General features: G+C 42.8%; 2 protein-coding genes, 1 non-coding gene and 2 pseudogenes across 5 annotated transcripts; 3 read left to right on the top strand and 2 right to left on the bottom strand.

Annotated features, from left to right (window-relative positions):
* Nucleotides 1-12479: 12479 nt before the first annotated feature.
* On the bottom strand, nt 12480-12554 carry Trnas-cga (transfer RNA serine (anticodon CGA)). The gene has a single exon. It is a non-coding gene; the product is annotated as a tRNA-Ser (tRNA).
* Nucleotides 12555-370676: 358122 nt separating this feature from the next.
* Nucleotides 370677-1072544, top strand: LOC126299004 (circadian locomoter output cycles protein kaput). The gene is made up of 11 exons (XM_049990634.1): nt 370677-370870; nt 616630-616820; nt 827005-827099; nt 959097-959186; nt 1028212-1028421; nt 1034682-1034869; nt 1042121-1042227; nt 1051543-1051684; nt 1056096-1057553; nt 1068431-1068531; nt 1071208-1072544. The coding sequence occupies exons 1-10, from the start codon at nt 370815-370817 to the stop codon at nt 1068501-1068503; spliced, it is 2610 nt and encodes an 869-aa protein (XP_049846591.1). The 5' UTR covers nt 370677-370814; the 3' UTR covers nt 1068504-1068531; nt 1071208-1072544.
* LOC126299730 (5S ribosomal RNA) lies at nt 433485-433603 on the bottom strand (annotated as a pseudogene).
* LOC126300059 (5S ribosomal RNA) lies at nt 800349-800466 on the top strand (annotated as a pseudogene).
* Nucleotides 1072545-1105835: 33291 nt separating the features above from the next.
* On the top strand, nt 1105836-1151472 carry LOC126298884 (probable 28S ribosomal protein S6, mitochondrial). 3 transcript variants are annotated; one of them, XR_007552691.1, is made up of 6 exons: nt 1105852-1105965; nt 1108035-1108174; nt 1115376-1115537; nt 1123308-1123407; nt 1124239-1124323; nt 1151014-1151472. XR_007552691.1 is itself a non-coding variant. In XM_049990417.1 (5 exons), exons 1-4 carry the CDS (start codon nt 1105921-1105923, stop codon nt 1123402-1123404), a joined length of 444 nt encoding a protein of 147 aa, XP_049846374.1. In that variant the 5' UTR covers nt 1105836-1105920; the 3' UTR covers nt 1123405-1123407; nt 1151014-1151472. The 3 variants fall into 3 exon arrangements, 2 of the variants coding, with proteins under 2 accessions (XP_049846374.1, XP_049846375.1); XM_049990417.1 differs by lacking the exon at nt 1124239-1124323 and having other exon boundaries at nt 1105836-1105965; XM_049990418.1 differs by lacking the exon at nt 1124239-1124323 and having other exon boundaries at nt 1123308-1123411; nt 1151019-1151472.
* The last annotated feature ends 1961 nt before the right edge of the window (nt 1151473-1153433 follow it).

Raw genomic sequence — 1153433 nt, 5'->3', positions numbered from 1 at the left:
ACATATCTGGGAGCCTATTCCGTATTAACGTACCTTCGTTAACAGTCTGCAGTGGGGTACCGTGTCGATCGTTTTTCGGAAATTTAGAAATATCGAATCTGCCCGTTGTCGTGCATCCATTGTATCATGTGAGAAAAGAGCAAGGTGAGTTTCGCAGTAGCGATGCTTTCTAAAGGCGTGCTGTTTCGTGGACATGAGATTTTCAGTCTATAGGAAATTTATTATATTCGAACTCAGAATATGCTCTAGGATTCTGCAGCAAACAGATGTTAAGGATATTCGTCTGCAATTTTGCGGGTCCGTTCTTTTTCCTTTCTTATATACCGTAGTCACCTGGGCTTTCTTCCAGTCGCTTGAAGCTTTCCGCTGATCGAGAGATTCGAGGTAAAATCGAATTGGGATTCCATCGTGACCTGACGATTTATTTGTTTTCAGCTTTTTCAGTTGTTTCTCTACGCCAGGAATGCTTTTCACTACATCATTCGCGCGGAACTCTGTCTCGTGGTCAAACGACCTCAACGATTTCTTAAACGTGGTATTTAAAACTTCGACCTTCCTTTTGCTATCTTCTACTACCAAACCAGACTGATCAACATGTAATTGGGTAGAAGTCTTAGACCCACTTAGCGGTTATACATAGGACCAGAATTTTTTCGTGTTTCCCGGAAGACCTTTAGCCAAGGTACGGTGGGAGGTATTGTATGCTTGGCGCATAGATCTTTTCATAGATGCACGAATCTTTATTAATATTTGTCTCTCGTCATCTGCGTGTCTTCTTTTGAACCGAGAGTGCAACAGCCTTTGCCCCTTCAGCATTTTCCGAATTTCGTTATTAAACCATGATGGATCTTTTCCGTCCTTAATCCACTTACTAGGCACATACTTTCCCAGAACACGATTTGCAATCTGTTTAAACTTTGCCCATAATTCCTTTATGTCCATAATTTTGGAACTAAATGTTAGCAATTCACTCTCTAAGCGAGATGCTAACAATTGCTTATCTGTTCTTTGTAGCAGTAAGTGAGATGCTAACAATTGCTGATCTGTTCTTTGTAGCAGTAAGTGAGATGCTAACAATTGCTGATCTGTTCTTTGTAGCAGAAACGCTCTGTTAGCCCTCTTGACTGACTTATCAACTTTCGTAATCATAGTTGCAATGATGACATGGTGATAACTTATCCCCGTCTTTCTACCGGCACCATCGATAATGTTCGGCCTGTTTGTAGCTACCCGGTCCACGATAGTTCCATTGCGTGTGGGCTGCCGAACTAGGTGCTCAAGACAGTTTTCGGAAAGGGTATTCACAACTACTTCACATAGTTTTTTCTGTTACTTTATATCTATTGACTTCTGCCATCTACAAAAGAAATATTTCTGCTACGTGTATATTAAATGAAACTTTATATATATAAGGAGGGAGAGAGACAGAGAAAGAGAGAGAGAGAGAGATAGAGAGAGAGAGAGAGAGAGAGAGAGAGAGAGAGAGAGAGAGAGAGAAGCAATAGAACAAAAAAATATCCACTGCTTTAAGCTGCAGAATTAAGAAGTACAACTTTATGCATTCTTTTTGTGAAGTATGATATGAGCCATCTGTCAGCATTGCCGTTAATTCTATGAAGCATCAGTTCATGTAGTTTTACATAAGAGTGATTGGGCAATAAATGCGTAATTTATGACAAATGATCTTCCACATAAACGAGTTTTATGGAGTGCAGTCTTTATCAAATAAAAGCACGAAAGCAAGTTAATTATGAAAGTTATAGTTGAAATTTTTAAAATTATTTTCCTCACAACTACCACGAGTATGTAATAGTATTTTCCAGAGATATCTTAAATTATTGTATAAAGATCGCTTCAACAGCTACCTCTAGGGTATAACACAGACCACGCTAGAGAGGTGGAAGTCCTCTGAATATAGGTCATCCTACTACTTATTTTTAATTACGTAAACTGCTTATTACTTACAGTGCAGGTACGAGCAAAGTCGTCCACTGGAGAGGCAAAAATCTCGGAATGCAAGAGTCTTCCGTGAAAAATAACCATCAATTTCTGTACCAAAATATTCTATCTGGTATGTTGGCCAGTTTTCGTAATGCTAGCGTAAAATATGACACAGTTACTACAAATGCATACAGTAAGACAAAGAGAGACCGTAGTTCCAGAATCAGTTATGAAACGCAAATAATCTTTATTGTAGTGCTCACATCTCACAAAATTCGATTTATATCGCCTACAGATATAGAATAATATTGATCCTTCCTACGTGGCGGCTATGAGCCACGTCAATAATTTGTTGCGTTCGCCCTAACTAGATTAAGAAGATGTTTATGAAAGAACTTAGTCTCCGAGGAAACAAAGGCTCAAGCGTTTTGATCTTTGAAATTATTAAGGGAGCAACATAATATTGAACTGTAGGTCTACATTCCTTCGTTAGGTATGTTGCCATTTATTTTATAATTCTTCCGCTAATCAGATATTAGCTGAGGCGGGTTTCCTAAAAAGTAATCGCATGGCTATTCGCATCGTATTTTTTTAAGTTTCGTTACAGAGATGTTATTGTCGTGTAAGCATTCCGCCACAGGCCGTGCATTATGAACAGTTGGTCAATAGTGTTGAAATATGTAATCGCCTTCCCCGAATTGCTCTTCAACAGTGGGAAGCAAGAACGTGCTTAAAACATCAACGTAGGCCTCTGCTGTGATAGTGCCAAGCGAAACAACAAGGTGTGAAAGTCCCGTCCATGAAAATCACGACCACACCATAACACCGCTGCCTCCGAATTTTACTGTTGGCACTACACACACTGGCGAATGATGTTCACGAGCATTCGCGATACCCACATCCAGCCATTGGATCGTCACATTGTGTACCGTGATTCGTCACTCCACACAACGTTTCTCCTCTCTTGAATCGTCCATTGCTTAAACGCCTTATACGAAGGGAGGTGTCGTTTGGCATTTACCGGCGTGATGTGTGGCTTATGAGCAGCCGCTCTACCATGAAAATTTCTCACTTCCCGCCTAACTGTCACAGTACTTGCAGTGGATCCTGATGCAGTTTGGAATTCCCGTGTGATGGTCTGGATTGATGTTTGCCTATTACACATTACGACCCTCTGTCGGCGGTCACTGTCAGTCAATAGACGAGGTCCGGCCTTTACGCTTTTGTGCTGTATGTGTCGCTTCACCTTTCCACTTCACTATCACATCGGAAACAGTGGACCTAGGGATTTTTAGGAGTGTGGAAATCTCGCGTACAGACTATGACACAAGTGAAACCCAATCAACTGACCACGTTCGAAGTGCGTGAGTTCCATGTAGCACCCCATTCTGGTCTCTCACGATGTCTAGTGACTACTGAGGTTGCTGATATGGAGTACCTGGCAGCAGGTGGCAGCACAATGCACCTAATATGAAAAACGTATGTTTCTCGGGATGTCCGGATACTTTTGATCATATAGTGTAGATGCCATGTATATGCGTATCAAAGAAACATTTGCAGAAAAGAGAAGTATCTGTGTGCATGTCAAAAACTGAAGTGGCTTGCCAGAACTAAGCAAACAAGTGACAGCTGAAAGGCGGAATGTGTACAAAAAAGGACCCTTCAGGTTGTAAACGATATCTATTTACAACTAACACAGTGGTGAAAAGCAAGTCGACACGAGAAATTTGATAAAGGACACTTGTGGTCTGTCAGGTCGGGAAACTACCTCAAACTGGCCTACACAAAACACCAAAGCTACAGTGCACGTGCATCAAGCGAAAATTTTCAATATTCTCTCGCTTTTTTCGCTCAAACTTTTAATCCTAGAGGAAAAGTGAATATGATCTATTTCGTTTTTATTTGACATTATCCACACATTTTCTGATCTTTTCTGTAGGAAATTCAATATAGTTTAATTTTGTACTGAGATACGTTTTCGCTAGAGGCCGTGGTTTTCGAGTTATGCAATAAAAATGCACACAAGTGACCTTCAAGCACACCACCACGTACACACTCGTCCCCCACCGGTCAAGATATTTGGAATGTTCTTCATGGCATCATACCATCTTACATTGTGCAAAAGTTTGCGATTACACGAATTATTTCTTATAATAGAACTTTTTGGTTTTTGGTCTTATTAAGCCACCAATTTCGTCGTACACTTAAAAATTATAAAATTGAGGTTTGTGAAAATATCACATTAAAATTTCGTGACTTCGACGGTACAAAATTAACAGCTACATCTTTTTGTTTGTTTGGACTTGTTACTAACGAATTTCTGTGGATGTAAAAGTTACGTTCAGCTCGAATTGCAAACATAATTAGTTTTTGTATAAAGCTTACAAAAGTCCCTATTCTTTCATTACCCCACACTGGATGGTTGGAATAAATAATGTTAACCAAACAGCCGACTAGGCTGATTGCGTAACAGCCCAGTCAATGAAGGCCGATAGAGGTCGAATATGGGAAATACTGTTTGTTTATTCGTAACATGCTCCATTACAACATTTTCTAATACTAGATGTATGTAATGTGTGTGTGTGTGTGTGTGTGTGTGTGTGTGTGTGTGTGTGTGTGTGTGTGCGTGTGTGTTGAGTGGAGTGTAGTTTTTGTGTTGCATGATGATGAAACAAGGGTGTACTCCTCGCGAATAGCACCAACGGGGCTACCAAGCTTAACGTCCCCATCCAACGGACGTATTATTATCAACAGTGTCACATTCCCTCACTTCATGAGGCACTGCGGAGAAGTTTGGTATTTAAATCAGGACATTGGTGCAAAGTCTGTGTTCAGGAACTTAACGCCACCACCTCTCATTTCCTTACCGACCAAATACTGGCAGTGAAATTTTTTCCACCACCAGGATTCTAACTGATTTACCTTTGGATCGAGCGCTTCCGTACAAACATGCATTAGCGACCTCTGCCACGGAGGCGGATTGTGAAATATATTGTGGTTGCAAATTTTTGTATAGTGGTAGGATGGAGTGCTATGAACAATATACTGAAACTCCTGACCGGTGGAGGATGAGTGTGTGGGAGTGGGGTTGTGCTTTTTGAACAACTCAAAAACTATATTAGAATATAGTACAAAATTAACCTATGTTAAATTTAAAATAAATAAGGTGCTATTCTTTTTTACTCTAGAACAAATAGTTTGCTCGAAGAGAGCGAGATAATGTTGACAGTCTCAGGCAACTCACATGCTTTTGTAGGCCAATGTAAGGTAATTCCCGATGTGCTAACCCACAAGTGTCCTTTATCAAATTGTTCGTCTCGGCGTCCTGTACACAAACCTGCTATTTTGTAAACTTTTGTCGTTCACACTCCGTATAAAGGAATGAAGTTCGATGAAAATGTTATGAAAATAAAAGAAGGAGTGGATGAAGATGCTGTGGGAAGCAATGGTGCATATCACCTACATCACAACAAGGCACCTGGAGTAAGGAATGTTTCAAAGAACTGTTGATAATGGCTCAAATGGCTCTGATCACTATACGACTCAATTTATAAGGTTATCAGTCGCCTAGAACTTAGAACTAATAAAACCTAACTAGCCTAAGGACATCACACACATCCATGTCCGAGGCAGGATTCGAACCTGCGGCCGTAGCGGTCGCTCGGTTCCAGACTGCAGCGCCTAGAACCGCACGGCCACTCCGGCCGGCAGAACTGTTGAGATTTTTCGGAGAACAAACAATGAAAAAACTGCTCCAAGTGATGCGCAAGATATGTAAAATACCCTCATATTTGAAGAAGAATGTAATAATTCCAATATCAATGAAGGCAAGTGTTACCAAATGTGAACAATATCAACTCATCATTTTAAAAAACCATAGTTGCAAAATATTGACATAAATTACTTATAGAAGAATAAAAAAATTCTATAATTCGACTCGGGGAAGATCAGCTTAGGCCCAAGAGGAAAGTGAAAACACCTGAGAAAATTGAGCCTACGATTTATCTTCGAAGATAGGATGAAAAAGTACAAACTCAGCTTTATATTATATTTAGTTTTAGAAAAATATTTTGAGAAAAGTGTCTGGAATACACTCTCTTGAAATTCTGAAATTATCAGGGTTAAAATACAGGGAGCGGAGAGCTATCTACAGATTGTGCAAAACTAGACTGCAGCTGTAAGAGTCGATGAAGGTTAAAGACAGACAGTAGCTGAGGAATAAATCAAACATTAAAAGAAGCCCAGGAAAAAAATTTGAAAAGGAATTTAAATTGAGAAATAAGTAATAAGAATCTTAAGATATGCCGATGATATTGTAATTTTCGGAGATGGCAAATGACATGGAAGATCAATTGAATGGCATGGATAGTGTCTTGGAAACAGGTCATGAGACGAAAACAAGTGACAGTAAAATAACAGAAGTGACATGTAGTCAGACTAAGTCAGGTGATGCTGAGGAAACCAAATCATGAAATGAAACTGAAAGTAATAGGCGGCTTTTGATGTTTGTGCAGGGAAATAACTAACGATAGCATAAGTAAAGAAGAAATAAAATGTATACTGCTAATGGCAAGAAATAAGAGAAATGTGTTAACATCGACTACAAATCCAACAAATCTATGTTTTAGGAAATCTTTAATGAAATTGCTTGTCTGCACTGTACCCTTATACTGTGGTGAAGCATCGACTGTAAGCACGTGTGACAAGAATAGAATAGAAGCTTTTGAAATGCGATGGTACAGGGAAATGGTGAAGGTTAGTGCTGTAGATTGGATAACCAGTGAGGATATATAGAATCTCGTTGAAGAGAGAAGATTTTTATGGAACAACTTGACAAAAAGAAGGAAAAGCTTGATAAAACACATCCTGCGGCATCAAGACGCAGGTAATGTGGTAATGGAGGGTTGGTTGGTTGGTTGGTTTGGGGGAGGGGACCAAATAGCAAGTCTCTAGAGGAACGAAAGGTTCCAAATGATTGGAAAAGAGCATAGGTAGTCCCAGTCTTCAAGAAGGGTCGTCGAGCAGATCCGCAAAACTATAGACCTATATCGCTGACGTCGATCTGTTGTAGAATTTTAGAACATGTTTTTTGCTCGAGTATCATGTCGTTTTTGGAAACCCAGAATCTACTCTGTAGGAATCAACATGGATTCCGGAAACAGCGATCGTGTGAGACCCAACTCGCTTTATTTGTGCATGAGACCCAGAAAATATTAGATACAGGCTCCCAGGTAGATGCTATTTTTCTTGACTTCCGGAAGGCGTTCGATACAGTTCCACACTGTCGCCTGATAAACAAAGTAAGAGCCTACGGAATATCAGACCAGCTGTGTGGCTGGATTGAAGAGTTTTTAGCAAACAGAACACAGCATGTTGTTATCAATGGAGAGACGTCTACAGACGTTAAAGTAACCTCTGGTGTGCCAGAGGGGAGTGTTATGGGACCATTGCTTTTCACAATATATACATATATGACCTAGTAGATAGTGTCGGAAGTTCCATGTGGCTTTTCGCGGATGATGCTGTAGTATACAGAGAAGTTGCAGCATTAGAAAATTGTAGCGAAATGCGGGAAGATCTGCAGCGGATAGGCACTTGGTGCAGGGAGTGGCAACTGACCCTTAACATAGACAAATGTAATGTATTGCGAATACATAGAAAGAGGGATCCTTTATTGTATGATTATATGATAGCGGAACAAACACTGGTAGCAGTTACTTTTGTAAAATATCTGGGAGTATGCGTGCCGAACGATTTGAAGTGGAATGATCATATAAAATTAATTGTTGGTAAGTCGGGTACCAGGTTGAGATTCATTGGGAGAATTCTTAGAAAATGTAGTCCATCAACAAAGGAGGTGGCTTACAAAACACTCGTTCGACCTATACTTGAGTATTTCTCATCATTGTGGGATCCGTACCAGATCGGGTTGACGGACGAGATAGAGAAGATCCAAAGAAGAGCGGCGCGTTTCGTCACAGGGTTATTTGGTAACCGTGATAGCGTTACGGAGATGTTTAACAAACTCAAGTGGCAAACTCTGCAAGAGAAGCGCTCTGCATCACGGTGTAGCTTGCTCGCCAGGTTTCGAGAGGGTGCGTTTCTGGATGAGGTATCGAATATATTGCTTCCCCCTACTTATACTTCCCGAGGAGATCACGAATGTAAAATTAGAGAGATTATAGGGCGAACGGAGGCTTTCAGACAGTAGTTCTTCCCGCGAACCATACGAGACTGGAACAGGAAAGAGAGGTAATGACAGTGGCACGTAAAGTGCCCTCCGCCACACACCGTTGGGTGGCTTGCGGAGTATAAATGTAGATGTAGGTGTCATCGGATTACGGGAGGATGGGGAAGGAAAATCAGCTGTGCCCTTTCAAAAGAACCATTCCGGCATTTGCCTGTAGTGATTTTAGGGAAATCACAAAAAAACTGAATGAGGATGGCCGGACGCGGGTTTGAACCGTCGTCCTCCCGAATGCGAGTGCAGTGTGCTAACCATCGCACCACTTCGCTCGGTGGTAGTGGAGGGAAGTGCGGAGAATACCACTTGTAGAAAGAGAAGAACGCTCGTCTGCAGTCAGCAAGTAGCTGTCATGACAAGGGACGAAGAGATTTCCACGGGACAGACTGTATCATAGCAGCCTTCGACCTGAAAGCTGCAGTTAACCACTATATTACAACGTAAGGCTTTTAGTGGTGTGAACCTAGCACGGTAGCGGAATGTTTAACATGCTGGACTCTCATGGGACCGACCAAACTAGTATTTTCTGAGGTGTCCCTAAATAGTTTAAGGTGAATGCAGCGATGGCTTTTTAGAAAAAAGGCTGTCGGTTTCCCTCTCTTATCATTCTCAATTCGAGCCTGCGTTGCAACTCTAGTGATCTCGCCGTCGACGGATCGTTAAACTTAAATGTTCCTTACAGTTACAGTCAGCTATTCCTTAACAATAATCTAGAGAAGTGGCACAGTTATAAAAGCATTAGACTCGTGTATTTCCTTGATTTTATCAACTATTGAAAACATTTTTTTCCCACATCTTTAAAGGTGTATGAATTGTTACTAGTACTTACGCTACGTCGGATAACCACCTCTTGAACAAAGAAAAATACTTTTTTGCCTGCCCAGATCTTCGTAATGCACAATAACAATGGTGGGAGTTAACGTTTATGATCAGCTGTTCTTAGCTCTGATATCAGAGTTTCAAGTCAATGCTGTGGAGTTAAGGCGAGCACTCGGTGTGCATAGTCGTAGATTCATTCAGCTAACTGAGCTGCTTGAATGAATAAGCACAGGGTCAGACACGCAATCAGCCCAAGAGGTGTCATTCCAGACACGACATTTGCCCGTAGAACAACTTGTGATGCTATTAATGCACTCGTTCAGTTTCTTCAGTCATGCGACTTTAGTCAATTCAGATGAAAATTAGTCTTCGGTTTGCGGACAGTGATAGGGTTCTTTACGTAACTGTGCCGAACTTTAAAATATACGGATAATTTGTAACTGTTAATATTTTAGTTTTTTTGTTTGTTTATTTCATTTTATGAGAAGTATTCACGCACATTGTCTTCCTCTGGCTCAATTCGCTTAAAAAGTCCAGAAGTGTATCTTGACACATTTTTGTTTCGAAATATATTTTCAGCTAACTCCAAGTTCAAAGAAGGCTTATTGGAGTCTACGCTCCGTCATCTACGAAGTCATTCGAGTTGTGGCACGAGTTCGGACTGGATATGGATGGTGAGGGTAATCGACTATGCCCTTTCAGTGGGGCTATCCCTACATTCGCAGTAAGCTTTTAAAAGAAATCACGAAAACTCAAATACGGAAGCCCAAACGGAGAATTGAGCCGCTGTCCTTCCGAGTAACAATCCAGTCAATTAATCAGTGCTCCTCCTCGCTTGGTATTCTGAGAAACAATGCTGTAAGTATTCGCAAACTGTTTTTCTGGTTGACACTAAGGAAGCCTCTGTCATGGATCTTCGTTGAGTAACGTCATCTTTTCTTCCACCGAATAACAAAGTGGCAATCGTCTACTAAAGCCAAACAACACGATGTCTTTGAAATTTATGCGTCATGACAATAAAAATGGACTTGCTACATAGCCTCTACAGAAAGCAGTCGTGGTATTAATTAAATGACACTATGCTTTACGGATAGCGCAATCTGTCCCAAAGGTAAACACGTATTTAAAAGTATGTTACTAGCCATCTGTTTTAACTTCCTGGCGTCTTCATTTTCAGTATTACGTTGCTTTTTCCTCAGACAATACATTGAACTGGTCTTATTGTTTTAAATTTTTCATACACTGAAAACTGTAATACCGTCGTTAACGTCAAACATAAAAATCGAACCGAATGGTTAAGGCTCTAGATTTGTTTTCAGTGGGAGTCGGGTTCAAATCCCTATCTTCCCATACATTTTTAAGGAATGCATCGTTCTGTAGAAGATCCTTACACGACAGGACCAACGTATTTCCTGTCCAAACCGAGCTTATGTTCTGTCTGTAATGACCTCGATATAGATGGCAATTTACATATTAATTTTCTCGCTGTCTTCTGACTTGTGATCGGTTTACAACTTACAAAATAGAAAGGAAAATAAACTATTGGTCCACGTATATGCTACTTTTCTGCCTATAAAGAGCACATCAGGACTTTAAAAAAATGGGACTTAACATCTGAGATCATCAGTCCCCTAGAACTTAGAACTACTTAATCCTAACTAACCTAAGGACATCACACACATCCATTCCCGAGGCAGGATTCGAACTTGCGACCGTAGCGGTCGCACGGTTCCACACTGAAGCGACTAGAACCACTCGGCCACAGCGGCCGGCACATCAGGGCTTAATTCACCACTTGTGGACAGGTGAATAACGTACCCTAAAACATACACAAACTGCTAGGATTTGGCTACCTCCGGCTTTCTCCGTTATAGAACTAGGTATTACCCGTACAACGAAGCATTAAGTGAATAAGCTAGAATGAGTGATCTAATGGATGACACAATTTCGGTTAGAGTTTAAAGTGCTGTGTAATCTTAATTACTGACTGTAACTTGCCCAAAAAATCTCACCTCACAAGATTGTTGTTAACGGAGAGTCGTCTAGCACTGACCTTTGGATAGATAGTAAAATGAATTTTAAAACTAAACACTTCAAACTATGTTTCACTCACTATTCAAGGAAACTACATCACGCTTTCTTCAAGTGCCTTAGTATTACACAAATACAAATGATATTGTTCCATGGTCAGCTAATTCAGAGCATAATGTTCCTTTTGACATGATGGTTATGTTCATAAATATCTACAGACAGTTGTATCTGGAACTTCTTCTTTATTTATAAAAGTCAGAAATTATGTAAAGGCGGCTATTTTCGTGATGCCTAGGTAATTTCGTGATATTTTTGTGTTGAGTTACTCCACTTATCTGTGAGAGGGCCAGCGAACCTCTCGTTCCTTGGGACATTTAATGCAATAGTACAAGGTATGCCTGAGCTTTCTGCAAACTCACAGCCGCAAAAAAGAAGTTACGAACAGCGGCGTTATTCGCAGTAGGCTTCAATTACATTCCCAGTGTCTGTACTATTACTGAATACTTGATATTAAAGTGATAGTAAACACTGCACATTTCGCCTTATTATGTATAGACAGAAGTATATTATCTTCTGTATGTAAAGCTACAATCAATGAATTTTATATGTAAAATGTATTTTTTGTATCGAGTATGTATAAAACTAAAAATGTAATGTATTAAGTTATTTAAGTAATACTGCATTCAAGTAGCAATGAAGTACATTCTATTTATGCTAACAAATTTACAACTATAAGTGTATTCCTCATGTAAAGTTAAAATTCATGTATTCCTCGTATCAAATTCTCAATCAGCATTTAATCTGCATAATATTAAGTGTATGTACCTAATGTATCACATTGAATATATCACATCTACCAACATTAAAACAATCAAAAACTACTGAATATCGTGTAGTGTCCTGACGTGCAACTCTCTAAGCAACATATCAATACACAAAAACGTAATAAACATACATAAACATAAACCATTTCAGATGAGAATAACTCGAGGTTCTACCGAGACCTTCTCAACTGAAATAGGTAGAAATAGGCTATTATCAACCAACAAGGTACTTAGACTATATTACACATCCAAATATACTGTATCACTTCACTCTACAATTTCTTTTCACCACATTCAATGTATTAATTTTTTAAAACTTTTCTATGACATTTGCATTATATAAACTATATTCTCATCAACTAGGCAGAAAAAAATTATACAGAACCACTTTAACAATTGTTAAGCATTCGATTCTCGGTAACCTTAGATTTTTTTATATGTTACGTTCTTTATATTATTTACAAAACATTAACAACTGTATACCAATAAGATTGTAATATTAAGAAGTCTTGCTGTCGGATTTAGAAGCATCCGACCTACTTACACTTCAAGGCGATGGGTTACTCTGCACTTTTAATGAAACAAATACTATACAAAACTTCCTGGTAGATTAAAACTGTGTGCCCGACCGAGACTCGAACTCGGGACCTTTGCCTTTCGAGGGCAAGTGCTCTACCATCTGAGCTACCGAAGCACGACTCACGCCCGGTACTCGCAGCTTTGCTTCTGCCAGTATCTCGTCTCCTACCTTCCAAACTTTACAGAAGCTCTTCTGCGAACCTTGCAGAGCTAGCACTCCTGAAAGAAAGGATATAGCGGAGACATGGCTTAGCCACAGCCTGGGGGATGTTTCCATAAAGAGATTTTCACTCTGCAGCGGAGTGTGCGCTGATATGAAACTTCCTGGCAGATTAAAACTGTGTGCCCGACCGAGACTCGAACTCAGGACCTTTGCTTTTCGCGGGCAAGTGCTCTACCATTTTTTTAAAATTTCTTTTAACAGTAAGGAACAGAAAACTATTAAGTGCACTCGTTGCGTCGTGTTGGAGACACACGAAATTAAAACCATACTAATAGTTGTAGAAAAGGGCATAAAGAAAGAGAGCAAAGTGCGGGGCGAAGGAAACCATGAAACAAAACTGAAGGGTGGAATCCATACCACCATTAACCAGTGCTACATCTTGCACCGGATGGGAAAACTAAAACTGCGAAGACCTTTTCGCACCGGGGACAAAAAGAGGAAATGGGACAAATACTGCTACAGAGTGTGAGGGTTCACAACGAAACTCTCCATCTGCTGTATCATCCAGGTATGACTTCTCGTAATGATGAAAGTAGATCCCACGTTGTACCGTGTAGTGTTCTATTATCGTATTGTAATTTTAGCTTCTCTTACCCGTGATGTTCCAGCTACGTGGAGGGTCGTGGAACGCACTCCACAAAAAATTGGAAAAATATTGTCGATACTTTGGGTTACGGAGGATCTTGCAATGCCGTTCCTGCAAATAGTTCCAAAAGTCTAAAGTGTCCTTAGTGCCGTCTTGAAACAGATAATGCACTGCATGTCCACGAAGCCACGTCATTGCATTAGTTTTAGTGCGTGGGTAATACGTTTCATCCGGGTATAAGATAGTCTTGGGGTCGATATGATGCGGCGTTACCCGAAGGAAGTATGCTGACATTTGCCTCACTAAGTGCCACACTGCTGTAGACTCGCCACAGCTAAGACGGTGTTCATCGTTGTCTTGAACGCCACAGCTCGTGCACATGGGTGAGTCTACCATGTGGATCGCATGTAGCCTTGATCTGGTCACCTGCTTACCGTTGACAGTGATATACCACATCGCCGTGACGTCAGTGTCTAGTGTTACGTGGTGAATTGTCCTCCACACTACTCGCCAGTTGACGTTTGGGTGCTTCCTCTCCACGACGTTATCGGGTCGTCCACGTTGCAGGACCCTATAAACAGTCTTTGCCGTCGCCAGTTGAGTCGCTGGTAAGGCAAGTCGAACGTAACTGAGTTCGAGGTAAAAGACACCGATGTAGAAGAGCGAAGAGGGGACGTGGTGTATCGGCACAGGCGGCAACAGGGAGTGCGGTGCTAGTTCTTCTATTAACAAACTGGTCAGACTGTCCAGACGGCGGTACCATGGTTTGACTAATGTGCTCACAAATAGGGCGACCGCTCTGTCATAAACGTGATAAAGGCCAAGCCCTCCCCGATCCGGAGGAAGGGTGAGAGTCTCATATTTGATCTTGAAGAGCATTCCTGAACTCACGAAGGACCCAAAAGCCGCAAGTATACGGCGAGCTAACATCACCGGTATAGGTAATATCTGGGCGTAGTGCGGAATGCGTAACGCTAAATGTGTGTTGACATACTGGGTCCGTTGGACGATATCCAGGGCTCGTAGGCGGTTGTTGGCAATTCCAGTCCGAACATTTCGTAAAAGCCGTCGAAAATTGTGAATGAAATGATCGTTTGGCATTGTTGGCCGGGAGGCCCCATGCGGGGAAGTTCGGCCGCCGTATTGCAAGTCCTATTTAGTTGAGCCATCTGAGCTACCGATGCACGACTCACGCCCGGTACCCACAGCTTTACTTCTGCCAGTATCTCGTCTCCTACCTTCCAAACTTTACAGAAGCTCTTCTGCGAACCTTGCAGAACTAGCACTCCTGAAAGAAAGGATATAGCGGAGACATGGCTTAGCCACAGCCTGGGGGATGTTTCCAGAATGAGATTTTCACTCTGCAGCGGAGTGTGCGCTGATATGAAACTTCCTGGCAGATTAAAACTGTGTGCCCGATCGAGACTCGAACTCGGGACCTTTGCCTTTCGCGGGCAAATACTATACACTTCTTAAACATAAAAATTGATAGTTTATCATGTGTCACATTTGATTGTTATTTAAGTGCCGATATCCGCAGCATATGTTTTGGAGAGGGAATCGTAGCTTGCTAGCGGTTGTAAATATGCCGTTTCGCTTGGCCAGCAGTTTTGCACTTCGTATATTTCATAAACATAGTATACTTGGTAAAAAACGAGACCCGTGCGAGTTTTGTACAAACTTAATTTTGTATGTAGATATTTGTTCTATAGGGTTTGATGAGTGAGTTTGAAAGTATCAAAATATGTGACATATGTGACGGTACGTTTTGACTGCATTGCCTTAGAAGCTTAACTTTTTTACGCCAGCAAGGGACCTTAGACCTTAGTATCTGACATAAATTTCAACTTTATACCTATATCTGTTCCCGAGAAAAAGGGATCTTAAAAGACGGCCGTATCTTTGGTTCCACTCAATTAGAAGTTTAAATTTTTACACCACCCAGTGACCGTTTACCTTCATATTTGATTGTTATTTCATACTTCTGCCTATTCCTGAAAAAAAAAAGGGTCTTAACAGACAGATGGCAGACAGACGGACAAGAAAGTGATCCTATAAGTGTTCCGTTTTTTACCGATTGAGGTACGGTACTGTAAAAATTGATGGCTTGTATAATTAGCTTCAAGTTCATTTTTTTTTTTCGTCTCGGCCCCCACGAAATTACCGGTTGCAAACCACTTTCCTCGAATTTCAGGTCAGCATTCGTAAAGTATTTAAGGCAGCTGCAAGAAGTGATTGCCTTGCTGTGGAGTTCACTGAATGACGCTCTTTTCTTTATCTGCGGCATGCTTGGTTGGACCTTGTTAGTTTCATTTCTAGGGGTTAACTGCATTCAGAATATAATTTACTGTTGCGTAAAATAACTATCTATTTTCTTTATTTGGAAATTAATTACAGACTGCTCTATTTGATGCTGTTCATTTGTTGCGATCGATTTCGAAACTCTCGTGGCTTCATAATGCAGTGAACTAAAACGTACATGTATTCGTGAGAGTTAGAAGAAAAGCTCAACTAAAGTACATATTTTTACTCATGCCCAGTATGCGTTATTGGCATCTGTGGAATTTTTATTGCGCGGCCTGTAGTGTGAGGCGAGAAGGGCTGGAGTTCATCGTTTTGTCCACCTCAAGGTCATGACAGAAACAGCAGCAGCTCGAACAGGACAGGAATTGGGAGACGCAGTCTCCCACCATAGCATCCTGATACGCGCGTGCCGTAATTTATGGCGTGATCCAGAGGAGTGTTTCTGGATCGTTACTGTTTACCACGTATACAGGGTGTTACAAAAAGGTACTGCCAAATTTTCAGGAAACATTCCTCACACACAAAGAAAGAAAATATGTTATGTGGACATGTGTCCGGAAACGCTTCCTTTCCATGTTAGAGCTCATTTTATTACTTCTCTTCAAATCACATTAATCATGAAATGGAAACACAACAGAACGTACCAGCGTGACTTCAAACACTTTGTTACAGGATATGTTCAATGTCCTCCGTTAGCGAGGATACATGCATCCACCCTCCGTCGCATGGAATCTCTGATGCGCTGATGCAGCCCTGGAGAATGACGTATTGTATCACAGCCGTCCACAATGCAAGCACGAAGAGTCTCTACATTTGGTACCGAGGTTGCGTAGACAAGAGCTTTCAAATGACCCCATAAATGAAAGTCAAGAGGGTTGAGGTCAGCAGAGCGTGGAGGGCATGGAATTGGTCCGCCTCTACCAATGCATCGGTCACCGAATCTGTTGTTGAGAAGCGTACGAACACTTCGACTGAAATGTGCAGGCGCTCCATCGTGCATGAACCACATGTTGTGTCGTACTTGTAAAGGCACATGTTCTAGCAGCACAGGTAGAGTATCCCGCATGAAATCATGATAACGTGCTCCATAGAGCGTAGGTGAAAGAACATGGGGCCCAATCAAGACATCACCAACAGTGCCTTCCCAAACGTTCACAGAAACTCTGTGTTGATGGCGTGATTTGCACAACTGCGTGCGGACTCTCGTCAGCCCACACACGTTGATTGTGAAAATTTACAATTTGATCACGTTGGAATGAAGCCTCATCCGTAAAGAGAACATTTGCACTGAAATGAGGATTGACACATTGTTGCACGAACCATTCGCAAAAGTGTACCCGTGGAGGCCAATCAGCTGCTGATAGTGCCTGCGCACGCTGTACATGGTACGGAAACAACTGGTTCTCCCGTAGCACTCTCCACACAGTGACGTGGTCAACGTTACCTTGTACAGCAGCAACTTCTCTGACGCTGACATTAGGGTTATCGTCAACTGCACGAAGAATTGCCTCGTCCTTTGCAGGTGTCCTCGTCGTTCTAGGTCATCCCCAGTCGTGAGTCATAGGCTGTAATGTTCCGTGCTCCCTAAGACGCCGATCAATTGCTTCGAACGTCTTCCTGTCGGGACACCTTCGTTCTGGAAATCTGTCTCGATGCAAACGTACCGCACCACGGCTGTTGCCCCGTGCTAATCCATACATCAAATGGGCATCTGCCAACCCCGCATTTGTAAACATTGCACTGACTGCAAAACCACGTTCGTGATGAACACTAACCTGTTGATGCTACGTACTGATGTGCTTGATGCTAGTACTGTAGAGCAATGAGTCGCATGTCAACACAAGCACCGAAGTCAACATTACCTTCCTTCAACTGGGCCAACTGGCAGTGAATCGAGGAAGTACTGTACATACTGACGAAACTAAAACGAGCTCTAACATGGAAATTAGGCATTTCCGGACACATGTCCACATAACATCTTTTCTTTATTTGTGTGTGAGGAATGTTTCCTGAAAGTTTGGCCGTACCTATTTGTAACACCCTGTATAAGTGATCTTGTGAGTAATGCGGGAGCTCCGTGAGTCTCTTTGCGAATGATTCTATTGTTTATAGAAATTCTAAAATGCCAAAAAAATTGCGGTGAATTGAAGGAATCCTTGCACGTAATCGATGACATATAGAAGGATTAGAATTTCCCCCAAGACAAAGAAATGCTACGTAATACGCGTAAATAGGAAGGAGGATCAGTTGTTGTTCGTTTACACGACTAAGAGTCAATCACTAGAAAGGGTACCAACTATTAAATATCTAAGAGCATGGCCCTGGAGTGACTCAAAGTACAACGACCACATAAAACTTGCTAACGCTGTGTAGGGCAAAACAAATACCAGACAGACATGCTGGAAGACTACTGAGAAAATGTAATTCATTCACGAAGTGGTGTACAGACCACGAGCTGCATCGTTTCTTGAGCACTGTTCACCAATATGGGACTCTTCCTACTCACTGACGGATTCTCGCGAGGTAAGATTAATAGAGAAGATAAAGAAGGTCCAAAGAAGAGCGACACGCTTCTTCATTGTTCCGGTTAGCGAGCACCAGAGGGCCACAAAAATGTGCCGTCGAACGCCAGTGGTGGACGCTGCTAGAGAGGCTTTGCACATCGTACAGAGATCTACCGTTACAATTCTGGGAACGCACTTGCTAAGGAGACTGAGGCAATAGATCTGCACCCCTGCATACTTTATAGGAATAACGTACAACGTCGAGCACATACGTACCCCTACCGAGAGTAGTTCTTCTCGAGTATCATTGGGGAACTGAGCAGGAACATGGGAAATAATCCGACGTACTCTCCGTCATTCACCACAAGCAGGCTACGTGAGTTCAAATGTACACGTAATTCAGGGGAAAGAAGGGTAACTATAGAAAGCTTGTGATATAAGGCTCCTCTCAAAACGATGGCAGTTTGCTTGTATACCCTGGGAGCAGACAACATTCCCTTACAACTACTGATAGCCTTGATGGAGCCAGCCACGACAAAACTCTTTCAACTGGTCAGCAAGATGTGTGAGATAGGCGAAATATCCTCAGACTTCAAGCAGAATATAATACTCCCAATTCCAAAGAAAGCAGGTGCTGACAGGTGTCAATTTATCGAACTATCAATTTAATAAGTCAGGATTGCACAATACTAACACGAATTCTTTACAAGAAGAACGGAAAAACTGAGTTTAGCGTCCTCGGTGAAAATCAGTTGCCGGCCGTTGTTGCCGAGCGGTTCTAGGCGCTTCAGTCTGGAGCGACCGCTATGGTCGCAGGTTCGAATGCTGCCTCGGACATGGATGTGTGTGATGTCCTTAGGTTACGTAGGTTTAAGTAGTTCTAAGTACCATAGTGCTCAGAGCCATTTGAACCATCTTTTTTTGAAAATCAGTTTGGATTCCGGAGAAATGTAGGAACACGCACGGCAATACTGACCCTACGACTTCTCATAGAAGATGGGTAAAAGAAAGGCAAGCCTACGTTTATAGCATTTGTAGACTTAGAGAAAGTTTTTGACAATACTCTTTCAAATTCTGAAGGCGGCAGAGGTAAAATGCAGGGAATGAAAGGCTATTTAACAATTTGTACAGAAACGAGATGGTAGTTATAAGAGTCGAGGGGCATGAAAGGGAAGTAGTGATTGGGAAGGGAGTGAGACAGGGTTGTAGCCTATCCCAGATGCTATTCAATCTGTATATTGAGCAATAAGCAAAGGAAACGAACGAAAATTTTGGAGTCGAAATTAAATTCCAAGAAACAGAAATAAAAACTTTGAGGTTTGACGATGACTTGTAATTCTGTCAGAGACAGCGAGGGACTTGAGAGAGCAGCTGAACGGAATGGACGGTGCCTTGAAAGGATGATATAAGATGAACATCAACAAAAGCAAAGCGAGGACAGTGGAATTTAGTCGCATTATTCAGGTGATAATGAGGGAATTAGGTAACGAAACGACATACTTATAGTAGCAGATGAGTTTTGCTTCTTGGGCAGCAAAATAACTGATGATGGCCGAATTAGAGAGCAAATAAAATGGAGACAGACAATGGCAAGAAAAGTGTTTCTGAAAAAGTGAAACTTGCTAACATCGAGTATAAATTTAAGTGTCATGGAGTCTTTTCTGAAAGTATTTGTCTGGGGTATAGCCAAGTATGGAAGTGAAAAATGGACGATAAACAGTTTAGACGGGAAGAGAGTAGAAGCCTTTGAAATGTGGTGTTGCAGAAGAATGCTGAAGATTAGATGGCTAGATCACATAACTAATGAGGGGGTACTGGGGAGAAAAAAAGTTTGTGGCACAACCTGATTAGTAGAAGGGATCGATTGGTAGGACACATTCTGAGACATCAAGGGATCACTAATTTACTGCTGGAGGGAAGCTTGGGGGGCTAAAATCATAGAGGGAGACCAAGAGATGAACACAGTAAGCAGCTTCAGAGGGATATAGGTTGCAATTACTCGGAGATCAGGAGGCTTGCACAGTATAGAGTACCATGGAGAGCTGCATCAAACCATTGTGACTGAAGGCCACCACAACGAAGTGTTGACTTACAAAATGGCTCTGAGCACTATGGGACTCAACTGCTGTGGTCATTAGTCCCCTAGAACTTAGAACTACTTAAACCTAACTAACCTAAGGACATCACACACATCCATGCCCGAGGCAGGATTCGAACCTGTGACCGTAGCAGTCGCACGGTTCCGGACTGCGCGCCTAGAACCGCGAGACCACCGCGGCCGGCTGTTGACTTACACTTCAAGCCTTTGTGTACCAGTGGTTTCCGCCTGAAACCAATATTTTATTCAAAAAATGGTTCAAATGGTTCTGAGCACTATGGGACTTAACTCCCTTAACTCCCTCCCTCCCCTAGAAATTAGAACTACTTAAACCTAACTAACCTAAGGACATCACAAACATCCATGCCCGAGGCAGGATTCGAACCTGCGACCGTACCAGCAGCGCGGTTCCAGACTGTAGCGCCTGGAACCGCTCGGCCACCCCGGCCTGCGATATTTTATTAATTTTGTTTTTAAGGACCAGTGCCTTTAGCATCAAAACACCGATTCTGTTGAAAGACAAATACATCTACATACTTATGAGGTACTTCTACGAATGTACGGGTAGTTCAGTGTACTATTCACTCAAAAGCGTTCAAACCAACAATCGGTGCGGAGACTCTACTACGTGATTGTAGGAGATGGTAAGACGCAAGTTGTTTTTTTTATAGTGTCCACATTGCCATCACTGGCAGCGAAAGTAGGTATGTCTGAAATTATTTAACATAGATTTGAGTTTGTACTAACTTTTTTTATGAGTGGTTTCGAAATGAAACGTCTGGGCCAATGTGTTGTTCTCATACAAAGTTTATTAAATTTTAGGCCAATTTTTTTCTTGTTATTTAAGATTATGATTTGTTTTTGGCGCTATGAGTTCATGGAAGTTTCAGAATGTGGGATTGTTCCAAGGAAAAATCCGAATTTGCTTTCAAATATATCACACAAAAAAGATGGGTGGTTAAAAAGTACACTCCTGGAAATGGAAAAAAGAACACATAGACACCGGTGTGTCAGACCCACCATACTTGCTCCGGACACTGCGAGAGGGTTGTACAAGCAATGATCACACGCACGGCACAGCGGACACATCAGGAACCGCGGTGTTGGCCGTCGAATGGCGCTAGCTGCGCAGCATTTGTGCACCGCCGCCGTCAGTGTCAGCCAGTTTGCCGTGGCATACGGAGCTCCATCGCAGTCTTTAACACTGGTAGCATGCCGCGACAGCGTGGACGAAAACCGTATGTGCACTTGACGGACTTTGAGCGAGGGCGTATAGTGGGCATGCTGGAGGCCGGGTGGACGTACCGCCGAATTGCTCAACACGTGGGGCGTGAGGTCTCCACAGTACATCGATGTTGTCGCCAGTGGTCGGCGGAAGGTGCACGTGCCCGTCGACCTGGGACCGGACCGCAGCGACGCACGGATGCACGCCAAGACCGTAGGATCCTACGCAGTACCGTAGGGGACCGCACCGCCACTTCCCAGCAAATTAGGGACACTGTTGCTCCTGGGGTATCGGCGAGGACCACTCGCAACCGTCTCCATGAAGCTGGGCTACGGTCCCGCACACCGTTAGGCCGTCTTCCGCTCACGCCCCAACATCGTGCAGCCCGCCTCCAGTGGTGTCGCGACAGGCGTGAATGGAGGGACGAATGGAGACGTGTCGTTTTCAGCGATGAGAGTCGCTTCTGCCTTGGTGCCAATGATGGTCGTATGCGTGTTTGGCGCCGTGCAGGTGTGCGCCACAATCAGGACTGCATACGACCGAGGCACACAGGGCCAACACCCGTCATCATGGTGTGGGGAGCGATCTCCTACACTGGCCGTACACCTCTGGTGATCGTCGAGGGGACACTGAATAGCGCACGGTAAATCCAAACCGTCATCGAACCCATCGTTCTACCATTCCTAGACCGGCAAGGGAACTTGCTGTTCCAACAGGACAATGCACGTCCGCATGTATCCCGTGCTCTAGAAGGTGTAAGTCAACTACCCTGGCCAGCAAGATCTCCGGATCTGTCCCCCATTGAGCATGTTTGGGACTGGATGAAGCGTCGTCTCACGCGGTCTGCACGTCCAGCACGAACGCTGGTCCAATTGAGGCGCCATGTGGAAATGGCATGGCAAGCCGTTCCACAGGACTACATCCAACATCTCTACGATCGTCTCCATGGGAGAATAGCAGCCTGCATTGCTGCGAAAGGTGGATATACACTGTACTAGTGCCGACATTGTGCATGCTCTGTTGCCTGTGTCTATGTGCCTGTGGTTCTGTCAGTGTGATCATGTGATGTATCTGACCCCAGGAATGTGTCAAAGTTTCCCCTTCCTGGGACAATGAATTCACGGTGTTCTTATTTAATTTCCAGGAGTGTATATGGGCTAGTAGTTTCAAAGTGAAACTATCTCCTTCAAACATCTGAATTTTTACTTTTTCTGAATTTCTTCTTGCATTCGTTGCCTACTATGACAATAGAGGTTAATTTTGTGAAAAATTTTAAAATTTTGCACCAAAGTGAAACAGCCTCCATAAATTACTGAGTCTTTGCTTTTTGCTAATTTCTTCTTGTATTTGTTGTTTAATACGATAACGAACGTCAATTTTTTGAAAAACTTTAAAATTATATTAGTTTTCAGTTTTTGGGACTCAAAGTGCTGAGATGGTAAACAGCTTTAGAGAATTTATGCACAGTTACACCAAGCAAAGCGTTTGTCTTTAAGGAGGACAGTGAATTTAGCACTTATCTGGGTCCGATATGAACAACACCTCGTCCTTATTCGAGTTCCTAGGTCCTTTGCATAAGGGGAGATAAAAAATTTCGTTAGGAGGCCTTACAGTCCAGAATCGGTACGTCAGTTGGGAAAAACCAGCCAGAGCATTGAGGCAATCATTCCACCGACGCACTAGGTTGAATATACCCGTTTGATAAAACAGTGTGTCCTGCTGCGTGAAGAAGTCCGTAAGTGAGTGTTGTACATCCTCGTCCAACAGGAATCGTCGACCCTTCAAGTCCCTTTTAAAGGGACTGAAGGCGTGATAGTCGCATGGCGACGGATCGGGACCACAGGGCGCGTCGTCGTGTGTCTCCCACTTGTCCGTAATAGATGAGGCTCGCCTCCCAGATCGACCAGCATCACGTGTCAAAACGCGACCACCACGGAACTTGGCGCACCATTCCACAAAGGTGGGTTTCGACAGACATGTTGTCCCTTACACATTCTTTTTCCCTTATGGATGTCTACTGGTGTTTGTACATCGACAATCAACAAAAGAATAACATCACGTTGGTTCTGTTTGGACGCATTTGGTAATAATGTCTCCATAGTTTACAATTCCACGTTTATCGATATCACGTCGTGAAAACACGAATGCGGCACTAATGCATTACCTACATGTCGGTGCTTACATACCTGCATCGGAGCCGCACTACATTGCATGTATGTCGCAGCAACGCCCTCAGACGCAACTTTTTTGACCACCCCCAATATATAGAGTGATATGCCCTCGAAATAGCTATACTTAGACTTGTATTTTTCATTTGCCAGAAATACGTAAAAATATCCATTTGATCCCTCCTATATATAAAACGGCACAGCATACACATTGTGCACAATTACACAGACTAAATAGTCGATCTGTACCAGAGAATTGCATGTCCTCGGGCAGTCATACGAATACGCCGAAAATGGTTCAAATGGCTCTGAGCACTATGGGACTAAATGTCTGAGGTCATCAGTCCCCTAGAACTTAGAACTAATTAACCCTAACTAACCTAAGGACATCACATACATCCATGCCCGAGGCAGGATTCGAACCTGCTACCGTAGCGGTCACGCGGTTCCAGACTGAAGCACCTAGAACCGCTCGGCCACAGCGGCGCCTAATACGCTGACGTCATACCTCGTAGGAACACAGGCAAATGGCACTGCCTCTACATCTTTATAAATAACGGGTATACCACACGTGGATGTACAATTTTGGGATAAGAAATTATGGGACTTGGTGTTTGTGTGGTGTGTGATGCTCTTCGTCAGTTTAGTCATGTACAACCGTCCTGATACAGAAAGGCACTTTCACGTTCGCTCAATAACTACCCAGTGTGGATGTGGATGACCTCTCTGCTGGCAAGGCAGAAATACAGTCTCGAAACTCACCCTTCCTTAAGCAAAGGCCTGGGAAAGGTCGACGTAAAAGTCAACTAAACAATCCGAGTCAGACTACTCTCTCATTCAGTCTCGCCTGAGCAGAGCAGGAGGGGTTTTCAATTAACTTTAAAGCTCGTGGCTTGGCAGAATGATAGCTCGCAACGGGTTTCAGCTGCACTCTAGTTCACGCCCACCAAGACAGTCACGCGATGTTTCGCGGCTGTGGCTTTCATTCAACGTGCATGTTTGCCAAATTACTGCTTTCCACTAAGGTTCATTTGGATCAAAATTAACGTCCTCCGAAGGCATACGATGACATTATGTGTGAATCAGTTCGCATTAACATTGATTGTTTCTAGAGCAGTGTCACTCACATGCGCTAGTCAATAGCAAGATTAAATTGTAACGAGACAGATCGTATCACTCCATCTGATTAAATTGGAAACGTTCTTGGGAAATCTGTCAAAATAGTATGATTTCAGTGAGTGGCCCAATAGCATCTCAACATCATCTAAGAAAAATTTAATCATTATCAATACGTGTAACTTGGTGGGTAATTAATTAGCTCCCGTCACGTGGGAAACAAAAAAAGCTGAAATTTACTCAGATTCTGTAATTAAATTTCTTTCTAAAAACCTGTACTTTTTAAGTTTACTCCCTTTCATCCCCAATGTATCAAAGTGACGAAGGTTTTTCCCTCCAGTAACGTCTCTTGACATTCAGCTCTTGTCTCGCTTCACCTGATACGTTACGTAGTGGCCTCACATTGGCATGAGAATCGGTATAATATACTGGCCACTCTCGCTACACAGTAATGCTACCGCACTTCTAGACTAGTTATCGTAATTTTTTAAATATGGCAGACCACTGCATAGCATTGTGCAACGATAATCATTTAACCAATGAAGTATGTTCCTGTGAGAAGTAACTCAGTTGCGTGATGCTCTCGTGGCATGTTCGCAGCGTAAATTGGAGCGGTGTTGAAATCGTAATTACTTTTGTTTCAAGTGAATCTATGCAACATTTTTAATGGCCAATATTATTGAAGATATGTATACTATATTCCATATGTTGTGTAATATGCTTTACTTCTTGTGTGTATAAACACTGACATCAAAATTGTGTGCTTTTTTTGTTGTTATACATTAAATTATTTGAAACAGAACAATGTAGTTATGAGTTTTATAGGGTTTAATGGTATGCTTTATTTTAACATGAAGTTTGGAGCATATTATTCTGATTTTTTTGTGATCTCGTACCACGTGGGAACACTGCGTTTTGAACATCACTTTTAATGATGCGACTCGGGATGGTCGGTTACACAAGTACTTTGCAAATAAGACCATATTTTCGAATTTATGAACCTGTTTTTTCTAATTAATGAATTTTTTCAGGAAAATGTCCACAATTTCGATCTGCATTTTTGAAATTTGAGAAAATAATGTAAAATTAATAATCAGCAACCCTCAAAATCCTTGAATACCAATTTTTATTTCAATCCGAGTCCTTTTTTGTCCTCCTGTTCCGCGAAATGGGCCACTGTGCGCTATTATGAATTTCCCGGAAATGGTTACTATTGATTGTAATCCATGACAAGAGTTAACGACGTTAACCTCATTCAATTCGAGGGACTCGCTAGCCTAAGGAACACTTTAGTGTGCGTATCAAATGTTACACATGACATAACAGCACTTACATCTCTCATTATCAGAATTCATACAAGTAATGTGATATAATACAAAACAAACTGTGTGCGCCCCACCGTATTTATACTGAGTGACGTAGTTCAAGAGCTGAAAACTATCGTGACATCCTTGATCCCATTTACCACATACTTGTTCACCTCACCTTAGATGCTTACGTCCTTTCGCTATTTCTTTGTACACTCGGAAGTGGATTAAAGACACCTACCTACCAGCTTGTACATCCACCGTCTCTTTATTTTACAGATTGCGTTGGTACACCTCTTTCCGCCAGGATGACAGCGGAGAGTCTACTCGACATGGACTCCAGGAGATAACAAAAGAACTGGGAGGTCTTAATATTTCTGACTGCTCCAAAGCCGCCCGCAACTCACGGATATGCTTTCTAGGAGCGCATATTTCACTCGGTGGCATCCCAGATTTGTCGTTAGGATTGAGGTCAGATAAACTGGGGGTCACACAAACACTTCGCCATTGTGAAATCTTCCTTAAGCTATTATTGTACAGTTCAAGAGCGAAGGGAAAGTGGATTGTTTTTTTGAAGGTACAAATCACCTATGGTGTTCCGCAGGCAAATAAACGTATGCATATGATCGGACAGTAAGTTCCTATATCATTCTCTTGTAAGAGACGAAGGTAGAAGTAGGAGGGACATCAATTCATACCATGTAAATATCCCAACTGAACTGAGCACTAGGTGACGTTTCCCATGCTTGGGGTCAATAATAAATCAAGTCTGAGCCCCATTCAGTAACGCTACAAATACATCTTGTTGATGTCATTAACACCATACGATGAATTAAACCTTGCTGCTGTCCATTGTAGATGTCTGATGAGAGACTTTACTTGTGACATATACAGGGTATTTCACAATTCTTGGTTCAGACTTCTAGAGGTTGTAGAGGGGAGTTAGTAGGTCAAGTTTTACACAGGAAACCACATCCGGAAATGTCATCCAACGACACTATAGAGTGCCAAAGTTATAGGCGCTCCTGTAAATGTATGTATATACAAGGTGATTCTGTGATGATGTTACAAATTTTCAAGGATGATGGAGAAGGATAAATGTACCAACCCAAGATAAGAATCCTTGTATCGGAAACGAAAAAGTCGAAAGTTATAAGCTAAAACCGTTCTGATACCTCTGACAGTAGAATACATGTACGGGTACTCTTGTTGCTAAGAATATAGGGTATGCAACTTTCAGAGATAGTACTACGGACCATGACAAGAAAGAAGGTCAAGTAAACATGGGCTCGAAGATGCATACCCAAGGAACTATGGTAATTTGTTCATCTTCGCCAGTGTGAAACGCATCTCCTCCATTGAACAAGTGCTCTTAAGGGGTGCATTTGAGATCTCATATTTACTTGACATTTTTTTCTTGTTTTGTTCCATAGTACCACCTCTGAAAGTCCTTTAACATGAATTTTAAAACATCCTATAAACAGTAATAAGTCATAAACATGTATTCATACCATGATATTTATTTCGTAAACAAAGCTCACTACAGATGTTCGCGATAACAACAGACATTGACTGTGCTTTCGCACTGTCGCCAACTTACGTTTGGAAGACAATCATGGAAATAAAAGTACTGTAGGTGCATACAACTACCCTTGTCACATCGCTTTGAACTGCTTTTTGGCGTCTCTCTAATATCTATGTATAGATATCCCTCTCCTCATCTGTGTAATGGGGTGAAAGTCACATAAACGAAGCATAAAGATATACTTCATAATAGAATGAAGCTACCTGCAGGCTAGTGCTATTTTAATTTACGTAATTTTTACGAGGGCTATCCAGAAAGTAAGTTCCGATAGGGCGCGAAATGAAAACAACAGTGAAAACAAGAAACGTTTTATTTGCAGCAGTTAGGTACACCTTTCACCTACTTCTCTACATAGTTGTATCAACTTTCCAATATCCTGGTCATAGAAAGCAGCCGCCTGTGCTTTCGGCCAGTTTTCTGCACTGCTCTGCAGCTCGTTGTCTGTGGAAAAATTTTGTCTTCATAGCCAGCGGTTCTTGTGAGCAGGGAAGAGACTCAGGGGGAGACAATTACGGACTGTATTGCGGGTAATCAAACACTTCTCATCGGAAACGTTGCAGGAGCGTCTTCACTGCCCTGAAGTGTGCGGCCAAGAATTGGCATGAAGAAGCAACTGATCGACAGTTGTGTTATGTGGGCTGCATGACGGAGGCGAAATCTCTGACCAGGCCCTCATGCTATCCAATACGCATCTTTACGTGCTCACTCTTCACTCAAAACTGAAAAGAGTGAATCGACACAATCGACGGGCATACTAGAGACACTGGCCAACACATCTGTGCAAAGCTATACCGGATTTTCCCTGTAGTTTCCATTTCGCGACCGATCGGTACTTACTTTCTGGACAAGCCTTGTAAGTCAAAAGCTTTTTTCCTCTGTATATTACATTAACCGGAATGAGTATTAATGTTTAGCAACCATACTTGGTTCTACTATTCTTCTTCTGTTTCTGGTCCGACGTTTGTTGGATGATTTGTCTGACGTTCCGCCATCATGAGTGGCTGGGATTGTCAAAGCTTCACCCTCCATTGCAGGTGGTGGACTGGAGCCGAGCTCGCGACCGCATATTATGTGTACCTAGAGCACCAACGTCCAAGGGCTTTTCCGTATTCATTACCGCTGTGCTGCTCTCGTGCTACCAGAAACGGCCGTCGCTGCACCACAGGAATTCAAGGTCCGCTCATCATGAAGCTTTCCTCTTTCTTGCTGAAGTTATTGCATTGTTTTTGTATTTCTGTAGCTTCCTTGAACAAGCAGCCGGCCGATGTGGTCGAGCGGTTCTAGGCGCTTCAGTGCGGAACCACGCGGCTGCTACGGCTGCAGGTTCGAATGCTGCCTCAGGCATGGATGTGTGTGATTTCCTTAGGTTAGTTAGGTTTAAGTAGTTGTAAGTCTAGGGGACTGATGACCTCAGATGTTAAGTTGAACCATTTTGAACCTTGAACAAGCGAGTGTGATAGCTCCTTTCTACAGCAAGAACTTCCGTGTCGGTGAATTTTACTATGTGGTCGGTTTCACACAGTGTGTGCTCCGTCACAACCGATTTCACCATCTGTTTGAACCTACTATGCAGCTTATGTTCTGTGATCCTGGTGTTCATTTATCATCTAGTCATTCCAACATAGATTTTTCGACATGTACATGGTGCGCAATACAGGGTGTTACAAAAAGGTACGGCCAAACTTTCAGGAAACATTCCTCACACACAAAGAAAGAAAATATGTTATGTGGACATGTATCCGGAAACGATTACTTTCCATTTTAGAGCTCATTTCATTACTTCTCTTCAAATCACATTAATCATGGAATGGAAACACACAGCAACAGAACGTACCAGCGTGACTTCGAACACTTTGTTACAGGAAATGTTCAAAATGTCCTCCGTTAGCAAGGATACATGCATCCACCCTCCGTCGCATGGAATCTCTGATGCGCTGATGCAGCCCTGCAGAATAGCGTATTGTATCACCGCCGTCCACAATGCAAGCACGAAGAGACTCTACATTTGGTACCGAGGTTGCGTAGACAAGAGCTTTCAAATGACCCCATAAATGAAAGTCAAGAGGGTTGAGGTCAGCAGAGCGTGGAGGCCGTGGAATTGGTCCGCCTCTACCAATCCATCGGTCACCGACTCCGTTGTTGAGAAGCGTACGAACACTTCGACTGAAATGTGCAGGAGCTCCATCGTGCATGAAACACATGTTCTGTCGTTCTTGTAAAGGCACATGTTGTAGCAGAAAGGGAGAGTATCCCGTATGAAATCATGATAACGTGCTCAATTGAGCGTATGTGGAAGAACATACTGACGAAACTAAAATGAACTCTAACATGGAAATTAAGCGTTTCTGGACACATGTCCACATAACATCTTTTCTTTATTTGTGTGTGACAAATGTTTCCTGAAAGTTTGGCCGTACCTTTTTGTAACACCCTGTATATTCCCGACATTGCAATTGTGTCGCTTCTCTCCTTTAGCTATCCGTGACACTCTTCGATCTTCTTTGTCACTTTATAAATAGTCTCTCCGCCGTATCTGCACAATATACAGCCGATTCTGTCCTCATCCAGTAAATGCATAGCAGAGAGGCCGCACTCGACGCTTTTTTTTTCGATTCACTTCGCCGAGTCTTTGATTCTTATGAAACTGGTGGAGTACCCATTACTCCTCAGAATGCTTCTTAGGTGTTGCATCTCGCGTCTGCTGCGGCACGCACACATTCGTCTTGCTCGCGCTTATGAGCATATTAATTGTGCCTTGGGCAGACATTTGATAGTTTGTGCAGGTATCTATCCTTTTTTGTCAGTTTTCGATACACGTTGTGTCCCAGCTTTTGACCATCCGTGGTGACCAGCACATCAAGAAAGGGTAGCCTTTTCTGCCTCCATGGTGTCTTAGCTAGTCAACGAGCTGTTCCTCACCATGGCTCCACACAACGAAGGTATCGTCGACGTATATGTACAACGCCTTAGGCTTACAAGATGCCAAGTCCAGAACCTGTGTTCCCAAATGTTCCATGAAAAAGTTGGCCACCACTAGACTAAGTCGACTACCAATGGCGAAGCCTTCTAAATGCTCGTAGAAGTTGCCATTCCACATAAATAAAATGTTCAAATGTTGTGCAATCTTATGGGACTTACCTGAAAAGGTCATCAGTCCCTAAGCTTACACACTACTTAACCTAAATTATCCTAAGGACAAACACACAGCCATGGCCGAGGGAGGACTCGAACCTCCACCGGGACCAGCCGCACAGTCCATGACTGCACCGTTTGACTGAAGCGCCACATAAATACCTGGTTCAAATGGCTCTGAGCACTATGGGACTTAACTTCTGAGGTCATCAGTCCCCTAGGACTTAGAACTACTTAAACCTAACTAACCTAAGAACACCACACACATATATGACTGGGTGTTGTGTGCTGTCCTTAGGTTGGTTAGGTTTAAGTAGTTCTAAGTTCTAGGGGACTGATATGTTAAGTCCCATAGTGCTCAGAGCCATTTGAACCATTTTTGAACACATACATGCCAGAGGCAGGATTCGAACCTGCGACAGTGGCGGTCTCGCGGTTCCAGAGTGTAGCGCCTATAACCGCTCGGCCACCCCGGCCGGCATAAATAGCTCTTGGTAATATATGAATGAAGGAGATTGGTCATGTCTTGAGGGAAAGTGGATATACACCAGAGAATCACTGAGTGGCACGTTGGTAAACAAAGAAACAACATCAAACCTGACCAAGATGATTATTTATCAAGCAAAATCGCCAAATGTCCGTATCTTTTGAGAAGTTGTTTTATTTAGACAAGCCATTCTGGCATCTCATTAATGCCATCTTCGGGCCCCTATGCTCCCCATATACAGACAATCAGATATATCGATACTTGCATAACTGGAGCCATCAATATCTGGATTCCGTGAATTCGTTTTTGGAGTGTTTACTTCGAAGCCATCAATACCTGGATTCCGTGAATAACTGACCGGACGCTGTCGCATATCGATAATGGAGCGACAGACACTGACCAGGGTGACGCTCGGTCCAAGTTTTAGTTTCTTCAGCTCCTCAATGAAATGTCCTGCGTCCTTCATGTATGTGTCAGTCTACCCCACGTGCGGCTATACCAGAGAGGACAAGTATTTCGCCAGTTTACACACCAGTGAGCCAGGAGCACTAACAATAAATTTTAATGGAACATTACTCTTATCGATCTTTGATAATCCATACAGCCGAGGTGGTAGGGCCTTTGTGTTGCGCAAGTTCCTCAGTATGACCGCAGAGAGGAAGACGCCTCGATTAACCGATTCGTATTCAATATGATCCGCTGCGTCGGTTCTGCGCTTAGTTTTCGGTAATTCGTCGGATCTAATAGGTGTCGGGTTGTCATCTGTTGCAAGCTGGTCGTTTTGTTCGGAGCAGTGTTTTGGCGGTTTCAGTGCATATTTCTTCAGCTCTTTCATGAGCGAGGATCCGAAGGGCCGCTTTGGTATTAGCAAATATAGTCCTCGAGATGATAGCGAAAATCCCTCCTTTTTGCAGGACAGACTGTTTCTCTTTTGTCAATTAACGTTCACTGTTCTTGACATGCCGGGAATCGCCTTGTCAATCTGCTTCCCGCATCTTGCAGACTTTTCTTCTGGAGCTCGGTGTAGCTGTCGAGTTCGTTCTATATACTTCTGAGAGTGGTGCTGTCGATATATGCTGCTATTTAACTGATAGAATATGTCCAAAACTTTCTCATTGTTTCGTGCCAAGTATGTCCGTGATGAATGAATTCGCTCGCGCAGAAAAGCTCGTTCCATTCTGTCGTAGATAAGATGTCTTTTGGCTGTGGTGATTAGGCGCTTACATTTCAAGAACTTTGGTGTGGCCCCTTGACCTAGGCGTCGCGATAGAAAGGCGAGAGAGGGTATCAACTGCGCTTTTTTCATCCGTCGTTGGTTAAAGAGTCGATACCATCTGCATTCTCGGATTCCCGAGCTGCAGCGAACGACCGTTGCAGGTAGCAAGATAGAAACACAGCGGTAATGACTACGGAAAAGACCACGGACGTTTGTGAGACAGGTACCTACAATATGGGGCCGCGAGATCGACTCCAGTCCACCAAGAGCAATGGACGCTGAAACCTTCTCATGCTAGCAGAACGTCAGAATAATCATCAGAAAAACGTCGGTTGAGGAACCCGAGACAGAAGCCGACAGGAAAGTTGTAAACAAGTGGCCACGAAAGCCGAAAAATATTTGTAAAAAAATAAAAGTTTTATGAAATATAAAACGATTACGAAATTATGTATAAATGTCTCATCTTACTTGAATATTTGTTCACATTCCAAAAATGGTCTTATATTTTGTGAGTCTGTAACAGTTCCGGAGTTCTGAAGATTGTAATATCATGATTAATATGTAATTCACATTAATTCAGCTGATGCGTTTGAGTTACAGTTATATGTGCAAAACACGACGTTTTGTCTTCTAGCATTTGTTGAATGAACAATATTTTTGAAAACAGTCGTCTAATTGACTTTTAATCGTGCACCGCAACTTCCTACGTTAATATGTGACACAATTTTGGAATTAGCCAAATAAACAGGTCCCCAATGAAAACTATTATCCTACTGTTACAGAACCTGAGTTCATGTTAGAAACACAAGTGGTAATGAATTTCGCTGGTTTCAACATTCGAAGTACAGATTTCGTACAGGAATTCTAAAATACAATTTGATAAGGGCTGTATGATATCCATTGGATCAGCGCTGTTGTTATATACGTGTCTTATGCATTAGAAAAATAAAATTTACGTGATATAAATTCAGGTTAAGGTCAAAGAGTGTTACTAGGTATCATGATCAACGTTGCTTCAGTAACTGATAATCGATTAATTGATATTTAAATAATATCTCAGCTGTTGACTAATTGTTTTGTATGTGCTCGTACCACACATTATCGTGTGCCGTCACTTACTGTTCCAGATAACATTTATTCATGCATAGAACGTACAATATCTGCGTTCGTGCATGCGTACCAAACTTTGTGTCCGAGTGTCAACTCATGTGGCCCCTAACGTGGACGTCGTTCTAGAACAGTGTTTGCCAAACTGCGACCCGCGAGCCACATATCGCTTGAATCAAGTATTCGTGCTGCCACAGTTCTTATAAGTATTTTTAATAATTTGCATCTAGCAAATAGCACCCAAATTCAAAAACGTCAACTAACGTTAAAAGCTTCTGAAGATTGTACTTTTTCTGCTCAGCAAAAAACAAAAATATTTACAGATAGAATAATATTTTAAGATGTGTTTAATTTTAATTGACGTTGGCGAATTTAACCAAGAGCTAAATAAAGTTGGCCGCTCACCACAGGGCAGAGGGCTATATAGAGCAACCACTGCTGGGATAGAGGTTGTGAGAAGGAGAATGTTCTATCCGCGACTCCTACCGATCAGCTGCTATACTATAAATTTTGACACAAAAGTAACATGGATTCGTGGAAGCGTATTGTAGAGACAGTCATCTTCAAATGCGATAAATATTTGTAGCAAGGAATATGTAATTAGATTAAGGTTTTTGTAATACAGCGCAATGAGTAGAAGAAAAATGACATTGAAAACACTTAGTAGACATTTGTGATGGTCTCTGATTTTGCATAACGCATTTAAATAGAAGTACAGACGCTGCTATTGGTGCCGGCCGCTGTGGCCGAGCGGCCCTAGGTGCTTCAGTCCGGAACCGCGCTGCTGCTACGGTCGCAGGTTCGAATCATGCCTCGGGCATGGAAGTGTGATGTCCTTAGGTTAGTTAGGTTTAAGTAATTCTAAGTCTAGGGGACTGATGACCTCAGATGTCGAGTCCCATAGTGCTTAGAGCCATTTGAACCATTTTTGAGCTGTTATTGGTCAATTAATCATCTGATCACACAGGCAACACAAAAACACTTCGTCAGGAAATTACATATCACAACACTGTGGTCACTGAAGATGGCAGCAATCGGAAACAGAGAACGGCCGTCACAGAGTGTTCCGAATGGTGCCGACTTTTAACGATTAGTAGTTGGGGGCTGCCGTCCAACTTACCGCGCCCTCACTATAGCTAGTCTATTGCAAGCTCATGACATATTAATGTATGTAAGCTACCAATTAATAGTAATATCGATACATATGCGGCCCTAGGTGCCACCGCTCAATGTCAAGTGTTGGCTTTTGACGACCACTGTTCTAGACGGCTCGGCTATCCACCACGTGTCCAACACTGAATTGGCCACTGCACTGAGACCCGTCTATCCTCTGTTAGATTTCGCGATATTCTACTGCTACCCACTCAACATGTTATCTACGATAGCGGACTCTGGCGACGGCTGTTTTATGCGATTTGAGGTACACACGGCGCGCTCTTGACAAGATGATCCAGTGACGATACGACCTCTGAGACTGAGGCTCCCATGCGTCGATCACACACGATATGGCCGCGATAACACAGACTGACATCAGGTCAGGGTTGATGACACGTGACACGCTCAAGTACACTAACATTTGTAGCGACAGGAGGGTTCTCTCCAACACACCAGCTATCAAAGCCTTTTCCCTCACTTCACGCCTCCTGCAGATCAGTAGTAGGTGTACGTTAATGATCGATTTACTGGAACACTAACGTGACAACTGTCAGGTCTCGTTCCTGGATGTATAATTCTAATCCTTTCACGCCGAGCGTCACGAATTCGCATCATAAGAATGTGACGCTAATAAATAAAAAGTTAACTGTTTTGAGTGCTCTCTCTCTCTCTCTCTCTCTCTCTCTCTCTCTCTCTCTCACACACACACACACACACACACACACACACACACACACACACACATTGTTTGGACCATTACAGCTAAATACAGTATAGAGGTAAGTTTAGTTCCGAAAATTATTTGTTTGTTCTATAATATCTGTGACGTGAACCAGATCACATTTTCCTTTCTTATACTAGTTGCAACTGCAAAAAAATTGGTTCATATGGCTCTGCGCACTATGGGACTTAACATCTGAGGTAATATGTCCCCTAGACTTAGAAGTACTTAAACCTAGGTAACCTAAGGACATCACCCACATCCATGGCCGAGGCAGGATTCGAACCTGCGACCGTAGCCGCAGCTCGGTTCCGGACTGAAGCGCCTAGAAGCGCTCGGTCACACCAGTCGGCCTGCACGTGCCAGTGAATTTGAAAATTCTGTCTGTGTAAAATACCCACAATTAGGCGTTTTTGTTGCTGTGTGGGCTTTTGCAAGAGATGAAATTAAGTGAAGAGAAAGCAAATATTTTCATTGGTTTTTAGCACCAGAATGCTTCATTGACTAAAGGTATTCATTATTTGTGTATAGACACTTTAATTTACTACAAGTTCCCAATAATTCATATGAACATCCGACCGCAACACTTTTTCTTACTGATTACTTCTCACTTTCATTACAACGTGGGGATCCTTATGAGGTGCTACTACTGTGAATCTTTTATTGTATTAGCGATGGATCCCCGAGGTTTTAAGCTTCGTGAAATGCACATGGATATTTTAGTGATTATGTACCATCTGCAGACATGGACTGTGACAATTGCAGAATTCCCCATAATAAACAAAATTATCTCGTTGAAGTGAAATGCAGAATAACAGAGGCACTGTCAAGCAGGGAAAAGCTATGACAAACTAAAACAGAGCTACTTCTTCAGCCAGAATAGAGGTAGAACTACAGTGCAGGAAGCATCAGCGTCCAAAAGTATCGGTTCAAGATAAGGCTACCCTAACTCATGTAGTACGTCATTGGGTCCATGTTACAGACACAAGGCAAAGATGTAGAAAACCAAACCATAAGCTAATATTCATGTGTAGTCAGTGCGATGTTCATCTGTGTCTAAACAAGAGAATAAATCCTTTACGGTAATTTCATTAATAAGTGTATATTGTTTCATATACAATTATTTAAATGCATGCCACCACGTAATTTTAATTTTTGATCATGTGAATCCTACCAATTTATTGTTGAAATTTTGAATAAAATTCTTTTATTAAATGAAGTGTTGTAAATGTTCAGTCTCTCAAATACGTATTGTCACAAACATCTGACATACCTAAATAGACCTGACAGGTATAACACATCTTAAATTTGACTTTATGTTCTCTATAACACTCCATTATTGGTTACAAAATATGAATTTTGATTTTTTCATTCAAGTAGAAAATCGTTTTAATATTAAGTAGTTAAGTGCCACAGTGGCTTGAAATAGGAATGGTTCCATGTACAAATTTACAATCACTGTGTACTTCGAATCGAATCTTAACATTTAAAAAAGCCAACACTGCAGTCCTCTCAGTTATTAAGTTTTTTTTTCAAACGGTTCCCATATAAAATAAAACCAAGATTTTTTAACCATTTTAACGACATGGGGAAATTTATACACCATTTGTCTTAAAATCTGTTTATTACTTTATTTTCTTCAAATAACCTATTTGATTGGAATTAGCATGTTCATCATCTACTGTCTGTTAGGTATCAATACCTTTTCATGCTTCGAGGTTGGTATACTGGAGACATCAGCAAATAAGTGAGTAACGATATGAATATGTGTGATGATATTTGAGGCACTCGCAGATGGCTTTGTGCTCAGCTAGAGTTTATCTATTGCAAATTCATCCTTCTGATGTCTAAAACGGGAAACTGAATTACTTCGCACTTTACAAAGTACAAAATCAAAACGAAAGTCGTCGTAATCATATTTATAGTATGTTTTCTTCCGTGCCGAGTATATGAACACATAAATTGCCATTAATTCAATTCCAGTTTACATCCAATTTTACTGGTTATATGCTGCGAAATTCTTCTTTAAATGAAGAAAACAGAACAGTTCATCACCTATTCTTTCTGTAAAGCAGTGTTTCACTCTTACCATGTAATGAAGTAATAGCTAATGTTTATTACGTTTCATAGTAGTTGTATTTGTCATCGATGATAGACTTGTTTGATGAACGTTGATGTAAAAAATTGTACAATAAATGAATGGTAACAATATTTAACAGCTCAAGTACGAGGTACAGTTTTGATGTTGCGATCCATCGATAGAAATATTTGCCACCTCATAACTCATAATACGTAATAAATTGAGCCGTTTTATTAATTTCTTTTCCCAAAGAGTTTATATAATCGTGTATTTTATTGTTATGCTCGGGCAACATTTTGTCGCTTAAAGGGTTAAATATGATTAATGTCATCGGCATTTGACGTGATTATATCCTAAATACTAATTTCCAATATATACTTTTTTTCGTAAATAAGAAACTAAACTCCTCCGAACGGTACTGTGTCATCCTCAGCCGATAGGCGTCAATGGATACAGATCCGGGGGGGCATGTAATCAGCAGCACACAGCTTTCCTGGCCGTTGTCAGCTTTCGTGACCGGAACAGTTACTGCTCAACGAAGTAGCTCCTCAATTGACCTTACAAGGGCTGAATGCAGCTTGCAACAACGCTCGGCAGACTCGGGCGGTGACCCCTCCAAGTGCTAGCCAAGCCAGGCAGCGCTTATCTTCGGTAACCTGACGGGAACCGGTGTTATTACAGCGGCAAGGCCGTTGACGTGTTTTGCAAATGATCACCAATTTTTTTCTTCCTCCTTGAGCGAATATGTACCAGATTTTTATTACGAATTTACTAAATGTATTAACAAACGGTCAGTTATCTATCGTGAACGCTTTTAACGATGTTTCAACGCAAAGTGGAAAAACAGCTCCGAGATAATCAATTATAGACGACACTTAAAATTACATATGAATACCAGGCACATTAATCTTATTAATATACGTAATGAGTGATAATTCAGACGGCAGATCAATAAGAAATTAAATTTGTGTTCCGAATACAATACACAAAGCATAATTAACAACTTAGTGGCAATGTTTGATTGATTTTCGAAGTCTTAATTCAGTAATAAGATAAGTAAATAAATGAGCTCAGTATGTATATATTTCTCACTCTTTGAAGAATACAAGAGCATGTCAACAATGCAGCATGTTAGAACTGAATGAACACTAAGTGTTGCACTAACAGAAGTGTGTTTCTTCCCTTTGGAGGTATGAATTAAACAACGCCGTCAGTCACAACATTTTCGTGTTTTATTAACTACACGATGTATCTCGGTAAAACATGCATTTTAACGATCCCCATAGCCCCAAGACTAAGAGCTCAACCTAAGACCCATAAACCCCATGTTTCATTAAGACCCATTTTTAATTCTAAAAACACACCTGCCTCCAAAGTCTCCCAATTACTGAATGAAATTCTAAAACAGTACTATACATTTGATAAATCATACTCAGTTAAGAACACAAATGAAGTAGCAACTAAAATTAACGACATAAATATTCCTCCAGGAGCTGTTTGCCTCTTTTGATGTAACTAACCTATTTACAAATGTACCAACTGAAGAAACAAGAGACATAATCTTTGAAAACTTAATAAAACATAAACAACTGTCAATTGCAGAACTATCAGAAATCAAGGACATGTTGCAGCTAATATTGTCTCACAATTACTTTACATTTAATGGGAAAGTTTACCAACAGAATGAGGGTCTTGCCATGGGCAGTAGCATTTCACGTTTTCTTTCAGACATTGTTCTCAATCATCAGGAAAGCAAGTTCTTTAATGAAGGCAATAGACTCAAAACTAAAATAACATATTACTGGAGATATGTTGATGACACCTTGCTGCTACTTGATTGAACAAAAGATGAGCTCGAAGAACTACTAGCAGTATTCAATTCTTTCCACAAAACATAAAGTTCACAATAGAACATGAGGACAAGAAAAGCATAAACTTCCTGGATCTTAAAATCACCGACAATCAACAAAAACACAAGTTCAGCATACACTGAAAACGCACATACACCGACGTAACACTGGACAACTCATCATGCCATCCCATCACAGAGAAACAAACTACATTTAGGACCATGGTACACAGAGTACACTCTCCTGATTCAGAAGAAAACACTGTCAAGAATGAGATAGATACAATAAAGAGCATTGCCATAAACAATAGCTACACAGCCAAAACAATTGACACTTTAAGCAGACAAAGACCCAAAAGCAAGACAACGAACGGTGAAAGCAGAAAAAATATTCGCCAGTATCCCATACCTGGGCCCCATATCACAAAAAACCGCCAACCTTTTCAGAAAAACAAATGTAACATTTGCAGTCTCAACCAATAATAAGTTAGGAAACTTACTCATCCATAACGTAAAATCAAATACACAAACATACAACAACAGCGGATTGTACAAAGTATCATGCGCCAGTTGTCCTGCCTACTATGTATGGAAAATAGGCAGAAACTTTAAGACCCGTTTCCAAGAACATGTAAATGTTTTCAGGCTCAAGAATTTCGAAAAATCAGTCATTGCACAACATATGTTGGAAACGCAACATGTCATCAACAGTCTAGAAAACAATTTGGTAATACTACGCAACGAAGCAAATGGTAAGACCCTAACTCTGTTAGAACAACTGGAGATATACTTCCACAAAATCAAAAAACCAGAATCTATGTTAAATGAACAAACAGATTTCGATGGCCATAGTTATTTCAGTAATTTTAAAGACCTAGTCTGAAGTTGTTTCTTGCATATGTCAATTGTTTAATAGTTGTATCTTTAGCACTACGAATAAATTCATCTTTGACAACACCATGCACAAAAAATCTGTGAAGTGTTTATAAACATGTGTGTGCAAATGCACATCCTGAATGAAGTGACATGTTCTAAAACGACGGAGGAAAGAACGTTTATCGGTACTAAAACGTTAAAAATGCTTTTCTTGGGTGATGTAAGTTTACACTTCATTTTCCACTATTTTACATATATTTTCCGCGTTCGACTTACGAAATTCATAACCTAACATTAAACTATTTCGTGACAGGAATGTGCATTTTATCTCATTCAGGAGAAGTATTAAAACATTTATTAAGACAAATTACACCTGACGATGGACGCACAGGGTCCGAAATGCATCGTGTAGTTAATAAAACACCAAAAAGTTGTGACTGAAGGAGTTGTTTAATTCATATCTCCAATGTTTTGAATAGAGTCACGTTTTAAGTTGCAACATATGGATAAAACTAAATTTCTTCTTTTTGTTCGTACTATTGTTATAACAATAATAATTATTATTATTAGTAGCAGTAGTAATTTTAATTGCGGTTGCAGTGTTATTAAATTTATAACAACTCGTTTCGGTCCCTATGCTTCATCTTCTAGTTACTTTTTGGAGGTCTATAATTGGAAGAAGAATCAGCATTGGTCGTATTTTTTTGTTTTATTATCCGCAAAATCGATTTTCAGTCACTTAGTGACCATCCTCAGTGCTGTAATATACAATTAAAATTGGTAGGCACTGGTATCAACAAGCTTAGAGCGATCAAGATTTGTAGACTGGGGAAGAGGTTTGAAAATTTCTGGAATCGGAACACCTTAACAGAATGCAATTTACAGGCAAGAGAAGCAATCAGTGGACGGTGCAGTAGGGCGAGTAGAAAGTCGCTTATGAATTATGGTCCGTTACTCAAAAGAAGAACAAGGCGGCATGACTTTCATGTATGACTGTATCAGTGGCAATGAGCGTAAAACAGAACGTCTGTTTAGGAAGCAGTTTCGGCACAGGCAATAACAACATTAACAGCAGTATACAAAAGCGTGTGTTAGAGAGCCCCAGCACTGCATGGTCGAACCCGCCTTGTTAGATCACCTGCCATGGAGAAACTGGTCAATAATGATTCAGGCACGAGTGCGGGTCAAGTGGACCGTGAACTGCAATTACGTCACACGTCTCTGTGGTGAATTGTTCATGAGTGCGCCGTATCCCCACGCCAATTGTGAATGGTACAGGAACTAAGCGACGGTGGATCATACAAACAATGAGAATTCTGCTGATGGCTCTTTCGTTTAGCCATTGGCATACTGCTGTTTGTATAGTTGTTTCGTTCACCGTAGAAGACACATCTGGACAGGATCAATCATGTTGTTTTCGTTGTTATGGTGTTCACTGCGAAGGCTTGTTTGATTCAGCTCCCCATGCTATTTTATCCTGGTCAAGTATTTTCATCTCCTAATAACTGCTTCAGCTTATATCCTTTTGAACCTGCTTACTCTATTCATATCTTGTCCTTCGTCTACAATCTTTATACCTCACACTTCCTTCCAATACGAAATCGATGTTCACATGTCTCATAATGTATCCTATCAACTCACCCCTTCTTTTAGCCAAGCTGAGCCACAAATTTCTTCTCTCTCCAATTCTATTCAGCACATCCACAGCAGTTACATGATCTGCCTATATACCTTTCAGCCTTATTCTGTGGGACCACAATTAAAAATCTTCTATTCTCTTCTTGTCTGAACTGTTTACTGCCCACGTTTTATTTCCACACATTGCTGCAATTCAGAAAAGATTTACTAACGTGTAAATCTCTCTTCCTCATAAATGATTTCCTTGCTATTTACAGTCTACATTTTATATCCTCAGTACTTCTACCATCATCAGTTCTTTTACTGTCCAAACAGCAAAACTCGTCTGCTATTTATCCTAATCTAATTCCCTCAGCCTCGCCAATTTAATTCGACTACATTTCATTGCCTTTGTTTTGTTTTTGTTGACGATTATCTCTTGTCCTCCTCTCAAGACACTGTCCAATTCGTTCACCTGCTCTTCCAAGTCGATTACTATCTGTGACAGAATTACATTGTCGTCGGAAATCCGCAGAATCTTTATTTTTTGTCCCTGAGCTGTAATTCGTTCTCCAAATTTTTCTTTGGTTTCCTCTGCTGCTTGCTCAGTGCACAGATTGAGCGATATCGGAAAGAGGCTACAAAATCGTCTCGTTCCCTTCTCAATCAGTGCTTCCATTCCGAGCCCTCGACCAATATAACTGCCGTCTGGCTTCTGTACAAGTTCTAAACAAGCTCTCCATCCCTCTCTTTCACCCTTGTTACCTTCAAAATTTCAAACGACTGTATCCGAGTCAACATTGCCTAAAGTTTTCTCTAAGTCTAAAAAAGTTACGAACGTACGTTTGCCTTCCTTAACCGGTTTTCTACGAGAAGTCGCAGGGCAACATTTCCTCGTGTGATCCTACATTTCTCCAGAATTCGAATTGATCTTCGTCCAGGTCGAATTCTATCAGTTTCTTTCACTCTTCTGTAAATAACTCGTGTCGGTATTTTTCAAACTGGGCAACGGCCTTGCAGCAGTGGATACACGGGTTCCCATGACATCACCGAAGTTAAGCACTGTCGGGTGTGGCCCCAGGCCGCCATGCCCTGTCGTCATTTTTCGGTGCTGCACTCAGTCTCGTGATGCCAATTGAGGAGCTACTTGACCGAATAGTAGCGACTTCAGTCAAGAATACCATCATACGACCGGGAGAGCGGTGTGCTGACCCTACGCCCCTCCTATCGGCATCCTCCACTAACGATGACACGGCGGTCGGATGGTCCCGGTAGGCCACTCGTTGCCTGAAGACGGAGTACTTTTACATAAATTGTTGTTTGGTGTTGCGACGTTTTTTCTATCAGTGCATACGTATTCAGTCTCTTCATTACCTGCTAAGATAGCTGGTATATAAACTTATACTACTGTGGTGGACGTTGGCTTTGTGTCTAGCTTGGCTAAGATCAGGTGTTTAGTGTGCTGTTCATAAAAGCTTACCGAATTTCTATTTTCTTATTCATAATTATGCTATTCCTGCGTTACCCATACTTGATTTTGTATTTATAACCCAGTACTCACCTGACGAGGCGTCCTGTTCCTCCTGTCCCAGAACTTCACTAATTACCATTATCCATTTCCTTTTCATATTTTCTAGCTGTTCCTGCTTGATTAAAGGAGCCAACATTCATTAATCCGCCCGCATCTCGTGGTCGTGCGGTAGCGTTCTCGCTTCCCACGCCCGGGTTCACGGGTTCGATTCCCGGCGGGGTCAGGGATTTTCTCTGCCTTGTGATGGCTGGGTGTTGTGTGATATCCTTAGGTTAGTTAGGTTTAAGTAGTTCTAAGTTCTAGGGGACTGATGACCTAAGATGTTAAGTCCCATAGTGCTCAGAGCCATTTGAATAGCCATTCATCACTCCGATCGCAAAATACCAGTTTTGTTTTCCCTGATGACGACATTGTCCTGAGTAGATCCGAATGGGGGATTATTTTACGACCGGAATATTTTGCCGAAGAGGATGGGATCAACATTTAACTATACAGTAGAGCTGCATGCCCTCCTGTAAAATAACGTCTGAAGTTTCACCTTGCTTTCAGCCGTTCCCAGACAGCAAGGCAAAGTTGGCCGTCTCTGTCAGTCATCGACACTGTTGCCCCTGCTACTACTTAAAAAACTACTGTCCATCTTCAGGAACTACGCGTTTGTCTTACCTCTCAACAGGTACTCCTCTGCTGTGGTCCCATCTGCAGTACGGCTCTCTGTATCGCTGAGGCACCGAAGCCACCCCACCAAGGAAACGTCCATATCTTATGGGGTGAGATGGACCATAAATTTACAAAATCGTGAACACTGATTTGAACTACATGTGTGATATGGGATTACCCCTGATTCGCAAATGAGATAAAGAGCAGATTCCCAGCGGTGTAGCACTATAGATTTATATTTTGAATCTGTACACTAATGTCTCCACTGAAGAATTATTGCAAATTATTCGAAATAATGTGTATGTCAATATCAAACCGAGGATTGGAGAAGTTATTGAGCTCTGTGCATTGTGGAGGGTATCTTGTACCATTGCTAATCGTCCTTCGCTATCCTTCTCCACTTCCAAGCCGGTCGTTGTGGCCGAGCATTTGTAGGCGCTTCAGTCTGGAACCGCGCGACCGCTACGGTCGCAGGTTCGAATTCTGCCTCCGGCGTGGATGTGTGTGATGTCCTTAGGTTAGTTAGGTTTAAGTAGTTCTAAGTTCTAGGGAACTGATGTCCTCAGATGTTAAGTCCCATGGTGGTCAGAGCCATTTCCACTTCCAAATGGAGCGAGAGAAAAATTCCGCACGAGCTCTGATTTCTTTTGTCTTGTCGTCGCTGGCCTTATGGGAGATGTGCCCTTATTGCATTAGTATCCTTCTGCAGTCCGTCGCAACTTAATCAACAATGTTTTGTGAAAAGAATGTGTTATTCCCTCTAGGGAATCCCATTGACTTTACGACGCACATCCGTAGTACACGCGAGTTGATAGAACCTCCCAGCAAATCTGGTTTGCTTCGATGTCTCCCTTCAGTACGACCCGGTGGGGATCCCAAACACTTGAGCAGTACTCAAGAAAAGGTCATAGAATTCTGTAAGGGGTATCCGTTATAAATGGGCTACACTTTACCACAGTTCTCTCAATAAACGGAAGTCCACATTCTGCTTGCCTACTACGGACTTTACAGGCTCGTTCCATTTAATATCGTTTCGCATTGCTGCTCATAGATATTTAATTGATGTTAATATATAGAGCAGCACATCGCTAATACTGTATTCGAACACTATGTGCACAAAGAGACATATAACAGAACGGTGACAATATTTCTTTCTTTTCTATATTGTTTTTTGGAATGTACAGGGTGATTAAAGTTAAACTTTCAGAATGCTGCAGAAATAACACCACTGGTCAGAATGAAGTGAAATTGAAACGGAATATTATCGGAGAAGTGGGAAAACATATGACAGAAGAAAAAAATAGTGTGAAAATTCATCAATATGTGTCAGAATCCATAAATAAAAACACCTGTCATGCGCACGACCCACTTAAGTTGGTATAAACACGTCGGATACACGGCTTTTCCTTCTTTCGCGCCTGCAACGTTCGGCATGACTGTCTCAATGCTGGATCGCGCTCTGCTTGTAAATCTGTATTACAAGAATAATAACAGTGTACACGTTGCCCTGCAGAAGTTCCGGGCACTGAAAGGTTTGGAAAAAGGCGTTGATACGATGACTGCCGTGGGTCTAGAGAAAATGATTCGGAAATACGAAAAGACGGGTTCTATTGGTGTGCAATCTGGTAGAGAGAGGAAACGAACTGATTCGACGTCAGTGGTAGCAGTGGCCACAGCAATGAAGGAGGAGACGAGTGGTGGTGAGCAAATGTGTAGTGCAAGGAGAACTGCCCGAACATTGGACATACCTGTGAGCAGAGTGCGTAAAATCCTACGAAACATCCTTCTTTGCTCTCCATTCAAAATTACCAATGTGCACGAGTTGCTACGTGTTGACCTGCCAGTAAGAGAGACCATTGCTTTAGAAATTCTTGCTCTCATGGAAGTGGACAATGATTGGCTGTGGAAGATATTGTGGACAGACGAAGCCCACTTCCATCTGACAGAATTGTCGAATATGGGCGACGGAAAATCCATACGCAAATCAACCAGTACCACTTCATCCTGAAAAGGTCACTCTGTAGTGAGCGTTTACAGCATCTTTTATCATAGGACCATATTTTTTCGAAGAGACAGTTGCTTCCGGTCCTGTTACCTGTACCGTCACTGGTAAGCGCTATGAGTGTCTTTCGCGCAACCACGTCATTACAGCTCTCCAACAGTGTGGGTGGGATGATTTTTATGCAAGATGGCTTACCTTCGCACATTGCAAATCCAGTTAAGCAGCTGCTGAAGAGCAATTTCGGAAGTGCTAGAATTATCAACCGCCATTTCCCTACAGCCTGGCCGTCCCTATCACATGATCTTAATTCGTGTGACTTCTGGCTGTCGGGCTATCTGGAAGATGTGTTCAGTGTTCCGACTGCAAACCCAGTTGCATTGAAGGCACGTATTGCGAAACACATTCTGAACGTGACAGCATAAACACTTCGATCAGTTGTGGAATATGCTGTTTCTCGATTTCAACTTGTTGCAGAAAACGGTGGACAGCACACTGAACATGTTTTGCGCCAGTCACACGGAAATTAATAATCCGATTTGATTTTTATTGATGCTTTTTATGCGGTTTTTGGTCTCAGGAGAATGAAAAACCGATGTAAGTGATGCTTTTTGGGCGGTTTTTGGCCTCAGGACAATTAAAAACCGATTTTTCCCATTCGATGTGATATGACCTTGCCATGGTGGAAGGGCTTACATAACTAACAGTTTATTTAACGTCAAACGTACACCTTAGGCATGGTTGTATGATTCATTTGTCATTTGTAGTCGACCACTATTAAATTATGATGCTTACAACTCCATCTATTGCTCCATTTAGTAACTATTTATTTTTCTTCTGCCATACGTTTTCCCCCTTCTCCGACACCGGCCGCGGTGGTCTAGCGGTTCTAGGCGCGTAGTCAGGAACCGTGCGACTGCTACGGTCGCAGGTTCGAATCCTGCCTTGGGCATGGATGTGTGTGATGCCCTTAGGTTAGTTAGGTTTAAGTAGTTCTAAGTTCTAGGGGACTGATGACCAGAGTATTTAAGTCCCATAGTGCTCAGAGCCATTTGAACCTTCTCCGACAATATTCCGTTGCGATTTGACGTCATTCTGACAAGTGGTGTAATTTCTACAGCGGTTTGAAAGCTTAATTATAATCACCCGGTAGATTGTAGTGGCAGACGAATATGTACCGTGTCTGGGGGTGTAACTTAAGTTGGAAGGTGACAGTTTGGTTGTAAAGAACATGAAATCATGAGGATAACTAGAACACTTGTTATGGCGCGTATTTTATTCTTATTTGATTTCGATGTGTGGTTCACGTCCATCATGTTGATGGCGTCATGGTTCAAAGCAGACGAATGGTATCGATAAGTGCAATATTTCACAAGCAAACTTGTTTTCGTTCCCTCATTAACAGGCTGTTGATGCTCTAACTGAACTATACCAAATTTAAAAAAAAAACCTTTTAAAAAAGTGGCGTCAGGTAACGAATGTCAAACAAAGTTTGCAACTATTATATAAAAAGCTCAATGGAAAACGAACTGCAACGGAACATGTGATTGTTTTTATAGTTCTGAGTTTTGATGTACTTTAGATTTCTTGATGTGTGCCAATTTCCCTTAGGTCTTCATGAATTTCTGTTATTCAGATTCTTCTGTTCATCAGTAAAGCTAAGCTCACATATTTTTTGTGACCCCATATTTATTCAGTCTATGTATGTGACCAGATTCTTTTTATCGCAGCTTCGTAAAGGTATATTTATTTTCTTCGACCTCTTCTTCACACAAATTCGGTTTTCGTGTATTGGCCCAAGGATTTTCCTCATACTTTTCCTTTCGTTTCCTGCACCCATTGCAACACATATCGGGCGCCAGCCGCGTGCTCGCAAACCACCGTCCAGCAATTTGCGGGAATTCAGTGGCCTGTGAGCAGACATCTAGTGCCGCATACTTCTGGAAACCTATCAACTACTTGTAGAATCCGTGCCAAGCATAATCGCTGCTGTGCTGTGGACCAACACGCTATAAAACATGTGCTCACAATATTTCGGCTCATTGGTGTGGATCCGTTTTTGAAGAATGGATATTCACTTGAGAATTATTTGTGTGGCATCAGATGCATACATAGACCTTGTCTAGTGGTGCCCTCTCTGGAAGCTAGCCTTAGTCCAATGCGCCTGAGTCCAAGGAACTCGGCTCTGTTCTATGTGTGGCATTGTTGCATATCTTCTGGAGGACACGGTGTACAGCAACAGAAAGGCTAGGAAAATGGTGTAGCGTAGAGTATGTTGCACAGCTACTGTTCTTCCTACACCTCTCCTTTACGTGCACCAGTTTCGCAGCGTAGTGCGGAATGCCGCAGGTCTGGTAAGTAGTATGGCAGAAGCTCGTGTTCCGTAAGCACTATAGCCGCGCAGATCTCTTCAAAAGTCTTAAATAGGCGCGCTGGTTAAGTTCAAATGGCTCTGAGCACTATCGGACTTAACTTCTAAGGTCATCAGTACTCTAGAACTTAGAACTACTTAAACCTAACTAGCCTAAGGAAATCACATACATCCATGCCCGAGGCAGGATTCGAACCTGCGACCGTAGCGGCCGCGCGTTTCCAGACTGTAGCGCCTTTAACCGCTTGGCCACCGCGGCCGGCGGTTAAGTTCGATTTGGTAGTTCCACATAGCATCAGGCTGTCACCTACAGTATACGTAAATGAAATAGAAAAGTAGAAATGAATAGAAAAGTAGGAAAAAATGTAAATTAATTTATGATTTATTTGTTTGTTACCTACTAAACTTTTTGGTAATAAAATTATAATGCATTACTTTCCGAGTTTCCTTCATATTATTCATTAAGTACAAAACAATATGGTTTAAATTTTAGCCTTTTCAAAGTATCCAGCCTTTGCCCTCATAACAGTTGCACAAACTGGAGATAATATTTTGCAGTATTTTTACAGGTATTTCACTTCAACTGGTATGTAAATTATACCATACATCTTCAACATTAGATGACGTCAGTTTTCTGACGTCCCTGTCAGATTCATTCCACAAACGTTGAAATGGATTTAAGTCGCATTTCTCTTTTCTAGTGATATACCATCTCCACAATTTACAAGGATGTTGGGAGCATTCTTTCGCTGTAGAAAAACCAACGATCAATGATTCTCTTGCCAGATGGAACTGCATTGTTGATCAGTATCCTGTTATATAATTCCTTCTTTAATGTTCCTTTCATTCTCACAGGATCACCGAGTTTATCATCCGCAAAAAATCTGCACACCATGACCGACGTTCCACCATGCTTCACCGTTGGCGTCACACACTGACTCTTCATACGTTTTCCAAAAAGTCGACCATAAAACATTCGACGACGGCTTCCAAATGCTTCAAACATAGATTCTCCCGTGAACGATATCTTGGACCATAGCTGCACGCTCCAATTTCTTTGTTGCTGTGCCCATTGCAATTTTTCACCTTATGTTGATTGCGTTATAAAGGCTTTTGGCCACCATGCACCCATTTAAACCTTGCTCTCGAAGATGGCTTTGCACTGTTGTGACGGAGATTGAAGTTGCTCAATAATATTTACTTCCTCGCAAATTTCAAGTGTAGTACGATTCCTCTGACGTTTGCTCTGTGCACATATGTAGTGTCTTCCCCGTATGCTGTTATTCGGTGTCTTCCAGATCGCGAAACACTTGCATTGACAAGTTTGAACAGCTTCAGCTGTAGATTGGGGTACTCCAACTTTTGTTGCAATTGTCCTACTAGAACAGCCTTCCCGCTGCAGAGTTACAATTGTAGCACACTTTACAATTCTAGTCTCTTGCTTCCGTCCCAATGGAAGGTAATATGGTGTGAACCTGATGATGTATACAAACACACTGCTACTTTCACAGTGCACTGTAAAATAATGCTAACTGTTTGCTACACTGACAGCTGAAGGAATAATGCCTATTGCAATGGAAGCGGCTTAGGTAAAGGCGCCCCATTGTTGTTTTGGATACACATCAGTGCCTCTCTGAGCAAAAAACGAATCAGACACTTATTTTACTATCAGAACAGAGATATGATAGATGATTCAAAACAATACGCCTGTTTTAACGACAAATCCATTGTTGTGATAAGTGATGGAAAACTTTTGCCGGTAGTGTAGCTTGAAACAACTGTTGGAAGGTACTGCTGGAAAAATGACTGTCGTTAATGGTCTTAAGCATCTGAAAGTGCTAGAAAAAAGGGATAGATGAATAAACTTCAAGCTCGCTAAATTACAGGAAAATTTCTGGAAAAGAAGCTCAAATCAATAATATTACAGAAGAACTACCCCAGGTGCAATAGAAAATTGCATATTGGGGAAAAATTCTTTAAACTAGCCTTATTATGGTAATTCTTGTGTTAATAGAAATTATATACGTAAATTGTATGCAAACAATAAAAAAGCAGATTTTTCTCTCTGTTTGTTTAGCGCTGGGAGGTTATAACATTCATTAGATTTATTGCAGATCAGTTATCAATTATGCATATTTGTTTCAGATTGTGTGTTTCTTTGTTTGTCTTGAATTGTGGTGAGACTATTTTCAGTTGATAAGATTTCGAGCACAACCAAATGAAATATAGTTTGAACCTGTTACTTGTGCAGTCTTTGTATTAAATGTTTGACAAGGCCGATTGAATATAATAATAATCATTCGTCAAATGATAGTCTAACAGTGTTTTACGTGTGTCTGCCGCATAAAGACTACGCACGAAATAATAAAAGATATCATGAAATTTACGAATGATGAAAAGAAAAAAATCTTTTAAGTATCTCAACATGAGTGTATGTGTAAAATGAAATGTATAAAATGTAATGTGTAATGAACGACGCTATTTATGACTACAGGTGAACTGTGATGGCAACAGACCATCTGAAGTAATGAATATTCTATGTAAGAGTGTTTGCTGAGTGGTGATTCGATGAATGTCGTCGTCAAATCAACTAAAAGAAACTGTGCCAACGCCAGGGAAGGGAGCTATATTCTTGCACACTACCTACGGCTCAGTAATTCAGTGCGGAGCAAATGCAGATATTTTCAACATAAAAAATGGAAATGAGCGTATGGCATCGTTGGCCGGGGAAGTTCGGCCAACAAGTGCAAGTCTTAATTCATACGGCGCCACGCTGGCCGACCTGCGCGCCGGTGATGGGGATGAAATGATGATGAGGACAACACAACACCCAGGCCCCGAGCGGAGAAAATCTCCAACCCGGCGGGGAATCGAACCCGGGCCCGCTTGCAGGGGAGGCGAGCACGTCACCACTCAGCTAAGCAGGCGGACTATTTTCACTATAATAGATCGTGAAAGAAAGAATTGTCACTGGTTGCTGGCTGATACAGGAGCAAAAACATACCAACGCCCATATGACAGTGTCCCGGGCTAAATCATAAATTTCTCCTAGTGTCTCGTGGAGTGACAACATGTGATTACCTGGCTATCGGATCGGGATATTAAGGTCGGTGTACAAATTGGCGGTTTTTGGAGAGGAATACCTTAGATTCAGAAGTTTTCCTGTTTACTTTGTATAGAAACTATTGTATGTGAATTATCAGGGGATTAAGTACTGTGCTCAGGGAGTATGCTCTTATCTAATGTATCAACGCTTCGTCTCGACGTTTTCGGTAACGGCCTACTACCGAGATGAGAATTAGGAACAAAAGGAGACAGATCTGATATAAATGTTGTTGTCACGCAGCGAGCTCCGTCGATACCGAGCAGACGGTGCTCTTTGGAAACGCGTATTTGAAACTCAATACTGTGAAGGTATCCAAGTCATCCAAGCACTGACTACAAGAGAAACGCAAATACAAGAGAAATACTGACAAGAGTTCGCAGAAATGTGGAATATCCAACGACGCATCGTAAATTTTACGGTTTTCAGTGATGGAATGACGCCTTACAGAAATGAACACGTGATGCTATTGTATAACTTAGACAAATTACGCTGTAATGACAAGATAGTCTGATGATGAGGCATCACCTCGAAACATGTCGCTAAATAACTTAACTTAGTTGTCAGTAAATTTTATGAGTTGAAAACCTTTACGAATTACGTTTGTTTCAAACATGATTTAACGAAGTGTAATGTTATTAACATTTCCTGCCCAAACCTTGTTGCTGAATGCATTTTTCAGAGCAGTTATCGGGGGCGAAAACGACGTTGGTGTTACTAGTACAGTGATGCTACTGATCGGCAGCTACTGCTGCGGCCTTAAATGCATACTGTACGATGAATAAAAGAACCTGCGTTGTTTCAGAACCTGGTTTTCGAAGCCGATTCTTTAAAAGAAGTATCGCTTTTCTACGCTGATAGGTGTGGCCGAGCGGTTCTAGGCGCTACAGTCTGGAACCGCGCTACCGCTGCGGTCGCACGTTCGACTCCTGTCTCGGGCATGGATGTATGTGATGTCCTTAGGTTTAAGTAGTTCTAAGTTCTAGGGGACTGATGACCTCAGCAGTTAAGTCCCGTAGTGCTCAGAGCCATCTACGCTGATACCAGCGTTGAAATACTTACATTATTTTCCATGGCCATACATCTCTCTATTAGTAGAAAGCAAACAATTAGAGATTGTGCTGATCCAAATAAAAATCGTTTCCGTCATTAAGATAGTTCTATCTTCTCTCTTCTTTAATCATGTACCAGGTGGGAGGTGGAATTATACCTCCAGTTATCGAATTAATATCATGGGTTTTCTGGTTATGAGATGTCATGAAACAGCGTCTCCACAACAGCAAGATTCGCAATACCGACAAACTCAAGCAGAGAAAAAAAATTGTGAAATAATCTGTTCTGACTAAACATGTAGGAAAATCGTTCATAGCGTTTGAAACCTACATAATATTCTTTACAGCAACTTTTGTGGTAATATTACTAATGTGCACGAGATTGCTAGTTTCAGAAGTAACTTTCACTGGCTCATGAGCAACTGCAAGAGCTACACCTTTATTACAAATTAGCCTTGGAACATGAGCTATACTGCCAGTTGCGCTTAAAAAATTAACAATTTTCAAACTTGTTACTAAGCCACTGGATTTGACGAAGTCCGTGACATTTTCTACATCTACATGTACATCATATTCCGCAAGCCACTTATGGCGTGTGGCGTAGGGTACTTTCGGTACCACTATCTGATCCCTCCAACCCTGTTCTACACGCGAAAAGTGCGTGGGAAGAATGATTGTCGGTAAGCCTCTGTATTGGCTCTAATTTCTCGAATTTTCTCTCCGTGGGGGGAAGCAATATGTCGCCTGAGTCCTCCTGAAAAGTGCAATCGCGAAATTTCAGTAGTAAATCTCTCCGTGATGCACAACGTCTCTCTTGTAAGGTCTGCCAGTGGAGTTTGTTTAGCATCTCCGTAACGCTCTCTCGCCAGCTAGACGATCCCGTGACGAAACACGCCTCTCTTCGTTGGATCTTCTCTATCTCCTCTATTAGTCTTACCTGATAGGGATCCCAGATAGATGAACAGTACTCAAGAATCGGACGAACAAGCACCTTATAAGCCACTTCTTTCGTGGATGAGTTACATTTCCTTAACATTCTCCCGATGACTGTGAATCTTGTGTCTGCTCTTCCCACTATCTATTTTATATGATAATTCCACTCAAGGTCGCTCTGGATCTTTATGCCTAGATATTTTACAGCAGACGCTGTCTGCAGTTGTCTGTCATCAATAGTGTAGCTATACAGTAGCGAATTTCTTTTCGTATGTACGCGCAATATGTTACAGAGTCTGCACCATTCATCAATTCTCTGCAGGTCGTTCTGCAAATGCACACTATCTTCTGGCGATGCTACATTTTAATGAAAGAATTATGTGTCTAAGCATCAAATTGAGTTTTATTTAGATATTGATTTCCATGGTTACTCATAAACTGTGAAACACACAAACTAAAAGTTTAGCTACAACTTCGTTATTATCAGGAGCAAATATATCAAACTAGACGAGTGGCGTTGGTGCTTGTACGTTTCGTATATAGAACATGATGATTAATGTGACGATATTACACAGTAAGGCAGTTGGAACAAGTGATGAATGTTGTGTCTTAGAGCTACAAAAAGGTTTCTCATATTTATGCAACAACTCAATTTTGGATACCCTGTAGTGCTTCCCAAAACGCACAAAAAAGTGCTGCTACGCAGAACTACACCCTATATTACCAGCTCAATCTTTGCAACTCCCATCTGTCACTGTTGCTGGACCAGTACCCACTGGATAAGCTGGAATTAAATTCCTTATAGGTTTGATTGATGTTTTCTCGAAATATGTTAAACTCAATGCAGTAAAGACGACAACAGCACCTGCCATCATCAGAAGAATTCTTAGGGATTTCATGCCGACGGTTAATAAGTCTGTCGCATTTGTAACAGATAACGCTTCAAATTTTACATGTGTGTCCCGAGTCGAAAAAAAAATATTCGTCCTTCCCCACCCACTCCTACTATGGTGATACAACTATCTTTTACCAGAAAATAAGCTGGAGTAGACAACAACCATATAGTCCTTGTTCCTGTCTTGATATATACTTAAGCAGGCTAAGAGGTCTATAATTACAATGGTCACGCTTATTCATATTATTATCACAGTTTTCTAAGAACTACTTGCGCAAGACGGGCATACATTGTTATCTCTGCTGCCTTCTACGTAATTTCGACGGTGCTCTCTTGTAACATTCTTAGATAAACATAGACATATTGTGTACGTGTGTGTGTGTGTGTGTGTGTGTGTGTGTGTGTGTGTGTGTGTGTGTGAGAGAGAGAGAGAGAGAGAGAGAGAGAAAGAGAAAGATTTTAGGGTGCTCAACAGCAAGTTTATTATCTCCCATGCTAAAATAGTCTAAAACGAATCATCTGAGATTCTCTCCCCTTTTTCAGTCACTTTCAGTCCTACAATCAATCTATGGCATTCGTAATGTAATACTATGCAGTGGCCCCCTTTATAAAACCTGGTAAAAAGGTGGCTACAATAAGTAAGATAAGATTATAATGACTCATGACTTTGGAAGGGTTGATCACTTAAAAATTTTTCGATGAGCCACCTGAAGCAGATTGGACATACCACAAAAACATGAAAGTCCTGCTGCATTCATTTCATCGTCTACAAAAACAGAGGGGAGATCACCTAACAAATTAACCTCAACCATTCTGTCAGGTGCTTATCGTCCGTAAGTGCCAGTCATACATCGACAAATATGGAAATTGCTGCAACATGAAGCACCAGTCCTACGTTTATCGAATTTTGTGGAGATGTTCATCGCATATCCTTTATTTGGTGATAGTTTAATCATTATATTCGTAGCGAATGAACAGCCTCAACATCAGTATGAGTTGTTCCCTCCCACCCCCCTCCCTCCCACCCTCACCCCTCCCATGGCCACGAAGAAATTACAGTATTCGTTTTGGCATGGGATAAACAGTTTCCTAAAATCTTCTTGAATAATTTCTTACCATGCCATAAACATGCTCCATCTCTGTTATTGAAGATTTCTGGATAGAGGCTGTTATGAAAGCATCTGTTTTCCCATCACATCTCAAATGTGTTCTATGCGTAACGAACTACGTATCTGGATAGACCAGTACAGTATCCGCACATTCTTAGAGGAGTTCGTGGGGTGAACTGTGTGGTGGATTCTTGCATTATCCTGCTGGAATATGCCTTTTGGCACCCAGGCACCCAGGATTTACTATTATTGCCTCATACTGGTAAGCATTCAGGCCCCCTTCAAACATTACCAAATCAGTCTCGTTGTCATAGACAACAGCTGCAAGGATCCAGAAGCTGGAAAGTTATCGGTTCCGAGAATCGAGCCTCGTGTCACCTTTCATCAGGTCAAGTTGACGTTGATTTGACTACAACAAACAGAAGTGAGATTCACCATGAACAGCTCAGAATGCCACTCAGTGTCCCAGGAGACTCTGGCTCAACACTGTGAAAATCTCTGTTGTGTGTGTGGTGTGGTGTCAGCGATAAATGACGCATGGCAACTCAAGACCTCGACCAATAGTCCCGTAGTCTGTTCCCCACTGTTAGCGGTGACACTCTACCTGTAACCTGTGCCCAGACTTCAGCTGTTGCCACTGTCTATTCGTCAGAGCCAGTCGAACAATCCTACGATCTTCTCACAGTGTAGTGGTTGTGAAAAACACGTGTCCACCTTTCTTGCCATTGTGTTGTCCTGAGTCCATCTTATCTCCACTCGTTCTCTTTTTATGATGCTTCTATATCCTTAATGACAATGATTTTACCTTTCTCGAAGTCCTAAATATAGGAACAACTTACACGTGCGAGTCAATTGGGCTTGCTGTCTCGCCACCTGAAACGTTCCCGTAACGATAGACATATTCGGTACCCATGATGTTCTCGCACCATTCTTCGTCTGTAGGAAATGCTGTTTTCTGTGCTGAAAATAGTCTCGAATAAGGACGACATATTAAGCAATGTTATCCACAGGCATCGAAATACTCACTTTGGTAGCTTTCGCTCAACGTTTTGATGGTACGACGCTTTCCATATCCCAGTGTATTTCCACCAACCTATGAAACTCTGTCTCAACAACGAGACAATAATTTGTAAGGAGATGGCACAATGAGCCACAGAATTTTCTGTACTTGCTTTCTGGGCTGCTGCATCTGATAATTACTTACCCTGAATTCCCGTGTATCCTGTAAGTAACAAGAACGAAATCTTCCACTGATAAATCACGAAGATGGAGAGGAGAGTTCTGGTTGTTATGGATTTGTTTATCTGCTGGTGCATACAAACTGAGGGAGATAAAGATTCTCCCAGGGTACTCGAAAATTTCATATGATTAGGCTACAAATGCCGTAAATTAGTTTGCTAAATGGATATTTGGGGCAGCCTCAGGAAATACCACTGCGCAGCCAAAACTTACCGGTGAATGTAGCAATCTGCCCCTACTATTTTCGTGCTTTTATTAGTGAATGTAGTTAATTAATACTTGCTGTAGTCTGGCTGGTTGGAAAAATTTGGCATCGGATGTTACTAAGTAGCAAAACGAACTTTCTTCCATTGTACATGCGCCGATAACAGAAGTTGTGACCGTGAGCCTAAAACGCGTGACCTATCTATTCCCCCACACTGTTCTATGATTCTGTCCCTTACAAAATATTTCTATTGACAATAAAGAGGCTATAATACGTGAAAAGTTTTCTACGACACAGTTAATTTTATTCACTTTAAATTCATATAAAACGTCCCTACTGATTGTAATCACTCTACAGATGCAGTCACTCACTTATCACAAGCCTTAGTTCGCAAAAACCAATGGAAGGCGCTCCAGAAGACCACACCTTCTCAGCGCAGCAGCTTGCTAAGATCAATATAGTGTCGAGTATGCAAGAGCTCAGCTCAGTTCGAGACCTAACATAAGTTAACATCATCGTGCAGTACAGTGAGAGTTCGAGTTTCTGATGAAAAGTACTTTCGTAAATGTTGCATTTTTCCCCGCAAGAGAACAGTTTGTCAATCTCTGCATAAACTGAAGCTTTCAGACGGCCGCTGTGATCGAGCGGTCCTAGGCGCTTGAGTGTGGAACCGAGCGACCGCTACGGTCGCAGGTTCGAATCCTGCCTCGGGTATGGATGTGTGTATGTGTGATGTCGTTAGGTTAGTTAGGTTAGTTAGGTTTAAGTAGTTCTAAGTTCTAGGGAACTGATTACCTCAGCTGTTAAGTCCCTTAGTGTTCAGAGCCTTTTTTTTGTCTCGAGGCAGGATAACTTACCACACTCAATGAGAATGTGAGCAGTTATTGACTAGCAAAAAGCCTTGCGTCTGATTTCCAACTTCTACGAAACATTTTTTCGCTGACACCTCCCAAAAAATGATGAGAAGAAAAAAATTATCACTTGCTAAATTATCGATGTTCATGAAGTCCAACTGCCGCATCAGGCATCACGATTTATTTCATCTTTACTACTGTTTTCGTAACACACTCTATTTTCGCCTGACGCACCAACAGTCGTTCAACGTTCCAAAAATAAAAATACTCTCTGTTGCAAGTGTTTTATTAATAATGACGCGTTTCGCACGGTTAACGCATCTTCAGATTATCTGTAATTAGTAATAATAATGTTGTTACATAACATTTTATTGGTGAACATGTCTAGCACCGATCACCGGGATATCTTAGCAAAAGGAGAGAGGTAAAGTGAGTCACGTGTTTTGAATAGCGGAGGCCGCAAAGGACGCAATCATCAAATATAAACGTAGGAAAGTGTAATATCGCAAGTGAAAACCTCTAAGCTAAAAGCGTAAATTTACAACATTAGTAAGAGATTAAATCTGAATTAGGAACAAATAAAAAAAAAAAAAACCTCACCACACCTTGCCAATATGCTGTGCGATGACAAGTTAGCAATTACAGCCATGAATCCCAGAGGTAAACAGATACTGCTCTAGACAACGTATGCCTACATGCTGATCGAGTGGTCTGCGCAGTATACTGGCTTGAGGACGAAACTTAGTGAAAGAGCCGAATGGCGGCGCTGACAGTAAAAAGGGACTGCAATAAAATAAATGCTGGCCGGAACCAATTAAAATAACGGAACAGAATAAAACACCCTTAAATATTAACAACAGACGAACCAGTGGTGACATATAAAACACCTTTCTCAGTGAACTGCCAACTGTGAAGATACAAGGTGACAATTATTGAACTATATGAAAAAAACGTAAATTAGTTACAAACTACGGTGTGCACACACTTTATTCAACATGTAAACGTCACTACAGATATTCGGATTTAGATTATGACATGTTCGATTTGCCTCCCATCATTGGCGGTGATGTGGCGCAGACGAATAGCGAAATTCTGTATGACCCGCTGAAGTGTCGGAACATCGATGTTGTCGATGACTCGTGAATGGCTGTTTTCAGCTCAGCAATGGTTCTGGGGCTATTGCTGTACATCTTGTCTTTAATACAGCCCCGCAAAAAGGAGTCGCATGTGTTCAGATCCGAAGCGGAGAATATGGCAGCCAATCGAAACCCCTGCCAGTGACCTCTGGCAACCCCAGAGTCAGAATGCGGTCCCCAAAGTGTTCCTTCAGGACATCAAACACTCAGCTGCTTCAGTGGGGTCGAGCTCCGTCTTGCATGAACCACATCTTGTCGAAAATAGGATCACTTCGGATAACGGAGATGAAATCATCTTCCAAAACCTTCACGTATCGTTCGGTAGTCACCTTGTCATCAAGGAATATCGCACCGATTATTCCGTGACTGGTCATTGCAGACCCCACTGTCACCGGTTCAGGGCGGAAAGACTTCTCGATCGCGAAATACAGATTGTAAATTCGTCAAGTGAACCAATTTTGCTTACTGACGAACCTATCCAAATAAAAGTGTGCTTCGCTGCTAAAACAAACCACACAGCGCACGCTGATTCCCATCAGGCCCCGCGGCCAACCGTGCAGTTTGAACGTCCTAACGCAAGTTATGACGATTTTATTTCATATAGTTCAATTACTTTACTTTTTCCGTGTCCAGATCAAATTTTATTTTTCCAATACTTAGCCACCGCTACGGCTTTGTCGTTGGTTTGTAGCAGGTCACTAAAACTGCAGGGCTCTTGCAATAGTCGTCACATGAGCAGATGTGCCTCGTCTTGTACCTCTCCGCATCCGCAAAGAACGTCGTCATCGTTAGTCAGCAGTCCCACTTGCACAGATAGTTTTGCATCTGGGTACACCAGGCCTCAGTCTATTTATTGTTCTCGACACTGTATAAGGAAGTTTGTTTCCAGGTGCCATTTGCTCTTTTGGTATTATCTGCAGTGCGTTTTGTTGATTCTCCCATTTACGGACTCTATTATCTTCCTGTGAACCATCAAGGATCTTGGTTCTCCGAGCCTGAGTGACGTGTCCATTCAGTAGGTTTCGAGAATCTGTTTCTTTCTTTGTTCTCTCAGCGTCTGCTGCCACCTGCCTTCTGATGTTGGGTGGGGCAATTCCAGCAAGTAGGTACAAATTACCCGTTGGTGTGGATATGAGACAGCCTGTAACAATTCGCATTGTCTCATTTACACTTACATCAACCTGTTTAGCATGTGCAGATGCTTCCCATACTGGCGCTGCATAGTCTGCTGCAGAAACACACAGAGCAAGTGCTGATGTTCTCAGTACTGATGGTTGAGCTCCCCATTCATAGTTTGTCAGCCTGCCAATGATGTTATTCCTGGAGCAGACTTTAGCCTTGGTGTTTTGGCAACGCTGCTTGAAGGAAAGCGTTCTGTCAAGTACCACCCCAAGGTATTTAGGTGTTGGACAGTGCTTTAGCTTCTTACCTTGCCATGTAACGTCTTGAGGTATAGGTTGGTCATTGGTGTACACATTATAAAGGATGGGAGAAAGTACACTTCCTCGTGGTAAGCCATTCTTCTGCAGTCGCCATCTACTGTTCTTACAATTTAGGGAGACATAAAATCTTCGATTCTGCAGAAGACTACCAATAACCATCGTCAACCTACAGTCCCCTTTGAGGTGATATAATTTGCGCAATAGCTTTCTGTGGTTTACCGTGTCATGCAGCAGTAATATCTATGAAAGCTGCTCCACTTATTAATTTTTTTTCAAACCCATCTTCTAGATGTTGCGTCAGATTAAGTATTTGCCCACAACAAGATCTTCCTGGTCTGAAGCGGGCTTGTTACTTTATGAGCTTTCCATCTATAGTTTCTGCCTCCCGGTTGAGAATCATCCGCTCCAGTATCTTATAGAGATGGCATAGAAGTGACACTGGTCTGTAACTTTTGAGGTCAATAATTATCACCCTGTAGACTAAAATGTCGATCTAAATGAACAGGGAGAAAGAGAAAGGGAGGGGTGGAGAGGTGCGTGAAAGAGGTAAGGATAGGAGATGCAATCGTATTTAGGGACAGAGGGGGAGGAACTAAATGTTAAAGAAACTAATTCGTAACTCATTTTGCAGACAGCGTCCACATATATTACTGAATGTACGTGTAAAACTACATCGTTGTATGACATATGGCTCGAGAGATATGACGTCACTTCTTCCCACGCACTATATGCGAGTGGAAGAGGGTTGGAGGGATCAGATAATGGTACCGCAAGTACTCGCCGCCACACACCATTAGGTGGCCTGCGGAGTATGATGTAGATGTAGATGTACATTCCTGTGATACAGTAAATTTGGTGGGAATTCTAAACACGAAAATAAGATCGCGAAAAACTTCTAAGCAACCAAGTGTCTTAAACCGAGTGCATACACTATGGTGTCCCCATCTGCAGATGACTTGTCTACGAGTCTGACTCCCATAATGAGAACCCAGATTCAGTTCACAATACTGCGAGGGGATTTTTCCTGTGTGGAAGGATTGGAGTGGTGTCCACTCAACCTACTAATGCCATCCGAGGAGAAATTTGAATAAGGTGTACTGGCTTCAAGGTTTGAAAAAAAAAAATGTTCAAATGTGTGTGAAATCTTATGAGACTTAACTGGTAAGGTCATCAGTCCCTAAGCTTACACACTACTTAAGCTAAATTATCCTATGGACAAACATACACATCTATGCACGAGGGAGGACTCGAACCTCCATGACTGCAGCGCCTTAGACCTCGAGGTTTGAAAGACCGGCAACGGTTGGGAGAAGAGTGACCCCATGATCGTCCAATCGCATCCGAGCACAGATCGTAAATAAAGTACATTGTGCGCACCCCTGTCTCCGCTGCGTTAAGATTTCAAACATACGTCGAAGTAATGTGACAAGAGGCAGAAAGCTGGGTTCCCATCATTACGAGCTACGTGAAGTTGAGCTGGCAGTTACATTTTTTTTTTTTCATTTGTAGCTTCGACTTTAACAATAAATGACTTGCTGTATTACTACTAAACATGTCGTAGTACGGTTACCCAATTTCTCAGAAATTCCTGATACTGATCCGATGACTATCGTTCATACCTATGGCTAGGCGACTCGTGCTGATAGTTCTTTTTCAAGCAACAGAATTACAGTTCTTCAGTGAATACATCATTTTGTTAGAATGTGAATCAATTAGTACACCACTTCCACAGGATAAAAACACAAAATACAGTAATTGTTTCAGAGGTATTATAAGTATTATGGCGTTTCCTCCACAATAGGAGTGAAAAGCTTGATTATGTTTTTGTAATAAATTAAATCCGTTTCTATCGGTAATGTCCGATTTTTACACAAAATACACTCCTGGAAATTGAAATAAGAACACCCTGAATTCATTGTCCCAAGAAGGGGAAACTGTATTGACACAATCCTGAGGCCAGATACATCACATGATCACACTGACAGAACCACAGGCACATAGACACAGGCAACAGAGCATGCACAATGTCGGCACTAGTACAGTGTATATCCACCTTTCGCAGCAATGCAGGCTGCTATTCTCCCATGGAGACGATCGTAGAGATGCTGGATGTAGTCCTGTGGAACGGCTTGCCATGCCATTTCCACCTGGCGCCTCAGTTGGACCAGCGTTCGTGCTGGACGTGCAGACCGCGTGAGACGACGCTTCATCCAGTCCCAAACGTGCTCAATGGGGGACAGATCCGGAGATCTTGCTGGCCAGGGTAGTTGACTTACACCTTCTAGAGCACGTTGGGTGGCACGGGATACATGCGGACGTGCATTGTCCTGTTGGAACAGCAAGTTCCCTTGCCGGTCTAGGAATGGTAGAACGATGGGTTCGATGACGGTTTGGATGTACTGTGCACTATTCAGTGTCCCTTCGACGATCACCAGAGGTGTACGGCCAGTGTAGGAGATCGCTCCCCACACCATGATGCCGGGTGTTGGCCCTGTGTGCCTCGGTCGTATGCAGTCCTGATTGTGGCGCTCACCTGCACGGCGCCAAACACGCATACGACCATGATTGGCACCAAGGCAGAAGCGACTCTCATCGCTGAAGACGACACGTCTCCATTCGTCCCTCCATTCACGCCTGTCGCGACACCACTGGAGGCGGGCTGCACGTTGTTGGGGCGTGAGCGGAAGACGGCCTAATGGTGTGCGGGGCTGTAGCCCAGCTTCATGGAGACGGTTGCGAATGGTCCTCGCCGATACCCCAGGAGCAACAGTGTCCCTAATTTGCTGGGAAGTGGCGGTGCGGTCCCCTACGGCACTGCGTAGGATCCTACGGTCTTGGCGTGCATCCGTGCGTCGCTGCGGTTCGGTCCCAGGTCGACGGGCACGTGCACCTTCCGCCGACCACTGGCGACAACATCGATGTAGTGTGGAGACCTCACGCCCAACGTGTTGAGCAATTCGGCGGTACGTCCACCCGGCCTCCCGCATGCCCACTATACGCCCTCGCTCAAAGTCCGTCAACTGCACATACGGTTCACGTCCACGCTGTCGTGGCATGCTACCAGTGTTAAAGACTGCGATGGAGCTCCGTATGCCACGGCAAACTGGCTGACACTGACGGCGGCGGTGCACAAATGCTGCGCAGCTAGCGCCATTCGACGGCCAACACCGCGGTTCCTGGTGTGTCGGCTGTGCCGTGCGTGTGATCATTGCTTGTACAGCCCTCTCGCAGTGTCCGGAGCAAGTATGGTGGGTCTGACACACCGGTGTCAATGTGTTCTTTTTTCCATTTCCAGGAGTGTATGAGGCTTTTGCTTGATCCAGTATAGATGCCGAAACAATTTCAAGACAGGAAGCATAATATACTTGGAAAAGTTGCTTGTACTCCAGTTGTAAGTTAGACGTTAGCATTATCTTGTGCCAGAATCTCAGTCATTCATCGAGTTTTACCTTATTGACGAATATACATCTTAACTTTCAACTCATGGAAATATTCCTGCAAGGATTTTGAAATAGCTGACTTTCACACCTGAAATTTTCGTTAGTTTGCCTAGGGTGCGGAACAAGACTTCTCTGAGCATGTATGAAGGTCATTATTTATGAATCTAGCAGAAAGCACTATATTTCATCTGTGACAAAACAGTAATTCCTTGAGTATAGCATTGTGTGGTTGTTTCGTTTAAAATTCTCACATTACAGAGTAAGGACCCAAACAGTCCTTTTGTCTCCGGGAAAATTGTAACCAAATTTGAGACAATATAAAAACAAGTTTTGAAACTGAATCGAAAAAGGAAAGACCTTGCAATTAATATTTTATAAATTTACGTACGTATTTTTAGGATATAGATACAGTGTGTAATCACCCTTATAATTTATTTCGTAAAATTTTGAATCAAATAAATACTCTCAAACAGAAGACCATTCTGGTTGGTAACCATATCACTCGTTTGCTTCAGCCTCTAAATACAATGACTCAATCTCAAAAAAATGTATTCACAAATCTTTTTGCGTTATTGAAACAAATATAGCTTAGGAACAAAATATCATTCCTTTTACATAGCCTTCGGTGCAACCACACAATGTACATGATCTTACCTTTAGAATAAAGAAACGCTAGCTGAAAATACTACAATTCAGGTTAACTGAACAGTATTCCAGAAGACACCTCTAAATACAAACAGTCCGCAAACACAATCAAATAGTATCGGCTTCCTGAAGCTTCCTGCCCTACGTCACGTGTCTTAGATGTAACTTTCAGGACAATGACGTCATTCGCAGTCTATGTTTTCTATTGTCCGTGCATGCGAAGCACGTCATGAGACAGAAGATGACACAGCGGCTGGTCGGGATGGCTCGGTTCTCAGGGCCTCAACACGGAGTTAATTTAGCTTTTTTCTATTTAGCATACACTATGCTCAAATCGTGCTAAATATTATGAAACGAAGACTGAAAAGTAGCATTTGAGGTACAATCTGTTTTGAAAGTAGTCAAATCTAAAATCTTTGTGGACTCCACTTCATGCAGTACACATAGTTAAGTGTTCGAAAGTGCCCCGTATCATTTCACCGTTTAATTGTATGCAGGTAACACTATGAGCGATTTGAAATACGGCGAACACGTGGAATTCGTGGTAGGGAAGGTGAGATTAAATCATAAATTTTTTAGGAGGAATTTGGAAACGTATGATCCACGTGCGTACTCCTGGCTGCCAGCTCCCTGTTGACTTAAAGATATCTGCAACTGCGAGAGGGTAAATATTGTGAAAACATATTGTAGAATATCAAAGGCCATTTACTATTCTTTTATCACACATTTTACTCAACCTCTAGTTTGAGTTACCTAAATAACCATTTATACGTAGTACAGTATGTATTTAGGTAAGAAGTATGTTTTAACTGTTAGTTTTAGTTATCTCTCAGACTATTTGAGAGATTATTGTACAGCTAGGTTTCCTGACAAAAATACTGTTTTCACAATTAATAAAATATTTCGAGCTATTATGCGGTGACCTTCGACCACGGCAGAATAGCCCGCAATATTTTATTAATTGTGACAATTCCAGCAGTGAAAGTTTACATTTTACAAATACTGTTTTGTTTGATAAATGTGAGGTATCTGGTACCCATTCTGTGTTCATAGACAGAGCTGTTGGTGTGATAATCACTAAAATCTTTCATAATGTGAAATATGTGTTGGCAGATTTCTAATATTATGTTTCTCGCTAAACGTCAACAGTCACATGCAGATAAAAATTCTCTGGCTTTGAGAAGTTGCGGAGATCTATAATACGTGATTTCCAATCCAAGACATTACTAGTGTGAAGGTGAAAGTCTTATTTTATTGCAACAGGACTGAGTGAAAAGGCATTCTGCTACTTTTGTTTTGTTTCGCATAAAATACCTTTGTTTACCCCGAGGGATAGCAGATGTTTATGTTGCTTCTTTCCATCTTAGGCAAGAATTCGAGTGTTTTTCAAAGGTAGTGCACTTACTCATGCGAATGATATTCTCTTTGAGCTTCATATTGACTGGGACATTAGGTGAAACTTGTTAATAAACTTTCACATTGATTTAATAATATTCGTATCTCGCCTCCAAAAATTATGATTTTCCTGATCATAGGATACCAGAAAGTTCAATAAACTGTTAGATCTTTTGTTCTTGTGTTAGGTAGATTGCCGTCTTCTACCACATCGCGTCAACAGCTTTAGATGTCCAAGGTGATATTAGAAAACATCCTAGAAAATTCTAGAAAACACAAGAAACATACAAGATTTGAGCCCACTTATATTAGCGATTGTTCGATTAAACCATATGCACAAATTTCCACACGAACTTTGTCATGGATCTTTGTCTTATTAATTTTTATGATTCACTTTTGCTATAAAACCTAAATATCGGTGATGGACTCTGTCGACGCTATATGTCTGACAAGCAAGACGCGAATCGTAGTTCTTCCCTCAAAGACTGCAGGTTTTTATGCTCATCGTAACATATTAAAACTCATGAGAGTTTAAAAATATACTTCACTGCGGTCTTCCATAGCTTTATGTAGCGTGGCTCTGGTTGAACAGAAGGGATTTACTCGTCCGATATTGCAATCAAACAGATATGGTTGCAACATTCCAACGTAAATCAGCATCTACATCCACAACTGTACACCGCCAGCCGCCATACAATGTGTGGTGGAGGATGTGAAGAGTAACCCCCATTTTTATTCCAACGGCAAAAAGCGTGAAGGAAAAAAGTTTGTACGAACCCCTTCTATTTGGGATCGAATTTCTCTAATGTTATGATATAATATTGATGACAGTTTATTAAATAATTTATTAAATATTACAATTTACTAAATATTTACGTATATTCCTGGTGCAGATTTTGTCTGATGTCATCTAGTACACACATGTTGCAGGCCATGCACTTTTGTCTAGCAATAACTGCAACTAGTGCACATTATGAAGATATATTTTACATAGTTTTCCCACACTGACAGTGATAACTACTCCGTTCTCTGCTTCCAAATTTTCATGTGTTCATGTGTGAAGGTAAATTTAGTCGTAGATTGCTCAGTGCAGATTTTCCACGGTGTGTGTTCGTGTTCAACGATATAATTTGCACAACTCATTGCACTGTTATGCTCAGCATTGGTTAATAGTTCTTATAAGTTCAGCTCTTTCTAATTACATCTTTATTCAAATAACTTGCAGAAGTATTATTACAAACTAGTCATTTCCATATCAAAGCCCAGTGTTTATATATAGGAACCAAGATCTCCATTGCAGATTGTTCAAAGATAAGTTGCCACTATTACACTCTTGCACGATTTTACAAATGATTTTTCATAGGTGTTGGTGCTCAGTTAAACAAGCATGCATGTTATCAGCTGTGCGACTTTTTATAACTATGCGCTACGGAGTTAATTTCTTATTCTTTTCAAAGCTAAACTGCGTTAAGAAATAGTTTAATAGATCACGACTTTGTTTGTAACAAGGTGCAGTTTCATTAAATCGGGGTCGCGAGATACTACTTGCTTTGGTAGATCTATCATCTGAAACTGTAGCCCACTTGCAAGTCAGACTCACAAAATTGCCAGAGCTTGCATTAAGAAACAGTCAAGAAATACGCTGGCTAATAAAAGAAGAGGAGCACCCAAAAGGGGAGGATAAACGAAATGAAACCTCACGGGTTTGAGAGTGTTAGTGACATAATTTCGCCGGCCGCGGTGGCTGAGCGGTTCTAGGCGCTTCAGTCCGGAACCGCGCGACTGCTACGGTCGCAGGCTCGAATCCTGCCTCGGGCATGGATGTGGGTGATGTCCTTAGGTTAGTTAGGTTTACGTAGTTCTAAGTTCTAGGGGACTGATGACCAGAGTAGTTAAGTCCCATAGTGCTCAGAGACATTTGAACCATTTTTTGACATAATTTCAGCGATTAACATATCTAGTCAAATCTACAAAGAACTTGATAGTATGAGCCCATTTGTAAGTATGATATTGCGCCCTCTCTAGCCTGCACCCTCATTAATCCTGTTTTAAATGGTGAAACAAAGTCGTTGCATCCTTTGCTGGCCCATAACTGTTGTAACTGGTCATTGATATTCCGCATAATGGCACCAGGACAGAGTTCACGTCCGAGCTGGTCCCACATGGGTTATATCGTGGACATATCTGAGGACCGCAGCCTCGACAGTACGCAGATAGTTCACAGAGACATGTTCCATCTGTGGACCAGCATTGTCCTGTTGCAAAATCGCACAGCAATATTGACGCATGGCAGGTAATACATGAGTACGGGAGATGTCCGTGACGTTCCATCGTGTCTTCAGAGTTTCCTCGACCACTACCAGCCGTGACCTGACGTTATATCCGGTGGCTCCCGGTACCATGACGCCAATAGTAACATCACATGCCTCTCCGAAACATTGGATGGCGCCTTTGAAAGCACAGGGTCGATTGCCTTATCCATCCTTAAAATATTTCGAGCTTGCATTCTGTCTGTAATGCCCTCAATGTCGAAGGGACGTTCAACCCTAATCCTTCTTCGCTCCTGATCATTGGAAGAATGGGGCCTGTTCCCAGGTCACCGCCAAACTCGTCGACGATGGTCATTCTGGGTAGTCCAGAACCGCGATTCATTGCTGAACACAATGCGATGCCGTACACCAGCTGTCCAAGCTTCCCAGTCAAGGCATCACTTCAAACGCAGCCCTTTGTGTTGCTCTGTTAACGGCAGCCTACGCATAGGAAGGTAATTACCCAGTCCGGCTGTTTCTAATCTTCGACCAGTGGTGCGGGATGACACAGTATAGTTCAGGGAGTCCATTATTTCTTCTCGGACAGCAGGCACAGATGTGAAGAGGTTACTATGTGCTCGGTACACAGAACGGCGAGCCATCCTTTTGGTGTTCAGGCGTCGTCGACCGGAACAGTGACAACGAGTCTGCTGGCGTCACGTTCATACGCCATACAAAACCGGACAGCTGTCCACAAGCCTGGATACTGTACGATTAGACAGGTAGGCCATATGGGTACCTAAAATGAGGTCCATTTCAGACTCTGTCAGTAGCTAATAACGCTGTCTGACACGATTATTATTCACCATGTGACGCTGTTTACGTTGCTTATATACCCTACCAGGCCTGGTAACAACACTAAACAAGAGTAACGCTAACGCACTCACGTTTCCGTTCTACCTTCCACAGAGAATTCAAATTCACTATTACTGTCAGGCTGTATATATTTCGTCTTCTAACTCATATCATAAATTGATATAATAAACTGATTATTTAATCTACATGACTACCCTCCAATTCATAATCAAATGGTTGGCAGTGTGTTCATCGAACCACCTTCAAGCTGTTTCTCTACTGTTTCACACCCTAACAGCGAGCGCCGGCAGGAGTGGCCGTGCGGTTCTAGGCGCTTCAGTCTGGAGCCGAGCGACCGCTAAGGTCGCAGGCTCGAATCCTGCCTCGCGCATGGATGTGTGTGATGTCCTTAGGTTAGTTAGGTTTAATTAGTTCAAAATTCTAGGCGACTGATGACCTCATAAGTTACGTCGCATAGTGCTCAGAGCCATTTCTAACGGCGAGCGGGAAAATCGAACAGTTAAGTCTGTCCGTGCGAACTCTGATTTATCTTACATTATTATGATGATTTTTTCCCCTTGTGTACTTGGACGCCAACAAAATATTTTGCATTCGGAGGAGAAAGCTGGTGATTGAAATTTCATGAGAAGCTCCTGCCGCAGTGAAAAACACCCTTGTTTTAACCATTGCCGCTCCTATTCACGTATCATAACCGCTGCGCTCTCTGCCCTATTTCCCGGCAGTACAAAGCGAGCTCCCTTCTTTCAATTTTTTCTACGTTCTTTGTCAATCCTATCTGATGCGCGTCCAATACCGCGCAGCAACACTCCACAAAATGGCGGACAAGCATAGTGTGATCAGTCTCGATAGTAGACCTGTTGGGTTTCCTAATTATTCTGCCAATAAATCGCAGCCTTTGGTTCACTTTCCCCACAACATTACCTACAAGACCGTTACAATTTAAGTTACTCGTAATTGTAGTCCCTAAGTATTTATTTGAATTTGCAGCCTTAGATTTGTGTGATTCGTCGTGTAACCGAAATTTAGCGGATTCATTGTAGTGTTCATGTGGACGACTTCACACTTTTCATTATTTGGAGTCAACTGTCGCTTTTCTTGTCTAAATCATTTTTCGATTGTTTTTGATCATCTGATGACTTTACAAGACGGTAAATGACAGAATCAACTGTAAACACCTTGCCTTCACAAATCGTCACAAATCTGCCACGTGAAATTAGAAAAAAAAGTGTGATAGGTGTACCACGAAAGATTTATTACAACACCTTGTCTACTAGTAACAGTTTCGGATAAATAAAACGTTGTCATCAAATCTTACAGACCGTCTTTGCAAAGTGTTAGCAAAGACCAGTTCGGGAGTTACTGAAAGAAACATTGTTGAGGAACTGAATTTGCTGTTTAACACGCAACTTCCAGGTTTTCTGCAACGCTCGCCGTTTTTCTTATAACATCTCCTATTGTATTTCGTTCTTGGCGCTCTCACGCCGACTAAACAAATCCGTAACGAATCTTGTAGCATATATTTGGATGATTTCTATCGTTTCTGTTAATCCGAATAGGTACGGATCCTACACCGACAACTAACCCAAGAATTTGTTGAAATGGGGTTCTGTAGTGGATCCATTTCGTGTATGAACAACACTTCTAATTAATTTGAGTTTTTTATCTACTTTCCCTATGGCTAGATTTACACTGATGAGCCTAAGAATTATGACCACAGCCCACCATGAGATTAAATGCCGCCTGGTTGCTTAACAGGCACGTGGTGCAGTAGGTGGTGCGGGAGACGAATGAGCTATCATTCTAGCAAAGATATGAATCGAAAATGAGGGAATCCACTGATACAAGGAATTCTGACCAAGGTTAGATTGTTATAGCCCGTCACCAGGGAACGAGCATCTCGGAAACTTCGAGCTGGACAGCTGCTCGCGTGCTACTGTTGTTAACATCTATGGAAAGTGTTTGAAAAACAGTGAAACCACGAGTCGGCGATAAGATACTGGAAGTCCACGCCTCGTCACAGAACGCGGAGGTCAGAGGCTCGTGCGCTCTGTAAAGTAGGATAGACGACGATCTGCGGCAGATTTGAAAAAAAAAGGTTCAAATGGCTCTGAGCACTATGGGTCTTAATATCTGAGGTCATCAGTACCCTAGAACTTAGAACTACTTAAACCTAACTAACCTAAGGACATCACACACATCCATGCCCGAGGCAGGATTCGAACTTGCGGTTCCAGTCTGTAGCGCCTACAAGCGCTTGGCCACATCGGCCGGCGATGCAGATTTGATGATAGAGTACAAAGTTGATGCAGTTACAAGTGTAGACGACTCCTACATGATACCATACTGACCCAACGACATAGTCAGTCATGATAGCAGTATGCACGAGATCATCGAGAGATGTCTATTGGACCGTGGATCAATGGAAACCTGTCAGCTGGTAAGATGAATCACGTGTCTTGTTGCACCAGGTCGATGGTCCATCATGCAGGCGAACAGCTGCTCAAAGCATCCACTGTCCTATGGAGACAGGCCGGTTTGGGCAGTATTATGCTGTGAGGAACTTCACCTGCGCTTTCAGGGGATCTGTGGTTGTAATAGACGGCTCCACGAGTGTTATGGACTACGTAAACAGTGTTGCGGACCACCTGAATCACTTCATGCTTGATGTCTTTCGCAACTTCGATTGCACCTTCCAGTAGGGTAACTGCTAAATTTGTGCTGCAGTGGTCTGAGGAGCAAGATAATGAACTTGCAGTGAAGGTCATAGCCTCAAAATTAGACTGACCTGAACCCAATGTAACAGATCTGCAATCCAGTAGGCGGCAGTTCCCCTCTCACTAGCTTGTAATTTATGGAAATGCTTGACCTGTGCATGGACTACTGTGCCAAATTCCTTCAGAAACCTATCAAAAACTTGTCGAATCCATGCCAGGAAGAATCTCTGCTATATTGCTTTCCAAATGTGGACCAGTTATCATAATGTTTTCGTTGATTAGAGTATGTGGCTGTTATATCTTAAACCACTCTGTATAATTGGAGGTAGTGTTGAACAGCAAATTAGACCCCTAGGTTTGCATATATATATAAAATGGTGCAAATGGCTCTGAGCACTATGGGACTTAACATCTGAGGTTATCAGTCCCCTAGAACTTAGAACTACTTAAACCTAACTAACCTAAGGACATTAGACACATCCATGCCCGAGGCAGGATTCGAACCTGCGACCGTAGCGGTCGCGCGGTTCCGGACTGAAGCGCCTAGAACCGCTCGTCCACACCGGCCCTCTCAGGTTTGCATATAAACTTTTTAATTTATTGGTTGGCACGGCTGACAGAGAATCAGATTGGGCTCATATCGAGGGTCACGCAAAGAGTATTATGTTGCAGACGGCAGGGCGTCGCTCGTAATACATTACATACAAGCCATAATCAAGAAATGTAAATAGAGCAGTATGACAGCGCCTAATGCGTCATTCTGCGAACCGTGCACTACGGAGCCATAACATGTAAACTCTGGGCTCAGCTGCTACACGGCATGCTAGCATTGATCGACTTTGGGAGGCAAGGGCAACTGACAATAACTGAGACACCACGGTAGCGACAAGTCCACTGACACCACTGGATAATGAGGGAAAATGACCATATTGCTGGCCGCAGTGACGTTATGTCCAGCTTATGAACGACTGTGTCTCAGTGTCTGGTCATCTCATTTGCAACTCTGATTCCGAAAAACTGACAATCTCACTTGTTACAAGATAACTTTACCGGCGAATCGTGATATGCTGCCTGCTGCTAAGAGAAGAATTCACCTCTGAATCCACAACCATCCAGGTGTACACCAACTTAACTGATGAAAGCTACCACTGCCGTTTGGTCGTCACCGTGGTTGAAGAAGTTGTGGGTGAACTTAGGCCTCCCCTGGTGAAGGGTGATATAGAGTAACTGCAAACTACTGGCTACAATCGCTTGGGTGTGACATCTGCCTACCTCCTCCCTGGCTTACCTAACACCGCCTCCCTGACTGTACACTATGTTTTTGATTTAAGTCCCGGGCTTCCACCTTCGCAACACCCGCCATCCGTGATATGCTGTCAGCACTTGTTGAAACGAACGTCCTTCTTCGAGAGCGTTGGGGTGAGTCGTACAAGCTGCCAGTGAGCCATGGTAGGCTTGGGCCTACAGACTCATGTTCTCATGTTCCAGCCACGTACCCGACACAGCTGCTGGGTCCTGACTTGCACGATGGGCACAGCCTACGAGGCTGCTGTGTCCGCATTCCTTGTTGCAATTGAGTGCGTGAATCAGTATGCCTACTGCCGCTCGGGAGAAGACAATCTGTAATGTCAAATCACAGGTAATAAATGTGATTCTAGGCATCGCTGTTTCACTGACGCCTTGGGGTAAATGACAGCCATCCACGCCAGCTCCAGAGTTCCGGCTCCTACGTCAGTAGCATCACCACCTCACATGCTTAACTTCCACCCCTACTAAAATTCATGACCCGAGTGGTGACAGCTATAGCAGTGACTCATTCGAGTGATGAGTCGCCGACTGTTGAGTCAGACGATATCACATCTTTTCATCTATTTACGCGCATTTTATTATATTTATATTTCGTGCGGGTCTTTGCAACAAGCACTGATCGTCTGCAAGTCTCTCTTTATTTCAGAAGGTTTTTCTGACATTTTCATAACATTTTTCTGTGAATGTCACATCTCTGTCACCTTCAAATGATTCAAATGGCTCTGAGCACTATGGGTCATCAGTCCCCAAGAACTTAGAACTACTTAAACCTCACTAGCCTAAGGACATCACACACATCCATGCCCGAGGCAGGATTCGAACCTGCGACCGTAGCGGTTGCGCGGTTCCAGACTGAAGCGCCTAGAACCGCTCGGCCACACCGGCCGGCTCTGTCACCTCCCTCTACATAACTATGTCGTCAGCGAATGATCTCACTGGGCTACAGATGTTATCCGCCATGTCATTTATATAGTGAGCGGCCCTGCCACGTTATTTGCAGGTGCGCCAGATGCTTCATTCGCGTCTCACGATGTTTGTCCGATAAGAACCACATACTGAGTTCTGTTCACTAGGAAGTCTTCAGTCAAATTATACATAGAATCTGATATTCCATATGCACTTATTTTGTTTATTAGGCGGCGGTCGAAATTGTTTTGAAAAATGACACGAATCTGAACTCAGCTGTCTGTTGCCTTCTGGATCACGTGAATGGACAGGGCGTGCTCGGTTTCACACGGCCGGTGCGAAACTGTGTTGATTATTGCGGAGGAATACAGTATAGTTCAACAATTCTGCAGTAAATTGACGTAATAGAGACACGTCTACAATTGTATTGATCTGTTTTGAAACCTTCCTTATCGAATGGAGGGTCGTGGACCTTTTTCCAATCACCTAATATGGTCCGCGGATCAAATTTCGTAAACTGATGTTAGAAGGTTGGCCAGTTCCTCTGCATGTGCATTACAGAATCTAACGTGACTTTTCATCTATCGAGTCATTCGAGCTCGTTTACTTCATTAGCTATCTCATTCGCATACGCTCGACGTTCGGAATTAGAAAACGCGCTTTGATCTCCTTCGATGAAGCAGTTTAGGATTACAGAATTTAACACTTCTGTCTTCGTTGTTTCATCTCCAGTTCCGGTGTCATCATGGTAAACGAACATTATGCCAAAAATTATTCTAAGGTTCTCCACTTTCGTTCCTTCAGAGACGAAACAGTGCAAGGTGCCTCAGTGGTTGGCATACGAGACTCATGTTAGGGAGGAGGGCGGTTGGAATCAGAGTGCGACCATCTAGGTTTAGGTTTTCCGTGATTTCCCTAAATCGCTCCAGGCAAATGCAGCTATGGTGTCTTTAAAACGGCACGGCTGATTCCTTTCCCCATCCTTGAAACAATCCGAGCTTGTGCTCCGTTTGTAATGAACTCAATGCCCACGGGCCGTTAAAACCTCTCTTTTTTCCAGAGGTGAATGTGTGCCGCTAACTATTCATTTAGCTCAAAATCAGTTTTCCCACCTTAATTTTCGACACAACTGATCAAGGATGATACACCAGTGTTGCGATCCCTAATTCCTGTCTCTGCACTCACTTAATCGAAAGGTTCGTGTCCGTTCGTTGCAACAACACATCCAATAAATTTCCATAGCCTACGGAATATCAGACCAGCTGTGTGGCTGGACTGAAGAGTTTTTAGCAAACAGAACACAGTATGTTGTTATCAATGGAGAGACGTCTACAGACGTTAAAGTAACCTCTGGCGTGCCACAGGGGAGTGTTATGGGACCATTGCTTTTCACAATATACATAAATGACCTAGTAGATAGTGTCGGAAGTTCCATGCGGCTTTTCGCGGATGATGCTGTAGTATACAGAGAAGTTGCAGCATTAAAAAATTGTAGCGAAATGCAGGAAGATCTGTAGCGGATAGGCACTTGGTGCAGAGAGTGGCAACTGACCCTTAACATAGACAAACGTAATGTATTGCGAATACATAGAAAGAAGGATCCTTTATTGTATGATTATATGATAGCGGAACAAACACTGGTAGCAGTTACTTCTGTAAAATATCTGGGAGTATGTGTGCGGAACGATTTGAAGTGGAATGATCATATAAAATTAATTGTTGCTAAGTCGAGTGCCAGGTTGAGATTCATTGGGAGAGTCCTTAGAAAATGTGGTCCATCAACAAAGGAGGTGGCTTACAAAACACTCGTTCGACCTGTACTTGAGTATTGCTCATCAGTGTGGGATCCGTACGAGCTCGGGTTGACGGAGGAGATAGAGAAGATCCAAAGAAGAGAGGCGCGTTTCGTCACAGGGTTATTTAGTAACCGTGATAGCGTTACGGAGATGTTTAGCAAACTCAAGTGGCAGACTCTGCAAGAGAGGCGCTCTGTATCGCGGTGTAGCTTGCTCGCCAGGTTTCGAGAGGGTGCGTTTCCCCCTACTTATACCTCCCGAGGAGATCACGAATGTAAAATTAGAGAGATTAGAGCGCACACGGAGGCTTTCAGGCAGTCGTTCTTCCCGCGAACCATACGCGACTGGAACAGGAAAGGGAGGTAATGATAGTGGCACGCAAAGTGCCCTCCGCCACACACCGTTGTGTGGCTTGCGGAGTATAAATGTAGATGTAGATGTAGAAATAGGGTTGTTAATACTCAGTGTGAGAACAGTGCTCTGGAACGTTCGCCAAGATGATCGTTTTGGCGGCTTGCAGCGTCCTGTGTGCCTGGGAAAACCGTTACGCGGTGACCTAGGCTAGCGCAGCGTCGATGTCCCTCCGGCGCCCGCAGCGATGCATTCCAAACCGGAAGTCACACAACCACCACTCCTTCTTACACGCCTTTTCTAGCCAAATGAGAAAATAACAGTCTCTCCCTGCATGCAACTGCAAAATAAAAACGTCAACTCGAGTGAAAGACTAATTCCAGTGCTTCGAATTTGCGCCAGTGTCGACCTTTGCATAATGGCAGGTTAGGGTTGAACGTCCCACCGACACCATTAAAACACGGAACACCACTTGTTCAGTCAGTATAGTCGCAAAAAAGGAGGTTATTGGTCAGCATGCCTTCAACGTCGATGATGACGTCATTGGAGCCGAAGTAAAAATTCGAATTTGGCAAGGATGGTGAAAGAAATCGACTGTGACGTTATTCCAGCAGTCACCCCGGTATTCATCGCTGTAATTTAGGGAAACTACGAAATATACATGGTGGTCGGAAACAGTCTGAAAACTGAGAAGTTAGTGTAAGAGTGTTGCAGGGTAGTTTGTGCTGAGAAATTATTGTTCAGGAAAAAGTTCGATAGTTGTGCCGTTTCCGAGTTAATTAGCATTGAAGTTTGCCAATGAGGCTGTTACGCGTGCAGATTCAAGCGGTCCGTCAGATACAATTAGTGTCAGGTGATCTTATAGGGAATACGATAGCGCACGAGACTGTTCGACCTTTGTTTCGGGATGGATCCTTACCACAGTCCCATGTCCAATTTTCGTATCTCTCTTGTGTTTGGTTTTAGAAAACCAAACGACGAACACGTTTGCCGTCACCGTCTCTGACGGGCCGCTTGAATTTGCGCGTGCAACGGCCTGATTGGCTGACTTCAATGTTAATTTACTCGGAAAAGGCGCCAAGTATCGGCTTTCTTTTTCTCAACAATTATTTTTCAGCACACTCTACCCTCGAACACCCGTTAAAACTTTTCAGCTGTTTCCACCGATCCTGTGTAAATGTCGGTACCTGCACGAGGATTAGAAACCCGATGTTTCCGAATACATCTACATCTGTTCTCTGCATAGCTCTGTGAAGTGCATGGTACACGGTGCTTTACATTGTACGACGTCTTAGAGTTGCCACCCGTTCCATTCGCATAAGGAGTACAGGAAGAAAGAGTACTTGAATGCCTCCGTGCGTGTTGTAATTTCTTCTTAACGGTCCTTACAGGAGAGACACGTAGGGGGTGTACTAAATTATTAGGTTCCTTACTGAGTACTAGCACTTGAATCCTTTAATTAGACTTTGGCGGGATGGTTGGTATCTGTTTTCGTGTGTCTGCCAGCTCAGATTTTGCAAAATGTGCGTGTCACTCTTCCATGTGTCAAACAATATCGTGACCAATCGTCCTACCATTTCTGTTTACGTTAAATAGCCAGTGTTATTTCAATTTGGTATGGGTCCCATATACTTGATCAGAATTGTAGGATGGGCTGCGCGAGTTTTGCAAGAAATCTGCTTTGTAGACTGATTGCATTTTCCCAATCAACCGAAGTATGCCACCTTTGTTACCTACGACTAAGCCTGTACGACTATTTCATTTCATAGTCTTATAAATTATTACAACCAAGCAGTGGTGTGAGTTGATTGATTCCATTTTTGAGTCATTAATATTGTAGTCATTGAATACTACGTTTTTGTGTTTTGTGAAGAATAACATTTACATTTCGGTATATTTAATGCTAGTCGCACCATCTTAAAATAGCATCAAGATACAGTACTTCACCGACCGGAGTGGCCGAGCGGTTCTAGGCGATACAGTTGGGAACCGCGCGACCGCTACGGTCACAGGTTCGAATCCTGCCCCGGGCATGGATGTGTGTGATGTCCTTAGGTTAGTTACGTTTGAGTAGTTCTAAGTTCTAGGGGACCGACAACCTCAGAAGTTAAGTCCCATAGTGCTCAGAGCAATTTGAACCATTTTTACAGTACTTCACCATCCACAGCTGCATTTGCAAGAAGTCTGAAATTACTATTAATATTGCATACTGTGTAATTAATTCACAACATGAATAGTAAGGATCGCTCCTGGAGCATTCCTGAAGTTATTTCTGTCTGTCGATGACTCTCCATCCAGTGAAATCCTCTATCCAGTCACAAATTTCGCTGCATAGCGCATATGGTCGTAGTTCGATTCATAATCGTTGGTGTGGCCCTGAAACATGTGCTTTTCAAGTCCAAAGTCTTAACCACTGCTCCACCTCAACCTAGCTAATCTTCGAAAGACGTTCAGCGAGAGCCGGGTGTTTTTCTCCATCAACATATGCTTTCGCAACTCATGGAAATCTGAAAAGGCAATAACAGAGGGCTACTTTGACAAAAAGTCAATGCGTACAGCCTTGTTCCTTTCGTGGTAGTAAACTTCGCAAATGCAAACTTTTTCGGCAATTATCTTCAGTTCGCTAACGTAGTGAAGGTAGACTCCCTTGACACCCAAATCACTATCGTCTTGGATTCTGTTCAGGTTAATACCTGTACCAGAGATTATCCAAATCATTTCATTACGTTTTTCTGGAAAACTATGTCTTTCCTTAGAGAATGTCACAGAAGATCTTCCATGAATTGAATGACGCACTTGCACTGACTAAAAATCACAAACACATAAAACACAGCACTGAAGCCTCCTCTTCGCTCAAATCCTACACTGATTTCACAGGGAACTCAAATACTAAAACAGTAGTCATTAAAAATTCACTACAGTTTTTTCTGTATGCGGCCTCCTTAATAATTTTGCTACACTTCCCAGAATTTGTACGACGGATTGGGTTGTACTGTATGATGAGCAAATCTCTGTAATTTATTTTGGTTCACTGCATACTCGAAGGAAGTGAAACGGACCATGGATATATAACCCCTGATTAAAATAAAGCTAATAGAGCTAAAAGCTAATAGAGATAATAGTGCTAAATAGTAATGAATACATGCCTCAATATTTTGGAACGCACGCTTATTTTCTTAGATGCTTAGCTCCCTGATCAAGCTAATTTGACTTTGTTAACAACTGCACTGTAAAACAAAGTTAGATATTAAATTTAGTTCCAAGGTTCGCTAAGAGTCACCACGACAGTGATGCCATTCGTGGAAGAAAAGAATTGCTACATGTTTACGGTGTACCTCGATCAGTAAGGTAGCTGCTTAGTCCTTCGAGTTATGTTTATAATAATAATTCATCCAATTAATATTGCAAGAAAGAAGTGCAGTGTCAATGTGATGTGCTGAAATTAGTTTGGCGTAGCATTTAACAAGGGGGATTGACTTCTTCGCTAACCATACCATATGTTTTCACAACCCACGCCGCGCATCGCAATCGTTGGAAATTCTCGAAATTTTCCGGAAGAATGATGTAAATACTGCTGTAGCTGCACGACAATAGTATCCGGTCCGAATTATGTTGTGGTAAGAAAAGTTAAAACCGTCGTAAATATTTTACAGCGTGTTACGGACCTGTTAGAAATCCGTAATAACGGGAAAAGTAATAGAGACCAACCGTTGATGAAAGAAGAGAAATGAAAGATTATGGAAGATGTCTGTGTAGTTCAATTTTGGTGGAATGACACTTCTTACTTTATCTTACACTATTAGGCCTATCTGCCACGGTGAGTCACCCAATTTAGTGTCAAACGTGTCATTGATTAGTGAATTTAACTTGTACTGAGAACAGCTGTTGACACTGTCGTAGTGCGTTACCTGTTCATCCGAGTAACAGATACATGCCCTACGAAAAGCGTGGTATATGGCTAGTACTGCTACAAAGTTAAGATTTAGTACAAATTGCAAATGATGCGAAAATTTTTAAAAGAATTATTTTTGTTATATATCCAGATATCTTTCATGTTTGCCCCCAAAAGATAGCTATCTTATGTTAGAATTCCAACGGCGTCTGTCATTTATGACATAATTACTCACGTCAATTAAATACCCTACCGTCGATATTGGAAGTGATGCATTACTGTTAACACAGACAAGACTTTGTTCTAAATCAACTGCTAGATCCGCATTAAAGTCATCAAACAGTTGTCAAAAACTTAGTTTAGGGTTATCAAATGAATAACTGCAAAAATATATTATCTACCGTATTTGTTTATGTGCAGAAAACAATATTTTTGTTTCTATTGGAGGATCAAATACCTCTCGTGCCTTTTTTATTTTTTATGTTAATATTTTTCGATTTTATCACTAGTAATTAGTGGGATACGAGTAAAAAATTATTGCTTATATTACGAGGAGTTGTGAAATAGCATTCTGGCTCTATCATTACGTTTCTTATACGGTGTTTTCTTTAGCTGTCAGCGTTCTCAGTTTATTTCGAAATACGTGACATGAGCAAAGAAATGATTTGCAGCTACGACGTTACCGCCACTTAAAACATCTTTTGCTTCAGCTGTTAAAGAGTCGACAGTTACAGTTACAAGCCAGAAAAAAAGGAAACATCTCCACTAGACATGTTCTTATCGATTTGCATACCAAGCCGGTATCTCCAAGTTGCCAACAACAACCACTAAACAGAATACGACGACTTCGCAATCTGAAATTATTACGTCTGCCATCTCAACTCCACCCTCCTCCCCCTCCACACACGCACAAAAGATAAATCTATTGAAACGGTCAGGTCCATGCAGTCTTCTATTCGCTAAAACAATATGTTGCAGCGAAAAAGAAAATTAAGAGCAGGAAAATAGGGTCTGAAACGTCAGGGACGAAACCACACGACATATCAAACACTAAAGACGTGTAAAGCTCAAATTATTGTCGTTATCTTAAGAGAGCCACTGATAATCTCAAGCCCTATTCCAACATCCTTCGATACCACATGAAAGCACGAAGAAAATGGCAACAAAAGCGTATTACGGTGGAATTTTGATGATTTCAGTACTCACGTGGATGAGGCCACAATACAGTTTGGATCTGTGAGTATACAAGATGAAGACAAACTCGTGCACTCGGACTTGGCAGCGTGATTCCTCACACACTAGCAATACAAAAATATCTCTCCTGCGCATATTTCCAGCAGTAAATGGAGGTTAAAGATTGGCAGTCTACCAACACTGCAGTCACATTTACGGTAACTATCTCTGGAAGCATTCAGCAGTATTTCTTTGCAGTTGGTGCAGTTGATAGCCTTTTCTGTTCGCATGCAAAAGATCGATGGTTCAATTCTGGGTCGGGGCATGTTTTCTTTATTTACATCTACATCTACATCTACACTCCGCAAGCCACCCAACGGTGTGTGCCACTGTCATTACCTCCCTTTCCTGTTGCAGTCGCGTATGGTTCACGGGAAGGACGACTGTCTGAAAGCCTCCGTGCGCGCTCTAATCTCTGTAATTTTACATTCGTGACCTCCTCGGGAGGTATAAGTAGGGGGAAGCAATATATTCGATACCTCTCGAAACCTGGCGAGCAAGCTACACCGCGATGCAGCGCACCTCTCTTGCAGAGTCTGCCACTTGAGTTTGCTAAACATCTCCGTAACGCTATCACGGTTACCAAATAACCCTGTGACGAAACGTGCCGCTCTTCTTTGGATCTTCTCTATCTTCTCCGTCAACCCGATCTGGTACGGATCCCACACTGATGAGCAATACTCAAGTATAGGTCGAACTAGTATTTTGTAAGCCACCTCCTTTGTTGATAAACTACATTTTCTAAGGCCTCTCCCAATGAATCTCAACCTGGCACCCGACTTACCATCAATTAATTTTATATGATCATTCCACTTCAAATCGTTCCGCACGCATACTCCCAGATATTTTACAGAAGTAACTGCTACCAGTGTTTGTTACGCTATCATATAATCATACAATAAAGGATCCTTCTTTCTGTGTATTCGCAATACATTATATTTGTCTATGTTAAGGGTCAGTTGCCACTCCCTGCACCAAGTGCCTATCCGCTGCAGGTCTTCCTGCATTTCGCTACAATTTTCTAATGCTGCAACTTCTCTGTATACTACAGTATCATCCGCGAAAAGCCGCATGGAACTTCCGACACTATCTACTAGGTCATTTATGTATATTGTAAAAAGTAATGGTCCAATACACTCCCCTGTGGCACGCCAGAGGTTACTTTAAAGTCTGTAGACGTCTCTCCATTGATAACAACATGCTGTGTTCTGTTTGCTAAAAACTCTTCAATCCAGCCACACAGCTGGTCTGATATTCCGTAGGCTCTTACTTTGTGTATCAGGCGACAGTGCAAGTTGTTTGGTGAAGAGGCTGGTGCTTGCTGCTCCTTCACATAGAGTCCAATGGAATCTTAACTCGTAAACTGACTGCTGGGTTTTGCTCAACTGCTGTGTTGACATACAATCCATCCTGTATTGTGGAGCTGGCATGGGGACCAATGATACAGCAACCCACTGATCATGTCTGTAGTGCAGGTATATGTAGTTGTACGATATAGCACACTCAACAACCTCATCTGTACACAGAGTTGATATCTGAACTTGTTTCTTTACTTGCAAACAAAAATCGTCCTACACAAGAAATACACACATACGAACGCCTTCCGGAAGTCAAGGAAAATAGCATCTACCTGGGAGCCTGTATCTAATATTTTCTGGGTCTCATGCACAAATGAAGCTAGTTCGGTCTCACACGATCGCTGTTTCCGGAATCCATGCTAATTCCTACAGAGTAGATTCCGGGTTTCCAAAAACGACATGATACTCGAGCAAAAAACATGTTCTAAAATTCTACAACAGATCGACGTCAGAGATATAGGTCTATAGTTTTGCGCATCTGCTCGACGACCCTTCTTGAAGACTGGGACTACCTGTGCTCTTTTCCAATCATTTGGAACCTTCCGTTCCTCTAGATACTTGCGGTACACGGCAAGATAAAAAGCAGTGTCAGCATAGCCTTGCATGTTCTTATATTTCTTCAGAAATCAAACGATATTCCCTGAAGTTGGCTTCTAACAGCTTTTTCATTCTTCTGTAAATAATTTGTGTCAGTATTTTGAAACCAGGACTTTGTAAATTGACAGTTTGGTAATATTCACAGCTGTCAACACAGTTCAGCACACAAATTATTTACAGAAGAATGAAAAAACTGTTAGAAGCCAACTTCAGGGAATATCGTTTGATTTCTGAAGAAATATAAGGGGCAAGTTCTTTCGCGTACTCTGTTTAGAACCGAATTGGTATCCCGTCAGGTCCAGTGGACTTTCCTCTATTGAGTGATTTTCTATTCGTTTGACACTTATTTCGATGTCAGCCGTTTTTTCGTTTGTGCGAGGATGTAGAGAAGGAACTGCAGTGCTGTCTTCCTCTGTGAAACAGCTTTTGAAAAAGATGTTTAGTATTTCAGCTCTACGCGTGTCATCCTCTGTTTCAATGCCATCATCATCCCAGAGTGTCTGGATATGCTGTTTCGTTCCACTTACTGATTTAACGTAAAACCAGAACTTCCTAGGATTTTCTGTCAAGTCAGTACATAGAATTTTACTTTCGAATTCACTGAACGCTTCCCGCATAGCCCTCCTTACGCTAACTTTGACATCGTTTAGCTTCTGTTTGTCTGAGAAGTTTTGGCTGCGTTTTAACTTGGAGTGAAGCTCTCTTTGCTTTCGCAGTAGTTTCCTAACTTTGTTGTTGTACCACGGTGGGTTTTTCCCGTCCCTCACAGTTTTGCTCGGCACGTACCTGTCTAAAACGCATTTTACGATTGCCTTGAACTTTTTCCATAAACACTCAACATTGTCAGTGTCGGAACAGAAATTTTCGTTTTGATCTGTTAGGTAGTCTGAAATCTGCCTTCTATTACTCTTGCTAAACAGATAAACCTTCCTCCCTTTTTTTGTATTCCTATTAACTTCCACATTCAGGGATGCTGCAACGGCCTTATGATCACTGATTCCCTGTTCTGCACATACAGAGTCGAAAAGTTCGGGACTGTTTGTTATCAGTAGGTCCAAAATGTTATCTCCACGAGTCGGTTCTCTGTTTAATTGCTCGAGGTAATTTTCGGATAGTGCACTCAGTATAAAGTCACTCGATGCTCTGTCCCTACCACCCGTCCTCAACATCTGAGTGTCCCAGTCTATATCTGGTAAATTGAAATCTCCACCTAAGACTATAACATGCTGAGAAAATTTATGTGAAATGTATTTCAAATTTTCTCTCAGTTGTTGTGCCACTAATGCTCCTGAGTCGGGAGGTCGGTAAAAGGAGCCAATTATTAACCTAGCTCGGTTGTTGAGTGTAACATCCACCCATAATAATTCACAGGAACTATCCACTTTTACTTCACTACAGCATAAACTACTACTACTAACAGCGACGAACACTCCACCACCGGTTGCATACAATCTATCCTTTCTAAACACCGTCTGTGCCTTTGTAAAAATTTCGGCAGAATTTATCTCTGTCTTCAGCCAGCTTTCTGTACCTATAACAATTTCAGCTTTGGTGCTATCTACCAGCGCTTGATGTTCCGGTACTTTACCAATGCAGCTTCGACAGTTTACAATTACAATACCGATTGCTGCTTGGTCCCCGCATGTCCTGACTTTGCCCCGCACCCTTTGAGGCTGTTGCCCTTTCTGTACTTGCCCGAGACCATCTAACCTAAAAAAACCGCCCAGTCCACGCCACACAACCTCTGCTACCCGTGTAGCCTCTTGCTGCGTGTAGTGGACTCCTGACCTATCCAGCGGAACCCGAAACTCCACCACCCTATGGCGCAAGTCGAGGAATCTGCAGCCCACATGGTCGCAAAACCGTCTCAGCCTCTGATTCAGACCCTCCACTCGGCTCTGTACCAAAGGTCCGCAGTCAGTCCTGTCGACGATGCTGCAGATGGTGAGCTCTGCTTTCATCCCGCTAGCGAGACTGGCAGTCTTCACCAAATCAGATAACCGCCGGAAGCCAGAGAGGATTTCCTCCGATCCCTAGCGACACACATCATTGGTGCCGACATGAGCGACCACCTGCAGATGGGTGCACCCTGTACCCTTCATGGCATCCGGAAGGACCCTTTCCACATCTGAAATGACTCCCCACCGGTATGCACACGGAGTGCACATTGGTTTTCTTCCCCTCTCTTGCTGTCATATCCCTAAGGGGCCCTATTACGCGCCTGACGTTGGAGCTCCCAAATACCAGAAAGCCCACCATCTGCAACCGCCCGGATCTTGCAGACTGAGGGGCAACCTCTGGAACAGGACAAGCAGCCATGTCAGGCCGAAGATCAGTATCAGCCTGAGACAGAGCCTGAAACCGGTTCGTCAGACAAACTGGAGAGTCCTTCCGTTCAGCCCTCCGGAATGTCTTTCGCCCCCTGCCACACCGTGAGACGACCTCCCACTCTACCACAGGTGAGGGATCAGCCTCAATGCGGGCAGTATCCCGGGCAACCACAGTCGTAGTCCGATCGGGGGATACGTGGGACGAGCTGGCCGTCCCCGACAAACCCCCATCCGGACCCCCACAGTGATGCCCATTGGCAACAGCCTCAAGCTGTGTGACCGAAGCCAACACTGCCTGAAGCTGCGAGCGAAGGGATGCCAACTCAGCTTCTACATCGACATCTACATCCATACTCCGCAAGCCACCGGACGGTGTGTGGCGGAGGGTCCGAACACAGCAGTTGCAGTCTCTATCCATGCTAAAAACTGTTGTGCAAAGAACGTCTGAACTAATGTAAAGAGAGCACAAACAAATCGACACAAAGTTTAAACGGTTATTAAAATAAAAGACTGCCTAGTAAATGCAGTAATGCTGCTACTTGCGCACTGCTGACACACTGCTCGGCGGCGGAAGGATACTACGCATTTTACACTATTCAGGTACTAAAACGCGATGCTACAACTCTCAAATACTATAATACGCCCGAAATTTATGAATTAAACAATGCAAGTACCAAAAACACGCAAAGAAATTAAGAATTAAACTATGTAACAAATATGTGAGCTAGGAGTATACGACTTTCTGCTGGCAGCTGCTTATCCAACGGCGGTAGGGAGCTAAGTGAACTCTGCGTAGTATCTGTTGCCTTAATTGTCATATACCGTTTACTGTGAGTCTTCTACAAATCATTTACACTTACGTATTACGAACACAGAAATGGAAGTACAATCGTTTTCGTTGTTCAGCTTTTGAAGAAGCCTTTTGCACGTCGGGGACGCCAATTGTTTCGTACCTCTGCGTCTACTAGTTCCCAAATGTGTTTTATGTATAACCTCCCCCAATGGTCCCATCGATTAGTACCAACTATTATTCTTGCCACGTTCAGGTCAGTTACATTTCGTTAGGGCCTTACGTCACCAGTAAGGCTAGCAACATGCTTTGCAAATAATTTCCAAACTCGGTCACCATTTGTATTTATTATCATCATGGAACCACTAATTATGCCTTTCAACATTGAGTCTGATCAGCGCATGCAGTTTAGTAAGTATCTCCATGCATTACTATTAGTATTACTAATATTATCGATAGATTTGTGGAAACATCACGTCCATTACCGTTAGGGATACGGTGTAAATGTCTGATAACTGTGGCTTATAAAACGGTGTATATTACAGTATTATATGGCAGAACGAAATTGGGAAATAAAAACAAATACACCTCGACCCAAAATCGAACCCTCCACCTCTTGCATGGTAACCACAAACACCATCCAGTGTACCAACTGCACAGAGCGACTGCCATATGCTGATAGAGATAGTTACCGTACATGAGATTACAGTGTTGTCAGATTGCCAATCTTTAATGTCCATTTACCGCTGGAAATATAAACTTTGTGTTCTGCCTTACGGTAGGTCTTGTAATGGGGGAAGACTCGTCAGAGAGGTCCACCGCATTAGCGCCTAGGAAAGTGATTCCAGTGCTGGTTTCCCGTTGCCTTCCACTGATGATGGTGAAGAAACGATAATGAGGACAACACAACACCCAGTCCGTGAGCAGAGAAAATCTCTCAGCCGGGAATCGAACCCGGGCCCCTTGGCGTGACAGACCGCCGCGCTGAACGCTCACCTATTGGGACGGACGCCGGAATTATGCACAAACGAAATTTTTTGAACGACGTTTTCGTATTGCTAATATGTAAGGAATCGCCCTGCGAAGTCCGAGTGCGCGAAGTTTTCTTCGCCTTGTATATAAGAGTCACATTTCAGAAGCCCCCAGGGGCTCAGCATTCACTTGCTGAGTACGGGCTTGGCGACCCCGGGGTCCTGAGCTGGGGACTGGTTAGCGCCGCCAGTCTCCTGTCACCGTAACCCCCGCATATGCTTCAGCGACCACCGTACGGCGCGGCGGTGAAATGTTGTGTGCTGCGGGGAATGGTAATCTTGGCTTGACCGCCTGGATTGCAAGGAAGGCGAACCTCTATTAAAAAAAACCTCAATCTTTCGGTGTGCTACGCACCTAGAAGATGCATGGCTGTTGGGGTGGAACAGTCGCAAGCGGGCAACCTCTGGGGCACCTGCCGCACCCCTGTTGTATAAGGCTTACTCAGGCACGCGGGGCTCAGTCTGAGCGGACCTCTAGTTCCCTAGCTGCTCGTGGGACCGCAATGGACCCTTCGACCTCTACATTTCCCCCTACCAGTGGCTTGGGTGGGCCACTGGTAGGAAAACACACCCCCATCGAAAAAGCGGCTACGCGCTGCGAGTCCTCCAGCGCCTGGTGTTGCTAGAGATTTGACAGACTGTCGTAACGGAGCACATGCTGATAATCAGAATGTGTTTTTGATTATTAAACGGAAGGAGGGTAGCTTTGAGAGGGTTTCTCCCTTTTACACCCACAAGGGTCTTGAGGGAATTGCAGGAACACTGAAATCTGTGAAGCGACTGCGCAATGGGACTCTGTTAGTTGAGACTTCCAGTTCCTGTCAAGTCGCTTCCCTTCGGAAAGCAACCTGTCTAGGAGAGTAAGCTATCGAGACCGCGCTCCACTCCACTCTGAATTATAGTAAGGGTGTTGTGACGTGTAGGGACTTGGTGGATATCCCCATAGACGAGTTAAAATCTGAGTGAGCTGACGAAGGTATTGTTGGCGTGCAGCGTATTATGAAACGAGTCGATGGGGACCTCGTCAAATCTGACTCGTTTATTCTCACGTTTAGTTCCACGAGACTCCCAGAGCATGTTAAAGCGGGGTTCTTACGTTTGCCAGTACGGCCATATTTCCCCAACCCAATTCCCTGTTTCAAATGTCATCGCTTTGAGCATACTACGTTGGGGTGCAATGGGATAGCCACTTGTGGTAAATGTGGTCAGCCTGCCCATGACGGAGCCGATTGTTCATCGCCTGTGGAGTGCGTGAATTGCTCTGGGAGTCACCCTGTCTGGAGCCAGATCTGCCCCATCTATCTCGTAGAACGGAAGGTACAGGAGATTAAAACATCTAAGCGCATCCCCTATGTTGAGGCCAAGAAGCTCTTTAAGGTCATGCAACCTCCTGTGTTTTCAACATCTTTCGCTTCCGCTCTGAAAAAACCGGTACAAATGGCCACTGTTGCTACGCAAACGGAGATTGCTAGTGTTAGCACTAATACCTGTGTTTGCCAGTCCACTTGTGCTGCTGCGGTTGTTTTGCAACCTGCGGCTCTCCCCGCTACGTCGGACAAGGCCGTGGTTGCTGACATTGGGGTACTTCCTGCCTCTTCCCATATGGCTCCTTCTGCCCAGGCGAGTAAAGCTCCAACTGTTGACAAGGCTCTGCATTCCAAGCCCCCCAAGACAAAGACGCCGAAGGTGAAGGTTTTGCCACCTGAGGAGACTAGTCATGGTCGGTCCGATGACGAGGCCATCGTACTGTCTGACATCTCCCGTGGGTCGTCATCGGAGCTTATGGACATTGATGTCGACTGGGGGCTATCTTCTCGCCCCAAGAATAAATCTCCGGCCAGTACGGGCTCTCCTCCAAAGCACAGAGGCAGGGTGAAAGTTCAGCCACCCTGATCACTGGCACCCATATTACAGTGGAACCTGAATGGGTTCAGGACGCATGTGGCCGAATTGCAACTCCTTGTACGAGAGTGCCCCTTGTGCTTATGTCTCCAAGAGACACATTTTCGGGCCACTGATACTCCTTCTTTACGGGGCTATACCGTATATCGAGAAGATGATCTGACAGGGGAAAGGGCAAAGGGTGGTGTTGCGGTTTTTGTCCGTGACATGCACCCCTCATCTGAGCTTCCTCTCGTTACCGACTTGCAAGCAGTTGCAGTTGACATTCTTGTGAGTCGGAGGCTCACAGTCTGTGCAGTTTATTTACCGCCTCAGGATGCGATAGACTCTGAGGCTCTCACGAACCTTATTAGCCAACTCCCCCGCCCATTTCTTCTTCTGGAGGACTTCAACGCTCATAATGTCTTATGGGGCTCTCCGACTACTTGCCCCAGGGGTCGCATTCTGGAAAGCCTCATGATGTCTGAAGAACTGTGCATCCTCAACTCTGGTGCTCCCACTCATTTCTGTACTGCTTCCGGGTCGTCAACGGCTATTGACCTTTCCTTTTGCTCTCCAGCACTCGCGGATTCTGCTCTGTGGGAGGCTGCTGCTGACCTCCATTCTAGTGACCACTTCCCCCTTTGGATTCGCTTCCTGGATGAGGCTGTGGCATTACCAGTGCCGCCTCGGTGGCACCTCTGCAGAGCTGACTGGACACTTTTCAGCCAACTGGCTGTTTTGGAACACCGCGCCAGCGTCCACGCACGAATGGGTAGACCATGTTACAGGCGTGATCTCCCATGCTGCTGAATTGTCAATCCCACGGTCATCCGGTCATCCCAAGAGGCGTCCTGTCCCTTGGTGGACCACTGAATGCCGCTCAGCCATCCGAGCCCGCCGTGCAGCTCTGCGCCGCTTCAAGTGCCGTCCCTCAGCTGACAATCTTGCGGCCTTTCAGGTGGCAAGGGCCAAAGCGCGGCGAGTGATTAAAGAGAGCAAACGACGGTCATGGCAATCGTTCTTGAACTCCATCTCTCGCTCCACTAGTTCTACGAAAATATGGGAAGCCATCAGGAGGATTTCCGGGAAACTCAGCCATCTACCTGTCACGGCATTGCTGCATCAGGGATGCCTCCTCACGGCGCCGAGAGGCATTGCCCAGACACTGGCCGTGCATTTTGAGGACTCTACCGCCACTATTAACTGTGATCCAGATTTCTGCCGCTACCGCACTGCCATTGAGAGGGGTCGCTTGAACTTCCGGTCTCTAAATTCTGAACCCTACAACTGCCCCTTCACAATGTGGGAACTGGATTCGGCGCTGTCTGTGGCTCATGATACTGCGCCTGGTCATGATAAAATCCGGTACAGCATGCTGCGGCACTTGTTGCTGCCACCCAAGGAAGTTCTCCTGAACTGTTTTAATATGATATGGTTATCCGGCACGTACCCTGACTCGTGGAGGGAGCCATTTTGATTCCCCTCCTCAAACCAGGGAAGGACCAAACGCATCCCAGTAGTTATCGAAGTATTGCTTTGACGAGCTGTGTTGGGAAGACGTTGGAACGCATGGTCAACCGTCGCCTGGTTTGGCTGCTCGAGACCAGGCAGCTCCTTAGCCCCTCTCAGTGTGGCTTTCGGAGATGTCATCTACATCTACATCTACATGACTACTCTGCAATTCACATTTAAGTGCTTGGCAGAGGGTTCATCGAACCACAATCATACTATCTCTCTACTATTCCACTCCCGAACAGCGAGCGGGAAAAACGAACACCTAAACCTTTCTGTTCGAGCTCTGATTTCTCTTATTTTATTTTGATGATCATTCCTACCTATGTAGGTTGGGCTCAACAAAATATTTTCGCATTCGGAAGAGAAAGTTGGTGACTGAAATTTCGTAAGAAGGTCTCGCCGCGACGAAAAACGTCTATGCTGTAATGACTTCCATCCCAACTCGCTTACCATATCTGCCACACTCTCTCCCCTATAACGCGATAATACAAAACGAGCTGCCCTTTTTTGCACCCTTTCGATGTCCTCCGTCAATCCCACCTGGTAAGGATCCCACACCGCGCAGCAATATTCTAACAGAGGACGAACGAGTGTAGCGTAAGCTGTCTCTTTAGTGGACTTGTTGCATCTGCTAAGTGTCCTGCCAATGAAACGCAACCTTTGGCTCGCCTTCCCGACAATATTATCTATGTGGTCCTTCCAACTGAAGTTGTTCGTAATTTTAACACCCAGGTACTTAGTTGAATTGACAGCCTTGAGAATTGTACTATTTATCGAGTAATCGAATTCCAACGGATTTCTTTTGGAACTCATGTGGATCACCTCACACTTTTCGTTATTTAGCGTCAACTGCCACCTGACACACCATACAGCAATCTTTTCTAAATCGCTTTGCAGCTGATACTGGTCTTCGGATGACCTTACTAGACGGTAAATTACAGCATCATCTGCGAACAGTCTAAGAGAACTGCTCAGATTGTCACCCAGGTCATTTATATAGATCAGGAACAGTAGAGGTCCCAGGACGCTTCCCTGGGGAACACCTGATATCACTTCAGTTTTACTCGATGATTTGCCGTCTATTACTACGAACTGCGACCTTCCTGACAGGAAATCACGAATCCAGTCGCACAACTGAGACGATACCCCATAGCTCCGCAGCTTGATTAGAAGTCGCTTGTGAGGAACGGTGTCAAAAGCTTTCCGGAAATCTAGAAATACGGAATCAACTTGAGATCCCCTGTCGATAGCGGCCATTACTTCGTGCGAATAAAGAGCTAGCTGCGTTGCACAAGAGCGATGTTTTCTGAAGCCATGCTGATTACGTGTCAATAGATCGTTCCCTTCGAGGTGGTTCATAATGTTTGAATACAGTATATGCTCCAAAACCCTACTGCAGACCGACGTCAATGATATAGGTCTGTAGTTAAATGGATTACTCCTACTACCCTTCTTAAACACTGGTGCGACCTGCGCAATTTTCCAATCTGTAGGTACAGATCTATCGGTGAGCGAGCGGTTGTATATGAGTGCTAAGTAGGGAGCTATAGTATCAGCGTAATCTGAAAGGAACCTAATCGGTATACAATCTGGACCTGAAGACTTGCCCGTATTAAGCGATTTGAGTTGCTTCGCAACCCCTAAGGTATCTACTTCTAAGAAACTCATGCTAGCAGATGTTCGTGTTTCAAATTCTGGAATATTCCATTCGTCTTCCCTGGTGAAGGAATTTCGGAAAACTGCGTTCAATAACTCCGCTTTAGCGGCACAGTCGTCGATAACAGTACCATCGGCACTGCGCAGCGAAGGTATTGACTGCGTCTTGCCGCTTGTGTATTTTACATACGACCAGAATTTCTTCGGATTTTCTACCAAATTTCGAGACAATGTTTCGTTGTGGAACCTATTAAAGGCATCTCGCATCGAAGTACGTGCCAAATTTCGCGCGTCTGTAAATTTTAGCCCATCTTCGGGATTTCGCGTTCTTCTGAACTTCGCATGCTTTTTCCGTTGCCTCTGCAACAGCGTTCGGACCTTTTTTTGTGTACCACGGGGGATCCGTTCCATCTCTTACCAATTTATGAGGTATGAATCTCTAAATTGCTGCTGCTACTATATCTTTGAATTTGAGCCACATCTCGTCTACATTCGCATAGTCAGTTCGGAAGGAATGGAAATTGTCTTTTAGGAAGGCTTCTAGTGGCACTTTATCCGCTTTTTTAAATAAAATTATTTTGCGTTTGTTTCTGATGGATTTGGAAGAAATGGTATTGAGCCTAGCTACAATGACCTTGTGATCACTAATCCCTGTATCAGTCATGATGCTCTCTATCAGCTCTGGATTGTTTGTGGCCAAGAGGTCAAGTGTGTTTTCGGAGAATGTATTTAGGACAATCTCGGAAGACGTTTTCTGCCTACCACCGGTTTTGAACAAGTATTTTTGCCAACATACCGAGGGTAGGTTGAAGTCCCCACCAACTATAACCGTATGAGTGGGGTATTTATTTGTTACGAGACTCAAACTTTCTCTGAACTGTTCCGCAACTGTATCATCGGAGTCTGGGGGTCGGTAGAAGGAGCCAATTATTAACTTAATTCGGCTGTTAAGTATAACCTCCACCCACACCAATTCGCACGGAGTATCTACTTCGACTTCACTACAAGATAAACCACTACTGACAGACACAAACACTCCACCACCAATTCTGCCTAATCTATCTTTCCTGAACACCGTCTGAGACTTCGTAAAAATTTCTGCAGAACTTATTTCAGACTTTAGCCAGCTTTCTGTACCTATAACGATATCAGCTTCTGTGCTTTCTATTAGCGCTTGAAGCTCAGGGACTTTTCCAGCGCAACTACAACAATTTACAACTATAATTCCGACTGTTCCTTGATCCAAGCACGTCCTGTAATTGCCAAGCACCCTTTGACATTGCAGCCCATCCCGCACTTTCCCGAGGCCTTCTAACCTAAAAAACCGCCCAGTCCACGCCACACAGCCTCCGCTACCCGTGTAGCCGCCAGCTGAGTGTAGTGAACTCCTGACATATTCAGCGGAACCCGAAACCCCACCACCCTATGGCGCAAGTCAAGGAATCTGCAGCCAATACGGTCGCAAAACCGTCTGAGCCTCTGATTCAGACCCTCCACCCGGCTCTGCACCAAAGGTCCGCAGTCGGTTCTGTCAACGATGCTGCAGATGGTGAGCTCTGCCTTCATCTCGTAAGCAAGACCGGCAGCCTTCACCAAATCAGATAGCCGCTGGAATCCAGAGAGAATTTCCTCAGATCCAAAGCGACACACGTCATTAGTGCCGACATGTGCCACCACCTGCAGCTGGCTGCACCCTGTGCTCTTCATGGCATCCGGAAGGACCCTTTCCACATCGTTCCACTATAGACAACTTGACCCTGCTTGAGACCGCCATCCAGCAGGCCTTCCTACGTAACCAGCATTGTCTAGGTGTCTTCTTTGACATTAATATGGCGTATGACACTACTTGGCGCCGCCTTATCCTCAATCACCTCCAAGAGTGGGGCTTTCGTGGCCGTCTCCCCATCTTCATTCGGTCCTTTCTTTCTCACCGCCTCTTTCGGTATCGGGTTGGTAATGTGCTATCTGATTTGTACGTGCAGGAGAATGGTGTTCCTCAGGGCAGCGTTTTAAGTGTCACCCTCTTTGCCGTCGCTATTAACAGTATCACGTCCACTATCCGGATTCCGGCCCAATGCTCCTTGTTTGTGGACGATTTTGCTGTCTTCTGTTCTTCCTCCAGTCTTGTCACTGCTAGTCGACAGTTGCAGCTTACGATAATGCGCTTAGAGGCATAGACTGCAAAGACGGGTTTTACCTTTTCTGCAGACAAATCTGTGTGTGTTCATTTTAATCGTTCTCGACGTGCTTTTTCCTCCCCTGAATTGCGTCTGAGGGACACCGTTCTTCCTTTTAGAGACACTGTGAGGATCCTAGGCCTCACTTTTGATTCCAAGTTGTCGTGGTTGCCTCACCTTAAAGACCTCAAGGTGCGGGCCCTGAAGGCACTGAATATTTTGAAGTGTCTGAGCCATCGGTCCTCGGGAGCAGATCGGGCGCGTCTGCTGCAGTTTTATAGGGCTTTTGTCCGATCGCGTCTTGACTATGCTTGCACCGTGTGTGGGTCAGCAAGGCCTTCGTATCTGAAGATCCTTGACGCAGTACACCATGAGGGTATCAGGCTGGCCACTGGTGCCTTCCGTACCAGTCCCATCCCCAGCCTGTGTGCTGAGGCAGGGGAACCGCCGCTCGCCATCCGACGGAAACTCCTCATGGTGCGACGGGTGTGTCAATTCCTTGCCTGTCCTACCTCCCCTGCGTACCGTACCGTTGCCCGACAGCCTATGGAACGTCTCTTTTCCAGTCGCTCCAGGGCAACGAGACCATTTGGGATTCGTGCCAAGCATTTGCTTGAGTACCTTGGTGTAGAGCGTGTGGCCCCCCAACGAGAAGGTTTTACTCGCCTGCCTCCCTGGTTGCTCCAGAGGCCCAGCATCCTTCTAGACTTGTCGGAGAACCGGAGGAGCTGCACTCCAGCGTTTGTTTTTACCTCCTTATTTTACGATATTTTAAACCAGCATCCGGACCATGTACCTGTATTTACGGATGGCTACAAACAGGGGGACTCTGTTGGTTGTGCTGTTGTTTTCCCTGATCGAGTCGTCAGGTTACGGCTTCCTGTGGCGTTTACCATCCTTGATGCCGAATTGTTTGCAATCTTGCGGGCATTGGAGCAGATGAGATGTGTTCCCAGTCTTAAGTTCCTCATCTGTTCTGACTCCCTGAGTGTCCTTCAGACCATGCAACACTTGTACCCAGCGGATACGGTCGTCCAGAACATCCGTGATGCCCTACTCCACCTGCAACGGCAGGGGAAGGAGGTTTCTTTCTGCTGGGTGCCGGGGCACGTGGGTATTAGGGGAAACGAACTGGCGGATGCGGCTGCCAAAGATGCATGTCCCGTCCCTCATGTTGTTGAATGTGGCGTCCCCCTCCATGCTGTTACCTCCCTTTTGCGTTTTCGTGTTATGCGTCAATGGGAAGAGGAGTGGCTGGCAGTTGGTGACAATAAGCTGCGTCTGGTAAAGGCCACTACGCGGCCATGGCGTACGTCCTACCAGTCATGCAGGCGGAATGAGATTCTCCTCACTCGCCTCCGCATCGGGCACAGTTCCTTAACGCATGGTTTTTTACTCCGGGGGGACGACCCCCCAATCTGCAGTGCTTGTGGCGTCCAGATTACTGTCCGCCACATTTCACTTGACTGTCTTTTATTCTCTGACCAGAGGGTGGTGGTTTCTTTGCCACCGGATTTGCCCTCTATTTTGCAAGACGACGCAACGACTGTGGTTAAGGTCTTACGGTTTTGTGTCCTGTCCAATTTGTTGCCTCGGATTTTAGGGAGAGGGTTTCAATGTGCTGCTGGGTGACTGGCTCACCCAGGTTTGAAGTAAGAGGTCCGCCAGTCACGATTACCTCCTTGTTTCCCTTCGGTTTCTGTTCTCTTTTCCTTGTGTTTCCTTTCCTTTTTAGTATGTTCCTTCTCCTCTTGTTTTGCCTCTGTATGTGGGGATTTGGAACTGCGTCAGGTCTGCGTCTTTTAGCCATTCTCCTTGATCGCTGTTCGTCTTAGCCCCTTCACTGCATGTGTTCCTGTTTTTATGTGCTTGGGCGCTGATGACCACGCTGTTTAGCGCCCGTAAACGTCAAACACACACACACACATTTCAGACGTTACGTAACCCCGTGTTAAAGGGCTACCGTCTGCAGAGGGATATATGACCTGTGTGGGGAAAGGAGCGACATTGTTCATCAACAGTAAATGTCATATAACAAAACACTTGCCATATCAGTCAGTACATGGTGAATCACTCTTTCAACTGATCAATCAAGTCCTGTATTCATTTCTCCTTTGGGATGGTTCAGTGTACAAATTGACTCGCCTGAAGTGACAAATTTGGAGTGGATTTTACCGTCACAACACGTATATCTCCTCAGTGTTGAGATAACGATAGATTTTCGCATAGGAATGAGTTCATTCTCTACCACTGATCTAACAGCTTGCTGTCTTGGTATCTTGGTATCACAGATTGTGATCAATGGGAAGAAATAGAAGACCTCCAATTTGGTGACTGAATTTACTCGTATATTTATCTCCATCTCATAGGAAGGTTCTAAACAAAATGAAAATCACCTAAATAGAGCCGGCCGGGGTGGCCGAGCGGTTCTAGGCGCTACAGTCTGGAACCACGCTACCGCAACGGTCGCAGGTTCGAATCCTGCCTCGGGCATGGATGTGTGTGATGTCTTTAGGTTAGTTAGGTTTAAGTAGTTCTAAGTTCTAGGGGACAAATGACCACAGCAGTTAAGTCCCATAGTGCTCAGAGCCATTTGAACCATTTTTTTGAACCTAAATAGATGCTAATCAGGGCAAACTTGATAATTTACAACATGTATACTGTACTTGGAGATCGAGATAAGGCTGAGAACTGGATAACGTCAACGTGATAAGCTCTGCCGTTGAAGCATCCACACAGAAATCCGGCTGTCACAAATATTGTGTCTATTGGCGGCGCACAGTGTTGCTCTGTAATAAAATACTGTTGGGTGACATTGTGTACATTCAAAAACCAATCATCTTCAGAGAATTTTGCACCCTTTCGGATACTGAGGGCAAAACGTTTACGGAGCATCAAAGAGATTACGAAATGATAATGACGCAAAATTCCGAACATAATTAACCGCTTGGCGTCTGTCACAGTATTATGCGAAACAGTAAGAAGGAACCCTGGGGAAAATATTACATCTACATTAATTACCGTACTACCCAAAGGATTTCTCAGTATACCGCCAAAGGAGGTGGTTAAATACATGACAGTGCTGCTAGCAAAAAAAGGATGCCGTGAGTAACTGTTTACAAGGATAATAGTAAATTTACAACACCCTTACACTCTTAGCTGCTTACAGTCGTTGACATAAGTCAACGGGGACAGATGAAAATGTGTGCTCCTACCGGGACTCGAACCCGGGATCTCCTGCTTGTATGGCACACGCTCCATCCATCTTTCTTTTTACTGCTAAATAATATTGTAAATTTAATAAAGGTTCATCCGGTTACACGTATTTTTCCCATTATATCAATTGTAATGTAATTAATAAAAAAATGACTGTATTAGAAGCAAAAAAAAAGAAATCTCACTAACGGGACCTGATCCAGCGATCCAGCGATTACGGGGCTTGAACGATACCCACTTTTTTGCAGGAGCAGGACGACGGGTAGGGCAGGGGTCGACACCCGAGGCCTGGCCATCCCGCCGCCACGCCCAAGCAACGTGTTCGAGTTCGAGGATCGAAGGATCAGGAAGAGGATGTAGTGGGTTTGTCGATGTTGTATTTATTTATTTATTTCTTGAATTTTTAGAACATTTTAAATTTTTTTAAAAATTTTCATTTTGTATTGTATTGATACATTTATTTTTGTTTTATTACAAAGAAAGATTCTACAACTGCCGTATCCTAGCGTTCGAGTCGTCTTCTCGTCTGTTGGGAGGGGTTCCCCCCTATTCCATCCGTAGAGGATCAATATGCTCCAGGATTCTTCTTCGTTTTCAGCGTCTCATACCCAGAACGCCCCAGTGAGCAGGAGGATCCGCAAATAATGAACCGAAATAATTTGCGAAACGAGTTCTGTACTACGGATGGCGGCTGAAAGCTGCATGTGTCGTTATCAATAGAGACCAAAAGTCGAGTGTGCCTTTGGGAGCATCGCAAAATATGTAGTAAAGGGCCATGCCTTTTAGCCAGCTAACGGCGTTCGTCCTGGTTGATGGAAAATATACTCCGGCGGGGCTCAATATATCATCAGGGGGGTTAGACTCCGGCAATCGCCGCAAGAGTAATGCCAGCATGCGCTGCGTCAGTAGCCAGCACTCGCTGGTCGCGGCACACGTCAGACGGTGTGCATACGAGTCAGCGACTGAGCATGTCGGACACAAGGGGTCTTCCGTCAGACGTATGGAATGTAGCCTCTGACGAGTAGCGAACTTCCCGTTCACAACCACGTACCACAATGAACGCACGGTCGTAGGTAGAAAAGGCGTGTGTACCGCTCGCCACACCGTGTTCCAGGCAACTTCAGGATGTCTGTGGGCGACCGTATTTACAGGTTGCTGCTGTTGATAGAGGCGATAATAGTCTTTCGTGCTGGGCTTTCGTGTCGTCGGAAGTTCTGATCATAAGTAGCTGAAGTCAATCAAGAATTCTCTGATCTGGGTGAGTGCCGGTGAAATGTGTCTTACAGAAACCGGGGGATGCACAGAGTGTGGTGCCACTTCCGCTATCAGGGTGCCCGTCAGAGTGGCGTGGGCAGAGGTCCATGTGCGACGCATAGTGTTGAGATAAAGCGATCGCGCACGGTTATATACATGAATTAAACCGATACCGCCCGCCCGCTGCGGCAGTGTCAGGGTGGCGTATCGGACTTTAAAAACCAGACCGGTGCTTACGAAATGTCCATATGCTGCTTGAAATCTGTCGGCCATCGTAGCCGTCAAGGGAAGGATATGCGCAAAATAGTTCAGTTTTGAGACAAGATAGGTTTTGACATAACGTGTTCTGAGGAGCATATCCAAGCGACGCAGTTTGGTGTCCGGCAGCAGAGCACGTGTCTGGTGTAGGAGCCAGCGGTACGTAGCCGCCGCCGTGCGGCGGACATTGCTATTGAATTGCACTCCTAAACACTTGAGTACGGGCACCTTGTCAAAGGGCACCGCCGTTGTGCGGGAAAGCCCCCCTCCGACATCCATGTATTTTGTCTTCTTCACGTTGATGACGCTCCCAGCGACCGCCCCGTACTGGCGTAGCCACTGTAGCGCCATATGCATTTCATCCTCTGATATGGCCAGGAACACCAGGTCATCGGCGAATGCACCACAACGAAAGGTCACGTCCCGCAAGGAGATAGCAGTTAATCGCTGCCGTAGACCATGTAAAGCTGGTTCAAGCGCTGCAGCAAATAATATACCCGACAGGGGGCACCCTTGTCGCACTGACCGTCCAACAACAATGTGACCAGACTGATAACCGTTGACCATCATGCGGGAGCGCACTCCGTGGACCAGTCGAAGGACCACTGTGCTGACTCCGGAGAGAGGCCCATGTGTTGCTAAACTGCGCGTAAGAAGCCGTGGTCGACGCGGTCGAATGCGTGGTCAAAATCTACGGCGTCAAAGCAATTACGTCGCGGTATGCTCCTAACGCCGTATGAATGTTGCTGACACCAACTAAACATGTCTGATCGGTGTGGATGGCTTTCCGGATAGCGGTGTGGAGACGCGCGCGGAGGATACGGGCGAAGATCTTGTAGTCGTTGTTGAGGAGTGTGAATGCGCGAAGAATTTGGAGCCACTTGTCGCTCATAAGGTAGTAAAAAGTGCGGTAGAATTCCAGGGGTAAACCTTCCGGTCCAGGCGACTTGTTCGGTGCTCCACAAGCCAAGGCCGGTGTCAGCTCGACGGATGTAATGGGCAACAGCAGACTATCATCGGGTGCCACGTCCCGAGGGGCGGGAAAACCGTGCAACAGCTCGTCATAATCACGTAAATTTCGCGGATCTTCCATGTACAAGGTCCCATAGTGTCTGGCGAACGTGTGCGCGATGTCCGTCTGTGTCACTGCGCGGCCGCCCTCCTCCGTGTTTACCCCCGTAATGAGCTGACGTTTGCCGTGGCGCCTCTCGCGCACAATGTGATACACTGACGCCGTTTCTTTGGGGATACAGTCTTGCACTCGCGCACGGATGCGGACACCTTCTAGCTGCTCTGTCCTGATGCGAAGTAGACGAGCTTTGATGCGTTGTACGGACATCTAACGTCCGGGAGGCGGCGGTTGCATCGCCAGCTCACGTAACGCTGTATAGTAAAATTCCGATGTTGCCCTTCGCCAGTTCGATCTGTCACGCCCGTAGGCCATCAGGGTCTTTCGGAGTGCAGGTTTGACACATCCCAGCCACCACAGCAACGTGGAAGCATACATGGGCAGGCGCCTGATGCATCGACGCCACGTGTCAGTGACTGCCCGCCGACACGCTTCCTCGCGAAGGAGGGAGACTTTAAGGGTCCACAGGCCCCTACTGCGTCTTGTGAGTTGTCGGGGTAAGGTGACAGTGCAGATGTATGCAAGATGGTCCGTGAAGGCCGTCGGCCAGAGTTCTGCATCACAGGTTGCTGTGCGGAGGGCACGCGAGACGTATATCCAGACGACTGGCAGAATGGCTGGTGAAGTGGGTATATCCACTCTGTGTCCCATGATGTAAGAGCCATGTGTCGTGGAGCGAGGGCACGCGAGACGTATATCCAGACGACTGGCAGAATGGCTGGTGAAGTGGGTATATCCACTCTGGGTCCCATGATGTAAGAGCCATGTGTTGTGGAGCCCGAGGTCACGTATCAATGCTTGTAGAGCCGGGCATGGGACGTAATGCGGTATCTGCTCCTCGGGGCGCAGAACACTGTTAAAATCGCTGCCCACTATGTAATGGTCCATATTTCCTTGAAAAAGTGGGGCTACCTCCTCCGAATAGAAGACATGCCTGTCGCCACGGTTCGAATAACCGGAGGGAGCGTAGACGTTAATGAGGCGGGCTGCGCCAAGTGTGAGTGCGATGCCTCGCCCGTTCGGCAAGTACGTCACGTCCGTCGCGTCTATGCCATCTCGGAGAAGGATGGCCGTTCCTCCTGCGCCATCACCTAAGGTAGGCTGTAGGTGGTGTAGCCATATAGGTCTAAACGCAGCTCGGGACGGACCTCCTGGAGAAGGGCAATGTCCAAGTCTGCCGCTCTGATCATGTCGTGTAACATGCGTGTCTTGACAGTGGAGTGGACACCATTTACATTGACTGTTCCCACACGGTATGACTGAGACATATCAAGTGGCGGAGGCAGTGTGCCGGTGCAAGCCCTCAGAGATCTCACACACCACACAGCATGTTGTGCATTACTGTGCCGTATGAGTCCCTGACTAGCAGAGCCCTCCGGGCTCAATGTCAGCCATGGGCTCTGGTGGAGATATCGATGTTTGCCGTGCATCATCTGCCTCCATATCGTCTGCCCAATCGCCAAGAGACGATTGTGATGTCATTGGTGGCTGGTCGCTTTCACAGGAGCCCACATTTTGGGAGTCGACGCAATGCGCCTCGTTTTCTGGGCCACCAGATTTAGGAGAGTGTTCCTTGTCTTCAGGCACCTTCTGGTGAATGATGCCACTGGAGTCCGTTGCAATTGTGGACGAGTCAACGAAGTCGATGTCTTCTGACGGCTTCACATCCATGTCCTGTTCTTCAGCTGACAATCGCCTCTTCTTGTGTCGCTTGGGTGATTTTTGCTTTCGGGTCCGAGATTCGACATCCACTGAAGGGCGGGGCTCGACACAGTCTCGGTCGCTAGGAATCGCTGTGTCCGATCCCGACAGTGACGATGGCTGGGTGCCCACGACGCTGCGGTGGGCACCGTTGGGCTGCGGCATCGTCGACAGCGCTGACTCTCCAATGGAGCTGGCAGCGGCTTGAGGAGGGAGCAGGTTTTGATCATCCATCACATCATGCCGTGCCGCCTCCACATATGTTAGCGGGAGAGAGGTCATAGTGGATCGTTGGGGAAGTTCATTGCGAGGCACCTGAACGAGGCGGCGCTGCAGACACTCAGTTCTAACATGGCCCTCCTGGCCGCAGCCCGAGCAGGTCCTCGGTTGTCCATCATATATAACAATTGCGCCGCAGCCACCAACGAAAATACATGATGGAACGTGCTTCTTAAGTTCTATGCGCACTTGTCGTACCCCGTTAAGGACAGGATACGTTACGAATGTGTTCCATTTCTCCTCTGTGTGGCTCAGAACTGTGCCGTATGGCTGCAGCGCATCAACGACTAGGTTGGCAGGAACTTCGAACGGTAGTTCAAAGAGGCGCACGGTACGCACCCCCAGACCAGCATGGTCAACTCCTACCACGCTCACGTTACCGTCTGCGTGACAGAAGCGAAAGCCGTTTGCAGATCGTTGGAGTAATCTGTCGCAGGCCGCTTCGTCAATCAGTTTGAGGTACACTGTGCTGGTTACAATAGACAAATGAATGCCTATCAGTTCTTGTGGTTCTATGTGCATGATGTCTCGTAGAAACCGTTCAATTTCATGGGCCTTCGGTCTCGTGTACGATGCGTTGAACGTTAGTTTGATTGTAGCTTTTCGATATGAGAACGCCATGGCGGGTCGGCAATACAACGACGCGACCGCGCGCTAGCGGGTAAACAACAACACCTGCGGAGCTCTGTCCGGCGCGCCGAGCCCGTCCGCACGGTATCACGGCTGAAAGCCGACTGTCTGAGCCACCGACGGTACAGAGGATAGCGCGACTGCAGGGATTTATCTCTGGCACGCCTCCCGCGAAACTCACATTGTCAACGTATTGTCCCGCACTACATTCGTAGTGCCCCTACCCGTTATACTCATGACTCGCGGCGCGTTGCCGATTCCCGCAAGACTTCGGGCACTGTTTGTGCATCCGCACAGAAGAAGAAGATGGTCAAGTGGTCGGTGAGCCTTAACTATATATATACTAAGGAGGTATCTGTCCTTTCGGACATGTCCGAAAGGACAGATACCTTCTTGGTATAGATAATAGTAAACTTACGGAGTCTGGTTCAACGGTTAAATCTTAACAGGACTATCCACGAAGCGATACGAAATGATGCGAACACGGAAAGCCAAATGTAGGAAAGGATAATGTAATACATAGATTTGTTGCAAGGGTTCTGGGAAAGTGTGATGCATTTGCAAAGGAAACCGCATACAAGACGCGCGGGCAGCCAATTTCAGAGTACTGTTTCACCAAGTCCTTACCAAGCAAGTCTTGCAGCAGAGCAGACATCGAACGAAGTAAAACATGTGCAGCTTGGAACGAAAAGGTCAGTATACTAACATGCTAGTGAAACAGAAATGATCAGGAAATACCAATTGGGATCTTCAGAAGAAATGCAACGTAATTCTAGCGAGATCCTGTGGGTTAAAGAACTGGTGTTCGAGAAAGACTATCCAGGGTTATCGGAAATTCCCGTTAAGGATTTCTAGGGCTTGTAGAGAGGAGTGAGTACATCGTATTTTGAATAGGAACCCATGTCCGGAAACGTCACCCAACGAGACTACAGAGCGTCAAAGTTATAGTCGCGGAGCTCTGTAAATGTACGTATACACGAGGTGATTCCGTGATGATGTCACAGACTTTCTAGGATGATGGAGAACGATAAATGTATTAATTTTAAGTAAGGATCCCTGTACCGGAAACGAACGAGTCGAAAGTCATGAATGAAAACCGTTCTGATATCTCCAACAGTTGAATACATGTACCAGTTCTTGTGTTGCGAAGAGTGTAGGGGTGGTAACTTTCATAGGTGGTAGTATGGACAAAAACAAGAAAAAATGTCCAATAAACGTGGGCTCTAAAATGCGTATCTGAGGAGCTATGACCATTCGTTCTTCTTGACTAACGTGAAACACATCTCCTCTATTGAGCAAGTGTTCGTAGCTGTTAAGGTAATCACTTTAGAGCCCACGTTTATTGTACTTTTTTTTCTAGTTTTTGTCCATACTACCACCTCTAAAAGTTACCAAACCCACACTCTTCGCAACACAAGAACCGGTACATGTATTCAACTGTCAGAGGTATCAGAACGGTTTTCGTTTATGGCTTTCGACTCGTTCGTTTCCGGTTCAGGGATCCTTACTTCAAATTAATACATTTATCGTTCTCCATCATCCTAGAAAGTCTGTAACATCGTCACGGAATCACTCCGCGTATACATACATTAACAGACGCCCGCGCCTATAAGTGACGCTCTGTAGTCTCTTTGGGTGACGTTTCCAGACATAGGTTCCTATTCAAAATACGATGTACTCACTCCCCTCTATAAGACCTGGAAGTCTGTAACGGGAATTTCCGACCACCCTGTATAACACTTTTGCTGCCTCCAACATACACTGAGGTAGCGAAATTCATGGGATAGCGATATGCACACATACAGATGGCGGTATTGTCGCGAACACAACATATGAAAGGGTAATTCATTGACTGAGCTGTCATTTGTACTCAGGTGACTCGTGTGTAAATGTTTCCAACATGATTATTCCCGACGAGAATTAACACACTCTGAACGCGGGATGGTAGTTGGACTAGACGCATGTGACATACCACTTCGGAAATCGTTAGCGAATTCAATATTCCGAGATCCACAGTGCCAAGAGTGTGCCGAAAATACCAAATTTCAGGCATTAACTCTCACCACGGACAACGCAGTGGCCGACGGCCTTCACCTAATGACCGGGAGCAGCGACGTTTGAGTAGAGTTGTCAGTGCTAACAAAAAAGCAACACTGCATGAAATAACCGTATAAATCAATGTGCGACGTACAGCGAACGTATCCGTTAGGACAGTACGGCGAAATTTGGCGTTAATGGGTTGTGGCAGCAGACGACCGACGCGAGTGCCTCTGCTAACAGAAAGACATCGCCTACAGCTCCCCTCCTGAGCTCGTGATCCTATCGATTGGATCCCAGACGAGTGCAAAATGGTGGCCTAGTCGTTGACTTCCGATTTCAGTTGATGTTAGGATTCGAGTGTGGCGCAGACCCCACGAAGCCATGGACACGAATTATTAATGAGGCACTGCGCAAGCTGGCGGTGGCTCCATAATGGTGTGAGCTGTGTTTAAATAGAATCAACTGGATCATCTGGTCAAACTGAACCGATCATTGACTGGAAATGGTTATGTTCGGATACTTCGAGACCATTTGCAACCATTCATGGACTTAATGTTCCCAAACAGTGACGATTTGATCACCCAGACCGCCGGACATGAGTTTCATCAAACATTTACGGAACATAATCGAGAGGTCATCTCAGGTTCAAAATCCTATACTGGCAACATTTTCGCGGTTATTGACGGATATAGATACAACATGGCACAATATTTCTGCAGGGGACTTCCAACGACTTGGTGAGTCCATGCCACGTCCAGTTGCTGCACTACGCCAGGAATAAGTACGTCCGACACGGTATTTGGAGGTATCAAACGGCTCTGAGCACTATGGGACTTATCTTCTGAGGTCATCAGTCCCCTAGAACTTAGAACTAGCTAAACCTAACAAACCTAAGGACACCACAAACATCCATGCCCGAGGCAGGATTCGAACCTGCGACCGTAGCGGTAGCGCGGTTCCAGACTGTAGCGCCTAGAACCGCTCGGTCATCCCGGCCGGCTTGGAGGTATCCCATAACTTTTGTCACTTCAGTGTATATCACCGCTAGTGATCACGAGAGTAAGAGAAACAAAACTGGTGCGCCTGCCGAGGCATTTACACTGTCTGATGAAAGGCACCTGGACACCTATTAGTATACACCAGTGTGGCGTGAATCTTCCATGTGCCTTTATGACGGCTTGCTGAATGTCTACGGGTGATGGAACCCTATTATTCCTCAGAAGGCGAACCCACAGACGGTAGTGATCTGAATTTGTCTGTTATGATTGATTTTGTGAAAGCCTGCGACTGTGAAAGCAATGGGTTTGTTTGTAAATAGGTTTCCTGCTACAAAAATGGCTCTGAGCAATATAGGACTTAACGTCTGAGGTCATCAGTTCCCTAGAACTTAGAACTACTTAAACCTAACTAACCTAAGGACATCACACACATCCATGCCAAAGGCAGGATTCGAAGTTGTGACCGTAGCTGTCCTTGGTTCCAGGCTGTAGTGCCTAGAACCGCTGGGCCACTCCGTCCGGCTTTCCTGCTACCAGTCACGATTTTCTTTTATCCATATTTTATGTACTCACACATGTTATGGCCGAGTGGTTCTAGGTGCTACAGTCTGGAACCGCGCGACCGCTACGGTCACAGGTTCGAATCCTGCCTCGGGCATCGATGTGTGTGATGTCCTTAGGTTAGTTAGGTTTAAGTAGTCCTACGTTCTAGAAGACTGATGACCTCAGAAGTTAAGTCCCATGGTGCTCAGAACTATTGGTCCATTTGAACACATGTTGTAATCGTAACAGCTGCGACTATACTTTGAGATGAGATATTTCTGTTTGTGTCGGCTAACAGACGTAATCATGTACAATATTGTATTGTTTTTGTGCCGCATACGCACAGAAGTAAGACGTATTCCTGTCCACATGTCCAAGCGATGTATTACAATGAAAAATGAAGCTGGACGTTTAAGACACGAGCTAGAAAATGTCCAAGATATAAACTGGCCGATCACACAGATAATAAAAATAATACATCATACCTGGACCATGTTTTCATTCTCAAAACACATTGAGGCAGTGAACTCCACAGAAATAAAATTTTAATGCATAATCATGCAGTTTGATTAGAAGCCTTTGCGGTTCGGTAGCGAAGTGACGTGCTATGGATTCCGTGCACTTGTTTTATACCATACGCCCATCCTACCTTAGATGTAATCATACAATGATTTCCTCACCACGAAAGTCAAGTCGGTTATTCTGGTCCATAATATGCAGCTCCAAATAGTCCAAAGTCTGAGTTGTCACTGGAAGGTGTATTGCATTGGCAGGAGTCTCTACAACCTTATACCCCTTTGCAGCTGACGGGAGGAATCCGTACAGTATGAATCAGACTGTCGTTGAGATAGGAGTTCATAGCAATGTTACACTCGACTCGGATTGTGCTGACGGGAAGTATGTCCACAGTCTGATCTGACTTGTAAAATTTACTTGGATGCTTCTTCAAAACCTGTCCTTTTGTGAAAAAGGCATATTGAACCTTTATGGTTAAGGTCAATCGTTGCATTTACAGTCCTTATTTCAGATTTAAGTGTATTGATGTTTGCACGTAGCTCAAAACCTTTTCCAGACTGTTTTGAGACTTCGTTTAAATTATCGATATCGTATGCACCCGGTTCTATTTCCACAATGTCTTTTTCACCATTAATATCCAGATGTTGCTTGTTGTTAGTCTCAGTGATAGTTGAGATGCTGTTGTACGTCTCCAGTCCAATAAATGCAATACTCCAATCACCAATGCTCAAATCAATTGGCGGGAAGTAATTTGTACGCAATACAGACTGTCATCCTTTTAACGTCAAAGTGTACGACACTGGATCTAAACCTCGACTGATAATTGAATATTTAAAGAGCCTCCTCATATAGCATGCTGCTTCTTCTTTGTAAACGTCAAGCGAAACATGATGCATAGATGCCCACGGAGGTATGTATTAAAGTCCTGATAGCGCCGATAATTGTAGAACACACGTCTTCTGTAGGTGAAGTATCGTTGTAATTCTTCTGACGGTTGCAGGTCACCAAATGAGTCGAAATAGTAGATTGTATCCGGATTTTCCATAACATATGATACCCAGTGGGTGCCGGGGCCCCCAGCAACATCTAAATTCACAATACCACATTCACCAGTTTTCCACATAGTCTTCGGTAATGTATCCCGCATAAACACACCACGGAATCTTGGAATGTTGAATTTGTTTCCATCAAACTTAAGAAGATCAGTATTTGTGAGTGGTCGATCTGGTAGGACCGCTAATGGGTTTTCTTTTTGTTTATGAACAAACCAAGCGGTTTCCTATACGGTTTCAAGTATAGTTCTTTTCCAATTTCTACGGCTTCCATCATGCGGTTATGTCTTCTTGCCTACTCTAACTGCGCTTGGGAGTTTTGCGCGCTCTTTACCGTTCGAGCAATAGCTGCAACACCACCAGCGAGGGACCCTACCACCGAGAGCGCGGTGAGAGCCAGGATAAGAAATGGAAGAAAACCACCAGATGTCTCGGGTGTTGGTAGAACTCTAGGTGCTTTAAGCGATCATCATCATTTTCTTCCCATGCTTTTCTGCTTCAGTGCGATTTTAGCTGCATAAACCGCTGTCAGGGTACAGCTCTTCAAACAGCTCTGCTTCCCGCCCTAATCCTTCTTCTTGTTTAGTGCAAAACGTGCAGCATTTATAACTCGCTTGAAATTCATCACTCCTAAACCCAGCTGAATTTTCCCCCCATGGTTTTATCAACTGCAAATGCTACCATGCATTGACCTATACCAATATCCTTTCTTCTCCATATCGCCTTAGCCTTATCAGCTAAAATCCTATCTGCAATGTGACGATTTAAGAGATCTTTATTTGCAACACATGCAATGTCATGTTCCATAACCGCTTCGTCGAACAAATTAACCCCTTTATCATCTCGTGCCAGGCGTTTCTGAAGATTTGTCCCAGGTCCACAGTAGTTATACACCGGGATGTGTAGTTCCACTGGCAGTTTGTCCAGAATACCAACATCTCCTCTAACTCCTCTAATGCGTCTCCTAGCCGCGTGTTATGCTACTGCGATTGTTGTGGACTGTGCGTCACCATTACATAGCAAATCGTTAGCATCAATCCAACTGTTTTGTGCAGCAGAAAACCAAGCCATTTGACAAGTGCTTTATTTCCCCTGCGTCTTATGACTCTCTCCACGAGAAGAACATGCGGTTCTGAGCTTTTCTCCAACACCTCGGTGTAGAAGCAGCCTGCAATTTCTTCGCCTTTACTATTCTTCCCTTTCACTGTTCAGAGATGTCACTAAACCCGCCAAAAACTGTAAACAACCATGCATGAGCAACGCCCAGTAGACGGTGGGTGTCCGACAGCCAATCAGTTCCAGCCATTCCACCAGGAAGGAGGTACACGGCTCGTGTTGTCTATAGTTCAACCATGCCTAGACGGTCAATACCGCAGTTCGATCGCGTCCGCATTGTTACTTTGTGCTAGGAAGGGCTCTCAACAGAGGAAGTGTCCAGGCGTCTAGCAGTGAACAAAAACGATGTTGTTCGAATATTTAGCAGAGACAAAGAGAGACATGAACTGTCGATAACATGCTTCGCTCAGGCCGCCTAAGGGCTATTACTGCAGTGGATGACCGCTACCTACGGATTATGGCTCGCAGGAACCCTGACAGCAACGTCACCATGTCGAATAACGCTTTTCGTGCAGCCACAGGACGTCGCGTTACGATTCAAACTCTGCGCCATAAGCTGCATGACGCGCAACTTCACTCCCGAAGTCCATGGCGACGTCTATCTTTGCAACCACGACACCATGCAGAGCGATACAAATGGGCCCAACAACATGCCAAATTGACCGCTCAGGACTGGCATCACGTCTCTTTAGCGATGAGTGTTGCATATGCCTTCAAGCAGACAATCGTCGCAGACGTGTTTGGAGGCAACCCTCAGGCTGAACGCCTTAGAAAGCGAGTGCAGCAAGGTGGAGGATCCCTGCTGTTTTCGGGTGGCATTATGTGTGGCCGACGTACGCCGCTGGTGGTCATGTAAGGCGCCGTAACGGCTGTACGATACGTGAATGCCATGCTCCGACCGATAGTGCATTCATATCGGTAGCATACTGGCGAGTCATTCGCCTTCATGGACGACAATTTGCGGCCCCATCGTGCACATCTTGTGAATAATTTCCTTCTGGATAACTACATCGCTCGACTAGAGTGACCAGCGTTTTCTCCAAACATGAACCCCGTCGAACATGCCTGGGATAGATTGAAATGGGCTGTTTAACGACGACATGACCCATCAATCTCTCTGAGGGATCTACGCCGAATCGCTGTTGAGGTGTGGGGCAATCTGGACCAATAGTCCCTTGTATAACTTGTGGATAGTCTGCCACGACGAATACAACCATGCATCAATGCAAGAGGACGTCCTACTGGGTATTGGAGTTACCGGTGTGTACAGCAATCTGGACCACCACCTCTGAAGGTCTCGCTGGTGGTACAACATGCAGTGTGTGGTTTTCATGAGTAATAAAAAGAGCGGAAATGATGTTTATGTTGATCTCTATTCCAGTTTTCTGCACAGGTTCCGTAACTCTCAGAACCGAGGTGATGCAAAACTGCACTGAAAAATAATAATACTAATAAGTGTAATACTTTGACTATAATGAGAGAGGTATGAAATAAAACACAAAAACGGCTTGAGATTATATATACATACATTATTTACTTCAATATCATACATAGGATGCAGTATTTCAAGAAAATCATCAGACTCTTTATGTATCTTCTTCTTATTCGCACCTGTACGGTATTTCCCAAACAAAGTCTTTTGAGATGAAATAAATTCTACTTGTATCTCCCTCAAGCCAATGGATTCCTTACAGTACTCGAGTTTTTCAAATGCACATTTAATCTGTTTCTCTTTTGGTTCAGCGTTCATGTGCAAACAAAGGTACTGCTCCAAATCATCAACATGTACACTGTGCACACGTAGGAAGTTTACATTATCATTGTATGCAGAGTCTATGCTTGGCAACCAACGGTTCAATCTCTCCAATGCAAGATGTAGTGCAGTATCCAGATCGTATAAGTTCATAAATAAGGCGTGCCTTAGATAAGCACAGTTGTCACCCGATTTCACACATAGGGCACAGTCACCATACACTGTTGTAGTAGATAGAGTCTCACCAGTAAGGGTTGGGTTGGGCTATTTGGGGGAAGAGACCAAACAGTGAGATTATCAGTCTCATCGGATTAGGGAAGGACGGGGATGGATGTCGGCGGTGCCCTTTCAAAGGAACCATCTGGGCATTTTACTGGAGCTATTTAGGGAAATCACGGAAAACCTAAATCAGGATGGCCGGACGCGGGATTGAACCGTCGTCTTCCTGAATGTGAGTCCAGTGTGACACCAGTAAGGCGAATGTATTGGGGAGAAGGAATTGGACAATACTCTGTAGTCATCTGCTGATTGATGTGGTGCTCTGCACGACATATTTTGTCCCATTCGAACTCAGAAATTGGCACTTTAACACCCTTCGACGCATTTTCAATTTCTATTCTCACATGTAAGCCCCAGACATGATGTGCTTCTATACCAACATTTACACGTTTCGTTCCACTGGGATTTAAATTGTATGTAGACCTGAAAAGCATGGGTACACTCGATGCCTTCTTATCCACAGCACCTGCACTCTGTGCCTACACTAGCATAAGGATATTCTGCTGGGATGGGTCATATGTTGGTGACCAGTACTGTTCTCCATCTTGCTGTTGTTTAGGACCACCAGCAGCGTTCGATGTGTTGGGAGCAGATCACATGTCCTTCTCACACAAATCAATGAGTGGGGCAGACAACAACAGCTCCTTGTCCTGCTCCAGCAACTGGGCTATGTGCACTACAGTATCCCATGTGGTTGGTACAGGTTCAGACATGCTGGAGGCTGTTGCTGCCACAGGTCCAGAGGTTGGTGAAGGTCTCAATTAGATGGCAGCCGAGGCTGCTACAGGTCTGGATGTAGCAGAGATCAGTATGTTGGCACTTGACCCTGTAGGATTGAACACATCAAGGGCTACTGCTGATCAAAGACGAGGAGGCATTACATATGGACCAAGAAGCAAAAACAACCAATAATAATAATAATAATAATAATAACCACAGATGAAGATGTGACAGGGGGTACATACTTTTCGGTTTCTTCCTGTTCTGCAGGACTGTGTTGGATTGTGACTGCTGTTGACACTTAATGGTTCTTCGTCTCCTGCTGCTTTTGCTGGCTGACTGAGCGAGATTGAGGTACCAGACCTGCTGAGACTGCTCTATACCACCGCCAATGACGTTACCAGACACCTCCAACCTACTGGCTGAAATCTAACACGTGAGTGGATTAAGGGTTCTTATTGGTTCCCGCCATTTTTCTCCCAGTCCGCCATGGGATGAAAGTGCCCCCTTGTGGCAGTATTGTGTACTTGGTCAGTTGGGCTCTGGGCCTCATGGTGAACACACTAGATGGAGCTACTCCCTCAAATTTTTTAAATAAAGACTACCTGCAAAATAAAAACTTACATCCATCCTATCCAGCAGCCCAGCACAGGCTGAATCTTTTTCCTGCCAATTCCAAGGAAGAGGTGGCGGTCAGACGACTTAGTTTAGTGGCCGTATTCCTAGTGACCTACACTCCCGCCAAAATTTGAACACAAAATGTTGCCATATCTGCCACCCCTATTTTGGATCCGCCATCGTGAATAAATTTGGCAACAATGGGGAGTCCCACTACTACCACCACTACAGTTCAAAAAGGTCTCACCTACACTGAAGCGCCAAAGAAACTGGTATAGGTATGGATATTCAAATACAGAGATAGGTAAACAGGCAGAATATGGCGATGCGGTCAGCAAAGCCTATATAAGATAACAAGTGTCTGGCGCTGTTGTTAGATCGGTTACTATTGCTACAATGGCAGGTTATGAAGGTTTAAGTGAGTTTGAACGTTATGTTATAGTCGGCACACGAGGGATGGGACACAGAATTTCCAAGGTAGCGATGAAGTGTGGATTTTCTCGTACGACTGTGAATATCAGGGATGGGGTAAAACATATCAAATCTACGACATCGCTGCGGCCGGAAAAACATCCTGCAGGAACAGGACCAATTACGGCTGAAGAGAATCTTTCAAAGTGACGGAAGACCAACCATTCCGCAAATTTCTGCAGATTTCAATGCTGGGCCGTCAACAATTGTCAGCGTGCGAACTATTCAACGAAACATCATCGATATAGGCTTTCGGAGCCGAAGCTCAATTGTGTACCGTTGATGACTGCACGACAAAAAGCTTAACGCCTCGCCTGGGTCCGTCAACACCGACATTGGGCTGTTGATGACTGGCAACAAGTTGCCTGGTCGGACGAGTCTCGTTTCAAATTGTATCGATCGGATGGACTTGTGTGGGTATGGAGACAACCGCAAGAAACCATTGATCCTGCATGTCAGCGGGGGACTGTTCAAGCTGGTGGAGGCTCTGTTATGGTGTGGGGCGTGTGTAGTTGGAGTGATATGGGACACCTTATGCTTCTAGATACGACTCTGACAGGTGACACGTACGTGAGCATTTTGTCTGATCACCTGCATCGATTCATGTCCATTGTGGATTCCGACGGATTTCCGCAATTCAATGAGGACAGTGCGATGCCACACACGTCTAGATTTGCTACTGAATGCCCCCAAGGAACATTCATCTGAGTTTAAACACTTCCGATGGCCACCAAACTCCCGAGACATGAACTTATTGAGCATATCTGGGATGCCTTGCAAAGTGCTAGAGATCTCTACCCCTTCGTATTCTTACGGATTTATGGACAGCCCTGCAGGCTTCATGGTGTCAGTTCCCTCCAGCACTACGTCAGACATTAGTCGAGTCCATGCCATGTCGTGCTCCGGCACTTCCGCGTGCTCGCGGAGGCCCTACAAGATATTATGAAGGTGTACCGGTTTCTTTGGCTCTACAGAGTATGAAAAATACAAAATGTATGAATTATTATTTAGAATTTAGCGTATGGCTAAATATAATAACAATAATGTAATAAATGATAATAACAAAATGTATGAAGCTCAGGACTTGTGCAACCTTACCAACCTGGTACACACATCTCTTTAGTTTCATTCAAGTCCATCAACTTAATATTCTTCCTGTAACTGATAGGTTAATCAAGCATTTCATAATGACATAACACAACAGACTTGATTTTTCTTATTTTCCTTTCACTCGCATTAATTACTCAGCTGTTCTGACGATCAGTGTGCTATTACTGTGTTCTAGATTTCGCTGTACAAGCCGAAAAGTTACACGTCCTACAAGTGGTCTGATCAAATTTTCACACATAATTGTGATAGTTCTCCACTTGTCAACTTCCGGACATTAACTACGAACTTCCATAGATTATACATTTTCATTACTGGACGCTGACCGACATTGATGTACACGTTTTGACCAGCAGACACGAAGCGTATATGTTGAATGCTCAGTACAGACTATCTATGGCTTTACGCGCGACGCCTATATGCAGACGCGCGATTACAGAATTTACAGGACAGTAAAATAAGTGACTGTTATATTTTTGATATTGTCATCACAGATAAAAAAAAGAGATACGACGATACAAATGGTACTGAAATGAATTAGTTTAACCAAAAACTTTATTATTAGAAAAGGACTAAATGATGAGTACTATTTTAACGTGCACGGCGATTGCTAAAGCTCCCCAATAATTTTCGAGAAAGAAAAATGTTATAACTGGAACAACTGACATTACATCATCGGGATATCACAGACTGTGTAGATTTTACAAGTTGTGCCACCGATGCCGATGCAGCAGGCAGTCGTTTGTTATGAAACATAGCTGTTTAAATAACACATGTATAACACGGAATGTTCATTCAAGATCTCGCAGTGTCTAAAATTTTAGTTTCCGAGCTTTCATTTCTGATCTCAAAAGACGTAGTTTAAGATCCTTTTCTGCCTCTGTAATGTTGACCGTAATGGCTCTGGACTTCCGAAATATGATTATTTACTGATTATTGTGGCAGGAAAATTCAAAGAACAAATTAGTCAGTCAATTCCAAAACTCAACATGTCCAAAAATATCGAAAATCGAAATATCGCACGTCCCGGAACCTTTGTAGCTTTCTTCGTAATGTGGTAAAAAATGTATGTCCGTTAACTTCTCACGGCTCATGGATATTATATACTGAAATTCGTAGTCTGTTTCAAAACTTTGTTTGTCCATGCCACTTGCGTTCCGAAACTTTGTATGTCCAACGTGAATTTCAAAGTTTCTGAAAGAAATGTTTATTTGGTATTTATGTTATAATGTACTAACATAAAATACGCACAAGCAGACGTATTACAGACAGTTAAATGATTCATCACTTTTTTAACTCTGAGAGTCAAAAGAAAAATTAAATTGTGGTTGATCTCTGATGCATCAATCTAGTTTAAAAAAAAGTAGTGGTTATTTTTCCAGTGCCTGGCCAGTCTTATATGCCACCAAATCGAGTTTTTGGTTGTATCGAGAACGATCTTCTACGAGGGAAGTAATTCTAAATCCACAAGACTACATAGATATGTTTAAGGAATCTGGAATCTCATTCATCTGGATGGATTCTGTAATGCGTATGCATTACTAATATCTCTGTAAGTCGTACGTCATTTTATTTGTGCTCGCGATTTTCAGTTGCCACTTAACTACTGCCTCAGAACCCGAGGATTGGTTGTGGTTGTAAAACATCAGGAAAATGTTTCCTTACTTTTATACGTTCTGCCAAGCACCGAAGAAGAATTCAGAACCTTTTATATTAAAATTATTTGTAGTTCACTTCTATCAAGTCAGGTTCGTCTTAGGTTTTTGCAGCTACCTGTACGAGCCACTTTTGTTTATGTTGCGAAGTTCCTACGCAAGTATCAAAAATGATTACATTACAGTGAAACTGATGTTACTCCGGGTAGTAAAAACCCACAAAGGACCTGACGTATACATGTTACACACTGTAATACATATTGATTATGGTATATGAGTACACCTCAAATTCACGCAAGACAGACACACATAACTAAGTATAGATCACGGATACTGACATGATCAAACAATTAAAGATTACTCAGTACCCACAGAAATCAATATTTACTATAAACCACACATCGAAATGTCGATAAATATAAGTTTTTGGTATAATTTAATGGGTAAGACCTAATCCGATATATCACAGTAAATACACTCTTGGAAATGGAAAAAAGAACACATTGACACCGGTGTGTCAGACCCACCATACTTGCTCCGGACACTGCGAGATGGCTGTACAAGCAATGATCACACGCACGGCACAGCGGACACACCAGGAACCGTGGTGTTGGCCGTCGAATGGCGCTAGCTGCGCAGCATTTGTGCACCGCCGCCGTCAGTGTCAGCCAGATTGCCGTGGCATACGGAGCTCCATCGCAGTCTTTAACACTGGTAGCATGCCGCGACAGCGTGGACGTGAACCGTATGTGCAGTTGACGGACTTTGAGCGAGGGCGTATAGTGGGCATGCGGGAGGCCGGGTGGACGTACCGCCGAATTGCTCAACACGTGGGGCGTGAGGTCTCCACAGTACATCGATGTTGTCGCCAGTGATCGGCGGAAGGTGCACGTGCCCGTCGACCTGGGACCGGACCGCAGCGACGCACGGATGCACGCCAAGACCGTAGGATCCTACGCAGTGCCGTAGGGGACCGCACCGCCACTTCCCAGCAAATTAGGGACACTGTTACTCCTGGGGTATCGGCGAGGACCATTCGCAACAGTCTCCATGAAGCTGGGCTACAGTCCCGCACACCGTTAGGCCGTCTTCCGCTCACGCCCCAACATCGTGCAGCCCGCCTCCAGTGGTGTCGCGACAGGCGTGAATGGAGGGACGAATCGAGACGTGTCGTCTTCAGCGATGAGAGTCGCTTCTGCCTTGGTGCCAATGATGGTCGTATGCGTGTTTGGCGCCGTGCAGGTGAGCGCCACAATCAGGACCGCATACGACCGAGGCACACAGGGCCAACACCCGGCATCATGGTGTGGGGAGCGATCTCCTACACTGGCCGTACACCTCTGGTGATCGTCGAGGGGACACTGAATAGTGCATGGTACATCCAAACCGTCATCGAACCCATCGTTCTACCATTCCTAGACCGGCAAGGGAACTTGCTGTTCCAACAGGACAATGCACATCCGCATGTATCCCGTGCCACCCAATGTGCTCTAGAAGGCGTAAGTCAACTACCCTGGCCAGCAAGATCTCCGGATCTGTCCCCCATTGAGCATGTTTGGGACTGGATGAAGCGTCGTCTCACGCGGTGTGCACGTCCAGCACGAACGCTGGTCCAACTGAGGCGCCAGGTGGAAATGGCATGGCAAGCCGTTCCACAGGACTACATCCAGCATCTCTACGATCGTCTCCATGGGAGAATAGCAGCCTGCATTGCTGCGAAAGGTGGATATACACTGTACTAGTGGCGACATTGTGCATGCTCTGTTGCCTGTGTCTATGTGCCTGTGGTTCTGTCAGTGTGATCATGTGATGTATCTGACCCCAGGAATGTGTCAATAAAGTTTCCCCTTCCTGGGACAATTAATTCACGGTGTTCTTATTTCAATTTCCAGGAGTGTAGATTCCGGATAGGATCAAATGGCTCTGAGCACTATGGGACTTAACTTCTTAGGTCATCAGTCCCCTAGAACTTAGAACTACTTAAACCTAACTAAACACACACATCCATGCCCGAAGCAGGATTCGAACCTGCGACCATAGCGGTCACGAGATTCCAGACTGTAGCGCCTTTAACCCCTTGGCCACCGCGGCCAGCGATTCCAGATAGATCATTCTGAAAGGAGGCGAGATTTTTTAAGTTAATCGTGGCATAAGCTTCTCTTTGATTGTGCAGTTTATGATCATTTCTTTATCGTGGTAAAGATTTATACATCATGGAAAATGTTTATTCCCTTGTTCATTTTGTAGACGATTTCAAAATTCGGGTTTTCATCGCTCGTCAGTTGAGTAATTTCGTTCATTTGAATGACTTCAACAGAGTACGTATTGCAGTTTAGTATAAATTTCTGTGACACTTAGCTGCGCAGGCTAGCCGCGCGGTCTAGGGCGCCTTGTCACAGTCCATGCGACTCTCTCCGTCGGAGGTTCGAGTCCTCCCTCGGGCACGGTTGTGTGTGTTGTCCATAGTGTAAGTTAGTTTAAGTTAGATTAAGTAGTGTGTAGGCTTAGGGACCGATGACCTCAGAAATTCGGTCCCGTAAGACCTTATCACAAATTTCCAATTTTTTCCTGTGAATGAGGTACTGCAATATCTGTAGGCTATTTTTTGTGTTTCTTTCTGAACTTTAATTTTGCCTGGTGTTCTTAAAGAGACCCTCTGCTCAACTACTTTCATTCACTTCAGTAGCAGTCAGGGAAACTCCCCGTACCCTCGTTGCAGAATAGTAAAAATCTAAGTGTTCAGCATGTTTTAGTCGAAGACTGGTTTGATGTAGCTCTCAGTGACAGTATGTTCTGTGGAAGTCTCATCTCTGCATCACTACTGCAGCCTACATACATTTGAAACTGCTTGCTATAGTCTAACTTTGGCCTCTCGCTACAATTTTTACACCACAACACTTCCCTGCATTATCATATTAATTGCTCAGTGTGTGACCTCAAAAAAATGGTTCAAATGGCTCTGAGCACTATGGGGCTCAACAGCTGTGGTCATTAGTCCCCTAGAACTTAGAACTACTTAAACCTAACTAACCTAAGGACATCACACACATCCATGACGGAGGCAGGAGTCGAACCTGCGACCGTAGCAGTCGTACGGTTCCGGACTGCGCGCCTAGAACCGCGAGACCACCGCGGCCATAAACACCTTTTCTCGGCTATTCGATACAGTAGTTTTTCATTGGTTATCCTATCTACCCATCATATCTCCAACATTTTTCTTCAGAACCACATTCCAAAAACGTCTACATATTCTCGTTTGTGCTGTTTATCGTCTTTGTTTCACTTCCATATAAGGCTACCTGCAAATACAGACTTCCAGAAAATTCTTTCTAACACTTCAGTTTGTATTCAATGTTAATATATCTCTCTTTTTTAGAAAAGCTTTCCTTCCTATTGACAGTTTACATTTTATGTCCTCTTTACTGATGTCATCGTTATTTAATTTCCTTGTTTTACTTTTGTTGATATTCATCTCATAATTCCTTTTCAAGGCACTGTTCATTCAATTCAACTGATTTTTCAAGTCCGTTGCCGCCTCTGTCAGAATTACAAGAATATTTTTTCTGCTCCCTGAATTTTAATTCCCTTTCCAAATTTCTCCTTATTTTCCTACACTGCTTTTTCTTTCTCTGGTTGAGTAACCTTTGGGATAGGCTAACTCCATTCATTTACTGCCCCTCACACCCTTTTCATGACTCTTACGACTCCAGCCTGCCTTCTATACAAGCTATAGATAGCATTTCGCCCCCTATATTTTATTCCTGATAATTTCATAATTCTGAATAATATGTTACAGGTATCATTGTCAAAACTTTTCTTTAAATTTACAAATACTGCAAATGAGGGTTTGCCTATATTCAGTCGATCTTCTAAGATAAATCGTAGCATCAATATAGTCTCTCGTGTTCGCAGCTTTCTCGGCAACTCAAATTGGTTTTCCCACAGGTTGCCTTCTACAGAGAGTTCGTGTAATGGTGACTTGTTAAACTGAGAGTTCAATATACAAATCAATTTTCTCAATCGTAATTTGAAATGCGTTAACCTCATCGCTCTATTAGTAAACTTCACAACTGAGCAACGACGATGTGGAATTATAGTGGTTATCATTACGTCTAACTTTCCTGAAAAACAAATCACTTCATGTCCGGGAGTAAATTATTGGATCAGATCCAGACTTTTAGAACTATCTCAGACAACTTTTTTCCCTCATCAGTCATTTATCTACAGAGAGTATTCTATGAACGTAAAGCAGTATACACTCGTATCCCTCTAGCTGTTTAAGTTTAATCGTGTAGTCCTTTTTTTCCTCACGTGACCGTAATCAAGCTGCATCATTACGGTGTGGGTGTGTCGGAGCTCCCAAGCGACCACCCGTTATCCCATATTGGCACACCGTACGTGGCCCGCCGTAAACAATAGCCCATTGCCAGTGTACACAAGCTCCCAAGCCTATAATTTACTTCAAGATTGTAAACATGTTATAGGCACGCGGCTTTCCGGAGAGTTTCTTTTTTTGTTAAGCATTCATTAATACTCGACGTCGGATGCTGATGTAATGGGGAGCTGATAAGAAGCCTGGCGCCCCCCGTTTATTCAATAGAGCTACCAGTTTTTTTATGATCCCGGGACGGCCGTGCCGCGCTGGCAGCTAACTGTAAGGGAATTACGTTCACTCCGCGGCTGCCGATGAACTCGCACCTCTCCTTACCAGGCCGCCGCACTAGTTGCCCCTCTACAGGAATATGCCACGCGTCACTCAGTACTCACTGCGATGGTTCGTAGGTTCACTCATGCTTCCATAAAAGTTTCACTTTGTGTGAAACTCCTTGAAACTAAAGCGGAATGTGCGTCGGGAACGAATACATACGAGAAAAATAAGCTTTAGAAGAAGAATTGATCTCGCTAATACCCGAGTTCAGTGTTGTATATTACTTTATTTGATTGTATACTTTCCAGAAATGACAGTACTTGAACATTATTCGAGTGAATATAATTTTCCATTTCACACAGAAGCTAAATTTCATTCATATAATCGTAGTTTATAAGCTTGTGGTGTGACTCTAGACGAGGTTTCAAGGTAATTTATAGGTAAAAATCTCAATTTGATGCATTTGTAGTTTTTTACCGTTGCTTCTTGCGATGTTCTTTAGTACTGTAGCTTCCTATGCCAGGCAATGAATTGCTACAGGTAGGTTCTGTTGATATAAAATTAAAAAGACCATAAACACAAAACCTATGTGGCGACTGTGGGGAATTACAGCGGGGAAGTTATAGTGTACTTTGAAACAGGCCCAGGTAGTTAACCACTGGCTGATATGACTAAAACTACTGAATTGTCACTAAAATGATACTAAATGATAAATGATAAGGAGAACAAATGTGTGTATAAAACCACATATTTCATACAAGAGCTATCTGGAAGGAAATTCTAAAACAATCAGACTCCCTGTAATTCGTGAACGCTTAGTGTATGACGCTTTTGTGAATGATGTGAATACAATGAAATATGAAAGAGTTACCAAGGAAATCCGGAAGTACAACGTGAAAGGAAGGAGAGCCATAGGTCGACTAATAGACATAAACTCTATAATGACGCCTGATCCGTGTATGTAAGCCAACAACGACGGCGTGGGGCTTGAGACTCTGGACTACGACAGTGCTTAACAACCACATCTCATAAAGGCAATCAAAAGCGTGTATCATGAAACAACAATAGTGATAAATACAAGAGAGAAAAAAATATATGTGATATGTCAACCAAGGGGAAAGACAGGGATTGTCTCTTTCACTTATTATTTTTAACATTTAAATTGTCATTGTCCATAAACACTGGAAATCAGATAACTCTCCAAGAATTTATTTAGAGAAGCACATTAATTTAAGTGCACTACTATTTGCAGCTGAAAAATTAATTATGCAAAAATGTCAAAACGATTTCCAGTTAGCAGTACATCGGCTAAACCCAACATGTAAAAAATATAGTATAAAATATTCATTGCATAAGTCGAAAGTTATGGCCGTTCAAAGTAAATAACCATACGGTCAAAACAGTAGTCAACAACAAAGTAATTGAAGACATTTTAAACATTTGGAATGCGACATGAGTTATGATTATGATAATAATATGATGATATAGATGAAAATCTTCACAATTGTTAAGCAATATGTGGAAAAATTAACTGCAAAGCCCGTAAAGACGTAAAAATTAAATTTTATAAAATATTGGCAGTACAGGTACTGTTGTGTGGAATCGAGAGTTGGATAAATAAAAAGAAAGATTACAGCTATATACATGTAGCAAAAATGAGGTTCTTGAGGAGAGTAAAGGGCTGCACGAGAAGAGGTTTACTAAAGAATTAATATGGCCTGAATGTACACGATATTAATGAGAAAATACCGGAATACAGAGAGAGGGGAAACAGGATGTGAATAAAATGAAATATCAAAGAGTTACCAAGGAAATCCGGAAGCATGACGCGAAAGGAAGGAGAGCCATGGGTCGACTAACAGACATAAACTTTGTAAAGACGCCTAATTCGTGTATGTCAGACGACAACGACGGCGGGGAGCTTGAGACTGTGGACTGACTTCAGATCCTCGTTCAACTATCCAGCTATTTCCGCTGTTTATCTAAATCAATTAAAGTTAATGCTTGCACAGTTCGTTTTTCAAGGCCATGCACCGTTTCCTGACCAATCCTTGTACAATCCATAACTGTGCTGCATCTCAAATGAAAGGAACGGGAACGTCGAGCCTGATCTGTCCTTCGTCCAAACAGAACTGTAAGACAGTATATCCGAATAATGGAAATACTGTAATCCAAAGTAATTCTGAAATGTCAGGATGGTAACATGAGATTAAAAATAGCAGTACAAGAAGCCAGAGCTAAATGAAGAAATAACTGTAAAATACTGGAACTCGAGGAATTTCTTGTTCGACACTTTTCACGTTACAAATAATTCCAGCATCTCTTTATGAATGTTTACATTATGTATTATGAAAAAAATGCTTTTCTCCGTTACACGTGAAACTTTGTGAGATACAGCACTCTTGATGGAAAATAAATGAGTTTCTCTGTTTTCTTTTTTTTTCACTCGGCTTTCAACTTGAAAAAAGCTGCAAGGGAAGCTATGTTTCAACATAAAAGCAAAAATATTTAAGATAGAATATTTCATATTCTTGTGTTGCGATGTCTGAATGTGGCGTAGCCTCGTGGAAGTTTATCATTCAGTAAATTAGGCGAATAAGAACAGAACAGGAAACATGAATTTGGGAACTGTGTTTTGCAGTAGTACCAGTTGAGAGATGGGTAGTTATGTGATGAAGTTAGAATATGAGAGTGTTTTGTGCCTGGTGGAAAGTGTACCTAGGAGCACTTCATGTCTCTCGGTCGGTGTTTCCGTCTAGTAACCCAATTTCAGATCAAATGAAGAGATGTGCACTAGAGACAACCTTGAGCCGTTTTCCGGCATTTTCTGCTGCTTTTGTTCTTCTGAGGCATGATGACGTGTTTTGTGCAGCATTTGTAAATACATTTAATTCTATATGTTTAAGCCCTGTACAATGTAATAAAGCAGTTTGGAAGATACTGTTAATTCTTCACTTATATAATTTCACGGTGAGTAAAATTCCGGATATTTTTAAAAGTAGTCATATAACGCATGGATGGTAAAGCCATAATTCGTGCGTCAGGCTCCATCTTGTTCCTTGAAACGGTACAAGGTCTTTTACCACGGAACAAGTGATGTTGGCTAATGAAGTAAGTTTGTTTAATGTCTTAACACTTTTGCCTGTCTGGAATATGGAAATCTGTCTTATTTATAACAAGCTTCTATTTCTGAATGTATTTAGCTTGTAACTGGTTTTTAATACATCTACGTAAGTCGATTTCACTTACTGAATGATGGAATATCGTAAGGTAATGATGTGACGGATAGACTATGAAATACGGTATTGGTAAGACTTCTTTTACTGCAAAACTTTTATATTTCTACAGATAATTTGTTCCTCGTTACATGATCATATTGTACCTAAGAGGCCGTCCGGGGAGGCCGGGCGGTTCTAAACGCTACAGCCTGGAACCGCGCGACCGCTACGGTCACAGGTTCGAATCCTGTCTCGGGCATGGATGTGTGTGATGTCCTTAGGTTAGTTAGGTTTAAGTCGTTCTAAGTTCTACTGATGACCTTAGAAGTTAAGTCACATAGTGCTCAGAGCCATTTTTGTGCCTAGGAGCACAGTTTCACAATTTGGTAAACCTGACTTATCTGTAGTATTTGTTTAAAGTTCAGAAAAAGATTGTACCTCATTAAAAGTGAATCTTATCATTTGAACATGGAATAAGTAAATAGATTAACTTCTATTACAAAGTCTGAAGCGTCCCGATGTACAACACTCTCCTCTAGTAGAGACATGTTCGTGCTCAAAAATCGAGTTATTTAAAGGAAAGTTGAATGGAGGATCATTCCTCTCCGCACAGTGTATGTCACATTGTATCAAATTCAGTCTTTACCTGTCGTACCCTGTTGGCTTATGGAGAGAGGGAAACGTTACCAGCAGTGTGCCTCCTTACCCGTCTTAAGTCCTTTAATCTTATCGTCGTAATTCGCATGCGAGACATACAGCAGAGGTAGGAAAATCTCAATCTGTGTTCCTCTTCTCCATATTTGAACATCAAAGTCTTATTATAACAAAGTCACATTTCTGAGAATGATTCCTAATTAAATTTTGGAAATTTGGTGTAAGGTCTTATGGGAGCAAACTTCGGAGGTCATCGGTCCGTAAGCTCTACTTAATCTAACTTAAACTAACTTACGATAAGGACAACAAACACACCCATGCCCAAGGGAGGAACATCTGACGGGGAGAGCAGCCCGGGATTTCTGATTGAAATACAGTATGTGAACATCTCTGCTGCAATTGCACAGTGATTACTCCGGACCGATACTATTCTAACATCGCTTTTATAACCTACTTCGGCTTCTCCTGTGCAGCAGACTCGATATGGTGCCGAAACACTAGAGCATAACTTTAGAAAAAGTTTCACTCGTGTCTAGAATGTGGCATTCGTTAAAAAGGGTCCGATCTAGGATGATAAAATGTGTATCATATATATCCCTGAAAAATAGAGAAAAAAGTGGTTCAAATGGCTCTAAGCACTATGGGACTTAACATCTGAGATCATCAGTCCCCTAGACTTAGAACTACTTAAACATAACTAACCTAAGGACATCACACACATCCATGCCCGAGGCAGGATTCGACCCTGCGACCATAGCAGCAGCGCGGTTCCGGACGGAGGCGCCTTAGAACAGTTCGGTCACAGCGGCCGGCCGAGAAAAAATCTAAGGAAAACATCAATTTGGCAGTATTACAAGCCTAGTACTAAGTGGTTGTGAGAAAAATAGCAATAGTCGTAATTAGATTTTTACGCTACTTGTATTGGTTTTAGGATGTGGAACGGATTTTTTTCAGATCTGTTCTGTTTCACCATTCATGTTAGGTTATACAGGGTTTTAGGGGTATAAGTGCAAATATTTCTATTGATGAGTGACCACAACGTACTGAACAATGTTACATCAGTATTTTACTTCATTTGCAGGCTAATAATTATATCTATTACGAGCAATGTGTTTTTAGGTTCGTTAGTACCTCCAAATACTTGTGGCACAAGCAAGCCATTAATGTTTAGTTTCCCCTGGACAGCAGCTCAGGTATTGAAGTGTGGATGCTTGGACGCAAAATAAATAGTCTATACTGACAGGTGTAGTCCACTTCGTGGCGCAGTTGCAACCACGCAGAAATTATCAGGTAGTAAATTATGAGATGTATTTGCCGTAAGATTGTTAGCCTCAGAGAAGAAACAAGTAAGACTCTGAAGTGGGTACATATTAAGGTACCAGTTATCAGAATATCAATACCTATACCCCTAACACACGGTATAATACCTTTATGGAAGATATAAAGTAAAGATTTATGTCACTACTTTTGTTATTACAATAAAGCGATACACAGTACGAATATTCTACAACAAGTGTATCGGTCGTGGCTCACCATTACCATGGACTTCCAGATTCGCCGACTTGAACCTGCTGGAACTATTTTTGTGGAAATATTTAAAGGCTTTGGATTATTCCAGCCCTGTTGACAGTGTTTACTGGCTCCGGGAACGCAATGTGGATGATTGTCAATGCATCTGGAATGCGTCCAGGATTTTTGAATTTGTACGGATATCGATGAGTTGACGTACTTGCCTTCGCATGTTCAGTGGCCATGTGGAACACTTTTTTAATGTGCTTGTATTCAAGTGTATGTCTACAGTCTGGGTCCTTGGAGACTGTGTTATACGACGTTCATGAACTACGTTTTCTAAATATGCGAGTGTCTACCACTACTGTTGTTATTATTGAAACTTGCGGTTACTAGCAATTGCTGTTGCCTATGGATGTCGCATAAAACTAGTGCCTTCTGGTTATTTTAGAGAAATTTACTAAAACTTAGATAGTCTTGCCTTCATTTTGTGTATAGATTGCAGTCGTAGAATGCACGCCGGCCGCAGTGGCCGAGCGGTTCTAGGCGCTTCAGTCTGCAACCGCGCGACTGCTACGGTCGCAGGTTTGAATCCTGCCTCAGGCATCGATGTGTGTGATGCCCTTAGGTGAGTTATGTTTAAGTAGTTCTAAGTTATAGGGGACCGATGACCTCAGATGTTAAGTCTCTAGTGCTCAGAGCCATTTGAACCATTTTTAGAATGCACTTTCTGTCTTTTCCTCGGCTCCGTGGTTGCAGAGGAAATTCACCTGACCCGAGGTTGCGTTGACATAACGGATGTGGAGCGTTACTACATTTTGATTCTCGTCACCACAATTTCACGGACTTCTTAGATATACTCCTCTATTAGCGGTTCCACCATTGTATTAGTGCTAGAATGTGGATTATTTTGAAGGGTGATATGCTTCCGGATCTTTCCCGGACACTTCGTCAGCAATGCCATCCAGGCAATGCCAACCTGACTCATTCCACAAAGTCTCTTTCACACTGGGTGTTTCACAATGAGAAAGTCGTCGCCCATCATTTGCAGAGGGCAAACTTAAATCGCGTGCGCTAAAGTACATATTCTTTTCAGGTTTAAGTAATCGAAGTTAGGGAAAGAGTTCTAGTATTATCGAATACGTGGAGCGGTACTAAGCGTCTTAGTGCTGTTACGTTGTACCAGTGAGTCAGTACAACTGTCTCCAGATTCCTGGACATCAATGATCAATAAAAAATAAAAGAATATATCCTATGGCCTTAGACTGATCGGAAGCTATCTGTTATAAAAAAGAAGACTTTTACCGTGGAAGTGCCGTAGGACAACTATTTACCTCGCATGGAAGTGTTGCTAATGGCATTGTTTAATCTATATTCAAATGACATGGGAGCAATTAACCACCGAAATGATATCAAGAAGAATTCTGTTACCACACATTTCTTTTACAAAGCTCTACATCTACATGACTACTCTGCAATTCACATTTAAGTGCTCGGCAGAGGGTTCATCGAACCACAATCATACTATCTCTCTACTATTCCACTCCCGAACAGCGCGCGGGAAAAACGAACACCTAAACCTTTCTGTTCGAGCTCTGATTTCTATTATTTTATTTTGATGATCATTCCTACCTATGTAGGTTGGGCTCAACAAAATATTTTCGCATTCGGAAGAGAAAGTTGGTGACTGAAATTTTGTAAAAAGGTCTTGGCGCGACGAAAAACGTCTTTGCTGTAATGACTTCCATCCCAACTCGCGTATCATATCTGCCACTCTCTCTCCCTTATTACGTGATAATACAAAACGAGCTGCCCTTTTTTGCACCCTTTGCTCTACACACATGGAAAAGCTAAACATGGTGAACGTTTTCATTAAAAATAACTAGAAATACATGAAATAACTATAAATACATGAAGAATATGAATCACCTTGAAGAAAATGACTTGTTGATACATAACCAACACGGATTCAGAAAATATCGTTCTTGTGCAACACAGCTATCTCTTTATTCCTATGAAGTAATGAGAGCTGTCGACAAGGGATCCCAGATCCATTCCATATTCCTAGATTTCCAGAAGGCTTTCGATACCGTTCCTCTCAAGCGACTATTAATCAAATTGCGTACATATGGAGTATCGTCTCAGTTGTGTGACTGGATTCGTGACTTCCTCTCAGAGAGGTCACAGTTCGTAGTGGTAGACGGTAAATCATCGAGTAGAACAGAAGTGATATGTGGCGTTCCGCAAGGTAGTGTCATAGGCCCTCTGCTGTTCCTGATTTACATAAATGATCTAGGTGATAATCTGAGCGGCCCCCTTAGATTGTTTGCAGATGACGCTGTAATTTACCGTCTAGGAAAGTGATCAGACGATCAATTCCAATTAAAAAATGATCTAGAGAGAATTTCTGTATGGTGCGAAAAGTGGCAATTGGCACTCAACAAATAAAAGTGCGAGGTCATCCACATGGGTACTAAAAGGAATCCAATAAATTTTGGGTAAAGGATAAATCGCAAAAATCCAAGGGCTGTCAATTCGACTAAATACTTAGGAATTACAATTACGAGCAACTTAAACTGGGAAGACCACATAGATAATATTGTGGGGAAGGCGAAACAGAGACTGCGCTTTGTTGGCAGAACACTTAGAACATGAGAAAAACCCACTAAAGAGAAAGCCTACATTAGACTTGTCCGTCCTCTGCTGGAATATTGCTGCGCGGCGTGGGATCCTTACCAGGTAGGATTGACGGAGGACATGGAAAAAGTGCAAAGAAGAGCAGCTCGTGTCGTGTTATAGGGCAATAGGGGTGAGAGTGTCACTGATATGATACGCGAGTTGTAGTGGCAGTCACTGAAACAAAGGCGGTTTTCTATGCGGCGAGATCGATTTACGAAATTTAAATCACCTACTTTCTCTTCCGAATGCGAAAATATTTTGTTGACACCCACCTACGTAGAGAGGAATGATCATCATAATAAAATAAGGGAAATCAGAGCGTTCTTTTTTCCCACGCGCCTTTCTAAAGTGGAATGGTAGAGAAGTAGTATGAAAATGGTTCGATGAACCCTCTGCCAGGCACTTAAGTGTGAATTGCAGAGTAACCATGTAGATGTAGATGTGGATGTAGAGCTGCAAGAAGGGTGTTTCCATTGTTCATCAGTGAAATGTCCTCTCCGGTTCATCCCGCTGAGCCGGCGAGAACGGACCATGAGGAACCCCTACCGGGCTTGTAAAATGACTTCCGTGGGCAGTGCCTCCTCTGAATGCTTTACGTGAAGGTTCTGGATTGTCTGAGGGTCACAAGGAGGGACCGCCTTGCCGGAAACGGTCTGCAACTTGTGTGTGAAACCTGACCATCGTAACATCACCTCATACGAAAGAAAAACTATTATTTCAATAAGATCTAACTTACTTGTTCTTGAATCTGCTAAGAAGAGTATCACATTTTGGGTCTAAATTCTGTAAAAGGAACTAATTGCGAGGGTGGCTCCTATTGTTTCAGCTCTGGTAACACTGAAGTTATTGCTGGAAACCTTAAACGACTAATAATCACAGCAATTGGATGTCTTGGCCAAAATGCAAGTTGTGAGACACACGTCAGCGTCTGCCCATGTACCTTTTACTGATCTACCTGTTTGTTCTTTGTTGTCTGATTGGATTTTAATATTAGTTACATTATGAATGAAGGTGACGAGTGCGTACCAGATCATGCATACTTCTTTCTGATAGTTCGGCTATTTCCGCAAACAATTAACAAGACGCAAGAGGCAATGAACAGTTTAGAAAATTAAAAAGATATGAAAGGGACCTGACAGATCTCTCATCAGTGCGATGACAACATTTGACTAGGTGTTTATGCTGATCTAAATCTTCATCTGCTTACATACTCCGCAAGCCGCTGTAACTGGCATGGTGCTTTGTACTTGGCACCACTGCTTGTCCTTCCACTCCTGAGCTAGTCACAAATAGAGCGAAAGGAAAATGATTACACACATATATCTGTACGAGCCCTAAACTATCTTATTTTGGCCGTGCGCTCCTTACGCGAGACGAATACTGGCGGCAATGGAAACATTCTACAGTCTGTCGCAAATGGTAGTTCCGTAAACTCACTGAATACGGTATCGCGAAAAAATCTTCTTCATCTCTCCAAGGAGTCTCCTCTACGCTGTATTTCTGTAACACACTCGTTCTGATCGAACCAAACGGTAAAAGATCTAGTAGCAAACCTGTGAGTTATATCGGTGGCTTCATTTAATCCTACATAGTTCACAGGACGATGATTTGATCACCAGTACTCTCATACGTATATAGGTTGAAGCACTTAGGACACGCTACCTGACTAAATTAGCCACTTTTGGTGATAGAAGAAAATATTTCAAACAAAAGGTGCTTAACAAGTTTGTTAGCATGGCCATCCTCCGCAGTAAGCACGGAATTATTTCTTTTGTAAATAAAAACCGCCTTTTCTTGCTGCACTGTAGCACTGCTTAGCCTGAAGTGTGACATAGTGAGGTATTCGTCATATTTTCGTAAGCGGAAGGGGAGAAGAGGTATGATAATCAGCTTTGTTATTTTAAATGGATCGGCGTGATAATTATTTACTTTTTAATAATAGTAATAATTCCCCTCCCCCGATAGCTGATGGTCAGCGTGATGGATTGTCAATCCTCTGGGCCTCGGTTCGATTCCAGCCAGGGACTGGGTATTGTGCTGTCCTCATCATAATCCTATCATCCTCATCGATTGCAGGTCGCCGAAGAAGATCTGCCCGACTGGGGGCCCTAGCCATACGATTAAATTAAAAAAATAATAATAATGAAGACGTGTACAGTATTAGGTTCTGTTAGGTTTGGTTGTGTATGAGGGCCTGTTAATAATGGAGTATCAACTTTAGTGTAGAGGCCGGCCGTGATGGCCGAGCGGTTCTAGGCGCTTCAGTCCGGAACCGCGCGACTTCTACGGTCGCAGGTTCGAATCCTGCCTCAGGCATTGATGTGTGTGATGTCCTTAGGTTAGTTAGGTTTAAGTAGTTCTAAGTTCTAGGGGACTGATGACCTCAGATGTCAAGTACCATAATGCCGTTTGAACCATTTTTAGTGTACAGGTTTCACCAAATGTAAGCAACATTCCACTCACTGCAGGGTTTGTGTGTTTATGTGTTGCACGAAGACCATTAGTCAGTGGTTTGCTGTTGTGGAGAGTAGACAACGGCTTCATAAGGTTATCAGACTTCACAGTGATCCACACAAAAGCTAAGAAAGCTGATATGGTTTTTATTTAAGGTGAATGTCACCAAAATATGAGAGCAGCAGTGCTGTTGAATACTGAGAGATATCCTACGCGTGCAACGCCATCGCGACCTACCACTGCAAACATTTCAGGGAACAGAAAACATCGGCAATAAAAAACTTAAACTATCAAATCAGCAAGCGACGAGTGACATGCAACTGACACCTTAACATTTGTGGCACACAATTCACACTTTAGTACAAGACAGGTCTAACATGACGATGGAAGCAGTCAACGAAATGTTTCGCGAATACTACATTCCAACAAATTACATCTATACCACGTATCACTCCATCAGGAGCTACAAAGCGATACGTTTCGACGAAGGGTACGGACGAAGATGTTATTTGCACATGGAGAATCATTTACATATCACGCGTCCATTAACCATTGCAACATTCACTACTGGTCCGCTGAAAACCAATATTGGCTGACAGAAGTGGACACACAAAGACCTTGGTCAGTCAACGTGTTGTGCCGTCACCTAAATAATCGAATTATTGGTCTCTGTTTTATCGATGGAAACTTAAATAGTGCGAGATGCTATGATTTCTTAAGAGAGATACCGCCACTGCTACTAGAAGATGTCCCGTTGGACATACGAGAAGTCATGTGGTATCAACTTGACGGATATCTTTCACGGAGAATTAATGAGGTTCTGAACAGCAGATTCGGACACCATTTGATTGCTCAGTCCGGCAACACAAAATGTTCTGGACGTTCGCCAGTTCCAACGCCTCTCGAATTTTACTTGTGGGGTGAATGGAAACAATAAGTTTACAATGAAATTCCGACCACTCGCGAAGACATGAAAGATTGTATTACACGAGCTTATTCTCTTAACAGATCAGATGAAATTCAACGCGCAGTATTGTCCCCATCCGATCGTTTTGCAGTATGTATGACTGCCAATGAATGGTCATCATCTTCAACACGTATTGTAACAGCATTATCTGACGTCACTGAATTATTTGACATTTTTGTATTTGTTGGGATTCATAGCCTCTAGATGCTCAATAAAAATAGTAAGTTGTATTGTGATTTTTATTTAATTGTACGATTATCGAATTTCGACTACTTGTCATCGTCAAGCACCTGTAAAGCCAACATGGAAAAGCACTACATTGTCTGCACACATCGCCGTGTATAAATAACACTTTGCACATCGCACATTAAGATAAAACATTACTTCACAAATTTCTGACAACCACATGCTAACTTGTGCAGGTTATAGACGTGACAAGTAGTCGAAATTTTCTAATCGTCCGATTAAATAAAAATCACGTTACAGCCTACTACAGACCATGTTTACGTTCATTATGAATTACTTGCTGCACATTTCACCATTGTATGCGTTCGCATGTGCACTTACAAAAGGTCAACACCATGATCTGACGTAAGATAATTACTGTACAACCTAATACATTGTACACGTCTTTAAACATCTTATTAAAAAGCAAATAATATTACATGCCAATCCATTTAAAATAACAAAGTTCTCTCCTCTGCCCTCCCACCTGCGAAAAAATGATAAATACCACATTACGCTGATCAACCAGAACATTACGACCACCGAGCTACTCACGACATAAGCCCATCCAGGCGATTGCAGCGTCAACTGGTGAGGAATGACCCTTGTCAGACGTACACACGGTGCATGAAATATCAGTGAGCATGCTGTCTGTGTGTAGAACGATCCATCAATTTGACCGAGGACAGATTGTGATGGCCGGGAGGCTCGGCTCGAGCATTTCGGAAACTGCACGATTCGTCGGTTATTTGCGAAGTGCTGTGGTGTCTTCAACACGTGCCGAAACCAAGACGAAACCATGTCCAGACGTCGTTGGGTTGGACGGTCGCTGCTCATTACATCGTAGGCTGGGCAGTCTGGTAAAACAGGACAGGCGGCCAACTGTAGCGGAACTAACATCAGACTTTAATGGTGGGTAGAGTACAAGTGTGTCCGAACACACAGTGCACCGAACATTCCTACAGATGGGCCTCCGCAGCCGACGACCCACGTATGTTTCAATGTTGACACCACGAATCGGCAACTACGACTGAAATGGACACATGACCTTCGGCACTGGACGTTGGTACAGTGGCAGAGCGTTGCATGGTCTGATAAATCCCAAAACCTTCTTCACCACGCCGATGGGAGGGGGAGAATCTGTCGTCTTGCAGGGGAACAGCTCATTGACACCTTTACTGCGGGGCGGAGACAAGCTAGGGGCGGCTCCATTATGTTCGGGGAAGCATTCAAGTGGGCATCCATGGTTCTACTGGAGCCCGTGCACTGGTTGCAGACCGCCATCATTCCTGTTTCTCGACGGCTGTGGCAGTTTTCAGCAAGATATGCGCCATGTCACAAGGCCAGGAGTGGAGATGGACGACTGTATGGAGAGTTTCAGAAAGACGGAGCAACAGCACACAACGCCTTGACAACCTTGTCACGAGTGCATGATATATTCGGCGAGGAGAGGACAATCAGCAGAGGCTGGTGCAATATCCTGGCCAACTCGTTCGCCTGATCTCTCTCCCTCTGATTTTTTTTTTTTTTTCGTGGGGTAAATTGAAAGGTTAGGTGAACTCAAATAATCGTCCCTTACTGGAAAAGATACAGCAGAACACTGAAAACGCTATAGCTGCTACGCGTGTTCACTGTTTAATAATTAGTGTTCAATAACAAGGGTGAACCCTGCGTCAGTCTTATTGTAAACATTTTCCTGGGCCTGTTTTATGTTGCCCACGACAATGAAATAAGCAAATAATCCTGATAAACGTAAGTCAGGAAACCAATGGTTTCCCTTACACAACATGTACAGTCATGCCAACATTACATCATCGTTATTATCCAAGGATATATTTTTGAGATATGTTCCTTACAGTGAAAGGATGCGTACGTGGTGCATACATGATGGTGGGATGGCATGGTTATTCGGAATTACGTAATACGATTCTTCGATAAGTGTTTCGGTCGCAACTGACCAATACTATGCCCTCCGATGTCCCACAACTTGAATCTGTTGGCATATCTGCACAGGAATATTTAAAAGCTTTGTTGCATTCCATCCCTGTTGATGGTGTCGATGAACTCCGGGAACGCGTTGTAGATGAAACACGCCTGGAATTTTTGCACGTGTGCGGCCGTCGATGAGGAGACGTGTAGGGTAGTCATATGCAACATTTGTAGTAATGTGTTTGTTCTCAAATATATTGCATGATCCTTATTAACGTTTAAAAACCCACGAAGCGACGTAGATGACGCTGAGGCAAGTAATTTAACATAAGATAAATGGGGTCGCAAATGTCGGGAAATACCCCAAACATGAATGACAAAACTAGAACATCTGATGTGACCATATGACGTACCCCGCCGCAGCGGTTCGGCTTCGGCGTGAAAGGATTATTGATCGATGTAATACTTGCATTCGAGGAAAAGGTGCAAATTTCGAACACCTTTTGTAAATGTGATCTGTTTCTAAAGGTAGAAATAACAAAATTATTGTCCTCGCTGTAACCGAGTAAAAGCTGTTGTTGTTCCGTGTTTCTTTCCTTTTGTCCCTTCTTTTTTGTTTAGAGACATTATTATAAAAGAAAATGTAGAAAATGTCCTTGTAACGACGCAATTGTGAAGCTTACACTCTTTTACTTGTGACGCAATGTTATAGGTTTTTGTTGCACTGTACTTTAAGATAAACCAGCGGAGACCGCGTGACCAGTAAATAAAATAATAAATCTTACCTTAATGTAAATACCTAATAATCTAACGCAATGAAAAAAAAAAAAAACGCTGCCTGTGAGACAGAAGACGCGAACCCTGAGCCCCACGCGCTGAGGTAACGCGCGTAGGCTCGGAGCCACACCAACATGAATACTTGGCTTGCAAAGATCAGGTGCGACAGACCGACAGTCTCAACCGCTGCAGGAGTGCCATGAGGTTCGTCATATGGTTACGTCAAATGTTCAACATTTGTCATCCACTTTTAGGGTATTTCCCGACATTTGAAACCTCATGTGTCTTACAATAAATCACTTGTCTCAGAGTCATCTACGTCGCTTCGGATGTTTTTAAACGTTAATAAGAATCACACTGTATATATACCCAGTACTTTTGTGGTATTGTAAGTAGGCTTTTTAGGTTTTTATGTTGGTAATGCCACGTAGCTTTCCCGGCGGAGGTTCGAAACCTCCCTTGGGCATGGGTATGTGTGTTTGTCCTTAGGGTAATTTAGGTTAAGTAATGTGTAAGCTTAGAGACTGATTACCTTAGCAATTAAGTCCCATAAGATTTCACACACATTTGAACATGATGGCAGGTGAGGTTCTCCAGATATTCACCAAACAAAAACCCTTCCATTACTCGTTTCCAATCATCCATCTTCCAGTGACGTCACCTCAAGCTTCGGTTAGCACTGACTACGGAAATGTGTGGTTTATGAGGAGCTGCCCTACAATTTTTATCCCCTTGCGGACAGTCTTGTGCTAGCAGAACTTCTGGTAGCAGTTTGAAACTTGAGAGTGATTCCTTCCGATGATTTCTTGCAACCCCCTGCAGTGCTCGACAGGCTGAGGCCTGCGTGGTCTTGGCTTAGCTACAGTCGTTCATTCGCGTTTCCTCTTCAGAATCACATCACAAACAGTCGAAATGAGCTGCTTTAGAGGGACTGAAGTCTCCCTGATGGATCTGTTGCTCACAAGGCAAACTCCACATCGCAACCCCTCAGATTCAGAGGTAAAATGGCCCAGTGGATAACTCGTCAAAAACTGAACGCATATCAAGCATGAAAACAGGAAGAAGGTATACCGAACTGTGAAAAAAAGAAGCAAAATAGAAACAGTGAACCTTCCAAGCTCAGACTGTGGAACATCGAACGTATTCCAAAAATCACAGCTTAGTAGTAGTGTGGTCACGGTGTTGCACTGCAAAGCTGGAGATCCGTGTTCAAATCTCTCTCATGCCCTTTTTTGCACAAAATTATGAACTTCCCCTCCGGTCAATGACGTGTCTGTTCTATTTCTGTAGTCTTAGCAATTGCCATACTACATATTGTTTATAGAATATGAGTCATGTGGTAAGAATATATTACCGTCGCAAGTAAATGTGATGAATAGTGAGAGCAGGCGAGATGCCTCATAGACCTCTCACAGAAATAAAAACCACTAATAAATTGGTGGGAAGTATGTCACAACAAAGGAATCCAAGAGTCAACACTTCCAATACGTGACATAGGAGTCATAACATGTGATACTTGTGTAGAACAAGTAGGAGATACGTACGTGAGGAGGTCATTTTCTTACACCTCGCTGTGGCAAACGGATGTTACCCCACGACAAAAATTTCAATACAGCAAACGGACACATCAGTGACGGAATGGACAGTTCATAATTTTGAGAACATGTGTGCCACATTGAAGATCTGAACAAGGATATCTCCCTTTGCAGTTTGGCAGATCTGCTTTCGTGGCATCTAACGGTAGGCCTAGATCGTACTGCATTACATAGGTGTGTCAGGATACTTTTGATCGAGTAGTGTTAATCAACCATAATTTCCTCACGCTGCATGCCAGACATAAAGAAATTTCACTACAGCATTTCCTATTTCCTGCTTCTAAGCGCCGTTACAGAGTCCTGGATCCTGTTGTAATGAAGGAAAGTCTCGCGTTTAACATCCCACCGACGAGCACGGCTTAGACAAGAATAGGGCAAGAAAATTGGTTGTGCCATTTTTGTTTTCCAAATGGCTTAATGACCGAACTGGAATTTAAAATGGCTTCCTCCTTAACTGTGAACCCTGTGTGCTGCAACTGTTTTAAACTCACCCGACGATGCGCTCTGTAGAATAGTTCTTCACAGACTTGTGAGTGTTCCGTTTCAACACCATTCGCTTGTAAGGATGGTTTTTCCAAGGTTAGTGAACTGTGGTTGATTCTTTTATGGTTCTAGACACCGTACAGTCTAATTATTAATGATTCTCGTACGGAATCGATATTTTGAGCACCCTGTGGCCCTCCCTTATTTGCTTTCATATTGAAGTTTTGTCGCGAAATTTTTTCAGTTGGTGGAAATGGTAGAAGAAATCGGTACCGTCTTTGTTGACGAAACTATGTAGACATTCGCTCCGAGTGGTTTAGGAGAGACGCAAAAACTAATTTGGGGACCGACAAACAGAATTTCGAAGTCTAAACCACGAACAGAGAGTTGTGAGGTTTACGTTCTTGCGCTAACGGACCTTTGAAATATTGGTGTATAATTCTGTAATTTTGTTCATTTGCTCTTTTATGAACAATTATAACATACCTGTTTCAAATCTTCCACCAACGTCAAAGATGGAAATTGCTATAATCTGTGAAAAGTTTTTTTTTTTTTTTTTTTTTTTTGAAAAAATCTAATAGGCATGTCGTATTCGTTCTCTGCTCTACCCTAATGCTGGAGTGCCATTTACGTCAGTCAGTTGCTGAAGCGAGACCATGATTATCGTGCGATATTTGAAAAACCGAGAGAGTGCTGCGTTCGTAGTTATTTCTCCGTCAACAGGAAGTTAAGCATTACAAAAACAGAAACAATAGGGTAGTGGCTGGCTTGCCGAGAGTTAAAGGTGGTAAGGTCAGTGACGGAATAACTGCGATTACGCACACATGCGCTGTCATAAAAAGCAGTTTTTTCATGTGTCATTTTTCTCATAGTCTTTCTGTATAGCCTAAGGGAAGCTGTCAGTGTTTACGGCACTGGAAAGAGCTGGTAAACTCGTACTGTTTACAGCTGTTACATCTCGTAGCTCTCAAGTTCATCTTCTAGAAATTCGTGGTAATGCTTTTAAGAACAAACGGAGAAAGGACGAGGGGTTTGTTTGCATTGTAGTATCAGATACGCGTCAAGAGATGGCACCAGCTGCGTGCCAACCCAAGGCCACCCGCCTGCCCGTAGGTAACTCGTGCCCCGTCCGCTAGGAGAACTTATTAGCTGGTCGGTGGTCGCCCTCCGTTTGTTGTTACCTGTCCGGCGGCCCTCTTGGGCGAAGAGTATTTACTAACTCCGAGTACGGCGTCAGCATCTAAACCCAATTTCTGACGTCGCTGTCACGTACCATTCATTGTTTAAATAGTTCATTATAAGCAAAAGATATTACGAACATAATTAAATTAAACGCAGATTAAGCATCTAACGAATTTCTGACTACTAAATACAAGCGTTTAAAGTGCAGGGGAATTCATGTTTCGCACATGTCAAAATGCATGCAACCCTGTGTGAAGTGATAACCTGTGTACGAGATCACTTTTATTTGGAACATGACCTCCCCTGTACATGCAGCACGCTATAAGGCTTACTTGAATTCTACAGACAGACAGTTATACCGACATGCAGAAGTCCTAAGCATTTTTGGGTACAACAGAATTCTCCCAATGAAGATAAAAATTGTTTGTGAAGAATCTGTTGGTCGTTAATATTATTCCCACATATTTGCCTAAACACATAATTGTTTCACTATCTAGTTCAATTCGAAACCACTTGGTTCACACAACACGATTTTGCGAGAACGTTCTCGTCATTACGAAACAGATTCGGATTCTGCGACTATGCACTGAAGTCAGCTGTTTGCGACACATGAAAATTTTTGTCGGATCGAGCCCATTCATCACGAGCGGTAGCCTTAACCACTATTTTTTAACCACTTTGGATATTCGAGCCCGTCTCCACGCCCGATCCAAAATTCCATACGTCACGTAGTTACAACCTTCAGGCTTGCACAATTCGTGAGTCATGCACAGGGAGACAAATATCATATTGTCATTTTAGCCCGTTGAAGCTTGGGTATATCACTGACGATTAGAATGTCTGTGAGGATACAGACACCGTGTAAGCTCAGTCACTGTAACCTTCAGTATCCCCGTCATTCTTCCAAAGGTCACCATTTAAATTCTCTAAGCATGTCTCTTACACCTTCGTATGAGCCATATCGATCTCTAGCATGTTTTATAATGACTCCAAACAATCTACATGTACAACTACATGGATACTCTTCAAATAGCATTTAGGTGCCTGGCAGAGGGTTCATAGAACCACATTCACAATAATTCCTCTTTTATTCCACTCTTTACCAGGCTGCAGAGAAAAACGAACACCTATATCTTTCCTTGCGAGCTCTGATTTCCCGTATTTTGTTATGATGATCGTGTATCCCTATGTAGGTCGGCATCAACAAAATATTTTCGCATTTGAAGGAGAAAGTTGGTGATTGAAATCTCATGAGAAGATTCCGCCGCAACGAAAAACGCCTTTGTTTTAATTATTTCCACCCCAAATCCTGCATCACTTCAGTGACACTCTCTCCCCTATTCCTCGATAATACAAAAAGGGCTGCCCTTCTTTGAGCTTTCTCGATATACTCCGTCAATCCTATCTGGTAAGGATGCCACACCGCGCAACAGTACTCCAAAAGAGGACGGACAAGCATAGTGGAGGCAGTCTCCTTAGTAGGTCTGTTACATTTTCTAACTGCCCTGCCAATAACACGCAGTCTTTGGTTAGCCTTCCCCACAACATTTTCTATGTGTCCCTTCTAATTTAAGTTAATCGTAACTGTGATTCCTCGGTGCTTAATTCAATTTGCGGCCATTAGATTTGACTGATTTATCGCATAACCGAGGTTTAACGGATTCCTTTTAGTACTCGTGTGGATGACCTCACACTTTTCGTTATTCAGGGTTAATTACCAATTTTCGCACCATGCAGAATCTTTTCTAAAACGTTTTACAATTTGTTTTGATCTTCTGATGGCCTCATTAGTCGATAAACGACAGCGTCATCCTCAAATAACCAGCTGCTCCTAATTTGTTTATATAGATACGGAACAGCGAAGGGCCTAAAACACTACCATGGGGAACGCCAGAAATCACTCCTCTTTCACTCTATAACTTTCCATCAGTTACTACGAATGAAAGGTTATTCTATACTTTGTCACACTAGTGTTGGTATACGGATTTCTTCAGAAATACTCTTCATTTATCAGAATCCTAACAAATAAAAAGTCTTGCCTTCAAATTGTCCGTTACAGGTTTCACGTGTGCGCCACAGGTCATGTCGTTTCGTAGTATCACGCTAGAATACTGAAACAATGTGACGCGCTCCAGAAGCTAAGTAACAGACATTTAATCACATACTATGGGACTTTTTCTGGTATTTTTTTAGCATTTTCTCGCATTGACGAAAATTTAAACAGAGCTGCAATTCAGTTCACCAAGTTATTTCCTGTCAGAGAGGTCACAGTTCGTAGTAACAGATGGAAAGTCATCGAGTAAAACAGAAGTGATTTCTGACGTTCCCCAAGGTAGTGTTATAGGCCCTATGCTGTTCCTCATCTATATAAACGATTTGGGAGACAATCTGAGCAGCCGTCTTCGGTTGTTTGCAGATGACGCCATCGTTTATCGACTAATAAAGTCATCAGAAGATCAAAACGAACTGCAAAACGATTTAGAAGAAATATCTGAATGGAGCGAAAAGTGGTAGTTGACCTTAAATAAGGAAAAGGGTAGGGTCATCCACATGACTGCTAAAAGGAACTCGTTAAACTTCGGTTACAGCCGGCCGCGATGATCGAGCGGTTCTAGGCGCTACTGTCTGGAACCGCGCCACTGCTAAGGTCGCAGGTTCGAATCCTGCCTCGGGAATGGACGTGTGTGATGTCCTTAGGTTAGTTAGGTTTAAGTAGTTCTAAGTTCTAGGGGACTGATGACCTCAGAAGTTAAGTCCTATAGTGCTCAGATCCATTTGAACCAATTTTGAAACTTTGGTAACACGATAAATCAGTCTAATCTAAAAGCCGTAAATTCAACTAAATACCTAGGTATTACAATTACGAACAGCTTAAACTGGAAGAAACACATAGAAAATGCTGTGGGGAAGGCTAACCAAAGACTGCGATTTATTGACAGGTCACTTAGAAAATGTAGCAGACGTACGAAGGAGGCTGCCTACACTACGATTGCCCGTCCTCTTTTAGAATACTGCTGCGCGGTGTGGGATCCTTACCAGATAGGACTGACGGAGTACTTCGAAAAAGTTCAAAGAAGGGCAGCACGTTTTGTATTATCGTGATATATGGGGGAGAGTGTCACAGAAATGATACAGGATTTCGGATGGACGTCATTGAAAGAAAGGCGATTTTCGTTGCGACGTTATCTTCACACGAAATTCCAATCACCAACGTTCCGCTCCGAATGTAAAAATACACTCCTGGAAATTGAAATAAGAACACCGTGAATTCATTGTCCCAGGAAGGGGAAACTTTATTGACACATTCCTGGGGTCAGATACATCACATGATCACACTGACAGAACCACAGGCACATAGACACAGGCAACAGAGCATGCACAATATCGGCACAAGTACAGTGTATATCCACCTTTCGCAGCAATGCAGGCTGCTATTCTCCCATGGAGACGATCGTAGAGATGCTGGATGTAGTCCTGTGGAACGGCTTGCCATGCCATTTCCACCTGGCGTCTCAGTTGGACCAGCGTTCGTACTGGACGTGCAGACCGCGTGAGACGACGCTTCATCCGGTCCCAAACATGCTCAATGGGGGACAGATCCGGAGATCTTGCTGACCAGGGTAGTTGACTTACACCTTCTAGAGCATTTTGGGTGGCACGGGATACATGCGGACGTGCATTGTCCTGTTGGAACAGCAAGTTCCCTTGCCGGTCTAGGAATGGTAGAACGATGGGTTCGATGACGGTTTGGATGTACCGTGCACTATTCAGTGTCCCCTCGATGATCACCAGAGGTCTACGGCCAGTGTAGGAGATCGCTCCCCACACCACGATGCCGGGTGTTGGCCCTGTGTGCCTCGGTCCTATGCAGTCCTGATTGTGGCGCTCACCTGCACGGCGCCAAACACGCATACGACCAACATTGGCACCAAGGCAGAAGCGACTCTCATCGCTGAAGACGACACGTCTCCATTGGCGGGTCTGGCACACCGGTGTCAATGTGTTCTTTTTTCCATTTCCATGAGTGTATTTTGTTGACACCGAATTACATTGGGAGGAACGATCACCAAGATAAAATAAGGAAAATCAGAGCTCGTACGGAGAGATATAGGTGTTCATTCTTTCCGCGCGCTATACAAGATAGGAAATATAGACAATTGTGAAGGTGGTTCGATGAACCCTCTGCCAGGCAATTAAATGTGATTTGCAAAGTATCCATGTAGATGTAGATGTAGATCTAAGTCGTTCAGCATTTGCTTCCAATCACCCAGTGACGATACTTTCATACAGCCAACAGAATTTCCAGCAAATAATTAATGTGTCCGAGTCTATGTGATAAATCGCTTATAAACAGGGTGACTCTGTGGTTATGTTACAAACTTTCGGGGACGATGGAGAAGGACAAATGTATCCATCTGAGGTAAGGAGCCCTAGTCCGAAAACAATGAGTCGAAAGTTATAAGTGAAAATCGTTCTGATACTTCTGCGAGGAAGCTCTTTGCTCTCCATAATTTAGGAGAAGGCAACATGGACCAGAACAAGAAAAAAAATAGTGTAGTAAATATGCGCTCTAAAATGCATAGTTTAAAAACTACAAGAATTTGTTCACTAGAAGAGACATGTTTCACACTAGCTAAGACGACCATGTGGTCATAGCTGTTCACGTATGCACTTTAGAGTCCATGTTTGCTGCATATTTTTTCTTGTTTTGGCACATATTACCTCCTTCCAAAATATGAAAAGCAAAGAGATTGCAGTATAAGAGGTGCACTGTCGGAGGTATTGGAACGATTTCCACTTCCGACTCGGTCGTTTCCGGACCAACTTACCACAAAGTAACACATTCACCATCACCGAAAGTATGTAGCACCATCGAGGAATCACCCTGCGTGTTCATAGTATTAGTGCTCTTACCACTCTTCTTCGGGAGTACTCAGCATTAATTTTATTCATGTTGGCAATTCGATATCCGTTATGACGTAACGATCTCTACATTCAAAAATACTTTGAGACTACCACACTTTTACCGAGGGAGGTGGCGCAGTGGTTAGCACACTGGACTCGCATTCGGGAGGACGACGGTTCAATCCCGTCTCCAGCCATCCTGATTTAGGTTTTCCGTGATTTCCCTAAATCGCTTCAGGCAAATGCCGGGATGGTTCCTTTGAAAGGGCACGGCCGATTTCCTTCCCCATCCTTCCCTCACCCGAGCTTGAGCTCCGTCTCTAATGACCTAGTTGTCGACGGGACGTTAAACACTAATCTCCTCCTCCACTACCACACTTTTGAGATAAAAGTCCATACGAACGTATAGTAATCAGTAATCTGACTGGAAGTGTCTGTAACGAATTTACGAACACTCCTGTTCACCTGCACCTACCGTTTTCACGACAAAAACACTGTACTTCAGAAAAGTGGAATTTCCTGAGACCACGTTGGTTCTCTGAAGGGAGCTCCTTTTCCTCACTGTGGTTGAGTTTGGAATATTATATAAGGTCCAATAACAGACTGACGGAGATATGTTGGTCTATAAATCTGAAGTTTTATGCTTTTCCCTGTCTTATAAGAAAGAAAAACATGTGTTCATTTTCAGTCCTACAGGACAATTCGCTGCGCGATAGATTCCCGATTAATGGTAATAAACTCCGGGGTACATTCAACGAATAATCTAGTATCAGTTCCATGGGGTCCCGGTATCTTGTTCGCGTCGTTCACTGTCAGCTGCGCACACTCTCGACTATTCCTTCATTTAAATAATTAAAAGTAATATTCATTAAATAATAAAATCGAGCATTAAAACACGTCTGCATCTCCCAACACATCTGAAACATACACACACACAGACACACACTTACTATTGAAGCGGTAATTGTTCGTAAAACACTCTAAAACACGAAAATATTCAAAATAAAATTTGAAGGTAGAATTTAAATATACAGACCTATGTCGATGCTTGATGATACAATATATAAGAAGAACTAGCCACTATGCGAAACAGACTAACATTATCGCTACAAGATTATAAACCAGCTCGGTAGCCGAGATTGCCTACGAACGTCTGGGCGGTGGCGCTGGACGAGTGGTGATCCTATTGCCTGGCAGTATTTGGTTGGAAAGTAGGGGATACGCTGTGGTGAACAGTTCCTCATGGCCAGATCTTACATCATTGTCCTGGAGTAGATCCCAGTCTTCTCCGTACTGGCTGGTGTGGACATCCTATCCGCAGATCTAAGCACAATAGATGAATACTTCAAAAAGTGGAGACTGATACCAAATCCAGCGAAGACTGAAGTCAGCTGCTTTCATCTTAACAACAGAATGGCCAATGAGACGTTGAATGTTACCTTTAATGGTCAGGTCCTTCACCACCAAGACTCTCCAAAATATCTAGGAGTGACTCTTGATAGAACCCTCTCTTACAGGAAGCACATAGAAAACACCGCAGCAAAGCTGAGATCACACAATAACATCATACAGAAGCTGAGTGGTACCTCATAGTGTGCAAGAGCTATGCTATTGCGATGCGCTGCCTTAGGGCTGGTCTTTTCTGTTGCTGAATACTGTGCCCCAGCGTGGCTCAATAGCACACATGTGAGAACAATTGACGTGGAGCTAAATGCATCAATGAAGACAACAACAGGCTGCATCAAATATACTCCTGTATACTGGTTACCACCTCTAAGCAATATTGTGCCACCAGACATCCGAAGACAGGATGCCCTCCTCAAGGAATACTAAAAATTACTTAACATCCCCAAGCTTCCAATGCACTATGACGTTCCTGCACTCCTTATGAACCGATTAAAATCCAGGCAGCCATCTGTCCTACTGGCAGAATCGCTACAGCCAGCTACTTTCAGCCGGCCGGAGTGGCCGTGCGGTTCTAGGCGCTACAGTCTGGAACCGGGTGACCACTACGGTCGCAGGTTCGAATCCTGCCTCGGGCATGGATGTGTGTGAAGTCCTTAGGTTAGTTAGGTTTAATTAGTTCTAAGTTCTAGGCGACTGATGACCTCAGAAGTTAAGTCGCATAGTGCTCAGAGCCATTTGAACCATTTTTAGAATGCACTTTCTGTCTTTTCCTCGGCTCCGTGGTTGGTCTACTTTCAGTAACAACAAAAAGTGGACAGAAATGTGGGACACTATTGCCCATGAGGAACATCAGGCCCTCCAAAGACCTGAATAGAGACTAGCTGGTATGGAACTAACGCGACGTTCCTGGAAAACAATTAATCGGGTCCGCACAGGCCACGGCATCTGTGCTGAAAACGTCTACGGATGGGAAAGGGCTACATCTTCTCAGTGTGACTGTGGAAGTGAACACCAGATGATCGATCACATTGTAACAAGCTGTAGCAGAAGAGCCTACTATGGGAACTTGGAAGATTTCTTTAAAGTGACCAAGGCAGCCCTTGAATGGATCGACAAATTAGATATTAATTTATAGATTTATTTTTTAAATTATAAATAATGAAATTAATATATTTTTGTAAAATTTTGAAAAACTATTTAATCCTCAACTGATAGTCGCTGTTCATATGTAATGCCATACGCTAAATAAATAAATAAATGTCACACTATATCGGAGATTCGCCAGTCTTATGGAGACGGCTAGGTCGACCTTCCCGTGACTGGTACTCGATAAGTGTAGGCTATGTTCCAGCATCGCATTTTACCCTCTCCCTTGTTTTCTACTATAACAACACACAAACGACACCATACTGTATTTATCGAAGTCATCCATTCGACACGCCATGAAAGGTCGGAGAAAGGCAACCGCAAACCATCTCCACTAGTACCTTCCCTAGGATGATGTGGGATTCCGCTTCTGTCCAATATTCATATCCTAAGTGTGGTACTGAGTTAGATTTAGAGTTATAGAAAGAAGTACTGGCAATATGACAATGTTTAAAACAGGCACTGTATTCTTCTGTAATACAGAGGGTCGTTCAATAAGTAATGACCCACATTTTTTTCCTCACACATATTTATTGTTAACAGTCAGAATTTGGTGACAATATACATCAACATGTCTTGTCCAGCCGGCTGGGGTGGCCGAGCGGTTCTAGGCGCTACAGTCTGCTACCGCGCGACCGCTACGATCGCAGGTTCGAATCCTGCCTCGAGCATGGATGTGTGTGGTGTCCTTAGGTTAGTTAGGTTTAAGTAGTTCTAAGTTCTAGGGGACTGATGACCTCAGATGTTAAGTCCCATAGTGCTCAGAGCCATTTGAACCATTTTTTGTCTTGTCCATGTCCTGCTCTTCTACGTAGTCGCTATCAAGTTCTATAGCCGTACGCCAACGTTGTGGAATAGCATGTATTTCCCGCTGGCAAACTCTCTTGTCCTGTAGGCGTAGCCATGTTCTTATTGCATGACTGACACTGTCGTCACCTTCCGTAGAGAATCTTTAAGCGGCCAAAACAGATGGAAGTCCGAGGGTGCCAGGTCTGGACTATAGGGTGCATGAGGCAATGATGTCCAACCCAATTTGGCGATGTGTTCCCGGCTTCTCAGACTTGTGTGGCAGCGTGCATAATCGTGTTGGAGCAAGGTTGCTGCTGGATTCTTGTCCGATCGAACACGTCGGAAACAGTCCTTGAGTTTATTCAGAATCTTCATGTATGCCCCTGAATTGATGGTTGACTCTCTTGACATCTCATCCACGAGAGTGACGCCATCACAGTCCCAGAAGTCTGTCACCATGACTTTTCTGGCAAAGTGGGTTGTCTTGAATTCCTTCTTTCGTGGTGAATGAGGATGATGCCATTCTCATGACTGCCTTTTTGTTTCCGGCTCAAAGTGGTGCACACAACTTTCGTCTCCCGTAACAATCCGTGGTCAGATGTGAGCATTCGTGGAACCCATCGTGGGCACCTCTTTGAATATCAGAGAGCCTCGATCATTGCAGACGCACTTCCAATGCTGACCGACAACTGTAGAACCAATTGTCGAGTTGTGATTCGCCGGTCGGCACGAATAATGGCATCTGCGCGATTCTGGATTAATGGCTGTGACAGGACGTCCCGAGCGTGGCTGATCTTGGAGCTCTGTCTCTGCATTTCCTGAGGATGGAACTTTCTTTACCCATCTCTCAACTGTACTTCTATCAACTGCAGCATCGCCATAAACTGCACACGAACTTTTATAGGCGTTCACCACGGTTTCTTTTTCTACACACAAGAATTCAATAACAGCACGCAGCTTGTAACATGAGTCGTATGTGGGCGCCATCTTGACGCTGTACTACGGCTCTGCCATCTGTCTGAACGGCTCGAAACTTCACCGGTGCACGGAACAAACATCAAATGTGAAGCATCAACAAAGAGGTTAGTCTATGTATACTAATGACTTTAAAAAAAATGTGGGGCATTACTTATTGAACGACCCTCGCAATACAAGTTTCCGAGGAAACCCTCATTTAAGCCAATTGCTGTCCCGCTGGCAGCTTATAAAGCTCAATAAGTTGAAAAATGTTCCACTGAAAGCGGAATCCGGAATCCTTTCGTTAAGGGAATATCAGCATTACGCAAACGTACAAGAGGAGCTATGTTTCTTCTTCGGGGCTAGTTAGTTGCAGCACTATGTTTTGTGGAAATTTTATATAAAATGTTTCGAAACAGCTTCCGTTATACTCTTTTTATTTAGGCATAACCTCTAATGCTGAAATGCCACAGATGTCGCTTACTGCCTCAATAGATGCGAAAATGGTCTTTCTTTTGAGACATTTCACACAAACGTTTGAAACTGGATCAGCAAGGCAAACTGCTTCTACATTTGCAATTACGATTAATAGGGTCCGTGCTATTGTTGTAAGCTTCACAAGTCATCAGAAATCTAAAACAGTTGAACACAAAATCCCACGGAATTCCCAAGAGCATATAGTTGAATTCAGGTCGACAGCAGAGCTCTGCATTCCTAAGTGAGCTTGACAGGGAAGCACCCTGGCTCTAAAGGCTAAAATTGAGTAAAAATGAATTTAAAAGGCGGAGACATGTATGTTATACCACGCATCAAGGTCACTTAACAGTAAAACTCTGCATTTACGTACAGTCTGTGTACAATCTATGTCAGCCAATCAACAAATCGAAAACCTATAGAAGCTCTAGTCGCTGAATGAATGGTGAGTTTTTAAGTTTGAAAACTCACAAACCGCTGAGCACGCTACATGAATGATATTTCATCATTCATCTTCACTCTGTGATCTACAATCAACTGCCTGCACCTCTAAATAGCGCTATGCAAAAGAAGCTGATATTCCTGCCCCGTCGTTTGATAATCTGATCGCTGTAACTTTTCATGTTGCAGTGCGGCGTCTATTATGTCCATATATTACCCTTATCAAGCGTGCATACTGTTCCCTTCCAATGTGTTTTAATAATTTCAATGAAGTTCCACATTCGTACTTCGATGACGAATAAGGGAAGAACGCCCTTTAACACAGCAAATTCCATTTTGGAAAATATGACCCTGAAAGTACTGCATGTGTTAATACATACAGTTTTTTGCCAAATAATACGTCATTTATAACTGTTTTAATCTGCTAGTTGTAACTATCTTTTACAGAGTATTTTTTCTTAAGGAGCTTGTGCTTCTGTAAACATTGTATTAGTTAGACTTCAGAATTGATGGTAGGTAAGTGCTGAGTTTTATAGATAAATGTCTTAGATGAGGTAGAAAAAACACATCTCCGCATATTAAAACCATTTTTCTTTGGTTTTTGCCTTTCGGTTGGGGTGTTGTAGGTGCCCTAGAAAATTATCACTATCGACTGTTTCCCCTCAGCAACTATTAATTTCATAACTATGTACCTCATTTGGGTTTGAGATTTTTATTCTTTCCTTTTCGATGGCCCTAGCCAGCGCAATGCTGAGGGTACTTCCTACCAATATTTGTCACTTTCTACAGTATTACTTTCTCGTATGGCTTGAGTGAGACGATTCACCTATTTTATTTTAGTCTCGTGACCCGTAAGAGTGATATGCGATAGACAGATTTAGAATGTGCCAGTGTGAAAATAATGATTGCCGAACTGCTTTACAGAAGCAGTAGTCTATATTTATATACGCACTGCAAGGCTGCCACATTGCACTAAGTGTGTACTGTTTACCTCTAAGTAGAAACGCTTTATTTAGTGTAATATGTGCAAGTCAGTGTCAGACTAAAGAGTGAAAAGGTGTACTGTTACACAACAGCTCCGTATCGATGATGAAATTGAATCTTTAAGACTCCAAAATCGTTAGTTGACGACTCATACATTAAAAGCGTATCACACGATTAACACACCAGAATAACGGACGTAAAACTATCAGCATCCCATACAGACTATAGTGCCAAACATAACAAACAAAGCACAGCTCCATGTGAACAAAAGACGCCACTGGACATCGATTTCTGCCCTCCTCCCCCATCTCCTACCCAAGTACCCCACCAACCGCCAGTGAACGAAACGGTATTCTACGTTAATTTATATCAAGACATTTAATCTTGAAATAACATATATATGTATGCAGAAACGCCCGATGGTGAGCAAAACATGCTTGAAACGCGCTGTAATGTCTTAAATTAAACATAAACTAAGTAACTGTGCCTGATATCAGAAAAATGCAAATAATTATTCCACATATTCACGTTTCTTATACTTAATCAGCAAGACTATACTTAACTACGTCTACTACATGTGAGACATCGTGTGTCAATAAAGCGAGTAATGTTTGCACCAACGTTTTTTTCCTGGGCCCGTGATTATTCATTGACTGCAACAGACTGATGTTAGGCTTATTACTCCATAATTCTGTGCTGTTTCACCCTTTCTAGAAACAGGAGTCAGCTGTGATTTTTTTCAGTCATACGGAACTATTCGATGCTCTAGATATCTTGATAAATATGAGTTAGAAAATCGGCCAACAGCGCAGAATATTCGATGTAGAGCCTCATTGGTATACCATCAAGCCAGGTACCCAGTGACGTGGCGCAGCGGTTAGCAAATTGGACTCACTTTAGTGACGACGACGGTTCAAATCCATGTCCTGCCATTTAGATTTAGGTTTTCCGTGAGTTTCCTAAATCGCTCCAGGCAAATACCCAGATGGTTCCTTTGTTAGGGCGCGCCCCATTTCCTTTCCCATCCCTGAAACAATCCGAGCTTTTGCTTAAAACATAATCCTCTTTCCTTCCTTTTTTTGACTGAATAGTCAAATTTACACCTAGAGCACAGAATAAAAAAAACCATTGCTGACCGCATGGCTATGACACAGTCTACGATCACTGTCAGTTACAACCTTCAGGTTTCGTTTGCTGGAAACTGGGCTACAAGGGCACCGTTCGACGGTTAATCTCTCACCATACCACCAAGAAACTGGAGGAATAAATGGTACGAAGCTGCATGTAGTGATGTGGGCATGTTCCACTTTGGAGTCAGTCACGGTTGTCTAAAAATTGGTTCTAAGCACTATGAGACGTAACATCTGAGGTCATAAATCCCCTAGACTTAGAATTACTTAAACTTAACTAACCTAAGGACATCACACACATCCATACCATGCAGAATTCGAACCTGCGACCGTAGCATCCGCGTGGTTCCGGACTGCAGCGCCTAGAACGCTACACCACAGCGGCTCACCGTTGTCTGCAAACACTGTGTCGACCATGAGAACGGCAACTCCCGGAATATATCAGTACCTACAGGACGAGCTTCGAGCATCTTGAGGTGATGACAGCTTTCAAGGACCATATATACACTTATTTACTGAGAGATCACCGAACAATGCAGGGCATGTCTACATCATCTAACTAATACTCTTGTTGTTAATACGACCTTTTTAGAAATGTACTCCCCAGTAAGACACTTACGCATTACCCGACGTTGTTACACAGATATTAGTCAATTTCCCAGGTGAACACGATCGCTACCCCTATCCTCCATTGAAATTTTGTGTGGAACACTACATCGGAAAGTCTGCATCTACGTCTACATTTGCATCAACATCCATACCTTGCGAACAGCTATAAGTTGCATGGTAAATGGTACGCTCTATTGTACCAGCTATTAAAGCTTTTTTGCATTCCATTCACGTACAGAGCGCGGAAAGAATCATTGTTTAAATGCCTCTATGCGTGCCGTAGTTAATCAAATCTTGTGCTCACGATCCCTATGGGAGCGATATATAGGGAGTTGTGTTATATTCCTAGAGTCATCATTCAAAATCGGCCACTGAAACGTTGTAAGGAGGCCTTCTCGGGATAGTTTATGTCTGTCTTCAAGAGTCTGCCAACTGAGTTTTTTCAACATCTCTGTAACACTGTCCAGCAGCTCAAATAGACCTGTGACCAATCGCGCTGCCCTTCTCTGTATACGTTCAAAATCCGCTCCTAGTCCTATCTGATACGGGCCCCACACACTTAAGTGATATTCTGGGATAGATCATACGAGTCAATCTAATTTGTAGACTCATTGCATTTTCCTAGCAGTCTATCAAGAAACTGAGATCTGCTACCTGCGTTACCCACTACTCCAATCTTTGCACCACTTTGAAATCTTATCAAGTTCTGACTCAACATTTGTACAGTTTCTTTCAGATTGTGCTTCCTTATAGGAAACTACATCATCTGCGAAAAGTCTGAAGCTACTATTAATATTGCCTGCAAGGTTATTAATATATAACATGAGTAGAAAAGGATCCAACACACTTTCTTGGGCTACATCCGAAGTTGCCCCTACGGCTGTTGACGATTCTCCATCTAAGATAACTTGCTGTTCCTCCCTACCAAGAAATCCTGGATCCAGTCACAAATTTAGCTCGATACCCCATGCGATCGTACTTTTTATTATAACCGTAGATGTGGTACTGAGTCAAATGCTTTTCGGAAATAGAGAAATACTGCATCTACCTGAATCCCTTGATCCACGACTTTCAGTTACGTCACGTGAGACACGAGTGAGTTGGGTTTCATATGATCGATGTTTTCGACATGCGTGCTGGTCAGCATGGAGGAGGTCATTCTGCTCGAGATACTTCTTTATGTTTGAGCTCAGAATATGCTCTACGACTCTACAATAATTGGATGTCAAGGATATTGGACCACAGTTCTGTGCATCACTTCTGCAACTCTTCCTGTGTACGGTGTGCCTCGTGCTTTTTCCAGTTGCTGGTACGGTTTTTCTTTTTTTGTTTTTTGTTCGAGAACTCTATTATAGTTAACAGAGGGATTAACCCAGCTGCAAGTTGGTTATAGAGTCTGATACAGAGTCCACTGTGCCCTGTGCCTTGTTCAATTTTATCAGATGAGATGGCTTTGTCATTGCCCCTGTAAGGCGATTATAGGACTGCATCAGAAAGCTACACAAGATACTCCCATCAAACCTTGGGTACAAGATAATCTGTCCATAGATGAATGATTCTGGTTGTGAACGCATGTGCTGTACAGCCATATAATATGCAAATAGAAAATGGTACGTCTTCAGCCTCGTGTGTTCGTTTTACTTGATGCGAAGCGAACGTTGTGCTGGTTCTACAGTTCCGCCTCAGGTGCACATTATACCAACTGTGTGTGAGGGAAACGCCCGCAATACTGGAGTGGCCAACAGATGGCCCACACAACGGCTTCCGTAGAGACGTTTAATTAGCTTCAGGGCGGGCGCGTTTTGCGTGGCGGCTGAGCGGAAAGCGGCAACTGTTGCCCCGCAGTGCTGCCAATTACAGAAATGTGCTCTGCGCCTGCTCGCTGCTTTGTACAGAACACCAGCAACACATACAGTCAGATTACTACACAGAATGTGAAATTACAGCTTTCCTCATTTTGGTGTTATACAAACGAGAAAAACTGCAGAACAATGCAAATACAACGGCGGCGAGGGTTAACGGTAAGTAAAATAGCTGCAATATGTCGCCGTAAGTTTTATTCTAAAGCCAATAACACATGGGAGAGGCGATAACTATTGAAGACTAACGGCCGCGCGAGATTAGCCGAGCGGTCTTAGGCTCTGCAGTCATGGACTGTGCGGCTGTTCCCGGCGGAGGTTCGAGTTCTCCCTCTGGCATGGGTGCGTGTGTTTGTCCTTAGGATAATTTAGGTTATGTAGTGTGTAAGCTTAGGGACTGATGACCTTAGCAGTTAAGTCCCATAAGATTTCACACACACATTTTTCTGAAGACTAACGAACGTGGTACACAACGAGACGGAAAGCTGTTAGAGTACCTTTATGGTGCAAAAAGTGGCAACTGCCCCTTAACAGCGAAAAGTGTGATGTCATCCACATATTTACTGAAAGGAATCCGTTAAATTTCGATAACACGATGAATCACACAAATCTAAACGCTGACAATTCAACTAAATGCCTAGGCAATACAATAATGTATAATAATTTACACATGTTATAGGGGCGATCTAATTATGTAATTAATAATATCAGAAGCCAAGATAGCGTGATGTGAAATACTTTATTTCATGGCCAGTTTCGAAAGTAACTACCTGTCATCTTCAGAGTCTCACATCACTCAGAAATATAACTACACATCAGTCTCGTCGATATACTGAGGCGCGGGATTAGCCGAGCGGACAGCCGGCACGGTAACTCAGCGTGTTCAGTCAGAGGGTTAGCTGCCATCTGTAATAAAAAAACTGTGTTAATGGGTCAATGACGAACTGAAACGGGTATCTTGCGACGTCCGCCCCAAGCAGATGCGACGAACGAAAACGAACAAAATGAGATTAAAAAAACAAAGCGGTCCAAAGCGCTGTAGTCGTGGACTGTGCGGCTGGTCCCGGCGAAGGTTCGAGTCCTCCCTCGGGCATGGGTGTGTGTGTTTGTCCTTAGGATACTTTAGGTTAAGTAGTGTGTAAGCTTAGGCACTGATGACCTATAAGATTTCACACACATTTGAACATTTGACATACTGAGAACATGCTTATATTGCAATACACCTCCACAGCGGTTTTTCAGGTATATAATACTGGCTAAATAAAATATCCATAGGAATAATGAGTACAGGAACCAAACATGTACATTACTAAAGATGATTCGTCGACGCATCATCTTTTCTGATGTACCTGTTGACACATCGACGTTGCTGATGTCTCAGTTTTTGTTCCTGCACTTCTTATTGATGCTATGGATATTTTATTTAGCAAGTTTTATATCTTTGACGAAACTATATGGACTGTATTATTGTAACTGGAGCATGTTCTTATTACGTAGACGAGACTGATGTGTAGTTATACTTCTGGAAAATTTGAGAATCTGAAAATGACAGCTAATTACTGTCCAAATTGGTCATGAAATATGGAAGCATCTGGCGGACAACATGTAGATTTAAAAATCATTCCGCCTAAAACTACAAAATATACACAACCTGTGGATGTGCATTTCTTCAGGCAGTATAAAATATATGCCAAGAGAATTACAGACTTCATTAAACTACGTTCCAGTAATATGCATCTGGCGGACAACATGTAGATTTAAAAATCATTCCACCTAAAACTACAAAATATACACAACCTGTGGATGTGCATTTCTTCAGGCAATATAAAATATATGCCAAGAGAATTACAGACTTCATTAAACTACGTTCCAGTAATATACATCTGGCGGACAACACGTAGATTTAAAAATCATTCCGCCTAAAACTACAAAATATACACAACCTCTGGATGTGCATTTCTTCAGGCAATATAAAATATATGCCAAGAGAATTACAGACTTCATTAAACTACGTTCCAGTAATATGCAGCTGAAATTGTACGACAGATTCTTTATCATGAATATGGATTCTGTCATTTACAATCAGTTATCTGCGGGAGTATACAGTTCGTTACGCGTGACAGAACGCTGGCTACGATATTCGTGAACCAGTGAACAACTTCAGAAGTGTCACTGACGTGGCGTTCAACACTGATATTACAGAATGTGCAAATACGCCATGCCATCAACTTGTATTTCTTTGCTGTGCGTTTTGCAGTCATTCGTATTGCTTGGAGCATTTTATTGTAATTACGCATTTACATTTATAGTTAAAATTTCTGCATTGCGTATGGCGTCTACAATTACATCTACAGTGATATCTAGAATATGACTGCAGAGTTTTGCAGAAAAACCACACCCACCAGCACATTCAGAGGTACATAATGGTCCTGTAACCAAACTTTCATCCAGATCTATTTGTTCGAGCCCAAGTACTTTCCTGGTGAGTATTCAAATTCCGCAAACCTGTAGTTCGATAAATCCACCACACCCATCGATATACCGTATTAAATGACCTCTGTATTGTATCACAGATTAGTGACGGAATTGAATAAACTGCATTAAGTAATGTTCACCACTCGTTCTTGCGATGAGCAGATTCCTTAGTACGCCAAGTGGCTGCCAGTTCGTAGATGGGAATTTTCAGGGGTAGCGGGGATGAGAGGGCACCTGCCCATCCCGGCCCCCCTCTCCTTGAAAAAAAAATCTTCACAAATCGTACCCGCAAAACAGACAGACGTATCAGACTGAAGACGGTTCAACATGTAACACATATCGACTAGAAGCAACAATGCTCAGAATCGTGAAATCTCAACCCCACATCGTCATCCACTGCGAAATTAACATATGTTGCGCCCACCTACTTCAGGTGATAGGTACATTCTTGTACCTAGTTGCCGGCCGCGGTGGTCTCGCGGTTCTAGGCGTTCAGTCCGGAACCGTGCAACTGTTACGGTCGCAGGTTCGAATCCTGCCTCGGCCATGGATGTATGTGATGTCCTTAGGTTAGTTAGGTTTAAGTAGTTCTAAGTTCTAGGGGGCTAATGACCACAGCAGTTGAGTCCCATATTGCTCAGAGCCATTTGAACCATTTTTGTACCTAGGTCGTTACGAGACTTTTTTCATTTATTTACTTTGGCTTGCGGTAACATTGACCATACCGCCTGCAATAGTTACTACAATTAACATAATTTAAAATTTTTCAATGGGGAAATAAATGGAGTTTGTATGTGCAAATATAAGTCCATAAAATAAAATAAAATAAATACACAATTTGACAATGCATCTTTCTAACTGGGCTGATTCCCTAAGACCACGTGGCTCACATCAACCTATAATTCACATCTGTATATTAACTTCTGTTACAATGACAGCCCATTCTTCCTCAAGAGCAGAAACAAGAGAAGAAGAAGTAGGAGTACATGTCATGCAAGATCCTTGCGCTAGAAAATAGTCAACAAATGTTTATAGGAATCTCGCTGTATGGAAGATGAGGTGGAGTGCATAACATCCAATGTTTTGGAAGGACTGGTAAAACTTAGGAGGAAAAATTGTAGTTGTTTCAAAGAAAACTCCTTTTTTGCATGCTGCATATCGAAATTTTTATTTTTATTTATGCACCCAATACATGCCAGTTAAACGCCGAGAGGCCGTGAACCAAAGTGCCCGTCGGTGTTTAACTGGCATGTGCTGGGCGCATAAATAAAAATAAAAATTTCGATGTCCAGAATGCAAAAAAGGCATTTTCTTTCAAACAGCTGCAATTTGTATACAGCTTCTGCGAAAATGGCCACTACAAGAAACATGTTAAGAGGAAAAGAGTGTCATGTTATCTTTCCAAAGTTGAAGGAGGAGTCCATGAGAAACCTGCATGAGCAGATGATGGTCATGGAATTTGGAGTGCTTATTTGACAGATTACCAATGTTACTAGCGTTAGTTTGTTGCAAGCTTTGCCTTAGATGGTTACTACATAAGGATAATAATCACCATGTCAAAGAAAGAACATAACAGGAAACCCCAGTTAGAAAACAACACCACAAAAGGCTTAAAAGAAAACAAGACTCCAATAATATCACAGTCAACAGACCTGGTAAAGGAAAGCATAGTGCTGATCAGTAAAGACCAATGTATAGAAAAACAACCAAAGAATTAATTTCCTCAAACAACATCACAAATCTGAAATATGATTTAACAACTCATTTACAGACACCAAAAAAACCTCAAGGACATAAAAAAATATTTTCAGAGAAACAGAAACAGCACATCACACAAAAGAGCCCAAAAGCACCAACATTCAGAAGCCAACCTAAAATTAAAAAAAAAAAACATGATACCTGTCAGTTTGACGAATGGATCATACAATGTAGCAAAATACACAAACGAAATCACAATACAGCACTATGAACTGAAGAACAACAGAAAAGCGAAAAACGCAAATGAACTTATGACGCAAATAAAAAAACCTATATATTTCACAGTTTCACTCACTTTTTGTGATATAAAGAACATGTACACTTCAATTTCAATTTCAGAAACAATAAAACTAATTAAAGAGAACCTACTGATACATAATGCAATACTGCAGATAATATTAGAGAAATAACCAAAACTCTACAAGTAATCTTTTTCAAATTTACTTACAATTTGAAAAGGAATACTACTTAAAAAAGATGGCCTTCCAATGGGAGCCCCAATATGAGGAACAATGACAAATATATTCATCGCCAACTAGAAAATGTAATCTTTGACGTAATAATCACAAAAATGGATACAAAATTGTTTACTGGTACAGATTTTTGGGTAATATAATCTATATGGTAAATGAACCAATAGAGAAAATAAACCTGTTTGATGCAGATATAAAAGGTGTATAAAAATAATAGCCAGTTTATCTTAGGAAAAGAAACACACAAGTAAATACACACACTTCTTGGATATAATAATAAAGTGAGATTACAATAAGCACAAATTTGACATTTATAGGATGCCAACAGCAACAGACACAATTATACATGCCACATAAAACCCTGAAAGAAAAGCAAACACTAGAAGTTTTGAAACATAGAATGCACAGATCGAACAAAATAGCACTCAGGGATGAAAAATGAAGGATAAGCCCCCATATAATAAAAAATCTCAACACAAAATCAAAATTAAATTGAATAAAAGTCAATCTAAACAGGACATAACATCACAGAAGTCCTTAAACAACACAGACACTACAATACACTCATTTTGCCATGCACGGTATAGTTTAACCACAGAGGCATGCGACCGGTTTACAAAATCAGCCGTTTCGGAAATGCATCCTCCTTTGGCCTGAGAACCAATGATCAAGCCCTTTTGTACCTCAGATAAACCACACTCCACTTCCATTGCTACCACCTGCAGTCTGTGAGTGGTTATTGCGTGCTGATATCGAACATAGGCGGTGGTCACATTAGTGTGATTGGACCATCTAAAAATATTGGTGGTTAGGGCTAAGAAAATTTGTGAACTCTTGTATTTACAAGACGATGTCAACAACTCACGGTCCACTTTTAAGAAGAGTGGTTATTTTAACAAAGAGATTGATCGAGCTCTTTGCCATAGGGACAGAATCGGTATCAACTAGGAAGACGGTCGCCCAACAAAAAAGTTTTCCTTCCGATTATTAGCAAGATTACAAAGTGCATTGCGAAAGCGTTGGGCAACTATGGAGTTGAAACTATTTTCAGATCCAACAGGAAGATAAAAGAATATTTAAGAACGGCAAAATAAATAGGACATCCTTTGGCTACACTGGGTGTATATAAAATTGCTTGTAATTGCGTACTAGTATATATTGATATCAAGACGAGAAGTGTTAACACCTGTTCAGTAGAAAAAAGAGGAATTTCCGTCTTGGAGGTATGGATAAATCGGCCGTAGTAGACCGTGTGCACAAAGAGGGTAATCATGAAATAACATTCAGTGAGGCGAGCTTTATATCGGAAAACCACATTATCATGCGTGTATGTTCAGAGGCTATTGAGATTTAGAAACAGCGTAATAATTTTATCAGAAAAGAGAAAGGTGTCAAACTATATAAAATACGGATGACGACTTCGCATCGACAGAATGACGAAATGTTAAGGGGAAGTTTTTGTATTGACCACATCTGTGGGATATAGAGCTATATTCTGTCCAATTAGCGCGTTAGATCGTCAAAATTCTGAAATGGCTGGAGGATCCTGCCCATAACGCTCCAAACGTTCTCAGATGGGGAGACATCTGGGGACCCTCATGGCCAAGGTAGGGGTTGGAAAGCACGGAGACAAGCCGTAGAAACTCTTGCCGTACATGGGTGGCCATTATCTGTCTGAAATGTAAGCCCAGGGTGGCTTGCCACGTCGGGCAACAAAACAGGGCAGCTCTCGGTTGTAATACGAGTACGTCTACAGTGCGGCAAGTTGAATGTTTCTCCTTTTCTGTGTTTTCCACGTAGTACGGGGTGTTCTAAAAGTCTGTCTGCAGTGCCGTATGATCGTTAGCCGCGCGTGGCGTATGATTGTTCGCCTGCCTGAGCTACTTCCCTTCAAGTGGACTATCCCAACATTCCACTGTTTCGTTTATCTCAGGCAGCATCAGCAGTATCGTTGGTGTGTGTCGTTACGTGTAGACGTGAATGTTTAAGTTTAGTTCCTTTGTTCGTTTGTTTCGTTTTTGTCACTGTTAAAATGCTAACCATTGAATAACTTGAGGTTGTAGTCGAAAAAGTGTTAAAAGCTGACGGTAAATACACAGTTTCAGTTCGTCAAACATTTAATTACGTTTTCCCGGAGACAACACTCCAACATCCTGATACCGTGCGAGATTTAATTAACAAGTTTCGAAGTACGGGTTCAGTGGCAGATGCACCAAGAAGTGGTCGTCCTAGTGGTTTTTCTGAGCATAAACTGCTCGATATTTCCGATAAAATGTCCATGAGTCCCAACAAGCCAGTAAGAAAACTCGCCCAGAAAAACGGCCCACGCAGCTGTAAGGAAAACATTAGAACTTTTCCCATACAAAGTGACAGTTGCGCAAGAACTGAAAGATACTGATCATGGGAAGAGACTGCATTATTGTCAGTGGTTCAAAAATTTCGGTCAACAAAATGGAAGGGATATTCTTAATGATACGTTTTTCACTGATGAGACTTCGTTTCATTTATCCGGGTACATGAACTCGCAAAATTCTCGTATATGGAGTACTGCAAATCCAATGTGTCTTCATGAGGAACCACTTCATTCCGTGAAAATAGGAGTTTGGATTGCGATTTCTAGACGTCGGATTGTGGGTACCATATTTTTCAACGAAACAATAAACGCACAACGATACTGCAGTGATATTCCGTACCCATTCATTGGAGAACTTGTGTTAAGTGAAATACTGAACTGTTACTTTCAACTAGATGGTGCAACCGCGCATACAGCTCGCATTTGAATGTCACTGCTTGCTGATGTTTTTCATGATAGCATAATTTCACAGGGACTTTGACCACCACGATCGCCTGACCTAATACCACCTGACTTTTTCTTCTGGGGTGCAGTGAAAGCAGTGGTCAATAAAAACCGTCAAAATCCGTCGATGAATTGAAAATTGCAATATCCACTTTCACTTCTTGTGTTACATAAGAAATGCTACAGCTTGTGTTTGCAAACATGATTAGACGAATTGAATTGTGTATTCAACAACAGGTGAGACATTTTCAACATTTAATGTGAAAATTTGTAAGTAAAAATGAATATTCAATAAATTAACAATTTGTATTTCACTGAGTTTCATTTCGGTATATTCACTGCGGCATACGGCACGCGTGGCTAACAATCATACGGCACTGCGGAGAGACTTTTTGAACACCCCTTATATTTATTAAATTTCGTGAATGTTTCTCTGTTTAAGAGGATTAATCTGGCGTTTTCGTAAGTATATATTCATTCAGTCTTTAGCTTAATAGTTGCTCACGGAGCAGCCACCTACTTAACTCTTTAACACATCAGCGTCATATGGTGACACATCAGGAGGGTACCAAGTAGCATATCTAGGGCTGTCTGCTTTTATAGTTCACTTCTTCAGTTAGTCTTGCTAGGATGGATAGAGGAGCTGGCCGCAGTTAGAGAACAGCTTAACGTGCTGCCGGTTACGGTCAATCACCTTCAGGATGCTGCGTCGGGGTGTGGCGGTGGCGGAGAATCTGGCGCGTCGCATGGGACACCTCAGATGTCTCTTGTGACATGGTCTCTACTTCCGAGGGACCTCATAGTGCACCCGACGCGGTGGATCCGCTCTCACAGCAGGGTGAGAGGCAGGTGGTATCGCGTTCGCGTCGCCCGAGAAGGAGGGACAATCTGGAGACTGGCCGCCTGAGCTCGCCCTTTCATCCTATGAGTGGACAGGTGACCGCTCCGTCAGCAGGGTCTGACCAGGCACACGGGGGGAGAGGTTTACTGGTTATGGACAGATCCAATGTTAGGCGCTTTGTGGAGACCCTTAGGCAGGTAGCGTTCAGGGCTGGAAAGGAAGGCAATGTGCACTGGGTATGTCTGCAGAGGGGGTCTCATCCGAGATGTGGCTTTGCCTGTGGATGTCGAGCGTGCAGGGTGCAGTCGTCTGAAAGCTCTGGCTCACATCGGTACCAAAGACGCCTGTCGCACGGGTTCTGAGAGGCGATCCTCAGTTCATACAGGTGGCAGGCGGATGGTGAAGACTGATCGCCTCACGCAGGGGGTACAAGCAGAGTTCGCAAATTTGGTTGAGCCGAGTGGAGGGTCTCAACCAAAGACTTCGTCAACTCTGTGATGATCTTGGGCCGGCCGTTATGGGGGAGCGGTTCTAGGCGCTTCAGTCTGGAACCGCGCGACCGCTACTGTCGCAGGTTCGAATCCTGCCTCAGGCATAGATGTGTGTTGATGTCCTTAGGTTAGTTAGGTTTAAGTAGTTCTAAGTTCTAGGCAATATATGTCCTCAGATGTTAAGTCCCATAGTGCTGAGCGCCATTTTTGATTATCTTGGATGCAGATTTCTAGACTGCGTTAATGTCTGGGGATTTGTAGGACCCCTCTTGATTGGTTAGGGGTGCTGGCTGAAACACAATGGAAGTATCTTAGACCTTGTAGTTACAGATAGGCCGGATATTATCGACAATGTCAGTATAGAAACGGGGATTAGCGATCATGATGTCATTATAGCAGCTGTGATTACAAAAGTTAATAAATCAGTGAAGAAGTCTAGGAGAGTGTTGCTGCTAGACAGAGCAGAGAAGCAGTTATTAACATTTTATTTGGACAGTGAATTGGCATCACTTAGTTCCAGTAAGTCGGATGTAGAGGAATTAGGGGCAAAGCTTAAGCAGATTGTAAATCGTGGTCTAGAAAGTTAAGTGCCTAGTAAGTGGATAAAGGATGGAAAAGAGCCACCATGGTTTAATAACGAAATTCGGAAGATGCTGAGGAAGCAGAGGCTGTTGCACTGTAACTTCAAAAGGGGACACACAAACGACAAAAAGAGAAGGTTAGGAGAGATTCGTGGATCTGTGGAAAGATATATGAGTAAAGCATACAACAACTAACACAGTCACACCTTAGAAAAAGGTCTGGCAGTATGTGAAATCGCTAATCGGGTCTGAGGCTTCCATTCAGTCCCTTTTTGACCAGCCTGGTGTGGCAGTTGAAGATAGCAAAACGAAAGCTGAAGTTTCAAAGTCCACGTCCAAGAAATACTTTACGCAGAAGATGCGTACAAACATACCGTCATTTGACCATCGGACAGACTCCCGTATCAACGACATAGAAATAAGCATGCCTGACGTAGAGGAACAACTGAAAGATTTGAAAACAAATAGATCACCAGATCCGGATGGAATCCCAGTTCGATTTTATAAAGAGTACTCTACGGCATTGGCCCTTTATCTAGCTTGCATTTATCGTAAATCTCTCGCCCAGCACAAAGTCCCAAACGACTGGAAAAAGGCGCATGTGACTCCAGTATATAAGAGAGGTAAAAGAACGGACCCGCAAAATTACAGACCAATATCCCTAACTTCCCTTTGCTGCAGAATTCTTGAATACACTCCCAGTTCGAATATAATAAACTTTCTTGTGACTATGACGCTTATTTCCTCGAATCAGCATGGCTTTAGAAAGCATCGCTCGTGAGAAACTTAGCTTGCCCTTTTCTCACATCACATACTGAGAACTATGGATGATGGGCAACAGGCGGATTCCATATTTCTAATTTTCCAGAAAGCATTTGACATAGTGCCCATTTCAGGCTGTTAACGAAGTTACGACCTTATGGAATAAGTTCACGGATATGTGAGTGGCTCGAAGACTTCTTAAATAATAGAACCCAGCATGTGTTCTCGACGGAGAGTGTTCATCAGAGACAATAATATCTATCGTTAGGAGCGCCCCACGGAAGTGCCATGGGACCGCTGTTGTTCTCTGTATACATAAATGATTTGGCGGACAGGTTGGACAGCAGTCTGCGGTTGTTTGCTGATGATGCCGTGGTGTATGGTAAGGTGTCCAAGTTGGGTGACTGTAGGCAAATAAAAGACGACTTAGACAAAATTTCCTGTTGGTGTGATGAATAGCAGCTAGCCCTAAATGTGGAAATATGTAAGTTAATGCCGATGAGTTGTAAGAACAAAACTGTAATGTTCGGATACAGTATTACTAGTGTCCTGATTGACACAGTAAAGTCGTTCAAATACCTGGGATATGCGATATGAGGTGGCGATATGAGGTGGAACGAGCATATGAAACCAGTGGTAGGGAAGGCAAATGATTGACTTTGGTTTATTGGGAGAATTTTAGGAAAGAGTGGTTCACCTGACAAGGAGACCGCATATAGGACGCTGGTACGACCTATTCTTGAGTACTGATCGAATGTACCAGGTCGGATTGAAGGAAGATATCGAATCAATTCAGAGGTGGGCTGCTAGATTTGTGACCGGTAGGTTCGAATAACACGCAGGTGTTACGGAGATGCTTCGGGAACTCAAATGGGAATCCGTGGAAGAAAGGCGACGTTCTTTTAGACAAACGCTATTGAGAAAATTTAGAGAATCGGCATTTGAAGATGACTGCCGAACGGTTCTACTACCGCCAACACACATCGCGCGCAAGGTCCACGGAAATAAGATACGAGAAATTAAGGCTCGTAGGGAGGGGGACAGGCAGTCGTTTTTCCCTCGCTCTATTTGCGAGTGGAACAGGAGGGGAAATGACAAGTAGTTGTACAGGTACCCTCCGCCACCCCCCGTACGATGGCTTGAGGAATGTCTATGTAGACGTAGACGTAGATGTAGATGTAGAATATCGCCAACGTACCGCTGTGTTGTAAGGTTCCCGCGGATGACAACCAAAGGGGTCCTGCTATGAAAATAAATGGTACACCTGACCATCACTCCAGGTTTTCACTCCGTATGACAGGCGACAGACACACCTTCGCTGCTCATCGGTGCTCAGTTAGAAGCGGTACTCATCACTGAAAGCAGTTCTACTGCGGTCAATGATATCCCAGGCCGAAGACGGGTCTAGAGACGCGCCATTTCCAGTGAATCTGTAGATTCGTTTATGACATCCAAAAAAGCTGTATTACTTTGCGACACTGCTAATACTTCTACATCTACATCTACATCCATACTCCGCAAGCACCCCGACGGTGTGTGGCGGAGGGTACTTTGAGTACATCTATCGGTTCTCCCTTCTATTCCAATCTCGTATTGTTCGCGGAAAGAAAGATTGTCGGTATGCCTCTGTGTGGGCTCTAATTTCTCTGATTTTATCCTCATGGCCTCTTAGCGAGATATACGTTGGAGGGAGCAATATAGTGCTTGACTCCTCGGTGAAGGTATGTTCTCGAAACTTGAACAAAATCCCGTACCGAACGATTGAGCGTCTCTCCTGCAGAGTCTTCCACTGGAGTTTATCCATCATGTCCGTAACGCTTTCGCGATTACTAAATGATCCTGTAACGAAGCACGCTACTCTCCGTAGGATCTTCTCTATCTCTTCTAATCTCTTCTATCAACCCTATCTGGTATGGATCTCACACCGGTGACCAGTATTCAAGCAGTGGGCGAACGAGAGTACTGTAACCTACTTCCTTTGTTTTCGGACTGCATTTCCTCAGGATTTTTCCAATAAATCTCAGTTTGGCATCTGCTTTACCGACGATCAACTTTATATGATCATTCCATTTTAAATCACTCCTAATGCGTACTCCCAGATAATTTATGGAATTAACTGCTTCCAGTTGCTGACCTGCTATATTGTAGCTAAATGATAAAGGATCTTTCTTTCTATGTATTCTCTGCACATTACACTTGTCTACATTGAGATTCAATTGCCATTCCTTGCACCATGCGTCAATTCGTTGCAGATCCTCCTGCATTTCAGTACAATTTTCCATTGTTACAACCTCCCGATATACTACAGTATCATCCACAAAAAGCCTCAGTGAACTTCCGATGCTATCCAGAAGGTCATTTATATATACTGTGAATGGGCAACAGTCTTACGACACTGTCCTGCGGCACACCTGAAATCACTCTACTTCAGAAGACTTCTCTCCATTGAGACTGACATGCAGCGTCCTTTTATCTAGGAACTCTTCAATCCAATCACACAATTGGTCTGATAGTCCATATGCTCTTACTTTGTTCATTAAACGACTGTGGGGAACTGTATCAAACGCCTTGCGTAAGTCAAGAAACACGGCGTCTACCTGGGAAACCGAGTCTATGGCCCTCTGAGTCAGTGGACGAATAGCGCGAGCTGGGTTTCACACCATCGTCTTTTTCGAAACCCATGCTGATTCCTACAGAGTAGATTTTTAGTCTCCAGAAAGGTCATTATACTCGAACATAATACGTGTTCCAAAATTCTACAACTGATCGACGTTAGAGATATAGGTCTATAGTTCTGCACATCTGTTCGACGTTCCTTCTTGGAAACGGGGATGACCTGTGCCCTTTTACAATGCTTTGGAACGCTACGCTCTTCTAGAGACCTACGGTACACCGCTGCAAGAAGGGGGCAAGTTCCTTCGTGTACTCTGTGTAAAATCGAACTGGTATCCCATCAGGTCTAGCGACCTTTCTTCTTTTGAGCGGTTTTAATTGTTTTCTATCCCTCTGACATCTATTTCGATATCTACCATTTTGTCATCTGTGCGACAATCTAGAGAAGGAACTACAGTGCAGTCTTCCTCTGTGAAACGGCTTTGGAAAAAGACATTTAGTATTTCGGCCTTTAGTCTGTCATCCTCCGTTTCAGTACCATTTTGGTTACAGAGTGCCTGGACATTTTGTTTTGATCCACCTACCGCTTTGACATAAGACCCTAATTTCTTAGGATTTTCTGCCAAAGTCAGTACATAGAACATTACTTTCGAATTCACTGAATACCTCTCTTATAGCCCTCCTCACACTACATTTCGCTTGTTACAATGTCGAATCTAAAACCTCAGTGACCCCGACTTTATTTTCTTCTAAATAATACAGTTCTTCTTTGTCTTATCCTGCGCCCTCAGTCAGTTGTTCTTCATCTGTATCCTCCTGTGTGACAAGTTTCTGTTATTTCATATCATTCTTCACGTTATATATTTTTTAATCAAAAACTTTTGCTGTTACAGATAAACGGTCAAATCAGGGGTGTCTAACCTTTTAGCTTCCTGGGCCGCATTGGAAGAAGACGAGTATTTTTGTGCCCCACGTAATATACTAAATACAAACAATAATACCAAAAATAAAGATAATGATAGTGAGAGAGAGAGAAAGAGAGAGAGAGAGAGAGAGAGAGAGAGAGAGAGAGAGAAAGAGAGAGAGAGGGGGGGGGGGGGGGAGGAGAGGGCTGGAACAGGATGTATCAATGAGAGAATAGCATCATGTTTTCATAACTTCACACAAACGAAAATTTATGGTTATTTTTACGGATTGTGTGATAGATTCTCTCTTCTTGGGCCGCAAGTTAGACACCACTGGTATAAATTGCAACCAGTCCTGCCACAGTCGCCATTTGTTATAACACTAGCCTGTCGTGACACAGACTAATGTTACCCTCTGAGAGGATTTATAATTTTTGATCGCGTGTCTGCCTAATGAATGAAGTATGGTGAATTTAACAGAAAAACTAAACAGACTTTATCTTTGGGGTTAATGAAAGTAGTAAAATTCATGTAAGAATGAAAAATCGAATAGTCACCAGCCCAATTACGCACATTAATCTGAAAATATATGCTTCAGAAAGTTGAATATTACTTGTCGAGTTGACTTTAATTAAGATTCCCTTTGAGTAGCGCACTGGACACAAACGGACACACCGAGCGAGGTGGCGCAGTGGTTAGACACTGGACTCGCATTCGGGAGGACGACGGTTCAATCCCGCGTCCGGCCATCCTGATTTAGGTTTTCCGTGATTTCCCTAAATCGCTCCAGGCAGATTCCGGGATGGTTTCTTTCAAAGGGCACGGCCGACTTCCTTCCCTGTCCTTCCCTAATCCGATGAGACCGATGACCTCGCTGTCTGGTCTCCTTCCCCAAACCAACCAACCAACAAACGGACACAGGGGAATCTAAACTCTGGGTAGCAGGAGTTACCAATAATGCACAAACCAGTATCGTAGGAAGCAAATTTGTGCGTAACTCATAATAATAGCAACTACAATCACGATCATTACGTGACTCAGTACTGAGATGTTACTGCAGGAAGCACCGAACTAAAGTTGGACAAGGTGGGGCTTCTAACATCAGATTTCCTTAGTGGCAATAACATTCCATTAGCTTTCTAATGTGAGAAGAATATATTGGAGGCCCATAAACCGGTATAGTATCACTATTTACCCTCTATGATTATGTCAGTAGCAAACTTTAATTGAACTAAAGTTAATTCTTTGCTTCATTTGAAATAGTTTGTGTTTTTTTTTTTCTTTTCAAGGCAAATTGTTCAGCACTGAGCGCAATTAACTTCAAATAAATCGTTCATGATAGTAATCAAGGCTAAATTATGTTTTAAATAAGTTTAACTTTTGTGCCTTTTTCATCACCTGTGAAGTAAGTATTTTAGAGAGTAACATTTACACAGTCTGGCACTGAATTTTTGCAAAACGATACTTTGCAATAAACTGAGATCACTTTAGCAACATTCTAACTAACTTCAGCTCTGCTTAAGCCTTACACATTTGACGGACATAAATAAATCACTAGTTCATTTGTAACAGGATACTCGGTTTTCTGATCACTTGGGAGGGGATCCTGCATAGGTTCATGATCAGTATAAAAGTTAGGGCTCTAAACATAGGTTTATAACATTTGGATTATTATTAAAATCACTCACACAAATTAACTGGTTCATGCTCTGATACATATCTGTATGCATGAAGTCGGTGGAGCAGCGGCGAAGTTGTGGTGGCAAGCGACGTGGCGGCTATCTGTACTCACGGCTCTTAATGTTTGAATGCTCTATAAAATTTCTCCTCGGCGACGGATTTTTAATGTGTTAGAGTCATTCTTTATTGCCGAGGGTACCATGCAACATCCAAATCCACACCCGAAGCAATATTCTTTGCAAAGCGGCTTCCAATTGCCTCCCTTGGCACCGTGTTCCGTGCAACGGCTAGGCACTGACTGCGTACCGTTCACACCAAGGAGTCGCCCAGTTCCACAGCCGAAACCACCTTTTAAAGCCGGCTGGTGTGGCCGAGCGGTTCTAGGCGCTTCAGTCTGGAACCGCGTGACTGCTACGGTCGCAGGTTCGAATCCTGCTTCGGGCATGGATGTTTGTTATGTCCTTAGATTAGTTAGGTTTAAGCAGTCCTAAGTTCTAGGGGACTGATGACCTCAGATGTTAAGTTCCATAGTGCTCAGAGCCATTTGAACCACCTTTTACATCGTGCCAAGCTACTTCCGTTGCGGAGGGACTTCCCTACATCTTTTGCATTTTATACAATATAAGTGCCCTAAGCATGAACCATTTTCCAATAACACTGTCTTTCTTTTAAATATACACATATTATACAATGTCATTATTTTAAATATGATTTATCTTTTTCTGTATATACATTACTGAACTCTAAATTTCCTGTCACAAAACAATGACCTTAACTAGAAAAGAACACACACTTCATAATTACAGTTAGACAGTTACATAATATATACCTACTTCTAATCGATATAAGTGTTATATTGTGATGGGTACCTAACGTCCTATTGTGCGTGTGGACTTTGATATTATGTTTGTTAAGCTAGTGTTCCACTGCACTGCCCACTGAAACTTTGTGTGATTTTTTTTTTTTCATATGAAAGCCTCGGTGACCTACCTACAAGAATCCCATCAGCTTCCACGACTGACGTGGTTATTTACTGTTGATTTTGTAATATATTTAAACCTCCTTTCATTTTTTCTCCCTTGGCCCGATCGTCACATATAGCGCGTTTCTCTGCAGCTGTCTCCATAAACGGCGGCTGAGCAGGTGTTTCGCCAGTCTGCCCAGAGCCATTAAATTCACAGAGAAGAGGGACAGTTAACGTATGTTTGCCAACTAGAACACTTTCTCTTTCTCACAGTGTCAAAATACTTTTTCCCTGCCGCTGATAACTTTTGACACGTAATTTCTTACATACAAAACTGCCGCTTCTTAATTTCATCAATAAAATCATTCACAAGTGACAGAACTGTGATATCGGAATATCGGTCTTGACTTAACAGGAGAAGTCAATCCCACCTATACTTATGCCAGTGTTGGGATAGATTTTTTTTAATACCAAGTATACGATGACGTAGGTTAAAATCCCAGGTGTCACACTCTGCAGTCATTCACCCTGGTGGGCCCTCACTTCTAAGTATCTGGCGAAAAAACTTCGAAAGTTTGCGTCACCGTCAATAGTGTTTAAAAGGTCGTACTATGTAGAGACCTTGTGTGGTGTAATAATTAGGAGAAAGTTTTTATCTGTGGAGGGTTGTGAGTTCGAATTTTGCCAGGTACATTAGTTATTTTATTTTTAAAATTTTTATCGATATGACTTTGGTCATCATTTTTATTCAATTAATTAGCTGTTTCTATTCCTTTGTCACATAATTTTAATCACTGTATGAAATTTTTGATTTGTTTTATTCTTTTTCATTTGGAATTTTTGTGAAGGTGAGTTTAATTACATTTATCTATTATGGTGTTCAATTATTTGAAAATTCCGATCTATCAGTTAAAAAACAAAATACGAAATAATCTATTTATATTGAGTGTGCAATGATGTGAAAAATGTAGTTTTCATTGCAAGATGTGCAGGTTATTTTGCTTGACGTTCTCCACACAAACATTTAAAACATAGCCTAAATTCCCAATGCACTGTTGGGAAAATAATGCAAATGACGATTAAAACCAAACTGAGCAAAATGAAGAATGGATATAATGTATGCAATAACCTGCACGAAAAAATATGGTCATAAAATAAGAGAAATTAAAGACAAAATAAATACATGGAATTAATTAAAAACACCTGAACATAGATTTCAAGTGGAAAAAGAATGACAGAAAGAGAAAAGAGGGCAAATGAGAAAGTAGATATTATGATAAAAATTATATTACAAAGTAATGGAAGGGATGGGGCTCTTCCCTGTATAGACTGTATGCTATGAGCCGATTTTTCTCCTGTTTTTGGACGGAGTCTCCAAATATGATAACTGAAGTTTCGCCGATGGTGATGGCTGATGATGGCGTGCTGGACCATGTTGTCGGAGTCCGAAATGGATATTGGCAGCCCTCTGAATTCTCTCCCCCCCCCCCCCCCCCATTACGACTGCGTCAGTTAATTGAATAAAAATGATGATCAAAGTCATTTCGATAAAGATTTAAAAAATGAAAATGCTTGAAGCACGTGACGACATTCGCACCCACACCCACCTGTTTATGAAGCCATTACCTTGCCCTTTACACCGCACAAGCAATCTATGTAACACAATTTTTTGATGCTACTAAATGTCACGCAAATTTCCGGTTTTTTTTTCGTCTACTACTTGCAAATGAGGGCCCACCATGGTGAATGGCTGCAGGCTGTGGTACCTGGGATCTTAACATACATAACTGTATACATCGTTTCAAAATGTCGATCCCACAGCTAGGGACCTCTCCTTGTGGTTATCAAACCTTCTAACAGCTTCTACGGGCTTTTACAGTAATATTAATGCTGAGAAAAAACTAATGAACATAATGATGGCTCCATCCTCGGGCCACATTGGGAGTGGAATTGTCCAAGTGAACGAACATGATTACAGCTACAGGTGATGTTAATGTCAACTTACTTTTCATCGGCTTGATGGTATAGCAGTGGATGCAGTGACGTCATTCTGTGCAACACCTGTTTCTGTCTTGGGTCCCAAGCAAAGTTCCTCAAGGAAGTATTCAAGCTCAGGTTCGAGAATATTTAAGGCTTCGGTGAAACAGAAGTCAGTAGATCAGGAAACGAATTCTGAAGATTATGTTCGCCATTAAGAACAAAACAGTTCCGAATCAAGGCATTAAACGGTTAATGGTCACTGTTAGGTGAGGTCCCAACAAGTCTCTGAAGTTACTGCCCTTCTCCAACTTCAGGAAGTCAGGAAGTTATGTTGCAATAAACTGCTGACAGCTTTATGGATGGGGCTCTTATCTGTATAGTCTGTATGCTATGAGCCGATTTTTCTCCTGTTTTTGGTCGGAGTCTCCTAATATGATAACTGAAGTTTCGCCGATGGTGATGGCTGCTGATGGCGTGCTGGTCCACGTTGTCCGAGCCCGAAATGGATATTGGCAGCCCTCTGAAGTCTCTCTCTCCCCCTCCCCCCCCCCCCCCCCCACCGGTCCCCATCCCCAGTTGCTTGTATCGTAACATGCAACTGTCACTGTCAACCGTCCCCCTGCATCCTCTCGGTGGTTCTGCCATTAGTGACGACTGTGGCGTCGGGTTCTCCGTGTATTTCACCACCGAGGGACGCTCCCATTGGCTAGTTTCTTTCAGTCTCCTTTTTCTTTAATGTATTTAACTTTCGCTTGGTTCAGATAATAATTTACAATCCGTATTTACTATTTTAGATTAGTCTCTACATTACCACTCTTTGTCAGCATTAAATTTAACATTCTAAGTATTCTATAGTTACTTTAGGAGCACGCTATTTGAAATTCCTTCGCTACCTTTTCACCAATGACAGGCTTCTTACTTGTCGGGGTCCTTCGCCCCACCCTGCGTTTGTTCTCGATACCACAGCAACAAAGGCGTTCATTTTTGTCCCCTTGATGCCTTTCGTACAATATTACTAAAATTTTCTACAAAAATTCTTTTGGTCACGAAACGTAATCATTACGTACTGTGGTGTTCATTATCAAAATATATAAATCTTTAGAGAACTTAAAATGCATCTCACTACTCCAGTATTTCACTATTCTGCTTCTTTCCATACTAATTATTCCAGACGATTCTCTTAAATTTCAGTCTGTTCTTCATCATTACTAAACTGTGAACCGAGTGCATATTTGCACCTCGCTATGCCTTTCAATTCCATATAAGATTTCGGAATCTCTGTTTGACCATGATGTAATCCAACTGAAATCTTTTAGTGCCTTTGGGTCTTTCTCAAGTATACCTTCTCATGGTGTGACTTTGAACAGTGTATTCGCCATTAGTAACTGAAATTTATTGCAGAACTGAGTTAGTCTTTTTTCGTCTCTCATTCCTTCTATAAAGTTCATATTCCCCGTAACTCTATCATATCTCTCTTCCCCACCAACCACGTTCCTGTAACCTGTGATAATTAGATTTTCATCTAGTTGCTGGTAAACCTTTCGGGATGTGAGGTCATGGTCCAAGAAACTCTTCCGTTCCTGACGTTTCGTCCACGACTGCGCTAGACATCTACAAATGTAGATGACACGTTTGTGGTTTGGCTTTTACCGAATTCTTTGATCATCTAAATAAAATTAATCCAAAAATTCGATTCACCATGGAAATGGAAAATGATAATAAAATATTTTTCTTGGATGTTTTAGTTATGAGACGATCCGATGGAAGTTTGGAACAAAAAGTTTTTCGGAAAGTAACACATACTGACAGATATATGCATAAAAACTCCAATCACCATCCACAAGAAAAGGGAGGTGTCATTAAAAGTCTTGTCGATAGAGCCGAGCGGATATGCACATCGGATCACCTGGACATTGAAATAAAACATCTGAAGCAGGCCTTTGGGAAAAATGGCTACTCAGGGAAAGAGGCAAAGAAAATTTTACGACCAAGTAACAGAAGACCGAAGGACAAGGATGAACCACGACGACGGAAAAATACAGTTTCTCTCCCTTTTATTGAAAAAGTAACGGAACAGATCGTTAAGATTTTACAGAAACATGACATCAGACCGGTCTTTAGACCAACAAAGAAAATAAGTAAAGTACTCCGATCTGTGAAGGATAAACGCCCTCCTCTGTCGATATGTCGTGTATACAAAATTTAGTTTACGTGTCGTAAAGTTTATATTGAAACTACCAAGGGGAGCGTAAATACACGGCTAAAAGAGCACAAAAGTCTTTACCGACTAGGAAACATGGAGACATCAGCTGTAGCAGAGCATGCTCTTTATTCAGGAAACCACGAAGTGAAGTTTTCTGGAGCAGAAAGTTTATCTACAACGTCAAATTATTATCCATGACTATGTAGAGAAGCCATTGAGATTTATAAACACTAGGATAATTTTAATAGAAAAGAGGAGGTAATGAAACTTTGCCACATACGGACAGTAGCTCTGCAGAATCCCTAGACAATTTCATCTTTGACAAGACGACAGTCGATAGTTAAGTTTTATCTTTGACAGGGATTATCTCTGCTTATCACGTGTTACTTCGACCATGCCCCCTTTCCTACAGTATATATGTCGCTCTTGGATGTCCGACCAGTTAGTCGGCTAGACTCAACGGAGGAGTGCCTCTGAAGATGTCCAGCGCAGTCCTGGACGAAACGTCAGGAACGGAGGAGTTTCTTGGACCACGACCTCACATCCCGAAAGATTTACCAACAGCTATGTCATCCGGTCGTGAAAGCCTTCATTCTAAGATTTTGATGTACCTTGACTTACTGCATTAACCTTCATTTTCCTCATATCCTTTCTCTTTGTCTTCATCTTCTGGTTCTGACATTTTCATGTATAACTGAACTATTGATGTTGGCGTTGGTCTGCTGTCGATTCCGATAAGAATAAGGAGGAGGAGGAGATTACTGTTTAACGTCCCGTCGACAACGTGGTCATTAGAGACGGAGCACAAGCTTGGATTAGGGAAGGATGGGGAAGGAAATCGGCCGTGCCCTTTCTAAGGAACCATCCCGCCATTTGCCTGAAGCGATTTAGGAAAATGACGGAAAACCTAAATCAGGATGGCCGGACGCGGGATCGAACCGTCGTCCTCCCGAATGCGAGTCCAGTGTGCTAACCACTACGCCACCTCGCTCGGTCCGATAAGAATAACCTTATCGACGAACTTTTCACGCTACTCATTCTATGCCCTGCTTCCTATTCATAATGAATCCTACTTCCTTTATGCCGGCCGGCCGGAGTGGCCGAACGGTTCTAGGCCCTAAAGTCTGGAATCGCGCGACCGCTACGGTCGCAGGTTCGAATCCTGCCTCGGGCATGGATGTGTGTGATGTCCTTAGGTTAGTTAGGTTTAAGTAGATCTAAGTTCTAGGAGACTGATGACCTCAGCAGTTAAGTCCCATAGTGCTCAGAGCCATTTCCCTTTATGCCACTTTCTGCTGATGTTGATATTATCCGATTTATTCACATCAGAAATCATTATCTTCTTTCAATTTCACTTCATTGAACTCCGCAGTATCTAGGAGGGGCTTTTACATTTCCATTTTCTATTTTCCCTATAACGTTCTCAAATTTCTGACCCTTCACATTTCGAGTCGTAGAATCTTTTTCTCATGGTTACCTCACGATACATCGATTTCGTTCGTGTCAGTGTCTAACAACCAGTCACACCCCGTCTGCAGCACGGTTTGTGGACTGTCCAGATTGCTGGGCACACTGCACCTGTTGTGGGAAAGATGGACATGTCCAGATTGTCTACCGAAAACTGTAGCTACAGGCCGGCTGGAGTGGCCGAGTGGTTCTAGGCGCTTCAGTCTGGAGCCGCAAGACCGTTACGGTCGCAAGTTCGAATACTGCCTCGGGCATGGATGTGTGTGATGTCCTTAAGCTACTTAGGTTTAAGTAGTTCTAAGTTCTAGGGGACTGATGACCTCCGCTGTTAAGTCCCATAGTGCTCAGAGCCATTTGAACCATTTCTGTAGTTACAGTTTGAATCCACTCCCCACATGCATCATGGAGCAGTGCACGAACTTCAGGCAGTTATTCACCAGGGCGATCCTTAGGCTACTAAGATGTTTATCAAGCTCGTGACTGCGAGTTAGGGTGTCCGTTTCCAGGAGCTGCTATTACCCTGATAAATCTCCCCTGCTTTGCCTCCACCCTGACATACATGAAGTGTTTGTATGTTCATTCATTTGGCTGGAGGTCTGGGAGACAGTGGCCGTTCACTACTGTAAGAAAATGAAACACCTTCAGCCGTCCTTATGACGTTTCTCATTGTGTAGCTACCAGTTTCGGCTCTTCAATGTACCAAGAGAGGCCTTAGTTGATGCTGAAGGGGATATCACAATCCACATATACCATGCATCAGTGACCAACATAACTGATTTACACAGACTACCTGTTACTTTGATGTCGTCTCTACAACCATCAACTGTGAACTGTTGACAGTTGGTGGTTGGAGAGACGACATCACAATTACAGCTAGTCTGCTAAATAAGTTATGTTGGTCACTGATGCATCGTATATATGGATCGTTATAACCCCTTCAGCATCAACTAAGGCCTGAATATGGCGCATTGAAGTGCAAGAAACTAGTAGCTGCACAATAAAGGACATCATAAGAACGCCAGTATATCTATCATTTTCTTATATTGGTTGGATATGGAGACAGTTAAATTTCCCACCGAGGTCAGTTCACGATCACTGCGGCATACAAAAAGTCACACAGCCGATGTCTCTATTTTATGTCAATATTTACTCATCTGGCAACATTTTCGGTCTGGGTGCTTTCTCCCTGTTCGGATTCTCTGACACTGATGACATTCAAGTCGTCTGAGACACAGTTCCCTTCCACGAGCTCGACGACCTCTATGCCATTCCCGCATCTCTGTTCTCGCCTGGCCTAGGGTGCACGACAGAATTCTGTGCTCGTATCACCTTACGTCCAGATGCGGTACCACCCGTTTCTGCTGGGTGCATCCTCTTCCTGCCTGATTGTGAATGGCCGTTATGTATGAACTCGATCACCTCCATGAAGCAGGGGTGACTGAATATGTTAAAACTAGTGCTTGGGCTACATCCCTTGTTGTAGTCAAGAAGTCTACTGGCTCTCTCTGGCTATGAAGGGATTTTAAATCGATGATCACTGCCCAGGCACAAACTGAAACCTACCGAAGTCCATGTCAAGAGGACCTCGTCATGAAGTTTGTTGCAGGTGAATATTTTTGTAAGATAGATCGTGCCAGTGCGTATTTCCAGATCAAATTGGACTGCATTGCATTATGGACATCAACACTTCCTTTGGCTTATGCAGCTAAAAGCACTTGTCTTTTTGGATCTCTTCCGCTCCAGCAGTCTTCCAAACATACCTGGAACACTTAACCACGTCCATCTCTGCTTATATCTACTATCTTGATGATGTAATTGTCACTGGCACTATGTGTCAGGACCCCCTGCACGATTTGTGTACCCTCCTTGCTATGTTGCGTGATGCAGGGCTCATGTGCTGCTTACAATTTTGCCAGCTATACAGGAGCAAGTGGGATACCTTGTACGCCTCTCACCAGAGACGGAAACTAGCCTGCTGACTGCACTGTTTCTTCTATTAACTACTTACTCCACACCCAAGACATACAGGACCGGCAGCCTTTATTGGGAAAGGTGGAGTATTAAATTCTATCCACAAGTACCCCTCATTATGCATCTGATCAACCACTTGTGGAAGAAGAAAGTTCAGTACAGGTGATCGGTTGCCTGTGAGCATGCTTTCACACATAGCAAGCGTCTGCTGCACTCGGCGGCCTGCCTTAAGTCCATGTCTCCATCACGTCCGCTGTTTTTGGTTGCTGATGCTTCTCCCTATGGCATTGGTGCAGTGCTGGTGCATAGGAACGATAACAGCACTGATCAATCGATTGCCTATGAGTCGAAGATGCTGATACCTACTAGTAAGAAGTACTTGCAGATCGAAAGAGAAGCTTTGGCTAATATCTTTGCCACTAAAAAGTTCCATGTTTACCTATTTGGGACCAAGTTTACCCTCATTACTGACCAAAAACCGCTGGTAGCACTCTTTGGGGCCCCCTCCTGGCTTCCAGAGTGGACAGCACAATGGTTCCAGTGTTGGGCACTTTTCCTCACTTATTTACATACTGACATGGAATGGCAGCATGTTTTGGGTGGATTTCCCATTGCAGTTAGTCACATCACTGCAGCCATGAACCACGACCATATCTTATGGCATATCATGAACTACGCACTCCACAGGTGTCCCATTTGTTTCTTTAAGTCTGCTGATTCAGAACACTGGGCCTGAGCTCGCTTCTACCATCATTTTGTCATTTTCTCTGATGTTCCCTTGCTTGATGCAGAAGTGTATACTCACCATGTTATCATCCCGTCTACACTGTGCCCTCAGGTTTTGCAACTCCACCATAATCGGCACTGAGGTATGTTGTGGATGAACCCCTGCAAGGTTGTCATTTATTTCTGATGTTCTCCTGTTTGATGCAGAAGTGTATGCTCACCATGTTATCATCCCGTCTACACTGTGCCCTAAGGGTTTGCAACTCCATCATCGGCATTGGGGTATGCTGTGAATGAAACCCCTGCAAGGCGACATGCCTACTGGCCAGGACTGAACAAAAACGTGGACACCATGAAGTGCAGCTGTTCTGCTTGTGCCCAGAACCAGGTTGCTCCTCCACAGACTTTCTCCCCCTGGCACAACCCCTACCGCCCCCTGAGACTGCATTAATCTAGACTTTACTGGCCCATTCTAGGCTCTATGTGGCTCATTGTTGTCCATACTTTTTAACTACACATACACTCCTGGAAATGGAAAAAAGAACACATTGACACCGGTGTGTCAGACCCACCATACTTGCTCCGGACACTGCGAGAGGGCTATACAAGCAATGATCACACGCACGGCACAGCGGACCCACCAGGAACCGCGGTGTTGGCCGTCGAATGGCGCTATCTGCGCAGCATTTGTGCACCGCCGCCGTCAGTGTCAGCCAGTTTGCCGTGGCATACGGAGCTCCATCGCAGTCTTTAACACTGGTAGCATGCCGCGACAGCGTGGACGTGAACCGTATGTGCAGTTGACGTACTTTGAGCGAGGGCGTATAGTGGGCATGCGGGAGGCCAGGTGGACGTACTGCCGAATTGCTCAACACGTGGGGCGTGAGGTCTCCACAGTACATCGATGTTGTCGCCAGTGGTCGGCGTAAGGTGCACGTGCCCGTCAACCTAAGACCGGACCGCAGCGACGCACGGATGCACGCCAAGACCGTAGGATCCTACGCAGTGCCGTAGGGGACCGCACCGCCACTTCAGCAAATTAGGGACACTGTTGCTCCTGGTGTATCGGCGAGGACCATTCGCAACCGTCTCCATGAAGCTGGGCTACGATCCCGCACAACGTTAGGCCGTCTTCCGCTCACGCCCCAACATCGTGCAGCCCGCCTCCAGTGGTGTCGCGACAGGTGTGAATGGGGCGACGAATGGAGACGTGTCGTCTTCAGCGATGAGAGTCGCTTCTGCCTTGGTGCCAATGATGGTCGTATGCGTGTTTGGCGCCGTGCAGGTGAGCGCCACAATCAGGACTGCATACGACCGAGTCACACAGGGCCAACACCCGGAATCATGGTGTGGGGAGCGATCTCCTACACCGGCCGTATACCTCTGGTGATCGTCGAGGGGACACTGAATAGTGCATGGTACATCCAAACCGTCATCGAACCCATCGTTCTACCATTCCTAGACCGGCAAGGGAACTTGCTGTCCCTCATTGAGCATGTTTGGGACTGGATGAAGCGTCGTCTCACGCGGTCTGCACGTCCAGCACGAACGCTGGTCCAACTGAGGCGCCAGGTGGAAATGGCATGGCAAGCCGTTCCACAGGACTACATCCAGCATCTCTACGATCGTCTCCATGGGAGAATAGCAGCCTGCATTGCTGCGAAAGGTGGATATACACTGTACTAGTGCCGACATTGTGCATGCTCTGTTGCCTGTGTCTATGTGCCTGTGGTTCTGTCAGTGTGATCATGTGATGTATCTGACCCCAGGAATGTGTCAATAAAGTTTCCCCTTCCTGGGACAATGAATTCACGGTGTTCTTATTTCAATTTCCAGTAGTGTATGTGAACAGCATGACGAGCACCACCATAGTCACCACCTCAACGCACTCTTGCCATCAAAGACCTTCCCTGCACCATCATTTCAGACAGTGGGACCCAATCATGGCACAGTTTCCAAACAGTTATGTACCTCTCATAGCATCAACCATATGTTTAGTCTGCCATGTTACCCATCACCCAATGGCGACGTGGTACAAAGTGCAATGAAAATGCTTAAACAACAAGTGTTATGAGTGCTCGATCCTTCCGCCACATTGTTGTGCTTACTGTGTTTCAGGCCACCTATAGTGATAGTATTTTGCACGGTTTTAATGTGCAAACGGATAGGATTGCAAAGTAATGGACGTTTCAGATTCGATAGAAGTATTCTAATTATAAGCCAGTAAGCAATAAATGCAACTTTCCTGTTTTGTGTTAAAACCGCCAACGAGGAATAAAACAAACAAGCACATTGTCGTATGTACACATTTTGTTTAAGATCATCTGTGGAAAAAAAAATGTATAGGAGAAACTATTTGTCAAATGGTTTAAATGCCCCAATATCATAATTAAAACTGACTTCGAGGAGGAAAACTAAACCTCTCATTATCACAGCACAACATTCTCTTTCTCGTAGTCAGCATTAACAGAAATCCTGTACATTGTTATTTAAAACGCGTATACGGTTTGTGTGTCTGAATGTTTATTAGAGTAGGAGACGAGAATCTGAAGCAAATCGATCAAGTACTTCTTGTGATTTTTGCTAACAACGTTTGCCTATCATATCTTACGTATAGGGTGGACCGTTTTAATCCATAACAGGGAATAACGTGGGATAGAGACGACACACAGCACAATGTTCTAGGTAAAAGTTGTAGTGGCAAAGAAAGTCACGCACTGCTACTACTGGGTGTGACCTTGAAAGTGATTTGAAGTTAAAATGATTTTTTAAAATAGGAACTCCAATATTCGATTTAAGATTTGAACAGAGCGGCAAAGTCTGCAGATAAAATGATACATTATTCTGTGTCATGGCAACGTTCAGTGAAGGTCAAGTAAGCAAATACGATTTTAGAGCTAATAGCGATTTCCACGGGATAGAGGACGGATATAGCAAAATACAGTGTTAGACGCAGACTGCAAGGGAAATAAGGGATCACGTATCATTCATTACCAATAATCATGATTTTAAGGGTTGAGTTTTGTTTCATGGAAACCCCTATTTGTGGCTCTGGGTTTGGATAGAGCAAACAGAGATTTGGACTTTTTGTTTTAATTGACTTGTTTATTGCCAAAAATAAATCACAATGCATAAACTCAATTCAAACATGTGTAAGACAGTACATATATAAATAAAACGTCGATCATTAATTTACAAGCCGTTGAATGAGTCTCCACGCTTCTCATTCCTCGGGATGCCCCTTCCAGTTTCTTTCCAACGTAGTATTTTGCTGTATCACTCCCCTATTCCGAGTTAATCCCTATATAACTAAAACATATTTGCTAATCTCACTTTCACTGAACCTTACTATGACCTTGAGTAACGTATCATTTTATATGCAACATTCACCGGTTTTCAAATTTTAAATCAAATGTTTGGGTTCCCATTTAAAAAATCAATTTAACTTCCAAACCACCCTGAAAGTCACGTTCAAGGTCATGGCCACTAGTAGGTGACGCTTTTTGGCACTAACAACTTTTATCTAAAACGTTTTGCTGTATCTCATCTCTATACCAAGTTATTCCCCATTATGAACTAAACGGTCAACCCTGTATGTTCATATATTATACGTAGTTAAAAAATATATAAGCTAGAGCTGCCCGAGTCGGCCGGAGTGGCCATGCGGTTCTAGGCGCTACAGTCTGGAGCAGGGCGACCGCTTCGGTCGCAGGTTCGAATCCTGCCTCGGGCATGGATGTGTGTGATGTCCTTAGGTTAGTTAGGTTTAAAAAGTTCTAAGTTCTAGGGCACTGATGACCTGAGAAATTAAGTCCCATAGTGCTCAGAGCCATTTGAACCATCTGAACCAAGAAGTAGTATAGGCGTGGAATCTGGGAATTCTTGCAAATTTCGCGCAGCTATGGCTCGCTACAAGGTAGTAGTTAAGGGACTAATTGTCACAATGGGTGGCAATCTCGGGCGATATTGATATTCTCCAAACGATTCTGCGAGGAGGGTTTACAAGAAATCTTCAAATGGCTCTGAGCACTATGGGACTAAACATCAATGGTCATCAGTCCCCTAGAACTTAGAACTACTTAAACCTAACCAACCTAAGGACATCACACAACACCCAGTCATCACGAGGCAGAGAAAATCCCTGACCCCGCCGGGAATCGAATCCGGGAACCCGGGCGCGCGAAGCGAGAACGTTACCGCGCGACCACGAGCTGCGGACAGCAGGCAGTCGTGTCGCCATTTTGTCCGCGTCGAGAACCGAAGAGAATGACGATTGTTTAAGTTGCAGGCCAACCACGACGACGTCTTAGTGACACATATCGGCGGCCAACCGGTCGGCTGAAGCTAATGGTGCAAATGGCTCTGAGCACTATCGGACTTGACATCTATGGGCATCAGTCCCCTAGAACTTAGAACTACTTAAACCTAACTAACCTAAGGACACCACACAACACCCAGTCATCACGAGGCAGAGAAAATCCCTGACCCCGCCGGGAATCGAACTCGGGAACCCGGGCGTGGAAAGCGAGAACGCTACCGCACGACCACGAGATGCGGGCGCCGCTGAAGCTAGCTCCAACGTGCGCTTCACGGACGCGTCATTACTGCGACGGGGTGCGTCGCACCTTGGAGTTACTCCGGCGCGAGGAGCAAGAGAGCTGCTAACCTCCGCTGTCTGGGTGGCATCGTACGGCGGACTGCAAGCTGCCGTTCACTGGGGCAGAGCCGGGGCGCGAACTCGGGGCCTCCCGTATGCAGAGCTGTCTGCGGGCAACAAACGAACTGCACTGGGCGGACGGCCGGAGCTGTCCAGGCTCATTACAACGACGGCGGTCGGCTGCTTCCCTTCAGCGATCTACAATGGGTCCACGAGTCGCGCTTAAGGGAGCAGTCAGCCGTGTTCCGCACCACAGCCACAGTTAACGCACGCGGCGGCCACGTAGCAGTGGCACGAGTAGGATCGCTGCGTCCCCAAGGCTGAGCGTCAGACGCCAACACTCCAGTTTCCGGCATTCGCGTTGGCGCTGACCCACGCACACTGTGGAGCGCCATCGCCGAGTTCATCGCAAGACCGGCTGTGTACATTCGATGTAATGAAGTCAAAGACACATTTGCCTGTGTTTCTCTGAGCGCTTCGTCATGAATCATCCCTCTCTCCCAAACCACACCTCGCGACCGTACTAACATATTACAACCCCTGAGCTTGGGGGGGGGGGGGGAGGGTGTTTGTAACAATATATATGGGAAAAAATGTTCAAATGGCTCTGGCACTATGGGACTTAACTTCTTAGGTCATCAGTCCCCTAGAACTCAGAACTACTTAAACCTAACTATCCTAACGACATCACTAACATAGATGCCCGAGCAAGATTTGAACCTGCGACCGTAGCGGTCGCGCGGTTCCAGACTGTAGCGCCTAGTACCGCTCTGCCACGCCGGCCGGCTATATATGAAATATATGAACTCAGTTTATCCTTTTCTTTGGACTAAAATTACCAGAATTACTTTAATTTTAAATTAGTTTAATTTACTTTGTTCTCTCTCAATTAGCAAGAGTGACATTGCCTCTGAATGTTATTTAACAGCCGGCCGGGTTGGCCGCGCGGTTCTAGGCGCTACAGTCTGGAACCGCGCTACCGCTACGGTCGCAGGTACAAATCCTGCCTCGGGCATGGATGTGTGATATGTCCTTAGGTTAGTTAGGTTTAAGTGGTTTTAAGTTCTAGGGGACTGATGACCTTAGAAGTTAAGTCCCATAGTGCTCAGAGCCATTTGAACCATGTTTGTTATCTAACACCACTGTTAACTTATCGAAGCTCATTATTAGTTACTTTCAACTATCTTTTTAGCAAACAAGCAAAACTGGCAATGGCTATCTTTTATTACTTTACTTCAAGCTATTTAAAAAACGGGACTCAGGTATTCAATAACTGGAAAGAAATGGGACATAAAGTAGGCGACAATGACTCAGGATTACATCACTTTTTGTGGAAGTAAAATTCACTAAGATTGTCACTGGTTAATGCCTCACAAAGTTTCTGACGTAAACGAAAACAACAAAAAGGAGAAAATCTTACGGTACATTGCCCATCTTAAACCGTCGCCTTCGTTGTCGTCTAGAATGCTCCCACTGCTCAATGTAGTATTGTGGGCACGCCTTAATTGGCAATGACCAATAGAAGGTAGAATCTTGATGTTATTGGAGATCCTTACGTCTCCCCACACTTGTCATACTCGTGATGCCTCGCTAGTAACTACTGCAGCTAACATAGATGCGGCAGTGCGCGCCACTTAATTGTGTTCACTCTTACGTCTCACAACCAAGTAAGTCTCCTACACGCTTTGCTCTGACGTTACACTCGTGTCCAGAAAGAGCGCTCCTACACAACTCTTTACTCTCTGCCAACGAGATTGTTTTTCCTATCTTCCCCTAACGGCTTTAACCCAGTATAAATACACTCCTGGAAATGGAAAAAATAACACATTGACACTGGTGTGTCAGACCCACCATACTTGCTCCGGACACTGCGAGAGGGCTGTACAAGCAGTGATCACACGCACGGCACAGCGGACACACCAGGAACCGCGGTGTTGGCCGTCGAATGGCGCTAGCTGCGCAGCATTTGTGCACCGCCGCCGTCAGTGTCAGCCAGTTTGCCGTGGCATACGGAGCTCCATCGCAGTCTTTAACACTGGTAGCATGCCGCGACAGCGTGGACGTGAACCGTATGTGCAGTTGACGGACTTTGAGCGAGGGCGTATAGTGGGCATGCGGGAGGCCGGGTGGACATACCGCCGAATTGCTCAATACGTGGGGCGTGAGGTCTCCACAGTACATCGATGTTGTCGCCAGTGGTCGGCGGAAGGTGCACGTGCCCGGTCGACCTGGGACCGGACCGCAGCGACGCACGGATGCACGCCAAGACCGTAGGATCCTACGCAGTGCCGTAGGGGACCGCACCGCCACTTCCCAGCTAATTAGGGACACTGTTGCTCCTGGGGTATCGGCGAGGACCATTCGCAACAGTCTCCATGAAGCTGGGCTACGGTCCCGCACACCGTTAGGCCGTCTTCCGCTCACGCCCCAACAACGTGCAGCCCGCCTCCAGTGGTGTCGCGACAGGCGTGAATGGAGGGACGAATGGAGACGTGTCGTCTTCAGCGATGAGAGTCGCTTCTGCCTTGGTGCCAATGATGGTCGTATGCGTGTTTGGCGCCTTGCAGGTGAGCGCCACAATCAGGTCTGCATAGGACCGAGGCACACAGGGCCAACACCCGGCATCATGGTGTGGGGAGCGATCTCCTACACTGGCTGTACACCTCTGGTGATCGTCGAAGGGACACTGAATAGTGCACGGTACATCCAAACCGTCATCGAACCCATCGTTCTACCATTCCTAGACCGGCAAGGGAACTTGCTGTTCCAACAGGACAATGCACGTCCGCATGTATCCCGTGCAACCCAACGTGTTCTAGAAGGTGTAACTCAACTACCCTGGCCACTACTGGATGAAGCGTCGTCTCACGCGGTCTGCACGTCCAGCACGAACTCTGGTCCAACTGAGGCGCCAGGTGGAAATGGCATGGCAAGCCGTTCCACAGGACTACATCCAGCATCTCTACGATCGTCTCCATGGGAGAATAGCAGCCTGCATTGCTACGAAAAGTGGATATACACTGTACTAGTGCCGACATTGTGCATGCTCTGTTGCCTGTGTCTATGTGCCTGTGGTTCTGTCAGTGTGATCATGTGATGTATCTGTCCCCAGGAATGTGTCAATAAAGTTTCCCCTTCCTGGGACAATGAATTCATGGTGTTCTTATTTCAATTTCCAGGAGTGTATATCACAATAAAAAAGTAAACTATACAGGTTACAGCTCATGTCGGATTTCTAATTAACACATTGTACCTAAGGATTTACAGATAAAACAAGTTCACCCCTAACGGCATTAACCCAGTGTAAATATATCACAATAAAAATAAATTATACAGGTTACAGCTCATGTCGGATTTCTAATTAACACATTGTACCTAAGGGTTTACAGATAAAACAAGTTCATCAAATTTACAATAAACGTAATGGATAAAAATTTTTAAATAGCACATCTGTATTATACAGTGTGAAAAGTAATTAAACCGACAAACTCTGGGAGGTTGTAGGGGATATCAAAACAAATATTTTTCCCTAATGTTATTTTTTCCTATGAGGTTAATTTAAACTGGCAGAGGCCGTATTACGCTCTTCAGTTGTTAGAGGGCGTATTATACGCTCTTAAGTTGTAGGCAACAGCTGTCCACCAGTGTAGTAGTGCATTGTTTCTGTTTACTAATGGAGCGATACACCTGGGTTGAGTACACTGATATGGTTGTTGCGTACAACGTAGCCCACCACAATGGACAAGCTCCACAGCTGGTTTATCAACAACAATGTCCTAAGCACCGTATCTCGCATCATACGACCTTTTCTGCTGTGTACCAACGTCTGCGTGAGACCGGGTCATTTAGCAGATTACCTGGACAGGGACGCCGTCGCAAGGGTTGAACGCTACAATTTGAGGAAGCTGTCTTGCAGCATGTGGAGCGGGATCCTTCAATCAGCACTCGTGCAATTGCACGTCACATGGGGACGAATCAGTCCTTCGAGAGCAGTTGTTACGTCCATTTCACTTACAGCGTGTCCACAACCTGGAAGCAGTTGATTATCCACCCAAAGCACAGTTTTCACAGTAGTACCTGGAACAGTGTGAAATCCATCCTATATTTCCATCCCCTGTGTTGTTTGCCGATGGAGCAACGTTCTGGCGTGATGGAGACTTCAACAGGCACAGTTCTCATATTTGGAGTGAGGATAGTTACTAGCGGTCATCAAGTGCGGCCGGTGTTGTTGGAGGCTGTTTAACTGGGCCGTATCTGCTACCTAGGCCATTAAATGGCAGGCACAATTACAATTTTCTCGCCAGAGCATTGCCAGAATTGCTGGAAGACGTCCCGCTCCCTACAAGACAACGCATGTGGTTCCAACATGACAGGGCGCCAACACATTTCAGTCGTCGTGTGCGTCGATTCCTGGACCTACGGTTCCCAGAAACGTGTATTGGCAGAGGTGGTCCTGTACCATGGCCTGCTCGATCCCCATATATGTCCCCTCTGGACTTTTTTGTGTGGGGAGAGATGCGCAACCTTGTTTACGCAATTCCTGTTGCATCAGAAGAGGATCTGGTTGCCCAGATGGTAGCAGCAGTAGGAACAATTCAGGATACTCCTGGGGTTTTTGCCCGTGTCAGACAGAACATAATCTGATGGTGTAACCTTTGTTTACGTGTCAATGGAGGCATTTATGAAAATCTATTGTAACTGAAATTTGGTTGTGTTAGTGTGTTGTCCCTTGGTTATAAAAAAATGGAAAAGTGTTGTTGGTTTAATTAATTTGCTGCCAGGGAAATCTTCCTCTACCGATTTAAATACTCCTCATAGGAAAAAATGACATTAGGGAAAATATTTGTTTTGATGTCCCCTACAATCTCCCAGAGTTTGTCGGTTTAAATACTTTTCACCCTGTAGTGTCACACAATGGGAAAATCGCAGTGTATTAACGGGAACGAATATTTCGCTGGCAAAAGGAATCATATAACGTTTTTAATGTACAGACCGCTGAGTAACGACAGTTAAAATAAATGAAAAAACCAAGAAAAGTTACTGATTGTGACTAATTTCTTTACTGGCGACGTACAAAGTACCTTAGGTTCTTAACTGTGCAGCAACATTCTCAGATGCGATAAAAATGGGCAACATTAATAAAAAGCGTGAGTTTAGATCAGGACGGGAGTTACCAATTGGTGTGAGGGGTTTCAGGAAATGTGTAAAGCGATAGGCCGAAAGCGTTCCCGAACGTGCGTCATGCGCATGACGCAGCTGTCCATTTGGCGGCTATAGTTGTCTCAGCCACCGCCCCGTGCGTAATTCGGTGAGCACAGCAGACCGGTAGCGGCGCGGGAAAATTACTCCCCATCAGTTTCATTACGCTGATCAGCGGTGTCTCGGCCGAATATGCCCCGCCGTAGACGGGTTAACCGAAAAGAGCGGAATGAGGAAAAAGGGAAGCGGCGAAGAAATGACCGCATAAGGAACAGCGAAAGCTTTCATTACTTGATGGATTTTTATTTCCATATTTATAGAGGGGTAAAGGCGCTGAGCGCGGGGCCTGTAATCTGGGAGCAGCGCCGTGTGTAGTTACGCAGCCAGCGCCGCCGGCTAAGATGTATGTTATCAGTCAAGTATCAGCTAATGAACCGTACCTGCAGCGCGGTCTCTCCTCCTGAATTCCTCCGCAGAGCTGCGCTTGTCTTCATAATGGCGAACGGCATTCCTCCAGCGCAAGTTTTCGGCTACTCTGTTAGCGATCATGTATTCGTGGGCTGGCGTAGCGAGTAGACTACACGTGTCAGGCTCGAGGAGAAACAAGTCCACACCTCTGTAAACATGGAATATAGAATACTGGTTGTTTCAGTGTTGGAAATGGATGAGGTATCAACCTTAGTCCTTACAAGTAAAGAGACTGGAAAGTTTGTCTTCAGCGTTCGACAACGCAAGGGTCAACAGGGCCCGGCTAGAGTTTTCGTGTGTATGGATACACTGATGTAAAGAACTGTATGATCAGCAGTCCTGGGCTATTTCAAAATTGGTAACTGTATTGCAACAGAAAAGAGACATTATGTCCTGTGGTGGTGGGTTTTCCTTTCACTCCTACTCCACTCTTCTTCCTTCCTTTCATTTCTACATTTTTCTGTCACTATAACTGTAAATACACTGAAGACCGAAAGAAACTGGTACACCTGCCTAATATAGTGTACGGGCCTCGCGAGCACGACGTGGCTTGGACACGACTAATGTCTGAAGTAGTGCTGGAGAGAACTGACACCATGAATCCTGCAGGGCTGTCCACAAGTCCGTAAGAGTATGAAGGGGTGGAGATCTCTTCTGAACAGCACGTTGCAAGGTATCCCAGATATGCTCAATGAAGTTCTTGTCTGGGGACTTTGGTGGGCAGCGGAAGTGTTTAAACTCAGATGGATGTTCCTCTGTAGCAATTCTGGACGTGTGGGGAGTCGCATTGTCCTGCTGGAATTGCCCCAGTCCATCGGAATGCACAATGGACACGTATCAGGTGATCAGACAGGATCCTTACGTACGTGTCACCTTTCAGAGTCGTATATAAACTATCAGGGTTCCAATATCACTGCAATTGTACACGCCCCCTCACCATTACAGAGCCTCCAACAGCTTCAACATTCCCCTACTGACATGCAGGGTCCATGGATTCATGAGGTTATCTTCATACCTGTACACGTCCATCCGTTGGAGACAAATTGAAATGAGACTCGTCCGACCAGGCAACATGTTTCTAGTCATCAACAGACGAATGTCGGTGTTGACGGACCCAGGCGAGGCGTAAAGCTTTGTGTCGTGCAGTTATCAAGGGTACACGTGTGGGCCTTCGGCTCCGAAAGCCCATATCGATGATGTTTCGTTGAATGGTTCGCACGCTGACACTTTTTGATGTCTCAGCATTGAAATCTGCAGCAATTTGCGGAAGGGTTGCATTTCTGTCGGGTTGAACGATTCTCTTCAGTCGTCGTTGGTATTGCTTTTGCAGGATCTCTTTCCGGCCGCAGCGATGTTGGAGATTTGATGTTTTATCGGACTCCTGATATTCACGGTACACACGTGAAATGGTCGTACGGGAAAACTCCTATTTCATCGCTACCTCGGAGATGCTGTCTCCCATCGCTCGTGCGCCGACTGTGTCATCACGTTTAAATTCACCTAAATCTTGATAACCTTCTACTGTAGCAGCAGTAACCGATCTAAAAACTGTGCCAGACACTTGTCGTGTATAGACGTTACCGACCGCAGCACCGTATTCCGTCTGTTTACATATCTCTGTATTTGAATACGCATGCCTATACCAGTTTCTTTGACACTTCAGTGTATTTAATATTGTATATTCACTTTCATGTTGAAAAAAGCTATGGTATCTATGCAATATAACGACCTGCCTGAGAACCACAATACGGCTATATAACTATGTAAAAGTACAAACAGTTTTATATGCAGGCCATCCGCACTTTTTGAATATCATGATAAATGAAAATAAAAATTAATTTTTGTTGCACCTCAATATGCGGTTCTAAAAACTAAAGCAGCGGAAGTGTTTACCAGCTGTCAGAGGTGTTTTCGTTCATCATCAAGTACATTAAGTGTGAATAAGTAGCCTAAAATCTAGAACATATACAGTATCGCCGGTAAAGTAACATTTACACGTTGTTTCCGATTTGGAAATAAAAAGATGTTACCTTCATTTTATGACTTACGTCTATACTCTGCGAATCACCATGACGTGTGCACTAGTATCCCCAGTGTTCCATATATTTAGTTTCCTTCCCATTCCACTTACGGCTGTCAATAGGGGAGGAATTAGTGCTTGTAAAGCACTATGCGAGCTAGTACTTGTCTAATTTTGTTTTTCATTCTCTACGTCCGCAGCTCGTGGTCGTCCGGTAGCGTTCTCGCTTCCCACGCCCGGGTTTCCGGGTTCGATTCCCGGCGGGGCCAGGGGTTTTCTCTGCCTCGTGATGACTGGGTGTTGTGTGCTGTCCTTAGGTTAGTTAGGTTTAAGTAGTTCTGAGTTCTAGGCGACTGATGACCACAGCTGTTAAGTCCCATAGTGCTCAGAGCCATTTGAACCATTTCATTCTCTACGTAGCGGTCTGAAGAATATTAGTAGTCCCTGTCCAGAAAGCCGGCTCTTTGAATTTCCTAAGAAGATTTCACAGGATACTCTCTGCCAGTCAAAATTATTCAGCATTTCTGTTAACTCCAGCTAGCTGAAAAAGCCTGTTTGTATACACTCGATGTTCCTCCTTAGTCCGAACTGGAAAATTTGTGGTAAACTGAGGTCATTGGTCCCTAGGTTTACACGCAACTTAAACTAACTTAAACTAACTTATGCTAAGGACAACACATACAGCTATGCCCGAGGGAGGACTCGAACCTCGACGGGAGGAGCCGCGCAAACCGTTCAAATGGCTCTGAGCACAATGCGACTTAACTTTTGAGGCCATCAGTCGCCTAAAACTTAGAACTAATTAAACCTAACTAACCTAAGGACATCACACACATCCATGCCCGAGGCAAGATTCGAACCTGCGACCGTAGCGGTCGCTCGGTTCAAGACTGTAGCGCCTAGAACTGCACGGCCACTCCGCCCGGCGCACAAACCGTGGCAAGGCGCCCTAGACCGAGCGGCAAGTCCGAACTGCTATGGATTACTGAGTATATGCAATCGTTCCATTTGATAACGTTACATGCAGCTGCAGCAGGTATCTGTACCTGACTGACTCTAGTTGTGATGTTGCGATTCATTTATGATGTGGTCAATAGTGACGATATTTTTACAATTCGTAGAGCCTTAAACTTCAATTTTTCTACATAGTTTCCAATGTCTACAACAGGCTGATATTTTGGCAACATCTAACTGGATACTAGTATAATTTGTGTTGAACAAAACTTCATTGTTGAGACTTTCGTGATCACTTGTTGACGAATGAAGTGTTGCCTATTGTCTGAGGAGTTTCGGCCGACGTTTGTTCAATGATTTTTGCGACATTTCGCCAGCACGAGTGGCTAACGTTGTCAAAGGTTCACACCCTGTTTCTGATGGTGACCTAATCAATGAACTGTGAATCTTTGCTAGTGGCAACGAATCGTGCTGGTGAAATCTCAGAAAAATCGTTGAACAAACTTCGGTCGAATATCCCGACACAAAAGCTACCAGGCGACACGTGAAACAAAACTTCTTCGCTTCTAACTAGACAATTTCTGAAGATAAAACTATCGTTATTCTAGAACATAAGCAGTAACACTCATGTTACATTTCCCATGGAATAAGTAGATATTACTCCCGTGTCTGTTGATGACACTCCTTCTCCGCTAACGTGCCACCTTGTGGTTGTCGACATTTGTTTTCGATTCAGTCAGGTGCATGGTTAGATATCAACTATAAACATACTTTCTTTGACAGAAATCTTTCAGAAAATCTTAGATCGCTTAATGCATCCGTTTACATCCGTTCGTGTCATGTGTTTAGAGCGTGAGTAAGGTACTGAATAATTGATGTTTTCGCACCTCATGCTGGTTTCCGTAGAAAACTTTATTTTCTTCCAAGTAGGTCATTATTATGTATGGTAAAGTACATTCCAGAATTCAGCTACAAACTGAGGTGAGAGATGAATGACGGATATTGTATGGGTAATTGTTGTTGCGTTTCGAGTAGATGGTGTAATTTGTTCACTTCTCTAAGCACAGGGAACAATACACTTCTCAAAGAATTTGCCAAAAATTACTGGCGATAATGAAGCTAATTCACTGACAAATTCTGTAGAGAAACTGTTGAGAGTTAGTGATTTGAGCTGCTTCTCAACATCACTATTATAAATACCATGTCACTCATTTTTGAAGTGGTACGATGATTGAACTGTGACAACGTTCTTCAACTTTCCATTGTGAAGGGATCCTTGGAATCAGAATTCAGCATTTCGACTATGTGTTAGTCATTAAATATTTCGTTCCCTTATCATCTAAACGTGTCGGGACACTAATTTTCGTGCCATTAGCTGTGCTCTGATGTTGTCGAAGTTCTTACAGCCTCTCTCTAAGGAAGGTCTTGTGGTAATGTATTACGACGATACTTAGTGATGATTTTGCGCATTGACCTTCTGATATTTAGGCCTGTTTCAGTTAAAGGACGAAGAAATATTAGGACTTAACGTCCCATCAGCGACGAGGTCATTAAGGACGGAGCACAAGCCCGGCATGAGGAAGAATGGGGAAAGAAACAGGCCTTTCGAAGTAGCCATCCCGGAATTTGCCTTGGGGGCGATTTTAAGGAAATCATGGAGATGTAATTGGAGGGACGGGGATTTGAACTGCTTTCCTTCCGAATGAGAGTGTGCTGCCTTCTCTCAGCGCCATCTCGCTCGATCTGTTTCAATTAATATTTGCTTACTTGTAGATATATCCAGTGATAAAATTACCGGTGAGTTTGTTCCCAGAGGTGTAAACAAACGCATTGCTTCCTCCCACATACACTGATGGAAAAAATCGCAACCACAAAAAATAAGTAAAGTAGAGTAACGATATTTCTGGAATAAGTTTGTCTAGCTAACACATTTGTGATTACGTCGCAAGATCAGAGATTAATGTAAGCGCCAGATAAGCGATTTCAATTGTGAAACGCTAGTACATTAATAACCTGTGTAACCGACAGAATGCCGAATGCAAGCACGCAAATGTGGATGCATTGAGTTGTACAGGTGCCGGATGTCAGATTGTGGGCTATATTTCCATACCTCTTGCACTTGATCGGTCAATACAGGAACGATTAATGCTGTCTGTGGATGACGCTAGACTGTCGTCCACTGATGTCCCAAATGTGCTCTATTGTAGACAAATCTGGTGAACGAGCAGGTCAACACACCATGTCGACACTCTACAGACATGTTGGGCTGCAACAGTGATAAATGAGCGAGCGTTACCTTGTTGGAAAACACCCCCTGGAATTCTGCACATGAACGGTGACACAACAGGTCGACTCACAAGACTGACGTACAAATTTGCGTGAGATAACTACAAAAGTGCTCCTGCTGTCATACAAATCGCATCGCAGAACAAATTCCATGTTTAGGTCCAGTGCGTGTAGCACGCACGTAGGTTGTTTGCAGGTCCTCCACTAGCCTTCTTCTAATCAACACACGGCCATCACTGGCGTCGAGGCAGAACCAGGTTTCATCACAAAACACAACACACCTCCACCCTTCCCTCCAGTTAGCTCTCGTTTGACTCCACAGTAGTCGCAAATGGCGGTGGTTTGGCAGCAGTGTAAAGCACGCTACAGGGCGTCTGGTACGAAGCAGTCCTCGAAGTAACCGATTTGTAACAGTTCGTTGTGTCACTGTGGTGCCAAATGCTGCTCAAATTGCTGCTGCAGATGCAGTACGATGCGCCAGAGCCATATACCAAACAGGATAGTCTTCCCTCTCGATGGTGCTACGTGGTCGTCAGGAGAGCGGTCATGTTGCGACTGTACATTCTTGAGGACACCGTTGCCAGCAGTCATATACAGTGGATCTCATTCCTTCCAAGTCTTTCTGCAGTGTCGCGGAAGGACCATCCAGCTTCTCGTAGCCCTATTACACGACCTCGTTCAAACTCAGTGAGGTCTTGATGATGGTGTCTTCGTCGCCTTAGGGGCATCCATGACTATCATAAACTCATCAAGTCCAATCTCAAACTTAACTAACGTTCACCACAATTAAAGCTTGTATTTCAAGCAAACTTGATTTTCATCTTCATAGTTGTGCTACTAGCGCGACTAACATGCGATTGGCGCAAAATTTGAATGAACATCATGTTTCAGATGTATAAAGACGCCCACCAACTTTCCTTTAAGTCGCACAAATTCACCATGGTGTTGCGATTTTTTTCCCCGTCAGTCAATGTCTTGTGAAAATAACAATGCGGGAAAATCAGAATGTTACGAGGTCATTCGGAAGCTTATAGACGGTCGTTCTTCACATGAACTGCCAGCCGCTATGGCCGAGCTGTTCTAGGCGCTGCTGCTAATCCGATATGTGACGAAACCGAACTACGGACCCATCGGACAGCTTCTGTTGTGCCCTTTGCATGCAGTTACAATTTTTAGTAAAGAGGTTATCGCCAAGTCTACTGGCTGCTAGCTTGTTGACGTACAGAATATCTAATAATAAATAAATACGTAAATATACAGCTCTAAAACCGGCAGTATATTTATACTAAGCAGCCGATGTTTGTATAAGTCAGTACTTCTATATTTTTCCCGTCGATATATCGACACATTTCTCGATATATGGATTGACGATAATGATATTCTTTTAAATATCGATATATCGGATTCCCGATTTTTTTTTAATATTAACAGTCCTACAATGTAAGCCGTGCTCCAGCCGACGTCGCACCGCGATTGTCGTATTCCTTCCCGCCAACATTTTCTCTCTTAACGGCCGCGCCACGGTCAGGCTGTTAGGTTGGCATGCATTAGTTTATCAACAGAAATATGTACGACGAAACATTTATTTGATTAGTGCTCAACTATCCTGTGTTGTATGGTCTTTCCAATCCCAAATACATGAACCCAGAGCTGAAGAATACATTCTGGTCCGGCCCTTGCGACCGAGCGGTTCTAGGTGCTTCAGTGTGGAACCGCGCGACCGCTATGGTCGCAGGTTCGAATCCTGCCTCGGGCATGGATGTGTGTGTCCTTAGGTTAGTTAGGTTTAAGTAGTTCTAAGTTCTAGGGGACTGATGGCCCCAGATATTAAGTCCCATAGTGCTCAGAGCTGTTTAAAAGCACACAGCACCGTGTCCAAAAGGCCGTGTCCATATAGAAAGAAAGACCTGAAGATGACAGCTAAGACTGTTGAAATCAGTTGTCTCCAATAAAAAACATTTTGTGCGATCTTGGCTTTTGAGTGGTTTCTAACAATTAAAACAGATCACCATTCAATACTCTCATAATGAGAAAATTCAGTCATATTGTCTATAATTATCTTGCAGTTTTCGCATACGATCTTGTATACCGTACTATGCCCCACGTGCTAACTAAATGAAATCGTGTTTAGCGCATCTCCAGAGGCCAAATATATGAGAAAAGGTAGACAGTAATGATATAACAAACGAAGATTTCACAGTTGGGCCGCGCGCGATTAGCAGAGCGGTATAAGGCGCTGCAGTCATGGACTGTGCGGCTCGTCCCGGCGGAGGTTCGAGTCCTCCCTCGGAAATGGGTGTGTGTGTTTGTCCTTAGGGTAATTTAGGTTAACTAGTGTGTAAGCTTAGGGACTGATGACCTTAGCAGTTAAGTTCCATAAGATTTCACACACATTTGACCTTTTTTTTTTCTTTTTCCACAGCTGGTCTTAGCGCTAATGAATCAGCACCACGCAAGACAGAAGAAAACGCTCAATACTATACAACAGAATCCAATAATGATGAATGTTGTTTCAAATATTTCGTTACCAAGTGATGTGATGACTTTTCTCCATTGTTTGTTTCGCTGTTTCAAACGAACTTCCAACTTATTTAATAGTAAGCTGAATGAATTTCTGACATACCGAAATATTCATAATACCTCGCTCCATCGTCCGTCAGTTCACTGTACAGTGTGGCAAATTCTCCTTCTGTTCCTCTATTTTTCCACGTCTGATGAACCAACTTCCGTTTTTTCACTTTTTTTCCTCTGCTTCAACAAGAATGACAGCAGTCAACATGAGAACGTCGTCCGGAAACTTCCCCATCCTGGCCGCTCAAGTGCACTGCCACGCGCCGGAAGAAGCACTGACCACAGTGAATAGGTGTCACTGAGGCGTGAGCGCCGGTGCAATCACGGCAGTGTCACGTCACTGATGTGTATGAAGCGGCCTTTATCCGTACCGCAGCAGAACTGCGTCTGCAGGAAACCTGAAACAAATACTCTCTTTTGACAATGCACCACTCTTGCTGGGCAATGGTCTTTGCGTGGGACAACATGTGTAACCTACTTCCTGAAGTCTCTACGTATTTGTTGCCATAGGTGTGGTTGTTAAAACTGAAACGTTTGCAGCAGTTACGCTACACCTGATCATTGTTTCTTTAATGCAGACATCGCTGAAAATTCTGCAATAGAAGATTCCAGAGATATAATTTCGTTTCGGAAAATAATTTCCCCTTCTTTTATTGCAGATTAATAAAGTGCTCTCTTCACATACGTACAGTTTTCATTTAAACGTTCAGTTGTCGGACACAGAAATGCTTACGACTGTCGCAATGTTTTGTAAGGGCCGTCAAAATTCAATGAGGGGATGCAACAGGAAATAACTGAAATACTTCCAGCGAGTAGAGAATATCGAAATGGAGAGAGTTTTCTTTGTCGAACCGCATTCCCGTCGTCTGGGTTCATTGCGTATGCCGCTTCCCACTCCGACTATTAGTAATTTCGGCTTACCGGCGGCGAGTAATCTTAAAGCATTTGCCTGCAACACAGAATTGCCAACTAAAAAGCGAATTTGACCCATCATCAAGAATACTTATGAGAGATGGAAGCCGCCCGTGTCTAACGTCCCGAACTGCAATCTAGAAGCTGACGTCAGCGGGGAATGAGAGTTGGGAGAAACCTAGGCCTGCGCACACATTTACTTTTCAGCTGCATTATTCGCTGCCACAGCTCTAATAACATACTGAAGTGGCCGTCATTCGATGATTATGTATGCTTAAAGCTTTATAACGTAAAAGATTTTTTTTTGGACAGACCATACTTAACAATGTACGCTGAAGAAATTAAAAGACTCAAAAAATAGAGAGTTGTGCTAGTAATATTACACAGTCATGTAATACGCTTGTCAAATAGCAGGATAGCGACCCTTATCGATGGTGCGGTTATAAACCTTAAACTACATTCTTTTTGGGTAAATCTATTAGCAACAGGAGCAGACTAAATTATTCTCTTCACATACGTCAAATTGGCAGCCATTGTCACTATATACATTGTTGTCTGGAGATATATAGAACCACCTTCATCATTGGCTTTACTTTACTTCACTATGTTATTAACGAGTCATTTGTTCTACAAGATTGTGTACGAATGTCAAAAAATAAGCACTTTAATAGCATAAATATGTAAATATGTTGCAATATACAGCTGATCTGTTTCTGACTAAATACTATTCTACGGAAGATTGAACTTTACTTGCGTGCTTTGAAATCTGTCTTAGCTACCTGTCAGATATTTTACATATTTAGACAATTGTTAAAGGAAATCTTAAAACAAATAGTTTTCTGTCAAATCTGGCAGAATAGGTAGTCTCATTGGTAGACAAGACGTAAGACCTATTTCCGACAGTTCAAGATGATAAACGGGATGCTGTGTTCAGCTAAAGGCAGTCGTGGACTCAGGGTCCCTCGAATTGTCGTCACTTGTCAGTGCCGAAGAAACTGTACTGGGCAGTCAGTGCGTATATTTTTGAGCAGAACACGCAAAGCACATTAGAGATTGTGATTCCAAAAAATCTGCACAGCCTCACCAGTAAACTTTAATTTATATTTCATAAACGAAAAATCTTATTCTACTGGAACAAAACTTTAAAGAGCTCGCAGAGACCTGAATGTTCCTGAAGACAGTCATGGGTTCCGGATGAAAACGATTGAGGTTATCGTAGAAAACTCTAACTTTTATTCTAATTTGACGCGGCAAGAATACTGAAAATATTTTTAAGTAATATAGTCGTAAGAAACTTTGTTCTCCTATTATCTATACTTTTTATTTAAAAAAAATCAATTCCTGCTGATAACTTCAGGAATAAGGAACTGGGGTATAGACCCATATTTTAGGCATTAATGGTCTGAAATTCTTTCCAAAAGTGTGACAGTTCAGTGATTTCGCTGCTCTTACTTCTGGTCTGTTTCATAATCAAACAAAATGGTTGAAATGGCTTTAAGCATTATGGAACTTAACATCTGAGGTCATCAGTTCCCTAGACTTCGAACTACTTAAAGCTAATTAACCTAAGGACATCACACACGTCCATGCCCGAGGCAGATTCGAACCTGCGACCGTAGCAGCAGCGCGGTTCCGGACTGAAGCGCCTAGAACCTCTCGGCTACAGCGGCCGGCATAATAAAACATTTAACACTTTAATTGACAATGTTTGTCTGAAGCAATACCAATAGCCACTGTACAAGCTTTAAGAGTCCTAATGAGTTTTAACTGACATTGTTGCGCTGTTATCCTTTACCTACGCACAGTTGCCAGCGACTGCCTTTGAAATGCCGTACTTCGTGACCAGATGACACATAAACGACGGATTCCCCGAGAACTGTGAGCGACGTTTTTGTTTGTTTGTTTGTGTGTGTGTGTGTGTGTGTGTGTGTGTCCACTCACGTAAGAAGATTTTAACACGTCTCTGTCAATTCATTTTATGAAACATGTACAAATATCCTTGGTAACGTTTTTCTGTGAGTTACGCCTTGGTTGCAGGAATATTTTGTGCCGGACGATTCGTCCACTACTGCGGGAAGTATCCTCAAAGGCCATGCAGATGTAGGTACAGTAGTTGATTCTCCAACGTAAATTCGTTTACCATGTGAAACAACGTAACCGATGAACGATGGAAACGTGATGTCATCCGGCTGTCACTAAAGATCCCTAGAGCCGCACCGACGTAAATTACGCTTCTTCCACGAAATAAGAGTTGACCCAGTTTGTCTTGTTTAGCACTAAGGCCCACAACTTGTCTAATTTCAGTCCTTACTCTTTTCCGTTAAGTACCTCCCCTACATATCTTAGCGTAGTAATGATCAGACTTTGATAAAGCTTTAAGTGGAGGTTTACTATCTTTTGGTTCAAAAAATCGATTTTAAATTGCATATTTGGATCTATAAAAATGTTTAGAATCCACCCCTGAAACGGTTTTTCCAAATACGGAACGGAAATATCGGTTATTCGCGGTTGAACAACAAAATGCACCTGCCAAAGTCGGCCTTTTTCACGCACCAGTTTTTTTTTTCTTTCGGTGGACTAGTTATTGTACCGGTGCTTGGTGGGAAACATACAAAATTCAATTGAAAGTTTGAACGCGTGTGTTTGGAAGTTAGCCCCCAAGCATTTGCATTCTGGTGCGAAGGCTGCGGAGATTGCTACTTTCCTGGCAGTCAGCAGCTTCAACGAAGGGTATTCAGCAGTTCTGAAGACCATGACAACGATGGACGTCACCCTTGGACTATATTCGACGCAGTTCGCCAAGAATTCGGACGACCACCGGATTCAAGCGGCCGAAAACCGTTATTAACCGGGCGTATGAGCGGCTCTGGAGCAGCGCAGGATGGCCCAGATCGAGCAGAACGTCCTTTATGAGAAAGAGGAAGGACTAGTTTATGGAGCCGGAATAGCAGATTGAGCGTACGTTGCATAATACTGCATTTGTATGAAGTCAAAACTTGAAACGCGTTGTTCTCGAAATGACGTTTTCTTTTATTGCGCGGTATTGTAACTTCAAATCTACTGAATCGATTGGCATGAATTTTTGTTACCGACGGAGTTAACTAAATTGTCTAGGAGTTGCACCACTTTTGTTCCGATCCATCAACTATAAATGTTTTTACTTGGCTGACGAGCCGGCTGGGGTGGCTGAACGGTTCTAGGCACTACAGTCTGGAACCACGCGACCGCTATGGTCGCAGGTTCGAAACCTGCCACGGGCATGGATGTGTGTGATGTCCTTAGGTTAGTTACGTTGAAGTAGTTTTAAGTTCTAGGGGACTGATGACCTCAGAAGTTAAGTCCCATAGTGCTCAGAGCCATTTGAACCATTTGGCTGACGAAGTCGAAAAATCGATGATGAAAACTCTATTTTTTTTAAATGGCCGCAGTTTTGTTTCCTATGGTCGAAATAACGTAAGCGAGGTACAAGTAAAGAATCTTATATACTTAGCTAACGTTAACTCAATTCTGATTTCAGACGAGCCGGCTGACCTGTGACATGCCGCGCGTGTAGGTCTGCATCGAAATTTAGTTTCGTTCCGACAGCACTTCCGCCTTTGCTCTTCGATATTTCCAGTGGAAAAAATTCCAGTTGGTAGAGGAAATATCAATAAACAGTTTGATCAAATTTGAGATTTATATCTATAACACAACCGGATAAAAAAATTCTTAAAGAACATGCTTTTTTCGGGCCAAAGATAGTAAACCTTTCAAATGGCTCTGAGCATTATGGGACTTAACATCTATGGTCATCAGTCCCCTAGAACTTAGAACTACTTAAACCTAACTAACCTAAATACATCACACAACACCAGTCAACACCAGGCAGAGAAAATCCCTGACCCCGCCGGGAATCGAACCCGGGAACCCGAGTAAACCTTTCCTTAATATCGATGAATCCAATTTTGTACTCGCCTGGCCCCATTGCGATCACGCAAACTGAAAACGGCCGGGAGAGCGGTGTGCTGACCACGTGGCCCTCCATATCTGCATACAGTGACGCCTATTGTCTGAGGATGACACGGCGGTCACTCGTGACCGTTAGGCCTTTCGAGGCTGCCAGTACGGAGTTAGTTTAATTTTCTGATCCCAGTGCATGATCTACCACTGCAGAATCATTTGTGTGCGGAGACAATTGCGTTGTGTTCTCCAAGCTTCTTTTAGTATTTTCTATGTACACTTGAGTGCATGTGCTAGGCAATTTGTTTATACGTGTCGTGTCAACTGAAGGCCACAAGTCTTTTTTCCATTATTTAGATATTCACACACTGGAAGTACTTAATCGGTTTTAGGCACTTCATATAATTTTTTAAATTAATTTATGTAATAATTTATCAGATTCAGGAATCGTCATTAAGGTGGAAAAAATTGTCTAGAATAATTTTTATCTCAAGATTTTTAAGAAGTGCCAAACAAAGAGTTAGTAATGCAAATAAAGAGTTAGAAATGTTTGTGTACGAGGTTCATGATCTTTCCAACTCCATTTTGTAACAAAGTGAAATACAAATGGGTAAAAATCTTATCTATTTACTCCAGTACTCTGCAAATGACTGTATGGCGTGTGGAAAAATTCATACTAGTATCGTTCTCCTACTTTCCTCTAAAATTTTCGGTTTGTGGGATGGTAATTTTCTAAGTAATTTCCTTTGTAGATGAATTAATTTTCTTCAGGAACGTCCGGGTGAACTATTCAGATAGATGGGCTCATGTTTGTTCCACATATAGATTTATGTGTTTGCTACATTTCAAATCGGAGTGGATACGTATACATGCCACGGACAGACAAATGGTGACCTACAAAGCTTGTACAAATCTCCGCCTTATTTAGACATACTGATGAGCTCAGGGGTAGTCAGGTGGCGTGTTTGTTCCGTATATCACTGGCATATCTGATACATATTGCCTTTGAACTTGTGCGCCGTTAGGTAAGCGAAAGTCGCAGGAGAGCTCGTGATAATTTATAGTGGACCACACACACCATAATGTCACCGCCAGCCACTGTACATGAAAGGAATTTATGAAGTAAACGGTAGAAAATAAATATAGTGTTTACTTACTGCATTCGGAATACTTGCCATTTCCCGGAGGTAACTCCCTCGTATTCTCAGCGAATGGAATAGAAGTGGGTGACGCGATACCATGATTCTGCTACCCGAGTGACAGTCGCCACTGGATAGGCATCTAAGAGTTCGCCGATGGATTGATGAGTCCAGACACAAAGGTCACTATCTCTCTTAAGTCATACAGACTCTGACATTTTCACGAGTCATAATTTCTAGGTTCTACTGTCAGTACGGTAGCTCAGATAACTTGTAGCTTCGGTACAACCTTTCTACTGTTGAACATCAAATAATGAGTCCAGTCATCTACATTTACATTTGAACTCTACAAGTCATATTACGATGTGTACAGAGCGTACTTCTTGTTCCACTATCTTTTCCCCTTTTCCCTAATCCATTCGCGAATGTCACGTGGAAAGAATGATGGTTGGTAATTTCTCGAATTTTCTCGTAGTGGTCTTTTCACGAGATGTACGTGGGAGGAAATAATATGTTGTTCAACTTTTCCCGTAACGTACACTCTCAGAATTTTATGGTGAACCTCTCCGTGACGCACAACGCCCCCTTTACAGCGTCTTCTACTGTAGTTTCTTGAACACTTCTGTAATGCTCTCGCATCGACTAAACGTTTCTGTGATAATGCGTACCGCTCTTCGTTGGATTTCCTCGTTCTATTCTATTAATCTAATCTCGTAAAGATGTGAGACTCATGAGGAATACCCAAGAATCGATCGAACAGATGTTTTGTATGCCATTTCTTTCGTGGATGAGATACATATTCTTAAAATCATTCCTAGGAATATCAGCCTTGTGTTTGGTGTCGATTGAGCTGTTTAACATATGTCGGGGATGCTACAGATTCTATCACCGGTGACCCATGAGATCATGGGTATCTAAAAGAAACAAGGTTGCCCAGTGGATAACGGATTATTAAATGAAAATTAGTAGGGGGGGGGGCAGTTAAGCGTGAAAGTTTTGGGACCACACATCACTTGGACATGTTGATAATGGAACCATAAAAATATGGAAGGAAACTAATGGTCACTAAAACAATCTGGTTTATTATCAAAAGACATCGAAAATCTTTTACCCGCTGAAACAAGAAAACAAAAAATTAATAAATGGACAAGAGACTACAACCAGCCTTGGCACAGGTGGGTGGATACATGAAATACTGGTCTTAAACTGTGTCGTGACTACGCCTAATGATTGCAGGAAAGGTTATTGAGTTAAAGATCTTGAGAAAGAATGAACAAACACCAATATTCTTGCCTAAGTAGGTGCTACTAGCTGGCTGCGAGTATTAGATCAGCAAAACGAAAGCATGATGGATATTAACTGACTTCACACTCACTTCATCTCGGTGGATGCAAAGAAGGCTCATGCTTACAATAAGTTGAGCATGGCCTTTGTGTTCTGCTCTAAGTTGGAGACGTCTCATTCTGCAGCTCTCTGTGATGACCTGGGGCAAATGTTCTTCTTGGCACTCTCTGTAAAAATGTTGTCTTGTCTTGTCCTTCCAGCATCAGAATCTTGCTGGCCAACTGCAACGGACCTTGTGTATTCTGACCAGTGATAATTTAACAAACAAGCTTGCTGACTTCCTACTCTTACGGATTTTGTCCTGACTAACCAACGAGGCATACTGTATTTCTACCTTGGCGTGGGAAAGAAGGCAGAAAATCTGCCCCACTATGTAAAAGATATCAAGTTATGGCCAATGCAAAGACGTCCGTGTAAACATATGCAAGAACCCTCCCTGGGAGCCAAAATTATTACTATGAGCCAACCGGAGAACCAATCATTAAAATTTGAGCAAACATTCCAGCTTGCCTCGTTTGTTCTTAATGGCTGCTCCCACACTACATAGGCTCATTTCCTCTCTAGTCTTTCAGATTTGTGTGTCTGTTAAACAGCATTCCTCTCATTTCTTGCACAGTGAAGCCTTGCAGGACATTGTCCGTCCTCACTCCATGCCCCTGATGGGACAGGGTGGCAAACGACTCTCCCTGGTGCTTTACCTGCCCCAGACTGGCTGTCAGCAGGAAACATCTTTATGAATACTGCCATTCCCTTTTTTCCAGCCAGCTAAAAGCTCCAAGGCTGCTGTACCAAGAGGAAAAGAGACATAAAGATAATTAGAATCACGTTCATTGGCAATAGTTTTTATTGTTTGTAGTTTTCATGCTGCATTAGAGATTTGACTAGATTTACTGTTTGGATCTGCATATTAAATTATGAAACAGGCTACAGGACAGTGTGCGAATAAATTGGCATCTACTTATCTTACAATTCACCCGATTCATCTTTCCATTATGTACTCATATTAGGGAAGCCAATGATCAGTGATTGGTTTAAAGATTCTTCTGAACTCTCAAAATTCAAGAGACATTTATGAATCCTCTTCGAGGAAAGAAGGCAGTTCCAAGGAGACCTGAACACAGAATGTCACTGGCAGGTTCGAATCTTGCAGTAGCATTGTTTTATAGCAGCAACTTCCCTACACTACTAGCTGATGTACAACTGTGACTTTCAGAACAAGTATACAGTGATTTAGACAAAGCTGAAATAATTATTCGATGTCAGGTTCGTGTGTTGTCGTGGATGTAATTGCTGTCCGAAGAAAGAGTGGATCAAAGACTCAAACTTGGCAAACTTTATCAAAGTGGGAACGAACCGTATTGGTTCCATGGAATATAGAGTGTATGAATCTGGTATTTTTTCTTCCATTGTTTTAAATAGTTATCCCGAGATTATTTTTCTGTTACTACTTCTCTACTAACAACTCACTACTCCTCACCTCCGTTTATAGAGGTGGGTCCATCTTTAAGACATGTAATGGTTCAGTTTCACATTACATATAGGTATCCTTATTGTTAAGATATTGTTTCTTAAAACTGTTTAATGTTGTTTTTATTGTAATTTAACGCCAGTCTCACTCACCATTTTGAACGCCTATAATGTTATCAAAGAAAATACATGAAAATAAATGTTGTTGACCAAGGCTAAATGATGTTAGTTAAAGCAACCTAATCCTTCCATGTCATTTCCCTGATCCTGTAAATTCATGATATCAATGAGGTCCACGAACGTTAACTGCTCGGAGCAGCTAACGTTTGCTGGGGTCTCCTACATCTACATGGATACTCTGCAAATCACATTCAAGTGTCTGTCAGAGGGTTCATCGAAACACCTTCACAATTCTCTATTATTCCAATCCCGTATAGCGAGCGGAAAGAATGAACACCTATATCTTTCCGACGAGCTCTGATTTCCATTATTTTATCGTGGTGATCGTTCCTTCCTATGTAGGTCGGTGTCAACAAAATATTTTCGCATTCAGAGGAGAAAGTTGATGATTGGAATTTCGTGAGAAGATTCTGTCGCAACGAAAAACATCTTTCTTTTAATGATTTTCAGCAAAATCGTGTATCCTTTCTGTGACACTCTCTCCCATATTACGCGATAACACAAAACATGCTGCCTTTCTTTGAACTTTTTCGATGTACTCCGTCAGTCCTATCTGGTAAGGATCCCACACCGCACAGCAGCGTTTTAAAGACGACGGACAAGTGTAGCGTAGGCAGTCTCCTTAGTAGGTCTGTTACATTTTCTAAGTGTCCTGCCAATAAAACGCAGTCTTTGGTTAGCCTTCCCCACAACATTTTCTATGTGTTCCTTCCAATTGAAGTTGTTCGTAATTGTAATACCTAGGTATTTAGCTGAATTTACGGCTTTTAGATTAGACTGATTTATCGTGTAACCGAAATTTAACGCGTTCCTTTTAGCACACATGTGGATGACCTCACCCTTTTCGTTATTTAAGGTCAACTGCACTTTTCGCATCATTCAGATTTTTTTTTTCTATATCGTTTCCTACATCTACATCTACATCCATACTCCGGAAGCCACCTGACGGTGTGTGGCGGAGGGTACCTTAAGTACATCTATCGGTTCTGCCTTTTTTTCCAGTCTCGTATTGTTCGTGGAAAGATTGTCGGTATTCCTCTGTGTGGGCTCTAATCTGTCTGATTTTATCCTCATAGTCTCTTCGCGAGATATACGTAGGAGTAATATATTGTTTGACTCCTTGGTGAAGGTATATTCTCGAAACTTCAACAAAAGCCCGCACCAAGCTACTGAGCGTTTCTCTTGCAGAGTCTTCCACTGGAGTTTAGTTGTCATCTGCGTAACGCTTTGGCGATTACTAAATGATCCTGTAACGAAACGTGCTGCTCTCCGTTGGATCTTCTCTATCTCTTCTATCAGCCCTATCTGGTACGGATGCCACACCGGTGAGCCGTATTCAAGCAGTGGGCGAACATGAGTACTGTAACCTACTTCCTTTGTTTTCGGTCTGCATTTCCTTAGGATTCTTCCAATGAATCTCAGTCTGGCATCTGCTTTACCGACTATTAATTTTATACGGTTATTCCATTTTAAATCACTCCTAATGCCTGCTTCCAGATAGCTTATGGAATTAACAGTTTCCAGTTGTTGACCTGCTAAATTGTAGCTAAATGATGAAGGATCTTTCTTTCTATGTAATCGCAGCACATTACACTTGTCTACATTGAGATTCAGTTGCTATTCCCTGCACCATGCGTCAATTCGCTGCAGATCCTCCTGCATTTCAGTACAATTTTCCATTGTTACAACCTCTCGATATGCTACAGCATCATCCGCAAAAAGCCTCAGTGAACTTCCGATGTTATCCAGAAGGTCATATGTGTATATTGTGAATAGCAACGGTCTTACGACACTCCCCTGCCGCACACCTGAAATAACTCTTACTTCGGAATACTTCTCTCCATTGAGAGTGACATGCTGCGTTCTGTTATCTAGGAACTCTTCAATCCAATCACACAATTGGTGTGATAGTCCATATGCTGTTACTTTGTTCATTAAACGACTGTGAACACTGTATCGAACGCCTTGCGGAAGTCAAGAAACACGGCATCTACCTCGGAACCCTTGTCTATGGCACTCTGAGTCTCGTGGACGAATAGCGCGAGCTGGGTTTCACACCATCGTCTTTTTCTAAACCCATGCTGATTCCTACACAGTAGATTTCTAGTCTCCAGAAAAGGCGTTGTACTCTAACATAATACGTGTTCCAAAATTCTACAACTGATGGACGTTAGAGATATAGGTCTATAGTTCTGCACATCTGTTCGACGTCCCTTCTTGAAAACGGGGATGACCTGTGCCCTTTTCAAATCCTTTGGAACCCTACGCTCTTCTAGAGGCCTACTGTACACCGCTGCAAGAAGGGGGGCAAGTTCCTTCGCGTACTCTTTGTAAAATCGAACTGGTATCCCATCAGGTCTAGCGACCTTTCTTCTTTTGAGCTATTTTAATTGTTTTTCTATCCCTCTGTCATCTATTTCGGTATCTACCATTTTATTATTTGTGCGACAATCTAGAGAAGGAACTACAGTGCAGTCTTCCTCTGTGAAACAGCTTTGGAAAAAGACATTTAGTATTTCGGCCTTTAGTCTGTCATCCTCTGTTTCAGTACCATTTTGGTCACAGAGTGCCTGGACATTTTGTTTTGATCCACCTACCGCTTTGACATAAGACCAAAATTTCTTAGGATTTTCTGCCAAGTCAGTACATAGAATTTGTTGAACGCCTCTCGCATAGCCCTCCTCACACAACACTTCGCTTCGTGTAGTTTTTGTTTGTCTGCAAGGCTTTGGCTACTCATCTAATTGTACGATGGTTTTGAACCTTGTCCAGTGATCCTCAACACTATCTGTATTTGAGATAAAACTTTTGTGTTGAGGCATCAAGTACTCTGAAATCTGCTTTTTGTCACTTTTGCTAAACAGAAAAATCTTCCTACCTTTTTTTATTATTTCTATTTCCGGCTGAAATCATCGATGCTGTAACCGCTTTATGATCGCTAATTCCCTGTTCTGCGTTAATTGTTTCAAATAGTTCGTGTCTGTGTGTCACCGGAAGGTCTAATATGTCATCGCCACTCGGTTTTCTGTTTAACTGCTCAAGGTAGTTTTCAGACAATGCCCTTTGTTTTGATGTTCTGATTACTTTATTAGTCGATAAACGACAGCGTCATCTTCAAACAACCGAAGAGGGCTGCTCAGATTGTCTCCCAAATCGTTTATATGAATAAGGAACAGCAAAGGCCTTTAATACTGCTTTCTGGAACGCCAGAGAGAGAGAGAGAGGCGGCCGCGGTGGTCTCGCGGTTCTAGGCGCGCAGTCCGGAACTGTGTGACTGCTACGGTCGCAGGTTCGAATCCTGCGTCAGGCATGGATGTGTGTGATGTCCTTAGGTTAGTTAGGTTTAAGTAGTTCTAAGTTCTAGGGGACTGATGACCACAGCTGTTAAGTCCCATAGTGCTCAGAGCAATTTGAACCTTTTTTTTTTTTTTTTTTTTTTTTTTTTTTGAGAGAGAGAGAGAGAGAGAGAGAGAGAGAGAGAGAGAGAGAGCGCCAATGTACCTACCGCCTCTGGTTCCTCGGACTGTTGCCGACACCATAAATTATCTTGCACTGGTGTCAGTATGCTACGCACGTCACGCTGGCGTAACACAGTATAATGCACATTGTGTGTTGTTGATGAAAAGCTTTTTCGTGAATCCCTCAACTATCGACTTGAGTTTAATAATAGTGTTTATAAGTAATACGACAAATTTAATATTTGTACAGTGGTAGTGGCAATGTGCACGAAGAACGCAGAAGGTAGAAACTGAGCAGAGAGATACAAGAGTACAGGGAATTAGAGAGAAAGGAACCTGGTAAAATGGCATGAATTATTTTTAAAATGTGCGAAGACAATAAACAGGAAATGAGGGAAGAAAGATAATGAAAGAAGCAATTAATTTCGATTTATTTCTCTCGTGGACGCTGACGAAAACGTTTTTGTCATTATCGGGATGAAACTCCGTTGATGACAGTAGCTACTATTTAAGCCTTTTTTGTTTAATATGAAACATGATACAGAATCGCATGTAGCTACAGCCAAAGTTGGTTGCAGTGGTAGCTAACAGAAATCGAAACAAGTTACGAAAACGTTTTCGTTCTGTGTGCACTTTCAGTCTATGCACCATATCAGGGTCTTGTATTGCAGTTATGATGATACCATAAGAATAATTTTCAACGATTAATTGACCCTTCATCACTGATGTTTCTGATTAGGATAGACAAAAATTTTACTAATTTTTTGCTAGACTGACGTATACACAATTTGAAGGGCTCTTCTACATGACTATATGTTACCCACACCTATAACTACAACAACAACAACTACTACTACTACTAATACAGCTAGATCATTTATACAGTTTGTTTGCATTGAATCAACGCTGGATACACAAACCCTAAGACAGATAAGGCCGACAAAATGTATAAAAGAAAATAATTAAATTTTTTAGGCAACGTCACTAAGTTAGCAAAATATAATATTTGTTGCTCGTGAAATTTAACACTTTCGTTACGTATCCGAGTCGCACTCTGACACTGGTCGATGGCCACAGATGTTATATCTACTAAACTATGTGTCATACAATGATACACTTTGCCGGCCGTTTTGGCCGAGCGGTTCTATGTGCTTCAGTCTGGAACCGCTCTGCTGCTACGGTCGCAGGTTCGAATCTTGCCTCGGGCATGGATGTGTGTGCTGTCCTTAGGTTAGTTAGGTTTGAGTAGTTCTAAGTGTAGGGGACTGATGACCTGAGATGTTAAGTACCATAGTGCTTAAAGACGTTTTGAACCATTTGAATGATATACTTTTGCAGGTACGTTCAGCTGTATATGTGGTGTCGTCCGAAGAGTGAGGTACCAGGTTACACTTGATATCTTATAACGGCGCCACAAGCTTAAGACATTCACTTCCAGACGCGGCCACGAATGAGAGTCGGCGGCGGAAACAAGCCTTCGAGCGGTTCCATACGCCACCACTGCCGGAAGACTACTTACGTTACAGCGCAGCGCCGCTCTCTCAATCTGGGATCGCCAATGGAGACTACAGCATCAGCCCAGCTCCGATCCGGTGGTGCTTGCTTTATTACTCAGAACTGGGTAACAAATTTTAAAGTCATGATTAATAAAATTCTTTTCCGGGCTATTATGCCGTGGTCTGATGGATTTCGCATTGTAACCCAACGTTTCGTCCCCATCTGCGGAGGACATCTTCAAGGGGGTTCGTTAACTTCCGAAACACACACTGTCTCACTACTGACTGCAGCAAATTTTTGTTTTCGCGTGCTCCCGCGCATAGGCGTGACGTCACATGTTTTGAATACGCGAGCGCAATTGGCCGTTGTCGGTTGCCGCCGTCCGCTGTTGCTATCATCCCATGGCGGAAGACTGGTACACATCTTCTTCAGCACCGGCATCCAGATGTCATTCAATTTCACGCCCTCCTCCTTCCTATTAAAATTCCTGGGGTGTTTCATAATCTCTATAGCCTCTCTGTAAAGCCTTTCATGATATCCGCTTGTGGCTGCCAGTACTTGAGTTCTATCAAAATAAATGTGGTGGTCTCCTGACTGCAAAGCGTGTTCCGCAACAGCTGACCTATCAATCTCTCCCCTTCTACAATTGCCCTTGTGCTCTTCTAGTCGTTTTTTGACCGTTCTTTTTGTGGTACCCACATATACCTCCCCACAACTACACGGGATCCTGTAAACTCCTGCTTTTTCCAGCGGTTTACGAGCATCCTTAGCCATCCTTAGCGGTCAGTGACGTCCTTAATAAAAGGCAGGAAAACTTTCGATTTTGCAAGCGCTTGTGCATTGCTATGATTTTCACGCGGCGGTCTTAACGCTCTTTTTATCTCAGCAGCCGAGTAACCATTCCTGAGTAATGCATCAGTGAGGTGTTCCAGTTCCGTATCCAGTAGCCCAGGTTCACAGATGTTCCTCGCTCTATCCGCCAACGTTTTTATTATGCCTCGCTTTTGTTGTGGGTGGTGGTTCGAATCCCGGTGTAGATAACGATCCGTGTGCGTGGGTTTCCGGTGAACTGTATGGCCTAAGCTACCATCCTGTTTCTTGTAAACTAGCACATCCAGAAAATTTAGTCTCCCTTCTGCCTCCTCCTCCATGGAAAACTGAATCTTCGGATTAATACCGTTTAGATGTTTGTGAAAACGGCCTAGTTCCTCTCTGCCATGCCTCCACAACACAAACGTATCATCTACGTAGCGGAACCAGATATTCGGTTTTTTGTTGGCAGTTTCTAGAGCCTGCGCCTCGAATTTTTCCATGAAAAAGTTAGCTATAACCGGGCTTAAGGGGCTCCCCATTGCCACGCCATCAGTCTGTTCGTAGAACTCATCGTTCCATTTGAAATATGTGGTCGTAAGGCAATATTTAAATAGTTCTGCAATGTCGGGAGGAAAAATTCTATTCAGCTGTTGCAACACCTCATTGAGAGGAACCATAGTAAATAGCGATGCCACATCGAAACTGACTAACATGTCCTCCGGCTGGACCACTATGCCGCTTAATTTACTGATGAAATGTGCAGAATTCTTGATATAGGAGTCCGATCGTCCCACATGCGGCCGTAATAGCGTTGTCAAAAACTTGGCAATAGAATAGGAGGGCGTGAAATTGAATGACATCTGGATGCCGGTGCTGAAGAAGATGTGTACCAGTCTTCCGCCATGGGATGATAGCAACAGCGGACGGCGGCAACCGACAACGGCCAATTGCGCTCGCGTATTCAAAACATGTGACGTCACGCCTATGCGCGGGAGCACGCGAAAACAAAAATTTGCTGCAGTCAGTAGTGAGACAGTGTGTGTTTCGGAAGTTAACAGAAGCCACGAACCCCCTTGAAGATGTCCTCCGCAGATGGGGACGAAACGTTGGGTTACAATGCGAAATCCATCAGACCACGGCATAATAGCCCGGAAAAGAATTTTATTAATCATGACAGTTCCGGCCGTGAAAGTTTACATTTTACAAATTTTAAAGTTAAATGTACACTGACTGTCCTTCAGAACCATTCAAGTTTCTTTTATTCAGCGACAACAGTAGTTAGATATTATCATGCAAGTGGACAATGAAGTATTAAAGGTAAGTATTTTACATTAAAGAGTTATATTTTATATGTGTTGTAGTAACTCCTGAAGTAAATCTACGCTTGTCGCGATCACAGGAGTATATGTGGATACTGTCTGCAAAATATATTGCGAACACAATTAGCAGTAAAGATGTAATAAATTAAAACGTCATGCCTTGAGACTGGGGGTCGGTCTTGAATGCTCTAACATAATGCGTGGTGTCTGTTTGTTCTATATCGTGTCTCCCTACCACTTTCGCGCAACGACGCTCTGAGCGTGTTTTTTAAGGAATTTACTAGTTTGAACCTGGGATCTGTTGCTGTTAAGGAGACGCCAGACCACACATGACATGTAGAATTCAGAAGAGGTCAGTGAGACTAGCGATGATATAACCAAATACTTAAAGATTTCAGCGTCAGCTCCACTGCACTCCCTGAATGGGTTTCCAAGTTCTACAATGGATCGAAGGATGACCTATGCCATTTCACATCTATAATCTAGGTTTAAATTAAGTTTCACAAAAGAAAAAAACTATCAAAATGGTCTACAGCGACCCTCAATTATCTTTAATTACTTATCTAACTTGTCGTAAATTGCAGTGGCTGATGTGGCTTCTCAATAACTACATAACAGAAAAATCATCGGGTTTCAGATTTTTACTTCAAGTGCCAAATGTGAACACCATGAGCTTTAATTGACGATCGACACTAGTATTACGCAAAAAGTTGGTGTAACACATGAGACTTCTGCAGTTCTGAGTGAAGCTTTATGCGCTGTTATGCGGCATCGCGTGCGTTCATTACCTTGTCGGTGTTCGTCAGGGGGCGCTGGCCAGCGCAGCTCCGTCCAGCTCGCCCTCACAGAAGCAACTCTCTCCTAACTTCTCCTTACTACAATTTACCGAAGTTGGTTTAAAAAAAACTATCTGGCTGTGTTTTCATCTGACCAATCAGGGTCAGCCTACAAAAGCTCCGCCTACAAAAATTTTGTCTATCCAATGAGAAACGTTATACTTTTCGTGGTGGGGCAATGTTTTTAAAGTTTGCAACGTAACAGAGACGCGAAAAGTCTAACGCTAAAACTTGCAGCTGGTGTGGTCCTTTTAGCGTTATCGTAAGATCTATACTGTTCTTCTGGAGGGCTCTACCTTTTAACATGGGCTAGGAGGAGGTGGTCCTAACGTAACAGAGACTGAAAAAGTCTCACGCTAAAACTTGCGGGTGGTGTGGCCCTTTTTGTGTTATCATGAGATCTGTACTGTTCTTCTGGAGGGCTTTAGCTTTTAACATGGGCTGAGGGGGGGGGGGAGGGGGTGGTAATGACATAACACCGACGCTAAAACTTGCAGCTGGGGTTGTCCTAGTGGTTAGCTGGCGACGTGGGTGTCCAGTCCGTCCCTTATCGTAGGGCCTTCTAGCTTAACACGGTTCTGCTCTCGGCTTCTGTTCTCGTTTCTCCCCTCAGAACTGCGTCTGTCTCACGATGGGAAGGTATGACATGCATTTAGGCATTCTTGTGTTAGTCTGTGGTATTCCATTTGCTCACTCGTTACTCGTATTACTTTGGTTAATTCAATGTCGCGATTTATTCGGAGCTACGTGACATACTACTGGATTTGATTATCATGTCAGGGTTTTCATGGAAGGTGTTGGATTTTCCTGACACCTTACAATGCGTTAAGTTTGTCTTTGGTCTAATTTTGTCGTAGATAAATTTATTATTTAAGGTACCTATTTGGCTTCAAACAATTATGGTACGCAACGTTTAAGTCCAACATATAATTCGTTGCACTCGGCTCAGTGGCCGAGTGCAAGACACCACTTCCGCGACTTGCGTATCCCTAATTTACCCCAGATATCCAACCGGGGAAAGGGGACTTACAGTTAGTTTAACGTGGCATCCGTACCACGTCTCGTTCCTGGTGGCTCCTCACTTCGGAGAGAGGTAAATGCTAAATTAAAGGTAGATTGCAAATTTCCATGGTCCCACCGAGATTCAATCTCGTAAACTCTCGGTTTGAAAGCACGCATATTGCTGTTAGATCACCAGTCGCGACTGTTCTTTCGATGGCAGGTAAAAAATACTGTTTAGATTATAGGTATGCAATGTTTGCTTTGTGAATGCAACGGATTTGCAGTTTCACAATCTTACACTAGATGTTTGCGAAAAAAGGTTGATCACAGCGATGCAACGTACTGGATTTCACGAGATATGGTAGCGTTGTCTGGCAGATACTTTCATTTTAATTCGATCAATATGACTGGCTATGGAGTGTTTTATGATTTCATACTCACACTGTCAGAATAACATCTCATTTGCTCAGTTTACATGTAGATTTAAGGTCAATTCACACTGACCGTCGAACCAGGGCGTCACGTCACGTTATTTCACAATGCATTTCAAATAGCGGCATCCACACTAGACGTCAAGTCACGTCACATCACATCACCTCACGTCACCTCACCGTCAAGGTTTCTCGGGGAGAAAGTTTTGACGAGTGACGTCATCGTCCGTTGTTGATCACGTGACCCCCAAGCTAATTTTTTCCCGATATACAGCCGAGCGCTCATTCTCCATATTTCGTTTAGTCGTGCTTTTCTAGGTTGATATCAGTCGTTATTCTGAGTCTTTGTTGTTCTTTATTATTGTTATTTGCTATAAATCGTTTCGTTCCGTTATTTCCTTTGTTAAAATTTATAACGTTATAATGTTTGATGAAAGATTAACTGAAACAGTGAGGCAGCAGTCTGAATTGCACGACATGAGCGATAGGCGGTACTCAAATTCTATTAGGAAAGAAGCATTGTGGACCAAATAAAGAATGCTTGAGGTCTGATTCCTAAACATCTTAAACCTTTTCATATTTATATTGTAATTATCATGTGCCAAAAATGAATTTTCCATAGCACTTGCGTGCCTTAGCACCCTCTACTACATTTACACTTCTGGAAATTGAAATAAGAACACCGTGAATTCATTGTCCCAGGAAGGGGAAACTTTATTGACACATTCATGGGGTCAGATACATCACATAATCACACTGACAGAACCACATCACATAGACACAGGCAACAGAGCATGCACAATGTCGGCACTAGTACAGTGTATATCCACCTTTCGCAGCAATGCAGGCTGCTATTCTCCCATGGAGACGATCGTAGAGATGCTGGATGTAGTCCTGTGGAACGGCTTGCCATGCCATTTCCACCTGGCGCCTCAGTTGGACCAGCGTTCGTGCTGGACGTGCAGACCGCGTGAGACGACGCTTCATCCAGTCCCAAACATGCTCAATGGGGGACAGATCCGGAGATCTTGCTGGCCAGGGTAGTTGACTTACACCTTCTAGAGCACGTTGGGTGGCACGGGATACATGTGGACGTGCATTGTCCTGTTGGAACAGCAAGTTCCCTTGCCGGTCTAGGAATGGTAGAACGATGGGTTCGATGACGGTTTGGATGTACCGTGCACTATTCAGTGTCCCCTCGACGATCACCAGAGGTGTACGGCCAGTGTAGGAGATCGCCCCCCACACCATGATGCTGGGTGTTGGCCCTGTGTGCCTCGGTCGTATGCAGTCCTGATTGTGGCGCTCACCTGCACGGCGCCAAACACGCATACGACAATCATTGGCACCAAGGCAGAAGCGACTCTCATCGCTGAAGACGACACGTCTCCATTCGTCCCTCCATTCACCCCTGTCGCGACACCCCTGGAGGCGGGCTGCACGATGTTGGGGCGTGAGCGGTAGACGGCCTAACGGTGTGCGGGACTGTAGCCCAGCTTCATGGAGACGGATGTGTATGGTCCTCGCCGATACCCCAGGAGCAACAGTGTCCCTAATTTGCTGGGAAGTGGCTGTGTGGTCCCCTATGGCACTGCGTAGGATCCTACGGTCTTGGCGTGCATCCGTGCGTCGCTGCGGTCCGGTCCCAGGTCGACGGGCACGTGCACCTTCCGCCGACCACTGGCGACAACATCGATGTACTGTGGAGACCTCACGCCCCACGTGTTGAGCAATTCGGCGGTACGTCCACCCGGCCTCCCGCATGCCCACTATACGCCCTTGCTCAAAGTCCGTCAACTGCACATACGGTTCACGTCCACGCTGTCACGGCATGCTACCAGTGTTAAAGACTGCGATGGAGCTCCGTATGCCACGGCAAACTGGCTGACACTGACGGCGGCGGAGCACAAATGCTGCGCAGCTAGCGCCATTCGACGGCCAACACCACGGTTCCTGATGTGTCCGCTGTGCCGTGCGTGTGATCATTGCTTGTACAGCCCTCTCGCAGTGTTCGGAGCAAGTATGGTGGGTCTGACACACCGGTGTCAATGTGTTCTTTTTTCCATTTCCAGGAGTGTATATTTTGTTACCCGAATATGATCTCTATAATACTGAGGATGAGTGGTGTCCCTTACACCATGTGCGTCGACTCAAAAGGTGTATTGCTGGTAATGAACCAGTGACTGCTGAGTTACATGTGAAATTGTTAGAGCATAATAAACTGTTGTCTAACAATGAAATGCCATGTTTCTGCTTTATGTGTAAATTACATCTAAATGTATATTACTGTGGAACAGTGCACCCCGCACTGACACAAAAATAAACATAGTCTAAGGAAATTCCTACCAAAACTCTGTCAGCTTCTAGCTGTTAAAACCACTAACGCGAGAGAAGTGTTATAATATGTTCCAATAAGGAATTCTGTGAGACTAAGATACATACAACTACTTATAAAGCAATTTGAGGTAGCCTCTGGACAAAAAGTGTGGTACTGCTACTCAAAAAGTGTTCGTGTTTCAGTTGCCTAACATGATATACATACACAGATACCACAACCACCACAAGCCATTCAACGATCTCTCCACAATTTATTAATATGCAAGGCACTCCACCAGCTATTGTTTTGTACCACAATGTAAGCTGGTTTCCACAAATACTCCGATCACTGAGCAGTTACCACAGTAACATCACTATGAGACTTCTCCCTTAAACGAAATGGCTGTAATTATTACAAGGTATGGTTCAACACTGTGGATTGTATGTGTACTGTCATTTACTGCCTGTATGCCCGTCGAGAAGATGGTTATGCTAGCAGAAATATTAGAGCGAGATATGTTGTTGTTCTATTAGGCATACTAGTGTAGGAGACGCATTACGGGATTGGGCGCTTGACTGCAGTGAGCGGAATTTACTATAATTGCTTGGCTGTCTATATAACACAAATCAGAGCGTGATCATTTACTTTCAATGGTTAACAAAAAACAGATAAATATTAAATGGTAGACAGTGACGTTTACAAGCTGCAAAGGAAAAAATCTTAATTGCGTCTATTGAATACTCTAACTGTAGACGCTACAGGTTTCCAACACAACACACGAGGATATGGAGACTGCACATTTAATGCAGATAGTAATGTGTCCACATAGATGGGTTAGTGCACCCACTCCATCCTGAACATAAATTTTACTCAGAGGAGTACCCTCAGCCCAATGCTGTTCAAATGACACTGTTATGTTCGAATACTCCCCACGAGTTTAAATTTTAACACATAGTTTGCTGTAATTATCACATTTTCCGTTCCACAGGTAGTATCCACAAAATCAGTGCCCTTTGCAGGAACGAGAAACATACCTTTGAAGAACCACAGAGCGTGTGCTGTCCATGGATCATCCTTTTCATGTTCATGCTTCAAACCTCCAATCCAATGAAAACTCACTGTTCCATCACCACTACCGGTGTAAAAGTATTCCGCTTCACTTAGCTTATCCGGTCACTGCTTAACATCAAACCGACACTTACTGAAGGATACTAGCCTCGCCTCCTGCGTGCTGCATACATATCCAGGGTGGTGACATGACCATTACCGATAAACAGTTATGAACATCTATTGCTTGTAGGTATTAAACTTCTGCATTTGTGTCATGGCAATAACGACGATTATTGAAGGCGCAGCTCCAGGTATTTGAAAACTCGATTTTCTCACTTCGCCCTGCTAGGCATACCACAACACAACCTGATGGAAGTGTTGGCGAGTTCTATTTGTGGTAGCCATAGTGGATGTAAGTAAATTAAATCCTCAGAATGAGCAGATATCGATGGATGTAATTGATGCACCTTGCTGTTGTTGTAGCATTATAGAAATTGTAATAAATAAGTATATCATTCTCCTACTCTAGAGAATAGCTGCTAGGCTATATGCCTTAATGAGCTATTTTCATCAAGACGCTGGCTGCATGTTGTGTAGTGGGAGAATAATAGTATACTAACCAATATTTATTACGCACATTGTTTTTGTTATGATACAGAAACACAATTTACATGATAAATTTCATCAAAAAAGACTGACAACGCAATGGTATCTGCGACCGATGTTCGCCTCAGTCTCTTCTAATTCCATCACGGTGGCCTATACAATACCAACAACAACGTAACCTTCGTCTCTTGGACATTAACATATGGTGTCCACCCACCTGGAAAGTAAGGTTATGCCCTTAGTCCAGACATTTACCTGTGTGTTAATATTATATTGCAAAAAAGTGGTCTGAAATTACGTGAGCGTTGTGACGGGTACATACCTTGAATACAAAAAAAGGCTTTCACTCGGTGGTAAAATACACGATGTGCGTGCCATTTATAGCCCCACCATAGCACGTGGATACATTTCAATTATTTAAGTACCTCAAATCCTTCTCACTCATGCCTGAGAAACATTGCGAGGGAAAAACTTTTTTGACCAACAGCTCCACGGGAATGACCTCCCCGTAAGATGTAATATCTTTTCTCGCCTTTGTAATACGGAACCACAAGTTTATCGGTAAAGTCGCAAGCTTTGCAAGGGCTTACAGAAAGTCCCAGTACCAGTCCCAGGCTGTACAAAACGTTCTGCACAACCTGAGTGGACAGCTGTCGTCTGCAAGAGACATGGAACACTGGCGCTTCCATCTCTTCTTCAGCTGCTAGAGAACAGGATGAAAGGTATCTTTACAGTTAAGGGGTATCTTTACAATTAATCTGAATATGGGGGGTAAAGTGTGGCCTCAACACAAATATCGCGCAAATGGAATGAGGTAGGATGTGGCGTTCATCAGAACTGTGGAATTTTAGTAGTGAGATAGTAAACAAAAATTCTGGCAAAAGAATATTTATTAGATCGCTCAATTTAATTCCACGCATGGGCGTGTATAGTGAGTAATATGATGGTTGCTGTTGCCTGCAATCTATTACGTAGCATATTATTTAACCAGGGGCGAAGGAGTATCATATTACACTGGATAAAATGACTTCAGAAGTCAGCTAATATATTACTGCAACAGATTCAATCATTTTTTTAAAATTATGTAGCAATATAGATTGCACTGTATTTCATACACATTTTAACAAAACTTACTATCTAAACCAATAAATATCATTTAAGTTAAAATTGGCGTCTTATTATTTATTAACATACATTGGATGTATATTAATGTACCACTTACAGTAATCAAGAAAGCTAAATATGCTCTTGCAAGCCGGCCAACGTGGCCGAGCGGTTCTAGGCGCTTCAGTCCGGAACCGTGTGACTGCTACGGTCGCAGGTTCGAATCCTGCCTCAGGCATGGATGTGTGTGATGTCCTTAGGTTAGTTAAGTCCAAGTAGTTCTACGTTCTAGGGGACTGATGACCTCAGATGTTAAGTCCTGTAGTGCTCAGAGCCATTTTTGCTCTTGCAAATATCCAGGAAGAAGTATGGATATTGAAAATATCATTCACATATTCAGTAAAAAGAAACAGAGACGAATGAGCATGATAAATTGGGCAGAATACGGAAATATCCAGCAAATTTTATTACAGAATATTTTTTTTATATTCATGTCAAGTTCAAGTTTTTACATTCACATCAGCTTCTGTACCCAGAAAATTAATGAAAACTTATTTGTTGTAAGTTGACTTTTTTATGGTTTATGTAATTTATAAAATCTTCCATGTTAAAATAAGTTTCTTTTTTTACCCTGAACTCCAAACCAGTTACAAAAAACTACATTAAGCAACACCAAATTTTGCCAATTTGTCGTCGGAAGACCCCAACTCTCCTTTCGTTTAGCGATATACCATTCCTCCAACTTCATCCCTCCCTCCCCTACCCCACCCCCCCAAACCATTAGTCTCCCTTTGACCGACTTCTAGAATCGCCCCTGTAATTAACCCTAGAATTTTACTCTGGAGTCCGCTGCAAGGTCTATGATCAAAGGGTGGTTTAATCGCGAACACTTACATCCACACGCACTTGAGAGACTAACAGGAAGGAAAAGAACTGAAAACCTTCACCACAGCACACATTGGTAGCAAGAGGGACTGTTCCCTTGATTTCAACATGCGGGATAAATGAATAAAATTCCTATTTGAAGCGAATTGCTATAAAAATTAAGCATAATTAAGAATCATAATGAATTCAGATATTCTATAGTGGAAGATCACTATGGCCTTGGCACCGTAAACTTCCTCATTAGATCACGATCACGTGGTCCTCACAAACAAAAGGGTGCACAAAGAAAGCTATCAAGTGAGACGAATTGCACAAAATTCAGCCATAAAATCACGGAAATCATAAGCAATTTACGCGCTCTCGCGAAAGAGATACTGAACAAAATGAACTGAATTACAATAGACTCAACACGGCTCCACGTGTTTGATTAACAGTTCTACTGAACAATAGTATACCCCGTCACTGGATTTTAAAGCATTTAAACAATCGCGACTTAGCAAGTAAAATTTTTCACACACGATAATAAACTATGAACGATGAAAGGAATCATTTACTTTGACTAGCTTTGAAAAACTTACATTAAGCACAACATTAACTTCACATCGAAAAGGCACACTTACCGCCAACAGTTCTCACCCGTCTCTCATCCCACGAAACATTCCGCGAGCATTCGCTCTCCAACCAAACCCGCTCCCCGTACCTAAGGAAGTGGCCAGAGGAGCTCCTACTGTGGTGCCAACCTATACAAAAGGTTCGTCAAAGGCAAACAGAGACCTCCACGGATCTTCGCACTGATATCCCTGCACATTCTCATTCGTAGATTTAACTGATCGGACAAGAAGAGGAAAGAAAAGATACATTGAAATATGGCACTTAAATGTATCAAACATGCGTATGGGGCGCCGACAAGTACCAATAACCTAAATATGGCTAATGTACTGTGGCCACCACAAACACACTCAGCTGCTCAGTTTTTTTTCCTTTTTTTCTTTACATCTAGGGTAAAAGACCAATTGCACCAGCAATTGAGGTGCCAGAGGCAAACAAATGAAGCTGTGTGGCATGGGCCGGTCGGTGTGGCCGAGCGGTTCTAGGCGCTTCAGTCTGGAACCGCGCGACCGTTACGGTCGCAGGTTCGAATCCTGCCTCGGGCATGGATTTGCGTGATATCCTTAGGTTAGTTAGGTTTAAATAGTTCTAAGTTCTAGGGGACTGATGACCTCAGCTGTTAAGTCCCATAGTGCTCAGAGCCTTTTTTGTGTGGCATGGAAAGATCATGAAAAGGCTCAAGCAGAGACCTTTCAAGGACTTCCTCGTGTTTCTAGGTTCTGAAGGTGATAATTCGTTATCATTACTGGCTCCTAACACAGGGAGCACGGTAGCTTTTCAACAGAAACTTCACCCACTCTAAATTATTGTCGGTAGCTGAAGCCCTTAAGCAACTTAGCGTGGTGGGTATCAACCCAATGGTAACTGGACCGAAAACGGTTCGTCGCTGGATTTGGGCGGAAAGGCGAAAAGTGGTGGCATGTAGTTCTGGACTACCAGGCTGTAGCACCAATTGCCTTGGCTAAATATTAAAGAGTTACGATGTGCGTCTCGTAGTGAGGAAGTGTGGCACAGTTGGTGGTTATTCTTCATCGGATTATCCGTTATAAATGACAGTCCCTGTTACTCCTCTGGCTACACGTGGTTTAAATTTTTGTGCTTGCCTCCAGTTCAATTTAAGTGGATCGCAGACCGTTACGCATCTCCTTGCAACGAAGCCTTTGAATAGTCTCCCCAGCTACGAATTGAGCTCACTGGCAAGCCCCCACAATATACTCTCAACTAACCTGGTGTCTTGCATTGTGACTGATCACTTACTAGACCAGCAGGGACAGTGCCTGTCTTTTGATACACACAGAAAGAATTAACGCTCTATCTGAGTGAATAAAGCTTGTCGTGAAACATGCCAGAAGCAGGGTCTAGCATTTAAGATTGCGAATACTTTCGTAGTGAAACCTCCAAAACATCTCCCTGCTTAAGTATTTCAGTTTATGAGGAAGATCTCCGTCTTGTAAAGGTATGTATTTAGCTGCAATCCACTATATGAGAGAACAGTAGTATTCTGTAAATTAAGAGTGATGCCAATGGCTTAAAATTATCGTAAATTACGTCGGTACTTGTGTAAGGTAACAATTACTATTTTGTGTCTGGTTTAGCACTACACACAAATCTACACCCACATCCATAGTTTGGAGAACACTTTTTAAGTTCATGCAACACGGTACTTCACATCGTACTACACATGACGATTTCTTCCCGTTCCACTCGCCTTACATACATATCTGAAGCACTACTAATTCATAATTAAAGAAGCGAGTTATATAAAGCACGTTGTTTTTCTTTGCTGTACTTTCTTAACAAAAAATATCAGTTATCATCTACCTCCACACCTCTGGGAGCAGTTTTAAAGCGTCTTAGTGATATGCGAGAATCAAAGTCTGTATCGCCACCAGATGTCACACCTTGCTTTTTCATTTTCATTCGCATCAACAGCATCTACACCCATTCGTCAGCCACCAACCAACACTACATAGCTACACTTAAGATATAGAGCTCATTGCGAGGGAGAGCTTCCCAATGTGCAAGAACAAAGGGAAGTTCCCAAATAAGTCTGCTGAATTCCTAGCTGACATCCGAGATGACAATATAATTCGCCATTTACATTTTGCTCTCTTAATAAACTCTTATCTATGCTGCCGAGAGCTATCGCATGCTTGGAATTACCTCGAGCAGGTCACAAATATGGACCTCTTGTACAGAGAACAAGATGATGGCATTTTTATTTAACTAACAGGAGATTTTTGCCAATGGAAGAATCGTTTCGAAGAACGGAGGAAAACATTATGTAAGTTGTTCACTACATTACTTTACATTTGTTTTATAACCAGTGTAAGATAAGGAAGCCTGGCTTTTAAAAAATGCCTGTTATTCTAATTGGAGTCTAATATGTAGTCGGGGTTGATTGGAAGGTCAATAAGGAGACTACAAATGATGATCATCGGCGTCGTTCAGCAATTACGTCCCTCTAGGCATGTAAATTGCACGATAGATAATTATGCACTAGAACTCAGAACTGTCACAGACGTGTGACAGGTCTCTTGGAGGAACAGTGAATAATTTTATTGGTGCCCTCAACCAACTCCACGCGAATGGGAATTTTATATTTGCTGTCGTAAATTGGATGAACTTGTTCTGGACGAAAGTCCCACCCTAATTATACTTCTAGCAAGTTTCTTACCTTCGCTGTATACGGTATTTTGTTGTTAAACATAGTATACGTTCGCCATAGATGCTGGGTTTACTGCTTTCAGCACAATCAAGCAAGTAACGTACTGCAGCTCAAATCTCGTAGAACATTTTTTGGTTCTTTAGTTTGTCTCTTGGTCAAGATTTCTGTCTTTGCTACGACGTTTCACACCTACGCATTTCACAAAATACTACCAGCGTGTTCAAGCAATTTATTGCTTGTTCAGCGATTGCACGCGACACAATGTGTCTGTGAGTAACGAGGACATAGCAATAGTTAAAGTAGAACAGCTTTTCTTGTCAATGAAAAAGTGTTTCCACTAAGTTGTTAAGGAGTGCAGCAATTTCAGTTCGCGAATGGCCATGACGTAGGGAGACGAATGCAGACTGTGTCGTGTATTCCGTTGCTAGGGAAATGTTTAATGTCAGATGAAAATAGGATGGGGTCAAGTCGGTACTAAGTGGAGGATGATTGTTGACAGTAAACCAAAGGGTTTTCTGCTTTCATCATTCTTACTGTAATAAAATACTGCATCAGTTACATGTTTACTTTATTACTGTGCTTAATTGTGGAACCCATTTACACTAATGGCCATCAAAATTGCTACACCAGGAAAAAATGCAGATGATAAACGGGTATTCATTGGACAAATATATTATATTAGAACTGACATGTGATTACATTTCACGCACTTTGGGTAAATAGATCCTGAGAAATCAGTACCCATAACAACAACCTCTGGCCGTAATAACGGCATTGATACGCCTGGGCATTGAGTCAAAAAAAATGGTTCAAATGGATCTGAGCACTATGGGACTCAACTGCTGTGGTCATTAGTCCCCTAGAACTTAGAACTACTTAAACCTAACTAACCTAAGGACATCACACACATCCATGCCCGAGGCAGGATTCGAACCTGCGACCGTAGCAGACGCACGGTTCCGGCATTGAGTCAAACAGAGCTTGGATGGCGCGTTTACAGGTACAGCTGCCCATGCAGCTTCAACACGATACCACAGTTCATCAGGAGTAGTGACTGGCGTATTGTGACGAGCCAGTTGCTCGGCCACCATTGACCAGACGTTTTCAATTGTTGAGAGATCTGGAGAATGTGCTGGCCAGTGAAGCAGTCGAACAGAGCTTGGATGGCGTGTACAGGTACAGCTTCCCATGCAGCTTCAACACGATACCACAGTTCATCAAGAGTAGTGACTGGCGTATTGTGACGAGCCAGTTGCTCGGCCACCATTGACCAGACTTTTGAGTTGGTGAGAGAACTGGAGAATATGCTGGCCGAGGCAGCAGTCGAACATTTTCTGTATCCAGAAAGGCCCGTACAGGACCTGCATCTTGCGATCGTGCATTATCCTACTGAAATGTAGGGTTTCGGAGGGATAGAATGAAGGGTAGACTCACAGGTCGTAACACATCTGAAATGTAACGTCCACTGTTCACAGTGCCGCCAATGCGAACAAGAGGTGACTGGTAAGTGTAACCAGTGGCGCCCCATACCATCAGGCCGGGTGATACGCCAGTATGACGATGACGAATACACGCTTCCAATGTGCGTTCACCGCGATGTCGCCAAACACGGATGCGACCCTCATGATGCTGTAAACAGAACCCGGATTCATCCGAAAAAATGACGTTTTGCCATTCGTGCACCCTGGTTCGTCGTCGAGTACACCATCGCAGGCGCTCCTGTCTGTGATGCAGCCATAGTCTCCGAGCTGATAGTCCATGCTGCTGCAAACGTCTTCGAACTGTTCGTGTAGATGGTTGTTGTCTTTCAAACGTCCCCATCTGTTGACTCAGGGATCGAGACGTGGCTGCACGATCCGTTACAGCCTTGCGGATAAGATGCCTGTCATCTCGACTGCTAGTGATACGAGGTCGTTGGGATCCAGCACGGTGTTCCGTATAACCTTCCTGAACTCACCGATTCCATATTCTGCTAACAGTCGTTGTATCTCGACCAACGCGAACAGCAATGTAGCGATACAATAAACCGCAATCGCGATAGGCTACAATCCGACCTTTATCAAAGTCGGAAACTTGATGGTACTCATTTCTCCTCCGTACACGAGGCATTAGAACAACGTTTCACCAGGCAACACCAGTCAACTGCTGTCTGTGTATGAGAAATCGGTTGGAAACTTTCCTCACGTCAGCACGTTGTAGGTGTCGTCACCGGCGCCACCCTTGTGTGTATGCTCTGAAAAGCTAATTATTTCCATATCACAGCATTTTCTTCCTTTCGGTTAAATTTCGCGTCTGTTGCACGTCATTTTCGTGGTGTGGCAATTTTAATGACCAGTAGTGTAATTATCAACTTGGGTGTGTGCAGTCTTATGATAGCACACTGGCCCCTCTCAGTCTGCTACCTTTACTGCTTCATCTTTCAAACCTACCCATCCGTCTTCTACAGTATTCCTTTTCCCTGTTGCATCCAATCGTTCTGTAATCGTTCTGTAATTCTCCTTCTGGAACTCTCAACTACGTCTGGTTTTTTTAAATAATGGCCAGAGTCCACAACTGCCACTGAATATCTTTTGCTGTTTATCATTATTTTTCTAAATGTATCTTACTGTTATGTATCAGCCCGAAACGTTCCAGTGTCCCCAGGTCTCTTGCACGTATACAACCCTCTTTCTTGATTCTTTAACCACGTATTAGCAGTAATTAATTTATGCTCTGTTTAAAATTCTACAACTCGGCCTCCCCTTTTATTTCTTTGTCCCAGCTCATGTTCTTCTCTTACAGCGTAAAATCAAGCACCGGCACTCCAGTCGGAAACGACAAAGCAGAGAAAGGTGTTTGAAGGGGTCAGCCAATCGCACGCTGACCGACCTCCATTGCACGACGACAACGCTACAGCAGCGGCCCATAGATGAAGAGAACGTAAGTGTAGAGCCCGACCCGTCAGTTCGATAGCAGCTTCAGAATTATCCACTTGGGTAGTAGTGTCAACGTTAGGCACTTCGATAGCAGTTCAGGACAGACTTTTGTCAGTTACAGATCAGCAGTCTCTGCAAAGACTGATTATTTCGCATGTCGCCCTTTGCTTGCGACACATCTGTATAATTGCCAAAGTTAAGTACTGTATTTAATTAATTGTAATAAAACTCATTAATACGAGCTGTTTGGTTGTTTGTCTAGCGAACCGAGTAGGCAGGATTCCTAGACACAACATCTTCTACAATTTGTCCTTCTCTTCCTTTTCAAACTATAAAATTGCAGTCCCCTCATCACAACTAAGCCGCGCGGGGAGACCGCGCGGTCTTGGGCGCCTTGCCACAGTTCGCGGTGCTCCCCGCCCCAGCCCCCCCCCCCCCCCCCCCCCCCAATCGGAGGTTCGGGTCCTCCTTCGGGCATGGTTGTGTGTGTGTTGTTCTCAGCGTAAGTTAGATTAAGTACTGTGTAAGCGTAGTGACCCACGACCTCAACACTTTGGTCCCATAGGAACTAACCAACAAAAATCACAATTAAAATTAGGTTTTCTTTAACTATTTGACTTACTTCTTTTATTTCATCATGCATTCTTTCAAGTTCTTCAACAACTGCGAGTTCAGCTGGCATACACAGTTGTATTACTGTGTTTGGTGTTGGGGTTGTGTCTGTATTGGCTACGATGCTATCTTCACAACGCTGGTCACAGACGCTAACCGTCATTCATATTTTCTTATTTATTATTAGACCCACTTCAGCACTATTGCACTGCAAAAATCTGTTGTTATGATTTATTCGGTTTCTTATCTCAGTTGGGGTTTTTCTGCGAAATTACGTTCACAATAGTGAAAGATCCTGTAATATGCATTCATCCTAGTACGTAAGGATGTGGTGTCTTGTAGGCATCTAACTACAGAGGGAAGAAAAACGTGATGTTGTTTGCGTCACTGCGGAAATGGCTCAGCATAGCGTCATCATGCCGGTCAATCAACAGCCTGGTGGATATCAGTCAACTCTTCGACAGTATACATATCCTTACTGCTGTATATCCCCGTTGACATACAACCTACACTTACTTAATTATGAAATTCGCCAAACAGTTTTGCAATTGAATTGTTATTTTATTTTATTTCCGCTACCAGTTTCGGCAATTTATTATGCCATCTTCAGACCCCTGCATAATAAAAAGAGTATACATGTAGTGTATATCAAGTTGTACCACAGCACGCTTTACAGAAAGTGACAGGTAGTAATTAAAGCACTTAAACCTACCAAATGAAAGTGGCAGCGTTAAGACAAATCCCTGCGTACATACAGCACAACAGAATAAAATCTGTGAACAAATATGTTAGTCTTGAAACTATTTTAACATCATCGATTTATAAGAGAACATGCCAAGCATTAAAAAGACCAGAAATAGACAATATACAATCAGAAGCTCCACCGAACAAAGCTTGTCAAGCTTTTTAAATATAAAAATCCTACATAATTCCTATAGATGAGAGAAACCCTGGTATATATGGAGACCTATCGTCATTCAAAGTAAAATGTCACGCTATAATCTATGAAGTACACAATACCGTGCATATCTACGCCCTGAGCATTATAACTACTGGTGAAATAATTAGTTGTGACATAATCAGAAATGCAACCTGACGCAAAACCCAACGCCAGACAACGTATTAAGTTTAAAATGGAATGCAATATATAGTCTGTTTATTTTATTATGCTGGGACCTGAAGATGGTATAATGAATTGTCGAAACTGGTAGCGAAAATAAAATAAAATAACATCTCAATTGTATGGGTGTTTGGTGAATTTCATTGTTAAATATTTGACCACCCGTTGCTCCATGTCCACAATGGATCAACACATACAACTAACACTTGTGGATGAACATACCGAGCCAGAACAGAGCAGTACTGAAGGCAAGTTTGTGGGTTAAGTGTAAAGTGGACATATGTGCTGTATACAGTAGGTATCGTGAACGAATGGAAAACGTTTCTTTCCAAACAAGACACGCAGAGTGTAGCATTAACATTTGCCCTGTGCAGATATTTTCAGTGCAACACAGATACAAGGATAAATGAGGTAAGAGATCAAACGAAGTGGAATCACTCTGCAACGAGTCACAGGGGACCCTGGGTCCGTTATACCAAACTATTCATAAAGTCTCCCTGAACAATTTCCAAAATTTTGTCGCTGGTGTTTGGGATTACTGTATATTCCGTTAAGACGCGAACGCGAAGCTCACAGATGATCTCTTTCAAATCACTAGCAGATCTTCCCAGCAGATTCCAGTAATCATGTCTCGGGTAATGTAGACACCTCATATATTTTACAAACAGTTAAAAATATGGATAAAAGATTCTTGGCAAATGATAATATGTTAAGGGATGAGGATTTTTTGTATGTTTACACTCTCAAAATCTTATCCATCAATAAGAAAGGCAACGAGTTGCTTGATAAAAGAATAGATTATTAAGCAAATAGCTTTTCAATAAAAAATACCTTTAATGAAATTCAATAGCTAGTGAAGTGCGAAAGCCAATCATATAACGTAAGACAATTGCACGTTTTGCACGAGTATCCATAAATTGTACTAATCATGGATCCGAGGCCTGAGGGCACACTTTTTTGCAAGCGAGTTACGGGATGTCGACATGACTCGAAGGATGAAACTGCGCCTTTGCCGCAAACTTCCACCAGTATGTTTAACATATTTCCCACTTATTTTTGCAATAAATTTCACTGTACGCCTCTTTCCACGAACTGCTGAATGCCGTAAAAAAATTGCAGCACCTCATTTGAAATAGCGATGAAGATGAAGAAACTTACACGTAAGGTAGAAAGGGGATAAGGCCCCACGTGGGATAAAAACTCGTACTGAGTTTTTGAACTGACCGTCATCTATTCAGGAGCTGATCACCAGGTGGCAGGTTTTTCTTGTTGTAACTTACCGTTCCGTGAAGATCGTACCGGCAGTTCTCTCCAGAGATGAGAAAATGAGGTAAGTCTGTTTTTTACTACTTACATGTAAGTTTTTTGATGTTTTACCCGAACATTGTATAATGTAGGGTTTGAAAAGATGAAGCAACGAATTACTCGTTGGCACTATTGCATTTAAACTTCGCTTCCGCTAGGAAATAAATGGTCTAGTTAGTACCCAAAATCATGTCAGAAAATGGCGAATTGGGGAATATCACCGCACGTGTTTAGGGGTAAATCCCCACAGCTCCAATAAGGTGACTGCAATTCTTCAATGATAAACTCCTCAAAAGATGACATACAACACCCACTGCTTGGTACCACATCACCTGAAGACGCAACTCCGCTGTCTAAAATAAAGATTTAGGTGAAATTTCCTGCAAAGCACTTAAATCTTACTTCTAACCTCGAAACACAGCGAAGAACGAATGAAAGGAGAACTTATGGGAAACGAAAAGCTTTCTACTGAGAAGGGAAGATGTGCCAAAGAAAGAAAAGAGCGTGCCATAAAACAAAAGGACGTAAGCTAGATTTCATTGCTTCAACCCCAAAAAAAGGAAGAAAACAACTCAGACAGCCAGTGGATTGTTCTTCAGAGTCAGATTGAGACTTCTCAAAAAATGGTTCAAATGGCTCTGAGCACTATGGGACTCAACTGCTGTGGTCATCAGTCCCCTAGAACTTAGAACTACCTAAACCTAACTAACCTAAGGACATCACACACATCCATGCCCGAGGCAGGATTCGAACCTGCGACCGTAGCTGTCGCACGGTTCCGGACTGCGCGCCTAGAACCGCGAGACCACCGCGGCCGGCGAGACTTCTCACATCCTCACAGTAGCTCAGATACAGATATGAACTTACTATTTGGCAAAGAAGTATCAGAAAAAGAAGAAGAAGAGACTAGGACTTCAAGGAAGTATGACATTTATCCATCACTCAGTGACTTCACTATAGAGAAAGTGCAGGGACCAACAAAAAAAAAAAAAAAAACCGAGCGAGGTGGCGCAGTGGCTAGCACACTGGACTCGCATTCGGGAGGACGACGGGTCAATCCCGCGCCCAGCCATTCTGGTTTAGGTATTCCGTGATTACCCTAAATCGCTCCAGGCAAATGCCGGGATGGTTCCTTTGAAAGGGTACGGCCGACTTTCTTCCCCGTCCTTCCTTAAACCAATGAGACCAATGACGTCGCTCTTTGGTCTCTTCCCCCAAACAACCCAACCAACCAACAAACCAAAAACTCATTCTGTTTCAGGTGTTCTTATTACGCAGTCATCCTTTTTTATGTTTGGCTCAGATGAATCTTTGCCCGATATTTAGATGGGTTATAGGCAACAACCCAGTCTATGACTTCAATTTGGAATTGCGGGAAAATCTACCTCTCACGAACCTCAATGTTAGAAAAACAGAAAATTTCGGGACTTCACTCCCACCAACCCTCCTAGACAAACATCGAACTACTTGTCTTGTCCTGTTGTGTACTATCTTATCTGCAAAACTTGTCTCCAATGCCAAGGCCACTAACGTACAATTGCGCCGTGGCCCTCCGCCTGGAGGAAGTCAGTTAGATGGCTGGCAAGGAGAGGAGAGGGAGCAGTGTACAGTTCATGAACACCAGTCTTTGCCCCAATGTCTGGATCAAATCTAAGTTCGCTCTGCAGTGTATCAGAGAATAAGGGATGGTAGTGCTGTTGATTGCGATGCATCGGTCAGATGCGGATGTTACGCTCGGTGACGTCTTGGTGCTACGTGCCGTCGCAGGGCTCTTTACCCCTTCTCTTGCATCATAATAAACAACACAAACACTATCCACGTATACATCCCAGACAGCCACACCTAACAGTTGGATTTTGGACGCAACATTCACGCTTTACCAAAGTGAATTCATTCTCTCAGTGACTGTTGTGGCACCGAAACGGAAGGTGAAAGAGAGAAAGTCGAACTACTGAATTCGGTCATACGAAATTTTTTTCATCACGGAACATAGTAATACGGCCCCTCTTTTCGATTATCGTACGAATGCCGAAATGGCAGATACAGAGAAAACTTACAGCAGACTGCTGGAGCAAAGAAGGGCACATAGCGCCTGGAAAAAAGAGCAGATCATTCCAGTTTTCAAGAAGGATCGTAGGATAGGTGCACATAATCATAGGCCTATATCGTTGACGTCAGTCTATTGAATAGTTATGGAGAATGTTTTATGGTCAAGAATTATGACGTTTTTGGAGAACAAAAATATCTCTATAAAAATCAACATAGATTCCGCAAACAGAGATCTTGCGAAACACGGCTCGCTCTCTTCTGCCATGAAATCTATAGCGCTGTAGACAACGGCGCTCACGTTGATGCCGTGTTCCTTGACTTCAGGAAGGCATCTGACCCCGTCCCTCACTGCTGTTTAGAGGAAAAAAACGAGCTTACCGAATGTGCGATCAGATTTGTGAATGGACTAGAGACGTCCTGGCAGACACTACTCTTAACGGAGGCCGGTCGGGGTGGCGGAGCGGTTCTAGGCGCTACAGTCTGGAACCGCGCGACCGCTACGGTTCGCAGGTTCGAATCCTGCCTCGGGCATGGATGTGTGTGATGTCCTCAGGTTAGTTAGGTTTAATTAGTTGTAAGTTCTAGGCGACTGATTACCTCAGAAGTTAAGTCCCATAGTGCTCAGAGCCATTTGAACCATTTGAACTCTTAACGGAACAAACTCAACAGATGTAACGAAAATTTCAGGAGTACCGAAGGACGTGTGATAAGACCTTTACTGTTTAAAATGGTTTTAGTAGAAAGCGTCCGAAGCTCTTTAAGACTGTTCGCAGATTGTGCGGTTGTCTAGAAGACACCAGCAACGCCAGAAGACTGTATCGATTTGCAGAATGACCTACACCTGATTGATGAATGATGCAGTCTCAGGTTGTTGACCCTGGACATGAATAAATGGAACATATTGAGCATACACAGGAAAAGAAATCCACTATTGCACAACTGCACTATTGATGACAAACTGCTTGAAAAAGTATCTACTGTAAAATACCCATGAGTAACGAAGCAGAGCGACCTTGAGTGGAAGGGCCGCATAAAGCAAATAGAAGGAAAAGAAGATGCTAGGCTCTGAGCACTATGAGACTTAACTTCTGAGGTCATCAGTCCCCTAGAACTTAGAACTACTTAAACCTAACTAACCTAAGGACATCATACACACCCATGCCCAAGGCAGGATTCGAACCTGCGACCGTAGCGGTTGCGTGGTTCCAGACTGTAGTGCCTAGAACCGCTCAGCCACCCTGGCCGGTGCAGATGCTAGACTGAGATTCATAGGGAGTGTCGTAAGCAAATGTAACTCATCCACGAAGGAAGCTGCATACAAGGCGCTTGTTACACCGAATCTTGAGTGTTGCTCATACGTCTGGGATCCTTACCAGGTATGACAGAGAAGATGCAACGAAGAGCGTCGCGTTTCATCACGGAATCATTTAGTCGGCGGAAGAGCATTACAGAGGTGCTTAACAAACTTCACTGGCAGACTTTACGAGAGGAGTGTTGTGCAACACGGAAAGGTCTACTACTGAAATTTCGAGAGAACACTTCCCGGGAAGAGTCGGACAACATATTACATGCTCTCACATACAGTTTGCGACATGACCGCAACGAGAAAGTTTTAGAAATTAGAGCTAATACAGAGGCTTACCGACAGCCATTCTTCTCACACACCACTCGCGAGTGGGTTAGGGCAGGGGGACCAGTTACTGGTACTAGAGGGAGCCACCGCCACACACCATTAGGTGACTTGCCGAGTATGATGTAGATGGAGGTGAAGTCTCCAAACGGTGTGAATAAATAAAGCTTTTACGATTTTGCAGGTTGAATACCTAGGGGCTATCCCAGCCAAAACTGCCATACGAAATTTGCATTTCACTTGTCAAACACTTGCCTCAGTTCCCTCAACTGTTATATGTAATATTCGTTGTTTTCGTTACACATGTCACCATTTGTATCCAAAGTAAGCACACAGCTCCGTGCAAGCAGTAATTAGGTAATAGGGGAAGATTTCGTAAACATTTACAAATAGACAAGGTGGAGTATGAGAAGTCAGCTTAAGAATGATAGGATTTAAATACACACACCAAAAACGTTTAGCATCACCTCGATTCCGAGAGTTCCGGAACCTGTGCAGAAAATTGGAATAGAGATCAATATAAACACATTTCCGCCCTTTTTATTGCTAATGAAAACCACACATTGCAATGTTGTCCCGCTATACAGCGAGACTTTCATAGGTGGTGGTCCAGGTTGTTGTACACGCTGGTAACTCCAATACCCAGCAGCACGTCCTCTTGCATTGATGCCTGCCTGTATTCGTCGTGGCATACTATCCACAAGTTCATCAAGGCACTGTTGGTCCAGATTGTCCCACTCCTCAACGGCGATTCGGCGTAGACCCCTCAGAGTGGTTGGTGGGTCACGTCGTCCATAAACAGCCCTTTTCAATCTATCCCAGGCATGTTCGATAGGCTTCATGTCTGGAGAAGATGCTGGCCACTCTAGTCGAGCGGTGTCGTTGTCCTGAAGGAATTCATTCACAAGATGTGCACGATAGGGGCGCGAATTGTCGTCCATGAAGACGAACGCCTTGCTAATATACTGCCGATACGGTTGCACTGTCGGTCGGAGGATAGCATTCACGTATCGTACAGCCGTTACTACGCCTTCCATGACCACCAGCGGCGTACGTCTGACCTACATAATGCCACCTCTAAACAGCAGGGAACCTCCATCTTGCTGCACTTGCTGGACAGTGTGTCTAAGGTGCTCAGCCTGACCGGGTTGCCTCCAAACACGTCTCCGACGACTGGCTGGTCGAAGGCATCTGCGACAGTTATCGGTGAAAAGAACGTGATGCCAATCCTGAGCGGTCCATTCGGCATGTTGTTGGGCCCATCTGTGCCGCGCTCCATGGTGTCGTGGTTGCAAAAATGGACCTCGCCATGGACGTCGGGAGTGAAGTTGCGAATCATGCTGCCAATTGTGCACAATTTGAGTCGTAACATGACGTGCTGTGGCTGCACGAAAAGCATTATTCAACATGGTGGCGTTGCTGTCAGGGTTCCTCCGGCCCATAATACATAGGTAGCGGTCATCCACTGCAGTAGTAGCCCTTGGGCGCCCAGAGCGAGGCATGTCATCGTAATTTCCTGTCTCTCTGTATTTCCTCCTTGTACGAACAACATTCCTTTGGCTCAGTCCGAGACTCCTGGACACTTCCCTTGTTGAGTGCCCTTCCTGGCACAAAGTAACAACGCGGACGCAATCGAACAGCGATATGTACCGTCTAGGCATGGTTGAACTACAGACAACACGAGCCGTGTACCTCCTTCCTGGTCGAATCACACGAACTGATCGGCTATCGGACCCCTCCGTCTAATAGGGGCTGCTCATGCATGGTTGTTTACACCTTTGGGCGGGTTTAGAGGCATCTCTGAATAGTCAAATTGATTGTGTCTGTGATGCGATATCCACAGTCAACGTCTATCTTCAGCAGTTCTGGAAACTGGGGTGATGCTAAACTTTTTTTGATGTGTGCATATCTGCTGATGTTTCTCCCTATCGTCATATTTTTTCATCTACTTATATTTATTCACTGCATAATGTTCACGTGTTATTTATATCATAAACGTATAATTATATTAACGTGTAATTTGTTTCGAGGGATAATTGGGGTCGCATCACGGGCAGGCCTGAAGAAACACCGTACCATTCCGCTGCTAGCAACATCTGCAACGAAAGGCAGCCACCACCTTCAAAGCAAGGAAAACACTTGTGCGAGAGGGAGTACAGCAGCATTCGTACTACCACGATATGCTACAAACCTTGTCGCAGGCCACCGAAATTCTGGAAACGAATTCCACGACTGCATCCATTGCGGCCATGAATAAGAGATTTCACATTTCTTCGATGGAAATAACCGGGATGCTAGAGGCAAGGTGAGTTAGTTCGTTACGTGTTGCATGAATCACTTTTATGGTATTTCGTAATGATGTGGATCAGGTCCATTTAGAGGTAATTAACTTAATTCGCATTTAAATATGGTTGCGTGCTGACCATTTACAGTTTAGTTCATACAAAACATTTAGTTTAATAAGACACGTATGTCATATTTTTGCACTAGAAACCTACAAGTATCTAATTAAAAATTTTCTATGGCGTAAAAATTGCCCAGAAAGAACTTTTTTAGCTTACTTCAAACTCAGCTCTGTTACCTATCGGGCACTTAATACCATTTAGTTAGCGATAAATGATTTTGACATCTTTCTCAGCTAAGTTCAGTTTCAATTATGATAATGGAGAGGATTTGTCTCTTGCTTGTGTAATTATAGATGTCATTATCCTTTCTGAACTTTAAATATTATTTACAAGAAATGCCACTATAGTACATATGCTGTAATTGTGTACTCCAAAAACCGAACCTCTAAATCGGTTATCCAAAATACGATTACGGATGACAACCACATTATTCTTGTGACATGCTACTGTGCAATAGAAATTTACTTTTTTGAAGATTATCTATCCTGAAACGTAGCGCCTTGTAGTATCCATACATGTTATGAAAATGTATGTATGTATGTATGTACGAATGTGTGCGTGTGTGAGTGTATGTGTGTGTGTGCGCGCGCGCGCGCGCGCGCGCGCGTGTGTGTGTGTGTGTGTGTGTGTGTGTGTGTGTGTGTGTGTGTGTGTGTGTGTATGCTCCACATCTCCTCCTAAATATTAGACCGATTTCAACAAAACTTGGTTCACATATCCCTTCCTGACACGCAACAATCGCTGTAGGGTTAAGAACCATCTACCCATCATTGTTCAGGAAATATAAGGTCATAAACAACGAGATGCTTAAAAAACTGCCGCATCTTGCATGACGTTTAAATTTATTACTTCTTTGCTATTAACTCTATTCGTAACACATTTTGTAGACAGTATTCAAATATGCCGCTGAATGTTTCTACATAATTATATCATTGTATGACACATACATCAGGAGATACGACGTCATAAATATTGAGATGCATGAGAAACTGCTGAATCATGCATGGCGTTTGAATTAATTACTTCTGTACTACTACTTCTAATCGCAACATATTTCGCAGACAGTATCCACATATACCACTGAACGTACCTACACAAATACATCATTGTACAACACATAGTTAAAGAGGTACTCCGACAGTCGAATCAACTTAACGATACCCCTGATACATGGCAGAGCCTTTAATAGCTTTCAAATACGATGTGCAAATGGCCGGAAGTGGCGTTGCCATAGAGACGTTTACAAAATCGCGTTGGAGACAAGCGAGGTGGCTGCGTCCAGCCTACAATAATAATAAGTTTCTTAATTTGGATACTGTACTTATAAAAAAAATGTAAATCATCCAGGAAGGAAGCGGCATACAAGGCTCTTGTTACACCGATTCTGGGGTATTGTTCATCTATCTGGAATCCTTACTAGGTAGAACTGATAAAAGAGATAGAGAAGATCTAACGAAGAGCGGCGCGTTTCGACAAGGGATCGTCGAATCCCAATGACAGACGTTACAAGAGAGGTGTTGTGCAAGACGGAGAGGTGTGCTATTGACATTTCGAGGAAGCACTTTCCGGAAAGAGTCGGAATACATATTACATCCTCCCACATACATTTGTACGTTATACATTTTCTTTGTACGACTGTTTCATACTTCAGATATGTTTTCACGAATACATGAAAACCAAATTGTTTAGATATTGCATTACAAACACAGTTAATTTTTTGTTTTCGTTTCTAATAGAAATTTGGCAAAATGAAACCCGGGTAATGCAGGGTTGGTTACTTAGTCACTCAATAAAAGCAAGCAAAGTACTCTAACTTAATGGTATGTTTCTCTCTACATCCTTCAGTGAGGAGGAGGAGATTAATGTTTAACGTCCCATCGACATTGAGGTCATTAGAGACGAAGCGAAAGCTCGGATTAGGGACGGAAATCAGTCGTGACCTTTCGAAGGAACCATCCCTGCATTAGCCTGAAGCGATTTAGGGAAAACACGGAAAACTTAAATCAGGATGACCGGACGTGGGTTTGAACCGTCGTCCTCCCGAATACGAGACCAGTGTGCTAACCACTGGGTCACCTCTCTCGGGCCCTGCAATGATAAGAGGTGCAAAAAGTGGTTTAGCTGCGTTCCTTAAGAAACCCTAAAATTGGTTGTTCTTCTAAGAACTGAAGATCTTGCTCATGACATTCGCTACATACCAAAACTAGATTAAATAGATGTTATTCTGCTGGCTATAGAGGCACTGTGGGGTCCATAACAACGAGGTCGCATATGCAGCATCCAAAGAGACTTGTGAGGCAAATGCACCGACACTACGCCACATCCCCTTCCGTTTGATTATGCCGTCGGTTACGTGAGTTGTGGATATTCTGGAAAAAGAGTGGCTGGAAGGAAAGGACTTAAACTTCGGAAAATTAAACTGCCCACTCGAACGTGCCGTCTCTTTTTCCAGTCAGCCAAACGAAACCAGATAATTCTTGCTCGCCTTCGTAAAGGGCACTTGCTTTTAACACACTGCTTCCTGCCACGTCATAAAGAACCGCCAGAATGTGACGCTCGAGGTAATGCTATACCAGTGCAGTTGTAGCAGAATGTGGTTTGTTTGCTGAAAATATAAGTTTATCCTTTTATATTCCAATACAGTACGCCAGCTTATTTGCGTGTTTATACCGGCATTATTATTTTGAAATATTTAGGTTCAAAAAATGACTCTGAGCACTATGGGACTTAACTGCTGAGGTCATCAGTCCCCTAGAACTTAGAACTACTTAAACCTAACTAACCGAAGGACATCACACATATCCATGTCCGAGGCAGGATTCGATCCTGCGACCGTAGCGGTCACGCGGTTCCAGACTGGAGCGCCTAGAACCAAACGGCCACACCGGCCGGCGAAATATTTAGGGTTAACATTTATGCGCTGAAGACAACAATTACAATCGCCCACTCCACGTTCCAAAACCAAAAAGTTAACGAGAAAATTTCGTGTATTTTACTTTGTTAATGATGCTCTTTTCTCAGGAACTGAGACTTTCACTGGTTAACTCAAGAAACAATGCCTAGTTGCTTCAGAGTCTTCTGGAGTTGAAGGATTTGATGTACGATAGATCTAAATTATTAAGATCAATTAGGAAGTCGTTTGAATTGCTAACAAATGCTCAGAAGTCAAACCTTAAAAAGTGAAAACGAGACAGAAAGCTTGCATACGACATGAATTTTCTTTATTATTGTACGCGGAAGCATGTCTAATTCTCCAAGTAGCACTATTGATAGGTTTGCTTACCTCTATAATCACGCCCAATTATCTTGGCTTTCCCGTCCTAAGTATGCGAGAAAGCATGGTCGTTTGTTGAAGACCTAATCATAATGAGCACCACAGCTTTTCTACCTAGAGGTCTCTAATAGAATTGCCCATATATAGGGCTTAATTACTCACTACGTCATAGCAAAGTCTCTTATCTTGAGAATTAATATAGCCGCTTTTGCAAGACGTGCTTCAGCTATGATGCAGAGCTGACTTTTAAATGCAGTTAAGTGCACCAATTAACATTTTCTTATTTTAATTATGAACCGTGAATCAGAGATTGAATATTCATTAACATTTTTGCATGCGTAACGGCCTGCAACATACCTGCAGCTAATCGACGGAGACAGCAGTTCCGTCCGTAGCTATGTTCTAAATTATAATTTGCATTAGTGGTTCAAATTAAGATCACAGAAGGAAACTGTTTTGTTTTCTTTTGGGCAAACTTTTAGTTAATAAGATGGATTTGGCAACTACTGCCACAGCACCAATACATATTGTTTGACGTACGAGACGTCATACTGATGTAGTAGAAACATACAAAGAGTCATTCTTATTAAAGTTTAAAAAAACCCGAAGCGACGTAGATGACGCAGAGACAAGCAATTTAATGTAAGAGACATGGGGTCGCAAATGTCGGGAAAGGCCCCAAAAATGGATGACAAATGTTGAGCACGTAACGCCGCCAGATGACGTATCTCCCACCACCTGCAGCTGCTGAGGAATGGTTCAAATGCCTCTGAGCACTATGGAACCTAACATATGAGGTCATCAGTCCCCTAACACGTAGAACTACTTAAGCCTAACTAACCTAAGGACATCACACACATACATTCCCGAGGCAGGATTCGAACCTGCGACCGTAGCGGTCGCGCGATTCTCTTTACCTCACAAGCGGCTTGTAATCTTACTGCGTGCTTGTGGTATGTCGCGTCAGTTATGCGACTGGATTCGAGATATCCTGTTACAGAAGTCACAGTTCGTAGTAACTAACGAAAATCATCAAGTGAAACAGAAGTGATTTCTGTCGTTCTCCAAGGTAGTGTTATAGGCCACCTGCAGTTTCGTATCTATATAAATGATTTAGGAGACCATCTGAGGTTGTTTGCATATGGCGCTGTTGTTCATCGTCCAGTAATTTCATTAGAAGATCAAAACAAATTTGCAAAACGATTTAGAAAAGATATCTATATGATGCGAAAAATGGCAATTGACCATAAACAATGAAACTGTGAGGTGATTCACATGAGTGCTAAAAGGAATCCGTTAAACTTCGGTTACAGGATAAATCAGTCTAATCTAGAGGCCTTAAATTCAACTAGATACCTAGGAATTAGAATTACGAACAATTTAAACTAGAAAGAACACAGAGAAAATTTTGTGGGGAATGTGACCCAAACACTACGATCTATTTGTGGAACACTTAGAAGATGCAACAGATCTACTAAAGAGACTGCATAAACTACGTTTGTCCGGCCCCTTTTGGAGTACTATTGCGCGATGTGGGATTCTTACCAGATAGGATTAACTAACTGCATCAAGAATGTTCAAAGAAGAGTAACATGTTTTGTATTATCGAGAAATATGGAGAGAGTGTCACGGACACGATCCATAGCTTGGTATGGGCATCATCAAAACAAAGGCTTTCCTTGTTGCGGCCAAATCTTCTCACGAAATTTCAATCACCAAATTTCTCCTCCGAATGCGAAAATAATTGGTTGACACCGAGCTACATAGGCAGAAACGATCATGATAATAAAATAAGGGAAAGATATAGGTGTTCGTTTTTTTCGCACGCTGTTCGAGAGTGGAATAATAGAGAATTATTGTGAAGGTGGTTCGATGGATCCTCTGCAAGATCTGAAGTGTAATTGGCTCTGACCACTATGGGACTTAACATCTATGGTCATCAGTCCCCTAGAACTTAGAACTACTGAAACCTAACTAACCTAAGGACAGCACACAACACCCAGCCATCACGAGGAATCGAACCCGGGAACCCGGGTGTGGGAAGCGAGAACGCTACCGCACGACCACGAGATGCGGGCGAAGTATAATTTGCAGGGTATACACCTAGCTGTAAATGTAGAAGAATATTATCAAATTTAAAACTAAAAAGAATATATTTAGCAAACAATATGTGGAGCTCACGTGGGAACTCCGTAGTGGGTTAGTTCGCCGTGCAAAGGGTCCAAGACACTGCTCGTGTCAATTTTTGTACTGTAGTAAATGTGAAACTCCTATATGGAACAACATGTTCCTGACACGTTAAAGGGCTGTTCGAAGCTAATAGATGTCCGTCAGTGCTGCCATCCAGTAGTCAGCTATTATTTTATTCTTATCCTTCTTTTAACTGACATTATTATTATTATTATTATTACTATTACACTGCTGGGCATTAAAATTGGTACACCATGAAGATGCCGTCTCCAGCCATCCTGATTTAGGTTTTCCGTGATTTCCCTAAATCGTTTCAGGCAAATGCCGCGATGGTTCCTTTGAAAGGGCACGGCCGATTTCCTTCCCAATCCTTCCCTAACCCGAGTTTGCGCTCCGTCTCTAATGACCTCGTTGTCGACGGGACGTTAAACACTAACCACCACCACCACCACACCATGAAGATGACATGCTACAGACGAGAAATTTAACCGACAGGAAGAAGATGCTGTGATATGCAAATGATTAGCTTTTCAGAGAATTCACACACGGTTGGCGCCGGTGGTGACACCTACAACGTGCTGACATGAGAAAAGTTTCCATCCGATTTCTCACACACAGACAGCAGTTGACCGGCGTTGCCTCGTGAAACGTTGTTGTGATGCCTCGTGTAAGGAGGAGAAATGCGTACCATCACGTTTCCGACTTTGATAAGGGTCGGATTGTAGCCTATCTCGACATTGCTGCTCGCGTTTGTCGAGATCCAATGACTGTTTGCAGAATATGGAATCGGTGGGTTCAGGAGGGTAATACGGAACGCCGTGCTGGATCCCAACGGCCTCGTATCACTAGCAGTCGAGATGACAGGCATCTTATCCACATGGCTGTTACGGATCGTGCAGCTACGTCTCGATCCCTGAGCCAACAGATGGGGACGTTTGCAAGAACAGTTCGACGACGTTTGCAGCGGCATGGACTATCAGCTCGGAGACCATGGCTGCGGTTACCGTTGACGCTGCACCACGGACAGGAGCGCTTGCGATGGTGTACTCAACGACGAACCTGGGTGCACGAATGGCTAAACGTCATTTTTTCGGATGAATCCAAGTTCTGTTTACAGCATCATGATGGTCGCATCCGTGTTTGGTAACATCGCGGTGAACGCACATTGGAAGCGTGTATTCGTCATCACCATACTGGCGTCATGGTAAGGGGTGTCATTGGTTACAGGTCTCGGTCACCTCTTGTTCGCACTGACGGCACTTCGAACAGTGGACGTTACATTTCAGATGTGTTACGACCCGCGGTTCTAACCTTCATTTGATCCCTTCTAAACCTAAATTTCAGCAGGATAATACACAACCGCATGTTGCAGGTCCTGTTCGGACCTTTCTGGATACACAAAATGTTCGACTGCTGCCCTGGCCTGCACATTCTGCAGGTCTCTCACCAATTGAAAAAGTCTGGTCCTTGGTGGCCGAGCAACTGGCTCGTAACAATACGCCAGTCACTACTCTTGATGAACCGTGGTATCGTGTTGAAGCTGCATGGGCAGCTGTACCTGTACACGCCATCCAAGCTCTGTTTGACTCAATGCCCAGGCGTATCAAGGCCGTTATTGCGGCCAGAGGTGGTTATTCTGGGTACTGATTTCTCTGGATCTATGCACCCAAGTTGCGTGAAAATTTAATCACATGTCACTTCTAGTATAATATATTTGTCCATTAAATACCCGTTTATCATCTGCATTTCTTCTTGGTGTAGCTATTTTAATGGCCAGTTGTGTATTATTTTTAGTACTAATAATACTTCAGCATGCGTGATGCAATAGTTCCGATTGTTTGTGTTTATTCTCTGAAACAACAAAGGTTAGCTACTTCCTAATAAACGAAGCGAAAGTGGACTGCCAGTAGAACAAAAATCCGAACAGTCACAGAAGAGTTTCACATGTACTACAGAAGAAAAAAAATGGCAAGACCAGGCTTCGAACCCCGGACCTTGGGGATAAAAAACTAATGCTCTACTAATATCCCGACGGCATCTCCACACAGCAGTTGCACACAGTTATGCTTTTGCCGTGCTCCGTGTTACCTATTACTCGCCGTTTACTCACGTTCTCCTGGACATACCACATAGCACGAATTATATCAGAGGTTTGGTTGACACGCTGTCGATATGCAGCGTTTGGCACTGATCTGACTGTCTGACACCAGGACGTTTGGGTTTTAGAAGAGACCCGCCGACGAGTGCCCGAAACATTGCCCATGCAAGTCAGAATTCGTGGTCTTCACTGTATGCGTACTGCGCAGCGGGACATTAATAATCGATCCGACTTCAAACGGTTTTTACATCCAAGCTATGCATTTCCGGAAGTGCATTCCATATTAAAACTCTGTCTACTATGTCCCGTCTACAACCCATAAGAGACTGTAATAGGAACTGCGAAAAACTCTGTATTTTAAGTAGTCTAGACTGAAACTGAGCCGGCCGGAGTGGCCTTGCGGTTCTAGGCGCTACTGTCTGGAGCCGAGCGATCGCTACGGTCGCAGGTTCTAATTCTGCCTCGGGCTTGGATGTGTGTGATGTCCTTAGGTTAGTTAGGTTCTAAGTTCTAGGCGACTGATGACCTCAGAAGTTAAGTCGCATAGTGCTCAGAGCCATTTGAACGATTTGAACTGAAACTGAAAACTTGAGTAGAAATATTGGAATGTTCTCAGCACACCGTGCACTTGTTCGGTTCTCCAAATAATGTTAACCGAGTGGTTGGTTGGGGTTGTATTCTTTGGGGGAAGAGACCAAACTGCGAGGTCATCGGTCTCATCAGATTAGGGAAGGACGTGGAAGGAAGTCGGCCGTGACCTTTCAAAGTAACCATCCCGGCGTTTCCCTGGAGCGATTTAGGGAAATCACGGAAAACCTAAATCAGGATGGCCGGACGCGGGATTGAACAGTCGTCTACCCGAATTCGAGTCCAGGGTAACCGAGTGAAGCGACGCTGTAGTTGCAAAGCGCACCTCATATTGCTGAAGAACCTGAGATGGTTTTTCTTAACTATGTCACTTAGTTAGTGGGTGTATTCTTTAAAAAGAAATCCATTTCATATGCCTGTACCTCATTCTATTCCAATTGAGCTACCGCTCTGTATTTAATGTCCTCGTTTCCGAGGTGGCGTTAAGCTCTAACTTCTTTGTTTACGAAGAATTCTAGTAATTGTGGAGTTCATTTAAGGCTCAGATATTGAGTTGCAGAAAGGAAGAAGAGAGAAACTGCAAGTCATCTGTTCGCCCACCTGTCTTCTGCTTCGGACCGAAAGACCTATGACGATTCTGTTTTAGGATTATTGTGGTTTTCATAAATTAATTAATACATACGCCGGCTAGCTCCTTCGAAAAGGACACGGCCGGTTTCATTCCACTAAACTCCACAACCCAAGCTTGTGTTCCGGCTCGAAAAACATCCTTTCCTTTGGACCGAAAGCGGTTGCGCAGTAGCTAAAGACATTAGACTCACATTCGGAACGAGGATAACTCCTCCTTTAGTCATCTTGGTTTAGAAAATTATTTAGAAAACAGTCTTGATCGCAGCCGATGTTAACTTATGACCAGTTTTGACCTTTTAGTTATGGGCCATCATCAGTGTTTGCACCGTAATAACGAAAGTAAAAGTGCTATATTACATAGAGAAGTCAATGACGTAAAAATATACTCTAAAACGATGCATCATTACCTATCTGGATAACGGCGACGGAGCCTGACATTCCGTGGGTTCTCCTAATGACTTCAGGCATGTGCTGACGATGGTCCTTAAAGAATGTCTTTAAAAATAACCGATTGGTTCCCACCATCGTCCACCTCCGTAACTGAGTGGTAAGCGCTGGTGACTGCCCTGCGAGGGACCGAGGTTCGATTCGCGGACCTGTGAGTGATTTTTTCTTGGTGGGAAGAGTGGTATGGGGTGTACTCATCCTCGTGAAGACAACTGAGGAGTTACCAGACCGATTAGTAGCGGTTCCAAGGTCAACAAACCTCACAACGACAGGGAGGACGTCCTAGTCGAGCAGGAGTTGTAGCAATTGTGCGAAAAAAAACTTGTGCGAAGATGGATTATGTTGACATTTCTTCGGAGCCCAAGGAACATCAGGTAGTGTCCTTTTTTTCATTCGTTGGCTTCGTCAACTCAGAACAAAACTTTCACATCGCATCCTTAATTTAGAACTCGGCCTAAGCTACAGATAAGTCTGTCACCACAACTAGATTTTTTGTATTCACAGTCATTGGCTTCGACATTTCACAAACAACCACCCTCCAACCTAACCTAGACTTCCGGCTGAGTTACAGATCAGTGTGTAACCTCAACCAGAGCTTTAGCTTGGTTGGCTTTGACTCAGCAGCAGAATACCTGCAAAAAGCCGCCTAACGCAGGAGGAGCCTCAGGCTCAGCAGATATATTTCCCAGCAGGACTGTTGGTGTTCCAACCCCCAGCTACTTCTTCGCCTATAACTGACACACGTTCTCGCTAAAGAATTGTTTATACAGCAGAATTTGAAGAGCGAGTGCTAAATCGTGTGGGAGAATGTTCATCTACATCTACGTACATACGCCCCAAGCCACGGTACAGTATGTGGCATAGGGCACCTTGTACCACTACTACTCACTTTCTTATTCGTGGTCCCTACGCGGCAGTCCTTGGCGGCAGTAGAATCGTTACACTGTCAGCTTCAAATGACGGTTCTCCAAATTTTGTCATTTATCTTGCTCGAAAAAAAAAGTCATCTTCCCTACAGGTATCGCCACTTTCGTTTGCCAAGCATCTCCGCAATACTCGCGTGTCGACTGAACTTACCAGTAAAAAAATCTAGCAGCCCGCCTCTGGATTGCTTCGTTATATTCATTTGATCCTACCTGGTGGTGATCCCAAACAGTCGAGCATTACACAAGAATGGATCACACTAGTGTTCTATATGCGATCTCCTTGCGGATGAACCCCACTTCACTAAAAATTCTCTCCGTACACCGAAATCGATCTTCCGCCTTCACTACTACCATCCTTACGTGATCGTTCCAGTTCATATCACTTTGCAACTTCAGGTCCAGATATTTAATCGACGTGACCGTGTCAAACTGTGCACAATTAATAGCTGTATTCCAGAATTACGAGGTATTCCTTCTCATCCACATTACGTTACATTTTTCTACATTTAGAGCAACCTGTCATTCATCAAACCAGTTTTATTCAGTAAGCTTCCGTCAACTTGCACGCGAAGTGCACACTTAGAAGAAATCAGTATGTATAATACTGAAGGATCAGTAATGTTTAGTTTCTATCATACACAACGTGAGCAAGCAATGGGATCAGATCATTTCAAATTCAGACTTGCGATCTACCATGCATTATATTTTAATGCATTCTTTGAGCCAAGCGATCATCACTTTGAGCGCTTACTTTGAGTTAAAGCTGTTTCCCAAGGTGTTATTCGTTTACATCAGGAAATACTAATTATTCATTTGCGACCATTGGCTTCTTATCTAAAAATACTTAGTTTGTAACCCACTGGCAGCATTTCTCTCAGACTACTCGTGAATGACGCTGATGTGTACAATGAGGTTGCCGGCCTCGGTGGCCTAGCGGTTCTAGGCGCTTCAGTCCGGAACCGCGCGAGTGCTACGGTCGCAGGTTCGAATCCTGCCTCGGCCATGGATGTGTGTGATGTCCTTAGGTTAGTTAGGTTTAAGTAGTTCTAAGTTCTAGGGGACTGATGACCTCCGATGTTAAGTCCCATAGTGCTCAGAGCCATTTGAACCATTTTTTTTACAATGAGGTTGGAGCAACAGAAAATTGTTATGAAATGTTTGAAAAACGGCAGATAATTAACGCTTGGCTAAAGACTGACACCTTATCCTCATTCAAAACAAATGAAGACTTGCTCAGAGAGAGAAGATAACAATTCGCATTTCTTTGTTAGTAACATATTTTCCGCATATTAGGTTGTTATCAGGTAACAACTTATTAGTGTCCAAAAAGACAGTAGTGTGCAATACCAAATATTCCGTACAATTGTTAATATCATTAGTAATCAAAGTTTGCTTTCCCACATAATAGTGTTTTTGTGGACACCAGGCAGTTGTTACTTGATGATGGACTTATAAGGCGAAAGATAGTTAATAATAAACATATATTACTGTGACAAATCGCAAATTGTCTCCAATTCATCACTGAAATTTGATTTTTTTCTGCCAAATGCAAAGGAAGAAACCATTCAGAAATGAAACATTCGGCATGTTGGTCTGTGAAAACCCCGGTGTTGCTTGATATATTATCGTCCATTAGTCACTGCAATCAAGTCTCTACGGGTAACCATCCGCTGAGATTTAATATAACCAGTGAATCAATTCTCGTTCTATGGAGGGCAGGGGTTCTTTATAAGAGTATTGCGGAAATGTAATTCATCAACGAAGTAGGTTCCGTCTCTAATGACCTAGTTATCGACGGGCAGCTCAATCCTAATCTTGCCCCCTTCCTTTGCCAAAGAGGTCCTTTACAAAATTCACGGGTAACAGGTTCTTCATTATTGTTCGTTATTGGTGGATCCTCACAAACCTGGATTAACGGAAGATACCGAGAAGAGCCAAAGTATTATTGAAATTTTTCTCAAATCTCTAGTGAGAGGTGTTACATAGTATACACTCGGGTCGTATGTAAATGCTTACCCTACTTTTTAAATGTAATAGATATAAGTTCCAATACAGGTGAAGAAATGCACTACTGGCAATCAAAATTGCTACACCACGAAGATGACGTGCTACAGATGCGAAATTTAACCGACAGGAAGAAGATGCTGTGATATGCAAATGATTAGCTTTTCAGAGCATTCACACAAACGGACACGAGGAAAGTTTCCAACCGATTTCTCATACACAAACGGCAGTTGACCGGCGTTGCCTGGTGAAGCGTTGTGTGATTCTTCGTACAACGAGGAGAAATGCGTACCATCACGTTTCTGACTTTGATAAAAGTCGTATTGTAGCCTATCGCGATTGCGGTTTATTGTATCGCGACATTGCTGCCAGCGTTGGTCGAGACACAACGACTGTTAGCAGAATATGGAATCGGTGAGTTCAGGAGGGTAATACGGAACACCGTGCTGGATCCCAAAGGCCTCGTATCAATAGCAGTCAACAAGACAGGCATCTTATCCGCATCGCTGTACCGGATCGTGCAGTCACTTCTCGATCCCTGAGTCAACATATGGGGACGTTTGCAAGACAACAACCATCTGCACGAACAGTTCGACGAGGTTTGCAGCAGCATGGAGTGTCAGCTCGGAGCCCATGGCTGCGGTTACGCTTGACGCTGCATCACAGACAGGAGCGTCTGCGATGGTGTACTCAACGACGAACCTGGGTGCACGAATGGCAAAACGTCATTTTTTTCAGATGAATCCAGGTTCTGTTTACAGCATCATGATGGTCGGCTTCGTGTTTGGCGACATCGCGGTGAACGCACATTGGAAGTGTGTATTCGTCATCGCCATACTGGCGTATCACCCGGCCTGATGGTATGGGGTGCCATTGGTTGCACGTCTCGGTCACCACTTGTTTGCATTGACGGCACTTTGAACAGTGGACGTTACATTTCAGATGTATTACGACCCGTTGCTCTACCATTCATTCGATCCCTGCAAAACCCTACATATCAGCAGCATAATGCACGACCGCATGTTGCAGGTCCTGTACGGGCCTTTCTGGATACAGAAAATGTTCGACTGCTGCCCTGGCCAGCACATTCTCCAAATCTCTCACCAAATGCAAAAGGTATGGTCAATGGTGGCCGAGCAACTGGCTCGTCACAATACGCCAGTCACTACGCTTGATGAACTGTGGTATCGTGTTGAAGCAGCATGGGCAGCTGTATCTGTACACACCATCCAAGCTCTGTTTGACTCAATGCCCAGGCGTATCAAAGCAGTTATTACGGCCAGAGGTGGTTGTTAAAGGTACTGATTTCTCAGTATCTATGCACCCAAATTGCGTGAAAATGTAATCACGTGTCAGTTCTAGTATAATATATTTGCCCAATGAATACCCTTTTATCATCTGCATTTCTTCTTGGTGTATCAATTTTAATGGCCAGTAGTGTATATTGTTTTTTACATGTACGTCACACGCATTGTCCTTGATACTATAACTACAGGACGTACTGATATCCGTTTTTTCCGCTAATGAAACAAGAAGGAGATATTGGTGCTCATTGTATCGTCCACTATTCCATGCGGACCGCTCATCTACATGTATGTTATACCGAGAAGGCGTAGTTAAATTCTCAGCGGAATGTTAAATATTAAATAATTACCATTATGAAACTCTAGGCATTCCTGAGGGCAGACGGCCAATGTCTTACTTTGTAGCCAGTTACGTCAAGAGTTTGCAGAACACCAAATACTCTGTGATAGCAAACATCTTTTATAACATTATGTAACAACAAGGAGTTTGGAAATGTACTAACGTAGCATAATTTAACGGACGAAGACCGTAGCACAAACGTCTAAAAATGTGTTTTCATTTTCTGTTCTTTATTAGATATCCTTTTATACAACTGATCACGCCTCGCATTTTAAATAACTCTACAATGTTCGAAAGAGTAACGAGTTGAGTGGGAGGAAATGCAGTTCCTGTATTACGAAATGTGAACAAAAGGGACCTCTCCTCAGACGGGATCAGCTCTCGCCTCGCTTGCATCCGGAAAAAAGTGGGCTAGATAATTAGTGACGAGAGTTATAAAATAAAATGTCCGTGGGTCGTATAAGACCGGCGGCTAGGACACACGGAAACAGCGGCGCAGCGCCGCCCCGGAATACCTTATTGGACCATCGTGGAATGTCGGCAGGGAATTCATTTCCATTATACACCTTTACAACTATGCTAATGATTCAGCTATTGTAATGTATTATTTCAGCGCTCATGTTTTTGTTTCTTACAGATATTCGTTTTATTTTTAGGAAAGTGGCGTTACAGGAAGCGGTCAGTCTATATTATGCAGCAGTTGTCCAAGGTCAGTATAAAAATTAGGGTCGATACTGTGCAAGTCGTTGCGCTAAACACAAAAAGCGAGTATCAAGTGTAAAATGTAGCTGTAGGCTTGCCAGAGGGAAAACTGTTAGGAGCTAATACAACGTTATATACTGTTGCAAGCAATTAACACAGTAAGAGTGCTATCGCAGTGCGAGTGGTGAAGTAAGAATCTAACATTCAACCTGCAACACTTAAAATTACAGCACTTGACGTTTACAACCCTCCTACCTCCAAGCAGGTTTGTAATCCACTAGTTCAGGAAATCCATTTTGAACAAAGACTCCCGAAAAATTGACGGCAGACAGTTTTGTCAGTATTGCTAACTAGTCTAGGTGGCAGTATTATCTTGTTTTTAGCAACGGCTTTCTTATTATCATCGACTCTAATGCGCATGGTCGTTACAGAGGAGTTCTTATCATATTTCATGAACAATTCAAGATGTGGAAAGAAACACTAACGATGACATCCAAAAACGCATATATTGTGCAGTATAGGTAATACTTATAATTTTCTTATTTATCAGCGTATTGAAGATATTATGGTTTTCCTGATACTGACATACGTACTTTTTAAAGATATTCTACAGCTTTTGAAAAGACTAGTACAACGTGCGCACCAAAATGTTTAACAAAACCGCGAAATGTAGTAAACCTGTTGCTGAGATTTGCCGGAGTAGTAGAATTTTACTTTTATTACCAACTCAACATACAATTTCTGACATTAAAATGCATTATAGAACCGTTTTATAAGTATTGTGACAGATGAGAGTCCAAAAGAGCTTGCTAAATATTACTACCATCTGTATTTACTGAAAATTTTCTCTCAATTTCGAATTTTGCAAATTTTGTTACAACTCATTATGAAAATAATGCCATCCTCTATTGTATTAATACCGCATTTGAAATTTTAAGCCGATACGATAGTAATTAATTCCACAAGTAGGACTAATGTAATGTAGTCAAATCGTGAAAGAATCTCCAACTTAGAATATTCCAAGATGTACTCAATTTATCGCATTGAAAGACAGATTGTTTTCAAGAAGTTAGATTTCTTATCACCCATAATTACGATAGCAATAATACGCCGCATTTGATTCCTATCCTGTGATATTATCAGCAAATTTATTGACTTGGCATACCATCTCTTTCGTATTTATTTGTTAATACAGCCAAAGGTAGATAACCTGTCGTAGTATTTGTTAGGATCAGGGACAATTCGCTTACGAAGAACGACTTTTGACAAGGGAGAACATGTAAATACGAAGTCAGAATTCCTAGTTGTAAATGTCTTGTGCAATTAAAATGACAGTCAGTAAATTTTATTCACTTAGCACATGGTCAGTCCATTACTTAACTATATAAGAGGCTCTACCGCCGTAAGACTTATTTCATCGCTAATATTTTCTTCGCATTATTTTTGAGAAAGCAATGTAATTTAGAATATTGTCTTCCCTTGCTAACATTGATAATTTAGTAAGTCCGAATTTCAATTCAGTGGGATTACACGATTGATACTGCTTTTCCCACAATCACTTGCCAAATTTTAGAAGCATTAAATAATTAATTAGCACCAGTTGATGTTTTTATGTGGTCTTCTCTAGGTACTTCACTGAGTAAATCACAACATTTTGTTTGAAAACCTAATATTTACGGCCGGCCGTTGTGACAGAGCGGTTCTAGGCGCTTCAGTCCGGAACCGCGCTGCTGCTACGGTCGCAGGTTCTAATCCTGCCTCGAGCATGGATGTGTGTGCTGTCCTTAGGTTAGTTAGGTTCAAGTAGTTCTAAGTCTAGGGGATTGATGACCTTAGATGTTAAGTCCCATAGTTCTCAGAGCCATTTGAACCACTTGAACCTAATATTCACGGAATTCCGTTGTTGCTTACAAATGTGTCACGCCATGTTTAGCGAAAAATTCAGACAGTGGTGCAGTGTAATCCAACATGCGATCATTTTCTGTGCATGGATTTCCACAGAATAATGGAGCTCTGAAGAAACATAGTGCAGATAAATTGCTAGCCTCAGAGAGGAATAAATCTGTACGTTAACGAACTTTAAATATTTTCATGAAATCATCTCCTGTGCACCTGCAGAAATTGTATTCCATTTCCCAAGAGCTTTCATGAAGAACTAACACGTTGCCCATTCGTGATCTTATTGCTGATTTTCATTTGTTTACAGTTCGTGTATTAAAGACTAAAATCACGTAGACAGGCATTTCAGTAGTCAGGCATTCTGACTATACAGGAGTTGGACAAAAATATGGAAACACCGCGAGAAATACATGTTTGAACATAAATGTAGACGCTAGCGAAGCCTGCTGGTTATGCTGTTGTATTTGACGACGAACGACAATGTTAGTGGGCTCACTTTGCGGCTGCTGAACGACAAGGGTAGGTGTGCCGACCAACCAGGATTTTGTTTTACGCTGTTTCCCACACACCGCTGGGTGAATACTGGGCTGGTACCAAAGTCCCGCTTCATTTACACGATTCGCAAACATTTAAAAAAGTTCGTTCACTTTTACATGTGCAATGTAATGTCCTCAATACGTTGCAACTGTCACTCTTGGCTCTGAGCACTATGGGACTCAACTGCTGTGGTCATCAGTCCCCTATAACTTAGAACTACTTAAACCCAACTAACCTAAGGACATCACACACATCCATGCCCGAGGCAGGATTCGAACCTGCGACCGTAGCAGTCGCACGGTTCCGGACTGTGAGTGCATTATGTTGGAATGGGAACGTGGAGAAGTCGGTATTTACGAAATCAAGGTACCCGTAGTGTCTGGCGTTTCAAGAAGCACCATCATGAAGAATTATACTGCATACATGGAAAATGGAAAAATAACATCCGCTACGCGGACGACAGCTTGTACTGAGTGATCGTGACAAACGGTCATTGAAGAGGATTGTGACGAAAAATAAGAGAACTACAGCTGCTAAAGTCACTGCAGAACTGAATGCCGCACTTGCAAACCCTGTCAGCACCAAGAAACACCAAGGGAGCTCCATTATTAGGGAACTGCAGGGCGAACTGTAATTCCAAAACGACTCCTCAGTGATGGTAATCGCTATAACAGGAAGACATGGTGTCGAAGACATAAAACCTTGGTTATGGTCGAATGAGTCTTGTTTCACACTGTTTCCAACTTCTGATCGAGTTTATGTTGAGGCGTAGCGCCGTATAACGATCCTGCCTTGGAGGCGGTTAAGTGGGAGATGTGTCTCAGAGCTGGATAGTGACAGATGGTGACGCGAGACTGGACGCGCACGTAGTTTATGTATCAGCCGATAGAAGATAATATTGATCAGGGGAACTGTGATTTTAGTTTTGATTGTGCCCACTAGAGTGCACTAAAGTAATAGAGTGTTTTTCATAAACTGTTATAGTATTTTCATAAAGTGTTATGATGTCTTTTTGTGTATGTAAAATGTTATAAATGTGTTTTAGCAGTATGAATGATGCGTGAGTGTGGTTTAAGGTTAATACGAAGATAATTGTTTAGCAAGTTATGTAGTAGGATTTAGTGTGGGAACATTTAGAAGAAGAATGGATATGGACAAAGGGGATTTTTGTAGAATAGATTTGTAAAGTAAGTTTATGGTAAAGGGAAATTTAATTCAGGTATAAATAACAATAGTAAATAACTTTATGCATAAGCAAAACTTCAGCATGTTAGATAATTACGTTGGTAAAAAGTGCAGTCGTTAGGTTTACTATTTTGCGATTGGTTATTGATGCAAAGCGCGGACTGACGCGGGAGAATGTTGTTTTGCTATTGGCTGCTGAGTAAACTGACCAATGGTAAAGCAATATTCTTCGCGCGCCCTGCTCTGCTGGTAGAGAAGACGTAGAGTATCCTAAAGAAGGATGGGAGCCTAACCATGAAACAGATCGGACGTGTGTAGTAGTAGTTCCGATGGAAACGATAAGTTGCCGGATCTAGCAGTGTTTCATAGATCAAAAATGTTGGAAAGTGACAGCATAATTATTCCGATGGGCGTGTAGAAATTTCGGAATTTTTAAGTGAATTTTGTGACGAGAAAAGATATATTCCGCGTGGCGTATTGAGCAGGTCGGTGGCTAAAAACTGTGACTGCATTAGGTACCGACAGACTTAATATTTGGCGAGCATTCTCAATCAAAACAATCAATATTTTTGTAGCTATTACGTTTTCGGGAAATGCAACACCATAAACTTGCTAACGTGAGTCAAAGGTATTGTGAGTGACTATGTTAGGACTAGCACGGGCTTGGCAGTGATACTTGTTCACCTAAGTTTCAGAACATATTAATTGATGACAAAATTTCCAACCCTTCGTGTTTCTCCCGAAACGTAGATTAGCGACTTAAATTGCAGCCTGGTTCACGTCGAAGTACAGTAGGTTTCACTTGGCTTCCCTACTGATGACCTGATGAGACAATGTTCACAGGTAGGTGTAGGTCCGTCGTAAAGGGACGGAAAGAACCGCGCCGCCGCAACGTCCCAAGAGTGAAACATGGCGGGGATTTCGATGAAGTTTGCGCGACTGTATCATGATATCCAGTGGCCTCATAGGAACGCTTTAACGTCTTATTACTCCCAAGGACTAAGCAATCATTTTGGCTGATCAGGTCTATCCCATGGTAAAATGTTTGTTCCGCAACGGCGATGCTGTGTTCTAAGACGACATGGTCCTTGTTCACACAGCTCCGGTTTTGTGCGCACGAGGATGAACTGTTGCTTATCTCCTGGCCTCCAGTCACCCTATCCCAATATTATTGAGACTTTGTGGTGTACTTTAGTGAGAAGGTTGATCGTCACCTGAACTTGCCATTAATTTGCAGGAAGAATGGTATAAGACTCAGCTTAAAATCATACAAGACCTGTAGTCATCCATTCCGAGACGATTGGAATGTGATTTGAATGCCAATGGGTTTGCTACACCGTATTAGGCATGGTAATCTGTCGTACTTTTGGTGTTTCCATCTATTTTATCCATCCATGTAGCACCACAGTATCTTACTTCCTGTGTCAAATTTGCCCTCCAAAAATTCATTACAGTTCAGAAGGAATAACGATGCCAGTATGCACAATATTATAAAACTGAAATAAATAAAATTACTTTTCATTATTATCAATTTTAGCACGAAAACTAGTGAAAAATAGTGCCACCAATGTTATTACACTGATGTTAGAGTAAAGAGTGCGTAGTGATTTCTGTAAATAGCACTTTGCTATTTTCGGGAAAGGATACAGAAAATGGAAAGATCATATCGAATAAGTACGTGCAGTTTCAACTTAAAGTGTATTTCAATACATAAAAATTATTGCTTTACATCACGATGGTGAGAACAGAATACCTTTAAGCAAATGCGAGCCTACCACTGAATAATTAATTAGAGAAAGCAGAAATTTTGGAGAGCAGAGGTAAGAGGAAAATAATAGGTCAGATAAATAGCATAGAAGCCTGGAAATTAGGAAGACACGTTGAAATATATATAAAAATACGGAAAGAACAGAAAAAATATGGAAATGAAGACTGGAAAATATATTTATTGTTTCTGTTCTACAACTCTGAAAAACTTTAGAAATAATACTATATAATGTCATAACGTGCTGTATAAATTATTCTTTAATGTAAGACCGGTTTCAAAGACCATAATCCGGCACCTTTTATAAAAAAGACACGAACAGAGAAAAAATTTAATTGGAAAGGATGTTTCACAATTGTAATAGAAGTACAAGCATATTTACAGTCTACATTAGCAGCAGTGTGGAAACATGCTTTTCACCCCTAATTTTTATGGATTCATTACGTTTGTACAACTGATACTGGATAGTGGTCTCTGACCGGCCCGAAGAGTAAAAAATTAACAATGTGCTGGATTTGAGAAGTTAAAAAGTGTTACAATAATGATGAAGGAGCATCAAGAATAATTATACGGTAAGGAATGTGTTTAAATTAGAAAGATTGGTATAAGCAGCAAGAAAAAAAGTGTAAAATAGTCCGAAGAAAGAAAAAGGCACAGTGTTAAAAGATAAGTATATTATACATCTACATCTACACGGATACTCTGCAAGTCACATTTAAGTGCCTGGCAGAGGGTTCATCGAACCACCTCCACAATTCTCTATCATTACAATCTCGTATAGCCCGCGGAATGATTGAACACCTATATCTTTCCGTACGAGCTCTGATTTCCCTTATTTGATCGTGGTGATCGTTCCTCCCTATGTAGGTCGGTGGCAGCAAAATATTTTCGCTTTCGGAGGAGAAAGTTGGTAATTGGAATTTCGTGAGAAGATTACGTCGCAACGAAAAACGCCCTTCTTTTAATGATTTCCATCCCAAATCCTGTATCATTTCTGTGACACTCTCTCCCATATTTCTTGACAATACAAAACGTGCTGCCTTTCTTTGAACTTCTTCGCTGTACTCCGTCAGTCCCATCTGGTAAGGACCCCACACCGAGGAGCAGTATTCTAAAAGAGGACGGACAAGCGTAGTGTAGGCAGCCTGCTTAGTAGGTCAGTTACATTTTCTAAGTGTCGTGCCAATAAAACGCTGTCTTTGGTTAGCCTTCCCCACAACATTTTCCAATTTAAGTTCTTCGTAATTGTAATGCCCAGGTATTTAGTTGAATTTACGGCTTTTAGATTAGACTGATTTATCGTGTAACCGAAGTGTAACGAGTTCCTTTCAGCACTCATGTGCATGACCTCACACTTTTCGTTATTTAGGGTCAACTGCCACTTTTCGCACCATTCAGAGATGTTTTCTAAATCGTTTTGCAGTTTGGTTTGATCTTCTGATGACTTTATTAGTCGATAAACGACAGTTTTATCTGCAAACAACCTAAGACGGCTACTCAGATTGTCTGCCAAATCGTTTATATAGATGAGGAACAGCAAAGGGCCTCTAAAACTACCTTGGGGAACGCCAGAAATCACTTCTGTTTTACTCGATGATTTTCCGTCAGTTACTACGAACTGTGACCTCTCTGACAGGAAACCACATATCCAGACACATAACTGAGACGATACTCCATAAGCAGTGCAATTTCACTACGTGCCGCTTGTGTGGTATAGTGTCGAAAGCCTTCCGGAAGTCCAGAAATATCAAATCGATCTGAAATCCCTTGTCAATAGCACCCAACCTTTCATGTGAATAAAGAGCTAGTTGTGTTTCGCAGGAACGATGTTTTCTAAACCCATGTTGACTGTGTGTCAATAGACCGTTTTCTTCGAGGTAGTTCATAATGTTCGAACACAATACATGTTCCAAAATCCTGCTGCTTATCGACGTTAACGATATGGGCCTGTAATTTAGTGGATTACTCCTACTACCTTACTTGAATATTGGTGTGACCTGTGCAACTTTCCAGTCTTTGGGTACGGATCTTTCGTCGAGTGAACGGTTGCATATGATTATTAAGTATGGAGTTAATGCATCAGCATACTCCGAAAGGAACCTAATTGGTGTACAGTCTGGACCAAAAGGCTTGCTTTTATTACGTGTTTCAAGTTGCTTCACTACTGCGAGGATATTTACTTCTACGTTACTCATGTAGGTAGCTGTTATCGATTCGAATTTTGCAATATTTACTTCGTCTTCTTTTGTGTAGGCATTTCGGAACGCTGTGTTTAGTAACTCTGCTTTGGCAGCACTGCCTTCGATAGTATCTCCATTGCTATCGCACAGAGAAGGCATTGATTGTTTCTTGCCGCTAACATGCTTCACATGCGACCAGAACCTCTTTGGATTTTCTGCCAGGTTTCGCGACAAAGTTGTGTTGTAGAAACTGATACAGGCATCTCACATTGAAGTCGGAGCTAAATTTCGAGCTTGTGTAAAACGTCGCCAATCTTGGGGATTTTGCGTCTGTTTAAATTTGCCATGTTTGTTTCGTTGTTTCTGCAACAGTGCTCTAACCCGTTTTGTGTACCAAGGAGGATCAGCTCTGTCGTTTATTAATTTATTTGGTATAAATCTCTCAATTGCTACCGATACTATCTCTTTGAATTTAAGCCACATGTGGTCTACACTTATATTATTAACTTAGAATGAGTGGAGATTGTCTCTCAGGAAGGCGTCAAGTGAATTTTTATCTGCTTTTTTTGAATGGGGCTTTCAATATTCAGTCTCGCTACGACAACTCTGTGTTCACTAATTCCTGAATCGGTTTTGATGTTCGTTATTAACTCAGGATTATATGTTGCTAAGAGCTCAAGTGTGTTATCACAACCGTTTACTATTCGCGTGGGCTCATGAACTAACTACTCGAAATAATTTTCAGATAATGCGTTTAGCACAACTTCGGATGATATTTTATGCGTACCTCCGGAATTAAAGATTTATTTTCGTCAACATATTCAGGGTAAATTAAAGTCACCACCAACTATCATCGTATGAGTCGGGTACGTGTTTGAAATCAAACTCAAGTTTTCTTTGAACCTTTTAGCAACTGTATCATCTGAACTTGGAGGTCGGTAAAATGATCCAATTATTATTTTATTCTGGTTGCCAACAATGACCTCTGCCTATACCAACTCACAGGAAGTATCTGCTTCAATTTCGCGAGAACATAAACTACTTCTGACAGCAACAAACACACCACAGCCAACCGTGTTTAGCCTATCCTTTCGGAACACCGTTAGGTTCTTTGCAAAAATATCGGCTGATCTTATATCCAGCTTTAGTCAGCTTTCAGTGCCTATAACGATTTGATCATCAGTCCTTTCTATTAGCGCTTGGAGCTCTGGTACTTTCCCAACACAGCTACGACAATTTACAACTGTTATACCAATGGTTGCTTTATCTACGTTCTTCCTCTGTTCAGCCTGCACCCTTTGTGACTGAAGCCCTTCTTGTTTTTTCCCGAGACCCTCTAACCTAAAAAACCGTCCAGTCTACGCCACACAGCCCCTGCTACCCGTGTAGCCGCCTCCTGCGTGTAATGGACACCTGACCTGTTCAGAGGAACCCGAAACCCAACCACCCTTTGGCGCAAGTCGAGGAATCTGCAGCCCACACGGTCGCAGAACCTACTGAGCCTCTGATTCAGACCCTCCACTCAGCTCTGTACCAGAAGTCCGCAATCGGTCCTGTCGGCTATGCCACTTCTGTTAGCCGCTCGAAACAAGCGAGAATCTCTTATGATCCAAAGTGACACACGTCATTGATACCGACCTGAGTAACCATCTGCAGTTGGCTCCATCCTGTGCTCTTCATGGCATCCGGGAGGACCCTTTCCACATCTGGAATAACTTCACCCAGCATGCACACGGAGAGCACATTAGTTTTCTTACTCATCTTGTCAGCCAAGTCCCTAAGAGGCCCCATAACGCGCCTAACGTTGGAGCTCCCAATTCGATGAAAATAAACCAAATGGAAGGGAGCTGAAATTTGCAAATGGTTCCCAGCTGGCCGAAACGAACAGAAAAAAATGCGCAACAAGTAGCAAAGTTAAATTTCGACGCAATATAAGACATTTCTCTTGGTCTTGTCCTATAGCTCCGCATAAGACTTTTGGTTCGAAACATGTAGTGTAAAATAGTTACGTATTTGCTTCTGTCACTAAACAAATGTACAGTATGAATCAATATTTAAACATGAATTATGTTAAATATCCTGTAAACTACCTCGTTACTATGTAATACCATACACATCATCCGTGAAACAGCTGACTAACTTAAGTTCACAAGCAACATATGGTAACGGGGCTGAAACTGCACTGTTTCACTAGATCCTGGCGCCAAAATTAATTCATTTCCCCGCCATTTTTTCCAAAAGTGAGAGTGTGAAGTTTGGCTGGTTTTAAGTCGCTGTACTCCACTTTCCGTAAGTTATCGAATCCCGTTAAAGATTATCATATAGTTTCATTTAAAAAGTCGCTATTTTTCTGATGTTGTCGATAAAGGCGCTACTGTTGCTACTCACAAAGAAAAGAAAGCTTTCAAACTCGTTTTGGATATTATATAAGGTTTTAGATGTGTAGCGGCCGTCATTGTTACTCTTTACAATTAAAAGCATAGATTATTTACAGCGTAAATTTGGAATTCAGTTTGTTGGCATGTTCTGCGAAAAATCAATAGTGAATTAAGAAATTCTATTTTTTTAATCGGAGTAGAATATTTGGTAGACATCGCTGTCATTAGGCGCGGTTCTCACCGAGGCGATGTAATATGTGATACAACACGTTGCAATGAAGGTTGCACGACGTTACGCTTATCGGTTCACCACTCAAGTTCCCACTGGGGAATGCAAACTGCAGTAAAATACGCGATGTGAAATGAGATACGACAAGCAACAAGAGAGCACGAATCATCTTTTTGTTTCAGTTTCAGTTACAACCCTGAGCTCTTCGGGAGAGGACGTTATTGGGGCTTATCATTATTTAAAGCCCATAAAACGGAAAAAGAAAAGGAAGTACGGGAAGCACCCGTACATTGCTATGAACATCATAGTTCGGCTATGGTTTCTCGTGAGGTCTCTCAGCACGAACACAAATTCCACGAATTCTACAGAATGAGTCCAGACAGTTTCCACTTTTTGGAGCAACTAGTATCAGCTACCCTGAGAAAACAGGACACAAATTTTCTACTTGTTATTTGTCCTACTAAGAAACTACTCATTACAATAAGGTAAGTAGGTGGTAAAATTAAAAATACTACCACGAAACATTAACTTTGTAAGACCATCTAGTATGATACTTTATTCAATGTGATACACATATACAGCTACACCTACCAAACTGTTCTGCAGTTCACAATTAAGTGCCTGGCAGAGGGTTCATCGAACCTCCTTCAGACTATTTCTCTGCCGTTCCACTCTCTAGTAGCGCGTGGGATAAATGAGCACTTCAATCTTACTGCTCGGGCTCTGATTTCTGTAATTTTATTACGATGATCCCTACGTAGGTTGGCGACAGTAAAATATTTTCGCATTCAGAGGAAAAAATTGGTGACTGAAACTTCGTGAAAACATCTCGCCTTTGTATAAATGACTTATACCCCAACTCTCTATTTTCATATCCCTGACACTCTCTTCATTATTTCGCGATAATACAGAACGAGCTGTACTTTTCGATGCACTCTGTCAATTCCATCTTGTAAGGATCCCGTACCGCACAACAGTATTCTGAAGGAGGCCTCGAGCGTTTAATAATAATATTTTCAAATTTTCATTATATTGACCGTCTGAGAGCGTGTATTGACATATTACCAGTACTAGAAATACTGAAGAGCAGTATCGATGTCCTTCATAATATTCTCAGTACTGCCAATACACACTGGACGTGCAGATGGCGTATTGATGGTTTGGCAATATTCCCCGTTCAGATGTTGACAGAGCTTCATGAACATTTCACACGGCGCTAGTTTGCACTGATTAGGTTTTCAATTCGCCTTTGTGCATATCATACTTAAGATTCAATTTTTCGAGTTGTTTAGCACAAAACAATTCTACTATGAGTATGCGAGGGTAATCATCATATTTATCAATTTAGGATAGTCAGTGGAGGATTCCCTATGACGCTGCGTACCTTACTTATTTGAAAATGTGGTATAGGTTGGTGAATTACATATAAGCTTGGATAAAGTCTCCCACTTTTAAAAATACGTCATACAGCTACAACGGCTAGTTTGACAAAATTCTCACAAGATATAAAAACAAAAAAGTTTACTTAAACATATTCTTGCCAGGCAGATATGGTAGCTCCACAGGTTTCCATACAGTTTTACTAATTGTGTTTACTTATATTACAGAAATAAGCTTCAAGCTCTCGAATGACCTGCCTGTTGACAGAAATCTCTAAGTTACTCCTAATCTCTCGTCGACAACGACTGAGCCCTCGTCAATACAATTAGTTTCTATTTTATTACGTATAAACGTTAATAATCCGTCGTACGGCGCAGAACTGATCCGAAAATAGTTTACGAAATGTTTCGGGAACTTTAGTATGACAAGTCACTCCTTTTTTTCGGCCATTTTACCACTCATTTTCTGTTTTCCTTTATTTTATGCTATTACTGATAATATAACTGCGATACACGCTTTCTTTTAGGTGTTCGACAACTTAATCCTGTCGCGTTTCCAACTCAGAATATTGACAACACTATTGATGGTGTGCGGGCTGCTTCAATATGTTAAAGGTTTGACAAACCGGAATTGTCAATAAATATTGAACGTGTGCAGGCCTCTTAACAGAAGATGAACACGCGTAGTGTAGGCAGTCTCTTTAGTAGACCTGTTGCGTCTTCAAGTATTCTGTTCATAAAACGCAGTCTTTGGTTTCCTTCCCCACAACATTATGTATGTGATCGTTCCAGTTTAAGTTGTTCGTAATTGTTATCCTTAAGTACCTAGTCGATTTGATAGCCTTTAAATTTGTGTAATTTATCGCGTAAACCACAATTTAACGGATTTCTGTTTGTACTCATGTGTATGACTTCACACTTTTCCTTATTCGTAGACAATTGCCATTTTTCGCACCATACAGATATTTTGTCTAAATCATTTTGTATTTGGTTTTGATCATCTGATGACTTAACTATACGATAAATGACTGTCCTAAATTGATAAATACAATGATTACCCTCACATACTCGCAGTAGAATTGTTTTGTGCTAAATTGCTCGAAAAATTGAATCTGAAGTATGATATGCAAAACAACAATATAAGACGGCTGCTCAGATTCTCTCCTAAATCATTTATATAGGATGGTAGTCGCAATGGGCCCATAACATTTCCTTGGGGAACGGCGGATATCATATTTTCTGTTTTACTCAATGATTTTCTGCCAGTTACTTCGCACTGTAACTTTTCTGAGAACAAATCACGGACCAGTTGCACAAATGAAGCGATTCTCCAAAGGCACGCAATTTGATCAGAAGCCTCTTGTCAGGAGCGGTGTCAAAAGCCTTCTGGAAATCCAGAAATATGGAACCAATTTGAGATCCTCTTTCGACAGAATTCATTACTTCATGCGATACAGGGCTAATTGGTTTACAAGAACGGTATTTTCTAAATCCGTGCTATGTGCCAATAGACCGTTGTCTTCAAGGTAACTCACAATGCTCGAACACACTTCATGTTCCACAATCCTATTGTAAACTGGCGTCGTTGATATGAATCTGCAATCCATCGGATTGCTTCTACTTCCCTTCTTGATAATTGGCGTGATCTATGAAAATTTCCAGTCTTTTGGTACGTATACGATTGCTAAGTATGGGGCTATTGTATCAGCATACTCTGAAAGCAAGCTAGTTGGTGTACAATCTCGACCCGAAGACTCGCGTTTATTAAAAGATTAAAACTTCTTCGCTACACTGGTGAGCCGGCTTGAGTGGCCGAGCGGTTCTAGGCGCTACAGTCTGGAACCGCGCGACCGCTACGGTCGCAGGTTTGAATCCTGCCTCGGGCATGGATGTGTGTGATGTCCTTAGGTTAGTTAGGTTTAATTAGTTGTAAGTTCTAGGCGACTGATGACCTCTGAAGTTAAGTCCCATAATGCTCAGAGCCATTTGAACCATTTGCACCGGTGATAACAGCCTCTAAGGTACTCATGTTGGCAGTTGTTTTTGATTCGAATTCTGGAATAATTACTTCGTCTTCTTTGTTGAAGCAATTACATAAAACTAAGTTTAATAACTCCGCTTTAGCGAAGCTGTCATCGGTAATATTACCATTGCTATCGCACACTGAAGGAAGAGACTGATAGTGTCTTGCCGCTGGTGCACCTTATATACTACCGAAACCTCTTTAGATTTTCTATCAGATTTCGAGTTTTGTTGTGGAAGCTATTAAAAGCATCTCGGATTGAAGTCGGCGCTAAGTTTTTGAGCTTGAGTAAAACATCGCCAATATTGGATACATTGTGTTATTTTAAATGTAACACGTTTTTTTCGTTGCTTCTGACCTGTCTTGCGATCGTGGAGGATTAATACCAACTTCTATTAATTTCTTTTTTATAAATCTCTCCATTGCCTCAGATACTATTTCCTTGAATTATATCACGTGTGGTCTATACTTACATTGCTGGGAAGGAGTGGAGACTGTATCACAGGAAGGTGCCAAGCGAACTTTCACCTCCCTTTTTAAGTAGATGTATTCTGCGTTTGATTTGGATGTTGTAGTGGACAATCACGCTACATCAACCTGTATTCGCCGTGATGCTCGCTATTTACTCTTTATAATTTGTTACTAAGAGGTCAAGTATGCATTTGCCATATTTACGCTTCGAGAGGGCTCCTGAACTAATTGCTCGGAATCATTTTCGAAGAAAGCATTTAGTACAATTTCGGACGGTATTTTATACCTACAACCGGCTTTGAACATGTATTTGAATTCACCATCAATTATAATTGTATGAGTGGGGTACCTACTTGAGGTAATACTCAAGTTTTGTTTCAACTGCTTAACAACTGAATCATCTGAATCGAGGGGGAGGGGGGCGGTAAAAGGAACGAATTACTACTTTATTCCGGTTGTCAAGCATAATCTCTACCCATACTAACTCACAGGAGCTATCAACTTCAATTTCGCTACAAAGTGAACTACTTCTAACAGCAACAAACACGTCGCCACCAACTGTGTTTAATCTGTCCTTCCTGAACACCGCGAAGTCATTTGTAAAAATTTCGGCAGAACTTATCTCCGGCTTTAGCCATTTTTCGTTACCTATAACGATTTGAGCTTCATTGCTTTCCATTAGGTCTTGAAGTTTCGGTTCCTTCCCAACACAGCTACGACAATTTACAACTACAATACTTATTTTTGCTATGTCTTCCCTCTTCCCGCATTTGTCCCGCATCCTTTAAGACTGAAGCCCTTTCTCTATTTTTCCGAGATCCTCTAACCCAGAAAACCCGCACAGCCCATTCCACACAGCCCTCGCTATCTATGTAGCCTCCACCTGTTTATAGTGGACTCCTGACCTATTAAACAGAACCCGACACCCCATCACCCCATTCTGTATGTCGAGAAATATGCAACCTACACGGTCTCAGAACCGTCTGAGCCTCTTATTCAGACCCTCCACTCGGCTCTGTACCACACGTCCGAAATAGGTCCTGTCGACGATGCCGCAGATGGGGATCTCCGCCTTCATCTCGCAAGGAAGACTGGCAGTCCTCAGTATTTCAGCTAGCCACCCAAAACCAGAGAGAATCTCTCCCAATTCAAAGCGACGCACATCGTTAGAGCCGACAAGTGCCACCACCTGCACTTGGCTACATACTGTGCTCTTCATGACACCTGGAAGCACTCGTTCCATATTTGGAATGATTCCAGTATGCACACGGAGTGCACACTGTATTTCTTCCCCTCCATGGCAACCCTATCCTTAAGGGGCCCCCTTACACGCCTGACATTTGAGCTCCCTACTACCAGTAATCCCTAGATCTTGGCGAGCGAGAGGCTTCCTCTGGAACAGGCCCCATTACACGCCTGAAATTTGAGCTCCCAACTACCAGTAATCCCACATCTGTGAATTCCCAGATAATGGCAGGCGTGAGGCTTCCTATGGAACAGGGTGAGCGACTACATCTGGCTCCGAGTCCATGTCAGCCACAGATAGCGCCCGACACTCGTTCTTCAGACTAAGGGGGGAAGCCCTTAGCTTCACCCCTGGAAAGTCTTTCGTTAACTTTCACAGCTTGAAACAACCTCCCATGGGTGTGGGGTCATCCTCAATGCGGGCAGCAACTGCTGTGGACAAAGTAGTGGGCCTATCTGGGGACACGAGGGACGTGCGAGACTGAAGCCAGCAACACCTGCCGCTGTGAGCGAAGGGTCAACCACTCAACTCGCATATGAACGCAGCAATAACAGTCCCTATCCATTCTAAAGACGGCGGAAATATACAGAGGGCGTTCAAAAAGTTTTGCACAGTCGTCTCAATTTTTTCTGGAAAAAGAGAATTATATTTTTTGTGGACATACTTGGAGCATTTACCTGTAATTTGGTATATAAAAGTATTTTCTTTTATTTACAGGATAGCCATAATGGACTGTGATGTAGATGTGAGGTTGCGACAACGGTCCCTCTTCAAGACTGGCGATGACTCTGCCACATCGATTCACTGGAAGTTGCTCTGTGTTTATGGGGAGGACACAGTGGATCGCAGCAGTATCCAGCAGTAGTTGCAATGGCTTAAAGAAAGTCATTTCTCTCTGCTGGACAATCCAAGATGCGGTAGACCATCGACGGCAGTGAGTGATGTGAATAAGGAGACCATTGATCGCACCATCCAAAATGACAGATGTGTGATGACACGACAGCTTGCTGAAATGACTCGTATGTAATTGGGCAATGTGGTATTACTGCTACAGTCACTAGGGTACAGAAAAATTTGTGCGAACCTGAGAGCAAAACCCAGTCCATGGAGTGGCATCATCTGGGTTCCTCTCGGAAGAAGAAACCAAGACTTGTACGAACAGCAGGCCGAAAGGTGATGGCCTCCTTCTTCTGGGATCAGTGTGGTGTTATTTTCATTGACTATTTGGAACCTGGCTCCACAATTACCCGGGACCGTTACTGTTTGTCATTGGGCAAGCTGCGACGTGCTATCGAGATCCACAGACCACAGCTTCAGGGTCAGCTCATCAGACTACACCATGACAATGCCAAACCCCATACAGCCCTTATGACGCTGGAGAAAATCAGGAAAATAGGTTGGAAAATTGTTCCTCATCCTATCTACAGTCCGGACTTGGCTCCGTCTGATTTTTACTTCTTTGGTCGTCTGAAGATCCACCTGTGCTGTAAAACATCTGATATTGAGAAAGACCTTATTTCCTGTGTCAAGTGATGGTGTAAAAGTCAATCCCCAGAATTTTACCAAAGTCAATTGACATCATGGAAATAACGTTGAGTCAGAAGCGTCACAGCTGATGGAGCTTACATTGAGTAGGCTCAATGTATAGCTAAATGTCCCAAGCTCACAAAAAATGTCATTCTCCTCCCGAAAAAAATTAAAAAATATAGAGACGACAGTGCAAAACTTTTTGAGCGCCCTTTGTACACTAAACAGCTATAAAGACGCGGAAATGTGTCTACTAGATACACAAACACATGAGAAATTTGACAATTCAGACTAAAGTGCGCACATTAACTAAAAAATAAATCGCTTCTGGTTGTTAGAAGCTCGATGCAACGCACAAACGAAACGCAGCGCTCTGACGCGCTGCTGCCTAAATGGGAGTTGTTGCCAAGTTAAAATAGTAGTGGCGAATTAATAAAGCTAGGATAGGAATTGTACAATTGTTCAGCTTTGCAAAGTAGTATGTTAGTCAGCTTGAGTAATATTCAGACGAAACAGTGATGGTTTTCAAGTGAGATCACTCACCACCGATGGTGTAGCAATGGGTGGTGGACTGTGTGTAGGGGTAGACAATGTGCTTGAAGAAATGGAAGAAGCCTATGATGTTAAGGAAAATTCCGACATCTCCTCCTCGGCTTCGTCCAGCTGCTTCAGTCGGAAGTAACGTGAATTTAGCTTTCAGATTTGCATCATGCCTCTCACAAAATCTGAAATCAGGGAACAAAGACTGAAAAATATTCAATCAGCGTCATCATCTGACGACTCCCAGTGTCTTTTCAATTCAGTATGTCTTTTCTCATTTCCAGCTTCGGCTTTTATTGGCAGCATACGAAAAAGAGAAACACAGGGGAGTTTCAAACCCCCAATAGCAGAAAGCAACAGTCTCATGTGTGGTGCGTGGCTGCCAATTTCGTCGCGGACAACCTCCAATATCTCATATACTTTCCCGAGCATGGAAAAATGAATCGCTCTCCTTCCACAGTAAAAAAATTTCGATATGTTAGCTACCTGTCATTGCAGCAGTATATTACCTAAAACCCACCACACGTAAACTGGACAGGCACTACAACCTTCACTGCAAACTTCTAAAAATAACCTCCTTTGTGAAATATCATAATAACTATATGCAATAGCGAAATGAAAACAGGTTCATCATGAAGCAGTGACGTGGGGCTATAAAACGCGAGAAAATTAATGTTTTTGCCGAATATTTGCCTTAGAATCGAATGAAAACGCCTTTATAATGAAGAACGCACGAGAATTAAAAAACCGTGGTTTCTCATTTTTTACGGAAAAGTAAAAGCGTTACTGAGAAACTAAGTAGAGAGACGGATATAGGTTTGCTTGGTTTACATAAAACAATTTTTTCTTGGCACATCTGATGACTTAAAATTTGTGTCGTATGATACATTTGTTTGGAGCAACCAGCGCTCACTGCTGCACCAGAGGATGCAACCGATATACGTCTCGGTATCGCATCCTAGCGTCGCTATAACTACTTTTCTGCGCGCTCCACCAGTGCTGGTTGCTTCTGAGTCATATCGCGAGTCGCATCATGCATCGCACTATATATCGTATTGTGACAGTGAGAACCGAGTCTCAGATTCAGAGGACTACCTCAGCTGGGCATGGAACCATTCTACCTTGGCCTTGAAGATACACTCCTGGAAATTGAAATAAGAACACCGTGAATTCATTGTCCCAGGAAGGGGAAACTTTATTGACACATTCCTGGGGTCAGATACATCACATGATCACACTGACAGAATCACAGACACAAAGACACAGGCAACAGAGCATGCACAATGTCGGCACTAGTACAGTGTATATCCACCTTTCGCAGCAATGCAGGCTGCTATTCTCCCATGGAGACGATCGTAGAGATGCTGGATGTAGTCCTGTGGAACGGCTTGCCATGCCATTTCCACCTGGCGCCTCAGTTGGACCAGCGTTCGTGCTGGACGTGCAGACCGCGTGAGACGACGCTTCATCCAGTCCCAAACATGCTCAATGGGGGACAGATCCGGAGATCTTGCTGGCCAGGGTAGTTGACTTACACCTTCTAGAGCACATTGGGTGGCACGGGATACATGCGGACGTGCATTGTCCTGTTGGAACAGCAAGTTCCCTTGCCGGTCTAGGAATGGTAGAACGATGGGTTCGATGACGGTTTGGATGTACCGTGCACTATTCAGTGTCCCCTCGACGATCACCAGAGGTGTACGGCCAGTGTAGGAGATCGCTCCCCACACCATGATGCCGGGTGTTGTCCCTGTGTGCCCCGGTCGTATGCAGTCCTGACTGTGGCGCTCACCTGCACGGCACCAAACACGCATAGGACCATCATTGGCACCAAGGTAGAAGCGACTGTCATCGCTGAAGACGACCCGTCTCCATTCGTCCCTCCATTCACGCCTGTCGCGACACCACTGGAGGCGGGCTGCACGATGTTGGGGCATGAGCGGAAGACGGCCTAACGGTGTGCGGGACCGTAGCCCAGCTTCATGGAGACGGTTGCGAATGGTCCTCGCCGATACCCCAGGAGCAACAGTATCCCTAATTTGCTGGGAAGTGGCGGTGCGGTCCCCTATGGCACTGCGTAGGATCCTACGGTCTTGGCGTGCATCCGTGCGTCGCTGCGGTCCGGTCCCAGGTCGACGGGCACGTGCACCTTCCGCCGACCACTGGCGACAACATCGATGTACTGTGGACACCTCACGCCCCACGTGTTGAGCAATTCGGCGGTACGTCCACCCGGCCTCCCGCATGCCGACTATACGCCCTCGCTCAAAGTCCGTCAAATGCACATACGGTTCACGTCCATGCTGTCGCGGCATGCTACCAGTGTTAAAGACTGCGATGGAGCTCCGTATGCCACGGCAAACTGGCTGACACTGACGGCGGCGGTGCACAAATGCTGCGCAGCTAGCGCCATTCGACGGCCAACACCGCGGTTCCTGGTGTGTCCGCTGTGCCGTGCGTGTGATCATTGCTTGTACAGCCCTATCACAGTGTCCGGAGCAAGTATGGTGGGTCTGACACACCGGTGTCAATGTGTTCTTTTATCCATTTCCAGGAGTGTATTTTTGAAATGGAAGGAAAACCGGAATATGAAAGAAGAGATGTAAATTTGACCATACGTCATGTCAAACATGTGCCCTCTGTATTAACTTTCATGAAGTATGCCCGGTAATTAGTGCAGTACGCAAGAAATATTCATCCGTGATGCCAGGCGTGGTCGTAGAAGGTAGGGTGATCATTGCGTCCATCGTCGTGCATGGTTTTCTTCTTTTATTCTTTTCTTCTTCTTTTATAGCTTACTTATTCGGTTTCGCTTGTTTGAACACGCAGGATACATTTAATCCATCATAGTAAAATGCTGTCATGTGATATCAATTTGGAGCTGCCACGAACGTAATGGTATTAGCCTTAGATGTTAAGTTAAGGAAAACTGAACCAATAAGAGAAGCTCAGCTAATCGTTCGTTAATTATTACTTCCTTTCACCAATCCAAAGGCTACTGAGAATAACGCAAAAAATACCAAATATACTGTACAACACTTAAAAGCAAGGTTTTAATTACAGTCAAGGATTCTCTTTCCGATACTCGTTTTACACATTGATGTTTCGATTTCAGTTAATTGAAGTTTTAAATTAAAGGAATCTTGGGTCTAGGCACTGATATCCTGTTGCAAAAAGTCTTTTAAAACTCTAGTCTACTGTAATCTCCTTTGTTTGGGGCATCACGATCATTAGGGTTGTCTTCATTGAAACATTCCTATAATCGACTTTGGCATGGCCACATATGGTGTTGAGTTGAAAGACGTTAGCACCGGACTGGAAAACGCACGCACCGAGGAGATGTGAGACATGAGAACAGACATGTGTTTGTCTAACGCGAAACATCACCAACATGACATCATATTTTAAGGAGATAAATGTACACTACCAATACATCAGCCCCACTAATCGATTCCGAGCAGAAATTTGGGCCATAATTCTAATAGTACGTGATCATGATCTTTTGAATGTACAGATTTTAAATTTTTCACGCACCACTTATTTGTCATTCTCTCCGGCCCATTTCAGCCGCCTAATGCCCAAGTGTGAATTAGTGTCCAGTGAAGTTAGTAAAAGTTTTCTAAAACACCATTTTGGCATTGGCAACGCACTTTGTTTATTGTCTCAAGGTGTGTGGTTTCTAACCCGTAGTTAGTGCCAGAAATTTCTTTTCTTTGAACACTTTTATGTTGCAGTTCACAAATGCAGTGAAAATGAATGAAACGAATGAGTGTGTCATTAAGGAAGTAGCGTAGCGCTATTTAACTACTAACATTTCTGTCGTGCTTTACGTTCTTTGGATTTTAAAGCTGGCATTGTTAAAGTGAAGTATATCTTCAAGAGATGCGCTATTCTTCATTTCATAATAATTCTTCAGTTGCTTAGGTTTCTCATTTTGATTCTGAGGCATATAAGTAGTTGCAGAATGCCCATACGAGAAACTGCAAAAACAATACTGAACGTATATGTCTATTACGTACTTACACTACCTACTATTTTTCGCGTAAAGTAATATACGTTATCAAAGAAGATTTCAAAACACGTAGTGCAGTTGTGTCCACCTACACACTCCTTTTCCCTAGCCCTCAACAGCCCGCGAATAGGAGAGCTCTGGTGTCACTCCAATGTCCAATACTTCGCGCTCAGATATGAGGCGTCTGAAGTGGGGCGGAGGGACCGATAAATACACGGTGTGCGCAAAATTTCGAAGGTTTGCCGCAAAAGGTCGTAACTACCTACTGTCAGAATTATGATCCAAATTTTCGTGCGAGTGTTCGGTTTTCATCTTCAAATATTAGATCAATCTGGTGACGTTTCCTGATAAGAGTAGAATTCTTCGTGCTGCCGTAATCGAGTTAGTTGATTTAGCATGGTAGTCATAATGCAGTTCAGGACGCACGCAGGGGTTAGACAAATTAGTATAAATGGGTCTGGAAGGGGTGCTGCTTCGTAATAGATGGGTGATCCCGTGATAATGGTTCAAACTTTATGGGTTAAGAAGAAGGGTTAAAGTATCAATTTGAGGCACAGGACCCCGGTCTAAAAATGACCAATGGAATAACATGATATGCCTACCCAAACCCTCACCGAAACCCCCGCCATGACCGGCCGCGATAGCTGAGCAGTTCTAGGCTCTTCAGTTCGGAACCGCACGACTGCTACGGTCGCAAGTTCGAATCCTGCCTCAGGCATGGATGTGTGTGATGTCCTTAGGTTAATCAGGTACAGGTAGTTCTACGTTCTAGGGAACTGATGACCTCAGATGTTTAGTCCCGTAGTGCTCAGAACCATTTGAACCATTTTGAACCACCACCATGTTTCATTCGTGGGACGTAAGCTCGGCCAGACGTTGTAAACTGTTTGAAACAAGATTAATCCTACCAAATGACTTACTTCCATTGCTCAATAGTCCAGGTTTTGTGGCTCCAGCACCGCGGTTTCCTGTTACAGGAATTTGCATCACTAATATATGGTTTTGGAATGCCAGCTTGCCCTGAAATTCCTAGCATATGGCGCTACCTAAGTGTTCTTTTGGTGCTGAAAGGGTTGGCGAGTGTGACATTCAGTTATGCAGTGACTTTTTCATTTGTCATCCACTTCTTTTTCCCCACAGTACTCTTCAGTGACCGTGTGTCACGATCACCAATAAAAGCTTCGCGTTACGGCGTTGCGGGAGATGTTTTCCTCTTTCCCTGAATAGGACATAAACCTTCGATATGGTGCCTCTTGAAACACCACAACTTCGGCTACCTTTGTTACGGAAGCATCCACCATACGAACACCATCAATTTTCCCTCTTCGAAGTGATTTAGTTCCGACATAATGCAATAACAGCTACACGGACGCCGTTCTGACGAAGGATGACACTTGCAATGTGTTGAGGATATTACACAGGTGGCGTGAGTGGTCAGATACAATAGTGCAAACTTCGGGCTTGGCTAGCATTGTCATTTATGTTCACGCATGCATTTCTTATGGTGTTTCCATATTTTCTTCCAATACCTGCCTTTTCTTTACTTACCAGTTATACACGCTGTCAAATAATTTCTGTTATACACGCTGTCAAATCATTTCTGTTATACACTACTGCCATTAAAATTGTTAGACAAAGAAGAAATGCAGATGATAAACGGGTATTCATTGGACAAATATGCTATACTAGAACTGACATGTGATTACATTTTCACGCAATTTGTGTGCAGAGATCCTGAGAAATCAGTATCCAGAACAACCACCTCTGGCCGTAACAGCGGTCTTCATACGCCTGGGCATTTAGTCGAACAGAGGTTGGATGGCATGTACCCTGTACAGCTGTCCATGTAGCTTCAACACTATACATTAGTTCATCAAGAGTAGTGACTGGCGTATTGTGACGAGCCAGTTGCTCGGCCACCATTAACCAGACTTTTCAATTGGTGAGAGATCTGGAGAATATGCTCGCCAGGGCAGCAGTCGAAAATTTTCTGTATCCAGAAAGACCCGTACAGGACCTGCAACATGCGGCCGTGCATTATCCTGCTGAAATTTAGGGTTTCGCAGGATTCCAATGAAGGGTAGAGCCACGGGTCGTAACACATTTGAAATGTAACGTCCACTGTTCAAAGTGCCGTCAATGCCAACAAGAGGTGACCGAGACGTGTAGCCAATGGCACCCCATACCATCACGCCGGGTGATACGCCAGTATGGCGATGACGAATACACGCTTCCAATGAGCGTTCACCGCGATGTCGCCAAACAAGGAGGCGACCATCGTGATACTGTAAACAGAATCTGGATTCATCCGAAAAAATGACATTTTGCCATTCGTGCACCCAGGTTCGTCGTTGAATACACCATCGCAGGCGCTCCTGTCTGTGATGCAGCGTCAAGGGTAACCGCAGCCATGGTCTCCGAGCTCATAGTCCATTATGCTGCAAACGTCGTCGAACTGTTCGCGCAGATGGTTGTTGTCTTATAAACGTCCCCATCTGTTGACTCAGGGGTCGAGAAGTGGCTGGACGATCCATTAAGCCATGCTGATAAAATGCCTGCCATCTCGACTGCTAGTGGTACGAGGCATTTGGGATCCAGCACAGCTGTCAGTGGTGCTGTCCGTGGTGAGAGGTAATGCCTGAAATTTGGTTTTCTAGGCACACTGTGGATCTCGGAATATTGGTTTCCCTAACGATTTCCGAAATAGAAAGTCCCGTGTCTTTATCTCCAACTAACATTCCGCGTTGAAAGTGTATTAATTTCCATAGTGCTGCCGTAATCACATCGGAAAACTTTTCACATGAATCACTTGATACAGATACAGCTCTGCCTTTTATACGTCGTATACGCGATAGTACTGTCATCTGTGTGTGTGCACATCACTATCCCGTGGCTTTTGCCACCTCAGTGTCAAGCTCAGGGAGAATAAGTAAAAGCTTTGCAGTTTGCCGATGTCTTTGTAATTCCTGTAAAAATGGCAAAGGACTCGGAAGAGCAGTAGAACGGAAAAGAGCTTATACGATGAACTTCAACAACAATATAAAAAGTGTAATAGAATATTATCAAAGTTAGTGAGGTGGCGCCGAGGGAATTAGGTTAGAAGATGAGTCACCAAAGGCATTACGTTAGTTTTAGTATTTGGACAGCAAAATAACGGATGTTGGTCGAAGTAGAGAGGATATAAATTGCAGAATGGCAATAGCAGAGAAAATATTTCTGAAAAAGAGGAATTTATTAACGTCTAATACTAATTTAAGCGCTAGCAAGTCTTTTTTGAAGGTATTTTCTAGGGTTTAGCTCTGTACGGCAGAGAAACGTGAACGATAAGCAGTTCAGACAGCACGCGAACGGAAGCTTTTGAAAAGTGGTGCTATAGAAGAACGCTGATGTTTAAGTCAGAATAATGAATGAAGAAGTCCTGGATACAACAGAGGAATAAGTAAATTCATGGCACAACTAGACTAAAAGAAGGGGTGGTTGACAAATACGTCCTGAGGCATCGAGGAATTGCTAATTTGATAATGGCCGGAAATGCGAGGGATATAGCCGGCCGTTGAGGCCGAGCGGTTCTAGGCGCTTCAGTCTGGAACCGCGCGACCGCTACGGTCTCAGGTTTGAATCCTGCCTCGGGCATGGATTTGTGTGATGTCCTTAGGTTAGTTAGGTTTAAGTAGTTCTAAGTTCTAGGAGACTGATAACCCCAGAAGTTCCATAGCGCTCAGAGCCATTTGAACCATTTGAACTTGTGAGGGATATAAATTCTAGAGGTAGACGCTGTTATGAATAAAATAAGCAGGTTCAAATGGATGTAGGTTGCAATAGATACTCGGAGCTGAAGAAGTTTTCTCAAGATATACTATCGTGGGGAACTTTGTTAAGCCAATCATCGAACTAAGAACACAACAACAACTACATTAATAAATTCGTAGCAGTGAAGAAAACTAAGAATTTTATTGCGCCTTCGGTTAACTACACTACTGGCCATTAAAATTGCTGCACGACGAAGATGACGTGCTACAGACGCGAAATTTAACCGACAGGAAGAAGATGCTGTGACATGCAAATGATTAGCTTTTCAGAGCATTCACACAAGATTGGCGCCGGTGGCGACACCTACAACATGCTGACATAGGAAAAGTTTCCAGCCGATTTCTCATACACAAACAGTAGTTGACCGGCGTTGCCTGGTGAAACGTTGTTGTGATGCCTCTTGTAAGGAGGAGAAATGCGTACCATCACGTTTCCGACTTTGATAAAGGTCGGATTGTAGCCTATCGCGATTGCGGTTTATCGAATCGCGACATTTCTGCTCGCTTTGGTTGAGATCCAATGATTGTTAGCAGAATATGGAATCGGTGGCTTCGGGATGGCAATACCGAACTCCGTGCTGGATCCCAGCGGCCTCGTATCACTAGCAGTGGAGATGACAGGCACATTATCTGCATGGATGTAACGAATCGTGCAGCCAAGTCTCGATCCCTGAGTCAACAGATGGGGACGTTTGCAAGACAACAATCATCTGCACGAACAGTTCGAAGACGTTTGCAGCAACATCGACTATCAGCTCGGAGACCATGGCTGCGGTTACCCTTGACGCTGCATCACAGACAGAAGCGTCTGCGATGGTGTACTCAACGTCGAACCTGGGTGCACGAATGCCAAAGCGTCATTTTTTCCGTTGAATCCAGGTTCTGTTTACAGCCTCATGATGGTCGCATCCGTGTTCGGCGACATTGCGGTGAACGCACATTGGAAGCGTGTATTCGGCATCGCCGTACTGGCGTATCACCCGGCATGATGGAACGGGGTGCCATTGGTTATACGTCTCGGGCACCTCTTGTTCGCATTGACGGCACTTTGAACAGTGGACATTACATTTCAGATGTGTTACGACCCGTGGCTCTACCCTTCATTCGATTCCTGCGAAATCGTACATATCAGCAGGTTTATGCACGACAGCATGTTGCCGGTCCTGTACGGGCCTTTCTGGATACAGAAAATGTTCGACTGCTGCCCTGGCCAGCACATTCTCCAGATCTCTCACCAATTGAAAAGTCTGGTTAATGGTGGCCGAGCAACTGGCTCGTCACAATACGCCAGTCACTACTCTTGATGAACTAATGTATAGTGTTGAAGCTACATGGACAGCTGTACAGGGTACATGCCATCCAAGCTCTATTCGACTAAATGCCCAGGCGTATGAAGACCGCTGTTACGGCCAGAGGTGGTTGTTCTGGATACTGATTTCTCAGGATCTATGCACCCAAATTGCGTGAAAATGTAATCACATGTCAGTTCTAGTATAATATTTTTGTCCAATGAATACCCGTTTATCATCTGCATTTCTTCTTGGTGTAGCAATTTTAATGGCCAGTAGTGTAATATTTGTACTACGCCACGCCAAATTCAGTTCTCAAGCAAATGCGGGTGATTTAAACATCGCAATTGAAACCGTCGTAGAACGGTAACGGTACTTTTCGCACATGCGTTCCTGTTCAAAATCTTATGTTCTCACTCCCCTCTACAAGTCCTAGAAGTTTACAACGGGCATTTTCGAACACCTTTTATATAAGCGCCAAATTAAATTTTTTAAAAGAAGAAAAGTCATGATATGAATACTAATTTGAGATGAAGGTTAGTATCATGGACATGTTACGGTATGAAGTCAAGCGCCAGCACGCCAGCTGGGAACGACAGAGAAGAGATGACTGTGAGAAGACGTCAGCCAATCGACGCTGACCGACCCCTCTCCAGACGACTACGCGACAGCAGCGGCCCCTATGCGAAGAGGACATAAGTGCTGCAACCGAATGGCGACGCCCCAGTTGAATAGTAGCCTCAAGATTAGCCACTTCTATACAAGCGTCAACGCTCGTTACTTTGCTTTTACACTCTTTGTAACACAGACTTTGAAACTGTTATACTGAAGAGATTGCTTATTTTATTTATTATTATACAGACAATTTTATTTTGAATGCTTCCTTTGAGTGCATGTTTTATTTCATGGTTTTTGTGGCTTTAGTGAGCGGCTTAAAATTATCTGAGCATGCTAGATTATAGGTTTGTTAATCTGTTTCCTTTCCAGGAAGATTTCTGCAAATTTTATAAACTGTTCTGAGTGTTTTTTCAGACATGGCTCAACCAGAGATGCAGCCACCACCCTTTCCGTCATATAACAGCAAAGGTGAAGCCTGGAATAAGTATATACAGAATCTGGAGCAGCATTTCCTAGCGCATCAGATATCAGGTGATATGAAACGGAATCATTTTTATTCACTTATTCAGGCCCCACTGTATTTCAACTACTCCAGAAATTGTCATCTTCATGTGAATCTGTGACTCTCTCGTATTCTGTCATTAAAGAAATCCTCAAGAAATATTTCGAGTCACAAGTGCATGTTACTGCTGCCAGACATAGATTTTTTTATCGTTTCAAGAAGTTAAATCAAAGCTATAAAGAGTGGATTACTCAAACACAGGGCCTGAACGGGGAACGTAAATTTCATTGTGAAACTGACCAGTGTAAGAAATCTTGCAAACCTACTAATTCGTGTTATCCTTATCTTGCACTCCCCTGACAATAAATTAAAGATTGACCTCCTTAGTCCGACAAACCTTGATTTGGGCATTCGAACAAATGTACGTATCTGCTGAACCAACACATTGTGGGGACGTTGACGTATTCAGTACTTGGAAACAGCCGACATGGCCTAGCTACCGCCAAACCCGGAAAAGCCAGCTCGGACACTGTGCTCGACTGAGGCAGTCAGTAAAGAGAATCAGGAATACTAAATTAGAATCTTGTTCACTACGTGGCGGCCGGCCGTTGTGGCCGAGCGGATCTAGGCGCTTCAGTCTGGAACCGCGCGACCGCTACGGTCTTAGGCTCGAATCCTGCATAGGGCATGGATGTGTGTGATGTCCTTAGGTTAGTTAGGTTTAGGTAGTCCTAAGTTCTAGGGGACTGATGACCTCAGATGTTAAGTCCCATAGTGCTCAGAGCCATGTGAACCATATGAACTACGTGGCGTAAATCAGAAAAGAGACAATTATGTCTGTCGGACCGCACGTTGAAATTATTGTACAAAGACCGGCCATAGGTCTGAGTGATCAAAAACTTGCACAACCGATAACAAACCAGACATTCAAACACACTGCAGTGGCTAATAATTAACGTCAAGAAATGTTCATAACGAAGATGTAGAAATTCAAAAATTTTCACGGACGAAACGTCACGTCAAGCGATCATTACTATCAATAACAAGACGTTATCGGTAACTCTTCGACTTAACAAGGTTCCGATAAATTTTAAAACTGACACAGAGTCGTCAATTTCAATCGTTAACCTACATGTGTACCGAAAATTAGGACCACCAAAGGTAGCACAGTTTCAGAGTTCGCTGCTCAGTTACAACAATCAGGAGATTCCACTAAAAGACAATTTTCAACACATGTTACTTATAAACAATATGTAAAACAGGCTACATTTTTGGTGGTAAGTTGAAAATAAAGCAACTAATTCACTAGGACTGGACTTCTTCAATGCTTTGGGCTTCCCTATTCATAAAGGAGATAAACAAATTCCAACTGACGTTCCGAATAGAAAGTTAAAACAGCTGTTGCAAAAATATGGTGATTTTTTTTCTGAAGCAACAAGCAGTATCAAGTTACGAGGCACACATTATATTGAAGACGAATGCGGCACCGAAATTTTGCAAAGCACGCAACATTCCTTTTGCGTTCAAGCTAAAGTTAAGCAGGAATTCGAGCATCTTGTTCAGAATGATGTTATGGAAGCCATAACTAATAACCATGGACGAACTGATGATTGTTGTACAGAAATTGAACGGCTCACCACGCATCTTCTATGGTTAATGCTAAATCTGTTACTGACTCGTATTCTATTGCCAAGCCAGAAGAACTGATGTCAGTGGTGTGTACTTTGCAAACTGGACATTAAAGGAGGATATTTACAAATCTCTCTGAACGAAGATACGAGCAGATTTTTGCCGAAAAATACTCCATTTTGTCTCTCTTACAAAAGGTTACCCTTTGGAATAGCCAGTGCACCGGGTTTGTTCCATCGGTACATCCAACAATTAATTAGGAAAACTCTGAACGCTGTGAACTATTTTGATGACGTAACTATCTCAGGTTGTACTCTACAGGAACTCTTACAGAATTTGGAATCTGTTTTCAAAATTCTACACGTGGCAAATCTGAAATGCAACAAAACAAGTGCAAATGAAATGACACAATTTCAGAGGCTTTTATGGTATCATACAGATATCATTTTATGTGTATAGACTGAAGCGGAGAGTGAAAACTATTATCAAGGCCGAGGATCAAACTCAGGTCTCCTCTTGCAGAGAAGGTGCGCTGGCCACTAAGCCACGTTAACATCTACATCTACATGACTACTCTGCAATTCACATTTAAGTGCTTGGCAGAGGGTTCATCGAACCACAATCATACTATCTCTCTACTATTCCACTCCCGAACAGCGAGCGGGAAAAACGAACACCTAAACCTTTCTGTTCGAGCTCTGATTTCTCTTATTTTATTTTGATGATCATTCCTACCTATGTAGGTTGGGCTCAACAAAATATTTTCGCATTCGGAAGAGAAAGTTGGTGACTGAAATTTCGTAAAAAGCTCTCGCCGCGACGAAAAACGTCTATGCTGTAATGACTTCCATCCCAATTCGTGTATCATATCTGCCACACTCTCTCCCCTATAACGCGATAATACAAAACGAGCTGCCCTTCTTTGCACCCTCTCGATGTCCTCCGTCAATCCCACCTGGTAAGGATCCCACACCGCGCAGCAATATTCTAACAGAGGACGAACGAGTGTAGTGTAAGCTGTCTCTTTAGTGGACTTAACACAGCCGTTCACACAACTGCGCGGATTACCGTGACACGCCCCCCTTCGCGATTCAAATTCTCACTGCCGCCCCGGCCAACTTAGATGCTGATGTGTATTCCAGAACATGGAGAGCCTCGGCAATTCTGTTCGTGTGTAAGGGAGAATTTGAGGTAGATTGGAGCAGCAGTGAGAATTTCGATCGGCGAAGGAGATGTGCCATGGTAATCCATCCAGCCAAGGTGGCTTCTTGGCTTACGCACCTGCCTAGTAAGCAGGAGGCTCGGGTTCGATTCTCGGGCATGGTACAAATTTTCACTCACCGTTCAGTCTATATACATAAAAACAAGTGCACCTTCTTTCAACACGAAGTGCAATACTTAGGACACCTAGAGCCTATACACAGCATCAAGCCGACGCCATAATATATTGACGCCTTTATAAACCTTCCGGCTCCCAAGGACGTTAAGCAGTTATATCTCGTATTGGGACAAATAACTTATTATAGAAGGTTTATCTCTCACACGGCTTCTGTCAATGAAACACTGCAAAAGTTGTTACGTAAAGGCACCAAATAGGACTGAAACGGTGAATGCCAACAAGTATTTACAAATTAAAATAATGTTTCCTTGACGCCAAATGTCTTACGACGTATAATCCGAACAAAATGTTCACAGTTACTGCGGATGCTTCAGACTATGGAATATTCTCTGTTCTGTCGCATCAGCAGATGGTTTTGAAATATTCGTTGCGTTAGTTTCTATGATTCTGACAGTGGCACAAAGAAATTATAATCAGATCAAGAAGGGGGCTCTCATGATTATATTTCTACATCTACATCTACATCCATACTGCGCAAGCCACCCGACGTTGTGTGGCGGAGGGTACCTTGAGTACCTCTATCGGTTCTCCCATCTATTCCAGTCTCGTATTGTTCGTGGAAAGAAGGATTGTCGGTATGCTTCTGTGTGGGCTCTAATCTCTCTGATTTTATCCTAATGGTCTCTTCGCGAGTTATACGTAGGAGGGAGCAATATACTGCTTGACTCTTCGGTGAAGGTATGTTCTCGGAACTTCAACAAAAGCCCGTACCGAGCTACTGAGCGTCTCTCTTGCAGAGTCTTCCACTGGAGTTTATCCATCATCTCCGTAATGCTTTCGCGATTACGAAATGATCATGTAACGAAGCGCGCTGCTCTCCATTTGATCTTCTCTGTCTCTTCTACCAACCCTATCTGGTACGGATCCCACACTGCCGAGCAGTATTCAAGCAGCGGAAGGAAGAGGAGGAGATTAATGTTTAACGTCCCGTCGACAACGAGGTCATTAGAGACGGAGCACAAGCTCGGATTAGGGAACGATGGGGAAGGAAATCGGGCGTGCCCTTTCTAAGGAACCATCCAGGCATTTGCGTGAACCAATTAAGGGAAAGCACGGAAAACCTAAATCAGGATGGCCGGACGCGGGATTGAACTGTCGTCCTCCCGAATGCGAGAAGCAGCGGGCAAACAAGCGGACTGTAACCTACTTCCTTTGTTTTCGGATTACATTTCCTTAGGATTCTTCCAATGAATCTCAGTCTGTCATCTGCTTTACCAACGATCAACTTTATAAGATCATTCCATTTTAAATCACTCCTAATGCGTACTCCCAGATAATTTATGGAATTAACTGCTTCCAGTTCATGACCTGCTATATTGTAGCTAAATGATAAGGGATCTTTCTTTCTGTGTATTCGCAGCACATTACACTTCTCTACATTGAGATTCAATTGCCATTCCCTGCACCATGCGTCAATTCGCTGCAGATCTTCCAGCATTTCAGTACAATCTTCCATTGTTACAACCTCTAGATGTACCACAGCATCATCCGCAAAAAGCCTCAGTGAACGTCCGATGTCATCCACAAGGTCATTTATGTATATTGTGAATAGCAACGGTCCTACGACACTCCCCTGCGGCACACCTGAAATCACTCTTGCTTCGGAAGACTTCTCTCCATTGAGAATGACATGCTGCGTTCTGTTAGCTAGGAACTCTTCAATCCAATCACACAATTGGTCTGATATTCCATATGCTCTTACGTTGTTCATTAAACGACTGTGGGGAACTGTATCGAACGCCTTGCGGAAGTCAGGAAACATCTACCTGTGAACCCGTCTATGGCTCTCTGAGTCTCGTGGACGAATAGCGCAAGCTGGGTTTCACACGATCGTCTTTTTCGAAATCCATGCTGATTCCTACAGAGTAGATTTCTAGCCTCCAGAAAAGTAATTGTACTCGAATATAATACGTGTTCCAAAATTCTACAACTGATGGACGTTAGAGATATAGGTCTATAGTTCTGCACATCTGTTCGACGTCCCTTCTTGCAAACGGGGATGACCTGTGCCCTTTTCAAATCCTTTGGAACGCTACGCTCTTCTAGAGGCCTACGGTACACCGCTGCAAGAAGGGGGGCAAGTTCCTTCGCGTACTCTTTGTAAAATCGAACTGGTGTCCCATCAGGTCCAGCGGCCTTTCCTCTTTTGAGCGATTTTAATTGTTTCTCTATTCCTGTGTCGTCTATTTCGATATCTCCCATTTTGTCATCTGTGCGACAATCGAGAGAAGGAACTACAGTGCAGTTTTCCTCTTTGAAACAGCTTTGGAAAAATACATTTAGTATTTCGGCCTTAAGTCTGTCATCCTCTGTTTCAGTACCATTTTGGTCACAGAGTGTCTGGACATTTTGTTTTGATCCACCTACCGCTTTTACATAAGACCAAGCGGTAGGTGGATCAAAACAATATGTCCATACACTCTGTGACAGTTAGGACGGTTCTAAGTCTGGATTACTGATGACCTCAGATGTTAAGTCCCGTAGTGCTTAGAGCCATTTGAACCACATTAGTTGTAGGGGCACTACAAGTACGACACATCAAACTGTTACCGGGGTTAAGTGCCATCATAATTAGCGTATTAGTAAATGTTATTTGTTATTTCTTATTGTGTTGCCACATTTCCGCGCCAGTGCCGGCATGGCAAGCAAAGGCCTAATTTGACAGCACTAGCGTGCAAACTGCCACCATATTGAGCAACTGTTGGAAATACTTTCCTGCTACCTTTGATGTTTGGGGAGAAATGATGCTAACATTCAGTCAAAATCTTTCAAGAGTATTCTTATGACAAATTACAACGGCCCCAATGGTTGAAGTAGGACCTCCAGATACAACATGAATGAAAACTAGATTGCGAGCAGAACCGCATTTAGCCTTGAGTTGAGTGTTCCTTTCTTTCATCTATGCACTTATTACTGAGAATAATGCATAAAATTTCCACGTTTTATAATTAGATTTTATTTTTATTTTATCGGTATTCCTCTCAGCCAGGAGCCAAGATATTGTGACTTTATTTTAATGAATCAGCGACCTCGTCTGTGGGGACGGTTGCGTAGAAGAACAGAAATCTAAATATGTTGTTTCAGGAGAAGTAGTAAATATTTCAGGACGTAATAGTACAGACGTATTCAAATAAAACGTTCCATGTAAAACGTGTTAAATTTTTATTGGGTACAGAGATAGAAATACTAGCATGTAACTCAAACAAATACCCACAGAACGTGTTAAGCAAAGGCAAATGATTAAATTCGATGTTAATTTTCATAAATTCCACCGCCGACCTCAGTTCACTTTCGAACTATCTTGACACCACCAGTTGTAGATTTTCTGAGGTCACCTTGGCGATCTTTTACGAGGCAGCACTATTCATAAACTATCCAACGGCCTTGCCGCAGTGGTAACAGCGTTTCCCGCCAGATACAGGAGTTAAGAGCTGTTTGGCTTGGCTAACACTTCGATGGGTCACCATCCGCGTCTGCCTAGCGCAATTCGCAAGCGGGGTGCACTAAGCCCTTGTGAGGCTAATTGATTGAGAAGTAGAGGGCCTGGTCACGAAAACTGACAACGGCCGGGAGAGCGGTGTGATGACCACACGTCTCTCCAATCCGCATCCAGAGACGCCTATGGGCAGAGGATGACACGGCGATCAGTCGGTACCCTTGGCCTTCCGAGGTCTGTTACAATTCATAATCGGAATAAGCAATTCGTCAACAAGTGTGGAAATCCTGCGTCTACTTGTTGAAGTACTACCTTACAAAAACCAAATAATGTCTTCCACCAGATCCACACTATGTTTATATGCTCTTTCAGATGGCATATCATAGCTGGACGTTGAACCAGTCCCACTCAGTTTATTGAAAACACGAGGACTCTCGTACTCTGCGGTTAGAAAATCGTCTACCGTATTGTCTACGAGCAGCAGCAGCATTCAAATTGCAAAACTCGCACACAAATACAGTACGGGTATGCTAGGCATTTTTAAATACGTGCTGTATGCTTTAGCTATACATGAGAACTGGCCAACATATCACAATCACAGTTAAAAAATTCAGTTTTGTAAACTCAAGCACAACTTCAAGACTTGCACTTCAAAATAAAACTGACAATCGATAAGTAAACCCACAGCAGTTGGAGTACCAAGACGCGAAACGAAAAGTTCTCTCTGTGATGTGTGTGTATCTCTGTATCCAATAAAGATTATACATGTGTTATGTCCAATGTTTCATTCGAATTGATCTATACTACCACTTCCTAAAATATTTAGTATTCCTTTTGAAATATGATGTATAACAGGAAGAGGACAAGCCACTGACTAACAGTAAAATGGCCAATTCCCTAGGGAACGCTATCAGCCATTTTTGTCGAATGCTGCATACCTGCTTTAGTTCATCCAGTTATTCGATGTAACAGTGCTACCGTGGCATGGTTTGTCTTGGGGTCAATGTCTTCCAATTTTTGTACGGTTTGAATAATGTCTAGCTGTGAAAATGTTCAGTACTTATAGCAAACAAGGGAAAGAGGAAGATTACATACGACCAGGCCATTAGAGACAGAGCACAAACTCGAATTGTATAAGAATGGGGAAGGAGGAATTCGGCCACGTTCTTTCTAAGGAAACCATCGCTGCATTGGCCTTCATGTTTTCAGATAAACTGCGGACACACTAAATTTTGCTGGCCTACGGTGATTTGAACCCCCATTTTCTCGAATGCGTATCCGCTGGTCTCGATGTTATTGTCGATTAGTATCAACGTCCATGGGTGAAAACTGAAATAAATAAAATTTTTTATGTCGCAGCATATTCTGAGTGAAGAAATATACATTAACCCAAACTTCCCAGAATGTCTGTTCCGTCACCTTAACATCAGTTACGAGTTCAAGGGTACGTATCCCACGTTCTCATCATCTTTCGCTCTTTCGAGGCTAAATTAATACAATAGTAATTTATGTTTGGCGGCTATTTAATGTTCTAACCACAATACGGGTTCCTTTTTCATTATCAGACTCAAAAAAGTTTTTTAATTTTATATATAGCTAATATTAAGAATTTTTTTTTTAGTCAGATAATGAAAAAAGATTCCGTACTGCGGTTATAAATGGCTCTGAGTACTATGGGACTTAACATCTGAGGTCATCAGTACCCTAGAACTTTGAACTACTTAAACCTAACTAACCTAAGTAGATCACACACATCCATGCCCGAGGCAGGATTCAAACCTGCGACCGTAGCGGTCGCGCGGTTCCAGACTGAAGCGCCTAGAACCGCTCGGCCACAGCGGCTAGCTGTAGTTAATGTATCACATTATGTGTCGTTAATTACTATTCTTCTCCTTCTTCTTGCATTACGGCCTCTGTGGACTGCAGTTTCCTCTTCTTCTCCCGGAACCTTTTCATTCTTTCTCTTTTTCTCTCCTGCTCTTCTTCCGAAATCTTCAGTGTCCTTTTCTACTGTCGGCTCTGCTGGTGACACACTAATCTTTTCCTGTATTCTTCTCTGTCGTTGATCTCCAGCATATTGGTCGGTGTATATCTGTTCCTCTAATTTTCCTTTCCTTCGACCTTGATCCCCAGTTCCAACCAGTTCTTCCTAAGTTCAACTACCCACTTGGTTCCTCTCTTTCCCCTTCCTGCCTGTTGTTTCCCACACTCTCTTCGTCATTATGTCCATACTCATCCTAATTACATGTCCAGCAAAGCTTGCCTTTTGGGTATGACTTCTCCCGATATTGTTCTCATGTTCCGGTACAATTCTTCCCTATGTCTTCGCATCCATCTCTCTCCATCTCTTTTGGGGTCTAGTATTTTTCTCTCTTCTTCCTCTAGTTGTTCTGCTCAATTTTTTCCTAGTGTCATCGTCTCAGCAGCAAATAATATTGCATTCCTCAGCGTTGCCTTATAGTGGCTTATCTTTGCCTCTGTGGATATATTCTTTTTAATGTATATCTCTCTCATCATACAGAAAGCTGACCTAATCTTCTCTATCCTCTCTGTTATTCCCTCCTTGCTCCTGTTCGTTCCTGTTATAAATTCTCCCAGGTATTTAAATTTGTCCACCATTTTTACAGTGCCTTCCGGTGTTTCCCAGTCTGTAGTGGTATTTAATGTCTTTGTCTTGTTATAGGCGATCGTCAGTCCCACCTTTATGGCTACCTTGCTTAAGTTGTCGATTTGTATCTTTGCGTGAATAGCAGTTATCTGTTGTTCGTATCTTTAGTGAATCTATGTAACAAGCATGGAACATTTTACAGAAATTACTTAAAATTAACTCACTCTCAGTAGTGTAAGAACACTGATCACCTGAAGATAATGGCATAGAAACGCTATAGTTAACAGTAATGACTGCATGCTAAACGTTTCATTTGTATCAGTTGCAAGTGTAATGAGTCACAACAATATGGCGACTGCCCCCCAGAAGACTCAATGCCGCTTGCTGGAGTGATGTGCTAAGGAAAGTATATGAGCGGAGTAGAGGCGTATGGGGAATCATTCGACCAACGGTCAGTATAGCACGTGTGGAAATTCACTGGCATAAGCAACTTTGATAATGAGCCGATTTGCTATGGCTCGGCGCCAGGAACCAGCATCTTGGAAAGTGAGAACTTTTTAACATTGCAGCGCGTCAGCAATCGTGAATAATTTAATGATTATATAGAATCCGCCTCGATTGGAAAGGATTTGCAATCGAGGCGGATTCTATATAGTCATTACATCTTGGAAAGGGCGGCGTTGATCGGTTGTTCGCACGTTACTGCCTTGATCTGTGTTAGGTGGCTGAAAGACGGTGAAATCACGGGTAGGTGACAAAATGTTGGAAGTCCATACCTCATTACAGAACGTGGAGGTCGGGGATTTGAGAGTTGATCTGTGGCAGGTCTGACGACACAGTACAAGCTTGAAGCCATTTTGCCTATTTTTCGACCACGACTGTCTCAATAAATATGTAAAGGTTTTTTTTAAATTACCGGTACCACTCACAAACTTTGTCAACTATTGTATTACTTATTTATTTACTGATTTGTTTCGAGGTAATCCTCATCTTCAGGCTAAATGGCATCACAAAAACTATTTTACAGTAAGGTCATATTGATGTTACATAGTCTTTTCGTAAATTCTATGGTCATCTTTGTTCTTCTCGCGTTGACTATCGATTTGTCGATCTGCGTGGTGTCATATGTTTACATGTCTTCCGCACGTCTTGTTATCGTATTGCAGATGTAGGTTGAGGAAATACATTACAAATTGAGCACCTGTTACAGTATTATTGAACACATCATGATATAAACTATTTATTTTACATATTTCTAAGCTATTGCTGGGGCTAGCGTCAAACGACTGTCATGTTATGTGTCGTTTATTCTAGGAGTACCAGAAGAACAAAGATGACCACAGCATTTACGAAAAGACTATGAAACATCAGTATGACCTTATTGTGAAGTTGTTTCTGTATTGCCATTTAGCATGAAGATGATTTATTCCCTCGAAACATGTCGCTAAATAAATAAGTAATGCCGGCCAGGGTGGCCGAACGGTTCTAGGCGCTACAGTATGGAACCGCGCGATCGCTACGGTCGCAGGTTCGAATCCTGCCTCGGACATGGATGTGTGTGATGTCCTTAGGTTAGTTAGGTTTAAGTAGTTCTAAGTTCTAGGGAACTGATGACCTCAGAAGTTAAGTCCCATAGTGCTCAGAGCCATTTGAACCAAATAAGTAATACAGTAGTTGAAAAAGTTTGTGAATGGTAGCAGTAATTTAAAGAAACATTTACACAGTACAAGCTATTGCAGGTGCAAGTGTTCCGGAGCACATGGTTGAGCGCAACTTATTAAATATGGAGCTCTGCAGAAGACGACCCCTAAGTGTACCCATATTCACCCAACGGCACCATCCATTACTATTGTGATAATGTTTCGCGGGGACGGATGAATCACGTTTCTTGTTACACCAGGTCGACGGTCGTGTCCGGATACGCCCTCAAACAGGCGAATGGGTGCTTGAAACACGTAATGAGCCACAGACGCAGGTCGTTGGGGGCAGTATTACCCTAAGGGGGGCAGACACCTGGACTACCGTGGGACCTGCGGCAGTAACCGAAGACACCGTGACAGTTGCGGACTACGTGAACATTGTTGTGGACACTTGCATCCCTTCCTGGTCGACGTTTTTCTCAACGTCGATGGCATTTTCCAGAGGGATAATTGCCCGTGTCACAAAGCCAGATTACTGCGGCAATGGTTTGGGAATCACGCGAGTGAATTCCCTTTGACGTTTTGATCACCAAATTCGCCTTATCTGAACTCGATGGAGCACATGTGGGACGTAAACGGCAGCGAGCTCCACGCCCACAAACCACCGACTCGAAATTTACGGGAATTGCTTGACCTGTGCTCAGACATCCGGTGCCACATATCTCCATAAATGTACGAAGCACTTTTCGAATCCATGCCACGCAGAGCCGCTGCTACATTGCGTTCAAAAGGTGGAGCAATGCCCTATTAAGAAGGTTGTCATAATGTTTTAGCTTATCGGTGTAAAATAAGATACACGTGTGATAAAATTATATTATTTTTATGCTTTTGCTGACGAAATTCTATTCCGGATGTTTCCGAGCGCACCTGTCGGCTGTGTTATTTGTACCAGCTGCTACCAAATGTTCAAGTTGGTCCCACACTCAGGTAACGAGCTTTAGGATCAGATGCGGAAATTCTGGGTAAGGTCCTAGTGAAGTGGTTGATCTGTACCTTCCACCTACCTATTACGAAGTGTAAAGTAAGTAACTGCGTTGCCGCAACACTTCTACCTTCATCACAAACATTTCTTTCAGCCGACGGGAATGATCGAGCGGTTCTAGGCGCTACAGTCTGGAACTGCGTGACCGCTACGGTCGCAGGTTCGAATCCTGCCTCGTGCATGGATGTGTGTGATGTCCTTAGGTTAGTTAGGTTTAAGTAGTTCTAAGTTCTAGGGGACTGATGACCTCCGAAGTTAAGTCCCATAGTGCTCAGAGCCACTTGAACAATTTCTTTCGCCACAGGTATTCGAACCGGCTACAGTGTCTGTTAGTTATGGACGTTCACAAAAACCATAGTAACCGTACAGAAGTAAAACAGTTAACACAGAATTTGTTCATATTGTTCCCACTATAGTGTTGCTCAACGCAACCACATGCAGTATGTAGTGACTGTATGTTTTTGGTACTTGCTGAAACGGGGTGTCATAGTGACCGTGGCTGCCATTAAATCAGTGGCGACTGACATTTACAAAAATAAATAAATAAATATAGAATTAGATCATGTGCCTCTGGACTGCGAAGGCATCCATCTTCATCACTTACTTGCAAGGGTTTGTTGCCGAGTCGATGTATACTGAAAACCGAAAGAAACATTAACTGAGATAGTCCTGTCACACAATCACATTTGTCCATTTTATCAATTATGAAGGTTTTGACAATCTTCGTTCCTTCTGTAGGTCAGGTATTACTCACAACAAACACGTCAAGAAGTTCAATAAAGACACCGTACTCGAAAACCAGTCTGCAGCGAGAGAGAGAGAGAGAGAGAGAGAGAGAGAGAGAGAGAGAGAGAGAGTTAATTGCGCAAGTTGGACCTCGAAAATGAGAAGAACAGGCCTCGAGAATCTTGATGCATCAGCTGAAATAAGAGCAGAACGTTCAGGGGTATTGGATTACTGCTGGTAGATTTGCGGTACTGAATGCGAGCGTGACATTTGGTGTGATTACACGAAAGCAATTACTTCAGATACTGCAAACTCCCGATCGCCAATCATGTTACTCGACAGCTATCTGATCTGTACATGACGCTGCTTGGAAAATGATGAGGAGAGCCACCGGTGTTCTAAGATGCCGGTAATTTCCACACTGCAGCTGCTGACGAAGCGATACCTCTAACGTTTTCAGACATAGCCGGTTAGTAACTCTAACAGTTTCGGCACTTTTCGGGTTCATACAGACGTGAGCGTCTCGGTAGAGTTTGCAGTTTTTTCCCCATGCGGCGCCACACAGCGGAGAATCCGCAGGCATTCCATGACTGTGGAATTGTTAGTGTCGAAACCCCAAGTGCTCGTATCGGCTGTGAACAGTGAATACGTAATACACAATGTTCTTGATTCGTTGTGTTTGAAGGTTATCGCCTAACTGCGATCATTCTTTAACGAAAGTAAGCAATGCACAAAGCATGTAATGTTGAAATTGTAGTATTTATATTCTTACTACAGTTGTGCATGTTGCAGACAGTATAGAATATTTTCAATAATAGCACGTTGATACTACGTTTCTGCGATATATATTATTACGTATTATGCTCTTTGTTCGTTGATGCTGCATGACGGCTGTGTGCCATTCTGTAAGAATGAAAAAGGAAAACTTGAGGTATAGATTACCACGAATTTCCAGTTGATAATGTCTTAAGAAATATGTGGTTGCGTGTCATTTCTAGAGAAAACTTCACTCCAAATACGCTGTCGAATTCATCAGTAGTTTGCTGTCAACATTTTACTAAGGTAGGTTATAAACGTGGTTCCAAGAGAACGATTCTGAGTACAGGTAGCATTCCCAGCAGATTTCCAAGTCGCGTTACCCTCTTAGAAAAGTAAAATTTAAATTTTCACTAAATAAACAACTTTTTATTAATACCTAAGAACCAATAAATTCTAACTTCTTGGTGCAATAATTTGCCAACAGCCGTATGTATTGTATAAATTTATTTTATTTTGAGAACTTCTATGTGCTACCAGTTTCAGCATTACATTGATGCCATCTTCAGGCCCCACTCGTCACAGTCGTAAAATCGCTATACACGAAGGAGCCATATAACTGGATCCGTGAATCATTCGTCCTGCAACAGCTCTTGGTGGCCAGGTGCTCCAGTCTGGAACCGCGCGACCGCTACGGTAGCAGTTTCAAATCCTGCCTCGGGCATGGGTGTGTGTGATGTCCTTAGGTCGTGTCCAGAGGGGTTGCAACGCATCCTTGGCGAACGCCAGCTATGTCATCTCTTTTACTCGATGACTTTCCGTCAATCATTACGAAGTGTAACCTTTCTAACAGGAAAACACGAATCCAGGCAAAATTTCTCTGGGAGTCTAAAAATTTGGAATCAATTTGATGTCCCCTGTCAACGAAACTCGTTACTTCGTGGGAGCAAAGGGCTAGTTGTATTTCACAAGAACGACATTTTCTGCATCCGTGTTGGCTATTTGTCCATAAATCGTTTTCTTCGAGGTTATTCATGATGTTCGAGCACAATATATGTCCTACTACAAATTGACGTTAGTGATGTGGGTATCTAACTGAGTGGTTTACTCCTATTTCCTTTCTTGGGTATTGATGTAACTTGCGCAACTTTCCAGTGTTTGGGTATAGATCTTTCTACGAGCGAGCGGTTGTGTATGATTGCTAAGTATGGAGCTATTGTAGCAGCATACTCTGAAAGGAACCTCATTTTTATACAGTCAGGACCAGAAGCCCTGACTTTCTCAAATGTTTTAAGCTGCTTCGCTACACCGAGGATATCTACAGTACATCTAAGTTGTAATGTTGGCAATTGTTTGTGAATATTTACTTCGTCTTCTTTTGTGAAGGAACTTCGAAGAACCGTGTTTTGTAACGCTGCTTTATTGGTACAATGACAGTAGACAATGCTCTAAAGTTGATAGGAGTCTGAACTCATAATCATCTTCCAAACATTTGCGACAGTGATGCAATCCGACAAGACGATGTCTGTGTATGGAGAGGTATCTGTTTAAATGAACTTGCTTCCAAATGGAAGACTGAATATATAGGTCTACAGATATACACATTTTTATTGTTGTACGATAGGTGCTGATTTCAACGTACAAAACGAAAACGCTTGGATGTCTACTACCCGTCTCATTGAGGAATATCTCGACAGCAAGAAACTCATCGGATCAAGTAACCCACTCGATCAGCCCATCTAGATGCCACAGGGCATATTTGGAGCGCTCTCACTGTCCATATGGTCCGACTATTGTTGCACCGAGAGCAGAATTTCAAGGCGTATTGTATTCACTTCCTTAGAGTACCACTTATCTCTGTGTATTTGATATTACTTCTCGGAATGATGTGACTCGATAACCGCGTTGTCGGCCGGGGTGGCCGAGCGGTTCTAGCCACTACAGTCTGGAAATGCGCGACCGCTACGGTCGCAGGTTCGAATCCTGCCTCGGGCATGGATGTTTGTGATGTCCTTACGTTAGTTAGGTTTAAGTAGTTCTAAGTTCTAGGGGACTGATGACCTCAGAAGTTAAGTCCCATAGAGCCCAGAGCCATTTGAACCATTTTGATAACCACGTTAATTGAGCTGTACCAAACAAACACACCCATTATTTGGAGCCGTTGTGGTGGGCCTCCTGCAACTACCGATTCCATAATCGCAAACACAGCCTTGGGATCGAGACCAAAGTGTCATGTAATACCAGGAACGATAAACCGCAGTCGTGGAAAGCTATGAATTCCGACACGTGTTTTTAGAATTCTCTCCGTGTTTCAGGAGCATTACACGATCGTCTCGCAAAGAACCAACATTCAAATGCGATTTCTGAACGAGAAACTGGCTGTGGCTCTTAAATACAGAATGTACAGTAAATGGCGATACTCCTACCTAACTCCTGCGATTGCTCCGAGATGCTAATCCTTTGCATATCCAAGCTTGTACTACACTTCATGCCAATTTGATATTTGTTACATGCCGCCTTAATGGCGCTGCAGTTTTATTGTCGACCAGTATAGAAATCGAAAGCAAAAGCTCGACTTGTGCGGACGACATCAGACAGATCGACTAAAGCGTGTGAACGGTATCCCAGAGCACCGGGCCGCGCGCGGTAACGTAGAGGACATTCGAATCCCAAGTGCTTTAGTTTGCTGAGTTTTGTTTTTGTTGAGCTGGCTGGCCGTCGGGCCGGTGAGTTGCTGGCGCGTGTATGGCGGCAGGGGGCGGCGTGGCGCCGTGTTCCTGTCTGTTCACGACTCCCGACTCCTGTTACACCGCATGACAAACGCGACCGGCCGGGAATATACCTCTCCTTTCACCTAGCCCACTGTCGAACTGCCCGCAGCCGGACCGGCATTTTAGGAACGATTTATAAGCTCTCGATTTATGGCCCAACTCGTATGTGGGACTTCCATTACCTTGTCAGAACTCATTGCGGCAGTACATGATAATATGCGGGGGCACTCTTGTGACGTCCGTAATACGAAAAATGTGTTACCGCAGTCTGTAAATTCCCGCAAACGGATGGGTGGACGCGATGCACAGAGTGAATGTGGTTATGTGCTTTCCAAGCCAGCAAAGGGTACTGAGTGTCAAAACAACTCGGAAAGCTCTATGTGAACGTGAGTCCCACGTACTGCGCTTTTATTGCAGTTTCTCTGCTTTAAAGGTACAGTTTCTTACCACGACGTATGATGGTTTAGTTGACACCTATTTCTCGATCAGAATTTTGCAATTAGATCTATATAATGTAATACACATTCCACTATTATGGTAGCCGAGCTGATTGCCATTTTGGAAACCCTGCTATTCATACAGACAGTCTTCAACAGTGATAGTAAGTCAGCCCTACAACTGATTAGAAACCATTATACGAGGGCCACTCCAGAAGAATGCAAACTATTTTTGTAAAAATACAGTTTTCATTGTGCATGTGTGAAAGTTTTGCAGTGTGTAGATACATCCTTCTCGCTTGTTTTCAAACTTAATTCAACCTGTTCCCGTGAGTGGCGCCGTCACAGCATGTCTTCAAGATGCCTACTACACTTGCCGTGCGTCAGAAGCTGTCATAGAATCCCTGTGCTGTGAAAACGAGACAGTGGGAAACATCCACAAGAGGCTGAAAAAGCTGTATGGAGATGCTGCTGTCGATCGCAGTACAGTTAGTCGGTGGGCTAGCATGTTACGTGATGAAAGCGGGCACGGCAATATTGACGATTGTCCTCGCAGCGGCAGACCGCGTACTGCACACACTCCAGACAATGTGCAGAGAGTTAACGAATTGGTGACTGCTGACAGACGCATCACAGTGAACGAATTGTCACGCTACGTTGGGATAGGGGAAGGAAGTGTTTGCAGAATACTGAAAGTGTTGACGTTAAAAAAGTTTTGTGCCAGGTGGGTTCCGAGTATGTTGACAGTGGCTCACAAAGAAACAAGAAAAACGGAATGCAGCGAACTTTTGGAACAGTACGAGAATGGTGAAAATGAATTTCTTGGAAGAATTGTGACAGGTGATAAAACATGGCTCCATTATTTTTCACCAGAGACGAAGAGGCAATCAATGGAGTGGCATTATGCAAATTCACCCAAGAAAAAAAAATCACAACCACACCTTCTTCTGGAAAAGTTATGGCTGCGGTGTTTTTCGATTCCGAAAGACTCTTGCTTGTGGACATCGTGGCAAGTGGAACCACCATAAATTCTGATGCATATGTGACGACACTGAAGAAACTTCATGCTCGACTGAGTCGTGATCGACCACATCGGCAAAATCATGATGTTTTGCTGTTGCACGACAATGTGCGGTCACATGTCAGTCAAAAAAACAATGGAAGCGATCACAAAACTCAGATGGACAACACTGAAAAACCCGCCTTACAGTCCTGACCTGGCTCCATGTGACTATCATCTCTTTGGGAAACTAAAAGACTCTCTTCGTGGAACAAGGTTTGAAGGTGATGTCTCCCTTGTGCACGCTGCCAAACAGTGGCCCCAACAGGTTTGTCCAGAATTTTACAGTGCGGATATACACAGGCGCTGGTTCCAAAATGGCGTAAGGCAATTGAGTGGAGAAATGGAAATATTGTTCCTGTAGGACGTATGTACACACTGTACAACTTTCAAACATGTAAAATAAAAGATGAATTCAAAAAGAAATAGTGTGCATTTCTTTTGGAGTGGCCCCCGTAATCGTTGTACTAACTCCACAATTGCAGCATTGATCAACGTTGTATATCGGGGCAAGTGAACTATCGCACCATCGTGACAGTATGGATGAAAGGCTACTCTGGGAAACCTACCAAAACAAGCATCTCTACATGGGCTATTAAGTATGATAAACTACCTCTCACAGATATAAAACCCATTCTCAGAGAGCGGTTGCGTCGGGGTGGTAATAGGGATGGTCGAGAACATCTAAAATCAAAAGCAATCACTACGCACCAATACATCACAAGATTCTAGGAGTACCATGGTGCAATAAGCACAAACATCGAGGAGTTTCACGACAGTTATACCACGGCTGAAATCTAATCACCGGAAGTTCAACAAACATCTCTATCGGCTCAACCTAAGCCAAGCCATATGTTTCTACAGCTTCAAATGGCTCTGAGCACTATGGGACTTAACATCTGAGGTCATCAGTTTCCTATAACTTAGAACTACTTATACCTAACTAACGTCACACACATCCATTCCCGAGGCAGGATTCGAACCTGCGACCGTAGCGGTCTTGCGATTCCAGACTGAAGCGCCTAGAACCGCTCGTCCATCTACAGCTTCCTCGGAACACGTATCACATAAACATACTTGTAAGTAATCTCCGGGCTCCCGCTCATCTGTTCCCAAGCAGCCTCAAAACCTTGTTACCATCCAACGATATAGCGACGTATAAAATACTAAACGAATTCCTCGACAGTGGCGACGCCCCGGTATACCTCCTATGCTGCTCATCTAATGCTCTTGGCAATTATAAAAGCAGGGGCAGACTAAAGCACAATTAACTGACTATATTCCCATGTGCTACTCAGCACAGTATGCAACACTCAGCCTATAAATGTATGTCACTACGTGCCTCCTACATGTGTTTCAGAATACTAGTGTATCTCTACGTATGGTTGTTATAACCAACTCTGGATCTTGTATACTGTTCTCGTGTTGTATCTAGATGGTACTTACTGACCTGCAGAGATATTCTATTCTCCATCCGCAGATTTTGAAACAATTCTTAAAGGATATGCAAAGGAACATTTTACTGTTAATTTAGATGCGTAGTCATAAATATGGATTAATATGGATTGAATTGATAATATGCACAATATGAACCAACGCCCATTTAACATTTCTTATTGTGTTACTAATAGGCGTATTACCTCTATATGTACTGCGTTGTTGAGCCTATGCAACTTAGTATCAGTGTACGTCTTAAACGTTTGTCTAAACAAGCTGTAGTACTGCATAACATTTTCTGTGTTGAGATGGCTTTATGGGCACGTCGCGAAAGCCAGTAAACTAAATAAAATGTTTGCAATTCAACTGCGGTTCTTTCCCCAGTTGGTATGCGAGGGCCGTGGTGGTCTCGCGGTTCTAGGCACGCAGTCCGGAACCGTGCGACTGCTACGATCGCAGGTTCGAATCCTGCCTCGGGCATGGATGTGTGTGATGTCCTTAGGTTAGTTAGGTTTAACTAGTTCTAAGTTCTAGGGAACTAATGACCACAGCAGTTGAGTCCCATAGTGCTCAGAGCCATTTTTTTGGTATGCGAGGAAACCCACACTGCAAGAGCGGCGATAGACCGGTGGCCTTTTCAGTCCTCAACAAGAGGAGTTCCTCAAGAACCTATCACGAAATCATGTCTCTGATGGCCGGGGTGGCCGTGCGGTTCTAGGCGCTACAGTCTGGAGCCGAGCGACCGCTACGGGCGCAGGTTTTAATCCTGCCTCGGGCATGGATATGTGTGATTTCCTTAGGTTAGTTAGGTTTAATTAGTTCTAAGCTCTAGGCGACTGATGACCTCAGAAGTTAAGATGCATAGTGCTCAGAACCATTTTGAACCATGTCTCTCTTCCTGTATCCAATATCTTCCTTTTAGGCTCATGAGAAGTGTGTAAACACAAAATAATATCAAGGTATTTAACTTTTAGTAACTAGTGTTTTTAAGTTGTAATAGTCTAATGCACTTGATGATTAAAATTTTTTTTCCTTTGCACCCAGCTGATATTATACATATAGAACATTTTGTTATACAGAATAACAAGTTATACTGATTAAGTTTACGGAGGTTTTTGTGGTGTTTAATACTCTGAAATTGTCACGCGATTGCCTACAAGGACCGTTTGGCTCTGGATGCTGAATAACTGGTTGGATTAATTTGTTTATCACGTTCTTTACTGCGATTAACGCTTCTAAATTGTGGACGTTTTATATGAAGGGCTTATTTTAGTAGTGGTACAAGTCCATTTTTGTTCATTGTGAGATACAGAGTCCGGGAGGTGCAAAGATCAAATCTCCATGAGATGTATGTATTACACGACACAAAATGGACATGGACATTGTCAACACTGAAGAAATGTTCAAAACAAATCAATAACTCGCACCCTGGACACCGAAGGAAAAATGGCGCATCGCAGTGATCACAAACATTCGCACCATCAACACTGAAGACAAATTCCTTGGGAGCTACAAACCGTGGAGGACCCTTAGCTAGGTCTACACTCTTAAACTGTCCATATAGCATAATAGTGGTGTAACGGGTGATGGGAACTGATGGAATGTGATAGCATTCAACCGAACGCGAAATAGTCTGTCATGGAGCTTGTGAAACTGGCTATTCTTTAAGGCACAGGCGCAGATAGTGCGACAGTATGTTTTATAGGCACGGAAAAAACAAACATCAGAGGCGAATCTGGCGAGTGGTTCCACGTGGTATGAATTGCAATGTCACACACTTTTCAGGATGGATACTTTGCTATAAAGGAGTACGACCTTTTTTATGTAGACTAGGAATTTATTTTGACCTGCTATTGGCCAAAAGCAGTGCTCTTACCGTAGCTGTAGGTCTCTTACGCCAATGTTTCCGTTCCTGATTGCTGTAACGTAAATATTCCCCACTGTCCTCGCAAGATCACGCAGGCGATAAAGAATTGTAGGGGCAGGGCACCTCCAACTTCTCGTAGCACAATAAATTACTTCCAGATAATTTATCATACAGATAAGCAGCTGGCATAATTTCTATACAAATGGGTTAAGGCATTGATGTTAGTTGATCTTGATACAACTCTTTCGGTACCACTAATTTTTAGAGTTCGTTTCATATGCATTTCCTCCTCAAATCCTGATTGGTCAGAGTTGAAAACAAATTCCTTAATGAAAGAGAGAACAAGGTTGTTTATCGCATCTACAAATTTTTGGGCCAATTTCGCAGTTTGCTGTCCATCGTTAAGTTGATGCTTTGTTTGAAATTTCAAGCGCTTTCAGTCTCAAATACTGGATGAAAAAAGTCCGGATATTTGGGCGCCGCCATTGACGCTGTCCGAGGCGAAACAATCAGTTTCTAGCTGTGTACCTGCCTTACTACGTAATCTATTAATATAAGATTATACCTTTTCATGATTATTTGTGATAGCATTTTAAATTTTTTAATTCGGCCAATAATGACGCGAAGTTTTGATAGTAAAATTTTTTTAACCCTGGAAACCGTCAGATAGGCTACCAGTAACTGGTACCGGGTTCCGTGATAGTCGCTTAGTATCTTTTGACGGTGTGTAGACTTGAGAGAGGAAAAAACATTTTGAACGATATATTGTACCCAATTTCAGGTACACCGGTGTCAACTCTATCGAAAAATACATATTAATGCACTTTAATGTGCTATATACTGTGCTACACAGACGGTAGCGTGTGTAGTGTCTAGCGTTGCTGCCACTGGATCATGAGGTACCGGATTCTATTCCCGGCCGGGTCAGAGATTTTCTCCGCTCGGGGTCTGGGTGTTTGTGTTGTCCTCATCATATCATCATTCGGGAAGTACGGAGACCAGAAATGGAAAGATTTGGAGCTTGTACGGACGCTGTTGACCACGATGTTGGGCGCCCCACAAACCAACGTCATCATCATCGTGTAGCATGTGGCAGCCAGCGGGCACACGGATTGAGGCGTGAACGTCTTCTGTCCACGCCGGCGGCCTCTCGGCTGTCAACGTGCTACATGTGAAATGTGAATAGTTTTATACTGAGAATGTGTGTATGAGAAGATTGTTGTATAAGATGAAAATGTGTAAATGGAAATGGATAATGGTCCACAGACCGAACCCGAGCGAGGTAGCGCAGTGGTTAGCACACTGGACTCGCATTCTGGACGACCACGGTTCAAACCAGAATCCGGGCATCCTGATATAGGTTTTCGTTAGTTCCCTGAATTGCTAAAGGCAAATGCCGGGATGGTTCCTTCGGAACGGCGTGGCCGCTTAGCTTCTCCATCCTTCCCTAAAACGAGCATGTGCTACGTCTCTGATGACCTCGATGTTGACCGGTCGTTATACACTATTCTTCTCCTCCTGCTCTGCTCCTCATCCACAGACCAAAGGACAAAAACAAAAAAAAAATTACGTCCTAGTTCCATCGTCATCTTTACAATTCCGCGAACATTTTAGTTTCGTACTCAGACAGGCATTTCCCACACCAAACCAATTTTTGTACTTGAAGACAATTACAATAACAGCACTCAAACATGTCCTTATTATTGTTATATTGTTTCAGGAGCAGACCTGCAGTCGTCCTTTGCGACGGAGCTGCAACGGCGTTCTGTGGTATCCAGCGAGTTTGCGCAGAGGAAAAGATATTCGGTTTGTATTCGGGAGATGTAGTGCTCAAATTCCCGTGCGCCAGTCTAGCATCCAGGTATTACGTGGTTTCCACAAATCTCTACAGGCGATTGCTTTCAATGTTCCTTTAGACATGCTATGACCGATGTCCTTTTCCCTTCTTGTCCATCCCGAGTTAGCACTGTATCTCTACTGGTCTCGATGTTAGAACTTTAACCTCTTATTTTTCATCGTGCTTTGTACACTTTAATTATTCCAATAAGGCAGAAACACGACCACTCCAAATGTGACAGTCCAATAGCAGTATTTACTTCAGCTCTGGCAGAATCAGAGTATTTACTGCTGGATGCTGTTGCAGAATCGGCAACCCTATAAATATAGTCACAGTATGCCAGGACAGCAAAGATTAAGCATCGTGCAGCGCCTTGTCGCCCCACGAACATTCATTCCGGCGAGTCTGCATCGGATTCCCCTAGAACGACCATTCATTACCGTGAGGTCACATGAATCACCAACCGCAGTCCGCGGCCCCTCTGCTGAAGGAAGCGACAAGAAACATTATAGTTCACCGTCCCGTCGGCAGCGAGGTCGTTAGAGAAAGAACACAAGCTCGGATTACGAGAGGATCGGCTAGAAAATCAGCCATGCCCATTCCAAAGGAACCTAGAGTGACAGAGAGAAATCTTGGAAAACCTAAATTAGGATGACCGGACGCGGATCGCCCTCCTGAATCTACTTCCAGAGTGTAGCCACTGCGGAGTCTTTCTCGGTCCGTTGACTGACTCGTGTTCGTAGCTGCAGGCCACCGAAGTATATTTGCCTCTGGCAGTTTGTTTACGCTCTGTGGTAGCAGTTTGTGACTTGGCGTCTGTTAGAAGTTCTCCAATAGACTCCGGAAGACAATCCTTGCAAACGAAAGATCTGACACTCGACTTGCTGTTAGCCGCCGCGCTGGCTTATCATTCATTATCTATCTTCCACTAAGCCACGTGCGTCATGTCACAGCCAAAAAAATTGATCTTTCGTGTCATCAACTTTTATCCCAACAAATGAAAAATTCTCGCAGCACCTAGGTGGTCTACGCCTTCTTCATACTAGAACGGGCTACAGTTTTATTTGTGAGATTATTTGAAGCAAATTTAATTCTAAGACTTTTTTCTGCTTATTCAGTACTACATCAGTGACAAAAGAGAGACAGAAATTCATCCAACAAAGAATTTGTAGTTTCTAAAACGTGTGACAAGCAGAGTGATAACTAGCAATTGAGATAATCCGCCAGTGTAGGCAATTTGGTTCTACAGCCTGTTTCAAAACGATACCGGAAACATCGAGCTAATGAAAATCTAGCCTTAAGTAACAAACTGAGTGGCACTATAGTCACCATCGAAAACATGGGAACCGAAACGTACCAGCACGCTACCCGAGCAACACTTCTCTCCCTCTTCTAGAAATGTACAGATCGTTATAGATACATGGGCAGCCATGCGTATTTTCTAGCCTCTACCTCTCTTGATGAGAGGAATGATGCTGTAAGAATAGTGCAAGACGAGGTTGCATAAATGACCAATACCTGGATAATAATTTTCTGTAACTCATTATTATCTTTAATCAGTCTCTTTTATCCTTCTTTCACTGCTTCCCTTGCCGTTCCTTCCGCAATTCCCCTGTATTACATCTCCTGATCTCTGCTGGACACGCCATCTTTATTGAAGTTAGATATCTTGTGAAGCTTAGTACTACTGGAACTTTCACATATCTTAACTTTCTATACCTGAGAACTGGGGATGGCCACTCACAGATGTTTCAAGAAACAAGGTTTCACTGAGAGTGTTTTCTCAAAATTTAAATCCAGATATTCTCGATCCTCTAGAAGTCTAGAGTTTATCTCTCGCGAATTTTTCTTTAAAAAATCTCATCCCGTACAATTTTCTTGAGTCAATTTACAGTGTCGGCAATTTCTCTTTTTCTCCTAGCAAAGAACAGCGTTCATGGTTCGTATTTTCAAGCTATGTGGCTTTAAAAGGACGTGGCTAATGCCACTAATGATAGGAGAAAGTTCTCATAAGAAATCTGGATGTCACTAATATATTTATTACGCAGATAACACTATCTCTAAGCTATACTGACACATTCCTACACATTTCTATATAATCCAGAAAGGTTATTAATATGTCGCAGCTCGCAGCAGAAAAGGAAGCAGTTGCGCTACCACAGAGAAAAATCTCCGTTGGTATCTCAGCGCTAGCTATGCTTATCTTAATTGATTATGCAGTTTACAACGTCTTGCTACCTACTGCCATGCGTAAGCGGTCTTATTGAGAATCGCGGGCCAACTGAAATACCTTATGATGTAATAGAGTTTCCTTGACTTCACTTCGAAGCCTTGGGACGTTATACATTTGGTCTTCGTTACGACTATAAATACTTTAAGTTATGACGAATTTAACAAACTGCAGCGCTTCTGTTTGGAGGTTCTCCCTTATTTCCCATCAGCAAGCGATTCCGTTTTGCGTTCTTTGCGCTTAATTTTAGGTACCTCCCGTTACATATATATGATTCACGTATCAGTCTAACTCTACTGAACAAGACTACACAAATAATTCTGGAAAAAAAAACTGATGTGACCAGAAACATTACAAATTTCGATCCTCAGACATTAGATACGTTCTATAACATCACGAAGTTTTTGTTTGCATTTTGAAATACTTTGTATACAAGGAGCGTAAGAAGGATTATACCATACAATTGTGAGACTGAAAATATAAAAGTCATGATATCAGTCCAGATAACTGATTCTTCTGCAATCTTAGATTTAAGAACAGGGAAAATAAAACTTACGCCTTGCTAGACCACACTATAATGAGTACGGAACGGATCTTTATTTAAATAAACATTTTTTGCATATAGATAAAAAACTGCAGCTAAGCCAGACGTTCCCTTAAGAGCAGACTTTAATCGTACACGAAATTCTATTCCACATAAAAATACAAATTCTGGTAGTACTTTATGTAAATAAATATTTTAAGTAGTTGTGCTAAGGCACACAATTTGTCACTTTTATTTGTTATAATTTCCAAATTAACAAAAAATCTCATGTATTGTCATATTATAAAAACGCAATTTTAATGAACTCTATTCGTAAACGTACTGCGTAGGGAGTGACCTTCACTATACGCGCTGCTCACTGTCTGAAAGGGGAATATCTTATGTATGATGTCGGATGATGCAATGTATATAACAGTCTTCAATCAACCCTCGTCTTCAGAACGAAATTTTCACTCTGCAGAGGAGTGTGCGCTGATATGAAACTACCGGGTGGATTAAAACTGTGTGCCGGACCGAGAATTGAACTCGGGACCTTTGCATTTCACGGACATGTGCTCTACCATCTGGTCCAAGGTACCAAGTTCGATTCTCGGTCAGGCACACCGTTTTAATCTGCCAGGCAGTTTCATGTCGGCGCACACTTCGCTGCAGAGTGAAAATTTCATTCTGGAAACATTCCTGAGGTTCTGGCAAACCCATGTCTCCGCAATATCCTTTCTTCCAGGAGTGTCAGTTCAAGTTTCGCAAGAGAGCTTCTGTGAAGTTTGGAAGATAGGGAAGGAGGTACTGGAGGAAGTACAGCTGCGAAGACAGCGCCTGAGTCGTGCTTGGTTAGCTCAAATGGTAAAGCACTGGTTTGTGAAAGGCAAAGGTACCGAGTTCGATTCTCGGTCCGGCACACAGTTATAATCTGGCAGGAAGTTTCTTAACCCTAGTTTTGTTTAAAGCAGAGCGTTTATACAATACGGTATTTTAAGTGAAGTGATTGGCGACATAATGCCGAAAGTAAACTCAAGTGATCGTTATCGTTTGCAACAATGTGTTGCTGAATGTAGTGGCATCTTTACAAGTGATGGAAGAATTCTATCCTGTGAAAAGTGTGGGAAATCGGTAAATACAGATCAGCGATCTCACATCTTGCAGCATTTGCCAGGTAGTAAACGTAGAATGGCCGCTTCACGAACAGCTCCTAGACTATTATTTTTAGGTGAAACAGCTTCCTCTTCACATACAGTAGTTTCATAATGTTACGAATATACAGATTTATGAAACTTTTCTTTCGTGTGATATTCCTTTATACAAACTGAGAAGTCCAACGCTCAGAAATGTTTTTACGAAGTAAACAAGTTTTGGAACACCAGTAGAATCAATTGTATGTGCCTGCCTATTACGAAGAAATGCTAACAGTGATTAGAGCAGAATGTGACAATAAAAAAAATTGCGTAATCATTGACGATTACCAGATTCGAGCGGTAAGAAAGTGGCAAATGCTGTGGTAGGTGTGTTAGAAAATGTTGAAACAATTTCCAAGCGGTATTTTCTAGTAACATGTAAAGCAGTATCAGCATCGAATCTTGTAACAACGGTTCGCTTATTCAATGAATCTTTGCAACTATCATGGCAGAATGGGATGAAATTTGATAGCATTTTACACTTACTTATGGATACTGCTCCACAGATGAAGAGGGCAGCCAAATGTCTTCCAGCAAACTTCCCACACACGATATGCGTAACTTGTACAGTATGTGGTTCACACAGATTATGTGAACAGATACTTGCATCGTATCCTTAAGTGGACAAATTGATCTCAAAAGGTTAAAAAGTCTTTATGAAACCACCAAGAGCTGATTTGTTTAGAGCCAAAAATCCAGATCTTGCACTTACGCCTAGACCCGTAGTTACTAGGTGGGGGACATGAATGGAAACAAGTGTACTATGCAAACAATTTCGAAAATTTCAAATCGGTGAGTAATAAACTAAATAAGGATGACGTATCTGCTATTCAAATTCTTCAGAACTTACTCAATGACACTTCACTAAAAAGATGATCTGTCTTACATATCTGCAAGTTTGAGTTTTTTGTTTCACTCTATCAAAAAATTTGAAACGTCAACCATCTTGTTAACAGAGACAGTTAATGAAGTTCATGATGTTGTGGCTGTGCCCTGTTGTAATGTTTCGTGGTCCCTGGCTGGATGAGGAGAGGGTAGGTGGCCGGTTTCCTCTCACTACAACACAAAATGCACAAGTGTTAAGATACACTTTACTACAGGAACCAATTGATTACTTAACTTCATTGATGTCCAATCTGAAGTTCTGTGGTTAACAGTAATCAGATAGGATGTACTAATTCTGGAATCTTATCCATACCCATATCACAACTACACCGAAGCACCAAAGAAACTGGTATACGCATGCGTATTCAAATACAGGGATATGTAAACAGGTAGAATACGGCGCTGCGGTTGACAACGCCTGTATACCTGTAAGACAACAAGTGTCTGGTGCAGTTATTAGATCGGCTACTGCTGCTGCATTGGAAGGTTATCAACATTTAAATGAGTTTAACGTGGTCTTACAGTAGGTGCACGAGTGATGGGACTCAGCATCTCCAAGGTAGCGATGATGTGAGGATTTTCCCGCACGATCATTTCACGAGTGTGCCGTGAATATTAGGAATCCGTTAAAATATCAAACCTCTGACATTGCTACGGCCGGTAAAAGATCCAGCAATAACGGGACCAACGACGACTGAAGAGAATCGTTCAACGTGACAGTAGTGCAACCTGTCCGTAAACTGCTGCAGATTTCAGTGTTGGGCCAACAACCAGTGTCAGCGTGCGAACCATTCAACGAAACATCATCCATATGGGCTTTCGGAGCCGAAGGCACACGAGTGTACTCTTGAGGACTGCACGATACAAAGCATAATGCCTCTCCTGGACCCGTCAACAGCGACATTGGACTGTTGATGACTGGGAACATGCTGCCTCGTTTCAAATTACAACGAGCTGATGGACGTGTACAGCTATGAAGACAACTTCATGAATCCATGGAGCCTGCATGTTATCAGGGGACTGTTCAAGTTGGTGGAGGCTCCATAATGGTGTGGGGCATGTGTAGTTGGAGTGATATGCGACCCCTGATACGTATAGATACGACTCTGACAGGTGACACGTACGTAAGCTTCCTGTGTGATCTTCCGTATCCATTCATGTCCATTGTGCATTCCGACGGACTTGGGCAATTCCAGCAGGACAATGCGACACCCCACACGTCCAGAATTGCTACAGAGTGGCTGCAGGAAAATTATTCTGAATTTAAGTATTTCCTCTGGCCACTAAACGTCCCATTATTGAGCATATCTGGCATGTCTTGCAACGTGCTGTTCTACATATACATGAATACTCTGCAAATCACATTTAAGTGCCTGGTAGAGGGTTCATCGAACCACATTCACAATAATTCCCTATTATTCCACTCTTTAACAGTGTGCGGAAGAAAATGAGCACCTATATCTTTCCGTGCGAACTCTGATTTCCCTTATTTTATTATGATGATCGTGTATCACTATGTAGGTCGACATCAACAAAATATTTTCGCGTTTGGAGGAGAAAGCTGGTGATTAAAATCTCATGAGCAGATTCCGTCGCAACGAAAAACGCCTTTGTTTTAATAATCTCCACCCCAAAACCTGCATCATTTCAGTGACACTCTGTCCCCTATTTCTCGATAATACAAACCGTGCTGCCTTTCTTTGCGCTTCTTCGATGTAATCCCTCAATCCTATCTGGTAAGGATCCCACAACGCGCTACAATACTCCAAAAGAGGACGGACAAGCGTAGGGTAGCCGGTCTCCTTAGTAGGTCTGTTACATTTTCTAAGAGTCCTGCCAATAAAACGCAGTCTTTGGTTAGCCTTTCCCACAACGTTTTCTATGTGTTCCTTCCAATTTAAGATGTTCTTAATTGTAATACATAGGTATTTAGTTGAATTAACGTATTTTAGATTACAGTGATTTATCGTGTAACCGAAGTTTAACGAGTTCCTTTTAGCACTCATGTGGATGGCCTCACACTTTTCGTTATAAGAGTCAAATGCCACTTTTCGCACCATTCATATATTTTTTTCTAAATCGTTTCGCAGTTTGTTTTTATTTTATGATGACTTTTTTAGTCGATAAACGAAAGCGTCATCTGCAAACAACCGAAGAAGGCTGCTCAGATTGTCTCCTAAATCGCTTAGATAGATAAGGAACAGCAAAAGGGCCTATAACATTACTTTGTGAAACGCCAGTAATCACTTCTGTTTTACTCGATGAATTTCCGTCAGTTACTACGAACTGTGACATCTCTGACAGGAAATCACAAATCCAGTCACATAACTGAGACGATATTCCATAAGCAAGCAAGTTCACTTCGAGCCGCTTGTGTGGTACAGTTCAAAAGCCTTCCGGAAATCCAGAAATACGGAATCGATCTGAAATCCCTTGTCAGCAGCACTCAACGCTTCATGTGAATAAAGAGCTAGTTGTGTTTCACAGGAACGTTGTTTTCTAAACCCATGTTGACTGTGTGTCAATAGACCGTTTTCTTCGAGGTAATTCATAATGTTCGAACACAACATATGTTCTAAAATCCTGCTGCATATCGACGTTAACGATATGGGCCTGTAATTTAGTGGATTACTCCTACTAACTTTCTTGAACATTGGTGTGACCTGTGCAACTTTCCAGTCTTTCGGTACGGATCTTTCGTCAAGCGAACGGTTATACACGATTTTTAAGTATGGAGCTAATGCATGAGCATACTCCGAAAGAAACCTAATTAGTATACAGTCTAGACCAAAAGACTTCATTTTATTGAGTGATTTAAGTTGCTTCACTACTCCGAGGATATTTACTTCGACGTTACTCATTTTGGCAGCTGTTCTCGATTCGAATTCAGGAATATTTACTTCGTCTTCTTTTGTGAAGGCATTTTGAAAGGTTGTGTATAGTAATTCTTCTTTGGCAGCAGTGTCTTCGATAGTATCTCCATAGGTATCGCGCAGAGAAGGCATTGATTGTTTCTTGCCGCTAACACACTTCACATTCGACCAGGATCTCTTTGGATTTTCTGCCAGGTTTCGAGACAAAGATTAGTTGTGGAAACTGTTACAGGCATCTCGCATTGAAGTCCGCCGTAAATTTCGAGCTTTTCTAAAAGATCGCCAATCTTGTAGATTTTTGCGTCTCTTTAAATTTGGCATGTTTGTTTCGTTGTTTCTGCAACAGTTTTCTAACCCGTTTTGTGTACCAAGGAGGATCAGCTCCGTCGTTTGTTAATTTATTTGGTATAAATCTCTCAATTGCTGCCGATACTATTTCTGTGAATTTGCGGCCTGCAACTAAGGATTATTTGTTGCTAAGAGGTCAAATGTGTTTTCACAACCGTTCACTATTCACGTGGGCTCATGAACTAACTACTCGAAATAATTTTCAGAGAATGCGTTCAGCACAATTGTATTTTTGCCAACATATCGAGGGTAAATTAAAGTCACCACCAACAATTATTGTATGAGTCGGGCACGTGTTTGAAATCAAACTCAAGTTTTCTTTGAACCTTTCAGCAACTGTATCATCTGAATTGGGAGGTCGGTAAAAGGATGAAATGGCTCTGAGCACTATGGGACTTAACATCTGAGGTTATCAGTCCCCTAGAACTTAGAAGTAATTAAACCTAACTGCCTGCCTGCAAGATCCTGGCAATCGCAGACGAAGGGATTATTGGTAGTTGGGAGCGGCCCCTTAGGGGCTTGGTTGACAAGAAGGGTAAGAAAACCAATGTGCACTCCGTTTGCATACCGGGTGGAGTCATTACAGGTGTGGAAAGGGTCCTCCCGGATGCCATGAGGAGCACAGGGTGCAGCCAACTGCAGGTGGTTGCTCACGTCGGTACCAATGATGTGTTGATGTGTGTCACTTTGGATCAGAAGAGATTCTCTCTGGATTCGAGCGGCTAACAGAGGTGGTAAAGCCTGCCAGTCTTGCTCGCAAGATGAAAGCAGAGCTGACCATTTACAGCATAGTCGACAGGACCGACTGCGGACCTCTGGTACAGAGCCGAGTCGAGGGTCTGAATCAGAGGCTCAGTAGGTTCTGCGACCGTGTACGCTACACGGGTAGCAGGGGCAGTGTTGCGTGGACTGTATTCTTTTTTTTTAGGTTAGAGGGTCGCGGGAAAAGACAAGAAGGACTTCAGTCTCAAAGGGTGCAGGCTGAACACAGGAAGAACGTAGATAAGGGAACCATTGGTATAACAGTTGTAAATTGTCGTAGCTGTGTTGGGAAAGTACCATAGCTCCAAGCGCTAATAGAAAGCACTGATGCTCAAATCCTTATAGGCACTGAAAGCTGGCTAAAGTTGGATATAAGCTCAGCCGAAATTTCTGCGAAGAACCTAACGGTGTTCCGAAAGGATAGGCCAAACACGGTTACCGGTGGCGTCTTTGTTGCTGTCAGAAGTAGTTTATCTTTTCACGAAATTTAAGTAGATACTTCCTGTGAGTTAGTATAGGCAGAGGTCATTGTTGGCAACTGGAATAAAATAATAACTGGATCCTTTTACCGCCGGCCGGTGTGGCCAAGCGGTTCTAGGCGCTTCAGTCTGGAACCGCGCGACCGCTACGGTCCTGCCTCGGCCATGGATGTGTGTTATGTCCTTACGTTAGTTAGGTTTAAGTAGTTCTAATTTCTAGGGGACTGATGGCCTCAGATGTTAAGTCCCGTAGTGCTCAGAGCCATTTTGAACCAGTGTGATTCCAACCGGCTTACCTCCGAATCGAGGGCTACAGCATAAGCAAACGTTTGCATCCCCGGCTTCGCAGGCGGGTTCGGTGGGAGTGAACTAAAAGTTTACTAATGAATCTTCTTAGTTCATTAAATTTCGGGCATGCAGCCGCGCAAATAAAACTTCATCCACTGATATTTCGGCCGCGTGCCGTCCAGCCATCCTCAGAGTGAGTTACGAGACTGACAAGAAGCCAAGCGCGGCGTTACATGCTCCACCGCGGCGATACTGAGCATGTGGGCCAGAGGTGCTGGTTGGCGGCAGAGAAATACGCCTACACATGCGCCGCCTGTGGCGAAGACGCACAGACATACGATTCGCTTATCGATGTATGATTGGCGGCGGTGACACCTTGACGACTTCTCTGCAGTTTAATTACCTCAAGAGCCGGATTCCATGCTTTGTCCAGTTTAAAACCATTATCTCTATTTATTAAATTATTAGCTAATCTAGTCTCTATAGCTTCCTTGAAGACAGATTTCCAAAAGGACGACTTGTCTGGCTGTAATAAGGGTGTGCATCTTCGATGCTCCACACATCTCTCATGAACGGTACGTGTTGTTTGACCTATGTACGAGTTCTCACAATTACCGCAAGGAATCTGATACATCCGCTTTACGAAACTGTAAATCGTCCTTCACAGAGCCGAGTAAAGCTGCAATCTTCGGGGGGCCGGAAGATAACCTTAACATAGTGTTTCTCATGAATACGGCCTATGTTCGAGGAAAGAGCACCCGCCTAGGGCAAAAACGCACTAGATCGGAAGGAATTACTATCTTCTTCCCCATCACATACCTGCATTCTAGGTTTTGCATTTAATGCTCAACGAATTTGTTGCGAAGAAAATCCATTCGATTTAAAATGCTCTTGAGGTATGTGAGCTCATCTTGCAAATCTTCTTGATTAGCGCGAGAAAATATCACGTACGAGATCTGACGCAAAACAAACAACTGATGGTGGAAATCTGTGTAGTTACCAACCGTTTTCCATTTACGTTGTCGCCTTCAAAATGTTACTGCTTTGGGTCCGCGCATATATTCTTTCCTTCCACTGCTTAAAACCAAGTAGTTTTTCGTGAGACTGTGTAACAGATACCGTTTTTGCCTTGTACTGGAGTGCAGAAACACACTGTAGTAAACTTTCTATCGATGTTGTTGAAAGGTATCACAATGTAAGGACGGAGTTTACGAAAAAAAGTCGGGAACTAATATGTAACGATAAATTTTTGTTTAGTATTGCGTGCACATTTTTTTCTGTTGTTGAAAAGTGTACCTAGCGTTTCAGGCAAGCCCATGCGAAAAAATCCAATGGAAAGAGGAAGATTTATGTGGCTGACTACGCAAAGGAACTACACCAGCAACTCTTCTGTGTTATTTGTTACGTATAAATAGACAAACATCTCTTCACGTAGTCAGATTACGACGACAGGTGCACTTGAGAATCGTCCACAAGAAAGATCGACTGAGAATATCCATGACAATATTCAAGTTCGATGATTGGTTAGGCATACCGAACATTCACAGTATTTTTTCGCTATTCCACAGTGATTAACAGGATGCGCTGGACAAATGAAGCCTACAGAGTATGACTGGAAGATTTCTCCTTGTTATCAAAGTTTTATTTATTTATTTACTTATTTTTAATGCGTCATGACAGTCTATTCCTCTACAGTTGAGTGTGCTACTCATCCGCGTGGGGAGCATCATTCCAAACAAAACTTGTTGATGCAGCCGCCACTTTAGTGCCAGTATGTCACCTCCATCTTCTCACTGATACAGGAAGGAAAAAGGTTACCGGGGAAACAGAAAAAAGAAAAAGACATAAATGACAGGTTCAAGGTTCGACGTATATGGTAATCCATCAACTCGAGCTATATCCACTCAGGCCACAGTTTCATAGCGACATAACACTCGTTGTAGAAAATCGCGAAGCCTAAATGGAGAAATAGAGAACCGAGAGTCAACACAATCGTGAAACAAAGGAAAGAACCATCACCGTAACACCACCAGCCTTGTCTTCATTTACAATCCTGAAGCGACAGTGAACAAACTTTCGAAGTGCTAGGTGAATATAGAACGATAGTAAATTATCACTGAAAGAGAAAATGCTACTATGGAGGTCCGCAGAACGCATAACACCTGCTGATGTGTACACGGGGGACCTGAAAGTAATGTCGTTTCTGCGCATGTTGATAATCGTTTGCCAAGTGTTAGCTCCTTGTGTACTTCAAAGTCCTGCCAAAGACATTTTAAGGTTAAAGTGACTTGTTGACTCGTAAATAATTGACTCTTAAATTTTTTTGCAATTTATGGTGATATGAACAGCCAAATACCGGAATATCTGCATATTCGGCGTCAAATGCTTTTTGAGTTTCTTAAGGGTAGTAAAGGAACAGTTGTTTCCAAAAACATTTGCGATATTTATCCAAGTGCATTAGACGTTCGTAAATGCTAGTGGTGTTTTTCTCAATTCATGTCCTATAATTTTGATTTTTCCGACTCGTATCGAACAGGAAGACCAACAAGTTTAGACAATGGCACATTAAGGGTGTAAGTCGAAGAAAAGCCTTGTCAGATAATGAATGAACTGTCAAACATTCTTAAGCAACCTTCTTCGACCATCCAAGAACATTTGCAGCAGACTGGTAAACGAAAACAAAGCTAAACGATCCACCACATGCAAAGTATTGCTTCAGCAGCACGATACAGAATGGTTTTTTAATCACTTAAATCAGTGAAGATGAGAAATGGGTGTTCTATGATAATCCACAACGAAAAAGGTAGTACGCCGGCCGCGGTGGTCTAGCGGTTCTAGGCGCGCAGTCCGAAACCACGCGACTGCTACGGTCGCAGGTTCGAATCCTGCCTCGGGCATGGATGTGTGTGATGTCCTTAGGTTAGTTAGGTTTAAGTAGTTCTAAGTTCTAGGGGACTGATGACCACAGATGTTAAGTCCCATAGTGCTCAGAGTCATTTTTTTACAACTAAACCAGACCCCAAAAACGCGCTTTTGTGAATTTGGTGGAGTATTCGGCGGGTCGTTCACTTTCACGTGCTGAGAACTGGGCCGACTCTGAATGTAGACCTTTTCCGTGGACAACTGGATCGTTAAGTCAGTCTTTCATTAAGAATTGCCTAGTGATTGTCTATAGTAAAGGCGTTATTCTGGAACACGATAATGTAAGACTGCGCTGTGCAAAACGAACCATGGGAAAAATTAGCTAGTTGGGGTGGGGAGATATTGCCTCACCCACCACACTCACCCAATGCTGAGACACCGGATTTCCATTTATTCCAATCGCTACAACATTTTGTAAGTGTCAAAAAATGTGAAAATGTAGATTATGTCCAAAATGCCATCTCCACATATTTTGTTCGGAAACCAGTTGGTCGTTATTGATCCGGCATCGAAAATTTACACTCTAGATGGCAAAAGATATTTGACAACAAAGGTGTTTGCATCGCTGACTAAAAATAAAAACTTGTTAACAATTTATGTGTTTGAATTTAATGTAGAAATACAATACTTTACAGTCTCCCTAAAACAATATCGCGAAGTCGACAGGGCGATTCGGGCAGAAGCACATTTCTGGATAGGAAAGGAAACCACGTGTGGCATCTTCAAAAGCACCATCCTGGTGTGGGACTTCATTGATTTAGAGAAAACATGGAAAGCATTAATACGGATGTCCCGGCGTTTTTCTTTTTCTTCTTTTCATTTTTATTTTTATTTATTTTTTATTTTTTTATTTTTCTTAAATTCTCTTTTCGTATACTGCTCCAGTTGCGAACCAGTGTACCGACTCGCTCGTTGGGAAAGAAACGACAAAATTATATCTGAGTAAGGAAGAGTTTAAGTACACTACTGGCCACTAAAATTGCTACACCAAGAAGAAATGCAGATGATAAACAGGTATTCATTGGACAAATATATTATATTATAACTGACATGTGATTACATTTTCACGCAGTTTGGGTGCATAAATTCTGAGAAGTCAGAACGCAAACGTCCCCATCTGTTGACTCAGGGATCGAGACGTGGCTGCACGATCCGTTACAGCCATGCGGATAAGATGCCTGTTATCTCGACTGCTAGTTATACGAGGCCGTTGGGATCCAGCACGGCGTTCCGTTATCACCCTCCTGAACCCACCAATTCCATATTCTGCTAACAGTTATTGGATCGCGGATAACGCGAGCAGCAATGTCGCGATACGATAAACCGCAATCGCGATAGGCTACAATCCGACCTTTATCAAAGTCGGAAACGTGATGGTACACATTTCTCCTCCTTACACGTCGCATCACAACAACGTTTCACCAGGCAACGCCGGTCAACTGCTGATTGTGTATGAGAAATCGGTTGGAAACTTTCCTCATGTCAGCACGTTGTAGGTGTCGCCCCCAGCGCCACACTCGTGTGAAAGCTCTGAAAAGCTATTCATTTGCATATCACAGCATCTTCTTCCTGTCGGTTAAATTTCGCGTCTGTAGCATGTCATCTTCGTGGTGTAGCAATTTTAATGGCCAGTAGTGCTGCAGTAGATATGTGTGTTCAATTTCGGTCCAACACGTGGATAAATATACAACAAAAATTGGACGTGTGCAGCGATATACGAGGGTTGGGACTTTAATAGTGGCAACTATATATTTACAGCTCGTACAAAATAGATACTTGTTTCAAAGTTTTACTTGCCATGCCATTTCCACCTGGCGCCTCAGTTGGACCAGCGTTCGTGCTGGACGTGCAGACCGCGTGAGACGACGCTTCATCCAGTCCCAAACATGCTCAATGGGGGACAGATCCGGACATCTTGCTGGCCAGGGTAGTTGACTTACACCTTCTAGAGCACGTTGGGTGGCACGGGATACATGCGGACGTGCATTGTCCTGTTGGAACAGCAAGTTCCCTTGCCGGTCTAGGAATGGTAGAACGATGCGTTCGATGACGGTTTGGATGTACCGTGCACTATTCAGTGTCCCCTCGACGATCACCAGAGGTGTACGGCCAGTGTAGGAGATCGCTCCCCACACCATGATGCTGGGTGTTGGCCCTGTGTGCCTCGGTCGTATGCAGTCCTGATTGTGGCGCTCACCTGCACGGCACCAAACACGCATACGACCATCACTGGCACCAAGGCAGAAGCGACTCTCATCGCTGAAGACGACACGTCTCCATTCGTCCCTCCATTGACGCCTGTCGCGACACCACTGGAGGCGGGCTGCACGATGTTGGGGCGTGAGCGGAAGACGGCCTAACGGTGTGCGGGACCGTAGCCCTTCTTCATGGAGACGGTTGCGAATGGTCCTCGCTGATACCCCAGGAGCAACAGTGTCCCTAATTTGCTGGTAAGTGGCGGTGCGGTCCCCTATGGCACTGCGTAGGATCCTACGGTCTTGGCGTGCATCCGTGCGTCGCTGCGGTCCGGTCCCAGGTCGAAGGGCACGTGCACCTTCCGCCGACCACTGGCGACAACATCGATGTACTGTGGAGACCTCACGCCCCACGTGTTGAGCAATTCGGCGGTACGTCCACCCGGCCTCCCGCATGCCCACTATACGCCCTCGCTCAAAGTCCGTCAACTGCACATACGGTTCACGTCCACGCTGTCGCGGCATGCTACCAGTGTTAAAGACTGCGATGGAGCTCCGTATGCCACGGCAAACTGGCTGACACTGACGGCGGCGGTGCACAAATGCTGCGCAGCTAGCGCCATTCGACGGCCAACACCGCGGTTCCTGGTGTGTCCGCTGTGCCGTGCGTGTGATCATTGCTTGTACAGCCCTCTCGCAGTGTCCGGAGCAAGTATGGTGGGTCTGACACACCGGTGTCAATGTGTTCTTTTTTCCATTTCCAGGAGTGTATGTTCGTATCGTTCCGCAGTTAGCGTTTTCTTAAGCGCAATAAGAGGACTACACACTAACCACGAGAAACACCCCCAGAGAGTAAGCCGTTCAGTCGAATTGCCACATGGTATAGCGTGATTCATCGCTCCAAATCACTCGGTTCCAGCAACCCACTCTCCAGTGGCATCGCTGTTTACATCACTTCAAACGTCGATTAGCAGTGACTACGGATATGTGACGTATATAAGCAGCTATATATATATATATATATATATATATATATATATATATATATATATATATATATATATATATATATATATATATATATATTCCATGCATGGGTTCTGCAGGAACGAGATAGCTTGAAGGAACCCCAACTTTGTTGCTTGTGCTGTGCATGAGAAGAAGGGAGTTCCTTACTCGCTTAAGGGGAGGTTTACTGTCTTTGGACCGAAAAAAGCATGCTCTTAGTGAATTTTTTTCTTGGGACGTGTTATAGACATCAATGTCAAATTTGGTCAAAATTTTTATTGATATTTCCTCTAGAAACTGGAATTTTTTCGACGTTACCGAATTATATAAGATTATTTAGGAGTTGTACCTAGCTTATGTTATTTGGACCATAGGAAACAAAATGGCGGCCATTTGAAAAAAATTGGAATTTTACATTGATTTTTCGACTTCGTCGGCCAAGTAAAAATATTTATAGTTGATGGATCGGAATAAAAGTGTACAACTCCTAGATAGTTTATTCACTTCGTCGGAAACAAAGAATCGTGCCAATCGGTTCAGTAGATTTGAAGTTACCATACCGCGCGATAAAGAAAGTAATTTCGAGAAAAACGCATATGAACTTTTGACTACATATAAATGGAATATTATGCAACTTACGTTCAATCTGATATTCATGGTCCATAAACTAGTCCTTCCTCATAGAAGGCGTTCTGCTGAATCTGGGCCATCCTACGCTGCTCCAGAGCCGCTCGTACTGCCGGTGACAAGCGGTTTTCGGCCTCTTGAATCCGGTGGTCGTCCGGATGCTTGGCGAACTGTGTCAAAATGGTTCAAATGGCTCTGAGCGCTATGCGAATTAACTTCTGAGGTCATCAGCCGCCTAGAACTTAGAACTACTTAAACCTAACTAACCTAAGTACTTCACACACATCCATGCCCAAGGCAGGATTCGAACCTGCGACCGTAGCGGTCGCTCGGCTCCAGACTGTAGCGCCTAGAATCGCACGGTCACTCCGGCCGGCAGCCGAACTGTGTCGAATAGAGTCCCAGGGTGATGTCCATCGTTGTCATGGTCTTCAGAATTGCTGAATACCCTTCGTTGAAGCTGCTGACTGCCAGGAAATTCGCAATTTCCAAAGTCTTCGCACCAGAATGCAAATGCTTGGGGGCTAGCTTCCAAACACACGCGTTCAAACTTTCATTTCAATTTTCTGTGTTTCTTCGCAAGCACCGGTACAATTACTCGTCCTCCAAAAGAAAGAAACTGTTACATGAAAAAGGCCGATTTCGGGCAGGTTCTTTTTTTGTTCAACCTCGAATAACAAACATTTCCGTTTCGTATTCGGAAAAACCGTTTCAGGGGTGGATTCTAAACAATTTTATGGATCCAAAAATGCAATTTAAAAAAATCGATTTTTTGAACCAAAAGATAGTTAACCTTCCCGTAACGGACGTAACGATCTCCCCTCGCTTGGAAGGAACCATGTGCTGTCCTTAAACGCGTGTGTAGTGATCACTAACGGCGCGAAGCACTACTAGGAAAAGCAGCCGGAAAGTCTTAAGGTCTGACCAACAGCAAAGATGGGGATAAAGTTGACAAATTCTATCGAGGACAGTTACTTTTCTTTCTGTTCCAAAAAACTGCTAAACCTCCACATTTTAATGTGCAGTTAACAAAGTACTACCTTGCATGAATAGCGTCCCAAACTACGATAGTTACTTACTACTGCTAAATGCTAATGCTTTCAGTTTTCATAATCAATAATTTTAACGGATACTAACAGGAAAGAAAAATAATATAGATTGCCATCACAAGTTCAGGGAAGAAATGTGTAAAATAGCTCTGTCGTAATTGGTTTGATATGTGGTCGTTCGAAAAAAAATTTAAAATTAATGGTAATTTCACCATTTGACAACCACCCTATAGTGCCCGCTCTCGTTTCATATCCATTACTACTTTACTATTTTCATGCTTCTGAGTGCGCCAGCCCCATTTGGATGGCATTCCAGTAACTTGGAAAGTTATGGTCACACACTTTTTAGTTTTAAAACTGATAATAAAAATTTAAAATTGAAACTGAAGTAAATATTTTACATTATTATGAAATAAAAGATCTTTATTTATTGACTTGCTTCCTTCTACTCCAGAGTGTATATGTTGTTTCATACTTACGAACCACGATAAAAAACATTCATTCAAATTTTGTACTATACGTAGGTTGGAACTTAAATAGTGGCAACTCTGCTGTGGAGACACTATATAATGGAATCTGCTATTGTCGCTGATAGCACACTTTGTTGGCATACCTACCTTACCTTCGAGCAAATCGACTCGCCCGTCCCACGTCACCGGCGTGTACACAATCGAGGTAAACACAGCCACTTGTGAGTGAGCGGTCTAATGTAACGGTGTCACTATGTTTTCGAAACAGGAACAACGGAGTTGGAGCAAGATTGAATGTGCCAGAGGTCGTACAGCACGCCAGTCCAACGAATGGCGTCATTATGGGTCGCCGCGAAAGTCGACAGTGCGTCATAGCCCCAGTATGGTGAAAGTTATGGTGATTGTCGTGAACGACTGTGATGGTGTTATCCTAACGCATTACGTCAACACACATTATTATTGTTGGTTTTTGGAGAATCACCTGCCACCAACTTTCCGAAAGAAGCGGCTACACTTTCTGCGCAGCCCATCCATCATTTTGCACGGCAATGCGCGTTCGCATACAGCGCAAGCTGTGACTGCTCTGTCAGGTCGAAGGCACTGGGAAGCACTGTGCCATCCACCATACTCCCCGGCCTTTAGTCCCTGTGACTTTGATTTGATTCCGAAGATGAAGGAACCACTTCGTGGCATTCTCTTCAGAACTGTTCCAGAGATTCGACAGGCACTAGACCGCTCCATTCGGACCGTCAACAGAACAGGCTCTGCTAACGGTAAAGTACGCCTTCCACATCGCTGGCAACGCACTCTACACAACGCTGGTGACTACTTTGAAGAACAATAACAGGTGCAAACATGTAACTTTTTTGTATTGGTTGTGAATATATAGTTGCCACTAGTTAAGCTCCAACCCTCGTAGATGTGAGAACATGCCATTGTCATGGCCACCATCTATATCTACGTATACGTGATTACTTTGCTATTCACAATAAAGTGCCTGGCAGAGGGTTCAATGAACCACATTCATGTTGTCTCTCTACCGTTCCACTCTCGAACGGCACGCGGGAAAAACGAGCACTTAAATTTTTCTGTGCGAGCCCTCATTTCTCTTATTTTATCGTGACGATCATTTCTCCCTATGTGGGTGGGTGCCAACAGAATGTTTTCGCAATCGGAGGAGAAAACTGGTGATTGAAATTTCATGAGAAGATCCCGGCGCAACGAAAATCGCCTTTGTTTTAATGATTGCCACGCTAATTCACGTATCATGTCTGTGACACTATCTCCCCTATTTCGCGATAGTACAAAACGAGCTGCTCTTCTTTGTACTTTTTCGATGTCGTCTGTCAGCCCCACCTGGTGTGGATCCCACACGGCACAGCAATACTCCAGAATAGAGCGGACAAGCGTAGTGTAAGCAGTCTCTTTCGTAGACCTGTTGCAACTTCTAAGTGTTCTTCCAATGAATCGCAGTCTTTGGTTTGCTCTACGCACAATATTATCTATGTGATCGTTCCATATAAGTTACTAAGACGCAAAATAACTAACTTTCTTGTAAAACGATGTTATTTATAAGGGAGAGTCAAATGAAAAAGAGACAGATTCAAAAAACTGTGTAAACTATTCACTATCTTAAAAGTAGCCGCCATAACTATTGTAACTTTAATCCCATTGTGAGACAAGATGATCGATGTATTCATGGAAAAATGTTTGCGGTTGCGTACGGACGATAATTGTAACCAGCTGTACATCTCTTCGTCCGAAGCAATTCGACGTCCACGAATATCTTTCTTAAGTGCTCCAGAAAAATGGAAATACCATGGGGAGAGATCAGGACTTAACAGATGATATGTAGGGTCTTCTCAGCTGCTATACATTCTCCATACAGTCCGGATCCCTTTTGGAGCCCCGAAGAAAGAGATTCGTGACCGTCGATTTGCTTCGGTTTAAGAAGTACACGCTTGGGTATAATCAAGGTTTCGTGGGCAATCGCATATGTTTCTCCATGAAGGCGTTGGCCATCTTGGCTCGCAAAGGGATAAAAGTATCAACAGTTGTGGCGATTAGTTTTGAAATAATAAACAGTTTACTTACTTTTTCCATCTGCCTCATTTTCATTTAACTACGCCTTATACGGGGGTTGGAACTTTAATGGTGACAACTATATATTTACAGCTCATACAAAATACATACGAATTTCAAAGTTTTACTGACCTTCAAAGTAGTCAGACACATCACTGGAAGTGTTCCCTGCACGGTTCAAGCCGGCTGCATGACGGCTTTAATTTATTTAAGACCTATTTTTTATATTCGGAGTGAACATCTCAGTAGTTGTCCGAAGTCGCTAATCCACGCCAGAGGTGTAGCGCTCTAATAAGACGTGGATAAACCCCATGTAAATGCCGACGAAAAGGAGTCGGGATACTTTTGATAAGACAGTGTACCTTGCCGGGCTCACATACCTGCAAGGAATGATATCTGGGAGAAATTGCTTAGCCATAGGCTAGACTGTAGGTGACAGTCTCCAGAACTGATTTTTCACTCTGCAGAGAAGTGTGTGTTGCGAAAAAAAGTTTTCCTGTTCATTTTCCGATCCGACACGCATTTTTTAATCTGATAGGAAGCTTTAAAACAGCACGGTTTCCACTAAATGAAAAACAAATGTCATCTTACATCTTCTCGAAAGTCAATGTTATTTCCTTACTCAGCTTCTATACTTTGGAAACGATGTGGAAGTTTGTAATTTTTGTGCCACGCGGGATTAGCCGAGCGGTCTTAGACGCTGCAGTCGGGACTGTGCGGCTGGTCCCGGAGGAGGTTCGAGTCCTCCCTCGGGCGTGTGTGTGTGTGTGTTTGTCCTCAGGATAATTTAGGTTAAGTAGTGTGTAAGTTTAGGGACTGATGAACTTAGCAGTGAAGTCCATAAGATTTCACACACATTTGAACATTTTTTTGTTGTTGTAATTTTTGTGAAATCCGCGATCGTAACGTAAGTGGATTGCCATTGCTTGCTTACAATCTGCTATGACGTGTGAGTGTGTATCTGTATCGAGTGTATGACTATAACTAGACCTTTTTCAGTGACATTTGGTGCCTATGTTGGAACGGGTGAATATGTAATGACAAGAAGGAAGGGGGTCCTCTATGGCACTGACACGTAATCTTTTTTCTCGAATACCACCAATAGACCACTACAGCTTATTGTTACCGTTCGACGGTGGGATTATTAACAGTATTATAGCATTTACTCAGCACGTGAGCCCCTTGGTTGCGGTTTGTAATTTGATCTACAGCACTGACTCCAGATCTGGTGATGATAAACTTAACCTCTCCTCTTGCCAGCCAAACAACAGTGATTATAATTTGTTCCAACTCCTGGATTCGATCCACCTACGTTTTATTAGAGCGCCTCGCCTCTGGTGTGTATTAGCGACTTCGAACAACTGCTGAGGCCTCCACTCCAAATATAAAAACAGATCTTAAATAAATTAAACGCAGGTTAGCTCTCTCGCGTCATAAGCGAATTACTACAAGCTGGCAATATTGGAAGTTTTGTGTCTGTTACAGCTTTTGTCAGTTCCTCGTTCATTTTTCTGGTCCCGTAATGAATAGACCAGTTTTTGCGGCAGTTTCACTTTTGTTGTGCAGCGTCCCTCGCTCACAGCGGAGATAGCGCCACTGTTGTGTGCTCACATAGCGGAAATCGTGGCTACGCAACCTGGACAATGCCCAATGTCACAAACGTTCTAGAAAAAAAAGTGTTTTCCTATGGTCTGCTAATAACGAGTTAAATTACTGTGATATATAACTATGATATCAATGCTATACCTCTACCAATTTATTCGTCAACCGGTCTGTTATAAAATTGTTACACGCAGATGTAAATTAACCAATGTTAACTAGATTATAATTGAAACGACGTGGAACTACGTCGCTGACCGGGCCCCTGAATGCATTATTTATTTATTTATTCGTATGGCTCACATGCAGTGTAGATATACAGGTATATAACAAGAATACAGAAAGACAATATAAAACTAACTAAATGTCAGCATCTGTGTTTCTAATCCATATAAGAGCAGTATTGTCAGCTTTCCTGATATCGCTCCAGGTCCTCTAATAGGAAGGAAAAGGGAATTCATCTCTAACGTGCTTTATCGTCTGGTTCGGAGCACCATTTTCACAAACCGGAGACTCTGTAGCACGGCATCTGTAAAGTGGGTCCGTGCTCAGTGCGAGCTCCGTGTAATTTGACTCATAGTTTTCTGTCGAGTTCTGTGGCGGCAGTATCACAGTTATACTTTCGTAAACACTAAAGCTCTTCAGAATTTTGCCGCGCGAGATTAGCCGAGCGGTCTAAATCGCTGCAGTCACAGTCTGTGCGGCTGGTCCCGGCGGAGGTTCGAGTCCTCCCTCGGGCATGGGTGTGTGTGTTTGTCCTTAGGATAATTTAGGTTAAGTAGTGTGTAAGCTTAGGGACTGATGACCTTAGCAGTTAAGTCCCATAATATTTCACACACATTTGAACATCTTCAGAATTTTCAATAAAATGACAGTTCTGATCCTCCAGGTCTGTCACTTTGATATTACTGGAATCTAGCTGTACTGCTTGCCATAACTGTGGGTTTCTTGAACTGAATCTATTTCGTCGTAGCCCTGGTATGTTTTCCTGTATGCCGCGCGGTCTAGGGCGCCTTGCCATGGTCCGCGCAGCTTCCCCCGTTGCAGGGGTTCGAGTTACCCATCGGACTTGGTTGTGTGTGTCATCCTTAGCGGTTCAAATGGTTCAAATGGCTCTGAGCACTATGGGACTTAACATCTGAGGTCATCAGTCCCCTAGAACGTAGAACTACTTTAACCTAACTAACCTAAGGACATCACACACATCCATGCCCGAGGCAGGACTCGAACCTGCGACCGTAGCGGTCGCGTGATTCCAGAATGTAGCACCTAGAACCGCTCGGCCACAGCGGCTAGCTGCCCTTAACGTAAGTTTGTTTAAGTTAGATTAAGTAGTGTGTAAGCTTAGGGACCGATGACCTCAGCAGTTTGGTTCCATAGAACGTCCCACAAATTTCCAATTTCCAGGTTTTCTTCCTGTATGAGTAATTCCAGGTTCTCCTGTAGCTTGTGATATTTCGTAAGCATGACCTCGCTTCTACGGATTACGGGCAGATAGATGTTGCTCTTCAGAGGAAGCCAATAATGGGTGTTGGTCGTATTGTCCCAGTTATTAACTGCATAGTCCGGTTCAACTGAACGTCGTTCGTAGTTGGTTATGGAAAAGAGTGCTTCCGCTAAGTTTCACTCTGAGCTCCGTATTACCTTGTTTGTTGTTCACTATCGCGGTATCTCTGATCGTCGAATCGCGAATTTTTCAGAATTTTCTACACATTCAAAATATTCCTTGAACATACGCAGGTGGAAAATGGTTACCAATCTGAAGAGTAAACTAAATTTGTTCTCATATTCGTGTCTATTTATGCAGCTGTGCGACGTATAGTGTCGTTGACAATGGGACAACACATACCAATAACAACGAATTCGAGGCGGTTTTACGTTGTCGAATTTGTCATTTCTCCAGCTGAAAGGCTCAGTGAATATTATTTGCACCAAACCCTTCTCTAAATATAGCAATTATCAAGCAGTTAGTGTTTTACGCTGTACGTGTGCTTATAAGAAATAGTTCGATGCTCACCCTATTGTGGAGAGTTCAAGGTTTAGTAACTCTCTTCCTTTTATTCTAGAGAGCTTTTTCATCGTGTGTATAGGTGACTGTTGAACTGATGGAAGCTGTATTGACGAGTGATAAGTAAGTGGGCGAAATTCTGTAAGCGTTAGCAAATTATAGTAATGTAATGGGCAAAATAATTGCCTAGTGGCTGGTGAAGTGATTCCGTTTATTGCAGGAAGCTTCAAAATGAGAACGAAGGGAAGAAAACAGGATTTTACTTCCCATCGATAAAGAGTTCGAAGCGACGAATCGCAGGCTCTCGTAAATCAGGATGGAGAAGTAAACCAGTAACATCCATCTCAAAATCAGTGTGTCGTTCGTCTTAATTGACTTAGGGAAACAACGTGAACTAAATCGACGTGGCTGGATGATATTTTGAATTTCGCTGCTCCTAAATTCGACATCTCTCTTGGTTTAACTGTAGTATAATTATCAAGCCGATGTGGTCCACTGTAGCAGGGTTATCTACCTTAATATTGAACGTTCTCACAGCCTATGGAAGAGGTTTCAAGTGGCTGTGACCAAATACTAGGAAGCAGAGTAGTTAAACACTGCTGTTCAAAATGAAGGTAGGACAATAAGGGTGTTGGCAGACGGGGAACAGATACTTGCTATGAGCCGGATTTGCTCGTTCCTTCACATTTCTCTACGTAGTAAGTTATTGAGAGCAGGGTTTCGCGAGAGCTGTTCAAAGATATATTTTTAATCTTGCAATAAGGACCGCATTTACGAGATGAGATGCGAGAAAAGATACCACTAAATACTCAAAAATACTACTCCTGAAACGCGGCTATATATGTTCCCTCTGTGTACAGCAAAGAGTCATTAAGTTCTTTGCCGGCCGCTGTGGCCGAACGGTTCTAGGAGCTTCAGTCTGTAACAGCGCGACCGCTACGGTCGCAGGTTCGAATCCTGCCTCGGGTATGGATGTGCGTGATGTCCTTAGGTTAGTTAGGTTTAAGTAGTTTTAAGTTCTAGGCTACTGATGACCTCAGATGTTAATTCCCATAGTGCTCAGAGCCATTTGAACCACTAAGTTCTTTGGAAAGCTGGAAGGCAAAAGACTTAATCTGTGGAAATGCAGAGTCTCAGCCATCACAGATAAGCCTACGCGGCAAAAATTTACTGGAAACTAACTATCGTTCTTTCCAAAGAATATACAGATGTATCTAATAGTGTGTAAACGCTAAGGTCTCTTTCTGCTGCGACTGCAAGGTTTGATATCTGGGGATTGGTTTCCGCTAAGTTGTAATACACTGAAGGGGGAATATATTACGCTAGTGTCCAAAATGAAAGCAACAAACCGCTGTTTCCCCGTCCTGTGTCCCACTCACGATAGAACCCTACAAACTGTCAACCACATGTCCTTACGATTGGATTCTGCACGGAAGATGGCATTCCGGTCAACTGTCAACCATGCCAACGATGATGCACCTATGAAACGAGGTGGTGTTTGCTGGGTAACCCCACATACACAATTGCTTTGTACACAGTCACAGGCGGTGCAGTATCGCACAGAGAAGATGCTTACTACACTCTGCAGTGGAGGATCATAGAAAAAAAGGAAGCAGGACAGTCGCAAATTGATGTGGCTCGATGGCTTTGTGTGAATCATTCTGTTGTTTCTCGGATGTGGCGACAATTTATAGAGACCGAAACTGTATCCCTAAGACCAGAGTAGTGCCGACCACATATGACTTCAGAAGAGAGGACCATTATTTGGCTGTAAGGGCAGAATGGTGTGAGCTAACATCCCAGAGATGTTCGGGCTCACGTGCGGTTCATTTAAGTCTAAATGTCTTGCCTCAAACTCGTCTAGGTGTTGAACCACACGTGTCGCATTACACGCCCTAAATTAGACACTTGTGACCCTTTGGTTCAATTGTCTGGCTGATTGCAAGTCTGCGAAATAAAATGTTAACATACCATATAATAACAGTAATAATAATATCTGGAACTAAATTTACGACCCATAAATGCTGTAGGCCACACAGTTGCGATTTGGTTAGAATAATGTTTATTCAGAAAGCAAACTATAGCGAAAATTGTCGTATTTAGAGTTGCTGTTACACTCGAGCGCATATATATTTGACACAGTTCCATCATTTACAATCTCATCGCGAAATACAAGTTATCTACGCGGAAAGTTAGAGTTCACACCAGGCGCGGCTGTTCACCGCACAGAGAGTGAGTCCCGCGATACCACACAACGCGAAATTTTCTAAGTCGTTTCACTTCCTAGCTGCCTAAAGACCGACTGTGTGCTTTCGCGTCTCATTCCGAACAGTGCACTTTTTGGTGTCTCCAGCCGAACTGTCCACTTCCACGTTTGCACCAGCACTGTCCCTCTACCCGTCCCTGGCCGCGTTTCCCGAGCGCCGAACACACTGATGATGATGATGATGATGATGATGACGATGATGATGATGATGTTTGGTTTGTGGGGCGGTTATCAGCGCCCGTACGAATTCCCAATCTTGCTCAGTCCATTCGCGCCACTTTCAGGAATGATGATGAAATGATGATGACAACACAAACACCCAGTCATCTCCAGGCAGGGCCGAACATACTCGCTCAACTGACTAGTGCAGTTCCCTTTCCTGAAGCCGTCCATCTGACTGGCTACAGATTATTCTACATTATTTTACATTTTAACATATTTGAATAATCAAAGCTTGACCACTTTCAAGCAACAACAGTATCCTAGCCTTGCACCAATGTGCTTTCTGATAAATAAATAATGAACGAAAGTAACTATTATGCACTAAACTTTACAGTAAATATTCTATTACCTAATGGTTCAATAAGGTGTCATGCTGTCATCGTTCAATGTGTTTTCTGTGAAGAAAATGATGATCTGATAATAAGCTGAAATTACTGATAATTTAAATTTACTATCTCTTTTAAACAAATGAAGTTACAGAGTTGATATTTACAACATTTGTCATTTTAATGATGCGCTTCCACATGAAATGTCGATCGTTTAGGTCGACTAAAGCGTTCAGATTTTAGCATTCAGGTCTTTGTTACAAAACTTGTGAATTTCACTTTAGCAGCAAATCCTAAACTATTATAGATATGATCAATATTCAAGTTTTATTGGGATCATCGGGAAAATACATGAAGGATGGTAGATTAAAATTTCTCTGGCCTCATTTCCTGCATTACTACAGAATTGAATAGTTTTCATAAATGTTTCCCTTTATGGGCTATCTTAGGTCCGCCATATTTAACACTGCTACGCCTCACTGGCCACAAACGCCTTCTACTGGGTTTCCCTATGACGTAGGTTCTCGTCTGTCTCACTCGCACACTACAGCGCTTAGGCCTCAATAGACAACACACGCCTGTAAGTTTCCCCATCTCGTGGTGAATCTGCGCCCTTTGTGGCACGCGGTCCTGGACGACAGGGTTCGTTTCACGATTCCTGTAGGTGAATCTTTCGCCCATATATTTAAATGAGAGCGCAGTGCCGGTCGTTGTGGCCGAGCGGTTCTAGGCGCTTCAGTCGCCGGTTCGAATCCTGCCTCGGGCGTGGAAGTGTGTGATGTTCTTCGGTTAGTTAGGTTTAAGTAGTTCTAAGTTTAGGAGACTGATGACGTCAGATGTTAAGTCCCATTGTGCTCAGAGCCATTTTTTGAGCGCGCTTTCGGAAAAGCGCTGACTTTCGGAAAAGCATCATCCACACAATTCCGAACACGGCAAGAGCTGACAAGTGCGAGAATTATCGCACAATCAACTTAACAGCTCATGCATCGAAGCTGCTTACAAGAATAATATACAGAAGAATGGAAAAGAAAATTGAGAATGCGCTAGGTGACGATCAGTTTGGCTTTAGGAAAAGTAAAGGCACGAGAGAGGCAATTCTGACGTTACAGCTAATAACGGAAGCAAGGCTAAAGAAAAATCAAGACACGTTCATAGGATTTGTCGACCTGGAAAAAGCGCTCGACAATATAAAATGGTGCGAGCTCTTCAAGATTCTGAAAAAAGTAGGGGTAAGCTATATGGAGAGACGGGTCATATACAATATGTACAACAACCAAGAGGGAATAATAAGAGTGGACGATCAAGAACGAAGTGCTCGTATTAAGAAGGGAGTAAGACAAGGCTGTAGCCTTTCGTCCCTACTCTTCAATCTGTACATCGAGGAAGCAATGATGGAAATAAAAGAAAGGTTCAAAAGTGGAATTAAAATACAAGGTGAAAGGATCTCAGTGATACCGATTCGCTGATGACATTGCTATCCTGAGTGAAAGTGAAGAAGAATTAAGTGATCTGCTGAACGGAATGAACAGCCTAATGAGTACACAGTATGGTTTGAGAGTAAATCGGAGAAAGACGAAGGTAATGGGAAGTAGTAGAAATGAGAACAGCGAGAAACTTAACATCAGGATTGATGGTCACGAAGTCAGTGAAGTTAAGGAATTCTGCTACCTAGGCAGTAAAATAACCAATGATGGACGGAGCAAGGAGGACATCAAAAGCAAACTCGGTATGGCAAAAAAGGCATTTCTGGCCAAGAGAAGTCTACTAATATCAAATACCGGCCTTAATTTGAGGAAGAAATTTCTGAGGATGTACCTCTGGAGTACAGCATTGTGTGGTAGAGAAACATGGACTGTGGGAAAACCTGAACAGAAGAGAATCAAAGCATTTGAGATGTGGTGCTATAGACGAATGTTGAAAATTAGGTGGACTGATAAGGTAAGGAATGAGGAGGTTCTACGTAGAATCGGAGAGGAAAGGAATATGTGGAAAACACTGATAAGGTGAAGGGACAGGATGAGAGGACATCTGCTAAGACATGAGGGAATGACTTCCATGATACTAGAGGGAGCTGTAGAGGGCAAAAACTGTAGAGGAAGACAGAGATTGGAATACGTCAAGCAAATAATTGAGGACGTAGATTGCAAGTGCTACTCTGAGATGAAGAGGTTAGCACAGGAAAGGAATTCGTGGTGGGCCGCATCAAACCAGTCAGTAGACTGATGACAAAAAAAAAGTAATAAAAATGCTCGTTAACCCACAGCGGCACCGCCTTAGTACAGCATGGCAACTGACATGTGAGCTCGCAGCATCCTCTGGACGTGTTTTATCGAGGCAAACGGTGTGCAGAAGGCTTCGGCAGAGTGCCCTTTATTGTCGGAGACTTGCGGTATGTCTACATCTCACGCAACTTCAAAGAAGGGAACGTCTAAAGAGGAGTCATCAACATGCCATCTGGACTGTCGAACAGTAAGCCGATGTTGTTTTTACAGATGGGTCCCGATTTAATCTAGAGAGTGATTTCTCGATGGATTCGCATCTGGAGGGAACGTGGATCACGTTTTCGGGACTCGAGCATTGTGGAAAGAGACCGATATCGAGAAGGATCCTTAACGGTGTGGGCAGGAGTTATGTTTACCACTTGAACCCCTCTTCATGAAATTGTACAGGTGAATCGGCAAAGGTTTAACTGCAGTCAGGTATCGTGACGAGATCTTGGGACCTAATTTCCAGTTGTTGCGAGGTGCTATGGACCCAGACTTCGTATTGATGGACGATAATGCTCGACCTCATAGAGCATGGGTGGTGATGTTTTCCTGGAAACGGAAGATATTGCACGCATGGCGTGAATACTCGCTCTCCCGTTTTGAATCCCATAGAGTATGCCTGGGATGCACTAGGGAGACGGCTTGCATCACGTCAGCCGTCAGCATCCACCAACCACTTTCCAAGACTCAACTTCAATAAACATTGACATTCTTACATTATGTAAGTGTGGGGAAGAAACATGTGGTAGCGTCTCTACTAAGAGATTCGCATTACTGTAGGTACAACTATCAAAGATGTAAAGTCCATGAATAAAATGGATGAGGAAAACGCTTATGCGGGTTTTTCCGTCGTATCAGCATACGAGAAAGAGTGTAAGATGAGACCATTTGTGACTTTAACGCAAGAGGTACTCGTAGGCCTGACGAGATGTGGATATGTGGGAGGTGGGGGGCGGCTGGAACCCCCAGGGAGCTAAGTTGACAAATTTCAAAATAAATTTTGTATCATACAATAAATAAAAGCACCAGCGTAACCAATCTCTTAATTTCCACTTCACTTTTTTAGTTTGATGTCAAATGTTTCAGAAGGCTCTGAGCACTATGGGACTTAACATCTGACGTCATGAGTCCTCTAGAACTTAGAACTACTTAAACCCAACTAACCTAAGGACATCACACACATCCATGGCCGAGGCAGGATTCGAACTTGCGACCGTAGTGGTAGCGCGGTTCCAGACTGAAGCGACTAGAACCGCTCGGCCACCCCGGCCGGCTAGTTTTGTGTCATACAGGCCAACTGCTTACAGTTCTGATTCGTGTTTAATGTTGAATACATACTATTTTCTTTAGACAACGTGCGCTACAACCACCTTGTGATGGAGTCCAAAATGCGCTTCCTTTAATTGTTGTTTAAAATCCTACCAAAAACTTTCCCCAACAAATGAACACAGCAACAGCTGTGAAACGTCGTTACAATTTGGTAGGTTTGCCCACACCATTCGCACGAGGCGATTTTGCACCAAAAAAGAGTATACAGAAAATACGCTCCTGGAAACTGAAATAAGAACACCGTGAATTCATTGTCCCAGGAAGGGGAAACTTTATTGACATATTCCTGGGGTCAGATACATCACATGATCACACTGACAGAACCACAGGCACATAGACACAGGCAACAGAGCATGCACAATGTCGGCACTAGCACAGTGTATATCCACCTTTCGCAGCAATGCAGGCTGCTATTCTCCCATGGAGACGATCGTAGAGATGCTGGATGTAGTCCTGTGGAACGGCGTGCCATGCCATTTCCACCTGGCGCCTCAGTTGGACCAGCGTTCGTGCTGGACGTGCAGACCGCGTGAGACGACGCTTCATCCAGTCCCAAACAAGCTCAATGGGGGACAGATCCGGAGATCTTGCTGGCCAGGGTAGTTGACTTACACCCTCTAGAGCACGTTGGGTGGCACGGGATACATGCGGACGTGCATTGTCCTGTTGGAACAGCAAGTTCCCTTGCCGGTCTAGGAATGGTAGAACGATGCGTTCGATGACGGTTTGGATGTACCGTGCACTATTCAGTGTCCCCTCGACGATCACCAGAGGTGTACGGCCAGTGTAGGAGATCGCTCCCCACACCATGATGCCGGGTGTTGTCCCTGTGTGCCTCGGTCGTATGCAGTCCTGACTGTGGCGCTCACCTGCACGGCGCCAAACACGCATAGGACCATCATTGGCACCAAGGCAGAAGCGACTCTCATCGCTGAAGACGACACGTCTCCATTCGTCCCTCCATTCACGCCTGTCGCGACACCACTGGTGGCGGGCTGCACGATGTTGGGGCGTGAGCGGAAGACGGCCTAACGGTGTGCGGGACCGTAGCCCAGCTTCATGGAGACGGTTGCGAATGGTCCTCGCCGATACCCCAGGAGCAACAGTATCCCTAATTTGCTGGGAAGTGGCGGTGCGGTCCCCTACGGCACTGCGTAGGATCCTACGGTCTTGGCGTGCATCCGTTCGTCGCTGCGGTCCGGTCCCAGGTCGACGGGCACGTGCACCTTCCGCCGACCACTGGCGACAACATCGATGAACTGTGGAGACCTCACGCCCCACGTGTTGAACAATTCGGCGGTACGTCCACCCGGCCTCCCGCATGCCCACTATACGCCCTTGCTCAAAGTCCGTCAACTGCACATACGGTTCACGTCCACGCTGTCGCGGCATGCTACCAGTGTTAAAGACTGCGATAGAGCTCCGTATGTCACGGCAAACTGGTTGACACTGACGGCGGCGGTGCACAAGTGTTGCGCAGCTAGCGCCATTCGACGGCCAACACCACGGTTCCTGGTGTGTCCGCTGTGCCGTGCGTGTGATCATTGCTTGTACAGCCCTCTCGCAGTGCCCGGAGCAAGTATGGTGGGTCTGACACACCGGTGTCAATGTGTTCTTTTTTCCATTTCCAGGAGTGTATTTTGTATTCAATAGTAAACACAAAATGAAATATTTCCATTTGTACATAGCACTCCTGGAAGAATCGTAAAAGTGAAGAAATGAATTGACATGCAAGAGGTACATTTTCCAAACTGATGCTTGGAAGTAAAGATGTAACGTTCTCCTTTTGTTCGTTCGTACCCAACTCTCATGTTACTTGATGTGACGTTATTTCTTAGTCAAAGCTGTTTAGCCTTCAGGGGTTAAGCTCAGGAAATTGGAGATCCACATAATGGAAACCTCCTCGTAATATTAGAGCTCTTGAGTCACTGTAATCCAGTTCTTCAAACCACATTACCTCCTTTAGACTGGACTCGCATTCGGGAGGACGACGGTTCAATCCCGTCTCCAGCCATCCTTATTTAGGTTTTCCATGATTTCCATAAATCGTTTCAGGCATATGCCGGAATGGTTCCTTTGAAAGGGCACGGCCGATTTCCGTCCACATCCTTCCCTTACCCGAGCTTGCACTCCATCTCTAATGACCTCGTTATCGACGGGACGTTAAACAACAGTAACCTAGCCTATCAACGTCAGAGACCGACAAAAAGCTGGAAAGTGTGAGCAAGTGCATAATCTGTCAAGATATACTGAGAACTAATTTGTTTCTATTTAAGTCCATCATGTCAGAGGTTCCATCGTGCAACCGACATAAAATGAGAAATATTATTGAATTATTGTTGATGCAACTCCTGATTCAATCCGTACTGAAAAATTACATTCATTCTGCGTTATATTTCCTTCAAGCAGGAAACTCACAAATATGAAATCAATTAACAGTTTTTGGAATTCGTAGACTGTAATCAGAAAACGCGAATAGCTGTTGCACATTTAATTCGATCAACACTTGTGAAACGCTCAAATCTTATCAGCGAATGCAGCGGATGAGGTTATGATACTACAAGTAATATTAGAGGTCTGTTAAAGGAGCTCAGATATATTATCTTAGTGAAATCCTCTTGCAATATTTTCTCTGTGTGCTTGTCATAGCCTTATGTGGAGCACTTGCAGCTGAGAATTGTCATGAAGTGATACAACTTCTTAGAACCACCTCACTAGCAGTCCGCACCGATGGGAAATTCTGAAATAGCGTGTTGGAAATTCTTTATATTCCATGTCTGATAATCGTTGGAGTGCTCGGGTTGACACTGCAATACCAATTGAAACTCTCGGTAAGTTTAATTTGTTAGTTTAAATACTGTACGCGATACGTGGTGTTTTGGATTATGCGACATCATTCAAGTGTTTATTCATGGCGTCAAATGTCCACAGCTCGTGGTCTTGTGGTAGCGTTCTCGCTTCCAGCGCACGGGGTCCCGGGTTCGATTCCCGGCGGGGTCAGGAATTTTCTCTGCCTCGTGATGACTGGGTGTTGTGTGTTCTTCACACATCTTTGACTCGCAAGTCGTCGAAGTGGTGTCAACTAAATAGGACTTCCCCGCATGGGGCCTCCCGGCCAACAATGCCCAACGATCATTTCATTTCATGGCGGCAATTCAGCTAAAGTTGTTGGTACCAACTGACGACAGAAGTAAATTACTACAAGCTGGAAATACTACCAGTAATGTTGAGGTATAACACTTTGAGAACCTATTAAATGACTTAAAATATCTTGGCAAAAATTGGAATGACATCCTCCCTGACTAAAGTTGTTGCCAGTGCAATTAACATAGATCCTGAATTTCCGGCGGTGTGCACTGAGAAGAGGAGATCATTTCATGAGGACAATCTAGTGTCTAACTTGAAAACCCGATTCGAAGCAGTGAAGATTTTAATAGTAAATTTGGTTTTATGGAAATACTCGAAGATGACTGAAGATCAGGTTGCTGAGGTTCAAAATGGTTCAAATGGCTCTGAGCACTATGGGACTTAACATCTGTGGTCATCAGTCCCCTAGAACTTAGAACTACTTAAACCTAACTAAGCTAAGGACATCACACACATCCATGCCCGAGGCAGGATTCGAACCTGCGACCGTAGCAGTCGCGCGGTTCCGGACTGAGCGCCTGAACCGCTAGACCACCGCGGCCGGCGGTTGCTGAGGCATGCAAGTTACATATAAATGAATACCATAATGACGTCACAACAGATTTAGAAGAAAAAATTAAATATTTGAAGAAAATTCGTACTTCAAACTTTGAATACATTACTTTCGAACCATTAGGGCTCTTGAATGAGGTTTCGGGCGTTCATGTTAATAATTGAGATGTTGTGGTGGTGTGGTGGCCCTCAACTACGTACCCTCAGACTCAAAGTTGAAATATTAAAGTTTTGGCTGGTTTCGTTGTCTAGGGGCTGAGATACGTAGTTGCTGAGTCTATAGTATACAATATGAATATACACATGAATCGAATGGTCAAAGGGTCCTATCAGTCGGCAATTGCGAATGTAATGTAGAAATTTATAAACGAAAAATTGCAGTTAAATAAAATCTGCAGGTACTATTTCAATGACGTTAAATGATGAGTACGATAGCAGAAGTAGTTTTGAGAACGCCGTACATTTCTGCAAAACACTTATTGGTGTCGATGGTCCAGCAGTTAAATAAAATATAAGTTGAATAACAGGGAAATAATAGATTCCTACTGCACGTAATTAGTTATGAACAACAACGTAGCTCGCGAGATATTCACTTGTAAGCGCATACTACGTCTTCACTGTAGGAGCCACGGAAATTACACAAGTCGACACTACGAAATACACTCCTGGAAATGGAAAAAAGAACACATTGACACCGGTGTGTCAGACCCACCATACTTGCTCCGGACACTGCGAGAGGGCTGTACAAGCAATGATCACACGCACGGCACAGCGGACACACCAGGAACCGCGGTGTTGGCCGTCGAATGGCGCTAGCTGCGCAGCATTTGTGCACCGCCGCCGTCAGTGTCAGCCAGTTTGCCGTGGCATACGGAGCTCCATCGCACTCTTTAACACTGGTAGCATGCCGCGACAGCGTGGACGTGAACCCCATGTGCAGTTGACGGAATTTGAGCGAGGGCGTATAGTGGGCATGCGGGAGGCCGGGTGGACGTACCGCCGAATTGCTCAACACGTGGGGCGTGAGGTCTCCACAGTACATCGATGTTGTCGCCAGTGGTCGGCGGAAGGTGCACCTGCCCGTCGACCTGGGACCGGACCGCAGCGACGCACGGATGCACGCCAAGACCGTAGGATCCTACGCAGTGCCATAGGGGACCGCACCGCCTCTTCCCAGCAAATTAGGGACACTGTTGCTCCTGGGGTATCGGCGAGGACCATTCGCAACCGTCTCCATGAAGCTGGGCTACGGTCCCGCACACCGTTAGGCCGTCTTCCGCTCACGCCCCAACATCGTGCAGCCCGCCTCCAGTGGTGTCGCGACAGGCGTGAATGGAGGGACGAATGGAGACGTGTCGTCTTCAGCGATGAGATTCGCTTCTGCCTTGGTGCCAATGATGGTCCTATGCGTGTTTGGCGCCGTGCAGGTGAGCGCCACAATCAAGACTGCATACGACCGAGGCACACAGGGCCAACACCCGGCATCATGGTGTGGGGAGCGATCTCCTACACTGGCCGTACACCTCTGGTGATCGTCAAGGGGACACTGAATAGTGCACGGTACATCCAAACCGTCATCGAACCCATCGTTCTACCATTCCTAGACCGGCAAGGGAACTTGCTGTTCCAACAGGACAATGCACGTCCGCATGTATCCCGTGCCACCCAACGTGCTCTAGAAGGTGTAAGTTAACTACCCTGGCCAGCAAGATCTCCGGATCTGTCCCCCATTGAGCATGTTTGGGACTGGATGAAGCGTCGTCTCACGCGGTCTGCACGTCCAGCACGAACGCTGGTCCAACTGAGGCGCCAGGTGGAAAAGGCATGGCAAGCCGTTCCACAGGACTATATCCAGCATCTCTACGATCGTCTCCATGGGAGAATAGCAGCCTGCATTGCTGCGAAAGGTGGATATACACTGTACTAGTGCCGACATTGTGCATGCTCTGTTGCCTGTGTCTATGTGCCTGTGGTTCTGTCAGTGTGATCATGTGATGTATCTGACCCCAGGAATGTGTCAATAAAGTTTCCCCTTCCTGGGACAATGAATTCACGGTGTTCTTATTTCAATTTCCAGGAGTGTATTTCTGTCTCGCGCGACACCGCGCAAACTGCTTCAAGTCTTTCCCTCGACTGTGCGTCCGTCGTGCCGTCGCGTCCGGCGCTTCCCGTGTCCTGTGCTACCGTCCCTCGCGCCACTCTACCCAGAACTTCCTTGTTCTCTCTCGAAGCGATACTCTTCTCCCACTTCCATCCTGTCTCCCCATTCACGAGCGCTGTGACTGGCTAGAGAGCTCGCGCCATGTCTTCAAGCCCCTCACAAACATAATGAAACACTTTAGAAATAATGTTCTATCGATATTACTACAAGACGTTTCAAAAAATGGCTCTGAGCACTATGGGACTTAACATTTGTGGTCATTAGTCCCCTAGACTTAGAACTACTTAAACCTAACTAACCTAAGGACATCACACACATCCATGCCCGAGGCAGGATTCGAACCTGCGACTGTAGCAATCGCGCGGTTCCGGACTGAAGCGCCTAGAACCGCTCGGCCACCACGGTCGGCGGCCTCTTCCATAATGCTGATTTCGACGTCCATTTGCTCAAAAATTTCCATAAAATCTACTTCTTCACTTCATACGTAAATTCTGGCACGTTTTCACAGTTGAATTCACTGCAGTTCTTGCAGTTGGTAGAAAATTTCAAATTTACTGCAGGAGCACGTTCCGCCACAACTAACTTACATGTGCACGAAATAACGTGAAGAAGTAACTCAGGTGGTGGACCTTGGCTCAGTTCAGCAGGTGTCGGACGTTGTTTACTGTGCTCCATTTCTCAGCAGGTTTCGTTTCCCATCCAACTATGGACTTGCTAGTAACTCCGTAACGAATGATGTTGCGCAGCTTCTTTTCTCGATGACAACATAGTGAAATTCAGTTTGCTTTTTGTGGCAGACTTGACGAATAGCTGGTACCGCGAATCGTCTAGCGTCTCGGATCTGCTGACATATTCGCTATAGAACGCGATAATAAACTAATTATTTATTTACGGGTAGCGTCTGGTTCCTTGAATACGGCAGATGCTGAGTTTAGGTGCTCATGTTTCTTTTTTAATAATGTCGTTAAACTTCAATTTACCTTGATAGAAAAAGCGGATGTTGTATCACATTAACTAATGACGAGAGCTAGCTGAATCACTGTAGAACTTCTAGGATGCAGTGCAAAACAACTTGTCTTCTGCACTTCCTCTCTCTGTCTTCAGATAAAATAAGTCCTCTATGCTTCGTCCTAAGCCAGTCATTAGCAGAAGGAGGTCAACATCTAACATGGCTGCGTCAGTAGGGACTGAATGTAATGTCAGTGATGCTGTGTATGTTGGCTGTGCTGCTTAGTGGGATGTTCAGTTCCAATGTATAACGTAACATATAAAATATTACTATTATACAAACAGACACTGGAATAAATGTGCTCAAAAACTTGGTATTTTTCCATTTTGCACCAAGTTTCGAAAACTGTTATTTTTTAAGGAACTGCAGCGCCCTAGTTACTACATGCAGCAAAATGTCGTAATAAGCACCTTTGTAGAGAATTTCGTGCTCTTTTGAAAACGAAATAGACACCAAAGCGCTAGGAACACAAGAAACAAATTTTTGACTACAGAAAGTTTAGACAATATAAGTTTTGTTGGGAAAACTTGGTTTCCATATGAACGAGTTAAAAAAATAAAATCTTATAGCCCACGTTTTGCGACGTATAGGTTTTTTTTCAGACAATTTTAGTGGATTAACCTTGTGGTCGGTATGGGAGCACGTTGCAGAGCGTGCATTCCGACCGTAGTTATCACACACCCTATTAAGTGCCATGTCCCCCTTTTTGTAATGTCTAGGGGACCATAATATGTCGCAGTGATTTTAGTACAATTATTATCTATGAATAAGAGCGTTTGTATTAGGTGCCTTTTGTACTATATTGTAACAGCTTTTTCCACGTATGGTCCAAGTATCATCGAACTTCATTACTTGGCAGTGTAATATCATGCGATAGTGGATAAGTTTTGCACACTGGTGTAATTTACACTGATAATTTCTGGATTCTTCTTTCAATGTGATTTGTCTATCGCGGCCATCTCATCCTCATACCTACGTCCAGGCGATTTGTCATTCAACGATGCAAGCTTATGAAAGCTCTTCACAATTTTTCCAACAGGGGCTTCGTGTATATCAATTTTTGCTGTGATTTTATCAAATCGTAGAAGATCAAACGAGCAATTTTGAGACATCCATAATAAGAAAAACATTGAATGATGAATAACAGTGATGAAAATATGAAACTGTAATGTACAAGGATTCGTCTTCGTCCCTGAAGATCCAACTGGTTTTAGAGCAGTGGTTCCCAATTTGTTTTATGCTATTACTCCATTAGATGTTAGACAATACCCTCAACAGAGTTTAGCACCAAGCTAGTAATATGCGCATGTTTTGGAATCAATAAATAATTAGCCAATGAGATGATGGGTACTGCATATTAGCTACAAATCGTTTGCAACCTAGTGAAAGTCTCTGATTGTGAAACAGATGCATCTGGAATTCTCAGCACTCACCGATGGCCAGAAGTTTCCTCCGTCAGCCAATGTTCAATTTTTTTCATTCTTTCTTTCTTCAGTTGTTGCCTTACCGATCGAGTCAGAATAATAGATAACAGTAGTATACCTATGCTACTTCTGACGCACTTTGTTTATGTTTGTGACGTCATGTGACCCATGTCAGCACCCTACCCATGATGTCACAAGCCATGACTTCCTTATCAGTGATGTCATCATTCTTCTCAGTGAGTTCATCAGTCTCATAGATGGCGTCATCATGACATGTCACGCCTCCTCGTGTCTCCCTCACCATTTCCCTCCCCTCTGACCTACTCCAGCCAATCACAGCACAGTATTATAATGAGACAGTTAATCGGAGTTTAGCTGCAGAATCACACAAGGTTTATTTTAATTCGCTCCAAGTTCAAAGAAATGCAGTTTTTGAAAGAATTCTGTGCAGCGAAATGTTTAAACATTTTTGCTTTAGCAATTCTGTTGAATCGCATCACAACTGAAGCTTTCAAGGTTGAAATGAGGAGCAGTGATTAATCTTATGTTTTTCCATTAGCTTCCCGAAATGAGTTTCGTAAAATTCAATACATAAGTCTATTTGTAAATTATTAGAAATTCTATAACGTCTCCTATATATTTTACTGAAGGCATCTGCAACCTCAGCAACAGTTTCTGTCTTTATGGCAGTGACCTATGCATATACAGAGTACAGCTCACTTACTGTCAATAAATATTTATAACCTGACTTGTATTTGGAATATGCAGTCAGGTCAGCCAAATCGGATTACTGAAGGCCATCAATTCCTTTCATCATACACACTAAACTTTGCATGTTGAACGATGCAGTTCTCGAGATATTTCAGCCCTCATGCTGGTTACAGTGAAATCAGGTACAAAAGCAAGATCACGCGAGAATGAGATATGGACAGTGATGCATTTCTTTATATAATATGGTTCTGAAGGATAACAAACAAAAAATGCTCTAGATATAAAATATATTATTAAACATATTACATTTAATTCATTGTTAAAAAAAACATTGCAGTTCTTCCAGTGTTCAAAAACAACGTCCATTCCGCTCATTGATATCGTATGGGATATCTCACATGTGACTGTCACGTTATCACTGTCCCGACAACTTCACATTTAACTCTCCAGTCATTGGTTTCTGTTTGTTGACGCCCATTTTCGATCAGAGGGCAGGAAGTGAGAGGCAACCCACGTTCTCAATATTTTGCAGACCATTGCCTTGCAACAAGTCTTCAATTGACTTTCTCAAAATCCTGCTCATAAAGACGCAACTCAAATGGATTAACTATGCGTAAACCATTCAGTACCATCTCCAAAGCTACACCAACTGAGACCGTACTGTGACGGTGACAATTTCTCATCAAATAACTCATATTAGGGCGTTTTCCATTGTAGGATAAAACTACATGAAGTAACCACACTGCTCCGAGAACTACCCAACATTCGGAAGAAAACTATTGTTTGTGGTGGAGAATCATTGGAAATCAAAGAAGACGTGAAAAATGGTTTTGAAGAAAAAAAGGAAACATAATAGCATGGGAGAAGTTTCTCTCTTACATTGAATAAGATATCTGCCTCCTGCAATATGCACACAACTACTAACTGTTTCACAAGCCATATACAGTTTCCAGATGAGTCCACAATCGAGAAGTATCTTATCAGTGCACTGAAAGCATAGCAGTGAGGTAACTCACGAAAACTCAAACTCTCTTCCTAAACATGGGGGAAGTGTTTTTCCACCTTACCTTGAGTAAGATGTCCGACAGAGCACTGATAATCTGTGGCTGCCAGGACTTATATAATCTAAAGATACAAGATAGTCGCACTTCCTATCCTGTGACCATGACGTCACTTCCGGTCGACAAATTTCGAGACTCCTTTTATATTTAGAGGGTTAAATCTCTCACATATGGGTATGTCTTGTTACCCGCTTGGTTAAGGGCACCATATCCATAACAGAACCGTGAATAACCTGGCAGTATGCTATTGTATTTTTTGGTAACAGTGTTTTTGTTTGCATTTCAGTTCTTGTATCAATAACAGACAATTTCAGTGCTACTTCATCCTTCCGTGAACAATCGATCAAATGAATGGGGCACATCTGTAACTCTGTACGTTTCACGAGCGGATTCTCTGTCCATAATACCACGACTGAAAGCTGCAGTGCATTTCTATCCTTGCGCAATTTCTTTATGCTAAAATTGACTGTATAGTTCTTTTCAGGATATTTAGATGAATTCCAATATACCTTCAACTCTGTTATGTATTTGGCATCGAATATTCTGCAGTCAGTGAATCAAATTCCTGTTCGTCGGAAACGCTAAAATTAAGTACCTTGCTGCTTCGAGCGCTGTACTGAATTTAACTTGCCACGTCCATGTATTAGCTTTCGGTAGAACACATTCAGTCAAATCCCAACGAAGGAATGCTAGAATATGGTATAAATCTTTTTTTTAAGATGTTCCATAATTATACTTTTCTTTCGCAGACACACGTATTTCTCGAATTTACCAGTAAATTTCTTCGATCGTAGGTTTCGACTTTGTGATTGTATTATCTGAGATTTTACAATTAGTGTCTCCTCTAACCGGGCGAGGTGGCGCAGTGGTTAGCACACTGGACTCGCATTCGGGAGGAAGACGGCTCAAACCTGTCTCCGGCCATCCTGATTTAGGTTTCCCTTGATTTCCCTAAACCGTTTCAGGCAAATGCTAGAATTGTTCCTTTTAAAGGGCACGGCCGGTTTCCTTCTCCATTCTTCCCTAATCCGAGCTTGTGCTCCGTCTCTAATGACGTCGTTGTCGACGGGACGTTAAACATTAATCTCCTCCTCCTCCTGTCTTCTCTACTGCCAAAAGTTCATGGTGGGTGTTTAAAATAATATTCCTGTAATCTTTTGCGAACCGAAGTACCATACCGGGAGGAATACAGAAACCAAAACGCCCGTCACCAGCAACAAAATCCTTTAGTTCTTTTCTTGTTATCCAGTCAGCATTCTGGAATGCGACTGCGACTTTTGATGGAAATGATTCATGCCCTTTCATTAGCGATGAAGGTCCCGGATTGTGAAAATTATCAATTATTTGGTTATTCAAACGGTACTGAGTTTACGAAAACAAATGAAGTTTTTTATTTAGGTCGATGATCTAACTGTCAGCTGCCCCAGTTAATCGACAGTCCTTCTTTTGATGTGCAAATGACGCTTGCATGGCAGTAAGTACGTGTTTCCACTTTGTACCACAATCGATATGAATCGTTTTAAGAGAAAAGTGGTAGCCTAAATGGTTTATACTTACGATATTCGAAGCGTATAACACAGTCGTCAACGAGAATTTTTTCTGTCACATTCAGTATGTAACTCCCTTATTCTTCTTCTTTTTCGCCTTCTTCATCTTCTTCGTGAGACGATAGCGTTGATTGCTTGGCAACTTTTACGTCTGGATCCTAAAATACAACAAACGTTTTGTGATTACATAGTTTTACATTTTTGTCCTAAAATGTAACGAAGTTTTGCGATTACGTAGTTTACAAAGAGTTTCACAATGTATATAGTACACAGTACTTGCTTAATGAAAAGCTCTCATTTGCATATTATACAGGGTGTTTCAAAAATGACCGGTATATTTGAAACGGCAATAAAAACTAAACGAGCAGCGATAGAAATACACCGTTTGTTGCAATATGCTTGCGACAACAGTACATTTTCAGGCGGACAAGCTTTCGAAATTACAGTAGTTACAATTTTCAACAACAGATGGCGCTGCAAGTGATGTGAAAGATATAGAAGACAACGCAGTCTGTGGGTGCGCCATTCTGTACGTCGTCTTTCTGCTGTAAGCGTGTGCTCTTCACAACGTGCAAATGTGCTGTGGACAACATGGTTTATTTCTTAGAACAGAGGATTTTTCTGGTGTTGGAATTCCACCGCCTAGAACAGTGTTGTTGCAACAAGATGAAGTTTTCAACGGAGGTTTAATGTAACCAAAGGACCGAAAAGCGATACAGTAAAGGATCTGTTTGAAAAATTTCAACGGACTGGGAACGTGACGGATGAACGTGCTGGAAAGGTAGGGCGACGACGTACGGCAACCACAGAGGGCAACGCGCAGCTAGTGCAGCAGGTGATCCAACAGCGGCCTCGGGTTTCCGTTCGCCATGTTGCAGCTGCGGTCCAAATGACGCCAACGTCCACGTATCGTCTCATGCGCCAGAGTTTACACCTGTATCCATACAAAATTCAAACCCCTCAGTGCCGCTGCCATTGCTGCACGAGAGCCATTCGCTAACGATATAGTGCACAGGATTGATGACGGCGATATGCATGTGGGCAGCATTTGGTTTACTGACGAAGCTTATTTTTACCTGGACGGCTTCGTCAATAAACAGAACTGTCGCATATGGGGAACCGAAAAGCCCCATGTTGCAGTCCCATCGTCCCTGCATCCTCAAAAAGTACTGGTCTGGGCCGCCATTTCTTCCAAAGGAATCATTGGCCCATTTTTCAGATCCGAAACGATTACTGCATCATGCTATCTAGACATTCTTCGTGAATTTGTGGCGGTACAAACTGCCTTGGACGACACTGCGAACACCTCGTGGTTTATGCAAGATAGTGCCCGGCCACATCGCAGGGCCGACGTCTTTAATTTCCTGAATGAATATTTCGATGATCGTGTGATTGCTTTGGGCTAACCGAAACATACAGGAGGCGGCGTGGATTGGCCTCCATATACGCCAGACATGAACCCCTGTGACTTCTTTCTGTGGGGACACTTGAAAGACCAGGTGTACCGCCAGAATCCAGAAACAATTGAACAGCTGAACCAGTACATCTCATCTGCATGTGAAGCCATTCCGCCAGACACGTTGTCAAAGGTTTCGGGTAATTTCATTCAGAGACTACGCCATATTATTGCTACGCATGGTGTATATGTGGAAAATATCGTACTATAGAGTTTCCCAGATCGCAGCGCCATCTGTTTTGACAATTGTAACTACTGTAATTTCGAAAGTTTGTCTGCCTGAAAATGTACTGTTGTTCCAAGCATATTGCAACAAACGGTGTATTTCTATCGCTGCTCGTTTAGTTTGTATTGCCGTTTCAAATATACCGGTCATTTTTGAAACACCCTGTAAGAGGGAGGTTTGGTTCTCTTTTTCGATTCACCCTGATCCATGACCTAAACTAAATACAAGAAGGCGAGTACATTTGTTTACTTCTCATGGTTAACTTCTTATGTTTACATCGGCTGCTGATTCGATGTGCCGAAGAACATGATATAAGGCTCACTTCTGGAGCTACTGCAAAGATACTTTTTCATACTACAGAACATTTTAAAGCTGTAAATTTAATTAATTAGGTGTGAAAGCTGTTAGGTTTACAGGCTCTATGTGGATGATATACTTATCTTATTTGATGGAACAGTGGAGGAAATAGATCAATTTGCAACAGAGCTTAACAAACTGCACCAAAACCTAAAATTTATTGTTGAGCATGAATATGATAATGGCATAAGTTTCCTGGATTTAAAAATTAGTAAATACAATGGTGAACATAAATTTAAAATTTACAGAAAACCTACTGCAACTGGTGTCACAACCAACAGCTCATCATTTCACTCCGGGCAATATAAAATGGCAAATTACAGGAAAATGCTCAACAGAATGGAAAAACTCCCATCTGGCACTGAAGATAAACCACAAGAACTAAAAACAAACTAAGAGCCCACAACAACTGTTACGGCTCTAACATTATCAAAAAAATTCACAATAGAATTAAAAACAAACACAGTTACAAAGATAGCTCTATGTTCACATCAAACAGCACTTTAGTACAAATGGTACGTCAAAACTCTGTGAAACGTCTGCATACCACGTCTCCATACTACGTCTGCATACCATTCATTGGTAAGCTGTCATATCGGATTTCAAACTTATTCCGTGCTAAAAACATCAAAATTTGTTGTTCCTCAAACAATAGAATAAAATTCACAATTGTTCACCCATATGTAAAGAATAAAGTATACAACAAGTCAAGGATTTATAAACTAATTTTTCCAGTGTGCCCCAGATTTTACACTGGCCAATCTGGTAGCAGTTTTGACGTAGAAAACGAAGAAAACTCAGAAATAATACATTCTGCGAAAAAGGGAGTAGAAATGAAATTGTCAGAAGAATCAGAAATATACAACCACATTCACAGTGAACCAGCCTGCATCCTGAATGATCAACTAGAATTAAGAAACCAAATGCACCTCCAACAATTTCATACGTCTCTTGTAATTATTAATTGGCAGATAGAATATTCTTTATTGAACTCTACCGGCAGCTTTCAAACCTAAATTACCAAATGTACAGCTTTAAAACGGTCTGTACTACAAAGAATTATCTTTGTAGTTGCTCAGAAGTATGCCATACCTGTTCTTTGCACATCAGATCAGCTGCCTATGTAAACGAATATTTTCTCCTTCTTATGTTTATTTTAGCTCATGGATTTTCATGGATCGAAAAAGAGAACCAAACCTCTGTCTTATAATATGTAAAGAAGAGCTTTTCATGAAGTACGTACAATGTATACAGCTTGTGTACAATATAAAACCTTTTCATAAACAACGTAGTCGCAAAAACTTTGTTTTATTTTAGGACACAGATGTAAAGTTTTCTGTAAATTGTGTAACCACAAAAACTTTGTTATATTTTAGAACACAAATGTAAAAGTAATCAACGCGAGCATCTGACGATGGTCTCATGCTTGAAACTAGTAACAGTACAATAAACCCATTTCAACAAAACTTGCGCGTGGTTGCAGTATTGCCTACAGTGCAGTGATAGTATTTGTCAAGTGTGAGAAGTCAAGATATTTTCCACTTAAATCTTCTTTTACGTATCTCTTTTCCTCTTCAGATGCAACGTGTTGCCTGAATGCGATGCTAAATATGTTTCCTAAGTGCAATCATTCTTCACCACCGAAATCCACGTTTCCTGCTTGACGTCTAATTGATATCCTTAACTCTGTAACGTACATTACCACGGCTAGCATGGAAATGGGCGCAAATGTTCGTTCTACAATCCTATGTCAAGGTGGTACTGCAGGTAGGAACTGATCTAATACGTGTAGGAGCAGTAGTGTGGAATGAATCCCCAGAAATATTATAGTAAACATATGCGACGTTGATTTTCAAAATATTTACTGGATGTTCTGCTGTCTTTAAGGTTTATTTTTCAGTTACATATTTCTCAGAAACCAAAACTGACACCGCATCATCATCGAGCTCCAAGTAAACATTTACATTAGTCCACAACTTCCATATTTGAGGGTTTCGTTGTAAGTGATGTTCAGTTTGACAATGATTTTTTTTCTTCTGCATCATTCTTGATGTTGCATGAGTCTTAGTTCCCTCAACAGGGCGGAAGTAATGCTTCTAAGTTCATAAGTTCAACACTTTAAAGAAATTCTGTCCAGAATTTCCTGATCTACTATCTGATCGTTGTTTCCTGACGCAATATTCGGTGTGGAATTGTAGGTAAATAAGATGAGTAAGGCAGTTTCTTACATATGATGAGGTAAATTTAGTGCGGGGTTAAAACAATAGTTTTAATCTAGTTTCTACCGGATATGGCAAACTTTAGACCATGCTCGATGACGTCCATTACGATACTCTCAATATGTGCTTAAAGACTTGCTAATGGATCTACAGTTCAGAAACTTTAAACAGAGATGATCTCACCTCTGACTTTTAGGCGATGCAAACCTATTGTATGTATACTTTATCGTACATTTTTCGAAATAGCACACTGTTTCAGGGAGAGGCAGTAAACTGCTGAAGATGTCAAAGTAATATACAACACTGCCCTTCTTCTTGTAAGATACCCAGTGTGAACCAGGTTCAGCAGCTTCATTTTCCAACCGGAGGAGGTAGTTAGAATTGCACTCTCATGTCATTTAAGCATTCTAGGTACAGTAGCTCTCATAAACACACCTCTAGAATGTGACATTTCCAGTTTTTTAGCATAATATTCTAAGTCAATATAAGTAAGCGGTCTTATTAGAAAACTGCTTACGGAGATTTTTTTATCAGATACAGACCAAGTCCATTTTTCCTATTTGGTCCTAAGTACAAGCTGTTTATTTCGGGAAGTGCTGTTTCTTCCATTGTATAATTACGAATGCATCTCAGCTAATTGTTAGCAAGCAGTCTTTGCATCATTAACTGCCATAGCAATCCCCACCGCTCCACCAGGTAAACATCCAAGCTCTGATAATGTAGAAAATTTTGTTTTGTGAAGGTGTAACATGTTCTCTCTGCACACTAATTTTGCTTTTGGATCTACTTGTGAAGGAATTTTCCAACTATTTTCACAGCTGTCACTACTGTCCTGCTTCATACACGTTACACTACTTCAACCGAGCGAGTTGGCGCAGTGGTTACCACACTGGACTCGCATTCGGGAGGACGACGGTTCAATCCCGCGTCCGGCCATCCTGATTTAGGTTTTCCGTGATTTCCCTAAATCGCTCCAGGCAATGCCGAGATGGTTCCTCTGAAAGGGCACTGCCGACTTCGTCCCCCGTCCTTCCCTGATCCGACGAAACTGATGACCTCGCAGTCTGGTCTCTTCCCACAAACAACCCCCAACACTACTTCAAAACTGTTTTAATTAATCCGTTTATCACATCCCTGCATTCTTCTACCTGTTCTTCTTCTTCTCCGTCTATTTCATACGCATGCCCATTTTAGCTTTAGCTTTCATTCCACCACTCGTTGCTAAGGCAGTTAATTTTTCACTGAGATTAAACGTCTTTTGGCTTCACTCTACACCATGCACTTTGAGTCAGAATCCAGCCTGTTCGATGTCTATCAGGCAAGCTGTATGGGGGCATTGCATAAGCGATGTGGTATTCCTTACTTGCTGCAAATATTGAATTGTCTTTAACGTCACCCGTCTGTTTATCGAGTCCATCAAATTTATTCCCGGCTGACAGTAAGAGTAGCCCCGTATATTAAATTATATGCGCAAGTTCCAGAATGAGATTTTCACTCTTTAGCGGAGTGTGCGCCGATATGAAACTTCCTGGCAGATTAAAACTGTGTGCCGGACCGAGACTCGAACTCGGGACCTTTGCCTTTTGCGGGCAAGTGCTCTACCTGGCAAAGGTCCCGAGTTCGAGTCTCGGTCCGGCACACAGTTTTAATCTGGCAGGAAGTTTTATATCGGTAAGTTAACACTACCACGCTTAAGGAGACGAATTATGCCTCACGTGTAATATACTAGACTCTATGCAATGGTCAGTTACTGCAAGACAGAAGGATCCTTAGTACGTTTGAAGACGCGATTCAGGAAGCATGCACTTCAACTTCCCAACAGCCCTATTACTGATGAAAGTGGGTTATAGCCACACAGTCGCAAACAGTGTAAACTGTATCTAGATACATCAGATGTATAATATCTGGTCCTGGACATTCACAGGTAGATGTTGATGGAGGGTGATTTAGTGAGTCACAATGTAATATACTGGGGAACCAGGGGATTGGATAAGCTACTGTTTAAAATTAGACCTTCTGAAAGGAGTTACACAGTTTGAGATCTTGAGAATTACTTTAAAATTACCAGGGCTACCACTGCTCATGTACTACTCCTCCTTCGCAGGGCATAAATATATCAGTATCATTAAGTCTGCTTTAGAAAGAAGTGGTGATGAATTATTACTGACAGATGATGACATGCATATTGATATTATAGCGAATAGCTGGAAAATAGTCTCCAGCGAACCACCACTGACATAATCCGAATCAATTGGTGGAACGATTAATATTCTTGTCAACATCGAAAGCAGTGGGCAATAAGTCACGTCTTAATAAAATAATATTATTGAAGAGGAGCTTCATGAATTATTGATTATTGTTTGAAGTTTGCAGTTTCTGAGGAAAAGAAGGTGAAAGTCTTAGTTTCAGAATGGGAAGTACCGTATAAGAACATTAAGTAAGTTGAAAGACAATCGCAAAAGTTGTGTTTCGTGAATTTTAAAGCTTTGGATACAATTCACATAATTATTGTGTGGAATGGAACCGAAATATCATGCTGTGTCACCAAGATAGATCATGCTTTCTAGTGCTCACTAATTACATTTTGTGCACATCAGAACTTGCTGATTCTACATGTATGTTTCAGAAAGTCAGAATGTTGCTTCTCTCATTCCTTACTTTTGTTCTAATTAACAAAAAAAGTCTCCGATAAACTTCATCTCAATCCAACAAATTCTAGGTGACCCTCAAACATTTTGAAGATGGAACATAGCTCCGCAACACTTATTTCTGTTAAAACGCAATGTATTCTTCTGTATCTCAACTGTATACTTGTCTTTCGTGATAATAACGTATGTGATACATTCAAGTAAACACAGCAATTGTTTAAAATCATATTGACACATATTACTGAAAAATTCATTCGAGACATTGAAAAATCAAAATGAAAAGCTTGAAAGAATCTAGTTTATTTTCGGCAATACACCCATTTTCAATCTGAGAAGCATTTTTTTATTTATAATAATCATCTTACAACATTCATAACTGTAGAATAAAATATAATTTGATTGAATGAACACTGATCATAAGAGACGATTTAGTAGCAGCTGGGTATTTCTTATGGTCTCCAGCAACAATCTCTAAAACAAAATGTTCCTCACTTTTGTCTTATGTGTGAATGTTGTTGTAGTTCTGAGTGAGTTTGTCACCTCTTTCATCATCATTCACAACAACAATCTCCTCAAGCTTTTGAACTACACTTAAAGAGTCTTTGAGGTGACAATTAGTACTAAAAGAAAACCTCATGAAGAAAGTTTTCGCTACAGGTGTTACAAAAGATGAAAACATTCATAAAATAATATACCTTTTCATGTGATTTTTTTTTTTGCTTCTTCTTCATCACCTTTTCCTAATTCAAAGATACATTGACCTATATTTGCTTTGACCTTTGTTGAAACGTTATTATCAAAGAAAGCTAAAGCCACAGTTTCTGGATGTAAGTACCAGAGTTGATTTGATTTTTTTTCCGCAGCTTTACTGATCACTGGTTCAGTGTCATGATAATTTATCAGTTGGCTCATAAATAGACAATCATGGTAAGGTGTCTTAACTGCTTCTGTTGACAGAAACGAAGCTCGGACGTTTGCAACCACCTAGAATGAGGTACAGCTCCTGGGACGTGAAACGACATCACATTCTTTGGAATGCTGCCAAGAAAGATCACCGTTAACTCCAGCAGTTCTCGGTAATCATTTCGTGGTTACTTCTGCGTAGAAAGTTGGTTTTGAAAAAAATCCGAGAATAACAGATCGTACATCATCAGATGTTTCACTGCTGCCGGTTATGCAAGCGTTCTTATCGAGTTTCGGCCAAGTTACTCTACATTTCTTGAAAAGTTCCAAGTCCGGTCCAGAAGTCGCTCCCCTCAGTGAATCGAAACAGGTCCGCACCACCGATTCAGAACTGTGATGACAGCAACGGAGGTATGATAGGTCACTAACGAACAATTTTTCTACATTTTTACAGCTCCATTTAGTCGACCTGCTTGCTGTAGTGTAACAGCAAAATTCTTGCGTTTTTTTCAGCTATATCCTACTTCTTTAGTATCTGGTAAACAGCCATGACTTGATATTCTCCGGAAGATGTTGGGATTTCAGGGACTCCCAATAATTGTTGCTTGACTTGAAAGGTTACTGATATCGCCCCACTGTATGTACCTTTTTAATACCTTTGAGCGCTGGGAGCATCGTAGTACAACACTACTGCATGGCAATCATTCAGGTTTAATTTCTGCTGGATCTCTGCATGTTTCGCTTCTCTAAATTTTTTCTGAGACATTGAAAAGAAGTTCGATTTTAACCTTGTTTTCAGTTTCATGCTGGAAAGCATCTGCAGCAGCCGTTAATATTTAAACCCCATTTGTGTCCCTGATTTTGTACCTAACAAATACTTCAGAGAGACAGGGAGTAAAAAACAGCAATGTACCTTGAGTTTTTGACTCTGCTGAAATTTTTACTCTTAATGATATTCGTCGACGGACAACAAAGTAATTTTCGCTGTCATTACTTCTATCACTTCCTTGTATTCTTGATGTTGAATGATACTTGTTATACGAGGGTTGTCCAGTAAGTAAGTTCCGATCGGTAGCGAAATGGAAACCACAGGGAAAATCCGGTAAAGCTTCGCACAGATGTGTTGTGTAGTGTCTCAAGTATGTCCGTTGATCGTGTCGCGCCGCTCTTTTAAGTTTTGAGTGAGCAGTAAGCGCGTAAAGATGCATAGGGAATAGCGTCCCCCACCAATTATCAGGGCCTGGTTAGCGATATCGCCTGTGTCATGCAGCCCACATAACACAACTGTCGAACAGTTCCTTCTTCATACAAATTCTCGGCCGCACACTGCAGGGGCAATGAAGACGCTCCTGAAGCATTTCCGATGAGAAATGTTTGGTCACACAATACAGAGTATGTCCGTCGTCAATACTCTCGAGCATCAGTGCAGGTGAACTTCATTTTCTCAACAGCGATGCCACGTAAGTGATTAATCACTGAAGGATGAACAACATGAACACAGTTGAATCTGAAAATAGCAATACGTAAATATTTTTTAGGGTTCCGTATCTCTACTGTAAAAACGGAAGCTTATAGTACCATTTTGTTATCCGTCCGTCTGTCTTTCTGTTTGACTGTTAAAAATCGTTTTTCTCAGAAACAGGTAGACGTGTCAAGTTGAAATTCGTGCCATATTCTACGATCTATTGCCACTTAGTGGCGTAGAAAATTGAAGTTTCTAAGTCAATCTAATCAAAAGTTATGGACATTTATGTCATATATTTTGATACTCGTGAACTCACTCATCAAAACCTTTAGGATACTTCCCTTTCACCTAGAATCATAAAATTTGGAAGGAAGCAAGGTTTCACAGTAAAATAAAACTCCGGAAACTGTTATTTTGTTATTATCTCACACACAAAAAAAATTGTTTGACATTTATTATCCGACTGTCTGTATGTCCAGCCGTCTCTTAAGACCCATGTTCCTCATGAATGGGTAGTCGTGTTAATTTGAAATTTATGTCACTTCCTACGGTCTATGGTCCCTAGGTGTTGTAAAATAGTTAAGCTTCTACGTCAGTGCAGTCAAAAGATACTGCCATTTCTGTAGTTATGTCACATATTATAATACTCACAAACTTGTTCATTAGGACCTATTGGATACTTCCCGTCGACCTAGAATTATGAAATTTGGCGAAAATGGAGCTTTTACATTAGAAGTACAGGAAAAATTCGGGAATTGTTACTCTGTAATTATATTACACAAAAATTTTTCTTTTGTAAATTGTTACCCGACTCCAAATTTAAAATTAAAATAACCTCGAAATTCTCTAATTTCTGTGACCGAAATCTTTCCAGTATCAACGTCGACAACGGAACAAAATCGTCGAGATCCTCGATTCCCACGATGAATGAAACGTCTACAGAAATAATTAAGTTTGCAAGGAGACCTAAGCGAGCCCTACTCGCACCTGGCCAGACTTTTGTATGTGGCGAGGAAAAGAAAAACCGCGTGAATGAAAATATCATTTCCTATAGACAAAGAATCATTAAGTGGATCTATAAGAGTTATTTATATTAAATCTCTAAAAATCATGTGTTAGGATTGTGATCTAAATGCTTTTTCATAAATATTTCTTTATTCGTATCCGAAGAACAATAAAACACAATACAGGGTGTTTATGAGTATCTGAGTTTTAACGCTTTATAATATTAATTACACTCCTGGAAATTGAAATAAGAACACCGTGAATTCATTGTCCCAGGAAGGGGAAACTTTATTGACACATTCCTGGGGTCAGATACATCACATGATCACACTGACAGAACCACAGGCACATAGACACAGGCAACAGAGCATGCACAATGTTGGCACTAGTACAGTGTATATCCACCTTTCGCAGCAATGCAGGCTGCTATTCTCCCATGGAGACGATCGTAGAGATGCTGGATGTAGTCCTGTGGAACGGCTTGCCATGCCATTTCCACCTGGCGCCTCAGTTGGACCAGCGTTCATGCTGGACGTGCAGGCTGCGTGAGACGACGCTTCATCAAGTCCCAAACATGCTCAATGGGGGACAGATCCGGAGATCTTGCTGGCCAGGGTAGTTGACTTACACCTTCCAGAGCACGTTGGGTGGCACGGGATACATGCGGACGTGCATTGTCCTGTTGGAACAGCAAGTTCCCTTGCCGGTCTAGGAATGGTAGAACGATGGGTTCGATGACGGTTTGGATGTACCGTGCACTATTCAGTGTCCCCTCGACGACCACCAGAGATGTATGGCTAGTGTAGGAGATCGCTCACCACACCATGATGCCGGGTGTTGGCCCTGTGTGCCACGGTCGTATGCAGTCCTGATTGTGGCGCTCACCTGCACGGCGCCAAACACGCATACGGCCATCATTGGCACCAAGGCAGAAGCGACTCTCATCGCTGAAGACGACACGTCTCCATTCGTCCCTCCATTCACGCCTGTCGCGACACCACTGGAGGCGGGCTGCACGATGTTGGGGCGTGAGCGGAAGACGGCCTAACGGTGTGAGGGACCGTAGCCCAGCTTCATGGAGACGGTTGCGAATGGTCCTCGCCGATACCCCAGGAGCAACAGTGTCCCTAATTTGCTGGGAAGTGGCGGTGCGGTCCCCTACGGCACTGCGTAGGATCCTACCGTCTTGGCGTGCATCCGTGCGTCGCTGCAGCCCGGTCCCAGGTCGACGGGCACGTGCACCTTTCGCCGACCACTGGCGACAACAGCGATGTACTGTGGAGACCTCACGCCCCACGTGTTGAGCAATGCGGCGGTACGTCCACCTGGCCTCCCGCATGCCCACTATACGCCCTCGCTCAAAGTCCGTCAACTGCACATACGGTTCACGTCCACGCTGTCGCGGCATGCTACCAGTGTTAAAGACTGCGATTGAGCTCCGTAGGCTACGGCAAACTGGCTGACACTGACGGCGGCGGTGCACAAATGCTGCGCAGCTAGCGCCGTTCGACGGCCAACACCGCGGTTCCTGGTGTGTCCGCTGTGCCGTGCGTGTGATCATTGCTTGTACAGCCCTCTCGCAGTGTCCGGAGCAAGTATGGTGGGTCTGACACACCAGTGTCAATGTGTTCTTTTTTCCATTTCCAGGAGTGTATATTAAACTTACAGTTATAAATGATATGTCAAATGAAAGAGCAACTCAAACAGTTTTACCAAGAACCTTATAAATGTTCAAAGTGAGCACCATTTGTCACACGGCACACATTCACTGTACCCAATCGCTGGATAGGCCGCAAGGGGCCCAATGACAGGGCTTGATTTGCATGGCCTCCACGCTCACCCGGCCTAACTCCAAGCGATTTTTTTCCTTTGCGGTTTCATCAAGGATCGTGTGCACGTGCCTCCGCTACTAGCAGACCTCCCTGAATTAAGAAATCGGATTGAAGCAGCTGTTGCTACATCACTGAAGACACACTTATCAACGTTTGGGAAGAACTCGACTATACGCTTGATGTGTGCCGTGTGACAAATGGTGCTCACATTGAACATTTATAACGTTCTTGGTACAACTGTTTGAGTTGCTCTTTCATCTGACATATCATTTATATCTGTAATTTCAATATAATAAATATTGTAAAGCGTTAAAACTCCGATATTCATTTATAAACACCCTGTATAATATAAAACTATAGTGTAATATTAAATACAGAGAATTTCACACTGCATGAGTCCGATGTTCATCAGCCAGAATGGCACGGTCATTCACTGCAAAAATTCTTCTGTGTCACAGTGTTCGTTCACATTACTGCAAAGTAACAAGCGTTCAGATTTCTACCTTTCCACACATTCACAAAATTCACACGCCACTTCTTCAGATTAGTCTTGCACCTTATTATATCTGTTCTCAGAATGTTATTGGAACTGGCAGCCTGATTGTAGTTTGTCTTTCGCTGAACGTAATCCTTCAGGAGACTTTGTTCTCCACAGCTCAGATCGGTGGGCTTCTGTTGAAGTTAGAGTTGGTGTTGTTGTAGGCAGGAAGCTTTTCCTGGATTTCATTTGTGATGGAGAAACGCGAGTTCCGAACAATGGATGCCTTGGATCTGTTTCCTGCTTCTGCTTTCCATGCTCTGGTGCCACATGTCTTCATACATCTCGAGTGGAAAGACCTTATTGACTGGGGTTGGTCCTAGGCACCCGGTGACAAAGCAGCCTGTCTCTTTGAGAGCCACATCAACTTGGTTAGCATTTGCAAAGTTCCTCCATACTGAGCCGGTTTACTCCGCACCGGAGAAACACTGAGTAAGTGCGGATGTTTGGAGGATGTGTGAATAACTTTCCAGGGGGTATTTTCCAACGGGATAACGCTCGTCCACGTACCGCTGCTGTAACACAACACGCTCTACAGAGAGTCGATATGTTGCCTTGACCTGCTCGGTCACCAGATCTGTCTCCAGTCGAGCACATATGGGACATCAGCTAACGGCAACTCCAGCGTCACCCACAAACAGCTTTAACCATTATTGTATTGATCGACAAAGTGCAACAGGCATAGAACTTCATCCCACAAACTGACATCCGGCACCTGTACAACACAATGCATGTACGTTTGCTTGCTTGCATTCAACATACTGGAGGATACACCAGTTACTAATGTACCAGCCACGCGGTTTTAGCCGAGCGGTCTGGGGCACTGCAGTCATGGACTGTGCGGCTGGTCCCGGCGGAGGTTCGAGTCCTCCCTCGGGCATGGGTGTGTGTGTTTGTCCTTAGGATAATATAGTTTGAGTAGTATGTAAGCTTAGGGACTGATGACCTTAGCAGTTAAGTCACATAAGATTTCACACACATTTCAACATTTTTGAACTAATGTACCAGCATTTCACGTGGCTTACCTCGCCATTACATTAACCTGTGGTCTTGTAACGTTAATTACTTAAATATGTTACCTAAACAAATGTATTCCCGATATTTCACTACTCTACATTAATTATTTTTTGTGCTTTTCTTTCTGTCAGCGTGTAATATTGGAGCTAGGACACTTCTCTCGGGAAGACCATTCTGCTCCATACAGCATCGACTCTCTCTGTCATTTAGAATGACAGAAATTCGTCTATACTGCAGCAGACATTGAATATATTGCGTCAGTTGGTAGTCCTTATTTGTTAGATTCTTCATTAGTTTCGTATATTTCGCTGTATCATGAGTAACTGTAAGATTCCTAATGGCAACTCTTGCAGTCTGCTTTTATTCATACCCTTCCTCAATGTGCATGGTTGAAATAAGTATCTGACTAGTACATGACTTTCCTGGTCGGAAACCTGACCGTTATTTAATTATATTCCTGTCGATAGCCTCAGAAATTCGATTCAATATCATTCTCTCGAGAACTTTAAGCAAATGGTATAGAAGCTGTTGGGGTTATTAGGTTCTCTGCTTGGTTTAAGCAGTGCGACGACTTTTGCCTTGCCCCATATCTTTTGGATTATTATTCTAGCAACACAAGTACTCGTCATGTTCAGGATCCACGTGATAGTTACAGGTCTAAAGTTCTTTATTTGCTATGATCTAATGTCATTCAAGCCAGCAATTTTGTTATTTTTCAACTGTGAATGGAGTTTTGTTAGTTTTGCTATTTTTATGGTTCGTTATTTTTCAACTGTGAATGGAGTTTTGTTAGTTTTGCTATTTTTATGGTTTTGCCATTCAACAGCAGCTGGCGTGCTATTTCGCTAGAGGCGACCTTGCTCACCCCTGAGGGTAAAACTGTGGGATCATCGTTAACTTTTATCAATAACTTTCAGGCTTGTCGGCTACTAAGTTTCATGTCCAAACTTTCGAGGAGATTACGCCATTTTTCTGTTCGTGATGTTGGTTTGGATAAATTGTTGTCCTGTTTGTATTGTCTCTTCTGAGAACTGAGCTATTTGCAATTCTTAAGAAGCACGTTTGAGTCTACATCAAGTCCAAAGATGCTCTGCGCTAGCCCCACAAAATCTCCAAAATTTTCTGGATCAGGACTGATTTTAATGACTTTTTCGACCAGGTCCTGACAAAATCATTCCCACCGTGGGTTTTTGAAGTCGATCTGTCTACTGAATACAACTTTTCCTGGTTTAAAAACTGTTCCCATAGTACATGTAAGAGCTCGGTGTTGCCTTCTTGGAAATAGTTCTACAATATGCTTCTTGATTTAGTGAGCAATATGCTCGGATGCAAAAATATTGTCCGGGTTTTAGCCCCTTCTTCATCGTCCATTGTGAAAGGAATAGGACAATTTGGATCATGTATTAGTTTTTAAACCCTGCATTCGGCCTAGTCTTCTAGGTGTTTCGCATTTGTGTCCGTCTTCTTATGCCACCAAGAGGTATTATGACGATTAAAGTCACCAATTAAAAGCTTTGTTGCCTAGGAGTTAAAATTGCAAGTCTCCGTGAATTTGTATTCCTTATTTGATGGCTTGTAGGCAATTGTAACAGTGCAAGATTGAGTTTCTGCAGTTAGGATTTCGATGTCGTCTACACAGTTCATAACTACAGACAGTATATCAGTGTCCAGTTTTGAGGAAATTTCACTCGCCTATTGCGCATCAGGTCCCTCTAAGGCAAGTTTCATCCCATTCCTCTGTGAGTTTCTTGGACCAGTAATATATAACAGTTATGTTTCATGCAAATGTCAAATACTAGTGTTTCCATCTCTGCCGAAACTTCTTCAGTATTACTGGACAGTGTTACTTTGCTGGCACTGACAAATGCCGTTTTATGTGCGCCGTCTTAGTGTTTTTGGCAGTGGGATATTAACCCGTTGAGGTTGCCCCCACGGTTATCCTGGGTACGCCCGACTGTATTATAATCTTCGAGGAAGCGTATTCAGAAGTGAATACCAAGATAATTCACTCACTTATGAGGGAGAGACTAATGGATGATGAACACTTTATTGCTTCTGAAGTATACAATAGGTGCGAATGTACACTCCTGGAAATTGAAATAAGAACACCGTAAATTCATTGTCCCAGGAAGGGGAAACTTTATTGACAGAATCCTGGGGTCAGATACATCACATGATCACACTGACAGAACCACAGGCACATAGACACAGGCAACTGAGCATGCACAATGTCGGCACTAGTACAGTGTATATCCACCTTTCGCAGCAATGCAGGCTGCTATTCTCCCATGGAGACGATCGTAGAGATGCTGGATGTAGTCCTGTGGAACGGCTTGCCATGCCATTTCCACCTGACGCCTCAGTTGGACCAGCGTTCGTGCTGGACGTGCAGACCGCGTGAGACGACGCTTCATCCAGTCCCAAACACGCTCAATGAGGGACAGATCCGGAGATATTGCTGGCCAGGGTAGTTGACTTACACCTTCTAGAGCACGTTGGGTGGCATGGGATACATGCGGACGTGCATTGTCCTGTTGGAACAGCAAGTTTCCTTGCCGGTCTGGGAATGGTAGAACGATGGGTTCGATGACGGTTTGGATGTACCGTGCAATATTCAGTGTCCCCTCGACGATCAGTGTACGGCCAGTGTAGGAGATCGCTCCCCACACCATGATGCCGGGTGTTGGCCCTGTGTGCCTCGGTCGTATGCAGTCTTGATTGTGGCGCTCACCTGCACGGCGCCAAACACGCATACGACCATCATTGGCACCAAGGCAGAAGCGAATCTCATCGCTGAAGACGACACGTCTCCATTCGTCCCTCCATTCACGCCTGTCGCGACACCACTGGAGGCGGGCTGCACGATGTTGGGGCGTGAGCGGAAGACGGCCTAACGGTGTGCGGGACCGTAGCCCAGCTTCATGGAGACGGTTGCGAATGGTCCTCGCCGATACCCCAGGAGCAACAGTGTCCCTAATTTGCTGGGAAGAGGCGGTGCGGTCCCCTATGGCACTGCGTAGGATCCTACGGTCTTGGCGTGCATCCGTGCGTCGCTGCGGTCCGGTCCCAGGTCGACGGGCAGGTGCACCTTCCGCCGACCACTGGCGACAACATCGATGTACTGTGGAGACCTCACGCCCCACGTCTTGAGCAATTCGGCGGTACGTCCACCCGGCCTCCCGCATGCCCACTATACGCCCTCGCTCAAATTCCGTCAACTGCACATGGGGTTCACGTCCACGCTGTCGCGGCATGCTACCAGTGTTAAAGACTGCGATGGAGCTCCGTATGCCACGGCAAACTGGCTGACACTGACGGCGGCGGTGCACAAATGCTGCGCAGCTAGCGCCATTCGACGGCCAACACCGCGGTTCCTGGTGTGTCCGCTGTGCCGTGCGTGTGATCATTGATTGTACAGCCCTCTCGCAGTGTCCGGAGCAAGTATGGTGGGTCTGACACACCGATGTCAATGTGTTCTTTTTCCATTTCCAGGAGTGTATTTATTAGACTGAACTTTTTTGCATCAGTATAAGAAATTTATTGACTGCTGCATTAAAGGTATGTTAATTACACTCAATACAGCTTGCACATAAAATGCAATTTAGTGTCATTTCGATTTTATTAAGGCAGACTCAGCAGTCAAAACTTGGCTGTCTAATGGAAATATCTCAAATATTTGCTCAAACAGCAACAACGTACTGTTTGCAACAGATAATATTCTCAAATGTGTTGAATATGAAGTAGAATATGTATCAAATTTATATTTTAGTACTGTATGTGACAGCATAAAATGTCAAACGATTTGTCCTAGAAGTAAAATTTCACTGTGATTTATTGTATGAAAGTTGTTTATAATAAATTTTATATCCATTGTCTTTTGTGTATTATTTTCATTTTCATTCTCTCGGTAATATTTTATAATGAAGAAGGAGATACGTACACATTTCTTTTATGTTGTGTGGCCGCAAATGAGAGATGAAATATAAGAAATATTTTGTGCACATATGTGAGAAGAAATTTCATGACATGACGGGGCAGTATTTACTGATGTGAAACATTATGCAGTGTGTGTGTTGGAGGGGGGAGGGGGTGGGAGGGGAGCAGGGGTACTTGGGTATGCAATTCACAGGCAAATATCTTTTAATATAACGCAACTTTGCATAAACAGACTACCTAATTTTAATATTATGCTGATGAAATACAGAGGTGTGTGTGTGTGTGTGTGTGTGTGTGTGTGTGTGTGTGTGTGTGTGTGTGTGTGTACGACACAGTTCGAAGGTAAATAACTTTGAACATAACTCTGCGTTACGCAAATATCTTTGACTTTGGTGTTTCATCAAGAGAACGTTACATGATTCTTTGTGAATACTGCGTATTTATTTCGTGAAAGTAAGTAACTTGTGTACCAAGTTTGGTTAAAATCGATCCAGTGGCCTAGAAGGAGATGTTGTGGACAGGTGCGTGTGTGGCATATACTACATACACGTATATCTGACTCTCTGCTGTTTTACGCCATCGGATTCCAAAGAGGATGTTAAATTTATCTGTAGTGACTTAATCTTAGGTCTCTAAACATGTTGACGAAATCATTGGTTCACTGCAGTGCTCTTTCTTGCAACCTGATTGAAACATTGAATAGCACAAATATGAGACAAATTGCACTTCATATATTTAAAAGTATCCCATGTCAACTAAATACAGGAAATAAATACCAACATGTCGCTTTTGAACGATTTTACGTCATCCCTTCTCATCCATAACCCCATCCCTACTGATCGTGGGGAACCTTGGTTCCACAGTATTTTTATACAAATAATTAAAGATATTCCCAACAAATCTGGTTTAAACTGCATCAGGTATTCCTGAGTTATGCATCAATGTCAACTCGTTTGCATTCCCACCCCTACGTAAGTAGGTAGTTTTTAAGCCCAAAGTGCTTCTCTCCAGGTAGTAAGTAACAAGTAAACCAGCAACTCCTTAAAGAACGGAGCTCCCCTGCATAAAACAGCTTCAAACTTCTGAATTTTACAAATGCGTTAACGTGTTAAATATTTGACATTAGCCATGTAAGCGAGAAAAAAGTTTAGAAAAGGTTTGAAACTATGGTAAAGTTTCTTGAAAGTCAATAATTGCTCTCATTGTCAAACACTGGATGAGTATAGTCTGAGTAATTTGAGCTTGTTTTAAGAAAACTTAGTTTTTCACGCATCTCAGTGTTTATGATACCTTGTCTCCTGAACCATGTGTCGTACAATCGTATAATTCCGCAGCTACATTCAGTAATATATGTGGATACTATCTGAAAAATGGGTTTCGAATAGAGTTAATAGTAATAAAATTAAACGTCTTGCCTGATACGGCGGTTATACTGCATGAACAGCGAAAAATTAGTAAGAAATAAACTTTTTTCTTCTCGTCATTTTATGCGGATGCCAGCAAGAAAAAGTTTCGTAAAAGTTTGAAATTATATGTTAAGTTCGTTGCAAAGTTCCTAATGCCCTTATTCTCGAATACTGGACCATGAATATACTCTTAGTATTTGAGTACGGTGCGTTAAGTTTCTTTTTCCGATCCCTTCTCGTCCCTTTGAGCAGTAGGTGGTTCTCACCCCAAAGGTGTTTCTATTCAGATCGCTAGTGATATGTTAGCAAGTCTGGTTGAGATCGATGCAGCAGTTTAGAAGGTGATGGTGAACATACATACAATCATGAATTTGTATAAGATACAGGCCTACAGATGGAGACGTGTTTTCCATTCTTACATTGTCACATATATTCCTTCAGTTCATGTCCTTTAGTAATGTCTTAAAATAATCAAGCTTTGGATGATTGACTATCCTAAACTCAAAATTTGGTATAGTGATCAGCATTAACATTTAACATAAGGATCTGGAAATCATAGTTTGACAGCCCAATAATCTTGTTCATTAAACCTGTCTATAAGGATATCATCAGTCACTGTTGGAACAATTGCTTAACCTAGTTGAAAACTAATCAGTAGGAGTTCAGTTGAATGATAATATTACAGGCTGCAAAAAATTATTACTGGGATAGTTTTGAAAAAATTCATGTTAAAATCTCGAAGAACCAATACATTTTTTTTACTGTTAAATAAACCAACACAGGTTAAAGGTGATTTTTGAGTAGACTGATATTCCCTACAAGTGATCGTTGCACATATATGATCTTTAGTGAATAAGAAAGGCAGAAATCAGTGGACGAGCGAGAACGGCGTTCTTCAGAAGAACAACAACGTCGTTTCCACACAGTCTTTCTTCTTATTTCATTTTCTGAATTACCGTACAGTATCTCATAAATGAAATCGAATAGCTTTGTTATACTGGCAAAGTCAACTTTTCTTGGAAAGCTAAGATCTACCGTACAAGATGAAACCATTTATCCTTTGCATTGTGAATTTTCGGTTATTATTAACAATTAATAAATTGTCCTCTTTTAAATGCCACGCTGACTGAGTTGGAGGACAAACGACGAAAATGGAAGCTTCACTAAACTCTATCGCAACCAACCTCCAGCACTGAGTGCAGGAATATGGCAAAATTTGACTTTTTTCCACGTAACATAAATTGAGCGAAATATCTAAAATATGTGTACTAGATTTACTTAATTACGTAATTTCCTACTTATGAATTTCGATTTACCTGTATTGTGATTTGATTCTATGATCTAATTTAGTTCGTTACGTGTAAACTATCCCCCTTTTTTTCTTTATGTTTATTCAGTCCTTAATTTTGGTATTCGCCTCACGACATCACTACTAAAAATGCCATTTACTCAGTAAGATTTGCTCAATATATTTTCCCAAAATTATTCACCAGTTAGCTATTGTCCTTTGCCATGATAATCAATTTTTGTTTGTTGATTGCCTCGTAAGCAAAACCCGGTTCACTAGATAAATAAAAGTTTTAGAATATCCGTAGTTCGTGTTTTCATTGATTAATGAAAATATTCTCCCAAGCTGCAGAATTCGTCAACAAGAAGGACGGGCTGGCAATGGTTAATTTTCAGTTGAAACCTAGTTCAATAGCGACGAGCTCTACTGGACGACTGGCGTGGGAAATTGGCCAATCCAATGGTCTTATTAGGGAACCATCCCGGCATTGGACGTTAATGAGTTAGACAAACTATGAAAGTATAGATCTCTGACTGGGATTAGAATCACGCTTCTCCCTACGGGCACGATTTCTTTTTTTTTTCTTTTTTCTTTTTTTTTTAATGTGTCAAACCCATAGCTTTACCTTTTGTAGCCAAAAAGTACGCCTCATTTAATTTGCTAGGCTCTCATTTCAAATTTATTTGCTTACTCACACTAAGAAAATCATTGTGAGGAATGTGAGGAGTGTATCATTCATTGTACCATATAATATGACTGTTTCGTTGTTTATCATTACCTTAAGAGATGGAGGACAGAACAAATGAATTACATGCACCTGTGCCAGCAATAGTAAACAAGAACATACTTTTTTGAGTGTAAATCCAGATAACTTACAAAAATCTGCTTCTTGAAATGATGCAACTCAGTTTTCACAAAATGACCCGATTCTTTCATCGAACACGTGCCAATTGTGTTTCTTAGCTATTTACTAGAACGGATTTGTGATAGTTTCGCCTTTTCTGAAAACCTGTTAGTTTGGGATCAGATGACTTTTACATACTGGAGCGGTATTCCAAAAGAGGCCACACAACTAATAGCAGGAAGTTACATCGCATAAGTGATGCAGTTTATTAACGGTCTGGCAATGACCATAAGTGTAACAATCTATTGTATTTAAGCTAATGTAGAAATCCCATATCTTCTCTCCACATATAGTTTCTCTGCTCCAAGAAAGTGGCAAATTGCTTCTCATTACTCAATTAAACACACAAGAGCGATTTTTTCTATATTTAAAAATCGTTGACAGGCCTTGCATCGGACTGAACCTTTACAAAATCCGTGTAGATATTCAAAGATCCAATAGGTATAAGGAAGCAACGAAGGAAAGCAGTGTTATCAGTCTGAGACAGAGGTGAACGAGGACAGAGGAAGGTAACACACCGTGGTGTAGTTCATGGAACCATGCCAGCATTCACCTGCAGAGATTTACAGAAGCCCAGCTCAGAGGTCTGGCACGAATTTTAACCCCTACCCTCTGGAGACGAGTCCAGACTTCGCACCAGCATTCTCTTTGTCTATATTATGGCTGCACTTACTGATACAGGAAAGTTTGTACCAACTAAAAAGCCGATCAAAGATAGCCTTAGAAATGTATTAACAAGATTAAGGGTACTTGAAAATTCATTATGACCTAATTTTTTGGGTTTCACGCTGGAACATTGGAGTACTTTTATAAAATTTCCTTTGTCCGAACGGGCCGTCAGGGTCTAACGGTACCGACCGCCCGTCATGTCATCCTCAGCCCATAGGCGACACCCAATACGGATATGGAGGGGATGTGGTCAGCACACTGCTCTCCCGGCCGTTGTCGATTTCCATGACCGGAGCCTCTACCTCTCAAGCAAGTAGGTCCTCAATTGGCCTCACAAGGACTGAGTGCACCCCGCTTGCCAATAGCTCTCGGCCAAACTGGACGGTCACCCATCCAAGTGCTAGCCAAGCCCGACAGCGCTTAATTTTGGTTATTTGACAGGAACGGGTGTGACCAATACGGCAAAGCCATTGGCTTTATAAAATTTAGTATGCTCAAAACTAGCTTGTAATACAGATAAATCTACTGTTGAGTCCGCAGCTCGTGGTCGTGCAGTAGCGTTCTCGGTTCCCGCGCCCGGGTTCCCGGGTTCGATTCCAGGTGGGCTCAGGGATTTTCTCTGCCTCGTGATGAGTGGGTGTTGTGTGATGTCCTTAGGTTAGTTAGGTATAAGTAGTTCTAGGGGACTAATGGCCATAGATGTTAAGTCCCATAGTGCTCAGAGCCATTTGAACCATTTTTTCTACTGTTGCGCACGTGTACATACCTGCCGACGGAAGTTTGAACCTTTGAAACGTGCAGTCGGAATAGAATAAATTGTGACTGATAATAATAAACTTGTTGTTTCAGTCGATATTCATCACTTCGGCTTTCCGAGGGAGGTCTACGAATACTCTAGCTCTGTAAACATAGCCTCTGTGTGACAAGAAACCTGAAATAAGACCTATTGCTAGGTGTATAATCTGTTACAACTCTCGATCTGAACTGGGAAGAAAGCCACGGTATTCGAAAGATGACCCTTTATTAATTGAAAAATTATAACTAATACCTATAAGGACGATAAGTTATTAATCCATAAAAATGACTGAAAATCAACGAACACAAAGGGAAAGTACCTCTACTTTGCTAGAAAAATTTTTAAATTTTCCAAGAAAGATTGGGTATTTACAAAAAAAGACTTGCCCAATTCAAAATAGTGTTTGATCCCAAAACTTTTGTCTTTTATTGTATGACCGGTTTCAATCTATTTGAACGTTAACGTCTGTATGTGATTGCGATCACATGCACGTCGATCATAAAAGAGAGAATAAAAATTTTGCGATGCAACACTGTTCAAAAAGTGGTTCAAATGGCTCTGAGCACTATGGGACTTAACTTCTAAGGATATTAGTCCCCTAGAACTTAGAACTACTTAAACCTAACTAACCTAAAAACGTCACACACATCCAAATCCGAGGCAGGATTCGAACCTGCGACCGAGACTGTAGCGCCTAGAACCGCTCGGCCATTCCAGCCGGCTTCCAACACTGATCTTAATTTTACAAATTTCAATCATTTAGTCGCTGTTTACATCATTGTCCTGATGTCAAACTTCATCATTAATGTGACCATACGATTATATTAGTTGGACATGGCTCAGAAATTAAAAAAAAAAATTGGGTAGAACGAGAAAGAAGGGTGTGGGGAAATTTAACAAAATTATGATCATTCTTTTTCTGCTATACAGAGATAAGTTTTGACGTCAATGCGTGAGAAAGAAAGAAATTTGCAGATAACAAGCCTGATGCTCTTGGGTCGACATGAACAGAAATGTATCCAAGACAAAGGAAAATTAATGTTATGTTAAGCACAGAATTAAAGCTACGAACTTCAAGAGAATGTTAGCAACTTTTAGTCTGTAGAAAAAGTGGATAAATCACTTAGACGATGTTGACAACACACGTTTTCTCAAAAAGGTGTGAGGTCGAAGACCACTGGAAAATTTGAAACATTTCGTCGCTGTGTACATCATTTTCCTGATGTTAAACTTCATCGTTAATGGAACCATACGATTATATTAGTTGGGCATGGCTCAGAAATAAAAAAAATAGGGTAGAACGAGAAAGAAGGGTGTGGGGAAATTTTACAAAATTATGGTTATTCTTTTTCTGCTATACAGAGATAAGTTTGGGCATCAATGCGGGAGAAAGAAAGAAATTTTCACATAGCAAGTCTGAAGTTCTTGGGTTGATATGAACAGAAGTGTATCCAAATGAAAGAAAAATTAATGTTATGTTAAGCACAGAATTAAAACTACGAAATTCAAGTGAATGTATGCGACTTTTAGTCTGTAGAAAAAGTGGATAAATCACTTACAAGGGGAAGGCCCTTGACACGGCCAACCGATTCGGCTCAAATGTGGCAGGTCGCTTGTGTACAACCTAAAACGAAGGACTCTAAGATATTTTGGGTTAACACCCTCACAATTTTGAGAAAATCACCCCTACAGGTTATGACGAGCAATCGACTCAAAATTGGGATGATCGATAGATAATTGTAAATAGAGCATTTTTCATAATCAGGTATGGAGTCCGCAAACGCAAACTTTTCCAGAAATCGAGGAAAGAAACTTTTACAACTGCCGCTTCTGTACCCACATGTTAAGCGCTTTTCGCCAACTGCGCCGATAGCGTAACGGCCAAGGTAATTGGCTGGGAATGCGAAAAACCGTGTTCGAATCTCGAAGAATCCTAGCGGATGTTATTCTTTTCGTTTGTATGTTTCCATACCCCAATTGATAGGGATAGGAGGATTAATAAGGTATGTAAATCAATAAGGAATGATAATAATAAGTTAGGCAAATAAATTTCTAAAACCTCTTGGGATAGTAAACAACTAAAATGTTACTCCAGGCCACTTTACACTCGCTCTTCCAATCACTGTTACGTGTCCTCATTTTTCTTCGAACAACTAGACGGATGGTAAATGTCATATAAATATTCGAAAAAAATATACTTATGGTGCCAAGAACATCTAATGAATGCAATCTTTCGACAGCTGCACTGTTTCTTCCGAAGAGTTGGCGGAAAACAAACTTGGTTTACATTTAAAAATATACCTTTTTCGGGAATTAATTTTGATGCGTACCACGCATACGATATCATTGCCTCAAAAATCGGTGCTTGAAGTTTGTTATGAATTATGCTGTGAATAGTTATTGCATCCGTGCGATTGTGCAATTCCCAGCCAGTTACCTTGACCCGTGTTTGGTCGTTACGGACGTCACATGACACCCGTTCAAGTTCGTTTGTTCCACTCAGTTTCTTTTTATTAAAGAGGCCAACCGGCTCTCTGACCGAACACACGGAGCCGGTCCGTTACGCTATCGGTGCTGTCAGCGAAAAACGTTTACCATGTGGGTACAGAAGCTGCAGCTGTAAAAGTTTCTTAGCTCGATTTTTGGAAAAGCATGCATTTTCGGTCTCCATACCTGATGATGAAAATGCTCTATTTACAATTATCTAGCGATCCCCCCAATTTTGGGTCGACTGCTCGTCATAACCTTTAGGGATGATTTTCTCAATAACGCAGGGGTGTTTGTAACTCCGGAAATGCATATCCTCCTATTTCTATCTATGGTACTATAAATTTTTTCCTTATTTTGTTACCTGAAGATATGACGTTTCTATGTCTTTGTATATTGTAATTGTTGGCTCAGAAATATTTGTATATACATGCATTTATGTCGATGTATAATTGGTTTGTTTTGTAAATACTATTTGTACTTTTACTCTGGGTCTTGCCTAGGGACAACTATGCTATCGAACGGTTACATCGATAGGTCGTGTGGAGAACCAAAGTGTTTATGATCTTTGGTAGTGTTAACTCTGTCGCGTGGAGCGCGGGCAGAGGGGGTCTGGCTGGGTATGGTGGTGGAGCAGGTGTGTTGTGTGACGCTCCCGCGAGTTGCTGCGCTTTCGGGGTTGGGCAGCATGTAATTGCGCTCGACTTGCTATGATAGTTTCTGACACGGTGTCGCCGACGGGAAGCATTAGCTGGTGCACATCAAGAGCCCGTTTCGCCTGGTGACAGTGTCGAGAAGAAGGCGCGCCAACATCCAGCCTTTGCAACAGCGACGGCCGACAATGAGTGACTTTCGCCACCTTGATCGACGACTTCAAACCTTCAAATAACCAACAAGGAAGACTGGAAGCACGTAAAGTTTTAGAACTGAATGGCAGACCTCAGCTTTTCAAACTGTTCCATTTTCGTAACCATAATTACAGCAACTTAGCATGAACATTTGTTGCTCATTGTCCCAATTGCATTACCAAGCAGGGTCCCTTCCTTTTCCGGAATGAACCCGAGTGTCGTTGAAATTCAAACGCCAGCATTAAAGTAATATTATTCCATTTCACTGCTTTAATTTCAAAGTTCAGTTAAAGTAATCATAGCTGGCTACCATATTTAGATTACACAAGCACAAATTATGAGTGCGAGTTTTGTTACTATATTTTAGCTTACCTGTGACTACAGCTCAGCTTGGTACGTACTAAATTTTACTATTGTTAATTGTTCAGAATCATTTAATTCAAGTTCAAAGTTAAATCTCTTATTTCTAAATTGCGTAGATTCAAGTAGCTTTTGAAATGATTGTTGAGGTAGCCCAAGACTAACCTTATTTTATTGAATTTCGTAGTGCTTCAGAAACAGAGCTAACTACTAATTTCAGTCACTAAATTAACTTTCAATGTTCCGGTTTTATAAATTCTTTTGCTAAATTAAGTCAGAGTGTAGCGAAATGTATTACTTCTGACAAACATTCAGTTTTCACACTACACGTGCCAACCTTCAGTTGCCACGCGTCTAGTGCTAATTATATAGTAATTGTCCATAGGACTGGCGACCGTAATTTTCCCCAAATCTGAAATATCTAATTACCGCTAGTTAATTGTTAACGTAAAGGCCGCACATTTACTTTCTTTATTAACTTTACCCCTTTTCAAAATTAATTTCCACCAGTTTCATTTGCATTTTTCCTTTCATCTAGATGTAACCCTTTCCTCCCTCTTTACCGACAGATTAACTTCGGTGAGGGTTGGGTTGTGTTGGGGAAGGAGACCAGACAGCGAGGTCATCGGTATCATCGGATTAGGGAAGGAAGTCGGCCGTGCCCTTTCAAAGGAACCATCCCGGCATTTGCCTGGGCCGATTTAGGGAAATCACGGAAAACCTAAATCAGGATGGTCGGACGTGGGATTGAACCGTCGTCCTCCCGAATGCGAGTCCAGTGTGCTAACCACTGCGCCACCTCGCTCGGTAACTTCGGTGACGATTGCTTTTCCCAAATTTCCATTAGGTACACGCGGTTTAATTTTTCACTGTCATTAAGGTCGACAAGTGAGGAGGAGGTTACACGTTGACCCAAAATATCTTACATTCCTTCGTTTTAGGTTCTACACAAGCGATCTGCCAAATTTGAGCCGAATCGGTCTGAGGCCTTCCCCGTGTTAGATGATGTTGACAACACTCGTTTTGTCAAAAAGGCGAGAGGTCGAAGACCACCGGAATGAATAAGTGGAGCCGGAGGTGGCCAAATCCAAAAAATTACGATTTTTTGCTACAGAAAATTAATTGGAACATTCCTCTTTAATGTAAACTTTGAATTATTGTTCTACTCGCCCTAGAAGTGGAGTTATTACCATTTTTCCCCACGCCTGCAGAGGAAATGAGCGGCCGCTGAATGCATCTAACATCCTCTCGTGACTTCCTGGCGAACTGCTTCTGGGCCTGTTACGCATACAGCGCCTTATGTTACGCATACAGCGAGTGTGCAAGGGTTGGCTACATTGTTTTCTGTGACAAATGAAGCGCTAGGAGGCCCAAACAAACTTTGGGTTCAAGTAAGCTCAGTGATGGAAAGACAATAGGAGGGAGAGGTAGGTTTACTGATGAGGTGATTGAACGTCTACAGAGATACTATGGGTATGCTATAAGGCAAAATACCAGTAATGTTAGTGACATGCGTAAAGCAGTGTGGGCATTGTTCCTTCATACTGCCTCTTCCAATGAATACCCTCAACACAGCCGGTGCCCAAAAGATTCCTGGTGCAAATATAATGCAAAAAAGGACTATGATCACAAACATGGTTTGCCAGCAGCTGTGATATATGCAATAAAACCAATTTTTCATGACTTAGCACAGCCAGAATTGTTACACAAATGTCTACACGGAAAGACGCAGAATCCTAATGAGAGCGTAAAAAATTTGATTTGGAAAGTGATTCCTAAAAGGGTGTTTGTAAGCATAAAAACACTGCACTTTGGCATTTATGATGCAATAGCAACCTACAACCAAGGGAACAGTGTGAAGTGTGAAGTTCTGAAGGAATTTGGATTTTCAGCTGGGGTGAACACTGTATGAGCACTAAGAAATATTGACAGAGAAAGGATAAGAGGAGCAAAAAGAAGAAAAAGGCATATGAAGTATGATGGAACAACAGGCCAGAAAAGAAGACAGAAGAGGTAGCTTTTGGAGGATGAAGAAGAAGACCCTGATAATCCATCCTATAGTACAGGAATGTATTGAGAAACTTTGAAAGCCATTTCTCGTAAATTAGAATTTTTCGAATATAAGGAACATTTTCTCAAAATCCACTCAAGCTAGAGTGATGAAATTTTTATACAGCACTCCTAGTGGTCAAACTTACATTGTAACACAGCTATTTGCCAATATGTTCAGTAGTTTCATTTCAGTTTAATTATAAAGCAATTATTTGTAAAAAAATTTGGGTCATTAGTAAAAAAATAATTGTAAGCAAAGTAGAAAAGATACTCCAAAATCCCTAGGTCATAACTGCAATACTAAACCACTCTATATGTAAAAAAAAATTCAAATTTTTCTATTTGGTAGTTTATTCATAAATGTTCCTCAAACTTAGTGATTTTGACGTGGGTAGCATAGGAACCTCTGGCTCCCCTTAAGGGAAACATGGAAGGACCGACACAATCAATAAGAAGAAGCTGTAATAGCCTACGTGGCCTGACGCAGACTGGAGAGTACAGACATTAACGAGGAGTCGCCTCAGCCGGGAGCTCGGTGCCAACTGCCGGCCGGGCGCGCGCTGCCGCTGGCGCCATCGCGGCGGCGACGGCGCGGGGGGCGTGTCCCGCGGTGGCGGCCCGCGCATGCGCGTGGAAGCGCGGCGCGGGGTGGGGGGCGGCGTCGCGGCGTCGAGCGCGCCTGCCCAGTAGTGTGCGGGCAGCGCGCCAGGCGGCACGTCGCCAGCCGGCATGTGCTAGGGACGCAGCCACCACGGAGTTCCTCGCGGCACCCACTGCGAGCCAATGCGCCGCCTTCTCGGCTGCGGGCGCTGGCGCTGACCAACACGCCATGAGCCAGCTGGGGACGGTGTACGCCACCAAGCGGCGACGGCGCAACGGCAAGAGGTGCGTGCTGCGTCCTCACGTGCTCGCGCTCGTCAGCTGATAGCCTTCGCGTGACGACGGCCGGACACTCTTTCCCTTCCCGCAGCTGCCGACGTTGCGTGGACCCGCCGGCTGAGCCTCTAGAACGGCTACTTTGTCGAACGCCTGGGGAATTACACGCTCTCTATGCTCCTCTCACGTCTCGTCGGCCACTGCTGAGATTATATGACTCTACGTGGGCTGTTACCCGTATCTGATACGAGTGAGCCAGAAATAATAACACGTTGTTTGGCGTGAACTGTGTCTGGTTCTCGAATGATATAGGTTAAATATATGCTCGCAGTGAACGAACTGTATATTTTTTGGAAGTATCTGCTAACCTTTTTGTGTTAGAAGTCACTACAACCCTTTCAGGACTGACGCACTCCTCAGTGCTTCATCCCAGAATTCCATTCTCAAGAGTGGTACAAATGCTTCGATCTTCCATTCGTACTGATACAATCGATTTGTGCTGGAAGAAAAATTAAAATTCTCTCCAGTGTGACCTACAGCGAGGACGTATTTTACGTAGAGTAAGCCATTTACCAAACGCACATTGACAATAGCGGAGTTTTCTAATTTACGTGAGTATACTACGTCGTAATTGGTACCTCTTCTGTATCCCACGGCACGTGCAATGTTTTAGAGGGTGAAAGTTTTTCGCTAGTCACTGGGCACTTACTCTCTTGAGGCTACGCCATTTCTGGATAATGAAATGCCAGAGACCAGAAAAAGCGCCTCCACGATAATGGAACTGCCTGGACTAATTACTTCGACTCTCGGAATATTTCTCCGTCGTAAAGTTATGAAACAAAATTGCTCCAGATCGGTTTAAATTCATAAATAAATAATTAGTGTGAAGGACGTAACTTGGTTTTAAATATTAGCACGTATTCGATGGAAACGTCGTTCTATGAAAGCGTTTGTAAAATCGTAATTTATTCAATTACACTGCACTATTGGAACCCATTAGCGGATCAGGCATTCTTGTAGCCGCAATAACAATTTCTCGGGTGTTTTTTTTTTTTAATTTCTTTTTGTGAGATCAGTTAGTGTTATTCGCGCTCTTTGAATAATCATTATACATAAATTGCTTTGAAACATTTCGCTTATTATTTCGGATTTATATAGAAAAAATATAAAAGATTTTATTACGCCAGGTCTTAAGCCAGATGCTCTATTTTAAATTAGACTCGTCTATCCCAGTTGACGCCAGGGATCTGCTAAGTCTGGTCAAGAAATTTGTAAATTGCAGTTTTAAGGAAATATTGTATGTGCATTAATCTTTAACAGAACGCCGATGTATCGTTGAGTCGTTACTGTCAAATCACTGTTGCACCAAATTGTGTTCGCACGTACCGTTTCAAGTACTAGTGTGCTTATTAATTTTTGAACTGAGGCATCGGCGGTGACACAAGAAGAATCCATCGATTTTAGTAAAAACGGATCTTCGGGAAAAGTGGCTGAGTTGGGATATCGGAGGTGTACTCCCCACCAGGGAATGGCCAGTGTTTCTCTCACGCCGAGGTCAGTGTTGAACGGGGAACACTTCTTGCATAATGCCCATTGATTATTAGCCATCTTAGGTTCCCGGGTACCAATAACCATATCTCATCGATTACTGTTTGCCGAGAAGTAATCATAGCAGGGGGCTTTTGTGAGAAGCATGTCTGTCATTAGGTAGCGTGTAACATCTACGCGATGAGGCTGGAAAATGAAGACTTATTATCACGTGAGTCACAGATTCCTGACATTCATCCGAGCGTCTCAATTAATGATTCTTTTTTGAACTGGTCACCTACTGTTCGGGGTATTAAAGTAGGGTATTTTACGATGAGTGGAAGTCTCTTCTGCATGCAGATATGGGTGGCGGTGGCGTACCGACTAACTCGCAACATTCTCAACAACGCCCATATTCCACTTCGCTGATGCTGTCGTGAATTAACTGACTAATGTCCTCTGCTACCGGACGAATTTTACATTTAATTAGTTATAAAATTAATTTTGGATCAGTTAATATGTTAACGTTTCAAGAAATATTACATTTTTACATCTTGTACTTCTACCAATAGTCGAAAAGATTATACCCCGCAGTAGGTACTTCATATTAATAATTGTTAATGAGTATTACAATTTATATTCTGCAAAAGCGTTTAAGCCGGTGATTTTACTCGAGCATTCCTGCAAAACCGCCATTGTACGCAAACAAGATTTCCTGCTTCTTTGGCAAACAATGAAATACAATCATGTGATACATAAAGCAATTAGCAGTCAGTGATGCGATACAGTAAATATTTGCGGAACATTTCGAAGAGAATCAGTTCTGCACTAATCAGTATTCATCCGTTACTAGTCAAGTAAATAATTCACCCTCGAATCTAATACCAGCTATAAGTTACTAGCGTTCACCACACTATGATTTACGCAGCAGAATATAATCTCTTTTCATTTTTTTCCTGCAATTTAAACGACATTTAGACTATCTCGTTAGAGATCAGAAGTCCAGCAATCATTATTTGCATTACAATTGAGCTGAAAATATCCACATGAAGAAGGCTTATGAAAAACATTTTGGTGATGCCTTAGCTGAGTCTACAACTTTAACTGGAATCTAAATACAACGTGTAATTCATGGTGGTGACTAAAAAAAAAATATGTGACATGCAGCCAAGAAAAGGCTATTTCGTGGTATTCCGAAAGTGCAGTAGTTCCTGTTATTCTGCTACAGTGCAGTTCCCTGTGTAAGCCAGGGAGTACGTCTGAATGAATTAATAACCTGAGTGAGTAATGGGACCCATTAGTTACGGACACAGATCGGTCACACGATGTGCTGCCTTGGGTTGGAGAGTTCTGCAATTTAAAAGCGTAAAAGTAACCAATAACATCATAGTGACAGAGTATTGGGCGTACTCTTCATGACAGAATACTGATGCAGTGATTCGTGACGTCTCAGATGTTCACATGTTATCAGATCCACGCAAAAGTCGTATGTTAATCATGTGCCACTGACTGTGTAAGCAGTTGATCACATTGGATGGAAGAACATATATGTCTTGACAATCTTCTGCTCTGGGAGCGCTTTTGATGCGAAGTTTATTTGTTGCAAGAAATCACGGACTGTCGCACCTGAGGAACAAAATCGGATTGGGTCGGCGCCTTTGTCGGATAGTTGTCGGGCTAGTAAATCAGTTAGCCGCACGTCTTTTCCTAACAGTTGATTTCTGTTTGAAAAAATATAGTCGCAGCTTTCTATCTAAGCAGTCGCTGCCTCCATATCTGTTTGGATGAGTGAGATCATGTGCTGGAGAAGACACAGACCTATAGAACGATGCAACCTAAATCCCTGTTCTGCTCGAACCGACATTCGTGTTGATTATTGGAATATTTGATGCCATAAATTTAGAATGTCTAAGATATAATCTACCCATCATGACCAATCAGACTATGGATGTGGTACCCGGCTTTACAGACGAGTGGAAGTGGGTAAGCGTACAATATTCGTTGCATTAAGTCGTCCCTAAAAGATCAAACACAATCGACACCAATAATGTGTGGGCAGATCTTGGAAATATAGTGTTTTGAATAGCTTTCCTTAGTGAACAGCTAATACGCTGCACAGTTGTCTCTGATTTCCATTTGGGATGCCTAATGCGTCACTTACTGTCTCTTGCACTAATGGTAACGTATGTGGCTGAACTATCGCTAACAACGCAGCGTTTAAACCCGCAATTTTGGAACTAACAACATTACAGTATCAAGCATTTTGAAACAATTTAAGGAAAAACACGATGTACGATGCAATCAAGACGACCTCCCAGTACCCCTAAATGTTTATCGCCAAATGCCAGTTATGAGTCATTTAGTAAGAAATGAACCAAATCGTAAAACTGTACCATCCTGCAGCCATGACTTAACGGAATTTATCTAGTGTTAAATCTTTACATACTGAAGCAGATTAACTTCTTTTTTTATTTTCATTATGTTAATTAATTGCTTTGGTACAATTACATGAACTCTTTCAAATATTTTTTTAAGTGGTTTAGTCTCTTTCGGCCAGGTTATGTTTAGATTCCTCATCATTCCTCTATCAGCGGTGTTCATGTTTTTTTCTTTCATTATTTCTCCTGCCTGACCGTACTTGAATGTCAAAAAACGGAGAAAACTCTTTGTTAGATATGCTTCCCTTTCATTGATGTGAAGCGGGATTGTGGTAGCCATTTTGCGATTATAAGCGCAATTCTAACAGGATTTCAATGTGAATGTGCTATGTTGAATTCAGTGGATTAACCTCTGTTACAGAACGATCTGTATGCGACAGACGTTTTATGTTTTGATGTAACAGAAATGCGACGTTTCTAATTCCTTCGGGAACAACTACTGTCGCGGTTTCTTTGATTTTCTTTGAAGGTACGATTCTTGGCGACATTTTTCAGCGGCACTTCAGAGTTATACTTCATGGGTATTCGGGGGTTCATATTTTCCTGGACATAGATGTCGATGTTTTATGTATTTGTTGTGAACAAAAATAACAGTACACACGTATGAAATTTTCAAGATCTCTTTTTAAACAAATCTAGCCAAGGGGTTCACATTTTCTTTGTCACACTGTAAATAAAAAACCAACTTGCAGCTATAATTTATGTAAGTAGTTTATATTTTTGCGTATTATAACGTTAAGGTAGCGTGGTAGGAACAATGCGCGGATTGCAGGGTCTTTATCCGAAATTACCACCTAACGAGGAAGTGTTGCGAATGAATTATTCGGCCTTTTAGCGCTTCAGACCCTTCCGCTAGCGTAGCCCTCTACGTTTTCTATTTATGATGCGTTGATAATTTTTCCGGAACTACAGACCCACTCATGACGGATGATTTACACCTGAAGTGCCATGATCCACTGCTTTTCTAGATACATATCAATTATCTTTCATTAAAAATGACAGTCAGTTCATTGTTGTCTTGTAGCATACATTGAATTTAATGTAACTGCTTGAGCAAGCTGAGTAGATAAATCACTAACTGGCTTATAGACAACAGATTTTTAATAAACGTAAACATGATCCGTAATGGGTTGTAATGCGATTTTTATTTAATGGTGCGATTAGCTAATTTCGAGTACGTGTCATTGTCAAGCACATTTGTAACATCTATACTTCATCTCATTTTAAAATCACTTTTAACTACAAATAAAAAGTAGACAGATTCTGTCATTTTTACTTGTAATTAAGAATGATTTGAAAATGACATGAAGTACAGATGTTACAAATGTACTTGACAATGACACGTGGTCTAAATTAGCTAATCGTACGATTAAATAAAAATCGTCTTACAGCCTAGTACGGACCTCGTTTACGTTTATTAAACATCCGGAGGCTGTGGATTCTCACAAACACAAAAATTTTAAAGACAATAGATTGTTTCTTAAATGCGCTAAAACAAGATACGTAAAGATTATGTCACATAGCTCTTGTAAAGGCAACATTTTATTATTGCTACATGATCAAAGAATCATCCAGTTATTTTAAATTTTTGGGACTGACGATAAAACGAAAACGTTTTTGGAAGTATCACATTTAATATCTTATGCCGAAACTAACCATCTGTGCAGTTCACCTATACGGTAATTTGATACGCGGTAGATTGTTTGGTTTTATTATTTTCAAACTACTATGTCTTTGGAATCGTATTTTCTGGAACTAAGCCAAGACAGTATACATATCCACTGCTGGATCTGTAGTTAATAGTAAGGACTCACTCAAAAACAGCTGCCGCAATTTACGCACTGAAAACTAGATGAAAAACCGAATTGCACTAATGTGTCACTTCGTTATATATTTATAAAAAGATGAGCACTGTTTTGTAGGTGTCATTAATGTAGGCACTGAACAGTAATAAAAAGTGATAGTGATAAACATCGGACGTAAGTATCTGAATTTAATGATTGAGCTCTTTTCATTCTCTACGGCGTTTCCTCCTAGTAGAGCAGATCCCTTTATTGCGTTACACGTATATGAATACTGTCGCGAGTCTCGTGTTTTCTGTTTTTTTTTTTTTTTTTTTTTTTATTAAATCAGCATTCTGTGAACTGTACGTGGAATTATTCGTTCCATAAACGGGGAGCTTTGACTCAGATGGACCCGCGAAACCACAGAAAATAGATAAACAAACAAAATCTATGTTAAACAGTGTGGGAGGTATGACATGAATGTAATTGCCGGAGGTTGCATTTTAATCATTTCTGACACTGGTAATAAAAATGACGCGAAGCAGGGGTTCTGGTTGTCGCATAAGTGAAGAAACGCACGCGGCGAGGCCATTCTACAAATGGCCCGGGTCCTCTTCCGCAGATACTAAATGTCTCGTTAAGCATTCTGCCTGTGGAACGGGGGGGGGGGGGGGGCCTCTTACGATATCCTTATCCAACTCTGTTGTGCGCGCGCCGTGAAATAACCCTGATTTTATTTCGTCGGAAATAATTATCCACTGCTATAAGTACGATGGCAAAGATTGGACTCACTGCGTTTGTGAACTCATGCCCTGTCCCAATGACGCTCAACCTTCGTCTTCCTTCCTTGCTTCTTAACCGTTTTGTACTGCGCCTGTGTGTGTGAACGTGAGCACGCGTTTGTGTGTGTGTATGTGTGTGTGTGTGTGTGTGTGTGTGTGCGTGTGTGAGGGAGAGAGAGCGTGTGTTTCTCTTATAATTTATTCTTCTGAAATATCAAATGACAGTTTTTTACTTTCGCAAACATGTTAAATGTTGTCCCCAACACCTTCCGCCAATCATTTTAAGAGCGCCGAATTGATTTCAGTTACATTTAAATCCTGAACAACTAACCGACGAAAACCACACGTCACTCTCATTTGAACTTACATGCGGTATACATACATGGGCAGCAACAATATTTCTGAAACGTTGTAAGAATGGAAACGACGTTTTCTGCACGTTATACGATAGTACTCAAAGAGGTTAACATTTTTTTCTTTGTTTATACCTTAGTACTCGTATTATGTGCCTAAACACGTAAGCAATTATGTGTCCTTTTTTTTCCAAACGGGACGATGTAATCTTTACTGCCATTCGATGGTTGAGAAATCAGTGTTTGTAGCGAAACTCTTCGCACAATTATCCGGGAAATGTACTAAATATGACGCGGAAATGTGTCGACTCGCTACTCTTTCAACCTGTCAACATGTGTGTATTCGGTAGGAGACATGAAACTGCGCTCTGCCGGCGGGCGGTTCTTTCTTTGGCTTATTTCCCAGATTTTTTTTAACTACAGACGCAAATGAATGGTATATCACAATACTACTTTTTTTGCAAAGGTTCTTGAATGTCCTTAAAAAATTGCAACATTGCATTTGACAGAAAAGTTGTTGTTTCGTAATCTGAACCATACAGTAAAATAATCTTTAGCGTCCTATCACTTGGCAAAAACTTTGTTTCTATATCTTTAACTATCTATGCGATACGACAACTGTTGCGTAGGATACGCTTTGTATATGGCTCGAAACTGTTTTTAATTTGCGGGATCATCATTTGTAAATTTCGCTAGTGTACCTTATAGTGAAGACATGTCTTGTTAACGCAAAGCAATTCAATTCTTATGAAGCAAAAATGGCATCAGTAAAGAAGCAAAAGAACAAATTTCACGGACTAAAACGTAAACATTTCTGTGAAACATTCTCAGGTGATCATTCACGGTTCGGAAGCCAGAAGGTAATAAACTTTGTTGAATTTGTTCTGAAAATTTGAAAATCACATTATCCCCGGCCTCTGGGATGCAAAACGGATTTCTTCTGCCGTCATAATACGTTTTTTCGAAGCTTACAGAATGCCATAGAGGCGTACCATGTTTTAAAAAAAGTTATTTTAAGGTGCTGCTTTAACAGTTTCCAGAATTATTTACGTCCGTTGTTACTTGCCTTCCGTTTGGTGTGTGAATTTCTGTGCGGTGACTCACGGGCGGTTCGATACCTGCTCCGCTGGGGTAGCGTCTGTAAGCTGCGTCGTACCAGCCGACGATGTTTTCCCCGGCAGCTCGCACTGCCGATCTTACCATTCCTTCTGCGAGTTCTCAGCACTAGTACTGGGAAGCTACGCGGAGCGAAAAACAAATGGTCTGGCCTTACTGTCACTTACATCATCGCTTCTGCCAGACATCATCCGCTACCGCATGTCATAAATACAAATGAAGGTTTTTACGAATAACTCACAAAAATAGTAACGTAGTCCATCTCTGTGGTATGTCGAATACTTTTATGGGGCTTGTATGAAATTTCTTTTGGTCCCGCTTAAAGCGTGTTAGTAGTGTGGACTTATTGCCGTCTGATATCCGCACAACATACCGACAATAATCGTTTTGAACTTTGCTAAGAGACCTGTGATGAACTTCAACCTCTCATGCATGTCTTCATTTTCTTTTACAGTTTTATACACTCACTTGTATGAATGCAAAAGAGTTATGTTTACCTTATCGAACAAAACAGGAACAAATACTTTTAAATCGCAACACTTGAAGAGTTTAAAAATGAAATCTTTGACGCAGACTGGTGTTTCTTCTCTAGATCAATAGCTGTGATCAGAATGCAGTTGAGTCAGTACCAGAGAAGCCGAAAGATAACAGGATTACCGTCTTCACCGTTCCAATAACACGTGTCTGAATAAAAGAATTGAATATCAAAACCAAAATATTTATGTACTGAGTATCCGTTACGTTGTTTCTCCAATTTCCTTTGTTTCATTTGTGGCAAACAATATCAGTAAACAGTAGTCTAATATTTAGATGAGTTATAGACGAAATCTACCTCAAATTATTTCCCACTTTGTAAGTTATAGGGCGATATAGTACAAATATGTATATTAAAATATGTAGTCCTACTTTTCAGTGATATTGTGGAGTTTCACAGTGTTTAGTTTTCCTCTATGTTTTGCCAGAATCTGTTATAGCCTTAACTATGCCTATCTTGTGTCAATACATAATACGAGACGGATCTCACCTGACGAGAAATTGACACATAAAGTTAACGACTTGCTCGAAACATCCAGTATGGCAGATGAATAATACCTTCTTCTTACTGCGCTAACCTTTGACACACCTAACGTGTTAAGTGTATTATTTTCATGAAATTTAAATAAGCCATTACATCTCTTTGTATCTTTATAATTTTGTTTTAATGCTGCATTGATATTCTTTCACGGTTTCCCGATGGAACTGTTGAACATTTTAGCATCGCCGGTCGTGGATTTCGCGACTTGGTGTGAAAGCATCCACCATACATCATAATGGATAAAGTTTTTGTAGTACAATTTTATCTGTTTCAAATGACTCTAAATTTAAATCATTATCATATTTCCGACATCCTTCATGCTTCCGTGGCGTGTAACTATTAATAACAGATCTGGCCCAGAATTCTTCTTACGTAACATCAGAATCCATCCAAATGTACCTGGTTTGACCGTCCGTACAGTTTTGGTGACGATTCTTATATCATTTACCACTTGGCACATCGTAAATGTCACCAAATGATTATGAGTTCCCAGAGGTGCAAATTTTCTATGCAAAATTAAACATTTCTAAATATTAAATCTTGGCGATAACATTTTCTGTTAGAGTTATCGGTAATCTGCTTAACGTACAGTTCTTCCGTATAAAACAGGATCACGCCGTGTAAGTATTATACAATTTCTTCTTACAGTTGTTCGACTTACGCAGAGTCTTTGAAGAGGATGTCTTTTTTTTCACATTAAAAAAAAGGAAGGTTCGTTTAGAAATCACGGTAGTCGATAACGGGGCGTGTTAATATTATTAAAGTTTATAAGGACGTGTGAATGGGTTATCAAAACCCATAACATTTCCAGTGGGAAATTACTTTAAATTCTGCACGCGTGTGTCTTCTACTTCATTCGTGAACATGGAACTACAATCCGAATGCTTTTGTCATTATTTCTCCACAGACGTGCTAATCCAGAGGTCCTTCATCATGTTGTGGAATAGGGACATCACCATAGTACCTAATAATAAATAATCATTTGATAAATACGAACTGAATACAGCTGCATTTATACTGGTATTTATTTGTTTTCCAACGTCAAAAGTCGTCTTCGGGCTTGATAGTCATTGTTAATTGTCGTTCTAAGCCGAAAGCACGCCGGCCACGGTGGCCGAGCGGTTCTAGGCGCTTCAGTCCGGAACCATGCGGCTGCTACGGTTGCAGGTTTGAATTCCGCCTCGGGCATAGATGTGTGTGATGTCCCTAGGTTAGTTAGGTTTAAGTAGTTCTAAGTCTAGGGAACTGATGACCTCAGATGTTAAGTCCTATAGTGCTTAGAGCCATTTGAACCATTTTTGAACCGGAAGCACGTTCTCCGTGTGAGTAAGTACTACACCCACAATACTGCGTTTTCCGCTCTTGGATATAATCTGTTACATTTTATAATTCTGCCCTCAAATCTTTTTTTCGATTTCTGATCTTTCTGGAAGTAGGGCTTTTGAATGAGATTCCCATTTTGAAAGCAAAAATGCCCAGTGTAACTTTTGGGGTTAGTAAAAATAGAATTCTTCTTCTAGTGTGAAGGAAGACTCAGTTTAATGCGCTATCGACAACAAGGTAAATAGAGTGGTAGGTTTCCTGAATACAAATACAGACTGTTGATGAACGGACTAAGATTTAAATGTTCGCACCGTCATAGGTATGTTTCTGAACGAAGGTAATGTACTGATGAGGACCGACATACAGAAATAGTCCTGAAATATTTTTAGCAATAGAACAGTTTCTTTTATGTATTACTTTGAGTGGTACAGATAACCGCTTTTGTACTGAAAACATTAGTCAGCTTCGCGAATAACATATCTGCTCTTTTTTGCGGTAAAAGTCTATGCGGCTGTCATGATTTAGGTTTTCCGTGGATTCTCTGAATCACTTCAGGTGATCGCTGGAACTGAGTTACGGTTACTTTCTTCCTCCGTCGATGTTATTACTACAAATGTAATGTCTTGATGTCTACAAGACCTCAAAATCTGACCTTCATGTGCAGTCCAACTGGGAGAACGCCATAACTGCACAGCACGATAGCCATCACGTGGGTCGTTTCTTCACTAAACCTGTACACTGATCTAAAAGCGTTTTTATTTTCTTCTTTTATTTTCTATGGTAAATAGATCGTTTATATTCTATGTTACAACAGATACTGGAAACGTTTCGCTATGTACACACATTTATCTCACATTTTAAACATTTTCCACTTTTGTTAACCCATCTCGTCTCCCTCCAAACCAGTAAATCATATATCTTCTGACAACTGGGAACATTACATGTCATACCTGATAGAGTTGTTCATCCCTTGACAACCGTTTAGTCCAGTCTTGATATGCTGAAACACTGCATATAGAGTAATATAGGATAGGGACTCAGAAGCTACAAAGTATTTGGCACAAATTCTTGACATACTAACTGAAAAATTGTCACAACTAATTGTTGTTGCTGGTTGTAAGTTAGAACAAACGGCGCGATGGATGATCCGTCGAAGACGGGTCTTGCAACGGTCTCTGCCACTCAAGCGAGGCATTGTCTCACGTACCATCTTCGAGTGAATTTCGGGCGTCACATGTTCCGACGCTTAATGCGAAATAGGTTGCAATCATTCATCCATTTACATCTCGTGATTTCCGTACTCGGAAAGTGGCATCCTCACCTTGAAAAAACACATTTATTCTTTTTTGTAACTTGTTTAGAATACTGTGGGTGAAAGTGAGACTTTATTGTTTATAGCAGTGTTCGATAGTATAGCTTCACTTTCGGATATCTTAGTCATTCCCATGCATCACGGCCGCACGGGGTAGCCGCGCGGTCTGTGGCGCCATGCCACGGTAGGCGCGGCTCCCTCCGTCGGAGGTTCGGGTCCTCCTTCGAGCATGGGTGTGTGTATTGTCCTTAGCATAAATTATTTTAAGTCAGATTATGTAGTGTGTAAACCTAGGGACCGATGACCTCAGCAGTTTGGTCCCGTAGGAACTTACCACAAATTTCCAAAAATATTCCATGCATCACGAACAATAATGAGTAACGTACTCCTCTGCCAAGGAGAACAATGTTTCCTCCACTGAATTAATGTCGCACAATGATACGATTTGGCGTTGTAAACAAACTGAAAGACTCTTCTGCTTTGAATCCACTAGTCCACTGGTTTCTCTACTTCAGTTGTATTTCCGTAAGTGGTGAGTGAAGAATATCTTGCGAAGTGAAAGGTGTCACCCCTGCACCCCTTAATGTCTTTAATGCGTTAGAAGATAGGGGGATGTGGGGGGCGGCCTTATCGGAGTTTAAGGGAAAATTCCACAGAGAAGTGATGCACCATCATCTTTCGAAAGATACTGTACCTCAGAACATCTCACTACATTCATTTCCTCCACGCCGACACCCTTTTCGACAGCTGTAGCAGAATTAACAGGAGAAATCGAGTTCTTAGCTAAAGTGCATGTATGGCTAGTTTTAAACATGCTGCCGTAAACCTCGTACCTTGTTATCGTAAAACTTCGCGTCGAAGAACATTTCTGTCATTAATATAGCATTATTTAATGATATCAGTCCAAGGAATAACCAACTTACTTCAGTACCAGGCACGTGCTGCATTTATTACAGGACTATCATAAGTGGTAATTCACTTTCTTGCTTCTGGCCTTCGACAGATTTAAATTGTTTCTTTGTCGCATTCATCCGTTATAAGCAGTGTTAATAGAACCAACTGGTGCTGGTTTCACAATAGAAGAAAAAGGCGTTTGTCAATACGTTACTAGTTTTTATTCTTACCTCAGAAGAGAGATGCCGTTAAATAGTTGTCGGAGAAATAAGTAACCTGATGGTTGCGCGGGTGTCGAATCTCCGATGCAAAAGTTCGAGATTCGATTTCGTTCTGATACTTAAAGTTATTTTATCCCTTGTAGTGCACTGTGTTTGGGTTCCACAGTGTACTGTAGTCAACTAGTTAGTGCTTCGACGACCCGCTTCGCAGGACGGTGGAAAGTAGTGCTTACGGCTTCAGAGAGGACAGCAAAGCAATGTCGTATTCAAACTAGCCTCCGTGTTGATGGCCACATTGCTTACACACTACCAACGTAAGAATTACGAGCTCACGTGTACCAAGTTGGCTTCCTAATACTGCTTGGCGTAATATGAGTATCCATCTAACACGGTATAAGTCCGCCATCTTATCCGAAAACAGTCTGAATTTTGCTGGAGACGCTGCATATAAATCTTGAATGGGCCAACGTACTTCAGTTTATACCACCCCTCGCAAAGCTGCCGATCTAATTCTTTGAGAGCCGTTGAACGGCAGTAAACAGTCCTTAATAAGTTTCGCCATAAAGACGGCAATGACTCAGCAGTACTGAAACGCGGTTTACGTGGTATATAGGGAAGGCGAGTCATCTCATTCTCGTAAAACTGTCCTTTAACATTTATGCACGCGGTAAGCTGCAGTCCCCTCCTGGGTCCAACGCTCGCGTCGTTGAACAAACTTTCTCACCCAAAACAGTCTTAATAACCTTACCGGTTACCTTTTCTCGTAGTGTTACCTCAACGTTCTCAGGAAACTACGCAATACCAAGACCAAATCAGCACAGAACCTGCACTGTACTTCACATTTGGAAGGAGACGTTCGCATAGTACCCTTTCTCTCGCGTAACCACGCCATAAGGCAGACGCGAGACTAAAAACATACTCACCTAACGACACGACGTGTTTCATTAGAGTTGAAAAAATAACGAAGCCTACTGCAGAGTATCATAAGAAAGCGTAGACTACAGACCGAGTGACGTGGCATAGTGGTTAGCACCCCGGACTGGCATTCTGGAGGATGTGGGTTCAAACCCGCGTCCGGCCATTCTGATTTAGGTTTTCCGTAATTTCCCTAAATCGCTTCAGTCAAATGCCGGGGTGGTTCCTTTGAAAGGGCACGGTCGACTTTATTTTCCATCCTTCTCTAGTCCGATGGGACCGATGATCTCGCTGTTTGGTCCCCTCCCCTCCAAATCAATCAACCATCAGTAGACTACGGTACTTCCCCTAGTTGCCTGGGCAGTAAAGATCGTAACCGCGTTACCTCCTCGTTATATGTGTTCCATAGCTATCTGGTTTTACCTCATTTCGATCCCTTTGTCTGCGTGTGCGATCAGTATCTTACTAGTTTCCACTAGAAACCTGATGCGGTGAACTACCTAGAAACTGAGTGAAGATATATAACGGGCTGCGTAACATACGGAACATTTTTGTTCTGCATCGTAATCACCTTGCCTGCTACTTAAAAATAAACAATATTTACAGCATAATTGAAATTTTTAATGTTTAAATGGCTCTGAGCACTATGGGACTTAAATTCTGAAGTCATCAGTCCTCTAGAACTTAGAACTCCTTAAACCTAACTTACCTAAGGACATCACTTACATCCATGCCCGAGGCAGGATTCGAACCTGCGACCATAGCGGTCGCCCCGGTTCCTGACTGTAGCGCCTAGAACCGCTCGGCCACACCGGCCGGCTTTAATGTTTAATTCAGGTTTTATTCCAAAACTGTTTATCTGTAACGTGAAACAAAGGGCTGTTGTAGCAAAAATGAAAAAAAGATACAGATTTATCATAAAGCACTAGACAACGCAGTTTCCTCGAAAAAAGGTGAAATTAAAAGAAAAGGCAAAATAAAAACGTATGAAGCGTTACTTCAACACCTGTCGAGCTTATATAAAAATGTTCTGTTGTTCATGAACAACCTTGGCACTTATCAATAACAACACGAAAGTCTTGCATTTGATCGTGATGCAGAACGTCCTATTGAGTACAATATAACCGCAATAAATATATAGATTTTTCCTCTTTGTGCATGTAAACTGTACTTTCACCAAAAGAAATTGTTTTTGTTACATACAAGCGCAGAAATTACGCGATCAGCTCATTTGTACTAGTAAGGAAAAAAAAAACACAATGGACTAACACCGAGCCGGCCGGTATGGCCGTGCGGTTCTAGGCGCTTCAGTCTGGAACCGCGGGACCGCTACGGTCGCAGGTTCGAATCCTGCCTCGGGCATGGATGTGTGTGCTATCCTTAGGTTAGTTAGGTTTAAGAAGTTCTAAGTTCTAGGGGACTGATGACTACAGATGTTAAGTCCCACAGTGCTCAGAGCCATTTGAACCATCATTTTTGACTAACACCGAAAAATGTGCGGTGCTGACCGTGTACCCAACAAACAAAATGAGAAGTCGTCATCTCCTAGTTTATCTCTGATACAGTAATTTATGTTTCTTTCCCTATCAATGCTACCGGTAATCCTACCATTTACTACATCACTTATGTACTGCACCGAAACAACTGAACCGCAGTTTTGATAGAGCCCAAATCTAGTTTCCATTGGTTAGTAGCCGAGGTTATGTCTTTCTTTCGAGAATAAGGCATTATATTTTCATAAAGTTGCTTTGCAAGACTTTCTCCAACAGTAGCTGTAGCACGAATGTCTTGAACGTGTTGTTACTTTTGTACTGCTTTCCTCGGTATTGTGTTTCTAGACACATTAGAACTCCGCTGGAAATATCGTGCCTGTTTTATCCTTATTAGAGGCAAACATCCTCTTTAATGCTCTTAAAGTCCATCTTTATACAAGATTGTTGCGGGACCTCGACTGTTCAATGTAAAATAAAAAAGAGCTTCATTAGTCGATATTTCCAGTATTATTTTATTTGGTTTGTGCAACCATGTTCAGTGTTATACTACGCCACTTACAGACCACATAATCGACGTGTAGGAAGAATCGCACCTCTTGTAAATTTAAAATAGGGGCCAGCATACAGTACTGGTCTCTGCAGTTTTATTCTTAAAACAGCGATCCCTTCGCTCATGACTTGCTCACAAGTGATGATCGAAAAGCGCGCTGTGTGACGAAGAAATGTACATACTGTATGCTGGCTGTTATTTCGGATGTACAGGAGGTGTGATTCTTCCTACACGTCTGTTAGTGAGCCTAAAGATGCCATAATGTAACACCGAAACTAGTTAGTTACTTAGTTACTTGCCCATTGATCAGTCTCACGGTAATCGTTATGTTGTGGAACGTATCAAGTGCATAAGAAATTTACACATGAATCAAGGTTCTTTTTTAAGCTTAAATTTTTTTGTACCTACCCCATTCCCTTAAATGGCACAAAATGCATATATTATACTTACATAATTATTTGTTCCTATTCAAGAATTCACCTATGGTAGACAAGGAGTTGTCAACGAGATATGATTTCAGTTTATCAGACATTTTATTTAATCTGGTAATTTATCGAAAAGTCGTACAGCAGCATGTTTTACGTCTTTCTGTGCAAAAAAAGGTTAAGTAGAGGATAGTGTCAGTCTTTTTTTCTTCTGGTATTATAATGATGAATGTCACTGTTGTTTTTAAACTGGCCCATGTTGTTGAGAACAAATTTCGTTACTGAGTAGATGTACTGTGAGGCTGTTGTGAGCATTCCTAACCTCTTAAACAGATGCCTACAAGATGTGCGACTATGAGTCCCACACATTATTCTAACCACTTTCTTCTGAGCAGTGAATACTTTTTGCCTAAGTGTTGAGTTACCCCAAAATATTATTCCGTATAACACCAGAGAGTAAAAGTATGCAAAGTATGTTAACTTAGAACCTAGTCGCTTTCGGAGATCCAAAATATGAATTTTTCAATTAAGATTCTCAACTATATGCACATCCAAAAACTTGGTATGCTCTACCCTGGCTACTGACTTCTGTTGATGTGTTATATTTACTGAAGGAACTATACTCCTTGCGGTAGAAAATTTGATGTACTGTGTTTTTTTCTTTTCAAAGTTCAGAGCAAGCCTATTCGCAGAAAACTAATCAATAACTTTTCCAAGGACATTATGTGTATCATTTTCTATTGGGGTTTATTTTACTGGATTAATAATGATGCTTGTATCATCAGCAAACAGTGTCAGGCTAGCATCTTGTTTCAGATAAGAAGGCAGGTCATACACATATATCGAAAACAGAAGGGGACCCGTTATCGAACCCTGTGGAACACCAGTTGCACAAATAAAATAAGACTGAAAATTTAGTAGGCTCAAGGTGTTTTGATTAGACGTTCCCTCTTTAATGCTCTCCTTTCTTTATCAGTAATTGAAATTGTCTTCCATTATTTCACACAGAAAAAAAATTTGTTTCCCATTACTTGCCACGAGGGTAGCCGCGCGGTCTTGGAGCCTTGTCACGGTACACGCGGCTAACCCCTCCCCCTCCCCTCCCGACAGAGGTTCGAGTCCTCGATCGGGCATGGGTGTGTGTGTTGTCCTTTGCGTAAATTAGTCTGAGTTAGATTAAGGGGGGTAGGACGAAAAACGGGCCGACTTGGAGCAGGAGAGGCATCACAGGACATTTTAATTTCCACTGTCTATACTTTAACAAACAAATTCATAAAAATTTGTCAGCATCACCAGGAAGGATTCAAGATACACACTCATTGCAGTGGAAGATCGAAAACATAACAAAATAAATTTCTTTACGTGTGAAATTTCATGATTCTGTCACTTACTAACGGCTGAATTTGCTGCTATAGGTACGCTTTTCTTCATAAGTTAGTGAGAATCTTCGATGAATTTTGCACAGCATACAAACCACACTTACAGGTGTATGAAACTCTAGGATTTATTTAATTTATGAAAAAACGAATGAGCTGTTATATTTTCAACTTCATGTTTAGAAAAAACGCAAATTTTCTAGTTAATTACCTCAATTTTTACCACAGTTTTTAATAGATTTGTAAAATTATAGAGTTTCATACACCTTTGAGTATGGTTTGTATGCTGTGCAAAATTCATCGAAGAATCTCTCTTTCTTATGATGAAAAGTGTACCTATAGTAACAAATGCTGCCATTAGTAAGTGAAAAAAATAATGAAATTTCACATGTAAAAAAAATATTTTGTTTTGTTGTCGAACTTCTACTCCTGTGAGTGTAAATTCTGAATCCTACCTGGTCATGCTGACAAGGTTTTATGAATTTATTAGTAAAAGTATAGACAGTGGAAATTAAAATGTCCTGTGATGCCTCTCCTGCTCCAAGTCGGCCCGTTTGACGTCCTACCCTCCTTAAGCAGTGTGTAAGCCTAGGGACCGATGACCTCAGCATGTTCGGTCCCATAGGAACTTACCACAAATTTCCAGATTTCCCCATTAACTCGGCTTGCTGTCATGACCTTGGCTGGTCCCGGCGGAGGTTCGAGTCCTCCCTCGGGCATGGGTGTGTGTGTTTGTCCTTAGGATAATTTAGGTTAAGTAGTATGTAAGCTTAGGGACTGATGACCTTAGCAGTTAAGTCCCACACACATCTGAACTGTCATGACCTTATGTCCTATTAACACTGCCAGTATATTTACGTCTGTTACTGCGGACACGTCAAAAATGTCGATTCAGTCAATTTTCTGTCGTCGGAAGTCAGTAATTTGGGAAATGAGAGTACACCGACGCAGTGGTACAACAATCACAGACGTTGTGGGCAGTTCCCAGAGGTGTCGTATCCTAAGGGGAAAAGACGACGCCGGCGTGTTAAGAGATAAGTCAGAAAACGAGTTGTCGGTAGGACGGTGGCGGTGTTGTTGTGTCCATCCCCCCGTGCATAATTGTGGTGGGTGGCGGCGGCGGCGGGCAGGTCGGCCGCGAGCGAGCCTCGGTCGATATTGGGCGCCGCTGCAGGCCGGCCGCCGCAGCGCACAGCGCCAGACGCAGCGCCGCAGTTGTGATTGAGGCGTCGCGTGCCGGCTCAGACGCAGCCGCCATCGCACACGCATCTCGCATTCTCCCATTGCCTCTTCCCGCCTCATTTTCCCGCTGTTCCTCCCTCATTTCGCCCGCCGCTAATGTAAAAACTCTGTCGAAACAGAAGCTTTAACCATTATCAAACACCAACTACTACTCTTTAATGGTTTATCAGATCGTGTTCATTGAAACATTTCCAGAGCATAAGGCATCTTCTACGTAATAATACAGTGTGATCAAAAAGTTAGCATAAATTTGAAAACTTAATAAACCACGGAATAATGTAGATAGGGAGGTAAAAACTGACACACATGCTTGGAATGACATGGGGTTTTATTAGAACAAAAAAAAACTAATTTCACAAAATGTCCGACAGATGGCGCTGGACAGCAAAACTGCCACCGTGACGGGTGAGAGGAACGCCGATATGTTACAGAATCGCATCATCCCCAGCTTGGCTGATAAACACCTGCTGGAACGTACGATGTTTATGCAGGATGGCGCTCCACCCCATATTGCTAGACGTGAGAGAGATCTCTTGTGCACGTCGTTTGGTGATGATCGTGTGCTCAGCCGCCACTTTCGTCATACTTGGCCTCCCATGTCCCCAGACCTCAGTCCGTGCGATTATTGGCTTTTGGGTTACCTGAAGTCGCAAGTGTATCGTGATCGACCGATATCTCTAGGGATGCTGAAAGACAACATCCGACGCCAGTGCCTCACCATAACTCCGGACATGCTTTACAGTGCTGTTCACAACATTATTCCTCGACTACAGCTATTGTTGAGCAATGATGGTGGACATATTGAGTAGTTCCTGTAAAGAACATCATCTTTGCTTTGTCTTACGTTGCTGTGGTAATTAATGCTATTCTGCTTAGATGAAGCGCCATCTGTCGGACATTTTTTGAACGTTTGTATTTTTCGGTTCTAATAAAACCCCGTGTTATTCTAAGCATGTGTGTGAATTTGTACCTCTCTATCTACATTATTCCGTGATTTATTCCGTTTTCAAATTTATACTGACTTTTCGATCACCCAGTACGTTTTCGGATTATCCCACTCAGTTGTGTGCTTATAGCCATCGTATTTATTTTACGTTATCGATTTCGAAATTACACGGGATGTGTACCGATGTTGTTTTATGCTGCCCGCGATGTTATATCTGACCTTCAAAATCCACGCCCGATATTTTCAAATTCTCTCGTTCCCTAGGCGTAAGCTATCAGTCCTACAGAAAAATTTTGCAGAAAATTTAAAATAATTAAATTTTGTACTGGGATACGTCTTTGCTACAGGCTCTAGTTTTCGATTTATTAAAGACGAACATACAAAAGTGATCTCCAAACGCACACCCACTCCCACATTCAGCCCCTCCTGTTAGGATGTATGGTATGTTGTTCGTGGCAGTACAAAAATTTGTGACAGCCCAAATTATTTCCCACATTCGATCTTTTTTGTCTTCATTGACTGGCCTTAATAATTAAATTTTGTACTGGGATACGTCTTTGCTACAGGCTGTAGTTTTCGATTTATTAAAGACGAACATACAAAAGTGATCTCCAAACGTACACCCACTCCCACATTCAGCCCCTCCTCTTACGATGTATGGTATGTTGTTCGTGGCAGTACAAAAATTTGTGACAGCACAAATTATTTCCCACATTCGAACTTTTTTGTCTTCATTGACTGGCCTTATTACGCCACCGGCTTAGTCGAGCACATAAAAATAGTAAAATTGACGTTTGTATAAATTTTACGTAACAATTGTGTGAAGATATATATACTAAGATGGTATACTAAGATGGTATGTCCGAAAGAACAGATACCATCTTAGTATACATAATAGTTAAGGCTCACCGGCCACTTGACCATCTTCTTCTTCTGTGCGAAGGCACAAACAGAGCCCGAACTCTTACGGGAATCGGCAACGCACCGCGAGTAATGAGTTAATGGGTGAGGGCACTACGAATGTAGTGCGGAACAATACGTTGAGAATGTGAGGCATGCCGGAGATAAATCCTTGCAGTCGCGCTATCCTCTGTGTCCTCGGTGGCTCAGATGGATGCCGGCACGGTACCTCAGCGTGTTCGGTCAGAGAGCCGGTTGGCCTCTGTAATAAAAAACTGAGTGGAAGGATCAACCACCGAACTTGAACAGGATCTCTTGAAACGTCCGTAAAGACCAAACACAACGATCAATAAAGGGACAAAAATGGATAGAGCGTCTGCCATGTAAGCAGGGGATCCCGGGTTCGAGTCCCGGTCGGGGCACACATTTTCATCTGTCCCCGTTGACGTATGTCAACGCCTGTAAGCAGATAAGGGATTTCATTTCGTTGTAATTCAATTCTGTGAAGTTTAACAGCACAGAATAACCAATTACGTCGTTCGATTCATCAGGCTTTCTGACTACGAAACTATTGTGCTTGTAAGATCCGTTGGATGTTCTCTATATGTATAACTGTATATGTATAACTCCACTCTCAGACGTTCGTATGATTGTCCAGATCAGTGTATGCTGGAGTGTATCGGTCCAGCCAAATAGTGTATACGTAGAAGAACCATCCTGCTAACGAGTTAGTAAACAGATGAGCCACGAAGACGATGCTGTGCACATTCGGCTTTGTATGTGTACAGTATTTGAGTAGTTCAACATACTGAAATAGAGACTGACTTGCACCGCCTTATGAACGTCTAAGAACGGAGTTTGCAAGATGAACATATCTTCGGAAACCTCCGATGCCACCTCATATTTCGTTCAGTGACAAACAATTAAACTTTGTTTATGTAAAGTAACATGGAAATGAACTCTGAACTCAAACCACAGAATAGGAAGCTGTTTGATTAGAAGAAAACACCACGCACTAAACGAATTTGCTGAAATATCATTGCATTTTTCGTTAAAATCTGGAGAGCGATGCCAAACAAGGCATAGTGGAAACATGCGGTACAGTAGTGTGTGGTAACAGTTGACGTGGTAATACAGCAATGGAAATAAGTCATAATCCAAAGTAAATTACTGTAAGTCTGTTCTATTTCAATACACAATTTACCTACAAATCTCCCTCAATAAAAGATCGACGCTCTGCGTCATAGCTCAGCTCATCTTTCACTTTAAAACCCGGCATTTTCGTCCCCATTTGAGTGAAATCTCTTCGACCACGGGATAATAGCCCGGAATATTTTATTAATTGTGACAATTCCGGGCGTGAAAGTTTACATTTTACAAAGAACTGATTTGTATTGCAGGAGCTGCAGCACAGTTCTTGACATAGAAGACTACTTGTGAGTGGCAGTGTTGTTTGCATGTCGTAGAATCTCTATATAACTTTCCTTCCAGTCTGATTCAATTTATAAATTACCTATTTGTAATCTTGTGGAAGGATAAGACAACACGCGTATTATATGTTACACAGATCCTAAATCGATAACATAACGCAAATATTAATCTAATCATTCGTAAGTACACATGAAAGCCCAAGTAGTCTATGTGGTAAGATAGATCGCACAAAAATATCTGTTCGTGTCTTTACTAGTCTTAAGAAATATTATTAGATTTGATTCTAAGCTCTTCCTTCTACATTGATCGTCTTCGCAAGAGAAATATCTGTAATCATGGCTCCTACCGGAAGAAAACAGTGTACACATAGAAGAAACATTGTGCAAGCTAACTTTGGAAGCAGATGACCTCGGGAGACGCAAGAGTACACAGGCTGTCTTGTATGCGTACACCACTTGAATTGTCCGACTTACTTCCATGACTGGTTGATTCAGACATCTATATAGACACATTAAAATGCGCTTACATAATTCCAAAACCGAGAACGTACCATAAAAATCGTACATAACAAGAGCTGAGTGGAATAATCCAAACATATATTATTAGTTAATACAGCTGAACGCCCAGGAGGTCTATCTGGGAGATTCCTAATACAAAAATATCTTCTTTGGTTCTTCATTTCGTCCTTCTACATTGACTGTTTTCTCCGCAATATTAGCAGTAATCATGGCTCCTGCTTCAATGAGGAAAGGAACGATATCAGAGTTAAACGTCCCGCCACGTCGATGTCATCCAAGTAGGACCACCATTCGGACTGAAGAAGGTTTGAAACGTAAATTGGTCGTGACCGTTTGTAAGATACCTTTCAGGCTTTCGCCTCATTTGATTCCACGAAAAACTAGGATCCGCATGATCGGAGGAGGTCAAAACGTCACTCTAACACAGTACGACTCCAGTGTCTTCAGCGCTGAGTCTCCTCGCTCGGACTATTCTTCTCCGGCGCAACTGAGGGTGAATTCGGATCGGTGAAGATTTAAGTTTGGCAGTGGAATCTTCGGGAAAGATCGCGTATGCTGAATGAATGCCGGGAGCTATTACGCAGGTCATCAGAAAGCGTTCAAATCAAATGGCTCTGAGCACTGTGGGACTTAACTTCTAAGGTCGTCAGTCCCCTAGAACTTAGAACTACTTAAACCTAACTAACCTACGGACATCACAGACATCCATGCCCGAGGCAGAATTCGAACCTGCGCCCGTAGCGGTCGCGCGGTTCCAGACTGAAGCGCCTAGAACCGCACGGCCACTTCGGCCGGCCTCAGAAAGCGTTTTAAGCACCAACCAAACGCTAGAGTTGGTGGTTAGAGTATTATAGTCAAAGCTAATTCTCCTCACGGATTTCCACTGAGTAAATTTTGGCAATTAGTAATCCAGAGACAATGTATAAATTCCCAGCACCTACGTCTCGTATATTTCACAAAAGGATCCTCGAAACGAGATAAACGAGATAAGAGACTACAAGGAACCACACAAATGGTCAGTTCTCCCCTACTACATTCACTAATTCTACAAGGAAGTACGCGATGAATGATGATATAAAACATTCGCTACAACACACTGTTTATATACGTAAACAGAGATAAATTTTTATTCGTCTCCGGAAGTAATGCAGTGACGTATACTTTGGGGTCACATTGGCACACTGACAAGCCCGACAGCCGAGAGTGTATCAAATTAATCTCTTATTTCTTACGAACTCGCAGTGCTCTGACATTTATTTACTATGTGTTTATGACAAACTTCTGAAAAATACGTTCACTCAGCCAGTGCCGTTATGTGAACAAACATAGTGTATTTTGGCTTAATTGTGAATCACTTTAACCTAGTTCCTGCATGTCCCTGTCCGCGCTGTACACATAAGATGTAACTAGGCAAAAATTTTACTCAGTACTTGTCTTATTCTGTTCCAAAATAGAATGACAGATAAGTCAGTGTATCCTTCCTAATATTCTACTCTTGCTCTTGTAGTCTTTGAAAAAAATATAGGGCGGCTAAACGAACCGATTTATAGCATTTCTATTGGCTGTTCACTCTAGAAGATCTCGTAGGACTTCTTGAGGAGACCCACTGAACCTCTTTTCTACAATTGTTCATGTATAATGCTCAGATTTCTGGTCTTGTGTTGGGTAATTTAGCCGTTTCCACATCAATTAAAGTTTCCATGGATTCTTTTGAGCATATTTCTCATGAGAATCGAGGTTGCGGTGTTTCTGCCCCAATTTTTTTCCTTCTTCAAGCCGTCACTGCTGTGAGGGTATTAGACTTCAACTCACCTTACTCATAGTCATTTGACCACTGTGAATGCTCCTTGAAATATACGATTATTTTTAAACTGCGTTTATCAGTGTTCGTATAAATATGTAAGAGTGTCCAGAAGTTGTTCACAATTGCGCTTAAAGAATGCAAAACTCTTAGCAATTAAGTGTTCCATAAGAGGAGGAATACTAATCTCTGTCGCCAATTCAATTTCATGAAGATGTGCCACCACCCATGGAATTGTCTCCTAAGAACGTCTGAGAAAATGCTGCGAAGTTAAATATCATCGTTACGTATTTTTATCCGACTAAAACGAATACAGTAACAGAAAGGTCAGGATGGAAATTAATTACGCTTTTTCGTCCAGTCGCTGGAATTGTCTTCAAACCTTGTCCTGAAATGTGAAATTTCTTTGATTCTGATATTCTATTTCATAATCGATTGCAACTTTCCTGTTGTTTCTGTTCGAAGAACAGAGCCATTGGATAGGGCCTTAGGAGACGAACGTCATCTCTTCTGTAGCGGTTTTAGGATATTTTACGAAGTATATTAACGAATTTAAGTATCCTTTTTTCATGTTACCGCTGTTCTTTCTTTGAGCTTTTGAACACTGAGTCTACGAAGACTACGCGAATGCGTGTCGCATGCCCTTGTCATGCCCTTTATTCAGCTTACGTCTCTCTACAATCGGCGGAAACCAGATTTACTTGCCATAATAACAACCGAAATGGGTGCCTAGTTGTAATTCCAGTCAAATGCGAACCTGCATTCTTTTATCTAGGTGAGTCCAAAATTATTCGTAGCACGAAGATTCGTTCCTGACTGAACATCCTGAGATCGAATTTCTGCACTAAAACTTCATGAAAGCACGTCTCACAAAGCTATATTTTGCTGGACGCCGAGAATGGTTCCCATGCCAGCTGCAGCACAGTGAAATTGTAATTGGCGTGTTAGTATCATAGTCGGATAAATGTATTCTGTCAGTCTGCACCAGCTCAGTATAGAAAGTAGTTTTTTACAGGTCCACTTTTCGGGTGTGAAGCGACGCATACACTCCATAATTTACCACATAATATTAATAGGCTAAACGAATGAATTTAACGAAATTACGTCTTGAAGCCCATTCTTAGTTAGAATAATATGATTGTACATAAATATTGTCGAATTTGACATGCATGTGATACCGGCAACAGATTTTAGTAATGGAAACTGACACTTTAAGAACAGCACTGTTTCTTCTGGGCTACATCGTAATTAATTTTATGACAGTTGTATAGGAGTTAAAGAAATATGAGTAGTTTCATTACAGTCTGTCACTATTTAGCTATTACTTTCACCAAAATTTCAATCAGTTATACTACCCCTTTAAGTAATCAACAGTTTCTACCATTCTGTTTTGGGCAGTTCATCTTTATTCTAACCGAATTTGAATTTCGAACTGTGTACGTGTGGTTAGTTTATCCGAACACCTGACCTCATAACAGATCTCTCAAAAGAATACTCTTAGTAAATGGCTGACTGGCTGCGTCTTGAAAGAGCTATACCATATTCTGTCTGTTTATTTGATTGATCCTTTCTCCATTAAATTTATTTGAATGTATCGTCCCTTCTCTTTGATGATATTCGTTAACGCTTAATAGTTTCTCAACAAAATGACTTCATAAATTATTGTTTCTACTGTAAAGCTTTTCTCTAAGTGCATAGAACATTTAATGATCAATTAAAATTTCTGTTTCTGGATATTGTAATCCTCAATACAACAGATCAATTCCTTTCAGGAAAGAAAAAGGAACTCAAAAAATATAGCTTTTTTCTTTTATTAAACACTTTTAATATTTTTATGCAACGTTTGTAAGAGCTTTTCGTAGCCCCAAAATTTTTCCGTGAATTTATTGATTGGATAGTCGTGTACATAAGTGTAGCGGTAACTGCAATAATCTGTGGTGTTATTCATCCTCCTACTACAATGACATATAATATTCTCAGTAAAATGTTAGGTCAGGTGATACTGAAACCTGCTTACTATAGTTACTTCTCAGTCACTATTGCATTATTATCACTGCAGCATAATCAACAATGAGATACATAATTTACGAGATAAAAGAAAAAGCATGCAGAAGAAGAAGACATACACCATTTCAAAAAGTGTGAGAGTCTGCCGCATCCGTTGTCTAGTTTGTTTCGTCAATGAAACTTGCAAGTAGCTAATTCTTTCTTACTTAGTTCGGTATAGCAAGGGATTGTCTTCAGATAACGTAAATAGCGTCCATTCTGAAAACGTTGATGTAGACATGAGCAGCCTGCAAAGCAAAATTTGTCATCACATACTTTACAGGTCAAAAAGGCGACCTCACTATTACCACAGATTTTTGTTTCCTTTTTCAAAATTTCCAGTGCAATGGCTGAGGCATTCACAACATTTTCTGGTTTTTCCCGTCTTTCGCAGATCTACCACAGTTTCCTGGCGATCGCCTTCGTTACTGTTTAGTAACGCTGGTAGGCGTTAATGCAACACTATAGCAACTGAAGACCTCACCTCAGCATCCTACCGGACAAACAGATTCGCAGCGTAATCAGATACCAATGTTCATTATTCATGATTCTTAACGTTTAGTTTAGCGCTTCTGCAAATCAGTGTAAAATATTAAGTACATGTAGGCTTTTATGTCTCGTTAACCTTTTCCCTTGAAGCACAGCAGTTACTTATCACAAACGAACACAGGTATCGAAATATAACAAAAGATGTGATCCCATGTGCTACCTCGCTTTCGTGACAGTGAGTGTCAGTACACTACAAGAGAAACTGTGACACGGTGAATTTGTTTCTATCTCAGTGATTGAGGAATACTATTATTGGAGAGAAACATCCATGAGGGACAGTGTGGTTGTTTTTTTTTCTGTGAGCAGAATGAAACACTTGTTTAAATAACTGAGTTTCAGTTAGTTTTTACCTTCGTTGGTAACGAAAGAAGCACCACCAACTGCCCCACAATAACGTACAAGAAATCATCACATACTTCTAAAGCAGAAAGGACTTCTGTAAGTACTTACATGGTTAGAAAGTAGACTGCCGTACAATAATCTCATTCTCAAGAACGGCCGACGTGAAACATATGTCTTATTGCAACAGTCAATTTTGAATTTTTGCCATTCTCTTTGATGATTTGTGCTTTGCTCTTCTATCAGCTATGCAAACACTTTGAGAATAATCCTTACTTTGTAAAGACTCTCACCACTAAAGGTGCCGACGCACTTCTTACGCAATGGCTCTAAAACTTATTTACCCTTTCACGAGTATGAGTGAATGTTTTTCCTCTGTTTGTTACTTTTTTACTTCGTTGTTCGGATACAGAAGTGTGCTTCAGCTTTTCAGTATCACTTAAACCTACTTTCCTGTCATGTCAGAGAGATTTACAGGTTTACAGCTTGTTTTTATGGCGTTTCATTTACCATTTGTAAAATAGTATTGTCAATATGTATTTATGACTTGTTTAAACAGGTCTTTGCTTAAAGCCCCAGTGCGTACAAATAAATACTCATTTCCGCCACTGAAAATCTTTTGTCGTAAAATCTGTTCCCTGCTGTCAGGCGAGGTAGTTCGGTGGTTAGCGCACAGGACTCGCATTCGGGAGGACGATGATTCAAACCCGCATCAGGCTACCCCGATTTAGGTTTTCCGTGATTTCCTTAAATTGCTCCAGGCAAATGACCGGATGGTTCCTTTGAAGGAGCACGGCTGATTTCCTTTCCCAACCTTGATACCATCCGACCCTGTGCTCCGTCTGTAATGACCTTGATGTCGAAGGGGATGTTAAACTCAATCTCCCTTCTTCCCTTCTGTTTCCTGCTCAAGAAATATGAAATTGTTTTTGTAATTATCACTTTCAACTTCCTCTAGCATATCGTGGTATTTCTAATCACATGACATTTTCATCTTATTTAAGCCTGTTTATAATATCCGCGAAGTAATATTGAAATTTTTATATATTATCCACTATTTCATGTACAGTTATTCTTGAAGTGAAAAAATACTTATCTTGTATGTTCTTCAGGTTTAGGGGAGAGTAGTAGCATAATGATAGACGTTAATGACGGGAGATTACTTTTTTTTGTTATGAAACAACCGCGAATGTAGTCAACGCCTGAGAAGACGTGCGAGGAAACAGATATTATTTAGTGAGCAAATTAGTTTAGTTACCTCTTCTAGATAGTTAGCAGCTTCAGAAATATGTTGAAGCAAAAACGTAGATCTACATCGTCCTACAGATATTCCAGGAAAGATTACATACAGATTATTTTGATGGAAGTCAAAGAAATATGAGCCTCTGCCGTTTATGGCAGGGTCCACTGTGGCTTATGAACAGAAAGGAAATAGGAAATAAGAAGGGCATTTGCATTTCTAGTGAACTGACTATGTTTTCAGCGACTCATCGGCCCTGTTTCTTAATCCTAGCATTCATGCATCACTAAAAAAAATTGTGTCTCTCTATAGCGCAAGATTTGTAATAAAGTTTCGCGTCCAGCTTTGTGTGCTATATAATTGCATTATAAACAATTACTGTGAATTATCTCACAATAGCTCCTTCTTAATACTTTACCAAGAGCCTGTAGTCGTGTTATCGTAATAGTTCAAGCAGCTCCACGTTTTCTAATATGCGAAATAACGCAGTAGGAAGAAGTTATACTATTGTTACTGTCCTACCTAATTTTTCTGCAATTTTTTTTCCAACACGCTTAGCGCCAATATTAGAGTGACTCTTTAATCTATATTACAGACGAAATATTCCCTTACCTTGCTATACTGAATCTATATTGCCAATTACTTTGTTATCAATTGGACGTAAAATTCTAACACAACAGGAAAGGAACCATTTTTTGTTAAGGGGGAACTTACCTGAAACGACTTCTTTGGATACTTTCGCACTAGTGTTCCGAAATTTGCTGCATGCTGAAGTCTGACAACTCCAAGCTGCACACGGTGACGTTTCTCAAAGATAAAAGAATTTTTACAGTGTTGTCATTACTTATATTGAAATTAGAGCGTATCTGCTTTGTAGTAGAGTTTCGTGATTCACATCGGAAAGCTGTCTCCGTTTGTAAGGACCTGTTGCTCTGCAGCCACAGTATCTTTCCGTGTTCACATTGCGAGTACTGAGACTCCTCAACCCGCACGCTCCAATATAAAGAGCCCCGCTCTCATGAAATAATCTCCATCTTTCGTCTTCAGTACATTTTATGAATTTATTAATTTACGATTATTCCGCTACAGTATTATATTCACTGCCACTATCTTTCATAAGCGTTTGTCACTATTCGAGGAAAAATTAAAGAAAGAATACAAATCTAAGCTGATCTACCTATTTGGAGGAATGAACGATTTAATAAACAGTCTAATGTAAACTCTCAAGATTGAGAAATTAAAAAGAAATAGTATTTACGTGGAACGTGAAATATTCAGAGTTGATTCCAAAGCAATATGTAAAGCTAAAACATTCTTGGAAAGAAAATATATTAGATCTTAACAATAATTTGACAACATACGCTCTGAATAATTTTGTATCGACGTGATATTAGAACATATTACAGAGCGTCGCATTATTTCTTCAGTGTATGTGTAATAACATTCTATTCCGCTAGTCAGACTTACAGAACATACCATATCGGCGTAAAGATTTCTGTGGTATATTATGGAGCTCATCACAAGGCTGCCGTAGTAATCCATCAAGACATTTGATCTGCTTCTTAAGTTCTTAATTCACAAAAGAGAAGACGGTATTTGTTGTAAAACATAATATGCGCGTACTTCACTAATTCTATTATATATTTTTGCAGATCGCACAACAGTTCTCCCCTCGTGTATCAATACTCCAACGCTAAGATAGGAAAACGGTACTTCCACTGGCATATACCAAACAGTAACATCAGCCGCAGATTGACTTCTGAAATCTGATAATTTACCGCGTCATATTGCAATCTTCAGTCATCCATTAATTTTCGGTTCCTCTGTGTGCGTCAAAATAAACTGCATATCTACAAAATCAGCACCTGCTAGTCCCACCAATGTTTGCTCTCAGGTCTTTGGTAATTTATATATTTTCTTTGGACGAAGAGGATCTGTCGGAAAGTTTCCACTTAAGACATGGTATGAACCGTGTTCTTTATGATAATACCACTTCTATTATTTGGAACAGTATTCCTTAAATGTTATTCCGATACCCATCGGAAATATATCTTACTAGATTCACTTTGAAGTTCTCTTGTTCTCCCTACTGGTATAAAGCTAATAACATAAATTTTGTCGGCACAGATCGATACCATTCTATTGAAGGAAATCGGTGAATCACATTTATCATAAATGAGTTATCTACTTTACACTCAGCAGATGTTTTTGGTGGCGTTTGTGTGCAATTGATCAGCCAGAGTGATAAACACTGAAAGGCTCTTTTATATGTACTTATGCACTTTTGTGATTTAATTAGGATTCATAAAAGTCGAATTTATACCTAGCGGCAATAATTGTTTCACAGGGTTTGCATTAATTGAGAGTATTTGGATATTTTGGTTCATCGCTTCTGAGTCGTTTCAGACAGTCTACCAAACGTTTTGTGAGTATAAAATACCGAGAACGATTTGGGCCTTTTCAAAAGCTGTGGGGTGTACAAGATTTGAACGAAACGCAATCTTTGTAACAGATTTTAGCGATTTTCTCGTCCATTCAGAATCGTCATATGGTAAAAATAAAAGAGAATATGAAAATAAATTAGCATTATTCGATTTTGGTATTGGTCATATCTAATTCGGGGTGACCAAATGCAATTAAATCGTGCTAATCAAATGGCCCTGTAAGAATCATCTTACTCAGAATGCTGGTGTTTATAGTTGCGCTGTCTTCCTCGTCAAGGATCTGGAATCTTCATCAACAATGTCACTATAGATAGGTGGAGAAAAAACAAAAGAGAAACTCGTGCTTAGATAAAGCAGGTCTTCTCGCAGCGGTCGTGTATCCATCGACTTCCAGGAACTTCTTACCAAACGGCAAGCTACTTGCAGACGAATGGTGTTGCTGTAACATGCTGTCTCATGCTACAAAACCGATGGTATGTGATACTGAGGGAAGAATTCTTGACGCATTATGAATTTCCAGAGCGTTTCCAGTCTACAATTCCTTCTTCACTCCTTCCTCGAACAACGTTATCGCATTCCATTGCCCTGAGACGATAGATACCATCGCCTTCCTGCTCGGTCGGCAGGAAGTATGGAGTATGGCGTATGACAGTACAGTGTTTCTAAACTTTGAACAGACAACGCGACTGCAGGAGAGATAAAGTGTGAATTCATCATAATAAGCATCCTCTGTTCTACCTAAGAAAAGGAACACCCCTCTGTATGATACATTGCACAAACCCGAAGAAAGTATATCTTCTTGCTTGCTCATTTCTGCCGGCCGCGGTGGTCTCGCGGTTCTAGGCGCGCAGTCCGGAACCGTGCGACTGCTACGGTCGCAGGTTCGAATCCTGCCTCGGGCATGGACGTGTGTGATGTCCTTAGGTTAGTTAGGTTTAAGTAGTTCTAAGTTCTAGGGGACTAATGACCACAGCAGTTGAGTCCCATAGTGCTCAGAGCCATTTGAACCATTTTGCTCATTTCTGCTCTCCAGTATAATAAAATAAGCTTTGTGTCATCTTGAAATACCTATTGAAGAAACAGTTCAGTGATTGCTTTAAGTCCTTTTTCTTAACTGTTATGGTATGGATTTTTCCTATAAAGAAATAGGGAATAAAGATGGAGTTTGACATTCCGTTGACATCGATGTTGCCAGAGACGTGGCACTTGCTCAGCCTCCACGAAGTTGGGTCAGATCCACGTTGACATCAAGCCATTTTGGGAAATCATAGAAAATCTAAACCAGAAGTCTAGTGTACTACCTCGTTGTAGTCATTTCCTAAATAGTAGCTGACACATTTACTTGGATAACTGTGGATACCTTGCTGTGATGTTTGGCACATCTCTGTTCTACAAAGTAATGTGGTTAACAGACGACTGAAATTCGTGACTTTCCAGGAATTATCTTACGCTGTTAATAAATTGAAGTGTTTGATAAAAAAAGACAAAAAGAAGAAATGAAAAACATTCTAAGTGCCATTTTTTCACAAAACGCTTTTTCAGTACTATTTTGTTCTAGGTAGTTTGTTGCAGGTGTCAAGATATGGAGAAAGTCTTTCGAACATGAGTTAGTCAATAGCACATGGTTTTGTGCCAAGATGTGCTTCCCACTGGAGCTCCACAATTTAAAACATATGATAAGTGTTTTCTGTTGACTACAGTGCTACTAGCAGTACCGGTAAGTGGTCAGCGCGGCTAACTGCTATGCGGAGGACCCGGGTTCGATTCCCGATACTGTCAGGGAGTTTTCTTTGGTATGAGGATTGGTACGAGGAACACAGCTTCGTGATGCCAAGAAGTTAATTGACCGAGTAGAAGCGGCTCCAGCTCACGAAAACTGTCAACGGCCCAGAGAGCGGTGTGCTGACCCCACGCCCCTGTACGCCGCATACATTGGCAGAGGATGATATGGCGGTTGGTCGGTACTGATGGTCCCACCAAGGCATGTGGACGGAGTTTACGTGCGTTTACGTTTGCAGTTCTGCTGTTTAAAAACCTAATGCTGTATTTCTTCACTTCTGTTATCACAAATAGAATGCAGTTCATCAGTATTAATGACATTTATTTTGTCATCTCGTGGAATCGGGTGCACTGCCAGTCGTCTGTGTCTTCCCAACACAATATTTCGACGTTGTAACTTGGAGTCGTAGGAAACACCTGATGAAGACGCCGAGTTACGACATCGAAATATTGTGTTGAGTAGACGTAGACCACTGGCAGTACACCCGACTGCACGAGATGATACCGAATTGCAGGAAAAGTCTAAGAAATTCGTTGTTGTATACATTATTCGTTGGAAAAAGGGCTAACAACTAATGTAAGCCGGCCGCTGTATTCGAGCGTGTTCCGAGGAAGCTGTAGATGGACGAGCGGTTCTAGGCGCTTCAGTTTGGAACCGCGCGACCGCTACGGTCGCAGGTTCGAATCTTGCCTCGGGCATGGATGTGTGTGGTGTCCTTAGGTTAGTTAGGTTTAAGTAGTTCTAAGTTCTAGGGGACTGATGACCATAGATGTTAAGTCCCATAGTGCTCACAGCCATTTGAACCATTTTTAAGTTCTAGGGGACTGATGACCTCAGATGTTAAGTCCCATAGTGCTCAGAGTCTTTTGAATTTTAAACTAATGTAAACAACAACAAACATAAGATATATATATGAAGAGCCGTTTGAAGATGAACGCATCCGTTCTAAACTGTTAACGGCGCTATTTGTCCAAATAAACAGCATTGTTACGAGTATCAGTGACAAGTTGCTGTTTTGTTCTGTTGCGAGAGTCAACTTGTAAAAAATCTCTTATTGACATTTACAACCAGTCAGTTTTCCTGATATGGAACTTAGAATATTCTCAATAAAGTATTTCTTTCCTAATTTGCCACGGTCATGCAATGAACAGCATAACTCAGTGGTACGAGAATAGTTCCTCAATTTTTTTGGGTACAAATCAGTTACCAACAAACAAACATACATTTTCTTCTCATTATACTGACAAATGTCAGGTCTGACACTTAGAATGATTTCCATTTCCACTCTTGAACTGTTTCTGTGAGGAAATTCGGAATTAGTATCATGAGAGCAACTGTAAAATTCGTGCACGTCGAATACGAAAATTTTAACAAAAATTCATCTCTGTTAACCTACGAATCGCATAAAACGCATTTCCGTTCCGATGCCTGTGTATTAGTGACTCGGTACTTTGATGTCTAGATAGAGCGTGTCGAAGGGACTGTTCAGAGACTCGGCTGCTGTTTGAGAGTGCAGTAATTTGGTTTAATGAGGAATGCGAAAGCTTGGGAACAAACGCAGCGAGCGCGGCGGGTACTTTGCCATTGGACACGCGCCTAGTGAGGCGAACCCAGTCTTGCTCACGCCTTATTACTTCATAAAAATCCCAAGACTGCCCAGTGGCCTACAAAACCGCTTAAAAATCAAACTCATCCGGTGAAGGCGGCAGCTGCCCGTGGGAACACGCGGATCCTGCACTAATACACGCCAAGTTTACAGATATTCTGTTTCACGAAAGTCAGGAGCGGAATAAATCTCTGCATTCTTCATAATGTGAAATCAATTATGCTGTATAATAAGAAGAGTGTTCTGGTAGAAAAATAAAGCTCTGTAAGAAAATATCACGCGAGGCGATGCAATAGCTGAGGCCTTGGACACGTACGCGGAAGGATCAGCGATCAAATCCCGTTCGATCTTTACTAAATCAGGTTTTCCGTTACTTTTCCAAATCGCTTCAGGCTAATACCAAACAGCTACTTCAACAGGTCAAGGACGATTCTTCCCTCTAACCCTCGGCAATTGAATCTGTACACCGCCTTTAATTGCTTCGGTGTCAGATAATGTGAAGATATAACCATGACATTATTTTCCACCATTTACGTATTTGAAAATCAGATGACTTCGCCAGATCACTAAATTTCTGTAAGTAGTGATCGTGCTGTTTCAACGTCATTTACAAACCTACGTTTTAGTAGTTTTCCTTAATTATAATCAACATGTAAAAACGTATAAAGAGCTTTACACATTGCAAGAACGTCAGTATTTTAGGAATCAACTTCGTATTTTTTAAATGGAGGAATAATGTTAGGTATGTTGGAAGAGGTTAGTTAACTATCTCTCTATTCATCCAGAATGTGTGTAATTTTTTGTATAACTGTCTTGGATTTGATATCTAGCAGGCTTACTGAGACATTAAAAGCAATTTTGTACCGAAAGGCGAAGGTTACAGCAATGTCTTGTCTACTTTGGAGTGATTAGAAATGGAACCGTAGCTTAATTCGCCAAGGAAGTCACGACAAACATAAATCTTGATGGTGTGTACTGAGCCTTGAATCCCTCCTCACAAATACATATCGTGCCGATATGAATAAAAAGTATGTTTCTCACGAGACAATTTACATTCCGCATAGAGATTCACTGTATATTCATCAGAAGACTGACTGTCAATATTAGCATATTTGTATTGTGACCTACATGGGACGCAGCGAGAATTTAAGCAACTATCCCAACTTTAGATGGCGTACGAGGATTTATTGCGGTAAAACGTACTGCAGTAATTACAGTTCTTAATATTATTGTGTAGGTGAACTACATCGTTTATTTAATATGTTCAGAATTACCTGGCTTAACGGTGTTTAATCCGCGGGTAAGTTAGTTACGTACAGCGCTGGCTTGCGAAACAGGAAGGAGATCCACTCGGCGTGTCGGATTAATTAGAGCTGGTACGAAACAGCGGTCAGCCTCTGTGCGATTTTTAGAAGGATTCCATCACCGCAATGGGCAAATATTGGACGAGTTTGTAGCGCCCATAGCAAAAGTTAAAACAAAGGACAAAGCTTACATGTCGTTCACAGACCTTCGTTGTAAACGTTAAAATCACTAAACCCATATCGCTTTTTTGTGACATTAATAGATTGTATTTACATGAAAATATCCATTGAGAATGGAAGATGATGATTGTATAGTGATCACAGACTAGTATGTGTAACGTACTGACCCCAGTTATTGGCTGAAATGAGAATATGACGGAAGAAATGTTGATAAATGCATTGTTGATCGTCGGTAAAGCAGATGCCACACTGAGATTCATTGGAAGAATCCTAAGGAAAAGCAATCCGAAAACAAAGGAAGTAGGTTGCAGTACGCTTGTTCGCCCACTGCTTGAATACTGCTCAGCAGTGTGGGATTCGTACCAGATAGGGTTGATAGAAGAGATAGAGAAGATCCAACGTAGAGCAGCGCGCTTCGTTACAGGATCATTTAGTAATCGCGAAAGCGATACGGAGATGATAGATAAACTCCAGTGGAAGACTCTGCAGGAGAGACGCTCAGTAGCTCGGTACGGGCTTTTGTTAAACTTTCGAGAACATACCATCACCGAAGACTCAAGCAGTATATTGCTCCCTTCTACGTATATCTCGCGAAGAGACCATGAGGATAAAATCAGAGAGATTAGAGCCCACACAGAAGTATACCGACAATCCTTCTTTCCACGAACAATACGAGACTGGAATAGAAGGGAGAACCGATAGAGGTACTCAGGGTACCCTCAGCCACACACCGTCAGGTGGCTTGCGGAGTCTGTATGTAGATGTAGATGTAGTATCACGTGAGCTGTCTGCAGAGAGTTTTCAACGTTACATACAAAGACGACATTCTGTGTAATCTTTCAAGTAAGTTCGCTCAATATAAATTAAAAATAAAACGTTTGGAACTGAAACAGTACGGCTCCATCACTAATTAATAGTTTATTCTCCAATAGTGAATACGTATTGTGGTATTTTATGTCAACGGAATTTGCGTTTCCATTCCTTATAGTGACGTCATTGTAACTGTCTACACAGAGTGATACCGTGATGCTGTTACAAACTTTGAGGGACGATGGAAAAAGGTAAATGTATCAATCTGAGCTAAGTAACACAGGTCCGGAAACGACCGAGTCGAGTGGCATAAGCGAAAATCTACTAAAGTTCCGTGGTAGTCTTGGGCAGCGCTCTAAGGGCCCAACTTCCGAATCCTGACTAATTTCGGCCGTTGACGGACTAGTAACGACGCAAGTAAATTGATGTCAGAGAGACCGAAAATTCTAAGTCTGCAGCACAGTAATAACGCAATCCATTTACCTGAACAAGTTTCACAAGCTGCTAAGTTTACAACAGTTGTTCAAAATGGCGTTCCCTACCGTCACACAAAGTTGTCTCGTGCCCGTTCTAATATCCCCAGTGTCGTTTGAAAAGTGCCGGAGACAGCGAGAATTCTTGCCAGCCGATCTTCTTCGGTGTCGACTGGCGTCAACATGGCTTCACAAGAAGAAATCAAGTGAGATGAGATCGGGTGAAGGTGCCGACCACGACACAGGACGTCCTCTGCCTAACCACTTCTCAGGCAATATCTGATCCAGGTGTTCACGAACACTCTGTCAAAAAGTGAAGCGGGGCTTCATCATACTGGAACCACATCCGTTGATGGATAACCATTGGGGTTTTGTTTCTGGAACCTGGGTAGTACAATCTTAGCAACAACCGTGCCGGAACATATATTGCTCTGTCAAAGGCATCAGAACGATTTACACTTAAAACTTTCGGTCGTTTCCAGACTAGACTCACTTACCTCAGATTTATACATTTGCCCTTCTCCATCATCTCTGAGAGTTTGTAACATCATCACGGACACACACTGTATAAAGGGAACGATTTAACATCACATTTGACCGCTATAGACAGGATAAGCGTGTGTTTCGACATTCCAAGAATGTATTACTGCAACTACGTTCAAGTTACCGAAACAAACAGTACAAAGGCAGTCATAATTCATCAGAATCGCTGCCAGCATTCATAAAAAGGTCGTGAAAGTCGATAATTCAATACCTGCTGGTCATGAAAGTGAACTCTTATTGTCGAAGCCCTAGAAGGGCGCGACCGGGTCAGTAATATCTGACGATGATAATGAGTTCTTCCCGGTTCCTTGTACAAAATGTGTTGGTTAAATGTTCCAGTATGCCCATCATGATTCAGTTTTTCACTAAATCACTTGAGTTGTCTCGATGGCTCCTTAGACAAGGACTTGGTAGATCTTCCCACGGTCTTGTCCATGTGTTGCGGTGTAATAGCCTCAACGTCCGTGAGTCAATTAACTCTAGTATCTCCTACCTCTGCTTACCATTTTTGCTTATAAGTCTTATCATATAAAATACACCGACGTATTTCAGATGCGCCACTAAAAATATAGCTTCCAAATCAAAATATTTAACCGTTGTCATTTACGTCACTTTTTTGCGTCGCTGAGATAATCGGGCGTTCCTACACGGATGTTTCAGACAAAACTCTTTTCTTCCCTTTCGACTTCTTTTGCTGTCTAAACCAGGATGTTATACCACTGGAGAACGCAGAGTGTTTTTTTCCCGTAATTTAGAACTGAGAGGTTTCTTATGTTTCTCTACTGTTCTAGTCCTTTGGCGAGATTTTTTTATGGAATTTTTCGTTTCGCATTACATTAATAGCGTATACGCGTTTATACTGATATTATTTATGTCTCAACTATTATGACTGATCTAATTTCATTTTAAGAATACAATAAGCAGGTTCAAAAAGATGTAGATTTGCAGTAGTTATTCCGAAATGAAGAAGCTTGCACAGGGTAGAGTAACGTGGATAGCTGCATCTCCGGACTGAAGACCACAACAACAACAACAACAACAACATATCTTACGAATGTGCATTCGTTTCTTTCTAACAACTTTGTAATCTGACACAAGACTCCATTGCATCTTTCGAATTTTTTGTTTGAAAGAAGAAGTCTTAGTGAGAAAGAGTAGGGTAGGTGTGGGTAAAATAACCCTTTTTTTGGTTTTACTAAATATTAAAAAAAACTTGCAGCAATATTATATCAATTACACGTCCAACACCCTGTTTGATATCTTTGTAATATTGTCTAAGAGTTTCATTGCCGCCCAATTATTATTACGGAAGTAATCAAAGTTTTCCTAAATAATAACTTTCCGTATTTTGACCAAGTACTGTAGAGTACCCTTACATGTAACAGATGTGAAGGACAATAAATATTTTGCCTCAGTGTTATTTATAAAAGTAACTGACTCACGGAAATTATGCAGACCAACTGTTTGAACATACACGGTTTTACTATTGCTCAAAAGCAGAAGAGAAGTTCCTATAACGATATGTTCGGAAAGCAATACTTGTTGAGATATTCGTAACTGAGGATTCATAACCTATATTTTATTTGCAGATGAGGCAGGCTTCACAAAAGATGGTATAGTATATTACCACGATAGGCATGTATAGGCAGACGCAAATACTCCAGCAATCATGGAGGTGAGACATCAGAATAGCTTCAATCTCAGCGTATAGGCAGGAACTGTCGGTGACAGATTCGTAGTGCCACACACTTTACCAAGCAGATTATCAGGTGTTGTGTATCACGGATTTCTGCGTGATGAATTACCAGCGCTATTGGAGAACGTTATCCTTGCAGGAAGCTAAAAGCTATTTTTTATGCTTGAAGGGTATCACCATATTTTCTACGCAAAGTGCGACAGTACCTCGCTGTAACGTGTCATGGATGATGGACTGGTCTAAGAGGTCCGGTAACATTGCCTCCCAGTTTACCGGAACTGAATTCGTTCGATTTCTGGCTGTAGCGAAATTTAAAGGCATTCGTGTTACGCCCAGCCCATCGACAAAATGCAGACGTTACAGGAGCGTGTGCGCAGTGCATGTGAGGCAACCCGAATGGAACTAGATGTATGTGAAACAGTACGTGATTCACCGGTGAAGAAGGGCTCAGTTATGCGTCAGGATGCCTGTTAACCACATGTAACACTGCCTAGTAGTGTCTGCCTCTATATAACACACACATGGGAGTGAGAAGACAGATAGGCCGATATCCCAATAGATATTGTTTTCCCGACATGACATTAGGGGAACTTTTCCTTTAGTTTTGACCGATACTGCTTGCTGAAGGAATATGTGACACTTTTTCCACACCGTGTGTACATAGCGTCCATATTTGCTATTATGAACCAATCCTATGACAGGGACGTTTCAATGACATTAAGGCAGAATTCAAGTTTATTTCAAATGTCGCTGTCTGCATGTCGGGCTCTAATCTCTTCTATCTTATTATAATAATTGCTACGCTAGATATTTTATGGCTACAGCAGTACTATCAATTAGCATTCATCGAATACCGATCCTCTAAATTTACCCAGTTTCGCGAAAACAACGAGTCGTTCTTTCCAAGATTTCGATTAAAATTTCCAGAATATACCTGTTACAATTTTGTATGAACAACACCGATCTGTTGAGATCATGTAAGTGAGTCTCTGAACTCGTTTAATGTCTGCTGATATGCCTATTTGATAAGAACTACAAACGCTGGAACCATGTACCAAAGTTATCGCACTACAATCTTGTATGCAATTTTCTTTGCCTAATTATCCTTTCTTCAAAACCTATCAAAAAAATCTAAGTCCTTCATTTTGCTTATCTACTAGAGATTTTTCGTGTTCGCCCGATTTCGTATCGCTCCTTCTTATATATTTTACTTGATTAAAGTCTTCCGTTGAGTTTATTTCTTTCTGTGTGTAAAGGCTAATCTCGAGAACTACTCTAGTGATTTTGACGCGGGTTTCATTAATAGGCTGATTAAGGAGGAAGGTTTTTGTACACAGGACGTCTCAAGAGGAATGGTAAATATTCACGGGTGTGATGGGAACGATCATTCGAAGCAAAAATGTCTAGCAAACCTTGGCTGTAAAATGCACACCTTAAGAGGTATGAGCACTTCATCTTCGATACTGTGAAACAAATATCTTCTTCTGCAAGCTCGTTGCTTTCCACAATTTGAGATTTAGTAGTATGGAGCAAAAAAAGAAAGAAATATCCAGTAAACACCGACTCTTAAGACCTACGAGCACCTATTCATCACAACTGCTGTCAAAAATTATCTCTTCTACTAAACAAGCACATTTTAGAGCCCTTGACAATTTTTTTCATATTTTTGTCCATACTACCTCCTCTCAAAATATGGGAAGCAAAGAGCTTGCAATAGAAAAGATTTGTATTAGAACAAATAAGCTCTCGGTCACAAATATTAAGTCAAAATTGACGCTACCATGAGCGTCGTCTTCAGAATTAGACTAACTGTTCTAAAACATTAAGTATGTAATACATTAATGAAATTAAAGTTTGTACTGACTGGAAAAGATGCAGTACTTACAAGTCACATATTAAAAAAGATCTAAGCCCGAAAGGCGACGTCATGAATAGTCGGGCTTAGATCTTTTTTAATATGTGACTTGTAAGTACTGCATCTTTTCCAGTCAGTACAAACTTTAATTTCATTAATGTATTACATACTTAATGTTTTAGAACAGTTAGTCTAATTCTGAAGACGACGCTCATAGTAGCGTCGAAACCTGGTCAATTTTGACTTAATATTTGTGACCGAGGGCTTATTTGTTCTAATATAATTCTGACACGGTCACTGAACCTTAGCAGCTATGTTCAAAGAAAAGATTCGTTTCACATAATCGAAGATGACGAACTGTTCATTAACTCTTAAGGTATGCATTTTAGTGCCCATGTTTATTGGACTTCTTTGCTTCGAATGATTGTTGCTGTCATATCCCTGAATACTGACCATTTTTTCTGGAACATTCTGATAATTTGTTACCGGTACGTCAGGTAAATCGCCCGGCAGTAGGTACTTAGTACTACAAATGGGGACCCTGTGCAGGTCACTAGTTATCAATAAACATTTAAACAATGTGACGTTCTCCAGCAGCCTGCCACTAATCTTGTGATTGGGAAATATCGTGTTCTTTCTCTTTCTTATAAGTATTACTTTGGATTTTTCAACTTTTAAAGGCAAAGTGTTAGATAGATCCCTCAGAACACTAACGGAACTACAGTGAACTCAATCGGCACATATGCACCATTCTATCGCTAGTCAGTACTAGGGAACGAAGAGTTCGGGAAATGTTCGCACGACTCATTTTCGTTCTAAACGTGTTTTAGAGCGCATCTGAGCATTTAAGACCTAGCATATCTCATAGTAGTGAATTCAAATTTTTACTCGTGTATTGATGTTACTATACAGCTCATAACGGCGACAGACTAACAGAGGTGGATATTTATTTTAAAGCTTTGAAAGAGTCTCGGGAGTATTTAGTTGCAGAACTTTTTGTTTCAGCTCACAGAAAGCACTGAGCTAAAAACAGGACATGATAATCAGCAACATACTCAGTATAATGCATTTGGCGATTGAGGCGACAGTATTTCGGTGGCGATAAAGCAGCACAAATTCGTGTAGTCTGCTTTCGAGCGAAGCAGTTCCGAACGCAGGTAGGGGTCCCCTATATCCTGTCCCAGATTGCAGGAAGGAGTGGTGGCCGCTATAAAGGACGAGTATCGACCGTGACTTCAAGATACGGTCAGGCGTCGCAGAACTGGCCAGCTAACTACAAGTTCCACGAAATTGTGTCACGGTCTCCACATACCACTGCACTTCCACGTAAAGCCTGCGTAATTCTGACACTGTGCAAGCAAGTGACGCAAATAGAAGCGGCGCTTCGTCCGCTGTTTGTCAAAGGAAAGTTCGGATTCTCAAGAGTGACTGTCATTAACTCGTTGTTCCGCTCCGCTGGAGCTATGTTGTAAACTATTCTCAAAGTTAGAAGAGATCCTCGTATTTCATATGAGTGAGTATTTCCTCTTCCAGAACTATTACAAAAAGTTGTGCTCGTTCTTCATTTTTTTCCCAAGAGCATGCTTGTTTCCTGCCGACTGTTTTTGAAGAGCACATAAATCATCAAAGCTGCCGTATAACGCGACTTTCATTTGGGAGAAGTATGTTTCAAATTCGCATTTAGGTTTCGAGTAGTTTTCCTAAATCACTCGGGGCGAATGCCGAAATGCTTCTTAAGGAAGGTTGCCGTCGATTTCGTTCTTCATTCTTCTCCAACGCGAGAATTCCTACTGTAATGACATCGATGTGGACGGATCGTTTGATTCAAATTTTCCGTCCTTTTTCTCCCAGTGGTATAATGGCAACGAAATACAGGGTGGCCGGAATAAAAATTTCCTAGAAAGTGTTATCGGTATTTGATGACAAGGTAGTTCGAAACGATACGAGTCAGACCACTTGAAAATTTTTTTCAAGTGAAATCTAGCCTGTAGAAAATTCCAAGGTATTGCACAGGTTGAAATTAAAAGGTCGTCGTATTCCATCATATAAAAAAAGAAGTCCGTATTACTTTTACTGCGCATAAATTAATTCTACTAGAGCAAGATGTGCGTGTTCATTTCTAACGCTAGTTTTTTAATCAACGGTTATTAGGCCATATGGATCCCCAGTTCCTGATTTCTTCTGATAGACCTTGGTTCAGTCTGTCCAGCAGTGTAAACTCACAGAACAGAACACGGAAAGCTATGCATTGATATATCCTCATCAGTAATTGGAATAGCCGATATAATGGTAAGAACCGCATTATAAGCGCAAATTCCGAGTCAGTTTTATTGTGATTAGCCTGTCGGTCGAATGAAGTTATGTCGAAAATAGCAGACCATTGTGCCGTGTTGGCACATTAAATTGGATTAACTGAATGTTGAACTGACTAACTGTTGAACAATTAACACAAGTATATAATTTTTCTCAGATGCCAGTTTTATAAAAACTTACACAAAATTGCCAACTCGTTGGTATCTTGTGAAATATGGAGCTGAAGTAGATGCGCATCGAATCAACGCCATTGGTGTGGTACACCATGCAGTCTTAGTGGGGGTTTTAGCCAGTTATTGCCATTCGTTTGGACGAATACTACGCAGTTTGCCATCATTGCCTCAGAAACACAGCAGCCAAACAGATAAGTATGGAAATACTCAGAATATAATTTACCAGATTTCCAGACTATCCTCACACACAACTTCCCTCCACTTCGATTAAAATGACGCTGAAACACCGAGAAGGGTTTCTGGCCACCCCACAGAAGCAAAGTTTTCTCGTTCGTGGACGTTATAATGGCGGGATAAGGTCAGGAAGTGGCCTTTCTTGGGTTGTGTTGAGCGAAATGGATTGTACTCACTTATTAATAATTCTGCCAAAAATTTAAAAGAAAATTCTCAAATGTTTGATGTTGGTAGATGAAATAAGAAATTAACCTTTGAGAAAGTGGAGAATTAACAGCGAGTATGTAATAGGTTAGTGACACAAATGTGCAGTTGATAAGCATATTTTTGATTTGAACAGTAGTCTATAGCAAGGTATTTTTATAATCTATTGACAATCATTATACATTTTAACATGTAAAGAGATACTTAAATAACTTAATAACTATTTGGAAAGGTAAATAACTATAACATGGAACGACGGGAAAGGAATGCAGAGGATAGCAACGAAGACTAATCATATTTCTATATCATCACTGAGAAGATGTCTTCTAAGACAAATCCATTTAGGGAACGTAGTAACTGTCGTCAGATTTAGGACAAGCGCACAGGGAGCGTATTACCTAGAGGTGGTACACTAAATTGCATCAACTTTTTCGAAGTATTTAAATGACGCTTATGATCTGCTGTTGTATGTGGAGAAGTTGAGCTAAACTACTACCCAGATAACATCAGTAGTACTTATTTTAAAAGTTGCTCACATAAGTTGTACGTAACTAATATTTCGTACGTAATTTAGTCTATTATATATAATTTTACTAGTTTTTATTACCAAAATGGCTTCTTTGATCAGGAATAGTTAATAACTTAAATGTCGCTTGTGATAACTGCGCTCGCTAGAGCACTGCAATGAATATTTTCATCGTCCCTGAAACAGCAGTTCAGATTCCTAACAAACATTCGTAGAGATGTCTTGTAAGTCGTGTTCAAAAGATAAAAACAGAATCCAAATATCGAAGGAATGCCTCCACTGAACTACGGGGAGTACCGTAAAAACATGACTGATTATTTTCGGGCTTTCATCTATCTGTATTTATGAAATAATAAATTTTAATAATTTGCCTCTTTCCGTAGATCTAGACAGTTATCACTCAATGACTATCAAAATTATGTACATTTCTCTTACTTGCAAAAGCTCTTCTTACGCAGAATATTTGATTTTAAGATCCCGTCGACGACGAGATCTGTGGAGACGGAACACAGTATGTACTGGATAAGGATGATGGAAAATCGGCCGTGGCCATTGAAAAGGAACAACCTTGCACTGAACTTAATTGTTCTAGGGAAACATTGAAAACCTAAATTAGGAACGATGCACACTGATTTGAGTACGAGATCAGTGCCTTAACTTTGCTCGTATCAGTTATAATCATTTCAGGATACTAATTGTCCATGTGGGTCTCTGAATCTTACAGAAATTGTCAAAATTGCTAATAATTACTGTTATTTCCAACCATTTGTTTAATAGTTTGCAAAAAGACCGTGTGATCGCATGACTTAAATTTATATACATTTAATGCTTTCCATTGGAGTATGCTTATGACATAAATTTATTTCAGAATGTCGTACCCTGTTGAAAGGAACAAGGATGTAGCCATGTGTGTGTGTGTGGGGGGGGGGGGGGGGAGTGGGGATCCAGAAGGTTCGGTCCCTCCCATCACTTAAATGAAATTACACATGACGTATTTGTCACGAGTAATAGAAGGATATTTGGACTTTCAAACATACAATGAAAAAGTGATACGAACTATCGATAGACAACAAGGGAATCGATGGATTAAACTATCAACAGCACTATCGGCTATCGCCCATTCCTACTTTAGGCCGATATTACACTATCAAATTTATTGAACGAAGTACATTTGTCCATTACATTGGAAGCAATGTAATAGGGAAATTTTGTCAGAGCCACCTTTCGCCCAATTTATATGATCAAATCTAGCGTCCCGTCTTAGATTTGATCAAAGATATCGTTCGTCTTCCGTTTACTGCTGTGAGAAACGTAACTACTGGGAGCTCTAACATCGCTGAAGCTGTCTGACATCTAACGGATATCAACATGGCTTCGAAATTTACATAGTGATTGATTGAAACAGACGAGGCAGATGAAGCACTATATAACTTGCGACATCTCGAATACAAAAACAGAATAAGAAGAAGCGAGGGCTATAAAAAAGAAATTGCGGAGGCCATTGTCCATTGACTATTGGCTGCGAAGTATGACCAGAATGTACCCCGGAGGATATGAAGGAGAAAAATGTACAACTTTTGCAGAAGTAAAAATATTTCTTAGTGGCTATAGTACGTACTAAATAGTAATTTGCCTACAGAGATTCCTCCTTCAGTGCTTTATAAATAGCTTCACACTTTTCTGGTATTATTTTAGTTAATATCCACTGCGCTATTCGAGTGCTATACCGCAAACTGCAGTGTCTTTCACCTGTTGCCAGAAATCTGAGTGTCATCGAACGTCTGTCTTTTGTGGGTATAGCATTTGTGAGGTGAGTTTTCTGCTTGGTAATATGAGAAGCCATGTAGTCTCGTCCATTCGCAAGTAATTTTCATACGATTTTACTTCCTCGACTTGCAGCTCCCATAGCAAATTTTGTTGGATGCTTTCATTATCTCGCCATGAAATCCACGGCTCCACCCAAATATGTTTCCTTTTCCATTTTTTTCCGCTCGTCTTCCAAATTCAAACACAATGCAGTTGTACGCAGAAAACCACTGCACATCATAGTAACAAGTTGTTGTCCACCATTCTGAGAGTTTGACGAACTATTGGATGCCAGTGTAATACCACCTTTTGCACCACGTCGAAGATCTTTGTCCAACACTTGACCAAATTTCTTTGTCTAGTACAGCGGATAGTGTAATAACCCCCTTAGACTAACTACTGAACATTGTTGGTCTTTTTTGCTCTCAGGTGATGTTTCGCTAATCAGTTCAGTTCTTACTTGCAGTTGGATTAATGCAAGAGGTGCCGTTTATTGTTTTTGTGCTGTGTGCTTTTATGACAATTTCTAATTACGGATAATTCTGTAACAAGGAAGAAGAGGAAAAATGATAGTTAAAAGTACGTAGGCACTACTGTAATACCCTAATTACCTATCCACAGCTGTTTACTTTTGCCACTAGAGTAGTTATTTGGAGACTGGTAGATCCTTGGGGTTGAAATATTTCAGTATTTGCACGGCAGCGGATCGCTAAACATCATTATAAAAAACATTATATTAAATCTAGTGCATAACATTACGTTTGGTTTTGCCTGCGTCGTCCAAAAATCACGTTTATCAGCGAAAACATCGCCCAAACGTCGATAGCTGCATTTCTTTATAAAATTAGCTCAAAATTCTGTCATTGGTAGCCCAAATGGCAACATATCGCCCAATCTGATCACCCGGGCGGTACTTGGTTATTAAAATCAGTTTAAATACGGAACGATAGGGTGGGCGAAGGGGAGGAGTGTATGCGGAGAGCGCAAAAGGGTATGTGATGATCGTTTCTATAAGATTTTTTCGGCGGGCTCTTGAATTCGTCCGAGCTAACGGCGCCCTGCATCCCCATATCTCCCGTTCGTCCAAAATCTATTTGCGCTCTTGTAACCCTATGATAACTGAAGCCAGGAATTCCATGAATAATTAAATCTTAAAAGATGTACGCATTCATGCGCTATCAGTTGACCAGACATGCCCAAGTAAGGTAAAGGCATGCAATCTCAGAATTCCTTCTTTTGTTGTGAATCATTTTATTTTGTTTTAAACAGTGTACAACAACCAGCTTTTCCACATTCTCGACCGACCGTATTAGCTCTGCATATCGAGATGCTGAGCTAGAAATCCCTGGATTCAGGAGGTGAGGCAGTTCGAATCCATCCGCCGGCAACCATAAAAAATGGGTTTCTGTGGCTGCCCGTTTTCAATAGTGGCGTTGGGCCCTTACTATACGGCACATCCAGTTCTTTCCGAGTTCATTTCTTTACTGACAGATTCCAATCCCCTCATCTGCACCGAAAGTGAGCAGAATATCTCTTCGGACTAGAAGCCAAACGATAAATAAATAATAATCGAAATTCTTCTCATTTACCCTGATGCGTTTATTTGTAATAATCAGGGGTTCCAAAAAATTCACCTTCGTTCATTTCTGATCACATCCTCAGCTTAAACACAGACTGAAAGAAGAAAAGTGTAAAATAACCAAGGAGGGTGAAGGGAGATTTAAGTATGAGTGCTTCTCAGTGGTTTGCCAAAATACAGCACTCCTAAGTAAGATATTACTTGCACTATTAAGCACAATAGTGTAATATTGAGCACTAAAGGCAGGAAAAGGTGATTAACGTGCAAAATTGAAGTGTAATGTGTGATATTAAGTATAAAAAATTCAAATTATGCAATATGCAAAAAATTTGCTTCCTGTAAGGCAAAATGAGCAAAGCCTGAGGCTGCATTTTGTAATAACATGGTTCTGACTTGTTTAAAATGACTAAAATTTTATCCGACCCGCATCAACAGCCGCGCCTGTTGACTCACCGCTTCCGGGATGTGACAGTGAACCTTATATTAGATGACTGCGGTGTGTTTTTACATTCAAGAAGGAATACATTACATTATAATTCGTTTGGCAACACAGTGAAGTGTTCATATTGCTAAATAAGGAAATATTTAACTGTACATTTAGGTATTTCTTACATATTTTCCACAGTAATTGTTACACTTTTTTTAAGAAAAGCTTTTGTTGCTTAATTTTATGGACCAAGTATTGTTTGTATGAAGGCCTCCCGAAAGCAAATTTTCTACGTATATAAATATTTTAAAAAACATGTTTCCAGAATAAGTGAAAAATACGAGTCCCTTTAAGGTCCTCTTTCACAAATCGGATCCCGGACCCCTCTCTTCACAAAAGTTGAAAGGAATCGTCGTGTATTATCCTAAGCGATTTAGGGAAATCACGAAACAAAAAAAACAAAAAAATCGACGATCTGATGGGAATGTAGTCTACAACGCGAGTCCAGTGCCTTGATCACCGTAGTTCGTGTGAAAAATTTTGAGATGTGGGTCTCTTAGCATAGTTCAACGTTTGGAGGTATGTTATGCTGGTGCTGATGCGACACTCAGCTTCGATTTGTTACAAATCTGCTGTCTTCACAAACGGCATCTTTACCCTATGATACATATGTATGTGTGTCTGATATGGTGCTCACGCAAAACAAATCTTTAGATTACTGACAAGGTGGGCTTTTTGTGGGAGCTAAGAAATAGTTCTCCAAAAGTAACATACGCAGGAAGTAACTGTATTACATAATGTTACATCCTGAACATCGATTTTCACCAGGGACGTACCTTTATAAATCAAAAACTTTTATTGCAATGGGATCAGGTTTTAATATATCTTGCGTATTCTGTTGCTCACTGAAATACAATGAAAACGAAAATAATGCTTTTTCAGCGTTTACTTTGACATTTTTCATTTTTAAAATGTATAACGGGTGACGGGGTGGCTATTTTGACACAGTAAACTTGTCATCTTTATAAATTAACCCTCATAAAAACTTTAAGATTCCCGACAGACGTGTTATCTGTCAATATTTTCTATAGGTTCAAAAAACTCCACACGAATGAGCAAACGGCTGTCAGCCTATTTCATTATATTTCTGTTTATTTCTATACTTTACGTCCAGCCAGACGAAAGTGTTACGTTCCTATCTGACAATCACTAGTTGAACTTCGTAAGGCATTGAAAAAAAATAATAACTGCTGCTGTTGATTCAGCAACTTCCGGTATGTGGGAGTGAGTAAATTGGCTAACATCTCACTACGCAAAGTAAAGGATTCAACTGAACAACGTCAACTTTTACTAGCATATTGTTTATACACTGCAAGCAGGAGCTACTATTATATTAAAACGTAATGCACTTACATACAGCACTGATATCCAAAAATGCCGTATTGAAATAAACGATCTTCGAATTATACTTAATATTTTCTGAGTTTCAGAACAGGCAAATATCATCGTTTTAGTGTAGAACATGAATTCCTTGACAGTCAGCAAGTTACGTACATACGGTTATACACCATTACAGACGTTACCTCGTGTCTCACACGGCAGTTTATTTTTAATCTGATTGTAACTTATACTATCGCTTCAACCATACTTAATTATATTCAAAACCAATACATTGTATCTCTTCATTTCTTTCAGAAAACACGAATAAGTCATACAAATACCTATTAATAATTAAGAAGTTATGCAAGCTCTAAAGATCGTGGGACTAACAAAAACATCAGCGCACTTCAACACAAATTAGTAAGCAATTGAAACACACAAACAGAAATACGAAAGACGAATATTTACTAAATTACCATAAAATTATTATTCACTCATATAACTTTTTGGGAACCAACACAGGTATATTGCTCCACAGGTGCTAACGGCCTCACCACATTTTTGAGACCAATACCTGTGCTCGTGAAGTTTGACATACATCAGAGAAGCGTACCGATTTTATAACAAATTTACTTTGGTTAAGATAATATCTGCTTTTCAAAATTTTGTTCCAAAAGTGTCCTCCTCCAGCAGCTGAAATTAGTTTAACTAATTTCGTAATTTTACCGCTGAATAAATTAGTGTGGAATTTTAAATATCAGAATGTACCATATCAGATCTTTAAAGAAACGGTTAAATAACTTAACAAAACATTAACTTAAGAGATAGTTGCAATTTAGTTGAAAATTCTACATAAAATTAATTTCAAAAATGGTATAACACTGAGGAGAATACGGTTAGTCGCCCATGACAATACATTTCACTGTAGTGCACATCACACATTCTTATATTTTAAATACAAAAATTTGCTTCTTTTATACATGGCCACTCTATATTACGTATTATTAAATCTAAGTATCTAACTGTTTCGACTCAGAATTTAATGATTATTAGAGTAATATTTTGGTGGGAGAAGGAACGGAATATCGACTGATTTCTGCCTTTCTTTATCTTCTATTCGCTTTTGTAGAAAATTTCCTTTTCGTTCAGAATTTTAAAAGATGTATTTATTGTAAGATCAGTGATTGGAAATTTTAAAAATATTTCCAGTGCCCGTTGTCAGTAAGCGCTTACTGACTCTTAGCATATGAACAGACTACCTGAACTTTCTCGGGTGATTCTCCCTTAGCGTAGCAAATTGAATCCGTTCTTACTGTGCGAAGTTGTTGTCCACACTTCGTTAACGTGAATATGCGGTTTTCACATTTAATTCCGTTATAATGTACATCACACTGAAACAGCAAAGTAAAAAGTTGTGCGCGAAACACAGAAAAATATTAATAGTAGGTGAATCAGTAAAAAAATAGGAAGAATCTATCATTAGTAAACGAAGGGCCTCCAACATCATTGACTGTTTACGGATAATTATGAAATGCAAAAAGTGGACAGCTCATAAAGGGTGTCGCACTAGATAAAATGTCGTTATTTACTCATATTCTTCATGTCCTCTGACCATCAATTTTATGTCTGAATACTTGAATTTATAATGTTGTTATGCTCCACGTTTATTCAGTGTAAAATCATATGATAACTTGAAGCTAACTGTCCCGCTCAAGGAATCCATATGTTCGTTTATAATTGACTGCTGATTACTGTTCAGGTATTCCATTATTATATGCGATTTGTAACGGAAAAACAGACATTTTATTTTCGTTGGTGAATTGTCAAAGTGTTTTATTGCTACATTTCACTGCTTTACATGATGAAGTTTGATTCATTGTAGTGTAGTGCAAATTAATTTCCGTCTAGCCTCATACTTATGATTATCGCTGTTACTCCTAAGCCCAAACAAATTGTTGACGATGGTTCCCAGGGAATAAATTTACTGTGGTGCTATAGTCACTATTTGCAGCTGCTTAAACATGTACCTACAAAATGTACGTGGATGAATCCCGCATGTAATTACAATTACTTCCTTTAGTACAATGAGTATTTTTCGCGTGCGTGAAGAAGCACAACAAAATATTGCCCCTCAGGGCTTCATGAATAAAATAAGTGAAATATATTAACTTCTTTTCTATGTCCTAGAAGTTGGAAACGCTTCACATGGCAAATGTATTTGAACTACATTTTAGAACGTTTATTGTATGACTTTCACAGTTTAAGATATCACCCATATGTACATTAGAACTTTCTCACCCGTTTACAGTTTATTTTCCTTGTAATACTAAATTAATGTAAACAGAATACTAGAGCTGGAGCTGTCAGTAAATGACTGTAACGGTTCCAAAAATTCCTTAAAATCGGAAAACAGGAAGTTACCTAAGGCGATTATTTGGAAAATCGAATATTTCCGGAATAGTGCGAGAAATCAAAGATGTGCAACAAAGCCGTGTAAATTATAGCTTAACTAGCGAGTAAGGAGTCCAGTGGTTAGTACACTGGACACGCTTTCTGCCGGACGATTATTCAAATCACAGTCCGGCCACCAGATTCAGGTTTTCCGTTAGTTCCCCAAATCACTCGTAGTGAGTACCGGACTGTTCCTATGAAAGGCTGCAGCCGATGTCCTCTTTTATCTTTCTCCAGTCCGTGATTTTAATCCGTCTGCAGTGACCTCGTCGTCGACGAGACTTGGAACCTGTATCTTCCTTCCTTGTAACGAAACCCTAATTTTCCTGTCTGATAACATCCGTATTAGAATATCACTGACAAGTGCGCTGGTAAGTTACATTTTCTGAGATGGAAACACAGATTTCGTGAGAATTATTGCAGTTGTTTTCTTCTGTCCGAAGTATCTAAAACAGCTATGTTTCCAGACGAGAAATGAACTATGGTTTACGTGATGTATCAAGAGTCTTTCATTGCGCTTCCAAAGTAAGCGATTACTAATGATAAGAGTTAAATAAATCGAACGTTTTACAACGTTATACAGCGAAACCCTCTTTAAAAGAATCGTCATTGCCAACAAGTGGATATCTTCCTCCGACTTTTTGCGTAAAGACCGTGTGCCACTAAGCCACCAGGCGTTTAAAAGTCGTGAGACACCGCCATATGTAAAGAAAATCAACGTGTGTGAGTCTGACCAGTAAAGCGACAGGATAAATAAATTATCACAGCTCACGCGGAAGTTTGCTTAAGCAGCTGTCAGAGCTATATGCTAACCGATTATCGAATAACCGCGTCGGTCTGTTGCTCGTATGCGGGTCGCTTTATAATACCATGAATGCGGTTGATTGATGACGTGATAATGGTGCTTCAGACACCTTCGCTGGACAGTGTATGCGGGTTTTAGCACTCCTGGATTACTAAATGCAAAGAATGTGTGTCATCAGTTCCGTCAACACCTTACAGTCCATTTCTTAGACTGATAAATTGCCTTACAAGCCGTTCTTCCGGTATACTGGCGCTTCGGGCGGCGAAGTGGCCAAAATCCACGAATGCTCGGCAAAGAAACGGAAGCGGCGGGCGAATGCCGTTCCCGGCGCAGTTGTAATCGCTGCTGTGAGATGCTTACAACGGAGCCGTCTCGAGAATTATCACTCGCCACACGCAGAACGTAGCTGTCCCTCAAGGGCGAAACACGTAAATCATTGGTACTTACGTAACAGCTGTCAGCCCATTGGCAGCTCTGGAAAGCAGTAATTACGGAGTAAAAACAACCGTGCTTACTGTTACGCCTGTAATTCAGTTGTATCATCTGTTACGCATTCGCTCGTGCGCTCCCAGGGATGCTGTTGCTGTCGGAGGCAGACTGGTTTCAAATGAAATGACGCCACGCTGAATAAAGCTTATCGTAGGGCAGTGCCGGTGTCTCCATTAGGACGCGGTCAGCGATCAGCGACCTGTTGTATATTCCTGGCACTGTACACATACAGCTCTTGTAATCTAGAAGAAATATGAACGTTTAGCTTCTCGTCGATGTAGTAAGGAAACACCACTGGCTGGGCTAGAGGAGGATGACGAAGGAATCATCCTGATATTCGCCCGAAGCCATATAGGCAAACTATGTAAATTCAAAGTACTGGTGGCCATAAGTCGCTTCTGGATATGAGTCACTGCGCCATTTCACCCGTTTTTTTCCTCCGGTGTCATGTATCATTGTAATTTTACTTGTACAGGATGATCAGTAACAATTTGAAAAGTTTGTAAAGGTGTTGCAAGGTATTCTGTGCTGAGAAATAATTGTTAAGAAAATAATTCGACATGTTGCGCCGTTTCCGATTTAATTAGCGTTGAAGTTAGCAGATCAGGTGGTTTCGCCCGCCAGGTGCAATTAGTATCAGTTGTTTTCATAGCGTAGCATCGTAGACGACAGCGCGCGAAACTGCCCAGCCTTTGGCTCGGGTCCGATCTTTGCTACCGAGCCATGTCCAATTTTTGATTCACTCTGTTGATCGGTTTTAGAAAACCAAACGAAGAACACGACTGGTGACAACGCCTTTGGCGAGCAGCTTGAATTTGCGCGCGTAACGGTCAAATATTGGCTAACTTCAACGCTAATGAACTCGGGAACGGCGCAACCTATCGAATTATTTTCTTAACAATTATTTCTCAGTGAAACCTACCCCGCACCTCCCTTAAAAGCTTTTTAGACTGTTTCTGATCGCTTTGTATAAAAAAAAAACCATAGTTGCTACTTACTGTTGAAGCTGCGCGAGAATTAATTTGGTGGAATTTGTTTTACGAGAAATGGTCCCCTCCTCTTGTGTGAACAGACACAAAAAAATTTTCAGCATATTTTATATCCAGTGGAATGATGTTCAGAATCAGTAAGTTAGGTTCCTCTCCTTTTTGTTTTCTTTTCTTAAGGACAGAGATTATCGTCAGCTGTAAATAGTCAAATATTAACGCAATAACTTTGACACGAGTAATGTAATTATTGGATACCTAATTTTAGCACACGACCCGTTATGACACACAAAATAACAGAGTTATTATAGCAATTAAATACGGAAATACTAGTATAAAAAGATAAAAATATGTTACAGTATTCAATTCGAAAATGTTTCAACGTTTCTAGGAACTGACTTCCGATTTATGAATGTGCAACTCAAAATCTAAAGATCTTGCGCTGTAGTCAGAAACACGAAAAGAAAATCAGTGTATACCTCCGGAGATATATATACTGTTAATGTGAATGTACGCTTTCCCGGCGTATACAGCTGGCGAAGAGTTCTCGGGCTTCCAGCCGGGTGGCGGTGTCTTTAAACTGAGACGTTTCGACAAGTGACATACTCATCATCTTCTGGTGAAGTCACTCGTCGAAACGTCTCAGTTTGAAGACACCGCCACCCGGCTGGAAGCCCGAGAACTCTTCGCCAGATATTTACTGTTGTTTACATTCGTTATTTGCCAATTTACTTTTCATATTTCATTGCAGTTGTTGCAGTATATATCAGGAAACCTCTAACTTCAGTGAGACCGGTCATGACGTGTTAATTCAAATTATGATGCATGATGAAAAGTTCTTGGCCAGCACAAAGGTGTCGAGTTTTGTCTTGGTATGTTGGTACACTCTCAATTTGATCTGGGTTTTAGTTTGATAAGTACAACTTTATAAAGCAGTTGTGTGTGTCCCTGTGAAATGGATCAATTGTGACGTAATAAAGTCCTGTGTTCATAAAATATTATCGCAAACGCAAATTCATTCAAAGATAATAAATCTCAGAATGGTAACTGATTATTCAAACAAGGCCGTACAGATTTTGAAGTCAAAAATATCACAATCCTACAACTATAGATAGCAGCACTGAGAAAGTATAAAATATTCAGTTATACGACAAACGATCAGAGGTATGTGAAATATTTAATACAATGTGTATGTGGTAAAGAACATTAAGGTGCATTATAACTGACAAGCTATCTACGAGAAAGCTATATACAAGATGGGTGTCGAATTTTTCGAGGTTAACCAAGAACAAGCGAAAACGAATTTCTCAGCGTAATTTGGACCATTTTAAAAAGAATTCAACTCATTTTTATGTGCTATTTTTTTATTGTGGATACAGCGTGGGTCAGAAAAGAAACAGTGCGGATGGACGTTGCTGATCCTACACCAAGAGAGATGACTTCGGCCTTATCTATGGAAGGACTAAAACCAGTGTTTCCCTGGCGTGAAAATGAAGTTATTTTTATAATTATTTTGCATGTGAATTAAGCAACAACTGGCGAAGACCAATCACAGCTTCTGGTAAATTGATGAATAAATACGTGATAACATACCTGTATTATAGAAGAAAGTTCTTGCATCAGGTCAATGCACCTACACACAAAATGGCTTTGGTGGAGGGAAATATAAGGACTTTACGGAGGAATAGTTGGAGTATTAACTATTTTCATACTATTTGACACCCTCTGATAACCTGCTATTTGCACTGCTAAAGAAATATATGGCTAGAAAACTGTTCGAGCGCAATGTAGAGGTAACGGAAATCGTAGACGAGTGTTTTGAAGACCTACCAGAACGACAGCTCAAAGATGGGACTACTCACTGGAAAAACTTAATAGAAAGAGGCTATATCGAAATTACCTTACGCTCTTGATCTGCAAATAACTGTATTTCACTTCCAAGCTGGGAAATTTTCCTAGCTCTTACAGTCGCTACTGATGGAAAGTTGGTTGGTTCCCAATCCACGGTAAATGGAAAGCAGTAAAATTTAATCTCAATTTTAGCTGCTTAAACTGAACGGTTTTACTTTCTTCGAGCACATAAGCCTCTTCCCTTCGCGAATGCAAAGTGTTGCGTACTAGCTTGCCGGAGTGGCCGAGCGGTTCTAGGCGCTACCGTCTGGAACCGCGCGACCGCTACCGTCGCAGGTTCGAATCCTGCCTGGGGCATGGATGTGTGTGATGCCGTTAGGTTAGTTAGGTTTAAGTAGTTCTAAGTTCTAAGGTACTGATGACCTCAGCAGTTAAGTCCCATAATGCTCAGAGTCATTTGAACCATTTTTTTGTTGCGTACTATGTGTAGTTGTTTTGTGTACGTAATTACGATAACCTTGTATAGAGTGTATTCATCATATTGGTTTCTGTTTTTGTTGTCGATGCAAATGAATGGAAAAAGGGAAAGTAGTTTCAGCCTATGCTTGCTTCTCTCGACTAGTATCAGTGACGCCACTAAGCTTAACGTTCTCATCCGATCGACGGATCACCACTATTACATAATTCCATTGCAAGAGACACTATGTAAAGGTATAATATTTATCCTAGGATATTGGCGCAATATTTTAGGATAGGGGCTGTGTGACACTATCTCGTCTTTCCTTGGCTGTCAAACTCTGAGGGTGAAAAATCTTGCCGGCCGGTGTGGCCGTGCGGTTCTAGGCGCTTCAGTCTGGAACCGCGTGACCGCTACGGTCGCAGGTTCGAATCCTGCCTCGGGCATGGATGTGTGTGATGTCCTTAGGTTAGTTAGGTTTAAGTAGTTCTAAGTTCTAGGGGACTGATGACCCCAGATGTTAAGTCCCATAGTGCTCAGAGCCATTTGAACCATTTTTTCGAAAAATCTTTCTTCACCGGGAAGGAATCGATCACATTCCGATCGCGCACTATAGTGTTTCTTGTTTGTCAACGACGTTGGTTACGTTTCCCTATTCTTCTTAATTTATACTGTTTTCGTTCGTAATAATAAGCATATTAAGAATATTTAAGAAGTTAAACCACGTTTTACACACCTTCTTCTAAATCTCCTGAATAATTACTGGTTAGGAGGGCAGAGAAAGGATTGGAGATTTCTCCGCTCCACAAAAGAAGCAATCGTCAAGTGTTACACGCCTGGAATCAACTAAGTCAGCTGTGAGCACGAACTAGTGCACATTACTGGGACGAAGCGGTTTGTTAGTACACGCGTAACGAAGCTCGATGGATACACATGACCAGGACAAAATAACAAGTCGTCGGAGGTGCAAAATAACAATGAGTGTATCTGGCTTATAATGTTCCGGTTAAGCTTGCGTAATAGCCAGGCTTTCACTTGCCTTCAAGAGGAAAAAAGAAAGATGATTTCGATATGAGGTAGCCTGCCATGCAAATAACAGTTATGGTCTTGGCTGCCAGAAGTAGGCGGGTAAAAGGGCGGAGCAGTACATTTAGCGCATAGTCTCGCCGTAGGCGCCGCCGGGTATCGTGGGAGAAGTACCACCTCACGACGCTGGCTTGCTATTCATTCGACAATATTACCAATTAAAATTCAAATAAAAATCACAAGCTGTCAGCTTCCTCCTCTACACTCCTGTGATTTAGTAATGAGGCGAGTTCTGCAGCATTCTTGAAAAGTGGTACCAGTTGCAGAATGGAACATAAGTACGTAAGAGTTAAGTTTATCAAGTCGCAACAAGCATGTTCTATTTTTACAGGTTTCGTTCTATAACTTTACATGTGCATCGGAAACTGTGGAATTTAATACAACTAAGTGTGACAACACGGAATCTTACGCGGACATTCAAGAAATACTTGATTTACAATATGGTACCTTATGCTTAAAATACAGTAGTTAGCTCAGTGCATTGGTGGCAGCAGAGATTAAGTTGGCTATAAAATAGTACCTGCAACGTTTATGGCCATGTGCATCCTAAGATAATGTACCACTCTTATTGAGCGAGACGAGCGCCTATGTACATGCTCATTGGTTCGAATCTACTTTACGAAAAACCAGGGCAGTTCAACTACTACACTAACAGCGAAGTAAAGTAAAGTAGTGTCATTTGTCACAAAAGTAATACTGCTACGGCAAACAGAAGTTTACTTTTCTAACGCCGCTTTTATGGGCGTGTATAGCCCATACACACGCCATTTCTGCAATGGACAAAATTTAATTGTGCTGCAGTATCTATCAAAATACATATTAATAAATGTATCTTTAAAAATCTATTTACAAATGTATCGCCAAAAACATACATTCAAAAGTACAGTATTTCATAAATATTTCTATTAGGATAATACGGAATGTAGTTGACATACTCTCCCGAGTGGTTATCTGGAGCACCTGTTCGAATAATTGGAAGAATCCATGCAAGCTAAAATCGTTCTGTTCATTTAACAAATTTTGCGGGATTTTCTTCTTTCCCATGAAAATTTTTACCTCTTCCAAGACGTTTAGTAAAGGGCCCGTATCTGCGATGTGGATAATTGTAAACGTTAAGTTCCCATATTGTGAATCAAATACGTCCTTTAATGTCAATGTAAGAGTCCATATTGTCATACTTTGTTGTTTCAACTTCGAGAATCTCTTATGATGTTTTTGTAAAATTATGGAGTTGTACCGGTAAAAATAAAAAGGACTGATTGCGATTTGTGGCTATCCTGATAAACTTAATCTCAAGAGTTGCAGTTTGCCCTGCAGGCAGTTCTTGCTCTCGGTATGTAAGAGTTGATCTACTTACTAGTAAATACTTGCAACAGTGGCCAAAACATTGGTCGTTATTACAAAATGAGGGTACAGTCTCATACTATGATAATTTTTATTAAAAATGCTGTTGTGGTTCCTATATGTTACACTAACCAACCTTGGCAACGCGAAAAGTGCCAGCGCATTCAGTTTCTGACAAATGAGAGTTCGTTAAAACTATAGTAACAGAAGGAAATACCTTCACTGACAGGTAATGCAACTTGCTGGTAACTTTACGAAGTTATTTGAAAGCTGCAAAAAGGAAGAAGGTTCAAAGGGAATGGTGACAGATTGTTCGTCTAAGATGTCAAATTATAATAATACATCCAAGTATAAACTTCGAAAAACGAGTTAAGGTGCAAGAAATCCAATATGAAACTGAGCCGACAACTACTCACCAAACACGAATCTTCACGTTGTGCAACGGCCGTTCAACGTGCTAATGCGGAGTTTCTGATACAGTTTCAGATTCTGTGACATGTAGATCTTGAAACTGTCTCTTGCTGAGGTACCTAGTGCTCCAACTTATTTCAGTTAGCCGGCCGCGGTGGTCTCGCGGTTCTAGGCGTGCAGTCCGGAACGGTGCGACTGCTACGGTCGCAGGTTCGAATCCTGCCTTGGGCATGGATGTGTGTGATGTCCTTAGGTTAGTTAGGTTTAAGTAGTTCTAAGTTCTAGGGGACTGATGACCACAGCAGTTGAGTCCCATAGTGGTCAGAACCATCTGAACCATCTTATTTCAGTTAAATTACTAATTTTCTTTATTTGTGTATTCACTCGAGTCACAACCATACATATGGGATTCTATAAATTTCCAAATTCAGCTATGGAAATGGAAAGAATCTATACGTAAACAAGCATACAAATTTGAAATCAAACAGTCTTTGTCCATAAATGAGCAGCTGCTGCACCTCTTTCTTGAGCCTTGAAAAACTCCTCCTTCTTGCAAAAATCAGGACAACATAAACACTGATTCAGATGTTTCGTTGTCTATACCTCCATCCACACAATGTTGCCCCTTGTAATCATCATCATCTGATTGGGTTGTCCTTAGGTTTGCCAGTGCCCGTTAGTAACCTGGTCAGTTATGTCCAGCCCGGTCCAAGTTGTATCCGGCTGGTAAGTATTTTGCAGGTGTTAGCCCTGCTAGCAGGTGATTTATTTTTGCTCTCCACAGTTTTTCACTGGTTTTCTTAGCTGATGTATTTAGTGAAGATGTTCACTTTAAACAGCTCTCCCTAAACTTCAACCAAGGTCTTGGTGAATTACATCCATGCAGTGGGTGTAACTCTTTTCCTTCGACTTTCTCTCTTTCAGAATTTGCTGCTACTTTCTAATAACCTCTTTGCTATATAGATTATATTGTTTCGAAATCATGAAAACATTTTTCGGAACAGTTTTATTTTCGCCATGCGTCAAAACATGTAAGTAGTTAAATGTACGATAATTATTGGGTGTCACATGTTACGGTGGATGACGAAACGGAAAATACAATGTTAGTAAGCAGTTAAGTGTTTGGTAATTTTGGGGTGTCACGTGTTATGGCAGATGGTGAAACGGAAAACACAATGTAAGATATCACGTTCGCAAGATAACATTCATTATTATCATCCTCTATTGAATCGACAGAAGACGGTACAGCGATCCAACGTACGAAGGTTATGATATCATCATAAAAATAATTAGTCAAAGTATTTTGAGCAGCATAAACAAATAACTATCCTGATCGTATTATATTAAAAATATACTGTTCATTTTCATCCCCACCTCGTGCCATCCGAGCTTGCACTCTGCCTCTAATTATGTTGCCGTCGATAGGATGTCAAACCCTAGTTCCTGTTTCCCTTCCTTCGATATAACTGTAGCGATTAGTGATCGAAGGTGAGGCGTGTCGATCATTACCAGTCAAAATTTTTGTGTGTCCTCAGCCACTAAGCGGAACATTAGACTATTTTTCTATTTCTGATATACGATACGCAAACCATTAAAACACACGGAACAATATTATGCGATTTATAATTTTCCACCACAGTTAAGATTACACTGACGCTCTCCCCCCAGACGGCATTTCTGTTCATAGAACTTAATGTCATATCTGTGGTGATCAAAGTATCATCAGCTGCATTTCCTTCCGTTCTCTACGGTTTGAAGCAGAGGCTGCGTTAAATGTATTCTCTTCGTACTCCATTTACGGATAGCTCACGTGAGAAACAACCGCCGGTGGTTCTTGCCTGTTTTTTGTATCATGCTGACTGTGTAAAAACTACATAGGACATAACGTAATTTTAAGAATAAGCCTCATGTTGAGTCTTCCATGGTTGATTGTTGATGTAGTTGCGACATTTCCACTCTCGTTCTGACTAAACGAAACAGTCAAGTTTAGATTTCCTTACACGGAGCCCGCGGTCAGTGTTGGAAAATGGCAGCAAATGGAAGAGTACTTAAATAAATCTTAGTGTAGATGATTACTCTGGAATTCACACTGAAGTATTTATACGTTTTTTATTCCAGTCACAGATAACTTTTTTTGTATTTCAAGGTATTAAATTCGGTCCGTAATTACCATTTTCTGCTCTACAAAATGCAGACGCCTCTCGTCGTACAAAATATACCAAAATTACAAAAAAAAACTTATTTAATAAATGAATGCACTAAATAGTTTCAGTGGGAGTTAATAAAACTTAATATGTTGTACTATTAGGCCTATTATAAAGAGAAGGGTAGCTTCATTTAACGTCAATATGAAATATATTACAAAAAAAATAATTAAATTAACATTACTCCATTTAAATTGTGCAATGTTATTTTGAATCTAGTTTGTAATATACTTATTAATAATGTTAAACAAAGCCTCGCTTCCCTTTGTAGTCTGTATTACTAAGCGACTGTTCCGGAATCCAATACAAGATGCATGTTGTCTAACGGCTTTCAGTGATTCGCATAAGTATTGGCATAATTTTAAGTTCTGTCATAATCCGCTACATAAGGTATCTTTTTCTCTCCTCCCGAACAGGCCTTGGAAGGCCCAACTGTATCGACCTACCGCCGCATCATCCTCTGGCGGTTTGCGTCAGTAAATGCGGATATGGAAGGTCATGTAGTCATCACATCGCTCTTCCGGCCACTGTCAGTTTTCGTGAGAGAAAGCGCTACATTACATTCGAGTACCTCTTGGATTGCCCTCACAAGGGCTGAGTGCACCCTGCTTGCCAACAGCGCTCGGTAGACCCGGACGGTCACCCATCCAAGTACTAGCTGAGTCCGACAGCGCTTAACTTCGATGTACTGACGGGGATCGGTGTCACCTCTGCGGCAAGGCCGCTGGCATATAAGGTACACTCTCATGTTAAAAGTTTAACACACATACTCAAGTACGAGGGGTATCCAGAAAGTAAGTTCCGAGCAGTCGCCATATGGAAACTACAGCGAAAATCTGATGAAGCTTTGCACATAATTATGTGCTGGACTGTGTTTCTAGTATGCCCGTCTGTTGCGTCACGCTGCACATTCCAGTTCCGAGCGCAAAATGAGTATGTAAAGATGTCTAGAAAATAATGTTATACATTTTCTTCTTCATGACAATTCTCGGCCGCACACTGCAGGTCAGTGAAGACACTCCTGCAGCGTTTGCGATGGGAAGTGTTTGATCACCCACTATACAGTCCGGGCGTTGCTCCCTCAGATTTTCATCTCTGCTCAAATGAACCTCTGGCTATGAAGACAGCATTTTGCCACAGAGAACAATCTGAAGACCAGCCTAAGTGGCTGACTTCTATAACGAGTGTATTGCAGAGTTCATACGACGCTACGACAGATGTCTAAGTCGGAGGGGTGGCTATGAGGAGATGTAGCTGGAAGATTTAGCTAAGTTTTGAACATAAAACATTACTGATTTTCACTGTGGATTCCAATTCACGATGGAACAGAACTTGCTTTCTGGACAAATCTGGCATTACAGTCAGAATCTGAGAGTTTTTCTTGTGGCAGCGTAACTGACGGCGAGCAAATATCCGGACTTTAATCAGACAGTATTTGAGAATGACAGCACTTAGCAACTTCCAACGAATTTTACTGATAATTTCAAACTTCTACGAAACTTCTTGTTGCTAACATCCTCCCACCCCACCCTACAAAATAATGAAAGGAAAAAAGTTTATCGCTTACTACATTTTCGTACAGCAGAACTTCAGCATCAGACATGACGTTTTAATTTGTTACTTCTTTTCTACCGCAACAGTTTGGAAACAACATTCACATATATGACTGAACGTACTTGCAAGATTATATCGTTGTACGGCACATACACTGATCAGCCAGAACTTTATAATCACCTACCTAATAGGCGCTATGTCCACCTTTGGCACGGATAACAGCGGCAGCGCGTCGTGGCATGGAGGTAATGAGACTTTAGAAGGTCGCTGGAGGGAGTTGGTACCACATCTGCACACACAAGTCGCCTAATTCCCGTAAATTCCGGGGAGACGGGGGGCGATGTGTTCTGACGCCAGGTTCAATCACATCCCAAATGTTTTTGATCGGCCTCAGATTTGGAGAGTTGGGGGGCCAGCACATCAGTCGGAAGTCACCATTGTGTTCCTCGAACCACTCCATCACATTTCTGGCCTTGTAACATGGCGCGTTATCTTGTTGAAAAATGCCACTGTCGCAAGGAAACATAATCGTCACGAAGGGTTTTACGCGTTCCGCAACCAGTGTACGATACTCCTTGGGCGTCATGGTGCCTTGCACGAGCTCCACCGACCCGTGAATGCCTTCGTCAATGTTCCCCAGACCATAATGGAGCCGCCGCCAGCTGACCTCCGTCCCACAGTACAGGTGTCAAGGAGCTGTTCTCCTGGAAGACGACGGATTCGTGCCCTCCCATCGGCGTGGTGAAGAAGGTATCGGGATTCATCAGACCATGCAATGCTCTGCCACTGCGCCGGAGTCCAGTGCCGATGGTCACGTGTCCATTTCAGTTGTAGTGGCCGATGTCGTGATGTTAACATTGCCATACACATTGGTCATCGGGTGCTAAGGCCCATCGTTAGGAGTGTCCGGTGCACTGTCTGTTCAGACACACTTGTACTCGGCCCAGCATTAAAGTCTGACGTTAGTCCCGCCACAGTTCGCCACCTTTCCTGTTTTACTAGTCTGCTCAGCCTACGACGACCGACTTATGTAATGAGGGGTGGCCACCCAACACCACGACGTCTGGACGTGGTTTCATCACGTGTCGAAGAAACTCACCACAGCACACCTCGAACATCCGACGCGTCGCGCAGTTTCCGAAATGCTCGTGGCGAGCCTCCGGAACATCACAGTCTGTCCTCGGTCAAATTCAGATCGTGCGCCTTCCGCACTCTACACACGGACAGCACGCTCGCTCATGCAGCATGCACTGTGCGTGTGTCTGACTAGCAGTCATTCCTCGCCACGCGACGCTGCTATCGCCTATACGGGTTTATATCTATAGTGTGACACTGGACATAGTCTTGTGGATGTTCAGTGTATTTCAGAACATAAGACTTCATAAACACTGGGAGGCGTGAAAAACTGGCTTTTGCTTAAAATGGAGCACAAATTACCTATACTACATTCATCCAGTGTTTCATGTACTGTTTCCAATAAACTTTAAGCATAATTTGAAAACTTTTTCTTAATGTCAAATCTTCAACAAATTATCTCTTTTGTGAAGTAATTAGACAAAAAAAATGGTTAAAATGTCTCTGAGCACTATGGGACTTAACATCTGGGGTCATCAGACCCCTAGATCGTAGAAGTACTTAAACCTAACCAACCTAAGGACATCACAGACATCAGACATCCATGCCCTAGGCAGGTTTCGAACCTGCGACCGTAGCAGTCGCTCGGTTCTGGACTGAAGCGCCTATAACCTCTCGGCCGCCGCGGCCGGCTAAATTAAACGTTTGAAGCTGTTTTATACATGGGAGTTCGTCCCGATGGTTTACTAGTTGTAGTACAGGGGAAGGACAAAAATATGGAAGCCCCAAAATCACAACACATTACCTTCCTTCACGCTAAATACTGGCAAGTTCGGGCATCAGTCATGGAGGGCGATAGCGTTCACGCACCCTTCTCTCAAAAGTAGACCACAAATGCTCAAACATATTTTGATCTGGCAGCTGTTGTGGCCAACTGAGACGCGGAAATTCATCGTCGTGCTCACAAAACTAACTCTGGACGATGTATTCTGTACGAACATGGAGCCTGTCGTGTATTGAACACAGTGTCACAATTAGGGAAGCAATATTGAACCATGGGTTGGGCCTGATCAGCCAAAATACTCACCTAATCCTTAACGGTAATCCAACCTTGCTGAGTAATCATGGGACATGAAATATCAAGACATGGCTGTCCAAATTATTAGCCAAGCCCAAGACATATTCACTCTTGGGGCGTAAACTCGACCAGAATTTGGAAACAGTGAGAAACAAGACTCATCCGATCGAATTTCTTTGTTCTATTACTCCATAGCTCACGTTTTACGGCTTCGGCATCACCTTTTCCTATTACAGAGATTTACATCACTGATGTTCAGGTTTGGAGTTCCATCTCGCCCTGCAATCCCAGTTTGTGGAGCTCCCTTCGTGTTGTTTTGGTGCTGGCAGGGTTCGCGAGTGTAACATACAGTTCTGCAGTGACTCTTGCAGCTATCGTCCTCTTCTTCTTCGTCACAATCCTCTTCAATGACAGTGTGTCACCATCACTTAACACACACTTTCGTCTACTTTATGATTTAGCGGATGACAGTCTTTCCCTGTAGTCGGTATATATCTCCCATACGGTGCTTCTTGGAATACCAATAACTTCGTTACCTTTGGGTACGGAAGCACCCATCACACGAGCATGTTCGAATTCAATTAGCTTCCACGTAATGCACTCAAATTACACAGAATACTGTACTCACTGCAACTGATGCTTGCAACGTATGGAGGACATCGCACAGGCGCCCTCCGTGGACAAATACGGAAGCACAACCTGAAATTTTAGCTAACGTCTGTATTTCTGTTCAAGCATGCATTTCTCGCTGTGGATCCGTATTTTTGCCCTATCCTTGTATAATATGCTAGGACTCGCACGAGAGCACTTATATTAAGTTTTATTAGGACCGCCGGCCGGCCTGGCCGTGCGGTTCTAGGCGCTGCAATCTGGAACCGAGCGACCGCTACGGTCGCAGTTTCGAATCCTGCCTCGGGCATGGATGTGTGTGATGTCCTTAGGTTAGTTAGGTTTAATTAGTTTTAAGTTCTAGGCGACTGATGACCTCAGAAGTTAAGTTTCAAAGTGCTCAGAGCCATTTGAACCATTTATTAGGACCAACTGAAACGATGTTATGCATTTATTTATTAAATAAGTAGTTGATGCAGAAGTCATTTCAGCTGTTGTTGTGCAGCAACGACACTTGGCGTGCCATACTGCATGCTCTATAGTCGTCGCTGCTCGGAAGTCTAACAAGTTTCTTTATAGAGGCAGCACGGCAATTACAACTGTCCATGTGTTACTTAAATTGTGTATGTATACGAAGAAAGGTTGTATGGCTAATTATTGTGACTGTACCATTTTTACCCATGCCGACTCGATATGATTAGCAAATTGAGTTTGCTCAGGTGCGTGACTGCTCCAAAAATGGCTCTGAGCACTATGCGACTTAACTTCTGAGGTCATCAGTCGCCTAGAACTTAGAACTTATTAAACCTAACTAACCTAAGGACATCACACACATCCATGCCCGAGGCAGGATTCGAACCTGAGACCGTAGCGGTCGCTCGGTTCCAGACTGTAGCGCCTAGAACCGAACGGCCACTCCGGCCGGCCGTGACTGTTTCCTTTATGGTTAAGCTCATTTCTGATGCCTTGTCTTTTGATTTTAGTATCTTTTGTACTAGATACCACTAAATTCTAAAAGTCTGAAAACTGACAATAGGGATCTAAACTAATAATCTGATGAAAAAAAATTTCACTATCTGTAAGTGGAATAATGAATAAATAAATGTCTTTTTGGATCACTGGTAAGATTTTTGTTCCCACAATGTCGCAGCTTGTCACACTCAACAGTTTTTCAGAGAGCTCGTAGAACCACTTTCAGCCTATGTCTCGACCGATCCACTATCTAAGAGCACGTGCAAAGAATGAAAACCTACGTCTTTCCATGAGAGCTCTGATTTCTCTGACTACGATGATGGTTGTTTCTTCCTATGAAAGTAGGGTACAACAAAATATTTTCTTAAATTTGATGATGACTGGGCCCAGAGACTTCACAAAAAGTTTGGATGAAATCATTCCGCTTTAGGCTATTAAAACATTGTTTATTGTATGCAGTAAATAATAAATTCAGTGCAATAAATAATTTGCAACAGCCTCAAGCAGAATGATTACATTTAAAAATATTTTAGTATTTGGAGGAAAAAGTTGGTGATTTAAATTTCGCGAAAAGATTTCGTCGCAACGAAAAATGCCTCTGTTTTAATGATTGTCACCCCAACTCGATTATCACATCCGTGACTCTCCTCCGTCACTTTCACCTGGAGAAGATCCCACACCGCGCAGCAGTGCTCTATAAAAGAACGGACAAGCGTGGTGTAGGCAATTCAGTACATATGTTGCGTCGCTGAAATGTCCTGCCAACAAAATGTGGTCCTTCCTTCGACTTCCCCACAACATTTTCGGTGTGATGGTTCCAGTTTAAGCTGTTTATAATTGTATTCCTGTGTATCGATTGCATCGCCAACCTTCATATTTGTATGTTTATCGTGCAACCGAAATATAGCGGTATTTTATTTTATTTTATTTTTATCATGTGGAGGATCTAGAACTTTCCGATGTTTTACGGTCAGCTGCTACTTTTCTCACTACACAGATATATTTTCTAAATCATTTAGCCTTTCTTTTTCATCTTTGGGACACTTTAATAGACGAAAATGACAGAAACATCTGCAAATAAACTAAGAGGGCTCCTCGAATCGTCTCCTAAATCGTTTTTGTAGATGAAGAATTGCAGAGCGTCTTCCACTAGATGACTTCCTGCCAATTACTACGAGGGTGTGCTGATAAGTAATGCCACCGAATTTTTTTGCGAAAACTCTTACCGCTTTTTAAATAAAATAAGCGTTATTAACATTCTACATCTTTATTCGTCATGTCTACGTATGTATTCCTCAACATGGTCACCCTGGCGACGAACACATTTCTCCCAGTGAGAGAGTAGTTTGTTGATACCGTTAGTGTAGAATGTTTGGTTTTGTTGAACGAACCACAACCATTCCTCTACTTGCACCACTTCATCAGTACTGAAGTGTAGCCCACGAAGGTATTCTTTAAGTTTTCGAAATATATGAAAATCGGATGGGACCAACTCGGGACTGTACGGAAGATGATCGATGACAGTGAATCCAAGGCGTCGAACTGTTGCAGATATCGCAGTGCTCGTGCGTGGTCTGGAATTGTCATGCTGAAGGAGAGGGTGCTCCATACGTGGACGAACGCTTAGAATTCGAAACTCAATTACAGCATGTTGTTACTCACACACCGTCGTAGTATCGTTAAACACTGCCACGCTAAGCGCCACAATTTCGAACCCTCTTGCGTCAGATGGCTGAAAACATGCAGACATGAAGAATAAAGATGTAGAGTACTAACAACGTTTGTGTTATTTAAAAAGCCTTAAGATTTTACACGTAAGATACTCGGAGGCATTACTTTCCAGCAAGCTCTCATACGAAAAGCGAACTTTCTGGGAGGAAATCACGAATATAGTCACACAACTGAGACGAAGCTCCTTAGGCACACGATTTAATTACAAGCCACTTGTGAGTAAAGGTGTCGCACCTCAGTCCTCGAAAGTTCTTCGTACCGACAAAGTTTTGAAATTAATAAAAAAAAAAATGGTTCAAATGCCTCTGAGCACTATGGGACTTAACTTCTGAGGTCGTCAGTCCCCTAGAACTTAGAACTACTAAAACTTAACTAACCTACGGACGTCACACACATCCATGCCCGAGGCAGTATTCGAACCTGCGATCGTAGCGGTCGCGCGGTTCCAGACTGAAGCGCCTAGAATCGCTTCGCCACTCCGGCCGTCGAAATTTATCAGTATCTTTGTTTCTGTCCACTGTTTGTATTCCGAATTTCCAGCTCGCTCATCACATCATTTATTTTATACAGGATCGACCATTTTAATCCGTAAGGAGGAATAAATCGGTATAGAGATGGGATATAGCAAAATGCTTCAGATAAAAGTTGTAGGTGGCATAGAGGATTACGATTTGCTACTAATGGCCGTGACCTTAAACATGATTTTCAAGGTGATTTGGAAGTTAAAGAGATTTTTTTTTAAATGAGGTTATATTTCATTCAAGATTTGAAAACAGCGTCAAATTTTACGTGTAAAATGATACATTATTGAACGTAATGGCGAAGTTAAGTGAAGGTCAAATAAGCAGGCACGTATGCTTTTGAAAACAGCCACGAGTCTCACTTTGTATTTTTTATTTTTTTATTATCTATATTTTCCGAAAACGTAGTTTTAACAGTCGCTCCCGCTACAGGCAAAGCCTGCTTTTGCTAAGCAAACACGTCTTTTGTTCTAGAAGGGATTAAATCGGATTTGACGAGGGATATAGCAAAAACCAATGTTAGATGCAGATCGGAAGGAGTACCCATGATTTTAAAGGTAATTATGGAAGGTCATTCGAAAGTTGTGTTTTGCTTCATGAAAACCCATATTTGTGACGTCAGATTTGAAAAGAGCAAACATGGATTTGAGCTTTGAGTTTTAAATAACGTGTTTATAGGCGAAAATAAATAAATAGCAGCCTATAAATGTTACTGTGGCATTTGCAAGAGAGAACAAACATAAAAAACGTACACAATCGATTTACAAAGCGCTGAGTGAGTCCACTCGCGTCTCATTCCGCGGTATGTCCCTTCAAATTTGTATCCAACATTGTATTTTGGTGTATCCCTCCTCTATTCGAAGTTAATCCCTACCGGAACTAAAAATGTGTTTGCTTATTTGACCTTCATTCAGACAGCCATGACCTTGAAAAATGTATTATTTTATACGTCAGATTTGCCACTCCTTTCAAATCTTGAGTCAAATATAAGAGCTCCCATTTAAAAAAAAAATCACTATAACCTACAAATCGCCTAGAAAATCACTTTCAAGGTCACAGTCATTAGTAGCAATGCGTGACCCTTTTTGTCACCAACAACTTAGATAAAACATTTCTATCCGAATTATTCCTCAGTATGGATCAAAATGGTCCACCATGTATAGTTAGAGAGAAAAGCTCAAAGACGCTATATTCCAGAAGGCAGTATATATGTGTTGTTCTCCCTTTAAAATCGTCAGCGTTATCTGAGTTCAGCCACCAACGCTTGACTCCAATTCACGGCACAATCTAACGACGAACGCCTCCCCGATTTCGAAATCCTGGTTATCTTTTGATTCGTCCAATTCGGCGAGACCTTCAATGGCGATAAAGAAACGCCGGGTTGTGGGAGGGAGAAGCCAGAGGCGAGAGGCGGGAGCCTTTAATTGCCATCAGTGTGCCGCTGTGCGCCTGCGCGAGGCGCTACGCAAGCGCAGCGGCCGCGGTCTCTGACGTCGCGTCGTGTCACACGAAAATGGCGGGGCGCTGCTCCAGGGTACAAACGCCTTGACAGCAAGCGTACTTGTTTGAAGATACTCCTAATTTCACATAAACTTAGATAAATAACGGTAACTTAATAATTTAGGTCTCGAATATTAGCCAAAATGTTGCACACATACTCTATCTGATTGAAAGTACCCAGAAACCTGTTAACAGACATTACAATGAAGTATGTCTTCCCTTTGCTTTTATGACGGTCTGAACTCTACTGACGAAATTTTCAGTGAGGTGTCTGAATGCCTGTGGATGAACAGCGGCCAGTTCTTCCTCAAGAGTCGATACCTCCCCCTCCCTCCCCCCTCCCCCAACTTCACTGTTGTGAAACAAACTATGCGGCCGTGACGTACTCCTGGACATGCGTAGCCTGCGTATGGGCTTCCAGCAACGGCTATGTCAGAAGATCTGGATGTCTGGAAATTCTCCAAACCAATCGTCCCACTCATTACCGGTCGCTGTGGCCGAGCGGTTCTAAGCCCTTTAGTCCGGAACCGTGCTGCTGCTACGGCCGCAGGTTCGAATACTGCCTCGGGAATGGATGTGTGTGATGTCCTTAGTTACTAGGTTTAAGTAGTTCTAAAGCGAGGGGACTGATGACCTCAGATGTTAAGTCCCATAGTGCTTAGAGGCATTTGAACCATCCCACTCATTCTTCATACCATTGTTCAATAAAGGTTCTCCGCTTGACTGCGAGAACTAACGAAAGATAGTCCTTATAGCCCATGCCAGTAAAATCGTTCTCACCTGACTGAATGAGTGGCTGAAGACATTCTTACCTCCGCAAGTATTAGATGACCGAACTAGGGTTATTGCAGGCAAGAGAACTCCTGAGCAGATCCAAAATGTCCAGGAACTGATAGAGAAGACAAAGGAATATAATATCAAGATATTCATGTGTTTAGTGGATTACAAGAAAGCTTCCGACAAGGTGAAATGGTCAAAGCTGTGGGCTGTCCTCCTCGAGATAGATAAGCCGAAGCTTCTTGTATACCTAATCCGGCAACTGTACTTTTCGAACACAGCGACAGTAAGGATCAATAACACCTTCTCAGACACTTTTTCTACTAATTCTGGCGTCAGGCAAGCTGCATTCTCTCTCCACTATTGTTCAATGCATATAGTGAGCTGATTATGTGGGAGGTTCCCAAAGACGGCATCGTCGTAGGTGGCAGAAAATTTAACAATCTCAGATATGCATATGAAACTCTGATACCAACAACAGAAGAACATCAGCTGGAAACCATCAGGTTAATGTTGGCCGAATGAAGCAGAGAATATGGTCTTGAAATCAAGAACACAAAGCCCAAAGTGATGGTGTCGATCGTGTTAATAACAGACCTGACATCACAAGAACTGCTGCCTACGAAGTCGTCAGTCGCTTCGAGTATTTAGGATCTGTTGTCATTGATACTTGAGACTGAGAGCCTAAGATCCGTAGGCGCATTTCGACTGCCAGGCATTCTACAGCAAAAGTTGCTCACTTCTGGAAGGATACCTCCATCACTGCCTAGACAAACTCACCCTCGTCCGAACTCTAGTCTTCGCCATCATGATCTATGCAACAGAGGCCTGGACGATGAAGACGGCGGATCGTCGCAGGATTGATACTCTGGAAATGTGGTGCTATAGAAGATTACTTACAATACCATGGACAGCGCAGCGAACTAACGAATAGATCCTGAGGCAGCTCAATATCAGAACAAGACTGTCGACTCTTGTCAATCAAAATTAGTTGAAATATGACCAAAAAGAAAAGGAAAGAAGGGCCATAAAGGGAAAAGTCTATGGCTGAAGCCTATTGGACGCCACCATTGCGGTGGATATACCAGATTAAGAACGTGACCGCAATGGGCTTGCAGCAAGCAAGTCACCATGGCCAAACAGAGCTTTCTGGAGGGGGTTCTCAAGGGGCTTACCTCGTGATGCCACTATATACTTGCTCTGTGCTAGACAACAGAGAGAGAGAGACTGACACTCTCTCTATAGAGGCAGATTCTTATATAGTTCAGACATATAATTTTTAAAGCACCTCAACTGAAGCTGTTATGGTTTTCTCCTGGCTCTCACTCCAATGAGTTTGTTATTTCGTTTATCCTCCGGTGCCTGAGTTGCATTTTGCACTCCTACCCCGCAATGCACCTCCAACAGCAAGGCGCTCCCACCCCCTTGATACGAGCCCAGTTCGCTTCAAAGCTCTCTTACACACATCGTTGGAGTAAAGGTGATGTCATCCAACGTTACACGAACCTCCAAAAAGCTCTGTATCCAACAGGAAATTAGGTGTTTGTACAGGATCCACAGGGCTGATGTGGCTTAACCATCTAACTCGTCAGTGATTGAGCAAGCTAAACATATTAACGGCACCTGTTCGCTTTAGAACATCGCCATCTGGTACTTGATCTCGCCGAGAGGCCTGAAGGATCTTCGCGAAACTGCAGACTTCCTTTTTATTTCGCAAAGTGGTCGTCCAGGCATCACTGTCACACGCAAACATGCTGAATGTCCAGCAACGATTATTCGAAGTTTGTTATTTTCTGTTTGCAGTGTATTATAGGAAGCCATTTTCTTGAGACTGGGCGTAACTGCCGTTAATTTACCAATTCTGTTGGTGACAACGTCCAGTTATGGTCAAGCCTAGGTAAGTGAAGCTGTTTACTACCTCCAAAGGACGTGCGATAAGGGTAACGGAGGAGGAGCGTCTGTGTCCTTGCTATAATGTTAGTTTCCTTGAAACTGACGCCTAAGACCAAAGTTAGGTCACACGGCTGATAACCGATCGATGAGGTGCTATAGCTATTGTACGTTACACCTGCCCTTTCGACGATTAATGTGTTTCTCTTCGAAGGATGGAAGTTCTACTGAGGTCACAACCTTGAGATATCTGGGTATTTGTATTATGTTCATGAATTAACATGGCGTTGCCTATGAGGCGACTTGTGCGTCGAACCACTCAAAATGCCTCAAGGGAAGTTTGAAACAGTTTACATTGTTTCTTGATACATTACTGGCAATTAAAATTGCTACATTAAGAAGAAATGCAAATGATAAACGGGTATTCATTGGTCGTAACACATCTGAAATGTAAGGTCCACTGTTCAAAGTGCCGCCAATGCGAACAAGAGGTGACCGAGACGTGTAACCAATGGCACCCCATACCATCACGTCGGGTGATACGCCTGTATGGCGATGAAGAATACTCGCTTCCAATGTGCGTTCACAGTCATGTCGCCAAACACGGATGCGACCATCATGATGCTGTAAACAGTACCTGGATTCATCCAAAAAAAATGACGTTTTGCCATTCGTTCACCCACGTTCGTCATTGAGTACACCATCGCAGGCGCTCCTGTCAGTGTTGCAGCGTCAAGGGTAACCGCAGCCATGGTCTCCGAGCTGATAGTCCATGCTGCTGCAAACGTCGTCGAACTGTTCGTGCAAATGGCTGTTGTCTTGCAAACGTTCCCATCTGTTGACTCAGGGATCGAGACGTGGCTGCACGATCCGTTACAGCCATGCGGATAAGATGCCTGTCTTGCTGACTGCTAGTGATACGAGGCCGTTGGGATCCAGCACGGCGTTCCGTATTACCCTCCTGAACCCACCGAATCCATATTCTGCTAACCGTCATGGGATGTCAACCAACGCGAGCAGTAATGTCGCAATACGATAAACCTCAATCGCGATAGGCTACAATCCGACCTTTATCAAAGTCGGAAACGTGACGGTACGCATTCCTCCTCCTTACACGAGGTATCACAACAACGTTTCACCAGGCATCGCCGGTCAACTGCTGTTTGTGTATGAGAAATCGGTTGGAAACTTTCCTCATGTCAGCACGTTGTAGGTGTCACCACCGGCGCCAACCTTGTGTGAATCCTCTAAAAATCTAATCATTTGCGTATCACAGAATCTTCTTCCTGTCGGTTAAATTTTGCGTCTGTAGCACGTCATCTTCGTGGTGTAGCAATTTTAATGGCCAGTAGTGTATAATAGATCGTTAGCTGTGAAGTGTGATTACATTCATCTATTTCAATTGGGGCAAGCAGCTTTCGTGCTATGTACTTACAATATTATACGCTGTCCCGTTACATTAATGTGATCACCTGTCAAAAGTCTGAGCAGCCACCTTTCGCAGGGCAGATCGCTGCGATACACGCAGAAAGGAAGTTAGTGATGTTCTGAAAGATACCGGCAGGGATATGGTGCTATCCCGACTTCAGTCACCTGGACAACTACTCTAGTTTTCTTGGTTCAGGATCCGTACCGCAAACAGCTGCTCGAGGTGGATCCACAGATTAACGATTGGATTTAAATCCTGGGAGTTATGTGGCCAGAGGAGTGGGGAAAACTCATCCTGGTGCTCTTAGAACCACCCACGTACCCTACGAGCTGTGTGATACTTTGCAATGTCTTGCTGATAGATGCCATCGTGCCGAGGAAAAACAGATTTCATGCAGAGGTGTACATGGTCTCCAAGGGTAATTGCATATTTGTGTGGATCTGTTGTGCCTCCATTATGGTTAATTCACCCAGGGAATGCCACGAAAACATTTTCCAGACCATTAATCTCCCTCCTCCAGACTGGATCCCTTTGATCTCAGAAGCTTCATGCTGTACACGCCAACGGCATCTGCTGGATGGAGCATAAAACGTGATTCATCTGAAAGGGCCACCTGTCGCTACTCAGTGGACGTTCAGTTCTGATACTGACGTGCAAATTCCAGCCTTCCTCACAGATGGACAGCAATCAGCATGGGTGCATGATCCAGGCACCTGCTGCGGAGGCCCAAACGCAGCAACGTTCGTTGAACGCTCCTTGAGGAGACACTGTTCGTAGCTCTTTGATTCATCTGGGCCGCCAGTTGCTCAACAGTAGCGCGTCTATTCGCTAGTACACATTTCCGCAGCCGTCGTTCACACATGTCGTCTATGAAACGTGGTGCAGTTGCCTCAGAGCCGGTTTTGGATAGCACCATTTTGCCACGCACGGTATACTTTAACCACGGTGGCACGCGGACAGGTTAAGGACTTTTCCGTTTCGGAAATGCTTCCACCCTTGACCCGAAAGCCATTATTCATGCCCTAGTGCTGCCACCTGCCGCTTGTGAGTAGTTACTGCGATGTGGCTAAACGGTGTATATGTTGTGCTTTAACAAGGTTTCCATTTGGAAGACAACAATTGAAATATGTGTTTGGCGTAGTCATATTTAGTGTAAAACTCCGTCCTGAAGTGTCAAGGAAGTAAGGAAAGACGATTAAGGTTTAACGTCCCGTCGACGACGAGGTTGTTAGAGACGGAGTACAAGCTCCGATTGCGGAAGGATGGAGAAGGAAACCGGCTATTTAGTTTTCAGAGGACATATTCTAGCATTTTCCAAAAGCAATTTCAGGAAACCACGGAAAACTTTAGCCCTAATGGTCAGAGGGGGATTTAGATCTTCTGCCCCACGAACGCGAGTCCATTCTCTCACCACTGCGTCACCTCCATCATTCTGAAGAATCAAAGGGGCTAGAAATAACAACAGTTGTCACAATATGCGTCATCTGAAGGAAAACGTACGAAAAGTACTCGAAAATCACAAGTTGTTTTACTTTTTGGACATAGTTCCTCTAGTCACTGTTCACCTCTTAATCATAGGAAATTAATCGTCAAATCAAATTTTTTTCCAACATCTCGCCAATGCAGGGGTCTGCCATTCTTTCAGCCGAGGCCTCGCTTGACAGAACAAAAAAAACACCATGTCACCTGTTATTAGGGCTGCAAGTGACAATGTTCGAGACCTATGCCTACTGCAGCTAGATGGTACAGCCTTTGAATTGCATTCATCAAGTTTCAGGCATTCAGCGGCACAAGTCCTACTTTTTAGGCTGACATATGAGTAAAATGCGTGCCCGAAATTAATAGGTTATCCCTTTTGCTGTGGATACGAGAAGAGTCACATTTTGGTTACGCCTAACCGTGACTGTCACTACTATCAATTGTAGTAATCGGACACCTGTAACCAGTCACTGTCACTTACTTTCCCACTATCCGTTTCGGCAGATTGTACCTCACTCGTGAGGTGGATTTGCTTAAATTAACGTTACATTCACAGTCTGTGCATTTCTGGGCTACCTGTGACACTATCTTTCATAGGCCACTCCCTGCATTTCCGACTCATATTTACTGAAATATGAACAGATCTTTATCTTCAGGGCTAAATGCGTACAGACGTAATTTGTGTCCTGTGAGTCACTAGGGGTCTCTCACTATAAAGCATTCCTTCTACCCTTTATAAAAATCGTGGCAGTATGGGCGCGAGTGAGGCTACGAGCAAGTGAAAGAGGGAAAGGAGGAAGAGAGGGTTGTCTGTGGGTAGAAGAGATGCAAGGAGAAATGCACTGAAATATCTATGTGTATGCCTTTGATTACGATGCTCATCTTGTTGTCGTGCAAGCCACAGCTGAGCAAGGTGTGGAGAAAGCCTATATTAAAAACCTGTACCACAAATGGTTCAAATGGCTGTAAGCACTATGGGACTTAACATCTGATGTCATCATTCCCCTAGACTTAGAACTACTTAAACCTGACTAACCTAAGGACATCACACACATCCATGCCTGAGGCAATATTCGAATCTGCGACCGTAGCAGCCGCGTGGTTCCGGACTGAAGCGTCTCGACCACAGCGGCCGGCTAAACCTGTACCATATAAACAAAATTTTTACAGCTTTTGTTAGCGTCGGGGAACCAACTCAAGAGTTTACAATTCACAAAGGAGTGAAACAAGGTTATCCCACCTCTTTCAAGTTGTTCTCTGCCGTCATGGTGATGGTAATACCAGATTTTAACTTTAAGAAACAATGGAATGAGAATCAACACCTAACAGCCTGAGATTTTGAGATGACATTGTACTATTGGCAAATAATTTTCAAAAACTACCGACGGTGGTATCGGATCTCGCCTTGGGATATCAGACAGTGCGACGGAGCGCAGAATTTTCCAAGGCAAAAGTACGTTATACGGAAATTTAGAGCTAAACAGCTAGGTGTGGAAAGGTCTTTGTTAGGATATACAAGGAAAGGCAAAAAAAGGAGCAGAAGACGTAAGTCAGTTACCAACTTCATGGACGTCCTGGAGAGAATAGCTACTAGGAAATGACATTGGACCAGCCATGCTTCCAGAATACATTATGGCCGCTGGACAGGGGTGGTGCTGGAATGACGACGGAGGCAGAGCACGAGGAAGACCGCCACACCAATGGGAGAAACACTTGCGGAAGATCGCTAGAGTCACCTGGCTTACTGCCGCTCAAGGCCGTTCCTTGTGAAAGACGAAGTTGTAAACAAAACAGAGCTCAGCACCTGGACCGGCCATGTCATTTAATGATAGACATGGCTAATGATTATGATGTTCTCGATGATGTTGCGTATCTGAGATGAGGAATAGGGACTCTCTGGGAAAGATGAACGCATGCTGTCAATTGAAAGTCGTGTAAAATGCGTGATATATCTGTTTACATGTCTACGCTGGCGGCAAGGCACAGCAATGATTCTATCGTTAACCTTTCTTATCTTTATGTACCACTTACGCGTGAGATACTGAACCATCGCACTACCAATCAGGGCGTTTTCCAACGAGCACAAGGGCACTACAAATAACATAGCCTCAAATTACACGAGTAGTATATTCGGAGGCAAAGTAAGCTCGTGACAAAAGTGACTCACTTTAATTAAAAGCAGAGGACGGGGGATACGAGATGCGTGGCGTAGGTAGCTCAAATCTAGCGTCGGCCAGCTAATTAGAGTGGTAGGGCGACTAGTAATTTCTGAGAGAGTGGCAGCGCCGCGTTTAGGGCCCTGCCGGGACCGCGAAACGCAGCGCCGCTGCCCCTAGGTCGCAGCCGTGCCAATGGCCCGCCTAAGCGCTAATGGCGCGCTGCTCCGGACAACGCAGGGGGACTTTCCGCCTACTGAGGGAGCGACACGGCCGCTTACGGCAGGGGGGACGGGCAAATTCGACGAGAAATACGCGCGCGAGAGGTACAAGGGGCGTTCAGTAAGTAATGCAACACTTTTCTTTCTTATTCAGGATTCCAATACTCCATCTTATTCCTCAATATTTTGGCTCCAAAACCCTATTTTTCAGCATACTCTCAGTTCAATATGATGGCTTCATTCCACTTCACTGGCAGGGGATGTATGCCCGCATGCTACCACTCTACTGGTCGACGTCGGAACCAACGTCTTGCTGCTTAAATAACCTCCACATTACCCACGTACTGCTCCCCGCGAAATGTATCCTTCATTGGATCAAAAAGATGGAAATAGGAAGATGCAAAATCCGGGCTGTAGGGTGGACGGGGAAGAACAGTGCAATGAAGTTTTGTGAGATCCTCTCGGGTACGCAGACTTGTGTGACGAGACATTGGCGAGGAGAAGGAGTGTTTAATTGTGATGCGTTCATTACTTCGAATGAGTGTGTTCGCATGTTCAAACAACGCAGGTGTCGCAGCTGCTTAGGGCCTGCCGACAAGTGCGATATCGGACAGGTCTGATGACCTTGCTGCGAAGATGACAGGCCCTTCGCCCAACGACTCATCTTGCTTTTGTTTTCTGGAAGGTATCCGTAGACATCCTGCAAGCGCCCGTATATACACGCGTCAAAAAAAGTGTTGCATCACCCGGTCACCAGAACTCCTGAAGATAGACGATGACGATATTGTATCACAGACACAGTCCCTTTGACTGTTCAGAGATGTCACTAGAGATGTAATCAACCATGAAAGAGCCGCGCCTATTAGACGGAGGGAGTACGACAGCCGATCAGTTCCAGTCATTACACCAGGAAGGAGGTACACGACTCTTGTTGGCTGTAATTCAACCATGCCTAAACGGTCAATACCGCAGTTCCATCGCGTCCACATTGTTACTTTGTGCCAGGAAGAGCTCTCAACAAGGGAAGTGTCCAGGCGCCTCGAAGTGAACCAAAGCGATATTGTTCGAACATGGAGGATATTCAGAGAGACAGGAACTGTCGATGACATACCTGCAGTGATGACATACCTGCAGTGGATGACCGCTACCTACGGATTATGGCTCGGAGGAACCCAGACAGCAACACCACCATGTTGAATAAAGCTTTTTGTGCAGCCACAGACGTCGTGTTACGACTCAAACTGTGCGCAATAGGCTGCATGATGCGCAACTTCACTCCGACGTCCATGGCGAGGTCCATCTTTGCAACAACGACACCATGCAGAGCGTTACAGATGGGCCAAACAACATGCAGAATGGACCGCTCAGGTTTGTCATCACGTTCTCTTCACCGTTGAGTGTCGCATATGCCTTCAATCAGACAATCGCCGGAGACGTGTTTGCAGGCAACGCTGCCAAGCTGAACGCCTTAGACACATTGTCCAGCGAGTGCAGCAAGGTGGAGGTTTCCTGCTGTTACGGGGTGGCATTACGTGGGGCCGACGTACGTCGCTGGTTGTCATGGTAGGCGCCGTAACGGCTGTACGATACGTGAATACCATCCTCCGACCGATAGTGCAACCACATCGGCAGCATATTGGCGAGGCATTCGTCTTCATGGACGCGCCCCCATCGTGCACTTCTTGTGAATGGCTTCCTGCAGGATAACGATATCGCTCGACTAGAGTGGCCAGCATGTTCTTCGGACATGAACCCTATCGAACATGCCTGGGATAGATTGAAGAGGGTTGTTTATGGACGACATGACCCACCAACCACTCTGAGGGATCTACGACGAATCGCCGTTGAGGAGTGGGACAATCTGGACCAACACTGCCTTGATGAACGTGTGGATAGTATGCCACGACGAATACAGGCATGCATCAGCGCAAGAGGACGTGCTACTCGGTACGTGGTACTGGTGCCGGTGTGTACAACAATCTGGATCACCACCTCTGAAGGTCTCGCTGTATGGTGGTACAACATGCAATGTGTGATTTTCAGTAGCATTAAAAAGGGCGGAAGTGATATTTATGTTGATATCTATTCCAGTTTTCTGTACAGGTTCCGGAACTCTCGGAACCGAGGCGATGTAAAACATTTTTTTGATGTGTGTATATGCGATGCTCTGGTGTTCCACCTGAAGATACTCAATGACAGCTCTCCGCTTAGAACGAACCTACGTTAAAAGCGCCATTTTGAAGATTACGTGTAGCGGCGCCACTTATCGGAACTTCGTGAAACTATAGAGGCTGCAGCGGGACTATTCCATGATGTTCCACAACAAATTCCGCATTTTTTTCAACCGAAACTGTCCGAGAAAAACATGTGTTGCAGTACTTATTGAACGCTCCTCTTATTTTCTAGTGAGAGAGGACTCAAGTCTTTGTTCGACGACGCTGTACATGCGTTTTCCAACAGTGGTTGAAAATTTTGTGAAGTGCGTTTTTTCTCGCAATGGAGCCAGCAGGAACGCCATATGTAAGGCAGAGAGAGCCAGGGCATGAAGTTTCTCAGCAATGGAACATTCGTAAATGAAATCAACACGATCCCGTTCACGTTCCTGACAACGTGAATTAATAAAATATTAATATTAAGCAGAAAAACTGTCTCTAATGTTCTACAAAATTATATTTATTTGGTCACGAACCTGTTTTCGGTTTCTTAGACCATCCTCGGTAGACAAATGAATATCGATAACACAGACAAAAATGGTGTGCGTCTTATACACATGTCATTTGTAGAGAAGATACGAAAATCACACTTTGCGCGTAGAAGAACGCCTTTCTACTGAGGCAGCTGAGCAACCTAACGAGTCTCCTACCCACCAACGCCATACCTCTTCAGTTTACTGTACTTTGTGGATGACTCGTACCCTATTGTGAAATCTAACACAAGGCTGCAATGCAAAATAAGTGAGACAGAATTGCTAAAGCCACAGAGTACTTCAAGTTAGTGCACTACTGTGATGAACATAAAATAACATACTTTCATAGTTTACTGTAAGTCAGGGTACAGTTGCAAGGGAGAAAAACGGGTAATTGGCGAGTAACTTATCCATTTTATTGGTTGCTGAGATCCGAGGCTGAGGACTATATTATTTAAAAAAATACAGCAACCAGTGTTTGCGTGGCCATCATAAAACTCGATGTTTACTCTTCCAAATTATTACAGTAGCTGCTCTTGGAAAGTGGTCTTTCGTCACCAGTCGGTAGCGCCACCAGATTCATTGTACGCAGAGAGATACGACTCGGGAACATTTCGCAAAGAATTAGCAGCGTCCGTCCTTAGTAATCGGTCCCGATCAAGAAATACCTGGAAATTAAGAGGTGCTCAAATCACGACAGATGACCTCAAAAGCAAACGGGGCGTTCCAGATAGCAGGAGCACCGTGTTATCACCTCTCGACCTTGATGTTTCTGTCCTAGGGGGGGTTGAGACTGTACTTGGAAACAGCAATCACTGATGATGTACTTGGCAGCAGCAATTCATATTAATGGTTTGCGTGTATCACACGGCATCTGATGCGATCAGTGAGGGGCAACACAAAGTTATGTGGTGTCACGATAGCAATTCAATTATCACGGTATGGGCACATGCGTGTCCCGTTACTCAGTCACGGACTCCCAATCTAGCAGACAGCTCAATTTAATCACTTCGGTCATGTAGCCTGTATACTTATGATAGCAGCGAAGTTACTCAAGTGCTTTGTACTCTTCTACGGCTCTGCTCCTCGAGCCGCTGTACGGTGCGTGGAGGAGGGTACACCGTAGTCCAAAACTATTTTCGTCCCTTACTGTTCTATTCAGCGGATGTTTCGTAGCATGAAAGATCGATAGTATCTGTATCGTCAAGAATTTCTGTAGTTTTAGGTCGTAGTGAGATATAAGTTGGGCGTACTAATTATCGCGTATCTTAACTCGTATTGTCTTCCTCCGTAGCGGAATGGGCAGCATCGAGGGCTGCCATTCAGAAGGCACAGGTTCGAGTCCCGCTACTGCCAAGGGTTTTTCTTTGTGGGGAGGACTGGTGCGGGATACACTCAAGCTCGTGATGCCAACTGAGGATTTATCTGACCGAGCTGTAGCGACTACACGGTCTGGAAAGTATGCCGAGAGAGCGGTTTTCTGACCATATGACCATCCATACCACTTCCGTATGACGCCGCCAGAGTGAGGATGACACGGCGGTCAGTAGACATCCTTTGGACATTCACAACCTGTCAAGAACTCTCTTGTTTTTTATTTTTCGAATAAAACTATAGACTATGGCAGTTCGTGTAGTACCATTGGTCAGTTAAGATTGTAACCTCGTTACCTGTACATTAACTGTGTTGAATACCTATCGGGCGTAACGTCATTTCAACAGCTTTGTTTTCACTTGTATTGGAACTGGATAAAGGTCTCCAAGATTCTCAACACTCTTTCTATAGCGTCACCAGTTCGAGTTTATTTAGTATATCTGTGATACTCTCGAAATAATATAGGCCTAAACGCCGCGCGGGATTAGCCGAGCGGTCTGGGGCGCTGTAGTCATGGACTGTGCGGCTGGTCCCGGCGGAGGTTCGAGTCCTCCCTCGGGCATGGGTGTGTGTGTTTTTCCTTAGGATAATTTAGGTTAAGTAGTGTGTAACCTTAGGAATTGATGACCTTAGCAGTTAAGTCCCATAAGATTTCACACATATTTGAACAGGTTTAGGCCTAAACACGTGAGGAAGCGTGCAGCTCTTCTTTGGACCTTTTCTCTGCACATTTCCGTAGGATTCTCTGTCTAGCATCTGCGTTTTTCACTGCTAGATTAAGCGGTCCTTCCGGCATAAATCGCTCACAACGGATACTACGATGTAGTTAGCAGTTGTCATTGATTGCACTGCCTGGTCAGGTTAGCCAGTCGATATAGCTGGTGTTTTAATACCGTAGTTGCAAACGAAACCGACGAGTACAGGTCAATGAAACACGCAAATAACCCTATTAAACGCAGGTCTGGAAATCAACGGTTTCCCCGAAACGACGCGGGTACAAGCGCAGTAAAGCCAATGTTACTACACTGTTAATGTCTAACGTTGCGTTTATGATGCAACTTTACTGCTGCCTAGAGTTTTAAAACTACCCTAAGCATCACAGACTATCATAAGTAAGCGAAGACTATAGCAGTTTTTCTAGTACCATTCGTCAGTTAAGACTGTAGCCGCGTTACCTGTACATGAAGTGTATTGAATACCTATCGGGCGTTACCTCATTTCGACTGCTTTTTTTGCACTTGCGAACAATGACCTACTACGTTCCGCTAGAAAGTGGAAGCGGTGAACCTTCTATAAACTTGGTGATAGTGTATAAAGAGCCGCGTAACCTATGTAACATCATTGTTCTACATAGTTATTCTTCTGTTTGATATAAAGTAACAGCCTTTAGTGCAAAAATTAAACTGTCAACGTTTAATTCAGGTTTATTCGAAAATTGTTGATATGTAACGTGAAACAGAGGGCTATTTTAGTAAAAATGAGAAACAATACATATTTTTCATATAGCGCTGGAAAACGAAATTTCCTGCAAAAAACGTAAAATTAAAAACAAAAAACAAAAACCTTATATGAAACATGTTTCTGTTAGTCATAAACAACTTTCACACTTATCAGTAACAACAGGGAACTCCTTCCTTCGATTATGGTGAAAAACGTTCACCATAGCCTTGGTAACTATATATGTATGTAGCCTACTCCTCTCAGACAACATCAGTGGGACCGCCAAATGCATGACGGACGGACACCATCAACAGTTCAAAATACTCTCACACCATGGGGCACAGCGGAGGGGTGTGGTATTCCTCCCAGGGCATTGGCGCTAGGATTAATAATAAGGTATTCTTCTCTCACTTTCGGACAAATGCGTCTGATTAATATTTCTTCTGTGAGCGGTATTCGAACCGGGTACCTCTAAGTCAAACGCTAGGACAGGATTATGACTGGAGGGGCAAATATCTGTGAAAGTGGAAACATTTCGTATCGTGAAATGCCTGTCACATCAAACTAATATTTGGGAGCTACATCGCGAAGAAATATTCGAAGCAGTTATCATCCAAGAGCAGTGGTAGTTACGCACATACTAGACATCAGTTCACTGATAGGCTACGGGAAACGCAATTCATCCTTTCAATACATTGATCATGAAACTGTTGGACAAAGTGTACTGGAAAATATTTAAGTGCTCGATATTCGTGTTATGTCAATGTATACATAGATTGTTCAAGGAAAGGGCACCACTGCATTATCACAGTTTTACTTAACGGTAAAAAAATTAGAATTAGGTGAAACTCTAATAATGGCACAGAATACCTTACTAAAATATTCTTACTTAATTGCCAGTATCGGGTTTTTACGAGGAATCATGGATAATCTGTAGCATTTTAACATCATCGTAGAAATAGTGACAATAAGATTGCATCTTGCAGCTCACTCAGAAGTGTTTAGGTTGGCGATCTCGCCACAGTCCAACCGTTAATGCAACCGTAGAAACTCTTTGTCCCACATATAATGTCATTTGCAGATAGAAGTGTAAGGTGATTCGCTTTCTTAAGTCGTCGTAGGAGAACTAGTCGTGTCGAATATTGGGTATGGAATGCCAATATTTTTTGACATCACAAGAGGACAGTCATATATGATGTGGTGAACGGTGCAGCTCCCCAGATTTTTTTGTACCTTTCTGTTCGTGGAATCCATTACTCGTCAGTAATTGTGAGTTGCTGGCCTCGAACATGCAAAATGAATGTCTCCTTGGACCTAAGCACCGACGAAGGTCGTGTGACGCTTGTAAACCATGACAAGGAAAAATCTCAGACTTTTCCGATATCATTTTCTTATGATTGGTAAACTTTTTTTTTTCGAAGTGAATGTTAAACCTATGTTTTATCCAAGTAGTCTCAACAAGTAATTAGAATATCAGATATAATCCCAAAATATTTGGGGACAGCCATAAAATAGTAGAGCAGAAACTTTGCAGTGCCTACTGAAATATCAGAATTTTTTTAATGTATTGGGGCTATTTAGTAATAAGCTATAATGGTCCTGCATACAGGAAACTTTTTTTCCACAAATACAAGTAGTATATTTATAAAGATTAGCTTACCGTGGACGGCAAAAATACGTCGAAACATGTTTGGGACACAAATAAGATTATAAATTATAAAAATTAAATATTTAAACTGGATTCTAGTAACCTGACAATGAATATCTCTGCATCATAAAGCATTGCAGTTCCAGCCACTGAATGGTTATTCTGGTTAAACTGATAAGCTTTTTGAGCGCATTAAAGTCGTTCGTGATGTTATACTTGCTCCAATACTATTCATAACAAATTCATGCAATAATAAGTATTTCGCTTCCAGAAAAAATAATGTTAAATAAGGAAGATCGCTGTCCATGTCCTCAGCCTTAAAGTTAAAGTTCCGCTTCTCGTTGTGACTCGGAAATATATGAGTGCATACAAATTGTGTAGTTTTGATGACAATGATTGCCTCTGTATATGTGCCACTGAGGCTTGGCTTATCACCCCAGTGACATCCGGATTGTAAATTATTGGACCTTTTCGCGACAGCGAAGTGCAGTGCTCTAAATTTGTTCTGCCACTGAATCGACTTTCGCTTGTGCTCGCCTTATATTTCTGTTATCTATTTCCGCCTGGTTGGGATCCACACACTCCCGTAACACGAGATGATACCAAGCTCTATTGCGAAGTTGTTTTGGGCTGCTATCGCATGGTAGATAAGAAACTCATTCCTTAGCTTCATGTAGTAAACACTGACCTTTTAAAGTTATTGCGTTTGCTTAGCTAACATAGCAGAAACTAGTTTTCAGTTTTGAGATAAGCATTATCTAACCCAAATATTTGGCTGTAGTCTCCGAATACTGTTTCGAAACTTCCTCCAGTTTAATACTGTGTGCCGGATCAGGACACGAACCCGGACCTTTGCATTCACAGGGATGACCTCACCGGTGGAGCTACTCAGGCTGGAGCCTGGTCCCGCCTTACAACATTAATCTACCAGTATTCCTGTTTCCAATCGCCAAAGAATCCCAACCTGTGTAATGAGCAAATGGTCCTACATGACATTGGGTGCTCGAGTGGCATCTTTGAAACGATGGATGTTCAGTGTCGGTAGGACAAACACCGTATTTCCTATTTCTGAAAATGACACTGGTCATTTTTGACAACTGCGTTTGCTTCGACTGCGTGATTCCGTGAAGCGAAATTCAATCTACATCCGCATGGTTACTCTGCAATTCACGCTCAAGTTCCTGGTAGAGGCTTCATCGAACCATTTTCATACTACTCCTCTACCATTTCACTCTCGAATGGCGCGTGTGGAAAAGGAACACCTAAATCTTTCCGTTCGAGCTCTGATTTCTCTTATTTTATTATGATGATCAATTCTCCCTACGTAGGTGGCCGTCAACAAAACATTCGGGAAAAAAAAGTTAGTGATTGAAATTTCGTAAATACATCTCGCCGCAAAGAAAACCGACTATGCTTCAGTGACTGCCACCCCAACTCGCGTATCGTATCAATGACACTCTCACCCCTATTGCGCGATACTATGAAACGAGCTGCCCATCTTTGCACTTTTTCGATGCCCTCCGTCAATCCTGCCTGGTAAGGATGCCACACCCCGCAGCAATATTCCAGCAGAGGACGGACAAGTGTAATGTAGGCTGACTCTTTAGTGGGTTTGTCGCATCTTCTAAGTGACCTGCCAACAAAGCGCAGTCTTTGTATCGCCTTCCCCACAACATTATCTACGTGGTCTTTCCAATTTAAGTTGCTCGCAATTGTATTTAGTCGAAATGACAGCCCTTAGATTTGTGCGATTTATAGTATACCCAAAATTTATCGGATTTCTTTTATTACACATGTGGATGACCTCGCACTTTTCTTTGTTTAGTGCCAATTGATACTTTTCGCACCATACAGAAATTCGCACCAGATCATTTTGCAATTGGAATTGATCGTCTGATGATTTTCTAGACGGTAAATTACAGCGTCATCTGCATACAATTTAAGGCGGCTGCTCAGATTATCACCTAGATCATTTATGTAAATCAGGAACAGCAGAGGCCGGCCGCAGTGGCCGAGCGCTTCTAGGCGCTACAGTCTGGAACCGCGCTGCTGCTACGGTCGCAGGTTCGAATCCTGTCTCGGGCATGGATGTGTGATGTCCATAGATTAGTTAGGTTTAAGTAATTCTAAGTCTAGCGGACTGATGACCTCAGATGTTAAGTCCCATAGTGCTCAGAGCCATTTGAACAATTTTTTGGAATCGATCTGAGATCCCTTGTCGACAGTACTCATTACTTCATGGGAATAAAGACCCAGCTGTGTTGCACAAGAACGATATTTTCTGAATCCGTGTTGGTTATATATCAATAAGCCATTTTCTTCAAGATGGTTCATAAATGTTCGAGTACATTATATGCTCCAAAATCCTACTGCAAATTGAGGTCAGTGATATGGGTCTGTAATTCAATGGGTTACTCCAATTTCCTTTCTTGAATATTGGTGTGACCTGTGCTACTTTCCAGTCTTTAGGAACAGACCTTTCGTCAAGTGACCGGTTGAATATGATTGTTAAGAAAGGCGGTATTGTGTCTGCATACTCTGAAAGGAACGTGTTTGGTTTATCATCTGGACCGGAAGACTTGCCTTTCTTAAGTGAATTGAGTTGGTTCCCAACACCTAAGATATCTAGTAGTAAATGATGCAGGCAAAAAGGAATACAAACGTCTCAAAAATGAGATCGACAGGAAGTGCAGAATGACTAAGCAGGGATGGCTAGAGGACAAATGTATGGCTGTAGAGGTTTATCTCACTAGGTGTAAGATAGATACTGCCTACAGGAAAATTAAAGAGACCTTTGGAGAAAAGAAAACCACTTACATGAATATCAAGGGCTCAGATGGAAACCCAGTTCTAAGTAAAGAATGGAAAGCAGAGAGGTGGAAGGAGTATATAGAGGGTCTATACAAGGGCGATGTACTTGAGGACAATATTATGGAAATGGAAGAGGATGTAGATGAAGATGAAATGGGAGATACGGTTCTGCGGGAGGAGTTTGACAGACCATTGAAAGACCTGAGTCGAAACAAGGCCCCCGGAGTAGACAACATTCCATTAGAACTACTGACAGCCTTGGGAGAGCCAGTCCTGACAAAACTCTACCATCTGGTCAGCAAGATGTATGAGACAGGAGAATTACCCTCAGACTTCCAGAAGAATATAATAATTCCAATCCCAAAGAAAGCAGGTGTTTACAGGTGTGTAAATTACCGAACTATCAGTTTAATAAGTCACAGCTGCAAAATACTAACGCGAATTCTTTACAGACGAATGGAAAAACTGGTAGAGCCGACCTCGGGGAAGAGCAGTTTGTATTCCGTAGAAATATTGGAACACGCGAGGCAATACTGACTCTACGACTTATCTTAGAAGAAAGATTAAGGAAAGGCAAACCTGCGTTTCCAGCATTTGTAGACTTAGAGAAAGCTTTTGACAATGTTGACTGGAATACTCTCTTTCAAATTCTAAAGGTGGCAGGGGTAAAATACAGGGAGCGAATCGCTATTTACAATTTGTACAGATACCAGTTGGCAGTTATAAGAGTTGAGGAGCATGAAAGGTTGGGAAGGGAGTGAGACAGGGTTGTAGCCTCTCCCCGATGTTATTCAGTCTGTATATTGAGCAAGCAGTAAAGGAAACAAAAGAAAAATTCGGAGTAGGTATTAAGATCTATGGAGAAGAAATAAAAACTTTGAGGTTCGCCGATGACATTGTAATTCTGTTAGAGACAGGAAAGGACTTGGAAGAGTAGTTGAAAGGAATGGACAGTGTCTTCAAAGGAGGGTATAAGATGAACATTAACAAAAGCAAAACGAGGATAATGGAATGTAGTCGAATTAAGTCGGGTGATGCTGAGGGAATTAGATTAGAAAATGAGACACTTAAAGTAGTAAAGGAGTTCTGCCATTTGGGGAGCAAAATAACTGATGATGGTCAAAGTAGAGAGGATATCAAATGTAGACTGGCAATGGCAAGGAAAGCGTTTCTGAAGAAGAGAAATTTGTTAACGTTGAGTATAAATTTAAGTATCAGAAAGTCGTTTCTGAAAGTATTTGTATGGAGTGTAGCCATGTATGGAAGTGAAACAGGAACGATAAATAGTTTAGATAAGAAGAGAATATAAGCTTTCGAAATGTGGTGCTACAGAAGAGTGCTGAAGATTAGATGGGTAGATCACATAACTAATGAGGAGGTGTTGAATAGAATTGGGGAGAAGAGGAGTTTGTGGCAAAACTTGACCAGAAGAAGGGACCGGTTGGTAGGACATGTTCTGGGGCATCAATGGATCACAAATTTAGCATTGGAGGGCAGCGTGGAGGGTAAAAATCGTAGAGGGAGACCAAGAGATGAATACACTAAGCAGATTCAGAAGGATGTAGGTTGCAGTAAGTACTAGGAGATGAAGAAGCTTGCACAGAATAGAGTAGCATGGAGAGCTGCATAAAACCATTCTCAGGACTGAAGACCACAACAACAACAAGATATCTACTTTTATGACACTCATGCTAACAGCTGTTCTGGTTTCGAATTCTGGAATATTTACTTCGTCTTCTTTCGTGAAGGAATTACCGTTATGATTCGTCGAAATCGAGGAGTACATAGTACGTTCATTTACTCGTGCCCAGAAATATTAAGCTTCTGCGGCCAACAATGAAATGGAAGTGGTGTAGGGGCTCGTCCCCGAGGCCGCGTTGCGTCGTGTTGCGTGATGAACTTCCCTCCTGGGACGCTCACCACCATTCGCAAATTGAGCTGCACCCCTAAATGAGCAACCTGCTTATTGTTTTGTTTCCATTTTTTACCCGCTAAATGGATAGTGTATAATTTATCATGCGCGCGTGCGGTGCACGCCTCTCGCCCGCATCCACTGCCGCAGTGTTGCCAGTAATAAACATTTCTAGCCGTAATTTCACCAGAGTTTTCTCTCCCTGCTGGGACGCCGTACTGCTTAACTGCTTTGATAGCGATTCCTTTTGTTTTAATTAGCCGGGTTCGCGGCCCGTGTTCGTGGTAGTTTGAGCGCGGCTTCCCGTCCGAGTACCGAGCCGGATCACGCTTTGGCAAACGGTGCTGCTTCCAACGTCCGCCCACACTGGGCGTTATTACAGGTCGCGAACTTAGCCTCTGATCTGACAGCTGTCAGAGAGGGAATCGTACTAAACGCCCGTCTCTTAAGTGTTAGCGTGCAGTCGTACAGGGAACAGAGGACAGGCGCTGGACTTCCAGTCAATTATAGAAATATTGTTTTGGTAGGCTAGTTTCACCCTATAAACTCAATTACAACCCACATATATGTGATACGACTTCTGAAACCAATTTTAGTGGCATTTTTACAGTATATCAGCAGGTGAGAAAGGACTAATGTCAATCAAGCACTCGTTGTAATTCCAGGAGCTTTAAATTAGCATTCCTGAAAGTCCTAAGCCGTAGTTTAAGAAAAAAGAGAAGTTATACTTTCTCTTTGCAAGAAAAATATCTGATGATTTTGGGGTCATAACATGTGTCAAAAAAATGGTTCAAATGGCTCTGATCACTATAGGACTTAACATCTGAGGCCATCAGTCCCCTAGAACTTAGAACTTCTTAAGCCTAACTAACCTAAGGACATCACACACATCCATGCCCGAGGCAGGATTCGAACCTGCGACCGTAGCGGCCGCGCGGTTCCAGACTGAAGCGACTAGTGCCGCTCGGCCACACCGGCCGGCACATATGTCAAACAAATGGGTTCACTATCCCCAGTTTCAATTAATAGTATAATTCACAACATAATTAGTGAAAAAGTAAAATTTTTAGATAATACAAGACAATTGAAGAGCAAAATTAATATTCATGATAAGAATGCAAATCAGTCAACGTGCTTCAGCTTAGCTAGCGATCCAACAAGTAGTAAAGAACTACAAACCATATTACACAACTTTTGCAAAGACCAGTGAATTTCACGTATTTGTTTCGTTGGCCATCTTCCGCAGCAGCTGTAAAAATTAATTATTATTAGTTTCTCCGTCTTAAGGTTACTGCAAACATTTTGCCTTTATTTGCTAAGCAACTTCTGTGGTCATTCTGGAAATATGGATACGTAAGTTTGATGTTTGTACATTTTTGTTGTTGCAGGTTAAAAATAGTATTTATTACGAATTTGACTGTTCACTTACGGCGTCTCTGCATCTTGTTCACATATTCTGCAAACAATTGCTTTCTACTTCTTTGTTATCGGAGGCTGAAATCGAAAGAAACTTTGTTGTACAAATAAACTTCGCAATTTTCTACCTGTTTGCACTTTCTCTTACGCTGCATTTGCGTTATTTGCACTTCACTACACTTTTGTAAATAGAACTGCAGCTCAAGTTATGTGTGGTCGCATACAGCACAGTATTACAGTGCTTGTTCACTTGTTTTTCATATGTGTCGTGAGCTATATATATACCGGGTGATCAAAAAGTCACTATAAATTTGAAAACTTAATAAACCACGGAATAATGTAGATAGAGAGGCAAAAATTGACACACATGCTTGGAATGACATGGGCTTTTATTAGAACCACCCCATATTGCTGGAAGCGTAAAAGATCTCTTGCGAGCGTCGTTTAGTGATGATCGTGTGCTCAGCCGCCACTTCCGTCATGCTTGGCCTTTCAGTTCCCCATACCTCAGTCCGTGCGATTATTGGCTTTAGGGTTACCTGAAGTCGCAAGTGTATCGTGATCGACCGACATCTCTAGGAATGCTGAAAGACAACATCCAACGCCAATGCCTCACCATAACTCCGGACATGCTTTACAGTGCTGTTCACAACATTATTCGTCGACTACAGCTATTGTTGAGGAATGATGGTGGAAATATTGAGCATTTCCTGTAAAGAACATCATCTTTGCTTTGTCTTACTTTGTTATGCTAATTATTGCTATTCTGATCAGATGAAGCGCCATCTGTCAGACATTTTTTTAAACTTTTGTGTTTTTTGGTTCTAATAAAAGCCCATGTCATTCCAAGCATGTGTGTCAATTTGTACCGATCTATCTACATTATTCAGTTTTCAAATGTACTGACTTTTTGATCACCCGGTATATATAGTTCGGGGGCTGTAAAAATTCTTTTTAACTGCAGTAAGTTTAAGACGGAGAATCAGTAATAACTGACCAATGAATTTAATTATCGTAGCACCCTGCTATCCTCTGGAAATTCTAGAAATGCCGAAAACGAATTAGGAAATCAAGAGACTTACAAACGTTACTAAGGCCTTGCGACAATTTTCAAAAGCAAGTTACCTCCTATGAACATACACACAATTTTTCGTATCTGCACAGGGCGTGATTACGTCGTAGACCATCACTAGCGACAAAAATGTAACTACGAGTATATTAGCCATCAATGGCCCGACTACAAAGTCGGGGAGTCGAGCCGTGCGGTGTAGCCGCGTGGTCTGGTTCGTCTTGCCACGGTTCGTGCTGCTTCCCCCGTCGGAGGTTCGAGTCCTCCTTCGGGCATGCGTGTATGTGTTGTCCTTAGCGTAAGTTAGTCTGAGTTAGATTAAGTAGTGTGTAAGCCTAGGGACCGATGACCTCAGCAGTTTGGTCCCATAGGAATTCACACACATTTGAACATTTTGGGGAGCCGAGCCCCGGAAGAGAGAACAAAACTCGACCTGCGGGTCCGTAGCTCCTGGTCGCGCGGTAGCTTTCTCCCTTCCCGCACCCGGGTTCCCGGGTTCGATTCCCGGCGGGGTCAGGGATTTCCTCTGCCTCGTGATGACTGGGTGTTGTGTGATGTCCTTAGGTTAGTTAGGTTTAAGTAGATCTACGTTCTAGGGGACTGATGACCATAGATGTTAAGTCCCATAGTGCTCAGAGCCATTTTTTCGACTTGGGGGTATGTCTACGGGGAAGCAGAGGTTCTGACAGCGCGTAGAGACGAGCACGGAGATAAAGGCAGCACGAGCGACTGAACAACTAAGCACGCGGAAACAGAGCACGGGGCGAGGCGTAGGGCAGGTCTGAGGTAGTTGAAAGCAGCGTAAGAACAGACGGGCGCTGGCCTCACGTCGCCGACAGCTTGTCGTACTACACTGCTGCGAGACCCACGCCAGCTGATCTGCGTCGACGTCGACATGCGAGGGTGGGGATGGTAAAAAGGTCTTTTATTGTACCAATTTTAAACAGTAGGTCTGAGGACTGGACTCTCACAAAAGAAAGAAGTTACATGTAAAAATAGAAAACAGAGTAAATAGTAGAAAATTATTTATGGGGACAAAGAAATGTGACTCAATGTTGGACATTCTGCAGTGAAGAACAATGTACGAGATAACCTGCAGCTTGTAAAACTTAATAACAATCATAATAACAGAAATAATAATTGCTGTTTTCCGGCTTACGTTATCGTAATCAAAACAACGGACTTTGTTCTGTACCTAAATGCCTCTAGAAGTCGGTAGCAAATGCGTCGTATCTTGCCATGTTCTTATGAGCTGTTGGAACAATTTGATAACAGAAGTGGAACCTCTGCATGCTGAAAGAAAGATAAGAGTAGCGTCTCAAAAATTTCATACAGAGCACTGTGGCGGAGTGCTTAGCACACTCCACTCGCATTTGGGTGGACGACGGTTCAAATCCCCAGTCGATCATCCAGATTCAGGTTTACCTGGTTTCTCTAAATCTCTCCAGGCAAATGCCGGCGTGGTGCCTTCGAGGGGACACTGCCGGTTTATTTCATCATCTTTGGAACAAACTGATGTTGTGCTCCGTCTCTAAAAGACCTCGATGCCTACGGGACGTTAAACCCTAATCTTCCTCCCCTTTTCCTTTAAAATTTAGATGGGTTGTATTGAAGCACTGTAGCTCTATAACTGTAGTCATTAACATATTCTAGCACAGTGACACTCAGCCTCGAGGGAGGCCGCTCGAATCTGGCTGCTGTAAAAATTATTACTGAATTTGACCACAAAAGGGACGAGAAGTGGCTGCGTATCTTTATTACCTGATTGTGTTCAAAAATGGTTCAAATGGCTCTGAGCACTATGCGACTTAACTTCTGAGGTCATCAGTCGCCTAGAGCTTAGAACTAATTAAACCTAACTAACCAAAGGACATCACACACATCCATGCCCGAGGCAGGATTCGAACCTGCGACCGTAGCGATCGCTCGGCTCCAGACTGTAGCGCCTAGAACCACACGGCCACTCCGGCCGGCCCAGATTGTGTTCCAAGACCGTGTGTTAAATTCTGAACCTTTAAACATTGTCTTATACGTTTCATAACACAATTCAATAGCTCTTTAAAAAGACAATTACAGTGATTTGGCACTCGTTAATATTGTTGCTGAAACTTTTCGCAAATAATTCGTGAAATGTACTAAAACTGGAAAGGAATGCGGCCAGATTTTGCTGTTGTGGTGTAAACACTACGAAGCAAAGCTCTCATGCCAGGGTCCGTCGTTATACTGGTATTTAGCAAGAGAAGCCTACACTACTAAGATAAAACCTCATTTCCTATACGACATAGATACAGGGTCAGCTACGTTTTTTTATTTGTGACTATGTCATATGCAATCTTCTGGCTCACCACTATTTCAAATTTATGTACGTGTCAGGGTTGTTGTGGAAAAAACTACAGCTTCATCAGGCAGTTTTCCGTTTAAATCCTCCTCGTTGCTGCTTACTTGTTCAAATGGTTCAAATGGCTCTGAGCACTATGCGACTTAACTTCTGAGGTCATTAGTCGCCATGTTGGAACTACCTGCATTGTCGCCTATCCAGTGATGCCTCTTCTAGAAAAACAAGTAAAATGCTCGTAATAAAGCGTGCATACTTATTTCTATTTAAGCCCCCTGGCACGAAGTAAGGTCCTACAGCGGAATTTCATATGTCGACGCATCTGACGAAACCAGGGCGGATTTTCTGCTGCCCAGTAGTGCATTTTACGAAAATTTACGTGGTTCGTAAACATTGCTTCGTCGGTAAAGAACACACGTTGGATAAACGTAGTGTCGTCTCCCAGACGCCGCGTAGCAAAGCGACGAAATTCTATACGACGTTGCAAACCACGTCTGTGGCTCCGTGATAGTGTGTCAAGCGTGGAATTTACCGTGTGTCGTCGCTAGATGCGTATGACACTCGTCTGACTGCTCACACATTCATTCGCAATACGTCTCGTGCCATGATGCGTACTGATAAGCGTCATAGGCAGAACATCTTCTTGTGCTGAGTCAGCTGCAGTCTTCGTCCTCGTCCTCAGTTATACGATGATGTTGCCTGTTCGCGCTAGTGTGCACAACTGACAGCGACGGTCAGGATAGACTACCTTATACCGCCGTACGTTCTTGACAGAATTCCTTTGACATTCGGCGTATAAAAGGAGCATGTCAAACTTCTTCTCATTGGTGTACATGTCTGCATGTAAGGAATGTTGAAGCAAAAGTGACCTGCCGATAGATGATATAAATCCGTTTAGTTCTGCAGTGCAGTCAAGCAAACAGTCGAAAGGCTTGATACAGTGACGTAGTCTGACATGAGCGTATTTACAACAAAATATCTGATTCCGACCGATTGGCCTTTCAGTTTCAGTATATTTCTCGAATTCTTTTGCGAAGAGATTCAGCCTCGAAATTAACAAGCATTATATCGTTTTACTCGTCTTTTCAAGCGCTTTCGGATGCCGCTAAAAACAGTATATTACCCTATTTGAAAATCATGCTTGCTTCAATATCTCGATCGATATGAGAGTTAAGACTCGTTATCACATAACAATAGTACATGTCCTTTAGCGCACTATCATTTGCCGGAAACCTTGTTTTGATATCTGGAACCATTCACGAAAAAAAGGGGTGCTACGTCTCACGTGACTCACCCTGTATGTGGTCATTCCCGAATAGGTCATTCCGCATGTTTATTAAGAAATATTTTACGTTTGTCACTGTTTTCAGTGATTGATCTTGAATATTGTAATCGAACGGTAGTAACCTCAAGCATCACTGTAACAATATTTTATTTTTGGTTAAAGCAAAGCTTGAAAAATAAGCAACCCGAATTGCTATTTTTTGTAAAGAAACAATCTCAAAGTTTTACGAGAATGATGGAAAAGTGAAGTAGAACAGCGAATATAAGCTTATGTCATTTCATACAGAATATATTCACTGTAATAAAATTGTGAGAAATACGTCCGTAACTTCTCATATGGGCGTGCTTTGGTGGGTGAGTATAGACAGCAGCAACGGACTGTAGTACTGTATGTTTACTGCGAGATGAGACAGAGGGCATGTCTGGCACAGAACAGAGCAGCACGAGGTAGGGATCTGCCGCACTATTGTGCTGAAAATTAGACCGGAAGTCCCTACCAGCAGTATGCGTTGCGCGTCGCGATATGTCGCCAGCCTACCACCCAGATGCAGGAGCGGTTGGCGCTCGGTGCTACAAATAGAACCCGCTGCTCTCTCATGTCTGCGTATTTTTTTAGATTTCTGCACGATCCCTATGTATATCATTACATATTGTGGACGAAATACCATTTTTCAGCAGAATGAGACTTTCACTCTGCAGCGGAGTGTGCGCTGATATGAAACTTCCTGGCAGATTAAAACTGTGCGCCGGACCGAGACTCGAGCTCGGGACGTTTGCCTTTCGCGGGCAAGTGCTCTACCAAATAAGCTACCCAAGCACGACTCACACCCCGCCCTCACAGGTAGGAGACGAGGTATTGGCAGAAGTAAAGCTGTGAGGACCGGGCACAGTTTTGAATTGCCAGGAAGTTTCATTTTTCGGCAGTCGATCAGTCTCAGTTTGAGTCTTAGATTGTGACACATGGTGGCTAAATGAGTGATTTGTGTGTCTCATCATAACACAAATCGCTATTGTTCTAGTAGTAATTATTTCGTTACGGATTATTTTTCATCTTATTAGGTCATAATTAGGCGACCTGACAAGTACTAGTAGAATAAGCGGTATTTCTGTAGTCATCATTCACAAAAATTACACTGTTCTACCAGAGACCAACGGACATATCAATGAAAGTGAGTTTTTACTACAATATCTGTGACCCAGTGAGCTTTATAATTTCACTCAGCAGTATTAAATTTCAGAAACGAAGAAGACATGCATGAGTGGCATTTTCGACTATATCATCGCCTAAACTTAGACCTTCGTTGTCTCTTCTACGTGATTCAATGTAGCTTCATTCATAGTGGCAGCATTAGGTCGATAATGTAATTCCGCGAAATGAAGGAACTAGCCAGATAGTCTAGCCTTCCTCAGTTAGGTGAGTATATTTACGAAAATATTCCACCTAAGCTTTATCGTTAGTCCGGCGATATCTGTTTTTGTCTCCCACTGTTACGCTGCCTCTTTGCATGCATTCTTGGTATCGGCTACAGGCACTCCACAACTTTTTCTACCCACATTTATTAGTACTTTCCTCTCTTACCATAACGACGTTTACGCTCAGCATACTTATGTACTATTAGGAATTACTTTTCATCAGTGGTTAGCTTCTCAGGGTCATAATTTATATAAATTACAAACGCGTAGCCATCTGTTGAATTATTCTGCGGCAAAAGTGCTGCTTGCTTAAATCATCAGCTCAACTGCAGCATCTGATGCTAGAGCTGTTTTAAAACTACATGAACAATTCCTATCTGAATTTCTGCGAGAAAAATCAATAACTTTGGTCACCGATTCCAAGCGATAAAAACAAAACATTGATAGCACTCTAACAACGACCTGAAAGGAGCAAGGGCACATTAGCCATATACATGATATCAGTAATAACATTTTGATGTATTCTCAAGATGTGTTCAGAGCACTTCTTTCACCCTGCTGACCTCGCTACGTGTCATAGCATGTGCCCTCGAGGAAACATGGAAAATGGGGAGCATCCTAATCCATTGCTTCTCAAATACCTCACAGAGACCTTTCGGAGGTGAAACCGAAGCACATTCTGCACATCTCGCTCCATAGCATGGCAGAAGTTCTCAATACAAATGATGCCACGTGACATGGCGAGCTACAGAGTGTCCCTGAGTATTTCTCATTGGTGAGGGACAAGTATGAGGTTAGATAAAGGAGATGCTTAATAAACTCCAATAGCAGGTAGTATAAGATGTGCACTGTCACTACGGAACGTTTTGAAGTAGACATTCCTGCAAGATTAAGGCAACATATCATTTTAATTACAACGAAAAAACCAAAGAAATAAATGCTCATAATAAGGCATATCGGCGGTCACTTGACGCTGCGTCCGCAACTGGCTTATACAATACTGGTATAAAAGGCAGATTTCCACGGGCTCTACCTGAAACTATTCTCACACAGTTCGGAGGCGAGGACCTGGTGCGTTCCCTTGCTGAAGATGCAGAGAACCTGTGCAATGCTGCAAGAAAATAAACGGGGAAACGTTATTGGTCAGTAGGTCTCTGTATCGTTCGACGGTGAAAAATAATGGCACACGCGACACGAACATCATACACTGAAGAGCCAAAGAAACTGATACACCTGCCTAATATCGCGTAACGTCCCCGTGAGCACGCAGAAGTGTCTGGCCCCGTTATTGGATCGGTTACTGCTGTTACAATGGCAGGTTACAAAGATTTAAGTGAGTTTGAACGTGGTGTTACAGTCGGCGCACGAACGATGGGACACACCATCTCCGAGGTAGCAATGAAGTGGGGACTTACCCGTACGACCATTCCACGAGTGTACCATGAGTATCAGAAATCCGGTAAAAGATCAAATCTCCGACATCGCTGCGGCCGGAAAGAGATCCTGCAGGTACACGACCAACGACGACTGATGAAAATCGTTCAAAGTGACAGAAGTGCAACCTTTCCGCAAACTTCTGTAGATTTCAGTGCTGGACCATCAACAAGTATCAGCGTGAGAAACATGCAACGAAACATCTTCGATATGGGCTTTCGGAGCCGAAGGCCCACTCGTGTACCGTTGATGACTGCACAACAGAAAGCTTTACGCCTCTCTTGGGCCCGTCATCACCGGCATTGGACTGTTTATGACTAGAAACATGTTGCCTGGCCGGACGAGTCTCGTTTGAAATTGTATCGAGCGGATGTACGTTAATGGGTATGGAGACAACCTCATGAATCAATGAACCCTGCATGTCAGCAGGGGACTATTCAAGATGGTGGAGGCTCTGTAATGGTGTGGGTCGTGTGCAGTTGGATTGATATGCGACACCTGATACGTCTAGATACGACTCTAACAGGTGACACGTAGCTAAGCATTCTGTGTGATCACCTACATCCAGTCGTGTCCATTGTGCATATCGACGGACTTGGGCAATTCCAGCAGGACAATGCGACACCCCACACGTCCAGAATTGCTACAGAATGGTTCCAGGAACACTCTTCTGAGTTTAAACACTGCCGCTGGCTACCAAACTCCTCAGACGTGAACATTATTGAGCGTATTTGGGATGTCTTGCAACGTGCTGTTCAGAAGAGAGCTCCACCCCCTCGTACTCTTACAAATTTATGGACAGCCCTTCAGGATTCATGGGGCCAGTTCCTTCCAGCACTACTTCAAACATTACTCGAGTAGATCCACGTCATGTTGCGGCACATCCGCTTGCCCACTGGGGCTCTACATGATGGTAGGCAGGTTTACCAGTTTCTTTGGCTCTTCAGTTTACAAAGCCAAGCAAGAAGTTAATTTGTTTATTTTAGTGCGATGTAGACAAGAAGGGCTGTTCTGTAAAACTTCGTTATATCTGTCAATTATTCTGTTACTCTCACCGGCTCTAAGCTATTTGGTATCTACATTCCTTTCGTGATCATAGCAGACGGCATAATGACAAATCCTTAATTTCCAAGAAGACTGTTTTCCTTGAGGAATTTTTTTCCCCAAGAAGAATTTTACTTTTTCACATACTTAGTTTACAAAAAAATCCGTCAGTTTTATCTGTCATGGGCAAAAATTGGAAATATGAAAATTTCCTTAGTTTTGGCTGACTTTGAAGAAGACAATTATGTCGAGTTTAAGGCAAAGCTGAAGACGAAGTAGGAGCTCCTAACCTCTTCCACTCCCTCCCTCACACCCATCCCATCCGCCAAAAACAGAGCTCATTCGGTAAGAGCATTGGTGAAGACGCACGGTTCAGGGTCCGATTTTCGGTCAATCACACTGCGTTAATGTAGCATTATGTTTCTAGAAGTGTCCGGCGAAATATTCATTGGCGACACAGCTTTAACTTGTCACAATAGTTTCATACAGTTATTATCTTTAACTGTCCGAGGGAGTGCATGTAGGTAACGCAGACATTTTCAAATTCTTGTACAAAGAAGAGCTGCAAATCGTCGGGATTGGACTTGGCCCTTCTTGCGCTGAAATTTTCACCTCCCGCGGCCACGTAGTGTGAGACGGCGAGTCACGAAGCAGCGGCACGCTAGATTAATCAACAGCCCTCGTATCACATGCACAGCGGCGGCGCCGGCAGTAAACGCTGCACCTTGTTAGCTCGACTAATGTGTGCGCACGGCCGGTTTAATGAACAGCTTTCTGGACGTCACAGTGACCTGTGAATGCAGCTAATTACATCGTCTTGCTGGCGATACGAAACAAACGCAGCATCGACAGTGTTTGCGCCGTCCAGTAGCCCTTAAAGCCAAATATACTTACAGCAGCAATAACTACAAAGTACTTGCTATTAAAGATACGCATCCCCGTCCGGGACGTATCCCTAGCATTTGTACGGGCACAGTTTCTTTTTATTTCTTTCTTTTATTATTATTATTATTATTTTAATCAATATACGAACTTTTCTCAGCAGTCTTGGATGTTGCTTCCTGAGTTCAAAAATGTTCAAATGTGTGTGTAATCTTATGGGACTTAACTGCTAAGGTCATCAGTCCCTAAGCTTACACACTACTTACCTTAAATTATCCTAAGGACAAACACATACACCCACGCCCGAGGGAAGACTCGAACCTCCGCGGAGACCAGCCGCACAGTCCATGACTGCAGCGCCCCTAGACCGCTCGGCTAATCCCGCGCGGCCTTGAGTTCCTGACGTGTTTTGGGGGTTCCGTATGTCACTCGATAAAAACGGAACCGTTGTAGGTTTACTTTGTCGGCTGTTTGTCTATCAGTCCGACTGTTAAAAGCCCTTTTTTTTCTTATGAACAAGTGGACGTATCAAGTTGAAATTTATTTCACATACTAAAGTAAATGGTCGCTTGGCGATGCAAAACAATTAAGCTTTTACGCCTATGCAATCAAAAGATAGGCCACCTATATCACATATTTTGATACTCGCAAACTTACTCATCAAAATCTATATGGTACTCCCATTGACCTAAAATCATGAAATTTGGCAGAAAGCAAGGTTCCACGATAAAAATGCAGGAAAAATCCGAAAATTGATAATTTATAATTTTAATTTTTTTGTCATTCGTTTTCCGACTGTCTGGCTGTCCGTCTGTTATGTACAGTGTTTCATGGCCTCCGCAAACGTCGACGATCACCTGCTAATATCTATGCGCTTCTCAGTTGCGTCTTTCTTTCATAATTCGTGAACAGAAAAAGTTCCTTATCCCGTTTACATTTTTTTATCCGCCTATATAGATTTGAATACACCCTGAGTAAATTCTTACAGATACTTTTTGGTTTCCATAAATCGCTTAAGGCAAATGCGGAGATAGTTCCTTTAAAGAAGAAATGGCTTCTTTTCCCTTCCTTCGCCAATCGCAGCTGATGCTCTGTCTCAAATTACCTCCTCGTCCGCCGATATTGCACACACACACACACACACACACACACACACACACAGAGATAAACAAAAGCTTTGCATCACACCTTTATTTCGAATTTCATGTAACGGAAAACATATAGGCTTTGAGGCACGCCTATATATTCATTTCCGATGTGTTCAGATTTATAAGTCAAAAAACAAACATCTGTTTAAGGACAATACCGTCTGTTTCCCAAAAGGGGAGCGCGAAGAGGGGGGGGGGGGGGGAGTTCACAGCACTCCTGGGCAACGTCAATACGTGGTGGAACGTCCCCTTACTCGGATGCAGGCTCCAATCCGTCATGGGACACCATCGATGAAATCGTCAAGCCAGCCCTGGTCCAAATTTTCTCACTGTTCGATGGCAATTCTGTGCAGGTGGCACAGGTTTACGGGGTCGTCGTCGACGTCCAAGAACAGTTCGTTTCAATCGAATCCACACGTGTTTCATTTGGTTAATGTTCGGGAATCAGGCAGCCCACTCCATTCTGGTGATCTTAGAATGGTGAAGAAACGTGTTCACGACAACAGTACGATGGACAAGTGAATATCATTCACCGAGATGAAATAGTCACCAAAATATTGGCGATACGGTCGCACTATTGGTTGCAGAATCTCGTCGCTGTACCGTCGAGAAATGAGATTGCCCTCAACAACCGTGAGAGGTTTGCGGTGGCCCCATCTAGTGCCATCCAATAATATAACTCCATCACTACCTTGTTTCAAGTGTGGGACATATCGTTGGAGCCTTTCGATATTACCGGTTTGACTCTAGACACATTGCCTGTGATTATCGAGGCAAAAATAAATTCGAGTTTCGTCCGTAAACAACATCCTACGTCAATCCTGAGCCATTCGTCCTGCATGATTTCTTGCCCATCTGTAATGGAAACCATGGTGTTGTGGTGTACGACATGATACTCGCTTTGTTCGTGTGGAATTAAGATTCGCGACATGCAACCTTCTCCGTAACAGCGTGATGCGATACATAACGTCCTGTAGCCTCTTCTGAGCTCTACTTCAGTACTAGAGCGCCTAGCCCTTGATTACTTCGACTCAGAAGTCGTAGATGTCGATCATCCAATGCACCTGTCGAACATCGGCAACCTGTGCCATGTAAGTCCTCAACACTACCTGCCAATTGGAACCGATTACATGTCGGCACCACATCAGTTTGACTACGGTGCACACGTCGAGCAACTGCCCTGGTTGACAAGCCTTCTGCGCGTAACGTGATTGTCCGGACCCAATCATTGGTCGTGAGTGTGCTTCGTGGCATGGTGGATGCGCGCTCTACTGGTCCACAGACGTGTCTAATGCGTCCCTGATAGTGCTCGCCCTCGTGGTATTTGCGTGTATGTTCATAAACAACGTCGGCGGTGACCTTCCGATCGATATAGAATCAGTTACAATAGCAAACACCAGCACGACATATCAGGACCACGTAACACTTTTGCTGAAATGTATTTTGCTAGATTGTTTTGATGATTCACTGACAGCTAAAGAAGAACCGGAGGACTACAATTTGTTTCATTTCACAAATGTCTCCAGCGTTCGCAACGTCTGTGAATCTGCCGCTGTCTTCTATGTGTACTTTCTAACTCGTCGATCTGGGAGAACATTTCGCACATTTCACCAGTGAGCAGATAGTATCTGTTTGATTTTGAAAAATAAAATTTCTTTGCATTTTGTCTGTTGAAGCGAAGAGAAATTCATTTTGCCACCAAGAGAAACGTGTTTGCAGGCACAAAAGACGAAATTCCATAGCACATTTGCAGAGTCTGGCACTTCAGATAGTCCAGCAGTGCTAGATACTTTTTAGATGTGTTGTGGTTAGCTGTGGATACGAAATAAGCACGTGCAAGTATTGAAGTGTGGTACATAGTCCGAAGAAAGATAGGGTAGTTCTCCACCACTCTCTTGTCACTGATATCAATGCTCAAACCTGGGCCACCTCGCTGTTATTCAGTTTCTAGGGAAAGAGAAAGATTCGTGATCAAAGCACATAAGTTGTCTATAGAAACTTCTCCATTGGACAATGATATTGCGGTGCATCACAGTGTATGGTATTATATGTACAAGGCTCATTAGTCCATCAGCTTCGTATTACATGTCAGCATCATTTTGTACATTATGAGTGCCGTAACTGATATTACTGCAAGTTTAGATTCCAGCTGCTGTCTTCTCCCCTCATGTTCTACTCACAGCTTTCTAACGCACTCAAACCCGGTCAATAGAGAGTGTCTCAAATCTTTTGGTTGAAATTGAAACAGATGACAGTGGGTCGACAACCGATTATATTGACATAGTTAACGAATGATCGCAAACGCATATTTATTGTGTTACGGACATATACAGCGTACAAAGCATAATAACAAAGTAGCTCGTAGGAATTGTTCAAAGCGACGACCACCAATGTCAATCCATGTAACACAACAGCGCATGTAGTTCTGCCGCACTGCCGCAAAGATTCAGGGCGTCTGTTGTACTCTGGAACAGACAGTGGGAGATAAACAGCTTACACCTCTGACCGCGAAACAGATATGCTGCACACAACTTAGCTCATAGCATGTGTATCCTGTGATGACTACATGCATCGCCCCAACACATTAACCAGTGTCAACACAAGCCCCCGCCGGCCGTTAGTGGCCGAGCGGTTCTAGGCGCTTCAGTCTGGAACCGCGCGACCCCTACGGTCAAATGTTCGAATTCTGTCTCGGGCATGGATGTGTGTAATGTCCTTAGATTAGTTAGGTTTAAGTAGTTCTGAGTTCTAGGGGACTGATGACCTGCGATGTTAAGTCCCATAGTGCTCGGAGCCATTTGAATTTTGAACACAAGCCCCTATCCCTGGTGTCAATTGTGCATTGCATCAACAGATGACTATGTGTCCATGTTGTCAAAGATGGAACGTTACTCGTCACGAGAGTTGTCAGACATGCATTTAAAGTACGGTGCAGGAGGTTGCCTCCCTGTAAGGCAGAACGAATGTACAGATAACGCTTTCCCAACTGGTGTTATCCTAATTGGAAGTTGTTTATCTCCGTGAATACTAACTTACGAAAGACGGGTGATTCGTGCTACAGAGAGCCGGCCAAGGTTCCCGCCAGAGACATGTCTGAACACCAACATTGAGGAGATGGTGATGGATCGTGTGGCCGACCACCCAGCAATACTTACCCGTCAACTTGCCCGTTAAACGCACACAGCAAAGGATACAGTGTGGAGAGTACTGGTGTAACACGTATTACACCTCTTTAACAAAGAACGTGTACAAGACTGGGACCAACGGATTTTGAGCCCCGCGTTCACTTCTTTCAATGGGTTATCCACCGTAATGCTGTAGTGCCGAACTTCACACACTTTGTATTGTTTACGAATGAAGCCTCATTCACCCTTGATGGTAGTTTCAACAGCCACAACAGTCATGTCTGAAGTAAGGACAATCCCCACTTCATCCACATCGGTGGCGACCAGCAACGATTCTCTCTCAACTTACGGGCGGGCATTGTCCAAGATCACTTATTGGGACCTCATTTGCTGCTCCCCGTTTGACTGGTCCACGTTAGCTGGTGTTCCTGCGACATGTGCAGCCATAGTTCTGGGAAACTGTACCCGTTGTTGTACGCAAAAGGGTGTGGTTCCAACGTGATGGTGCACCAGCTCACTTTGATGTTGAAGCCTGTGAGCACTTGAACGACATGTACGCTCATCGGTGGACTGGAAGGGGAGGTGGTGTCCCACGGCCAGCGAGGTCACTGTACCTCACACTATTGGACATTTTGTGGTGTCACCGCCAGACACCACACTTGCTAGGTGGTAGCCGTTAAATCGGCCGCGGTCCGGTAGTATACGTCGGACCCGCGTGTCGCCACTATCAGTGATTGCAGACCGAGCGCCGCCACACGGCAGGTCTAGAGAGACTTCCTAGCACTCGCCCCAGTTGTACAGCCGACTTTGCTAGCGATGGTTCACTGACTTCTACGCTCTCATTTGCCGAGACGATAGTTAGCATAGCCTTCAGCTACGTTATTTGCTACGACCTAGCAAGGCGCCAGTATCCGTACTATTGATATTGTGAATCATGTACCATAAAGAGCGACGTTCGTCATTAATGGATTAAAGTTAAGTATTCCACCAGCTACTTCCGTTTTTCTCAATTCTAATTCCCTTGTCATGTTCCAGACCTCACGCCAGCCTGCGTGAGCTAAAACGCGTGCATTTCGGCCTCCTTTAGATATACGGGTTGGCTCTCCTGCCAACCACAACACATTTTGCACCGGCGTTGCGTCAAGATGTTGGTGTAAGAAACGGCAGATACCTGCCTCCTAGGGTTCAAGCTGCCTGTCTACTGGTCCGATAGACACCAGAGAGTTTTGAGAGAGTGCGGCAGAATTTCATGCGCCATTGCAGTGCATGTATTGAGATTAGCGGTCGTCACTTTGAACAGCTACTATGCGCTACTTTGTTGTTATACGGTGTATGCTGTGCATGTCCAAAATGCTATTCAGTATCCATTTCCGACCATTGAGTCTCTATCTCAATATAATCGGTTGAGGACCCACTATCGCCTGTTCAATTTGACCCAAAAGATTTGACACACCCCGTATAAATAAGCCTTTGTACCCTAGGGCTCATCGGATTCACTGATCTCAAATGATGGAAATTGTATGGAGCATATTTCTAGTATGAACTGCAATAGGCTTCACTACGCTTAGCAGCAACTCGGTGTTGCAGCTTTAGGCAGACAAATGTTGGTTAGTTTCGCATGTACCAGCATATCTGGCGGAACTAAAACTCCAATGGCATTGTTTACTTCTATGACAGAAGAGAATAAAGATTGAGATGATTAGTAAAGATAATCAATTAATAATGTTACTGTAAAACTGACTGGAAACCGCTAAGACACCCAAAATAAAAAGTTGTTTGGTATCCTATCTTCTGCAATAAATACGTAAATATTCGTTAACGAATTAAGAAACTTTTTCTTGCTGCAGTGTTACTACTTTACTTTGCAAACTCACTCCTCATTTTACATACAGGGCATCGTCAACAGATTTCTTGAGTAATACACATACACTATCTAATCAAAAGTATAGACATACCCATATGTAATGCGGCATCGACCACTACATAACACGAGAGACCGACTCTCCAGAGACAGAATTGTATTGTGTAGTCACCAGAAAGGCAGTAACAGCAGAATGGGTAAGGCATGGGGGCACAGTGAATTCGAACATTGACTAGTCATGGATGTCGCCTGGGTAACAAGTCAATCATTAATATTTCGACTCTTCTGAAGCTGCCCAAGTACACTGTTGGGGTGATCTGAACTGGAAAAGTGAAGGAACAACTAGAGTTAAAGCAAGAGAAGGATGATCTCATATACTGACGGATTGGGACCGACGGATTTGTGGAGGGTGGTAGTCAGTGGAAAGAATCACTCGTGAGTTTCAAAGTACTGCCAGAGAGCGAAAGGCTATTTACAATTTGTACAGAAACCAGATGACAGTTATAAGAGTCGAGGGGCATGAAAGGGAAGCAGTGCTTGGGAAGGGAGTGAGACAGGGTTGTAGCCTCTCCTCGATGTTATTCAATCTATATTTTGAGCAAGCAGTAAAGGAAACAAAAGAAAAATTTGGAGTATGTATTAAAATCCATGGAGAAGAAATAAAAACTTAAAGGTTCACCGATGACATTGTAATTCTGTCAGAGACAGCAAAGGACCTGGAAGAGCAGTTGAACGGTATGGACAGTGTCTTGAAAGGCTATAAGATGAACATCAACAAAAGCAAAACGAGGATAATGGAATGTAGTCGAATTAAATCGGGTGATGCTGAGGGAATTAGATTAGGAAATGAGACGTTTAAAGTAGTAAATGAGCTTTGCTATTTAGGGAGCAAAATAACTGATGATGGTCGAAGTAGTGAGGATATAAAATGTAGACTGACAATGGCAAGGAAGGCGTTTTTGAAGAAGAGAAATTTGTTAACATCGTGTATAGGTTTAGGTGTTAGGAAGTCTTTTCTGAAGGTATTTGTATGGAGTGTTGCCATGTATGGAAATGAAACGTGGACGATAAATAGTTTAGACAAAAAGAGAAGAGAAGCTTTCGTAATGTGGTGCTACAGAAGGATGCTGAAGATTAGATGGGTAGATCACATAACTAATGAGGAGGTATTGAATAGAATTGGGGAGAAGAGGAGTTTGTGGCACAACTTGACTAGAAGAAGGGACCGGTTGGTGGGACATATTCTGAGGCATCAAGGGATCACCAATTTAGTACTGGAGGGCAGCACGGAAGGTAAAAATCGTAGAGGGAGACCAAGAGATGAATACACTAAGCAGATTCAGAAGGATGTAGGTTGCAGTAGGTACTGGGAGATGAAGAAGCTGCACAGGATAGAGTAGCATGGAGAGCTGCATCAAACCAGTACAGTGTTCGAGCAGCTCTTCAAAAGCCACACGATTTAGTAGTCAGTGCTAAGCGACGCTTGAGGTGTTGCGAAGAACAAGCCCATTAAACAGTACATGGCTGGAAATGAGTGATTTGGAGTGGTGAATCACGCTACGCCCTTCGGTAATCCGATAGAAGGGTTTGTGTTTGGTGAATGCCTGGGGAAATCTTAACCTGCGATCACATGTAGTGCCAACAGCGTTGAGTGCAGGAGGCACTGTTGCGGTATGAGAGTGTCTTTCGTGGTTGCGATATGGACCTTTTGTTGCCTCAGAAGATGCTAAATGCGGAAGGTACGAACACATTTCACAGTACTATGTACTGCGTACAGCAGATGAACAGGTCGGTGACGATTACTGTTCGTACCAGCTTGACAATGCACCCTGTCAAAACAGTACATATGCGGCAATGTTTTGTAAACAACAACATTACTAAAATGGACTGTCCTGTCTAGAGTCCCAAACTGAACCCAATGGAACACCTTTGGGATGAGTTAGAACACGGACTTAGCTCCAGACCCCAGCACCCAACATCATTACTCTCTCTGGTTTCAGCTCTTGAGGAAGAATGGGCTGCCACTCGTCCACAGACATTCAGATACCTCACTGAGAGTGTCCTCAGCACAATTCAAGCCGTCATAAAGGCATAGTGTGGCCATGCCTCGTATTAACGTCCACTAATAAGTATTCGCATTCTATGAATCAGACAGTGTAGAAATCATTGATTTAAAACAGTTCATGTCCTCCTTCCGGCGTTTAAAGAGCTGACAATTACGATCTCGGTTTCACCCCCAGTCCTGTGTCTATGGAGGTTCCCGCAGCAATGAAGGGAACTCGTACGTTAGCGGGAGGGGGGGGGGGAGACGAGTGATGAAGCCGTGAGGGAAATCGGGGCTGCGGCGCGCTTTGCTGTGAGATGAGGACGGCGCCCAGTGGCAGCGACTCGTATTGACCGCGGCGATCGCCGGCGCCGCCAATTTGCTGACCTCCGGCTCCAGCTGCGCGCATGCGCACATCGCGCCTCAATTTTAAGTTCCGCCTCCCGAACGCAGAGTCTCATTATTGGTAGCAACTTTTCGCCGAAAGTGCCGATGTACTGCGAGCGTGTCGCTGATACCAAAACACCTCAGAAAAAATTTAAACATTTACGTTATATTTAACAATAGGACACTCGTAGTTGTGATGATTTACAAGAATACACCAATATGAACGTCTGTTCACAGATCCGCACATATATTTCGTGTTATTACAAGTTATCAGGTAAAGTAAACTGAACTGGAAGCATTTAGGAAATCCGAAATTTTGGAGATACCACGGATAAAACACAGGGAGAAGAAGGTACCTTCAGCTTGTACAGAAACCAGACCGCAGTTACAAAAGTTGAAATACATGAAAGGGGAGCAGCGGTTGAGATGGGAGTGAAACACAGATGTAGACTCTTCCAATGTTACCCCGTTTTTACATACAGAAAGTTGTAAAGGAAACCATGGACAAATTTTGAAAGGGAGTTTAAAGTTCAGGGAGAAGAAATAATAAATTCACGGTACACCGATGTCATTCAACCAGAGATGGCAAAGGACTTGGGCGACCAATTGAATGGAATTGATAATGTCTTTAACCGATGCAACAAGATGAATACCAAGAAAAGTAAAACCAGGGTAATGCATTGCAGTCGTTTCACATTAAGCGATGCTGCGGAAACAAGGTTAGGAAATAAGACACTAAAATTAGAGGATAAGTTTAGCTACTAGGGCAACAAAATAACTCAAAAAAATTTGTTTACCCCGAGTACAACTTTAAACGTTAGGGGGCATTTTCCTAAGGTGTTTTTCATGACTGTAACCTTGTGTATGTGTGAAACATACAGTTCTGACAAGAATATAACAAATTTTTGAAATATGATGCTACGAAAGAATGCTGAAGAAAATGGTTCAAATGGCTCTGAGCACTATGGGACTTAACATCTGAGGTCATCAGTCCCCTAGAACTTAGAACTACTTAAACCTAACTAACCTAAGGACATCACACACATCCATGCCCGAGGCAGGTTCGAACCTGCGACCGTAGCGGTCGCGTGGTTCCAGACTGAAGCGCCTAGAACCGCTCGGCCACACGCGCCGGCAAGAATGCTGAACATTAGATGGATACAGAATAGCTTATAAAGACGTACAGAAACGAAAAGTGGAGAAAAGAAGTGTATGGTACGACCTGAATAAAAGAAGACGATGGCTTGTAGGATTCGTCCTGGGCATCAAGGTGACATACACTGTGTGATCAAAAGTATCCGGACACCCCCAAAAATATACGTTTTTCATATTAGGTGCACTGTGCTGCCACCTACTACCAGGTATTCCATATCAGCGACCTCAGTAGTCATTAGACATCGTGAGAGAGCAGAATGGGGCGCTCCGCGGAACTCACGGACTTCGAACGTGGTCAGGTGACTGGGTGTCACTTGTGTCATACGTCTGTACGCGAGATTTCCACACTACTAAACATCCCTAGGTCCACTGTTTCCAATGTGATAGTGAAGTGGAAACGTGAAGGGACACGTACAGCACAAAAGTGAACAGGCCGACCTCGTCTGTTGACTGATAGACACCACCGACAGTTGAAGAGGATCGTAATGTGTAATAGGCAGACATCTATCCAGAAAATCACACAGTAATTTTAGACTGCATCAGGATCCACTGCAAGTACTATGACAGTTAGGTGGGAGGAGATAAAACTTGGATTTCATGGTCGAGCGGCTGCTCATAAGCCACACATCACGTCGGTAAATGCCAAACGACGCCTCGCTTGGTGTAAGGAGCGTAAACATTGAGCGACTGAACAGTGGAAAAATGTTATGTGGAGTGACGAATCGCGGTACATAATGGGGCGATCTGATGGCGGGATGTGGGTATGGCGAATGCCAGGTGAACACAATCTGCCAATTTGTTTAGTGCCAATAGCAAAATTCGGAAGCGGTGGTGTCATGGTGTGATGGTGTTTTTCATGGAGGGGGCTGGCACCCCTTGTTGTTTTGCGTGGCACCATCACAGCACAGCCATACATTGATGTTTCAAACACCTTCTTGCATCCCACTGTTCAAGAGCAATTCGGGGATGGCGATTGCATCTTTCAACACGATCGAGCACCTGTTCATAATGTACGGCCTGTGGCGAAGTGGTTACACGACAATAACATCCCTGTAATGGGCTGACCTGCACAGATTCCTGACCTGAATCCTATAGAACACCTTTGGGATGTTTTCGATCGCCGACTTCGTGCCCAGCCTCACCGACCGACATCGATACCTCTCCTCAGTGAAGCACTCCGTGAAGAATGGTCTTCCATTCCCCAAGAAACCTGACTGAAAGTACGCCTGCGAAAATGGAAGCTGTCATCAAGGTTAAGGGTGGGCCAACACCATACTGAATTCCAGCATTACCGATGGAAGGCGCCACGAACCTGTAAGTCATTTTCACTTAGCTCCGACGTAGCACTTGTAACTGCTCAAAATACTGTTCTGAGAACCATCGGCATTTGTAACTTGTTGAGGACATTGCACAGGTGCCGTTTCGTGGTCAAGTACAACAGCACAAACTGCAGACTCGGCTCGCATTTTCATTTATATTCAAGCATGCATTTCCCGCGCTCTTTCCACACTTTTGTCGTACACCTGTATATCATGCTGGGATGACCCCTCCAGTAGAGTTTTGTGCAACACTTCTCAAATGTATAATTTTTAGAATCATTCGTCTTGTCATAAGCTTTTCCTATGTTGAATTTTGATGATCCTAATCGGCAGTGGCCTTGCTAAAGTATATCCCAGCGTTTACTTGCAACGAGTGAAGATTATGTGGGAAAATCTGTCAGGATCTGTGTATGTGCGACTGTTCATGGAAGCGTATCCGGCTGGCAGACGGGTGGCAGTATTGAGATACAGCGACGTTTGAACAAGAGTCATGATCATCATATTCTGACGAAGTTTCGAAATAAATATACGGACATCAGCAATATCTAGACACTACTTCATACACTGAAGAGACAAAGAAACTGGTACAGCTGCTAAATAACGTGTAGGACCCCCGCGAGCACGCAGAAGTGCCGCAACACGACGTGGCATGGACTCGACTGTGTCTGAAGTAGTGCTAGAGGGAATTTATACCATCCATCCTGCAGGGCTGTCCATAAAACCGTAAGAGTACGAGGGGGTGGAGATCTCTTCTGTACAGCACGCTGCAAGACATCCCAGATATGCTCAGTAATGTTCAAGTCTGGGGAGTTCGGTGGCCAGCGGAAGTGTTTAAACTCAGAATAATATTCCTGGAGCTACGCTGTAGCAATTCTGGAAGTGGGGTGTGGGGTGTCGCATTGTCCTGCTGGAATTTCCCAAGTCCGTCGGAATGCACAATGGACACGAATGGATGCAGGTGATCAGACAGGATGCTTAGCTACATATCACCTGTCAGAGTCGTATTTACACGTGTCAAGGGTCCCATATTACTCAAATTGCACACTCCCACACCAGCTTGAACAATCCCCTGCTGACATACAAGGTCCACGGATTCATGGGGTTGTATCCCTAACCGTACACTACCATCCGCTCGGTGCGATTTGATTCGAGACACGTCCCACTAGGCAACATGTTTCCAGTCATCACCAGTCCAATGCCGGTGTTGACGGGCCAAGGGGAGGCGAAAAGCTTTGTGTCGTGCAGTCATCAAGGATACACGAGTGGGCCTTCGGCTCCGAAAGTCCTTGTCGATGATGTTTTGTTGAGTGGTTCGCACACTGACACTTGTTGATGGCCCATCACTGAAATCTGCAGCAGTTTGCGGAAGGGTTGCACTTCCGTCACGTTGAACGATTCTCTTCAGTTGTCGTTGGTCCAGTTCTTGCGGGATCTTTTTTCCGGCCGCAGCGATGTCGGATATTTGATGTTCTACCGGATTTCTGAGAATCACGGTACACTCGTGAAATGGTCGTATGGGAAAATCCCCACTTCATCGCTATCTCGGAGATACTGCACCCCATCGCTCTTGCGCCGATTATAATACCACATTCAAACTCACTTAAATCTTGATATCCTACCATTGTAGCAACAATAGCCTATCTAACAACTGCGCCAGTCACTTGTTGACTTATACAGGCGTTGCCGACCGCAGTGTCTCTGTATTTGAATACGCATGCCTATACCAGTTTCTTTGGCGCGTACGACCCCTTGCGAAACGTTGTGACGTCTCAGCGCAAGTACCCGCCTGGAAATCCGAAAGCTTTTCATTATCTGTCATGTTGGTCAGATAGTAAGATACGAATTCACGATATAACAGAAGATGAGATTATTATGCTTTGTTAAAGTTACGATATCTAGGAAGTTTCTGATGCAAACAGATCGCGTTCACGAAGACGCATCTTAACTAGGTCCTCAGTGAAGACATATAGCAACAGCTGTTGGAAAGATATACTTTATAAAGTGAGTTTTACTTGTCCTATGTCCATTTTCCAGTACTTCGATGTATTTGTTAGCTCTTTGAAGGTGTTGTTATATTCCTTTAAACTAGCAGTGTTTCCGCTGCATCTATTTTACGAGCTAACACGTAACAAATGAATCCGGTATTTGAAACTGGCCTAAAGCTGAAATTGTACAGTGGTATGAAACTGAAATAAAAATCAACAGTTGTACCAATCACGGAGTCATTCATATTGTGTAGGTAAACATGATCATGCTATTGATTTGAATCTTTGCCATACCGACCATATTTTTCTCTGCGTCCAGTCATAATTTTGGCAGACAACAGAAAATCATTCAAATATATTTTTTACTACGGAAGAGTAAGTGTATGTTATAATTCTGGTAGATGCTTAAAAGATTTTTACAAGAAAGGTATTTTGTCTTTGAAAGCCCATTGAAAAGATACGACCAACCGTTTGCAAAAACTTCTGTTCCTCTCTCTCTCTCTCTCTCTCTCTCTCTCTCACACACACACACACACACACACACACACACACACACACACACACACACACACACTGTTCAGTTTTGTTTGTGCAGTTTAGCACGATTCTGTTCTAATGCACACAGGATGTTTATTACATTCATCGTGCATAATTAGTTTTACTATCAGAATACCGAGGACGTAACACGCGCTTACATCTTGTGTTTCCACTTAATGGGCCACATGCAGCATTTGGTGGATATCCGTGACACAGCGATATAAATACGGTTGTAGTCTTCTGAGGTGGGATTCTGGCCGAAAATATTTACGGCGAAAAAATTAAAGTTTTCCATTACATCTGCAGTTTTTTAACCACGCTGAATGAGATAGGAGCCATAGATTTCATAGAGATGTATTATGGATAAAAGACTGCCACGGCCTTCTCGTTCCGCTATGAACAAAAGTCTTAATTAACTGAAGAGATATCCTTTTTCGTTATGAAGTTCTCATCAGTGTTGCAAACAACTTATACTGCATCTAATATTTAAATTTCGTTTCGGAATTCATTTTTTTTCGGTGTAAAGATGGAAATAATTTTCAGTAAACTAATTAAAAAAAGAAGAAAAATGCAAAGAAGTATACAGGCATATAGAATTCAGCTCCATCTTTATGAACGATAACTACTCAACGCCTGATCATAAATAATGTCCCATACTATTAGAACGGTTTCCTCAATCGTTTATACTGCACCACGGATAAGATATGCGGAGGTCGCTGCCTGATGTTTCCTTGCTCTTTGTACACTTTAGTGTGTTAGCCGCTCTTTGCTATTCAAAAGTCTTTGCATTAAACCACGCGCAGCTCTTGAAACTGACAGTTACTTCTTTTCGATAATACGCGAAGTTTACAGACAGAGTATTATCACTTTACAAAGCGTCCTCTCGTCTGTCTACCTCTTTTTAAATTTGAAACTTTGACCATTTGTGGAAAACACGTCGTTTCTATTTTTTTTCTATGCTTTACGTCGCTGTCTGAGGGAAGCAGGTAAATAAATGGACGTTTCGCGCCTTGCCGAATTTCCGACCTTAACAAACTGCGCCCGGCTGTTGGGATGTTTAACGGCTGTGCACTGTGTGGGTCGCATTATAATACTAACGAGCCTATGAGTGTCTCCGCTGCTTGCCTATTTTTTCCAGACCTCATTTTCCATTTCCACTCTTGAGAGTCAGTTGTAAAAACGAAATTAACTGCACCTTCTTTTGGTCATTTGTAAAGACGTAAAATAAACGAACTCGTTTTCAGTTCCTTTCAACGGTAGGTCATCAGTTCCTCTGTTTATACTTTCATTGAATATAAGGGACTTCTGGCCAAATAGACTAAATCTCTCAGTACCTGTTTGCGATTTTTTTTTTATAGAAGTCGCTGAAATAATCTTATCTGAATCTGACATCAGAGGTTTTATACATAGATAAATATTTCAAATTCGTACGGGAATTATAAACGTTTATATATTTGCAAGATTCATAGTAAAACTGTTACGAACATCCAGTCTTTAATAACGTAAAGACAAAAAATTTCAATAATTTTCCGTATCTATTACTAGTAATCATGTTGATGTTGTTCCGCATGTCATCCGTAACCAAGAGTTGGTAACCATTTAAATACACCACTAAATTCATTCTGAAACCACACACACACACACACACACACACACAGAGAGAGAGAGAGAGAGAGAGAGAGAGAGAGAGAGAGAGAGAAAGAAAATTTGATGGATACCAGAGTTATTGAATGAGCCAAGGGTGACACAGTCTTACCTCGCTGTCCAGTGCTTTATATAAGTAAACTACATACGAATGCAGGCCATTTCCATAAACAACAACTGACTTTTATATGAAATGTACTTATATTTCTAGAAAACCTTTCACTATTACATTTTTTTGAGCCTGGCAGAGGATTCAATGAATCACCTTCAAGCTGTCTCTCTACCGTTCCACTCTCGAACGGCACGCGGGAAAAACGAGCACTTCAATTTTTCTGTGCGAGTCCTGTTTTCTTTTATTATGTAGGTGGGTGCCAACATAATGTTTTCACAATCGGAGGAGAAAACTGGTGATTGAAATTCCATGAGAAGATTCCGTGGCAATGAAAAACGCCTTTGTCTTAATGACTGCCTCTCCAATTCACGTATCATGTCTGTGACACCATCTCCCCTATTTCACGATAATAGAAAACGAGCCGCCGTTCTTTGTACTTTTTCGATGTCATCCGTCAGTCCCACCTGATGCGGATCCCACACCGCACAGCAATACTCCAGAATAAGGTGGACAAGCGAGGTGTAAGCAGTCTCCTCAGTAGACCTGTTGCACCTTCTAAGTGTTCTGCCAATGAATCGCAGTCTTTGGTTTGGTCTACCCACAATATTATCTATGTGATCGTTCCAATTTAGGTTATCTGTAATTGTAATCCCTAAGTATTTAGTTGAAATTAATGGGTACATTTCAAATGTGGGTGTTATGACAGTTACCGGAAGTTTCTCTATTTTTTGCCTCAGGAGTGCTGGCTCTTAATTCTACCTGACAGAAAATGTTTGCAGTTACAATTGTTAATTTTAATAATGTATCATCCCCAAAAATCAGATAGTCTTAGCAAGCACGTTTAATGAGGAATGCCTTTCTTCTAATGTAGGTTAATTCTTACAAAGAAGAAGACAGCAACCAGCCACTATTAATACTGCTATTTATTTAGGTAAATAACGCCGTTACTGGTTTCGAACTGGCTAGTTCATCATCAGACGACTGTCCACATGATTTTCAAGATACACTTTACATTATCGTCCTTTTTAGATTTTTATTCCTCCATTGTGGCGAAGTATTTTTGGTATGTTGTTGCCGTCGAAAATCCGCGCGTATTTGTTGCGAAGTTGCAGGATTGTATTTTTCAGATATTCCAAAATATATCCAGCACTTATGTAATTTGTACATCACCATATTGTGCAAAGAGGTTCGTCGTTGAGTACACCATCGCAGGCGCTCCTGCCTGTGATGCAGCATTAAGGGTAACCGCAGCCATGGTCTCCGAGCTAATACTCCATGCTGCTGCAAACGTCGTCGAACTGTTCGTGCAGATGGTTGTTGTCTTGCAAACGTCCGCATCTGTTGACTCATGGATCGAGACGTGGCTGCACGATCCGTTACAGCCAGGCGGGTAAGATGCCTGTCATCTGGACTGCTAATGATACGAGGCCGTTGGGATCCAGCACGGCGTTCCATATTACCCTCCTGAACCAACCGATTCCATATTCTGCTAACACCAACACGAGCAGCAATGTCGACATACGATAAACCACAATCGCGATAGGCTACAATCCGACATTTATCAAAGTCGGAAACGTGATGGCACGCATTTCTCCTCCTTAAACGAGGCATCACAACAACGTTTCTCCAGGCAAAGCCGGTCAACAGCTGTATGTTTATGAGAAATCCGTTGGAAACTTTCCTCATGTCAGCACGTTGTAGGTGTCGCCACAGGCGCCAACCTTGTGTGAATGCTCTGAAAAGCTAATCATTTGCATATCACAGCATCTTCTTCCTGTCTGTTAAATTTCGCGTCTGTAGCACGTCATCTTCGTTGTGTAGCAATTTTAATGGCCAGTAGTGTAATATCCTGTATACAAGGCCGTGATTGTCTGTGCAGCAGTGGATGTGGATTTTATAGTGAGATAACACACGGTTCATGGCGTAGTACTCACATGGTGGGCATGCCTGGCGAGTGATATTTACCAGAACGTTTTACGAGAAACGGTTGAGATGATGATCAGCGTTTGTTCAATCCGGTTTGTGATTATATCGTTAGACTCAGTCGACGGCAAAATTAGCGCAGATGTCAGACATCTCAACACTTACCGCACTCTAGGAACGATTTGTATTATTTTCTTTGTCAGCATGATCATTTTCCTGCCCAAAAAGCAAATATTTTTGTCATGGTTCGAAAAAGCTGGGTACAGATTTGCCGTCACATAACCCAAGGCTGATCCCTACCAAACATCTCTCAATGCGCCATTCTTCAGAAAAAAAGTTCGGTAATCAGTGGATCATAGCTTAGGTAAATGTCTTATCCGAAGACTGAAAACTGTAACTGGAACAATTCAAAGTCCCAGGCGCTATTCTTTACACGGCTGTCGTCCTTAGATCGAATATCTAGGGATGTTCTGAGGGTTTGAGGGACGATGTGTACACGCAGATGGTGCACTTTTGACTGATTTTCTGCACATCGTGACAAATTCCACAGAAATATCCCTTGTTTACCAATTGCATACAAACAACAGCAGCGTCTGCTAATCGTCAGGAAGATCTACCGACAGTACACACACAGACTCCAGTTCTACAACGCTTCCTAGTGGGACGCGTGGTAGGTTTGGTGAGTCCGGCGAGAACGCTTGCTCGAGTCATCGAGGCCTGGGGCGCAGCGTCGGTTTTTATTCCATCGGGAAAGCTTTCTTGAATTCCAAGGAGGCGCGGCACCGTTTATTGATCCCGCAGAGCGAGGGATATCTCAGTCCGACAACGCAGCGCCGCATGACAATCTTAGCGGCCCTCATACTTTAAACACGGAAGAATTCCGAGCTACGTATTCTCAAGGTGCATTCTCGCATAATTATCCCTCTACCACGTCTTGCGAAGTGTTTGTTTTCCACTTAATGAATCTAAAATTCTTCACTTTTTTGTTTTGTAAATAAGTTACTGTAATTTCTAAGCATAATTTAAAGTTCGAAAATTTTAAAAGAAATAAATGTTCATAAGTGCTAAATAATATAATTATTGAAACATCGAGCCATAAATTTCTACAAGCCAAGTGTCCCAACTATGAGAACATGTTTTTTTTCACTTCGTTTGACTGTGCTAGAGTACACTGAAGTTTCCTCGTCGATGTTGTAAGCGTTCTGCTGTATTATCCAACAGTCTGGCCCGATGATCGCTACAAGTCTGAGCATCAGCAATGATGTTGATTGGAGAGTTTTCTGTTAAATGAAACGAGGGTTAAATTAGATCGAATATCAGCTCCCACTGTGACGATGAACAAAAGAACTTTACGGTTATTGCATCTCTGAGGGAATAAATATAGATTCCGGGTGAATCACTTGTTTGAAACACAACTCTCTTTATTTCGCATATTATGTCTGACAAATATACGTTTAGAGAAACAGGTCCGCAGCTCGTGGTGGTGCGGTAGCGTTCTCGCTTCCCACGCCCGGGTTCCCGGGTTCGATCCCCGTAGGGGTCATGGATTTTCTCTGCCTCGTGATGACTGGGTGTTGTGTGGTGTCCTTAGGTTAATTACGTTTAAGTAGTTCTAAGTTCTAGGGGACTGGTGACCATATATCTTAAGTCCCATAGTGCTCAGAGCCATTTGAACCATTTTGAAGAGTAACAGGTAGGATACTTTCGCATCACATTAAACACTGTACAACACTACATACTGATGGAAAAGATAGGATCTTACGGACTATCTTTAAAAACATCCACCACCTTGAGAAATTTTTGTACCATAGAACCAAGTAAGCAAAAACAGACAGCAAATGTTCGACATGTATGAAAGTAATATATGGTGCGCCCAATAGAAATCTGATAGGACCGTTTACGTTCTCAATACACTTGAAAGATTTAAGAGATAGGACCAACAGCACTGAGTGTTCTTAATGACACTTTTGTCTATAAGAAACTACAGTCGCTGGGTTATAAAAAGGAGATGCTAAACGACTTCTGGTTATAAACTCAAGATCTCCTGAAATGAATATATAGTAAAACTGAAGACAAAAAGAAACAACCTCATACTATTCGATTAACATAATCGTAGGAAACTTCAGTGTTGTGCCACGTCACTTAGATATGTATGCTTAATAGTAAGAAGCGATATCAGCGGAACAACTACGTGAAATAGCGATCTTAAATGATAATTTAGCTTTGTTGCGAAGGTGCATGGAAATGCTTTGCACCTGTAAAAGAAAGAGCACACAGGATGATTGTCCGACCAATGCTCCAGTGGTGGGAGACGTTTTCAAGTAAGCACAGCAGCGGACATCGAACGAATTACGGGGCGCGGTCCAAGGATTACAGGTCAAAGCAGCACATATGTAAGTGTAACTGAGATGTTAAGGACATTTAAACTGGAATCTTGGGAAGAAAGTAGACGTTGCCCTCGCTAAACTCTGTTGGGCAAATTACATTCGAGGAGAACTGTACAATAATGCCTTTGCCTGCATCGTACTTTGCGTGTGGATACCACGGTTAACAGTTAATAAGCTGTGTTCGTGTCAGCTAATCGGACGTGATTAATGCTTTATGATGATTGGCTCGTACCCGAACTCCGAATTGAAGAACAAAATTATTATTCGTAGGGACTTCAAAAAGTAGGTACACATGTAGTGCCACACTAAGAACATTGCGCAGCAAGACTGGCGCAGTGTCAGAAGACAGTAAGAGCGTCACTTATTGCACAGTGCTCTATTAAGTAGAAAGCTGTGTCATACAGTTTACGAATTTCGAGATGGCAGAGTTAGAACAGCAACGCGTCTGCCTTAAATTTTACGTGAAACGCAAGAATACCTTTACAGAGACACACCAAATGATGCAGGAAGCCTACGGTGATGAGTGCTTAAGCCGTACTCGGTGTTACGCATGAGTTACACAGTCTAAAAATGGCCGGACGTAAGTTGAAGATGACCCTCGTACAGGACTCCTTCGACAACTACCGACGACTGTAATGTCAGGAACTTAACGAAGTTGTGCGTGCACATCGAGACACAATGTCCGAGATAATGTAGAAGAATGTAAAATTTCAGTTGTATCATGTCATGAAATCCTGACACAGCGTCTTGGAATGCGTGGCGTTGCCGCCAAGCTCGTCCTACGGCTGATGAGTCAATACCAGAAAGACCTTCGCCTCCCAGTCTGTGAAGAGCTTTTGCATTGCGCAAATAAGAACGAGATATTCCTTAAGAGACCGTAACTGGTGATGAGACGTGGGTCTACGGTTACGATGTTGAGACCAAGGTTCGAGCTTCAGAAATGGTTGGGAAGGGTTCTCCAAGACCAAAAAAAGCTCGTGAGGTTGGGTGGAATGTCAAAGCCAGGAGGATAGTTTTCTTTGACTTTGAAGAATTATTTCATCATGAACAGGGACAAACTGTTAATGGATGATACTATCGGGACGTGTTGCGACCCTTGCGTGAAAATGTGAGAAGGAAACAGCATGAAATGGGTCAAGACAATTCATGGCTCTTACTTCACGATAACCCACCCGCACTTTCATCCCTGTTGGTGCGCGAGTATTGCACAAAAAACGTAATCACTGTGCTCCCTCATCCTCCATACTCTCCAGACCTGGCCCTTGCGTACTCTTTTTTTTATTTCCAGAGTCGGAAATCCCGTTGAAATGACGAAGATTTGCAAAGAAAATCGTAGGAAAATTTTGATGATCTCCGGAATTTTCTGAACCGACCTCGTACATGTTCCGGGTATCCTACACAGACAGTTCTGCTGCGGTGCAAATAACAGGCGTATCACTGTACCTGAGTGAAATGGCGTGATTGGCTGAAGTACTCGAGGCAGCGCGATTCTTGTGAACAAAATTCCAACAATTCGACTTAGGCAGCACAGACGTGGGTGATAAAGATCCGCCAAGCAGTCCGGATCAGGCGCCACGCGATTTCCATCTGTCCGACAAGCTGAAAGAAAATTTTGAGGAAAGGGGTTTTTCTAGGTTGAGGACGTTCAGACAGAGGTTCTCGAGTGGCTCCGTTATGGAGGTACGGATTTCTACTCTCGAGAAATGGAACAAACGGTAGACAGTTCCGACCGTCGTTTATAGGGCCTTCGAGACTATTCTGAAAAACGGTGTCATGTATGTGTATCACTTTGAAGTGTACTGAAGAATTCAGTGAAAGTTACTTGGCCTGCAATAATAATGTTAAGCTTACTTTTTGAAGTCCTCTCTTATATACCGCTTAAAGGCGTTTTCTTAACAAAAAATGTTACTTATGAAATAGAATTATTTTTTCCTCGTTCCATACTCGAATGGAATAGTATGGAAAGTCTCTAATTTCGATACGTAATACCCCCCGACATGCACCGTTATACTGTCTTGCGTTGTATATTTATAGGTGTAGATGCAGACGTTGCTGCAAAAGACGGTAGACGTTCACTGTAAATGAGGTGCAAGACGTCACTGATAAATTTTAAAAATTACTGACAGTGGAAGAAAATAGTTTAACGAGGATGTTGCAGTACAGTTATTCTCGAGAGATGTTTTAGACCAGAGCTGTGGAATAATTTCCAGTCCCAAAAGATGACCGTCCATATTGCCTTATGACATTAACATGCTTCAAGATTTTCTGAAGAATGGCTTCATTCTCGAAGGTACTCCGCACTTAATTAAAACTTCTTCAAAGAGCACTGTTAAGAGCCTGTTGTGATGTACGGAAGCAGACTGACTTCTTTCACTCATCTGCAGCTGTACTTCATGCCATTCCTTGGAAACAGAGATAGGAAACTTACATAATTCTGGATATAAACCCCTATGATAAAGAGTTAGATTGCACATAATGTCTCGAGATGCTAGGAGATACTTCAAGTTGGAAAGTGGCACAATAATGAACAACACTGTTACAGGCAATGAAACATATTTTCATTAATACGATGTCCCTACCAAGCAACAAAACAGGAAGTAGGTTTTACAATGAGGGAGTACCTGTCACGATCCGCAGTCTTCGTACTGTCAATAAGAGGACGGTGACAATGTAGGTATTTTAGCCTCAAAAACTATTTATTGGGGTGTAGTTCAAAGTGGAATGCCTGTCGCATATCGAGTAGGCGCGTACAACCATCCGCAAAAGGGCGACACGTGACATTTAGTTCTTTTGTCACTTCGCTAAGGAAAATGTCTAGACCATTTACCTGCAGTCGTATCGAAATTCTCGAGTACCTTCCATATGTATTCGATTTTATACCGCGCGGCTTTATTTAGTGCACATTTGTACGTTCCAATCACTCGCTGATTTCACTGACAGTACTTGATGACTTCTGATAACAAGCGCCTTGCATGATTTCGTATTAGGACTTTTTAAGTAAATTGACCTAACAGTTAGCCCAGGCAATATCCGATTACGCCTGTTAGCCCCTACGAATATTCTTGGTTCTAATAAACACTGAGGAGAAAAAATCGCAGCACCAAAAAGTAATTAACGTGGGTAATGAAATTTCGGGACAACATTTGACTAGGTAACACATTCAAGTGATTAACATTGAAAGACCAAAGGTTAATGTAAGCGCAAGATAAGCTATTGCAAATGTCAAATGCTTGTATCAATAACCGGTGCAACACTCCGAATATTGAATGCAAGCATGCAGACGTGTGTGCATTGTGATGTACACGTGCTGGATGTCAGTTTGTGGGATAGAGCTCCATGCCTGTTGGCAAGAATATCGGTCAGTACGGGGACGGTAAATGCTGTTTGTGTATGACTCTGGAGTTGTCGTCCGCTGATGTCCCCTGATGATCGAGGAGGCCAAGGCAACATATCGACACTTTGTAGAGCGTGTTGGGCTACAACAGCGGTACGTGAGGGAGCGTTATCCTGTTGAAAAACACCCCCCGTAATTCTGATCACGAATGACACTACAACAAGTCGAATCACCAGGTGACGTACAAATTTGCAGTCAGGGTGTCCCTGCTGTCATGTGAAATCGCACCCCACACCATAACTCCAGCACGCAGGAATGTTGTTTACAGTCCTCCTACTGGCCTCCTTCTAATCAACACACGTTCAACAATGGCACCGTGGCAGAACCAGCTTTCACCAGAAAACACAATATACCTCCACTCTTCCTTCCAATGAGCTCTTGCTTGACACCACTGAAATCGCAAACGTCGGTGATCTGGGATAAGTGAAATGCACGCTACAGCACTTCTCCCTCGGAGCTTCCCTTAAAGTAGCCGATTTCTAACAGTGCTTTGTGATAATACGGTACCAAGTGCGGTTCAGTTTACTGCTGCATGTCCACACCGTTTTCATGTTGTTCTGAGAACTTCCTAATCTGCTGATGTAGTTGGAGACTTTCGTCTGTATGATTATACTCTTCAGCACTTTCCAGTATTGTCCGTAGTGAGTTTCTGTAATTGGGCTGTAAATGTCCTACATATTAAGACACAGTTTTAGTTTCCTTCTCACTTACTACTACGCAGTTCTGCTGCAGTAGTTCAATGGAAAAGAAGTATCAAAGAAGCTGATGAAGTTTTATAGAAACGTATTATACGTGTCATTTAAGATGCCCGAGTAGTGGATTTGTAGCCAGCTGTACCTTCTGAAACTGTCTTTAAATGTCTGCATAGCAAGTGGATCCATATTTCTATCTTGTTTTTTCAGTGAAACTTTTGCATTTATGTCACCGCGTTTATGATATGGAGATATGAAAAATAGTACAAATGGCTCTGAGCACTATAGGATTTAACATCGGAGGTCATCAGTCCTCCAGGACTTAGAACTACTTAAACTTAACTAACCTAAGGACATCACAAACATCCATGCCCGAGGCAGGATTCGAACGTGCGAGCGTAGCGGTCGCGCAGTTCCACACTGAAGCGCCTAGAACCGCTCGGCCACAACGGTCGGCTGGGGATATGAGCTTGCCTTAATTGTTTGTAGTATTATAACAGTCACTAACGTTAATACACACTACAAACATCTTCTTTTTTACCTGCTTTATTTCCTGTTATAGAAAATAAACTGAACGTATCGATTACTGCTGCTGCGATGAAACAAATTCCCTGAAGATGAACAGCATGTGTGTTATGTTTAACAAAGTGTCGTAATTTTAAATCCATAGTACTGTGTTTACGTTAAATTTCCGTGTGCTACAGAGAGGTGTTCATTGGAATTTTTGAGACCACAAAACAAAAACAGTTGTCCGAAGACTGTGTGAGTCTGCGCAAAAAGTGGTATTAGTAAGGAATTATTGTCAAAGTTGCTTGTAAAGACCACGAGAAATTTTTTGTGGGAGTACGTAGGGATGCTTTTCTGAAATTACTGCTGATTTTCAAACAGGTTCAGTACGCTATTAATTAAAATTAATTAGCCAGAATTTCACCTAATTATAAACGACAGCCTGATAGGCAGGGAAGATTACTGGTGTGCATTTAATCTTGTCGTTAAATAAAACATTTTCTTTTCCTTAAGATAACGCTTAATTATTATATTACTTCGAAATTAATAATGTACTAGAAATAAGACATCTTAATGGGTGATTTAGCTGTCCATTATGTGCCCAATTATAGGAAGCGATTAATTAGGTGATAACAGAATTTGCAACGGACATATGTTTACGCGCAACTGTTGTTTAACGTACGCCAGCGCCGGCACCAGTTCGACCGACCCATCCTCAATCAAGATAGAGAACCAGTCAGCTACGATGCCAGTATGCAGATACGCCAGCTAGCTGCGCCGATAACGTCGCTACACGTAAGAAACGTACCTCTACTGGAGGAGACCTCTAACGACCAACTTCTGTCCAGTAATTTGTAGGAAAGCAACTAGTGTATTTATAGAGGAACCGATCCAGCATTTAAAGTACACATAATATTTTGTGTCTCGAAATGAACCTCTTTTCGGATCTTTAGTTCCGGATCGTCCTCATAAGACCGTAAACTGCCACAGCTTATCTTCAGAGCCGCTATCGACAGGGGATCTCAAGCTGATTCCGTATTTCTAGATTTCCGGAAATCTTCTGACACCGTTCCTCACAAGCGACCTCTAATCAAGCTGCGGGCCTATGGGGTATCGTCTCAGTTGTGCGACTGGATTCGTGATTTCCTGTCAGGAAGGTCGCAGTTCGTAGTAATAGACGGCAAATCGTCGAGTAAAACTGAAGTGATATCAGGTGTTCCCCAGGGAAGCATCCTGGGACCTCTGCTGTTCCTGATCCACATAAATGACCTAGGTGACAATCTGAGCAGTTCTCTTATGTTGTTCGCAGATGATGCTGTAATTTACCGTCTAGTAAGGTCATCCGAAGACCAGTATCAGTTGCAAAGCGGTTTAGAGAAGATTGCTGTATGGTGTGGCAGGTGACAATTGACGCTAAATAATGAAAAGTGTGAGGTGATCCACATGAGTTCCAAAAGAAATCCGTTGGAATTCGATTACTCGATAAATAGTACAATTCTCAAGGCTGTCAATTCAACTAAGTACCTGGGTGTTAAAATTACGAACAACTTCAGTTGGAAGGACCACATAGATAATATTGTCGGGAAGGCGAGCCAAAGGTTGCGTTTCATTGGCAGGACACTTAGAAGATGCAACAAGTCCACTAAAGAGACAGCTTACACTACACTCGTTCGTCTTCCGTTAGAATATTGCTGCGCGGTGTGGGATCCTTACCAGGTGAGATTGACGGAGGACATCGAAAGGGTGCAAAAAAGGGCAGCTCGTTTTGTATTATCACGTTATAGGGGAGAGAGTGTGGCAGATAGGATACGCGAGTTGTGATGGGAGTCATTAAAGCAAAGACGATTTTCGTCGCGGCGAGATCTATTTACGAAATTTCAGTCACCAACTTTCTCTTCCGAATGCGAAAATATTTTGTTGAGCCCAACCTACATAGGTAGGAATGATCATCAAAATAAAATAAGAGAAATCGGAGCCTGAACAGAAAGGTTTAGGTGTTCGTTTTTCCCGCGCGTTGTTCGGGAGTGGAGTGGTAGAGAGATAGTATGATTGTGGTTCGATGAACCCTCTACCAAGCACTTAAATGTGAATTGCAGAGTCATCATGTAGATGTAGATGTAGAAGCACTGCATCCCTCATTACATACAGTTGCTTATTACCTGTCCAAAATCCGCCGTTTCTTTCATTATGTCCACAGATCGCAAGTTAGTGAGTCTTTTCCCATTTATTCCAGTTGCCCTTTCTTTCCGACTAATTTTGAACATAGCCATCTGAAGGTCTGCTATAAATAGTTTCGGTGATATGGAGTCACCTTGCGTTACTCTTCTTCCAGTAGAAAATTTCCTAGTGTGCTTAGCATATGCTAAGAGAAGCCATCAAATTCCAACGAAACATCTCTCTGTAGCACACTGAAATTTAACGTAGGCATTCGGATAAATGCTTGATACACTATTATGGATTTAAAATTACGACACTTTGTTAAACAGAACACATATTCTGTTCATCTTCACGGACTTTGTTTCCACATCTTGCTTTGGCAGTACATATATAACAGCAGTGTGGCCTTTTGAATGTCTGTAAAAGCTACCCGTAATGGCATTTCCTATTCATTAGCTTGACTAATTATTTCACACAGGGAATGTACTCGCATATGGTCAGTTGCGCTGTAGCTACTACCGAATCCCGCTTGTTGTGTGGGTTGTGCGTTATTCGCAACTGCATTGATGCGATTTGTTAACACTTTATTGAAAACTTTGTAGATAACACGGAGTAATTGTTCAAACTATGGATACGCAAGTAATCATACGCATTTGTGTACATCAACCACTGCATGTTGAACAAATGTTATATTTATATTGCACGAATCCACATCTGATACATTTAGATTCATTTTGACGTTCACTTTTGGTGAATTTAAGTATGCTCTCATTTTGTTTCAGGCCAAAATAGCAAGGAAACCAATTATTCATTTCAAATAAATGAATGTATGATATATTCTGTAAATGATACACATAACAATTAGAATATTTACTTCAAGTAGTAATGTAAACTTTTGGCAGCATGGGTAAGGGGGGGGGGGGGGGGGGGGATAGCTGAGGGCTGTTGACAAGCTCCCTTGTAGCCTTTACTGCATCCTCACAGTAAACCTACAGTCAGATGAAATAACACAAAGAGGTTATATGTTTCATAATTATATTCTGTTCTTGCAGATAAAGGATACCTAGCGATAAAAAAACTTCTTCTGTTATTTGTTACTGTAAAGAAATTTCCGAAAATTGGCCACAAAATCTTAAAAAGGCGTTTTTTAGCTGTTTACCTGCTAGAGTAGCTGAATGTGTGAAATACACGAATGGCTGATGAATAATAACATCTCGCTCAATATTTTACTGTAAACTGCAGTGAAAGAAACGAGGTACGCCGAAACGGTGAAGAAGAGAAACGTCCGCGAAATTTTTCAAAGAAGCGTGTGACATTTGCAATGCGGGCTGGAGCACCGCGCCCTTCCGGCAGCTGATCTAAATGCATTACCGCAAATAAACACGAAAGAAAGTGTTTAAAAGCAAGATATCACAAAAGCGCCTCAAAGGATGTCGAAACGACGCTTCCATTTACTTCGAAGTGGAAATCAGGGCGAGAGATAATTTAAAAGAGGTTGAGCACCTTTTTATCGGGATGACTCGGTCTCGTTTAAGGCGACACCACAGACCTACGGGCACACACACGAGTGTGTGTTCGGTGGCCTCTGTGGAAGAACGCTGACGGCTTGCTCAAGCGTACCGACAGGCGTGACGGATGGCGACCCCGGTAATGACTTTCGGCTGCGCGCAGGCCCAGCAAACGCCCTCACATCACACCGAGCGACGTACAAGTGTCCCAGCAGCCACAACATTAATGGGGGTAGTCATAAAGTTGCAATTCTCACCTCGAGACAATAACGTCGCTACCAAGGAATTTGGTAATGAGAGTCGTTCCCTACATATTCACGCTTTAATGCAATACATTTTCCCCAACGATGGATGACTTGGCGGAGACCTCTGTTGCAGAAGTCCGCAGTTCGGCTCTTTAGGAGACGGTCCACCTCGAAAATTACCTTGTCGGAAGTTTTCACTGCGTGCACGCACACTGGAGTAGCAAAAGTAATGGGATACCTCCAGATATCTACATCTACATTTATACTCCGCAAGCCACACTTTACGTGCCACTGTCATTACCTCCCTTTCCGGTACCAGTCGCGTATGGTTCGCAGGAAGAACGACTGCCGGAAAGCCTCCGTGCGCGCTCGAATCTCTCTAATTTTACATTCGTGATCTCCTCGGGAGGTATAAGTAGGGGGAAGCAATATATTCGATACCTCATCCAGAAACGCACCCTCTCGAAACCTGGACAGCAAGCTACACCGCGATGCAGAGCGCCTCTCTGCCACTGGAGTTTGCTAAACATCTCCTTAACGCTATCACGCTTACCAAATAACCCTGTGACGAAACGCGCTGCTCTTCTTTGGATCTTTTCTATCTCCTCAGTCAAACCGGCCTGGTACGGATCCCACACTGATGAGCAATGCTCAATACTCAAGTATAGGTCGAACGAGTGTTTTGTAAGCCACCTCCTTTGTTGATGGACTACATTTTCTAAGGCCTCTCCCAGTGAATCTCAACCTGGTACCCGCCTTACCGACAATTAATTTTATATGATCATTCCACTTCAAATCGTTCCGTACGCATACTCCCAGATATTTTACTGAAGTAACTGCTACCATTGTTTATTCCGCTATCATATAATCATACAATAAAGGATCCTTCTGTCTATGAATTCGTAAAACGTTACATTTTGTCTATGTTAAGGGTCAGTTGCCACTCCCTGCACCAAGTGCCTATCCGCTGCAGATCTTCCTGCATTTCGCTACAATTTTCTAATGGTGCAACTTCTCTGTATACTACAGCATCATCCGCGAAAAGCCGCATGGAACTTCCGACACTATCGAATAGGTCATTTATATATATTGTGAAAAGCAATGGTCCCATAACACTCCCTTGTGGCACGCCAGAGGTTACTTTAACGTCTGTAGACGTCTCTCCATTGAGAACAACATGCTGTGTTCTGTTTGCTAAAAACTCTTCAATCCAACCACACAGCTGGTCTGATATCCCGTAGGCTCTTACTTTGTTGATCAAGCGACAGTGCGGAACTGTATCGAACGCCTTCCGGAAGTCAAGGAAAATGGCATCTACCTGGGAGGCTGTGTCTAATATTTTCTTGGTCTCATGAACAAATAAAGCTAGTTGGGTCTCACACCATCGCCGATTCCGGAATCCATGTTGATTCCTACAGATTAGATTTTGGGTTTCCAGAAACGACATGATACCTAAGCAAAAAACATTTCTAAAATTCTTCAACAGGTCGACGTCAGAGATATAGGTCTATAGCTTTGCGTATCTGCTCGACGACCCTTCTTGCAGACTGGGACTACCTGTGCTCTTTTCCAATCATTTGGAACCTTCCGTTCCTCTAGAGACTTGCGGTACACGGCTGTTAGAAGAGGGGAAATTTTTTTTCCACAGCGTAATGCTGTTACTCGATATGGTATGGACTCATTAAGTCATTGGAAGACCCCTGCAAAAGGACTGAGCTATACTGCCTCTGTAGCCGTCTATAATTACGAAAGTGTTGCGATGCAGGATTTTGTACACGAACTGACCTCTCGATTATGTCCCATACATGTCTATGGGATTCATGTCGGGCGATCTGGGTGAGCAAGTCTTCCGCTCGAATTGTCCAGAAAGTTCTTCAAACCAACAGCGAACAATTGTGGCTCACTGACCCGGCGCATTATTATCCATCGTTGTTTGGGAACATTAAGTCCTTCAATGGCTGCAAATGGTCTCCAAGTAGCCGGATATAACCATTTCCAGTCAATGATCCATGTAGTCACAGCACACACTAACGTGCAGGGTGCCTTGTTGACAACTTGGACCAATGGCTTCCTGGAGTCTGCGCCATACTCGAACCCTATCATCAGTTCATAGCAACAGAAATCGGGACTCATCTGGCCAGGTCACGGTTTCCCAGTTTTCTGGGGCTCAACCGATATGGTCACGAGCCTAGGGGAGGCGCGGCAGGAGATGTCGTGTGTTTGCATAGACACTCCCGTCGTTTATCTGCTGTCATAGCTCTTTAACGCCAAATTTCGTCGCACTGTCCTAACGGGTAAGTTAGTCGTAGACCCCACACTGATTTATGCGCTTGTTTCACCCAGTGTTGCTTGTCTGTTAGCACTGACAACTCTACGCAAACGCCGCTAAGAGGTAAGAGGTGACTACAGGAAGGGCAAGGGGCCACTCTGTAACATTAGCAATGTCAAATCCGATAGTAAGCATGCCTTCCACGTACAGGTACAGCATACAGGCAAAAGAAAATAGGAAAATGATTCCTTGCGACTTCTGACTGTGACAGTCGTATTTTGCCAAATGGTGGGTTGTGGGAGCGGAACAACAGCGTGGGCAAGCATCATGAGAGCGGCCAGCCAAATAAACAGTTTAGCGTCTCCATAAAGCAGAAGACATGATAATGACCGAACTCCCCTCTTCTAGCCACTTCCTCATTTCCACTTTGTCAGCAACGAATTCCAAACTAATCACTCTTTCCGACATTGAGTCATTAGTGGAACCGGAAGCAAAAGATGATTTTTCCAGCGGATAAACTTGCTCGTTTGACTCAGTGACAATGGATGAACAGTTCACAGCAGAATTGGTCTTGAGCTCCGCCGCAAACCAAATACCTCACAGTTCCTGCACAGACCCACAGAAAACGACGCACTGAAATGTTCTGAGTGAAGGAAGACGGAAATGGCATCCTGTGTGGACTCAAATACGTCCTACGTTGACGGCGACCTCCTCTACTAAAGGTATTTATTCAGTACGTAAATTTGCTACGACAGTCTCGTTTTTCTTTTATCACATCTTATATTCGACATTTTCCGGTGTTGCAGAAGAACATGTTTGTTATAAACTGCACGACCACTACCATTGACTTGATCGAGACTTAATACTTGTCACATCGACAAGGCACATTTCGTGATTGAAATATAGTCAGGCACTAATGCGCTACAATTAATACGTCCTTGGTAATCAGACGAGTCTTCTATCGTTTTCGTTGACCCTCGTATAGAGAATGAGAGCGAGCACAGTAGACACCAAGCTGTCTGAAGCGAATTAATATGTACCTATCTGGTAATCCTGTATTTAACGTGGGTCTCTTATATACTTCGTGCTTACTAATAGTGGTAAAACAGTTGATAAACAGCTAAGGCCAAAACCGATCGTACTTTTAAAATTAAATCATTGGCCTTCTACATTTACAAACAGCTCTGTGGTTCATTGTGAACAACATTCTAAATATCACACTTTCGATTTAGGAGGGTGAGCGCCTAGGAAACATTCTCCTCAAAAAGACGTACGACACTTACAATGAGTGAGCACTATTGCTACATTTTCACGGCAATGATTCTGCCTTTTTATTCATTCACAGAGAAGGAAGGCTACAAAATCTGCAATTAAATAAAAACATTACTCTTATTATTATTATGTTTTTCATTCACCCTGACGCCTTACTGGACGAGGAGGTATACAAAACACAGCATTTAATTATTTTCCTTCTGCCTTCCTTTATGCTCAAATTACTTCCATTCTCGAAGAAGGGGTCCTTCCTACACTCAGACAAAATGCTTCAGGTCTGCTTGGCTTCTTTCTGTCTGGCCACCTGTCCAATCATGAATTTCCCGCCGAAATATTTTTCTATCTTTTATTTACTTTTGTGTTATCTCTGCTCCTTTCAGTTAGTATTGTTATTATTACCGTCATTAATATTGCTGCTATAAAAATACATCTTATTTACAAATTTAAAATTAATAAGACGGAGTGATATCTTCTAACTGGAGGTATCTTCTATGTAGATTTTTTGGTTCTTCATAAGAAAGAGCTCTATAATCAAACAACATGTACGCACTTCATGAACAAAAATTTCTCGCCGGTGTCTAAAGCGCATGTTGAAACCGAACTTCCGTGACCATTATTGTCATAGAGCGAGAGGAGAGGACAAGTTCTAAGTCGATTTTTCAGTTCTAAGTCGATTTTTCAGTTCTAAGTCGATTTTTCAGTTCTAAGTCGATTTTTTCATGAAATCCCAAGTTCCACAAGTGACTTAATCATCGAAAAGACTTTATTGAAACGAATAAATAAATAAAACACGATCGAAGTGGAGGGTCATTCCTTAAGACTGCTTGAAACCCCTCTGACTTAATACATAACTGGACAAACAATTCTTTTCGAGGTCTGCATCGATTTCAACGTGCATCTACAACAAACTGCTTTCTCACACCCAAATCAAATTAATAGTCATTATTCGCTTATTAGTAAATTACGTTTCATGAGTGCTTTCATTTGCAACTCCACATGCCTTCGAGTTTCTTTATATCAATTTTAACGAGGGAATTTCTTTGAAATACACTATGTTACGCATGTATAACGTTCGCCGGGCCAATACGTGTTGCGCAGGTATCAAGCGCTCGGTTTGGCTGTCTCCGAACCCCGTAACAATGCATGGTATCTCGAACAAGCCTTCTATCCTATAATTTTCCGTCTTCGACGCACAAAATTTCAGTTTTTTTTTAATTTTAGCGCTTGTGCCGTCATTGCTACACACCATTGAACTAAACCACGGCAGGTAACCTTGGAGCGGGAATGGTGAGCTGTGGGACGAGATGTGGGACGTGGCGCCAGCGCCAGAACAAGGCTGTGACATTCAGAGCGGCGCGCCCGTGGCTCTTTACTAATTACAACGCGTTTGTCAAAATTACTTAACGCACTTCCGTGCAGCCACGGGAACTTGCTAATTACTCTAACTGGAGCATAATATACAGCACAGCGTCACTCCCTCTTGCTGCTCCCCAACTATGGCAAAAGCACGTTTTCTGCGTAATTACAGAAATAAACTAGCCGAAAGGCGACGTATATTTAACCGCTAACATATATCTTTTTTGCGAAAGTCGTTCAACTGCGAGCATGAAATAAAGGAAGCAAATATTTCTCGCTGAAATACGACAAAAATTTGTTGTCATATCTGATATTCGGTTATGAATATTACTTCTCGGTACTCCCACGCAACCAGTTGTGCGGTGGCGGTCGATTCGGACGTAGTTAGTTTGGATCCAGTTGGTGGATGAAATTTGCTCACCTCACGGTGTGCCACTATCGTGAGTAAAATGCACGTGATCAATTTACACTTTTTCTGAAGAATTCTGCCTCAGCAAAGGACTTTGAAGACATTTGAGTAGAATATATAAAAGAACTGAGAAAAGAATTTGTAAGATTATCGTCAACTAAGACACAACATGGGTAATGGAACGGAGCCTAACTGAATCAAGCGATGCTGAGGGAATTAGATTGAGAAATACGAAGAAAGGAAGGAAGGAAGGAAGACTGGGTTAACGTTCCGATTAGGAACTGAGACGCTGAGGAACTGACCTGCTATATAAAGAAAAACGTTTGTTATGAGAGGGATTTGATGAAAAAGAATATAAACTTATGAGGTAGACAATGTTCGTTGATTGATTTGGGGAAGGGACCAATCAGCAAGGCCATCTGTCCTCTCGGATTGGGAATTGTGAGGAAGGAAGTCGGCCGTGCGCTTTCAAAGGAACCATCCCGGCATTCGCCTGAAGCGATTTGGAAAAATCGCAGAAAGACTATATCAGGATGGCCAGCCGCGGGTCTGAACCGTCGTTCTCCCGAATGCGAATCCAGTGTGCTATCCACGGCGCTCGGTGATAGACAACGTTATCTGAAGATATTTGTCTGGTTAGTAGCCTTGTATCGAGGTGAAACGTGAACATTAAGCAGTTCACGCTAGAGGAGGAAAAGAAATCCACTAATGCACAACTACACTAATGATAACATATTGCTGGAAACAGTATCCACCGTAAAATAACAAGGAACAACTAGCCAGAGCGACCTTAAGTGGAATGACCATCTATACCAAGTATCAGGAGAAGCACACGCCAGACATACTCATAGGCAGAATCTTAGGGAATTGTAAGTCATCCATGAAGGTAGACTCTATTTCCACGGATTCTTGAGTATTGTTCATCTATCTGTGACACCAGGTAGGGCTGATAAAACAGATAGAGAAGATCCAACGATGAGTGTCGCGTTTCCACGCGGGATCGTTTGGTCGGTGCGAGAGCGTTACAGAAATTCTTAACAAACTCGAATGGGAGACGTTGCAAGAGAGGCGTTGTACATCACGGAGAGGTTTACTATTGAAATTTCAAGAGGACACTTTCCGGACAGAGTCGAACAACATATTACTTCCTCCCACATACATCTCGCGAAATGACCAAGAGGAGAAAATCGACGAATTAGAGTCAATACAGAGGCTTGCGGTCTGTCATTCTTCCCGCGCTATTCGCGAGTGAAACACGGAAGGGGGATCAGTTAGTGCTACCAGACGTACCCTGCGCCATACGCGTTCAGATAGCTTGCGGAGTAGATGTAGATTTACATGTCAAAGATTTTGAAACTGGATGCTACGGAAGAATACTGAAGATCAGATGTGTATACATAATAACTAATGACGAAGTACTGTATTGAATTGGCAGAAAGGGGATTTATGGCACAATTTGACTAAAAGAAGGAATCTTCAATTAGAAAATGGAAGCAAGTGGGGGGGGGGGGGGGGAGGGGTTAGGGGAGGAGGAAGGGTGTAGAGGGAGGCCAATGGCTAAATACAGCAAGTAGGTTAAAATGTATGTAGGTTGCAACAATTATTCAGAGACTAAGAAAGTTGCAGAGGATGTACTAGAGTGGAGAGCTGCATCAAACCATTCTTCGGACAGAATACAACAACAACAACAACAACAAGATAAGCAGAATCCTATAATTTTACCATAGCGTCAAAATCAAATCTATCTACAGGGGTCTTTCAGAGAGGATGAACAACAGTGAAACTTGTTTGCTTCTAGTGCTTTTGTGTTCGTAAAAATGTCGGTGTTAAGTTACTGTTTGGAAATTGAGAATGACTTAGAATGTATATTTAGTGTGACGGTAATTTACTTCAGTTAAGTATAGCTAAATATAAGTTAATGCTGATGGGTAGGAGTAGCATTACTGTAGCATTCGAATACAATATTAATGTTACGCTGCTTGATTCAATAACGTTAATTAAATATCTAGGTGTATACTTCGAAGCGACAGAAAGCGGAACGAGCACTTACTGGGCTATAACGGCAAAGTGTAGGGCACATGGGAAGGAGCTGCCTGCACCTATGTAATCCATTCCTGAATACCGCTCGAGTGTTTGATCATTACATCTACATCTACATCCATACTCCGCAAGTCACCTGACGGTGGGTGGCGGAGGGTACCCTGAGTACCTTTATCGGTTCTCACTTGTATTCAAGTCTCGTATTGTTCGTGGAAAGAAGGATTGTCGGTATGCTTCTGTGTGGGCTCTAATCTCTCTGATTTTATCCTCATGGTCTCTTCGCGAGATATACGTAGGAGGGAGCAATATACTGCTTGACTCTTCGGTGAAGGTATGTTCTCGAAACTTTAACAAAAGCCCGTACCGAGCTACTGAGCGTCTCTCCTGCAGAGTCTTCCACCGGAGTTTATCTATCATCTCCGTAACGCTTTCGCGATTACTAAATGATCCTGTAACGAAGCGCGCTGCTCTCCGTTGGATCTTCTCTGTCTCTTCCATCAACCCTATCTGGTACGGATCCCACACTGCTGAGCAGTATTCAAGCAGTGGGCGAACAAGCGTACTGTAACCTACTTCTTTGTTCTCGGATTGCATTTAATTAGGATTCTTCCAATGAATCTCAGTCTGGCATCTGCTTTACCGACGGTCAACTTTATATGATCATTCCATTTTAAATCACTCCTAATGCCTACCCCCAGATAATTTATGGAATTAACTGCTTCCAGTTGCTGACCTGCTATTTTGTAGCTAAATAATAAGGGATCCATCTTTCTATGTATTCGCAGCAAATTACACTTGTCTACATTGAGATTTAATTGCCATTCCGTGCACCATGCGTCAATTCGCTGCAGATCCTCCAGCATTTCAGTACAATTTTCCATTGTTGCAACCTCTCAATACACCACAGCATCATCTGCAAAAAGCCTCAGTGAACTTCCGATGTCATCCACCAGGTCATTTATGTATATTGTGAATTGCAACGGATTGAATAAATACGACGAAGAAATTCAGAGATATGTTGTTAGATTCGTTACCTGTCGCTTCGATCAAAACTGGAAAGTGAACTTAATGATAATCTTTACATGGAAATTTTCGTTCTGTAGTTTGCGACGGATTGCAAAACGATTCTCCTGCCCCCAGCGTCTTGTGCAAGGACTGCAAGGACAAGATAAAAGCGATTATGATTCTTACATGCAAACAGATGCAAAAATTGTAACCCGCTCCTTTTACGAGTGGAACGGGAAATTAAATGCCTACTAGCATTGTTACAAAGTACCCTCTGGATTGTACAATTACTTACAGCGTATCTATGTAGACGTTGGTGGATGCAGATGCATCCATTAGCTATTGACTCTGAGTTGAGCCGTCCGCTCAGAGTAGCAGACAATGTGTCAGCACAGGCTTTGGCCCTCTACAACTACAACTACATCCCTACTCCGCAAGCCACCTGACGGTGTGTGGCGGAGGGTACCCTGAGTACCTCTGTCGGTTCTCCCTTCTATTCCAGTCTCGTATTGTTCGTGTAAAGAAGGATTGTCGGTATGCTTCTGTGTGGGCTCTCGTTGTTAACAACAACACAAATACGGCGCAACGTTCTACACTCAAAGACCAGAATCACATTTACGAAACCAGATTCATCACATACATAAGATCAAGTGCCTTCAATTAGAAAGGTTTCCTCCGGGCACTGAGTCACACGTTTCGCTTGCAGTCGTTTAGAGAAGACCTTTGGTCAGGTAGTATTTGGCAGTAAACCATACATTCAGTAATATACTGCTGTTTAATCCTCTGCTTACGTCCTTCCAAAGAGCCAATATTACGGCGAGGAAGAAGCCTTAGACCTAATCACAGATGGATCAGTGCGTAAATAAAATTTTATTTTCCTCGTGTGAGTGTGAGACCTGTACAGGCTTTTCAAAAGCGTTCAGATCTGTTTTAGCAACTGCAACTGTAATCAAGATTCCACATAGTTTCTGCGTCAGTCAATACTGTACAGGTGTACCATGCTTGTGAGTCACGGAGTATGCGACACGCCAGTTTTCGTGAATGGAAGCCGCGGAAACGAGCTCCGCATTCTTGACCACACACTATAGGGCAGGTGGCAGTACCGGAATCCTGTGAGTTGCCTAAAATTAGCATAACCAGTCGGTCAGCTCTGAGGGTGCTTGCGCATTAACCACCTTAGCAAGGCAGGTGGTGCAAGGTGTAGGCGCTGCTCTTACGTTTCAGATGACACACAGGTGTAAACTTAGGCTTATGCACTTGCTCCCTTTCCCTTCCTTTCCTTTCTCCCCCCCCCCCCTCTCTCTCTCTCCCTCATACTCATCCACACAACCCCCCTCTCCTCCCCCCCCCCTACAGAAGAGTAAGCCCGCACTCACGCACTTTCACTGCGCGCTTATACATCATTTCACATGCAGCAAACTGGCTGTCGTCGTGTTTTCCCCTCAATTCTATCTCTCGATTTCATTGCAAGGGACGTGGTGCCTGTATTCCATCAGTCTGTCTCTTCGGCTGCTACATGTCTATGATTTCCATGCCAAAGAAGAAGATTTTTTGTGTCTTCAGTAGCGTCCAATAAACCTTCCCACGTCACAGATTTCACTAAATTGTAGTCGGTAGTCGGAGGTGTCCTATGAATAGAAAAACCAGAGGTTTTACAAGGAAAATAATTCCTAATAGTACACGCGTTGAAGCATGCTTGTTGTGTCAGTGCTAGCAGCGTCGAATTAGAGCGAGAAACATTGTTTCAGAAGTGACTAATACCAAGGCCATAACAAACTTTCATGTCTTTATTTTCACCAAATGATATCCTGTTTTCTTTGTACGAGAATTTCTGTTGTCATTACAGAAGTAAACTTCATAGAGTGAAAAGACTTCTCAACTTCCTCTTCTTCCAAAAGTGCAATAGGTATCTAATACAATCCCAACTCATGTGTTAATTTCTTTTCCTGTTACATCAGAGACTGTGCGTTCCATTTAATGCTTGTAGGGCACAATAAGAAAGATCAGAGTTTAACGTACCGTCGAATGAGTTCTTTTTAGTGGTGGATGATTTGCTCAGTTGGGCTAGAAAGATGAAAGTTGTTGGTCGTGACGTAGTTGGAGAAATCATCCTGGAATTCATCATAGCAGATGTAGAGGAAATCATAGAAAAACTATAGCAACAATGAACGTTCGGTGATTTGAATCTTAGGGCAGGATAGCTGCCATGAGAAGCACCAGCAACATACCCGCCAAATTTGGTGAAACTGGTACAGCATTCAGTCTTATAGTTATTGTTGTAGCTTTTAGTACTTTTCAAAGATCTGGATTTTTTGAGGAGCTATCATAATCGTATTACACATGCTATATTATCGCTGTCAGCCATGCAATTGAAATGGGAGCGTTAATGTGTGACGATTATCCGCAATTTGAAAGTGGGTTTCGGTGGAATTCAGTATCTAAGTGACTACATTTGGTATATGGTACTTCAATGCCTACGACCTTTCTTAGTTTCATCAGACACGAAAAGAATTATTCGTGATGGAAGTGTGGCTGGGTGCCGAACAGCAGCCACTACCAACAGAACAGCGTTTCATTTCCGACGAATGAAAAGAAGAAGTTCGATGCTTATAGCATTATTCCTGGTAGTGGATGGCCAGACTGCGTCTAAGATATTGCAGAAGTGTCTTCACATGTGTAAAATTTGCAGTCGATGGACTGTCTAAACCAGAGACTCGAGGCGTTCAATTTGCCTTTCCATCGGCTGATTGAGATTCAAAATCTCGATTCGCGACAAAACATTGCAGCCCGAATTTGAGCGAGACGAGAAACGGATGTGGTGTTTTGATGATCGTCCATCAAATTCCAAAATAATGCCACAATAACAAGGCAAGTGAGAGAAAGAATTAGACACAAAGAAGGTAGAACAGTAAGCGTAAAACTGTACTCTGGAATATATCCTCCTAAGCTTCGCAAAATGGTCCAGGAGATGCGGGCAACGGCTGCACTACATGGGATTTATACCAACGCTACAGCTTACCAGCTCAACCGAATCACAACAAGTTTTTGAGACATAATGAATCTAGTCATTTCCGATGTCCTTGACAGACAAGATGTCTGGTGTTTTTTTTTTTTTTTTTTGTTCTCCAGACACAAATAGAAGCAACTGACGCACATGATTTAGAATATGCGGAGATGGCTATATCCACTACAAAACTTTCGTAAAGAAGCATATCGTTGATACTTGTAGGAGTATTCTAGGGTACGTAAAACTCGCAGGAAATAACCTAGAAAAGAGTGAACCTCGCATAATCGTGCCTACTACGTATATCGTAGATTGGTGAGCCAAAACATTATGACCGCTGCCCACAGCGAACAGCTGCTTGTGAGCATGTGGCGCGGTAAGGAAATTATGTAAACGGAACAGAGACCAATTGGAAATCATTCTAGAAACGATTTGTGGCGTAAATGGGAAAATCCAGTGACACAGGCGACTCTGAGAAAGGGCAGACTGTTATGACCCGACGCCTGGGAACAAACGTCTCGGAAACGGCGAACGAAGTCGGCTATTTGCTTGCTACTGTCGTGAACATCTATGAAAAGTGGTTCAAGTTCGGTGGTACCACGAATAAGCGCCAAGGTGTTGGCATTCCATTCTTCATCACTGTATGTGAAGCCAGCCGCTGTGGCCGTGCGGTTTTAGGCGCTTCAGTCTGGAACCGCGTGAGCACTACGGTCGCCGGTTCGAATCCTGCCTCGGGCACGGGTGTGTGTGATGTCCTTAGGGTAGTTAGATTTAAGTAGTTCTAAGTTCTAGGGGACTGATGACCACAGATGTTAAGTCCTACAGTGCTCAGAGCCATTTGAACCAATTTTGAACAAAATGTAAAATAGGATAGATGACGTTCTGTGGCAGATCTGACAACAGATCTGGCGCAGGCACCAGTGTTTTGAAGCACACTGTTCAGTGCTCTTTGTTGAGCATGTGGCTTCGCCGCAGACGACTCCCGTATTCCTATGGTGACCCTACGACATCTTCAGTTACAATTTCGTTGGGCACAGGATAATTGAGATTGGACCATAAGTTAAAGCAACTTCTCGTCTGGACTGACGACGCACGTTTCTTTTTACAGCAGGTCGGTGGTCGTGTCCGGAAACAGCGTCACCCAAGCGAATGGCTGTTCGAAACGTACACCGCACCACGGATTCGGACTGCTGAGGACAGTATTACGCTATGGGGTACATTCACCAGAGTTTCCATCGGACCTGTGTTATTAATCGAAGGAACCATGACAGCAGTTGAGTACGTGAACATTATTGTACACCACCTGCAGCCCCTCATGCTTTATGTCTTCGCCGCCGCGATGACCGAGCGGTTCTAGGTGCTTCAGTCCGGAACCGCGCGACTGCTACGGTGGCAGGTTCGAATCCTGTCTCGGGCATGGATGTGTGTGATATCCTTAGGTTAGTTAGGTTTAAGTAGTTCTAAGTTCTAGGGGACTGATGACGTCAGATGTTGAGTCCCATAGTGCTTAGAGCCATTTGAACGATTTTATGTCTTCCCCAACGGGAGTAGCGTTTTCCAGCTGGATAACTATCCGTGTCACAAAGCCAGAATCGTGCTAGCATGATAGTGAGCTCACGTAGACGGCTTAGCCGCAGCTGAATCCGATGGAGCGGGTTTGAAGCGCTATCGAGCGCCAGCTCCCCGTCAGCAAACCAACGGGCCGTAGGGCACGAGAATGGTGTGCCTTGCGCGTAGAATCGTTTCCATTTGCAAAAACGTTTCTGTATTGCTTTCTACATGTGGAATAACCCACTATTAAGCAGATGATCATAGTCTTTTGGCTCATCACAGACAGAATTATAAACCCGAAGCGAGGCTAGAGTTTAATGTCTCGTGGACAGACAGATCCTTGGAGGCCAAGCCTTAGCTCAGTTGGACAAGTATGGAGTAGGAAAACTGTAATCAGCCTCGATCTCGCCGAAGGAACCATCCGAGCACTCACTTGACTATCGAAGTGACTTAGGAAGCTACAGGTTAACTATTGGAGGTTTGAAATCCGATCCCTCCGAAAATGATTGAATGGCGATCATAAATGAGCACTCCGTCGATAATGAAGTCATTAGAGACCGTCTAATAACGAGCCCAATGTTCTAGCCACTGCATCATCCCACCTGGTAACAAGCTTGTGGGCCACAACGGACAATAATCATGAAAGATAAGTGTACGCTGCTGAGGACGTAGTAAATGATAACTGTATGAGCGTTGGTCTGCGCAGTGTGCGTGGAGAGTGGCGGCTGTGGCGGGTCCCGCTTGGGCAGACCGCAGATCGCTGGCTCAGGTATTCGCGTACCAAGCGTACACCGTGAAAAGTCATACTCGTTGCAGGCCACACTTAGCCCTTGACTGAAGCCGTGCGTTCTCGAATTACGGTGCAATGGCCAGGCCTGTTCCTGGTTCCCACACTTCGGTTCCAGGATTATTTCGACTCATCTGTTGCAACGATGAAGCAGTTGTTACTAAGGTTGTCGGTACCTTGCACACTCTTAAAACTGCGCTACAAGGGTACTAGCGCGGTGCAGGTAGAGTGTTTCCAGGGATCTAGAGACTGCAATGTCTTGTTTATATAACAAACCCAGATAATATACCGAGTGATCAAAAAGTCAGTATAAATTCGAAACCTGAATAAATCACGGAATAATTTAGATAGAAAGGTACAAATTGACACACATGCTTGGAATGACATGGGGTTTTATTGGAACAAAAAAAATACAAACGTTCAAAATATCTCCGACAGATGGCGCTTCATCTGATCAGAATAGCAATGATTAGCATAACAAAGTAAGACAAAGCAAAGATGTTCTTTATAGGAAATGCTCAATATGTCCACCATCATTCCTCAACAATAGCTTTAGTCGAGGAATAATGTTGTGAACAGCACTGTAAAGCATGTCCGGAGTTATGGTGAGGCATTGGCGTCGGATGTTGTCTTTCAGCATCCCTAGAGATGTCGGTCGATCACGATGCACTTGCGACTTCAGGTAACCCCAAAGCCAGTAATCTCACGGACTGAGGTCTGGGGACCTGGGAGGCCAAGCATGACTAAAGTGGCGGCTGAGTACACGATCAGCACCAAACGACGCGCGCAAGAGATCTTTCACGCGTCTAGCAATATGGGGTGGAGCGCCATCCTGCATAAACATCGTACGTTCCAGCAGGTGTGTATCAGCCAGGCTGGGGATGATGCGATAGTGTAACACGATTGTCATGAGCGGTCACTGACGTTTTGCTGTCCAGCGCCATCTGTCTTACATTTTCTGAACTTTTTTTGTTCTAATAAAACCCCATATCATTCCAAGCATATGTGTCAATTTTTACCTCTCTATCTACATTATTCCGTGATTTATTAAGTTTTCAAATTTATACTGACTTTTTGATCACTCGGTATTTACCAGCGATAGACTTCAATAGGTATATGGCTGTTGATAGGATAGTCGGGCAAATATTTTCAGTATATATAAGTTTAGGCGTAAGACTATTGCCGCAGTGATTCCTTATTACCATATGCAGACATGTGTAGTGCCATTATCAGAATCAATAACTCGACATATAACTGTTGGATACTGATAGGCCTCTTGATTTTTCCGTGTATTGCAACAGCCTGCTGTTGTATCCATGCCGTTCTTGGAATTGTGCTGATGTCATCTATCCACTTTCCAGTAGGCCTTCGTCTCGATCTTATCCCATGAACTCTATCAAGGATTTTCTTTGCTCCATCTACAATCTATACCAGGTTACACGATCCAACCTCCTCCATTCCAATATGATTTCGGCCATAATTACATTTTCTACTCCAACCTGTTCCTTGACTTTTTTTTTCGTTTCCCTGTCTCCCACCACAGCTTGCACCAGTACATTGTTCGTAGAGCATCCTTCAGTTTTAAAATGGTTTCCGCAATGAAAGACAATGTGTTACTGCTGTTAAGTCAAAACTACTAATACCCATTGATAATGAGATTGCCTTTCCAGACACAGCGAGAGCTGGTATCTTTATTTGATTTGCCAAAAGCACTCCGTATCAATTTTACTTTTACGTTTCAAATGGCTCTATGCAGTATGGGACTTACATCTGAGGTCATCAGTCCCCTAGACTTAGAACTACTTAAACCTAACTAATGTAAGGACGTCACACACATCTATGCCCGAGGCAGGATTCGAACCTGCGACCGTGGCAGTCGCACGGTTCCGGACAAGCGCAAATACCATAACCCATACACAGCTTCTATGATTTCATGTTAATTAGCAATATTTTGTTTTCAATATGTCGGTAATACATTATTCTAGCCTCACCGTTAGAGATTTTTCAGGCCTATTTTCAAACTTGCTGTAATAAGCTAGTGCGTTCGTTGCTGATGTTTTCCCGCACTAGCGGTGTTACTTCCGGTTTGTCACTATCGTCATTAATAACCATCGGAATTTCTAAGTCATTTCTTGAACTATACAAATATTTAGATGAATCGCGGGATACGATGTTACAGAGCATCTGTTGTTAAGGAGAACGATGCACTGTTCCTTCTGGCATGCATCCTGTACGGAAATTACAAACATCCAAAAAAGTTTTCCCAGAACTCCTGGAGACAGACGTTGACTGTGGATATTATGTCACAGACACAGTCCCTTTGGCTGTTCAGGGATGTCACTAAACTCGCCCAAAGATGTAAACAACCATGCATGAGCAGCGCCTGTTACACGGAGGGGGTCCGACAGCTGATCAGCTCCAGTCATTCCACCAGGGAGGAGTTACACGGCTCGTGTTGTCTACAGTTCAGTCATGCCTAGACGGTCAATACCGCGGTTCGATCGCGTCCGCATTGTTACTTTGTGCCAGGAAGGGCTCTCAACAAAGGAAGCACCCTAGCGTCTCGGAGTGAACCAAAGCGATGTTGTTCGGAGGAGATACAGAGAGACAGGAACTGTCTAAGACATGCCTCGCTCAGGCCGCCCAAGGGCTACTACTGCAGTGGATGACCGATACCTACGGATTATGGCTCGGAGAAACCCTGACAGTAATGTCACCGTGTTGAATAATGCTTTTCGTGCAGCCACAGCACGTCGTGTTACGACTCAAACTGTGCCCAACAGGCTGGATGATGCGCAACTTCACTCCTTACGTCTATGGCGAGGTCCATCTTTGCAACAATGACACCAAGCAGAGCGGTACAGATAGGCCCAAGAACATGCCGAATGGACCGCTCAGGATTGGCATCACGTTCTCTTCACCGATGAGTTTCGAATATGCCTTGAACCAGACTGCCGTCGGAGATGTGTTTGTAGGCAACCCGGTCAGGCTGAACTCCTTACACACACTGTCCAGCGAGTGCAGCAAGGTGGAGGTTCCTTGCTGTTTTGGGGTGGCATTATATGGGGCCAACGTACGCCACTGATGGTCATGGAACGCGCCGTAATGGCTGTAATATATGTGAATGCCATCCTCCGACGGATAGTGCAACCATATCGGCAGCATATTGGCGAGGCATCCGTCTTCATGAACAACAATTCGCGCCACCATCGTGCACATCTTCTGAATGACTTCCTTCAGGGTAACGACATCGCTCGACTAGAGTGGCCAGAATGTACTCCAGACATTAACCCTATCGAACATGTCTGGGATAGACTGAAAAGAGCAGTTTATGGACGACGTGACCCACCAACCACTCTGAGGGATCTACTCCAAATCGTCGTTGAGGTGTGGGACAATCTGGAGCGACAGTGCCTTGATGAACTCGTTGATAGTATCCCACGCGTATACAGGCATGCAATGCAAGACGACGTGCTACTGGGTATTAGAGGTACCGGTATGTACAGCAATCTGGACCACTACCTCTGACGGTCTCGCTGTATGGTGGTACAATACGCAATGTGTGTTTTTCATGAGCAATAAAATTGGCGGAAATGATGTCTATATTGATCTCTATTTCAGTTTTCTGTAAAGGTTCCGGAACTCTCGGAACCGAGATGATGCAAAACGTTTTTTGATGTGTGTACATGATGTGCAGGTTGTGACGCAAGAAGGCGAAATATGAAAGTTTGGGTATGGTCGTGAGTCGGGCACGGATAGCCAAAGAACTTAAGGATTTGTAAAGCGTGAAATACAAGTTCGAGTCCTGGTCCGGGACAAATTTTTATTGTCGTCATTCCGTTGCACAGCTGACGGCAATTCTTTATCTCAATGTACAGGGTGAACCAAAAATTCAGAGACGAACTTTCAGAGGTTGGTTAGGGATACCTTTTCAGTATTTTGGTATAATGGACCGGTGGTCTTCGGCTGCACGGATGCAGAGGTTTCTATCTGTATTGAACGTTCCTTAGTTACTTCAATTCAACGTAGAAATCAACGAACTAGGTTTGTAAAATAGTATCAAATATTGTAAATGTAGTTTCTGCAATGGTAAGTGCTAATTGGAGTTGAGTTTTAGAAAATAAAAAGGACGGTAGCCTAATATTCTGTTGCGTCACCGAGGGAGAAAGCTAACAACTACTTTCTGTAATATCCAGACAAATAAGGAAAAAATTGAAAGTGTAAGTTACCGGCACTGAGTTAATTAGTGATGGAACATTATGTCATATGGACAAAGACAGGAAGGTAGATCAGCCGTGGCATCGTTGCAGGAACCATTTCGACATTCATCTGGAGAGATTTAAGGAAATCAAAGGAAGCCAACTAATGAAGGCAAGGCGAAGATTTTAATTCCACTTCCCCCATTACTACGCCGCATGTTTCGGTCATAACCATTCACATTTTAAGACAGTAATATGCGAGGTGTGTCAAAGAGTTCGGTGAGTCCTATGTCTAAATGGCAACGCGTGTTAACAATGCACGTGCAAATGCGTACAGGAAAATATGTTCAGATATCAAACCACGACTTCATATCCATTATAGATAAAATAAATCTTAACAAATTCTATATTGCTGAGCTGTAGTTGAAAAGAACAGGACAAAAAGACAGAGCTTTATTACACAGAGGGGAACCAAAAATCCACCGATAAACTTTCAGAGGTTCTTTAGTGACACCTGCTAACTATTTTGGTACAAGGGACCGGCCGGCCGGAGCGGCCGAGCGGTTCTAGGCACTACAGTGTGGAACCGCGCGACCGTTACCATCGCAGTTTCGAATCCTGCCTCGGGCATGGATGTGTGTGATGTCCTTAGGTTAGTTAGGTTTAAGTAGTTCTAAGTTCTAGGGGACTCATGACCTCAGAAGTTAAGGCCAATAGTGCTCAGAGCCAGTTTTGAACAAGGGACCGGCGGCTCGTTATAAAGGAGCAATGATAATGTGGTTTATCCAATCTGTTACCCCAGTTACCTTCTTTTCTGTGCAAATACCGTCAAAACAATGAAAAAGATTGTAACATGCCGTGATCAGAACATGTAACACATCTTGTTTCTCTCGCATCTTTACACTAGCTTCTACGTGTTTTCGGTAATTTTGAAGTAACAAAGGAACGATGGTAAACAGAAAAAATGACGACAGTCAAAGAATACTTTAGCGAACACTAATTATAGAAAAATTTACAACTATGGTATAAATTGTACATACAAGTAACTTCTATGCGAAATCAGACTATTGCAAGTTTGTCAGTCCAGAAGAAAGATGAAGCTCACATCTTCAGTTTACGTGCTGCAGTAAAATTTAAAAGCACTTCGTGCGCGTGTTTCTCATACTGTGTCTGGGATTGCTTGTATGACGTCGGACGATGTGTCATAATGGGTGTTGGGATTTATATTAGCCGATACCTTCCCAAAGACGAGCGCTCCTTTCTTATTAAATGAGATTCTGACCATACTCTTAATAAAGGTCACGGTCAAATTTCACTCTTGACCACAGTCCAGAGAAGAACGTCGTATCTAATGACGTAACGTACTGGGTGTAATATGGTTGTTGGGTTGGTTGTTTCGGGGAGAAGACCAGACAGCGAGGTCATCGGTTTCATCGGATTAGGGAAGGAAGTCTTCCGTGCCCTTTCAAAGGAACCATCCCAGCATTTGACTAGAGCGATTTAGGGAAATCACGGAAAACCTAAATCAGGATGGCCGGACGCGGGATTGAACCGTCGTCTTTCCGAATGCGAGTCCAGTGTGCTAGGGTATAATATGGAGCCTCTCTTTTAGTAGCAGTACTTTGTTAACGCATTGCACAAATAAAGATCATTCGAAAAGTATTTTGGCGGTATTTACATAAAGACGTACGTTTACGATGGTTTAATTTACGCTAGAATTTCAACGATATAGGTGAAATGGTGGAAGGCACTTTATTACAATCTATGAGCGCTAAAGGTCGCTCAAGAAACGAACTGGCATGAAGGAAGATTAGAATTCAACATCTTGTCTACAGTTTTTTAATTACATACGGAAAATATAACGAACAAGACGACTTAAATTGTCCGTAGTGAAGTTTGGCTGAGTGAATTTCGTGTTGGCTTGTTTGGCAGGGAGGTGAGAGGCTATAGCGGTGTACGGGAACAGCTGATCGGCGTTGGGGCGCGACACTGGAAACCCTTTGACAGGAGGGTGGAGGGGCGCATCCACTTGCAGGGCTTCGGCCATCTCAGCCAGATAACTGTCGCTTCAACACGGCGCACGCAAACACTCTTTAACGCTAAGCACTCCCAATAATTCTGCACTTATATCCGCCGCACATCTTTTACGGGCATTGTGTTTTACTGTAGTCATCGGGCAGCTGTAAGCATGAAACTGAAATTGAAGTTTTGTTGGAGCTTCCTCTAGGTTCGTCAACCTGGTGTTGCCTTAAATCGAAGAACGAAGGTGAATTAGTAATTAACGTCCTGTGGACTTGAGGTCATCAGAGACTATACAGTAGCTCAGCTGCAGGAAGATGATGAGGGAAATCGAAAGTAGCACTGCTGAAGTACTATTACAGAATGCGCCTACCCTTATTTAGGGAAACCATGGAAAAATATTAATCGATATGTTTGGACTGGGACTCGAGCTCTGATGTTCCAGAACTAGAGGTCGATTTAACCACGATGTCAGCTCGCTCGGTCGTTTGACGTTCATATTTTGACATATCTAGGTCTTGGTATGTAATTTCAAGCTGTCCAAAGACAATACTAGGACTAAGCCCTTCAGTAAGTACAGCAAGAGATTTTCGTACTTTTTCCTTTCTCCCCTCCCCCCCCCCTTCCTCTCTCTATTTCTCTCTCTCTCTTTCTCTTTCTCTCTCTCTCCCCCTTTCTCCCTCTGCGTCTCTGTATATCTATCTACCCACCTATGTAACTAACTTTTTATAAAAGTTATAGTACCATAGTACTCTTTCAAATTCTGAAGATGGCAGGGGTAAAATACAGGCAGCGAAAGGCTATCTACAATTTGTACAGAAACCAGATGGCAGTTATAAGAGTCAAGGGGTACGAAAGGGAAGCAGTGGTTGAGAAGGCAGTGAAACAGGGTTGTAGCCTATACCCGATGTTATTCAGTTTGTATATTGAGCAAGCAGTAATGGAGACAAAAGAAAAATTTGAAGTAGGAATTAAAATCCAGGGAGAAGAAATAAAAACTTTGAGGTTTTGCGATGACGTTGAAATTCTGTCAGAGACAGCAAAGGACCCTGAACGGAGTGGACAGTGACTTGAAAGGAGGATATAAGATCAACAAAAGCAAAATGAGGATAATGGAATGTAGTCGAATTAAATCAGGTGATGTCAGGTGATGCTGAAGGAATTGGAGTTAGATATGAGACACTTAAAGTAGTCGATGAGTTTTGCAATTTTGGAAGCAAAAGAGCTGATGAAGGTCGAAGCAGAGAGAATGTGAAATGTAGACTGATTACGGCAAGGAGAGAGTTCCTGAAGAAGAGAAATTTGTTAACATCGAGTGTAGACTTAGGTGTCAGGAAGTCTTTCCTTATAGTATTTGTATGGAGTGTAGCCATGTATGGAAGTGAAACGTGGACGATAAATAGTTTAGACAAGAAGAGAATAGAAGCTTTCGATATGTGACGCTACAGAGAATTCTGAAGATTAGATGGGGGATCACGTAACTAACGAGGAGGTACTGAATAGAATTGCGGATAAAAGGAAATTGTGTCACAGCTTGAGTGGAAAAAGGGATATGCTGGTAGAACACGTTCTGAGGCATCAAGGGATCACCAACTTAGTATAGGAGGGACGCATAGAGGATAAAAATCGTAGAGGGACTCTAAGAGATGAATACATTAAGCAGATTCAGAACCAAGTAGGTTACAATAGCTATTCAGAGATAAAGAGGCTTGCACAGGATAGAGTGCATGGAGAGCTGCATCAAACTAGTCTCTGGACTGAACACCTCTATCCTCTCACACATAGCTTTTTATTACGGTGGGAGGATCCACCGTTTTGTGATGCTTGTGGTGTGCACATCTCTGTCCGGCACATTTTAACAGACTGCATTTATACCGTGATGCACGGGCAGAGGCACAAGTTGCTGGGGATCTGACTTCTGTTTTACCTAATGATGGGACGTGTGTGTCTAGGGTTTTTAAGTTTTGTGATGTGTCTGGACTCTGGCCTAAAATTTTAGGCTGGAGGTTTTAGTGTATTGCAGAGTGGCTGACTCTTCCCCTTTTTTCCTTGCGGTCGGCCAGCCACTTCCATCTGCTACATTGCGTTAGCTTCCTCTATCATTTTCTTCCTGTGTTGTCCATGTTTTACTGCTGACGCTCTGTTTCATCCCACGCTTTGGTGTGGGTGAGCACATGTTTCGTTTTATATTCCTGTTGTGGGATTTTTCTTGACACCCCTCTCACTATGTTACTGAACGGACGCTGAAGACCTTGCTGTCGTGCGCCCAAAACCCCTCTACTACTACTACTACTACTACTACTACTACTCATTCGCATTGGCAGACAATACTGAGGCCGTGTAGTTAACCAAAAGATTAACACATTTCAGACGAGTAGAATACCTGGAGCTTGTGATTCAAAAGCAGAAGCGTAGATAAAATGTTGCTATGGTGCACGGGAGGGCACAAGATGACTTAGAATTTCTGGATGGTGTGATAAAAGTCAGCTTGCTCTAAATGTAGAAAAATGTAAGTTAATACAGATGAGTAGGAATAACAATCCTATAACACTCGAATTCAGCATTTTCAGGACGCAGCTTGACACGGTCACATCGATTAAACATCTAGACGTTGCTTTGCAAAGCAATATAAAAATGAAATGAGCACGTCAGGTTGGTAATAGGGAAGGCGAATGCTCGGCTTCGTTTTATTGCGAGAATTCTGGGAAAGTGCAGCTCATCCATAAAGGAAACGGCGTATAGACCGCTAGTGCAACCCATTCTTGAGTACTGTTCGAGTGTTTTGAGATCCCCACCAGATCCCATTAGTGGGAGACATCGAACCATTTCAGAGGCGTGCTGCTGAGTTTGTTACCTGCAGGTTCGATCAGCACGCAAATATTACGGAGATGCTTCGCGCACTCAAACGGAAACCCCTTGAGAGAAGACGACGCTCTTTTCGCAAGTCACTTATGCGGAAATTTAGAGAGCCGGCATCTGAGGTCAACTGCTACATTTCGCGTAAGGACCACGAATATAAGATTCAAGGAATAGGGCTGGTATTTTTAAGATAAGATCCGAGAAATTAGGGCACGTAGTTTTAGACAGTCGTTTTTCCCTCGATCTAATTGCGAGAGGAACAGGAAAGGAAATGACTAGTAGTGGTACGAGGTACCCTCTGCCACGCACCGTGCGGTGGCTTGCGGAGTATCTATTTAGGTGTAAATATACATCTAGATTACATTATTTGAAGAAGAGCACTAAACAATGCGTGGTTCAAGGACCCACATAAAATAATTCCCATTTATATTTGGGGAATAATCTTCTTCGTACAGGGTTATAGTTTGAAACATTTCCTCCTCATGCGGAGGACACGGATTCAATTCCCAGTACTACGAATGTTTTTTTCCTCGATCTGAGCACGTTTGTTCCCAAACAAGATTCACACTGCATATCGCTAACATTTGTACTGTTCTACAGACATTTTCAGGCCAGTACAGACAGAGGCAAATGTGGATAAGAAATCAAACGAAATGCCATTATACTGTGAGGTCACGAGCCCCTTTTGACAAAATACTCAGAAAATATTCCTGAACTATCTCCGAAAGCTTTTAGTGGAGTCTGGGTTCACCTTGTATAACTGTGCGGCCGAGAGAAAGATAAAAGAGCAAGCAACCGGCTCTCCAATCCAGCCGCACTAAGCGAACCGTGAACTAGATCTGGTAAGTCCTGGTCAGTTCTAAACATTCCTTGAAGTAGTGGACAGTAAACTTTTGAAGCGTTTCCTCAAAATCTTATGTCTTTCTTAATTATATGTTTCTAGATATTGTATTCTATTTTAGCTGTCAACCACAGAGAACGTTGCAATTTTTTTTTTCCAGTTGCATAGCGGACAAAATGCTTTTATTTATGTCGTGAGAGACGTAATATTATTTTAGAAGCACTCTAGCGGCTAGACAAGTGAAAGTTGCGCTCTGTTTTTGAAAAACAGTTTTACTGGTCTACCGAAGAATTCACTTGCAAAAAGTTTTGCGTAAGTGGCCAATGCATTTACATGGTCCTTAGATGGCCACAGTCAGAATAAGAGAAAGAAGGAGCAAATTTGATCTAAGATAGAGTTAAGTATATATGTGCAGAAATGCCACTTGGATTAACAGAAGGGATAAGGTGTATCGCGTGTGAAGTCGCGGGTAGCGCCTGTGTGCTATACTATGCCGCGTTGTCTGGTTCTCCATCAAGGCCGCTGCCGGCACGTCGCAGTGCATGCTAGCATTTCTACTCAGAGAGGACTTCTTTCTAGGAGACATCAACACTTCCAAACTTCGTTATTTCCGTATGAATCTGATTCGTGGAAGTACTAACTCGCAAAAAGTAATATGACATCACCGGAAACAGATGGGGAACATAATAAATCAATGTAAATAGCTATTCCAATGTGACCAACAACACCAAGAGCTGTAGTTTCTGTGTCTGCCGTGTTAATCGTCGTCAGTATTAATTTTAAAGCGGTATGCTAAGACATATGGCTTTCCGTTTCAGGGCAGAAGATTTTAAACGGCAGGCAGTGGAATAGAATTTTTGGTTAAGTTACCTCCCATTAAGTCGTAAGAGTAATGCAGTTAATTCTTATTTTTTTGGGAAAGGGGTTCAAACCCCCATCTGGTCTCCCAGATACAGGTTGACAACGATTTCCCTAAATTTCATTAGGAAAACGACAAGATAAATACGTCCAGCAGTTCAAACGGCTCTGAGCACTATGGGACTATGGGACTTAACATCTGAGGTCATCAGTCCCCTAGAACTTAGAACTACTTAAACCTAACTAAACTAAGGGCATCACACACGTCCATGCCCGAGGCAGGATTCGAACCTGCGACCGTAGCGGCCGTGCGGTTCCAGACTGTAGCGCCTAGAACCACTCTGCCACCCCGGCCGGCTGTCTAGCAGTGAGCGGTTGATTTCTTTCCGCCTGGAATAGACACCGACAGTTGTTTAGGTATTCGTGTCTGAGTTTCCCAAGTCATCAGTGATGCAACAAGGACACTGGTTCGGTTATATCGAGACGCGTTAAACGGCGAGCCGTATGGGAATCTTTCTGAAGACTTTTGTTATCTTGGCACGTTCTTCATCTACATCTGTATCTACTATAAGTTCTGTATGTAATGTCTTCGAATTACTCTACCGTTTACGAACCAGGTTGTGTGCGTGCGTATTCCACTCACCATCTGAACGCTGAAATATATTAATCGTTCCTTCTTTGTTTTGACCTTTAAGAAATCATCAATTTGCCACTAGGTCATTAAAACATGATATCAGTTTTTGATATCTCAGCTGGTTTTTGTACTTAATCATTATGTATTAATATTATGTTTACGTGCAATTCCTTTGCTTGTGATAAAACACACATATTTACTTTTTGTTGTTTTTGATTCTACGACAATAAAGGTAACGCACAATAACGGCTTCTATACATCTCTGTCTGTGAGAAAGTGAGGTGTCTTAGGACTCCGATTAGTGAAGACGGGCCTAAAATCCCCATTTGGCCGCTCAAATTTGAGAGCATACATCACACAGACCAAACAGCACGTAACATCATCACAACCTGCTGCGAGAATAATTTTCTCTGCAGCAACCTTAGGGCAACACCCACATCATCTGCGGCCAGTCCTACTGCGATAATAATTCCCTCCGCAGCTGCTTGAGGAAACACATCTCCACCTGAGGCAAACCCAGCAAGTCAGGTAACCGTAACGTCACATCAAGAGGTTCAGCAGGAATAACATTTTAATGTTTAACTTACACACATGCCGAGCAAGGAATGATCACCAGATAAGCGTCAGATGCTACGATAGTCAGAGATTAGAGCAAAGCTGTCAACACGCAACATCAGCTATGACATGTATGTTCACATTCAGCCAGTGATCATAATAATGTGATTATCTGCAGTCAAAAAAATCAGCACTGTCTAACTTTCGGGTGACTTGGAAGACCATGGATGATAACCTATCTCAGTCCATCCCGATATAATTACGTCGTCATCGACGAGACGTTAAACCGTACTGTTCCTTCTTCTTGCCTAGGTTTCGTGTTTCATCATAGATGTGCAGCTGAAAACTTCTACACTACATTATCTTGCCACAGTGGAACATCCCTGTACAGTAGGTACTAATATCACAAGCCAGAATATTTTCAACGCGACATTTACTCGTATTGCATGTCAATGTCGATCACCAGTACAAAATTATTACGTCAAATGCATATAATCGATTTACGTCCGTGCTAAACCCCCAAATAAATAATTTGATTTTGCCAGAAACTGGTTTGAAAATTACGACTTGGTGTGAACGCCAAATTAACAAGGGCCGTTCAATATGTAATGCAACACATTTCTTTCTTAAAAGCAAGTTGGTTTTATTCAAGATTCCAATACACCATATTATTCCCCTCTCTTTTGGCTAGCCGCGCGGGATTAGCCGAGCGGTCCGGGGCGCTGCAGTCATGGACTGTGCGACTGGTCCCGGCGGAGGTTCGAGTCCTCCCTCGGGCATGGATGTGTGTGTTTGTCCTTAGGGTAATTTAGGTTAAGTAGTGTGTAAGCTTAGGGACTGATGACCTTGGCAGTTAAGTCCCATTAGATTTCACACACATATGAACATTTTTTCTTTTGGCTATAAAACCCAATTTTTCAACACAATATCCGTTCAATGCGACGGCCTTAACGCCACCTTACTAGGAGGCCTGTATGCCCGCATGGTACCACTCTACTGGTCGACATCGGTGCCAAAGTCTTCGTGCATCAATAACCTCCCCATCATCCACGTACTGCATCCCGCGGAATGCATCCTCCATTAGGCTAGACAGTCTGAAGATGTAAGATCTGGGCTGAAGGGTGGATAAGGACAAGCAATTAAATGAAGTTTTCTGATCTCCTATCGGCTGCGGAGAGTTGAGCAGCGAGGTGTCTGGTTGCGATGCGTCTATCATCTCGGAAGAGTGTGTCCACACGTTCTAACATTACATGAGTCACAGCTGTGTGCGGCCTGCCAGTACGGAATAGATGGGACAGGATTTTGCGACCTTGTTGCGATGATGACAGACGCCTAGCCGAGCGACTCATCGTTCTTTTGTTCACTGCCGGGTCTCTATAGACATTCTACAAGCGAATATGAATATCTCCGATGCTCTCGTTTCCCACCAAAAGAAACTGCTTGGAGCGCATCTCAATTATAGACGCGATTATGAATGCTACGTATGGCGCCGCCATATATCGGAACTTCATAAAAGTATAGGGTCTGAAACGGGAATATTCCACGAAGTCCCAAATCAAATTCCACATTTTTTCAATAAAAATTGGATGTGAAAAAAATGTATTGCATTACTTACCGAACGCCCCTCGTCAGTTTTACACAGTTTCCCACAAATCCTTTCTACTCTGGTAAAAAATGAAATGCACTTGCACCTCTGCTCTTCTCAAAAATCGCGTTAGAACTTAAGAAACATCCTTGAGCGGACGAGAGAATCAGTTGCGTGCCAAAACAAATCGCCCAGAAGCCTGACAACTGTCAACGAACTGATGCTGAAAATTTGTTTGCCTACCAGATATGTTCAGACAATGGTGGTTATCTTCAGATTAGGACTCATTTGAATCTACTATGTCTGCATTCGTTCCTTCCATTTGTGCAAGTCGCTTTCCGTGGGGCAGCGAAGGCGCTCTGCCGTTTTTATCTTTCGACTGTGCTCAAGGACACATCTGTAGTAAACCGATTTTCCAATGCCCCTGAGCTGGTCGATTTTAATGAAACCTGTCACTTGGTATGGGGAGTTAAGAAGTCGACAAAGAGTCATGCACGAAAACACTTCACAAATAGTTCGTTGGAAACTGTTAGCAGTCTCTGTTGTTTTGTGTAAAGGTAGTAGTGTTGATGTTCTGAGGTTGAGAGACGAGGTATTCCAAACTCACATGTGACGTTTTAGTGGTGCAGCTGTTCAGGACTTCCTATAAGTGGACAATAATACCTTCTGCATCGAGAGGCGCTGCTGGATAAATATCTTGGCAAGTGGAAGATAACACTGGGTAGATTATCGAGCAAGGTCGTCACATGTGAAATGAACTATAATTATCAAAGGAATGGTATAGGCTGCCAATGAAGTTCTTCAACCATCACACAGGGACTATGCCACGCCGTCAGCTAAGGCAGCTAAGGATAACCACATAGCCTGTTAAAAATTTGATTTTGAGGAAGGAAAATTTCGCTTTCGTTACTATTTTTAGAAATGGTGTCTTAGGTCTAAACACATTTTTAACTAAAAGTTATCCTTCATTGTTTCAGAGTGCTATAGCAACCAGTTTCGAATTATTTCATAATAAAAACAGGCTTGGTTGCGAAATTATTTAATATCAACGACGCGTTTCACTGTTTTGGAGCATCGTAAGATGTGAAAAAGTAGCTGGATACGTGACCCATCCGTCATAAAGCAATATGAAATGGAAAATGAACGCAACAGCTACTGGAATCATATAAAATGCGAGATGGACCTAGTTCCACCCTGCATTTTGTATGTTTATATGATGGATAGATTACATATCCAGTTCTTGCTGCGTCTGTTTTCCAGTTTCACTCTCAAATGCAAAGTTTCTTGTTATTAAGGTTTATCTTACTCTGTAGCCCCTCCAACATTCTATTCAACAAATATCCTTATGTTGAAGTTTTATGCGCTAGTTTAGTTTATTTCCAAAGATGTCTTCTGTTACTGACCAGTACCAGGGGGAAAACTCCAACCGCGTTGCAACTATGCAATATGCAGACATATGCAATTAAAGTATGAAATCTTTCTACATCTGTATCTACATCTACGTACACACTCCGCAAGCCACCGCATGGTGCATGGCGGAGAGTACTCTGTACCACCACTAATCATTTCCTTTCCTGTTACACCCTCAAATAGAATAAAGGGAAAGCGACTGTCTGTATGGCTACGTACGAGCCTAATTTCTCTTATCTTCGTCGTCCTTACACGAAATGTGCACTGGCGGCAGCAGAATCGTTCTGGAGTCGCGCTGCAAATGCCAGTTATCTAAATTTTTTCAGCATTGTTTCGCGAAAATAACGCCGTCTTCCCTTCAGGGATTCTCGTTTGAATTCACAGAGCATCTCCGAAATACTCGCGTTTTGGCCGAACCTACAGCAAACAAATCTAGCCACTCGCTCTAAATTGGTTCGATATGTTCCTTTAATCCGACCTGGTAGGCATCCCAAACACTCGAACAGTACCCAAGAACGGGCCGCACTAGTGTTCCATATACGGTCTCCTATATGGATGAGCTACACTTCCCTCAGATTCTCCCAATGAATGCAGAGGTTAGTTTAAGTTGTTTTAAGTAGTGTGTAAGCCTAGGGACCGATGACCTCTGCAGTTTGGTCCCTTAAGAACTCACATACATTTGAAAATTTGAACAGACCGCATATAAATCTCGTGACGCAATGTATACTCCGAAGTCAGTGATGCATGTTATATGAGTAAACAACATCAATAAAGTGCAGCCTAAAGAAGTCTGTAATCGTTCATATAAGAAAATACATTTCTGCTACATGCTTCCGAGAATGATTTCAAGAACTTTTCTGTTACGGCAGCGCTGCGATCGTAGTGAGATGGCGGCCTGCGGCCGCAGAGTCTTCCGTACGCAAAAGGATCGCAACTGATGAAATCATGCTGAATGACACTGTACTTATACGTGTTCGGAGATGTTGCTGAAATATCCTGAATTTGGATAGCAATCTGTTAATTGAGACTGCCTACTATGTAGTTGTGACTGGTACCATCAACGCTAGCGTAGACCGTAAATTACTGGATCTCTAGCTGCACACATCATGCTTGGCGTTATTGAATCAGCGTTCGTCATTTTCTGAGTGGCTGTCTTAATAAGCACAAAACTATATGTGATGAAATACTATGAAAACAACTTACTTTCACTGTGCTAATTACGTGGGTGGCCTACCGTAAGATTATCAGTAATTACAACATGTCGGAATTACAACTGCTGTGAATTAACTTTTATTTAACTTTAAGAAAAACAACCATAGCTACATGCCATGAGCACTTTTGAAGATCACTACACGTCGCTCGGAGCGATGTATAATGATTATCTGTCACAACGGTATTACTTGAACGACAGACGCGATGCAATACACAGACTTCTACTACCCAGAAAATGAACCACAACAACATTGCTAAGACTACCAGCTTCATATTCTTTGAGTAAGAATAGCAAAAACTTGGAATTTACTCTTGATAATGCGTTGCATAACGAAACTTTCATTTGACTCAATGAAAAACATTCCGTTAAAATAAAAGGAGTAATAAGGCAGTGTCTTAATGTGACTACTTTCGAAGTAATTCAGCACAGTTTCTGTAAATATATTTTAGTGTATATAAACCATCACATCTAGGCGAAAACTGATGTTTACCTATTACGACTCATGCTAGAATATGAGTAAGGCTCAACTAAAGATTAATTATTCGTTTGTGTTAGCAGATGTTTAATTTTCTGTTCAGAAGACCTAATGTAGATTTCCGAAGTTTAAACAAAATCATCTTAAGTGAACTTTAGGTTCATCTATCAAGTAAGCGACGGCCGATTCTTTCACTTTGCTTGTGCAGTACTGTAAACGCTCCATATTTTAAGCCTACGTGTTTATGGGACGTTTGTCTCCAATATTCTTATATAAATCCAATATTGTGCATTGTTACTCACAAAAATTCTTTAATGTGAAGCCACTGTCTACAGATAATGTGATCTCCAAAAGCAGTCTTGTGGCTAGTAGATAGCAATTCGGATCTCTTACAGAGGAAAAAAATTGAATGAAATTTTGCATTCGTTCTTTTATTCAGATAAAATGATATTGAATATGTTTCTATCGAGAGTGATCGATGACGCCATTAGCCGGGCGTTGTGGCCGAGCGGTTCTAGTCGCTACAGTGTAGAACCGCGTGACCGCTACGGTCGCAGGTTCGAATCCTGCCTCGGGCATGGATGTGTGTGATGTCCATAGGTTAACTAGGTTTAAGTAGTTCTAAGTTCTAGGGGACTGATGACCTCAGAAGTTAAGTCGCATAGTGCTCAGAGCCATTTGAACCATTTGATAATGCAAAGGCTAATGAAAATAAAAGTATGAAAAGGAAAGAAGTGAGGCGGTGACAGCGATGGGAATGTGTCTTTCTTAGTTGTCTGTCATTTTAAATTCTGTAGGACAGTGTATGGAATAGGTTGTCGAACGTTTTAAAAGCACAGAATAGCCGTTACAAAGTTTGGCTGGAAACTGACCGTCTTCACCCCGCCTGCAACCTTGACACAGTGAGTCGATGAGCGGGTGAGGGATTTTTTCGTGGTCGTGTGGAAGGTGTTTTGCATTAATAGATGGTTATAAAACGCACGGGGGCCGGGTACTGTAGTTGTATTGGTTTGAGATATGTGGTTAGAGAAATTACACGGCGCGGCGCGGCCTGGGAATGCGTGCTGCGATGCCGCCACCGCCGGCAGCGAGTCTGCCCAAGTCTGCCGCAGTCGCCGCCTAAACGTCACAGTCCAGCTAAGAGCTGAGAAATCACTGCCGTCATATGGCCGGCGACAATGAGGTAATTACAGACGGAACACAAGCACGAACGGGACAAGAATGATAAAGGCAGCTGGCCCTGTCCTTTTCCTGAAGACAGCCACATATTCGTCAACGGATTAGTGAACCCAGCGAAAATCTAAGTGGTTGAAATGGCTCTGAGCACTATGGTACTTAACATCTGTGGTCATCAGTCCCATAGAACTTAGAACGACTTATACCTAACTAACCTAAGGACATCACACACATTCATGCCCGAGACAGGATTCGAACCTGCGACCGTAGCGGTCACGTGGTTCCAGACTGTAGAGCCTAGAACCGATCGGCCACTACTGCCGTCTTTAACGGAGACTAATGGTAATTCGTGTAAATCAGTTGTTTGTTAGGTTTAACTGTATATTTCCTTTAGTAGTTTCATTAAGATGTATCCATCGCCAAAGGCAAATGAAACCTTAACATTATTAAGGCTGAAAATCTAAAACTAAATAGCATTTTATATGTTTAACTTCGACAATGTAATTCTGTCGGAGATAGAAAAGGACCTGTAAGAGCACCTGCACGGAATGGACAGTGTCTTGAAAGGCGGATATAAGATGAACATCAACAAAAGCAAAACGTGGATAATGGAAAGTAGTCGAATTAAATCATGTAATGCTGAGGGGATTAGATTAGGAAATGAGACATTTAAAGTAGTCGATGAGTTTTGAAATTTGGGGAGCAAAATAGCTGATGAAGCTCGAAGTAGCGAGAATGTAAAATGCGGACTGACTACAGCAAGGAAAGCGTTTCTACAGAGGATATATTTGCTAACATTGAGTGTAGATTTACGTGTCAGGAAGTCTTTCCTGAAAGTGTTTGTATAGCATGTAGCCATGTATGGAAATGGAACATTTCAGTTTAGAAGCTTTCGAAATGCGATGCTACAGAAGAATTCTGAAGATTACATAGGGGGATCACGTAACTATTGAGGAGGTACTGAATAGAATTGGGGAAAAGAGAAATTTGTGGTACAACCTGACTAGAAGAAGGGATCGGTTGGTAGGACATATTGGCTCAAATGGCTCTAAGCACTATCAGACTTGATATCTGAGGTCATCAGTCCCCTAGACGTAGGACTACTTAAACCTAACTAACCTAAGGACATCACACACATCCATGCCCAAGGCAGGATTCGTACCTGCGACTGTAGCAGCAGCGCGGTTCCGGACTGAAGAACCTAGAAACGCTAGGCCACATCGGCCGGCTAGGGCACATTCTGAGGCATCAAGGTATCACCAGTTTAGCACTGGAGCGAAGGGAGTGTGGTAAAAATCGTAAAGGGGGACCAAGAGACGAATACAGTAAGTCAATTCAAAAGGATGTAGGTTGCAGTAGATAATCAGAGAAGAAGAGGCTTGCACAGGATAGAATAGCATGGAGAGCTGCATCAAACAATTCTTTAGACTGGAGACCACAACAACAACAACAACAACAACTTTGAAAGGTACCACTGGCGTTTCTTCACAAGCTAGACGTAGCAGCGTCTGAAGTGCAGATTGTTGCACTTGACTTCCCACCATCCCAGTCATCTTTCGCAGGACAGCGACCCACTAGCAAAGCCGACACCGACCTGTATACACTCGGACGTGCTAATAACACCAAACCCTTTGAGCGGAAGTTAGACAGTATCGTCCTCTGCCCAATAGAAAACTGATACTGTAGTTAGTAGCAACTGCGACTGATTGCTAGTAGTAAGACAACTGTCCACTTTTCGTAACACAACTCGTGACAGTGGTACAATATTTCATTGAAAAATATGCTGGCATGTCTACCTATCTTCCCTCGCTTCTTCTACGACGAAAGCTGCTGGAAAGTATACGGACGCCATAAGGAGGTAAGCCATCGAGTCCATCAGCATATTACGCTGCCGATCAATTTCATCTCTGAAGTGAATTTATACGAAAATTAGCTGTTGCCGATGTTGTTCTTACGATCATTGCAAAGGACTTCCTGTCACCGTAAGGAATATTGCCAGCAGAATCTTATTAATATGACATCCCAATAGAAGAATCCTTGACACCTTTGCCGTATCGAAGATACAAGCACCCGCTCGACTGTTGGCGGATCTTTGTACGTTAACCGGCTTCGCCCTCTCTTGGATATCAGCTACCCATCGCCGGCCTTAGCACATGCGCTGTACTCTACAGTTCAAACACAACACATAGGCAGCTGATCCATGAAAGACTACCCCTGTTGACTGCCAAAACCATGAATGTTTCGAAGCCGCAATGTCTGCCAAACGATTCTGTCCTCCTCTGCATAGCAGCTACTCAGGCTCGCTACATGTAGTACAGAAAAAGGAGAAGGACGGGCGACATGTGATGTTTACCGACAATTCAACCCCCTAGTTGTGCCTGACGATTCTCCCGTCCCCCACATAGAGGACTTTGCTGTGAATATTCAGTTTAATTTATTTATTTTTAAGTGATTCATGCAGCACGTTCCCATAACCCTAATAAGATTCAAATGCTGTTTACACATTTCAAATTTACTCGTTAGAAGGAAAGAAGATTAATGTTTAACGTCCCTTGGACAATGAGGTCATTAGAGCAAGTCGTATTTAAACAAAAACTTGTAAACCACACATCACAGTTCTTCAATAAATATTGTTATAAGCACATTTTATAAGGGTCCTGCATTATGAGCACGTTGGTGATTAATTTCTCTTGTCCCGTAACTATGTGAGTTTGTTATGATCATAAGTAAAAGCTGATTCATGACCATTCTTCCCGCAAGCGGCAAGTTCTGATGGAGATGAATAGGGATCGTGCAACCTTCTCTCCAAAGTAGACCACAAAGGCTCAAGATCTGGTGACTACTGTGGCCAGCGGTGATGCGACAATTCATCCTCGAGCTCACAAAATCAGACGTAGACGATGCGATATGTGTGAGCAGGATTCCTGTAGTCTTGGAACGCAGTATCACCACGGGGGAACAAACGTTGTACCATGGGGTGGACCTGACCAGCCAAAAGGGTCACATAATTCTTCGAAATAATGTGACCTTGCAGAGTAACCTTGGGACTCATGAATACCGTCATATGTCGCTGCCCAAATCAGCATGGAACCCACATCATATAGAACTACTGGGATGCAGATTCGGCCAGAATTTGGAAACAGTGTGAAACAAGACTCATCCGACCAATGACTTTCTTCCATTGTACCATTCAGCTCGTCCAGTAATTCCCTGCTTATGAAGCTCCCTTGGTATTGTTTTAGTGCTGACGGGGTTGGCGAGTGCAACATCCGTTTCAGCATTTTTTTGTCACAGTCCTCTTCAATAGCCGTCCTTCACGATCACTCAACACACAGTTTTGTCCCTGTTGTGAGTTAGCGGATGATGTTTCCCCGCTTTTCCTGCAAGCGGTATAAATCTCCGATACGGTGTCTTTTGAAATACCAAACATTTTGACTGCCTTGGTTACCACACGAGCACCAAATTTTCGACGTTCGAATTCACTTAGCTCCGACATAATGCTCTCACAAACGCACAGAAACCGGTTCCGTCCACGACTGACACTTCCGTTCGTGATCAAAGACTGACAGCCCAACCTTCAGGCTTGACTATCATCTGCTTTTACAGGGTGGCAATTACTGAACTATATTTTAAAAAAACGTAAATTAGTTACAAACTACAGTGTGCACACACTTCATTCAACATATAAACGTCACAACAGATATTCGGTTCAAAAATATGGCTCTAAGCACTATGGGACTTAACATCCGAGGTTATCAGCCCCTGGACTTAGAACTACTTAAACCTAACTAACCTAAGGACAGCACACACATGCACGCCCGAGGCAGGATTCGAATCTGCGACCGTAGCAGCAGCGTCGTTCCCGACTGAAGCGCCTAGAACCGCTCGGGCACAGTCGCCGGCACAACATATATTCGGATTTGGGCTGACACGTTCGATATGCCTGCCATCATTGGGGATGATATGGCGCAGACGAATAGCGAAATTCTGCATGACCCACTGAAGTGTGGAACACCGTTGCTGACGTTGACCTCCTTAATGGCTATTTTCATCTCAGCAATGGTTTTGGAGTTATTGCTGTCCACCTTGACTTTAATATAGCCCCACAAAGAGGAATCACATATGTTCTGATCCGGAGAACATGGTGGCCCATCGGGGCCCTTGCCAGTGGCCTCTGTGTACGCTACAGTCAGAATGCGGTTCCCGGAGGGCTCCTCCAAGACATCAAACACTCTGCTGCTTCGATGGGGCCGAGCTCAGTCTAGTGTGAACCACATCTTGTTGAAATCAGTGTCACTTTGGATAATAGGAATGAAATCAACTTCCAAAACCTTCAAGTACCTTTCGTGTGTCACCGTGCCATCAAGGAATATCGCAAGGATTATTCCGTGACTGGACATTGCACACCACACAGTCACCCATTGACGGTGAAGAGACTTTTCGATCGCAAAATGTGGAATCTCAGTCCCCCAAATGCGCCAGTTTTGCTCATTGACGAACCCAACCAAATGAAAATGGCCGGTAACAGCAAGGCGCATGCGCATACTAATTTCCCGCGACCAACCGTGTAGTTTGGACGTCCTAGCGCAAAACGTTCAGAAGTTACTACGGTTTTATTTTATAGTTCAATAATTTACACCCCGTATGTTCAAACATGCGTTTTTCTCCTTACTTTCGTCCAACCCCTGGGGCGAACTGTGAGCCCATACACATCTTTACAAACCGTGCTTTGAGAACACATATCATCGACACAATGTATACTATCAAAATGAGCTGAACAATTACCTATTAATTTTCTGCTTTGTTTGTCTGTATTCTCCACAGCCAATAATGTAGTAATCCCTTATAGATATAACAACGGTAGAAGTAAGAATAGTTACTTTGACAAACCCTGAACTCCTTCTTCAACGTAAGCGTAAGACTTTCGTATGGAGGTGCCCACTTGTCAGTTGTGTGTTTCTTCTCGATCTCATCACTGTGTCGCGTTTCAGTAAATGAGGATTTTTTTTGTAACTAGCGACTGCTTTTCGATACTGTTTCGCTACTATGGTGACTTTTTGATACGAAGCAACCATAAATTGTAAGTATCATGCAGTCACTGGGTCGAGTCGAATAGGCAAATGAAGTAAAAGGAACTAGCGTGAAAAAAAGGTCAAAATTAACAAGTAATTTTGCTGAGAATTGTTAGCTTTCATCTCCATCTCTGCTGTCTTGTTCAAGGCTGTACCAGGAGCGGATTTTTATCTTACGCGCCTAAATAAGTAAACCAATAAGGTAATGAACACAGATCTTGTGAGGCTTCGGTAATCAGCTTATCTGCTACTAAAGCGTCTGCTAACCAAGCGACCAGGGCCCGTCGTTAAAATAAGGTATCGCGAACGTAATCCCATAAAGCTTTGTACACAGTCGGCATGTGGCACACAGCTAACACTCAACGCCACTAGCGCGAACAAGGTTGTATGTTCGTAGAATCTGACACAAGGTCCCATATAACGACTCTGTAGGAGACCAAATACCTCTTCGTAAGGAAAGCACTCATCACTTGTAACCCGTCTGGCGTTTTTTCTTCACGACACCCAGACAACTGCAGTTGCAGAAAGTGACGATCCAAGTGGATACCATTTTTCTTCCTTCTCTCCAAAGAGGCGTGAAACTGGACTGAACATTTCTTATCAAATAAAACTCCTTCATACCTTTCTTAATGGAGAGACATATTCGGAGCAGAAAGGATCGAGTATTAATCGGGCAAGTGTGATACGACCATTACTGTGCACTATGTGTAGAAATGACGTGTTAAATAACGTCATTAGCTTTCTAAATTCGTTTTGTGGAGGCTTAACTGTCAGTGGAAATGGCGTATTACTGGAAGACTGTTTGCGAATTGCAGCAACACCTGCCAATGATCAATGCTCTTTGCAGATCTTCAACAGCAATAAATGTTACTGACGTAATCTCGTGGGAAAATAGTGATAGTGATTTTCTAATTAAGGAAATCACCGCCTGAATCACAAAAGCTTTTACTGCTAATGGGACGCACAGCCAGGTCTGCGGATCTCAAGGGGTAGTGGTGAAGGGCAAGGTAAATGACATACAAAATTAACAATTAAATCACAGTGTGATAAAAAAAAATCACAGTGAGTTGCTGCGAAACATTTTGCCCTGGAGAACTGGTATCTGAACAGCAGTTCAGAAAATATAGCCTATAATTCGAAGGACTATAGCCGGCCGGAGTGGCCATGCGGTTCTAGGCGCTACAGTCTGGAACTGAGCGACGGCTACGGTCGCAGGTTCGAATCCTGTCTCGGGCATGGCTGTGTGTGATGTCCTTAGGTTAGTTGGGTTTAATTAGTTCTACGTTCTAGACGACTGATGACCTTAGAAGGTAAGTCGCATAGTGCTCAGAGCCATTTGAGCCATGATCACAAACGATGTCATTTGACGAAGTGGGAATCCTACAGCGGCCTCATATAATCGACGAAGAATATACAATTGAAGTACAATAGTCAAGAAGCATATTACTTCGTTCCACATATATCTCGCAAAATGACCATGAGAAGAAACATTAGAAAAACCGAAATCATGCGAAAGTATAACGACAGTCATCCTTCCCGTTCAGCTTAAGCGATCGAGCCGAAAAACTGAGAAATGGTAGTGCTACCCTACATATCCTCCACCACACACCTTAAAATTACTTGTGTAATGTTCATGTAAATGTCGATATAATAACAGGAAAAAAGGACTCCAGATCCAAATACACAACTATTTCGTACTGGAGCTCATGCTAGGTGATTCCGTGATGGTGTTACAAACTATCAGGGGCGGTGGAGAAGCGTAAATGTATCAATTCGTAACGTTCCACAGTCAGAGGTATAAGGACAGTTTCCTCTTATGACTTTCTACCCGTTCATTTCCGGACCAGGGTCACTTATCTCAGATTGATACTCCATTATCCTTGAAAGTTTGTAACAACACGAAATCAACCCGTATATGACAAAATACAAGGGGCGATCAAAAAGTTTCCATTTGGGGGGCGTTGCTGCAGCGTATACGACTCCGATGGGACGTGTAGGCAAGGGATTAGTGTAGCATTCGTGTCTTTCCGACGGGCGTGTGGTAAATGAAGAAACGTGAAATATTGCGACGTTATTAACAAATGCGTCCAAAGAGGACCAACATGCTGTCATTCTTCTCTCGGCACAAAAACCGGTAGACATCCATCTGTGAATGTAGCATGTGTATGGAGCAGCATGTCTGGCGAAAACTACGGTTATTGCAAGGTGCGCCAATTTCCGTACTGTTCGCGGTTCGATACAAGGCGCCGGTCGAACTGAGAGCCAGACTCATACATTCCAGACAAGTGCGAGACCCTCCCCAGGGGATTATCAAGCCTTCCGTTCCTTCAAAAAGGCCTTGAAGAGTCGACAGTTCCTGTCGGACGAGAACGTGCATCACGCAGTTAAGAACTTCTTCACGCGACAGGACACAGTATTTTACCAAACTGGTATTTCCAACGTAGTGCGTCGGAGGGATGATTGCCTCAGAAGTCACGGTGATTTTGCCTGATTGGCACACCGATTCTATACTGTAGAGCCTTCGAAAGGAATACACCAGAAAACTGTTATTAAAATAATCAGACATTAATTCGGACATGGTTCACTGTGATTTCTATGTGAGGTAATCTGCGAAAATCATAGAAAAGATTCTGTACTTTTTGATTACACTCTATTACTTGTATCGGTCACAAAGGTCAGCTATCTAGGGACATTTATGTAGAGCGAGGTAATTAGAACGTACACAGTAAGCTACTTGTGTGGCAAAAATAAAAAACACGCATGAGGCACCAAATACGCCCTGACACTGGCCCCAGTTCAGAGTGTAATAAAGTCCACAAGTTTCTTTTGGTACGCCATATACAGCCTGAGGCCACTCACTAATGATAAGATCGTCTATAGCTCTCACATTGTGCGGATTTGGTATGCTATATTTCATGCGTTATTCCAAATAGTCCTAGACATTTTCAGTGGGATTAAATCAAGTGATTTAGTGAGATTGCCGAAGTCCACGGTTGTGACAGTGTTCATATATACCACTGCAAGTATCTGCAAAATTGTAACATTGTATGGCACATAGTTGGGATATATGACGTCATAAACACTGAGATGCTTGAAAGCCTACCATTTCATTCATGACGTTTCAATTTCTTACTTCTTTGATACTAACTCTGATACTAACCCATAGTACAAGCCCCCAGTCACTTGTTGTCCAGTTTCCGTGTTGTTAGGCCCACTAAGACGTGCAGGTGAATGTGCCGCTGTGATCAATGACCTTATGTGAGATACATGACTACGGATGTCTATTTCATGCAGTTTCCTTCGAATACTCGCGCACACAGTATTTGAGATGGACCTGCATTGACTGCCAGTGCCAAATCCTAAAGGTTTTGAAGCGGGCTGTCACTGACGAGACGAAAAACTCGGCTCCAGTCCCTGTCGGTTACCATCCATTTACGACCATAGTTTTATGCCACGTTACACGGTTGCGAGTGATGCGCTGTTCCTTGCAGACACGTTGGACAATCTGCTTGATGCATCGTCATGGGGCAGCTTCATTCGCTGTGTGGGCTTGGATACGTCCAAACACGATAGTTCCTTATTGCCATTGTCACGTCCCTCGCGTTGAACCATTTTATTGCTGATCCCAAATAACCGATTGACACACACACAACACTTCGCTGCCACGACTTATGTCAACGGTGGACACCGCCTGATAGCAGTTCACCATCTACAGTGCTCCGAACCCACTATTGTGTTGTTCTAAGAGAATGACTAATATTTTATCCGATCAGGACGGCGGTGGTTCAAATTCCCATCCGGCCGTCAAGATTTAGATTTTCCGTGACGTCCCTACATCGCTTACGAAACTCTCTTCTTTTTTTTCGAAACATCTTACCTATACATGACTCTTAGGACACCATGTGAAAGGCACATTTTATGTCTTACCTGATCGGTGTGGTTAGGATGTGAACGTTTTTGGTTGTAATGATTATTTGTACGAGTTGTTTGTTGTCGGCCTGGGAGGAAGCAGGCAGGGTTAATGAGGCGGGGCCCCGAGCTGAACCCGCGCCACCATTAGGGTATCGATTCGCTGCAGAGCCGCCAGCCGCCCACGCCGCCACCTACTGCCGCTCTACGTGCTCTCGCTTATTTATTTGCTTAGCTTTTAGACCCACGTACCCTGTTAGACAATGCAGCTCTAAGCAAAATTAAAACCGACCATGTGAATTTAAAGGGATGTTAACCAGTCACCAACACGACGTTTATTTCCAACACCACAGTGAGTGAGGAGTCTTGGATCTACTAGGTATAGTATACCTGTTCTTCCTCTTGCCTGTGAACTGTCTGATCTGACCAGGACGGACTTTGTGTTTGTGTGGGATGGGGATTTGGGGGGGGGGGGGGGGATGGGAAAACAGTTTAACTAGAAATTCGGAATGCGCTGCAAATTGTAATTTTTCTCGTACATAAATTTTTGCCAGGCATGAAGTTCAAGTCAGATGTCAAAATTAATCAGCTGACTCACCAGTGATTTAACCGAAACAATCCTCAGAATGCTACACGGACAAAATCTGAGATCCATGTGACGGCAGCCGAGGTCTTCTTATTGCCAGAGCATAGGTAGTACTTCAAGCAAAAGCTGGTTCCGTTCTCGTTAGTGAGCGTTCGGGATAAAGCGAGAAGTCTGCAGTGATGTTATCGACAAGACTGTAACTCTACTGGTCTACCTTTGCCTCCCTTGAGCTAACATTAAGAATCTAGTGTGTTTCTTCTGCAGTATTGTGCAATATTGTGTTTGGGCTATAATGGATAAACATTAAATGAAAGGAGAGGGTGGGTTAAATACAGGTGCCTTTGCATAACCAACTATTGTGGAATAGGCCCAAGAGATGGTTCAAATGGCTCTGAGCACTATGGGACTTAACATCTGAGGTCATCAGTCCCCAAGAACTTAGAACGACTTAAACCTAACTAACCTAAGGACATCACGCACATCAATGCCCGAGGCAGGATTCGAACCTGCGACCGCAGCGGTCGCGCGGTTGCGGACTGAAGCGCCTAGAACCGCTCGGTCACAGCGGCCGGCTGGGCCAAGAGAACACCGAGCTTAAAGTACCGAAATAACCAACAGTGTCACATGCCCTCTCACCATGAGACAGTACAGAACTATCTGCGATGCGTATCAGGATGTCCTAATGTCGTCTTATGTTCTACATATTTACGACATCAATCTTGTTCTCCTTTCTGGCCAACTACAACTATGATTTTTTTTTCCTAGCATCAGGATTTGAACTGATTCCACCCAAGGTGTGCACCCATGAACGGGTGCTTCAGCGAAATTGGTTGTTGGTAGTTGTTGGTGGAAGGACTTCACAAAACGTAGAAAGCATTCATATCTTGCTATACACAGAAACATACATCGTACAATCACGGAATCATGACCACTTCTTTAATATTGTGAAAAGCCCCGGTCGTCTTTCGTAGAGTGCACGAGTCTTCAGATAAGATGTCGGTGAGGGTCTTTTGCCGTGGACAACTATGCTGCGTGGAACGAAGACTGTGGGGGTGGAGCTGGTCTCCACCGATCAAATATATTATTTTATTATTTCCCGTAGTCTCACAATGTTCAATAGGTCTTAATTTGAAGAGCACCTAAGAGTGTGATAATCCGCCTACTACTCTATGAACCAGTTCGTCATAGAATACTCTATGTTCACAAGCGCGTTGTAGTCTTGAAAGAAGTCACAAATCGGAAAACGGGCGTATTATCGGCTAAGTGCGAAATAGTACGGTAGCAGAAACAAGACGTGCGTTACTACGCCTACTCGTATAGCGTAATGTGCAGCGCCCTAGTTTGCGAGGTCTAATCAGCCAGAGCCGGAATGAATAGGCGAGGTGAGTCAACAATCGTTGGTCTCGTACACCGGCTATCCCGAGAGATTAAGCTTAAGGTGGCCGTCACAATCGTGTAGACACGTTCCCCATCTCCACCTCAGAAGCACAACACATAAACACGGAAAAATACACAACAAAATTAACGTGTCGTGTAACTAACTGGTTACTGTGCAATTACCATTGATCCAAAGATGTTCTGTATCAGACCGGAATCGGTAATCTTCGTGAAAAAATGTTACAGTAGGCTGTAATAAAAGACACAATAAAATTTACAGCATTCACTGACTGGTGGCACAGATGTTTTCCTTTCTATCTTAGAGTAAATGACGGTGTATCGACAGGAATGGCAACTGACCACAGAAATAAAATAATTTCCACAATCTTTAGATTCCGTAAACTAGAATAACATCTGGAAAAACACTAGTGCATTACTCTTCAGGTACTACACATTCAAGATCGTGACTCGTAAGCCTTAACCGTGCCACACTAAAACTACCGCCATTTGCCCGGGCTGCGGCTCCGACACAGATGGATGTCTGGTCTCTAGCGGCTGACATAAACCTCGCACACGCCCATTTACAAAGTGGAGTAACGCCATGTCAACAGGCAGACAGAGTGACTCCAGCCGTCAAACATAAAGTTAACATGCGCCTCGCGTTCAATGCGTCGTTTTTCTGAGTGACCTACTCGATAAGTGCGCGTATGAAGGGCAAACTTGGAGCGCAGAGCTTGTGCTTTGCCACGTAAACATCGAATAACAGATCCGAATATTTGCTATCCTGGCAGACTTCGTCTTCAAACACAGAACGTATCAGTTGGCCCTGAAATTAGTCATACTTCTCGAGCGATTAAAATACTGAAACAAGGTTTTTTATCGGTCGACTGAATTTTAAGAATAGCGCATTTCGCTGTAAAAGTACTGGTCGTACTATTTTGTCTATACTGATTTAAAGCGACTAGCTTTTGTGGAACTTGGTGCACTTTTTCATGACATTCAATTCCTCGTGAAAAGGGGTCCACAGTGATACATGTCAACGCTTACACTGAAGGTCTGTTCAAATGTGTGTGAAATCTTATGGGACTTAACTGCTAAGGTCATCAGTCCCTAAGCTTACACACTAATTAACCTAAATTATCGCCAGCCGGGTGGCCGAGCGGTTCTAGGCGCTTCAGTCTGGAACCGCGCGATCGCTACGGTCGCAGGTTCGAATCCTGCCTCGGCCATGGATGAGTGTGATGTCCTTAGGTTGGTGAGGTTTAAGTAGTTCTAAGTTCTAAGGGACTGATGATCTCAGATGTTAAGTCCCATAGTGCTCAGAGCCAAGTGAACCTAAATTATCCTAAGGCAAACACACACACAAACACACACACACACACACACACACACACACACACACACACACACACCCATGCCCGAAGTAGGACTCGAACCTCCGCCGCGACCAGTCGCACAGTCCATGACTGTAGCGCCATAGACCGCTCGGGTAATCCCGCGGGGCTTCACTGAAGGTTTCACGTAAATAGCTATGGGACCAAAGTATATCCGGACAGTGCAACCATACTTGTTTACATATCACAGTAAATGAAAATATTAAATGTAGTAATCAAACTGAAAAATATTTGCTCATTTTCATAATATAATTCGCCCAGTATCTTGGTTCGAGATCCTGAACCGTTTATTAAACGCTGCAGGTGTCCCAGCTACGTTGTCATCCCGCATAGTGAGTACATTTCCGCCTCTTTTGCAGAATTCTCCAGTGCAAACCATAAACGGAGATAATGCACTCTACTTTGCCTCCTGATGACTGGGTGTTGTGTGATGTCCTTAGGTCAGTTAGGTTTATGTAGTTCTAAGTTCTAGGGGACCGATGACCATAGATGTTAAGTCCCATAGTGCTCCGAGCCATTTTAACCATTTGAACCAATTCACTCTACACTTCATTATGGGGCTCTAGAAAGCCGTTAAACAACTGAATAGTTCAATTTAAAACAAACGTGTATATACTTCGGTCTCGGTGGATATATATACACGGTGTCCCAGCTATCTTGTCCACCCGAAATATCTCTGGAACAATAACAGCTATTGGAAAACGACTTTCACCGGTATCAATGTAGGGCTGGGGCCCATGAAGGTACATATTTGGAAACATTCTAAAACGAAAGCATATGTGTTTTTAACACAAACTTATGTTTTTTTAAATGGACCTCCTATATTTTTTCTTCGGCCATCCATAGCATGACAAAGCACATACACAATGGCGTTGATTGCATCGCAATATTCCCATTACATCCCGAGATATTAAGTGCGAAGTTGACGCTTGAAACACCCGATATGCGCTGCTAGCGCACGTCTTGAGGCTCAGGCGTGAACCCCATGCTGCACGTAATCGCGGTGTGATTAACATGCGTAATCACACTTCCATACTTATCAAGAGGTCCGAAACGAATAATATGGTCTGCTGCCATCCTGCATTAACGTCGTACATTCCAGCAGGTATTTATCCCATAGGCTAGGGGTGATGCGGTTCTGTAACATATCTGTGTACCGCAACGTTAGTCACAAAGTTAACTTCGCTTATCGTTAATCCGTTACTAAAAAGGTAATGCCGTTCAACGTTAAAACTTAACTTTATTGTAGATCTAGCGCAAGTGACAGTTAATCATTCACTCGTAATAGTAAAATTCGTGTTGATGGTTTTAGTGAAACGAGCGAGTGGACTAAAAGTTTTACCGTTGTTTCGGACCTCTTGATAAGTATGGATGTGTGATTACACATAATCACATCGCGAATACGGGCAGCATGGGGTTCACGCCTGAGCCTCAGGACGTGCGTTAGCAGCGCATGTCTGGTGTTCCAAGCGTCAACTTCGCGTCTCAATATCTCGGGATGTAATGGGAATATTGCGATGCAATCAACGCCATTGTGTATGTGCTTTGTCATGCTATGGATTGCTGAAGAAAAAATATGTACATTCATGGGCCCCAGCCCTACACTGATACTGGTGAAAGTCGGTTTTCCAATAGCTGTTGTTGTTCCAGAGATATTTTAGGTGGACAAGATAGCTGGGACATAGCTTGAATGACTTGCCTGCATAACTGCTGCTGCTGGAGTGGCAAGATGGTAGGAACATCTGGAAGCTGTTTAGCAATAATTATTTAAAAAATGCGAGGAAGATTATACTTCAACATTAAATCCACACAGAAGTTCTTATAGTTAGCGCAGTAAGTCCTTTGAATAACGATATAGCGGAAAAATCGCTGCGATCTTATTGCCGACCTATCCTGTCTGTCCCTACAAGATATGTAGGGAAACTGTGGGAAATTTAAACCGGGCTGGCCGCTCAGGATTATAATCCCGGTCCTCCAGAATACGTGTCCACGGGTCTCAGTACTGCAGCCACTCTCTCGGTCCTTTGTTGGGTATCTCCGAGAGGACGTTGCTTTGAATAAAACTGGCTCTCGTGGGGAGAAAAACCTTTCTTTCTAGACGATACTATTTACATTCCCTATCGAGCTTATGCATATTGAAGGCGTCCTCGCAGAAAATTGTGTTTTGATTTACGATACTCCTCCGCTTTATGATTTAGCTGCCTCCGAATCCCAGTAGCGCCGCTGTAGGTACAAGCTGGAGTGAGTGCGGAGCGGGAAGAATTTGGGTGTTTGCGTAGCGGCAAGTGAGGTAACGGTCGCACATATTGGCTGTCCCGGGCGGGCACACCTCCGGCTTGTCTGACACAGTATCCCAGCGCGCCCCCCCCCCCCCCCCCCCCCCTCGTGCTCCCTGGTGGGAAGCTCGGGCCTGATGAGCAAAAAACGAAAGTGAAAGGCCCGCCTAAACCACTGCTCCGCACCATCCAGCCGACGAACGCCCGCCTAGCGGTAATTGCTTTTCTAGCGCGCGCCTCCAAAATGCGAACTTGTGTTTCCTGCTGGAAACTCCTGTCCGCCAGCGTCCGCAGTGTTTACTCGTCTTTTGGAGAGGTTGCGGGTGCGGAACCAGTTAGGCAGGCACAGCGTCTTCGAGTGACTTTAATTGCGATGTCGGTTCGCAACTAAGGAGGTTTTCGAGGTTTCGAAATGCATTTTTACTCGCAATCTTAGTGGTTAGTGTTATTCGCAAGTGGACAGCTAGACGTTTCACTAAAAAGATCTTTTTTTATTATGCCGTGTGATGACAAGTTATTTGATAGTTTCATAAGGAAATACAGGGTTATGCAAAAGGAATCGCGCAAATTGAAGGACATCATGCAGCAGAAGTACTACAACTTACGGTATTCAAAGTAATCCTCAGCCTGTGAACGCTCTGGAATGTCTGGACCAACAAGGACACTCATTGCACACTACCTTAAGTTCAGCGAAGATAATATACTGTTTACTCAAAAATATTGTACAACGGGCGATCAAACAATAGCCGTTCTAAGGCTGTACAGTCCAGAATCAGTACGCCAATCGTTAAAATCCCCCAACGCACCAGGCTCAAGATGATCATCAAAATAAAATAAGAGAAATCAGAGCTCGAACAGAAAGGTTTAGGAGTTCGTTTTTCCCGCGCACTGTTTGGGAGTGGAATGGTAGGGAGATAGTATGATTGTGGATCGATGAACTCTCTGCCAAGCACATAAATGTGAATTGCAGAGTAATCATGTAGATGAAGATGTAGATGTGGATACCCATGAAGTAATGAGTGCTGTCGACATGGGATCTCAGATCGATTCCATATTCCTAGATTTCCAATAGGCTTTCGATACTGTTCCTCACAAGCGACTATTAACCAAGTAGCGTGCATATGGAGTATCGTCTCAGTCGTGTGACTGGATTCGTGATTTCCTCTCAGAGATGTCACAGTACGTAGTGGTAGACGGTAAATCATCGAGTACAACAGAAGTGATATCTGGCTTTCCGCAAGGTAGTGCCATAGGCCCTCTGCTGTTCCTGATTTATATAAACGATCTAGGTGATAATCTGAGCAGCCCCCTTAGATTTTTTACAGATGACGATGCAATTTACCGTGTAGTAAAATCATCAGACGATCAATTCCGATTGCCGGCCGGAGTGGATTATTTCAAATGGTTCAAATGGCTCTGAGCACTATGGGACTTAACATCTGAGGTCAGCAGTCCCCTAGAGTTAGAACTACTTAAACCTAACTAACCTAAGGACATCACACACATACATGCCTGAGGCAGGATTCGAACCTGCGACCGTAGCAGTCGCGCGGTTGCAGACTGAAGCGCCTAGAACCGCTCGGTCACAGCGGCCGTCCAGGATTATTTCCAAGGTAATATTTTCGTATTCCAAAATTGTATTTGGACTCCTCTATCAACTCCTTCAATATGTGTGCAACATTATCAATCACTCCGTATTTTCTTTAGCATACGCATGATTGTGTGTCTGTCTCAAACAGTAGCGTGCGAAATTCTTACGCCAACCTCGATGTAAGCCGCCTGTGTTATAAAACGGACGATAATATGGTAGTCACATTCTCTCTTAGGCACCTCAAACAGATCTGGAACCCTTTTCTGGACGACTGTGGTAAATATGCATTCGAGATTCTTGCGAACTCGCTGTAAGTGGAAAGATGTATACATGGTCCGGGGTGGAACGTCACAGAACGAAATCACTTTCTGGTGCGGGTAACGTCAGTTGCAAACAAAAGCTATTGTCAACAGCCGAAGTACCACCACTCCGTCAGCTTGCCAGGTGTCCATAAGTCAGTCAAATAAGTTCCCGCCTGCTGTATCGATGACCCGTACATCTCCATCTTTTCTATCATTTGTTACTAATGGTCCAGTATTCATGTGCTGTGAGAGTTCTCCCGGTGAAGAAACAAGTGGGGACATACGCACCGTTTATGAACGGCACAACTCATGTTTACGTTTCACCTGTGACGTTCAGCCGCTTGAGAGTTTCTCGAAACCTCATATAGGGATATTATGTTAGATTAACACAATGTTACTTCATCACATATCATGATTCTTTCCTGTAGTTCCTCATCCCGATCGGCAAATTCTCACTCAACTATTTCCTTTTTTCCGAAATCGTTATGCTACAGTTCGTGCACCCGTTGCAATTGGCTCGAGATTCACTGCAACTCTGTCTGTAGGAACTTCCTCGCAGTTTATGTTGATGATTTCAAATGTTGGTTTGTATTCTGCTGTGAGTTCTGTGAGCTCCATAATAAACGTTCCCACTCTTCATCAACTCCATCGTCTCTTAAATCTATATGTACGCACATACCGCGTAAGCCACTGCACGCAACACCACGGATAGTCCTGCATACCATTGTTAGCAGTTTTATGTAGTACTATTCAATTCACGTGTGCAACGAGGAAAAATGACACGCTTCGTCTTATTATCTCTAAAGAACATGTAATACGGTGCCAGAAAAACTGTACTACAGTTTTTTTCCGGAACACGTGTTCTCTAATTTTCCAAAAAGTGTTTGGAAAGAACAACATCGCTCTCCCGTTAAATCTGCTTGAGTGACTCTATTAAACATACCTATCAACTTGCTACGATCCTAACAGCTCCTCTCTGAATTCGTTCGATGTCTTTATCATGATGAATGGCCGGATCAACATCTGAACCGCTGTTCTACCGAATACGTGTGTGGTGTGCTAACTATTTGGACACCTCAGGCGGTGCCTGCTTCGTTTCGAGTCTGGAGTCGATTGGTACTTAGTACTGGATGACATAACCAGTCAGTTATCTAAGTTCTGAAAACGACGTGTCTGACAGTTCAACACACCAAAGAATAAAAACGTTTCTGTAAAGCTTAGAAGAAGTAGTAGTATAGTTGGACACTTGCTTGCTGGGACGTACCACTTGGCGAATAAGGAAGGTAAGTTAGAGACTGAAGTCCTGTTGGCATCGGAATCATTAAGGACGGAGTACTATCTGAGTTGGGTAAGAATCAGCAAAGCAGCTATGGCCTGTTTAAATAAACACTTCATTCGAACGTCACATAAAGTGATTCTCGGAAACCAAAAGACAACTATTCCGAATCTCTTATCAGTGATTTTAACGTTGCTTCTTCCAAAGCGGTCCAAGTGTCTTAAGAACTTTGCCAGTTCTCTCAGTGTAGCAGATTTTCACATTTTCTCTTTTGTTACTGTCATTCACGCCACCACGTCTTCAGCCTTTCACTGCTAACTTTCTATTCGCGAAAACATGTTAGTTTACGTGGCACTCTTTGCAATTACATACCTTGGCTGATCCATATTTGCAATCCCGTGACCGTTTCTCTACAGCAGTTTTGCTTCCGCCCTTTTGTTAAAGATGCGGGTGAAATATTAGATGTAAAGGAATGTAACCGATCAAAAGTACAAGCTATGGGAAAAAATCTGAAGAAATACATACTACAATAAATATCTACCATGACTGGCTGTGTGAAACGAATCAGCATATTGATTAGATTCGTTTGTTTTTCCTTATTTTTTGGGTTTATTTCCGAAGAAAGCGAAAAGACAAAAAAAAATTTTATATAAGTTGGACATTGCGTCAAACGTTGTTGGCGATCTGAAAGTTATATTATTCGTGAAGAATCAAGTTTGCCAAGATCGCTAGTAATTCTTTTTATTATTGTTAAGGTTTCGACAGATCTACGCTGTCATCATCCTATCTTGTAACATTATTTGATGTACATGATTTTTACAGCACTGAAAGTCACGTAGTCAATTAAAATATACATGTTGAGGAGCACGACATGCTGTGTAGCGCAACATGTTGTAAGTTAAAGTTATAAACATGGCTGCGTAGTAGTTCAGTGACCGTTTACAAATTAAAGTTAAAGCAAATACAGCCCTCCGCCACAAAATTTAAGTATTTTGTCCAGGTTTCAACACTTCTATGAGTGCCTTCATCAGAAATTAAATATTCAGATTGGCCCATAACATAATGACAAATTAATGAGAAAAATATTTTACATAGAATGGTAAGTACTTACTAGCAGTACAAGAAAGAAACATTACTTACATGTCACGTATAAGATAAATATCAATTGAGAAAGACTTTGGTCACGAAAAAAGATTTAAATTTTGTGACCGAGGGCTGTAATTGCTTTAACTTTAACATGTTGTATGTTTCAACTGTGTGGTATTTTATTTGTAACATACTGGTATTCCCTACCACTTTTGATTACAATTTGAGGCAACATCGCTACGTGACTTTAAGTGTCGTGAAAAACGCGAACATCAAGTAATGTTGCGAGATCCGATGATGACAGCGTAGATCTGTCGAAACTAGTAATAGTAATAACAAGAATTACTAGCGATCTTGGCAAACATGATTCTACAAGAATGTCAGTTAAATAAGGATCACTTAGGTCTGATTACCTAAGTGATCAAAGTCTTGCTTTTAAATTAGGGTTGCGACATTTCTGTTTCAGTGAATAAGTGATTAAAGGAAATTGCTCTCTATAACTTATCACCAACCGTGTCGGTTTTTACAGCATTTTCGTAAACCGCCACGAGCGTGACATTTTCGATATTTTGCCTCTGAAGTACGAACACTGACTCGAGGGCACACTTGCAGTGACAAGCTTTGTACGTAATGGGGTATTGTCTTACGCTCGACACATCAATTTCGAGCTTTTGGCGAGCGTAAAAGACAAGAAGTGGCGTCGGAGCAGTAACCCAATCTTCCGGCTATCGGCTTTCCCTGGCTGCTGTGCGCTCACATGCGAGGAGGCAGCCGGGAAAAGAAAACAAACCAAAAAGACGAGACCGAGAAACGAGGCGCTACAACCGCCCATTGATTTATGGGGCTTATTGTAATTGGCTTCCCATAGCTCGGCCGTTCCACTGTGCAAGTCGCCTTCGCACTCACTTACGGCTGCCGTCCGTGTTACTATTGTGTTTCTGTCTTATTGTCCCCGCCTACGAAGGGCTGTGGCCTGGCTGACGCTGTGCAACCATTTAACAGAGTTCACTGTTTTCGGTGATCGTTAAAGGTTTTCTCAAATCTCCCAGAGATTTCAAAATTATAGCAGATATCCTTATTTAGTGGTAATTGCTTTAATTACTTCCTTCACTGTATGAAATACACTGAAGAGCCAAAGAAACTGGTACACCTGCCTTATATCGCGTAGGCCTCCCGTGAGCACGCAGAGGTGCCGCAAAACGACGTGGCATTTGAGGGAATGGACACTATGAATCCTGCAGGGCTGTCCATAAATCCGTATGAGTACGAAGGGTGGAGATCTCTTCTGAACAGCATGTTTCAAGGGATCCCAGATATGCTCAATAATGTTCATGTCTGGGGAGTTTGGTGGCCAGCGAAAGTGTTTAAACACAGATGAGTATTCCTGGAGACACTGTAGCAATTCTGGAAGTGTGGGGTGTTCCATTGCCCTGTTGGAATTGCCCAAGTTCGTCGGAATGCACAATGGACATGAAAGGGTGCAGGTGATCAGACAGGATGCTTATGTACGTGTCACCTATCAGAGTCGTATCTAGACATATCAAGGGTCCCATATCACTCCAACTGCACACGCCCCACACCATTACATAGCCTCCACTAGCGTGAACAGTCCCCTGCTCACATGGGTCCCTGGATTCATGAGGTTGTCTCCATACCCGTACACTACCATCCGCTCGATACAATTTGAAACGAGACTCGTCCGACCAGGCAGCATGTTTCCAGTCAGCAACAATCCAATGTCGGTGTTGAGGGGCCCAGGCGAAGCGTATAACTTTGTGTCGTGCAGTCCTCAAGGGTACACGAGTGGGCCTTCGGCTCCGAAAGCCCATACCGATGATGTTTCGTTGAATGATTCGCACGCTGATGGCCCAGCACTGAAATCTGCAGCAGTTTGCGGAAGGGTTGCACTTCTGTCATGGTGAACGATCCTCTTTCCTGTAGGATCTTTTCCCGGCCACAGCGATTTCGAAGATTTGATGTTATACCGGAGTCCTGATACTCACGGTACACTAGTGAAATGGTCGCACGGGAAAATCCCCACTTCACCGTTACCTCAGAGATGCTGTGTCCTATCCCTCGTGCGCCAACTATAACACGACATTCAAATTCACTTAAATCTTGATAACCTGCCATTGGAGCAGCAGTAACCGATATAACAAATGCGCCAGACACTTTTTGTGGTATATAGGCGTTGCCGACCGCAGCGCCGTATTCTGACTGTTTAAATATCTCTATATTTGAATACGCATGCCTATACCAGTTTCTTAGGTGCTTCAGTGTATAGTGTTCATCCACACTCCATCTTTGCCAGCCACTCTTCTACATAATCTACACCATGTCACAACAAAGCCTACAATTTACATTTCAGGCTTCCGCAGCTGGTGGCTTTTCCTTTCAGTAGACCGTGAACAGGAAGTTTGCCTTCTAGAATTGGACGGCGTTTCCTGAGATTCTTAGGCACACATTCTAGAGAGGATTAAGAAAACTGTGGCTGTGGTGACAAGCGTCAAATTATAAATTCAAGGATTCATAGTTCGAGCCCCATTTGATGCCTGGATTTATTCTGATGTTTAACAGCTTAGGCGGTTCTACCTCCAACTGGAATGTGGCTCGAAAAGCATCTTGGTGTTCAAATGGTTCTGAGCACTATGGGACTTAACATCTGAGGTCATCAGTCCCCAAGAACTTAGAACTACTTAAACCTAACTAACCTAAGAACATCACACACATCCATGTCCGAGGCAGGATTCGAACCTGCGACCGTAGCAGCAGCTAGGTTTCCGGACTGAAGCGCCTAGAACCGCTCGGCCACAACCGCCGGCAGTCTTGGTGTTCAAATCAATCTTCCTATTAATGACTTTTTTGGTTATATGTTGTATTAGTCCATCAGAGACTATACAGCAATGACGAGATGAAGAATAGAAACCACTGTAGTAGCTTATCCCACCATCTTCCACCTGACGACGACGGTGACGAATCCTGCCATTGATCCTGCCAAAACAGCGGAAACGTTGGGAGGCTTTGTCTATCCATGGCTGCTGAAAACTCACTGAGAATGCTTGGGCAGCGTTCCTGGTGTACACATCCCGCTTCGACAGCATCAAAAATGGTTCGAATGGCTCTGAGCATTATGGAACTTAGCATCTATGGTCATCAGTCCCCTAGAACTTAGAACTACTTAAACCTAACTAACCTAATGACATCAGACAACAGCCAGTCATCACGAGGCAGAGAATCGACGGCATCCCAGATGTGCTGACTACGACTGACGTGCTGTGATCTTGGGGACCAGATAAGTGCCTTCATAGTCTTCATCGACCCACACTGGTATGTGGTGGGAACGATGAGGTTGTCGTCTGTCTTACTCAAAATACAACTATCCAGTAGGGCGCTGCGTGCGTGCTGATAGACATGATCGGACAGCAGCTCCCTGTTTTGTTTGCTCTACTCACTAACCACAGTATACGTGCGCCATGTCGGATGAATAATTGCAGTATGAGAGTGAGTGTTTTGAGAAATGTAGGAAAGTATTGTCGTTGGCCAATTCTGAGGAAGAGCAGCAACACTGGACAAAGTTTCAAGTTGATTCAATGAATGACATCTCTCTTTAAATGTGGACAAATGCAAGATAATACCCATAACATACAGAAAGAACCCCATAGCATCCGATTACAAAATTAGTTTACGGCCTGTCGTGTCGTGTAAGTACTTAGGATTTGCAGGACGTAGCAGTATTGGACGGGACGAACACGTGAAAACGGAGGAAGGTGAATGGGAGACTTAGAAAACGGTTCTTCGTATGTACAATCTGTAAAGGAAATTGCATACAAGTGCCTAAGTGGACACGTTCTCTGTATCTCTGCGCCAGCAAGCAGTGATGTCAACCACAAGGACACGGAAAAGGTCTGTTTGCCCGTGAGAAGCGGTAGTAAACATTTTGTAATGCTTCACACTAATGAGTGGTACGTAGCCAGCGTAGACACACATCTGCTTCACCTCTTCAGACTAAGTCAAATGGTTCAAATGGTTCTGAGCACTCTGGGACTTAACTGCTGTGGTCATCAGTCCCCTAGAACTTAGAACTACTCAATCCTAACTAACCTAAGGACATCACACACATCCATGCCCGAGGCAGGATTCGAACCTGCGACCGTAGCGGTCACGCGGTTCCAGACTGTAGCGCCTAGAAACGCACGGTCACCATGGCCGGCTCAGACTAAGTGCTGCACAAGACATTACTGGATTCCATCCTGGAAACACTGAACTGCCACTACAGAATTTGACAGATTTATGTGTACTAGTATACAGAGTGATTCCCATAAGCTGTTCATCTAAAATACATTCCGCAAACATTTCAAATGTCTTAGTGTCGTTTAAGTACTTAGGGTTTGCACGACGTAGCAATATGGGATGGGACGAACACGTAAAAATGGAGGAAGGCGACGTGTTCACTAAAAGATATATAGCTCTTATTATAGACACATTAAATACATAATTATTGGCATTAACTTCTTTTTTTTTTCACATACAAATTTAGTAATTTCTGTTGCTAGTGCTTTAGGTCACAGCGATACAAATGTACTTTGTTTAGTAATAACATTCTCGCAGTTTTCCTGAATGTAAACAGTATTAGGGTATCTTCGCAATTTCGGAAATGGTTAATCTAAACAGCTTAGCTGATTCACCGTGCATAATCATTCTGTAATTAATGTGTTTTTTGGTTATATTACTTCTGGTCGAATTAGAAGTCTTAAATTTTGTGACTATTCATTAAATTTCGTGTTTATCAAAATTATACTGGTTATTAATTACAACTGTTTTAATTTTCAAATATTCAAAGAAATTTGTTCGGTTGTGCATGGAATTATGATACTACATCACTAAGCCTGTTCACCTCTGCCCAATACGTAATTAATGGTGGCTCTACGAAAATGTCAGCAAGTACGTTCAAAGCAACACGGATATAGTCAGTTTCAGTCCACACTTTAAATTTATACGTGAACTTTTCCATTGAGTGAATGTACAAAATTATAAACATCGGACGTCGTCGACGCCTTTTTTTTAAGCAATGAGTATGGTGTTCCTCTTTAGTAGACCCACTGCTAATAATAAAGTCCGTCATTTCTCAACCGAAATTTCAGTATGATATTGCTGTCGATACTCTGGATCGCTTATCAGAGTTTCTAGTAATTTCATTGCACAAGATATTCTGTTCGCCGATGTATACCAATATTGACTGCGGCACATTCGACCAGCTGTTACTTCTTTTTTCTTTCATTCCAGTACACATGCACGCTAACATACTTTTTTGAGAGTGCTCCATACAGAGTAAATATTTGTGCATTGCTTGGCTTTTTATAGCTTTTCAGAAATGTGATATAAACAAGGATATATAGACATTTTTTCACCTCTTGTTCCCTTGATAACCCTCTCAGAATCTCTGCGAATATTTGTCTGACGGTCTGCATAACGAACATCTTCAATGGATAACAGGCAGATTTGCTGCGAGATGCCAGTATCTGTTTTGCATCCAATACATTCAATTTCAGAGAGCAGAGAGCAAAGTCATTTAAAGAGGTAAGATTAGGGGTTAATATCCTGTCGTCAGCTAGATCACTTAAGTTGGAGCATAAGCTCAATAGGACAAGGATGAGGAGCGAATCGTTGCAGGAGTCATCTTGGCATCCTCCTAAGATAAATTTGGAAGGGTGACTGAAAAACTAAATCAGAATAACCGAACTGATTTACGAAACCTGCCAATCCGAAAGCGAGTCCAGTGTCTTGGCCACGGAGAAAAGAGCGGTAAAGCCTTAATCCAAATGAGAAAACGCAGATTAGAATCTCGTGAAGACGACTCCGGCGTGTTAATCCCAGCGCCACTGCTCTCGGAATAGAGGTTGTGTATTGCTGTGAGTAATTAACCCGAGTATAGAAGTCGAACGAAGTATTTACATGTGTATAAAATGTAGGATAGGCGAAAACGTCTCGTTCACAAAAGCACAAAGAGGGGACTGCCTACATAGCTAATTTACAATTTAAATCGGGAACTGTGGAAGTTGTGAGACGTGGGAATATAAATGCGGGCGTGGTCGGCGGCGGCACACCGTCCTTCACGGCGCTGACCCCTTGGTCAAACAGCGTATCTCAAGGCGTGCACGCGCTAACTCGCGTCATACGGGAGCACCGCTTATCGCTCCTCTCACACTGCCTAACAATTACTCTGGCGCTCATGCGCATTAACACTCTCCCAGAAAGTGCCACTCCGAGAACTTAAATTGTCTCACAAAATTTGACCTAAAACAAAGGCTGCATAAAGCAATCAATATACGTGAATACGATGAATATCTTTATTTTAATCAAGTATTTATCAACATCTTACATTTATCACATAATATAATGGTTTCGTAAAGGGTATTCGATACCAGACACATAATGGTACTGATGCAGTGCAGTTCCTAAAACAGTCACGTCAATCACTGATGCTGACAGATGATTTTAGTGAGAAGACATTCCTATCTCACTACGGTGTTCTTCACCTCGGTCAGTATCCTTCCCTACCCTTTTTAGATCTCTCTACTGATATCGCCCCCTTATCTTCCTTCCTACATTTACCCGCCTATGGAGAAAAAAGTATAAATTAACTGTTATATCTACACGGATTCCTTTACTTTATTAATGACTGGCTAAGTACCTGGCATTGCCCGGGTATATATTCTCGTATTCCAGTCTTCTGATAGTTCAGATCCTCCTTCCCCCCTCTCTCTGTTCACCTCCTTCTCCACCCCTCCCAATCTCAAACTATCTCCTCTTGCCCCTCTCTCAGTCCATCTTCTCCTCCCCCTCTCTCTCTGTCCATCTCCTCCTCTTTGATTTCTCTGTCCATCTCCCCCTCTTCCCTCTCTGTCCAACTTCCCCTCTCCCCTATGTCAGTACATTTCCTCCTCCTCTCTCTCAGCCCATCCCCTCCCCCTCTCTGTCCATCTCCTCCTCTTTAATTTCTCTGTCCACCTCCCCCTCTCCCCTCTCTTTCCAACTTCCCCTCTCCCCTTTCTCAGTACATTTCCTCCTCTCTCTCTCAGTCCAGCCTCTCCCCCTCTCTGTCCATGTCCTCCTATTTCAACCAAATTTGTTTGAAATCACGCCAGGGCTCTAAGATGAGCTTTTTACGCGTGGCTTTGCCTGTGTACGAACATGTCAAACGTATTTCACATTTATTTAAAATATTTCAGACTCATTTTTACAAACATTTCATCTGTATATGTAGAGAATTTCACCCTCCAGTTTCATTTGCACTCAGTTGTATGTTTATGATGTCGTATCTCCTCAACTACATGCTCTACAATGATATAATTTATCCGGTACATTAGGTGGTATATGTCGCTAGCGTCTGCGATATGTGCTGTGAATAGAGTTTGTAGTAAGCAAGTAATAAATAAAATTGTCATGCATTATGCGGCAATTTTTCACGCCTCTCAGTGTTCATGATGCCATATCCACTGAACTGTGTGTTGTACCATTGTATAACTTTGGTGCTACATCCAGCGGTATATGTGAATACTGTCTGCAAAATGTTTTGTTCAAAATGGTTCAAATATCTATAACTACTATGGGATTTAACATCTGAGGTCATCAGTCCCCTAGACTCAGAACTACTTAAACCTAACTAACCTAAGGACATGACACACATCCATGTCCGAGGCAGGGTTCGAACCTGCGACCATACCAGCAGCGCGGTTCCTGACTGAAGCGACTAGAACCGCTCCGCCACAGCGGCCAGCAAAATGTTTTCAGAATGGAATTAGTAGTAAATAAGTAATAAATTAGAAAGTTTATGTTTTTTGCGGCACTTTTACTGCATGAACAGCGAAAATGTAGTAAGCGACAAACTTTTTTCCTTTCATCATTTGGTGCGGGTTGTCAGCGACTAAAAGCTTCGTATAGGTTTGAAATTGTATGTAAAGTTTGTTGAAAGCCCCTAAATTCTCTCATTCTCAAATACTGGATTAATGAAGTTTGGGTATTCGGGCGCCACGTGCTACACTGCTTTTTACCATCACCTCCACCCCTCTTCGACAAGTAGTTGGTTCTTAACCCCACAGCGATTCCTTCCAGACAGTAAGTGATATATTTACCAAATTTGTTTGAAATCCGTCCCGTGGTTTAGGAGGAGATCTATAGCATAGATAAATATATGTATGTCCTTTTTTACAATATTTGTGGATTCTAAACTTTGAAGTGTACCGCTTGTAAAATTATGTCTCCTATTGCACCATTACTTACCTGAAAACAATCTAGTTTCGTAACACTGAAGCTACGACAAGACTTCTATGTGCAGGGTGCTATTAGTGTTTAAATCATTTAAAATTTATAGTATGTTTATGAATGGCATTTTAACAGTTGATGTTAAATTAAATTTTTAATTTTCATGCGGTACTCTCATCCAGTTGGCCTCGTCACAGAAAATGTCCCGTTATCGCAATCTGCAGTTTGTCGTGAAAAACTTCTTTTGACTGAAGACAACGGACGTTTTATAAAACATTGTCAGCAATGTTGGCTCGAAATATAGCGGAAGTATAAATCTGCCTTTCCTTCCAGGAAACGACTTTGTGACTTTTATGGACCGACCCAGAAGCGAGTGCTTTATTTCGTGTCTGGAATTTACTCACGCTTTTACTACTGCGTCATCAGAGAGGGAACTCCGGTACGAATCTGTGACTTACTGTGCAATATTAGATCACGCAAAAGTCAATTTCTTTCGTTTGAAGTTTCGGAATCTGCTTTGTTCATCTGGTGAGCAAGAGAGGGCAATAACAGAGCAGTGGATTTGTCGTTACGAAGTGAAGACGTCGGTAGTCCATTCATCTGAAATCAGGCGTAGTAATGAGTCCGTCGTAAACAGAGCATGCTACCCCCACGAAGAAAATATCCTCGCTCCCTTTCTTCTTCCCTTAATTTCTAATAGCACTGATTTCTGAGCGTACAGCACTTTCAATCGCAAAACGAAGTTATTCATAGTATGTAGTACCTAATGTGCACACTAAAATAGCGAGTCAGGTATTGTTGCCCTTAGCTTGTATCAGACTATCCTGAAGTCAGAGTGACACTGATGTGATAGTGAACGTTTAAATAAGACAGGCCCGATGTAAATCACATTTGCAAACCTAGGAATTCTAGACAACAACCGACGACGCAACTCCCATAAATGTCTTTCACATAATATTCTGCGAACAGGTACTAAATTTATTAAAGGACAACTTCTATACACCATGAGCTGCTCAGAAATGCCCATTTGCCAAAATCGGTTTACGGATTTACATCATCAGTGGCATCATATACAGAAAACAAATAACTGTATGTATATCGATTTCTACAAAATGGTACCTGTATGCATAGCACCAATAATTTAAGTGTACTTACATTATGTACCTCTACAGTAGTGACATGTGTGTCAGTTAATACGATGTGTTCTGTAAAACAGTATAAGATTGTCATGTACGTTACTGCTGCTACATCTTAGCAGTGACAACTCTTAAAAACGTTTGACATAACTCTCATATAGTGTAAACATAGAACTGATCCGTCAAAGAGTCTACATTACCCGTCTTTTGTTACCTCTAAGATCATATTTGTATATATCTGTGACATGCATTCGTATATATACAGGGTGAGTCACGTAAGATGTAACACCTCTTTTCTTTCGTGAACGGTTACACATATCGAAACGAGGTTTTCGGCAAATGTTAGAGCGTCGAGAGGCACGTATGTTTTTGTTTGGTTAATGTTTCTTTTCGCACTGGTATCAACGGATATATTAAAGCAAGTACGTTTTTTTAAATGGAACCGTATACATTTTATAACTGCAGTCTATATCTCTTGAAACGACAGTTAGAGTGATACAGCGTTTGTTAATGCAGACGTTGAATATTTTCGTTAAAAATTCTAGAAATGTCCTAGAATGTGAGAGCAGGTTCGCCGGAAACGGCATTTGCGGTGCAAACACTGCCAAACAGGCGTCTCGAACCAGGCTGGGTAGTTGTATACCATAAGGTAGGCCTGCGCTTGGGAATGAAGCTCTATTTTCCCTTGAAACAACTTTTGCCCTGATGTAGGTCCACCTACGAATGTTTCATTTGGAAATACGACATACGTTAGAATGTAGCTTATCACAAACGGCTTAGGAAACTGTTTCACATTTCTGTATTCTCTCACATTTACTTGGGCTGAAACAGAGAAATCAACCGTTCATTCTTCAAAAATAATGAGGTCTTATACGCTGCAAAAAGCAGTTATTGTATTAAATATCTAAATTTTAGCAGGCAGATTTGACCTATCTTTTCCTGTACGTGGCTGTGTGCTTCTTAGAGATAAAATACATACTATCGGACAACTGTCTCTATCTATTCTGCTCTAAATGATATCAAACGGGATACCTTCGTTGAACTAAACATTTTATTAAAAATACTTTGGTGACCACCTGCACACCGCAAAATAAATATTCTTCTTAACGAAAAGTCGTTTGTGTTGAACGTAAGCGCATAATGAAAGTGTTGCCAGCTACGTGCAATACGCGCTGTCGAGTTACACTCCCGGAAATTGAAATAAGAACACCGTGAATTCATTGTCCCAGGAAGGGGAAACTTTATTGACACATTCCTGGGGTCAGATACATCACATGATCACACTGACAGAACCACAGACACATAGACACAGGCAACAGAGCATGCACAATGTCGGCACTAGTACAGTGTATATCCACCTTTCGCAGCAATGCAGGCTGCTATTCTCCCATGGAGACGATCGTAGAGATACTGGATGTAGACCTGTGGAACGGCTTGCCATGCCATTACAACCTGGCGCCTCAGTTGGACCAGCGTTCGTGCTGGACGTGCAGACCGCGTGAGACGACGCTTCATCCAGTCCCAAACATGCTCAATGGGGGACAGATCCGGAGATCTTGCTGGCCAGGGTAGTTGAGTTACACCTTCTAGAGCACGTTGGGTGGCACGGGATACATGCGGACGTGCATTGTCCTGTTGGAACAGCAAGCTCCCTTGCCGGTCTAGGAATGGTAGAACGGTGGGTTCGATGACGGTTTGGATGTACCGTGCACTATTCAGTGTCCCCTCGACGATCACCAGAGGTGTACGGCCAGTGTAGGAGATCGCTCCCCACACCATGATGCCGGGTGTTGGCCCTGTGTGCCTCGGTCGTATGCAGTCCTGATTGTGGCGCTCACCTGCACGGCGCCAAACACGCATACGACCATCATTGGCACCAAGGCAGAAGCGACTCTCATCGCTGAAGACGACACGTCTCCATTCGTCCCTCCATTCACGCCTGTCGCGACACCACTGGAGGCGGGCTGCACGATGTTGGGGCGTGAGCGGAAGACGGCCTAACGGTGTGCGGGACCGTAGCCCAGCTTCATGGAGACGGTTGCGAATGGTCCTCGCCGATACCCCAGGAGCAACAGTGTCCCTAATTTGCTGGGAAGTGGCGGTGCGGTCCCCTACGGCACAGCGTAGGATCCTACGGTCTTGGCGTGCATCCGTGCGTCGCTGCGGTCCGGTCCCAGGTCGACGGGCACGTGCACCTTCCGCCGACCACTGGCGACAACATCGATGTACTGTGGAGACCTCACGCCCCACGTGTTGAGCAATTCGGCGGTACGTCCACCCGGCCTCCCGCATGCTCACTATACGCCCTCGCTCAAAGTCCGTCAACTGCACATACGGTTCACGTCCACGCTGTCGCGGCATGCTACCAGTGTTAAAGACTGCGATGGAGCTCCGTATGCCACGGCAAACTGGCTGACACTGACGGCAGCGGTGCACAAATGCTGCGCAGCTAGCGCCATTCGACGGCCAACACCGCGGTTCCTGGTGTGTCCGCTGTGCCGTGCGTGTGATCATTGCTTGTACAGCCCTCTCGCAGTGTCCGGAGCAAGTATGGTGGGTCTGACACACCGGTGTCAATGTGTTCTTTTTTCCATTTCCAGGAGTGTATTGGACATTGGAATGCAATTTCGTACACACGTAAATGAAAAACAGTTTACTAAAAATGATTTGGCAATCACAAAAAACACATAACATAAATTTCGTCTTCCAAAATAATAACTTTATCCTTTATTTAAGCATGTGTTCAAACTGTTTACCATGGACTGAAAGGCACACCGGCAATCTCCGCTCGAAGGAACGAAGAACAGGTGTAATTACAATAGATGATATGATAGAGGATGCACTGGCGATTCAACAACAAATATTGTCTAGCGCAGCTGGAGCTTCGTCACAGACTGCATTTTTCAGTGTTCTCCAAAGAAAGAAATGGAGTCAAAGCGGAAGACCTTGCACGCCAGTTGACAGCAGAATTTAGTCCTATCCAGGAAAGTTCTCATTCAGTATCTGTGTTGCAACACGCGACGAGTGAGCTGGACAACCGTCGTATTGCAACCACATACACTGTCGGATATCTAGTAGTACTTCTCTTCTAGAAGAACCGTCAGAATTTTCGTCAGAAAGTGTGCGTACGGATGTCCATGTTGAACGCCTGAGATGAAGTAAGGTCCCACAATGTAATTTCCTTTGATGACGCACCATACGTTTACGCTCCTCGGAACTTGGGTTGTATCTGACGAAGCCAGTGTGGATTTTCGGCTAACCAGTAGTGCATGTTACATAAATTTACATTAGCGTAGTTTGTAAACATTGCTTCATCGGTAAGGAGCACACGTTGGAAAAACGTAGGGTCGTTTCAGTTGCTGAAGGGCAAACCGACAAAATTCTGTACGACATTCGAAATCATGTTAGTCGTGTGCCTCATGTAGTGACAGATGATAGGGATGGAAATTCTGTCGATGCTGATTCCATTTCCCTTGGCAATAAGTCTCGTACCTCTGTGCGAATTCATTATCATCGTAGCCAGAACAGCTTCTTTGTGTTGTCTGTCCGTTGAAATCTTCTTTGTTGACCCCCTTTTGACGTTCGAGCACCTTGTTCCCACTAACGTCTTAATAATTTTTGCAATTTCCTGGCGCGCCGAACATCGGCGATCCGGATATATAGCCCTATATCGCTGTACTGTTTTTACGGCATTTCTTTTACATTCACCACATAAAATTAGAATATCCAAGTCCTCCTCATTGGTTTACGTATCTGCACGCAACGAAAATTGAACCAGAAATGAAAGGCCTACAGTGCAGACAGGTAAACAGGCAAATGTGTTGACATTCTGACACAGCGTAGCACGAGAGCTTTGCTTTGCGGTGTTTGCACCGCTAATACCGATTCCGGCCACCGTGCTCTCACATCTAGGATATTTCTTGATTTTTTTTATGACAGGTTTCAATGTCAACATTTAACAAACGCTATATCGCTCTAATTGTCTTCTCCGGAGCTATCGAATGCGGCGATAAAAGTAAACGGTTCCATTTAAAAAAATGTACTTGCTTCAGTATCTCTGTTGATACCAGCGTTAAAAACATTAACCAAACAAAAACACACGTGCCCCTCAAAGCTCTAAAATTTGCCGAAAACCGCGTTTCGTTATGTGTACCCGTTCACGATATGAGAGGGGTATTACGCCTTACGTGACTCACTAGCGAAAGACAGCTAATGTAGACTCCTTGATGTGTCAGTTCCATGTTTACGGTGTATACACTTATGTCAAACATATCAAGAATTTTCACTGCGTACAGATATGGCAGCAGTAACGTACTTGACAACCTGCATACTACGTTATAGGCCAGATTTCAGATGCTATCTATCAACTGACGCACATGTCGTTGCTGCAGAGGTACATGATTTAAGTAGACTTCCAATACTCCTACTATATATATACATATAGTTATCATTTTGTAGAAATCTATGTACATACAGATCTTTGTTCCTCTGTATCATATGCTACTGATAACGTATTATAATCCTGGAAAGCGGATTTGTCAAATAGAACTTTGTAGAGCAGCTCATGGTGTATAGAAGATTAGATTATATTATATTTACTTTCATTCCAATTGATCCGTAGTGAGGAGGTCCTCCAGGATGTAGAACATGTCAGAAAAACAACAATACATGAAAAATATTTACAACTCAAACAAATAAGCTAACGCACCATTCCACAGGTTCCAAGTGGAATGATCGCCATTTTTTTAATGAACACTATATGAAAGAATCATTTTACAAATACTAATGCACGGAATTTAAAATAAAAAGTTTTTCTTAATTTATTTATAAGGTAATAAACGTGTAATACAACTACTGTAATACTTATTTACAATGAACACATTACTGCACTGAAATGGTGCAGAAGTTAGATTGAACTAACACACACACACACACACACACACACACACACACACATACACACACACGTACACACTTATTTACAATGAACACATTACTGCACTGAAATTGTGCAGAAGTTATACGAGGGCTATCCACAAAGTACATTACGTTTTCGGAATTAAAAATAAATAAAGTATTGGATTTTTTTTTATTATATACAGATGAAAGCCACACTTAAATACTACTTTTCTACATAGTCGCAATTTAAATTAAGTCACCTATCGTAGCGATGGACGAGCTTGGAAATTCCTTCGTCGTTAAATTCGGCCGCCTGCGCCTTCAACCACGTGGTTACCTCTTCTTTTGGGACAGAAAAGGTGTGATTTTTGTGGATTTCCTGGAAAGAGGCACTACAATAAACTCTCAAAGGTATTGCCAAACTCTGCACAACCTCAGAAGAGCAATACAAAACAAGCGCAGGGGAAAGTTGGGCTCAAAGATCTTGCTGATTCACGACAACGCCCGGGCCCACACGGCAAATGCCACTCGTGAAGATCTCGAATCTTTTAAGTGGGAGTTGTTTCCTCATCCGCCATACAGTCCCGACCTGGCACCGAGCGACTTCCACTTATTCCCAGCAATGTAGAAGTGGTTGGCTACGCACCGTTTTGATGACGACGCACAGCTTCAAGAAGAGATAACCTCGTGGTTGAAGGCGCAGGCGGCCGAATTTAACGACGAAGGAATTTCCAAGCTCGTCCATCGCTACGATAAGTGCCTTATTTTAAGTGGCAACTATGTAGGAAAGTAGTATTTAAGTATGGCTTTCATCTGTCTATAATTTTAAAAAAATCCAATATTTTATTTATTTTTAATTCTAAAACGTAATGTACTTTGTGGATAGCCCATATATATTGGTTCTACTGAGAAATTCATCGCCGGCCGGGGTGGTCGAACGGTTCTAGGCGCTACAGTCTAGAACCGCGCGACAGCTACGGTTGCAGGTTCGAATCCTGCCTCGGGCATGGATGTGTGTGATGTCCTTAGGTTAGTTAGGTTTAAGTAGTTCTAAGTTCTGGGGGACTGATGACCATAGACGTTAAGTCCCATAGTGCTCAGAGCCATTTGAACATTTTTTTTTTTTTTTGAGAAATTCATCAATGTAAGAAATTCATCAATGAAAATGTTGTTCAACAAATATCTGAAATTTGCTGAGCGCCGAGCATTCAATATTTATACACGAAATCACCCATTGTCTTAAGGATTCTGTATTTGGCACGAAAACGCAATTTTCTCAAGGGACTTTTAACCACAAATCGTAGTTTTATACTTTAGCAAGTCCATTAAGTGGTAAACCGATTTGCTAAAGACACTCCAGCGCTATTGTTCCACGACTTCCTTTCTGTCAAATTCCCAATGACACTCGCCTCCCCTCTCAATTACATGTAGGAAACGGCGTGCCTTGATGACGACGCCACTGTATGTACCAGTCGTCAGGCGGAGCTGCGGCAGCGGATGTCCGTAACACCTCGTGTGCGCGCGCCGACTTCCTTATTGCATGTGGAACGCAGGTGACAGGCTGTCCTCACTTTGCAGCTCGATTAATGGCCTCGGCCAGGCGGTCCGTGAGCAGTAGTCTGTTTGTGGCAGGAAGACGCGGCGCGCGGCCGCTGCCCGCTGCCCGCTGCGTGCTACACGCATACTGACGTCACTTGCGGCTGGTCAGGTTTCGCGTGACAGAAAGAGAACATCTCTCTCTCGCCCTCTCTCTCTGTTTCTCTACCTCACGTCGAGCATGAGGTACCATTTCATCCTCGACTTCTATAGATAATACTTCAGTAGACACCTCCCTCCCTCCCCCTCATCTATATCTTCTATATGCAGCCTTCATTTCATCAAAATTGGATTACAAAAAAATCTTAAAAGTCTGGGAAGCCTGCTCAGCTTAGTATTCCGGATGTTTACCTCAGTTTATATAGTGTGTAGAGTGGACTGAAGAGATCATCCTTGATGACTTATTCTTCTAGGATGAGATGTAAGGATAAAAGGAAAACACTTTATTTATTACACATTCAGTTAGGCTTGAGCACGCAATGGGTCCTTTAGCCTGCTGTCTTTGGTGATGTCTATCTCCTGTGGAGGGTGAAATGTGTCGAGGCTGTTATGTGTGACTGCTTCGTCGTGTTGTGACAGATTGCCTATGGGGGGTGAAACGTTATTCACTTCGGTACTCGATACTTGTACCGTTCCTACCGATTCTAATTGTCAAACTTCGTCCCTAAGGGCATCGATTTTGTCAAAAACTCGTAGAGCCTTGTCATGGACCTTCTCTTGTATAGTGGTCTCGTGGAGTGCGGTGCGGATGTCGACGTTTCTTGTCCACCATGGAGCTCCTGTGATCCATCGATAGCAAATGTTTTGCAGCGCTTGGAGTTTGTTGTAGTTGGAGACGCACGTAGTTCCCCACGAGGTGGAGCCATATAACATTGTGGGTTCCAAAGTTGCCTTATACAATTGGAGTTTAGTCTTAGGGTTGAGATCCTTACTCTTCAGGAACGGAATCAATGACCTGGCCATCTTCTGGGCTGCCGTCTTCTTACCTCAGTGACAGAATAATCACGGCGTAGTACATCAAAGAACCGATAGATATCGCTGTTAGTTTCATAGTACCCAAAACAACCAGTAGAGGGCTCTGTCAGTTTTTTTTTATGTCAGTGACAGACGTATTTTCAGAAGTTTACGTCAGAGACAGAACTAAGCGCCGCAATATTATCTTTACAAATGCAAACTAACAATTAATTTTCTTGGTTAGGATATATTGTGTAATAATTTCGCTTTTGTGTATTAAAAACTTTGCTTCTTTCTATAGGTTTTATTTGTATTTGAGTTCTTGGATAGGAGAAAAGTATGCTTTCTAATTTGGGTGCCTACTTATTACATTTTGATTTCGTTTTGTTTACAAATAAGAATGCATAGAAAACGGTCGAGTCTTTCTCAGTACACTAGAACAGCTGGAAGGCCGAGGATTATATGGCGTCAAGAATCAAATGAATATCGTGAGGTGGGACTTGCTGCAGCTCGAGAAGATCAAGCTTTAACTCTTTCTTTAGAACATTCTTCCGAAAGTGTGGTGCGGCGAAACTCTGAGTGAGAGAGTCATGCATTATATCGCTCCTTACTCCATATTATAAACATGTCATCCGGCGATAGAATCTTAAGTGGTGCTCGTGCGAAGCCAAGGCAGGTCGTTAGTAGTAAATACGGTTCAAACAATATCACAAATGAGACGATATTTGCGTATGTGTCAAGCACAGCTGGTTTGTGACGTACTATAAAGTACATCGACGGTTACAGTTTTATAAAAAACGAATTCAGTTCCCAATTCACATATTATTTTCCTGTTAGGATATATTCCTTTGTTATCGGTTAATGTACATCAGAAAGACAATAACGGCTGAATCGGTCGCTTAGCATTTAGTACCGCTGTCTTTTGAACTGAAGACTGCCAGGGATGACTAACATGAAGTTTTCCGCAACTAGAAATCCTAGCCTGTGTCCACTAATCCACCTGTTAGGAAAAGAGAAACTGCTTCTGTAGTTCAGCAGTGTCCCGAACAAGTAATCTGCCGAATTGGAGTAAACTCGTAGGGCTCAGCCACCGCTGTGAGCCATACAACGTTTTTTGCATCGTCGGAATCTAATAAAAAATGGAATGAAATTTAGAAGTTATCTTTTCGTTGCCATCGAGATCAATAGAGGCAGTACACTTTCTCTTTCGCTGTTGGACGAGGATAGGTCGAGAGGAGGGGCAATTAGGCCATTAGAGTGCCATCACAGTATTCCTGTAAAGCATTTCAAGAAAACCATAGGAACCCTAATTGAGAAATGCCGCACTGTGATCTGAAGCCCACTCCTCTCCCCTCTTTCCCTTGCGGTGTCTTTTATATCCGATACTGAGTGTTAAAATTTCTCCTGAGGAGCACTGTAAATCAGAAAATTTGCATTCCAGCGGAGGATGAAACTGAAGTCTCTTGGTACAAATTTTTAAAAAGAGCCTGGGGACATATACACTCCTGGAAATTGAAATAAGAACACCGTGAATTCATTGTCCCAGGAAGGGGAAACTTTATTGACACATTCCTGGGGTCAGATACCTCACATGATCACACTGACAGAACCACAGACACATAGACACAGGCAACAGAGCATGCACAATGTAGGCACTAGTACAGTATATATCCACCTTTCGCAGCAATGCAGGCTGCTATTCTCCCATGGAGACGATCGTAGAGATACTGGATGTAGTCCTGTGGAACGGCTTGCCATGCCATTTCCACCTGGCGCCTCAGTTGGACCAGCGTTCGTGCTGGACGTGCAGACCGCGTGAGACGACGCTTCATCCAGTCCCAAACATGGGGGACAGATCTTGCTGGCCAGGGTAGTTGACTTACACCTTCTAGAGCACGTTGGGTGGCACGGGATACATGCGGACGTGCATTGTCCTGTTGGAGCAGCAAGTTCCCTTGCCGGTCTAGGAATGGTAGAACGATGGGTTCGATGACGGTTTGGATGTACCGTGCACTATTCAGTGTCCCCTCGACGATCACCAGAGGTGTACGGCCAGTGTAGGAGATCGCTCCCCACACCATGATGCCGGGTGTTGGCCCTGTGTGCCTCGGTCGTAAGCAATCATTGTGTCACTCACCTGCACGGCGCACAAACACGCATACGACCATCATTGGCACCAATGCAGAAGCGACTCTCATCGCTGAAGACGACACGTCTCCATTCGTCCCTCCATTCACGCCTGTCGCGACACCACTGGAGGCGGGCTGCACGATGTTGGGGCGTGAGCGGAAGACGGCCTAACGGTGTGCGGGACCGTAGCCCAGCTTCATGGAGACGGTTGCGAATGGTCCTCGCCGATACCCCAGGAGCAACAGTGTCCCCAATTTGCTGGGAAGTGGCGGTGCGGTCCCGTACGGCACTGCGTAGGATTCTACGGTTTTGGCGTGCATCCGTGCGTCGCTGCGGTCCGGTCCCAGGTCGACGGGCACGTGCACCTTCCGCCGACCACTGGCGACAACATCGATGTACTGTGGAGACCTCACGCCCCACGTGTTGAGCAATTCGGCGGTACATCCACCCGGCCTCCCGCATGCCCACTATACGCCCTCGCTCAAAGTCCGTCAACTGCACATACGGTTCACGTCCACGCTGTCGCGGCATGCTACCAGTGTTAAAGACTGCGATGGAGCTCCGTATGCCACGGCAAACTGGCTGACACTGGCGGCGGCGGTGCACAAATGCTGCGCAGCTAGCGCCATTCGACGGCCAACACCGCGGTTCCTGGTGTGTCCGCTGTGCCGTGCGTGTGATCATTGCTTGTACAGCCCTCTCGCAGTGTCCGGAGCAAGTATGGTGGGTCTGACACATCGGTGTCAATGTGTTCTTTTTTCCATTTCCAGGAGTGTATTTTACCCGCATATAAATACTGCGCATTGTATTTTGCTTACGGAAAAATGCCTTTCAGAGATGGATTATTTGTTTGCTTCGTGTGTACACATCGGTTTTTTTTCCAGCATGCAACCGATTAATGGCAAAAAACTCATCGTAAAGAGTTAATCTGGATTCCAAACGAGTTTTCCGTATTGAAGCTACACATTTGTGATTTGATAAAACTAAATGAGGAGAAGTATCCAACAAAAAGAAATGACGTGCAGAAGTCTTAATATTTTTAAAGAAGAAGAAAAGATTAAGATCTGGACGTTAGTATTACAGGCTAAACATTGGTTACTGACGCTAACAATAACAACAAATACAGAACGCGAGAAAGAAGTCATTTTGCAGGAAATCCCTAGCCTGTTAGACATCGTGTCTCCAGCATTTGATTCTTCCCTGCCAGCGAGGCAATTGTCCGCAGTTCAGGATTACGGCAGTAATCTGCTAGACACCAGTCCGAACACAATTAAGCTAACAGGAGAAGCCAGATAAACAGAGGATTTCATGCTGGCTACCGGGAGATTAAGTCCCCCTTCCTTCTCACAATAGCTTGTGTATTCCGACACAGACGAGGTGTTTCAGTGGTAAACATACATGTTCCAAGTCATTATTTTTAACTGCATAACACAAAAAAGCGGAAAAATATATTTTGTATTCTTAATTGTTGCAGTACATTGCGATACCAGGTTTACAACGCCACAAGACTGAACAAAAGCACTGTTGGTACCTCTACTTACATTTTGCGTATGTCACGAATGTTCTTATCTTCGATATTAATGAACAGTTAAACATCACCCTAGTAGCACATTGATTCATTCAGGCCCATTCTCAAAGAAACGAATCGTCAACAAGGACTGAAAAAAAAAAACGTTTGTAGCATAGCTCGCCGTCGGTTTGGAGCCCACCGTAATGGCTGGCTTACCGATTCCTAAATATCCGAGCGGCTGAATGGTGGTGGGGGGGGGGGGAGAATTTGAAATTTGTGGTAAGGTCTTATGAGACCAAACTGCTGAAGTCATCGGTCGCTAAGCTTACACACTACTTAATCTAACTTAAACTAACTTACGCTACGGACAGCACACACACACCAATACGCGAGGGGGGGGGGGGGGGGGCGAACCGTAATAAGACGCCTGAGACCGCGCGGCGGGGAGGGGGCTCAGGGAATTTGAAAGTACGCAAAAGGCGTACAGCATGCATGGATATTTCGGTGAAACGACCAAAGTACCTATGAGTAACGCTATTTACAAGGGCGCACTCAAAAGTAATGCCTCTTAATTTTTTATTCTGTTCTCAATGTCGGTTGACGTATTACATGTCATGCATATTATTCGGTCGATTTCCCTCTTCACTGAAGCACGTTGCAACCCTCTGCCGCTAGGGGCTCCGAATTGTAGCGCGTGACATGGCGGTGTGTAACGTAACTATGTTGGTGCATGAGAAACAGCGTGTTGTAATCAAGTTTCTAAGCGCAGTAATCGTACCTTCAATTAAAATCCATAGAAGAACGAAAGCATTGTACGGTGATAATTGTATCGACATTAGTAATGTGCGAAGTTGGGTTGTTTGTGCTCGTAACGGAGGAAACGTTGGTGCTTACCTCAACATGTGTGACAGTGTTCAGAGTGAACTACTGTGTACGGGTTGATGAACTCACCAGAGAAAATTGTCGCATAAAACAGACACAGCTCTCAGGTAAGTGTGGCCTATCACGAGTGTACAGGAGATCATTGCAGAACTGCGGTACAGGAAACTGTGTGCACGGCGTGTCGAATACTCATTCGTGACACGAAACGGAGAGGACTGGTCATGTGTCAATAATTTCTTTTGGGTTTTGAGCGTTAGGGTGATGGTTCCTTAATAACATTGAGACAGGTGATGAAAGTTGGGTTCACCACTTTGACCCCGATGAAAAAAAGCATCAATCAAGTTCGGCCACAAAGGATCACCCACACCAAAAACTTGAAGACCATGAAAGTCATGCTTAATGTTCTATGATGTTCATGATGAGGTGCATTTGGAATTCATGTCTAAAGGTACCACAATACACTTTGCGAGGCACTGCGTGACCCACAGAAACCTGCGACCGCAGCGGTAGCGCGGTTCCAGACTGAAGCGCCTAGAACCTCTCGTCAGGAAAAATGTGCTCGTCGTCAGGGTGACTACGTTGAGAAATGAATATGTAGCCCGATTTCCATGAGTTCGTCCACACATAGAACACTCTCTCCTTCACCATGACGACGACAAACCACACACCAGGGAAGCGAAATCTGCAACAGTTCGACGCTTTGGGTTCGGTGTCATCGGTCAGTCCCTAATTGGCCCCATCCGATTTTCATCTGCTTCCAAAACCTAAAAAAAATGGTTCAGATGGCTCCTAGCACTATGGGACTTAACATCTGAGGTCATCAGTCCCCTATAACTTAGAACTACTTAAACCTCCTAACCTAAGGACATCACACACTTCCATGCCTGAGGCAGGATTCGAACCTGAGACCGTAGCGGTAGCGCGGTTCCAGACTGAAGCGCCTAGAACCTCTCGTCAGGAAAAATGTGCGCATCCTCAGGGCGACTACGTTGAGAAATAATTATGTAGAAATGAAGGATAATTCTGTATAATGTTTATAACGTTTGTTTTATTTAAAAACTGTAAAAGTTAGTACACATAAAAAAATTCGGAGTCATTACTTTTCAACATCTCCTCGCACATTCAGAAATTTCATTTGATTGTTGTTTGTTTGTGAGAAGATTGCGTTATATCTCGTGCAATAAGGAGAAACATCTACAAGCACCTGCTGGAACTGTTCGCGCGGGACAGCCGCACGGTCTAAGGCGCGTTGCCACTGTTCGTGTGGCTTTCCCCGTAGCAGGTTCGAGTCCTCCCTCGGGCATGGGTGTGTGTGTTGTCCCTAGCGTAAGTTGGTTTAAGTTAGGTTAATTTGTGTATAAGCCTAGGGACCGATGACCTCTGCAGTTTGGTCCCATAGAAATCTACTACAAATTTCAAAAGAAAAAAAAAGTGTTGGTATTAGACTACTCTGTCGAGACTGCGGTTTATTGTTCCTCTACAGTGCTGCTACATTTTCTCAGCATTCCACGATCGTCGTGCGATTGTGGAGTCAGTGGATCCAGGAGGATCTTATCCATCCCACCTGATTAGCTGCCGAAAGGACAGACATCGCTTAGGCGTGCAGGATTTTACAGTCACGGTACATACGTTGTGGACTTGTTGGCTGGAGTCTTTCTACTGGACGGTGCAACGTCGTCAGGAGCACGATCGGGGCCCACGAGATATACGGACCGTGCAATGAACTTGTGACGTCACACTAGTCGGCTTGTCTGCCACACTTCGCGAACGCTCGGCTCGGTGCAGGGCCGATGAAGAATCAATAAATAATTGAAAAGGTACCCACTAAAGATCTTAAATTTCTCGTGTGCTGTCGAGAGTTTATATGCATTTAAACGAGCGGTCAAGAATTATGAAACTCGTCTTAAATAGTTACTCGCTTCCCGCCGGAGACGGGTGCTGGCGCTCGTAAGACGTGCAGTGTCACTTGCTGTGACGTGCGTGATACGGCGTGTCTTTCTCGTGGGCCTCGGGTCATGATGCAGTGTCAGTCTGATGACCATTGTTGCCTCTTCGCTTGCTACTTTAGTGGAAAGAATCGCGCTGCCTGTGATGCGCCCAACGACAACACTGGACGCACAAACTTATCTTTGCAGACCAGTCTCGGTTTTGTTCGCAGTATCACGATGCAAGTACGACCGCCGTAAGATTGGATTCCTATTCATAATTAGGCTCATCACCTGGCCTGACGGTGTGGGGTGCCATTGGGGCCACCTCTGATTCGCTTAGGAGGTAATTTGGACTACCTGGAGAGAGAGAATGTTCCACTGTCGCCATAGCCGGTACGTTTTTCAGATATCTCGTCCATTAGGACATCATATGTTGTCCAGAGATCCACACATCACCTCTCGTCATCCACTACGATTGATGAGCTCTCACGTTCAAATGAAGCACAATGGAATGATGTACCTGTATCTGTCATCCAAGTTCAGTTCGACTCGATATCCAGCTGGGTTAAAGACATTGTTGCTGCCAGAAATGACAAATCTGCTTACCAAATTCGCCTCCTCTATATCTCAAAATAAACACTCGATCTAATCATGTTTCCTTCCTGGTATATACGAAGGTTATTCGGAAAGTAAGGAACGATCAGTCGCGAAATGGAAACCACAGTGAAAATCCGATGTAGTTTTAGGCAGGTGTGTTGGGCAGTGTCTCTAGTATGCCCGGTGATCGCATTACATCGTTCTTTTAAGTTTTGACCACACAGGGAGCATATAAAGATACCTAGAACTATAGTGTCTATCGCCAAGTACGAGGGCCTGGTGAGAAATTTCGCCTGAAGTTATGCAGCAAATATTACATAACTGTCGTGCGTTTTCTTCTTCAAGACAATTCTCAGCCGCATTCTGCAGGGGCAATGAATATGCTCCTGCATCGTTTTCAATTGGAAATATTTGATTACAGTCCGTAATTGTTTCCCTCTGAGTGTCACCTGTGCTCACATGAACCGCTGGCCTGAAGACAACATTTTGGCACAGACAAAGACCTGTAGGCCAGCGTAGAGAATTGGCGGAAAGCACTGGCGGCTGCCTTCTATAGCGAGAGTATTGGAAAATTTCTTACAACGCTACGACAAACGTCTAAGTTGGATCGGCGACTATGGAGATAAGTAGCTGGATGTTGTAGCTAACTGTTGAGAATAAAACAGTTTTGATTTTCACTGTGGTTTCCATTTCGCGGCCTATCGTTCCTTACTTTCCAAATAGCCCTCGTAGTAAACGTACAATAATTAAAATTACGTATTTTTTTATCCTTACAGGTCTTGAAATTTTAATGGCCGGTAGTGTAGAGTCTAAGACGTAAAAACGGCCTATAATCTCACTGACTGGAGTATAATTGTCTACAATGATGAGTCCCGCTTCGTGCTGAGCTCCGAAGACGTGTCAGGAGACGCGTTGGGATACCAATCTGACAGTGACCCACCTAACTGCCCGACAACCAGTGGTGACGATTTCGGTGCAATTTCTTTCATAACAGGACCCCTTTGGTTGACATCTGCGGCACACTTACAGCACAACGGTACGTCAACGATATTCTGCATCCCATTTTGAGGCCCTTCATGGCAAGTCGTCTTGGACTTACATTTCAGCAAGACAATGCCTACCCGCAAACGGCGAGAATTTGTACTTTTTGTCTTGGCTCTTGCTACCTTAGCTTGACCATCAAGGCCGCCGGATCTCTCCTCATCTGAGAAAGTTTGGAGCATTATGGGCAGGGCCCTTCAACCAGGCGGTAGAACTCGCCTAATGGACAGAATTTGGCACGATATCCGTCAGGACAGCCAACAATTCTATCTTTGAATGCCAATCCTAATGACTGCTTGCATAAGGGCGAGAGGTGGATCAACTGGTTATTGACATGTTCAGCTTGTGAAGCTCTATCTCTTGAATAAATCTTCCAATTTTTTAAAAATTGCAATAATACACTCCTGGCCATTAAAATTGCTACACCAACAAGAAATGCAGATGATAAACGGGTATTCATATTATACTAGAACTGACATGTGATTACATTTTCACGCAATTTGGGTGCATAGATACTGAGAAATCAGTACTCAGAACAACGACCTCTGGCCGTAATAACGGCCTTGATACGCCTGGGCATTGAGTCAAACAGAGCTTGGATGGCATGTACAGGTACAGCTGCCCGTGAAGCTTCAACACGATACCACAGTTCATCCAGAGTAGCGACTGGCGTATTGTGACGAGCCAGTTGCTAGGCCACCATTGACCAAACGTTTTCAATTGTTGAAAGATCTGGAGGATATGCTGGCCAGGGCAGCAGTCGAACAGTATCCAGAAAGGCCCGTACAGGACCTGCAACATACGGTCGTGCATTATCCTGCTTCAATGTAGGGGTTCTCAGGGATCGAATGAAGGGTAGAGCCACGGGTCGTAACACATCTGAAATTTAATGTCCACTGTTCAAAGTGCCGTCAATGTGAACAAGAGGTGGCCGAGACTTGTAATCAATGGCACCCCATACCATCACGTCGGGTGATAAGCCAGTATGGCGATGACGAATACACGGTTCCACTGTGCGTTCACCGCGATGTCGCCAAACACGGATGCGACCATCATGATGCTGTAAACAGAACCTGGATTCATGCGAAAAAATGACGTTTTGCCATTCGTGCACCCAGGTTCGTCTCTGAGTTCACCATCGCAGGCACTCCTGTCTGTGATGCAGCGTCAAGGGTAACCGCAGCCATGGTCTCCGAGCTGATAGTCCATGCTGCTGCAAACGTCGTCGAACTGTTCGTGCAGATGGTTGTTGTCTTGCAAACGTCCCCATCTGTTGACTCAGGGATCGAGACGTGGCTGCACGATCCGTTACAGCCATGCGCATAAGATGTCTGTCATCTCGACTGCTAGTGATACGAGGACGTTGGGATCCAGCACGGAGTTCCGTATTACCCTCCTGAACCCACCGATTCCATATTCTGCTAACAGTCATTGGATCTCGACCAACGCGAGCAGCAATGTCGCGATACGATAAACCGCATTCGCGATAGGCCACAATCCGACCTTTATCAAAGTCGGAAACGTGGTGGTACGCATTTCTCCTCCTTACACGAGGCATCACAACAACGTTTCACCAGGCAAAGCCGGTCAATTGCTGTTTGTGTATGAGAAATCGGTTGGAAATTTTCCCCATGTGAGCACGTTGTAGGTGTCGCCACCGGCGCCAACCTTGTGTGAATGTTCTGAAAAGCTAATCATTCGCATATCACAGCATCTTCTTCCGGTCGGTTAAATTTCGCGTCTGTAGACGTCATCTTCGTGTTGTAGCAATTTTAATGGCCAGTAGTGTATGTTTGGCTGTACATATACATCTGTTGATTTCCGTCCCATTCGGATAGTTCCTTCATGGTGCGTCTTTTTTTCTCTCTTGGGGTGTATTTTGAGCACTGCGCCATATTGCTCGGTACGAACACTCGAAGATGTGCTGTGGAGCTGAATTGTCTTTCTCTCGATAAAAACGAACTCTTACACCAACTTCGTACTGATTTGTTTAGGGAAACGCCCGAAGACAGGACGCTTCGAGAGGAAACTGAATTCCCTTTTTCCCGGGCGTAAATCTAGTCCCTTACGAGCGGCCCTCATAGCTCGTTACGTCTCAGTGTCCTCCCCTAATTAACGATTAAATGTTACGGCTACAGCCGTGCATGCAGTGCGCCGGGTGTCAGCATTCGAAATGAAGACCGCGAGCGAGGCAGTTTTACGCGGGCCGGCCGCGCGCGGTGTGGGAAGGCAGTGCGTGGGCCGCCCTTGATGCTCATATAGCACCTTGTCCAAAAACAAACGACGACATAATCTCTGGCCGCAGTCGCAGCCAGCGAGCCTCGCCGCGCCGCCGGTAGCGGGCAGCGCAGACAGCGCCGCAGCGGCCGGCCTAATGAATGGCAAGCCGGGCGCTATCAGATGAGACACAGGTTTCACATTAGTTGCGGACGCGCGGGTGTCGGCCGACACGCCTGCTTATCGCGGCCCAAACATTCACCTTCGATTTGAACAGAAATAAATGGTGGTAGCAACCGATATCGGTTCCGGGGAAGTGGGAGGATAGTCGCGCTCGCCACCAAAAAGAAACGAACGCTCTTGAAAGGTGGAAAAAGTAATAAAAACAGGGGCGGAGAGACAACGGAGAGAAAAAAAAGAGGTGAGGCGACAAAAGGAAGAGAATCGGAGACGGAGGTGGCGATAAAACTTTTAATGGGTTTTTAAGTGATGGAGCATTTTAAATCTGTTTTCCAATTAAGGCGAAAGGTTTCGAAATGGGGAACTCTAGTAGCCCGAGGTCAGTATTTATGTACGGGACACTTGTCTCTTTCTGATGGAAATGGCTAATTAATTCCTCGTACGCGGGCGGGAGCCCGCAGGCGTGCTTGGACGCTTGCTCGTGTTATCACGACCGTGGCGAGGCCCCTGTTCGCGTTTCTCGTGCCCTCTTCACAGCTGCTACATTACGCTGTCGCTAAGCGAAGTGTTACACGAATCGGCCCTTTACTATCACCCGAGCTTTGAGCCGTGCAAATCGAGCGAGGTGCAACAACGCTTAAGACACTGCTTTTATGTTCTGCAGGAGCGGGATTCGAAGCCCTTTCTAGTCAGATTAACGCAGATCGTTTCGTGGATTTGCAAAATCACTCTAGCGGAATACGCAGCGCTTTCACAACACCATTTACATGTACATCTGTGTACGTACACTCTATCACTGTGGGGAGGGATGGATAGTGTACTTGCCAAGGAACCACATGTTGGGCTTTCTTCCAGCCCCAATTGCGTGCGGAGCGTAAGAAGAATGACTGCTTAAATGGCTGAGTGGGAGCTGTAATTAGCCCACTCTTGACTTCGTCGTCCCAAGGGAGTGATACATACGTACAGGGCTGAAATATATTTATAGATTCTTAACATAAAAGTGATTCTTGAAAACTTGCCAGTAACCTTTCACGGGTTAACTAGAGTCTACCTTCTAGTGTCCGCCTACGCAGGTTTTTCACCATTTTCGTGACGCTCTCCCGTGAGTCAAACAAACCTGTGACTAGAATAAGATTTACACTCTGCAGCGGAGTGTGCGCTGGCATGAAACTTCCTGGCAGATTAAAACTGTGTGCCGGACCGAGACTCGTAGACTGGAAGGTAGGAGACGAGGCACTGGCAGAAGTAAAGCTGTGAGGATGGGGCGTGAGTCGTGCTTGGGTAGCTCAGATCGTAGAGCACTTGCCCGCGAAAGGCAAAGGTCCCGAGTTCTAGTCTCTGTCCGGCACAAAGTTTTAATCTGCCAGGAAGTTTCAAACCTGCGACTATTCGTGCCGCCCTTCTTTGAACAGGTTCAGAATTCCCTGTTAGTCTTACCTGACAAAGATTCCAAGCACTTGACCACTACGTATCCCATTCATCTTAGTGTCAATTCACACTAATGTAAATGTTACATCAACCTACAGAATGGCTCTGAGCACTATGTGACTCAACTTCTGTGGTCATTAGTCCCCTAGAACTTAGAACTAGTTAAACCTAACTAACCTAGGGATATCACACACATCCATGCCCGAGGCAGGATTCGAACCTGCGACCGTAGAGGTCTCTCGGTTCCAGACTGCAGCGCCTAGAACCGCACGGCCACTTCGGCCGGCCAACAACCTACAGAACGTGGCGTTAAGCTACAGAGTGGTACACTTCAATAGAAGTTGTCGTGAAACAATAATTCCACGAACACGCATGTTCTGTGCACGTACGCATGTCATGGAACTGTTAAATATTCGTGTAAGTAGGACCAAGTGCTTTCGTGGTATATGCTTGAGGTGTTCATTGGCTACTCCGTTCGGTCCTGGGACAGAGTGTAGGCCCACGTTACGAATAATTTTCGGAACTACTGCAGGAGTCGTTAAGAGCAGTGCAGATTGCTGATTGCTTCGAAGATCGGTCCCGTAGATCCCAGATCAAAAGTAGGCCAGTTAGTCTCTTATCTACAATGTACAAAATTCTCGAACGACTTCTCCTCTACAGAATTCGACCACTCATCTTCGACCCAGACGTGATAAGGCCAGACCAATTTGCCTTCTAGCTGAGACTCTCATCGGAACACCAACTACTGCGAATACTGGAATATATAGCGTATAACATCAATATTTCTAACTACACCTCGGTCATATTTCTGGACGTAGGGAAGGCGTACGAACGCATCAGGCGAGACAAGTTAATTACCAAAGTTCACGACATTAACGTCCTCCCAGACTATTGCGTCAAGATGTTACGCAGCTTTCTCCATGATATAACGATAATTGTGAGGACGCTCAAGTCTGGAACAATTCAGAGCAGGCGTTCCACAGGTGCCGCAACCGTCACCATTGTTACCTGTCATATATTTCAATAACCTCTCTGTCCTACCACAAGTTGTAAAAGCCCAATTTTCGGACGATACGACTTTATTGGTAAGCAGCAAACGTATCACCGCCGTCATAGGACATCTCTAGCGCCAGCTGGCGTTAACGGAACAACGGGCAGCACAAAACTGCATTAAAATAAACGCCGGAAAGGCGAAAGCTACAATGTTCAACCGCCCGCTCCCGAATCTCCGAGGCAGCTTTATTATCCACAACCGCCCCTTAAACTGGATAAATAGTGTTAAATATCTCGGAATCATTCTAGACAGTAAGCTGCTCTTCAAACTAAATGTCATGAAGAAGTGGGTGAAACTGCTACAACTCTTGCACCAACTCTATGCACTGCTCGCCAGCACGTAATTACACACAAGAACCAATCTGCGACTGTACTCTACAATGGTCTCACTCCTACTACTATATGGATGTTGTTCAACACGGTGCTCTGTAAGCCCCTCAATCTTGAAATCTCTTTAGACTGCCCAGAACAGGTGTTTCCGCATCATTGTCCAAGCACCCAGGTGGACCAGAACCATAGACCTTCACAGGGAATTCAACATGCCAGCCACAAAGGAAAAGATCCAAGAAGGTTTCTTGTGCAACCTTCTTCATCTCCCAGTACCTACAGCAGCCTACAGCCTTCTGAACCTGCTTAGTGTATTCATCTCTTGGTCTCCCTCTACGATTTTTACCCTCCACGGTGCCCTCCAGTACTAAATTTGTGATCCCTTGATGCCTCAGAACATGTCCTACCATCACGCACATTTTGTTTCTTCTCTATCTGCCGTTTTTCGCATCTGCGCGAAGATCGTACATACGAACTGCGCTGGAATAATCTTCTTCGAAATATTGTTCTAAAGATTTCTATTATCAACTCAACTGGACACATCAATCACACCAGGACAAGCACTAAAATCATAGAGAGCTATCTATATGTTGTCAGGGCATTGTAGCAAACCATGATCTGAGATGATTCTCGCGATCTCGGATTTGTAGGATCCACTCGGGTGAGGAGGCAATTAATTACACTTTCTTAAGTGCAGCGGCCAGAAAATATCATAGTATTGCGGGTAAGTGCGTATAAACCACTGTAAGTAATTTCCACACTTCTTCCAATGTTGTAGTAATTTCTAGACAAAGCTCAAATATGGTTTTGTTTATAACTGGTTTCTTCCATTCAATATTATTTCTCTCCCATGAAAAGAAGAAAATTTACGGAAATATCACTCCTTGCTCTATCGAAAGTGTCCATCCAGTTAGCTGCTGGCCGCATATTTCATGGACATTCATCACTTCTTAAGTTTCTTGTATTGTCGTCCAAACTGTAACCAGGGTTCCAAACAGTTTGGCAAATCTGTCGCTTCAAGAAGAAAGAAGTTTGTAATATCACGATAAAAGTATTGTTGTCAAGTTCGATCCTGGGATCCCGTGACTGTCGTATCTCCGTTGGTGATCTCAATTGTAATGGAATGGTTCCACGATTTATTAAGGTTTTCGGATAAATTGGACACTAACAATTTGCAAGCAGATTATAAGTTCTCACAACAAAAGATATATTGTCTTCTACCTCATCCATCTACTCCTTAAGAAGAAAAGTGGGATAGTGGCGTGGATGAGTAGGGGGGAGAGGGGGAGGGAGAGAGGAGATCTGGAGACAGATAACCACCACCATTTATTAACGCCGAGCACACAGAGAGAGAACCTTTTAGGCAAACCATCCATACACTAATAGTTCAGATATAAGTCAGAAAATCTCTGTGAGAAGGCTTCCACTTCGCTTCACGGACGCATTTGTTGTTTAGATACATAATAATCTGACGCTTCAGATAAAATGCCCATTTCCACCACCACTACACTACATACAAAGTTCATACATTTTCGCTAGCACACTGTTGATTAAATAATCAATCTTCGGAACTTAATTAGCTCTGCCAGAAGAAAGATGATCCTAGTCCAGAGACATTTCTGTCGCATGGCATAAAGCCATTCGAAGAATGAATGATCATGGTTTAACGTTCATTAATGACAGGTAACATGAGAAAGAAATTGTCCGAACCTATTTGACAAGAAGTCATCTCAGCATTCGCCTTAACAGGTTCAGTGAAAGCACGGAAAATCTAAATTTTGTTGGCCAGGCAGAGATTTGAACGACTGAACTGCTGAGCCATCTCAAGCGGTTGTTGGGTGTGAGATATTCGAGACTCCTCAGAAGACCACAAGCAAAATTTATTTACAGCGGACTGTCTGTGGTGCGTGTATTGCTCACCTTTAGACTTGCATATGGTGACTGAAAGAGCTGCAACAAAGTAGCGAGAGAAATGAGAAAATATACAAAATGGATATATTTTTAAGAGAAATAAGATATTTAGAAAAATACTCGTAGGCATTAGTAAAAATAAAACACCTCCAAAATGATCATACTGTCATCTCGTATCCACATCACAAGGAGGTTTTAAATGTTCAAATACGTGAATGAGCAAATATTGACGCAGACCACTACCTAATCCTAATTAAACTAAATTTAAAGTCCCAGAAATTCCCAAGAAAGAAGTAAGCAATTCCTAAATTTGATACCATTAAATTCCAATTACTACTATCAAACGAGCTCGATAGACCCAAACACAAAACTGGAAAAACTCAAATATAAGTTCATCAAAACTGCTGAAAACACAATTCCGTTACAAAGGTGGAAAAAGACCCTTGGTTGTATGAACTTTGTGAAATGGCTGTGAAATTTCGATGCGAGGAATTACAAAGAACTGAATAGCATGAAATCAGAGAAAGCACATGACATGTTCCTGGCAACTAGAAAAGAAACATAAAATTAACTAGAAAAACAAAATCGCAATCTAAGAATAGTCAGCTCCGTTAAATGGAAAAATACTCTCAAAAAAACAATTTGTAAAACAAAGATAAATGCTTACCAGTTCCTAAATCTCTGCTTCAAGAAGAGAAATGGACAACTGGCATTTAACAACCAAGAAAACTGAAGAGAACTTGGCAAATATTTCAAAATATTTTAAATTTCCCTGAAGCCACAGAAAGATTTCTACCAGAAATTCTCCTAAAAATGAATCTAGATTCGCAAGCACTAAATGAAGAATAATTTTCTAGTCATAAGATTAATAAAACAAAAATCTGATGAATATCGAATGATTGCAGAAGTCCTGAAATCAACTGGACAAAAAAATAAAAAAATTAATTGGTCATAAAAATCATTTAGAAAACAGAGACTAGAAAACTACGTTGATACTTTCACTATATAAAAAATGGAGGCCGAACGGAGGTTCGCAATTATGGATGAATTTTCCTTCCTCTTGCCCATACAAAGATTTATCTCAGTATCTCCTGGACCGAGCCCAACAAGTTGAATGCAAAATTGGTGAATATCTTGCAGGTTTCAGAGTACATAGCTCTTGCTCAGACCAAATTTTGGTTCTAAAACTAATTTTCTGCCACAAAAGTATTTTAATGAGAAATTAATTTGCAGCTTCGTAGATTTAAAAAAAGCTGATGATCCATTGAGCCTTAAGCCTCTCTTCAAAATTCTTAAATAAAAGGCCCGGACCTGAAAACCACTGCAGTTATTAACGATGCAGCAAATTGCACATCATCTGATGTAAAATTCAAGAAGACAATTCGTAACATTTTGAAATATAAACAGGAGTGAGACAAGGTGACTGACTCTCTTCATTACTTTTCAACTGTGTCTTACAAAAATTAATCCAAACGTGAGGAAAACTGAAATCATAGCTTGAAACTGACGAACCCCTGAAGATAAAAAATCTTGCGACAGACTGATTAGCTTTGTCAGGACAGTGAAGCAGCGTAAAAACAAATAGAAATTCTTAAGGACACACTAGAAAGAATAGGACTCCAAATACCATTTGCAAAAAATAATCTCCTATAACTATCTGACACCTCAAATTCTAAAAGCTAAACACGAAAAAATCGAGAGAGTTTCTCAGTTGAAATATTTAGGGGTAACCATTCAGGGAACTGACCTGGAAAAGACTGGTTAAGAAATTCGTTGTCACAAAATGGAAACGGCTATCATTGTTACAAAAGATGCAAAAAATGCATCTCAAATCACACCAGAATCAGACACTACAACACGGTAACAACACCAGAGTGTCTTGATGGGGCTAAAACACTCACTTTACGCAGAAAGAGGGACATTGAAAAAGTCTAAAAGAAAGAAGGATAGCAATCACGAAAATGTAAGGTCTAAATTACAATGAAGAAGAAACATACTGATTCAGGGAAAATAAAGAATTTGTAAGGTATACCAACACGAATAAAAAAAAATGGTTCAGATGGCTCTAAGCACTATGGGACTTAACATCGGAGGTCATCAGTCCCCTAGACTCAGAACTACGTAAACCTAACTAACCTAAGGGCCTCACACACATCCATGCCCGAGGCAGGATTCGAACCTGCGACCGTAGCAGCAGCGCGGTTGTGCACTGAAGCGCCTAGAACCGCTCGGCCACAGCGGCCGACCCAACATGAAATCGGATATGACAAAACGCGAGATAAGATTCTGTGGGCATATTACAAGGATAGAACCAACCAGGTTATGTAGACAGGCTATGGAAATTTGTGATACCCATAGTAAAGCTAAAATTAAATAATAAAATTGATCGGTACAGTAAACGAAGCTATGAAGGCAGCAGGAATAATACAACTTGATATACCAGCCACAAAAGAGAGTTCACTACTGGAAGCTGGCCTGTCAGAAAGTCGCAAGTAGACTGGAACAACTTGGTCTGACGAGCGGAAGAGAGCCCGTTTTGAGAAAATAAAAGTAATATGGGAACAAAGGAAATCGCTTACTCCATTAGGGTATAACCATGATTATTAACAACAATAAAACACTTAACAGCGTATGAATACTCCATACTAATGTGATTAGTGTTGTTTTGCAGATAACCTGCCGATCTGGCATGGCACAATCTCTTTTAATACAAAAAGATCGTTTATTTACTCCAGAACTTTAGCAAACAAGGATACTTGTTTCCGCACGCTTTCAGACAGATTATACGTGAATCCGACTAATCGCTCTGAAAACGGATTTATAAATCCGCCATTAAAGCGAAATGCGATCTAGAGTTTTAGCCGGCGCTCAGTAAGCACGGCCGGCGCTGTTTCTCTCTGTTTTCACACAATGGCAGTACTATAAAGGCTTCCCCTGTTACTCATCCCATTAGCTGTATTCCCTTACCGGGTCTAAAGCCCGCATTAACTCACCTGATTACTTCGAGGTTTGGCAACCGGAACTAGATAGGCTCCGAAGCGCCGGCTAAGTCCGTAAACAAAGCACGGCATGGTTAAACAAAATAATCCTAAACTGAGATTTTCTTTCAGACAGTGAGCAGCAGAAAAAAGACCTGTGGATAAAACCAGACACGGAAGAGAATATTTGGCTCGATACACGATTCCCACTGGCTTTGGTTCGATTGTCAAAAAAATTGTTTCTTGTAGTCATTAGGTAATAGTGATGACAATAACCTAATAAATAATACATTATCTTACTTTGTCTACGTCTCTATTCTAATACTGTGATAATATTCTGTACCTCGAGAAATATAGTGGCGAATTACCGACTAAAATATTCGTATCTTCCTAGGTTATGAATTCCGCCTCTGCGACTTCCTGAAAGGCTGTTTGTTTTTGGAACATCTTTAGTGGCCTATAATACACATTTTATTTCTCACAACTTAATATAAAAACATGGAGAAACAAATTACGTAGTATAGGACATATGGTACAACTCTGAAGAAGGTTATAAAATGGAAAATGACAACCGAACAAATAGCCTTTCATGTCGTCATAGATCCTGAATGTATACCCTACGAGAACCATCAAAAAATCTCGACTATGGAAGACGGAAGACACGCAAAAATAATACTAAAAGTAGATGAAATCATTATAACGAATTTTGGGACTAACTTCCTTACAATAAAGACTTCCCAAAGGCTACTGGACAGAGAGAAATATAGATGAGAGTCAGATGACGGCCAGCAAGCACGTATAAAAGACGCGATACCGTTCTTGAATAGTTACTTGTTTCATTTCAGTAGAATGCTTGTTCTCAATTCCATTCAATACGGATCTTCTTGTTGTTTTATTTGGCCAGTGGCGGCAGGGGGACTGACCTCTCGGATAACTATCGTAAAAGGTTAGGCTTCAAATTCCGAAAAAGACATTAATGTTATCTGTTTCTGTGTATGTTGCGTGACTTCGCACGAGCATTCGCATTTTGCGTATCAACAACACCACCAAAATGGCTCTGAGCACTATGGGACTCAACTGCTGTGGTCATTAGTCCCCTAGAACTTAGAACTACTTAAACCTAACCAACCTAAGGACATCACACACATCCATGCCCGAGGCAGGATTCGAACCTGCGACCGTAGCAGTCGCACGGTTCCGGACTGCGCGCCTAGAACCGCGAGACCACCGCGGCCGGCCAACAACACCACCAACATGGCACTATGTTGAGCAGTCATATGTCACACTGAGCTGCGTTTCACACTTTCGCGCTTGACACGGCCGACAAGAAAGACGAAGAAATAGGGTGGAGTCGTAAACGTTGCGCTAGACATATATACCAAACGGGAAATCAGTGTTGCCTTGGGCTAAAGAACACGTAATGTATCCTGTAACAGATTAAATGCTGACGATATGAATTTGAGTCAAGACAAACATTAAAATGCCGTATTAATGTTGATGGCTATTCAATTTACATCATTGTGAAAGAACGAAATCTAATGCTAGTTTTCATTCAGTTTCAATTTAATGTTCGGTTGCCATTTTTGCACTTCCATGTAGAACCAAAGAGTGTTTCGCTTCCCTTCTTGCCACTGACAGTCTTGTCACCCGGCCGGTGTGGCCGAACGGATCTAGGCACTTCAGTCTGGAACCGCGCGACCGCTACTGTCGCAGGTTCGAATCCAGCCTCGGGCATGGATGTGTGTGATATCCTTAGGTTAGTTAGGTTTAAGTAGTTCTAAGTTCTAGGGGACTGATGACCACAGCAGTTGAGTCCCATAGTGCTCAGAGCCGTTTCAACTGCTGGACGTATTTATCTTGTCGTTTTCCTATTGAAATTTAGGGAAATCGTTGTCAACCTGTATCTGGAAGACCAGATGGGGGTTTGAACCCCTTTCCCAGAAAATAAGAATTAACTGCATTATTCTTACGACTTGATGGGATGTAACTTAACCAAAAATTCTATTCCATAGTGCACTGAGCAGTGAGGATCTCAGTGGTTGTGAAAAGTGAACTCAGATTGCCAGTTCCGTTTGACAGAGGAATAGGTTTAAATTAAGAATAAAACCAGTAATAATACTTTCAAGAGCAACTGAATTAGAGACAGTTTCCTAGTAGGTAGAGCTCCTTCCCGAATGGTGACGGCGACGGCTCGTCATGACTTGGATTGCTCGAGACGACAAAATCACTGACGAGCCACCCTGATCCTTGACCATTCATCCTCCTCACATTACTCACACGAACTGATCAGAGAAAAGTCCAAGCAGTGTACAAGTATGTCAATGGTGACGCAGGTTTGCCAACAAAATTTAGGTCAGGGGAACTGGAAAGAATACAAAGATCATCGTATCCACAGAATGCATCTCAGACGGTATGACATGTTAACATCCAACACTTTCCTGAACCATGCCGGGTTGACAAATGTGATGCATCGTCTCATGTATTTTTGGAGTTTCTCGTTCCCCATCATCGAAGTGTAGCAATGGCTCTAGTTGAACAACATTGGAAAGAAGAAGTTTTCTGATACTTTCACATGGTTGCGTGTCGTCCTGTGCATTGTTCTCACGTGGGGAGGGACAGGGTAGAACAGCTGAAGCATTGAAACCACCATTTCAACTCTTCTCTATTTTTCGTTAACCCAGTCTCGAAATTTTTTGTTCTGAGGGGTAGATCATGTGATAACTGCAAGGTAAGTCACTTCAAAGGTGGGAGGATGATGACGGCGTGCTACCTTTAATAGGATCTTTGTTAGTAAAGTATTGTGCTATTCAGATTAACCATCGGGTTGATCAGAGTTTTACCTTTTATATGGTGCACGAATTCCGATATGATTGATACGTGAAGGACATGGCCGATTTCTTTTCCATCCTTTCTATCTCAGTTCATTCGCCGTCTCTAATGACCTCGGCGCCACAGGACGTTAAAGGGCAAACGATAATCTTCCTTCTTTATTTCACACCCGCCCCTAAGTGGGCTGGATAATCCACTAATGTCGTAGGATGGCCAAGACATATCACCTCCAATAGAAAAGTGAGGTATATCAAGCAATGTTTTTCAGACAGGCCCGTGAGTCGAAATTCCTTATCTTTCAGTTTTCATTGCACTACCTGGAACACCTAGATCCCATTAACTATTTTCTGTCTGTTTACGAAATGTCTACATATCTAATTATTAATGAAATACATTCGCAGTTGCGAATATGGACAACGATCAGCTGCGTAACGGAAAGACGAAAGTGAAAATTTTTGCCAGGCCGGGACGGAACCCTTGATTTCTCGCTTATCGCCAGCGGTCAACTTACCATTAGGCTATCCGGGGCAGCTCACGGCCAGAAATGTCGTCAATGATGTGTCTAGAACATGTACATCCATTAAGTACACTCATGTTCAGAAGAAACAGAACACCCTGAACGACTTGAGACAGGACATTCTTATTCACAGGACATGTATATTAGTATGTTCTGCAGAGATGATTAGTATTTCAGTCACCTCGGTTCAGCATGTGTCCTGTTGCCTACTAGGCAAACGATGCGCCATGGACACTGATAACTTGTTCCATGCGTGATGGTGTCGACGAGTATAAGGCGCGAATGGCGTCCTATGGAATAGCCATCCATGCTGCAGTCACCTGTTTCCAAAGTTCCTCTCTGATGATTGGAATTGAGTTACAGCGCTGCATCCGTCGTTTGATCATATCTCACACATTTTCGATTGGCGCCAAGTCTGGTGATCTGACGGACCAGGGCAAAAGACTGACATCCTGTGACACCGAGAAGGCATGTGTCCGTGGAGCAACATGTGGTCGTGCATTGTCTTGCTGAAAAATGGCGTCTGTGGTGCTGTGCAGAAAGGGTATGTCTAGGGGTCGCAGGATATCATTCATGTAGGTCACATAGGTCACGCACTCCAGAATAGGGCCGACAAACGTAGTGTAAGCAGTCTCTTTGGTAGACCTGTTGCACCTTCTAAGTGTTCTTCCAATGAATCGCAGTCTTTGGTTTGCTCTACCCACAATATTATCTATGTGATCGTTCCAATTTAGGTTATTTGTAATTGTAATCCCTGAGTATTTAGTTGAATTTACAGCCCTGAGATTTGTATGACTTACCGCGTAATCGAAATTTAGCTGATTTCTTTTAGTACTCATGTGAATAACTTCACACTTTTCTTTATTCAGGGTCAATTGCTCTTTCGCACCATACAGATATCTTATCTAAATCATTCTGGAAGTCGTTTTGACCATCTAATGACTTTATAAGACGGTAAATGACAGCATCATCTGCAAACAATCTAAGACGGCTACTCAGATTGTCTCCTACGTCGTTAATATAGATCAGGAAGAATAGAGGGCCTATAACACTTCCTTGAGGAACGCCGGATATTACTTCTGTTTAACTCGATAACCTTCCGTCTATTACTACGAACTGTGACCTTTCTGACAGGAAATCACGATTCCAGTCGCACAACTGAAGCGATACTCCGTAGGCACACAGTTTGGTTAGAAGACGCTTGTGAGGAACGGTGCCTAAAGCCTTCTGTAAATCTAAAAATATGGAATCAATTTGACATCCCCTGTCGATAGCACTTATTACATCATGAGTATAAAGAGCTAGTTGTGTTTCACAAGAACGATATTTTCTGAATTGGGAAAAGTAGGTCGAAGTTATCTGAAACTGTAAGGGAAATTGGATAATCACATTATTTTAACACCTTACGGTACTTCACAGAACAGTGTAAACACAGAATCTGTTGCTGTATCTGGAGTTATCGACTAATTTAGTCGGGTCTGTAGAATGTGTCCTCTGAGCGAAGTGTGGTTCATTCCTCACGCTCGTATACCGTATACGTCTCGCCAGGATTGCAGCCTTGTTAACATTTACTTTTGGTTGCACGTAGTCTGTCATGACGTGGGTACTTTCGATGTTCTGATGCTCGGAAAGAAAGTCCTTAATTGCACCTTACGAGGCGCCGCGTATTGGCGCAGTGGGTAGACAAATGGAGCGTATGTCGGCAGAGCGGGGATGGTCTTAAGGGGAGACAGACGCGGCAGAGGCAAGCAGTGTGGCGATAAATAACTTTGATGTCGCTATAAAGATGAAAGCAGCTCCCGCGGGCGTGCTCCTCAAATCTGCCAGCACGGCCTCGCACTAGCTGTACGCAGCATGCCCTCCTCCCGTCTCTTTTTATGGCTCATTTAACCTCCGAGCGACAGTTACGAGGGCTATTGCGAAAGTGCTGGGATGGGTAGCAGGGCCATACGATCGATCTCGACCTCTGGCGAGCTCGCGCTTAACTCGTAATGATTCTACCCTCCTGGGCTTTAGGGGCCAATTCGTCTGTCTTTCCCTGCTACCTGCTGCTTCTATCTACTCCTACGCTATCGGGAGGTACTAACGCTACGTTTACATGCTACACAACTTCCAGAAGGCGAAAACCAAATTTCGGAAGCTGTTTTCGGCTGCCGTGTTTACATGTTAGGCCGGAAACGATTTTCCTGGGCGGATCCAACATGAACTGCCCGATTTTGTCTGCAAGACGAAGCGAAATTATGAGCAGGCCTACTTCATTTATGTTTGTAGTGCCGACAGAGCACAATTTTTTTTATCCACGCCACTCAATGCGTTTGCAACTGTTTTATTAACACACCTGCATTAGGCGCGTTATGGAAAAAAAATGCCAAGCGGTCACAGGTGAAAGATTGTTCTGTTCCAACATGTCGCAGCATAAGATAGTTTCGGGAGTTCCATGCGGCTTTTCGCGGATGATGCTGTAGTATACAGAGAAGTTGCAGCATTAGAAAATTGTAGCGAAATGCAGGAAGATCTGCAGCAGATAGGCACTTGGTGCAGGGAGTGGCAACTGACCCTTAACATAGATAAATGTAATGTATTGCGAATACATAGAAAGAAGGATCCTTTATTTTATGATTATATGATAGCGGAACAAACATTGGTAGAAGCTACTTCTGTAAAATATCTAGGAGTATGCGTACGGAACGATTTGAAGGGGAATTATCATATAAAATTAATTGTTGGTAAGGCGGTTACCAGGTTGAGATTCATTGGGAGATTCCTTAGAAAATGTAGTCCATCAACAAAGGAGGTGGCTTACAAAACACTCGTTCGACCTGTACTTGAGTATTGCTCATCAGTGTGGGATCCGTACCAATCGGGTTGACGGAGGAGATAGAGAAGATCCAAAGAGTGGCGCGTTTCGTCACATGGTTATTTGGTAAGCGTCATAGCGTTACGGAGATGTTTAGCAAACTCAAGTGGCAGACTCTGCAAGAGAGGCGCTCTGCATAGCGGTGTAGCTTGCTGACCAGGTTTCGAGAGGGTGCGTTTCTGGATGAGGTATCGAATATATTGCTTCCCTCTACTTATACCTCCCGAGGAGATCGCGAATGTAAAATTAGAGAGATGTGAGCGCGCACGAAAGCTTTCCGGGAGTCGTTCTTCCCGCGAACCATACGCGACTGGAACAGAAAAGGGAGGTAATGACAGTGGCACGTAAAGTACCCTGCACCACACACCGTTGGGAGGCTTGCGGAGTATAAATGTAGATGTGGAATGTGTATGTAGATGTAGAATAGTCAGGAAACTTCCGAATGCGTTAATACATTCGCAATCCTGCGCGCAGAAATAGCAACGTTTTGTTGCTAGCCATTGATTGTGTGTGAGTGTATGTGCCACTAGAATAGGGGGTAGATATAACAGTTTACAAATTGCAGAGTATTGTGTTCCCAGAATTAGTTGTTATTCTGCAGCGATGTTTGCGCTGGCATAAAACTTTCTTGCAGATGAAAACTGTGTGCCGGACCGAGACTCGACCTTCGGACCTCAGCCTTATGCGAGAAAGTGCTCTACCATTTTCGAAGATAGGAGACGAGGTACTGTAGTTTGGAAGTTTGCAAGATAGGAATGAGTTACTGGTAGAAGTAAAGCTGTGAGGACGGTAGCTCAGTTAGCAGAGCACTTGCCCTCGAGAAGTGTAGGTCTCGGTGTGGCACACAGCTTTAATCCGCCAGGAAGTTTCAGAATGTTATTTTGTTGCAAATCAGTTCAGTTTTCCAATACAGCAAGTATCTTTTCATTTATGTATCTCTTTCCATCTAATAAAGATAAAAAGTGCTTCACTTCGCTTAAATTGTAGAAATGAATAATTCCCTAGTCAGTGAAACACTCCTTTTCCTTCACTCTACATAAAATCGCTTCTTTCAGAGTAGCCAACATTTTTCAAAGCAAGTCGGAGCTCGATAAATAAAGCAATTTTGAAGACGGTTGTACTTGAAGTAGGAGCGAATATGGACACTGGAAGAGGAGATCAGGATGCTAGAACCGCATTTCCATAATCACTATTGAAGTGAAGAACCAGACGTGGGTTTGGGAAATCGGTCTATGAAAGCTAGCTCCGTGTGAACGTAGTGTAAGAGACATTCCTCTCTCTCTCTCTCTCTCTCTCTCTCTCTCTCTCTCTGTGTGTGTGTGTGTGTGTGTGTGTGTGTGTGCGCACGTGTGTATGTGCTTGTACTACTAAGCAAACAGAACTTCTTTCTTTGCCAAAGATCTACTTGTCATGGCGTATTAGTGCCTGACTATTTTTCGACCTCGAATTCCATGCTTCTGCTATAACGAATGTCAACCAAATTGGTAGTGGGCTAGCAGTTTACCTCATACGTAGTCTTAGGCTCTCAGAACTATGGGACTTAACATCGGATGTCATCAGTCCCCTAGAAGTTAGAACTACTTAAACCTAACTAACTTAAGGACATGACACACATCCATGCCCTAGGCAGGATTCGAACCTACGATCGTAGCGGTTGCGCGGTTCCAGACTGAAGCGCCTAGAACCGCTCGGCCACACCAGCCGGTGTAGTCTTAGGTTCAGTACTAAAATACAATAGAAACGAGAGTGAAGCAGCACACTTCCGTACCTACCAAATAAGCTAAGTTAGTGGTCGTAGCCTACAGAAACTGAGTTCTGGCAGATTTGTATTAATTTCTTCCATTGCGCTGAACATTTATTCATGTCGTTTTACATGAGGCATCGCGGGATCCACTCTGAATTAGGCTTCCAGCGAAGAGCAAGATCACGTCCGCCACCTGTGTGGATTTGCTTTGGTGAGTCGTTAGTAGCACAGACAAACTCGTTTTGGTTGTCGACGTACTCGTGTGCTTCGGTACTCATCCGAAACTCCCTTACCTTATTCTCACGATTCCTACGCGAGATATGCGATGGAGGTAGTAGATCTCTAACACACTCTACCTTGAATACCGGTTCTCTAAACAGGATTCCACGAGGACGGCGTCATCTTTCTTTTAACGACTCCCCATGATCTCTATTACACTTTTGTATGATCTATACTAACCTGCGACTATCCGTGCACCGTGTCTTTGGATATTTAGAAATTCTCCATAAGTACTGTAGAATACATTGCACTGGTACCTTGTATGCGATTTCCTTGCAAGTAACATTGGCCATTCACATAGTTATTGCAACAAATCGGAATGTTCTGTTCGTTCGCATTAGCACAGACTTGACGTGTTTGTACAATTTCAAGTCTCTTCTTAGTATTACTACCAGGTATTTAAACGCTGTGGTAGACCCATTAACGTTACCAAATATGGCATAAAGCAACAAAAACATTACTGCAGTAATTACACTTAAAATGTTTTCGCCAAGGGCTCTCAGGCATAGCCCATTTTGAAACGACGATCTCGGACTTCAGTTCATCAGCATAATTGCCACGAATACAACGCCGATAGATGTTGTTAATGTTTTTTGCCAGATGCACTGTCCATTTTACAACAAAACAACCACGGACAGTCAATAACAAGGACAAAAATTTCTTAAGACTAACATGGAATTAGAAAATGCCAGATAAGGTATCGAAGACGTAGATATGACTTCTAAATATTGCGTGGGTCTACTCGATATCTGCGAATATTTTCTAGAACAATTAGTAGTTTTCTTTTTTAACATGTAGACTGAAAAATGCCTGTGCCTGAAGACGGCTTCACAGGGCCAGAAATCTCAAGGCGTCGAGAAAATATTAAAGAAATTATGGAGGCATTAATAACATTGCTTATAAACTAATATTAATTTTTCTTACTTATGTGTTTTCTTATACAGCATCCTCGTATGAATTACGAACGGGTCTTTTGATGTAGTTTGTCACTTGGTAATCAAGTGGTGATTCGCCGGGAAAATTTCAAATTTTACAATCACGATCTAGCTTTGTCAGCCTTACATCTACATTAATGTTCTGCAAATCGCTGTAAAATGAATGCCAAAGGGAATTTTTTACAGTATTGTATGTTTAGTTACCTTCCTGTTTCATACACGGATCGATTGTGGAAGGAATTATTATTTCCTCTGTGGGAGCTATTGTTAACATCAGTTTGTTCTCTCACTCTATGCGGGAGCGACATGGGGGAAACGGAAAAACATACGAATATTCTACAATACAGGAGGAGCTTACGGGTGCTCAATAACGAGATTATCAACGTCTACAATAAAAGTTCGGAGTATTCTCTACATACATTTTTGCGATATGAAGAGCATTTTCTTCGAATGACTAACAGTTAAGATCTTTCTGCATTTCGTGATAATCCACAGTCAGTCACTGAGGCCTTTGACCACTCTCGTAGTACACTGCAATTCAAAACGTAAAAGAGGAGATAGATAAAGTAACATAACATATTAACAAGTCGGTGGAAATGTGTGCGTCTACGTCTATGTGATTACTCTGCTATTCACAATAAAGTGCCTGGCAGAGGTTTCAATGAACCACCTTCAAGCTGTCTCTCTACCGTTACACTCTTCGAACGGCACGCGGGAAAAACGAGCACTTAAATTTTTCTGTGCGAGCCCTGATTTCTCTTATTTCATCGTGATGATCATTTCTCCCTATGTAGGTGGGTGCCAACAGAATGTTTTCGCAATCGGAGTAGAAAACTGGTGATTGAAATTTCATGAGAAGATCCTGGCGCAACGAAAAACGCCTTTGTTTTAATGATTGCCACTTCAATTCACGTGTCATTTCTGTGGCACTATCTCCCCTATTTCGCGATAATACAAAACTAGCTGCCCTTCTTTGTACTTTTTCGATGTCATCCGTCAGTCCTGCCTGATGCGAATCCCACACCGCACAGCAATACTCCAGAAAGTGCGGCAGTATGTTGCCATAAATCTGCCAATCTCCCAAACAGAAAGCTGGACTTCGTATGGGGTGAAGTCAGCGTGATAATAGGGCCAAATGGGGCTGGCCCCGCAAGACGAGGCAGTTGAAGGAACGGGAAATACAGTATCTGTCAAAACGGTCGATGTGGCCGAGCGGTTCTAGGCGCTTCAGTCTGGAGCCGCGCGACCGCTACGGTCGCCGGTCGGAATCCTACCTCGGGCATGGATGTGTGTGATGTCCTTAGGTTAGTTAGGTTTAAGTAGTTCTAAGTTCTAGGGGACTGATGACCTCAGATGGTGAGTCCCATAGTGCTCAGAGCCATTTGAACCGTCTGAACTATGTGTCAAATAGCAAGTCGTTACGGTGCACTTTGGTGGTGTTTTTTATTATAACATAACCCGGAGAAGGCATTCTGATATCTTCACACGGGGAAGAATCATCGGGAAACTGGAAGAAAGGCCAAGTGTAACGAAAGTATCTTAGGAATTTGTCATTGCTCACAGCTTTCTTTCAAGGGCACGGAGCGCTCCAAATCGTAGGAACTGTTGGCCGAAGGAGAGGAGGTGGTCGAACAAGGCCAACTACAGCAACAGATGGCTACTAAAAGAAGGAACCCATGTTGAAGAGCGGTTGCAATTACAACCACAATTAACAGGACTGCAAGTCACGCGATTTGACGCTCCACTGCGGCACGGCGGCTGCAGTGTGATGGTCACTTTGCCCGACAACTAGTACGTTGTGTTTCAACGTCACCCGATCATCGTCAGTGCCGTTTGAAATGGTGCCACGAGCATAGGGACTGGACCAACAAAGAGGGGGGTCACCTGCTGTTCTCGGAAGAGAGCAGATTCAGTCTGAGTAGTGATCCTCGACGTACCCTCATGTGCCGAGAGACGGAAACACGTATTGCGCCCAGGAGCGTTGTCGAACATGATCGTTTTGGTGGTCCAGGTGCTATGGTATGGTGTGGTTTAATGTTGCACGGGAGTACTGACCTCCAAATCATGGAACACGATATGCTCACCGGTCAGTGTTATTGTGACACTGTACTCCTCCATGTGAGCCTTGTCACGGTGGCTTGGGCCTTGACTTCATTTTTATGGCTGATAATGCGCTACTGCATAGGAAGCGCAGGTGAGGGAGTTCTTGGCAGGAGAGGACATTCGATGAATGGACTAGCCTGCCGGTTCCCACCGAGTACGTGTGGAATGCGTTGGGAAGAAGTATTGCAGAACGTCCCCATGCATCAAAGACCATCCAGCAGTTTCAGCCGCGCTGGCCGAGGCATGGAATGCTCCTCAAGAATTCTTTACTAATCTTGTTGCCAACATAAGATCATACTGCGGAGTATGCAGCGCCGTCCATTACGATCACACACTTTATTAGAATCCATGTCAGGCCTTTTGCAGTGTCCAGGGGATCATAATAAATCACCGTGACTTCAACGAAATTATCGTCTTTGAATAAAAGTGTCATTCCTGTTCGTCTCATTGCGTATATCTTTCAATTACCTTCTGTACTATACTGTAGCAGCTCCTTCTATGTATGGTCCAAAATTCATCGAGCTTTGTTGCTTGGCAGTGACACGTCATTCCAAGGTTACTTTCGTCCTTATGTTTTGCACACCAGTGTACTTCTTTGCATTTGCTCAGACTTTAAAAACGTACAATATTCGGTAAGAAGCATATAAGCGCTTTTCTAAACAAACAACAATTTTCCAGTAATGATTGTAAAGTACCATTTGCGTTACCGACAACTGAACCTCTGTGATCGTTTCGCTACACTTATCTACAAATTAACTTCGGAAGCTTCATGAGGCTGTTCGTAAAAGGAAATCTGCAACGTAAGGAGACTGTAGTGAAGTGCTGGGCCGCGTGGGATTAGCCGAGCGGTCTAGGGCGCGGCAAAATTGGTTCAAATGGCTCTGAGCACTATGGGACTAAACTTCTGAGGTCATCAGTCCCCTAGAACTTAGAACTACTTAAACCTAACTAACCTAAGGACATCACACACATCCATGCCCGAGGCAGGATTCGAACCTGCGGCCGTAGCGGTCGTGCGGTTCAAGACTGTAGCGCCTACAACCGCTCGGCCACTCCGGCCGGCAGGGCGCAGCAGTCTAGCACTTAAGTCCCATAAGATTTCACACACATTTGAACATATTTTTTTTAAACTCTGTAGGCTGAAGAGTGGCGTACTAAGCTGCTGCAAGCCCGCCCCCTTCGTGGGGGAATCGAAATCCAATAAACGAAAAAAAAGCTCTTACAGTGCGGTGGGTGGTTGAAGGTGCTCTTGGCATTACTATCACCATTTTCCTTTCCCATAACATTCATGAATGGTGCGCGGACGGAACGAGTGTAGTTAAGTATCCGTATGAGCTCCATTTTCGCTGCTTTTCTCTTCGCGGTCTTTTCGCGAGACATATGTGGGAGGGATTAACAGGCTGCTCCATTCTTCTTGGAACGTGCGCTCTCCTAATTTCACTAGTACACCTTTCCGTGATGCTCAACGCCCCTCTTGTAGCGTCTGCCACTGAAGTTCATTGATAATTGCGACACACTCCAGCTTACCAAGCCGTCCTGTGACGGAACATGTCGCTCTTCGTTTGATATTTTCTATCTCTTCTATAAACCCGTAATGGTGAAGATTCCACACTGAAGAACAATACCCGAGAATCGGTGTTGCAAGCGATTGCAATCCACTTGTTCCGTTCCTCGCACTTTCCATCTGGGAATAAACCGCGATCCTTATTTCTAGAAAATGCACTTGTTTTCAGTCTCTCGATCGCTGTTTCATTATCTCAAAATGACCGGTTTATGGCGGTGTAATCCACCTTCAGACCTGTTATAAAAACATAAAAATAAATGAGAAATACTTTTTAATCCTATGCTTACAATGTCCCGGAGCTAAAAATTGTCTCTGTCTCTTTACACTACAAACATATAATATACCATTCTCGTAGTTACAGAGCAACCGGGCTTAACTGAAAAACTATCGGTTTACCACCACGAACAAAACCCAAACTACTATGCTATCATTTTATATTAAAATTTAAAAAAATTGATTCATGTAGTGCTACTTGGTGTCATTTACGTAACACTACAGGCATTTTACAACAATAAAATTGTTCAGTAATCTTTTTCTTTTAAAATCAATTGACAGATTATAAGTTTGGCTTTTGTATATGGCAGTGAAGCTGATAGAATTACCGATAATAATGATAAATGTAAGCTATCCATTAAAAAATTAAGTTCAGTTACCGTGTACGTGTTATTTGGCGACTAAACTTTTAAAGAAGACAACTTATAAGAGACCACGTCCGACATAAAAATTAAATCATGTATCCAGTTGTTCGTGATGTGCGTATAATTAATTGCCATGGACATGGTAATTGCATATGACCATGATCTATTATAAAAGATAACGTAATGTATGTAGAATTCGTGCGCTGGCTCCCAAGATTGAAAATTCTCAACCGCGCCTTACACAACTACACTTTTTCAATCTGCAATGATAAATGGTTACTCTAGAGACGTCATTATTTAATTATTATTAATTATTTCCTCTTTCACTACAGTCTACTATAGGTCGTTACATCAGGTAAATGTAATCGGCCACATTAGTTCTACACGCATTAGAAAGGTTACTCTCGCTACTCCTGCTTAACTTCGCTGTGTGTAATTATTAATGAATAACCGCGTAACTTTTTGATAATAATCTTCCCCACAATACCGACTTTAACTTTTCCCGCGACCGGCGCCATTTCTTACGCTCCGACCATCTTTCCTATCCCCCGACACCAGCCTACCGGCACGTCCGCTCGTTACGTACCGGAACAATGCTAGCCGCGACTCGACAATGTTCCCGCCAGCAAAAAAAAGGCGCGTAGGGTACCGGAGATTCCGAGCTGTCAGACCCGGCCACTAGCATACGCGTATACTCACATTATTCCGTTAACTACCTGAATAGTATGTTATACAAAAACTGTATTGTAAATACACTGAAGCGCCTAAGAAACTGGTATAGTCATGCGTATCCAAAAACAGAGATATGTAAACAGGCAGAATACGGCCTGCAGTCGGCAAAGCCTATATGATACAACAACTGTCTGACGCAGTTGTTAGAACGGTTACTGCTGCCACAATGGCAGGCTATCAAGATTTAAGTGAATTTGAAGGTGATGTTATAATCAGCACACGAGCGATGGGACGCAGCATCTCCGATGAAGTGAGGATTTTCCCGTACTAACCATTTTACGAGTGTGCTGGGAATATCAGGAATCCGGTAAAACATCAAATCTCCGACATCGCTGTGGCCGGAAAAAGATCCTGCAACAACTTAAGAGCATCGTTCAACGTGATAGAAGTGCAACCCTTCCGGAAATTACTGCAGATTTCAATGCTGGCCCATAAATAAGTGTCAGCGTGCGAACCATTCAACGAAACATCATCGACATGGGGTTTCGGAGCCGAAGGCCCACTCGTCTTGTCTTCTACTACCCGGAGTGTTATCCTCTTGGTACAGGAAGAGAGAAAAGGGACTAATAAAATTCTTTAAAGAATATCATATGGTTTGTTATTGAAATATTGAGGGTTTATTGAATTTCTTTAACGTCACTTATGATCCAAGTCAAAGGAGGTTGATTGTAGACTCGTCAAAATTAGCCTGAATGGTGTACTTTTACAAAATGGAAATTTATATGGCTCTATACCTGCTTCCCGCTCAGTACAGCACAAGGAGATGTATGAAAATTTCAAAGTTGTGTTGAAATACGATTACCATGAAAAACATTCTTTGACAATATGTGGGGATTTGAAAGTGGTTGGCATGCTACTTGGCCAAGAATCCGGCTTCACAAAAACGCCATGTTTCATTTGTGAGTCGGAATTCCAAACCAAAGAGAAGCATTCGAAGGTAACTAACCGGCCCAAAAGAAGACCCCTACGGTCAGGTTCACAGAATATAACAAATGAACCAATTGTTCAGCCAATCAATATACTATTACCCCATCGTCACAGCAAGCTTGGAGTAATAGAGCAGTGCACTAAAGCATTTCCAAAAGATGGTGACTGCTTCCTGTACTTGCTAACAATATTTCCAAACGAATCTTAGGAGAAAATTAAACAAAGGATCTTTGTGGGGCCACAGATCAGAAATTTAATGGAAGACAATTTGTTTCACAGCGCAATGAATCCAGAGGGAAAAAAAGGTTCGGGTTTCGTTTAAAGAAGTAGTGTCCTTTTTGGGCAACAACAAACATCCAAATTATAAAGTCGTGGTTAAAATACTGTTGCAGAGTTTCTTGAAATTAGGATGTAACATGAATGTGAAGCTGCAATTTTTTACATTCACCTATTGATTTTTTCTCTGCGAACCTTGGCGTTGTGATTGAGAAACAAGGACAACGTTTCTACTAATACATCAAGGTGATGGAAAAGGGTTACAAGGGAAGGTGGAGTGCAAACATGACAGCTGACTACTGTCTTAAGCTAAAGAGAGATAGTGCTGGTGGAGACAATCAAAGAAGAAAAGTGTCGCTCCATGTCAAAGAAAAAAAAACCGTGATTCACTGAAATCAACGAAGGGAAATTAAATTGTCAGAAATGTTTTGTGCTTCTGTAATAATTATTACCATTTTGAAGTGGACATATACCACTGTCTACCCTAATCCAGTCTTTAGTGACTCTATACAATGTTGCAAAATGAATAATTTATTTTTAAGGCAATTAAAAATTCCCTGTTAGAAAAAAATGTGATTTCACCCAAAACTTAAGAAGCTATTTGTACAATAATCTAACTTGAAAAAAAATCCTATTTGAAATTAGAATGAAAAGTACTTAAAATATCACCTCACAGTCATACAAAATCGACACAAATGTTTTAAAATGCAGCACAGTATATCGCAAACACAGAATTAGAAACCAGTTGTCACTTTCTTTTATGTTTTTTAACAGACCTGAAGTTGTACTGTGCTGTCAGAAACCGCTAATTTTGACATAATAAATGAACGGTTGACAGGCTGAAAATAAGCGCTACGACATTTAACTATTTATTCATTTAGTTCTTACGTTTCGTAAGATGGAAAACTTATAAACAGAGAACTAGTTGACAGTCTTAGTACACGCTAGTATTTTGACAACGTCTGACTGGCTACAGCCAACTTTTTATTTGACAAAATTTTCTGATAGGTAACAGCGTCGTCTAAGAAGTTGCCATGGATATCGCTGGGGTATTTAGTGGCCCGGTTAGGAAAAAGGTCGAGGTTCAGACTCCGGCCCAAAATTCGCGATGAGCCAATGTGTTGGAGGCAGCGCCGCAGAGGCTGTGTCGGGATGTATGAACACGGGCGCACTAATTCAGCGGCGAGTGCCCGTCATTAGGACTGGGCTCCGGCGGGCACTACAAAAAGAGCCGCCCTGCAGCCTTCCGTAATGTCCTAAATTTCTTTATAATTTGCCTTGCCATGTTGCCGGCACTGAGTAATGACGTGCACGTCCAGGGAGGAAAAAGTGTCTAACTATAAATATGGGGGCGATACTGCGAGATAAAAAACTGACCGGTCTGTACACACATGTTGGCCGTTTCCCATATCAGTAGTATACACTCGTGTGGGAAATAAGAAGATAATTCAGTGTTATGAAGGAGAAAATTACATTTAATACTGCGATGAACTTCGGCGGCAAACACAAGAACCAAATGAGCGCGCCGTGCTATCATACACTATGGTGGTACCTCAGTTCTAACCGACAGGACCTAATATCTTCGGCGTCACATCTCGCCTTACTGTATAAGCTGCAGTTGCCTCGGCACGCCGTTAGAGCATTTTTAATCCCTTTGCTTTCAAAAGTGCAAGATTTAATGCCTATTACGTAACTGGGACTCTAAACGATACAGTACGGCTCAGTGTTAATAGCGATATTTTAGACGGGAAAAGGAATGCCAGGTCGTAATGCTGAAAAGCTGTTTTACTAATTCTATGATTCGCACGTTGCAGTACGAAGAACAATTTCGCTTAAGAAAGGGTGTTTCAGGTGATACGATGTCTTGAAAAGTTCCACTCTGCCATCAAAATAGAACCACATTTAACAAGGAACCCCTTGTGTGCGAAGTCACAAGTTCCATCATTAGTAAAGCACATTTTAACTTTTTGTGTAAATAATAATGACAGTAAAAATACTAGCTGCTAATTACTCTCCATGTGCATCTGGAGGGCAACAGGAAATGAGTGTCCGGGGATGTCAGAGGTCAACCTTCTATGCAATGTATGTACTACACTTCACAAAATGGACATCGTCGATATTTAAGAAATCTTCGGAGCAAATCATTAACTTGCACCACGAACACGGAATAAAACATGGCGCATCACATTGATCACAAAGATTTGCATCATCAAGGTCGAAAGTGAACTCCTTGGTAGTTACGAATCGTGCAGGATATTCAGATAGCTATCCACTCTTGCAATGCATGCACAATCACATTGGTGTAACGGAATGATGAGAACTGATGGACTGTGATGGCATGCAACCGAAGGTGAAATGCCCTGTGATGGAGTTTATCGTTAAACTTGCTATCCTTTCTCCCGGCCGCTGGTGGCCGAGCGGTTCTAGGTGCTTCAGTCTATAGCCGCGAGACCGCTACGGTCGCAGGTTCGAATCCTGCCTCGGGTATGGATGTGTGTGATGTCCGTAGGTTGGTTAGGTTTAAGAAGTTCTAAGTTCTATTGGACTGATGACCTGAGATGTTAAGTCCTATAGTGCTCAGAGCCATTTGAACCATTTTTTGCTATCCTTTCAGACGTAGCTGCAGATAGTGCCATAATATGTTTTATAAGAACGGAAAAATCAAACATCCAGAGGCTGAATTTGTTCAGTACTTCCAAGTGGTATGAATTGCAATGTCACACACTTTTAAGAGGTATAGTTTGCTATAAAGGATTATGATATTTATACTCATACCAGGAATCAACCAAAATCAAGTTATTGTGAGCACCTGTTGGTCAAAAGCAATGCTCATATCATTGTTGTAGTTCTCTTACAACCATTTTCCCACTCTTGCTTGCTGTGACGTAAATATTCTCGACTGTACTTGCAAGATCACGCAGACGAGGCAGAATCATAGGGTGTAGAGTACCTCCAGCTTTTCTCAGCACAATAAGTAACTTTCCAGCCAATTTACCATCCACATTAACAGTCGGCATAATTACATAAGAATGCGATAAGTCATTGATGCTAGTTGAACGTGATACAACTCTCTTGGTACCTATAATTTCCAGGGTTTCTTTCATACGCATTTCCTCTTCAAATCCAGATTGGTCGGGGTTGAAAACAAATTCCTTACCGAACGATGGGATAAGTTTGTTTATCTTATATACAAATTTTCGGTCCGATTCCGTCAAGTTGACGCTTTATTTGAAATTTCGTTATCTTACCTCTTCCAATATGTAGCAGTGTTTGAAGTTATGTAAATATCCACTGCTTCCCTTGATGATGATGTTTGGTTTGTGGGTCGCTCAACTACGCGGTCATCAGCGCCCGTACAGAGTCTCAATTTTTACAAGTCCAATTTTTTACACAATCCGATATAGCCACTGTCACGAATGATGATAATGATGAAATGATGAGGACAACACAAACACCCAGTCCCAGGGCAGAGAAAATACCCAACCCGGCAAAGAATCGAACCCGTGACCCCGTGATACAGAGGTAGCAACGCTAGCCACTAGACCACGAGCTGCGGGCACAACATCCTTGAAAACACTGTAACCTATGTTTGAAGGCAATTTGATGACGCTCGGTAGCCTCATGCTGTGCTCACCTTTGGATACCTTCAGTCCTGACCCTGTTGCCATTAGCAGCCAATATTGCGGTTGCATGGTATACAGAGTGTTACAAAAAGGTACGGCCAAACTTCCAGGAAACATTCCTCACAAACAAATAAAAAAAGATGTTATCTGGATATGTGTCCGGAAACGCTTAATTCTTAATTTCCATGTTAAAGCTCATTTTAGTTTCGTCAGTATGTACTGTACATCCTCGATTCGCCGCCAGTTAGCCCAATAGAAGGAAGGTAACGTTGACTTCGGTGCTTGTGTTGACAGGCGACTCATTGCTCTACAGTACTAGCATCAAGCACATCAGTACGTAGCATCAACAGGTTAGTGTTCATCACGAACGTGGTTTTGCAGTCAGTGCAATGTTTACAAATGCAAAGTTGGCAGATGCCCATTTGATGTATGGACTAGCACGGGGCAATAGCCGTGGCGCGGTACGTTTGTATCGAGACAGATTTCCAGAACGAAGATGTCCCGACACGAAGACGTTCGAAGCAATTGATCGGCGTCTTAGGGAGCACGGAACATTCCAGCCTATGACTCGCCACTGGGGAAGACGTAGAACGACGCGGACACCTGCAATGGACGAGGCAATTCTTCGTGTAGTTGACGATAACCCCAATGTCAGCGTCAGAGAAGTTGCTGCTGTACAAGGTAACGTTGACCACGTCATTGTATGGAGAGTGCTACAGGAGAACCAGTTGTTTCCGTACCATGTACAGCGTGTGGAGGCACTATCAGCAGCTGATTGGCCTCCACGGGTACACTTCTGCGAATGGTTCATCCAACAATGTGTCAATCCTCATTTCAGTGCAAATGTTCTCTTTACGGATGAGGCTTCATTCCAACGTGATCAAATTGTAAATTTTCAAAATCAACATGTGTGGGCTGACGAGAATCCGCACGGAATTGTGCAATCACGTCATCAACACAGATTTTCTTTGAACGTTTGGGCAGGCATTGTTGGTGATGTCTTGATTGGGCCCCATGTTCTTCCACCTACGGTCAACGGAGCACGTTATATTATTCCATGTGGGATACTCTACCTGTGCTGCTAGAACATGTACCTTTACAAGTACGACACAACATGTGGTTCATGTACGATGGAGCTCCTGCACATTTCAGTCGAAATGTTCGTACGCTTCTCAACAACAAATTCGGTGATCGATGGATTGGTAGAGGCGGACCAATTCCATGGCGTCCACGCTCTCCTGACCTCAACCCTCTTGACTTTCATTTATGGGGGCATTTGAAATCTCTTGTCTACGCAACCCCGGTACCAAATGTAGAGACTCTTCGTGCTCGTATTGTGGACGACTGTGATACAATACGCCATCCTCCAGGGCTGCATCAGCGCACCAGGAATTCCATGCGACGGAGGGTGGATGCATGTATCCTCGCTAACGGAGGACATTTTGAACATTTCCTGTAACAAAGTGTTTGACGTCACGCTGGTACGTTCTGTTGCTGTGTGTTTCCATTCCATGATTAATGTGATTTGAAGAGAAGTAATAAAATGAGCTCTAACACGGAAAGTAAGCGTTTCCGGACACATGTCCACATAACATATTTTCTTTTTTTGTGTGTGAGGAACGTTTTCTGAAAGTTCGGCCGTACCTTTTTGTAACACCCTGTATAAAATGTGTGGCATCGAAAGCCATAAACATTATTGGCCTTTAGCGACTTCGCACTCAAGGGGTTCCTTGTAATCCTTCGACGTGCTGCATAAGGCCTTGTTGTTTACTTGCACGTCCAAGATGGACCATTAATTGATTTGACATGATTGAGGCGAGGTGGTGGGAAGCGGAAGTGATGATTGTCGTATCAACAAAGGTCGTTATCTTAAAGAATGACATCCACGCTGCTGTACCCTTGTTACACATTATCTTTGATAAACAAAGCATTTTCTTCCTGAGCATGAAGGTGGTCGCAGGCGTCATGCGGGGGCACTGGATTTTGAGGCCGCCTTGATTCAGAGATTTAGTAATGCACCATCAGGCAATGCATTAGCTGTGTCAAGTGCTATGGGCACAGGTCACGCAACCGTTTGGTGGCTATTACTGTGGTACTGCCTAGACGTGTGCAAACTTCAAAAGATTCGTCTATTTGGACAACCCGATTTTGCATGTTGTACGGAATTTTTGCGAAGTTTTCCTCCTCAAAATGCTACATTCCACGCATAAGTTTTATGCTTATTTCAAGTGTGTCAGTTACTTTCGCAGTTTTCTTGTCACATGTGGGACTGTCAGAACTTACTTGTGGTTTTCCTTACGTATCATAAAAAAAGGTTTTCTATGATCATTTATGCTTGAATGGTGGGTTATCACCTCCTGGGACCCATACGTCTCGCAATTTGCTTAAACTGAGCACAGAATCATCAGAGTCTGACCGCCAGACATGGTTTAGAATTCGTGGACACAGTGCTGCTTGCTTTGAGCAGCAACTTGGTGTAACAGCATGGAGGGGATGGACCTGTTGCATGACCGCCACGTTCTCCATAGTTAACAGCTCCTGATTTTTTCTTTAGCGCCATGTCAAGTGTAAGGTGTGTATTTACTCTAATCATCACTACATCTTAAATTAATTCCGGGATTTGAACTGCTGCCCTTCAGAATACGATGCCAGTGTCTTATCATTGCGCCACATCGCTCTGTGGATTAAGATGAATAGCGCCCATGTTACAAATAATTCTTCATATGTGGCCTATCGTTCCTCGTAGACTGTGAATAAGATACCTAAAAATTGTGTGATAGCTTGGAGAAGAATAGTGACCTGACGTGGGCACTTCTGCAGTGCCATCATAGACATTACACCAAAAGCTAACAAAACCGGAGCGAGATTAAGAATTGTGTGAAGCTTCATTGGTTACAAAAAGGTGACAGGTTCTTACATCTGTATCTAGATAATGAGCCCTTATTTCGGAAAAATGGTAGTAAAAATTTTTCTGCGTTACTGTGGAATGGAAGCAACTTTCCTTCTGCAGGTTAGTTTATCACAGATAGCTGACGCCTTCAACGACGCTGTGCTGCTGTAAGTGGTAGATAATCTCTTGATTCACGCAGCTCAGTCATTATTAAACCACAATGACTGTGCAAGATACTGTAATATTCAATTTTGAAAATTATTTGCAGATTGTACTGAATTTCTGAATGACAGTTTTCGTGAATTATTAACGAAATACAAAATATATGGGGGCTAACCTCCTTGCAAGATTCACTGTGGTCACGTTCTGCTATTTAGGGAAATCACAGAAATTATCTTTTTATCTTGAAACATTTCCACTGGACCATTTTTGCATAAAAACAACTAAATGGGATTGTGGGTCCACCTTCATGCAAAACACTTTAGCTTTTTATTTATTTATTCCGAAACTAGTTTCAAGGACAATATCGCCATCATCAATGAGTTCATTAATGCTCAAACATACAAAAAACAGGATACTTATAAACAATGTGAAACATCATTACATGTGTACTGTTTGGTTCCAAACATTGTGTTCTGTCAATATCTTCACAATACCTTATTTACTTAACGTCACAGCATGGTTTTTTTGTGTCTGTTGCCTCCGTTCCGCCAGATTTGTTGGTGTTTTCGTTGCCGTTTCCTCGGCATACAGCATGTCGTCTGCAACTGTATGAGTGGCTGCTAGTAAACAAGCCTAAACTGGGGTATGGGGCCGGCCGGTGTGGCCGAGCGCTTCTAAGCGCTTCAGTCTGGAGCCGCGCAACCGCTACGGTCGCAAGTTCGAATCCTGGCTCGGCCATGGATGTGTGTGATGTCCTTAGGTTAGTTAGGTTTAAGTAGTTCTTAGTTCTAGGGGACTGATTACCTCAAATGTTAAGTCCCATAGTGCTCAGAGCCATTTGAACCATTTTTTGGGGTACGGGAACCAGGAATATATCCCAGATATTCATGTAAGCGAGGCCAATGTTTAAATAGGAGATGCCATAATGATATGATTTTTTCCTTTGTTTTTCCTTCTTAATCTTCCAAATTCTGTTCGGAATAATGTAATTTTGGAAAATCTGTAATAATACTTCTTCACGCTACTTTTAGTTAGCTGACGCTATAGTTTTATGACGTGTACCAAACCGCATTGGTGAAAATGGTTTATTTGGGATATTGCGAATTTTACGAGCAATATGTAACAAGTACCATTCGAAAATTAGTAGAACAGACTTCAGTACTTCAAACTATTAATGACATATGGAGCTGCTTCTAAGACAGAGCAAACAAATGCCACTTCCGTGTGTTGGAAGACATGAGTCGTGCAGTAGGGGTTGGGTGTAGGTTACTGAAAGGCGAGCAGCCGCCATTGCCAAACCGCAAGCTCTACACTCACTGCGGAAGAGCATTCCTGTTCTTACGTCGTCTCTTAACATCAAACTACTGCTGAATGTGGATGACGTGGTCTCATAGCCAGAATGTGAATACCAGTTGGAAGAATAAAGACTAGGACAACAAAAAAGAGCCGAAGTTTCAGTGCCTTCACTAAGCTACTCCTGAAACTCTGTCGCATATGTTCGCGTACATAATTAGTTTTACGTATATACGTTTAGGAATTTTTGCTGCTGTGGCCGAGCGGTTCTAGGCGCTTCAGTCCGGAACCGCGCTGCTGTTACGGTCGCAGGTTCGAATCCTGCCTCGGGAATCGATGTGTGTGATGTCCACAGGTTCGTTGGGTTTAAGTAGTTCGAAGCCTAGGGAACTGATGACCTCAGATGTCCCATAGCGCTTAAAGCCATTTGAACCATTTTTTGAATTTTTCCTTGCTGTAGCATCGTTTGAATAGGAAAGTTGCAGTCCTTCTTCATGTGTGTTGCTGGCATCCGTTGAAATATTGTTTTTGGGATACGCTTCGTCTTCAGACAAGCGTGCCGACAGTAATTGAAAATGGCCCCCAAGTGCCAGATTCCTTATGAATCACGGGTAATCATAATCACTCTGCACCAAGAAGACAATAGTGTCCGACAAATAGCAAAGAAACTGATGATTTCCATCAGAAGAGTTGTCAAAACCGTACACCGGCATCGAGAAACAGGCTCCTATGGAGATCTTCCTCGCTCAGGAGCACCCAGTAAAATATCAGAACTCCAGGATTGGTTCAAATGGCTCTGAGCACTATGCGACTTAACTTCTGAGGTCATCAGTCGCCTAGAATTTAGTACTAATTAAACCTAACTAACCTAAGGACATCACACACATCCATGCCCGAGTCAGGATTCGAAGCTGCGACAGTAGCGGTCGCTCGGTTCCAGACTGTAGCGCCTAGAACCTCACAGCCACTCCGGCCGGCAAAGTATTTGGCAGTGACCAATAAACGTAACAGATTAGAAACTGTCCGTGAATTGACTGCTGAACTAAACGCATCGAGGGTCACACAGGTGAGTGAGTCAACAGTGAGACGACTCCTGGCAGACAACAATCTCCGAGGTTATGTAGCAACAAGTAAACCACTGTTGAACCCTGTTAACAAGAAGAAAAGGCTTCAGTGCTAAGACACACCAACAATGGACAGCGGGGGATTGGGAAAGGGTCTTATTCACTGATGAATCCAAGTTCGAAATATTTGGAAGTAAACGCCGTCAATTTGTACGCCGCTTACCCCATGAATGCATGAATCCTCAGTGCGTAATTCCAACTGTAAAGCATGGAGGGGGTTCTGTGATGAAATGGGTATCCTTCTGAGGGAATAAAGTCGGAGATTCGGTGAAAATGATGGAAAACTGAACCAAAAGGATTATCATGCCATTCTTCAGTGACATGCTAAGACATCTGGTTTGTGTCTGATTGGGAAAGGGTTTGTCTTGCAGAAAGACAACGACCCGAAACATACGTCTTGCTTCTGTCAGAACTATGTGAAGTCTCTAGAGGTTCGTAAAATATTTTAAAACATATAATGGCTGCCCCAATCCCCTGACTGTAACCCAATCGAGCTGCTATGGGAAGAATTGAACGGGAGGATCCGAAAACGGGAAATCATGAGTGGGGTCACAATTGTGGGAGATTCTGCAGGAATGGAGATTAATTCCAACAGAAACCTTGGCAAAACTGAAGCAGCGCATGCCGAGAGTGTGCAAGGCAGTGATGAAAGCAAAGGGTCGCTATTTTGAGGAATCGAAAATTTAATTGTTGCATCTTCCTGTGTATTATTTGAGCTTAATATACATTTGGAAAACAACAAAATGCGTTTTTATACTGTATTTATTTTCCGTTGTCTATGATTACAGGCTGTTTCCAAACTTATGGAGGGTAGTGTACTTTTACCACAGCGGTATACAAACAGTTTATAAACTTAGCCATTTCAGAAATACTTGACCTGAAAGCCAGTGATCATGCCCTCTTGGCAGTCAGATGAATCTCTCTGCCTTACGACAACGACTGCACTGTTTTCCGGCAAATTTTATATGTCCTCCACTGCTAGTGCTGGCACCTATCGTCTGCGAATAGTTTCTGCGAGAGGAACTACGCCGAGGCAACGAACAGCAGCAAGCGTTTCTCTGGTATCTAACATACCTGTTTAGAAACTTCTAAAATTCTGCGAGGCTTCTGAGTCATCCGACATCCTTGTTTCCTCTAATCGTCACGTCAAATCGAGAGAAGTTGGGTACAAACTATCGACAGTGTATACACTTTGTTTGCCCAGCAGCGATTATGTCGTATGCGTGTCGCCTATCGGGCAGACAAATTGGAGCGATTTCTGCGGCCGGTAACGGCCCGCCAGCTCTTAGGAATCACTTGTGTCTATTTAATGTAGAATTGATCGAGCATCCCCCATTCGCATCGGCCATGATACGTAGTAGTCACGCACACTGCCCGACGTACAACTTGCGGATTCTAAGCACGTACACGCCCTATTCAGACAGCTGTCAAACCACGCTCTCCACCAAGCTTCATTTGCTCTCGTTACTTAACACTTGGAACGCACTGGCATCTCATTTTCCGAACTTCTGAAAGAAGCGACTGGTTGATCTAGAAAAACGAAAATTAATCGTTTCTACGCCGCATCACTGTGGCACGCATGCCGCATCCTTCTTTAATTTTTAAATCTCCTGCCATCTGACATATCTGACATTTTGATGACTTTATTGAAAAAGGGAAATATGTTGTAATATAATAATGGTGATGTCATGGGTGGGGATTTTTGTTCTGACATCATGTGTAGGTCACTGACTTGCTCATTTGACGCCACAAATGTAACTTGTGTATCTCCAATCTACACGTGGCAAACCAAAATCTCTATCACTGTCACTTGATAGAGGAATTTGTGTGTGGTATTTTCAAAACTTTCGCCGAAACTTTTCATCACGTTGTTTCTTGATGGAGGTGAAGAATAGACACATCTGATTACATTTTTTGCCCCACTTTCACTATTATCTTCACTCAGATTCTCTCACATTCTTACTGTATTTTACTTACTAGACGTTATTGATTTTTCGCTGTACTTGATATTCAGCCTGTAGTCCCAGTAAGCACCCTATTCTGAATTAAATGTTGCTATTTATTTCTGGTTTCAACCACCATTCTGCTCCAAGTATAGTGTAGCGTTACCACTGTTAAAATGTCTCTGAGCACTATGGGACTTAACATCTGTGGTCATCAGTCCCCTAGAACTTAGAACTACTTAAACCTAACTAACCTAAGGACATCACACACATCCATGCCCGAGGCAGGATTCGAACCTGCGACCGTAGCAGTCGTTACCACTGTTAATAAGTGAAAATAATTGTGGCACTTTGCCCTGAACACTTCTGCAGTTGACTAATATTAGGTTTCGTTTCTCGATTTGCAAGACCATGTATTCTCCTATATAAGAAAGAGAGAGGACTTGCTGTTCGTTCTGCAGTTTACGGCATCTCGCAGCTTACTGACCCTTCAACGTAGCCTATTGACTTCAAAAAACAGCATTCGCATGCCACACGTACTCTTCTATTCAAACACTGCTTCAAGACTTCGGTGCACGTCAATAATATTAAGGGGGATCCTATAAGTATAAATAGATTGGTGTTGCTTATGTGAAAGAACACACAGTTCATTACAAACGTAACTCACAGATATCGAAATGATGACATCGTTTAAGTCGATATCTGAAACTATTTGCAGTTATTAATAGGTAGCCTTTCACCTGTGGCTTCGCCTGTCTACATGTACGGTAAATATATTGCACACGTCTCCTCTTGCCTCGTCTCTCTTTTCATCTCCTCGTACCCCTCTCTATTTTCAGTTCCACCTTCCCCTCTTTTTGTCCATCTCTTCCTCTGCCCTGTCCATCTCCATCTCTCCCCTCTCTCCGTCCAACTCCACCTCCACCTCTTTCTTTTCCACCTGCCACTACCCGGCCACATATTCTAGCTGCCTCTTACAACCCCCTCCTTCTGTCTATCTCCTTCTCCCTCCTCTCTGTTTTTAAACCTCCTACTCTCACCTAATAGAGTGATCATATAAATTGCCAGGCTTCCATGTCTGGTATTAATATCATTAAAATTCTTCTGGTTGTTCTGTCACACCGTCTTATAAAATACTAAAATACTGAAGCACCTAGTCCCCAGCTAATTTCTTTGCTTTGAGGAGGGCTGCTGCAACTCAGCCGTATCGTCAGTTTATTTTAGTATGTTACGAATTTTATAAGATGACACGGTAGTACACACAAAACGGTTTTCGTGGGTTATAGTGAGATTCATTTACAAAACCCACACAATTTTCTTATGCTTATTTCTTGCCGAACATTTTTATGCACATTTTTACAATAATTTTACTGAAATCTGAAAATAAAAGATGTTTTACGATAAAATTTACAAGCTATAATTAGGACTACTAACATTTTTATCAACTGCATTTTTTTTTTACTTTAATTAATAGCTGGTTAGGGTTTGGGGGACAATCATCAACTGGCCAGACAGCTTTTCATGACGTTTTTGTGAAGGTTTTTGGAGAGCTAGCAAAATAATTTTTTCTTTTAACTGTTATTTCTCTGATAGTACTGTGGTTTTCAACCGAGGACTAGCTTGAAGCATCTCTCCGAGCTAGTTTATCATGCGCCAACCTCTTCATTTCTGCCTAACTCTGCAACCTACAGCCATTTGAACTTGCTTGCTGTTGTCAGGTGTTCGTCTCAGTCAACAATTTTTGCACCTCCCCCTACACTTCACTCCATTAGCAAACTATTGATTCCTTGATGCCTCAGGATATGTCCTCTCAACCGTTGGACTGTAAATTTCTTTCTTCTCCAGATCGATTCAGTACCTTCTCATTAGTTATTCTATCTACGCATGTAATCTTCAGCATTCTTCTGCAGCACCATATTTCAAAAACTTCTGTTCTCTTCTTGTCTAAATTACGTATCGTTTACTTTCATATCTGTACAAGGTTAAACACCACACAAATATCTTTATAAAAGACCTCCTAACATTTAAATATTTATTCGTTAAAAGAAAATGTCATGTGACTAGGGCCTCTTGTTGGATAGACCGTTCGTCGGGTCTTTCGATTTGACGCCACTTCGGCGACTTGCGCGTGAATGACGATGAAGTAATTATGACTAAGACAACATAACACGCAGTGCCTGAGCGGAGAAAATCTCCGACCCAGCTGGGAATCCAACCCGGGCCCTTAAGATTGATATTCTGTCGCGCTGACCACTCAGCTACCGGGTGCGGACACATTTATTCGATGTTAACATGTTACTCTTTTACAGAAATTCTTTTCTTGCTCTTGCGCGTCTGCATTTTATATCCTCTCCACTTCTGTCATTGTCTGTTTTTTGCGGAGCAAATAACAAAACTAACAGGACACATAATACTCTTAGTGTCTCATTTCCTAATTTAAGTCCCTCAGCATCGCCTGATTTCATTCGACCATATTTCATTACTATTTCTTTACTTCTTATTAATATTCACCTTATAAGCTCTCTTCAGTATCCTATCCATTCTAATCAACTACACTTTCAAGTCCTTTGCCGTCTCTGACAGAATTAGGATGTCACTGAAAAACCTCGAAGTTTCCTTCTCCGTCGGCCGGAGTGGCCGAGGGGTACTAGGTACTAGGTACTAAGTACTAGGCTTCAGCCTGGAACCGCGCGACCGCTACGGTTGCAGGTTCGAATCCTGCCTCGGGTATGGATGTGTGTGTCGTCCTTAGGTTAGTTAGGTTTAAGAAGTTCTAAGTTCTAGGGGACTGATAACCTCAGATGGTTCAAATGGTTCAAATGGCTCTGAGCACTATGCGACTTAACTTCTGAGGCCATCAGTCACCTAGAACTTAGAACTAATTAAACCTAACTAAGCTAAGGACATCACACACATCCATGCCTGAGGCAGGATTCGAACCTGCGACCGTAGCGGTCGCCTGGCTCCAGACTGTAGCGCCTAGAACCGCACGGCCACTCCGGCCAGCGACCTCAGATTTTTTGTTTCCTTCTCCCTCAACTTTAACCCCCTTTCTACATTTCCACGTAGTTTCTTTCACAGTTTGTTCTATGTACGGATGAAATAATGGTGGGTATAGGATACAATCCTGCTTCACTCTCATTTCACTTACTTACTGCTTCCCGTCCATGCTCTTAGGCTCTTATCAGAGCGGTACATACGTTCCTATCGTTCAGATAAAGGATCATTAAAACTGCACATGCTTCTAAAAATGGCTCCGAGCACTATGGGACTTAACATCATCAGTCCCCTAGAATTCAGAACTACTTAACCCTAACTAACCTAAGGACATCACACAACACCCAGCTATGACGAGGCAGAGAAAATCGCTGACCCCGCCGAGAATCGAACCCGGGAACCCGGTCGCGGGAAGCGAGAACGCTACCGCACGACCACGAGCTGCAGGCTTTTATGGCTGTGTTGTAGAGTATTTTGAGATGCACATTTGTTACGGATGTCTTTTGTAAGTCGGGATGCTGTTTCCGTTTCAAGACAAGAATTTCGTCACAATTTTTCGCCAGGCCAGTTGCCTGATTGGTTTCACCCACATATTAGAAGTGAGAGACTCTCTTGGGTATCCTTTATTTTGTTTTTATAATGTCGGATTCTGGGTTATTACTAGACATGTTCTATTTTTTTTTTCAGAAGATGTTTGGAGCCCTACTCTTTCTGGTGTTTCTTTAAGAATTTCCATTTCCGGTTGTGTTGTTTGAATGTCATGCCCTAGATTCGCCAGCTTGTCCTTAAGAACTAAGCAGTCTATCATAATATTATTTCATTTTATTTGAGTTTTAATTATTGTTTTTAATGTTCATGTAAGAGCGTCAAAGATCAAATGATAATTAAATACAAGAGATGTACTTAACTAATGACAGTGGCACGTTAAGTGCCCTCCGCCAAACACCGTTGGGTGGCTTGCGGAGTATAAATGTAGATATAGAATTTCGTTAGATGCGAAACAGTGGTGTGCTAAGGAGTGGTGGTGTGGTGTTGCAGCCTGAAGCCCCCGCCGAAGGACGGCGTGACGAAGAGCAACCCCAGCAAGCGGCACCGCGAGCGCCTGAACGCCGAGCTGGACACGCTGGCCAGCCTGCTGCCGTTCGAGCAGAACATTCTGTCCAAGCTGGACCGCCTCTCCATCCTGCGCCTTTCCGTCAGCTACCTGCGCACCAAGAGCTACTTTCAAGGTCAGCCGCTGCGCCGCGCTACGCTGCACTTCTGTGTCGCATCCCCTCCCCTTCTCCGAGGACACGTCTTCTTTCGTGGAACATACCAAGCAAATGGAAGTCAGTAGTGAAGCAAGCTGGGAGAACACCATAGCAATACAGCTGTTTTTGATTTTAAAAATGTTTTTAACTTTACTTCCTAATTGCGCTTATCACAAATTTATTATTATCCACTTTCAAAAACAACTGACATCTTCTGACCATTTCCTAAAGTCAAGAAGTACACTACTGGTCATTAAAATTGCTACACCAAGAAGAAATGCAGATGATAAACGGGTATTCATTGGACAAATATATTATACTAGAACTGTCATGTGATTACATTTTCACGCAATTTGGGTGCATACATCCTGAGAAATCAGTACCCAGAACAACCACCTCAGGCCGTCAGAACGGCCTTGATACGCCTGGGCTTTGAGTCAAACAGAGCTTGGATGGCGTGTACAGGTACAGCTCCCCATGCAGCATCAACACGATACCACAGTTTATCAAGAGCAGTGACTGGCATACTGTGATGAGCCAGTTGCTCGGCCACCATTGACCAGACGTTTTCAATTGGTGAGAGATCTGGAGAATGTGCTGGTCAGGGCATCAGTAGAACATTTTCTGTATCCAGAAAGGCCCGTACAGGACATGCGGTCGTGCATTATCCTGCTGAAATGTAGGGTTTCGCAGGGATCGAATGAAGGGTAGAGCCACGGGTCGTAACACGTCTGAAATGTAACGTCCACTGTTCAAAGTGCCGTCAATGCGAACAAGAGGTGACCGAGACGTGTAACCAATGCCCCCCCCCCCCCCATCAAGCCGAGTGATACGCCAGTATGGCGATGACGAATACACGCTTCCAATGTGCGTTCACCGAGATGTCGCCAAACACGGATGCGACCATCATGATGCTGTAAACAGAACCCGGATTCATCCGAAAAAATGACGTTTTTCAATTCGTGCACCAAGGTTCGTCGTTGAGTACACCAACACAGGCGCTCCTGTCTGTGATGCAGCGTCAAGGGTAACCACAGCCATGGTCTCCGAGCTGATAGTCTATGCTGCTGCAAAGGTCGTCGAACTGTTCGTGCAGATGGTTTTTGTCTTGCATCTTTTGACTCAGTGACCGAGACGTGGCTGCACGATCCGTTACAGCCATGCGGATAAGATTCTGTCTTCTCGACTGCTAGTGATACAAGGCCATTGGGATCCAACACGGCGTTCCGTATTACCCTCCTGAACCTACCGATTCCATATTCTGTTAACAGTCATTGGATCTCGACCAATGTCGCGATACGATAAACCGCAATCGCGATAGGCTACAATCAGACCTTTATCAAAGTCGGAAACGTGATGGTGCGCATTTCTCCTCCTTAAACGAGGCATCACAACAACGTTTCACCAGGCAACGCCGGTCAACTACTATCTGTGTATGAAGAATCGGTTGGAAACTTTCTTCTACTCAGCACGTTGTAGGTGTCACCACGGACGCCAAACGTGTGTGAATGCTCTGAAAAGCTAATCATTTGTATATCACAGTATCTCATTCCTGTCGGTAAAATTTTGCGTCTCTAGCACGCCATCTTCGTGGTGTAGCAATTTTAATGGCCAGTAGTGTATATTGCTGGGAGACCACCATAGCAACACAGTTATTTTTAATTTTTAAAATGTTTTTACTTTCTTTCCTAGTTGCGTTCATCACAAATTTATTAGTATCCACTTTCGAAAACAACTGATATCTTCTGACCATTGCCTATAGCCAAGATTCGAAGTGTAAAATAAAAACCATTTAAGAAACCTTATTAGCACTATGTGTGTGGGAAATTAAAGTACTGTTCAGTACGGCAATTCAACGGCCTTGCCGCAGTGGCAACACCGGTTCCCGACAGATCACCGATGTTAAGCGCTGTCGGGCTGGGCTAGCAGTGGGATGGGAGACCATCCGGTCTGCCGAGCGCTGTTAGCGAGCGGGGTGCACTCAGCCCTTGTGAGGCAAGCTGAGGGGATACGTGATTGAGAAGCAGTAGCTCCGGTCTCGTAAACTGACGGACGGCCGGAAGAGCAATGCGCTGACCACATACCCCCGCCTCCAGTGATGCCTGTGGTCTGACGATGACGCGGCGGCCGGTCGGTACCGTTGGGCCTTCACGGCCTGTCCGGATAGAGTTTTTAATTGTTTTTTCTCTTTCAGTACGGCAATGAAAAACGTATCTGATTTATGAAAGTATGGATCACCGTAAAATAATTCAATGTAATAGTAATGAACAGTTCATATTCACACATTTCATACCTAATTTTGTTTAAACATTTAAATTTTTTAATTCGTTGGCAAATTCACTGCTTCCGAGACGCGCCATTATGACAGTCCAAAGAATCATTGCGCGGAAAATATATCGTTTTCAACCACAGGTATTTTTAGACTACGCAAAAGAAAACAATTGGAAACTGTAATAAACAAAATCGAATAGTAAAGAAAAAGATGACATTTTCATCCGTTTTCAGTTGTAGTAGGAAATGATCAGTTGGTAGAGAGAGCGGGGGGTGAGTGACTGAGTGAACAGCGGGAACCTTTGTAGCCCTCCTATTTCTTTATACGTGTTTACTGTGTGGTCAGTACGATTGTGTCAGAACAGTCTACTTGAACGTTATCTGTTTATCGCTCTTGTGAACATCAGAATTCATGCCCTGTCCTAATGGATAGGATTTGCTCTCGCAGCTGCATTTCAAATTGACATAGCTGTTAGAAATTTCACCTTTGTACAGTATAATATAACTTCTGTTCTTCATTGTGCGGAATGGTTTCGAACGAACATCTTTTGTTTGCTGAAGGATCTCCAGAACAATTTGAAAGAGGTTTCAAATGACTTAATCAGTGCTTTCTGTTATTTGCGAACAGAAGTTACGTTTTTAGTATACTTGCTTTGTGTTTGTGCTGGAAACGAAAACTTGTTCTGATATACGGCAGCTGGACAAAATGAAGAAACTGAACACCTGAAAAATATCGCATAGGGGCTCTCGCGGCGTCCAAAGAACTGTGACTCTCCATGAGGTTCGGTAAGTCGACATCACTCAGATTTTTTGCAGTTCGCAAATAAACAGTTTTAGTCCCTTACGCGATGTTGGATAAAGGCCACTAAAACGTACTTTTGTTTTTATTTTCATGGACCACTTGAATATCAATATTTTATTTTATTTCCCAATTTTCCAACTGTGTTTGATTCGGTCAGATCGTTGCCGTTTACAATCTTCTTACAACGTCGCACCAGTTTTCTCTCTTAGATTCTAAAGCTGGGCCCTTTTTTTCCAAGGCAGACCACAATCACTTATGAAACGTCCCCTTTGAAAAATTTATACACGACTGTGCTTAAACTGACACACAATACTTTTAGCGCAACGCAATCTGACTTTCAAAAATCCCTACGAAAGAATGGCCCTGACTAACATTAACCTATACGTTTCACAAATCACTTACCTCACAAAAATCTTCGTTACTCAAGCTACTGCAATACAGCGAGCGCCACTACTGCCAGCTAAATGAAAGATTAAAACTACTGAAGGCACTAACTACTGATAGGCATAGTTAGCAAATGAAAGATTTTAATAGAGAACAAACAATGTATTTACCTCACTAGTCATAATATATATAGCAGTTCATGACACCAATTCTTACAAATTTCAAAACTCCGCCATCTCCCTCCCCACGTCCACCACTGCTGGCGGCTCACCTCCAACTGCGCAACGCTACGCGCTGTTAGCATCCAGCTGCCGCTGCCCGACACTACAATGGCAGACAACAATGCAAACTAAACACAGACTGCGCACAGCACAGCCAGTAATTTTTCATACCGAGCGCTAAGCGGCGTTACCAATAAGAAAACCTAAACAGCCTACTTACACACTCTACAATAGTCGAATTAGATAACTGTGAAGGTCTGTAAAGACACAAGAACGACCATCGTTTCCTAAAATTGTTTCATAGGCCTTAACAATTACTTTCACTTTCATTGTGGTTACAGGACCCACTTAACATATGATACAGCATGACAGCTCAGACCATTACGTAATTCTTCGCAGTTGAAGAAGAAATAAAAAGTCAAGTATATACGTCCCGTGGACGACGAAGCTATCAGAGTTGGAGTATTACTACCGTATTATACATAGCTGGGAAAATCAATATGACTTGACACTATAGAAGGGTACAATCTGATGTTCGTCAGGATAATCGGACGGGGACAAAACATGAGAACTACTTCTTAATAACTGCGCTAACGCACTCGGCTTCGCATTTGGAGAAAGTTAATGACATGAGCTTCTTGTAGTAAACATTCCCGCCGTAAGGCTCGAGGTAAAATTTGCCGTTTGGACCACATTATACACGATTATTAAACTGTCCACGAAACATTTAAAAAATCTGTGCAGGGAAACGACCAAGAACAATGTGTCAAATGATACAGTACGTGAAAGATAAGCCCTCAACATTCTATACAAAGTTTATAAAATGTCGTATGTGTCCACCCTGCGCCACCAGTACACTTCAATCGTAGTCCAGTTCTGCCTATACCCGGCCCAGCGCATTAGGGAGTAACGTTAAGAACAGCTCCTTCGATTCGATGTCGTAAGTCTTCGAGGTTCTGTGACAGTGGTGGAACATAAACGCCATTCTTCATGGAGCCCCAGAAGAAAAAATCGCAAGGCGTCAATTCTGCCGTGCGTAGTGGGCACTCAAGCAGCGCCACGTCTATGTCTGCAACACGGCTTATCCAGTGACGAGGCAATATCTCATTCACGTAGTCTCGAACACTATTGTGAAAATGTTAAGAGATGCCATCTTTCTGAGAGATGGAAGCCCTGCGATTATGTCAAGTTGTGACGCGAGCCACAAGTGCAGCATGTCGAGATTCTACTGACAGTTTTCTCAGCGAAGAGTAAGTGTCCATAGACTTCTTGGACACGGCGCAGAACACGTTAACTTTGCCGGAGTCCTGGACATGTTAGACAACTGCATGTGGATTTTCTGCCACAAATATGGGTGGTTAGTGTCGGTTGACTCTTCCCGAAAGATGAAAAGTGGCTTCGTCACTGAAGTTTAATTTGTTTGCGAAGTCATCATTTGCAAGGTGATTCTACATATCGATGCAGAACTGCAGACGGCGCAGTTTGTCGTCATGGCTTATGGCTTACAGTAACTGTAATTTGTACGGCTTTACTCTTAACCGCTTACGAATGATTTTCCACGGTGGTGGCTGAGCTCCGCTCAGCCTCGACAGGTAGACTTTGTGGGAATTCGCAACATAACATCTCTAAAATGGCGCACTGTCTGTTCTGTCATGCTACGCTTTGCATCGCACAAACAACCATCGTCCTCGAACTTTTGTATTACTTCGCTGTGCTATTGTAAACTAATGATGTCTTGTGAAATTTGTCACAGAAAGCTCTTTGCACACTCACTATCCATTGGCAACCGGCAAATTCTGGCATAGAATATGCTTTCTCTTCCTGGTTCACCCGTATTTTCAGAAACTACGGTTGTTGGTGGCCATGTAGGTGGTTTTCCAGACTAACTTTCCTCGCCACGTTCAAATAAAACAGAGTTTGTCTTTCGCGTACTGTATCTTTTGTTACGTTGTGTTGAGCAATTTACCTATACCGTTTCTTTAAAATGTTTCATGGAGTTTATGACAGCCCTAGATGTTTATAGGTGTCGAGAGTCACTTGGTATCCAAGAGCACCCTCAATACGAACGTGTTGTTTATGCAAAATCCACCCCACTGTTTTTGTGGTAACCACGCACATGTAAATCTCAGTACTGATTTTCGTGGCAGTAGACACCGTATTAGAGGTAGAAATCCATTATAATGTCTTCCTCTCACTATCAGTAAGTTTAGTCTCTCTTCCACTATTGTGTGTAGAAAACGAAGTTTCTCACGAACATCACGTGATATTAGATCCACTACAATCTGCCTGTGTTTAAAGCTTTTAAGTTCCAATACGACGGTATACTCACTCTAAGCCGCAACAACAACAGGCGAATTGACACCATAAAACACTTTCAGTGGAGTTACATAACAGGGGAAAACCAAAGTCAGTGACTGTGTACTATATTTTAGTCATAGACACGCTCCAAACATGGTGTTTCAAAGTTTTTCATTCTATTTTGTCTAATCACTGCATCAACGTAGTCTGTTTTTGAGCTTACATGACGTATGACCCAAATAACACAAATGAAAACAAAGTTTACCACTTGAATAATTTGTTCTGTATATGGTTACGTTTTGAAGTAAATATGATTACTCGAAGTTAAACTCTGAGTAGAGTTGTAGAATTATATTTATTGCAGTTTCCCCATTCTTACAGAATTTGGGTGCTCATATAACTTATCTGAATAGCACGGGACGCATCGTAATCAGAAAACAGCAGATCTGTATTCTTATAGAATATAGACAACATTATCTGCCAGTTTTCGTGTATATTCTACTGTGAAATGAAGTATGCTTCTAATGCAACGCATCAGAATTATCGTAAGATTTGTGAAACACGTAGAGCAAGGCGTACGCCATTCTACTTAGCATATGCCACACGACGACAAATAAATACGTCGTCTGGTGAATGGTGGCTCTTGCGTGAGGTTTAAAACATGTCATTCTGCTCTGCATGTGGGAGTTCGCGGAATACAGTTTTCGGTACTGTTCACTTCATTTACGGCCTATATAATGGTAAATGTTTTAAGGTACACTACATAATCCCAAGGGAATCATGCACATTCAATGTTTAGAAAACTTTCGTAAACAAACTCTAAAATAATTCTTCCGACTAAGCAAGTTAAGTAGGTCGGAATATTTTACACTTGTACATACAGTTGATGTGTGTTGATTGGAATCAACGAAACAGTCGTTTCTTTCCACCTAGCGACAGAGCTTAACTTCCGAAATTTAACAAATTAACTTTCCGTACTTTCTAGTTTCTCGTTTTCAGTTTCACATAAAAAACTACTTTAAACGTGGTTTCCGACTCACTTAAGGATTTGTTTTGCTTGATTCCTGTTTTGCATTATCCGCGCTACTGTTTGCGGTTACGATTGTGCAGTGTAAAACAGATTCTCATATCTATAGAATTAAGAAGAATCTAATCATGTAAAAAGTCAAGAACTTTCTTATTTATTAAAGCAACATAACGCAACATTAAATAGGCACAAAGCGTCAAAGTATTGTTGTTCTCAGACTTTGACGGTATCTCCCCTTCGAGCGTTTCATATTAGGATTTCCGTCATCATCATCGGATTCATTACATTCCAATGCGGAAAGTTGAGCTCCATGTCGAAGGCTTCACATTGCCCCATTAAATCTGTGGCATAGACTAGGGGCAGAACCGCATACCGCCAACCCGATATGGCTTACGAGTTGTTTGCTCTCCTCAGTTACGCAGAGTTTCTTTTTTTATGAACTTTCCGTTCTGTTTGAGATTGTCACATCGTTAAGGTTGTGTGTTTCAACAAAAGGCAACGGCATAATTTTTCTCGCTTATACAGGGTGAGATACCTAACGTTACCGCTGGATATATTTCGTAAACCATATCAAATACTGACGAATCGATTCCACAGACCGAACGTGAGGAGAGGGACTAGTGTAATTGGTTAATACAAACCATAAAAAATGCACGGAAGTATGTTTTTTAACACAAACCTACGTTTTTTTTAAATGGAACCCCGTTAGTTTTGTTAGCACATCTGAACATATAAACAAATACGTAATCAGTGCCGTTTGTTGCATTGTAAAATGTTAATTACATCCGGAGATATTGTAAACTAGAGTTGACGCTTGAGTACCACTCCTCCGCTGTTAGATCGTGTGTATCGGAGGGCACCGAATTACGTAGGGATCCAAAGGGAACGGTGATGGACTTTAGGTACAAAAGAGACTGGAACAGCACATTACGTCCACATGCTAACACCTTTTTATTGGTCTTTTTCACTGACGCACATGTACATTACCATGAGGGGTGAGGTAAACGTACACACGTGGTTTCCGTTTTCAGTTACGAAGTGGAATAGAGTGTGTCCCACTGGAAACGCGTCGATGTATGTGGTATCAGCATGATGGTGCACCTGCACATTCTGCAATTAACACTAAGCTGACCCTTGACAGGATGTTCGACGGGCGTTTCATAGGACGTGGAGGATGCATAAATTGGCCAGCCCGTTCTCCTGATCTTACACCACAGGACTTCTTTCTGTGGGGTACGATAAAGGAGAATGTGTACCGTGATGTGCCTACAACCCCAGAGGATATGAAACAACGTATTGTGGCAGCCTGCGGTAACATTACACCAGATGTACTGCTGCGTGTACGACATTCATTACGCCAGAGATTGCAATTGTGTGCAGCAAATGATGGCCACCGCATTGAACATCTATTGGCCTGACATGTCGGGACACACTCTATTCCACTCCGTAACTGAAAACGGAAACCACGTGTGTACGTGTACCTCACTCCTCATGGTAATGTACATGTGCGTCAGTGAAAAAGACCAATAAAAAGGTGTTAGCATGTGGACGTAATGTGCTGTTCGAGTCTCTTCTGTACCTAAGGTCCATCACCGTTCCCTTTGGATCCCTACGTAATTCGGTGCTCTCCGATACATACGATCGAACAGCGGAGGAGTGGTACTCAAGCGTCAACTTTAGGTTACAATATCTCCGGATGTAATTAACATTTTACAATGCAACAAACGGCGCTGATTACGTATTTGTTTATATGTTCAGATGTGCTAACAAAACTAACGGGGTTCCATTTTAAAAAACCGTAGGTTTGTGTTAAAAACATACTTCCGTGCAATTATTTATGGTTTGTATTAACCAATTACACTAGCCCCTCTCCTCACGTTCGGTCTGTGGAATTGATTCGTCAGTATTTGATGTGGTTTACGAAATATATCCAGCTGTAATGTTACGTGACTCACCCGCTCCAGTAGCATTGCTATTAAGAGCGAATTAAACGCTAATTTGAAAGCAAATGTCTTCTCTGGGAGAGATGGCGTCGATCATTCAAAGTACGTTGTTTGCTACACCACTGATTATTGTTATAGTGACATGACGCTCAAGGTGACATTACATACTCGTCTTTGACATGTATTCTCCCCGTTCCCTTTCTCTGCTGCCGATAAAACACGCCGTGGAATTCTCCCTGGTAGCTTATACGGATAAAGGTTGTATAATACTGAGGCGTGGTCCTAGTGCATAAAGATATACACTGGACGAGAACTTGTGGCCTTTTATACCTCTTAATAAAAGTGAAGGTTAAGACATAATTAGAGAGCCCTGAAAAATTTCCGATGCTGAAGACGTCGTGGTTACATACGAAAGGCCAATATCAGCGGGTACAAAAATGTTGTTCGAGGAACCAGATCGGCCATTAGCAGGGAAAGGGAGTAATAGAATGCAGAAGTAGTCTAAAATGGTAGCTTGATGCAGCTACCACCCTTCTCGGCGGGCATGCGGCCATCGTGAGGTGATATTTATGATAAAATTAAGAGGTAGGCCCAACACGCCGTGGGCAGTGGCCTATGCTCCCAAATACTGGGCTCCGGCGCAACCCACCACCCAAACCATACGCAAACTCATCTCTGCTGCTTGCCATATTCACATTGGAATATTCAGTGACAAGCATTGTTTACTCTGTCGCGCCGTTCACAGTTATGTGCAAAACTGCTCGCAGTTTTACCAAAGCGTAAAATACAAAAAATTTTGCACGTACAGCACCATAATTTGTCCTAAATCTAAATGTACCGGGTGATCAAAAAGTCAGTATAAATTTGAATACTGAGTAAATAGCTGAATAATATAGATAGAGAGGTACAAATTGGCACACATGCTTGGAATGACATGGGGTTTTATTAGAAGCAAAAAAATACAAACGTTCAAAAAATGTGCGACAGATGGTGCTTCATCTGATCAGAATAGCAATAATTAGCATAACAAAGTAAGACAAAGCAAAGATGACGTTCTTTACAGGAAATGCTCAATATGTCCACCATCATTCCTCAACAATAGCTGTAGTCGAGGAATAATGTTGTGATCAGCACTGTAAAGCATGTCCGCAGTTATAGTGAGGCATTGGCGTCGGATGTTGTCTTTCAGCATTCCTAGAGATGTCGGTCGATCACGATACACTTGCGACTTCAGGTAACCCCAAAGCCAATAATCGCACGGGCTGAGGTCTGGGGACCTGGGAGGCCAAGCATGACGAAAGTGGCGGCTGAGCACACGATCATCACCAAACGACGGGAGCAAGAGACCTTTCACGCGTCTAGCAATACTTTCTTTTTTTTTTTTGTTCTAATAAAATCCCATGTCATTCCAAGCATGTGTGTCAATTTTTACCTCTCTATCTAAATTTTTCCGTGGTTTATTAAGTTTTCAAATTTATACTGACGTTTTGATCACCCGGTATATTCATACTCTACAAATCGCTGGAAAATACATCTAAGATCTGTCTCAATTCCACCGCTTTACATTACTCTATAATAAAAACTAGCTGCCAGTCTCTGTACGAGGCCAATATTTTTGAAGATCTGATGCGATATTACTAAACTTAAATCACATAAAACTTTCTGTAATTAATGTCATCATTTTAGTAAAATCATTGATTGCAATTAATAATATTCGGCAGCTGACCGACACACCATATCTAGCTATCCCGCAGATTGCTTACCAGGGAAGAATCCGTCTGTTTGCCGCTGACCATGGCTATTAAGATGTCACAAGTGAAGTATTGTATTTGGATCTATGCATGCCATAGGAACAGTCGTTTTGTTGAAGGTATGCCACTGTGTTTAAACTCAGGTTATGTTCGAGAATCCTGTTACATGGGTTAACAGGCCTGCGGATCTTCTGTGCTCCTTTTATAATGAATAGATGTAATTTGTACTCAGCTGCAGTTATTGGGGACCGTTCTTTTCTTAAGATGTCTGCAGTTATTCGTATTAACACCACAGCTAATTCTTCTGGGCGACTGGTACTGAAATCCGTATGAGCCAGTTTCTTCGGTACCTGAATTCACTAATAGCACCAGTCTTTTGTCGACTGTTGCGAACGAATATTTGAAGACAGAGTTGCGCAGGACGTGCGAGTGACGTGTGCTCAGATGTCAGGATTCACGGCAGAATCACGAACAAGTGACTGAAAAAGAGCGCAGATCACTTTGTTTACAAAATGAGTAAAAGATAGGATGCAAAGAATTGTAGACCACGAACTTTATGACGATTCTGGAGGAAAACAATCTTCTTTCTAGAATTAGCACGGATTCAAAACCAAAAACAAAAACTAAACGCTCGTGCAGAAAATAGCTTGCACTATTAACACACGACGTCTTGGAAACAAAGATTCAGGTGCACACCTGAGTTCAGTCTCCTTAGATTAGCGAAAGATGTTTCACACCGTGCTGTATCATCGATTACCAACTAAGATATAGTCATACGGAGTGTCTTTCTAAAAATGAGATTGGTTCGATGAATATTTTACTAATAGTTCTGAAGATGTTATACTGGCCGACGAATGTTCCTCAGAAACAAAAATAACATTGGGTGTTAGTTAGTTACATGTTCTACTCATTATTTGAATGTTTCTTTTATCGATATGATGTGAAACTGCTCAGTTTACAGCATATGTATAGCGTTAGCACCAGTGAACACATAAATTTTTAGTCTTATTCACGCTGTTACACTTAACAACTACACTAGGGTTCTATTTCTTTTTTCTCTCTTACAGGCTACCAATTTTTAAATAGAAATTTGTCAGTGAAATAGAAACAGCTGTCTACGAGGAATGATTTTTGGTTAGATTTAAAACTTGATTTAACCTTTTGTTGCTGCATACTGAACTCCTTTCTGAGCCACTCACAACCTTAATATTGGGTAATAAAAGAAGTTCAGTAGCATCTCTAAAGCTCTTAATATAGACGAACGTTTTGTCAGAACATGATTATCTTCACCGTAAGATCGTTCGCTGACGATGCTGTTGTGTACACGAAAGTATCAGCACTGAGCGATCGTAAGAAAATGGAGAAAGACTTGGACAAAATTTTTACTTGATTTAATGAATGGCAGCTCTCTTTAAATGTGGATAAATGTACGATAGTGATTACAACAATGAGGAAGAATCCAATGGTATCCGACTGCAAGATTGCTAATGAACGTCTCGAGCACGTCATATCGTGTAAGTACTAACGGGAAACACAAAGAAGTGATATGGAATGGAAGAACTGCACAACATCAGTATTAGGAATGGTGAATTAAGGATTCAGATTTGTTGGAAGGGTTCTGGGAAAGTACATGCACCTGCAAAGATAATGGCATACAAGACGTTAGTGCGACCAATTGTGGAGTATTGTTTAAGTCTTTGGAGTTCTTATCCAGTAGCCATAACAATAGACATCGAACTAATTCAGAGGCTGGCTGCTAAGATCGTGACAAATCAGTATCGTCGATAAATAAAGTAACAAAAATAATCGTTGCGCTTAATTGAGAATCCCTGGAGGGAAGACGACGCAGTTCTCGTGAAGCCCCATTTGGTAAAGTTAGTGAAACTGCATTCTATGAATACGCAATCATTATTCTGTCACCATCATACGCCTCGTGTAGAAATCGTGAGAATAAGATAAGAGGTATTAAGGGGCGTACAGAGGCATATCAGTAGTAATTTTTCCTCGCTCAATCCGCGAATGGAACAGGAAAGAAAACTGGTAATGTTAATATGATGTACCCTGCACCACTAACTGCACAGTGACTTTCAGAGTACACGCTGATGAGCCAAAACACTGTGACAAGCTGCCAAATAACGTGCCGATGCACCTTTGGAAGGCAGTGCAGCAGCGATTCTGCCTGGCATGGATTCGACAAGTCGTTGGTAGGTTTGCGTGGGTCTGTGGCACCAGAGTCTATGCATAGGTCACGCGATTCAGGTAAATTACGGGCCAGGTGGTTTGTGGGCGCGAGCTGGCGCCCAATAGCGTCCCACATGTGTTCATATCGGGCGAATTTTGTGGCGAAGGCAGCATGAGCTCATTGTCATGCTCTTCAGACCACTGTAGCACGATTGCTGTCCTGTGATACTCACTGTTATACTGCTGGAAAACATCATCGTCGTCGGAAAAACATCATGCACGAATGGATGTAGGTGGCCCTGCAATAATGGTCCACAAATGTCATAGTGCATTAGATTACTACCAGTGATGCTTTGGATGACAAGGTGAATGTCGTCCATAGCATAATACAACCCTCACCATCCATCGTCCGTGGCATGGCGAACGTTTGGAACCACCGTTCGCCTTAGTGACGTCGTATTCGGACACGCTTACCGATCAGGTCAACAAGAAACGGGATTCATACGACCACGCGACATGTTTCCATTGATCCACGGTCCAGTCTCGACGATTCTGTGCCCATTGCAGTCGTAATTGATGATGGCGTTTGGGTGAACATGAGAACACGCCGGGGTCGTTTACTGCGGAGCCCAATGTCCAAAATGTGCACTGAACGGTGTGACAGGGGATGTCAAATTAACTCCATATTTTTAGATTTCCAGAAGGCTTTCGACACTATTACTCACCAGCGTGTTCTAACCAAACTGCGTGCCTACGGAGTGTCGCTTCGCTTGTGCGACTGGATTCGTGATTTACTATCAGAAAGGTCACAGTTCGTAGTAATAGACGCCAAGTCATCGAGTAAAACAGAAGTAATATCCGACATTCCCCAAGGAAGTGTTGTAGGCCCTCTATTGTTCCTTAACTATATTAACGACGTAGAAGACAATATGAGTAGCCGTCTTAGATTGTTTGCAGGTGATACTGTCAGTTATCGTCTTGTAAAGTCACCAGATGATCAAAACGACTTGCAAAATGATTTAGATAAGATATCTGTATGGTGTGAAAAGTGGCAATTGACCCTGAATAAGGAAAAGTGTGAAGTTATTCACATGAATACTAAAAGAAATCCGCTAAATTTCGATTACGCGATAGGTCACACAAATATGAAGGCTGTAAATTCAACTAAACACTTAGGGATTACAATTACAAATCATCTAAATTGGAAAGATCACATAGATAATATTGTCGGTAGAGCAAACCCAAGACTGTGATTCATTGGCAGAACACTTAGGACGCTTTTCCGCCCTATTCTGGAGTATTGCTTTGCGGTGTGGGACTGGCGGATGATATCGAAAAAGTACAAAGAAGGGCAGCTCGTTTCGTATTATCACGAAACAGGGGAGATAGAGTCACAGACATGAAACGTGAATTGGAGTGGCAATCATTAAAACAAAGGCGTTTTTTGTTGCGATGGGATCTCTTGTGAAATTTCAATCGCCAGTTTTCTCCTCCGATTGCGAAAACATTCTGTTGGCACCCACCTACATAGGGAGAAATGATCATCACGATAAAATACGAGAAATCAGGGCTCACACAGAAAAACTTAAGTGCTCGTTTTTCCCTCGTGCCGTTCGAGAGTGGAACGGTAGAGAGACAGCTTGAAGGTGGTTCATTCAACCCTCTGCCAGGCACTTTATTGTGAATAGCAGATTATTCACCTAGATGTAGATCCGAAACACTTGTGGCTGCATTAGTATTTTGCTCTCTCGTCAGATGTACCACAGATCGCCACATACGCTGCTTTACAGAGAGGGAAAGTCTCCAATATCTACGTGCTGTGATTTGGCGTGAATATTCAACGCCTTGTCATCTCCTCGTGGCTTCATCGTCCTTCAACAACTTTTCGTAGATGCTCGCGGCACTAACACGCGATCAGCCTACCAGCTTCGCCGATTCCAAAATGCTCGTTCCCAGGCGCCGGGCTGTAAGAATCTGCCCTTTGCCAAAGTCGCTTTTTTCATTACATTTTCCCATTTGCGGCCCGTATCGTCGCAAGTGCGATTCCCCATTCATCTCTACTCCGCTTATACAGAGTGGACCATTGATCGTGACCGGGCCAAATATCTCACGAAATAAGTGTCAAAGGAAAAAACTACAAAGAATGAAACTCGTCTAGCTTGAAGGGGGAAACCAGATGGCGCTACGGTTGGCCCGCTAGATGGCTCTGCCATAGGTGAAACGGATATCAACTGCGGTTTTTTTAAAAAATAGGACCCCCCATCTTTTATTACGTATTCGTGTAGTACGTAAAGAAATATGAATGTTTTAGTTGGACCACTTTTTGTCTTTGTGATAGAAGGCGCTGTAATAGTCACAAACATATGACTCACAATTTTAGATGAACAGTTGGTAACAGGTCGGTTTTCCAAAACAAAATACAGAACGTAGGTACGTTGAACATTTTATTTCGGTTGTTACAATGTGATACATTTATCTTTGTGAGAACGCATGCTGTTACAGCGTGATTATCTGTAAATACCACACTAATGCAATAAATTCTCAAAATGATGTCCGTCAACCTCAATGCATTTGGCAATACGTGTAACGACATTCCTCTCAACACGATTAGTTCGCCTTTCGTAATGTTCGCACATGCATTGACAATGCGCTGACGCATGTGGTCAGGCGTTGTCGGTGGATCACAATAGCGAATACCCTTCAACTTTCTCCACAGAAAGAAATCCGGGGACGTCACATCCGGTGAACGTGCGGGCCATGGTATGGTGCTTCGACGACCAATCCACCTGTAATGAAATATGCTATTCAATACCGCTTCAATTGCACGCGAGCTATGTGCCGGACATCCATCATGTTGGAAGTACATCGCCATTCTGTCGTGCAGTGAAACATCTTGTAGTAACATCGATAGAACATTACGTAGGAAATCAGTATACATTGCGCCATTTATATTGCCATCGATAAAATGAGGGCCAATTATCCTTCCTCCCACAATGCCGCACCATACATTAACCCGCCAAGGTCGGTGATGTTCCACTTGTCGCAGCCATCGTGGATTTTCCGTTGCCCAATAGTGCATATTATGCCGGTTCACGTTACCGCTGTTGGTGAATGACGCTTCGTCGCTAATTAGAACGCGTGCAAAAAATCTGTCACCGTCCCGTAATTTCTCTTGTGCCCAGTGACAGAACTGTACAAGACGTTCAAAGTCGTCGCCATGCAATTCCTGGTGCATAGAAATATGCTACAGGTGCAATCGATGCTGATGTAACATTATCAACACCGACGTTTTTGAGATTCCCGATTCTCGCGCAATTTGTCTGCTACTGATGTGCGGATTAGCCGCGACAGCAGCTAAAACACCTACTTAGGCATTATCATTTGTTGCAGGTCGCAGTTGACATTTCACATGTGGCTCAACACTTCCTGTTTTCTTAAATAATGTAACTATCGAGCGAACGGTTCGGACACTTGGATGATGTCATCCAGGATACCGAGCAGCATACATAACACACGCCCGTTGGGCATTGTGATCACAAAATTGATAAAAACATGGTAAATCTAAACCAGTGTCACTAACTTGGTGTTAATGTGGAACACCACACATCGCTGTCTTAGCAAAACCTTGTGGCGCAGTTACACGTTTGCCATCCTCTCACCTGTTGATGAAGTGTCAAAATAGTGACTGTCCTGTAGGTTCATGTGGTAACTACCGTAACTGTACAACGTAGCGTTGTGTTTGCGTTATGAGTTACGAGCGTCTGTGTAAATGACAGCAAAGGAGACACACTGTAGTGATTTCATCCAAATTTTGAAATGGTACCTGGGCATAGATCCTATCTGATTTTCGTTCTACCATCTTATATGAAAAGTCCCTCCTTTCCCGCCCAATAACATCAGGTAGAAATAAAAAGCATAGCTACAGCACAGAAATATAATATCTATTACGGCAAATTTCAAACCGATGTAGGTAGAATAATCATCAATCGCTGTGGAAGTTCCGCAACAGGACCATAGTATACTTACCGACCATAATAAGACATTAATAAGATGATAGGACTATATTACGGGAGATGTTATCGTAGTACCTATTTGTAAAGGAATTTTTTTAGAATTCTTTCAGACGTGAGAAGACGAAATCTGTTCTTCGTAATGCTGAGATTGATAGGACGGTGCAAAGTCCATGTGCTCAGTGGAATATAGGTAATGGTTTCTGCGAACGTTCAATAGTGGCAGGTATCTCTTTAGTTATCTAGCTTCTGGAATCTAACAACTGTAGTTAGACGATTACATTTAGTGTGGATCAGTAATATGTGATATGGGGGAAACTGTAACTAAGCACATGAGTTGTGGTAAAGAAACTAATATCGACTTCGTGTTTCTTTCAACAGTTCACAATCTTTACGAGGTGTTGTACATCCAGATATAAAATTGACCTATCACAAAAGTATATACTTGCTGTTTTCAGTATTTTTCAGATTATGTTTGGTAAGTGAGAGGCTTTTATAATGTTGAAACTTTCTGGCGTATACGTTCACGAGCACTGTGAATTTAGTCATTGTCAGAGATTATTTTTCTCTGCCGTAATTACGTCCAGCGTGGCATCGTAGATTGTAAATGACAGTGGTGGCTGCATTTTACATTACTGGTATCAAGTTTAATGTTATCAAAAAGAACGAAGGAGGCTGAAAAATGTTGTCTTTCATCTCATCATTTGCTGCCATCATACTTAGGTAGTAGCGCCACTACACTTTTTCTCTTAAAAACCGTGTAGCTTTCTAGCGTCACATTTACGGAAGTGCCTGTAGAAACATTCTCTGCGCTGACGATATTTTCCTTGACACAGAAAGTTCCGAGACGAATTCCGTTAGCGGTCCTGCTACGAAGATTACTATTTAATGCACGTCTCTTGGTGACACTGAATCCAGCGAACAGCGAATTGGTCACTACAGCACTCACGAGGGGTCACCGGTGGCCGGCAAGGGAAACGCAGTTCTCCAGTTTTCGTTCCGTTCATATTGATTAGCTGCTCCATTACTGGCATTAACGCCAATTTCGCCCTCCCTCCGCCGTCCGCTAATCACAACGCTCGTCGCGAAGCCCTTAACTACGCAGACCTGTGACCTGGATCCCTCTCGCCGGGAGTAATTTCGTGTCGCGAAAAACTACTGGCGACCTCTGTGGTAAACTTCTCGGTCTCCTCTCGTTCTCACGCTAGGTTCCTACTCCAGTGTCCGTATATGAGGCGTACCGAGCAACTTCAGGGTACGCTATTTTAATGTTCAGTTCATTGCAGGGAGTTTAATGCCTTTAAAAAAACTACGTTAGCAGTAGTGGCGGAGGAGGAAACCATTAATGTATGACAGAATGCGTCTGCCAACGGAAAAAAATACACCAATAAGGAGTTGTGCGACATATGTGCAAGTTGGTACCGTGTTTCTGCATCTGAAAGATGATGCCTGTTCACATTTCGCACCAGTGGCATATGAGTGACACTGGTAGCGCCACTATGAGGATGAAATTCAGGTTTGCTTTAAATACAGGCTGCCACGGTCGTGAGCATTAGTTACCTTTGAGATAGTAGGTGGTGAGTTGATGTTAGTCAATGATCTACATCTGCATATACATCCAAACTCCGCAAGCCACCTGACGGTGTGTGGCGGAGGGTACTTTGAGTACCTCTATCGGTTCTCCCTTCTATTCCAGTCTCGTATTGTTCGTGGAAAGAAAGATTGTCGGTATGCTCCTGTGTGGGCTCTAATCTCTCTGATTTTATCCTCATGGTCTCTTCGCGAGATATACGTAGGAGGGAGCAATATAATGCTTGACTCCTCGTTGAAGGTATATTCTCGAAACTTCAACAAAAGCCCGTACCGAGCTACTGAGCGTCTCTCTTGCAGGTTCTTCCACTGGAATTTATCATCTCCGTAACGCTTTCGCGATTACTAAATGATCCTGTAACGAAGCGCGCTGCTCTCCGTCGGATTTTCTCTATCTCTTCTGTCAACCCTATCTGGTACGGATCCCACACTGGTGAACAATATTCAAGTAGGGGGCGAACAAGTGTACTATAACATACTTCCTTTGTTTTCGGATTGCATTTCCTTATGATTCTTCCAATGAATCTCAGTCTGGCATCCGCTTTACAGACGATCAACTTCATACGTTCATTCCATTTTAAATCACTCCTAATGCCTACTCCCAGATAATTTATGGAATTAAGTGCTTCCAGTTGCTGACCTGCTATATTGCAGCTAAATGAAAAAGGATCTTTCTTTCTGTGTATCGGCAGCACATTACACTTGTCTACATTGAGAGTCAATTGCCATTCCCTGCACCATGCGTCAATTCGTTGCAGATCCTCCTGCATTTCAGTACAATTTTGCACTGTTACAACCTCTCGATATACAATAGCATCATCTGCAAAAAGCCTCAGTGAACTTCCGATGTTATCCAAAAGGTCGTTTATGTATATTGTGAATAGCAACTGTCCTACAACACTCCCCTACGGCACACCTGAAATCACTCTTATTTTGGAAGACTTCTCTCCATTGAGAATGACATGCTGCGTTCTGTTATCTAGCAACTCTTCAATCCAATTGGTCTGATAGTCTATATGCTCTTAAAACGACTGTGGAGAACTGTATCGAACGCCTTGCGGAAGTCAAGATACACGGCATCTACCTGGGAACCCGTGTCTGTGGCCCTCTGAGTCTCGTGTACGAATAGCGCGAGCTGGGTTTCACACGACCGTCTTTTTCGAAATCCATGCTGATTCCTACAGAGTAGATTTATAGTCTCCAGAAGAGTCATTATACTCGAACACAATTCTACAACTGATCGACGTTAGAGATGTAGGTCTATAGTTCTGCACATCTGTTCGACGTCCCTTCTTGAAAACGGGGATGACATGTGCCCTTTACCAATCCTTTGGAACGCTACGCTCTTCTAGAGACCTACGGTACACCGCTGCAAGAAGGGCGGAGGGTGGGGGGGGGGGGGGGGGCAAATTCCTTCGCGTACTCTGTGTAAAATCGAAATGGTATCCCATCACGTTCAGCGGCCTTTCCTCTTTTGAGCGATTTTAATTGTTTCTGTATCCCTCTGTCGTCTATCTATTTCAATATCTACCAATTTGTCATAAGGTGATCACCACTTAACTGAGTTTCAACGAGGTCGTGTAATACAGCTACGAGAAGATGGGTTTTCCTTTTACGATACTGCAGAAATACTTGACAGGCATGTAGCCACTGTACATGACTGCTTGCAGCGATGGTCAGGGTGATGTAGTCTCAAGAAGATCGTGCTCCTGATGGCCACTTGGCACTAACGAGACGGAAGATCATCGTGTTCAGTGTATAACTGTACTGCATCGCAACTGTACTGCAGCAGCAACCTGAGCGGCAGTGGGGACCACAGTGATACAACAGACTATTACAAATCTATTGCTTCAAGGGCAGCTTCGAGCGAGACCCCCTGTTACGCACTGACCCCAAACCAACGCCATTTGCGACTTCAGTGGCTCCAAGCGAGAGTTCATTGGAGGTCAGGGTGGAGGTCTGTTGTGTTTTCTAATGAAAGCTGCTTCTGCCTCGGTCCCGAAGATGGCCATGTGTTGGTTAGAAGGAGGCCAGCTGAGGACCTGCAACCAATCTCTCTGCTTGCTAGACACATTGGACCTACACCTGGATTTATCGTCTGGGGTGCGATTTCGTATGACAGCTGGAGCACACTCTTGGTTATCCCACGAACTCCGACTGCAAATTTGTATGTCACTCTGGTGATTCGACCTGTTATGCTGCCATTCATCAACAGCAGTCTACAGGATGTTTTCAATAGGATAACACACGCCCAGATACCGCTGTTGTAACCCAAGACGCCGCACAGAGTGTCGATATGTTACCTTGGTCTGCTCGACCACCAGATCTGTGTCCAATAGAGTACAAATGGAACATCATCTGACGAAAACTCCAGCGTCATCTACTCCCAGCACCAACCGTTCTGTACTGACCGACCTAGTGCAACAGGAGTGGAACCCCATCCCACAAAATGACATCCAGCACCTATACAACACAATGGACGCACATTTGCATGCTTACATTCAACATTCTGGCGGTTACACCGGTCATTAATGTACCAGCATTTCACATTTTCAATGGCTTACCTCGGGCTTACATTAACCTCGTAATCTTGCAATGTTAATCACTTAAATGTGTTACCTAGATAAATGTATTACCGAAATTTCATTACTCTACATTAACTATTATTTTGCGTTGAGATTTTTCTACTGTCAGTATATATATATATATATATATATATATATATATGTGTGTGTGTGTGTGTGTGTGTGAATGCCTAAGGAACCAAACTGCTTAGGTCATCGGTCTCTAGACTTACACACTACTTAAACTAACTCATGTTAAGAACAACACACACCCCCATGCCCGAGGGAGAACTCGAACCTCCGGCGGGAGGGGCCGCGCAGTCCGGGACATGACGCCTCAAACCGCGTGGCCACTCCGCGCAGTAGCATATATGTAACAAACAGTTTTAGTACAGCCACAGTTGTTCAGACTACAAACATGTTAACACACGATAGAAAACTGCTACTAATAGATAGTACGAGTGTTGTGACACATGTTGTTACTTACGCAACGCACCTTCATGTCTAAGTCGCTTACACATGTTCGTGCGGTTGTGGATTCACGTAGACTGCGTGTTCTGCTTGCCGGTGTGGAAGAAACTTTCATCGCTAGTATTTGGTGCTCTGGTTCAGTGAGGCCTTCACCAAAGAATTAAATAACCTTCGCATTACTTCCCGGTTGGACAAATGTAGGGGATGCTACAAATTAACACACAACACTTGTGAAAGAGTTCGAGGCTGTAAACAAATGCAGAGGTACCTTTTTTATCTTACGATTGCCAACACCCCCATTAAAAAATAAAAACTCGGTTATTCTTATCGAAACATTGCGTGTAACTTATTTGTCTCAAGTAAAAAAAGATAAAGATTTGCTTAGCTATGTTACAAACGATCTTGCCTTCGTAAACAGCATTAAGCGCCTTTTAACATGTACGAAGGGCATACTATGAGTATAGTAGAGGAGACCTTAAAGTAACACCAGCGACGTTACCGACTATAATAGTCAAGCAAATCAGATGCCAACGACAGATGCCAGCCGCAGTAGCCTAAGTCACTGGAACAAGTTTGTTCTGGGAACACTCGGCTCATAGGTAGCCAGTTCGACTCTTGACGCTGGTGGTGACATTTCACTGAATTCTTTTAACTTAACAGACTCAAGGCCAGAATAGGCGCAACTGACCGCCCAATGCGTCAGTGATCAACACGATCTCATGCACCTGATAAACGGCACCACACAATCGCGTGCGTGGCCTAAGCAAGTTATCACCTACTTCACCAATCGCATCTCTCATCACATCATTGTGGATATGTTTCGGCTGCAGTCACGACCCCACCAACACGACGGCTGATGACTCAGTTAGGATGGTCTTCTAGTCTAGCGACTTTTTACTCAACTCTATAGACAGGCATGTAAGTATTTAGTGTCACCATGGTGTCCTCAGTATTGGCTATCGGAGGATAATGTATGGTATTAGACCTGTTTTCACGATATACACCTTTCTGTCTGCAACACATGGCCCATATCACCTTCTTCTTACTAAGCGGATGCTTTGTACAGTGTTATACCTTTTTCCAAACAGGGCCGATATCTATCTAGAGAACAATACAACATCACAACGCGCATACCCTGTTCTGAAATGGTTAGAAGAACGAAGGACAGACTTCGGTCATACTAAGTGACCGTCACAATCAGTAACTCTTAATTTCATTAACCACCTGTGGGACTTCATGGAATAGCATATTCCGTTGTTCTCTATGTTCCTTACTGCCAAATCGGCTTTGAAATAAAAAGGTTGCAATGCAGGCAGCATGGTAAAACCTACTAACAGGTTCATTCCGACATCTCAGTGTCCGTGGATCGACTCTATACAGAATCCGAACATACATGGTATTACATGTTCTCTGTTCAGTAATCAGACAGTTTAGAAGCCAGAACTGATCATGGTAGCGCTTTGCTAATGGTAACAGATGGATGTTCAGAAACAGCCCTACCAAATTCTCGTTTTATCCCGATTTTTATATCCTAGGGACTTCCAAAATCTCTCAGACGAATGTGCCCTACCCTGCTCTTTGTGGGTGGAATTTGGAAAGTGACGTATCCAACATGAACTGGACACACATAATATTTCATAAACGGTTCAAGATATCAGGATATCTAAACAGTGTTTCCGCGGACTGATAGTATGTAATGGGACAAATATTATTCTAAATGGTTAATACTCGTAACATTTTGCCTACGTGATATTGGAGCAGCAATAGTTATTTTTTCAGTTGAATGATATTATTTATTAATGGAATATTAATAATACTATCAGTCCGCGGAAATACTGTATAGATATCCTGATATCTTGAACCGTTTATGAAATATTATGTGTGTCCAGTTCATGTTAGATACGGTACTTTCCAAATTCCACCCACAAGGAGCAGGGTAGGGCACATTCGTCTGAGAGATTTTGGAACTCCCTAGGATATAAAAATCAGGATAAAACGAGACTTCGGTAGGGCTCTTTCTGAACATCAATCTGTTACCATTAGCAATAGAGGAGTAAGATGACGTACCATAAGACACTGGTCACAGTGATACTTTTCATAAAAGCAGGCAAGGAATATGCTACTTATGAAGCTGAAGTGTACAGAAAACAGTTCAGTTTTATCTTAACTGCGGCGCAAACAACAGGTAAGGAGGCAGAAACTGTGATGTGTCGACAGACCTCTCTGTCGCACTTCATAAATTTACAGGATGTTTTTTGCGAGCATTTGCATGTGCTTCACAAATGTACTTTTCTTCTCATAAGCTCTCTAATGTTTCTATGGAAAGTAGTGAGCTGCACCTAAAAATTCTGTTGCTCGAACATCTTGGTACATAAAACAATTAACAGTGTTAATCATAGAATAAACTACTCGGCCTTTTGCATAATATCATTTACTAGAGTATTTGTTTTACTATCTGGAGCCATTTACGAAATTTTAGAGATGTCCTCTCCCACCCCCCAAAAAACTAACTAATAAATAAGGAAGCGCTTGATTTCTGTACGCGAACGTGCAGGTGGTTTTTTAAGACTTATTTTAAAATTCGTTAATTGATTAAGAAGGTAGTAGAGAATTCCTTTAACGTATTTCTTTGTTGCAATTCTTCTGATAATCTCGTTATTATTGTACGACGATGAAAATGGTAAATAAAGCACCACAGCTGAAGTTTTAATAATTTTAGCCTAAAGGCAACGTCAGAGAATAAGAAAGGAATGTACACGCAATGGCAAGAAATCCGATAAAACTTGGCCATTGCAAGCAATTCCCAATGTCAGGTAAAAATAAAGGAGCGAGAAACGCTAGGCAGGAAGAGTTGGGCTGCCACCGTCACACAGCAGAATATGCGCCACTTTGTTTGGTACACGTTTCCCCAGTGATTATCAAATACCATTAAACGAGCCCCCGGTTTACGGGCGACGTTTATCCGTTCAGCGATAATAGCACATTAATTTGTGGGGCCGTCGTCAAGATTAAAACAGGCGCGGTTAATGGTCAGGCTTTAGCGACGCCACCGAATGAGAATCGAATTACGCCTCTAACGCACATGAAATGTGATATTAACAACAACGGAAACCAGGACCTGCTGCCCACCATTATGCACCTACATCATTTAAGGGCAGCCCAGTCTCGCTGTTGTCAACTTCATGAGTGTATAGGTAATACCACCAAAACTGATCAGCCTCACTAACCAATTTTGTACAAATATGCCTAGTATTATATATTTTTAGGGGCGTAACAGCTACCGGTAGCTTGCCTTATATGAAAATGCGTTTTGAAACGTTATATTAATTTGGATAATCGCCCTCACCTAGCAGCTAAACTAATTGTTCAAAACTAACAAAAACCTAACACTCTTTCTTGTTGGTATCAAAAACATCGTATTTTCCATCAAAACCTTTGCGTACTTTAAATTTGTGTATTTTCTCTCACGCAGAATAAAGGTTGTGAGAGACTCTTCTACCGTAAAAGAAAGAGATTCAGAAGCATGCTCCAACTATTGTGGAGTTCTAAAAAGTTCTCAAATTTATTTCTCAGGCATAATGCCTGTGTGTGTGTGTGTGTGTGTGTGTGTGTGTGTGTGTGTGTGTGTGTGTCAGGAAACGCTATTTAAAAACTTATAGCTCACAAACACTCCAAGAACGACGCTTAATATTTCACGAAAGTTGTCTTAGGTAATCCCAAGAACTGTTCTTCATGGTGAAAACTGTGTATATTTTTGAACATTCTTCGCACAGCTTCATCAGGAACGTGAAGATGAAACACGTCAAACAATCGTTCACACATATTCATACAACCGATCGTTCATTTCACGCTTCACCTGCGAATGGAAGGTGAAAAATCTTACTACAGGGTACAATAAACACCTTACAGAAATTCTGCAGTATCGACGTAGTTGCAAAAGCGTAGTATCTCCGGCGCTTTTCTGAACCCGTTAATGCCTGAATAAATAGCTAGATGAAAGATAAAAATAAGAAACTGCGGCGCTTTAGAAGTACCCAAAATGCTCAGCTTGGTAGCTTCATGAAGAATCAGCATCTACTGACACTGGCATTCAAAAACAGTTAATCTTCCAGTTATTAACTCTGCATTGGTGTGATGCGAGTTCACGACACTCGTCATTAAGGGGTTAAACTGAAGCTATATTCGATGAACGTCGTTACTAATTACCAAAATGCCACTGTAAGAATACAATCTTTACTGTCGAAACTAAGTTTAATATATATATGTGTAATATATGTGTGTGTGTGTGTGTGTGTTTGTGTGCGTGTAAGAAATAGCCTGAAAAGCTTGTAAGTAAGTTGCTGTGCTGAGAAATAACTGTTAAAGAAAAAAATCGATATGTTGCGTCTGATACGTTACGACTGATGATAGGATACATACCTGAATACCGGTCTGGCTATTAAATATCTCTAAGTGCTACTCATGGTGTACATCAAGATGTCTTATATATATTGTATTTCCAATTACTATTTTCCTATTAAAGTCTTCTAGAGTTTGTAGAGGACACGTAATAGATAAAGTTTTGATAAAGAACCCATATCCTGGAACGTTTCGTTTGGGTGTAAAATAAGTTTGAAGATCGGATCACTTTCGAATCCCTCGATTCAGGGCAGGCACACAGTGACGACAATGAGCTGTGACATGTGTGATCCAGAGAGGAGCCGCTCCACATTGCGCTACTGCTGTTCTTTGCACAACGTGTTACGTGTGACTCATGCTTTCATACACATTCAACCTGGTGTATGCTGAATAATTCCTACTGCCGCCAGAACTCGTGCAAGATCTTCTCCCGACTTTACACGAGTCTCATACACAAGACTTCCCACATGGCCCCACAAGAAAAGTCGAGAAGAATTAATTCAAATGAAGGAGTTGATCTACCTCTACTTATCCACCTTTCATAGTGTGTTTGGCTGAGATGTTCGCGTAAGTCACGTGCAGAAAGCGCGCGCGGACCATAATCTTGGAGCCACATTTGCTGACAGAATTACAGTGTCACACCTTCAATAACTCCACCAGTACCTCTTGCAGTAATGTTAAGTATCTGGGACCCGTGAGGCAACACAGGAGAACATACAACCCAATAAGACGACTATCAATTATGTCAGTACATGCATTCATACCGAACCGTTTCTGAAATCCACTCGAATGTGTGGCACGAGGATGTTCGTCATTCCATATTTGACTGATCGAAAGTTTAAAACAGTCTCCCAGGTGAAGTGAGCTTCATTCGCGTAAAGAACGCGGCGTGGAAATTCGGGCTCGGCAACACAGTGATGTAGAAGCCACGTGCAGAAACTGACACTTAGTGGAAAATCTGCCGGAGGCAAGGGTGGTAAGGGTGGAGTTGCTGGTCATGCGGAACACGCTCGACGCTCGCACGGAGCACATTCATGGCATGGACAACGTTTCGAGTAGTCGTTGGGTTATCTTCTACGTGACGGAGAACGTCATCTTCAAAGCCGACGCACGACCATAGGGCAACACAGCCAATCCACCTAGTTGTTAACGTCCTAGTTTGTCGGAAATGTAATTGTTGTCGGACGAAAATGTTATGTGACGGACTGGGACGATTCGTGAGACATTCTTGAGACGCGTTGTGCAGCTCTGCCTTAACGCCCAGCTACACCGCAAATCTTTAACATCTCTGTGTACTGTTAAAACGCGTATTCTGCCAATCTGTACTGTCTCGGTTGTCCTTACTGCTAAATAACGGGCTGACAGGTGAACAGGACGCTGAAGCAGTGATTGCAAACAGAGGGCAGATTCCTTCAGGGGACTGACTACGGCGCTCCGTTCGCGTTTATGTGCCTATCGTGAAGATTTAAAAGTGTTCCGACATTCAAATATATTTTATACCCAAATGCACATAATTAGGTCATTGAAGATAATCGTTTAATTGAAACTAGACTCGTCAAAGTGGAATATATTCTTGCAGCAGCTTTTTGATAGTTAATTATGACATTCTTCAAACGTAAATTTATAGATATTTTATCGTAATGAAAAAGATGTTACTGAACTATTGGAATTTCATTCGATTCGATCTCTAATTCCATTCCTAATTACTGATCATGACATGTTAGTGCAGGAACACTCGAACAGGTAACGGCTGATTCGAATCTCGATGGTGGATGAGATTTTCGTCACTTGTAGGTAGCCGGCAGCCATCATCCTTCACCGTGTCACGTCTCTCCATGCTATGGCGCTCTTTTGTGTTATTTGGAATATAATAGGTGATTTTTCCGCAGGATCTGGTAACAAATTAGTAGGAAGTTAGTAGAAATTCGTGTTTCTATAAAAAGATCGATGCACGAAGCACATAACTTCCACTGTCATACGTTAGCAAAAGTTCTTTCCAGAAAATTCTAGTCCTACGTAAAATCGCTAAACGGGTTGCAGATCAAGCAGTCTGATGAGGTAAGACAACAACAGGCAAGCTGAAGCTTCAGATTTCACGTTTAAAAAATCATTGAAGCAGGACAATCATTCAGACGTCGATCGCTGCTCAACCTGCCTTATTGAGCACATAGTAATAAGCATCCCTGGCAATGAAAAGCATCTGAAGAAGTTAAGAACAAATAAGTCGCTATGTCCGGATGGAATCCTAATTCGTTTTTATTGAGCGTACCCTTCGGCATTAGCCCCCAACTTAGCTTCCATTTACCGAGAATGTCTCACCCAGAGCATGTTTGTAAGAGACTGGAGGAAACCCCTGGTGATTCCTGCATATAAGAACTGTGAAAAAGAAACTCGAAAAATTGAAGATCAATACCATCAACTGTGGTTTGGTACAGAAACCAGAGGCAAGGATATCGCCAGGAGTGCGACAGAGAAATGTGGTGCGACTGGTCTTGTACTATATATACATAAATGATCTGTCGGATTGGGCAAGCAGGAATCTGCGACTGTTTCCTGATGACAGTGTTGTGTAACAGAAAGTATCATTTTCTAGTGGCTTTAGGATGATATAGGATGACTTAGACAATAACTGCCAACGGCCTTGTCGCAGTGGTAACACCGGTTCCCGTCAGATCACCGAAGTTAAGGGCTGTCAGGCTGGGCTAGCACTTGGATGGGTGACCATCCTCTCTGCCGAGCTCTGTGGCGAGCGGGGTGCACTCAGCCCTTGTGAGGCAAACTGAGGAGCTACTTGACTGAGAAGTAGCGGCTCCGGTTTCGTAAATTGACATACGGTCGGGAAAGCGGTGTGCTGACCACATGTCCCTTCATTTCAGCCTGTAGGTTGAGGACGACACAGTGGCCGGTCGGTACCGTTGGGCCTTCATGGCCTGTTCGGACGGAGAGACAACAACTGCTATTTCGCATGATAAATGGTAGCTTGGCGGAGAAATTCAAGTTAATGCAGATAAGTAGGATAATCTCGTGTAACTTTCGAATGTGGTATTATTGGTATGCTGCTGACACAGTCAAGTCGATTAAATATTTAGGCGTAACGTTGCAAACCACCAACATGAAATGAAACTAGCAAATAAGGCCGGTTGTAGAATGATATTTTCACTCTGCAGCGGTGTGTGCACTGATATGAAACTTCTGGTTGATTAAAACTGTGTGCCGGACCAAGACTCGAACTCGGGAACTTTGCCTTTCGCGAGAAAGTGCTCTACCATCTGAGCTATCTCATTCTAGAAACATCCCCCAGGCTGTGGCAAAGTTATGTCTCCATTATATCCTTTCTTACAGGTGTGCTAGTTCTGCAAGGTTCGCTGGAGAGCTTCTGTCAAGTTTGGAAAGTAGGAGAGGAGATAGTGGCAGAAATAAAGCTGCGAGGACGGGGCGTGAGTCGTGCTTGGGTAACTCAGATGGTGTAGAACTTGTCTGCGAAAGGCAAAGGACCCGAATTCGCGTCTCGGTCCGGCACATAGTTTTAATCTGCCAGGATGTTTCAAGGTCTGTTGTAGATCGAATTTGGTTTACTGGGAGAATTCTAGTAAAGTGTACCTGATCTAGCAATGTGACCGCGTACAGAACACTTGTAAGACATATTCTTGAGTACTGATAGAGTATTTGGGACCCTTATTAAATCAGATTAAAGGAAGACAGCGAAGCAATGAGATATTTGTTATCAGTAGGTTCAATCAAGACGTGAGTGTTACTGAAATGCTTCGTGAACTCAAGTGGGATATCTTCTTGGAGGTAAGACGACGTTCTTTTCGAGAAACATTATTGACATAGTTTAGAGAACCGGCCACAGCCTGTAGAAAGATTCTCGTGCCAGACAAATTAAAAGAAATCAGAGCTTATACGGAAGCACTAGACAGACGTTCGCTTCATTTGCGAGTGGAACTGGAAAGAAATTGATTAGCAGTGCTACAAGATACCATCCACTGTGCACCGTAATATGTACCTTGTGCAGTGTGTTCCTTGCAGAGTAAGTATCTACATGTAGATGTAGATGTAGATCATATTCTGTTCCTACGCCATATGTCACCACCCCTCTTTTACTTGGTAGTAAACTCTGTGTGATGAAAATCTGACTTACAGCCGACTGCCTCTGGATCGAGAACTGTAGTAGAAACCGAAGCCGGAGGATTTATTTGAAAAGTCTATAGCCGAATTCGTTACACATACTTGTCCATTCCGAGCTCGTACTCAATCGTTAACTACCCCGCTGTCTCGACGTTGACCCAAATTGAAATCTCGATCATCCATCTTTTTGGTAGGTGTTCGTTTTATTCTTTCGGCTCCATGACGCTCATATACATTCTAGTTGTGAGATAGTACTTCCGTTAAACATAAAAAATTCTGGCTCCACTACAGAGCTGAGATACATTAACTGTTTCCTAAACGTATGATTGCTCTTCTGAAATGGTTTTGCTTTATTAGTTACTTAAATCAAATAGCAACGCTGACTATCGCTCACGCTTCAAATTATTGACGAGTGCCGTTTAAGGAAGGCAGTTACTTCGTAATTTTACTTTATCTTTGTGAACTAGAGACCAATTTTCTCGGTCCGCTATTTTTCCTGTTCATTCAGCGTGCTATGTGAGCAGCGGCACATACTCTCTTGTAACTCAAAACAAGTTTTCTGACTGCTAATTGGCTAAATATATGAGTTGACGAGAGTTTGTGACTTCCTGCTCATTAGAAACGGAGCAATATTTTCAGGGATGTGAGCCCGCAACAGTCTTTGTTAAGCAGCTGTGTAGCTGTTGCCTTGGTATTATTTAAGAAAAAATATAGAGACAGTGATGAAGATTTATTAACAAGAGAATTGAACCTGATTTCTCTTACGTAGTGATGTTTAGACTGACTTTGTAAGCTGCTTGTCCCATTAATATGCAGCTGCCCTAGATTCACAATATTTCTATGGGAACACTACTCGAATCCTCTGCATACAAGTATTTATGTAGCGCTGCCTATTCTAAGGAACACTATGTTTAACACTGTGCTCGTGATTTTTACGGATGCGTAAGTGATTTCCGTTAATGAAACCACACGTTTGTTGTGGTTGATATACACTACTGGCGATTAAAATTGCTACACCAATAAGAAATGCAGATGATAAACAGGTATTCATTGGACGAATATATTATACTAGAACTGAAATGTGAGAACATTTTCACGCAATTTGGGTGCATAGATCCTGAGATATCAGTACCCAGAACAACCCCCTCTGGCCGTAATAACGGCCTCGATACGCCTGGGCATTGAGTCAAACAAAGCTTGGATGGCGTGTACAGGTACAGCTGCCCATGCAGCTTCAACACGATACCACAGTTCATCAAGAGTAGTGACTGGCGTATTGTGACGAACCACTTGCTCAGCCACCATTGACCAAACGTTTTCAATTTGTGAGAGATCTGGAGAATGTGCTCGACAGAGCAGCAGTCGGACATTTTCTGTATGCAGAAAGTCCCGTACAGGACCTGTAACATGCGGTCGTGCATTATCCTGCTGAAATGTAGGGTTTCGCAGGGATCGAATGAAGGGTAGAGCCACGGGTCGTAACACATCTGAAATGTAACGTCCACTGTTCAAAGTGCCGTCAATGCGAACAAGAGGTGACCGAGACGTGTAACCAATGGCACCCCATATCATCACGCCGGGTGATATACCAGCATGGCGATGACGGACACACGCTTCCAATGTGCTTTCACCACGATGTCATCATGATGCTGTTAACAGAACCTGGATTCATCCGAAAAAATGACGTTTTGCCATTCGTGCACCCAGGTTCGGCGTTGAGTACGCCATCGCAGGCGCTCCTGTCTGTGATGCAGCGTCAAAGGTAACCGCAGCCACGGTCTCCGAGCTGATAGGCAATGCTGCTGCAAACGTCGTCGAACTGTTCGTGCAGATGGTTGTTGTCTTGCAAACGTCCCCATCTGTTGCCTCAGGTATCGAGACGTGGCTGCCAGATCCGTTGCAGCCATGCGGATAAGATGTCTGTCATCTCGACTGCTAGTGATACGAGGTCGTTGGGATCCAGCACGGCGTTCCGTATTACCCTCCTGAACCCACCGATTCCATAGTCTGCTAACAGTCATTGGATCGCGACCAACGCAAGCAGCAATGTCGCACACGATAAAGCGCAATCGCGATAGGCCACAATCCGACCTTCATCAAAGTCGGAAACGTCATGGTACGCATTTCTCCTCCTTACACGAGACATCACAACAACGTTTCACCAGGCAACGCCGGTCAGCTGCTGTTTGTGTATGAGAAATCGGTTGGAACTTTCCTCATGGCAGCACGTTGTAGGTGTCGCCACCGGCGCCAACCTTGAGTGAATGCTCTGAAAAGCTAATCATTTGCATATCACAGCATCTTCCTCCTGTTGGTTAAATTTCGCGTCTGTATCACGCCATCTTCGTGTTGTATCAATTTTAATGGCCAGTAGTGTAATTCACTATGGTCTTTGACTAGCGTTTAAAATTAATTATATAAATTAAGATGATTTCGTATTTTTTCTCCATAAGGATTTATTGCACTCGTTAGGCTTAAACGCTCTCGTAACATCAAAGTTGCTAAGAATGCGTTGTGAGTTAATGGCTGACTGTGGCGTTTACGAACGAATGGACACAGCTTCTGGAACAATAACTCTAGATTTCTGGGGCAACTACTGAATATCATCCCATGGATTTTAGTGGGGGTGCCTTGGAGTAAGCTCCATGGTACTAAAATGCATCCTGATTTTGACAACAGATCGAGTTTGTGTGTGGCGTCTGCCCAAACAAGCTTATAGGGTCGGGCAAAATAAAACCGTCCTGGAAGATATTTACAATAAGACTGACGCACAAATGAACAGAAGATCTGCCCATCACAGAAAATGTTGGGAACCGTGATTTTGATGCACCAGTTGGTTTCTGCGTGAAGTGAATCAGGACTTTTGAATTCTCTGTTTTCGGTTTCATTCTGACGAGGCGCGGTTCCGCTTGTCAGAGTATGCGAACTCCAGAAAATGCGACTTTGTGATTCAGGAAATGCCCATCAGTCCTTTGAAGAGCCGTTGCATAGTCTCAAGATCAGTTTTTCGTTCGCAATGCCTGGTGTCCGTGTCATAACACGATCCTTTCACCAAACTGTTATCGCTCAGCGGTATGTCCAGAAACTGTTTAGTACGAATTGAAGCAACTCGCAGAAGATGAACGGCTGAGTGAATATTCTCAGCAAGGCAGAGCAACAGCACACACCAACTTGACACCTTGTGGCGTGCGTGAGGTGTTCGGCCGAGGAGAGAACAATCTGCAGAGACAGGGCAATCTACTGGCCACCATTCGACCGCCACATCTCTCTCCCTGCACCCCTCTATCTGTCCAGCTGCTACTCCCTCCTATCTGTGGCCATCTGCTCCTCCCTCTCCCTCCATTGCACCTTTTCCCTCTGTCCATCTCCTCCCCACGTCCTTTTATTCCATCACTTCATCCCACTCTCTCTGTCGATCTCCTCCTCCACACTCTCACTGTCCATCTCCTCCTTCTCCCTCTCTCTCTGTTCATCTCCTCCTACCATCTTCTCTCTCCACTTTATCATCTCAATGCAAATAGGAGGCTGGTGATTCTAACCTGCTGCGGTCGCAGGTTCGAATACTGAATCGGGCATGGATGTGTGTGATGTCCTTAGGTTAGTTAGGTTTAAATACTACTAAGTTCTTGGGGACTGATGACCTCCAATGTTGAGTCCCATAGTGCTCAGAGGCACTTGAACCATTTTGATTCTAACCCCCACAGTATTTCTTGCTAGATCGTAACTAATATGTGTACTAAATTTAACTAAAATCGTTCCATGGGTTGAGCATGGGAAATTTTATCCTTGGCTTTGCTCACATACGCACATATATTTAACACATTTCATTGATATTTGTACACATATTTCACCTGCACCTCTGGAGATTTCCGCCCTGCAGTTTCATGACATCGTATCTCCTGAACTGTGTGACGTAGAACGACATAATTTTGCTGTTACATCCAGTGGTATAATTGGCTACAGTCAAAAAATTCTGTAAGTAGAAATCATAGTATATATGTAATAAATTAAAACCTATGCGTGATGCGGCAGTTTTTCACGTATCTCAGTTTTTATGAGGTCATACATTCTGAAATATATGTCGTTCAATGACGTATATTTCTAGATACATTCAGCAATATATGCAGATACTGTCTGCGAACAGAGTTAGTAGCAAGGAAGTAATAAATTTAAACGTCATTCATGATGCGGCAGATTTTCACGCATCTCAGTTTTCATGGCGTCATAACTCCTGAACGACGTGCAGCACAATGATATAACTTTGCTAGTACATTCACTGGTGTATGTGGTTATTGTTTGCAAAAGTTGTCGCGAATGGATTTACCATTAAAGACTTAATAATTTAAAACGTTATACTTCATGCTGCAGTTTTACTGCATGAACAGCGAAAATAGAGTGAGGGATAATTTTTTTTCTTTCTGTCATATGTGGTTGGGACGGGTGGGGGGTTGCCGGCCTAAAAATGATTCGTAACCTTGGAGGCCAGTAATGTAAGGCTGAAATATTTGCTCCAGTGCGACCGATCCATCGTTTAGTAATCTAGTCATTTAAAAATTTCTGCGCTTCCAGATACCAGTGTGGCGGTGCCCCGTCCTGTTGGTAAATGAATTCCTTCGAATCAATCTCCAACTGTGGGAAAAGAAAGTTCTCAAGCATATCGATATATGTGCTTCCTGTAACAGTGTTCTCGGCAAAATATGGCTCTAAGCACTATGGGACTTAACATCTTAGGTCATCAGTCCCCTAGACTTAGAACTACTTAAACCTAACTAACGTAAGGACATGACACACATCCATGCCCGAGGCAGGATTCGAACCTGCGACCGTAGCAGAAGAGTGGTTCCGGACTAAAGCGCCTAGAACCGCTCGGCCACAGCGGCCGGCCTCGGCAAAGAAAAATAGACCGTACCCTTTTCCTGTGAAACTGCAGAAAACAAAACGTACTAAATTTTGGAGAGTCCCTATCATGTTGTACAACTATATGTGATTGTTCCGTACCCCATATTCTCATTCCATTTAAATGGAAGGTTGCGTCTTCAGTGAACACTAAACGTGGAAGAAAACTTTCATTCTCTATCTTGCCAAGAACGAAATTACGGGACTCCACACGTTGTTATTTGTCATCTTCACGAAGAGCTTGCAGTAGCTGAATTTTGTACGGTCTCATGTGTAAACGTGGACGCAACACACGCCAGACGGACATCGGGAGCATGTTGAGCTGTCGAGCTGCACGGCGCACTTATTTCTGCCAACTCCTTCTGAAACCATGGCGGATGCGTTCGACGTCTGTGTCAGACACTCGGGGACGGCCCGGCGATTTGCCTTTACACAGACAACCTGTTTCTCGGAATTGTTCATGCCATCGTATAATGCTTTGCACTGTAGGAGAATCCACACCATACCTAGTACGAAAGTCACACTGAACAGATATTACTGTCCCGCACTGCGCAAAACGTAAAACACAAAACGCTTTCTATTGTCCCGACACAATTTTCACTAGAACTTAAGTGGGTGCATACTGCTGCTACCTAGCGGGAACCAGGTAAAACTCGAGAGTTTGCTCTTTTCTTTTCAACAGTACGTTGCTCGCGCACATATTTGAAATAACACAATAGTTACGATTTTTTAAAATTGGATGATTCTTTTTGATATACCCTGTAGGAGGAAGCAAAATAATGCTTGTCTCTTCAATGAACGTACGAACTCGGAATTCGAACAGTAAACCACACCCTGATGGATATCGCCTCTTCCAGCGTCTGTGACTGGCTGGAAAGCACTCTCGTGACGCATTAGAGCTTACTAATCGAACCCGTGACGAAACGTCCTGCTCTTCTTTGGATCTGTTGTTTTTTTCCCTTTATCCGTCCTACCTGTTACTATATTGGTCGAAAGAGGGTATTGTAAGCTACCTCCTCCGTAGGTGGATTACACTTCCCGAGGATTCTTCCAGTCTGGCATCTTCTTTCCCTATAAGTAGTTTTATGTGGTTCTGTAACTTTGAATCACTGTGTAGGCATACTCCCAGATGGCTGTAACTGTTATCATTGAAGCGAGATCTTTTCACAAAATCACGATGACCAGTACCCCTTGGGATACCAAAGTATTTTGTTGACTCCTGCCTACGTAAGTAGAAATGGCCACCGCTATAAAATAAAATTTTAAATTTCCGAGTGCTATCCAAGAATGGAACGGTAGAGAAATGGTGTGAAAGGTGTTCTTAGAAACTACGATTGCAAAAAAAAAAAAAAAGAAAGAAAGAAAGAAAGAAAGAAAGAAATACGCACCACGAATGAATTATCCGAATGGGACGGAAATTGGTAGATCTTAATTCAATAAACTTTACCAATAGCCGTATACACGGCTGTTGGTAAGGTTTATTGAACTGAGAAGTACGTACCAGCCGATGACTTTCAGGAAACATTCCTCACACACAAAGAAAGAAAATATGTTATGTGGACATGTGTCCGGAAACGATTACTTTCCATATTAGAGCTCATTTTATTACTTCTCTTCAAAACGCATTAATTATGGAATGGAAACACACAGCAACAGAACTTACCAGCGTAATCTCAAACACTTTGTTACAGGAAATGTTCAAAATGTCCTCCGTTAGCGAGGATACATGCATCCACCCTCCGTCGCATGGAATCCCTGGTGCGCTGATGCAGCCCTGGAGAATGGCGTATTGTATCACAGTCCTCCACAATACGAGCACGAAGAGTCTCTACATTTGGTACCGGGGTTGCGTAGACAAGAGATTTCAAATGCCCCCATAAATGAAAGTCAAGAGGGTTGAGGTCAGGAGAGCGTGGACGCCATGGAATTGGTCCGCCTCTACCAATCCAAAGGTCACCGAATTTGTTGTTGAGAAGCGTACGAACACTTCGACTGAAATGTGCAGGAGCTCCATCGTGCATGAACCACATGTTGTGTCGTGCTTGTAAAGGTACATGTTCTAGCAGCACAGGTAGAGTATCCCGTATGAAATAATGATAACGTGCTCCATTGAGCGTAGGTGGAAGAACATGCGGCCCAATCAAGACATCACCAACAATGCCTGCCCAAACGTTCACAGAAAATCTGCGTTGATGACGTGATTGCACAATTGCGTGCGGATTCTCGTCAGCCCACACATGTTGACTGTGAAAATTTACAGTCTGATCACGATGGAATGAAGCCTCATCCGTAAAGAGAACATTTGCACTGAAAAGAGGATTGACACATTGTTGGACGAACCATTCGCAAAAGTGTACCCGTGGAGGCCAATAAGCTGCTGATAGTGCCTCCACACGCTGTACATGGTACGGAAACAACTGGTTCTCCCGTAGCACTCTCCATACAGTGACGTGGTCAACGTTACCTTGTACAGCAGCAACTTCTCTGACGCTGACATTAGGGTTATCGTCAACTGCACGAAGAATTGCCTCGTCCGTTGCAGGTGTCCTCGTCGTTCTAGGTCTTTCCCAGTCGCGAGTCATGGGCTGGAATGTTCCGTGCTCCCTAAGACGCCGATCAATTGCTTCGAACGTCTTCCTGTCGGGACACCTTCGTTCTGGAAATCTGTCTCGATACAAAAGTACCGCGCCACGGCTATTGCCCCGTGCTAATCCATACATCAAATGGGCATCTGCCAACTTCGCATTTGTAAACATTGCACTGACTGCAAAACCACATTCGTGATGAACACTAACGTGTTGATGCTACGTACTGATGTGCTTGATGCTAGTACTGTAGAGTAATGAGTCGCATGTTAACACAAGCACCGAAGTCAACATTACCTTCCTTCAATTAGGCCAACTGGGGGCGAATCGAGGAAGTACAGTACATACTGACGAAACTAAAATGAGCTCTAACATGGAAATTAAGCGTTTCCGGACACATGTCCAGATAACATCTTTTCTTTATTTGTGTGTGAGGAATGTTTCCTGAAAGTTTGGCCGTACCTTTTTGTACCACCCTGTATAAAAACAAAAAAAAATGATTACGATATCAGAAAAATATTCAAGAGGAACAGCTTCACAAACTAGGCACGTCAGTATCTCACTGGTCCACCTCTTACCCTTATGCAAGTAGTTATTCGGCTTGGTATGGATTGATAGAGTTGTTGAAGGTCCTCCTGAGGGACGTTGTGGCAAATTCTGTCCAACTGCCGCTTATTCGGGCCGTATGGCAGACGACAGTTATGTAGGTATCCCACCGCTGTCCGGAGCGTCTTCGCTGGTCGTCGAGGCTTATTTCGAAGCGGGACTCACCACTGAAGACAGTTATACTCCAGTCAATGAGATCCCAGGCCGAAGACGTGTCTGGTGCGGTGGGATACCTACCTAAGTGTCGCGCGGCATACTGCCCGACAACCAGGATTGATGGTCTGGAGTTCCATTTCATTTCATAGCAGGACCTCTTTGGTTGTCAATCGTGGCACTCTTACAGCACAGCGGTAGGTCGACGATATTCTACGCCCCGTTTTGCTGCCCTTCATGCCAAGCCATCCTGGGTTTACATTTAAGCAAGATAATGCCCGCCCGCACCACACGGCGACAGTTCTACTGCTTGTCTTCGTGCTCGTCAAACACTGCCTTGGCCAGCAAGGTTGCCGGATCTCTCACCAGTTGAAGACGTTTGGAACATTATGGGCAGGGCCCTCCATCCAGCTCGGGATTTTGACGATCAAACGCGCCAGTTGGACAGAATCTGGCATATGGAGTGTGCTGCTGGTCCCGGCGGAGGTTCGAGTCCTCCCTCGGGCGTGGGTGTGTGCGTTTGTCCTTAGGATAATTTAGGTTAAGTAGTGCGAAAGCTTAGGGACTGATGACCTTAGCAGTTAAGTCCCATAAGATTTCACACACATTTGAACATTTTTTGAAGAATCTGGCATGAAACTCTTCAGGAAGGCATCCAATTACTCTTGAAACGTCCCCTTATAAAAATTTATGAATTACTGTGCTGATAAACCCCTTACGTTATTTGATTTTCAAACAGCTGAGCAGAACTGAACGTACTCAGACATTTCTCTCTTTACTTATTCGGATCATCACTAAGCTGACACACAATATTTTTAGCCCAACGCAATCTGACTATTAATAATCCCCACATACGACTGGCCCTGACTAACAATAACCTATACCTTTCATGAATCACTTACCTCACAAAAATCTTCATTACTCGAACTACTGCAATACACCGAGCGCCAATATTGCCAGCTAAATAAAAGATTCTAACTACTGAAGGCACTAACTACTAATAGCCATAGTTAGCAAATGAAATATTTTGATAGAGAACAAACAATGTATTTACCTTAATAGCGTTCAAGAATCATACTATATATATATATATATATATATATATATATATATATATATATATATCAGTCTTACAAATGTACTGTTTCTGATGGACACACGTCCAGATCATCCGCTCTCAAAATTCCGCCATTTCTCCCCCACATCCACCACTGCTGGCGGCTCACCTCCAACTGCGCAACGCTACGCGCTGTTAACAGCCATCTGCCCAACACTACAATAACGACTATTGCAACAATGCCGACGAGCCACAGACCGCACACAGCACAGCCAGTGATTTTCATACAGAGCGCTACGTGGCGGTGACGTTACCAATATAAGAACCTAAACACACTACTTACACTCTGTCAATCAATGCCAAGCCGAATAACAGCTTGAATAAGGGCCAGAGAGTTGGACCAACAGGTTATTGGCTTGCTCAGTTTGTGAAGCTTTTTCTCTTGAATAAACCATCCATTTTTTTCTGAAAGTATAATCATTTGTTTATCACTAGATGAGCATCACATCTACCGATTATCATAGCATTCGGATAATTCCATCGTGATGCGTCCTTATGTGTTATATTGTACTTAATCGTGGATTGCAGTGTTATCATATAGGTCTAGATGTAAAATTATCGCTCTGAACTCTTCAACAGAATCACAAAGCTGGTCTGATATTGAGAACGATCGTATTTTGTTCAGTAGATGACAGGGCGGAACTGTACCAAATGCTTTTCGGAAGTCAAGGAACACGTCGTTACCCCGAATACTGGCATCTGCCACCTTCTGGCTCTCGTGCGCGGTTGGAGCGATCTGGTTTTCACAAGATCTATGAGGAATCTTTGTTGACTTCTACAGGAAAAGTATTTGGCCTCCAGAATGATCACAATATGCGAGTCTAAAACGTGCTATGTATTTCTACAACACATGTCCCGATCATTTGTAATGCACACACATTACCGAGGCGAGATTAAAATACATGGTCTCTACTTCATGGGGCGACGACGATGCGCCGTCCGACGTCATGGATGTTAATGTGTCAGAATTTTCATATCCGTTAGTCGCTTGTAGCAGCCTGTGCAGAGACGAAAAAAGGCTCATAGCATGTTCTGGAGAAGGAGAGGCTCTGGTTACATCTCTGACAGGTAATAATCTGAAGACTCTTGTCACTCATGCTGAAAACGTCTCTAGAAAAGTTCATCCGCTCTCGCGGGAATGCTCGTCTAACATGGTTGTAGGAAAGCTGCTGAGGCGTTAGGAAGGTGAGAGAGAGCAATTCAAGGCGTGCAGACATCGCTCAAGGCGTGGACGGCAAAAATTTGTCTCTCGTTCTGGCACGTACAGGAATTTTCGCTTCCAGAATTTTTAGTGTATAGGAATGTAAGAGTTAATGCTATTAGTTCTTTAGATCACTGTGTAGGCATACTCCCAGATACTTGGTGGCTGTAACTGTTTTCCTTGTAGCGAGATCTTTTCACAAAATCACGATGACCAGTACCCCATGGAACACCAAAGTATTTTGTAGACTCCTGCTTACGTAAGTAGAAATGGCCATCGCGATAAAATAAAATTTTAAGCTTCCGAGTGTTTTCTTCTGCTTTCGTTGTCGTGGAAGGTTTTAATATTAGTTTTTTTTCTCTTTTTAGTTTTGAATATGTTTTCCAGTGGTAGTTTTTCAGCTACTGAAATGCTTATGTAACCATCGGATGTAAATGCTTACGTCATCAAAGGCAACCCAAGAATACATTAGAATCGATGGTATACCGAGACGCATGCTGGACTTATCCCTTCTGTCCATATTTCTGTCTTTTTTCACTGTTTTTAGTTACTTACTGCAAATAGAATAGAATTATTAAATCTAATAGGTTACGATAGTGGCAGATACTAGATCAAAATCATCATGTAACAAGATTCAGTGGAGTACTGGTCATTAGAGACGTAGCACAAGCTCATACTAGGGAATAATGGGGAGGAAAATTGCCCGTGGCCTTTCAAAGGAACCATCCCGGCATTCCGCTGGAGCGATTTAGTGAACTCACAGAAAACCTAACTCTAGATGGCCCGACGGAGATTTGCACCGTCGTCCTTCTGAATGCGAGCTTATTGTGTTAACCACCGTGCCACCTCGCTAGTCATGTTGAAGGAACATTCAATAAGGTGTTTCATGTATTCTGAGAAAACATAACTTAATTCAGGTTGGCATCGCATGAATGACTGGTGACAGTATTATCATTAAAACACGTATGTATCAGGTATTTTTACGTAATTTTCATTCAGAAATGTAACCATATTCCATAATTTGAGACTCTTATCGAGAGAAAACTATCACCAACGTTAACAATTGTCTCTATTGATTTTTCCTATTGTTATTTTGCTTTATTATACTAACACTTTATCGGTCTTAAGATCGATCAATCGATCATGGTGGACTACCTATCTTTCAAGTAATTTACTCTAGCTTACGGGGCTAGTTGGCTCAGTGGTTATCAAAACGTAACACCGCTGAATGCACTGTGCAACTATTCTGAGTTCGGAAGTCTGTAGTTTCCCTGAACCACTCCTTCGATAACGCAATCTACCGTTCCCTCCTATAGCTATGTACGTCTAAACTAGTGTGCTACCCTTAATGACTGTAATGCCAATGGGGTTTTAAAAAGTGAAATTCTTCCCATTTTTTCTGCCTGGCATTTTACGAAAAAAAATCAAAAGAACGAAACAAAACAAAATCCAGCACGTGCTACGTGCTACTAATGAGAGTAACTTTCTTGAAAAGTGAAAATAACCCATCATACTGTTTAATTACACATGGTCTTGCTGAATGTGGAATGACATAGTCTTGCCCCACTAGGGGAATAGCTCACTCCTCTTGTAACCGATGGGCCGACGCCTTGATGCGGGTTCGAAGCCTCAAGACAACTTGGTATTTTTCTCATGCAGGACCTGTTATCGGAGGTGGAAATAACTTTAACGAAACAACAAAGCAAATTAGATTTTGGCATTCCGAAAATGTGTGGTCATAATAGATGAAGCACAAGTTGGGACTGGACAGGTGGAGAAGAAATTATCTATGGCCGTGTTTACAGAACCATCTCTGCAGTCACTTAAAATTATTTAGAGAGATCAAAGAAAAATTATGTCTAAATAAGCGTACCATAGTCTGAGCATCACTTAGCCGCAATTCGAGTCCATCACCGTAAACTTTGTGCTATCTCATTTGGTAATTAACGTTTAACGTCAGAAGAAAGTTCGAAGTCGAGCAAATCTGAGATATACTAAACATAGTGAACCTAAAAGTCACCATTTTCAGCAGTAAATTATGATAAATGTTTAAGTGAAAGTAATAACTGATGCAAAACTTAGAGACCAATTTGATTTTCTCGAAGTCGGTACGAAGAACCAACAGAAAATTGCATTTACTCGTAACTAAGTTTTGTGATGCGTCAGTATCTGGTGTTCTTGTACCATTTGACGAAATCGTCGCCGTTCTAAGACGGTTTGCTGTCAACCGAGGGACCAAGTATCAACAAGGAATACGGCACAGTAAATTTTCCTCTCTAACGCTGTGCTGGTGCAGTGGTTAGCAAATTGCAATATAGTTCAGTAGGAACCGCATCCAAACTATGTATGTCCATCCAGATGCAGGCTTTTTCTTTCAGTAAGGCGTTTACCAATTTTCTCCTCCCTTACCTTACAGGTCAGTTAGTGCTCCATCTCTGATAGGCCCAGTGTCGAAGGGTCTTACACTTAAACACTACAAAGCGGAGCCCCAAACACCTAAAGATCTGTTTCAGCCTTCGAAGCCACTTCTACTTCTGTTCTCTCTCTATATATCGTCAGTGATAATGACGCCAAGTAGGCCTTTTCAAGGCAGTTAAACCCAGCGTACAGGATCCAGACTCGAACAGGGATGTCTTTTCGCTACACGCATTCCAGCCTGAGCTGTTGGTGCATCACGGCTCCACAGTCGACTAGCATTTCCTTGAGCGGCGTAAAGACTGTTATCTGAATTACGATACCTGTCGGGCACCGTGCTTCATCTGTCGTGAAATTTATTGTATCAGCAAGTATTCCCTTATTGTCCGCACTGTATTCTTCATAGCTGGTGGGTGAACCATTTCCTCGAATTCAGTTTAGCGTAAAATTCTTTGTCGAGAAGCTTGGCCAACTTTCTGCAACGTGAAAGACTCTGTTTCTCGCTAGTTTCTCTTCACAGTTATAAATTTCTTCCTATCAGGATGACACCTGTTACTAAACATTTCTCTGTACTTTCAATCAGATTTCTGGGAACCTTTCGTTAAATGCACTTCTACGAGTTTCTGTAACAAGTAAATACTCCATCTCCAACAACAAGTCTATGAATGTAAACAGTGAGGAACTCACCACGGACAAGCCACAGACGACTGTGCGTTGATTTTCAAGGTAGCGCCACCGGGTCCTTTGTTGTTAGGAAACACAAGCGCATGCCTCACACGCACTGCTCATTCAAGAGCTCGTACCGACTGAAATATTTATTTAGGACCATTGGTTCCCTATCACAAAATACCTACTTTACGACCCGATATAGACTATGTAATTTTGATGCTAAAGAAGTATAAGTAACAAGTAAAAGTAACCATTTTTATATTCCTATAGCAGCGGCTACACACATGATGCGGAGTGTACGTTGGGTCCGGATTCCTCGGTCCTTTTAACAAGCCAGCGTAAGCAGTACGGGAGGCGCAGGCCATAAAACGCCTCTAGGCAGGCGAGCCCACAGCCCTCAGAGCTCTGCTGTTGGAGAATACCAGTCAGGTTCACCTTAGTCTAACATAATTCGACCATAGCCCTGTTAGATGCGAGATTCTCTACGAGGTTTTGACTGACTGACTGGTGGGCTTTCATGTGTTTAGTCACATACTGTGAAACGTCACGAATACTCTTCTTATCACTGTGGGTTTTCAATGTGAGAAACTCTTCCACATTTTTTGTTCCCGGGGCAAGGAGTTCTTTCAAATAAGTGTGATGAATTCCTTAGCTCCCGAAGCATTACATGGCCCGCATCTCGTGGTCGTGCGGTAGCGTTCTCGCTTCCCACGCCCGGGTTCTCAGTTTCGATTCTCGGTGGGGTCAGGGATTTTCTCTGCTTAGGCGGTTGAGGGGCCTCCATACAGGGTATTGTAGGTTTGCGCCAGGAGCTAGTTCTTCTTTTGGTGATACGTCTACGGGTAGTGAGCTCTTCCATGTTGCCAGACGAATTGCCTCTGGTGCTCCCTCCAGTGGCGCAGTCCTACCAACAACAATGAATGAACTGACACATCGCTTAACAGCAGCTGTGGAAGCTGTAACTCAAGACATTCGCTGCAGAGTGGGAACAATTTGAATACCGCATTGACACATGCCGTGCATCTCAAGGGGGACATATTGAACACCTGTGAAAAGGTGTGAAAACAAACTTTGAGTTTGCCGTTCATCAAAAAACAAAATTCATTGTATATTTTTATTACTTTCAGAAATATAAACGTGCCAAATCGGATGATTCTTTTCGAAGCACCCTGTATTTCGTGAAAAGTCCATGAAGGTAAACTAAGAGAGCTTCAGTCTCATACGGAGGCTTGCCAACAGTCGTTATTACCACGCATCACTCACAACTGGAAGTAAGGTGAGTAGCAGCGTATAGACGTAGATCTAGGACGAGTGCGTGTGTGTGTACACTACTGGCCATTAAAATTGCTACACCACGAAGACGACGTGCTACAGACGCGAAATTTAACCGACAGGAAGAAAATGCTGTGATAGCATTCGCACTAGGTTGGCGCCGGAGGCGACACCTATAACATGCTGACATCAGGAAAGTTTCCAACCGTTTTCTCACACACAAACAGCAGATCACCGGCGCTGCCTGGTGAAGCGTTGTTGTGACGCCTCGTGTAAAAAGGAGAAATGCGCACCATCACTTCTCCGGCTTTGATAACGGTCGGATTATAGCCTATTGCGATTGTGGTTTATCGTATCGCAACATTGCTGCTCCCGTTGGTCGAGATCCAATGACTGTTAGCAGAATATGGAATCGGTGGGTTCAAGAAGGTAATACAGAACGTCGTGCTGGATCCCAACGGCCTAGTATCACTAGCAGTCGAGATGGCAGGCATCTTATGCGCATGGCTGTAACGGATCGTGTAGCCACGTCTCGAACCCTGAGTCAACAGATAAGACGTTTGCAAGACAACAACCATCAGCACGAACAGTTCGACGACGTTTGCAGCAGCATGGACTATCAGCTCGAAGAACATGGCTGCGGTTACCCTTGACGCTGCATCACAGACAGGAGCGCCTGCGATGGTGTACTCAACGTCGAACCTGGGTGCACGAATGGCGAAATTTCATTTTTTCGGATGAATCAAGGATCTGTTTACAGCATCATGATCGTCGGATCCGTGTTTGGAAACATCGCGGTGAACGCATATTGGAAGCGTGTATCGTCATCGCCATACTGGCGTATCACCCGTGGTGCCATTGGTAACACGTCTCGGTCACCTCTTGTTCGCATTGACGGCACTTTGGACAGTGGACGTTACCTTTCAGTTGTGTTACGACCCGTGGCTCTACCCTTCATTCGATCCCTGTGAAACCCTACATTTCAACAGGATAATGCACGACCGCATGTTGTAGGTCCTGCACGAGCCTTTCTGGATACAGAAAATGTTCGACTGTTGCCCTGGCCAGCATATTCTCCAGATCTCTCAATAATTGAAAACGTTTGGTCAATGGTGGTCTAGCAACTGGCTCGTCACAATACTCCAGTCGCTACTCTCGATGAACTGTGGTATCGTGTTGAAGCTGCACGGGCAGCAGTACCTGTACACGCCATCCAAGCTCTGTTTGACTCAATGCCCAGGCGTATCAAGGCCGTTGTTACAGCCAGAGGTGGTCGTTCTGAGTACTGATTTCTCAGGATCTATGCACCCAAATTGCGTGAAATTTAATCATATGTCAGTTATAGTATAATATATTTGTCCAATGAATACCCGTTTATCATCTGCATTTCTTCATGGTGCAGCACTTTTAATGGCCAGTAGTGTAGTTCATAGCAGGCTCTTATCCGATGCTTACAGTTTTCTGCACTGTCGTGGGTCCGCAGCTTGCTCATTTCCACGTGTGTCCGTTAAGACGCGCAGCGGACGTTCCAATAAACGCCAGCTGTTCGGAGGGTGCGTGGCGGCAGCTTCTTGTTGGAGCTACCGGGAGGCGCGGCGGGCGGCGCGAAGCCACGCGAGAACGGATGGCGCGTCACGCTGTGTGGCGGCACGCATCCCTCACGCAGAGGTGACAACGCGCCGCCTGCTCTGGCGGGCTGGCCTTCAGATGCTGCCCAGATTGTCGGGAACTTGCCTCCCACTTTGCCGAAGGAAGCAGGCAGTCTGTGTCAGCTACATGTTTCACCTACGTGTGCACAGTGTACTGGCAAATGAATGGAGTTATTTATTTGCATTTATTTATCTGTTTAACCTAATCTGATTAGGGCTATCAGGCCCTCTCTTAAATCAAACTATTGTTTCACACATACAGCATCTGTTATATCATAGTTACCTAGCCACGCGGTCTTAGGCGCCTTGCCACGGTTCGCGCGGCTCTGCCTGTCAGAGGTTCGAGACCTCCCTCGGGCATGGGTGTGTGTGTTGTCCTTAACGTAAGTTAGATTAACTTGTGTGTAAGGCTATGGACCGATGACCTCAGGAGTGTGGTCCCATAGGAACCTGCCGCCATAGTTATGTAAGAAATAGCAATTTTCAAATGACAACTAGTATTACAATGATTTGAGTGTCTGAAATGGCAGTGTGATTAAATTATACTGATTATGAACTAACAAAGTTAATACTGGTATTACTTGTCTCACTGTGGCTGCTGCCACTAATAGTGATAAAAGTAATAATAATAATTATTATTATTATTATAATAATGGCAATAATTTTGGCATTAATAACAATAATGATAGTGGCAGATATAAGACGAATTTATCGGAATACAAGATAGAGATTTTCTGTTATATTGAGTTCTGGGAAAAGGAAATTAAAGCAGATTGAATCGGCACTGCACTGGGAAACGAGGTACAGGTTGGAAAGAGGGGAAGTACAAGGACAACGGTGGTCCTTAGTGTTGCTTTCGTATATACATCATTAACTGTCTTCTGAAGCTGGAGATGTTATTTAGTTCTCTAATATAACGCGGGAGGTTATTCCAGAGTAGCTTTCCTGCTATTGAGGAGGACTTAGAGGACGTAGTTCAAACGACTCTGAGCACTATGGCACTTAACTTCTGATGTCATCAGTCCCCTAGAACGTAGAACTACTTAAACCTAACTAACCTAAGGACATCACACACGTCCATGCAAGAGGCAAGATTCGAACCTACGATCGTAGCGGTCGCGCGGTTCCAGACTGTAGCGCCTAGAACCGCTAGGCCACACGGCCGGCTTAGAGAAAGAATCTGAACGATGAATTGGGACAGAACGGATTTTGCTCTGTTGGGAACGGGTGTTACTGCCGTGTTGTTCAGATAAGAGCTTTAAGGTGGAGGAGAGATATGACGGACAGCGTCTATTGATAAGACCGTAGAGAAGACAGATGATATGGAAATACGTGCACTTGTCTGAACGAAGTCAGAATACCTGTGCATATTATGGTGAAATATAATCAGAGAATCGAACATCATAGATATAACGAACACAAGCATTCATAACCAGTTCCACGCGCCGTGAGCATTACTGAGAAAGGCCTTGCAGGATGACAGCACTGTAATCAGTAATTCGAAGCTTAAGTGTTTGTACAATTTTCTTTTCATATTTTCGTAGGGCGTGGGGAAATGCTGATGTCTTCTTGCACATTGCAGTTACGTGCTCAGTTAAACTTAGATTTTCATGTATTACTACTCCACTAGGTAAACCGAACGGGGCTCCGCTCATATTAAGAGACCGACCATGTATTCGAGAAATGGACATCCTAATCCTCATCCAACTATCCTGATTCTGGACTTGGGTGGTTTTCCTAAATTATTTCAGGCATACACCAAACTAGACCTTTAAGTACACTATGTGATCGAAAGTATTCGGACAACGTACGTTTTTCTTATTATGCGCATTGTGCTGCCACCTGCTGCCAGGTACTCCATATCAGCGACCTCAGTAGTCATTAGACATCGTGAGACAACGGAATGGGGCGCTCCGCGGAACTCACGGACTTCGAACGTTCAGGCGATTGGGTGTTACTTGTGTCATATGTCTGTAGGCGAGATTTCCGTACTCCTAACTATCCCTAGGCCCACTGTTTCCGATGCGATAGTGAAGTGGAAACGTAAAGGGACATGTGCAGCTCAAAATCGTACAGGCCGACCTCGCCTGTTGACTGACAGAGACCGTTGACAGTTGAGGAGGGTCGTAATGTGTGATAGGCAGACATGTATCCAGACCATCACACTGGAATTCCAGACTGCCTCAGGATCCACTGCAAGTACTATGACTATTTCGTCGACGAGTAATTGCCAGTCACCCATTTACTCCATTCATACAGTTCTTCACATAGACGCCATGCAATTCCACACGAAACCCAGGAGACACATTTTTAAAAAGTCGTTTATATCAATGTATCATTCGAAGCCATGGATAATCAGTTTATAGGGCATGTTGTCTCCTGAATATTAATATTCTTGCAAAATTGATCCACGGATGAATAAAACTATTACTACTACTGGTACTACTACTATTACTACTACCCTACTACTAGAAGAAATAGCAATTATTTCATGAGACCGTACTGTCAACTATTTTAGAAACATAATTGTATGTAAACAACTTTTAGTGGGTATAGAGTTACAGATGTCTGAATATTACACACAGAAGAAATTTAACAAAAACTATTAGAAGCATAAAAATAGTTTCTGGAAGAATTAACTGATACAGAAGTACACGGGCGATTCGTGACAGTTTAACAATCATTTTTCCCTAAAATCCCGGCATCGACCGTGTACAATTTTGCTCTCTCTCTCTCTCTCTCTCTCTCTCTCTCTCTCTCTCTCTCTCTCTCTCTCTCTCCGCGACAGTACAGGTGTTGGTATTATAGCACTGCACCTAATGCGAACGATAATTAGTCCCTTGCGTTTATTTTCTCTGTAAAAATCAATTTTTTGCATTCCGAAAGTTAAAATCTGATGGAAAAAATACCGGCTGCCATTGTGTCACATGGACTGGACGTGACATTCACGGTCGACTCATCATTGTTAGATTTACATGACATGCTACATAACGAGAAGGATGTGCAAGAGAGCGTTGATGGTGAAAGAACAAGCTCAGTGTTGATATCAAAGGAGCCTTTTCCAATAACAGTAACACCAGTTTTTGAAAAAATTCGCCACACTTACGTCGCGATCTGCTGCTCAGAAAAGTAACAAGTTGTTTTAAACGATTACCGATCACTTCGCCTTACAAATCTTTACAAACTACTTCTTACATGTGGCGCGCAAAAAGAGGTGGCCCAGAAAATATTTACAATAAGACTGACACGGGACTGACCCCTGTTAATGAACATCACAGTAGAGGCCAGAAATGGTCACCGTTGTCGGTGCAGCACTGTGGGTGATTTATAAACCTGTGAGCTCGTGTAGCACGTCTGTCTGACGGAGAGCAGCAGTAGCATGTGTACTGCTGTAGCTCATTCGGTGTGTGGAAATAATTTGAGTACACAAGACACTTCAATTTGTTCCACAGAGAGAGATCAGACGATCGAGATTGCCTTGGCTGCGGGTGCTGTTGCTCCGTCTTGCTGAAAATATCCATACAGTCGGTCATCTTCTGTGAGTTGATCCACATAAGGATTGAATAGTTTCTGGACCTACAGCTTGGAAAAAACAATTTGGTGAAAGAATCGTGTTCTGATGTGGACACCTGCGATTGCGCACCAGACACCTATTTTGAGATTATTCAACTGGGCTTCAAAGCACTGACGGAGTTTTCTTATGCACAATGGCCTATTTTCTGTGAGTTCACACACATTGAGAGGTTGAACCAGGACTCAAGTCAATAAATTAAAAAGTAAGAATTCAAAAGTGCTGACTCCACCTCACTTACAAATCGATTGGTGCATCGAAATCACGATTTCCAGCATTTTCTGTAACATATTGTTCTCCTGTGTATTAGCATGGATCAATTCCGCGTCAGTGATAATTTAAGTATGCTCCAGGGCAATTTTATTTTGAGCATCCTGTATAATGATTTTAGTTGCCTTGTGACGTTAGCTCCTAGTACTGTCGATGCCTCCACGCGTGGAATAACTATGTGAATGGAATAAATAGGTGACCAGCAATTATTTATCGATAAAATAGCAATCGTCGTCTTACTTTGCCATCTTATGACGAACAGGATGCCTCATGTTCGCGATTCTTCTGGATGCTGAACACCAATACGTGTTGAAAATCTTGTCCAAGAATTATGTCGTCAAAATTAAAATTGACACCTACTACAATCACATTTTTTCACTCGCACCTTCAGAGAAAATTTAGATGCAAGAAACTAAAATGGTGTCATAAATTTGTTGAAAATGCAATCAAATAGTCCCAAATAGGATACTCTGTTAACAAGTCTAAAGCACGAGCGAGACGTGCATTATTATCGCAAAACCAAAAAAAAAGGTTAAATCAGCTTATTTAATGTGGATAAAGATGTCTCAAGTTTCTTCAAATACCTTTATCGCCACAGAGATTCTGGCTGAAATTACGGCTTCGGTTAATTCGGACGTCACAGTCGCTAGTATTACTCATACCTAAACGTACACACGAAATTATACACGTCAACTTCAAAAAGAAATATATCCATATCCACTGATAATGAGTGTTTACATAAACTTTTAACCTCGAATTGACTGTAAAACATTCCCGCAATACACAAACTTTGTAAAATCTATAGCACCCGGAACGAATGGACTGGATAAATGCAAACTCGGTGCATGTGGATGTGTAAGATACATGGTGGTTAAAGCTAGTTGAAAGTTTTCGTCAGCCGGCCGGTGTGGTCGAGCGGCTCTAGGCGCTTCAGTCTGGAAACGCGTTACCGCTACAGTCGCAGGTTCGAATCCTCCATCGGGCATGGATGTGTGTGATGTCCTTAGGTTAGTTAGGTTTAAGTAGTTCTAAGTTCTAGGAGACTGATGACCTCCGATGTTAAGTCCCATAGTGTCCACAGCAATTTGAACCATTTGAAAGTTTTCGTCAGGGCCCCACACACTTGAGCAATATTCTAGAATGGATAGCACAAGTGTTTTGTAAATAATCTCATTTGTAGACTGACTGCATTTTCCCAGTATCCTACCAATGAAGCAATGCTTAACTTTTTTTTTCTTACCTGTGACTGTGCCTGTGTCATCATTTCAGGATTGGAAAGACATGGTATACACGCAGGCTCTGCAATAAGCTCTCCTGTAAGACTGGCAAGCTTATTCCAATGGCGCTCAAAGATGAATGATCAAATGAAGCAGAAATGTGAAAGCAAATACCAATAATTCTCGTAGTGTCAAAGGGAGCAACAACAGCGTGCCGGTGAGTTAGAACAATACGGAAATGTCGCTCGCTGGAAAATTGGTTTCTCGTGCTAATAAGCGCAGGCTACAACTATGAGTGTGGAAACAGTCGATAGAAGGAAGAAGGGAGGGGAATTAGAATTTAAGGACAGTCGACGGTGAAGTAATTGGATAGAATGCACAAACTCGGATTAGACAAGGGCTATCGCCATTTTCAAAGGACATATTCCTGCATTCGTCTAAATGAATCTATAGAAAAGACGTAAATCTGAAAGGGGTGGCGGGGATTTGAACCCCATTCTTCCCTCCACTTCGCTCGGCGGGAGGCAGAAGGGAGGATACGGCGACGAGCGAGCACTGGAAAACGCAGTGACCGCAGCCGCAGCACAGGAAGACCGCCATCTTGTGCACATTTCCGTAACGGATCGTACAGTTTCGTCCACAGTTTCATCTCGTCGCAGTAGTACCGCACCTGTTGTGGCCCATTCTGTGTCGATGGTTCAACGCTCTCGGGTGATTCCTGTACTACAGGCACGCATGTCATTCCGTTAACTTCTAAGCCAACGTGGTCGATGGCGTGCTGGGAATGAGGTTGTATGTAGCGTTTTCGTAAGAGTCCCGCTTTAACATGCTTTACAGTAATGGCCGCGTACGGTCTGGAAGCTACGCATGTGACCGCAGTCTGGCAGCCTGTATCGTTGAACGGTGTCAAGCGTGACGTTTCGTGTCAGCATGTGATCTCGACTCCATTATACTGAGAATAATCTAAACACTAGCTGCTAACTTAGGGGAGATTTGGAGAAGAAGTCAAGCCCCTGCTGGGCAAATGCGCATGTTACATTTCAGGAGAACAGTGAGTGAGCATATCGTTAAGGGAGACGAAAATTTAATAGTTATGGGGGACTGGAACTCGACTGTAGGAGAAGGAAAAGAAGGAAAAGTAGTAGGTGAATATGGACTGGGGGTGAACAAAGAAAGAGGAACCCACCTGGTGGAATTTTGCACAGAACATAAATTAATCATTGCTAACACTTGGTTTAAGAATTATGAAAGAAGCTTGTATATGTGGAAGAGGCCTGGAAACACTGGAAAGTCTCACATAGATTGTATAATTGTAAGAAAGAGATAAAGGAACCAGGTTTTAAATTGTAAGGCATTTCCAGGGGCAGATGTGCACTCTGGCCGCAATTTATTGATAATGAACTGTAGGTTAAAACTGAAGACATTGCAAAAGGGTAGGAATTTAAGAAGATGGGACCTGGATAAACTGAAATGACCAGAGGTTGTAGAGAGTTTCATAAAGAGCATTAGGAACCGGTTGACAAGAATGGGGGAAAGAAATACAGTAGAAGAAGAATTGGTAGCTTTGAAAGATGAAATAGTGAAGGCAGTAGAGGATCAAGTAAGTAAAAAATGAGGGCTAGTAGAAATCCTTGGGTAACAGCAGAGATATTGAGTTTAATTGATGAATGGAGAATTTATAAAAATGCGGTAAATGAAGCAGGCGAAAAGGAATACAAACGTCTCAAAAACGAGATCGACAGGAGGTGCAAAATGGCTAAGCGGGGATGGATAGAGAACAAATGTAAGGATGTAGAAGCGTACATCACTAGGGGGAAGACAGATACTACCTACAGGGTAATTAAAGAGACCTTTGGAGAAAATAGAATCACCTGTATGAATATCAAGAGTTCCGATGGAAAATCATGCCTAAGCAAAGAAGGGAAAGCAGAAAGATGGAAGGAGTATATAGTGGGTCTATACAAGGGTGATGTACTCGAGAACAATATAATGGAAATGGGAGCTATGATACTGCGTGAAGAATTTGACAGAGCACTGAAGGACCTAAGTCGAAACAAGGCCCCAGGAGTAGACAATATTCTATTAGAACAACTGACAGCCTTGGGAGAGCCAGCAATGACAAAACTCTTCCATGTGGTGAGCAAGATGTGTGAGCCAGGCGGAATATCTTCAGACGTCAAGAAGAATGTAACAATTCCAATCTCAAAGAAAGCAGGTGTTGACAGGTGTGAAAATTATTGAACTATCAGTTTGATAAGTCATGGTTGCAAAATATTAGCACAAATTCTTTACAAACGGATGGAAAACTGGTAGAAGCTGAATTCGGGGAGGATCAGTTTGGATTACGGAGAAATGTAGGAAAACCCAAGGCAATACTGACCCTACGACTTATCTCAGAAGATAGGTTAAGGAAAGACAACTCTACGTTTCTAGCATTTGTAGACTTAGAAAAAGCTTTTGACAATGCTCACTGGAATACTCTCTTTCCAATTCTGAAAGTGACAGGGATAAAAAAACGAGGAGCTGAAGGCCATTTACAAAAATGGTTCAAATGGGACTTAACATCTGAGGTCATCAGTCCCCTAGACTTAGAACTAATTAAACCTAACTAACGTAAGGACATCACACACATCCATGCCCGAGGCAGGATTCGAACCTGCGACCGTAGCAGCAGTGCGTTTCCCGACTGAAGCGCCTAGAACCGCTCGCCCACAACGACCGACAGGCTGTTTACAATCACTACAGAAACCAGATGGCAGTTATAACAGTCGAGGGGCATGAAACGGAAGCAGTGGTTGAGAAGGGGGTGAGACAGGGTTGTAGCCCATCCCCGATGTTATTCAATCTGTATATTGAGCAAGCAGTAAAGGACACGAAAGAAAATTTTGGGGTAGGAATTAAAATCCACGGAGGGGAAATAAAAAGTTTGAGGTTTGCCGAGGACATTGTATTTCTGTCAGAGACAGCAAAGGACCTGGAAGAGCAATTGAATGGAATGGACAGTGTCTTGAAATTAGTATATAAGATGAACATCAACAAAAGCAAAACGAGTATAATGGAATGTAGTCGAATTAAATCAGGTGACGCTGAGGGAATTGGATTAGGAAATGAGACACTTAGAGTAATAGATGAGTTTCGGTATTTGGGGAGCAAAATAACTTATGATGGTCGAAGTAGAGAGGTAGTAGACTGACAATGGGAAGGAAAGCGTCTCTGAAGAACAGAAATTTGTTAACATCGAATATTGATTTAAGTGTCAGGAAGTCTTTTCTGAAAGTAATTGTATGGAGTGTAGACATATATGGAGGTCAAAAATGGACGATAAATAGTTTAGCTAAGAAGAGAATAAAAGATTTTGAAACGTGGTGCTGCAGAAGAATGCTCAAGATTAGATGGATAGATCACGTAACTTATGAGGAGGAACTGAACAGAATTGGGAAGAAGAGGACCTTGTCGCACAACTGGACTAGAAGAAGAGATCGGTTGGTAGGACACATTTTGAGGCATCAAGGGATCACCAGTTTAGTATTGGAGGGAAGCGTGGAGGTTGAAAATCGTAGAGGGAGACCAAGAGGTGAAAAAACTAAGCATATTCAGAAGGATGTAGGTTGCAGTAGTTACTCAGAGATGAAGAGGCTTGCACAAGATAGAGTAGCATGGAGAGCTGCATAAAACCAGTGTCTGGTGACGAAAAATGTACAGGCCATCTCCATAGCTTACGCGTGCATCTTCGTGTTTTCACGACTTGATGACTATTAATGGAGATGACTTACAGTTTCAACTGACATATCGACCACCCAACATATCTGTAGTACGGTTGGCTGGCGGTGTGTCAAGATACAGGAGGTGTTCAAAAAATCGGAAACATCATAAGAATTACACATCACCAGGGCCAATTCGCTACAGGAAAATCGTTCACATTCAAAACACCTTCCAGTCGTCTCAGAATGGATAAATAGAGGACCTGTGTGGTTTTCAACTGGGTCCGATATCATTCTTCCTTCAGGTGCCGACGATGGAGGTGCATAGCGATCACGCAAACTTCTCTCCAGAGCAGACCACTAAGGTTCAATAACATTGAGATCTGGTGACTGCGTTGGCCAGAAAAGATGCGATAATTCTTCCTCGTACTCAAAAAATCTGTCCTTGACTCTGCGAGCTGCCTGAAAAAGGGCCCTACCCTCCTGGAATACAGCACCACCATGGGGGAACAAATATTGTGCCCTGGGATATATCTGATCAGCCAAAATGGTCACATAATCATTGGCAGTAACGCAACCTTGCAGAGTCACCATGAAGGTGATGGAACACCATAATATGAATACCCACATCATCATCGAATCCCCGCCATGTTTCATTTGTGCGCCATGTTTCATTTGTGGGTCGTGATCAAAGGTCAAACAGAACAGAGCAATCTGCAGGCTTGGCTAGTACCTGCATTTATGTTGAAGCACGCATTTTTCGCGGGGTTTCCATGTTTTTGTCCAACCCCTTTAAGATACCTCAGGAATATTATTAGAGAATATTTGGTTCTCTGCCACAACGTTTAGAAGTTTTTATTGTAACACGTTTGGGTTTTACACCATAGTGAATTCCCAAAGTCAGTCCTGTTCTTTTGTTTATTGCTATGTACCAAATCGATTGTATAAAGTTCGAAGTCACATTCCATCCTTCTCGGTGTGTTTTTAGCACTCTTCTTGAGGCACTTGCTGAAGGCAAAGCTGTCTTCAAGCCGAACCTTGGTTAGAACACCGTTGTGCTTTACCAAGCACGGCCTTATGGACACTTCCCACACTCAGACCTATGATCTTATTTACCATGCCAGTTACAGAAGGAAGTATAATTTAAGGTGAATACCGATCATTATGCATCTTGGAGGATTTGCACATATACAAATCAATGCTAGAGCTGCAGGAAGCGATAAGTAACAGAAATATTGCTGGGGCACACAGACAATTGAATTCCAGATGCAGTCTTACACTCGTCCTCTTACCTATGACTCTGTGAACGTATTCTGCTACCACGAAAGTTTGCCAGTTCTCTGGCGCGTCAGAGGAATGGGCTGCTACAGAATGGTGTACATAAAAAAGATGCTGCAGGACTCTTCTACAATGAAGAGCCGAAAAAACTGTTACACCTAATATCGAGAAGGGCCCCCGCGAGCATGTAGAAGTGCCGCAACATGACGTGGTATGGACTCGGCAATGTCTGAAGTAGTGCTGGAGGGAAGTGACACCATGAATCCTGTAGGGCTGTAAGTAAATCCGTAAGACAACGAGCGGTGGAGATCTCTTCTGAACAGCACGTTGCAAGCCATCCCAGATATGCTCAATAATGTCCACGTCTCGAGAGTTTGGTGGCCAGCGGAAGTGTTTAAACTCGGAAGAGTGTTCCTGGAGCCACTCTGTGGAGTTCTGAACGTGTGGGGTGTCACATTGTCCTGCTGGAAATCCCAAGTCCGTCGAAATTCACCATGGATATGAATGGCTCCAAGTGATCAGGCAGGATACTTATGTACGTGTCACCTGTCTTAGTCGTATCTAGACGTATCAGTGGTCCCATATATCTCGAACTGCACACGCCCCACACCATTACAGAGCTTGAACAGACACCTGCTGATATGCAAGGTCCATGGATTCATGAGGTTGCCTCCATACCTGTACACGTCCGTCAGCTCGTACAATTTGAAACGATACTCATCCGATCAGCCAATATGTTTCCAGTCATCAACAGTCCAACGTCGGTGATGACGGGCCCAGGCGAGGCGTAAAGCTCTGTGTCGTGCAGTCATCAAGGGTACTCGAGTGGGCCTTCGGCTCCCAAAGCCCATATCGATGATTTTTCGTTGAATGGTTCGCTCGCTGATACTTGTTGATGGGCCAGCACTGAAATCTGCAGCAATTTGCGGAAATATTGCACGTCTCTCACATTGAACGGTTCTCTTCAGTCGTCGTTGATCCCGTTCTTGCAGGATCTTTTTCCGGCCGCAGCGATGTCGGAGATTAGATGTTTGACCGGATTCCTGATATTCACGGTACACTCGCGAAATGATCGACGGGAAAATCCCCGCTTCTTCGCAACCTTGGAGATTTCTGTCCCATCGCTCGTGCGCCGCCTATAACTCCACATTCAAACTCACTTACGTCTTAATAACCTGCCATTGTAGCATTAGTAACCGATCTAACAATTGCGCCAGACGCTTGTCTTATATAGTCTTTGCCGACCGCAGCGCCGTGTTCCGCCAGTTTACATATCTCTGTATTTGAACAGGCATGCCTATACCAGTTTCTTTGGCGCTTCAATGTAATTTACATCGTCGTGGCGTTTTTCATGAAGTAGTCAAATACCCTCGTAAACCTCGTTAGAAATAGACACAAAGCCGGTGATCTGTAGTCGTGTGACCAGTTTTGCACGCAGTCGCTATGGAAATGCATAGAATTTAAGACCCGCTTTGGCGCTCACGGAGAAACACTCCTACTACCATAAACTAGAGTTGCCAGTCCGGACTGATTGAGTCGGTCAAGTTTTTCGTTTATTTTTCGCAGAATATTTTCCTCTTCGCTATGCACGTCTCTACTCTGGAATTAACTATGCTATTTACATCGAAGGATACTTGCTGGTGCATCAGTATCACTCGTTTTCTTCCCGTCGCATTCACCGACAGTACGCAGGGTTGTGGCGAGTAGCGAGCCTGCTTAAGTACGTCAAGTAGACTGCTACGAAATCGTTAACATAACAAACTTTTAGACGAAAAATCTTAAAATCTGGTGTATAGTTTCTTAACTTTCAAGAAAAGGAAAAACTGTAGATAGTACATAATTTGGTTTATTTGCCACCTACTGACGATCTCAGTGTTGTAACTTGTGCAATGCACAGCAAGAAGTTATGGACTTGCGGTTATTTAATTAATTTTATTAGCTGATGCAGTCTCTGATATGTACATATAATGACCAGAAAAAGCATCGTAATAAAAAGGAATTCGCTTTTAAATGCTGCTTTGGCAGCAACATGGCGCATACACTGTACACGAATACAAATTAAGTAATTCCTTCCTGAGTGCGTAACTAGGTAAAACTTCAAAAATCTACACAGCAGACTAGGAATCAAGCTCAGAACCGTTCCTTAGCATTAAAAGATTGGCAGTGCAATTATTGTCATTCTAGGACTGTTCAAAATGTATTTTTTGCGTGAATAAACTTTTTTGACAGTCAGTGAACGCTGATTACGGGGTAAATCTTTTCAGAGATTTCAGCATATTTGTCAATCCTCCATAAACGTGTCCCTCTCTATGCACTTTCGGCATCGTCCACTATTTTCTTCCAACAGATACGACAAATTCCAATGATGCACCTACGAGTCGAGGCCCTTAACTGACCATAAGTAATTATTCTGTTCCACAGCCCAGCATATTTTCTTACACCTAGATCCTTATATGTCGTGAAAAGTAATGGTCGTGGCTGTGCCTCCGTAATCGATGGTTGCAGTGTCTTCCAAATTTATTGACGCGTTGTCACATACATTATTCTACTTTTAATACCCTTTCCACTTTAGCAAATTGTTACAATTTATCAAGACCAGTCTGGATATCTGCGTAGCTTTGTTGCAGTAAGCAAGTCATCTGCGAATGATGGGTTGTTACGGCATTGATACTGTGATTGCAGAACTTACTTCCTGCCACAGATATTTATGTGTGTTAATGATTTTGGTATATGAAAAGAGTTATTTTCTGAGTTTCAGAACGCCTTCGTTACAACAATTAGCAACAGTGTGTAACTGAATCAATATTTTTCGAAAATTGTGATAATTATTGGACACGTGTACCTAGATTCGTGACATTCGTTATACATGAATAAACACAAATACTAGTTTTTCCATAGCATTAATTTTTACTTAATTTTGTGAAAATTTCATACGTTGCAAATAGTGATAGTACTTTTATGAAAGTTGTTCCAAAACAACTGACGCCAGTTAAAGACTGTAAGCTGTTTATACATGATGTTCAAAAATGGCTCTGAGCACTATGGGACTTAACTTCTGAGGTCATCAGCCCCTAGAACTTAGAACTACTTAAACCTAACTAACCTAAGGATATCACACACACCCATGCCCGAGGCAGGATTCGAACTTGTGACGGTAGCGCCTAGAACCGCTCGGCCACACCGGCCGGCTATACATGATGTCTCACCGGTGATGATGATGATGATGATAATGCAAACTTTCAAGGTGGTGGAGAATGCCAAATGTTCGACGTGAGGTAATGGGTCCTGATTCAGAAAGAAGTGAGCCGAAACAAGTAAGCGAAAATGAGAAAATTTCAAACTTACCATTGGTATGCTTACGACGGAAAAAACACAAGTGCATACTTTCTTATGATAGTTTTATTTATTTGTAAATCTTTCTCAAAGAACTACAAGTTGTTTAGGAGCCATAATGCAAGGAAAGCAGTTGTCTCTCTGGTGTATATATTCTACTTGCTTCTGGTATCTAGACTTAGATAGCATATATAGCGGGTTTCAAGTGGGGTCGGAGGAAATATGCACAGAAATACTGACCGACGTCAGTGATCTCATATTGTTGCACAATCATGTACATATATTCTCCGCGCATGTGACGACCGTTGTAGAAAATTAGCAGCTCCATAATAAAGAATGAACGCAGGCCCCACAAGCGCTAATCATGGTAAACCCAGCTGGCTCTTTTCGTTGAAATAGCCCAGAATCCACAGGCAGCAGAGCTCATGTTGATTCAGTGTTTCTTAGTTGTTGGAAAGCTTTCAATACAGTTGAACAACCACAGGCTAAACAAAATATGGGCTAGTAGAGGACCAGACCAGGCAGGTCACAGCACTGAAAACTTATCAGGTATCAGTACGTCTTTCCCAATGGGGAGACATCGGGCGTGACTCAAGGTATCCGTGATATTGTAAATAGCAGATAATGTCGATATCTATATGACGCTGTTGCCGAACAACGCTGTTGTTTGTAGGGAGGATTGATTCATTATAAAAATGTTACAAATTGCAGAAAGATCTGATCGCATTTGTAAACGTGCTGTGTAAAGAAAGTGTATATATGTACGTAAACATGTTTACTCATAATTTACTTCCAAAAAATGTATCCACTACTGGAAACAGGGTAGTATTAACCTAAATTTGAAAAAAAATATGTAGACTGTCAAATCACGTGAAGATGCATCGTGCATTGAAATTACCAATTGTTACTGAAGGCGGTTTTTCGTTATTTTACGAAAGTAATACAGTCACGGAAAAAACACTGGCAGCAATGGATAAAATCAAGACATATGGAAACTATGTTGAAAAATAAACATGTAAGGAATAAATAATTGTTTTTTAAAGAATTTATGACGATTTGTTTTATAAGGAATCGGACCTTACTTTCCTAATAATCCTCGTAATGAAGACTGCACGACACCGTGCATAGCGTCCATATAGCGAGTTCCGACTCCGTTCAGAACTACCCTGTCTTCGCATCCAACAATCCAGAAACAACTTACTGACAGTCTGTTAAGCTTAGGTTTGAAAATATGTAATCATCATTAACTTCTTTCGTCAATGTTGAACTGTGATATGCAAAATTCTACTACATACGACTTAAGGCTACGAAAAATACAGTAATAGAAAAACAAATTTCTTTTCATTTTCATTAGCCCTGTCTTATGGATCGTAAAGTTTATATCTCCAGATTAAGCGTTTTTTGGCTCAGTGTCATTCAGCGACTTAAATTGATAACAATTTCTCTGTAAACGTTATCGGAAGTTTAGACCGAGAAAGCATTTCCTTTGAACACAGAAGATTATCCATTCCTATACAGGCAAGTTGCTGTATTTCGTACGCAGTAAGTGGGTATATCCTATACGAATTTTTATCAATATTGTTTCCACCCTTGCACCCTAACCTTCGTGTCTACAAGCCATCTAATCCTATGAGCTGTTATGACGTCTGATCGCGTAAAACAAAAAGGATTGCTACATGTCAGCGACGTGTATGCCGACACAATAAGGTATTATTATAGTTGTTATAAATCTGAATGGCGTGGGTAGAGGAACAGTTGTAGGTTAATTGTGCTTCTCGATTAGAACTGGGTACCGCACATTATACAGCCGCAGCTGTCCCAGCCCTCTGGCGGGATTGCCTTCGCTCTATTATTGCGCGTTATAAAACACCGTAATTGCTTTAAGTTCCAGGCCTGCGAATGCATTTATAATGCCGCTGCCCCCTTTACAATCCCCGTCGCTTGAGTCTCCGGCGGGCGGCTGCTTTTACAAGTTGACCTCGGCGTGCACACGCCGATATTTCTTTCTGCTTCTGTCAGTATTTTAAGCACTGCCGCCCGACTGTTAGCTGTTAACTGTATTTTTAAGCAATTTAAAGCACACGGACATGATCTACTGAATTCATTTTATTGCGAGTATAGTTTTGGCTTGTTAGGTCATCATCAAGTGAAGCAGAAGCTCAGTAAAAGAACCAGAAGGCACAAATAAAGGAGGGCGTAAATCACAGATGTAAATTGTGGCATAGAAAATAATATCGGAACAATTGCTGGCAACAAGGTTGCACTGCCATGGCATTAATACAGTTCACGTTGCACTCGTAAGCATTGCGATGTTTTCTGAAGCTGCGGTTCATCTCTAACGAAATAGAATCATCATCGATTTCCTGGTGGCATTGGCCTTCACTTTTAGGAGTCCTCATGTCTATCTTTGTCAAAAGTCCCTTTTCGTATATAGACACAGATACGCATGAAGTCACACGAGGTGGCGCAGTGGTGAAGACACTGCACTGCGACGGGGGATTTTGGGGGGGGGGGGGGGGGGGGGGGAGTTTGGATGACACCCGATCAACTCTCCATCCGGCATGTAAGATATACATTTTCCATGGATTTCTTAAATCACCTAAGGGAAATGCCACGATGGTTCATTTAAAAGGACTCAGCAGATTTTATTCCCCAGCCCTCCGCTATCTTAACATGTGCTTCGCCTCTAACTACCTCGTCGTCCTCTTCGCACGTGCTATCGATGGGGCAAAAAATAAATAAATAAATAAATAAAATAAAAAATAAAAAAATAAAAAATAAAAATTAATAAATAAAAATCTTACCTTGTTCCATCTGAGAAAGTATAAGAGCTTAATATCTACACAAGTAAAACGTTCATGAAATATCATGGATATATACGTTACGGAGGACATCTAAATTAATCACTGTGAAGTAAAACTTCCACGTCCATCGCTTACGTACAAAGACGTTAACACATTTCCTCAGCATCAATAAAGTGACATTGTACCTTACGAAAACCCCATTGTCGTGAAACACGACAAAGCGTAGTGGACTGTAATGAGTTTAAACTCAAGAACAAACAATTGAGGTAATAATGCTCACGTCTTCACAATACTGATTAACCAGAAAACTGGGTCGACCTCTCAACCGCGGAATTCGTAGATTATGTGGAAACCAAGTCAAGTGCCAAAAGAGGTATACGTCAAGTGTTGAGAAGACAGAAGTAATTCGGTCGACTACATGTTCAAGCAGTGCCAACTTCTTGGCTTGAATGATTGTAAAAAAGGGCAGATTACGGTGGTTCCAAATGGTTCAAATGGCTCTGAGCACTATGGGAATTACCTTCGGAGGTCATCAGTCCCCTAGAACTTAGAACTACCTAAACCTAACTAACCTAAGGACATCACAAACATCCATGCCCGAGGCGGAATTCGAATCTGCGACCGTAGCGGTTGCACGGTTCCAGACTGTAGCGCCTAGAACCGCTCGGCCACCCCAGCCGGCAGATTACGGTGGTGTGACCGTTCGAAATGTCGCGGCTCGTTAAACGTTCATGTGCTCCCATCGTGAGCATACCGCTCCTCTTATGATGTTACAAGCAGAAATTCGCAGCAAAAGATCCCCACTTGTTCTCTATTGATCCAAAGACTGCATATTAAGAATGCAGTGGGCACGGGAATACCGCGATTGAACCATAGACAACTGAGACAAATCGATCAATATGTGATACACGCTTTCGTTTAGTGAAACACTTACTCGACATATCCACCACAGAAGGTATATAGTATATGGCTTGGCAGATAATTAATCTGGCTTCTCCGGTAACTGTGATTATAACTAGCACCCTTGGAAGCCATGGATTCTGTGGTTGTAATTTTAAACAACTAACGTCTCTTCATGGTTGGTTCCTCACACCAAACATGGAATTAATGTCAGATAAAAATATGTCTGAAAATTATACGTTCCTGAATTATTAGTAAAATAACATTCAGTCAGTCAAAGCTGATCTAATGACGAGCTCTCCCAGTCATTCGATACAATTTGTCCCAAGCGATTAGAAAGATCATGTGGTTTATGGACATATGAGTCAATACATTTTAACCACGACGCCTGAACGATCGACTGGTGAAGAGCTAGGGGATGAATAGTTGCAATGGCTGCTCGTTCACTCGATCTGCTATTATTATCTTCGCCATTGACTCTAACTAGAAAAACCAGTTTCCCCAACAGACGTTCTAAACGCCGAGAGTCTTTATCACTGTGTCATAGAAGACTGCGAGAGCGTTTAACACAGTTCGAGAGCACTTGAATAGTTGGTACAGATCTTGTTTCGACATCACACGTGCGTAAAATGTGGATATTTTGTATCTTTACTATCAGCTGATGGCACTGTGAGCAGCTCCTGTAAGCTGACGATCGCAAACTAGTAATATGCAGCTGTATCAAATGTTTTAATAAAAATTCGAAAAAGAAGTATTGCACGACATACGTTTGATTGTCATTATCCTTGTTTTAGTGTGAGAGACCCTCTCATACGGTCTTTTTTCTTTTATTTTTTGTTCATGGTCTATATTTGTACTCTACACTACACATAATAGTACTGAAAGTGTTGTGGTTGGCAGGAGGGCCAACACCGTGTTACTAAAGGAGGCCGAAATGCACGCGTTTTAGCTCACGCAGGCTGGCGTGAGGTCTGGAACATGACAAGGGAATTAGAATTGAGAAAAACGGAGGTAGCTGGTGGAATACTTAACTTTAATCCATGAATGATGAACGTCGGTTTTCACGGTATATGATTTACAATATCAATAGTAACTGACAATGGCGCCTTGCTAGGTCGTAGCAAATGACGTAGCTTAAGGCTAAGCTAACTATCGTCTCGGCAAATGAGAGCGTATTTTGTCAGTGAACCATCGCTAGCAAAGTCGGCTGTACAACTGGGCGAGTGCTAGGAAGTCTCTCTAGACCTGCCGTGTGGCAGCGCTCGGTCCGCAATCACTGATAGTGGCGACACGCGGGTCCGACGTATACTGCCGGACCGCGGCCGATTTAAAGGCTACCACCTAGCAAGTGTGGTGTCTGGCGATGACACCACAGAAAGATTTTTAAATCTCTCATGAAAAATAGATGTCATAGTCTTCATCACACATTACTCAGTTTTAGTTGAAAATTTCCTACAAAATGTAAAATAAGCAGAAATTTTACTCTAGTTTTAAAATTTTATTTCGAATATGTTACACTGTTTACATTGGTGGGTCCATGTTGTTGATGCAGTTTAGCCGGTCACACACTCTTTTAATGGCGATGCTACGTCTGGACCCACATGCCTTGATTGTACAGACCGAGGTACAGTATTCGTGCCTTGCGGAGTTCCCTGTTCAGTTGCAAGCGTGTATGTTCGCGTGTTGTCACGTTGTAGAAGGCATTTAGGGGTCTGCCATATGAGCAGCGAAAAGTTGGCGCAAAGGACCGCGACGAGTCAAGTGCTGCGTAATTCTTCAAACTGATCATCCGACATATGGCGACCCATCACCCTTCCTATTTCCATTCTCTGACTTCGCACCCTCTCGAAACGTTGAAGCCTATTTCAAGGCAAGAGTCCAAGAGAGGCGGAATTTTCCACAGCTTACTGGATAGAAATTCGGGAGTAGCAGGGTACATATCCTGTCCAACCAACTAGATGTAGGTTTTCGTTACTTCCCTATGTCGAATGAGGCGAATACTGGAATGGTTCCTCTGAAAAGGATGTGCTTCCCTCATCCTTATCTTAACCGAACTTCCGCCCCATTTACAATTACCTCGTAATCCATTGCGTGTTACACACCAATCAAGCTAGGTACGATGGCATATGCAGCTGTGTCCTTGAGGTCTATCAATTTGGTTTTCTATTCCTATCGGTGTAACAACTAACGCTCACTACAGCACAAGGGTCAATAACAACATCGAGGAGATAAATAAATATTTTGTAGTTCCAAATACATTTAATTACACACCTCCTTTGCAACTATCGAAGATACAGTTGTCTCTCCCTTGTTTTCGTGTGCTCTGTCCAGCACTGTATTTCACTTATCTTTTCCGAACAAAGGAAGATGGAAAGTCTGGGTTTCAAATGTTTTTTTTATTCCAGTCTTTGATTACAATATAAAGTCCTTCGACAATGACAGGTTTCAGTCAGTAATGAACATGTTCAGATCTGTTCTACGCCATGTCCTAATGTGATAAAGCCGTAATGGCGTCGTAAAAACATATAAATACACTCAGCAAAGCAGCACCGTGTAGAACTAAAATACGGTATAAAATAGGCCACATCGTTCACACAGTCATTTTGTCACTGGCGTTACGGTGCAAAACATACTGAAGTGTGGACGATGTGGCCTGTTTTACACCGTTGTTTAGTTCTACATGATGATGCTTTACTGAGTGAATTTAAACGTTTTGAGGACAACATTACGGCTTTATCACATTAGGACATGGTGTAGAACAGATCTGAAGATGGTCATTACTGACTGAAACCGGTCATCATCGAAGGACTTCATATTGTGATCAAAGACTGGAATTAAAAACATTTGACAGTGCCTGGATCACTGTTTGTATTCTCTACTATGTCGCAGCTTGTGAAGCCTGAGTTTAACATCCCACGGCTACGAGGGTATTTTTAAGGAATATGATTAACAACATTAACAGGGTTCTACTCATGTGCGGTACGTTCAAAAATGCCTTAGTCGTGTAATATAACATTGGATTGCGATATCTGAATTGACAAGTAGTGTAGTTAACGGGCTCAGATTTTCCAAATCACTTTTCCAGAGACTTGGCCATTAAGGTCATACTTAAATTTCAGCGATTTAGGTTGGAGAATGAGTTTTTCTCGTCCAGAGTAATGTTTAAATCTACGTCGACCTACTTTATGCTGTGTTCTCGTGAATATTTCGCCACTACTTACACAGCGAGTAACTTCAGGAACGGTCACGCACAGGCCCGAAATTCCAGCATGAAATATTAATCTACCCTTCGCAGTAACTTTTGAGAGAGCAAACATTTTATCTGCGTCTCAGCTACGTCTGTTTCAGGATGGGTGTATATCTTATAAACCACCGTGTTCCCTCTTCCAGTGGGCTCTCCGACTGAGAAACTGGACGCAGTGCTTTTGTCTGTTGTATTACGTAAAACCTTACATAATGCTGCCTTCTTTACTTTGAATATAACTTTCGTGGCCGTAATGACAGGGAAATACATTTAACTGGACTACGAAAACGACGATAGCTTCAGTCTAATAAGGGCAGACGCTTCTACGTTTTCGGGTCTTGCGACCGTTTTAGGGATAGTGGACGACATCCATAAAGACAAAGTGAGACAATTCAGATTAAATTTCCAGAAATAATTTTTCCACAAGACGGAGAAAACGTTAACCGGTGTTAATTTTACTATTTTATTGTTATACTAGACAATGTATAATTACGGAAGAGTTTCCTATAAACTAGTACTTCCTATAAATATTTTACCTAAGATCATAACATTTATTTGTAGTTATTTCATTGTAAATGCACAAAATATCGCTTTCCAAAACATTATTACAGACTGTTTATTGGCTGACAACACGAGTCCGTGACTACCAATGCATTCTGTGAAAACCACACATCAAGAGGACTTTCCATTTCTGCAATATTTGCGGTATAAGTTTTAGAAGATTCACCCTGTGTTACATGAACTAAATAATGTTGAAAACCAACTTGTCAACAAACATTATAAGAACATCATAATAATAGAGATATTGTATGAAGTCGTTCAAAATGTAGGACCTCGGCGAATGTCACATGAAATCACTCGGCAGGCGTCCTGCGAGAACACAGAGGGGGTGTCACTTAAAGAGAGGAGCAGCAAGTTGCAGGAAGGCTCTGTAGGGGGCAACCGGGTAAACACACAGAGGAAAGACGCGAGATAAAAAGTTGATAAAATGTATTAAAAGTAAAATAAAACACAGAACAAAATGATATTTAAAAAATTAACACGGATGTGTAGTAAAATGGCTGGTAGAGAGTATTATTACGGAAAGAGAAATGACAACAGACCACGCCGATACACCCTACGAGGAAAGAAAAGTCGATCTAGGCATCCAAAGATGGAAACAAACGGAAGTAACTAATGGTATATCTGCAGACAAACACGATGCTAATACGACATGCAGCCACTAGGAGCTGAGTGTGGTCTGTTGTTTACAATAATTGGGCCTACCGTATTATGTAATGAACTGCAGCACCGCTGAAAGTGTAATACATCAAACACACCCTGAATGACATCCAGGGAAACAATATTTTCTACGCATTTCTGTCCGTTAAGAAAATCGTTCTGATAGCGGTGCACATGATTAAATTTCAGTTGGCTCCAAGATCCCCATACGGGTATAGTTCTACACCTATATCTACATACATACTCCGCAATCCACCATACGGTGCGTGGCGGAGGGTACCTCGTACCACAACTAGCATCTTCTCTCCCTGTTCCACTCCCAAACAGAACGAGGGAAAAATGACTGCCTATATGCCTCTGTACGAGCCCTAATCTCTCTTATCTTTGTGGTCTTTCCGCGAAATATAAGTTGGCGGCAGTAAAATTGTGCTGCAGTCAGCCTCAAATGGTGATTCTCTAAATTTTCTCAGTAGCGATTCACGAAAAGAACGCTTCCTTTCCTCCAGACACTCCCACCCGAGTTCCTGAAGCATTTCCGTAACACTCGCGTGATGATCAAACCTACCAGTAACAAATCTAGCAGCCCGCCTGTGGATTGCTTCTATGTCCTCCCTGAATCCGACCTGATAGGGATCCCAGACGCTCGAGCAGTACTCAAGAATAGGTCGTATTAGTGTTTTATAAGCGGTCTCCTTTATAGATGAACCACATCTTACCAAAATTCTACCAATGAACCGAAGACGACTATCCGCCTTCCCCACAACTGCCATTACATGCTTGTCCCACTTCATATCAATCTGGATTGTTGCGCCCAGATATTTGATCGACGTGACTGTGTCAAGCGCTACATTACTAATGGAGGATCCAAACATTACGGGATTCTTTATCCTATTCATCTCCATTAAATTACATTTATCTATATTTAGAGTTAGCTGCCATTCTTTACGCCAATCACAAATCCTGTCCAAGTCATCTTGTATCCTCCTACAGTCACTAAGCGACGATACCTTCCCGTATACCACAGCATCATCAGCAAACAGCCGCACATTGCTATCCACCCCAATGTATGCAAAACTGTGTGGTTATTCGCAATGTTGGTGACACAGTGTCCTTTCGACATTAAGGAAGAAACAATGGTAGATTTATCTTCTGCATTTTTCATTCCTACTTCTTTACGCTCTTTGAACCTAGTTTTAAAATCCCTGCCTCATGCCTGTCTGGCCAAAGTAAAAGCCTCTTCAATCAGTGCAGTAGATTTTATAAATGCTTGCAGTCGTAAATTTGTTGTTTTTAGAATGAGATTTTCACTCTGCAGCGGAGTGTGCGCTGATATGAAACTTCCTGGCAGATTAAAACTGTGTGCCCGACCGAGACTCGAACTCGGGACCTTTGCCTTTCGCGGGCAAGTTATTAGTTTTGATATCGAGTACAACTAGCTGATCTAGTGTGATAACGGTTTTGAAGGAAATTATAAGTAGTTTGTCGGGTTCATTAATGTGCACCCTGTATAACTTATAACGGTCGCCTAGTCGTAGATATTGCTATAATCGCACTATTTCACTCCCATTTACGGAGGTTGTTAGCACTTGATTTTAGGTTGGCGCCATTAAAATGCATTGTGCTGCTTGCTGGATCGCTGCTGTGTCTCGATGCTAATGCTCGCTCTAAATCTGGTTGTCTAGGGGTAAAAAGATGAGGTTCCGTGTTTTTGATGATAAATAATGAGAGAAACCAACAAATATTTAAACTTCAAATATTTATTACTCTGGTGGCCATCTTAATACCAATGTCCACCAAAGACCATGACACAACACAAAGTAGCACTTCTTTTACACGTTCTTTGCAATGTTTATCCACCTCGAACAATAAAACATATACTTTACCAAAGTGACATTCAGACTCTGCTGCCGACCCTTCTTGCTGCTTGTATTTATAACCTTGTCAAAGAACTACTGAAAATAGATATAGTTTATAAGTCACATGTACGTCTGTTATCGTAATTTGTGCAGAAGAGTTATTAATTTGTATCGAGTGAAATAATTTAACAGGTTATTAAAATGAGAGACAGATTTGTTGACTTGACAGAATAATTCTTTGTTACAAAAAGACCGTTTTTTAGAAGTTTGTCAGTTGACTTCTCTACTTTGCATAAATAAGTAAATAACATGAATTATTAAGAACTACATTGGTTTTCGTTTACAATAGGAGTGTTTACGTGCATACTGAGTGGAAACGGTCCTAGTGAATAAATAGGTTTTACTGGGTGATTTTTATTTAAGGAGATCCAAAATACGTAAGTTGCCCACTATTTTTCGTACTTCATATTAATTATTTCAGATGAACTTAGTGTTTTTACATGATGACATTTGCTGTATCAGTGATCAAGTGATATTAACTTTTGTGTGGGTCAGTTATTCAGTATAATTTAATAGGTTGACCGTTTATGGAGACATGTTATGCAATCATTGTTAACATACACAATAACTTTTCTATAATCATAAATACTCGTTTAACTGGTTGAATTTGGAGGGTATCGCATACTTCGGTAAAGTAAAGCCTTTCATAGGTTCCGTTACAAACTGTTGTTCGTGGATGTATTCGGATGACAAAACACGGATAACAGCTATCGGAGCGAACTCGTTGAGACTCCCTGTCGAGTCGCGCGACGTACTTGTGTTCGTAACGTCGGACGCGGAGAAGAGATTGTGTCGGCGGGGCGAGGCTTTGTGATTACGGCAGGGCGGGGCAGCGGCCAAGGGTGGGGCGAGCGCGCGAATCCTGGCGTCACCGCGGCCGTCGGCACGCCAGTAGCCATTCCAGCCGTACCTAATGTACTACGTATACACTGCGCGCAGGGCGCCGGAGGCTACTCTTCTACTCCATTCGCGTAATGAGCGACGGAAAAACGGCCGCCTGTACGCGCCATAACCTCTCACATCTTATTATCTCCACCGAGCGAGGAGGCGCAGTGGTTAGCACACTGGACTCGCATTCAGTACGATGACGGTTCAAACCCGCGTCCTGCCACCCTGATTTACACTGCTGGCAATTAAAATTGCTACACCACGAAGATGACGTGCTACAGACGCGAAATTTAACCGACAGGAGGAAGATGCTGCGATATGCAAATGATTAGCTTTTCAGAGCATTCACTCAAGGTTGGCGCCGGTGGCGACACCTACAACGTGCTCACATGGGGAAAATTCCAACCGATTTCTCATACACAAACAGCAGTTGACCGGCGTTGCCTGGTGAAACGTTGTTGTGATGCCTCGTGTAAGGAGGAGAAATGCGTACCATGACGTTTCCGACTTTGATGAAGGTCGGATTGTGGCCTAACGCGATTGCGCTTTATCGTATCGCGACATTGCTGCTCGCGTTGGTCGAGATCCAATGACTGTTAGCAGACTATGGAATCGGTGGGTTCAGGAGGGTAATACGGAACGCCGTGCTGGATCCCAACGGCCTCGTATCACTAGCAGTCGAGATGACAGGCATCTTATCCGCATGGCTGTAACGGATCGTGCAGCAACGTCTCGGTCCCTTAGTCAAAAGATGGGGACGTTTTCAAGACAACAACCATCTGCACGAACAGTTCGACGACCTTCGCAGCAGCATGGACTATCAGCTCGGAGACCATGGCTGCGGTTACCGTTGACGCTGCATCACAGACAGGAGCGCCTGCGATGGTGTACTCAACGACGAACCTGGGTGCACGAATGGAAACGCGTCATTTATTATGATTAATCCAGGTTCTGTTTTCAGCCGTGTTTGGCGACATCGCGGTGAACGCACACTGGAAGCGTGTATTCGTCATCGCCATACTGGCGTATCACCTGGTGTGATAGTATTGGGTTGCCATTGGTTACACGCCCAGTCACCTCTTGTTCGCATTGACGGCACTTTGAGCCATGGACGTTACATTTCAGATGTGTTACGACCTGTGGCTCTACCCGTCATTCGATCCCTGCGAAACCCTACATTTCAGCAGGATAATGCACGACCGCATGTTGTAGGTCCTGTACGGGCCTTTCTGGATACAGAAAATGTTTGACTGCTGCCCTGGCCAGCACATTCTCCAGATCTCTCACCAACTGAAAACATCTGATCAATGGTGGCCGGGCAACTGGCTCGTCATAATACGCCAGTCATAACTCTTGAACTGTGTTATCGTGTTGAAGCTGCATGGGCAGCTGTACCTGTAAACGCCATCCAATCTCTGTCTGACTCAATGCCCAGACGTATCAATGCCGTTATTACGGCCAGAGGTGGTTGTTCTGGGTACTGATTTCCAGGATCTATGCACCCACATTGCGTGAAAATGTAATCACATGTTAGTTCTGGTCTAATATATTTGTCCAATGAATACCCGTTTATCTTCTGCATTTCTTCTTGGTGAAGCAATTTTAATGGCCAATAGTGTAGGTTTTCCCTGATTTCCCTAAATCGCTTCAGGCAAATATCGGGATGGTTCTTTTGAAAAGAAAAGACACGGCCGAATTCCTATCCTAATCCGATGGGACTGATATACTCGCTGTTTGGTCCCCCCCTCCCTACCCACCTCCACCCCCCACAAAAGAAAAAGAATCATCCAAACCAACCAACCTTGTTATCTCTGCTTGAGATACAGGATGGCCGCAGCTGAATTGCGGCACAATCTCCTTTAAATATCGGTTTTTTAAATTTACTCGACAGGGTTTAGCGAAAACAAGCTACTGTGTCTTTCGAATATTCCTATTTAACCTCCTCAGTTCTTACGTAGCACGTATGCAGCATCCAATTATTATTTTGTTCTAGCTCAGGGTGCCTTCAGCGTTCCGTCTATGAAAAACAGGCCTATGAGCTGATGGTTTCGTACCCCGCAACACTCGTTTACACCCCACAGACGCTGTGTGCCCGATTATAGTACATACTTCATACCACGAACTTAATGTGCGTCACTTCTCTTCGTTTTTGCATCTTCGCAGAAGATGGCAGCATACGCTTTAAAAAAGCTGTTTATGGCATTTTCAAAGTTAATTCCTGTTTGATTTTAGCGATTTTTGACTGGAGAGTGTTTATAATGTGCCGTAATATGCTAATATACCCTTCTCTATCGAGTAAGTGGTTGTTTATTTTATCACAACAATAAAGCGATATTTTTTTCTCATAATAGCACTGGTCTACATTCGGCAACTACCTGCACTTCCACATTCCACTGGCATTGTCTACATAATTTTTTGATATTTTACGCTGACTTATATAAATATTGCACATATATCAATTATATTTCAGTTTTAAGTTCGAACATGTACTAAAAGTTTGGTGAATCACACCATTTTTTTAAAATTAAGTATTTAGTCGCATTTTGTCCCAGAACAATGGATTGACCACCAGTATAAACTTTTAATACACAAAATCTAAGCTTAAAGATGAGGATGTAAGTCCTCTGTGCACATCTGTTACACTGTCATATGGGCTATAACAACATGCTGGAATATTAGCAGCGCATCTTTGAATTCGTTAGATTCTTCATGTTACAAAATAGACATTCGGGCAGTGGTTACATTCTTACAGAGGCATCTGGAGTCTGTCTGTTATGATAATCTCGATGGCTGTGTTATACGGAGATTTTAAATTCTGGCAGCTCCTCTGTAGAAGGAAGGGTATATGCTTGGCACCTGGTGAAACCCCACAGGAATAAATCACAAACTTATCAGGCAATCACCCGATCGACTTGTCGGATATCGATTTTGGCACTTCCGGACCTTTGTCTGGCACTGCAGTCGGCTGGTTTCTTGTAGGAGTATAACCAGTATTCCTCGTCTTCCCCTGTCAGTTATGTCATTGTAGATTAAAGTATACGTGTGCCGTTATACGTTTCTCGGTGAAAAAACAACAGGTAACTGTCGCAGCTCTGAGAAACGGCGCAAAAGAGATTATTACTTTTGACTATCATGTGCACTCGCAGTGACTATGAAAGTTTCTCGAAACCCCACATCGGAATATTGCGCCTATCAATTTTTCTAGACAATTAATGTCGCTTCTTCGTCCGTCATTATTCGTTCCGGCAAATTCTCATTCCGGTCGTATAACGTCTCACAAAACTATTTGCTATTTCCGGAATCGGTAGATTGAAATTGGTGAGACAATTTTAATTTGTACGTGACATATCATATACCCGTCTGTAAAGTCTCCCTGGCGAATTAATTTTAGAACTTCGGGTATTAGATTCCACTCCTCAGTGCTTTCTGCGATCTCTGTAAGAAACTTTCGCGCACTTCAACAAGTGTATCTTCTACATTTACATACGCAAATATACTCAGCATATCATTCATTAATACAAATATTAGTGGTTTTCTGCCCACTTCCATTCGCGTACTAGGCAAAGGAACAATTACTGTTCTATGATGTGAGCAAAATAAAGCTGGCACGGAAAATATTTCATGCACCTCGAGATAGGCAATCCAATTTATATCAGGAGTTGATGATATTAGCTGGTTTTTCCCCACCATGTAAATGCTTCGGTACAGTCCCTAATCCCTCTAGTATTTTTCCATGAGCCCCTCTAAAATTTACGATGGAGGGAGCAGAATTGACACACAGTTCACCCGAACTCAACTTCTCTAAATTTGCTCCACTTCACTTCGCCACAAAAACTCCGCCTGTCTTCCGAAGATGCCTATTTAATTTCCCTGAGCACGTTCGTTGGATTTTCGTAAGGTCTCTAGGGACCTCCTACAAGTCTCTAGAAGCGAGTCTCGAGTCTGTTCGATGTCTGCTGCCATTCCTCCTTAATAAGGGTTCGAAATTCTGGAGGAGTACACTAAAAGGGATCACAGTAGCTTCCTATATGCGGCTTCACTTACAGATGCACAGTACGTTTCCCTCAAATCTTAGTGTTCCATTCGCCTTCCTTACTACTGATATTATGTGTTCGTTCGACTCCGTTTCGTTTCTTAATATCACAAGGTCCTCGCTTTGTAGATGAGCGCCATACGATGTCAAAGGCGTCAGTTAGATGTGTGGCGGGGAGGGGCATGAGGTCCATACTTCTCTTTCGGCATCACTAGTCTGCGCACACCCCATTCCAGTCTTGCTTTCAAGTAAAAATCCTCAGGTGTTGCCTAATATGAATTCACTACGATACGCGCATGAACGTGTTGGCATATAAATTTAAATTTCATCACGGTTTCTTCTTCTGTCTCAATTATACATTGCCATGAATGTATCACAGTGATGATCATGATTAATATCATTTTTTTCTTTCACATGAAACATTGTTCGTTGTGGCAATCTAGGTACAAAATGGTTCAAATGGCTCAAAGCACTGCCGGCCCGAGTGGCCGAGCGGTTCTAGGCGCTACAGTCTGGAATTGCGGGACCGCTACGGTCGCAGGTTCGATTCCTGCCTCGGGCATGGATGTGTGTGGTGTCCTTAAGTTAGTTAGGTTTAAGTAGTTCTAAGTTCTAGGGGACTGATGACCTCCGAAGTTAAGTCCCATAGTGCTCAGAGCCATTTGAACCAGCTCTAAGCACTATGGGACTTAACATCTGAAGTCATCAGTCCCCTAGAACGTAGAACTACTTAAACCTAACTAAACTAAGGACATCACACACACACATGCCCGAAGCAGGATTCGAACCTGTGAGCGTAGCAGTCGCGCGGGTCCGGACTGAAGCGTTATAACCGTTCGGACAGACAGGTAGAACGGCAACCAGAGTTCATTAGCGTTTCCCGTGTTTAGTGTTGTTGCTAGGAGTAGTAGCGTTAATAAAGGGCGAGAGGTTGAAAGATTACTGTGAAAGACACGGTGATGTCACTCGTGTGAGACAGCGTTATCAGCATCTGACAGAGCACGAAAGGAGCCTGCTTGTGTGTCTCCATTTGGCAGACTGATCAAATTGTATAACTGCCAGATTTTGGGGCATTCGGATGTGAGAGTGGCCCGATGTTGCAGTGCTTGTGAACGTGAAGGCACCAGATATATTCGTCATCAAGGTTCTGGTCTGCAACGTCTGACCACCACAAGGAAGGATCGCCATATTGTGCACCGAACACATCGTATTACATTCACTTCTGCACCTGCCACGCGAGTACAAATAATGGGCTCCCTGCGGCATGCTGTGACATACCGCACTGCTGGTTGGAGACCAGAGGCAACCCTACTAGGAAATTACCATCCCGTGCGTAAGATAAAGTTAACACCACAACACAAATGGCTGCGTTTGTGTATGGAGTTGTGCTGTGACTGGAAAGCTTGGACTGCTGATGGACAGTACTGCATTGTGTTATGTGATGAATTGCAGTTATGCACCACTCCGGATGAGAATGCCTGGGGAAATGTCCCATTCTTCCAATGATTTGCAGAGGCGCCGCAGCGTTACCCTTGGCGACACGTTGTGGAGAGCCATCGAGTGTGAACTCAGGTCAAAGCTGGTGGTGACTAAGGGAACTCTGACGGCGCAACAGTACGTAACTCATATCCAGCATACTAATCTGCTACCAATTATTGGTACCGTTTTTCGGTAGTCCTAGTTTTACTCCAGCGTTTGCGTCCTCGCCAAGTGATCTTAAGGAAGAAAGACACAAAACTCATCGGCCAGTCCACTCAATATGCTGTGTGAGACGACAGGCTCAACGCCCCATAATCTTAGATGTATGAGGCGTATTCGGAAAGTAAGGCCCAACTGGCAACGAAATGGAAACCACTGTGGAAATCCGATGGAACTTTTCACAGATGTGTTGGGCAGTGTCTTTAGTGTGCCTGGCGATCGTTTCACGTCTCTCTTTTCGGTTCAGAGCGTAAAGTGATCACGTAGAAGTGCCTGAAACAACAGTGTCTCGCCGGCCGCAGTGGCCGAACGGTTCTAGGCGCTACAGTCTGGAACCGCGCGACTGCTACGGTCGCAGGTTCGTATCCAGCCTCGGGAATGCATGTGTGTGATGTCCTTAGGTAAGTTAGGTTTAAGTAGTTCTAAGTTCTAGTGGACTGATGACCTCAGCAGTTAAGTCCTATAGCGCTCAGAGCCATTTGAACCATTTCAACAGTGTCTCTCGCCTAGATGAGAGATTTCGCCTGAAGCTATGCAGCCCACATGACATAAATGTCATGTATTTCTTTCTTCAAGACAATTTTCAGTCGCATTCTGCAGGGGCAATGAAGATACTCCTAAATGTTTTATCAACCACAATACAGCCCTTAACTGGCTCCCTCCGTTGTTCATATCTGCTCATATGAGCCGCTGGATACGAAGACAACATTTTGGCACAAACAACGAAAGGCAGACCAGCGTAGAGAATTGGTGGAAAGCACAGGCGGATGCTTTCCGCGACTAGGGTACTGGAAAGTTCGCACAAGGCCACAACAAATGTCTACATTGGAGAGGCGACTATCTAGAGAAGTAGCTGGAATGTGTGGCAATCTGTTGCGAATAAAAAAAATTAGATTTTCACTGTGGTTTTCATTTCGCGACCGATCGGACTTTATTTTCCAAACAGCCCTCGTACTTTCTGTCAGAATGAGTCAACTAGTGGTAAATACAAATCGGACACATTTTTAGGAAGAAAGATTAGCGTTTAACGTTTCGTGGAGGACCAGCTCATTAGAGACTGAGCACACTCTAAGACTGGGAAAAGATACCTGAAGTGTCCGCTTCAAAGCGATTTGAGTATTCCATCGAGAAACTAAATCTGGATGTCCGAAAGGAGATCTGAAACGTCGTCCTGCCGAACGTAAGTTCAATTTATTAACCAATGCACCATCTTGCTCCGTTCAATTGGAGGAGACCTTTACTCTGCGTCATATGTGCTGATGATCTAAAATATTATGATCATCTGCTTGACATCGTTTTGGTACAGCTTTGAAACGCAACACAGGGGCACTTCATAGTGGGATGGATTCGACAAGTCGTTTGTAGTTTCATGGTGAATATGGCCCAGCTCACGCAGTTCCCGTTTGTTTTTTGGGCATAGAGCTAGCTGCGGTAGCGTCTCAGACGTATTTTATTGGGCTCAGACCAGGTGTATTTTATGGCCAAGACATTAACGTGAGATCACTATCACGCTCCTCAAACCACCGTACCACAATTCTAGCCTTGCAATACTGACAGTTATCCTGTTGGAAGATGTCATCGCCATTGGAGACGACATCAAGAATGAAGAGATGCCGATGCCCCGTAATAATGATCTCGTACTCCACAGCTGTCATAGTGCCTTAAATTGCTACCACAGGTCCCGTGGTAGCCCAGTTGAATGCCCCCCCCCCCCCCCCCATAAAATGGCACCAGCCACACCGACATGTTTCCATTAGTCCACGGTCGAATCTCGATGATCCCATACTCACTGCAATCGTAACTGACGATGTCGTTCAGTCCGTATGGGAATACGTCGGGATCGTCTCCTGCAAAGCCTCATGTTCAACAACATTCCCTGAACGGTGTGCTCCGAAACTCTTGTGCACTGTGACGCCTAATCTGTCACATATCGCCGCTTATTTTGCTTTACAGAGCAAGCAAGCCTCCGATCGCCACGTTCTGTGATGAGGCATGGGCATACAACCCCTTGTGGAATGCTCGTGGTTTCACGGTTCTTCAAACACTTTCCATATTTGCTCACGATAGTGGAACTTGAACCGCCGAACACTTTCACCGTTTCCAAGAAGCTCGTTTGTTGTACCAGGCCTTATCAATCCGCTCGTTGTTCAAAATGGTTCAAATGGCTCTGAGCACTCTGGGACTTAACATCTGAGGTCATCAGTCCACTAGACTTAGAACTACTTAAACCTAACTTACATAAGGACATCACACATATTTATGCCCGAGGCAGGATTCGAAACTGCGACCGTAGCAGCAGGGTGGTTCCGGACTGAAGCGGCTAGAACCGCTCGGCCACACGGCCGGCATGCCCTTTGTCAAAGTCCTTATGTCAGTGGATTTTCCCATTTGCTGCGTATATCATCGTTACGTCGATTCCCCATTCGTCTGTTCCGCTTATATACCGGGTGGTTACAATTAAAGTGCAGCAACTCGCGGAGGTCCAGTGTGGACTGTAATTATTGTATAACAGCGAAACTTGGTAGAAATTCTAATGCGTTAATCAGGAACCGATTTACGCGAGAAAAAAAAAAAGTTCCAATTTTGGCCATCAGGTGCAAATCTGGCGCTGTAAATGCAAAAAAAGATGTATAGAAATGTTTCCAGTTGTAATGGATTAGGAGCGGGACGTGGGCAGAAAAGGTCAAACAAATGAGAAAGGCGTAATGTTGATTTCATTATTAACCATTGATTACACAGTTTGTTCAGTATGAGTACTGGATACGTCGACGAGATGATCACTTGTAAAACGACGTGATCAACAGCTGCTCGCAGTAGTTCTGGTGGAATCCGAGCAACGTGTTAGTGTATACTGGCGTTCAGATCAGGTGACCGAACGTGTCCCTGGTAAACGCGTTCTCTTAAATACCCCGTAAGCCAAAAGTCACATGGATTCAGATCAGGTGATCTTGCAGGCCATGCGTCTGGAAAATCTATGAACGTAACACTTTCGTGAAAGGCTGCATAAAGCGTTGCCCCATCTTGTATGAAAGTAGTGGTTCCAAGACAGTTGCACTCTTCCAAAGTAGGGATCACATGCTGTACAAAGAGGTCTCGAAGCGTCATGGTATACCTGACAGGCCCTCTGGCTGCATTATCTTCAAAGAAGAACGGGCCGAGAACGAAGGTACTTGTGAATCCACAACACACAGCCACATATAGCAAGTGGAGTGCCCCTTCGTGCACAGTAGGCGGCTTAACAGTACCCCAAATTCGCAGTTCTCTGTGTTCACTGCATTCTGTAGTGTAAAATGTGCTTCGCCATTCCATAAAATATTGCGCGGCCACATGTCATCTACCTCGATCTGTGCAGAAACCGAAGAGTAAATTCAGAATTTTGCTGCTTAACATGAGGTTTCAATTTCTGCACCGACTGGATCTTGTGCGACTGTGAAATAAACTGCAAAATTTTCCGTACTGTTGACCATGGGATTAAGGTTTCTCGTTACGCTGTCCGAGCACTAGCAGTAGCCGGGGCACGTGCTACACTGTCAATTACAGCTACAGCATCCTCGTCAATAACTTCCACCGGTATAGCACGCCCTCCTATTCCAGGTATCACACTACACTCACGCGTCTTTTAGAATTTCATGATCATTTTCTTTAAATTATTTAATGACACTGGGCCTCTCTTCAAACCTTTCAGTCGGTAAAAAGCTCTCAAATCAGCACTGTAATCGCTGGCGTTCTCATAAAACACTTTCACTAAAAGCGCGCGGTCTTCCTTCTTGATATCCATACTGTTCACTCATGGTTTCTAAAGTATCTATGTGGACGCCATGCCGTCATACAAACAGTGAACAGCGCGTAAGCTGCACCTTGTAGCCACAATTGGAACTAACTTTTTCCAGCGTAAATTGGTTTCGCATTAACGCATTAGCATATCTACCAAGTTTCGCTGCCAAACGATAATTCCAACTCACGCTGGACCTCCGTGAGTACTTGCACTTTAATTATAACCACCTGGTACTGTCTTTAACGTGTCACAAGCCTGCAATCCCACCAGACAGAATTCAATCTAGCGGTTGGCAGTGGACATCATATTTTGGCTCATCAACGTAGACTGCATCATGACTGATTTACAATCTCTTCACCAGGCTATAAACTCAGCCATTGATGAAGAGATCCTTCCAGTTGAATTAGTCAGTGAATAGGTAGCTAGCTTTTAAACATGGTGGCGAATCGAAGGTATTTATCGGTATTTACTAAGAAACGGAACGCTAGGGCGCGGTTTTAAAAGGCCGTTGTCTGATTTTGCAAGTCGCTACGTATGAATAGCTTTCGAGGGTTACGATAAGTTTATCGAGCTTAGTATGAATACAAATAAACAGCGAACCATCAGCACAGTTATGAAAGACAGTGGAAGGTTAATGGTTAAGTAAGTACCAGCTTCAGCGAATTGCACCTACCTAGAGCAAATAGTGCGGAGCAACTGACGGCTAGATACAGCGATAGACACGTTATTAATGAGCACCTACGATGCATTCTCACTTACAGGGTACGGATATTCCAACACACGTTCTATGTGTCAACTGTTGTTTAGGTTTATCAGTGGATACATCTGGCCTCAATCAACGAGCAAGCCATCCAAACGACTGACGACTGATATACGTCTGTTCGACTGCCGAATCATTTTCTATGCTGCTATTTGGGCAGGTGGGTTGTGTGTGGTGTCCACTCTATGAGACCGTGTGTCCAACTTGATTGAAGCTCTCAGGAAGAGCCAATAGCGGTGGATGTGAGGGTGGGACGGGAACTGGGGCTTCTTTTTATCGCAAAGGAGTTCATAACTGCTTTTCTAGGTTATAGTCCCGTTATACATTGAAATGATTTGACTATTTAACGTTCATTACAACTGGTGATTCCCGTTCAAAACGAGAACACTCTAAGATCAAACATCTCTCTACAGAGAAGTATACACTGGTATGAAAATTTCTGGTAGGGTTAAACTGCACGTTTGATATTTTGGGGTAAGTGTTCCTACCGACTGAGCTATCGAGGTACGTCCCATGACGAGGTACCGGGTTTGGGTCTTGGTTGGTTGTTTGGGGAAGGAGGCCAGACAGCGAGGTCATCGGTCTCATCGGAGTAGGGAAGGATGGGGAAGGAAGGCGGCCGTGCCCTTTCAGAGGAACCATCCCGGCATTTGCCTGGAGAGATTTAGGGAAATCACGGAAAACCTAAATCAGGATGGCCGGACGCGGGATTGAACCGTCGTCCTTCCGAATTTGAGTCTTGGTGTGGCGTGTAGCTTTAATTTATCAGGAAGTTTCAAAGTAATTAGATGTTCGGAACGTCCAATACAGGATTTGTTGGACTGCGTGGAACGACACACGCCGTCGCTCTATGAGTCCTCTAGCTCCTTTCTGATATTGAAGGCTGTCTTTTAAGCAGTATCTCAGACCATACCACAATAATAAGAATGGTGTCTTTTTAAAACACTACCACGTCGTGTTTCTGACTTGCGGAAGGCAATGAGAATCCCTGTACGGTATTAGTGGGGAGGCGGGGGGCGGGGGGCTCGGAGATTGTGCAAAATAATATGAACATCTACTTAATAGACATAGGATCCTCCTTTGCATTTGGAAAAGCTGGGTCCTTCAGGAAACCGATTCATATCAATCCTGAATGATGGTCAGCGGAATCTGACACCATACCCGGCACTCCTTCAGTTCTTTGAGAGATGCCGAACGAGAGTAGCCTTTCATTGTTTTTCTAACACGGGTCATACTGGCCATAATACTCAGATTTGGCGGCCGAAACCATGAAATGAATCATTCTTACAGAATTACAGGCGTGCAGCTGGAGGACGCAACGTGACCAGGAAAGATACGATTGTTTACTATGTAAAATAGCTGAACCATGGAAACCAAACGTGGTAGTGCATAGGGCAACCACTGGAATTCCAATTGAGTGGAGCGGGATCAAATCTCCATCCCGCCATCCCCATTTAAATTTTCCTTGAGCTTCCTAACTCTATAAAGATAAACGGTTCCTTTGGAAGGGACACAGACGATTTACTTGCAGTATCCGATTTGTCTCCACTTCTAATCATCTCGTCATACACGGGGCGTTAAACCCCGACTTCCCGCTGAATTAACATGGTCATCTAAAATGGTTTCTGAGACTTAAACAGTTACATTTCTATTCAGCGGAACCATAGAACTTACTGATCACACTGTACTACAGTACAGATCATTACAGAACCTCCATCGTGTTCACAGTTAGTTTCATATGCGTTTTCCATAACTCATAAAAGGTTGTGCGATACCGAACAGAGTAGAAGTGGATTCGTTGAACCACAGTATATGTTTCATGTTGCAACACTAAATTCTGTTATTTGCTTTCATTTGGTTCATAAAAGGCTTTTTTATTATTAGTTTTACTACAAGTGTTGTGTTTCTACTGTTCCCGCATATCTGGTTTCGCTCACAATGCGGGTAGACACATTTTGCATGGCGTGTATCCCCTTATTAGAGGTAACAGTCCTCTGTAATCCCCCTTCTCTTTATCAAAAACGTTTAATTTCTATTCCATTATTGTGTTTGACTAACGAAGTTTCCCCACGAACTCTGTATGCTGTCACGATATTACATGTTCCACATCCACGAGGATCTCTTCAGCACGGATCTATGGAACGAAAAACTAATCTAATCTAATCTAACATTTAGTAACACTGGACATGCCCTGCAGATTTTCAACTGTTGTAGCAGAGCGGACAATTTGCCCACGCTGAAAATCTGTTAGATCCGCCACAACAGTAGGTCAACATAACGCTACAAAGTTCATATGTGTGCTAATGGCTCGTAACATTTTCAGAGTAATTTTCAGCCCTCAATTGACACAACAGCTTGACATGTACATATATGTGATTTATGAACTGTAAATTATCAATCTGTCACTCTGTGTTTACAATAATTGTATACAATATGTACAGTTTCGTGCATGTCATGGCGTTTATGGTTCTGAGAAGAAGCTATTGGCATCTGCTAAACTAATACTAGTCTTCTGAAGATGTCAAATTAATTTTTTGAAACCGGTAAAGTGAAATATCTGTGCAACTGACGACTGAATTTTATTCGGAAATTTGTACTACAGTTGCTGGAAAATAACAGCTATGAATAAAATAATTTGTAGAAATATAGAGCAAGGGGAAAGCAAAAATCTTAGGTTATACATGTACAGATTAAATCGGGAAACAATTTTTGAAGTGAACTGTTTATACTAGGTTCTTTATGGTTCACAGACAGTAAATCAGCGATCTCACTGAACGTGTATGTAGGTTTTAGTGACAGATGGGGAAATGGAAATGTAATCGAAGAGAGTGATAGCAATTTGTTTACGCAATGCGTGTCTACACGTATGTCCTTCTCTTCCTTCTTACACACATTTTCTGTCACAGTAGCCACTCTTTTTGACAGTTTTGCTCATCAGTTAAAGGTTTGACAATGATTCGTACTCTCAGAGTAGTCTTCAATGAACTGTGACAGAAGCCCGAGCAATAGGGGACTGACATAATATGACTTGCATTGAAACTATGAAATACTGCTTTGATAATGGCTATGCACTAGCCGAAATCTGGATTTACTTTAATAAATCCTGAAAGGACGGCTGATTACTGTGCTCCATCAATTTCAAAATCGTTGAGTGCATCCCACGTTTCTACTGGAAGATAACTTGATGAATGATTCGTACAGCTAAATACGTTTCCGAAGTTCAATTTTAACTGTACTTTACTAGATGGAGATCGTACGTACTCTCTGTATACTTATTGTGGAAGCTGTGTTTTCTGCGCTTTTGTGTCTCTTAAGTATCTGCTTACGCTATGTCTTCGGTAAAATAAATTGATACCAACTGAGCATTGGCCGACATCAGTCTGGGAGGAAGAGATAGCACTTTGCTAGCCTGTGTCCCAGATCACTGACGTGAACAGGGCACATACAGGAGTTTTGCAACCATGAAGAAGCAAGCAGCCGTTAATAATAGTATACCTTTCCGAAGTTCAATTTTAACTGTACTTTACTAGATGGAGATCGTACGTACTCTCTGTATACTTATTGTGGAAGCTGTGTTTTCTGCGCTTTTGTGTCTCTTAAGTATCTGCTTACGCTATGTCTTCGGTAAAATAAATTGAGACCAACTGAGCATTGGCCGACATCAGTCTGGGAGGAAGAGATAGCACTTTGCTAGCCTGTGTCCCAGATCACTGACGTGAACAGGGCACATACAGGAGTTTTGCAACCATGAAGAAGCAAGCAGCCGTTAATAATAGTATACCTTTCCGAAGTTCAATTTTAACTGTACTTTACTAGATGGAGATCGTACGTACTCTCTGTATACTTATTGTGGAAGCTGTGTTTTCTGCGCTTTTGTGTCTCTTAAGTATCTGCTTACGCTATGTCTTCGGTAAAATAAATTGAGACCAACTGAGCATTGGCCGACATCAGTCTGGGAGGAAGAGATAGCACTTTGCTAGCCTGTGTCCCAGATCACTGACGTGAACAGGGCACATACAGGAGTTTTGCAACCATGAAGAAGCAAGCAGCCGTTAATAATAGTATTCCTCGCAAAGAAATCCGCATTTCCAGATGAAACATAGTAGCAGCTGATGAATTATTGTCTCTAAATCTACATGACGACTTGCCAATGAGGAATACGGTTTTGTGTTTTCTTCACCCACTCACACGTATATTTTGTTTTCCTGTTGCCCTATATGATTTGGAGGAGAAGCAATTCTAATTTAAAATACTCTCCACGCAAGGTGGTTTTAGAGCGCTTGTGTTGTTCGACAGTTGCAATAGAATGTGCACTAGGCTTGCGCAAAAGCAAACTATATTCAGTAGACAGTGCACGTTGAAATTATGGGTCCATCGGAACGGTAAGATGTTCGTTAAAAATTAAAACTGACACATCACGACTAACCTGTTCCGAATTGGAGGCGATTTTCAAGTGATACACATGCACTTAAGAACATGTGTATCAAGAACAGTTATGTAAGTGGGCAGTCCACAAATTTGCCGATCGTAGCCTGTACATCGATGAAAGTATGATTTTATAAGTAGATGTGTTGGATAGCTATTTGGTGCAATAGTGAGAGGTGCAACATGACCATAAGAGCCCAGGAAGCTGTATTATGTAAATAGTCTGTCAAAGAAGCCATCGTAAAATATAAGAATTTGATGTTGTTACATGCAGAACGGTTTGCTGACGCGTTTCTCTGCAAAAGAACGAGAATGTGAAACTGTATCAAATGTTTGTAATGCAGATGGCTGAGCTTGCATTTTTAATGAAACAGTCTCTTCAGATGTCGCAGAAACAAGGAACAATTTGTTGCAGCAACAACTCAAATACATAGTTATTTGCATGCAAAGATCACAGTCTATCAATGACGCGTGCACAGACACAAACTTAGCGAGTTCGCCGAAAGAAGACTAAGTTAACGATATTAGGCTGATGAGAGCAAACGAAAAGATACTCAGGAGAATAAACAAGAACTGACACGTTTAGTGAAGATCATTGACACCTGAGAAATAAAGAGCTTCAAATGAAACATTTCTCACATATTCAATGTCACGCCGTGTCCTCAACAATTCAGTTTTCGTGTTTCTGTACACACAGTCGTAAACAAAGCTTCCATTCCCGTATCAGCAGCCGCAGGTTGTTAGGCTCGTCTCAATTTGCATTTTGTCATTACTTACCAACTTTATATGCAGATTAATTATTAATTGTGCCAGATATTCCATCGCCAGTGAATCAGACTCAGAGTAGGTTGTTTGTATTACTTGGGTAACTGGAAATGCTGCACACAGTACGGTCCGTAAATATGCCAGCAGTTCCTACTTGAAATCGAAATTACTCGACGTATATTTATTTACGTACTGATTGCTCTAAGTTATTTCCATTCAGCCAAATGAAACACTCAACTTACGTTCCTTGCTTTTAGTGTGTGGTAAAAAGTCTTGTTTTATTATGAGTTTCACTGCTCGTTCAGAGTCGATTCATTGACTGTACCTTCATGATTAAGCCGTTCTTTCTGCTGGAACTCGAGATTAAATTAGGGTAGGCAATGCGAATACACCAAATAAAGCATATCTGTAACACTTCTTCCACCGACATACCGTCCCCTAACAATAACGGCATTCTTAAAGTACAAATTTAATTCAGAGTGAGCGACTCAAGTAATCAAACGGCAGCGCAAGAGATCTGTATTCCTTTACTGTAGCAATACTTTGCCGACTTTATGACGCTAAGTACATTAATGCTAAAAGAACGCAACACCAAAAAATAATTAATATACAGTAATGAAATTTCGGGAATACAGTTCTATAGGTAACGTATGTGAGTGATTACCCTAGCAAAATCACAGGTTAATGTAAGCGCGAGATCAGCCATTGCCAATGCTGGTACATTAATAACCGGTGTAATCACTAGAATGCTTAATGTAAGCATGAATTGTGCTGCACAGGTGTTAGGTGTCAGTTCGTGGGATGGAGTTCTATGCCTACTGCAGTTGGTCGGTCAATAGAGGGACGCTTAATGGTGTTTGTGGATGACACAGGAATTGTCGTCCGATGATGTCCCATATGTGCTCGACTAGAGACAGATCTGATGATCAAGCAGGACAATGAAAAATGTCGACACTCTGTAGAGCATGTTGAGTTAAAACGGGGCACGTAGGCGAGCGTTATCCTGTTGGAAAACACCCCCTGGAATGCTGTTCATGAATGGCAGCACAACAGGTCCAATCACCAGACTGACGTACAGATTTTCAGTTAGGGTGCGTGGGATAAATGCGAGATTTCTCCTGCTGTCATACTAAATCACACCCTAGACCATAACTCCAGGTGTAGGTTCTGTGTGTCTAGCACGCAGACAGTTTTGGTTGCTGGCCCTCAACTGGCCTGCATCTAATCAACACACGTCCGTCACTGGTACCGAGGAAGAACCAACGTTCGTCAGAAAACACAACAGACCGACATCCTGCCCTTCAATGAGCTTTCGCTTGACACCACTGAAGTCGGAAATGGTTGTAGTTTGGGGTCTGTGATAAGCATGCTACAGAGCATCTGGTTCGGAGCTGTCCTTGAAGTAACTGATTTGTACATTGTGACACTGTGGTGATAACTGCTGCTGAAACTGGTCCTGCAGAAGCAGTACGATGTGCTAGAGCCGTACGCCGAACACTATGGTCTTCCCCCTCGGTAGTGCCATGTGGCCGTCCGGAGCCGTCTTGTTGCGATCGTACATTGCCGTGACCATCGTTGCCAGAAATCGTGTACATTGTCCACATTCCTGCAAAGTCATTCTACAGTATACCAGAAGGAACATCCAGCTTCTCGTGTAGATATTACACGACCTTGCACAAACTCAGTGAAGTGTTTGTAATAGCGTCTATGTTGTCTTAAAGGCTTTCTTGATTAACATCAGCTCACCACGTCCAATCTCAAGGGCAAGTAATGCTTACAATCGTTACAGTGTATATTTAAAGCACTTGATTTGCATCCTCATAGTGGCGTAATCCTTTCACGACTGACGCGAAATGTGGTTCAAATGGTTCAAATGGCTCTAAGCACTACGGGACTTAACATCTGAGGTCATCAGTCCACTAGACTTAGAACTACTTAAACCTAACCAACCTAATGACATCACACACATCCATGCCCGAAGCAGGATTCGAACCTGCGACCGTAGCAGTAGCACAGCTGTGAGTGACCGGCCGACACGCGGGAGATCGGATAGGTTTGCTCGACCTTGTTGCGATGATGACAGATCGACTCATTACGCTTTCGTTCACTGCCATGTCTCCGCAGACATTTTGCAAGCGACTATGAATATCTGTGATGCTCTGGTCTTCCTCCAAAAGAAACTCGACGACAGCTCTCTGTTTGGAACGCACTTCCGTTACATAAGCCATTTTGAACGCTATGTATAGCGCCGCCACCTATCGGAACTTCATGGAACTATAGAAGCTGAAGCGGGAATATTCCACGACGTCCCGCAACAAATTCCGAATTTTTTTCAACCGAAATTTGCCGAGAAAAAAGTGTGTTAAACGATAATTAATTGAAACCCTCAGCTACCGACACGTGTTGTTGACATACCTCGATGGGGACAGCTGAAAATGTGTGTCCCAACCTGGACTCGAACCCGGGATATCCTGCTTACATGGCAGACGCTCTATCCATTTTTTTTCCATGTTGTTCATTGTTGATCATTGTGGTTGGTCGTTGCGGACGTCACATGACATCGGCTCAAATTCGTTGTTGATCCTTTCACTCACTTTTTTTTTATTATTATTACAGAGGCCAACCAGCTCTCTGACCGAACACGCTGAGCTACAGTGACGGCAAAAAAAAAAAAAAACAACAACAACATATGGGAGCAGGATATCCCGGCCGTCTGCTCTTGATCAAATGAGCCACGAAGGTCACAGATGAATAGCGCGACTGCAGGGACTTATCCCTTGCACGCTTCCCGTGAGACCCATACTCCCAACTGTCCAGAATTCCACATATATAATGTACCTAACAGATATTTGCCCATCCGCTCATTACTCGCGCACACTTTGGCGATTCCCGTAAGAATTCGGGCAACGTGTGCGCATTCGCACAGGCGAAGGTCTATGGCTGGGGAGCCTTTAACTATATATATGAAGACAGTAACTGTTCTCGAGTAATGAGTGAATGGGCAAATATCTGTTAGGTACATTATATATGTACAATTGTGGACAGTTGGGAATGTGGGTCTCACGGGAAGTTGTGCAAGGGATAAGTCCGTGCAGTGGTGCTATTCGTCTGCGTCCTTGGTGTCTCAGATGGATAGAGTGTGTGCCTGGTAAGCAGGAGATACCGGGTTCGAGTCCCGGTCGGGGCACACATTATCAGCTGTCCCCATCCACGTATGTCAACAACACGTGTCGGCAGGTGTGACAGTTTAAATTAATTATCATTTATTCTAGAGAAAGCTGCATGGTCATCAATGGTATCTGTTCTTTCGAGAACAGTTAATGCCGGCACGGTAGCTCAACGTGTTCGGTCAGAGGGCTGCGTGCTCTCTGTAATAAAAAACCTGAGTCATGGCATCAACGATCAATTTGAACGGATGTCTTGTGACGTCCGCCCAGACCAAAGGCAACGAACAATATCGAACAAAACGAGTAAAAAAATGGACAGAGCGTTTGCCATGTAAGCAGGAGATCCTGGGTTCGAGTCCCGGTCGGGGCATATATTTTTAGCTGTCCTCATAGAGGCATGCCACCATACCAACTACACGTGTCGGAAGCTGTGAGGGTTTCAATTAATTACCATTTATTCTAGAGAAAGCTGCACGCTCATCAATGGTATCTGTTCTTTCGAGAACAGTTACGGTCTTCATAAAAAATGTGTTGCATTACTTACTGGACGACTCTCGTGGAAGCCAAAGATATCAAGTGCCTGAAAAAGTCTCCGCACTCACCAAAACATAATGGCGGCTAGTACAATCTTTTTCGGTCAAAACCTAAAAAGGAATGACGAGCCAGACGTTGACCGTGGATCTGAAGAGACTTCCCCGAAAAAGAATGCGCGAATACTGCGCTAATAAAATGCAAGGAAAAAAAATCGGTTGAAATAACAGTATCTATAGCAGACAGAAACGTAGGAGGGGGAAAAAATGTAACTGTAATCATATATCGCACTGTATGCGTTAATGCCGTGTCGAGCTACGAAGTATTGGCGGTGACGACGTTGGTGTCTACGCAAAAAACGGCCGGCCAGCATGATGAGTGACGCGGTGGGCTACCCAGAAAGAGAGCGATGTTTTGTGTAACCTGTTCTGACGGCGCCGCAAATGAATCATCAGAGCCGCACGCGGACCGCCGCGGCGGGACACGGCCCTTGTAGCCCCGACAGTAATTTAGGGCGGCCCTCTGTCGTTAAGAAACCTGACTTAGGCCGCGCTCCCGACTTCCCTCTGCCACCGGCGCTGCTCTCACCTTCCCACTTTCAAAAAATATCTCTAAAAATTACGCGAGTCGCCGCCTAGGTTCATTGCCACCACTGACACCCACATTTCGCCGCGATCGCCGAAAGTCCAGAGATTTCCGCGAGGGAAGCATTTGCAACACTTCGGTACTGGTAGGTTGAAAATCGGAGCTCATCGCTGGGCGCTTAATTTATGCTTATTAATGATATAATGAACTCTCCAGCGAGCAGAGCAGCCGACAACAAAACCAGTTCGTTATGTGGAATGCGTATTTTATGTGTTGTATTTATAATGACATTAAATAACTTTGAAGTTATTAGTGAAGTGTGAGGAAAGAACAGTCACTGAAATGAAACAGGCCCAGAAGTTTGCTGCGTCGCTATTTATAGCCCAGCCAGCATCCAAGTTGTTACACACGCTTTTCACAATAATTTTTCGTGACAGGTTACTCGCTCCTAAGGATTTTAACCACGTTGTAGTAATTAGGGGATTCCGCCTGGTGGTCTAAAGGCGGGCGACCTAGCTGAATATCTGGAGGTCCTGGCTCAATTTTAAATTACCCTCGATCTGTGTTTGACCTCCAAGAAAGAAAGTACTGCCGAAATCGAAACGTTCACTAACCTTCGAGCTCAGGTTGACGCTTTCTTTCCTCATATTCAGTACGCCTTCAGTACAATTCTACACCGTCGCCTGTAATCAGAACACGTGAATACTGAATATTCGGACTAGTATACAGGGTGGTCCACTGATAGTGACCAGTCCAAATATCTCACGAAATAAGCGTCAAACGAAAAAACTACAAAGAACGAAACTTGTCTAGCTTGAAGGGGAAAACCAGATAGCGCTATGGTTGGCCCGCTAGATGGCGCTGTCATAGGTCAAACGGACATCAACAGCGTTTTTAAAAAATAGGAACCCCCATTTTCATTACATATTCGTGTAGTACGTAAAGAAATATGAATGTTTTAGTTGGACCACTTTTTTCGCTTTGTGATAGATGGCGCTGTCACAAACGTATAAGTACGTGGTATCACGTAACATTCCGCCAGTGCGGACGGTGTTTGCTACGTGGTACATTACCCGTGTTAAGATAGACCCTTTACCAATTGCGGAAAAGGTTGATATCGTGTTTATGTATGGCTATTGTGATCAAAATGCCCAACGGGCGTGTGCTATGTATGCTGCTCGGTATCCTGGATGACATCATCCAAGTGTCCGGACCGTTCGCTCGATAGTTACATTATTTAAGGAAACAGGGAGTGTTGAGCCACATGTGAAACGTCAACCACCACCTGCAAAAATGATGATGCCCAACTAGGTGTTTTAGCTGGTGTCGCGGCTAATCCGCACAACAGTAGCAGACAAATTGCCCGAGAATCGGGATTCTCAAAAACATCGGTGTTGAGAATGCTACATCAACATCGATTGCGCCCGTAGCATGTTTCTATGCACCAGGAATTGCATGGCGACGACTTTGAACGTCGTGTACAGTTCTGCCACTGGGCACAAGAGAGATTACGGTACGGTGACAGATGTTTTGCACGCGTTCTAATTAGCGACGAAGCGTCATTCACCAACAGCGGTAACGTAAACCGGCATAATATGCACTATTGGGCAACGGAAAATCCACGATGGCTGCGCCAAGTGGAACATCAGCGACCTTGGCGGGTTAATATATGCTGCGGCATTATGGGAGGAAGGATAATTGGCCCCCATTTTATCGATAGCAATCTAAATGGTGCAATGTATGCTGATTTCTTACGTAATGTTCTATCGATGTTACTACAAGATGTTTCGCTGCATGACAGAATGGCGATGTACTTCCAACATGATGGATGTCCGGCACAGAGCTCGCGTGCGGTTGAAGCGGTATTGAATAGTATATTTCGTCACAGGTGGATTAGTCGTCGAAGCACCATACCATGGCCCGCACGTTCACTGGATGTGACGTCCCCAGATTTCTTCCTGTGGGGAAAGTTGAAGGATATTCGCTATTGTGATCCACCGACAACGCCTGACCACATGCATCAGCGCATTGTCAATGCATGTGCGAACATTACGGAAGGCGAACTACTCGCTGTTGAGAGGAATGTCGTTACACGTATTGCCAAATGCATTGAGGTTGACGGACATCATTTTGAGCATTTATTGCATTAATGTGGTATTTACAGGTAATCACGCTGTAACAGCATGCGTTCTCAGAAATGATAAGTTCACAAACGTACATGCATCACACTGGAACAACGGAAATAAAATTTTCAAACATACCTACGCTCTGTATTTTAATTTAAAAAACCTACCTGTTACCAACTGTTCGTCCAAAATTATGAGCCATATGTTTGTGACTATTACAGCGCCATCTATCACGAAGCAAAAAAAGTGCTCCAAATAAAACAATCATATTTCTTTACGTACTACACGAATGTGTAATAAAAAATGAGGGCTCCAATTTTTTAAAAAACGCAGTTGATATCCGTCTGACCTATGGCAGTGCCATCTAGCGGGCCAACCATAGCGCCATCTGGTTTCCCCCTTCAAGCTAGACAAGTTTCGTTCTTTGTAGTTTTTTCGTTTGACTCTTATTTCGTGAGATATTTGGTCCGGTCACGATCAATGGACCACCCTGTATAATTTAATACTAATTATTAATGAGAACCACCACAGCTGTATTGCTACAAATTTAATGTGTCTCGACCGATTTCATTCGTTAAAACATCATCAGGTTACCGAGTTGTAGCAGTATTATAAGAGGTATAGTTATGTTATACAACGTTAGAGGCAAAATTTGAAATGGCGATCATATAAACATTTGGCCGACCTCCTGGCATGCTGAGCAGTAATTGCATGCAATTCGGCGTGCTGTATACATTAGATCCGATTAAATATATTCGTACTAGCAGCCAGAACTCATTAGGATGTTTCTGATCGGGAAACATAGTTAAAGGCAGCATCGTCGTACCTCAAGATTATGCGTCAGAGATGCTGCTAATCATTATATACGTACATATGAGCTGTCGTTTAATATCTGTACTATATGAGGCTTTAGAGGTAAAAGACCTTCAATAGATGTACGACAGCACATCCGCGAAACCCCAGGAACTGGCAGGAAATAATTTAGGTCCTTACTCATTGTGAGAGATAGACTTAAAATGAAACTGAAGGAATTGTACACTTTCTTAACTGTGCATGGTCCGTATCCGATGTACTTCCAGTGAAACGTCAAGCACTGCATGTGGCTGTGGAGTCGAAGAGAGGACCCATTCACGTGCCACTATTACGCACGAGTTGCGTCGGTGGACAGGCAGCCTTTTGGTACAATTCCTGCACAGGAAATAGTCCATCACAGAGATAAGGTAAAGATATTTACAAAAATGTTGAATAAAATATTCAAGCAGCTTCAACAAGACTATGAGAGACAAAATAAAAATTGAAAAGATAGGAGGGAAAAGCCCCATATAATGGTGCAGACCAACAACATCGAGGCATCTAACAAAGGAAATCTAACGGCTAGACAAAACACGTGTGGCTGGCAAATAAACCTTGACCGACCTTTGGTCTGGCCGGTCCAGTGGATAGGCGCTGGAGCATGCCAACCGCAATGGTGTAAAAAGTGTAGGAGGCTAAGGTCTAGAGGAGACGACACTCATCCCTATCGAAAGACAAACAGGGATAATCAGCAAAGAAATCAACGTTCAAGAGTGCCTCGTCACCTCCCAAATAAAAGTTATTGTAAGTAGGTCTGCCTGCTTAGCTGGGCGGTAACGTGCTCGCCTCCCTTGCAAGCGGGCCCGGGTTCGATTCCCGGCATGTTTGGAGGTTTTCTCCGCTCGGGGACTGGGTGTCGTGTTGTCCTCATCATCATTTCATTTTCATCACCGGCGCGAAAGTCGACTGTAATAAGACTTGCACATGGCGGCCGAACTTCTCCGCATGGGGCCTCCCGGCCAACGATGCCAAACGCTCATTTACATTGTAAATATACAGTGATACGTAGAAGGGGGTTTTTAGTTGTTTGTGTACTGAAAACTAATAGTGCAGGTAGCTTTAGTGAGAAAAGTAGAATGTTGGGACACTGATTCTGTAAATAAGTGGTTTTCGCTAATAGTCTCCCTATGGTAGTACTTGCCATTTCGAGTATTATTTTCCTTTTAAAAAATGTAAGACGCAACAGTGTATCAAAGTAATATAATAAACCACTAAATAACAAATGCAAAAGTAGCTTCGGTTCAGTCAACCAGTGCAAACTCTCACAATCATCACAGACGACGAGTTAGTAACATAACAATAAATATGTAAAAATATGTTCACAGACGACGCAATTATGTGCAGGGAGACGATATCATTAGAAGCGTCTTTACGATGTGCGGCTGAGAGTACTTGTGATATCACTATGAAGTGTAGGGTTTCGCAGGGATCGAATGAAGAGTAGAGCCACGGGTCCTAACACATCTGAAATGTAACGTCCACTGTTACGATGTGTGGCTGAGAGTACTTGTGATATCCTGCCTTGAATAATACGTGGGAAGAACGGCTGTAGATAAACTTCCGTACGTGCTCAAATTTTTTCTGATTTATTTCGTCGTGGTCTTTTCGTGAGACATTTGTGGGATGAAGTAATTTGTTGCCTGACCCTTCTTGGCGTACCCTATCAGAATTTCAAGAGCAACCCGTGATACACACACCACCCTTGCAGCGACTGCGACTAGAGTTTGTTAAGCACCTCCGTCCTAAACACTCCCGTGACTTAACGTACCGCTCTTCTTTAAATCTTCTCTATTTCGTCCGTTAATCTTTCTTGCTAAGGGTCCCAGAGTGATGAACAAGTCTCAAAAATCTCTCGAACAAGTGTTTTCTAAGCCACTTATTCCGATCCTTAAGATTCTTCCAATGAACTTCATCCTGGCATCTGCTTCTGCTACAATTATTGTCATGTGGTTATTCCACTTTAGATCGCTCAGGAATGTTACTCCTAGGTATTTTACAGTTATTGTCAGGTTGCCAGGTTGGGATTCATTGGGAGAGTCATCAGAAAATGTAGTACATCAACAAAGGAGGTGGCTTACAAAGCACTCGTTCGACCTATACTTGAGTATTGCTAATCAGTGTGGGATCCGTACTATGTCGGGATGACAGAGAAGATAGAGAAGATCCAAAAAAGAGCGGCGCGTTTCGTCACAGGGTTATTTGGTAAGCGTGATAGCATAACGGAAATGTATAGCAAACTCAAGTGGCAGACTCTGCAAGAGAGGCGCTCTGCATCGCGGTGTATCTTGCTGACCAGGTTTCGAGAGGGTACGTTTATGGATGAGGTATCGAATATTTTGCTTCCCCCTACTTATACCTCACGAGGAGATCACGAATGTAAAATTAGAGAGATTCGAGCGCGCACGGAGGCTTTCCGGCAGTCGTTCTTCCAGCGAACCATACGCGACTGGAACAGGAAAGGGAGGTAATGACAGTGGCACGTAAAGTGCTCTCCGCCACACACCGTTGGGTGGCTTGCGGAGTATAAATGTAGATGTAGATGTAGAAGTACCAGTACTAAGATATCCAGAATGACGATAAAATCAAGCGAGGGCAGTTTATCACTTTGTAATTTACTCGTCACATGCGGTGTTTCTGAATAACAACATCAACAGAGTTGTAAAATTGGCACTACTGCATTTCTGCATAGGTGTGCCGGGGAAAACGTTTGTTTCCGGACCTATGTTTATTACGATTATTCCCTTGTTTCATTGTCCTCTGCAAGCACCTTCCGTTTGTAGCTTTAATAGTCAGACACCCTGTACATTGTAAACAGTAATGGAGTTGAACATCTTTGTATTTTTCGATTTCGCCCCGTTAAGTTTAACGCAGTGTGTTTCCTCTGTGTAAAACACAGAAGTTCTCCGTCGCCCTTTGTATTTCGATGTAATTTGTTAGCTGCTCCGGCAGGCGCGGTGGGTGGGGACGGTTCCGGGTTGGCCCCGAGACTCTTGGTATCGGCTCGAGGGGCAGGCGCCCCTTCCAAGGAGGATCCCCGGGTGACGTCATTAGGTGCGCCGCGACGAGGAAACAGCATCGACCGCGCCTCGAGCCGGCTCGGCTTGCTACAAAACAGCCACTGCGCTCCCTCTCCGCTCCGCACACCAGGCGGAGCCAGATCACCGCACTCTACCGACCTTTGACTACCATCTGAAAATATAAATAGAAGGATATATAATTCTCAGTTTTGTACGTCTACGTATATACTCCGAAAGCCACTGCATAATGCGTAATACAGGGTACTTTGCATCAGTATTAGTAATTTCCTATCCTGTTCTATTCGCGTTTTAAACGAGGGAAGAATGACTATTATATCTCTGTATGTGTCTATTTCTCTTTTTCTCATTATCCCGGCTCAAGAAGTACAATGGTGGCTGCAGAATTGTGACAGTCTTCCTACATTTACATGTACATCTACATCTACGCGATTACTCTGCTATTCACAATTAAGTGTCTGGCAGAGGGTTCAATGAACCACCTTCCAGCTATCTCTCTACCGTTCCACTCTCGAACGGCGCGCGGGAAAAACGAGCATTTAAATTTTTCTGTGCGAGCCTTATATTATTTTATCGTCATGATCATTTCTCCCTATTTAGGCGAGTTCCAACAGAATGTTTTCGCAATCGGAGAAGAAAACTGGAGATTGAAATTTCATGAGAAGATCCTGTCGCTACGAAAAACACCTTTGTTCTAATGATTGCCACTCAAATTCACGTATCGTGTCTGCGGCACTATCTCCTCATTTTCACGATAATACAAAACGAGCCGCCCTTATTTGAACTTTTTCAATATCATCCGTCAGTCCCACTTGATACGGATCCCACACCGCACAGCAACACTCTAGAATAGGGAGGACAACTGTAGTGTAAGCAGTCTCTTTACATCTGTTGCACCTTCCACGAATATGTTCGACGTATGCTATCATGCTTGTCACATAGGCGCTTCTAATTCTGTAGGAGCGCTCTAAAGTTCATCACACTGTCTTGTATGTGGTTACGTTCACAGAAGCACTGCACTTTACCAGAATACTCCCAACAAAACCAAGTCTTCCATTAGGTTTATCTACTACTAATTTCACGTGTCTGTCTCATATCACATCGCCTCTTAGTATCACCACTAAATAATCACACTATAACGAACCCCTCCCCCGGATAGTCACGGGTGCTAGCTCGTCGATTCCGTGATTCGGGGAGGCGCACCGGCTCCGGATCCAATCGCCCTGCGGGTTAACGATTTCGATCAGTCTGGATGTAGTTTTTGGGTGGTTTCCCACATACAATTAGGTGAATACCGGGCTGGTACCCACGTCTCCATACAGTTACATTATCAGAAAACATTTAAAATATGTTCTCACAGTCTGACAGGGGATAACACTAGACGCAGACAAATGCGATACACAAATTCTGTCATTGGGGGAAGAGAGAGGGGCGGAGAGAGAATGGGTGGCAACGGGATGAGCATCCGACCACCCTCTCCAACGAACATTACAAAATACAGACTATCATGCCAGCCCCGTTACGGTACGGGATAAGGGGCAAGAAATTAGAAGAAAATTCATACTTGGGGACCCAATCTTGTAGTCGGATACCATTGGGTTCTTTATCACGACTCTTATCTTGCATTAATCCACATTTTAAAAAACTGCCTTTCGTTACACCAAATGGTAATTTTTTCCATATTTCCTATCGACCACCCAACGATGATGCAGACAATAGCATTGTAATCTAACAGTATGGTAGCGTTATTGCTGACGCTATCTGGCAAATCGTGTATGTGTCCTGAGAACATCAGAGGTTTTCGTTTCTTTTGAACATTTGTTGTTCAGTATACACAATCGCTATTCTTTGAGCCAATCACATATATGGTAAGGTACTCCGTAAGATCGTGGGTTGGTTATTAGTCTAAGATATGGTAACTTGAACAACTCTATTAGGAAATTTAGGAAGGAAGGATCGACCTGGTCACCTGCATATACGTATATCAGCCATGCATCACAAAGGTTCGACGGCACATTTGTAAGACCAGTGTTACGCATCTACCCACCACTTAAGGCAGTCAAATCACAGGCGTTTCGTGCCCTATAAAATGTACCGCATTGTGTACAAGAAACTATGGTATACACTAGCCGTGCTACAGTTAGTGTGCAGCTTCGTGTACTTGGATGACAACTAATCAGTTTCCAAACACCATGAATGGACACCATCAGACCTTGGTTAACAACGTGATCGACCGCCATGTGCTGAACATTTTGCACACCACATCACCAATGACCAACAGCTACTTCAGTAACTGTACCATTTCGATGTTCTTCTTAACTTGATGCTATGGTTTCTAATTTGTAACCATCTACGCTACAGCTGCAAGTAAGGTCCTATAGGCAACTATTGCTCAAGGGAGGTAACTCCGTTTTGTTCCACAAATATATTTATTAGAAACGAATTTTCGGCTTATTAGCCCGCCATCAGGTAACAAATCAAAGAAGCATGAAAAATCTACGTTTCGTAACCTTCCATTGATGACGAGGTCATGAGATATAGTCTATATCCGCATTGCATTAGTGTGAGGAAGGAAGTCAGTCGAGTCACCGCAGGGAAACCGCAGAAAACATTACTCTGCAGGGAGGGACAGAATGGGTCGCCCAGGAGAAATCAGTGATTTCGACTGTAGGCTAATCAAAGGATGTCACCCGGGTAACAAATCCATCAGGGACGTTTCAACCCTTGTAAAGCAGCCCAAGTCGACTAATCGTGATGTGCCCGCATCTCGTGGTCGTGCGGTAGCGTTCTCGCTTCCGACGCCCGAGTTCCCGGGTTCGATTCCCGGCGGGGTCAGGGATTTTCTCTGCCTCGTGATGGTTGGGTGTTGTGTGAGGTCCTTAGGTTAGTTAGGTTTAAGTAGTTCTAAGTTCTAGGGGACTGATGACCATAGATGTTAAGTCCCATAGTGCTCAGAGCCATAATCGTGATGTGAATGTGAAATGGAAACGCGAAGGAACAACCAGTGCTACATCAAGTGCAGCCAGACCTCACGTACTGGCGAACAGAGATCGTCAAGAACTTCGATGTGTGGGTACAAAGAATCGCACGAAGTCATCGGAATGTATGAATTCTGTGTTTTAGTCAATGCTAAGCGATGCACGATGTGGTCTAATAAGCGATGCCACTTCGCAGTGGATAAACGAGTGATTTGGACGCTAAGCCCTTTGGCTATTCATGGAAGGGTTTGGATTTGGCGAATGCCTGAAGAACCTTACTTGTCATCATGCACAGTGCCAACGGTGAAGTATGGAGCAGATGATCTTATGGCAGAGATTGTTTCTCATGGTTAGTGTTGGCCTTTATTGCGCTTAAGAAAACGCTAAATGAACAGATATTACACTGTACTGTAATGTTGACAGTGGGGAAACAGTTCTGAGACGATGATTGATTGTTCCAACATGACAATGCACCATTATTAAGTAGCATCTGTGAGGCAATGGTTTGCGGACAATAGCATTTCTGAAATGGACTGACCGCCCAGATTCGCGATCTGAATCCAACGGAACGCTTTTGGGATGAGTTAGAACTTCGATTTCGCTTCAGAACCCTGAGTTCAAAAAAATGGCTCTGAGCACTATGGGACTTAACATCTATGGTCATCAGTCCCCTAGAACTTAGAACTACTTAAACCTAACTAACCTAAGGACATCACACAACACCCAGCCATCACGAGGCAGAGAAAATCCCTGATCCCACCGGGAATCGAACTTGGGAACCCAGGCGTGGGAAGCGAGAACGCTACCGCACGACCACGAGATGCGGAACCCTGAGTTCAACATCACTCGCTACCTTCTCTGTTTTTGGCTCTTGGCACGTAATGGGCCGAGACTCCTTCACAGATATTCAGATACCTCATTGAAAGTGTCATCACCAGCAGAGTTAAAGCCGTCATAAGGGAGAAGCGTGGGCACGCCCTACACTAATTTCCACTAATATGTGTCCATATACTTTTAGTCAGACAGCGAAATTTTTAAAAGTTTGCCAAAACTTTTGTCTGGAGTGTCTTAACATACGGATGTGAAGCGTGGACTTTGGGAAAGGCAGAGGAAAAGAGACTGGAAGCAATGAAAATGTGGATATTGAGAAGAATGACATAAACAACCTGGGTAGATATAAAAAGTAATGAACAGGTCTTAAGAGAAGTGAAAGAGAACAGAACGCTGCTAAATTATATAGAAAGAAGAAAATCAAAAATGATAAGGCACATATGAGACACAACCAGTTCCTAAAGAATGTCATAATTTTTAACGTTTTTATGCAGCGACAGCAACTGGTATTGTTTATATAAGAATGTACAGCCTACAGTTGCAGGTTAACTTTATCGTTTACCTAGGTTTCAACGTTAGTAATAACGTCTTCTTCAGAACAACGACTTTAGTAAACACAAATACTCAAACCCAAGATCAGACCAAGAAATAGGTTCAATAGGCTCTGAGCACTATGGGACTCAACATCTGTGGTCATCAGTCCCCTAGAACTTAGAACTACTTAAACCTAACTAACTTAAGGACACCACACACATCCATGCCCAAGGCAGGATTCGAACCTGCGACCGTAGCAGTCGCGCGGTTCCGGACTGAGCGCCTAGAACCGCTAGACCACCGCGGCCGGCACCAAGAAATGATTGTCGGTTCCTTATCTAGGTAATGTCTCCTACAAGATACGGCGCCTGTTGAAAAATTCAGGTTTTAAAATTTCCTTCTCGACGAGTAATAGTTTAAAGCGAAATTTGGTTCATATCCTTGAGAAAGACTGTGATAAGTCAGCGAAATTAGGCGTACATACGATTATGTGTGATGATTGCCTATGTTATGACATAGATCAAACAGACAGAGCAATAGGAGTAAGGTTTAAAGAACATCTTCCAATAAAGGGCGTAGGAACACGGGGTCAGCCTTTGTGGAACATCTGGTGCAAATGTCTCATACACCTAAACCTTTACGTGACATAGAGCTACTACATCATGAAGTTAAGGGCTATAGACTCGACACGCTTGAGGAACTACAAATTTATGCACACCTAATTACAGATAGAGGCAATTTACTGAACGATCAACTGCATCCAAAAAATAGGGCACACTTCGAAGGCTTCCAGCCTATATTAGGTTTACAATAATTCATAATGCATGTGACCATTTTTTTTCCTTATTGTGATTTCATTCCCCTGCCCCATATGGGCAGGGGAGGGCTGTCAGCGGCACAATCCGCCGCTCCTCAGCCGAGTGACACGACAACTAAAACAAGAATAGAATGATACATACATAAGGAGATAAAAAAAGGGGGAACATAAAACAGAGTAAGGGGAGAAAATGGAGGTAAAAATACACTGACATGGAGAGCATGTGACCATTACAGTTTCTGTAATAATAGAACATTTCCTACAGATTTACATACGAGATTTGTTGGTCAGTTTATAAGGCTCCTTAGTAGAATGTAAAACGTAGTCATGCTGGATACTGTAATTAATTTACAATAGAAAAGCATAAAATTAATTCATAGCAAAAATTTATCTGACGTGTGCGTACTAAGTGTTTGATTCTATATGTCTCGCACATGCGCGCCGCCCTCTGTGAGGCAGACCGCGAAGCCCTCGCAGTCCGCAGTCTCTAGTCACACGACGAAGCCCATACAACAGGCTTAAAGTGAATTTGCTACAGCTTGTTTAATAGAAGTGACAAAACCTAATGGTTATGCATCAAGTTTGATAAGTTGACTTAGGACATGGCTTGTTTTAGGCAAACATTTAAATAATAATTTATGTAAATACTACACGTTGCATCCTATAGGATGACCATATCTAATATAATTTACTAGCACATTATAATATTAACTTTTTGCAGATTCTGAAGAAGACGTTATTACTAACTTTGAAACCTAGGTAAACGATAAAGTTAACTTGCAACTGTAGGCTGCATATTCTTATATACCTAAAGAATGTATTTGAAGGAAAAGTTTTAGGGAAAAAACCAAGAGGCAGGCCAAGAGCAACGTATTTTAATAAACTCAAACAAGATATGAAGATAAAGTCGAATGAAGAGTTGAAGAGGATGACAATGGCTAAATCGTGGCTAAATCGACAAGGCATAGCCTTTAGTTTATGATGATAATGAGCCAATTTTTTTTTAATGATATTAGCTGTTCCGTGAAAGCTACGCTAGATCCCACTGGAAGCTGACTGAGACGCGTTCGTTTCCGCGCAAGGCTGTCTCGCGGAATTCGGCGTAATGGTCGCAGCTGCGGGCGGTGCGTGACGGCCTGGCGAGCGCGTGTCGACCACAACAGCGCTACAGCGCCGGCGCCAGACACACCGCTTTCAGCCGCCATCTGCACAGCCAGAAGGCGTATTGTATCTCTGCTTCTGCTCTCATTGTGGCGACTCTTTTTGTTCTCCGTGTTTTATTCCTCGCCGTCATCCCATACTATTTGCGTCTTAGAACAGCCGGAAAACGTCCTAGAAAGGAAGGACACAGCGATGCTTAGAGAACCCACAGATCGATCAGATTAAAGCATGCCCGGTCCGCTGTCCTGGGCAAGGTTCACTTGGAGTTGGCCATTGTGGCTCCTCCGACATACGTAACTGTTAGAAGAGCGTAGCGTTCCAAAGGATTGGAGATGAACAGAACTGTAGACCTATATCTCTAACGTCGATCAGTTGTAGAATTTTGGAACAAGTATTATGTTCGAGTATAATGACTTTTCTGGAGACTAGAAAACTACTCTGTAGGAATCAGCATGGGTTTCGAAAAAGACGATAGTGTGAAACCCAGCTCGCGCTATTCGGCCACGAGACTCAGAGGGCCATAGACACGGGTTCCCAGGTAGATGCCGTGTTTCTTGACTTTCGCAAGGCGTTCGATACAGTTCCCCACAGTCGTTTAATGTACAAAGTCAGAGCATATGGACTATCAGACCAATTGTGTGATTGGATTGAAGAGTTCCTAGATAACAGAACGCAGCATGTCATTCTCAATAGAGAGAAGTCTTCCGAAGTAAGAGTGATTGCAGGTGTGCCGCAGGGGAATGTCGTAGGACCATTGCTATTCACAATATACATAAATGTGGATAAAATCGGAAGTTCACTGAGGCTTTTTGCGGATGATGCTGTGGTATATCGAGAGTTTGTAACAATGGAAAACTGTACGGAAACGCAGGAGGATCTGCAACGAGTTGACGCATGGCAACTGAATCTCAATGTAGATAAGTGTAATGTGCTGCGAATACATAGAAAGAAAGATTGGTACAAATGGCTCAGAGCACTATGGGACTTAACATCTGTGGTCATAAGTCCCCTAGAACTTAGAACCACTGAAACCTAAATAACTTAAGGACTTCACACACATCCATGTCCGAGGCAGGATTCGAACCATCGACCGTAGCGGTCACACGGTTCCAGACTGAAGCGCCTAGAACCGCACGGCCACACCTGCCGGCTAAAGAAAGATTCTTTATTATTTAGCTATAAATAGCAGATCAACAGCTGGAAGCAGTTAATTCTGTGAATTATCTAGGAGTGGGTATTAGGAGCGATTTGAAATGGAATGATCATATAAAGTTGATCGTCGGCAAAGCGGATGCCAGACTGAGATTCATTGGAAGAATCTTAAGGAAATGCAATCCGAAAACAAAGGAAGTAGGTTACAGTACACTTGTTCGCCCCCTGCTTGAATATTGGTCACCAGTGTGGGATCCATACCAGATAGGGTTGATAGAAGAGAGAAAGAAAATCCAACAGAGAGCAGCGCGCTTCGTTACAGAATCATTTAGTAATAATCGCGAAAGCGTTGCGGAGATGATAGATAAACTCCAGTGGAAGACTCTGCAAGAGAGACGCTCAGTAGCTCGGTACGGGCTTTTGTTGAAGTTTCGAGAACATACCTTCACCGAAGAGTCAAGTAGTATATTGCTCCCTCCTACGTATATCTCGCGAAGAGACCATGAGGATAAAATCAGAGAGCTTACAGCCCGCACAGAGGCATACCGACAATCTTTCTTTCCACGAACAATACGAGACTGGAATAGAAGGGAGAACCGATAGAGGTTCTCAAAGTACCCTCCGCCACACACCGTCAGGTGGCTTGCGGAGTATGGATGTAGATATAGATGTAGGCACAGCTAACCAAGCCGTGGTGATGCGCCGCATCTCAACTGGTTGTTCGAATTCCTGATACTGCAAGATTTTTCTGTACTGAGTTTAAATGCCTCCCGGCATTCTACTGCGAACAAGAGTAGTAAAATGCTGTTGATTACCATCCTTACATTATTTGCCCCTCTTGGTGATCTGCTATTGCGCTAGACTATGCTCAAATAATATGTTTCGTACTTTACATTCGTTTCAGTTACTCGCTGTGTGACTTCTGAATTACGACGAACTCCATTATACACAGAAAATCTGATAGCTGTACAAGTGAGATCCAATATAGCAGTGGTGGAATGAAAAGGAAGCAAGATTCGAGCTCATTAGAAACTCGATACAAACGTGGCTTTCGAAGTAGCTACAAACCAGCATTCACCTGATGAAATTAAGCGAAATCACAGGAAACCTAAACCCGGATGGCCAAACAGTGTTCGAAATGATGTCCTCCCAAATGCGAGTGTATTCTTTTATGACTGCACATCCTGACTCGGTTGCTGTAATGAGACAATCATTAAAGGTCTCAGGATACAGGTAACCATGCTGCAGGCAATGAGGCCTGAATGTCGATATAGAGATGTAGACGTTTAAATAAGAAACAGTGAAATACGATTGTTCTCTGGGAGGCTGGAGAGGAAGTGTATTCAGCTGTGTGACTGGAAAGGGCTTCCTTCTTCGAATACTTTGGAACCTTTCCAATTGCGATTTGCGAATTTTGTGCTCTGACAAAGTCAATTTATTGCAGATATTTGAAAATTTCCGCTGATCTTTCTGGATACGATTACTTTTATGTCTGAATGTTTAAATTGAATTTATGTAATGGTGAAAGAAGACACTAGAAGAGAACAGCAGAGTGGCGACACTGTCTGTTAACACTTATGAAGAGCGTCCCTTTTAGTTAGTCTCTAAGAAAGGCTAGGGGTTCTGGTAGGCACGTAAGCTGTGACACAATAGTAAGTACAGGAATCTCTCTACAGCACAATTTGGTAGAAAGATTAAAATTTGAACGCCATTAACCATCAAGTTTATTAGTAGGAAGACAAGATTAACGTCCTGTCGGTGATGATGTTAGAGACGCGGTAAAAGCTTGTGTAAAACAAGAATTTGGCAAGACGTCGGCCTTGACTTCTTCAAAGAAACTGTCACAGAGCTCTCCTGAAAGACGGTAGAGAAACCATTGAAACTTTAATTTGGATGGCCAGAGTAGGAAGCGAACCCCACTACTCCAGAATGGAAGTCCATTGCCTCGAACCACTGAGTTACTTCGCTCAGTGAAATTATTACAATTAATTGGACGCAGCCATTATTACAGAAAAATTGGAAAACCAGTACTCCATTTTTGCCGCGAGTACAGTGTCTGAACCACTATGCTATCCCGCTCAGTACTAACATGTATTTTGATTTTTCCATAGAAGTTCAGAAGGCCACAGCAGACCTCGTCCTGCCACCCCCTCCCCCCCCCTCCCCGCCCCTTCCCGCTCGCTCTAGCCGTACATTCATGCACACAGCACACACACACACACACACACACACACACACACATATTATCCGAACTAGTGCTCGGTCTCTAATGACTTCGATGTCGGCGATAAGCTGAATTATAGCCTTCTTTTCTTTGGAGTGATAACACATTAACTCTGACTTCAATCTTCGATAAACAAAGAAGTGTACAAGTGGCTTGAAGCGATCGATGTGCGTTTTCGCAGTTAAAGATATACACCTAGTCCGGAGACATTTTTGCGCCTTCATTCCACCTTGCAGTAACGCAGGTTTCTCTGGAGGATGGTTTCTTCCAAAATTCTTTTTCAGTCACGATAATTACTTGCGGTATTCTGTCTCTGGCTAAGGTATTCTACTGTCACCGCCTGGTTTTGAACTCACTAAACAAATCAAAACTTCAGTTTTGAATTCTCCCGGCATTGTAACTGCGGTGGCAAGCCCAGAAGAAAACTTCATACTTTCTTTTTGGTCGAGTAATAATGAGGCTGAATTGGTGTAACAGAAGCCTTGTTGGAAACAACGTAGCTCTGGAATATCGTCGAAGCTTTTCTGAACTGCTTGCTGCACTAAGTTTTTGCATTAAAGGCAGCTCCCCGTAACATTTCCAAGGCGAGATTATTCTCCCATTATGGCTTATTACGCCTAACGACCCACGGAACAGGCGACAAGAACCCGTTACTGTGCGTATCGCCTAAAACGAGTGTATTCCTATCCGTTAATAACGGACGACGCTCGCGACACATTTCTCAAAAGTGAAACACATCGCTTCTGTCCCCTAATAGGCTAAACATAGACTGGGGACTTCTAATATAGAAAATTAATGGACTATAGTTTTTTATTTTTCTGCTGCATGAAATTTTATCGTCAGAAAATACTTTTATTTCGCAGTTGCGAACAGCAAATGTGGAAAGGGTACTCATCAGAAATCACAAGCGGCCTCAAACTTCGACGCCCTACAAAGCCCAAACCAGGTATTTCAGAACAGTGGTAACCTCTTGAAAAAAACAGTTTGATAGCTTGAAAACGTGCCAAGTATTGTCTGCTGTTGTTTGATAGATCCTGCGCATCTACGTAGACTGATGAGCCAAAACATTATCACCTCCTACTTAATAGCGTTTCGGTACACATTTAGCACTCAGTACTGCGGGGCATGGATTCGACAAGTTCTTGTTAGGTTTCCGGAGGTATGCGACACCAGATTTCTATGCACAGTTCGCGCATTTCCCATAATTACGAGCCGGTGGTTTCTGGACTCGGTGCTGGCTCCCGATAGCTTCGCACATATGTTCCACCGGATTCAGACCATGCTAGTTTGGTATTCAAGACATCAACGTGAGTTCACCATCAGGCTTCTCAAGCCACTGTAGCCGATTCTGCCATTGCTACACGGATAGTTATCCTGCTGGAAGGGATGCAGGTGGGTGCGCAGTAATGTTCACGTAGTCCACAACTGTCATGGTGCCTTCACTTACTACTACAAGTCCCATGCGCATGTCCCCCATAGCATAATACTGCACCCGCCAACATGCGCCTCCGGCGCGGTGCACGTTTCGAGCGCTCATTGGCCTGGATAACGGTGTAACCGGACACGATCATCGACCTGGTAACAAGAAACGTGGTTCATCTGATCACGCGACATGTTTCCATTGATCCACGGTCCAATGTCGATGATACCGTGCCCATTGTAAACATAACTGACGATGTTGGGTCAACGTGGCAGCACGTATGAGTCGTCGGCTGCGGATTTCAACAGTCCGCACTAAACGGGTGTGATCCAAAATACTTGTACATAATACTTACACCAATATTGTACGAGTACTCTGTAGTAGGATCTGCCACAGTTCGCAGCCTATCCTGGATTCGCTCCTCAGCTAGAATGGTATCCCATTCTTTTTTCGATTACTGTGTCTTTTTCTGTTACTGTGACGACTTGACAGTATTTAGAGGGTCATGTTTGATGTCACACTTTATTTACATCGCTTTGACGAAAAGTTTAGGTCATTGGGTGTCCCTATCACTTCTTTTTGGTGTAGTACTTCAGAGCATGATGATTCTATTTGTCTATCCAATACTAATTTCATTGGTAAGCTGTCTCGGTTTCGCTTAGTATCGGTACCATATACGAGCTTAAGAAATAACTTTAAGGCATTTTTTTCTTATTTGTGTTTCTATATCTGAAATGTCTCGTGTAAAGTGGTGAGACGTACACATTGACGGGCCTTAAGGATCCATTTTTCTGTTTTGAACTAATTGAGCTATCTTTATTTGAGTTACGGACGTGAGCCCTCATGCCATGCTACCATACATCAACGCTGGAAGAACTATCGATTCATATAGTCGCATTCTGATTGTGATTTCAAAAATGGTTACATCCGTTGGTTTTATATTGTTTAGTCCGTAAATGACCTCTTCATTGTGCAAGATCGACTTTATTAAGAATATAACTGCCTCTCCTTCCCTTCCGATCTGTCTGTCAGCCCTGTTTTCTAGTTTGAAGTTTGGGCCGTATTATGGACGCGTCTCAAAAAATGGCTCTGAGCACTATGGGACTTAACATTTGAGGTCATCAGTCCCCTAAACTTAGAACTACTTAAACCTAACTAACCTAAGGACATCGCACACATCCACGCCCGAGGCCGGCGGACGCGTCTCCAAAATAACTATGGTATCAACATTGTTCTATAACACGAATTTTCTGTTTCTTCTTTTTTTCAGTACCATTCGCATTTAATATGCTGATTTTCATATGTCTTCGAGGTTTCCGTTGTCTCTCCATTAGTTGAGAAGTTTCACCATTGCTCGTACTAAGATCTTTTAGTTTGTCATTTCTCAGCTTTAACTCCTGAGTCGTGTTCACTACAGAAGGAGATGATGCTCCATGTAGGGACGAAATCTTCAAATTAGAAGCTCGATTATACATGCTGTTTTACACGCGCCGTCATAGTTTCGTTACACATCGCTATGTTACACGCTACAGTTCGGAGCCCTCTAGCGGCAGAGGTTTGTAAACATGTAAACTTGGAGAATACAGAAGTATAATGTTAATAATGTTTGTTTTATTGAAAAAGCTTTCAGAGTTTTCACATAAAAAATTCAGGGGCATTACTTTCGACCACGCCGTCGTATTTAGTCATACTACTTACTATTTTTCTCGTAGAATAAAATGGGTTCTCAGACAAGATTTCAAAACACCTTGGGCAGATGGCAACCTTATCTTCCTTCGCCTTACACATCCCGCGAATGTGAGGGTTCTGGTTGTCTCCCTTGTACAGCAGTTTGTGCTAAATCATTAGGCGGCTGCAGTGAGATAGAGCGAGTAACAAACAACCGATGCCAGCCAAAGTTCAAAATATATAATTTCTGAAGGTAATAACTGCGTACTATCAGAATTACGGCCCGAAGTTTCGCGCGACATAGATTGCGGGGGCTGATAGCCTGCAAGTGTATATTTTCTCTCCCTAAAATATGAGACGAAGTTGGTGATGTTTCTTACTAAGTAATTTTTTGTGAGAGATAAGGCGTTTTTCTTTGCGTGCATGCTAGGTGTACAATGTGTTCATACAAACCTTGAACTGAAGGTAGTTGACTGAACAACCGGCGTGCATTTTTCTGGTGTTTCTGTATGTTTACTGATAAAAATGGTTCAAATGGCTCTGAGCACTATGGGACTTAATTTTTGAGGTCATCAGTCCCCTAGAACTTAGTACTACTTAAACCTAACTAGCCCAAGGACATCACACACATCCATGCCCGAGGCAGGATTCGAGCCTGCGACCGTAGCGGTCGCGCGGTTCCGGACTGTAGCGCCAAGAACCGCTCGGCCCCTCCGGCCGTCTTTACTGATAGCTGCAACAACAAGACGAGTTATGTTACCTCGGACAGAGTGCGGATACTGTATCGTGGAAGTCTCCCTTGGGTAGAGGACCGCTGCGGGTGAACAAGCTCCAACTTCCTTTCACAGGGTCGGCCGGGGTGGTCGAGCGGTTCTGGACGCTACGGTCTGGAGCCGCGCGACCGCTACAGTCGCAGGTTCGAATCCTGCTTCGGGCATGGATGAGTGTGATGTCCTTAGATTAGTTAGGTTTAAGTAGTTCTAAGTTCCAGGAGACTGATGACCTCAGAAGTTAAGTCCCATAGTGCTCAGAGCCATTTTGAACCTCTCACAGGGCGGGCAGCCTACGCCCGTCTTGTGTGTTAAAAAAAAGTGGTTCAAATGGCTCTGAGCACTATGGGACTTAACTGCTGTGGTCATCAGTCCCCTAGAACTTAGAACTACTTAAACCTAACTAACCTAAGGACGTTACACACATCCATGCCCGAGGGAGGATTCGAACCTGTGACCGTAGCAGCAGCGTGGTTCCGGACTGAAGCGCCTAGAACCGCTCGGCCACTAAGCTACCTCCTTCGTGTATGGATTACACTTTTCTGAGAATACTTCCAATAAATATCAGAGTGACATCTGACTGACCAGTGATTAGAGTTACGTGATCGTTACACTTTAAATGCCTCGTGATGACTGGGTGTTGTGTGCTGTCCTTAGGTTAGTTAGGTTTAAGTAGTTCTAAGTTCTAGGGGACTGATGATCAAAGAAGTTAAGTCCCATAGTGCTCAGAGCCATTTGAACTATTTTGTGTTACGTTTTTAATAATGTCACGTTTACGTGAATGATATACTGTGATACGTTTTTGAACAGGTCTTGAGGAGACAGAAATGTTCGGTGCTATTTAAAAAAGACGAACTAATACTCGCATCTTCATAACGAAAAGATTTACAATATAGGAAATCATACTAATTAATGCCATCCTTATAAGTAACATCATTTACTTGGTAGTTTTTTATTTTTCTTCAGGATATAAAATTATTTGGAGTGGTCAGCGTGAATGGGATACCTGGAACAGCCACAAGAGATTTATTGGTTTTAATGCGCCACAGAATTGTATGAGCGCAATGGGCTGAAGTCTTCGGACTTCTGCCGACTGAGGATGGGAAACCGTCTTGCCAAGTAAATATGTACATACTGTACTGACTTTTATCAGTATAAAGTAGGAGTTGGACCAGTCGTTGCACATTTGCATAGGGACGGTAATCAGAATAATTGAAGCATCTGGAAGTATACAGAGTTTAGCATGTGTAAGTGCAGATACATCTTTATGTGATACCTTGATATGTACACACATCCGTGTTTTGGCTGTTTTTACTCTGTATCGAACAGTTGTCGCACAAACGCCTCACATACACTACTGACCATTAAAATTGCTACACCAAGAAGAAATGCAGATGATAAACGGATATTCATTGGACAAATATATTATACTACAACTGACATGTGATTACATTTTCACCCAATTTGGGTGCATAGATCCTGAGAAATCAGTACCCAAGACTTCCACATCTGGCCGTAATAACGGCCTTGATACGCCTGGGCATTCAGTCAAACAGAGCTTCGATGGCGTTTACAGGTACAGGTGCCCATGCGGCTTCAACACGATACCACAGTTCATCAAGAGTAGTGACTGGCGTATTGTGACGAGCCAGTTGCTCGGCCACCATGGACCAGACGTTTTCAGTTGGTGATAGGTCTGGAGAATGTACTGGACAGGGCAGTCGAACTTTTTCTATATCCAGAAATGCCCGTACAGGACCTGCAACATGCGGTCGTGCATTATCCTGCTGACATGTAGGGTTTCCCAGGGATCGAATGAAGGGTAGAGCCACGGGTCGTAACACATCTGAAATATAACGTCCACCGTCAAAGTGCCGTCAATGCAAACCAGAGGTCATCGAGACGTGTAACCAATGGCAGCCCGGGTGATACGCCAGTATGGCGATGACGAATACACGCTTCGAATGTGCATTCACCGCGATGTTGCCAAACATGGATGCGACCACCATGATGCTGTAGACAGAAACTGGATTCATCCGAAAAAATGACGTTTTACCATTCGTGCACCCAGGTTCGTCGTCGGGTACACCATCGCAGGCGCTCCTGTCTGTGATGCAGCGTCAAGGGTAACCGCAGCCGTGGTCTCCGAGCTGATAGTCCATGATGCTGGAAACGTCGTCGAACTGTTTGTGAAGATTGTTTTTGTCTTGCAAACGTCCCCATCTGTTGGCTCAGGGATCAAGACGTTACTGCACGATCCGTTACAGCCATGCGGATAAGATGCCTGTCATCTCGACTGCTTGTGATACGAGGCCGTTATTATCCAGCACGGCGTTCCGTATTACCCTCCTGAACCCAGCGATTCCATATTCTGCTAACAGTCATTGGATCTCGACCAACGCGAACAGCAATGTCGCGATACGATAAACCGCAATCGCGATAGGCTACAATCCGACCTTTATCAAAGTCGGAAACGTGATGGTACGCATTTCTCCTCCTTACACGAGGCATCACAATAACGTTTCACCGGTCAATGCCGGTCAATTTGCTGTTTGTGTGTAATAAATCGGTTGGAAACTTTCCTCATGTCAGCCAACCTTGTGTGAATGCTCTGAAAAGCTAATCATTTGCATATCACGGGATCTTCGTCCTGTCGGTTAAATTTCGCGTCTGTAGCACGTCATCTTCGTGGTGTAGCATTTTTAATGGCCGGTAGTGTACCTACGTACGCCTATTACCTTCATGTGGATTAGTGAGAGAGTATGGGTTATAGGAGTGCAGGGCCACTGACTTGTTATAAACTGATATTGGTGTGCCTGACCTTCGCTTTGAAATTCCGAATACTGATATAATGCTGCTTTACATCGATTTCAGAAGAGCTGCTCTCCACTTTAAGCACTGCGCTATGAAGCTTGCGTTTAAAACTGCGGCGAACATAACATATTGCCATTCCTAGTTTACACGTCCCCTGCGCTACATAATGACATCCGACAGCCACAGTTTACCAGCAGCGCTCACTACTCAGGCGGCGAGAGAACGTGAACGCACGTGCCCACCTAGCCGTCTCCTCACCAGGCCTGTTCTGGAGGACACAGCGTCCGCATTAGCTTTTTGTGACAGATACCGCGCCTTTGATACCGACATTTTGACGGCACCCATCATTCCTACGGATGCAGATACGACTTCCGGCGGCATAATGTAGTGTTTCTATTCTCCGGTCTTCCGCCTGTATCCCGTTGCCAGATGTCTATCTCGTGAAATGGTGCTCGCAATGATTAGTGTAGCTCCATTCCAGCGAGATACGGCATTTCGAGGCTCCTCTCCGAGACGGGGAAGCTGGCACAAGTGGCGCCGGGCGCGTCATTGTGTTTGCCCGGTGTAGGGAGGCAGGCACGTGGCAGCCGCGACCACAAAGCCGGCACCCCGCTGCTGTGACTCCGCGGTCTCCGCGCCTCATTGCTCCTCTAAAGAGGATTCAATTGACCCGTGATACGCTTTATAATGCCATTACAGGCCAATCCATCGGCCGCGGCGGGGGACGCGCTACATTAACTAACAGATGTACGCCATTATTGCCGGTGCCCGAGCCGACACAGGGACGGCGAAACCGATAGCGGAAATGAGTGCGCTCGCCGGCGAGCGCAGCCGTTCTCCTAACTGTCGAGGGCAGTTTCCGGAATCGTCTTATCAACTAGGCGGACTTTCATCACGTGGAATTCGTTTCTCATTCGGTTACGTTGCCTAACACTTAGCCGAAGTCGCTAGTTTAGTATAGTGTCTGACATACTACTGGCCATTCAAATTGTTACACCAAGAAGAAATGCAGATGATAAACTGGTATTCATTGGGCAAATATATTATACTAGTACTGACATGTGATTACATTTTCACGCAATTTGCGTGCATAGATCCTGAGTACCCAGAACAACCACCTCTGGCTGTAATAACGGCCTTGATACGCCTGGGCATTGAGTCAAACAGGGCTTGGATGGCGTCTACAGGTACATCTGCCCATGCAGCTTCAACACGATACCACAGTTCATTGACCAGACGTTTTCAATTTGTGAGATATCTGGAGAATGTGCTGGCCAGGGCAGCAGTCGAACATTTTCTGTATCCAGAAAGGCCCGTACAGGACCTGCAACATGCGGTTGTGCATTATCCTGCTGAAATCTAGGGTTTCGCAGGGATCGAATGAATGGTAGAGCCACGGGTCGTCACACATCTTACATGTAACGTTTACTGTTCAAAGTGCCGTTAGTGCGAACAAGAGGTGACCGAGACGTGTAACCAATGGCCACCCCATACCATCACGCCGGGTGATAGGCCAGTAAGGTGATGACGAATACACGCTTCCATTGTGCGTTCACCGCGATGTCGCCAAACACGGATGCGACCATCATGATGCTGCAAACAGAACCTGGATTCATGCGAAAAAATGACGTTTTGCCATTCGTGCACCCAGGTTCACCGTCGCAAGCGCTCCTGTCTGTGATGCAGCGTCAAGGGTAACAAAAATGGTTCAAATGGCTCTGAGCACTATGGGACTTAACATCTATGGTCATCAGTCCCCTAGAACTTAGAACTACTTAAACCTAACTAACCTAAGGACAACACATAACACCCAGTCATCACGTGGCAGAGAAAATCCCTGACCCCGCCGGGAATCGTCAAGGGTAACCGCAGCCACGGTCTCCGAGGTGGCAGTCCATGCTGCAGCAAACGTCGTCGAACTGTTCGTGCAGATGGTTGTTGTCTTGCAAACGTCCCCATCTGTTGACTCAGGGATCGAGACGTGGCTGCACGATCCGCTACAACCATGCGGATAAGATGCCTCTCATCTCGACTGCTAGTCATACGATGCTGTTGGGATCCAGCACGGCATTCCGTATTACCCTCCTGATCCCACCGATTCCATATTCTGCTAACAGTCGAAGCGAATTATTTGGCCACCCAGATCGCCCGAAGTGAATCCCATCGAACATGTATGGAACGTAATCGAGAGGTCAGTTCGTGCACAAAATCCAGCACTGGCAACACTTTCGCAGTTATGGACGGTTTAGAGGCGGCATGGCTCAGTATTTCTGCAGTAGACGTCCAACGACTCGTTGAGCCCGTGCTACATCGAGTTGCTGCACTACACCGGGAAAAATGAGTTCCGGCACGATATTAGGAGGTAGCCCATGGCTTTTGTCACCTCAGTGTAACGAACACTTATTAATAATTTTTAATCGTGTTTATTTTGAGTAGCAACATGGTTGGTTGTCACATACGAGGAGGACTACTGCCTAAACTCTTGAGGTGTGACTACAGCTTGGAATTACAAACGTCACACTCGTAACAGCCGTGTCTTCTTGCCTTATCTATGAAAGAAAGTGATAAAGTTCTCTGTTCTGCGATATTTAGGCAGTCTTGTAGTCCTACTTGAAAAAAAGAAGGAAGATTAGGGTTTAACGCCCGGTTGACTTCGATGTCGTTAGAGATGAAGGACAAGTTCGCAATGTTCTAAGGATCGGAAAGGAAATCGGCCGTGCCCTTTCAGAGGAACTATTCAGTCATTTATTAGTGTCGAGCGATTTAGGGAGATCAAAGGAAATCTAAATCTGGAGGCCGGACGCGGATCTGAAACGCCGTCCTCTCGACTGCGAGTTTAGCGTGTTAACTACTGGACCACCTCGCAGGGTCTCTCCTACTCGAGATGAGTTTACTTAGGTTTCTGTAGTTCTGAATCTCGCAGAGAGAGGCGCTGCAGTTGTTAAAGCACCGGCCGCGGATTCCAGAGGAGCAGGATCCGAATTCCCGATTGGTCCTGCTTATTAGCCTTTCTGTGGCCTTCCTCAAGCCACTGAAGACGAATGTCTAGACGTTTGCTTTGAAATTGTTGCAGTCAATTAGTTTCTTCATTTGTTCGCAGCTGAGAGAGTTCTCCGTCTGTAATGAATTATCTGTCGAGAAGCCACTGAATTCTGAAAATGCTTCTAACGTGGAGGATATCCTGAAGTGGTGGAGAGAAGAGATGTAGCCGTCACAAGGAAGTGCATCTGTGTTAATGGCTTCGGACGTCGGTAAGTTGTTACGACGCTTTCAGACCATAACGTTCATGGTTTGATTCGCGCGCAAATTGCCGTAGTTGCGTGTAATGTCTTCATAACCTGGCGTTGCATGATGTCGTTGACACATAAGCATCATGTTTATGTTAACGACCTGTGAATGGGAGACGCACAGAAAACGCTTGCTATTACACGCAGTGACCGCCATAGATGGTAAATTGGTTCAATATTTGCTCGTAAGATTCTGTCTCATACGAGGATGAACAGGTGACTGTTGTTCAGAATGTTGTTATTTTCACGTCATCGTCACCACTGTGAAAATCTTCTGCATTTCTATTGGTTGTCAGCTTAATAATTCATGACTTGTTCTTCTATGCTTACTTCACATGTGCAGTCAGTAGGTCTGCCCGTTTGAGTGTGCACTATATCACGATAGATGCATAATAGTTGAATACGTAACGAACATTGTCACTGGTACTGTACTCGTATGTTATATAGATGTACCGAGAATGGTGGAGCACTAGTTAAATCGGGGTCGTGTTCGGGAGGACTTGATTTTAAATACGCGCTCAGCGGTAGTGATTAATTTTTCTTGTGGTTGCCCCAAATCACTTGAGGAAGAATTTTGAGACAGTTTCTTGAAGCCGACGAGGCTCATTTCCTGCATCATTGTTGTCCAATTAAAGATTGTACTCCATCTCTTACGCCCTTTTCATCAACGAGACTCTAAACCCTAGTTTTCCTACCTTCCTTTTCCATCAATGCAGGAAAGTCTCTCGAACACTGATATTGGAACACGTTGGCTAAGAGACGAAACCCAGAAGCAAACAAAGGTACTTGTTTCTGCACCTGCCCCACTGCCCGGTTCTGTCAGATATCGTTGGCACACGTCAACGTAGTCTTTGACTGAGGAATGAAATTCATGTGCTACTATGCTGTTTAATTTGTTATTTTCCATTTATTACTTTGTTGGACAGAGTGCTATTGCGAATATAAAAACGTATGTATGAATTTAGAGACAAGAGAAGTAGTCAGACGTCGTCAGAAACAGAGAATACTTGAATTGCACAACCGAGTTCTGTTAAGTGAAACTTGTGATTATCTTTTAACTGTCGCTCACTGAATTCAGGCCATTTGCCTGGCAGCCAGCAGTCACTTTCACCAACGGTTACTTTAATCTCCTCTCTATTTATGATTTTGTAATACCCTAATTACTGACCAGCTAAGAGCTTAGTATAAAGTCTTGAGGTGATAAATCGACAGAAAGGCCAGGCGGAAGCGGATATGATGGAAAACGTACACCAACACCAGATATTAGAAGAATGATTTTTCCTTAGAGGGTGTTGGCGTATGACAATAGTTTATAAATTAAGTTTTACAAGAACACTGTTCTTTTTATTTTAGCTGCAGAGTTAGGCCCTTTGAGAGTTTTACTGAGTAAACAGAACGTCACTATTGTAAAGACGAATTTCTCAAGAGTGGATTGAATCGAGACCTAGCAAATAAGCATCGGAATATGAGAAGGAACTATCACATAAGTTAGAGCTATCGATAAAGCGAATGATAGAGTTCATCTCATGGGAAAGCCAAGACATTTATGGAATAAATTGATTATCAAAAGTTTGTACAAACTGCACTTGCAGGATCCATATTAAGTTGTTAAATACAGGGTGGCCATAATTAAAGTCACAGTTTCAAAACGCTGTAGAAAGAGAACCACTGCTCAGAATAACGTCAAATCTGGACGGCATATTAGTGACGCAGGGATAAACGTCACGGAACAAGGAAACTGAACGAAAATTTTACCAATAGACCGCGCTGTAAGCGTCATAACGTAAATGGGGTCGGTTACAAATGAAAAATTAATGGCAGTGCGACGGCTGCGTTTTGAGCGGCACATTGCGCCATCAGTGCTTTTCAATCTGTACGACTGCTCAATTTCGGTAGTCGATAGTTGTGGCACTGTTAGTTAGGTAAGCTCATCCACCACGGCAAGGTGGTACCACATCGGAAGGGAAAAATCAGTTTTAATTGTCCATAGGTAAAAAACCGCATAAAAAGCCAAATGTCATAAGTTTCTAACCGTCGTGAGACTGGCGAAAGACATGAAAACATGTTCAGTATGTTGTCTACAGTTTTCTTAGTCAGGCTGAAATCGACAAACAGCATGTTCCACAGCAGATCGGAGTATCTCTTGGGTCATGTTCAGAATGCGTTGCGCAGTGTATGTCTTCAGTCCAGCTACGTTCGTAATTTGAGCACTGAACACAACATCTTTCTTGTTACACCTTATCGATGGCTGGGTCCTTACACGCTGTCATCCTGGTGAATTGCCGATTGGAACGTGCACTTCGCCGCAGATGGAGGCCGATGAGAGCAGAATTATGCTATGGAATACACTGAGTTGGGCTTCTATGGGGCCTGTGTTAGTACACGAAGACACTATGACAGCAGTGAACTATGTGAACATTATTGCGGATCACCTGCATCCCTTCTGATGGCGATGAGATCTTCCAACAGGACAACTCTCCGTGACACAAGGCCAGAAACGTGTTCCAGTGGCTTGAGGGGCATTGGAAATTGGAAATTTGTGGTAAGATCTTATGGGACCAAACTGCTGAGGTCATCGGTCCATAAGCTTACATACTACTTAACCTAACTTAAACTAAATTACACTAAGGACAACACACACACACACATTTGCCCGAGGGAGGACTCGAACCTCCGACGGGGGGAGCCGCGCGGATCGTGACAAGACGCCCATAGGCCGCGCGGGTACCGCGCACGGCTTCGAGGGGCTTGATACTGAACTCACACTGATGTCTTAGCCAGCAAATTCCCCTGATCTCTACCCACTGGAACACATATCGGGCACCAGCTGCGTGCCCACAAACCACCGTCCCGTGATTTGCAGGAATCTACTGATCTGTACGTAGACATCTGGTGCCACATACTTTTGGAAACGTATCAAAGACTTGTAGAATCCACGCCAAGCAGAATCGCTGCTGTACTGAGTTCGAAAAGTGGACCAACACCTTCAGTCCGAAACCGGGCTGCTGCTACGGTCGCAGGTTCGAATCTTGCCTCGGGCATGGATGTGTGTGATGTTAGTTAGGTTTGAGTAATTCTAAGTCTTGGGGACTGATGACTTCCGATGTTAAATCCCATAGTGCTTAGAGCCATTTGAACCATTTTTTTGGACCAACACGCCACTAAACAGGTGGCATGAAGCTTTGGCTCATCGGTGTAGACAGTCGTATTCCCATTGCTCCATTTGCCATTTTAGCGTGAAAGAGAATGGCCAGTCGTGATACAAGATGCTCTCCGCGACGCACCGTATATGTTTAGATGTAGTTGTAGACCACTCCATTGCCTCGCTCGGCGTGTTCGAATTGAGACAGCGAGGATACTCAGTAACGGAAATTGTTCCAACCACCAGGGTTCGGACACCGCACTCGTTCTGAGGACTCCCGAGGTTCAATTCCTTATCAGGCTATCAATTTTATATTTTCCGTCACTTCACTAGACCAAATAAAAAAAAATTGGGCGGTTCGTTTGCACAGGACGCGGGTCATTTTCATCCCCAAGTCGAACTTGTGTTCCGCCAGCTGGACGTCAAACCCTAAGCATTGCTTTCAACATCTTCATCTGTTCACCTTAAGCCACCATATGGTGTGTGGAGGAGGGTAACTTCCTATTCCAGTCGCGAATGCTCCGCGGAAAGAACAATTGTAGGTACGCCACCTTGTGAGCTCGAATACTGGTCATGGTCTTTTCGCGAGTTACACGTTGGCGAAAGCAATATGTTGGTTGATTTTTCTAGGGACGTACGTTCTCGGAATTTTAACAGCAAACGACACCGTGATGAACAACGCCTCTCTTGTAGCGTCTGTCATTGGAGTTTGATGGGCATCACAATGACGCTTTCACAGTTACTGAATGAAGCGGTAACGAAATGCACTGCTCTTCCTTGGATCTTTTCTATTTCCTCTATCAATCCTATCTGCTACGTGTCCCGGACTAACAAATAATATTGAGGTATTGGTCGAACGAGGATTTTATAAACTACCTCAAATGGTTCAAATGGCTCTAAGCACTACGGGACTTAACATCTGAGGTCATCAGTCCCCTAGACATAGAACTACTTAAACCTGTCTAACCTAAGGACATTACACACATCCATGCCCGAGGCAGGATTCGAACCTGCGACCGTAGCAGCAGCGCGGTTCCGGACTGAAGCGCCTAGAACCGCTCGGCCACTAAGCTACCTCCTTCGTGTATGGATTACACTTTTTTGAGAATACTTGCAATAAATATCAGAGTGACATCTGCCTGACAAGTGATTAGAGTTACGTGATCGTTACACTTTAAATGCCTCATGATGACTGGGTGTTTTGTGCTGTCCTTAGGTTAGTTAGGTTTAAGTAGTTCTAAGTTCTAGGGGACTGATGACCATAGATGTTAAGTCCCATAGTGCTCAGAGCCATTTGAACCATTTACACTTTAAATCACTCCCTACGCGTATTTCCAATTATATAACGGGTGTGACTACTTCCAATGATAGTTCTGCGATCGTGGTTTCGTACAGTAATGGATCTTCTGCCTACTTATGATGTATGTGTTACATTTATTTATATACAGGGTCAACTGCCAGTCCCTGCACGAAGAGTCGAACCTCTGCAGGTATTCTTGCACTTCAACACAAATTTTTAGCGTTGCAATTCTCTATATGTAACATTATTATCCGCAAACAGCTTCGTGGAACTTCCGAAGTTATTTACGAGATCATTTATATACACTGTGAAAAGTAATGGTCCTACAACACTTGCTTGGGATACGTCTGAAGTTAATTTTACGTTTTAAGATTTCGTCTCGTTAAGAATCACATGTTGTGTTCTGTTTGCTATGAACTCTTCATTCCAATCACAAAGGTGGTCTGATGATCCGTGCGCTGTTGTTAGAAACGGTTATCTCTCGAGTGAGTTGAAAAATTAAGGGAAGAAGTTGCATACCATTTGCGTATTAGAAATAAACGTTTAAATAAACTCAGTTTCACTCTATTCTAGTGCAGGCAGAGTTTCGGAGAGTAGGAACTTGAAGTCACTGAGTGTAAGGGTTCAAAATCTAGTGACCGACATATCTTGATGACACTCAGTGACAAGTAGGCACGCGTGATTCATCCGTCCTCAAATATATACCACCGACAAACAAAGGAAGAAAAAGACTGACATTTAATATCTCATCGTGATGATTTCGTTATTGATGGAGTACCAGCCCTGATTAGATAAGTAAGAAGCAGTAATGTAGCTGTGGAAGCTACCGAAAACTTAGATCTGGATGGCCGGATGGTGATTTGAACCCCACTCCTCCCAAAGGCAAATTTAGAGTCTCAGCCACTTGCTACCTCCTTTGTCCAATGATAAGCAACAAATTCTTATTTGGGGAAACGCTCATTGCTACCTACACAGCCTTTGGTACTCGTGTTCAAGTAATTGTGTAACTTACCATTCGTACCTCTGTTACTCAAATTACAGACATAAAATTATGCCTCTATCTTAACTATTTTTCATTTACTTACGGCTGTAGTTTCCCCTTGCTTTCAGCCGTTCGCAGTACCAGCACAGCAAGGCCGTTTTGGTTAGTGTTACAAAGCCAGATCAGTCAATCATCCAGACTGTTGCCCCTGCAACTCTTTTTGGCGGAATTTGATGGGGTCCTACATTTTTTTTTAAGTAGACTGTCATTCAACATTTTACTTTTTTTCAGGGCAGTTAAGAAGGAGATGCATGTGCGGAGGTGTTGAGGGGAAAACTCCAGCTGCATTTTAGCGTAAGGGGAAGTGGAGAACAGCTCACACTTAAGCAAAATTTATGAGTGACAATAATCGTCGTTTAAATTATCTTCCAGTTTCTGTTAGGAAATTAGAATACTGAAACGCATTTAAATAGTAACATGTAATGTGTAGACACTTTCAGTTTCACGTTTCAACAGTTTTTAGTGTATTAATCTCTCAGATAAGCAGTCATTACAAATATAGTCTTCTGCGGTCTCTCTTCTCCTAAGCAAGGGGCCCAGGCAGAGCGCCCGACACATCTGTGCCACAGTTATTTGTCTGGGTGTACTTCTCCACAGATGCAGCAGCATAACTAATTATTACGTGTAGGCTGTGATTTCAGTGCACCAGGAAACTGGTTATCGTAATCATTGTCATTGACATCACAAATGCTAGAAACATCCGATACCTCCGATGATTCTGGTGCTTCCTACCTACTTATGTTTTTTTTTCTTCTTTTCAAGATAATCAGTAAACAATCCAAGTGTAGCTTTCCCAAGCTTGTTCTTCAGCACAATCTGTTATTTCTTTTCATTTCTCATTTTCCTCTTCATTCCAGCTTCTGCTGGCTTCTTTTTCATAGGCCTGCGCACCCATTGTCTTTCAGGGCTCCATTACCACAGTCTGCCATTCCATACTAACGCTTGCGCCCTAAAACAGAACAAGCAAACATACTAACGCGATTAGATAACGTACGTTACACCGTTATATTTAGAAAGCAAATCCATGCAATGATATAACGAACTGCTGAATTTAATAACATATTCAGATAAAAGTAAGTCAGTAATAACAGGAAGCTTACCTGATTGTTTTCTGTACGTTGAAAATAACAAGGAACTGGCCTCTTTCATTTGCCTTACACATTTCACAGCTCTAATGGCAGCTGTCATCTTGTCCTGTTCGTTATTTATAGGAATAAGAAGAGGACAGCAGTAGCTGGAACTCGACATATTGGAATTACCCTTTGTGCATAATTACCCAATTCTACCTTATAGGGGTTGTTTACCAGTACCTCCGTAGTGTCAAAAGACGGCTGTATGAAAGTTACAAGACAGAGAGAAAAATAATACATATCAGTGGACAGAGCATCTTTCAAAATTTCCATTCATAACAGCTCCGTGACGTAGTTACTGAACGGGCCAGTAGGTGGCAGGCATGTCATCCATTTCATTTCGTCGCATATAATTAATCCCCCCTGCAGCCAGGCAACCCATCGAACAGACTTCCAAAACGGGCTACTATCCTTGATCTTTCCTGGCAAGCAGTAGCATGGACTTCAGTTCACACCCAACCGTCAAGAGTGTTGTAAGTGTAAACAGGTCGTAATTTCCCGGCTTGTCACTTTCTGGGTATTTAGAAGGAATTTGATTAATCAGTTATACTGAGTTTTCTGCATTAGTACAAACTGTATTCGAGAGTGAGATGGGAGAACACATGCTACAATGGCACGCAAGAAAGAATACGATTACGTTCGAAAATTTCAATCTGCGGCGGAGTCTTCGCCTTGAGAGAAATTTCTGAAGTGTAAAACCTGTATGCCGAACCAGGACTTTTCGCAGCAACGCTCTCGGCAGCAAAGCCGTCTTATCACATCTCACAGTCCAGTTAATATCACCAGTTTTTCAGTAACTCTTCCCACCCTCCATACTTCACACAGACCCTCCGACATTCCTTGCTGCACATACAATCCAGGTTCTGTTTACAGCATCATGATGGCCGCATCTGTGTTTGGCGACATCGCGGTGAACGCACATTGGAAGCGTGTATTCGTCATCGCCATACTGGCGTATCGCCCGGCGTGATGGTATGGGATGCCATTGGTTACACGTCTCGATCACGTCTTGTTCGCACTGACGGCACATCAGTGGACGTTACATTTCAGATGTGTTACGGCCCGTGGCTCTACCCTTCATTCGATCCCTGCCAAACCCTACGTTTCAGCAGTGAAAAAGTGTGGTCGATGGTGGCCGAGCAACTGGCTCGTCCCAATACGCCAGTCACTACTTTTGATGAACTGTGGTATCGTGTTGAAGCTGCATGGGCAGCAGTATCTGTACACGCCATCCAAGCTCTGACTCACTGCCCAGGCGTATCAAGGCCGTTATTACGGCCAGAGGTACTGATTTCTCGGTATATATGTACCCAAATTGCGTGAAAAATTAATCACATGTCAGTTCTAGTATAATATATTTGTCCAATGAATACCCTTTTATCATCTGCATTCCTTCTTGGAGTAGCAATTTTAATGGCCAGTAGTGTATTTTTCCTTTGCTTGTATTCACCAACTGTCTGCGCCCTTTTACGATTGGACTTCCGAAGCTCTTTAGTCCTGGAAAACTGGGACTCGTCTCATACTTGAATGCAGGCTTTAATGCTTGGGATTTTGTATGAACCTCTGTATAAATTAGGAAATTCACCTCACAGTTGTGAAAAGCGCCAGTGTGCTATAGTTTGCTGAGGCATTCCTCCCAGGCCGAAGGCAGTGGCCGAAGGACGGGGAAGGGAAGGGGGTGTCGGCGATATCATGGCCATCAGCGCTGCCGTGACGAATTACAGCTAATCTGCGCTTACGCCGCTATCGACCACACGCTCCGTCAAGTTCCACGAGCGCGCCTGAATAAGCAGCTAGCTGCGGAGATGTCTGCAGCAACCATGTTTATGGCCACAAACTGTCAGCTGTTTCAGAATTTCTGGTGGAAGTCAGCGAACATGAAATATACGGGGAGCTAACTGCGTATATCTTCCGAAAAGAAACAAACAAGCAGTCGTATTTAGTACTTTGTGAGGTTCATTAAATGAACTGTTTTGCTACTCTATTTCTTTATTTTTGTATTAGTCTTCTGTCTTATTAAAACACTCGTTATAATGTGCTTTGAATGTTTCTGTTCAGTGATGATAAAAATATAGTGTCCAGCGTACTGAAACATTACACCATCTATCCTTTCTTCTTTTTCTTGTGCCACTGTCCCGCATCGGCGTAGGATCGACATGGTTATTAATAGATTCGAGATGGTTAGTTTAAGGGAGGGCTGGATGCCCTTCTTGTCACCAGCCTGTAACCCCCCTCCCCATGACGTTATACACTACTGGCCATTAAAATTGCTATTCCAAGAAGAAATGCAGATGATAAACGAGTATTCATTGGACAAATATATTGTACTAGAATTGACATGTGATTACACTTTCACGCAGTTTGGGAGCATAAATCCTGAAAAATAAGTACCCAGAACAACTAACTCTGGCCGTAATAACGACCTTGATACGCCTGGGCATTGAGTCAGAGCTTGGATAGCGTGTACAGGTACAGCTGCCCATGCAGCTTCAACACGATACCACAGTTCATCAAGAGTAGTGACTGGCATATTGTGACGAACCAGTTGCTCGGCCATCATCGACCAGACGTTTTCAGTTGGTGAGAGATCTGCAGAATGTGCTGGCCACCGCAGCAATCGAACATTTTCTGTATCCACAAAGGCCCGTACAGGAACTGCAACATGCGATAGTGCATTATCCTGCTGAAATGTAGGGTTTCGCAGGGATCGAACTAGGGGCAGAGCCACGGGTCGTAACACATCTGAAAAGTAACGTCCACTGTTCAAAGTGCCGTCAATGCGAACAAGAGGTGACCGAGACGGGTAACCAATGGCACCCCATAATATCACGCCGAGTGATACGCTAGTATGGCGATGACGAATACACGCTTCTAATGTGCGTTCACCGCGATATCGGCAAACACGGATGCGACCATCATGATGCTGTAAACAGAAACTGGATTCATCCGAAAAAATGACGTTTTGCCATTCGTGCACCCAGGTTCGTCGTCGGGTACACCATCGGAGCCGCTCCTGTCTGTGATGCAGCGTCAAGGGTAACCGCAGCCGTGGTCTCCGAGCTGATAGTCCATGCTGCTGCAAACGTCGTCGAACTGTTTGTGAAGATTATTGTTGTCTTGCAAACGTCCCCATCTGTTGACTAAGGTATCGAGACGGGGCTGCACGATCCGTTACAGCCATGAGGATAAGATGCCTGTCATCTCGACTGCTTGTGATACGAGGCCGTTGGGATTCAGCACGGCGTTCCGTATTACCCTCCTGAACCCACCGATTCCATATTTTGCTAACAGTCATTGGATCTCGAGCAACGCGAGCAGCAATATTGCGATACGATAAACTGCAAACGCGGTAGGCTACAATCCGACCTTTATCAAAGTCGGAAACGTGATGGTACGCATTTCTCCTCCTTACACTAGGTATCACAACAACGTTTGACCAGGCAACGCCGGTCAACTGCTGCTTGTGTATGCGTTATCGGTTGGAAACTTTCCTCATGTCAGCACGTTGTAGGTGTCGCCACCGGCGCCACCCTTGTGTGAATGGTCTGAAAAGCTAATCATTTGCATATCACAGCATCTTCTTCCTGTCGGTTAAATTTCGCGTCTGTAGCACGTCATCTTTGTGGTGTAGCAATTTTAATGGTGTGTAGTTTTAACCAATTGACGCGGTTGGAAACCCGAGAACATTTTATTCAATGTTATCAGCGCGAGACTCTGCATTCATACATGCTCTTCCCAGTGTCTGCCACCGAAGGTGAGTGGTCAGCACGGCTGCCATGCAGGGCTCCCGGGCTCAATTCCCGGTACTGGCAGGTAGTTTTCCTTGGTGGGAGCACTGGGACGCGGTGCATTCAGCCTCTTCAGGCCATCTGAGGAGCTTCTCGAATGATTAGTAGGGGCTCCAAGGTCAAGAATCCCTACAATGACCGGGAATGCGGCTTGCTAGCCACATGGCGCACCATATCGCATCCAATGCCGCCGTTGCCACAGGGTGACATGGCAGTCGGTCGGACCCGCTTGACGCGCCTAAGACCAGAACGCGGAACTATCTCCAGTGATTCGTCGCCAACAGCGTAATTTCTCATTAACAATATCAGAGTAAAATAAACCTTACGTCGCTTAACGTAAACTGTAAAACACTCCTGGAAATGGAAAAAAGAACACATTGACACCGGTGTGTCAGACCCACCATACTTTCTCCGGACACTGCGAGAGGGCTGTACAAGCAATGATCACACGCACGGCCCAGCGGACACACCAGGAACCGCGGTGTTGGCCGTCGAATGGCGCTAGCTGCGCAGCAATTATGCACCGCCGCCGTCAGTGTCAGTCAGTTTGCTGTGGCGTACGGAGCTACATCGCAGTCTTTAACACTGGTAGCATGCCGCGACAGCGTGGACGTGAACCTTATGTGCAGTTAACGGACTTTGAGCGAGGGCGTATAGTGGGCATGCGGGAGGCCGTGTGGACGTACCGCCGAATTGCTCAACACGTGGGGCGTGAGGTCTCCACAGTACATCGATGTTGTCGCCAGTGGTCGGCGGAAGGTGCACGTGCCCGTCGACCTGGGACCGGACCGCAGCGACGCACGGATGCACGCCAAGACCGTAGGATACTGCGCAGTGCCGTAGGGGACCGCACCGCCACTTCCCACCAAATTAGGGACACTGTTGCTCCTGGGGTATCGGCGAGGACCATTCGCAACCGTCTCCATGAAGCTGGGCTACTATCCCGCACACCCTTAGGCCGTCTTCCGCTCACGCCCCAACATCGTGCAGCCCGCCTCCAGTGGTGTAGCGACAGGCGTAAATGGAGGGACGAATGGAGACGTGTCGTCTTCAGCGATGAGAGTCGCTTCTGCCTTGGTGCCAATGATGGTCGTATGCGTGTTTGGCGCCGTACAGGTGAGCGCCACAATCAAGACTGCATACGACCGAGGCACACAGGGCCAACACCCGGCATCATGGTGTGGGGAGCGATCTCCTACACTGGCCGTACGCCTCTGGTGATCGTCGAGGGGACACTGAATAGTGCACGGTACATCCAAACCGTCATCGAACCCATCCTTCTACCATTCCTAGACCGGCAAGGGAACTTGCTGTTCCAACAGGACAATGCACGTCCGCATGTATCCCGTGCCACCCAACGTGCTCTAGAAGGTGTAAGTCAACTACCCTGGCCACCAAGATCTCCGGATCTGTCCCCCATTGAGCATGTTTGGGACTGGATGAAGCGTCGTCTCACGCGGTCTGCACGTCCAGCACGAACGCTGGTCCAATTGAGGCGCCAGGTGGAAATGGCATGGCAAGCCGTTCCACAGGACTACATCCAGCATGTCTACGATCGTCTCTATGGGAGAATAGCAGCCTGCATTGCTGCGAAAGGTGGATATACACTGTACTAGTGCCGACAATGTGCATGCTCTGTTGCCTGTGTCTATGTGCTTGTGGTTCTGTCAGTGTGATCATGTGATGTATCTGACCCCCAGGAATGTGTCAATGAAGTTTCCCCTTCCTGGGACAATGAATTCACGGTGTTCTTATTTCAATTTCCATGAGTGTATTTCGACTGACGCCTGAGTAGTTTTTTCTCGATTCAGGAGCTGAGAATTTGTGAGGGAGATTGAGATGAGTGAGGGCGGCGGCGGTGAGCTACCGCTGCAAGCGCAGATCCAGGCGACGAACGACAGGCCGGTGTCCTGTTGCGGCACACCTCGGCCTTCGCATTTTCAGGCTCCACTGCTCCTTTTCCACGGCGCGCTCTTCTTATTGGAGGGCCCGCCGGGGAACACGATACGCCAGAAATGTTAGATTATTTGCCAGGCACCGCGCCACACTTCCTAGCTGCGACGTGCGTCGTCAAACCCCACCTTCCGTGTCTCCCAAATGCGATCCGAGTTCGTCACAGGCGCTGGAATTTCTTTCATCTAGCTGTGCAGCTCTCGCGTCGTCAAATGAGGAAGACACGTCATTACGCACAACTTAAAACATTGTGGAGAAGACGTTCTACCGGTAAAATACTTAGAAGAGGCAGCATACCTTCTGAAACTACGCTTGCCCGCCCTCTTCTGGAGTACTGCTGCGCGGTGTAGTTTCTTTACCATATAGAACTATGTGGGACTGACAGAGGACATAGAACAGTTCAAAGAAGAGCAACTTGTTATGTGTTATCGCGAAATGCGGAACAGAGTGTGAAGAATATTAAACGAGAGTTGGGATGGCCGCGAAATTTCAGTCATAAACCTTCTCCTCCGAATGACAAATTATCTTGATTCTGTTGTGTTGGCAAAAGAGCCAGCACCGTGTTACGAAAGGAGGCCGAAATGCACACGTTTTAGCTCACGCAGGCTGGCGTGAGGAGGGAAGAACTATACTGACGTGAGGTCTGAAACATGACAAGGAATTAGAGTTCAGAAAGCGGACATAATTAGTTTGATACTTAACTTTAATCCATTAATGATGATCGTCGCTCTTGACTGTACATGATTCACAATATTAGCTGTTCAGAATACATTCTTGAAGAATATGGCTCCTTGCTAGGTCGTAGCAAATGACGTAGCTGAAGGCTATGCTAAACTCTGGTCTCTGCAATTGAGAGCGTCTGTAGGCAGTGAACCATCGCTAACAAAGTCGGCTGTACAACTGGGGCGAGTGTTAGGGAGTCTCTCTAGACCTTCCATGTGGCAGCGCTCGGTCTACAATCACTGATAGTGGCGACACGCGGGTCCGGCGTATACTAACGGACCGCGGCCGATTTAAAGACTACCACCTAGAAAGTGTGGTGTCTGGCGGTGACACCACAGATTCCACCTACACAGGCAGAAATGGTCATCGTAAGATATTAAGAGGAATCAGAGTAAACACGGAAAGATTTGGGTGTTCATTTTCACGTACTATTCGAAAGTGGAAAAGTTGGGAAATATTAGGAAAAGGTTCTATGAACGCTCTGTGAAACACTTAAGCGTGACTTGCAGAGTAGTCATGTAGATGTTCAAGCAGATGCCCAGTTTTAGCAAATAATAGCTTGGTAACACATAACGTGATAGGCATAATTGACTATATTTATGAGACGCCAAAGCAGAAGTTTCCAGTTTAAGCAAATAATAGCTCGGTGATACACAACGGGATAGGCATAACTGACTATTTACGAGACGTAAAACAGAAGTTTCCAGTAGCTTAATTTCATCAGTATGGGTTGCAGCAGGTCGTTGCTCAACCGTTTTCCGTCGTCGAGAGAAAATATGAGGTAAAATTCAGTCAAGATACATCGTACCCTCCCATGAATGCACTGCGTCATTTGATACTTCCACTTTTTACGCAAATAGCTTGTCGGCGCTCCCGCAAGAAGTATCTCTTGTTACGATTATACATTTCATTTTAGAGCGTGCGCAGTAAGTGTGGTAGTTTGCCATCTCGGCAGCTGAGAACATTCCCGTCAGTGTGGCAGGTGAGGGCGTTCGCGTTAGTGTGACAGCTGAGGTATGTTTGCGTTAGTGTAGCGGCGTTAAACCCAAAAGTAGCATCTTCACATTCTGCTGATGAGGAAAATTTTAATCAGCAGTATTTTTCAGAGGAGAGGGTCTAACGTACAGTCATTAATCACCAGAATGCTCTGTATCATATCCCAAATCTCTCCACAGAGCCTGATGAAGTGAGGACATGAGATACTACAGATGATGGTCCATCCACTGGACCTGGACGTTAAGTTGTTCGGCACACTTGGTGCTATTGGAGAAGAGTAGGACATATGCCGTACGTTATATCACTTCCACATTCCTACCTTCCTTTCTTTTCCAAAAACCATGCATAAAAACCTACCACCTAGAACTGAGTACATAGTTCTTAACACTCTTCGCTGCTAGTTGACTTGTTTAGCGTCAGTACACGTTCTGCTTCAAGACTGCTTGTGTCACAGTCATATGTTATTCGACACTTTCTTTGAGCTGTCAAGGCTGTACGCCTGGATGGTTAGGAAGGAGTTGAAGTTTGTGGTATGTAACTCATATGACCAGATCTCACTTTCTGTAACGTTGAGACGTGTTGAGTGTGTTGTTCACTTACGTTTTGTACTTTTTTGTAACGGATGTCTGAAGATGGGTGTAATCCCAAAACGCGTAACATGTTCTAATAAAAGAGTCAATTGAACATCTCATGACTTTATTGCGATGGTACAGCATTGGTTGCCAATTATTAAAATGTTTATAAGGTTGACAGGAGACGTGCTCTTTACAGAAGTGCTGATGACGGTCACTTAGGATTTCAATGGCATGCTGTGAGAGATTTTCCAAACTGCGAGACACGCACAGCAGCTCTGCGTGATAAATGGCAAGAATATCGTTTTCACTGTCTTCCTGTACCTCATACAGTGTGTTGAAATCATTTGAGTACACCTGACCCTTCAACTTGTTCCACAGGGAGATCAAATGGTCTTGGAGCCCAGAAGGTTTTGTTCTCTTTACTCAGTGTCCTTTCCTCATTGAACGCTTCATGAACTAGTTTCGAGATTGAAAGTCTGGCATGTGCTGTTGCCCAATTGTGCACGAAATATACATACAGTGGTTCTTCTTCTGTCAGTATGTGTATAATGCAATGGATTGTAACGAAAGACGGAGAAAAGAACTCTGGTCAGTTTCATTCTCGCAACCATGTCTATATGACCTGGCAGATAAGAATTTTCGATGAAGGTGTTCTTGGAGCATGCTGTTTGCTATAGGGAAGTCGCAATGCCAGAAAACTGTGCGGAAATACAGAAATACCAGCAGAAGATCGCAGTTTGGAGCAGTGTGTAGAACTACAGCTTCATTAAAAATGAAAATAACATACTGTGTGTAAGCAGACTGAAAGACTCATAATTATTTGATTACCTACTTGACGGTCTATCATTGGGGCCAGTATCCACCGTTACTACCGAGAAATATGCGTCCGGGATAATTAAAAGTGAAGCGTTAACGTAAAAGACCAACAGCAGCCTGAGATTCGTTGGATGAAGCCTAGATAAATGTGATTCATTCTTGTAAGAGGTAATTTGCAAAACCATCGTTCCCCGGATTCTTCAACGCTGCTTGCCAGTTTTGGACTGTCACCAGGTAAGATTGTTAGAGAAAATTAGAGAAGAGAAATTCTGCGCCTTTAGTCACAGATCCTTTTAGTAAGCTGAGACCATCACGGAGACTGTCATGCAGCTCCGCTAGGAGATGCTTCAGACCAGGCATTGTGCTTCATGAAGATATGTGTTCTGTGTGAGTATTTGGAGACCCAGAGTGTCTAGATGACTTGGCCACTCACTGTTAGACGAGTATTCAGACCTCAACTAATTTTAATATGTTTCCATGCCTCTGTGTGGACTGTAATGTCTCTGATTTTATCCACATGGTCTCTTCGCGAGAGATGCGTAGGAGGGAGAAATATACTGCTTGACTCTTCGGTGAAGGTATGTTCTCGAAACTTCAACAAAAGCCCGTAACGAGCTATTATTGTGTCAAATGCTCGCTTGCGGGCAAATGGAGACCAAGGGTACACCATTACCAAGACATAAGTGGATCCGTGATATTAAGCCATCGTCCCAATCGGTAGCTAGCTTGCTTTCTACAAATCTGTACGCTATAAATTGTGACTGAATCCTTTCCTAGGCATATGGGAGACGTTTTAAAGCTTTATTTACGTACCTTAAAAGTTCATAAGGCTTTCGGGCTATAGTTGTCTTTTGGCTGCAAATGAGTTAGTCCCAAAAGTCTTGCACGTAGTACCATCAGTAAATTAAGCCAAAAGTGTCCTACTGCATAAACAATCAACTTTTCAATGCAGGTGAGTATTATGAAAAAAAATAGTTCAAATGGCTCTGAGCACTATGGGACTTAACATCTGAGATCATCAGTCCCCTAGAACTTAGAACTACCCAAACCTAACTAAGGACATCACACACATCCATGCCCGAGGCAGGATTCGAACCTGCGATCGTAGCGGTTGCGCGGTTCCAGACTGAAGCGCCTAGAACCGCTCGGCCACACCGAGTATTATGAAATAATGTGTTACGTCGCTGACGTCTGACACTAAATGTAGATGCAAAACGAAATACGCTATATCAAAAGACGTCAAAATACGTAAGATATATAAATGTGAAATCAATTGGCCGTTTGTGACTTTTGCATCTAATGAACAACGAAATTTGTATTTGCAACGAGAGAGAGAGAGAGAGAGAGAGAGAGAGAGAGAGAGAGAGAGGTTTTGAAATACAGTTCTCTGACTATGTGTTACAGGTCATTTAGAGTATGAATGACACTAAATTGGTTATCCACTTCACATCTTGTGCATGAGGTCAGCCTAAAATGAGCATGTTTTGCTACAAATAATGTTTAAGATCTCAAGACGACAGCTAAGACTTGCAACCGGTTGTCCTGCCAGCCGAGGTGGCCGAGCGGTTCTAGGCGCTACAGTCTGGAACCGCGCGACCGCTACGGTCGCAGGTTCGAATCCTGCCTCGGGCACGGATGTGTGTGATGTCCTAAGGTTAGTTAGGTATAAGTAGTTCTAAGTTCTAGGGTACTGATGACCTTAGAAGTTAAGTCCCATAATGTTAGGAGCCATTTGAACCATTTTAAGCGTTAGTCAGATATCGCGTTGTGGCATTCTATATTGTGAGGAAATGTTTTTCGGTAACTGCAGTTTTATCGTGAGCACTCTTACCATTCTAAGGATTACTGACACTGAGGGCTCTCCGTTTATAAATGTAGGAAACCGTCTAATTTTTAGAATTCACCAGCCGCACACCATACCGGAAATTTGTTTCTCTGCTTCCCAGATGGGACTCATCTTTTTTCATAAGAAAAGTCCTGTGACTGACCGCTTTATTTTGCTTACTATTGTCTAAATCACATGTTAGGAAACGTGTACTAAACAAAAACAAAGGTCAATCCAAATCGAAAGTAGTTTCGGACACTGGAAGAGCTAATAACATAAAGGTGGGGTTTACGACTTGCGGTGTTAAAGCCTGTTTAGGGTTGGCGACCGGATGTGCCATTTGTTTGGACAGCTCACCGTCAGGGATTAGTGTTAAAACACGGGGCGCGACGGCAGTAATGCGTAAAGCGAAGTGCGCGGCTGTTGTTTTAATGAATGGCCAGCGGGCAACGGCAGCGGGCAGCGGGCAGAGGCGGCGGGCAGCAGCCAGCCGCGGTTGACTCATCTGGCAGCTTGGCTCGATAATGGAGGTGAGCCCAGGTGCGTCCTAACATCTGCCGTCCCCTCCGCGCAACTTCCACAAATGTGATATCTGTTTCTGCGCCCATAATTCATCCGCGCCCCCGCTCTCTCGCAGTCATTCGTCTTCCCGAACCCCTTGCACAGAGCCTGGCCACCTCTAAAAGTTCACTTACTTGTTTACGCTCGCTCCGATCAAAGCGTGATTCACCTCCACACGTATTCCGTCGTTTATTCGTCTAAATATTTGACGCGCATCACCAGGTGCTGCATAATCTGCATAACTTAAGAACGTTCCGTTGTCATTGCGTTGACAACTCACGACTCAAATTACTGCAGAAGTTGCTAAATTAGCTAAACGTTTTACTGATAAAAGTGTACCTTGAAATCCGCCATTGATTTAACGTTAGAAACACCTACACTGTCTATCTAACCGAACTGTTGTTGTGGTCTTCAGTCCTGAGACTGGTTTGATGCAGCTCTCCATGCTACTCTATCCTGTGCAAGCTTCTTCATCTCCCAGTACTTGGTGCAACCTACATCCTTCTGAATCTGCTTAGTGTATTCATCTCTTGGTCTCCCTCTACGATTTTTACCCTCCACGCTGCGAACCAATGCTAAATTTGTGATCCCTTGATGCCTCAAAACATGTCCTACCAACCGGTCCCTTCTTTTTGTCAAGTTGTGCCACAAACTCCTCTTCTCCCCAATTCTATTAAATACCTCCTCATTAGTCATGTGATCTACCCATCTAATCTTCAGCATTCTTCTGTAGCACCACATTTCGAAAGCTTCTATTCTCTTCTTGTCCAAACTAGTTATAGTCCATGTTTCACTTCCATACATGGCTACACTCCATACAAATATTTTCAGAAATGGCTTCCTGACCATTAAATATATACTCGATGCTAACAAATTTATCTTCTTCAGAAACGCTTTCCTTGCCATTGCCAGTCTACATTTTATATCCTCTCTACTTCGACCATCATCAGTTATTTTACTTCCTAAATAGCAAAACTCCTTTACTACTTTAAGTGTCTCATTTGCTAATCTAATTCCCTCAGCATCACCTGACGTAATTCGACTACATTCCATTGTCCTCGTTTTGCTTTTGTTGATGTTCATCTTATATCCTCCTTTTAAGACACTGTCCATTCCCTTCAACTGCTCTACCAAGTTCTTTGCTGTCTCTGACAGAATTACAATGTCATCGGCGAACCTCAAAGTTTTAATTTCTTCTCCATGGATTTTAATACCTACTCCGAATGTTTCTTTTGTTTCCTTTACTGCTTGTTCAATATACAGATTGAATAACATTGGGAAGAGGCTACAACCCTGTCTCACTCCCTTCCCAACCACTGCTTCCCTTTCATGTCCCTTGACTCTTATAACTGCCATCTGGTTTCTGTACAAATTGTAAATAGCCTTACGCTCCCTGTATTTTACCCCTGCCACCTTCAGAATTTGAAAGAGAGTATTCCAGTCAACATTGTCAAAAGCTTTCTCTAAGTCTACAAATGCTAGAAACGTAGGTTTGCCTTTTCTTAATCTTTATTCTAAGATAAGTCGTAAGGTCAGTATTGCCTCACGTGTTCCAACATTTCTACGGAATCCAAACTGATCCTCCCCGAGGTCCGCTTCTACCAGTTTTTCCATTCGTCTGTAAAGAATTCGTGTTAGTATTTGGCAGCTGTGACTTATTAAACTGATAGTTCGGTAATTTTCACATCTGTCAACACCTGCTTTCTTTGGGATTGGAATTATTATATTCTTCTTGAAGTCTGAGGGTTTTTCGCCTGTCTCATAAATCTTGCTCACCAGATGGTAGAGTTTTGCCATGACTGGCTCTCCCAAGGCCGTCAGTAGTTCTAATGGAATGTTGTCTACTCCCGGGGCCTTGTTTCGACTCAGGTCTTTCAGTGCTCTCTCAAACCCTATCTAACCGAATATCGGCAGCAAATATGTAACCAAAGTTCTAGGCTACACTTTGCAATGTTAAATTACCATTTGCACATGTGTGATGAAGCAGGTACGTGAGGAGAATAAAAATAATATATACTCCATTAGCTTGGTTGTTTCTGAATGTCCCTTGTTAAATCTTTCACCTAGAAGAAAAATAAGGTTCTTCTTTTGTACTTTTCGCAGCCATATTTCGTTCTGTTGTGCCATCATTATTTCTAAGGAAGTTGCGTTTTGTTAAAATAAGTATGTTGTTGTTGGGGTATTCGGTCCAGATACTGGTTTGATGCAGCTCTCCATGCTACTCTATCCTGTGCAAGCTTCTACATCTCACAGTACCTACTGCAACCTACATCCTTCTGAATGGCACCTATTATTTTCTCGTACACTAATATATCATATACAGGGTGTTACAAAAAGGCACTGCCAAACTTTCAGAAAACATTCTTCACACACAAATAAAGAAAAGATGTTATGTGGACATGTGTCCGGAAACGCTTACTTTCCATGTTAGAGCTCATTTTAGTTTCGTCCACCTACGCTCAATGGAGCCCGTTATCATGATTTCATACGGGATAATCTACCTGTACTGCTAGGACATGTGCCTTTACAAGTACGACACAACATGTGGTTCATGCACGATGGAGCTCCTGCACATTTCAGTCGAAGTGTTCGTACGCTTCCCAGCAACAGATTCGGTGACCGATGGATTGGTAGAGGCGGACCAATTCCATGGCCTCCACGCTCTCCTGACCTCAACCCTCTTGACTTTCATTTATGGGGGCATTTGAAAGCTCTCGTCTACGCAACCCCGGTACCAAATGTAGAGACTCTTCGTACTCATATTGTGGACGGCTGTGATGCAATACGCCATTCTCTAGGGCTGCATCAGCGCATCAGGGATTCCATGCGACGGAGGGTGGATGCATGTATCCTCGCTAACGGAGGACATTTTGAACATTTCCTGTAACAAAGTGTTTGAAGTCACGCTGGTACATTCTGTTGCTGTGTGTTTCCATTCCATTATTAATGTGATCTGAAGAGAAGTAATAAAATGAGCTCTAACATGGAAAGTAAGCGTTTCCGGACACATGTCCACATAACATATTTTCTTTCTTCGTGTGTGAGGAATGTTTCCTGAAAGTCTGGCCATACCTTTTTTTGTATTACTTCTCATATCAACATTCCTTTTTCTCAAGACGTACTAATCGTACAGCGATGAAGGAGATATCGTTAAAAAAGTTTTTTTAACAGGCTTCTGACATTGCATACCGATTTGGCGCTGAAACTTACTATTTGTGTAAAATTTTAACATAAAAGAGATTTGTAACTATTATTGGCAAAAGGGCATCACGGATGCCTGCATACCGATTTGGCGCTGAAACTTACTATTTGTGTAAAATTTTAACATAAAAGAGATTTGTAACTATTATTGGCAAAAGGGCATCACGGATGCCACGGCTTCATACCTATATTTTACGAAGCTAACTTACTAATCACGAATAAAATACTCTCTTTTCATTTTATCTTCTTACAGACATAATTTTATTTGTTTTAAAGCAATTATGAACTGGATAATTTGTATGCATAATTGTCACAGATAATAACCGTGACCACTGCCGTAGTCCATTATCTCTGCCCGTCGTAAAGGGTGACTTTTTAAACAAATATACTTTCCGAAATGCCTATGATTTACATGGTGACAATTACTGAATTATATAAAATAAAATCGTCGTAAGTTCTGAACTGTTTGCGTTAGGACATTCCAAGTGCACGGTTGGCCACGGGGCACGATGGGAATTATTATGCGCTGTATGGTTTTGTTTAGCGACGAACTCCACTTTCATTTGGGTGGGTTTGTCAATAAGCAAAATTGGCGCACTTGGGGGACTGAGAATCCGCATTTCGCGATCGAGAAGTCTCTCAGCGGGTGACTGTGTGGTGTGCAATGTCTAGTTACGGAATAATCGGTACGATATTCCTTGATAGCATGGTGACTATCGAACGGTTCGTGATAGTTCTGGAAGATATCATCGCCATTATCCAAAGTTACCCTCATTTCGACAAGATGTTGTCATGCGAGACGCAAGTGGACTCCATTGAAGCAAGAGAGTGATGTCCTGGAGGAGCACTTTGGGGACCGCATTCTGGTCCGCAGTACCCGGAGGCCGCTGGCATGGCCCAAGATTGGCCGCCATGTTTTCCGGATCTGAACACAAGCGACTCTTTATTGTGGGGCTATATTAAGGGCAAGGTGTACAGCAACAACCCCAAAGTCATTGGTGAGCTGAAAACAACCATTCAGGAGGTCGGCAGCATCGATGTTCCAACACTTCAGCGGGTCATGCAGAATTACGCTATTCGTATGCGCCACCAATGATGGCAGGCATATCGAACGTGCCATAACCTAAATCTGAATATCTGTAGTGACGTTTAAATGTTGAATAAAGTGTGTGCACGTCGTAGTTTGTAACTAATTTATGTTTGTTTTCATATAGTTCAATAATTGTCACTGTGTGCCTTGCTGCAAAGGCTTAATGTGCTTGCTGTAATTGAAAATTTCAGTCGAGTTAAAGCAATAGGTTACGTAGCCCTACTGACAGACGCTGATCTCTGCCCGTCGTCCAAGTCGGGACAAACATTCTGAATGTAAAACACACTGTTGGACACATGGAAATGTGTATACAAGAATGTATCATAAATTCATGATTATTATCTCACGTCGTTCGGGTCCTTTTTTAAAGATGTTTTTCTTCATTCCCACAACTGTCTTATATCTTTACCCCAACGATTACACTAATTCCAGAAACTGCCACTATTTAAAATTTATAAAAGTGCGAAAGTTTCGCACGGCTCTCCTGGTTGCCAGTTGCTTTATCTACATCGTTTCCCGTGTGACCATTCCACTTAGTATACCTACGAAATGTTACTCTCAAGTATTTTTATTGCATGTCTGCCTCCATGGCAGATTTTATTGATGAAATTATTTTCGGTGGGTAAGCTTTTGATGACCGTCATTGTCATTTGGGCCAAGGGTAAACTTTACCTGTCAGTTTTACACCTGGCGATGATGAAGAGAAAGCTCGAGTTTAACATTCGATTTAAGACATCTTAGCGATAGAGAGCATTTTTTCCACATTTGATTCCTGTTGTGAGTTATTAATAATATAGTGAAAGGCTACTAATTTTTTTACGTTCTATTGTATACACAGTATACGATTTTCCTCTTTGACAAATGGCTTCCGGTCATTGCACCAGCCTGACGTTTTGCCAAGCCTCAGCTTATAAGTGAATTGAACGTGGTAGTGAGCACTATACACACCAAACTAGCGAAAAATAAGCCACAGAAAATTCGTTGTCGTTGTTACGAAATAACTGGCCTGACACGAAGCAAATGACTACTACGTTCTTGAAATTTCCAAAAATCTGCCTACATTTTACATATACGACGCTGAAAATTTGTGGTAATCAGTTCTTCAAATGGGTCTGAGCACTATGGGACTTAACATTTGAGGTCATCTGTCCCCTAGAAAGTAGAACTACTTAAACCTGACTAAACTAAGGACGTCACACACATCCATGCCGGAGGCAGGATTCGAACCTGTGACCGTAGCAGTCGCGCGGTTCCCGACTGAAGCGCCTAGAACAACTCGGCCACCGCGGCTGGCAATCAGTTCTTAACGCCTGGAAATGTTGCTAGCGAAAGTCATCAAATGGTCAGAATATTTATCTCAACTGATGTGACTGGAAAACCAAGAAGCCTTTATTCCAGAAGCATGCAGTGAAGAACTACATAGTCCTACAACATAACAAATTTTGTTCGAAGCAATCACAGTTTTTCGAAGTCAACCTAAAAGTCAAAGAAAGTAAGAGAGATAACTAATGTGACGCTGATGAAGGGTAGACCATTAGCAGTTAATACTTACACAGAGAAGTGATTTTTTTTGTGCGCCGTGAATACTTTCGTCAACAGTTCTCAATTTTCTTGGAGATTAAACTTTCACTTGACAGACAGGCTATTTAAAATGAGGAGAGCGATCGCATCATCGAGTTTGTGAATCATGAAATCTGGTAACCTTGAAGCTACCTGCACGCTTTTCACGAACTATATGAATTCCAGATTTTTAGCCGCAATGCTTAAGAATTCTATTCCATCAGTTTACACTTCTCCACCGAATTGCACCACTTGTATGATAACAATAATCTGATAAAACAGACGTTCAGTTCAGAACGTTATGTGTATAACGACCTTTTCCGGATAAATTTTGTAAACGTGAGTTATACTTTCAAAAAAACTTGATGAAATGACACAAAAACTACACGCATTTCACATATTTATCGTTGTAAGTGATTTTATTTTTCTTACAATTAAAGTTTCTTGGGGTGTAGGTGCCCTACACAAAATACTGAAAAAAGACTTTAGTTTTGTTAGACCACACATCCTTATCTCAGATATCACATGCAAAGGGCTAGTGCGGCCAACTCCGGAGAGTTGTTCCAGAAGACGACACGTCTCCATTCGTCTCTCCATTCACGCCTGTCGCGACACCACTGGAGGCGGGCTTCACGATGTTGACGCGTGAGCGGAAGACGGCCTAACGGTGTGACTGCAAATCCGTTAAGTTGGAAGAAAATGAAGAACATTTTTGTCTACCGTTATGCATGTTGCAGTTGATTACTTTCTTTTTTTAAATTTTTTTAACATTTTTATGCAGCGACAGCAACTGATATTGTTTATATAAGAATATACAGCCTACAGTTATTACTAACGTTGAAACCTAGGTAAACGATAAAGTTAACCTGAACTGTAGCAAAACGACTATGGCCAGGAAAATGGATACTCAAAACATACGTAAGCCTCTGCGACGAGCGGTTCCTGGTGTGTACGCTGTGCCGTGCGTGTGATCATTGCTTGTACAGCCCTCTCGCAGTGTCCGGAGCAAGTATGGTGGGTCTGACACACCGATGTCAATGTGTTCTTTTTTCCATTTCCAGGAGTATATATATATATATATAAGAATATACAGCCTGCGATGAGAGTCGCTTCGTCGCTTCTGCCTTGGTGCCAATGATGGTCGTATGCGTGTTTGGCGCCGTGCAGGTGAGCGCCACAATCAGGACTGCATACGACCGAGGCACACAGGTCCAACACCCGGCATCATGGTGTGGGGAGCGATCTCCTACACTGGCCGTACACCTCTGGTGATCGTCGTGGAGACACTGAATAGTGCACGGTACATCCAAACCGTCATCGAACCCATCGTTCTACCATTCCTAGACCGGCAAGGGAACTTGCTGTTCCAACAGGACAATGCACGTCCGCATGTATCCCGTGCCACCCAACGTGCTCTAGAAGGTGTAAGTCAACTACCCTGGCCAGCAAGATCTCCGGATCTGTCCCCCATTGAGCATGTTTGGGACTGGATGAAGCGTCGTCTCACGCGGTCTGCACGTCCAGCACGAACGCTGGTCCAACTGAGGCGCCAGGTGGAAATGGCATGGCAAGCCGTTCCACAGGACTACATCCAGCATCTCTACGATCGTCTCCATGGGAGAATAGCAGCCTGCATTGCTGCGAAAGGTGGATATACACTGTACTAGTGCCGACATTGTGCATGCTCTGTTGCCTGTGTCTATGTGCCTGTGGTTCTGTCAGTGTGATCATGTGATGTATCTGACTCCAGGAATGTGTCAATAAAGTTTCCCCTTCCTGGGACAATGAATTCACGGTGTTCTTATTTCAATTTCCAGGAGTGTATATATGATTACATTCTGTATTCTTTACATTGCTTCTGCTTTACTATCACATGTTTATACTGATTTGTGGGAAATTGAACGCGACCTTGCAAAATTTCTGTTTGTTGCTTTAACTTTGGACACCAAAGTATATAAATATGAAAGTAATGTCAACCTGCCACGTTATTTCTGGGCCCCTTGTCTAGGACCTTAGTTGAGCTTGTTGCTGTGATGAATCAGTGTGCAATGAGACTGCCCCATTTTGTTCTTTTTTTCTCATATTATGTTCCATAAACGTCACTCTGTCGTATGCATCAGCGTACATTGCACATCGGAAAAGTACTTCAGTGAGTTTTTGTACCTAAGAAAGGTACAGAGATGAAACTTCTTAACCTTACAAGTTGCTATATCATTGTTCTCAACGCTGTTACATAAGCTATATTATTCTGGCGTCTTTGCATCATTTTTCGAGAAAGTTACAATTCGACCATGCGGCATATTAACGCCTGCTCAATGTGACAGCAATTTTCTGCATCTGACTTCCATTGCTTGAAGATGACTAGCATCTTTCTATACCTGACAGCATATACCATTTAATTATATAAACATAGACATCAGCTTACATAGTTTATCATGATCATAAGACATGTAGCTGTGGTATACTAACACATTAACATAACGTAGCTGGATGGGATTCTCAACTTGTTGAGGCCACTACACATACACAGTCAGTTAAAAATTCTGATCTTAGATATAGCAAAACCTGCTATAGCACTTACAAAGCAGGTCAGAAGTCAATACCAGTGAATAAATAAATGAAATCCTCTAAAACGTCTGCTGTCCAATAGTCATGTCTCATAGGGCAACGCCTAGATTGGTGAATCAATAGTCTTTGCCCACAAGACAAAGTCGTAGTTAGTGGAGATAGCGAAAATACAAAAAGACGAACATATGCTACAGATGTTCTATAATCGTACAAACAAAATGTTACATCATCGGTTAATGACGACCTGAAACTTAACAGTACAATGTGACCGCTATTCCCTTACAGCTTTTCCACACCTACCTCAAATACAGAAAGTGTTCAAACTGAGTACTACCCTGCAGACGACATATCTGAGCACGGCGACTGACATACACTGAAGAGCCAAAAAAATCTGGTACACCTGCTTAATATCGTGTAGGGGCTGCGGCAACACGACGAGGCTTGGACTCGACTAATGCCTGAAGTAGCGCTGAAGGGAACTGACTCCATGAGTCCTGCAGGGCTGTCCATAAATCCGTAAGAGAATGATGGGGGGGAGGAGGGAGATCTTTTCTGAACAGCACGTTGCAACGCATCTCAGATGTGCTCAGTAATGTTCACGTCTGCGGAGTTTGGTGGCCACCGGAAGTGTTTGAATTCAGAAGAATGTTCCTGGAGCCACTCTGTAGCAATTATGGACTTGTGGGTTGGCGCATTGTTCTGCTGAAACTGCCCCCACGTCCGTCGGAATGCACAATGGACATGAATTGGTGCAGGTGATCAGACAGGATGCCTAAGCACGTGTCACTTGTCAGAGTCGTATCTAGACGTATATCACTTCAACTGCATACGCCCCACACCATTGCAGAGCCGCCACCAGCTTGAACAGTCCCCTGCTGACATGCAGGGTCCGTGAATTCATGAGGTTGTCTCGATACCCCTACACGTCTATGCGCTAGATACGATTTGAAACGAGACTTAGCCGACCACACTACCTGTGTCCAGTGATCAACAGTCCAATGTCGGTGCTTACTTGCCCAGGCGAGGCGTAAAGCTTTGTGTCGTGCAGTCATCGAGGTTACACGAGTGGGCCTTCGGCTGCGAAAGCCCATATCGATGATGTTTCGTTGAGTGGTTCGCACGCTGACACTTCTTGATGGCCCAGGACTGAAATCTGCAGCAATCTGCGGAAGGGTTGCACGTCTCTTCAGCCGTCGTTGGTTCCCCTCTTGCAGGATCTCTTTCCGGCAGCAGCAATATTGGAGATTTGATGTTTTATCAGATTCCTGATATTGACGGTATGCTTGTGAAATGGTTTTAAGGGAAAATCCCCACGTCATCGCTACCTCGGAGATGCTGTGTCCCAACACTCGTGCGCCGACTGTAACAACAAGTTCAAACTAACTTATAGCTTGATAACCTGCCACTGTAGCAACAGTAGCCGATCTAACAACTGCACCAGACACTTGTTGTCTCGTACAGGCGTTGTCGACCGCAGCACCGTATTCTACTTATTTACATTGCTCTGTATTTGCACAAATCTTTATTAAATTAACTTCTTGTCCAATTTCTGCAAATTAACATGCCATCCTCGAAACTCATACAATTAAGTTTTCATCGGAAACCAGACGTCAATCAAACTCTGGACGATAGAGTCATTTGTTATTTTTTTCAAAATTCGCCGAAACGAGTCAAGGAGTTAATTTAATAAAAATCTGTGCAGCTGACGACTGATTATTTCTATTCTCAAAATGAAGCTATATCCGGGGTTCCACAACAAAGCGTAATCAGCCCACTGCTACTCTTAATCTATGTACACAATATTAGAGACAATCTGAGCAGCCGTCTTGCGTTGTTTGCAGATGGTATAGTCGCTTACCGTCTGGTAAATTCATCAGAAGATCAAAATGCACCACAAAAGGAGTTTCAAAAGTTATCTGCAAGGTGTGAAAAGCGGGGGAGATTAGTGCTTAACGTCCCGTCGACATCTAGGTCATTAGAGACGGAGCAGAAGCTCGGATTACGGAAGGATGGAGAAGGAAAGCGGCCATGCTCTTTCAAAGGAACCATTCCGGGATTTGCCTTAAGCGATTTAGGGAAATCACGGGAAACCTCAAAGAGGATAGCCGAACGCAGGTTTGAACCGTCGTCCTCCCGAATGCGAGTTCCGTGTGCTAACCACTGTGCTTCCTAGCTCAGTATGAAAAGTGGAAATTGACCCGAACAATAAGATATGTAATACCTTCACGTGAATAATAAAATTCGATTAAATTTCGGCCACACAATACATCACAACTTTAACCGTTGTCGATTCAACTAAATACCTACGGATGTGGAACCGCGCGACCGCTATGGTCGCAGGTTCGAATCCTGCCTCGGGCATGGATGTGTGTGATGTACTTGGGTTAGTTAGGTTTAAGTAGTTCTACGTTCTAGGGGACAGATGACCTCAGACGTTAAGTCCTATAGTGCACAGAGCCATTTGAACCATTTGAACCTACGGATGACAATTACGAACGATTTAAAGTGGAACTATCACAAAGAAAATGTTATGAGGAAGGGACACAAAAAACAACGTTTCACTGCCAGAAAACTTCGAAGTTGGAACAAATCTGCTAATGAGACTACCCCTACTACACTTGTCCGTCTTCGTCTGCTGTACTGCTACGCGCTATGGGATCCTCACTAGACACTGAAAAGTTCCACGAAGGGCAACTCATCTTGTATTATCACTAAATAAGGGCTCACAGATATGATAAGTGAGGTTGTGTGGCAATCGTTAAAACGAAGGATTTTTCTTCGAAACGAGCACTTTCCATGACTGTTAAAAACCATTCAAAAGTCAAGATCGCACAAAATATTTTTTATTCAGGACAACCGGTTGGTTCAAATGACTCTGAGCACTATGGGACTTAACTTCTGAGGTCATCAGTCCCCTATAGCTTAGAACTACTTAAACCTAGGTAACCTAAGGACATCACACACATCCATGCCCGAGGCAGGATTCGAACCTGCGACCATAGCGGTCGCGCGGTTCCAGACTGTAGCGCCTAGAACCGCTCGGCCACCTCGGCCGGCAGGACAACCGGTTGCAAGTCTTAGCTGTCGTCTTGAGATCTTAAACATTCTTTGTAGCAAAACATGCTCATTTTAGGCTGACCTCATGCACAAGATGTGAAGTGGATATTACTCGGCACATTGGCACATTATGAACTTTTGTCAACGCTAAAATTTTTAAAAACGCATATATATATATATATATATATATATATATATGTGTGTGTGTGTGTGTGTGTGTGTGTGTGCCGAGCATTTCAATCACCAGCTTTCTCCTCCGAAAACATCTTGTTGACTGCCACCTACATAGGGAGAAATGATCGTCGTGAAAAACATAAGAGAAATCAGAATACGCAAGGAAAAATTTTATGTTAATTTTTCCCACTTGCTCTTCGAGAAAAGAACAACAGGGAATAGTACGAAAGTGTCTTTTGCGGCCGGCAAGATTGGCCGAGCGGTTCTAGGCGCTACAGTCTGGAGCCGTGCGACCGCTACGGTCGCAGGTTCGAATCCTGCCTCGGGCATGGATGTGTGCGATCTCCTTAGATTAGTTAGGTTTAAGTAGTTCTAAGTTCTAGGGGACTGATGACCTCAGTCCGTTAGTGCTCAGAGCCTTTTTTTTTTTTTTTTTTTGTCTTTATGCACTCTCTACCAAATAAGTAAATGTGATTTGCAGAATAATCGTCAATATGTAAATGTAGTCGGATTGAGATCTGTTTGACAAACTTTGAAGACCGCAGTCAGATGAAAACTTCACGATTTCGTGAGCACTGCAGCATGGTAATGTGAAGGCACAGGTAACCGACTCCACGATTCAAAGAAATTAGGGATATTCGTTTCGAATGAATGCTACAACCCAACATATTCTCCTGAATTGTCGTGGAGCGATTGTCATGTGTCTGGATCCACCAAGGAGGCACTAGGTGGAAATACGTCTGGTAGTGGTGATGGAATTAAGGTGACGGTGCATAGTTTTTATTTACTTTTGTTGTGAAACCTACGCATTGGTAAGGTGTTGATTCCTTGAACTAATAGCAATGAGGGCTCTGTTGCAAAGTGATGACTCATTTTCATAGCTCTTGTACGTATTTCAAGAATAAACTTATGGACAAGGTTATTTACTTTCTCTATCTCGTTTCTTAACAATTTCCGTAATTCCTGATCCCATCTGTCATTTTACAGTAACGTACCCTCAAGTTGAAGAGTATTTATCCGCGCACGGCCATACCGGCAGTGGAGATCTGTGCTCGAAGTTAGGTTTTGTAAAGAGGGGTTCGGCATCGGGGAAGTGGAGAGGCAGCGAGATTCCCTTGTTTTGGGGGGGGGGGGGCAGAGAAGGGGACGGCGCCGCAGCGGCGGCCAGATCGATACGGCGTCTTGAGAATGCACGTCAAATTGCAGATTTTAGTGGCCATAAGCTGGCGCGTGCGCGCGTCGCCGCCGCCCAAGATGGCCGCCGCGCGTCAAATCAGGGCTCGGGTACCAGCAGGCGGCGACACCCTGCTATCCAGCTATAAACACTGCCAGAATATGCCGCCATGAACTGTGTAGTACTGAAATATGTCACGGGCCAGGAACTACTGTCCGAAAATCACAGCTCGTCCTATTTTGTACTGATAGGAATATCAGTTCCAAAAGTTCATAGCATTTTTCCATAACTTCAATAAACACTGCAGATACACGTAACAAAGACTCTAGTCACCAATAACACATTCTCCTTCACTATTCCCAACGCTGGCGTAACTTCTCGATTCCGCGAATGTGCACTACTGCCCAGTAAAATTGCTACACCACGAAGATGACATGCTGCAGACGCGAAATTTAATCGACAGGAACAAGATGCTGTGATATGCAAATGATTAGGTTTTCAGAGCATTCACACAAGTTGGCGCCGGTGGCGACATCTACAACGTGCTGACATGAGGAGCGTTTCCAACCAATTTCTCATACACAAACAGCAATTGACCGGCGTTGCCTGGTGAAACGTTGTTGTGATGTCTCGTGTAAGGAGGAGAAATGCGTACCATCCCGTTTCCGACTTTGATAAAGGTCGGATTGTAGCCTTTCGTGATTGCGGTTTATCGTATCGCTACACTGCTGCTCACGTTGGTTAAGATCCAATGACTGTTAGCAGAATATGGAATCGGTGGGTTCAGGAGGGTTTTACGGAACGCCGTGCTGGATCCCAACGGCCTCGTATCACAATCAGTCGAGATGACAGGCATCTTATCCGGATGCCACGTTTTGATCCCTGGGGATGTTTGAAAGACAAGAACCATCTGCACGAACAGTTCGACGACGTTTGCAGCAGCATGGACCATCAGCTCGGAGACCATGGCTGCGGTTACCCTTGATGCTGCATCACAGACAAGAGCTCTTGCGATGGTGTACTCAACGACGAAGCTGGGTGCACGAATGGCTAAACGTCATTTTGTCGGATGAATCCTGGTTCTGATCTCGTCGAGCCATGTTCTAAGCGATTTTCGTCCGGGAAGGAAGGTCCTTGATTGTTCTATACAGAGCGGAATGGTGAAAATATGAAGGTACAGCAATAGGTGAGTGAGATTCCTATGTAGTGTCCTTTTTTCTTTTTTTAGGCAGTGACATGGATAATTATGGAGTAATTCCCCCTTGAAACGGGAAAACCATTTTTTCCCGTGCTTTGTCCAATGGTATCGTCCCCAACTACGGTGCATATGTTTCTGTATTGAACTCAAACAGAAGATATGTCGGAAATGTTCAGATTTCACCACTTGATACCACATTTTCTAGCGTCCACGGCTCCACTCACTATCTCCAGATGACAAAATGACAATATGTAAACTCAAATAGCAACAGTGAACCACACCTAAAAAAATGTCAGTCGATAAAGAAACCCATTGCAACCGGAATACTGACACCCAAAACAAACACGCTATGAACTTAACGCACCAACCTTATACATATATGTGTCAACAGTTCAAGATAACGAAATGAGGTTTTCAACAAATGGCAGTAGGCAGAGGGCCACGTAATTATGTTGTATGCTTTACTATTGTATCAACAGATGTATTGAGGCAGGTATGGTTTAAGGAGTTATTCCTGTCACTGAAAAGTATTTTGCACCACGTTTTTTTCAATTGTATTTATGTGGTCATTCTGGAAATATGAATATGTCATGTAAACAGATAGACAGGGTGTAACAAAAAGGCATGGTCCAACCTTTAGGATGCATTCCTCACACGTAAAGCAAGAAAATACGTTATATGGACTTGGGACCGGAAATGCTTTATTTCAATATTAGAGGTCAGTTTCCACAGCCCTTCAACACAATGTGAAAGTTTTCAACGGTAAAATCAAGGCAGTTCTTTTTAATGCACGTATACAGCTTTACAAAATTGTTCGTTTCTATTTGTGGAGTTTTAACAATATGCAGTAAAACGTGACAGCGATGTAATAAAAACAAAAGGCTAGGCACTGGTAACTTTTCTGTGGCGGCTGTTTCAGAACTGTGAGCAGAGTACAGGGGGTCGCCTTTAGTACTCAAAGCCGCGAGGGGAAGTTGAGCTACTGAAGAATACATCGTGGAGGAAAAACGCGTATCTAGCGAAGCGAAGTTTTGGGAGGGGGTTCCGTCTGAGCTAGAAGTGATCACAGGGTCAATTTGGTTGTATTTCCTCCTTTCCCTATTTCGTTTCCTAGCTTGTGCATTTTTTTATTTGAAGAAAAAAGGAAGATTGGGCTTTAATCTACCGTTCACGACAATGTCAATCGCGAGAGAGCTCAAGACTGTATGAGGGAAAGGATCATCCGTGTCCCTTTCAAAGGGACAATCCTAGCATTTACCTTAAGCGATTTATGAGACCACAGAGAATCAAACTCTTGCTGGCCGGACGTGTCTTTGAACCGCCATCTTACCGAATAAGAGTCCATTGTCCCAAAACAGCACCACTTCTTTCGTTGTCTTTATCTGAGGCTACCGTCTCTGGCGTGGTCACAGTGACAGATTTGTCCAGACCACTGTGCTCCTAGGGTAGGAAAACAAGTGCTTAGTTTCTTTTTCGACGAATAGGGACCTCTACTCATCGACTGGCTACCACGGGCTGCAAAAGCGTTTCAGCCGTTGCTGAGGCTCAAACAGACAGACCATCAAAAACAAGCTCTCGAATAAAATAGCGCTTCTCTAGGAAAATGCTAGGCCATATGTGGCCAATAAGACCCTCAATCTCGTTCAGAAATTTCGAATGGAAGTACTGGGACATTCTCCTTGCAGCCCGATATCTCTCCATGCGTCTCACATATCTTCAGTTCCAAAACAAATCTCTTAAAGGTCAGAGGTACACCTGTGACAAGGAAGTGCAGGGCACCGTGGAAAACAGTCCAAGAGTTTCTGCAATGAAGCCATCTAATCCCTTCCTAAGCGCTGGAATCGGTGTATCAATGTCAATGGCAGTTATAGATAGTTGAACTGTTTCACATGAACTGTAATCATAATATTGTTATCAAAATTTCTTTATATATAACTGTAGGCCCCTTTTCACCTTGGAACACTTTCTAATTTCTTAGCCATGGAATGTGCTAAATATGGGTCAAAGTTTGTCAGCGCAGCATATTTTCACTGTGAAAGAGCCTAGCAGGAATGTAACTAAGCAAAGTCGGCAGATTTTACACATTTCCCGACTATTTATCCCCAGAGTCTTGCTGTTAGCATTCATATGTGCTATTTAATTGTAATTCCGTAGCAGAATTTGTTTCGTTAGGATACTTATCACCATACTTTGCGCTAATGTCATGGATTAACTTCAAAACCTCTCCCCAGTCATCACGTGAGGGCATGTGCCACTGTTCCATCTGCTGGATGGGGACATTAACCTCGCGCGGTTCGCTTGATGCTGTGTGTGTTGACACTGAATTTAGCCACCTGTCTTCTCGCTCACCGTCATTACTACCACCGACAACAAAAGCAACAATACTGTAAAGGCAGTACACTACACATGAATTCATCGCTGGCACAAAATGTAAATACACTCCTGGAAATTGAAATAAGAACACCGTGAATTCGTTGTCCCAGGAAGGGGAAACTTTATTGACACATTCCTGGGGTCAGATACATCACATCATCACACTGACAGAACCACAGGCACATAGACACAGGCAACAGAGCATGCACAATGTCGGCACTAGTACAGTGTATATCCGCCTTTCGCAGCAATGCAGGCTGCTATTCTCCCATGGAGACGATCGTAGAGATGCTGGATGTAGTCCTGTGGAACGGCTTGCCATGCCATTTCCACCTGGCGCCTCAGTTGGACCAACGTTCGTGCTGGACGTGCAGACCGCGTGAGAAGACGCTTCATCCAGTCCCAAACATGCTCAATGGGGGACAGATCCGGAGATCTTGCTGGCCAGGGTAGTTGACTTACACCTTCTAGAGCACGTTTGGTGGCAAGGAGTACATGCGGACGTGCATTGTCCTGTTGGAACAGCAAGTTCCGTTGCCGGTCTAGGAATGGTAGAACGATGGGTTCGATGACGGTTTGGATGTACCGTGCACTATTCAGTGTCTCCACGACGATCACCAGAGGTGTACGGCCAGTGTAGGAGATCGCTCCCCACACCATGATGCCGGGTGTTGGCCCTGTGTGCCTCGGTCGTATGCAGTCCTGATTGTGGCGCTCACCTGCACGGCGCCAAACACGCATATGACCATCATTGGCACCAAGGCAAAAGCGATTCTCATCGCTGAGGACGACACGTCTCCATTCGTCCCTCCATTCACGCCTGTCGCGACACCACTGGAGGCGGGCTGCACGATGTTGGGGCGTGAGCGGAAGACGGCCTAACGGTGTGCGGGACCGTAGCCCAGCTTCATAGAGACGGTTGCGAATGGTCCTCGCTGATACCCCAGGAGCAACAGTGTCCCTAATTTGCTGGGAAGTGGCGGTGCGGTCCCCTACGGCACTGCGTAGGATCCTACGGTCTTGGCGTGCATCCGTGCGTCGCTGCGGTCCGGTCCCAGGTCGACGGGCACGTGCACCTTCCGCCGACCACTGGCGACAACATCGATGTACTGTGGAGACCTCACGCCCCACGTGTTGAGCAATTCGGCGGTAGTTCCACCTGGCCTCCCGCATGCCCACTATACGCCCTCGCTCAAAGTCCGTCAACTGCACATACGGTTCACGTCCACGCTGTCGCGACTTGCTACCAGTGTTAAAGACTGCGATGGAGCTCCGTGCCACGGCAAACTGGCTGACACTGACGGCGGCGGTGCACAAATGCTGCGCAGCTAGCGCCATTCGACGGCCAACACCGCGGTTCCTGGTGTGTCCGCTGTGCCCTCTCGCAGTGTCCGGAGCAAGTGTGGTGGGTGTGACACACCGGTGTCAATGTGTTCTTTTTTCCATTTCCAGGAGTGTATGTTACATTCAAGACACTTGACAAGCAATCCGCCGATCTGTATTTATTAAAATGGACAGAACAGACTGTGATCCACACAGATAAATAAATAACTAAATAAATGCTATAATTCCCTTTCCATTAGCTATCGAATGCCTTTAAGGAAGTACATACTTCAATTTACGATCTCCATTGAAAATGGGTCCTTACAATGTCTAAGTTGAGCGCGAAGGTACACGGAATTTCATGGAATTTTTAGAACTGTGTCGTGCACCGGTTCTAAAGGTGCTGTTGGCGCTGGCTTTATGCCAACTACGACACATGTACTCACAAGCACAATGACAGTGGACGCCATTCAAATACGAAAGTTATTCGGAAAGTAAGTCGCGGAATGGAAACCACAGTGAAAATTCGATGAAGTTTTGCACAGGTGGGTTGGGCAGTGTCTCTAGTATGGCCGTCGATCGCGTAACTCGTTCTTTTTAGTTCTGAGCACACAGGGAGCACATAAAAATACCTAGAACAGATGAGAAATTTCGCCTGAAGCTGTTTTGTTGTTGTTGTTGTTGTTGTTGTTGTTGTTGTTGTTGTTGTCTTCAGTCCTGGGACTGGTTTGTTGCAGCTCTCCATGCTACTCTATCCTGTGCAAGCTTCTTCATCTCCCAGTACTTGGTGCAACCTACATCCTTCTGAATCTGCTTAGTGTATTCATCTCTTGGTCTCCCTTTACGATTTTTACCCTCCACGCTGATCTCCAATACTAAATTTGTGATCCCTTGATGCCTCAGGACATGTCCTACCAACCGATACCTTCTTCTAGTCAAGTTGTGCCACAAACTTCTCTTCTCGCCAATCCTATTCAATACCTCCTCATTAGTTACGTGATCTATCCATCTTATCTTCAGCATTCTTCTGTAGCACCACATTTCGAAAGCTTCTATTCTCTTCTTGTCCAAACTAGTTATCGTCCATGTTTCACTTCCATACATGGCTATACTCGATATAAATACTTTCAGAAACGACTTCCTGATACATAAATCTATATTCGATGTTAACAAATTTCTCTTCTTCAGAATCGCTTTCCTTGCCATTGCCAGTCTACATTTTATATCCTCTCTACTTCGACCATCATCAGTTATTTTACTTCCTAAATAGCAAAACTCCTTTACTACTTTAAGTGTCTCATTTCCTAATCTAATTCCCTCAGCATCACCCGACTTAATTTGACTACATTCCATTATCCTCGTTTTGCTTTTGTTGATGTTCATCTTATATCCTCCTTTCAAGACACTGTCCATTCCCTTCAACTGCTCTTCCAGGACCTTTGCTGTCTTTGATAGAATTACAATGTCATCGGCGAACCTCAAAGTTTTTACTTCTTCTCCATGAATTTTAATACCTACTCCGAATTTTTCTTTTGTTTCCTTTACTGCTTGCTCAATATACAGATTGAATAACATCGGGGAGAGGCTACAACCCTGTCTCACTCCTTTCCCAACCACTGCTTCCCTTTCATGCCCCTCGACTCATATGACTGCCATCTGGTTTTTTTCGGTACAAATTGTAAATAGCCTTTCGCTCCCTGTATTTTACCCCTGCCACCTTCAGAATTTGAAAGAGAGTATTCCAGTCAACATTGTCAAATGCTTTCTCCACGTCTACATATGCTAGAAACGTAGGTTTGCCTTTTCTTAATCTTTCTTCTAAGATAAGTCGTAAGGTCAGTATTGCCTCACGTGTTCCAACATTTCTACGGAATCCAAACTGATCCTCCCCGAGGTCCGCATCTACCAGTTTTTCCATTCGTCTGTAAAGAATTCGCGTTAGTATTTGGCAGCTGTGACTTATTAAACTGATAGTTCGGTAATTTTCACATCTGTCAACACCTGCTTTCTTTGGGATTGGAATTATTATATTCTTCTTGAAGTCTGAGGGTATTTCGCCTGTCTCATACATCTTGCTCACTAGATGGTAGAGTTTTGTCATGACTGGCTCTCCCAACGCCGTCAGTAGTTCTAATGGAATGTTGTCTACTCCCGGGGCCTTGTTTCGACTCAGGTCTTTCAGTGCTCTGTCTAACTCTTCACGCAGTATCTTATCTCCCATTTCGTCTTCATCTACATCCTCTTCCATTTCCATAATATTGTTCTCAAGTACATCGCCCTTGTATAAACCCTCTATATACTCCTTCCACCTTTCTGCCTTCCCTTCTTTGCTTAGAACTGGGTTGCCATCTAAGCTCTAGATATTCATACAAGTGGTTCTCTTTTTTCCAAAGGTCTCTTTAATTTTCCTGTAGGCAGTATCTATCTTACCCCTAGTGAGATAAGCTTCTACATCCCTACATTTGTCCTCTAGCCATCCCTGCTTAGCCATTTTGCACTTCCTGTCGATCTCATTTTTGAGACGTTTGTATTCCTTTTTGCCTGCTTCATTTACTGCATTTTTATATTTTCTCCTTTCATCAATTAAATTCAATATTTCTTCTGTTACCCAAGGATTTCTAGCAGCCCTCGTCTTTTTACCTACTTTATCCTCTGCTGCCTTCACTACTTCATCCCTCAGAGCTACCCATTCTTCTTCTACTGTGTTTCTTTCCCCCATTCCTGTCAATTGTTCCCTTATGTTCTCCTTGAAACTCTGTACAACCTCTGGTTCTTTCAGCTTATCCAGATCCCATGTCCTTAAATTCCCACCTTTTTGCAGTTTCTTCAGTTTTAATCTACAGGACATAACCAATAGATTGTGGACAGAGTCCACATCTGCCCCTGGAAATGTCCTACAATTTAAAACCTAGTTCCTAAATCTCTGTCTTACCATTATATAATCTATCTGATACCTTTTAGTATCTCCAGGATTCTTCCATGTATACAACCTTCTTTTATGATTCTTGAACCAAGTGTTAGCTATGATTAAGTTATGCTCTGTGCAAAATTCTACCAGACGACTTCCTCTTTCATTTCTTAGCCCCAATCCATATTCACCCACTGTTTCCTTCTCTCTCTTTTCCTACTGACGAATTCCAGTCACCCATGACTATTAAATTTTCGTCTTCCCTGAATAATTTCTTTTATCTCATCATACATTTCATCAATTTCTTCATCATCTGCAGAGCTAGTTGGCATATAAACTTGTACTACTGTAGCAGGCATGGGCTTTCTGTCTATCTTGGCCACAATAATGCGTTCTCTATGCTGTTTGTAGTAGCTTACCCGCGCTCCTATTTTTTTTATTCGTTATTAAACCTACTCCTGCATTACCCCTATTTGATTTTGTATTTATAACCCTGTATTCACCTGACCAAAAGTCTTGTTCCTCCTGCCACCGAACTTCACTAATTCCCACTATATCTAACTTTAACCTATCCATTTCCCTTTTTAAATTTTCTAACCTACCTGTCCGATTAAGGGGTCTGACATTCCACGCTCCGATCCGTAGAACGCCAGTTTCCTTTCTCCGCCTGGAGCTATGCAGCAAATATTACATAACTGTCGTGCGCATTTTTCTTCAAGACAATTCTCAGGCGCATTCTCCATGGGCAATGAAGATGCTCCTGCATCGTTTTCAATTGGAAATGTTTGATTACCCACAATACAGCCCGTAATTGTCTTCATCTGAGTTTCATGTATGCTCACATTAACGGCTGGCTATGAAGACAACATTTTGGCACAGACAACGAGCTCTATTCCACTGTAGAGATTTGGTGGAATGCACTAGCGGCTGCCTTCTATAACGAAGGTATTGGAAAGTTGGTACAACGCTACGACAAACGTCCCCGAATGTCGCAACGCCTTCCGATACGCTCGTCCTCGCTTGACAGTGAATGGCCATCTGTGGCGGGGTAGAGTATCTCTGTACGAAAAGCTACGCTACTGGCCATTAAAACTGCTACACCAAGAAGAAATGCAGATGATCAACGGGTATTTATTGGACAAATATATTATACTAGTACTGACAAGTGATTACATTTTCACGCAATTTGGGTGCATAGATCCTGATAAATCAGTACCCAGAACAACCACCTCTGGCCGCAATAACGGCCTTGATACGACTGGACATTGAGTCAAACAGAGCTTGCATGGCGTGTACAGGTACAGCTGCCCATGTAGCTTCAACACGATACCACAGTTCATCACGAGTAGTAACTGGTGTACTGTGACGAGCCAGTTGCTCGGCCACCATTGACCAGACGTTTTCAATTGTTGAGAGATCAGGAGAATGTGCTGGCCATGGCAGTAGTCGAACATTTTCTGTATCCAGAAAGGCCCGTACAGGACCTGCAACATGCGGTCGTGCATTATCCTGCTGAAATGTAGGGTTTCGCATGGATCGAATGAAGGGTAGTGCCACAAGTCGTAACACATCTGAAATGTAACGTCCACTGTTCAAGGTGTCGTCAGTGCGAACAAGAGGTGACCGAGACGTGTAACCATGGACACCCCATACCATCAGGCCGGGTGGTACGCCAATATGGCGATGACGAATACACGCTTCTAATGTGCGTTCACCGCGATATCGGCAAACACGGATGCGACCATCATGATGCTGTAAACAGATCTTGGATTCATCCGAAAAAATGACGTTTTGCCATTCGTGAACCCAGGTTCGTCGTTGAGTACACCATGGCTGGCGCTCCTGTCTGTGATGCAGAGTCAGGGGTAACCGCAGCCGTGGTCTCTCAGCTGATAGTCCATGCTGCTGCGAACGTCGTCGAATTGTTCGTGCAGATGGTTGTTGTCTTGCAAACGTCCTCATCTGTTGACTCAGGGATCCAGACGTGGCTGCACGACCCGTTACAGCCATGCGGATAAGATGCCTGTCATCTCGACTGCTAGTGATACGAGGCCGTTGGGATCCAGCAAGGCGTTCCGTATTACCCATCTGAACCCACCGATTCCATATTGTGCTATTAATAGTCATTGGATCTCGACCAACGCGAGCAGCAATGTCGCGATACGGTAAACCGCAGTCGCGAAAGGCTACAACCCGACCTTTATCAAATTCGGAATCGCGATGGTACGCATTTCTCCTCCTTACACGAATCGTCAGAACAATGTTTCACCAGGCAATGCCGGTCAACTGATGTCTGTGTATGAGAAATCGGTTCCTTATGGTAGCACATTGTAGGTGTCGCCACCGGCGCCAACATTGTGTGAATGCTCTGAAAGCTAATCATTTGCATATCACAGCATCTTCTTCCTGTCGGTTAAATTTCGCGTCTGTAGCACGTCATCTTTGTGGTGTAACAATTTTAATGGCCAGTAGTGTATATTGGGCGCTGGCGTCTAGCTGCCCCGTACAGCTTAGAAACTGGTTTGTGTTATTGCCCACTGCCGAAAGTACATCTGAGCCACCACGCGAGAGTGGGTTTACTGGTTACTGGGAGCGAGCGTCTGAGCCCCTTAGGAAAACAACGGTCAGGTCAGGAAGGAAGGTCAGTGTCCACACGGCTTGTCTGGGATTCGCGTCCGAGATATAGAGCAGGCTCTGCCGACAGGACTGAGCGTACTGGGTGCAACCAGCTGCAAATCGCCTGTCTCCTGGGTTAAATACCATCCTCGGCTCCTACAGCCTGGCTGCTTTATTGAAGACAGCTAGTCTCCAGTGTGGGACTGAAGAGGAGTTAGCGTTTTGCAGCAGCGCTCCAAGAAGTGGGTTGCAGTCATATGGCTCGGAACAGAGTAGAAAGGTTAAACCAGAGGCTTAATCGATTCTGTGACGATCTTCAATTCGGATTCCTCGACCTCCGCTATCGTTTGGAGAATTTTACGGCTCCTCTTCATTGGTCAGGTGTGAAATACACGCATGAGGCGATTGCTAGGGTACAGGAGTACTGTGACGTGCACCTATCGGTTTTTTAGGACAGGCAAATCCAGTCACAGATAGCTTGAGAGGGAATCAAACACCGGCCGTGCTTCGACAGACGAGTTAGAAAGCTGCTCTGAAGCAAAGAGAGCTCTGCTAGTTTTAACACAGTCGGAGTCTCATGACAAAAGTTGAACTATTGCTGAAAAGCTCTCGGGTTTCCAGCCAGGTAGCAGTGCTAAAATGCCGCAACGTTTCGAAGAGCATCATAGACATCGCCTTCGGGCGAAGTCTACACTCACAAAAACTGAACAGTGTGAAAATTAGCGTAAGAAGACCCACAAGAGAAACGTTCAACGTATTCAAAAGTAAAATTGTAGCTGCAAACCTGACAGACATCGAAATAAACGGTTACAAGACAGAACATCTACTCAAATTTCTCAATAGAGCGAAGGTCATTGGACCTTCAGTATAAACAAATGTAAAGTAGTGCGCATAAACAGGGGGCAAGAGTAACGACCACATAAAACTAATCACACGTTATTCACGTGCCAGACTAATACTCATCGAAACAATCCTCAGAAGCCGTGTCCACTCACAAAGGAGGCAGCTTACAAAATCCTCGTTCGACTAATACTTTAATGTTTCTCGTCAGTCGGGGTACTTACCAGATAGGACTGAGAGAGGAAACAGAAAAGATCCAAAGAAGAGCGGCGCGTTTCGTCATAGGTTCATTCAGTAAGCGTGAAAGTGTCATGGTGAAGATCATACAATTCCGGTGGCAGATGCTAGGCGAGGGAGTCACTACGCCTGACTGCCAGGCAGAGAACATGGGCTCGATTTTTGATATGGGTTCTTCTTTGGTGGAAGGACTGGAACGGAGTGGACTCAGTTTCGTGATGGCAATTGAGGAGCTACGTGGCCTAGTGGTAGCGGCAGCACATCTGCCAGCCCAACGGCCAGAAGAGGACATCCTGACCCCACGCCCCTCCATATCGCATCTCAGTGACGTCATAGTGATGTCGAAGCTACGTGAGAGACCCGTATACCCTCCGACATAACACAGTGTGAGTCCACCACATCTATGGTAACTTGGTTGCGTATTGTAGCTACGAAATGATGGCCTACACAAAATATTCACGGTAGGATTAGTGGATGTAAAGCTACCAAAATATTCCGGGAGACCTCATAAGCCAGTACGAATTCACTGCTATACCCCCACGAATCCATGAATCGACAAATAAGTTTTCATTTCACCACAACTTAAGCTTCTGTCTCGATTATACCTCGCCACCAATGTGTCACAGTTGCTATCGTTATTATTATTGTTGTTTCTTTCCCAAGAAACATGATACGTTGTAGCGATCCAAGTACAATGTCTGACAAAAAAGTAGAGCACCAAGAAGACATGGTCGGATATAAATGTGGCTTCGTAGAAGTACACACCATCGGCGGCTATGTAACTGACCAGTATACTCTGTAACGGGTAGAACGGCCACGACAGTGCTTTAGTATTGTTCGTGCTTAGTGGTTACGGGGCCTGATAGGGTATACAAAAGGCGCTAACAGCGTGTAACATTGAGTGATCACTATGAAGGACACGCAGATGCTGCATACTCGTGTGAGACGGGGTTATCAGCACCTTTCTGAGTATGAAAGGGGCCTTATTGTGGGTCTCCATTTGCCCTGCTGGTCGAATTGTGGAATAGCCTGATTTCTGGGCATTCGGATGCGATAGTGGACTTCATGGGAACGTGTGGGTAGGCGTACTCGACGTCGGAGTTCTACGCCTGACCACCTCAAGGGAGAATCGCCGTCTTGTGCACCAAGCATTTCGTAACCCATGCGTAGGCTGCCGTTAATACATTAACACAAACGGCTGCGTTTGGAATGGTGCCACGACTGACAAACCTGAATTGGTGATGAGTGCCATAGAACTGTCTTCAGCGGTGACTTTGTGTTTTGCTCTAAGCCCGTTAGCCATCTTCAGCGAGTGTGGTGGCAATCTCTCCCAATGAATCTCAACCTGGCACCCGCCTTGCCGACAATTAATTTTATATTATCATTCCACTTCAATTCTTTCCGTACGCATACTCCCAGATATTTTACAGAAGTAACTGCTACCAGTGTTTGTTCCGCTATCATATAATCATACAATAAATGATCTTTCTTTCTATGTGTTGTGTACATAGTTCCCAATAGTCAGCGCGTACACGACTTTCCCACTAGAGCGCGCCCTGGTAAGCACAACAGTGCAGGCGCAGCACTCGTCCGTCTCCGCACTACGAGATGGCGCTGCCATAGAGACGGACCAAATTCTGCTTCCGCCGATCCGCGTATTAATATGTAACGCAGCCAATGAGATTGCTGCGATCATAGAACCTTTTCTCCTCGAGGATCACGCTCGCGCAGTGATACATGAACGCGCGAGGTATTATAACGAGAGTACAGACCTCCGATGAGTCAGTGTGTATCAGTCTGTACCAGTCTGCATTAGTCTGTACCAGTCTGTACGAGTTCTACATTTGTCTGTACCAGTCTATAGTCAAGTTTCAGTCTGCGCCTAATAAGATTACCATATTCCTGTACATAGCCATGAAGATAAATGTATAGACACTTTTCTCAAGTATCAGAGATATATGTGAGAATAAGATTAACGTACCAATACCGAAGGAACTTCCGATTGTCAATTGTAAATAGCTTTCAGAACCAAGTTAAGTAATTTTTATGCTTGTTATTATTTTAATAAACGCATGTGAAAATTAATCAAGTTCTGTTTAAAGTTGGTCACCGTCAATCTGCTACTCTAAGCAAGTGTCATTTCTATCGTCTGACCTAACGACAGAAGATAAACACGCCACGATAAGGCCACGAGACATATTGCTGACACTCGCGTATTTCGTTAGAGCGACAAGTCTAATAGTCTAATGGTGTGTGTACTGATGGTCTTACAGTACGCACACCGCACTATGGTAGAGCACTTGCCCGCGAAAGGCAAAGGTCCCGAGTTCGAGTCTCGGTCCGGCACACAATTTTATTCTGCCAGGAAGTTTTAACATCACATACCGTCTCGACTCGTAAAATTTTCATTTTGTTTCCTCTTCCCCTTCAGGGTTTGTGACATTTTTTGTCTGGCAGTGAATACGAGAAGGGCACCGTACTAGGACAACATCTGTTACATCTAAGTCTCAGCTACAACCGTGCGAAAGACGAGCAAAGTCGGTATCCGCTGGCTGTGCACTTCCTACGTCAGTTCCTAAATTTCCCCTTCCTACCCGATCGACCTCGTAGTTCGTTTCAGAAATTAGACAACACGATGCTGATTCTTTTAAGAAGGCTGATAAAATAAATCAGACGGCTTCGATAGCGCGCTTGTTTAACAGTAAATAGTGAGCAGGGAGAAAAAGGCGGCCGGCAGTAGTTACAAATTTGAATGGCGGGCGCGCACGGCCGTTTGTCAGCGGCGCAGTAGCCGCCGAGTTCACACAGCGCCTCCCCACTGCGCAGGCGCCGACGTCGCGGCGTGGCATTACCTGCATGCCGCGATTTATGGCCGCGCTCTGTTTAAACGTGTTTCCAATATATCACCCACCGCGTATGCTTTGTTAGCCTCTACTTACGTATTCCCTCCAAAGTAAGATAGAGCTCCGGCGAGAGGCCGGCTGGCCACATCGGACATCCTTCGGGCGCGATCGAGGGGAACTCTGGGGGAAAAAAGAGGGAATAATAAGGCAAAAAGGAAAGGAAAGAACCTTACATACAAAAGTTTCGCCTCAGCAGGCGTCTCGAGAGCTGGTCTTGTTAGTCGTGTTGCGGAGTAAATTCACGCAGTAGGATCTACAAGTGGTCATCTTCCGACAGCGAAGCAAACGATCCCAGCAGCTCCCATGCGCTTTGAATTTGTTTTTCGGTGTTTCTCTATCTAACCGGAGATATAACCTTGCTGTTTGTTGCGCAGTTCGCCGTTTGTGCCGCGACAGTAAACGGAATTAATATTCGATGCCGAAAAAACATGGCTCTGAGCACTATGGGACTTAACTGCTGAGGTCATCAGTCCCCTAAAACTTAGAACTACTTAAACCTAACTAACCTAAGAACATCACACACACATCCATGCCCGAGGCAGGATTCGAACCTGCGACCGTAGCGGTCGCGCAATTCCGGACTGGAGCGCCTAGAACCGCTCTGCCACCAAGGCCGGCTGATGCCGAAAGAGAGCAATTTTTCTATCTCTATTCGGGACAGGCGTTTTTAGAAATGACGTTGACATGCCTAATGTTTCATAAGCATTTCGGGATATGGAAGTTGCCGAGGGGAAGTGGCCTGCATGTCTTAATGAAACAGATATCCGTACCGTAGGTGAAACCACAACGAAAAGTTATCTCTGTACGAACCACACAAACTTGTTTTTCCTGAAGAGGTGTGGCAGACGTTTTACTAACTGCAGAGGTAACAGTATCGGTGATTGATCTGATATTAGCGAACATGACCTTGTTATGTTGGTTCTGCGAACGGCTGAAAGCAAAGGGATACTGCACCTGGGATTTCTCTCGAAGGTATAAAGCTCTACTATACGACTTATTGATTTTATTTATTTATTTATTGCCTCTTGGTTTCTTGGGCATACAACCAACCATAGCTCATATACACTACTGGCCATTGCCGCGGTGGTCTAGCGGTTCTATGCGCTGCAGTCCGGAACCGCGCAACTTCTACAGTCGCAATTTCGAATCCTGTCTCGGGAATGGATGTGTGTGATGACCTTAGGGTAGTTAGGATTAAGTAGTTCTAAGTTCTAGAGGACTGATGACCTTAGATGTTAAGTCCCATAGTGCTCAGAGCCATTGAACTACTGGCCATTAAAGTTACTACATCAAGAAGAAATGCAGATGATAAACGGGTATTCATTGGACAAATATATTATACTAGAACTGACATGTGATTACATTTCCACGCAGTTTGGGTGCATAGATCCTGAGAAATCAGTCTCCAGAACAACCTCCTCTGGCCGTAATAACGGCCTTGATACTGCTGGGCATTGAATCAGAGCTTGGATGGCGTGTACAGGTACAGCTCCCCATGCAACTTCAACACAATACAACAGTTCATCAAGAGTAGCGACTGGCGTATTGTGACGAACCAGTTGCTCGGCCACCATTAACCAGACGTTTTCAATTTGTGAGAGATCTGTATCCCGAAAGGCCCGTACAGGACCTACAACATGCGGTCGTGCATTATCCTGCTGAAATATAGGGTTTCGCAAGGACTGACTGAAGTCTAGAGCCACGGGTCGTAACACATCTGAAATGTAACGTCCACTGTTCAAAGTGCCGTCAATGCGAACAAGAGGCCACCGAGACGTGTAACCAATGGAACCCCATACCATCATGCCGGGTGATACGCCAGTATGGCGATGACGTATACTCGCTTCCAATGTGCGTTAACCGCGATGTCGCCAAACACGGATGCGACCATTATGATGCTGTAAACAGAACCTGGATTCACCCGAAAAATGAAGTTTTGCCATTCGTGCACACAGGTTCGTCGTTGAGTACACCTTCGCAGGCGCTCCTGTCTGTGATGCAGCGTCAAGGGTGACGCAGCCATGGCCTCCGAGTTGATAGTCCATGCTGCTGCAAACGTTGTCGAACTGCTCGTGCAGATGGTTGTTGCCTTGCAAACGTCCCCATCTGTTGACTCAGGGATCGAGACGTGGCTGCACGATCCGTTACAGCCATGCGGATAAGATGCCTGTCTTGTTGACTGCTAGGGATACGAGGCCGTTGGGATCCAGCACGGCGTTCCGTATTACCCTCCTGAACCCACCGATTCCATTTTCTGCTAACAGTTATTGGATCTCGACCAACGCGAGCAGCAATGTCACGAAACGATAAACCGCAATCGCGATAGGCTACAATCCGATCATTATCAAAGTTGGAAACGTAATGGTACGTATTTCTCCTCCTTACACGAGACATCACAAAAGCGCTTCACCAGGCAACGCCGGTCAGCTACTGCTTGTGTATGAGAAATCGGTTGGAATCGTTCCTCATGTCAGCACGTTGTAGGTGTCACCACCTGGTCCTACCATGTGTGAATGCTTTGAAAAGCTAATCATTTGCATATCACAGCATCTTCTTCCTGTCGGTTAAATTTCGCGTCTGTAGCACGTCATCTTCGTGGTGTAACAATTTTAATGACCAGTAGTGTATTATTTTTAACCACATAAATGTGTACAGACAAACTTCACTTTATGTATGCGGTTTGTTTTCTGATGTTTCGGATAATTAGGGTCCTCCAAGCATTGCAATTCTTCATTTCTGCTTTGCTCCCTCCTAATGTTCGCTCTCGCGTATTATATCGTGTTGCCGGTCTCTTCCTCCACCCTGCTGTACTAGCAGGATCAGATTCTGGCGTGGCTGCTTGTATGGGCACTCATCATTCCTTGAGAGCGGTATACACCTTAATGTCTGTTGTTCCCAAAGAGTGGAAACGCAGTTGAGTCCTTTGTATCCCACAGCGCTCAGCCGATTTAGTGCCCCGTCTATCCTGTCTGTCTTACGATGATGGCACCCTCTTGAGTATTTAGTAGATAACGTAGTTCGCCATTCTGATCTCTCAGAAGGATGTCGTCATTAGATAAACGGAAGAGACTAGAAGCTTTTGAAATGTTATGCTACAGTATAATGCTGAAGATTAGATGAGTAGACCGAGTAACTAATGAGGAAGTACTAAGAAAAGAAATCTGTGGCAGGACCTGCCTGAAAGAAGGGATTGGTTGGCAGTAAACATCCTGAGGCATAAAGGAATTGTCAGTTTGGTACGGAGGGAAATTTTAGGTGTGATAAATGTAGACGGAGCCCAAGGCCCGAATAAAAGAACCAGGTTCAAATTAATGTACGCTGTAGTTGTTACGCAGAGATGAAGAGACTTGCACATGATAGACTAGCGTGGAGAGCTGTCTCAAACGAGGTTTCGGAGTGAAGACCACAACAAGCAAAATTTTCGACAGCTGATGGTACGTAAATGTCCAGTATTGCACTCGATCGTTAGGATTAGCGACGTTTTTGTCCATTGATATACTGAAGGAAATACTTTTTCTTAAAAGAAATATAATGATTATTTTAATGGATTGGGATATTGCTTGAAAAGAGAAGTAGAATACTACAAGAGCCGTTAATTTTTGAGAACAACGGTTCGGTTCCAGGTTCAGCCATCCAGGTTTAGATTTTTCGTGTTTCTTTCCCAAATCGCGTAAGGCAAATGCTGAGATGGTATCTTTGAAAAGGACGAGGCCCATTTCCTTCCCAATCCGATTTCGTGCTATGTCTCTAATTATCTCGCCGTCGATGGGACACTAAATCCTTTTCTTTCTTCCTTCTTTCCTTTCTTCCTTAAGTGTATGGATTAAGTCTGCATGTACCTCCACTCACACCCACAATAACTGATCTGTGAAGCAAAACGTCAGCCTTACATACCTCTCATCTCTTGGGTATTTTTGCGACTTTTCCCATTCTACATTGTACTCTTACTCTTATATTCTCAAGAGCTAACGAACTCTGTTAAAATAACAGCCGTAATTTATATTTTGTTTAAATAAGAGTTCCAGTGTATCGAATAGTTCATGACATATTCGTTTTCCACTTTATGTAGCATACGTGATAAGGACATCGCCAGGGCATTCGAGCGTATGCGAAAGAGTAAAGAATATAGGATATTTGTAGTAGGGTAACAACCTTGAAGTCCCGGCAGAGAGAAGGCACTACCTGTACGTAGATATATCCACAAAGAAAGAAAATATTTTTCGCTAGTTTCTAAAATGCACAGAAAAGGTGCGGGAACGAAGATCATGGTTTAACGTCCCGTCAGCTAGGAGATCATTGGAAGCAAACAAAGTACATGCTCAGATAGAACGAGGATGGAGGCGGAAATATGTCATGTCCTCAAATAAATGAATCCGGTACTTGCTCTAAGCGGTTTAGATGAATTATGGAAAATTTAAATCTGGATGGCAGCACGAAATTTTGAATCCCACCCGGATGTGAGTCCAGCGTGTAAACCAATGCTCCATCTCGTACGATGAAAAACAGATTTCACAGGAATGATTGTTACTTGTTACGTACCTTGAAACAACCCCTTAGAAAAATTAGTGAATGACTATGCTGATAAACCTCTTACATTATTTGCTTTTCAAACAGCTGAGCAAAACTGAACGTACTCAGACATTTCGTTCTTTACTTATTCTGATCAACACTAAACCGACACACAATATTCTTAGCGCAACGCAATCTATCTTTCAAAAATCACTACAAAAGAATGGCCCTGACTAACATTAACCTATACCTTTCACAAATCACTTACCTCACAAATATCTTCGTTACTCCAACTACTGAAATACAGCGAGCGCCAATACTGCCAGCTAAATAAAAGATTCTAACTACTGAAGGCACTGACTACTGATAGGCATAGTTAGCAAATGAAAGATTTTGATAGAGAACAAACAATGTACTTACCTTAATAGTGTTCAAAAGTCATAATATATATAGCAGTTCATGACATCTAGTCTTACAAATTTACCGTCTCTGATGGACACACGTCCAGATCATCCGCCATCAAAACTCCGCCATTTCTCTCCCCGAATCCACCACTGCTGGCGGCTCACCTCCAACTGCGCAACGCTAAGCGCTGTTAATAGCCAACTGCCCAACACTACAATAGCAAACAACAATGCAAACCTGCCACAGACTGCACACAGCACAGCCAGTGATTTTCATATAGAGCGCTACGTGGCGTTACCAACATAAAAACCTGAACAGACTACTTACAACCTGATATGTATGATGATCACCGTTTGCTTCCTCAAACAGAGGGAGGAGGCGCTGTGGTTAGCACACCAGCCTTCTATCCAAAAGAAGCGATGTGTAGATTCAAGTGTTTGGGATCCCCGCCAGGTGGGTTAAAGGGAGATGTAGAAGTAATTCAGAGGCTTGTTGTTGGACTTGTAACCTGTTGGTTCAATCATCACGCGAGTATTACGGAGATCCCTGGAGAGAAGATAACGTTCTTTTCTCGAGTCACTGTTGAGAAAATTTAGAGAACTGGAATTTGAAGCTGACTGCAGAACGATTCTACTACCACCAACGCACATTTCGCGTGAGGATGGTGAAGACAAGCTAAGTCAAAGTATGGTTTGTATGGAGGCATATAGAGACTCATTTTTCCTTCGCCCAATTTGCGAGTGGAACATGGAAGGGAATGACTAGTAATGGTACAAGGCAACGTATTGTGGCTTGCGGATTATGTATGTAGATGTGGAAGTAGATAATGCTCACAATGTCATCATGACTTTAAAATCGCGACAGGAGAAAAATTATTCCTTCATTGGCTTCTCGTAGCAATTTGTATGAGGTGCTTCAGGACTTTGGTTCTAAGTTCTTATTTTATAGTGAACTGAAGACTGCACTCTTCTGGGAGATTCGCCCGACGAAAGCATGATAGATCGCGTACCATAGCTGCCTGTACACATATGTTGTCGCTAGAACATCTCTATTACTTTATTTGACGTAGAAAATTTCACGAAACAAGTAAAACCAAGAAATTTCAATGGCGGCTTACAAGGAAAGTGGACATAAATTTCTGTTTACGCACAGCGTGTGTGTTTGTGACATGAAACATTGTCATTTATCTGGTTCAGACTATTCGTACCTGTAATTGCCGACATGTCAATACTGCGGAACTGGTGTTATCGACGAGAGGCATGAACATCCAAAACATTCAGCCTAACCGCGTTTGTCGCAATTTTCCTTCAGTTGCCGGACTGCCCTCGAACAAATACTGGCCCGAGTCACGCATTGTGGGAATAAAAACATCGCTGTGAAGCCTGAGAATAAACAAAGCAGCCTTCCTAGTCTCCGACCGGATTTAATGCACGTTTCTAGGACACTGTGAAACACTGTTGTGTCTTTCTATTACGAAAGAAAACCTCATAGCGCAGCCTGATCTTATTTAGGCTAACAGGACATTGATAGCTCTTATTATGTTATTTCTAAGTTTCATTTTAATATGAAGCACGATCCTTTACATTACTAAAAGTCGTTTTAATGACGCCGACGTTTAACATGCGATTCAGCCTCTTAGTAGGAAAGAACTGAGACTATCACATACCACGAAGACAATTACGTGCAAATGGTGACTATTCTACCTGAATAATATTTCGCGAAAATACAGTTTCTTAGAGAGAACATTTTCGTGCGATATTGAGGTGGGAACTTCCATGTCAAACTCCATACATCCACCTTGGATTACATTTTCCCCAAACGACTTCAAGCAAATTCCGTGTTCGTTCGTTAAACGAAGCCACATCGACATTTCATCCTATCTTACCCTTTCCGATCTTCTATTACGTCTCTAATGATCATAGCATCAACACATTTAAATACCAATTTTTCTTCTCGTGTAACTGTTCTCCTTATATCTCCGTATTTTTTGTTCAGTTCTGAAACTGTCCTTTAATGATTGTGAGCTTCTGACTTTGAAGTCGTATACCTTACTATTTAACCACATTTAAAGGAATTAAGCCTGTTTTGATATTAACCGAGACGCATAAAATTCAAAATGTCAGGTATAGAGATCATTGATCGTGGAATAGAAAATCATCTAAAGTCGCCCAGCAAGGGAAATGCGATTGCACCTGATGGATTACCAGTATGCTTATACATAGTTTATACGAAAAACTTGTACCCCTTCTAGCACAAGGTTATCTCAGGTCTCTGGAGCAAAGAATCGTCTCATATGATAGGAAAAGGTGCAGGTCATTCCAGTTTCCATGAAGCTTCTTGGACACACGCACATGTCGTTGACATCTATTGCGGAGTTGTCAAGCATTTTACGCTCACGTTTTATGGTCTTTTCGGGAACCAATATATTCCCTGTAGAAACCAACATGGATTTCACAGACAGCGATCCTGTGAAACTTGGCTCGCTCGTTTCGTACATGAGATCCAGAAAGCAGTAGATAGCAGCGCCCAGGTATGTACAGTATTCTTTGACTTCTAGAAAAGCGTTCGGCTCTATCAACCAGTTAACAAAATACGAACATACGGAATATCAGAGATTCTTTTGTGATTACATTAAGGACATCCTAACAAACAGAACGCAACATGTCGCTGTTAACGGGAAAAAATCGTCTATACGAAAATAATTTCCGGCGTACCGGAAAGGATATTTATAGGTCCTTTGCTGTTGACGATGTGTACACAATGAGGCATAAATGTAGAAAAATGTCTCGGGTTCTAGGCGCGCAGTCCGGAACCGTGCGACCGCTACGGTCGCAGGTTCGAATCCTGCCTCGGGCATGGATGTGTGTGATGTCCTTAGGTTAGTTAGGTTTAAGTAGTTCTAAGTTCTAGGGGACTAATGACCACAGCAGTTGAGTCCCATAGTGCTCAGGGCCATTTGAACCATTTTTTTGTAGAAAAATGTTCCGTCCATTGTGTCACACATCTAGCCACAAGAGCAAATCTTTTTCCTAAGTTCCCGTAACAAGAAATGGCAGCGTAACTGAACTGCATAAAATCGAGAAATGTGACCGGAGATTTTTAATGTTCCTGTGCACCTGTAAAAACCAGGAGAAGAGAGCGGCAAGACCGCACAACTTGTGCGAGATGTAGTAGTCTATGTTGCTCACTCTTTCCGAATCACTGTCGGCAATCTATGGTTCACATGTGCTAATATGGTTGCTAGTACACTACCGTGAGATGAGTCTTTTCCCAGTATATTAATACTTAACATGCTAATATACTATGTGATCACAAGTATCCCGACACCCCCAAAAACATAAGTTTTTCATATTAGGTGCATTGTGCTGCCACCTACTGCCAGGTACTCCATATCAGTGGCATCGTCATTAGACGTCGTGAGAGAGCAGAATGGGGCGTTCCGCGGAACTCACGGACTTGCAACGTGGTCCGGTGATTGGGTGTCAATTGTGTCATGCGTCTGTACGAGAGATTTCCACTCCCCTAAACATCCCTGTTCCCGTTGTGATAGTGAAGTGGAAACGTGAAGTCACAAGCACAGCACTAAAGCGCACGGCCGACCCCGCCTGTTGACTGAAGAGACCGCCGACAGTTGAAGTCGGTCGTAATGTGTAATAGGCATCATCAACCCAGACCATTACACAGGAATTCCAAACTGCATCAGCATCCACTGCAAGTACTAAGACAGTTAGGTGGAAGGTGAGAACACCTGGATTTCATGGTAGAGCAGCTGCTCATAAGTCACACACCACGCCGGTAAACGCCAAACGACGCCATACTCGGTGTAAGGAGCGTAAACATTGGACGATTGTACAGTAGAAAAACGTTGTGTGGAATGACGAATCACGGTACACAATGTGGGTATAAGATATCAGGATGTAGGTATGGCGAATGCCCGGTGAACGTATGTTGCCGGCGTGTGTAGTGCAAACCGTAAAATTCGGAGGTGGTGGTGTTATAGTGTGGTGTGGTCGTGTTTTTCACGGAGGGGGCTTGCAGCCCTTGTTGTTTGGCTTGTCACTATCACAGCACAGGACTACATTGATGTTTTAAGCACCTCCACTGTTGAAGAGCAATTCGGGGATGGCGATTGAATCTTTCAGCACGATCGAGCACCTGTCCATAATGCACGGCCTGTGGCGGAGTGGTTACACGACAGTAACATCTCTGTAATGGATTGGCCTGCATAGAATCCTGACTTGAATCTTATAGAACACCCTTGGGATGTTTTGGTACGCCGACGTCGTGCCAGGCTTCACCAACCGACATCGATACCTCTCCTCAGTGCAGCACTCCGTCAAGAATGGGCTGCCATTCCACAAGAAACCTTCCAGCACCTGATTGAACTTATATGTGCGAGAGTGGAAACTGTCATCAAGACTATGGGTGTGCCAACACCATACTGAATTCCAGCATTACCAATGGAAGGCGCCACGACCTAGTAAGTCATTTTCAGTCAGGTTTCCGTATACTTTTGATCACATAGTGTATATCTCGAGGTTCTTTTGTGTCTCGTTAAATGGTTAATATTTTATTACTTTCGTGAACAATGCTTAAGGCAGGGAAAAATGAACAATATTTCTTGCCTAGTTGTACGAGCAGCATGTGCTCTTCAGAATATTTTTCCTGAATTATGACCCTGCTTGCATACAAGGCAATACGCGGAAGTTCAGTGAAGCTGTTCTCGGTTGATGCTGAACACAGAAAAGTAGCAACACCCAAAATTGTAGTGAAATACAGGGAAGACACGGGGGAGATAGACTTTTGGTGCAGGGACTGGCTGTTGATTGTCAAAACAGACAAATGTAACGCACTGGGCACAAATTAGTGAAACGTACTTTTATCGCCTGAAAACGACAGGAATTCACCGCATCTTCAATCACGCAAAATAAATCAAGTATTTCAGGAAAATCACGGAAAATCTGAACCCGATTCTGGTGGTCTGAATACCTAATTCCCATGTCTTACTCCTACACCTACACGATTATTCTGCAATTCACAACTAAGTATCTGGCAGAGGGTTCATCGAACCATCTTTGAGCTACTTCTCTACCGTTTCACTCTCGAACAGCGCGCGGGATTAAACGAAAACTAAAATCTTCCGGTGCGAGCTTTGATTTCTCATATTTTTCTATTCTGATAATTTCTCCCTATGCAGGTGGGCGCCAACAAAATATTTTCACATTCTGAGGATAAGGTTGGTGATTGAAAATGTTTTCGAAAATATAGGTACCGTTGCAGCGCAACCGGTCAGAATATTTTCGTTGCAAACATTTCGAGGCATAAAGACCTACTGCAAGAAATCTCCCTCCCTTCGGATATTGCAATTTTCACTAAAATTTGTTATGTTTTTTGTGTTTTGTCGTATTGTTGTCATCGAATCACGAAATTCTTGCGGATACTACATTTATTTTACATTGTCCAGACACATTAATGTGCCCACCTATCAAAAATCTGAATAACCGCCTGCCGGAGTGGCCGAGCGGTTCTAGGCGCTTCAGTCTGGAACCGCGCGACCGCTACGGTCACAAGTTCGAATCCTGCCTCGGGCATGGATGTGTGGGATGTCCTTAGGTAAGTTAGGTTTAAGTAGTTCTAAGTTCTAGGGGTCTAATGACCTCAGATGTTAAGTCCCATAGTGCTCAGAGCCATTTGAACCTGAATAACGACCCTTTGCAGCGCGAACCACTGCAAGACATGCAGGATTAGACTCAATGAGATTCTGGAAGGCACCGATCGGGATGTGGAGCCATGCCGTGGGGAGCTGTGCTAGGTTTCCTGACTGAGGATCCATAACACGAAAATCTCAATCGAGTTGGTCTCACATGTTCTAGATGAGACTTAAATCCGGGGAGTTTGGCGGCCAGGGGATTACGGTTAACTCATCCTGATGCTCTTCGAACCACACACCAACAGGCGAGCTGTGTGACACAGTGCATTGTCCTGTTGATAGATGCCATAGTGACGAGGGAAAACAAACTACAAGCAAGGACTGACATGGTCGCCAAGAATAGATGGATATTTGTGTTTTCCGTCATCAACTTTGACCTCGATTATTTTCAAGAACTATGTACTGTCTAGAAAAAGGCAGAAACATAAGTCTCTTTATTTTCAATGCATAATGTCCTTGCAAAACGATGAAAATCGGTGACCCACATGTCAGACTCTCCCTTTGTTAGCGGAAGCGTCGGGGATGTGAGGTGTACCACCACAATCAAACAGAAATAGGAGCATAACTTTCAGCAAGTGCAGGCTCTGCAGAGAACGTCATAAATAACTGTGCTGCTATAGGTCCTTTAATGCCGTTTTTCTCTTGCTGCCATTTTTTACAAGTGCCATATCATTCATGTTGCCAATATCTTTTCAGTTACTTATAGATCCTCTAGATTGACAGTATCTTTCTACGATGAAACAAGTTTTTTTTATGTTTTTAACAGCAATGAGAAGTATCAAAAACTAGTCAATTGGTCTAAGACCAGTCATCAAGCAGTTGTTAAAAGCACCCATATCTGCCAGAAAGGTTGCCTTTGCGAAGCCCTCTCCCAACATACACGTTCATTTTCTCTAGTTATTCATTTATCTTCTCTTTTAAGTTATAGTTTCATGAAAGTGAAACTTTTACTTGAGTAACTCAGTTAAAAGATGTAAAGCTTTCGTTTAAACAATGGCTGAGATGAAACTGTAGCAACTCTGCATGCTGCATGACACACTGATAAAAAGGGTCGTTGAAAAAGTAAAAATAGCACATGTTATTCAATAAGACTTTCACAATAAATGAGCTGCAAGTATTTTACTAGAATGAACGATACACTGTCACACCTTGTTTCGAATATAGAAATACAGTGCTGATATCATTAACAGAGTTTTAATTCCAGATGTTTTATGTAAATATCGAGTAGAATAGTTTGTAATCCCTTCTGAACGTTATAATTATATTTCTTAAATCTGAATTTCTATGCATCTCTGAATCGTTTCCACTTTTAAAAATAGGCTTCTTGGAGCTGTTCATTAATTTTCATTTATTATTCGTAAGTACTATAATATGATGAAAAATCGCTTTAATGCCTTGGCTGATTGGCTCTAAGCACTATGGGACTTAACATCTGAGATCATCAGTCCCCTAGACTTAGAACTACTTAAACCTAACTAACCTAAGGACATCACACACATCCATGCCCGAGGCAGGATTCGAACCTGCGACCGTAGCAGCAGTGCCGTTCCGGACTGAAGCGCCTAGAACCGCTCGGCCACAGCGGCCGGCTTTGGCTGATTGGGGTGACCGTTGTAAAACATTCGCAGCCAGTTAGCAAAGATCTGTTTGGAGACAAAATATTGTTTGTTGCTTCCGGCTACCGCGATGGTCTTGAAATATTTCAGATGTATAGCGTGTTCGCATAACTTACTCTTGTCACTAGTGGAATCGTATCAGAAACTACAGCTGAGAAATGAAGTTATTCGTTATGAACGAAGTTTTCTGGGGAAAACTCTTTATCATGTTCGCAAAAAAAGTCAGATTGATGAGAGAACAGTGAGAAGTTTAGTTTCACTACACTTTGGCTCAAACCATCATAACGGAGAGGCATTCATTTGGTATACTCATGCACACTTTTGTGATGTTCGTGAAGGCTGAGGACGATTTGCTCGCTCTATTACTGGTAGACTTGCAGTTGCGCTATCTTCGGGATCAATACGTAATTTACGAAAAATATATCACCAGAGAATTCTAAAGGATCAAAGTCAGCTTACCTCACAGGAATTCCCCACACCTGCAAGTCCAAACAAAGCATAAGTCATTAGTGAACTCCTTTCTACTCCAATCTGAAAACAAATAACACAGTATCATGTGATGTGACGTCGGAGACTCGCATCAGAATCGAATTGAAGTTGATAGAATATCTGGTTCATATCCACCTCTGGCCATCCTCACGTGATCTCTCTCTGATTCTGTCGAATACTGGCTTGATCCCTTTCAAAGGACATTGTTAATTAATATCAGATGCTAACTCGTGTTACGTCTTTGATGACAATGTCGTTGATGGGACATTAAACCAAAAAACTCCGTTCTTTTCTTTGTCATCAGCGGCAGTGAGTTGTCTGCTCAACAACACAGCTCAAGCGTCTCTCTTCAGTTGACGAAAGATGCTGAGTTGCTTCAGTCTTTCCAAACGCAGAATATAGTGGTATAATATGTATAACTTTCTGTCACTCGAACAATCAGAACATTTCGAGCAGCCATTGCCAGGTTATCACAGCAGAATACGAGGTCACGTTCTTGATCGAAGCGCGTCACAAATTGGACACTGTCTTATCACAATGTGCGGCAGAAGCTGCTGTATCTCGTTTCGTTAATACTGTATAAGTGTACTCTGCCTTTAATGTAAGCCAGGAAGAATGAATGACAAGGAGAAGGCGGGTGGTCATTTCGTTCCCGCCAAGGATAAATGCGGTTAAGTGCAATTAGGGCAAAAGCGAGGCGGTGGTGCGCGGTGCAAGCAAATCGGCGGGATCGTCGTTATTGAAAAGGCGCAGGTGACGTCATGTTGCGTGAGGGCCAAGTGCGTCATTGCGTGATTGGCGTGCGGGGGCGTGGGGAGGCTGCCACCGCTCCCTGCGTGCGCGTCAGCTGGGCCGCCCGCAACAGCCTAACCTTACCCGTGTGCCACCCACACCCTCTCAGGGATTAAAGAGGAAAAAATTCCACCTTTGTTGGGCCGCGATTCTTCGTAAGGCAGTGCCGACATGGGTGACGCCGTAGTTAAGGTGCCATTAGGAGCACTGTTGTAATCCCCATCCGACCATCCTACATTAAATTTTCAGTGGTTTCCCGGTGGCAGGTGAGGCTAGTCCTGGGACGATTTGTTATGAAACTAGCCCACTTTCCGATTTCTTTCCCACTTCTTACACGCAAACTTCCAGATGTCAGACTCTCAAATCGGTACCAAACGTAGCGTGTCGATTGAGTATCAACCAAAAGACCTCTTTAGTTCGTGCTGTGTGCTGTCGTCCAGTAGACAATGTGTGAACGGTAATTAAAAGCAACACCAGCACTGTGGAATATAGGCAAAAGCTTATCTGTGAGCCCTGACTGTGGAGAGAGCTAGTAGGAGAGTCGGTAGAGCGTTAGATCGTCGAATTAAATGTCCCGAGTTTGCAACACACTGATTGCCATTTTTTTCGTTTATGCGTGAAATTGTTATATGGAAGAACATTTTTCTGACGTGCAAAAGGACGTTTCGGATTTTGTAACAATCTTCTTTTGGCTGTCTGCTTTCGTTTCCGTAGCTGAACGTATCAAACCTACAGAGTACATTTGTATAGATAGGCGTGGTGTTATCTACGCAAATATATATATATATATATATATATATATATATATATATATATATATATATATATATATATATAAGCTCGGTTCCAGACTGTTGCGCCTAGAACCGCACGGCCACTCCGGCCGGCTTCTTCAGTGTACATTCATCTCATAGATGGAAGTTTACGGATTCTATGTTGATCACAAATGTGTGTGCGAGCTTGAGACTATGTTATCCCAGGCGCAGGACATGGTTGTGTGAGAAGAAACATTGTTGCTGCCATTCGAGAGACATTCAAAGGAGCATCTAAACATCATGTTTTTAATATGAATGTCGCACGAGTAGTTTCTCGACGTAGGATGCATTTGTTGCGAAAGTAAAGGACGAGCTTTGAGAACAGGTGTAAGTTCAAGCTTCCTCTGGATCTCAGAAGAATCGCTCTCAGGTTCAGTAGATCCAGTACAAACTATACCTGGTACACGAACCTACCTAATTATTCCATAAAAAGGCAGGTTTTCTTCGAGGAATATTAATGAACCTGTAAAAGTCAATAGTCACAAGGTTCGTTTATAAGGATCCGAGACACAAAGTGAAAATCGAGAGTCAAAATGGTGATTCTACGGATGGGAAAAACCGACCGGTTAAACCGAAACCGTTATTTTAGTTGTGATTTACTGGTAGTTTTCGTTATTTGTATAATTTCGTTTATAAAATGTTTTTCTTTTAATTCTTTGCTAATAACTGGGTAACAACCGACATATCTATTTGGCAACAGTATGGGCTAAAATGTTTGGTTTATAAGTAATGCTTTTTTGAAAACGTTAATGTTTATTCGTAAAATTTCAATTGCTTTTAAATATTGGATTACTATGGAAATTGGCAAAAAACATCAATACTATCTTAATAAAAACAGCAACAGGCACAGGACATAAGAATCACTTCAGTATAGCAGAGACAATAATGTACCTGCTGCCATGTAGCGTGGCCTCCTAGACGGTACACGTGTACCTGCTGTGTGCAAATTTGCCCTCATATGGTCTATAGGTAGTTTCTCGCTGTCGTATTCGGATTAATTTGTATTGCAGAATGATACCATTCCTAGTTTGAAAGTATTTTACGAAGTGCGGTCCACAAAGAAGTACAGTGCTTCATTTGCTTTAAAAAATTAGAAACCGGAGGAGTCACAACAAACTTACGACATCATATATGGAGAAAACGTTTACAATGTTGCTTGGAGGAGAAGGTCAATTTCATTGATATACCTATAATTTCATTGACATGCAATAAATTTGCGAAGATAATTCAACCGTTAATTTTGTGATTGCTTCAGGTTGAAAAGTTGATACCATCCGAAAGTGACGATGAAGGGAATCCATCAACTTGTGACCTTTTTCTCTCGCTTGTCGCAGCGCCTTTTCCTCCGCCTTCGCGTTCTTTGTTGGAGACAATGAGACTGAAATCTGCTGCAGCCTCAGCCCATATCGATAGCCATCTCTTACTCCATCACCCTTATAACAATTTTTCAACCCGCTTTTATTACTAGAAAGTAACAATAAACCGGCTGGAGTGGCCGGCTGTTGACCGACAGAGACCGCCGACAGTTGAAGGAGGTCGTAATGTGTAATAGGCAGACATTTATCCAGACCATCACACAGGAATTTTAAACTTCATCAGAATCCGCTGCAAGTACTATCACACTTAGGTGGGAGGTGATAAAACTTGGATTTCTTGGTGGAGAGGGTGCTCATAAGCCACACATCACGCCTGTAAATGCCAAACGACACCTCGCTTGTTGTAAGGAGCGTAAACATTGGACGATCGAACAGTGGAAAACAGTTGTGTGGAGTGACGTATCACGGTACACAATGTGGCGATCCGATGGCAGGCTGTGGGTATGGCGAATACCCGGTGAACGTCTTCTGCCAGCGTGTGTAGTGCCAACAGTGAAATTTGGAAGCGGTGGTGTTATGGTATGGCCGTATTTTACATGGTGAGGGCTTGCACTCCTTGTTGTACTGCGTGGCACTATCACAGCACAGGCCTACACTGATGTTTTAAGCACCTTTTTGCTACCCACTGTTGAAGAACAATTCGGGGATAGCGATTGCATCGTTCAACACGATCGAACACCTGTTCACTTTGCACAGCCTGTGGCGGAGTGGTTGCACGACAATAACATCCCTGCAATCGACTGGCCTGCACAGAGTCCTGCCCTGAATCCTATAGGACACCTTTGGGATGTTTTGGAATGCCGACTTCGTGCCAGGCCTCACCGACTGACATCGATACCTCTCCTCGGAGCAGCACTCCGTGAAGAATGGACTGCCATTCCCCTAGAAACCTTCCAGAACCTGTTTGAACGTACGCCTGCAAGAGTGGAAGCTGTCATGCCAAACGACACCTCACTTGGTGTAAGGAGGGTAAACAACGGACAATTGAACAGTGGAAAAAGTTGTATGGAGTGACGAATCACGGTACACAATGTGGCCATCCGATAGCAGGGTGTGGGTATGGCGAATACCCGGTGAACGTCTTCTGCCAGCGTGTGTAGTGCCAACAACTGAATTCCAGCATTACCTATGGAGGGCGCCACGAACTTGTCATTTTCAGCCTGGTGTCCGGTTACTTTTGATCACATAGTGTACATTCTTCACTCTCCGATGTCTATCTACAAGTGTTTTTCCTGCTGCAACCAAGAAAAGAATAACAGCACGTCGATCCTGTTAGGACGCATTTGGTAATGACATCGCCCTAGTTCACGTTTCCGTATTTACCACACGCGCGTGAGAAAAACATCAATGCCACACTAATACCTTGCCTATAGGTCGGTGCCTTGGAGTCGTGCTAAGTTGCCTATACGCTGCAGCAACGTCCTCAAACGGAAACCTTTCGATCGCCCCTTATACTCAAACATTTTGTGGACTATGAACTGTTTTATTTCACTTGACATTCAGTTCTAATTATTGAGGAAGATTAAGGCTTAACGTTCCGGCGACTACAAAATCATTAGAGTCTTAAAGTTTGAATTGTTATTAAACATGCTCGCACTGTTTTGTTGTTTTTGTCTTCGTAATGAACGCGCCAATTTTCTGTATGCACACAACAGACCAGAGATGAAGACTCGTCTTTGATCAGTAATACATCGAACAGTATATTATTTTCGCTCTGACGTTAGTTCTTTCTCGGTATGAATCATTGTTGACACTTGTCATGACGACTGCATCTAATCCATTAATCACCCAACTCCAAGACTCAAACGTTTAATTAAATACAGTCAGGAACGGGTTTATACAGTACGGCTTGATGTTAGGGCAGAAACCAATTAACACCGTCGGTACAAATCATTCTCTCCTCTATAATAAAGGCACGAAAAGAATTCGAGTGAACTTCGACAACAGAGAAAGCCTTACACTTCTAACAAAAGTCTCTTTCAGCGTTAATGAGAAATTTTCGTGACTTATAGACACCCTCGATGTATTCGTTTTGTTAAAACAGTATGCATTTATTCGCATATACTATTGTTGGCATGGCTTGAGCTTCGAACCTTAAATGCTTCGTCGACGGGACGTTTAGGCGTAATATTTTTTCCCTTGTGAATGTTATTTCTAAAATGTCAGTTTGCATTAGATCGAAGACGATTTACTACAGGTAAATCTGTATACATTAATAACTATTTCGTCTGAAAATTTTTAGTTACTTTTTTAACAACACGCCGTCTACATGTATATTTGGCCTACTGTGTTAGCTTGCGTACAAGTCATGCTCCTGCTATTTTCAGATCACACGCGCTGCTATTGCAGTACGATAATTCAAGCAGGTTTGCGAGGAATGATTTATGTTTGAAAGTGTTGTTAATTTTTACTATCTTTCCTGCCACCAGGTGGGAAGTAATCGAACCTGACTAAAGATCTGAAACAGTGGATTGATTTAGTTGAAGTAACTTCTGTAGAAGTGGGAAACTTCCATTAATCCAAACATGTCCGACTTTTTAATTTCTATCGAGTAAGTGACACGAGAAATTTAATTTAAGTGATAAACATTAACAGCAATTTTCTGCCGAATAAAAATGCCCGCTTTATTACGGGTTGCTCCGTATCTTATTTAATTTCACATGCAACACTTGGTCCATTATTTTAATTTCTAATTTTTCTAATTGCTTATTTGCATAATTACTACATATGGCAACCGCCTGCAACGCTAAATGGACTGTGACATAATTAGCGCAATATACTAACAAGAATGGAATGAGGCAGCTAATTAACATTAGTACTTTTTAATGCACAGAGAACTAGAGTGGAACATAATTACGAATGCCAGTGGCCCTTCGTCCTTTAGCTGATTAACACTTTCTATTCGTGGTATACAACAGAAAATTCGTCTGTTGTGAACCGATGGCGACCTGCTTCGATTTCATTCAGATGAGGGAGATTTTAGTACTGCTACATGAAGATGTATTCAACACTGCTTTATATGCGTAAAAAAATATTTTTAATGTTAGATGAAAAATTTAACAAATAGCTGTAGATCAAAATTATTTAACATCTTAAATTGAGTAGACAGTATTTAGAATATCAGAATCTAGTTCTGGACTATAGAGCAAGGTGGTGTTGTGTTTGCATTAAACACGAAATCTGGAGGTGTTGAGCTCGTATCTGATCCTAGCATTGCAATAAATGTTACTTTTATATAGCCTGAGACGTATTCTGTGGCGGTTACTTAAAAACTGACCACAGTCTGTTCCCTCCTATACTGAAGAAATACATAGACCAACTACTTACTTTGCTGTTTACTTCTCCAACACGCGTTTCAAGTTTTGACCCACATTCAGCTGCCTTAATTTAGCTACACTTCTTCTATAAATTGACTCTTGATGCTACAGTCAACCTATCACTTGGCCCACACTATGGTATATATACTGTTAAAAATGAAAATAAATGTAGGGCAGCATTCGACATACAGTTGACTTACGTGTTTGTTTTGATCGAAACATGCAACCTATTAAAACAAGTATGTGCACGTCAAACGCAAGACGAAAGCTGTAGTGCAGCTGTACTCAGTTTTAACAATATTTATATCAGAGGGTATGGCATGATTTCAATAGTGGAAGGTGAAACACGATTTTAATCCATTTGTTTATTTTGTCTGACATTTTTTGAAAGCTATCTATTATTGGCAACTTACTGAGTTCCTATGGTCCTTAACTCCTAGTAACACTGGGTTAAGTAAGCCAGTCTGACGACGTACCGTTTCAATTAGAGCTGATGACTGTAATTTGCAATATTTACTACGTAGTGTTTGTGCTCTTTATGTTTACCACATTGTAAGCTTATGTAGTTGCATTATTGGTACTGAATGGCTAATAACTCATTAACTGTACATTCTTAGTTATGCATTAACAGCGAAGTATTTTGTTGAGACAGTAGCACGCATTCTCGATTTGTACGTGTGTGTCAATTCTCTGCCAGGCATCAAACGTTGTGCACGCACTGTGCGAGTATTATTTTCCCCACTTCACTTGAGAACAACCACTGGGAAAAAGAATTACATGAATCAGCTATCTCACAAATAGTAGAAAGTAAACTGAGTAGTTAGTGTGAATTCGCCAAAATTCTGTTGTACTCATCATATAGTCTTTGATGTCTGCACAAAAATATTGTTGAGCTAATGGTACTCTATGAAGCTACAAATCAACAATACTATTAATAATCGTAAATTCGTTATTTAAGATCTGCATCTGCTGAGAGAATTTATTTCTGACATACTAATAAGACTGTTTAGCAGAAGAACATATTATTTTTAGCGAGTAAGTTGTTTCTCGAATGGGCAGTCACGTCCTTCATCACCTCGAATGTCCGCACGAACACTCTGTGTAATGCACACATAGGACTGATGGTTGTCGGACATTTGAAAAATACGTTCGGAGTGACACGAGCAGTAAATCTTCCTCGTACGGCTAAAAGCGAAGACTCTACTACTCAACAGATTACACACGGCGAGAATGAATGATAGAGTTGTTCATTCAATCGATTGCGATACACTGAGTGATAAGTGCCACGGACGCATGAACTGTATCCAGTTGCACGAAGTTCGCATTATTTGACTGGCAACAGACACGCAAATCGAACATCATTCAATTGTAAAGTGTATATAATTGACTTTAAACACTGCGTTCCCGTCCGAAGTGTGCAGCAGAAAAATGGAGAAATGTAGACGACGTCAGCTGTTACGTAACAACCTTCCGACCATCTCGTGACTTCTTTGCTGCCCGTTGTTGCAGAAGTACTCCATCTACAATTCTATCTTAAATCGTAAGAGTATTTATGCGCTACTAAATCGCGCAGACGTAATGCTCACACACATGAACTCGCGTGCTGTTCGTAATATATCTTCAATGCAGTCAAACCTCTGGAAAGTGAATCTAATCCGTGTACGAGGATTATACGGAAAGCGTTATACGAAGCAATGTTGAAAGAAATTAGAGATACATACAAAAAGCTATGAAAATTATGTTTATGATAGAGACAAGTACTTTCCTTACACCACTTTACACACAACAGGTTCCACTATTGAGACACCTGTTGCACGTTAGATCTTGTTTTTATATCCCCTCAACAGATGATGTGATAATGAACAGCTGCTCACAGCAGAGACACGTACGTTCCTTACACTACTTTGTGCGTAACTGATCACATTGCTAAGACATTTTTTGCATGGTAGATCTAGTTTTTATATCTCATCAGATAATGTGGTAACGACCAGTCACTTACAGTTTCAAATGGTTCAAATGGCTCTGAGCACTATGCGACTTAACATCGGAGGTCATCAGTCCCCTAGAACTTATAAATACTTAAACCTAACTAACCTAAGGACATCACACACATCCATGCCCGAGGCAGGATTCGAACCAGCGACCGTAGCGGTAGAGCGGTTCCAGACTGAAGCGCCCAGAACCGCTCGGCCACACCGGCCGGCCACTCACAGTTTCATTTCTAGAATCTGCAGTCTAATTATGTCATTGTGAACATCTTTCCTCTCGTTTTCAAATTTGCTGATTTCATCTTTATTTTATAAAAATGGAAAAAGAAAATTTATATTACTTATAACATTTGATCCCAATTTATACATTTCACATACATACTTTAAAGTAAATCTCGTACATTATGAACTACTTCATAGTTAACAAGCTACCAGCTAATTCATTATTATTTATTTTCAGAGGCTTTTAGAACATTTGTGCATTCGTCTACAGTGTCAAGCAACTGCTTTATGACATCTGGTGGTCCGCAGTATTTCTATTTGCGAATTTGTTTGAGAATTTCAGTTACCATAACCAGACTATATGATATGAAAGTGTCTGATTTCCATAGATTATAATTATGCATGCATCTGAGAATTATCGAATTTATTTACTTTTCCCGTGAATATGATCTCTAAATAGTAAGTACCTACATACATCCCCCACAAGACATGTGGGCATGCTGAAAAGCAATGCCCCCAAATTTTTTATTTCGTTCTCAGGAATGGCTGAGGTATTACATTTCAGGCATAATACTCGGTCGACTTTAGAACTTCGATGACACAAGTTGGTACAGCTAAAAGGCTCCGTATTGTAGCGAGTCACATGGCGGTGTATAACGTGTAGATGGATGAGAAACAGCGAAAATCCCTCAGAAGACTGAAAGCACGAATTCGAATGCGAGACCACACACGAGTGCTGCAACCAACCGACGCCTTGGGTTCTGTCATCGACCATCTTCCATAGGGTCCCTACTTGGCCCCTCCGATTTTCATCTGTTTCCAAAACTTAAAGAACATCTTCGGGCAACGGCCTTGCTGTAGTGGATACACCGGGTCCCGTGCGATCACCGAAGTTAAGCACTGTCGGGCATGGTCGGTACTTGGATGGGTGACCATCCACGTCGCCATGCGCTGTTGCCATTTATCGGGGTGCACTCAGCCTCGTGATGCCAATTGAGGAGCTATTCGACGGAATAGTAGCGGCTTCGGTCAAGAATACCATCATAACGACCGGGAGAGCGGTGTGCTGACCCCACGCCCCTCCTATCCGCATCCTCCACTGAGGATGACACGGCGGTCGGATGGTCCCGGTAGGCCACTCGTGGCCTGAAGACGGAGTGCTTTAGAGAACATCTTAGAGAACCGCACTTTGACGGTGGTGAAGCGGCGCAAACGACGATGAAGCTGTAGGTCAATCAACACAGTCAGACATTCTACAGTGACGGCATCAACAAACTGGTCTCTCGCTTGCAGAAATATGTTCGCCGCCAGGGAGACTATGTTGAGAAATAAATATGTAGACACGAAGAATAAAGGTGTAGAATGTGAATAAAACATGTTTAATTTTAAAAGCTTTAAGAGTTTTTACATAAAAAATCCGGACGCATTAATTTTCGACAGGACCTCTTAGTTACATGATTTTTACATGCTACATTCACTTCTCAACAATGCTTCGAAACATGTCAGTAAATAAACAGTTATAAATGTGACTAATGAAGTAATACTAATGTGTCTATAGATAAACGCTTTTAACCACTTACTGCAGAAATTGTCAACAAATGAACACCGTTACATTACACGGTAATGAAGTTTACTGTCATCGAACGATGCTAATTAAACTTATAAATATATTCTTACTACTGACTCCTGATACTATCACATCGTAGACGTTACGTTTCGTTCGTTTAATCGTTATTGCAGCTTTGAATTCTTTATGGACCTGTAACGATCAGTAAATGTTTCCTCGCTACTCTTGCGTCATACTTTCAGGACGTTTCTCGGTCTCTTTTGACGTCAGCCCACTTCAGTCTTCATCGTGTACGTTCTCCTCTCCCACATACATAGTCATACCTGACTGTTAGCCTCGTCTCCTTACACTTTAGTTCTTTGGCTGTATGTGATTGCTGCAGTCGTGCTTCTCACATTGAAATATCGAAGCACCGTCCCAATCGTTTAAACCTTTATAACCACCCGCACGCATTGGATACTCGGTTACAGTAAGCAAAATTATTTTTCACGTACTGCAGATAATTATTTTTAGCAAAAAGTGGTGTGTCATTATGACTTTCCCGTTATGAATGTCATTAGGATGTTTTAAAGGAAAAGTAACTCATGCTTGTAGAAGATTCATTTTTTAAATAAAAAGCGTCTGGGTTGAAAACACCTACACTGTACCAGGCAAAAGACCATTTTTCTACTTAATAACAAACACACGGCTGTGTCAAAAAACTTGTCACTTGGCTACAGGTTACAACCAGTTACGAGAGTCGTATATTCCTACGTAAAACAATATATTTTGCTTGATGAATAAGAAAAGTGACAGACGCATCTTTGTGTTACTACAATTCGTCAACGACCTCACTTTTTGGATTACACGTTGTACACATTGACTGAATGTGATGATAAGGGTTCTAAATACTAAGATTTTGGTATGTCTGGAAACTAATTCGCAATGTTGGGAATATACCGCATACCCTGTACACGTGGAAAACTCTATATTGGAATGACGGACGGTCCGTCAATAACAGTATAATCGAACATAAACGGTACTGCAGTTTGGAACAGGTAAAGAAATTGGCCTTGGCTGTGGCTGTGTGTGCGAGCGACCACATGATAAAATTCACACGTAGGTTCTCGCTTTAGCTAAGAATTATCACGCCAGTTTGTTTGCGAAATTTATTGAAAATCATAAAATGACGATAGTTTTAACAAGAAAGAAGGAAATAGTCATTATAAACGTATCCTGGATTTCCATGCTGCAGTGAACAACCGTTCCATGTTACAAGGGGAGATCCACAATGGTAATGACGAGGAAAAGCTCCTCAAACGTTGGCGCGCTAAATACACTCTAAGATAAAAAGGAATGGAACTATAGGAATGGAACGGAAATCGGTAGATGTGATTTACATATATTTTTGTTCTTGTTGTTGTGGTCTTCAGTCCAGTGACTGGTTTGAGGCAGCTCTCCATTCTACTCTATCCTGTGCAAGCTTCTTCATCTCCCAGTACCTACTGCAACCAACATCCTTCTGAATCTGCTCTTGGTCTCCCTCTACGGTTTTTACCCTCCACACTGCCCTCCAGTACTAAATTGGTGATCCCTCAGAACATGTCCTACCAACCGATACCTTCTTCTAGTGAAGTTGCGCCACAAATTTCTCTTCTCCCCAATTCTATTCAATACCTCCTCATTAGTTATGTGATCTACCCATTTGATCTTCAGCATTCATCTGTAGCACCACATTTCGAAAGCTTGTATTCTCTTCTTGTCCAAACTATTTATCGTCCATGTTTCACTTCCATACATGGCTACATTCCATACAAATACTTTCAAAAACGGCTTCCTGGCACTTAAATCTATACTCGATGTTAACAAATTTCTCTTCTTAAGAAACGCTTTCCTTGCCATTGCCAGTCTACATTTTATATCCCCTCTACTTCAACCATCATCAGTTGTTTTGTTCCCCAAATAGCAAAACTCCTTTACTACTTTAAGTGTCTCATTTCCTAATCTAATTCCCTCAGCATCACCAGACCTAATTTGACCACATTCCATTATCCTCGTTTTGCTTTTGTTGATGTTCATCTTATATCCTCCTTTCAAGACACTGTCCATTCCGTTCAACTGCTCTTCCAAGTCCTTTGCTGTCTCTGACAGAATTACAATGTCATCGGCGAACCTCAAAGTTTTTATTTCTTCTCCATGGATTTTAATTCCTACTTTAAATTTTTCTTTTGTTTCTTTACTGCTTGCTCAGGATACCGATTGAATAACAACGGAGATAGGCTACAACTCTTCCTCACTCCATTCCCAACCACTGCTTCCGTTTCATGCCCCTCGACTCTTACAACTGCCATCTGGTTTCTGTACAAATTGTAAATAGCCTTTGGCTCCCTATATTTTACCCCTGCCACACTCAGAATTTGAAAGAGAGTATTCCAGTCAACATTATCAAAAACTTCCTCTAAGTCTACAAATGCTAGAAACGTAGGTTTGCCTTTCCTTAATCTGTCTTCTAAGATAAGTTTTAGGGACAGTATTGCCTCACGTGTTCCGGTATTTCTATGGAATCCCCACTGATCTTCCCGAGGTCAGCTTCTGCCAGTTTTTCCATTCGTCTGTAAAGAATTCGCGTTAGTATTTTGCAGCCGTGACTTATTAAACTGACAGTTCGGTAATTTTCACATCTGTCAGCAACTGCTTTCTTTGGGATTGGAATTATTATATTCTTCTTGAAGTATGAGGGTATTTCGCCTGTTTCATACATCTTGCCACCAGATGGTAGAGTTTTGTCAGGGCTGGCTCTCCCAAGGCTGTCAGTAGTTCTAATGGAATGTTGTCTACTCCCGGGGCCTTGTTTCGACTTAGGTCTTTCAGTTCTCTGCAAACTCTTCACGCAGTATCTTATCTCCCATTCCATCTTCATCTACATCCTCTTCCTTTTCCATTATATTTCCCTCAAGTACATCGCCCTTGTATAGACCCTCTATTACTCCTTTCCCTTCTTTGCTTAGAACAGGGTCTCCATCTGAGCTCTTGATATTCATACAACATATACAGACAAGCAAATGATTACAGTTTCAGAAGCCGGGCGGAGTGACCGAGCGGTTCTAGGCGCTCCAGTCTGGAACTGCGCGACCGCTACGGTAGCAGGTTCGAATCCTGCCTCGGGAATGGATATGTGTGATGTTCTTAGGTTAGTTATGTTTAAGTAGTTCTAAGTTCTAGGGGACTGATGACCTCAGATGTTAAGTCCCATAGCGCTCAGAGCCATATTTGAACAAAAAATGTTCAAATGTCTCTGAGCACTATGCAACTTAACTTCTGAGATCATCAGTCCTCTAGAACTTAGAACTACTTAAACCTAACTAATCTAAGGACATCACACACATCCGTGCCCGAGGCAGGATTTGAACCCGCGACCTTAGCGGTCGCGCGGTTCCAGACTGTATCGCCTGCCACATCGGCCGGCCCATTTTTGAACAGTTTCAGAAAATTGGGTGATTTGTTCGAGAGAAAGAGCTTCACGATCTGAGCAAGTCAATAACTCGTTGGTTCACTTCTGGCCCTTATGCAAGCAGTTACTCGGCTTGGCATTGATGGACAGAGCTATTGGACGTCCTCTGGAGCTTGTTAGAGGGCTCTGCTCGTAATTCTCCAAACGTTTTGAATCGGGGAGTGATCCGACCACCTTCCTGGCCAGAGGAGGGTTTGGCAAGCACGAAGACAAACAGTAGAAACTCTCCCCCTGTGCGGGTGGGTATTATATTGCTGGAACGTAAGCCCAGAACTGCTTGCCATGAAGGGCAATAAAAAGGCGTGTAGAATATCTTCGCTGTACCGCAGTATCGCTATGCTGTAAGGATGTCGCGGATGACAACCGAAAAGGTCCTGTTATGAAAAGAAATGGCACCCCAGACCATGACTCTTGTTGGTCTTACCTTATGGCGGGCGACAGTCAAGTTGGTATCCCACTGCTGTCCGGGATCTCTCCAGACATGTCTTCGTCCTGGAATATCATTGACTGGAATATAATTGTCTTCACTGATCAATCCCGCTTCGAAATGAGCCCCGATTACCAGCGAAGATGTGTATGGAGATGCCTCGGAGATCGGTGTGATAACCAGTCTGACTGTCGCTATCCATTCGGCCCTACAACCGGGAGTGGTGGTCTGGAGTGTCATTTTTTCATAGCACGATCTCTTTGGTTTTCATTAGCGGCCTCCTCACAGTACAGCAGTACTACGACGATATTCTACACCCTACTTGGCAATCCAACCTGGGCCTACATTTTAGCAAGACAGTTGTTACTGCTTATCTTCGCGCTTACTGGGCAACGGCCTTGCCGCAGTGGATATACCGGTTCCAGTGGGATCACCGAAGTTAAGCGCTGTCGGGCGTGGTCGGCACTTGGATGGGTAACCATCCAGGCCGCCGTGCGTTGTTGCCATTTTTCGGGGTGCACTCAGCCTCGTGATGCCAATTGAGGTGCTACTCGACCGAATACTAGCGGCTTCGGTCAAGAATACCATCTTACGACCGGGAGAGCGGTGTGCTGATCCCACGCCCCTCCTATCCGCATCCTCCACCGAGGATGACACGGCGGTCGGATGGTCCCGGTAGGCCACTCGTGGCCTGAAGATGGAGTTCTTCGTGCTTACTAAACCCTAACTTGGCCAGCAAGGTCGCCGGATCTTCCCCCGCTTTAGAACGTCTAAAGCATTATGTGCAGGGCCCTTCCACCATCTCAGAATTTTGACGATCTAACGCGCCAGTTGGACAAAATTTGGCACTATATCCCTCAGGGTCACATCCAATAACCTTCTCAATCAATGACAAGCCGATAACCGCTTGCATAGGGGCCAGAGGGGGACCAACGTGTTATTGACTTGCTCAATTTGTGAATCTCTTCCTCTTGAATAAATCGTCCCGTTTTTCTGAAATTGTAATCATTTGTCAGCCTGTAGATGTACCGGGTGATCAAAAAGTCAGTATAAATTTGAAAACTGAATAAATCACGGTGTAATGTAGGTAGAGAGGTACAAATTGACACACATGCTTAGAATGACATGGGGTTTTATTAGAACCAAAAAATACAAAAGTTCAAAAAATGTCCGACAGATGGCGCTTCATCTGATCAGAATAGCAATAATTAGCATAACACAGTAAGACAAAGCAAAGATGATGTTCTTTACAGGAAATGCTCAATATGTCCACCATCATTTCTCAACAATAGCTGTATTCGAGGAATAATATTGTGAACAGCACTGTAAAGCATGTCCGGAGTTATGGTGAGGCATTGGCGTCGGATGTTGTCTTTCAGCATCCCTAGAGATGTCGGTCGATCACGATACACTTGCGACTTCCGGTAACCCCAAAGCCAATAATCGCACGGACTGAGGGCTGGGGACCTGGGAGGCCAGGCACGACGAAAATGGCGGCTGAGCACACGATCATCACCAAACGTCGCGCATCTGTCGGACATTTTGTGAACTTTGTTTTCTTGGTTCTAATAAAACCCCACGTCATTCCAAGCATGTGTGTCAATTTTTACCTCTCTATCTACATTATTCCGTAGTTCATTAAGTTTTCAAATTTATACAGACTTTTTGATCATCCGGTACATTACTTCTACCAGTTTTCATCCCAAACGGATAATTCCTTCATGGCGCATCTGCTACCAGCATTCATTAAACAAACTTTGACCGAGAACAATGCAAAAAATGTACGTGTATCTGTTTACAAGCAAGTTAACCATAGCTAAGAGTATTTTTCCCGTTTCGTAAGAGTAAACAGCCTCCGCATAGGAAACGAGAAGGTTGTCCAATGATCCTATTCTCGGAAAGGTATGTCCTTTAGAGATGAAGAAAGATTAGGGAAGCAGAGCATATTCTCGGAATGGGGAAGTGTAAGGGAGGAAATCGACCGTCTCCTTTTTCCAACATAGCACACCGACATTCGCCATAAAAATATTAGTCAAATGACGAGAAACCCAACCCCCATCCGGTCATGCTGATTTAAGTTCTGTTCTTTTTCATGAAAGACCTCCGTAACGAAAGTGGTTCAAATGGCTCTGAGCACTATGGGACTTAGCTTGTGAGGTCATCAGTCCCCTAAAACTTAGAACTACTTAAACCTAACTAACCTAAGGACATCACACACATCCATGCCGGAGGCAGGATTCGAACCTGCGATCGTAGCGGTCGCGCGGTTCCAGACTGTAGCGCCTAGAACCGCACGGCCACTCCGGCCGGCGTAACGTAATGGTTAACACACAATAGAGAGATGGTATCCATACCGACGATATTCAGAACTTTCTTTGGCCCACAAAACACTAAAATACAGTAACGAAACGACAACAGTGAACCATTATAGCATCTTGCGCTGAAGTATTCATGTCTGCACACATGGACACACACACTTGTGCAAATATTTACGCTGAAAGTCTGCAGATCGAAACAGATCCGCACCTTTGAATACACGTATACATATTGTATACTTCAAACAAGTTTTTAATGTTTAAATAGAAACATCTCTGGCCCACCCTTGTAATCATAATTTGTTATTAATAAAGAAGGGAGTTGAATGTTAATAAAGGAATGTATTGAAATTTTGGAAATTTTGGAAAATTTGGAAACAGTAAAAGTAACGGCAAATCTGATCAAGTAACAGCTATAATTTTATTATAAATGTTGACGAATGCGGGGTATCTTTCAGAAATCAGCGACAATTGATAAGGTTCGTATATCATTGCCACAGTACCATACTCTGTTCGTTCACTGGAATGGAGCGGACATACTGTGACCCTAAGAGGGTCTGCATATTAATTTGCTCCTACTGACATATTTTTATAGCCTTTCAGAGTAAGGCTTATAAGCGTTTCCCGCGTGGACGCACCCCGCGGCAATAATTACGAAAGCGCCCGTCTTAATGAGCCTGGCCGACAAAACTTATATTTATATACGCTGTGCAGGAGTTGTGGTGCCGCGATTGAGCTGCTTTGCTGTGAAGAGTTATTTATGTTTCATTAAGAGGCAGCGCCAGTACCCGAGAGGGCAGACCGCCGTCGTAATAAATACGCACCGGGTTCCGGTTTCACGGCTAATTTCCACATCTCTATTTCCTACCATCCATAAATATCCCTTTGTTTTGGTTGAATGTCATCTACTCAGTACTTAAGGGACTCGGTTGCACCGCGGACCTGTGTTTACTAAGTGACTCGAGTTATTGTAATGTTTCCGATGCCGTACCGAGTATCCCCACCTTCGTTAGGACGGCACTATGGACTATTCATGTAAAATTGACAATTTAAGTGATAACTGGCCTGGTTTATCTCATTTAAGTGGGTCGTTGTCGGCCGAACGCTCACAAAGTAAACGATTCAATCTTATTCGATCTCCCAGTTGCAAATGAGAACTTTGGGGAGGTGTGAAAACTGGGTGCCAGTAGTACGTCTTCTGCCAGAGAGCACAAATGCCTGATAGCGCCGCACAGTAAGAGTCATGTTAGGCTCTGAAATGAAAGCTACGTTCTCCACTTTTTGGGGAACGAAATTATTCGGTGTTTTTAGTTTCGACTGTAGGGAGCCACCTGAAACATTTCTCAGGCTTTCCAAATTTTACACGAAGTCTTCATCTGAAAGCCTCGTAGATACTTTAACTTAGAAAAGTGCAGAGTTAAAAAATAATGAAATCATCATTTATGAGCAATATTTTGCATTGTTCTAAAATAAATATGATCGGTAAGTAAAGAAAAAAATGGTTCAAATGGCTCTGAGCACTATGTGACTTAACATCTGAGGTCATTAGTCCCCTGGAACTTAGAACTACTTAAACCTAACTAACCTACGGACATCACACACATCCATGCCAGAGGCAGGATTCGAACCTGCGACCGTAGCGGTCGCGCGGTTTCAGACTGAAGCGCCAAGAACCACTCGGCCACACCGGCCGGCCGGTAAGTAAAGAGCCGCACTCGGAACTATCATGGGTAGACAATAAATAGAGAGATTTTTAAAAAATTGATAACACGTGAAAATTAGTTAGTTTCTTGACCTCGCAAGATAAAATGTTTTCTTCATAAACACACTGGTCAAAGGGGAAATAGTTATTACAACAGAAAGCTGCTAATACAACTATGTCTTAAACTCTCTGATGAAATTTTGAAGGACTAAATCTGGAAATGCTGTAGCGATGGCTCAGAGTTGTTATCTAGTTCGAAAATCTTGATCTGGGTTTTCCATGCTCTTCCCAAATCATTCTATGTGAGTACTGACAATTTTCCTAACAACAGGTCGTTGGGTCACATTCCCCAATCGCTGCGCGATATTAAGAGTTTAAAGTTAGTATATTCTGCAGTCACATTATTATAATTATAATAATTATTATTATTTTAGTATATTTCATTAATATTGGCTGAAATTAATGACATGCTCCAGTATAGTCAAATATATAAAAACCGATGGGCTAGTTCAGTTTCCATGCTATTTCCGGTACAACACGAAACGTGACTGGAAATTATAATTCTCACAGATTTCTAATCTAATATGGATCATCGTTTGCTAGAAATGTTGCCGATAGTACAATCCAAAGGAAGCGTTTCTCTTCCTAATTCTCCACCGTCATACAACACTTCTTATCCTTAATTTTCTCTAGGAGTTCGATATACCATGAACGTCTTAATGAAATATAAGGCTTTACAAATAACTGCAGTTCAGTCATTGTGTAAAGTCCATCAAGATCCTCTTGCGGGAACCTTTTAAAGACTGAGACCGAAAGGGTGTCGTGGTTATGACACTGTATTCGTTTTCGGTCCAGATCTCCGTCCGGCCATCCACTTTTAAGTATTTCGTTGTTACCTCAAAACCCTTCAATACCGGGACGATTCCTTTGAAAAGAAACAGCAGATTTTTCCACACTATCCAATTCCTTTCTGTAATGACCTCATCATTGACGGGCCGCTAAGCATTCACCTCCCTTTCCTGCAAATGCTGGAAGCATTAACACTAGTTACGAGAAGACCGGAACGAACTAGTGAGTACGCTCAATTCCCAGATATGTTCGACTTCGGACAGGCCAGACGAACCTGCACATTGAAGAACCTGACGAAGAAGGTTTGTACATCCCTCGCAACATGTGTGCGTGCATTGTTATATGTTAACACGACACATCCCAACAAGCCACAGGCAGTGTTCAACTCACACTGCAGTTTGGGACGAATTAAGTTTCTGGACAGTGGAAGCAGAAGAACGCAACGGCAGAAAAGCCGTACAGCCTTCCGCTTTGACAGATAGACGGACGCATGCCAATTACAGCGCTCGAAGGTCAGACCAACACTGTGGACGAAAATGCAATGTCCGTATGGCCGTGCGAAAGAAAGATAATGATGGAGTCACATACTCCTTGCCGGCCGCGGTGGCCGTGCGGTTCTAGGCGCTCCAGTCCGGAGCCGCGCTGCTGCTACGGTCGCAGGTTCGAATCCTGCCTCGGGAATGGGTGTGTGTGATGTCCTTAGATTAGTTAGGTTAAAGTAGTTCTAAGTTTAGGGGACTGATGACCTCAATTGTTAAGTCCCATAGTGCTTAGAGCCATTTGAACCATACTCCTTGACAGAGTCCCGCACCGCTGTACGAGGCAAGGTCCTAGGATGAGGAAGAAAATCTACCATGTTGTTTTTGAAGGAACAATCCTGGCGTTTACCTTAATCTGGATGGCCAGGCAATGATCTGAAATCCCGACTTCCGGAGTGCGAATTTAGTGACTTACCATTGCAACGCCTCTTTCGGTACGGCCACATAGACGAGATAAAGATCACCTCTGACTTCAGTCACGTTTAGTGGCCCAACATCCGCTTGTTGCTGCGTACCACACTCTACTATGCAGTGTCTGGTCAAAAGTATCTGGAGACAACTATGTAAAGCGGAATTGACCACAAGATGTCACGAGAGGGTGACCTGCCGGTATAAAAAGAGGCGAAGAATATTGTGTTGTTAGTAGGGATGATCTGCCGGTATAAAAAGAGGCAAAGAGTATTGTCTTGTCAGTAGGGAAGCAATAGTAGCACAATGGGTTGAGCAGCAGCGATGATGTATGGTTAGTGGGGCGCTCAACTGCGCCGTCACCAGCGCCCGTACAAAGTTCCAATGCTTACACAGTCCAGTTTTTTCACAGTCCAACCTAGCCACTGCCATTAATGATGATGATGATGAAATGGTGAGGACAAAACAAACACCCAGCCACGGGTAGAGAAAATCCCCAACCCGGCCAGGAATCGCACCCGGGACCCCGTGATCCAGAGGCAGCAACGCTGGCCACTAGACCACCAGCCGAGAACACAGTCAGTACCGATCAGTAATTTCGAACGAGGACTAGTTACTGGATGCCACCTGAATAACCAACCCATTAGGGATATATCGGCCGGCCGCTAGAGGCCTAGCGGTTCTAGGCGCTTCAGTCTGGAACCACGCGACCGCTACGTTCGCAGGTTCGAATCCTGCCTCGGGCATGGATGTGTGTGATGTCCTTAGGTTAGTTAGGTTTAAGTAGTTCTAAGTTCTAGGGGACTGATGACCTCAGAAGGCTCAAATGGTTCAAATGGCCCTGAGCACTACGGGACTTAACTTCTAAGGTCATCAGTCCCCTAGAACTTAGAACTACTTAAACCTAACTAGCCTAAGTATATCACGCACATCCATGCCCGAGGCAGGATTCGAACCTGCGACCGTGGCAGTCACGCGGTTCCTAGAACCGCTCGGCCACCATGGCAGGCTGATCTCAGAAGTGAAGTCCCATAGCGCTCAGAGCCATTTGAACCCAGTGCAGGTCCTTCAGCTGTCAGTGAATTTATAGAGCTTATTTCTCTCCGTTTCTGCTGTATATCATTTTATTTTTTATTATTACCTTTTTGAAAGTAAAAAAAAACATATGATAAGCTAACATTATTTTTTATACATCATCACTAAATATCATCTTTTTAAATAATTCTAAAAACGAATGTAAATGTTTCACCTTTTTAATAGTGTTGCATCAACTTAAGTATCTTTCAAATAATTAAGTTGAAGAGCCGATGCTTTTACCACTGACTGCCCATCCCTGTGGCCAGACTGGGCAACGGGGATGAAAAGAAAGTAAAATGAAAAGAAGAAGGCGCTCTGTAGTTCCTTCGCACTTAAATTATAAGACTGTATCGTGACGCTAGTGAATTTTGTGCTAACAAAAGTACATTAAGGTTTCTGCTGTCTATAGTGACTGCGCCAAGAGTATTAATGTATTTATTCCATAGCATAGCCGCTACTCGAAATAAGTACTCCTTCTGCAACTTATTTATCAATGTCGCCTTTCGGTCTCTCGGAGATCATCTTCAGGCACTATACGCAGTCCTCTTCAAACAATTTCAGTTTTGGTCGGCCTAAATAATAAAATGCTGTTAATATTAAGTTTTTGTGGGTAGTAGTGATTTTGGATAACATTACTTATACTGGCAGCTCCAAAGCAGCTCATAACCACTAATTGTCTGAAATTGACAGTTTCATATTACGTAGGCAATCGTTACGGGTTTTTATTTAATTCAGTGTGAAGATTGTTTTCTAAAGCTGGAACTGTATCAAAAGTGGTAATTATGTATCTGGCAGCTGGCAGAATGAATGAAAACGTATTTATGAGATTTGGTACTCACAAAAATCAAGAATTCGATTAATTGAGCAGACACAGTCTAAATGTACAGGAAACTGTAACCACCGTTCATAATAATCTTACACTGTTTAAGCTACCTTGTGAATTTATGTTAGTTTGTATATTGTGGTAGATACAAAACGAAATTATTACCACAGTTTTTGGCGATTGTGGCCTTTCACAGCCTATCCGCATTGCAATTTTCTTTTTCTAACAAAAAAAGAAGCTTACAGTAACATCTCGTCGACAGTGAGGTCATCAGAGACGGAATAGCGGTGGTAATAAGTCGACTATCGTCTTATCAAGGGGACCACCCCAGCATGCTTCCAATGTAATTTAGGGGAATTACAGTAAATACAAATAAGGATGGCCAGGACGGAATTTTAACCTCCAGGATGTATATTAGAGAGCTCTTAAAAGTATTTGTGATGTGAATTCAAGAATTCCAAAAGGGGCCTGATAAAAGAAGTGTATATTTAGTCCTTAATAAAATCTATTATATTAAAATATCAAACTCTTACTTCATTACGTCATTACCAGGAACAAGAAGAAGATACATATATGCTTAAATGCATTTTCAGTAATCGAGAAACATGTTTTTTTATTAAGAAACATATACCGGGTGATCAAAAAGTCAGTATAAATCTGAAAACTTAATAAACCACGGAATAATGTAGGTATAGAGGTAAAAATGACACACATGCTTGGAATGACATTGTGTTTTATTAGAACCAAAAAAAAAGTATTGCGAGACGCGTGAAAGATCTCCTTGCGCGCGTAATTTGGTGAAGATCGTGTGCTCAGCCGCCACTTTCGTCATGCTTGGCCTCCCAGGTCCCCACACCTCAGTCCGTGCGATTATTGACTTTGGGGTTACCTGAAGTCGCCAGTGTATCGTGATCGACCGACATCTCTAGGGATGCTGAAAGACAACATCCGACGCCAATGCCTCACCATACAGTGGTGTTCAAAACGTTACTCCTTGACTACAGCTATTGTTGAGGAATGATGGTGGACAAATTGAGCATTTCCTGTAAAGAACATCATCTTTGCTTTGTCTTACTTTGTTATTCTAATTATTGCTATTCTGATCAGATGAAGCGTCATCTGTCGGACATTTTTTGAATTTTTGTATTTTTGTATTTTTTGTGCTAATAAAACCCCATGTCATTCTAAGCATGTGTGTCAATTTGTACCTCTCTATCTACATTATTCCGTGATTTATTCAGTTTTCAAATTTATACTGACTTTTTGATCACCCGGTATTTTAATAACTTCCCATCAACCATAAAATGTATGGCTGCTCATAAAGTACATTTTGAAAAAAGACTGAAGGATTTGTTGGTGACCATCTAATTCAGGCTCACCAATGAATTTTTTACCTGAATTAATTTTTGACTTTATTGTTAATAATACTAAGAGGCTTCTATGCAAATTTGACTTCTTCATTTCTCTAGTGGATGTATATATGATAAGTACAATTACGTAGTGTAACTGTTTTATTCGCATAATTCATGGTTACAATAACCTACGTATTATCTTATGCTCTTCAGGGCTAAACATGTACGCCTTAATGTCAATTATTTTATTGACTTGTAAAGGGTAATATGTTGCATACTTTGCCTTGACCTGTCTCTACAGTTCCTCCTCCCACACACATCATCTCCCTCCCCCTCCCCCCCCCCCCCCCCCTCCCACACACACACACACACACAAACACACAAAACACGCGTACGTACTTTCCTCAATTCCCAAATTAACCATTCCTTGATACCTCAAAATGTGCCATAAAGGTCTTCCACTTTAATTCAATTCAGGACCTCTTTAGCTGTTATGCCATCTACCCACCTGTCTTCAGCATCCTTCTGTAGCACCACAGTTCAGAAGTTTCAGGTGAAACAATAGGGATTAGATCTGCATTCAGAAACACAAAATTCACCAATTTGCACACAAACTGAGAACTGAAACCAACAGAACCTGGACAGACGAACAGACAAGGAACAAGCGAGGAGATACAGATTTTCTGAGGAAAGAGAAAGCAAACTAAAAAAAAAAAGTAGCGGCGCTTCGAACTCATTTGCCTGGATTATTATCTAGTCACATTAAGCGTTATTCCGAACTAGTCGCTCATTTAGCCATATTATCACAACATTGCTCCGTTGCGTAATCATTAACGACGTCGTACTAAGGCCGGCACGTCGTAAAGGTTAATTTCAATTAACTCGCGCAGTAATGAAATAAGAGACGATCGGAATATTTCATCCAGTATTCGTTGTGCGTAGGAATGCCAGCAGTGAGATCAATTATAAGCGAGCGCAGCGTTGCGCAGGGCATAATTGCCTGGTCCGGGCTGGGTGCTCGGGGTGACCCGGGAACAACTGAACAGCTGCTCGCCACGGCCTGGAGACACCGCGCCACTCATTTATCTTCTGCCGCCATCAATACCAAAATATATACCGTTCGCCGAATGTACGTGATACCTCTCTCCGTTGCCGTAATTACGGCACGAGCCGAGCGGTGAATAATTTCCGAGCTAACTCGCCTAATAAGCATTCCGGTCGCCAAGCATCTCACAGACAATCCTCTCCGTTTAGTTTCACTGTATGTGACCAGAATTAGCTATACCTTTTTGTATAGTTCATCTGTCTTGCTATGTTACTGTGACTGGTGCAGAGACAGACGCAGGGATAAAACAGATAAAAGAAATAAAAAATAATATTAGTGCTCTTCCTGAGAAAGTAGCTAATTAAAAATTTGAAACTGTCAACACACTGGTGTTATCAAAATACTCAATACCTACAGTGCACTACTTCTCACAACTCACTAAAAACTATCGGTAGTTATCGAAACAAAGAACTACAAGGAGTAGATAACGTTAAATGTTCGGGATTACAAATGGACAAAGTTGCGTTCTACCAAAAATATTATTCGGTAGTTTTGGTACACTACTTAAACTACGCAGTAAATGGTAGGTTTACCGGCAGTATTGGTAGCATTAGTAGAGAAAGAAACATGAATGTGTAAGAGAGAAATCGGGACTCTACGATTTTTCTCTGTCTGTTGTTTGTTTAGTTAGTTGTTTTGCATGTAATTAGAACCGCACACCACTCGGTGTTAGTTTGTTGTGTATTTTATATCGTAGAGTATAAATTTGATAAGTAATAAAAATAAGTTGATCGCGTAACTTCTGCGCTTGTATTCAACCAAAGCAATAACTTTTTATGCAAGTACAATTTGCATGCATAAACCTATATATATATATATATATATATATATATATATATATATATATATATATATAATTATTGTTGTTAATTTGTACTCAATAAAACGTTCTTCATCATGATAAAAGGCAAGAGTTTCCTGTTATTATTGATAAATGCGACAGTTATTTATGAATAACAGGCACATGTTTTATGAACGTCGGCGAAGTACTGAAGCGATGATTGATTTATTTTTGGTTTTGAAAAAAAATGGTTCAAATATCTCTAAGCACTTTGGGAGTTAACATCAAAGGTCATCAGTCCCCTAGACTTATAACTACTTAAGCCTAACTAACCTAAGGACATCACACACATCCATGCCCGAGGCAGGATTCAAACCTGTGGCCTAGCAGCAGTGCGGTTCCGAACTGAAGCGTCTAGAAACGCTCGGCCACAGCCGCCGACTTTGGTTTTGAGGTTGTTTTCCTTTCTGTTGAGGAAATAGCGTTTTCTAACGCTGTATGATAAATCTGTATGGTTTTCCTCATTGTTACAACAACATCCCACCGTTTCACGTAAAAAATCAACAATTTTCGAATAAAACCTGAATTAAACACAAACAAGCTGAATTTTGCTATACATACTGTTTATTTTTCATTCATTTCCTAGACAGTTTACCACTTACAGTTTGTAGGGGAATCTATTAAGACACTGATTGCATACGTAAGGAAAGCGTTCGTTATGAGATAACGCCCAATACGTACGCTACACACTTAACTTACAGGTAATGCGGGTACGACTTTAATTGACCAAGGTACTAGGAAAACTACCGTACTCTACGCTTACTTATGGTATTCTATGGCAGCCTACAGTAGTTTTGTAATCCTACACATGGATCATAGCCGTAAGTGGAAAACCAACGATCTTGACTTCATGAAACACCTCAGGTCAATGACATTCGTAGTACAAATGATTATACCCATGACGATTTTTGGGGGTATGAGGTGGAGGGTGTACAGAGTTTTCACTGTTTTTGTGCGGTCCGACACGACTTTCTCTCTTGTGCCATCCGGCGTCGTGTATTATTTGGATTGTTTCTGACTCCAAAGCTACCTGCAAAACAACGAGAGATCACATAATGCCGGGCATCTGACGTACAGTCCAACCGTTTCGTTTTGTTCTGAGACGCTCTTCTCAAGAATTTTATGGCTAAATGAATGTACGGTTCGCTAGGCCTCAGAATAACCTTCAGCGACTTTCACAAAAGCAGGCTCGACAATAAGCTGTCTCCTGATCCGAGCTTTCTCTGTTACCCTCCAAAATGACAGGCTCCTCAATTTATTTTTATTTACGCGGCACATTCTACGATTATTTTCGCCGACTGTAGAAAACTCCTTGTACAGACAGAGAGCTTGCAAACTTACGAGGGCGTGCTGAAAAGTAATGCTTCCAAGTTTTTTTATGTGTAAAGTCTTAAAGTTTTAAAACAAAACAAATGCTGTTAAAATTATACGTCTTTATTCTTCATGTCTTCAAATTTGCCTCTCTCGTTTGCTAGGGGCCTCCGAAGCGTAGTGTGTAACACGGCGATGAGTAACGGAATATGTCGGTGCGTGAGAAACAGCTTGCTATTATCGATTTTGGTATTCGAAGATTTCGTCAGCAGCTGGTACACCCTCTTCTTTGCTATAACAGTGCCAGACCAAACATGAGCGCTGCGACATTTGCAACAGTCTGACTCCTTGGGTTCACTGTCGTTGATCATCCTCCATACAACCCCGACTTCGCCCCATCCCATTTTCATCTGCTTCCTAAATTCAAATAACATCTACTTCTACATCCATACTCCGCAAGCCACCTGACAGTGTTTGGCGGAGGGTACCTTGAGCACCTCTATTGCCTCTCCCTTCTATTCCAGTCTCGTATTGTTGGTGGAAAGAAGGATTGTCGGTATGCCTCTGTGTGGGCTCTAATCTCTCTGATTTTATCCTCATGGTCTCTTCGCGAGATATACGTAGGAGGGAGCAATATACTGCTTGACTCCTCAGTGAAGGTATGTTCTCGAAACTTCAACAAAAGCCCGTACAGAGCTACTGAGCGTCTCTCCTGCAGAGTCTTTCACTGGAGTTCATCTATCATCTCCGTAACGCTTTCGCGATTACTAAATGATTCTATAACGAAGCGCGCTGCTCTCCGTTGGATTTTCTCTATCTCTTCTATCAACCCTATTTTTACGGATCCCACACTGGTGAGCAGTATTCAAGCAGCGGGCGAAAAAACGTACTGTAACCTACTTCCTTTGTTTTCGGATTGCATTTCCTTAGGATTCTTCCAATGAATCTCAGTCTGGCATCTGATTTACCGTCGATCAACTTTATATGATCATTCCATTTTAAATCACTCCTAATGAGTACTCCCAGATAATTTATGGAATTAACTGCTTCCAGTTGCTGTCCTGCTATGTTGTAGCTAAAAGATAAGGGATCTTTCTTTCTATGTATTCGCAGCACATTACACTTGTCTACATTGTGATTCAATTGCCATTCCCTTCACCATGCGTCAATTCGCTGCAGATCGTCCTGCATTTCAGTACAATTTTCCATTGTTACAACCTCTCGATACACCACAGCATCATCTACAAAAGCCTCAGTGAACTTCCGATGTCATCCACCAGGTGAATAGCAACGGTCCTACGACACTCCCCTGCGGCACCTGAAATCACTCTTACTTCGAAAGTCTTCTCTCCATTGAGAATGGCATCCCTCGTTCTGTTATCTAGGAACTCTTCAATCCAATCACACTATTGGTCTGATAGTCCATATGCTCTTACTTTGTTCATTAAACGACTGTGGGGAACTGTATCGAACGCCTTGCGGAAGTCAAGAAACACGGCATCTACCTGTGAACCCGTGTCTATGGCCTTTTGTGTCTCGTGGACGTATAGTGCGAAATGGGTTTCACACAACTGTCTTTTTCAAAACCCATGCTGATTCCTACAGAGTAGATATCTAGTGTCCAGAAAAGTCATTATACTCGAACATAATATGTGTTCCAAAATTCTGCAACTGATAGACGTTAGAGATATAGGTCTATAGTTCTGCACATCTGTTCGACGTCCCTTCTTGAAAACGGGGATGACCTGTGTCCTTTTCCAATCCTTTGGAACGCTACGATCTTCTAGAGACGTACAGTACACCGCTGCAAGAAGGGGGGCAAGTTCCTTCGCGTACTCTGTGTAAAATCGAGCTGGTATCCCATCAGGTCCAGCGGCCTTTCCTCTTTTGAGCGATTTTAATTGTTTCTCTATCCCTCTGTAGTCTATTTTGATATCTACCATTTTGTCATGTGTGCGACAATCTAGAGAAGGAACTACAGTGCAGTCTTCCTCTGTGAAACAGCTTTGGAAAAAGCCATTTAGTATTTCGGCCTTTAGTCTCCCCTGTTTCAGTACCATTTTGGCCACACAGTGTCTGGACATTTTGTTTTGATCCACCTACCGCTTTGACATAAGCCCAAAATTTCTTAGGATTTTCTGCCAAGTCATTACATAGAACTTTACTTTTCGATTTCATTGAACGCTTCCCGTATAGCCCTCCTCACACTACATTTCGCGTAATTTTGTCTGTCTGCAAGGCTCTGGCTATGTTTATGTTTGCTGTGAAGTTCCCTTTGCTTCCGCAGCAGTTTTCTAACTCGGTTCTTGTACCAAGATGGCTCTTTTCCATTTCTTACGATCTTGCTTGGCACATACTCATGTAACACATATTGTACGATGGTTTTGAACTTTGTCCACTGGTCCTCAACACTATCTGTACTTGAGGCAAAACTTTTGTGTTGAGCCATCAGGTACTCTGACATACACAACCTCAAGGACTTCACGCTGATAGTGATGCAGCGGTGCAAGCAGAGGTGTGGTTGTGGCTCCGTCCAAAATATCAAACATTCTGCAATAACGGTATCAACAAACTGGTCATGTGCTCGTCGCCTTAGCGACTACGTTGAAAAATAAATGTGTATACATGAAGAATAAAGATGTAGAATGTTAACAGAGTTCGCTTCATTTCAAAATATTTACGAGTTTTTGTATAAAAAGTCGGAGGCATTACTTCTCAGCAAGCCGACTGATAAACCACCTCTGTTGGAGACACTCGTGTTTAGGCATGCATGTGAGTTAAAGAGGGGTGTATAGCTTACAACGTCCGGTTAAACTCTTACGCCAAGTGGCGTTTGCGGGCCCAGCACGCTTGACAGTGTCCTCTTGATTGGCTGTCAACCCGAGTCTCTCGCTGCCAACGGTGTTCTTAAACACACTTGGAAGCGCACGTACGTAACAAATCTCTCGGCGGATCAATATTCCATTAGGGAAGCCAGCAAACTCTGAAAGCTCAATCATGAAGATTAATCTACAGTGACCGACCCTTCCCTACCGCCGCTCTGTCACTCGCCCCGCGTATATTTTTAGGAAACTAACGTATGCGGCAGAGGTGGGCTGTTTTTATGAGTACGCGCGGGCTTCCCCACCCCGTGAACTCTGTTTTTAAATAATGCGCCGGAGATCAGATAATGAGTGAATCAATGACGCAGTCGGCGAGCAGAAACAATGACGCAGCCGTTCTCATTAAGGGCGCTGCAAACGCGTAAGGGGAGGGGCCAGATGCTTCCGATAGCGGCCGACAACCGCCGACGCTTCCCGAACTGCTCCGCGCCACTCCGCTCAATTCACACGCCGACCACCTTTGTACAAATATAAAAAAAAGTTGCGCTGCCAGTTTCAGCGCTGAGCGTATCATTAAATGAATGCTTCGTTGCAGTAGTGCCCCATTACTGATATTAAAACCCCTTACTCTTTCCAGAAACGTTCGTTCTAGTATAGTAGGAAAAATTATCCGACAGACAAACGCTACGTTCTTTTCGCCACAGGCAGTTCAACCAATGCACTATACACACTTCAGGAAAATGGTCGTTGCATCGCATGTTTTGCTGTGTGTAAGTAATATTATCTGTACAAAACTGTAGTTTAACTGCACGTGGACATTGTGTCCTACATGCTGGTTGAATGCACGCCACATTTTCTGTTGAAGCATACCGTTGTAATGGAACATCAGCACGTATTTCGTAAGTCGTATGTGGAACGTTTGCCAGGTGCATATACCTGTAGATGGGGCATGCTGGACTCTGAGGATATTACCTGCAATTACACTATCTCGCATACTTTTAATCCCCAAACGAGTAAGACTGTAAAGTTTCCGACGATCCAAATTCCGTAGTTCTATTCTAATCATATGCCGAAATATATACAAGCTAAAACAGCTTCGAGGAAGAAAACTAAACCTTGTATTTTCATGGCATATCAATTGCTTTTTCCCAGTCGGTTTTAACAGAAAATCTGTTCATCGTCGCTTAAAAAATATGTAGCTTATATCTGCCTGACACTTCATTGGACTATCGTGTAAAAATTTGAAGTAAATCAGTAAAGAACTTTCGAGATTTCTTTTAACAACGTTTCACCTTTGTACGTTAATATATATTTACAGGCTATGTGTAGTAAAAAAAGACATATAGCTTACATCTGCTCAAACGTTTAGTAGAGCATCGTGTAAATATTTGATGTAACTCAGTCAAGGCCTTGTCGAGATTTTTTGCTACAAAGGAACATTGCATCGCTCTGTTTTACAACACTGCAATATCGTATTTATCCGCCGATACCAGGCAGTGACTTTCAATTAAAATGTCTCCCCTGTACGGGAATTACATAATGTGTGTACGAGTACAGGTTGTGACGCAGGAACGAGTACGTATGGAAGTAAAAGGAATGACCCTGATAAGAACTGGAGAATATATAAAATTTTATCCAACATCAGAGAGCGTAAGAGAATGAACCAAGTCACACCGGATTATATGATGATTTACTGTCTAACAGGGCATGGTACATATGGAAAGAATTCACATAAAATTCAGCAAAGGCAGAGGGGCCTCTCATATCATGTAATATCAGAATGCTGTTAACATGGAGAAAGATAAGTTTAGCTTCATCGGATGAGTCATATACGATATGATGAGAGAGACCGATCACTGTAAACCTTTAACTATAACTGCAAATAAAATTCATAGTAATCTCCACATAAATTATACAGACTGATTCAGCTGCCCCTACCGATGTCTTTTTATGCAGCTCACAATGTCATACCTGATCTCCAAAAACAGCGCCCTAGATTTTCATTTCCTCTCGCTCGCTACACGCAAACTATTAGTCCCCCAGAAAAAAGAAAATTACCTTTTTTGTAGTAAATGTAATGTAGAAATTTTAACTACATATCGAAATAACCAGCAACCAGTTGCATACAATAAATCTTATTTCCCTAACCGGTTTCAGATACTTAGCGCCCTACTACAGACGGTTATAACTAGCATTATTTGCGAGAAGGACACTGAGGGCGCTAAGTCCCTGAAACCGGTTAAGAAAATAAAATTTCCTTTGCGCAACTGATTGCTGATTGTTTTGATGTATACAACTACAACTGCTCAAGATTAAATTTGCTGTTCACTTTTTTCTGTAAGACTAATAGTTTGCGCGTAGCGAGAGAGAGAATATGAAAATCTCGCGCGTGGTTTTAGAAGGCAGATATAACATTGCGGGTTGCATAAAACGTCATCGATAGAGGCAACTGACTCTCTTGTATGCTCGCATGTCGTAGTAAACTCTAAGATGAGTATAGTGGTTCTGTGTATACGTGTGTGAGTGACAGCTAATGTCCATATTCTCAGTGAGGCATAAGTCACTTCCAGCTACGTAATATACAGGGTGTTACAAAAAGGTACGGCCAAACTTTCAGGAAACATTCCTCACACACAAATAAAGAAAAGATGTTATGTGGACATGTGTCCGGAAACGCTTAATTTGTAAGTTAGAGCTCATTTTAGTTTCGTCAGTTTGTACGGTACTTCCTTGATTCACCGCCAGTTGGCCCAATTGAAGGAAGGTAATGTTAACTTCAGTGCTTGTGTTGACATGCGACTCATTGCTCTATAGTACTAGCATCAAGCACATCAGTACGTAGCATCAACACGTTAGTGTTCATCACGAACATGGTTTTGCAGTCAGTGCAATGTTTACAAATGCGGAGTTGGCAGATGCCCATTTGATTTATGGATTAGCACGAGGCAATAGCCGTGGCGCGGTACGTTTGTATCGAGACAGATTTCCAGAACGAAGGTGTCCCGACAGGAATACGTTCGAAGCAATTGCTTGGCGTCTTAGGGAGCACGGAACATTCCAGCCTATGACTCGCGACTGGGGAATACCTAGAACGACGAGGACGCCTGCAACGGACGAGGCAATTCTTCGTGCAGTTGACGATAACCCTAATGCCAGCGTCAGAGAAGTTGCTTCTGTACAAGGTAACGTTGACCACGTCACTGTATGGAGAGTGCCACGGGAGAACCAGTTGTTTCTGTACCATGTACAGCGTGTGCAGGCACTATCAGCAGCTGATTGGCCTCCACGGGTACACTTCTGCTAATGGTTCATCCAACAATATGTCAATCCTTATTTCAGTGCAAATGTTCTCTTTACGGATGAGGCTCCATTCCAACGTGATCAAATTGTAAATTTTCACAATCAACATATGTGGGCTGACGAGAATCCGCACGCAATTGTGCAATCACGTCATCAACGCAGATTTTCTGTGAACGTTTGGGCAGGCATTGTTGGTGATGTCTTGATTGGGCCCCATGTGCTTCCACCTACGTTCAATGGAGCGCGTTATAATGATTTCATACGGGATACTCTACCTGTGCTGCTAGAACATGTGCCTTTACAAGTACGACACAACATGTGGTTCATGCACGATGGAGCTCTTGCACATTTCAAAAAAATGGCTCAAATGGCTCTGAGCACTATGGGACTCAACTGCTGTGGTCATTAGTCCCCTAGAACTTAGAACTACTTAAACCTAAATAACCTAAGGACATCACACACATCCATGCCCGAGGCAGGATTCAAACCTGCGACCGTAGCAGTCGCACGGTTCCGGACTGCGCGCCTAGAACCGCGAGACCACCGCGGCCGGCTGCACATTTCAGTCGAAGTGTTCGTACGCTTCTCAACAACAGATTCGGTGACCGATGGATTGGTAGAGGCGGACCAATTCCATGGCCTCCACGCTCTCCTGACCTCAACCCTCTTGACTTTCATTTTTGGTGGCATTTTAGTGCTCTTGTCTACGCAACCCCGGTACGAAATGTAGAGACTCTTCGTGCTCGTACTGTGGACGGCTGTGATACAGTACGCCATTCTCCAGGGGTGCATCAGCGCATCAGGGATTCCATGCGACGGAGGGTGGATGCATGTATCCTCGCTAACGGAGGACATTTTGAATATTTGCTGTAACAAAGTGTTTGAAGTCACGCTGGTACGTTCTGTTGCTGTGTGTTTCCATTCCATGATTAACGTGATTTGAAGAGAAGCAATAAAATGAGCTCTAACATGGAAAGTAAGCGTTGCCGGACACATGTCCACATAACATATTTTCCTTCTTTGTGTGTGAGGAATGTTTCCTGGAAGTTTGGCCGTACCTTTTTGTAACACCCTGTAGAAAAGTAAAGTAACTCCGTGAGCAGGCCCAGACGACACCGCCATGCTGACCGGCTGCCGCCGGACCCTTCAGCCAACTGGCGTCGTGCGGTTATGTACGGGCACAGGTGAGCACTCCGCTCTCCCGGTCGTTGTCGTGTCTGTAGACGTTGAAGCCGCTACTTCTCACTCAAGAATCTCTTCAATGTGCCTCACAAGACCGAGTGCATCCCCGTTCGAGTCCTCCTACCACGAACAATTCACCAGGAGCTTGCCGAAACCAGAATGAGAGAGACCATGGAAGAATAACATATGGGACTGTGTGGAAAATCCGGTACGAGCTACGCGACTGAACGGACGACGAATACTAAAGAGCCATGTGGAGTAGAGCTATTTCACGGATTTAGTCACGATTGAGCTAAAGTAAAAAAGTGTTGCGCTCACAGCTATAAAAGTTTGCACCTCTTTAGGCCGGGACGTGGTGACTGGCCGTATCACAGTCACCGACAAAACGCACGCAGTGGTTAATTCACACGCTGCCCCTGTTGTCACAAGGGCCAAATGCGCGGGTAAAAGCCCGTTTATGGCGCGTTAGTGAGACATGTTAATTGGTGCGATGACTCAGCACCAGCAGCGAACACGACTGACGGGCAGCGCCGTGTTTGCCGCCGGTAACCTGCTTCCGATAGAATAATTACGCCGCCCCGCCAAGAACTGCCCCGAACAAATTTACACACGCAATCGTGTGGTTCCATCCCCGTAGACGCCGAGGGGTGTACCGGGAGGGAATATTGTGTCAAGGCGAGAACTGCCCAAGTATAAACTGCGAAGTAACGAGAATAAGAGAACAAACAGAGGAAACTCCATCCCTTTTCGCTTTCTCTGAGTCACGTTTTACATGGCCTTTTTCTCCTGATTCGCTCCCAGGGAATCCAAAGTGATTCCGTCAACAACCTACCCTTGGTTTCGTAGCTCCCCCCCCCCCCTCCCCCCAATATTCCACCATTTTGCTAATGAGACTGCGCAGTGGTTCAACTAACACTTCAACATTACTCCGCATCGGATATGACTGATACACGGCGGTACGATGGTCGTCGACCAGTTCGAATGTAGGTGATCGAAGAATTTTACATCACGGAGTTTGGTGCCTAGTTTACGGAATGGTTATAATTAAACTTTCGCTACTTGCGCCAGTGTAAACAGAAAGCCCTGTACCGTACAGATTCCTAGCTTTACAGGAATGACATGCAGAGTGCATGCTGCAGGATTGGCGTTGTTAGTAGTTTTAGTGTCAAGACTTATCGTTAGGCGACGGCACTGATACGGCGACATAAGGTGGAAACACAAGCAGCAGTGGACATTACAGTTGCAGACAGTTGACATGGGTCTGGACAAGGTGATGGTTCAAATGGCTCTGAGCACTATGGGACTTAACACCTGATGTCATCTGTTCCCTAGAACTTAGAACTACTTAAACCTAACTAACCAAAGGACATCACACACAGGATTCGAACCTGCAACCGTAGCGGTAGCGCGGTTCCAGACTGAAGAGCCTAGAATCGCTCGGCCTTAGCGGCCAGCTGGACAAGGTGAGCAGAGCTTTACTTGCACAGCCCTTTTATCAAAGCAACAGCAATAGTGCTGGTGCTGTTCGCCAGTATAGTCGCATTAAAGGAATGCGGAGAGGTCCTCTTTCCGCATCGCTGTTGAAAAACGTGATTCGGAAGTTCGAATTAACTGGCGATTTGGAAATTGATCCTGGGAGAGGCCGACGGTCAGTTGGCTCACATTTGAAGAAGTTACTGTTGCCGTGGATGGGAATCCTGGACGCTATGTGGGATCTTCAAGCAGTCCAGTTCCTGTGTAACGACAAGCTGATCATTCCATGGTCCACCGTTGTTTCGGGCACTAGTAGAGCCATCTCTAGTGCGGTTCCATGCCGTGGTGGATGCAGATGTTCGTCAGTCTGTGCAACGATTGCAACCAGGAACTTAAATACGGTAAACAGTTAACAAATGTTAGCCTCTCATTTGGAAATTAAAATGTGCTTCTTTCAATGCTTTGTTCGTTATTTCTCTTCCACCTGTCCTTACAAATGTCCCCGAGAAGTTTCAGTGTTCTAAGGTCACTCGTTTTTCATGGAGCCCTTCACAAATAGCGAAAGTTTAATAATAACCACCCTATACCCGCATGACACCGCAAGGTAGAGGATGACACGGTGGTCGGTGGACATCCCTTGGGCCTTTAAGAATCCTAATGGCAGTGGCTCGTGGAGATGTGACAGTTTATAATGATATAATGATAGTCCGTCACATGTTGACGTTAAATTTGGTATCAAGTTCGCTTATAGTGATAGAGTTTCCCACCACTGCGGCACTTCCCTCTACCTGTAACCTTTAAACACCTCAGATACCATTTCTTTGTTCATTAAACTCCTCATTATCTGGAATTTTTTCAGAATTTCTATGTGCGACTTGGGACTGAGCTGATAAGGCGTATTTTTGTATGTTTCAGTTGTAATGCACAAGGACAAAGAAGACTCTCAGTACCGCAACAGGGACCTGACCGCCTACGACCACTCGCCTTTGGACGGCGACATGTTTCTTCAGGTAAGTCTGCCCAACACTGGTCTACATTCTGGGACGGCACGTATTCTTAATTTCTCCACCCTCCAAATCCTCGACCGCTCCAACTATAGCTTCCTGTCACTCCCAATTTTAACGTAACGTAGTTCCCTACAATTTAATAATCATAATAAAATATTTTTTTAAACATTGTGATAATTTTTGTATCAATCCTTAGCCTATCGTTTCAGCTTACAAGAATAATAATTGACACGGCGTAAAATCGAAGTGTACATTGCACCATTATCAGTATTTTACTCAGCACGACGATGTGAACACAGACCTGCAGATATGGCTATGCGAGCCTGTAAATGAGAGGCGTTTCTTTCAATAGTTCCAGCTATGGTGACCGAGCGAGGTGGCGCAGTGGTTAGACACTGGACTCGCATTCGGGAGGACGACGGTTCAATCCCGCGTCCGGCCATCCTGATTTAGGTTTTCCGTGATTTCCCTAAATCACTCCAGGCAAATGCCGGGATGGTTCCTCTGAAAGGGCACGGCCGACTTCCTTCCCCATCCTTCCCTAGTCCGATGAGACCGATGACCACGCTGTGTGGTCTTCTTCCCCAAGCAACCAACCAACCAATCCAGCTATGGTGAGGAGAGTCAGTGCTTCTCTTATTATTTCCTTAGGGGAGGGACTTCCCTTTCTGTCACGCCTTACTCAACCACCTGTAGTCTGTCGGTTCTACCTGCAGACTCAAGTACTGCATCGGCTTTGTTGTTGGCAGCTGGAAGATCAGCCTGTGAATGGCACTTTTACATACCGTCCGAAGCCCGTCGGCGCAAGCACATCCACGTAGGCTAGCTCTCAAGCGAGGATCTCAAAAGTGTCCTGTGTTAGACACCGCTCGCAATTTGAGAATGCAGGCTTTCTCGGCGAATCTTGATGATAAATTCTTCTCGGGTTGACAGCCGAGTCACTGCGTTGTTCTCCAGCAACGTTTCAGCAACTATCTTACTTACCATCTTCAGGCGAAGCCTTCGCCTGAAGATGGTAAGTAAGAAACTTGCTGAAACGTTGCTGGAGAACAACGCAGTGACTCGGCTGTCAGCCCAAGAAGAATTTATCACCGCTCGTAATTTTTTAGAATTCCTTGCTATTTTCAGTTTTTATGTTGGTTTATTTTCCGCTAATTATTGAAGAAACTTGGAAACTGATATATCTAAAAAAAATATAAACACTTTTAGGAAAATATTCTTGGGTGACGGAGGACGGGAGGGGGGAAGGGGGGGGGCTTTGTGTAGCCCATGCCCCAACCGCTTGCATCTGTGCATTTTAGACGTTAAAAATAAAGCCTCTGATTTACGTGACAATTTTTTTCCAAGAACGGACTTTCTCTTATAAGTTTCTAATTCATCGCGATACGAATAATACTGGCGGCAAATGCGTTAGACTTTAGGAAGCACTCTTTGTAAGCTCCCCAGATCTCCACAAACCTTTTTCATTCTACAAGTTGATGACATATATTTAAAAGATAATGATTTATATAATGTACATGCCAGATTTGTAGCTCAATGCTGATAAAACGGAATCTATGCTATGTCGATGTAACACGCTAAATTTCATCAGAAATTAGCTGCTCGGTACGCCCATAAAAATCTATGTGACGTTTCGAACGATGACATCAACAGGAATACTGAAAAGTTAACGTCTCGTCGATGACGTGGTCGTAAGGCACCGAGAAAACGTTCAGTTTCTTGTCTCCGATTTCGAAAAATCTTTACAGGTTTATTACTCATTTCTGTAAGAGGGAATAAGGCGAATATTTACCGACCTGTCAGCAAAGAATTGCAATTTGTAGTTACAAAAGGCACTTCTTTTTCGAAGTTGGCCTCGTTTTGGTGAACATGCTTTATATAGCATATCTGAAGAGTGCCAGTGGAACCACCGCAAAATATACTCCTACGACTCCCACCGACTCTACACTGGACTGATAACGTTTTCTACCCACATATCCGTTTGGATGTGGGAGGAATTGGAGGCCAGATAAGTTGGCAAATGTTTTAACGATTCGTACTTGTAATTCAGCAGTGTTCCTCCTGCCAAGGCGAATACACGGACCAGACACGTTTATGTGACCACCACCTAGGTTCGACGTCAGCGTGCAGTAACCTCTCACTGACGGCAGGTGGCAGCACCAGCAATATATGGCATACAAAGCGTGTCGTGGTGTTCGTAACGGGACGTACTCGCACCACGAAAATCCCTATCCCTTCACCCCTCCAGACAGGGCAAAACCACTCCTTCCTCGTCAGCCCTACGGCCCAGTCAGGTATAATTCGGCTTTACGTGCTCTGGTCTCGAGGAAGGATCTGAATCTCATCAATAAACACCCCGTCCTCACGCCTGTTCGAGTCAGCTGGGGCGTCCCTCTCGCGTCGGTGCGAAACTCCTCCGGCCGACCCACCCAAATCTCCTGATTCCGAACTTCTAACCGAGTGTGTGTGTGCATTCCTCCGTCAGTCACCTCTCCTGAACCCAGACGAATTACGTCTATCAAGACCATCGTATGCGTAAGCTTCCCCGACTCTCACATCAGTCAGGACTAGCAGGCAAAGCACAAAAACTGCTAATACTCCACCCACACGTGCCTGGGGATGGCATGTCTACATCTAAATCCATACTCCGCAAGCCACCTGACGGTGTGTGGCGGAGGGTACCTTGAGTACCTCTATCGGTTCTCCCTTCTATTCCAGTCTCGTATTGTACGTGGAAAGAAAGATTGTCGGTATGCCTCTCTGTGGGCTCTAATTTCTCTCATTTTATCCCCATGGTCTCTTCGCGAGATATAAGTAGGAGGGAGCAATATACTGCTTGACTCCTCGGTGAAGGTATGTTCTCGAAACTTCAACAAAAGCCCGTACCGAGCTACTGAACGTCTCTTCTGCAGAGTCTTCCATTGGAGTTTATCTATCAACTCCGTAACGCTTTCGCGATTACTAAATGATCCTGTAACGAAGCGCACTGCTCTCCGTTGGATCTTCTCTCTCTCTTCTATATACCCTATATGGTATGGATCCCTCACCGGTGAGCATTATTCAAGCAGTGGGCGAACAAGTGTACTGTAACCTATATTCGGACTGCATTTCCTTAGGATTCTTCCAATGAATCTCAGTCTGGTATCTGCTTTGCCGACGATTAATTTTAAATGGTCAATCCATTTTAAATCACTTCTAATGCCTACTCCCAGATAATTTATGGAATTAATTGTTTCCAGTTGCTGACCTGCTATATTGTAGCTAAATGATAAGGGGCCTTTCTTTCTGTGTATTTGCAGCACGTTACACTTGTCTACATTGAGATTCAATTGCCATTCCCTACACCATGCGTCAATTCGTTGCAGATCCACCTGCATTTCAGTACAATTTTCCATTGTTACAACCTCTCGATATACTACAGCATCATCCGAAAAAAGCCTCAGTGAACTTCCGATGTCAAGGACAAGGTCATTTATGTATATTGTGAATAGCAACGGTCCTACGACACTCCCCTGCGGCACACCTGAAATCACTCTTACTTCGGAAGACTTCTCTCCGTTGAGAATGACATGCTGCGTTCTGTTATCTAGGAACTCTTCAACCCAATCACACAATTGGTGTGATAGTCCATATGCTCTTACTTTGTTCATTAAACGACTGTGGGGAACTGTATCGAACGCCTTGCGGAAGTCAAGAAACACTGCATCTACCTGTGAACCTGTGCCTATGGCCCTCTGAGTCTCGTGGACGAATAGCGCGAGCTGGGTTTCACACGACCGTCTTTTTCGAAACCCATGCTGATTCCTACAGAGTAGATTTCTAGTCACCAGTAAAGTCATTATACTCGAACATAATACGTGTTGCAAAATTCTAAAACTGATAGACGTTAGAGATATAGGTCTATAGTTCTGCACATCTGTTCGACGTCCCTTCTTGAAAACGGGGATGACCTTTGCCCTTTTCCAATCCTTTGGAACGCTACGCTCTTCTAGAGACCTACGGTACACCGCTGCAAGAATGGGGGCAAGTGCCTTCGCGTACTCTGTGTAAAATCGAACTGGTATCCCATCAGGTCCAGCGACCTTTCCTCTTTCGAGCGATTTTAATCGTTTCTCTATCACTCTGTCGTCTATTTCATATCTATCATTTTGTCATCTGTGCGACGATCTAGAGAAGGAACTACAGTGCAGTTTTCCTCTGTGAAACAGCTTTGGAATAAGACATTTAGTATTTCGGCCTTTAGTCTGTCATCCTCTGTTTCAGTACATTTTGGTCACAGAGTGTCTGGACAAGTTAGCGAGCAAGCGATTAACAGTGGAGTCTATGTCGTAGTGCGGAAACGAAGCGATTTATCAGACGTCCATAAGGACATGATCATTGGCTTTCGGGTCAAGCGTGGAAGGTAATACGAAACGGCTAAGTTTGTAAGTATTTTGCGTGCCGTCGAGGGTAAAGCATACCTCGCATGTCAAAATGACGCTATCCAAAACCAGTGCCGAGGCAAATATTGTACATCACGGGTCATACATTACAGGGTTGAACGACGGTTGCTGAGATGTGCACGGGCGAATAGACGTGCAACTGTTGAGCAGTTGACCGCCCAGATAAACCAAGAGGATACCAATAGTCTCCTCAACGACCTTTCTGCGAACGTTGCGGCAACAGGCGCCTGACCGAGCGAGGTGGCGCAGTGGTTAGCACACTGGACTCGCATTCGGGAAGACGACGGTTCAATCCCGTCTCCGGCCATCCTGATTTAGGTTTTCCGTGATTTCCCTAAATCGTTTCAGGCAAATGCCGGGGTGGTTCCTTTGAAAGGGCACGGCCGATTTCCTTCCCAATCCTTCCCTTCCCTTGCGCTGCGTCTCTAATGACCTCGTTGTCGACGGGACGTTAAACACTAACCACCACCACCACAGGCGCCTGTTTCATGCACCGTGCTGACTGCTATTTATCGCTAACGGAGGCTGGATTTGAATTTGCATGGCAGTGGCGAAACTGGATGTCCACTGAGTGCCGACATGTAGCCTTTTCAAATGAATCACGTTTCATGCTCAACCGAACAGAGGGCCGTTGGCATGTACGGCGTGAAACGTCTGGAAGCATTCTCTGCCTCGTGATGACTGGGTGTTGTGTGATGTCCTTAGGTTAGTTAGGTTTAGGTAGTTCTAAGATCTAGGGGACTGATGACCATAGATGTTAAGTCCCATAGTGCTCAGCGCCATTTGAACCAATCGTCTGGAAGCAGACAACGTGCAACAAACGGCGGAAAGGTCGAGGCAGAGGAGGGACGCTTAAGATCTGTCATTCTGGAAGGACCAGTGGATCAACTCAAGTATACATCTATCTTTGGGAACCATGTCCATTCCCACATGCGGTCTGGTTTCCTCGGAACGATGGCATCTACCAGCTTGAGAATGCAACATCTCGTACAACTCTCAGTGTGCGTGCGTGCTTCGAAGAGCATCGCGATGAATTTACCAGCCGGCCTCTATGGCCAAGCGGTTCTAGGCGCTTCAGTGCGGAACCACGCTGCTGCTACGGTCGCTGGTTTGAAGCCTGCCTCGGGCATGGATGTGTGTGATATCCTTAGATTAGTTAGACTGAAGTAGTTCTAAGTGTAGGGGACTAATGACCTCAGATGTAAAGTCCCATTTGAACCATTTTTTAATTTACCACCAGTATGAGTTTACTGCACTCCCCTAGTCACCAAACTCCCCGCATTTAAACCCAATGAGAATCTGTGAGACCACCTCGATCTTCCTGTTCCTGCTATGGATCCTGATCCGAGAAACCTTATACAGCTGTCCACGGAATTGGAATGTGCATGGTTCACTGTCGGTATCTTCCAGAACCTCACGGACTCTCTTACTGCACGTTCGTGCTGCAAAAGGTGGTTATTCAGGTCTTTGGCAGTTGGTGACATTAATGTCACTGAACTGCGTAGATTTACTGAAAAATGTGAATGTCCAAAATTTCTGATTTTTTGTTACAGCGGCATAGCATTGGTAAATCGAAGGTGATCCTTTTTTTACAGTAAACGTTAGAAAATCGTTTCTGGTGGTATTTGTTTGGAGTTTCGCCTCACATCGAAGTGAAACGAGGACGTTAATCGGTATAGAGAAGAAGAGAATTGAAGCTTTTGAAATCTGGTATTACAGGAGAATTCTGACGATTAAAGGATTACATCAGGGAGTTAATGGAAGGGTGCCCAGTTGTGGATAAAAGAACTTAATGGAACAACTTGAGTAAAAGAATGGATTGGTTGATAGGATAGAACGAGAGGGATCAAGAAATCTCGTAAACAAGGGACTTTTGGGGATAAAAAATGTAGAGGGAGATCAAATCTTCAAGTGGATGTGAGCTGCAGTAGTTATTTCGAGAGGAAGAGACTTGCTCAGGATGCACATTGGTGAAAGTCTACGTCAAATTATTCTTCGAATTGAAAACTTCAACAACAGCTTTTGTCAATGTAAACAATACTTGTACTAATGTCGACATTAGTTTGTCAGGTATCTGAGATGGAGTTATGAATTCGCTTTTTATCAAAACAAAACAACATTGTTAAAGCGACTGGTAGCAGAAATTCATTTTCTTATGAGAGATAATATCGCATTCATGCCGTAACAGGCTTTCTCACAGCTGTACTGTATAATGAATAAGGTAAAGTCCATGTATCCGTTTCACACGCGAACTGGTTTGCGTCGGCACACAGACGCACTATGGAAGATTAAAACGGGAAGGGATAAAAGAAGATAAAAAAGACATAATCCCAACACGCGCAACAGGGGCACTTGCTGAAAGATGCACGGTATGATACGCAGACGTGGAGAAGTGGCGGCGAGGCTGTTAAGTAAGTGTGCGGCCGGTGGGGCGGCTCAGCGTTGATTGTGATGTCTGCGCCGGGTATCGACAGACCGCGTTCCCTGATTGAATCGGAAGCGGCGCGGATGCTGATTAATGACCCGCACTCGGCAGCGCTGAACAACTTGTTGTCGACCTGCCGTGATTTATCGGGTCGGAGCGCTCAGCAACTGCCCCTCTCATCTGCCACGACCAGACGCGTCACGGTGCGGCCATAAAAATCTGCTAATTTCTTCTCAGATCGTATACTTCGCGGTCGACAGCTAGGTCGACACTCTATTTCTATGTACGAGGATGGGTCAATACATACAGGTCGGTGCCGTAGGGGAGTGTCATAGGACCGTTGCTATTCACAATATACATAAATGACCTGGTGGATGACATCGGAAGTTCACTGAGGCTTTTTGCGGATGATGCTGTGGTGTATCGAGAGGTTGCAACAATGGAAAATTGTACTGAAATGCAGGAGGATCTACAGTGAATTGACGCATGGTGCATGGAATGGCAATTGAATCTCAATGTAGACATGTGTAATGTGATGCGAATACATAGAAAGATAGGTCCCTTACCATTTAGCTACAAAATAGCAGGTCAGCAACTGGAAGCAGTTAATTCCATAAATTATCTGGGAGTACGCATTAGGAGTGATTTAAAATGGAATGACCATATAAAGTTGATCGTCGGTAAAGCAGATGCCAGACTGAGATTCATTGGAAGAATCCTAAGGAAATGCAATCCGACAACAAAGGAAGTAGGTTACAGTACGCTTGTTCGCCCACTGCTTGAATACTGCTCACCAGTGTGGGGTCCGCACCAGATAGGGTTGATAGAAGAGATAGAGAAGATCCAACAAAGAGCAGCGCGCTTCGTTACAGGATCATTTAGTAATCGCGAAAGCGTTACGGAGATGATAGATAAACTCCAGTGGAAGCCTCTGCAGGAGAGACGCTCAGTAGCTCGGTACGGGCTTTTGTTAAAGTTTCGAGAACATACCTTCACCGAAGAGTCAAGCAGTATATTGCTCCCTCCTACGTATATCTCGCGAAGAGACCATGAGGATAAAATCAGAGAGATTGGAGCCCACACAGAAGCATACCGACAATCCTTCTTTCCACGTACAATACGAGACTGGAATAGAAGGGAGAAACGATAGAGGTACTCAGGGTACCCTCCGCCACACACCGTCTGGTGGCTTGCGGAGTATGGATGTAGATGTTGATGATACAGACAGGTGAAAGTGAGGCTATCAGATACCATCCGTAGTACAAAAAGTCGGGATATAGCACAGAATTAAGAAACTAGCAATGAAAAAGTATATTAATGGCCAAAGAAAAATTCTTAACCGATATCCTTGATAATTTTTGTGGTAAAACTGAAGCACGCACACTGAAGAATCAAAGAAACTGGTACACCTGCTACTATCGCTAGGTCCCCCGCGAGTACGCCAACTGCCGCAACACGACATGGGTTGGACTTGACTAATGTCTGAAGTAGTGCTGGAGGGAATTGGCACCATGAATCCTGCAGGGCTGTCCTTAAAATCGTAAGAGCACGAGGAAGTGGAGATCTCTTCTTGACAGCACATTGCAAGGCATCCCAGATATGCTCAATAACGTTCATGTCTGGAAAGTTTGGTGACCAGCGGAGTGTTTAAACCTAGAAGAGTGTTCCTGGAGCCACTCTGTAGCAATTCTGGACGTCTGGTGTGTCGCATTTCTGCTGGAATTGCCCAAGTCCGAATGGACATGAATGGATGTAGGTGATCAGACAGCATGCTTACGTACGTGTCACTTGTCAGAGTCGTATCTAAACGTTTCAGTGGTCTCATATCAATCCAATTGCACACGCCCCACACTATTACAGAGCCTTCACCAACTTGAGCAGTCCCCTGCCGACATGCAGGATCCATGGATTCATGAGGTTGTCTCCATACGCGTACACGTCCATCCACACGATACAATGTAAAAAGAGACTCGTCAGAGAAGGCAACATGTGTCCAGCCATCAACAGTCCAATGCCGGAGTTGACGGTTCCAAGCGAGGCGTAAAGTTTTGTGTCATGCAGTCATCAAGGATACACGAGTGGGCCTTCGGCTCCGAAAGCCCATATCGATGATATTTGTTGCACGCTGACACTTGGTGGCCAGCATCGAAATCTGCAGCAATTGGCGGAAGGGTAGCACTTCTGTCGCGTTGAACAATTCTCTTCAACCGTCGTTGGTCCAGTTCTTGCAGGATCTTTTTCCGGCTGCAGCGATGTCGGAGATTTGATGCTTTAACGGATTCCTGATATTCACAGTACACTTCACAGTACGGGAAAATCCCCACTTCGTCGCTACCTCGGAGATGCTGCGACCCGTAGCTCGTGCGCAGGCTATAACACCACGTTCAAACTCACTTAAATCTTGATAAGTTGCCACTGTAGCAGTAACCTGTCTAACAACTCCGCCAGACACTTGCTGTCTTATACAGGCGTTTTCGACAGCAGCGCCGTATTGTGCCTGTTTACATATCTCTGTATTTGAATACGCATACCTATAGCAGTTGCTTTGGCGCTTCGGTGTATATCAATTGCTACGTAAAACCCGACCAATGACAGTAAAAGGAAATGTAGAGGGCGGGACGCGTTACTTGCAGCGGAGCCTGAGCACGAACTTTCGATATGCATCCGACAGTTCACGCAGTGCAGTGTCTGACGAAAGTTATTGTGGAATCGATTACTGCGCCATTTCGTGTGGTACGGCAACGTGTCTGCAAAACATCATTTGAGTGCCTACGACCGTGGACGAGCAGTTGGGCGGCTCGAAGCCGGTCAAAGTGACTCTACTATGGCCAAGGTAATTGGTATTAAAAAAGGCTACGTGAAAATGGCCGGTGCTAGTAGACGGACCCCACACCGCATGAGGATCGAGACATAGCACTCGTGACGAAAAGGAACAGATTTCTCACTCCCAGGAAGAATGCTGTAGACCTTGCAACCGCTACCGCTACACGTGTTAATGCCAGAACCACTTCGCAGCGATTAAATTAGGCTGGTTTGTATGCTCTTATGCCTGTTAATTGGATCCTACTTCAATCGCGCCATCGTTTAGAAAGAGTTCACTGGTATAGGGAGCACATTGGTTGCGGTCAGAAACGGAGGTCCACAGTGATGTTCTCCGACCAATCCGGCTTCATTGTGGCAAGTGATTCTAACCTCTAGTCAGTGTGTAGAGCGGGAGTAGCACGTTACACACGACAGAATATTCATGAACGTCATCGATTTTGCATGGGCAATCATATGCACAATGGCCGACCATCACTGTTATAGTACAGCGGCGTTGCAGGGAGATAATTCTGGATCATGTCCATATGTTTAGGGATGCGGTAGTCCCGACTTTGTAGTTATGGACGACAACGCCTGATCACACAGGACCACCGAAGTGTCTGACACACTGGAAAGTGGAATGACCTGCGTACTCCCCAGACCTAAATCCTATAGTGAATGCCTGGGGTGCAGACGTGTTTTTCAACGAACATCCGCCCTCGAACTGTGCAAGAACTGAAATCTGCCTTGAGAGAAGAGAGAGGCAATATCCCCCAAAGACTTCTTACAGCTTGGTAGCCACATGAATGACAGGTGCATAAGTATCCAAGGAGTGCATATTTCTTACTGAGAGTCCGATATCGACCTTTATGTTGAGAGTCAGACATGTGTCAAACATGAAAGGTATTTATGTCTTTTACTCTGATTTCCCATGTGCTGAAATCCGCACCATTTTTCGTTATAAATATACCACGCCACCTCTGTTACGTATGTATTGTGTTTCATGTCGCCCATCGTTGCCTGCAACTATTCCTGTCCAACAATGCATCTGTTTTTTAGGAACTGCTAAGCAGTGTACTTCAGGTACATCAAACAATGTTTAGAAGAAAGTCTGTAGAGCGTTTTTATCTTGTCTACTGAGTTTTCTGTTCTTTCTAAATATCAAATAGTCATAAAACGGTATTCGATTCTTCAACACAGCTCACTTTTTCAGAGTTAAAAAGGTTGTTTAATGAAAATTGTTTCATTCAATTATTTTCCTATCTATGTACAGACTTTTTATTTTGCCAGGTGTTGTGAAACCTTAATCACTTTTTACTTACAGATATCTGGCTTCTTTTTTGGAATAACACTTATACGAAAAATATGTAAGTCCTCTTTAAACTATTGTAGTGAGTCATGAATGCGAGAAAAAACATCAAAATAAAGGTTAAGAATAAACCAAAGCACCTCCGATGTCAGCAGATGATGCCACTGTTCCCCCATCTACGTCAACGTCAAAACTTTCTTCTCGAAAACCTTGACGTTGACGTTCTGTTCCGTTCCATTCTGTTGAAGGCTTGTGTGAATGCCGCCACTGAAAAGGCATTCTGGAATGTTCTGACCCTCCAATATGCAACTAGCTTACGGAATTGAATGTATTGGTAACAATTTTTCAGATCTAGTATGATCTATGTGGAGAATTAAAGAATTGTTTGAGACATTATCAAAGTGGTAGACAGTGGTTTTTTAGGAATGATATTTTTGATGATTGGGGATCAACAGTTAGTATTATACTGCCAGTGGAAGACGATTTTAGTGCCATAAGAGTCTACCTGACTAGAATATCGTGCAGCTGTACAATTTATGTGACCCAGAGCCAATCTACAGGGAATGTTCAGCGTGAAATGCGTCTTGTGTACAGTGGGGATGTACTGAATAGAAATTTGTGTCCAGATGCATCCAGGAATTTAACGAAGTACGAAAACGAATCACAAGCAATGAGAGCATTGCTTCCTCTGTGGGTCATATGCCAACTTGGGAAACAAATCATACGAACTGTGCTTAAAAGTAATGCCTCTGAGTTTTTTTGGGAAAACCGTTAAAGTTTCTTAAACAAAACAAACGTTATTAACATTCTACATCTTTATTCTTCGTGGCTACATATTAATTTCTCAACGTAGTCACCCTGACGAAGAACACATTTCTCCCAACGAGAGACTAGTTTGTTGATAATGTCAGAGTAAAACGTTTGAGTTTCTTGACAGAGCCACAACCTCATCTCTGCTGGCACCGGTTCATCTTTCCACGATTCGTGTGGTTCCCCCGTCGGAGGTTCGAGTCCTCCCTCGGGAACGGGTGCGTGCGTTATCCTTAGCGTAAGTTAGTTTAGGTCAGATTAAGTAGTGTGTAAGTCTAGGCACCGATGACCTCAGCAGTTTGGTCCCATAGGAACTTATCACAAATTTCTACCGGTTCATCGCTATCAAAGTGATGTCGTCGAAGGTGTTCTTAAAGTTCAGGAAACAGACAAAAATTGGATTGGGCTAAGTCGGAAATGCATGGAGCGAGATCAATGATTGTGAACCGAAGGCGTCAGATTGTTTTAGATGTCGCAGCGTTCGTGTGTGGTCTGGAATTGTCATGCTGAAGAAGAAGGCGCTTCATTTGCGGACGAACTCATCGAATTCGAAACTCGATTAAACCACGCTGTTTCTCACGCACCGGCATAGTTACGTTACAGATCGCGCCGTGTTACACGCTACACTTCGGATGTAGAATGTTATTAACGTTTGATTTATTTAAAGCCAGCCGGTGTGGCCGAGCGGTTCTAGGCGCTTCAGTCTGGAACCGCGCGGTCGCTACGGTCGCAGGTTCGAATCCTGCCTCGGGCTTGGATGTGTGTGATGTCCTTAGGTTAGATAGGTTTAAGTAGTTCTAAGTTCTAGGGGACTGATGACCTCAGATGTTAAGTCCCATAGTGCTCAGAGCCATTTGATTTTTTGAGTATTCTAAATGGAAATGTTCGCCTTCGCGTATCAAGACAAACGCACGGGTTATTGTAACTACATTTTGGACAAAAGAAAACTGGCCCAGAAAATAAGTTGGTTTTCCTATATTAAGATGCATGCAATATTTTTCGGGCCACCTGCATTTCATTGAAAACTCTTGGAACATCCACTGTACATCTCCAGTTTGAACACCATTGATTTGCATCGTATGGGGTCTCTTAAAAATCATCTATGTGGGCAACACTTTGCAGATAACCTCGCAGCCCACAAGATTGCTCTTTGAGTGCACTACTACTGGAAGTTTTGCTGCGAGCTTTCATGACCTTATCAAATGACGGGCTATGTGTTTAAATTTACAGGGTAGTACGTTGAAAAGTAGGATAAATTTCATCGTGGTACTCGCAGCACTGATCCCGCTACTCGCTTTGTTACTTATGGTCAATTCATAGGTGACGATGCGGAGTTAAGCGTCACAGCATTCCGGAATGCATTTTCAGTGGCGGCATTCACACACATCAACAGCATGGAACGGAACAGAACCTTAACGTCAAGATTTCTCGACAAGAAAGTTTTGACGCAGTTGGGGGATCGGTGGCATCATCTGCTGACATCGGTGGTTAAGCTATTCCTGTCGCACTCACTCGTTTTAAGGCAATTGATTTCGTGCTTTGGTTTCTTCTTAACCTTATCAGCGCACACTCCGCTGCAGAGTGAAAATATTATTCTTTATTTTGATATTTGTTTTCGAATTTTCGAATTCATGACCCACTACAAACATTTCATAAGGACTTGCATATTTTTCCTATGAGCGTTTATCCAAAAACGAAGTCAGATATGTGAAAGCAAAAAAAAAAAAATATTTAGGTTTTACAATACCTGGCAAAAGAAATAGTCTATGCATAAATAGGGAAATAATCTGATGAAACAATTTTCATTAAATAACCTTTTTTACAGGGAAAACGTCAGGTCTGTTGATATTTCCACTCAGTTATTAGTGGAAAACTACGAAACACAAGGACCACACCAGCTCACTTTGTAGCTAACGCTCTACTGCCCGGACACAGGAAGCTTTTGAACGTGATTTTTTTTCTTCGTTGGGGTTATCTCGCTTCATTGTGGGGTCCGTAGCTGATGAGCCTTTTGCGCCCGTCCCATGGGTCATTAGAGATCCGAGCACTAGCTCGGGCAGCCAAGGAAGAGAAAAGGAAGGTTAGAATTGAACGTCCGCGTCGGCATCGAACTGTTTCCATGTAGACAAAAGAAGTACGCCAAATCGGAGCTTGTAAACGTATATTTGAACCCTACTGCTTCAGAATACGAGTTCAGGTCTTAATTCCTGTGGCTTCTCGGTTTCTGTGTGTTTTTGTATTTCGACTGATTAAACGATGTGTTGTGCCAGAGAAGGGAAACCAACAAGCCGCTCGACTAAACAAATATGGGAAACCATCTAAAACCTGCAGCTAAACTGGCTTGTGTACCATACTAATTTTCGGTGTGTAGCATGCTGAAAATGATTAATTTGAATGAGTTAACAGTCAAACGAATCTTAGCAGCGAGAAACAAGGAGCACGGTTTACCAAAGAAAAAGGTAAAATAATGCAAGAAAATATCTCTTGGCAGCATTTCCCTTTACTATCTTGCACAGCTTTCGATACAGTTACAAGTATTTACGCAATAATGAACTTATTCCACCTAAGAATTTCAATCATATTTATCCATGCGAAGGAAAAAAACAGGTGAGTACAGAAGTTATAGGAGCTGATATTCTTTTATGTCATCGCAGTACCTGCATCATTCTCACTTAACACAGTATATTGTAGATAAATAATTGCCTTTGTATTATAGCGTAAAAAAATTTAGCGATTTCTAGTGTAGTGTTCCAATGATGAAGGCTACACTCTACTGAGATTATGTACCACAGTTCTCAGGAAGTGCAGCCAACTTTTTACCTATGCTGAATATTACTTATAGAGGATATAAACACCTAGTCTCTATAATTATTTTGCTGTAGTTCTTGAAACTCATTATCCTCAACTGCTTAACTGACGCGAGGACGTCTATGGACGCAGCAAAAGTTCACACCTGATACCTTGTACAGCCGGTGGTCGCAGGTTCCATTCTGTTTAGTACAGAATATCTTTAGATATTGGTAAGAAAGTTGCTAAAAACAAAGTTCTAAACGTTTAACAAGATATAGTACCATATTTCCTGTACGCCGGTGTAAACTCAATCAAGAAAAAAAATTAACGCACAGTGTTCACTGAGATGACACGTCATAGACTAGCGCTATGCACATATGTAGATGACGGTAGTATCGCTTACACAAGGCATAAAAGAGCAGTGCATTGACAGTGCTGTCATTTGTACTGAGGTGATTCATGTGAAAAGGCTTCCGACGTGATTATGACCGTATGACTGGAATTAACAGACTCTGAATGTGCAATGGTAGTTGGAGCTAGACCCATGGGACATTCCATTTCGGAAATTGTTAGGGAATTAAATATGCCGTGATCGTCAGTGTCAAGAGCGTGCCAAGAATACCAATTTTCAGGCATTACCTCTCACCACAGACAACGCATTGGCCGACGCCCTTCACTTAACGACCGAGAGCAGCGGCGTTTGCGTGAAGTTGTCAGTGCTAACAGACAAGCAACACTGCGTGAAATAACCGCATAAATCAAAGTGGGGTGGGACGTAGGATAAAAGTATCAGTTAGGATAGTGCGGCAAAATTTGCTGTTAATGGATTATGGCAACAGTGCCTTTGTTAACAGCACATAGCCTGCTGCGCCCTTCCTGGGCTCCTGATCATATCAGTTGGTCCCTAGACGACTGGGAAACTGTGGCCTGGTCGGATGAGTCCAGATTTCAGTTGGTAAGAACTGATGGTAGGGTTCGAGTGTGGCGCAGACCCCACGAAGAAATGGGCCCCTGTCAACAAGGCTGGTGGTGGCTCCATAATGGTGTGGACTGTGTTTGCATGGAATGGAATGTACTGGGTCCTCTGGTCTGACTAAACCGGACATTGAGTGGAAATGGTTATTTTCTGCTACCTGGAGACCATTTGCAGCCATTCATGGGCTTCATGTTTCCAAGCAACGATCGAATTTTTTATGGATAACAATTCGCCATGTCACCAGGTCACAAACGTACGCGATTGTTTTGAAGTTCCGGACAATTCGGGCGAATGATTTGGCCACACAGATCCTCCGACATGAATCCCATAGAACATTTATGGGACGTAATCGAGAGGTCAGTTGGTGCACAAAATCCTGCACCGGCTGTAATTATGGACGGCTATAGAGGCAGCATGCCTCAGTATTTCTTCAGAAGATTTCCGGTTTGTTAAATCCATGCCAAGTCGAGTTGCTGCTCTACGCCTGGGAAAAGGACGTCTGACACGATATAAGGAGGTATCCCATGATTTTTGTCAGCTTACTGTATACTGCCATATACACAGTAGAGTGTGTGACCACTGATTGGCACACAGCGTCAGGCTTGAGCCCTTGCTGTGTCTACCGGTTGCCTCGCGGCATTTCACTTATTAACGCTGTCAGTGTTTGGTATAGATATAACAGTAGCTGCCCATCATCTTAACTGTGGGCAAAAATGTTTTCGTCGCGTACTAGTTACTCGTGTTTTTTCTTGTTGTCAAATTCTACAGGGTGTCGGAAAAGTCTTTCCCTGATTACATAAATTGATAACTCAGACTAGAAATAAGATACAAATATGGAACTGGTGTCTAATTGTTTACAAACTAACAAATATTTTTTCACACACCAGTAAACTTCCACACGAGCACCCTTGGTAGCACGTAGCACATCTAGGCGATATTCAATTTCCGTCCACACATTAGCCAACATCACTGGAGGGATCGATTCAACGACTGTGGTTATCTGTTTCAACATCTGGTACACGTGTTCGGTAGACTTCGTCCTTGACATAACCCCATGAAAAGAAGTCTAATGGTGTTATGTCAGGAGAGCGTGGAGGCCAAACCGTTGGCCCATCACGACCAATCCATCGCCCACGAAAGGTCAAATCGAGATAGGCACGGACGTCCAAACCCCAATGAGGCGGTGCATCGTCTTGCTGAAACAAGACATCTGGGTGATACTGAAGCAGCTGAAGAACAGCATACAGTTGCAACATGTCCAGATACACTGCAGATGTGATGGTAGCCTCAGCGTAGAAGAATGGCCCGATAATTCGATCTTGCAATTGCGCGCACGATACATTCACCTTTGGACTGCCTCTGGTGCACTCCGTGACCTCGCCCAAATGCGCACATTATGGCGATTCACTACTCCACTGACAAAATAGGTCGCTTCGTCGGAAAAGGCAATTCTTCCTCAATACGTGATAGCATTTCGACCGCAAAGTCATATCGACGTGTACTGTCATTGGGCAACAAGGCCTGAACGATTTGCACTTTGTATGCACGAAACAATAAATGTTTGTGTAAAATGTCTCGGAGAGAGCTTTTTGGCATCTGTAATTCACCTGAGGCCCTGCGCACCGATTTCTTCGAACTTCACAGAAAAGACTGCCATACAGCTTCCACCCTGTCTGCCGACGTTCTTTGTCGACCAGACCTCGGAAGGTCAGCAACCGATCCTGTGTTCTTGAACTTCTCATACCAGGCTTTAATGCTCTTGACATCACGTGGACTCCTTCCAAATGTTGTCTGGAAGTGTCTCTGCACTGTGGTTGGTGATCGTGTCTCATGGTACCACAGGACACACTGTGCCTTCTCCTAATTGGTTAACATGGCTTCTTGGGCACTGCACCTCCTCCACTACTTACGTACTGCGAAGCTGAAACAGAAAAAAACTTTGATAATTGTAAACAATTCGACACAAGTTTCATATTTGTATCTTAATCTAGCCTGTAATCAGGGAAAGACTTTTCGGACACCCTGTATTTTCAGGCTTCTTTTACATAGTGGGAGAGTACTTACAAAAAAAAAAAAAAGGCGGTTCCTCTACACTTTTTTCTTCTTCATCATATGTTACAAGCCAGCTAAGGTCCACGTTTAAGCCACTAAGTTGTCTTTGCGCTTTACTTTTTGACTTTCTTCTGCTGCCAATTTTCTTCCCTGTCGTTTTGTAATTGTTTTGTCAGGGAAACCTTTCCGCATGTTAAATTCGTTTCTCTATTTTATTCTTTCTTCGATTTATTGCTTATTTATGCTAATTTCATTTAAGTCTTCATGCACTTTCTTATGTTTCCTGTATTTTCCTTTTAATTTTTCAAATGCTGTACAATTTCTATTGTAGTCTGTAACACCCATTCTTTGGATGAACCAATAGAAAATCAACCTTCTGTTTTTAAATTTCTTCTAATTTTTCCTACATTTTTGTATATTTCAGTGTTACTTCTTAATTTAAATGTTTCTGCTGTTGTCTGTTTCCTAACAGCTTCCACGTACCCTTTACTTCTTCTTTATTTCTTCATTTTTCTTTTATTGAACCTAAAATAATTATCTCTGATGCGTATGTTTTTTCTGGCCGAGTTATTGCTTTTTAATAGTGAATTTTTGCATTTATAGAGAATTGTTCCGTATTATAAACATCATTAAAAAATTGTTCAGAATCCCAAATGCACTCGAGGTTGTGAAAAACATACTCAGTCAGTGTGGGCGGAAGCATCGTGTCCACAATATTCCCGGCGATTGTTAAGAGAAAGAAGGCCCTCAGCGGCGTTCGCTGAAAACGAGCCGAGTGCCAGAGCCCCGGACGTGGCATCAGATAAAAACGCTGCGCCGTGTCGCCGGCTGGTCGCCTTAGCGATTCATTAAAAACTCGTTTCTGGGGCGCAGCCCGCCCGCCAGCTCCGACGGTCTCAGCTGGTACTCCCCCCACCTCCACTTCTCGCCGTCGCTGAGCCATGAAGCCCCACAGTTCATTACTTTGACACTTATGACGGGTTAGCAACACAAATACCTCGAGGATAATGAGGGGATGGGCCCTTGCCAATTCCAAGGCACAGTCGCCGTATTTTCCGTGAAACATGTGAAGAGGCATCGAGCAAGACGGCACAGCAGTCATTCCAGTATCCTTGTAATCAGGAACAATGACTTAAATTTCGGTCATGTCATTAAAATTTGTCTTGTTACCGTCTACAGTCCGATGTCGATATTTTATTCTAGTCTATATAGCGCAAGCCTCTTAATATCTGCATAACGACTGCAGCCTTCATCTACACTACTGGCCATTAAAATTGCTACACCAAGAAGAAATGCAGATGATAAACGCGTATTCATTGGACAAATATATTATACTAGAACTGACATTTGATTACATTTTCCCGCAATTTGGGTGCATAGATCCTGAGAAATCAGTACCCAGAACAACCTCTGGCCTTAATATGCCTGGCCATTGCGTCAAACAGAGCTTGGATGGCGTGTACAGGTACAGCTGCCCATGCAGCTTCAACACGATGCCACAGTTCATCAAGAGTAATGAGTGGCGTATTGTGACGAGCCATTTACTCTGCCACCATTGACTAGACGTTTTCAATTGGTGCGAGATCTGGAGAGTGTGCTGGCCAGAGCAGCAGTCAAACATTTTCCGTATCCAGAGAGGCCCGTACAGGACCTGCAACATGCGATCGTGCATTATCCTGCTGAAATGTAGGGTTTCGCAGGGATAGAATGAAGGGTAGAGCCACGGGTAGTAGCTCATCTGAAATGTAACGTCCACTGTTCAAAGTGCCGCCAATGCGAACAACAGGTAACCGAGACGTGTAACCAATGGCACCCCATATCATCACGCCGGGTGATATACCAGCATGGCGATGACGAATACACGCTTCTAATGTGCGTTCACCGCGATGTCGCCAAACACGGATGCGACCATCATGATGCTGTAAACAGAACCTGGATTCGTCCGAGAAAATGGCGTTTTGCCATTCGTGCACCCAGGTTCGTCGGTGAGTACACCATCGTAGGCGCTCCTGTTTGTGATGCAGCGTCAATGCTATCCGCAGTCATGGTATCCGAGCTGATAGTCCAAGCTGTTGCAAACGTCGTCGAATTGTTCCTGCAGATGGTTGTTGTCTTGCAAACGTCCCCATCCGTTGACTCAGGGATCGAGACGTGGCCGCACGATCCGTTACAGCCATGCGGATAAGATGCCTGTCATCTCGACTGCTAGTGATACGAGGCCGTTGGAATCGAGCACGGCGTTCCGTATTCTGCTAACAGTCATTGGATCTCGAGCAACGCAAGTAGCAATGTCGCGATATGATAAACCGCAATCGCGATAGGCTACAATCCGACCTTTATCAAAGTCGAAAACGTGATGGTACGCATTTCTCCACCTTACACTAGTCATCACGACATCGTTTCACCAGGCAACGCCGGTCAACTGTTGTTTGTGTATGAGAAATCGGTTGGAAACTTTCCTAATGTCACCACGTTGTAGGTGTCGCCACTGGCGCCAACCTTGTGTGAATGGTCTGAAAAGGTAATCATTTGCATATCACAGTATCTTCTTCCTGTCGGTTAAATTTCGCGTCTCTAGCACGTCATCTTCGTGGTGAAGCAGTTTTAATGGCCAGTAGTGTATTTGAGGCTGCTTAGTGTAGAGAAGGCCTGATCTCACCCTAAAATTTTTGTCACTCACAATGCCCTATATTTCCAAATAGACGATTTCTTGATGCCTCAGGATGCATCCTATAAACCGACCCCCTCTATTATGATATAAATTTCTTTTCTCCCTGTTTCCATTCAGAATCTCTTCATAAGTTATTCGATCTGTCCACATAACGCTCAACATTCTTCTGCAGGAGCTATGTCTTTCTTGTCAACTATTTATCGTCCACACTTTACTTCCTTAGAAGGTTACATCCCAGACAAATACCACTAGAAAATACTTTCTAGCACTTAAATTTATATTCGATGTTAGAAAATTTGTCTTTTTCAGAAATGCTTTTTTCTGTTGTTAGTTTTCAATTTATATCCTCTCTACTTCTACCATCGTCACTTATTTTGCTTTCCGAATAACGAAACTCATCTATTACTCTCAGAGTCTCTTTTCCTAATCTAATTCCCTCAGCGGGACCTGAATTTATTCGACTACATTCCATTATTCTTGTTTTACTTCTGTTGATATTGATGTTATAGCCTCCTTTCAAGACACTGTCCGTTGTAGCCAACTGATCTTCGAAGTCCTTTGCGGTCTCTGACAGCATTAGAATACCATCAGCAAATCTCAAAATTTCTATTTCTTATCTCTAAACGTTAATTCCCCTTTGAAATTCCTCCTTGGTTTCCTTTATTGCCTGCACACTGTACAAAACTGAATAAAATTGGGAATAGGCTATAAAACTGTCTCATTCTCTCCTCAGTTACTTCTTCCCTTTCATGCCCTTCGACAGTGATAACTGCAGTCTGATTTCTGTACAAGCTGTAGATAACCATTTTCTCCCTGTATTGTGTTCATATTACCTTCATAATTTCAAATTGTGTATTCCAGTTAACATTGTCAGAAATTTTCTCTCAATCTACACAGGCTATAAACTTATGTTTGACTGTCTTCAGTCGGTCTTCACTTGTTCTCATATTTCTCTGGAACCCAAACCAATCTTCTTCATGCTCGGTTACTACCAGTCTTTCCATTCATCCGTCAATTATTCGAATTCAAATTTAGGTTCGCCAAAACCATGCATAGTAAGATAACTCCTTCAATATGGCGACTCCCGATACCTCACTATGTTCTGCCTTCAGTGACCTCGCTGTTGACGAAATGTTAAAACCTAAATGTTGAAACCTAAAGATCGCTTGCCACGATTGCATCTTGCGTCTACTACACAGTCACAGTTGCATAGTAGAAGTTATTAAACCACTGGTGTATGATGTCAAACAACAAATTTTGAAGTTCCCTGCAACATGATCAAACCTAAGGTCACTAACATTAATGTGTAAACTCTAGACTGTGTCTACTTATATAATCGAACTGGTATAATGCTTAAAATTATCTGTGAAGCCTCCACTTCGTTATAGAGATTTTACAAGGAGCTTATTGTGTAAATCTGTATCTAAAGTTATAGTAGTCACGACGTAAAAATGAGGAGCTGAAGTAGCATATAAGACAATAAAAAGCAATTTTAATATGTGCACTGAAGGGAAATTATTTGTTTGCTGAAGCCGACACAAGAAAAGGACTCCAGAATCTAACTGCCAATTAGCTGATCGGAATTACTTTAATTGCGTCTTATGCAGTGTTAACATTAAATTTTTATATTATGTCTACTACAATTTTAGATACGTGTTTACGTTCTTCGTCAAAACTCTGTGTCGGCGAGGTGGTTTCACCGCTAATTTTAAGGATTTTACTTGTTAGATTATGTAAGTATGTTTGTTGCAGAGTTTGCACACTTATGTCAGTAACCTTAGGTTGTATCTTGTACTACGAAATTTGAAAATGGATGTTTGACATCCGAAATCTCACGTGTAACAAATTTTCTGCGAAACTGAGACTGAACTACATATAAGAAAAAAAATTCGTCCAAATGCAAATATTTAATAGCTTCCGAAATTCTCTATACAGGACAGAAAGTAAAGTACTAACATTACATGGATTACTATAAATTAAGCACACCCATAAGCATCTTTAGGATCGTCTCTAATACATCTGTCAGTCTTCAGTTGCTAGTGAGCCTGCATCATTTCAATTTGTAGCGCAGTTAGTTCAGTGACTTGAAATGTAGACATATTTACATGCAACATTTTTGTTACAGATTTTCCAACGTAGTTTTAGGTTTTCAATATTTCTCTTACTCTCTGGCTTAATATGAATTTAATACATACAAATTATGCTGTTTCTGCACTGCGTATGTGTTTGCCTTGCTGTTGATGAAGTTGGTCTGTTATTTGTGACGCTTGATGCGTTTATCGGCGCAGACGCAATTTGTATCTAAGCCTTCCCACCATATTATTGAGTAATAACCAACACAGTATTCTCCAGATTTATTATTCGACGATGCGAAGATGTTTGCACATTACACATGTACATGATACAAACTCTTTGATATTACACGTAGCTAAACACTGCTATGACACTTCCCAATCAGAGGTGATATATTAAAACAAACGACTCATAATCCGAAATGCTGGTAGTATGAAAATAAGTACTTCCTTGATACAGGGCATAAGACATGTATTGTTCTTTGTAAAGCAGATACTGTAGTGATATTAGTATCTTCCAGGGAGTCCTGTCAACTTACACTGACGCTCCTTTGCGTTGGTATTTGTTTGGTTTATCTACTGAGCGCTACCCAAAGTCGTAGTAACAGGTATGCTTTTCCTTTTCGTAATGAGTTGCTCTCACCTTCACTTAATTTCAAGTCATTTATGTGACTGGATTCGTGATTTCCTGTCAGAGACGTCACAGTTCGTACTAACTGACGGAAAGTCATCCAGTAAAACAGAAGTGATTTCTGGCGTTATCCAAGGTAGCGTTATAGGCCCTCTACTGTTCCTTATCTATATAAACGATTTAGGAGACAATCTGAGCAGCCGTCTTAGGTTGTTTGCAGATGATGCTGTCGTTTATAGTCGAGCAAAGTCATCAGAAGATCAAAACAAATTGTAAAACGATTTAGATGAGATATCTGTATCGTGCGAAAATTAGCAACTGACACTAAATAATGAAAAGTGTAAGGTCATCTACATGAGTGATGAAAGGAATCCGTTAAACTTCGGTTACACGATAAACCAATCAAATGAAAAAGCCGTAAATTCAACTAAATACCTACGAATTACAATTACGAACGACTTAAATTGTAAGGAACATATAGAAAAGTTGTGGGGAATGTGAACCAAAGACTGTGTTTTATTGGCAGAACACTTAGAAGATGCAACAGATGTACTAAAGAAACTGTCTGCTCTACGGTTGTCCGTCCTCTTTATGAGTACTGCTGCGAGGTGTGGGATCCTTACCAGATAGAACTGACGGAGTACATCGAGAAAGTTCACAGAAGGGCAGCACGTTTCGGATTATCGAGGGGGAGGCAGTGACACGGACATGAAACAGGATTTGGGGAGGACATAATTAAAACAAAGGCGTTTCTCGTTTCGGCTGGAACTTCTCACAAAATTTCCATCACCAACTTTCTGCTCCGAATGCGAAAATATTTTGTTACGCCGACCTACATAGGGAGGAACGATCAACATAATAAAATGAAGCAAATCAGAACTCGCACGGAAAGATATACGTGTTCGATTTTTCCTCGCGTTGTTAGAGATTGGAATGACAGAGAAGTTTTTTAAAGGTGGGTCGATGAACCGCCTGCCAAGCACTTAAGTGTGATTTGCAGAGTATAGATGTAGGTGCAGATGTAGATGAAGACGATGTGATATGATGATAGGGGTAATCTGAGCGGTATTTGGACTCCGGTGCTTCCTAGTATTAATACGCTGCTTTTGCGCTACCACGTTTTATCAAAACTTTTCGTGGTTTCACACATAGCTATGAAAGTTGCTGGCGGATTCTCTAGCAGCGACCACTGATTTCAGTGTTCCCTATCGATTCATGTAGGATGGCACATTTTTAAATAAGGAAACACCGTGAGCGTATTGTACAGATTAGGACAAACAAATAACGCTCTATGAACTGGTAATGGGGTAGGTATAGTTGATAAGTTTTGAGATGTTGATAATAAATAAGAAGAAGAATTGAGTGGCTTTGGTAAACATATCTGCATAACTCTAGGACTATGTAAAGGCTGCCTGAAATTCAATAATGTTAACATTAAATTATTTCGCTTCCATGTGTGTTGTAACATAATTGATCCGCGTTTCCTGCCTTCGGCGTTCTTCGCTAGCCGGTTATCTCTGTTTCTCGAATCATGACTCATAATTGTAAATTATAAGTTGTGACCTTCGATACGTATCGATGATTAAAATTAATGCACGAAGGGCAGGAAACGCGTTTCACGCGGAATATGGCAGCTGATGAGTTGGTTAGGGGAGTCGCATCTTTTTAAGCCAGCCAGGATATCTAGTTTGAAACCGCTGAATTACTTCTTACGGGGACTCGGTTCATTATGTTCACCAAAACATAGAATGAGTACAAGCAAAGTAATTGGTATAATGCCGAACATGTGGAGAATAGCCCAGCTATTTTCACATCGGTCCGTCTCTTCTCTGGTCTGGCAATGTCCTTGTGTTGTATTGCAAATGGGTTAAATTGTAAGCACTGAGCGTGACTTTTAAGTATCCATCATATGCCCAAGTCTATTACGAGTTTGTTCATTCTATTCGCATTGTTCTTCGATTGTCTGTACCTCGCAGAATTACACCTTCATGTTTCTCGGACATAATTGTTTATAGTGCTCACATTTCTTCACTTCAGGCTAGTGCGTGCAGACGGAACATGTCCTAATACTTTTGAATTTTGTCACGTCTTTCGTTCACAGCATATTTTATTAGCGGATCTTTGTTTTTATAATGCATCATACTGCGTATTATTTTAGACAAATTAAAACCTTTAGTGAATTCTTGATTCACAGTTTATTTTTGAAAACTTTTTCAAACATGTCATACTATTCTTAATTACGAAAACTACTCATGTAACTGGAATACACTACTTTGTTCCAGTGTTAGCGATCATTCCCACCGAGACATGCACATGTGTAGTAGAATAATCTCTCGGCCACATTATTGGTGCTGTGATGCAGACGAATTGTAGAGAATTAACTTAATGCCACAAGAAAATAATTTGACAGGCACAGTAGCTAGCAAACTTGGGCGTGAAGGATGACACTTACCCAAGGTAACCAAAAGTCTCTTGAGACTCGTAGTAGTTTGTTTGTAATTGCGTATTGACATTCTTTTGAATCTATTATAACGTTTATAGCTCCAGGAACTCTTCCCACTGTGTTCTGATATATTTGAGGCAAATGTTTCCCTCTTCCTAAAGCGTTACATATATTTTTTGCTGGGTTTTTGTCCGAACTGAGATTGCATACAACCGACGCCCTACGTCATCCCGAATTTGTTCGAGGATCTGATCAGATGTAGACTAATTAATCTATACAAATCTACAAAAGTTTATTCAAACCACGATGCAAGAAATGACGACATTAACGTAAACTAGATATGAATCAAAGGACACGTGAGTGCAGTCATCTGTGAGCTGCAACCCATGTCGGAACCAATGACACCAGACGCTTGGGTTCTGAGGCCATCCTCAGTACGTGTGGGCGGCTTCTGGAAGTGGTGTAAGCAGAACATGCTATTTGCAGTATCGTGACAAAAGTGATCATGGTCCTTTGATTTGGGATCGGATGGAGGGTCTCAACCAGAGGCTCCATCGACCCTTAGAAGGTCTTGGCTGCGGGTTTCTGGGCCTTAGTTATGCGCTGGAGAACTGTACGATTCTCCTTGACAGGTCACGGATGTGCAACGTAGAGGAAGCAGCTACTCGCGTAGCAGAGCTCTTTTGGAGTGTAGATGGAGGTTTTTAAGCAGGCGACAGTTTGAGGTTCTTTGGTGAACGCTCATCAATCGATAAGCAGACAGCGAACTCAGATCACGAACGAAGTAAAAGAATTTCGAACTTCAAAATTTTAGCAGCAAATTTCCTAAACATTGAATTTGCCGACCTCTAGGAAAGCTGTCGTGTACAAATTATATTCGTAACTTAGAGCTGGATGAAACTGGAAGTAGAAATCTCTGAAATGTTTAGCGAGTCATGGAACGTATATCTAAAAGACAGATTAGACATTGCAAACGACAAAAATATTGAAATTGACTCTGGGTGCGAAGTTATCTGGACGCGAGTAATCGGCCTAGGTGAAGTCCACTTAATCATGGAATGTTTTTACCGGCTACACGATTCCGCCGTAACGTTTGCAGAATCGTTCAAAGACAGTTTAAACAGAGTAGTGCGGAAGTTCCTTGATCATGCAATATTAGCTCGAGGCTATTTTAGCCTGCCGAGTATAGACTGTCTAGAAATTTACTGCAGGTGATATAGATAGACACACTTGTGGAGTAGTTCTGAACACATTTTCCGAAAACTGTCTGAGCAGCTAGTTGGATAACCATCACGTAAAGGAAATATTTTAGACATTATAACTACAAGAAGATCTGACATTATCGACAGTGTCAATATAGAGACGAAAATTGGTGCTCATGAAGTCATCATAACGACATTGATTTGAGTAATAAAGTTAAAAATCCGTGAAGAAGGCTAAGAAATTTTTCATTCTTGAAATTACAAATAAGCAGTTTTTAGCACCCTACTTATAGAAAGAACATCAATTAATTCTAATGTAATGGACGTTGAGATAGTATAAACCTAATTTAAAATGATTGTAGATCGCGCTCAGGAAACGTATGTGGCGAGCGAGTGTGTAGAAGACGGAAAATACTCACGTGATATAATAATAAAATTCTGAAAATGTAGAGGAAACAAAGGTTGTAGCACTCTTGAGTCTAAAAAAAGCACAGAAATGACTACAGGCAGAAGTTAAGAGACATTCGTACGACTATAAAAAGCTCGATGCACGAAGCATGCAACTTTAACGTCATGTGGTAGCGAAAGATCCTGTCGAAAACCCGAATAAATTCTGATCCTACGTAAAATCGCTAAGTGGATCGAAGGCTTCTATTCGGTCACTTGCCGACCAAAACGGTGTGGTAATAGAAGACAGCAAAAAGAAAGATGAAGTTTTAAATTTGGGGTTAAAAAGTCATTCGCGCGGGAGAATCGTACAGATCTACCATATCGTTTGACCGTCGCACTCGTTTGATTCGGCCTCTTTAAACCGTGTTTCTACTACACAAAGTGGAAATAATAACATTTTATTTCTTACTCCATGTGCTCAGTAACATAACAAAAATTGTTTATACCAGTCATTAATATAATTTTTTGTTGGCATGTGAAAGTAAACTGTAACAAAACGGTAAAACAACAATACAAAGTGCAAAAATTGTGTTACACCATCACTGCAAAATTCTGGGAAGACGAAACAAATATGTACAGAATTTGAGTTATCATATTTGCTCACACATTTCTTTTCTTAATTTTTTCTGTACGGTCTAGGTTGCAGTCCGTTGCCCGAAATTTTTAAGGGGAAACCTAGTGAAACTTCGTTTCGTTGTCAGTCTGGGTATCATGCCTGGTGCGTTTCCCATTTTCTCTACGAAAAATTTCACTACAAACTATAACAAGAGTCAAATCACTGAACTACTCTTTAAGAGCACCCAAATGTCATAAAAAAGTACACAGTCCAAAGATTGCAGTTTAGTCATTAGGGAAGCGTTCGCTGCCAGTAACATTTGGAGAGAGAATTGTGCTAGGCACGATGAAGTAGCATGCTAGGCTGCTGCAATTACTCCCGCGAATGACAATTTTAGTATCCGTCTCGCATGCAAATTCATTTTCCCACGAACGTGGAAAGCTCTATTTGCAGAAATCATGATTGTACAATATTTCGGTAGATAAACTATATGCGAACTTTGACCGAACCGAACAGAGCTTCGCATACTTGTTTTTCGAATGTATTGTATAGCTCTCGTCAACGAATCAGGAAATATTTCAGGTTTGATTCGTAGGTGACGCTCTCCGTTAGAAAATTACTTCAGGTAATACGTCCCGAATTTTTAAAACTTATAAAATTCTGTTCACGTAGTTATTTACGTGAAAATTGTAGAGTAAACCGGATTAATCATCATCTACAGCAGTAAGACGACCATAAAAAGTTTACTAGAGAGACATAGCTTGTCGCGGACAAAAGTAATGAATTTGGTACGGTGTTAGGATGACCATGTTTTGCAAACTTTTCTCCGTGAGCGCCGCTTTTGTTTCGCTCGTTATTGAACGGCACAGAAGCGAAATAAAACGTCCCCGGCAAGTTGCGAGTTGCGGCGCAACCGTATACAGGGAGGCGTCAACGGCGCGCAATGCGGTACCCCGTGCCGAGTACAACTTGTAGCAGATCCCCAGGCGGCGATATGCCCGCTGCTGGACGCTCAGCGCTGAATGCGTAATGAGCCATCAGCCCGCTCGCTGCTCAAGGAGACTGTCCCAGCGCTTTTAATGCATGTACCGAAACCAACGATACATATGTATTAGATTTGTATAAACGGAAGACATAACTAAGGTTGTCGGCTCAATATTATTACAAAAAAAGCTAATAAAACGAAAAGAAGCGTTTTCAGTCGTTTTGTAGAAAAGGGATGGAGACAAGGTTGAACGTTATGTCAACAACGGCATTAGTAGAGCAGTACAAGTTCGAAATTGGAAAGGCTATCCCAATATTCGGTTTAAATGGTTGTCCACCACGGAAACCATAAATATGGATCTATAGGGATCTGGATAATAGCCCTCCCGAATTCATCGCCTCCGTCACTGCTCCATTTCTGTACGTCACTGTGCAAAATACTATCGATTACGTTGTGCTGCAATGCTTAAGCGGCTTTTGCTGAAGGTACAGCTTTTGTCAAACATTCTATGTGCTCCAAAGTCCCTGGTGACACCACTGAGTGAAGTGGGACTGATTTAATAGCGATTCCACCAAATGTAGAAGTATGAAACTGGAATTTCCCTATAGATGGTGATATCCGCCAGTATTGGGGCCGTGAGACCTAGAGAGCCTGTATAGGGAGAGTGTGGCCAACCGGACAATACGGCGGCCATTTTTCTGCCAAACTGTGGGAGAGGCCTTTTGAATGGCCAGTAGTGGAGTAGTGGAGTAGACACTCACCGAATCAAAAGCACAAGACAATATGGCGAAATCATTCGTTAAATGCCTTTGTTTATAAGAGTAATGTATTATAATAATTTTCACACAGCCAATTTACAGGTCTGTTTTCAAATTTAACTATGTATATTGCAAGTTGTTTTATATGTAGTAAAAAGCAAAAATGACTTACTTCGCATAGATAAGAGTACTTAGTTGTTTCAACAAGGCTCCTGTTTGATTTATGTCAGCCCTATTGACTGCGACTGCCCACTGCTTTCGTCTTTCTTCATTGCGTGGAAATGCTAACATGCGAAATCCACCTTCGCCTCTATTGGAACAACTAAATGCAGCACAACCTGGCATCGTTTACGAACGTCTGCAGAACGAATTACAGATGTCAAAAACAATACTGTACAATTACTAACGAGTTTACTTCAAACATGTAGGCCTACCGACTTCATCACAAAACGCTTCATTATTTCAACTCGTATTTAAGATCGCTAACGCTAATTACGTACTAAAAACGATATACAACTAAATCGAACATGCATGCACAACGCATAACAAGTCTCTCAATAATTCAAATACCTTTTAATCGTTTCCAAAAGTCCTCTGAACTTCAATTCAACTTAAAAGCGCGGCGTACATAGGAAGCGCGAGAGACGTTTGGCGCCATTTTTCTGCCAAAGGTAATCAACCAATCGCGGGCAACTTCACCTATGGCCACTCTCTCCCTATACAGGCTCTCTAGTGAGACCGTGCATGTAGCGCCACCTGCTTCCTGTAACGGCTGGCGACGGATATCAACACATAGTAACGCAAATTCCATACATCGGCGCTTGTTTCAGACACGTAAACATGTCGAGTTTTGAGCCTACGAACTACGATTTGCAAACAGCATTGGTTTTCTGTTATCATTTGCAGAAAACTGTTGTAGAATCGCATCGAATACTTGTCGGAGCTTTCGGCGAACATGCTCTTGGGAAAACACAGTGTTTCGAGTGGTTCAAAAAATTCAAAACTGGTGATTTTGACGTGAGAGACGGCGAGCGCGGGAAACCACCGAGAAAGTTCGAAGACAACGAATTGCAGGCCTTACTGGATGAAGATGATACTCAAACTCAACAGGAACTCGCTGAACAATTGAATGTGACACAGAAAGCCGCTTCTCTTGGGTTGAAAGCTATGGGCAAAGTGCAGAAAGTGGGAAAATGGGTTCTGCATGAACTCCATGAAAAAAAAGCCCTCCGTCTTCAGGCTACAAGTGGCCCATCGGGACCATCCGACCGCCGTGTCATCCTCAGAAGAGGATGCGGATAGGAGGGGCGTGTGGTCAGCACACCGCTCTCCCGGTCGTTAGGATTGTTTTCTTTGACCGGAGCCGCTACTATTCGGTCGAGTAGCTCCTCAATTGGCATCACGAGGCTGAGAGGCTGGGTGCACCCCGAAAAATGGCAACAGTGCATGGCGGCTGGACGGTCACCCATCCAAACGCCGACCACGCCCGACAGCACTTAACTTCCGTGGTCTCACGGTAACCGGTGTATCTACTGCGGCAAGGCCGTTGCCCTAACTGAATGAAAGACAGCAAGCAAATCGAAAGACCACTTGTGAAATTCTGCTCGCCAGATACAAAAGAAAGTCAGTGACAGGTGATGAAAAAAGGATCCTAAGCGTCGGATACCATGGGTGAATCCAGACAAACCATCGACATTCATTGCAAGACCAAATCGCTTTGGAACAAAGACAACGCTCTGTCTTTGCTGGGCTCAGAAGGGTGTCATCTATTATGAGCCCCCCCTAGTCCGGCCATCCTGATTTAGGTTTTCCGTGATTTCCCTAAATCACTCCACGCAAATGCCGGGATGGTTCCTCTGAAAGGGCACGGCCGACTTCCTTCCCCATCCTGCCCTAATCCGATGAGACCGATGACCACGCTGTCTGGTCTCCTTCCCCAAACCAACCAACCAACCAACCAACCTATTATGAGCTGCTAAAAACTGGAGAAACCGTTAACACTCATCGCTACCAAAAGCAAATGATCGATTTAAATCGAGCATTACGTCAAAAACGACTGGAATGTGGAAGAAGGCAACACAAAGTCATATTGCTCCGTGATAACGCCCCGTCACAAACATCAAAACGGGTCATGGAAGGGTCGAGGCGTTCAGTTGGGAAATATTAGGGCATGCGGCTTATTCTCCAGACTTGGCTCCTTCCGATTATCATCTATTTGCTTCACTGGGGCACACTGTCGCTGAACAACGCTTCAATTCATATGAAAATGTACGAAAATGGCTCGTTGATTGGTCCGCTTCAAAAGAAGAACTTTTTCTTTTTGGAGTGGCATTCATAGCCTGCCGGAGGGGTGGGAGAAATGTACACTCCTGGAATTTGAAATAAGAACACCGTGAATTCATTGTCCCAGGAAGGGGAAACTTTATTGACACATTCCTGGGGTCAGATACATCACATGATCACACTGACAGAACCACAGGCACATAGACACAGGCAACAGAGCATGCACAATGTCGGCACTAGTACAGTGTATATCCACCTTTCGCAGCAATGCAGGCTGCTATTCTCCCATGGAGACGATCGTAGAGATGCTGGATGTAGTCCTGTGGAACGGCTTGCCATGCCATTTCCACCTGGCGCCTCAGTTGGACCAGCGTTCGTGCTGGATGTGCAGACCGCGTGAGACGACGCTTCATCCAGTCCCAAACATGCTCAATGGGGGACAGATCCGGAGATCTTGCTGGCCAGGGTAGCTGACTTACATCTTCTAGAGCACGTTGGGTGGCACGGGATACATGCGGACGTGCATTGTCCTGTTGGAACAGCAAGTTCCCTTGCCGGTCTAGGAATGGTAGAACGATGGGTTCGATGACGGTTTGGATGTACCGTGCACTATTCAGTGTCCCCTCGACGATCACCAGAGGTGTACGGCCAGTGTAGGAGATCGCTCCCCACACCATGATGCCGGGTGTTGGCCCTGTGTGCCTCGGTCGTATGCAGTCCTGATTGTGGCGCTCACCTGCACGGCGCCAAACACGCATACGACCATCATTGGCAACAAGGCACAAGCGACTCTCATCGCTGAAGACGACACGTCTCCATTCGTCCCTCCATTCACGCCTGTCGCGACACCACTGGAGGCGGGCTGCACGATGTTGGGGCGTGAGCGGAAGACGGCCTAACGGTGTGCGGGACCGTAGCCCAGCTTCATGGAGACGGTTGTGAATGGTCCTCGCCGATACCCCAGGAGCAACAGTGTCCCTAATTTGCTGGGAAGTGGCGGTCCGGTCCCCTACGGCACTGCGTAGGATCCTACGGTCTTGGCGTGCATCCGTGCGTCGCTGCGGTCCGGTCCCAGGTCGACGGGCACGTGCACCTTCCGCCGACCACTGGCGACAACATCGATGTACTGTGGAGACCTCACGCCCCACGTGTTGAGCAATTCGGCGGTACGTCCACCCGACCTCCCGCATGCCCACTATACGCCCTCGCTCAAACTCCGTCAACTGCACATACGGTTCACGTCCACGCTGTCGCGGCATGCTACCAGTGTTAAAGACTGCGATGGAGCTCCGTATGCCACGGCAAACTGGCTGACACTGACGGCAGCGGTGCACAAATGCTGCGCAGCTAGCGCCATTCGACGGCCAACACCGCGGTTCCTGGTGTGTCCGCTGTGCCGTGCGTGTGATCATTGCTTGTACAGCCCTCTCGCAGTGTCCGGAGCAAGTATGGTGGGTCTGACACACCGGTGTCAATGTGTTCTTTTTTCCATTTCCAGGAGTGTATAAATAGCAGTGGAGATTACTTTGAGTAAAACATTGTTTATCAGTTTGAAACACCAAAAGTGTAATTATTGCGACCAAATTCCGGTTCATACTTGTAAACTTAGTAAATTCTCTCGCAGCCATCCAGATTTAGATTTTCGTGATTTTTCTAAGTCGCTTAAAGCAAATGCTGTGATTATTCCTTTCAGAACGATACTGCAGGTTACCTTCTCCAGTCTAGTCCAATTCGAGTTTGTGCTTCTTCTCTTATGGCTTGTGCGTTCACAAAGCATCAAACGTTAACCTTTCTTTCTTCTGTGTGAACTTAAGCTATACATTAAAGATACAATAGAGGAGGTACAATGCATAAACTTCATAGACGTGTTTCATGTCAGAATGATTATACGGACCGTGCGTTGCAATGGGGAGTAATTGCAAGTGGTCACACGTGTGAGCGTTAGTACAGGGCCCAAAAAGTACACTCACTGATAAAGTGAAGCACCCATAAGGGGAAGCGGAAACCAAATGAAACTTCACGGGTTGAGAGGGTGTGATGTTATTTCAGTGCTTACGAAATCGAATCAAATATACATATAACTTGTGAGTATTAACCCACTTATTGTTGCACACTCTCTGTCCAGGATGCCTTCACTGATTCTCTAAGCTGGTCATAGGTTGTGTTCCAAAAATGAACAGCAAAGATACAAAAGTGATGACATTTCCTGCAGGACCTGACCATCATTTTGCAGGATAATGCTCAAGCACGTACAGTGCAAGCTGTTACTGATTTGTTTGACCTATGGGGCTGCTAAGTGTTATACCACCAACTGCACTCCCCTGACTTAAGACCTCTTGAGTTCAACTCGATTTCTAAACTGAAGGAAACACTTCACGGCATTCGCTTCGGAGTTGCTACAAATTCGTCGGGCAATAGACCGCGCCGCTCCAACTGTCAGCACAACTGGCACTGCTAAGAGTATCCTAAGATTTACATACCGCTGGCAACGGGTTATACACAATGCTTGGGGCTACTCTGAAGGTCAGTAAAACTTTGAAACACGTATCTATTTTGTACGAGCTGTAAATATATAGTTGCCACTATTAAAGTTCCAACCCTCGTATAAGCACAACATTTTTGTTCCAGATTGGAACTAAAATACACTCCTGGAAATGCAAAAGAGAACACATTGACACCGGTGTGTCAGACCCACCATACTTGCTCCGGACACTGCGAGAGGGCTGTACAAGCAATGATCACACGCACGGCACAGCGGACACACCAGGAACCGCGGTGTTGGCCGTCGAATGGCGCTAGCTGCGCAGCATTTGTGCACCGCCGCCGTCAGTGTCAGCCAGTTTGCCGTGGCAGACGGAGCTCCATCGCAGTCTTTAACACTGGTAGCATGCCGCGACAGCGTGGACGTGTACCGTATGTGCAGTTGACGGACTTTGAGCGAGGGCGTATAGTGGGCATGCGGGAGGCCGGGTGGACGTACACGTGGGGCGTGAGGTCTCCACAGTACATCGATGTTGTCGCCAGTGGTCGGCGGAAGGTGCACGTGCCCGTCGACCTGGGACCGGACCGCAGCGACGCACGGATGCACGTCAAGACCGTAGGATCCTACGCAGTGCCGTAGGGGACCGCACCGCCACTTCCCAGCAAATTAGGGACACTGTTGCTCCTGGGGTATCGGCGAGGACCATTCGCAACCGTCTCCATGAAGCTGGGCTACGGTCCCGCACACCGTTGGCAGCCTTCAGCTCACGCCCCAACATCGTGCAGCCCGCCTCCAGTGGTGTCGCGACAGGCGTGAATGGAGGGACGAATGGAGACGTGTCGTCTTCAGCGATGAGAGTCGCTTCTGCCTTGGTGCCAATGATGGTCGTATGCGTGTTTGGCGCCGTGCAGGTGAGCGCCACAATCAGGACTGCATACGACCGAGGCACACAGGGCCAACACCCGGCATCATGGTGTCGGGAGCGATCTCCTACACTGGCCGTACACCTCTGGTGATCGTCGAGGGGACAATGAATAGTGCACGGTACATCCAAACCGTCATCGAACCCATCGTTCTACCATTCCTAGACCGACAAGGGAACTTGCTGTTCCAACAGGACAATGCACGTCCGCATGTATCCCGTGCCACCCAACGTGCTCTAGAAGGTGTAAGTCAACTACCCTGGCCAGCAAGATCTCCGGATCTGTCCCCCATTGAGCATGTTTGGGACTGGATGAAGCGTCGTCTCACGCGGTCTGCACGTCCAGCACGAACGCTGGTCCAACTGAGGCGCCAGGTGGAAATAGCATGGCAAGCCGTTCCACAGGACTACATCCAGCATCTCTACGATCGTCTCCATGAGAGAATAGCAGCCTGCATTGCTGCGAAAGGTGGATATACACTGAACTAGTGCCGACATTGTGCATGCTCTGTTGCCTGTGTCTATGTGCCTGTGGTTCTATCAGTGTGATCATGTGATGTATCTGACCCCAGGAATGTGTCAATAAAGTTTCCCCTTCCTGGGACAATGAATTCACGGTGTTCTTATTTCAATTTCCAGGAGTGTAATTGATTCTCCATTATTCTCCGTTCATGCATATTACAATGTAAATGGAAGAATGGCAAAAGTTTTATAACCTTGGAAATCTTTAAAGAAAATTTCTCACGTTTTCAAGCACATAGTAGAGTAAGAGCTCTGTGGATTTTCTAAGACATTACTTTCCCTAAATTGAACATTTGGCTCATACATCGCGTTCACAAAGCCCAGACCATAACTATGAGGTAGAGAGAAAGTACGAAAATTATGTAACTTTTGTTATGTTTCTTTCTATGATTTCTCTGCTTGTTATGTTGTGTTCCTGAAGCAGAGATAGGAAACTATTCCAATACGTGTCTTGACGAGTGTAGGAAACAGTTAAAAATCGAATACAGTATCAAACTGACGGTTATTAATCCAGCGTACTCGTATGTATTCAGCTCGGATCTGGCTTATCTTACTATCTTGGAAGCTAAATTGCTTCTCGTTACGTTATTTTAACGGATAGTGCGTACTGTATGTTGAGTGAAGAATATATAGAATGAACTTTACCAGAAAGTTATCATTAACAAAGCAACAACATTAAATGAAATTGAACACTCAGCAACAGATTATGAATCCCGATTCCTGGCAACCACGGAATGGCCGTTTGTCTAACGCCAAAAGTTGTCAAAACACAGTGGCGCCCTTTAGAATATCGTGTCGGAAAGAAAGCGCCTTCTTACAAGTTTATTTCATTTTGTTCTTCATCTTCTATACAAAATCCAATCACAGTTGGAATCGTTCTCCAATCACAGTTGGAATCGTTCTAAAACCTCTACTAAATATATTATTTTCCTGTCGTATTTTTACCCAGAAAGTTATGTTTACCCCTTTGGAATAGTAACTATGAGGCTTCTTTCCTCGTTCGTTTCTTTTAAGAATTCTCTCACTGCCTTTGCTCTGTGTCCACCTGGCCTTAGTCTTCATCATAGCAACTTCACTATTTGTGACACTGACTGACTTTTACTACTATACATTCGCATGTTCTAGATAAACGTATTCACAAAGTGTTTCTTCTGTTCCTTACTGAAATATTTGTTTACTAGTAACGTCTTCTCTCCCTAATAATGTTTTTTTTCTGTTAACTACAGTTCACATAGCGTCTGTTATCTTAACATGTTTCGTGTACGTGTTGTCTTTAAGTCTGAAAACTTGGATCTCAAGTAGGCTTATTGTTTTTTATTGCCACGCATTCATCGCGAAAATATTGATATTAAGTTCGTTTACAAAACTGTTGGCAAAGTAAATGTTGGCTGCTTATGTTCTTTACTGTGAGAGATTAGGAAACTGTCATCTGCAAAACTTATGTGATAGATCGGCATCCAATTTACTGTTATTTCAGCATGTTTCTCATTAGATCTTCATTTTATTCATGTGGAAGGGTTAAACACTGATTTTATGTTTTTTGTGCACTGTCACTCAAATGCGCATCTTTCAATATCTTGATCAGTTTCTTCCAACAAACGTTTCAGTGCCTTTTTTTCATACACAACTTGTGCCTTGGCAATCTCAGAAGCAGAGGCCACCTCGAGCATCTAGTGGGTATTTTCATGTTTCCATGGTACGGCTTTCCGCTTACTTAGAGGCACAAGCCGTTCCAAGGCGCTTTTAATTTAGCGACGACCGCTCCTATCCCCTCGCTCGTTATTGGCTGCCAGGCCTAATGCTTTTATAATAATGCCTTCCTCCCGCACTCCGTATTCGACAGTTTTTGTGCATCTCTTGACTCTTCGCATTGACCTTGGAGTGGGACACCGTTTGACAGACTTCGCTACGATTAAGGAAAAAAATCCTTACGCTTCAATACAGAAAGCGATCTCTTGCCAACGATGATACCTAAATTCTATGGGCCTGTAATCATTTATTTCGATGTCATAAACACATTATGTAACCAAAAGTTTCCAGACTCAAGGCTGTGTGTGCTGTGGAATATAAACGGAAGCAAAGTGCGTCACCATCACAGACATATTTTCTTTTGTAATGAGTCAACAAAAGAATTCGAATAGGACGTGACAACGATATTGTATCTCCAAACATCAATTACCAACTGACTCAGTTCGTAGTTAATGGCTGGAGACACAACATCGTAGTTACAGGTAGTCTGCGGAAACCAGCTAATAGATGTTGGCTACTGATAAATCGTGTATACGTTTGGAGCCAGTTAAGGCCTGAAGGTGGTACGCTGAAGCACCGGAACTGGTAGCCATATAATAAATAACATCGCAAGGATGCTTGCTGGTTTCCATTCTCTCATTTCGATTCCTGAGGAAGACACAGAACCGCGCCACTGCTACGGTCGCAGGTTCGAATCCTGCCACGAGCATGGATGTGTGTGATGTCCTTACGTTAGTTAGATTTAAGTAGTTCTAAGTTCTAGGGGACTGATGACCTCAGATGTTAAGTCCCATAGTGCTCAGAGCCATTTGAAGCATATGGAGATACAGACTTTCAGACGGCTCATTGAAAGCGTCCACAGCAAAGTTCAAGCCGTCATAAAGGCGAAGAGTGGACACATCCAGTAATAATATCCGTTAATAGGTGTCTGTATACTTTTCATTGGTTAGTTATATGATTGTTACATTTCGCAATCCTGTACGTTCTGTCTTACAGGTACAGGATGAGCAAAATAAAATTTATCCTTAAAATGCCTTCGGAATTTTGTGACAATGTGAGCAAAGCAGGAAAGAGATCATTAGAAAATGATACGGAAAGAGTCCTAACTCCAAAAAACATTGTCCTCGTTGAAGGTAGCCTTCAGGAACGTGCTACTAAACCATAACACGGGTCAGTGGTGCAAGTTGGAATTAAAAGATCACTGTGTCAGAAAATTATCAGAAAATATCTTCAACTTTAACTCCACACTGTTGCTGTCGTGCACGAGTTGAAACTTGCAGACCAACCAGTGCGGGTTTTCATTTCTTCCCGTGATTTCTAATTGAAGTGGTATCAAGACGTTTCGACCAATAGTTTCTCATTTGTTCAGATGAGGTCTTGTTCACTCGTTCCTCATCAGAGAATCCCCATTTGTATGCTGAACTGCCACTGTGAAGTGTTAAGATTTGTTATCTGGTGCGCAGTTTTAGGACCAGTTTTGTTTTATAAATAATTATCGTAGTCAAAGAATGCTACATTTTCACGTTTCGTGAAATGGACAAATTTAAGGGCCTCCTAATTACGAGCTAGTTGCCGAATTCTGTACTAGGCTGATATAACTAAAAATTTCACGGATAGCACTTCATAGAGACGCGCACCGTCTCTACAACTGCTGTTCGTTTCGCATCGATTCCACAGTTTCAAACTACCGTCCACAGCTCCTGCTTATTTATAACTACGACAGAGAAAATTTGGAGCTCTGATAGGTTACGTCTTCGCCTGTTATTGGACACATTCTTTAATGCTGCATGTTTTACCTCTTGCCATTGAATGTGGATTCAACAAAATTCTCTGGTTTTTGCTGCTTAGCCATATCCTGCGGATTTAAGTTTGTGGATTACGTAATGAATTGCCATAGAAAATCGTTGGTCATTGTCGAGTGCGCCGAAGGACAATATTGTTTAAAATATCATCGTGCTTTATGTTACGTTTCGGTTCTAGAGTCGTGGTGAAGAACGTTATGCATGTACCAGTATTTGCCAAACTCTATCTATACATAAGTTTAAGTCCTCACAGCGTTTTTCTGTCTGTATCTGAGGGCTAATATAAGCAGTACCCTCGGTATTTAGATACAGGTTTCACTAACAGACAGACTGATTTGCAAGGAAGGTTTGTGTGTACAATAGGTTTGTGTGTAAGTCGTCCAGATATTCACAAGGAAACCTACCCAAGGGATGCACTTCGATTTTGATTGGCTTTGAATATGTCGTAGTATAGAGCAAAAAATAAGAGACACAAATTTTGTATACGTGTCCATACGGCAGTTAAGGGGTGTGAAACACCCCATTGAAAAAACTGATTTTCACATTTCTGAATGAATACTGTTGGAACGGTAACACGCATAAAAAATTGCAAATAAAAGTTCTATTTTTTAATGTAGTTACAATGGTGCATCCAGATTTGTCGAAAAAGTCATTTCTTTTCGAAATCATTTCTTCCTCAGTATTTTGTTTTTCATTTCGGCATTTGACTAGTAGCGAAACATGTCGCATCGTTAATGTAGAGTCATATATGATGAAGTAGTATTCCAAAGACGCATTTCTCAGAAATAAGCTAGAAATATCTGTACATCAAAGTGCATTCCGCATTTTTTTACCAGATGAATTCTGCATTTTTCATTATTGTACAGATATACATTGTTACAAAAATAATGTACAAAGAATTTCAAATGCAACGTAATTAAATCTAAAAATGTTGCAACTTTAAAACTAAAAAAGATACGCTATATGTAAAAAGGAAAGACAAATACAACGCAAGATATTTTATATTTCACAAAATTGGAAGAAAATGTGTATATGGTGTTCATTTTAACTGAAGACATTGAAATGTCTCGAAAACTACACATCGGATGAAGAAAAGTTATAATTCCAATTTGTTTGTCTCGGAGAGAGACATCCAATGATACCATTAATATATATTAATGACTTGTCATTCTATATACAGGAAGAGGCAAAGTTAGTTCTCTTTGCTGTGATACAAGTATAGTAATTACACCTGACAAAAAAGAATTAACTGATGAAATTGTCAATAATGTCTTTCAGAAAATTACTAAGTGGTTCCTTGTAAACGGACTCTCACTGAAGTTTGATAAGACACAGTACATACAGTTCCGTACAGTAAATGGTATGACGCGATTAATAAATATAGACCTTAATCAGAAGCATGTAGCTAAAGTGGAATATTCAAAAATTTTATGTGTGTCCATTGATGAGAGATTAAATTGGAAGAAACACATTGATGATCTGCTGAAACGTTTGAGTTCAGCTACTTATGCAATAAGGGTCATTGCAAATTTTGGTGATAAACATCTTAGTAAATTATCTTACTACGCCTATTTTCCCTCATTGCTTGCATATGGCATCATATTTTGGGGTAATTCATCACTGAGGAATAAAGTATTTATTGCACAAAAGCGTGTAATCAGAATAATAGCTGGAGTCCACCCAAGACCATCCTGCAGACATTTATTTAAGGATCTAGGGATATTCACAGTAGCTTCTCAGTATATATACTCTCTTATGAAATTCGTTATTAACAACCAAACCCAATTCAAAAGTAATAGCAGTGTGCATAACTACAATGCTAGGAGAAAGGGTGATCTTCACTATTCAGGATTAAATCTAACTTTGGCACAAAAAGGGGTGAATTATACTGCCACTAAAGTCTTTGGTCACTTACTAAATAGTATCAAAAGTCTGACAGGTAACCAACAAGTATTTAAGAAGAAATTAAAGAATTTCTGAATGGCAACTCCTACTTCATAGAGGAATTTTTAGATATAAATTAAGAAAAAAAGAAAAAAACAAATAAAAAAATAATTTAAAAAATAAAATAAAAAAGTTTTTACACTAACTTAATTATGTTGTTAAATTAACTTAATAATACATGTATTGGAAAATTTGACTCGTTTCACATCAATACGAAATATCGTATTCATGACCCATGGAACTAGTACTAAAAAAAAAAAAAAAAAAAAAAAAAAAAACCTTTATTCATCATTAATAATAATAATTATACAATATTAACCCACTTCCTTAATAGCATTAGTGGGTCGTAATATTAATACATTTATTATTGTTTCATGCAGCATGCTACAAAATATGATGTGCTACAGGTTACTACAACAATGGGCATTATACTAACTATCCCTACTACTTAAGAAACTATTACTATCACTAATTTCTAATTTCTACACCTGCAGCGTCACATATGTGCCAGTAGAATATATAAACCTACTTTGCAAGCCTTGCTCTTCGGGCTAACCCCAAAGAGCTTGCCCCCGGCACTGGGCTGGCCAAGATGTTAACTCGCTGCAGTTCCATAACCTAACATAATATCCTATTCTAAGTCCTACGGAGCTAACTTATCCTAAGTCAAATCTGGTGCATCTCTAAGTCGGTGAGATTAACCCCTCCTCCCCCTAATCCTGCGCGCGGCGGATCCCAACTGTGATGTGAAGTCGGCCAGTCCGCGCGCTGGCGGTATGGGAAAAGGGATCTAGACAATATCGGTGTTCATTTTCAAATTCTTAGTTAATCTCCCTCAGATATTCATTTAACACTTTCCGTGATACCTCGTTGGCCAGAGTATTAATCATCTGAAAAGTGTCTTCACGTCTGAGGAGTTGATACGTGTCATGGTTCGGTAGTCCGTCTCGAAGTGTAGTCGCTACATCATTGAAGAGAGGGCACTCGTAAATCACATGATCCGGAGTGCCTTCCGGCGCGCCACAGTCACACGCTGGCGTAGCCCTCTTCCCAAACCGACATAAGTATGTCGGGTAGGGTCCATGACCAGTGAGAAAATGGATCAGTCCCCGTGTTGGCTGAAAGTACTTCATTTCTAAGCGCTCCCTCACGTTCGGCAAGAACTGAAAGGTTCTGCGACCGGTTTCTTCTGTCTCCCAGGACCCCTGCCAAAGTTCTTCCCCCCTTCTTCTAATCCCCCTTTTGTCCTCTACCCTCACACCCATGATTTCTTCTATTTTCCCCTGGTTCCCTTTTTTTGCCCAATACCAGGCTGCTTGCTCCCTAATCTTGATGTCAAGTGGGCAGAGCCCCATTATGACTAATAGGGCCCCTCCTGGAGATGTTCTATAAGCGCCCACAGATCTTAGAACCATGCTTCTCTGAACCCTTCTCACTGCCATGGCGGGCACAACCCTCGTGAGTCTGTGCGCCCAGACCCCGGAGCCGTAACCCACTACTGAAGTTAGGATACTATTGTGATAAAGTTTAATGAGATGTGGAGGTAGGTGAAATCTTTTATGTCCTATGGAAATGAGGTTGTTTAATATTTGCAGAGCTTTTTGGGTTACAGTTTCAATGTGTTTTCCGAAGTTCCATTTCTCATCAATGATGACTCCTAGGTAACGTGTGTCTCGTCTTCGCAGTACCGGTGTGCCGTCAATTCTGACCGTAGGGTTCCTGATTAGTTGTCCTTTAAGTAGTAAGTATGTCGATTTGCTTGGTGATATGGTCATTTTCGTGGTGTGGCACCACTGTAGGAGTCTGTCTAACGCTCTCTCTATTTTAGGTTCTATGTCCTCTCGGCTACGGCCACCGACCATCAGGAGGAGGTCATCAGCGTAGGCTATCACCTCTAGCACATCCTCACTTCGTTGCAGGCTGTCTAGTAATGGCTCCATGTGGATGTCCCAAAAGAGCGGCCCTAGGACCGATCCTTGGGGACATCCTTTCGTGACAGCTTTCCCTACCCTTTCGCTAGGGGATGATAGCCAGACCTCCCGATCCTCACAGTAGCTCCTCAGGCAGCCATATAGCGGCCCTGGACACTCCTTCTCCCGCAAGCAGGAGAAGAGCGAGGGCCACCACAGGTTGTCGAAGGCGCCACTGATGTCCACCATGATGCCCACCACGTATTTGTGCGGGGTTGAGCCACAGACCTCGGCCGCCAGGGCGATTGCATCAGATGCCGACCGCCCCGGCCTGAAACCGAATTGCCTACTGCTCATCCCGCACAATACTCTATGTGCTGCCAGTCTGTCAGCCAGCAGTTTTTCCAAGATTTTTCCAAACAAATCTAACAGGCAGATCGGCCTGTACAACTTTACTTCTGCAGGATCCTTGTCCGGTCCCTTCTTAATGATGACGACGTTCCCAGTTTTCCACCTTCTTGGGAACTGTTGTTGCCTCAGGCACTCATTATAGAGGTGGGTAAGCGGGGCAACCAGCTGGGGTGTCAGGAATTGCACCACCTCCGCCACAATGCCGTCTGGCCCAGGAGCTTTGCCTCTTTTAAGTTGCTTTATGTGGGTCGCCACCTCCTCTTCTGAGAAGGGGTAGACCGCCGTGTCATTATTATATATTTCACGGTCTTGTTCTCGCAATTGCCGTTGTCCCTCTGTCTCCCCATCCGCATTGTCATCAGGCAGCAGGGACCGGAGGAGGACCCCAGCAGTCTCCTGCCAGGACTCCGTCATCCTGTCCCCGTGCCTGACTGTAGATAGCTCCATAGGAGAGCGGATTTTCTCCCTGACTAATTTATAGGGGAGTCCCCATGGATCCAGAGCTAGCTGGCTGAGCACATAGTGTTCCCAGCTTCGCCTTCTGACTTCACGTAGTTCACTCTGGAACCTCTGTTTTGCCTCCCTGTACTGCAATTGCCACCTTTGTCTCTCCTGCCAGACGACACTGCGCTGGTAGTGCCTCCTTAGCCTCCTGACAGATTGGCGTAGATCTTCCAGTTCAGGCGACCACGGTGACGGAGAAGCCGCCATGGCCTTCCTCCTGATCGGTACAGCAGCCCTCACCGCCCTGGTTACTGCAGTTACTAGTTCATCTGCTCTGTTGTCTACGTTTATGTCTTGTTGTATGTCATCTTCCGGTAATGGAGGAATGTCGCACTCCCTCGCCAGGCGTTCCCAGTCAGCTTTCCTGTAGTTAAATTGTATTTCCCATCCCATGGCCCAGCGGCACTCTCTCTCCCCTACTGTGAAAGTTATTAAGTTATGGTCGCTAGTGGTGGCGTTTCCTACTACTTTCCAATTTTGAATGATGTTTGTTACATTTGGTGTCACGAGAGTGACATCAATATTTGTACCCTGCCCTCCTCCTGCCGTGTAGGTAGGAGGATTACCAGGCCTGTTGGCCACCACGAGTTGCGACGCCATAATGTATTCTTCCACCTTTTCTCCATTTGCGTCTCTTGTGCCACTGAACCATAGGGGGGACTTGGCATTAATATCAGCTGTTATTACAATTTTCCTTCCCCGCAACGCCGTGGTCACCCTCATCAGGTGGTCTAGGTGTATTTCAATGTCATCTCCATACTGGAAATACATATTAATGATGGTGATGATTCCTGCTGGAGATTGGAGCTCCACGACGTTGCAATGGGGAGTTATGGAACTAGTATTAATCTAATGTAATCTAATCTAACCACCCAGTGCATGAGTGGCGGGGGCAACGTTGATATCTTCCATGGGAACCCCCGTTTTTTATTGCGGTTTACGATTCTTCGTCTAAATCTACATTGTTTAATCTGCAGCATTTTCTTCGTTTCGCCACAGATGGCGCCGTAATCGTAGGAATAGAAATGGATACACAATCGTAATTTACGACTGTTACTCAATGGCCCTTGAATATCCAATAGCACGTGGGACCCTACCTCCATGCTGCGAGGGTAGGACAGGCCAGTATTTCGTAACTTAAAATTGGAGGCCCCATTCGCAACGTTGTTCTCCTCCGACATATCAAACAGGGGACTACTCGACAAGCCATTGTGGCCGTGGCTCGAGGCGAACGCTACTCTTAGTTTTCCAGGTAGAGTAAGTATTCAAACGTAGTATCGCCAAATCAGTACACTTAGTGATCCGCTTCACAAACGACCGTACAAAGGACATAGGCATATCTGCCGGAATGTCAGTATAGCCGTTTCTGACGCGATCGACCGTGTACTCACGGCCTGTTGGCAATTGCTGGTACATCTTATCTTTTAAATATCCCCACAGAAAGAAATCCGGCGACGTCGAATCCGATGACCTAGCGGAGTACTTAATAGGGCCTTGCTTACTGCTCCGAAATAGGGAACAGGGCAGCCGCCTGCAGTAGTACTGGTAGTTCCTGTACCAAAAACGACCCATACTTGCGTCCATTCAACGTGCCGTCGATAAAATACGGATCAATGAGTTTGTTCCCCATGGTGCCACACCATTCGTTAACCGACGAAGGACGCTGATGATCAACTTGCCGAATGTTATGCACGTTAACGCTACCATGGTTTGTGAGTGTAGACTCATCGGAAAGTAGTACCTCGACAAAGAACGTGGGGGTCGTTTGCATTCGTTGATCTGTCCATTCACAAAACACTAGCCGATTGTGGAAATCGGCCTTATGAAGTTCTTGATGCAGTGACACATGGTATGGGTGATATTTATGACGGTGCAGTATTGTGACAATACTACCTACGGACATACCAGAATCGCGGTGTAATTGCCGGGCGCTTATCCACGGGTTGTGGTACCCTGCCGCTTGTGCAGCTATTTCATTAGCTTCTCCTGTAACAGTCTGCTTCGTTTCCTTTTGCGCGTCTGTACGCTGTCATCAGATATATAGGCTTCACAACCTTGTAAAAAAACAAATGAAACCGAGTTTTCTCTGCAAAACGCTTAGCATACAAGGCCTCAATATTTCTCCTTCATTCTCCGTACATCAGGATCATTTCGATTTTTTCTTCTGTCGTTGCATCATTCATTGTCCACTTGCGAGTATGTTCTTCAAATGATAGGTAGGTGTGCAACCAATAAACACTGCGCAAGCATTTTAATGTTTAGAGCCGCTATCTGGTCCATCTCTGCACGATACTTGAGCTCCGGTCGCAGTGTACTGCCTGTTATGATACGTCGTTCGCTACACGGCCACAGTGGCGCGTCGAATAGTCCTTCGTTCGATCTGTCAGGGGAATAAAACGTTGCGAATGGGGTTTCCAATTAGAAGTTATGAAATACTGGCCTGTCCTACCCTCGCAACATAGAGGTGGAGTCCCACGTGCATTGCATATCCTAGGGCCATTGGGTAGCATGTTGTGTATTACTATTGTGTACCCATTTCTATTCCTCCAATTACGGCGCCATCTGCGGCGAAACGAAAAAAATGCTGCAGACAAAACGCATGTAGATTTAGCCGAAGAATCGTAAACTACAATAAAAACGGGTGGTCCCATTGAAGAGTTCAAAATTGCTCCCCACCACCCACGTACGGGGTGGGGTGGAGGGTCGTGTGTGGTGTCATTGTATGTCCCCCTCTGAGGAAAACAAATTGGAATTTTAACTTTCTTTGATCCTATGTGTAGTTTTCGAGATATTTTAATGTCTTCGGTTAAAATGAACACCCTGTACACAGAACAATATATGTAAAATATACATCTAGAATGTTTTTATCTGAGAAAGACCTATTAAACAACTCAGCACGACAGCTGCCATTGAGGCGGGCACATACAGAGCATGTGTACAGCGATAAAGAGACGTTTCTATCTTATTTCTGACACATACGTCTTTGGAGTACCACTTCCTAATGCACGTTTAAATTTGGTACTAGCAGTACTATAGTTTTGCTGTTTGTCAAATGCCTAAATCGAAAAACAAAATAGTTGGGGGGAGGGGGGGGGGAGAATATCGAAAATAATGACTTTTTCGAAAAAATCTGAGTGCGCCGTTGTAGCATACATTAAAAAACCTTCAAACCTTTCTTTGAAGTCTTCTTTACATATGTTACCGTTGCAACGATGTTCATTCAGAAATATTAAACTCAGTTTTATAAATTATAGAGCGCAGCGATCAGTCGTCTTTTTTTGTAGGTTTTATTTGGCAAATCCAAATTTCGGCTAATGCCTAACCATTACCAATGCACTCTTTTCTAGCCTCGACGCATGTCAGTTCCCTGTTGTTCGGGCGTCCACAGTCGCTGAGTGCGCCAGCTTTCCTAATGGAAGGTAACCTGATGAAACTCAGCTTTTTGTCAAGGGGATGTCTCACCCCGTTAAATACCGTATGGGAACGTATAAAAAAATATGTGTCTCTTATTTTGCTTTATGCTTGCAAAACCTGGTCGTATCTCTTGTTAATTATATTTAGTTAATTAATATCCGTGTCCAGCAGTCCTGTTAGATTCGCCGTTATTTCGTGTTAAAAACACCCAATATTGAAAGCTGCCGCTTGTGATAAGCTCGAGTGAACGGCTGTGTGAATTATGCATTGAACTAACGATGCTAATGACAATTTGCGCATTGATCAAGATAGTGCACGTTTAAAACGCTTCGCTAGTAAATAAGAAAGAAGGTTCAAATGGTTCAAATGGCTCTGAGCACTATGGGACTTAACTTCGAAAGTCATCAGTCCCCTAGAACTTAGAACTACTTAAACCTAACCAACCTAAGGACATCACACACATCCATGGCCGAGGCAGGATTCGAACCTGCGACCGTAGCAGCAGCGCGGTTCCAGACTGTAGCGCTTAGAACCGCTCGGCCACCCCGGCCAGCTAAGAAAGGAGGAAGACGAGGGCGTTAGAGTAGCACCACAAGGTCGGATTTCAGAAAGATGGGGAAGGAAATTTGCCGTACTCTTTCGAGGGAACTATCCCGGCCGGCCGCGGTGGTCTAGCGGTTCTAGGCGCTCAGTCTGGAACCGCGCGACTGCTACGGTCGCAGGTTCGAATCCTGCCTCGGGCATGGATGTGTGTGATGTCCTTAGGTAAGTTAGGTTTAAGTAGTTCTAAGTTGTAGGGGACTGATGACATCAGATGTTAAGTCTCATAGTGCTTTCAACCATTTGAACTTTCCCGGCAACTGTTCTAAGCCTTTTAGGGAACTCACACAAAACTTAAATCTGGATGGCGGGTGGGGATTTGAACCACCTTCCTCCCGAATACATCAGCAATCAACTCTGCTAACCCTTTTTCCGTCCCGAAATACCGTGATTGCTCCTAAATACTCTAGCATAATTTATTATTTTACTTTAAACAAAGCTATCTTTCTGCAGTGCTCCAAGTCAAGGGGCTGGAGAACACTTAACACAAGCACCGTACAGTGGAACCTCGTTCATCTGGCTCTCATTATTCCGGATCTCCGCCTCATCCGGATAGTTATTTGTTATTTTTTTAACGCTACTGTGTCTCTACGGTATTTGACACTCAGTAGATAATAGCGGCAGCAGTCACAACGACAATCATTAAATTTAAATCAACCACCTGCCATTCGCGGGTCCTGGCACGATGTCAGTTAACAAGTTAGCATTAAGTCGTACACTTCTGCATGACCCCTTCTGTTGCGCGTGCAGCACTACCTCAAAGGAAAAGTAGGTGGCTGTGTCCATGGACAAACTGCACACGACGGCTAAAGGAGAATGGATGAAAAACAATTTCTTTGAAGCTTTTGTAAACATTGCTCAGGCATAGCTGTTAATGATCTAAACGACTGGCTGTAAAACGATAATCATGCTGGCCACAGCAAAATTTCTCATTGCGAAATTATCGCCATTTGTTCGTCTGGAGGCAATGACGATAGTGGTGATGGATTAGTTGATGAACTTGGTGCTCAGTCTGAAGACATTATCACTCACACAGAGACCACAACGCAGCTGGACAAATTAATGGTTTCTTTGGGACGCCAGGAGGCAACAACTTCGGCCGAACTAATGCTGGCAAGGCGAGTAAGTGCCATACGAATCTGACTCACAAGAAACTTATTATTTCAGCATATAAAACTCACCATATTTATTTTCAACATTTTGTCAAAATTTGTGTTGTGTTGTGTTGTGTTGCGTTGTGTTGATATCGAGGTCATTAATGACGGACCACAAGATCGGATTAGTGAAGGATGGAGAACCAAAGCGGCAGTGCCCTTTTGAAGGAACCATCCCGGCATTTGCCTTAAGGAAATTAGGGAAATCACGGACAATATAAATCTGGATGGCCGGACGCGGGTTTGAACCGTCGTCTTCCCGAATGCGAGTACAGTGTCCTAACCACTGCGCCATCTCATTCGGCATTTGTGTTGTTGTCGTGGTGTTCAGTCTGAAGAATGGTTTGATGCAGCTATATACGTTACTCTATCATGTGCAAGCCTCTTCATCTCCGAATAACTGATGCAACCTATATCCATTTGAAACAGCTTGCTGTACCTGTCTCGTCTGCAGTTCTTACAGCCCACAATTCCCTTCAATATCAAACTGACGATTCCTTGATATTCAAATGGTTCAAATGGCTCTGAGCACTATGGTACTTAACATCTACGGTCATCAGTCACCTGGAACTTAGATCTACTTAAACCTAACTAACCTAAGGACAGCACACAACACCCAGTCATCACGAGGCAGAGAAAATCCCTGACCCCGCCGGTAATCGAACCCCGGAACCCGGGCGTGGGAAGCGAGAACGCTACCGCACGACCACGAGCTGCGACCAATTCCTTGATGTCTCTTAATGTGTCTTCCCAACTGATTCCTTCATTTAGTCAAGTTACTCTTCCCTCCAATTGGTTCGAATTCTGCTTGGAGAGATGTGTGTGATGTCCTTAGGTTAGTTAGGTTTAAGTAGTTCTAAGTCTAGGGTACTGATGACCTCAGATGTTAAGTGCCATAGTGCTCAGAGCCATTTGAACCGCACACTTAGCCGGTAAAGTCATATCTACGGTCTTCTGGGGCTTGAAAGGGGTTATTCTGTTTGATGTTCTCCCTCAAGGTGCAACGAGCAACTCTGAGGTATACTGTGCTACCCTCAGGAAATTGAAGGAACAGCTTTAGCGTGTTCGTCACCACAAAAATACAAACAAACTTCTCCTTTCCCATGACAGCGCTAGGTGTCACAGAAATCTGCACACCAGAGAGGCACTCACATAATTGGACTGTTCCTCATCTTCCTCCTTACAGCCCGAATCTCGCAGCTTCCGACTGCTACCTATTTGGCCCAGTGAAGGATGCATTCCAAGGGATGGAGTACACCGCTGATGGGAGGTTATAGATGCAACAGGTCGTTGGTTCGAACGTCGACCAATAGAGTGATACCATGCGGGCATATAGGCCTCCCCAGTGTGGTGGCATAAGACCGTCACTTTGAACGAAAATTATGTTGAAAAATAGATTTTGTAGCCGAAAGAGTAAGAAATAATATGCTGTATTTGAATCCTGAATGAAACCAACCCGCTTTCAGAAAAAAATTGTTGCATTACGTATTGAACGCCCCCCGTAGTATCAGATGTGTACACATGTCCACATGTTGCAGTTAGATGAACAAGTGTATGTAGTGTGACTTATGGCGGACATTACAAGGTTATTTTCCTAGGTGCTTCTCGCCAGATGTGACATTTTAATTGAGGACAAATGCTATTCTTCCTGAAAAGACTTCCATGTCAAGCACTTTTTACTTCAAATGAACGTGCAGCGCACAAATATACATGGTACGCGATTTTTTAACGAAATGATAACGATGTATCCAAATCTGTTACTATAGATGCAATTGAGAATGGACACTTTCCGAAAGCAGTAGTGCAAATCAAAAATTTTAAACACAGCCTGACGTAATAATGTCCTTCAAATTTATTGAGGCAGTGGGGTCCACCCAGAAGAAAATACTTCTGTAGCACCACAATTCAAAAGCTTCTATTCTCTGTGAACTGCTTACGGTCCACCTTTCACTTCCGCTCATGGCTACACTCCAAACTAATACCTTCAGAATAGACTTCCTACCACTAAAAGTTATACTCGATGTTAACAAATTTCTCTTCTTCAGTAACGCCTTTCTTCCTTTAAAGATTTGTGTCGGTAACCAGTTATAGCTGTGAGGTATTTGTAGAAATGCACTGTTATTAGCCATAAATTGTATATACAATATTTATTTTTGACCGATTTCGGTTAATTTAATCATTATGAACTGGAACACAAATTATAACGTCTGTAGGTTTAAAAATGCATATTCTTCATAGAAGACACTTCCGAATACCACATGAGATAATGACAAAACGTGGAATGCAACATGGCCATATTTGACAGTATTTTGAAAATTTAGGTAAGTTACACATACACTCGTGAACTGTCAGGAGTGTACGTGCAGCTTACCTAGATTTTCAAAATATTGTCAAAATCTGGTTATGTTGCATTCCACATTTTGTCATTGTCTCATGTGGTATAGCCGCACGGGGAAGCCGCGCTGTCTCAGGCGCCTTGTAACGGTCCGTGCGGCTTCCCACGTCGGAGGTTCGAGTCCTCTCCCGGGCATGGGTGTGTGTGTTATCCATAGCGTAAGTTAGATTAAGTAGTGTGTAGGCTTAGGGACAGATGACCTCAGCAGTTTGGTCCCTTAAGACCTTCCCACAAACTTCCAATTTTCCGTGTGGTATACGAAAGTATCTTCTATGAGAAATATGCATTTTTAAACCAACACATGTTATAATCTTTCTTCCAGGTTACGATTGTTAAATTAACCGAACCGGTCAACAATAAATATTATATATATACAGCTGATGGCAAATAGAAATGCGTTCCTACAAAAGCTTTTCTTACACGTGCCAGTCTACATTTTATAGCATCTCTACTTTGGCCATCAGATGTTTCACTGCCCAAACAGCAAAACTTATATACTACTTTCAGTGTCTCATTTTCTAATCTATATCCCTCAGTGTCGCCTGATTTAAACTGACTGGATTAAAAATTTATCGCAGGCCGGAGTGGCCGAGCGGTTCTAGGCGCTACAGTCTGGAACCGCGCGACTGCTACGGTCGCAGGTTCGAATCCTGCCTCGGGCATGGATGTGTGTGACGTCCTTAGGTTAGTTAGGTTTAAGTAGTTCTAAGTTCTAGGGGACTGATGGCCTCAGAAGTTAAGTCCCATAGTGCTCAGAGCCATTTGAACCATTTTTTTTTAAATTTATCAGAAAGTAACGTATAATTTGTATTTAGTGATTTTCAGCAAATTGCGACAAACTAGTCCGCAGCAAGCCTTTACCTTCGGGCTGTGTCCATAACTGATCACTGCAGTACGACATCCTGTGTCCGTAATTTCCCTGACCTCTGCCGGGGCGTTAGCTGACTCCCGAAACCGTTCTCGCTTTCTCCACATGTGGTGCGGCAGCACCTCATCCCCTATCTGCTGCTTCATAAATTATTTATAAAGCACTTATTCATCCCGAGTGCTGTTTGTTTTCCGGGCGTTACTCTACTAACATCTTGGCAAATGTGTTCTGTCCTGAAAATACTTCTCGCCTTACGTAGGTTTGATTTACGCCTAACTGAGAATTACTCTGCTCCCAGGGCGGAACCCAGTTTCGATCGTAACAGCTGTGCCCGATGTTACTACGTTATGCCTAGCTTTGATTTACATTTTCTCACGACATAAGCGATTCCCCAGGTAGTTGTCTGTATTATTGGATTCAGACGGCATCGTGGTTTTCACACCACGCCGACTAAAATATCATATTTGAGGCAAGAACAAATTCGATGAAAACTTAAAACATATTTCAATACAGCTGTTCTCATCTGGTTTCATTGATTAAATCTTCACGGCTTGTAAGCCAAGAAGCAGCGACGTGATGAAGCAACGTTTCTACAAGTTTCCTAATCGTCATTTTCAAGCGAAGATGAATATGGCTAGGAAACTTCTAAAAAAAAATGAGTACCAGAGGACGTTCTTATTCGGCTAAAAACTGGAGAAGATTTCATCAAACATATCTTATTTATTCACGAAATCTGTTAATATATTCCAGGATATCCTCAAATTCCGCTGAATAACAACATATGTTTATAGTACTTCGTGTAATCGAATAAACTGTTCTGTCTTAGAAATGACTAATTTACAGTTCTGAATTCTATTATACTGCCTCATGATGGTACCAAACGCCTATACGTGCTTAATGCTATCGTAGGCTATGCTTTAACTTTGATCCTCATTTTACGATTACTTACGTGGCTCCCCATTTATGCTTTGCATTATGGAATTCCGGCCACATCGTATTATTCTATAACACACCAACTACTGTTGCTTTTAGTGGCAAAATATAGAGAAAACTATTTACACCAACCAGAAAGTCAGAATATTTTTCTGGAGTAGCACGTACGTTATCGTAGTTACTAAAATATTAACGAATGCAACTGTATCAGGAGCGACTGTCACCCAGTTTCAAAGTATGTAATGCACCCACAGATTTATATTAAAGAAGATACAGACGAAAGGCATTACTGGTTGAAATAGCTAGTAATTAGGCAAGAATCGATAATTTCCGTAAATCGTTAACAAACAGTTAAACTACTTACTGAAAAGTTGAAAAAAGTCAAAAATTGAAAAGGAATCTGGGTCTATTTGAAATCACCTGATCGTTTTTGAACAAGAGGCTTTAGTACCGTTAATTACTGCTTGGAGTTACATGCTAATAGTTATATGGCGTATCATTTGTGAGAAAACACTTTGAGATTTCGTACCAAGATTCTAAATGTAATAGTGTGAGAGTGACATTAGTATTATGAGTACCAGATCTGTAATTCTGAGCAAAATGCCCAGTCGTATCAGAATCAGGTGAAAATACGCTAGGATCTCGCAACGTACAAACAGTAAAAGATAAATAACTCGATTTCCTAACGAATTGTGCCACGTTGCGTGCTCATGACGTGCAGAGACCTGTGGATAATTATGGAGAAAACCTTTAATATGTCGATAAACTGTAAATATGTAACTGTGAAAAGATTGTCGGTGGCCTAGAACTAATTTACAGATTCCGGTTAGTTAGGGTAGTTACATATTCCATAGATAATGCGCAATGAGTCAATTTACAATAAATGTATGCGTGACTAACATTAACTTTAAAGAATAATTTTTTTTAGTCATATTCATGCAACAACACATACAAACAAGTTTTTTCGGGCTAGAAGTTCTTCCATGCAATAGAAGCAGTTGCTCACGAGAAATGATTTTTGGTAGAACTTGCTTTGCTGCCTCTCAAACATTTTATGTTATCGGGCAAATGATTCTGCCTTTTCCTTTCTTGTCAGCGGAGATTGAAATCGAAAGAAACTTTTTTGTACATATATACTTGGTAGTTTTTTGCCTTTTGCACCTCCTCTTGCTGTGCATTGGTGTTACTTGCACTTCGCCTCACTTTTGTAAATAGAACTGCAGTTACATGTGTTAGCACTCAGCTCAGTATTGCAGTGTTTATGGTCGTTCATTTGTCCTTCGTGTAGGTTGGAAGAATTGCCATTGCTACTTTTTTATTTTTTATTTTATTTATAAAGAATAGTTCACAGGTTGACAAGGGTCAAAAATGGTTCAAATGGCTCTGAGCACTATGAGACTTAACATCTGAGGTCATCAGTCCCCTAGAACTTAGAACTACTTAAATCTAACTAACTTAAGGACATCACACACATCCATGCCCGAAACAGGATTCGAAGCTGCGACTGAAGCGCCTAGAGCCGCTCGGCCACAGCTGCCGGCGACAACGGTCACAACCTAAATGAAAAACAAATGAACAGCCGTGAACACTTTAGTCTGACCAGAAAGTTGCTCGTGTGAAACGGGCTTAAAGCATGTTTCTGTGTCAACAGTTCATATTCCAGCCAACATAAATGTTATTAGAGTACGCACTGAGCTTTCTTATTTTTGAAGCAGCTGTCGAGAAGTTAGACCGAAAAACCCACGAGGAGCGTATCAGAGTGGTCCAGGCCAGCGCCTCAGAGGGGCGAGCTCCATGGCAGAATGACGGCGTAATGATGGCCGTTTGTCGCCGCGGTTGGCCAGATAAATGAGGAGCGCTTTCGCTGGCGGAGGCGGCGGTGGCGTCGCCGGTAGCGGTGATAAAGTCGCTTGGATGAGGCGGCCACGCAGCCGATTCCCGCTGGCTATGATAGACGGCAAACCCGTTTGGCGACAACACCGTTCCGGACAACCCAGTCCCATGCGAAGTCGTAACTCTGCCTGCAAAATTGTTGGCAGTACTTCGCCAAGCTGCAGTTAGCAATTCAGCCGCAACACAGCAGCTAACACACTTGCCTTTTATCCAGTGTACTTCATAAAGGGTTCCAAGCAGCTCAAAAAGATTTACGTAGTATAGGATGTCTGAATATTGGGTTTTGTTTATGAAGTGGTTTTGTATAGTTAGTTAAAGGTGACCAACTGTGTTTTGCTGAAGCAAGAACAATAAGGCGCTGCGGTCGGCAACGCCTATATGACAAGTGGCTAGCGCAGTTGTTAGATCGGTTGCTGCAGCTACAATGGCAGGTTATCGAGATTTAAGAGAGTTTGAAGTAGCGTTATACTCAGCGCACGGGCGATGGGACATAACATCTTCGAGGTAGCGATGAAGTGGCGGTTTTCCCGTACGACCATTTCACGAATGTACCGTGAATATCAGGAATCCGGTAAAATATCAAATCTCGGACATCGCTGTGGCCGGAAAAACATCCTGTAGGAACGGGACCAACGACGACTGAAGAGAATCGTTCAACCCGACAGAAGTGCAACCCTTTCGCAAATTGCTGCACATTTCAATGCTGGGCCATCAACAAGTGTCAGTGTGCGAACCGTTCAAAGAAACATCATAGATATGGGCTTTCGGGGCAGAAAGCCCACTCGTGTACCCTTGATGACTGTACGACACTAAGCTTCACGCTTCGCCTGGGCTCGTCAACACCGACTGTTGATGACTGGAAACACGTTGTCTGGTCGAATGAGTCTTGTTTTACAGTGCATCGAGCGCATGGACGTGTACGCATATGGAGACAACCTCATGATCCATGGAGCCTGCATATCAGCAGGGGCTGTTCAAGTTGGTGAAACCTCTGTAATGGTGCGGGGCGTGTGTAGTTGGAGTGATAGGAGACTCCTGATACGTTTAGATACCATTCTGACAAGTGACACGTACGTAAGCATCCCGTCTGATCGCCTGCATCCATTCATGTCCATTGTGCATTTCGACAGACTCGGCAAATTCCAGCAGGATAATGTGACACCCCACACGTCCAGAATTGCTACATGGTGGCTCCAGGAACACTCTTTTGAGTTTAAACACTTCCGCTGCCCGCAAAACATGAACATTAATTAGCATTGCCTTCCAACATGCTTTTCAGATTAGATCTGAATCCCATCGTAATCTTATGGACAAAAATGGTTCAAATGGCTCTGAGCACTATGGGACTTAACAGCTAAGGTCATCAGTCCCGTAGAACGTAGAACTACTTAAACCTAACTAACCTAAGGACATCACACACATCCACGCCCGAGGCAAGATTCGAACCTGCGACCGCAGCGGTCGCGCGGTTTCAGACTGAAGTGCGTAGAAGCGCTCGGCCACTTAGGCCGGCATTTATGGACAGCCCTGCAGGATTTATGCTGTCAGTTTTCTCCAGCACCACTTCAGACATTAGTCGAGTCCATGCCATGTCGTGTAGCGGCACTTCTGTTCTCTCGAAGGGGCCCTACACGATATTAGGCAGGTGTGCCAGTTTCTTTGGCTCTTCAGTATATATAGACCCTAGTGTTTGTAAGCGTCCTGCTCACCGCAGCCAGGGCCGGTATGCTCTTTCTTCCGCAATTGGTAGTGTTTGAACTGCAGCACGGCTATGCTGCGTCCATAGTAAGAATAAACATGACGTAAACATTGCACTATGTATTCTTCCGTGTTTGCTGGAACCTCAATGGATTTCGTTTCAAGCGGAGCAGAAGCCGCCCTGTCCCGAGTATAGCCAATAATGATAATAAGGATACGTTTTATGCTGCAAGTTACGCGCATATCGACTCAGGGATAAAATAAAATATCGTGTGACTAAGGCCTCCAATCGGGTAGACCATTCGCCAGGTGCAAGTCTTCCGATTTGACGCCACTTCGGCGATGGGGATGAAATGATGATGATAAGGACAGCACAATACCCAGTGGCTCTAAGAATTATGGTATTTAACATCTGAGGCCATCAGTCCGCTACACTTAGAAATACTTGAACCCAACTAACCATGCCCGAGGCAGAATTCGAACCTGCGACCGTAGCAGCAGCGCGGTGCTGGACTGAAGCGCCTAGAACAGCTTGGCCACAGCGGCCGGCACAACACCCAGTCGCTGAGCGGAGAAAATCTCCGGTCCAGCCGCGAATCGAACCCGGGCCCTTAGGGTTGACAGTCTATCGCGCTGACCACTTTTTTTCCATTTTGTTCGGTATTGTTCGTTGCGTTTGGTCTTGGCGGATGTCACAAGACATCCGTTCAAGTTGATCGTTGATTCCTTTACTCAGCCCTCTGACCGAACACTCTGTGCTACCGTGGCGGCTACGACTCAGCTATTGGGGGCGGACGACTCAGGGATGTTACGGGGCTATTGTTGTTATTGGCGCCTTTAACTTGCACAGCACTGGGCACCCAAGTGACGGAAAACGCAACATGCTCTCGTTCTTACCTAACACAGCATTGTAATTAAAAATAGGAGTGATGAAAATTCGTAACTTAAACACAGGGTAATTTTTTTAGCGCGGCCTAAATGTAATGTAAAAGTGTCTGCAGGTATTTCAGCGTACAGTTAAATATTGAAGCTAGTGGAGGTAGCACTTACAATCAGACGTCTGGTAATCTCTGAATTCCTTCCATATCCGAATCCGCGGAATACGTTTCAGTATTGGAACTGTCACATTCTGCGTTGATAATGAATTGATCAGCAACAGAATCCACAAAGACACCTAAAAACCGCATTTTCTCCTCTTCTTTTATGACGCGCTTTTCTGCGCTTCGTCAAGAGTTCGTCAGTGACGAGTAACGAAACTTCGTAGCCCAGTACGTCTGCCACTTTGAATGTCTTGTTATTTCTCTCTACAAACCTCGTCACTTGGCTTCAGATCAGTTCTACTGGGTTCACGTTGCAGTTGTGCTCGATGCCGTGATAATTATTGTTTTCTCTGTTTCTACGACGCTTATCAGTCTAGCACGTGTTAAACCACATCTGTGGTATAGTAATGCACATAGTCCTAATAAAGAGTGTTTGTTTCTTTAAATCATAGAATACTCGCTTAGCAGACTCCAACGTTACCAATTAAGCCAGGCATCTCGTATCCAAGAATGCCTTATGTTTGGTACAGACAGTTTCTCGAAAAGCCACTTTCTCTGTAATCTTATGAAAAAGAACAACCTATTGTTTTTACGGTGTTCCGCGCGTGTTTCGCCTCGACACAGGGAGCAGTGTCAGCCATTTTCACAGAACGTATTAACTGTGTGACAATCAGAGCACAACTAGTGTTTACAGAGACTGTTTTACTGTACACGACTTTTTTAAAATAAAGACTACATAGCTGAAGTATGAAAATAAGAGCGTTGATGGCTATTAATATATTAGAACATCTTAAAGTTTCATTTAAAGTGACAGAGTAATATGATATCTTACATAAGTCGGGCCTACGTGTGCTACAGCTGTTGTCCAGTTATCGCGTTTGTATTTGTTTACATTAACTTTATTCTCACGATGAACGAAGTATAGTGAGCCCACTGGGCATTTTCTGAGTTAACACTGTGGAGTCTGTAGAGTCTGGGGCCAGAATATGGACGCGAGGATTGTGGTCGCGGTAAAGATATTAAGGTGGGTGTGATATAGTTAGTTAACAAGGGAGAGACGAGACAATATCGCGAGTGATCTAAGCAGAATGTATCTTGATTATTTCATATAGCTGGAAGTATTATCGCAGGTAATGGACTTACATATATATGAGAGGTAACATTGTGATTTCAACAGTGTGCGTGTAAGAGATAGAAATCGCAGTGACTGATAATAAACTCAAAAAGTATCATGAAACCTGACCTGAACCGTTATTATTCAGCAGCTTTCCGATCATTTATAATGATTTTGACTGTGGTCGTATAGATTAGGGCAAAGGGTCATTGTTAGAAGCGAATACTACCAGTGGATGTGAGGTATACTAGAAACTAGACAGTCGAGTCGTCGGTTTCTTCCTCCTCCCTCTTGATCCTGGCGTTTATCTCGTTTCGTCACAAGGTCAATATGTCAGTTACTGGATCTGGCAATGTTAAAAGGTAGAGGGTGGCCAACCATCCCCCACCGTGATTTTTTTGTTAAAATATGCACAAAATACACAAGAAGACAAATAGGCAAAGTTACAATTAATTAGTACATGTAAAGATCTTGGAGAAACTATACGCCTCGAACAGGCCACCACAATTTGCAATAAATTAAGAGTTAATAAAACGGAAAGAGTGTATCGTTTGGCAAAATAAATCTACAGCAAGAAATGCACATCTTGAAAAGCAAAAGTAAACACTATACCACAGTGGGAAGACCACTGAATATTTACATGTATGTGAGTGCTTAACGATAAACTATAAGCTGGACGAAGCTCAGGTACCTGAAAGACGGCTTATTAGAAAAATAATAGGTGCAATGCAAACTAGAGATAGTTGGAAAATGATAATTAACGAATAGGCCAAAGAAAATGTAGAGAAAATGTCGTAAATAATGGCAAAGCAAAGATTAATCTTCTTGGGACACCTCTACCAAACAGCCTTTTGAAACAAATGTTTTCGTATTTCTGGAAGAAGGAATCGGCTGTAGAATGGATTATAGACACCATCAAAAAGTCGAAAATAACAGAAAGAAATCTTTTTACGAATAAAATATTAAATTCAGAAATCTTTCATAACAGAAGGAATACGAAATGTGTAGCAACATGGAAAGAAGAAAGGAAAAGGTAATATGGGGAGAAGATGAAGAAATACTTAAAAAATAGAAAACAAAGATAGAAGAAGAATTCAAATTGCTACGTGATACTAGTTGATCAATACGGAGATTGTTCAGATGTGTGTGAAATCTTATGGGACTTAACGGCTAAGGTTATCAGTCCCTAAGCTTACACACTACTTAATCTAAATTATCCTAAGGACAAACATACACACTCATGCCCGAGGGAGGACTCGAACCTCCGCCGGGACCAGCCGCACAGTCCATAACTGCAGCGCCCTAGACCGCTCGAATACGGAGATTAAACTACCATATTTTAGAGTAGTATTATCGATATTGAGACTAATTATAAGCGCAGATACTGCGTGGGGCTACTCAGTGCTTAAGATAATGGAGTCGGAATCAAGAGAATAGCGGTTCAAAAACCCGTCCAGCCGTGCAGATTCGCCCGCAGGAATGGGAATGAGGTACTCTTTCCAGTATGCTGGTATGCTGTGCTCTCCGTGTACATGCAGTAGGATTATGACGCTGCGAGATGGTCTTAGCAGACACTATATAGGGTTCACTGTGCTAAAGAAACATGCACCTCATGAATGCGAGCGTATTCCAAACAAACAAATAAAAAAAGCTTAATCGTGACTTTTTTCCGGTTGCTGTAATCCAATAACTTTGCACTTGCGTGGGAGAAGATTGGTATAGATTTTTGTCATTTGTTGCATTAAACCTAATCTAAAATAAACACCCCTGAAGAAAAAAATGATAGAGCAGAAAAACTGGCATAAGTTTACAGTCTCTTTGACAATGAAGATAGCTAACGGCGATCAAGCCAAAAATGCGGCTAAAGCAGATACCAACAAAGCTCCATTAATATTAACGTATAATCATTACGAGGCTAATGATAATTTAAATATAGTTTCACATTGTAAAGTGTAGCCATTATTTTACATAATTTTCATCATTTACTGCACCACCAAACAAAGCCTGGCTGTAATCTTATAGTTTTTACAGTAGCAACTGAACAAGAAGGAAATATATCCCGCTTCTGACAGCCTATTAGTAATTACCAGACAAAAAGAAACGTAAGTTATACATGCCCTTTCTCTGTCGATGTAGACGGTGAAAAATTTAACCGAAATCGATATGACCAATTTAATTTTGTAGTCCACACGACTAAATGTCATAAGCTTACCTATAAAGTAGCAAGTGTGGACCACGCATTTCAGTTGCAATACTCATTAGTGACACAGTATTAACATACAGTAAAGTGAGGCAATCTTTCGTTCTGACGAAGTGGTTACGGTGATAAAACAGTAATTGAGATATGGAATTCATTAGGCTAATAATTCCCGCCGCAGAGGCCAAGGGCATAAGATACTATCTCCATTCCATCCATCATTTATAAAGTATGCAAATTCAGTGTGGGCGGATCGCTCTGCCCTAGACAACAGCAAGTAGCCACATCTGATGGATAGCTACAAATACACACACACACACACACACACACACACACAGAGAGAGAGAGAGAGAGAGAGAGAGAGAGAGAGAAAGAGAAAGAGAAAGAGAGCGGGGGGGGGGGGGAGGGAGGGAGAGAGGAGGGGGACAGAGAGGGTAACGTTCGTTGCTTGTTGCATGCTCTCCGGTCCCTTTCCCTACTCTGGCCTAACTGACAGTGGGCCTTCCTCTTCCGTGACACGCCCTTAAGGGACGGCCATTATTGCGACAGTAGGTTTTATTCGTTTTCCAAAGACCTAGTTAGATATGTAATTGCCACCCTTTGCGTGGTGACGTAAATCTGTGACTTGGGACACGACCTAATGCGTTGATTACTCGAGGATGGTGCATTTCTGTTACGAGAAGCAACACGAGAGTCGTATACAGAAGTCTCCGCGCGGTTTGTTACGAAAGTGAAATGACGCCACAGCCATTCAGTATGCAACTACCTCTTACGTGCAAAAACCATCCAGTCTCAGATACCTTAACCAATGGCTGTTTACAGCGTCGTTCCTAACTGAAAATGTTATCAGTTCTTTGTACCCTGGCCCATACGCATAATCAGAACAAAAAAAATTTGGCATAACGTGAAGGGGCTGTAAACGGTTCGCGTTGTAAGTGGTTGTCTGTATATCCAATGCATACTAGACGTCTAATGTAACAGATTTAATTATACTGTATTTTTCTTCCGATAAAGACTATATTCGATGTGTTGTTGTTGTTTCTGTTGTGGTCTTCAGTCCTGAGACTGGTTTGATGCAGCTCTCCATGCTACACTATCCTGTAAAAATGTAAATTACTTCCAAGCGCAGAATATTTGCTTCAGAGGCGTTAGTTAACATCAGACTCAGCGATGTTATAACCTCAGTTCCCAAAATACTGTTCAAGTTTTGATGTTTTATTGGCAGTCCTGTTGGTAAGGAACTCGTAATTAAAGGTAGTTTGAAGCAAAGTGCAAAGTTTATGGAACAAGTCTCTACGATGCGTCGAAGTCTTTCTTCGCCATAGCCTTCTTTCCACGGTTACCAGTTCAGCAGGCAATGATGGAGTCATTTTGTGCAGTTGTTATGATAGGTATAACTTTTTAATGATACAGTGAAGCGTACTGACATGCTTACACACTAGAGCGTTATCTGTCAAAAACACAGATGTGGTGTCTAATCTCGATACAGCAATAATTTTCAGCTGCTAAGAAGTTTCATTACAAATTACACCCGTTGCAGATGGAATTTTTCATCCTAAATACCGTTAGTATCTTTAAAATTATCTATTCTAAAATAGACATATGTATTTTTTACGAAAACCAAACCACATAATATTCACTGATGTGTTCGGACGTAAAAATATTCTTTACACAACCAATTTATTCAATTCGTTGGAAAATTGTTGTTCCTTGTCAGCTATGTACCTACAAAACCGAAAGAGATGACGCAGTACTTTTCCTTTGAAATAGGCACGGTCAATTTCCTTCCCCATCTTTCTGTAATCCGAACTTGTGCTCCATCTTTAATGACTTCGTGTAGACGGGACGTTAAACTCTTATCTTCTTCCTTTCTATCTAGAAATCCGTACTAACAATAAAGCTTTTAAACCGTCTTGTCTGTTTGAACACGCTGATCTCCAAACCTACTAGACGAATTTTCATACGGTTTATACACGTAGCTTGAGCGTAGCTTGGGGTAACATACTGGTTTCACTTCATCAAAATCGGATCACGAAATAAAAGGATCTTACGATTTAAAATTTTATCCAAAATCGCCGTGTGCGTCTGTTTGAACACGCTAATCTTCAAAACTAGTGGACGTATTTTCAAGGGGTATTTACAGTTAACATGAGCGTAGGTTGGTCAGCATATAGTCTTTATTCCAACAAAATCGAATTACGAGAAAAAGCGTATGGAAATTTAAAATTTTAGGAGTCTGCTCAACTTGTTTGTAGTTCGGATGATTACCTTAGTGATGACGTAGTGCACCAAATAACCAATAACTGGCGCTGTTTTTTTTTTTTATTTTTTTTCCTCTGTGACAAGTATTTTTGGTAGTTTACGTCAGTGACAGAATTAAACACCACAATCTTGTCGTTATGGATACAGACTAACATTGAATTTTCTTGGCTAGTATATACAGATTTACTGATTTCGCTTCGTGTATATATATATAAAAAAAACGAAACTGCTTTGCTTCTTTCGATGGGCTTTATTTATATTTCACGTCTTAGTTAGAAAAAGCAAATTTATGACTAATTGATTCTATAAGGGTTCCGTTTTTACCAATTGAGGCACGGAACCTCGAAGCAAGGGCGTATACCTAGCAGAAAATACACATTTTTAGGGAGAAATTTTCTGTTATTTAATTCTTGAGCAGCAATACGTTTTCATAACGTAAGTGCGTTGGCGATGTTGAGGTGTGCACTGGAGAAGCACTTAATGAGTTAAAATGTGTTGTAATGAGTTAAAAAAGTAATGGGAAGATGATTATACTGTTGCGAGTTCATAAACTTGAGCAACAGCAGATCGATGTTAAAGTGCCGCTGAATTGTCCAGGCTTGACATTGAAAATGGTTCGGTCCAAATGCCGCCCTCTTTGACTACCTCATTATACCCTTCCTTGTGCGCTCGTCGGTCTGCTCTGTGTGATACCTCCAATTTTCTTCCGTCTCTAATGACCCAACTTCTACAGGATGTTAAACTCTAAACTTTTTTTCTTCAATTCCAGTCTTCCGATTACGACTGCCCGGTTCACGAAAAAAATAGGCGTCTCGATACATGTTGATGCGGGTAGCTCGTGCGTCTTACACATCCTACAGGACACACCACTTACAGATTTCTGCTCTCCGTATACGGGTCAATGGGTTGTCATAGACGACAATGTAAACCCCTCGTTTATGCCGTTTGAGGAAAGTTAAAAGTCGTAAGTTACCGCGTAACACCGCCAATATACAGAGTATGTTTCCGTATGGATCAGCAACATCTATGAAAAGACTTCAAAACTAAGTTACACGTTATTATGGCAGACTAAGTAACTTTATTGAATACTGGAATACACTTCAACAAGAGATGCTTATAACAGTTTCCACAACGAAAATTTGTCTTGAAACCTGGCAGATTCTGCTCGTATGTAAAGTATTCTAGTGGCAAGACAAAATCAATGCCTTCTCTGTACAATAGCAATGGAAATACTATCGATGACAGTGCTACTAAAGCAGAGTTACTAAACACAGCCTTCCGAAATACCTTCACGAAATAAAACGAAGTAAGTATTCCATAATTATAATCAAGAACAGCAGTCAACATAAGTAACTTAGAAGTAGATATCCTAGGAATAGTGAAGCAAGTTAAATCACTTAATAAAAGCAAGTCTTCTGGTGCAGACAGTATACCAATTAGGTGCCTTTCAGAGTATGCTGATGCAATAGCTCCATACTTAACAATAATATAAAACCGTTCGCTCGACGAAAGATTCGTACCCAAAGACTGGAAAGTTCCACAGGTCACACCAATATTTAAGAAAGGCAGTCGGAGAAATCCACTAGAATTACAGACCCATATCATCAACGTCGATATGCAGCAGGATTCTGGAACATATACTGTGTTCCAACATTATGACTTATCTCGAAGAAAACGGTTTATTGACATACAGTCAACACGCATTTAGAAAACATCGTTTTTTGTGAACCACAACTAGCTGTTTACTCACACGAAATGCTATTGACAAGGGATTTCAAATTGATTCCATATTTCTACATTTCCAGAAGGTTTTTGACACTGACTCACAAGCGGCTTATAGTCAAATTGCGTGATTATGGAAAATCGTCTCAGTTATGTGAGTGGATTCCTGATTTCCTATAAAAGTCACAGTTCGTAGTAATTGACGGAAAGTTATCGAGTAAAACAGAAGTCATTTCTGGCGTTCCCCAAGGTAGTGTTATAGAGCCGCTGCTGTTCCTTATCTATATAAACGACTTAAGAGACCATCTTTGAGCAGCCGTCTTAGGTTACTTGTAGATTATGCTGTCGTTTATTGACTAGTAAATTCATCAGAAGATCCTAAGAATTCAAAAACGATTTAGGAAAGTTATCTGTCTGGCGCAAAAACGAAAAGTGTGAGGTCATTCAAATGAGTGCTAAAGGTATCTGTTAAATTTCGGTTACACGATAGATCAATCAAATCTAAAGGCTGCAAATTCAACTAAATACCGAGGAATTACAATAAAGAACAACTTAAATTGGAATGAACACTCACAAAATATTGTGGAGAAGGCGAACCAAAGACTGCCTTGTATTGGTAGAACACTTAGAAAATGTAACAGATCTACTAAACAGACTACCTACACTACGCTTGTACGACCTCTTTTTAGAGTACTTCTGCGCGTGGATCTTTACCGGATACGATTAACGGAGTACATCGAGAAAGTTCAAAGAAGGGTGGAACGTTTCGTATTATCGAGAAATATGGGAGGGAGTGGCACTGAAATGATGCGGTATTTGAGGTGGACATCATTACTACTAAGGCGTTTTTCATTTCAGCGGAACCTGTTCACGAAATTTCAATCAACAACTTCCTCCTCCGAATGCGAAAATATTTTGTTAACGCCGATCTACATAGGGAGAAATGATCATCATAATAAAATGAGGGAAATCAGAGCTCCCACGGGAAGATATAGCTTTCGTTTTTTTCACGTGCAGTTCGAGATTGGAATAACGGATAATTATTGTGAAGGTGGTTCGATTAACCCTTTTCCAGGTATTTAAGTGTTATTTGCAGAGTACCCATGTAGATGTAGATATAGATGGAACACAAACATTTTACACTATTTTTCAAGGTAGCCACCGAGTCTATGTAAATAACGGTCGGAATGTTCTATCAATCATCCAGTTTCTAGACATAAAAATCCACTCGTTGGTCGCGGAGCCATTCGAGAACTACGACGTGAACGTCATCGTCGTTGGAAAATTTCTTGGCTCGGAGATGTTATTTCATCTTTCCGAAAAGATGGAAATTGCATATGTATGATATGGGCTTCCCAGTCAACATTACCCACGTCTGTGCGGACTTGGTTAAATTCCTGACACTTTACTACAGCTGGATACAACACTGGATTTGAGGTATATACTGACAGAATTTTATGGTGAATAAGTCTGCAATTTAGACGTTTTGCCCACAACATTACTGTCCCGCCTACTTCAGCTTTGGAGTTAGTTTACAGTGGCCGCGCCATTTCACTCCTACATGGTGATGCACCTGTTATCCATACCACAGAAGAACTGTCTCTAATGAAAACCTGGAACAAGTACTTTCTTCTGACAATGAGCCACTCTCGTTGTGCAGAGGGACAACATGTGTAGTCCCTGCGTAGGATTCTTTCAGAAAATTAGCTGGATACGCAGTCTCTCTGCGACGACGGTTAGAATTTTCAGCATTTAGTAACTTCCTCGTTACCAACCGCCAGGGTAGCCGAGAGCGCTAACGCGCTGCTTCCTGGACCCGGGTTAGCGCGCCGGCACCTGATCGAATCCGCCCGGCGGATTTACGACGAGGGCCTGTGTGCCGGCCAGCCTGGATGTAGTTTTTAGGCGGTTTTCCACATCCCGCTAGGTGGATACCGGGCTGGTCCCCATGTTCCGCCTCAGTTACACGGCTCGCAGACATCTGAACACATTCGCACTATTCCACAGATTACGCTCGACGCAGACAGTTGGGGTACAATAATTCCGTCCCGGGGGTTACGGAGTGGCGGCAGGAAAGGCATCCGGCCACACCTTAACCATTAACATGCCAAATACGATTAACGATGGTTGACCCTGCGGGAAAATGCTCAAGCGATAGATAGATAGTAACCTTCCCGTTACCGAAGGATTTTCTAGCGCCAACGAATTTACTTTTAACGTCAAATTAATCTTTAAGTGCATAGTTTACTTTACGCTTTCACAGCAAAGTATTCAGTTTAGAAAAAAGGAAAAAACTTCTCCATCGACGTCTGCATTCCATAAGCCATCGCACAGTGGTTGCATAGTATTAGACCTCCTCCTCCTATCTACTTCACTCATGCCTGTTAAGCTGGAAAGGCTGTCTTAATCCGTCTTTTCTATATTTGACGCCACGGTCATTACGCGAGACGTACGTTGGCGGAAGTAATATGTTTCTCGAATCTTCTCCGAACCCACTCTCCCGGAACTGCATCTTGCGTTTCGTAATGCACAATGTATTTCCAGCAACATGCCCAGTGGATATGGTTGAGCATTTTTGTGAACCTCACGCGCGGATAACACAAACTAGTGACGAATAGCGCATCTCTTCCTCTAATTTCTCTTATCCCTTCCGATATTATATGTTTTTGAGAGCTCAAATCAAATGGCTCTAAGTCCCCTAGACTTAGAACTACTTAAATCTAACTAACCTAAGGACATCACACACACCCATGCCCGAGGCAGCATTCGAACCTGCTACCGTAGGAGCAGCGCGGTTCCGGACTGAAGCGCGTAGAACCGCTCGGTCACAGCGGCCGGCTTTTTGAGAGCCCTTGGTAAACAAACAATACGGAAGAAGCACCCAGTCGAGACTTTTGTAAGCGACCTTCTTCGTGGATGAATTACAGATCCTTCATCTAAATGCACATCTACATTCACATACATATTCCGTAAGCCGGCATATGGAGCGTTGCGGAGAGTGCCTTGTACCAATATTAGTCATTCCCTTTTATGTTCCATTGGTTAATGAAGCGAGGGAAAATACGAGTGTCAATATGCCTTCGTACGAACCCTAATTTCACTTATCTTCGTGGCCCTCACGCGAGATTTAGGAAGGGCATTCAATAAGTAAGGCAACACATTTTTTCTGAAAGCTGGTTGGTTTGATTGGCTCTGAGCACTATGGGATCAGTACCCTAGAACTTAGAACTACTTAAACCTTACTAACCTAAGGACATCACACACATCCATGCCCTAGGCAGAATTCGAACCAGCGACCGTAACGGTCGCGCGGTTCCAGACTGTGGCGCCTAGAACCGCTCGGCCACCCCGGCCGGCGGTTTTATTCAAGATACCAATACACAGTAGTATTCATCACAGATTTTGGTATAAAACCCTATTTTTGGCTACAAAATCCTATTTTCCAACATAATCTCCGTTTAATGCGACGGCCTTACGCCACCTTACTGGCAGGGCGTGTATGCCCGCACGCTGCCACTCCAGTTCTCAACGTGGGAGACAACGTTTCGCGGCATCAGTAACCTCCCCATAGTCCGCCTGCGTAGCTGGGCCGGCACGGTAGCTCAGCGTGTTCGGTCAGGGGGTTAGCTGCCCTCTGTAATTAAAAAACTGACTTAATCGATCAACAACGAACTTAAGCGTGTGTCTTACGACATCCACCCCGAGTAGATGCAACGAACGAAAGCGAACAAAACGAAATTTAATTTTTTTTAAAAAAAGGTGGTAACGTGCTCGCCTCCCATGCAAGCGGGCCCTGGTTTGATTCCCGGCCGGGTTGGAGGTTTTCTCCGCTCTGGGACTGGGTGTTGTGTTGTCCTCATCATCATTTCATCCTCATCCCCGGCGCGCCAGTTGCCCAATATGGCGCCGACTGAAATAAGACTTGCACTTGGCGACCGAAATTCCCCAGACGGGGCTTCCAGGCCAACGATGCCATACGCTCATTTCATTTTTTTACCTCCCTATAATCCATATACTCCTTCCCGTGGGCGCATCCCTCAATGGGCCAAACAGTTGGAAATCGGAAGGTGCGAGATCCGGGCTGTAGGATGGATGGCGAAGAACGCTCCAATGAAGTTTCGTCAGCTACTCTCGGGTGTGCAGACGGCGTGAGGCTCGGCGTTGTCGTATAGAAGGAGAAATTTGTTCCTATTTTTGTGGCGACGAAGACGCTGACAAGATCGGTGCCATAACTTTACCGCCTGGGGGTGCAGCTTTGAACTTCTTCTTCGGAGACGAGGTGGTGTGGCGCTCTACCATGTCTCGTCGTTTTGTTTCCGGTTCGAAGTGATGAACCCATGTTTTATCGTCTGTGACAATGTTCGACAAAAAATCATCACGACCAGCCTCGTAACAAGCAAGCAATACCGCACAGATGATCCATCGTTGCTCTTAATTGTTTTCTGTTAGGGTACCCCAACTGGTGGACGAGTGTGTCAGCACTACCAACAGAGACGTACAGTTGAGCAGCGAGGAGTTTGATTGTGATCCGTCGATCACCGCGAATGAGAATGTCCGCACGTTCTAACATTGCGGGAGTAACAACTGTGTGCAGACAACCAGCATGCAGGAGATCGAACGGGTTTACGCGACCTTGTTACGATGATGATAGGCCGGCCGCTGTGGCCGAGCGGTTCTAGGAGCTTCAGTCGGGAACAACGTGGCTGCTACGGTCGCAGGTTCGATTCCTGCCTCGGGCATCGATGTGTGTGATGACCTTAGGTTGGATGGGTTTAAGTAGTTCTAGGTCTAGGGGACTGATGACCTCAGATGTTAAGTCCCATAGTGCTTAGAGCCATTTTTTGTTCCCCCCAGTTTCCCGGGTTCGATTCCCGTCGGGGTCAGGGACTTTCTCTGCCTCGTGATGACTGGGTGTTGTGTGATGTTCTTAGGTTAGTTAGGTTTAAGTAGTTCTAAGTTCTAGGGGACTGATGACCATAGATGTTAAGTCCCATAGTGCTCAGAGCCATTTTTTTGATGATGATAACGCCTCGCCCAACAACTCGCCGTGCTTTTGGTCACTGCCAGGCCTTCGTAGACATTCTGAAAATGCCTGTGAATACCTGGGATGCTCTGGTTTGCCGCCAAAAGAAACTCTATGACAGCTCTATACTTGGAACGCCCCTCCATTACAGACGTCAATTTCAAGGCTACGTATAGCGCCGCCACATATAGGAACTTCCCGAAACTATAGGAGCTGAAGTAGGAATATTCCACGCTGTCCCACAACAAATTCCGCATTGTTTCAACCGAAATTGGCCGAGAGAAGAGTTGTGCTGCGTCACTTAATGAACGCCCCCCGTATGCTGACGACAGGAGAACCGTTCGGCAGTGAGCTGCAGGTGCATGTTCTCTAAAGTTTCACAACAGTGTCTCGCTAAAAGAACGTCATCTTCCCCCCCCCCCCCAGTTTTTCCCGCTTGACTTTACGGAACATTTCCGTAATACTCGCGTGTTGATCGAACCTACCTGTTACAACAGCATGGCTCTGGTTTGCTTCGATATCTTCCTTCATCCCGAGCTGGTGGATCACACTGGTGTTATACACACAGTCTCCATGATAGAGAAGCTACACTTTTCTAAAAATCTCCCAGTATACCGAAGTCGATCATTCCTCTCAACTTTCTTGCTTGTTCCATTACAAATCGCTTTGCAACGTTATGGTGCAAAATGGGCTCTAACCACTGTGGGACTTAACATCTGAGGTCATCAGTCCCCTAGACTTAGAACTACTTAATCCTAACTAACCAAAGGATATCACACACATCCATGCCCGAGGTAGGATTCGAACCTGCGACCGTAGCAGTCGCGCGGTTCTAGACTGAAGCGCCTAGAACCGCTCGTCCACAGCGGCCAGCTTCACCCTTTCCGTCAGATCATTTATATACAGAGAGAGCAAAAGCGATCTTTATTGCGGCACTCGTAACGATACACAAGTCTCTGATTAATACTCACCGTCCAGAATGTACTCAGTTATTTTGCTTAAGAAGTATTAGAGTCATTCAAACACCTGAGAACCCGTTCCGTATACTCGGATCTTCGTTAACATCATTAGGGTACTTTGTGTCAAACGCTTTCCGTATATCTAGGAATATTGAGGAGGAGGAGGAGATAAGTGTTTAAATCCACGTCGACAACAAGGTCATTAGAGACGGAACATAAGCTCGAATTAGGGAAGATGGGGAACGAAAGCGGCCGTGCCCTTAAGAAGGAACAGTCCTAGCATTTGCCTTAAGTGATTTAGGGAAATAACGGAAAAACTAAATCGAGATGACCGGACGCGTGTTTGAACCGTCGTCCTCTCGAATGCGGGTCCAGTGTGCTGACCACTGTACAACCCCGCTCGATGGGAATACTAAATCTGCCTGTTGCCCTTCAGCCATGGTTCGCTGGATTTCGTGCGAGAAAAGTACTAGCAGAGTTTTGCATGAACAATGCTTTTTAAATCCGTTCTAATTTGTGGACAGAAACATTTTTGTCTCAAGGAAATTTACAATATTAAACTTAGAATATTCTCAAGAATTCTGCAGCAGACTGATGTTAAAGATATTGGTCTGTAATTTTGCAGGTCCGTTCATTTACCATTCTTATGTGCGCGAGTCACCTGCGCTTTTTTCCAGTCGCAAGAGACTTTCCGCTGGGGCAGAGATTCGCGATAAATACAGGAGAAGGAAGGAGTCCGTGCCGAAGAAGAGTAAATCCGAATGTGGATTCCATTCCGACCCGGAGCCTTTTTTTTCTCAACTCTTTCAGTTGCTTCCGAACTTCAGGGGTGCCCATTTCTATGTCTTCCATGAGTGTATGCGACCGTGAGACGATGGTATGTCCGTCCGATCCTCCTGCGTGAATGACCTTTTAAAAGTGAAATTTAGTACTTCAGCTTTCCTTTTGCTCTCTTTTGTTGTCACACCAGACTGGTAGACGAGTGACTGAATCAAGTCTTCGACCAGCTTAGTGATTTCACGTAGGACCAGAATATCCTCGTTTTCTCAGAAAGATTTTTCGCGTACTAGTCTCCCAAGCAATCCGCCTGGAATACGACTTCGTGTAAGTTTTAGAACGGCGTCATGTTTGCTCTTTGTCATCACAGATATGCGTATAACAAGCAAATTACATCTCAATTACGGTTCTCAGCTGGACAGAATGCACTTCTTTCTCCTTGTAGTATAAGATAATTTTGATGCAGAAGGACATCCGCTCACGCACATCACAGCCGCATTGCTACTGACCGATAAGCTCAAGTGTATTAGTTGTACCACGCATTTTTTATGAAGTCTTTTCTGTCAAGATCGTACCACTAACGCTGAAAGCGTCTCACACTCTCTATGACACGATTACTTTCGTCGGATGAAACACGTGGAATATTTTCCCTGTACCTTTTTACGTCTACATCGACAACTCTTTAAGTCATTGTCCAGTGCATAGCAGTAAATATACAGAGGGGTCAAAAAATGTATCCACTTTTTAAAAGTCCATAACTTGCAAACTAACTGACGGAGTTGTCTCATTTTCGGTGAAAGTGTAGCTTAAAGTCCAACTTACGGCCCCGGTAAGACAACCCACGCCACACATTTACTCCTGGCAAATTCACGGCTTTGTCTACATGGAAGTTCGGATTTTCAGCGGCCCAGGAGATGCAATTGTGGCGATTTACTGTTCCATTGAGTTTGAACTGTGCTTTATCAGATCACACAATCATCTCTGCAAACTCTTCATCATTGCGCACCATGTTAGTAAACCACTCTCAGTACTTCATTCTACGATCTGGGTCGTCCTTGTTCATTGCGTGTAGCATTCGTGGGATGTAGCACTTCAGCTTTTCTGTCTTCAAAATTCGCCGAACACTTGAGCGACTCACTCCAGTTTCACGGGCACACTGTCTCACAGACTTCTGTGGTGAGCGAGTGAATTGTTGTAACACACGACGGGCGTTAGCTGGACTTGTTACTGTTTCAGGTCGTCCAGATCGTTGTTTGTGTACATCTTTAACACAGCCTTCGGCTTCAAATTCGTTTCGAATGCGACGAATCGTTAAACGTGTCGGTGGCTCTGTTTGATACTCATTTCGCCATTGCCATTGAACGTCATTAATGTTTTCGCACTTAAAATACCACTTCAAAACTGACTTCCCTTCATCGAATATAAGCCTTGCGCCAGCCATGTTTACTCGAGTAACTAGGTGCAACTAAGAACAAAACTGACTATCTGGCGACTGTCATCCGACAAAACAAAACAACGCAATACAACGCTTGTGTGGCGATTGCCGTAGCTACAACCTATTACACTACCAAAGATGACACAACTCCGTCAATTAGATTGCCAGTTATGGACTTTTAAACAATGGATACATTTTTTGGACCCTTCTGTATTACATATATTATTTTGTTATTTTACCCCATTCCTGACCAGGTTTCATTTTACTACTTTTGAATAAGTTGTGTATCAAACACTAGACGATTCTGCAAAATAAATCTGCCTTAAGAGTATAGGTTTCACATTCAGACAAGCCTTAGTAACTGTAGCGAACGGTGGTTAGCTTGTCACAAGCTATGTCTGGGCTGAACCGCGAAGCAAAAGCTTTTGAATCAGCTTTGCGACTTGCATTAAGGAAGAGATGTGATGTAAATTAGATGTAAATCCTAAGTACACCATCTCTCGGAATATTCAGCAAAAAGCATCCCTGTATTTCTACGACTTATTTTCCTCGAAGTCCGCTTCCTTCTATTCCAACTTCTGAATATTCATGGGTAAGTTGGTGGTAGTTACCTCTGCTGGACGGTTCTTGCCCCCGTGCGTTGTACTGTCCCCACACACCGACTACCATAGAGCGATATGAAGCAACATTAAGGCATTCTGAGTTTAAAAGGCATCTACTCCCATTCCCGATCCAGCTAGTGAGGCGTAACTTTCGTAACAAATTTCGCATTTTTGCTGACGTTATCGTCACACACGTACCATCCGAACTTTACCGAATGAAAGGTGTAAATTTGAAACAATGGCGATCTCGTGTTCCGCATATTGCTTATCAATAAAATGAAAACCTTAACACTAAGGGGGAAACGGGAACTTGTCAAGTAACTATTTGCAATTGTTTAAATCACTGTTTATACTTCTATAGGTTACCCAAAAACAGATTAATGAAACCGAAACTTGTTAGTTAACTATTGAAAACTGATTGATTCACTATTTATACTCATAATCCCGTCAGTCGAAAAGGGTTCAAGACTGGATTGATAAAAAATAAAGGAAAGTTAAGATGGTGGCTTTAATGCTTCAAGTGCTATACATAGTTCCCCTTCACTTCAGTACAACACACAAAAAGTTCGTACAACAAGGTGAAACTGTCAGAAAATTTTTTCTTTAGGATGTTGTTCCACTTTCATGTCCCGTGGCGTGAGTATAGGTTATACTGTTAAAGCGTTAACCTTTCATCTGAATTTCTGAACTTTTCTGTGTTGCGGTAGATTCGTATTGGTTTTTGTCACACCTGATGATTTTTTCCAGAGAAGAATTTTTCGCATTTTGCGTTTCAGTCAGGTTGCGGCAGGCGTCCACGCTTCGTTGTTTTCTTCAGGAGTCAACAAATTCTGCACAGACTTTTCTCTTCTTGAAAACATTCTTGAGAATGTCTTGAACACTTGATTTGGAGATTTTGTTCCATCCCGATTTGTGACACTAGAACACTGACACACGACGGTCGCAGGTCCACTACATATCACTTGCTGCCCATAACTGACTGGTCGAATGCACATCTGTGGTTTACAGCGGTTTGTTCAATCTCCCACCGTAGTTACTACTCTGACGTCTCTAATACGCCAGGAATAAAATCAGCCTCAGAACTTTCTTGACGGACGGTGTATAGCTATGATCAGTTAATAATAAACTACTTCTGAGTAGGTTTTGCAATAGACTGTAAAAATAAAGCTGTATCGCGTATTTGATTTTTGTGCTCCGTGTTCAGTGAAGGCAATAATAGACAGCTACAGCAAAAAACACAATTTAAATGTAGATAAATGGAAAAAATTAAACACCGTTAAATTCAATTGTGCGAGATAATTAGCCGAATACTAACAGATTTATTGTAAATATGTCTCTTCACATTTGTGGTGCGTCAAAGTGCACTGTAGCTTTTACATTACTCATCATCTACAAGTAACTTTAAATACCCATTTTCACCAACCAAATTGGAGAAAATGTTCGGTCATCATAACCGTGCTACAAGTAAAACTAAATATTAAAATCTCGTTCGTGGAATTCACTACACATAGACAATCACACAATTAGAATATTAGAATTACTGCTCAAAACACAAATATTGCAACCCTAAATGAGTAGAAAAAATTACACTCTCTTCACAAAATCCTCATATCTGAACAAGAAAATGAGAACTATCAGTTAGATATATACCTCACTGGCTGTGTAAGCTATGATAGGATTGTTGAAAAACACACACTTGGAATGTCAAATGCACCTGATTATTTTGTTGCGCAATGTATCATTATTCGCCGCGTATGCAGTGAACGAATCACCACATTAGGGCCAGACAGCTTTCTAAAAGAACGAATCGAAGCTCTGCTATCATAAAAACTTGCCAATGAGAAAGAACCCTGATAATGATTGGCAGCACTTCACAGTCAAATTTAGGTGTGGCGGGTAGGGTGGGGAAAGAAGGAATGTTGGTGTTTAACGTCCAGTCGACGCTGGTGTCATTATAGAGGGCGCATTAGCTAACCTGAAAAATGATAGGGAAGGAACTCGGCCTTGATAGCTGTAAAGGAACCATTCCGGCAATCGTTATAAGGAAATTAGGGAAACGCAAATACTGATGCCCGAAGGGGATTTTGATCCTCTTTCTTCTGGTTCGGTGGCTAAATGGGTAAATGCCTGTTCTTGATTCGAATTCTAAAATATTTACTTCGTCTTCTTTTGTGAAGGCATTTCGGCAAGCTATATTCAGTATCTCTGCGTTGGCAACACTGTCTTCGATAGTATCTCCATTGCTATCGCACAGAGGAGGCATTGATTGTTTCTTGCCGCTAACATACTTCACATACGATCAGAATCTCTTTGGATTTTCTGCCAGATTTCGAGACCAAGTATCGATGTGGAAACTGTTATAAGCATCTTGCATTGAAGTCCGCGCTAGATTTCGATCTTCTTTAAAAGATCGTGAATCTTGAAGACTTTGCGTCTGTTTAAATTTGGCATGTTTGTTTCGTTGTTTCTGAAACAGTGATCTGATCCGTTTTGTGTACCAAGGAGGATCAGATCCGTCGTTTTTTTAATTTATTCGGTATAAATCTCTCAATTGTTGCCGATACTATTTCTGTGAATTCAAGCCACTTCTGGTCAACATTTATATTATTAATTTGGAAGGAGTGGAGTTTGTCTCTCAGGAAGGCGGAAGTTGAATTTTTATCTGTTTCTTTTTTTTAACAGGTATGTTTTTCGTTTATTTTTGGAGGATTTGGGGGTTACAATATTCAATCTCGCTACGACACCCCTGTGTTCACTAATCCCTGTATCCGCTTTGATGCTCGTTGTTGACACAGGATTATTTGTTACTAAGAGGTCAAGTGTGTTTTCACAACCGTTTACTATTCGCGCGGGCTCATGAACAAACTGCTCGAAATAATTTTCTGAGAATGCGTTTAGCACAGTTTCTGATGATGTTTTTTACGTACCTCCAGAATTAAACATGTATTTTCGCCAACACATCGAGGGTAAATTAAAGTCAAACTCAAGTTTTGTTTGAACCTTTCAGCAACTGTGTCATCTGAATTGGGAGGTCGGTAAAAATATCCAATTATTGTTTTATTCCGGCTGCCAAAAATGACCTCCGTCCATACTAACTCACACGAACTATCTACTTTGCCGGCCGGAGTGGCAGAGTGGTTCTAGGCGCTACAGTCTGGAACCGCAGGTTCGAATCCTGCCTCGGGCATGAATGTGTGTGATGTCCTTAGGTTAGTTAGGTTTAAGTAGTTCTAAGTTCTAGGGGACTGATGACCACAGAAGTTAAGCCCAATTGTGCTCAGAGCCATTTGAACCATTTTTTTGCCGTTGGTGGTCAAATACAGTACCCCAACATGCAGGCTTGTCTAGGATCTGAATTTACGTTCAATCAACTATTCCTCGCGGTGTTTCCTTATTTTTGTCCAACCCCTGTACGTCGGCTCCTGGAAAAAACATGGGGAAGACCTATTTTCCGACCACCCACGAAGATAAAGGAGATACCGCGCCCGTTTCAGCGTGGCTGGAATTTATAAGATTCATTATGAATGCGAAAGCAACTACATGGGTGAGACTACCTGTACTTTTACCAACCCCTGTGCAGAACACCAAAGGCTCATTAAAAATCGAGAACTTGAGAAATCAGTATCTGGAGAAAGCAGTCTCGCAAACAAACTTAGACTGATTTCTGATAGAATTAAAATGTTGTCCTACGTTTTTACGTTCTGGGATTCTGTTATTAAAGAAGCAGTAGAAATTGTAATCTGCGAGAACAAATACAACCGGGACATCGGTTATTATCTTAATGTGCGTGGAAGTAAGCTCTCGACGTTGAGAAGACACGGAGAAATGTTTTGAGTTGTTTACGTTCCTGCGAGATCACAGGAGCCACTAGTAGAGATACGGACACGATCTCTGGCAGCATGACGTAATAAAGATGTACGCCGACCAATCACAAGCCACGACAGTCTGTTCCTGACGAAGATGACGAAGGGTTTTCCCGAAAGCTCGAGACTTTACCCATAATTGAGACGACAAATAAACTGAGAATGTTTTACGTACCTTTGGTGTTTCTCAGTCAGTTTGTAGTGCAGATATTGGAGAAAAAAATTAGTCTTTGTCAGAGAGTTGCCTGTGATTTGTGAGTATTCGTTTCCACGTAAGTCGTGACAACACGTAAATCGCCATTTTAAGCGCCTGTGGAGCACAGGTGGCACAGACGTAACGAGGCAGGAACTACAAAATGAGTCATGGGACGAGGAGAGGAAGGCAGCCGTGCGCCGGGCGCCGGGCGCAGGAACAGGAATTGGTGCGGTGTGCGCGAGTGCGGTGCGCAGGCCTCGTATTGATCTCCGTAAAGGTCGCCTCGCCGTTTCTGATTGTGGGCTCAGTCAAACGCGCTGTCCCATCCTGCGTCTGCATCCGCCTCCACCTCTGCCAGCTGCAGTTTGGCTCGTCCCACAACATGGCGCCCACGCAGCTAGAGCCACCCGCTCGTTTGCTCGCTTATTTTGGCAATTTTCCCCATCCTTATAGGAAGAAGCGAAGCCAGTACGGTCGGAGGATCCGGCAAACGTCGTGTGAAATCGTACGGAAAGATTCTATGGACTCGGATTGAGAATTACGAATAAGACGTACCATCTCGATTGCTTTCTTTGTTTCCATTGTCTGCTCTGGCGTCCTGATACTGAAAATGGCATGGGCTGACAACAAAATACACATTCTCTCACTAGATTGGTGTTAATTGGCGAAAGATATACTCTCTTTCTAAACAGAAGTTACACTGTCAAGTCACATTAATATGACCACCTGTCAAAAGCCTGAATAACCACCTTTTGCAGCGCGGATCACTGCGAGAAGAACGGGAAGAGAGTCAGTGAGATTCTGAAAGAGATGTGGAACCATGACGAATCCAGTGCCGTTGCCAGCTGCTCCAGCTTCCTCGGTTTGAGGATCCATGGCGCGAACACCTTGATCGAACTGTGTGACACGTTGCATTGTCCTGCTGGTAGACGCCTTCTAGTCGAGGAAAAACAAGTTGCCTGTAGGGGTAGACATAGGCCCCAAGGGTAGCTGCATACTTGTGTAGATCTATTGAGCCTTCCAGAATGAAATCACCCAGGGAATGCCACTAAAACATTACCCAGACCATAACGTTCCCTCAGTTTGGATTCCGTAGAAATGTTGGAACACATGAAGCAATACTGAACCTACGACTTATCTTAGAAAATAGATTAAGGAAAGGCAAACCTACGTTTCTAGCATTTGTAGAACAAGAGAAAGCTTTTGACAATGTTGACTGGAATACTCTGTTTCAAATTCTGAAGTTGGCAGGGGTAAAATACAGGGAGCGAAAGGCTATTTACAATTTCTACAGAAAACAGATGGCGGTTATAAGAGTCGAGGGGCATGAAAGGGAAGCAGTGGTTGGGAAGGGAGTGAGACAGGGTTGTAGCCTCTTCCCAATGTTATTCAATCTGTATATTGAACAAGCAGTAAAGGAAACAAAAGAAACATTCGGAGTAGGTATTAAAATCCACGGACAAGAAATTAAAACTTTGAGGTTCGCCGATGACATTGTAATTCTGTCAGAGACAGCAAAGCACTTGGAAGAGCAGTTGAACGGAATGGACAGTGTCTCGAAAGGAGGATATAAGATGAACATCAACAAAAGGAAAACGAGGATAATGGAATGTAGTCGAATTATGTCGGGGATGCTCAGGGAATTAGATTAGGGAATGAGACACTTAAAGTAGTAAAGAAGTTTTGCTATTTGGGGAGCAAAATAACTGATGATTGTCGAAGTAGAGAGGATATAAAATGTATACTGGCAATGGCTTCTGAAAAAGAGAAATTTGTGAACATCGAGTATAGATTTAAGTGTTAGGAAGTCGTTTCTGAAAGTATTTGTATGGAGTGTAGCCATGTATGGAAGTGAAACGTGGACCATAAATAGTTTGGGCAAGAAGAGAATACAAGCTTTCGAAATGTGGTGTTACAGAAGAATGCTGAAAGTTAGATGGGTAGATCACATATCTAATGAGGAGGTATTGAATAGAATTGGGAAGAAGAGAAATTTGTGGCACAACTTGACTAGAAGAAGGTATCGGTTGGTAGGACATGTTCTGAGGCATCAAGGGATCACCAATTTAGTACTGGAGGGCAGTGTGGGGGGGTAAAAACCATAGAGGGAGACCAATAGATGAATATACTAAACATATTCAGAAGGATGTAGGTTGCAGTAGGTACTGGGAGATGAAGAAGCTTGCATTGGATATAGTAGCATGGAGAGCTGCATCAAACCAGTCTCTGGACTGAAGACCACAACAACAACAACGTTCCCTCCTGTGGCCTGGACCCTTCCGACGATTGTCGCAGGGTGTTTGCTTTGAGTCCGATGGAGCGTATAACGTGATTCATCTGTAAAGATCACCTGTCGCTACTCAGTTGACGTTCAGTTGCGTATTGGCGTGTAGCCTTCGTTGCCGTCTCCAGTGAACAATAGTCAGCTTGGGTCCATGAGTCAGGCGCTTGCTGCAGAGGCCCATACACAGTAAGTTAGCTGAACAGTCTTTGAGAAGATACGTTGGTAGCCCCTTGGTTCAAGTACACGGTCTGTTGCTCAGCAGTTGTATGTCTGTTCATCCATCTCCGCAGCCCTCCTTCACCTCTGTCTTCAATGGTCCATGGTGCACCACAGTAGCACCAGCACCAGTTTTGGATAGTGCCATTTTCCCATGCACAGTATTCTTTAATCATGGAGTCCCGCAAACAATGTACAAACTTAGCCGTTTCAGGTATTTCTCCACCCATGGCGCGAAAGCCAATGTCCATTTGGACGTCAGATAAATTTCTCCGTTTCCACAATATGACAACGCCTGCACTGTTTTCCGCGTCCCCCTGACACGCTTCATATATCCTCCACTGCTAGTGCTGCCACCTGCCGTCTGTGAGTGGTTTTTCACGTTGACGTCGAACACTGGCGGTGCTCACATTAATGTGACTGGACTGTGGAGAATTGCTGGTAATCTTTGTAAATATGAGGGAGCCTCCTTTTAAGAGCAAAGGAAAAAAGGAAGCTATGGGTTTATCGTTCCACAGACTAAGAGGTCATTAGAAACGCTGAACAAGCTTGGATATGACAACGGTGGGGAAAGGAATTGGCTTTGTCGCTTCGAAGGGGAATTTTTCCGGAATTTGCCTTCGGTGTGTTATCTGCCATCCTGTCTTGACAAATTACAAGTATTCATGCAGTGTGATGACTGCATTTTGAGCTCTGAACTTCGTCTCCAGAAAGAGAATGTGACCCAAGTATAGTGCGGTCAGTCCATTTTATTGACGATAGGAGAAGACGAACTAATGCAAAGAGCAAAGAGAGGAGGGAAGTTTACACGATAGTAACAAATGAATATTGAACATGTGTGTGAACATTCAAACACATACAACACAAGCTACAAGAGTTAGACATAACATCTTTTATGACGATTTTTATCAGCTGCTACCTACAAGGGCTACTCAGAAAGTAAGGTCCTATAGCTCACAAAATGCAAACTACAATGAAAAACCGATGAAGCTTTGCACAGATGTACTGGGCAGTGTCTCTAACGTGCCTGTCGATCGCGTCCCATTCCACATCGCTCTTTTCAGTTCTGAGCACAGAGTGAGCACGTGAAGACGTCTAGAACAATAATGTTTCCCATCAAGTATGGCTGTCCACTGAGAGGGTTCGCCTGATTTCATGCATCCCAACATGACATAACTGCCATGCGTTTCCTTCGTCATGACTTCTTTCGGCCGCACACTGCAGGGGTAATGAGGATGCACATGCAGCATTTTCTATGGGAAGTGTTTGATCACCGACCACACAACCCAGACTTGGCTTCCCATTATGTTCATCTCTGTTCAGCCGCTGGGTATGAAGACAGTACTTTGGCACACAATGAGCTTCAGACCGAAGAAATTGCGGAAATCACAGGCGGCTGCCTTCTATGAAGAGGGGTATTGCGAAGTTGGTACAAAGGTACGACAATCGTCTAAGTCGGATCGACGACTATGTAGAGAAGTAGCTGCAAGGTGTTGCAAATAAAACTTTTTTGACTTTCACTGTAGTTCCATTTCGGGACCGAGTGGAGCTTACTTTCCAAATATCCATCGTACTTTTCCCACATTTTGTCTCTGTGGTGAATGCAATGGTCCCAGCAGCCGACAATCTCGGAGTAACTGCATGGCTTCGACATGCCTTATTTGCTGAAAATTGTTTATCACACAAAAGCTTAACAGGAAACTCAGGTGCCAATTATCCCTGAATATAAGCTCAAGAGCAAGAAGCATAAACCCCATGAAAGTACATGAAAATTTCAGTATGGATGCGAATACACGTGGTTGAAATTGGTAGTACCAAGAAAGGGAGTAAGTTAATGAAGCCACGGAATGTAAATAAAACAGATAAATCATGTAAATTACTAGTAGATATGCTATGCAGGATCGTCAAGGTGGCGACGGGTAAACATCGAATAAGAATAGCTGGCAGTCCCTTCGAGATTAGATTAAGATTCACAAAAGAAATATTACAGATTTCCGGAAAACTTGGGAATGAGTGTAAAAGGCTAGTTGTAAGTCGCTTGAGTTTACAGATGCCTAATCCGTAGATAGATTCAGATCGCTATGTGTTCTTTTATTTTATTTTTTATTTTTTGTGTGAAATCCTATGGGACTTAACTGCTAAGGTTATCAGTCCCTAAGCTTACAGATTACCTAACCTAAATTATCCTAAGGACAAACACACACACCCATGCCAGAGGGAGGACTCGAACCTCCGCCGGGACCAGCCGCACAGTCCACGACTGCAGCGCCTTAGGCTATGTGTTCTGAATCAAGAAGATTGTGAACAAAGCCACGATATTCTACATGTGAGCTTTGCACACAAAAGATCACGGATGATGTGCGACTTTACTTAACTTTTAACGTAGTTCGTAATTACCTGAAAGCGACTGCAATACTTGCGGTAGGCTGCGATCTTAGCAAAATACGTCTGTTTGCTGGTCAGATGCCTTTATACTAATACTGTCTGCAAGACTGCTTGCTACAGCATACGGCACCGGGCGACGAATAAGAAGGATGTAACTTTCTCTCTCGAAGCGTGGCAGAAACATACCGCATTCAAATGATGCCATCGGCAGAGGATGACACGGTAGCCGGTCAGTACATAATGGCCCTGTCAGAGTCAACAGACGGAGCTTTACTTTAGCTTAAGTATTCTACTGTATACTCGCATCCGTAGCTCAGATTGCTAGCGCACGGTCGTCAGCTGGCGCTTGACTCGGAAAGACGCAGGTTCGAATCCCGTTGGTGGAAAATTTTCCAAGCCAATATTTGGCTAGCAAGGGAAAGTGAAGTGGTGGCAGTTCCTGATCACCAGTCTTTGCGCCAAAACCCTTTATTAAATTTCAAACCTTTCCGCAGTGTCTCATGAAGTGAGGGCATGTGACGCTGTTGAGGGTAATCCATCCGTCGGATGTTGGACGTTAAGCTTAGCGGTCCCGTTGGTGCTATTGCCGAGGAGCAGGCTGTGCACCGTTTCCGAATTTCGCCCTCTCCCTTCCCTTCATCCATAACAACACATATACAACAGTGCACTGTGCAAGCACTCGTCACAGTCATGCACACGAAACTTCATAACAGGTTGGAGGAAGACAATGGCAGAGCACCTCCATTGGGACCTTTCCTAGAATTCCGATATAGGATTTTTGGATCTATTCATCTACGCTCATTCCCTGAGTATGAAATTACTGTTGTTTTGATTTTTCCATACGAGAACGTAAATTCAGCGTCTAGTTCATTAGATGACGTATACGAGGGTTATTCGGAAAGTAACGAACAATCGGTCGTGAAATGGAAACAACAATAAAAATCAGATGAAAGTTTGCACAGGCGTGTTGAGCAGTGTCTCTGGCATGCCCGTCGATCGCATTACTTCGTTCTTTTTAGTTCTGAGCACACAGGGAGCAAAAAGATACCTAGAATAATAGTGTCTCCCGCCAAGTACGAGGGCCTGGTGAGAAATTTCGCCTGAAGCTAAGCAGCCAACATTACATAACTGTCGTGCGTTTTCTTCTTCAAGACAATAATAGGGGTTTGGCGCAAGAAGGAGGCAGCTCCACTTTTTGGCTCTATTGAGTTGAACATTCTATCACATACAAAGAAGCCTCTTCGTTTGGTGCAAGAAATAGGCAGCTCCACCAACTACACTCCTGGAAATGGAAAAAAGAACACATTGACACCGGTGTGTCAGACCCACCATACTTGCTCCGGACACTGCGAGAGGGCTGTACAAGCAATGATCACACGCACGGCACAGCGGACACACCAGGAACCGCGGTGTTCGCCGTCGAATGGCGCTAGCTGCGCAGCATTTGTGCACCGCCGCCGTCAGTGTCAGCCAGTTTGCCGTGGCATACGGAGCTCCATCGCAGTCTTTAACACTGGTAGCATGCCGCGACAGCGTGGATGTGAACCGTATGTGCAGTTGGCGGACTTTGAGCGAGGGCGTATAGTGGGCATGCGGGAGGCCTGGTGGACGTACCGCCGAATTGCTCAACACGTGCGGCGTGAGGTCTCCACAGTACATCGATGTTGTCGCCAGTGGTCAGCGGAAGGTGCACGTGCCCGTCGACCTGGGACCAGACCTCAGCGACGCACGGATGCACGCCAAGACCGTAGGATTATACGCAGTGCCATAGGGGACCGCACCGCCACTTCTCAGCAAATTAGGGACACTGTTGCTCCTGGGGTATCGGCGAGGACCATTCGCAACCGTCTCCATGAAGCTGGGCTACGGTCCCGCACACCGTTAGGCCGTCTTCCGCTCACGCCCCAACATCGTGCAGCCCGCCTCCAGTGGTGTCGCGACAGGCGTGAATGGAGGGACGAATGGAGACGTGTCGTCTTCAGCGATGAGAGTCGCTTCTGCCTTGGTGCCAGTGATGGCTGTATGCGTGTTTGGCGCCGTGCAGGTGAGCGCCACAATCAGGACTGCATATGACCGAGGCACACAGGGCCAACACCCGGCATCATGGTGTGGGGAGCGATCTCCTACACTGGCCGTACACCTCTGGTGATCGTCGAGGGGACACTGAATAGTGCACGGTACATCCAAACCGTCATCGAACCCATCGTTCTACCACTCCTAGACCGGCAAGGGAACTTGCTGTTCCAACAGGACAATGCACGTCCGCATGTATCCCGTGCCACCCAACGTGCTCTAGAAGGTGTACGTCAGCTACCCTGGCCAGCAAGATCTCCGGATCTGTCCCCCATTGAGCATGTTTGGGACTGGATGAAGCGTCGTCTCACGCGGTCTGCACGTCCAGCACGAACGCTGGTCCAACTGAGGCGCCAGGTGGAAATGGCATGGCAAGCCGTTCCATAGGACTACATCCAGCATCTCTACGATCGTCTCCATGGGAGAATAGCAGCCTGCATTGCTGCGAAAGGTGGATATACACTGTACTAGTGCCGACATTGTGCATGCTCTGTTGCCTGTGTCTATGTGCCTGTGGTTCTGTCAGTGTGATCATGTGATGTATCTGACCCCAGGAATGTGTCAATAAAGTTTCCCCTTCCTGGGACAATGAATTCACGGTGTTCTTATTTCAATTTCCAGGAGTGTAGTTTCAGAGAAATCCAACAGTTGGAGCTGCCTGCACTCCGAGTTTGCATGAAAACAGAGGCAGCTCCGGGAGCTGCCTCGTTCTTCCCCCCAACAATAGCGGGAAGGAGGTAGTGTTACTTTTTGTTCAGGAGATCGGTGTAAACATCGCGCGTTTCGTGTCACTGAAGTCGACCCGAGATTTATTTTCCACTCTGTTAACACGTTGAAGAAATTTTGTAAAGAACCCTTACGTATCATTATTGGACAAGAAACGAGGAAAATATTTAATCACTAGGTACAAAATATTCCGCTATGAACAGCCATACATCGGTAAAGGCATTATTCAATGCAGTGCGACCGTAGCGATGACTGTCTTCGATAATGCGCAAATATGCAACCAAGGACCTGCGAGTATCATAACAATGAAGCACCTTCATCAAGCTTATTATTGTCTCCTCCAGCTTAAAGGCCAAAAGTTTAAAGATGTCAAAGAGCTGGCCAGAAAGTATGTTGGGCAAAACTAAATGTGGTTTTACGACCAGTTGACGTCAGGTGCTTCAAACGATCTTGAGGTGACTGAAGGGGAGCTAGAACACTGAAGAAGAACTGTAGTATTAATGTATTATGCCAATAATGTTGTACTTTTTTATTAATAAATATGGTTAATTATGAAGAAAATGGCCCTATAAAGAGTTTTTCATTCACTTTGGAGCAAAACGGAGGCAGCTCCAAAATTCAAAACTCTATTGCACGTACCTGAGTGCATGCATTTGTGTGTATTCTCGTCGGTAGTATTAGATATCCCATAGCCTAAAACAAGGCTGACAGCTTTTTCGGTTTGGTGAAAACTGAATTTTTAAAACTTTTTTTTTTTACGAGGTGCATTCAAGTTCTAAGGCCTCCGATTTTTTTTCTAATTAACTACTCACTCGAAATCGCTGGCCACGGTGGTCTCGCGGTTCTAGGCGCGCAGTCCGGAACCGTGCGACTGCTACGGTCGCAGGTTCGAATCCTGCCTCGGGCATGGATGTGTGTGATGTCCTTAGGTTAGTTAGGTTTAAGTAGTTCTAAGTTCTAGGGGACTAATGACCTCAGCAGTTGAGTCCCAAAGTGCTCAGAGCCATTTGAACCATTTTTTGAACTCACTCGAAATCGATGAAACTGGCGTTACTTCTCGACGTAATCGCCCTGCAGACGTACACATTTTTCACAACGCTGACGCCATGATTCCATGGCAGCGGCGAAGGCTACTTTAGGAGTCTGTTTTGACCACTGGAAAATCGCTGAGGCAATAGCAGCACGGCTGGTGAATGTGTGGCCACGGAGAGTGTCTTTCATTGTTGGAAAAAGCCAAAAGTCACTAGGAGCCAGGTCAGGTGAATAGGGAGCATGAGGAATCACTTCAAAGTTGTTATCACGAAGAAACTGTTGCGTAACGTTAGCTCGTTGTGGAGGTGCGTTGTCTTGGCGAAACAGCAAACGCGCAGCCCTTCCCGGACGTTTTTGTTGCAGTGCAGGAAGGAATTTGTTCTTCAAAACATTTTCGTAGGATGCACCTGTTACCGTAGTGCCCTTTGGAACGCAATGGGTAAGGATTACGCCCTCGCTGTCCCAGAACATGGACGCCATCATTTTTCGGCACTGGCGGTTACCCGAAATTTTTTTGGTGGCGGTGAATCTTGTGTGCTTCCATTGAGTTGACTGGCGCTTTGTTTCTGGATTGTAAAATGGCATCCACGTCTCATCCATTGTCACAACCGACGAAAAGAAAGTCCCATTCATGCTGTCGTTGCGCGTCAACATTGCTTGGCAACATGCCACACGGGCAGCCATGTGGTCGTACGTCAGGTTTCGTGGCACCCACCTGGATGACACTTTTCGCATTTTCATGTCGTCATGCAGGTTTGTGTGCACAGTACCCACAGAAATGCCAACTCTGGAGGCGATCTGTTCAACAGTCATTCGGCGATCCCCAAAAACAATTCTCTCCACTTTCTCGATCATGTCGTCAGACCGGTTTGTGCGAGCCCGAGGTTGTATCGGCTTGTTGTGACACGATGTTCTGCCTTCATTAAACTGTCGCACAAACGAACGCACTTTCGACACATCCATAACTCCATCACCACATGTATCCTTCAACTGTCAATGAATTTCAATTGGTTTCACACCACGCAAATTCAGATAACGAATGATTGCTCGTTGTTCAAGTAGGGAAAACGTCGCCATTTTAAGTATTTAAAACAGTTCTCATCGCCGCTGGCGGTAAAATTCCATCTGCCGTACGGTGCTGCCATCTCTGGGACTTATTGACAATGAACGCAGCCTCATTTTAAAACAATGCGCATGTTTCTATCTCTTTCCAGTCCGGAGAAAAAAAATCGGAGGCCTTAGAACTTGAATGCACCTCGTAATTTGCCACAAACTGGAAAAAGTGGAGCTGTCTCCTTCTTGCACCAAAACCTACATTCTTCTCAGCCGCATTCTGCAAGGGCAATGAAGATGCTCCTGCATCGTTTTCAATTGGAAATGTTTGATTACCCACAATACAGCCCGTAATTGCCTCTCTTTGAGTTTCATCTCTGCTCACATGTACCGCTGGCTATGAAGACATCATTTTGGCACAGACAACAAGCTGTAGGCCAGCATAGAGAATTGGCGGAAAGCACTGGCTGCTGAATTCTATAACAAGGGTATTGGAAAGTTGGTACAATGCTACGACAAATGTCTAAGTCGGATGGGCGACTATGGATATAAGTAGCTGGAAGTTGCTACCAGTTGCAAATAAAATAGCTTTGATTTTCACTGTAGTTTCCATTTCGCGACCTATCGTTCCTTACTTTCCGAATAGCCCTCGTATGTTTGCTTCTTTCTAACGAACAAGAGTATTATATTACTTGAAAATGCGGTTTTTGTAATTATAAAATTTTTAAAATGTTAATGACCCGTTGGAAAGTTTGTGACTAGTAGTCCATCACCATCATTTAAGACTGATTATGCCTTTCAGCGTTCAGTCTGGAGCATAGCTCCCTTATAAAATTCCTCCATGTCCCCCTATTCAGTGCTAACATTGGTGCCTCTTCTGATGTTAAACCTATTACTTCAAAATCATTCTTAACCGAATCCAGGTACCATCTCCTTGGTCTGCCCCGACTCCTCCTACCCTCTACTGCTGAACCCCTGAGTCTCCTGGGTAACCTTGCTTCTCCCATGCGTTTTTTTAGTAAAAAAAAACGGCAGAGTTTGTACAGGAGAACAAAGAAAAACATTTCCGGTTTCCTGGTGACTGCAGCAATTAGTCGTTACGTAGTAAACTGTTTATGGAAACTTGGCGGAATCCGTCGAATGAAGATGTACTGAGAGCCCCGCTGTGCAGCAGCCGTTGGGTCGCATGCAGCGCTTCTTCGGTCGATTCCCATGGCGATACCGTCGGCACCCATTCGTCGCAGTGGACAGCCTACAAGTTGTAGCTGTGTAAGTTGCGCGGGGCGGTGGTTTAACAGTCGTCGCAGATCTTATGGCCACTTCGGCAGATTACACTGAGACATGATTACCTGTACAGTTGTGTAGTTGATTACCCCAACGCTAGAATTAATCTGCATGGCCAGTTCCTCATGGTCTCCTGGGTTGGCCTATAAGGACTCTGCAATCGGTAAACCTTGTCTTCATAGCCGTTATAAACAACATACGATTCACGAAGCTCCTAAATTTCAGATATTCCTATATCGGGAAAGCTGACCAAAAATCAAAATCTTATAGCATACTCATTGCCAAGCGGGGGGTCTATTCGTTGAAGGTAATCTAAGTAAATACGGTCTTGAATAAGGCCATGATGGCTTCTGAACTAAAACATGCTGTTGACTGAGGTTCTTTCGGCACTTTCGTAACGAATCAAAGCAATATTAGACTTGTGTATACAACATCATAGGTGTCACATTTTCAATGAGCGTTTTGCAAACAAACCGCACAGAGCCTTGACAGTAACTAGACTTCCATGGCTTATTTCCTGTTCTTCAGCGCAATTTTAACGTACTTTTTCAATAGTCATCTCTGAAAAGTGAAACTACTTCTACAACAACACTATGTATCTGCAATAATCCAGTCCATGATTACTAAAGATTTTGATTTTTGGTCAGCTTTCCCGATATAGGAATATCTGAAATTTAGGAGCTTCGTGAATCGTATGTTGTTTATAACGGCTATAAAGACAAGGTTTACCGATTGCAAAGTCCTATAGGCCAACCCAGGAGACCATGAGAAACTGACGTTTCTTTACCTTCAGCAGAACAATGCAGTCCCGAAACGCTCCACAATTATCTCAGAGCAGTATGAAGATCTCTCTGCAGACCTGAGAACGCTTGCGTGTTTCCCCAAGCTCACATCGTGCGAGGTGGCGCGGTCGTGAGCACTTTGGATGCGAGTTCGTAAGGACGACAGCTCAAATCCCCCTCAAGCCATACAGAATTAGGTTTTCCTTGGGTTCAAAAATGCTTCAAATGGCTCTGAGCACTGTGGGACTTAACATCTGAGGTCATCAGTCCCCTAGAACTTAGAACTACTTAAACCTAACCAACCTAAGGACATCACACACATCCATGCCCGAGGCAGAATTCGTACCTGCGACCGTAGCGTTCGCGCGGTTCCAGACTGAAGCGCCTAGAACCGCTCGGTCACACCGACGTTTTCCTTGATTTCTCTAAATCACTTAAGGCGAATGCTGAGATGGTTCCTTTGAAAAGAGCACCGCCGGTTTCCTTCCCCTATCTTTAACGACCTAGTTGTCGACGGGACGTTAAACTCTAATCTTCCTTCCTATATTCCCACGCTCACCCGAAATTTTTCCTACTGAGCATATCTAGGGTGAGATGTGAGCACGTTAGATCCAGCAGCATCTAATCTCTGTGAGTTGTAGGCTGCTGTTGCATGGTCGCGGGTCAGGACGGCTTTCTAATGCATCTGGTCCTGTGGGAATCCTTTCACGACACGTCACCGCCGTCCCCACACCCTACACACTGTAAAGTTGCTTTTTCCTAATTCAATTATCCTCACATGTAAACAATCATTCTACAGCGCTCCATTCGTGAATGTGAATTAAAGCTACCTTAATATGTCGTACAAGAAAAGTATTTTCTACCACGCATTTTTCGGTGATTTTTGCGCTATACGCTGAGGCGACAAAAGTCATGCACATAAACAGATGGCGGTAGTATCGTGTACATAAGGGTATGAAAGGTCAGTGCATTGGTGTTGCTATCATTTGCTCAAATGGTTCAAATGGCTCTAAGTATTATGGAACTTAACACCTGAGGTCATCAGTCCCCTAGACATAGAACTACTTAAACCTAACTAACCTAAGGACATCACACATATTCATGCCCGGTGCAGGATTCGAACCTGCGACCGTAGTAGCAGCGCGGTTCCGGACTGAAGCGCCTATAACCGCTCGGCTACAACGGCCGGCCTATCATTTGTACTTAGGTCATTCATGTGAATCGGTTTCCAACGTGATTATGGCCGCACGGTAGGAATTAACATAATTTGAACGCGCAATGGTAGTTGGATCTAGACTCATGGGTCATTCCTTTTCGGAAACCGTTAGAGAATGCAATATTCCAAGACCCACAGTGTCAAGAGTGTGCCAAGAATACTAAATTTCAGGCAGTACCTCTCACTATGGACAACGCAGCGGTCAATGCCTTCACTTAACGACCGAGAGAAGAGGCGTCTGCATAGAGTTGTCAGTGCTAACTGACAAGTAACACTGCGCGAAATAACCGCAAAAGTCAATGTGGGACGTACGACGAAAGTATCCGTTAGGTCAGTGCGGCGAAATTTGGCGCATCAGTCCGGAACCTCGCTGCTGCTACGATCGCAGGTTCGAATCCTGCCTCGTACATGGATGTGTGTGATCTCCTTAGGTTAGTTAGGTTTAAGTAGTTCTAAGCTCTAGGGGACTGATGACCTAAGATGTTAAGTCCCATAGTGCTCAGAGCCATTGTTGACTCTATTTCAGCAGACGACCGACGCGAGTGCCTCGACCATATCGTTTGGCCTCTAAACAACTGAAAAACCGTGGCCTGGTTAGATGGTTCCCGATTTCAGTTGGTAAGGGCTGATGGTAGAGTTCGAGTGTGGTGCAGACCCTACGAAACCATGGACCCAAATTGTCAACAAGGCACTGTGCAAGCTGGTGATGGCTCCATAATGGTGTGGTCTGTGAGTACGCGGAATGGACTGGGTCTTCTGGCCCAACTGAACCGATCATTGACTGGAAATGGTTATGTTCGGCTACATGGTGACAATTAGCAGCCATTCATGGACTTCATTTTCCCAAGCAACGAATTCACGTCACCGGGCCACTGTTGTTCGCAATTAATTTGAAGAATGTTCTGGACCACTCGACCGAACCAGATAGCCGGCGTGAATCCATCGAACATTAATGGGACACAATGGAAAGGACAGTTGGTGCATTACACCCTGCACCGGCAACGCTTTCGCAGTTATGGACGGCTGTAGAGGCTTCATGGCTCAATATTTCTGCATGGGACTTCCAATGACTAGTCAAGTCCATGCCACGTCAGTTTACTGCTCTACGGCGGGCAAACGGGGGTCCAGCACAATATTAGGAGGTATCCACCGACTTCTGTCGCCTCAGTGTATTTAAACATCGAGGTAGATATTAACGGAAATGAAGTTTATGCTCTAGCTCAGCAGGAGAGCGTGAAAAGCTATATCACTAGAGACGTCGCCGCACATCACTAATCTGTGCGCCCGAACAAGCTGCGTACATCGTGAACGGACCGTGGGACCGCTGCGGCTGAGCGAATCGCTCTCTAGGAATTTGTTGGAGAGTCGCTTTGAATAATACAGCGCAGCGCTGCAAGGAACTGCTATATAAATTTTATTTATGCTGAATTAGAAGACGGCGGGAAGCACGTTTGGTTGATTAGAGCGGGCGCCGTGTGTGCGGCGCGCTGGCGCTTGCGGCGGCCCCCAGCTGTGAACGGCGGACCGGCTAGCCTTCGTCCGCTGCATCTCATCTGCCCTCTGCTGCAGCGATCCATACCTCTCGCTCCCACCATCTGCGCATCACGCTTTTGCCAGCAAGTGACGTTCTTTTAATGATAACATAGTATTTACACGGCTGCCCACTTAAATTACAACAGCATGGAGACGCTATGCGGCGAGCTTCAATTTGCCACGAAGCGTATTATACGTTCGGATATGCAAATGAGGAGCATTTCAGGACAATCACACAAGTTACGCAAGAGTACTGGAATCTAAACAGTAGGCCATAACACAATTGTCAAAAATGCATTTCGTACAATACAACTAAACGAAGGATAATAAAAATTTATTGTCAATACGGTAATACGAGGGTGTGTCAAATGAAAACCTTAAATATTTTTTAATATTATTTATTGTGCAGAAGTGGTACAAAGCTGTATAACTTTTCAACATAATCTCCCCCACGCTCAATGCAAGTCCTCCAGCGCTTACAAAGTGCATAAATTCCTTTAGAAAAACTTCTTTTGGTAGTCCGCGCAACCACTCATGCACCGCGTGGCGTACCTCCTCATCAGAACGTAACTTTTATCACATCTACATTTATACTCTGCAAGACACCCAACAATGTGTGGTGGAGGGCACTTTACGTGCCACTGTCATTACCTCCCTTTCCTGTTCCAGTCGCGTATGGTTCGCGGGAAGAACGACTGCCGGAAAGCCTCCGTGCGCGCTCCAATCTCTCTAATTTTACATTCGTGATCTCCTCGGGAGGTATAAGTAGGGTGAAGCAATATATTCGGTACCTCATCCAGAAACGCACCCTCTCGAAACCTGGACAGCAAGCTACACCGCGATGCAAAGCGCCTCTCTTGCACACTCTGCCACTTGAGTTTGCTAAACATCTCCGTAACACTATCACGCTTACCAAATAACCCTGTGACGAAACGCGCAGCTCTTCTTTGGATCTTCTCTATCTCCTCTGTCAACCCGACGTGGTACGGATACCACACTGATGAGAAATACTCAGGTACAGGTCGAACGAGTGTTTGTAAGCCACCTCCTTTGTTGATGGACTACATTTTCTAGGGACTCTCCCAATGAATGTCAACCTGGCACCCGCCTTACCAACAATTAATTTTATATGGTCATTCCACTTCAAATCGTTCCGTATGCATACACACAGATATTTTACAGAAGTAACTGCCACCAGTGTTTGTTCTACTATCATATAATCATACATTCAAGGAACCTTCTTTCTATGTATTCGCAATACATTACATTTGTCTATGTTAAGGGTCAGTTGCCACTCCCTGTACCAAGTGCCTATCCGCTGCAGATTTTCCTGCATTTCGCTGCCAATTTTCTAATGCTGCAACTTCTCTGTATACTACAACATCATCCGCGAAAAGCCGCATGGAACTTCCGACACTATCTACTAGGTGCTCCCATTGCGTCTTTTAGTGGTCCAAACATATGGGAATCACTTGGGGCAGGGTTTGGTGAGTATGGTGGATGTGGAAGACACTCAAAATGCAGGTCTGTAATTGTTGCAACTGTTGTACGGGCAGTGTGGGGCCTTGCATTGTCATGTTGCAAAAGGACACCTGCTGACAGCAATCCACGTCACTTTGATTTAATTGCAGGCCGCAGATGATTTTTTAGGAGATCTGTTTATGATGCACTGGTGACAGTGGTCCCTCTAGGCATGTAATGCTCCAAAATTACACCTTTTTCTTCCCAAGAGAGAGTCAGCATAACCTTCCCTGCTGATGGTTCTGTTCGAAACTTCTTTGGTTTTCGTGATGAGGAATGGCGCCATTCCTTGCTCGCTCTCTTCGTTTCCGGTTGGTGCAAGTGAAGCCAGGTTTCGTTACCAGTAACGATTCTTGCAAGGGAGCGATCACCTACTCGTTCAAAGCACCGAAGATGTTCTTCACAAGCACCAACACGTCGTTCTCTCATTTCAGAAGTCAACTGCCGTGGTTCAAAATGGCTCTGAGCACTATGCGACTTAACTTCTGAGGTCATCAGTCGCCTAGAACTTAGAACTAATTAAACCTAACTAAACTAAGGACATCACACACATCCATGCCCGAGGCAGGATTCGAACCTGCGACCGTAGTGGTCACGCGGTTCCAGACTGAAGCGCCTAGAACCGCATGGCCACACCGGCAACTGCCGTGGCACCCATCTTGCAGACACGTTGTGAAACTGGAGCAGCACATCGTGCACAATGTGGTGTGCTGACCCGTGACTAATCTGTAAACATGCTGCGATGTCATTGAGTGTCACTCGGCGGTTTTCATTCACTATGGCTTCAACTGGTACAATGTTCTGTGGAGTCACAACTCGTTGTGCCTCACCTGGACGAGGAGCATCTTACACTGAAGTCACACCATTTGCGAACTGCCTACTCCGTTCGTAGACTTGCTGCTGCGACAAACATGCATCACCGTACTGAACCTTCATTTGTCGATGAATTTCAATAGGTTGCACAAGTTCACTACGCAAAAACCAAATAACAGAACGCAGTTCTTCCCTGGTGCAAGTCGCTAGTGAGGCGGCCATCTTTATACTGATACTGCGAGGGTATCTGTGCATCTGCACTATGCTGCCACCTAAGGCCATTCTGCTCTCTGTTTGTAGCACGCTTACCAACTTACAGGATAAAGGCGCGAAATTTCGATTTGTTCTTACAAATTTAAGGTTTTCATTTGACTCACCCTCGTACATGTAGATTTCAATAAACCTACAAAATATGCTCGAAGTAGTTTCGAATTTGTTCTAAGCAAACACTGCATCTTTTCGTCACTGATGTACAAATTTTGTAGCAAATCTTCCGGGATTGTAGGTTTTCAAATTGTGTTTGTATACATTCTCAAATGCTCAACATCGCTGATGTTGACAGAATAAACCTTATTTTTTAGCATACCACAGACTGAAAAATACATTGGTGCTATGTATAGGGATCTTGGAGGCCATTGAATAGAGCCCCATCTGCCATTCATTCATCCAAATTTTTGTTTAGAAAGTCTCTCACAATAACTCCGTAATGTGGGTTACTCTTTTTTTTGCCATAACAGCTGTTCCTCAAGCGGCTGCAGATGTTCATGAAGTGGACTATTTTCCAGTTGTTACAACACTTCTTGAAGCATATCTAGGGTATGTATAAAACTGACAGCACCGTTAATAAAATAAGGCCCGGGTAGCCCACACACTCACAACAGCCATACTGGCATTCGTAGAATCCAGTAAACACAGTTGTCACTCTTCACTCTACCATTCACTTTAGAAGTCGCTTCACCGCTCCAAAGAATGCTTTTATAAAACTTCGGGTCGGATTATTGTCGAACTGCGTACGGATAGTAGAATTCCATACGCCTGTAAGGATTATCTTCGTTTAGGCCTTGAAGTAAAGTAGGACAATATGGTCTCAATTTCAGCTTTTTCGCAATCCTTCGTAGCCTTGTTCTTTCTATTCCATACTCCTTGGACCCTTTTTCTTTGATATTTAATCGGCGATTGCAAAAATAACACGTGACAACTTAAAGACTGTCTTCTGTTGTAACAGACTTTAACCAACCTGAACAAGGGAAGCACTGCTACTGACCCAGTCTCTTCAAATCTCATAATCTGTAAATACCTTGTCGAGCATGAGGCTGGATTGTTGGTAAACCACCCACAACTAATCACAAAAATCACTGTAACTATTGTCATCTTTCCACCATGTCTGCAAAACAAATACATGCTGCTCTGTAGTTAACTTTCTCTTCATTGTTTCTCAGATAACAGAAAACATAACCTCAAACTGCTGGTGTCAGTTAACTTATGGGCTCCACTTACCAGTCAGGTTCACAACTGATTACCACTACGCTAAGCAAACCAAAGTCTAAGGATTGCTAGTGACAACTGGCTTATGGTCTGTCTACTACTGTATAAAGAAAACTTCTTGTTTACCAATAATCTCGAAAACTTCTTAACCGATTCACTTCAGATTTTTACCCGATACTCTAACAAACGATCGGAAGGCCGTAGGCTATATATGTAATGTTTAAAGAGGAAACGTTGTTAGCAAAAATTCCGAAAAGTTTTCGACCGAGTTACTTCAGTTATTTATGCATTGCTCTAATAAACGTTCAGACGAGCATCATATATATGTGAAGGGGAAACGTAGAAAATTCCACGGAATGTTCTTGACCTACATACTGGAAATTTTTACGTGGTACTTTAATAAATATTCAGACAGATATAGATTAAATATATTTTTAAACAACAATGTACAGATTTCCTGTTAAAACAGAATGAGGGAAAGAAATTGCTGTGCTGTGCCGCGCTGTTAAAATGTGCAGATTCGTTTTCTTTCTTGCAGTCAGTTTTAACTAGAATAGCGGGGCAATTAAACTATCAGAAAAATTGTAGCCCCCACATATATACTTTCTTCTTGTATATAATTTTATTTAAAAATTGTATACACAGGTATGTGCTGTTGTGTTTTCTTCGTTGTGATCGGTTTTCACATACGGCAGGAAAGTTATATTTATGGCTTATCAGCTTACGATTAGAACGCTAATATGGAATCTGAATAATCCGAACTTCATGGTCCAACCCATCTGGGATTTAAACAATGCGAGATTCTGTCAATGAAGCTACTGTCCTCACAGATCCAGCAGCAAGAGAGGTCTCTCTTACCCTTTATAACAATGACCCCGACCGATTTACCCATTCATTTTAAACGATTTTGTATCCCAATCAAGGATTCGTTGGCAATGACAATAAACAAGGCTCAAGAACAGATAGAGGAGGAAGAGGATACGGATAGAAAGGGGCGAGAAAATTGATATAGAGAGGGGGAAGTAGGAGAAGGACAGAGAGAGGCGAGAGGAGGAGGCGGAGCGAGATACGCGGAAGAGGTGAGGAGGTGGTGGACAGAGGGAGGGGAGGAAGAAGAGATGGACAAAGAGAGTGGGGAAGTGGAGATGGGGAAAGAGGGTAAGGAAGAGGAGATGAACAGAGGTGGGGGAGAAGGAGGCTAGGGCTTATATCCAATTCCCATACATATTTAGCAATTGCGAAGCATTGCCGAAATCTGTATATAAGGAATTATTACTCACGAGATTTCTCGTTCAGAAATTGCACTTCATTGTTGACTGTTTGTGAGAAGACGCCTCGTGTACTAAGCTGAAAAAGTCTCAAAACTCCATAACTGTTTTTCTGTTTCCAAAGTCGGAATGACATAAATGGACATTTATATGTTATTGAGCCTAGTACTAAACCATGTTTGTCTTTCGGAACCAAATACTTCTGAATTTTAAATTCAGTTCGAGCTACACTAAACTGAATGAGAAGTGCTGTGCGCACACGTATCAAGAAAACGCCGCCCTGACGTATAGCACCGAGATAATGAAGCAAAACCTTTGTAGAATATTCTACATAACTCTCCGATTAATTTTAAACAGTTTCCCGGAAAAGGGCACCTATTTTCCGGAAAATTCCTCAGTAGCAAATCCCTAGGTACTTAGTTAAATTGACAGGCTTACGATTTGTGTGATTTATTGTGTAACCAAAATTTAACAGATTCCCTTAAGTACTCATTGGGTGACCTCACACTTATCATTATTTAGAGTTTATTACTTGAACATAACATTCGAAATCAACAATAGCACATTCTGGAATGTTAATTTACTAAAGAGCGACCGGAGTTACAGGTAGCGCAGGAGCTGCTTCCAAATGAGTATGAATGTTGCGTGTTCATAGGATCACTTTTCCTGATTTAAGAAATAAGTTGTAAGAAATAAGTTGGGAAAGTGCTGAGCTACCTGGCCGTAATAGCGATTATTTGGCTGCTTTGCGATGGAATGAGCGGAACGCCGGCCGGCAGCCGCGGCGCACAGATTGCGTGATCGATAGCTGGCTGGCCCGTTTGTTTCTTCCATTTGCGGCTTCGTCCGCCAGCGCTCGCTGTCGCGCCATTACCAGACCCGCCTTGATGATCGTTTTTACTCACCATTTCGCTTCTTACCTCACCCGACCATTTCTGAAAATATTTCTCGACACTGCAGAATAATTTTGAAATTAAGAACAGCTCAGACGCAAAGGAAATGTTATTTGGTTTCGTTATATAACTCCGGAAAAAAATCTGTAACAGCCGCTCATGAAAAGGAATATATGACGTAAACATTCCTTTGAGATTGTTGAAACTGATTGTAAGTTCAGTTGGTTTAGGATGGGGAAAAAGTCGGCAGTGAATATTATTATTATTATTATTTACTTTTGGGCTCTACTCTGCCACACAAATATGGGGGCATTTCCAGAATTTTATTTTAGCTTATCTTTGTGTCCATATTCCTTTCAGTACGGGCTCTTTTTCCGTTCATCAGACCAAGTTTTTTCGTTCTTCGTGGCTTTTTCTGTCGCGGCAAACCCCCAGTCGAGTATTTTCTCCATATTCTTCCGTCTTGTACATCAAGCTGCATTTCAGGTCTTCTTTCACTGCACCGATCCATTTTTATTGTTTCAGCGTTTGCTTTACTACGAGTGTCGTAGAATTCTGCAGCCTGTATAGTTAACCTGGTTCGTTCCATTCTTTTAATATGCCCGCAGAATTTTAGTCTGCGTTCTTAAACTGTATAGTTTCTTTACTTTTTATTTACTTTACAATTTCTTTATTTCTTTTTAGTCTGTACGTTCCTCCTTCAGTGCAATTGACTTCAGCCCCTTCCGCCAGAGGTTCGAGTCCTCCCTCGGGCACGGGTGTGTGTGTTGTTCTTAGCATAAGTTAGTTTAAGTAGTGTGTAAGTCTAGGGACCGATGACCTCAGCAGTTTGGTCCCTTAGGAATTCACACACATTTGAACAATTGACTCAATATTTTCCTGCTTACTTGTCGTTCTCTCTTTTAGATTTCTTCGATGTTTCTCTTTCTGTTTAAAATGAGTGTCTCGTCCCCAAAAAAACACTCCGTCTTGATCACTGTGTTGTGGTGTGTTTTGAGATTTGTTATAGATGCCTTTTGTAAGCCGGAAAGCTGTTTCCGTTTTATGTCAACGACTTTCGTAACTAATGCGAGAAGTCAGAATGTGTACCAACTTGACGCTGCCGGACTCAACGGATCAGCCTTTTCGGACAAATTACATCAAATGGTTGTACCATCAGCAGTTGCTGCTGAAAAAAAATTCATTCAGAGTATTTTCTGATCACATCTCTATATTCCAGGCATGTTTCCTGGATGGTATCGCCTAAACACTTGAACTGAGAAACTCTCTCGATTTTCCCATATTTAGTTTTTAGAATTTCGTGTGCTAGGTTGTTGCTACACAGATATTTTGTGTTTTCAAACGATAATAATAATAATAATAATAATAATAATAATGGCTAGGGGCTCCCGTCGGGTAGACAGGTATTCGGAGCCCTACGATAAACGGTTTAAACAAAAAGGTAGTAGAAGCATCCGAAATGTGGTGCTACAGATTGTTGAAGATTAGGTAGTTAGATCACGTAACTAATGATGAGGTACGGAACAGAACTGAGAAGACAATAATTTTGTGGTACAACTTGACCAAAATAAGGGATCGGTTGATGGGATACATTCTGAGACATCAGGGGATCACTAATGTTAGTATTGGAGTGGAGTGTGTGTGTGTGTGGGGGGGGGGGGGGGGGTAAAAATCGTAGAGGGATGCCAAGATATGAATACAGTAAGAAGATTCAGAAGAATGTAGATTGGAGTAGTTATTCGGATATGGAGACGCTCGCACGGGATAGAGTAGCTTGGAGAGCTGCATCAAACCAGTCTTCGGACTGAAGTACACACAACAGCTCTTCCTCTTGTTTCTTTAAGAATTTCTCTTTGTTTTTGAGCTGTTTGAATGTCCTGACATAGGATTGCTTGGTCATCTGCAAAAACTAAGCGGTCTACCCCCATACTAGTTCTTCCTAATTTGATTGCTTCGTCAAATTTCAAGCTCGGATCTTTCGTCACTCCTGGATAACCCTTTGTAAGACACAGCTGAAAAGCAATGGAGAGAGTCCATCATCTTGTCTCACTCCTCTTATAAATCAAAGCTTTCCGGATTTTCTCCTCCAAATTTTCGCTGAGATTTTGTAACATGCAGAGTGTCACTAAGAAATGCGGAGGTTTTGGGTGCCAGATCTTGTTTTTCAGAATTTAGGAAAGAGTCTTACAGAACACTGGATCACAAGCTTTTATAAAGTCTACAAAGTTACAAACTGATTTCTTGAAGAAAATTTTTTGAAGCCTCAGAATTAGTTTCAGAACTAAATTTTTTCTGTATAAGATCTGTTTGGTCTGAAACCTTTTGATACTCGCCACTTTTGCATTCAATATATTTTTTTTAATTTTTTTGCTCATTCCAGGAGACACTGAAGTAGTATTTTATACGGAGCAGGAAAAAGAGGTGTCCCTCTAAAATTATTAATGTCCATTCTCAACCCATTTTTGTGTACTGGATGTGTCAATGGAGTTTCCCAGTCATCTGGAATTTTCAAAATTTGCCAAATGTTTTAAATGATCAATGTAATTTCTTTCATGGCTTTTGGGCCAGCTGATTTCTGGGGTCTTTAACAGTTCCGTCTTCGCCATATTCTTTGTTAACCTTTCAATTTGTTTGGCTTTTTGCTCTTCATTTGGTTTCCTGCGGAATTTTTGGTGGAAGTCTTTATACGGGCTCAACACAGTTTAGAAGCATTTTTAAAATATTTGCGAATTTCTCTGTAGTTTTCTTGATTGCTAAGTGTTAGCTTTCCATTCTCCTTCTTTGAAGGAGAGTGACTAGGGCTGGTATCCATTTAACATTGTTTTAAATGTTTTATAAACTGTCCTGCTGTTTTCAAGTTTAATTTCACGGAGTTTACAGTCCTCATATTGTCTTTTCAACTGTCTCATTAACCTTGAAGCTTCTTTTATAGCTGCCAGGAACATATCACTTGCAGTTTCTGATTCGTTACTACTCCTTGTTCTGAATGCCTTGTGTCGAGATTTTACCGCTTGTTCACAATCTTCGTTCAATCAAGGATGTTTTTTCCGCCTTTGTAAAAGAATTTGATCTAGGGCAGGTTGATGAGTCTGCGTTTGAGTTGTTCCCAATGTTGTGCTAGTATTTTTTCGAGTTCGTTCGCTAATAGCAGTAGTTATATTTTATTAGTATCCAATTTACGAATTACTGCAATCCTTCTGTTGAATTTTGGGGGCGAAGAGTTTGTTTCAATCGGATTAGGTATTGATCTGTGTCAATATTTTTTTCATTTACATACTTGAATATTTAAAATATGTTTTTGATATGGATTCGAGATTGCGATATGGGCAATTTGGAATTCACCTATATTCTTGCTGCATGACTGCCGTGTTTTCCGTTTTGAGGCTTTTTTCATAAAATGAGTTGACATAACTTTGATATTTCTACACAGCTCTACCCGTCTCTTTCCATTTTGGTGTGTCAATCAATGTTTATTGTGCCGAACAAAGTTTTGAGTTTGGCTTTAAGTTGGCCAGAAAACACCGATTCCCTTAGTTTTGGGATATAACGTCTCAGCCAAGTGTCCCCAGAACCCGATAGACTAGTTCTGTCGCTCATGGTTGAGTATTTTTTATCTCCTGTGACAATTTTGTGTTTACTTAAATGCTCCATTCTTGTACTTAATATCACAGAATTACAGGGTTCTTTTTAAAAAAATCTGTTGTTAAAACTGAAGGGGTTAGTTCCAGAATTTTAAGTTACGGTCGCATGTCTGGCGAACAAACGTTCACCACACTGCCGTTTAGTGAAAATCAGGCGCAAAATGGATTTTTTAAGTGCAAAGCCTCTTCTGCTAATTTCGCCATACCGAGATCTAGTTTTTCGGCCTTCAGTGCCGTTGAGGTCTTCGCAGTCACCCTAGGGAGGGGTCCTCAAACGGTTCTATCACCCGGGCCTGGTGAACCCTCCTCCTTCATCAATTGCACGATGACGCCACGGGCATGGGACCTTTTAAGCCGAGTTATTATTATTATTATTATTACTATTACTAGCAATAGAAATTTTGAGATTTTTCCCAATACTAATTTTCATTGACATTAGCATACCTCAGCGTTCGCCTTACGCTTCAATCTAAGGACATAAAAATTGTAAAGATATACTGCACAATCATATTTTAGTGAAATAACTACAATACAAACAAATGTTATATTTAAGTAAAACGTTTGAAACGTTAGAGGCTGGTTTGAGAAAGCAGACTCTCCACTGATGAAATCTTCTCGTGTTATCAACGTAGTAACAGCGACGTTTTGAGGAAACTTCGCCTGATGATTATGACTAGAAAGCGTGTCGAAACGTTGATTCAAGAGACAACATTACTCGGCTTGTACCACGAGAAAATTTCACCCTGAAAGGATTGCACTCTACGAGGAACAAATTGACGTACACACTACTTCATATAATCAAACTATTTTTCGATATTAACACAGTAACAAATGTAATAAATTTCAGATTGCACTGGTTGAGAACTGAGCGTCTCCCTTGCTGGATGACTATTTCGTTCGCAACTACATGCTTGCTACATGAGTACGAGAGAAGATTTAAATCTCCCACTACTACATTATAGCAGTCAAAGAATGTCATTTCCTTCCTGTTAATTCTATAGAGGTGTAATAGGAGGCACCTTGATAGGAGGCACCTATAACCAAATGTCATTATGAAAATCGTAGAGATGGTTCATATTGAAGAGTTACATTCTTTAAACCAAATAGTAATTCCCTCCAGTAATGCCTTCCCCTAATGTGTTTTCAAGTGTTCCTTTCTTCTTGTGAATTATATGCAATTATTGGCAATTACTGATGTTTTACACGTTCAAAATTCATTACATGGAGTGTATAAATTAAAGCACAACCCATTTATAAATGTCTTATTTGCCAAGTGCTCAACCTCCTCATTATCAATTAATCATCAGCGGATTTCATCTGAAACAAAGTGTAGTGTTTTATTGCAGCTGCTTCCTCCTATAACCTAACGCATTATTTTTTTGTAATTAATTAGGTCATGTTCTTGCTCCAGCTTTCGTGGCCTCAAAAGCTTTAACTACACACTAGAGTCTGACTCAAAAAAAAAAATTTTCTTAAGACTTAATTTAATGAAACAAGAGAAAGGAAGATTAAGATTTAATGTCCCGTCAACTAAAGGTCATTAGACACGGAGCTCAAGCTCAGACCGGACAAGGATGGCACTGAAGGTCAACTGTGACTTGTTCAGAGGAATCATCTCGGCAATTGTCTTGAACGATTTAGGAAAACCATGTAAAATCTAAATCACGACTGACGGACGAGGATATGAACTCAATTTCTTAAGAATGCGAATCTGGTACCTTATATGGCACTAGTGACTTAGACGGGACTGCATAGCACTCCGTAGTTACAGTCTCTCATTTCGCAAAAGCAAACAACAATTGCAAACAATAATTGTTCCTGTGTAGAAACTTCTCCGAGTTTAACGAGTTATTACGGAATCAGTAATGTGTTATGCTGGTAAGAAGCTCGGGGTAAAAGTCCACTCCCCTTTTTTATCCCCTTAATGTTATTTTGACAACGTGGTCGCTAGGAACAGAAACAGTCGCTTTGGGTACGAACGCCTTGGGGAAAAAGAGAAACGCTATTACTTGTTCATCAATCGCTTAACCAGCGTTGTAAGTACATTAGAAGTAGAGTGTGAATTCAGGATCACGTCGACCTCAGGAAGAGATAGGAACCGTCTCCATTTGTAAGGGCTGTGACGCCGTTACTGACATCACTCGTATGTGGGGAGAAAATTGACAGAACTGATAATTTTACTGTGTGTGTTGTATACGACATTGAACTATTTATCTAGCTTCAATCTGGAGGCTCCATCTTTCAGTTCTAGAACACTTCTTTCTCAAAACCTCTAGAGGAACAGGGTGTTGATTAATGAATCTACATTCTGCTACGTTATTTTGGATGCTGTATAACCAGTTTCCAATTGATTACGCTGCCACGTCGGTAGAGGAGCAGTTGCTGGTGTTGAATGTACGTTATTTTGGATGCTGTATAAGCAGTTTCCAGTTGATAACGCTGCCACGTCGCTAAAAGAGCAGCTGATGTTGGATGTACAGCGAAATACGTTTAACACATAACTGTAGGGACGGAAATATTTTTTCGTGTTAAAAAGCATGCGAGATAAATAACAAATAATCTGTATTTTTCATCTCATCATGATTGTATTACCTGTCACAATTAACCCTTGGAAATATAGACTCTACAGTGTTCGTATATATACGGCATATTATTGTTTTTTTGGGAAATATCTGATATTGTTTTTTGTAGTGTATTTTCCAGCACCAAGTTTTAGACAAATTTCTTGGTGTCTTCCATCGTTTTATTCATTTTACTGTTTAAACATTAGTCTAAGTAAGTACGTAAACATATAACGTTCTGAGTGTATCTATACCGCAGTCAGCAATTTCCGTGTTGAAGTCATTGAGAAATTCGTCCTCGGCGTGTTCGTCGATACGGTCTTTTCAGATCTGAACGACCTCCAAACGTTTTAATCTGTCATAGTCGGCGCTGTACACAGAACATCATCGCCGAATGCAAAAAATTCATCCAGTGATAGTGTAGGGCAGTCTACAGATGTAGCTACTTTCCAAACTTCTCTGCCATGGTTAGAAAAAAATAAATTTACAGTACTTATATTTAAAAACAAAAAGTACCAATGATTTTGATACAAAATTATTGATTTCTACACTACACAGACTTCAACAGAATCGTCGCCCAAATTGAAATGTTTTGACGATGTCACTACTCAAAGATGAGGGCTGACAAAGACAGTGTATCAACCATTGTCCAACCTTCGCCTTTATGGCGGATTGAAGTCTACTGGGGACACGTTGGATGAGGTTTCTGAATGTATATTGAGAATGGTAGCCCATTCTTCCTCATGAGCCAAACCCAGAGAAGGTAGTGATGCTGGATGCTGGGGCTGGAGCGAGGTCAACATTCTAACTTATCCAAAAGGTGTTCCACTGGGTTCAAATCGAGACTCTGAGCAGGCCACTCCATTTGAGAAATGTTATGGTCCACAGAGCATTCCCACATGCATGTTTCTTTGTGACAGGATGCATTGTCCTGCTGATAGAAACAATCTTCGTCTCAGAATAGTTCTACTGTACGCAGTACACAGTACTGCAAAATGTGTTCATACTCTTCCCCTTTGAGCGTTTTCTGAAGTGCAAAAAGGGGACAACACCTTAACCACAGAAATATCCCCATACCGTAACACCACCTTGCTGTTGGCACAACACATAAAGGCAGGTAAAGTTATACAGGCCCTCGACAAACCGAAATACTTCCATCGGATTTCCACAGGTTAAAGAGTGATCCATCACACCAAATCACTCGTTTCTAGTCACCCATTGTCCATTGGCGTTGCTCTTTACACCTCCTCAAGCGTCGCTTACCATTGACTACGGAAACGTGTGGTTTATGGTGAGCTGCTCGAGAATTGCACCCCGTTTTTTAAATCTCCAGACGCACAGTTACAGTGTTTGCTGGACTGCTGGTAGCACTTTGGAACTCACGAGTGATTCCGTCCGCTGATTTAATGCGGTTTTTCTCAACCACATTCCGCTATGCTCAACGGTCCCTGTCCGTCAGTAGATGAGATCTGTCGGGTGTTGTTTTATCAGTGGTCGAATCTCCGCCTTTCGACTACACAATCACATCAGCAACAACCGGCTTGGGCAGCCTTAGAAGGGTTCAAATGTCCCTGATAGATCTATTACTCATGTGACATCCAATGACTAGTCCACGATCGATGTCACTCAGCTCTTCTTACCGACCAATTCTGATAGCACAGTACTCGCCGCCTCCCTTTATTTGCTCAGGACACCAGAATTATTTCGTACTAACCAGTTTTAGGCTTGAATATTTTTCACTGTATTTACGAGCGGTACAGGAGAAAAGAAATGATATCTGTATGGTGCGAAAATTTGCAATTGACCCTACATAACGAAAAGTGTAAGGTCATCCACATAAGTGCTAAAATGAATCCATTAAACTTCGGTTACACGATAAATCAGTCAAATCTAAAGGCCGTAAATGCAACTAAATACCTGGGAATTACAATTACGAACTACTTAAATTGGAAAGAACATATCGAAAATCTTGTGGGGAAGGCAAACCAAAGACAGCATTTTATTGGCAGGACACTTAGAAAATGTAACAGATCTACTAAAGAGACTGCCTACACTACGCTTGCCTGTCCTCTTTTAGAATACTGCTGTTCGGTGGAGATCCTTACCAGATAGGATTGACGAAGTACATCGAATAAGTTCAAAGAAGGGCAGCACGTTTTGCATTATCAGGAAATAGAGGAGCGAGTGTCACTGAAATGATATAGGATTTCGGGTGGACATCATTAAAACAAAGGCGTTTTTCGATATGGTTGAATCTTTTCACGAAATTTCAATCACCAAATTTCTCCTCCGAATGCGAAAATATTTTGTTGACGCTGACCTACATAGGCAGAAACGATCACCATAATAAGATAAGGGAAATCAGAGCTCGCACGCTATACACGCGTTATACGAGATTGGAATAATAGAGAATTATTGTGAAGGTGGTTCGATGAACCCTCTGCCAGACGCTTAAATATGATTTGCAGAGTATCCATGTAGATGCGGATGTAGATGTAGATGTAGAGGACGCGGAGGAGGGACAAACTCTGATGGAACTTATAATTTTGCTCCGTTACTGCGTACCTTTTCAAACCTTCTGACTAGTAAAACCATCTCCTTCCCATAGAAGTGTCTGACGTGAAATTTGAAATTTTCCCGGAGTACTGAACACATAATGATAATGTCAAGATTCAGAGTAGAGAGTAGGTTTAACGTCCCTTTATTATGCAAGGAGTACAGGTTCAGACCAGACACAGATGAGGAAGGACTTTGGCTGCGTCCTTTTTAAAGGAACCACTCTGGCATTCGTTTTAATCAATTTAAATAAAAGTGGAAAGTCTAAATTTGCAGGTAACTATAAAACCGAAATGAGATTTCAATAACTAGGATTTTTAAGCTGAATATATTAAATCTTCTGTTTCTAAATCTACTTTGGTGAAACCTTACTAGTCTTTTATGATAAATACGTAGAGTACTTCCAACATAAGATCCACTGAATAGTTATGTAATTTACTACTCCACGAAGTTTATTAACTTTTATTAACGAAGGTAATTACTTTTAGTTCAATAAAATAGGATACTCGGAAATGTCGTAGCCCTTAGAATGCGACCCTGTATAGTTAAACGAGTAAGGATAAAATATGAGTGCTCATCACAAAGTTAGAAGAACATAAACTTATTATTCAGTAAGGAACCTCATAAGTAGTCCACGCAATTATACAGTGTTCAACTGAATCTTTGTGATGAAGATTGTAGGTAGGAGTGTCGACGTCCTGTGGCTATTCAAACGAGGCTGCAAAAGTATCCATGGCTCTTCCTGTAACTCAATCTCTGAAAATTCTCTTCTTAGCGTCGGATTTTCGTAGTACAGAGCTAACCCAAGTATGCCATGAATAATGAGCCAAATTACTTCCACATCCGAGGCTATATTATATAATCTTACAGCTCTTCTTGCTTCGTTCAGATCAAAAGATGCGAACACTTTGCCTGCTAGCCGCCGACTGTCTGTTACCACAAAGGAGCCTTGCAGTTAGACCGCCATATCCACCTTTTCTATTCCGACCAGTCAGTTTTGTTGCGGAGCGAGATGCCTTCATGTTTTATATGATTATAGCCCTACACGCCCTATGCATGAAACGGTATTACAAGTGAAGTTTCAACATTTCCATTCTTTTACAGAACATCATTTTTATAATTATTATAATTACATTCATAGATTAATTACATTGACATAAATAATACATAAAACATTTACATAGATGTTACATCAAAGAGTTTGGCGATACGGAAGTCACATAAATAAAAACACACAAAGAAGTTAGATAAGACGAATATAGGTAATATTGAGAATAGTGTTGCAGACCCACAAAACAGAAGTTTCAGCTACCGAATTAATGCTGAATACATCTTCCCCGGCATTCAACAGACTGGCGGTACAAAAACTTATTTTATAAACAAACCCATTGTCTTAACAGTCGCAGGCTTTCACCAACAATATGTAGTGAATAAATTAAAATTCAGTAATTCACATACTGACAGACTGTGTTGGGGCAGGAAATGAACTTTTAGTTTTGTAGGGAGGTACTCCAAATGTTTTCTAAAGAGTAATGTAAGTGAGACCATACTGATACGAAAGAATGGGGCTCGTCGGAGTCGAATGGTAAGAAATTTTTTTTAAAAATATTCTCTTGATCTAGTCCACATAATTTTTTATTATTCCTTGCAAAAAATAAACATTGCCATCTTCAATAGCCCCCACCCATCCCCCTCCCAATGAACAACTGGACTTTGCTGTGGTGGGGTGGCTTGCGTGCCTTAACGATACAGACAGCTGTACAGTAAGTGCAACCACAACGCAGAGGTATCTGTTAAGAGGCCAGACAAACGTGTGGTTTCCTGAAGAGGGCAGCAGCCTTTTACGTAGTTGCAGAGACAACAGTCTCGATGAGCATCAATCAAAACGGCCTTGCTGTTCTGGTACTGCGAAAGGCTCAAAGCAAAGGATTACTACAGCTGGTGTTTTTCCTGAGGGCATGCAGCTCTACTGTATGGTTAAATGATGATGGCATAGTCTTGGGTGATATGTTTCGGAGGTAAATATTCCTCCTTTCGGATCTCCGGGAGAAGGTTACTCAGGGGATGTCGTCACCAGGAAAAACAAAACTGACTTTCTACGTTTCGAAGCCAGAAATGTTAGACACGTTAATTGTAGAGGTAGATTAGAAAATTTTAAAGGGGAAATGGATAGGTTGAAGTTATATACAGTGGGGATCGGTGGCCGAATGAACAGGACTTCTGGTCAACGAGTATAGTGTTACAAATACAAAACAAAATTGGAGTAAGCAGCATGATGAACGAATTAATTGTAACTAAGATAGACATGAAGGCAACACTTACCGCAGTAGCACAAGTTTATATGTCAAATAGCTCCGCACATGATGAAGAGATTGAAAAAACGTACGATGAGATAAAAGAAATTATTCACATAGTTAAGGAAGAGGAAAATTTAATTGTCATGGGTGACCGGAATTCGATAGTTGGAAAATGGTGAGAACTAAAAATAATAGGAGGATATGGACTGGGAAAAGGAATGAAAGAGAAAGCTGCCTGGTAGAATTTTGCAGAGAGCATGATTTAATCATCGGTAACACTTGGTTTAAGAGTCATGAAAGAAAGCTGTATACGTAGAAGAAGCCTGGAGACACCGGAAGGCTTAAGACTGATTATAAAACGTTAAGACAGAAACTTGAGAACTAAGACTTTTCCAAGAACAGATGTGGACTTTGACCACAATTTACTGGATATGAACTGTAGATTAAAATTGAAGAAATTTCAAAAGGTAGGAAATCAAGGATTTGGGACCTGGAGAACTTTAAAGAAACAGAGGTTGTATACAGTTTCAGAGGGAGCATTAAACAGCGATTGATTGAAACAAGGGAAAGGAATGCAGTAGAAGACGAATGGGCCGCTTTGAGAGATGAAATAGTGAAGGCAGCAGAGGATGGAAGGCAAGGCCTAGTAGGAATCTTTGGATACCACGTGAGACATTGAATTTGGGTAAGGAGGTAATGTAAAATGTAGAAAATGAAGCAGGCGAAATGGAATACAAACAATTAAAAATGAGACTGACAGGAAATGCAAAAATGCGAAAGGGGAATGGCTAGAGTACATAGATGCCCCCTATACGAAAATTAAAGAGACGTTTGCAGCAAAGAAAAGCGACTGTATGAATATGGAAAGCCAGTATTAAGCAAAGAAAGAAGAATTGGAAGGCGGAAGTAGTACATAGAAGGCCTATACAACGGAAATGTTCTTGAAGGCAAATTTTTTAGAAAGAGAGGAAGGCGTTAGATGAGGTAAGAGATATCATAGTGCAAGAAGAATTTGACGGAGCACTGAAAAACCTAAATCGAAACACGGCCCCCGGAGTAGACGACATGTCCTCAGAGCTACTGATAGCCTTGGGAGAACCAACCAGAATAAAACTATTTACTTAGTACACAAGATGTATGGGGCATGCGAAATACCCTCACACTTCAAGAAGAATGTACTAACTCCAATTCCAAAGCAAGCAGCTGCTGACCGGTGTGAATATTATCGAACTATAAGTTTAATGAGTCATGGTTGCAAAATACTAACGCGATTTCTCTACAGAAGAATGCAAAAACTGGTACATGCCCACCTCGGGGAAGATCAGTTTGGGTTCTGGAGAAATGTAGGAACACGTAAGGCAACACTCACCGTACCACTCAGCTTAGAAAACAGATACAGGAAAGGTAAAGAGACGTTTATAGCTTTTGCGCATTTAGATAAAACTTTTGAAAATGTTGGCTTGAATACTCTTTTAAATTCTGAAGATATCAGGGGTAAAATAGAGGTAGCGGAAGATTATACACAACTTGTACAGATACCAGACGGCAGTCATAAGAGTCGAAGGGCATGAAAAGGAAGCACTGGTTGAGAAGAAAATGAGACAAAGTTGTAGCCTATCACCAATGTTACTCAGCTATAAACGAAACCAAATAAAAATTTGGAAAAGGAATTATAGTTCAGGGAGAAGAAATAAGAACTTTAAGGTTTACCGATGACGTTGTAATTATGTCAGAGACAGCAAAGGTATAGGATGAGCAGTTGAGCGGATGGACAGTGAGTTGAAAGGAGGATATAAGATCAACATCAAAAAAAGCAAAAGATGGATAATGGAATGTAGTCGAATTAAATCAGGCAATGCTAAGAGAATTAGATTAGGAAACGAGACACTAAAGGTAGTAGATAAGTTGTGGAAATAGGCAGTAAAATAAATACTGATGGCTGAAGTAGCGAAGATATAACATGCAGAGCGCCAACGACAAGGAAAATGTTTCTGAAGAAGAGATGTTTTTTAACACTGAGCATAGATTTAAGTCTTAAGAAGTATAGTTTTGAAGGTATTTGTATGGTGTGTAGTCTTGTATGGAAGTGAAGCGTGGACGATAAACAGTTCAGATAAAAAGAGAATAGAAGCTTTCGAAATGCCGTGTTACAGAAGAATGTTCGATATAAGACGGGTACATCACGTAACCAATGAGGAGACACTGAATAGACATGGGGAGAAAAGAAATTGGTGGCATAATTTAACTAAAAGAAGGGATCGGTTGACAGGACGCGTTCTGCGATACCAAGGCATCGCCAATTTAGTACTGGAGGGAAGTATATATGAGTAAATATTGTAGAGGGAAACCAAAAGATGAATACAGTAAGCAGGTTCAAAACTGTGTAGGTTGCAGTAGCTACTAAGAGATGAAGAGGCTTGCACGGGATAGAGTAGCATAAAGAGCTGGATCAAACCGGTCTTCAGACTGAGCACCACAACAACTTCTTCAGCAGACATTTTCATTCACGTATCAAAGTACAAACTGTCATTAAAGGTGAAAGTGTAACAACCTTTAAATATAACTTGAAGAACTTAAACTGTTGAAACGTGGAAGAAACTATGTCCTTCAACGAAGGGTACGTTTTAGAAATCTGAAAATAAATGTAAACTCCTGCGTAAAATTTTGCTTATGATAAAATAATATTCGCTATGATACATTCCTTCACCTTAAAAAATTCATTATAATTCTATTTTAACTTAAAAGTCTTACTCTGGAATATAAACCTTCACATGAAGCGCGAGTGGCTGCACTCACAACTCTAGACACTTAGTCACGTGGTTTCAAACGACCGTCAGGTTTCCTGATTTAGGTTTACTATGCCTTCCTTGAACCATTTCAGGTATGCCTGAGTTCTTCGATAAACGAGACCAAACTTACTTCCCTTTCGCTTCCTTATCCAAACGTAACTTGTTGGTTGGTTGGTTGGTTGTTTGGGGGAAGAGACCAAACTGCGAGGTCATCGGTCTCAGCGGATTACGGAAGGACGGGGAAGGAAGTCGGCCGTGCCCTTTCGAAGGAACCATCCCGGCATTTGCCTGGAGAGATTTAGGGAAATCACGGAAATCCTAAATCAGGATGACCCGACGCGGGATTGAACCGTCGTCCTCCCGATTGCGAGTCACGTAACTTGTGCTCCATCTATAATGACTTTGCTATTGACGGGAAGTTAAAACTCTGAGCTTTCTTCCTTTATGAATCTTTATCAGACATTACGTTTCATTATTATTTTCAAATAAATGTATATTATAGGTAGTAGATATGTTTGACATAGTGACGTTGGTTGCCCACGTAACAAGCCGGTATTCACAGCCTGCCTCTGTTATGTATTTATGTATGAAATTCACTAGAGCTGCTGCGCCCAACTACGTAAAAAATTCTGAAGAGTGGTGAAACATACAACGTTCCCCTCTAAAAGGCTGTCCTTTGTCACACGTGTGCTGCGTGAATACGACCTTATCGTCAGCAGGCTGTCTGCCCGAAAGGTAATTTACATGAATTTACATGCAGTAACACTGCATTTATCATTGTGTCGGTAGCAAGAAAGTGAGCTTTTGTTGAACTCTGGCGCTGTAATATGTTGTGTATGGTCGTCCTTAAGCACAACTCGTGTTTTTTAATCTCTGTGGGCTAATTTGTGAAGTTTGTTTCTCAGTTACAGTTTTAATAGATGCACTGCGTGATCTTATTCGTTTTCGTTCACTTGCTGATTTATTGCAACAATTTGGCCAGAAGAAAAGTTGAAATTATTGAACTGACTGTGGAATGGCAGATAGCGATAGTGATGAAAAGAAACGCACCTAAGTGGTTTCCATGATATCTATGCCACATAAAGAATTCCGCATTTTGTCGATACATGACATTAAGTGTTATTTCTTCGTAGCACCTTTAAAAGACCAGTAAATTTGTTTAATTAGAATAAATATGTTTTGGTAAAGCTAAAGAGAAATAAAGTCCTTGGCATTCTCTGTGGTTGCCATTACAATTATAATTTCGCTTACAATTTGGATAAACGTACCTTAAAACAATAATTTTGCATAATTTGTAGTTTTGTTATACTTGTGGTTGTCTCCCTTTACTGCATAGTTGCAATCTCTCCGACACTGGCGTCATTTTTCCATCGATTGTTACGTCGTACGTAAGTGTGGCGCTGCTTTTACTGAATAAGCTTGCACGTTACACGAACCAAGTGAGATATCATTTTTGCAATGTAAGACAATACTTTATGTGATAGAAAGGCAGAACTTGAGCGCTGGACGAATTTTTTTAGACTTAATTTAACCAAACTGTAAGTGGAATCATAATTAATGCAACTGACTAGTCACACCCCATGACTAAATTAAATAAACTTATTGCATTTTAAAAATTTTTACCTAACGTAAACAGTGCTTTTTTACCTAGCAGCCGTGTCAATAATGATTCAAATAATGAAGCATAGCACCAATTACGATTTTTTATGCGTGGCACGACGTGTTTCAGAAATTTATTCCCCTTTTCATTATAGAAACTTACGTAGTAGATGCTGAATGTGGCATCTGTCTGTGTGTTATTCTGTCTCTTCCCCTGCACTCATTTTTTTATGTTCTTACTGCAGTCACGAAATTGGAAAACATAAATCTTGAAATTGTACATACTAATGTTACATACAGGATTACATTTTTTATGTAGCTACTTACAGGTATTGTGTCTCCTGCACACGCAGATACTCACAGACATGCAAACATCTTTCACAGGATTTATTTACTTTAAATAATAAAATAGCACAAAGACAAATCGACAACATTACTTATACGGAACACCTTCGTTCACATGTTGATGCACCATAAGATACTGAGAATGTCCCCGTAAAGAGTGTTCGCATTTTGTCGCTCATCAGAGTGCAGGAAACACGCTCACTCACACTGTGTTTTTGTTACATTATGCATAGTCGATGGCACGTAATAAATATGTTAGATATTTCTTTTAAGAAATAGGAGCGTAGTACATACAATAAAGACACACGACTGATAAAAATAGGGTCTATGTCATTTTTTCACAGCTGATTACGCATTAGTCTCTTGTACTGACTTAGTCAAATGCTACAGTGCGTCTCGGTAATGAGGTCAAAATCTCCACGCCGTATACAGATCGCGCCAATTTCAGACCTCATGCTGGAAAATGGAGCCGATTTCCAGGTCATTATTGTGACGACTGGTAAATTATGATTTCTCACCACACAACTGGGAATAAGCTACAGTCACTACAACGATCACATACAGCCACACAATCGAATAAAACGCAGTGAAAGATTTCAGTTTCTGAAAAACATTCTGGAGCAGGAAACGATCATTATTCGTTGAATTTTTACCCCGATGACACAGAATCAATGCTGATTTGTCTTTCAGCCGTTACAAAATTCTGGTGAACCATTTCAAACAAACGGCGATGAATGTTGTGTTGAATGAACGATAACGCCAGTCCTCATACTGCGCGAGCTACTCGTGAATTGTTGCAGTCCCTCGAGTGTTGATTTTTGAGCCTCCACCGCCCAATCCAGATGTTCTACTTAGCGAATTTTACTTGCTTTCGAAGTTTAAAGAATAAATGACTGGAAACGCTTTTGCAGAAACGACGTTATTAAAGGAATCACATTGTCAGAAGAGGCTCTAGAGTCTGGGCTGCCACAAGGTAATGTGATAGGGGGCCCTCAACATAAACAGATGTCATGTAGTGTCAGTAAAAACACGAAAAGATCCGATATCATATGACGACGCGGTTTGTTTATCAGCCACTGGAATCGTTCACAGCATTCAAGTATCTTAGCAGTTTCTGTTCGGAGTGATTTAAGGTGGTATGACCAGATATAACCGCGTGGAAGCTAGACGCCAGACTCAGGTGAAATAGGAGAAAAAATTTATGAAATATTTTCGGTCTGTTGACTTCCTGTTGTCGCAACGTTTCTATGAGTTTTCTAGTAGTCATCTTAAGGCGAAGGCTTCCCCTGAAGAACATGAGCAGAAAACTCGTCGAATCAAGGTGACAACACGTTGCCAAGACTCGCCTGAGAACCCGATAAGATTTCACGACGAAATTCACCGAGAAAGCCTGCAGTCTCCTAAGAAATTATAATTCATCCGCGAAACAGGTCGATCACGGAATCCTCTCAGACCAATTCTTGGGTAGCCTTTCGTTTGCCGGTCTGAACCCTTACCAAGTTATACTTTCGGAGAGATAGAAAATATTCGAAAAAAGAGCAGCATGGTTTGTTAATAATTTGTCTAGACAACGTGAGTGGCACAGAACTGCAGCGGGAGACTCTACGAGAAAGACTTAGTGCATTGTAATGTGCCTTTCTCACAGAAACAATATATATATTAAAAAGTAACTATACAATGTACGTGCCGCTAAAACTCAGAATTGAGTTCCGGTACAGTCAAAGGAGTTATATAGTGTGGTAGCCCTCTATCTCCCATCCATGAATAAGGTTTCCGATTTTACCAGAAGGGCGTGCTTTTGAAGATATAAGGGCTAGGAAGTTTCACCCTCTTCAAATTTCTAAAACATTCCAGAACATCCGAGAGTATTTGAGAGCATTCCACAACATTTCATAATGTTCCGGAATGTTCCACTATGATCCGAGATGTTCTGTAATGTTCGAAAATAGTCTGGAACATTCAGGAATATTCAAGAATGTTCGGGAACATCCCGGAACATCCCAGATCATTGTGGAACATTCCAGAACACCCTCGAATGTTGTGAAAAGTTCTGGAACATTATGCACTATTCGGAGCCTTTTTGGTATGTTGTGGATTTCGCCCCTTGTGTAGCTATCCATTGGTAGGGAAATATAAATCAAGATCCGTCGTGGGTTCGAACGTCACTTTCTTTTCAGTGTCGAACGGAGGAACCGAGAACGTAGTTCAGTGAGTGAATACAACAAACTGAAAATTTCAAACCTTTACAATTTTTTTCTCTCTGTCAACCCCTACAAAACAACGAAAGGAGAAATGTTCATTACTTACTATTTTTCTTCTGTTCATGCAGTAAAGGTTCCGCATGGGGCATGGCGTTTAATTTATTACTTATTTACTACTAACTGTATGCACGACCCTTTTTACAGACAGTACCACTGAATGTAAGTGCAAAATTATATCATTGTAACACACGAAGTTAAGGAGATGTGATGTCATAAAAAAATGAGATCCGTGCAATATGTTGCATCGTCCATGACATTTAAATTTATTACTTTTTGTTGTGCCGGACGCTGTGGCCTAGCGGTTCTAGGCGCTTCAGTCCGGAACCGCGCTGCTGCTGCGGTCGCAGGTTCGAATCCTGCCTCGGACACGGATGTGTGTGATGTCCTTAGGTTAGTTAGGTTTAAGTAGTTCTAAGTCTAGACGACTGATGACCTCAGATGTTTAGTCACATAGTGCTTAGAGCCATTTGAACCATTTTTGAACTTCTTTGTTCCTAAATTTTTTCGCAATATGCTTTGCAGATAGTGTCCACATATGCTGCTGTATTTACCTGCACTATTATACCGTTCTACGACACTACGTTCAGGAGAAAATAACATAAACAATGAGATGACTGAAAAAATGCCGCATTGTGCATGACGTTTAAATTTATTACTTTGCTGCTACTAACTCCATTCGCAGCATATTCTGCAGATGAATGTTCCTATAAAATTATACGATTGTACAACACATAGTTCGGAACATATGGCATCATAAACATGAAGTACTAGGCCAGACGCTGCGCGGTATGGCCGCGGATGCACAGCTGGAAATAAATACTCGGCAACGCTGCGTTTCTCCGCTAGTTCCAGAATAAGTCAAAAAACATATTACTCCTTTCAACATAAATCTGAGGTAATTTCCAAGACGGCAAAATTAGATAAACACACAGGTGTGTCTTTCTTCTCACTTACCATCGACGCTTGGGACAGGAAACGGGACAACATGAAACTCACACGCTTAGTACCCTCGCCACACGTCGTACATTGCTTTGCGGAGTATGTATCAAGTTAACACGGAAATAAGTGCATCTGCTTAAAGCTCTCTCTTAAAACTTTCCAAGGGAAGAAGGCGAAGGAGAGATGATCAAACCCTAGCGTTACTGGTTTTTCTACAGGGTGGGAGAAATAAAAATGACCCGGAAAATACACTCCTGGAAATGGAAAAAAGAACACATTGACACCGGTGTGTCAGACCCACAATACTTGCTCCGGACACTGCGAGAGGGCTGTACAAGCAATGATCACACGCACGGCACAGCGGACACACCAGGAACCGCGGTGTTCGCCGTCGAATGGCGCTAGCTGCGCAGCATTTGTGCACCGCCGCCGACAGTGTCAGCCAGTTTGCCGTGGCATACGGAGCTCCATCGCAGTCTTTAACACTGGTAGCATGCCGCGACAGCTTGGACGTGAACCGTATGTGCAGTTGACGGACTTTGAGCGAGGGCGTATAGTGGGCATGCGGGAGGCCGGGTGGACGTACCGCCGAATTGCTCAACACGTGGGGCGTGAGGTCTCCACAGTACATCGATGTTGTCGCCAGTGGTCGGCGGAAGGTGCACGTGCCCGTCGACCTGGGACCGGACCGCAGCGACGCACGGATGCACGCCAAGACCGAAGGATCCTACGCAGTGCCGTAGGGGACCGCACCGCCACTTCCCAGCAAATTAGGGACACTGTTGCTCCTGGGGTATCGGCGAGGACCATTCGCAACCGTCTCCATGAAGCTGGGCTACGGTCCCGCACACCGTTAGGCCGTCTTCCGCTCACGCCCCAACATCGTGCAGCCCGCCTCCAGTGGTGTCGCGACAGGCGTGAATGGAGGGACGAATGGAGACGTGTCGTCTTCAGCGATGAGAGTCGCTTCTGCCTTGGTGCCAATGATGGTCGTATGCGTGTTTGGCGCCGTGCAGATGAACGCCACAATCAGGACTGCATACGACCGAGGCACACAGGGCCAACACCCGGCATCATGGTGTGGGGAGCGATCTCCTACACTGGCCGTACACCTCTGGTGATCGTCGAGGGGACACTGAAAGTGCACGGTACATCCAAACCGTCATCGAACCCATCGTTCTACCATTCCTAGACCGGCAAGGGAACTTGCTGTTCCAACAGGAAAATGCACGTCCGCATGTATCCCGTGCCACCCAACGTGCTCTAGAAGGTGTAAGTCAGCTACCCTGGCCAGCAAGATCTCCGGATCTGTCCCCCATTGAGCATGTTTGGGACTGGATGAAGCGTCGTCTCACGCGGTCTGCACGTCCAGCACGAACGCTGGTCCAACTGAGGCGCCAGGTGGAAATGGCATGGCAAGCCGTTCCACAGGACTACATCCAGCATCTCTACGATCGTCTCCATGGGAGAATAGCAGCCTGCATTGCTGCGAAAGGTGGATATACACTGTACTAGTGCCGACATTGTGCATGCTCTGTTGCCTGTGTCTATGTGCCTGAGGTTCTGTCGGTGTGATCATGTGATGTATCTGACCCCAGGAATGTGTCAATGAAGTTTCCCCTTCCTGGGACAATGAATTCACGGTGTTCTTATTTCAATTTCCAGGAGTGTATTTACGATACCACCGACACGGGATTGAACCTTTTTAATGAATATCACAGAAGGTATTCGATATGGCCACTGTTGATGCTGATACAGTGGCGTGCGGGGTTTACCAAACTGAGACACGCGTAGCAACGCTGTCTGAGGGATACCCGTAATAGCGTTTTAGTGTTCTTCTGTAGCTCTTACAATGTATGCGAGTTATATGAGTAGACTTGAACCTTCAATCACTTCCCCCCCCCCCCCCCCCCCCGCCCGGTAACAATCATAGGGAGAGAGATCAGGGGACCGAGGTGGCCAGGAAATAGCGCTGCCTTTGCTGGTTGTCCTCTCCTCACCGAACACCGCATGCCCTCGTGACGAGGTTGCCAAGGCGGTGTGTGCTGTTGATCCGCCTTGCCGAAAATATCCATACAGTCGTACATTTTCTGGGACTAGAGCCACATCTGGATTAAACATTTTCTAGGCATATCTGCTAGATTTAATAAAGCATGTTGAAGAAATCTTGTTACTTTGCGCAACAAACACCCATCTTGAGACAATTTAACGGCTCTTCAAAATACTGACGAGGATTTTCTGATGAATAATTGCGTGTTTTCTGTGATAGGTAGTTCTCCTGTTCACTAACTAGGGCCAATTCCGCGTCAATCTTACACTGAAGAGCCAAAGAAACTGGTACACCTGCCTATTATCGTGTAGGGCCCCCGCGACCAAAGTACCGCAACACGACGTGCCATGGACTCGACTAATGTTTGAAGTAGTGCTAAAGGGAACTGACACCATGAATCCTTCAGGACTGTCCATAAATCCGTACCAGTAAGACGGGGTGAAGATCTGTTCTAAAAAGCACGTTGCATGGCAACCCAGATATGCTCAATATTGTTCGTGTCTGGGGAGTTTGGTGGCCAGCGGAAGTGTTTAAACTCAGCAGAGTGTTCTGAAGGCACTCTTTTAGCAATTCTGGATATGTGGGGTGTCGCATTGTCTTGCTGGAATTGCCCAAGTCCGTGGCATTTCACAACGGACATGAATGGATGCAGGTATCAGACAGGATGCTTACGTACATATCGCCTGTCAGAGTTGTATGTAGATGTATCAGAGTTCCCGTATCACTCCAACTGCACACGCCCCACACCATCGCAGGGCCTCCACCAGGTTGAACAGTCCCTTGCTGACGTGCAGGGTCCATGGATTCATGAAGTTGTCTCCATACCCGTACACGTCCATCCGCTCGATACAATTTGAAACGAGACTCATCCGATCAGGCGACATGGGTCCAGTCATTAACAGTCCAATGTCGGTGTTGACGGGCCCAGGCGGAGCGTAGATGTTTCTGTCGTGCAAACTTCAAGGGTACATGAGTGGGCCTTCAGCTCGGAAAGTCCATATCGATGATGTTTCCTTGAATGGTTGGCACCTTGACACTTTTTAATAGCCCAACATTGAAATCTGCAGCAATCTGCGGAAGGGTTGCACTTCTGTCACGTTGAACGATTCTCTTCAGTCGTCGTTGGTCACGTTCTTGCAGGATCTTTTTCCGGCTGCAGCGATGTCGGAGATTTTGAAGTTTTACCGGATTCCTGATATGCACCATATACTCATGAAATAGTCGTACGGGGAAATCCCCAGTTCATCGCTACCTCGGAGATGCCGTGTCCATCCCTCGTGCACTGGCTATAGACCACGTTCAAACTCACTTAAATCTTGATAACCTGCCATTGTAGCAGCAGTAACCGATCTAACAACTGCGCCAGACACTTGTTGTCTTATATAGGCGTTGCCTACCACAGCGCTGTATTCTGCCTGTTCACATGCCTCTGTATTTGAATACGAATGCCTATACCAGGCCGGCCGCGGTAGCCGAACGGTTCTAGGCGCTTCAGTCTGGAACCGCGCGACTGCTACGGTCGCAGGTTCGAAACCTGCCTCGGGCATGGATGGGTGTGATGTCCGTAGGGTAGGTAGGGTTAAGTAGTTCTAAGTTCTAGGGGACTCATGACCTCAGATGTTAAGTCCCATAGTGCTCAGAGCCATTTGAGCCTATACCAGTTTCTTTGGTGCTTCAGTGTATAAACATTTTCCGGGACCCACTGTACTTCAGTTCTACAAAATGTGGATTTGGCTCGTAATATATAATTTATAGAAATGTCGGTATATTCTGCGATAGCACCGTTGTGTGTCGTATTCAACTCTAAACTGTGTCTCCATTATATCATAACATAGACTGTCAGACTGCGCTACACATGGAGAATTGCTGCGGGACCATTATCGCTGCCACAACCACCTGTATTCCCACTATTATCAGAGCTCAAAGTTTAAACTTCTCTCCCACGTGCGGGCTGTTTACTCGTTACACAGGCAAAAAGCAGTATGGCGTGCAAGCAAACTTCACTCACGAACTTCTGGACATTATTTTCAGACGTAAGCTGGCAGTTTTTATGTTCTGAAGCTGTAGTCTTGGTGACTCTGCACCGAGCATACCGTTTCGGCCTGTATTTAGACATCCACCGAGCGAGGTTGTACAGTTGTTAGCACACTGAACTTCCAGCCCTGAGGACGAAGGTTCAAATCCCCGTCCGACCATCCAGTTTAGATTTTCTGTGATTGCCCTAAATAACTCCAGAGAAATAAATGCTGGAATGGTTCCTCTGAAAGGGCACGGCCGATTTCCTTCCCCATCCTTGAAACAATCCGAGGTTGTGCTTCGTCTCTAATGGACTGGATGAAGAGAGAACGTTAAACTATACTCGTCCCTCCTTCTTCTTTACACTCATTCAACGTTAAAAATATCGATAGGGATTTTCTTTCCAGCTCGTCTGGTAGCCAGGAGAAAGGCTGTTCGAATCCCCGTACAGCCATATAGATATAGGATTTCGGTATTTTACCTTAATCGCTTAAGCCAGATGTTGAGATGGTTCCTATGAAGAGGACACGGCTTATTTCTTTCCCCATCCCTCCCAATCCGACCTTGTGCTCGATTTCTAATGACCTCCATTCTTCTGTTCCCAGTTACGACGCCGATGAACTTTACACTATTCATCATGGGAATAGGTTGGTTTTCGGTATTCGTCTGCGCACCCCATGGACCACGGTCATAGAAATGTCACAGACACTGATCTCGCAAGGCAAGCTCATCAGAAAACTGTTTACCACTAAGTATGTCGAAGCTGACAGAAACATCAGGGCTCTGAAGACGACGCGGTGGAAAAAGACTTACTCACAGTAGTCCTTCAACCCACGGTGATCTACGTCGTCATCTACATACATACCCAGCAAGGGTATCAAGTACCGCCCCTAGTCACTCCCCACCCTGTTCAACTCTCAAATGGAGCGAGGGAAAAACGACTGCCTATTTGCTTCCATAAGGACCTCAATTTCTCTAATCTTGTCTTTGCGGTCTTTATGCGAAATGTACGTTGTCTGCAGCCGTCAGCAGCAAAGGTGGTTCTATAAACTTCCATCACAGGCACGACACTGATTCGCATTTTGCATTCTGCGAATCAGGATTGTTTGTGACAAATGAAAACTTGTGCCGGACCGGAACTTATCTCGAGCGGCCACCTTAACCACTTCTGCTATCCGAGGACGCCACCTGGACCCATCCAAACTTCCACACGGAGTCTACTACCCTTACGTTTCCACATTTCTTGATTCTTGCACAGTGAGAGGACGAGGCACGAGTACATCTATGATGGTTACAATATCCGTGTTTATACAGGGTCTGTGTCTTCACACATTACAATTTCCTTCAGACGTGCATGCATGCATGCAAATGACACTGTGATGTAAAACACAGACACTGTGTATAGACGGACATTGTAACCATCACCGAGGTTTTCCAATAGTGTTTCATGAGTAGAATGTGTCTTTCTTTCAGTCCGCAGCCCGTGGTCTAGGAGCTAGCGTTGTTGCCTGTGGCTTACTAGATCCCGGGTTCGATTCCCGGCCGGGTTGGGAATTTTTCTCTGCCCAGGGATTATGTGTTTGTGTTGCCCTCATCATTTCACCATCAACATCATTTGTGAGAGTGACTAGATTGGATTGTGAAAAGAAAATGGACTGTGTAAAAATTGGTATTTTGTACGGGCGCTAATGACCACGCAGTTGAGCGCCCCACAAACCAAATATCATCATCATCTTCGTCTTTCTTCCAGTGATTCCCATTTGAATTCACTGAGCATTTCCATAATACTATTGAGTTGATCTAACCTACCAGTAATAAATCTAGCAGCACACCTCTGAATTGCTTCGATGTCTTGGCTTAAACTGACCTGGTGGAAATCCCAAACATTCAAGCAGTATTGAAGAATGGGTGACACTAGTGTTCCATCCTTTATAGAAGAGCTGCACTTTCGTAGAATTCTCCCAAAAAACCGAAGTAGACCATTCGCTTTCCCTACTATCATCCTTACATGCTCGTTCCATTTCACATCGTTCTGTAACGTTATGCCTAGACGTGACCGTGTCAAGCGGCACACCTATAACACTTTATTCGAATGTTACAGGATTATTTTTGCTGATAATCTGCAATAAGGTACTGTACTACAGTTTCTGAAGAGTGTAATAGAGGACGAAATGTCGAGTTGACGAAGTGGCTCAAGGCTGCGAAGTGCTATCTTATGAAAAAAAGATGCTATTTCGTAGATTCGTAGCCGAAAGCGGGGACGGAGCACAAGCTCGAAAATTTCACACGGATGGAAGTGAAAATCGATATGATCTCTTTTTGTGAAGGAGCCACTCCAGTATTTGCCTTAAGTGATTTAGTGAAATTACGGAAAACCTAAATCTGAATCTGAATGGTTCTGAACACCGCATCTGCGGGAGGTGAGTCCTTTCTGTCAACCACTGCGTTGTCTCTGCAGGATGCCTGGCTGTTACTACTACAGACGAAAGGAGGGTCTACAGGACAATGAAACAAGCAAATAATCCTAACAAAAAATTACCTCTTCAGTCTCATGAAGTAATGAATCGACAGGGGATGTCAAATTGATTCCATACATCCAGAAAGCTTTTGACGCTGCTCCTCACAAGCGGCGTCTAATGAAACTGGAGACTCGTGCCACTTCGACCCGAGCGGAGTGGCCGCGCGGTTAGAGGCGCCATGTCACGGATTGCGAGGCCCCTCCCGTCGGAGATTCGAGTCCTCCCTCGGGCATGGATGTGTGTGTGTGTGTGTGTCTGTTGTTCTTAGTTTAAGTAGTGTTTAAGTTTAGGGACCGATGACCTCAGCAGTGTGGTCCCTAAGAAATTCACACACATCATCACCAACTTTGTTTCCAGAGTGTGAAAATAATTTTTGTTGGCGGCCACCTATATAGGGAGAAATGATTGTCATAGTAAACCACGAGAAATCAGAGCCTGTACGGAAACATTTATGTCTTCGTTTTTACCGTGCGCTGCTCGAGAGCGGATCGTAAGAGAAACAGCTTGAAGGTGGTTCGATGAACACACTGACAGACACTTAATAGTGAGCTGTAGAGTACTCATGTAGTTAACCGCGTTGCAGCAGTTATAACACTGGTTCACGTCAGATCATTGCAATTAAGCACGGTCTGGCTTCGCTATAGCTTGGATGGGTGACTGTTAGCTAGTGCGGTACACTCAGCCCTTGTGAGACCAATTGAAGAGCTACTTGACTGAGAAGTAGCGGCTACGGTCACGAAAACTAACAACGGCCGCGAGAGCGGTGTGCTGATCACATGCCTCCCTATATCCGCATCCATTGACGCCTATCCACTGAGCATGACACGGCGGTCGGTCAGTACCACTGGGCTTTCCGAGGCCTGTTCGGACTGAGAGAGAGAGAGAGAGAGAGAGAGAGAGAGAGAGCTACCATGTAGATGTAGATGCAGATATATGTTCTAAATCTACACCTACATGGATACTCTGTAAATCACACTTAAGTGCCTGGCAGAGGGTTCATCGAACCACCTTCACAACAATTCTCTATTATTCCAATCTCGAACAGCGCACGGAAAAAACAAACACCTATATCTTTACGTAAGAACTCTGATTTCACTTATTTTATTATGATGTAGGTCGGCGTCGACAAAATATATTCGCATTCGGTGGGGAGGGGGGGGGGGGGGGGGGGAGCTGGGAGAAGTTTCCGCTGCCACGAAAAACGCCTTTGTTTTAATTATGTTCACCCCAAATCCTGTATCACATCCGTGACACTCTCTCCCCTATTTCAGGATAACACAAAGCGTGCTGGTCTTCTTTGAACTTTGTCGATATACTCAGTTAATCCTATCTGGTAAGGATCCCAGACGGCGCAGCAGTACTCCAAACGAGGACGTACTAGTGTAGTGTATGCAGTCTGTTTAGTACATCTGTTACATTTTCCAGGTGTTCTGCGAGTAAAACGCAGTTTTTCGTTTGCCTTTCCCACAACATTTTCTATGTATTCTTTCCAATTTAAGTTGTTTATAATTGTAATTCCTAGGTATTTAGTTGAATATACGGTCATCAGATTTGACAGATTTATCGTGTAACCGAAGTTTAACGGATCTCTTTTAGCATTTATATGGAAGACCTCACACTTCTCATTACTTAGGGTCAAAAAATGGCTTTGAGCCCAATGGGACTTAACATTTGAGGTCAGCACTCCCCTAGAACTTAGAACTACTTAAACCTAACTAACCTAAGGACATCACACACATCCATGCCCGAGGCTGGATTCGAACCTGCGACCGTATCAGTCGCGCGGTTCCGGACTGAAGCGCCTAGATCCACTCGGCCACTGCGGCCGGCACTTAGGGTCAATTTTCAATTATTGCACCATACGTATATCTTTTCTAAATCGAATTATAATTTGTTTTGATCTGCTGATAACTTTACTAGACGATAAACAACAGCAGCATCTGCAAACAACTCAAGACGACCGCTCATACTGTCTCCTAAATCGTTTATGTAAGTAAGGACCATAGAAAACAAGACATATAACACTACCTAGTGGAACACCAGAAATCACTTCTGTTTTACTCGATGACTTTCCGTCAATTACTGCGAACTGTGACCTCTCTGATAGGAAATCACGAAACCTGTCTCATAACGATATTCCATAAGCACACAGCTCCACTACAAGCAGCACGTATGCTACAATGTCAAAAGCATTCTGGAAATCTAGAAATACGGAATCAATTTGAAATCCATTATCAATAGCACTCAACACTTTGCGTGAGTAAAGAACTAGTTGCGTTTCACAAGAATGATGTTTTCTAAATGCGTGTTGACTATGTGTCAATAGACCCTTCTCTTCGAGGTAATTCATATTGTCTGAACACAATATATGTTCTAAAATCCTGCTGCATAATGACGTTAATGATATGGGCCTGTAATTTAGCTCCGGCCGGTGTGGCCGAGCGGTTCTAGGCGCTTCAGTCTGGAACCGCGCGACCGCTACGGTAGCAGGTTCGAATCCTGCCTCGGGGATGAATGTGTGTGATGTCCTCAGGTTTTTTAGGTTTAAGTAGTTCTACGTTCTGGGGACTGCTGACCTCAGATGTTAAGTCCCATAGCTCTCAGAGCCATTTGAACCATTTGTAATTTAGCGGATTGCTCTTTCTACTTTTCTTGAATATTGGTGTGACCTGCGCAACTTTCCAGTCTTTGGGTACGGATCTTTTGTCTAACGAGCGATTGTGTATGATTGTTACGTGTGGAGCTGTTGTATCAACATACTCTTAAAGAAACTCAATTGCCATACAGAACGGAAGACGTCCGGCACCAATGGTTTTCCCGATACGACGTGTGCAAAAGTGCAGTCATGCCATGTTACAGCACTGTGAATGTCTAAGACGGTGGTTATTTCGAAACACCGCAAGCGAGGCGTAAACCACAAAGTGCCCTCGTTTGATTTTATAGTCATTCCGAATACCTATGTACTGGTAAATAGCGTTCCGACAGCACGTATGTCGGTCGTGGCTCGCCAATATCATGGCTTCACAGCTCCCCTGACTTCAGCCAATTCTTTTTTTTTTTTAATAATATTTAAAAGCTTTGGTGTACTCCAGCTCTGTTGGTAAAGTCGAATAAGTCCGGGGATGCATTGTGGATAGTTGTTAATACATTCGGAAACCATCTGGGATTTTTGGACGTGAACAGGTATCGATGAGGAGACTTTCTGAAGCCTGCCTTCACGTGAACAGTGACCATAGTGTGTGTTAGCAACATTTCTGTGACCGAGACGCTCTCATCACTGCCAAACAAACAAAAGACGAACGAATCCCGCAAAAGCAAAACAAGACACACGAAATGGCGAGGCGAGATGACACAGAAACGTGAATATACCGGGTGATCATAAAGTTAGTATAAATTTGAAAACTTAATAAACCATGGAATAATATAGATAGAGAGGTAAAAATTGACACACAAGCTTGGAATGACATGGGGTTTTGTTAGAACATAAAAATAACAAAGTTCACAAAATGTCCGACAGATGGCGCTGGGCAGCAAAACGTCAGTGACTGTGCGTGACAATCGTGTATAAATGAGAGAGAGAATCAGATGCGCCAGCAGTCGCAGCAGGTTGACGTTACCTGAAAAGGCGCTTTTAGTGAAGCTGTATTATTAGAATGAGGAAGATCTCGTGCGCGCGTCGTTTGGTGATGATCGTGTGTTCAGCCGCCACTTTCGTCATGCTTGGCCTCCCAGGTCCCCAGACTTCAGTCCGTGCGGTTATTGGCTTTGGGCTACCTAAAGTCGCAAGTGTATCGTGATCGACCGACATCTCTAGGGATGCTGAAAGACAACATCCGATGCCAATGCCTCACCATAACTCCGGACTTGCTTTACAGTGCTGTTCACAACATTATTCCTCTACTACAGCTATTGTTGAGGAATGATGGTGGACATATTGAGCATTTCCTGTAAAGAACATCATCTTTGCTTTGTCTTACTTTGTTATGCTAATTATTGCTATTCTCATCAGATGAAGCGCCAGCCTTCGAACATTTTTTGAACTTTTGTATTTTTTTGGTTCTAATAAAACCGCATATCATTCCAAGCATGTGTGTCAATTTGTACCTCTCTATCTACATTACTCCGTGATTTATTCAGTTTTCAAATTTATACTGACTTTTTGATCACCCTTATTTAGTGCAGAGAAAGTACTCTGAGCTAATATCTAACACAAGCATATGAAAGAACAGGAAGAATGCCATAAAGAACAAAAACCGTGAGTAAAGACACTGTTTATATTAATAAGTAAAGCATGCGAACTGTTCATGAACCTAGTAAACAAAATTGTAAGGTAAAAAAAAACATATTGTAACAGTGACCGCTGAAGATGTTTAAGAATAAAGCGAAACGCGTTTAGTCGTACTAAGACTTCAATTACAGTTGCAAAAGACGGTATTTAACCTGTACAATTTGCATAAGAATTATTCCTGGGTGGTGCCTGGGCAGCTCAGTCGGTGAAATCTAGGGCAAGCGTTGACTCCGGCAAACTGTTTACTTCCGCCAAAAGAGCGGACAGTCCCACAGAATAAAAGATTCGTTCTGGATATACATGCGGAACATCTTTTTCTTCATTTAGTCAGAGGAAGTAATCCTCTAAACTTTGCCCAGGTACTTTTGATGTACAATGTATACTTTGATAAAAGTAATGGCTTCTCTGTAAATAATTACTCGTGCGTAAAGCGCTGCTACTCACTTCAGCCGCTTTTCAGTGACTCAACTGATAGCTACAAGGTTTTCAATTCACATAAAAAGAATCCAGCTAACGTTCACCTATCTACGCGCGTATCAGCAGTAAGCGTGAGAAGCAGTAAGTTTGGTGGATGTCTCGTAATTGATATCGCGTTACGACTCTTGAAAATTGCGCAGTAAATCGTATCGGCGCACGTTGCCCGTATTTAAGCATCAGTGGCGCGGGCAGTTGCACTCGAAGAGCGGGCCGTGCGGCCTCGGCCTCCATTTTATCGCGCTTTTGTTGCGCTCCCTGAGGGATTGCAGTATCGATGCCGGAGTAATGGACCAATAAAGAGGCTCCGTGGCCACTGCACATCGGCTGCCGCCATCGCGTGTCCTGCCAACTGCCTCCATAAATATTTTCAAGTGAAAGGAACTGCTTCCTGTAACCCTCGTGTTGTGGGTGCTCCCTGTTTCCGTCATTGTAGTTGCTGCGTAGCGCTCGACGCGTTTCTTCGCGTGGCATTATAGTCCGACTACTAGAATGTGTGCGTACATTACTAAAGGTCCCTGCAACCATCTTTATTCAAAATCCTCTACGAGTACGAATTTAGTTTGTCCCTGTTAAGTTGCAGGATGGACACGAGTCCAGCCGACAGATTTCCAGCGACTCTTCTGGGTGTTTGCGTCATTACGTGGAGATTTCATGCCACATTAACTTCTTACATTCTTTATTTTTGCCTTCCACCGAAAACAAAATATTGCTGGTCCTTTACTTTTGTACGTACAGTGAATGCCGCTAACATTCGTCCAACTCTCTTTCTCTCCAGTTATTTCAATATCACACAGATTAGATTTCGTATTAAACTGGCTCATACTGAATTTCGTAATAAGCAGTAAGTAAGAAGACAGAATGATTTAGTGGAAGAACACAAATATGCATTGCGAATACCTTTAGCTGTTGACTTCTAATACATTCGAAACTTTTGAAAATACCGAAATTATGGTTTCGGCGTTGATAGTAGGAAAACAAAAGAGTGTCCATCGAGATTCAGAGGCAACTATTATTTTTCAAATGAAACAAGCTTCATTTTTAATGGCATTCGATGCCTAATGAAACTAGGAACACAGTGATATGAGATACGTCGGGATCGTCGCAAAAATAGACGAGGGATGTGGTAAACGTGATTAAAATTAGCAGTTCTATATCTGTTGTTCTAATGTACTTATGGATAGTAGTATCCTGCAACGGGAGACTTCGGCTTTACGTTTAGCACATTCTCGGCCTGTTTTAAGAAAAATTACAATATAAACATTGACATGTTCTATGTCAGTATACTACTATTTTCGTAACATATCAAACGAAATTAAATAAATACATCGTTCGATAAGAAAATATTCCGTAGTTACCTCCATACCTCGGTAGATAAAAGAGTGAGCAGCGCGAATCATAGCCGGCCGCGGTGACCGATCGGTTCTAGGCGCTTCAGTGCGGAACCGCGCTACTGCTACGGTCGGTCGCAGGTTCAAATCCTGCCTCGGGCATGGATGTGTGTGATGTCCTTAGGTTAGTTAGATTTACGTAGTTCTAAGTTCTAGAGGACTGATGATCTCCGATGTTAAGTCCCATAGTGTTCAGAGCCATTTGAACGAATCATACGGCAAAATACCAGCCCTTTTCGCGTTGTCGCTATCCAGAAAACTTCCTTTCATAACTTCAATGTTTTGCTCTACATTGAGGTTAACAGCTAACGGTGTGCAAAATCTGAATTTTCAAATTTTGATGCTGGTAAAATTAGGACCATATTCCGTTAGAGTAACTATAATTGCTTGGCATTTAAATCTTTGCCCGCACCATTTGTTCCCAAATTAAAACAAACGTTATTCGTTGCGATAATGTCTCTGCACATACGGAAAAATATGAAAGATGTTACTTTTAAACAACGACAACTAATTGTATTTCGTTGCGAAAAGGAAAGGTATAAGATGAAAATTAGTGACAATTATAGTATCTCAAAGAGCACAAAAATAATATAATATGAAGGTTTGAGAAGGGAGAGAATGGAGTGATGTACCAAAGAGTAGTCCTGAAAAAGTTGAGATGGAAAGTCATTTGAAGTGTAGCGAAAAACAGATTTCACGCTCCTAAAAAAGAAGCTAAAATGTTGTAGGAGCGTACGAGCCTCAATCCCAAAACAATCTACAGATACCGAGAGTTGGACAGCAGAAATACATAAATCAATTTCAACCGTGATACTGTTTATTGTCCGGATCTTTCGAAGAAATGGCACTGATTAAAGGCAGCATGAGAAAGGTAGACGAAAACCACACTTTAAAAGAGCATCTGTCTGAAGGGCGGAAGAACTGGGCGCTGAGATACATTCTATCGGGATAATGAATCAGAATCCTAGATCATTCGTTGGGGAAAACTGACTGCTTTATAACCGTGAGAAACTGGTCGAGATATCGCTGGAAATCCCACTATCAATCCAAATGAAACTATGAGAGGAGCTAAAAATGAGAATTAAAAAAAACTATTTTAAATTTGCTTTCGGAAGAAGAGTATAGTATGAACGGCATATTCAGTCTAATGACACGAAAAAACTACTAGGATTAAACGCCTGAGAAGGGAAGGTGTGACGGTTATGCCAGATACTAAAAGTTGATTGATTTTGTTTTCGCTTCCAGTGATGTGTATTTCTCTTCACCAATGCTGACTGTTGGAGTGCTGAGTCTTAAGTTTTTCTTTGTGACAGAATAAGTACTTCACGTGTTTTAGTTGCGAAAAGAGAATTTATTTTTGTTATTGTAGTTCCGAAAAAAGAGTAGTTTCTTTTAAAAACCTATGTTTTGGTATTTTAACCAAGTATGATTAATACGAATTGTAACTAATGTTTAACCACGCATATGGCTTGGTCACTGCATTTCCTTTCTGCATGATCATTGTGTGAGAGATCAGCTACGTGTATGTTACAATTTGTTTATTACAGTTGAATCTCTAGGTAATCCGTCTACTTCCAGAAACTCCCTGATGACGCCTAAACATTTACTACGATGAAGTGACGAGAATAAGAGAAACCTACTAATGAATTTTGTTTGTTCCAGGCGCTGAACGGCTTCCTCCTAATTCTCACTTGTGAGGGGGAAGTGTTCTTCGCGACCCATAGCATCGAGAGTTACCTCGGATTCCACCAGGTGAGTGTCGTTACCACAGATACTCGTTTAATCAGACAATGTACACTTCTACTGGCTGCTGCTTTGGCAAAAACATTAACTCCACACTGCGTCACTTTAAGTTAATTTATTATCTTGGCCATGCTGAGCATAATATTCAGAGCTGTCCGCAAGTGTACAAATAAGAAATAAGAACATTGGCTTCAGTGGCAAAATAGGCGTTATAAAGTACAACAAATTTCGACTCCTTATATCATTGTCAGGTGCACATTCGTTTCATTCACTTGAAAAGTACGTGGGAACTTGTGACAGAAACAGACTATTACAACTAGGGTTGACATTTCGTTTTACCTTTAGTTGAGTTCCGTCAATTTTTTATATGTAGAACACATGTTTTAATCATGCAGTGGTTAGAATTTGTAAGCGCAAGTTATAAGTTTCTAAACACTGTTTTCATATACCAAGAAATTAGAAAGTTTTCGTTGACAGTCCATGCTTCATCATTAATGCTATTCCCCTACTAAAAAAATACAAGATTCGTAATGCAAAGCTCTTTCAGTCAGTGATGCCTGCCTCCAAGTTTCAGAAGCTGTTGTTGATATTCGCTTGTGCATTCTGTTCTCTTTCACGATGACAGCAAACAGTGAAATATTTATTGGAGAACGAAACACGATACCTTTTTTATCTCCACCTTTGAGTGACATCTGAAAAAAATAAGCAAGTAGGAAGCTTATTGTTTGTTTATGCAGAAGACTGTCTAATGAGATATGTATAGTTCGTCCAAAAAAGGAATAATAAATGAAATCAATAGTCAGTTCGACAGGGGAATCTTCACAGTGCAGAAGCACTACTTTCACTTATCTGAGTGTAATATTGTATTCCGCAATGTTTCCTGAACTCATATATATCTAATTCGTCAGGTATTATGCGTATTGTTCTACAAGTTGACTCAGTTGCGTTATGATGATTGTTACATTTTTTTATACTTTGAATTGAATGGTATCGGCAACAAGATCAAAACCGACAGAAAAAAGAATAACGAAAGAAGAGTCTAGCAGGGAGCATCCTCTGACAAACGAATACAGCTTTACCAGATTGTGAAGAAGACATTGGCTAAATATTGTACTTTACTCCAATATTTCATTTTGAAAATAAAATGCAAAATATAGTGATAAATGCTAACTGCTGCTGTACTGTCGCTGACACTGCACTAGACATTTCGGCCAAAGTTGCTAAGGAAAGAGTAATGCCCATCATTTAATGACACATAATCCGAAATGAAATGGACGGCATTCTTCTAAATTATGTATGCTCTGGGCGTTTCAAAAGGTAAGAACCGATTAATGTCTTTATGGCAGAGAAACTATATGTTGTAGAAACACATAATTAGGGGGCGTAAATTCTGATGTTTTATTAGACTTCTTACAAGTTCGAATATCTCAGCGAGGGAGCTCTGTCTTTTCTTTACGTTTAGTTCACTGCTTCACCGTCATTGCAAGAGAACTTGTTTTACGCGCTTTAGCTTGGGAAAAAATAAGTTTAAATTGAAATCTGATATTCGTCATCAATTTACAAAGAGCCTTTTGGTCACAAATTTATAAATGGAGCAAAAATTAATTTAAAAGAATACTGAAGTTGTAAACACACGAGCGCTGGGCAACATATGAAAAGTCAAACGAATAGAGGATTCGAGTGTAGACATCACGAATCCACTATTTGGACAAGTTCGGCACTTGTATTTTTCAAGATAGCCGTGTACCATGTTCTTCGGAAACTACATATGAAGCGTCACATATTGAAGTTACTGCAAGTACTGTTAGAGGATGATGACAACTTCTGTGCCGCAATGCTGTCAGATATGAAACTTTTTCCAATTACCTATTTTTCTTATTTATCGGATACGAGCTGTCAACATAGTGTAAGCATTTCTGGGTCTGAACAACCTGCCTTAGTCGTTGACTACGAAAAATGTTCACCAAGACTGAATAAATTTCGTACAAAAGGATTCAGATGACTTCCATGCACTATAGTGCCCAACTGCTAATTCATCTGGCGTAGCAAAATTATAGCTAGATGCAAGGTGGTCAGAGGTCACTCAAACTTACCGCATGAGATATACTGAGAATGTATGAAAGACAATTATTCTTTATAGGTACTGCCGCAATGGGCTGCCTAAAGCTGCGCTTTGCTGAATAACCGTAAGGAAACGCACAATGACTGGGACAGTATTTCCTTTTGGTTTATTCTATGGAAGCTCTCTTTATATGAGGATAAACTCGAGAAAACTCACACAGAAAAGAGAAAGAATCCGACAGTATGCGATTGCAAGATTAGCTTACACTCGGTCACATCGTTTAAATACTTAAGGCTAATACTGCGCAGCTTCGTGGAATGGGACGAATACGTAACAGCAGCAGCCAAGTTGAATACAAGTCCTCCGGGAAAATGCGGCGTATTTGTCTGCAAGATGACAGCGTGAGTAATTTTAGAACAAATTTCCATATTTGAAATCCTTGTGGAGTACGCCTGACAGTAAACATCAAAGTAATTTCGAGACTAATGTGTTGTGCATCGTAACACTCCGACTATTATAGGGGAAGGCGAGGCAAGATGGGGAAGCTAACTTTAAACCCTTACAAAAGGGACAAAAACAAACAAATTCAAGTAGGTTTGATTGTCATTTGTTTATTTACTATTGACTTACAATAGCATGCAAAGAAACCTGCAAACTTGTTACATTTAGTTAGAAATATCTCGATTTGAAACATAAACTAACAATTCCCCATCTTGCCCCATATGCGGGGTAAGATGGGGAACTAGCATGAGTTCATCTCTAAAGCTTAAATAAGGACTGGAATAGCGAAATCATGTGAAGATAAGGTTTCGAAACATGGTTCTGTGAATTGTAGGATCAGGTATTAGTTTCACATACTACACAAGTGTGGACAGCCTCGTCATCACTTCTTTCTGTCCCTGCACAAGTATCGTGGGCACCCCGACGCTGAAACACAGATTTCTGTGGCACGTTGAACTGTCTAGCAGCCCTGAAAGAACCCATATGACCTTCCATAACAGCATTTACAACGCCTTACATTGATTCCAATGACCAATCTTGCCTAGAAGTTTGTCGCCGATACTTGCGAACCATCTGAAATAAAACACGTGGAACGTACTATTGAGTCAGATCATTCCTGGTAATCTATATTATACAGTAAATACCATATTTCCAAATGTCAGTCGTTATAGCATGGCAAGAATACTGACTTTGCACGTTTTGTGTATTTTTATTCACCATATAGCCTAAGGGATACTTTGTAATTAATTAGGAAAGTGTTGGAATAACGAATACCATTCTATTTACAATTTTATTCAACGTATAATGTACGTGTTCAAAACCCGCAGCGAGGTAAACACATGACACGATAAGAACGTAATGGTTGGACAAATAGTAGGGGCAAGACGGGGAAGCTCCCCATCTAGCCCCATCCATTCTGTCAGGTTATACTCTCCTGGAAATGGAAAAAAGAACACATTGACACCGGTGTGTCAGACCCACCATACTTGCTCCGGACACTGCGAGAGGGCTGTACAAGCAATGATCACACGCACGGCACAGCGGACACACCAGGAACCGAGGTGTTGGCCGTCGAATGGCGCTAGCTGCGCAGCATTTGTGCACCGCTGCCGTCAGTGTCAGCCAGTTTGCCGTGGCATACGGAGCTCCATCGCAGTCTTTAACACTGGTAGCATGCCGCGACAGCGTGGACGTGAACCGTATGTGCAGTTGACGGACTTTGAGCGAGGGCGTATAGTGGGCATGCGAGAGGCCGGGTGGACGTACCGCCGAATTGCTCAACACGTGGGGCGTGTGGTCTCCACAGTACATCGATGTTGTCGCCAGTGGTCGGCGGAGGGTGCACGTGCCCGTCGACCTCGTACCGGACCGCAGCGACGCACGGATGCACGCCAAGACTGTAGGATACTACGCAGTGCCGTATTGGACCGCACCGCCACTTCCCAGCAAATTAGGGACACTGTTGCTCCTGGGGTATCGGCGAGGACCATTCGCAACCGTCTCCATGAAGCTGGGCTACGGTCCCGCACACCGTTAGGCCGTCTTCCGCTCACGCCCCAACATCGTGCAGCCCGCCTCCAGTGGTGTCGCGACAGGCGTGAATGGAGGGACGAATGGAGACGTGTCGTCTTCAGCGATGAGAGTCGCTTCTGCCTTGGTGCCAATGATGGTCGTATGCGTGTTTGGCGCCGTGCAGGTGAGCGCCACAATCAGGACTGCATACGACCGAGGCACACAGGGCCAACACCCGGCATCATGGTGTGGGGAGCGATCTCCTACACTGGCCGTACACCTCTGGTGATCGTCGAGGGGACACTGAATAGTGCACGGTACATCCAAACCGTCATCTAACCCATCGTTCTACCATTCCTAGACCGGAAAGGGAATTTGCTGTTCCAACAGGACAATGCACGTCCGCATGTATCCCGTGCCACCCAACGTGCTGTAGAAGGTCAACTACCGTGGCCAGCAAGATCTCCGGATCTGTCCCCCATTGAGCATGTTTGGGACTGGATGAAGCGTCGTCTCACGCGGTCTGCACGTCCAGCACGAACGCTTGTCCAACTGAGGCGCCAGGTGGAAATGGCATGGCAAGCCGTTCCACAGGACTACAGCCAGCATCTCTACGATCGTCTCCATGGGAGAATAGCAGCCTGCATTGCTGCGAAAGGTGGATATACACTGTACTAGTGCCGACATTGTGCATGCTCTGTTGCCTGTGTCTATGTGCCTGTGGTTCTGTCAGTGTGATCATGTGATGTATCTGACCCCAGGAATGTGTCAATAAAGTTTCCCCTTCCTGGGACAATGAATTCACGGTGTTCTTATTTCAATTTCCAGGAGTGTATATGGCACCGCGTAAACCATTAGTTTCTGGACCTATATTTATTAGGATTAATTGCTTGTTTCATTGTCCTATACTCTTGCCTTTAGTTTGTGCCTATAATAGTCAAAGACCCTGCAAGATGTGTTATGCTAGAAATTTTTTGACGTTATTGCCATTGTAGCATATTAATAGCATCAATGATGTACTGAATCTGTTAAAATAACGTTATTTTCTTCTTGAAATCGTACACACCATTCTACAATCTCTCTCCCTCCCTCTCTCTCTCTCTCTCTCTCTCTCTCCCGTCCGTCTCCGTCCGAACAAGCCTTGAAAGACCCAACGGTACAGATCGCAACCGATGCTGTCACTTTGCCCAGATGGGGAGAGGCATGTGGTCAGCACAATGCTCTACCGGCCGTTGTGGTTTTCGAGACCGGAGCCGCTACCTTTCAGTCAAGTAGCTTGTCAATTGGCATCACAAGGGCTGACTGCACCCCGCTTGTTAGCAGCTGTCGACAGCGCTTACCTTCGGTTATTTGATGGGAGTACGTGTTGACGCTGCGTCAAGGCCTTTGGCACTCTAATACCTGCTCTTCCTTTTTCGCCGGCCGGAGTGGCCGAGCGGTTCTAGGCGCGTCAGTCTGGAACCGAGCGACCGCTACGGTCGCAGGTTCGAATCCTACCTCGGGCATGGATGTGTGTGATGTTCTTAGGTTAGTTAGGTTTAAGTAGTTCTAAGTTCTGGGGGACTGATGACCTCAGATGTTAAGTCCCATAGTGCTCAGAGCCACTTTCTTCCTTTTCTATTCCATGGGACTGTGTCTGCAGTGGAAGGCTGTTTTCTTGACGCAGTTTGGATATAAACTACGGTTACGTTTTTGTAGGTTTCCAGTGGCTCTGTGGCTGTGGACTGGCACGGGAGCACCAGAAGCTCTTCTATTAATGGGCGGACTTGGACGTATCGATGGGCTCCTCTGCACTGTCACGAAAAAAACAAGAAGTATCCGACTCACTGTCATGTGAGCCAAACCCAGGATCTTTGGAGACAGCAGTCGCGTGTGGAACAAACGCATTTGTGAGGAGTTAGCGCGCCTCGCGCTGTTTGCGGCTCGACTTGTTGAGCGGCGCATTTCACACTCGCCGCGTCCGGCTGTGATTTGTGGGGCCGTCCGCACGCGACGGAGCCGAGCCTCGCCGCGCGGCCCCACTAGTGTGTCCGGCAGGCGATCGCTCGTCTCCTCTGTATGCGTGCTGATTTACTCCGGTGGAAACAGAAGCAAATAAACACCAGGGGCGTTCAGTAACTAAAGCAACGCATTTTCTTCCTCGGTCAGTTTCGGTTGCAAAAATGAGGAATTTGTTGTAGAACGTCATGGAAGTTTCCTGCTTCAGCCACTATAGTTTCATGAAGTACCGATAGGTGGCAGCGCTATACGTAGCCTTCAAAATGGCGTCTGTAACGGATATGCGTTTCAGGGAGCCGTCATTGAGTTTCTTTTGGTGGAGAACCAGAGCATCGCTGACATACATAGGCGCTTGTAGAATGTCTACGGAGACCAGGCAGTGAACAAAAGCACGGTGAGTGGTTGGGGGAAGCGTCTGTCATCATCGCAACATGGTCGCGCAAACCTGTCACACCTCCCGTGTGCCGGCCGGCACACAGCTGTGTCTCCTGCAATGTTAGAAAGCGCGGACACACTTATTCGAAGTGGCCGACTGATCACAAACACCTCGCTGCTCAACTGGATGTCTCTGTTGGTAATGCTGACGCACTCGTCCACCGTTTGAGGTACTCAAAGGCATGTGCCCGCTGGTTTCCTCGTCACCTAACAGAAGACCGAAAAGATCAACGAAAGACCATCTGTGCGGAACTGGGCCAAAGGGGGCCGTACGCAGATGATGCGGAGGTTATTGACGCAGAAACACGTTGGCTCCGACGTCGACCAGTAGAGTGGTATCATGCGGTCGTTCCCAGTAGCGTCAGACCGTCGCACTGAACAGAGTTTGTTTGGAAATAGGGTTTTGTAGCCAATAGAATGGGGAATAATATGTTGTATTGAAATTCTGAAGGAAACCAACTTGCTTAAAAAAAAGTGTTGCATTACTTATTGAACCCCCCCCCCCCCCCTTGTATATTAAAAATTTTGAAGTTTGCCGATGACATAGTATTTTCTGTCCCCCTGAGAGATCAGTTGAACGGAATAGATTGTGATTTTAATAGAGATTATAGGATGATAATCAACAAAAGTAAAACATGTGTAATGGATTGTAGTCCATTTAAATCAGACGATGCTTAGAGAATTTAATTGGGTGAATGGGGCACTAATACTAGTGGAAGAGTTTTGCTGTTTGGACAGCAAAATAACTGACGACAGCCAGAGCAGAGATGGTGCAAAATGCAGACTGGCAATAGCAAGGAAAGCATTACTGAACAAGAGAAGTTTGTTAACATCGGGTATTATTTTAAGTGTTAGGAACTCTTTTCTGATTGGTCACCCTCAACGCAGTTTTTAGGCAGTCTTCCTCACCCGCTTAGGCAAAAGCTAGGCTGCTTCTTAGTATCCGCCTCAGAAAAACGCCACTCAGATTGTTCAAAAAAATTGCTCTGAGCACTATGGGACTCAACTGCTGTGGTCAATAGTCCCCTAGAACTACTTAAACCTAACTAACCTAAGGACATTACACACATCCATGCCCGAGGCAGGATTCGAACCTGCGACCGTAGCAGTCGCACGGTTCCGGACTGCGGGCCTAGAACCGCGAGACCACCGCGGCCGGCGCTCAGATTGTTAAAATACGATAAAACACAAAACAGAGTCTGCGTGATGCACAGACAGATGGCGCGCAGGACTTCTCTGACAGGTTGACTGACGACTGGGAGAGCATCCGGGTACAAAGTTAAAGAGAATAATATCGCCAAATCATAAAAACAGTGGACTGAGTACGACGAGATAAGCTAGGAAAAAGAGAGAGAGGGTCCTGTGTATTGACTCGCAGACTGCTGATCAACAGCAGTAAGCTATGTGTTCAGCCTTACGGCAGGTCTTGTCATGGGGAAAGCCTCGCAGGGAGGTCCACCGCACGAGCGTCTAGGGAAATGATTCAGTGGTGGTTTCCCGTTGCTTTCCACTGATGATGATGAAATGATAATGAGGACGACACAACACCCAATCCCTGTGCGGAGAAAATCTCCGACCCAGCCGGGAATCGAACCCAGGCCCCTTGGCGTGACACGCTGCCACGCTGACCACTCAGCTATCGGGCCGGACAACAGCAGTGAACAGAAGGCTAAGTTCTCCGTCCTTGACTCCCTAATGAGATGGAAAATCTATGCGTCTGGCCAGGACTTGAGGAGAAATAAGTTAAGGAAGGAATTTAAAGTTCTGTTGTCGTCTGGCTCGATGCAGAGGCAGCACAAAATAGCTGCGAGGGAATGGCCGCGGGCGTTTCAAGGGAAATATATCCGCAGTTTCCTGAAGCGAGTTAGGGAAATCCCAGTAAACCTACGTTCGGTTGGTGGGACTTCAATTTAAGCACTGTTATTCCTAATCACGAATCCATTGTCTTGAAGGCGGAAGGAAGACCCACACAACCATATCATCTACAGGCCGTAGAGTCACAATTAGGTTAAATTTTTATGTAGGTATCAGAATGCTATGAGTCACTTACTATTAGCTTGTGTAGTTGAGATCTTATTGCATGCTAATTCATGTAGGTCAACCACGTTGTGTGCCACTGTCGTGGATTATTTAGCACATCATTTGTGGAGTGATAGAGGTACAAGACGAGAAATGAAGACATACGACAGACATTCAACTTTTACAGCTTCTTCTTTTTCTTGCACATTTTTCCCGCACAGGCACAGGATCTGCATGGTTATTAACGGATTTGGTAGGTTAGTTTAAGGAGTTCCCGGATGCCCTTCCTGGTGCCACGCCTAACTCCCTGGGATGGAATACGTACACCTCAACTGTCTGTGCAAAGTGTTATTCATGTGAAATAGATTGAAAGCTTTCTAAATGTTTACGAATTGTGTAAATCAGGTGGAACTTGTGTACCAGACCGGTATTCACCCAATGGGACATGGAAAACCGCCTAAAAGTCTCATCCAAACTGGCTAGCGCACCGCCCCTCGTCGTTAATCCTCCGGGTGGATTAGGTGGCCAGCGTATCTCTCCGTTCCGGAAGCGGCGCTTTAATACGCTCTGCTATCCGGGTCGGCTCTCAAATGCTATAGCTAGAACGACAAAATTTTACAATATCGTCACAGTTGGAGATCTCATAGAGAACGAATGAGAAACGAACGTCTGCCCAAATCGTTAGGAGAGGCGTTCAATAAGTAATGCAACACTTTTTTTTTCTGAAAGCAGGTTGATTTTATACAGCACTTCAACAAATCATATCACTCCCCATTCTTTAGACTTCAAAATAATGTTTTTCAACACAGTCTCCTTTCAATGCCAAAGTCTTGCTGCATCAATAACCTCCCCATGATCTACGTACTGCTTTCTACGGAGTGCATTCCTACATTGGGACAAACGGATGAAGGTCGGAAATTGCGAGATCCGGGCTGTAGGATGGAAGGGTACGAACAGTCTGAATAAGTTTTGTGAGCGCCTCTCGCGCCCGCAGACTTGTGTGAAGCCTTGCGTTGTCATAAAGGAGAAGAAGAAATTCGTTTGCACTTTTGTGGAGATGAACATGCTGAAGCTGTTTCTTCAGTTTCCTGAGGGTAGTACAATACACATCATAGTTGATCGTTGCGCCATGAGGGAGGACGTAAAACAGAATAATCCCTTCAGAGTCTCATAACACCGTCGCCATCACCCCACCGGTTGAGGGTGCGGCTTTGAATTTTTTCTTTGGAGGAGAGGTGGTGTGATCCCACTCCGTGGATTACCGTTTTATTTCCGGCTCGAAATGATAAACCCATATTTCATCACCTGTGGGGATCTTCCACAAAAAAATTTCACCAACAGCCTCGTAACGCATAAGCAACTTCGCACAGATGGTCTTTCGTCGCTCTCTGTGGTCATCAGTTAGGTGGCAAGAAAGCCAGTAGACACACACCTTTGAGTACTACAATTGGTCGGCACTACCAACAGAGACGTCCTGTGGTGCAGTGGGGTGTTTGATTGTGAGTCGTCAATCACCTCGAATGAGAGCGTCCGCACGTTCTAATAATGCAGGAGTCACAGCTGTGTGGGACGAACCGGCACGCGGGAGATCTTTCTGCGATAATGACAGACGCCTCAATGGTTCAAATGTCTCTGAGCACTATGGGACTTAACATCTATGGTAATCAGTCCCCTAGAACTTAGAACTACTTAAACCTAACTAACCTAAGGACATCACACAACACACAGCCATCACGAGGCAGAGAAAATCCCTGACCCCGCCGGGAATCGAACCCGGGAACCCGGGCGTGGGAAGCGAGAACGCTAACCCACGACCACGAGATGCGGGCTTAACGACTTACCGTGCGTTTGTTCACCTCCAGGTGTACGTAGAAATTCTGCAAGCTCCTATGAACATCTGTTATGCTCTGGTTTCCCGCCAGAACGAACACAACAATAGCTCTCTGCTTGGAATGCACCTCCATTACAGGCGCCATTTTGAAGGCTACGTATAGCGTTGCCATCTATCGGAACTTCATGAAACTACAGGGTTGAAGCGGGAATATTGCACCATTTTCCCCAGCAAACTCTGCATTTTTTTCAACTGAAATTGCCTTTACTTATTGAACGCCACTCTTACAAATCCTAGGGGGTTCCGCAAACCAAAGAAAAGGAGGAAACATCGAATTTGGATAATACAAGATGTCGCAGGACCTGATGCATTAACATGATGGTGATGATCTCTCCGCAGTGTAGTATGGAGTGACAGCATGCCACATTATTGATGTTGATATGTCTGGCGTTAATATCATCATCAGTTCTTCGCGAACTGCAGGCTTTGCAGTCGGCATGTTGTATTCCGCCTTATCCTTTCATAATAAACATCACAAACACATCAAAAACGCTCGACGCACTTTATTACAATCATCCACAAAAATCAATTTCACGCACAATACAATGACTACCCTTTCGAGTGAAGCAGCCAGTGTGCGCAAAGGAAGGTGAATGAAAACCGCTCGCAGCCAAAAATGTCCTACGACTCTTCGTCGTCACTTACTCTAGAATACGAAAGCCTGACAACAGACAAAAAAAATGTTGCAGGGCGGTTGGTCAGTCGTCTCGGCTCGGAATCGAGCCGCGATGCTCAGCATGCAAAGCGCTAACGCTCCCACTTTGCTAGAGTGGGTGTAACTCGAGTTCATTCCTGCGCGGTAAGCATCACGTGGACTAAAGAAAAGAAGAAGAGAAACAAAGCTGGGGCAGAAGCAGAAGCAGGTGAGATGTGGGAGCGCGAGTATCGCAGGTGGGATCGCCGGCAGCCAACACTCTCGCTGCGTACACCTCGTGACTCCGCTATGTCCCGAGAACTGTCACGCTTAATTACATTCATCACCCCTAGATCTTACTTACATAACTATCGTCCTGAGTCAGTCACGACCTCTGGGAATAACTCGGACAGACGATACACCTCGCAGAGTGCTTATAATTTTTTTTTTTTTTTTCAAATGAATGTTTCTTGAACGCGTGTTTTGCAGCTTCGCACCCGGATGTGAAATGTATCCTGCAGGTTAAGTTAGCTTAAGTTAGGCTTGAATCTTATTATTATTATTTCTTTAACTGATCATACGCTGAACAGCCAAAGAGACGGGTACAGCTGCCTAATATCGTGTAGGGTCCCCGCTAGCAGGCAGAAGTGCCGCAACAGGACGTGCCATGGGCTCGACTAATGCCTAAGGTAGTGCTGGAGGGGAAAAAAATGTTCAAATGTATGTGAAATCTTATGGGACTCAATTGCTGAGGTCATCAGTCCCTAAGCTTACACACTACTTAACTTAAATTATCCTAAGGACAAACACACACGCCCATGCCCGAGGGAGGACTCGAACCTCCACCGGGACCAGCTGCACGGTCCATGACTGCAGCGTCTTAGACCGAGCGAGGTGGCGCAGTGGCTAGCACACTGGACTCGCATTCGGGACGACGACGGTTCAATCCCGTCTCCGGCCATCCTGGTTTAGGTTTTCCGTGATTTCCCTAAATCGCTTCAGGCAAATGTCGGGGTGGTTCCTTTGAAAGGGCACGGCCGATTTCCTTCCCCATCCTTCCCTAATCCGAGGTTATGCTCCGTCTATAATGACCTCGTTGTCGACGGGACGTTAAACGCTAAATTACTCCTTCTCCTCCTCCTCCTGCAGCGCCTCAGACCACTCGGCTAATCCCGCGCTGGAGGTAACTGACACCATAAATCCTGCAGGCCTCTCCATAAATCCGTAAGAGTACGACGGAGTGGATTTCTCTTCTGAACAGCACGCTGAAATAATGTTTTAACTCAGAAAAGTGTTCCTGGAGCCACTCTGTAGCAATTCTGAACGTGTGGGGTGTCGCATTGCCTTGCTGGAATTTCCCAAGTCCGTCAGAATGCACAATGAACATGAATAGATGTGGGTCATCGTGTTTACGTACGTGTCACCTGTCAGAGTCGTGTCCAGACGTATCAGGGGTCCAATATCACTCCAACTGCACACCACTACAAAGCCTCCACTAAACTTGAACAGTCCTCTGCTGACATGCAGGGTCCATGGATTCATGAGATTGTCTCCAAACCCGTACACGACCACCCGCTCGATACAATTTGAAACGAGACTTGTCCGACCAGGCAACATGTTTCCAGTCATCAACAGTCCAACGTCGGTGTTGACGGGCCCAGGCGATGCGTAACGCTTTGTGTCGTGCACTCATCAAGGTTACAAGAGTGGGCCTTCGGCTTCGAAAGCCCATATCGATGGTGTTTCGTTGAACGGTTCGCATGCTGACCCTTGTTGGTGGACCAGCACTGAAATCTGCAGCAATTCGCGGAAGGGTTGCACTTCTGCCAGGTCGAGATCTGAACCCTGTCTGGTATACAATTTTTATTTGCCAAGAAGTTTCAACATATTATAATTTGCTCGCCTACTCCGGAAATCGCGAGTAGGAGGAAAGGCATTCTACGATATTTTCCTACCCTACCTTAAACCATACCGTAGTTAAATTACTCATATTTCATATCATTGTGCTGATCTATAAGGTTTATACGGCTATGTTTTTCACTACGACACTTCTCCACTCAAGTGCAAACGAGCAGCAGTCGCCACAACGATGACGTAGCGAAAGATTCCAAGGCCAGATAGCCAGCAGTATATTAGCACCTTTTTTTAAGATGCGGGCTGAGTGAGACATTAGTTACGCAGTTTTAGAGTAGACAGGCGGAACCCCACTGTCTTCTCTATTTCCTTAGTGAAACAAAGATAAGATAAGGGTCTCCCATTTGTGCAGCCGGCAGTGAATCGAGGCCTAGGGTTTTCCTGACGCAAGCAGCTCTCCCGCGGCCTGTAATCTCAGCACCGTTTATTCAGCTTACGTAGCGGGCAGGCGCGAAGCGGGAGTCCCAAGGCGGACAACACAACCTGTCGCGACTGCCTAGAATCAGCCTCAATATCTGGAATGAAATACCAATTTTCTTAGCGTTTCTGAGTGCACCCATTCAATAAATTTGCAGATAAATATCCTTTAAAACTTACTCAGTTTATTGCTATCACATTACAGAAAAGAGGGCGAATAAGACATTGTAGCTGTAATTAGAGCATGATCGACGAACGTTCAGAAAATAAAGAAGCCCCAAAGGCGTCTATCTTGCTGCAAGAACACTACCTGAAAAATCGTTTAATCGAAATATCTCAAGATGCTTTATATTGTTAGATGGAAAGCAGTAAAAGGACAACATACAGTACATATGAAAAAGAAATCGAAAACCAATTGTATTCTGAAAGAAATCCTTGGTTGTGTACAAATAAATATGTTTGAAAAAGAGTTAAAAAGTTGTTTACATCCTTTTCAAAAATTGAAAATTAGCTAACTACATCGTCATAGTCTCTAAGGATAGCTCCAATATTACAAGATGAACCGTTAGGCACGGAAACTTCTTAGAACTCGGCCTGACACTCATAAAACCAATGTCACCAAGAACATATACCGTGAAAGACCGCATTGTATAAAAAAAAAACAACTCAGCAAAACAGCGCTCGCTTTGCATTGCCCCTCATTATTGCATCAAACAATATGTAGACAAATGGAAATATAAAACTTGTAATGCTCTAAATGTTCTAGTCATCTTAGATGATATAAATATGAAAGTGGAACTTTTACAAAATATAATCTGCCTACCGGTGTGGCCAAGCGGTTCTAGGCGCTTCAGTCTGGAATCGTGCGACCGCTACTTTCGCAGGCTCGAATCCTGCCTCGGTCATGGATGTGTGTGATGTCCTTAGGTCAGTTAGGTTTAAGTAGTTCTATGTTCTAGGGACTGATGACCTCAGATGTTAAGTCTCATAGTGCTCAGAGCCATTTGAACCATTTTTTGAAAATACAATCCAAGAAACGCCAAACAGAGATTATATGATGCACGTTCTCAGAGTAACGGGCCCGAAAATGTTGTTCCCCTCGACAAACAGACGAAGAAACAAAAACAGCGAAATAAACTACGTGATTGGGAAAATTTTCAGAACCCTAATACGTAAAAATGGCGTCAGCACATGGGTACTGAAAATTTTTGCACTTATTATCTCCAAACGTGTGAGACTGTTTTCGCAAAAGTAAGCCTGTTTGGTTCCTAAACCTTTGAGTTAGTATTCAGAGTCATATAGTGTAGGTTCTGCGTCATACAACAATTAATCGGCTATAGGACGTGAACGGAAGATATTGGTCGCAAACGCATGAAAATCTCCGAAGGAAAATATTTGGAATATGCAACAGTGATCACAAATTCTATTGCGAGGGCGGTCTGAAAAGTAATGCCTCTGAATTTTTTATTCTGTTCTCAATATCGTTTGAGGTACTACATGGGATGCATATTACTCGATAGACATTCCTGCTTCGTTGAAGCAAGCTACAATCCTCTGCCACTAGACGGCTACGAATTGTAGGGTGTTACATGGTGCTGTGTAACATAACTATGTTGGCGTGTGTGAAACAGCGCGCTGTAATCGAGGATCTAACCGTAGAAAATGTGCGTTTTGAGCTTGAGGGTGATGGGTTCCCTAACATCATTGTGACAGGTTATGAAAGCTGGGTTCGCTATTTTGACCACGAGAACAAGGGAGCATCAATGGAGATTCACCACAAAGGATGTCCACCTCCGGTAGCTGGGTACTCAGCGCTACAGAGTGCCAATCCTAGGGGCCGGGGTTCGATTCCCGGCTGGGTCGGATATTTTCTTCGTTCATGGACTGGGTGTTGTGTTGTCCTAATCATCATCATTTCATCCCCATCGACGACGCGCAAGTCGCCGAAGTGGCGTCAAATCGAAAGACTTGCACCCTGCGAACGGTCTACCCGACAGGAGATAATAGTCACATGACATTTACATTTACCACAAAGGATCACCGAAGCCAAAAAATTTCAAGACCATCCCATTAGCAGGCAAAGTCATTCCTACAGTGTTCTGTGATATTCAAGGAGTGGTGCATTTGGAATTCGTGCCTAAACACACCACTTTAATCTCTGTCAGGACCTGCGAGACCCTCAGAAAACTGCAAGCACGAATTCGAAGAATTCGTTCATACATGGAACATCCTCTCCTTTAACATGGTAATGACAGACCACACAGGAGCGCTGAGACATCTGCAACGATTCGACGCCTTGGGTTCACTGTTATCGATCATGTAACATACAGTCCCGACTTGTCACCATCCGATTTTCGTCTGTTTCCAAATCTTAAAGAATGCCTCGAGGACTTCACTTTGATAGTGATAAAGAGGTGCAAGCAGACGTCAAGTTGTTGCTTCGTCAACAAAGTCAAACATTCCACAGTGACAGTATCAACAAACTGGTCTCTCGTTGGAAGAAACGTGTTCTTCACCAGGGTGACTATGCTGAGAAATAAATATGTGGACATGAAGAGTAAAGATGTAGAATGTTAATTAAGTTTGTTTTACTTAAGAAGCTTTAAGAGTTTTCACATAAAAAATTCAGAGGTATCGCTTTTCAGCACGCCCTAGTAATAAATAGGGCGAAAACAAGAGCGTTCGATTGCAGGTCATATGGTAGGAGCTAACAGTATTGGGAATATCATTAGAATTATTGTTATGATAAGCTACGGGAATGCAAACGGGTGACGTCGTCGACAACCGCCGATATTTCGACACGTGACCACACTGTCATTTGCACAGCCCCTACTTGCTGCAGTTTTGTTTTGAAAATGACAAAGCGATCACCTGTCGAAATATCGACGGTCATCCAGCTGCATTCCCGTAAGTTATCTAAACACTCCATACGCCGCGAGAAACTCAGGTCTGAACGAGCTGACGCCAAAGTTGTCCGCAACTCGTTGTGTTTGATGGCCAAAGCTGGAGGCGTCCTTTAGGTTCACAGCCCTTATCATTCCCTTACTTTATTTTTGACATTATGTCTATCTTCAGGATTTTTATATATTTCAGGGTGACAATTATTGAACTAAAGGGGAAGAAACGTAAATTAGTTACAAACTACGAGGTGCAGACACTTTATTCAACACGTAAACGTCACTGCAGATATTCGGATTTAGGTTATGAGATGTTCGATATGTCTGCCATCATTGGCGATGATATGGCGCAGACGAATAGCGAAATGGCTCTGAGCACTGTGGGACTTAACTGCTGAGGTCATCAGTACCAATAGCGAAATTCTGCATGACCCCTTGAAGCGTCAGAACATCGATGCTGTCGATAACCCCCTGAATGGCTGTTTTCAGCTCAGCAATGGTTTTGAAGTTATTGCTGTATACCTTGCCTTTAATACAGCCCCACAAAAATCGCGTGTGTTCAGGTCCGGAGAATATGGCGGCCAATCGAGGCCTATGCCAGTGGCCCCTGGGTACCCCAGAACCAGAATGCGGTCCCAAAAGTGCTCCTCCAGGATATCAAACTTTCTCCTGCTTCGATGGGGTCGAGCTCCGTCTTTCATGAACCACATCATGTCGAAATCAGTGTCACTTTGGATAATGGGGATGAAATCATCTTCCGAAAACTTCGTGTACCGTTTGGTAGTCACTGTTCCATCAAGGAATATCGCACCGGTTATTCCGTGACTGGACATTGCATACCCCACAGTCACCCGTTGGGGGTGAAGAGACTTCTCGATCGCAAAATGCGGATTCTTAGTCCCCCAAATGCGCCAATTTTGCTTAATGACGAACCCATCCAAATGAAAGTGGATTTCGTCGCTAAACCAAACCATACCATGCGCATAATAATTCCCAACGTTCCCCGCGGCCAACCGTAAAGTTTGAACGTCCTAACGCAAACCGTTCAGAAGCTATGATGATTTTATTTCGTATAGTTCAATAATTGTCACCCTGCACAATGGAACACAGGTAAGATGCGTCCATACCAGAAGACAATCTTATCAGAAGCTAACAACTTCAAAAAAATTAGAGATCAGAACAAATTTTGTGTCAGTTTTAGTGTCATGTTAGGTCGTATCTGTAAGACTAAAAATGGCAAAAAGAAGGTTACTTGTAACAGAAGCATTCTAACTGAAGAACTGCAAGAACGCAAGCTAAAATCGGAAGAAATAACTAAACTTCTAAGCCACAGAAACGCGCGTCACTTGATACCCACTCAGAATTGTTGTACTTAAGACACAAAGCTGACTTCGCACAGGAAAGATGTGTTAGAATAAAGAACCGCTGTGCTACAACCCAGCCAACAGTGCCATACGCCATATACGTTCACAATAACTTGAAGTGGAAAAAGATGAAGAATAATTAGCCAAATATACCAGATTATATGCTGTTCCTTCATTTCTACGTACGTCATTACGCTATTATTTATAAATGTTTCTCTGGAAATACCTGACGTAAGACTGTGCAATTACGATACTGTTAGTAGCTGTTTTAAACGCCGTCTTCCTCGCTAATCCGTAATAAACCGTTAAACACAGGCCAGCAGATCACGCAACGGATTACCGTAGCGCAACTGGTGTTCCCTAAGTAATCATTTGACAGTTGGCGACAGCAAAGTATGATCTGTACTTTCTATGGTTCTCGCATATTAGGTGAGCAGGACTATTAACGGAACAGTCTGTGTGGGAAATATCGTATTTGCAAACTAAAGTAAGCAAAAAGAATTAGGTGAGTGTTGTTCCTCCATTGTTCCAAAAACACAAGACTAACTTCTTCTATTGATGTACATAAGTTACGTGTAATTACTTTCTTTTAGACGGTGCACATTCGACATGTTTCCAAATCACGTGATGTGACAGTTCCTTCAAAAATGTTTCGGCCGGTTTCCTACGCGTTCTTGTAAAATCAGAGTTCATGCTTCGTCTCTAAATACCTTGACCACCTCTTCCTCGTTCAAAATGTATTGTATTATTTTTCGTAAGATGTAATGTAGAGTACAATTATTCTAATAGGAACTGAACTATGTTGTCAGTAAATGAACTATACAATGTTCATCAGGGTCTTCCAACAAGACTTCCGTTCAATCTAGAGCCATTTACGTCGTTCAGGCCGAAGAATAGGACTACCGAGATTCGTTAAGTTTTAATATCACCTCCAGTCGAGCTGCTATCGACCGACAGACACGTCACAATGAAATTCGTGACGTAAGGGAGATCAGAGTTTAACGTCTAGTCGCCAGTGAGGTCATAAGAGACAGAGCACAAGCTCGTATTAAGTAAAGAAACCAGGCTTGTCCTTTTTAAAAGAACCACCCTGGCATTTGCCTTAATTAAAACCTAAATGTTATGGATGGACATCTAACTGAACCACGACCTCTAGAATGCAAAGCCAGCGCCTTACCTATGGGCCAGCTCTCTCTGCAAATTCATGACGTAGCTGAAATCTTTCACATAATTTCTCACAAACTAGTGATCATCACACAAGATACGAGGAACCGTGTTAATCAATATCATCTGCCCTAGGTAAGAGGAATTTCAGTTGTAATGAACGATTTAATATTTATCGACCGATAAACAGTTGTAAATCTCGTACGATGTAATACGTGTTTAACGTGTACCTTCGATGTAACATCTTGTATGTGACACAACAAAGGAGATGCCACCAGAGATTTATGAATTAGCATACAGAGTTCAGAGGCGTGAAGACGTAGCTGATGCAATTAAGAGCAGTTCTCATGTCGGTTAAAGGTTTCTCATGCACTCATCAGTCATCGCCGTGACGACCGTTCGATACACACTCCACACCCGGACATTAACCTCTGTTTCTACTCTACATTAACCTTGACTTTATAACTCTGTTTCCCCCTCTCCGTCTCTCTCTCTCTCTCATGGTCCATTGTTATCATATGAGCGCAATAAAAAATTTCTTCTTCCAGCCTCTGTATGAGAAAAATAATTAACTTTGACCTAGTGATGATTTCCAGCGTGTAAAAGCTAAGGATTTTCTGAAAAATTAAATAACATCTCAGACATTATTTTGAGATCTATTTTCTTTTTTCATTCTTTGAAGGTGGCCCGACATTTGTGCTTCGTTTACAGCCTGTCTATTTTTCCGTAAAACACGTTATTAGATTCTTTTGATTCCGTAGCAACTTTTGTGATGGTTACAATAATGGTTAGGTCGATGGTAAAAGTACGTTGCTAACGTTTTACATTTCACCTATCGTACTAGCTTCTTATGTAACAAATTTCTTGTGAATAAACCTACAGTTAGCTTCATAAACAAATGCAACCTTATATCCGGATATCAATTTATGAATGCGTATTATGTACCATTCTCCTGACACGCTCCTAAAGCCTTCCTTTTTTAATAATAACTGAAGAAGAATTATATGCTTTGTCAATCGGACAAGAAGCTACCAATGATTTCTTTTTATCTCCCTTACGATTATAATCCGATCAAGCAGCTGATTCTTCCATATATTGTGTAGATAGAGAAGTTAAACAACTCCGCGACTCTTATTTGTAGTGCCAGAGACATGTTTGTCAAAATGCGTATAGAACTCTGAATATGGCTCAAATTATTTCAGAAAATTGCGCAAGAGCAAAACTCACAGTTTGACCTGTTTCCCTTGTGTGGTAGATTCAAATGTGTTGCCTTGATACGTACTACAGAATGAGCCTAATGTCTTGTGTGAAGATTACATCCGTGGTTTACGGATTTTTACTTCGTATTTTTGTATAGAAAACAAAAGGTCGTACTCGTCTGGTTCTAATACAGAATAGTGAGGAGCGAGAAACACTGTGGTGGGATAATTACGCCGATCGTAAGAAAATGCATCTTATTTTTTTATTGCATATGGAAACACTATTGATTATTACATAACTGACAAGTGCAGTACTTCATTTTACAAAGAAGAACCTGGTATCATTTCGTGCACAGTATGTATCGCTCATCAGCCAAAGTGTTCCAGGATGTATCCATACACAATGTAATCAAATGTATCCGGACACCTGGCTGAAAATGACTTACAATTTCGTGGCCCCCTCCATCGGTAGTGCAAGAATTCAACATGGTGTTGGTCCACCCTTAGCCTTGATGATAGCTTCCACTCTCGCACGCATACGTCCAATCAGGTGCTGGAAGGTTTCTTGGGGAATGGCAGCTCATTCTTCACTGAGAGCTGCAATGAGGAGAGGTGTCGATGCCAGTCGGTGAGGACTGGCACGATGTCGGCGTTCCAAAACGTCCCAAAGGTGTTCTATAGGATTCAAGTCAGGACTCTGTGCAGGCCAGTCCATTACAGGGGTGTTATTGTCGTGTAATCATTCCGCCACAGGTCGTGCATTATGAACAGGTGCAAGAAGGTGCTTAAAACATCAATGTAGGCCTGTGCTGTGACAGTGCCACGCAAAACAACAAGGTGTTCAAGCCCCCTCCATGAAAACATGACCACCCATAACACCACCGCCTCCTAATTTTACTATTGGCAGTACACACGCCGGCAGATGACGTTCAAAAGGCAGTCACCATACCCAGACCCTGCCATCGTATCGCCACATTGTGTACCGTGATTCGTCACTGCACACAACGTTTTTCCACTGTTCAATAGTCCAATGTTTACGCTCCTTACACCAAGCGAGGCTTCGTTTTGAATTTACTGGCGTCATGTGTGGCTTATGAGCAGCAGCTCGACCATGAAATGCAAGTTTTCCCACCTCCCGCCTAACTGTCACAGTACTTGCAGTGGATCCTGATGCAATTTGGAATTCCTGTGTTATGGTCGGGATATATGTCTGCCTATTACACATTAAGACCCTCTTCAACCTCGGCGGTCTCTGTCAGTCAACAGACGAGGTCAGTCTGTACTCTTTTTTGCTGTACGTGTCCTTTCACGTTTCCAGTTCATAATGACATCGGAGACAGTGGAACTAGGGATGTTTAGGGGTGTGGAAATCTCGCGTACAGACGTATGACACAAGAGTCGCTCAGACCACGATCGAAGTCCGTGAGTTCCGCGGAGCGCCCCATTCTGCTCTCCCACACGATGTCTAATGACTGCTGAGGTCGCTGATATGAATTACCTGGCAGTAGGTGGCAGCATACTGCATCTAATATGTATTCGTCGCAGTTTTAATCTCTCAGGAAGATTCATAATCTGTACTGCAGAGCGAAATATTCATTCTGAAATGGTTAAAGTGACTATAACTTTTAGAGAGAAATTTAATGCCTTAGTTCCTGAAATATATTTAACAGCTTAAGCCATTTCATGCAGTGTTGTATCTGAACTAACTTTTGTATACAGATGTTTGCCAATTACAAAAAACGTTAAGCACAGATATTTTACTGAACAGAAAAGGTAGTAATATATTTGAACGACTTTTCGTTTCGTTATTTCTTAAAATGTTTCTCTCACAGGCTTCCATTACTAAATCTTCTCAGATGTAAGCATTACGAAAGTAAATGATTTAAGACTGCTGTTAAACGAGAAATTCATTCATCATTTCTTCGTTAGTGGTATTCACTTATTAAAATACCTTCTAGATATATTAGAGATGTATCATACATTCGAGCGGATACATTTTCATTAGTCTACCTTCGAATTACTTACGAGGTTGATTTATTTTCCTTTGTTTTACGTACCATTTCTTTGTCACTGCATACAGCAGATTCGGGTGTTTCCGCCAACATGCCAGTAATTACAAATCCGTCTTGTCCGTTGAAAATAGCGTCCTGTATGCAAATGGTTACCGTCAACAGAATAACAGTGTGCTTTCGGAAGAGAAGGAACAATATTAATCAGTTTAATGAACGAACTAGCAGAATGCTTCAAAGATAGTCTCGTAACTAATTAAGATATTTCTGTGTCGGCAGGGTCTGTTGTGTAGGTGTACGTGAACAATCGAGGTAATAGCCAGCAGTGAGAAAGGGTCTTTTCGAGGAAGCAAATCAGCAATTATTCAAATCTGCGCGAACAATACGGAGCCATGAATAGGGCGGCTTGTGAAAGCTTCCCGCTGTTCGCGGGTTGACTGTCTGTGCCCAACCCAGCTCGCTGACATTACCCCCTGACGTCTGTGGAACCTACTCTCAAGTTTACTGTCCAACCCTACTGTGCAGGGACAACAGCAGTTCAAAAAATCGAAATTTTACAGTGCAGCAGATTTTGACTAATACACCGGTGACCTCTACGCGAAGTTTGAGGGTTCGAATCCTTGCAGTGGGAAAACTTTCATCAACGGTATTTGGCTGGCAAAGCGGAGAGAGTTGATATCTACTTACACTATCTGATGAAAGGTATCTGGGTACCCCCAAAAACATGCGTTTTTCAGATATGTGCATTGTGCTACCAGCTACTGCCAGGTACTCCATATCAGCGACCCAATAGTCATTAGACATCGTGAGAGAGCAGAATGGGTCGCTCCGCGGAACTCACGGACTTCGAACGTTGTCAGGTGAGTGGGTGTCACTTGTGTCATATTTCTGTATTTCCACATCCCTAGGTCCACTGTTTCCTATGTCATAGTGAAGTGGAAACGTGAAGGTACACGTACAGCACAAAAGCGTACAGGCCGACCTCGTCTGTTGACTGACAGAGACATCCAAAGTTGAAGAGGGTCGTAATATGTTATAGGCAGACTTCTATCCAGACAATAACACAGGAATACTAAACTGCATCAGGATCCACTGCAATTACTATGACAGTTAGGCGGGAGGTGAGAAAACTAGGATTTCATGGTCGAGCGGCTGCTCATAAGCCACACATCACGCCGGTAAATGCCAAACGAAGCCTCGCTTGGTGTAAGGAGCGTAAACATTGGACGATTGAACAGTGGAAAAACGTTGTGTGGAGTGATAAATCACGGTGCACAATGTGGCGACCCGATGGTAGGGTGTGGGTATGGCGAATGCCCGGTGAACGTCATCTGCCAGCGTGTGTAGTGCCAACAATAAAGTGTTATGTTGTGGTCGTGTTTTTCATGGAGGGGGCTTGCACCCCTTTTGTTTTGCGTGGTACTATCACAGCACAGGCCTACATTGATGTTTTAAGCACCTTCTTGCTTCCCGCTGTTGAAGAGAAATTCGCAGATGGCGATTGCATCTTTCAACACGATCGAGCACCTGTTCATAATGGACGACCTGTGGCGGAGTGATTACACGACAATAACATCCCTGTAATGGACTGGCCCGCACAGATGCCTGACCTGAATCCTATAGAACACCTTTGGGATATTTCGGAAAGCCGACTTCGTGCCAGACCTCACTAACTGACATCGATACCTCTCTTCAGAGCAGTAATCCCTGAAGAATGGGCTGCCATTCACTGAGAAACCTCCCAGCAACTGATTGAACGTATGCCTGCAAGAGTGGAAGCTGTCATCAAGGCTAAGGGTGGACCAACACCAAACTGAATTCCAGCATTACCGATGGAGTGCGCCACGAACTTGTAAGTCATTTTCAGCCAGGTGGCCGGATACGTTTGATCACATAGTGTATACAGTAGCTGATCAAAATTATGCTGACGCATGTTAGTGGTCATTAATGTAGGATGTGTTCACCGTTGGCCCTTGTGACGGCTTGAACTCTACTGGGGGATAGTTTCAATAAGATGTTTGAATGTCTCTGGAAGAATGGCAACTCATTCTTCCTCAAGAGCGGAAACCAGAGAAGGTAGTGATGTAAGACGCATGTATCTGGAACGAAGATGTGGTTCTTACTCTCCGCAAAGGCGTTCCATTTGATTCAGGTCGAGACTCTAGGCAGACCATTCCATTTCAGGAATGTTATTCTCCATAAACCATTATCTCACAGATGCTGTGTTATGGGAGGATGCATAGTCATGCTGATACAAACAATAGGCGTCCCCCAACTGTTCCTCTACTCTAAGCTGTATACAGTTCTGCAAAATGGGTTCATGTCCTTCTGCATTTAGCGTTGTCTTAAGCTCAATAAGAGGGCCACACCCTAGCCACCCAAAATACTCCATACCGCAACACCACCTCCACCGTACTTCACTTTTGGCACTACAGAAAATGGTAAGTAACGCTCTGGAGGCACTCGCCAACCCAAATTCCTCTATCAGATTGCCACACCGTTTCCAGTCATCCAGCGTCCATTGGCGTCGTGCTCAACACCACCTCTGACGTCTCTTAGCGCTGACAACAGAAATGTGTGACGTATGAGGAGCTGCTCGACCATTGTACCCCATTCTTTTTATCTCGCTACGCCCAGTCATTGTGCTAGATGGGCTGCTGGCAGCACTTTGTAACTCACAAGTAATTCCTTCCGTGATTCCCTACGATTTTTACAACCACCCTCTGCAATTCTTGACGGTCCCGGTCCGTCGGTACATACCGTCTGGTCTTGGTTTAGCTGTGGAGGTTCCTTCGCGTTTTAACTTCCCTCTCACACGACCAACAGTCGACTTGGGCTGAGCTATCCCGAGCGACCCATTCTAATGTTACTGCTTCTCTACTGACAATAAAACAAAAACTCCCCGCCTCCTACTATACTGGGGGATGCGCCTCTCCTGACATCTAGCGGTCATTTCCGCACTACATAGTGTTGTGTGGACACATTGATCAGTGTGTACAGTTTGCCGTCATTAACTGCTGAAGTACTGGATTACCATACGAGCTTCTGAAGAAGTGTGCTCCTCGTCTTTCTCTGGAGCACCTCTACCTACTATATTAATCGTATTTTTTAACTGCACATTTAAAACACACACTCGTAAATGAGGCACAATTCGAACCTGCAACTCTGAAGCCTAGTTTACACGGCGACTTTGGGTTGCGCCACTCGTTGCGTGGAATGAGTTCCACGGAAATGGTTTCATATTTGACTGTAGACACGGCGAAATCAGTATACACTTCAGTTTCGTCGTTTTGTCTGTACCTGGGTCGTGTCTGAAATGAAAGTTTTAGCTGCTGCACGTCGCACGAGTTAAAGCTTGTTGCGTGGAATGCTGCATAAGAAAAAAAATAAGAAACGTACTTCGATTCGTAACTGGATGAAGAAAAGACGTCAGCCTGGTTTGCTCAGCACCCTTGCTGAAATAATTTATAATGGAAGACCCAAGATGTTCTTTTACTTACCTTCAAATGTCACCAGAACTGTTCACGTTTCTTCTAGAGTTAATTAAGCGATAAGGAATAATGATACGTAATGCATGAAGCACTGTCGCCAGTAATGAAATTACATATATCACATTGCGTGCATTACAATCGAAAACACTCAACGTGCTATAAGTTGCAGTTTTAGTGGTGATGACGTTTTTCCATTAATACCAATAATTATTAACATTAACAGTAATAATTATTAACATTAACAGCAGTAATTATTCGAAGCAGAAGAAGAGAATGGTTTTCAAACTACTCTCTTCAAGATAGATCTGTACAGTGGCAATATTTCAAAATTCAAACATATCTGAATGGGGAGCGCTGCTGCGACGTTTTAAATAGATGAATATTGAATAAAGGATGCAGTTTCTTGACTCGTATAGCCTTCCCTCCTGTCAACAATATTCGTTAAAAAAAAAAAAAGAAAAAGGAGTCGCCCAGCTCGAACGATGGAATTTTATTCTTGTGGACGAGAGCATTTCCACACCTAGAATTACATTTGCTTGTATTTTTCTTAATTCAGTTGTATATGTGCGCCTAATTCTATAACTTTTGTCCTGCAGCTCAGATATTGTCTAACTATCTATGTTATGATAGCACGTGAAGGTCTCAGGAGCAGCAATATGTTGTTTATTTTTTGTAATCAGCATCACTGAAATCCCACCAACACCTATGCAGAGCACAGATATCCAGAAAGCGAACATTATTATCCGTTCCCCACGTCTTATTTCAGTTTGTCTATAGTCTACGAACACACAAAACCTCAAAACTCATGCAACTAGTGTCGCCAAAGTTGTAAGACGCCGAAAGTGTTTAGTTTCACCGAAGTTGCGCAAACGCGCGGTGTACATGTGCATTGGCCGGTAGCGCACTTGTCTGCAACCTATAGTGTCCTGTAAACTAGGCTTAACTTACAAGGCAGCGACGCCGAGAACACAAAGGTCATCTATGCTAAAGTTAATTGCTGTATTTCGTAAACGGCTTCGCAGCAGAGCTGGATGTGACGGATACAGATAGAAGCTGTTGGAATTGCACATCTAGTGATTTCAGCACACTTCTGGCAACTCATGGCAGTAAACAACTACTGTGTGGACGCCAATAGTTCATCCAAATTGATACTCGTCTTCAGCATAAGCTTAATCAACGAAACGCCCCTGAAAAGAGTCTATTGTTGAGAAACTGTCATAAGAATTTCAGATTAAAAATACAGTATGAAGCTCACGAGCGTACGCTTTCTTCATATTATCGAAACATTGTTGGTATCTTTGTTAACTCTCGGTACAGAATTTTCGCCACTTGGAATATCACCCAGACAACAACAAAATTTTCAATATTTCACTATCTCCAAAATCTTTACAAACGTGATATTTATTGATTTGCGGAAAACAGTAGTAGTAAGGAAGAATAGGGTTCCGCACCGCGTGGACGAAAAGGTCATTAGAGAATGAGCTCGATCTCATACCGGAGAAGGAAATAGACCGCACTCTTTTAAAAGTAAACAACCCGACATTCGCCTTAAACGATTTAGGGAGACAACGGAAAACCTAAATCCGGATGGCCAGATGGTGATTTGAACCTCAGTCTTCCTGAATACGAGCCCAGTGTCTTAACCACTGTGCCACGTCAGTTGGTAAAATATAGGGATAGTCACTAGTTCTGGGATCAAGATTATAAGACGGCTCGAAAAATTCATATTCACACACAACTGCTCATAATCGCTATTCACAGTTTCTAACATCTGAACAGTGCATCTACAGTGTCTGGATCCGCATTGTCCCGTACCAAAACAATGCCAGATCTCAGCTTTCTATGTCAAAGCTTCTAAATGGAGCCTCTGTTTCAAAATTACTTGGGAACAAATCTCAGACGTTGTAGATGTTCTCATCTACATTACATCCATTAAGAGCATACATTTTTATCTCACAATAAAATTTCTAATGAAGTAACGTTTCCGTGAAGCTTCTTCTCCATTGGTGCATGTGATTGAATTACTGTTTCGACTACAAATTGACGTAAGATACACATATCTCTTTACCAGTTACTGTATGAAAAAAGCCTATGTCATCTCAGCAGCATCAGCCCAAAATATGTGGTCACAAATCTTCTTTGTATTTCCTGAGAATATGTCAGCATTCTTTTTAAACTCATATTTTCGTTCGCAGGCTCAGATATTTAGTTTTTCGTCAGAAGTTCCATGTAAGTTTGTCCGAACATCTGCTGAAACTCCTTAGAAATTAAGAAACGACGAATTTTATCACTGTTTCATTCACACGCTTGATACAGGCCGCTGCCTGAATGATCGGTCTTCTACTTCTCTCCTCATCGCGCACGTACGGACGGCCTTCCTTAAAGCGTACTTTCCCTTCACTCACTGCTGATGGCCCATAAATGTCTCATGGCGAATTTCTACCGCCTAATTCCAACATACAATGCGGTATCGAATCATCGTTAAAACCAATTCAAATGAGGTGAGGATGCTTATTTTCCCATTCACCTTGACTCGCCACCTTACGAAGTGAAAATAACAATAGAACAGGGATACTGGATTTCAATTTTACAGAGCTTCTTTGCGTGTTATACTGCCATCGAATGTATAATCTGACCCTTACTTTTGGGGGGTGTCTCGTATATTATGAAGGTCACATAATCCATATAATTCCGGCATCAGCAGTCACCTGTGCGGCGATCTCTTCATAATTGAAAAGATGACTTTTTGTTACCAGGAGAGATCGTTTCTGTCTACGAATGACCTAGAAAATTTCCGTTCGTGTCATCCGAGATTGACGGGGCACCAAATCTGACGGGAACACGATGTTGGCCTACATCTTGTTGACAGCCTTTTCATTATTTCTACTCAATCGTCTGGCATTGTACAAGTCTTGTAGCTGCAGATAACAACGCTCGCGCCTTCAAGTGAAACTAATTTCTCTACGTGGCCACTTAATGAACATTATCTGGTTCTATGTGTCTTCAGCAAGCGCACCGAACTAATGAGGCCACTGTGGATACCACTGCTGCAACGGCGCGGAAAGCGGAACACTACCCGTCGTCTGCCCTACTCTGATGTCGACCAAAGTTATGCTTTCAGTGACCCCACATGATGCATTTAATGCATTTTGCGACTTCAGTTTCGTGTTTTGTCGTACACGGATTCGGGACCTCTGAGTCGAGTAGCATCTTAATGCAGAGACCGACATTAATGGCACAGCTGTCGCGATACAGAATCCTAATCTAGGTTTTACATCACTTCGTGTGAATGTCGAAGCAGTTTCTGTTAGGGCACAAGTTGTCAGAATGTGGGTAACTAATGGCAAAGGAACAACGAAGCAAAGAAAAGGAAAATGAGATCACATCTCAAATATTTTGCTGGCGTGTCTATACACCGCATCTTGTTGAGTACGTTTATCGAACATACTATGAGGAATCTATAGCCCGTGGAATTATTTCACAAGGTTCTTATACATATCAAGAACAGTTTCGGTAGATTAATTTTCTGAAAAGACTTCCTGTTGCTAACCACCTACAAGTTTCACTTAGGAAACTTGATGTTCAAGAGACTTGGTTATAAAATTCTATTAATTATTCTGTTATGAAATTATTTCATCTATTAGTCAGTTATCTAAGATAGATCAGCCATTAGCAGAACTACTTTAATGAACACACATACAGCTGATCCAAACTACTAATGATGCACAAATGGTACAAACACACAGATAATACACTTACGTGCCAAAGAAACTGAAATGAACATGCGTATTCAAATCCAGAGATATGTAAACAGGCAGAATACGGCGCTGCAGTCGGCAATGTCTGTATAGGACAACATGAGTCTGGCTCTGTTGTTATATCGGCTACTGCTGCTACAATGGCAGGTTACCAAGATTTAAATGAGATCAGCGCACTAGCGATGGGAAACAGCATCTACGAGTTAACGATGAAGGGGGCATTTTCCCTTACGACCATTTGACAAGTGTAATGCGAATATCCGAAATCCGGTTAAACACCAAGAACTGGACCAACAATAACTGGAGAGACTCGTTCAAAGTGGCAGAAGTGGCAAAGTGGCGGTATTATAACAATAATAAATGCGATTAAGACTGCTATTGAATTATTAATTAATCATACTAATCGCTGCTTCTCTCCACACCCATGTTGTCCAAAAATTGAATGTACGAGGGCTGTCCAGAAAGTAAATTACGATCTGTCGCGAAATGGAAGCGACTATGAAAATCGGATAAAGCTTTGCAAAGATGTGTTGAGCAGTGTCTCTAGTATGACTTTAGGTAGAATTATGTCGCTCTTTTCATTCCTGAGCTCTTAGTGAGCACGTAAAGATGTTATACAAAATAGTGTCTCCCGCCAGGTACGAGGGCCTGGTGAGAATTTTCCCCTGAAGCTATGCAACCAACATTACATAACTGTCGTGCGGTTTCTTCCTCAAGACAATTCTCAGCCTCATTCTGCAGGGGCAATGAAGATGTTCCTGCGTCGTTTCAATTGAAAATGTTTGGTTACCCACAATACAGCCCGTAATTGTCTCCCACTGAGTTTCATCTCTGCTCAAACGAACCGCTGGCTATGAAGACAACATTTTGGAACAGACAATGAGCTTTAGGCCAGCGTAGAGAATTGGCGGAAAGCACTGGCGGCTGCCTTCTATGATGAGAGTATTGGAAAGTTGGTACAACGCTACGACGAATGTCTGAGTCAGAACGGCGACTACGTAGAGAAGTAGCTGAAAGGTGTAGCTAACTGTTACAAAGGAAACATTCCTGATTTTCACTGTGGTTTTCATTTCGCGATCAATCATAACTTACTTTCTGGACAGCCCTCGTACCTAGCCCCGACATAGTGTACTCACAACAACACGTAACACTGCTCTGATCATGATTAACGCTTGCAACGTATTGAAGACATTTGCACATATGCCGATCGTGCTCAAATACAACAATACAACGTGCAGACATTGCTAGCGTCTGCATTTGTGTTCAGGTATGCAGCTCTCGAGGTGTTTCCATATTTTTGTCCAACCGCCGTACGTAATCTCCTTCAGGGGCCACTGTCTCAGAAAGGTTGAGAATAACAGTTTGCGAGAGTCTAGAAACTCCGAATCTAGACGACTTCGAGAATCAAATGTGCAAAGAGGTGTTGCGTACTGTGGGGAAGATCTGTTGGCGACTGAACATTTTCTTCGGTGCTTAAGCCTCAGCCCGAGAGCCCGCAGCGTGGGAGTGTGATGGGCTACCGGCTCGAACACATTTCAGCCCACTAAGAGCCCATTTCTCGGTTAATGGCGAGCTTAAATCATTGCCAGCTGTTTTAAGTTAGCTGTCTAATGAGAGCTGCGAGGCGGGCAGTGGCACGGCCGCAATTAACCGGAATTGTGGACGAGGGAGGGCGGCTGGCGTCGCCCGGAAGTACGATTGCAGATTGGCTGTGTTCGGTAACAGCTGCTTCCTGTCACCCACGTGCGCTATGCCGGTAATTACGCAGATGCTATCGGGCCTCGGACAAGACTCAAAACGCGGACACCTGGCAGCGCCGTTACACAGCGCGGGATCATTCAGCGCCACTACTGCTGCACTTCGCCAGTAATTAATGACGCTCGCAAGCAGGATCGGCGTTTCCAATCGTGCCAAAACTGAAGGTTGAGACTCTACAGTGTTTCACAAAACAATAATACTCGCCTGGCCTAATTTCCAATGTGGATCGATGTTTGCTGTAGTCGTGGTCTTCGTGCCGAAGGATGGCTTCATACAGCTCTCCACGCTTGTCTACCCTATTCAGGTCTCTTAATCTTTGCATAAATGCTGTACTATGCATCCATCTTAAGCTGCTTACTGCAGTCAAGCCTTGTTTTACCGTACAAGTCGCCCCTTTCCCTTCACTCCTAAATTAACTCCTTTTAACCTATAGCTCCTTATAGTCAGGTTGTATCATAAAGCTTTTTATGAGTCTATACGATAATGGAATGTGACGAAATAAATCGGGTGCTGCTGAGGGAATTAGATTAGGAAATGAAACACTCAAAGTAGTAAATGAGTTTTGATATTTGGGAAGCAAAATAACTGATGGCTGTGAAGCAGGGAGGATTTAAATGTAGACTGGCCATGTCAAGGAAAGCGTTTCTGAAGAAGAGAAATTTGTTAACAGCGAGCCGGCCGCGGTGGCCGTGCGGTTCTAGGCGCTTCAGTCTGGAACCGCGATACTGCTGCGGTCGCAGGTTCGAATCCTGCCTCGGGCATGGATGTGTGTGCTGTCCTTAGGTTAGTTAGGTTTAAGTAGTTCTAAGTTCTAGGCGACTGATGACCTCAGATGTTAAGTCCCATAGTGCTCAGAGCCATTTTTTTAGTTAATATCGAGTATAGATTTAAGTGTCAGGAAGTCTTTTCTGAAAGTATCTATGTGGAGTGTAGCCATGTACGAAAGTGAAGCATGTATGATAACTGGTGTGGGTAGATCACGTAACTAATAAGGAGGTACTGATCAGAATTGGGGAGAAGAGGAATTTGTGGCACAACTTGACTAGACGAAGGGATCGGTTGGTAGGACACGTTCTGAGGCATCAAGGGATCACCAATTTAGTATTGGACAGAAGCGTGGAGGGTAAAAATCGTAGGGGTAGACCAAGAGATGAATAGACTAAGCAGATTCAGAAGGATGTAGGTTGCAGTAGTTATTCAGAGATGAAGAGGCATGCACAGGATAGAGTAGCATGGAGAGCTGCATCAAACCAGTCCCTGGACTGAAGACCACAACAATAACAAGCAATCGATGAAAACGGAGCCATTAGAGCATCGTTCTGTTGTCCATCTGTCTGTCTGTCCGTCCAACTGTTAAAGCCCCTTTTTCTCAGTGGCGGGTATAGGTATCAAGTTGAAATTTGTCACATACTAAGGCGTACGGTCTACTGGTGGTGCAAAAACGTTAAGCTTCTAAGTCAATAAAATCAAAAGATACGGCCATTTATGTCACATTTTTCGATACTCATGAACTGGCTCATCAAAACCTATAAACCAGCTCCCGTTGACAAAGAATCGTGAAGCAAGACTTCACTGTACAAGTAAAGAGAAAAGTCCGAATATTGTTGATTGGTAATATACCACATTATTTTTCCCCATTTGTTGTCCGTCTCTCTATCTGTCCTCTTAAGATATCCTTTTCAAGTTGAAATTTGTGTCAAATAAGAAGGTCTACGGTCCCTTGGCAGTGTACATAATTTAAGCTTCTAAATCAATGCGTTCTAAAGATACGGCCATATGTCACCTACTTTCATAATCGCAAACTCGCTCATCGAAACCTATAGATAAAGATCTACAGACATGTCGGTTCTGGTTGTTTAGCGGTAGCCGACACGGTAGCTCAGCGTATTCGGGCAGAGGGTTAGCTTTCCTCTGAAATAAAATAACTGAGTAAACGGATAAACGAAATACCTGAACGAGCGTCACCGGATGACCGCCCTCAACGAATTCAACGTACAATACAGAACAAAATGAGATCATTAAAAAAAGCGATAAAGCGCATGCCTAGAAACCGAGAAGTACTGGGATCGAATGCGTGTTAACCTAGCTTTCACCAACCAAGGGCGTAAGGAGTCGCCAGAAATAACATGTGGTTCCGATTCCATGTTAAACTGTAGGTTCCCTTGCACCGGTTGGATTACTGGGGTATGTTATGGACACGCAACGCGTCGAAGTGTCCTGTAATAGAAAGATTTTTACTACGCCATTAAGCCACACGAAATTATTATTATCTATTTACATAACTACGTTTCTACGGAATCCTCAGAGCGTAAACCCTACTCGCACTTGTCCGGCATTTTCCCTCAAGTTAGTTTCAGTATGTCTTCATCTGTTATCCCATCTACTCATCTAATCTCCAGCATCCTTCTGTAATACCACATTTCAAAAGCCTCTGTACTTTTCTTGTCTATACTACTTTTTATCCAGGTTTCACATCGATACAATGTTACAGTCCAACCAATACTTCCATGAAAGACTTCCCAAAACTTAAATTCACAATAAATATCAACACATTTCTCTTTTTTATAAAATCTTTTCTTCCTATTTCCCTTTTTTGTATTTTACATCCTCCCTTTGTCTAGTATCGTCACTTATTTTGCCTACAACATAATAAAACTGGTCTACTACTTTCAGGATCTCATTTCTGTCTCGTTCACTCAACATCACTTGATTTAATTCGGCTACACTCCAGTTTTAGTTTCTTTGATGCTCATCTTACACACCTTTTTAATGGCACTATCCATTTAGTTCGTCTGACCAAATCCTTTAACGTCTCTGACAGAATCACTGAGTCATCGGCAAACCATAAAATTTTCATTTCTTCTCCCTTAAATTTAATTACTGTTCCTAATTTCTTCTCATTTTCCTTTCCTGTTTACTCTGTGAACTGGAGAATAGCATGGGGATAATCACAACCATGTTTCACTTTGTCCTCAACTACTGCCTGCCCTTCGTGTCCTCCGATTCATAATTAGAGTCTGATGGCAAAAAATGGCTCTGAGCACTATGGGACTTAACATGTGAGGTCATCAGTCCCCTAGAACTTAGAACTACTTAAACCTAACTAACCTAAGGGCATCACACACATCCATGCCCGAGGCAGGATTCGAACTTGCGACCGTAGCGGTCGCGCGGTTCCAGACTGAAGCGCCTAGAACCGCTCGGCCACACCGGCCGGCAGAGTCTGATGTCCATACGAGTCTTAGATAACCGTTCGCTCCTTGTATTTATTCTTCATAATTTATGGAATTCAAAGATATACATCTTTAAAAGCGGCCATTGAAATTCTGAATCGTTTCTCATAATGAATCCTCTCGAACAACTTGAAGCTAAAGGAGAATAATGAGCAATTTCTTGTTTTCTTTCTTCGGTATATACCTTAATGCCGCGATAATATTTATTGTGGAGATTGCGGGAGACATGATATTTCGTTATCTTGGATATCAAACCAGTCTATCCTTCAGTATGACAATGTCAGAACACACACGAGCGCAGCAACATCTGCAACAGTCTGACGCCTTTGGTTCACTGTCATGGATCATCATCCTCCATGCAGTCCCGACTTGACCCCATTCCGATTTTCATTTGTTTCCAAAACTTAAAAAACACCTTCGAGGACTTCACTTTGTAATGATGAAGCAGTTCAAACTGAGATTAGGCTGTGGCTCCGTCAACAAAAACAAACATTCTCTAGTGACGTTATCATCAAACTTGTCTCTCGTTGCGAGAAAAGTGTTCGTCGGCAGGGTAACTATGTTGAGAAATAAATATGTAGCTATGAAGAATAAAGATGTAGTGTGTTAATGAAGTTCGTTTTATTTAAAAGAACTTTAAGAGTTTTCACATAAACAGTTCGAAGGCATTACTTTTGAGTACGCTCTCGTTTATCCATCTCCAAATTTGTCTTAGATAACAAGGCAACATTTCAAATGTACAAAGCATTTATGTACCTTACTTCGTCAGTGTAAGAGGTCTCTCACAGACATAATACTTCTTTTTTAACTATACTCCGTCATGACACTAGATACCGCCTGTTGCCGCAGACGCACCGAGAAACAAGCAAAGACAGTCTGGCCTGTTTGGAAGTCTATGACACCCTCACCTCATGGAATTCGTACACATAACTAGAACGAGTACATGCGTACTGACGGCTCAAGAGTCTTCTAGAGATTTTGTAGAACAAGGGGGAAACGGAAGATAATGTCATTCCATTACAGAGATGTCATAAAAGAAGCTGTTAAGGTAAACTGCTTATACATAGAATTTATATCATTTTATGAAATAAATGAACTTGTCCAGTTCGTGTAGCACTTGGATAACATTAACTCGAAGATCGAAGGGCGAAAATGGATGTGACTCGGCGTTCTGGGAGCCCACAAACCGGAGTGTACAAAAATGTAACTGCATAGGATATTCGAGTTATGTCGACGAAGATTATTACAGTTCTAAAGGCATCTAACAATAAATTCAAAGTAGGAATGAACATTCTGTTGTATTCTCGTACTGGAAAGCAGCTCTTTGCCATTTGCAGCACTTCTAACGGTGAAACGGTAACATTCGCATGCAGTGTTAGCTTGAAACCGAAAATACTACAATATAAACTTGGTTCAGACTAAGAAACATTGAAGCAGTAAAAAAAGAATGAAAAATTAGATTCGTTGACGCAAGAGGCAATGTGTGATGAGACAAGATTTCCTCGGAATTCTATTATTCAAATTGACTTACGGAGTGACAAGAATCCTCTCATAGACGAGGGCCAGCGTATGCAGCAATATACCCTACAACGCTCATGCATTATGGGTATGACCTTCCGCCATTATACTAAGACAACTTCCATTACCATTGTACATGTCTGTCTACTCTAATCTGGTAACTATATTATGGTTCAAATGGCTCTGAGCACTATGGGTCTTAACATCTGTGGTCATCAGTCCCCTAGAACTTAGAACTACTTAAACCTAACTAACCTAAGGACATCACATACATCCATGCCCGAGGCAGAATTCGACCTGCGACCGTAGCAGTCACGCGGTTCCGGACTGAGCGCCTTAACCGCGAGACCACCGCGGCCGGCAATTGTATTATATATTCTTGCAACAAACATGAAAAATATTAGTAATTAACCTCAGATTGTCAAAGCTCATTTGGAAGGCTTCCCGCTTCTATGCTGTATATGCGTTCCTTATGATTATTATAGCGTTTCATTGTTACATAATAGTTAACCGTATATACTGTCACAAGTCCTCTGTTATCCGTGTTAATTGCCCTAAATCAGCATTCTATACGTAAACCACAATGTAGTTACTCATTCCAGTATTGCAGCTATCTTTTACTGTTGCACCGGGTCTGAAACGGAAAAAAGAGAGAAAATAGATATTGTCACAAAATTTTTGTTGACTTGGACGGATTTGAATCTGTAACTGCGTCTTACAAGAAGGTAAAACCAGTTCAAGTCTTACTATATTACTGGGCCGGCTTCGTAATAAATGTCTTTCAAGGACATAATATTTATATAACCGGTTGCGCTCCTATAGGTATTAGTTTTTTATTTGAATTATATGCTTATTTCAGCTATACAGTCATTATCAGGTTATCTTGAATACAGAATTTTATAATATTTTATAAATTTTGGTATGTTTGTTGCACGACATGCGAGGTTCTACGGGATAATATATTATATACGTATTATCCGTAAGTAACTCACATGTCATGCAAAAAACGTACCAAAATTTATTAAATGCTCTATTACAAATAGCCTGATGATGGCTGTATAGCTGAAATAGGCCTATAGTTCAAATTTAAAAAAATAATACCCATAGCAGTGTAACTGGTTATACAAAATTTACAAATCCATTGTTGAGTTGATACAGTGCGAAGAAGTACCAACTGCGTTAATCCGAGACAGGGAGACTCGTGTTGCAAACTTGTCCTTATCTCGGCTTCTTCAAAAAAAATTACGTGCATCATACACTGTAGTAGTAAATGTACGGTGCAGATCTTCCGACTTGACGTCATTCCAGACGAGTGGATGTTAATTTAGCAGCTTATTTGTACAAGAAGCTTCTCATTAGGTCTCCTGAGGCTGAATGGAACCTGTTCTAGATCTTTCCACGACATGAAAATCTAAGGTGGCCACCAGGATTCTGACCACATCATATCTTGTCAGCAGCCAGCATCATTGCACTCCCACTGTGAAGGGGTACTTGGCAGATTGAACATATTGCTGTGTTTCTTCCTCCTTTCTTTAAAAAAAAACTGTAAGTTATTTTTTCTTCTTTAACGGGAAATGTGCTTAGTTGTCTACCGACCTGCATGGGGTTTGAAGCGAGATAGCTGGTTCGAATTGCAATGGATGAGAAATCTCCAGTATATGTCCGACAGGAGGCATTCCATTTCTGAGCACCAACTCTGCGCTCACATCCCGGGTTAAAACTGGCACCTCTCCAGACTGTTATGGGCTGAATGCATAATTATTTAACTATGTAACTGACACATGAGAACTTTAAGACCGAACGTCCATTTTGTCACTTATTGATTGCGGAAATGGGAAGAGTATGCACTGACAAAATTTCCCTCTCTCTCTCTCTCTCTCTCTCTTTACTCATCCATAACAACACATACACTAACTCAAACTGACTCGTAGCTATCCACGTTATGACATCCGTCCTTAGATTGCACGAAGGTAAGGGCAATTGTTTTAACCCTTCCTGGCAGTACTCGTTGGATGAGTCACACTTGTTTCTGTGGCAGGATGCCGTTCCTGACGTCACACTGTCACGCTAGGTAAAGTGGACATTGGACACACATCCAGCAGGAATGGAGTTCAGTTCCCTGTCCCGTCAGCAATATTTACGTTTTCCATAGTTTTTTAACTGCCTTGATGTGATTTCATATATAGTTACGCTCGAAAAATTCCGACCGTTTCTATAATGTTAGCTCGTGTGTTGTCTCTATCACATCATCAGCGGTTCGTTAAGTCGTAATCTTCCTTCTTCAACACAACATGATAGTAACATACTGCGATAGTTGTTGCATGTGGCACCTGTCTGCAACTCGTGTTTCTGTGTTTCAACTGTTTGTGCGTTCCATTTATGAGATGGAGATTAGGAACCTGTCCGGTATTCTTCTAAAATATTAGAAATTAGAAGGCAACGACAACTCTACTGTGCTAATATGTTACGGAGAATGGCAACGACAGATTTACAAATTGTACATAGCGCTCGTTGTGCTTCGTGCTATTACAACTTATTAGTTACAGACGTTATGCACGTCGTTCATTCCATAGAATAATAGTGAGAAAATCCTCTAGTGTGTGAACATTCATGAAAACAAGATGCGTGATGTATCTTTTTACACAAGTACTGATATTCTTAGATTTAATATCATCCCATACATACTTAGCGTAGTGGTCTTCAACAATATGGAACATGTCACAAAATTCGAAAATCATCTTATTTACAAAGCAATACAGTGTGTGTCATAGAGACGAGCAAAAAGTGTATGAAATAATTCCTAATCTATTGTGGCTGAACGTCTCCGAAGAGAAAGCACTTATAGTATTTATCATTAATAATCAAAGTACTGCACTTAATATGCGAAGTCGTTACAGCGTAAAGCTGCCATTGCATGATATTATTAATAATATATACGTTAATTATTTCTTCTAAGATAAGTAGGGAGAAGTGAAAACCAATGAATACGTCAGAGGTCTTCAAAAATGAACTTTATTAGTAGCTAACCTTTCAATGGCAACTGTCTTTCTTTCTTTCTTTTTTTTATATTAGGTGTTTCTAACATTTTATTAAAATTGTGTGTTCGCGAATAATGTCTGCCTGAACCAAAGTAACCAAGTTTACATTTTTATGATCATGTTGGTACACTTTAGCGCCAATTAAATTAAACAACAAATTTGACGAAAATAAACAGTAACACCCTGAACTTGTACTATAATTTTTTAAGGTGTGAAAATTACCGAACTATCAGTTTAATAAGTCATGGTTGCAAAACACTAACAAGAATTCTTTACAAATGAATGGAAAAACTGATAAAAGCCCATCTTCGGGAAGATCAGTTTGGATTCCGTAGAAATGTTGGAACACGCGAGGCAATACTGACCCTACCACTTATCTTAGAAGATAGGTTAAGGAAAGGCAACCCTACGTTTCTAACATTTGTAAACTTACGAAAAGCTTTTGACAATATTGACTAGAATACTCTCTTTCAAGTTATGCAGGTAGCAAGTGTAAAATACAGGGACTGAAAGGCCGTTTACAATTTGTACAGAAACAAGATGGCAGTTATAAGAGTCGAGGGACATGAAATGGAAGCAGTGATTGAGAAGGGAGTGAGACAGGGCTGTAGCCTATCCCCGATGTAATTCAGTCTGTATATTGAGCAAGCAGTAAAGGAAACAAAAGAAAAATTCGGAGTAGGAATTAAACTCCATGGAAAAGAAATAAAAAATTTGAGATTTGCCGACGACGTTGTAATTCTGTCAGAGACAGCAAAGGACCAGGGAGGGCAGCTGAACGGAATGAACAGTGTCTTGATAGCAGGATATAAGATGAATATCAACAAAAGCAAAACGAAGATAATGGAATGTAGTCGAATTAAATCAGGTGATTCTGAGGGAATTAGATTAGGAAGTAAGACACTTAAAGTAGTTGATGAGTTTTGCTGTTTGGGCAGCAAAATAACTGATGATGGTCAGAGTATAGAGGATATAGAATGTAGACTGGCTAATGCAAGGAAAGCGTTTCTGACGAAGAGAAATTTGTTAACATCGAGTATAGATTTAAATGTCAGGAAGTCTTTTCTGTAAAGTATTTGTGTGGAGTGTAACCATCCGTGGAAGTGAAACATGGACGATAAATAGTTTAGACAGGAAGAGAATAGAGGCTTTTGGAATGTGGTGCTACAGAAGAAAGCTGAAGATTACATGGGTGGATCATGTAACTAATAGAGAATAGAGGCTTTTGGAATGTGGTGCTACAGAAGAAAGCTGAAGATTACATGGGTGGATCATGTAACTAACGAGGAGGTACTGAATAGAAGCGGGGAGAAGGGGAACTTGTGGCACAGCTTGACTAGAAAAAGTGATCGGTTGGTGGGACACATATATTAAGAGATCACCAATTTAGTATTAGAGGGAAGCGCGGAGGGTAAAAATCGTAGAAGGAGACCAAGAGATGAATACACTAAGCAGATTCAGAAGGATGTAGGTTGCAGTAGTTATTCGGAGATGAAGAGGGTTGCACAGGATAGAATGGCATGGACAGCTGCATCAAACCACAACAACATGGGGAATATCTCTGACAGCACGGTTACTGCAAATAAATATGTATTTAAGAAGGAAAAGAAGATTAGGGCTTAACCTCCCGTCGACATCGAGGTCATTAGAGACGGAATACGTGTTTAGGTGCGTTATCAGTACTACGCTGGTATGCAGAACGTACGGACGAAAGTAAATTTGGCATGATATGTCACTGCCAAACTTGGAACATTCATAGGAAGAACTGCTACAGTATGGTACAGAAAGTAAATGCAAAAAAATACGCAATGAATCGAACACAAGTGACATATTTATTCAAAGCCAATAATTATACGGAAGTCAGCGCGATTCGTGATGATCCCGTGGACATTACAGCAGGAAGGGTATGTTTCTTAATAGGGCGCGTGACCATTACGGACGGTAATGCATTCTCTGCAGGGTGCTCCCATACTGGCCACAAGGTTGGTGGTCTTGTGGCAAGGCCTTCCATTCCTTGACCAGAGCGGTTGAAAACTGCTCCATGATTGTCGCTGCATGTGGACGGGATGCAGTTCGTCTCCCCAACGCATCCCACACACTCTCGACGGGATTTAAGCCGAGGGAACGGACAGGCCAGTCCATTCGGAGAATATCCCGTCGTTCCTTGGGCCATTCCACCTGCGTTGTTCTACATCTATAATCTGGAACTGTTCTACATTTATAATCTGGAAACCGCTATAAGGAGCAGAGCAGAGGACACTTCACGTTGTGACCGAGCGAGGTGGCGCAGTGGTTAGGCACTGGATTCGCATTCGGGCGGACGACGGTTCAATCCCGCGTCCGGCCATCCTGATTTAGGTTTTCCGTGATTTCCCTAAATCGCTCCAGGCAAATGCCGGGATGGTTCCTTTGAAAGGGCACGGCCGACTTCCTTCCCCGTCGTTCCCTAATCCCATGATACCGATGACCTCGCTGTCTTGTCTGCTTCCCCAGAACAACCAACCAACTTAACGTTGTGCTATGTATTCAGACGTAGAAGTACATCTACATCTACATTTATACTCCGCAAGCCACCCAACGGTGTGTCGCGGAGGGCACTTTACGTGCCACTGTCATTACCTCCCATTCCTGTTCCAGTCGCGTATGGTTCGCTGGACGAACGACTGCCAGAAAGCCTCCGTGCGCGCTCCAATCTCTCTGATTTTACATTCGTGATTTCCTCGGGATGTATAAGTAGGGGGAAGCAATATATTAGATACCTCATCCAGAAACGCACCCTCTCGAAACCTGGACAGCAAGCTACACCGCGATGCACAGCGCCTCTCTTGCAGAGTCTGCCACTCGAGTTTGCTAAACAACTCCGTAACGCTATCACGCTTACCAAATAACCCTGTGACGAAACGCGCCGCTCTTCTTTGGATCTTCTCTATCTCCTCCGTCAACCCGACCTGGTACGGATCCCACACTGATGAGCAATACTCAAGTATAGGTCGAACGAGTGTTTTGTAAGCCACCTCCTTTGTTGATGGACTACATTTTCGAAGGACTCTCCCAATGAATCTCAACCTGGTACCCGGCTTACCAGCAATTAATTTTATATGATCATTCCACTTCAAATCGTTCCGCACCCATACTCCCAGATATTTTACAGAAGTAACTGCTACAAGTGTTTGTTCCGCTATCATATAGTCATACAATAAATGATCCTTCTTTCTATGTATTCTCAATACATTACATGTGTCTATGTTAAGGGTCAGTTACCACTCCTTGTACCAAGTGCCTATCCGCTGCAGATCTTTCTGCATTTCGCTACAATTTTCTAATGCTGCAACTTCTTTGTATACTACAGCATCATCCGCGAAAAGCCGCATGGAACTTCCGACACTATCTACTAGGTCATTTACATATGTTGTGAAAAGCAATGATCCCATAACACTCCCCTGTGGCACGCCAGAGGTTACTTTAACGTCTGTAGACGTCTCTCCATTGAGAACAACATGATGTGTTCTGTTTGCTAAAAACTCTTCAATCCAGACACACAGCTGGTCTGATATTCCGTAGGCTCTTACTTTGTTTATCAGGCGACAGTGCGGAATTGTATCAACGCATTCCGGAAGTCAAGGAAAATAGCATCTACCTGGGAGCCTATATCTAATATTTTCTGGGTCTCGTGAACAAATAAAGAGAGTTGGGTCTCACACGATCGCTGCTTCCGGAATCCATGTTGATTCCTACAGAGTAGATTCTGGGTTTCCAGAAACGACATGATACGCGAGTAAAAAACATGTTCTAAAATTCTACAACAGATCGACGTCAGAGATATAGATCTATAGTTTTGCGCATCTGTTCGACGACCCTTCTTGAAGACTGGGACTACTTATGCTTTTTTCCAATCATTTCGAACCTTCCGTTCCTCTAAAGACTTGCGGTACACAGAAACTTCTGGCTTAGCCCAAGGGAGTGTCACAGGACCATTACTTTTCTCAGCATTTCTGAATGACCTAGTAGATAACGTCGGGAGTTTCACGAGGCTTTTTGCAAATGATGCTGTTGTATACAGAAAAGTTTCAAAGCCAGAAAATTGTGGCTAAATGCAGAAAAATCTGCACAGGATCGACGACTGGTGCAGGGTGTGCCAACTGGCCCTCAACGTAAACAAACGTAACGTATAGACAAAATTGTTCAAATGGCTCTGAGCACTATGGGACTTAACATCTATGGTCATCAGTTCCCTAGAACTTACAACTACTTAAACCTAACTAACCTAAGGACATCACACAACACCCAGTCATCACGAGGCAGAGAAAATCCCTGACCCCGCCGGGAATCGAACCCGGGAACCCGGGCGCGGGAAGTGAGAACGCTACCGCACGACCACGAGCTGCGGACACGTATACACAGAAAGACCCATTAGTGTAAGATCATACGCTTGGAACAATCACTGGAAGCAGTCATTTCCATAAAATATTTAAGTGTACACGTACGGAGAGGTCTGAAGTGGAAAGACCACATGAAATTAATCTCGGCTAAGGCAGATGTCAGACTATTCGTTGGAAGTATCCTAAGGACATGTAGTACACCAAAACAGGATGTAGTTCACAAAGCACTCGTTCTACTAATACCTGAGTATTGTTCGTCAATACTCAGATAGGATTGATAAAGGAAATAGGGAAGATCCAAAGAAGAGCAGCACGTTTCGTTACAGGTTCATTTAGTAAGCGCCAAACCGTCACGGAGATGCTCAGCCATTTCCAGTGGCAGACGGTGCAAGACAGGTGTTCTACATCACGATGTGGTTTACTGTTAACGTTCCGAGAGCAAGCGTTCCTATAAGAGTTAACCAATGCATTGCTCCCTCGTACGTGTATCTCGCGAAAAGTCCAAGAAAGTAAAAGCACAGAGATTCGAGTCCATTCTCAGACTTACCAGCAATCGTTCTCCCAGCGAACCGTTCGTGACTGGGACACTGGTAAACAAAGTACCGTAAGCCACACTCCATGAGGTGGCTTGCGAAGTACAGATTTAGATGTATTGTAATTTCTTCCCGTTCCATTACGTATTGCACGCTGGAAGAATGATTTCTTGATTGCCTTTCTGTTCACTACAATTAGTCTATTCTAGCCTTCGTAGACCCTGCGGGAGCGATACGTACAGTGTTGTAGTATATTCCTGTTTTTCTCTCTTGATAGCCGGCCGCGGTCGTCTTGTGGTTCTCGGCGCTCAGTCCGGAACCGCGCGACTGCTACGGTCGCAGGTTCGAATCCTGCCTCGGACATGGATGTTTGTGATGTCCTTAGGTTAGTTAGGTTTAAGTAGTTCTAAGTTCTAGGGGACTGATGACCACAGATGCCATTTTCTCTCTTGACACTGGTTCTTGAAAATTTGTAAGTAGGCTTTCGCAGCATAGTTGGCGTCTGTCTTCGAGCGTTCGAGTCGATCAGTATCTCAGTGACGCAATCCCATTAGTCAAACAAACCTGTGGCATCTAATGCAGCTTTTTTTTGTATGCATTCAATAGCCCATTTCAGTCTTGTTTGGTTTGAGTCCGACACACTTCAGTAATATTCTACATCTAATGTATACTCTGCAGTTCATATTTAAGTGCCTTGCAGAGGTTCCACCAGTTACTTTCACACCGTTTCTCGACCGTCCCATTCACGAATACCGCGCGAGAAAAACGAACACTTAAATCTTTCGGCGTGAGCTCTGATTTCTCGTACGTTATTTCAATGACGATTTCTCCCTATGTCGTTTGGCATCAACAAAACGTTTTCGCGTTCGGAGGTGAAAGTTGGTGATTGAAATTTTGTGAAAAGATCTCGCAGCAACGAAAATCGCACTTGTTTTAATAATTGCCACCCAGATCCGTGACACTGTCTCCCCTATTTGGAGATAATACAAAACAAGATGGCCTTCTTTGAACTTTTGTAATGTCCTCCTACAATCCCTGTCTGGTACGGATCCCGTACCGCGCAGCAGTATTCCAGAAGAGGATGGAGAAGCATACTGTAGGCAATCCCCTCAGTGGACCCGTTTCATCTTCTAAGAGTTCTGTAAATAAAACGCAGTCTTTGGTTCGCCTTCCACACAACATTTTCTACGTGATCGTTCCAATTTAAGTTGTTCGTAATAGTAATACCTAAGTATTTCGTTGAATTGACAGCCTTCAGATTTGTTTGATTTATCGTGTAATCGAAGTTCAACGGGTTCCTTTCAGTACGCGTGCGGATTAAATTACACTTTCCTTTATTTAGGGTCAATAGCCACTTTTCGCACCATACAAAGATGTATAAATTATTTTGCAATTGGTTTTCATCTTCTGATGGTTTTACTGGGCGGGAAATGACAGCATCATCTGAAAACAAACTAAGGGGGCTGCTCAGATTGTCTCCCAAAATGTTTATATATATCAGGAACGGAAGAGGATCTGTAACACTTCCTTGGGGAACACCAGGCATCACTTTTATTTTACTCGATGATTTCCCGCCGATTACTACAACTGTGACCTTTGTAACAGGAAGTCACTAATCCAGTCGCACAACAGAGACGATACTCCATAGACACCCATCTGATTAGAAGTCGCTTTTGAGGAAGGGAGTTAAAAGCCTTTTGGAAATCTGAAAACATTAGATCAATTTGAAATGTTCTGTCGATGGTACTCATTACTTCACGGGAATAAAGAGCTAGTTGTGTTTTACAGGAACAATATTTTCCAATATGGGTCTCACAAATATTTTGTAACCAATTCCCTTTGTAGACTGATAGCATTTTTCCAATATTCTGCCAGTGAACCGAAGTCTTTTCACTTTACCTATGTTGTTGTTGTTGCGATCTTCAGTCCTGAGACTGGTTTGATGCAGCTCTCCATGCTACTCTCTCCTGTGCAAGCTTGTTCATCTCCCAGTACCTACTGCAACCTACATCCTTCTGAATCTGCTTCGTGTATTCGTCTCTTGGTCTCCCTCTACGATTTTTACCCTCCACGCTGCCCTCCAATGCTAAATTTGTGATCCCTTGATGCCTCAGAACATGTCCTACCGACCGGTCTCTTCTTCTTGTCAAGTTGTGCCACAAACTCCTCTTCTCCCCAATTCTATTCAATACCTCCTAATTACTTGTCTGATCTACCCATCTAATCTTCAGCATCCTTCTGTAGCACCACATTTTGAAAGATTCTATTCTCTTCTTGTCCAAACTAATTATCGTCCATGTTTCACTTCCATACATGGCTACACTCCATAAAAATACTTTCAGAAACGACTTCCTGACACTTAAATCTATACTCGATGTTAACAAATTTCTCTTCTTCAGAAATGCTCTCCTTGCCATTGCGAGTCTACATTTTTACCTTTAACTGAGCGTATTTGATCACCCCATTTCATATTGCTACAAACTGTTACACTCAGATATCTGATTCGACTGATTCCAGTTGCACTTCATCCATAGCGTAGTCATAGATATTAGAATTGTTTTCGCTAAGAACAGTTCGGACGCTCGCTGCAGAAACGTGCCCGCGAAGATTCGTGAGCAGCATAACCACTCTGTTGAGCTCCTGTGGTAGTTCGCGTGTCCTCGCTTGCTGCTACCCTCTCGGTTTCGTACAAGGGACACAGCTTGGCAACCGAAATGGAAATCTAAGACAGTATGGGCAAAGCATTTTCGTTCCGATCTGACAATTGGAGTCGCGGTCGTGGCCGGGGGTATGGTGCAGAAGACGCAGACGCCGCGGTAGTAATATGAATGGAACGTGCGGCCGGCTGGACTTCCGGGCAGCTGCGGGGGCGGCTAGCGTGACGCCCCCGCTACACCCCCGCCTCGCGGCTCCATAACGGCCGCCGGCCCTATCTCGATCGCGCGCTTAATTAGGATACTTTTCACTGCAGATACGCTTACTTTTCAAGAAACACAACTCCGGTCAGCGTTTTGTGTCACGCCGCAGGATAGCCACTAGAGCGATAGTATACGAGCAGAAAACCACGTGCTCGTACAGTGTGACCAAAACGGAAGGCGACCCCAGAATGTTGATCTGGTTCGCTAGGCAGACTTTAGCGTGATTGTGTGCGGAGTTCGACACCTGTGCTGTTCGGTGCTTCCACCCTGGTTACCACCCAATAAAGCGATCTGAACTTTTGATCAGCATTGCAGCACCGTCTTGTTTACGCCAGACAAATAGGAATAAGCGGCAAAAACTGCGTACACTCTAGTATTACAGCTGGAGCGTCCTCACGTTACGCCTCTTTGTACAGATCGCCTAGTCACTCTAGGGGAGATCACGATTGTTTTATTATTATTTCTAATTTTTTTCACTTACAACTAGATCTATGTCTACACGACTAGTCTGTAATTCACATTTAAATGCCTGCCAGAGTGTTCATCGAACCACTTTCACACTATTTCTCCACCGCTCCATTCTGTAACAGCGCTGTGATCAGTTCTCCCCATGTACGTAGGCGTCAACAAAATATTTACGCCTTCAGAGGAGCAAGTTGGAGATCAAAATTTCGTGAAAATCTCGCCGCAACGAAAAACACCTTTGTTTTAATTATTGCCACCCCAGCTCGAGTATCATATCCGTGACACTGTCTTCTCTTTTTCGCGATAATACAAACGAGCTGCCTTCTTGTAAATATTTCGATATCCCCCGTCATTTCTATCTGGTAAGGGTCCCATACCGCACAACGATACCCTAGATGAGGATAGACAAGCGTAGGCAGTCTATTGCATTTGTTGGATCTTCTAACTGTTCTACCAATAAAACGCAGTCGTTGGTTCGTCTTCCCAACCACATTATCTATGTCATCGTTTCAATTTAAGTTGTTCGTAATTGTTATTCCTAGGTAAATATACATCTTTAATTTTTGTTTGAGCGCAATTCATTACTCCCTACGTACAAAGTAGGATCGTCACCTCAACAGAGGGTGTTTGCTTCCGAAAAATGCGCTTACCAGCAATTCCTTACGAGTACACGCCATTTTTGAACAGCCAATAAGGACCGCGGGGGAGAAATTACGTACTGCCTGCAGTACACAACAGGAACCGTCGGTCGGAGTCTCCCGTTAAACATGACTCTCCCTCCTCTCCTTGTTGTTCCGAAACCAAAACGACATCTTACCAAGACCACTTCGACTGGCTTATGGTTTGTCACTCTGCTCTGTACGCGCCCACTTGTATTCCGTACAGCACAATACACATAATGTTGTTATGAGGAAATATTTTATTTTAGCGATAACCAGGGCCAGTTTAAGGCTTAAGCGACACAACCAGCTGCTTGGGGCTCCAAGATGAGGTACGTGGGGTGTTCTATAATTAACATAAAATACAAACATTTTCCACAGACACTAGATTTAGATTTATTTTTAAAGACCTTTCCAAGATCCAACGGAACAGCGACTAATGTGTGATGGAGGAAGGAAAATGTAGGGGGTGGATAGGGGGTGGCGCCAGATGATACGTCGTTTGTCTGCAAAATTGAAAGGGGATGGGGACGCGGCATCAAATTGTATGTCGCTTGTGAGGGAAAATGCTCTCTAACCAGCCCTTCCAATATCTCTCTTTAGGTGCCCACGTTCTTAAGCATTCTGATTAGGACCACCGACACCTGTACATCTCTACGCCAATGGTCTGCGAAGTACAACAATTACACACTGGCACGCACTTTTGTTTGACAACATTTCTAGCACACCATCACCATGACAATGGTGTAATGGCTAGGAATCTAATTTTAGTCTGAATAAATCACCGTCCTCTGTAATTGTCATTCTTCATGTTTTCGTAAACATCTAACGCAGAAATCTTACCTTTGATCATGATCACGAACATTCTATTGAGTACAGAATAACAATAATAATAATTATGTATACATTTTTTATTTTTGTGCTTGTAAACTGTGCTTACATCAAACGTAATTGCTTTGGTTACATATGAGCACAGAAGTTACGCGATCAACTAATTTTTGTTATACATGAAATGCAATTCACATTCTGTAAGAATATAAAAAAAAAAAAACAAAGAGATGTCGTCGGCTCCCAGTTTCTCACATACGCATTCATTTATGCTTCTTTCCCCACCAATGCTAACAGTACTACCGGTAATCCTACTGTTTACTACTACGACATTTATGTACTGTATCAAAACTACCGAACTGTAATTTTGGTAGAGCACAACTCTATTCATTGATATGAAACGTCACAACTTCTCGACCCACGAATTGAGAAGACTACTGCGTCATTATGGACGATTCCGTGCTACGTGCTATGCGAGAAGAGGTGGCATTTGACACTAGTCCATTTCATTTACAGCATGACAGTCTCTCGTTCATTAAGCTTAAGTCATAACCGAGTGGTTTGTAAAAATAAGAGCGACTGATATGCACTGATTGTCCCATGTCGCTACCAGCTTAGCACCTTTACGATGAGTTGTAGCGACGAGAGTCAGCCAGACCAGGTCGTCACAGTACGGGTACAAAACTGATCAATATTTTACTCGCTGAATGGCAGAAAATACTTGCAAAAATCTATTGCCGGTTAATGGTAAATCTGCATCTTCATCTACTTTTGTACTCTGCAAGCGATGGAGCGTACGTCTGGTAGGAGAGTTTATCTAATTTTACCCTCCTATACATTACGTGACGTATATATTGAAAGAAATAAAGTGTCTCCTGACGCGTCCAGAGACGTGGAATTTTTTTAGAGTAAGGCTGTTCCCGATGCATTGCTTTTATCACCTGACACTGGAGTTTTTTCACAATTTCTGTGACTCCCTCGAACTGACTAAGCAAAGACGTGACTAATCGTGCAGCTCTTCTTTGAATCTTCTCTACCTCTTCCGTTAATCCAACTTGGTGACAGGCACAGACCGACGAACAAGGGTTTTATAAGCGACGTAACTCACGGGTGAGTTACACTTGCTCAGGATTCTTTCGATAAATCTCACTCTGGCATCTGCCTTCCCCACAGTTAGATTTATGTGGCCGTTCCGCCTTCAATCGATATGGATGGCTACTGCTAGATACTTGAGGGCTGTATCTTATTCCCGTGACTAATCGCAGATAGTATAGTCAAATGCTGTCGTGTCTTTTCGTCTATTTAACCGAATTACCTTACGTTTATTTTCGTTGAGGGACAGGCGACAATGGCTGCACCGAGCACCGAGCACCTTCATGTCTTTTTCTGACAACGTGACCTCTCTGTATACAATAGCGTTTCCTGCGAACGGCGTGACAGAACTGAGAACCACTGTGCCTGAAAAAAATTGTGAAGCACCCAGAAGATGTGGTTGCATGTCAATGTAACGTCGTAGGCGTACCCATAGTGGGCGGGTATGTAAACGATCGAGTTGTAATTCTCTGTGATAGGTATAACGGCCACTGGAATGCATTAGTATTGTTCGTGTTAAGTTTTGTTACCGCGCCTGCTAGAGCAGATAAGGGACGTAAACTGCGTCAGTTATTGAGTGATCCTATGAAGGAGACGGACCTGACGCTTACTGTGAGAGACGGTGTTACCACCATCTCACACATAATGCTGGAAGATGAAGAAATGAATTAAAATTTGTGCCACAGCCGGGACTCAAACCCGGGTCTTCATGCTTACTAGGGAGAAATGCTCGCCGGCCGACGTGGTCGAGCAGTTCTAGGCGTCAAGTCCGGAACCGTGTTGCTGCTACGGTCGCATGTTCGAATCCTGCCTCGGGCATGGATGTGTGTGATGTCCTTAGGTTAGTTAGGTTTAAGTAGTTCTAAGTCTGGGGGACTGATGACCTCAGATGTTAAGTCTCATAGTGCTTAGAGCCATTTTGAGAAATGCTCACCATTACACCACCGCGTCACCATGTTCAGCATTGCTGCACGAACTACCCACGTCGATTACACTCCCCAACACAAACTTCATATCTTCAGCTTATTTTCCCCCTAAACTGTCACTATTTCCAGGGCTTTCCGGCATTCGAATAGCAATTGGGGAGCCCTGGCAATAGTGACGATTTAGGGGGGAAATAAGCTGAAGATATGAATTGAAGTTTTTAGTGGGGAGGGTGGTCGAATGTGCAGTTCGTGCAGCTCTGTTGACAGTAATGATGCGTTAGTGTAATGGTCAGCGTTTCTGTTTAATAAGCAAGAAAACCCGGGGTTCATTTCTTCATATTATCGTAGATAAAGAAGAGACTTAAATGTCTCTAGGAAAATTTAATTATAAGATCTGTACGATCACCATCTGACACAGTTTGAAAAGGTTCTCGCTGTGATTCTTCATTTGGGCGGCTGGTCGAATCACGCAATATTCAGATTTTTGGAGCATTCCTATGTAACTGTGGGCCTCTTTTTGGACCGCGTTGGAACGTATGGGCTAGCATAATTGTCGTCAAGATTCCGGTCAACCACATCTGATCCATCAGAAGAGAGGAATGCAGTACGAGGGCGGTCCAGAAAGTACGTTCCGAGTGATCGCGAAATGGGAACCACAGTGGAAATCAAAACTGATTTATTTACAACAGTTAGCTACACCTTCCAGCTACTTATCTCCATAGTCGCCGTTCTGACTTAGACATTTGTCGTAGCGTTGTACCAACTTTCCAATGCCCTCGTCATAGAAGACAGCCGCCAGTGCTTTCCGCCAATCCTCTACGCTAGCCTACAGCTCGTTTTCTGTGCCAAAATGTCTTCATTGTCAGCGGTTCGTGTGAGCAGAGATGAAACTCAGAGGGAGTCAATTACGGGCTGTATTGTGGGTAATCAAACATTTCCAATTGAAAACGATGCAGGAGCATCTTCATTACCCCTGCAGAATGTGGCTGAGAATTGGCTTGAAGAAGAAACCGCACGACAGTTATGTAATGTTGGCTGCATAGCTTCAGGCGAAATTTCTCACCAGGTCCTTGTCCTTGGTGGGAGACACTATTTTCTAGACATCTTTAAGCGCTCACTGTGAGCTCAGAAATGAAAAGAGCGACGTGATGCTATCTAGGGTCAAACTAGAGACACTTCCCAACATATCTGTGCAAAGCTTTATCGGATTATCATAGTCGTTTCCATTTCGCGACCGATCGGATCTTACTTTCTGGACACCCCTGGTATTTTACACCAAGCACATCATAGCCCCTGGATATCTCCGCCTGCCATCTGCGAACAAGTAATGAACTCCGTGCAACGTCCAGTGTCATTCTGCACCATTGGTCGGAGACTAGCAACAGCCAAACTAGGGAAGTACCGCCCCACACGTGGACTTTCGTAAACACCACAACATAAACGGCTGCGTTTGGCGTGGTGCCGTCACTGAAACTAATGGACTGTTGGTGAATGACGTCGCATTGTGTCCAGTGATGAATCACGGTTCCGCATTACTATCGATGTCCGTCGTCGCCGAGTCTGGCGGAGACCTGAGGAGAGGTGACATGCTTCCAAGACTTTGGAGGGGCACAGTCGCGTTACTCCTGACGTCATGCTGTGGGAAGCCATCAGGAATGACTTCAGGTCAAGGTTGGTAGTGGTTGAGAGAACTCTGATAACACAACGGTACGTAATGTACGTCCTGCGTCCTCATATATTACAGTTCTCTTCCATACATGGTATGTGTACCTATGAACTATCTGTGTAGTGTTAAGGTATTCCAGTGGCAAGGAATATCCACAGATCAGTCACGAAGAGAACATGTGTCGGACCAGTTCGGACATCAGCTCCGCCCCAGTGCCAATATCAGTATCCAGGAGATCAACGACCAGTTACAACAGCTGAGCCTCAGAAGAGGATACAAAGACCTTATGATGTCCTTCCAAACCGAATCAGTGCATGTATCCTTACTACAGTGGGCGCAACGTCACACTCATCAGGGAACTTCATACTGCCAAGTTCTTTGTAATTTGACTCGATTTTGAAATCACTGAAAAAACATCACATCCTCAACCCCTGATGTTTCGTTTCCTCCTCTGCTTCTGTATGCTTCACTTTGTTTGTAAGGCTGTATAAAATATTTGTTTATTTGTTCGTTTGTATATATCGTGAACAGTAACGTCCCTGTCAAACTATTTTTAGCTACACCAGACGTCGCACCAATTCTGACGATATCCCTCATTAAAAACGACGTGCAGGGTTTTCTTCGCAAGGAAGTATTCATTTCAAAGGCGTGCCTATATGTTTTGTAGGTACGTATTTTATTTAGTATCCCACAGTTCGGATCCGTATCGAAGGCTTTACGTAAGCCAAAAACCACGTCAGCCTGGACTCTGCATACGGTTTTCTAAGTCTTGTGAAGGAACAGAGCAAAATCGCTGCTTCCGGAATCCATGTTCATTTTTACAGAGGAGATGCTCGAGCTCTATTAAGTCTTCTGCAGTTCTGCGCAACTTTCCTACGAACTTCTCAAAAACTAGAACGAGATGTGAAGTTTACGAATCTCGTGGGACATTGCGATATTCCAGTCATCTGTGATAGGCTATCGTTAGAAGAGGTGGTCAGTTCTTCCACATATTCGATATAGAATATAATGAATACAACTTAATATCCAGTGGTCCTTTCTCCATCGGTCATATTCATTTACTTTTGTTTTGTTCCACGCTCACTGATTTTAGCAGCTGTCAATTTCACATTCACGTTTCGGCCGAAAGTAGGAACTATGTTGGAATCATCTTCGGTGAAGTCATTTCGGAAGGTATTTCAACCTTCACTTCATCAGCTTCCGTTTTGTGCCATTGTCATCGGTGAGCATCTGGAGAGACGATTTATTCCACTGTCGACATCATGTAGAACCAAAACGTGTTGTTTTCTAATCAACTCTGCAGGTAAGGGCCTGTTTTCAGATTCATTGAACGGCTCTCTCATGGTTGTCTTTACACTTGTTTTGACTTTATTCAGCTTTTGTTGACTGCAAAGGATTTGGATTCGTATGATTCAGCTATGTCGCTTCATCTTTTATCGTAGTAACTTGCTAATATTTTTATTACACCATTGCGGGTCCAGCCTTTCCCTTTTGGTCTTCGACAGCTGAAACTCATCTACTAGTTGTCTTACAACGTTTCTAAACTTTAGGCATATATCGTCTCGTTTTTCCTCCCTCGATCTGTCTGTTTGCTGTTGACTACTCAGATAGTTTGTATTCATTTTCTTCTTGCCCTTGTTAAACTGAAATATCCTTCTACCTTTCTTAATTTCTCATTCAACACTATTGACAAATATTGCTATAATATCCCTGAGACTGCTCATTCCTATCTCTACTTTTACTGTCTCGAAAAGCTTGGACATGTTTGTTACCAGTAGATGTGATACGCTTTCCTCACGAGATAGTCCTCTAACAAACTCTTCTAGGTAATTGTCGACGGAAACGTAGTGTACAGTGTAGCAAGAATCCTCGCCTGCCATTGTAAACGTGTGTGTCTGTTAGTACACCTGTCAAACAACAACCTCCGCTTATCATTGTGACATTATTGCTGAATTAACATGTGATATTTTAAAAACTTTCTCTGAAGCATCCACCACTACCGTACCTAATACGGAAGGGTGATAGACGCCGGGCGTTTATAATTAAAGTGTCGCTACTCACAGAAGTCCAGAGTAGGCTATAATTATCATATGACAGCGAAACGTGGTAGATATGCTAATGCGTTAATGCAAGACCAATTTAAGTTAGAAAAAAATTAGTTCCAATTTTGGCTACAAAGTGCAAATCGGGCGCTGTGAATGCAAGAAAGACGCATAGGAATGTTTCCACATGTAATGTATTAGGAACGGGATATGGGCAGAAAAGGTCAAAAAAATGAGATAGGCATAATGTTGATTTTATTATTAACCATTGTTTACACAATCTGTTCAATATGATCATCTAAGACGGCGACGAGATGCTACATTCGTAAAACGACGTGATCAACAGTTACTTGCAGCGATTCTGGTGGAATCTGAGTAACGTGTTCTTGTATGCTGGCCTTCAGAACAGGTACAGATCAGAAGTGTCCCTGGTAAACGCGTTCTTTTAGATATCACTAGAGCTAAAAGTCGCATGGATTCAGGTCAGGTGATTTTGCAGGTTATGCCTTTAGCAAACCTCTGTAAATGACACGTTCGTGGAAGGTTGCATTAAGCTGATCTTCCACTGAGCGAGCGACAGGAGTTGTTGCCCCATCTTGCATTAAAACAGTAGTCTCCACACAGTTGTTCTCTTCCAAAACAGGAATCACATGCTGTAAAAGGAGGTATCGATAACGTGCAGACCCATTGCGTGTATTCATTTCAAAGAATAACCGACCGAGAAAAAGATTCTTGTGAATCCACGCCACATACGGTGAGTGCAATGGCGCTTTGTGCACAACACTTGTTTTAACAGAACTCTAAATTTGGCAGTTCTGTGTATTCATTGCACCCCGTAGTGTAAAATTTGCCTCGTCACTCCATAGAATATTGCCCGGCAACATGTCATCAACTTCGATCCGTGCTAGAAACCGAAGAGCAAATGCAGAAGGTTGCTGCGGATCATAAGGTTCACTTGCTGCACCATCTGGATCTTGTGCAGGTAGCCGTGCAAGACAGATCACAAAACTTTCGTCATTGTTGACCACGAGACAGATAATTCCCGCGACACTGCACAAGCACTATCACTACCCAGGGCATCTACATCTACATCTACATCCATACTCCGCAAGCCACCTGACAGTGTGACACGTGCTACATAGTCTGTTGCAGCAACAGCAACCTCGAGACGAATGCGCTGACGGTGTAAGACGCCTTCCATCTCTGTGTAGGAAGATGATCGAGATGCAAGTCCATTATATGGAGGGCGTTTAATACGGTGCACATCTGTCAGCATGAACCATGTTGCCACTACTTTCAATGGAACCCGTGAAACGTCACACTGAGTCTGTGAATTCTGCGTCTGGAGTCTTTAGGCCACTAGGCATACATCAGTACTCATATAACACTATTCTCCGCATCAAACAAGCATGAAATTCAGTACTTATGACATGTGAAGCCTTAAACAGCGACGAAGTATAACACTATTGCACTTAGAAGGACAAGTTATATCATCCGAAGTTTGTAAAATTCTAATGTACATTCATAAAAACATCAAATAATTGTTGTAGCCTCATAACTTTTAAACTGATACTAAATTGTGTTGTGACGTCGTATCATTCGAATATCTTTGATTAAGAATACATAAAGGGGATTAAAATGGTCACAGCATTTGTGACTCAAAGGAATGTGCTAAGGGAATGCTGAAGTATGTGAACTCGAAGGAGCCCACAAAAAGACGTCGTACCAATTAGGATTCTTACAAATAGAGAAGATCCATCGAAGAGCGGAGCGTTTCGTCACGGGATCGTTTACTCGGTGGGTATGCGTTACGGAGATACTCAAAACCTCCGCTACAAGACACTACAAGAGATCCGTCGTGCATCACGGAGAGGTTTACTGTTGAAATTTCGAGGGCTTACGTTCCAAGGAGAGCACGGCAACGAATTACTTCCTCTGACATACGCCGGCCGCTGTGGCTGAGACGTTCTAAGCGCTTCAGTCTGGAACCGCACTGCTGCTGCGGTCGCAGGTCCCAGTCCTGCCTCGGGCATGGATGTGTGTGATGTCCTTAGGTTAGTTAGGTTTAAATAGGTCTAAGTCTAGGGGACTGATGGCCTCAGATGTTAAGTCCCATTGTGCTTAGAGCCATTTGAACCATTTGAACCTCTGACATACGCCTCGCGAAATGATCACACGAGAAAATTAGAGAAATTAGATGTCATACGGAGCGTTACCGAGAATCATTTTTCCCATGCGCCATTCGGGCTTGGAACAGGACGGAGGATGGTGGGAAGGAAGGGGAGGAGCTAGTGGTGCCAGAAGTACCCTCCGCCACACACCGTAAGGTGGCTTGTGGAGTACTGATTTAGATGTAGATGGTTCAAATGGAAATCTACTTAGAATATTTCAAGAATCGGTTTTGTCCGCCTCAGTAGCTGCGGGGTCAGTGTGGTAGATTGCTAACTGAAGAGGTGCGGGTTCGATTCTCGCGCCCGAGTTAGAGATTTTCTCCACTCGGGGACTGGTTATTGTGTTGTCCGTACACTCGTATCACATTACTGACACGAAAATCGCGTGAAATACACTGTAGTGTCGTCTTTACACAATTGAGATAGCTGCATGGGCACCAACCGAAAGCCAATAATATTTTAAAAAATCAGTTTTCACGGATGAATCTATGGAAGTCATGTGCACAATTACTACCTGCATCCCTGTAGTGAATATAAGCTCAGGCTAATAAAAGCTCGCACATATAAAGTCATTTTTCTACACGCTATCTGTTAGTTGGACGAAAGGCAGCCCAAACGTAAAAAACTACATTCTGCCACGCAGTTATTAACTTTTTCTCGAGATATTATCCCCGAGTGGAAATATCGTTGTTAGTAACTAGGCGTCACTTTGAAGGACTGTCTCGGCGTTCGTCCAGGCGAACACAGAAAGCAGCGGAAAAGCACTAGCCACTATCATCGGTGTAGTCTCGACTCTCCCAGCACAGACACGTAGTCTAGTGCACACTTTCGGAACTGTGTTCTGAGCCAGCGCTGGCGCTTCGGGTCCGCCAGGCAGTAGGTGGTGTCTCCTGGTAGCGAGAACTCATTGTATCGATTCCGCCTCCACCCACACCTTTATTATTTACGACTGCGGGGAAGATACGTGCCCCTGCCTGGAGGCGGGCCATGGTGCTTCAAAGCAGACGCTGGAAATACACAGGTCTGCAGGAGCTGCCTTAACAAGGTTACAACTACATTTTACATCGATCTTTCAAAAAATAATATGATTTTAACGCAAGACGAGGAGGTAGAGCAACTATTACGTCATTCACACGGAGGGGTAGAGATTTTTATACATACTAAAGGCTCCTGACCAGCTAAATTGTGCAAGAATCTGAACACTTCCAGAACTACCAACATAAAAAAGAATAAAGAAGAAAAGGTAGTGAAGATCAGAGTTTGATGTCCCAGGATTAGAGAATAAGTAAAATATCTGATTGTATTACTATAGGGAAGGAAATCGAACATATCCTCTGAAAGGAACTATCATTATAACCAACTGATTTGATTTAGAGAAACCAAGGAAAACCTGAATCTGGATTGTCACACGAGGATCTGAATCTTGATCATCGAAAAATGGAGTCTACTGCCTTAGTCACCATGACACGTCGTTCGTCGAGCGAAAAAATTTCCGGATGTCTCTGACTGTAAAAATATTGAGATTTTCAACCAAGGCCCGTAAGGATAATTGTTCCACGTTAGTCCTAATTGTTTCTTCAGGAGTACCTTCAGTACATGCCATTAATCATCGGACACTCGTAGGAAACTGCTAGCCTATACGCCACTACACAGCAAGCAGCTTTTCGAGTAGCCGAGCAAATTTAGAGTGTAAGATCGATGAGACGTTAGGCATCGTACATCATAGTGTCAAGAGTGTGTAACCTATATTTGTTTTTAGAGAGGAATACACGTCATTGAAACCCAGAAAAAGAGATCGAAAGCCTTATATTAGTCAAATACAAAAGTGTTCAAACTGAATTACTCTTACTTATTGAGGGTCATTCCGCGCACGCAGCACTTGGCAGAGAAAGCTAGCTGAAACCAGAAATAGACAGCAACGAAATCACAGGTACTAGTGGAATACATACTCTAAAGATGGTTTGAGCATCAGTTACAGTGACGTTTTTTTATTATTATTATTATTTGTAGAGAGACAGATAGGAGGTTAAAATGTGAGGGAGTCCGGGTGATGATACGCATTAAAGGTAGGGCAAAAACATTGATTATGTGTACTGTTATATTCCTAGGAACTTATACATGTTGTTATGATGTTTCAAAAGCTTTTCAGCCACAATAATAAGAAAGTACTGGAGGCTGCACATAAAGTAGAGCTGGACGTTAAACGTGGACAGTAAATACATTGACGGAAAAAAATTAACAGCAAAAGAAATGTAGGGTAATGAAATTTTTGCAACATATTTGTCTAGGTAACATTTTTAAGTGATTAACATTGCAAGATCACAGGTAATGTAAGCTACTGCGAATGTGAAATTCTGGTATATTAATAACCGCTGTAACCGACAGAATGTTGAATGCAAATATGCAAATGTGCATCCACTGTATTGCATAGGTGCCGGATGTCAGTTTGTGGGATAAATTTCCATGCCTGTTGCACGTGGTCGGTCATTACAGGGACGGTTAATGCTGGTTGTGGATGACGCTGTAGTTGTCGTTCGATGATGTCCCATACGTACTCAACTAGAGACAGATCTGGCGATCGAGCAGGCCAAGACAACACGTCGACAATCTGTAGAGCATATTAGATTATAATAGCGGAATGTGGGCGAGCGTTATTCTGTTGGAAAACACCCTCTGGAATGCCGCTCAGCCGCTGCCCAGTGGTTCTAGGCGCTTCAGTCTGGAACCGCGCGACCGCTACGGTCGAAGTTTTGAATCCTGCCTCGGGCATGGATGTGTGTGATGTCCTTAGTTAGGTTTAAGTAGTTCTAAGGGGCTGATGATCTCAGATGTTGTCCCATAGTGCTTAGGGCCATTTGAACCATCTTCACGGAAGCGAATTGTTTAGCGCCGTTGCAACTACTAGATTACAAACCTGTTTTCTGTGTACCCTCCCCCAATGCCCCCATCGAAATTGTTTGCAAACCACGTTGCTAGCCCTACTAGTGACGTAAGGCCCTAATGGGTTGTAATGGAGCTGGACGTGACAAAAATAATAGTTGGTATTAATCGATGGAACCATTGGGGGAGGTTACACACAAAACGAGTTTGGAATCTAGTAGATGCAGTAGTGCGAAACAATTCGCATCGACGACATGCAAAAGGTTTCTTTAAAGGCTGACCAATGAAAACGACTGTATTTCCATTTCTGTGTTCATAGTACGTAACTGTAAATGTTTTTTGGAAGACCGACCGTAATCACAGTATGACGATTAAGACACCAGATACCGTACCGTACCAAGACAACTAATCCAGGACACAAAATCGAACCCTCGACCTCCTGTATGTTAACCCAAAAGGCTATTCGTTGTACCAACTGGACAGCACTACTGGCATGTCGTGACAGACGTAGTTACCGTACACATAATTACAGTTTTGCCAGACTGTCGATCTTTAACGTCCATTTACGGCCCGAAATACGAGCGGCCGAAATTTTGTAAGACACACTTTTGTTTTTCCAATAAGTGTGAAATATCACTGCGAAGTACGAGTGTGCGAATTTTTCTTCATCCTGTAGATTATATATATTAAAAGATATACAGCCTGTTTTCCTCCGAATGTTCGTTCAAGTATCCTGTAAAAATTTCAAGTGCATCGGTCAAGAACTTTTCCAGAGTTTTGGTAAATAAGTTTCCCGTTTATATATTACGTAAAAAACTTTATATCATATACATTAAAAATATATATATCCTATGTCCTTCCAAGTGTTCCTTAAAGTATAGTATAAATATCTGAAGTAAATCGGTCAAGAACTTTTCGAGTTTTTTTGCAACAACGTAAAACAACAAATTGCCTGTATATAGTAGTATGCTCCACTGCAGATTGAATAGTTCATTCCGGACTGCTTGGTCAGTCGAAATTCTTCTCTTTAAAGAGACAGAATCGTTTCGGAGGGTACCTACCATTCGTAAAGTGTGTGCACAGAATTCTGATTCAGAGCTTGACATATAGCTTGCCTGGCTCCTTAAACAGTCGTATTACTGCTGGTTTGCGAAGCTTAATATTGTCCCGGCGGCACTCTTGCATGACCGCTATTGCTCACTGGGGTTAACGTTGAGATATTACCACTGCCCGCTGTAACGGTTTGTTCGTGTCGATTCTGAGCTCCCTGCTATATCGCCGCAATATACACAACAGACTGGTCAGTCGGTGATACCCTAAGGTTCTGTTCCCCCGCACAATATTGTCGCCCTTGGTTAATCCAGAGCTCAAAGGGGTAGCTGATCTTTTAATGTCCCGGTCTATCGCTTGGGGGAAAATGCAATTATGTTCACAGAATATTTGCTCATATTTTCAGCAGGATACGTGACATATAACTCAAATAGGTTGTGTTAATTACTTGCCTGCTACAGTGGGGAGCTAACTCACGCTCAGTTTTAGGAGGTTTTGTAAATCCGAGGCAAAAACTAACCTCGAACTCCGTTTATGCAGTAAACATTGCAAGACTGCGTTTACGACCCATTTGCAGAGAAACATCGCGTACTTTTTTACCTTCATAGGGACTCAACGTATGTATCAACATAGTACCTTGAATGTTGCTTAAACGAAGATTGAGACTATGGTCAATATGTGAAAATAAGGGCTGAAAGTGATCGAAGCAGTTTCAATAAAACGACGAATTTGAAGAGTGCGCCTTATCATGGGCTACGTTCAAGAACTTGGAAGCTTTCATAAAGTGGCGGCAGCGCTTGTCATGGAGAGTACATCAGTAATGCTGAACTATTATAAAATGGTTCAAATGGCTCTGAGCACTATGGGACTTAACATCTTAGGTCATCAGTCCCCTAGAACTTAGAACTACTTAAACCTAACTAACCTAAGGACATCACACACATCCATGCCCGAGGCAAGATTCGAACCTGCGACCGTAGCAGTCCCGCGGTTCCGGACTGCAGTGCTAGAACCGCACGGCCACCGTGGCCGGCTGAACTATTATAAAGGTATCACAAGGAAACAGAAGTTGTGCTTTCCATTAAGAATCAAAAATTATTTTAATCATATGTTGCATTACGAAAAATACAGGATCTTTCAAACGGGAACACACAGGAAGAAAGAAAGAGACGACGAGGACCTAGTCAAAAAAGAACTGAAGGGTAACTATGTCTTTGAATAGGGATGTGACTAGGTATGTGACTTGTGACTAAGTATGTGGCTAGGTACGTGTGTGAGTGATCAGATATGTAACTAGACAAGTTACTGCGATTAGGTACGTCAAGATTACTACATGGTGCTTACAATTAAACTTTCGCTACTTGAGAAGGCCGTAATTCAAAACGAGGGATCGCAGGTCAATGAAACTTTGTGGAAGCATTAGTAAGGACGTGCGTAAGAGAAATAATGGATGAACCATGTAGAGAAACATTTTAATTTCCACATGAGAGGGTGACATTTGTTAATTGCGTACAATGTTTACGTGCAGGTTACAAACGTTGCTCAGTGTTACGACCATATGTATGCACGTCAGCATGGAACCGCACTAGAGATACTGTTTCACAATTTTTCGCAGCACTTTTCGAACGGTGAACCATGGAATGTTCAGCTGTCGTGACACGTAACTGTAAATGTTTTTTGGAAGACCGACCGTAATCACAGTATGACGGTTAAGACACCAGATACCGTACCGTACCAAGACAACTAATCCAGGACACAGTTAATGCATTGCTTCAAGATCGCACATTGCGTCCAGCATACTCATCCATGGCAACAGTAACTTCGTCAACAATTTGTGAAGCAACTGGCCGTCAGCCTCTCCCAGTAGCAAGTTAATTCGAACTTCCGAATCATGTTCTTCAACCCTGTTACGGAAAGAGGAAAGTGTCAACACACCAATGAAAATTGTTCGTTCCAGAGTCGACAGGCAAGAAATTAACAGAACATAGCTTAATGAATAGTTCTTCGCAAGTGTTTGTAGTATTTATCCCACACGTCCTGAATTGCTACAGAGTGGCTCCAGGAACACTCTTCTGAGCTTGAACACTTCCGCTGGCCACCAAATCCCCACACAAGAACATTACTGAGCTTATCTGGGATGCCTTACACCGTGCTGTTCGGAAGAGATGAAGAGATCTCTACCCCATCGCACTCTGACGAATATATGGACAGCCCTGCAGTATTCGTGGTGTCAATTCCCTCCAGCACTACTTCAGACATTAGTCGAGTCCATGCTACGTGGTGTTGCGGCACTTCTGCGTGCTCGCGGAGGCCCTACACGATATTAGCCAGGTGTACCAGTTTCTTTGAGTTTTCAATATAACCTACGACCATTTTGCTGTGGGCCCAACTATAATGTCCGTATTGAAACCAGGGAGAACGATCCACGCTACCACATCAGCTTCACCCATCGCTACAACATACGCAGACAAATACTATGCAGCACGTATCCGTCATCTCCACACTCGCCTATCTGACAGCTGACAGCTACTTGAACTACTGTTATTCGTCATTCAATTAGATCGTCTTTTTTTTAATCTTATGGGACTTAACTGCTAAGGTCATCAGTCCCTAAGCTTACACACTACTTAACCTAAATTATCCTAAGGACAAACACACACACCCATGCCCGAGGGAGGACTCGAACCTCCGCCGGAACCAGCGGCACAGTCCATGACTGCAGCGCCTTAGACCGCTCGGCAGGTCTAATTTCTGAGAATGTTTCGGCATTACTGATTGATGATATGGTATGTTCTCGTGTTTCTAACAAAGGTGCCGATTTCAGTTCTGAGCACAATATTTAGACGACTGAGAGTAGTGATTTTATGTGCACTCGCCAGCTGGAACTCAACCGAAAACTGGCGTGGGACTCTCATTTCTTTCGGCAGTGCTTATCTCACCAATGCAGAAATCACATCAATTCGCTTTACTTATCGGAGATTTTACGCTACATACGGAATATGGAGAAGCGTCTATGATAGTGCTATACAGTGGTAAAGATAAACCTCACTGTTTATTGTAATTTTATTTTGCGCACAGACACGAAAGCCGGAAAATCACAAGCATCAAACACCATTCCTTTGCTAACCGTGAATGTGGTGACAGTTTTAGCTAAGCGGTTGTGTTTAATGCGTTTCTCTTGCTGTTGTTGTAGCTGCTACTTATGATGATGATGATGATGATGTTTACATGTTCTGTGTAAACGAACTAGCTGCTGACGCTTAGCCTGCTCCTCTCGAACAACAACGAAGAGACTACAGAGCTAAACGTCCCCCTCAGACCAAGAGACACCGACAGAACTTGGTGATCAGGAACTTCACACCATCACGTCTCCTCCACTTACCGCAGTTATATTGGAGACGAGGAATTCAGTCACCATCCAGTTTCGAACTGGCTACCTCCTCCGCCTCGAGCGACATCTGAGAGACGTGCGTTAGAGAGCTCGGTTACGAAGGCGTGCTTAATGAATATGATCGTGAAGAAAGTCAGCAGAAAGAGGAGCACAGTGTTTATATCGCTACTCATCTACCAAACCTTCGAAGAGGAAGTCAGGTCTAATCTTCCCATCGGCTTGATACATAGACTCACGGTACATCTCGGAAGATAATTCGGTACCACTATCGTCTTCCCCCTTTCAACCTCGAAGGAATGGAGGAAGATTAAGGTTCAACGCCTCGTCTACATCGAAGTCATTAGTGACGGAGCAAAAGCTCTAAATGTTTCAAGACTGGGAAAGAAAACTGACCTTGCTCTTTCAAAGGAACCACCCCGGCATTTACCCGAACCGATTTAGGAAAACCACGGAAAATCTCAACCTGGATGGACAGGCTTGGATTTGAACCGTCGTCATCCTCACTGCGAATCTAGTGTCTGTGGGTCTGCGCTAACACGAACGGAACACAGGAAGACTGTCGTAAGGCCCTGTATGTGCTCCGCATTCTTTGATTTCCGTGACGACGTCGTTTCGCGAGATACACAGCCTGACAAAAAAAAGGGAAGCACTCAGAAGACAAAGTCGGATATTAATTTAACCTCGTACACGTACATAACATCGAGGGGTGTGTAATTTCTTAGAGTTTCAATTCTCTGCGTCAGGTACGTTAGCTTCAGATGTTGAATGATCACTGTGAAAGTCACTGAGATGCCGCGTACTCATCTGAGACAGCGTTATCAGCTCCTGACACACTTTGGAAGGGGCCTGATTGCGTGGCCCCATTTGGGCGTGCAATATTCAGATTTTTTAAGCATTCAGATGTTAAAGTGACCCAATGTTGGACCGCGTGGGAACGTAGGGGCAGGCATACTCGTCGCCAAAGTTCCAGTCCACCATGTCTGACAACTACAAGGGAGGATCGCCGTGTTGTGGGCCAAGCACAACGCAACCCCATCACAACTCCGACTGCCATCATAGAAAACGGTGCGGACTCTGTGCAACACTCTGCGTCGTCCTACACTATTGGTCGGAAACTATCAGCAGCCGGAGTAGTGAATCACCGCCCCGTGCCTAGGCTGCCATTAAACCACAACACAAACGGCTGCGTTTGGAGTGGTGCCGCGACCGAAATGCACGAACAGCTGATGAATGGCGCCGCATTGTGTTCAGCGATGAATCGTGGTTCCGCACTGCCCTGGATCCCATCGTCAGCGAGAATGGCGGCGACCTATAGAGACGTCTCATCCTTCCAATGTTTGGAAAGACACAACGGTATTAGTCCTGCCGTCATGGTGTGGGGAGCCACATGGTATGACATCAGGTCACGGCTGGTAGTGACTGAGGGCACTCTGGCGGGTTCAACATACGTCACAGACGTCCTGTGTCCTCACGTGTTTCCTCTCATGCGACGGTATCGTGGTGCCACTTTGGAACAGGAAAATAATCGACCATATAGTAGTAGTAGCTGTAGTAGTAGTAGCTTTATTCATCTGTAGAGATCTTTTTACAAGGATATAGGACACGTAAAAGTATGTACAAGTTTAGATCAATTTAAAATAAGCTAATTCTTATACATTTATATTTACAGACTTCTAATTAGATATAATCATTAGATTTACTCCTGGTATACAATACCCGTTTTTTTACAAATAACTTATTAAGCTAATGTAATGCCACGCCGTTCACTCATATCTCACTATCAGTAACTGCACACACTACACACACATTGTTTCACAACACTTCACCCACTACACACACACACACACACACACACACACACACACACTGGTTATCTTTGGGCCATTTTCTGTACCGCAACTTCCCATTTGCTATCCTGTAAAACTGAGTCAGAATCCCTCCATAATGAGTGAGATGTTGAGCTCAGAAAGAGGAAGAGGTGTTAGTATTGTGCTGTGCATATCTTGGGGGGTACGTATTTCTAGAAAGGAAAGAAGAAGGAAAAAACATAAAGTGAAGGTGTTATTTGGAATGTTGGATGTTTTAAAATCATTATTATTATTAGTAGTATTATTGTTATTTTTACAACATTTTTTATCAAACCCCTACTCTGTTTTATCTAAGTAATCCTTCAATGTATAAAATGTGTTACATAACAGGTACTTTTTAGCTACCTCTTTAAATAAGTGTATTTTTGCAATTTCTTTAATCTCTTTTGGTAATTTATCTTATAGTTTTATTCCTTGGCAGAAAATGCTGTTTTGAGTTTTATGTTTATTTTTTCTTGGTAAACGTAATTGAGTCTATCCCTTGTTGCATGGTCATGGACAGAGCTGTTTGTGTAGTAATTACCAATGTTATTTTTGATGTGTATAACTGACTGGTAAATGTATTCACATGGAGCAGTTAAAATCGCCAGTGTTTTGAACAGATCCTTACAATTAACTCTACTAGTATTTTTTGTTACTATTCTTATGGCTCTTTTCTGGAGTGCACGTGTACCTATGGACTGTCTGCGCGATGTTGAGCTATTTCCGTGGCCAGCAAGATTCACAGATCTGACCCGATAGAACAGGTGTGGGGCCAGTTCGGACATCAGCTTGGTCGTGGTGTTGGTATTCGGGGTATAAAGGACCAGTGACAACAGTTACGGGCCAGACTGCTTCAGAAGATACAACTGCTTAATAATACCTTTCCATCCGAACCAACCCATGCATCCAGGCCAGAGGAGTGCAGAGTCATACTGATAAGTGGGCTCATACTGCAAAGTTCTTTGTCAATGTGACTGGAATTTGTAATCATTGAAATAACATACTCTCTGAACCCGTTAAGTTTCATTTCGTTTCCCCCTAGCCTTCTGGATGCTTCAGACTTTTTTAGCAAGTAGTATATATGTGGGAGATAGAAATATAGTGCTTAATTCTTCCTGGAATGTGCCTTCTCTGAATTTTAGATCCACATCTATCAACATCTACATATTTTGTGTGAAAGCTCACGTGTGGAGGTTCCCCTTTCCTATTCAAGCTGTGCGCGGGGAAGAACGATTGTTGGTAACCCTTCGAGTGGGCTCCAGTCGCTCTAACTTTAGCGTCTTGGCCACTTTGCGAGACATACGTAGGAGGAAGCTATGTATTGGCTGACTCTTCTAGGAACGTAAGCTCTTGGAATATTAACAGCGTAATCATACAGTGATGCACACTGCCTCTTTTTTAGCGTCTGCCACCGTAATTAGATGAGTATCTCCATGACGCTTTCGCATTTATGAAACGAATCCGTGACGAAACGCGCTGCTCTTCTTTGGATCTTCTACATTACATCTATCAATTATATCTCCTAAGAGTACAAGACTGACGAGAAATACTCTAGTGTCCGTTTAACGGGGATTTTGTAAGCCACTTCCTTTGTGGGTAGTCAACATTCCTTGATGATTGTTGCAATTAATCTCAATCTCACATCAGCCTCTCCCACGATTACTTTTTCGCGGCCGTTCCACTTTCAGTCATTCGACACCGAGATGACAAAAGTCATGGGATAGCAATATGCGCGTATAGAGATGACGGTAGTACCGCGCACACAACGTATAAAAGGGCAGGATATTGGCGGAACTGTAGTTCATGCTAAACGCTTGGGACATTCCATTTCAGAAATCGTTAGGGAATTCAATATTCCGAGATTCACAGTGTCAGGAGGGCGCCGAGGATACCGAACTTCATAGGGCGTAAGCTCGGCCAGAAGTTTGAAGCAGTGTGAAACAAAATACATTCGACCAAATGAATTTCTTCCATTGGTCCATAGTCCGCGTTTCGTGGTTTCGGTACCAGGTTTCCCTGTTACCGTCATTTGCATCAGTGATGCGTAGTTTTGGAATTCTAGCTCGCCTTGCAAGTCCCTTCGTGTTGTTTTGGCGCTGACAGGGTTTGTGAACGTGACATTCAATTCTACAGTGACTTCTGCAGCTTTCGTCCTCTTACTTTTTGTCGCAATCCTTTTCAATGACAGTCTGTCACACACTTTCGTCCCCATTGTGACTTAGTGGATGATGCTTTTCCGCCTTGCTTGTATGCCTGTACGCCTCTTGAAACACAAAACACTTCTACTCCCTTAGTCTAGGTACCGACCAGTGCGCTCACGTCGGAATTCACTTGGCTCCGATATAATGAACTCACAACTGCACAGAACACTGTTCTGACCACGCCTGAGTCTTCAATGTATTGAGGACGTTGCACAGGTACCGTTAGTGGTCAAATACAACAGCGCAACCTACAGGCTTGGGTAGGATCTACATTTATATTCAAGCATGCTTCTCTCGCGATGTTTTCATATTTTTGTCCAACCCCTGTATATTAACGCTTTCTTTCTCCGATCTGCCATTAAGGATGTCACTCATTGTAATTATTAGGTCTGAAATTCTTCCCTCTCTGAAGTCAGAATGTAATTTATTTTGCCTTTGAAGGAATTTCTCTACCCTAAAGAACCCACAGGTGCGCCCCTGATGTACCTGTTGTTGGGTCATTCTTCTTGCATCGTGCGCTCTCTGAATTTGAACGATAAACCTCTGTGTGTCGCTAAACGCCTTAGCTCAGTGTCTGCGAGTGAACACGGATGAGCGTCCCCGTCATGCTGTCGCCCGCACAACTCTGCTTTGAATTTTATCTGTCTCCTCTATGAAGACGACGGTTCAATCCCGCGTCCGGCCATCCTGATTTAGGTTTTCCGTGATTTCCCTAAATCGATTCAGGCAAATGCCGGAATGGTTCCTTTCAAAGGGCACGGTCGACTTCCTTCCCCGTTCTTCCCTAATCTGATGAGACCGATGAAGTCGCTGTCTGGTCTCCTTCCCCAAACAACCCAACCAAATCCTCTATGAACACTGATTCCCAGACTGAAAATGAAACGAATCGCCTGTTGGCTTTCATCCCGAGATCTTTGGCCGACGTTTGTTTAACGATTTTCTGATGTTGGATCAACACGAATGGCTGGTGTTGTCAAACATTCATCTTCGATTGCTGGTGGCAGACTCTGGAGAACGAGTCTTTGATAATGTCGACCACTAATGCTGGTGAAAGGTTAAAAGAAATTACTGAACAAACATGGGCCGAAGATCCTGAGACGAGAACCAAAGGCAGTACGTGAACAAGTGGGCACGAAAGTCTCAACGATTTTGTAATGTGTGTGTGTTGCAGTCGGACATCGTGCACCAGTCGGTGTACGAGCTGGTGCACTCGGAGGACCGCGAGGAGCTGCAGCGGCAGCTGATGTGGAACTCGTTCCTGCCGCCCGAGTCGGCCAGCATGGCGCTGCAGGACGCGCTGGCCGCCGACAACTGCCACCTGCTCGAGCGCAGCTTCACCGTCCGCTTCCGCTGCCTGCTCGACAACACCTCCGGCTTCCTGGTGAGCCTGCGGCCACACACCGCTACTGCTCTCTTCAACCTGCTCTATTTTACGCTTACAGTACAATGTTGCATGCATTTTAGAACTTTCTCATTTTCCTTGCTATTGTGCCCGTCTCATGACGCGGGCCTGGTGTACCATCAGAACCAGACTATTCGTGTAAAGGCAGACTTCAGCACTTATCTTGATTGATACCCATACAAGTTCAAAATTCCCAGGCGTGCTCCAAATGCACTGACAACCACTCACAATGAGTTCCAGAAATTCATCGGCACAATCAGACCACAGCTCTTAAATACCCCCACAAAAAAGTCCAACGAGTTCATGATCACAGGACAAGTCATTCATTAAATATGGTGAAGCCGGCCGGGGTGGCCGAGCGGTTCTAGGCGCTACATTCTGGAACCGCGCGACCGCTACGGTCGCAGGTTCGAATCCCGCCTCGGGCATGGATGTGTGTGATGTCCTTAGGTTAGTTAGTTTTAAGTAGTCCTAAGTTCTAGGGGACTGATGACCTCAGACGTTAAGTCCCATAGTGCTCAGAGATATTTGAACCAATTTAACCAAGGAAAATTGGGGTTTAATGTCGCTTGCTGTTCGACTGTTGCAGGTGAAAACGAAATGGGTGAGTAGAGGACAATGAAACAAGCAGATAATCCTAATAAACGTAGGTCCGGGCCGCGTGGAGTGGCTTCGCGGTCTAAGGCTCCATGTCACGGATTGCGCTGCCCCTCCCGCCGGAGATTCGAGTCCTCCATCGGGCATGGGTGTGTGTGTTGTTCTTAGCATAAGTTAGTTTAAGTAGTGTGTAAGTTTAGGCACCGATAATCTCAGCAGTTTGGTCCCTTAGGAATTCACATACACACACACACACACACACACACACAAACACACACACACACATGGTTCAAATGACTCTGAGCACTTTGGGACAACTTCTGAGGTCATCAGTCCCCTAGAACTTAGAACTACTTAAACCTAACTAACATAAGAACATCACACACATCCATGCGCAAGGCAGGATTCGAACCTGCGACGTAGCAGTCGCGCGATTCCGGACTGAAGCGCCTAGAACCGCTCGTCCACCTCGGCCGGTTCACTCACACACACGTAGGTCCGAAAACCAATGGTTTCGCTCATACGACGCACTACAATTGAGTACGTGAACGCCTTGAAACCGTTCCAGAGGACTGAGTCCGGAATATGCACTACAACAAGTGTTCCACATGGCCACCTTTCACGTGACTTCAGCACGTCTCTTGAATGATGCCCATACATGATCAAAACTCCGGGCGTGCTCCGAATGCACTGATAACCACTCACAATGAGTTCCAGAAATTCATCGATTCAATCAGCAGAACTGGAGTAGACCAAAGCTCTTAAAAAAGAAAAAAGAAATGAGCGTATGGTATCATTGGCCGGGAGGCCTCTATTCGGGGAAGTTGGGCCGCCAAGTGCAAGTCTTACTTCATTCGACGCCACATTGGGCGACTTGCGCGCCGTTGATGAGGATGAAATGATGATGGGGACAACACAACACCCAGTCCCCGAGCAGAGAAAATCTCGAACACAGGCGGGAATCGAACCCGAGCCCGCTTGCATGGGAGGCGAGCACGTTACCACCCAGCTAAGCAGGCGGACACCAAAGCTCTTAAATACCTCACACAAAAATATCCAACGTGTTCAACTCGGAGGCCAAGACCACCGTATTGGCAAGCGACGATTGTTGCACTTGTTGTCGAAATGCTATTTACCATTTCTTAAGCATCTGAAATGATAATAAAATGAAACGAGTGCAGTAATTTACGCTTCACTTCACTGTTTCGAAGTAAACGTAACCTTACACACTGATAGTGCTGTAATATTGGCATAACATACGTCGAATCAGAAAAATAATTGGTTTCCAGATCCTTATTTACCAGCGCTATTTGCTTATTTTATTCTTATCTTCTCGCACAATGTATACAGGGCGTCCCAGATAGGTAGTGACAGACTTCGAGGGGCTATATGGGGAGTCTTAAGGAACAAACCGAAGATGGCAACCCGTGTCCGGAAACGTTATCCAACGATGCTACAGAGTATCGAAGTTATTGCCGTCGGCATCTGCCAACAGGCCACCCATTCGGCAGCAAACGTGACTTTATACGCTGACGGACCTTAGGCGGAACATGTCGCAATTTAGTTTGTTATCCACTGATCGCCACTAATTGCCACGATCGCCAGTGAAGAAGATGGAGCTAGCTGCTGCATACAAATGACTTGTCTCCTATGACTGCAATGCTCTGTTGCTTCGGTGGTTGACAATTCCGGACACGGGTACTTAACCTCGATTTGTTGTTCAAGACACCCTCTATACGGTTCAATCCCACGTCCGGCCATCCTGATTTAGGTTTTCCGTGATTTCCCTATATCGCTCCAGGCAAAAGCCGGGATGGTTCCTTTGAAAGGGCACAGCCGACTTCCCTCTCTGTCGTTCCCTAATACGATGAGACCGATGACCTAGCTGTTTGGTCTCTTCCTCCTCCAAACAACCCAACACCCTCTATAACCCCTGTCGTTACATTTATGGGACACCCTGTGTACAGATATTTTTTAAAAAAATACGAACATACAAATGCTGATAGCTGGTGAATACTTTTTTGCGTATTGCAGTGAAACACAGGTTTTCTTAAATAATTACCCGATTTGAGAAGATTGTAGCTTCTGAATGAATGAAGAAGGGAACTTGAATCAAATTTTAACTTGCACACAGGACTACAAAGTTTTAATATTCATAAGAACCATCTGATTTTATAAGTGTGTAGCTTTCACATACAACCTAGGGATCCTTCTTAAAAATACGTTTGGGATCAATATCTTCATTACTTTTCAGAAACAAATCTTGTGAAAATCTACTGAGCGTGTGTTTTAAAGCACTTTTCAAATGGTTCAAATGGCTCTAAGCACTATGGGACTTAACATCTGAGGTCATCAGTCCCCTAGATATAGAATAACTAACTAACCTAAGGACATCACACACATCCATGCCCGAGGCAGGATTCGAACCTGCGACCGTAGCAGCAGCGCGGTTGCGGACTGAAGTGTCTAGAGCCTGCCGCTGTGGCCGAGCGGTTCTAGGCGTTTCAGACCGGAACCGCGTGAATGCTACGGTCGCAGGTTCGAATCCTGCCTTGGGCATGGATGTGTGTGATGTCCTTAGGTTAGTTAGGTTTAACTAGTTCTAGGGGACTGATGACCTGAGACGTTAAGTCCCGTAGTGCTCAGAGCCATTTGAATCGCCTAGAACCACTCGGCCACAGAGGCCGGCTTAAAGCACTGTAATTCCTGCATTTATTGTCCGTATAAGGTTGAGAATGTGGACCTTCCTCGAGACCTCAACGTCTACCCAACATTGTGTACAAGAGATGAAGGTTAGCACAAGTAATCTTGTGTTTATAAAAGGTAAAAAGTGTATTGCATTTTACTGTATTTAAGTGTCACCCTTCTACCTGTAAATTAAGATTTCCTCTGCTCCGAAACATTATTTGTTATATTATTCCATTCCTGACCCGAATCTGTAACAACTGTGAGTGCATCAACTTCAAGTAAAAAAGCTTCGGAATTATATGCTATAGTTAACGGCAAGTCATCACTGAATACCAGGAAATAAAGCGGCGCGAGTATGAAACCTTGAGAATCACTCACCCGTTACAGTACCCCAGACGGATGCAGGCTCATTTCCTGTTACATGGTAGTGTAAGGCAACATTCTGTTCCCTACTGCTGACATAGACTGAAACCACCGGAGTGCTTTAACGCTAATTCTAATACAATGATACTGTGGTTTGTGTGACAGTATACAATTAGCTGAATGATCGTAAAACTATTCTTAAGCCACAACGGGTAACCGATGGATCCCGGTTTTCGTCAATGCTGATTAGCCATTCCTGAAGCCAAACTGCGCTTCTGCCAATACATTCTGTGGAAAAAGGTCTTAAGTTTTGATAGAGAACTGCAGCACCATTCCCCCTTTCAATTATCGAACAAACGAAAGGATGGCTGACATAGTGTTTAGTGTATCTGGGATTGTAAAACAGTTAAGATCCTTAGACGCCAAAAAGGCATCTGACCCAGACGGTATCCCCGTAAGATTTTATGTTGACTATGCTACAAATATAGCACCATTCTCATCCGTCATCTATCAGAGATAATTGGAAGAAAGCCCAGGTCATAGCAATCTATAAAAAGGGTAGAAAATCGAATGCACATAAATGACTTTGGCGCGAATTGTGCCCTCCGCGACACACCGCTTGGTGGCTAGGGGAGTATATATGTAGACGTAGATGTAGATGTAGAAGTTTTGGTGTGAGCAGATCTAGCTTCTCTAAGTATGTCCTTCGTCTATACTAAAGTACACTGCTGAACAAACTTAAGGGCGAAAGTAGATTTTGCATGATGTGTCACTGTCAAATACCATAGCTCGATGGAACTTGGACCATATATAGAAAGACCTGCTACAGTATAGTACAGAATGTAACTGGAAGAAGTACGTGTGGAGACGAACAAAAATGATACTTTTGTTCAGTGACAATAAAACAATGAAGTCATCACGATTCATTGTGGTCCCCTGGACATTACAAAAGGCGAGACGTGGTATTCATTGGGTGTGTGATTATCACAGACGGCAATGCATGGTCTGTAGTGTGCTTCCCTGCCGGCCACCAGCTTGGAAAGGCGTCCTTTTGGTAGGGCGTTCCTTCCCTGCACCAGAACTGTTGAGAACTGCTGGATGACTGATGGTGCATGTGTACGTACTGCAGTACGTCTACCCAACGCATCCCACACATGCTCGATGGGATTTAATTCGGGAGAACGGGCAGGCCCAGCCCATTCGGCAAACATCCTCTCATTCCAAGAGCTCCTCCCCTGCGCTGTTGGATGTTGTTGCGCATTTTCATCCATAAAAATGAAGTAAGGGGTGAGTGCCCCTGGGTAGACGCACATGGGAAAGGAGTAGTGTCACAATAATACTGACCGGTGAGAGTACCATGTTCAAAGATCTGGAGGTCACAACGCCCGTGCAACATTGTGCCTCTCAGACCATAACACCTGGACCAACAAAGCATTTAAGTTCGACAAAGTTCCAGGGTGCATTACGTATTCCCACCCCTCGCCATACGAGGGTAGGTCCAGAATCTGCTCATACTGAACCCGCTCTCATCCGAGAAGGGCACATTATCCCACTCCTGGTTTGTCCAGTCCCTACCCTCTTGGCACCATGGCAAACGGTGCCTCTGATGTGCGGGTGTCAACGGAACACAACGTACTGGTCGTCGGGCGAAGCAACTGCTCACACGCAGTAGCCTGATTACATAGATAAGTGAAACCATTGTTTATTATACGAAAGCTAACTGAAATTGTCAACCATCACTTAATGCTGCTCCTGGTGACCATTTACGGGAATTGAAAAGTAGCAATCTTTGCGGTCTATTTCGGTGGTTCACACTTCATTGAGAAGACTGTCATTAGAGACGGCGAGACAGTTGAATAAGGACTGGGGAAGCACGTTGAAGGAGACATCACCATCACCAATTCGACGACTGAGGATGTAAATCAGAATGCTCTCTGTAAGTCCACCTTTATATAAGATACATCGGCTGTTCAGTATAAAATGTCAAATCGAAACTCCTTCATCCGTCTAAATTTCCAGTTTTATTTTATTTGTGCGACCAGGTTAAAAGCTTACCGAAGTTAAGCGCTGTCGGGCTGGGCTAGCACTTGGGTGGGTGACCATCCGGTCAGCCGAACGCTGTTGGCAAGAGGGGTGCACTCAGCCCTTGTGAGCCAAACTGAGCAGCTACTTGATTGAGAAGAAGTAGCTCGGGTCTCATAAACTGACATACGGCCGGGAGAGCGGTGTTCTAACCACATGCCCCTCCATATCCGCACCCAGTGGCACCTGTGGGCTGAGGATGACGCGGCGGCCGGTCGGTACCCGCTGAGTCTTCATGGTCTGTACGGGAGGAGTTTAGTTTCAAAGCTACACTACGCGATCTTCACGGCCCCTGACCGACGTGTAGAAAGAATTGGTCCAGTCAAGATGGAGGTCAGCATGTCGGGCGGGGGGACTGAAGATGGCGTAATGCATCGCTGAAACTGGTTCATAAATAAAATAACACTAGAAATTTAGGCTGCCGAAGGTATTTTGGTTTGAAATTTTATATCAGAATGGGTCCTGTGTGAGAAGTTCGCGGCGCGAGATGTGGGATTGTGATGTTGCAGCGGCTGGACATCCGCGGCCGCGTGAAGGTGCTGCACGGGCAGAACCGCAAGACGGAGGAGCCGCCGCTCGCGCTGTTCGCCATCTGCACGCCTTTCGGGCCGCCGTCGCTGCTCGAGATCCCGCACAAGGAGGTCATGTTCAAGAGCAAGCACAAACTCGACCTCGCCCTCGTCTCCATGGACCAACGGTACGTACACCGCTTCTCTCTCCTTTCTTCTACCACAGGCGAATTTTGATATTACCAGGAATATTTTTTTTATGTTGTTGACCCCTTCACATGAACCGTAGTAAGACAGATACAAATAATTCACGACCAGTCTCACTACTTACCTTCTACTCAAAGATGCGGAAAAAAACTATGCAAGAATCTTAACATTCATCTCTCAAAACAAAGAAATTGAAACAAAATGGTAAAATGCTTTGTGTCTTGATTTGTTTAAAAGTTTTAATCTGCCAGGAAGTTTCATATCAGCGCACACTCCGCTGCAGAGTGAAAATCTCATCCTGGAAACATCCCCCGGCTGTGGCTAAGCCATGTCTCCGCAATATCCTTTCTTTCAGGAGTGCTAGTTCTGCAAAGTTCGCAGAAGAGCTTCTGTTAAGTTTGGAAGGGTGGCACGAGATACTGGCAGAAGTAAAGCTGTGAGGACGGGACGTGATTCGTGTTTGGGTAGCTCAGTTGGTAGTGTTCGGTCAGAGGATTAGCAGCTCTCTGTCATTAAAAAAAACTGAGTTAATTGATCAACAACTAACTTAAAAACGGATGTCTTACGACGTCCGCCCCGAGCAAATGCAACGATCGAAAGCAAACAAAATGAGATTAAAAAAAAAGTTGGTAGAGCACTTGCCTGCGAAAGGCATAGGTCCCGAGTTCGAGTCTCGGCCCGCCACACAGCTTTAATCTGCCAGGAAGCTTCATATCAGCGCACACTCCGCTGCAGAGTGAAAATCTCATTCAAGAAGTAAAATAGATTAGAGAAACATTTAAAGCACCTTTGAATGACGCTCAGAATCATGTACAACAAATGAGATGCTGACTGAGAATTTAAAGTTCAACGTTTAACTTAGAATTTTAAAGAGTACTGGAGGATATTTCTCCTGTGTACTATGTAGACCGTGTAGTCTGCTATTGTGGCGTCTTGAGATACTATCGTTATCTGTAGTCACGCAGTAGCATGTTTTACTAACTGAGATACTATTGCTGCACATGATTTCGAGCATCATCCAAAGGTGCGTAAAATGTTTCTCTAATGCATTTTCTTACTTTTCAACGGACATTTCACAAAATTTTTTAATTTTTTGAAATTTTTTTAATTTCCAGTTTTTGCTCAGAAACCATGAAATATCATACCAACGTAACTTTTTATGTGCTAAATAGCTAGACCTTGAGGAGATACTTCTTTTACATAGCTAGCAGTGACAGTTCGCGAAATATTTCAGTTTTCCCTCAAATAACTAATTAAATTTTTTATTAATCACCCTGACTACTTGCAAGCTGTTCGATCTTTCTTTTTTTTTTAACTAGACCACTTGGTGGTCAATTTGATGTCCCATTTGTCCATTTCCCACTCTTTGTTTGACTATGAACATTTGTACAACATTTTCTCTCACCTCACTGCTTGACTTCTTTAAATTAACCTGATTACTTCCAAGCAATTAAACCTTTTTTTTTTGGCAAACTAGATCTCACTCTGATCAATTTGATACCTCATTTGTCCATTTTTACTTTCCGTCTGGCAATGAAAATTCGGACAAAAATTCACTGTGTAATTTTCACTCAAATCACTAAGTTTTTCTCAATTACACTTATTACCTTCAAGCAATGCAAAGTTTTTTTTCTCAAAACTAGACCCCACTCTGGTCTTTTGATACCCAGTTTCCCCATTTCCTACTCTTCGTGTGGCTACGAAAATTCTGGAAAATTCACCGTGTAATTTCTAGGGAGTTTTGTTTTCACTCGTCTCAAAAATTTCACCGGTAAGATACTTAGCGAGTCTCAGTTTGTAATACGAAAGGGTCTTTCCCGATTATACAAAATTCAAGTGATAAAATATTGCCAACTGGGGTTTTCTGTAACTTTCCAAAAGCATTTGATTCTACAGTTCAGAGTAATATTATGAATATTATGATATCAGAATCCTTGTTAGTAGCTGGTTTTCATCCCAGCCAGCTAAAAGGAAGCAGTGTTTTGCGATAAGAATTTCAGGGACTATAGACAAAGGAATCTTCAGAATAATCACTACAGGCATACCAAAGGGATCAATACTCTGTCCGCCCTTTTTCGCGTTATATATAGGTGATCTTCCTTCACGTATCCAGAAATCAGAATTTGTTCTCGTTGCTGACGTTCCAAACAGTATACTGAAGCATAATAAAGTAACTTCAACACTTCACATCTGCATCTACGTGATTGCTCTGCAATTCACAATAAAGTGCCTGGCAGACGGTTCAATGAACCACCTTCAAGCTGTCTCTCTACCGTTCTACTCCCGAACGAAATTTTTCTGCGCGCGCCCTAATTTCTCTTATTTTATCGTGATGATTATTTCTTCCTACGTAGGTGTGTGGTAACGGAATGTTTTCGCAATCGTAGGAGAAAACTGGTGACTGAAATTTCATGAGAAGATCCCGTCACTACGAAAAATGCCTTTGTTTTAATGATTGCCACTCCATTCACGTATCATGTCTGTGTCGCTATCTCCCCTATTTCGCAATAACACAAAACAAGCTGCCCTTCTTTGTACTTTTTCGATGTCATCTGTCAGTCCCACCTGATGCGGATCCCACACCGCACAGCAATACTCCAGAATAGGGCGGACAAGTGTGGTGTAAGCAGTCTCTTTAGTAGACCTGTTGCAGCTCCGAAGTGTTCTGCCAATAAATCGCAGTCTTTGGTTGGCTCTACCCACAACATTATCTATGTGATCGTTCCAGTGTAGGTTATTTGTAGTTATAATCCCTAAGTATTTAGTTGAATTTACAGCCTTCAGATTTGTGTGACTTATCGCGTAATCGAAATTTAGCGGATTTGTTTTAGTACTCATGTGAATAACTTCACACTTTTCTTTATTCAGGGTCAGTTGCCCCTTTCTGCACCACACAGATATCCTACCTAAATCATTTTGCAATTCGTTTTGGTCGTTTGATTTATTTACAAGACAGTAAATGACAGCATCATCCGCAAAAGATCTATGAGGGCTACTCAGATTGCCTCCTATGCCGTTAATATAGATCAGGAATAATAGAGAGCCTATAACACTTCCTTGGGGATCGCCGGATATTACTTCTGTTTTGCTCGATGACTTTCTGTCTGTTACTACGAACTGTGACCTTTCTGACAGGAAATCACGAATCCAGTCGCACATCTGAGGCGCTACTCTGTAGGCACGCAGTTTGATTAGAAGACGCTTGTGAGGAACGGTGTCGAAAGTCTTCTGGAAATCTAAAAATATGGAATCAATTTGACATCCTCTGTCAATAGCACTCATTAATTCGTGAGAGTAAAGAGCTAGTTGTGTTCCGCAAGAACGATATTTTCTGAATCCGCGTTGACTATGTGTCAATAAATCGTTTTCTTCGAGGTACTTCATAATTTTCGGATACAGTATATGCTCAAAACCCCTACTGCAAATCGACGTTAGTGATATGGACCTGTAATTCAGCGGATTACTCCTACTTCCTTTTTTGGGTATTGGTGTGACTTGAACAATTTTCCAGTCTTTGTGTGAGCGAGTGGTTGTATACAATTGCTAAATATGGAGCTATTGTATTAGCATACTCTGAGAGGAACCTGGCCGGTATACAATCTGGAACGAAAGCCTTGCCTTTATTAAGTGATTTAAGGTGCTTTGTTACACCGAGGATATCTACTTCTATGTTTCTCATCTTGTCAGTTGTTCTTGATTGGAATTCAGGAATATTTACTTCGTCTTCTTCGGTGAAGGAGTTTCGGAAAACCATGTTTAATAACTCTGGTTTAGTGGCACTGTCATCAGTGACTTCACCGTAGTTATCGCGCAGTGAATGTATTGATTGCGTCGTGCCACTGGTGTGCTTTATGTACGACCAGAATCTCTTTGGGTTTTCTGCCAGATTTCGAGACAGAATTTCATTGTAGAAATTACTAAATGCTTCTCCATTTGAAGTACGAGCTATATTTCGAAGTTCTGCAAAACTTTGCCAGTCTTGGGGATTTTGCGTTCTTTTAAATTTGGTATGCTTTTTTCGCTGCCTCAGTCTTTGGACTGAAGGCCACAACAACAACAACAACAACAACATGTTTAACATGTAACATTTAGGTCTCAATGTAAGTTACAGTCATCTGAACATCCACACCCTTTAGTGATTTATTTACTATTCAATACCCTTTATTATATTACACGTTTTAATCATTAGTTCAGTAACTTTACAGAACGTATCTGATTATAGATGTCTTCCCTCTTTTTGACAATGTCTTCTGTAGCTTCGAGACTTCTGGAAGCAGTCGCGCGGTTCCGGACTGCGCGCCTAGAACCGCTAGACCACCGCTGCCGGCGGTTTCTTTTTCTCCTAGCATATTTGCTGTAGAGTTATAACTGCAATTTCATGAAGACTTTCTTTTCTTCTTGCTTCTGTTTTGGTGATGACTTTAATATCGACAGCCAACAACAGCATTTCAGATCTATTTGGTGCAAAATGGATTTCTCTCGTGTTTCTCTCTCGTGATGCTTCTTCTCATTCTGTAATGATTTTGTCCAGTGACAACCTGAAGTAGAATGCTGAGAGACTATCAGATGTCTAAAGCTACTCGTTTTATTAACGAAAAGATAATTAAATCAGTTTCACACACTTACTGAAACTTCTACTATGCTTGAACATAACGCTATCCACGTCCCACCTGATGACTCCCGACTATAAATACAGACTTTCTAGTAACACTGATGAAGAGCAGCCCACGAAATCACTCCAAAAGACCATGAATGTTACACTCGTCGAAGCTTCGCGGAATTTATTAGTTTCTAGTCTATACCGCTAACGTCCACGTTTTAATTTGGTGTAAGGCAGCACTGCAGGCAAATACTTTCGAAAAAGACGTCCTAACAAAATATTTCTCTTTTGGGAACACATTTTTTCTTACTGCCAGTCGATATTTTATATTACCCAACTTTCCCCACAGCGCCTCATTTACCCTTTCAGACCCTCTGGTTACAATTGTGTATATTAACTTTTACTGTGTCTTAGAGGCAACAGAAATTTTTTTCCCAATGGATATCTGAGGCACACATTTGTGAATGTTCAACCGTTTTATCATGCGCGAGTACTGCCAAGTGTTCGGTATCTCTATGAATATGTCAGCAAGTAAACGCAGCAGTGCGCAGCAGTTCGTGATCACCAGAAAACACAGATGTGGTTCGTTCGCTGTATTCCAGTGTATAATAAACTGAAAATTGTTATTCTGCATGGTAATTATTGAACGATGATTTTCGTATTGATAACAATAGAGAATATTTCGTAATTAGTTATTTTAGTCTATAAAATGAAGGCAAGTGTACAGTGTATGTTTTGAAAACTGGTACGTAATTTGTATAAATCTCGCATCTAAAATCATTAAACATTCACCTAAGAGCTTTACCACACAAAGATATATTTTCTTTTCTCCAGAAAAAAATCAGGTCTAAAAGGGTTAATTCAACTATACTCCATTGCCCTCGCTTTACTTTTGTTGATATTCACCTTGTAACTTCTTTTCAAATCATCATCCATTCCATTCAACTGATCTTCCAAGTTCTTTGCCGTCTCTGAGAAAAATACAATGTCATCGTCAAACCTTGAAGTTTCAAATTTCTCTTTCTATATTTCTCTTTGGTTTACTGTCTGGTCAATTTACGGATTGAATGACATCGGGAATAGGCTACAGCACTATCTCACTCCGCTCTCAATGAACTGCCTCCTTTCCGTCTCCTATTGTTATAACTGCCGTCTGGTTTCTATACAAGTAGCAGATAACATTATTCCACCTGCATTTTATCGGAGCAACCTTAAGAGTTTCAAGGAGTATACACCTCGGTGTGTATTGCTTTTTTAATGTGATCATATAATTAGAATACAGTTAGTGCCTATAATGAGTTTTTTTATTAATTGTTGCATTTTACAAATGACGCGCAGAACTGAGAGACTACCATAGTTCGTAGATTTACAAAATATTTTTAGAATCTTACACGATACATTATTTTCGAATAGAATCTAGTAAAAAAATCTACCTTTTGTATTCTATGGTTGTATCAAAGAACTGACATTGAAGGAAATACGTATATAAACTATGTATTTCTTGAAGGTATTTTTGTTCTGTCACTGCAACTACAAAAATGAGTGACTTTTTTTTTTCACCAGACGTGTTTCGCTTTATTGAAGTAAAGCATCATCAGTGGTCTGTAATTAAATTATTTACATTTTGATTTGCTTTTAGATCGAAGAACAGTTCGTTAAGAATAAGTTCATTTTGTACTTATGCCGATTTTCGGTTGACTTCTCGATTACATCGAGAAATACCGTCTGCTAGCACATCCTTTTACAAGGATATTGTGCAAGTGATGGTATTACAGATTAAGAGCAAAAACTTAATTCATATGTACAAGCATTTAGATACTTTGAAGTCTAGTTTGACAAGGATGAGACAGAGAGAAATAACAAAAGCATTATCAATTCCTAATGTCACTACATATAGTTTACTTACACCCTTTGTACTTTATTGTGTACTAATTTGTATATGTTTACAATTTGATGTTCCCTGGCATCGAATTAAAACCAGTGCCATGAACAACAGTTATAAATATTATTAAATACTAATTATTTTTAACATTTCTTAATGCTCATATTACTTTCAGTATTAATAAAACATTAGCAATTCCATATATTTATCAAGAGAAATTTCAAATAACAACTGCTTTAAAAACAAATTTTACCAAGCTGATGTCCAAGACAGTTTTTGGTACCGGTATAGGTCCAGTATTTCTGTGTCGAAACTAGGATTGTTCCATGGCGACGGTTGATCAGTCCAGACGTCTCTCATGGGTCTAAAGTTCGTCTGGACTTGCTAGTGCTACCGCAAATCTCTCCTGAGCCCTTCCTCGGAGGAAGACCCTAGCTTTTTTTATCTATGTGACTTATTGCATATTCTGTGATCCAACATTACATCCATCATATTTTCATGCATTGCACTATAACAATATATTCATTTGTATGGGTAGCCTATTAGCCAGCGCTAATCATCTGCAAGTCCTTCTACACTCTGCAGGACTTTCCTTCTACTATCAGTGTGCTGCACGAATCAGCGCTCTTTGAACTGAAGTGTATCAACTGCTCTCTTGATAATAGAACGAAATGTTCACCAGTGTAGCAGTAACAGTTATGATGATGATGATGGTAAGATGTACTAAAACTGCACCTTTGGTTCCGGCAGGGGTAAGATGTTGCTGGGCTACTCGGACGCTGAGTTGGCCAACCTGGGCGGCTACGACCTGGTGCACTACGATGACCTGGCGTACGTGGCGAGTGCTCACCAGGAACGTGAGTATAGCCGATATCACTTTCCCGCTTCTTCTTCTTACTTTGTCTTTTCTCGTTTCTTCTATTATATAGGCTGAAGCATTGTTAGTGGCAGCTGGTGGCCAGGTGTCCCTGACGACGCCATTCACTCTCCCTCCCCCCCCCCCCCCCTCCTCGCCAGTACGTAAACTGTGTACCTCATCTGTCTCCCCTCGACTAAATGTGAGAACGTTTTCTAAATGCTTACAAGGCGTGTATCTGGAGCAGGGCGTGGGTACCATCCCAGTATTTACCTGGTCCGATGATGTAAACCGCCTGTAAACCACATCAACGATGGCTGGCTCACCAGCAGTCCTCGATAACCCGATTCGATCCGGAACAGCCTCCCCCCCCCCCCCCCCCCCCTCGCCGTAACCCGGAAGCGGCAATTTACGTACTCGGTTATCCGGTCGGGTCGCTCTCACATTGTCTCTACCGCTCAAAAAATCATATATTCATAAACGTCAGCTTGCAGCCTTTCTGGAAAGAAAGCAAATTGCTAAAAAGGACGAGCTCGCAAACTGTATTTCGTAATTACACTGAAGAGCCAAAGAAACTGATACACCTGGCAAATATCGTGTACGGCAATTGCGAGCACGCAGAAGTGCCTAAACACGACGTGGCTTGGCCTCGACTAATGTCTGAAGTAGTACTGGACGGAATTGACACCATGAATTCTATAAGGCTGTCCATAAATCTGTACGAGTACGAGGAGTGGAGATCTCTTCTGAACAGCACGTTGCAAAGCAACCCAGATATCCTCAATAATGTTAATGTCTGGGGAGTTTGGTGGCCAGTGGAAGTGTTTAAACTCAGAAGAGAATTTTTAGAGCCACTCTGTAGCAATTCTGGCATGTGGGGTGTCGCATGGTCCTACTGGAATTGCCCAAGTCCGTCCAAATGCACAGTGGACATGAATGTGAAGGTGATCAGGCGGGATGCTTACTTGCGTGTAACCTGTCAGTCCTATCTAGACGTATCAGGGGTACCATATCACTTCAACTGCACTCGTTCCATACCATTACAGAGTCTCCACCAGTTTGAACAGTTCCCTGCTGACAAGCAGGGTCCATGGATTCATGAGGCTGTCTCTATACCCATACTCGTCCGTCCGGTCGATACAATTTGAAACGAGACTCGTCCAACCAGGCAACGTGTTTCTAGTAATCAACAATCCAATGTCGGTTCAAATGGTTCAAATGGCTCTGAGCACTATGCGACTTAACAACTTAGAACTAATTAAACCTAACTAACCTAAGGACATCACACACATCCATGCCCGAGGCAGGATTCGAACCTGCGACCGCAGCAGTCGCGTGGTTCCGGACTGAGCGCCTAGAACCGCGAGACCACCGCGGCCGGCCCCATGTCGGTGTTGACGGGCCCAGGCAATGCGTAATGTAGTCATCAAGAGTACTGGGCCTCCGGCTCCGAAAGCCCATATCGATGATGTTTCGTTGAATTGTTCGCACGCTGACACTTGTTGATGGCCGAACATCGAAATCTGCACCAATTTAGTGAAGAGTGCACTTGTGTCACGTTGAACGATTCTCTTCAGCCGTCATTGGTCCCGTTCTTGCAGGATCTTTTTCCGGCCGCAGAGATGTTACACTCGTGAAATGGTCGTACGGGAAAATCCCCACTACGTCGCTACCTCGGAGATGCTGTGTTCCATTGCTCGTGCGCCGGCTATAACACCACGTTCAGACCCAATTAAATCTTAACAACTTTCCATTATAGCAGCAGTAACAGATCCAACTGCGCCAGACACTTATTGTCTTATATAGGTGTTTGCCGATCGCAGCGCCGTATTCCGCCTGTTTACATATCTTCGTATTTCAATACTCATTCCTATGCCAATTTCTTTGGCGCTTCAGTGTATTAACAAGAGTACATGTAAGTTAAATTGTTTTATACAACCTGCGGCATAAACATATATAAATCTAGAGTTTGCAGTACGAATACGTATCTTTAACTGAAATCTGGTTTCATTAAGAGCGTACCGAACCTACAGGCCCAAAATTATTCATCTGACAAAGGATCCTAAACTGAGTATTTAGCGATAATGCACCAACAATCAGAAATTACCATTTCAGTGGTGCGGAGTTTTGAATGCCGACTGCGAATGACACGTATTTACACGAGTAAACTGCTTTTGTTTCATAACAAATAGCTGCGTGTCATGTCGACATTGGTGACGCACCATGAAAAGCAATACACGGTGGAGTTTGCACTGCTTACACCTCACAACTGGTTGTCGAAAATTCATCATAACTCATTACAGGAACTTGTATGTATATTATATATGCAGAAGTCTGTAGTACCCGGATTCTGCAATAGTAACATGTCAACTCGACCTTGAAATGAACACTTCGAAGATTAGTATGTGGAGAATGCTGGTGAAACTGCAGACTGTTTTTGGACCGAGTACTGGCGGAAATGCAACTGTATCCCTATTATTAACAAGCGTGCAAGCAGTGGTGCCAAGTGATTTTGAACTCAGAGTTCAGCTCTGTCGCTGGATTGTACAGCAACGCCTGAACTGACAATGGCGATCATCCCCATTTTTCAGTTGCCTTAAATTGATGTTATTAAGTGGGAGTTGCTTGTGATGATTAAAAAAGTTAAATACTCATCTCCGATCATTAGTCTCTTATCTCTAAGTACTTAGTTTTGGGTTTGTGATCGTAAAGATTTGGGACACCCCGTTTCAGCTCACTGATTTTTTTATGTCAAAAATGATTTCCCCGAAAAATATCCATAGGAATCTTCCAGCATTTATTAAGATTATTGTCATATTTCCAGTAGTTACATCTTAATTTTCAGAACAATTCTATTTGATCTCATACGGGATGTTCAAAAAGCCTCTCCACAGTGCCGTATGATTGTTAGCCTCGCGTGCCGCATGCCGCAGTGAATATACCGAAATGAAACTCAATGAAACACAAGTTATTAATTTATTGAATATATTCATTATTACTTACAAATTTTCACATTAAATGTTGAAAGTGTCCCCCTTGTTGTTGAATGCACAGTTCAACTCTTCTACTCATGTTTCCAAATACAAGCTGTAACATTTCTTCTGTAACAGAAGCAGTGAAAGTGGATATTGCAGTTCTCAATTCATCGATGGAGTTTGGATGGTTTTTATAGACAGTTGCTTTTGCTGCACCCCGGAAGAAAAAGACAGGTGGTGTTAGGTCAGGCGATCGTGGAGGCCAAAGTCCCTGTGAAATTATGCGATCACCAAAAACATGCCGGCCTGTGTGGCCGAGCGGTTCTAGGCGCTTCAGTCTGGAACCGCGCGACCGCTACGGTCGCAGGTTCGAATCCTGCCTAGCGCATGGATGTGTGTGATGTCCTTAGGTTGGTTAGGTTTAAGTAGTTCTAAGTTCTAGGGGACTGATGACCTCAGGTGTTAAGTCCCATAGTGCTCAGAGCCATTGGAACCATTTGAACCAAAAACATCACAAGCAGCGACATTGAAAGGCGAGCTGCACGCGCGGCTGCACCATCTTGTTGACAATAACCGTTCAGTATTTCACTTAACACAAGTTCTCCTGTGAATGGGTACAGAATATCACTGCAGTATCGTTGTGGGCTTATTGTTTCGTTGAAAAATATGGGACCCACAATCCGACGTCTAGAAATTGCAATCAAAACTCCTACTTTCACAGAATGAATTGTTTCCTCATGAATACACAATGGATTTGCAGTACTCCACATACGAGAATTTTGCGAGTTCATGTACCCGGATAAATGAAACCACGCCTCATCAGTGAAAAACGTTTCATTAAGAATATCCCTTCCATTTTGTTGAACTAAATTTTTGAACCACTGACAATAATGCGGTCTCTTGCCGTGATCAGTATTTTTCAGTTCTTGCACAACTGTCACTTTGTATGGAAAAAACTCTAACTTTTTCCTTACAGCTATGTGGGCCGTTCCGACACTAACATCGATTTCCTGGGCGAGTTTTCTTACTGACTTGTTCGAACTCATGGACATTTTATCAGAAATATCGAGTAGTTTACCATCAGACAAAACTCTAGGATGACCACTTCCCGGTGCATCTGTCACTGAACCCGTACTTCAAAATTTGTTAATCATGTCTCGCACAGTATCGCAGTGTGTGAGTGTTGTCTCCGGGAAAACTTAATTAAATGTTTGACGAACTGAAACTGTGTATTTACCGCCAGCTTTGAACAGTTGTTCGACTAAAAACACACGTTCTTCAATGGTTAGCATTTTAACGGTGACAAAAACGAAACAAACGAACAAAGGAACTAAATTTAAACGTTCACGTCAACACGTAACGACACACACCAACGATACTACTGGTGCTGGCTGACATAAACGAAACAGTGGAATGTTGGGAGAGTCCACTTGAAGGGAAGTAACCCTGGCAGGCGAACAATCGTACGGCACGCGCGGCTAACAATCAATCATGTGGCACTGCGGAGAGACTTCTTGAACACCCCGTACTTATATTGAGATTATTCAAGAACCACTGCGAAAGGAAGGATGCTTTGCGACGTAAAGTATGTTCAATGCCCATATTTCTATCGGCCGCTTCCAGATAAAAAAAAATGTGTTTGATTATGTCTTTACTGCAACTGATTTTTATTTTTCCAAATATGTATGGTGCCGTCTGTACAAAGTACTTAGTTGTATACTAGAGTTGGTTTAGTTTATCATAGTCCTGCAACGTGGTCGCAAGCTGAGCCTCTACCGAGTGGATGGTGCACTCGAAATCGTCCCTTTCCCACGCAAGCCCGCAGCCGACACTAATTATGTCATCGTCCTTGGCGTCGATTCTACTGCAATGAGGATACGTTACCCGGCTACACAATTATCCACGTAACTTTTTTCTTTGCGTACAGATTGTACTTAGTATCTAAAATTTTCCACTCATTCGTAACACAACTCTTTTCGAGTGTGGCCCTGTACCGGAAAAGGATTTTAAACAGTGGCAGTTCGTGAATATACATTCTGGGTGTTCACAAATTGTTAGATTCAAATAAATTGAAGAGTTTGAAATTAATAGCGTGCTGTAGAACAGCTATGCTTATCAAGTTTATACAACTACAGCCACTGCCTATAATAATAACAATAATAAAAGTAATAATAAATGCTCAACTTATCTGACACAGGAAGGAATTGTTTTTGTGGAATTTTGTCTTTTTGTACATAATTAAGTACAGTTGAGGGCAATAATGATATAATATGTAAGCTTTAGCAACTCTGTTTCGTATTTTACTGTCAGTGGGAGTTTTCGTGCTTTTTCATTTTTTCAGACAAATATACAAGTTCCCTAATTAGTTTGTTTATAATGGATCAAATCAGATGTATTAGTTCACGAATTTACTTCTGAGCTGAAAATCAGATATTCTTAAGGTACACCTAAACAAGAACTTGTGCTAACTGTGCACTTACTTGTTATATGTTCGGTGTATATACGCTTATTTGAGTTCGTCACTGTCTCAATCAAAGGTTCTGGTCTCGGATGCCGTAGTTCCTTTACGGTTAACTTTTCCTGGTAATTTACTTTTCTGTTCCCAGAATGGGATTTTCACTCTGCGTCGAAGTGTGTGCTGACATGAAACTACCTGGCAGATGAGAACTGTGTGCTAGACCGAGACTCGAACTCGAGACCTTTGCCTTTCGCGAGCAAGTGGTCTACCGACTGTGCTATCCAAGCACCAGTCCCCGTAGCTTTACTTTTCTGTTAGCATTTAAAATAGATTCAACATAGTTCATGTTCACATTGCACACGAAAGCCGATTCCCGCACAGTAAATAACCAACTCCAAACACAAACTGCCGTTTGTGAAAACGATTAAACTCAAGTAGTAATGTCTACCTACATGGTCACTTCATTAGAATACAAATAAGGCGCTGAGTTCCATAAGGGTCTAAAGCACACCGTCGTCGACCCAATATTTCAGTGAATATCAGAGAAGCCAGTGATACAGCTTTTCGTCCATTTTCATATAAACAGTATTAGCCTACACCATAGATAAACCTGATTCACCATAAGATCAATTAGATTTCAGAAGTATGAACAAGTACTACACTCTCACAATCGACGATGACGTGCTTTAGGCCCTTATGATTCTCAGTGCCTCAAATGGGTTACTGTAGTCTATGACAAAATTCATAGCTTAGTATACTATAACTCATTCAGAAACCCACAAAATAGGTTTACTGTCAGTACAACTTTAATACATGCTGCCGACTGAGCTGATTTTACTATATAGTAGGTGAATTAGCATATCTGGAGAGTGTACTAGCCCATTTAGCAGGATTTATGCCGAGCGAACAGGGAATAAAGTCGCTCGCAGTGTGCTACCATCTGGTGGCACTGACGCAAACTTCTAGTTGAGTGGCAAGAGCTAGCTGTGCACATCGTGAACCATGCACGTTGGTTATCAAATCTGCAGGGTGCGATTTGTGCTTCTACCAGAGGGGGGGGGGGGGGGGGGGGGAGATTTCTTAGGGTGTTAGGAGAATTATATATGTTACTAGCTTGGACCGTGGCGTTACGCATGGTTAAACAGCTATTTATAAATAGATGTTAATGCCGGAACTCACTATTGACGCGTATGCACTATCAGAAAAGCCATCTCTTGTTATATCTTTAAAAGTACATTATAGGTAAAGCTTATTTACTAAATCATCTACATACGGGTACAGATGTACGAGGGAAATTCAAAATGTAGAGCCACATTTGTGAAAAGTTGCACTTATTCTGGTGATAGAAAACTGAAACATATTAATAGCGTTAATAGTAAGACTTATTAAAAACTTCCATTGTTCGGCTCCACAAATTTACGTTATATGTAAAGCTTTACTCCAGTGCGTGGGAAATAAACATCCCAGGGTGGGATGCATAAACTAAAACCAGAGGAGGGGATGGTCTGATGCAGAGGGGGGAGGGGGGGGTAATCCCCCCATCCACCCTGCAAATCGCACACTGCAAATCGGTACGTATTTGCCCGTACGGCAATTACGTCACGCGGGTTGCTCATGCGCAAAAGCTCCTAAAAACGTGCACGACTGAAGGTGTGCTCGCGAACCTGATGCCAAGTTTCATGTGGTCTAGAGGAGCAGTACTGCAGTAGATTTAATTGCCGTATCTTTCAAATTGCAGCATCTATGTTACGTTTCACAGCATTCAAAGAAAAATAAACAGTAAATCCGCAAGGTGTAGATAGTTAGGGTGTTCACGTGCTCTTGTGCTCTAATACCACAGCCGCCATTGATTTTAAACGCTTGCCCACGTCAAAAATCGTTACAGTTTCCTCCTTTCTCCTCTCAATATCTACCATTCTTTCAAAGCGCGGTCGTTTCAGATGGACCACTTATCCAGACCACTTAAATAGCAGCAGTACTTCATGATGGATTGCTTCGGAAACGATCTGAGAAACACATAAATGGCAGATAAGGAGGAACAGGTAGTGAATGAAGATTAAGAAGCACAGCTGTTCCAAGAGACGTATTTCAGTCTATATTAGTTTCTGTCCGTACCGAGAGAATTACCATTCACTCTGTAGGCCTCTTAGGCTGTTTCACATGATGTATTCCGCTGTTTGGTGTAGCGCACTACAAAATTAAATACGGAGAGGGGGCATCGCTTAGCAGCTAAACGCCTCATTTCGCACTAGTTATATAAACAACGATATTTAAATCTTCCAATTGATACTTCTGGTAGCAGGTACATCAGTGCATCAGTAACCTATAATGTCATGCGTATTTCTAAATCGTTACTAAAAACTCTGTAGATCTCGGGGCGCGAGCGATGTTCGGTAATGTTTGTGGAGACGGAGGACCGTGATTATTTTCGTTTCCACTGCCCGAATATATCCGATTACGCGCCATTTGCGTACCACAATCATAGCTTTAGATTATTTCATGCATTTACCTGGGAAATCATTAACGCAAATTTTACAAAAAATTAAAGCTCCAAGTTTTATCTGGCTCAAAATTAGCCTCCAGCATAGATACCATTCTTGTTTCTACAGCTAGCTTTTATCGTAATTTGCAAGCTTTCCATTGATGCACTTAATTTTTATTTAATATTCTGGGATATATCCTACAAATCGGTCAACGAAACATTATGTGTCCAAAAGCTTTCGCTTCCCCACTAAATGAGCTATGTGTGACACCAGGCTATGCATGCTGGTTCAAGAAGGTTAAAGTGTTTTCTGTTACGATTTTTAAACACAAAGAAATGAGTGTGTACAAACGGTGCTTGATTGAGTCCACGAGATCGGACGTACTGTAAGAAAGCTTGCATAAGAGTTACACAACTCAGAGCGATGTAATTGTGGATTGGCAAAATAAGGTAAGCGTTAATCCCAAACTACGCTCTGATAAACCTAATAAGTTAACTGATTGTGACTGTGGAACGCTGAAGCTTATTATACGAAACAGTCGTTAGCCTCGTCGCCTACCGCAGAGAGCTTCCGTTTCAGTTCATATTTATCTATTCCACAGTGATTGGTTCAAATGGCTCTGAGCACTATGGGACTCAACTGCTGTGGTCATCAGTCCCCTAGAACTTAGAACTACTTAAACCTAACTAACCTAAGGACATCACACACATCCACGCCCGAGGCAGGATTCGAACTTGCGACCGTAGCAGTCGCACGGTTCCAGACTGCGCGCCTAGAACCGCGAGACCACCGCGGCCGGCATTCCACAGTGAATATATTTCTGCATTGACTGCTTGTCATAGAAATGTACTGAAATACCCACCACCACCTGCTCCTTATATTTCAGGAAGAATGGAGTCAAATGTCGTCTCTTTCTATCAGAACGTAGTGGAAAGCCTTTCTCAAATATTACACAGCTTAATAGTAACCAAAGGAGGTCCCAGATGATATCAGTATACGCTTTAATCTCTTGAGCGCACAGCAATCGTTATCCGAGTGTGTGCTCTTAATTTTCTTCTATGTTGTAAAATATTTACTTCGACAGCATTTATTCTTTCTCTAAAATTTATGAAAAATATGTAGAATATCAAAACACTATTACACAAAACTATGTAGAAACGGTTTTCCTCTTTAGAGAGGATTACTTTGATCTGTAGCCAGTGATCTCGCCATCAACAAGGGGTCAGATACCAAACAAACAGCAAATAACGTCCAAATATACTGCAACATGGGCCAAAATTCTGAATCTCCGAGGAGGCATTTTATAGGCTTGATCTTTAAACATTAACGACGTTTTTAACCCTTTCCTTTTCGTGTGTACTAACAACTCAACTTTTTTTTCCTCTGATCTACAAATACAGTTCTGAAGACTGGCGCATCCGGAATGATTGCGTACCGCTTCCAGACGAAGGAGGGTCAGTGGCAATGGTTGCAGACCAGCTCTAGGCTCGTCTACAAGAATTCCAAGCCAGACTTCGTCATCAGCACGCACCGGCCACTCATGTAAGTACCTTAAGACCATCAATAAAATGTCGATACGATTTTTAAATATTTAAACACCTACACGCCCCCATCACGAACGTCGTTGTTGTACAAAGCCGTTGAATACACACATCAAAAAAAGTTTTGCATCACCCCAGTTCCTAGAACTTCTGAAGACAGACGTTGACTGTGGATATTGTATCACAGACACAGTCCCCTTGACCGTTCGGAGAGGCCACTAAACCCGCCCAAAGATGTAAAAAACCATGCATGAGCAGCGCCTATTAGACGGAGGGGGTCCGTGAGCCGATCAGTTCCAGTCATTCCAACACGGAGGAGGTACACGGTTCGTGTTGCCTGTTGTTCAACCATGCCTAGACGGTCAATACAGCGGTTCGAACGAGTTACTTTGTGCCAGGAAGGGCTCTCAACAAGGGAAGTGTCCAGGCGTCTCGGAGTGAACCAAAGCGATGTTGTTCGGACATGGAGGAGATACAGAGAGACACGAACTGTCGATGACATGCCTCCCAAAGGCCGCCCAAAGGGCTACTACTGCAGTGGACGACCGCTACCTTTGGATTATGGCTCCGAGGAACCCTGACAGCAACTCCACCATGTTCAATAATGCTTTTCGTGCAGCCACAAGCCGTCGTGTTACGACTGAAACTGTGCGCAACAGCCTGCATGATTCGCAACTTCACTCCCAAATACGTGGAGAGGTACATCTTTGAAACCAAGACACCATGCGGCGCGGTACAGATGGGTCCAACAACATGCCGAACGGACAGCTCAGGATTGGCATCACGTTCTCTTCACCGATGGCTGTCGCATATGCCTTCAACCAGACAATCGTCAGAGACCTGTTTGGAGGCAACAGAGTCAGGCTGAACGCCTTAGACACACTGTCCAGCGAGTGCAGCAAAATGTAGGTTTCCTGCTGTTTTGGGGTGGCATTATGTGGGGCCGACGTACTCTGCTGGTGGTCATGAAAGGCGCCGTAACGGCTGTATGATACGTGAATGCCATCCTCCGATCAATAGTGCAACCGAATTGGCAGCATATTGGCGAGGCATTCGCGTTCATGGACGTCAGTTCGCGCTTCCATCGTGCTCATCTTGTGAATAACTTCTTTCAGGATAACGACATCTCTCGACTAGAATGGCTAGCATGTTCTCCAGACATGAACCCTATCGAACATGCCTGGGATAGATTGAAAAGGGCTGTTTATGGACGATGTGATCCAGCAACCACTCTGAGGGATCTACACCGAATCGTCGTTGAGGAGTGGGACAATCTGGACTAATAGTGCCTTGATGAACTTGCGCATAGTATGCCACGACGAATACAGTCATGCATCAATGCAAGAGGACGTGCTACTGGGTATTAGAGGTACCGGTGTGTACAGCAATCTGGGCCACAACTCTGAAGGTCTCACTGTATGGTAGTACAACATGCAATGTGTGGTTTTGAGGAGCAATAAAGAGAGCGGAAATGATGTTTATATTGATCTCACTCAAGAGACTTCAAATAATACATACGTAACGTTTCGCATCTATAGCATTGTTTCCGACTAAAAAAATGCGGTGAATTAGTTTGTGGGCGACTCTCGTATCTAATGTATATCTGTGATATGCGTGAGAGTGAGTGAGTGTGTGTGTGTGTGTGTGTGTGTGTGTGTGTGTGTGTGTGTGTGTGTGTGTAAGTTGGAGATTCCTCACATGAAGTTGAGGTTTGACAACCCTGGATGTACGCTACTGACCATTAAAACTGCACACCACGAAGATGACGTGCTACAGACGCGAAGTTTAACCGACAGGAAGAAGATGCTGTGATATGCAAATGACTAGCTCTTCAGAGCAGTCACACAAGGTTCGCGCCGGTGGCGACACCTACAACGTGCTGTCATGAGGAAAGTTCCCAACTGATTTCTCATACACAAACAGCAGTTGACTGGCGTTGCCTGCTGAAACGTTGTTGTGATGCCTCGTGTAAGGAGGAGAAATGCGTACCATCACGTTTCCGACATCACACACAGGAGCGCCTGCGATGGTGTACTCTACGACGAACCTAGGTGCACGAATGCCAAAACGTCATTTTTTCGGATGAAACCAGGTTCTGCTTACATCATCATGATGGTCGCACCCGTGTTTGGCGACATCGCAGTGAACGCACATTGGAAGAGAGTATTCGTCATCGTGATACTGGCGTATCACCCGGCGTGATGGTACAGGGGGCCATTGGTTACACGTCTCGGTCACCTCTTGATCGCATTGACGGCACTTTGAACAGTGGACGAAAAATTTCAGATGTGTTACGATACATGGCTCTACCATTCATCCGATCTCTGCGAAACCCTACATTTCAGCAGGGTAATTCACGACCGCATGTTGCAGGTCCTGTGCGGGCCTTTCTGGATACAGAAAATGTTCGACTGCTGCCCTGGCCAGCACATTCTCCTTTCTCTCACCAATTGAAAACGTCTGGTCAATGGTGGCCGAGCAACTGGCGCGTCACAATAGGTCAGTCACTACTCAGATGCATGGGACGCTGTACTTGTACACGCCATCCAAGCTCTGTTTGACTCAATGGCCAGGCATATCAAGGCCGTTATTACAGCCAGAGGTGGTTGTTCTGGGTACTGATTTCTCAGGATCTATGCACCCAAATTGCCTGAAAATGTATCACATGTCAGTTCTAGTATAATATAATTGTCCAATGAATACCCTACATTTCTTATTGGTGTAGCAATTTTAATGGCCAGTAGTGTCAATACGTAACGTTTCACATTCATAGCATTGTTTCCGATCGAAAAGAAAAATTCGGTGCAATAGTTTGTGGGCAACTCTCGCATCTAATGTTTATTTGCGATATCTGTGATCCGCGTGAGTGTGTGCGTGTATGTCTGTGTGTGTAGGTTGGAGATTCCTTCCATAAAATTGAGATTTGACGCCCTTGGATGTACACTCCTGGAAATGGAAAAAAGAACACATTGACACCGGTGTGTCAGACCCACCATACTTGCTCCGGACACTGCGAGAGGGCTGTACAAGCAATGATCACACGCACGGCACAGCGGACACACCAGGAACCGCGGTGTTGGCCGTCGAATGGCGCTAGCTGCGCAGCATTTGTGCACCGCCGCCGTCAGTGTCAGCCAGTTTGTCGTGGCATACGGAGCTCCATCGCAGTCTTTAACACTGGTAGCATGCCGCGACAGCGTGGACGTGAACCGTATGTGCAGTTGACGGACTTTGAGCGAGGGCGTATAATGGGCATGCGGGAGGCCGGGTGGACCTACCGCCGAATTGCACAACACGTGGGGCGTGAGGTCTCCACAGTACATCGATGTTGTCGCCAGTGGTCGGCGGTAGGTGCACGTGCCCGTCGACCTGGGACCGGACCGCAGCGACGCACGGATGCACGCCAAGACCGTAGGATCCTACGCAGTGCCGTAGGGGACCGCACCGCCACTTCCCAGCAAATTAGGGACACTGTTGCTCCTGGGGTATCGGCGAGGACCATTCGCAACCGTCTCCATGAAGCTGGGCTACGGTCCCGCACACCGTTAGGCCGTCTTCCGCTAACGCCCCAACATCGTGCAGCCCGCCTCCAGTGGTGTCGCGACAGGCGTGAATGGAGGGACGAATGGAGACGTGTCGTCTTCAGCGATGAGAGTCGCTTCTGCCTTGGTGCCAATGATGGTCGTATGCGTGTTTGGCGCCGTGCAGGTGAGCGCCACAATCAGGACTGCATACGACTGAGGCACACAGGGCCAACACCCGGCATCATGATGTGGGGAGCGATCTCCTACACTGGCCGTACACCTCTGGTGATCGTCGAGGGGACACTGAATAGTGCACGGTACATCCAAACCGTCATCGAACCCATCGTTCTACCATTCCTAGACCGGCAAGGGAACTTGCTGTTCCAACAGGACAATGCACGTCCGCATGTATCCCGTGCCACCCAACGTGCTCTAGAAGGTGTAAGTCAACTACCCTGGCCAGCAAGCTCTCCGAATCTGTCCCCCATTGAGCATGTTTGGGACTGGATGAAGCGTCGTCTCACGCGGTCTGCACGTCCAGCACGAACGCTGGTCCAACTGAGGCGCCAGGTGGAAATGGCATGGCAAGCCGTTCCACAGGACTACATCCAGCATCTCTACGATCGTCTCCATGGGAGAATAGCAGCCTGCATTGCTGCGAAAGGTGGATATACACTGTACTAGTGCCGACATTGTGCATGCTCTGTTGTCTGTGTCTATGTGCCTGTGGTTCTGTCAGTGTGATCATGTGATGTATCTGACCCCAGGAATGTGTCAATAAAGTTTTCCCTTCCTGGGACAATGAATTCACGGTGTTCTTATTTCAATTTCCAGGAGTGTATATTTATTGAAGTAGCCCTTGATGTGAGACTTTTCTTCCGCACACAGGGAAGAGGAGGGCCGCGATTTGCTCGGCAAGCGCACCATGGACTTCAAGGTGAGCTACTTGGACGCGGGGCTGACGAACAGCTACTTCGCGGACGCGGACCAGCTGGTGGTGACGTCGGGCGTGTCGACGCCGCAGCACGCGGGGTCGCCGTCGGCCACGTCGACGACGCCGCAGCGCGTCAACCGGCGCTACAAGACGCAGCTGCGCGACTTCCTGTCGACGTGCCGCACCAAGCGCAAGCTGTCTGCGGCGGCGGCGGCGGCGGCCGCGGTGTCCACGTCTGCCGCGCAGCTGCCGGCCGCCGCCCCCGCCATCGAGTACGTCGACACATCGAGCGCCGCCGCCGCCGCCGTCGCCGCCGCCTACTCCAACCTCAACAACATGTATGCTGCGCCGTACCAGGCGGCCTCGGGCGGCGACGCCAGCCTCGGGCCCTACATGGGGCACTCCAACTCCAACTTCCACCAGAGCCTGTACTCGAGCACCGCGCTCGACAACCGCTTCCTCGCCACGGACAACCTTTTCCACCAGTACCGGCCGCTGGGGACCTACTACCCCGAGTACCACCCGGCGGCGACCACGCCGTACGTCGGCAACGGCTTCCTGGAAATGTCGACGCGGCCCGCCGCGTGCAGCCTGCCCGCGTACGACCACCACCACCACCACCACCACCACCTCGCCAAAGACGACAAGCTGTACGCGTGCCAGCAGCTGGCGGACCGCGGCGGCGGCGGCGGCGGCGGGGGCGGCGCCGCCTACACAAAGTGCCTGGACGCGGCGTCGTACGCCGCCTCGCCCCTCGCCGTCGAGCTGCAGACGGGCAAGCCGCCCGCCAACTCGGCCGGCGCGCAGCCCACCCCCGCCGGCGACGCCAAGGCTTCCCCCGTGTCGTCGTCCAACTCGGCGGGGTCTTCGCCCGCGACGGACGGCGCCGTCCTCGTCACGCCCAAGATGGAGGAGCTGAAGGCGGACGTGCTGGCGCACCAGCAGCACCACCAGGCGGCGCCGCCGCCCCCGCCGCCCCCGCAGCCGCCCGCGCAGCAGCAGCAGCCGCAGCACTACGGCGAGCGGCAGACGGTGCTCATGTGGGGCAGCGCCGCCACCTCCGCGCCGTCGACGCCCTCGCCGCCCACGCCGGCGCCGCAAGCGGCGGGCAACGGCGCGACGCCGTACCGCACCGCGGCGCCACCTCCGCCTCCGCCCGCGCAGTCGGACAAGGCGACCCACCCGCTCAAGTCGCTAGCCGAGATGAACTCGGTCGGTGGTGGGGGTGGGAGCTCGTGCAAGTGGGGCTCCGTGGCCAAGCCCGAGCCCGTTTCGCCCCCGATTAAGTACCCCTCCCAGCATCCCCAGCACCAAGCCTACTCGGAGGCGGGCGCAGCCACTGAGGTATGGCCCGCGCACCAGTACCACCAGTACTATCCTTACACCACTCCGTACCACCACCACGCACCCCAGTGAGTCAACATTACACTTTTATTTTAGCCTTTAAGTGGCTGCTAGCTTACTGTACGGCAACTGCGCGCAGCTTTACACTCGGATATGCGCCGGTCGAATTGCGCAGTCGCGACCTCGGCGCCACATCCGCGGCCGCGTTTTCTGTACGTTCCTCAATGTAATCCGCCGATGTTGGTAATACGACTGCGTATAAAATGGTAAAGAGCCTGTCTAACACCATTCGTGAATGGTTCAAATGGCACTATGCGACTTAATTTCTGAGGTCATCAGTCGCCTAGAACTTAGAACGAATTAAACCTAACCTAAGGACATAACACACATCCATGCCCGAGACAGGATTCGAACCTGCGACCGTAGCGGTACCATTCGTGAACACTGCACTTATTGAGCCGAGTCGATTCATTTCTATTACCTGCAGATGACCCTCCGAGGCTCAACTTGCGTCGGCTCCATGAATAATTAACGATCGCTAACAACAGGTAGGCTTTACTTTCCATATATTCATTTTTGCCATCAGCAGCCGGGAATATTTATATGACGGAAATAAAACGTAAACTATGTCACGTACACGTGCGCACAGAGCCCCGTAGTACTACTATAGCTGTCACAGTACCGCCGGTTTCTACGATCTGCGACCATCGCTTGTTTAACACAATACCACAAGAACGTACTCGGTGACAAGAAAATCCCATCAAATCATTCCAACAAATTATGTCCAGCGTCGCCTACATATAGAGACGTCTAAAAGCTGCAAAAAATGTGAAATGTCAAAACATCAAAAAGTATTGCTACTGTCACACTGCTGGCTGGCTCTGAGCGCTATGGGACTTAACTTCTGTGGTCATCAGTCCCCTAGAACTTAGAACTAGTTAAACCTAACTAACCTAAGGACATCACACACATCAATGCCCGAGGCAGGATTCGAACCTGCGATCGTAGCGGTCACGCGGTTCCAGACTGAAGCGCCTAGAACCGCACGGCCACACCGGCGGGCTGTCACACTGCGCTTGTCACATAAAAGCACAGAAAAACACGGCTTTCAATTCTTTGAAGACGTCTGCTAAAAGTTTTTGTTTTTCTCATAAAGCAAACACTTTCCAATCCACTGCATTGGTTTCGTGCATCTCGTTGAACCAGTTGTAATAGATCAGGTGCTACGCACGGGATCTTATAAAATTGTTTCGAACGATAAACAGCAGATATAATGTTAGTCGGTGCAGTGGACGTTATATGTTATAGCTAACTGCAGTCAGTTCTTCCTCTCTCGAAATTATAAGCTGTCCAGCATGTACAAGACACTTACGAGTAGTAGACAATAATTTACAGCCACACTAACTATGTAACACAGCTCTGTACGCAAATTTAAAATATTCAGCGTCGTGTGAGAATAGAAACTGATTCGTAATCATTGACGTTATGCAACGTAGTAATTCAGTCATCTGTGATGCGTACGTAATTTGTCAAAGGCAGTTTTATCAACCGGATTGCCGACTGCAGGCACTTCTTAGTTACGTTGTTTGGTTACTCATTCGTTTGGTTTACAAATAATGTTCTTATCTAAATACAGGGAGTGCTGAGTACCACTGCGACACAAAAGACAGAAATAGAGCACCATTGACTTAATGTATCTAATCCGTCATTTTTCGACATAATACCACACCAACTCTTTTTTTTTTACTCTGCACGGGAACTGATAGTTCAACGAGCGGATTTTTTTCTTGCAGCATGTCATTTCGTGTTTCAGTACGTTGCCTTACAATAATTCTCAGCATTTAGTGTCGCGGCACATAATAAGATCATTTGACAACAACCAATGACAGCAGCTCATAGAGCAGATGTTTATAACTGCGTGCAGTTGTTGTAGAAGTATTTCAGTAAATTACTGCAGTACTTGCATGTCAAACTTTAACTGCTTGTGCTTCACTAATTACAGTAACTGCAATATAAATTTTAAGTTTTTTAACACTTTCTGGGTATGCAGACATAACACTCAGTTGTAAGAGATGATTATTGGTTCGTAACCTAATTTCTTTACTTTACCTAACAATATCCTTTGTTGCATTTTGTTATTAGTACGTATTGCAGTAGGTTATATAGCACTACATATAGCATTCAGTGCAGAATAACTATAATTTTAGAAAACTTTTTCAGCATAATGTTTTATGCATTTACAGTCAGAGAAATTAAAACGCACACTGTTGATATTAATATTGTTTATACTGCACAACATCACTACAGCTTTAGCATGAGGCATTCACATAGGATCGTTGTCATTTCACGTACAGTTAATTCCATTATCTGATCAAAAGTATCTCGACACCCACTCCTCGACATCAGTGACACCAATATGGGCTGTGTACACCCTTCGCCTTCACGGCGGCTTAAACTCTGCTTAGGAAACGTTCAGTAAGGTGTCTCAATGTCTGTGGAGGAATGGCAGCCCATTCTTTCCTCGAGAGTAGAAACCAGAGAAGGTAATGATGTTAGACGCTGTGGTCTGAAGTGAAGTCGTAGTTGTGACGCTTCCAAATGCGTTCCATTGGGTTCAGGAAGAGACTCTGGGCAGGCCAGTCTATTTCACAAATGTTATTGTCCACAAATCATTGCCACGCAGATGCTGCTTTATGATAGGATACATTGTCATACTGATAGAAAAAATCATCTCCGAACTGTTCCTCTACTGTACGCAGTACACAATGGTGTAAGTGCGTTCATATCCTTCCGCATTTAGCGTACTCTTAAGCTCAGTGAGGGGACAACACCTTAACCACGAAAAACACCCCCATACCGCAACACTACCTCCTCCACACTTCATTGTTGTCACTACACATGATGGCACATAACGTTCTCCACGCATTCATCAAACCGAAAACCATCGGACTGCCACAGGGTATAGCGTGATTCATCACACCAAATCACTCGTTTCCAGTCATACAGTACCCCGCGGCGTCGCCCTTTACACCTCTGCATGCGCCGCTTAGCATTGATTACACACTGAAGAGCCAAAGAAATTGGTGCACCTGCCTAATATCGTGTAGGGCCCACGCGAGCAAACAGAAGTGCCGCAACACGACGTGGCATGGTCTAGACTAATGCTTGAAGTTGTCTTGGAGGGAAACGACAGCACGAATCCTATAGAGTTGTCCACAAATCCATAATAGTACGACGGGGTGGAGATCTCTTCTGAACAGCACTTTGCAAGCCATCCCGGATATGTTCCATAATGTTCATGTACGGGGAGTTTGGTGGCCAGTGGAGGTGTTTAAACTCAGTAGAGTGTTCCTGGTTCCATTCTGTACCAATTCTGGGCTTGTGGGGTGTCGCTTTGTCCTGCTGAAATTGCCCAAGTCCGTCGGAATGCATAATGGTCATCAATGGATCTTAGGTACATGTCACCTGTCAGAGTAGTATCTAGAAGTATCAGGGGTCCATACCACTCCAACTGCAGACCCTCCAAACCATTACAAAGACTCCACCAGCTTGAACAGTCCCTTGCTGACATGCAGGATCCATGGATTCTTGAGGCTGTCTCCATACCCGTACACGTCCATCCGCTGAATACAATTAGAAACGAGGCTCGTCCGACCAGGCAACATGTTTCCAGTCATCATCAGTCCAATGTCGGTGTTGACGGGTCCAGTTGAGGCGTAAAGCTTTGTGTTGTGCAGTCATCAAGGGTACGCGAGTGAGCCTTCGGCTCCAAAAGCCTATGTCTATGATGTTTCACTGAATGGTTCACACACTGACACTTTTTGATGGCCCAGAATTGAAATCTGGAGCAGTTTAGGAAAGAGTTACACTTCTTTCACGTTGAACGATTCTCTTCAGTCGTCGTTTGTCACGTTCTTGAAGGATCTTTTTCCGGCAGCAGCGATGTCGGAGATTTGATGTTTTACCAGATTCCTGATATTCACGGTACATTCGTGAACTGGTCGTACGGGAAAATCCCAACTTCATCGCTACCTCGGAGATGGTACTTCCCATCGCTCGTGCGCCGACTATAACACCACTTTCGAACTCACTTAAATCTTGATAACCTGTCATTGTAGCAGCAGTAACCCATCTAACTGCGCCAGACACTTGTTGTCTTATATAGACGTTGCCGGCCTCAGCGCCGTATTCTGCCTGTCTGCATATCCCTGTATTTGAATACGCATGCCTATACCAGCTTCTTTGGCCCTTCAGTGTGGAATTGCATGGCTTCTGAGGAACTGCTCTACCATTGGGACTCGCTAGTCTCACTCATTGTGCTACCTGGGCTTCTGGTGGCGCTTTGAAATTAACGAATGATTCCCTCCGCTGATTTCGTGTGACTTCTTACAATCACCCTCTGCAAGTGTCGACGGGCCCCTCCGACAGTAGATGATACGAGGTCTGCCAGTTCTTGGTTCACATGTGTTGTTCTTCGAGTATTCTCTTCACGGTCACGTCGTCAACAGTCGACTTGGGTAGCTTTGATAGGATTGAAATTTTACTAATTGACTTGTTACTCCAATGACATCTAGTGACTAGTCCACGTTCGAAGTCACTGACCTCTCCGGACCGACCCATTTTGTGGTTACTGCTTCTCTCCTAACAACACGACACTCCCTGCCTCCTTTTATGTTGGCAAGTCCATCTGTCGTGCCATCTAGTGGTCAATTCCGTATTACAAAAGGTGTTCGCATACTTTTGATCAGATAGAGTACATTGGGGAACACTGCCATCAGTTTCTATGGTGAAGATATAGCCCAGGGAATGATTGTCATAAATGTGAAACGATGCGGCTCATAAAAATATACCCTTTGTTCAACATAACAAACATTTCACGAAATAAAGTATTTGAACACATAAAAGCACCCATAATATAGCATTATAGCTACGATGTCGTGATTTTCTGTTATTGGATGTGTTTATGAAAGAACTACTCAGAAGAGGAGGCCACGAAGTTGGAATGACAGATTTACTTCAGACTTTGTGCACCTTTAATAGGCCATTAAAACAACATCCGTGCAAGTAGTAAGGTGCGCAATTCTGTGTAATCTTACCCTAGCACACATCACCAATAAACTACTCGTTCTTTGCCCAAATTTTTGAAAATTACGAGTAGACTAAGATTACAAAGGAAGAACTTTTTACTTATCTTGATTATCTCGTTGTTGTTGTCGATGGCTCAAAGTTTTGTCTAGGAGTACTTTCATGCAGCTGAAAATTTCGATTTCTTAGGTTCATGATGACAAAATAACTGTTGAAGAATTGCCTGTTGCTATGAATATCTTTTTATTTTATCTCCTTCTCCTAAATCACACTGACTTTACAATTTCCACGTTGAAAAAACCAATAATTACGTTCTTGTTGACAAGTTTAGGAAAATACGTGCGTTTCCATCAGAGGCATGCCCACCACTACTTACATTCTGCAGTACTCACAGTTTCTAAAGAGTTTACAAAGCAAAAGAGTTTAGAAACTTTCTCGACAGGAGAAAAATCTTTACCAAATTATATCATTATTTCACAAATAAATCCAGAAACAAATTTAATAATTAGCGTTTGATTGCGCAGTTAATAATTTGAATTTTAAGTATACTACAAATTTTGTAATTTCAAATATTTTCAAAATAAGAGTAATTTTAACTGTTAGTACATGTCGATTGTAACGCATTAATTTCTTTTTTATTTATTTTAGCCTGAAATATAATACATCGTATACAAAATCATATGAATTATTTTAATGAAACAGCTGAGATAATTTTAACCTATGAGAGATTCGAGATTATACATGGTATCGGTTACCTCTATAAAAAATAAAAAATAAACAAGGTAATGCTAGAGGAGGATGATTCATTACATCTGACAATTCCGAGAAAATCGCAAGATAAGTTTTACGCGTCTATTATGTACCTGATGTATCTGTCCGTAGGTGCTGAACCTTAGAGTTCATGGTGGTCAAGTGGGTTAGTCTTCGAGCTTTGTTAGATGAACGTGTATGAGGCGACAATTCGAATCCATTTCAAAGATAATTTTTAAACTATGTTTCTTTCATAACTGGTCGTAATATTTAATTTACATGACATTTGAGAGGTACTATAATTAAAAAACCACGTGTATTTGCATCAAGTTTCAGTGAATTTCGTGTTGTTTGATTACTTTCTATTTTGAATTAAATTTAATTATTAGAACAAATATATTGATTAATACCGACAAGAAAATGAAGAAACGCGTACAGTTCCTGAAAATGTATGTCTGTCGGGATTTGCGAACTCCCTTACACATGCAGTCTGATACGGTACACGGAGCTACTTTGCACCTCGACGCTTTGAGCTGCAGACACAGAGGCAAGTTCCATTTGACAGTTAACCTGCGAAAAGTGGTGAGACGTTGATAATGTAGCAAGAACTAAAAGTTTCATCGGGAGTCGAGCCGTAGGCTCACATGCGTTCGTCTTTCGAAGCTCCAAGTCTAACCACTTTCTCTCTCTCTCTCTCTCTCTCTCTCTCTCTCTCTCTCTCTCTCTTTTCCGCACGGTTCGTTCCATTAGTTCGGGGTGGACGTCCCACGATACCGGTTCAAGTTCATCATTGAACCATTTATTCAGTTTTTTGTTGTAGAGGGCGAATATCCCTCTGACTGAACACGCTGAGCTAGCGTGCCGGCACTACTTGACCACCAAGAACCCTAACCTCTATCATCTACGCACAGACACATACGTATACAATACACGCGTAAAATTTCTCTTGCGATTTTCTCGGAATTTCTAGAGTAGTGCACCTTACTCCTTGCGCATTATGTTGTTTTAATGGCCTACTAAAAGTTTACAAAGTTTGAAGTAAATCCGTCATCCCAACGTAGTGGCCTCCCTTTGTCAGATTAGATTTTACTATTGACGTCGCAGTGTTAGCTATGTTAGTTACATTGGCTTGATTTTAATGGAACTGACGATCTTTGTGATAGAAACTCGTACTCAATAAAAGGTTTTCACTCACTCTTGTGCACATGGCGCTCTTTAAGTGTTAACTGCAGATGCATGAACAAACATAAATATGGAGGAAGACATGCCAAAAAAAAGTCAATAATTCTCTTTTGTTAAAGTATAAAAAACTAAAAATATAAAAATGTGACCGTCTGGCTACAAAGTCGAATCTTCAGATTTACATCTCACATGTCCTTAAGGTTTTTTATGGAAGTGAATACCATTTTCCTTTCTGGTAATGCTTTGTGTATACAAAGCAAAGTCACGTTGCATCTTGATTCCGATACCAAATGAGACTGTAAATTGTAAAAATTCGCTGACTGCTTCATCAAGATGATTTTAGCGCGTGAGGTACTATGTACTAATCTTCCATTTAGTATTCTCACATACAATATTTCAGCAGAATAGTGGATATAATGTGCAAGCATTCGTCGGAAAACGATGGATACTATGTTTCCTTGGCCTGCTCGTTTGCCCCGGATATGGCTGATCGCTATCTTTTTCGTTGATGTCCTACAGTAAGTACTGTTGCTGTTTTGTGGACTAGTATACAAACCACGTTGAGGAACATTGTCAAGGAATACAAGGAATATATCCAGATCCTCCTCGCCGTCTGACACACTGCAGAGACGCTCTGATTGCAGCTTCTTGGGTTTCACACCAAACTGAATTCTCAGAATCAGGGGCCATGTGCAGTTCTGTAACCCTAATCATTTGTGTATTGTCATGCACCTAATCTGTGGTATGGTACAAAGTTCTGTTTCGGTCGTATTTATCCTCGTTTAGGATGCAATTTATAATATGTCACAAGGGAAAATCTCTTGTCAGTTTCCACACATGGAATTTCACTTCATCATCATTTTTGGCTTTTTTCTCTTTTTCACAGTTACGACATTTTAGGGGTTTCATAATCTCATGTTCACCGAATGCACTTACCACGTATTTTCTTAAATATTCATTCCTTTATTCGCATTAAATAATGAAAAATTATTATCTAACAGTGATTTTTGTTTGTTTGCTGGATTCTTGACCTTTTTTACGTCGTAGTGGCACGCAATAATCACTTTCACATATACTAATCCTATACGAGTAGCTATATATTTGGAATGTGTACTAATTATTTTGTATTTCGTGTTACTTTGCTTGTTCGTATAATTTCGTTGTATATTCACTTTCATATAACAGAAACAACGAATTGTTTGATGTTTTATTGTGTTTTTTATTCCTTTTGCACGTTTAGTATCAGGTCTTACGTCGTTAAAGTGTTGTTTCCCTATGGTGTAAAGATTTGTACACTACATTTTTTGTATTCAGATGAGGAAAATGTAATTTATCAAAAGAGAAATGCCGACAAATATTCGAAGAGTAGCAACTCCAACACAAGTCAGAAAAATGTGGAACTTTGTGAACACTAGACTGAAATTAAAATCGTTTCAACAGTAAGAGTTGTCTGGTGACACTGATTAGATGGAGCATGCACACTCACTTCAGCTAGTTGTGCTGGTATGTAACGTCCAAATCTTCACAATCTATGCCTTCTACTGTCTTGTAAAAGCGCGACGTGAGAAGGGAAACAGTCATCAACACACTGATTGATTTGTTACCACAGTGCTTTACTAATCATAATATTTTTAGGTATGGTGGTTTTCTGCCTTCCTTTTACCTGAAAACCGAATGATCCGTAGAAACTTGGCATTGTCACATATACAAAATATTGCCGGAGGTGAAAGTGAGGTTAGGCGCCAGAGCAGTCATAGCGTTAGCCGTGGATAAATCCAAAAACTTTCGGATCTCTAACCTGAAACCTAGGGAGCCATCACACATAGGGTGAAGTTGCATGTTATGTGTATAGCATTCATGTGTCACTAACGGTCTTACACTTCTCGAAGTATGTCAACCATATCACTCCCGCAGAGTCTGTGCAGATAACAGAGGCCCAAGTGGGCATTCTGCTCACGCTTCGTCCATGAATAGAATCGGGAGAAATTTTAACGTCTGTTGCAATAAAAAGTATTCGTCAGCTTCTCAACAGCTGACAGTGATTCGTAGATTACAAATGTAAGGCCCCGGTAGGCCGTGCTGCTGAGGCGTCGTATTATCCCCACGCTTACCGACGTCAGCACTAAACACCTTCGCTACTGGAGCGCCTATATTTCTACAGTCACACGTGTAGCTGATATTTCCAGAAGTTCTGAGCAACACATTTTCTTTTCCTGTACCATTGATCCCTAATAGCCCTGACGTCGATTGGACATTAAATTGTAATCTTCCTTCCTTCTTATCTTCTTTTTATAGTAACACTGATTGGTTGACCCCAATTGTCACAGAAAAGTACACTACCTAGTTTCCAGGTATCCTAACCGCCTCTTTTAAAGCTCTGCTCAGCATATTTGCCTCCTGCGAGTATATTTTCTACTTATTAAGTTATGCACAATTTCACGATTTACGTAAAATATTTACTGTTTAGATCAGTGCTGTTGTTACAGTACAGTCCATGATTTAAAACAGTGATTCGGCTGCGATTAATAATTATGCATTGATCTTAAATGAAACAAATTTTTGCGTCAGTCAACAAATTACGTATTTTACACGCAGTGACTTTCACATGAAACTGTCTCATTAATAATTGCTGCAAGGATCTATTATTGACTTCAGACAGACTTAAGTTCTTTGTTTAAAGCAACCTGTGCCTAAAATATGTAATTTAAGCGGAAATGTTTGTTATATGTCTCAAAGTAGATCCCACAATTTCGGTAAGCTGATCTGCCCTACATAAAAAACCGCGGACTTCTTCGGTAATATCTTCGTATATTAACTTAAACATTATTTCAATGACCCTCTTTTAACCAGTATATCACACAGTTCCGCTCTAGAGTGAGCTTGTTTCGTTCCCAATTTTTTTTATACGTCATTTCAGTTTTCAATTGCATTACGATTTTTTTAACTGAACTAAGTAAAAAAACTAGGCAAAAAACTAGAATGGGTACACTTTGCTAGTTCTTGGAATCAAAGACCTTTTTATGAGATGCATGATCCCTTTTCTTTCATACAGCAAATATTTGTCACATATAGTACACATAGATGTAATACTAAACATGCAAGAAAATTAGCAAAGAAATACAACAATTCGTGTCAGTTTATCAAGTTTCTCAATGGCCCACACAACCATCTTTTTAGTTTCTGAATGTCGTCGAAAGAGATAATTGTAGACCTAGATCAATCAGCAGGAAATTTCTCTTCAAACTTTTGTGAGAAAAGCGAAAAAAGGGAAGTTATATTTTACCCTCTCGTTATACTTAGAGAGGGAATGCGTACGATTTTGTAGAAAAATAATTTCATCATTCACCGACGTCACTTAGGGAAATGTTTAATGCCCATCGTGAATCGTTTTTGTAGCACGGGAACATGAGATATAAAGCATGTAATGTGGCTACTGAGTAATGTGCTCTTAGCTTTCCCTTACCTTTGGTGGTTATTGTTATCACAGTTAGTTTATTACAAAAGCAAAGAATTAGCAGTGGAATAGGAACTTACGACCGCTGTTTCGCGTAACAAATGCAGTTTTAGAACACAGGCTTTTACACATTTTTTCATACAATATGGGTACACTACGTCTCTGGAAATTCATTTCTGTTCAAATCACTATCCATGCAATGCACGTTTTCAAGGGAAATTTCCGCACATCTTTTAGAAACTTGTATTAACAGCTTACAGTAAACGCCCCAAATTAGATTTGCAAGGAAAGTAACTTGCTAGTGTAACTGTGCTCCGCGCTCTTAGCACCTATCAACCAGAAGTCTAGGTGTCATCTACAGTAATTTCGTAATAGTAAATTAACTGTTAGTTGATCGTATGGCCATTTAGTTATACTATGCTCCAAAAAACTTCGACAGTGTTCTAAAGTTGTTCGTTGCTGTACTGGTTTCAGCACCTCAGTCAACGACAGCGGCTATCCACAGATAAACCGGACGGGAGTCCTTTGCTGTCAATCTCTGAGGTGACCAACACTCTACTCAACCACGATTGAAGGTTAGTACATGTATATTCAGTAATGTAACAGATGATTACCAGGCCCTGTTTACAAGTTTTGGGCCTTTTTTTTTTTGTTCTTCCCTTGTTGCCATGTAAACAATTATTCCTTTTCCTTGTCTAACAGATTTGAACCATAAATTATTTTTTGTATACTACCATCGAAGACCAGTCTCCAGAGCCTGTGTTCTAATGCACGCTAATTCATCGACACTTGGTCCAGAGCAAGCCATTTTGAACCCTGGTGGTGGCAGAAATTTGCACCACCAGTATTTGACCGGCAAAGGCACAAAGTTCTTAATCATCAGACCTTCCGCCAATGCTCTGGATTGTACTCCATAACTTTCCGCCGTGTTTCAAAAAGTGAGGATGGGTGGCGGAGGAGGTGGTAACAATAGGCTCGGCGGTTCCCTTGATGAGTAGACTACCTACCGGGGCCAATTTTCCGCGTCACCCCACATGTTTCTACAGTCCATTGTATGCTCTGTTTTCTACAACCATTTGCCTACGTGTCTCTCTGTTGTTGGCTTTCTCTTTCCAGCCATACATATTCAGTACTTCTAGCTCTTTGTAATATCATATTATCAACCATATTTTATCCCACAACGGTTTTCGTCACAAACATTCTTTCCCTACTATTTTTTTCAGGTGTAGTCTCCTATTCCTTGTAGGTCGCCCAGCCGTCTTAGCTTGCGATTACAAAAACCTGACAATTCCTTCATTTTCTAACTTGTTATTCATTTCTTTATTTGTTAGTAGACACCTTTCATTGATGGGACCATCCATACATATTCCACATTACTCTACTTTAAAATACTAGTAAACTACAGGCACTGATTTTTGACGCATAAGTACCAACTAGTCAAATTAATATTAGTTTCACCCTCTTAGAATTATTTTGCGCCTTAAAATAAGTGAATCTGAGTTGTATGCCTTGTGTCGAGCTTGAAATAGTCCTTTATTAACTTTTTCGTATTATTTTGATTAAAATAATGTTTAAATGGATTTAAATGTTTAAATTCTTTATTGAGAATTAATAGGTTAGCTATACCTGTCTTATGTGTTCTTGGCGTTTTGATCGTGTTTTCTGTGTTGTTCTCGTTTATATTTTACAACTAATTTGTCAGCCTCTCTAGTGCAATCTATGCTTTCTGTCAACCTTGTTTTGTTCTTACTGCTATGACTATCAATGGTAAGGTCGATGAACCATTTAAGATGGGCATGTTTATCAGATGACACAGTTTATTTTCCCAGTAGCAGACAGCATGTTCCAAGAAAATAATACCCACGTTCCCTTTATGTAAATGTTCTATGAAGGTAAAATAACAAGTATTTCTTCCTCTTCACAACTGCTGGATTTGTATATTATCGAGGTGTTGCGGATTGTATCGGAAAATGTCAGTCGTTACCATTATTCCTATATCTCAACGAAATGGGGCGGTTTCATTACGAGGAATTGGTGTGAAATAGGATAAAAACCATTTATAGTTTATATACATTGATTCTCTGAAGTATTCAGGCATTCTTTGTGCTGCGCGTGTTGTACTAAGTATGAGAACTACATAGGAACAAGTAAATAATGTAATACACATGTAATGCAATGAAAAAATACAGTTTCCTTATTTACCTTTAAATAGTGATTGCAACATACAGAAGAGCCAATTATTTTCTTTGTAATGAAACTGAATCACAATAGATGTTTGGTTGCACATCTTTGCGGCACAAATGCAGTGTAAAAGTCTTTCTAAATAATTCAAATATTTAAAGAATTATAATTCGTTGTACAAACTGAGAGGGAATCTGACATAAATGACAATACAATATGCTGCGACGTTGGTTTTTGTTTTAACAACAATAACGTACGAAAGTGTTATTGATGGCAGTGACAGGCTAGTCCAGGGAACAACAACGCTAAATCAAATTCTCCAATCATATTCTGGCCATTGGCGACGAACCACTTATCTGCGGTTAATAGTAATAGCCAAGGGATAGGCACGTCAGTCTTGCATAATCGTAGCTTTTGCGTGATGTGATTCAAGTAAAACACAGAAAATTCAAATCAGAAAAGCCAGACAGAAGTTTAGACCACGGTCTTCCCGAATTAAAGTGCAGTATCTTACCACTGCACCATATCGTTCATTGAGAATGTGCTGTATCGCCCCAAACGGTAATTCAGTTTAATTGAAATATTATATTATATTAAGCTGTACATAACTGTAATGAGAATGGGGAAGACCTCACCGAGCAAGGTGATACTGTGATGAAGGTAATCGATTAATATTTGGGAGGGACAGATTTAAAATCGCTGCCGCGCCACTATTGTGTAGGTTTTCAGTGGTATCTCTAAATCACTTCAGGTGGACACAGAGATGATTCGTCCAAAAGGCCGCGGTCGATTTCCTCCTCCCCCGCCTCCCACCCCTCGTTTGTCCAGATAGGCATTTGATTCATTCTTAATGCCTTCTTTGTGGAGGGACATTAAGCTGTCACCTCACTTCCTTCAAATAGAGCCTATCAGGCAATGAGCCCGTTAATTGGGCGACAGATCTGCACTTCCAAAAAAGTAAAAATATTGTGACCCTATTTAGTTGCCAGACCATGAACAAGCGACACTGATAAATTTTAAAAAGTAACATCGTTAAAGGAAAGCAGTAACAATTGTTTTATTTTTTCCAGGTTGTCAGCGGAACGCAGTGGGCGAAATTTAACAGCGTTATCGCTGCTGGCCTTACCAATTCCTCTCGCCATTTTAGTATAGAGAAGTAAAATAATTTAATCAAGTCTGTATTCTTAATTGATATTCGCTTTATTCTTTACGTATTTCTTATTACATTAATTACAGCTATGTGTGTACTGTGGTACGTTTCCTTTTATCGCAAACTTTGTAAATTATTCTCATATACATAAGTGTTTTCTGTGATACGTGTCGATTATTGTTGTAAGAGTAAGAAAACGTGTAATATACAATGTAGATGATTTAATAAGTACTGTAAAGTTGTGTACTATTGTGTAAAGCTTTATACCGGATGTGAGACCCTTGTGTCACCTGATATACAAGAATTTGAAGATGGAGGATCAGTAGAATACTGTCATCTGCAGAAACTCATCTTCCTAATGTCCAGGAATCTTACAGCACCTGTCAAACAAAAGTGACTGTACCGCAACCGAAAAGTGATGTTTCTGTACGTCATTAACGTGCTATAAAAGAAGTATGTTGGTTCACTTCCCCTGAAACACAAATTTACTTAACCGTGTTACTCACGTGTTTCATTTACAATAATAAACTCTTCGTATTCTATTGCGGAAATAGAATTTGAATCAAGTCAGAATAATGGTATTATGATCTGAACCCTCGATTCCGCTGACAGTTCTGAAGAACACTGCACTGCTGAAGAATTCGTGAAAACTGTTACGTATTGACTTTTACAGTACGTCACGAAATTTTGAATTGTATCTCTGGTGCAGCTAAATGCAAATGTTAAATCACGAATAAAATTAGGTTGTATTCAATATACCAGTAATCTAGTCTCTTAGAATGCTTATTTATACATTTTTTTCGAAATTTTAATTCCTTGGCTGTAGTCTTCTACTATAAACGTAAGTAACAACACACATTCAATTGCTTAAAATTCAAGTGTTACACATAAATATGAAACGATTGTTTTTCATATATTTATTTATTTATCGTCTTTAACTTTGAATATGGTAGTACTATGGAATGAATGATGCAAAGAATGATTTCTCTCTTAAAAGAAGAAATATGAATCATGTTATTAAAATTGTACGCTTTGGTCAAAAATAAGCTTTCAATTTTTTAATGAAACAATTCTCTTTCCACTGCTTTTCAATATTTCGAATGTCCATTAGATTTCTTTGTAAACGTAATAGTTTCTCAAAAATTACGAAAGTGGCGGTGACAAACTGTGCCCGTGAAAGGAAAATTGTCCATTGTTAGTTTACAGACGTATGAGTATGTACGGCATGTTTATAATAAAATAACTTCTGATACCATGCTGGCCAGTGTCCTTAATTCCTCAAGAGATTTCCAGTTCTTCCAAGTTGTGCAACATTCCTGCCAACAATTTCAAGATCTGCTGCCTTCAGAGGTACAAAGACGGTAAGAAAAGTGTTACTTGAAGCTCAGGTTTTATTACTTCGCATACGTTCATATATCACCACTGTTGTTTGACTGTATGGTGAGATCTAACTTCTAGTACTAGTACCAACACTCATACACACATTTAGAAATAATGACTACTGCCAATTCAATACAAATATTGAGAGGAAAAAACCATTACAACTGAGTTTTATACCAATTTTTACCAAGGTCCAGACGTTCAGGTGTCTGTGATAAATAAATTATTAATTGTGATAGTTTACAGCATACAGTAGTTGCGAATGTAAATAAATACACATTCTGACGCAGTAACAGCATATTAACAAAAACTAATCTCAGGAACAGAGAGGAGGAAAAAGATAGGAATAGTTAGTTAAAAATCATTTTACACTCGCATTACACAGTCATATGTAAATACATCTACATGTTGACCATTTACCAGTTTTTAATACAGATGTGAGTTCGTAATTCTTACCCACAATCTTTTACAGTTACAGTAACAGTGTAGAAAGAGTTGTCAAGGAGAAACTTTTTCAGTTCGTTTTGAAATTAAATTTTGCTACCTGTTAGTCATTTTATATCATTAGGTAAATGATCAGAAATTGCAGCACTGTCCACCACTTTTTGTGCTGAAGACAACCCTAATGTGCAGTAATGAACGTCATTTTTTCTTCCGATGTTGTAATGATGTACATCATTGTTCCATTTGAACTGCAGTGGATTATTTACAACGAACTTCATGAGGGAATAAATACACTGTGAGGTAGTAGCCAGACTACTTAAACGGATGCCTACAAGATGATCATGGATGAGCGCCACATATTATTCTTACAGCACGTTTTTGAGCAACGAATACTTTTTCATTATATGTGGAGTTACTCCAGAATATTGTACGGTATGATTTTATTGAATGAAAAAATGCAAAATATGTCAAATTATTGATTTGTATCTCCCAAAGATGTGCAATGATTTGAAGCGCAAATTTAACTGAATTAAGTTGTTCTAGAAGTTCCAAAATGTGTTTTTTCCTGTTAAAATTCTCATCAATGTCTATCCGTCTGAACAAGCGTCGGAAGGCCAAACGGTACCGATCGACCGCCGTGTCATCCTCAACAATAGGCGTCACTGGATGCAGATATGGTGTGGCATGTGGTCAGCACACCAATCTATGTTGTCAATTTTCTTGACCAAAGCCACTACTTCTCAGTCATGCAGCTCCTCAATTGGCCTCACAAGGGGTGAGTGCACCCCACTTGCTCGGCAGACACAGACGGTGACCCATCCAGGTGCTGGCCAAGCCCGACAGCGCTTATCTTCGGTTATCTGACGGGAACCAGGGGTACCACTGCGTTATGCGGTTGGCCCCTCAGCAACATGCGCACCTAAACATTCTTAAGCTAACACCCCAATCATTATTTCCTAACCATGTGTTACACTTATCACTGGTCTAGTACATTTAGCTGAGCAGAACTGAATATAGTGCGTCTTTTTGAAATTGAGAATGAGACCGTTCGCAGAATACAGCTCGATAACATTTTTACGAACAATTTACAATTTCTTCTGTCACTGTATGTATGTTTGTTTTGTTGAATACTAGTGTTGACCGCAAAAAGAACTAATTCTGCTTCTTGGATATTAATGGAAGGACATTTACATATATGAGAAACAATAGTGGACCTAATATTGAGATTTAGGGAATCTCATAAGCTAACCAGTGTTAAGAATATCCCCCCCCCCCATCCCCATTACATTGGCGGAATTATTCAAGATATCTTTCTGCATTCGTTTGGTTAGATACGACATTGTCCATTGGTTGGCTATACCATCAGTTCCATAAAATCCTAGTTTACCCAGGAGAGCACTGTGGTTCACACACTCAAATGCCATAGATAACGCGACAAAAATACCAACTGGTGCTATTTTGTTTTTTAATGCTTGTAAAATTCCGTGAGTGAACGTGCAAATGGCATTCACAGTTGAGCAACTTGTTTGAAATGCAACCTGTGATTTATGTGGACATTATTGTCGCTCAGGTGGGGTACAACTCTAGAATACATGACCTCTAAATTTCGGAAAATGATGTCACTAGTGAAATGGGTCGTTAGTTATTGGCAACCCTCCTACCCCTTTCAACAATGCCATATTTCAGTCCCTCTGGAAAAATGCCCTGAGTTAATGATGCATTAAATATTTCAGAAACGATTGTGCTTATTTTATTGGAGTACTCTGTTGGAAACACCATCAGTCTTTATTTGTGAGAGAATATATAATTTCTTCAATCACAGAAGGAGAAGTGCGTGAGACATCCATATAATTTAATTTTACGTAAGTTTCTTGTGAACAAACACCTTTGATTTTTGCTTAGAACTGTTCGTCCCTATGTTTCTGCTACAGTTAAGGAATGATTAATTATCAAACATATCTGCTACCTGTGACTGATCACTTATAACCATTCCATTAAAATCCATAGCAATTTTATCCTGTTCTGTGGCTTATTGCCTTGGCCCTCATTTTACTACATTCCATATAGCCTTTAGTCTGTTGTCAGGATAACTGATTTATGACATAACTTTTTAGCAATTTTCAGTAATTATTTTAGTGTACATCTACTCCAGGATCTTTACTTGTTCTTCCCAATAGATTTATTTCCCTTTTCTTTCACAAGATACTTCAATCCCTCTAATGATTCATGGTTTTTTACATGCCTGTTTAATTTACTTTCTGATTAGCTTATATGGAAGCTATTTTCAAATTATGATAGTAATTTATCATGGAATAAATTAAATTTTGTGTCGCATTTGGTTCATTATAAATTTCATCCCAGGTGATCTCTTGTAAACTCTTCTTAAAAATGTTTGTCCTGGAATCATTCATTATTCTAACTGATTTCCACTGAGGAGTATCTTCACTGTAAGGCATTATCCTCTTTATGCTAACTAATGATCAGAGAGAGTATTTGTTATAGTTGCAGTGTGTTCAGTCATTTACTTCCTCTGAGCTTCACCAAAGAAAGTATTATCAATTAGGGCTCTACCATCATTATCCACCTGCGTTGGAAAGCTAATTACTGATATCAAATAGAAGGGCCCAAATAAGGTTTCCAGAGCATTTTTTCTATTAAAATTCTTTAGAGAAGCTACATTTAAAACGACACAAATTATTTAATTGCCTGCTGCTGTCTTACAGTGTAGAAAGGAATCCATACACTTCGTGAAAAGTTCAACATGCCCCATGGAGATCTATATACAACTACAATCAAAAGTTAACTGGTTTTCAGTATTAATTCACAAGCACACACTTCTACTTTCTGATTACTACAGAATCTACTTGTTTCAAGGTTTTTGAATTTGTACGAGTATTCTGTCTCAATACATGTATTAGTCCTATATCAGTAATATTCTAGAGAGTATTCTTTTATATTTCAGTTCCCTAATCCTGCGGTTATGTGGCGTTCAGATAGGCACAGATTGTCTGTCTTTTCATAGCAACCTAACATTTCCAAACAGACAACAAGCTCTTCTACCTTGTTACTCATCCCTCTAATATTCTGATGAAATAACGTTACCTTACTTTTTTGTGCCTTCTTTAAAATTTTGTGAGGATCTTCCGTTGTTTATAATTTCTTTCACAAATAGGTGAGTCAGGCACAAATTTCGTTGAGTGAAATTTGAAAAGCGACAAAACCACAAATAACAGAAGGTATAATCATCAGAACCAGCACTGATCTTTGTTTGTCCCGTAAAGACTGTCTTTATGGGCAAAGACGTACAGTTGACTGGTTCACTATACCGTCAGCCATTATTGTTCTGGCACCATGCCAACATCTCGCCCGTATTTCACACTATGTATCTAATAACCAAGCGTTCGTACAAGTTTATATACTCAAGTCAGCTAACAGGTTAATAATTTTCAAAAAGCATCTAACATAATACCGTGAACATTTTCTATTTCCTAAGTATAGCTATTGAACTACTGCCTATTAAACAATGATCTCCTTTTTATTATTGACCATAGGATAGCACTTTTCCTTCACGTTTCAATGTGAAGTATGGATTTATAATGCTTTGGAACATATTATATGACTTTGTGGATCTAGAAGACCACATACTGTAGTCAAGTATCACAGCAGCCAGGGACTTCATAATGCTATAAAGAATGTAGAATGGTTTCATCGATTATTAAATTTGTTTCAGTGACTATCTTACAATGAACTGGATCAGGGCTACCATATTCGTTGGCAAAAGATATTGTTTTGCTTGCCCATTAGGACTACATGCGGTATGCACTTAAATTATAGATGTTGTAACTGAAAAACTAACGACACAAAATCGGATCCTGTCACTTTTTGCATCTGGGGCAACCAGTGGGTCAGGATATGAACTGAAGGTCATACTTTAAGGAATTAAATATGTCTCAAATTAAAAACCGCCCACAGATGCACTAAATTATGTTTAATTTAAACCTTTACCATGGTTTCTGCTATAATAATATAGCCTCCTTCAGAAGTCATATACACTAATAAATGAAAAATGTCTTAACCCAGCGACTGCGTAAAGACAAATAAAATAATTTCAACAGACATAAGCCTGTTTCGAACATAAGTAAAATTACATATGGCACCGTGTGTCCTCCGCCGCTACCTCTGTTATTTCATTTGAAACAATTTCGTAAAGCTTGCTGTTGTCGCTGCCATGATAAAAATAATGAATTAAATATGTTTTTTTTTCAACATTACTTCTATACTCTGTCGCTAGTCGAGGAGCATGTGGCCAATCATACCCAACTACTTTGCATATCCTCGATGCCCTCTGTTAGTCCGATCTACGGTGGGTCTCTTAAACTTCAGTAGTATTCAGTTATGGATCGCACTTGTGTTTAAATTCAGTCTCTTTTGTGTACGAACTGCAGTTTCCCAGTATTGTACAAACGACTCGCGGCCTAGTATTTACCTAATCTACAACTGAGCCTATATGATCATTCTGTTTCATACCTGTGTGTAGTTGTGCTTGTATGACAAGATTGTCGTCAAAGCATATCACGCTTTTATGTTTCGTGAAATGCGCAACTTAGTATTTCTCCATATTGATAGTAAGTTAATAGTTTTTACACTAGCGTGATATTTTGTAAGGTCTAATGGAATGTTATTGTAATTTTTGCAAGACGAATTTCCTCACAGATGATTGCATCATCCGAGAAAATCTTGAGACTGCATCTAATACCATCTGCTATATCACTGATATACAGTATGAACGGTTCTAATACACCATAATTACTTCAGTGCCTGTAGATGACACTCCAACCAGGATAACGTGTTGTGTACTGACTTACTACATATTTTCGATCCAGTTACAAACCTCATTAGAACGTGCTTCCTTAGAAGGCATTGAGGCGGTACTGAATCCAAATATTTTTAAAATCTGGAAACATCAAACCAACCTGGTTACCTCCATATACGGCACTATCGACATTATGTGGAAAGAGTGCAAGCTGAGTTTCGCATGTTCGGTGTTTTCGCAGCCTCTGATGATTTACATGAAGAAGATCAGTGTATTCCAGGTAGGTCGTAATGTTTGAATTCAGAATATGGTGTAGCATTCAGCCACTAATAGATATGGGTTATTTAGGATGGCAGCTCTGTGCAACAATCCAGCTTCCTTTTTTTGGGAGGATATATTTGAGCTGTGCTTCTTTTCCAATCACGACCTAGTTCACTCTCAAGTTCTGCAATTCGAGCCATGGGCCTCATTGAGTTTTAGTAATTTCAGTTGCATTTTAATACCACTAGTACTTATTACTATGTACACATTTTAGTAGCGATATGGCTGTTGAATGACGGTAATTTTCCTTCATCTTTTTAGCATAGGAACATTTTAAGAAAGAAATCAACATCTTTCTTCTACTTTGCTTCTTCCTGTTTCGGTTCCTCTCTGTAAAGACACTGATTTTTGTGCTAATAGCAGCCTTAGCAGACGACCAAAATCTCATGGTAGTTTGGGACTGGTCCTGTAATAGTATTATTGAAGGCTTCTTAAATTCATGTTCTGGTAACTGACTGCGTTTCAGTTACCGTCTACCTATCTGCAGATTTATGCTTTGTTTCATTTCTGTTATAGAATAGGTACTGCTTCTTAAGAAGCTTCCTAACTTTCCCGGTGTACCACGTGGGTTATCTGATGTCTTTATTTTTACTGACGGGTATACATTTCTCTGTATGTTGGTCTACTATTCGTTGGAACTTAAACCATAATTTGTCCACGTCTTCAGTGTCTGGATCAAACGACTCTGGCTCTAGTCTGAGAAATGCGACAATCTCTTCCTTATCCAACTTATCGACATTTTAACGTTCTGCTTACTTTTCTATCCATTTGTACCTTGGTGTTCGTTGTTGCTACAACTACATCGTAATCGCTGATTGGTCTCTCTGTGAACATCCTCAGAAGGTCGAGTCTGTTTCATGCTCTCATAGGTAGCATCCCGAATCACCTTTTATGAGTTGTTTTCAGATAATTGTTTTGTAACAGTTTCACATGAAGTTTTCCCTCATCACCACTTATGAAGACATATTTTTTCCAGTCAGTTGTGGTATATATATACCGCCTTCAGCTATTATAGCATGAAACTATGTGACACATTAAAACTCTGTAGCAGACTGGGATTACAGCCCGGAGCGTTACCTTTTGTGGGTAATGCTCTTATCCACTGAACTATCCATGTATGGCTCACAGACTACCTCCACAGTTTCGCTTCTGTCAGTATCTCACTACTACCTTCCAAATTTCACAGAAGCTCTCCAGAGTACCTTGCGCGACTAGCACTCCTGGAAGAAAGGATATTCCTGAGAAATGATTTAGTTACAGCCCAGGAATTACCTCCAGGATAAATCTTTCGCTCTGCATTGGAGTAAACGCTTTTGTATAATAACCTGTCAGTAAAACTGTGTGTTTGACTGGCTCTGGAACCTTGTACCTTACTTTTCGGAAGCAATGCTTTTAGCGATTGAATTATCCAGTCATCTCTCACAAACAACCTTTCAAGAATGAAAGATTCATTCTGGAAACTACTACTAGGTGTAACGGCCATTTTTTCACAATCTTCTGCATTGTCCGCCGAAGGTAAGGATCCTATTTCGAGTCCCAGTGCAGCACATTTTTGAATCCATAAACAAGTTCCAAAAAACGCTCTCTATGTTATAGTTCTCTTACAATAGCCTTTGGATACATGCGCACTAGGTAACGGAGATTTTCTATTAAGATTTCGAGTGTAATGTGGACCCACAAATTTTAATGGTGATTCAAGCTCTGTCACAGTTTTGTGAATTCTTTTACAATTTATCCCCTATACCTTGATATTCTCATCTGTCTGAGCAATTTCTTGAGGTCTGATATGGGAATTTTCATGCACCCTTCAACAACGCGTTTCCTGATTGGATGGAGAGTCGCCTAATCATTAAAAAAACGGCTTGTATGTATTCCACATAAATTCACTTCGTCTACACAATATAGTGTCTTGTTATCTACCAATGAGAATCTCCGTGAAACGTCCGTACTTCGTATCTAGAGAATTTCCTTTTATGAACCTTATTTGTATGAAAGGGGATTAACGAAGGCTATCAGAATGATGATGATAGCTCAAAGAAAATTACCACAGAAAAGTCTAACACCAGGAATGGTGCACTAACGACAAATGAGTCGCTCGAGAGAATTTACTTATTCAAGAGAAATTTAAAAACATAATTTGTCCCTCTACGTAACACTGATCATATTAAATTAACTACAACACGTACGCAGGAATTTAATCAGTCGTTTCTTATACTCATCATCCGCTGTTACGTTGTTCTGTAGGTTAAAATCAAATTTCGAAGTGAATTTCAACGTGTAGCTGTAGACGGTCGTGTAAATGGAGCTTAAAATGCGTCTTACACAAAACTTCTTACTTACCACAACATAACACATTACTTGCCGTAAGAAACTCTTCGCTGGAAAAAGTTAAAAATCTTGTTATGCATCTCCAGGGTTACTCCTAGTCCTTACAAGTGATATGACATGGAAACAGAGCATCACTCGATAGTTTTTGTCAAAGCTGTCATGTGACCATCTAAAACAAACTATTTTTATAGCCGTACCATAGGTTTAATACATACAATACTTATATGTTGTACACAAAATCATATACTGTCAGTTTAACGTGAAAGTAAATATTGGAAAGAGCTCATATTGCAGAGCAGTTATGTATTTACAGTTGTTTGGCCCATTTTTTGTCCCATGTTACCAATTCACTATCTCTGCATACGTAAGTCTGTTATAATATCTTTAATGTTGTACGAACATATCTCTTTTCCAAAGCAAATAGCGACTTACAAAATTGTGTCAAGGGTAAATTTTCATCCCATGCTTCAAACAGCAGCCAAGATGTACACTTTAAGAACTTTTCACTTAGTTCGAGAAATTTCCGATGTACAATTGAAGTCTTCTTCATCACATGTCTCCAAGGAGCAATATTTCAGTCATGAGAATTCTTTTATTGACTGTCTATCAACTATCATAACCCGCGTTCTTCACAAAGTAAAATAATAATAAGAGAAAAGATTAAGTGGTATTCTTGTTGACAGTCAGGGACAGTCTGAGGACGCATGGGAGTCGTACTACTGATAAACTGGAGGGCGCCAATTCACAGATACGAACTCGTGATTAGGCACAAAGGAATTACAGACATTGGCTGCAGGTGGGCATTGATTTAAATCAATGGAGAAAGTTGAAAACTTGTACCAGACCGGCAGTCTAACCCGGCTCTCCTGCTTAGGAGGCAGATGCTCTGACCACAACGCCTTCCGAAGACATTGACCAGCGCAGGTGCTCGAACTATCCTAGCACGTCTCCCGACGGACCCAGATCCTTTTCTTAGCTACACACTACTAATGTTGTGTCCCTTGCCAATTATCCTCTTTATTCGCAGGATTACGCTGATTCCCGTAAGAGCTGGCGACTGGTATGCATCTGCACTGAAGAGATCATTGGACGTCCTCGCCCTAATTGTATGTATGTGGTGTCTGTTCTTTCAGCACTCATATTGATTTAACGTATTGTTTTGAGCCCTACTTATTTGAAGGAAACGTCTAATGAGATTTTATTTAACTAACTTACTTGCCTTTTACGAATAATGAAGCTCTCGACCATAAAACTGAAATAAAAAGTTTAGACCACCACTCACATCAATTGACTATACTCCGAAACTGAGGATGTGATCTGGGGGTTCTTACACTTGATTTCACACCGTGGGAGGGGTAAGGTAAGCACTGTTCTATGTTTCTACTATCACTCGAATTGTCGGCAAGAGGAAGTAACAGTGGCCAACCGTTTCATGTGATGACTTATACAAACTGTCCGCCTTGGTAGCTGAGTGGCCAGCGCGGCTGACTGCCATGCGGGAGACCCGGCTTCGATTCCCGGTTTTACCTCCGATTTTTCTGAGGAGCTACTCGACTGATCAGTGACGCTTCCAAGGTCGAGAAACCCGACAACGACCAGTAAAGAGATGTGCTGACCACATGCCCCTCCATACCGCTTCCAATGATGTTATTGGCAGAGGGCGACACGGCGGTCGGTCGTGAACGATTGACTCGTCTATGGCCAGTACGCGAACTACTACTTTTACTTACTTTATTTGTACAGGATGTACTGAAGTTGACTGCTGTTCACATTAAAAAGCAAAATGCGTCATATTGTAAACATATAAAGCTTTAAACTCTGAAAGGAACAAAATTTCACGACAGTTCATATGACTACGCTACATACCATCGAATCGGAGAGCCTAATACGTGCGCCTACCAGTGGAATCTGGAAGAGGGAAATCTAAATGTAGGACATTAACATTAAAGTATGTATGTGCACTTTAGAGAAATGCGTTGAAACTTTGTACACAAAGCTACTGTAATGACACACTGTGGATGAATATGAGATTAGGGAAAAGAACGTGAAACAGGAACCCAAAATGAGTACTGAGTAAACTAGATTATCACTAACGTCAATTCAAACCAATTATGAATGTTCGTGTTTCGCATAGGGATCTACGTCGCTTGGTGCGAGGGTATATCAACGAATGATTTTTAGACGTTCTTTTTTAACAATGTTAAGTAAATAATCTCTGTCTCTAATATTATGTTGCAAGTTCGTCGTATCTGAATAAAACTATTGTGGCATTTTGTAATGTGTAAAATGCAGTGAAATAAGCTAAAATTACGTCCAATATATTCTACAAACGTTCGAAAACACACACAGTATTATGTCAATGACTCATTATTAGCGCTGCTGTACAATCATGTGAACGTAATCCTACACGATAGTAATTTTCAGTTTAGTATTTGTAACGGTTAATTGTCCCTAGAAATACTGGGCGCAGCTCCGGCGGGCCCTGTAACAGCGAGGGGATAGTAACATGTGCTACATGGATAGCCTCTGTTAGTGATATGTTCTCACATTCACTAATGCCACCTACTTAGAATGTAGCCTAAGTCATTGTAGCATTTACAAACAGAGTAATTTGTTTGTAAATTAGCAGTGCTTTATTTTTATTCTTCATATATACATACTTATTTCTTAAAATAGTCATTCTGGCGACGAACGCATTTCTCCCAAACGTTTCTGGATACCGTCACTGTATAATGTTTGAATTCATTGAAGGAGTACAACCTCACCTCTGGTTGCACCACTTGGCCACCATCAAATAAAAGTCCTCGAAGGCGTTGTTGGAAGTGTTGGAAGTATACGCACGTTGGATGGTGCCAAGTCGAGATTGTATGGAGGGTGATCGATGACGGTGAACCCAAAGCATCGGGTTGTTGCAGATGTCGCGACGCTTGTGTGTGGTCTGGTATTGTCATGCTGAAGGAGAGAGCTCCAAGTGTGGACGAACTCTGTGGATTCAAAACTAGATTACGGCGTGCCGTTTCTCACACACCGGCATAGTTACGTTACACACACGCTGCAATTCTGAGCTTCTAGCGGCAGAGGACTGTAAACACGTAGAAGCAAAGACTACAGATGTTGAATCTACATCTACATCTACATCCATACTCCGCAAGCCACCTGACGGTGTGTGGCGGAGGGTACCTTGAGTACCTCTATCGGTTCTGACCTTCTATTCCAGTCTCGTATTGTTCGTGGAAAGATGGATTGTCGGTATGCTTCTGTGTGGGCTCTAATTTCTCTGATTTTATCCTCATGGTCTCTTCGCGAGATATACGTAGGAGGGAGCAATATACTGCTTGACTCTTCGGTGAAGTTATGTTCTCGAAACTTTAACAAAAGCCCAAACCGAGCTACTGAGCGTCTCTCCTGCAGATTCTTCCACTGGAGTTTATCTATCATCTCCGTAACGCTTTCGCGATTACTAAATGATCCTGTAACGAAGCGCGCTGCTCTCCGTTGGATCTTCTCTATCTCTTCTATCAACCCTATCTGGTAAGGATCCCACACTGCTAAGCTGTATTCAAGCAGCGGGCGATCAAGGGTACTGTAACCTACTTCCTTTGTTTTCGAATTGCTTATCCGTAGGAGTCTTCCAATTAATCTCAGTCTGGCATCTGCTTTACCGACGATCAACTGTATATGATCATTCCATTTTAAATCACTCCTAATGCGTACTCCTAGATAATTTATGGAATTAACTGCTTCCAGTTGCTAACCTGCTATATTGTAACTAAATGATAAGGGATCTTTCTTTCTAAGTATTGGCAGAACATTACACTTGTCTACATTGAGATTCAATTGCCATTCCCTGCACCATGCGTCAATTCGCTGCAGATCCCCCTGCATTTCAGTACAATTTTCCATTTTTACAACCTCTCGATATACCACAGCATCATTCGCAAAAAGCCTCAGTGAACTTCCGATGTCATGTTACTAACGTTTGTTTTATTTAAAAAGCTTGAGAGTTTTCACATAAAAAATTCGGAGACGTTACTTTTCAGCATGTCTTCGTACATAGGAGAACAGATTTTACCGGAACATCAAGTCTTTTTGTGTTAAATGGAGCTTATGGTAATTGCATTTACATTCCCACTATTGGCGCCAAATATATATTTCCTTCTTTGATAGCTTGTCTTCGGTATGTGATTCAAATATGTTTGTGTTTTACAGAGAACTGTAAAATTACGTTCATAGCGAAGGGTTTGCAGTGCTAAGATACAGAATTCATTTCGACAGAACGATGAGTCAAATCGCCCTCCGACCATCCAAATGTAGGTTTTTCGTAGTTTAAGTTAAACACTGTGATAGTTCCTTTGAAAAGGACACAGTCAATATCCCTCACAATCTTTCCCCAATCCGAATTTAGGCTCTGTCTGTAATGATCTCATCGTCGACTAAACGTTAAACACTAACCTTATTTCCTTTATCTAAAGTTATCGGGGTATGACGCACTCCTTTCACTTATCATGTGGAAACAACCCTAGAGTCACTTTGTGGAAGCCTCATTCGGTGCTTTGTATACATGTTTAGCGATTATATCATTATATTGTTGAAACGTGGTTGCTTATAAGACTACAGAAATATCTAGTGGACGATTTAGTTAAAGTAAACGGCATCGTTGACAACTTCTCAGCCTCACAGAATAACAACCCTGTGTTTCTGGTGTTCTTGCCGTTCTTGCTGCCTACTGGACAATCAATACCAACAAAAGGAAACAAGGATTCCTACGTTACCTGGTGGAAGACAGGGCCAGACTCAAATCCCCGTTCAGCCAGACTTCTATGAGATGTTCACATCGGAGCTCTTCGATGGATAACACTTAAACCTTATCGTCTTCCTCAACTCTATATCTTGCTCATTATGGAGGAATGTGGACTCAGTTTGTGAAGCGTGTGCGAATGGGAAGTTTCAGTACAAAACTCATATAAGCTGGCATGAGGAAACACTTTTATTTCAATTATATGTAACTCTTGGAGCACCAGCTCACAAGGTCCTATCCACGCTCACTGTTTACTCTTACATTAGTCGAGAGAAAAGGCATTTCCTTAAGAATCTCATACACACAAGGATGGCTTGTTACTCAAATTCACTCATACTCCAAGTCGATTGAACATTTACTTTTAGAAAATCTCACTTACTACATTATAATGGCAAATCATTCATACTTTTAGATATTAGATATTTTCCCTATCAACATTATTCATAATATAAAATACATCTAAACACGTCGAAATAGTTTCAGTTTAACATAAATGAATATCAAATATGACGTTGATTCCAAGGCATTATAAAATTCGTCTGTAATATCATTTGTGTGTTCGGATGAGACGCTTTTCAAAAAATATGTCACGTCACACACAATATAAATTAGCATATTAACCATATGTAAGTGGAATCTCGCAAAAATGATATTAGATTAATTTCATGAAAACAAAATAAAACAAGGACAATTTTGTATTTTTTGTGACATTTATAGCAAGACTAATTTTCGTAGCTAACCCAGAAGCACGTAAAATTTAACGATACGAAATAGACTAACTTTAAGCATGGCAGAACTTTGGCAGAGTACTAATACATTGTGTAATAATGGAAAAACATAACTTAGGTACTACAGATCCGAAAATAGGTTCAACACTATCTGAAAATAGAGTGGTATCATTAGTTCACATAATGTGAAAATTTGCTTGGGTTTGTTATAATTTCAAGATTATTCCATTAAATAGGCAGCTCACACGAACATGTTTTTGAATGCCTTAGAATGGACGTATAGACCACTTGTTCCAGTACATTTGTACTGAGACATACAAGCACTTAACGCAGAAAGATTTAAATATGGCCCCTGAAAATACATCAAATAGAAACACAAAAATAATACCATACACTGTTTTAGAGCAAACACACAATGTCCGACACACTGATAGTCTTGACTGTAAGTTCGACTCTAGAAATGACACGATTTTGTAAGAGTTAACATTCGCAGAGTTTTACAGTTCACTTCTTGGTAGCACAACACGATTTGCAAGCTTAGATTAGGATTCCGTTCGGTTCATTTCTCGCACATCTCTATTTTGGTCAAAGGGCTGGGTAGTATCATTGTTCTTACCCATAGTCTGCTTGTAATAAACAATTTGAGTACTCTTCTCAATCTCTGTCCTTGTATTGTTCATGACTACAGTGATCAGTGTTCTAATTGGATTAGCGAGCCATCGAGAATAGGCTTCGAGATACTGAGGTGAATTGCCTAACAATGTGCATCCTTACCTACAAGCAACAGAATTCTAATTATCTGCTAAATCGACGTGATCACACTTGCGCCACTTATTAAACGTATTAGGTGTACACCAAGGTAAAAGTTCCAGTTAAGTGTTACAAATGATATTCATTGTTTATTGATGTGGTATCTCTTTGTGTGGACGACACTGACGAGTTCCATTATACATTAGTGCAGACCCCACACAGGAACGCTGGTGTCCCAGATCGTCTCAAAGTCCCTCTGGTATTTACTGTTGTTGCGGCGGATAAGTTGACATGTCAAGAATTTTCATGACTACAGTGATCAGTGTCCTAATTGCATAAGTGGGCCAACAAGAATAGACTGTACGATGTTATTGTGAGCTGCCTAGCAATGTTCATCTTCACCTGCATGCAGCAGGAGTAAAATTGTTATTATCTGCTAAATCGATGTGATCACACCCAAGTTGTATGTTCACGTGTTATGTGTACACCAAGGTAAGAGGACAAGGTAAGTGTTATAGATGGCATTCATTGTTTATTGATGTAGTGTGTCCATGTGTGGACAACAATGACGAGTTCCATTATACACTCCTGGAAATTGAAATAAGAACACCGTGAATTCATTGTCCCAGGAAGGGGAAACTTTATTGACACATTCCTGGGGTCAGATACATCACATGATCACGCTTACAGAACCACAGGCACATAGACACAGGCAACAGAGGGTGCACAATGTCGGCACTAGTACAGTGTATATCCACCTTTCGCAGCAATGCAGGCTGCTATTCTCCCATGGAGACGATCGTAGATATGCTGGATGTAGTCCTGTGGAACGGCTTGCCATGCCATTTCCACCTGGCGCCTCAGTTGGACCAGCGTTCGTGCTGGACTTGCAGACCGCGTGAGACGACGCTTCATCCAGTCCCAAACATGCTCAATGGGGGACAGATCCGGAGATCTTGCTGGCCAGGGTAGTTGACTTACACCTTCTAGAGCACGTTGGGTGGCACGGGATACATGCGGACGTGCATTGTCCTGTTGGAACAGCAAGTTCCCTTGCCGGTCTAGGAATATACCGTGCACTATTCAGTGTCCCCTCGACGATCACCAGAGGTGTACGGCCAGCGTAGGAGATCGCTCCCCACACCATGATGCCGGGTGTTGGCCCTGTGTGCCTCGGTCATATGCAGTCCTGATTGTGGCGCTCACCTGCACGGCGCCAAACACGCATACGACCATCATTGGCACCGAGGCAGAAGCGACTCTCATCGCTGAAGACGACACGTCTCCATTCGTCCCTCCATTCACGCCTGTCGCGACACCACTGGAAGCGGGCTGCACGATGTTGGGGCGTGAGCGGAAGACGGCCTAACGGTGTGCGGGACCGTAGCCCAGTTTCATGGAGACGGTTGCGAATGGTCCTCGCCGATACCCCAGGAGCAACAGTGTCTCTAATTTGCTGGGAAGTGGCGGTGCGGTCCCCTACGGCACTGCGTAGGATCCTACGGTCTTGGCGTGCATCCGTGCGTCGCTGCGGTCCGGTCCCAGGTCGACGGGCACGTGCACCTTCCGCAGACCACTGGCGACAACATCGATGTACTGTGGAGACCTCACGCCCCACGTATTGAGCAATTCGGCGGTACGTCCACCCGGCCTCCCGCATGCCCACTATACGCCCTCGCTCAAAGTCCGTCAACTGCACATACGGTTCACGTCCACCCTGTCGCGGCATGCTACCAGTGTTAAAGACTGCGATGGAGCTCCGTATGCCACGGCAAACTGGCTGACACTGACGGCGGCGGTGCACAAATGCTGCGCAGCTAGCGCCATTCGACGGCCAACACCGCGGTTCCTGGTGTGTCCGCTGTGCCGTGCGTGTGATCATTGCTTGTACAGCCCTCTCGCAGTGTCCGGAGCAAGTATGGTGGGTCTGACACACCGGTGTCAATGTGTTCTTTTTTCCATTTCCAGGAGTGTAGGTTAGTGCAGACTCCACACAGGATCGCTGGTGTTCCTGACCGACTCAAAGACTCTCTGGTATTAACTGTTTTGGCAGTGGATAAGTTTCCCAAGATACTGCTGATGATTCTCTTGTTCATTTGAAGAGCGAAACCGATCACAATCAAAATTACGAGGGTCACTCCAAAAGAAATGCACACTAATTTTGTAAAAATACAGTTTTCATTCTGCATGTGTGAAAGTTTTACAGTGTGTAGATTCATCATTCCCGCTTGTTTTCAAACATAGTTCAACCTGTTCTCGTGAGTAGCGCCGTCGAAGCATATCTTCAAGATGGCTGCTACACTTGACGTTCGTCAGAAGCAACGTGCTGTCATAGAATTCCTGTACTGTGAAAATGAGACAGTTCGAAACATCTACAAGAGGTTGAAAAAGGTGTATGGAGATGCTGCTGTCGATAGCAGTACAGTTAGTCGGTGGGCAAGCAGGTTACGTGATGAAAGCGGACACGGCAATATTGACGATTGTGCTCGCAGCGGCAGGCCTCGTACTGCACACACCTCAGACAATGTGCAGAGAGTAACGAATTGGTGACTGCTGACAGACGCATCATAGTGAACGAATTGTCACGCTGCGTTGGGATAGGGGAAGGAAGTGTTTGCAGAATAGTGAAAGTGTTGCCGTTAGAAAAGGTTTGTGCCAGGTGGGTTCCCAGGATGTTGACAGTGGCTCTCAAAGAAACAAGAAAAACGGCATGCAGTGAACTTTTGGAACAGTACGAGAGTGGTGAAGATGAATTTCTTGGAAGAATTGTGACAGGTGATGAAACATGGCTCCATCATTTTTCACCAGAGACGAAGAGGCAATCAATGGAGTTCCATCATGCAAATTCACCCAAGAAAAAAATTCAAAACCACACCTTCTGCTGGAAATGTTATGGCTACCGTGTTTTTCGATTCCGAAGGAGTCTTGCTTGTGGATATCATCCCAAGTGGAACCACCATAAATTCTGATGCATATGTGACGACACTGAAGAAACTTCAAGCCCGACTGAGTCGTGTTTGACCACATCGGAAAAAGCAGGATGTTTTGCTGTTGCACGACAATGCACGGCCACATGCCAGTTAAAAAACCATGGAAGCGATCAAAAAACTCGGTTGGACAACACTCAAACACCCGCCTTACAGTCCTGACCTGGCTCCATGCGACTATCATCACTTTGGGAATCTGAAAGACTCTCTTTGTGGAACAAGGTTTGAAGATGACGACTCCCTTGTGCACGCTGCCAAACAGTAGCTCCAACAGGTTGGTCCAGAACCGTGCAGGTATACAGACGCTGGTTCCAAGATGGCGTAAGGCAGTTGAGAGGGATGGAAATTATCTGGAGAAATGAAAATATTGTTCCTAAAGGATGTATCTACACACTGTAAAACTTTCAAACATGTAGAATAAAAGATGGATTAAAAAAAAAATTGTGTACATTTCTTTTGGAGTGACCCTTGTCAAAGAGCGACTTGTGGCTGTTTTCGAAAAGTTGTTGGATAAGTTGACTCCTCCAGCACTTTATATTGATCTTGCCTTCAGCTGTCAACATGGATGGTCAAAAACAGATTACCAGAGGTGATTGTTGTATTGGAGGTGCAGCAGTTGACTACTGGGCAGTGTCGGCAGGTTCAAAAATGTTCAGATGTGTGTGAAATCTTATGGGACGTAACAGCTAAGGCCATCAGTCCCAAAACTTACACACTACTTAACCTAAATTATCCTAAGGACAAACACACACACCCATGCCCGAGGGAGGTCTGGAACCTCCGCCGGGACCAGGCGTATCGGCAGGTCAAATTCCCTATTGCACGCATCTGTGACGCCTGATAGCGGTTCTGTGTGGTCAGCCACAAAGCGGCGGTCTGCCATATGCCATCAAATATTAACATCTTTGACGGTTGTGTCCCACGGCCGGTGATTAAAAGAGCATTTCCAGGTAAAACAGAGCTCGGGCCCTTCGCGTGCCCGGAACTGACGGTAGACCAAGCTCACCTACACCCGTCGGCTGATCCATCATCTTGCTCGTGCCCTGTTTCCCGTGTCGTATGTTTGTCCTTGAACAGCATTACATAATAACATACTAGAAATATGAGATAAAAATGTCACTAAATAACCATATGAATATATGTTGCTTCTTCGACCAACTGAAATTCGTAAAATCTAACGTGAATTCAACATTGAATGGTGCTTTAAACTACACAAATCATTAAATGTTGGTTCTTTGACCAAATGAAATGAATACAATCTACAATGAGGTGACAGAAGACATGGGATAGCATATACAGATAGTGGCAGTATCGCGTAGACAAGATATAAAGAGGCAGTAAAATGGCAGAGTTGTCATTTGTACTCAGATGACTCATGTGAAGACTTTTCCGAAGAGATTATGGCCGCAAGACGGGAATTAACAGACTTTGAACGAGGAATGGTAGTTGGGGCTAGATACATGGGACATTCCATTTCGGAAATCGTTGGGGAATTCAGTATCCCGAGACTCACGGCGTCAAGAGGGTGCCGAGAATACCAAATTTGAGGAACTACCTCTGAACATGTACAAAGCAATGGCCGACAGCTTTCACTTAACGACCGAAAGCAGTGGCGTTTGCGTAAAGTTGTCAATGCTAACAGACAAGAAACACTGTGTCAAATAACAGCTGAAATCAATGTGAGACGTACGACTAACGTATCCGTTAGGACAGTGCGACAAAATTTGGTGTTAATGAGCTACGGCAGCATACGATCGACCCGAGTGCCTTTTCAAACAGTACGACATCGCCTGCAGCGTCTCTCCTGGGATCGTGACCATATCGACTGGACCCTAGACGACTGGAAAACCGTGGCCAGGTCAGATGAGTCTCAATTTCAGTTGGTAAGAGCTAATGGTAGGATTCGAGTGTAGCGCAGACGCACGAAGCCATTGACCCAAGTTGTCAACATGGTACTGTGCAAGCTAGTGGTTGCTCCATAATGGTGTGGGCTGCGTTTACATAGAATATACGGTGTCCTCTGTTCCAAATGAACCTATCATTGACTGGAAATGATTATATTCATCTAGTTGGAGACCGTTTGCAACCATTGATGGTCTTCATGTTCCCGAATAATGATGGAATTTTTGTGGACACCGTGTCACCAGACCACATTTTCACGATTGGTTTGAAGAACATTCTGGATAGTTCGAGCGAATGATTTGATCAACTAGATCGCCTGACATGGATCCCACCAAAAATTTATGAGACTTAATCGAGAGGTCAGTTTGTGCTCAAAATCCTGCACTGGCAACACTTGTGCAATTATGGACGGCAATAGAAGCAGCGTGGCTTAATACTTCTGCAGGGGACTTCCAACGACTTGTTGAGTCCATGCCACGTTGACTTGCTGCACTACTCCGGGCCAAAGGACGTCTGACACGCTGTTAGCATGTATCCCATGACTTTTTTCATTTCAACGTAATATGAGATAGCCTTCAATGGGACGTCCACCACACGACGATAAATGTTCCTCGATCAGCTGAATTGAATACTAACGTTTTTGCTAAATTTACCATCAAACACCAACAGAGTGGTGCATATTACACATTATAATTTACTTTTCTACTGGAAGTGTTTCATCTACATGAGATATATACACTGAAGAGCCAAAGAAACTGGTACACCTACCTAATATCGTGTAGGATACCTGGGAGCACGCAGAAGTGCCGCGACACGACGTGGCATTGAGTCGATTAATGTTGGAAGTAGTGCTGGAGGGAAATGACACCATGAATTCTTCAGGGCTGCCCATAAATCGGTAAGATTTCGAAGGGTGGAGATCTCTTCGAAACAGATCTTTGCAAGGCCAATGGAAGTGTTTAAACTCAGAAGAGTATTCCTGGAGCCACTCTGTTGCTATTCTGGACCCGTGGGGTGTCGCATTGTCCTTCTGAAATTGTCCAAGTTCGTTGGATTGCACAATGGACATGAATGGACGCAGGTGGTCAGACAGGATGCTTTCCTACGTGTCACCTATCAGAGTCTTATCTACACGTAGCAGGGAACCAATATCACTCAAACTACACACGCCCCACACCATTACAGAGCCTCCACCAGCGTGAACAGTCCCCTGATTGACACGCAGGGTCCATGGATTCATGAGGCTGTCTCCATACCCGTACACGTCCATCCGTCCGATACAATTTGAAACGTTGTTGTTGTTTGTAAAACATCATCATAGTCAAATCGTTAGTAATACACGAACCATTTTCAGGAGTGCTATGTAATTTACTAACGAAAATAGCCGACATGCTGTTAATTTATGACGAATGTCACCAAAATGCATAAAGGCCAACAGAAACGTATGCAGAAGGACACCCTGCCCAACTCGACCCAGTTTTATCAATAGCATTAAAAGAGTTCGCAAGACTGGAAGTTTTGCCCCAAGTAAACCTATGCAAATGCAGATTGGCATCAACAAAGCTGCTGAAGTTGCGGAAGCTGCTCCAATAAATCCACGTGCCAGTTTTCGTCAAATACAAAGAGAGAGTGGGATCAGCCAAAAAAGTGGTCTGCACGCTCTTCATGGACATGAATAACACTCATTCCTTATTTCTGTACATCAAGAGATACATGGCAATGATTTTCAACATCGTTTTGAATACTGTCAGTGAGTTCTCCAGTATGACAACGATTCTACATCTGCATCCATACTCTGTAAACGACGGTGAAATGCATGGTAAAAGGTACTTTCCATTGTACCAGTTACTAGAGATTCTTCCAGTTCCATTCACGTATGGGACGCAGGAAAAATGATTGTTTAAATGCCTCTGTGCGAGCCCGAATTAGTCTAATCTTATCCTCAAGATCCCTATGGGAGCGACACTTAGGGGATTTTAGTATTCCAAGATCATTTAAAGTTAGTTCTTGAAATTATCTAAATATGTCTTCCCAGGATAGACTTGCACTAGTCGAGCAGTATACCCGACAGGAGGCCGTAGCCACACGACATTTACATTTTTCTTTTTGTGTCTATCTTCAAGTGTCTGCCACTTCAGTTTCTTCAAAATCTCTGTGACACTATCCCATGGGTCAAACGAACGTGTGGAAATTCGTGCTAGCCGTTACTGTGTACTAGGACTATTGATAAAAACCGATATATCGATATTTTCCCAAAGATATCGATATACAGTGTGGTCCATTGATAGTGACCGGGCCAAATATCTCACGAAATAAGCATCAAACGAAAAAACTACAAAGAACAAAACTCATCTAGCATGAAGGGGGAAACCAGATGGCGTTATTGTTGGCCCGCTAGATGGCGCTGCCATAGGTCAAACGGATATCAACTGCTTTTTTAAAAAATAGTATCCCCCATTTTTTATTTCATATTCATGTAGTACCTAAAGAAAACTGAATGTTTTAGTTGGACCACTTTTTTAGCTTTGTTATAGATGGCGCTGTAATAGTCACAAACGTATCTATTGCACCCATACCATATTTCGATGCACCAGGAATTGCATGACGACGACTTTGAACGTCGTATACAGTTCTGCCACTGGGCACAAGAGATTTTTTGCACGCGTTCTATTTAGCGACGAAGCGTCATTCACCAACAGCGGTAACGTAAACCGGCATAATATGTACTATTGGGCAACAGAAAATCCACGATGGCTGCGACAAGTGGAACATCAGCGATCTTGGCGGATTAATGTATGGTGCAGCATTATAGGAGGAAGGATAATTGGCTCCCATTTTATCGAAGGCAATCTAAATGGTGCAATGTATGCTGATTTCCTACGTAATATTCTACCGATGTTACTACAAGATGTTTCAGTGCATGACAGAATGGCGACGTACTTCCAACATGATGGATGTCCGGCACATAGCTCGCGTGCGGTTGAAGCGGTATTGAATAGCATATTTCATGACAGGTGGATTGGTCGTCGAAGCACCATACCATGGCCCGCACGTTCACCGGATCTGACGTCCCCGGATTTCTTTCAGTGGGGAAAGTTGAAGGATATTTGCCATCGTGATCCGCCGACAACACCTGACAACATGCAACAGCGCATGGTCAATGCATGTGCGAACATTACAGAAAGCGAACTACTCGCTATTGAGAGGAATGTCGTTACACGTATTGCCAAATGCACTGAAGTTGACGGACATCATTTTGAGCATTTATTGCATTAATGTGGTATTTACAGGTAATCACGCTGTAACAGCATGCGTTTTCAGAAATGATAAGTTCACAAAGGTACATGTATCACATTGGAACAACCGAAATAAAATGTTCAAACGTACCTACGTTCTGTATTTTAATTTAAAAAACCTACCTGTTACCAACTGTTCGTCTAAAATTGTGAGCCGTATGTTTGTGACTATTACAGGGCCACCTGTCACAAAGCGAAAAAAGTGGTTCAACTAAAACATTCATATTTCTTTACGTACTACACGAATATGTAATGAAAAAATGTGGGTTCCTATTTTTAAAAAACGCAGTTGATATCCGTTTCACTTATGGCAGCGCCAGCTAGTGGGCCAACCATAGCGCCATCTGGTTTCCCCCTTCAAGCTAGGCAAGTTTCGTTCTATGTAGCTTTTTCGTTTGACGCTTATTTCGAGAGATATTTGGCCCGGTTACGATCAATGGACAACCCTGTATATTGGAGCAGTTCTCTCTTCCTATATATTGATAGATCGATGTAAAAGTAACAACATCGAGTGCCGATATTTTTATTTTACATAATTTTTTTTCATAATTTTCAGAATATATTTGAAGTTGTTCTTTTGGAATTGAAGTAGGACATAATTTTACTTTCTCAGTGTGAAGGAGTCTTACTACTTTTTGACCTTTCATCACATACAATCTTTCTCCTTGCTGGCTGAAGCAAGTATATATGGCTCATAAGGAGAACACCGATTACATTGAGGGGGCGGCGGTGTGAGTGGAAAAATAAGATTTCCGATGTGAAGAAACAACACACCAGTTGCGTTAAAAAGATTAATCGTTGCGTTCGGCGGAGACGCGTGAGTAGAAATGCTGACGGAGTTGGCCCTCGGCGCTACCAATAGAAACTGCAACGTTTAGTTTAACCACACAGTTTCGATACTACAGTTGTTATGTCGCTGGCGTTTGCAGAAATGAAAAAAAAGAAAACAGGGAAGTCGACATGAAGTGTTCCAGACAAATCCGATATGTGACGAAACCAAACGATGAACCCATTGGACACCTTTTATTGTGTCACTTACATGCCGTTACCATTCTTAGCAAAGTGACTATCGCCAAGTAAGAACTTGCATTGTTTTCTTTTCAATTCTTGCTCTAAGGGGGATAGGCAGACTGCTACCGTCTTGATTTACAGAATATCGAAAATAAATCAATACTTAAATAAGCAGATCTAAAACTGACAGTATATTTATAACGTGCAGCCGATTATACTTTTTCTGCCAATTTCTCAATACTTTTTTCGATATATCGAGAGCATAATGACTTTTTTTTAAATATCTAAATATTGGATTCCCAATATTTTTAAAAATATCAACAGTCCTACTGTGTACATTTAATGTCCCCTTTTTGTCCTATCCACTGCAGGTCCTGCACACTTGAGCAATGTACTGGGATGTATTGTACAAGTAATCTGTAAACCATCTGCTTTGTAGACTGATTGCTAGTATTCTACCAATAAATCGATGCGTGCCACATGCTTTAAGTACGACTGAGGCTATGTGATCTTTCCATTTCACATCCCTACAGAGTGTCTACCCAGGAATTTGTATGATATGACCAATTTCAGCTGTGACTCGTTAATAATGTAATCCCAGGACACAACTTTTTTGTTTTCAGAAGTGCACAATATTACATTTTTGAACGTTTAAAGCAAGTTCTCAATCTTTGCACCATTTTGAAATCTTATCAAGATCTCACTGAATATTTTTCTGACAGTACTTCATTATAGGTGAACCGTTTATCTGTGAGAAGTCTGATGTTACTAGTAACTTTGTCTGCAAGGTTAAAAATATACAATGCAAGGGTCCCAATACATTTCCCTGGGACACACCCAGAGTTACTTCTACACCTGTCGATGACTATCCGTCAAAGTTAACTTACTGCGTCCTCCCTATAAAGCTATCCACATCCAGTAAAAAAATTTCACTTGTTGTACCGTACAGTCTTACTTCCGATAGTAGGGTGGGTGTGGTACTGAGTCGCAGGCGGAAATAGAGGAATACTCCATCTACCTGACTGCCTTGAACCATGGCTTTCTGGATTTCAGCATCTCAAGGCAGAAAAGTGCGAGTTGGGTTTCACATGATCTGAGTTGTCGGAATCTCTGCTGGTTGGAATGGAGGAGGCCATTCTGTTCTAGATACCTCTTTACGTTTAAGAATATGTCGTAAGATTCTACAATTAATAGCTTTCAAGCATAGTGCACAGTAGTTTTCTACATCACTTCTGCTACCCTTCTTGTAGACGCGTGTAACTTTTACTTTCATCGAAATACTGGACCAAGTTTTTCGTTCTAGAGTAGAAAATAATTAAAATAGAGGCTAACCTAGCCACGAATTCATCATAGACTCTGATACTGATTCCATCAGACCCTGGCGCTTTCTTTAATTTTACCAATTTCAGCCCACGCCCGGGTTCCTGGGTTCGATTCCCGGTGGGGTCAAGGATTTTCTCTGCCTCGTGATGACTGGGTGTTGTGTTATGTCCTTAGGTTAGTTAGGTTTAAGTAGTTCTAAGTTATAGGGGACTGATGACCTTAGATGTTAAGCCCCCTAGTGCTCAGAGCCATTTGAACAATTTTTGAACCAATTTCAGCTGTTCTCAACACCACCGACATATCTGCATCATACTACGCTAGTCACCTCATGGTGTGTCCTAGGATACTTCTGGTACCACTAACAGACCCCTAGTACCATGTTCCACTTTCAAATGGCGCCTGGGAAGAATGGTTTTCGGTAAGCCTCCGTATCTGCTCTAATTTCTGGAATTTTCTCGTCGTGGTCATTCCACAGGATATATGTGAGAGGAAGCAATATGTTTTCCTGCTCGTCACTGAAAGTACTCTCTAGAAATTTCAATGGTAAATTTCTCTGTGATTCACAACGCCTCTCTTCTAGAATCTTCTCCTGGAGTTTGTTGAGCATCTCTGTAATGCTTTCGCGACTAAATGAACCAGTGACGAAACATACCACTCACGGTTCGATCTTCTCTATCTCTCCTATCTGCCCTACATGGTAAGCGTCCCAGACTGATGAACAATACTCAAGAATGGGTCTAACATGCTCCTCTTAGGCCATCCCCCTCGTGGATGAGTTACATTTCCTTAAGATACTTCCTATGAACCTCAATATGTCATATGCTTTTCCTACTATTTGTTTTATGTGGCCATTTCACTCCGGACTGTCGTCCCTAGATATTTTACAGCATATACTGTTTCCAGCAATTTGTCAGCAATAGTTTAGTTGTACAATAATGCATTATTTTTGTGTGTATGCACGATATGTTAAACTTATTTACGTTCAGAGCCGACTGCTAGAGCCCACACCATTCATCAGTCTTCAGTAGGTCTTTCTGCAAATCGACATTGTCTTCTTGCTTTGCTACTTTATTATAGCCAACAGCGTCATCTGTAAACGGTCTTAAAGAGCTTACATCGCATTCTACTACATCATTTATATACACTGTAAACAGTAACGGTCCTATCACACTTCCTTGGTATGCTCCGGAGATTACCTTTACATCTGAAGATTTTGTTCAATTAAGAGCGAGCCTTCCTGGAGTCAAGGAATACGGCAGCAACCCGGGCGTCGTCGTCTAAAGCTGTATTGATCTCATGGAGGAACAAGGTGAACTCAGTTTCACAAGATCTCTGTTTGTAGAATCCATGTCGATTTCTATAGAAGAGGTTTTCGTTCTCCAAAAACTTCATATTTCTTGATCTTAAAATATGTTCCAAAACTGTACAACAGATTGACATCAACAGGTACAGGCTTATAATTATGTGCATCTGTCCTACGGACCTTCTTGAAAACTGGAATGATCTGTTCTTTTTTCCAGTCAATAGGTACCCTTCGTTGTTCCAGAGAACTTCGATAAACTGCTACTACAAAGGGAATAAGTTCTGTCACGTAATCTCTGGAGAATCTTGTAGGGATCTCATCTGGTCCTGATGACCTTCCACTACTAATCGATTATGCTGCCTTTCTATTCCGCTATCGGCTATCTCAATATGTGCCATTTCGAGGTTCCTACGATGATTGAATGGGGGAATTCTGTTATGATCTTCCGCATTGAAACAAATTCGGAAGACCGAATTCAGTGTCCTCTCTTTTATCATCCGTTTCGGTGCCAGTATGGTCGTTGAGTAAATTATTAGATGATTTTGAACCGCATACTGATTTGACATAAGACCAAAAACCTCTTCGGGTTTCTAGTCAGGTCAGTTGACAAAATTTTACTTTCAAAGTCATTGAGCGCTTCTCTCATTGAGCTCCTTATATTGATTAATATCTGTATCACTTATCTTTGCAGTGATCCGAGAGTTAAATTGTAGCAATAACCTGGAGTTTCGCTTGTAAAGGAACATCTGAAAATCGAGTTCAGCATACCTGTTTTTGCGTTGCCACCCTCAATTTCAGTCTGTGTCTCGTCCATGAGTGTCTGAACACTAACTTTTGTGTCACTAATAGGTTTTACATATGAACAGAATTCCTTTGGTTTTGTGAGAGATCCTTTGATAATATTCTGCCTAACCAGTCGAAGGTTTCACCATTGTCCTCTTGATAGCCAAACTAGTTTCATTCAGCTCTCATTTCTCTAGCCCTACACTTTGTTTTATACCTACTGTGCTGTCGTCTGTTTCTTTAGAAGTTTCTGCACAGAGACTACATATCATAAAGACTCTCTCCCATCATGAATGGTTCTACTAGTTAAATACCTAACAAGTGCATGGTCAACTATTTTTCTAAACCTGAGCAGCAGTTCTTCCACTTGTTCCTCTCCAGAGTTAAGTGTTGCGAGTTCCTTACTGACAAGTGACACTACTTCCCCTTTACCTAATTTGTAGGAAACATAAACCATTCTACATGTTTTAGTTACCATTTGTTCTTTTGTAATCATTGTTGCTACAACTGTCTCATAGCCACTGATACCAGTATCTATCTCGATGTCCTCAAAGTGATCATGTCTACTATTTGCTGTTAGATCCTACATACTTCCATCATGGATGGACTTCTGAAGAATCTGTTGTTGGTAGTTTCCAGAAAACACATATTTAGTAGTGTTTCGCCGTACGTCGTGTCACGCCAACTACCTACAAAACTGTAATTTTCCCATTTGATTATTGGATCATCTACTCCAATTACATTAGATTAGATTAGATTAGTTTTTCGTTCCATAGATCCGTGCTGAGGAGATCCTCATGGATGTGGAACATGTCAATAATTTTTTTAAGCTGAGATAACAATACTAATAGTATGACAATACTAATAATATGAATATATACAATACATCATTTCTTTCTATTAAAAAAATTCATCAGTGGAGTAGAAGGAATTGGCCACTAATTAGTCTTTCAGGCGCCGTTTAAACTGATCTTTATTTGTAACTAAATTTTTTTTATGTTTGCTAGCAAATTTTATGTTTGCTGGCAAATGATGACAGTGTTGTTGTTGTCTTTAGTTCAAAGACTTGTTTGAGGCAGCTCTACATGCTGCTCTATCCAGTGTACGCCTGTTTATCTCTGTATAAATACTGAAACCTACATCCTTCTGAATCTGCTTACTGTATTCATCTCTTGGTCTTCCCCTACGATTTTTAGCCCCCACACTCCCTTCCAATATTGCATTGTTGATCCCTCGATGTCTCAGAATGTGTCTCATCAACTGATCCATTTTTCTAGTCAGGTTGTGTCACATATTTCATTTTTCCTCAGTTCTACTTAGTGCACCCTCATTAGTTACATGATCTACTCCCCTACTCTTCAGAGTTCTTCTGTACCAACACATATTAAAGACTTGTATTCTCTTCTTAACTAAACTGTTTATCATTCGTTTTTCATTTCCATGCATGCATGCGCCTCAAACAAGTACTTTCAGAAAGTCTGCCTAACACTTGAATGTACATCTGATATAACAAATTTCTCTTCTTCAGAAACACTTTTCTTTCAATCGCCAGTCTACATTTAATATCCTCTCTATTTCAACTATCACCATTTATTCTGTGCCCAAATAACGAAACTCATCTACTACTTTTAGTGTATCGTTTCCTAATCTAATTCCCTCAGCATCACGTGATGTAATCGACTACATCCCATTATCCTTGTTTTGCTTCTGCTGATGTTCATCTTGTATCTGCCTTTCAAGATACTCTCCATTCGGTTCTTCCACTCTTCCAAGACCTTTGCTGCCTCTGACAGAATTACATTATCACTGGTAAACCTCAAAGTTTTTATTTCTTCTCCATGAATTCCTGCTCTCAGTATTTGTTGCTCAGTGCTCAATGTGCAGACTTAATAACACTGGTGATAAGCTGAAATTCTGCCTCACTACCTTTTCAACTCGCTTTCATGCCCTTTGCCTCTTATAACTTCCGCCTGGTTACTGTACAAACTCTAAATAGCCTTTCGCTCCCTGTATTTTTCCCCGGCCACCTTCAGAATTTCGAAGCATGTATACAAGTCAACATTTTCAAATCTTTAAACGAAGGTTTGCCTTTCCTTAACCTATCTTCTAAGGTATATTTTAGTGTCAGTATTGCCTTGCGTGTTCCTACATTTCTCCAGAAACCAAAAGATTTCCTAAGGGTTGGCTTCTACCAGTTTTTCCATTCTTCTATGAGGCGCTTGTGTTAGTATTTTGCAGCCATGACTTACTGAACCGATAGTTCGGCATTGATGACAGTATTATTTGGGAGTTTACATACCAGTGAACTGAGTTTTTCATTAACATCTGGATCTGAATCTGGTAGTCGGCAGAAGGATCTAATTATATGTTTATCATTATCTTTGCTCCCGAGTCTTGCCCACACAATATCACATGCATTTTCGGATTCTGTTTCAGTGCATTTGAGTCTCCTGAGTTTCTTGTGTACTTCCACACATACACCATCTCCATTTACCATTAGCCTACCATTTTGATATTCGTTTAAATTGGTTTTAACCAGCTTTCTGTACCTAGTTTAATGTGAGCCCCAGAGCTTTTTAGGAGCACTGGGGCATTTTTGTGAATGATTCAGCAGTTAATCATTAGGATTTTGGTACTCTCGCCTAAAGTGCTATTTATTTGGATCTTATACTGACGTAGAGCAGCACCTACCATTAAAAAAAATAACTGTGTGCACCTTACACACACTACTTACTTACCTGAATGGCAGCCTCTGATTTGTAGTTGTGGAGGAAGAATTTTTTATTGATCAGGCGACATTCACAAGTGAATGTCAATTTGAGAAAGATGCACTATTTGTGAATGGAAAACCTTTGCTGACTTCATCAGGTGATCAATCAACATCACTGAGGCATAGTCAGACAGCACATGACTGGCACTTATTTTGTGGATGGCACACTGGATAGGGAAAAGCACACACATTTTTTTAGATAACTAATTTATCTCTCTTTTCAGTAAATATGATGCTGAGAACTCATCAAATGATATGGTTCCAGCATGATTGATAATTTGTCCATAATTCTTCAGTAGTTAGAGATGAATAGACTGCTTTCTTCCCAACCAGTGTGTGGGAAGAAACAGTCCTATTCAGAGGTATTCACCATGGTCACCTGACCTGACACTGAAAGATTTCTTCCTCTCAGGTCACATAAAACATTTGAACTACAAGGAGGCTCCAACGACTACAGAGGAGATGGGAGAGAGAATTACTGCTGCATGTAAAGCGATTACTCCAGATATGTTGATAGAAATAAGTTCATCATTGATGTAGCCTGTATGAATGAATAGTGCTGCAAATGGTTCTCACTTTGAATACACTACTGGCATTTAGAAATAAACGCCTACAGAAATGTGGCAGCAAATATTGTTGTTGCAGTTTTTTGGTCAACATCTTCAGCTCATCCATTTAATTTATTATTTTAAATTAAGAGTTTTACTGATGCACAAATGACATAGCATATAAAAAAACAGAAACATAATTTTAATTTATTTTGAAATTATAAATTTCACACTACAGATTCTAATAACTTCGATACTAAAAAACATTCCTTTGGGAATATCATATGTTTTCACATATGTTTGATTCTTTTTTCAACACTGTATAAGGCAAAATAGTTGACTGACTTGTCTTTGTGTCAGTGGAGTGACCTTTTAGCTGTATAAAAAATTCTTTGGTACAAAACACGTTTAAACCTTTGTAAAATTCAATGCACAGGCTTAAAATTGTGTCTTAAAACGGCAGGGCAACTTTCCTTGCAGAGTGATGTAAACTTTCAGCTGACAGGCCATTCAGCAGCTCCAACAACAACATAAACATCTTTGTATTCAGTATATGTTTATTCTCTGACTTTCTGCTAGCTCTACAAAAAAGTTATATCACTGAATGTGTCTCATCGAAATATGCTATTCTGGCAACAAAAAATGTCATATTTCTATTGAAAAATGATGCTTGTATCTCATTTTAATGGAGTTATGAGAATGCAAATGTGTTTGTTCTGTGGGTCTCTGGTCACACTGTTCACCTAAATGAAAACAGATTACAGATATCTTTAATATGTCAAAATCAATTCGAAATGAAAAAGATAAGCTGTATTCTTTTAGGTCTTTTAACATTTTTGTTCTCCAATGAATGGGGAGTTGGCTCGGAATAATGTGCTGGCTTCAGAGCAGGGAGATTAGCTATAGACCATGTATTTTGTTTCTAATAAATAACTGAAAAACATTAGAAATCAGCCTCTTTACTTAGTATTTATAGATGCAGAAAAATCGTATGATAATACACCTTTGTGTGGATTGTAAAAAGCTATCATATAATATTAATCTTATGATAAGTAAAGTAGCTCAAGATTTAAAGCTAAAAAGAGATAATGTGAGAGCTGCAACCTGTCACCGACTTTATAAAATGTATGTCGTAGACAAAACCAGTTTTTACTTACAATACATTTTCTCTAATTGAAACTATTTTATACTGAATGCTTTCATTACAATTAGAATTTCCTAGCTATATTTAGAATTTACTGTTATACATGTTTGAAGTTTTGATAAAATTAGTTTTAACTCTGAAGATTAGTTAAAAATAGTTTTAGCCACAGAAGCTTGTTTGGGGGAAATAATTCAAGCAAAAGCAATAAATTTTGAACTGGGGTTAAAAAATACATTTGGGTTGTGTAGTATGGTATAATCATGCACTAAACGAATATTTTCAAAGAACTTTGCAGATATATTGACAGTATTAATTAAAAAGGTCATGTAAATAATAATGTTGAATCAATTTAATACTCTCTACTGTATCTGTGAGGATTTTTTGAACTATTGTGCTTCTTCAGTTTCATCCACAAATTTACCGTAAGTTTTTAATGTCATCACATTGTAGTGGTTTCCTTTTTTCTGTTCACCAATTTGTAATGTTATTTTTTTTAATTCTTCTTTCCATTGCATTTCTTGATTTAGTTCTGCCATGAGAAATTCATATGAGTTGATCTACATGTGCTTAGCAGCATACTAACTGAGTATGTGTGCACAGGTGGGTATCATGAGACCAAGTCAACTAGTCAGAGTCAGAAAACTCTTCTCAGTTGATCAGAAAGAGCCTTGTCTAAGCTAAATGAACGTTGACCTGGGTCAAAACAAATCTGAATAATTCTGTCAAAACACATTTTGTTTAGTTGAAACAAAGTTTAAATGGCATTTATTTTGCACCAGCAGTAAATTCTAGTTGCAAATATGGTACTTAGTATAATCTAGTTTTAACTAGTAAGTACATGTTCTAACTGAAAACTGGTTTTCACAGTAACATATGTACAGGCAAATCGTTGGAAAATTAGAAGGAATCCCAATAAATGACAATACTACATATTCATTACTGTTTGTGCTTAATGATACACAATGTAAGCTCAGCTCTACTCAGTTATTGTAGAACCTTAATCATTTTTCGTTTTGAAATATCTTTCCTCTCTTGTGGAAGAACACTCAATGTAAAAATTGTCCATGTCCTCATGGAACATTTACAATGTGTCACGAAAACAAGGCCAAATATTAAAGACTCCACAAACGCAGAAACACAAGATTCAGCACTCCTGCATTGAGAACCTGTTGAAAAAAGGTCTGCTAGCAGACGACGACACAATTCTTCCCGCTACTTTCAACGTCAAAACTTTCCTCTCGAGAAAGCTTGATCTTGACATCCTGTTCCATCGGTTCCTGTTCCGTTCCGTTGATAGCCTATGTAAACGCCACTATTTGAAATGCATTGAAGAATGTTCTGACTTACTGGTCTAACTCAGTCTTTTTCATTCCGTCCCGTCAATTATGAATCGACGTTTTTTTCCCAACGTGTCCTTACACTACGGTCGGAAGAAGCAAACCACACAGTAATAATTGAAATTTTAAGCCTTTCTAAAAGGAAGTGGTAATACTCTCCCATTCCAATGTAGTCAGTGTGTTGCCACATATTTACAAATAATTGTAATATTTGTGTAAATCTATTGACACATGACATTAGTGGACCCCGTCCTTCATAACACAATAGGTTTTCTTCACATTATTAATATGATACTCTGTAGCACATTGAAGTGCACTACATTATCTCGATTTTAAGCTTTATTTTATGACTTTTTTAAAATTAGCATTATATTTTGGTGCTTCAACTCTCTTTTGTATTTTACCTACATTTTCCTACCTACTTTTGGAGAAATAAAAGAGATGACATTTTATTAAATAAGTGACGTCATAATTTCAGTTCTTTTTCACGCTGCCACATGCATATGCAAAAGAATTCAGCCCCCCTTTGGATCACCCAGTGGTACGTGTTAACGATCTTTGGCGTCGACACAGGTTCTTCCTGTTTCGTCTTGTACTGCGAAGCTCTTTGGTGTGTACTGTTGGAAGTTTTGTTTGTTTACAACCGAAGAAAAACATTCTCACAAACATGCCGACTTATGAAATGCCATTATTAATTAAAACACTTAGTCGGGTAAGAACTTTATTTCTCAGATAAGGAAAAGGTAAAACTGGTGAATTGACAGTGTTAATCTGCAAATTACGGAACTACTGTAATTTGTATATAATGTAATTTGTGTAAGCGAGTCTTTTTCACGGTAAAAAAAAAAAAATAAAAAAAAAGGCCTGTGTAAAGTGTTAAACAACCGCATCAAACAACAGCCAGTCTTTCTGTTCGCTATCATTGCTCCAGTTGTCGCTCTAGCCCCATTTTCAGGGTATGATTAGGAGAGATGAGACAAAAAACTAGACACCGGTAACATTCTGGCTTTTGCCTATGTTGTTTAGAAGTTTGACATTAATGTCAAATGTGAATGGATTGTAATACAATAGATACAATACAGAATGTGGACAACCATTAAGTGTAAATGATTGAATCCTCTGGTGTATTTTAAAATTAGCAGTTCAGTATGTTTCTGAGTGACAGTAATTTCATTCAGACCACATTCATTTTGCCCTCACCTGCTGCATGTCTCGCCCATAGACATTGCCAAATTACTCTGAAATGATAAATATCTGTAACATCAATAGCATATCATAAAATTACTGTAGCGCTACTAAGGAGGAAGTGTGCTGACACATAAAAGCTGAGCCATTTTGCTGTAATACATTTCACAAGATGAGCTTACAAAAGAATCAATGGTGATTTCATTTTATTTACTGCCTGCAATATAGCCTTTGTCTCTCAAGTGTGTAACTTGTCTTTGTGTGTGCACTAATCACAGAGATTATTGCTGAGCCTTGCAGACAAGCCTTGTAACAACCACAGTGCAAAATCACTTGGAAACTTTCAATTGGAAGGTTAGTCAGCATGCTGGGAAAGGGAAGGTGAACAGTGTTAAAAGAAATGTCTTCATGAAGATGAAGGAGCCATAAAAAATGTGAAAAAGAAAGTCAGATATATGAGATTTGTTTATAGTATGACATTATTGGCTCAAATTGAAATGACATTTAGTAGAAATTGGAGAACAAATTTTTCTGAATGCAAGTTATTAAAAGATTAATGTGGTGGGAAAAAGATAAGTGTGAGAAGTTGTTTGTAATGCAGAATGCGCGGTAACAAAGATGCAAAGAATAAAGACACTGATTGTATTTGCAGAGTCCTTAAAATCTAGAAAATAAAATATTCTGTGGAGCATTGAATAAGCAGACAAGATAAAGTGGCTTGTATCATAATATGGTGCTAAAGTGTAACAACTATAAAGATATCAAGAGCGGTTGTTTTGAGGCCTTTGAAGTATGGACCCAGAGGAGAATTAGCTGGAAATAAAAATTAAGACATAAGTGTAAATGTGGAAAGGAAATTACTAAGGACCACCAAGGCTGAGGAAATAAATTATTCAATGAGAACAGACTGTATATGGTCAGTGCTCATGAAGAACTTGTGGGGAAAAAAAAGTATATGATTGTGTCTCCTGTCCGTGTGACGAAACACTAAATGATTTATACAAGGAACAGGATAGACTGCTACTCACCATAAAGATGACCTGTTGAGTTGCAGACAGGCACCAAGGAAAGACATACACATGCAGCTGTCAGCCAAGAGAGAGAGTGTGTGTGTGTGTGTTTGTGTGAGAGATGGGGGGAGGGGGGTGCTTGCTTGTGTAAATCTGTGTATGTTTTCTTTTCTGAGGAAGGCTTTGGCCGATAGCTCCATGTGTATCAGTGTTTTCATTCCACCTGTCTACAACTCAACTCATTGTCTTTACGGTGAGTAGCAATTTGTCCTGTTCCATATATTGTTATTCCAACCTGGAGTTTCCATTGTTTGACACTCAAAGATTTGAAAGTCTTCAGAAATTGTTACAGCCTATTTAAAAATGTTTAAGGAAGAAGAGACAAGGTTTCTGTAAGATTTCTGTTATCACAATTTTTTCCTTGTTTCATTCTTATTTTCTCTCAGCACAGCTATTGTCAGTGAGAAATATCAAATAATTTGTATTAATTATTTGGATAGTTATGGTAGACTTCTGTGTTCTTGTGCTGTGCTTCTCACTCTGAGGCACTACTTTTGAATATTAAATGTATTGTTCTTCATTTCAGCCAGAAACATTTGTTGTGCTGAAACGTGCAAGTCAAACTATATTTGATAAAGGTGGTGTCATACGAAAGATTGAAAATCTTGGGACACGCCAGTTACCTTTCAAAATTAGAAAGCATGGTCTTGTTGAGAAAAAAGCCAGGTAATGTTACTTTTCAATTTTTCATCCTGACTGTTAATGTAAACTAAATGCTTTATATTGAGAATTTCTGTGCTGCCTCATATGTCTACACAAGGTGTATTTTATAACAGAGTCTGTCATATGATAACATTGACAAATGTACTTTTGGCATAAACAATTTGTAGGAAGCAAAATTTGGAACTAAACTTTATGTCCAAACACTTTCCATTCTGACTTTTTTGCTGTAACATCTCAGTAGTATCCAAAGAGCTGTGAACTTCATTGTCACATGTTCCATACACATTTCTCTGTTTACTTAAAAGCTTCATCGGCATTTTATTTTATATAAGCTTTCTCCAGTGTTAGAGGTATCATAGCACAGCACATTAATGATTTGGTCTAGGTTGAGATGAAAGACTGAGCTGTAGCAGAAACCAGTGTCTTGGTTAGGTTGGCATGTGACAGTTTTGTTAATGTCAGAAGGTAACATCTTGGTTCTGAGTTCGTGAACCTACAGTTGTCGATGTGAAAACTTGATTGTGGGGACAGACTAATCTGTAGTGCAGCCAGTGGCCCGTATTAGCTTGAAAGCAGGTAATTTGGTTTACATTATTCACTGTGTTGTTGTGTGCAGAGTTCTGCGAAGTTGTATCAAAAGACTTAGGTTGTTATGTTAAGTAGTTAATATATCTCCTCTTGTGATCAAAATGAGAACAAATTGTTACATCATTGGTTACACAAATCAGCTGCTACAACATTGTTACTCGCAACAGACACTACCAACTTACACTTCAAGCTGAGAACATGGATGGCACCATATAAAGTATTACAATTTTCTCTTTACCACACTGATAATTGGTGCAGAGAAGTTGATGTTTACATTCTTTCTTCTCAGGGCAAACAGTAATAATGGCTGTGATGATCCATCCACTGTTATGCAATTGCCCTTACTCTGGGAGTGTTTTATAGTACTCACATGATGCCAGAATTTGGTGATTATTTGGTTCTTAGGTCAGGAATATGATCCATACTATTTCAGTGTTACTTTACAGTATTAACCAAAGTGTAAATACTTTTGAATTAAAGAACTTGTAGAATGTAAATACTTTTGTATTAAAGAACGTGTAACATTCTTGTTTGCCCTGTCATGGTTTTTATGTTGTTTATAAAATAGAAAGAAACTTCCACATGGGAAAAATGCCTTTACAAATGTCTGCTTGTGTCTGTGTATGTGCGGATGGATATGTGTGTGTGTGCGCGCGAGTGTACACCTGTCCTTTTCCCCTCTAGGGTAAGTCTTTCCTCTCCCGGGATTGGAATGACTTCTTACCCTCTCCCTTAAAACCCACATCCTTTCGTCTTTCCCTCTCCTTCCCGCTTTCCTGAAGAAGCAACCATCGGTTGCGAAAGTTAGAAATTTTGTTTGTGTGTTATTTTATTGTGCCTGTCTTCCAGCACTTTCCCACTTGGTAAGTCTTGGAGTCTTTGTTTTAATATATTTTTATGTTGTTTCTCCCATCCAATTAGATGAGTACTTCCCGGTTCCTCTTTTTGACATTATCAGGTATCGCAGTACCACCTATCAGCATGTGTAAGCTTTCCTCCTCCTCTGCCTCTCAGATGATGTAGAAATCAATAATGAATAAGTTTGGGGAGGAATGCTGTCAGCGTATCTAATACTCAAATATGAAACCACATGTGATGGCAAAATTTTACCTAAAAGTTTTACCTATCTGGTATTGAGCTGCCTGGTATTCAGCAATTTTGTGTTCTAACTGTTCTTGTGTTCTCTCAAGTAAGCACACAGAAAATTTTGATTGCCCTATACCATTCCTGGGGCAGTGAATGGAGAAGTGAACATTTCCAGTTGGCAGAAAATTTTTCTGTTTGCCAGAAGGTTGTGATTATTTATGTAAGTATTTGTGAAGATTTTCTTCCAAGGTTTTATGTTAGTTCTGCAATGATGCTGTCTTCACCAGATATCCTATTGTTTCTTCATTTAGGCATATGTTTGTGGATCTCGTCACATATTGGTGAGAGTGATTCTGGGTGAGTGGAGGCACAGTCTTGCATTGGGAATCTTGTTTCAGTTTCAGGAGAGTTAAGGAGATCAGAGAAATAATGTACCTGTTCCTGACAATACTCTTGATTAGTTAATGCGAGTTTTCCATCTTGTTTTCTGAAACGTGAGTTTTGAGATGTGTACCCTCAGACTTCCCTTGTGAAAGTTGTGTAGAATTTTCTTACACTGTGTTTGCAGAAGTTTTCTTCTATAGCATCCAATTGTTTCTTCATATACTTTCTATTGATTTCCCTAATGAGGTTTGCATCGTGTTTTCTGTACTCGTTAAAACGATATATGCTTTCAGGAGATATTTTATTGTTGTATTCCTGGAATGCTTGTTTGCATCTTTTTGCATTTTGTGTGATCTTTGTATAGAATTCTTCCCATGTGTGGTTGTCATATTTTCCATTCCTGCTTTTTGTTGGATTCTATGATCTTTTTTGTGTCAAACTTCTCTATGTGGGTTCTTTTCTGAAGGATTTTCTTTGGTGAGAATTTGATTTTGATTCAAGTGAGGTAGTGGTTTGAATCAACATTCACACCTCTGTGAACTCAAATGTCATGGATCTCTTTCTCGACTGGGTATGAAATCATTACATGGTCTATTTGGTACACACACACACACACACACACACAGTGTGTCTCTCTCCTAAGAGTCACCTGACACATTTACTCTGGTGTCTCACAGATATTCACAGTTTTGTTTTTACAACATGTAGCTGGTGTCAGCCAATACAAGTATGCTCATCATGTCTTTCGAGCACCGCCCAGCATCGATGGACAGTGTCAAATTGTTCCTCATTGCAAACAAAATGATATTTACTCAGAAAGTGGAATTTTATATGCCCATTCAACAGAGCAGTCTCAAAGTTGTCTAGTGTGATATCTTTTTTACTAGTATAAGTTAACAGGACAGTAAAATGCAGAATGCCGAGTATTCGTGCAGTGACAAGCACCGCCCTGACCCACACTGACTGCTACCACCATGTAGAAATGCGCTACTCAGTCTCTGCAGTAGTACTGATTATTCTTTGTGTTTTAGTGTTCCTGTTAATATACATCAGTGAAAAAAATATTCCACTAGACTAATCTGATTTAGAAATCACTTTGTTTGAAACGGGGAACAAGCAGACACATTCTGTCAGCATTGAGCGTCATATGAAAGACATGATGAGTAGAATTTGTTTGGGCTGACATCAGCTACATGTTGCAAAAGTGAAATTGTAGTATCTGACAAAACACCAGAGAAAATACACCTAAAAACTCATAGGGGAGACACTCAGTATATATATAAACTCATAGGGGAGACACTCAGTATATATATAGAAGAGTCATGCACCGTTGACGTACTGGTGTAATACATGAAAGAATTGTAATTGTGAATGAAAAGCACAATGTTATGTGTGTTCTACAGTATTAATTTATTTTGTTAATTGCGTCTCAGGTCACAGAGACCATCATCAAATTTTAACTGACTGTTGTTCTGAGAAATGGTACAATATTCATGACCAACATTGATAAAAATGTTACACATGAAGAGTGCGGTACAAACAAAGAGTAAATTTAATCTTTGACAGTGCAGTGGTAATACAGTTAAAATTATTAAAGTTAAAATGAACAAACCAGAAAAACATTAACACTAAACTCAAAAACTGATATCAAAAACATCACGTGACCTACATTGCTACAACATAGTCCATGATGCCAAGAAACCATGGCTTATTTCAAAAACTAGTGTTGTAGACTTCGCTTGACCTATGTGCATAGAGCATACTACACAGTACATAAAAACCCATTATTCGCTGCACTGACTGCTGTTGTAAAAAATCTCAGTTAACTAAAATGTCTAGAACAAATTCCATGATACCAAAACCTAAAATTGCATATCAATAATGCAACTCACAAATTCATAAAAAATTCCATTTACATCACTATACACTTAAAATACAGTCATGCACATAAATTAAACACACACACCATACCTACTCTTAAAAAAATTACACTGGGCAAATTTTTTCATTGGTGGCCATATCATCACCCACTGTGGCATGCGATGACCTAGTAGTGAATTTCCACACTACATACATAACTATTAACAAATTCAAAGCAAAAATTAAATCTCTGACCATTAACATGCCGAACTAACAGTTCCAAAGCCAAAAACAAATCTGTGGCCAGTAACTACCCACACTTCAATAACTCATTCACAAAGCTCAAAAGTCCCAATTTCATTATGAAGCAGAGAAATAATATACAATGCTTGGCAAACAACTCCCCATCTCTCCTACACACTGGCAACACTCAAAAGCAACTTCGATTCATCGACATTCTACACTAGAGGATGCCACTACAAACAGCAAAATGTCACCCCCAAACCATCCATTTCAAATACAGTGCATGGCCATGATGTCACATAACACAGCGCATTTAAAAGTCAAAGCCAGTGACCTGTGCTGCATATTTCAGTTGACCCAATAAAATTAGACAAGAGCACTGAACAATAACTCAAAGAGGTATTACATATAGGAGGTGATACAGAAACAGAACAAAATATAGAATTGACAGTTGTAACAACAGAATATGTATGGACAATCATAATAAAATAAATTTAGTACTTGACAAGAGTATTAAAAAATAGCTTGAACATGTATTACACATGGAAAGTGATACAGAAACATATTAAAAGATGGAGTCAGTAGTTATAAAAACAGAATAAATGGAGCACATGGGCAGTCACAATAACATAAATAAAAAATACAGGGAAATGGAAGGATGGAAAGGAACAGACAGTGTGGGAAGCATTGGAAAACTGTGAGGATTAAGTTAAGTTTAGAAGAGGGGGTTGTATTGGAGCTGTGTTTGGTCATGTGATATTAAATCAGGACTATGGGCCAGATATTTTTGATTTCCAGGAATTCAAACATACTCAGTATTTGTCGGTTGCTAAGTGGAGGACATGGGACTGTGGCTGTTAGCTGTGTCCCTCAGTCAGTACATGCTCAGAAAATGTAGAGTCATAATTATGCAACCCCTGTTCATGTTCAACCAACCTAGTTACTATGACTTTATTGTCCAATAAAAAACTTACCACAGTCAATTGTATATACTCCACTGTTGGCTAGTAATTGGGTCTTATCTTTCCTACTGAAAATAAACTGTGATGTGGTGTTCCTTACATAGTGGGAAATCCTATATTTGCTGTATTTCAGTGTATTGGTTACACTGTGTGACACCTTTCCTGGATGTGGGATTGTATATCACTTCTTGCAAAAGTGGAAGAAACATCATTGGGCATATAGAGCAGGAGTATAATTTTTATATGAAAAAGTACCATCACAGCTGTATCTTGAGACTGTCTTTATTCCATAATACGACTAGTTTTGGCAGCACATTGCATTCATCCTCAGGTCCCGCCACTACCAAAAATGTATCTGATTTCCTTGGTGCATTTACTGTGGAATCCTTTTTGATTTTTGCTTTCTATACAAGATGTGGTGAGGTATGGGATTGCACTTCACATTCTGCAAACATTGGGAGGAACAGCAGACAGTGCATAGAGGGGGGTACAATTATCAATTTTTATTTCTTATGCAAGGTGTGATCAATCAAGACAGGGCTACAGCCTTTGGTTGAGGCATTAAATTTTATTGTGTATGACTCTGCTTTGAAATCTTCTTTGGACAAGGAACGGATAAGAGACAGTGCGCTGTTGAATAGAAAGTGCATGTATGCGTGTAACTGGGTGTAGTGAGCAAGAAGGTATTGCCATATCTGTAGCTGTAGGTTTTCCATAGATTTTGAAACAATTTGTTTTTGTACTGATGGCATTAGTCAGATCTAGGAAGTTTTTGTGCTAAGTGAGCTGAGTGTCAGTCTCGAGTCATCCACTTTCACAGACTTAACATCAGGCCAGTACAGTATATGTCAGAATATGAGTACAGTCTTGTACTGGTATGTTGGAAAATAAAGTGCAGGCATTAAATGATACTAATTTAGCACTGTGTGTGATGTATAAATTTTTTGTTTTATTTACAAGATCCCCAAAGTTTGAACAACTATGCTTTGATTTGAATTTGATGTTACTTTTTATCATACTGTCCAATTTATTTCCCAGTTTGTGAGATGGAGCTGTGGATGAGGATACAGCTGGATGGATGGGTACACCCTGCTTATGCAGTTTCAGATGCCCATTTAGTCTACAAGAAACTGAGTTCATGTAGTTGATAGCTTTGCTTCAAGATCAGAAAATACACTTTTATAAAAATTCTGGTAATCCATCAAATGGGGCTGCATCTGTACACATAGTACTTGAATAACGATGAGAAAACCAATGGCTGTATTTGGATCTAATGTCATTTATTCTTTTTAAAACATGCTACCAGTTTCAACACCACATGGTGTCATCTTCAGGCCCCCAACATAACCTGCCATCCACAACCATTTTCATGTGCAATGAACAGGGTCATATGCCAAAAATAACTGGAGTCTGTATCTTCCATGGCAATAACAAGCCCAGCATGGTCAGGCGACAATGCTTCTGTAGAAAAGACTGTGATCTGTTATTTCCCCAGTTTTCTCATTCAGCTGTTAAGAACTACATTCGGCACACCTTATCTCACATGTAACAAAACCATATTATTGGAATAGTTAGTTTAAGGACAGTCACATGTTCTGAAACTTCATGGCATGTTAAAACTATGTGCCAGACTGAGACTTGAACCTAGAAGGTGTTTTTTTTTTTTTTTTTAAGCATTGCCGCTGAAAGGCAAGGTACTGTGTTCAGGTCCTAGACCACCTCAGTTTTAATCTACCAGAAAGTTTCAAAATTATGCACATTCCAATACAGGGTGAAAGATTCATCCTGGGATCATATATGCCTTTCATCTCTCGCATAAAAATACATGTGTTTTGTATTATTATCAACTATGGTCATGTAGTCAGTAAGTAATTAACTACTGATTTTTTTCTGTGTTGTGTTGTTTGTGTTGAAACATCATATCTAAAAGTTTTCTTGATTGCTTTTTAAGGTAAATATAGAGTGAGTACAGTGCCACCTATCCTGTAGTTATTTATTGGTTGTTCCTTAGAAATCATTATGTGTTTTATGAACACACTTTTCTGTGTGGCTTTATGATTTTACTTTGTCATTTTTTTCAGTTACTTTTTGATTGAATTTGACACTTCACCAAAAACAATAGACTACTTGATTGATGAATTTCACAGAGATGTAGATGTCCTGCGTTCCAGGATTTACAGGTCACATGAAAAAGAAGAGTTTGAGTGCACATTTGAAGAGGAGTGCCTGCCTGCAGCATACAGGTAATCATGTTTTATAAATAATTCCTCTGAAATTATTTGTGATAAATATTATACATAAGCCTATCTCCTCGTATTGGGCCTGCAGATCATTGTCTCCAATAAGAACAGAGCAAATAAGCAATTTTAATGATGGTGCAACCTGATTTAAATTTGGTGTGTATTCCCTATATCATTTGAAACATATGCTGAGACATTTCTGTAGAAAAGTCTATGATCTGTTATTTACTCAGTTTTGCCATACAGCTGTTAAGAACTGCATTTTGCACACCTTTGCAAATATGTTACTATAGCAACCAGAATTCGACACGACCAGGAGGCGCTGGCCAACTGACCGAGGGAGTTAAGGATGATTCACTAAAAACCACGGAACGACAACAGTGATGGAGGAACAACGAGGACAACACAACAGAATGACAAGTCTGGAGAGCGAACTGAATTGAGAGCCTAGATATAGTAATATCAAGAACCAACAAATGCTGAGTACAGTGAACAATACGAGAGTGCCGTTGGAACATGACTGAGATCTGGGCCCTTGCACTGCTGGTTTTATAGCATGCCAACAGGTGCCGATAGGTTGGGGTGTGGTACGTGGCCTGTGCCTAGCACTGAGGTGGCAACAGCAGCACTCACAAATATAAGGAGCTCTGCCTGCGGCTGTCATCTATGTCCATGCGTTCTGGGGAGGGGGGTGGGGTCTTTTAAACTCATTAGGATGGGATATCAGGATTCTCCTCCTCTTCCCTCCTCCCCCCCCCCCCACCCCCCACCCCCACCCCCAAATGAATGCATTTGAAGCGTCCTGGACAAAGTTTTGGAAGGTGAACTGCTGGCACAGTTCACGTCTTGATGAAGGAGCCCGCCAGCTGCAAGAAGGAACACAGGACGTCAGGCAATGTGCAGGGGAATGGCAATATGGGAGATAACTGTTGAGTGGATGGGTGCTACAGTGAGGTATCAACCTCCATACCTGCATCCATGGCAACCGCTGATGGTGGCCTGGAGCACAAATTGCACCCGTGTGGTTGAGGGATATGCAAGAGCGCATTCCAATCAACTCTGAGTGACCCACTGATGGTGGCACAGTCAGTAGGCAAGGAAGGAGTTGATTGGTGTGCCAACACTCCAAACCCCTCAGAGTATCAACTGTCATAAGGCACCACCGTGGATGGCCACCACTGTAGCTGACATCCACAAAGGTTTTGTTACATGCCAGCACACCTAAACAGCTGAACCTGGAGGGTATTATTCAGCTTTTCAGATCAGGGTTTCTGAGGGCTGTAGTGCTATGGGTTGGAGGAAAGTATGTGGCAGTTGCCCATGGAGGAGCTCTGCTGTGTTACAGTCATGGACAGGAGTGGTCCTGTAGGTGCTCAAAAACATTGTTAGTGCTGCTGCAGTGCTGGGTGTGCCCACTGATGTTAACATTTTTTGTTTAAATGTACACATCGCCCTCTCCATTTCACCAGTGAAGAATGGGTGAAAAGTTGAGCTAAACAAGTATTTGATTTCACTGACATTGCAGAACTGATCAAGGCCATCACCATGAATTGGGGTCCGTTGTGAGACACAAGAGTGCAGAGAAGCCCATTGATGACGAGAATCCAGGTAATTGCATTGTGTGTGCTGGTCGTAGTGGTGGATGCCATGTTAACCACATAAGGCTATATGGAATAGGCATCCATGACAATCAGCAACATAGAGAGAAAGGGACCAGCTAAGCCCAGGTGAATGTGGCCCCAGGTTCAATGGGGAGTGGGCCAGGGTGGAAAAGACTGAAGTGGAGTAATGTACTTGGGATGACAACATGGTGAATATCTGCTTCCACATCCAGCTGAGGAATATTGGAGACAGAGGACAGACAATTACAAAGGCAAGCCGAGACCCTGAGTTCTGGATCAGCAGATTTGGAAAAATAATTGGGCCACCCATGTAGCACATAGTGCACAATAAACCATAGGATAGGGTCACAGAGCATGTATGCAGCGATGTGAGTAGCAGTAATGGGAAACCTATCCAAGGTGCATTGTTGTTTGGTGTCAATGCGGAAACAGAAGATTTCGTGTTCGTCAAACACCGGCTCTGGCCCTGAGGGTAGATGAGAGAGCGCATCTGCATTTGCAAGTTGCACAGTAGGCTTGTACTTAATGGTGTAATTGTAAGAACTAAGGAAAATAGCTCAGCACTGGAGCCTTTGAGATGTCTACTCTGGAGGCTGAGAGTGTGGCCCAAAGAGTGCTACCAGTGGTTTTGGGCCAGTAATGGGGATAAACTTTGTCCCAAAGAGGTACACATGGAGTTTCTTAATGGCATAGATGAATGCCAAAGTCTCTACCTCGATCTGTGAGTAGTTTCTGACATCAGTGTCTTCGAAGCGTAGGTGATGGGTTGCTCAATACCATATCGATTACAATGCCCCAGCACCACCATTGGCATAGGGGGAGTTGTCAACAGCCAAAACAAGGGGACGTGATGGAGAAAAGGGTGTAAGGGAATGCACCAAGTGTATCTTGTGCTTCAGCTGGGAAAAGCATGTTCACAGGCAGCTGACCTCTGTATCTGAATGCCCTTCTTTTCCAGCTGATTGAGTGGGTGTATAATGTGTGGTGCTTGCAGGAGGAACTTAGAATAATAATTCACTTTACCTAAAAAAGACTGCAGCTTCTGTAGATTTTTCAGATGTGGGAGAGAGTCAACGGCCGCAACGTTGCAGTCAGTGGGCTGATTCCCATTTTTGTTGAGCATGTGTCCAAGGTACTCCACCTGCTCCTAAAACAACTGGCATTTTTTTAGGCATCACTTTAGCTCTGCAGTAACAGCATAGTAAATAGGTCATCTAGGTAATTGGTACAAGCTGGAATGGATATGGTTAACTGTACAAGATATCTCTTCAAGATTGCGATAATGGAAGAGAATGCGACGGACAAACGTTTGTATTTGTATAAACCAAAGAGTGTATTGATGACCATAAAACATAGTGATTCCTCATCCAGTGGGGTCTGTAAATAAGCACTGACAAGCTTTGTGAGGAGATTCTGCGGACATGATATGAGATAGGCTTCAACGTGTACTTGGGCATCGATTGTTCACCCAAAATCTCCACAGAACTGGAAGGATTCATTCTGTTTCTTAACCACTACCAGTAGTGTGGGCCAAGGACTAGTTTTGACAGGTTCAGTTACCCTAGCTTTATGAAGCCATTCGAATTTGGGCTTAACTGCTGGCCGTAGGGAGACTGGAAGTGCACATGCCTGACAGAAACACTGCATTGTATCTGGAGATATAGAAACATATGCCTCAAAATGGTGGTGCTCCCCAGGCCAGGACCAGACAGACACAAAAGAGGCACAAGGGTCATCAAGTTCCTGAAAGGGAACCATATCTGGAACCTGAACTTTGCCCGTGATGAAGAACACAATCAGTGAGAAGGCATCCAGGCTGAAAACATTTTCAACTGAATGACTGTTGGCAACAAACTGTTATCAGCCATGTAACCTTGTTTGCTGCTGTAGTTGTGAACTGACCTCTGAGGAGAGTTGAGCTGTCATCATAATGCAAACAACTTGCGAGGGGGCGGAGCCAATGCTGAGTAACCCAGGTGAGCATATGTTGGGAGGTTCACAAGGGAAACCGTCACTCCCATGTCTACAAACAAACATCCTGATGTGCAATTGTGAGATCAGTAGACAGCTTGGTAGCGGGAGGATTGCCCTGGGGAACAATGGTGTGTAGTTCACACATTGTCACTTGACACAAGTGTGGAGTGGGGTTTGACTGTCCCGATGCTTGACAGCAGACAGTTCAGAGATGCCCAGTGATCTGTCAGTTTGCATGTTAGTGCATTGTGAAACATGCGGGACAACAAGGGAGACCCTTTTGCTTACACTGATGCCGTGTGCTTGGCTGCTCACAGGCCACTAACCCGTTCAAAAGTGATGAATCATGACAATGCCGTCAGGAAAAGGACTTGCGAGAATTTTGACACCTTGGTGGTGGTTGAACCCTTGCCATAAGATATTCATTGGCCACCTGTGTGATTCCAAAAGAGTGCACAGTTTTCAGAATACCATTCAAGAAAAGAGTGTTCTGCCTGAGGGCTGCAGTTTGTACTTCTAGATTGGGGACCAATTGAACCAACATGCCTCAAATCAAGGAATCTGCTTATGAGGTTTTACAAGATGGGTTTGCACCAGTGAAATCACAACGTCAACTCAGTCCTTAAAAATCCGTCACCCATAAGCAATATGACTGCCTCAGTTGCTTGCAGCATTGATGAAACTCAACGTGTGATGCAACCACATGTAAACATTGTGAATAATAGTTCAACAGCAACAAACATGCCTACTGAATTGCTAGTACAACCAGATTTTGGAGGGGAGCCAAGTTATTTAGTTTTAAAAATGTCTCTGAGGTAGCCCAAGAAAGTAAGAGTGACTAGTTTTCCGCTTTAACTACTGTTGCAATTCTGCAGGAGCATCTGTTGCTGTAGCTGTTCCACAAGTTGCACGAGTTTCACATCCATAAGACACTGTTAACCATTTTCCCTGTTGCCAATTATAGTAACCAAAATTTGGCACGACCAGAAGACATGGGCCAACTGTCCAAGGGAGTCAGTTGTGTGTCACTGAAAGCCACAGAAAGACAGCAACAGTGATGGAGGAATGATGAAGATAACATGACAGAATGACAAGTCTGGAGATCAAACCAAATTGAGAGCCTAGACATTGAGTACAATGAACAATACGAGAGTGCAGTCGGAACATGACTGAGGTCTGGGCCCCTGTGCTGCTATCTTTACAGTGTGGTCACAGGTGCCAATATGCCGGCACCTGGGCGTGAGATGCACCTAGCTCTGGAGCGACGACAGCAGCACTCGCAAATATCAAAAGCACTGCGTAGCAGCTGTCGTCTAGGTCCATGCATTCTGACAAGCTTTCAAACTTGTCAGGCAGGGATGCCAGAGTTACTTTCAAAACCTATACTGAACTGTAGCTCTCCTCCTCAATTTTCAGCAAATGCATTATATGCTTGTCTGTCTGTGTAATCTGGAATGTAAAACATAACCAAATGAAAAGCTGATTCTCTACCCTGTGTAAATCATTTTGTATATTGCTTTGGCCACCATAAATAAGCTAAGTTCAGCCAAAAATACAGTTCAGGAAATGATGCTTATTCACAGATTATAGATTTAGCTGTACATATGATGAAGCATCAATGTTTTTATTGTTGGTAATGAAACAAGTCTTTTGTGTGTATGGATCCACAGCTGCGAATTTCGCAGTCAGTCGTTGAGCTGTTTGTTTTCAATACTGGCTAACAACTGAGGTATTTCAGCATTGCTGATCACTTTGACTGAAAAATATGTATAATTTGAACCTTATATTCTTATTAGGGTGCATTATCTTTATTTACTTATTTACTTTTATGTATTTATTTTTTTCCTCTACTATATTTATTGTGGTCAATTTGCTCCTATATCTTGCAACAGAGTGAGCTGGCCCAATGAGAATACACTTGGTATTATGATGGCTCAAAACCCCATTCAGTCATCTAAAATTAGTTTTTCAGTGATTTCCCAAAATCTCATTGGGTGAATGCCAGGATGACTCCTTTGAAAACACATGACCATTTCATTCCCAACCCTTTCTCAGTCTGAGATTGTGCTCCATTGCTAATGACCTTTTTATTGATGGGACATTGAACCCTAATATTCCCTGTTTTTCTTTCTTTGCCTTGCACATTCATATTTCTTTTAAACTTGTCTCTGGTGTCTTAAAACAAAATTTTGTACAGGTGTACCTATTTATGTAAACCTGTTGTAACATCTCATCACTGTCACTAATACTCTGACATTTGGAATACACTCTCTGATCACTGACCCACCAGTATAAAAGGAGACTGGGGGTATTGTGCTGTCAGTAGAGAAGCAGTAACGGAGAACTGGTAGGTCAAAAGAGTTCAGTAACTCCAAACATGGATTATTCATTAGCTGTCACCTGAGTAACAAATCCATCAGTGACATTTCCGATTGGCAAGTTGACTGGTGGTAATGTGATTGTGAAATGGAAATGCGAAGGAACAACCACAGCTAAACAAAGACCAGGCAGACCTAATGTACTGATGGACAGGAACCTGATGAGTGTTGTTGTATAGGGTGATTGTAAAAAAATTGCATGAAATCAGCAGAAGGAATCGCTCACGAGTTCCAAAGTGCTACCAGTAGTCCAGCTAGCATAATGAGTGAAAAAGAATGGGATACAATGGTCAAGCAGTTCCCCACAAGCCACACATTTCTTTAGCCAGTGCTAAGCGATGCATGAGGTGGTGTAAAGAGTGACACTACCGGACGGTGGATGGTGAAACGAGTGATTTGGAGTCATGATTCGTGCTATACCCTGCGCCAATCTGACAAATGAATTTGGGTTTGGCGAATGCTTGGATAACTTTACTTGCCGTCATGTGTAGTACCAGTAGTGAATTATAGAGGAGGTGGTGTTATTGTATTATTTTTTCCTATGTTTAGGGTGTGCCATCCTTATTGTGCTTAAGGAAACACGTTTTACACATTTATGAACACATTTTACAGCATTGTGTACTGTATACAGCAGAGCACCAGTTCAGAGGGGATGATTGATTGCACCATCATGACAATACAGTCTGTTTTAAAGCAGCATCTGGGAGGCATTGGTTTGTGGAAAATAACATTCCTTAAATGTACTGTCATGCACAGGGTCATGATCTGAACCAAATGAACACCTTTGGGATGAATTAGTGATTTTCATAAATCACTCCAGACAAATGCTGAAATGATTTGTTTGAAGAGGGCACAATCAATTTCTTTTCCCATCCTTTCATAATTTGAGTTTGTTCTCCCTCTCTAAGGACCTTGTTGTTGACAGGACGTTACACTCTAATTTTCCTTCCTTTGGTGATGAGTGAGAATGTCAACTTTGCTCCAGGCCCCAGCATCCAGTACCACTACCTTCTCTGGTTCTTTAGGAAGAGTAGGCTACCATTTCCCCACAGACACCCAGACGCCTAATTGAAACTGTCCTCAGCAGAGTTCAAACCGTCACAAAGGTGAAGGATAGCCACACCCCACATCCACTATTAGGTGTCCTGATTCTTTTGATCAAATACTGTATTCCAGCTGTTAAGTATTAAAATAGTAACTGAAATACTTTAAATTGTTGGGTGTTGTCAGACACAGAAGAAATAACTGTTTGAAAGTAATGTAAATGGAGAAGTCCTTATAATATGTGAAGAGCTAGTCATTAGAACGGAATCCTAGCATTTGTTTCACTCCAATTAGATACAATCTAAGAGGTTAAGGGTATTACTGATACCATGATTTATTTTTTAAAATATTGGAGATGTAATAGGGATTACCAGTTTTCATGTCTTAAATCCATGGCTGATTAAAGAACTTGTGCTGAATGTATTATAATTGAAGTCATCTGGCTCACTACATAAGTTGACACATGCTATTTTGCCTCACTTATTGTCTGTGTCATTATATCCCTCATCACATGGTTTTTTTTTTCCCAGTTCTGCCGGAATAAATGCCTTACCTTTATCCCCAGTGTGTTTCTGGCTGCTATTTTATTATTTTAATCATCCTTTTTCTGTAGTAATATTTGATTGTGATTTTAGTAATGTTCCACATTGAATTTCTGGGACATTAAGGACTCTCTTTGTGTTCCACTTGTGTATGTTAAAACTAGAGATTCAATTTTTTCACTAATTGCATCACATACTTTCTCATTTTTGCAGGAAAGATGTTCAGAAGTTGTTAGAAATAGCAAAAAAAGATGCAAAACCAAAGTTCAACCCAAATACATCTCTGGATTACTATCCATTCAACAAGTAGTCAGTAAGTATTTTTGTTTATGTTTCTTGCATGTTATTTATGGCAATTATGTTCAGAAGTTAGTAATAAATGAAAATTTGTACTGGACTGGGACTTGAACCTGGATTTCTCACATTATGCGAGTGGTCACTTTAACCAATTCGACCATCCAAGCACCTCCCATTCAACCCAAATTTCCAACTTGTACCACACTACTTTCATAGTGCCCCCCCCCCCCCCCCCCTTATCCGTTTTCCTAGGACATGTATGAAAGATCAGACACCACACATATAATAGTAATATCTACACCCTGATGGCATTTCATGATATCTTCCAGTGTGGATGCACCCTAGGTCTCCCCTCTTGCAGGAAGGTGCTTTGAGCAATAAGGGAAGGTGCTGTGAGCAATAAGGAAAATGAACTGTGGGGAAGGGGGGGGGGGGGGGCTATTGCTATGGAAGTAGTGTGGGAAAAGTTGGGAGTTTATTTTGAAGAGGAAGTGTGCTCAGGTTGCTGAAGCAGTTAAGGCAGAAATTCTGGGTTCAGGCCCCAGTGTGACACAACTTTTCACTTGTCATCATTGAATTGTTTTAGTTCTGTCATGTGTCTGAAGTCACTATTTCTCTTCATGTACATATATGTGGTCACACACACATGACTACTGTAGTGTAAAAGAACAGACACCATTATTTCTTGAAAGTTGTGTGTTTTCAAATAATGTAAATTTCTTGCTATTGTACTGTACACCTTCCTTTTCCTCCTCCTCCTCCTCCTCCTCCTCCTCATCCTCCTCTTCTTCGCCTCTTTCCCATTTCTGTATGGGGTGTGCATTATTATACGGGTTTTCCAATTCAGTGACAGTTGGTGACTGGCTGCCCTTCCTGATCCCACAACTCTCCTGGGTATGGAATGGGTGCACCTCCATCTGTCTGCTTCTAGAGTAAGTAAGTAAGTAAGTAATTCAAGTGTTAGAACATTTTCTAAATGTTGGTGTAGCACACCTGAGGTGGGACACGGGTACCAGCTGTCGTTTACTCAATTGAATGTGGGAAATCACCTAAAAACTACATCCAGCCTGGCCAGTTCACCAGCCCTGTCATTAATTCATGAGTTCCATTCAGTCCGGGCCAGGCTCGCCTCTCCAAATCCTGAAAGCAGCACATTAACATGCTTGGCTGTCCTGATGGTTTCCTAATGTACACAATATCTACTGTATAAACCCCACTTTTACATTCCCAGATTTAATGTTTTTCATTCCATTTACAACATTTTTTTTATTGCTCACATCAGCATTCTTATGTTCACAAAGCTGATCCACACCCTTTTTTGCAGTAAATTACTTATAATTTTCCCACAATTTAAGCTTTAAGAAACAGTATTCGTGTACATAAAAATGATGTAATTGACATAAAATGACAATGACTTTCAAATAGTGTTTACAGACATTATACAGTTAACTTTTTTGTGCCCTGGGTGCTCTACTCAGTAGATCTGAATTGGTAAAAGTCAGAACAATTTGTGACACTTGTGCTTAATCGTCTGCTGGACATTATTGTATCCGTATTGTTTAGTGTTAACTTCACCCTATGATTATGATTGTATGCAGAGGACGTTCCCTTTCCAGTATTTATTAGTAATAATATAGTTATGTGTATGGTTTGTATATGCACTGAATGCAGTGTCATCTGCTAGCTAAGACTGATTACATTCACTGTACCAACAAATCCCAGTCGACGTAGTTACCCCTGTCGACCACCATGCCAAGAGTGGACTGTGTGTACCATGTGATGTGGTTCAAAGTCTTGCATAAGTAATCAAAGTGTTGTGTTGTTAGCTGTTTCTCTCAAGTAGAAATTTAATGCTTTCCAGTTTTAAAATGGAAAATATTACCAAAAGAGATAAGAAAACACTGTCAATTCTCAAAAGAGTTAAAATTCATCACAGAACGTGTGTCATTACCACAGAGTTTAGCGATACCTATGTCTGTGCTGCAGATCATCTTCAAAAACAAAGACTCTGTTGAGGAAAGTACAAGTAACCCTGGTCCAAATTCAAAAAGGATTGACTATGTCTGTTATTCTAAATATGCTGAGCTTGAAGAAATTATGAACTGGTTTCAGGGGGCGTGTGTCTCCAACATCCTGATGAACAGTGTGATGTTTTGCCAAAAGGTACTGAAGGTGGCTAATGCACTTGGAATTGAGGACTTCTTCACATGTAACAAGGTGCACTGATAGGATCAGAAAGTGGTGTAATGTGGTGTACAAAAAATGGAGATGGTGAAGGAAACAGTGTAACCAGAACAGCTTTTAGTGAATGGCAGAGTGGTAGATTATAGGAATTTACGAAGCAGTATAAAGTGGTATAAACTGAGGGAAGGTGAAGCTGATCTCTTTTTAAATGTCTTTCCAAACTAAACACTGCCTTTAAAGGGGAAAATTGTCACGGGGGGAAAAATAGTGAAGTTGGCCTTACAATAATGCTAATTCATGTTGTAATTTCTTAAACTTTCCCGGCAATTTGATGACATCTCGTGGAAATCGGGTTTTCTGCCAGATATCAGCGTCTTCCAAACATGATACTTCGACATCATTACTTGACGTCTTCATCAGGTGTTCCCTGAGACTGGCTGCTTGCTGGACCGGGTCGCATATTTATGGCTGCCCGGTGCCTGGTGTTCTGTTTGCCGTTTCCTAGTCGGTCCGCGCCCGCTATTCGCGCTATCCTGCCGCTCTAGGTGTTCTCTATTCCGTCCGCGCCCGCTCTGGCCGTCTCCAACTGCGGTCGTGGCCTCCTGGTGTTCCCTTCTCGGTCCGCACCCATGAGTGGCGCTCCAATGCCGCTCTGGAAGTTCCCTATTCTGTCCGCTCCCGCTCTAGCCGTCTCCGACTGCGGCTGAGGCTTCCTGGTGTTCCCTTCTTGGTTCATGCCCAACAACGAGCCTCAGACATCCGCACATTGCGGGCATGAACCAAGAAGGGAACACCAGGAAGCCTCAGCCGCAGTCGGAGACGGCCAGAGCGGAAGCGGACGGAATAGGGAACGTCCAGAGCGGCATTGGAGCGCCACTCGCGGGTGCGGACCGAGAAGGGAACACCAGGAGGCCACGACCGCAGTTGGAGACGGCCAGAGCGGGCGCGAACGGAATAGAGAACACCTAGAGTGGCAGGATAGCGTGACTAGCGGGCGCGGACCGACTAGGAAATGGCAAACAGAACACCAGGCACCAGGCAGGCATAAATATGCGACCCGGTCCAGCAAGCAGCCAGTCTCAGGGAACACCTGATGAAGACATCAAGTAATGATGTCGAAATATCGTGTTTGGAAGACGCTGATATCCGGCAGAAAACCCAATTTTCACGAGATGTCAAAATTTATGTTGTTTTAAAAATTGAAAAACATTTCCCACCAACTTAATTTTCAATAACAAAGGATGAATGATATTGGAACTATACAAGAAGCAGTTTCATAGCCCTGATTCAAGAATGGGAACCTGTAACAGGAAATTTCTCCTGTTTATGCACTGTCGCCCTTCACTACCAAAAAATATAAATTTATACAATTTGCAGCTCAATCTACACTGTCAAATGGCAGCTCTTGGATTTTGCCATTTTCCATACCTTCAAAACTTATTACTGGAAAGCCAATGTGCAGGAGGCATTAAGTTTGGTGCGAGCTGGAAAAGACCCAGCCTCATTTAAAGTGTCAATTTTAGATGTTTTGCACTATAATGCCATGTCATGGACAGAGGTTTCGAAAAGCAGGATTCGTCCAAGGAGATGAAGGAAATGTTTATGACACACCAGCTGTGAGTAATAAATGTGACAATGAAAGTCTACGCGCTTCATCATGGGAAAGCTGCAGTTGGAGCATCCAGTGTAGGATTTCCAACACATTGATGACAATCTTGTCACTGTTGAAAGTATGTCTGTTGAAGATATTATGGACTTTCATATAGAGGAAAAGGATGATAGTGCAACAAGTGATAGTGATAGTGATTGTGATAGGAATCCTTCTATTAAAAATGTAAATGCAGCAGTGAGGACAATAAAAAAATTATTTTTGTTGTAGATGTCAGAGCTGTTCATTGTGTTTATGAACTGAAAATTGTAACAATTCACCAAAAAATTAAAGCAATCTACAATTTCAGACTTTTTTCCTTAAAAAGTAGGGACTACTGTACCTGTTTTTTCATTATGCCACATTTATGTAAGACCATTCAAATTAAAAGTCAGTGTAATAAACAAAATGGCTTATTTATCTTTTATAAAGCGTCAACGTAAGAGAGTAAAGAGAGATTTGGTAACCCGCCCACCCACAGCCCCCAGAATCTTGGTAGTGGTGGCAGACTGATCTGTAATGTAGCCCAAGGCGTATCTTAGGTTTGAACGTGACAATTTGGTTGTGAGTTCATGAAGCCAATGAATGTGAATGTGAATTAAAAGCTGTGGTGACAGACTGATCAGTTGTGCAGCCTAATCTCTATGTTTGCACACCATATTTAATGCTGTTTGCAATATTTTACACTTTCCATTATAAAATTTAAAACAGCTAGATAAGTTCAGGTTCCATGTTCAACCTGTGGCGTCACTTTTCCCAACATTCTAGCAGGACAAATGATGCATTTTGGAGAGATCTTTAATCCAAGGTAACACTTGCAGTGCATATTTTTGTAGTATGCAAATATAAATATGAAAATTTGCAAATACAGTGCTTTAGCTTTGCAAACACTTAAATATGGTGGTTTCATGGTTTTACTGCTATCTGCCTCTCACCAAAATGACTCACTCTTAGTACAGCTTGTTGTGTTGAAGTGCTGGGAAATGTCACATCAGCAGCTAAACATAGTACCAAATTCAGAATACATTTATTAGATATTAAACAAATCTGCAGTGAATATTTTCATGCACATTATGTACATATAATATTCATAAACTACAAAAATGTGATGCGGAGGGGGTGGGGGGGGGGGGGTGATCCTATATGTGACTTTTACCACTTAAAAAATTATTTCCATCTTTTACATTTTCCCGCAATTCACACGATTTTTTTTGCAAGTTCCTGGAATGGTGTAAAAGAGGGGTTTCACTTATTTGAAGTCTCCAGTTTGGTGCATTCTTTTCTTTTTTTTTATCATCTTTCTTATTATCCTCTGGAGCACGTGGATTATTCACTGTGGCTGTTATGTGAGAGACTTGTCATAGACTGTTGTGTCTCCATCCATTTTTCAGTTTGTTCGTATATATCAACTTTTCTTGACTTTGGGAAGGTGTTACATGGTTTCATTTTTACACATCTAGTTGAACACATGTAAATTTGACGTTAATCATCTTGAGATTTTTCCAACTTGCCTAGGCAAATGCTCGGCTAGATTTCATTTTGCTTTCTTTTAGTAACAAGCGTAAAACATGAATCACTGACATCAAGCTACTTCTCTGTTAAAGAGGTAGAGACACACATTTTGCTGTTTTTGAGATTCAAGCACTGTATTATTTCTCTTATTACCACAGTATATTTGTTTCATTAATTCTTTTACTGGTAGTTGTTCATGTAAGTGTTCAAGTTTTCCCTTTTATACTAAAAATGGCCTGGAATGCTCTCTTTGAAATTCTGAAGGTAACATGGATAAAATCAGGGAGCATAAGGCTGTTTACAGCTTGTCCAGAAACCAGACTGCAGTTAGAAGAGTCAAGGGGCATGAAAGGGAAGCAGTGGTTGAGAAGAGAATGAGACAGGGTGTGACGAAGCAAGCTGGGATAATTTTAATTACCCTCTTTTTTGCCATCTGCCTACTTAAATTCATTTTTCCACTTTTAACTAGTTACCATTAACGTAAGCGAATATAATTGCATTTTCATAAAAGGGAAATGTTGGCCCTTAGTCTTAAAGAATATAACACCAGATCTAATTTTGTGTTTAGTTTTATGTATGTAATTGATTTTCTAATTTATTTTGACTATTCCTAGTTAGTATCTTTCATTATAGGGAGAAATCAGTAATTGTTTTGTGACTTAAATTCTATCGTTGACATATAAACAAATATCAGTTATGTAATGTAACATTTGGAAGACGAAATGCGAGTAATCTTAAAGTATCTATTTGGCTCTCTTCAAAAACATGTTAGCAAAACTGGCCCTGAATTAATTCCAAAGTAATTAACAGTTTTGTCAAAAGTATTGTTTGTGTAACTATATTTGTTGCCTTCATAATTTAAACAATTCGACTTAACTCCTGCAGTAGGAGAAACTGTTAAAAGAAATGAATCTTTTGATGTATTCAGTTAATTTAATGAGTTAAGTTTTAATTGTAATTTCTGTAAATTTAACTTTAAACAATGTGTAGTTTCAGTACCTTTGGTCACAAGACAGTCAGTCCACAGCCGAGTTTCAGATGAGGAACCTATGAATGACAACAGTGCTTCAACTTAACTGTGGAATAAGTGTTAAACAATTAGGCTGTGTGTAAAAACAATGACAGTGTCTGCTCTCCATATGTACCTATTTCTTCTTCAAGAACTGTATGAATTATGTGGTTATGTTTTTACTGCTCGTAGATGTTCAACAGTAAACTATTGTAGCAGCATGTGGAGGTTCGCCTGCAAACTATTAATGAGGCTTATGGAAAGTTTAAACAGTAGTGCACTGGCTATACGTATATAACTTTGTCTTATTGGGGGATCATGCAAAGTGAAAGTAAACGTCAATGAAAAGGAACTGTGCATCTGCCAGCTACATTATTTACCGTAGTCAGCGTCCAAATTACAAACCCCATTTTTCAGCCAGTGTAACAACACAGTACGTCGACACCAAAGACAATCAACAAACAAAGAAAGAAAAAAGAAGTTGGAACCGCTACTAGGGTTGTAGCCTATCCTCAATGTTTTCAATCTGTACATTGAACAAACAGTAAAAGAAATCAAAGAAAAATGTGGAGTAGCAATTAAAGTTTAGGGAGAAGAAATAAAAACTTTGAGGTTTGCTGCTGACTTTATAATTCTCTCAGGGACAGCAAAGGACTTGGGACAGCAGTTAAATGGAATGGATAGTGTTGTGATAGGAGGATGTAATACGTATTTACTCTAATCTAATCTGCACTTTTTTTCCACTTTTTATAATCCAAAAAACCGCCTGCGGCTTAGAATCGAGTGCAAAGTAAGCGAAAGTTCTGAAAAATGTTGGTAGGTGCCACTACAACTAACTTCTGACATCAAATATATGTAGCACTACACAGGCATGCCTTGCAGGCACAAAGATAAGTACTGGCACACAAAACCTCTGTGTCAGTAAATAAATTAAAAGAAAAGGTAGAAGAATGCAAACATTATGCCGTGTATTCTTTCGTGTTTGCTGCTATCTCATTTAAATCCTATCTGCCAAATAAACTATGAAACAAGAGCGAGACAACAACAAAAGTGAAAGAATATACATATAAAATCATGTTTATATTCGTATTATTCTTATGCTGAATAGTGATATGGTCAGAAATGAAGCACGGCAACTGACTAGATTTTTAAATCTAAGATGAATCTAATTTCTGTGCAGAATGTAATGACTAAAGAGGCGTCTGCAAAGATTTTCAAATGGAGAAAAATTTTCTCTAAACTCTCGCTCAGAACATCATCAATAATACGCAGTCTATTATTCGGTTCTTGTTGATCATTATCAAAGAAAGCAGCAGTGTTAGTAACAACAAATAGCAGTCTCTTGCCATTGTTTTGCTTATCAGGCAATTCCTCTCTTTTTTTAATTGTAAGCAATGGTAGCATGCGCAAAAGCAAGCCATGCAACAAGTGGCGACAGGTCGTAAACACTTATTATCAGAATGCAACAAACAATGCATGACACAGTACAATAATGCATTTTCAGCTTAGAGTGATGTTAACACCTATAAGAAAGAGAACGGCACTTATCAGATCAAAATAAGCAACTGATTCAAACCACACGAAGCACGTCAAAAAGGAAGGGTACCCGTATAAATACGGACGGAGTGCCTGACACATAGCAATGGCTACTTGGTAAAGCTTAACTGTTAAGCTGATGACTCGAGCCAAACTACTGTAGCTGTATCTTCATCCATTCGACTTCCATTGTGTCTCACGTTACTATGGACCGACTTTGTTTCAATTTGGAGGTGCAGTCTAAAACTTTTCTCTCCCCTTGAATTTCGAGTCTCAAATTTCAGGTGCGGCGTAGATTCGGGAATTTTTCCCCCCTTGATTTCGAGTCTCATTTTTCAGGTGTGGCTTAGATTCGAGTGCGGCTTTGATTCGAGTAAATACAGTAAACATCAACAAAAGTGAAATGGATAAAGGAGAGTTGTTGAATTAAATCAGGTGATGCTAAGGGGATTGGATTAGGAAATGAGACGCTTAAAGTAGTAGATGAGTTTTGCTATCTCTGCAGCAAAGTAACTGATGATGTCGGAAGTAGAGAGGATATAAAAGATAGGTTGGCAGTAGTGAGAAAAGCATTCCTGAAGTAGAGAAATTTGTTAACATAGATTTAAGTGTTAGAAAGTGTTTTCCATGTATGGAAATGAAACATGTTAGATAAACACTTTAGACAAAAAGACATAGAAGCTTTTGAAATGTGGTGCTGCAGAAGAATGTTGAAGATTGATGGGTCTATCATGTAACAAATGATGAAGTACTGAATGGAGTTGATGAGAAAAGAAATTTGCAGCACAACTTGACCAAAGGATGGGATTGGTTGATAGGACACAGTCTGTGACATCAAGGGATCACTAATTTAGTATTGGATAAAAGTGTGTGGAATAAAAATCATAGAGGGAGACCCAGTAAGCAGTTTAAGAAGGATGTATGTTGCAATAGTTATTGGGGATGAAGAACCTCGGTCAGGATAGGGTAGCATGGAGAGCTGCAGCAAACCAGTATTCAGACTGAAGACAACAACAACAACAACAACAAAAACAAAAAGTTGGCAGTAAAATCATAATCCAACATAACCTTTATAGGTGGACTATATGTGATTGAGTGACCATGGACTATATGTGATTGAGTGACCATGTACACTTAACAACACCAAAACTAGCCACCGGAAATTATGGCCAGAGGTGAAGTCCTGTACGATACTGACACAACAAAATGAAGCACGTCACTTTTTCATTTTATAAATCATAGAACTGATCATATTTTATAAGCATATCTTATAAGGTTAGGACATCGAGGATGTGCAAGTTGCTTGAAATCCAAAACTTGTCATCTGTTCAAATATAGTAAAATTAAAATGTTTCCAAGACTGTGAATCACACAGTTTATTTTGATATCAAGGTCACTAGTCATCTCCAAAGGTTAAAGTCACATCATTTCATTTTCAGTTTACTCTGAGGGCACTCTAAAGAGGAAAAATTACTTGGAATATTATGGAAAACTGGTCCTGTCACTATACTAGACCTATATTTTTTTAAAAAAAAAAACCCTGAAAACAGAATATAGTGTCACTGTTGAAAAATACACTGCATAGCTACTGAATTAGAAAACATTTGATGGTGGTCTTTTCAATTAGATGGATAACATCATTAATTTCTGCTGATTGGACTGCAGGTTCAACTCCCACTTTGATTCCCTGTTTTTTTCTTATGACACACATTCATTTCTTTTGACAGTCCAGTGTCTCTGACATCTTCCACAATAATATGAGGCATATTCAGAAGTAAGGGCTGTTTGCCCATAAAATATGTGTATTCATTAGAAAAAGTGTTTGGTGTTTGTTGCTTACTTTAATTTCCCACAAACCTTCTCTACTTCTCCATGTAAACACTGTCCACTTCTAAGCACTTTCTGCAATGCTCTACTAGCTTCTTCATCTCCTTCCATCTTGAGATCCTCATCATCTTCAAACAATTGTTCCAAGTGCAAGAAGAGCTAGTAATTGCTGGATGTGGGTCAGAACTGTAGAGTGGTTGCCTGAAAAGTCCCCAACATAAATGCCAAATCTTAACCGTTATATGGAAAGTGTGTGCACACACATCTAGGAAAAGTTCTATCTCAAATGGCAGTTTCCCACACCATCAGTCTTAGATGGCACGTCTCAACTTTGTGAGCACTTCACAATACGTGTCAACAACTATTAACCCACGTTTTATGAAATCAACCAAAGAAGTGTCCTTTTTATCCCAAAAACAGTAACCGTAATTTCCATGTTTTATGAAATCAACCAAAGAAGTGTCCTTTTCATCCCAAAAACAGTAACCGTAATTTCTTGAGTAAGCAGATTACTTGAAGTTTTTCGGCTTTGGTGAAGCTGAATGGCACCACTCCATTGCCTGTTGTTTCAACTGTGCAATGGTTTAGGATATCCATATGTTGTTACCCACAGCAAATTATCTCCATCTTGTCAGTAGTGTTCCAGAAACACCTGCCTTCATGATATGCTCTGACCTTTGTGTCGGTTAAACATTTTTGATACTAATCCTGCACACAATTTGCAATATCTGAGGCAGTCCCTTGACAATCTTGTAAACAGGAGTGTGTGCAACACAAGGATACTCATCAGGTAGAGCACCAATATGACTCATCAATCAAATTGCAGTATTTGGCTCACATGTTGAATGATTTCATCAGTCTAGATACTGAACCTGTCACTCTGCTATTCATGATCCACATTTTTACCACCACTTTTTAAGTCTTAGCTCCACTGTCTAATCTTTTCTTCATTTATTATTGTAGACCCATAAAGTAGTAAGAACTTCGGATGAATTTGGTCTGTAGATTCTTTTGCACACAAAAATCAGATTACCGCACGTATTTCACAACTTGTTTGAACAACTATTTTCGAAGCCATTGTTTTTTGCTTTCACCCTTTGTCAAATAACCATTGAATCTAAACAGTGACTTCTGTGATATTGTAAACAGTTGGTTGAGAGCACTGCATTCATTCTGCTTTGTTCCGGGGTGGCAGTATTTAAATATAAGCAGATAGCCCCTGCTTCTCAAATATGTCTCATTATGTGGAAAACATTCCTTTTATACCAAAATGTACACTTAATTTCCAACAGTAGAGGCAGTGGTAAGTTGGCTACAAATTGAGGAGGCTCATTTCTGGTGAGAGCTTTTTGTAAAACTGTCAACTATCTAGTAGTTCACTGGCAGTTATTTCTGCTGTTAGCCAACCAATGTGAGGTAGCTCCAGCATCTGGAAAAAATAATGAAATTATGATAGGAATAATACACTAACAATATATGAATTTCATTACAGTCAAGCAAAAGGTTGACAGTTTCCAAAAGGTGATATTCAGTTTATGCAACAGCAGCAATAATAACACAAAAGTTTTTTTTCTATGATTTCGTTACTGAATTCCATTTTGATGTTTTGCAGCTTGATTACAGAAAAAGAAAATATCTGACTTAAATATATTGGTTTTTATTGGCTCTGCAGCAATATTTGAAGTGACTATTACAGTACCCATCATATGTGGAGAAAACGTTGTACCACATGGCTAACAGGATACTGCTGTTGCAGATACTCTTTTTACTGTAATGGTGGTTAAGCCAGCTAGCTCATAAACTGAGATTTAAAGTCAGTTGAAACGTGCATATATGACCATCTTCCTTGAGTCATAAAATTAAAATATATATAGGCTCAGTTTCAAATCTTATTTGTGAACTAGCTGAGAAACCCAGTATTGTCCAGGTATTTATTTATAGCTGTGCTCAAGACTTCAAATGCATGAAATTTATTTTTGATTTGTAAAGCTTCTTCGTATATGAAATTTGGAGTAGTATGAGTGGGGCCATGAACAAAGAGATTGTTTGCTTCACTGACAGAGGAGAGAGCTATGTATAGCTGACCGTGTGAACAGCAACTGGCTGACCCTAAGACCTGTGCCCACACCACACAGCATCTGGCCATGTGCTTTGTTTATGGTCATGGCATCACATAAGCTCACTGAGTGAAGGGTTCTGAGGAGCGAAATAATGCATTATGCTCTCAACCAGAGTTATGTTGTGCCTCAATTTCAGAAGGAGTTTCCAAAGCAGTTTAAAACTTGATGATCTCAAGCTGCAGAAAGTCATGCCTCAGGGTCTTCATTGAGTTCTTGAGCCCAAAAAGTCCTCAGTCTTTTAGCTGTTCTGAGACATTCGGAGAGACTTGACTGTTTTCTATGCATTTTTTCATTAAAAAAAGTGAGAATTTTTTTTCTAGTACAGAATATAAATAAAAATGAGAAATTTTTTTCTAGCGAAGAATATAAATAAAACCTATGAAACAAAACAAAGCAGTGTCATCAAGTTTTTAATATATAAAGTGAAATCAGTAAATCCGTACATCCTAGACAAGTAAATTCAATATTTGTTTGTATTCATAAGGAAAAGATTGCAGTGCTTAATTCTGCCTCTGACGTAAACTTCGGAAAATACTTCTATCACTGTGGTAAATGTAAATGTCAGGTAGACTGTTCGCCAGGTGCAAGTTTTTCGATTTGATGCCACTTCGGCGACTTGCACATAGATGGGGATGAAATGATGATGATTAGGACAACACAACACACAGTCTCTGAGCAGAGAAAATCTCCAATCCAGCCAAGAATCAAACCCGGGCCCTTAGGATTGACATTCTGTCGCGTTGACCACTCAGCTACCCGGAGCGGTAAAAAAACCCTCTCTAAGAAAGGTGTCAAATACAAATAAAACTACCAAAGAAAATAAGGCAATATCATTGAGTTTTTAATTCACAAAGCCAAATCAGTAAATCTATATGTCCTAACAGAGTAAATTCTCTGTTAGTTTTTATTCGTAAAGGTCAGATTGCAGTGCTTAAGTCTATCACTGACATGAACTTCCATCAGTGTGTCTGTCACTAAATCAAAAAAAAACTAACAGTGCCATCTATGGTGATCAAACATCTGTACTACTAAGCTGAGTCAACAATTTTATGTAAAATGTTAAATTATGATATCTAGCAAAACAGTTAAGTAGATCCCCCATCCCACAGGTATACAAACAGTATTATGAAGGTTGTTGTTGTTGTGGTCGTCAGTCCTGAGACTGGTTTGATGCAGCTCTCCATGCTACTCTATCCTGTGCCAGCTTCTTTATCTCCCAGAACCCACTGCAACCCACATCCTTCTGAATATGCTTAGTGTAGTCATCTCTTGGTCTCCCTCTACGATTTTTACCCTCTACGCTGCCCTCCAATACTAAATTGGTGATCCCTTGATGCCTCAGAACATGTCCTACCAACCGATTCCTTCTTCTGGTCAAGTTGTGCCACAAACTTCTCTTCTCCCCAATCCGATTCAAAACTTCCTCATTAGTTATGTGATCTACCCATCTAATCTTCAGCATTCTTCTGTAGCACCACATTTCGAAAGCTTCTATTCTCTTCTTGTCTAAACTATTTATCGTCCATGTTTCACTTCCATACATGGCTACACTCTATACAAATACTTTCAGAAATGACTTCCTGACACTTAAATCTATACTCGATGTTAACAAATTTCTCTTCTTCAGAAACGCTTTCCTTGCCATTGCCAGTCTACATTTTATATCCTCTCTACTTCGACCATCATCAGTTATTTTGCTCCCCAAATAGCAAAACACCTTTACTACTTTAAGTATCTCATTTCCTAATCTAATTCCCTCAGCATCACCTGATGTAATTCGACTACATTCCATTATCCTCGTTTTGCTTTTGTTGATGTTCATCTTATATCCTCCTTTCAAGACACTATCCATTCCGTTCAACTGCTCTTCCAAGTCCTTTGCTGTCTCTGGCAGAATTACGATGTCATCAGCGAACCTCAAAGTTTTTATTTCTTCTCCATGGATTTTAATACCTACTCCAAATTTTTCTTTTGTTTCCTTTACTTCTTGCTCAATATACAGATTGAATAACATCGGGGAGAGACTACAACCCTGTCTCACTCCCTTCCCAACCATTGCTTCCCTTTCATGCCCCCTCGACTCTTATAACTGCCATCTGGTTTCTGTACAAATTGTAAATAGCCTTTCACTCCCTATATTTTACCCTGCCACCTTCAGAATTTGAAAGAGAGTATTCCAGTCAACATTGTCAAAAGCTTTCTCTAAGTCTACAAATGCTAGAAACGTAGGTTTGCCCTTCCTTAATCTAGCTTCTAAGATAAGTCGTAATGTCAGTATTGCCTCACGTGTTCCAACATTTCTACGGAATCCAAACTGATCATTCCCGAGGTCGGTTTCTACTAGTTTTTCCATTCGTCTGTAAAGAATTCGTGTTAGTATTTTGCAGCTGTGACTTATTAAACTGATAGTTCGGTAATTTTCACATCTGTCAACACCTGCTTTCTTTGGGATTGGAATTATTATATTCTTCTTGAAGTCTGAGGGTATTTCGCCTGTCTCGTACATCTTGCTCACCAGATGGTAGAGTTTTGTCAGGACTGGCTCTCTCAAGGCCGTCAGTAGTTCCAATGGAATGTTGTCTACTCCGGGGGCCTTGTTTCGACTCAGGTCTTTCAGTGCTCTGTCAAACTCTACACGCAGTATCGTATCTCCCATTTTGTCTTCATCTACATCCTCTTCCTTTTCCATAATATTGTCCTCAAGTACATCACCCTTGTATAGACCCTCTGTATACTCCTTCCACCTTTCTGCTTTCCCTTCTTTGCTTAGAACTGGGTTTCCATCGAGCTCTTGATGTTCATACAAGTGGTTCTCTTATCTCCAAAGGTCTCTTTAATTTTCCTGTAGGCAGTATCTATCTTACCCCTAGTGAGATAAGCCTCTACATCCTTACATTTGTCCTCTAGCCATCCCTGCTTAGCCATTTTGCACTTCCTGTCAATCTCATTTTTGAGACGTCTGTATTCCTTTCTGCCTGCTTCATTTACTGCATTTTTATATTTTCTCCTTTCATCAGTTAAATTCAATATTTCTTCTGTTACCCAAGGATTTCTACTAGCCCTCGTCTTTTTACCTACTTGATCCTCTGCTGCCTTCACTACTTCATCCCTCAAAGCTACCCATTCTTCTTCTACTGTATTTCTTTCCCCCATTCCTGTCAATTGCTCCCTTATGCTCTCCCTGAAACTCCGTACAACTTCTGGTTCTTTTAGTTTATCCATGTCCCATCTCCTTAAATTCCCACCTTTTTGCAGTTTCTTCAGTTTTAATCTACAGGTCATAACCAATAAATTGTGGTCAGAGTCCACATCTGCCCCTGGAAATGTCTTACAATTTAAAACCTGGTTCCTAAATCTCTGTCTTACCATTATATAATCTATCTGACCTTTTAGTATCTCCAGGGTTCTTCCATGTATACAGCCTTCTTTTATGATTCTTGAACCAAGTGTTAGTTATGATTAAGTTATGCTCTGTGCAAAATTCTACCAGGCGGCTTCCTCTTTCATTTCTTTGCCCCAGTCCATATTCACCTACTACGTTTCCTTCTCTCCCTTTTCCTACTACCGAATTCCAGTCACCCATGACTATTAAATTTTCATCTCCCTTCACTATCTGAATAATTTCTTTTATTTGATCATACATTTCTTCAATTTCTTCCTCATCTGCAGAGCTAGTTGGCATATAAACTTGTACTACTGTAGTAGGTGTGGGCTTCTTATCTATGTTGGCCACAATAATGCGTTCACATGCAGTTTGTAGTAGCTTACCCGCATTCCTATTTTCCTATTCATTATTAAACCTACTCCTGCATACCCCTATTTGATTTTGTGTTTATAACCCTGTAGTCACCTGACCAGAAGTCTTGTTCCTCCTGCCACCGAACTTCACTAATTCCCACTATATCTAACTTTAACCTATCCATTTCCCTTTTTAAATTTTCTAACCTACCTGCCCGATTAAGGGATCTGACTTTCCACACTCCGATCCGTAGAACGCCAGTTTTCTTTCTCCTGATAACGACATCCTGTTGAGTAGTCCCCGCCCGGAGATCCGAATGGGGGACTGTTTTACCTCCGGAATATTTTACCCAAGAGGACGCCATCATCATTTAATCATACAGTAAACCTGCATGCCCTCGGGAAAAATTACGGCTGTAGTTTGCCCTTGCTTTCAGCCATTCGCAGTACCAGCACAGCAAGGCCGTTTTGGTTAGTGTTACAAGGCCAGATTTGTCAATCATCCAGACTGTTGCCCCTGCAACTACTGAAAAGGCTGCTGCCCCTCTTCAGGAACCACACGTTTGTCTGGCCTCTCAACAGATACCCCTCTTTTGTGGTTGCACCTACGGTACGGCTATCTGTATCGCTGAGGCATGCGAGCCTCCCCAGCAACGGCAAGGTCTATTGTTCATGGGGGGAGGATTATGAAGGTATACCATAAAATAATGCCTTTTGCACAAGCCATGTAAAGTAAAAAGTAGAATTGCAGACAGATTTAAAAAATGCCCACCAGAAGGACATTGTCCAGTCTTCAGACTTCTATTGTCAAATCTCTCACAAAACCGTATAGCATTTTTAAGTCTGACTGTATTATAAAAAACTAACATTTTAACACTTGTCCATAACAAGAAAACAGAACTGACACCAGATAAATATTAGTTGAAAACAGAATTCTGCTTTCAAACTAATATGTCACAAAAGAAAAGAAAAAATACCGTATTTGTACAACATGTGTTATATTTCAAAAATGAGTAGTGATAGAGCTACAGTTGTGTTAAAAATAGCTCAAATTGTTTAAACTTGGCAGGTTTTCAAGTCAGATAAATCCAAGTCAAATACTGTGTTTAATTTTCATGGGAATAAGCTCTGTTGTTAACTACAATTTGCCACACATCCTTTAAACAGGGAATCGTTCTCATTGACTGATAGAGAGGACTTGTTACCCTGACTGAAAGTAATAATAATAATAATAATAATAATAATAATAATAATTAAATAGAGACAATAGAACAAATCCACAGAACTAGCAGACTGTTATCACTCACAACTATCTGTAAGCTCATACTGTACCAGATTTATACGTGTTATTAGCAGTTTGTACTGTACCAAATTTGTGTGTGTTATTGGCTTTGCCCTTAACCATGATTACCTACAAATCCATTGGGCAGAGACTGGAAACACTAAATACTACTCCCATGGAACTACACCCTATATTGCTCAGCATTATAATTGTACATGATGAACCCAACTTTACAAATAAAATTTTGGAAGTTGTTAAGGGATATTTTCTGAGCATTTTTCCATAAGGGACCCACAATGTCTGATAGCTCGTTACTGAATAATAATTAATTTATGATGTATTTTGTTTGTTACCCCATTTACTTTTGTTTCTGCAGAAATAACTTCGTAACATTAAAGAAAGCCTACAGTATGAATTCACTAAAATATACAATACAAAACTCAAGTTTCTCATAGACATCTACATAAAGATGCAAAAGCTTTAAAATTTGGGTTGCCATCACTGTGGGAACAGCTGAGCATAATATCCGTGTGCACTCTTTTATTGTGTTCAGTGAACCCATTCACAAAGTTCAAATCGACAAACTCTTTATCAGTAAACATATCCATACTGCTGTGAATTACTGTTAACGTGTAACTAACACTGCAAGACAAACAAACCTGAGACAGAACCAGGCAGAGCCAAATGCAGATTGAGAGTAAAGAGTAAAGTGGGCGTTACTGTCGTCATGTAGGTCTCCAGTACCATATTTTAGAAGGCCATCTTTCCTTGGGCACCCTTCTAAGATGGCTGTAGCATGTTAGCCATTTATTTTCACTTGTGTCTACAATATCCGTTGTAACTCTGATCTGTTCTTGTAACACTTCATTTCTTATTTTGTCACTACTTGTTACACTATGTGACCAAAAGTATCCGGACACTTGGCTGAAATGACGTAAAAGTTCCTGGCACCCTTAATCAGTAATGCTGGAATTCAATATGGTGTTGGCCCACCCTTAGCCTTGATGACAGCGTCCACTCTCGCAGGCATACATTCAATCTGGTGCTGGAAGGTTTCTTGGGAAATCACACCCCATTCTTCATTTAATTCTGCACTGAGGAGAGGTATGGACATTGGTCAGTGAGGCCTGGCACAAAGTTGGCATTCCAAAACATCCCAAAGGTGTTCAATAGGATTCAGGTCTGGACTCTGTGCAGGCCAGTCCATTACAGGGATGTTGTAGTCGTGTAACCACTCCGCCACAGGCCGTGCATTATGAACAGGTGCTCGATCATGTTGAAAGATGCAATCACCATCCCTGAATTGCTTTTCAACAGTGGGTAGCAAGAAGGAACTTTCAACATCAATGTAGGCCGGTGCTGTGATAGTGCCACACAAAACAACAAGGGGTGCAAGCTCCCTCCATGAAAAATGCGACTACACCATACTACCACTGCCTCCAAATTTTACTGTTGGCACTACACACACTGGCAGATGATGTTCACTGGGCATTCGCCAAACCCACACCCTGCCATCAGATCGCCACATTGTGTACCATCATTTGTCACTCCACGTAATACTTTTCCACTGTTCAGTTGTCCAGTGTTTACGCTCCTTACACCAAGGGAGGCATTGTTTGGCATTTGCTGGCATGATGTGTGGCTGATGAGCAACCACTCAACCATGAAATCCAAGTTTTCTCATCTCCCGCCTAACTGTCATAGGATCCTGATGCAGTTCGGAATTCCTGTGTGATGGTCTACGGTCTGGCTATATGTCTGTCTATTACACATTGCAACGCTCTTCAACTGTTGGCGGTCTCTGTCAGTCAACAGATGAGGTCAGCCTGTACGCTTTTGTGCTTTACATGTCCCTCCTCATTTCCACTTCACTATCACATTGGAAACAGTGGACCTAGGGATGCTTAGGAGTGTGGAAATCTCACATACAGACGTATGACACAAGTGACGCCCAATCACACGTGAAGACGTTCGAAGTCTGTGAGTTCCGCAGAGTGCCCCATTCTGCTCTCTCATGAAGTCTAATGACTACTGACGTCACCGATATGGAGTACCTGGCAGTAGGCGGCAGCACAATGCACCAAATATGAAAAACATATGTTTTTATGGGTGTCCGGATACTTTTGATCACATAGTTTACTTCACAACTTCATCATCAAAACTCCATTTCCATTGCTTGTAATTTCTTCTCATTTATTCTGAAAACTTCCCACAGTTGAAAGCAATGTTCTCAACTATAGTTTTGTATATCCCGCTTTTCAAGTTTTTTGGTGTTGCTTTATTCCAAATAATAGAGTGTAGCAGCTTAATTCCCACCTCTCCCTTTCCTATTCTATGCTTTATTTCTTTATTGATTCCACCTTTACCCAAAATGATTGTCCATAATTATTTATATGATTGACTACACTTTACTATAGATATATCATCCATAACAAGATCTCTTCCTGCACCTCCAACAACGAAGTATTCTGTCTTTGTAAAATTAATTTTCATGTCTCACTGCTCATATTCGTTAAGCTTTCTTAACATATATGACACATCCTCATCTTCCGTAGCAAAAATGACATGATTGTCGGTGAAATATGGGGAGAAAAGGATGTCATTACCTACTCAATTCCCATGTTTTTGCACTTCCTTATCCAGTTTTCAAAAACACAGGGTGTACATAAAGTCCAGGAACACTTTCAATTATTTATTGCACAAGAACCAACAATTATACAGATATCATACATATGTCATTTTGAACAGAAACACTGAAAGGTTTTTTTTTTTTTTTTTTTTTTTTTTTTTTTTTTTTTTTTTTTTTTTTCATGTATACTGTCACAGCCCAGTTTGGTAATTTGCCGATGATCAGCACTAGTCGCAGACAGGGTGAGTTCACATGCTGATCGAGCTTTCTGTGTGTTGGAGTTCGACAAAGACAAGTATGCTACAGCTGTTCATCGGATGTTTAGAACCAAGTACGGTAAGAAGTCACCAACAAGGAAGGCCATTTACCACTGGCACAACAAATTTGTTACGACACGTTGCTTGTGCCCGGCAAAGAGAAGCAGACGTCCCAGTGTGAATGAAGTGAATGTGGAGGGACATTCATAAGGAGTCCAAAGAAATCAGTGTGTTGTGCGTCCTGTGAACTCGAAATGGCTCCAATGACTGTGTGGAAAGTCCTGCATGTGAAGTTCGTGGGTACCTGAACACGGAGCTGCCGCATCGATGGATCGGCTGTGCTACAGAAGGGGACGCTGTTTCATGAAGCGGCTTCTCCAATCACCAGATCTCACTCTGTGTGACTTTTTTTCTGTAATGGCACATTAAAGATCTGGTGTATGTACAGCCTCCACCACGTGATGTAGCAGAGCTCTGAGAGAGAATAGATGAAACGACTGCTACAGTCGACGATGCCATCCCGGGATGGGTATGGCAAGAAATCATTTACCTTATTGATGTCTGCCAAGTCACTCATGGTTTGCATATCGAATGTTTGTAAAAAAAACTTTTAGAGTTTCTCTTCAAAATGCAATATGTATGACATCTCTACAATGTTTAGTTCTTGTGCAGTAAATAACAAAGTGTTCCCGGACTTTATGTATACCCTGTATTTTAAAGACGGTAGACACTAAGCAGCATCTCTTGCTAACCTTAAGTTTCTGTGAGAGTAACTTCCCAACTTTAACACAACAAGTAAGCTTTCTAAAGCATTGTACATAACATTTATGAATGTTCTGGTTGTTGCTTGCTTCCCACATTCTACAAGGTGGTACATTGTTGTAGGCCTTCTGCAAGTTTGTAAAAACCATCTCTCTCCAAGTCATGGGCCAGTCTCCTGACAGTCAACTGTCTAATGTTGCAGATATTATTGATACAAAACCTTCGTGCCTGAAAGCCTCTCTTTTCTTCTACTTCCTCAGGTTCTTTCTCACTTCTAGTTTTAAGGGTATTACTATATAGTCTCGATATAGAATTGAGAACTGTTATGCCTCAGTAAAGCAATCATTGGTGCTTCCCTTTTTAAATACATTTGTGATGAACCCTTCTTTAAACTTGACAGGGATTTCCTCTCCACTAAGACAGAGATTAAATAGCTTTGCAAGATGTTTAAACAACATGTTTGGCCTAGTCTTCAACAACTCGATATATACAGCTCCAGAACATGGTGCTTTGCCATTTTTAAATTGTTTAACTGTATCCTGTACTTTCAGTGTTGTTATCTCCTGGATTTCTGTGTCATGTTCATTGCCTGCAAAGGGGCATATATCCTGGAATTTGGATCAATCTTCTTTAAACAGTTCTTCATATTATGTCTTCCATCTATCTATACTTATCAGCTCTAAGTTTATACTACTTCTGTCATTTATTCGTAGCTGTCTTATCACCTTCTTTGCTTCTTTGTACTTTGAACTCCCTGTGCAGTTATTAATTTCTATACATTTAAAGTCCCACACAGCACTTTTTTTTGGATCCGATTACTGCTTTCTTTGCTCCTCATGTCAGTGTTACATATCTGCTTCTATAATCAGTCTTATTGCTTGTAAGCCATCTGTTATAGGCCTCCATTTCCTCCTTCACTTTTGCAGCAGTATAATCATCCCACCAATCATTTTAAAATTTGCCAGACATGTTCTCAGGTACTCCAAGACTTTCAAAGGCAGCATCATGAGTAGCTTTCACAGTCGTCTTATACAGTACTTCCACTGTTGTGTCATCAGTCTGATGTAGCTTCTCATTCAATCTCAGCTTCTATAAGAAGACAATTGAAGGATCCTGCAGTAAATTTAACTTACTGTGGTTGGTTCAGTTTCTCTCTATTCTCATTCGTTATTTGATTTACCAGTTATTCTTAAGCATCTTTCTGTAGCACCACATTTCAAAAGCTTCTGTTCTCTTGTCTGAAATGTTGATCATCCATAATTCTCTTCAGTCCAAGGCTGTCCTCCAGACAAATACCTTCAGAAAAGACTGATTGAGGTGGCACAACGGTTAGCACACACAACTTGCATTTGGGAGGATGACGATTCAAATCTGTTCCAGCCATTCAGATTTAGGTTTTCGGTGATTTCCCTAAATTGCCCCAAGTAAATGCCAACATGGTTCCTTTGAAATGGCATGGCCAATTTCTTTCCCAGTGACCTTGATCTTGACAGTGTGTTAAACTCTAATCTTTCCTCCTTTCGAAAAGACTTCCAAACACTTAGTTTTAAGTTTGCTGGTAGCAAATTTCATGAAACATGTTTTTAGGAAATGTCAATGGTCATAAAACCGATTAAAAACATAACACAGTCTATACCACATAAAATATTTTATTTTGAAAAACAGTGACCAGTTTCAACCAATATCTGACCATACTCAGACCGTTACATACTCCATACTGACTGCTGGAGCTGGTGGCGTGGAACACTAACTGCTCTTGTCTAGTGCGAAGAACAACTGCTCTGTTTTTAAAATAAAATATTTTGTGAGTGTAAACTGTTTCTATTTTATTTTTAATAACAGGTTTCTCGTTTTCAGAAATGCTCTTCTTGCTATTGCCAGTCTGCATTTTATATTCTCCCTACCTTGGCCATCATCAGTTATGTTGCTGCCCATAGTAGAATCTAGAACATTTTCTGAAGTGGTATCTTATGAACTGTATTGAGCCAGGTGACCTCTTTTATTGCACATGAATAGATTCCAAGAGCTCTTATCACTTATTTTGACTAGATACTGTGGTGAGTCAGTCTATTGTGACCACTGCACAACGGGAGAGTGAATGCCACCTGTTGGTCTTGCGAGCACATAATGGGGTAAGAAAATTATGTAAGTGGAGCAGAGATGAATGGGCAATCTTTGTTGTGATGATATAGTGACAAATGGTGAAATCCTCTGACATAAGCAACTTCGAAAAAGACTAAATTTTTGTGGCCCAACAGCTTGGAATGAGCATCTCGGTAATGGCAAAGCTTGTCAGCTGTTAGGGTGTGACTGTTGTGAGCATGTACAGGAAGTTGTTGATAGTGAAACTACAATTACGTAACAAGATGTTGGTCGTCCACACCTCATCACAGGATGTGGAGGCCTCTGACCACCTCGTTCTGTTCTGAGGGGTGGAGATCGGGGGCTTGCCACTCTGTAAAGCAGGGTATATGGTGCTCTGTTGCAAATATGAAGACAGAATACAATGCTGGTGCAAGTGCAAATGTTTTAGAGCACACCATTCAGTGTACATTCTTGAACATGGCGTTCCATAGCAGATGACCCCCTACATTTTCCCAGTGGTATTGCCAGTTAAGATTACAGTAGGCATGAGAGCATCAAGATGAGACCATGAATCAGTGGAAATGTGTCGCTTAATAAGATGAATTGCATTATTGTTTCTCCAGGTTAACAGTTGTGTCTGGGTACACTGTCATCTGGGTGAATGAGTGCTCACAATATACAGAGCCATAAATAGAGGCCAAAGTTGGCAATATTACACTATGGGGGACATTCATTTGGGCTCCTGTGGAATCTGCAGCAGTAATTGGTTTCATCATGAAGGCTGTAGACTATGTAGACATTATTGTGGACCATCTACATCCCTTCATGCATGATGTCTTCTCCAATGGCAACGACATCTTCCATCAGCGTAATTGTTGACATCACAGGGCCAGAATTATGTTACATTGGTTTGAGGAGCACGGTAGTGAACTTGCATTGAGGTTTTGTCCACCAATTTCACCTGACTTGAACCTTATGGAACATATCCCGGATACTATCGAGTGCCAGATCCTTGTCCACAAACCACTGGTCTATAATTTACTGGAATTGCATGTAGAAATCAAGTGCTGCATACCTCCAAAAACCTACCAAGGACTTTTCAAATCCATACCATGCATAATCACTGCTGTATTGCATCCAAAAGTAGATCAACATTCTATTAAGCAAGTGGTCAGAATGTTTTGGTTCATCATTGTATTTGGAAGTGCCATCTGAACATCCCCCCTACAAAACCCCTTCCCCCACCCCACCCCCACACCACCCAAAAAGATCAATCTATTGCAGAAATTGACACTAGCTCTAAATGTCAAAGAATGTAAATTTATCTGTATCATAGAACATGAAACTACATTATTTATGTGTTGCAAGTGCTCATGTACCTGCATGTGATGACACTGATACTCATGCAGTATTCTTTTAATGATCTGATGATGTCAGCAAATGTAAATTGATCATTGTAGACTCTATAATAATGTGCAATCAAGAAGAACATACATGAATAATTCATATTACACCATGATGGCAGGTGGTCCACGTAGCAGGTATAGTGGATCCATGATACCTGCTTCATTCACCAACACAGGCCATAATGGTGTAACATGGTCTGAAGATGGTCACATTTTGATCAAAATGGTTACCATCGCCAGTAAATAATTTATGAATAAAGTACCAAACATTATCGTGGTCTCATTTATAAACTTCATGTCTTCAATTGATAAATTTCATGTGTGTGTTAATAATCTGTGCTGGTCAACACTTAGAAAGAGCATACCAAAACCTGTTTAAGATGTGTTAATATCATTCTGCCCTCTTATGTGTCTGTCATGTAGAGACTGGTTTACAAAAAGTCAGTCTTCCCATCCCCCACTTAGGAATGGGGCCAGAAGAAACCTGAATACACATACAATAAAAAGTACTCTATAGTATGCATAGTACAGTGATTTTCAAGCTTTATATGTAGAGCAATGCAGTAATGTGGTGCATACATATGTGCATTGCAGTGTCTGTATGTATCAGTTTAGGGATTTGCATAAAATCTACATGTTTTCAAAACGGATTTCTAAAGACTTTGTGTTTATAAAACTAACTAAAATTGTGGAACTGATACTGTTCTTTATGTCACTAAACTTTTCCTCCCACTGTTGATTTCGTTCACTCCAACTTAAATTCACAAAAAGGATTTATTAAAAAATCCTTCTTATTTGCATTGTATTATTAATCTCTTACAATAATATATTATTATCTGCAACAGACTCTAATATTTGCACTATAATTCTCATAGACAATTTTCATTTTCAGAATTTGATACTTTAGTGTCAGATGTGATTCAGGTACCCCACCTGGCCTAAGCATTGATAGGAAAAACATGTCAGATATACTTGGGCTCCAGAAAGCAGCCATGAATTTCACCCACATGAACGGCAAGCGTGTAAGATGGTGTCACCCTCTGACAAGTGTTAACCAGCACACACTGCATCCTGGCTATTGCTGACCTGTCTCTCACTTAGTCACTGAAACCTAGAGTCATGTGCCATGGAATAGTAGACTTTTGACCGTGCCTGATATACATTCGTGATTTGGATTGGTCTCTGGATTGTTGTATACACTTAAGAGGACTTTGCTACACTCTGGACTTACTTCGCGATCTCTGCTGCCTATTTGTTTCTGGCATAGTCATTTTCGTTGTGATGACCTCCATGTTACCATCAGTGTGTGTTATCTTAAACTGTGCTGTACTTGCAGAGAGTAGGACAGAAGAGATACCTGATTTTGTTTTGTTACATTTGGTAATCGTTAGCTACCTGATTCGTTGTGAACTTATCTTTTCTTTGAATATTGACAAGTGATTTCCAGTTGTACTAAACAGTTCAGTGGTCAAGGAACCTACTGGGATATTTGATTCGGACATGTGTAAAGCTTCCCCCTCTGCCCCTCCCCCCTACAGCTCATTAGCCACATGATATTTTTGGTGAAACAACTCAGTTTGTGCTCCAGTGCTAGGTTTTTTTTTCTTTGACTGCTGCTGTAATGGATAGCAAATTGTTGTTGTAATATAAGAATACTTAGAGGATGTATTAATAATTTTCTCTTTCAGCATAATATTTACTTGACTTACTAGCAAATTTTCGCTAGTTATCACCCACTTTATTTCTGTGTCTATTCACTGCTGTTTGGACAGTTGGTTAGTGTGATGCCAACTGCACACATAGCTGGTTTTTTACTCTGGGAGTAGTGCTTTTATTCATTTGAAGTACTTATAATTGACAGTGTCATACACTTTTTCTCATTGGTCTTTCACAATAGCATGAAGAGTTTTTCATTAATATCCAGCATTATTGGTGAGTAGGACAATTGAGGTGCACTGCATCAGCCATCACTGACATGGGTCCTGTTTCTGCATAATAATTTGCTGGATAAATTGCTTAAATTTTTTATGCAAAAGTCATTTTGTTTGCTTACCAGATGTTGCCTGAACAAGTTTTGTTTTCCTGACAGTGTTCCTCATACCTAAATTTCTGGCACTGTTTGATGAAATTCTGTAAGTATGACTTAATTTACTGTCAGTGGCACAAAATTTGAAAGAAATGGCTGTTTTGAGCCAACAAGAGACATAAACAAGCCCAGTTCTGCATCATATAAATGCAGAGATAATGAAATATGGAATAAGAGTCATAATTATGTTCAGGAATTTACATGGCCATGTAATTGTGGAATTCTGTGATGTCAGAAAGTTGGTAATCATAATCCGAAATAAGTTTGATGGTACTGAAAGTTGTCATTTATATATTCTCTGTTTCTTCTTCTTCTTTTATTTTTAATTAAAGCTCTTATAAGTGTTGTTCCAAATATTCTTATATGGTGTATTATGTCTCTAAATGCTTATATATTAGCACATCTCCCCATTTTTTCTCATCTATGTTATTATCTTGCCTAGAGGGAAAAATACCCCTTGTGAGCTGAGAAAAACTACACTTATCAGAAGTTCATTATTTCTCTATTTGTGCTGTTATTTTTATTTTTCAGCCTTTCCTTTCCTTTGTGCAAAACAAATCAGAATTTTCAATAGTTCCTTATCCAAAGAAATTTTTCCCTCTCATGTCAAATGTGTTTGATTTTGGTGTTGCTGTGTCATCATATTTCATAAAATGTGCATGCTGGTGTAGCTGGAAAAGTACACCAGGCGTTAAGTTTACTTAAGGTGGACTTCTTTGATCTTTTAGGAAAAACTGTACTCGTGTAAATATATAAAGCAGAATATTTTATGGTCTTTATTTACAATTTTATTTTAGCATATGTTGAGTTTTAAGTGTTGGGCAAGGAAATTTTATACATTAGTTAGTTAAATATCATAAGTGGGTAAATGATTTATGTGACCTCACCTCTGTTTTTATAGCACATAGTAAATACTAGCAAATCATCCTTCTACAACCACACAATAATACTAGCAGATTCCCTACTATTTTTCTATGTCGTATGTAGCTTTAGACAGCAACTCAAAGTAAAATAGGCATGAAGTGAATTGTTGCTCTTAATGCCACATTGTATTAGCCTTCATATTGTTGGGAGGTGTTTCTAGAAATGACCAGAGATCAAACTTTAGACTCAAAGTTCTGTGGACAGGCATTTACCCTCTGGTATCCCAAGTGAGACAGCATGTTGGATTGTGTACCATATGTGTGTTTATCACTATTTGAGATAAACTGAAATAGTAGCTCTTCCACAGTGAATATGGTTATATAAATACAAGTGTGTGTGGGGCCATGTTTATTATTTTCAGTATTACATTACATAGTCTTCCTAGTTCCACGCATGTTTTATGTTCTGTAGCCTTTCAACGTTTAAACTATTATTTGACATATTTATCTTCTGTTTCATTGTTATATTTTACAAATGATAAGTGAAACATTTATGCCTCTCAACATCTCAGGTTTTTGATAGTTGATCTGTTTTGCTGCATTGCATTTAGAATTTTTAGTTCTTTGTATGCTTTTTACATATATTTTTATAATCTTCATGGTTCATTTCTGTTGTAGGGGAGAAACATGAGAATTTAGCAGCAGTTCTGTGATATATTTCCACTGTTTTGTCATTGGACATCAACTTTTAAGAAAAAGAAAAAAAATGTAATTCCCAAAAATATTAGTGGTTTGGACAATGCTCACATTGTAAAGTGTTAGCTGTAGTGGATTAACCACATTTAGAAGTCATCAACTGATAATTTTTGTAAAAAAAACTGATGTGCTTTCAGGCAATGAAATTACATATTGTCCAGTATGTTATTTTATTTTCATTTGTTATTTAGGTATAATGGTAATTAGAACTTGAGTTTGTTTGGCAGAGCCACCATGACTTGAAAGTCATGTAATTTATGTAACATGCAGAAATAGTGAGAAATTTAAAATTAAGTGTACGCTCAAAATGTTCCAAAGAAAAACTGTCATACTTAGAGCAGGAAATACAAGAAAAGCTCTCATTAAAACTTGTTTATTAATTGTTGGAGTCTACTTAAATTTAATGTGCACTGTTTGGTTGTAATTACCTAAATACTTCTGGAAACAGTTTACATTACTTAATTTGTTGCATCAAACTGATGAAATTTCAATAATAAATTGTACAAGTGACTTAGGAGTTTGTATGATGAAATATGTTGAGTGATACTGTTTCCAATTATTCAGAAATTTATATGAATATCACTGCTTGTGAACAAGATATTAAATTAATCAAGAAGAGTCAGCTGAAAATAATGTTTAGTGTAAGTGCGAGAGGTGGTCATGCCACCATACTGTAAGTTAATTTGTTTTTTGTTTCAGTAAATATTTGAATGTTCATAGCATATCTTTTCTGAACATGTTAGGATGAAGGTTCAGAGGAATAGTTATGAGATTCAGATTTTAGTTGGGGCAGGAGTTTTATTTGCTTTTTGAGTCTTACCTGATAGTCCTGCAATGCAAAAGCCGGCATCTGAGTTTCTCGGAACCTTGTCAGATAGAGTTGCTTACTTTCAGTCTCGTACCTAATGTGTTGGGATTTTCTAATCTTCATAAAGTGGACTGTAGGGGAGTTACACAGGACATACTTAAGTTGTGCCTACTACATCATTTGGGGTTACGGAATTTCTCTTGACTTTCTATTTGCTTTAGATAGTCTCCCAGGCCAGGTACCATGCTACAAGAAGTCATGGCACCAGGCAGCTCTTTCAGAGAAGTACTACTGCACGGATGACCAATATGAGTGTTTGCATTCTCCTCCAGATGTTGTGTATGATGGAAAAGGTGGACTAGGCAGGATTAATTAAAGATAAAAATGTCATTTGTCAATCTTGTTTCCACTACATGTAATAAGTTTATCCAAAAATATTAAAAAGATACAAGGGGAAACCAATTAAAAGTGATCATAGAAGTTTACATCAATGGTACACACCTGACCTCAAAAAATTAAGAACACATGTCATTAATCTTTATAACAGATCAAAGAACAGTGAAGAAGATGTACTTCAGTACTTTCAACTAAGGAAGAGGTACAGATCAGAAATTATAAAACAGAGACAAATGGAAAATGATAATTGTATGCAGCAATCACAAAACAAATGCAAGGCTGCTTGGAACATTATCAAATCATCTTGGTAATACTAACAGAACTGCTTATGATATGACCAGTATCACACCCAATGAAATGAATAACTTCTTTATTAATTCTGGTAACAAAGAACACCCAGCTCTTAATAAACATCTCAGGGGGTGTGGGGGAAGATATTCATATTGCACAACAAACCTGCAATATCTACATACCTGGATTCCCTGCCTGTGGACAATACTGTGCCCATTACTACTCCATCCAACACCCCCAGCATTCATATGTTCATTTCTTTGTTTAACCTTTGCAGAGAGTCAACAGCCTTTCTTCCATACACTGGTGTCCTGTTAGGATCGACTGTATTAAGGAAAATGATAAAGTGAACTCATATTCTGCTTTAGATTGATTGTGGGCAATGTAAAAACTGATTTGGGCTTCTGCAAGTCAGAATTTTACAACATCTCTTGCCAATGCAGTCTGTCATACACTTGATAAACTGTCAGAATTGTGGAAAAACATTGCACTGGACATGAGCAGCACATAAGTTTAGGATTTACAGCCAGTGTCAGTAAAGATTGTGATGCTGACCATGGTCTTCTTTTTTTTTTTTTAACTGAATACCTGAAAATGAGAGTAAAAAAAGCAAATGTTAACCAACAATACATATTTAGAAACAGTTAGGATCCAAGAGCTGGAATATGAACCTTCGACAGAATGCTGGTTCGCAACTGCGCTAGCCTCCTGGTGTCAGTCCACAACTTGCCTGATGATAACAAATCGGTTTGAAGTTCAAATATTTTAAAAGTTTGCAACAATAATTCACCTGAGAATGTTTCAATCTGCTCTGTTGTAACTTGGAAGTATAAGTGACCTAGTCATA

This window comes from Schistocerca gregaria, chromosome X (assembly GCF_023897955.1).
Source record: "Schistocerca gregaria isolate iqSchGreg1 chromosome X, iqSchGreg1.2, whole genome shotgun sequence".
Lineage (NCBI taxonomy): Eukaryota > Metazoa > Arthropoda > Insecta > Orthoptera > Acrididae > Schistocerca > Schistocerca gregaria.
The sequence above is the reverse complement of the archived record's forward strand: the minus strand, read 5'-3'. Positions and strand labels throughout refer to the sequence as shown.

Excerpts from the sequence above, each read along its gene's own strand:
- LOC126299004 (XM_049990634.1), top strand. The coding sequence starts at position 370,815 with ATGAGCCAGCTGGGGACGGTGTACGCCACCAAGCGGCGACGGCGCAAC. Across the intron at positions 616,821-827,004 it reads CACCAAGAGCTACTTTCAAG|TTGTAATGCACAAGGACAAA; the intron begins GTCAGCCGCTGC and ends TGTATGTTTCAG. Across the intron at positions 1,051,685-1,056,095 it reads AGCACGCACCGGCCACTCAT|GGAAGAGGAGGGCCGCGATT; the intron begins GTAAGTACCTTA and ends TTCCGCACACAG.
- LOC126298884 (XM_049990417.1), top strand. The coding sequence starts at position 1,105,921 with ATGCCGACTTATGAAATGCCATTATTAATTAAAACACTTAGTCGG. Across the intron at positions 1,105,966-1,108,034 it reads TAATTAAAACACTTAGTCGG|CCAGAAACATTTGTTGTGCT; the intron begins GTAAGAACTTTA and ends TCTTCATTTCAG. Across the intron at positions 1,108,175-1,115,375 it reads CTTGTTGAGAAAAAAGCCAG|TTACTTTTTGATTGAATTTG; the intron begins GTAATGTTACTT and ends CATTTTTTTCAG.